Source organism: Antechinus flavipes, chromosome 3 (assembly GCF_016432865.1).
Source record: "Antechinus flavipes isolate AdamAnt ecotype Samford, QLD, Australia chromosome 3, AdamAnt_v2, whole genome shotgun sequence".
In the NCBI taxonomy this organism is placed as follows: Eukaryota; Metazoa; Chordata; class Mammalia; order Dasyuromorphia; family Dasyuridae; genus Antechinus; species Antechinus flavipes.
This window is the reverse complement of record NC_067400.1, coordinates 117,978,567-119,131,999: the sequence shown is the minus strand read 5'-3', so window position 1 is coordinate 119,131,999 and position 1,153,433 is coordinate 117,978,567. Positions and strand designations below refer to the sequence as shown.

Sequence of the window (1,153,433 nt, the reverse complement as noted above, 5' to 3'; positions counted from 1 at the left end):
AAATGGAAAAAATTTGCAACAGATAAAGCAAGTTCAGTTGTTTCCACCCCAAAAACTCTAATAATAAGGTAAAAACCCAATGAACTACTATCAGGGAAGGTTAATCTCTATCCAACACTAAAAGCTTTCTAACTATTAGGACCCACCAAATTCTTAAAGGGCTGCATAAGCTGACCCTGGAGGCTTACAACAAAATTTATCTCTATTCTTCCTCTAACCAATGACTTAGGAAACCAAAATGGAGAAGCTTATCTTGGCAGGGACAGCAACAAAATCACATTCAATGCTACAATAGCTCAGCCAAAGAAGGAACTGTATGGACCTATATATAAGTAAGTGTGTGTCTGTGTCTGTGTCTGTGTCTATGTATGGTCATTTGACCCTCCACTGAGCCTGAGGGAAAGAGCCTGTCCCTCTACCTAAGGTTTGTCCTTTAGCCCTGGAGGTCACTTGGGACAAAGGCTAAAGAAATGTGAATTGCTCTGCATGAAATAAGGCTGAAACTGCTGTGAGGTTGAAACTCCCAGGAAAAATGGCTATCAAAAGTCAAACAGTCAGAAAGCAAGGGAAATGTAAGAGGAAAAGATTGAAATTACTACAGATTTCATAAGGAAGAAACTCAGTTAAAGACTTTGAGCATAAGCAGATAAAACAACAGGGAAGATACTATTAACAGTGAGGAAGATGGCTTCTAGATTATCCAAAGTCCAGATTTCTGTGAATATATAAGTAAAAAGAAAATATATTTCTGAATGAACAGACAGCAAATCCTGTGGATTCCCAAAAGAGCATGGAGATAAGCAATATGTTCCTGAATGGTTTAAAAGAAATAAGAATCATAAAAGCAGAATTTATGGCCTGAACATCATAAATAAATAACAGAATACAAAATTTTGAATCCATAGTGGCAAGTATCACCTAGAAAGCAAGAGACAGAATAATTGACTAGGAGTGCAATTATGTAGAAGCATGAAGGACAATCTGGAATAGGAGAAACAAAAGTAAAAAAACACGATTTTCATAAAAGCAAAGCATATTTAATTTGTTTTTGTTTTTTTTTGTTTATTTTTCTGAGGCAATTGGGGTTAAGTGACTTGCTCAGGGTCACACAGGAAGTATTAAGTGTCTGAGACCAGATTTGAACTCAGGTCATCTTGATTTCAGGGCTACTTGAAATCACTGCACCATCTATTCACTGCACCATCTAACTGCCCCCAGAAACATATTTATTTGAAGACAGATTATATAGAAATAATGTATAAAGAATACAAGAAGTCAACAAACCTAAATACCGTAATATAAGAAATAATACTGCACTCCCTGGAGCTTCAGAACACAGAAAACAATGCCAGTGGGGGAAAAAAAATCCACAGGATCCCTGAAAGGGAGATGGAGAGAAACTATGCTCAAAAATACATATTGCTTAAATTAATGTTTTCAATGACAAACAATAAATTCTGTATGCAATGATGAGAAAGATCTTCAGATATTATGAATAGGAAACTTGCAAAACAGAAGACTAATACGGGCCAGAACTTGAAACAAGGTGATAACTCAATGGAATTGATGGAAGCAATACTTGTGTGCTTGGGTTTGCACTTTAAGAGTTTACACATTAGAAGTCACACATTAGAGCTCACACCTTTAAGAGAGTTTAAACATTAGAGCTCACACATTGGAGTTCACAAGTATGGGAGATACACCAAGTTAACTTTGTAACTTTGTGAATTCACACCTCCCATAATCCCACTCTTAGAGGAGGAGTCAACCTTTGAGAGAATATAAAAACAGCTGAGCTCAATCAGTCAGTTCAGTTGAAAAGATTGAGAGGGGAGAGTCAGTTGGAGAAGAGGAGAGAGGCCTCTAAGAAAGTTACCCAGGCCCAAGAAAAGAGACAAGACTTGGAAGGAGGAAATAAACGTTTGGATTTTATAGCTGGCTGCATTTGGAGTGATTATTACTTAGAACTGAAACTAAGGCTGCCTCCAGAAAATCTCCCCGAGAAACCTGCTTCCGGAGAACCATTATATTAAAGAAGAGAACACCACAGAAGAAGAGAACACTGTATCTGATACCACTAGAAACTGATGGAGATAATGGAATAATCTATTCCAGATAGAGCTCAAGATGGAACTCAAAGTGATATAACCTGCAAACCTTATTCAAATCAGTGATAATAATAATAACAACAAAAAATTCTAAAGGAAAAAGAGATATGTTCAAAGTATTCCCATAAAGAAAACCATATGTGAACAAATTCTAAATTGTAGAGTTTTCTTTTATGCCTCAATAGAATTAGCACTGGTACTAGAGAAAGAAAACCTGGGTTTAACCCCATTTTTTAGTGTTGCTATTTACTGAGGTCTTGGACAATCCACAGCATTCTGAGTTTGCTCTTTTAAAATGTGGGAGTGTTGGGTTAGCTTATCTCTAACATCTTTTCCAGCTCTTTGTATATGATCCATTGTCAGAATAAGATCTCTATACTAGTTAAATCTCAGGTTTAGTCTAATTCTATTTCCATTTAATAGAAAGTTAATCAAAATATGAAGATGCTCCTTTACAATAGTAGACAAAATCACAATGATATTTACATGGAAAAAAGTAGACAAGAATATTAAAGAGAAACACTGGGAAAAAAAAAAAGAAGTTGATGGAATAGCTCTTGAATTCTCAGACATTAAAATATCATGACAAGATGGTTCATATCAAAACCATAAGATATTACTAAAAAATGAAGATATAAATTATTAGAATATAATGGACACATCAGACATTGAGCCAAATATAACCAAACAAAAAGTGTTTGACATAATTTTAGAAAATAAAAACTGGGAAAGAATTCATTATTTAACAAATGTATTTGGGAAAATTGGCTGGCATTTTGGCAGTAAAATTACTTGGATGAATATCTTACAATATACTTTAGTGAATCCCAACTGGATGAAGAGTAATATTAAAAAAAAAACTGTAAAAAGAAGAAAAAAATGGACTAAAGTATATATCTCAATTTTGGGGAAGGGAAGACATTTTTTAGCAAATAAATGGAAATAATTAGTAAGACAAGATAAATTTGCTTTACTAAACTAATAAATTGTGTATAAAATTTTAAAAGAAGAATAGATTGGTAAAATAATTACTACAATTATGAGATCCAAAACAAGGAATCTAAGACATATGGAAACCAATTTAAAAAGTCACATTAATAATGCTTTCCACAATAGATTTTCATGATATAGGAACAGACAATTTTTAAATAAGGAGACATAAATTGTTAATAATTACTTGGAAAAATCATCATCATCACTAATAATCAACAAGATGAATATTACAGTTATAAAATTCAATTTAATGTTAAGCTCATAATAAAAATTTAGTTAAAAATTAAAAGACCATCCATGAATGGAAAAGATAATTAAAATCAAACAATATTAGTATTTAAAAATTATGAAATTACAGAATAATGAAAATTATGAAAACTAGGTACATTCATTTTGGGTGCAATTGCAAATTTATAGAACTTTTTGGAGAACAGTCTGGTAGTATCCAACCAAAGTTGCCCAAAATAACCCTATCTTTTAACCCAACAATTACATACAATAATTACAACCATCCCCTGGGCAGTGTCATGAGAAAAACAACAACACTTTTTGTGTTTTTTAAACTTTTTTAGAGTTCTGTTCAAAGTTTTTCATAGCAACATAATGTATAGTGGCAACCTGAAAGTAACCTAAATATACAACAGTAGCAGAATGGTTAAAGAATTGTGGTACATTAACATCGAATTACTTTAATACCTTAATAAAATATTATGTAAAGCAAAGGGAAAAAAAGGCAGAACCAGAAAAAGATCATCAAAGGAAAAGTGAATTATATTGAATGAAAAAAGAATTCAGATAAAGCCTTAGAGGGAATGACATAAAAACATTCTGACACTTTATGCATTAAAATGAATCAATTTAAATGTTGAGAGTTATTATACATGTTTAGTTGTTTGTGGTGGTGCTTAGTATCCATTTTCTAATAAGAGCTTTAAATTGTATTTTTAAAGGGCTATTTCAAGTCACAGCCTATAAACCCATCTGCAAATCACCCTTCAATCTTGTGCCATCTGGCTTCCATTTCTATCACTCTACTGAAACGGTTTCTCTCTCTCTCTCTCTCTCTCTCTCTCTCTCTCTCTCTCTCTCTCTCTCTCTCTCTCTCTTTCTTTCTCTCCCTCCCTCCCTCCCTCTTACTGTCTTATTCTCTGTCTCCCCTCTGTTGATTTTTAATTCTCAAATTTATATTTGATAGATTTAATCACAATTTCTTGTGCTCTTCTATTGATAGATTTCTTCTCTTTGATAGATTTAATCACAGTTTCTTCATTTCTTTGATCTCTACATTATCTAACATTATTTACCAATCTCTTTTTAATACTGTTCTCTCCTTTATCTTTTAAGACCTTAAAATCTGCTGGCTTTTCTTCTACCTTTCTGATCATTCCTATACCTTTTATTTCCTACCTACAATTATGGATTTCTTTTCTTTGTCCTAATCCCTATTTCTCCCCACTTTTTCCCAGGTACTTTCAAGTTGTTCCCCAGCTTTTCTGTCTTTTATACTTTTTTAGTTTTACATTTCCTCCTTTTCTCTCATCTTTCCATATTGGCATTATTAAGCTATCCAGAACTAGAATGGGTTTCCTCAAGAACTAGCAGGTCCACCTTCACAAAAGCACTTCAAGCAAAAATACTTCAAGAAGGGATGTTACATGACTGTTCAGGTACAACTTGAACTTTACAATCTCTAAAAACTTCCAATTCCCAAATCTTAGAGTTCTGCTTTTTACACATGGGCTGTAATCTTTCACCCCTTTCCTTTTTCTTAGCCTGTTGTTCTCAGGGGGTTTTTTTTAATGTTTTCTCTTATATTTTTCATTTATTAAATTTTATTACCCATTAAAGTGTCATTTAAATGCTATCATATTCAAAAGTCTTCCCTAATCTCACAGGGGAAGTGCTTAATAAATGGGGAAGACAGGCAGGCAGCAGGCAAGAAGGAAAGAAGGGAAATAGGGAAAAGGGGGTGAAAGGAGGAATAAAAGAAGGAAGATTCATTCACTAGGATCACAATGGCACTGAGTGACAGCTACCTAAGTCATTCTTTAGTACAAAAGAACAGCCTGCAAATCCCATCAATGTCCTGGTTTACCTAGAAATTCATGGATAAAGTTGATTGAGGTTATAGCCTTGGACTAGCCTTCTGAGATCTCTAACCAGTGTCATGCTTTCATTAATACATTCCATTCTTAACCTATTATTTACTGTGGTAATTTCCCAGGGTTAGCTAGTATTCACATAATCCCTAGGTTTTATTTTCTAAAACTTTGCTATGTCTTTTCTAGCCACAGCTCATTCTGAAGGTCACCACCACTTCGCTGGTTGTTTTCTTTGACAGAGTAGAAAGAATTATTTTGTGAAAATTTATTGGCGCTATATATACATATATATATATATATATATATACACACATATATATATTACACACACACACATACACATATACATTTACTTTGTTTAAATCTATAGGAAATGGAGAATGATCACACAAGATGTGAACATATGTTCCAAGAGAGTTATTTCAAATACTCTTAATTCGAAGAATTTTGATGAAATACTAATAAGGATGATGATAAATAAATGAAATAATTTATTTTTCAATGGTAAAGGCATACTTGAAAAGGAGAACCCTTCTCACATTTCTACATGAGTAATATTTTTAAGATAAAATTCAATGAGCAAATTTATAGTATGAGTATGAAGCAAATCAAACATCTGCCTACTAATTAACTAATGCAAATTTCTTTCATTTTTTGCATTCTGAATAATTTTGAATAATAATAATAATAATTGTTTGTTGAATGAATATTTTTTTCAAGAATTTGTCAAGAGTTTACAAATATTATCTTCTTTGTTCTACATAAAGCCTTTGTAATGGTTAAATGCATCAATAGGGAACACAGATTCTTTATTTTTTGAAAATTGGACTGTATTATTTACTCTCTCCCCCCAATCAATGAAAAGATGTCTGCATTTGGAAATTTAATAGTAACACTAATTTCATCAACAAACAAAAATCAATCTGCTACTAACTCAGCATATAACCTGGGAAAAATAGTTTTATCATTCTGAGACTCAATTTTTATAGTGGTAAAATGAAGAGATTCCATTAAATCATCTGTAAAGTTGCTTCTTGTGTTAAAATTCTGTTACTATATGATATGATTTTTAGTCCACTAAATTAAAAAAAAATTCTTACTGTCTTAAAATCAATTCATCAATTGAACATTACTCAAACATTTGAATTGAAAGGTACTTTAGAGATTGTTTAGTCCAGCTTCTTCATTTTACAGATAAGAAAACTTGAGTCCTACAGAAGTGAAGTGGTTTTCCTCAGTGAGTTAGCACTAGAGCCTAGTATTCTGAGTTCCAGTCCAGGACAGCTTCTGTATATTAAGGGGAGTTTGGCTAGCTAGAGTCTCAGTAGGGGAAAGAAGAAGACAAATTACCAATGGGGCTATTGAGAACATTGCCCTTTCCTCTACATCACAATGATATACTAAGTTCTCTTAAAGGCTGCTCTGTTTCTCTGTACCTCTATGTTTTTCAGTCTCTGTCTCTCTGCCTCAATTTCTGTCTCTTTGTCTCTTTGTCTTTATCTGTGTTTCTCTCTCTCTTTCTCTCTCTCTTTCTTTCTTTCTCTCTCTCTCTCTCTCTTTCTCTTTCCCCTAAAATAGCCATTGGTTTCTATTTGTGATTGTGTCAGCTATTTAAATAATAGGCTAGACATGAAGTAGCCCTGAATTCTAATAATGACCACTAGTGATTCATCTGCAGAAAAACACAACCCCTCCATGTCTCTCTTGCCTCAATATAAAATAGAAGTGATACAGACTACACCTTGTGAGAAATACTTCCTTCTCTGGAGTAATTTAGCTCTGACAGTAACATATTGCTCCATTTCTTTTAAATATTTAAAAGTAATCACAAAATATATTAAAGAAAAAGAACACCCCCTTAGAGTTCCATCAACAAACTTAGATCTAAAGATTTCCTGGAATATTCTACTTCTTGGGAAATAGTTTTTATTTTGTTTTTATAGGCATTCAAAGTCATCCAAAAGTGCTGACCTAGAAAAAGAAATTTGAATGTATTACCTTTACTGTATAATAGAATCAAGAATAATAAAAGTTGTTCAAAGAAGAAATTTAACTGACAAACGTTTTGTAACAGTATGAATACACACAAAAAATGATTTAGGATGAACAGATCTAAAAAAAAAAATCATGTGAATATTTTATTTATTTTAGATAGCCAATAATTCTTCATTGCCCTAAACCAAATGTAAAATGATACATTATATTTAATAATGTAGGCAAAGATAAATCTAAGGAATTACATGAGTAAAAGTTTCAAAAATTTAGCTTATTCCCCATAATAGTACACTGACTGATTTTAGAAATTCATGTAATTATATAGAGTAAGGATTTTAGAGATCACCTACTTCAACCTCGCATTTTGTACAGAAGTTCCTTTGAAGGCATTACTTTAGATTGTCACCCAGCTTCTTCCTGAATATAAATGGCACAGAATTCATCCATTTAGAGCTCAGTCATTCAACTACCTTGCTTGACAGCCCAGCATCAGCTGAAATGTTCATAGCTGAACCACTGAAACATGCAAACATCAATGTATGGCTAGAGTTCATATGAGAAACAAAGAACATAACCATAACATCTTCATATATATATAATATATATATATAATATATATATACACATATGTGTGTATATATAAATATATACACATATATATACATATATATATATAAAATATATATGTGTATTCTTTTGTCTGAGCTTATATCCCTCACACTTAACACTTAACTTGTTTCATCCATATTTTGTCAGCTGCAGAATGCTGTCACCAAAAGATCAAATTACTTCAGAAGTAGCATCATAATCTACTGCTACTCCCCATGCTCATGCTTTTACTTCCTTCTCTAATCTTAATTGCTAGATATTCAATAGATATTGCAACCTAACAGAGGATGAACCTGCAAGTGACTTGCTTTTCAGAGAGAATAGAAGTGTTTATTTAGTTCACAGACTATGGAATGGAGAGTACCACAGCAACAGACCAATTAGGTTCATTATAGCTTTGCTGGAAAGGAAACTGTGAGTGTTGTTAACTCCTACCAGTGAAACATTCCCAGAACATGACTAACTCAGTTTTCCACAACATCTCATGGCAAAAGAGACAAATGATTGAACACAAAGGTGAGTGAAGCTGTGATATATAGTGAAGAGAGCACCAGACTTGGATTTGGAAGATTTGGGTTTGTGTCATATCAGGTGTTTATGACACTTCACTAGTCATTTGTCCTTGGTCCTCCAGGAGCCAGTTTCTAATTTGTAAAAAGGTTATAACAATATGTACATTATCTCTCTGGACAGCTGTGTTTCCTTTGTAAACTTAGAAGCATTATGTAAATGTGAATTAATACTTACTTATTATTATCCCTCCTGTGAGCAACTCAGGGCCCTCAGAGCTGGTAACCTGGGGACCCAATGCTGGGAGGAAAGCTGGGCTGCTAAATACAGAAAAGCAGATGGAACAGATACCATGACATAAAGGATGACAATGATTGTGATCATGTGTAAGGAATATAATCTAGCCTTGAAGCATTTTAAAGGTATACTTGGTTTTGAGTCTAATATTCTAAAATGGAGTATGCTGGATTTTTTTCAAGTTGTATTATAGAAAACAAACAGTTTTTAATGAATGAGGGGAGGCCAATGTAGCTATAATCCTGTTTACCATAATTAAGTTTGTTGGATTCCCTTTAGCAAGATCAGAAACATTTTTAATTAGAATTCAAGTTTTTAAAAAAGTCTTTACTTATCAAACACACACAAATATACACATGGAATCCACTACTGGCAAGAGAGACCCCAAAGCCAAGGGGATAACCAACTTAAATTTTGAAGAGATTGTAAAGGTTTAGTTCAACCATTTCTTTTATAGCTGAGGAAATAGAAACCTAGATGATTAAAGGAGCTTGCTCACAGTCTCATAGTAAATGGTCAAGCCAAAATTTGAACTCATATTTTAAAATTCCAAATCCAGTCCTTTATTCAGTACTGTATACTGCCTTGGAAATAAGAAGAAACAGACATTAAGATCAATTAATATGGGAACAAGACGGGCAGGCCTGTCAAAATGCAGGTGGAAGGAAACCAGAAGAATTAAGTTGGAGTTCAACAATCAGAAAGGCAGGAGCCAATCTGTTGGTAATGCAAAAACCTAAAGTGGACAATGAGGAGAAAGACAAGTGGCCATCTGGCAGAGTGTATAGCTGCTGTCTACTTGGACAACTCTCTACTTGGAGTTTCCAAATTCCATTATTCCTGCCCCTCTCAGGTCACTTATAGTTCTGGTGAGTTTGGTTTTATGTACCCATAAGGATCACTACAAAAATATTAAATTCCACCTTAACTATAGGCCCACGTAGCTCTAGTGGCCTTTATGACTGGATATAATTAAGCAACTTGTCAGCATTTCCAGAGAGCTGGTATATTTACCATTCAATGACAAAGGTGCTGAATAGGGTGTCCAAGAAGCTCCTTTAGGGTGACCCAAAGTGAGAAGGCTTTGATCAGGCAAGAGAAATATATTTTTAAAGATATCCCAAGGCATAACTTCATGTTACTGTTAGAAAACAAGGGTAACTGACAGACCACCTGGCCATGGAATGGAGACCTATTATTAGCAAAGGTATAAAACAGCCAATAAAATAATAAGAAAAGCTTGACAAATACACACTTGGAACTGTGATGGACAAGCTAAGTTCTTATCACTGGCTTTTAAAGCAAAGTGTAGCAATGGATGTCAGGAATGAAATCATCAAAGGCAAATTAGGTATATTTGTGGAAAAACAGTTAATTCACTATTATACCCAAATGGAAAGGATTATAGAAAGTGTTCAAAACCGTAGGTTTGGAACTCAGATAAGCAATTAAACTAGAACCTGACCCAGCTGGAACTAGCAAATTGGTTGCTGGAAAGAGAACTTACCATCCAAAGATCTGAGTTGGAGTCTTGACTCTGTCACTTACTGACCATCTGCCTCAGGGCAGATGAGGAAGTATAGTGTCTCACTTTGAATAAGGTGGCTTTGCAAATATTGAATAATAAGGCTAATATTGCCTTATTGAATATAAACTGAAGAATCCAAATGTGGCTAGTGGCAATAAGACACTATTGAAATACCTTGTGGTATTTTGTGTAATGATATTAGAGGTGATGACATATATTTTATGGTTCCTATAAACAGCTTTTTCACTTATAAGGGAAATGTGCCAGACACAAAATTATGTAGATTTTTACTTTTGTATGATATAATTGGTCAAAGGGTAGAATTCAATATAAGGTAGGTTGTTTTCATTCCCATTTTGGAAATAAGAGAGTTCAAATGTCATATAGTTGGATCTGAATCACACTTTCCTCATATTCAACATGAAGATAATTGTAATATATCTAGGGGGAAGTATCAAGAGGCTGAGTGGCCTATAGCCCATAACATATGACTCCTGATTAGAAGTAGGGACCAATAGAAATTTCACAGAATCAGATTTCGATTCAGTGTAAAGAGAAACTTCTTAAATTTTAGAACTATCCCAAAATGGAATGGGTTACCCCAGAAGGTAGAGAGTCCCATCTCATTACAACTCTTCAAAAGTAGACCACATGCACACTTGGTTAGGTACTTGGATTAGATGATGTGTAAGCTATCTCTAACTCTGAAATTTGGTGACATTTTCATTCTGAGATAATAATAATGATAATTGCATAGCATTCTTAATTTTTGAAAGGTGTTTTACCTATCTTGTAGGACCTTCACAACAACCCTGTAAATTTGCATTTATAGGAAACTGAGACTCAGAGAAGTTAAATGATTTGATCAGGGTCATAATGCAAATAAGTCCAAGACTCTAGCCACTGCACTTCCCAGCTGCCCCTAGATAATAATGCAAGCACTATTTCTTTTATATCCTTGCTCAGTAGTCAACAAGCACTTATTAAGCACTAACTGTGCATTGTTGAAATTCAATTATGATCCATTGGAGATAGGCTGTTAAAGCTGAAATGTCTTATGGGTATTTCCAAGGAGGTCTCACTCTATTTCTCATGATTTTCATCACTGAAGTTAAAACTGTCAGAGGGGAACTTCTGCATGGATGAGATTACAGTTCATTTGGAGAATTGAAGCAACTAACTACATTTATACCATTATTAGAAATTTCCCAAAGTCCAGGGATTTTCCACACACTTGGGTTATCCTCATTATTTCTATCTGTTTGGGTGAGACTGAGGAGCCCATTCTCAGATATATATCTTGGTATTATGGCCACAAACACATATAGATTATAAGATCACCACATCATAATCATAGCTAATGTTGTTTTTACAAAGCACTATATTTAAGATAATTGTGTGTATATATATATATATATATATATATATATATATATATATATATATATATATATATATATATATATATATAACTTTTATCAGATTGCTTGCCATCTTGGTGAAAGGACAGGCAGAGAGGGAGAGAAGGAGGGACAAAAAATTTTCAGAACTCAAAATCTTAAAGAATGAATGTTCAAAAATATCTTTACATATAATTGAAAAAAAATAAAATATTGCTAAGTGGTTTTTGAAGCATTTTACAAAAATTATTTCACTATTCCTTGAAACAACTCTGGGAGATATTTGATATTCTTATTGAAAATAGAATACCTATATTGGACTTTTTACAGTCCTAGGGAAGGAAGAGAGAGGCAAGGGAGGGAAAAATAGATTTTAGAACTCAAAACTTTTTTAAATAATGTTTTAAAATTAATATATAATTGGTCAAAGGGTAGAATTCAATATAAGATAGGTTGTTTTCATTCCCATTTTGGAAATAAGAGAGTTCAAATGTCATATAGTTGGATCTGAATCACACTTTCCTCATATTCAACATGAAGATAATTGTAATATATCTAGGGGGAAGTATCAAGAGGCTGAGTGGCCTATAGCCCATAACATATGACTCCTGATTAGAAGTAGGGACCAATAGAAATTTCACAGAATCAGATTTCGATTCAGTGTAAAGAGAAACTTCTTAAATTTTAGAACTATCCCAAAATGGAATGGGTTACCCCAGAAGGTAGAGAGTCCCATCTCATTACAACTCTTCAAAAGTAGACCACATGCACACTTGGTTAGGTACTTGGATTAGATGATGTGTAAGCTATCTCTAACTCTGAAATTTGGTGACATTTTCATTCTGAGATAATAATAATGATAATTGCATAGCATTCTTAATTTTTGAAAGGTGTTTTACCTATCTTGTAGGACCTTCACAACAACCCTGTAAATTTGCATTTATAGGAAACTGAGACTCAGAGAAGTTAAATGATTTGATCAGGGTCATAATGCAAATAAGTCCAAGACTCTAGCCACTGCACTTCCCAGCTGCCCCTAGATAATAATGCAAGCACTATTTCTTTTATATCCTTGCTCAGTAGTCAACAAGCACTTATTAAGCACTAACTGTGCATTGTTGAAATTCAATTATGATCCATTGGAGATAGGCTGTTAAAGCTGAAATGTCTTATGGGTATTTCCAAGGAGGTCTCACTCTATTTCTCATGATTTTCATCACTGAAGTTAAAACTGTCAGAGGGGAACTTCTGCATGGATGAGATTACAGTTCATTTGGAGAATTGAAGCAACTAACTACATTTATACCATTATTAGAAATTTCCCAAAGTCCAGGGATTTTCTGTTTGGGTGAGACTGAGGAGCCCATTCTCAGATATATATCTTGGTATTATGGCCACAAACACATATAGATTATAAGATCACCACATCATAATCATAGCTAATGTTGTTTTTACAAAGCACTATATTTAAGATAATTGTGTGTATACATATATATATATATATATATATATATATATATAACTTTTATCAGATTGCTTGCCATCTTGGTGAAAGGACAGGCAGAGAGGGAGAGAAGGAGGGACAAAAAATTTTCAGAACTCAAAATCTTAAAGAATGAATGTTCAAAAATATCTTTACATATAATTGAAAAAAAATAAAATATTGCTAAGTGGTTTTTGAAGCATTTTACAAAAATTATTTCACTATTCCTTGAAACAACTCTGGGAGATATTTGATATTCTTATTGAAAATAGAATACCTATATTGGACTTTTTACAGTCCTAGGGAAGGAAGAGAGAGGCAAGGGAGGGAAAAATAGATTTTAGAACTCAAAACTTTTTTAAATAATGTTTTAAAATTAATATATAATTGGGGAAAATAAAATATATAAAAATATATAAAATATTTTAACCTCATTTTACAGCTAAGAAAAGTGAAGCAGATAGAGATTAAGTAATTTTTTCAAGGACAAATTTGAACTCAAATCTTCCTTATTTCTGTGCCCAGCACTGTATCTACTGCCTCATAGATCTAAGAGTTGGAAAGGACCTTAGAAACTATTAAGTCCACCTCCTCATTGATGAAAAAAATCTGAGGCTGTACTAGATTAAATGGCTGATGCAGATTCATCACAGATTGATAGCTACAACAGACCTTAGAGGTCATCCAGCTTAACTCTTGCTCCTCCAGCCCATGGTTGAGGGGATTGGTAAGAAGAGAGTGTAGGCTGTCTTTTCTCTCTCCCCCATCCTCACACAAACACATCCTGCCCAAAGACCAATCTATAATGATAAGGGAGAGAGATGGAGAAAGAAGTGTCCCAAACTCCCTACACTGCCATGAGAATAAGTTAGGCAATAGATGAAGTAGCCACAATATTAGCGGCGTTTGTGAGGTTCTTTCAGATCTAGATCTTGATCCAATGATTATTAATACTAATCTTTGTCGGGCCAGTCACCTGATATTTATAAATGATGGTAGATTAAGATGGACAAAAGAACTTCAGTACTTTTAATAAAAGCTGCCTAGCTGAGCAACAGTACCTGATTTAGCCTCAAACCCACAATTAAGAAATAGCTTAGGAGGAAGAGATGATGGTGAGGTACAATCCAAAAAACAGTGTCTCACTTTGAATAAAGTGGCTTTGCAAATATCGGATATTAATATTCAATAAGGCTAATATTGCCTTATTGAATAGAACTAGACTGAAGAGTCCAAATAGGGAATGTAGGTTGCAGCCAGAGGCAATAAGACACTATTGAAGTATCTTATGGCATTTTGAGTAATGGATGTTAGAGGTGATGGCTTGTATATTTTATGGTTCCTATAAACAGCTTTTTCACTTATAAGGAAAATAGGACAGACATAAAACGTAGATTGTTATAATGTGGATTTTTACTTTTTTGTATGTAGATTTTTACTTCTGTATGATATAATTTGTCATTGGGCAGAATTAGATGTAAGGTAGGTTGTTGTCATTCCCATTTTAGAAATAAGAGGGTTCAAATAACAATATATAACTAGAATCCAGCTTTTACACACATTATTATATCTATACACCTATACACACAAACATGTATACACACATGAATATATAATGTATCTCTATATATACATACACAGTGTCTATATGTATGTATATGTATATATTAGATATACACATAACATAAACTCTATCTATATACAACATATATATATATGTGTGTGTGTGTGTGTGTGTGTGTGCATATACAGTTCATACATATATATGTATCCATACATATATATTCAGAGAGGGAGGATGTATGTTTGTGTGTGTGTGTGTGTGTGTGTGTGTATGTGTGTGAATATATATAGGAAAATGGTTTCTAACTATATATTAACCTTGGATGGAAGATGCCATTATTATCCCCATTTTACAGATGAGGAAACTGAGGCAAACAGGATTTGAATGACTTGCTCAGAGTCATATCATTGGCAAGAATCCAAAGTCAGATGTGAACTCATCTTCTTGATTCCAGGACCAGTGCTTCATCTACTGAACCACCGAACTGCTGACTAGCTTGTGTGGTAAGAAATAAAATTTAAATTCAGGTGTTCTGATCCAAGAGCTAAGTACTTTTCCCACCATAAAGTTTTCTGGTATGTGAGCAGCTAATGCATTTTTTGTTCTGGTTTTAGATTTTCCACCCAAAACTCATTTGATCTATATCCATATCTATACACACACATATGTAAATATATATATGTATGTGTGTATGTATGTATATGTATATATATTTCTTCAGGATGGGGCTCTTCTCTACTTCCTTGGTGAAATTTTCTAGCATTCCACATACTCTCTGCTCTAGCCAAATTGGCTTACTAGCCATTCCTTATATATAAAACGTTCCATCTCCTACCTCCATGCTTTGTAATCATCTACATCTTCAAGTCATTCCTCCTTTCTTCCACAATAAGAAATATAGTGAAATGAACACAAAAGATATTAACAAAATTTTAAGTACCACCAAAAAAAGCTCCATATTGGAAGAGGCCACTTGAATTATCCCCTACTTGAATGAAAATTATCTTTTTGGCAAATTTTACAGGTGGTCATCAAACTTCAGTTCTAACATCTCTAATGACAGGAGACTCATTCTCTGGTGTGTGCCATGGTGGAAAGTGCCCTAGTGACTAAATAAGATATCAGTAGGAAATTCTACTTGTAAAACTATACTTTAAAAAACTATATATTTCTACATTGTGTAGTCAAGCAATGAGGCAAAATCTTTGGATCAAAATGTAGCCTTCTGCATCTTCTCAGGGACAGATGGCATGTGGATTTCTGTGGCAATTTGAAAAGTGGGCTTGTTAGCTCACTGGGGATGTACATTTTTCTCCAGCTCATCGAGCAAACGAGCAGAAATGAAAGTGTTGCACTCCTCTCAAGATGGTTGTTTTGGCATTTAATATTTAAGGAACAATGGCAGTTTTCTTTTAGATCAGACATTTTTATAAAGTTTTGAGGCTTCTTACCATGAGTTTGACCTGTACTTCTTTCTTATGGGAGAAGAACTTCCCCCTTTTCTGTGCTGTTCTAATCAAGTTTTGATGTCTCACATCTTCCAGTCTAGGGAATACATTGGGATTTTGCTCTGAGACTTTTTACAAGGGCTGTGTCACATCTGCTTTCTAGGTGAAATCATGATATTATCAAGGATCTAGAATATTTCCATAAATAAATCCTTTAGTATGGAATCCAATCTTAATTCTGTTTATTCTGGACTCTGCTCTGAAGCAGGACTTCATAAACTTTTTTCCACTCACAACTCCTTTTTACTCAAGAAAAATGTGACCTCAGCTATTTAGGTATATAAAATAGGTATACAAATCAAAAATTTGCTGATAATAACTCATAATTTCACAACTCCCACATTCAGTTATGTGACCCTACATTTAACCCACAATTTAAAAATCTTTGCTCTAGAGCAAGACATTTTGGGAAATAGACAAAACACTGGAATAAGAGTCAGAAATCCTCATGATTTTGGAAAAGTACTTGATCATTTTTTCACAGAGGGAATTAATACACTATGAATTTTATCCACAAACTAATGAAATCATAGGTCTAAAACAACAACAAAAAAATCATCCAAAACCAACCTCAAAAACCCACAGCAATAAAATAAATGCTTCTGTTTTCTAAACTGATAGATATGGGGAGACAGAGGTGGGAAGGGTAATTAAGTTAATTAAGACCAGGTAAGTAGAATAAGATAATGGAGACAAAATTTACTCTGGAGTTAAAGGACTTGTTTTTATTTGTTTCTGAATCCACATTACTTACCTGATTTGTCACTTACCTCTCCTAAATTATCACTTTCTTTTTTCTCTGTATTCTACTGTCTTCTTCATTTATTCTCCTCCTGGCCCTATATCTGACTTTTTGGAATGCTAACATCCCAATTAGCTTTCTATATACTGTTGGTTCATCCCAGAACTTCCCAACTTCCCAGAGCTTCTAGGGTCACCTTTTTCTGAAATATCCTACAACTTTCTCATCCCACAACATACTTCCCCTTCTCTTACTGATGCATTCCTCCTGGATCTCCATTTTGTAGAAGGACCCAGGAATCGGATTCCTGGGGGCAGAGCCAAGATGGCGGAGCAGGCACACACGACTCTCTAAGCTCCTCTCATTACCCTCATAACCAAATATTTAATGCAGCCTCAAAAATAACTCTTCACTGCTTAAATTCATGAAGATAAGAAGCACTACAACTTACCAGCCGATCCGGAAGCTCGCCAGGAAAGGTTTGTCCTGAGGGGCCAGGAACAGACTAGCACAGGCAGCGAGAGTCTAGCGTCCTGAGCAGACCCGGGGCGGGGGTGATCTCTGTGGCTAAAGAAGTTATAGAGACCACTCTGCTATAGGCTAACTGCTCTACCTTGATTACAAAGCAGTAAACTGGCAGAGAAGCTAAAGCCTAAAACAGAGGGTCCTCTAAAAAACACCAGAACCTAACGAGATCTGGCTGTAACCCCTCAAACCCAAGTGACTCAGGCAGACTTTACCCCAGGCCTGTGGCCACATCCGGCAGTTCGGGGCTTTTGCAGGGGCAGTTACTAATCTGCACAGCAGGGCGGCACAGCCTGGGCAGCCTCTAATCTGCAGTGTGGGGGGCTCGGCCTGGGGCAATAGAACTTCCCCAACAGACTGTGCTTCCCCGGGCAGACACCTCCTGTCCCTGCAAATCCATTCACTGCTCAGCTGCATTAGCAGCTAGTATTAACTTAGTATTAGTTAGTATTAACCCATAGGCCCAGGGCAGGGTTTGGCTTGGGAAGTGAAACTCTCACTGCTAAGTGTCTAGCCCCAGGGCAGTCATTATCTCACACAGCTGAGGTTCTTTGAAAGGCACTTTCCCAGCCGGGCCCTGCAGGCCTGAGTTACTTTCTGGTGGGGAACTCTTTCCCAGAGCACTCCAGTACCTCGCTGCTTTTTGTAGCGGGTCGACAGGACAGCTACCCCGTCCATATACCTTTCACTGCTCTGCAGAGGAAGCTGGTAACCTCCTGGCTCTTACAGGCTTTAACAAAATGAGTAAAAAAATCAAAAGAACGATTGATAGTTTCTACCCAGAAAGAGAACAGCTTTTCAACCCTGAAGAGACTAATAGCAGACAGTCTCCAGATGATTGTTGGTCTCCAATACAAAAGGCTCTCCTAGAAGAGACTATTCAAAACCTTAAAAGAGAGCTAGAAGAAAAATGGGGAAAGGAAAGAGAAGCTATGCAAAAGAGTACAGAAAAGGCACATAACTCATTAAAAGAAAAATTTGATAAAGTGGAAAAAGAAAACAACTTCCTGAAATGTGAATTGGAAAAGGTAAAAAACAGAGTTTGCAAATTGGAAAAAGAAAATGACTCACTAAAAAAAAAAAATTAGTGAAATGGAAAAAAATTCCATAGAGCAAAACAACTCAATTGGACATATACAAAAAGAAGTAAAAAAAAAGCTAATGAAGAAAATAACTCACTAAAAATTAGAACTGAACAAATAGAAATGACTGATTCATTGAGACATCAAGAATCAGTCAAGCAAAACCAAAAAAATGAAAGATTGGAAAAAAATGTCAAATATTTACTGGGAAAAACAACAGATCTGGAAAATAGATCTAGGAGAGATAACCTGAGGATCATCGGACTACCCGAAAATTATGATGAAAAAAAGAGCCTAGATACTATTTTACAGGAAATCATCAAAGAGAACTGCCCAGAAATAATAGAACCAGAAGGGAAAATAGGCGTTGAAAGAATTCATCGAACACCTTCTGAAAAAGACCCTAAAATAAAGACTCCAAGGAATATTGTGGCCAAACTTCAGAATTTCCAGACTAAAGAAAAAATTTTACAAGCAGCCAGGAAAAAACAGTTCAAATACCGAGATGCCACAATAAGGGTCACACAAGATCTGGCTGCCTCAACATTAAAGGATCGAAGGGCCTGGAATCAGATATTCCGAAAGGCAAAAGAACTTGGAATGCAGCCAAGAATAAACTATCCAGCGAAGCTGAGTATTTTTTTCCACGGAAGAAGATGGATATTTAATGAAATAGAGGAATTCCATCTGTTTCTAAGGAAAAAAACAGACTTAAACAAAAAATTTGATCTTCAACAACAGGAATCAAGAGAAGTAGAAAAAGGTAAAAGGAACTCTTGAGAACTGTATTTCTGTTGTGAATATACATAAAAATCATATGTATAATTTGATTTTACCGATATAACATAAAAAAGGGAAGTAGAAATGGAAAGGGGATAGTGCCAGAAAAAGGGAAGAAGGGAGATAAAAAGAGGGAAACTACATGCGACAATGAGGCAGAGGAAACCTATCATATATGAGGGAACTTAGAGAGGGGGAGGAACATTGTGTGAATCCTACTCTCATCAGAGTTGGCTCAAAGAGGAAACAATTGACATATTTGTTTTACACAGATTCTTCTCTCACTTCATTAAAAAGTGGGAGAGGAAAAGGGAGAAGGAAAAAGAGTAATAAGGGAAGGGTACAAGAAAGGGGAAGGGATTCCAAGGGAGGAGGGAGGGATACTAAAGAGGGAGAGCTGTGCGACGTTAGTGGGACCAATAGGGAAGAAGGGAAGGAGGGCAAGAAAAAGAAAAGTATAATCTGGGGATATTAGGATGGCAGGAAATGCAGAATTGGTTATTTTAACCGCAAATGTGAATGGGATGAACTCTCCCATAAAGAGGAGGCAGATAGCAGACTAGATCAAAAGTCAGAACCCTACAATCTGTTGTTTACAGGAAACGCATTTAAAACAGGGAGATACATATAGACTAAAGGCAAAAGGCTGGAGCAGAATTTATTGTGCTTTAGGTGAAGTCAAAAAAGCAGGGGTAGCCATCCTTATCTCAGATCAAGCAAAAGCAAAGATTGATCTAATTAAAAGAGATAAGGAAGGAAACTATAACTTGCTTAAGGGTACTATAAAGAATGAAGCAATATCAGTATTAAACATATATGCACCAAGTGGTATTGCATCTAACTTCCTTAAAGAGAAGCTAAGAGAGTTGCGAGAAGAAATAGACAGCAAAACTATAATAGTGGGAGATCTCAATCTTGCACTCTCAGATTTAGATAAATCAAATCACAAAACAAATAAGAAAGAAATTAAAGAGGTAAATAGAATATTAGAAAAATTAGGTATGATAGATCTCTGGAGAAAACTGAATGGTGACAGAAAGGAGTATACTTTCTTCTCAGCAGTTCATGGAACCTACACAAAAATTGACCATATATTAGGACATAAAGACCTCAAAATTAAATGCAGGAAGGCAGAAATAGTAAATGCTTTTTTTTTCAGATCACAACGCAATAAAAACTACATTTAACAAAAAGTTAGGTATAAATAGACCAAAAAGTAATTGGAAACTAAATAATCTCATCTTAAAGAATGATTGGGTGAAACAGCAAATTATAGACACAATTAATAATTTCACTCAAGATAATGACAACAATGAGACATCATATCAAAATTTATGGGATGCAGCCAAAGCAGTAATAAGGGGAAATTTTATATCCTTAGAGGCTTACTTGAATAAAATAGAAAAAGAGAAGATCAATGAATTGGGCCTGGAACTTAAAAAGTTAGAAAAAGACCAAATTAAAAACCCCCAATCAATTACTAAACTTGAAATTCTAAAATTAAAAGGAGAAATTAATAATATAGAAAGTAAAAAAAAACTATTGAACTAATAAATAAAACTAAGAGTTGGTTTTATGAAAAAAAACCAATAAAATTGATAAACCTTTGGTAAATCTGATTAGAAAAAGGAGAGAGGGAAATCAAATTGGCAGTCTTAAAAATGAAAAAGGAGAACTTACCACTGATGAAGAGGAAATTAAAGAAATAATAAGGGGTTACTTTGCCCAACTTTATGCCAATAAATTTGATAACCTAAGTGAAATGGATGACTACTTCCAAAAATATAGGCTTCCCAGATTATCAGAGGAGGAAGTAAATTGCTTAAATAGTCCCATTTCAGAAAAAGAAATAGAACAAGCTATTAATCAACTCCCTAAAAAAAAATCCCCGGGACCAGATGGATTTACATGTGAATTCTACCAAATATTCAAAGAACAATTAGCCCCAATGCTTTATAAACTATTTGAAAAAAATAGGGAATGAAGGAGTCCTACCAAACTCCTTTTATGACACAGACATGGTACTGATACCTAAACCAGGTAGGTTGAAAACAGAGAAAGAAAATTATAGACCAATCTCCCTAATGAACATTGATGCTAAAATCTTAAATAAGATATTAGCAAAAAGACTACAGAAAATCATCCCCAGGATAATACATCATGATCAAGTAGGATTTATACCAGGCATGCAGGGCTGGTTCAATATTAGGAAAACTATCAATATAATTGGCCATATTAATAATCAAATTAACAAAAACCATATGATCATCTCAATAGATGCAGAAAAAGCATTTGATAAAATCCAACATCCATTCCTATTAAAAACTCTTGAGAGTATAGGAATAAATGGACTTTTCCTTAAAATAATCAGTAGCATCTATTTAAAACCAGCAGTAAGCATTATATGTAACGGGGACAAACTGCAACCATTCCCAATAAGATCAGGAGTAAAACAAGGTTGCCCACTATCACCATTACTATTTAATATTGTATTAGAAATGCTAGCTCTGGCAATAAGAGTTGAGAAAGAGATTAAAGGAATAAGAATAGGCAATGAGGAAACCAAATTATCACTCTTTGCTGATGATATGTTGGTATACTTAGAAAACCCCAGAGATTCTACCAAAAAGTTATTAGAAACAATCTACACCTTCAGCAAAGTAGCAGGATATAAAATAAACCCACATAAGTCATCAGCATTCTTATATATCACTAACAAAACCCAACAGTTAGAGATACAAAAAGAAATTCCATTTAAAGTAACTACTGATTGTATAAAATATTTAGGAATCTATCTGCCAAGGGAAAATCAGAAACTTGATGAGCAAAACTACAAAACACTTTCCACACAAATTAAGTCTGATCTAACCAACTGGAAAAATATTAAATGCTCTTGGATTGGGCGAGCAAATATAATAAAGATGACAATACTACCTAAATTAATCTACTTATTTAGCTCTATACCAATCAGACTCCCAAAAAACTACTTTGATGAATTAGAAAAAATAACAACAAAATTCATATGGAAAAACAAAAGGTCAAGAATTTCAAGGGAATTAATGAAAAAAAAATCAAATGAAGGTGGCCTAGCTGTACCAGATCTAAAATTATATTATAAAGCAGCAGTTACTAAAACCATCTGGTATTGTCTAAGAAATAGACTAGTTGATCAATGGAATAAGTTAGGTTCAAAGGACAAAATAGCCAATAACTTTAATAATATAGTGTTTGACAAACCCAAAGACACCAGTTTCTGGGATAAGAATGCATTATTTGACAAAAATTGCTGGGAAAATTGGAAATCAGTATGGCAGAAACTAGGCATTGACCCACACTTAACACCGTACACCAAGATAAGGTCAAAATGGGTTCATGATCTAGGCATAAAGAATGAGATGATAAATAAATTGGAAGAGCATAGGATAGTTTACCTGTCAGATCTGTGGAAGAGGGAGGAATTTATGACCAAAGAAGAACTAGAGATCACTATTGACCACAACATAGAAAATTTTGATTATATCAAACTGAAAAGTTTTTGTACAAACAAAACAAATGCAAACAAGATTAGAAGGGAAACAATAAACTGGGAAAACATTTTTACAATCAAAGGTTCTGATAAAGGCCTCATTTCCAAAATATATAGAGAACTGACCCTAATCTATAAGAAATCAAACCATTCTCCAATTGATAAATGGTCAAAGGATATGAACAGACAATTCTCAGACGAAGAAATTGAAACTATTTATAGACATATGAAAATATGCTCCAAATCATTATTAATCAGAGAAATGCAAATTAAGACAACTCTGAGATACCACTACACACCTGTCAGATTGGCTAGAATGACAGGGAAAGATAATGGGGAATGTTGGAGGGGATGTGGGAAAACAGGGTCACTGATACATTGTTGGTGGAATTGTGAACACATCCAGCCATTCTGGAGAGCAATTTGGAACTATGCTCAAAAAGTTATCAAGCTGTGCATACCCTTTGATCCAGCAGTGTTTCTACTGGGCTTATACCCCAAAGAGATACTAAAGAAAGGAAAGGGACCTGTATGTGCCAAAATGTTTGTGGCAGCCCTGTTTGTAGTGGCTAGAAGCTGGAAAATGAAAGGATGTCCATCAATTGGAGAATGGTTGAATAAATTGTGGTATATGAACGTTATGGAATATTATTGTTCTGTAAGGAATGACCAGCAGGATGAATACAGAGAGGACTGGCGAGACTTACATGAACTGATGCTGAGTGAAATGAGCAGAACCAGGAGATCATTATATACCTCAACAACGATACTGTTTGAGGATGTATTTTGATGGAAGTGGACCTCTTTGATAAAGAGAGCCTTAATTGATCAAAGATGGACAGAAGCAGCTACACCCAGAGAAAGAACACTGGAAATGAATATAAACTGCTTGCATTTATGTTTTTCCTCCCGGGTTATTTATACCTTCTGAATTCAATTCTCCCTGTGCAACAAGAAAACTGTTCAGTTCTGCACACATATATTGTATCTAGGATATACTGCAACCCATTCAACATGTAAAGGACTCTTGCCATCTGGGGCAAGGGGTGGAGGGAGGGAGGGGAAAAATCGGAACAGAAATGAATGCAAGGGATGATGCTGTAAACATGCGTTCTATCAATAAAAAATTATTAAAAAAAAAAAAAAAAAGGACCTAGCCATACTTGCCTCCATTCTTTTCGTGATCTTGTTCCTGATTTTCTTTTTCTTCCCCCTCTTCCATCCACGGTTTTTTAGCTCTCTTTTGTGAGATGTCTTCAACCACTACAATGTAAGCTCTTTGAAAACAGAGATTTTCTTTTTTAATTATGTTTGTATCCATAGCACTCATCACAGTACCTGACACATAGTAAGCACCTAATAAATTCCTATTTCCTTTCATACTTCTTTCCCAAACTTTAATATTTACTAATTCCATTAAATTTTTGTTTTATTTCCCCTTTCACTTCCAGGATCCTATGACGTTGTGAATGTTTTTCTACAGGATCTTGGACTTAGAGTTGGTAAATCAGGTATTCCAATTATGTCACTTTAAATATAAGCAAACTAAGACCCAGAGAAGCAACATGCCCAGGATAGAACTAATCACTGGAACTCATCACTTAAACCAGGTTTGTATTTGGCTCATGGCTAGCATATCCCCAAAAGAGATTTTTAATAGGATCCCTTTTTGAAAGGGATTCGATGTAGAATGTAGATCAGATCTAAGATAACTATTTATTTCTTCCACTATAAAAGAAATGCTTAAAATGGAAAAAAAAAAACCATAAATTCCCTTTGATAATTACTTAAGACATGACAAATTTAACAAGTTGGCATTCAAACTCATGTTCTCTGATTACAAATCTAAGTCTACCACCCCACACACTTTTTCTTATTAGAGTCACATGTAGATAATAGTACCAGAGATAGAGGCCAATCTCAAAACTTGCAAATGTTCATCAAATGACTACACTTAATCTAAGGGACTTAAGCAAGTACATAGAGGCAAACAGGTTTTTTTAATTTTGACTCCAATACTTTAAAACTTCAACTTGTCTTGTTCTCTTCCCCATCAACCTATAAAGTATATATATATATATATATACTTTTATAGATATATATCCTTGAATGTTCTATATTTGTAGGAAATATATTTGTTCTATATTTGTATGTTCTATGAATTGAAGGAAATAGAGTTATATATATATATAAAATAGCAGTGATCTCTCTCTGTGTATATATATCACTGCTATTTCATGCTTGCCCAAGCTGGCATTTTTGTGAAGGCAAGATTGACTCATATTAAATGAGCTACCAATGGTATTAAAAGTTGGAGACAAGAAAAAAGAAAAGAAGAAAATATTGTCTATTGCATTCCAATTATTGTGCTAAGTGCTTTATAAATATCATGTCATTTAATTATCCCAATAACTTTGAGTGGTACATTATCTCCATTTTACAACTGAGGAAAATGAGGAGGACACAGTTCTGAAGAAAGGAAGAGTGATAGAAAAAAAGATCATCTATCACTTGATATCTTCATTTAATCATTTATTAAGTGAACTGCCAAGCCAGACAATGTATTCATAGCATCATTGCTTTAGACTTCCAAAGAATTCTCATAGATTATCTAATCTTGCTCAGTCACTTTATGGTTGATGGCCAATTGACCAAACATTAATAGTGTTCAAATCCTCTAAGTGGCTATTATGGGAATGTGGACAGAGGGGAAGGAGGAACATTTACTTCTCTTTTAATCTAATCTTGATTGACAGGTATTCAGGAATCACTTAGATCCATTTTTAGAGAGCTTCCAGGTGATGCATGATTGATATTATTAGTGATTGGGATGGATAGCAAGCCTAGCTGAGAAAATGCCAAGGTGCCAGATATGAAGTAAGATTTCTAGGTCCAGAATGATTCTACCTCATCAAAATCCTACTCTGTTTATAAGTTAATGTCTGCAATTCCAATCAGAACTTCTTCCTTTTTTTGTTGTAACTCTTCATGACTTCATTTAGGGTTTTCTTGACAGAGATATCAAAGTGATTTGCCATTTTCTGCTCCAGCTCATTTCACAGATGAGGAAACTGAGGCAAACAGGGTTAAGAGGCTTGCCCAGGATCACACAGCTGGGAAGTCTCTAAAGCCAGATTTGAACTCATGGAGATGAGTCTTCCTGACTCTAAACCCAATGTTCTATCCACCGCCCCCACCTTGCTGCCCTCCACCTGTTAGCTCTAAGTTTTGATTCTTTTAAAATCCAATTGTACCTGAGAAGGTATGAGTGGTTTATCTAGGCAGCTCAGTCAGGGGACCTAAGTTCAAGTCCAGCCTCAGTTACTTACTAGCTGTATGAGCCTGGGCAAGTCATTTACCTCAGTTGCCTCATTTGTAAAATGAGCTGGAGCAGGAAATGGCAAACCACTCTGGTATCTCTGCCAAGAAAACCCCAAATGGGGTCACAAAGAGTTGGACATGACTTAAAAATAATTGAACATCATCATTTGTGGATGAGGGTTAAGGTAAAAAGAGAGCATGAAGGTACTACTTGCAATTGAAGAGAAGAGAAAGGGTCCAAGTTTGAAAGCTATTAGATTAAAATGGATATTCTATTGCTTCAGAGTATTTTTATATCTAGGCCTGGTCATGATCCCTGCCCCAGTAAACTTACTATAGTATAGACTGGCTTTGCTTACACAGCTGTGTGCAAACAAAAGGTCTTGGCTTGTACACATGAGGTGTGTTCCATCGCACAACATCTCCTTTTGCAACACCAACAAAATGTTAAAATTGTAATGGCAGAGTCAAGAAACCCAGGGTCTCCTCCCACGTTCCTCAAAGCAACATGAAGTGAATAATTGATGGGGCCTGCCACTCCTCACCAGTGTGATTTGTAAAGTATAGCTCTAGGTCTGGGTTTTAGGTTAAATCCAATATTTACCAGCCAAACTTCACTAATAAAAGAGCTCAGTGCTTCAGTTCCTTCACATGCCTAACAGATGATTGAAGTCAATGGGAGTTCTGTGTGTGGGGAGACTGCAGATTTGCATCCTTCGTGGTAAATATTAGTTTATCCTGGGGTGGGGGAAGAAACTCAAACATTTTTCACGCTGCTGCTGAGCAGCTAGGACTAGTTATTGGTTTCATTTTGATAGATGGAGAGGAGATGACCAAGCCCAAAGACTTATTTTTCATGGCATATTTGATAAAATCAGGGATATCTCCATTGCCTTCATACAAACTGCCTAGACCAATCAAAGGTTTCTCAGACTTTGTAAAGGACATGGAATTTAACAGACAATAATGTATCAGTTCCCCCACACACACCCTATTCTTTTAAAAAATCCAGCTCTAAGACAAACTCATTGAACAAAGCTATTTTTAACATAACTACTAATTTCCAATGGAAGATTTTCTAATCTAGTGTATTACAATCAGAAAGCATCACTTGGTAAATGAGAGGACTGTTACACAAACTAAGTCACCAGTGTAGCATGCTAGAATCACCTGGGACAGCTAAGTGGGAGCCAAAATTTCCTCACACAATTATTTCCCCTGTATAACCAACAAGAATGTTGGTCCCAATAATATACATCAGGGTGCAAGAAAATCATAAAAAAAATTTACTAGAAGTGGCAATAACAATGACAAAAGATAATCTCTGCTCTCTGGGAGTTTTATGTTCTGAAGAGGAAGACAACATGAAGAAAGAAGGGAAGAAAGAGAGAGAGAAAGAAAGAGAGAGAGAAAGAAAGAAAGAAAGAAAGAAAGAAAGAAAGAAAGAAAAAGAAAGAAAGAAAGAAAGAAAGAAAAGAAAGAAGAGAAAGAAAGAGAGAAAGAAAGAAAAAAAAGGAAGGAAGGAAGGAAGGAAGGAAAGAAAGAAAAGAAAGAAAGAGAGAAAGAAAGAAAGAAGAAAGAAAAGGAAGGAAGAAGGAAAGAAAGAAAAGAAAGAAAGGAAAGAAAGAAAGAAAAAGAAAGAAGGAAAGAAAGAAAGGAAGGAAGGAAGGAAGGAAGGAAGGAAGGAAGAAGGAAGGAAGGAAGAAGGAAGGAAGGAAGGGAGCTAGTCAATTTCTTTTGGGGGCGAGTTTTATGTTCTAAAGGAGAAGATGAAAGAAAAAGAAAGAAAGAGGGAGGGAGGAAGGAAGGAAGGAAGGAAAGAGAGGGAGGTAGGCAAATAGGAAGTGAGGGAGGAAGGAAGAAGGAAGGCAAAGAGAGGGAGGGAGGGAAGAAGAAAGGAAAAGAGGAAGAGAAAGAGGGAAGAAAAGATAAGGCAAGAGGGAAGAAAGAAGGAAGGAAGGAAAGAAAGAAGGAACGAAGAAAGAAAATACATACAAATGATATATACAGGATTTATCAAAGATAAGGAACAAAGAGAAGGCACTGGCATTGAGGGAGATCAGGAAAGATTTCTTGCAGAAGGGGAAATTGTAGCTGAAACTTGAAAAAAACCTGAGAAGCTACAAGGCAAAGATAAGAAAGGAGGGAATAAGGGATAGACAGGTGAAATGCTCTGTCAAGAGAAGGTGGGGTTAGGATGAAGAATGACAAGGATAGTACTGGATCCCAGTGACCCTATTGGTGAGAGCTTGGGGAATATAAGGTATAAGAAGATAGGAAAAGATAGGAAAGGGCCATGACATGAAGGGTTTTTACACCAGAGTACAGTTATCCCTTCCACATCACAGGAATCAGGGACAAGATACCTCTATGATCTGGCAAATCTTTGTAAAATGTCTTGGTCCTAACTTCAAACCACAGAAGTCTGAATTATTATGGGATTAAAATATAAAACATTTATTTTATACAATACTGTGAGTAAATTTTATACATTTCTGAGTTTCTACTCTATTTCTGTGTCAGTAGATGATTTTTGTGTGTTGTCTATAGCTTCTGCAAAACTGCCCAAAAATTCTCATTTACTTTCTTATGCCAATCCATGATATATCAAAAGTGGTGTTATGGAACAGATAGCTGTAGATTATATTTGATCCTGGAGGTAACAGAGAACCACTGAAATTGACTTGGGATTTGGGAAAATCACTTTAACAAATAAGTGAAAGATAGATTGGATTGGAGGGAGATTTGAAGAAGGGAGACTAGCCAGCAGGCTATTGCAATAGTCTAAGATAATAAGAATAAATGTAACCTTTTTATCAGAGACCCCTAAGGCAAAAAGGGCCCAAGCTGAATTCATGGAGTGCTTCATTTTTCCTGCTCAGTATGGTATTTTACAAAGGTCACTGGACTTAGAATCAGGAGATTTGTATTCAAATTCCATTTCTAACCCATCCTAGTGTGGAATTGTGAGTCTCAGTTTCTTCATCAGTAAAATGGGATATTATTTATATGTTCTACCATATAATGTTGTTATATGAATATTTTTCAAGCCATAAAATGCTTTCATAATATATCTTCTTTTTAATCTCCACTCCAAAACTTGATTTAAAAAAATCTTTTTATAGGACAATCCAGTGAAATCAATAGTAGCTGACCACTCTAGATAACACTATATACCAACTCAGCACTATTCACTCCTATTTCCTTCTATGCTTTTTACAGATCTCCTGAAAAGACTACAGTTTCAGACTTAACACTCTCAATCTTTTCCTTTTTTTAAGTAGTTTTTCCCTTTCTATTTCCTAACTTACCAACTCAGTCCAAAGAACTGATCATAGTACACTGACTGGTAGCTACTAATATATATTGAGATGAATAGGCTAATATTACTCCCCTGTTTGTGAGCAGAGTAGTCACAAAATAGAAACAGAAAATTTTATTTTTAAAAAAGATACAACTTGATGCATATGTATGTTTTTTGCAACACATATAGAGCCAGATCATAATCATCTGAAGCCATGTAATAAGCCTTCTCTAATGTCACAATTAATCCCAGAAAGGTTCAGGTTGCATAAAGTTCTTTTTTCAGCTCTGGCTACTGCAACCATAATAGCCCCTCTAACTTGCCTCTTGAAAGCTAAAATTCTTTATGAAGTATGTATTCCAGCTAGATATGCAGTCCTACCTTCCATTGACTGGTCTTGCCCCTGATGCTTATTTGCCAGTCTTGGCACTTGCCAAACATGCATAGATCACTTTTTCTGTCTCTGGAATGGAGTCTCCAGATTACTTTGTGGTCATCTTTTAATGTTAACCACATATTCCATGAAACCTTCCTTAATTTTCAGTCAGCAATTATTTATCAAAAAATCTGCTTTCTGTTATCCAAGATGTTATTTATTTCTTCCAGTTTCATTTCTTTTTCATATTAAATAATTATTTCATCAATCTTCCTTCAAATCAATGTTGAATAACATAATGCCAAGAAGAGACACTTAGGTTACTCCTCTAGGGATCTCTTTCCAAATTGAAATTGTTTCGTGATAACTACTCTTTCATTTAACCATTTGTTGAAGACTTAAAATATATTGAAGAGGAATTTAAACTATTTAAGGAGAAGGAGGGATAAAATTAGACAAATATATTCAGCAAGGTATATGGCACAAAGAGTTATAGTTATGACATGACATGCAGAATATTAATGCATATGAATAGTAATTCACAAGAGACAGTATCCAAGAAAATAGTAAGAAAATTTATGATTGCAGATGTTTATTTCCAAATTTCATTATACATATAAAAAGTTATTGTGAACCAGTGATGTTAAAGCAAAAAGGTAATTGCTACTTGACAGATATTACTAAAACTTGGTGGGATGTGAAATACAACTAGAATTTGGCAATTAAAGACTGTCTACAACTGAAAAAATTTGACTAAATTAAAAAAGTGGTGAAATATAATTCTTTATTAAGGTAATAGTTGTTTGAGGAAATATACAAATCTGAGAAAAGGAAACATGGTGGGGAACACGTATATGAAGATGAATAAAAGATAAGAGAAAATGAGATTTTGATGGAAATATGCCATAAAAGACCTAGTGGGAGATGAAGACCTCAGAAGACAAAGCATAAATCTGGGACAAATGTATGATAAGAGTAGTATAGAAAAACTTCCGCAATATATTCATTTGTTGTAGATGTTTTGCTACAAGTAGAAAAGTTGATAAAATCTTGCTTCCACTAAGGATGGATGAAATGATAATGGGAAACTCTAAATGATTCTAATCAATAAGATGGAATTGGTTCCATGAGAAGTTACCTCTTTTACATATGCATAATATAGGAGAGTTCAGGAAAAGCTAAATAGTATACCATAATTCGTCAAAAAAAAATGTTGTTAGAAATGAAATTCTGGCAATACTAGCATGAGTTTTTAATATATATTTATATATGTATAGATATATATTTATAATTACAAAGAAAATAGGGTTCTTGTATGATGTGACAAAAGTAGATTCTCAAGGAAATCATCAATGGATAAAATGACAGTATAAGAGAGGAAAAGAAAGGATAATAAATGAGGATGGGTATAAGAGAGTGAGAAAATTCCATCAGAATAGCATTAGGAATACCAAAGGCCAATATGTGTGAAACTAGTGATACTATAAATGCCGAACATATTTTTTTTTTAAATGGCTTTTTTCAAAAAGCTCTGTTGGAAGTAAGAGAAAAGTTACAGAAAGAAGGTGATAGTTTCATTATGAAAACGATTGATATAAAGTAAAAACAAACTAATCAAATCTAATTTTATTTTGTTTTCTCTATGAAGGGAGAATTAGTCTGTGACTTGAAAAGACTGAACTAAAATAGTAAAAAAGAAATAGAGATCCAAGATAAGTGAATACATGGTAAGAAAGATCAAGAGTAACTTGTAGATCTGAAAGGTAATTATTTCCTTGATTATCTATTTTATTCATGATTTTATATTTTATATGTTAGCCTTATATTCTTTGAGAGCTTAATTTGGTACATATTGTGAGAGATTGTTCTATATCTATTTTTGCCAGTTTTCCAAAAAGTTTTATCATGTAGTGAGCCTTATTCTGGTAATTAAGGGATGATGCCTTTTTTTAAAATTTCAAAATAATTTAAAGTATCTCCCAACACAATAATTATCTTAAATATTAGTGTCTTGTGATTCATCAAATATATGTGATCACCAAAAGTTATTATGAATTTATTGCTTTAAAATAAATTTATATTTTGTTATTTGTAATATCTATGTGTATTTTAAAATAAGATGCATTTATGTAAGACATTATTCAACTTTCAGAATATATGTTTACTTATTTATTATCTTGAATTATTTAATGAGATAATTGTTGATTAAATGGATTCATGGATCCCTTCCAATAATTACACAGTACCCAATAGGTTGAAAAGCTACAAATTGCTAACCAAAGTATTAGTTGATAGAATGATTAGGTGGTTATAAATCTAGTAGAATAACTGGAAATAAATAATATTGTGATTAGTAGGTTAACACCTGACTTTCAAAAGATCTCACTAGTAGAGCTACCCAGAAACTGTTCCTGGGCCCTATTTTATACAAAATATTTATCAGTCACTTCAATGAAAGCATTAAAGGCATATTTGTCAGATTTTTAAGGTGATATAATGCTTTCCTAAAAATCATTGCAATAGGCAAAATCTCTCAATAGAACACGTGGAGAAAATGGGATTAGAGATACAAAATGTTATCAATAATATATTTTTAAAATAATAACATAGAAATAGCAGTTTTATGCATGCTAAATGGTTAAGAAATGTACTGATACAATAAAAAATGCCAATGTCTGTGGATTCAGGCTACTATTCATCTTGCTCCTATTTCAAAAAGGCCCTGGCTAGCAAAGTCCAGTCAATTAGGACAAGAGGCTGGCCTAGGCAGGCTGTAAATACAGGGTCTTGGCAGAAGAGGTGGAAGGGCCAGACTAGCTTTTCTCAGTCCATAACTCTACTACACCAGAACATATACAATAAATATGGCACTATATTTAGAAAAAGATCCAAAGTTTGCTTGTAGAAGTTGATGTTGGAAGGGTTGCAACTTGTGAGTTACTGTGAAATGGAGCAATTTTCTGTTTCTTTCAGTTCCCACAGACAAAATCACACATAAGCAAACAAAATTTAGATATGATCAAATTGTTCCTTAATATAGCAATTGCACTGGAACAAATTAATGTTTTCAAACTACACTTCATAGCAGAATTGACTATACTTAGTTTCCTATCAATACAAACAAGCCATGTAGAGTATAAATAGGAAATAATTAGCAGAGGGAAGGTATATGAATTAGGTTTTGGGAAAAGCTTGTAATAAAAGATGGAATTTTAGTTGTGACTTAAAGGAAACCCGTAAAACTAATAATCAAGGTTAAAGAGATAGTGTTCCAGACAAGGGAGATGCCCAAAGTAAAAAGACTGCATATCTTATTATGGAATAGCCAGTTTCATTGGATCAGCATATAGGGTCAGGAATAAAATATAAAAACAGTTGAAGCCCATCTTGGGAATCATTTTGCAAATTCTTACAATAACCCTTTTTCAGATAATTCATGTTCCTGAGTTCAACTCTGGCCTCAAATACTTCTTAGCTGTGTGACCAGGGCAAGTAATCCTGCTTGCCTCAGTTTCTTCATCTGTAAAATGATCTGAAGAAAGAAATGGCAAACTATCCTGTTGCCATTGCCAAGAAAACTCCAAATGGGTTCATCAAAAGTCAAACATGACTGAACAACAATAATTTATGAAATCTAGCTATTAATAATATGAAAATATTTATCATAAGCATGACATTATAATAATAACAACATGGCATTCATCCCCTCCCCTTAATTTAGCAAAGGAAATAGATGTTTATATTATACCTATTTTCTTTCTCTGGATTGAAAATCTGCCTAAGTCCCTGGCTTTCATTTTAAGTACACTCAAAACTTTATGTGTTCAAAATTGTGAAAATCTGCCTTAAACATCTGAGTTGAGATGGAATTACCAATTATAGATCTTAGAGCAAATAGTGTCATTTTGCTGGGCAAATAGTGGTGATATTGATAGTGGGTGAAAATCCTGTGTTGTTAGAACATTGATGATCCTGCAAAACCAGCTAAGCCTGAAGCAAAATAGAAAAATATACAAAAGTCAGCATTCTCTCCATAAGTCCCACTCTTTTCTCTTAAACAATCAGGAGATTTCTTAAGATTCTTGGGAAGAGGGGAGGTAGGTATTATTGGTTCCCTGACCCAATAATTTTTTTTTCTAGAGTAACATTTGTTTTCTCTGATTCCAATGGAGATGAGAAAAGAGAATGAGGATAGTTAAGGGAGAAAAGAAGTAAGGGAGAGAAAAGAATGAAAGTTGAGGGGGAGACAGAAATGAAGTCCTTGATCTGAAGCTTGGCTTGCCACAAAATGTTATGTTCCCCCAGGCCCAAACATTTTCCCACCACTTAACTGCTGCTATTCCCACATCCTGACTCCTCCTTAGCTCTGGACATTTCTCCTTTAAAAGGAAAAACTATTTCCCTCTTCTTATTAAAAAACACACCAAAATCCAATCCTGAATACCAAACATCGTCTTGTCTCACTAGGGTTTACATTATCTAAGAAGTAAAAGGTTTTGCTTCCTTTTTGCCACAGAAACATTTTGATCTTTCTCAACACCAGAGACTCATCTTTTTAAGGACCCTGTTTTATCAGTCTTCCAAGGTGATAGTTTGGTAGTTTTATGATCCATGCTGCTAATAAAAGATAAGGCAGGACCTCAATCCCCTCCGAATTTAATAATAATAATAATAAAGTGTGCTTTCTCTAACACCTCACTTTGGCTGACTATATTCAAGTTTCTGATAGGTAAGTAAAAGTAAAGTCAGCTAAGGGTACAGTGGATAAAGTACCAGATCTAGAATCTCAGGAAGATAAGCTCAAATCTGGTTTCAGATACTAGCTATGTGATCTTACACAAGTCATTCATCCTTGTTTGTCTCAATTTCTTCATCTGTAAAGTAAGGTGGAGAAAGTTATGGCAAACTACTTCATTACCCCAAATAGGGACCTGAAGATTATGAAATGACTAACACAACAAGAAAAAGTATGCTACCTTGAATTCCAAAGTTTATACTGAAAAAGGAAACATTAGAGTGGGCAAGAAGAAATCTTCAAGTATTTAAATGGCCATAATACAGAAAAGGGAATGGAATTATTCTTTTCAGTTCCTATGGTGGGAAGCTGCAGAGAAAAAGTTAGTTTTGAAGTCATGAACATCTTTCTAACAATTAAAGTTATCCCACAGTTGAATGAATTGCCTCAAGCAGTAGGATCCAAATGGAGTCTCCAAGATCTTCCAGATAGGACCCGAAAACTATATATTAAATATGTTAATGTGGGAAATTTATTCTAAACATAGGTTAGAGTAGATAGATGATCACTGAGGTTTCTTATAATTCTGAAATTCAGGAATTCTATCATCTTGAGGGGAAATGCTGTTTAAGCCCAAAAGTTTATATAAATGACTAATTGTATAGACTGCTGTCCACTTTATCCAGGCAAAGCTCTGAGACAACAGGAGAGGTGAGGGAGAAAGTTTTAATATATATTTCCTGAACATCTAGCTATATAACTAAATAATCAGTTTGACTGACTCATAACTGACCTACTTACTTAACTAACTGCTTCCACTAAACAAGTCTACTTCTCATATAGGTTACTTTGATGTCATTCATGTCTTCTTACAGACTTCCACCTATTTTGTGGTTTTACTTGATCAAAGCAAATTCTAATCCAAGCCTAAGAATCTGGGTTTCTTCTGAAGACAGTTTTAGTCTAAAACTGAAGTTTTCCTGATATCTTGATCTGACAAATTTATGTTAAAATCCTTTTTGTTGTTCCTTTGGAACTCTTAAAACATTTTAATATTATCCACTAGTTAAATGTGCTTTACATTTTAAGACACATACTACATGTGAATCTAGTCACCTTTGCCCTTAGAAAGATATTTCTCCAGTCAAAAAGGATACAGTGTGATTTTAAGAAGAATTCTTAGCCCTGTGTTACATTAGAATTCAATAATTTATTTGAACAAAACCAAGTTTTAAATAGAAATGCCTTATATTATCATCAGGTAAGCTGTGTAGAAGAATGAAACAAGCATTCCCTATAGTTTTTGAAAGAAAATTGTAAACTATAATTTAAAGTAATTGTGATTATTGAATTGTGCTATACAGTTATCCCTTCGACTTTGTGACTTTCCCCCCTCACAATTTCAATATATTTTAGGTAGGTATAATAAATTAAATGGGAATTTTGGGGGAGTTTTGCTGAAGCCTCAAACAACCTGCTCAGGATAGCAGATGACACAGAAAAAGTTTAGAAACTCAGAAATGCATAAAATATATATATATATATATATATATTATATAATATCAATCCAAATTTTGTAATAAGTAATGTAAACATCCCATTAAAAAAAGAAAAATTCAGACATCTTCTCCAGTATAAAGAGAAGGCTAGAAGAAATGTATGCAGATTTTCTAGGTCACTGCACCCTAACACCTACAATGTAGAAGGATAACTTTAAATTACTGTTCTAATTTCAAGAGTGAAATTTTTAAAATTTAACAAATGACTATTACCTATTCCAATACATTTCACAAAATTAAAGGTTCTTAACCTTTTCAAAATTTGTTCATATCATAGATCCTTTGGCAACTTATAAAACTATGGATACCTTCTTAAAATAATATTTTAAAATAAATCAAATAGAACATAGGATTATAAAAGAAACTATACTGAAATCAAATTTTCTCATTTAAATGATGGACTCTGAAATCTATACCTTAAGAATTCATAAAGCCCAGTTAAAAACTCATACACCAGATAAAAGGACAGAAAAGAAAAATTTTATGCTATTCTAGAAAAGACTTTGAGACATTTTCTTTTTTGATCTTTTATTCTTCAGTATAATCTGAAAAATAATTATTAAGCATCTACTTTGTGCAAGGCATGGCACTAGGGACTGGGCACATGAAAATGAAAAAACGATACAATATCTTCATGGAGTTTAGTCTCTTTTCATGGGTTTGAGGGGTTTTTATTATTAATTTATTTTAATTTTTTTTAAATCAAGTTCAGATTCTATTCCTCCCTCCAGTTCTTCTACTATCTACTGAGAAGGCAAGCAAGATGATATCAATTATACGAGTGAATTCATGCAAAACATATTTCCATATTAGTCATCTTTTCATAGTTTTTTTTTTAATCAGCTCCTATCAATTTATAAACACAATTATTTCCCCAAACCTCCAAGAGATTATTTGTAGCATGTGTGTATGTATAGGGATAAAAATATATATCTATATATGCAGGATTTATAAATCTAATATTTGAAAATGGCTTATCACTTTGTCCTTTTTAAAAAAAAAATGAGTGTACCCCTATCTTGTCCATGTCAGAAGTACAACCACTATCCCTGGACCCAAATCCTCCTGGTAAATGGCATAAGAAATTTACCGGTTTTCTGACATGGGTTGGTTCACCCCTTCTTAGGCAGCTTCTCCCCAAGAGTGTCCTACCTCCCCCATCGTGAGAATATGACTAACTAGTGCCAAACAGTGCAGAAACCCAACTGACTTTAGTCCTCCTGGAGGTCAGAACTCCTGAGCTCAAACTATCCACTAGCCTTAGACTCTGGGTAACATAGATTGAAGTTATACACTACAATGCTTAGCACTGGCTAATCACTTTTAAACTAATTCATTAAAGAAATACTTTTAATAGTTTTAAAAACATAATTTGGTTTACAAAAATTTATAATACACGTAATTTTTCCAGAAGTAGCAGTCATGTATTGTAAAGTGTACTAATCATAAGAAGCTGGAAGAAACCTTATAAATCTTCTAATCTGAAGCCTTCATTTTACAAATGACACTTCAGAACTTTAAATGTTTTGGTTACCTTAAAGAGTTGCTCTTTCTTTTTCTTTTTCTATCCTGATTCCTTTCATTCTGTCAAAATTAATCCCATACTATAGCATATTATTCTTACTCTGGCTGACAAAGCTGAAATCTGTTGAATGAAAGATATTATCATTCTTTACTTGTTCCAAAGAAAGAATAAAATGATGATTCTTCACCTCTCCAAAACTCTAGCTGAAATTTAATTCAAGCTGGAAACACTTATAGAGATAGTGTCACCATTAACCTAAGCCAGATAGGTGAATAAACCCCCTCCATCCAGATCTCTTTCCAGGCAAATCATACTTCCCACATGACCTTACTCTTGTACTATTTCAGAGAAGGCTTCCTTAGAATAATTTGCATTGATAAATTATATTCTTCAAATCTTTTCAATTTTTTCAGTGCATTTTCCTTTCCCTTCCAAATTAGTATAATGACAATGACAATTAATTTGCTTGCCAGTGGGAATTTAGTCAAATGTGATCATGGAAAAAGGACTATATGGGGAGGGAAGGAAGTAGGGAAAACTGAGTCTGGAGTTAGAAGACCCAAATTCAAATCCAGTCTTAGACACTTACTAATTATGTGAACCTGGACAAGTCACTTAACTTTATTTACCTTGATTTCCTCATCTGTAAAAAATGAACAATGAGAAGAAACTGGCAAACCATTCTAGTATTTTGCCAAACAAACCTCAAATGGGGTCATGAAGAGTCAGACACAAATGAACATTTATTATTATATTAATATTTTATATAAAATATATGATACATATTAATATATATTATATTATGCACCAAGCATTGTGTTAAGATCATTACAGATATTATCTCATTTGATCCTTGCAACAGCACTCTGAGATAGGTTCCGTTATGACCCATTTTACATTTGTGGAAACTAAAGCAGACAATGATTAAGTAACTTAACCAGAGTAACACAACTACTAATTTATTTTAATTTGAGGGTTAAATTTAGGGTTAAATTGGGGTTAAATTCTGGGGCTAAATTTGAATTTGGATCTTCTAATTCCAGACTCAATGCTCTATCCTTTATTCCACAAGGACAGAAATGGGTTTGATTTCAGCCTCCAGCACTTACTTGCTATTTGACTATGGGCAAACCCCTTAGATTCCTCTGTTTCCTCTTTTTAGACATAATGCCATATAGTAGTTATTTTATAGGACCATTGTGAGGATCAACAGAAAGAATGCTTGGAGGCAACATGATATAAAATGCACATAAGCTCTGTAGCTAAAGGTCATTTTGTTCAAATATTTCCAATTCTGTGAACTCATTTGGGATTTTCTTTGAAAAGCTATTGAAGCTGCAATTTTCTTCTCTAGCTCATTTTATGAATTAAGAAACAGGATTAAGTGACTTGTGCAGGATCATCACTTAGTAAGTTTCTGAGGCTAGTTTTGAATTCAGACCTCCTGATCTCAGGCTTGACACTCTATCTACTATACCACCCAGCTCACCTTATAAGCAAGAGAGTCATTACTACTTGTGTGACTTTGGCACCTAGACTGCTGTTTCCACATCCATAAAAAGAGGTCAGATGGCCACTTAGGACACTTCTAGCTCTGAAGCCATAAATCTATAGCCTTCCTCTATACAACATATTGTAAGATTTGAGTGCTATATAAAATTTGGGTATTACTTGATGCAAGACTTTTTCACCTAGTGATGAGTAAGTCAAAGTCTTACTAAAAGCTTTTTGGTGAATTTCCCAAAATAGACAACTGAAGTGCATAACATAGTCTTCCAAAACCACTTTTCCTCAGCTGAACTAATTAAATTAGGCCCAAAAAAGATAATGTTTTGTTTAAATTTGAGATTTTGAGGGGGAGGAGGATTTGGTTTACTTGGGAAGGGAATAGTTATTACTTTTATGAATTATCCATAAAAATTAATTATGCTTAACTTAATACAGAATTATGTGGATCCCCAGAAAGTTATAGCCTTACCTTTAAAATAATGTTATTTATTACATATATCTTAAATCTCTCTTAATATCTGAACTCAATATTTACATTTTCTTGCATTGTATCTCCTAGGTTCTCAAAAGCAAAAAAATGTATTTGTTACTTTTTTTTGGCATTGTATTAAAGATAGAACCAAGCATAACTAGACACTTATAATCATGAGATTCTTAGCAAACTAGATAATTCCAGGCAAAAGTCCCATCCATTTTTTTCTTCTTCATCCCTATCACTTATGCAGTGTCTTGTGTATACATTTTAAGGTCACTATCTCCACATATGGAACAACTCAGATTCAACTCTTTTTAAATGAAGAGAAAGATCACGTATTTCTGTACACACCACAGGATCACTCACTGGCTAGTCAATTCAGCATCTGGGACCATACTGACAATTGATTTTGTACTAATGAATCCAATTAACTGTGTGCCAATCCAAATGGACCACAACAATGAACAAAAATACCTGATAGGTGAAGCCATGGTCTAAGCAACCATCTCTTTTGAAAATAATGAAGATATGGCTAAAGCACTGATTAGAAAGTTTAGAGGTGAAGTATATTGCATTTGAGAGATAAACTGAATAATGAAGTCTGCAAAGCACTGAATAAATTGGAGTTCAGTTTTTAGATTCTTTTACCCATATTTTTATTCATATACTTAGACTTTAATGCTTGAAAAATTTGTGGTTTCATTTTTATGGGAACTCCTTACAGCATTGCCTTAGCGGATAGTCTTCATAAGATATTCTAGCTGAAAAAGTTCATCAACTGTTGACTAATCTAATGATGAGACTTTTAAAACTCCTCCAGGAAGGAAATATGCATTGTTACCTACTATGTACCAAGTACTTTACAAATATTTCCTTTGATTCCCATAACAACTCATTTTACAATTGGGGAAACGGAGGTAGATAGTGATTTTTTTTTTTTAATGTCCATGGTCACACCACTAGCTAGAAAATTGTTAGGAGTTTTTTCCTTTGGTCATTTTCAATTATGTCCAACTCTTCATGGCCCCATTGGGATTTTCTGGGCAAAGCTACTGGACTGATTTGTCATTTCCTTCTCCGTCTTATTTTGTTGATGAGAAAACAAAAGCAAACAGTTAACTGACTGGCCCAGGGTCCCATAGTTAGTAAGTGTCCAAGGCCAGATTTAAACTCAAGAAGATGAAGTTATCTGACTCTGGAGACAACATTTCTATTCCCTCTGTAACCAAGCTGCTCTAAGTTGGTTCTCAGGAGATAGACATGGATCCAGTGTATGAGCTGTACTCAGTCTTTCCAGTTTTGTACAAGTAAAAGGGTCATTGGTGGTTCCCTTACCTAATGTCCCTATTTTGTTAATGAGAAAAAAACTGAGGAACAGACACAACAAGTGATTTTTATAACATCACATCTAATCATTGACAGAGGCAGTTTTTGAAGCCAAGTTATGTTACTCCAGAGCCAATATCCTTTCCATGGCACGTCACTTCAACAATTTGTTCAGACAAAAAATGCTTGTTGAAAATGTTTTCACCCCAGAGCTTCACATACTTCACATGACATTTCAATTCCCTATTTGTATGTGAATGGGTGAATACTATGTTAAGAAAACTTACATATCAAATACAATTCCCCAAGACTCTTAATATATTCTCGAAACTAATTCTTCCCTTCCTTTTGCAGCAATGGGTGAGTCTAAATGGGAAAGACTGTTTTTGAAAAAATAAAACTCCATTTAAATTTTCTTTTCATTCTGTGCATGAGAGGGTTAAACCTTATATATCCATGCTTGTATATACTCATACACAAGAGAGCAAAAACAATTAAAACACAAGGAAAATTAATTCAAAGTTAGCAATTCAGCAACACTAGCTCTGTTATCATGGTAGCTATTAGCTTTTACTTTCATATGTTATTGCTGTAATTTGTAATTGGAGCCAAGTTGAGCAAATATGGATTTCACACTTGGCATGTATGCATACTGCAACATTTAACACTCAGAAAAGTAGAGAATATTAGTAATGATGTGGCATCAGAAGGGGCTTTTTGGTTTTCTCAGAGATGTTGTAGATTCATGAAATAAAGACCTATTAGTAAGTTCTGAAAATTTCCCCAAATTCCAATATTATAATGGGCATTAACTTTATCCATATTTCTCGTATCCCTCTTATCCCCTGCTATCCGTGGTCAGCACTTACTACTGCTCTCCAGGACCCTAGACAAATAGAACAAACTATTTTCCCAAATGAACTCCACTTAGACTATGTCCCTTTGCAACCTAATGGATGGAGTAGAGCATTCAGCTCCTAGTCACATAGCATTTTCTCTCCACAGGCTTATCAGTGTCTGGGAACAAAATTAATCTGCATGGTCACACAGTCATTTCAGTTGTGGCACATTGGGATGAACTGAGAAAACTGTAAATAGTGCAGTAGACTGACCTATTCTCCCACTTTGTAGCCCAATAGGACATAAACTTCCATTCCCCTACAGTTATGCATTCCTAGGAATAGGATCAGATGATCATAGATATAGAGATCGAGGGTATCTCAGAGGCCATCTATTCCAACCCTCAATTTTACAGGGAAATAGCAAACAAAGAGCAAAAAATTAATAGATTGTTTTTGGGACTCATGCCCAAAGTTTCTTTAGGCACACCCTGATTTCTTTCAGGCCCGGGGCATAGGAGTGTGCTTATTTTCATGCTCTTTATCAGTCCAACACTCCCAAAGAAAGTCATGTTTTTACATTCTCTTGATTTGGAGCCAAATACTGGTATTATAAGACTCAAAATTCTGTGGACAGATTGTGATCTTGGTATTTTTGTTCCAAATTACAAGAATCAATTTCTTCCATGTGGTATTTAGTTGTTTTGTAGTCTTTTTGTTTTTTAATTAATGGACCATAAATTCCCAAAAGCCAAGAACTTCAATAAAGTTAAAGCTCAGTACCTACAGTACCTGGTGAATCAACTTCTATGTTCTGTCTGGTTCATTCCATTTGTCACTCCATGCAAAACTACAGTGATTGGGTAGAAGGTCAGCGCTGAACCCAAAATGAGGGGTTTGGAGTCAGACTCTCCAGCCAGTGATTGCTGCCCAATAAAATCTCCATCATATTCCAGTCTGGGCTGCCTGCAACAACACAGCTGCTTCCCATTAGGGTGGAAGGGAAGGCATGGCTCACCCCTTGCTCCTTGACTTCAGAGGCCACAGAAAGCTCAGGGGCAGAACAAAGCTAATGGCTCCCTGGCTATTTATGCTCCAGACCTCCACTTTGATCTCCTATCAGTTTTATCTTCCTGCTTTCTGCAACTTCTAACCCAGACTATGTCTCTGCCTCAACTCTACAGACATAGTCTATTACCCTGATTATGACCCCCTGCTCAATATTATGGACAGGTCTCAACTTCAACTGCTCTGACATTATTTAGCAATTTTATAACCTGCTCCTTTGCATACCTGACAGCTTTCTTGCCTCAAGGTCCAACACTAATTATAGACTCGCATTCCACGTGGCTTCTCCCACTGATATGGATATGGCAGGACCCACAAACATCCATCATTTTCCTACCCAGGGCTCTCTCAGTAATGTCTATCCCCTGGCAGAAGGAAGCGTGGTTGATTGTTACCATTGCTGGAAGGTCATCATTTTCATTAATGGCAAGGGATATCGCTGGGATAGGATTCGTTATCAATATCAGTCAGGGAGGCTGATTGGGGAAGCCCCACAAAGCTTGAACACTGGGTAGCAATGCTGACAGGAGATCAGATGTGGGTTTAGCTTTTGTGGGCTCTGCTCTCCATCTTGACTTTTATTAGCATTCTGGGTTATGACACTCTGTATCTACAGAGTTTGTTGTTCTTTCTGCTACATTACATTGTTGCATAGATGTAATAGTACCTTTAAACCTGCTCCAATGGTTGCTCTAAAGACTACCTAAGGTTATACATGCAAAATCAATTTGAATGTGATTTCCATGCAAATTCTGAGGTAGTGGGGTATAATAGAGCATCAGGGAAATTCTTTCTCTGAAACATATTAACTTTATGATCGTAGACATGTTAATCCCTCTGTGTTGTAGCTAATATGGGACACTGTCTAAGGCTTTAGTTTTATAGAAAAGGTTTTGATCTGTATTGATAGGAGTTACTGCTCCAGAGACTTACCTAGACCAATGAAATCACAGGTCCTTCTCTATTGCCGTCCCTTATACACAAATAGAGAGTGTTAGTATTTATCAAGCTCTTCTCAGTAATATAATGATCCAAGAAAATCCCAAAGGACAAATGATGAAACATACTATATGCCTCCAGAGGACAAATTGATATTCTTTGAATACAGACTAAAGCATGCTGCTTTTCACTTTCTTTCATTCTTTTCCTTTTATTCAAGTCTTGTTATAGATAATGACAAATAGGGAAATGTTTTATATGATTGCACATTTATAATCTATAACTTATTGCTTACCATTTCAAGGAGGGGAGAAGGAAGAAAAAAAGATACAGTAAAATTGTTTTTAAATTATTTTAGAATATAATTGGGGAAAATAAAATATATTTTTAAAAAACTCCACATTAGCCAAGAAAGATAGTGATTATTACCTTTCTTATTCTTTATTCTTATGTACTTATTCAAATAAAAAGACTCAACTTTTTGGTATAAGATCTAACAAAGATAGCTTGTTTTAATGTTGGACCACAAAATATATCACAAAATTAGATATCACAGATATGAAAAGATATGTCCAAGAAGCTGTAGAAGAAGGAGGTGTGTATGTACCACTATAGAGAGACTTCTTACAAATTTTTATTTTAAAGACTGCTTTGCTGCCTCTTAATTGTTATATGGTTTCAAAGTGATCATTTTTTTTTTTTTGAGGCAACTAGATAGTATAGTGGTTACTGCTCTAGGTCTTTGGTCAGAAAGCCTTGTGTTTAAATTCCACCTCAAACATATACTACCTGTATGATTTTGGACAAGTCATTGAACCTTGATTTGTCTCAGTTTTCTTAACAGTAAAATTTCATAACAGCACCTACCCCTAGGTGATCTTGTGAGAATCAAATAAAATAACTGTACAACACTTAATACAGTGCCTAGTACATAGTAGGCACTATGTAAATGCTATCTATCATTATTTTTGGGGGGTTCATATGGGGTTCACAAATTCAAATATAACTTGTCATATTAATTTTCCCCCCCTCAAAGGTCAAGCATTTCCCCAGAATTAAAACTGCCATGGTAACCATTATCTTATTTAAAGGACTCTAAAATCTAACCTCTCTCTGAATCTTTTAAGCAGAATAGGATAAATCGCTGAGAATACTCTAGAGATCTTTGGTTTTAATTGCCATCCTAAAACTTTTAATTTGCTCTCTAGGTCTTCTCTACTAAACTTTTCAGGATTAGAGCTGTATAGTGGGGCAAATATTAAATTGAGTCAGGAACATTGGCTCTAGCTCTTGTTTTACCACTAACTAGCTCTATGTCTATGGGTAATTACTTGACCTCCCTGGTATTATTTCCTCATCTGTAAATTATAGGAGTTGGACAAAAATGGCATTTAAATCTAAATAACTAATTCTAAAGTAACCCTTCTAATTCTAAACCTTAAGCTTTAGATTAAGTGATCTCTCAGAACAGCTCTATCATTTAGTAATCCTGTGGTCCCCTTGACTACTCACCCTGAGGGTGGATTTAAAGTTAAAAGTCCTTATGCTATAGTCCTCAGCCAAGTCCATTTAATCACTCAATGAATGACTGGTTGTCTTCCCTCTGCCTCAACCTTAGGGGATCTATTCACTGACTAAGCCATTCAAGAAGAGAAATATATAGATTTCCTTTTCAAACTCCTTATACTAAAAGATTCTACTTTATTTTTTTACATGTGGCAGAAAGAAAGACAGACAAACAGAAAGAGACACAGAGAGAGACAAAAAGAGAGACAGAGAGAGACAGAGACAGAGAGAGACAGAGACCGAAACTCAGGGAGAGAGCAAGCAGAGGCTATCCAGAGTGTTTCTATGCTGGGTAATTTTGGAAACCCCCCATTTATCCATTAAAAACCCCTGAGACTAGGTTATTTCCAAAGAGAAAGATTTCCCTTTCACTCTCCTTAACTCTTCCCTTCTCCTCAGCTTTCAAGGTGGGAGTTTTTTCATCTAATTTATATTCAATAATAAAGTTTCCCATAAATTTGGATAACTGATTCCCTTTAGCAACTCTGTAGCATCAGCTTGAGACACTGACTTCAATTACAAATTGCCTGAGCTCAGACTACAGAACAGAACATATTAAATAAAATTTAAATAACATTTTGATAGATTTAAACTGGCCTAATTATAAGACATATACATATGCTCAAGGAAATACAAATACACACAATCAAGAAACAGCAGAAGAGTATATTAGCATTTTAAAATATTATTAAGCATTAGAGAATATGGAAACACAGGGGGGAAAGAAAATAATATGTAATAAAATAAATAAATGATTCTTCATATTTTTAACCCATAATCAGCTACTCGTTGATTTTTTTTTCTTTAAAAGACATGTATTTTTACTTTTATTTTTTATTTATAAGGCATATGGATGGAAAATTTTTCCAACATTGACCCTTGCAAAAACTTTTTTCCAAATTTTCCTCTCCTTCCCCCAACCCCCTCCCCTAGCAGGCAGGTAGTCCAATACATGTTAAATATGTTGAAATACATACTCATTGATTTTTATTACAACATTACTTTTATTGATTTTTACTTCCTCAGTATCTCTCACACTCATCCCTTTCTGTCTATACATACAACCACAACATACATGCCCTAATTCAACACCTTCCTCACTTCTTACCTAAAGTACTGCAATATTCCTCCTAATTAGTCTCCCAACCTCATCTTCCTTTTTAATCCAATATCTATACATCTGCAATATGATTTTCCAAAAGCACATACCTGACCATTCCACTTTTACTCAATAAGCTTCAGTGGCTCCCTATTATTTCTAGAATCAAGTACCAATTCCTGTGCTTGATAGTTAAAGTCCTTCACTAGCTGGATCCATATACAACTACAATATGGCCAGACTAATTATACATTAATCCTCCACATATGCTACAAACTGGCATTCTTTCCCTTCTTCACATGAGGAAATTATAATCCCTGTCTCTAAAGCTTTTCATTAGTTGTATCCTGTGCCTGGAATGCTCTCCGTATCTTTGCCTTTTAGAATTCACAGTTTCCTTCAAAGCTTTGTTCTGAAACTACCTTCCATACTGTGATTCCTGATCTTTTGTATCTTGTGATCCACTTGATAAAAGAGACTATGGAGTGTTAAAAGTTTAGTCCCTTTCAGACTCTGAGTGCTTGTATTCACACCTTATAAAGGGCATGAAACTGCAATTGGCTCATATATTGAGTGACCTATTCACAAATTATAAAAGGTTCCAAATTTAAATTGGCCCATTTATATCTTGTAAAGAGTTCATCCCTTTCAGCCAGTTTAAATGAAGTGTAGAAATGTGTTTATAGTTCTCTCCTCAATCAATTTGATGGAATTATAGAGTAGTTAACCATTGGTTGGATAAAAAATCAGCCACACCCTTGTTGATATTAAAAAGCATGTGCCAGCTTTGAATCAAGGGAGTCATTGCTGTCAATAAAAAAGAGTCAGCTATGGAGGAAAAGCCAACTCTATCTTGATAAGTAATCTATTTAGATCTTTCCCTTTTTTCCCCTGTATTTCAAGAATGCAGAAACCTCCCTCTCAATCCCTCTCCTTCCATCATTGAATTGGCATATTACAATGAAGCAACTTACCCAGAAGGAGACGCCTCACATAGCCAAGAACATGCCCAGAGAGCAGTTGTGAGAGTTGAATTGCACTGACTCAGAAGTGGAAAATTCTAAGACACAGCAGAGTTACTTGCCAGTTCGAGACCCCACATTCAGCAGAGAACAGCGGATATGCTAAGCCCAGGGGGACACAACATGAGAATACCATGAAAGAAAAAAAAATTGGGTTCGAGAATGTTAGAAATGTGAGCTCCCTTCATCATATGCAAATTCTACTAGGGTATCCACTGTGTAAACCCACTGTTCCCAAGAAATTTGTGGGACAATGTGTCTCCTCTCCCTAGTTTTACAGGGGATTGTTCTGTGTCCTCTGGGTGATTATTGAAGATGAATATACCTTTTGGGGCGCAAGTACTATGGCTTTAGGTATCTATACCAAAGAATACCTTGAATCTAAGGTAGTCAGATTCTTATCAATCATCATATCAAATCCCTTCATTTTTCAGTTCAGAATAAGGTTTCAAAGAAATGATGAGAACTATCTGAGTGGCAAAGCTAGGACACTACCTTTGGAATCTTGGAAAAATCATTTCACCTCTCTTTGGCCATAAACACAGCAGGATTTCACTGAGAAGATATCAATATGTGGCTTGAGATGGGCAGCATCAGCCATAACTCCCCTCTCCCCCCAAAGCACCTTCGTGACTCACTGAAGAACTTCTCAGCAGAATTTCTCATTGTGGAGATGCCTCTGACTGTTCCTCTGACCTAAGCTGCCATTACAGGAGGTACCCAAGTCATCCCTACTCACTCTACTCCCATCATCTTGCCAGCAGCTTTACTACCTTGTAGATACCCTTTTTTCAAGTCATCCCACCTTTTATTTTAGTGTTTTCTTCCCCTAATAGAAAGTAAGTTCTTTGGGAGAAGGACTTTAGAGAGGGCTTATATTTGTATTCCTAGCACTTGGCAAAGTGCCTCTGCACTTGACAGATAGTAAGGTACTTAATAAATACTCTATCTAATTGACTGTGTCTCCATCTACCTACTTACCTATTTTGTCATTAGGAGATCCATCCCAGGAGCATGAGTTGAGAGAAGAGCCTAGAAGCAATACTATATCTTAAGCATCCATTGTACTAATATTCTTTTTGAAAGAGAGGGAAAGGCTTAGATCTGATTTCATCTGTCTAGGAGATGCCTGGAGTGAAAACTTCCTCCACCCATGTAGATTTACAACTTTTCTACAATTTATTGTCTTGGAGAGTGAGGGCACTAAACAATCAGGTGATTTGCCCATGCTCACACAGCTAGTGTATCACAGACAAGAATTCATCCCACATCTTCCTGACTATAATGGGACATACTATCTATTAATCCATATTCCTTCTCTTATTAACAATAGCTCATATGTAGGTAGTATGTCATTACCTTGTGATGGCAAGTAAGGAATGGAAATACCCAGTTATATAGATAATACAATTGAAGCTCAAATTTCTGTGCTATTTCCAAAGCCAAATGATTAGTTAGTTGCAAAACTGATACCCAAATACAGGTTTTCTGACTGAATCCAATGAGTTTTCCTCTCCATCTCATTTCCTATGTGCTTGGGATGTAGGGAAAAGAATTTCAGAGAAGTAGAAATCTCAACAGTAGGACACCATGGAAAGAGAACTAAATTTGGATAAGACAAAATGACTTTGAAGTAAGATCATAGATTTGTCAATAAAAGCAGAGGCTTCTTTGCTCCTTTTTCATTTCAGGATAAGGTCCCACAAACTGAAGAGACTTATATAAGTGGCAAAGCTAGAATACTATCCATGGAATCTCAGGAGAAAAAATAGCTTCCCACCTTTCTAGTTAAAAACATAATAGGATTTCACTGAGAAGATATCCATGTGTAGCTTAAATTGGGCAGTATTAGACTTATCCCAAATGAGCCTTTCTGACTCAGTGAATAAAGCTGAAGATTTCAAATTATTTGTTGAATGGTGTGTGTGTGTGTGTGTGTGTGTGTGTGTGTGTGTGTGTGTGTGTATGTGTGAGAGAGAGAGAGAGAGAGAGAGTTCCAAAAACATAGAATGTTAGGGATAAAATATGAAGTTTTGTCATTTTCTTTCTCTGTATTTTTTTCTTTCCAATCCAAATTCAAACCCTACTGCTCTGTTCTTCACTGAGCATCTGCTAATCTCACTAATATGTAAGAAGGAATCCTGAGGCCACAGAGAGGAAAGTAAGAACCACACCCCAAAATAATGTTGTTCTGCTATGTAGTTTCTTGGCAGTTGCAATTCACTCCCAGGGCTATACTCAATCTCTCAATTTTACTTCAGTTTCAGTGTTACTCCCCCCCCCCCCCCTTTACAGCATTATCTAAATACTCATGACCCTTGGCTTCAAGCATTTCTGTCAGGACAAGCACTTCAAGCTGGATGAGTTGATAGCTGAGGTGGTACAAAAACCAAAGGTCAAGATTTCCCTTACAAATCAAGAAAACAGAAAAAAAGGACAAATACAAATACAAATACAACAATTATTCTGCCATATTGGGAAGTTCAGAGAAATTGCACATTGGCATGGATATTTAGCTAGTTTATTTGTATTCTGGTTTTCTAAAATTGTGCCCATCACAACAGCCTCTGGGCATATGCATGAAGAAAAGAGGAGGAAAAAAAAAAACAATAATACTGGAAATCTATTAGATTTATAAAAATGTGTTCACTGCATAGCCTATGGGCACATGTACAAAATAAATACATAATCTTACTCATGAGAAACCTAGTGCATAGATTCTTGCTACTCAGTGGAGTTTTCCCAAACAAGCTAAATGGATAATAAGCAAAAGTGATGTGGAAGCATTAAAGTCAGAAAACTTGGGTTTAGATCTTTACTTTGACAACAATAATAGCTAATATTTACACAGCATTTCAGGTTTGCAAAGTATTTTATTAATGTTATATCATTTCATCCTCACAACAATTTTGGGAGGTAGGAGCTATTGCTATCTCACAAAGGAGGAAACTGACTCAGATAGAAGTGGAATAATTTTCTCATAGCTAGCAAGTATTTGAACTGAGTCCAAGGCCAGCACTCTATCCACTGAGCCACCTAATTGCTTGATACTTTCTTTCTGTGTGAGTACAAGAATTTCATTTTTTAAGCTTTTTTCCCCCTTTTCTGTAATATGTGGGAGTAGGGGAAGAGAAGTAATAATACTTATATTTCCTAACTCACAAAGTTGTTGTGAAAAAATATGCTTAATAAATCTTAAAGGACTATGTAACAATAACTGACAGATAATTGCAATGTATTTCCAAGTTTGTTAAGCATTTTGGATGAATTATTTCATTTGAGTCATAACCACAAGGAAAATACCATTGATCTTATCATCTTTATTTCACAGATGAGGAACCTGAAGTGATATATTCATATGCATATAGCTACTAAGTGCCACAGACAGTATTTGAATCAGGTTCTTGACTCCAAATCTAGAATTCATTCTTCTCTACCATGTAGCATGATTATTACACTGTTTTCCAAAATTTTGTTACTGGGCTAAAAGAAAAAAAGGGATTTTTAAAAGCTTTTGTCTATAGAAAAAGGATAAATTCTATTTTGAGAAGGAAAATAAAATTTGATAAATTAAGGAATTAAGGTCTAAAAGAAAGAAGAATTAAATACTTACTATGTTGCTAGCCAGCGTGCTAAACTTTGAGAATACCAGTCCATAGAGTGAAACAATTTCTTCCTGCAAGGAGTTTACATTGTATTTCAGAAAGACAATATCAATTAGGAAATGATGATCAGAAAATGAAGTATCTGGGGAGACAGGGGATTGGTTAATTGAGTCATGGAGAAATGAATGGGCATATCCTTTACAGAAGCAATGGTATAATTGATGTGAATACTCCAGCTAAAGTAAATTGTAGAAGGACAAAAGGGGCAGAAAACTCTCATAAAAGGCACATGGCAAAAAGGTCTGGGAGTATGGTGGGATGTGAAGGTAAATCATGGTTTGCTCTGGGATCTTGGGGCAGTTAGGTATAATGGACTAGGTGCATTTGGAATAACAGACCTCAGGGAGGTTATCCAAAGATGAATGGATTGATTTCCTTAATGCATTGATTCAGGATATGTCCAGTGAAGATCATGGCCCAAGTGGGAACAAGAGTGACATTGTCCATTAGGTGGCAAAGGGTAGATGGCTAGATTGGATATGAAGGTGACATATGATCCCAATATCATGTCATCAAACTTGCTTTGATGTCTAATTTTTGTTGCACTAAAGTATTTAATGCAATTAAAAATGTGTGTGTGTGTGTGTGTGTGTGTGTATGTGTGTGTGTGATTGGTTTATTACATATTAGGAACTGTGCTATCCCCTATTCAGATATACGAGGAATACCAGTTATTGGCCCCAGGAGAAAACCATCTATTAGATAATATAAGACATGTGAATGACTATAATACAATGCCTAAGGGAGGTCTAAACAAAGTGCTCTTAAGACTCAGAAGAGGAAGAAATTATAACTAGTTTGCAAATAATAAAACTTATAGCTACTTCTCAGGGTTATTATGAGGATGAAATGAGATAATGTGTGTAAAGTGCTTTGCAAGCTTTAAAATGTTACATAAATGTCAATTATTATTTTTGTTGTTATTTTTCATAAAGGATATCGCAATTGAGCTATTCTAGCTAGAAAGGGCAGTTAGGTGGTTCAGTGGATAGAGCTTGGAGTCCCAGAGTTAGAAAGACCTGAAGTAGTCTCAGCTACTACTTACCTATATGATCCCACTCAAATCACTTAATCCTGTTTATATCTGTTTCCTTTTCTGTAAAATTGAGCTGGAAAAGGAAATAGCAAATCATTACTGGGATAGAAGTGAAAAAACTCAAAAACAAGGATAGGATGTGAAGATAAATCATGGTTTTCTCTGGAGTCTTGGATCAGTTAGGTATAATGGGTTAGGTGCATTTGCAGATATAGAGTGTCTGTGGGGAAACGTGTATACTCCAAGTGGGCTTGAAGGCAAAATACTTTTAATGGAACAGTTGGAGAATGTGTGTTTGGGGTCATCAAGTCAGAAGTCTTCAGTTTAAATCTCGTACTTCAATGTATTATCTCTGTGTTAGCTTATACAACATCCATTCGTTCTATACTCATTTATCTCATTGGAGGAAATCAATGCATATGTGAATCTGTGAATGCAAAATGTATAGAAGAAAATTTGCCAAAGGAAGCTGCTAGCCCTACACGTACGTGACGTACAGAGTCAATTTTCTGAAGGAAACACCAATTCAGCTTATCCTTATAGGAAGCTAGATTTCTAGAACTAAAATGAGTGAAGGGGAGGAGATAGATTCTATAAAAGTAAAAGAGAGAATCTTAGCGACTTTATATATTAGAAGAAGGAAGGAGAAATATAAGCACCAAATTATTCTGAATTGGCATGAACTGGGTAGATCAGAAGGATGATGGTGCCTTCAATAGGAAAAGGAAAGGTAGGCAAAAGAGAAAGTTTTGGGGAAAAGATAAGTTCTATTTTGGATGCCTGCCCCTGAAATCCTTCTAAATGAGCCCACTTAACCCACATATAAAGATTTGACTCTAATATGATTCTGGTCCAGAGGAATAGAAGATTTAAAAGTCTGAAGTTTTATAGTTTAAACAAATCAGCATCAAGTCAGCTTTGTTGCTGGTACTGCTCTGACCTCATACCAAGTTCTAGTAAAGCCTTAACTTGGTCATTATCATGTGCCTCTGTGTCCACATCTCTACCCTGTTGAAAACTTGCTCTATAATATAGCTTTTCAGGTAAAAGCTCCACCTTTTCTTGCTGGCCTTTCAAGGAACTACATTCCTGCCCTAGAACCATAGACACCATAATTGAGTATTCTGCTATCAGCTTCCAGACTTTATTTATATAGAATATTTTCCCAGACCTCTCCTTACAGACTTTTACAGACTCTCCTTATACCATGTTTCACCTTCTCTGATACCCCACTTCTGTTGCCTACTAGCCCACTAGTTCACAATTGAATGGACCAACCCCACTTGTCTTCGGAAACTTTACCAACCTCTCCAGACTCTGTACTACCCCCACTATCAAATGTCTACCAATAAAATTTTTCTGGATTGACTCACATCCTCCTTCCAAAAGATCTCGATAGTTACTGAGTCCTAGTCATAACTGGTCCAATTCATTCTTCTTCTAAGTCCATCAACTTCTGAAACTTTATTTGAAAACTTTATTATATTTCCTGATGAAATTGTCTGTGATCCTAGTATATATAACATAAGCATCCCAATTACTTCCACAGCAGACCAGATGTGCCCTTAAACTGCTGCCTCTAATGTAAGTGCCAAAACCAACATGTGGCCAGATGGCCTGACCATAATCTGAAAGATGTATGTAAGTGTAAACCTCCTATTCCTATAAAAGGATGCTCCAGCAAAGCAATTTATTACTTCTACCTTATTCACTTCCGGTATATAAAAATTAGCCAGTTTCTAAGAGTTCTAAAAATAATAGAAACCACAGATAACAGAAGTTTCAAAGTTGAGTTGCAATTCAAAATATACAAAGCAAGTGGAAATTTAGAATCTGTTTTATTTTTGTTTCCAAGGAAAATTAAAGATGAATCATCCTTGAGAACTCCTCTGTGTCTGGGTCCCACAGCACAGGTGTGGGGACTGGTAGAAATAGGCAGGACATTTGGTCATAAGAATGACCAACAGATGCAAGTATAGGAAAAAGGCCACTGGCTTATATAACTAGACTTGGGACTGTGAATTCAGCTGTGAGCAGCTTCTCCATCTTGATTTCTTGATTCAGTTTTCTATACCTATTCACTTTAAAAAGATACTTTAGTTTTTATATCATCTATTTTTCCCCCTGGCTTTCTCTCTATTCTCCCTCTCAAAGAACTAGTCATTCTTATATACAAAAAGTCCAATATCATATACAGTATTTCATACCTAGAACCCCCACATTTGCAAATAAGGGGGAGGGTGCATTAGGTTCCTTGATCTCTTTATCTGATATCCTCACTCCCTGGCTCCTCTGTGTCTGTGTGTTAGTTCTGGTTTCTGCTTATGCTCCCTCAAGCTCATTTATTGAATTCTAACTTGTCCCTCTATGCCCTGACATTCACCCTGAATAGAATTCCATGTATGAAACAACTCTTCCTCTTCTCTCTCCCCTATCCCTCTGCCAAAGACCCTCCTTTCACATGATGGACTCAAAACAGTGTTTGAAATGGTTCTGTTTTGGAATGGTGGCAGCTTGAAACCTACCATTCTGAAACATCTAGATTTATACTCCACTGAGCATTCATTTCCCTTTTTCTTAGCCCCTTGTCATCCATTCATAGCAACTTCTATTTCTTTTAATAAATCAATAGCATTTCATATATGTGTATAGTATGTCTTCCTTTAACAGATCATTTGCTGTGAGGACAAGAGTTATATCTTCTAATGATTCTGCAAAGATGTGGCTATAAAATCTATATGGACGTTTTTAATTATTTTTAAATATCCACAGCAAATATGTTAATTATCTACTATGTTCAAGAACTGCAGAAGTCATTGAGTATACAAAGATGAGAAATTATAAAGATTATACTTTCTTTTTTTATTATAGCTTTTTATTTACAAGATAAGCATGGGTAATTTTTCAGCATTGACAATTGCAAAACCTTTTGTTCCAGCTTTTCCCTTTCTTCCCCCACTCCTTTCTCCAGATGGCAGGTTAACCAATACATGTTAAATATGTTAAAGTATAAATTAAATACAATATATGTATACATGTCAAAACAGTTATTTTGCTGTACAAAAAGTGTCAGACTTTAAAATAGTGTACAATTAGCCTGTGAAGGAAATCAAAAATGCAGGCGGACAAAAGTAGAGGGATTGGGAATTCTATGTAGTGGTTCATAGTCATTTCCCAGAGTTCTTTCACTGGGTGTAGCTGGTTCAGTTCATTACTGCTCTATTGGAACTGATTTGGTTCATCAAAGATGGCCATGTGAAGGTTATACTTTCAAAGGACTTCATATTCAATAGTGGGATACAGGGAAAGCAGTAAAACAAATAAATTAAAGGTATTTTGAGAGAGGAAAAAAAGCATTAACAACTGAGGAGATTGGGAAAGATTTCATTATTGAAGTGGCACTTGGATTGAGCCTAGAAGAAATGGTCAAACATTTATTAAACACCTACTATATATTTGCCCTAAGCACTGGGGTTACAAATAAAAAAAAGAAAGGTTTTCTCTGTTTTGAAAGAGTTTCCAATCTAATGAGGAGACAATGAGTAGCTTCCAAAAGAAACTGAAAATGTTTGGAGAGAAGGTACCAGAGAAAATATGGCACCAGCAGTATGATATTTATGAAGTCATCAAATCCAAGTAGAGCAGCTGTTGGAAAATGAAATTAGCTGCAAAGCTCTGAATTCTCTATAAAAGGGAAACTTTGGGAAGAGTTTATTACCTTCCCCTGAAGCTCTCCAATCACAAGGAAAAGGCAACTGAAGGTGTTGAGTATATATGGATATCAAAATTGAATCAATCTCCAAAATGATGAAATTCCAGGTGATGAGTTTATCCTAGGGAAGACATGATGTAAGTGGAATTAAAAACAGGCAGATCTACTGATGGAAAATAAAAATAACTGGAAATCGCCTTCTGTAAGAAAGTATGGATTTTGAGAGCAGAAAATGAGAATGAAAAGATTCTGAGTAGAGAAGACAGTCTATCATTATGTAGAATGTTGAATCCATGAGGAAAAAACAGAAGCAAAAAAAAAAAAAAACCATATATAAAAACATTATTCATTATGGTCAGAATGTAGAATGTGTGATGGTTTAAAGATATGAAATAAACTGGAAAGCCAAGTTGGACCAACTTTGTGTATAATCTCAAATATATTACAGATCAATTTGTTTACCTTCTCACTTTTCCATATGTCTATCTGTGGAATTACTATTTTTCATTAATGGAACTTTTCTCCTGAGACTTTAAAAAGTACTTATAAGGTATTATTTTGCAGGCATAATCCATACTTGTGGTGATGTCCTACTCCCCCCCCCCAATTAGATGGTAAAGCTTTATGAGGATAAGAACCAATTCTTATCAAAATTTGGTACTTTATAAAAAGTAGGCACTGGACAATATTTGTTCAATTTGTTGACTTAAACCTGTTTTCTGCAAAACCCTCCATGATTTTAGAACCAGTCTTGATGGCATCAAACTATCCATTGACCAAATATTAATATTTCTCCTTCACCACAGGGAAAAATAGCAGTCTGTATACTCAGGAGGCAGATAGGATGCTTTATCATTTTCCCTCAATTTTCTACTTTCCTAATGTTTTTGATCATAAAGATTTTGTTTGTGCAAAACCTTTTTAATTTTATATAATCAGAATGATCAATTTTACTTTTTACAATGTTCTCTATATCTTCTAAAGTACTAAATTCTTCTCTTATCCATGACAGATAAACTATTTCATATTCTCTTAATCTGTTTATAATATAACCCTTTATGTAAAAATCATTTTGACCTTATCTTGATATATGATGTGAGATGTTGGTCTATACTTAATTTCTGCCATACTGTTTTGCAGTTTTGATCAAATAGTGATTTTTTGTTCCAAAAGGTTGGATAATTGGGATGACCATAGACTAGATTACTGTGGTCATTTACAATAATGTAATTTGTACCTAATCTATTCCATTGACCCACCATCCTATTTTTTAGCCAGTACAAGATTATTTTGATAATTACTGCTTCATAATACATTTTGAGATCTGGTCCAGCTAAATCACCTCCTTTTTTAAAAATGGATTCCCTTGATATCCTTGAGCTTTTGTTATTTTTTTCTATCTCTGCAAAATAATTTTTGATAGTTTTATTGGCATGGCACTGAATAAGTATATTAATTTAGGTGGAATTGTCATTTTTATTATATTGGCTTGCCCTACTCATGAGCAATTAATTTTTTCAGATATAACATTGTGTGAAAAGTGTTTTACACTTGTGTTTATGTACTTCCCATGTTTGTCTTGTCAGATAGACTTCTGAGTATTTTACATTGTCTATAGATATTATAAATGGAATTTCTCTGCTTCTTGCTGCTGGGGTTTGTTGGCAATATGTTAAAATGCTGATGATGGGTTTATTTTGGCTCCTGCAACTTTACTATACTTTTTAATAATTTCAAGTAGATTTTTAGTTGATTCTGTAGGATTTTCTAAACATAACATTATATCATTTGCAAAGTGATAGTTTTGTTTCCTCATTGCCTATTCTAATTCTGTTAGTTTCCCTTTCTTCTCTTATTGATGAAGCCAACATTTCTAGAACAATATTAAATAATATAGGTGATGATAGGCATCCCTTCTTCACCCCTGATTGTATTTGGAAGGCTTCTAGTTTATCCCCATTACAAATAATGCTTGTAGATGGGTTTTAGATAAATATCACATCATTTTAAGGTAAGTTCCATTTATTCCTATGCTTTCCAGTGTTTGTTTTGTTTTGTTTTGTTTTGTTTTTTTACTAGGAATGGGTGCTATGTTTTGTCAAAAGCTTTTTCTTCATCTATTGAGATAATTATATGTTTTTTGTTGGTTTTGTTATGGATATGTTCAATTATGCTGATTGTTTTCCTAATATTGAACCAATCCTTCATACCTGGTATAAATCCTTAGTTGTAGTGCATGATCCTTGTTATATATCGCTGTAATCTCTTTCCTAGTATTTTATTTAAAATTTTTGTATCAATATTCATGAGGGGAATTGGTCTATATTTTTCTTTTTCTCTTTTGGCTCTTCCTGGTTTGGGTATTAGAATCATATTTGGGTCATAAAAGAAATTTGATAGAATTTTTTTCCACTATTTTTGCAAATAGTTTTTATAGTGTTAGATTAATTGTTTTCCAAATATTTGCTAGAATATGTTTATGAGTTCATCTGATCCTGAGGATTTTTTCTTAAGAAGTTGATTGATGGTTTGTTAAATTTCTTTTTCTAAGGCTGGGTTATTTAAGTATTTTATTTTTTCTTTTAATCTGGCTAATTAATATTTTTGTAGCTATTCATCCATTTCATTTAGATGATAAAATTTACTGACTATAATTGAGCAAAATAGCTCCTTACAATTGTCCTCATTTCCTCTTCATTGGTGGTAAATTCATCTCTTTCACTTTTGATACTAATAATTTGTTTTTTTTCCTATTCTTTTAAAAATCAAATTAATCAATGATTTATCTATTTTAAAACCAACATTTTAAAACCCCTACAAATCCAGCTGCTCTGGAGAAGAATTTGGGAGAACTTCAGAGGTTTTTTTCCTCTATAAATCCGCTCCTCTGGAGGAGAATTTGGAAGAACCTCAGAGGCGTTTTCCCTCACAACACTCTCTTGGCATACTATTACTTTCTGTATTAATTGTGTTCTTAATTCTTCTAAAATAATTGTGCTCCATAGAAAAGAAATTGTGCTCCAAAATTCATGCCATGTAGCATCACAGGGAAACACCATTTTTGAGATATTATCTTTTTTCAACAATGAACAGTTTAGGATCATTGAACCCACTGCAAAATGCCAAATAAAATAATCAAGTCAACAGATACTTATTAAGTACCCACCATATGCAAGTCACTCCACTGAGCTCTAGAAATACAAGAAAAACCAAAAAAACAGTCCTAACCACTAGAAATTTATATTCTAATGAAGCAAATGGTGTGGAAAAAACTTCCCATATGCACAAAAAATGCTCTAAATGCACCAAAACATTTATAGCATCACTTCTTTTTTTAAAGGCAAAGAATTGGAAACAAAGCACATAGCTATCAATTGAGATGTGCTTTAACAAATCGTGGTACATGAATATTATGAATGTTATGGAATATTATTGTTCAATAAGAAATTTTAAATATGATGTATACAGAGAAGCATTAAAAGATGAACATGAATTAATGCAGAAACAAAGAGCCAAGAAAACATATTACATATATACTACTATGATATAAATGGAAAGTCTAACAATTTAAAAAAGATAAAAGTGAATATTGTGAAATTATGAAACATTATACAGGGCTAGCTTCAAAGAAGAAACATGAGAAGATTCCTCCATCCTTCTCTACAAGGATTAAAGGTCCAGGAGTATGGTGTATACACATATGTTTAAACTTTTTTGATATTGATGTTGATTTTTCTTTCTCTATTTTTTCTTTAAAAATATTATTATATGGGGTAGCTGTCTGGGAGAGGAAGCAAAAGGGATACTTAGTGAAATTGTTCTGTTGTAAAAAGCAAAAGATCATCAATAATAGCATATTTTAAAACAAAGAAAAATCAACTTGGAAGTTGGATGGAGAATAAACTGTATTGGGAAGAGATTGAGAGAAGATAGTAATGTAATAGTTTGGCCAATTGGAAATATCCAAAAGGCAGTTAGTGATAAAGAACAAGAATTTATGAGGGATCATAGTACTAGCTTGATTTCTTTCTCCTTATTGATTTGAGCTGTGGCTCATCTATCTATAATGCTTTTCAAGATACATGAATTTATAGCCTAATTCAATAGGTTTCATGTTTAACTGCTTATCATAATTTCACAAAGTGAGGAAGAATTCTTCACCAGCTTTAGTTTTACAATGTGAATGAATGATTAAGCCAAAGTGCTTTTGCATTATTATATGCTAAGGAAGCCTCAAATACTGGCATTGGATGCAATTGGGTGGTGATAGCAAAGAAGAGCTTTTGGAAAACAGTATCATAAGAAATGTTTATTTAAACTTCATCTTCCTTGATATTGTTGTCAAGTAAAAGTTTCACACCTAATTTGATATTAATACTTAGCATTTTAATTATATTATTATGCTTAATACTTTATTAACTTATTTAATTTTTACATTATAAATATTTAACAGATGAACCTCATTCTGTGAGAGTTTTCTTATAACAAACTAAAAGAATTAAGCAAAACTGACAATACAGTGACCACATACATGAAATACATGAAATATTCCACATTTGGAATATTCCTCATCTCTCTGTTTTTAATTGGATTAAAAATTAGAAAAATTAGAAAAAAGAGAACAGAAAAATTCATTGTAACAAATATGCATAGTCATGCAAAATAAATTCCCTTATTAGTTCTGTGTGTGTGTGTGTCCCTCATTTGTACCTTAAATCTATCACCTCTCAGTCAGGAGGTAAATAGTCTGCTTCATCATCAGTCTTCTGAAATGATTGGTTGCCATTATAACGATCATAGTTCTTTCAAAGTATATTGTTTTTTCTATGATGTTGTTATATAAAATATTCTGTTTCTGCCCATGTTAATTTGTAAACAACAACAACTTCAAAATTGTTCTTAATGGATTGTTGAACAAAGTAATCTTTGTAGTAATTTTTTTTTGTAATGTTGCCAAGACTAACCTAGGAGAGAAAGATATCTTATTTTATGAGGACCTTCGACCATTACCAAACAAAATGCTTTCTTAAAATGAAGATCTTGTAATTATATCATGGCTATGACTTTATATGACTATAAATATATTAACCACTGTAAGAAAACAGATTGCAAAATCTTGCTAGTCTCTTCCATACTTCCAGCTAAGATACCATGATAGAAGATTACTATGAAAATTTTACAGTTATGAGAAAGCAGGTAATAATAGGCCCCAGAAACTGTTTTCTTAGTCACTATTTTGTGTCTTGGAAAGTAGAGGAGAAAGAGGCAAAGAGAAGAAATCTTTATAATCTTTTTTCTTCTTTTGGGATAGTCTCCTCCCTAAGATGTTTAGAACTGAGACATCATTGTTTTCAAAATTATTTTATCTGCAACCTTTCTTTTTTACGCTATATGTTGGTCATGTTCAGCTGTCCTTTCCTATCGCATCTTCCTCAGTTGTATTATCATTTCTTCGCATTATACACAAGAAACACAGGGGTTAGAGTCTCAATGTGATGGTTTCATTATTGTTGTCAATTACAAGATGCCATTGTGAAAATTCTGACAGATTTGCACTATTTCCCATCTATTTAGTCTCCTCCAAACCTATTTCATCAACAAATGCTCTTGAGAAAAATATGAATTAGCTGGGTAGTATGCCAAGATCTCTTGAGGCTTTTTTCTGCTCAACTGTTTTTCACAATTTGATTTGATACTGCAAGTAATCTTCCATTATTCTCCTTCATAATATTTTGTAAATTAACTTGTACTCTAAACTGATGCCATCTTTGATTACCATGTCTCTTCATTAAGTAATGATATTAGGTGGTTGCAGTTTAAAGATGTTTCTGGACTTTTTTTTAACACAATAGTGGTGGTGATTTTTTTTATCACTTACATTTCTCTAGGCAATGAATGCCCAATTCCTATTAAATTGTATTTAGATACTTTATGAAAACAACTCTGCCAACTCATTTATTTACCCATCTTTCTGAGGAAAGTCTATTATCCATTCTTCTAATTAGCTTCATGTTTATTTTTTATAGTTTCATTTGTTACAAAAATATCAACATGGACACAATCAGGTTTCTCCAATAAGATGTATAAACTCTTTGGTCATTGGATGAAGATTACAAACCTAAAATACCAATATTTAAATTAATGATAGTAGATAATCTAAAAATTGTAGACTTAATACCTTCTTCTCTTCTCCAACCTTTTTACTATCTCATTCTTATTCCTGCAGAAGTAGAAAGCAGAATAAGAAAAATATGCATTTTGTGTTTTCATCTACTTCATAAATTGCCATAACCAAAAATATCAATTACCTGATGGCCTACCTGGTGATGAATCTTTCTACATATTCTCTCCTCCCTAGTTTTTTTTTTTTTTAAGATACTACTCAAAAATCTGACTGCTCCTTTGATGGTTCTTCATCTATGTCATACTTTAGCTCTTCTTCTGATCTACAATCTTTCAGATTCCTCAAATTGTTTATTCTTTAGACATCTCAAACACAAAAGGAATGAATTAGAACAAAAAATTTTCCCTTCAAGGTTAAAAAAAAATTCTCCTTTCTAACTATTCAGAGTACCATCATCTCCCAGGGACTCAGGTTCACAATTGCAGTATCATCTTCAATTCCTTACTCACAGTCACCCTGTGTATCTAATCTGTTTCAGAACCTTGTAGTTTCTATCTTCATTGAACTCTAGTATATGTAACATTTTCTCCAATTACACAGCCACAACCTTCATTTAGATCCTCAGAAAGTATTTTTCCTTAACTATAGATCTTATCATAAGTTTTTCTCTACTCTAAATCATCCTCCACTCAAATGAGTAGGTGATTTTTGTATAGGTCTGACTATATTATGATTCAACTCCCAACACAATACACTTCAGTATTTCTTTATTATCTCTTGGATCAAGTATGACAACCTCTGTTTCACATTTAAAACTCTTCATAATTAGCTTCTTTCTACTTTTCCAGTTTTCTTTTCTTATACTTCTCTCCTTTTACACTATGGTCTAGATGGGGTATTCAGGGAATACTAGTATCTCTGGTCTAAGGACAAGCTTTTACCAAGGCTGCTCACCAACTTTTCTCCTAACCCTCAGCTATGTCTTCAAGAAGCTGAAGTATGTGTAATGGTCATACTCTAGTAAAATTATTTGGCAAACAGGTAAAATCTAGTTAAGGGTAACTGGCTGGTTTCAAATCTATTAGTGAGTTAGGGAAATAAATGTCTACCCTAAGTACATGAAGGACTTCTGGTAGAATGAGTGAAGGAGAAGAATTTGTTCCAAAGGACATGAAGGCAACTAAAACAGGAGTTGTGAAACACTTAGAGTTTGGTCAGATTTTGAAAAGACCAAGATCATCTATTACATTCTGTGCCATCATCAGTCATTCTGACTTTTGTCCTGCCACTGGACTTTGATAACTCTAGAAGAAAGAATGAAGTTGAAGACTTTGTACAACTCTGTTTCACTTAAATATAATTCATGCACAAGTCAAAACATCTCCCTGTGATGTTACTAGTGCTTTTCAAAAATAAAGGACAAACAATAACAACAACAACAACATAGTCTAAATATACTGGTTTGTTTGATGTTCCTTATAAGTAGCACTCCATCTCTCTGTTCTTTTTTCATTGACTTGTCTACCATTGCTAGAATGCTTTTCCTTTTCTCTTTTACCTCTTAGTTCTCCTGGTTTCCTTAAAGACTGCTTAAATTCTACCTTTTGCAAGAAATGTTCCCTAGTGTCTTCCATCCCTACTTTCCTCCCCATGGCATAGTTGCCTTTCTATCAGAGATTACTTTTCATGTACTCAACATGTATCTTGTAAAGATCCTTGTTATTCACACATTGTCTGTCTTTTATAATAAGGACTCCTTAAGTCAGGGATTCGTTTTTGCTTTTCTTCATATTTCCAGTACTTAGTACAGTGTCTCTCCCATAGAAAGGGCTTGAGAAATATTGTAATTAATTAACTTTTTAAAAAAATAAATAGTAGTTTATTTTTTCCAATTACCTGTAAAGATAGTTTTCATCATTCATTTTTTGTAAGATTTTGAATCACTAATTTGTCTCCTTTCCTTCCATCCCCTCTACCCAAGAGGGAAGAAATCTGGCATAGATGATACATGTAAATCATGTTAATCAAATTTTCATATTAGTCATGTTGTAAAAGAAGAAACAGAACAAAAGGAAAAAGTCACAAAAATAACCCCCCAAAATTTTTAAAAGTATGTTTCAATCTGCATTCAAGCTCTATAGTTCTTTCTTTTAATGTGGATAACATTTTCCATCATTAGTCTTTTTGGGATTGTTTTGGATTATTGTATTGCTGAGAAGAGCTAAGTGAATCAAAGGTGATCATCACATAAAGTTGCTGTTACCATGTACAATGCTATCCTGGTTCTACTCACTTCAATTTGCATCAGTTCATGGTTTTTCTGAAATCTGCTGACTCATCATTTCTTATATCACAAGAGTATTCCATTATATCCATATACCATAACTTGTTTAGCTATTTCCCGAGTGATCAGCATTCCCTCAATTTACAATTATTTGCCAAAAAAAGAGCTGCTACAAATATTTTGTACATATAGGTTCTTTCCCCTTTTATGATCTGTTTGAGATACAGTGTTAGTAGTAGTATTGCTGAATCAAAGGATATCATACAGTTGGATTGCCCTTTGGACATAGCTCCAAGTTGCTCTCCGGAATGGTTAGATCAGTTCACAGTTCCACCAACAATGCATTAGTGTAGCAGTTTCCCCACATCTCCAATATTTATCCTTTTCCTTTCCTGTCATATTAGCCAATCTAATATGTATGAAATGGTACCTCAAAGTTGGATTAATTTGCATTTCTCTAATCAATAATGATTTAGAGAATTTTTATATGACTATGGAAAGTTTTAATTTCATCACCTGAAAACTATTTGTATCCTTTGACCATTTATCAATTGGAAAATGAATTATATTACTATAAATCTGACTCAATTCTCTATGTAACACTTGTTATAAAAATAGTTTCCCATTCTTCTAATCTTGTTTGTGTTAGTTTTGTTTCTCAAAAGCTTTTCAATTTAATATAATAAAAATTATCCATTTTGTATTTCATAATATTCTCAATCTCATTTGTTCATAAAATCTTTCCTTTTTCATAAGTCTGACAGATACACGATTCCTTGCTCTTCTAATTTGCTTATAGTATTACCCTTTATGTATAAAACATGTACCCATTGGATAAACTAAAACCATTCCCAATAAGATCAGGAGTGAAACATGGTTGCTCACTATCACCATTACTATTCAATATTGTATTAGAAATGCTAGCTTTGGCAATAAGAGAAGAAAAAGAGATTAAAGGAATTAGAGTAGGTAATGAGGAAACCAAGTTATCACTCTTTGCAGATGATATGATGGTATACTTAGAGAACCCTAGAGAATCAACAATAAAACTATTAGAAATAATTCATAACTTTAGAAAAGTTGCAGGATATCAAATAAATCCACACAAATCATCAGCAATTCTAACAAAATCCAACAGCAAAAGATACAAAGAGAAATTCCATTTAAAATAACTGCCAACAGTTCAAAATATTTGGGAATCTATCTGCCAAAGGAAAGTCAGGAACTATATGAGCAAAACTACAAAACACTTTCCACACAAATAAAGTCAGATCTAGCAAGTGGAAAAATATGAAGTGCTCTTGGAGAGGTTGAGCAAACATAATAAAGATGACAATACTGCCTAAACTAATTGATTTATTTAGTGCTATACCAGTCAAAATCCCTAGAAACTATTTAGTGACTTAGAAAAAATAACAACAAAATTCATCTGGAAAAACAAAAGGTCAAGAATTTCAAGGGAATTAATGGGAAAAAAAAGGTGGTCTAGCTGTACCAGATCTAAAATTATATTATGAAGCAATGGTTATCAAAACCATTTGGTCCTGGCTAAGAAACAGACTAGTTATTCAGTGGAATAAGTTAGGTTCACAGGACAAAATAGTCAATAACTATAGCAATCTAGTGTTTGACAAATCCAAAGACCCAGCTTTGAGAATAAGAATTCACTATTTGAAAAAAACTGATGGGAAAATTAGAAACTAGTATAGCAGAAAGTAGGCATGGACCTACATCATATACCAAAATAAGGTTGAAATGGGTTCATGCTCTACACATAAAGAATGAGATTATAAATAAATTAGAAGAACATAGGAAGTTTACCTCTCAGACCTGTGGAGGAGGAAGGAATTTGTGACCAAAGAACTAGAGATCATTATTGATCACAAAATAGAAAACTTTTATTATATTAAGTTTAAAAGTTTTTGTACAAACAAAACTAATACAGACAAGATTTAGAAGGGAAGCAATAAACTGGGAAAACATTTTTATAGTCAAAAGTTCTGATAAAGGCCTCATTTCTAAAATATATAGAGAATTGACTCAAATTTATAAGAAATCAAGTCATTATATATGCTGATATTGTATTTAATTTATACTTTAACATATTTAATATGTATTGGTCAATCTACCATCTGGGGGAGGAGGTGAGGAAAGGAGGGGGAAAATTGGAACAAAAGGTTTGGCAATTGTCAATGCTGTAAAATTACCCATGCATATGACTTGTAAATAAAAAGCTATAATAAAGAACGAAAGAAAGAAAGAAAGAAATCAAGTCATTCTCCAATTGATAAATGGTCAAAGGATATGAACAGGCAATTTTCAAATGAAGAAATTGAAACTATTTGTAGCCACATAAAAGGTGCTCCAAATCACTATTGATTAGAGAAATGCAAATTAAGACTAATTTGATAGTCTGAGATAGCACTATACATCTCTCAGATTGGCTCAGATGACAGGAAAAGATAATGACAAATGTTGGAGGGGATGTGGGAAAACTGGGGCACATACATTGTTGGTGGAATTGTGAACAGATCCAACCATTCTGGAGAACAATTTGGAACTATGCTCAAAAAGTTATCAAAGTTTGCATACTCTTTGATGCAGCAGTGCTTCTACTGGACTTATATTCCAAAGAGATCTTAAAGAAGGGAGAGGGACCCACATGTGCAAAAATGTTTGTGGCAGCCCTTTTTGTAGTGGCAAGAAACTGGAAAGTGAATAGATGCCCATAAATTAGAGAATGGCTGAATAAATAATGGTATATGAATGTTATGGAATATTATTGTTCTGTAAGGAACAACTAATAGGATGATTTCAGAGAGGCTTGGAAAGACTTACATGAACTGATGCTAAGTGAAATGAGCTAAGTGAAATTACACATGGCAACAAGAAGACTATATGATGATCAATTCTGATGGACATGGCTCTCTTCCACAATAAGATGATCCAAACCATTTCCATTTGTTCAGTAATGAAGAGAGTCATCTACATCCAGAGAGAGCATTGTGGGAACTGAGTGTGGATCACAATATAGCATTTTCACTCTTTCTGTTGTTGTTTGCTTGCATTTTGTTTTCTTTCTCAGGTTTTTTTTTTTTTCTTTCTTGATCCATTTTTTTTTTTTTTGTGCAGTAAGATAACTGTATAAATATGTATACATATATTAAATTAGCAGGAAGGAGGGGAAAATTTGGAACAGAAGGTTTTGCAAGTGTCAATGTAGAAAAATTACCCATGCATAAGTGTTGTAAATAAAAAGCTTTAATTTAAAAAAAAAATACTCATTTTGATCTTATCAATACATGATTTGAGATGTAGGTCTATGGCTAGTTTCTGTCATATTGTTTTCCAGTTTTCCCAGAAGTTTTTGTCAAAGAGTAAGTTCCAAAAGCAAAAATTGGCCTTTGGCTTTATCAAACAGTAGATCACTATAGTCCTTTACTATAGTCTTGGTAACTAATCTGTTCCATGGATCCACCATTCCAATTCTTAGACAGTACCAAATAGTTTTAATGATGACTGCTTTAGAATATAGTTTTGGTCTGGCATGGCTAAGCCACCTCTCTTTACATTTTTTCTATTAATTCCCTTGATATCATTGAGCTTTTGTTCTTTCAGACAAATTTCATCATTATTTTTTGTAGCAGTAAAATATTATTAATAGCTTGATTGGTATGGCACTAAGTAAGTTGACTTAGGTAAAATTTCATTTTTATTATATTAGTTCAGCCTACCCAATAATGATTAATATTTTTTCAATTGTTTAGCTCTGACTTTGTGAGAAAGGCATTTTGTAACTATATTCATCTGGTTCCTGGGTTTGTCTTGGCAAATAAACACTCAAATATTTTTTATTGTCTACGGTCATTTTAAATGGACTTTCCCTTGCTACTGGGCTTTGTTGGTGACATAGAAATGATTTATGTGGGTTTATTTTGTGTCCTGCAACTTTGCTAAAGTTGTTAATAGTTTCAAGAAGTTTTTTAATGAACTCTCTAAGCATACTAATATATTCATTTTGATCTTATCAATACATGATTTGAGATGTTGGTCTATGGCTAGTTTCTGTCATGTTATTTTCCAGTTTTCTCAGAAGTTTTTGTCAAAGAGTAAGTTCCAAAAGCAAAATTTGGCCTTTGGCTTTATCAAACAGTAGATCACTATAGTCCTTTACATTTAAAGCACTTATAAATGTTTGTTCCTTTTATTGTTAATCTGATATAATTCTGTCAGACTTATTCTTATAATTCCTATAATGCTAATATGAACAATTTCTTTTTATTTTTGTTCAGGTACCCTTTTCAAACTCCTTGTGGGCTTAAAGGAGGAAAAAGGAAAGTAAGTGAAGAAAAGGTAAGAAAAATTTAATGAAGGTTTTTGAGTCTCAAAGGTATCATGAAAGATCTTTGGAAGACCAAGAGACAGAAAAAGGATAGGATTAAATGAATGCCAAATGAATGTAAGTACTTATACTTAATTCCACACTGAGTATGCCCTCCAAGTGTCACTTGGTCTTCAAGCTTACTGATAAGTGGGTGCTTATCTAAAGTCCTTTTTTATTTGAGTATCATGGCAATTATATGATAGCCATGGTTGAATGAGCCACTCTATTTCCTTGTGATATAGATATCCATGTTTGAATGAACTTTTCTTCTAGGTGTTAGCCTAAAAGTAAAATCAGTCTTGTCTCATTGGATGTTTTAATTACTTTTAATTTTTTCAAGGTTGAATAAAATGTGTTTTGTTTTGTTTTGTTTGCTACAGATTTACTGCCATATATATTTTATACTCTGAATGAAACAAAAGCTTTTAAAAACAAACCTCAGACTTGATATGGATTTCAACATCCTATATTATAAAGTGTCCTTTGCTTTTTTTGTTGGGGAAATAAAACAAAAAAATTTACCAACTAGGGAATATTTGAATAAATTATATCATACAATTTAAAAAACAAAAAATATGACAGATTCAGAAAAATATAGGAAGAGTTGGGGGAACTGATGAAGAGCAAAGTAAGCAGAACTATGGAATAATTTATAGAATTACCACAATAATTAAAAAAAGAAATCTTTGAAAGACTTCAAAACATTTGTAAAAGCAGCACTTTTAACTTTTAACTTCAAGACACACAACACTATTAATAAAGCTCTTGAACCAAAAATGTAGTTTGAAATGGGCAATTTCAGTCATAGTAATGTATCACTTTGCTTTTCTCAACTTGTTTATTTGTTCTAAGAAAGGATTTCTATGGAAAGAAAGGTGAATTAGTGGTAGAGATTAAAATGAAAAAAAAAAACAAATATTAATAAAAAATTTAAAAATATATAGGAGGAAACAAAAAAGAAGTACAGAGGAGACCTAAACAAATAAAACAAATTTTCTTAGTGCCTTGGTAAATTTAATACAGACTTTTAAAATCATGGATTCTCATGTGTTCATAGTGTCTCATTTAATCCTCTTTCTTATTATTCTTTGATTACTAAATTGTCTGCATTTGTTCTTGATTAATTTCATAATAAGGAAGAAAAATCTTTTTAAAAATAAATTTAACTCTAAAATAGAAAAATAAGTGCTAACAAGGTATTCTAGTGATGGATACAATCGAGATTTTTGGATTGTAAATTTTCAGCTATACAGTTCTGTATTCAGTGCCCTTCTATTAGAATGAAAAAGATTGATTATAAATAGATGGTCCTGTGGTTTCACTACTTTAATCAATAAAGGCAAAATGTTCCATGCCTTCCATTTTGAATTCTATCTAGAAAGCTAATGTCCTGGTTCCATCCTGATCTATGCCTTGCCATGAGGACAACCTTTTTTGATTTAAGGATATGGATGAGTCAATGGAGTGAGGCAAACTTTAAATGACCAAATTAAAGAATTAAACAGGTGAAGGGCTGAAGTTAGTAGACAACCACAATATATTTGAAACAATTACATGGAGAATGAACAAGACACTGATTTTTCCCAAATGAGAGGCAATCTGGGAAAGGTAATAGAAAGCCCATCTTGGATAGAGAGAACTTGTGTTCATGTTCTTCTGACCCATTTGGATTGGATTACCATTATCAAGTCGTTTAATCACTAAGTGACCTCAGGCAACTTTCTAAAACTAGAAATTATAATTGCTAATCTACATCAAAGGAGGGATTCTCCACACTGAGAATATTCCACATTGATGAAATCACAGGTCCATTTTAAATATACATATATATATACATATAGCATATATGTATGTATTTTTGGATATATGTGTGTACAGTTCCTCAGTGCAGACTGGAGTCAAGGAAACGAACTGAGGCATGGTGCTTGATTTCAAAAAGTTAACTTCAACTTCAACTGTTGATGATGTTATGTCAGGAGATGGTAGAAAAAGTGAAGACTACTAATATTGGGAGTTCTTTGGATTACAGCATAATACAACTGGATGGGAATAGGAATATAAGACTTCAAAGAAGGAGCTATTATTTGCTCTTCCAAGAAAAAGAGAAGTTTAAAAAAAGTGGGAGGAAAGGGAAAGAGAAGCAAAAATTTCAGCTGCCCCCTCCTCCAGATATCAGTACCTAGGACAATGTCCATACTAATGAGATTCTGTCAGGCATTATGTTTATAAATTTAACACAAGTCATTTTGCCAGCTCCAGCCCCATAATTACCTCATTTAGGGAGATTATCCAATCCAGTTTTTCTTTCACTGCCTCATACTTGATCTGACTCTCCTCCCTGACCCAGCACAGAGAGATCTATACCTCAAGCAGGCCATCTACCCAGCCAAATCCCTTAATGGCAATCAATAATAGCTAGTATTTAATATAATATCTTAAGATTTGCAAAACTTTTTACATATATTACTTCATTTGATTCCTAGAATAGCAAGGTGATATTCACAGAAAGAATACTGAGGAAAGAATATGTCTAATCTTCCATCAATCAGTCTATTTTGAAATGAAGCACTATTTTGTTTGTTTTGTCAGTCAATCAACAAGCATTTATTAAGAACTTACTATGTGATAGATTCTGCTAAGTGTTATTGAAAGGAAAAACAGACCCTGTCTTCAAGTAGCTTACATTCTAATGGGAGAACACAATATATGGTACCTCATGGTTGTTTTCATTTGCATTTCTTTAATCAATAATGACTTAGAGTAATTTTCATATAAGTATAGTTTTTATTTCTTCATCTGAAAACTGCCTATTCATATCATTTATTTGATCATTTATCAATTATGAAATAATTCTTATTTTTATAAATTTGACTCAGTTCTTTACATATTAGATATAAAGTCTTTATCAGAGACATTTACTGTAAAAATTTTGTCCAGTCTTCTATTTTCCTGCAAATCTTGGCTCTACTATTTTTGTTTGTGCAAAACCTTTTTGATTTAATATAATCAAAATGATCAATTTTACATCATATAATGCATCTCTCCTCTTGTTTTGTCATATATTCTTCCCCTTTCCATTGATCTCCCTTAATTTATGTATGGTATCACTCTGCTTAAATCATGTGCCTATTTTGGCCTTATCTTAATAGGCTTTTGATCTTTATTTAGATTCTGCCAAACTACTTGGAATATACAATCTCCCAGTCAAACAGAAAGAATATTAGATTTGAAATCACAGAATCTTAAATTTGAAAACTGGTCCTAACTACTTAAAAGTTGTGTGATTTTGGGCAAGTCACATTTCTTTAATGGGCATGTTTTTGACCTTTAATGATGAGATTGGACTATCTGAGTTTGTCCCTGAACTATTTCAAGGTCACTTAGAGGCCTAGTCTTATGATCCTATAAATAGGAATTGAAAAGAAGAAATAGATATTCCCAAGAATTTCTGGTCTTAATTGGGACAATTAAAAGTAAACTGAATAATATAAATACTTTAAGGATATAATAAATGATATAGTATTTTTAGAAACATCTCTCAACTAAAAACAAAAAACATACCAGCAGGTAGAAAAATGTGGCAAACGGGAAGCAGAGAAAACAGTGTCCCTTGAAATAGTGGTACCAGGTATAAAAAAAAAAAAAAAAAAAATCAGAGGTACAAACCATTATAGTTGATGAAGTATTAGAGTCTATGTAGTAAGAGATAATCTTTTATTTAATATGGAAAGAATTATAGGTCGTGAATTTCTAGACCCTGTTAATAATTACCATTAGTAGAGCCAGTTTTCAAGACAAAATGGGTTATTTTCATTTTAAAATAACACATTTTCTGGTAAACTCAAAATAGAAAAACAGATTATCCACAAAATTCATTTTCAAGTCAGTGGTTAGGAACTTAGAATACATTCCCCCCCATAGAAATAATACCATACTTGGTGACAGAGCAATTTACAAAATTCTCTTTAATCCATGAAGCAACTTAACTTTTATTCTACTCAGGTCTTACTTCACTATCTCGTAATAGTATGATGGTAACCTTGGGTTACTGAAGCCTCTCCTGGCAAAACATAAGTTCTAGCCTTTTCTATTATTTGGGAGAAAAAGTAGGGTGGAGCTTCAAGTAAAGATCCAGTGATAATCTGGACCTGCTGTGTAATGTTCGGACTAGCTTTCTGGAGGATCTTGGGACCAGCCTTGGTCATAGTAAAGGAGAACAGGAGGCAGGAGAGTCACCAGGAAGATGGTCAAAGATGGAATGTCTCATTTCCAGTCCTCTCATCCCTTAAATACTTTGGTATGATTACATCATTACAGCACGCTATGTATGTGTGAACTAGAGAACCATTACATCATTATACTAAATACTAAGTATATATATGAACTACAAAATTATCACCTCATCAATTCCACTGAGTTAACATCTTGTTATAAATATCCTTGTTTCTAGTATATTTCTCCATAGTTCTGGCCCTCTTTACTGCTGTCCAAGAATAAGCCCAAGTAAGAAAGGCTTATCCCTAGAATGCTGATCATGAAAATTTTGGCATGACCATCACAAAATAGATAAAAATACTAAGCAGTTCATGGTCTTCTTTGGATTAATGGAGATCCAGAAAAGTTTGTAGAAATTGAGCTGGAGGTAGTTAAATCTTATAGATTAGCAACTATCATGAATTTTACTGTTGACTGTCTTTGTGTTCTTATAGAAACCTTCCTCAAATGTAATTTCAAGCCTTTCCTTATGTTCTTTATTCTTAATGATCTCCTCCAAAATAATTTATCTTGTATTTCTTTTATATATATATATATATGTATATATTATCACACTAATAGAATATGAGTTTTACTTCTGTCTCCCCTGATTTTGACAAACCTTCTTCCCCTGCTTTTTCAGCTCCTTTCTATGGACTGCCCCTATGAAAACATAACTTGAAGACAAGAGCCATCTTTCTTTTTGGCTTGTTTAGCTAGCACTTAGTATAATACTAAGCATATAATAAGAAAAATATCTATCTATCTATCTACCTGTCTGTCTGTCTGTTTGTCTGTCTCTGTCTCTTTCTGTCTGTCTTTGTTTCTCCCTCTCTTTTTCTTTCTCTCTCTCTGTCTCTCTTTCTCTCATTCACTCTATCTAATCCAGGAGGGAAGCAACTTCACTATAGATATAACTAGCTGGGGTGACTTAATGTATGTTTATTAATCAAGCACATATAAAATGTTTTTCACTGAAAAAAGCCTATTTAAAAGAATAATTAGGAAGAATGAGCTAAGATCTAAGCTCTAGATCCCATTTAAATCAAAGTTTAGTGGCAAAATAAAATGCTGCTCTTGAAATGGACACTTTTGACTCCTTTTTGGTCTTATGACATAATCATGTAAAAACATTTTAACACAGGGATTCTTAATCTGAATGTTGATTTCAGGGGTTCTGTGAACTTGGATAGAGGGAAAAAACTGTACTTTTATTTTCATTAACCTCAAGCTAAAATTCAGCATTTCTTTCAATTGTTTAAAAATATTATACTGAAAAAGGTCCACTGGTTTCATTAAATGTCCAAGGGCTCCTCAATACTAAAAAGGCTGAGAACACCTTCTTTATAGGATCTCTCCAGTAAAGAGGGGAAAAAAATGTTTTCAACTAAGCCAGTATAATATTTTCATTATTCCCTCTCCCTTGTTATTGTTATTATTGTCCAGCCATTTCAGTTATGTCTAACTTCATGACCCTATTTGAAATTTTCTTGAAAGGATTCTGGAATGGCTTGCCATTTTCTTCTCCAGTTTATTTTTACAAGTAAAGAAATTGAGGCAAACAGAATTAAGTGACATCCCCAGGATCACATCTTCTTGACTTCAGACCTGTTGCTCTACACTTTGTCAACCATCTATCCCATTACCTCTACCACAGTGTTATAAATGTATAGGAATATTTGGAAACAATCATTCTATATGCAGTTTTCTATTTGAAGGGAAATAATTAGAATACCTTTAACTTCTAAGAAGTGTTGGATTCCTTGTTACCTCATAGCCACAGGACTACTGGGCAGGAAAGAAGGTATCAGTTAGTTTTGGGGGCAAAAGGCAATAAGCCTAGCATGTTAGCAGTTACTAACACTATTATTTGTGCATAGTGATAGCAGATTAAGCAAGAAACCAGTTTCCCTCTAAAATGAAAATGAAAACTGAAATTTCCCCATCTATGACCACAATTCAGATTTGAACATGACATTCATCTTGTCATTTTGAAAACCTGTTCTGAGAAAATACATAAATATAACTAAGCATTTGCAATGATGGAGGGACAGACAGGCTTCAGATAAAAGTGGTTTATATGGAGAAATTGTCACGCTTTGACATAGTTAAGTACTCAAGGAATATTTATTGGATGAATGAATGGAAAATTTTATCTATGGGGGTTTCCCCTTTATTATGTCATTTTTGGCCAAAGGATGAATTTTTAACTTTATAGGTAATGTGCTTTGTACTAAAATAAGCATGATACTTGATGTTGGCATAAAAATAAATTTTCTGTGACAATGCTAATTCCATTATCTTATTAATAAACTTCTCTTCCTGCCTTTTCTTCTACTTACACTTGCCCTGGAGATGAATGAGGACAGTTGTGGTAAAATTGTGCTGGCTCAAAAGGATTCAAATGCATCTGTACCGCCAGCACCAGCACCACCACCAGTATCACTCAGGCAGGGAGAGGGAAATATAAGCAACATATCTATAAATGAATGAGTGAAGTAAATTGAGAAAATTAGTTAAACTTGATACATTGTTGCTTACATCAGGATATCTTGCTCTTGCTCAAACATCAGTTTCTTGCTTCTTCCTAATATATAGAAAATCGATTATTGATCTTAGTTTGACTCACTGGAGATTCTGTTTTATCTGTGCAGAAACTTGTTTTCTCAACCCCAATATCAATCTCCTACTCCCCAAATTTGCCTAGGAGGAAAGGAAAAAGAATAAACATTTATATAATGCTTGCCACATGCCAGGCACTGTACTAAATATTTTACAAATTTTATTTCAATTGATCCTCAGCATAAGGATTGTGCCTTATTTTACAGTTGAGGAAACTGACAGAAACAAAGTTTAGGTGACTAGCTCAGATTCACAAAGCTAGCAAGTGTCTGGGGCCAAATTTGAAGCCTCCTGCTCCCTGCCCAGTTCTAGATCCACTGTACTACTTAGCTGTGGAGAAAGATACGAATTGGAAAAAGAATCCCTTGACTAAAACCTGTAATACGTTACAATCCAGACCCTCCTAGAAGTGGGATCAAGGAGAATAACACAATCTTGCTCCATTCTAGGCAAGCTGCCCATCTCGGGCTCAAAGGGAACCAACCAGCAATCACGGTGGATGGCCTCCAACAGCAGCTGTCAACACTTCAGTCCCATAAAGCCACATGCAACATGAACTGGGCTGAACAATTACTGAAAACATGCAGTCAGGGGGCAGGGTGCTTCCCTCTCTGAAGTGAATGCCTCATTGAGCCTAACTAGACACATATTTGGGATGTCCTAGGACCTCAGGAAGTGTTCCAAGATAATTTTTTTGAATCTACCACAAATCTGACTTCATTGATTAAATGCAATTAGTTTTTAGACTATTATTCTACTATGCTCCACAGAGTGATGTCAAGGTAACTATCTCATCTCCCAATTGAAAGATCTATGCTCAATATCCACTACAAACAAGTTAGAGAATTTTCCAAAAAATAAAAAAATAAAAATAAAAATAAGCTCTATGAGATATTTAATGACCTTCTTTGCTCCAAATCGGCCAACCAATGATTCTTCCAGCTTCATTGGGTCACATTCATGGACCCCATTCACCTCACCCTTCAGGCTTCCCCACACTGCAACTTTATTTAGAAATATCATAAAGCTCATAAAAACCTGGCCCAAACTGGAAATTGTGGGAATGCCCATTGATTGCAGAATTATTGAACTAATTGTGGTATTTGATTGTGAAGGAAGACTACTGTCTTCTTATAAGACATATAAGAAATGATGAATTTGATGATATTAGAAAAAGATGGGATAGACTTGCATGAAATAATGAAGAATAAAATGAGCAGAACCAAGAGACCATGTATACAGTAACAGCAATTTTTTTTAAGAACAACTTCAAGTGACTAAGTCATTTTGATTATTATAAGTAAACAATTAGATTCAATTTGATATCTTCACTTAAATTTAAATATTTTCTCTGTCTCTCTCTGCCTCCCTCTCTTTGTATGTCACTCTCTCATAAAATAATAATTTTATGTTATTGAGCTCCCAAAACTTTATATGTTGAAAAAAATTCATGAAATTAAGAAAATATTTAAAGAAATAATAAGATTAAGACTGACTTAAAGACAAAAATAAATAAATACCCAATTAATTACATAAAAAAGAAGATACTATCTGCATCCAGAGAAAGAATTAAGACATATGTCTAGAATGGTTTTCATATATATATATGTGTATGTATAAAGGTAGCTATCTCTAGGCTAAAGGAGGGAAGAAGAAGGAAAAAGAAAGGAGAAAAAAGAAAATTATATGAAAACTTAATTAACTATTTAAAAGGAATAGCAAGATGTTCATAATAATTGCAATTTCATATACAATTTTTTTATTATTCAGTTATGGCATGGAAATGCTTGCTTTGTTTCATAAGTTCAGAATAAAATAAAATTTTAAAAAATAAAGGGAAGATGAGATCAGAAAGATATGCAGTTTTTAAATCTTCTCTATTTCTATTTATTCTGAGAAGCAGGTAACTAGATTGGCATAAATAAATAAATAAAAGACTTTTATTTGGATAAAAGACTGATTTTGTCTCACTCTGCTTATCTCCAGTGGAACTGGGTGGAAACAATATGTCAGCTGGTTGCCTCTGAACAGATCACATTACCACCTCAGTACCTTCAATTCCAGAATATCATAACTGCTGCCAAGGTACAGGAGCATTATTTGCGGACTGGGAGTAAAAATTCACTACTGTCCTGGTATTGGTTATCCAGATTCATGAATGTGGTTTCTAACAAAGACAAATACCTCTTACTTGGCAGTAGGGCATATCCTGTCCTAAGACAGCTCCACCCTCCTTTCAGTTACTTTGCCCCTATTCATTTTTTTTCACTAAATGTAGAATTCCTCAAAAAGAATACAATCTGGGGAAAAAGAGCTGCTAGCACTTAATGTGCCATTTGAGACTTGGCATTATTACTTGGAGAAAGCTCAGTGCCCCTTTTTGGCCCAGTTAGACCATAATGGTCTGGAATATCTCCAGCATTGTAGAAAATTAAACTAGCAACAGATAAGATGGACACTTTCCATTCCGTCCATCATCCCCCAGCTTATTCAACTATTCCATTATGTATGTTCCAAGCTGGACAGTCAAGAAGCAGTCATCTTCTTTTGAAAGTTGAATATTCCCTACCCATTCCCTAGTCATTTGTGTAAGCATAGGGGCTAAGAATTTCACAGCAGCAAATCAGGCCTTCCTCAATTACATTAAGCTTTACTAACAACAGGCAAAAGAGTCATATATTCATGCTCAGTTCACTATTACCTAAACAGGAGGAGAAATAGTATAAGATGGACTTTTCCTTCTCTTTCTAAAGGTGTATATATGTAACCCCTATCAGCAGTGGAAATGATGAGAAGTGTGTTTTTTCCCAGCTGGAAGCACTATAGGAGTGTAGGATGCAGGAGCTTTGAGGGAAATCTGGGAACTCTGGATCCCAGTAGAGAGGCAAGAATCCCACGGTAAACATTGGCCAACAGTGAGTTGATTAGAAGTGAAGTGTGAGGCTACCCTGAATTGAATATAATCAGGACCAGTTGGAATTTCATCTGTCTCACAGATCCCCCAGCAGAGTTATCTGCCTAGAGGGAACTTGATGTTGGCCAGGCTACCTGCTACATTGTGCTAGGGAACTGAATAAATGTATCCACTCTGCTTTACCTATTTCCCCACTTCATCACCCCTGGGTCAAACACCATCACTTATTCCTTAGACTTATCTACTTTTTTTCAAAATCCAAATTTCAAATTTCCCCTGTGCTTCTCCTCTGCCTATCACCACAATGAATGGTCTGCCTTCCAGTACTCTTCAAAGTTCTCATACATTCTCTATCTCCACTTTGAACACTACGGCTTCACTTAAACTATGACTTTCATCCTCACTTTTTCTTGCACCAAATTGCTACATCACCATAACATCAGCAAATTATTACCAGAGGGAGGTGGAGTTGTTACAAAGTAGTACTGTAAAAACACTGATGATATTAGCATAAACATATGGGAGAAACAGCAGCTTTGACAACAGGTCAACTAGATAGCTAGTAATTGCATTGCCAGAGATTAGCATGACATATAACCAGGCTATTTCAAGAGGAAGAATACTGGCCACAACTCCATTACCCTTTTATTGAGGAAAGATGAGAATTCTGGTCTGAAACCTCAAGATTCAGGAAGAATGTAATTGCATTGTCCTTCACATGGAGAGTTCCCCTTGTATGGACATTTCCCCTGTGATTTGACTCACAGAAAAGTAGATGGCAGATGACAAGCAGAGAGATTATATTTTATTTGCATTATCCTATACCAAGCATCTTCTATGTTATATAATATCTGATACCTTCCCTGCTGGTGGGGAGGAAAATGTAGATAGGGAATGGCAGTCAATTGTTCTAGTATATGTAATCATAAAGCTAATTGGATCTTTGCTAATCAGGCTGCAATTCTATTACAGTAGCTGTTCTAAAACTCTACCTCATCATACTTAGAGCATCTTGAAGAAAGTCAATATAAAAATTAGCAATCAAGAAGGCATATGAAAGCAAGTATTTGGTAACTATAGGGACCCAAGGAAATCCTTATATGTAAGGAACTTTGTATGGGTGAATACCTGGAATATAAAAAAAAAAAATTCCCATTATCCTGATAGTCTTATGATCTACTAATATCACTCTCCACCTTAAAGGTCATTTACTCCATATTTCACTAGTGTACATTTTCCCACATACAAATACCATATACACATATACACAAAAAAACATACATATACAGAGATTTATATCTTCCACATTCATTCACACAGTCAGAGCTCATAGAAAGGCAAGAAGAATCCCTTAGAAAGGAAATTTTTGACTCCCAGAAACATGTCATTGACTCCAATAATTTGTGGAGAGGGCAGCCTACTGCCTAAAAGAAAGAACCTGGCGGCCTGGTCATTATTTTAATATTGGATGCTGCCAAACAACTATACATTCCCAAGCCTATTCCTTGAGGCCAGAAAGACAAGCTAGAGAGAAAAATGGTTATAAATTCTGTTTACATTTTGTCATTATCTTGGAGGCCAATTTCTAGATGAGGAGGGTTCAGAAAGAGCTAGAGGGCAGGGCTGGCTGTACAGATTCAGATATCCAAATATATCATGCCCACAAAACAACTCAGTGCAGCAAAATGAGATAATCCTTTGTCAAGCTCAATATCCCAAATTGATACTGATCTATGGTGGCCCTGCTCTGAGAACTTGCCTTATGCTATCCCCCTCAGATATAATATTGATCCCATTTTTTTTAAACTTCTAGTTCTATTTCAGACAGCACTTTACAAAATCTCCTTTCCATGACCCATATGCTAAGACAAGGACAAGGACTGTTTTTTGCTTCCCCAATACAAAGTCCAGTGCCTGGTATGTAGGGATGTGAGAGAAAAACTTTCCTGTGTGCCACATAGGAAAGCACTTAATAAACACTTGTTGACTTGACCCACTTTCCTGATTAGTGACCTTTGGCTTGATTTACTGGATGTTTCTGTCCCTTCCTAGAGTAGGAACTCCCAACTTCATCTTCTTCCACTTCCCCTAACCCAATTCTCCAAATAGAAAGAAATCAACCAACCTATTTAATCACACCCTGTAATGTATCCCAGAGGCAAGAGCAAGATGGAACATTACAGAAGCGATTGATGGAAAGAATCTGGAGATGGCAAAACCATTGAGAAACAGAAATAATATTTAGCTGGAACCCAGGGGATATTTTCTCGAGCACAGATCTGATTATGGTATTTCCTATTCAACAAGCTATAATAGTTCCCTACTGCCTCTAGAAAAAGGGGAAGGAAAATCCCCCACAAATTCAAGTATTCTGTTTAGCTTCCAAAGACCTTTACAAGCCAGCCCCAACCTATCTTTCCAATATCATCATACATTACTCTCCCTGCTATAGTTTTGATCCAGCCAAACTAGCTTTCTTGTGATTATCTCTCATGCCTAGGAAATGTATCTACTTCACTTCTGCCTTTTTGACAGATTCTCTCCCTTCAAAACACAGCTTAGTACATCTTTCTAAATGAAATATTTTCTGATTTCCCTAACTGCTAGTATTTTTTCTCCCAAACTAACTTGTATTTATTTGTATAATAAGCAACATACTCTGTATAAAGTTATATTGTTATTTTTATTCATTCAGTCAGCTTCAACTCTTTATGACCCCAGGGAATATATCGGACCAATACTGTTGATAGGGTTTCCTTGGAAAAAATACTGAAATGGTTTATCATTTCTATTACTTTTTATTTAGGTGACCAAAGTTTAAATGCCTTGCCCAGGATCACACGGCAAAAAATATTGGAATGCTTTGCCATTTCTCTTTGTTGACACATATTTGTTGTCACACAGCAAAGAAGCTTCTAAGACCGGATTTGAACTCAGATATTTCTGACTTCAGTCCCAGATTCCAATCTCTATCATCCACTGTACCACCTAGTCACTGCTACCACTTAAGTGCCTTAAATAGGGGTTCCCAAAGTCTTAGAGAAGTTTTTACTAAAGTTTAAAATTTCAATAAAATTGGAAATACCTTATATGTGATTGTTATTTTCCCATTAAAATATAAGTTCCTTGCGAGCAGAGACTATCATTCTTTGTGTTTGTAACCACAATGTCTAAAAGAATGCTTAGCACATAGTTGATGTTTAATAAATGTTTGTTAAAAATTAATTAATTGGCACTAGACCTACTAGAGCAGAAGCTTCTTGTCTTATTATTGACATATTTTATTTGTGATAGTCCTAAAACATTCCTTATTTATGGTGGTCTAGGTAGCATTCAAAAGTATTAAGGTGTTGAGATAGCTGGTAGCATTCAAAGGTTTTTAAGATATTGAGATAGCTAGTAATTTGATTACTCAACATAAAATGGTCCACTTTATAAAACTAGAATATTTAGCATCTACTTGAAATATATGGTTTCTGGAAAGCTATTGAAAAGGAAGTGAAACCTAGATATAGAATGAACAGGATTAAAGTTTCATTTTTTGAGAGTGTAGAATGTTTATGTCTTAGAAAGGGAGAGAAATATGACAATCCTTCCCATATTTGGGTCATATTTAATTTAAAATACAGATGACATTGTTAGAGAAATATAGCAGGTGAGGCAATCAGGATTTTTCCTCCAGGATGCCAATATGAGAGAGGGTAATCCACCCTAATTGCTATTTTTTTTCCTTTGGTCTATAATTTTTTGCCAACCTGTGGCACTTGGACAGTCATCTCCATGGTCCCATTGCTATAATACCCCTGTCCCTTGTATTACTTCCTTTTAACTAACTTCACCTTCTATTATTTCCCTCTATGTATTTTGGCCAGGCAAAATAATCTTATTTATTACTCTGTGTTTTTATTTGTGTGTGTCACACACATACGCAAACAGAAAGAGAGAGAGACAGAGAAAGAAAGAGACAGAGACAGAGACAGAGACAGAGAAAGACTTAGAGAGAGAAGGAGGAAGGTGAACAGCTGGTTAGGAATGCATTTGTACATAAATCAAAGGCTGGAGCTAGAGTGAATAAGAGGCAGGAGGCCCAGGGAGAGCCTTGAGGGATGTTCTTTGCTATTAGTAGTTCCAAACATTCTTAAGTTCTTTGGATAATGATTCATACCCCTTATTTTATAATTAAGTTTAGTGTTTTATTTTTTTCTAATATGTGAAACTCACTGTTTCCCTCTACCACCATCCCGAAAAACAGTATTGATTTAACAGCTTTAGCAAAGAAGAAAGAAAGGTATCACTTGCTTCATTTAATCCTCTAAATGCTTCTTTTTGGTTGACTGACAAAACTGATATCAGGTTGTTCTACAGAGATGGTTTGCAAAACCCTAAGATTGTATATAAAGAAAAAGGAGCAGTGGGCAGTTAGATAATGCAGTGGATAATGCACCAGCCTTGGAGTCAGGTAAACCTGAGTTTAAATTTGAACTCACATACTTGACACTTACTAGTTGTTATGACTTTAGGCAAATATTTTAAGAAAGAAAGAAAGAAAGAAAGAAAGAAAGAAAGAAAGAAAGAAAGAAAGAAAGAAAGAAAAGAAAGAAAGAAAGAAAGAAAGAAAGAAAGAAAGAAAGAAAGAAAGAAAAAAGAAAGAAAGAAAGAAAGGAAGGAAGGAAGGAAGGAAGGAAGGAAGGAAAGAAGGAAGGAAGGAAGGAAGGAAGGAAGAAGGAAGGAAGGAAGGAAGGAAGGGAAAGGAAGAGAGGAGGGAAGGAAGGAAGGAAGAAAAGAAAAGAAAGAAAAAAGAAAGAAAGAAAAAGCAATGGGAATAATAAGAACTACAGGAACAACTATTTCTGGGCTTACCCTTAAACCATGGGACTTCATTAAAGCTCACTTGATTCAGAAACATACCATCTTATCTGCATAACGTTTCAATGGAATTTTTCTTTAAACTGAGACTTAAATTGTAGAGATTCATCCCAGATGAATTTTTGAAATAAAGTTATGTGCAATAGAAAGTCAGGTTTTGAAATGGATTGTTTTCTTCTTCCATCTGATTTTACAATGAAAAATACAGGAGAAATTAAATCCTAAATATGTTTTCAAAACTATTTTGGCTTCTAATTCATTATGTAATCTACCTTTTCCTGTCTTTCCCCCATCTATTACAATCACAGAATCAAAGAATTTCAAAGTTGTAAAAGATCTCAGGACCTCAGTTCTTATTCAATCACCACTTGCCTCTTCACTTCTCTTTGCTAGGAATTGTGTAGCGCATATATCAACAAATCTTGTATTGGTTTTTGGTTTTTTCCCATAACTACTGACATTTTGAAAACAGAACCTTTGGTCAAACAGAAAAGGTTTTCTCTAACATGAAGTACCTGGAGTGTTCATATCACATGTCTTCAATATCTTTACTGTATGAAATATGAGCTAAGTCCCTAGAATGACTTAGTGAGTTCGGCTTAGCCACCACTGACAGCTCTTTGATCTCTTCTCCCCATAGATATTCTTAGCAGCTGCATCTCTTTCTAGCTCTCAGAATGATGCTGGGAGGAAGCAGCAAGACCTGCTGTCTGTGAAATAAAGAATGAGCATTTCTAAGTCTAGTGTTTAAGAATGAGTGTTTGAGTGTTCCTGGAACAGGGGAATCTTTCTGCCTCAAAGGCTGGAGATACAATGCACAAGCTCTTTTTAACTCTTAATATTGAGCCTGTAATCGGTTTGAAAGATTCCCCATAAATGAATGAATGAATGAATGAGGCATTTATTAAGCACTTATTAGATGTCCATCATTCTATTAATCCGAAATTGTTTATATTTGATCCTTAAGGCAAGAAAGAACAACTGAAGTATATTGGATAAAGGAGAGACATGGACAGATGTACCCTTAAGGAATTTCACCTTTGGCATCTGTGTGGAGGATGGATTGGAGGGGGAAGAGGCTTAATGCAAACACAACAATTAAAAGGCTATTGCAACAGTCCAGGCAAAAGGTAATAAAACCCTAAACAAAGGAAGTTGACTGTATGAGAAAAGAGAAGGAGATAGATGATGGAAGAAGTGGAATAAGTGGAAACAGAAAAGGAAAGCTTTTAAAATTTCTTGGATAGGGCAAAAGAATAAAATGATGAGGATGTTGTCACTAATATATTATGCAGTTGCTTTGAATATACTTTCTCTTTTAATCTCTTTCCTGTTAATTTTATTAGTAAAACTCCAATGATTTCTATCAAACAAAAATTGCAATGATTTTTATAGCTTACTTTGCACTCCAAAACTCGTTGTTTTAATTCATTCTTTCATTAAATCTCTGAATTTAAGTAAATCATACCTTTTTTTTTTTACCTGCTATTTCATTGGTATAGGAAATTCCTGGGGAGAAAATTCACTCTATCAATTTAAATTGGCACCTTCTCTGCAATTTATAGTCTAGGAGAGTATCCTGGGGGCTCTTAAAGATTAAGTGATTAGCCTTGAGTCACATAGCCAGTATGTGTCAGAAGTAAAACTTGAATGTTAGTCTTCCTGACTCCAAGGTGAACTCTCTATTCACAGACCAAGGTGCTCCATCTGGAGAGAGGTATGGTCTTTTTAAGTCAGCTTCTGGAAAATTTATTTTGTAGTCAATCATGAACTTATAACTAATAGAGAAACCTTCTTGCATCAGGTCCATGATAAAGAAGGAAGAAAATAGAAGGAAGAGAAAGAGGAGAATGGGAACTAGGGAAGGAGAAGGAGAAGAAAAAGAAGAGGAGAAGAATGAGAAGGAGATGAAGAAGATGGAGGAGGAGGAGTGAAGGAAAAGAAGGGGAACAAGGAGGAGGAAGAGAAGGAGTGCCAACAGCAATGCTCTTCCTATCTAAAAGGACTTTGAGTCAAGAAGATATGAGTTTGAATTTTACCTTCAATACTTACAAGACCCTGAGCACTTTACCTCTCTTTTCTCATTTGTAAAATCAGGATGTTGAATTCTTATGGCCCTTAAGGACCCTTCTAGTTCTAAATCTATGATCTTTTGATTCATAGTTTTCAAATTTGTTTGTCTTATGGAAATTTCTGAAATATTGGAGGCAGTAACTTGAAAGAAGAATCTTAGAAGACAATGAACAAAGTCTATTAGAATGTACAGAGTATAAATGAAGAAAAATAAAAAAACCCAGAGATTTTAATACAAGAATGAAAATTTGAACTCATAATATTTGCTGAAACGTGGTAGTCTATGTTCCTTCATTATTGTATTTCACTCATGGATCAGAGTTAAATGAAACAAAGGCTGGATAAAATGGACAGTAAAATAGAAATTAGAGAGTGGGCCTGTGAATGCATTGGAATGGGAACTCTATTATAAGTGATTTTCCTCAAAGATTTTCAGAAGAGTCAAACATACAATGTCCTGGAATGGGAACCAGATTAAAATGTCATTGGGAAATGTTTAACAAAAATAAATAAAAATACAATAGAACATCAATTATCTTAATATATGGTTTTCTAAGTCAAAAATGGCCCCACCGGGGATCCTTGAGGATGGTATAGTGGCTCTGTTCTCTAAGTGTTTAACACTACAGTCTGAGAACTGCCTAAAACACAAAGGGGTTAAATGACTTGGCTAAAGTCACAAAGATAATGTGTATTAGATGCAAGACTTGAAACCTGATCTTCCTGGTTTTGAAGTCAACTTGGTATCCATTATACATTACCCATACATTTATACACACATACATATATTTATATGTACACATACATATGGCTTATATTTATATATATCAAAGACTCCACAAAAAATGATAGCAAAGGGTAACCTAAGATGATTCAGAGGAACTCAAAAATGATGAATTCTAAGAAAACATAAAAATCTACCATTTTAGGCTCATCAGGGATAGGATTAAAATCAATTAAAGAAAGATGGTTATTTGGGTTTCAAGGGTTGATGATAATGCTTTCTAAACTTCAATATAGTATATAAATGTGAGCTATTTAATCATTATTTTACTCCTTTCCCCAATGATGAGAGCATTGTTCAAACTATAATAAAATGAATTCAAGGAATTGACACCCAAGATGAGTGAAGAGGTGATTTTTAAAAAGTTACCTATCTGACCTCAATAATCCAAGTTTAGGAAACTCTGATTATACATCATAGATTACTTTATATAACAAAATGAGTTCAAGGAATTGATAACCAAGACCAGTAAAGAGGTGATTTTTAAAAAGTTACCTATCTGTCCTCAATAATCCAAGTTTATGAAACTCTGATATACATCATAGATTACTTAAAGAACTTGAAATATAATTACCAAGCTACTAACAATGATGGTTAAAATATCATGAAGAAAGTAAGAGATGTTAATAGTCAAATATTGTCCCAGGGTAGTTTAATTAAAGTGGAGCCACTGAGGCTTTGTCCAGGACGTCAAAAATTAGACAAGAATGTTTCCTTCCCCAGCAATCCTCCAGGCTTATATCATTCATCTTTCTTATCAAATAGAAAATGAGATCCCTATAAGCAGAGACTATATAAATTTTTCTATTTGTATCCACAGTTTTTATCACTGTGCTTGGTACATAGGTACTTAACAAATCCTTTTTCATTTCCCATATTTTTCAAACTTGTGTCTGTGGAGGAGCCAACCCAGATCTCTTGCCCAGGATCCAGGCCTTGATCTTTAGGGTAGTTAATGATGTTCACCACACATTATCCAAATACCATGCCAAATACCAAATATCATGGGTCAAACACAAAGAGAACTAGACTAAGAGAAGTGATTATATCTTTGGAGCATGAGATATTTGGGAAATAAGTCACATTCAATTGGGGCAAGGTAGTAAAGTCCAAATATGGTTATTCCACTGTCACCCTATCCATTTAATATCCATTTCTTGTTTTCTTCAGTTTCACCAATAAAAACCCTTAGGATATTCTGATTCATCTGAATCTCATGACAGTCTTTACAAGCTTGTTTTCCTCTCAGGTGCTGTTTTTCTTTTTCCACTTTATAAAGCATTAGTGCTCACAATTTTCCATGTTTTTTTTCAGAAGTGTTTTTAAAAGTGAACTTTTACTTTACACCAATATTGCCCTTGGCTAATGTTTCTCTACTTTGCAAGGAAATCAAGTCTTCACTGATTAAAGTCACATCTTGAAGCTTTTGAATTCACTGTAGTAACTATATTGTATCAATTAATCTTCTAAAAGCACATGGTAGAGCCAATATTATTTCTCTCTTTTTTTTAAATTTTCAATTGTGAAAAGTTGGAAACTTGTTTAAATGTGGAAGGCTGGAGTTTCTTTAATCATCTTCAATGATTCCTTTTCATATTTAGCATTAGGCGTTTATTTTTTATGTTTCTCTGCAAACATTTGACTGCAAATTGACAATCGATGCTAAAGGTATTTGTTATCTATTAAGGTATTTGTTATCTATTAAGGCTACTGGATTGAAAAATGTTTTTGAATGCAAGAAGACCCAAGTTTGAATACTACTTGAAATACTTAGTAGATAAGAAATTTAGCTTTTCTCTGCCTCAGTTTCCAAATTCCCCATATAACAAGGGAATAATAATAATGATAATAATAACGAACTCCTAGTGTTGTTGTGAAGATCAAATGACAATACTTTTAAACCTCTTTGTAAATTTCCATTAAAAATATAAATGCTAGCTATTACTATCATAACTGGTGGTTTCCTGTCAATTTCAGGTGATGTTATATTCATCATATCCAATATCTTCTGACTATCTTCTTAAAGAAAATATTTGTAGTGTACAATTGTGGGAATTATGAGTATATTACCAGCCTTTTCAGGCTTCATTCCTTGGCTTTAACTTATATATTTCAACAAGAATGTCTATGTTTTACTCTGTGCCTACTTTACATTGAACTCACTGAGTTGACAAATACTTTATTGAATAAGATTTGAGGTTCTTGTCAAATTTTTCATTTAATTACTCTATTTTTTCATTCTCTGCAATAAAGATTACATTTTTATAGGGTGTTCTGTTTATACTCATCATAATCATATCGAGATATATAAAGTGTCCTATGCAATGTTTGTCAGGTGGAAGATGAAACCACTCAAACAATTAGTTTATTTACCCTACTGAAGAACATTTAAGTGCCATCCTTCTACTTAGCTACCCTTTATGGGTTTGTTTGTTTTTTTTTGCTTTCATGTATAATGAGACTATCATAGGCAATCGTGTTTCAATTATTTAAAAAGCATGTGTCAGCTCACTGGTCATTGCTCAAAAAATACCCATTAAAAATACCAAGAGTTGTGGTTGTTTAGTTTTTGCAGTTGTGTCCAAGTCTTCATGACTCTTTGAGATTTTCTTGGCAGAAATACTTGAATGATTTGTCATTTTCTTCTCTAACTCTTTTTATAGATAAAGAAATTGAGGCAAGCAGGGTTTGTGACTTCCCAGAGGCACAAAGTTAGTAAGTGTCTGAGGCTGGATTTGAAATCAGAATCTTCCTGACTCCAGGCCCAATATTCTCTTCACTATATCTCCTAGTTACCTCACACAGTTAAATTAGCAAATAGTCTAGAAAATGTGTAAATCTTAGCATCCTCTTTTGATTTTTTCCTACTACTCTATCACCAGACTCACAAAATTTAAGAGTCAGAAGGGGGCCAAAAGGCCATGTAAAGTAACTCACAATCACTCTCTACATTACCAATAAGTGGGAAGGAAGTTTTGCTTAAAGAATTTCAATAAAGGGGAATACACCATCTCCCAAATAAGTTTATTCCATTTTTGAAAACTCTTATGATTAAAAAGTATTTATGTAAATTAAGGGCAAATCTGTTCCTCTACAGTTTCTATGAATGATTCCTCATTCACCCATCAGAGCAAGTTAGACAAAAAACATCTCTTTCCTACATGACTACACAATTTTCATGTTCATCAACTCTTTTTTTCAAGACTAAGCAATTCCCAATGCTTCCAACTGTTGTTCATGTGATATTGTACCCAGGCCTCCAACCAACCTATTTGCCCTTTTGTGGACATGCTCCAATTTGTTTATGTCCTTTCTCAAATGTGGTACCCATACCTAAACATAGTATTTTATATATGAGATATGGTCGGAACAAGTCATAATTTAACAAAACAATAACCTCCCTTTCCCAAGATAGTATGCCACTCTTAATGAGGCCTTAGAGGGTATTAGTTTTTGGAATACCATATCACATTGAAGAAAGTGCAACATTTTGTTAAATAGAACTTTCCCCATTCTATACTTCTAAAGTTGTTTTTTTTTTTTTTTAATACAAGACATAAGACTTGATACTTATTTATAAAAAACAATCATTCTACCCTGTTGATAATTTTTTGGATCTTGATTCTGTTGCCCAATGTGCGAAATAATAATCATAGTTTTGTCAAAAGTAAATTTGACAAGTATATCTTCTATGATTCAATTCAAGTAATTAAGAAAAAAAAAATATTCCAAATTCTACTGGCAAACAAAACACTCCTTGGAAAATTCACCTTCTTTGCTGAAAAAGTGCTTCATTTCAACTGAAGTGATTCTTATGATTCAGCAATTAGCTTTACTTTATTGTTTCTCTACTGAACCTCTCACAGCTTTTTACTCTCCTTTAGCCTTTGAGTAACCCTTATTGCTACCTCTACCTTAGGAGTGGTCATGCACTGCTGATCTACTTGATCTCCATAGCTGCTATTTCACCGTACCTTTGAACTTGCCATTCACTGCATCTTTATCAAGCTATTGCAACCATCTGTTATCTCTTGTGATTGCTTCTTCCTTAAGAAAAATGTTATTATTTTATTGTGAAATTCTCCTCTAGCCAACAGGCCAAGGAGCTACTCACTGCATTTTTAGAATTTTTGTTAATTCACAACAATCCATCCAGCATACAAAGCCAAGACCATTCTTCTTTATTCCTTCCCTCAAAGTTCACGAGTCCTCACTGTTAGTGGCTCTCTCCACCTCACCCCCCATAGCTATCAGTTTTCATAGATTCTTTCTAAGACTGGAGATAAACATAAAATTTATTCTTTCAACCCTCATCATGGCCTAACATCTGGCACCCAAGCTATATTAATTATCTGAAAGTTTCAAAAAGCTTCTAAAAGACATTTAGTAATAATGGAAATAAAGAGAGTTCTTGTTGAGGGAATAATGAAAAGGGTCAAAAAAGATCCCAATTCTTACAAATGTATACCATCAATGATTATAAAAGGCATTTATCCTGAAAAAAATAAGCAAGGAATCTAAGCAGAAATGCTCTGAAGCTCCTTTATCTAAAAGGAATTACTTAGAGGGAGAGGAGGGGAAAGATGAGGGATATGGCGGGGGGGGGGGAGGAGGGGGGAGATTTGAGCCCTGGAAAAGGAGTCTCATTAAGACAGCCAATATAGGTACACAAATCTGAAGACCATGGAAACATGGGAAAACCATGGAAGGTCCCAAGGAAATGGAAGACTGTCAAAGTGCTCTAACTTAAGACATCTAATCATAGCGCTCTGACTGTAGACACTGAAGCCTATCATTATTCTTAACCAAGATATGGCAAAGAAGGTCAAAGTCAGTAGCAAGAAGTAGAAGTAGGATATTGATGATAGAACTAAACAAGGTCTTACTCCTTCATCTGACAGTGTGAATAAGAGTAGAATCTGGTCCTGGGAGAAAGTCCCAAATGAGGATCTTCAGCTGGAGATATGAATAATCAGAAAAACACACTGAATGCTTGAAGAAACACTATATGTCAAGACATTTAAAGATATTCAAAAGAAAAAACTAACTCCACAAGAAATAAAAGTAGAGTTTCAAAAAATAATAATTTGTTTACAAGTACCATAAAAGTATTAAGGGAAAAAGAGAAAGAAAATATAGTGTAAACAACAAGAAAAAAAAAAAAAACTATTTAATACTGAGTAAAAACAATCAAGATTTCACAAGACCAAACAGCTTTTATATTAAAAGTCTATAAGTCTGAGAATGCTATATTTCAAAAAATAAAGGAACCGGGGTTGCATCCAAAAATAATTTATTCAGCAAAATTGAGTATAATCCTAAATGAGAAAAAAAATGAATATTTGATTAACTGAAAGACTTTCAGGTATTTGTAATAAAAATGCCAGAACTCAATGGAAAATTTGATATAAAAGATTCAGAAGAAATATAAGACTAATTATAAGGTGCTGATATATGAAAGTATTGTTAATATTCTTAAAACTGTTATCATTTGTAAACTAGTTTGAAAGAAAGGTTGTGTCTGAATTGTGTATGATGAGATAATTCTAAAAAACAAAACTGAGTAGGAAAAGGTAAAAAAGGAGGAATTATCCCATAATAATGGAGTGTGAAAGGAAGAACAAATACAGAGGGGAGGTGGGGATGGAGGGCTGATAGTATTGAACCTTTACTTTCATCTAAAGCAAAGCGAAAACAAAGTACATTTGAAGAAGTTTCTAGAGAAATTCTAGGAAAAAACTAGAGGACAATGTGGGAAAGGGATTTTTAAAATGGTATATAGAACAAGCTTAGGAGGTTTGGGGGAGAAGATAAGAGAGAGAATTTTAGAAAGATGGGTAAAATAAGGAATAAGAGAGTAAGAAAAGAAGATAAGGTAACAGAGAGGGTAAAAAGAAAGGCTGAGAAGGAAAATAGTGAGTAAAAATAAAATGGAGGAAAATTCACAAATAATGATTGGAATTTTGTCAAATCTACAAGAATACTAGTCATTCTCCAATTGATAAATGGTCAAAGGATATGAACGGGCAGTTTTCCAATGAAGAAATCAAAACAATTTATAGTCACATGAAAAATGCTCTAAATCATTATTGATTAGAGAAATGCAGATTAGAACAACCTTGAGATATCATTTTACACCTACCAGACTGACTAAAATGATAAAAGGGGAGAGTGACAAATGTTGGAAAGGATGGAGAAAAATTAGGACATTAATTCACTGTTTGTAGAACTGTAAAACGATCCAATCATTTTGGAGACAGTAATCATTATTGGAGATAATCTGGAACTTTTCCCTAAGAGTTATTAAACTACCTCGGCTCTTTGGGAATAATAAGAAAACAACAGCAATATTGTTTTAAGAACAATTTTGAGTAAATAAATTATTTTGTATATTATAAATACCTAAATTAATTATAAAGAACAGGTGAAGATGCTATCTGCACCCAGAAAAAGAATTAGTAAATAAAAATATGCATAGAATATTGTTATACAATACATATATATGTAGATATATGTGTGTTTGTATATGTATTAATGTGTGTGTATATTTGTATCTAATGTCATCTTTGGGACAAGAAAGACATTTACTTGAAAATTTTGTTGTATATTTGAAAGGTATAGCAGATTATTCATAGTAGATTTGCATTTTTTGGGTAAAAATCATGTTTTTATTGTATTCTGTTATATATATGCTTGTTTCATATCATAAATTTTAAAAAAAGAAATAAAAAATGTTAAATTAAAACTCTGGCTAGTAAGGACAAAAGAAGAATAACTCATAACATCAAAGCTAGAAAACCATACTCAAGTAGCAGACTTTGAAAATTAGAATAAAGCAGATGGAATTCAATGATTCTGATAAAACAAGAAATATATGAACAAAATTTTAAAACTGAAAAAAATAAAAGAAACTATAAGATATCTCTTTTCAAAAACAACTGACCTAGAAAGGAAGTCAAGTGGAGAAAAATCTAAAGATCACTGGATTTTCTGAAAACCAAAACAACAACCAAAAAATCCTGGATATCATATTTCAGGAACTCATAAATATGAATTTCTTGGATTTAGTAGAACCAGAGGGCAACATAATAATAGAATCCATCCGTCATAGCCTTACAAAAAAAAAAAAAAACCCACAAATGAAAATTTCTAGTTACATTATAGTCAATATCTAGCACTTCCAACTAGAAGAAAAAAAGTAGCATAAGCAGCCAAAAAGATGGAATTCAAGGACCAGAATCTTAATGTCTTCATGTATTAGAAAGGAATTAAATAAGACAAATAGAGAAAATAATGGTAATTTTGTTCTGCATTGATGGATTACAAATATGTCAGTTGTTCTTTTAGCAAAGAATTAGAAAATATATACACATAATACATGTACATATATATAGTTAAATACTTATATTTATATCTATACATATGTGTATAATTAATTACACCCATTCAATTTAATTCAATAAGGCACCTACTATGTACAAAGTATATACTAGGTACACTGGGGATACAGATTAAAATGGAAGAGATCCTAACTTTAAGAAGCTTACATTTTAAAATTCTACTAGGGGCAAGGTGGTGGCAGGGATATATAACCTCTGCACACATGGTTCAATTAAAGATAATTTCATAAGTCAAAGAACTAAGAAAGACTCCACAGAGAAAGTGTCATCTGAATAAAACTTTCAAAGAAAACTTTCAAAGGACTAAAAGAGAAAGCAGTGAGAAAGTAATATAGATAAGCAATGCATATACAAATAATCGAGCCTATATTATTCATGACTTCTTTTTATCTTCTGTTTTCTGAACTGCTTTAATTGCTCAGTAAAATAGTCTTCTAACAATATCTTTCATTTATCTTTCCATGAATGGTCTTCCCAAATGCTTCCCTCTTCTGGATTTCCACATGAGTATGAAATAACTTGATTCTACCATTTTTTTAATCTTTCTGCTGCTTTTGAATAAATGGTGTCCATTTATAAGTTCCATCTTTCAGGTTCATTTCAGATTCAGCTCTACTCATCCTGGTCTATATCCGGGCCACTGGACCCAGACAACTCTGGAGGAGAAAGTGAGGTAGTTAACCTTGCACGTCCTCTGTCACTTAAATTCAATTCACTTGCATATCAGGGAATCACCTCTCTGAAGTCATAGTCTTCCTTGAGAACAAAGGACAAAAAACAACAACAATAGCACAGAACCCATTCTACCATGAGATCAATTATCCTTCTTGTATTAAGATAAGTAAGGCAGAGAGGTGTCATACTGGATAGCGCACTGGGATTAGAATCTAGCAACTTCATCTTCAAAGCTTCAAATTTGGTCTCAAATGCTCACTTACTCTGTGACCCTGGATATTGTGAGATCAATTGAAAAAGTGCTTTGTAAATCTTAAAAATTATATAAACGCTAATAAATATTATTAGAAGGGCAGTTAGGTGGCACAGTGGATAGAGTGCCATCCCTTGAGTCAGGAGGACTTGAGTTCAAATCCAGCTTCAGATACTTACTAGATGAGTAACCCTGTTTAACCCTATTTACCTCAATTTGTTCATCTATAATGTAAACTGGACAATACAATGACAACCACTCCAGCTCTTTGCCAAAAAAACTCCAAATGGGGCCACAAAGCATCAGACATGAGTAATCAACTAAACAACAACAATAAGCACAGGATTGAGGAATGTTTAAAATTTGTATCTCTTTTATTGGTCATTATATATAAAAATTTCATGAATTACTATTACTCTTCTGAAATGTATTTCTATTTAGCTAAGCATACACAGTTAATAGTTGTACATGTACTCAAAATCATTTTGAATATATTTAACAACTCTATCAGAGATTATGTCTATTGCCTTAGTCTCTGAAACTTCAAAGTCATCACTATACTGTGATAGGCTATCAGAATAGTGCTTTTGTAGAGGTTAAATAAATCAGCATAGTTTAATAGAGAGTTACCCTATATTATCATCACAATTTTCAAAGGACTAGAATTCAATAAATATTCTCAACATCAAATTATGCTAAACACAATTTAACCTTTTTTGGATGATTTAGAAGGCATGTTCAGATCTTACAGTGGCTTTAAAATCATCATTATGAACATAAACTCAATATCTCTGGGAGGAAAGGGTATTGTGTGTGTGTGTGTGCGCTTGTGTGTATGTGGAGAGAGAAAGAAACAAAGAAAGATAGAGGGAGAGGGAGGGAGAAAGGGAGAGAAAAGGAGAAAGAGAGAGATATAGAGACAGAGAAGGAAAGAGGAGGGAGGGAAAAGGGAGAGAGAGGAAGAAAGAGAGACAAAGAAAGAAAGAGAGAAGAGAGAGAGAGTAAGAGAGAGAGAGAAAGAGAGAGATACAGAGAGAGAAAGAGAGAGAGAAAGAGAAAGAGAGAGAGGGGAAGGGTCAGGGGGGGAGGGATTTGGATATCTAGTAGACATCTCAAATTCAACATGTTCAAAACTAAATTCATTATTTTTCTATATGTGTGTGTATACATATGCATGTATACACATACATACATATAAAGAGACAGAAACGAGATAAATATGGAGAGAGACAGAGACACAAGTGAGAGAGGGAAAAAAATGAGAGGAAGGGAGGGGAGGGATTGGATGTCCAGTAAATATCTTAAATTTAACATATTCAAAACTGAATTGTTTCTTCTAAATTCTTTCCTCATTCCCATTACTATCTAGGATGCTACCCTTCTCCCAGCCTCCTCTCCATAAGCAGGAAGACCAAATATCATCCTCATTTGCTATCTCTTATCCCCATATGCAATCTGTTGCAAAGATCTGTCAATTTTACGTTTGCAACATTTCTCAATACACCTTTTTTTTTTCTGATGCTGCCCTTATCACTTCACACTTGAACCATTACAATAGCTTTCTGGTGCATCTTCCTGTCACAAATCTATCTGTACTACAATCCATCCTACATTTATCTACCAAAATAATTTTCCTAAAGTGTAAGTCTGATCATACCATTTCCTACTCCATAAATGCTTCCAAGATCAAATTCAAAGCACAACATACTTTTCTAGTCTTCTTATACCCTTACTCCTTACCATGCCTTCTTTGATACAATGGCACTGGAACAAAATACTCCATCTCTAGGCTCTGAGCATTTTCTTTGGTTGTACATCATACCTGAAATTCTTTCCTCATCTCACCTGGATTCCCTGACTTTCTTCAATTGACAACTAAAACCCTACCTTTTATTCTAAGCCTTTCCCAACCCTTCTTAATTCTATTGTTTTAATGTCAGTTCATTATTTCCTATCTATCCTGTATATAACTTGTTTATACATATTTGTTTGCATCTTTTCTTCCCCCTTAGATTGTAAGCTCCTTGAGGGAAGAGACAACCTTTTGCCTCTTTGTATATTTTTAATGCTTAGTACAAGCATTTACTATGTACTTATAAATGCCTATTGAAAGAGACAGAAAGATTTCTCATTCATAGACTGATAGATATCCTGTATTTGTTGACCAACCATCCTGTATATGAATAAAATTAATGTAAAAATGGTTGGTTCCTTTTCATTCAAGTCTCGTGTATTTCATTCAGAAATACTTAACCTTGATCCAGTCAAGAGGTGCTTCTTCACCAAGTAAATTGTCAAGTGATGCTTGCAAAGTAGGGCAGCATGACATATGTTCCAATGAATGGGAAATAACTATCTGTGACACTACCTTGTTCAGGGGATATTTCTCAAATTACTTAAAATGTGCATTAAATATATTCTATTTGGCTAAACATCATCATTGAATGAAACAGCAGCATGATGGCTTGTTATACCTTTTAATAATTTGTATACCAGCTGCTTGTTATTTTTTTTTCCTATATTTTATCTTCATTTTCTAAAGTGGGAAATAGGATTGATAAATTTTCATTGATGCTTCATAATTTTAAGTGTTTCAGTGAGAGAGACAGAGACAAAGACAGACAGAAAGACAGAAACAAAAACAGAGAAAGAGCAGGTTATTATTCAAAAGTAAACACAAAGAGAAGTCTTTTTTTTAAAGTATTTTATTGGTTAAAAAAATTAGCTTACTGATCCTTGTTTTCCTATTAAATTCCATAGCAAATATTGGGGATATGTTCTTACACAATATAATTTTGTCACAAAACAAATATTTTGCCTCATAGAAACATATTCCTTAAAATGGCAGTCACTATAGTGATTTCTCCCCTGATGACCTTACAATAAGAATTTGACAAGTTATGCTTAGTTGTTTGCACATATTTCCTTATTTCATTTGTAGAATAGGAATAAAAAAAAAACAAACTTTCTATTACTTACTTGACCACATTTGTTTTGGAGAAAGTACTTTGGAAACCTTAAAATATTGTATACATGAGAAGTTATTTCAACAAGATGGTAAAGTGTTTGCTCAGAATGGAAACCTGTATTCATGTTTTCATTGATACTATTAATATAGTCATAGTCACTACTTTAAAACAACCAATGTACAGAGTTCTCTCAGGAGAATTATGACTCCCACCCAGGAATCACTTTACTGATGACTTCTCACTCATACTTAGCTTTTTCTCATATCTATTTCCACTAAGATGCAGGTGTCTCCTAGGAAATGCTGATAATGCACCCCCCAGAAGTCCACAGCTGAAGTTTATTTGAACAATAAGGAAGGTCAAAGAAAAATACCTGTTTTTAGAGGTACAGAGATACAATCACTTCATGGAACATTAAAAATTATGAATAAACTGAGATCTTATTGGACATCCAGTTTCTTTGAATTCATGATTGAGCTTGAATTGTGACTCCTACCTGCCCTTTTTAACCTCATTTCTAACCTATCATTCAAGTACCTGGACATACCTCCTGCTTTGAACTCCATTTACTTTGTATTTCATCTTCCCTCCTGTGGGAACTGACTTATTTAGTCCAAACAATTCAATTTAATTACAAGCATTTATTGCATGCTTATTATATGATAATTCTGGGGATACAAAGACAAAAAGCCAGAACAGTCTTTGTACTTTACAAGCTTACATTACTGTGGGAAGAGAGGAAATTGTTATATAGATAACTATATACTAAATGTGGAATCTCTTGAATCAGGGAATAACACTTTGTACTTTATGAATACCAATTTCATAACTACAATGGAGAATTGATTATAGAGGGGAGAACCTAGAAATGAATAACCCACTAGTATCATGTCTGGAAGACTTTAGCTAGCACTATGGGAGATTCATCCTTGAGTAGGACTTAGTTCCATATCAACTTTCTCTTCCTCATCTTTGAGACTATTATGACATCTTTGGATTCCAACTTCCAGCCTTCCCCCTAATCTCCATCATACTCCACTTTGCTTCCCCTCTCATTTGGCACTATAGCTAAAGAGGATCCACATCTCTTTCTGGTTAGTGTTCTCAATTGGCATTTGTCTGCCACTCTAGCCAAGTGCCCACCTAATCACTGAGGCTCTCCTTTATTCTCATCATTTCACTGAAAGAAAGAAGTTGCACTCTGACTCTACTGAAATCTTACTAGAGATATGAGTTGAGAACTACTGGCCATCTTCCTAATTATATTGACCATCCCCTTATTGGGGACCTGATCCTTGCTCACTCTTCCTTTTCAAATTCCATTGGCATGTGTTTGAAATTAGGAAATAGTAGCTATATGATCCAAAGTGAACAATTGGCTTTAACTTCATTAATTAATGTATCTATGCTTACTCATGACAAAGACTAGGCTATTCATCCGTTTCAAAAGTATTGATATGTTTAAATACATTTTATGATATTTTATAACAAGAAAGGGAAATATTATGGTGTTAGCTTTTATTTTAAACAGTAAGGTTATGGCTTATCAATTGACTTTTGTGAACCAGTCTGAGATCATAATTAGCTTTTATAATAAATTTTTTCAGGGGGAGGGGAGAAAGTGTTCTGAGTTCCAAGACAGATTTTTGGAATAAACTGTGTTTGAAAATTGGGGACTAGCCGTATTTCTCTTTATAAATCTGTTGTTCCTCATTAAATCTGTTCATCCCCAAGTAGGGGAGGGGAAAATTGGCAAAAAATTATAGTGAGCAATTGATTTTTTAAAAATTATTCAAAAGTTGATAGAATATTTCAGACATTGGTTGAATTTAGAGAACTACTAGAAAATAAGTGAGTCGCATACATATGTTATCCTGTCACACATGTAGCTAAGGTTCCTATCTAGTCAAAAACAGAATATGTTTCCAAAAGACAATATGGTGCCACAGAAAGGGCAATTCCTGCTTTTTACTAAATAGATGATTATGAGGAAGGCTCTGAATTTTGGGGAACTGAGGCTCCCAGAATAATAATAATAATTGAGGATTATTCTGTCTTATAGGCTTGCTATGAGAAAAGTACTTTGAAAATTGTAAATCATTAATTAATTCAATCGAAGAAGCATTTATTAAGTGTCTACTATGGGCTATTCATTGGGGGTGCAGGACAAAAAAATTTTAATCATATAAATGTAAAGCATTACTGTGAAGTAGTCTTGAAGGCTGAAAGACATGCCTTCAAATCTTGCCTCTGACCTCTATTTGCTGGGTGACCCTAATCAAGTCAATTAAACTTTCAGTTCTACAAGGCAAATATCTTAAGATAAGTGGCTGACTTGAAATGGTAGGAGTTTCCTAATTTGGGTGTTCCTCATATCAATGAAATCCCAAATTCAGTCCCTGTACCCTCATTATTATTTCATCCCAGGCCCTATATCATAAGCAGAGTAAAAGATCACTAATCCAGGATTTGGGTTGCATTCTGCAGTCAGGGAACAAAGCAGAGTTAACTGGAATACCAAGGGATCAAATCTGGGCTTCTGGCCTCATTAACACTGTGTTCTAACCAGCTCTGCTAAGTAGTCCAGATGTTGTCATACATAAATCCATGTTCACACACAAAACTAACCAACACTAGCAAAGCACATCTGTGATGAATCAGAATCAATCAGCCTGCTGGTCTCCTAGGCAAAAGATAACATTTCTGTTGGTTGATAGTATCAGTTTATAATTTAATTTCAGGTCTCAGCTTTTAGGAGACAGCACTATTTTGGGACAAAAATCTAATCCAGTAGAAAAAAGTAAGGAACAGAGTTCCATATCTCTAATGAATACAAGACACTAATTTCCTTGATGCTGGGCTAACAGGATACTTTTGTTATTCATTTGGAACCTAGATTTCTAAAAATGAGGAATGATGAAAATGGGGATACTTGATTTAACTGGGGCAGCAAGGTGACATTTGTTTGTTTATTTGTCTGGATGAATACACTGCTAAATCTAACTGCCTTCAGTTAGGCAATTCACTCATATCCTTTTCAAAAGCAAAACCAAAAACATGCTGTTCTTCTAGTGATGTCCATGCTCAAAGGATGTAGTAAGCATACATCCCTACTGTTCATTTCCAAAACAAACAAAATCAAAGATAGTAGATGAAAAGGTAAAGCAGAATACGCTATGATAAATTCAATTCAACTCCCTTTCATCAGGCATTTGTTGCTTTTGCACTGTTTGTTTACTATGCCAAAGGGATAATAGTGTGAACTCTGCTTCAGGGCAGTGTGATATGCATTATTTTTTCTTGTAATTTCAATTCTCAAAATCTCTTGCTTATTTCCCCTTTTCTTAAATCATGCTGATCATAAAGTCTTAATTAAAAAGAGATCAAGGAAAAATTAGAAAAAAAAATAAGAGCAATCCAAAAAAAATTTTTTAAATATGAAAAGAAAATCATCCAACTTGAGATAAAGAATCAAAAACTTAAAGAAGAAAATAATTCCTTGAAAACTAGAATTGAGCAAAAGGAAGCTCATGACATTCTAAGCCATCAACTAATAATTAAAAAATCAAAAGAATGAAAAAATAGAAGAGAATGTGAATTCTCTTAGTGAAACAATGGTCTAGAGAACAGATAGAGAAAAATAATATAAGAATAGAATACTTCAAAATTAATATTTAAAAAAATCTTCATACAATATTATAATAAATTATCCAGGAAAATTATCTTGAAGTACTAGAACAACAACAAAAAACAAAACAAAATAAAACAAAAAAGCTGAGATAGAGAAAAATCCACTAATCATCACCTGAAAGAGATCCCAGGAGGAATATTGTAGCCAAGTTTCAAAGCTCCCAGGAAAAGGAAAAAATATTGAAGGCAATAAGAAAAAAAAAATTATTATAGAGCTATAATAAGAATTACATAAATTCTAGCAGACACTACATTGAAGAGCTATAGGTCTTGGAATACAATATTTTGTAGAGCAAAAGAGCTGGAATTATGACCAAGAGTAACTTACTTAGCAAAATATATTATATCAAGTGAAACAAAGGGACATTTCAAACTGAAATATTTTCAGGTATTTGTGACAAAAGCAGCAGAACTTAAGGGGAAATTTGAAATATAACAGCCAGGATTAATATAAACATTCAGGACAAAAATTATAAGGGATTCACTAAGGTCAAATCACTTCTTATATATGAAAATATCAGATCTTTTATGACTGTCATTTTTATTTGAGTTGCTTGAAAGAAAGGCTTGGATTGAGCTGAATATGATTCTAAGATATGTTTTTGGGGGTGGGGTGTATGTGTATATGTGTGTGTGTGTAGGGAGAGATAAAAAAGAGTGTCTCATACAAACAAGGCTAAAAAAATTTTAAAAAAATTTAAAAAGGAAAATTGATATCAAAGAAGTTAGTTGGGGGAATGGGTGGGGAGCACTGAAACCTTACTCTCATTGGGAATAAAAGCAAGAGGAAAGGGTTAGGATAGAGGATACAGGAGGGCTTTTTGAAGGGATGAATAGGTTAAAAAAGAGTAGAGCAAGGTAGATGTAAATTAAAGAAGTAAGAAAGTATTGGACTAGGCTGAGAAGGATAGTAAGGGAAAATAGGAAGGAAGAAAACATACAAGTAATTATAGCTTAGAATGTGAACGGGATAAATTTACTCATAAAATGAAAACTAATAGCCAATTAAAAATATAAACTCTACAATATGCAATTTCGGGGAAATGCTATAAAAATGAAAGATACACACAAACATAAAATAAAGTTCAGAAGTAAGATTTACCATATTAAAAAAAAAAAAGCAGGGGTAGTAATCATGATTTCAAAGTTAAAGCTAAAATAGATTTAATCAAAAGAGAAAAATATATGCTGTCAGCCATATTATTCAATATTTTAGACTACTTAAAATAACTAGACAGTATAAAATACCTAAGATTATACCTGCCAAAACAAAGAACTATATGAATTTAAACATAAAACACTTTATACAAACAAAGTTAGATTTAAATAATTGAAGTAATATTTATTGTTTATGGGTAAAGACAATATAATTTTTAATGACAATGTTACCTAACTAATGTATTAACGTAAAGTCATACTAAATAAATTACTAAAAACTTATCTTACTGAATTAGAAAAAAATAATAACGAGATTCATTTAGAATAAAAGATCAGAAATTTCAAAGAAAACGGGGGGAGGGGGGATGGGAAGGAAGGAGGGAGATGAAAAGGAAGAAATGGATCATTTTGATTATCTTAAATTAAAATTTTTAGCATAAATAAAATCCATGCATCCAAGAATAGAAAGAATGCAGAAAATTGGAACAAACTTTCATAGGTAATTTCTTAGATGGAATGTTATTGGGTTGGTATATTGATGGGTTGTAGAAAACAATGAGCTCGTTGATTTAGAAAAACTTGGAAAGATGCTACCCACTTTCAAAGAACTAGATGAGAAATGGAAATATACATAGAAAGATCTTACATATATTTGTATGAGTGTATACAAGTGTATATTTTATACATATCTATGAATATACATGCGCATATACATATATACACTTACATATATATGCATATATATATAACTATATATACATATACGTATATATGTATAGATAGATAGTTTGGTATAGACATATGTATCCATGCTTAATTATAGCCTTTTTGGGGTAGAGGAATTGAAAAGGAAAGGAGGGAGAAAAAAAATGCACAGCAGAGAACAAAAAAAAAATTTATAAGGAAGCAAAGAAAAGCTGGACAGCTTTGAAAACAATGTGTGTATTTATTATATAGGTTTTCTTGAAATGGACATTTATTGCTTTATATTAAATCCTCTCATGTTCTTCTGTGTACATAGCAATTTTTAAAAATATTTTCTTATTTTTTACTTAAATAACTTTTAAAAGTTTTATAAATAAAATAAAATGCTCTCTCCTCATCTTTGCCCCTTAGAATTCTTGGCTTCTTTCAGTATTCATCTTAAATGCCACTTTTTTCAAGAGGCCTTTCCTTACTACCTGCTCAAAAAAAAAAAAAGTCCTACAAGTATCTTGCTACCTAACATCACCTAATAACTACTCTGTAGGTATCTCATACACGTTAATATTTAATTACCTGTTGTCTCTCCCATTGGAATGTAAAGGTTTTAAAAGAAGAGATTTTTTTTACCTTTCTTTGTACCTCAAGTACTCCATGTAGGGCTTGGCACATAGTAAATGCTTAACAAAATTATTGTATTATTTTTGTTGTGAATAACTAGGTGACACAGTGAATAGAGCACTGAACTTGGAATCTGGAAAACCAGAATTTAAATAAGGATTCAGATGCTTACTAGTTGTGTGAACCTGGGCAAAAGCCTTAACCTGTACTTCCTTCCCTCAAGTTCCTCAACTGTAAAATGGGTTAATAATATCATCTACTTCAGAAAATCTTTGTGAGGCTCATATGAGATAACATTTGTTCAGTACTTAGCACAAAACCTGGCACATGGATGCTATATAAATACAGAGGCTATACAAATAAATGCTATATGAGGAAAACAATTCCCTTATCTTTCTCCTTATATGATATCTCATCTTACAATACCTGTGGGACCAGTACATCATCCCTTGGTAATAAAACAGCTGCTTTCTTTTAAGAATGTCTAGTTGGATGTTTAATCAAATGTTAAACTGAGGGTCTTTTATTGAGAGAAAAGGGTTTTGGATTCGGCACAAGAAGAATATGGTTCACAACTTTGGGCAAGTCATTTAATGTCTCTCCCTCCAAACCCCACACCCCACCCCAGTCTCCTTATCTAGAAAATGTGTGGTTTGTGCTAAATGAACTCTTAAGTTCCCTTCAAGCATAAATGTGTCATCCTGTGAGGTTAAAGACTAGATGAGCTTCATTTTCTCTGCCAACAATAAATGTGTCATCCTGTGAGGTTCAGGGTGCATGTTAACCCCCTAACTATTTTAAAAGGAGGGGCTGCCATTATCAGCTACACCAGTTTCCTCTCTCTTCATCTACTCCCAATGATGATCAGCCATTTGGAAGGCACAATCAGCAAAAACAAAATTAAAACAAAACAAAACAAGCAAACAAAAGTAGATAGCCTTTGTCAGCCCCACCCCTGCCATTCCAGAGAAGAACTCTTTACCCTAATGAGTTTTTAGTATCTACCTGTGTTCTCTTTAAATGAGTTTTTAGAATCTACCTGTGTTCTCTTTAAATGATCAGCCACTCAGAGGAGGTCAAACAATATTTAAAGTCAAACAATATTAAAAAAAAAAAAAAATCCTCTGTCTGGCTGGGAGGATGGGAGCTGGGCCAGTTTTTCCTTGATTGAAGTCATTCTCTGCCTAATCTCACTTGCTCCTGCAGTCTTTCATACTGGGGCTGTGCTCTTTGATTAGAGGAGAATTAGAGGAAATATAGAGGCACTTGGAGGCTTGATTGCCAGTTGTTTTCTCCTCTTTTCTGGGTTTCCTTTTATGAGATGATGATCCCCTGCTCCCCCCTCCCTCTTTTTCCCCATTTCCCCTTTGTGTCTCTGTGAGAAGGAACTCTCCCAAACAAGAAGAAAACCATAAACAGTAAGTGTTGTTCTCTCTGTCACTGCCTTCAACTGCACCACACCCTCCTGCTCGCTTCACAAAGAAAGAACTTTTGGAATCTGCTTTTTTTTTCCCCCAGCACAGAACAAAACCACTAAATAAAAATTATAGGGTTGTTTAGCCAATTTCTCCACTACACTGTGAATCCTTTAGCACAATTCTTCAAAGCTGTTATCCCAGAAGGCTGGCTTAAGCCCCTTCCCTCTTTCAGGCTTTTTTCCTACTGGAAGCCTAACTATGCTGATAGAGTAAGAAAAAGTCCACCAAAATTCTCCTTGCTGAAGGAATTTAGCCTTTGACCTCCAGTTCTGCATTCTCCTCTACCAGTTTCCTCATTGTTGAGACCAGTTGGAACTTCTAGAAAAGACCAAATAAATAAACATCAATTCTTGGAGAAAAAAAAATATAGTTTTCCTAGGAATTGGCAAAAATGAAATTCACTATTTAAATGTTACCCATAGGGGTGAAGTCAATTATGACTTGATAAACATTTATCAAGTGTCTACTATGTTATGAATCCAAAACTGAAGTAGTCCCTTCTCTCAAGGAGTTAATATTCTGTTGGGGGCAGCAAGTACTTAAGACTATACAAGGTAGGTTTATTTATAAAGCCTTCTATTAGGCCTAAATATAGGGCAATATTTCAAGTGCAGGTCTAATCTTGAAGGTGTCTTCACCCTTATTTAAGGTAGCATGCATTGTAAGGATTTAATAAATTTTAATTGGATAAATAAAGGCACACCCTACAAAGAATAAATCAGTTACTTGATCCAATATAATTTTAGATGTGGATGATTTAAATGAGAATGCTAATGATTATTCAATACAGTGTACACTCCTTGAGAGCAGGAGCTATTTTTAATTTTTCCATCTTTATACCACCCCCCCAAAAAAAAATCAGCAGGAACATTGCCTTTCACAACAGAGGGGTTATATGTCTATATATAAAGATCCCACTAGCTGAGAATTGAATATTGACTCAAAAAACCACATATCAACATTACCTATGTTCTACTGTATTTTTATTTTGTTTTAAATATTTACCAATTACATTTTAATCTGCTTCCTATGTTTGAAATTTTTGATCTGCTCATTTTATAAATGAGGAAACCAAAAAACCCATAGAGGTGACATGAATTAACTAAAATCATACAACTGATATTAATGCAAGATTAAAACATTAAAACATGTTCTAAACATATTTTCCTGCTGAACTGGTAGGGCTTGGGTTCTGTTTGTTGTTACTCTGCCTAGGGTATGGCTCAATACTGGGGTAGCTTTATACACGTTAATTGTGATTCTGATCAGCAATCCCAATGAATGAATTGAGTGCTTGCTGGGTACAGGGTAGCCATTTATACTGACATCTGAATGAGGAGTTCAAAGGAAGTCTGTCATACTGGGACACAAAAAGAGGCCAGCATTCAATTGTATTTATTTTATGAATGAAAACCCCAATATTAGATTTTAATGACCCATTTTAAATTGGCTTTTCCTGAAAAAAAAAAAAAAAATTATCCTGCTTCCAAAGGAAAATTAAACCTGAATGCAAGAGGACAATGTCAAAATAAAATGACAAGGAGAGTCTGGATAGAGCTTGGATTATGCAGAAAGATTGGGCCTAGACAGCTGAGGACACTGACTATATTAGCAATCTTGAAGCCTCCTATCAATTCTCCTTGAATGTCAAGAGCCTTACAGGATCCTCTCTTTAAGAGAGAGCTAGATAGTATCTCAGGCAGCCCAGCAACGGTTCTATGTAGGAATGGTTCACAAGACAAACCAGTGCTCTAATGAAATGCTTGGGTCTCCGGAGGCAATCATGTCAGCTGCATTGTTTGACAGGGAACAGGTGTTTTAGGGCATGGATTCAGAGTCAGGCCTCTGCCTGCCTTTAAATACAATTGTCTAGTGATTGGTGTCCAATGGCAAATGGCAGTGGGAACATTGCCTTTCTTTATGGAACAGATGAGACTTTATGGTTGCTGGAGGTTGTAAATGTTTGTGAATATGGCCAGACATGCATATGCTCTCTCATCAGCATCAATTGGAACATAGAAGTTAAAGTGTTTATGAAAATGTCTCTATCTGGGGGTAGTTTCTGGTTTATAATTTGAAATGAGAGGCTAAGAGCTGCATGCAATTAGCTGAAGATTTCTATGATGTGCATTTCCATTGTACCTGGGAGCTCAAAGACAGTAAGAAAAAACAAAAGAAACAAAGAAAAGGAAGAGACCTCTTCCCTAGCCTCAGTCATTGCATCACATATTCTGAAGAGTAGAAAGGGGAGGGGAATGTCCATGGCTGAGTGATTTCAGGGAATGCAGGCTAAAAATAGTCAAGTGGGTCCTATCATTCATCCTTCAAAGAATGTGCAAGTAACTTTTCCTGGGCAAGTCATATTTGGGGGAATTTCCACCTAATATTTAAAAATATAATCTACCCTTTATTAAGAGTCATGTACTTGCCTAAAACTGCTTGGGCCAAAATTGCTTCCTAATTGTTCATTCTTTGTATGGGGTGTTTCACTTCCCAGGACTAATTTCTTCACAGAACACTTGAAGGTTTGTGCTTCTGTAGGATCATAAATTACAGAAATGAAATGACCCTAAAAATCATCTGTTCCAGTCTCCTCATTGTACAGTTAAGACCTTCAGAGGGGAGTCAACATTTAGTTATTTATTTTATTTTTTTTGGTTCATCAATATTTATTGAGTATCTACTGTGTGCTAGGCCTTGTGCCAAGAGCTGGGAGATACAAAGAAAAGCAAAGTTAATTTAAAAGGATTTATTTAGCAACTATTATATACTAGGTGAGTCTAACATTTATTCTGCACCTACTACATGTGCCAGAGTGGAAACAGGGCTAGTAACAAAGTCAGTAAAATTTAGGATTAAACCCTTCTTCTATCACATGCTGGCTGTATGGCCTGTGCAAGTTATATAAATTCTCAGAGTCCCAATTAACTGAGATTAAAAGCCACAGAGCAGATACAGAAATGCACTGGTAGAAGTTCCTCACCTGGAGTTCCCTGTGTCCACACTCTAGTCCCAAAAATGTGTCAGTTATTTATCTAGGATGACTTTAAACCCAGGTTTTTCTGAACCTAAATTCAGTCCTTTTATATCATACAACTCTGCCCATAAGCTATTTTTATATCTTTCTCAGCAAAAACACATTTTTTCCCTTACCTATTTCTTTCCTACCACCTGAAACAAAAATTGAATTTTCAGAGTTTATGAAGGAAAAAAAAAAGTTACATAAGAAAACAATTAGATGGCAGAGTGGATAAAGCGCTGGATCATCTTTGTGAGTTCAAATCTGACCTCAGATATTTACTATGTGACCCTGGGCAAGTCACTTAATCCTGTTTGCCTCAGTTTCCTCATCTGTAAAATGAGCTGGAGAAGGAAATGGCTAAGAAAACCCCAAATGGGGTTACAAAGAGCTGGACATGAATAAAAAAAACAACTGAAAGTAACATTCCAAGATCTCTTAGGGAAAAATAGAAAAAACAAGGCTCTTATATAGCAAAGAAAGTCACGTCTTAAATTGAGGTATTGCTAGAAATATAGCAGCTACTAGATTACGGAAATTGGCACTCTAGAATTACCAATCATGTATATTAGGTTTAGTAGGAGTTGTTTTTTGCTTGTTTGTTTTTGGCTAAGACTAGTTATGTATAGCCCAATCTTTTAAAGAGGGATAATGCATAGAAAGGAATTATCCACCAGTTTTTTAATCTACTGTTGTTGTCCTGTCTTGCTCTTCAGTCTTTATGATATAAACTTGCTTGATTTAGTATTCAGCAAAATCCCCAAATTTCTGTAAGGTCTGGATAATATCATGGGGTTTGCAATATTTGGGAAGTAAGGGGTAAAAATCATAGAATCATAAATTCTAAGAATTAGAAAAGATCTCAAAAATGGCTTAAATTTAACTTGTACCTGAGCAGACATTCTCTCCATAACCTGGAGATCTCCATAACATAATATCTAGCCTTCATTTGAAGTTTCCTAGAGATGGAAATATCCTTACCGATTGAAGCAATTTGTCCTATTTTTAGACAGGCAAATTTGAAAGATTATTATTGGAAAGTTGTTGGTTTTTTTTTTTTTTTTTTTTTTTTTTTGGCGGGGAGGGGGGTAGGTCCCTTTACTGAAATATACCCCTTCTATAGATTTCACCTTCACAAATGGGTAGAAATAATGAGGGAATGGTTTAAAAAAAAAAAAAAAGATGCTCAATATTATTCTGATCCTTCCCTCACTTGTCTATGAATATAGATGAGTTCCAGCTCTGCAACAGTCTTAGAGAGGTACTTGGGTATACTGAGAAATTAACTGACTTGCCTATAGTCACACAGCTAGTCTATGTCAGATATAAGACTCAAATCCAATTCTTCCTGGTCTCAGTTAGCCTTTTATCTAACCCATCTTACTCCTTGATCCATATTACCCACTTAACAAAAGTCTGATATTTTCAGATGGTTCAACATCAAAAATGAATGTGGTCTTACCAAAAAAAAAAAAAAAAAATGATGCTAAAGAAAATGTATAAACATCAGCTTTGTTGCTGCTCACTAAAGAGCACCAAGATGTTCAATTTGACACCACTAAAGTCTTCTATTTTGATGTCTCCCACTATTAGAATATGAGCTCCTTGAGAGCCAGGATTGCCTTATTTTTCTATGCATCTACTAAGCATTTGACACAGTGAATTTCATATAACTCTTTATGAATGCTTTTTCATTAAGTGATCCACCATTTACCACACAAAAATTATAGAAAACTGCTACAAAACTAAAGGGATATGGAAATACAAAAGGAGCTCCTAAATTCATATTCATTCCTCAAAAATATGGCACTCAGGAGGTTATGCTAAGGTTATGCCTTTAATATCATGTCTTTCTTCTATCTATAATGTTTGAATGTCTCCATTGTAATTCCAGAGTTAGAAATCTGCATTCTAATCCCTAAAACATACTTTGACATCCTTTGATTTCTTTCAACATTATTACTTTCTTAAAAAAAAAAAAAAAGTCTTACTTAATCCTAGCATTTGCCTTTATTATCATCCATTAGATTTCTGAAGCAAAAGGATTAATATAATCACTAAATCTAGGTTTTAGTAACTTCAAGATTTTATGCAGTAAAATATTCTCTACTATTTTTAATGGCCTTGTTGGCTCCTTCACTGACCTGAACTATGAGGAAGGTGAGTAGGATCTTCCAGGAGGAGATACGAAAGCTTTTTGGCTATTGTTTTTATACTGTTTTTTATTTTTGTTTTTGTTTTTGTTTTTTTTTTACCTCTTTATCCCCACCTTTTCTTAACTTTGTTATCCAACATTTCCAAGTCTATTTTGTGATTCTTTTAAAAACCTTGATTGGTTTTTGTATTTTCTTTATTCGTCTACATTAGGACTTCATTCCACAGAACTTATTACTAGAATTCACCCCGTGAATGGAATTATCTCTTCATCACCAATTATGTCCTTTTTATTACTTCATAATTGAGTACTAGCAGAAGAATTCCTCTCTTGTTCTTTTTTTTTTTTCAATTTAAGATAATAATCCTGATTTATTATTTACTTTTTCTCTGTTTCTGAACAAGTGGCAAAGATGTTTTAAGTATATTATCTCTCATACTAGTGAACCAGTGTATGATACAAGAAAAAAAACATTTGTTTTGATAAAATATAACTCCTCAAAGAAAGAGCCTCATCATGTCAATTATCTTGCTATGTGTTCTATGCTTGGAATTCTGCTTTTTTCCTCAATTGGTCTTTAATCATAACTGTTGATCAGGTTACTAATGATACATCCAAGGATTACCATTTAAGTCATTCATTGTGTTTTATCATATAATATCTGAATAATAGAAAATACAAGGTATGGAAACAATATAATAGATGATATTCTAGACTTGGTGTTAAGAAATTCAAAACCCATTTCTTACAGTTTTTATCTGTTTAAACTTGGGAAAATCATTTATTGTCTTTTAAAAGTAATTCTCTAGAGCTCAGGGCAGCTAAGTGGCACAGTGGATAGAGTGCTAAGCTGGAATCTGAGACCTGAGTTCAAATACAACCTGAAACACTTATTAGCTAATTGATCCTTACTGAGTCACTCAACCCTGTTTGCCACATTTCCCTCATCTGCAAAATAAGTTGTAGAAGGAAATGGCAAACTACTCTAAGTATCTTTGCCAAGAAAACTCAAAATGGGAGCATAAAGAATCAGACACAACTGAACAAAAATAATTTAGGATTCGAGTACTAAACCATAGAATGGTTGTCATATCTATTTCTTAAAGTATAATCTTCCCATCAAACTCAAAATACTCAAAAAGATCTGTGAACTCACCATTGTATATATTCCCTCTAATGAGTATGTTCATTCTTGATGCTTCTTGTTCATTTTCTCCCATACTCTGATCAGAACTAGCATCCCAGAGACCTCCCCCACATTCTCCATATACCTTAAAGATACCAGTGGAGCATAAAAAAAAAAAAATGTCCATTTGTTATTCTTTGCTCTCAACATATGATCAAACTATTTTCCTTTTCAATAATGCATTACTTTAATATATTTTACTGTGATTCTTCTTCACATAAGAGCAAGTGTGTGATAGTAAATAGAGAGCAGGACCCAGAGTAAAGAAGACCTCAGATCAAGTCTCAACTTTGACACATGCTGGTTGTGTAACTGCAAGCAATTCACTGATCTCTTAGTGTCCTAGGCAGCTCTCTAATATAAAATGTGGAGAGCTTCCAACCTAGACTGGTAGGAACAATTTCCTTACTAGGTACAGCCTTATCCCAGGGAACTCATAAGTCAATCTCCAATCTTATCTTCTTCATATTTCCTGTTTTGTTTGTGGCCCACTCATATTCATGCTGAGCCCTTCCTTTGCCCTATGGATAATTCTCATTTTAATTGTTTAGAAATATCAGAGTTCTAGGTCCAAAGTTTTATAAGAACCCTGGCTTTAACAAGATGGGTTATCTAAAACTGTATGATAAAGCAGTGGTCATCAAAACCAGTTAGTATTGGCTAAAAAAATAGAATAGTTGATCAGTGAAATAAGTTAGATTCATAAGACACAATAATGTTGTGTCTTGTGTAATTGAATATTTGACAAACCCAAAGACCCCAGCTTCTAGGATAAGATCTCATTAGTTGACCAAAATTGCTGGGAAAATTGGAGATTAGTATGTCAGAAACCACACCTAACACCCTATACCAAGAAAAGGTTGACATAGATTCCTGACTTAGACATAAAGAGTGATAATATAAGCAAAGAAGAACAAAGGATAGTATACCTCTCAAGTCTGTGGAGAAGGAAGAAATTTGTAACTAAAGAAGAACTAAAATACATTATGGAATGTAAAGTGGATAATTTTGATTATATTAAGTTTAAAAGTTTTTGTACAAACAAAACCAATGCAGACAAAATTAGAAGGGAAGCAGAAAACTGGGGGGAAATTTTACATCCAAGGATTTTGATAAAGGCCTCATTTCTAAAATATACAGAATTGACTCAAATTTTTAAGAATATAAGCCATTTTCCAATTGATAAATGATCAAAGGATATGAACAATTTTCAGATGAAAAAATTAAAACCATTTCTAATCATATGAAAAGGTACTCTAAATCACTATTGATCAGAGAAATGTAAATTAAGACAACTCTGAGGTACCACACACCTCTCAGATTGGCTAAGATGACAGGAAAAGATAATGATGAATGTTGGAGGGGATGTGGGAAAAATGGGACTTGTGGAGTTATGAACTGATCCAAACATTCAGGAAAGCAATACGCAACTGTGCCCAGACTGCTATCAAACTTTGCATATCCTTTGATCTAGCAGTGTTTCTACTGGGCCTATATCCCAAAGAGATCTTAAAGGAGGGAAAGGGACCCACATGTGCAAAAATATTTGTGGCATCCCTTTTTGTAGTGGCAAGAAACTGGAAACTGAGTGGATGCCCATCAATTGGAGAATGGCTGAATAAGTTATAGTATATGAATTTTATGGAATATTATTATTCTATAAAAAATGATCAACAGGATGATTTCAGAAAGCCCTGTTACATGTTACATGTTACATGAACTGATGCTAAGTGAAGTGAGTAGAGAAAACATTGCACACAACAGCAAGAAGATTTTGTGATGATCAATTTTGATGGATTTTGTTCTTTTCAACAGCAAAGTGATTCAGGCCAGTTCCAATGGTCTTGTGATTGAGAGAGCCATCTGCATCCAGAGAAAGAACTGTGGGAACTGAATGTGGATCAAAACATAATATTTTTGCTCTTTTTGTTGTTGTTTGCTTGCATTTTGTTTTCTTTCTTATTTTTTTTTCCTTTTTAATCTGATTTTTGCTGTGCAGCATAATTGTGGAAATATGTATAGAAGAATTGCACATATTTAACATATATTGGACTACCTGCCATCTTGGGGAGGAAGACAGGGAGGAAAAAAAATTTGGAATACAAGGTTTTGCAAGAGTGAATATTGAAAATTTTTATGCAGATGTTTTGAAAATTAAAAAGCTTCAAAAGAAAAAAAAAAGATGGGACTTTGTTTCACTGAAAAGTTTGGAGGTTGTTAAAGTAACTCTACAATTTCCCAAAGGCAATTCAGTCTATTTAACTCTCAGCCCAAATCACTGGTCATGTGAATTACACACACACATATATATATATTTTCACACAAAATATATACAAAAGTGTTTGTTATATTTATATACATATATGTACATTCTTATATATATTCATATATTTATCAAATTGGATCTATGGGCATATAGCTATAAGGTATAGATAAAGATACAGATCTATAGATACATATCATATTGTATATATCATACAAATAAAGATATTTGTGCAAACCTGGATATAGGTCTTGACACAAATATATAGATATTGTTATAGATATGAAACATTGCTATAGGAATATAGACATGAAGATTTAGCTATATGTGATGTGACATAAGATATAGACCTAGACATAGACAAAGATATTGATATACATATTATGGATGAAGACAGAGAAAATTCAGTGTAATGGATAAAGAGATTAATGTGCTGCTTCTAACTTTATGTGATCCTCTTGTTGCTTTAAGTCTAGGTGATTCTCAAAGATTATATTTAGTAGAAAAGGTGTCAAGCTGCTCTGAAAAGGGAAGTTCCTTACTGAGAGAGTCCTGTCCCAATGAAGTCCCAGGTCCACTCCACATCCTTATCTCTTTACTGATAATTAGAGGTACAGAGAGGGAAAGATTCTTACTTTTTTTTTTTTTTTTTTTAGTTTCATAGATTTCTGTCAACCTGGTGAAGACAATGGATCTCTTCCTATAATAAAGTATTTAGATGCATAAAAAAGTATAGCATTCCCAAAGAAACTGATTATATTGGAAAATTGCTATCAAAATAGTTTTAAATATATTAAAACATTTAATATAATTTTAAATATTTTTCAAAAATCCATAGACCCAAAGTTAAGAGGCTTGATCTAAAACTATGTCATAATCTGACTTCTCAATTATTCATGGTAATAGCATACAAAGATCAATGATTAATTCAAAACTCTAGATAAGGTAAACTCTTCATTTTAGACAATAGATTTGATCTACTCACTCATTTAGTAGAACTGCTAATGTAACAGCTGTGAGTGGTTTGAATTTCACTGAGTTTTATTTCCCTCGTCTACTGTATGAAGTAGGTAAAATTAAAGGAGTATAAAACCTGCTAAAATGCAGTCTTCCACAGTGAAAAGAAGCAAGAGCTCATGTTGTGAATAATAAAAATATACTGGTTAATTCACTTGTAGAGCAAGGCAGAGTATTCAGATACAAAGAGGCAGTATGGTTTACTAGGAAGTATAATGGGCCTGAAAAAAAGATGAATTGACCATGGGCAAATTGCTCAACTTTGACAAACAAAGGATGTTCATCCTTAAGTAAGGTTAAAACTATCCACTCCATAGTATTATTATGACAATTCTATGATATGATATAAGTGAAGGCATTTTGCTGCCAGAGTGTCCTATAGCAATGTAAGAGATTGTAGTTTTGGTGATAGTACCAATGTAACCCTTTATTAACAAGGTAATTAATGGGATGTGCTGTTTTTTCCAACTAGAAGGAGGGACTAAAGGATTATGGGGAGTAAATTCTAAACAGAACAGCAGAAATCATTTAATTTTTGCATTTTATAGTAGGAAGAGGTACCAAGGAGAAATAGACGAGCTTCCCTTTTTCATTTAGTGAATGAAAGAGACCTTCATGCTCTCTGACTCAGGTGGCACTTTCTGAACTAACCCTTGTGATTCTCAGGAGTGTAGTTGTTCCATTCTCCATCTCGGGTGACCCTAACTCTAAAGAGACTTCTCTCGGCTTTTACCATCTTTAACCTAATGCTAAATTCATAAGAATTTTACCCACAATTACTTTCTGCAGCTAGGACCACACTGTCCCCAAAAAAGAAATATGGCTTTTCAGTCAGCAAGCATCAAAGGGGTCCATCACACACAAAAAAAGTTAAGAAACCCTACTTATATTCAACTATTGTCTGCTGTTTAGGTATTTTTAGTTATATCTGACTCTTTGGGAGTTTTTTGGCAAAGATACTGGAACTGTTTGCCATTTCTTTCTCTAGCTTATTTTATAGATGAGAAAACTGAGACAAAAAGGGTTAAGTAACTTGACTTACCAAAAGTCACGCAACTAGTAAGTGTTTAATTCTGGATTTAACTTAGGTCTTTATAACTCTATACCTGGCATTCCATTGTACCACTTAGCTGCCCCAATTCAACTATTATATCTAGGTAAATAATTCTTATATCAACATATACAGTTATCAGTTTTTTCTCTTGAGCTTTAAATAAACATCTCCAATTGAATACTAAAATCTACAGAATTTGCAAGTTTGTGTGTGTTTCCCCTCTTACCACCCTGCCAGTTGTTATCAAGAATTGATACTGACACTGAGATTTCTTCTTTTCTTAACTGGTTTCATAGTGTGAGATTGATTCACTCCATGTTCTTATTTCAAAGGGATAGGAGACCTTGAATTTAGTTTGTGAGAACCTAGGTAAGGCCAAAAGAATCTGATTAGAGTACAGGATCTAGACCAGAGGGGGAAATAATCAATCAAATGTTTCTAAAAGAGAATTGTGGGCTGAAAGTACAAATTTTACTTTATTTAGAAATTGGGGTGTGTGTGTGTGTGTGTGTGTGTGTGTGTGTGTGTGTGTGTGTTTGTATATTTTTTATTTACCCTGCTTTAGAGAGCTCTCATGTGTATTTTATTTGTTATGCCAAAAGATTTTTAATGCCATCATATTTAATCCTTTCCTTAAAACCACTTGTTTCTTAGATAATAAAGATATAAATTATCATTTCCCTGTTGAACTTTAGAGTATAAAACTCTTTCTGGTTAGCTAAACTAACTCAAGCATGGAATGTAGTCTTTCCTTGACTAATATTTATGTCTAAAATTGTACCTAAACATAAGGGGAGAAAGGGTCCCGTGTGATTTTCATATAGTTATTTAATCCTTGAATTATAGGAGGCAGCAGAGTATAACAGATAAGGTGCTGGTCCTAAAGTCAGGAAAGATTAATTTCAAAACCTGCCTCCAATGCTTTTAAGTTACATCATCATGTATGTCAACTCTCTGAGAAGTCTCAGTTTCCTTATTTATAGAAAGACTTAAAAAATCTGTATTACCTACCTTACACAATTGTTGTGAGGCTTAAATGAGATGTATTCAAAGCAATTTACAAAATTTAAAGAATTTAATAAGGTTCCAATATTATTGAATATTTTCAGTATCACAACTTAATTCAGCAAAAAAAAAAAAAAAAAGTGTCTCCCTTCTTTCTTCTACTCTACCTCTAAAAAGTAAATATATGAAAATAGATTATTTTCAGAGAGTTTCTCTAAAGCCCTGGAGATATATTTTGTTTTCAGTAGACCTTAACAGAAACCAATCTTCATGTTATTATTCACTCACTAAGTCACTTTAACAAACTAATAATGAAAGTCTTTTAGACACAGAAAATAAATAATATTATGTGATAACACTAAGCTGAGGTATTTGGCTTCAGTAGGAAATAGTTCAAAGAATTCTGTACAACCACATTCATACCAACACTTATGATGACATCATTATGTCCCCATGTCTTAAAAATAATTCTTAATAATACTTAAATAATGCATGCTAATACTTTTTTAAGGAAAAAATAGATTACATGTTTTTTTTATTATTGTATTATTATCTCCCTTTTTGTATACTTTGGTTATTTCCCTTTAATCTCCACCCCACTGCACTCCCATCCCACTAACTGAACTCTTATAAAAAGAAAAAACACTGTCAATAAAAAGTTATTAAAAAAACATATGTTCACTTCTGCAAACTGAATTTAGATAGCAATAAATTATTTTAGAGAAATAAGTCAAAAGAAAAAGAAAAAGAAAAAACATTTAGCTAAATTCAACAAATACTCTGATCATGGCTACCATATACACATACTTTATACCATATTTTCAGTAACTAACATGTCTACAAAAAAGAAAAATGTGTATTTAATTTTAAAATGTTCAGGATCTGACATATTACACTTCATCAGAGTTCAACTGTTTCTTCTTAGCATTGTTATTGTTCACACCCTTATAATTATTGTGTATATTATTCCAAAGTCTACTTTTTTTCTTCTGCTTCATTTCATTAAAATCTTCCTATTTTTCTCTGAATTGTTTTGTCATTTTTGACATTGAAAATTTTTTCTATTCTATTTATATTAAGGTAAATTGGTGAAGAAAAGTGTGTAGGTAATGGACCCAGAGTCAGGAAACCTGAAATTCATGTATTGTCCCTGACACCTAGCACATAGTATGTGCTTAAAATGTTTATTGATTGACTGACACATGTGGCCTATCTGACCCTAGACAAGTCATTTAACTTCTTATTGCAATAAGCAACTCTCAAGCTTAAAAATTGCAAAGAAGTTACCAGCCTACAAAGAGGAAAATTCCTTATCTAGGAATTCCTTCTACCAATAAAATCACAGATTGAGTTTGTGTCCTTATCTATTCATATGCTGCAATTTGTTTAATTATTTTCCTATCAATAAACACTAATTTTATTTCCAGTTTTTTTAAAAAAAAATTATGTAAAGCTTATTATTCCACTCACTTTCAGTAGCATCCCATTTTGACTATTGATTTAAAAGGATATAGGAATGTGACATCTTTTTAGGCTATAAGAAAAGTGTCAAGGTCAAAGATACAAAGTTAGATTAGCATCAACAAAAGTTCATTTTCTCATTTCATGAGAATTAGCTGAAAAGCTTGTATCTAGACTCCCTAATTATTAGTAATATTAGAGTCCATGACTCAGACATCATTGGGCACTGTTATTTTCCTATAGACTTTTGCCTAATCGGAGAAGGTATGGTAATGAGGGGACTAAAGACTACATTCTGTCTTTTCTGTAACTCTTGAATTTGTAGTATTTCTAGGTTCTGTCTTAGAAGCAGTCTGGACCTAGGAGAATCTGTGCAATAGATTTTATATTTATTTCTTTTATTTATGTCATGAAAAGATATCAAAATATATGTCATGAAAAGATATCAAAATATCACATACAATATCCAAAAGTAAATGAGAAGAGAGAAACCAATAATTAACTCTATTATTCCTAAGTCATAGGACTAGAATTCAACAGATTCTGAGAGGTTTTTTTTATTAGTCAGGGTTTCAGAGCTATTCTGATTGGGTAAATGCACTTAAACTAACAAGATAAGCACTTGTTAGTGCTTTTTAGCACTAAAAAGAGCTGATTAAAATATCATTCACGACCATGGACAGTTCAATAGGTACTCCATATGTCAATAGGATGGAGTAAACAAAAAGCTAGTTATGTGCTACCTAGACATTCTTACTGAGAGTTGTTCTCAGTAAGTTCTCAAGATCAGGTTCTTTTTTGGCAAATAGGTTCATCAGTGGCTACCAAATATAACAATGAAATTTGCTACTATTAATATTTTAATAAAATGCTTCTCCCCCTCCCCCATCATTGACTTCTATAGTATATCCAATGGCTTGAGTGCTGGTTCAAAGTATCTTTTTGTATATAATTCCAAATTGTTCCCAAGACCATTTAGACCAATTAACATCTCCATTAATAGTGTATTAATGTGTATATGTTTCACTCCCCCTCTAATTTTAACTTTTTCAATTTTTATCATCTTTGCCAATTTGCTATGTGCAAGGCACTGTGCTAAAGGTAGAGATACAAAAAATAAATAAATAAATAAATAAAAGACAATCCCGCTTACAAGGAGTTTACAGCATAAAGGAGAAGAAAATATGCAAAAACTACATGCAAACAAACTATATAATGAATAAAGTTAGAGAATCAACAGAAGGAGAGCAGTAGAACTAAGGAGGATCAGGAAAGGCTTCCTGCAGATGAGATCTTAACTGAAATTTGAGAGAAGCCAACTTCCTAGTTAGAAGTATGCCAAGAGAAATATCCTAGATAAACTATGAAGTAGATGTGAAAAGGGAAGGCATCGTAGGCTTGAGAGATAATCAGTGAAAATTCAGTCAGGACAAGAAATTAGGTCTGGGGAACTGCAAGGAGGTTACTGTCACTCTATCATTGAATACATGAAAGGGTAGGTAGGAGGAAAAAACTTCCGTAAGATAAAAGAAGACTGAAAAGAAAGGAGGTATATTTTGTTGTTGTTCAGTTATTCAGTCATGTCCAACTCCATGTGAATCCATAGCACGCTAGGCTCTTCTATCTTCCACTATTTCTCAAAATCTGTCCAAGTTCATGTTCAATGTTTTCATGACACTACTTATCCATCTAATCCTTTTAGATCCTCTTTTCTTCCTTTTCTCAACATCAGGCTCTTTTCCAAAAGTCCCATTTTCTTCCTATGTGGCCAAAGTTTTCTCTATCTGACCTTCCAATAAATAGTTTGAATTTCTTTAAGTGTTGACTAATTTTGATCTCTTTGCTGTTCCAGAGACTCTCAAAACTTCTCTCCAGCACCACAATTCAAAAGTGTTTATATTTATTAAACAACACTGTAAGCAACTAAAATAATCACAAGCATTTTTGTTCATTTAGTGAGTGAAAATACTCTTGGAAATATGAAAAAAATACCACATCAAAGAATATTGTCTTTGTTAAATAAAGATTGCTATGTAAGGGTAAAAAGTAATAAATCATTAAAAAGAGGTTAGTGTTGGCCAAACAATTTCCAGATAGTAAAAAGAAAAGTCAATGAGATTATTCATCAAGTCACTTTATTTGTTGAATTTAGATGCCCCCTAGGACAGTGGCACAGCTTGGAAAAGATTAAGTATTCCTGTCATTCTCATACTACTGTTCCAGGAGATCACTGTGTTCTTGTCTTCTTTTGTGGGCAAATCAGCTTGAACTACAAAACAGCGGCAATAACTAATGCTCCTTTGGTCTGTCCCAGACCACTCTACTGAGGTAAAGATATGCTAAATTGAAAATAACACTTTCAATATCCTCATTTTCATCTTTGTAGAAAGGGACACTGTGAAACACATGCTATATACATAAACAGATTTATGAATATACACATAATCTGCACATTGTATACCTACTGCTGTTTCACAACTATATTAATATATCATCAAGTAATAAAAGCCTGCTATAAAACTGTTCAATTGATTCTTGTTCAGTTGATTCTCCATCTATAATATTTATAATATTGTTCTGGTAAAACTGACCCTTTTAATATTGCTTCAGCCAAATCGTGTTTATGTGGAACAATGTCAGGCTATATATATGTACATATGGAGAGAGATTTATATATCTGCAGATATCTATATATAGATCTTTAATATGATATGCATTCATTCATTCATTACATCAACAGGCATTTAGTGAGTTTTTACCATGTGACAGGAACTTTTCTACATGGTGGGGATGCAAATAGAGGCAAAAACTGTCCCTCTCCTTAAAGAGATCACATTTTAATTCTATTTACAACATATAGATAACTAGTACATACAAGATATATACAAATTAGGCTGAAGATAATCTCAGAAGAAAATGCATTAAGTTGGGAGAGGAAAGGAATAGGACCTGCACCATGGGGAATGACATCTTAGAGAACATGGAATTTTAATTAAATCTTTTAGGAATTCAGCAATTTAAAAATGGGATGAGAGGTCAGAGATTTAAGAAACAGCCAGTGCAAAGATACTGAGTGTGGAGATAAGAGTATTGTTACTAGGAAACAGCAAAGTGGAATAAAGTGTAAGAAGACTTGAAAGGCAAGAAGGTACCAAGATGTAAAAGGTTTTAAAAGCCAAATAGAAATTTAGTTTTTATTCTAGAAGTAATAAAGAGCCACTAGAGTTTATTTGGGTTGGGAGATGTGGTTGGAAGCAATGTGACTTGGTCAAGTCTATCTACGCTTTAGGAAAATCTCCTTGGCAACTAAGTGGAGGCTAGAATGGAATGAGTAAAGAATTGAGGCAGGAGGGCCAATTAGAACACTATTGCAATAATTGAGGTAAAAAGTGATGAGGATTTACACAAAGCCTGGTAGCTATGAGCGTGGATAGAAAGAGATTTAGATATAAGATGATATAAGGATAAAAACAAAACTTGACTAGAGATTAGATATTTGAGGTGAGTATAAGTAAGAAGTCAAGAATAACACTGATATTTTCAGCCTAGATGACTGAAAAGATGGAGGTATAGATAACTACATGCTTTTCCTAAATAAGATTGTGTGTGTATGGGATGTGTGTGTGAGTACATATATACATTTGAAAAGCAAAATAATGAAGTAAATAGACATGGCCTCAAAGTTCTATTACATACTATGTGTGTGACCCTGGCCAAGCTACTTAATCTCTCAACGTCTCAGGCAATTATCTTTTTAAAGTTATAAATCATAGAGAAGTACCAATCTGCAATGATAGTTAGTCGTTCCCTATATCAATGAAACATGCTCATACACATATATTTTCATCTATTGCTGAGACTCAGAATCATATAGACTTTTGGAAGTGATACAGTATCTTTCTTTAATAATACTAGTATAAAGAATCCTTGGTCCAGAATGTTTGTCAACTCTCAGGAGATTATACTTTGTTTATGAGACTTCAAGTCTTAAAGAAAGGATTTTCCCCCCAAGATAGGAGGAACTACGGGGAGAAATTGAGAGGCAAGAATAAGGTGGAAGCAGATACTCATACAGAGAATAAGGGGAGAGAAGGAAGAAAAATGGCAGAAGAATGGACTTGAGCTAAGAATAGGACAAACCAGTATGATGATACTTTTTGGCAATTGGTGAGAGCAAAGATTAGCAGCTTTCCCAGAATACTATGAGAAACAATGTCTTCTACACTTTGCTCATATGCTTATTTATATTTCTTTTACTTAATACTACATGACCAATAATAGTAATTTTTAACCAAGCAAATAAGTTCATGGTAAGAAGTTGAGAGGGGAGAAACTAACCACAGGAGATTTCTCTGTTCTTTTTCTCAAGTAGGGACTGAGGCAATTATAGAGTTTGTCATTTTTGTAATTCTTATTTAATTTTAGAGCATATTTACTAACTGATCTTTGAACCTGGTGAAAGAAAATTAATAAAGAAATGAATCAATAACCAACAAAAGGGTAGATTTGGTGTAGTTATTCCTAAGAGCATGTGAGAGACACTTCTGCATCCTATACCCACACCCCACAAATTTGTCAGAAAAGTGATTATTAAATAGCTAATTGTTTGTATTGGGGAAATCCAGATTTTTCTCACCTCTTAGATTCTCATTCTCTACTAAGTCAAACCATCATCTGTTGATGGTTGATATTACCAAAATTCCTGGAGAACATGCCTTTTGATCCTGGGTGGGAGTTGTTGCTTCTACCCAACTAGAAAACTTTACAAATAATTTAATCTAAGGTGAATTCCACCTACTATATTCCATTCAGCCAGATTTGAGGAGAGGTGAACTCCCTTTTGTCTAGATTGCCCTAGGTAGAAATAGTCTGGACAAGAAATAAGTGCTAAGTCATTCTCAGACCTTTATTACAATAAACCTATGTCACATTATAATATTCATCTTCTCATTACTTGTTAATCAGGTTGATAGCCACCCTCAAGAACACCCACTCTTCCAAAGAGCATATCAGTTGAATGGATTCCATCTTTGGCATTTGAGAGTACCACTGACCTCTTTTATTAATAGTTGCTTGCAAGATTAAGAAAATGATTAATTATCCAGAAACTTGTTATATGTCACAGTAGACAGATGGACAGACTATAGGGGTTGGGTTCAGATCTTCAACTGTCTAGGAATTTTTTTTTCCCTAGGTAAACTTTTTCCACCAATGAAGATCAACTCGTCTATAACTTCACATCTCAGAAAGTGGCATTGGAAGGTTTACTGAATTATTTAGGATCACACATCTAGTGAAAGGCAGGACTTGAAGCTGGGTCTTTTTTAACTCCAAGGTCACCCCTTCTATCTATCATGCTATGTTTACTCTCATACATATCAAATTTGTTTGAATGCAAGTCATGTTTTTTTTTTCCTTTCTCAAATGTAAGTCTTATAAAATCTGAATTGCTATTATTTTTCAGAACATGATCACTTCCACCAAGATCCTACTTCAGCTCAACAGGTGATGAGGTATAGGTGACTCTGAAATCCTGAAGGATTTAACAGTACAGGTCAAATTTTAGAAGTTCCATATCAAACTGAATAATCTTTCAGTATAGATCCCATAGAGCTGTAGATCTGATTCACTTGACTCCATGCTGCCTCTTTTTATTATGTATTTGTTAAATTACGGAACGGCTATGTATCCAAAATTTAAAACAGAATTGGGAAATAATTCACAAAATTCTTTAATCCTAAATATTTCTCCAAACTCCCATCAGATAGAGGAAAACTCTATATATAGGACGGAGAAGAATCAGGGAACTGCAATAGTATCAAAAGAATGTTTAGAATACAGAGAAATAACCAGAAAGTCCTGCTTTACTAGTTAAGTTTGAGTGAAAGAAGTACTCTTAATGGGGTTAAGAAAGAGTACACTTGATAATAATGAAAACCCAGGGAAAAGAAATTCTTAGGGCTACTCTTTCTTTGTTTTGTTTTATTATTATTATAGCTTTTTATTTACAAAACATAAGCATGAGTAATTTTTCAATATTGACCCTTGCAAAACCTTCTGTTCCAAATTTTTCCCTCCTTCCCACTACCCCCTCCCCTAGATGGCAGGTAATCCAATACAGATTAAATATGTTAAAATATATGTTAAATCCAATATATGTATACATATTTATAGTTATCTTGCTGCACGAGAAAAATTGGATCTAGAAAGAAAGAAAAAAACCTGAGAAGGAAAACAAAAATGCAAGCAAACAATAACAGAAAAAGTGAAAATGCTATGTTATGGTCCACATTCATTTCTCATAGTTCTCTCTCTGGGTGTAGATGACTTTCTTCATTACTGAACAATTGGAACTTGTTTGAATCATCTCATTGTTGAAGAGGGCCACGTCCGTCAGAATTGATCATCATATAGTCTTCTTGTTGCTGTGTATAATGATCTTCTGGTTCTGCTCATTTCACTTAGCATCAATTCATGCAAGTCCCTCCAAGCCTCTCTGAAACCATCCTGTTGGCCATTTCTTACAAAACAATAATATTCCATAACATTCATATACTTGGGGTTACTCTTAATACCTATTACAAGCAATAGCTTGGGAGAACTTGGCTGAGAGATAGTTTGTAAGTTTTCCTCTCATTCTTCACTTTATTTTAGTGGTGTACTGGAACTAGAAACCTCCTGGAGAGAGCTCTAAATTACCAATAAAAGAATTTTTACCTCAAAACTCAGCAAATGTCACAAATCATGGTTTGATTTATTGTTTTGTTGATTTTTCTAGACTTAAAAAAGTGATAGAAAAATATTAATAATGCAGATTAAACTTAAAAGTGTTTTCTTCCTACTTTTTCCTTTTCCAGACATTTACCAGCACACTATGACTTTACTTTCCATTCTTATGCAAGTCCTTCACATTCTGTGAATGTGTGATTCCACCTGTATGTAAAAAAAAAAGAAAATGTAGTAGTCTACCTTTACCTTGATAGAAACTGGGGGAAAGTCATTAGGGAATTGATGTATAAAGAATTATACTAAAATCCAGATGGTCTTCTTTGCCTATCGTTGTCTTCTCCAATGGATAATATATTTAGTACTAAGACACTGAAATGAAAACATAAGATTCTTTTTCATTAACAATAATAGTGTTGACAAATGACAATGATGATGATAATGATGATGGTGATGGTAATGATAAGACAAAAAATAATTCAGATTATGGCAGCTGTTGAACATCTGGATCTACTTCTCAATTATGAAGAAACACCTTGAAATCTTCTTGTATAAGGGTATGATCCTTTAAAAGAGGAAAAAAAGTCCAACTTTTGAAATTATATTTTAGTTTGTAAGTCTCTCTGTAATGTCTCATCTCTGTATAAAAGTGGGAAATCATTAATTATTTTGTAAACAATTAGAAAAAATATAGCATTAAAAACAACAAGTTTATGTGCCTCAGTTTTGTTTTTTAAAAAAAAAAAACCTATCCAATCAATATAATTTCTTTTTGAATTAGTCATCTGAGATAGGAAGGAAGCCATAGAATTAATAACTGGCAAAGACTCATGACTGTAGCATACTTAACATATTCATGAGCCAATTAGGAAAACATGGCTAGCATGCCATCATTAATGGTTGGAGGGTTCAGTTCAAAAAGTAATTGGTCTGCTGGTGCATGAGATTATTTGCTGCATTCTGAAGCACTTATTACCTTCAGGTGACCGTCATTTGTTCCCTAGTGACTGCATCTACATGGAACTATTGCCTCAGACAGTTTTATCAAAAATGGTTGTTGTGCATGTGCAGGCTATCAACCTAATGGCTCTAAGGGAAAATGAACTTTTTTTCAAATAGGTGGAGCCTTCAACTTGAGTAAGCACTTACTGTTGGTCTTGTATTTATATAGCCATCAATTCCCATTATAAAGTGGTACCCCAGTGTGAATATCCACTATTTGCATCTGTATCACCATACTTGTCAATCAATAATTAAATCTAAAGATGGAACAAGCCCAGAATGCTGAGCCAAGTAGGAAATGGGTAAAAACCCATTCAACTTTTTGAACAAAGCTGCATCTTTTGTTTGAAGTGAAAAAAAAAAATTCTCTGTGCCTTCATAATCATTGTCACAAAGTTTTTTCACCTTTACTTTTTTTTCAATTTTCTTGATCAGACAGAATATTATATGTATGAGGTAGGAAAACTGCTTTAATTGTTCATCTAAACTTAGATAAATCACCTCTCTTCTGGGGGGTGTCAGATTCCTCAGCTGTAAAATCAAGTATTGGGATTACATGAGTTTTAAAGACCTCAACTACAAAATTCTGTTTCTATGTAGACAAAAATCAATATATAGATCCATTTCCAAAAGGAGGAACTATATTTAGTTTACCTTTAATGAAGTAGAAGATGTGACAAATGTCTGGACAAAAGAAAAAAGATGATGAGCAGCATCAAATTCCCTAATAAATAATGAAATTTCAAAGTCCGATTAACAGGCATTTGTGTTCTGAAGAGACCAAATCCTCAAATCTATTCTCTATTTATCTCCCTTTAGCTAATTCTAATTACTTCTTAATTAATAACTGGGAAAGGCTCATGACTGTAACATACTTTACATATTCATCAAGAAGTATAATTATTGAAGTACTTTAAGGGTTTATGATTTTTGTGATCCACCCAAATATTTATTATATTAGATTTTTCTCTGAAAATTTTCTTGTAAAAATTCCCCAAATAATGTCTCCTTTCTGATTCCAAATGCATTTATTTTCCTTATGAAGAAGTGATTCAATTTCAATATAATCAAAATTGTTCATTTTATCTTCTATGATCACCTCTCCCTGGTGCCCTTGCCATAGCTTGTAAAAATATCTCCATTTTCCTTCAAATATTTTTTGTTGTGATCTTTTAAATTTAGGTTGTGTATTTATCTATATGTAAAATTTTTAACAGACTGCATTCAAATTTTTCCACTAATTTTTAATTTTAATGTGAATTCTTATCTACAGTGAGTTAGTGTCCCATTGTTTATCAAATTCCATACTATTAAGATACAGAGAGAAGGAAGAAAATAAGCATTTATATGGTACCTCTTGCCAGTCATTGTGCTAAACATTTTTGGTATTTGGTGTTTTTTAAAAATATTTTGTTTTTTGAACATCATAATGACCCTGTAGAATAAGTGCTCAAAATACATAAATTTTGTTAAAATCTAGGGAATAACCTCTTGGCAATGTATTTGGTATGGAGCCAAATTAGTAAATGAATTCAGGTAATATTATGTGGCAACCTCTAAAAATTATTAATTTAGTCCTATTTTATTTGCATCCTATTATGAATTTTCTTCTATTCATGAACAATATCCTAATAAGATATTTTATATGTTCTTCCTCTGTCCCTCAAGGAGAAAGATTTCTTGAATATTGAATTTGTGCTTTCTCTTCTAATCTATTTCTATGATATTGCATTTGAAGATGTCATCCCATTCTCCTATATCTGTTGGCCTCTGTCCTAGATGGGAACATGTCTCTATCTTCTTTCTTTCTCTAATGGGTCCTCCCTTTTGGGATATCTTTAAGCAGAAGTTGAATGAATACATGTAGGATATGTTCTAGTGCATGATACCTCTTTAAACTCTCATATTCTGAGATTCTTGCTTCTCCTTTTCTGGATTAACCAACTTTTTGTGTTATTTTCACTAAGACACCAGATATTGGTTCACTAATAATTCTTCCTTTCTGTTTTTCTAAGTAAATTTTTATTGTTAATTTTATATTTATAATACCTACATTTCTCCTGATATTCCTTTTGCTACCACCATTAAGACACCATCTCATATAATGAGTATTTTTAAAGCAAAAACAGACAAAAGAATCAGCAATGCTGACCAATATGTTTTTTAAAAATGTTTTTAATGTTGACAAGGTCCTACAAAAGAAAAGGGACATGTTTTATTCATTAGTCTTCTTTGGGACTATGTTGTTCTTTGAAATCTTGCAATATTCACTTTTTAATGTGTTGGGGCCTTATTATTATTATTTATATTACTGTTTTCTTAGTTCTGCTTATTTTTCTTTATGTCAATTTGTGTAAGTCTTTCCATACTTCTCAGTATTTAGCTTATTCATCATTTCTTTTAGCATAATAATATTCTATTACATTCATGTGCCATGATTTCTTTAACCATTTCCCAATTGAAGGATATCTACTTTGTTTCCAATTCTTTGCTATAATCAAATGTGCTACCATAAATATTTTGCTATATATGGAGCTTTTCTTATTTCTTAACAATAGCCTCCTTAGAGTAGGAGTCTAGCAATAGTGTGAAAATTTTTGCCACTTTATTTGCATTATTCCAAATTGCTTTTCGAAGTGGTTGTACTGAATCCCATCTCCATCAAGAATATACTCCTTTTTCCATCTTTCCACATCCCATTTAATCCTATCTTTTGCTAAAACTATTCTCTAAACTAGTATCTTTGCTATTTCCCTAGGAAATACAAGTAAAGCATATCATTAGCAAATAGAAATACTTTATCTCTTATTTACCTACTTTTACACCTTTAATTTTGTGTGGAATAGAGAGAGATAAGGTGAAGAACTTACAGGAATATATGAATTCTTTTTCTGTATTTTATTTTCATTATTTCTGTGTTTCCCCTATGACCTGTATAATATGTGCAGGCCCATATTTACTTGAGCCCTGGCCAGCTATAAACATATTTACTTAACCTGAGCTGATGACATTTATCAGTATTTGACATTTATCGATATTTAGTCTATTAGTTGGACCACTATCTGCTTGATTAAGCCTGAAGGCCTGATTTTCTGTTTCCTTAGAAATCAGGAGATTTTGGGAAACAGAAACCTTCCATTCTAATCTCTCCAAATAGCAACAACCAATTAGAATGCTTCCCCCTTCCCTTCTCAATGCTCTCTTACTTGTGATGTAATCTCTTGTATAACAGCTAGGTATCTTTACTACATCTTTAGTCCTCCTACCACAAGCTTTCTCTTTCTTATCTCGTGATGGGATGGCTCATCCTTGGGAGGTTTTTAATAAACAACTTTTCTGCTTTCTACTGAGTGATCTCTGAGTAGTCATTTTGGGTAAGAGTCTTCTACATCCTTCACAGTTGGGGGCTCTCTGGGATGGGGTTTTTGGGGGAGATGGCTGTGTGCACCCCAAACAGGGACAGGCATCCACGGAGTAGTTTTCTCCATGGTCTCTGGCTCTGGATGAGTAGCCTCCCTCCCCTCTTAGACAATGACCCAAGGCAGGGATACTCAGTGGAAAGCAGAATTGAAGATTGAAGGAAGTAGTGTCCTGATGGTCAGCATTTGCAGCCTGAAAGATATGTATACGTGTAAACTCCAGATAACACTGGGGGGAGTAGGATCTGGGGGTCCATTGGCTGGGTCCAGGAAGACCTGACTTTATTTGTGTGGAAAGTGTTTTACAAAACAATCAATTTGGGTTAATTTTCCTTCATAATGTAGTATTTGTTCAACGTATATGGCCTTTCCTTGAATTATAATTTGTATTTCCTACTATTTTTACAAATTGCTTTACTTGTTTGAGCTATAAGCTTCTGCATACATTTTTTCCTATGGGTCTTTATCTTTTAGCCTTTCTCTTTTATTCCCCTTAGATCCTCTTATCCCACTTTGACTTTTCTCCATTTCACAGCTTCACAAACTTCTTAAGCTAGGCAACCTCAGCCTCTCAATGTTGAAGATTTTTACAAATCATATAGTTCCTGACTTTCCATTGCTAGATAGATTCCCAGATATTTAATACTATCGACAATTATTTTGAATTTAATTTCTCTTTGTATCTCTTCTGCTGGACTTTGTAGGTAATACATAAAAATGTTGATGATTTACATGGATTTATTTTGTATCCTGCAACTTTGCTAAAGTTGTGAATTGTTTCTGGTAGTTTTTTAATCGATTCTCTAGGATTCTCTAAGAATACCATCATATCATCAGATAATGTTTCTTTATTTTTTCTTTTACCTTTCACTCTAATTTCTTTTTAAATTAAATATTTTCCCCTCAATAATTGTTTACTTTCTTGTGTTTTTCTTGTTCATGTTATTGGCAAGTGCAATATTCTGAGAATTTCTCAAGTTGTGTGTATGTGTGTGTGTGTGTGTGTGTGTGTGTGTGTGTGTGTGTTTTGCAGGAATGCTTTAAATTTCTTTTCTTAGAGATCCATTTTTTTATCATTGATGATTTGAATCCCTTTTACAAGATATTATTTTTGGATTCTTTGGTATTTTCAATTTCTCATGACTATGGAATAATTCTAAATGATTTGAATTTCTATTTCTTCATGATTGAAGGCCTTTCTTTTGGTTAACTGCCACATTTGTTGTTTGATATTGAAATTTTGGAATTTAACCACAGCATGGCTTGAAGTTTCTACTGTGGGATTTTTCTTTTGCAGCAATCTGTGTGTGGTCAATCAATTCTTTGTTTATATTAAAAAAAATCTGGGCAGTTTTCTTACATTGCTTCTTACAATATTCAGTATTTTTTAAAATTAATCACAGTTTTCTGGGAGACTAAGTTAACTGAATAAGTCTTGTCTTCAAATTTAATAACTTTTGCCTTTGTAGTAGTCATGTATTCTTTCAAAGTTATTTCACTCTTACTTTTCTTCCACTTTTAAATTTCTGAATCCTGAATGTATTTTTCTCATTTCTAGAGCCCATATGTCTTGATTCTGTATTATATGTTCTAAGTTCTTTACCCAACTGTTTGTATTTGTTATTTTAAATTTGAGAGCTCTGGCTTCTGACCTAATTTCCAGTCTCAAATTTCTTTTAAAACCTTCATTTCTTTTTAAGCCATTCTGAATTTTCTTGATACTATTCTATGATCTTTCTAGCATTCTCTTTTTCATTAATCAAATTTGGGTTAATTTTCCTTCATAATATAATATTTGTTGAATGTATATGGCCTTTCCTTGAATTATAATTTGTATTTCCTACTATTTTTATAAATTGCTTTACTTGTTTGAAGTATAAACTTCTGCACACATTTTTTCCCTATGGGTCTTTATCTTTTAGCCTTTCTCTTTTATTCCCCTCAGGTCCTCTTATCCCTCTTTGACTTTTCTCCATTTCACAGCTTCACCAACTTCTAAAGCTAGGCAACCTCAGCCTCCCAATGTTGGGTTGGCTGAGTGGGAGTTTGGTTGGGTGCCTACAAAGAGTAAAGTCCATAAGAAGTGGACTTAGGCCAGTTTTGTTTACAGTTTTCTTTTATTTGGGCAGACAAATTCTTAGGGTTTCATTTCAAGTTATCTCTATACTACTATCACTACCTTGCTGCCCCATCCCATACTATCATATTCCCATTTCTTTGTAATTATACAAAATTGGTAATTTCTGCTTAATGTTGAAAGTAGGTAAAAATCCAAGCTGAGCCACTATTAAATGGAGGAACTGAGTAGGTGCCCAAAAGCACAAATCTTCATTGTTGTTTGTGTTTACTTTGCTTAATGCTTACCTGGAAACTAAGACACTGAAAGAAATCTCTAAACATTTTAGTTATTTATTATTATGTCATGTGACTTCTATCTTGTAGAGTGTTTTGCCTCCTTATCTTATGTATTTCACTTTAATTTCTCTTTATGCATATATTTTTAGGTTGCAACATTGGAGAAAGGTATATGAAAAATAGTTCTCTATCGTCTTGCTAACTACTGCAGGAATTGTGATTTAAAAAAAAAAAAGAAAAAGAAATAGTTCTTTGAATGAAAATCAGGCTGTTTACCCATAGCTAGCTCTTGCCTCATGTTCTAAGAAGTAGTAGCATGTGCTACATCCTAGTAAAACTAATTTGCAGAGAGGCTAAAGAGAGTGAGGGAAACTGACAGACTTCAAGCCTGTTGGTGAATTAGAACTATGTCTATCCCAACATGAGAAAACTTCCCCCAGCAAACTAAGCAGATGAGAACAATTGTATCAACAGGCAAGTGGATGCATCAGGCACTATGAGGCACTTAGAGCTTGGTTAGACATGGAAGATACCAAGGTCATCTACTGCATTCCAGACCATTGCCAGTCATTTTGTCTTTGATGATCAGCTTGCATGCTGATAAAGTGTTTAATTCAGAGGCTCTCTAGTTTGGAAGGAGTTGCCAAAGTTGTTTTGCAGCCATGAATCAAGGGAAAGTTGAGTAACATAACATCGGCTGACTATAATTTTTTGTTGTTGTTAAAAAAATTGAGATTACATTTATTCTTTTCTAGTCCTGCAGCACTTTTTCCAGTCTACACTAGAAAAAGTCTACACTGTCATCCCTGCAATAGCAAGGCAGAGACATGTCACTGGTCGCATAGTGTCAACAGAGAACTCAAACATAGATCTTTCTACTTGGAACTTGAAAAAGGATCTTGGGTGCTCCTCCAGGCTACATGTAGCTAATAAATAGCAAAGAGGGCATTCCTGATTCCACTGATTCCAAGTCCAGTAACATTTCTACTATTGTGTATTTGAAGTTAAAAGGAAAAAAATTTACCTCCCTGAATAAAAAGTGTATCTAATTTCACATGTAATCTATAAACAAATAAAGAAAAAGCTTTATCCTCACTTTGGTTGGAAGGAAGAAATCTAACTAGTATGTAGATATGAGTGAATTTAGCAGCTATAGATTGTATTTCATTTGGTAAAGAAATGTAACATTGTAATACCTCTAATGTCATAGAAAAGACTCTGTCCTTAGCCAGCATCCTTTCCTTTCTATTTTTTAAGGCATGGTTTATAAATCCAGGTCTCATTCTCAGAAGCCATCTTGCTAACCAGCCAATTATTTTCCTTCCATATTTGCTTTTCTCTTCTGAAGCTTTTGCCTTTGATGTACAGGAATGATAAAAGTTGTTGTTGTTGTTGTTGTTTTTCATTTAAACATCACTTGTGCTTCAGATTATCCCATTTCTTACCTAAAACTTTCTAATCTTTAACATTTCTTTCTGGATTCTTTCTGTCAGTATCATTTTTTGTATAAATCACTAAGAGTAGGTAGGAGGTAGTCACCCACTTTAATGTATGTCAGGGAAGGCAACAGAACTCTCTATTATCAGCATCAAACAAACTCTCCTTTGACCTTTCAGTTTTGAGTCACCAATCACCACAATTTGTCCTTCTTCTCCATCTCTGATTGGTTGATCTCTCACCTGACTACTCCAACAATACCAAATTATTATTCCTTAGAGAACAAACAACTACTTCCTCCTCAGAAAAGCCTAGCCCTTTGCTCACTGAAAAATCTCACATCTATTTCATAACTCTACATGTTCTGTAAGCCTCTGATCTCTTCACATAATTTAAGATTCCCCCCTTGCATCTTCAGAATCTTTGTATTTTTTTCACATAAAAAACCCTTATTGCATTTTTAATGCGATTCTTCATTCTCCCTAATAAACAGATGTCCTGTTACCTTATATTCTAGAATGAATGCCAGCCTTCATTTTGAACACAAATAGAAGCAATTTGGCTGTGTAGAAATATAAATACCATATACATTATTTTATCTAATGCACAATTTTCCTTTTAGTTAGAATTTTGGTGTTTTCACTAGGAATTCCTCCTAGAAAATTATTATATAAATTCTTTGTGGAGGGGAACTCTGAAGTTATGATTCACTTTTTCATCTTGTTAACACCTTATCATTTACCATTAGCTGTCTCCTTGACAGTTACACTCAGCTTTTTGTGTCCTCTCACTTTCTTACCAATTTCCTTTCTCTTCCTTGATTCCTTATTCTTTTTCTAGTATTCTTCCTTGAATCTTCATTTTCCATCTCCTTCAGTTTTATTCCTCCTTCTCCTCCTGTTCTTTTTCACTTACTTCTTCTTGGGCTCTTCTTCTCTGCCCACTTCTTCTCCTTTGATTTTTCTTGAGACCTTCATCTTAAGTTCTTTTTAACCTTCAGTTCAGGTCCTACCTTTCTTTTCTTTAAATAAATAAATAAATTTATATTTAAATTTATCAACCTACCCCAAATTTCCTGCACTCCAAAATCAGTCTCTGGTCTTCTAAATACTCGAAAAACACTTCAAATATTTCCTTTCCTTCTATTATCAACTTTGTTAGATACCACAGATATTGTCTTCCTTTTTAAAGGTGAAAAAAAATAAAAACAGACTCCCATCCATAATGATGTTTAAAAAGTCTAAGACATAGCTTTTGAGTAATAATCACTTTAGTAATAATGTTAGCATTTTATTAATAAAAGAGTCAGTGAACTATTGAATATTAAAGAGCATTCATAGTGGAGGGCTCATAGTTTAAATGCCCTTGGAAGAGTGGGTGTTCCTAAGGATGGCAATCAACTTTGGTTATCAATTAATGAGAGAAAATAAATATTACAATGATAGGTAGACCCTATTCTAATGCAGAACTTGGAGAAGTTGTAATTTTATGTAATTGATTTCTAAATTACCCAGTTTTGAGCAGTCCTAATCAAAAGAATTGATCCCCACCCAAAATGGTATGGAGCACAATGGACTTCCCCTCCTTGGATTAAATTACTTGTAAGGTTGAGTTGGGGTCTGACCCAGGTTGAAGAAGCAGTTAATTCAATCTCTTTATCAATAATGTCCTTCAGAGACCTAACTTTGAAATGAGGATTTCAGAAAAAGGGAGAACTCTGGATCTCTCCAAATCATTGTTTATTGATCATTTCTTTCAATGCAATTAATTACTAAGTGTCAGAACTGAAACAGCCAGATCATCCTACTGTCATATTCAGCACTATATGGACTTTGCCAAAATTCATTAAAAAGTTTCTAAAGTGTCTTCCAGCTCTAAAACTTTATGATTTGATTATATCATAAGGGTGATATAGAATCAAGGAAGCACAGATTTAGAAGAGGATTTAATAGTTTTACAGTACATCCTCTACATCTATAAAACCTCCATAATATCCTAAATAAGTGCCATACAGCCTTCAGTTGAAGAGCTCTAAAAAGTTACTCCAAGTCAGAAAGTACCACTTTTTTAGATAACTCCAATTGTTAGGACGTTTTTCACAGCAAATCTAAAACTGCCTTTCTGCATCCGGAGTCACATAGAATAAATCCTGTCTTTTACATGACAATTCTCCAAATTCATAAAATCAATTATCATTTCCATCTGAAGTCTTAAGACTCTTAGCTATGTTGTATATCAATATCATTTTTCACACAAACTCCAAGTGTTGAATGTTCAACTCATCTTTTTAACAACAACATTCTTTCAGTGAAATCATAAAATTGTCAATCATGCAACAACATAATCTCCAAAGTCAAAAAATGTGAGTTACCCAAAAAGCAATGGAGAGACATGGGGAATGAGAATAAACAAGCTATAGGATCAAATCAGTGATGACTTTTATGCAAGATGTAGCATAAGAGAAATCAAAAAAATAAATTGGATTAGAAAAGGAAATGGGACAATCATGTAGCTAGAGCAAGGAATAACAAAAAGAGTTTTGCACTGGTATCAATAGGGTATCAATAGAGTATTTAAAGTCCCAGAGAAAAGAACTTAACACATTAGGCAGCTCCCACATGGAAATTTTGTAGAATATGAACAAGAATTATTCTAGCTATTAAGGTTTGTAAGTGTTTTGATATACATCATTAGAGGTAAAACCTTCATTAATAATGTCTAAAAGAAATTCTAGGATTGAATAGAATATAGGAGGAAAGGAAGGAAGGATGTCTTAGGCATTGTGCTAAGATTCTTACAAATATTATCTAATTTGATTCTCATAAGAACCCTGAAAAGTGGTTACTTTTATTATTTACATTATTTCTAGTTGGAAGAAAATGACTTGCTCAAGATCATAGAGGTAGGACATATCAGAAGCTAGATTCGAATTTGTTTCTTCACTCCTAGCTTAAATCTATCCAGTGCACTTCCTGTCTTTAATTTTGCAGTTTACACAAGGTCTTTTCTCTTATTAGTTTCAGCCTGTTGGTGTAGATTACCATGATTTTTTTGGAATCTAGTTCTATCATTCAAATTGAAAGTAAATGTATTCGCCATCAGAGAAATTCAAAATATAGAAGAAAATATAGAAGTTGAGAAATATATATTCTAAATATTATTGGTCCACAGTTCCAATAAAAACCTCTATTTTAATATGCTGATAATACTTACCTATTTTATGCTTACAGAGGTGTTCCTCTCAAATAATAACATTTTTAAAAAAAATTTAAAACTGTTTAAAGAAATTAAACTTTCTTTTTAATTTTCAAATAATTATTGGTATGTTTTCAGTTCCAGTGAGTAAAGCAAAACTATAAATATTCAATTTGGCACTGGAAAGCATCTGTTATTTGATTGCAGTATGCCACTTTTATGATTTTGTTCAAGAACTCTTCATTTTATTTACATGTATCAAATTACATCCCATAAAACTTAGATTGGTTAGCATTGAGACTTGAAAATAATAACAAAAGATATATAGACATGTTAATAAATTGGTCTTTACATTTTACCCCTCTCAATCCCATGGTTAATAGTCAGTCAATAGTTTCATAGACAAAAGGCGAGAGCCTAGAGCTCTGGGAGTCCATTTGAGACTTGTCTGTTAGACCACAGAATACATAAAAGGAATTAATTATGGTAGAGGTCACTGCTGAGGCTAGGAAGCAGGATCAATATATATATTTTTCCCATGGATATTGAGCCACTCAGCCAAAAGAGAAATTCCACTTATCGGACTAACTCAAGCCCTATCCATTAAGCAAGAATTCCTTTAATTGTTTTCCATTTCTTACAGAGCTCCCATTTCACATGCTACAAACTAAACCCAAGGTTTATATTTTAAATTGTCCAAAGTTGTCTATACCACATGACAGGAACCTGTTTCTATAAAAATCTCCAAACGTGATATTTATTTCAGAGACATTTCATAGGCATACCTTGTTCATTAATCATGGGTATTTTTTTTTTTTTAATGAGGAAGAAGTGAAATACTACCCACTAAAATGATACGTTGAGAAGACTGCTCTTCAGTCTCCAATAATTCACATAAGTCATCTTTGGCTCATACTTCATTTGGGGCATCTAATAATAATTCTGCTTTTGCAAGTCAGTTGGATATTTGGAATAGAAAAAGAAAGATGCTACACGTTCTCAGCTACTAGCAAAATGGTATGAAATGTGACTGTTTCAGGGGAAAGAAGATGTTACAGGGAACTGTCCTCTTAATTTGTCTCTGTCTGAGTAGCCCTGGTTTTCAGTTTACAGACATTTGAAATCAGAACATTGCATGGGCTAAAAGCTACTCATTTGAGTGGATGAATTAAAAGTCACCAAGTGGTTCCTGGCTTCTACCCCAAACCATCTTTACTCTGCCAATGCTCAATTACAAATTGGAAAAGAGAGGTCCCCAAATTTAACAGTCCAGATCTGAGTTTGACATTCATAAATGAAAATGAGTTTTACTGGCTTAAAATTTGAATAATAGATTTCTTTGTTGTTAGACGACACCTTAGATTGCATCTCACTATCCAAGCCCCTCATTTTACCAGTGAAGAAATTGAGCCAAAATAATATTGCTCAAGGTCATTCAAATAAGCTGACATATACAAGTTAACTATGAATAGGGTGTATGCTGTCTCATTAAGCAAAACATAACCTGAGTATTTATCATCAGTTTATTAACTTTTCAAGAGAGGTCTTGTTTTTCTAAATGTTTTGACTGATACTATACTGAAAGGTTATCTATACACTTTACCTTCACTGGAAAAAGTGTCTTTTGGAAATTATTGTAATGCTTGAATGGATTTGCCTTTGAATAAGTGGCTTAAATAAGGGGCAATTTAAACAGATTCCTCTGCAGCTGGCCACTTTCATTCTATTTTAAAGATCAGAGTATATATTAACTTATGACACTGATAAATAGTGAAAAGCTAAACCATACTCAAGTAGAAATAATATATCAAGCCTGAAAATGTTACCTGAAAATAGAATAATGCTTATGGTTGTTCATTTATTTCATCCAGTCTTGCTTAGTCCAATAGCATCCTTACACATAGCACCCTTGTTTGGAATCCAAAAAGTACAAAATATTGATGGAATCAAATATAGAATCATCTGCCTGATACTTATCAAAGTTTAGGTGATGGGGTTTAAAAATAAATGCCCAGAAGCATTTCAAATATTCTTAGGTAACACTTATACAATATGCCTAGCTCTCCTCATTGTCAAATTTGCAATGAGTTAGCAAGTTTCTTAAGAGGATGGCATACTTAAGGATCTCTAGAGGAGCAATTCCTGTTTTAATCAGGAGAAAACCCTTGGGAAAAAGAACTTTTCTTATTTATTCTGCTTATTATCTTCTAATAAAGCTGCTTCTTCTTTTAAAAGAATTTCTTCAATACTTCTAGAATTTGTGATTGTGATTGTGATTGTAATGGGAGGGTCCTCCTTCTAACAATACAGATCATCTTCCCCTCTGTGTTTTCATATATTGCCTCGGTAATTGTTGTAATCCAAAAGAAATTCATTACTTGATAGAGCTGTCTCCTGGTGAGGAAACCTCAGTTTTTCTCATATATGGTAATGAATAATGAATTTACCTAAAAGATCCATCTCACAGAAACTTTTAGGAATTCCAGAGACATTGTGACTCTTTGACCATGACGAACTTCCTGGCTATTTCCAAATATTTGGTGGCTCAGACCTTATTACTTTGGTGATACAAATAAACCCTGAATGGGCCTTTGAGGCACCTGAAGAAATAGTAAGAAGTGAACTAATTGAAAGAAGAGAGAATTTTCAGTTGATTCATTCTTCCTTTTGACCCTACAGGAGAAACCTGGTCACTGAAACTTTCAATGAGGAACATAATTGGTAATTGATGGTAATTGGTCTTCTGTGTCAGCTAGAGTGGGAGAAATCTACTAAGCAACCTAGTTGATTTTTCTTATTTGTCTTTCCTTTCTCTAAGTGATGGAACCTCAATCTTGCGATAGACATGTCCAATCTTGTAGCTGACCTTGTGTGTTTGAGATTTCTATCTCATCCAACTGACTGGCAGCAAAGGGAGATTCTTTACTGCAAAAAGAAGCTATCAGCAGAGCCAAAGCAAAATGTAGCAATGTCTATTTGGCAATCGCACAAAATGCTTTATGTTTGAATGAGCTTAAATTGTCAGCTTCCCAAGATGATGTAACAGTAATTAAAATGAAGTTACTGAATCATATTTTAAGCTGTTCTATTATTCTGTGCTATGAAGCTTTTTTATTTTAGCTTTTCTTAATGTCTATAGGAAGTAAACATGTGGTACATATGTAATTTATATCATATCATGGAGAACTTTTCTATTCCTCCCTTTGGGAGAAACTCTAGACATTGCCCCAAACTTAAATTTTAAGTAAATTGTCTCTAGGGAACTATGACTAGGGAATCTGGAGAAAAGAAATTCTAACTTCCCTCTCATTAGAGACCAAGCTCCCCCAAACCAGATCTGAACCACCTACATGGGTCAAGAATTTCTCTTTTTCTTTCGCTAGAAAAGACTAGGAATGGTGCCCCAGTTCCGTGGACCAGGATAAAGCTTTTTTCCCCTTTTTGTTAAATAAATTTTATTGCTATCTTTTGCTTTGACACTGCCTAAATGTCTCCCTCAGTGGCCCCCTCTCCCTCCTCAGAGAAACATATCCCTTCACAAAAAACATTTTAGAAAAAAGATGAAGAAGAAAGTCAATAAAAGAACTCTCTCTCTCTCTCTCTCTCTCTCTCTCTCTCTCTCTCTCTCTCTCTCTCTCTGTGTGTGTGTGTGTGTGTGTGTGTGTGTATGTAAATCCAACAATTGCATTAAATTTTGATACCACATATCCTTCACTTTTGCAAAGGAGAGAAGGTCTCTCTTATCTCTTTATGTTCAAGCTTATTCTTTGAAATTGTGAAATATTATTTTTAATTGCTTTCTGATGATTTTTTTTGTATTTACATTGTTGTTGTGATAACAGTATGTTTCTTAATTTTACTAAAAAGAACCTGCTAGACTTTGCACCCACTATCATAGCCTTAATAACAATATGGACAAGAATGGAGAATTCTATTCTATTCTACAGCTATCTGAAGAATTAAGTGAATTTGCCATAGAAATGTTCTAGAAAGAACATAACTGAATATCATTCTCATCCATTCAGGCAATATTTATTGGACTTCTTTTTTCCCACCCAGCTATGTCATTACTACAACTACATCAGCACTTCATAACAAATCTTAAAAGAGAATGAAATGGGATACAAGAAACTGAGGTCCTCGTCGTGAAAGTATATATAAAAATGGATTTTTGAGAAAATCACTTCAATTCTCTGGTTTGCCATTTCCTCATTTATACAATGGCAAGATTGATCAAGATGATTTTTAAGGTATAACAATCCAAAAGTCTACATCAGGGCTTCTTAAACATTTTCCACTCACAAACCCTTTTCGCCCAAGAAATTTTTACATGACTCCTGGGTATATAGGTATGTAAAGTAGGTATGTAAATTGAATATTTGCAGATAATAAATTCTAAAGAAGTTTATTTTAAAACAATCCTTTGTTATGCATTCTGCCATTTGTTAACTGGTTAACTAATATTATCTGCTGCTCTAGTGGTTTCCTAAATCCAGACAAACTACTCAACAGCTTCTCAGTGGAGAGGTCAGAGATTCTTCTTGAATCACCATCATCCTCTCACAAGAAGAGAAAAAAAGGTCTACCAGAGGTAAAGCAAAGTTACATATTGTGTTCACAACAAACTAATAAATAAGATTTACCATTTACTAAAGATAAATGGAAATTTGCATGCTATTGGCAAAATATTTGATGTTGAACATTCAGAAACCTTTTAATATTGCCAATTTTTTTACATACCCCATATTCAGTTATGAAATTCCATATGGGGTCATGACTCACGGTTTAAATAATTTAAATAATGATGGAAAACATTAAATTCACTCCAGGTACTGTGTTGCTATAGAAAGTATGAATGCAGAAGAAAAGATAGGAAGAGAAATAATTCAGTGACTAGCATGACTCAAGTATGTAAACCAATTCAAATATTCATAAATTATCCTATTTTTTTCTCTGACCACCACAAGTGCTTCCTTTCAGAAAAATATATTTATGTAATATTTTCTATGATAAAAAGAATCACTCTGATACTTGCTTAATTCAAGCTATAAGTAAACAGTTGGTTAACAGTTTGCCCATTGGCCTCCATCCTAGCCTAAGGACAAGTCCTTTGCAGCTAAAATCTTTAATATTTCTTATTATCTTATGTCCAAATGTTTTAATTAAATAAATAATACCCACTTTGACATTGTTGTCATGTCATGTCATTGTCATGGTGACCAATAGAACTTTATTCAACAAGAATGGGAGTAAAGGGAAGGAAAAACATTTAGAATCATAAGTTTAAAAATCTAAGGAATTATGGAAGTGCTTATAGCTTTGATAATGATAAGTCAACAGGGAAGATGGTACTCATTGGTAAACAAAAGTAATTGCAGAAACTAACACAGTCCCAGTAACATAGTAGGAACTCAATAAATATCTATTGATATTTATTGGTTGAATATTTTAATGTTAATTTTAATAAGACAAAGTATTGCTATTAGACATATTTAAGGCCAGAACTACACTAAAAAGTAAAAAAGAAAACCACAGGAATGCAAAATCTTTTTGTTAGGAAATAGTTTTTTTTTAATAAGTTAGTATAAAAAAAAATTTCCCAATGTTATCATAAAATGACTCAGTGAGAAGTCATATCTAAACCCAGTCATTGCCTCAAAACAGCAAGAAACATACTAAATAAAGCAAAAGAACAACAAAAAGGATGGGAAAGTCAATCATTCATCACAAAGAAAGCCTCACAGAAAAATCAGCAGAAAGATTTTAAAATGAATAGAAAAAAAAATGGAATCCCAAATCAATGAATAAATGTGTAATAAAAGAATGCAAGGCAAGAAAGATCTTACCACCACAGAGAAAGGGGAAAGAGAGACACAAAGAGAGGCAGAGACAGAGAGACAGGCACAGACTCAGACACAGAAAGACAGACACAGACACAGACACAGACACAGAAAGATAGACACAGAAAGAGACAGAGGCAGAGGCAGTGAGAGGCAGCAAAAGCTCCAGAAATAATAATGGAATAACTGCAAGAACTTCCAGAATGACTTTGCTCTTCAAAATAAAGTACACTTCAAATATGACTTTAAGATCAATGAAAAGAGATAGATTTTTAGGAGGATAAAGGAATTCAAATTATTCCTCCTGAAGAATTCATTGTTGAGGAGGGCATTTGACAAACACATTTTTAAGCAAAAGAAATTTAAAGTAAATAGACCTTTATTCCATGAAAAGATAAAAAAAAAAATAAACTATGGTTCAGTGGTTAGCATGTTTCAAGAAGGAGAGAAAGCTATTGTTTCTTAAGCATTTTAATTTATCTGAGAATTTTTGAGAGAATGATAACCAAAACGCTATCTTGACACTGCTATGCCCTCAAATTAATGCCCTACATTGTCCTCCCTGTCATACAAATTCCTAGAGAGAAAAAAAATCTATATATAAAGATTGCCTCCATTTCCTCTCTTTTTTCTCAGTTCTCAGCTCTTGGCAAGCTTCTAAATAATCATTCAGTTGAAACTGCTCTCTCCAAAGCTACCAATGATCCTTTAAATGATAAATATTACAATCTTTTCTCAAGCCTCATCTTTTTCAATCTTTATCCAACATTAACCTGTCTACAACATTTGATACCTCTCTCCTAGATACACTCTTTTGTTTTTTTGTAAAACTGCCCTTTTCCTTTGTCCATCTATATGTCAGATTGCTTCTCCTTTGTCTCTTTTACTAGAAAATTCCCCCTGTGATTATATCCAAAAAATTTGTCCAAGATTTTCCTCTCTGCCCTCTGTACATATTCATTCCCATGAATTCAATGATTGTTTCTAGATTGCCAACGCCTTCATTTTCTAGCTATTTTTTTTCTCAGCAGTTTTTCATTTGGTAACCTCTTCAGTTTTTATCAAATTAATTATCATCTTCAAGTAGACCACTCTCAGACTTATATAACCACACCTAATCTCTATTCTGAGTTCCAAACAGCTATCTCCAAAAGTCTATTGAGCATTTTGAAATGGATTTCTTATAGGCTCTCAAACTCAACATTCTCCAAACAGAACTCAGTGTCTTTCCTCCAAAACCCATGTCTTTTCCAAACTTTCCTATTGCCACTGAGAGCATTTTCCTTCAAGTCGACAAAGTTGCAATATTGACATTACCTTTAACTCCCTCACTCTCTGTCCCTCATATCTTATCAGTTAAAAAATTTTGTCATTCCTGTCTCCATAGCATCCCTCACATCCAACTCCTTCTACCTACCTACATGATCACCTCCATAGTTCAGGCACCATATTTCAGTCTCAGAACCAGTATGTGTCAGAGAGAGAAGCTGAACCCTGCCTGGCTTTGATACCAGCACTCTATTCATTATATCAGGTTGCCTCTCAGAATAACAAATAGCACTACATATAATTTCATAAGGTTATCCATAAGGCTTTAATAATACAGAAAAAGGCAACACATTCACCTCACCCATGTTAGCTGAATGTTAATAATTTACAGGCTTTTATCCCCTGTCCACCAAAATTGTTACTGGATCTAAGATTTAATAAGATAGCTCTCCTACCCTGAATTTAGGTTCCAACTAACCAGAATAATAGTTTTCAAGCTTACTGTTCTAAAGTCATCATCTCTTAAGGAAAAAAAAAACTCAATTTAGAATGAACAGTGAAACTCTCTGCTGTGGACTTTGACAGTTATCCATGACCTCCTCACCCCCAAATTAGATTAGAGTAATGGGTTCTACCAAATTCTACCCTTGAAAAGCACCTTGAACCTTTAACTGCTATGAGATTCAGCATCCCATTTACTACACTAAGAAATAGATAAAACTGTCCATGTACACATCTCTGCCTTCTAACTAAATAGGCAGTAGAAAGCAGGGCATAAAGCAAAGATAGCTATCTTCATTAGGTGCCTGGGGGAGATGACAAGAGCCTCAGGTATACTTTAGATTTTCCTTTTAGGGCTAGCTTGAATATCAGGAAAATGATAGTTTGAGAATACTAACTAGAGAATTTCAATATTTCAAGAATTTATATATACTAGCTCTTCTAAGTTGCTAATTTCTCCCAGTCATCTATAGTGGATTAAGTAATATTGCATCTATAAATGCAAATCAATCAGATAGATGATTTTTAATAAACTTACTACCACACCATAATATATACTATGTTAAACATAAATTGAAACAATTGTTGATCTAAGTCAATTCAGTTACAATGGACAACTTTATGAGTGGAAATATTATTAATTTATGTGACATATAACTATGTCACAGGATCAGATTTGGAGCTGGAAGAGATCTAGGAATCAATCCCATCAACTTTGTCCTTTTTAATGTGAATAAACAGAAGCTCAAAGTAATTAAGTGAGTTATCCTAGGTCACAAAGGTAGAAAATGGCAAAATTAGAATTTGAACATGTCTTTTGACTCTGTATCTGACTCTATATGTAATTAGAACATAGTATCAAGATGTTTATGATATTTTATCCAGATAATTTAATTAATATATATTTGTGTGCATTTATATATTTGCATACAATTATATATTATATTTATTCATACATAAATTATTGACTTTATAAATTTAAATATGTAATATATTTTACATTTATATTAATATACAATTAATTATATATATATATATATTTGTGTATATACATGTACATATGTGTATATATGTATATATAAGTCCACATGTCCACATACATGTATGTATATGTCTATATCTGGTACATCTCTATAGATAATATGTTCATATAGCTCTATTTACAATTATATCCATAGCTATAACTATAACCAAACTTGGGATTTCAATGTGTAGGGAATAACTGTAACAGAAATTCCCTCTACTAATGTAAAACACAATTAACTTGCATTTATTAAGCTCCTATTATATGCTAGGCATTGTGCTAAGATTAGTAACTTCTCAGTAAAGTGTACATCTTACACAGCTGCCTGGTACATTGAAAAGTTAAGTAATTTGTCCCCGGTCATGCAGCTAATATAAATAAACTAAAAGTAGGAATATAACCTCTCTTGATTCTAAGCTATCATTCTATCCACTTTGACATGTTGCTTCTCAATCAGGACACAGAAATGAAGCAAAACACAATTTAACCTGAGACTGGAATTATACTCTTTGTCTTTTCATTACCCTTTGTATAGATAAACCCAGGGAGTTTCTAAATTTTCCCTAAAAGTTTACCCATAAAAGAAAAATAGGCTTTATGAATAACTACGAAAAAAAGTCACTACTTTATAAAATGATTCACATAAGTAAACAGCATATAATTGTCAATATTAATTTTAAGGATCATTTAAAAAATTTATTGTCATTAAAATAAAAAGTAAACTTGATGTGTGTGTTATTAAAAAAAAAAACAACAACAACTAACCACACTAAGTTAAACACTTAGGTGAAATAAGTAGAATTTTTTAAATGGCAAAATGTCTCTCTAATTTTAAAAGATATTAAAACATAATTATCAGCATGTATATTGTGTTCCTTTGTGGAATAGAAGCAATAAGATTAGATCAAGTACTTTCAATTATTTATTCATAGTTTAATTTTCTTTTTTATTATTCTCTCAGAATCATCTTTTCCTTGTTCTCTGTCATACAGGATGTATAATGGCTTGCTTCCTTTGAATGTCGCATAATCCTAAAGCTAGAGTAAATGAACAGTCACATCAGGACACAACTAGAGCAGCACCATCTCTATCAAGATGGTTGGTTTTACCTAAGTTAACCTTTATCCAAGTTAACCAAACTCCACATCAACTCAGAAGAAATTTAGAAACACAGCAGTTTCTAAAATACTTAAGGAAAGCCTTAATCTTGTACAGAAAAATTGCAATTTGGTTCTAACTTCTGGTTTTTGAATTAACCCAACAGAATTTGATTCTACAGTAGTAGATGCCCTCTTACTGTCTTTATATAAAAGATAATTAAGTGAAATTCCCCTTCTTCACCTGGTTCATTCTTTTCCTCCCTCTTTCATCACTGGGAAATCAGGAGGAAATGAGAAATCCCAGAAGATGAAGTACCTCTATTCAATTAAAGGCAGAGATGATTAGTCAGAGTCAGTGATTGTAACTCTATTGCAGAAAGTAAAGTAGAAGATCTGATCTGGTGGTTTTAACAACTCAAATTGCTCTCCCACAAATGATTCTTCTTTTTGTACTTACTCAATATGGACATTAGTTACCTGCTTTTTATTTCTAGTCAAGGATTATTCTTGAAGATTTGTAAAGAAATGAAAAAGCTTAACTCTCTTCTGATTGGTTCAAAAGCAAAATTATAACTACTTGAGCAAGACTATTCATGGCAAAATATGAGAAGAAAGAAATTTTACAGTCAATAAGAGTAACTAAATTAAATCAACATTCACTTAATACTAAGTGGTTTTCATTCAGAGGTGGGCATAGCTCTGTTAAAGGTACATCTGTTCCCTTCTTTGAATGTTAGAAAAATATTAAAACATATGGCTCAAAGGTATGAAACAACAAAAACCAAAGATTTAAAAATGACATAGATACCTCTATACCAATACCTATAAAACAAGAATACTTTCCTGAGGAAGATATTTTGGGAGGATGGGGCATGACAAGCACCAGATAACATCATAAAATATCAAACTTTATTTTGACAGACAGGAAATGATTGCTAACTGATATGAGTCATTTATGAATAAGCATTTGGGCACTATGAGAGCCAAGATCAAAATCAACACCAAATTAGGAAACATAATATAAATGAGATGTTAAACTACACAATTAAAAGCCACACAGTCTGATTTTTTTTTAACAAGTTGCTGATTGATGCTTTAAAAAAATGGAAAGTCATTGAAGGAATAGACATCTATAACAGGTTATGACCATTTCCTGAGGAATTTTATTCCAGAAAAATAAATTACCATAACTAAGAGGCTAAAATTGCCTAGAAATAATCTGAGTAAGCCAATACTTTGCTATCTTGCCATAGAGAGACATAAAAGAACATAAATTCATTTGTAAAATGTTATGGAAAAATAAAATGGAAAATGATGAGTAGCATTACCTTATAAAAAAAATCTTTAGAAATAATAAAGGAAAAATAAGTTTATCAAAAAGCTTACCAGTTCATTCTGAGAACATTAAGAGTAAGCTAAAGAGACAACAAATAGATGAAAAAATTAAAAATATTTGACAAGTTTTTTGTAACAACAATTTTTTTCTATCCCTTGTCAGTGGAATTATCACATACAGGTGCTTACATCACAACTTGTATTAAGAGCAAGGGAAAATAGCACTTAGGAAAACAAGAATAGGAAGAGGGGTTAGAAAAAATCAAATAGATTCAGAGGAGGTTCATTCTGAAAATGTCAAAAGTTTGAAGGTTTTGAGAGATTGCTACTCAAGTTATTTGAGAGAGGATAGAATGCTAGACACTTGGGAAAAGAAAAAAACAAGGGATGTGATTACAACCCCCCAAAAAGGTGATTTATAGAAAGTATCAATAATTATAATATCTATATGCTTACTTCCCATCACTACAAAATTTTTATAATAATAAAATATGCTCATTATGAATTTTTTGATGTATATATATAAAAAAAGAAAAATAACAGATAATAGGGTATAATAGACTGCTTTGCAATCACTCCTATGATTGAAGGAAATACACAGATCACACAGTGTTTATTATTGGTTGACTATGAAAAAAGATTTGATTCATTAGAGTAAAATGCTACTTTAAAGGGTTTTTTTCCCAAAAAAAAGAGGGTCTTCCAACTATATGTGAAAATTATTAATATAAGATACCTATAAAGACATAACTAATAGAAGTAACATTATTCAAGACACTGTGATTGCTAATATTAACACAGGGATAGAACAAGGCAACATATGCTTGCCAAAAGTGTTTATCATTGTCATGGGGAAATATCTAGCACATTCAAAAAAGAAAGAAGATGATTCTATCTAAATGGTTAAGTACAACAAATACTTATTTGTTGACTAAATCTTGATGATGTATTAAGCCCCAAAACATTGCAGAACCTTCAAAATAAGATTGATAATCACTGAAAAGAATTTAACCTAACAACTTCCAAGGTCAATTCCAGCTCTAAATCTATGATCCTATTACATTCTGTTCCTTACAACAGAGACAAATAATGCCTTCTGTCCAGATAATGATAAGGAATTTTATAGAACATTCTCTATGGATGCACAAAATATTGGGTAGAAAACAGAATAAGAGAAATAGTACAAGATACAAAATATCTGCAAATTTATGTAGTATTTTTAATGTTGATCTCAGAAGAAAAAAACCATCTTTTCAAAACAAATATTCTTCCAATTATGCTCTGTCATGAATCTTGGAACACTATGGCCTCTGAGAAATTAAAGTTGTAGATATATAATAGAGAGATGCTTGGCAGGTGCAATAATCTTGTAATAATGATGATCTATACTAAAGAAATGGTGTAAGAGACATCATCGAGGACCTGCATAATCAGAACAAAAGGTTGGCTCTTTATTTAGCATTACAGATAAACAGCCCAAGTTCATTGATATGCTCCAAGTATAAAAAGACCTAAAAGAAATTTTCCAATTTGTTAAATAGAACCTCAACAGATAATTTCCCAAAAAAAAAAAAAAAAAAAAAGGCGGGGGTGGGGGGAAGAATCACACAGAAGGAAAAAATATGTTGGTTAGCAACATGGCCCTATAATCAGAATACCATCATCCATAGGATGAAAGATACCCTGAAATATTAAAACATTCATTTTCGATATAAGTTGCTTCATTTCATTCAATTTCATGTATACATACATTTATATATATATAGATATATATATATATATATATATATATATATATATAGTGACTGAATAGACTTTGATAGCATCCTGGTTCTTCATCAATGAATATAGAGTTATATGCAAAAGGAGTCATTTAGAAATTCTTAATTACTACCATTAGGAAATGTTTCTTTTATCTAAAACTTACATATATTTTCTATAGTGTGATGCATAAAAAGTTTGGGAGACATTGTTTCTGGGTAATTAATTATTACCATGCTAGCAGATAATTAATAAAATGCATCAATAGCATTCTCAAATGTCAAAGACACATCTTGGAATCCACTCAATATTTATATGCCAGTAGAAGAGTGGGTGTTTCTAAGAGTGGCATTCAACTCTGATTAATTGAAAATTAATGAGAAGAATGAATATTATAATGAGAGGTGGGCTTATTGTAATGAGGGGCTGGAGGAACGTGACTCTGATCACTATGTCTTAGACAGAGATTTTACCCCCACCTTAAGCAATTAAAAAAAAAAAGGAGGGGTCCACCTATGGTCAGACTTGGATAACTAAAACACAATGAACCAGGTTTCACCTTGAAATTAAATTAAATTAAGATTTTCTAGTTAGATGGAATCTCCTATCCAGAAAGGAAAAACATATCTCCTCTGTATTTGGACAACCTCATCTATCAATATTGTCCTTCAGTTCAATACCACAACCTATAAGCTTCTGAAAAAAATCCTGGTCGTAACTCAATAATTGATTATTAATATAAGAGAGAAATAATCATTTCCCTCACCAGTTTTGTGACATTGGGATGGGGAGGGATTAATGATTTTTACAATGATATAGTCATGAAAAAGATTGAACTTGACCAAGAACAGATGAACTTTATGCTGAAAGTGACAAGTTTTAAAAGCATTCAGTTATAGACTTAATATATCTCAAATAGGGGAAGATTACAAAGAAATACACAAGATCACAGTTTGAGTGAGTAAGAATATCATAAGTATTATAGAATAACATACTTTTTTTTAGCTCTGAAAAATATGAGAATGGTCTGTTTATATGTCAAAGACATCCTATTAGCCAATTAACATTCATTAGGCACCTACTATTGTTTTAAGCCCAGGAGAGAAAAACAACAATATAGTATTTGCTTCCAGGGAGTTTATATTCTAATAAAAATAATATTTAAGTAACTAGGTAGATCCAAGATATATACAGAAGAGATAGAAATCACTCTTCATGGAGGAGGTATTTACTTCTGATAGTACCAGAAAAGGTCTCATATAAAAGGTGAGATTTGAGCTGAGTTTTGAAGGAACAGAGGAAAGTGGAAGCAACTAGTGAAAAGACAAAGAAGAGAGATAAAGTCTCATGTCTAGTGGATCAGAGGGTGAAGAAGAGAAGAAAGTGTGAGAAGATGAGAAAGATAGAAAGGGGACAATCAAGAAAGATCTATGAATGTCACAGAATTTCATATTATATCCCATAGATAATAGAGAGCCACAGAAGAACATTGAGCAAGAAAGTATTATAACATACCTATACATTAGGAAATTTACCTTAGCAGCTCATTGCAATGGGAAGAAACAAATCTGAGAATTGGAAAACTATTGTAAATAGTTCAGGACAGAGGTGATGAGAAGGTCTGAAGTAGTGTTATGGTGGTATGTGAGTAGAGAAGGGGACATTTATGAGATGTAAGAAGGTAGCATAGAAATATTATGAAAGTAAAAATAACAGACAAAATTTGCAATGCATGAGATATGTATGTTAAATTAGAGCGAGATACTGAGGATGATGTCAAGGTATGAGCCTAGATGACTGGAAAGCTGGACTTCTAACAGTAATAGAAAATTTCAGAAGGTTTAAGATTTGGGGAAGTGAGGTTCCTTCCCAAACTTGCTGAGTTTGAGATGCATACATCAAACCCAAGGCTGTCTAAAAGGTGCTGGTAATGATAGACTGAAAATCAGTATAGTAACTAGATATACAGATGTGAAAAGAAAGAAAGAGAGATGGAGAGGGAGAGAGAGAAAGAGAAAGAGTGAGATGGATAAATGAATAGATAAAGGGGTGGATGGGTGGGTGGATAGACCGATAGATATGATAGATAGATGGAGGGAAAGAGAGATGAATGGATAGATGGATAGATGGATGGATGATTGGATAGATAAAGAGATGGATAGATGGGTGGATAGACAGACAGATAGACATAATAGATAGATGGAAGGAGGGAGAAATGAATGTATGGATGGATAGATATATGTACAGATAGATTGATAGAGACAGATAAATAGAGGGATGGATGAATAGACAGACAAAAAGACAGAGAGAGATGCATAGATCTATAGATATATAAATAGAAATAAAAACTCTTCCTTGTGAGCCTCTTCTGTGAAAAAAAAAATTTCCCCTTCTTTTTACCCTTTCATTTACTTTTTTTAGGGGAAGGGGGAGATCATTCCAATATAATTAATTCATCAAATCATTAACTTCCACTCAGTCAATTCTAAGTTTAAAGAATTAGTAATCAGGAGATCATTATATACTTCGACAACGATATTGTATGAGGATGTATTCTGATGGAAGTGGATTTCTCTGACAAAGAGACTTAACTGAGTTTCATTGGATAAATGATGGACAGAAACAGCTACACCCAAAGAAGGAACACTGGGAAATGAATGTGAACTATTTGCATTTTTGATTTTCTTCCCGAGTTATTTTTACCTTCCGAATCCAATTCTCCCTGTGCAGCGGGAGAACTGTTCGGTTCTGCAAATGTGTATTGTATCTAGGATATACTGCAACATATTTAACATATATAGGACTGCTTGCCATCTTGGGGGGGGGGGGAGGAGGGAAGGAGGGGAAAAAACGAAACATAAGTGATTGCAAGGGATAATGTTGGGTAAAAATTATCCTGGCATGGATTCTGTCAATACAAAGTTATTATTAAATAAAATTAAATTAAAAAAAAAAAGAATTAGTTCTTTTGCATTTTTTTCTCCATCTGACTTATTCTGCTTTTTAAGGAGTTCTTTAACTAATTTTTTAACTGTGTTTTACTAGGTCAATTCTGTTTTTTTAAGTTTTATTTTCTCCAGTATTTTTATGTCTTTTATTGAGTTATTAATTCTCTTTTCATAATTTTCTTGTATCCCTCTCTTTTCTTTTCCCAATTTTTCATCTGCTACTCTTTTCATCTCCTTTAAGGCTTCCAGAAATTCTTTTTTTTTTTTTTTCACTTTTTTGCTGAGACAATTGGGGTTAAGTGACTTGCCCAAGGTCACATAGGTAGGAAGTGTTAAGTATCTGAGTTCAGATTTGAACTCAGGTCTTCCTGACTTCAGGGCTGGCTTCCAGAAATTCTTGTTGGACTTGGGGCAGATTAGCAATTTTTTTTTTTGAAACTTTGCTTATATCTCTGTTGAGTCTTTACCTTTTCTTTGTTACTGTTGTTGTTTGCTTTTTTTTTCTTTTAATTTTTTTTCTCTTTTGATCTGATTTTTCTTGTGCAACATGATAAATGTAGAAATATGCTTAGAAGCTATGCACATGTTTAACCTATGTTAAATAACTTGGTTTCTAGGGGAGGGGGAGAAGGAGGGAGAAAAATGTAGAATACAAGGTTTTGCAAGGGTGAATATTGAACACTATTATCGCATGTATTTTGAAAAATTAAAAACATTGTTAGTGAAAAAAAGAAAATAAAAGAAAGTCTGCTTATAGTTGTTTTTACTTTGTAGTCTTCTTCTGAATTTATGTCTTGGTATTCTCTGATACCACAATAGCTTTTGATAGTAGAATTCTTTTTTGTTGTTTACTACTTTTTCCAAATTATTTCTTGACCTTAAACATTATGTTAAAGTCAGAGTCTTCTCCCATATAGTTGAGGAAGCACTGTTCCAAACGTCTGGATTTTTTGTGCTACTATTTTTCCACCTGGTTCTAGGAGTCTTCTTTCAAGGTTTAGTGATCTGGGAGAGATGGGGTCACTATTTGATTTGTTCTCTTATCTTTACCCAGGAAGGCTCTCTATTCCCCTGCAGCCACAAACACTGTTGTCATTATTTGCATTGGAACTATAACTAGGGTCCCTACTTTCTAGTTACCTATGATAAACACTCCTTTCTACCCTGGAACTGGACCAGAACTATGTATGTACACTAGAGTTACCAGTCAGTGCCAGTTGCGTCCTGTACATACAGATTTTCCTGTAATCTCTTTCTGACTAGTTGCCAGACCTTCTTACCATCTCTTGACTGAATGCTCTTAAAGTTGCTTCTATGTCTGCTGTGGCAGCCACTTGCAAAGCCCTCCATTGGTGCTGCTGTGAGCTCCAAACTGGTCCCCAAACCAGTGTCATACATTTCTCATCCCTACCTCCTAAGTTGTCTAGGTTGGAAAAATGTCTCACTATGACATATTGTTGACTCTGCCATTCCAAAATTTGATTTGAAAATTTATTTTAAAGTTTGGAAGGAAACCTTGGGAGATTTCAGGTGGATTGCTGCCTGTACATCATTTTCAAGGTTGTTTCTCATCATAATATTGGAACTAATGTAAAGTAATAAAAAGTCATTGTTGTATATACTATTTTGTTCCATTCTGTAGACTGGATGTAGTTACAGAGTTGTTGTTTTTTTTCTCAAATAAGGAAATGATGTGTATGAAGTAATCTATTCATTGAACCAATCAGTCACTGATCACAAAATAGAAAATTTTGATTATATCAAATTAAAAAGCCTTTGTACAAACAGAACTAATGCAAACAAGATTAGAAGGGAAGCAACAAACTGGGAAAACATCTTTACAGTTAAAGGTTCTGATAAAGGCCTCATTTCCAAAATGTATAGAGAACTGACTCAAATTTATAAGAAATCAAGCCACTCTCCAATTGATAAATGGTCAAAGGATATGAACAGACAATTTTCAGATGATGAAATTGAAACTATTACCACTCATATGAAAGAGTGTTCCAAATCATTATTGATCAAAGAAATGCAAATTAAGACAACTCTGAGATAGCACTACACACCTGTCAGATTGGCTAAGATGACAAGAAAAAATAATGATGAATGTTGAAGGGGATGCGGGAAAACGGAGACACTGATGCATTGTTGGTGGAGTTGTGAACGAATCCAATCATTCTGGAGAGCAATCTAGAATTATGCCCAAAAAGTTATCAAAATGTGCATACCCTTTGATCCAGCAGTGTTTCTATTGGGCTTACACCCCAAAGAGATACTAAAGAAGGGAAAGGCACCTGTATGGGCCAAAATGTTTGTGGCAGCCCTGTTTGTAGTGGCTAGAAACTGGAAAATGAATGGATGCCCATCAATTGGAGAATGGCTGGGTAAATTGTGGTATATGAATGTTATGGAATATTATTGTTCTGTAAGGAATGACCAGCAGGATGAATACAGAGAGGCTTGGAGAGACCTACATGAACTGATGCTAAGTGAAATGAGCAGAACCAGGAGATCATTATACACTTCGACAACGATATTCTATGAGGATGTATTCTGATGGAAGTGGATTTCTTTGACAAAGAGACCTAACTGAGTTTCAATGGATAAATGATGGACAGAAGCAGCTATACCCAAAGAAAGAACACTGGGAAACGAATATGAACTATTTGCATTTTTGATTTTCTTCCCGAGTTATTTTTACCTTCTGAATCCAATTCTCCCTGTGCAACAAGAGAACTGTTTGGTTCTGCAAACATATATTGTATCTAGAATATACTGCAACATATCTAACATATATAGGACTGCTTGCCATCTAGGGGAGGGGGTGCTGGGAGGGAGGGGAAAAATCAAAACAGAAGCGAGTACAAGGGATAATGTTGTAAAAAATTACCCTGGCATGGATTCTGTCAATATAAAGTTATTAAATAAAATAAAATTTAAAAAAAAAAAGAACCAATCAGTTCATTTTGAGCACAGGGAAATGTGAAGAATTATAGTTTCTCTGAATTTTGGGTTAGCAGGAAAAGTATAACCTTTCTCCCTTTTATCTTCCCTTGAGAAAATAAGGGAGAGTTAAATGGTCAAGTCTCTTCCACATGATGACTTACATCAGCAATACTTTGCTCATGTATCTGTCCACTATTACGTAATACACAGGAAGTCAAGTTACCTGGTTATGTGTGGGAGGAATGCCAGATCTAGTATCCAAAATTACACCTGAGTGGTTATAGGTATGGCCAAGAATCCTTGGCTACAAAACATATCAATACACTTAGTCTAGAGCCCTAAAGGTATTTGTATGGAGAAAGGATGAGGGAAAATCTGAAAAGCAGTAGACACACTTCAAAATACTGTATGAGGATGTATTCTGATGGAAATGGATATCTTCAACAAAGAGAAGATCTAATTCAGTTTCAATTGATCAATGATAGACAAAATCAGCTACACCCAGAGAAGGAACACTGGGAAATGAGTGTGAACTGTTTGCATTTTTGTTTTTCTTCTCAGGTTACTTTTACCTTCTGAATCCAATTCTTCTTGTGCAACAAGAGAACTGTATGGTTCTGCACACATATATTGTATCTAGGATATACTATAACATATTTAAGATGTATAAGACTGCCTGCCATCTAGGGGAGGGGGTAGAGGGAAGGAAGGGAAAAGTTAGAACAGAAGTGAGTGCAAGGGATAATGTTGTAAAAAATTACCCAGGCATATGTTCTGTCAATAAAAAGTTATAATAGAAAAAATTTTAAAAAGAAAAGAAAAAGAAATGAAATATAAAAAAAAAAAGTAGTAGAAAATGCTATGGATATTCAGAGGAGGAGAACCCTTATCAAGATTGGAAATGCATTCTCCCAATTAGAACATAGCTAATATCTAGTGTCCAAATGCAGACTGATCTCTGTGGGATTTAGAAGAGATAATTACTTTGGAATTAATGTAGATCCAATAACTTTTGGAATTGACTAGTTGTCAAGATTACTTAGATTCACTAGTATACTAGTGAAAGATTTAGTATACTTCTTTATGATTTAATTGCAGTGCTATGCCCAGAAAATTTCAGGGATGAGTGATGCTGAGTACATTTGGCCAGGTCATGATGGAGGAAAGCAAAGGTATGGACATTTCAAAACAAATTCATTTTAACCAAGAAGGAAAGAGGAAAAAATATCTCTGACTACATGACTAAGAATAAGAATACCCAGGCAGTTCCTGTAGGAGAAGAGAGAGAATCACTCGAACACATTTGGTATAAGAAGAATAAAGATATAATTGAAGGCACAAAGTTGAGAGCTAGAGAATGGAGCCAAAGCTGAGACCAAAGTTCACCCCATTTGAACAACTTCCATTATAGTCTATTTAAGTTCCACAAGATCTTCACAGAGTGTCTCCTGAATTTGCTGCGGGCCTTCTTTGCCTAATCTCAACATTAGAGGGATACTAATGGAACACATCTTTTATCCTTTTCTTGTCTTTTGACTAGTGTATTTTCTTTTTCACTTATACATTTCTTTTATATATCTTACATAGAGTCTCCTTTGTAGTTCATTTTCTGTAATGTATTTTAGCCTGTCAAAATCTACCACATTCTTACTCATTGCCTTTTGGATGATCTTCAATTTCAATCTTTCAGAAACTATAGCATTTAGTTCTTTACTATCTCTCCAATTTATTGTCAGTATCAGCTGATTTCCCTTTTGTAATATTTTTTGAATATGTTGCCTTTTCTCCTCTGATGCAAGCCCTTATCACCTTACTTCTGGACTATGAAATGACCTGTTTGTAAATTTATAAAACTGCCACAAGTTCTGCCCATTCCAATCCATCCTCCATTGAGATATTTCAGCGATTTTTTTTAAATGAAGAACTGACTTTGTCACTCCCCTATTCCTTACTCAATATACCCCAATAGCTCCAAGACCAAATTAAGACCAAATACAAAAATCTCAGCTGTATAGTCAAAGTACTTCATAACCTAACCCCCTCCTACTTTTCAGTCTATTTACACTTTACTTCCTACTGTGTACTCTTGGATCTAGTGAGTGAACTTCTCACTGTTCTACAAATAAGACAATCCATATTTCAGCTATGTGCATTTTCTCTGGGTGCCCCCCCAGCATGCCTGGAATGCTCTCTCCTCATCTCTACCTACTCTTTCTGAATTTCCTTTAAATCCCAAAGTTCCATCTTCTACAAGAAGTCTTTTCCAATATTTTTCAATTCCAGTGTTTTCCCTCTGTTCATTATTTCCTATTTGTCATGGATATAGCTTCTTTGAAAATATCTGTTTGAATGTTTTCACCTGTTCTCCCTCACCCTCAATTAGATTGTGAGATTTTTGAAGGAAGGGACTGTCTTTTTCCTCATTTTGTATTTCCAGTGCTTAACACAATGTCTGCATTTTAGGAGGCACTTAATAAATGTTTGTTGATTGATTAATTCTGTGAATCACATTTATAAGCACCACTAGACTACTATAGGTGATTAAAAAAAAAAAAAAAAAGGCCTTTGTTTCAAGGATGAGAAGGGCCACAAAAAGGTTCATGTTAACACTTTCCAAAAGCAATCCAATTACTTCTCTTTTTCTTGTTAAATTTGGGGAAAATTCATTCTCATTTATAATGCCTGTCCTCTATAGACTACCTATTCAACTACATATAATAATATTTTTGCGCAATTAACACCTATTATCCACTTAATTTTTTCTCTTTGGATATGTAAATCAAATTCTTTAGAATATTTATATATTTCACTTATGTGGCTCTGCAGGGTTTCATGGCTTGATTTAATCAACACAATATTAAGCAACAATAGTAACATTTAAAGGATATCACTATCTGTGAGTAATCTCTCATTAGCTTGTATTCTCTGATGGATCTCCTCCGTGAAGTTGTGAATATGTTTGGGGAGAACATATCTTCCTATTCCATCCCCTTATTGGATATTAATGTCTAGAAAGTTATAGAAATTGTTGTCTCTATTGTTATAGCTTTCATATTTTCTTACATAATTTTCATATGTGCATGAGAGGCCTTGTTGGAGAGTTTTTAAGTGCTACTTTGCTCAAATCAAACCATTATTTTAGAGTTAACAGATAATAAGCACACTGGGACCTTATATGGTAATAAAGATGCAGAGAATTGTTTATGAATGCCTCTATGTTTCCATGTAGTACATTTCTCAAGGATGCCTTCTCAGTGTTTTTCTAGATTAATTACTTTCATAGAAATTTTATAAAAATGGAAAAGTAGGCATAGGAGTCAGTAGTAATTGATGCTCCCTTAGTCTCATTTTCTGAGTAATAAAAAGGGCTCAATTTTTTTCCCCTATCTTTGCTATCTTCCCCCTTTTCACAAATTGTGAGAACTGATCTTTCCATGCTCTCAAAACTGTTTCACATTTAGCATATACCTCTTCTTAGGTACTTAGTCTAGTTCAGCTGCTTTTACTATCTCTGCTTCTCATTGCCACCTCCTCTATAAGCATTTCTGGGACTGTAACAGAATTCAAATGTAGGAAATCTGCTGACTTTGACAGTGAAAAGAATTAGTTATAAAAATATTTGCAGATCTTTTCAGATCTTTCATTGGTTTGTTTCCCTTCTTCCAATTTCAACTGTAAAGTCCTTTAGATAAGGACTTAGTTGCTTCTCATGCCAGATTTCTTTAAACTATTTTTACATCCATTGATTCTTGGTATTTTATGAGGGGAAACTTCTTTTTTATAAGAATTTACAAATGAATTCATTTTATAAACTAATATTGCCTGTGGCTATTCTTTCTTTCTATTTTGCAAGTAAAGAATTTTCTGTCTAAAATAGTCTTAAACTCTTTTGGTCTATTCATTATGATCATTAATTTACTTCCATTAAAATTCTGAAATTGTTATAATCAATGTTAATAGCTTTTCTTTCTTCCCCTTATTGTTACTTTTACAAAAGTAACTTCTTTTAGTAGGTCATATTAGAATTGTCACACTGCTTTTTTTTTTTCAATTTTTATTCATTATTGTAGCTTTGTATTAACTTTTATCTTTTTTATATTATGTTGATAGTATGACTTTACAGAGACAACTGATTTTTGAATGGTTTCTACATCAGTAATGACTTCTTATTATAGAAAATTAAGCAAGCAGTACTTATAGAAGAAGAGATCTAGTAAATGGAAGTCAATTAATTTTCTAAGAGGCACATTTGCTGGCTCCATCACGTATATCAACATTTGGGTACTCTAAGCAGTGATAAAGTAACAAAAGTGATTTATATCAAGCAAACTTATTAGAATTTTTATATAAAAAGGATTACATAAAGAGGTTATATCTTTAAGGTAAAAGTGCTTCTATTGCAAAAAAAAAAAAAAAAATGGAATGCCTTTAGGAATTTCAAAAGCACCACATACATCACAGAATCACAGATTCCCTGAATTGGATGGAACATTTATTCCAATTCATAGATAGACAGATAGAGAGAAGGACAGATATACGAATTTCCACCTAAAACCACTTCCAAAAAATGTCCATCCAACTTCTACTTGAACGTCTACTTAGGAAGAACCAATTACATCCTAGAGTAGCCTATTCTAATTTTAAACAATTTTCATTTTTATAAATTTTTTTTCTTATATCATTCTAGATCTTTTTTTAACCTCTCATTCAATGCTCTTGGTTCTACCTTCTGACATCGAGTAATCATTTTAATCTATTCTTCTAAATGGTAGAATTTAAGAAACTTAAAGATAGCTACAGGTATCATGCCCCCATCTAATCTCTCTTCTTCAGACTAAACATTCCTGGTTCCTTCAACTGATTTTTGAGTATTTTGGTCTCTAATCCTTATTTCATCCTAATCATCCTCTCCTAGATTTACTCCAACTTATCTGTATCCTTTCCAAAATTTGGTGTTCAGAATAAATAGAGTATTCCAGATGTGTTCTGTCCAGGTCAATATATAATGGTACTATTACCTTTCTCATCTTGAATATAACACCTCTCTAGGTATGGATAAGAGACCATTATTTGTGTTTAATCTAATCCTTTCCAGTTGAAAAGTGAATTTTGAGGTGCATCTTAATCAAGTATGTTTTATTTTATTTTAATCAATACTAAAAAACTTATCTCTGATTTTAGCTTTTTATAAATCACTAATTTATACTAGCAAAGGCTATAAAAGATTTAGTTCCCTATTTTTGCTAACTTCAAAGACTCCCAACATTTAAAGATTTCCTCCTGATTCTGTAATATGTAAATTGGATATTATAGATTATATTACATATAATTACAAATATTATAGATAAAGATTCCATCATGGCCAAGCTGGTTGCAGGAGATGCTAAGATGCTGGATTTTCAACACTGTTATTCATTAATTTCTATAACACTAGCCAATCATTCAGAAAATGATTATTTCTTACTATTGTACACCCCTAACATATCCAGTAGATCAATATTACAAATCCCTTAAGCTTTCTTACTCCTAGAATACCATAACCACAAATTATTGAATTATGCTGCAGTCAATCAGTTATCAATCAAAACATCTTACAGAAGATTTTGTAACTTTTGTTTTTCCTCTTCATTGACTATAAAAGAGTTCCATAAAGCCCCAGAAATGTCTCTAGTTTCTAAGGAGTCTTGGATCCCATATACTGGCAAATATTAACTTTGTCAATAAATTGATCATGCTTGGTACTTTTTTGTTCAGAATCTTTTCATCACAGATTTCAATTGCAATACATAGTCATACTTAGGAGAGTCAACTCTCTGCTTCCTACCCTTCACTGGTGATATATTTCATTGCATGTCATACAAAAAAAAAAAAATACCTCAGGGTAAACAATACAGTATACATGGACATATTTGCCTGTCACATAAAGAGCTAACAAGCAAAACCTTAAAACATTTTCTTTTCACTGAAAGAATCATTCAGCCCTTTTCAAAGCTAGTTTCAAATAATCCAAAGTTATTAAACCATCAATCCCAAAATAACAACAACTATACTTAGAAAGTCTACCTTATTGGAAAGAGCAATATTAAGGACATTGATTTTGCAGCATAATGCATTTGACAGAAAAGATGCCTAATTTAACTACCAAGAAACCAAATATGACCAAATTTAAGGTAAAGGTTACTTTATCACTTTTATAAAAAAGTTGATATATATTCATATCTTCTATAATACAATTTCTTTATAATTATTGTCTTCGAAGATTAGAAGCAGAATTTTATTAGCTCTAGCTTTGAAATAAATATTTTTATTAAAGCTGTTTATTTTCAAAACATATGCATAATTTTCAACATTCACCTTTGCAAAACTTTGTGTTCCAATTTTTTTTCCTTCCCTTCCCTCCACCCCCTCCCCAAGTAATCCAATATGTTAAACATGTGTAATTCTTTAATACATATTTCCACAATTATCATGGCACACAAGAAAAATCAGAACAAAAAGAAAAAATGAGAAAGAAAACAAAATACAAGCAAACAACAATAAAAAGGTGAAAATACTATGTTGTAATCCACATTAAGTTCCCACTTACTGTACCCATCTGGGTATAGATGGCTCTCTTCATTACAAGACCACTGGAATCACCTCACTGTTGAAAAGAGCCATGTCCAACAGAATTGATCATTACATAATCTTGTTGTTACTGTGTGCAATGTTCTGGTACTACTCACTTCACTTAGCATCAGTTCATGTAAGTCTCCCCAGGCCTCTCTGAAATATCCTGCTGATCACTTCTTATAAAACAATTACATAACCATAACTTATTCAGCCATTCTGATGGGCAGCCACTGAGTTTGCAGTTTCTTGAAACTACAAAAAAGACTGTTACACAAACCAAAAATAAATATATGAAATAGACCAATATACACAATTACTACAATGATGTAAAAGAATTTACATCATTAATTTTTCTAAGAAGAAGTTAAATTCTGAATTTAAAAAACAGTAAAAGTTGAAGAGGAGAAATAATTAAAACATACTTCCCTTTTCATGGCAGAGAAGAGAGAGACTTTGGGGATAGAAAATTGAATAAATAATAAGAAAGTATTAATTTAGAATCCATTATGTTCTATGTACTGCGGATCCAAAGTATGAGCCCCTGTTCTCAAGAAGCTTGTATTCTAATTGAGAAGGTAACACATATAAAAGAATAAAGATCAAGGAAAAGATCTATGGTCTGGAGAGTTATAAGATTAATGTGAGAACCCAAAGATTAATTAACTGCCACACCCTTTCCACATGCTATGGTTATAATGATGTGATGGTAGATCCCAGAACAATAGATTTAAAGTAGAAGGCAAGAGGGGTATATAACACCCCCAGACAGATGGTAAGATGTTGGCTGGGATGGATAAATATAAAGCATGGACTGAGTCAGCAATATTAATGGGTTAGGTGAATTTTACTCAGTTACAAAGTTAGCACAAACCTGGGTACAATGCCAAATCTGAGTACATTTATTGCTACTAGAAGGATATGGTCTCTGGAGGATTGTTCTGGAAAGTGTTGATTCAAGGGTAAAGAAGGGAATAGGTGACAAGGCAGATTTTAAAGTATCTGGGGTAGATGTCAGAAACATTCTCTTAATCTTTTTTTTTTTTTTAATTAATTGTTCCTCTTTGTCCCAAGGGAATATTCAGTGGAGGAGGTCAGAGGGAAGATTAAAATGTCTGTAATTAAAAGACAAAGGATATAAACAACACATTTAAAAAGATAAAATGTGACCCAAGCCTTAAGATGATGGCACATAAATCCCAAGAAAGGAAAAGAAAATACACTACTTTAAAATTGTTTATTTGTTTTGCTAATATATACAAATGGCTTACCTTAGTGGCAATGCTAGTACACGCTTTGAATTTCTCTGGAGTACTTTTACTAAAGTCATACAAAGAGGAATAAGTAAGACTGGAGCCCAATAGCTTTTCTTCCTCCAGATTTCCCACATGATGTCATCACATATGATGCACATCATTACTGAGCCAATTTACAAATCTTTATGCTTTTTTTCATGGTGGTTCTCTAGATGTCTCAGTGAAGGGAGTGCTAGGTCCAGAATCAAGAAAGCCTAAATTCAAATCTGCTCTCAGACACTTACTAGTAATGTGATCTGAAATGGGTCACATAATCTCTGTTTGCCTTAATCCACTGGAAAAGGAAATGGGTAAACCAGTTAAATATTTTTGTCAAGAATGATCATGAAGAATCAGAAATAACTGAATTGACTGAACAACAACAACTCTCATTTGAGAATGAAGGAAAAGATCTATGGTCTGGAGAGTTATAAGATTCTAATGGATAGAAAAGCATAGTTTTAATGAAGGAAATATCTAATATGCCATTTAATTTACTACAGCAAATCTGAATATTGCACTCAGAGTATGTAAGCATAGTATCCATCCCATTCATAAAATAATTCTTTATTAATAGATTATTCATCAATTTCTTTCTGCACTGAACTATTAAATAGAAGGAGTGGTACAACATAAAGCATGCTAGATTTGGAGTCAGAGTCTTGTTTTTCCAATCCTAGCATTTTCACTTTCTAGCTAAATATTCTTAGCCAAATCATTTAACCTCTAGGTCTCAGTTTCCTCCTCTGAAAAATGAGGAGGTTGAATTAGATGACTTTTATTCTAATTTCACATCTAAAATCTTATGGTCCTATGACCATATGACTTTGGCTCAACAGCAAGCTTCTAAGATAAATGTTGGTTTTAGAAATCACAAGTCTTAAGTTCAAGTCATGACTCTACCACGAATCAGATACATGACCACAGGCAATTACTTCATTTCTGCATCCATAAAATTGAGGGGGTTGGCTTCCCTAAGGCTTCTTAAATTTTTTCCACTCTCAACTCCTTTTCATCTGAAAAACTTTTATGTGACCCTGATTATATAATTATATAAAACAGGTATATAAATCAAACATTCAATGATAATAAATCATAATTTTGCAATTCCCCCATTTTCAGTTATTAGATCCCATGTGTTTGCAACCTACAGTTTTAGAAGCTAGGCACTAGATGGATTTTAGAGTCCCCTTCAAATCTTGACAATCTGTGAATTTTGAATAAAATTCTATCAAGGAGAAGCACTACACACACACACATACACACACACACACACACACACACACACACATACACACACACAAAAAAGAATCAGGAAATTAACTCTAAAACAAAAATCATATCTTCCCCCCCTTTTAAAATATAAAGAAAAATTCTCTGGACCACCTAAGCCACATAAACTTTCATTTACCACACTTATGCTTTCACTGATTTACCTCACTGATCACATCTACACAGAGCATTTGTTGCAAGATTTGCTGCACCCCAAAGCCATTTAGGTGTTATTTTTCCTCACTCTCATTAAGTTGCTTTTCCATTCTTAGTATTGGTTGCCTACAGCAAAAGGTTATAAAACATTAGGTCAGGTGTTAACCTCACTTACACAGCCACAGGAGGTGGAGGTTAATGACCTGTTTGAACTCTTAGCAGCCGGGTCCAGGACCTTTTTTCACTTCCTCACTTTATGCTTCATTCAAACACAGGATCAGGGAGAGCTAGTGAGGAGAAATTCAGTTAGAAGAGATGTTGATTGTTGTTAATGAACAATTTGGCCATCAACTTCTTTGACATAACCTAAAATTCAAGTTTTTGAATCCAAGGTCATAATCCAATAACGCAAATCTCCCCAAGTCAAACATGTTGTCTTCTTCCCCTCCTTCTTCCTTTTTCTCTTCTCCTCCTACTGTTTCTCCTTTTTTTTCCTCTTCCTCCTTTTTACATTGAAACTATTGGGAAGGAACAATGGAAGTAATGTGTCATATAGATAGGTAGCTATAGAGGTGGCAGAAAAAACACTTTGCCAAATTTTTTCTCCAATGCTTTATCTGTTTGTGGAGAAATATTTAACAAAATACATATACAATAGATCATACATAATGTTAATTTGTGGTTTTCTAAGTCAAGTGACTGCAAAATCCTTATGTATGCTTATAGTCCTGTTACTGTTTTAATTTAACATCACTTCTCTAGGTAATTCTAAAACAATGAAACAAAGGGACTAACAGCTAGGTAGCATTTTTATAGTACTTTGAGATTTACAAATATTATCTCAGCTGATTGATGCTATTATTCTTTACAGAAGAAGAAAATGAGGCAGAAAACATTTAAGAGGTTTGCCTAGCATATCTAGTAAGTATCTGAAACTGGGATTAGAATTTGGCCTGCTTCCAGGTCCAAAATTTACCATTTTATCACCTAACTCTCTGTATCTACTTACATTGGTAGAAGGAGTTTCCATATCACCTAGAAGCTCTCTGTGCCAAAAAAATCACAGGTCTAGTCTCCATCTATATAAAGATACAATCATCAAATAATTTATTTAAAGCTGGAAGAGCTCCTAGTAGAGTCTAGGGATTCTAACCCCCTCAGTTTACAGATGAGAAAATTGAGGCATAAGTTGAGTAACTTGCCAAGAGACATATACAAGCATTTAAGAAAAGTTTTGAAGTCAGATTTTACTGACTTCCAAATACAATTCCCTATGCATTATAGAACATAGTAGAGATTATATAGAATACTGTGTTGATATAATAAATACAGATACAATGTTTATTATTATACTTATGCTTGAGGAGAGGAAATATGAGACGATTTGCAGTGTTGATGGATACAGTAAGAGGTCAGGATTTTGAATTCCTTTTACTCAAATTAGTAACAATTTCAGTAACAGTAAGAAAATTTTTCATTAATGTTCTTTCTCTTTCTCTCTCCTCTTTCTGTCACTCATATGTGCATTTAAAGTACAATGTGCTAATTACTGGACTGTTTGTTTTGATTGAGATTATATATGTAACACTCCCTAAAGGGCTTGGAAGTGAAACATGTGATGAAATTATTCACTCATCATTATTATCATCTCTCCCCAATGATTGTATTGCAATCTTAATTAAATCAAGTAACTCCACCTTTCTTGTCTCACAGCCTCCATTAAAATTTGAAGGTTCATTTAGAGTAAATCAATTAACCTACTTTGTCCATTCTCACTTCTCCTCTTCCTTCCTATCCCCTCCTCCATTTATTTTTGTTCACTGATCAAGTAGTGGCCAGAAATGAAGCCTACTTTCTCTAACTAGTCTAACCTCTGTACTTACACTTGGAAATTTCAATTTATATGTTGAGGTTCCCTCAAAAACCTTTGCTCCTCAGTTCATCAACCTCCTCAAGTCCATGGCTGCATCTTAGCCAAACTCCAATTCTGGCTTATTCCCACCACCCATCAGCTATATTCCTATACTTTGTTGCTGTAATGTAGAACCCTCTATAAATTTATGCTGCATAATCTTACCTCTCTCCTACTGCTGCAAGGGAATCCTTTTACAAGTGACCCCTAATTACTTAAATTCCTATGGGAGAGTTCCAAGTGGTCTGGGAAGTTCTGTAGATCCTCTTCCTATCTTCTCTAATAGGAACTTTGATTTTCTTTTGTCCCTTTTGAATTAACTAATGATTAACCTACCCTCTGTATTTGGGAGTCAAGAATAGTAACTCCACCTTATCGGGATCAGATAGCATCTGACTAAAAGAGTTTTGCAGTTTCCAAATAGTGATAACTCACTCTCTTTCTCTAGTTCAAGTTAATAAACATTCATGGAGTCTCTATCATAAAGATGGAACTCTACCAGATATTAGGGACAAAAAAGGTAAAAATTAAACTATCCCTGTCCTTGAGAATTTCACTTTCTACTGAATTAAAACAAAAATGTATATAAAAGTAGGTATATATTAAATGCAAAACAATTTCAGTAGGGCCAGCAATAAAATGGCAGAGATCAGGAAAAGCCTCATATAATAGCTTACACTGGCACTGCTAAAGAAAATTAGGAATTCTAATGGTGAGGAGGAAAATTAATAAACATTTATATAGCACCTACTCTATATCAGTTACTGTGCTAAGTTTTCTGTTTTTGTTTTGTTTTTTAACAAACATTATCTCATTTGATCCTCACAACAACCCTACAAGATATATTCTATTATTCTTCTTATTTTGTAGTTGGAAAAACTGAGGCAAAGATTATTTGCCCAAGGTCACAGAATCAGTAAATATCAACAGTCATATTTGAACTCAGGTGTTCCTGATTCAAGAGCCCACTGTACTCTATCCACTGTGTCACTATCTGCATTACAAGTTTTAAGACCATCTATCAATTATTAGTAATGGAAAAGGTGGAGCTGCTATTTAGTCAAGTTTCACAAGGGTTCTTAAGAGAAAATGTTTTAGTGATAGGCAAATTATGTGACTGATGGACCACTTTTCTGCTGTTCAATACTTGAAAGGGCCAAGCACATGCAGTATTTACTTATGTGTTTATACAGTATTTCCTTCCAATAGAATATGAGTTCTCCAGTACCTATAAGATAAAATACAAACTCCTAACTGGCATTTAGAGTCTTCCATAATTTCTCTTTAGCCTATATTTGCAGATTGATTTTATTCATATTACTACCCTTGTTATTCTATGTTCTCACCAAATAGCCAATTCTTATTATTGTTCAGTAGTTTTCGATTGTGTCTGATTTTTCATGATCCCATTTGGGTTTTCTTGGCAAAGATACTGGTATGGGTTGCCATTTCTTTCTCCAGCTCATTTTACGATAAGGAAACTGAGTCAAATGACATGCCATAATAAGTGTCCAAGTTGGATTTGAACTCAAGAAGGTGTCTTCCTGCCTCCAGACCCATCTATTATTCCACCTAATTACCAATAACCTGCCTACTCAATGCTCTCCATGTGGGACAGTAAGTCTCACACCTCCTTGCTTTATATTGGTATACCTAATGCTTGACATGTTTCGTTCCTCACTTCTTGAAAATTCTACTTCCCTAAGCAATAAGCCATGTTGAAGGCTTATCTTGAGTTCTCTCACAATGTGTTTTCCCCTTCCCACATAATTATGTATATACATATGTTTGTTTTGTATTTATTTTGAATCTTTTATGTTGATTTATTTGTGAATGTATTGTTTTCTCCAATGCAATGGAATATAAACTTTATTCAGAGACTGTTTTCAATTCTATCTTTGCATCCCTAGGATCCACCACCATGCCTTGCAAGTAGTAGGTGCTTTAAAAATGTTTGTTATACTTTCCAAAAAAAACCAAAAAAACTAGGGTTCCTACTTCATTCCCATGTTCTTCAAAAAAAAAGGTGGTCCTGGTTGACATGATTATTTATCCAGCAAGATTTTTTCTCAACAATGCATGAAGTGCGGAAGAAAGAAGGAAGGAAGGAAGGAAAGAAGGAAGGAAGGAAGAAAAGAAGGAAGGAAGGAAGGAAGGAAGGGAGGAAGGAAGGAAGGAAGGAAGGAAGGAAGGAAGGAAGGAAGGAAGGAAGGAAGGAAGGAAGGAAGGAAGGAAGGAAGGAAGGAAGGGAGGAAGAAGGAAGGAAGGAAGGAAGGGAGGAAGGAAGGAAGGAAGGAAGGAAGGAAGGAAGGAAGGAAGGAAAGAAGGAAGGAAGGGAGGAAGGAAGGAGGGAGGGAGGGAGGAAGGAAGGAAGGAAGGGAGAAAAGAAGGAAGGAAGGAAGGAAGGAAGGAAGGAAGGAAGGAAGGAAGGAAGGAAGGAAGGAAGGAAGGAAGGAAGGAAGGAAGGAAGGAAGGAAGGAAGGAAGGAGGGAGGAAGGAAGGAAGGAAGGGAGGAAGGAAGGGAGGAAGGAGGGAGGGAGGAAGGAAGGAAGGAAGGAGGGAGGGAGGAAGGGAGGGAGGGAGGAAGGGAGGGAGGGAAAACAGAGTGAGAAATTCCAGAAACTATTCAAATAAGTAAAGATTTCCATTCTCCTATCAGTGTTCCTCAAAGTGTAGTCCAAAGAATTGTTGGGGTCTCTGAAACCCTTTCAGAAGGTCTACAAATTCAAAATTATTTTTTATTTCTAATATAGTAAATAGATAGAAATATAACCCATGTGAACAAAAACTCTTTGAACAGATCCTCGATAGTTTGAAGATACTGAGAATAAAGGTTTGAGAATCACTGTCCTATACCATGCCTCTAGATTTGTATTCTCTTTCCTGAATTCTTCATTTATTTCCTCTTTTTGTCCAAATGGAATGTTCTATTTGCCAATGATAACATCATTTCTATTTTGCTTCCACTAATCTTCACCAAATGCCCTTTACCATATTTCCCTCTATAGGTCCTGGAGTTTCTTCAATGAGTATATCTTCAAAATATGAAATGTTTCCTTGCAAGACTCTTAAACAAAAATATTCTTGTTATCCTTTCTTAGAAGGATTCCATCCCTGGTCAGGACTCTGTATTTTAAGCAACGATACAGAAATTGAACTATAGATAATCATTAAGAAATAACACATATACTCACATATGAATAGGATTATACCATCTAGGTCTAACTCTAGGTCTTCAAATCTCTTCTATTTCCATTTATAACATATCAAAAGAATAGAAGATGCTTAAAATATAACATATAATAGTAACTGACATTTACATTACACTTTACTGAATGGCTTATATATTATTACATTTGAACCTTACTCATAACAGTCCTATGAGGTAGACAATAGAAATATTTTTATCTCTATTTTAGAGGAAAAAAATTTAACTTTAGAGTAATTTGTCCAAGGTCACAAAGCTGAGCTACGTATGATTAACGCCTAGAACTTCTGATTCTTACTCAAAACTTTCCATTATACTACACAGCCTCAGGCAGAAAAGTGACGATAGCAAAGGGATACAGTACAGAGCCAAAGAAACAATGCTGTTTAAAATAAAAGATGTATAAATGACAGGCACTATCACAGTTGTATTTAAAAAAAAAAAAAAAAAAAAAAAAAAACTTCAACTGTGTAGAAATAGAGCACATAATTTTTCCTACCTAAATTGGAGTCATCAATAGAGTTACTGCAGTTCAGTACTCAGCTGTCTTTCTCTGAAAAATGACTCAAGTTGACTTTGCACATTCCATTTATTGAAGGCACCCTAAGCTTCATTTTCAGCTCAGACTCCAGAAACTGGCTTAGTTAATTGGGACAATTAAGAATCACCGAGGGTATAATTGCCCCTTTCATTTTGCTTTAGAAGGGAGGAAACTGATTTATCTAAGAAAATAAGAGCCCAAGGGCCTTCTAGGAAAGAGAATGAGAACATTTCAGTTAAAGAGGGATAAGAATGAAGCTCTTTTGGAATCAAATTTTAACGTCAGGGGAAATGAAAGCCATTCAGATATTCTTCAAAACACTAAGGCATTATGAAATGCCTTCTAGTATTTGTTCTCAAACTTCTGCAAATCCTAGTCTGTTAGAAGAACCTGTTGACCACCTGCTTTCCCTAATTATTGTTTGAAAAAAATTTAAAAATGTTCCCTCAAAAGCAGGGGAAGATAGTTCTTACCTTGTATGAGAAGTCAATGAAAGCTTTCATACCTAAATTATTCACTGATGCTAGGAGCAAAAGTACAAGCAGTCTTGTGAACATGAACATAATGAGAGACTAGTTCATGAACCTAACCTGACAGCTTCCAGTATATGGGCACACATGCACACATGCACACACACACATACACACAGTATGTATCAGTGGTCAATTGACTGTACTTTGAAAATCACTACCTTACAGATTATCTTAACATGAGTCTCTCAAAAATAAATATTTGTTCCTGTTCATTCATTCAAGTCATTTAGTCACTATTCATGACCCTATGGATTTAAAATCAAGGTAATTACTAGAGCCTTATCTATATTATCACGTTTGTCTCATTATGATACCTTTGTAAATATAGATACATTTTATATAAGTACATGTATATTTTATACAAATACATGTTACATCTTTGTAAATATAAATACACTTTATATAAATACATGCAAATATAGATACATTTAATATAAATACACTTTATATAAATATATGTACATAAAATATATATATACATATATATTTCATTGTAGAACTGTTGAAAGATTGCAAATTCATGCTAAAACTTTTAAAAATTTAAATCCATGCATATTTACCACCTATTGTTTTTTGAGTGACAATCTTTGATTTGGGGGGAACTTTTGTTTGATTGTATCTTTTTTTGAGATCATAGTCTACTAACAGCACTTTTTGAAATTGCATTACTGTGAGAAAGATGAACATGACTTTTCTGTGTCTACATGACACTAAAGTGTCCAGATGAAAAATTTAACTTCATTCAGTCATGCAGCTGTTTTGTCCATACAATACCATTTTCCTGAATGTGAAAGCCAGTATTGCACTATTCTTTCTACCATGAATATTTTAATTTGGGAAGAAAATGAGATTCTCTTTATTGTGCACTTTGAAAATATCTTATTAATGGCCTCTGGCAGCCTACTTGTCTTTTCTTCTGGGTTCAGTTCCAGTTAAAACTTTAAAAAATCATGACCTCTAAAACTTATGGTTGACACCAGATGGCTCTCACTTTCTTGAGTTTGAAACAAAGCCAATTAAACCCAAAACAAAAATAACATTTTCCTATGATTTTTTTTTCAGATGGTCTGACTGAACTTTCCGTGAATTCTTAATTTGGAATAGTAAAACAACTACACATTACCTAGAAAGAGGTACATGCATTTAGCTTAAGGGTGATGTTCTGCCCTAGATCTCAGCAGAGAGCTGGATAATGCATTCTATCAAGGTGAGAAAAATGATACAGAAAAGGGGGATATGAGATCGTTATTAGTCATGAAGACTAAGGAAGATAAACAGTGAAATTGGAATAGACACAGATTTTGGAGTCCATCTCTGCTGCCAAATCCTCTCACAGCTCCCAGTAAAGGGAGCCCTTCAAGTGAACCCTGTGAAGGCCTGGAGGGCATGAGATATTTCTTAGTCTGTCCATGAGAACCACTAATCTCTGGGGAATGCCACTTTTAAACATATTTCTGGATCAGTATTCAGTGAGGGTTTTAATGCAGCAAATGAGAATTAGGTATTGCACCTCAGACTGTCTGTCAAATTTTTTTATCCCAACTTTCATTCTGAACATAGGGCAGCTAAAGTCATTAATCCCCTGTAAACTACATTCCAGCATCCTACTTTTTTGACAAAAGGTTTTCTTCTTTTCAGGGAAACAATAAAGGAAAAGCTAAATCAGGTTGATTCAGCTTTTTCCTCCCACCATAAGATTATTTTAGATGTTGCTGTCAACCAGATCTGGCCCTATTTTCAAGCAGAATATAGCAATAGCTGGGAAGTACAATTTGAGCTATATTAGAAAACCCCCTTGCCTACAAAGTATTCCTTCCCCTATCCTGACCTGTCCACCTAGGCCCTGGACAACTAAAGTGAAGGCAATGTTGTTGGAAGACTCTGGGTTTTTTTTTTTTGTTTGTTTTTTTTTAATGCGTTGTGTCTACCTTTTATTTACTAACATAGCAGCATAGATTTATTTATCAAATTATCATATTAATCCATATTCTGGGACTTGAAGAAATGAGATAATTAATAGAACTGGAATAACTTTTATGGATCCCTTGAAAAGTTATCCCTGGTTTAAAGAATTCTGGGAACTAACATGCCCTGAAAAACTATAGTTTATTAGATTTTGCCATTCTTTTTCTTTTTACTAAAGGCACACATTACTTCAAAACAAAAGATATTTAATCAAACAGCACACTATATAAAGTGAAGAGATCATCCTTGTACACAAGGCTGTATATTCTCCCACAGATTACTATGCCATGAGTAGGAGAAGATACTATATAAAGAGCACATATGACCAATATGAATAAGAAATAGAATAAGAGCTAAGTGATGGGGCTTTATTACTATACTAAACCTTGTTACATTCAAAATAATTCTCAGTTACATATAGCAATTGCTTTAGTAATTATCTCTCTTAAAACATTGAGATATACACCAAATAAGTGAATTGCTAAGGCAAATCTAAGTAAGCAACCAACTGCCTCATAGTAAAGGACAAGAGTACTTTAAAAGGAGAATACCATAAACATTCATTAATTAAACAGTAAATAATGAACATGCAAAACACCATACCTAAAAATCAACTATATGCTGAAAATGGATCCAATTCTTGAAAATGGATGTATATCTTTATAAAGCAAATAAATCACCAAATATATACAATCATTAAACTTTTACATTTGAATAGATGCAGTATTATTGTTTACCCCAGGGAAGAAATAAACAATAAAAAATATTGAAAAAAAATTCCATTTGATAAAATAGTCCAATGTCAATAGAAACTGTTGTGAAACTTAATTTGTGAAAAACAAAACTGGAGTCCTTTTTGCCTCATGTGTCTTTGATGTGAACTCAATATTTCTAATATAGAAATCAATATTTCTAATACAGACTAACTAGATTAAAATATTTTAGACACAGAAATTTCCTTTTGATTCTATCTATACTTTGAGATATATAATACACATATATATTTGTTTGTTTATTTAAACCATGTGATTAAATGATAACTTGCTTAAAATAATATAAAATGATAAAGGGGAGAAAGTCATGTGATTTCCTCCTCTTATTTGCATTTATACCTCAAGTCCTCCAAGCAGTGGAAAAAATAAAACAGATTAACTTTTTAAAATGTTATTGATATATATTTTTAAAATCCTTACACTTCCCAATGATATTCTTCAAAATTTCTATAGATTCATTGTTTATAATAAAAAAAAGTACAGTAAGGGGAAATAAGATGAAGACATTATTTATATATGACAACATATATCTTATTCTACATTTATAGACCATCAGCAAATAGAACTTTCTCTGTAACACAATGTTTTAGACTTAGAGAATTGCCCAGAGCACTGTCCAGAACATACCATTTTAATGTGTCAAACATCTTTTCCAAAGCTAATTCTCTACTCACTAGGACATTATGCTGCCTCATTTCTTATGGCACAGTAATAATCCATTATGTTGATAATTTGTTCTGCTATTAACCAATCAATGGCCATGCATGTTACTTCCATTTTTTTTTTTTTTATTAAAATGAACACATAACTTTGAAGACCAATTTAAGTCATTTGATGGTGGAAAAATGGTAGTGCCAAAGAGAATGAGAGTAGTACCTTCTACTCTTTGAGTTAAGTGAAGACAAATTAAGTTTGATTCAAGAAAAAAAAAAAACCTCACATTTTTCACATATTTTATAGATGATATCACACACTAAGAGGCCATTGTTCAAAAGAATTTGAGTAACTACACAGCAGTGTAAGAAGGAAGGGGCCAGCCTTTTCTGTGAACCAGATTTAATTTTTCATCAGAGCAGTAGAGAAATGCTGTTGGAGTTCACAATGTCTTACACTTTAAAGAGCATAAGTGAGGAATTACATGAAAGTAGCAGATGAGTCTGCAAAAACAGATTAGATACCCCTGGAAGATTAAGATCTCCCCTAACAGTAACAATCAGTGTCTGTCACAAGCTGGGTTTGCTCTCCAGCAAGCTAAAAATTGAACAACAAGGATCATTTTCCATGTTGAGCTGATGTGTCCAGGAAAGCTATTAGGCAATATCTTTATCTTGGGGTTCTAGTAGCATGCATAAACTTCTTGGGTTTTAAGGCTTCCTCTACATCCCTGTCTCAACAGCAGGAGCAGAAAATGGATTATGCTCAAGGCCAGTTGCTGAAATCAAGCTGCATTGTCATGAAGGTGAAAAAAAAAATGCTGAAAATTAAGAATATATTGTCTTCATACAATCCTCAAAAAGAAAAAAAAAAAAAAAGGAAGGGTGAAGAGAATCTACAACTACTGTTAAAATGCACTTATTAATGAATTTTAACATTCAAAAAAAATTAAGATGCTATAGTTTCAAATGTAGAAGCTTCATTCTAATAAATCAGCTCAGACCTGATAAAAACCAAAGTTGGAAGTCATCCTATTTTAGGCTGTTACTCCCTCACCCCTTTGATTATAGCCTCTGCTTTTTGTTTGTTTTTAAGTAGTTTTGATTCCAACATATAGTGATTGCATTAGGCCTATGCCATAACAAAATGATGAAGCAAGCTTTTGTCTTCATGTTCCCTAGTTCCTATTTCGTGTTCTTTACACCTCCCCTTTCATTACAGTCCTAATGATCCTAGCAATGATTCTTATACCATCCTTATTCTGTGCTTTTCACAATTCAGGTTTTTGCTGTTATACTATCCTTTCTCTTTCCCCAACACTACTTTTTTAAAACTTGCCCATTTGTATACAGCAAAATAACGAGAATTTTCACTGTCCAGATATCACAAAAAGAATAAGGACTTTGCTAAAAGTGGATATACACAATAAGCATAGATGGGTGGAGAATAAAAAAGAGCACTAAGATTGGGGTCAGGAGACCTGAGTGTGAAGGTTGAGTATTGTAAAGTTCAAATGGAACTTTATAAGACTGTTCAATTAACTGATAAAAACTTACCTAAGAAAAAACTCCATTTTGGAAAGAACTGCCAGATTAAGACAAAAACTAGAAAGATGTCTAAGATGCCATATTCTACAATAAATTCAAAATGGAAACATAATCTGAATATTAAAGATCATACCCCCCCAAAAAAAAACCCAAACCCCAAACCCTAAAATGAAAACATATCACATACCTTCAAAGTTATAAGGGAGAGATGAATTCTTTTAAAAGAATTTAAAATAAAATAAAATTAGTTTTTGATGATATTTTCTATTTATTTTTCTCCCTTCCCTTACATAACAAATTGTATTTAGAGAGGAAGAAATTAACATAACAATCAATAAACTGAAAAAGTCCATAAACGTGTAATATATAACACCTGAAGACCGCCATGAAGGGGTAAGTTAGAGGTGTCTTCTTATATCCCTTCTCTAAAATACTGCTTGATCATTATAATTTTGTGATATTTATTTATTTTTGACTTTTCAGTGTATAACTGTTCTTTGCATTTACATTGTTTTAATTGCTAAGTATATTATTTTCTTCACTTTGATTATTACTTCATCCTGCATCACCTTATACAGATCTGCTTCTTAGTATTAGTATTGATCAATTCATACACATCATTTCGTTTATCACAACACTATTCCATTATATGCATGTACAACAATTTATTTAGCTCTTTTCTAATTAATGGTCATCTGTTTTATTTCTAATTCTTAGCTATTATAAAAATTGCTACTATATATATTTTGTATTGTATGAGAACTTTTTTTAAATGATGGTCTCCTTGGAGTATAAGCTCAGTAACAGATTCTATTTCAAAAGGTATAGATTTTTAAGTCCCTTTATTTGTGTAATTCCAAATTGCTTTCCAAAATGGTTGCAGCTCCACCAACAATGTATTATTTTGCCTATTATTCTAGAACTCTTCCTAATCCCATTGATTGCTGCTATTTTGGAATTCACTTTTGCCTTCTTATAGCATGTGAGGTAAAACCTCAGCATTGTTTTAATTTGCCTTTCTCTTATTAGTAGTAATTAGAGTGTTTTTTTCATGTAGTTGTGCACACTTTGAAATTCTTCTGAGAACTGTTTGTTCATATTCTTTTACCTCATACCTATACTGGAGAAATTTTATATATTTATATATATATATATATATATATATATATATATATATCCACACACATGCCAGTATATATAATTCATATATATATAAATGTGTGTGTGTGTGTGTGTGTGTGTGTGTGCGTGTCTCATATTTTTCTATAGATTTCTTTTGGCTATATAACAGCTATCACTTATCTTTTACATATAATATAATTATATCACTCATTTCTTCATTAAAAAAAAAAATATATATATATATATAACTACCTTTCTTTTGGGGAATAGGTATTTGGTTCAAATAATATTGTATATATATTAATATACATATAATATGTACTATTCATGTATATTCATATACATATATGAATCTAATAACTATTCCCCAAAATAAAAGTCAAAAAAGGATATGAAGAAAACCATTCTCAAAGGATTGCAAAGTATTAACATATTACTAGTAAAATCTGCATAACATACATATGCATATGCAATATATATAATATGTACTTATCTATGAGACTAATAGCTATTCCTCAAAAGATATGTGTATATGTATGTGCATATATACATATATATGTTGCTGTGTATGCACACATACATATATGCCTTTGTATCTACCTAATTTATTTATATATCTTGGATATCAAATCCTCATCAGAGAAATTTGATATAAAGTGGTTTTTTTCCCATTTGACCACTTCCTTCTTATCCTACATAGGATAAGAAGCTTCTGTGCAGAAGCTTTTCTGTTTCAGTCAGTTATCTATCTTATCATTCGTTATTTATTTCTTTTTTTTTTTTTTTTGTCTTTTATTTGGTTAAAAATTTATTTCCTACCTTACCTATGAGATGTAAATGATCTCTTTCTCTTCTAATTTTTATACTATGATCTTTAATAGTTATATTATATATCTGTTTAGAATGTATTGCAGAATGCAATACAAAATATTGGTCTAAGCCTGATTTCTGCAAGACTGTTTTCAGTTTTCTCAGATGTTTTTGTCAAATATTGAATCTTTTCCCAGCTAATTTATGTTTTTTATTTTATGAGACATAGGTTTCTTGAGTTTTATTGTTTCTGATTCTTCCATGTATAGTGTGTTCCACTGATCTATCTCTCTATCTTTTAACCAAAACCAGATGGTTTTGATGATTGCTGCTTTATAATGTAGCTTGAGGTCTTCTACTCTACTTCTTTTCATCATTTCTCTTGATATTTGAGATCTTTTTCCAAATGACTTTTGGAATAATTTTATTAAATTCTAAACTATTCTCTTGGTAATTTAATTGGTAAGGAATTCAATGTGTAAATTAAATTTTGTAGTATTGTTCTTTTTATTATATTGGCATGGTTTTTATTATATGGCCATAAGCACTAAATTTTCTCTAGCTATTTAAAATCTTTTCTTGAGGGATGCACTTTTTAATTGAATCTATACAATTCTTTAAGTACTTTATTAAGTCAACCTCCAGATATTTTATGCACTTTGTAATTATTTGGAATGGGATTTCCCTTTCCATTATTGCTTCTTGTGTTTTATTATTATTAGATTAAAATGATTGAACATTTTTCTTTATAGCCTGCAACTTTGCTGAAGTTATTAATTATTCCAATTATTATTAAGAAATGAAGTTTTAACTAAGCATGGGAAAGATGCAATTATTAAAAAAATAAAATAGAGATAATTTTCATTACATAGATTAAAAAGCTTTTGAACAAACAAGATTAAGACATCTAGAATAAGAAGAATAGTGGCTTGTAGGGGAGGGAGGAAGGGGACTCTTTGTATCAAATATCTGTTTAAAGATTAGTATCCAAAGTATACAAACAACAGAAATATATAAAACAAAAATCCATTCCTCAATAGATAAATGGTATGAACCACAGTTCTCAGGAGAATTAAAAACTATTAATACCCATATTAAAGCACATTCCAAATCAGTAATATTAAGAGAAATACAAATCAAAATAATACTGTTTAATCTCTTGCAAATTGACAAACAAAATAAAAAATGGGAATAGATGTTGGAGAGATTATGAAAAGATAACAAATCAATTTTTGAAGGAACTGTGAATCAACAGTTTTGGAAAACAATTTGAAATTATGCAAATAAAATGAGTAAAATACTCATATGCTTTTTTCCCCTTATTTATAAATTTTTTTTATTGTGAAACAGGTGATTATAAATTTTCTTGTGCCAAGACTCCTTTGTGGCCTAGTGAAATTTATGGATTTCTCATGAGAGAAATTATTTCTCATATTAATAGCCAATTATTAAAATATAGGAGACCCAAGCTTTTTGCCTGGGATGATGAAAGATAATGTTGACATTTTTCTCATTCTGGGAATTGCTACTCCACCCAACTAGATCATACTTCTAATCTAAAATGAATTCTTACCCAATTACACCCAAACTAATTTGGGTGGAGTTAGATCCTCTGTCTAGATTGCCCGAGGCTGGGGGTGGTCTGCATATAGAGCTAATTTCTTTGCACAAGAGTTTCCCAGTCCCTTTTTGGAGTTAGGAAACTTCTCTTTTGGTAAAGTCCACCTCTCATATAAACTGTGAGCTCACCACCATGACGGGTCTTTGGCCAACAAAACAAATGTTTTAAGTTGCATTCAAAGAATCATGGTGTCTAAAACAAAAAGCTCAAACAACTGACAAATAGTCTCTCAAACACACACACACACACACACACACACACACACAACTTCCTTGCTAAGGGAAAAGATTGCACGACCAAGGGCAGTATAAATTTGAAATATAAATTTATTTGTAATATATTATGGAGGAAGATGGTGATCAAAGATTGTTAAAAGTATTGCCTCAGGGTAGGAAAAAGTAATAGAAGAAAAGAAAATTTTTAGCAAACTTAGTGAGCCAACTAATTAAGGCAGATAAGATTAACAGCTTCTAAGAATAAAATCACAACAAATTGATGACAATAGAAAAGATATATATAAAAAAGTTTCTAATCAGTAGATCTAGAAGCCCTTGAACACATCATAGAGCACACTGTGTAGAATTTGCAGGAGGGCTTAGATAAGTTACAGAGCAGTAGTATGGAGAAGTTGGGGATGAGATATTCTACATGGCTATATAACCAAAGCATGAATGTACAAGTAGAGAAGTAATCATGTCATTGTTCTCTACTCTATTTAGACCATATCCAGAGTACTCAATTTCTAGGTATGATATTCTAGTTAAGACATTGACAAATTGAAGGATATTGAGAAGATGATCAAGATGGTGAAAGTATTTAAAACTATGCCATACAAGGATCATCTCAAAAAAGCTAGGATGTCAACCTTAGGGAAGAGAAACTTGCTATCTTCAAGTATTTAAAAGTTGCCATAGGAAGGAGAGATTAGAATTTTTTTCTATTTGGCCCCAAATAGCAGAATTATGAAGAATGAATAGAAGGTGCCTATTTAAGCTTCTTCCCATTAGAATTATCCAAAAGAGGAATGAGATCATGGGAGGGAATGAGTTTCCCCTCATTGCAGATCCCTTAAGCAAAAGCTTGCTAATCACTTGCGAGATATGGTGAAAAGGAGATTCATGGTCAGAGAGAAATTAGACTGAATTCCCTTTAAGTCCATTCAAACTAAGAACATATAATTCCATGAACCGCTTTGAATTATATTCCTCTTCTTTTTTGGTACATGTAAGTACGGAGATGTAGACTTATGTTTCCCATATCACAGTGCTCATCTAATCAGATTCTATTTCTTTTACTATGTGTTGATTTGTGATTTACTCCCAGGATATATGGTTTTTATATCTCTCCAAAATGTGTTGCATAACAAAAGATAAACCATTTTTTCTTCAATTTCTTAAAATTTTATAACATCAAATGCCAAGACTCCACTGAAATTAGCTAATTAATAAATAGTATAATGTTTGTTGATCAATGGATTGCAACTAACGCAAGGTATCATGGAGTAATGGAAAGTATGTTAGTTCTGGAGTCAATAGATATAAATTACAGTCCAGCTTCTGAAATTTACTACTTGTATGACCATGGACAAGTCAATTAACCTCCCTTTCTTAGTTTATGCAATATAAAATTAGGATGATCAATATCTCTGAGGTGCCTTCTATTTTTGTGTCTATGATTCAATTAGCCTATGCTTGTGAACTAAAGACATAGCATACTGCCCCATCTTAGTCTTCTGATTCAAAGTTCAATAGCCCACAAAGAGCTGAATCTTGAAGGTTTTCCTTCCACAATTTCCATTATGGGTAAGATCAGTGAATTAGGTCATTTCTAATGATGCTATTGATGAACAGTTTCTTCAAGTAGTTCCTAAGATCCTCTGTCTCAGAAACAATAATTTCCGAAGACTTCTCCTAAAAATGTTGGAAGTTGTAGCAAATTATAGATGTTTCTTGGTGGGTATACCCTACTTGCCACTGTTGCCACAGTGAGAACATATTGGCTCTAGAATTCCTTATTCTTCCTCTGAGAATTCCTCATACTTCAGACACATAAACAAGAATAAATGAATGTTAAAAAATTCAATTCCATATACACCAGTAGAGACTACATTTTCTCTATCAATCATAGGAACTGCAAGACAACTTTCCTGGAGACAGAAAGTCTGAGACACTTCCTCAGCTAAAATGGGTACACTTGCTCCTTCCTCTCTTTGGTTCTGCTGCATTTTCTCCTTTTGTGCTAATAGGTAATTCTTGGCAGTTTTGACATTGCTTTTCAAGATTATCCTATCATAACATTGTACCAGAACACTACATGAAGAAAATTAGAATTAGAGACAATTCTAATCTATTTATTGTCTTTACATTCTTTAACTAAAATTTGTACATCATGTCATAAATCATGAAATCCCTGCTCAAATAACCTCTCAGAAACTTTGGACATTTTGATTGTACCTTTAATGGAAGAGCATCACAAGCCTCTTTCAGGCACAAAGAAAGACTTCAAATGTTTTAAAAGCAATAAAACTTTCTCTTAATTAAAACTGAAAATAATAAAATCATTATTTCATAGGGAAAAAAGGACAAAAAAATTAAAAGTAACTACTAATCCCCATGTCTATTCCCTTATTACTATAAAACTTACTACTAAAAAGGTTTTGCTAATATTAGCTATGAAATTTTAAAATGACTGGTTACTGATGTGGGAGGCATGTGATAAAACATGTATAAAGCACTTTGCAAATCTTAAAGCACCATATAAAAGCTAGTTAATATCAGAAGCAGTTGTGTGTGTGTGTGTGTGTGTGTGTGTGTGTGTGTGTGCGCATGTGTATTGCAGTCAGATCATTAACTAGTTAGAGAAAAGGTCAGAATCAGCATCAAATTAAAAAAGAATAAAGATGAGAAGATACAATAAGCAAATGACAGCTAAAACCTGACAGACTTAAATGATGGTGCTAAAAATGGAAAATGAAAAAGATTTTAAAAATTTTGACTATCATGATTTCCTACAAAAGTTTAACCATTGCAGTTGTTACTACAACATAGAGACCAAAAGATTGTTAGCCAGTAAAATCCTAATCTTTTGCCAAAAAGAGACCTAGCCAAAGACAATTCTAGTTTAGAATCCAAGTCATTTTGTAACACCATGGAGGAAGATGACAGAAAATTACTTTTTTTTTTTCATTAGAAAAAAGAAAAATACAGCAAAAGCAAAAACAAGTCTATAGAAAGCTTGCCATGAGATGCACTGACCCACATCATCCCAAGAGTACTTACAGATGAAACTGGCAGGAAAACAAATAGCTGGAAAATGAACAAATTTGTAAATGTTTCTGCAACAACTATTTTAATCATCAGAGACAGACATCACATTTCAACCCTGACATATTAGTCCCCAATGTGAAATACTATCTAAGAAGATACAACTGGAAAGAGTGAATAGACCAAAGCAAGTACTTTGCTAATTGGGCACATCAGTGAATTTTGATCTTAACAGATGCTTTAAAGATATACATGTGTCCCATCCATCTCTGCCCATCCTAGGTATTTCTTGTACATCTCATAAGATAAGTGTACCACAAGGGTTCTGATCATTTAGTTGCATCTTCTTCTAATTCCTTTGATATTATGTGGGTATCAAAAGAGTACACAAATTAGTTACTTGTTTTTTCCTGGTTACATATTTCTCTGGTAGCATCTTTGTGCTACTACTGCCTTTCAAACTCTTCATTCTATAATATGTTATAGTTTGCTTTGATTCACCATGAACTTTTCCATTACTTTTTGAAGCACACAATCTTTTTTTCCCATCAATAATGGTTTTTTATTCTCAAAATACATGAAAAGATACTTGTCAACATTTACCCCTGCAAAACCCTGTATTACAAATTTTTCTCCCTCCCTTCTCCCCAACTCCCTTCATCAAGGAGACATCAAGTAATTCAACATAGGTTAAATATGTGCAATTCTTTTATATATATTTCCATTTTATCATTCTGCACAAGAAAAATAGATCAAAAAGAAAAAAAATGAGAGAAAAAAACAAGCAAACAACCAAAAAAGGTGAAAATACTATTTTATGATCTACATTCAGTCACCATAGTTCTCTCTCTGGGTACAGATGGCTCTCTCCCTCACATTGGAATTGGCCTTAATCATCTCATTGTTGAAAAGAGCCATCACACTGATCATCACATAATCTTGTTGTTATTGTGTACAAGATTCTCTTGGTTCTGCTTACTTCATTTAACCTCAGTTCATATAAATCTTTTGACTTTTAAAATCACTCTGCTCATCATTTGTTATAGGGCAATAATATTCCATTACATTCATATACCATAACTTGTTCAGCAATTCCCCAACTGATGGATATTTTCTCAGTTTCCAGTTCCAGACTACTACAAAATTGGACATTTTTGCACATGTGGGTTCTTTTCCCTTTTTAATGATCTCTTTGGAATATAATTCAAATAGAAACACTGATGGATTAAAAAATATGAACAGTTTGATAGTCTTTGGGGCACAATCTCAAATTGCTCTCCAGAATGGTTGATCACTTCATAATTCCACCAACAACATATTAGTATTTACCCACATCCCCTCCACATTCATCATAATCTTTACCTGTCATCTTGGCCAATCTGAAAGGCATGAAGTGGTACCTCAGATTGTCTTAATTTGTACTTTTCTATTCAATAGTTATTTGAAACATTTCTGCATTTAAATGGTTTTAAAACCATAAAGAAATGGCCTTAATTTCTTCTTTTGAAATTTGTATGTTCATGTCCTTTGACCATTTATCAGTTGGGGACAATAACTGCTTCTTTAATTCAAGTATATTGAAGTAAGGTGACTTGAACGAAATTTCATCTAGAATTGCAGAAGGCAGGAACTCTAGAAAAGTATATTTGAAACAAGATGTTAATTTAATGGAATTGATGAGATAATGGTTCTCTAGTTCACATATATCTGGTATGATATAATGATATAATCATTTTAGTTTGACATAATGATATAATCACTCTAGATTGGCTTATATTCAGTGTATTGTGATGATATAATTATAATAGGTTATTTAAACTGGGGACAAAGTCAGACTCAGATGGAGACTGGTTGAGACTGGCAGACTGGCAAACTTCTGGAGGACACTGGCTCAGACTGAGACTGGGTCAAACTATGATAGACGCAAACTGGGAAGGAGACAATAAAGACTTTGGACTCTATTCTTGTGTCTCCTGGTGGTGACTATCCTGCTGAAATCAAGGTCCTTCTGGAGGACCTCCAGAAAGCTATCCCAAACATTATATAGAATCTTGATTTCTTCACTTAAATGTATTTGCTTTACTATCACTGACGAAGAAATTATATTGAAGCAAACATTTTAACAGATTTTTTTTCATTTTAATCTTTTTGTAGCATTCCTTTCAATTTCATCCTCAAATTCAATCAAAAAATGATCTGGCTTAATAAGACCTTTCACCAAATTTTCTGTCAATTTTCTTTTTCCTTTTTTTTTTCTTGCTATTTTGTGAGATGATAATGCTCACAAAGTTTTGTCACCTCCCGTAGAATGTCTTACAATTAAGTTTATATCTTTTACTAATGTTGTGTTTTACTACTGTATTTCTCAATCCGGCAAGAATATCAAATATTTGTTGGCTCAATCTGTTTGACAGTTTGTGGATCTTATAGTAATTCATTCACATGGTTTAAATTCCCTTAAAAGATAATCATAGTATGTGTTAGTGGCATTTCTTTTATTCAGTTCCCTTTTTACCATAAACAAACTGACCACTTCAGAATGTTTCAACTGAGTATCATATCTTCTCATATTTATCACTTATATGTTTGTATCGATTTTGATTTTTGCTCTAACAAGATAGTGATCTGACCACATACAAATAGCAAACCTGAAAATAACTTTTTAATAACCAGTAATTTTGTATCTGTTAAACTCCATGATGTGTCTGTTTGTCTGAGTGTCTATCTCTGTCTGTGTGTTTCTCCCTGTCTTTGTCTCTGTCTCTGTCTCCCCTTGCAGTTTCATTGAGTATTAAATGTATCCAATATTCTTTTATCACTTCTTGATGAAATATTCATAGTCTACAGATATTACTTCTATATAATTTGCACACTTTTCAGAGCTCTGGTTTCTTACTACCAAAACAATATTTTTAACATTTTGGTGAATCCTTCCCTAAACTACCTTTGTAGTCACCAACTACTAAAATAATATCTTTGGTTTAATTAGAATTTTTACTGAGTCCCTAAATTTATTATTAAAATGTGTCTACCTCTTTATCTTCTGCAAGAGATGCTGGCACCTAAGCTGGAGGTCTTTATGAGCACTACAATACAAGAGGACCAAAAATTGTAAAATAATATTTCTTATTGCCTCTGGACATACAGAGAGAGAGAGAGAAAGAGAGAGAGAGAGAGAATTCTATTAATGTGTTTGTCTCTCCAAATAGAAACAGTGCATCATCCATCTTTGAACTGCAACTTGCTTTTTTTTATTTCATCCGTAAAATTGAAATTAACATTCCTAAATCTTGAATATCAAGATTGTTATTAGTCATTTCTTCCAGCAGTATGTTGACTCATTGGTCATTGAAAAAGTATTGAACATTTAATGGTTGCATTAATGTTTATAACTGATCTAAAGGTTTTATAACTCTTTGTAATTCATGCTCCCTAACAGAACTAGAAAGGAAAACCAAAGAACAATCTGCACTTTTTGTTGTTTTATGGATTGCTATGACTAAAGAATATATCATATATTGATCAATGTACTAGTGATGAGCCATCCTCTCCATACTTAGCTAAACTAGTTTTCAAAAAGTAAATATAGTCTCTTTCTAGGATCATATGTAAAGCCTATCTAGTATGGAAGAATCTGCTCATGCTTGTCTCCTAACATAGTTTTTGAGACTATTAGGTCTCCTTCATGGATTGTTGGCTAAAACAATCATATAAGCCGTTTAAGATAACACCCAAACAAAAACATTTATTATTAATGGAGACATTTTCAAATTATCCTGTTTATAGATAAGATTATAATAATCCCAAAAGTCTTAGAATAATGCAGTGTCTCCTTAGCGAAATCTACAATGATGAAAAAGAGCTGTCTTACTATCCACATACAAAAATATGGATAAAAAATACACATTTCTAAGATGATAACTAACATTCAATACAATAAAAAGGCTTTCAAATTAATTCACAGATATGTACTTCTTGTAGAAGAGCTAGAGCTAGAAGAAAGTAGCAGGAAGAAATAAGATTGAATTGTACTTAAGAAAATACATAGTACTTTGGGTGTGATCACAAATATTTACCACTGAAAAACCATCTCAACAATTGTATATGACTTTCTCCATATTGTACTTTCTCAATAATTGTATATGACTACAAAACATAGGACACCATCTCAGAATAATTAAAATTACAAACACAAAATACAAAGGAATGATTTATCATGGCCTTAAGAAGGCTGCAGTATGTTATCAAATCTGATTTTTTTTTTTTAAATTCAAGAAGTGTCACTGAGACCAGTATAGAAATGGACTAGTCATGCAGTCAGAATGAGAGATAATACATGGACAGATAAGTGGCATATTAGTACACCGAGGTGCTAAAAAAAAAAATGAAAAAGGCCATCAAGTTAATAAAGATAGTCTTTATGAAGGATTCATAGAAAGAAACAGATAAGAAGGCACGTTGAGATTCCAATATGGTTCAGGAGAAGGATGATGAAACCTTCAAAGTAAGTATAAAAGCTCATTTTCCTCCCAATTTTGCCACAAGAATTGTTGAAAATAAATGGTTTCATATATTTTATATAAAATACATTTTAAGTATGCAGTAAATATTTGTCTTTATTGGTGATTTTGCTTGAAAAGTTGAAACACAGCAAGAAAAATACTAGCATCTGTATGCTGTCATTTTCTACTTAACATTACTGAAAAGGGGTCCATTCACATTCAGTTTCCTTTAACTTGCTCCTTCTTATTTAATTCTCTTCCATAGGTGATATGAAAGATGAAAGATCCCTTCCCACAAAACAAGATTACCAAAGATCTAACATCAAATATAGTCCTCTAGAAGAGAAGGGCAAATTAAGAATAATTCTCTGTAGCTCTGAGACACTTCATTCATACTAAGAGCAGCCTGACAGAGAAATCTGATTATTGGCCTGGGTAATTTGTAATTTTTCTGACTTACAGATATATTTATCTCCATAGGTCCCCAGTGTGGGTTGGATATGAAACAGCTTATATTTTTCTAGAGTCAGTTTATTCTCTTGTATCAACAATGCTTGAGGTAGAGAATGGGTGCCAGGCAGAGCTTTAACGGACAGGGAAGTGGAATCCTGGTACAGAAAATATACAGAACAAGCAGCTACTAATAAGCCCTAGCACACTATGCTATTAGTAGAGAATAGTACAATTGCATATTCTTATGCAAAGTTAGTCAATTATAGATCTGATTTCAGGATAAGGAGATAAAACGATACTTTGATTCTCTTGTAAGTTTTGGTTTTCTATCTATTTTGGAGCTGGTGCCAACATCTACAGAGAGTTCTTGCCACTTTCCATCCCTTTCTGATTGCCTAAATTTGTAGCCAATCATTCAGACCAATTCAGAAAAATTGATGATAGGGAAATTATCTTATAATTCTTCTCCCCCTCCAATTCAAGAGTGTATTAATTTTGTACACTGAATTCTTTTAAAAACAAGATTTCACTTATTGAATGTAACCTATCTAAAAATCTTAATCATCTATGAATGATCACTCAAAAGGAGGTCTTTTCAAATACAAAAGCACTAAAGACTTCTCATCTGAACAAAGTAGAAGATTTTCTTTGAAGGACTTCTGATTAGCCAAATTGCATTTTTTCTGGTCTGATTATTAGATTTTGATTTATGCCTTTTAGTTACAATTTTATTTAGACTAGATTATTGAATCCTTAACAGCCAAATCCCAACCATTCTCCTGACCTCTCTTCATGAATATTTTGTTTTATCTCAGTAGATTGAGGAAAGAATCTCTTTGAGATGTTATCAACCCAGGAAGAATTATTAATTGAATATTATTCCAAGAATTTACATCAATGAAATTTGCATCAATGTCATCAGCAAAGCCAAATACACATATGCACACATGTATATAAATATAGGTATGTATATACATATTTATGTGTGTATACACAGAGAGAAGGAGACAGAGAGAGAGGGAGAGGGAGAATAGAATTTCTAAATTAGCAACATAAGGAATCTACAAATAATTCCAGGTTACTTACATATGGATTGCATCAGTTTTGCTCTTCTTAACTAGATTTCTTGACTATTCAATAATGGGATAGTGAAAACTTTGATTTTATTGGTATAGGAAATACCAAAGGAAGAAACAAAATATCCCAGTGGGAGTAGCATGTTCTCTGCCACTTATAGTCTTAGAAAACTCAAACAGAAACAGTCACTAAATCAAACACAAGGAGTCTTGTGGCCACATATTGACTTAGAAAACAACATATTAACATTATCTGTTATTTTATTTATTTTGTTAAATATTTCCCAATGACAAATCTAGTTTGACTGCATTATGTATATGGGCTAGGAGGATTGAGGAGATAGGCTATCTCCCAATTCACTACACCATATTGCTTCTCAAGGATATCCCTGGATTTTTCTTTCATGTTCTTATCTTCAAAACACTGAGAAAATAAAATATAGTAATATCTGTAATTGTATCAATCAGTCAATACACATTTATTGTGCTTCTTCTCCATACATTAAAGTTTCTATACTTCTTATTCCTATCAGTTCCTTACCATAACTACCTCTGAAACTGCTTCTGCCACATATGTTTTTTAAAATTTTATTAATTTTTAATACATATTGCTTTATGAATTATGTTGGGAGAGAAAAATCAGAGCAAAAGGGAAAAACCATGGGAGAGATTTAAAAAAACATAAAAAAGAAGTGAATATAACATGTATTGATTTACATTCAGTCTTCTTAATCCTTTTCTGGGTGCAGATGGCATTTTTTGTCCAAAGTCTACTGGGATTACTTTGAATCACTAAACCACTGAGAAGAACCAAGTCTTTCATAGTACATCATTGCACATTCTTGCTGCTATTGTGTGCAGTGTATTTTTGGTTCTGCTTATTTCACTCAGCATCAATTTGTGTAAATCCTTCCAGGCCTTTCTAAAATCAGCTTATTCATCATTCATAATAATATTCCATTACCTTTATATAACACAATTTGTTCAGCTATTCCTCAGTTGATGGGTACCCACTCCTTTTCCAATTCTTTGCTACCACAAAAAGAGCTAACGCAAACATTTTTGCACATGGGTCCTTTTCACTCCTTGAGAGAAAAACCCAGCAATGGCACTACTAGATCAAAGGGTATGCACAAGTTTTATAGTCCTTTAGGCATAGTTCCAAATTGTTGTCCAGAATGGCTGAATCATTTCACAACTCCACCAACAATGTATTAGTATCCCAGTTTTCCCACATTCCCTCCAACATTTATCATATATTATTTTTCCTGTCATCTTAGTCAATCTGAAATTGGTATGTCAGAGTTGTTTTAATTTGTATTTCTCTAATCAATAGTGATTTAGAGTATTTTTCATATGATTACAGATAGCTTTAACTTCATCATCTGAAAATTATCTGTTTCTGCCACATAAGTGCCAACTCTTGGAGTCTCGGGAAACAAATTATTTTTCATGATGTTCCTTATAACCTCTTGGCACAAACTAAAGGGTCCCAAATAAAACATAAATGCAATATCTCCATTGTATAAAAGGATTTTTTTCATTTCTATGTAAATCAAAGGCTTTAAAAATTAGCAGCATTTCTTGCATTGTTCCTTATCTTTCCAGCCCTTATACCATATGTCCCATTGTATTCTACAATTCAGTGGCATTGGTCTTCTTACTAATCCTCACATTTCAACTACAGAGTTAGTATATTTTCACTTCCTGACTCTCAAACTGAAATTCTCTCTCTTAATTTCTGCTTTCTTAGCATGCTTGGCTTCCTTCAAGTATCAGCATATCTTGTATAGCCTTTCTTACTTTACTTATAGCCAACTAAATGGTACAGTTGACAGAGCATGGGGCCTGAAATCAGAAAAACCTGAGTTTAAATCCAATTTCTAGCTGTGTAACTTGCTCATTTAACCCAGTTTGCCTCATGAATTAGAAAAAGAAATGGCAAACCACTTCAGTATCTTTGCCAAGAAAATCCCAAAAGAGATCACAAAGGACCAGACACAACTAAACATCAAACAAAATCTCCTTAATCTCAGAGCCTTTCCTTTGTTGGTTATTTATCCTGTTCATACATAGTTGTTTACATGCTATATACTGCCATTAGAATGTAAGCTCCTTGAGGACAAGATCTGGTTTTTTTACTTTCTAAGCATTCCTAATGCTTAGAGTAGTGCCTGGCTCATTGCAGGCACTTAATAAATACTTGTTAACTAAAATACTATATAGAGACAGACATAAACATTCCTGTAGATTTGATACTGTTCAGATTTTGCTTCTTGTTTCAAGACACACTTACTACAAAGCACTGAGACAAGCTACATTTTGAAGAATTCATCACTCAGAATTAGCTTTGGTCTCCTTCACTTTGGCTTTGCTGCCCCAAATGATTTCCCCACTCTCACTACTGGAGTCAAAGTATAACTTGAATGCTTTATGATATAAGTATATATTTTGGAGTCTACTTTATTTCACCATTCAGAATGGCTATATTATAGAGAGTCTAGTTTAGCAAGCTTTCTAAAACAGTTCATCTCTATAATTCTTTACATTAAACTCACATTAATTTATCATTATAATTAGTATATAATTATTATGCATACATAATAAACATTATAAATAGCACTTTAAGCTTTGACAAGCACTTAATAAATATCTCATTTTATTCTCATGATAACCCTGAGAGAGAGGTTCTATTCTTATCCACTTCTTAATGTATAGGAACCCATCATTCACTGAGTGCCTCCTATGCATAGAACAATCTCAAGGAGAAGGAAAACAAAGTTGGAAATGAAGAAACTGTTAGAAAAGAAAAGAAAAGAAATATCAGGCTTTGGTCTTATCCAAAAGAGTTTGTAATCTAAAGTTAATGAATACATGTATAACTTTTCACAAACCATCCTATCAATAAAAGTTAATTTTCTGCTATATTTAATATGACTGTAGCTTGTTGGCTCTCATTTTTATTTGTAAAATAATAAAAATTGTTTTTAAAAAACATTTTAAAAATTAAACATTAACAACATTTAAAAAAATTTTTTTTTAATATTTCTTCTCATAGGAGGATATTTGCCTCCAAGGTTGTAAAGATTTACTACAGCTGAATGAGTAATAAGAATGACTTTTTCCAATGGCCATGAAGGACATTGAAGCAGGTGCCATGGAACACTTTTAAGAGCTTGGTCAGACACCGAAGATATCAAGGTCATTTCCTTCATCCTGGGCCAGTGCTAATCATGTTGACTTTTGTCTTACTATTGGACTTCAATGACTGTGAAAGACTGAATAAGGCTTCTAGACTTTGTGCAAGTCTGCCTCACTTAAATCCAATTCATATGCAAGTCAAGTAATCATCCCATAATGCCATTGGTCCTCTCCAAAAGCCAAAACTAAAAACAACCATCATATCACAGACTACTGAAAAAGGTTATAATGTCCACGTTCACTAGAACTGAATTTGAGACACATTCTTACTCTTCATGATCTTACAAGGATCAGAATCTTGAATCACATGGTAGATTACAAGTCTGAAGGTAAAGAACTCATCTAAAGATGGAGAACATGATCCAATTTATAATCCAGAGAGTAAATGGAATACTGTTGTACATCAAACCAGAGTTCATGGGTTAACCAACTCCAAGAGGCTAAACAAAAAGTGAGCTAGAAGTTCACAGAAATGGTCCAAATCAAGGAATCAGAATAGTGTCAGGGAAGACTCTGAAGGGGGTCAGGAGACATCAATAAAAAAGTGATCTTTCATAAAACTTTTCTGCCTCAGATAGTATATTTATGGTAATAACATGCCCCACCTGTTCTCCCCTTCCTCTTTTTGGGTTGGAAGTAGAGTTACCAGACCTATTGTTTATAGGACCATATTAAAGGATGAAGGGGAAATTAGGATGACAATATATAAAGTGAATCTAATTGTATTACCATGTACAAGTGATCTGAGAGAAGAGAATAACTATTGCTTCTAAAGCAATGGCATGTAAGGTAGCCACAGTATTTTTCACTGGTTGAGCTCAACTATTAAATGTATTTCAATTTCTTTTATAAATGTCCAAGTGAATTTTTTTGGTGTGATCTCATCCATCTAAGCAATAAATATACTGTCAAAACTCTTAAGTAGAAGAAACCACTAAACCTGAAAACTGGTTATTTTCCTTTATGTGGATATAAAAGGAGCAGACACTTCAAATAGGATGAATAATTGATTCTCAATTGTGCTACAGAATAAAGACAATGGAAATGTAATACTTTTGTCATTAGATCAGTTTTTTTTTTTTAATCAGATATAATGGGTATGACTGAGGATAAAATTCCCAGGGTTTCATTTCCCAAAGAGCATTAAATCCAGAGAACATCACTGTTCATTGTCACATTTCATCTGTTTATCTCTCTCTGGTCTCTTTGTCTCCCTGTCCCTCTGTCTATCTCTCTGTCTTTGTCTCTATTTCTCTCTGTCTCTATCTCTCTTTCTTTTTCTCTCTCTATTTGTCTGTCTTTTTCTGTGTATGCACAGAAGCAAGTGTATGTGCATATAGCTGTACCTTCCTTAGTCTGGCCCCAAATTATACAAATGTTTCATTACTGAGAGGAAATTAAAAGTCATTTTAATCATTTAACCACTTTAGTATTTTGTAAAACATTGGGAGAATCAGAAAATGATATAATTTTTTTAAATAGTAAAGATTATTCTGAGTTTTGATTGGGAGAGTTTTCTTGGTTCTAATTCAATGGTGCAAATTTTACCTTCTTATTCAGGACCTTTAAGAAAGACAGGTAACAAAAAATTTCTAAATGCTATTCCTAAACCATCATATGATTACTAAGTAATCAGTTTGTGTTTGGGGGTTTACTTATTGTTTTTTTAATACATAAGCTCAAGATGATTTCTTTTCATTTCTTTGCCAGATTAAAAGAATTTTCTTGTGGTCGTTTGAATTGTGAGACTTATCCCTAGACTGACTACTGATTCTTCTGATCACTGACATACATCTTTTAGTGGCATATTTGTTGAAAAGGCAGTTTTAAGTGCTCCACATCTACCTTTCATCTCTAAGATAAGGAGATTGCAGCAGTTCTTGGAGGGAGGAGACAGAGATTCTGTATTTGTTTCTTGAGACTTGTTCATTTGTTTTTCTTAAAGTATTTTCCACTCACTGGTATCATTTATCCAGGAACTTCAGTTGAGTCATTTATTTTCAACAAAAAGAAGCAACTTGAGGCTGCAACCAGCAGTTAAAATGAGCTATGAGCAAACTGACTGCCAAAATGATTGCAATGCCTTAGAACATGCCATTCCCCTTTCCTTTTTCCTTTTTAAAGAAGCCAGAGGAATATGTATCATTGAAGAATCCAACTTTCCCCTTAGTCCCTTCAAAAGAACCACTGTCTCCCACTGCACTTTCTTTACCAGTGATTTTTCCAGCCTGGTCAGACCAATAAGCAGATTATTGCTTATAGGTCAGCAGGCTGGAGAAGCAAGATGGTATTTTAAGTCTTTTTTCATGAAACAACAAGTTTCTCAAACCTCAAGTTACAAGGTCATGTAAACTTTGTGGGTAGGTAATGGCTACATTGCCCCCATAAAATTCTTCTTTCCAGATAGCTGATCATTTCCACCTGTAAGGTATAGAAAATTTCTTCAGGAAGCTAAAAAAATCAGTGAGTCATTGACTAGAATTAACAAAAGGCTTCTGAATTATTTAACTGCCTTTGCCAACAGTGCCACATTTGACAACTGAGTCACTTAATGGCTCAGCAACTCATTCTCCTCATTAGTAAAATGGTTACAACAATGCCCACGCTAGTCACCCCAATGTCATAAATATAGAAGCTGTTTTATATAAGGAACTTTTGAAGAAACTGGGGGTAGATGAGGTCTAGAAAAGAAGAGACTTAGGAGATTCATAATTATTATCATCAAATATATAATGGTCTGACATGAAGAAAAAGGCTTATATTTACTCTGCTTGGCTCTAGATAGAAGTAGAATCAATGAGTAGAAACTACAGAGACACTAATTTTATTTAAATCCAAGGAAGAACAATTAGACTTTTCTAAAAATAGATAGGATTGCCTCATAGGGCTGAGAAACTGCATGACCATGGGAAATTTTTAAGCAGAGTCTTGTTGGGTATGTTGTAGAGAGGAAGAAATCGGGTTAGATAAACTCCACATTACCTTCGATCTCTAGTTTTCCATTATTTTCCATTAGTTTTGACAGCCATAGGTTGGATGGATTGGCAAGAGGACTGATTAAAAGCAAGGAGATCAGTTTGGATGCTATTACAGTAGGCCAGGTGAGAGATATGACAGCTTAAATTAGGGTGGTGGTAGTGGGCATAGACTGTATAGCTACAAGAGATATGGAGGCAGACTCAAAGTTAGCTAGGGATGGATGGGATATGAGAGAGTCAAGTATCAATGATGATTCAGATTAGGAAGCAGCAGAAGCTGGGTCTGAATCAATCTCAAATCTTATATCTTGACACTATTTTTTAACCCTTCTGTACAAGTAAATAAGTTTTTTTTTTTTTACTTGTTAGCTTTGGTTCAGTATATTTCAATTTTCAAAGTCTTGAGTTGTAGTCCCCATTAATGAACCACAGGTATAAATCAGTGGTGGCAAACTCAAATAGAAAACAGACCCCATAACTGCATATTCTATTAACATAGAAAACCACAAACTAACATTATCTAGGTTGCACTGTATTTTTATTTATTTTGTTAAATATATTCCAATTATATTTTATTGTGGTTCAGGCAGTAAGTACTTGGAAGCTTTGTTGGTACTTGGAATTTGAAACCTCTGGTCTAAATTAGGTCTAGCTTAGAATAATAATTATACATAATAGGATTTGTAGGAAATGATTATTTGACCCTAGAAAGTCAGATTGAGGTCTTTTGAAACATATGATTGTAGACTGTCTCTACTCCCTCTATCACAAAGTAGTTCAACAGGATTGGAATGATACCTCATACACAGTCAAAGAATAAATTACAAAGGTCTCCCTTGATGGGCTTCAGTCATCATTCTCTGACTTCTTGTAGTTATCAAGAAACTCTGGAATAAGAACTCACTATCTGACAAAAACTGTAGAAAAAATTGGAAAATAGTATGGCAGAAACTAGGCGAACATCTCACATTCTATACCAAGACAAAGTTGAAATAGGTTCATGATTTAGACACCAAGAATGATACTATAAGCAAATTAGGAGGACAAATTAGGAAATGTCAGATCTTTGGAGAAGGGAGGAGTTTATTACCAAATAAGAAATAGAGAACATCTATGAAATGCAAAAATGTATTTTGATTACAGTAAATGAAAACATTTTTGCACAAACAAAAACAATGCAGCCAAGATTAGAAGGGAAGCAGAAAGATGGGAGATGATTTTTACAGTCAGTGCTTCTGATAAAGGCCTCATTTCTAAAATATATAAAAAAAATGAGTCATATTTATAAGAATACAAGTCATTTTCCAATTGATAAATGGTCAAAGGATATGAATAGGCTATTTTCAGATGAAGAAATTAAAACTATCTATAGTTATATGAAAAATTATTCTAAATCACTACTGATTAAAGAAATGCAAATTAAAACAATTCTCAAGTATCACCTCACACCTATCAGATTGGCTAAGATGACAGAAAAAGAAAATTACAAATGTTGGACAGTTTATGGAAAAACTGAGACACTAATGCATTGTTGATGGAGTTGTAAATTGATCCAACCATTCTAAAGAGAAAGGGCTATCAAACTGTGTGTGCCATTTGATTCAGCAGCATCTCTACTGGGTCTGTATCCCAAAGAGATCATTAAAAAAAAGGGGAAAGGATTCATATGTTCAAAAATATTCTCTTTTCTGTGGTGGCAAAGAATCAAAAATTGAGAAGATGCCTATCAATTGGGGAATGGCTAAGCAAGTTGTGGCATATGAATATATTGGAATAATATTGTTCTATAAGAAATGATGAGCAGGCAGATTTCAGAATAACCTGGAAAGATGCACATGAACTGATTCTGACTGAAGTAAGCAGAATCAGGAAAACATTATACACAGAAACGGCAACATTATATGACAATCAAATATGATAATATCAAATATGATAATAAGCTCTTCTCAACAATACAATAATCCTAGGCAATTACAATAGATTTGTGAAAGAAAATGCCATCCACAACCAGAGAAAGAACTATGGGGACTAAACATAGATCAAACCATACTATTTTCACTTTTTTTTCTTTTTCCTGATTTTTTCCTTTTGTTCTAATTTACCTATTATAACATGACTAATATGAAAATATATTTAACATAACTGTACATGTGTAACCTATATCAGATTGTTTGCCATCCTGGGGAGGGAAAAAGGAAGAGAGGGAGAAAAATGTGGCACTAAAATCCTATAAAAATTAAAGTTGAAAACTATCTTTACATATAATTGGAAAACAAAATAAAATACTATTTATTGGGGGAGGAGGAATAAAAAAAAAGAAATTTATGAAGTCTCTAGCCAAAAAATGAAAACTCTAATAGAAAAAAAAAAAAGCTAGACTGCCTATCATCCTGCCGGGCTTATACCCTAAAGGCTGGGGTTCAACTCTTAAGGGAATCCACTCCCCTCCAAGTACTTCCCTATCTCCTTGCTACCTAACCTGGTAAAGGTAGCAATTTGCTGCTAGTGCAAAGTCATTGAGGCTAACTGATCTAAGAGATCATCCAGATTCTGCTGAACTGGAAGTAGAAACACCAAATTATCAAATAATAGGCACTATCCCTATCTCTCAGGGAGAACACAAGAAGTTCTAGAGAGGGGAAGAAGTGAATTTGAGAAAAATAATTAAAGCCCAGCTTCAAGTAAAATGTTGATCACATGTAGTAGTAATGATACAACATCTAGAATGTATTTTGGGGAGTGAATAGTAAAAATACTGGCAGATAGAAAACAAAAGCTAACATTGTTGCATAGATATACTTACATCTTCTGTCTACCAGTAATTCTAGCATTTTTTTGCTTTCTTTTAAGATGAATTACCATCTTCTTCTTTTTATTATAGATTTTTATTGACAAAACATATGCGTGGATAATTTTTCAACATTGACCTTTGCAAAAACTTCTGTTCCAACTTTTCCCCTCCTTCCCTCCATCCCCTCCCCTAGACGGCAGGTAGTCCCATACATGTTAAATATGTTAAAGTATATATTAAATCCAATATATGTATACATATTTATACAGTTGTCTTGCTACACAAGAAAAAATCCGATTTAGAAAGAAGGTAAAAATAACCTGGGAAGAAAAATAAAAATGCAAGCAAACAATAACAGAAAAGTGCAAATGCTATATTATGGTCCACACTCATTTCCCAGTGTTCTTTCCCTGGGTGAAGCTGGTTCTGTTCTTTACTGATCAATTGGAACTGATTTGGATCCTCTCATTATTGAAGATAGACACTTCCATCAGAATTGATTCTCATACAGTATTATTGTTGAAGTGTATCATGATCTGGTTCTGCTCTTTCACTTAGCATCTGTTCATATAAGTCTCTCCAAACCTCTCTGTATTCATCCTGCTGGTCATTTCTTACAGAACAATAATATTCCACAACATTCATATATCATAATTTATTCAGCCATTCTCCAGTTGATGGGCATCCATTCATTTTCCAGTTTTTAGCCACTACAAATAGGGTTGCCACAAACATTTTGGCACATACAGGTCACTTTCCCTTCTTTAGTATCTCTTTGGGATATGATCCCAGTAATAACACTTCTAGATCAACGGGTATGCACATATCCTTTTTGAGCATAGTTCCAAATTGCTTTCCAGAATGGTTGGATCCATTCACAACTTTACCAACAATGCATCAGTGTCCCAGTTTCCCCGCATCTCCTCCAACATTCATCACTATCTTTTCTTGTCATCTTAGCCGATCTGAGAGGTGTATAGTGGTATCTTAGAGTTGTCTTAATTTGCATTTTTCTGATCAATAATGATTTGGAACATCTTTTCATATGGGTAGAAATAGTTTCAATTTCATCATCTGAAAATTGTCTGTTCATATCCTTTGACCATTTAATTGGAGAATGGCTTGATTTCTTACAAATTTGAGTCAGTTCTCTATATATTTTAGAAATGAGGCTTTTATCAGAACCTTTAACTATAAAGATGATTTCCCAGTTTATTGCTTCCCTTCTAATCTTGTCTGCATTCATTTTGTTTGTACAAAAGCTTTTTTAACTTGATATAATCAAAATTTTCTATTTTGTGATCAATAATGATCTCTAGTTCTTTTTTGGTCACAAATGCCTTCCTCCTCCACAAGTCTGAGAGATAAACTATTCTATGTTCTTCTAATTTATTTATAATCTCATTTTTTATGCCTAGATCATTAACCCATTTTTATCTTATCTTGGTGTATGGTGTTAAGTACTAGGATCATTGCCTAGTTTCTACTATACTAATTTCCAATTTTCCCAGCTTTTTATCAAATAGTGCATTCTTATCCCAAAAGTTGGGATCTTGGGTTTGTCAAACACTAGATTGCTATAGTTATTGACTATTTGGTCCTGTGAATCTAATCTATTCCATTGATCAACTAGTCTATTTCGAATGGTTTTGGTGACTGCTGCTTTATAATATAGTTTTAGATAAGGTATAGCTAGGCCACCTTCATTTGTTTTTTTGGGGTTTTTTTTATTAGTTCTCTTGAAATTTTTGACCTTTTGTTCTTCCAGATGAATTTTGTTGTTATTTTTTCTAGGTCCTTAAAATAGTTCTTGGGAGTCTGATTGGTATAGCACCAAATAAATAGATAAGGGAGTATTATCATCTTTATTATATTTGCTCTACCTGTCTAAGAGCGCTTAATATTTTTCCAATTGTTTAAATCTGACTTTATTTTTGTAGAAAGTGTTTTATAGTTTTGCTCATATAGTTCCTGACTTTCCCTTGGCAGATAGATTCCCAAATATTTTATACTATCAACAGTTATTTTAAATGGAATTTCTCTTTGTATCTTTTGCTGTTGGATTTTGTTAGTGATGTATAAAAATGCTGATGATTTATGTGGATTTATTTTGTATTCTGCAACCTTGCTAAACTAGTAGATTATTTCTTGTAGTTTTTAAGTAGATATCTGGGAAATTGCCATCCTCTTTAAAAACCCTCTCCAGGGTATAGTGGATAGAGCCCCAGCCCTGAAGTCAGGAGGACCTGAGTTCAAATCTGGTCTCAGACACTTAACACTTCCTAGCTGTGTGACCCTGGGTAAGTCACTTAACCCAAAGTGCCTCAGGGTGGGGTGGGAGGCTCTCTAGAACTTTCTGCCTTGGAATATTTGGAAGGGGAAGTCTTCAAAAATAATAAGTGATATAAGGCCCTTTTTTCCCCTATTCTGGTGGGTCAAGCTACATGGAAATCAACTGGGTAGTCAATAGGAGTATTCTACAAAACTTTAAGAAGGTCACTTCCTTAAATGAGAATATGGAGGCAGAAACTCCTGGTTTTCCTACCTGTTTGACCATTTTCAACCTGCTTTGATAGATCTTTTGCGAGGTCATGATCTCCATGGGTTTCCCAAAAGGTTCTATCCTGGGTCCTTTTCTCTTCTCCTTCTATATTAACTCCCAAAGGTAAATTCTCGTTTCTAACTGGATGATTCTCAGATTTATATAGCCAGACCTGATCTCCAATCTTCTTTGAGTTTTTTCATCCCATGTACCTAAATGCTAGTGATTTCCAACTTTCATTTAAACTCTCTATTTCATAACACACTATTTGTATGTTATCTCCACAATAAGAAAATGAGTTCAATGAGGACAGGGGCCATGTTTTTGCCTTTCTTTGTATCATTACATTTAGAATATACAGTTGTTTGCCTGTCTGACTATCCCCTTCCTTCACAAGAAATGCAAAGTCAAATGATGAGTTGGTCCATGGAACAACGTCTTTTATATGAGAGAGAAAAGAAAAAATAAGGAATTGGGGTAAAATAAGAGATATGAATGGCATTTATCGACGAAACACTATGTGTCATTAGCCAATGAATCATAAATGGATCTAATCCCCAAAGATAAATATGAATAGACTAAAAAAAAACACTATCCCCAGTGCTCTTCTTCTCTTCTTAGTCTTTCATTATTCACACACTCTCTCCATTCTTTTACTTTCCAAACAAAGTAATGATTCCTGCCACACTCAGATAACTTCACACACTTCTCTCTACAACCATCTTTTTCTCCTATTCCATTGAAAACTAATTTTCTATGAATTAGAAATGCCTTATAGGAACATTTTTTTCATACTGACAAACAAAAGGCAGATATTGTTATAAGAAGTTATTGTGACATGTCACTGGCCAAAACTTATATCATCACTTCAAATTCAAGTTGTTACTGAACATGGTACTTTCCACAGCATGCTTAAGGATATATTTCAACAGACCCAAACAATTCCACTGTTAAGATAATACTACTCACATCTGTGTCCATTAGTCATTTGTTGTGTTTTTTTTTTTTTTTAAGTTGCTGTAATGGAGACATATCCTTGGAGAACAGTGAAATTTCCTTATTTTTTAATAGAAAATATTGATTAAAAATATTCCAAGTATCCTAAAGCTCAAACCACAAAACATTTGCTATTAAATTGCAGGTCACTAATTAAAAAGTGGGTAGAATTTTCCAAGCATGTAGTTCATAGCAGATAATAAATTTTTTTTTAATATCTAAACTTCTTAGAAAAATCTCTTTATTTTTCCTATTATTCCTATGGTTGGTTGGGGAGGAGGGAAGTAAAATTCATTACTGAAAATGGTTGGAATCTAATTGTGTCAGACAAATGTTCCCTTTTTTCTCCCTTCTCATTATTATAATTTGCTGAATCAATGGCTAATAAAGAAACAAACAAAATGGGTCAACTAATTATATAATTATACAAATGATTACCAAAAAAAGGCAAAAGAGTGGGGAAACTCATCTTTTTTTTAAAAAAAGGCCTAGCCAGATGGAGAATAACACGAAATAGGCAGTTTTATTATTCTCAGTTTTATTTTGTTGTTCTTGTTGCTATATGATTTAATCATTTTAATGAATAGTTTTATTGTCTTGTATCCTGAAGCTGTAACCTGAAAGGGGCTAATGAGGACACATATCTATGTGGCTCAAAAACAATGGGTCAATTCAGTAAGATTGTTTGATGGGTATCATGGAGAAAGGAAAAAAAAACTTCATTCTTTTAATTTTTCACTTTTCAATTGCCTGTGTTGTTATCATATAAAAATATGTTTACTTCCTTTATCACCTTGTATCTGTTGCATTCAAAAGATGGGCTTTAGAAACAATCCTTTGAAAACATGTTGAATTATCAGTGCAAACCTAATGTATAAAAATGAGAATTTCAATGATATTTAATTCATTACCAACATTTCTTTGTAAGAACTTTATTTTTTCATTTATAAAATATGAACATTTTTCTTTATTCTTTCCTCATAGGGCTGTTGTGATAAATAAACAGGGCATTTTGCTTCTAAGAGAAAATCATTAAGGGTTAGAAGGGGGAAGATAATCTGTCTTAGGCTAATAGGGTATATTTAGCATCCTCTATGTATAAGGATTCCATATACCAGGTTGGACTGAAAACTCTCTTTCTTAAAACAGGGTACTAATACAAGATGTCTTTAAAAGAAAAAAAAAAAAAGCAGATATACACTGAAATACAATTCCAATTTTAGGTCTCATACATATATTTTTTATAATCCCAATTTGTTTGAGGGAACTATAGCCTAATTTCAGATCAATATAAATAATATACATGATAACTTTTTCTTTTGAAAATGTTTTTTTCTTGAATAAGGAAAAGAAAAATGTGAATAATCTTCTTTTCCTTAGGAAGCTATAAGGAATTATCTTTTTGCATATTCATGGCTTTTAATTTTAAAATTTCTAAATCCCCCAAATTGTTCCTAATTGTGATTTACTAAAGAACTATATTTTTGTTTTTACAAGTCTCATTTGGCTTATTATAGTCTGTACAATCAAAATTCTTTTTCTATATGCAAAATATGTGTTAAACAAATTGTCCTCATCATAACACTGGTTTCTGAAAGGACTATGCAAGAGTACGTTTCCCCTGACACTGCAAATTATTATTTTTTTCATTCTGAATATTTAACCTTCCTAAGTCATCTCTACATGTTTCTCATAATGATTATGACTGTACAATATTATTTTCCTATGTAGTTGTTATAGCCTATAAAGTGCCAGAAGGAAAATTACAGGGCACAGGGAGGTCCAGAGAGAATGTAAGATTTCTGACTAGGAATGCATGCACAATCTGACTTAAGAAGAACATTCACAGTCCTGATATTTTAGCTCAAAAGGGGGAAAATATTTGATGAGAAACAAAAATGTGATTTCACAGTCACTACCACAGTCTTTACTAGTGTCCTTTTAGTATCATTAACATGTCCCTAAAGCATTCACTTTCCCCCCAGTTACATTCACTTAAGGAGAGCAATTTTCTAGATTGGTTGGATAACTGTCCATTCTCTGATTTCCTCTGTGGAAAGAGAGTCATTTGTGGCTTAAACAGCAGTCCCTATTCTGTGCAAAATATGTGGTCACATAATAGGGCCACAAAGCAAAATAAAAAAATGGTCCCTATCCTCAAGAAGGTTTCATTCTCATAAAGGGATACAACATGCAAAATGAGGAAAGAAAGAGTACTAATGATTGGATGATAAGACCTGAGACATAAGTGAAATGCAAAATTCTGAGATGCAGATGTAAGAAAGGTATGTATTCAAGGAATGGAGGGTCATCAATACAAAAACACAAAGATGGATGCTATAATATCAAATTTGGAGAGTACCAAAGAAGCCAGTTTAACAGAGAACAAATAATGAGAAGACAATGAAAGAAGTCTAGAAAGGCGAGTGCCATATTGTGAATGACTTTCAAGTGCCAAACAGAGGAATTGGTTCTTTATGCTAAAAGCAGGAAAGAGTCACTGGAGCTCTCTGTATAAGGAAATAACTTGGCCAGAACTGTGCTTTAGGAATAATAATTTGACAGCTATGTGAAGAATGAATTAAAGAGAGAAGAGATTGAATATAATAGACCAAATGACAGGTGATAAGGGCCTAATCTAGGGTAGTGATCATATGCATCAAGAGGAGGGGAAAGAGATGAGATTTGCTGCGAAGCTTAGAATTGACCCTGGGCAGCTAAGTAAATGAGGAGGAGTGCAGTGAAAGAAAGAGAATGATAAAGAATGATTAAAGAGTTGCAAATATAGATGACTGGGAACAAAAATATTGAAGTTTAGGGATATCCATGAAGGATTGGAGCTCAGAGGGGAGATTAGGGAAAGATTTATAGATTGGGAAATCATGTGCAGAGAAATGATAAGTAAACCCATGGGAGATAATGAAATCATCACGAGAAAAGTTATTTGAGAGGGAAGTGAACAGTCCAGAAGAGATTTTAGGAAGTAGAAATGCAGTTACGGAGCAGAACATGGATTACAATCCTGCAAAAAAAGTCTAAAATGATTGGATTTGGTTGGGAGAAGAATCTTTTTGTCCATAATGTGAGCAAAAAAAAGGGGGAATATAGAGAGATTTTGAAGAGAGAGCTGAAAAGTGAATAGTTTCTATTTTTTCACTCTTACCTCATAAATGGAGATGAAACCTTTTGCTGGAATGGTGAGAGTATAGTAGGCCTGAGAGGGAAAGAGATGGTTTTAATTAACTATTGTGAAAATTAAAATAGAATAAATCAGAGAATAATAAAAAAGAGATTTTTGTGCCTCACTGAGGGCCAGTTAAGACCATATAAGATAAATTTGTGGTGGATTCAATTATCACAGTATTGTAACTGTTTTCAGTAACATTCAAGCGGACTTGAATGAGAATAAAGAAAGGAGATGGTTAAGTTCTCCAAGGATTCAGATTTGGTAAGACATGAGTGGTGACAGAACAAGGTGACAAAGGATTCAAGACTACAGAAGAGTAGTTGTCCTAGCTCACTATTGGATTAAGATTGCAAAAGCAGGAAAATTAGGCCAAAGCAGGTGTGATAGACTTGGAAAGCAAGCAGGTTTGGAATTACTAGAGATCGTTGTTAGAACAAAGAATAGATTTAGAGTGAGGAAGAGAAACACATAAGTTAAGATGCTAGGATAAGAGAGTAATTTAAGAGTTCTACATCTTGGCAGTAGAACAGTCAGAGGTATTGATGAGATCCAGGGCATGATCATCCCTGTGTATGGCTGAGGTAAAATGAATGTACAGGCTATGGGAATTGAAAAATCTGATTAATTAGGAGGCTGGGGTGTTCAAAGGAGCCAAAAGGGCTTATACTGAAATCCCTAATTATGAGGGTAAAGATTAGGGTGGAGAGGAAACCAGTTGGTGAGTTCCTTGAGAAAAGAGGAAGTATAACCTGAGGGTTATTAGACAGACAACCATCATTTGGAAAAAGTGACACGGACTGAGAGACTGAACTTCAAAGGAAGAGAAAGATTATTAGCAAGAAACCTGGTGGCTGGAGTTCTGGTCCTACATAGGACTTGTTGATGATAAGCCTGATGTCTGGTCATTATTAATTTTTTCATCCTTCCCATTAGCAATAGGAGCAGCTCCATTCTGGGCTGGAATGGTAGTCACAAAGAGCAGTCATTTGTTGATTTGTCCACCCTGTCTTATCTTGGGCAGAGCTCTGCTCTCTAGATGCCCAAAGTTATGAAAGTCTATACTTTGTTCATTTTTCTCATTCTCCCAGTAAATAATAGCAGTTCCACCTCAGCACCAACTTCCTGATAATGGAGAACTGTAGTTTTTCGATTTTCTCAAGGTGGTGGAAGGTGGTGGAGAGGAGGGGTCATGTCTAAGATTTTACAAGAATGGCAAGAATCTCTGTTGATTATTATGCCTTAAGAAAACATAAAGCATGACTCAGTATGATAAATAAGAAAATAATTCTTCTGTAGGAATTAATTAATTAAGTCTCACAATACAAGCTACCTTTTTTAAGTCTATCAATTGTAATTAATAAATACATATTATTTAATGTGCTAATCAATTCACAGTAGCTTTCTGTCATTATCTGCTTTCATAATTAACAAACATAACAATTATCATATTTGGGTCCAAGAATTTTTTTGATATCAAAAAGGGATTATCATAAAAAGAGAGGCAACCACTGTACTATATACACCAAATTTCTAGAAAGTTTGCAGAGGCAGGAACATCTGATTCAAGGAGATTTATTTCTCTTTAATTGTGCTGTAAATGTTATACCCTAAACATTTCTCAAAATGTAGTTGTCCTCTGAGCGGAGTTTAACTGGAAAATTACCAAAACCCATTTATGAAGAATTCTGAAATTAATTATACTTTTTTTCACAACTTTAATGATCTTACTGATGTTCATAATAAAGAGCTAGATTAGGCTTAATATCATTGTCCTGAAAGGGCAAATAACTTATTCTGTGGTAGAGAGGAAGCCAAACCAAACACAAGAATAAAACAGTGTGATGTGACTATTTAAGATTCAATGCCACACTCTGGAGAGTGAGGAAGGAAGCTATCTCTAGACAGCAATAGACAAGTATCTTATATGCCCTAGAAATAAATGTTGCTCCTTTACTGGCAATGTTCTTTCCAAAAACTCTGGAGACTATACGAATACTTACACATTTTAAAAAATTTTATAACAGCATCTTTTTAAATGGATCTTTCATTTATAAAAGTCCTTCTTTCCTGTGAGAAAAGATCCTTCTAGATTTTTTTTAACCAAAGAGCACTTCTCATATAGCTCATGTAGATACATTGAAGACGAAGTGAATGGGGTCTAAATTTTCAAAGTTAGAGATCAGCTAGAAGGGGGGAAAAGATAACAAGAGAGAAAACTTAAAGAAGGAGAAAACAGCCAACAGCTATATTTTTAGGGCCCACTCTAATCTCATGAATAAGTTGATAAAACCTTGCTGTACTGGGATTCCAGGTAACAGAAATAGACGTTTCCAAACACCCTTAACAAGCAAAAAGGAAGGATGTTTAATAATTTTGAAGGGTGGAGGAGAGAAGGAAGGTTAAATTGAAGTTTAGATGGCATGACCTATAAGAGTTACTACTAAGTCTCTTTTTAAAAGACACAGTAAGTCAGAAAATTAAATATCATACCTAGTTTCATTGCTGAATCTAATATCCAATTTCTGAGTTAATGCAACCATTAATACTTTCTACCTGTACATAACCATTTGAAAATTTTCTGTAATAATATCTGTCTCTCCCTAAGGGAAAGGATCATGAGGTTTACAGCTGGAAAAAGCTCTTATCTCATTTATTACATCTCCCACATTTTATAGAAGGGACAACTGAGGTATACAAAAAGTGAAATAATATGCCTAAGATCCTACTCTTCTTGCTCCATATATAATGTTCTCTCCCTCATATCAGGACTACAGAATTGCAGAATTTCAGAGTAAGAAGGAGTCTTAACTCTCCTGGAGTCCAACTCTCTCATTTTACAAATGAGGAAGATGTTTAAAGAAGTTCAGTGACTTACTTGCCCTTAATCAACTCAAAGCCACATCTTTTTGCTCTCCATCCAATCTGGCATGCTGTCCACTGACATCATTTAGTATAAGGGTATAAAGGATAATGTTGAATTTTAGGAACAGAGAGAAAAACCTTATTATAGTCTTTGAACCTAGACTTGAGGCTGGAAAACTGGACACCTCTATGTTCTGTTTAGAGATTTTTAACTATGGACTTAAGTTATGATAAGCAGAAATTCAGTCAAATCCAAAGACCAACGCAAAGAGTTTTCTCACAATTGTGCATCTCAAGAAATTCATTTTTTTAACTGAAAACTGGCCCCATACTGAACAACCAGTTACTGTTTCCATGTTCCTTTGATTGTATATAAATACTTAGGGTATTTGGGACACCTCTTTTTCTGAATTCAAGGAATTGTATCTTTTCATTCTTCTCCTCCCAATTTGGAAAGTTCATAATCATTAATCCAATTCAAAATCAGACTGTCTAATTTTGTATTTTTGAAATTTATTGGTCTTATTTTATTGTTTTTAATATATAAAAGACTGTCTTCCTCTCTATTTGGTATCCAGATACTAAGCTGAGGAGATCTAGTCTTGTTTTATTGGCAATTGCCACACATTGTTTAATAACCAGATAGGTTCCGAAAATCAAATCTTTGTTTCCTCAGTCATTTCATTTTTTACCTGCCACCTATGTCTTTGAGTTAATAAAGGCCTTCCACCAATGCTTTCCCACCAAATGATAGTACCTGGGGGATATTCAAGGTGAAAGAATAGTGTTGACTGCCATGCGAAAGCCATTTTGAAGAGATAGAGTAGCCAGCATGGAAGACCACAAGAAATCCAATCCAGGGAGGTCAGAAGAAAGAGAGCTGGCTAACATATATACCATATAATAATTTTGCCTTGAATAAGAAAATCATGAAAGAACAATCCAGAATATCAACAATATCTACATAACTTGTATATTGTTTTTGATAACTTCCTTGACTTTGGAAAAGATACTCCAGATTCTTCTTTCCCACTTCTACCTTTGGTTTCTTGGATTTGGTGTTCTGGGTATTTTTGACTTGATTCAGAAAATAAAACTCCCTCTATCTCCCAGATTACTATTAAAATCATATATACTTTGGCCCTGAAGTAACACTTAATCTTTGGCGTATGCCTTTCCCATCCTTCCTGGAGCTTGAGGAGTTGACAAAACTTGCCTCTAATTCATAATTCTAAGATACATTCCACCCACCCACCCCCACCCCCCACTCATACATACAAGGTTCAGCTGAAGAGACTCTGGTTCAGCTCACATTCAGAGTTCCTCTACAGAGATCTGCTCCAATCAAGAATTGTGTAGAGTTGACTCTGGCACAAACGTAGGAGTTTGGATTCAGTTCAGAAATCCTTGGATTCCCTTTAAGCAGATTCCTAGAGAGGTCCCAGAAACCTCCCAATTTCCCTATGGCCCTGTGAATCAAAGGTGAAACTTAGATTAAACAATAATAACTCTTAGGCCCAGAGTAATCTAGAACAAACTTTTGATTGTAGTCTATCTACAAAAATATTTTTAGTGTACATTTTCAAAATATGCTAATTTATATACTTTGTGCTACTTTATTAATATATGCATTTAAGAGCTATATAAAAATAAATGAAATGATGAAATAAAGATGCAATCAACAACATTTTAAATTGATTTTGAAGTTGTTTTTATGAAATGAATATCTTAAGTTACTACATAGACATTCTCCTTGGTTCTTCTTATTGACCCACAAGAAGACAAGCATATAAGAGAGAACTGAATTAAGTAAAGATGACTCCTGCTTTTAGACCTATTAGATTCCTGGAGGTTGTGTTTTAAAACAGATAACATCTTGATGGTTTATGTATTATAGCCTTTAGTTGTTCAGGTATTATCAAAAATTATCAAAAGAGTGAATAAAGAAGGCAATAAGTGGAGCCTAAGTCTGTACTAGATAGTAAATGAGGGAAGTGGAAAAAAGTAGAATTAATAACATGGTAAATGGTATACACATGCACAAGTACTTGCAGCTTTTGGAATGAAGGTACTTACATTTTCATATTTGATTAAATTAATGTTAATTTTTTTTACCCAAAGGTAAATATTATTTTCATTCTATACTTAACATTTTAAAAATTCATGATTACTTTCTTGTGTATATGTCCTCCACCAGTGTAGATCTCAATGCCTTAATAGAGAGTTAAGACTTTAATGACTGTGATTTCATTAGTGAAGGGAGCTTCTAACAAGGAAATTTCCTTTACTAGTATGGCTCAGATCTGAAACTTATAGTTTTAGAGATTCATGATTAATAATATTGATGATAACACTATATGGAAGGGAGTGGGGAGGACATCTAAAACATCATCCATCTGGGATACCCTTTTATGGAAACTCCCTTCGCTGATACAGAATGACAACTTGTCTATAATGAACAGTAAAGTGATACAATGGATCGAATACCTGGCCTAGAATCAGAATTGCCTGATTTCAGCCTCAGACACTTCCTGGCTCCATGATTCTGGGCACTTAACCTGCATTTGTCTTAGTTTTCTCATTTGTAAAATGACAATAAAAGCACCAAACTTACAGAATTGTTATGAAAATCAAATGAGATAATATTTGTAAAGCACTTAGCAGGTGTCTGGCACACAGTAGGCTCAATATAAATGTTAGTGATGATGATGTATGTAAAAATTGCCATAGTTACCTGAGAACACTAAATAAATTATTTCCCTCAGTCATACAACCAGTGTGTGATAGAAACAAGATTTGAATCCTGATTCCAAGGCTGGCCTTAGGCAACTAATCCTCTCTGACTTAAATGCCTTGTATATTGCTTTAGCAAAGAGTCAGCATTTTGTCATGGTTAGAGAGCTGGCCAGTAAGTCAGGGTTTTAGTCCCCTTTCCTCCATAAATCAGTTCTGTGACTGGCAATTGATTAAACCTCTCCAGGGACCTTTCTAAGGCTCCAAGTTACTGATCAGGTGTGGATCTGTCTGGATAGAGGGAGTTCTCTCTCCAGAAATTCTTTTCACTGATGAAACCATAGGTTTATTCTAATGATAATAATAATTATTATTACTAGAATTTAACTCTCTCTAGAAATCATAATGCTTTAAAATTATATGTTGATTTAACCTTTTTCCTAAGTATAGCATCCATAGATTAGGAAATTAGTAAAGAAATTACTATACTGGTTTGTATAATCACACATGTCTGACTATACTAGGTACTATCAGCATAAATGTTTGAAGTTAAAATATATGATGATAAGATATTTTATATTCTCTTTACCATGCAAATGGATTTATAGATATGACATGAAGTTATACATTCTTGATATACATTAACTACATTTTACTGTTTTAGAGGATTGAAAATTTGCAAAGTCCATTTCTATTTTTAACTATACCTAGAAAAGTTTGGAAAATTTAAACATCAATCTCTATTAAAAACTATTCAGATAAATCACCTGAAATGAATTTAATACTATAGTTACCATTCACAAGTAATGTTGCAATACTGTACATGCAATACTCCAATGAATATCCATGAAACTGATTATAATCTTCTTGTCCTAAAATTTCCTATCAAAAAAGTAGGAGCAATTCTAGAATTTCATAGGTCAAGTTTATCACCTATCTCCTTTCTAGACTTTTATGAAAGGTTATTAAATTGATCATGATTTGGAAAATTCATTTTTGAAAAAATTTTCTGGTTTATTTAACTTGACATGATACAATATAAACTTTTCTCAATGGCTCTGAAGGGAAGCCCTATCAAGTGTTTTTAGAACTGGTCTTTTTAGATAGATAGAATCATAGTCAAAGTCACTGCCAGAAGAGAAGAATTTGAATGATTAAGAATAATCCTAGATTACACAAGAAGTGAACAGAATCCAAAAACATTAGCCACAAAATCTCAGCAGTCATCAAGACACTTTCCATTCTAAAGAAAAAGACTATAGCCCTCCATTTTTATTTTATTTTTTCACTATACTCCTAATCTTGTCTGTATCTGGCTACATCATTTCATGGCTGGTTTGGAACGAATTGCCTTTTTTCAATCTCTCATTATAAATGTTGATAAGCAAGAGTGTCAGTCACTTACCAACTTGTTCCATAAATTAGGCTTTCACATCATTTCCATACAAAAAAAAAATATTACAAAGCAATTTAATGCCATAAATTTGTGCCTCACTTTACCTTCTCTGGATGGGAATTTCCAGCACATTAACAACATCTATCTCCTGTGCTGATAGAATCTTCTGCTTAGTTGGCAGAATATTGTCACTGGAGGGAGGGAAAGACCTTGGAGCCCACATGGCCCCTTTGGGCAGCAGTAAGGACAGCAAGCCGAGTGCAGAAGCCGAATGTGCTTTGGCAAGGTGCCGTGATGAGGAAACATTCTTGGCTCCATTACACAGAGGCTCTGTAGTTGTGATTGAAAGATGTGTAAATCATGTATTCAACAGAAGAACTCACACACAGTAGTCACCTTATAAAAGTGAGTGATGTCTCAGCATTTTTATTTGACATGTGTTCTTACGTCTCTATTTGACTGAGCTCCAATGAAAGCTCAGATGAAAACTGAACTTGTGTTCAACCTCATATTCCTGGAAAAACTTCCCTCTGCCCATCTGACAAGTCACTCCAAAGCTACTCCTTCCATTTCTTTCCCTCTTTCAGACTTGCTTTTTCTTGTTGGTTGTTTTTTGTTTGTTTGTTTGTTTGTTTGTTTCATGCTTTAACACTGTAGATCCTAGAGAGAGAAATTTCTATTTCTTTCACATAGGAAATATGACTTGAATCTCTGAACTATATTTACTACAACATTGTTAGCCATGGAAGCTGTAAAATCTCCTTGCAAGCCACTTGTCAATCTGTAGCACAGAGGCAGGGATCAGGTCGCATCATACCCTTTGCACAAACAGTGCATACTTAGTTCTGCCAAGGGATCTGGAACAGCTCAGGAGCTCTGACCTCCCCCAGGATTAAATATTGCTTTTCACAGGGCTCCCTCCTGCAAGTAACTGCTCCCCTTGAGAGTTTCTTGTGCTACAAACATCCTTTCCAAAGTTTTCCCAGCCTGAATGGTCAAGGCTCTCTTGCCAGACCCCTGTCTGATACAACTCTCTCCTCACACCTCGAGCTGATTTCCCCTTCTTGTTTTAGTTCCTCTGCCCACTCCAGAGATCAGTCCCTGCTCTGTTCATATCCACTTTTTTCCCCCAGTCAATCCAGTAAATCCAGTCAAGCCTGGACTGGGGCTAAACATTCTAGGAGTAAAATAGAGCTGGTGTATGTATAGTCTGCCTGTGTGAGCTGGCTTGGCTCATCAGGCCAAGTGGATGGAGAAGGGTGCAGGATGGGATGAGGGGACAAGAGGGTCTGGATAGGGCTGAGAATAGCACTTCTGCAGGCAGAAACTAGGGGGGAAAGCAGAGTGGAAAGGCTGAACTCAATAACCCCTGCTCTTTAATCCCATTCTAAATATCTTTCTGTTAATGATCTGTGACTTCACACCTGGACCAAAATTTAGCTTAAGTCTTTCTCAGCCTGCACTGATATCTTGCAGCTGGCTCTCTTATGGCCTAATAATAAATACATCTTTGTTTTTCTTCCAACCTCCCTTGAATCTTGTCTTTTTTCTTTTTTTAATTATTATTATTTTTTATTATAGCTTTTTATATACAAAATATATGCATGGGTAATTTTTCAACATTGACCCTTGCAAAAACTTCTGTTCTAACTTTTCCCCTCCTTTCCTCCACCCCCTCTCCTAGATGGCAGGTAATCCCATTCATGTTAAATATGTTAAAGTATATGTTAAATACAATATATGTATACATATATATACAGTTATCTTGTTGCACAGGAAAAATCGTTATTTAGAAAGAGAGTAAAAATAACCAAAAATGCAAATAAACATTAACAGGAAGAGCGGAAATTTTATGTTGTGGTCCATACTCATTTCTCAGTGTTCTTTCTCTGGGTATAGCTGGTTCTGTTCATTACAGATCACTGAACCTTGTCTTTTTTCCCTTCTTCCCTTTCTCCCTCTCTCCACTTCCTTTCTTTAACTCATGTTCTTTCCCTGTCCCTGTCCATCTTTCACTATCTCTTTCCATGACTGCCTCTCTATCCCTAAAACTGTTTCCCTGTACCTCTGTCGCCTCTGTGTCTCTGTTTATCTCCCTCTCTGTCTATTTTATTTATCTCAGCTGGTTTTGTGCTTGCTTATGGGTATACTGACAAATTTTAGTGCTGCTATTCCTCCAAGACTAGCAACAGCTTCTCATTTCTTCTCTTATACACAGTAGGTTGACCGGATACCTCCCACTTCGAATAGCTGTCATATTCTCCACTCACTGAACACTACATTGAGATAGCTGGGTTTATTTGTAGATATGAATTCTTATGATATGATTTTCCCAATTTCCTCTGATTAAAGTCATATGCTATCTTGTTATATATCCATATAAAGATATGCATCTATAAATGTGTGTGTGAATCTTAGGACAAATAGCACATATTGTACTTGATTTTATCCTTTGCCCTATTATATTAGTATGTATAATAAATGTTTACTGAAAGAAATGTGCCTGACTTTTGTATTTAATTTTTATTGAAGTTATTTTATTTTCAAAACATATGCAAGAATAATTTTTTCAACTTTGACCCTTGAAAAACAATGTGTTCCAATTCCCACCCTCTTCCCTCCATTTCCTCCCCTAAATGGCATGTAATTCAATATATGTTAAATGTGGTAAAAATATGTGTTAAATCCAATATTGCCTTATTTTCTTAACATGGAAAGCCTAAACATAGCTCCTTATCCTTGTCTTTCAACACTTTTATTTTATTCTGATTTCATCATAGATTGCATTTTGTTTCTATAATGGCTTGAGATAAGAGGAACCTTGAGAATTTTCTCCTGTACAAAATGGCCTGAGAAGAGCAGCCTTCAAAAGCCACCTAAAGCTTATCCTCTCATTTCATTGATGAGGAACCTGACTGAGATAACCAGATAGTAACTTGATCATATACTAAGAGTTAGGATGTGAATCCAGAAGTTCTTACCTGGTAACTTTCTACTTTAGGAACCACAGGTAAATTTTCTCTTCCATAAAATGGAGAACATATTTTTTTTAGTATCTACCTCAAAAAACTATTGTGAGCCTCAAATGAGATAACTTATAGAAAGTGCTTTGCAAACTTTAAAGCACTTTTATAGTTCTTATTTTTGTTATTATTTTTGGCTCATGGAGCTACAAGAGGGGAAGAATTAATACTTCAACAGGTTGAATTTTATTTGTTTCAAGGTGACACAGTAAATAGGACACTGATCCTGGAGTCCATTAAACCTGAATTTAAATTTGGCCTGCAACACATACTAACTGCATGACCCTAGCCAAGTCACTTAAACATTGTCTGCTTCACCTGTAGAGATACTATTAGGAGCTGCCTCCCAAGGTGGTTGTGAAGATCAAATGAGAAAGTAATTATGAAGTACTTAGCACAGTGCCTGGTTTATAGTAAGTCCTTTATAAATGTTAGCTGCTATTATTCTATTTTGGGCTCCAATGGACACCTGGAATGGAAGCTGCCTGGAGATTTGCCCAGTGAAGTTTCCTATAAAGTCAGTTCTACTATGATGTGGCTGGCCCATTATATACTCTAGAAATTGGAGGTTTAAAAAAAAATTCTTGTCTATTACCCAGACAGGATACAGTTGTTTTTATTAAAAGAAAAACAAATAGTATTTGTGTCTTATTATTCATTTCATAAGGATTCATAACTGGCCAAGTTATCCAAGTAGGATGAGTATGAGTTCAAAGAAGTGTAGCTTTTTCTTTCTCTTATAGAATCCAGGAGAATCTTATGGTTGAAAAGTTAATCTCACAAAAATGATATCTGCTTTATTAGGAAATAATGCAGACACTTAAACTTCTTGCTATACCCTCAGCACCTAGAACATAGTAATGGATTCAGTTAAAATGTGCTGATTGCATGATCCTCCATAGATAAAACTTCATCTTTTTCTCCCCCTTTTTTTTTAATGCTCTGTAATATGATGATCAAACTCAAGTCCCACACTGCAAGGCAATATGTTGATCATTGTTTTCCTATTGATAACAGATGAAGTCCTTGATATAACAGATTATCAAGTGAACAAATAACAGCTATTTCTTGAACAAAGCACTGTGTTAGATACTGAATGAGATAAGGGGAAGTATAAGGCATAGACAGATAGATGGATAGATAAAGATAGGTGCATATATATATAGATGCACAGATACATAGTGCATAGATACATAAATATATAAATATTATACATATAAACACATACAGAGATAAACAATAAAAGATACAACATACCAAACTTGTAATTGGTGCAGTTTGCCTAGACTAGGTTCCTTCCTCCAAAAAGAAGCAGGATGTTCAGATAGATATAACAAGAATAATTAAGCCCCTTCGGTGTACCCTCTGACTCAAAAGAAATTCTACCAACTCAAATATATAAAATCTTATATTTATATATACACTCCTCAAAATTAATGTATTTCAAGGTGATTGGGCTCTGTTAATTGTAAATTCATAGTATACTTTGTCTATCTCAGGATAATATGCCATAGACCCTAACTTCCTTGGGCAATCCAGAACCAGCCTGTAAAGTTCTACGTATGTTCTTGGACAAGTACTAACTGTATGACCCTAGCCAAGCTTTCTGGAAACTATCACACTTACTGCTTTATTTCTCAAAAACAGAACTACTATCAAGACCAAGGACAGCAATCAATCAAGCATATGCATCCTTCAGCATCTTTGTCTATTAAACCAATTTATATCCTTCCAATAATACCCATTATTGGGTCAACTGAATATGAGGTTGTTTTTTTTTTTTTTTTTTTCTGTACCTTGAAATCTAGGACTAGGCTAGCAGAGTAAAATAGATGATGCATGCCATAGAACTTGAGGGGCAGAGGATACCACATCAGTGTGGGATTGCTGCAGACCTTCAGGGCAGCTCAAAGGAGGTATTCACAGTGGGAATCGGTGGTCCCTGTCAGGGTTCCCAATGAGGGGAAAACAGATGGTAAGAAAAAGAACAAAAGCCAAGAAATCCAAAACACAGGGGAATAATTCAGACAGAGTTTAGAATGCTGACTATAGCAATGCTGGTGGTTTAATTTGCACACCCACTGTTTTGTCACCTGAAAGCATTTTTATGCTCAAACACTGCCCCCACCCTGGTCTCTGTCTATTAAGTAAATATGAAACTGTTATATTTTTGCAACTGAGAAACCTTAATGGCTTGTCAGATGAGGTAAAAACAGAAATGAAAGAAGAGTGGGATGATAAACAGAGGATGGATGATAAAGAAAAGGGAAGAGACATTAAGATGGGAAAGGAGGGAAGAGTTAATGAACTTGAAAAAGAATGGTCAAGAAGTGTTCCTTAAACAGTGAGACCACTTTAGCAGTAGCAGATGGCTTGAGGAAGGGAGTAATGGAGATAAGGTTGCAAAGGTACCAGTGGACCAAATGTTGGGAACTCTTAAATGTTTTTAAGTAGTTGTGATCTTGCATTTTGAATGAAAATTTCTTATTTTAAATTTTGAATGTATTAGGAAACAATGAATATTTTGACTTGATGAAGGTTATGTAAAGTGATAAAAGGGAAGCAATGAAAATAATTCTCTTTTTCTTGAACATACGCATTTTCTTGATAAATCTTTTAAAAAGATAAGTACATACAGATAAATAGCTAAGCAACATTCTAGATTGATATTAAATGCAGATACAGTTAAGCAAGTAAATAATAATGCATTTCTGTTTTTAATCATAATTGCTTCTACCATATATATTGAAATATATATATATTATTAATGTGCTGTTTATATTGTATTTCTCAGTTAAGTTGTAGACTTTATAAATTTTACTTTGAGCTATTTTAGAAGGTTTTATTGAAAGCTTGTTTTTACACCATCATTAAACTTCTCTTTTTGCCTCTTCCCTCCCACCAGAAACCTTTCATTTATACCCAAGAATTTTTTTTGAAAAAGAGCATTAAAAACTCAGCAAACTGATCAATACAATGAAAAATATTGAAGAGCATGCAATATTACATAGCAATAGATTCCCCCCAACCCTTACTCTCCACACACAAAAACCATGCATCTAGGAAGGAATAGAAGAAAAGGTTTTCTCTTTTTTTTTATGTTAACCCAGTTTTTGTGATTTTGAAACATTCATCTTCTATCTTTTGGCATGTTTATGTTGATTGCTCTTTTTATTTACAGTTTTGCTCATATGTGTATTGTTTTCTTAGTTCTACTTACTTCACTTTGTTTTAGTACATGTATTTCCATGCTTTTCTGTATTCATCATATTTGTTATTTGTTACAGCAGAGTAATATTTCATTATTTTCACATACAATTTGTTTAGCAATTTTCTAATTCATATACTCCTTCTTTGCTTCCCATTCTTTGTTACTACTGTGAATATTACTACAAGTGTGTATATGGCACTTTTCATTTTTATCATTGACTTTTGGGAAAATAGGCTTAGGAATGAAATCTAAAGGTCAAAGAGTATCGACATTTTAGTCACTTTGCTAATTCAAAATTGCTTTCCAGAATGGTGATACTGATTCACAATTCCACCACTAATGTACCAATGGTTCTAACTTCCCACATCTTCTCCAAGATCCACTATTATGTGATCAAACTTTTTAAGTACAATCCTAGAAATTATTCAGGAGACAAGATTTGTCAAACATGAGCCTTAAACCAGGTTCAATGCCAATTCTCTAATCCACAACACCACACTGCCTCTGTTTCCAATATATAGAGATAATGAAATATGTTAATTCACTACATGGTAGTCAGAATAAATACAAGATAGTAATGGCTCTATTCTGTACTCTTTTTAAGTTTCCCTGGATACATTTTGTTTTCAAATTTCTCCTAGTCATGTTAAGCAAATAAACTGGATATAGTTGGGGATGAAAGAAAGACCTGATTTCATTAGTACAGGAAATTTCCAGTGAGGAAACTCTAATTATCAATGCAGATAGACACCTACTCAGCAACTTAGTGTCTTGAGTTACTGACCTACTGAAAGGTTAAACGATTTATCCAGGGTTATAAAGACAGTAGATGTCAGAGAAAGGACTTAATTTCAGGTCCTTCAGACTCCCAAGACCAGCTCTCTATCTGTGAGGTCCTGCTGCCTCGTAGGTTAAATTCTCCTCAATAATTTAACATCTTTATCTTTTTTAGAATCCCAAACTGAATGTTTTCCTACATATGGACAATTGGTCACAGACTTATATACAGCATCACAATTCCACCTATTTCAAAATAACTTGTCTGGAAGAAAAGTAAGTATTATGGAAGCATACAAATACTAATAGATGTTCAGAGAATTGGCACTAAAAACACCACAGCTGTGCAATATGGGTTAAAAATAAGCACAATGAAATTGGCATCTCCAATGAAAATATAACCCTCCACTAACACACAAATGTTTGTGAAAGTCTTTGGGGAGGTGGGGGTGGGATTCTTAGTACTCTAATCCAATGGATCCAACTGTATGTCGCAGTTACCAAAACAGGAACCAAAGAAAACATTTTGGTCAAAACTTCATTTTCCACTTTGATGCTTTGAACCTCACAGTTTAAGTCAATGCCCAGAACTTTGTGGTTACTCAGTAAATATTAAATGATCATAATAATTCTATTCTCTTATGTTGTATAAATGTTTGCTTAATGATGCAAAGAAATAGCTTATCTGGCTCTAGCAATAAACCAGAGGCTACTTTATTCTGATTTTATCAGATTGATTTTATCAAAAAGTAGAACAGTTCTTAGAACAATGAAATGACACCTTCCAGCGAGTTTATCGCTAAGAGATGAAAATAAAGTGTTCAATCTAAGGTCAAAAATATTAAAATTCAAAATATAAATAGCAAGAGCTTTCTTACATTTAATAAATAAGCTCAACTATATTTTCTAAAAACATGAATTTTCAAATCATTGATTATTAGCTATTAATAGAGAAACCAAGAGTACGCAAGTAGCTTCATACCAACTGTTTGCCAGAATAGTCTTTTCTAATATAACTGTCTAATGTGACATAAGCTTTGTTTAAATAGAAGTCATTTTATATGGGTGGTTTCATGTGTTTATGTGTATGTGTCTATAAGAGAGAGAGAGAGAAAGAGACAGAGAGAGACAAGAGACAGGGACAGATAGACAAAAGAGAAAGAGAAAGAGAGAGGGAGGGAGGGAGAGAAAAAAAGGAGAGAGAAAGAAAGAGGGAAGGGAGGAGGGAGAGACAAATGGAGAGAAAGAGACAGACAGAGACAGAGACAGATACAGAGAGAGAGAGAAAGAGAGAGAATTCGCTTTCCCCTGGACTGATTGCTATTTGATGGATGCTGTGATATGGGGGGAGGAATGTGGTGTCTGGCTGACATGGGGACTGAAGAGAGTGCTGTTGTCTCAAGTAGATGACAGGAATTCTTTTGTGATAAAAGAAGCAAGCATTAGAGATGGCATTCAAGAACACTGGCACAGTCAATAAATAGGCTGTAACTATCCAATAACACCTTGATTTCTATACATCACAAAGGGACTATTAGTCACCAGGAAAGAGAGAATCCCTAGATATGAACAAATCTCAATTTTATGTGCATTCTCACTGCTGATGAGGGTCAGATTCTCAAGGGATAGCTGCCTTTTTATTCAGGTTGTTTCTGCAATTGGATACTTGTGTTAGCCATATTTAGAGGGCATTATCATTGCTTCATTTCAAAAACTAGATTCAGAGAAGAAAGTCTGGTATTTTGTCCTAAAGGTATGTGCAACATTAAAATAGTCAGATAGCTATCTACAAAGTGGTCATCCTTTATCAAACTCACAAGGTAAATTCAAATTACAATGTCTTCTTTAGAAACCTGGAAAGTCTGATCATCTTGTCTAACTTTGTATAATACTAACTTTGTATAATACTATGTCATTAGAAAATGAAGTAAAAAGCATAAAACGTGATAAAGCAAGTTTCAATTTTTTTACCACAAACTTAGAAGCAGAAAATACTGAAGAATTTTTAAAATTCCTCTTTTTTCAGTTAAAGAAGTTGAACCTTAATATCTAGTATTTCTCATATTAAATAAAAGAGATTTATACTTTTTAAAATATGCTCAATTGCCTCATTGCAACATATCTTTGCCTGTTTACATAGATTTAATGATTCACTCAAAAACTAGTTACTGAACAATAACTATGTATTCAGTATTAAATATACCAAATATATAAAACTGATTCCATGGAGAATGGAAGATGATTTTTTTCTAAAAGCTTTGAATGGGTAAAAATTATAATGAGTGTTACTCCAGGAAACATATCTGATAGCAGAAATTAAATGAAACAAGGATGACCATCACTGAAATAAGGTTGGCCAGTAAACTTGACTCAATTCCTGACAAAAACATACTATCAAAAGGATGGTCTCTGAACATTTAAAAAGGGAAGCAGCAATCATTAATAAGCAACTTCAATTCATTAAGAACGGATTATGACAGATAAACTCTACTTCCTTTTAAAAATTTTTACTGGATTGGCATATCAGATAAATGTTATTGATATGATATATTTAGATTTCATTAGTTATTTTCTTTCATTCTCTCATTGTGAAGAAGATTGAAATATGTTGCTAGCAGACAATGAGGAACAAATATTAAGATTCAGAATTAATTGAATGACTAAACCCATTAATATCTTAATATCAACTAAGATGACCTCCAATAAACTGCTTCACCATTCTATTAGTTGCTTCTGAACACTTTTTCAGTTACTTGGATAATGATCTAGATAGCATATTATTCAGATTTGAGAATGATACTATGCTGAGAGGTACAGCTATTATACATGCCAAAATAAGAGGTAATTTAAGAAATGAAATCAAACAGGAATAAATATAAAGACCTAAGCTTGAGTCTAATAAAACAGCCTCTCAAGGACAAGATGGGAAAAGCATGGCTAGATTTTTCATGTAGGAAAAAATCTTTAATTTAGGTAGACTGAAAGCTCAATATAATTTGGGGGGGAACGAAATTAAGGGAAGCAAGCTGTGAAAAATCAGTGAAGGGAAAGTCTTACTATCCTGTGCCTTTGTCAGATCTTATTTTGAGTATTATGTTCAGTTCTGGGTGACCAGAATGATGGGAACCAAGGTTCTGTCATATGAGAATTAGTAGGAATTTAGCTTAGAAGCAAACATTTAGCTTTGAGAAGAGAAGAGAAGGAAGAGCTATTTTGTATAAAAGAATTTAGACTTATTCTGTGTGGTCCCATAAAGCAGAATAAGAAGCGATGGGTGAAAATTGCAAGGAAGTAGACTTTGCTTCAATGCAAAGGGGAAAAGAAATCCTAATAATTAGTTATCCAAATAGTGGGATGGGCTCTTCTGGAGATAATGTTTATCTCCTAAGTAGAGATATTCAAGCAAATGCTGAATAATTGTTTGTCTATTAAAGAGAGTATTTCCCTACGGGTAAATGCTGAACTTGTAAAGGAGCTCTTAACTTGGGATCTATAAGCACTGAAGGTTCATGGATAGATTTCAGGTGGTTAAAGAAATTGAATGAGAAAACTATAACTAATATTTGTTGCTGTTTTTCTAAATTTTTATAATCCTATGTACTTTATTTTATGCGTTCATATTATTCCAAGGAGGGATTTATAAGCTTTATTAGAATGCCTAAAAGGCAAAATTCCAAGATTAAGAATTTCTAAACTGAAAAGTATTTCAGTTCTTTTTCACCTCTGACACTATGTGTGTGAAATCTGAATAAATATCTATCAGATTTTGTAAATTATTCCAGTTGAAATGAAATAGGTCTCATTTGATGGGTAGAAAGAACATTGTTCCTAGTTTAGGATAGGGAAAGAATGACGATGAAGATGGTTAAATAGTTACCAAAATAAACACAATCATTTGTAGAATTTCAAAGAAAAATTCAAAAGTTGATGAATGGATGATAGGGATAAAGGAAAGTAGGAAGTGATTTAACATAAAAAGTACAAGACTGATTCAGAATAGGAATTGCCCTAGGAGAGATCAATCAATCAACAAGAAATTCTTAAGTGCTTAATATGTGCCAGGCACTGAGTTAGTCTGGGCATACAAATATAAAAATAGCTCCTTCTTTCATGAAGTTATATTCTAATAGAGAGAAAAGTATAAAAGTAAGTACATGAAGGATTTATGCAAAATAAAGGCAAAGTGAAGTCAGGGAGCAAACGAAGTAATCTGAAAGGTCTTTTGTATGATGAGTTCCAAAAAGCACAGGTGAGAAAGTAAGAACATAGATATCCAGGGAATAGAAAATGGAATATCAAGTACGAGGAAGAACAAGAGGGTCAGTTTGTCTGGGTTGCAGAGTGTATTAGGAAGAGCAATGAGTAAGCAGCCCAGAAAAACAGACCTAAACTTGATTGTGGAGAACTTTAAAAGCAAAAGAGAACCGTTTGCCTTCCCCTTCTCCCCCAAGGCAATTGAGGTTAAGTGACTTACCTAGGGTCACATAGCTAGGAAGCATTTTTTTCTTAAGGGTAATTGAAGATTCACTGAAGCTTCTTTCAGTGAAGGGGAATGAGATGGTTACACAAGGGTCTAGCAAATAGCCATTTCTCAGATATGTGGAGGATGGAAGGGAAAGGGAGAGATTAAATTCAGGAAAACAAATTATCAAGATATTGTAATACTCAGATAAGAGATGATAAAGGGCAAAACTATGGTGGTTGTGATGTGACTAGAAAGAGAGAGATGCAAGAGATTTCAGATTAAATCAAGAAGACTGGGCAGCTAATTGAATATGGAGTGGGAAGGAGAGAAAAAATGAGTCACAGTTAACCCTTAGATTAATCTAAGAGTTTAAGAACTTGGGTTAACTAGAGGAATAATGGTTCATTTTATAGTAACAAACATGTTAAAGGTGGGGTTAATTTAGAAGAGAAGATAATGATGTGGGTTTGGCTTATGTTGAATTTGAGATGGTTGTGGGTTATCCAAATAGAGATGAAAGCAGATAATTGTAGATATGGGATTAAAACTCAGAAAACTGGAGACAGAAACAGACTGAAAAGGGTTGAGGAGCAAGCAACAGGTGAGAAAGTGGAAGCAATGTATGTGGGCAGCTTTTTTTTTTTTTTTTTTTTTTTTGGTATCTGGCTGAAAAAGGGAGAAATTTTAGGGTAACAGCTTGAGGGAATGGTAGAGTGGTGAAAGTTTTTAAGGCAGAGGGAAGATTTGGACATGTTTGAAAGCAGGATGGAATGAGCCAGTGATGAAATAAATCTCTTATGATAGTAGAAACTAGGTACTCATTGAAATAATGAAGCTAAACAAATAATACAGAACATTAGTAGCTATAGAATCTGTAGATATTAAATATTAAAATCTTCTAAGATGAAGACAATATGTTATCAATAAAAAAAGATAAATCAATTGCTAATCAGGTATGAGAGTGGAAACAGGACTTTGGTACATTAGGTTAAGAAGCAGTAAAAACAATGAGTTGAAAAGAATATTAGCAAGCAGGATAGAAGAATTTATTTTTAAGCATTTTTTTTATGCTAGCCTTATCTTCCTTTCTCTTGGTTCAGAGAGTGAGTTAAGAGTAGACCTTCTAGGATTAAACAAACCAATTCATGAAATATACCTTTCAATTCAATTCAAGCTAACAAATGTTGATTAAATGATTAAATATTCAGTGTCATATGATTTAAGATTATTTAATAATTAAATATTCTATGAAATGAAATTTTGTATTTTGCAAATCTAAAAACTTGATGTAAATGTTGGCTGTGATTATTATTACTATCTGCAAACTTTCTCTGTGCAAATTTTTGGTATAAATATTTCTGAAAACTCTCTTAATGCCTTTTTTGCTTCAAAAACACCTTGTCCTATATGATTTCTGATTTTCAGGTTCAATATGCAGAGTTTGTATAGAAGAAATAAGAGTTGAAGAAAAATACAGAAGGAATCATGATCAAGATTTAAAGAATTGGGGAATTTTAAAGAAGTCCAGAGATTGAATCAGGAATGTGGGAGGACCTAAGAAGCTAACAGAAAGAAAAAACTCAAACTGAAAGAAGCAGAATTCAAAAGCACCTGAGCAGGAGAAGGAAGAGTAGAAAGCCAAAAGGAGGTTTAATTAATAGCATTATGGTAATTAGTCAAATAGTAATAAATTTTATTAAAATCAGGATAAAATATTAGTAGTTACTACATATTAAGATCCTTTGGAGCAAAGGTAGGGCAATAGGATATCAATAAAAAGATAAGCCAATTATCACTCAGCGGTGAAGGTGGATTCAGGGCTTGGAGGAAGACCTAAGACATCAAGATGAGGATAAGGAAGCTTGGTAAAAACTAGACAACATAAGTGACCTAAGTTGATAAGACAAACTGGTGAGATGAGGTAAAAAGTTAGGAAAAATAAATCTAGGGATCTGTCAAAGTTTTTACAAGGTGAGAAAAATCCAATTCTTGGGTCAAAAGTCCGACAAGCAATTCTTCGAGGGAATTGTATGCAAAAACAATAAAATATGGAGGATCTTACTTCATGCAGTTATGAGAAGCAGATATAGTTTGCAGTGAACTGAGTAGAGTTCACAATGTTTTCATTTCATCCATGGCCAAGCGACTGTTATTTATGCTCAGAGAGAAGACTAGTTTCTCTTCCAGATTAGGAGGTAAAGGAGCTCAAGGAATGCCTGATTAGTATATCAGAGAGAATTATATTACTTGAAAAAATGAAAGGGGGCCTTCATTACAAAGAAAAGGAGAGCAAAGATATCTCAAGAATTAGAGGGAAATTCTAATGTGTCATGAGGTTGGCAATGATACAGAGAAAAAAAGTAAGGACTGCTAAATACTTAAAAGAAAGAAAAATACTGATAAGGGGCTAGAGCAAGGGTTTTTAACCTCTATGGCAATCGAGTGAAGCATCTAAAACAATATTAATATGTTTGACATATAATATAGATTTCTCTCCAGATTGAGTTACTTAGTAATTTTTGAAAGATCCTGCAGAATGACGAAAGTACCCCAGACTGAAGAAAGGAAAATGTTACAGTTCTCAAAAAAAAAAAAAAAAAAAAAAAGAGGGTAATGCAAACTAAAAGTCAATGCACTGAACTTTGATTCCTGTAAAAATTGCAGTAAATATTAAAAGAATAGTAAGTGAATATCTGAACAAAAGGTAAATTTTACAAAGAATCAAAATAGCATCATAAAGAACTGCTCTTGTTAGACTAATCTCTATACTAGAGAAAGAAAGGCTGTCCATATAATTTGCCTGGATTTTGCCAAAATCTCTCCTGAGTAGGGGAGGAAGGAGAGAAAGGGTTTAAAAGGTAGCCAAGTTAAATGAATGTAGAATTAAATGAATGGATGTGCCATTAGTGGCTTGATATCGACCTAGGAAATCTCTAATGGAATATCCCAGGGATCAGACCTTGACCCTATGCTCTCTAAGTTTATTGTAATCAATGACTTGAATACAGTTATAAATGGAATGCAAATAACACAAATCTGGTAAGTATAGCTAAAATATCTGAGGGCAAAATTAAAATATATAAAATTCATGAAAATCTAGAACACTAGATTAAATCAAATCAAATAAAATTCATTTGGAATATGAATTGTTATTATTGTATTCAAAACCTCATCTTTATGAACATATAATTGGGAAGATTTAGCTAGAGAAAAGCTTGTCAGAAAAAAAAATGATATTTTGTGTGCTATAAACTCAACATGAATCAATATGGCTCATGGCAGATATGGCCAAAAAAAAAAAAAAAAAAAAGCTAATGAAATGTTAGACTTCCTTCATGATGGAAACATCACTTACAAAAAGTACTAGAGATGGTCAATAGTCTGAAAAGACTCCAAGGGTAGGTTGTCCTACTATGGATCATCTCAAGCAAGGTTATTAGAGAAGTAACTTTGTCCCTAGCTATTCTTGACCAGCCTGCCTTCAGAATATGAGAGAAAGAAGTTGAGATATGGGTTAATTAGTCTAATTAATTAGACTAAAAAATTTTTAGTCTCAGTGTTCTTTCTTTACTTGATTCACTTTTCTCAGGAAACTGACTAAAATTTTATCTTTCTCCGAACTCTCCCTTACTGAATTAAACTTCATTTGCTTTGGCATTAAAGAAAATGTCAGTCCTATAAAAGCTGGCCTGAATTCATATTGCCTTACTAGTCTATTCATTTCCTCAGTCACTGATTTTTAGGCCTTGCGAATTGTGCAAATACTGAACCTAGTGGAAATGTTTATACTTAGAAATCATCATACTCAGCATCCACAGAAATTATCTTAGAACCTCTTTATGTCAGTTACAGTTGAAGCCAAGAAACATTTGATATTAATATTTTGTGAGTGTTTTAGGGTTTTCATATTTATGTTGCCTAGGATTTAGTTCAGGTTTGGTTTTTTGGGGAGGTGTCAGAGCTGTATATTTACATTTAATACAGCAATGCAGAAGAAGGCATAAAGGAGGATGGTGAAAAATATGCTTAAGGAATGCATGAGGCCAAATGTTTGTAGACTATGCAAAAGTTTCATACTAATGTATCGTGAATCATATCAGGAAAGTTCAGATATTCTGGAAATGATGAATATCACTTGATTTCACAAAAAATAAAATTTACTGCATCTTGCTTGAACCAGTGACCATCTAGCTAAAGATGGCATATTCTAGCTATGCTGCCCAAAGTATTAAAGTTAAAAGTACATCTTAATGAAAAGAAACAATTAGTTAACCAAACTATGGTTGACTTCTGAATTAAGTGTCAGTTTATAAAGTCAAACAATCAAAGATAAAAATCAATACCAATTTTAAAGAAATGATAAAAGTGAGACTACAAGTGTACAATTGCAACAGTTCCAACGTGATCTGTTTAAATAAACTATTGAGGGAGAAAATAGGAAAAAAGTTCAATACAAATTATAATCATTTCCTAAGAAAATTTAAATCATGTGAAGAAATTACCAAAACCCAAGTAGGCAAAATTATCCTAACATTGCTAACAAACATGTAATCTCCTTTCCAAAAAGATAGATGAGTCAGTCAAGAGCAATACCATTTTAAAACACAAACTAATTTGTGAAATCATACGGAGTAAATAATGGTAGAAGGTTATGAGCAGAATCACCTTGTGGGACAGAAGTAATGGAGGAAAAAATTAGCTTATAATTACATTAGTTAGATAATTAATTAAGTTTACTTATCCTGAATGAATTTAAAGATAAAGATAATAAACAGATGAAAAATGGAAAAGAATTATTAAGATTTCTACAGAATTTCTATAGCAAACTATTTTCAATTATCAATAAGGGTCACTATTTTAGTCTAAAATGCTCTAGCAGACTATATGATAAATAGGACTTACACATACACAAATGGAGAAAGCAGTTGTTTTCAGACCAGTGCAATAATAACCAGGCAGAATATCTGCCTGGAGTTGATGCAATTTAGAGTGTACATTTATGTATGTTCACAAACTCCATCATCCACACGAGGTATTATTTCTCAATTCATATGAGAAAAGACAGATACTGAATGATTGGAAAATAACAGAAATTATGAGTACAAAAATAAGTCTTCAAGAGAATATCAATTACAAACTCATATTCATGTTTTCCCAAACTTGCCAAATATTTATAAGAATACTATAGATAGATAAATAGATATAAATATGTGTGTGTGTGTGTGTGTATCAAAGGCCCCTTGATAAGAAAATCTAAAAGTAGAACAAGCATATTTTTGCAAATAACATTCTATAATTGATCATATATTTGAAGTTATACAATTGACTAAAAGGTATAAAGAATTGATTTTGATTATTTAGAAAAACAGGAATAATTTAATTTGCTAGAGAAAAATGTAGTCTTAAAAGCTTTTTTCTAAAAATATGTTTCCTTTATACATATTAAAATTCTTAAAATGCTTGATAAACACAAAAAAGATAATTTTCATAACCTCAAATAAGACAAAATAGAGAGACATGTTTGCAATGATATTTGCCATTAAAATGGAAAACATTTGACAAAAAGTCAGAACTAGAGCCTAGATTCAGTGAACTTGTTTTATTTTAGTATTTTGATATCTACATTTTAACATAATTTGTTTCCTTCATAATCCTATTTTTAATGCATTCAAAAACATTATTCTTACAAGGCTCCATAGACTTCTCCAAACTTCCATAAGGCTCTGGTAACTCAATGAACAGAACTCTGGGCCTGGAGTTAGGAAGTTATTGTTTAATCATTCCTTTATGTCTATCTCTTCGTGATCCCATGGACTATATCTGTCATGAAGCTTTCTTAGCAAAGATATTAGAGTGGTATGCTATTTTTTTCTCCAGTGGATTCAGTAAATCTTTTTATCAAGGAAACAATCTTTTTTGTAAGACTTGCCCAGGATCATACAGCTATTAAATGTCTGAGTTTGAGTTTGAAGTCAGGTCTTCCTAGCTCTGGAGCAGTTGGTGACTCGGTGAATAGAACATGGGACCTTGAGGCAGGAAGACCTGAATTCAAACCCAGTCTCAGCACTTCTTAGCTGTGTGAACCTAGGCAAGTCACTTAACCATTGTCTGCCTCAGTTTCCTCATCTATAAAGTAGACCTCCCAAGGTTATGAAGATCAAGTGAAATAATAATTGTAAATCATTAGCTTTACTAGTTATTATAGCTGTAATTATTATATACTTTCATTTGGTGACTTTACAATTCATGATTTTAATTACCATCTCTATGTAGATGATTTCCAAATTTATATATCCAAATTTAGTCTTGAACTCATTCTTCCTTCACCAACAGCCAATCAGACATTTCAAACTTCTCCATGGAAGTCCCAAAGGCATCACATCTAAAACAAAACTCACTTTCCCTCTTCTGTATTCTTGAGGACTTTTCCATCCTTCTAGTCACACATCACCTTAATGTCATCTTGGACTTCTCATTCTCACTCACCCCAAATATCCAATTAGCTGCTAAACCTTATCATTTCTATTGTCACAACAGCTCTTTCATACATTGACATAACCATCATCTAGGACCTTTTGCCAATATGATCTCCTAATGGGACTCCTTACCTTATGCTTCTCTTCAATATAATTCATTCACTATATAACCACCAAAGAGATTTTCCTAAAATGTCATGTCACCCCTTAATCAATAAACTTTAGTAGGTTCTTACTACATCTAGGATCAACACAGTCAGACACACTGTAGCTTGACCTCAACATAATAATGTAAGTTTGAGCCCACCATCTCTAAGATCAAATTCAAATTTCCCAACCTAACATTTCTTAAACAGTTTTCTTTGAGGTATCAAGGTTACATAGTTAGTAAGTATCTGAGTCTGGATTTGAATTTATGTCTTCCTGTTTCCATGAGCAGGGATCAATCCACTATACCACCTAGCTGCTCTCAGTTAGCATTTAAAAGTCTTCACAATCTAATTCCTACTTCCTCAATCATACATGATATCTCCCTTTTGTACTGTATTATTATGGTACTAGTATAAGCCATACTAGCCCACTTTCTGTTTTTCACACAATGCTACTTCATCTCCATTCTATTATACTGGATGTTCCCCATGTCTGGAATATTCTTCATCTTCACATCAATCTCTTGAAGTCTCTGGATTCCTTTGAGACTCAGTTCAAGCACAATGTGAAAAACAATTGTGAAAAATAGAAAGATCTAATACTAGATACGAAGGATACAAGACAAAAATAAAAATTCTTGATCTTGCATTCTATTGGGTAGACAATATAAGCAAAATATAAATACATAAAAGAGATAAGATAATTTTATATGGGAATTCAATAGCAATTGTATCTAGTATTAGTATTAATAAATATTTGTTAGTTGAGTGATCACCATAAAATTGCTCTCTCAGTCCTTTTTTTACTTGTCTCAGTCATCATCCATATCCATTGGCTCTGGTAATATGCCAAAGCTTTGTCCTGAGCTCCCTTATCTTCTTTCTCAATACCCTGTTTCAATTATCTCATAGACTATGGATTTAATTATTGTTTCTATACATATTATTCCTAGATCTGTATATTGAACTCTGGTCTTTCTCCTTAGCTCTGGTCCTGTGTCAACATCTGTCTGTTAGATATTTCAAATTGGATATCTTCTACTCATTTCAAATTCAATACATCCAATTCAGAAATTTTTTCCCAAAAACCTACATATGATAGAACCAGATATCCTTATTTCTCCATAACAGAGATTAGTATTCTCTAAAAGGCAGCAAAATTGCCACTAGGACTATCTTTGATGACAACCTCCTAGTCACCTAAGAGCATAAAAAGTTCCACCTACTTTTGGCATCCCTTCAATTTAATGGATAACTGAAGACCACAAGAGCTTATTATATCAAACCCTGCTGTGTCTAGTTTCCAAATGGAGGTGAGAGAAGTTAGCTGGAAAAGCTCCCTATTGTCTCTTGGATCAAACTCAAGGGCCTTTTTTGGCATTTAAAATTCTTTACAACCTAACTCTTGTCTACCTTTCTAAATATGTTATATATTACTCCCTGTCACATACCCTGTGTTCCAACAAAACTGTTCTTGACACGATATCTTTATGCCTTTGTGCAATCTATAACCTATGCCCAGAATGAATTCCTTCTTTACCTCATTTCTTAAACTCCCCAATTGCCTTCAAAGTACAACTAAAATATTCTCTAACATATTCTCATTGCATGAGGCACCAGTTCCTCCTGCCAAGAGATTACTTCATACTTACTTTGTCCATAATTACATACATATGTGTCTAGCCCCAGCTAGAATATCAGCTCCTTGAAGGCAGATATTAATTCATTTTATCTAACATACTGCCTGGTTCCTAAGCAACAAAGCAGCTAATAGGATCAGAGGATAGAGCGCTGGATCTAGAGTTAGGAAAACACGAGTTCAAATCCAATTGCAGATACTTGCTTGCTGTGCAACTCTGAAAAAGTCATTTAACTTCTGCCTCACTTTCCTCAACTATAAAATGGGGACAATAGTAATTATTCTGAAAGGTTGCTATGAGGACTAAATCAGGTAATACATGTAAAGTACTTTGTGATGATACTTTTTACATAGCAGGTACTTAATAAATGCCCTTGCTTTTTTTCCCCTTCCTTCCTAAGAAGCCTGCATTAAATGCTTATTGATTGGTTTTCTACATTAAAATACTACTCCAGCATCAAATCATGATTTGCAGATAATTTGGGGGTCTTTCAAACTGGGCCAATAGAATAAAAATTATGGCAGTTCCTTCCAAGCTTCAAATACTGGTCCAGCAACATAGCATATGTATGTGCATAAGTGCACATACAGAGTTTCATCACCAGAAGTTTAGCCACCAAAAGATTTGGTTTTGTTTGGGGGTTTTTTGCCTCTAGAAATTCATGAACCAACCAAGTAAGTCTTGGAATAGTTGTGAAGTGCTGATATAAGTAGGCATTTGATCAATTAGTTAATAAACACTTATTAAGCAGCTACTATGTGCTAGTCTCTTGCTAAGTGTGGGAATACAAAGAAAGGCAAAAGACTGACATTGGGACCATCTTTGATGACAGCTTCCTAGTTATATCTACCTACCTAAAAATTCCCTCAACTACTTACAATAGCATAGAGGGAGACAATATGCAAAAGAAAGCAAAAGGGCTGTCTTTTTAATATGACATAGGAACACCGCTTTGAAATTTTTAGACTATTACATCAGGATCTATTTTCACTTCTAGAAATGCTTTGCTGACTTTGGGTTAATAATTTATTGTATTTATTTTATATTTACATGTGCCCATAAATGTATGTATTATTTCCATTTGGGAACTTACTGTTTCACTTTTGTCTTTGTCTTCCAAATGCCTAGCAGTGCTCAGTGTATATAAAATAGACATTTAATGAATGCTTGTTGATTGTCTCAGAACCTCAGTTTCCTCTACTGAGAAATGGGAATAATAACACCTGTTTTATTTATATGTCATTTATAAGCCATGGGGATAAGTGCTACAGAAATAAATAATGGCATAACTAAACATATGTAGCTAATTTTGAAAACTACACATCCTGAATTATTGACCTAAAAGTCAAAATATCCCATGTGAATTTCCATCTTTATTCCATTTATTCTCAAAGTAAGTTTTCTAGTGAAATGAATAGAAATAAAAAAATCAACTATTCATCTTGAGCTCTACGTGTGAGAAAACATAAAAAGTGTGAGCAATTTTTATTTGAGAAGATCAGAGTATATACTGCATATTTTGTAGTTTTATAACAACCTCTTCTTGGTCGTTAATTCTTAATTGATAGGGAACTCAATGAGACTCTACCAGTTTCTCTGGAGTCATCCTCAAGATTGAAATGAGGTACCTTATTAGGTACCAATTCTATAATCACTCATTTCACCTGTCTTTGTAGTGAGAGGAAATCAGAAGTAGATGAAAAGGTACTATCACACTGAATATCCATTTCATTCTCACAGAAGATTGGCCATGAAAATGTATGTGAATATTCCAGTATGTAGATGCTGCTCAGAGACTTCTGAACCCCCAATATCATTCTGTGTAAATGAAAGATAACTAGAGGCTTTGTATTTCTAATTGCTACTCCTACCAGAATGACCAGCTTTTTTACAGTCAACATGTGTGTGTAGCCTTAACAGGAGCAACTCTTCTGGCCTTCCAGAATTGCAACTGAGAGGGCAAGACCTGATTTAGTGACATAGCCTCTTTTTATCCTGAGCTTGGGGATTTTCTAGGCTTTCTAAAGAGGCAGTGCTGGCCAATAACTAGGAGGGAATAGTCCTGACATCAATAGAATATCAGGGACTCTAGTCATTGCCAACTAAAAAAAAAAAAAATTTTGTGATTCATTCTAAACAATCTAAGCCATTCCATAGGATCAGAAAATTAAAGCTGGATGCTATATTAAAAGTTATCTAGCCCAACACTCTTACAGATAAGGAAACTGAGGTCCAAAAGGGATAAATTATTTTTCCAAAATCATATACTCTAAATACTTTACAAGTGGCAGAGCCAATCCATTCAGGTCCTTGCACTACAAAACAAAAACCTTTCCATTGTATTATATTTTAGGGTCTATGTCCCATGAGCAAAAAAGAAGAAAAAAAATTTTCTCAAATAGAGAGGAAGATAATATTGCCTGAACTATAGAGATATATTAGTTTTATTTTTGTAGCTACATAGACATTTTAATCTTCCCCTTCATTCCTCTCCCCACAGAATTAAACTAAAATCTACTGCTTCCACAGGCAACAGGAATAGGGACCAAAAGTTGGGTGGAAACTGCAACTTACAGTCCCTATCACTTTCACTATGACACCCACTAGTAAACCCCCTTTGGCCTCTCAGATTACACACATGGTTTTAGTTTGGAAGTCACCATGGTAATAAGCAGTACATAAATAACTCATAGAATGCAATCGGAAAAAAAAAATCCAACAATGAAAATGAATAAGGAAATAAGAGATCTATGAACTAAATCAAATGACATTCATCAAAATAAAAATTCTTGTACCCCTTTAAAATCTTTCATATTAGTGCTTTTTGCCTACAGAGAATAAGAACAAAACAGGTAATAATAAAGGAAATTGCTCCAAAGCAGGAAGGGGGTCATAAGAGAGGCATTTATGGAAGGGATGGTAATCTTGTGAATTTGTGGTCCTACAATTAAAATCAAGCAAAATGAAAAATGAGGGACATAATAGTAAAAGATATGCCCAGAGATATATACCTTTCCCTCAACATGTACACACACCCCTCTCTCTTGAAGGTTCCGTTTAAATTTTAAGCTACTGGATAAAATGATGTCAAATATTAATCATAAAGGGTTAATAATGTTCATAAAGTATAGATGGGGCTGCATTGATACAAGAAAAGTCTGTCTTCCAGGAAAGAGTCCACAAGAGTTTTCACACAGCAACTGGAAAGGCTGTCTTGTCCTGACAAGTTTTTGCAGCCAATGAAAGTTGCTTATGGTGATGTAATGCTACTGAGCTGTGCTTCAGCCCTGAGTGTGCCGTCACCTGGTATCATACTGGAGAGAGAGGTAAGTGTCTCGATCACATCTCTCTTTCCAACCTGCCCTTGTGCTTAAAATTAATCTCAGCAGAAAGCTGATTTGCTTCTAGACAATTTCATTATTTCCCCAAACTCAAAAATGTGGGATAACATTGATTACATTATTGAATTATAAAGATAACTGGCAAACTCTGAAAAGAAAAGGGACGATAATTTCTCTCTGTTATTAGTCCAAAGGCATTTGCTCTGCAAAAGTATCTTGTAGCAGCGAGGGGTAAAAAGAAGAGGAAGCAATTTTATGTTCTTAATATGTTATGGGATTTCTAGTCATATAAGAAAACAAGTTTAAATGGAAAGACAATTTCCAGGTGAAATAATTCACTTCAATATTTCAAGGATATGTAATTTTGTCATTGTGAGCTGATTTCAATTCCTCTACAAACTTGACAAGGATAATCATTTATATACATGGTGTGACCCCTCCTCTCCCTCCATTCCCCCCCCCAAAAAAAAAAAAAACCATCAAGTTTAACTAGGGAAAAAATCCTCTCCAAACTTAGCTAGGCTGATACTGCTGCAGCAAATGATTAGTTCATCATTAGTTCATTAGCTATATCTGTACTGGAAACTCTTCTGTCTTCATCCCTTACCAAAATTAATAGGCCTTGCCAGAGCCTAAATTCTACAGGCATAATCTGAACCCAGAACCACCTTCATGCCACAGAAAAAGGAAATATAATAGAACTGTAGTGAATGGGTGAAGTATCAGATATCTGAAATACTTTATGATTAATAGTAAGCTTTGAAGTCTAATGGGAAAAACATATCACTGACAAAAAAATTAGCTATGATTGATAACTAAAAAAATAACATTAAGGAACCCAAATACAGAACAAGCAGGGGCCTATCATAGCTGATTTTTAAAATACTCTCTGGGCCATGTAATTAGTGAAGTAAAATATGGAAAATTACAGAGTTATGTGACTATATAGATATATAGTAGGTTTTATATACCAATAACCATTATAATTTTTCTTCAAAAACTTTGAATTAATAATCCAATAAAACCAATGGAAAATTCAGCTTTTGAATTTCTTAACTGATACCCATTGCAGATGTACAGGCTTTTAAAAAAATCTATTATTGATGTCATATATATGTGAATCACATGACTTGGGGGAGTAATTCAATTATTCAAGTAATTCAAGTTCTTTTTAAAAAATTTTGCCATTGGAAAAAAAAAAGATTTTTTTAGCCTGAATTATCCATTACTATCTACATCTATTTATACTGACTGAATTATTCGGTTAATTACTCAGCTCTGCTCTTCTCTCTAGCTATACCAATACCACTTCAGAAACCAGATCTTAAAATATAAATGTGCAAATGAAGTATCCTCAAAAATGAGAACAAATTCACTGCTGCAGTGTAGACATTCTAATTAAAGATGATTTCTTTTTTCTAATGGGGTTTGGTTGGAGTATTTTTGGTCATATATGTGATCAAATGTGCTGTCTATGATCAAAATCTAATTTTCTTAACTTGAGGACTATTTTCAACTGATTTTATCTACTATATATTTTTCCCACTATTTTTCATCTACTTTGCATCCTAACTTTACTACATCACCTATCCCATTATTCCATGGTTCATCCCTTATCTAGGATTTTTTTCTCATAGATAGTATTTATTTTCTTTCAACATGTTATGTGGGAAATTTTTCTTATTCCCACAAGAGATTCTTTATACTAGGAAATTATTAGCTAATATGGATACAGTCATACATACAAACATCAAGACACACACAGAATGAGAGAGAGAGAGAGAGAGAGAGAGAGAGAGAGAGAGAGAGAGAGAGAGAGAGAGAGAGAGAGAGAGAGAGAGAGAGAGATGCACACACCCTTTATTTGGTTACAAAGTAACCTGCTTCTGATTTCATGTCCATTTTACAGGCCATCAGTACAGTACATAGAAAACCCAACACAGGAACAAAGAAGCTTTATAATCTAGCTCTAACACATCAACTGTGTGGCCAAAGCAAGACATCAAATTTCTCAGAGTTTTAGTTTTTCATCTGCAAAATCAGAATGATTTTTAAATAGTCCCTACCCCACAGCAAAGCTCAAATCACTTGAATGTAAAGTGTTATAAAATGTCTGTTATAACCTTGCACCCCTATTTTTCCATATTTTATTTTTAATTCATACTCTAGTGGTTGTATTCCATGAGCAAATTCATGTGTGCTAAAATCAACTTCAATTTTCTACATATTTTGAAGAAGAAAGTGACAGGATTGAAAAATGGGCCAAAAAATATTAACATATCAGTAATGTTTTAGATTAACAAGTGGAAATGAAGACAACTCCCAGGAAAGGGTAATAATATACACAAATATACACACAAATACACACAAACACACAAAAAGTTAAAGGAAAGACTGATTTTCAATAAAGATTTAACTTAAATATTATAACTGGGTGGAAACTGTCTCTTTAAGGGGGTTTGTCCTCAAAATATAGGCCTAGCTAAGAAGCCAGCTGTGCCTCATTAGAACTGGGCTCCCAATTATCATGGAGCCCAGCTGGATGCAAAAAGGCCATCAGTGTGGGGCAAAACATAACTTATTAGTCTGTCAAGATGAGCAGTTTAAAGTGTTCCTTCAGAGAAATTCAGGAGAAATCTGCTTAAGCTCCTTCTTGACCTGGGAAAGACCTTGGATCCTGGCTATGAGATACAATGATGGCATGGAATAAGCAATGGATTTAAATAAACATATATATATATATATATAGATATCTAGATATAGATATCTATATATATATATATTTCTGGCTAAAAGGACAGATGGTTCTTAAAGAGAGGCTTTTTAAAAGTTTTCAGTCATTAAAAGGTACTAGCCTAAGGAAGGATTCCTGAGGCAAAAAGAAAAATCTAGGAAAGCTTCAATTTATCATGATGTTAAAAGGTTTGGAGAGGAAGTTCCATTGTTTCAAAAATCCAGACTACTAGAGGTTTTCTAGTTAAGTGATTCCAAAAATCTAGGGAAATAGATCAGGGGATTAAAAACATACAAGAAGCTATGCCCTTTGCCATAATATAATATATGCTCAATAAATATTTGCAATCAAATTCAGGGTTTTTAGAGAATTTTTTTCATAAATCTGTATTTCACTGAGAAAATGTCATTGGCTTATTTTCTTACAAAAGTAATTTTTTGCATGTCCCTAATAATCTAATCATGTGTGTAATGTACAATCATGTACCATAAAGATATTATGAAAAAAAAAAAAGATAGTGATAGTTTGAAAATGGGCAAGAAAGAAAATAAAGATTTGGTTATGGTACTGACAACAACAAAAATGATAAAAATAAATAGAATTTATATAGCATTAAGTACTTTACAAATATTATTATATTCTAGTAACCCTAAAAGGTAAATGATATTATCATCATTTTTATTTTACAGCTGGGGAACTTGCCCAAGTTTGTGACTTGCCCAAGATCATACAGCTAAGTATCTAAGGTTAGATTTGAACTCAGATCTTCTTGACTCCAAATCCAAAACTCTATCCACTGGGTCACACAGTGGTCAAAATATGTGGAGATGATGTCTCCTGTATTGTAAGCAAATTTGAGTTTCAGACAGCTATTTGAGATTAAATTTAATTTTAATTGTATCAAAATTGTGATAGGATGAGAAATCAAGGTTATGAGATGAGACATCCCAATAAACTAATATAAGTATAGCACAGTCTTTTCTGGATTTTATCTACAGATGTGAGAAGGAACTTCAGCATGATAGAATAAAGCCCTGCATCTGACATATTGATTGAATGTTCCTAGATTTATCAATTTACCCAACATAACTCTCTTCAAGTTGCAATTTGAAGAAAAATTGTTGACCTTTAGTAGAAAAAATTTCCTCCCTTAGAATGTTCTAATCCATTGAAATTACATATAGTGTTAAAAAAATGAATAAAACCTATGAACAATATGTTAAATAGATATCAGAGCAAATTTAATACCAGTGAGTAGAATGGTCAACAAAGATTAGTACAACAGGAAATAGCATAAACCTAAGTGAGTAAATGAAGAAACTGGGTTGGCAAGAGTTCTCCAGATACAAAGTAATAAGAAATAGAAACAGTAATTAACCCAGCTGCTGAAAGGTATCTTTGTTATCTTAGAGTATCTTAGCTTTGAGAGAGTCAATGAAGATTTTTTAAAATGAGTGGCTCCAATGGATATGCTGAGGTCAAAACCATTCTAGATGGCATTTAAGAAGAAATTTATCAAAAGAACTAGAAGTATTTTAGGAAATGAATTAAAAGATCCTACAATCAAAGGGCATAAGAAATGAAAACTGTAAGATATATGTGTGTGTATACATATTATATGTATATTATTTATATATATTTAAGGCTGGAAGAGCAAGCATTATATGTAATATAGAAGAGAAAAAGTGTATTAAAATATGCACTAGCAGTCTGTTTATATCACATTTTAGTACCTGAAATATATCTTTTCAGTTTCTTCAGTCAATTGAAATACAGTAGGAACTTTTGAATTTTTATCAAATACATGGCTAGATTTTGAATCCAATTTATATATATGTTTACACACTGAAATGTGTGACAGGGTCGTATTATTTTTTTGTACAGAGCTTCACAAGTCTTAAAGTGCTACATAAATTCTACTACGTTGTTGTTTAAAAAGAAAAACTTAATATTTAGTTGTAGGGGGTCCTCATTCTGTCAGAGGTATTATTAAAAGACCAAGCTCTTCTCTACGACTATTTGCTAACTTGAGGAACTGAAGTGGTAATGGCAATTTACTTCATAGATTTACAAAAGATTAATGTATGATTAAAAAGAAACTAGTTAATATGAAGTTCTACAAAAAGATTAAATAATGATGATGCTTATTTAGCAAGATAGCTGCCCAAAGGCAGGAAGCCTATTTAAAAAGAAAAGAAAAGAAAAAAAAAAAACTAGGTAATGGGTAAAAAGCAACATCTTATTGTTGTTTTGATTTTAAAGCTGAGTCATCCAGGGATGCTCTTGTAGTTCCAGTCTGGCCAGAATATACCAAATGATGATCTAACACTACATTAACTTCAGGTAGGGAGGACAAATGAAAATGGGGGACAGAGTGGATTAAATAATGTGATTGGCTAGATTTTGATGCAGTGTAAACTTTAACGTTCTCTGAAATATGGTATGCAGGAAGTCTCCACAAGATGCACCCTACTGCAGTTTTTGAAAGGCAGGAACAATTTTCAAGTGGGTTCTGTGAAAACAAATGACATCATTCCTGCATATGCTGAAATACTGCAGCCCCACTGGAACATTTTCCCCTTTGCTCTCTGTGTGTCTGACTGCAGGGCTTAATGTTCTCATGCTGCACATTTAACTGGCTAAGACTTTCAGGAACTAACCTTTCATCGTGACTTTCCTCTAAAAATAAGTCAAGAAGAAAAGACAGTGGTATGTACATGTTCATTTAAAATTAAATTTAAACACTCTGAGGCTGTTAGAATACCTGAGGACTTGACAGTTGGTAGGAAGAATCCCACAGATTGAAGCAAACATTGGCAAAACATTGGGGAATATCATTGTTGGGATGATGGCACTCACGGCATATGCCCTGGGTTGCTATGGGATAGACATGTTCTTTATTGTAAATTGCTGATGATTGGGAGAGCTCTGATTTCTGTCCTCCCTTTCTCCCCTCCCAACCCAGGGTTAGCATTGCTGGCTGGAAAAGTAATCAGTGATTTGTTACACTTTAGACAGACTGCTAGGGGCTATACTTATATATTGTCTGAGACATGCATAGCTCCCAGAATGTAAGAATTTTTTCAGTGTGAGCATTAAAAAGCTGGATATGCTGTTACAATTGGAGAAACAGAACACTTTATGTGTTTAGGAAAAACCAGCATTGGGTTACCTGACTCCATTGCCCATCTGTTCCAAAAAGATGTTTTAAACTGCTAAAAATGCCTAGAAATGCAGTAGTAAAACTTCAATTAGGATGAGAAACTGATGTAAGTTTCACATCAAAGCATTCATTTGTTTGATCACCTAACTCTTAGAGTTATTAAAGTTAGATACTACAACAACCAACAGAAATGACAAGTGGGATTGGGAAGAATGGGAAGAAAGAAGCCCATTTGATTCATTTCAATACTATTATCAACCATCAGACCTGCCTTTTCTCTTCCTAGAATCAGTTTTCTGACCTTGTTCTAAAACAATTATCAACTTTTTTTTGGGGGGGGGGGGAGAGGAGGGTTAGTGAAATGGATCCCTTTGGTGGTCTGGCATAGCCTTTCTTAGAAGATATTTTAAATGTATAAAACATATAGGATTACAAAGAAATCTATTTTACTGAAATATATATATCAAAATGTTTTCTCAAAAATTGCTTTTTATTTTTAGTATTCTTAGTTTTTAAATTTTGAATTCCAGATTCTTTCTCCCTTCTCCCACACACACTAAGAAGATAAAACAATATGATACCAATTATATGTGAAATCATGCAAACTATATTTCCACATTAGTCATATCACCAAAAGAAAAGCACAGAAAGAAAGGGGGAAGGGGGAGGGGGAGAAGAGGAAGGAAGGGAGGAAGGGAGGAAGGGAGGAAGGAGGAAGGGAGGAAGGGAGGAAGGGAGGAAGGGAGGAAGGGAGGAAGGGAGGAAGGGAGAAAGAAAGAAAGAAAGAAAGAAAGAAAGAAAGAAAGAAAGAAAGAAAGAAAGAAAGAAAGAAAGAAAGAAAGAAAGAAAGAAAGAAAGAAAGAAAGAAGAAAGAAAGAAAGAAAGAAAGAAAGAAAGAAAGAAAGAAAAAGAAAGAAAGAAGAAGAAAGAAAGAAGGAAGGAAGGAAGAAAGAAAGAAAGGAAGGAAGGAAGAAAGAAAGAAAGAAAGAAAGAAAGAAAGAAAGAAAGAAAGAAAGAAAGAATCGTACTTCAAATTGCACTTAAATCTATCTCATCAGTTCCTCGGAGATAGATAGCATTTTTTCATCATCTTTCAGAATATTTTTTAAATGAGAGTTATATAGTCCCATGAGTATATGACAGTGTGATTCTCATTTCTGTATCCCCCATACTATTTTGTACATAGTGAGTGCTCAATCAATGCTTACCAAATCACAATAGATCATTTGTTCACTAATTCATTTCACGTGTTCTCACTTTAGAGCCTAGAACATTATCTAATGGTAAATAATAACCAACAAGGGAAAAGTAAAAGACAATTGAATAGGACATTATTAGTAAGTAATATATAGCATGTTCATATAATATTTTGTGATATATATATATATTATATATACATATATAATATATATATATATATTTAAATTCTTAAGGACATTTTTCATAATTAAATGATAGCATTTGTTACAAAGTTGATTATTACTTCTCTCTCTAAACTGCAGCAACTCTAATAGTAATAATAACAGTGGTAAGTAGAATTTATACAGAAGTTTAAGGTTTTAATATATGTGCATTTCATTTGATCATCTCAACATCCCTGAGGTAGTTGCTAATCTGTACTATACTCATTTTACACATAAAGAAATTTAGACTGAGAAAAGTGATTTGCCCACAGCCAAATAACTGAAAAAAAATGTCTAAGACAGGATTTAAATTCAGGTCAATTCACTTCAGGGGGCAAGCTACATGGCACAGTGGATCAAGTGGTCAGGAAGATCTGAGTTCAAATATAACCCCAGATATTTATTAAGTCTGTGGGCTTGGGCAAGTCACTTAACCCTGATTGTCTCAGTTTCCTCACCTGTAAAATATACTGGAGAAGGAAATGGCAAACTACTTTAGCAACTTTGCCAAGAAACCCCAAATGGAGTTGGACACAACTGAAAACAACTGAACAACAGTCTACTATACGATCTAGTAGCCATAGCCCCGGGGAAAATGCAAGGCAGACATGAAGAAATAAGCTGTTCATCTAGCTATTCTCTCTATTGAGAATTAAAATTCCTCCACTGCTTTAGATCATTGTGTACACTATACAGATGGCAACTTTGAGCATAGAAACCTTAGGGATCATCCTGGAAACTCATGAGAGTAGGAGATAGGTAATGGCTACCATGCACATAAAATAAGCTGATCATTAGGCTAAACATTAGTGAGCATAAAAGTGAATCAAGTAGGTGATGAACAGGAAAAGAAAAGTATGTGAAATAAGTGTGTGATGGGCCCCATTACCCTTGTTATAAATGCAAGCTCAAAGGGAAAATGTTTTGAGTATTTGATTAAATGAACATGATTTTATTAAGCGAGAGGTAGTATGGTATGAGACAAAGAGCCTAACTTGATGCCAATAAGATCTGGGTTCTTGCCTATGATATATAATGGATGGTGTGGCCAGGGACAAATCATACCTCTCAGTGTCTCAGGCAGTTTTTTAAAGACTTATAAAGTACAGATTCATTGCTATATACATTAGTAGAAGAGATTTCAAACCAAGAGTTCCCTACACTGATAAAATAACAGGTCTGGGATCCTCCGGATACCCCTCTTCACCCCCCAAAAAACAACATCTGAATTTGTTAAACAGGATAATATTTTGTGTTTTATTCATGTCTTTCTTCCTCAGTATAATTTTCCATTCCATTTTGAATTGGAAAAAAAAATCTTTATCTTCCTCCTCAATACTTTACTTTTTAAAAAAAGTTGAAATACAGCTGCTCTTAGAGATTGAAATATTTTCCTTTTTTAACAATATTTTAATTTTTCCAAATTTTGTCCAATTTAGACAAAAGTTTGTCCAAAAGTGACAGCTTTTTCAATATAATATTCTTTCCTTTATAGATCTTGCAAAGGGATAAATTCAAGGACATGGACCAGAATAAAGAGAAGAGATGACAAGGTTTCCTCCTCCTATCTTTTCTTTGCCTATTAGTGCCTCTTTTTGTTTTCTTAACTCCTTATTTTTGTCTCCTTCCTACTTCCCCTTCACTGTTGGTACCATCAGAAGGTATGAACTAGAAGATCTGCCAGTTTTGTCCTTCCTCTAGACTAAAGGTGTTTAAGTCTTAAAGCTGAACTAAAATGAATAAATCTACTTCTTTTTTTTTTTTTTGCCTTTCATAAACATTGACATTTTCATATGCATTATCTATTCTGCAATTCCTTATGTAAAACATTTTTTTAGTCTAAGGAGGACTTTTCTGGAGTGTTTAAAATTGCTGAAGGGGAAATGTAGGGAAACAGATTCCAATTAACTTTGTCACTGATTGCTGTGTAACTTTGGACTCTTTACTGCTATCTAGTAAATGGGATGAGACTCTCAAAGATTAAGGTTGGCAAGGATGTGATACAAATACTCACAAAGCTTTTTTATAATTCTTTGTGTGCTCCCCACCTTATACTCCCTTCATATACACATTCAGTGAGCTGTAAATGAAGACATTGTGGGAGTTACATGTGAGGTGGGAAAGTGGAAAATCGCCATTTCCTCCTTTCTGATTTTAAATTTCCTGTGAAGCAACTTCATATTTTTAATACCTCTTTACCTTATATCAGCAGAGAAAACTACATTTAATCTCTCTTCTCCCACATCTTCTGAATTTAATGAAAATGCTATTTAAGTATTTGACTGTGAAATATAAGTCAATATGGTTCTTTTATATTTTAAATGTTTCATAGTGATATCACTGACTTGCTATCAAAAGAAATCCTCCTTTTGTACCTGTAAAATTCTTTTTTCTTATGCCTTTCTAATCTCTTCCTTTCTTAGGAAGTGGTTATGAAAAGTAGAATTCTGTCTACTGTGAATCACCTCTCACATAATATCTTCAATTGATTTTCATACCTACTTTAATTTTGTCCCATAGTGGAAAACTCTTCCACTATATAGTTACCAATCTCTTATTCTTCTTTTTTTTTTTCAATTAACTAGCATTTTTTTTCTCTACTTTCCATTTCCCCAATTTCAATGGGAGGAAAAAAAGTCTTGGAACAAAATGTATGGTCAAGCAAAATAAATTCCCACAATGGCCATGTCCAGAAATGCACGTCCCATTCTATACATTTAGTTCATCATCATCTCTCAGTCAGGAGATGAGTAGCATTTTTCATCATCAGGTCCTTTGGAATCATGGTTGATTACTGCACTGATCAGAGGAAAAACAGGCTAGTTTTTTTACACACACAAAAAAAACTATTGATTTCATATTCAAAACTAGGTTACCCCAAGAGGAGTAAAGACTGTTAACCATTTCTCCATTGCTTGAAAACAAAATTGCTACAAGTTGCTACAGGATTGCTCTGGTGGCTGGTGGCTCATGATAAGTAACTCGGATAAGGAAGTTGTGTTCATCTGAATCATCTTGGGGTTTCCTCAATGCCTATTATTGAATATCCTACTGTGAGGGCTAAGTATATCTCTTTTTGTTAATCTTTAGAACACCTACATTTTTGTGCCATTTTAAAAACTCACATAAAATGACAGGTCTGATACTGTTCCAGCCCATACTTACATGCCAAACAAAACCACTTCAGTGAACATTAGGTGGTAAATAATTAGCTGGGAAAAGCATATTTGTAGCAAGCATCTCATAGAAACGTATCTTTTCCAATATATATAAGGAACTACTTCAAATTTGCGGAAAAAGAACCATTCCCTAATACACAAATGGTTTAAAAAAATATGAAAAAGTAGTCCTCATAGGAAGAAATTCAAGCGATCAATAGCCATACAAAAAAATGATCCAAATAACCAATAATTTGAGAAATACAACAATTTTTCCTTTCTGTCTCAGGCTCACTGGTGAATTTGTAGATTAAAAAGAAAAGTACATATTAGTGGGGAGGAAGGACACACTGTAGGAAAAAAAAGAATACTAATATATTTTAATAAAACCATAAATATAGTCATTCTAGACAGCAAAAGTTATTAAATTATGTATACGCTTTAACCAAGAGATATCACTATCCCTGGTACAGTGAATAGAGCTCCAAATCAGGACTCAGGAAGATCTGAGTACAGATGTGGTCATAGATACTAACTGTGTAATCCTGGGCAAGTCACTTGATGCTATTTGCCTCCATTTCCTCATCTGTAAAATGAGCTAGAGAAGGAAATGGCAAACTTTTGCTATCTTTGCCAAGAAAACTCCAAATGGAATATTAAAGAATTAAACATAACTGAAATTACTAAATACCACTACCACCAACACCACCACTACTAGGCTTATATTCCTATTAAAAAGAGACTCTTAATGGCTCCTACTCAATCTTATCACTGGAGCTTTTTATATCATGAATGACTTTTTCTTTTAATCATTTTACCACTTCCTCCTTCTGTGTGTATATGTGTGTGTGTGTGTGTGTGTGTGTGTGTGTGTGTGTGTGTGTATGTATGTAATGTACATATCCCTCTATACTTACAAAACAGATGCTCTACTCCTGCCCTGGGGCTATTTTGTAATTGTTGTTTGGAGAAGAAATACTATGAAACATAGTATTTTCATGAGATTTAATTCTCATGTTGTGCTCATCCCATGTGAATGCAGATATTGGAAGTTACACAGAAGTGCTTCAAAAGAAATCAGAGCTGTTTATTAGTAGTAATAAACTAAGAACCAGAAATAATCTAAACACAGAGATAAAAACTGAATTGTTCACTGATTATCATGTATGGTTTTTGACTCCTACGATTACTTTACCTCTGATGGAACCTTTATGTAAAGCAGCCTCTTTTTAAAATAAATAAATAAATAAGCCTCTAACTTCAAAATCAATAAAATGAATTTTTATATTCCCCTGTAGTATTATTTAATTTGTTCCAACTCACTTTCATTTTAACTACCAGATGCTGGTATAACTCAAATCCATCTCTTCTGAATGATCTTCTTTTCTCCCAATCCTCCCCAATATATGATATTTGTCATAAAATGCCAGATGATGTCAAATAATTTTGGAACTGACCAATAGCCTGAATTTACTTAAAATTAAATTCGACCATCTTATTTGTCAACTTGCTATTTTTATTTCTGGCAAAAAGAGGTAAACTGAGCTGGCAATATCTTCTATGCTATTTTATAGAACAGGAATAAAATATAGGTTTAGATTCTAAACTGTCCTACATCTGAATATAAGACAACCTTTATCAGTCCCTGGAAAGTTTTGCTTCTGCATAAAACTTTTATTTGTTTGCATGTTTGTTTTTGCTATGATATAAATTATAGTACAGTGCCTGGCATTTTTAAATTTAATAAATACTAACTTGACTTGTTAACTTATTTGTCTTCCTGTGTAGTAACTGATGATCATAAATCGTAAGTGTCAAAGGTGGGATCTGAACTTGTCTTCTTAACTAGAGGTCTATCACTATATCCATTATGCCATCCTGAAAAACTTTATTAAAGACTTCCTAGATATCAGCTTTGTAGATCTGCAGAATGTTTTCAAACATCACCACTTTCTCCTGCCAAAAGCTGCTAACTATTCTTGGCCATTCCATGGACAACCACATGGTACATAGTCAAACAGTAATCACAATAATATAGACAAGCATAATGCCATTTCAGAGATACAGGTTGCTTCTAGAGGAAGATATTCTGGGCCTAGATTGTTCTTTGGTTCAGAAAATACATGGAACAAAAAGAACAGTACTGATTTATTCTGAGAGATTTCCAGGACTCATGAAATCTCTCCATGGGACATTTCTAATCTGGGTCCAAAAAACCTAGACTATCTATGAACTCACAGAAACTGAAGTTCCCTGAGAATAGAGATGTTAACTAAGTACCTTAATGCCAAAATTTCTAAATGACCATCTCATTGGAATACTTACTTTTCTGCTATTTTCTAATCTATAGCTGTAAGTAGAAATTATTGTCAAACCACTGCTATAATGTATTACCTATCATATCTACTATCTTGAACTTACCCAATTCCGCCCCCCAAAAATATCTTTTCAAAAACTTCCATCCATAAATGTTCATCAGTCTTCAAAATTGTTATACTCCCATAGGTCTGAATAGTAACATATAAATTTTTCCCTATTACAACAACACATGGGCTTCTACAACAAATAGCAATTCCAAGGACAAAATAATGTCCTAGGAAGAAAGGGCAGAATAGTAAGTTTCTTTTGGGACTTGTACATGATTTACTTCTGTTTCAATTTTATTTCTTTTAGGCTCTGGGTATATGTTAACTGACATGGGTGACTTCAGGATATGGCTCTTATAAAAATCTACATAAAAGTAAATAAAGTCTGTGATACTGAATTCTTTTGGCTGAATCAAAAAAGCATCTGGGAACAGTCATAAGAACACTAGAAAAGTATATTTTAACCTGAGGACCAACACTGGAAGATTCTTAAAAACAAATAAGAAAGCACCAAAAAATTATGCAGTATCCAAGCTCAAAAGTTTTGAAGTTGTGTTCTATGCCTTATCCTGTTAATTACCCTTTTCTCCAAACCATGTAAATACAAAACTCCTACACTATCATTCTGATTCAGAAATGTCTCATCATGATCTCTGGTCTTGGGCTGAAATAAAAAGTAAACAACAAGGGAATATAGGGGGAAAAACTTACACAAAAGATCTTAAACCCAGGGCACAAGCAGATACAACAAAAAAATGATCCTAAAACTAGAATAAAGGGTGAATATTAAATCCTCAAAGAGAGTCTGAAGCTTTAAACAGACATAACATGACAAAGAAAAATTAATGCGTAATGAAACATAGAATTCCATGGAAAACAAAGAGAACATGGAACAATAACAAAAAAATCTCAGGATAGTTCCAAAGAAAAATGAAATTCATGATAGATATGGGGCACATTGGTTCTGGGCTCATTCTCCCATTCCAAGTGAAATTATCAAGTCAGGTCTTCAGAATTCTTAGTAATGCTGAGAAGTTGGGGTGGGGTTTCCCCAATACTATTACTCATGATTCCCCCATCTGATATGTTTCCCAATATCAGTTTGACCACTGGTCTCTTTCCAGTATCAATTAACCAATAAATATCTATTGAGTTTTACAAAAAAAATTTACTGAGAAAATATATCAAAATGCCACAGAACTACAATAACATTCTCCCTGAGCTGATGCACATTCATTTTTATATCATGAATGACTTTTTTTAATGACTTTACCAATTTCTCCCCCCTACTCTAAATACACACACACACACACACACACACACACACACACACACACACACACATTTATATACACATTCCTCTATACTTACAAAATAGTTTTGTGTCACTTAAGATTAGGAAAGAATAAATATAATAGAAACAAGACACATTGAGATGTGTATGTGTATGTGAGAAAGAGAGCAAAAGAGCAAGAGTTAGAGAAAGAGAGAGAGAGAGAGAAAAGAGACAGACAGACAGACAGACAGACAGACACTGACTTAAGGTCTCTCCTATATAACAGATATTGCTTCAATGGACACCAGGAAAGAGAGTAAAGCATTCATCAATTCTAATTTTTTGTATTCACACTCAGTCCCAGCCCAGTAACCAATTAAAAAGCTTTTCATTACTATACAGGAAAACTACAATCAAGTATACATGAGCATGCTCTGATTCAGGGAAGGGAAAGAACTCCCTCATACTTCAATTCCTTTAAACAAAAAAGCTCACAAAATCTCCATATGTATTGGCAGCAGGAAAATAATACTGTGAATGTTCTAAAGATTGAGGCGTCATTGGTCATTCCTTGATCACAGAAGAAATTGGGGACTATTATGCAAGAAACCATGGATCTCGATGTACAAAATTTAAAAATACACACACACACACACACACACACACACAATTAGCTTATCAACTCACTATCCCACTCTCCACATTAATTCTTCCAAACTTTTTCATCCTTCCTCAAACCTTTCCTGGTTCCCCCTTTCCCTCCCCCACTCTCTCAGCTGACAACCTTACCTCATATTTTACAGAGGAAAAAAAATTGAGGCCATTTGCCAAGGGCTTCCTCTTCCCCCTTCTTCCTTATCTATCACTCAGGTACCTTCTGCCACTTTTTCCTACTTAATCCCTGTCTCACATGATGAAGTGGTCTTACGCTTTACCAAGGCAAATCTCTCTATTTGTTTAAGCGATTTCATTCTATCCCATCTCATCCAACAGATTGCTCCCCTCCATCATCCCTCTCTTTCACTTATTTTCAATCTCTCCCTTTTTCCTGGTTCATTTCCTTCCACTTACACACATGCTCATGTCTCTCCCATACTGAGAAAAAAAAAAAAACAAACTCTCACTTGATCATTCCATCCCTGTTAACTATCATGTTATATTTCTTCTGAATCCTCAAAAGACTATCTATGACAGAGAGGTGCCTCCACCTTTTCTCATCTCACTCTTTATTAACTCCTTACAATCTGACTTCTGCCTTATCATTCTACCACAACTCCAAAGTTACCGGTGATCTCTTCATTGTCAAATCCATTGTCCTTTTCTTAGTCCTCGTTCTCCTTGACCTTTCTGCAGAAAGCCTTTGTTGATCTGTTGATCCCTCTCTCCTTTACACTCACTTCTCTGTAAATTTTTGGGAACACCATTGTCTCCTGGTTTTCCTCCTAATTATCTAGGCTTGTGATATCATTGGTCCTCTTCAAGAATAAAGGCCAGACAACAATGACAATAATGGCCACAATCTGGCTACACTATCTCTGTCACTTGGGTTGACTCCTTCAAATCATGTCCTATAACTGAAGATGTCCCTCAAGGTTCTGTTCTTGGTCCTTTTCTCTTCTGCCACTATACTACTTCACTTGGCCATCTCATCACTCACTGATTTAATTACTCTATGTTAATGATTCTCAAATACTTTTCCTGTCCTGATCTCACATCTCCAACTGCTTTTCCCAAATCTCAAATGGATGTCCAGAAGACCACTTAAACTCAATATGTCCAAAATAGAACTCATATTTTTTCCCCTAAACCTTTCCTATAACTGTGCAGAACAACACGATCCTCCCAGTCCCTCAGGCTTGCAATGTAGCAGGCATCCTGGATTTTTACTCTCTTACCCCAAATATCCAAGCCATTGCCTCAACTGCTGACTTACTTTACAACTAAGTTAAACTAAACCAGGTTCTTCTTGGGGCTGGCTCCTCACTGGCGCTTGCTGCTATAGGTGCCAAACTCTAGTTTGTGGATGGCTCTTCTAACCTTTCAAAGTTCCCAAGACAATAACTTTATCCATTCCATCTCTGGATACTCAAATCACCGAAGATCAGGAAATAATAAATAGAAGAAACAAAATGAACAAAGGAACCATACATCCTGAGACACATGGAATCTTGGTAGGGGATGGAATCTCCCACGCAGCAGATCATGACAAGGAGTCCTCACTTAAAAGCACCAGACAAGAGTATATACCTCAATCTTTTGTATGAACACTAATTTCTGACTCAGCAGCCCCAAAAGTAAGTCAATAGAAAGCAAATAACAAGTACAGATGTTCCAATATAAAGGGAGGGATACTTCCTTTATCCCTGCTCAAAAAATGGGATAATTAATCTTCCACATCAGTGGAAACAAGGTAGGGCATAAGATATATGCTTTAAGGACTAGGTCTTAATTGACCAGCTTTCTTTTAAATATGTTTTTAGGCATACTCTGAGGAATGCAGTCTGTCAGTAATTAGACTTATTTGAATAATATCTCATACAATATACCAAAATAAATGGATATATTACCTGAATATTAAAGATCATGCATTCTGTTAAAATGAAGATGAGAAATACATTATTCACATAACTTTCATAGCTATGGATAGGAAATGAATTCCTTTTTAATAAACAATTTATTATTTTTAAACATTTTTTCTTTTTCAATTTTGAGTGCTAAATTCTCTCCTTTTCTCCACTCACTGCAAAGGCAACAAAATGATACAAATGAAATCATGCAAAACTTATTTCCATGTTAGCCCTATCAAATAACAGGAAAAAAATAAAATTGTACTTCAATTTGCAATCAGAGTTCATCAATTCTCTCTATGGAAGTGGATAACATTTTTTTTTTTTTTAATCATGAGTCCTTTGGAATTGTTTTGGATCATTGTATTGATCAGGGTAGCCAAGTCTTTCACAGTTGAACATCATTACAACATCAATGACCTCCAGGTTTTTCTTAATTCATTTTGCACAGTTTATAGATGTCTTCATATGCTGATTTTTATTTTTTCTGCAATCACCACCCCACTCCAACCTCACCTCCCCGGTATCATTCCACAGCATCGGCTTAAGCCCCATTCATGGCCATTAGAATAAATTGTTCTCATCTGCCCATTCTGCTAAAAGAAGGCTACACATGCATATATCCAGGGGGAAAGGACACCTGTTTTCCAAGAGGTATTTAAATCCCATCTCAGGTAGAAAATACTGTTTAAAATGTTCTCTTTTGAAACATTTTATTCTATAGTAGCCATACCCTCACTAACTTTGAGAGGTTCTGGGACAAGAAGTTGTCACACATGATGGCAAGGTAAATGTTTAAATGACATAGGTTTCTTCATAGTCCCTTCATCTTTCTGGGTGTTAGTAATTTATTTTTATAAAAAGAAGGGCTTGGAGTAGATGATCTCTAAAACTCAATCTAGCTTTAATCTTTGTTCTTGCCCAAGTCTCTCTCGATCAAAATGAAGTAGCATATAAACTGTCAGTAGTGATAATGCTTGTATAAGCTCTGGGCTGTCTCATAGATGTCCTTCATTCTTAGAACTGTAGTCAGAAAAAAACTATTGTTACAGAAATGGGTGAAAGGAACCCTAAATTTTAAGCTATTCTCTGATACTTGAATCAGTTCATTAAATGTACTTGAACAAAAATGTTGTTGAGTACACCTTGAAAGTTGGAAAATTCATTTTTTCTTTATAAATTATAGCTACTTATCCATAATTCTATAGTTTCAGAGGATCATTGATTTTCAGCTCAAAAAGACTTTATAGAAAGTCAAATCCAACCCTCTAATTTTACATTTAAGAAAGCTGAAGCCCAAAGAACATAAATGACTCTCCCACCATCATGCTAGTACTAAATAGCAGTTACAAGATTTTAATTCAGATCTTTGACTCTACATTCAGTACCTTTTCCAATATGACACCTTGCTTATATTGCCTTGGCAATAACTGAGGAGAATTATTAGCGTGACAAATATTAGAATTTTGCTAGAGCTAGATCTTGATGTTCCCTAGAAAAAGAGTTTATTCATGCACTCTTAAAAATGTTTCTTGAATTTAATAAATATTTCTCTCAATTTGACACCTTAGTGAATGTGGATATTTCAAAACATGGTTTAAGTCGAGCCCATACACTACCCCACTTTCTTCCCAGTGTACCTGTGTTCATCTGGTGCCACCAAGAGGGCTTACAGTTTGTAAGTCTGTAGTCAAGCTTAATCTGATTTATGAACTATATTCAGTCTTAGTGAGACTAGTAAAGGGAGCCAAAATGTTTATTTGGGAAATAATCTATTGAGCTGAATAGAATTGTAAACACTTCAAATAAGTGTGATCAATACCATCATACTAGATTTTTCATTCATAATCCCATTTGGCATATTCATTATTTTCTTTATTCTGAGAAGTTTAAGGCCCTTATTTAAGCTCTAAGCTAAGGATTCTTAACTTTTTTTTGCATCATAGGTTCCTTCTGAAAAGTTAGCTAAATCTGTGGAACTCTTCTTAAAATAAGATTTTTAAATGCACAAAATAAAATGAATAAGATTACAAAAGAAAACAATTTTATTGAAATATAGTTATAAAAATCATTAAAAAAAAAAAAAAAAAAAAAGCTCAATCAAGTTTAAGAGAGTCTCTGTTCTAAACCCATTCTTCTTGTTTTTCCTTCATTTTCGAAGAGGACCATGACATCACGGAGGTGATGCCACGATTGTAAGTAAATTGGATTTAAGTGAAGGAGGACTGAGTAAGGGCATCTGTCTTGTTTTTTCCTTCAGAGCCATTTGGGTCCAGGAGAAAGATATAGATCAAGATAAGTGGAGATGACTCTGGATGAAATGTCTAAAACGGAACCTGGAAGTCTATATGTATATTCTATTTAAGTTACCCCCAAAAAAAATTGTGTTTATATTTAACCCCTCCTCCATTGGACCCAAAGCAAAATGACTAGGCTTTGCATAGTTGTAAAATCTATTCAGTTGCACATTTTACCATCATTACTAAAACAAAATATGTTCTAGTTTCCAAAGTTTTGTATAGTCTACTGTTATTTAGTATAACTAGCTTTCCAATTTCATCTCACCACATTCCCTAACATGAATAATCTAATCATTAAGCTTGTTTATTCTTTGCTCTGTACATATTATTTCCTCTGTCTAGAAATCTCTTCTATACCTCTTTGCCAATCCCAATCCTGATTATCCCATAAGATTCAGATCAAAATCTCTTCTATTTTAAGAATAGCTACATTTCTGTAATGCTTCGAGGCTTGCAAAGAACTTTTCTCACATTTACCCTGTGAGGTAGGTAGTAAAAGTACCATTAGACCCCATTATTTTACAGATGAGGAAATTGGCTATTGGATAGGAGGCAACTTATGCCAGGATCACAAAGCTAATAAGGAGTAGAGTCATCAGAAACAAAGCTCTTACACAGTGGAGACTTGCATTTGCACACCCAAGACTTAGTACTTTGGGGCAGCTAGGTGACACAACAAATAGAATGCCAGACCTGAATTCAGGAAGACTTGTTTTCTTGAGTTCAAATATGACCTCAATCACTTACCCCATTTGTCTCAGTTTCTTCATTTGTAAAATGAGCTGGAGAAGAAAATGACAAACCATTCCAATAACTTTTGCCTAAAACTCTAAATGGGGTTGCAAAGTGTCAGACATTACTGAAACTGAACAATAACAACAAATATATATATATATATATATATATATATATATATTATATATATATATATATATATAGTATTTTGTCAAACATATAGTAAGTGTTTAATAAATGCTTGTCAATTGATTGATTACCTTTGAACCAGGTCTTCTTAGTGGCGCCTCTGGACTCCTTCAAGTTGCTACTTCACTTCCATTGCTTCCAATGCATTAATTACAACCTCTTTTATATTCTTTGTTAGCTTGCTGTTATGTATTCCTTTTTTTTTTTCTTCTTAACTAGATTGTAAATTCCCGGAGGATACAGGAACACCTAATGCTGCTTGACAATCTAAAGTAAACTATCCTAAGCAAAATATTTTGTATACTTTAGGTCTCAGTTGGGGAAGGAGGAGACATTATTGATGATACTGGGTATCTGTGACCCCACTTTCCATGTTATTCCAGTAGAATTTTTGATCTCTGGCCACTTTTATTTGTGTTACCACACTCGTTATTGTAACTGACCAGAATTCTTCCTTGCAATCCTTCCTGTCAATAAGGACTGTCTAGTCTGAATGGAACATCAGACAATTAAAGTTAAGGATAGGCTTTCTTAGTTGGTGTAAGTGGGGCTTTTTAATCACTCTGCCATAATTTCCCCAGGAAATGGTGAATTTTGAGTACAAAATCTGAGAAAGGCACGTTAGAAAACTTTAAAAATCCAGTCAAGACTGAAACATGGCAGATGAAAACCCCTACTTTTTGGAAGTAGATTGGTTCACTTTCAAAATGCACTAATTGTAGGGTTTTAAACTATTATGAGAAAAAAAAATTTAAGAAACTTTTCTTGTTACTGTACTGGAAATATTATCGAACTAAGTATGATCCTTTTATAAACAAAGTTAAACCCCCTCTTTTACGTAGTTAATCTTAAAAAGGAGAGAGAGAGGGAAAGAGGGAGAGAGAGAGAGAGAGATAGACAGAGAGAAAGAGAGAGAGAGAGAGAAAGAGAAAGAGAGAGAGAGAGAGAGAGAAACCTGTTTTATATCAATGCCTCTTTTGACCTTATTTCAGAGAGAGGATGGACCTAGACTCTGATGTCATGTAAAATCAGCTATCTTTAGAATTTACTCAGCATAAATACTCAGCATTCTCACAGAGTTCATAGGAGTGCAAGAGCTAACAAGGTTCTGGGGTTTGTGGAGAAACTGCATTGCCTAAAACTCTAGTCTTTAGAATGACAGTGCTCTCAGCCAATGAAATGCCAGATTCCAGAAACCCCCATCTTTGTGAGCTGGCAAATAATAAGCAGCAGGTATAAGTATGACATCATTGAACAACATTTTCATTGGTGGTTCATCTTCAGTGCGGGATAATGTTCTATTTGTGGAAGCAGCAGCCTTATACAAATTAACCTTTTCATGCTGGGGGGGAGGGGGTAGGTGGGTGGGTAATATGCTGCAGTCTTTTCCCTGAAGGTGATTTGCTCCAAAATCTGCTTTACTTTGCCTTTGAGCTGGCAAATACAAACAAATTCAACTGCAGCGATGTATCACATGGGTAATAGCTGCTTGAATTAGACTGGGTCAGTAGAAAAGGAATTGGAAAGAATCTATAGCATAGTTCAAATACATTTCTGAATTTTCTTGCTTCTATTTTTGCCCCTCCTAGAGACTCTTCCTGGTTTCCTTCTTGATCTCAAATGCAGCAAAGGCAAAATTTGGTACACCTCTAATCAGCCACCTAAGAGACTAATTTCTTTGAGTGCTAAAAACATTGTGCTTTTAGGAGATACGACCGACAGGTGAGATTAACCAATTGTTTTCTGCTTCCAGAGGAATACATCATGGAATTAAGATTGGCTGGATATGGCTTTTTAATCATATCTTTACTGTCTTTGGTCCCCAGTTATTATTATATAGCGCCTCTCATATATTTCAGGTTGACTAGAGAGCTCCCTGGCTCAGTCTGTAAGTATCAATACTTCACTTTAATTTACAAGTCTCAATACTGGATAGAATTCAATCTAAAGGACTTTCTAGTGCACCTTTAAACTAGTGCTGATTACTTTACCCAACTTTGCCTAAAAGAAATCACTGTAGCTCATTTGTAATTTTTTTATAACCAGCCCTCTTTTTAGGGGGAAAAAACCATTATTAATCTCTGATTTGACTATTTCTGCTAGCTTTTGTTAACCTTGAAATGCTTTCTGAGTCGTATAGTTAGTTTCATTCAGTTGAAATTTGGAACCTAACTCAGAAGTAAATTTAGCTTAGTCATTTTGTACTCTAGATTTTTTTTTGTTCCCAATTTCATTTTCATTCTGTTCTCTTCCCAGCTCCACCCTCCCCCAAAATATCTCTTTTTCAAAGTCAAAGAATGCAAGTGTCAAGGAGCTTCAGAAAATTGACAATAAACACATTATCTCTACCACATCTAGGGCTTATAGGAGGAAATGGATGTATCCTGTGTCAAGAGCAAAATATTCAACTTGTTATATTTGTTACCTGTGGAGAGTTCCCTTCTCCAAAGCCAGAACTCTTGGCTAAGATATGTTTTCATTTCAAAAATAAATAAATAAATAAAGAACTTCTTAATACATGCTTGCATATGTCTCTAGTTAAGAACATTAATAAAGATATCATAACGTGATTAATATGTTAAAATCCTACTCTGTCTCTCTCTCTCTCTTACACTTTGCATGTCTTTCTTAATAGAATTCATCATTTTTATTTGACTTTGGACAAATGAAAATATTCATCAAATAAGCATCCTAGGTGAAGAACTTCATGCCATATTTTCATCAAAACTATTTCTTGAAATAAATAAATAATATAGGAAGTTAAATTGAAGCAAGGTTTGCTGGATGTCTGCCAAGAGGAAAGGGGGATTTTAACTGGAAATTCATTTATTCATTCAATGATATTTGAGGGCCTACTAGGTGCAAGGCACTTTCAGCTGGCATTGTGGGGGGGTGGGGAAGGCAAGGGAGGGTAGGAAACAAGAAGGACATTATATAAATGACTTTTCTGGTGTCGTATAACCTGCTTCTACTAGTCCCTTCATTTTCTCCAGTTCCATCTGCTCTATGATTCTTTTAGAAGCTGGCCATGGCCTCACTTGGGTAACAGCCAAAATGCCACAGGTTCCTGAACCAGCTTTTGATCTCTAAGAAACCCCATACCTCTGGTTTCCTGACTTTCCATTCATATTCTCATGAAAATTTCTTTTTTTTTTTCACTTTTCCCCCTTTTCCTCAGACTAATTCTGACCCTAGTCCCAAATCAGAATCTTTCTTAACTTACCTTAGTGAACTACAGGGCCATTGCACTATTCAAAGGTGCTCAGAAATTTTTACTTTGGCTCTAGCCCCACTGCAGATTTTCAGCTAATTATGCATATAATGCTTCATTGTTCCAAAGCTGAATGAAGTTTTAGAAAATGACTTTCAGATGTTAAGATCCCACTCTGCTATTCTTTACCCTCTCCTGTCTTTCTCTGTAGTTTATGATCTCATAAAAGTTGTCATTTTTGTTTGGCTCTGGACAAAAATGAAAAGATTCATAAAATAGCATCCTAGATGAGATAGGGTAATATAAATTTGAAATGCTTCAGCTTGGGAACATTACCAAATAATTTAATTACTGTCCTTCCACTTCACTTACCTTTTTTTTTTTTGGTTTGTTTCTTTCTTTTGTAACTCCCACATCCGTTTGGTTATTTTAGTTGGTGCCAGAAAATTACTGTGACCCTCTTTATCTGAACTCTGATCAGCAGGCCCTCTAGTTCTCCCCAGGTCTGTATTTTTTTTTTTTTTTTGCTCTCCCACCCTACTTCAAACCAGAAAAGTAGCTGTTGAAAGCAGAACAGTTACCATAGCAACCACTTGGCAGCTTCCTCAGCGTATCTCATACCAAGTAACAGTGTTGATTCCCGAGGCTGGGTGGGAGGGGGTGGAGCTCTGAGGAGGTAAAGGAAGGTTACTGTGCACTTAGTTAATATGCAAAACTACTTACTGCAGGGCTGGATGAGCCGTGAATAAGTGCAAACAAAGCCATGCTTGATCAGTTAACATGGACTTTACACACAAGTTGCTCTGTCCAAGGATGCAGATGTTTGGCTCAATGAGAAATCCTACAATTGGACAGTAAAAGAGACAAGAAGCAATGCTGAATGCATTCAAGAGTACAACTCTATTTCTGTAATGGCTTGTCAAATATGGAAAGAAGAAATGGAAGTCTGGAGACCACTGTCCTTTCCCTCTTTGTTCTGCTCAGAGGGAAATGGAGCAGTCTGAAGCACAGGGATGGTATTTTCCCTGCAAAGCTTACACTCTGAAGATCAAGTTTGCATCAATTAAACTCCATGTAAGATAAACCAATATGTTCAGATCCAAGTGAATGTAACATCATTTGGTTTGTGCTTAAACAAAACATACGGCTCAAGTAACATCTTTCACCTCAGAGTTTTCAGACAAAGGCAGCAGAGCTGTTCAGATAAAAACATTTAATGTGCGATTTTCTAACTTTGATAGAGTCCTGCTTCTTTCCTGGGGCCTGGTCAGGTTGGAAATCTATTCCCCTGAGAAGAGTGGTGAGATTCCAGTCCATCATTGTGCTGGCAGAGGTCACCTGCATGAGAAATGAGAAGATTGGCTTGGGAGGTGTGGAGCTGAAAACCATCCCCTGACATCATTGCCTGTAGCTCTGCATTGCAACGAAGGCTGCTGGTGGTAAGCCTGCAGCAAATGAGCTGAGCTCTCCCCAGCAGGTGTCACTGGGGATTTAGAGCATCCCAGACTTTGGGGAGTGAGGGGATACTATTGAAAAAGAAAGAGTCAAGGAATTACTAATGCTACTCAGTTTAAAATCATTTTGAGTAGCTACAAACTGATCGTTTCTAGTAAATATTCTTTTGTAAAGTTTAAAAATGATTCCTATTTCTCAATTAAATAATGCAAGACCTTTCCCCTAATTCTTAGGATGTTCATCTTCATCTCCATCCTTGATGACATTATATACATATACATATATATATATATATACACACACACACACACAATCACAGATTTATTTTATACATATATTTATATGTATGTATAGATAAAAAACAATGGAATACATATTAAAGCTAACAAAGAAGAAGAAAGGTATCTAAATAATCAGAGGGAAAACATAAATTATTATTCAGGACTAGGGACTCTACTTAGAAAACATCATCTGCTCTACTGAAACCACTTATAAAGTTCATAATGACCCATTTAAAATCCCATATTTACTTCAAAATTCTTCTAGAGTTGAACAGTTTGCTGGGACAAATGTGGGAAACAATGAAATGTGACTTTAAAACATAGGTAACATTGCTATGTGATTTATAGAGAAAATAATTCATGTATTCAAGAAAAAATTAGATGTCCAAACTGGGAAAGCTTACAAGTCTTTGCACAGTAATCTATATAACTAAAGCAGCTGCCAGCTTGGCACAGAGGCAGGTGTGTATGACCTCTTTCAACCCTCCACTAACTAGTACCAGCCTTGTGTTTATGCTACTCCACCACTCTGTTCTTTTTCTATGTTCTAGGAGAGCATTCCCCTACATTCTGATTCCTTTTTTTCTTCTCTATGCTGTTTTTTTTTTTTTTTATGTCTGATGATTGTTTCAAACAGGCTCAGTCTAGACAAAAATAAGCAAGCCACAGAGGAGATTTGGAGGGTGACAAGTGGAGCCCTTCTCAGAGCTTCTTGCCAAACAGATCTCCCTAGAAAATTTTTATCAAGTCCAAAAGAATCATCATAAACAAGTTTTTCCTTTGAGTTAAGGTAGGGTTCCCCTGTTAAAAGGCAAACACCTCTGGGAAGAGTAACACATTAAGCTGTTATCAGCTATTAACACTTTGTAAAGAATAAGCATGTCAAATCAAACCTCATATAGTTCAGGTAGGGCAAAGGAAGTAGCATACCTAATTAGGATCCTGCACCAGAGGGCCCTGGACTGTCAGTATGAGTACCCAGATATCTGAAAGAAAGGGTGATAAAATTGGAAAGGACAACTGAAAAGGATGAGAGGCCAACAGAACTCTAATTTGTCCATTTGATAGTTTTGCCTAGGACTATATCTCTGGTCATGGACCATTTCATAGGACAGCTGAGGATTAAACAGGCTAGGATGCCAGAAGAAAAGGAGGTAGAGAAGAAAGAGGGGAGAGAGAGATAGAAAGAGAGATAAGAGAGACACAAAGAGATAGACATACAGTCAGATAAATGTTACATGGCACAGTCTCCAGACTGAACCTTTTCTAATTTTCCAATTTTTGTTTTTATAATTATATCCAGAGACCATCTTCATATCAAAAACTGGAAAGCCACACAAATAGCACTAATTATATATTTATTTGTCAAATCCTGGAAAATATCAAATCTCACAAACCTTAATTTAACAATAGGACAGGTGAGTCTGGCAATTGAGGCATGTGTATGACTGCATCATCTTATTAACATCTTCTTTGGCTATATACAGTTATTTCTGTTTCACTGAAAGAAAGAGCAAATTATTTTTCCCAGTGCCTTTCAATAAGGCAGTTGTCAGAAGGATGTCTATAGTCCCATTTTTCTAACCACAACTCTAAACATTTATCTAATCACTTTATTGCTGTTGTTTTAATGATCGTTATTGTTATTATACATTATTAATAATTGACTATCGTTGCTATTAATATAACTTTGGAAAGATTCTGCAAAGAGTTTTAAAACCACAAGGACAATTAATAAGAATTCTACTTCTCTATAGTACATTAATATTGCGTAGCAATAGCTGAAGATTTGCTGTATGACCAAGGTGTTATAAGGTGCCATAAATTATATATCTATATTCCTAGGAAGAAACCAAAAAACCCAGCCAAATCATCACATGTGGCTGTTACCCATCCACATTGGAGAGAGAAAATTGATGGGCAAAAAACATCTTTATAAACCTCAGACTGAGCTACGCTGACATAGTATACATAGTGTCTGTTGCATTAGGAAGCTAAAGCTTGGTTAAGGCAGACACATTCTCGGCGGGTGAAAACATAGATATTTATATCCATAAATGGTACCAAAATTCTTGAGAAGGAAATGGCTAAATAGATGTTCAGAATTCCCACTGGCCTAAAGTGAAACCTACTTCCTCCTTTTCTCCACTTACTCTCATGTAATACTTTCAATTAATAATGCAGTAGCAGGATTGGGGGAGAGAGAAATATTTAAAAAAAAAAACTAATCTAAAGTTAAAGCTAAAAGGTACATGAAATGGGCTCTTACACCACTGGGAGACAGCTGAACAAACTGTGGTATATGAACGAAATCTAATTTCTAATGTGCTGTAAGAAATAATCAGAGATGATTTCAGAGACTCCTAAGTAATATGAACTGATGAAGAGGTAAAGTAAGGAGAACCAAGAGAATATTTTAGATAAGCAATATTGTAAAGAGACTGAGCACTTTAATGACTGAGCAATGCATTGATCAAACAAGTTTACAAAGGACCTATAATGAAGCATGTTATCCATATCCTGAGAGAGGGATAGAATGGATGTAAAGTATAGAAAGACAGTTCACTGTGTGGATTCATTGGGTTAACTAAGATTATTTATTATAAAAAAAATCTTTCTTTTTCTTGGTTTTCAACTGGAGATGGGTTAAGAGGGAAAAGAGGGCTAATATTGAAGCAAAAAAAAAGTTCCAGTGAAACTTTTTTTTAGGCACAGAAGAAAAGGAAGATCAAAAGGAAGAAAAGACAACAAGACAGTTTTTAAAATGTATGGATTATGTATTATAGACTTTAAAAAGCAAGCAGGATGAAATGGGAAAAAAGAGAAACTCCTAATGCAATAGAGGGGGTTTCCCCCTACTCTATTCTCAAAAAAGGTATGAACATAAAAAGGATACCTTGTCTCTATATCAGAACATGATGGTCAGAGGCAACATGAAGAGAGCCATAGGGAGAAAAAGTGTTTGATTCTATCTTTGTATTCTCAATTTTGTAAGAAATGTCTGGGGAAAAGATAGCTCCTCTCTCTCTTTCTCTCTCTCTCTCTCTTTCTCTCTCTCTCTCTCTCTCTCTCTCTCTCTCTCTCTCTCTCTCTCTCTCTCTCTCTCTCTCTCTCTCTCTCCTTCCCTGCCTCCCTCTTTCTCTCTCTCACACACATACACACTCCCTAGATTTTGGAATATTTATCAGAAGTTATCAATTAGTTTTGCCATTACTTTCTGAAACAATAAACCTGCCACATTTCGAAATGCCTGAAGGTTACTGTTACCTTTAGAACCAGACAAAAAATTTTCAGAGCCCCTTTTCAAAGCTTTGCAAACATCCTCCTTTTGATTGTGATTTAGGAGTAAGCTGAATTTAGGTTTAAAAGTGAACAAAAGCTGTATAGGTTGGTAGCATTACTATAAGAAGGGAAATAAAATCTTGGAATTGAAAAGGATCTCAGAGATGGCCTAGTTCAACCTATAACTGAACAGAAATCTCCACTACATCTCCAAAGGTCATCTGCCATTGCAGGAAAGAACAATTCATTGCCTCCTAAATCAGTTTTTCCCACTCTGAGAGAGCTCTAAGTTTTAGGGTGTTTTTGTTTATAATAAGAGTAAACCTACCACTTCAGGTGCCAACATGGGTAAAGTGAGAAAAGACTCCTCTGAAACCTTCCCCAAATCATCTCAGAATTGACCTGGGAGCTGGGAAACAGCTACCCAGTATGGCAAGAAAGATCTACTTCATTCAGGTAGTAAACCTGCAACAACAGGCAGCCCCACAGCAGGGAGCCAGCAGTGTGAGGACCCCTCCTCTTGCAAACCTGCAGCCCCAACCCAAGTGAGCAGTCTATGAAGACTGGACCTCCAATGGCCCATCCCCCTGCACAAGCCAGCAGCAAGGCTTTGACCCAATTGCTAACCAATAATGAAGCCCCTGGGCTGGCCATCAATGAGATATCCCCCTCCCCACTCACCCCTAGGGCCTACCATTAGAGAGTCTCTGTTTTCCATAGCAACCAAACAGCAGGGACCACCCCTGGAGCCAACCAACAGCTAAACCCCATACTTAGGGAAAATTAGCAGGGAGCCCCCCATCTAAAGTACAAGTCAAAAAGGAAGCCAGCCTTCCTAAGAAAGCCAGCAGCTAAGAGCCCTGATGCCTAGTGGAAGCCAACAAGACCCAATGCCAGCACAAAAAACCTGACACAGTGAAGTATCAGAACTCAACTCTCACATAAAAATTACAAGTCACAAAAAAGGCAGAAAAAAGAGCAAAAAAAAAAAAAAAAGAGCTTGTCTATAGAAAGTTACTATAGTCATAAGCTTAAAAGAGGACAATATTAACAAAATTACATTGAAGCCTTAAAGGAAAATGTAATTTGGTCTCAAATCCAAAAAGAATTCCTGCAAGAGCTTTAAATGGATTTTAAAAAAAGAAATTAGAGAAATGGGGGGGGGGGGATTGAAAAAAGAAATGAGAGTAATGGAAGAGATCATGAAAAAAAGTCAATAGTATGGGAAAAGATATACAAAAATTTACTGAGGAAAATATTCCCTAAAAAACTGAATTGGTCAAATGGAAAAGGAAGACAAAAACTCAGTGAAGAAAAAAATTCCTTAAAAATTAGAATTGAACAAGTGGAAACTAATGATTCTATGAGATCAAGATATAATAAAACAAAATCAGAAGTTAAAAAAAAGAAGAAAATGTGAAATTTCCTACTGGAAAAAATAACTGATTTAGAAAATAGGTCCAGGAAAGAAAATATAAGAATTATTGGACTATCTGAAAGATATGATCAAACAATAAAAAAAAAAAAAAGCTTGGAGTGTGGCTTTCAAGAAATCATCAAAGAAAACTGTAAGAAAGAAAATTGTCCTGAAAGAAGAGTAAATTATCCCTCATAAAAGAGGCAAGAAAGAGCTATTATAATGGAGGACAAGAATGAGGATGTTGGGGTGCAGGAGCAAAATGTAAACCTTATTCTCATTAAAGTTGGCTTTGAGAGGGAATAACAACAGTTGGATATAGAAATCTATCTTACTTTATAAGGAAGTAAGATATGGGGATAATAGAAAGGGCAGCGGGTACTGATAAAAAGAGACAGCAAATTGGGGGAAGTGATGATCAGAAGTAGAATGCTTGTAAGACAAAAAAAATTATGTGTTGGGGATAAATAGTATGTAGGGAAATACACAGTTATTATAACTATAAATATGAATGGAATGAGTTCCTTAAAATGAAAGCAGATAGTAGAATAATTGAAATCTAGAATTCTACAATTATGTTTACAAGAAATACATTTAAAGTTGGGAGCTACACACAAGGTAAAGGTAAGGGAATATATCTAATATGCTTCTACTGAAGCAAAGAAAGCAGGGGTAGCAATCATGATCTCAGACAAAGCAAAAGCAAAAATAGATCTGATGAAAAAAAATAAAATAGGAAACTTATCTTGCTGGAATGTATCATAGATAATGTTATAGCATGTAAATTTTTAAAAGAGAATTGTAATGAGTTACAGGAAGAAATACATAGAAGAAAAGTATACTGGTGGAGGACCTCAACTTTCTTCTCTCAGAACTAGATAAATCCATTCAAGAAAGAAACAAGAAAGAAGTTAAGGAGATGAACAAAATTCTGGAGAAGTTAGATATGATAAGTCACTGGAGAAAATTCAATGGGAAAAGCAAAGAAAATGCCCTTTTTTCTCTATAGTACATGGCACTTGCACAAAAACTGAACATGTATTAAGACATAAAAACTTTACAATGAAAAGCAGAAACAGTAAACACATCCTTTTCAGTCCAAAATGAAAAAAAAAATCACTTTAAATAATGGACAATAAAAAACATTTAATTAATTGAAAATTAAGTAATTTAATCCTAAAAAATAATTGCATCAAAAACAAATCTCAGAAACAATTGATAATTTCATTAAAGAAAATGACAAAAATGGGATAACATACTAAAATTTTTAGAATGCACTCAAAGCGATATTTAAGGGAAATTTTACATCCCTTATTACTCTCTGTATTATATTATTATATCTCTATATCTATAATAGAGAAATATTATATCTCTATTATGAAATAGAGAAAAAGCAATTCAATCATAATTGAAGATGCAACTAAAACCTGGTTTTATGGGAAGGTGGGGGAAGTACCAATAAAATACATAAGCCATTGGTAAATTTGATTTTAAAAGGGAAAAAAAATTGCTAGTATCAAAAATGAAAGGGGTGAATTCACAATCAATGGAAAGGAAATTAAGGCAATTATTAGGAGCTATTTTTTCCAATCATATGCCAATAAATATGACAACCTGAGTGACATCTATGAATATTCATGAAAATATAAATAACTTAAATTAACAGATCAAGAAATAGAACTCCTAAATAACTCAACCTCAGAAATTGAACAAGCCATCAATGGATTCCTAAGAAAAAAGTTCCCAGGACTAGATGAACTCACATGCAAATTCTACCAAACATTTGAAAACAAAGAGAGAAAATCAATGAATATTCATGCAAAACCATTTAAATAAAATATTAGCAAAAAGATTGCAGCCTTACAAGGATCATATACTGTGAACTGATGGAATTTTGACCAGGAATGCAGAATTGGTTCAATAGTAGAAAAACTTATTATAATTGACCATTTCAATAACAAAACCAACAGAAATCATATTTTCTCAATAGATACAAAAATACAGCATGTATTTCTATTAAAAACAATAGCAGGTATAGGAATAAATGGAATTTAACTTTAAATGATAAGCAATATTTATCTAAAACCATCAGCAGTCATTATTTGTAATGAGGATAAGCTAGAAACCTTTCCAATACAATCAGGAGTTAAGCAAAGATGACCATTATCACTTCTATTATTTAGCATTTTACTAGAAATATTGGCTAAACCAAGAGAAGAAAAACATTACAGGAATTAGAATAGACAATGAGAAAACAAAACTATAATACTTTGCAGATTATATGATGTTATACTTAGAAAATCATCGAGAATCAACTAAAAATCTACTTGATATTAACAACTTTTGCAAAAGTCCAGGATATAAAATAAACCCACATGAATCAACATTTCTACATATTTACCAGTAAAGTCCAGCAACAAGAGATAAAAAGAGAAATTGCATTTAAAATTTAAAATTGTAGACGATATAAAATACTTGGGAGTCTACCTAACAAGATTAACCCAGAAACTATATGAACATAAATATAAGCCACTTCTCACACACAAAAAAAGTCAGCTCTAAACAATTGAAAAAATATTAGTTTCTCATGGTCAGGCCAAGTCAATATAATAAAATTGACATTTCTACCTAAATTAATCTGTTTATTCAATGCTATACTAACCTATCAAAATATTTTATAGGACTAAGAAAAAAATTCATCTAAGGAAAAAAAAAGCTCAAGATCAAGGGAATCAATTAAAAAATACAAAAGAAGATGGTTTAGCAAAGCAGTAATTATCAAAACAATTTGGTACAGAATATGAAATAGTGATCAATCAATAGAATAGATTAGGTATAAATTACATTATAATAAATGACCATAATAATCTAGTTTATGATAAATGCAAAGATCCAACTTTGGGAACAACAGCTCATTTTTTGACAAATATTGCTGGGAAAATTGGAAAACAGTGGCAGAAATTAGATATAGACCACTATGTGCCAAATTAAGGTCAAAATGAGTACGTGATTTACACATAAAAGGTATCACCATAAGCAAATTAAGAGACCATAGACTGATTTACTTGTCAGAATTATGTATAAGGGAAGAATTTAAGACCAAAAAAGAAATAGAGCATTAAATGTAAAATAGATATTTTTAATTCTAAAATATTTAAAATGTTTTGCACAAACAAAATCAATTCAACTACAATCATAAAGAAAGCAGAAAAGTGAGGGGAAGAAGGAAATTTGGAACAAATATCTCTGATAAAGGCCTCATTTCTCAAATATTTAGAGAACTAAGTCGGATTGTTAAAAATACAAATCTCTCCCCAGTTGATAAGTGGTCAAAGGATATGAACAGGCATTTGTCAAAGAAATCAAATCTTTCTATGTCATGAAAAAATGTTCCAAATTAGTATTGACCAAAGAAATACCAATTAAAACAACTCTGAGATAGCACCTCACACCCATCAGAGTGTCTAATGTGACAAATAAATGAAAAAGTTGGCTATTGGAGGGGATGTGGGAATATTGCACTACTGGTGGAGTTGTGAACTGATCCAACCATTCTGGAGAGCAATTTGGAATGATGAACAAAGAGCTGTTAAACAGTGCATGCCCTTTGATCCAGCAATACCACCTATAGATCTATATCCAAAGACATCCAAAAAAAAGAGAAAAGGATTTGTTTAATACAAAAATATTTATAGTAGCTTTCTGTAGTGGTAAAAATTGAAAATTAAAGGGATGCTCATTAACTGGGAAATGACTAAACAAGCTATGGCACATAATTATGATGGAATATTATTGTGCTATAAGAAATGACAAGCAGAATTATTTCAGAAAAAGATGGAAAGACTTACATGAAGTGATACATGGTGATATGAACAGAACCAGAATGTTTTACATAGTAAAGCAATATTGTTCAATAAAGAATTGTGAATGACTTAGCTATTTTCAGCAACACAATGATCCTATACAATGTAAAACTAATGAGAAATATATTATCCATCTCTAGACAAAGAACTGATATTGATTGAATATGGACTGAAGCGTGCTACTTTTCACTTTCATTTTTTCTTTTATTTGAATCTTGTACAAAATGACTAATATGGAAATGTAAAATATAATTGCACATATATAATCTATATCTGATTGTCTGCCATTTCAGGGAGAGGATAGGAAGAAAGGTTTAGAATTTAGAACTCAAAACTTTAAATAAACATGGTTTTTTTTAATTAGGAAAAAAAATTTCTTGACAGTGGAAAAAAAAAAAAGAATAAATCTGTCTTTTGCAATTTCTACCCTTGTTTTTAGTTTCTGCTTTCTGGGGACAAGGGGAACAAATATAATTCCATTTTCTTAAACACGACAATTATCATGTCATACAGTTCTTCTATCTAGGTCAAATATAATCATCTTGGACTGATCCTCATGTGACATAACTTTACCACCCTTATTGCCATTCTCTTGGTCGTTTTCAAATCCTTCAATTACCTCTCTAAAATATGGTACCAAGAATTGAATAAAATATTTCAGATGTGATTTGACTAAAGCAATACACAATAGAATGGCACTTCTCATATTCTGGATATCACATTTGTATAAATGTAGTAAAAACATCTCTGTTTTCTAAGCTATCATCTAACCAGAACTGGTAAGGGCATCTTGATGGCACCTTGGATAGAGTTCTAGGTCTGAAGTCAATAAGACTCATATTCCTGAGTTCAAAACCTGCCCCAAGTATTTATTATCATATGATTCTGGTCAAATAATTTAATCCTGTTTGGCTCAGTTTTCTCATCTATAAGATGATCTAGAGAAGGAAATTGCAAACAATTTCTTTGCTAAGAAAACCCCAAATAGGATCACGAAGAGTTGAACATGACTGACATGACTGAACAAAGTATAGCTATAATATGTGCTTTGCATAGGTCATCCCATTTAATACTCAAATACTATATTCACAAAAACCTTGTGAGGTAAGTACTACAAGGAAAGTGATGTTGAGAGATAGTAAATGACTTACACAGGACCACACAGGGAGTTTCTAAGGCAGAATTTGAATTCAAATTTTCCTGATTCCAATACCACAGCAATCCATATTAAAATGATGACATAAGTATCCCTTGTAATTCAGTGACCAGTTTCCCTGCTTTTCCTTGAACATCTCTAGACTCTGACGATCCTCCATGCCTTGAATGCCCTTCTCTCCATTTCTAAGTCTGGGCTTCCCTCACTTCCTATGAGTCCTACCTAAAATCCTATCTTCTACTGTAAACCCTTCCACTTTTCCCTTTAATGCTAATAACTTCTACTTTATGCTAGTAAATAGTTCTTTGTATGTTTTTTCTCATTAGACTATGAACTTCTTGAGAACAGGAGCTCTTTTTTGCTTTTCTCTATACCCATAGCACTTAACACTATGTCTGGTATATAGTGGGTGCTTAACAAATGTTTATTGATTGACTGATAGAAGAATGCCCCACTGTTCCCCTTTTTTGTATATTCTTGAACAAAGTGTGAAATTCTCTGTACCAAATCAACTCTGAAAAAAAAGGAAAATTACTTTGTACAAGGTAATTATTTTCCCCATTGAAGTGTCCCTCTGTTTAAGTACTGATGATGTCTCCTTGACATGATATTAATGAGGAAATTAATGGTAAATTCATACATCTGAGTTGAAAAGGTGCTTACAAGAACTTTTAAAATTGAAAGGCTAGAGAGAGGTCAGAGTAAGAGCCCAGAGTAGCTACACATAGATAAGAGCTAACTTTTGTGCAAAGAAACTTAGACAAATATATAGCTTCTGCAGGATCCCAGATGATCCAAAGGTAATAGTACACATAAGCAACAGCAACAGAGTAAAAAGGAATCCCAGAATATGAGTAGAAAAGAATCTCAAGAGCTACCTTACCAACTCATATCTAAAAAGAAAGCACTACTTGGATAAGGAGGCCATTGCTTCACAGGTGTTGTAAATGAAAATATACATATATATATATATGTAATACATATTGCATATACAATACAACAACCATTTATTCAGCATCTACTGTTTACTATGTGCTAAGATTTATGGCAACCACTGGGAATAAAAAGAAAGGCAATAAAATAAATTATAGGGGATAAATACCACTACAGTAGTAGTCATATGAGCGAAGAGACATCTCCCAGAGAATTATCACGAGTGTTTGCCTAGAAGTTAAAGGTCCTTTTCATTCATTCATTCATTTGCTTTTTTTTTTTTTTTTTTGTGAACCAAAACCTGAAATCATAGGAGAAAAAAATGTAGACTCCCCAAAGATTGAACTTGGTTCTGTATCAACTCAGAGCTTCTGGTTTTTGAGAACTACAATAACATGAAGCTAGATATATACTAAATCTCCCAAATCTTGTTTTACATAAACTATTGCCTACCAATATCTTTCTCATCTTATACTCAGGAAGTTGAGATTGTGAACTTTCATTTAGGACTTCACATTAATATCTATGCAACCTAATAAACTTCATCATATTAAATTCAGTTCATTGTTCTATCCTATAAAGATCTTTATGGTTCCTGACCCTGTCATTCAGTGGGTTAGCTATCTTTCCCTTGTATCATTTAAAAATTTGATAAGCATGCAATTTATGCCTTCATTTAAGTCATAGATAATAATGTTAAAATGTACAGGGACAAGGACAGATCCCTGAGGCTTTGAACTAAAAAACCTCTTCCTCTGGAGGCATTAATGAATGTTCTATAGGTTTGAGAATTCAAATAGCTTTTTTATAAGGTTTCATAGGAACTTATTTGACTTTTGTACATCCATAAACTAGAGACTTTTTCCTAAAGGGTAGAATCAGTCTTTTGATAATAATATCTGCAATTAACAACTTGAAGAATATCTTTTTTCAAAAGTCTCATAGTCTAGCATCATAAAATCTTAGGATTGAAGGAACATAAGAATATATGCTAATTCAGCCCATACAAATTTCCATTATACGTAGTATACTTCCTGTTCTGTCAAGTCTTCAAACATTTGAGGAATATTATAATGCCCCGTACCTATATAATTCTGTAACTTAAACTGATCTCTCCAGAGTTACTAATGATTTCTTCATTGCTAAATTCAGTTCTTATCTTCCTCAACTTCTCAACTTCAATTTGACATTGGTAATAATAACCACCTCCTAGATAATCTATCCTCGGGTCTTTCTAATGCTGGCTTTTAAAAATTTTTCTCCTGAAATGGCCACTTATTCTCAGTTTCTTTTGCTGGACTGTCATGAATGCCCCATCCCTTAAGAGTCAGCACTTAACACTGCCTGTCACAATATAGGAGTTTACAATGTACTTGTTGACATGACTTTACTGGTCATTGTACCTGAGGGTTCATCCTAGACCTTTCTCTGTGTATTCAGTGATATCTTTCAATGATATATTAGCTTCCAAGAATTTAACTATCATCTCTATCTTTCCTACATATCCAGGCTGAGTCACTTTCTCAAGTTGTAGTACCACATCACTACCTACTGGACTTTTCCAACTGGATAACCTGTCCCCATCTAGAATTCAACACATTGAAAACAGAACTCATTATTTTCCCCCTGGAATCTTCCCTTCTTCCTAATGTCCCTATTTTTGCTAATGACTCCACCATCCTTTCAGTTAGTCAGATTCAAAGTTTTGGAGTCATTCCTGACTTTTTCCTTTACCTCAATAAACCCCAAAGTCCAATCAGTTGCCCCATTTTCTTAATTCTACTCCCCCAACATCTTTCATATGATTCCTTTTCTTCACTTACACAGCTACCATACTAGCTCAAGTTCTCATTAATTTTCAGTTGGACTTCTGAAATAGCATCTTAATTGATCTCCCTGCTCCCACTATCCCTTCTCCAAACCATCTCCCTTACAACTGAAAAATGGAGATTCCTAAAACACAAATCCTCTTTAAGCATCCTTTCTTTAAGAAGCTCCAGTGCCAAGCCACTCTGTCTGACATTTAAACACCTTTACAATCTAGTTCTAGATTACCGCCCAACTGGTTTACTTCCAGTTCCCATATGTAACATTTTATCACTTAAGTTTGGTCTTTTGGATAAACTGTCCCACACACCTAGAAGGCAGTCCCTCTTTGCTTCAGGTCATGGAAACCTAATTTCCTTCAAGACCAAGCCTGGGGAAAACTTCTCCACAAGATCTATCCTGGTTTCCCAGGTTCACATTCTACATCCAGAATAAATTAGTTTGTATATATTTTGCATTTACTTATAATCTATCTTCATATTTTTACTCCCAGTAGAATGCAAGTTTCCTGAAGGCAGTTCTATTTTGGTATAATATCTTGGTATTTCCAGATCTTGTTGCAATAGCTGGCACCTAGCAAGTACTTAATAAATGCTTCTCCACTGAATTAATGAATGTCTTCCTTTCTCCAGCCTAAATATTCTCAGTTCTTTCCACTAATGTCATATGGCATGATTTCAAATTCCTTAACCTAATCCTAATGTCCTAATCAGGACATTTTAAGAGTGAACAATGTCCTCCCTAAAACATAGGGCCTAGAATGAAAGAAAATATTCCAAAAAAGGCTCTGCCTCGAACAGAAAGTAATGATACCATCAGCTCTCTCTTGTTTAACATTCTATTTACATTAATGAATCCTAAGTTAAAATCAGCTTCCTTGGCATCAGTTTTAATTTCTCTTCATTTTTTTCATCATAGTTTCTGCCAATCTCTTCCTTTTTATGTTTTCATGCTCTTTCCAACATTCTGTCAAAAACAAATATAGGACTTGTGGATACAAAGAGAATTGAGATTGTGGAATATAAAGTAGGTAATAGATGAACCTTTCTATTTCTAGAATCTAGCTCTTCTGACTCCTGTTAAAAATCCTTTCCCCACAAATATATGCTCCCTCATTCAAAATGCCTGTGAAGAAGAGAAATTTCTGGTCCAGGCCATAGAATTGGAATTTTAGTTTATGTCTTGACTCAATTAATTGATTTTTGTTACTTTATTAATTCAACTTCTCCAGCTCCTTCTTTTGGACTTATTTACATTTTTTCTTGTTTTAGTTTTTTTCCAAATTGTGGCTCAGCAGGTGAGAGTGATGAGGTTTTTAATAGAAGTTTTGGATTATACCAATAACATCTTCCTAGTGGTTTTAATAATCAAAAGAAAATATCTAGTTTGCAATAGAATATTCATGAAGTAATTGTTGAAACAATATAATCTAGATTTGGGGTTAGAAGACTTATTTTCCAACTGGTTTCTATGAACTAAATATAATAATGTTTCCTTCTAGTTTTGGCTGTTGTCTACACTTATTCAGAAATCTCTCAATGTGTGGGTGAGGCATGAATATGTATCTAATCCGGAGTGTTAAGAGAGGGGGAATTCTGACTTTTTGTTTGTTTTACTACTTTTTGATCATTTACATTCTTACCAAGGCCCTCTTACTTGCCAGCAGGATTTATTTTAATATTCTTATGATCAATCTAAGAGAATATGGGGAAATCAAGATCCTGCAGGCCCATGTCCACTTTTGGAATGCTATTACTAATGTATTAATATATAGCAAGGAAATGGATACGAGTAATAGATATTCATAAACTTCCTGTGATACCTGGCTCAGGACAGCAGTGGATTTAAAAGTCCTGGGACATAGACAGAATCTTAATCACCTACTACCTGCTTAAGTGTGCAGAATCTGCAGGCTGAATTTCCTAATAAGCTGTGAGCTCTGAAGATGAATATTAAATTAGGATTTGGGAAGGAGGGTGTGCTTCTTCTGTAGAAAAACACTTTTATTTTAACATTTAATTATGGAGCTGTGCCGCAGAAGAGCTTTTGAGCCGGTTGCCATTAGAAACTGAGTCATACTGGCTACGGCTTGTGGTCACACTGCAGTCCCTGGCTCCTTCTCCTCGACTCTCCTGCTGAATTGACTGACCTTAACAAGGTTGACTGGGCTGAACTTTGAGGTGGGGCGGCATTTTCTGTATTGAGCTACACCACTCTAGGTGTGTCTAAAGAAAGGGATTATGCAGGGGCAGGAGGAAATTCTGGCTGCAAAATTTCCAAACCAGCATCTTATTGAAAAAACTAGGAATGTTGACTGCACAGGTATAACCTATAACTAATTGCTTTCATTCTCAATGAGGGTGCAAGGGAGAGGTGTGAATCTGAAACTCAAGAGTTTTTAAAATGAATGTCCAAAATAGTTTTTACATATAACTGGGGAGAATACTAAATTTTTTAAAAATCAGAATATTGGGGAAGAATTTTTTTTTTAAATCGCTTTAAAGGAAGGGAAAAAAGACAAAAAAAATTTCCAATTAGTTCTGAAACATGTGAGGAACTCTTTTGAACTCCTTCAAGAGAAAATATTTTGAACAGAAACTGAGAAATAAAAGCCATGGTCCAAAATGGAGGGTTTTTTAATTACTAAACTCACACACTGATTTAGTTGAGCAAACATTTATCAAGTATGTGCTATGTGCAGTTAACTACACTAGATGCTGAGAAAAATACTATTTTTTGGCATTCAAGGCTTGATGCAATTGATACTACCTTCCCAATTTTTCCATTCTTGTCCTTATCCTATATTTCATGTGCATTATACTTCAGCCAAACTGGACTTCTCTTTGTTTCCCAGGTATTCTGAACTTTTCCTTTGTGTCTTTGCTCAGAAGGCATCTGTGGTTTGTGAGACATGTGATGTGTATACATTCCATCATTTTTTAGTTTTTATAGTTTATCTATTAATTATATAAGAACAAAGCAATTAGCCAAAAGGCATTTTTTAAATGTCTGCTATGTTCCAGGCACTATACTGGGTGCCAGAAATACAAATACAGGGAATGAAGTTGTCCCTCCTCTAAACAAACTTACATTCTATGAGATAAACAAGTACATACACAAGAAAAAAAACAAATAGTTCTATAAGAAACGATCAGTAAGATGATAGAGAAGCCTGGAGAGACTTACATGAACTGATACTGAGTGAAATGAGCAGAACCAGGAGATCCTTCTACATGGCAACAGCAAGATTATACAATGATCAATTTCTTCAACAATGAGATGATTCAGGCCAGTTCCAATAATATTATGATGAAGACAGAGCCATCCACACCCAGAGAGGGGACTGTGGGAATTGAATGTAGATCACAACATAACATTTTTTTGTTGTTGTTCATTTGCATTTTGTTTTCTTACTCATTTTCTATCCTTTTTGATCTGATCTTTCTTGTGCAGCAAGATAATTGTAGAAATATGTTTACATCTATTGGATTTAACATGTTTTAACATGTATAACATATATTGGATTATTTGCCATCTAGGGGAGATGGTGGGGAGAAGGGGAAAATGTGGAACAGAAGGCTAAGGATAATTGAAAAATTATCCATGTACATGTTTTGAAAATAAAAACTTTAACAATTAAAAAAGAATAAAGAGGAAGAGAATAAATGCAAAGTGATAGGGAGAAAGAACACTAATAGCTGGGAGGCAAGGAGGGTAGAAAGAGGTATTTAAACTGTCTTGAAGGAAGGAAAGAGGAAGGAAGGGAGGTTTTTTAAGAAGAAAGTGAAGAGGGAATGTATTCTAAATATAGGGGGCAGTCAGTGCAAGCATAAGAGATCCATGTGTGAAAAATAGGTAAGATAATTTGGGTGGATAAGAGAGTATGGAGAAAAGAATAAGGTACGGTGTTAAGGCTGAATGCTATGACTGAGCCTGTTGGTGCTGAAGTGGATAGAATACTGGGTCTAGAGTCAGGAATACTCATGCTGAGTTCAAATGTGACTCCACACACTTTTGCGTGATTTGGGGCAAATCATTTAATCCTGTTTGCCTCAGTTTCTTCCTCTGTAAAATGAGCTGGAGAAAAAAATTCCATTCCAAATGGGATAGAGTGAGTCAGACACAATTAACAACAAATTAAAGCTGGAAAGATAGCTTGGGAATAGATCATATAAGACTTTTAAAGCTAAAATGAGGAATTTTATTTGATTCTAGAAGCTATGAGAAACCACTAGAGTTTATTGAATGAAAAGGTCGAATCTAAAGTTAAGAAAAATCACTTTAGCACTTTAGAGTGAAGAGAAACTTCAGGCAGAGTCTAACTATAAGGATGTTGCAATAATTCAGGCAAGAAGTGATTAACTAAAGGCGTAGCTATATGAAAAAGACACATGTGAGAGATGTTGTAGAGATAGAAATGACAATTTTTGTCAACATTAGAATGAATCTGTGGTTAGAGACTGAAAGATAATAATAAATGGCATTTTTGACAGAAATAAGGACTTTTGGAAGAGAGATGGCTATTGAGTAAAGATAATAAGTCCTATTTTGGACAATATTGTAATTGAAGAAGAACATTCTTCTTCTGGAGCATGCAGTCTTGAAATGTTCAATAGGCAACTATTAATGCAAAACTAAAGCTTAGAGGAAAGGCTGGACATGGATATGTAGATTTTTAAGTCATCTGCATAGAGATCATAATTAAATCCATGGAAGCTATTAAGAGATAAAGTATTTAAAGAGATAAAAGATCCCAGGATAGAGAGCCTTGGGGAAAATTCATTGGAGGGGGCATGGAAAAAACTACACTGATGGATGATCAGCAAAGAAGTTTGAGAAGGACCAGTCAGGTAGGAAAAGAAATAAGAGAATAATGTCATGTGGTTCTGGAAAAGATCAAAGGACCACAGATTGGGACTGAAAATTTGTAAAGGATTTTGGATATCACCTGACATCCCTCTTCTTTTATGGAAACTGATAGATTAAGGTCATAGGCCATATGTGAAAAAGTCAGTATTTAAACCTAAATATCTAATTTCCAAAACCAAAGCTTTTATTTTTTCCACTGACATCCTTTAAAATAGGAGTTCAGTTTATTCATTTCATCAAATAAGACAACCATCTGAAGAATCATTCAGTTTTATTAAGGTCAACAGGAGCTCTAAATGATAGAAAATTTGTTTAATATCTGAACATCATATCTTTTTCTTCAATGCCATTTTCACCAAACCATTCAAATATGTTTTAAAAATTAATTTAAGAATGGATTTAACTTTAAAATTCTTATTTTACTGAAGTATGAGACCATCAGGAATCTTATTTAGTTCCAGATAAGATCAACCTTTCATCTTTTCTCTCAGCATGACAGTTGCAAAATAACTACATTCTAGCATTCAAGCATAAATGGAAAAGTAACATCTCCTGCAAGAGCAGTTCCTGCCAGAAAAACTTGTGTGTCCTGCAAAAAACAAAGTGTGTTTTTCTCAAGAGGCTACTTTGAAAGTAATAGGGGAAATCAAAAACCTAATTTTTAGTTATTCATCATGGAACAAATAAATTTTATTTTTTGTTTGCTAAAAAAAAGTATTCTAAAGAAAAGGAAGCTAATGCGCAAGAAAAGAAATGGAAATCAAGAGATGTTATTGATATTCTATATTTAATGAAAACAGGATCACAAATAAGGAAGTTCATTTAGTAGATTTTGTCCATTCTATAAATTGGAGGTAGAAAAAAAATACTAGATCTCATTTCTAAAAATAGCTATTTTTTTATCTTCAAATGTTAGAATATTTTATTTATTATTCTTATTTTTAAATAAAACTTTTTATTTTCAAAACATATGCATAGAAAGTTTTCAACATTCATCTTTGCAAAATCGTGTGATCCAATTATTTTTTTCTCTTTCCCTTTTCCCCCACACCCTCCCCAGATGGCAATTAATCCAATATATGTTAAACAGAAATTCTTCTATACATATTTTCACAAATATCATGCCACACAAGAAAAATTAGGTGAAAAGGAGGGGTGGGGAAATGAGAAAAAAAATGAAAATAACAACAAAAAGGGAGAAAATACTATGTTGTGGTTCACACTCAGTTCCCACAGTCCACTCTCTGAATGTAGATGGCTCTCTATCATAAAACCACTGGAACTGGTCTTAATCACCTCATTGTTGAAGAGGGCCATGTCCATCAGAATTGATCATCATATAATATTGTTGTTGAGGTATATAATGATCTCCTGGTTCTGCTCATTTCACTCAGCATAACTTCATGTAAGTCTCTCCAGGCCTTTCTGAAATCATCCTGCTGAAATCATAGAAAATGAGTAAGAAAACAAATGCAAATGAAAACAACAAAAAATGTTATGTTATGATCTACATTCAGTTTCTTGCCACTACAAAAAGGGCTGATAGCTAATGTTAGTAACTTGAAATTACAGGAAACATTTATATACTCTACTCAGCCTCTCCTGGTTCCTTTTTTCTTCCTCATTTTCATAGACATGTTTTTGCAGAAAGTCTGAATGGATTTGCTACACACGGACAAATGCTACTATTCTCTTAAATTGGTGATGGGGGACTAGTAAATGGAAATGTAGGGGATGAGCACATGGGCCTTTAGGAGAAATCAGTTCTAGGAGAAAGCAATGTGAATTTCCTAGGCTAAAAAAGATTTCTATAGCCTATATTATAAAGAAATAAAATAATCACAATATTTCTTTAAAACTGTAAAGTGAAGGAACTTTATGTGGTAAGAAAAGTAATTTAAATTTGACATTTATATTACCTTCACTGTTTGACAAGGCATATTCAAATGAAACACCATGCAGATTTCTTCATCTGTTTTGAGAATTCATGGCCTCCAAGTGCCAAGAGGAGAGAAGTATCATTGTCCCTTAAGGGATTAAAAAATTTTTCCCAAAAAAACATACACATCTAAAACTCCCAATCTTTCTTCTTTGAGGGCAGAACTTCTTGATCCCAATACCTGTGCAAGACATTGTCCTGTGAGTGCTTAAGCTGTTTTTATAATAATGTGAGGCAAGGTTAAAGTCCTAGTCATTGTATCATGAGAATTTTTCAGAATCCTCAAAGGCCAGACCAATAGAGTAACAGCTTTGACAAGCCCTACTGTCTTCAGCCAGAGCAATAAAGACTTAATCAATTAAAGAATTGGAGGAATTATTTACCTTTAAAGAATTAGGAATCCTAAATCTTCAGAGTTTGGAGATCATACATCTAGAACTGAAAGGGGCTCCCCATTTCTTTTTACAGATGAGAAAACTGAGATCCTGGGAAATTAAGGAACCTGAAATAAGACTGACCAACCAAATATAAATTTTATATGCTACATGGAGATGACATAAATAATATTTCCTTCTCATTTTTCAATTACTTTGGTACAGGTTAAAATAGAGAGGGAGAGGAGAAAAGAGGAGGAGAGGGAGAGAAGAATAAAGGGAAGAGAGAGAAGAAGAAGAAAGCAAGAGAGAGGGGAGAGAGAGAGAGAAGGAGGGAGGAAGGGAGAGAGGGAGAGAGGGAGTGAGAGAGAGAGAGAGAGAAAGAGAGGAAGTGAGAGAGAGAGGGAGGGAGGGAGGAAGAGAAAGAGGGAGAAAGAGAGGGAGAGAGACGAAGGAGGAAGAAAGAAAGGAATGGAATGGGAGAAAGAAAGAAAAGTAAAGATAAAGCCACATCAAATAAAATAGCAACAACAATAAAATCTCTATCCCTTTTCTGATAAACTAATAAATTTTAAAAGGGCTGATTACCTATTTTCCACTTAGAATGATGTATTTAGAGGAAAACTAGAAATTTCAGGATGGAGGCCTTTTGCAGATCAGTGCCCTGCCTTTTGTTCTTAGGCTATTCCTGATCATTTGGATTAATTAACACTAGTAGATTCCTGGCTGATGTGCCCATATGGTCCTCAGGTCTAAGGAACCACCCACTGCTCTGGTAGGGTCCTGACTCTTGTCCCTGAGGTTTCTGTACTCATTGTAAAATTATGAATACAGATGTCCTGAATCTATAAATTGCTCCCTCCACTATCTTCAAAGTCTGTTTTCCATCTATGAATTCTGGCTCTCTCTCCAGCATATTTAGAGTATTGAGCCTGGTGTCAGGACACTTACCAACTGGGTGTCCCTGGAAAAGTCAAGTAAACCATTTTGCCTCAGTTTTCTCATCTGTAAAATAAGCTGGAGACGAAACTGGCAAACTACTTCAGTATCTTTGCCAAGAAAACTCCAAATAAAGTGATGAAGAATTGGACACAAATGAAATGACTGAACAATGACAAATAACAGTGGTCCTTCTGGAGTTATCTAATAAAGTATGTATGTCATACCATGAGCTTCCTCCAAAGATTAATTCATTTATTCATTCCATAAATATGTTTTAAGTGCCAACTGTGTGTAGAACATTGCCCTTAGCATTGAAGAATACAAATTTTACATGAGAATCCTTTCCAGTATGTAGCATCTTATAGGAATAGAAGATGGAAACTGACATTTATAATATACAAAATTATGTCACATTTTACTGAATGGAATTGCTAACCAAAGTTCTGGGTCCTCAAACTTTTTAAATAGGGGCCAGTTCACTGTCCCTCAGACTGTTGGAGGGCTGGACTATAGTAAAAACAAAAACTTTTTTGTGGGCCTTTAAATAAAGAAACTTCATAGCCCTGAATGAGGGGGATAAACATCCTCAGCTGCCGCATCTGGCCGGTGGGCGTAGTTTGAGGACCCCTGAATTCTTGAAGATCAGGAAAAGCTGTGGAAAGGAGATAAGTGTTGAGTTGTGCCTTAAATAATTGAAAGAACTCAACAAGAGTCATAGGGAAGACATTTGGGGTACTAGGAATTCAAAAGCATCGAGAATGGAGAATACAGTGTCTGTGGGATAGGCAGAGACAATAATCCAGTTTAGTCAGAACCCAAAATGTAGTGGAATGAAGTAATATAGCAGTGGAGAGATAGACTGATGCCAGATTTTGAAGGGCCTTGAATGCCAGGAAATGCTTGCCAGACATTATTAACTAAGAAACAAAAGAAAGAGGAAAAAATAAAAATAATTAGAGGAGACCTGACACAGTTACTTGTCAACTTGACAATAACAAGAGAAGTGCGCTATCTTTCTGGGACATGTATACAAAATATGAAAGAAAATCAACCTCCTAAGATTTGTCAAACATAATAACTGCTATCCCTTTTGCTGTTTCATGTGGCAGAAGTGATGTGCCAAGACAAATCTGGAAAGCATTGCTAAGAATATGAAGCTGAGGCAAAATAATAATAATAATAAAATGATGACCTTGGGGCACAGGTGACATTTTCCTCCAGCTGCTGATCAAAGGTAAAGGGATCAGAGATGATTAAGAAAATAGTGTATGAGAATGAGATTTGGTTTACCACTTTATGGCTTAAAACATAAGACTAATAAACCATTCGCCAGAAATTAGAAATATATCTAATAATAATTTTTTTAAAAGTGCATTTGATGAAATGTAAATTTAATCAATCAAAAGGACTTAAATTGAAAAATCAATCAGACAAAATAAAATAGAGATTAGTTACAATATAGAAAGAATGGCAATAGAGATATCAAAAAAATTACAAAATACAAAAGAAAGGAGCCAGAGATAAAAATCACATACATAGTTTTACATATTTGTCAATATAATGATATCCAGAGTATAGAAAACCAGGAAAGTGAACTAAAATCCCAACACAAAGAAGGAAATTTAATGTTTTAGTAGTCATTAGACAAGGAGAAGGTGGGACGATCATTCCTGAACAATAATTCTGAAAGGATAATCCTTACCAAAAAAATAAATAAAATAAAATAAAAAGGAAGGAGATGGACAAAATTATACTATATAAAGGAAATATACTAACATGAGGGTTCCAGGAAACCAAGGAAGAAAGCATATTAAAGATAATCTGAATGAACAATAAAAGAATAAATGGAGATGATATTATCATTGGAGTATATTATGGACCCCCCTGGAAGGAGAGTTGAAATAAATTTAGAAGACAGAATATCAGCTTTAGAACTTGACATTTTTGGGAGGCCCCCGCCCCTCCTTCTCACCATAATAGTTAATACTATCATGGCTTACTTGTTATTATGATAAGCAATGAGGAAAACAAATATTCTAAAGCCTATTTTTGTTAATAAGGAAGAAATGTTTTCTGGAATGGAAATAATCAAAACTTTTGAAGCAAGCAGCCACTACTATTTTAGAACATGTAATAAAAGGCAAATAAAGTCAGGCATAATTTCAAGACCACTTTAAATTTTTGGAAAGTTGACATCAAACGGTGCACAAAAAGCCCAAGGATAATTTCACTGACTAAAATCCTACAGATAAAGTTACTCCCAGGAGCTATAGGAAGCTCTCAATCAGATTTAGAAGACAGAACTGGAAGTAATTCCAATGAGGAAGAAAAGGGTAAGTTGTCATAAGGGTCCAATGAACAAAGAAATTATCTGACCAACTCTGATTATAAAAAGACATGTTCAGAAAATAGAAACAAGAGCAGTGACAAAAAATGAATTCAAAGCATAGCATGATTCTCTAAGAATTGTGTCAGAAACACTAAATGTCAGAGTAAACTAAGACTGATAAAAGAGGAAAGAAAAGGAGAAAAGGAGGAGGAGGAAATTCAATATGTTCAGAACGGAGTATATTATCCTTCTCCACAGGCTCAGCTATCTAACAAACGTCTCTGTTTCTATTAAGGATTATAGGGCATCTAGGTGATTCAGTGGACTGAGTGCCCAACCTGGAGTTAGAAAGACCTTAATTCAAATGTTGCCTCAAACACCAGTTGTGGGACACTGGGTAAGTCATTTAACCCTGTTTGCCTCAATTTATAAAACTGGAGAAGGAAATACCAAATCACTCCAGTATCTTTGCCAAGAAAACCCCAAATGAGATCACAAAGAGTTGGATAAGATTAAAAACTAATAAACAAAAATACTGATGATTATAGCAATTTTTTCTAACTCAGTTTCCTAAGTGCAGCATACTTGTTACCCTGTCTCACTTAACATTTACAAATCAGTTGATAAATCTTGCCATCTATCTCCACAACATTTCTATATTTTTCTCCCTTCTCTCTATTCACAAGGGCACAATTTTAGTTCCATCTCTTATCACCACTTGCCTAGGTTACTACAATATCCACTTAATTGGTCTATCTGCCTCAAGCTTGTTTCTCCCCCTTCCACTCCATCCTCCACATAATTATCCGAGTGATGTTCTTTCAGCAAAGACCTTGTCACCACCTTACTCACTCCAATGGCTCCCTACAACATCTAAGATCGAATGTAAACAAACTCCACTCGACTTACTGGGGGGCTTCTTTACTTCTTCTTGGCTTTCCAAAGATATAAGTGGAGCACTGGGTCTGTCTCCTTATCACTCCTCATCTTTACCACATTCCCTCTTCTCTTCTGACAATGCATTTATACCTTTGCCTTTTGTTTTTCTTCCAATTTCTTCATTGGGTTTGTATTGAATCTCCTGGAAATATATGCATTTTTGACTATTTAAGCTATTTTAGCAAACATGAATCTGCCTCAAAGAGTTTTATAAAGACCTACATCATTCAATTTAGTTTAACACATATTAAGTATCTATAGTATATTTAGGAACTATACTATACACTAGGAATACAAAGACAAAAATGCATGAGTCCCTGACTGCAAAGGAATTTATATTTTAGGGAGAAAACAACAAGTTTATAGATAAGTAAGTACAAAATTTATACTAAAGAAATATAAATTAATAGGACAACAGAACAAGGAGAGCACAGATAACTGGGGGAGGGGCAGGGAGGATTCAGGAAAAAAATCCTGTTAGAAAGGACATTTGAGCTGAGAGTAGGGGTTCCAAAAGATTGAGATAAAGAGAGAGGGCATTCCAGGTATGTGCAATAATTTGTGTCCAGGTACAGAGAAAAGAGATGGAATGGAATGTAGGGGACAAATAAAGCCAGTTTGTCTGGAATGTAGAGTGCATGAAGAAGGATGAAGTAAACTGTTTCTGAAATACAGGTTGAAACCTGAGAAGACTTAAGTGAACTGATGCAAAGTGAAATAGGTAGTCAAGAGAATATTGTACATCTTGTATTATGATCAACTGTGGAAAACTTAGCTATTCTCAGAAATACAATTATCCAAGATAATTTCAAAGGACATCATAAAAATTGCTATACATTTCCAGAGAAAGAATTGCTGGAGTCTGAATGAAGATTGAAACATACTTTTTAAAACTTTATTTCACTTGGGTTTTTTGATCTGTGTTTTCTTTTGTAATATAGCTAATATTGAAATATATTTTGCATGACTGCACATGTATAATCTATATCAAATTGCTTGCATTCTCACAAAGGAAGACAGGGAAGAGGAAGGGAGAGATTTGGAATTCAAAAATTTTTAAATGAATGGGATAAGAACTCACTACTTGACAAAAATTTCTGGAAAATTGGAAAATAGTGTGGCAGAAACTAGGCATTGACCAACATCTCATACCCTATACTAATATAAGTACCATTATAAAGTCAAAATGGGTTTATGATTTTGACATAAAGGATGATACCATAAGCAAATTAGGAGAGCAAGAGATAATCTACCTGTCAGATCTGTGGAGAAGGAAAGAATTTATGGCCAAAGAAGAACTGGAGAACATTATGAAATACAAAATGGATAATTTTGATTACATTAAATTAATAAGGTTTTGCACAAATGAAACTAATGCAGCCAAAATTAGAAGGGAAATAGAAAGCTCAAAATCAAATTTTATAGCCAATATTTCTGATAACAGTATTTCTCATTTCTAAAATATATAAATAATTGATTGAAATTTATAAGAATACACATCATTCCCCAATTGATAAATGATCGAAGGATATGAACAATCTTCAGGTGAAGAAATTAAAACCATTTATAGTCTAAACCATTTATAGTCTAAAAACTGTTCTAAATGACTGTTGAGTAGAGAAATGTAAATTAAGATAACACTGAAGTACCATTTCATGCCTATCTGATTGGGATGTAGGATGTAGGAAAACTAGGACACTAATGCATTGTTGGTGGTGTTGAGAAATGATCTAAGCATTCTGGAGAACAATTTGGAACTATGGCCAAATGGCTATAAAACTACCCATACTTTGATTGAGCAGTGTCACTACTAGGTCTATATCCCAAAGAGATCATCAAAGAGGGCAAAGAACCTACATATACAAAAATGTTTGTTTGTAGTGGCAAGGAATTGGACATTGAGTAGATGCCTATCAATTGGGAAATGATTGAATAAATTAGGGTATATGAATAGAATGAAATATTATTTTTTTCTTCCACTTTTAAAATAGTTATCTATTATTTAATAAACCTATCATCAATGACTTTTATGTCTTGTGAACCTAATGTATTCCAAAGATCCATTACTTTGTTTCTTAACCAATACCAAATGGTTTTGAGACTACTGATTTATAATATAATTTTCAGTCTTGTAATTTATTAAAATTGTTTTTATATGTAATTGAGAAAAAATTAAATTTTAAGGAAAGATAGGTTGAAGTCAGATTATAAATAATAGTGTTTTAAATGACAAATAGAAGCATTTGCATTGAGAAACATTGAACCTTCCTGAAGGATATCCTTCCTGCCCTATCCATCATTCATCCAGAATCACAGAAATGATGAAAAAGTCATTTGGATGACAGTATTCCAAGAATCTAATCCTATATCCAAACAGAAACCTTTCCAAGTACTCCCCTAACAAAGAATTTCTCTGCCCAAGGTTAAGGGTTCCCATAAAAAGAAATCATTAAAACAGAAACTAACCAATACCCCAGGAAATACATCTTCTCTCTAAAAATAATGAGATTATGTTCACTTTATTCAAAGGAACTACCCATCTCAGCATCAGGACCCTCTCAGCCCAATGGCATGGAGACAGAGTTCAGTATTCAAGGATTAAGGAAGAAGCCAGTAAAATCATTCAGCAGGAGCTAAACAAGTTAAGCTGCTGAAAGAAAAAAGAAAGGAGCGTCTGAGTCAGAGAGCTCTTGCTCTAACCAATGCAGTGATGTTCCAAATACAATACCCAAACTGTGCAGAAGAACTCTGCAGTTTATGTCTCCATTGTGAAACCTTCTCCAGGAGAAACATTAAGTACATTCTCATTGACTTGCAAAATTTATACTAATTTATGCATATTTACCAATATGCTCACTTTCTTAGACTCTTTCTTGGTCATAACTACCTTTTTCAACTGATCTTCACATCACTAAGTAAAAACCTTACATGCATTAATCAGAAGAAAATGTATTGTTTCCCCAACACAGCACCAGCTCCTACGAAAATTGAACCAAAAGGAAATTTTCATCAGCTAGAATTGCAACAGAAAAGGCAAAGTATACTAGAGCATATTCATAAACACACATATACACACACATAAACCTATGCAAAAATATCCACAAACATGCCTTTTTTTTTAATCCAACGAACTGGGTTCTGGGCAGATGAACCAGTACTAATTTTCATAACTATGTGTAATTTAAGAGGATAGCCTCACAACTAAATATTTAGGGTCAAGAGAGGTAAATGATTAGTAGAGTCAACAGAGAAAGAAATAAGCATCTTGAACTCTGTTTTTTCATTTGTTTTTGTTTTTGTTTGGTCAGAAAATAGTAATTACTTGAAAGTGAGAGTTTTGCCTGAATTACCTTCATAATTGCCTTAATATCCTACTTCACTTTTTTCAGTGGTGATCAGGCTACCCTGTGTTGTTATTACATCATTACACTTTATGAATTCAAAGGGAGTTTCAAACAGCAAAGATAGAAGTATAGTAACATTTCATTATCCATAGGTCATTTATTGAATAAACATCCATCCAGAGCACAGCAGTGAACCTGGAAAGAAAAAAATAATTTTTCAAAACCTATCCTCTTCATGGGCAAAATAAATGTAACAAAATCCTGAACTCAATCTTATGCACTTTACTCATACACAAGTCCTTGGGGGCCTTATTTAGAACCTCTTAGTTCTTAAGTTCAACACAATTCTAACAAGCTTTGTGGTTGGTTTTTTCAGTCTGTATCAACTTAAGAGAATTGATTTTTATTTGGGAAAAATGGGCACTATAACTACAGAGATTAGCTTTTATGTATAAAGATGTTCCTCTGGGAAAAATACATTGAGAATTCTAATTTGGGAAATCTGGAGCACATCTCCTCTCACCCAAGCAGTAGCAGGAGTGAGTTCTCCTTCCACTGTGCCCAGTTGACAATGGGAATGGGAACTCCCAGTGTTAGCTCCAAGGCAATGGTTATAGCTCCTGGGACCCGGGAATCAGGCTTTAGTAGGAAGAGAGTAATAAAAACAGGATAAGCCTTCTGAGGTAAGAAAAGGGAAGGGACTCTACTGAGCCAATGGTAAGAACTGTAAGATATGGGACTTTCCATCAATGTAACCTTCCAGATAAAAAGTCTGTCTGACTAGTCATCCCCTTAATTTTTTGTTCTTTTGTTGCCTTAAGGATTTGCTGACTTGCTGCTTTTAAACTGCCAGAAGTTTAAATTTAAAAATGCAGCTTTCTTTAAATTTAAAAAAAAATTCATATATATCAGGGACAGCTATGTGACACAGTGGATAGAGTGAGCACCTGCCCTGGAGTCAGCAGGACCTCAGTTTAAATCTTAACCTCAGACACTATGTGAACATAGGCAAGTCACTTAGGCTTAATTGTCTCATCCCATCCCATCCCAAAACAAAAAATAGACTCTATAGGAAAAGCTGCTATTTTTTGTTTGTTGTTACACAAAAGTCTTAAACAAAATCTATTTTAGAAGAAAAGAAGACTGACACTTTTCTGAACTCTGGAATGAAGAACAGTCTATCTAGACTGAAGAGGAAGATGGATAAATCAGGGGTTGGGAAGTTAAGATTGGAGAAATAACATTTTGGATTGTTCCTTGGCAGCCTTTTTACCAAATATCCATTATTTGTGGTGGCTGGTTAATCTCAAAGAGGATATCTTTTCTTTCACCAGAACACTCTATTTCCCTTCTGGATTTTTGCCTCATTCATAATTTTTCCCTAATACAAGTCACCATCTTTCTTATATTAGGGCCTATATCTCTCTCTGACCACTGCCTACAGAGCAGAAAAGAGGCCAATTTATTTTCTCCTTAGTTAGCTCTTAGTCCTAGCGTATAAATCCAGAAGTGACAAAAGCCACCTTTTGCCTAAAATGTGCCTAATTGAAAGAATGATCAAAGCTGAGCTAGTCTGAGTTTGTAATAATATAAAGGTTGGAGAAAGTTAATACTACATAAAAGATTTTTTTAAAATGAACTGAAGATATGAAGACTAAAAATGTCAATATTTGATATCTGATTCAGTAAGTAGAAGAAGTAAATATGGGTCAAATAGAGATGGAGAAGGAAGGAAAAATATAAACATTTATTAAGTACCTACTTTGTGCTAGTCATGGTACTAAGCACTTTACAAATAACCCTGGGAGGTGGATACTATTATTATCTTCATTTTACAATTGAAGAAAGTACCGCAGACAGGGGGTAACTTGCCCAATGTATAAATTTTTGAGGTTGAATTTGAAGAACTGAAGATCTTCCTGATTCCAGAGCTATCCATGGCATTACCTAGCCAAAGTGGGAGAGCATTTAAAGAAGATGAAAATAGGCTGAAATAAAACAAACAAAATTAAATCCAGAATTAACTACATAAGACTAGAATTGGGGTTATGAGCCCAATAAGAACACATTTAAAATAATGATAGATGAGGGAGATTAGAAGGACAGAGTCTGAAGACTGAAAGAAAGCTAAATTCCTAGAATAGTATAGAGAGCAGTTCATGGAATTTTTATAGAAAAAATTCAAGGAATTTTTGCCAAGGCTGTGCTCAGGTGGCTTTGAGATGAGCAGTTTTGCCCTGAATTTGAAGGACAGACTAAGGATTTATTCAAAAAAGGGTTTCACTTTTGCAGTGTTTAGAGCTGAGCTCAGGTCTGGCGTGAACTAGTGAGAGAGAACAGTCAAATCATAGAAGGAGCAAAGTTTCTTGGTGAAGTGATCTCAGTGACAGCCTCTAGACGTAAATAGATTTTTAATAACCTAAGTTAGAGTCATCAAGACAGTGAAAATGTATTGTTCCTCTAAATTACTGGATCTTAATGAATAAAGCCAGGGATTCCCTTGCACTGTAAGAAGAAGCCTTATGTACATTGAGATGTTATAGCAGACTGAATGTTTTTGTTCTGAAGAGGACCTTCTGTGAGATGAATGGCTTAGGAGTTGTTGGATTTTTTTTTTTTTTTGAGGTCTTTCCCATCAATTTAACCAAACAATAGCGGTATCTGCCTGGGAGTTCCTGTTTGGGAGCTGTAAATAGGAAAACGGTTAAAACACTGAACTTGGAGTTGCCCAACTTGGAGTTCAAGTACTCTCTTAGATACTCACTAGCTGTGTGGTCCTAGGCTGGTCAGTGAGCAATTCTGTGACTCAGTTTTCTCATCTATAAATTAAATGGATTGGGTTGGATGACCTCTGAGTTCTCTCCACAGTCCCCGTTTTGAGGGCTTTATTCTAAGGGAGATGTCATATTGAGTCATTATTAATCATTAGTTTCCTTAGTATGACTCAGTTCAACATAACAGAGCCAGTCAAACAAGGCCCTTCAACAATGGGGCAAAGGACAAAGAAATCAAGAGAAAGGAAGGAGATGAAAAGAAGGAGGTGCGAATTACAAACTATTGCCAGTGAGATACACATTGAGAAGCATGGATAGCATGAGAACATTAGGCATTTGGGCAAGCAGGAGAACATCACTTATTTTATAATTTTGCCAAAATTTACATATAAATTTTATTTATAATATATGTTCTATGTATAATGTATATAATATATTCATATAGTTAGTTTATGTATAATTTTGCCATTCCTTGAATGCAGGAAATTATGGCAAATTAGGACATACAAAAAACATATAGAGCTCTTCCCCATTCTCTCAGAGTACGAGGCAGGTGCAAAGAACATGGTTATACTACAAAAAGGTAAAAATCATACAACTAGAACATTGGCACTATTTGTAAATTATCGAAACAGAACTCTAAACAATGGTCTGCCTCTCTCCCCTCCTTAATATTTTTCTTCTTATGTGAGAAAACAGGTCAAAATGAACTTCAAAAGTAGCCTTAAATGGAAAAGTAATCAAAATAATTAACTTGAAATCAGGAGGACCCAGATTCAAATATTACCTCATACATTCACTAGTTGTATGATTGCAAGTTATTTGATCCCTCTGAGACTCATTCTTAAAATGAGAAAGTTGGATTGAATCATCCCTAATGTCCCTTTCAGCTCTACATTTATAATTCTATGATCGATGGTCGAGAGATCTAACTCTTCTGTGACTCAGTTTCCTCAAATATAAAATAAGAGGATTGGATGGTCTCTGAGATTCCTCCCAGCCCTAAATCTACCATCCTAAGGAGAAAATGGGTTTCAAAGGATCATGTTCTGAGTGGGTTTGGGGGCTAAATGTTAAAGTGGGGAGGAATAGTCTCACCAGCTTTATCTTACTGGGAGACTTTGGTACTGAATACAGATAAATGAGCCTTAGGTCTTCTTTTAGTATCCTTAGTAGAGTTCTTTCTGCTGTTAATTCACAATGGATAGAAGTGGAAATAATGGAATTTAAGTTGCATTGTGAGGGATGTAGATTAAACAGAAGAAAGAATTTATTTGTAAAATTGGTAAATGTTGGTGTGGTGTAAAGGTGGCTGAATTATGCTCGGCTCCTAGTAGACATTAAATAAAAAGCTTCCAGGAAATCTGAATCAGATTTCCTGGAAGCTTTTTATTTAATAAGATGGATCTTTAAGTTTAGAATGATTTAGGTGTAGTGTTGCTTGATTTTAGGTTTTGAGCAGTCAATACCTGAGCACTTTACAATTCATTTGGAATAATTGACACCTTTGTCCCATCTTGCCACAGCTATTATTATTGTTAATTTTTACTTCCACATTTATGTATATTTCTCATTGCCAGCAGGGGCTTCTTTCATATAGTTAGCTGCCCTGCATTACATAATGCAAGTGCTGGTATTTAAAATCTTATGAGTGATTCTGTCTTGAGCCAGAACTGCAGATCTGAATCCAATTTACCAATCTTCTGGAAAATCAAAGATAATCAGTGTTCCCCTTTGGGACCACAGGAAGTGAACCATTTAGTTTCCAGATTGTCTATCTTTTTCAGTATTTATTATAATAACTCCAGTAGAATATAAGCTCCTTGAGGATAGACTTTGTTTCCCTTTTTTTTGACCTAGAATTATGCTCGGCACCAGTAGACATTAAATAAAGGTTTGAAGTGAATGGGTACTATGTAATAATGGGAATCATTGCAATAATATAAGGATCCATGAATTAGAAAGTGACAAAATAAGTGAGAAACGGCCCTTGCCAGTCTGACACAAAGGTGAATATCTTTACACTAGGAAGAGGAAATATTGTTTGAGTTGCTTGTCTAATCTATCCATTTATTCTTTGGAGATCTGTGAATACAAAAAGGACCTTAGTATTTGAGGATACATCATTTTTATTATAGTATAGGTTCTATAATATAATATGGGTACACACTTAACTGGGAGGGAAAAGATGTATGCAAGTTGTTCACATGAGAAGGATGGTATTACTATATAATTTAAGGTTTAAAGAACCATTCTGTTCTAACCTATATTTAATCTATATCCATCTACCAAATGAATAAAATCTGTCCTTATTTTCCACGTTTCATTATAGATCATACCATTAAAAACTCCAACAAACTAAAAAAATTTTGTCTAAATCACAGAAATATCATTTCTTCCATAGGTCTGCAAAATGGAAAACAAAGCAAAGAAGCCCTCTTCATCAAATAATGCTTAATAAGTACTGCTGTGACAAAAGGAAATCTGTTTTGCTAGTTTCTGCCCCACCTCCTTTTATATCAGTCAGTCAGCTTAAAGCTTTTGTCTGAATCTTGTAGGGTTTCCCTCCAAGTTGGCACCTTCTCCAACCCTTACCCCTGAAATTACATTTACTCCTACTTCCCTAGGCCCTGCCTGAGCTATCTTTCTTCAGCAGCCTTAATCCCTGTAGAAGGAAGGCCCTTTTCTGTCTGAGGCTCAGACTGGTTCCTTAGCTTCAGACTGATCCATCCCTCCTCAAAGCCACCTGGACCCCATTTTTGGCAGCATTTCCTGGACTCTACCCACAGAAATTCCCTCAACTAGCCTCTTTTCATTCTGGGCATATGGCCTGCTTCCAGGCTTTCATGACTGTTTCTGCAACCATCCTCATCTGCTTCTGCTTTAAACACACTTCTCTAGAGAGATGATCCCCTCCTCTACATCCTTATCCCCAATTCCTGCAGTCTTAATCAGCTCATTCTGGGTTTCTTTCTCAACTCTCTAAACTTATTTCAGTCATCTCTGCAAATCTTCCCTTCTATGACACTGTCTTTAGAGAAGTCACATTCTAAAAGGAGGAATAACATAGAAAAGGGACTCTACATTCTTAAAAGGAGAACAAGACATAAAGGAGAGCTGGAAAGTGGTGGGAGGAGGGGGAAAGTTACCTATGAAAGAGCAAAGATTGGTGTAGGAAAAAATTAAAAAATTTAATCAGGAGTGAAAAGAAGCATGATTGAAGCTTCTCCTAAAATAGTGATAGGAGCAATCACCCATTGGTAATCACCAATCAAAAGAGTCTAGTTCCAATGCTTAAGTTTCTCCAGGATGGAAGGCAGCAGAGGAGAAAAAAGGCAGAATTGATTTGGTAGTGAAGAATAAAAAAAATCAATTATAACCTATTTACCTTTTTTTTTCTTCCATAGTAAATTTGAAAATCAGTAACTTTTGAGTTTTTTATCTGTTTCCTTTTTTATTCATTTGTTTGGTTGTATTGTCCTATATAACATTTCAATAAAACTATACAATGCCTTTTGGGGTAAGCTGGTAGGCTGACCCGGGAGATGATATGGTTAAGCATAGTAATGTCCTTCTCATTTATGAGAAGAGCTGATCCTTCCCTGGAAAATCCTTTTATACTAATTTGTGTTGTATATGTCTATCTAATTTATTTTACCCTAGAACTGAAAACCAAATTAAAAGTGACCATTGTCAGCCTCTTTTAAAGCTATTTTGTCTGTTTGTTGATAGGGAAATCTTAGCCTTATTGATCATTCTCTCTTCCTAGATCAGGATCTGAATTTGTGATAATATGTGAGGAATTGGTTGTCTGCTTTTTAATTGGTGAAAAAAAAATTTAATGCTTCAGGTTCAGACAGCTAGTTATTTGCTTAGTAAATTGGGGGGGAAGGGGAAGAATGAAGCACATCAATTCAAGAACAATAGGCTAAGTAATATATCTAGCTGACTAATAAATCTATAATCATGTTACTACAGGATGGAAACCTACACATTTCTTAAGTGGAGTCAGAATTGGTTAAGATTTTGATTGGGGACAATGAACAAAAATGACAGATCTCAGAAAATAATTTGATGATTTGAAAAGTCACATTGTCCTGATTAAGACCTGAAAATTCTTACTGATATCACTATTATTCCTTTTATTATTTAATAAACACTTGTAATTCTAATAGTCGCTATACAATATTGAGCATAGGTTCCTATCATTTGACATGATCTAGTTTTGAAATGATACCATATGATAGTCAAACTCAACTACCTTAGATGCCAGTGGAGACTTATACAGGACTCTGTTATACCTTTGAGCCCCAGGAATATCAGCATATTCTCTTAGGCTAGCAGCCTTCCCTTTCAGCTTAACCCTCACAGCCATTATTCAGGGAGCAAGGCTTTTGGTGATAAGCCATAGCAACTGCCTCTGTAGCTATGGAACCACACTTCCCCACCCCTACCTACTGAAAATTGGGAAAAGAAACTCCATATTGAAATCAGTATGGTAGGAAACTGGCATAACATAAATACAGGATAAATAGACACAGCTTTAAATAGACTATTTAAATAGATATTTAGTGTAAGTAAAGACAAAAGAGATAATATAACTAGTCAGAATATATAAACACAATGTTAAAATCCCAAACTTGGAAAATATGGTCCATCAAATTTATCCTGGGGATTCACAAGTACTATTACTGATGAAGAACAAAGACCAATATATTTGCTACAGATAAGAATATTTTAGCTACAGATAGCTTGGAATCTAATAAATTGAAATGGCATCATCATAGGCACTTGGAGAATAAGTTGTTGAGATAAGAGACTTTTGCAGAGAAAAATCAATATTTTTAACAAACAAAATCAAACTTTAAAAAACTGACATAGAAATAATATAACTTTTGGATGAGAAACATTAGTGCTACCTGTAGCAATTGATATTGCTAGAAATAATGCTTGTTCCTTCACAGTAAAATTAACCTTGAATGGTTCCACTTGTAAATAATAATAGTTGGAAGGAGAATTACCCATCTGTCTGAAGGCCTTTGAGATCAATTAACTGGAAAGTAAAAACTTTCTATTGTGCATTGCAAATAGGAAAGGCAACAGATGTAGTTAAGGATGTTTATTTGATTACATATATACAATATATTATTGAAATTAAAAAAGATTTGTAACTTGTAAACCTATTGAAGACAATGCAACATCAAGAAAATATTTCAATATAATTGATGAACTTTTTAATGAAACATATTCAGTGTGGGAAAACTGTATTGGATTCTGCGTTGATAAAGTTCTGTTGATGTCAGGACATAAAGCAGGTTTACAAGTAGTCATTAAAAACATGACCCTAATGTACCTTCCTGTTTCAACATTTCAGCCTTCACCAATAATCACTTTTTTAGAGACTGGAAAAAATTGCAGAGAGGGAGAAAGCAGCATATACCATCTCTGTCCTTAACTATTCCAAAAAAGATGAAGGAAAAACACAAAACTGAGAAATAATCAGAAAAAATCCAAAAAAAAAAAAAAAAACTAGAAAAAGTCATTTTTCCCAGACTAATATTAAGGATTCAGGCCATAAGAACATGACCAGTGGTGAACCAACAGCTAGCTGTTCCACTCTGAGTCCAGAGCAGATTCGGTTCAGTGGCAAGGACCAAATAGGGGCCTACAAATCTATCACTCTAAATCTATATCACTGTAGAACTTCTAGCTAGCCAATGGGAGGTGGGTTTAAAAGCTGTCTACTGATCCTCCAACTATATATAAACCTGTAATTGTTTTGTCTAGACTCAAAACAGCATCTGGATCCTATAAAACTCTGCTCAAAAGAGCAGCAATTCAACCATGCCCTAGATATTTGTAGCTCCCTGTCCTGAAATTATCTTGAGATTCTTGAATCTAGTACTTAATACCTAGAGAAAGGAAATTAGGTTGTATAATGATAGAGGTTAACGTCTAGAGTCAGGAAGATTTCTTTTCCTAAATTCAAATCTGACTTTAGACACTAGCTGCATGACACTGGGCAAGTCATCTATCCCATTTGACTCAGTTTCCTCAACTATAAAATGAGCTGGGGAAGAAAATGACAAATCTTTTCAGTATCTTAGCCAAAAAAATCCCAAATGGAGTCATTGAAGACTTGGGCATGATGACTCAAGAACAACAATCTAGAGAAAGCAGAGGAATTCCCTAGATGATACAGACCCACATAAGTTTTTTTCCTCCTAGATGTAGGCAAAGCTTGACCCTAACATAAAGTTCCAATTAAGGAAGTAATGGATTAAAGAAAGAACAAACAAAAAATATTCATGAGAAGAAACTATCATGGAGCAATATATGCTCAAAACACAAATCTAGATGATGAGAATCACTCCAAAATAACTACAAGCAAAGCCACAAAGAAAAATTTAGCTTGGATATAAGGAGGTTTACTCGGATTCCTGGAAGAAATAAAGCAAAAAAAAAAAAAAAAAGAAAGAAAGAAAGAAAGAAAGAAAGAAAGAAAGAAATTAAGTATTTTACATGATATTACACATAAAATGAGAATGTTAGAGGAAAAAATTAGGGGAAAAAAAGACCTTTGGAATAAAGACTTAGAATGAGCAGTAACAGCTTAGCACAAGAGAAACAAAGATTTGCTAAAGTAACAGCAACTGTGAAAATTAGAATAGCCCAAAGAGAACTTAATGATTCCTTAAGAAAATAAAACATACACACACACACATACATATATACATACATACACACAAAGTCAAAAGATGAAAAAAGTAGAAAAAAATACAAGATATCTTATTTCAAAAATAACGGAGGGAGAGAGAAACAAATCAGGTGAGATAATCTAAGAATCACTGGACTAAAAGTTATGACCAATAAAAGAGCCTAGACAACATATTTAGGAAATCATGAAGGAAAATTGTCCAGATCTATTAGATCCATAAGGTAAAATTAAAATAGAAAAAAATCTATTGGTCATCACCTGAGAGAAATCCCCCAAAAAAATTTCACAAAAAGATTATAATCAAAATGCAGTGCTTCTGGCTCATAAGGAAAATAGTTTAAGCAGCCAGAAAGAAAAAATTCAAGCATCAAGGAATCCTCGTCAGGATCACAGAAAATTTAGTAGCAAACACTTTAAAGAAACAGAAAACTTAGAGTACTCAACAGTTCCTTCAGATAACTCCAACAAAATGAAGACTGAGAAAAAAGCTATTGAAATTAGCAGTTAAGAGATCACTGGTTATGTTGGAGAGAGCAGTTTCATTCAAGTGATGAGGTTACAAGATAGGTTGCCAGGACTTCAGAAGTGAATCAAAGATGAGGAAATGGAAGTACAGAATGGCAATTACTTTCTAGGAGTTTGGCTATATGAAGAAAAAACCTACAATATAATAGCTTGTGGATATAGCAGAGTAAAAGGAAGGAATTTTCAAGGATAGGGAGGACCTGGGCAAGTTTGTAGACAGTAAGGAAAGAGTAAGTGAATGAGATTGAAAATGGAGACTGGGAAGAGAAGGAACATTCGTTTAAAGGAACAGTTACAATATAACCTTGTCCAGGTCACATAATATCTCTGTTTTTTCACCTGTAAAATGTACTGCCCACCTTAACAGAGTTGTGAGAAAAGCAGCTTGTGAACCAGAAGGGTAACTATAATGTGAAGTACTAATATAATTATCTGTTCAGCTAAGTGGCCAAGTAGGTAGAATGCTGGTCCTAAAGTCAAAAAGACTCATATAGAATACTACTGTTCTATAATAAATGATTAGCAGGATACTTGGGAGGAAAGTCCTCCATGAGCTCATGCAAAGTGAAATGTACTGTATAATAGCAATGTTGTGAGATGATCAGCTGTGAATAACTTTGCTATTCTCAGCAACACAATGATCCAAGACTACTCTAAAGGTCTTATGATGAGAAAGGATTAATTGTGTCTGTATTCAGATTGAAGCATACTTTTTTAAACTTTATTTTTCTTGAGGGTTTTTTTTTTGGGGGGGGAGATCTATGTTTTCTTTAGCATCATGACTTTTATGGAAATGTTTTGCATAAGATCACATGTACCTTCTCAATTGGGGTTGGGGTGGGGAAGGAGGAAAGGAAAACTGGAACTCAAAGTTTTAAAAATAAATGTTAAAAAATATATTACAGGAGAGAAATAAACATTTAAATTTTAAAAAAAGAAGAAAGACTCATTTTCCTTAGGTCAAATCTGGCCTCAGACACTTTATGACTAATTCTGGACAAATCACTTAACCCTGTTTGCCTTAGTTTCCTCATATGTAAAATGAGCTGAAGAATGAAATGGCAAATCACTCTGGTATGTTTACACCCCCCCCCAAAAAAAAAAAAAAAGAAAAGAAAAAACCCAAATGGAGTCATGAAGAGTCAAACAAGACTGAAATGACTGGAGAATAACAATATTATTGTCTATGTTTTGGAACCATTGAAAATCATACAAAATCTACATGTGAATATTACTTACATCTCCAAACAAATATATACTATGCTTATTCTTTGCAGTGAATCTTTTTTGGCTGCATTTTAAATTTTCACCAAAAAATTGAATTTGTATTTGTCAGTAGACTTTTATAACCATTATTTCTATGTCCTTATATTCTCCAATAATTTTTTTCAGATTACTTTTTTGAAATATTATTTTCCCAGTTACATGCAAAAACTTTTTAACATTCTTTTTTTTTTTTAGTTCCAAATTCTTTTCTTCCTTTCCTCCCCTGGATCCTTGTAATGTTCTTCTTTAAATTGTAATATTCTCTAGGAGCAAGTTTCTTGGGGGGCTTCTGGAGGCAGCCTTCCTTTCAGTTCAGTAATCACAAGTGCAGCCAGGGATTAAAGTCCAGATCCTTTACTGTCTCCTTCAAAGTCTTGTCTCCTTCACCTGCGGCTTGGCTAGTTTTTCTTAGAGGCCTTCTGTAGTCTTGGTTTAGAGAGCTTAAGCTGCCTTCTCTGGCTTCTGAATCTCCTCGACTGAATCCTGGCTGAGGCTCTGAGAGCTTCTAGTGGGCTTCTCCTTTCTGGCCCTGACAGCTCCTCCTTATATATCCCACACTGAGTATACACCAATCATTATATCACTAGGAAACCATTATTTGTTGTAGGATTAAATCAGTGCTAAACTAGATTTAACCACTTTATCCTCAATTCCACTTACTTAGCACCTTGTTTCATGTTCTGGCCCATAACAGCTTCTCATTGAGAAGACAATCAATTTGATATGCATGTAAACATATTTCCATGTTAGTAATGTTGTAAAACAAAAACACAGATTAAAAAAAGACAATGACTTTTTTTTTTAAGTTTAAAAAAGTCTTCTTCAATCTATATTCAGATTCCACTTGTTTTTTTTCCTCTGGATGTAGATAGCTTATTTTTTTCATCATAAGTCTTTCTTAGTTGATTTGAATCATTGTATTGCTAAGAATAGATGTCATTTACAATTAGTCATGATGTAATATTGCTTTCATTATATACACTGTTACTCTAATTTTGCTCACATCATTTTGCAACAGTTCATGTAAGTCTTTCTGGGTTTTTTTCTGAAAGTATCTTGCTCATCATTTCTCACACCACAAAAGTATTCTATTATAATCATCTGAAACAACTTGTTCAGCCATTCCCCAGTTGATGGACATCTCCTCAATTTCTAATTCTTGCCATTAAAAAAAAACTGTTATAAACATATTTGTACTTATAGGTCCTTTTCCCCTTTGGGGGGAAAGGGGCTATAGGAAAAAAGGGGAGAGAGAATATAGACTTTGCTGGGCCAAAGAGGTTGCACAATTTTATAGGCCTTTGGATATGATTCCAAATTGCTCTCTAGAAGGGTTGAATCAGTTCACAACTTCACCAATAGTAAATAAAACAAAAGGTGGCATGAGAAGGAAATGTATTCCAGGAACTGGGAACAGTCAAGACAAAGGCATGGAACCCAGAGAATGGAATACTATGTTTGAGGAATCAAAAGAAGATCAATTTGGCTAGAAACTGAGTATCAGATATCAATAGAATATTTTTTTAAAGAAAATTCTCTATTGTACTCTGTTTATATATGAGTTTGGAAATTTTACCAGGAAATTCAACAAAAATTTTCATGTTTGGGCAATATTTGACTCATGCAAACTTATGTCAAATATGATTCTCTTCATATCTATATATTTACAGAATATCTGTGATAGTTTTCCCTAATTATTTACATGCTCATGTTGACTTTATTTAACTTCTTAACTTTAATATCACATTTGTTCTCAAATATACTTTATGTTAATTTAAAAGATAAAGGCTTTATAAGTTGTGTATACTCTATCTTTTTAATACTGTGATTCTCAAACTTTTGAACAGTGGTAGAGTCCTTCAGTTTATCAAAACTTTGGCAAAACTTTTGTAGTAAAATCTTCTATCATTATTTTAATGTCTATTAACAAATAGCATTAACTTCATTTTAAAAATCAACTTAGAATGTTTCAGAATTTCTTGCAGCAGTCTGAGAAACACTACTTTCAAATTATTTTAGCCAATCTCTATTTTCCTGATATACATGTTTCTAAGATTAATTGGTGTGTGTGCTTATTTTTCTAAGGAATCCCTTACCACTCTCAATTAGTGTCTATTTTTCAATATCTTCATTACTTTGCCTAATTGTTCAAGATAAAAAATTCTTCATTTTTCATGCTAAAACCAGATTTTAATTACTTGATCCTTCTCTGGCAATCTGTATACTGTAGTTGAATTATTGCAGTATTTCACCTTAAAAAGACCAATATTCTACTTCTAAACTAAGTCATCCTTCAACATGAGGTCCAAAGAAGGGTGATTATAAAATCACTGGGTTAAATGAATTAATGGATATCTATTAAAATCATCCATGGTATAATCAACACTATATTTGACATTGTAAGAGTCATATGACAGAAATGACATATTTCTCTTCAATTTTGAGTAGTTTGGGGGAAATAAAATGTGTACAATAAAAATACAATGAGAAAAAAGCATCGATAAAGCATTCTAATACTTGCAAAGTGATGCTACAAATTAAATACATTAGAGCTAAGGGGATGTTGGATAAGTTAATGATTTAGGGTAGGCAGGAATTAATCAGGAAAGCTTCTCAAAGGCACAGAATTGGGAGCTGTGTCTTAAAAGAGATGAGAACATAGAACAGTGAAAAGAAACTAAAAACATTTTAAGGGGAAGCAAATGCTATCCAGCCAGAATAGTCAGACATGATAGATTAGAACTAGCTAGTCAAATGACTTGCCTTGGTATGGAATATGCATGGTGATAAGTGATGATGAAATTGAAGAGGTGGGAGGGTAAGTGTTGAATGTTGTACAGAGTTTAATAGAACAATAGAACAATGATTATAGAATCATAGATTTTGATTTAAACAAGACCTTAGAAGTCATCAAATCTAACACCCTCATTTTACAGATGAAGAAACTTACACCAAGACAAATTAAGTAACTTGTTCAGGATCACACAGCTAGTAAGTGTTAAAGGAAGAATTCATACTAGGTCTTACTAATTATTATTATTAGAACCTATTCACTACACCACACTGCTCTCAAGGTTAAAAAGGAAAAAACATGTTGAAAACAATGTTATAATAGATTATGAAACAATAAGAATCCAAGTCCATGAATACACTAACCTAGACTATGAAAATTAAGAGGAAGAATCAAATCTAAGAAATATTAGGGAAGTTGTGAAAATGAAAAAATTTTTGATTGTAATCAGTCTTCATTCTGCTAATTTACTCTAGATTTTTAACAGCTAATTTTTCTTTCATTTTTGGTCATGAGAATTTTCTTCTTCAATGAAGTTTTTAATAATAATAGCTAACATTGATAAAACACTTTACTTTATTTTTTATTCATAACATTCCTACTGCTATGCTATAATTACCTGCTTGAGAAATTAACAAACTGAGATGAAGAAAGATTAAATAAAATAAATAAAAATTAATAAAATTAAATAAATAAAACATCCCACAGGTATTAAATGAGCAAATAACAAAAAAAAAAAAAAAAAAAAAGAATTTGAGCAAAAAAGCTTTCCCCACAGTGAAAGAGAAAACCAAGATATAAACTCAAAAAAAGACAACATGGAACCAGCTAACAAAAAGTCCTCAAAGAAAAATGCTAACTGGATTGAAATGCAATAAGAATCCCTGGAAGCATTAAAGAAAAAAATGAAAGTGGTAGAAGAAAAACTGAGAAGAGAAAAGAGACTCATGAAAGAAAATGATAAAATAGAATTATCAAGGGCAGGTTAAGTGATACAGTGGATAGAGCATCAGCATCAGGGTCAAGAGGACCTGAGTTCAAATTTGGCTTCTGACATATATTAGCTATGTGACTCTGGCCAAGTCACTTCACCCCAATTGCCTCTTTTAATTAAAAAGAGAGAACGAGAGGGGCAGCTAAGTTGTACAGTGGATAGAGAACCAGCCCTGAAATCAGGAGGACCTGGGTTCAAATCTAGCCTCAGACATTTAACACTTCCTAGCTGTGTAACACTGGGTAAGTCACTTAACCCAATTGCCTCAGCAAAAAGCAAAAAAAAGAGAGAGAGAAAAACAGACAGACAGAAACAGAGACAGAGACAGAGAGACAGTACAGAGAGAGAATTAAAAGCTTGGTAAAAGTGGCACAAAAATTGAAGAAAGTAATATTGTAGAATTGGCTAAATGGTAAAAGAAGTATAAAATGTCACTAAAAATTTTTTCAAAAATTAGAATAGGACAAGTGGAAACAAATGGCTCCATGAGACATTAAGGAACAATTACACAGAGTTGAAAAAATGAAAAAAAAAAAAAAAGAAAGAAAGAAAATGTGAAATATTTCATCAGAAAAAGAACTGATCTATCAATTATATTCAGAGAGATAATTTAAGAATTATTGGACTACTTAAAAGACATAATCAAACACTGAGTCTAGACAACATATTTCAAAAAAATTATAAATAAGAAAACCATCCTGATCACTTACATTCACAGAAGCTATCAATCACTCCCTGAAAGAGCTCCCAAACTGAAAACATCCAGGAATATATAATCAAATTCTTAAAATCAAAGATAAAATGCTTCAAGGAGCCATTAAGAAACAATTCAAGTATCATGAATTCATAGTCAGAATAACACAAGATTTAACAGCTTCCGTAGTAATGGGAAGAAGGTTTTGGAATATAATATTCCAGAAGGCAAAAGAGTTAAGATAACAGTGTAGAATAACAGCAAAACTGAGTATAATCCTTTAAGGGAAAAAATGGATATTTAATGAAATAGAGGACTTTTTCAAGCATTCCTGCTGAAAAGACCAGAACTGAATAGAAAATTTAACATTTAAATATAAGACTCAAGTATAAAAAAGTAAACATGAATGAGTAATCATAATATATTCAATGAAGTTGAACTGTTTATGCTGCTGTAATGGAAGATAAACTTCCTAAGAAGTTTATGATTATTACTGCAGTTAAAAGAAGTTAACATTGAGAGATGATATGTGCATGAATCAATTTTGTTGGATGGATCTCCAGAAGAAGAAAAAAGAAGGGATGAGAAAGAGGAATGCATTGGAGGAAGGCAAAAGGGAGGGGCAGAATAGAGAAAAGTTTCTTCCATATAAGACTCACATAAGGATGAGCTTTTACAATAGAGGGGAGGAAATTAGAGGGGGGAGTGTTTGCAGGCAAATCTTGAAACAGTCTCATCAGAAATGGTTTAAAGAGGACAGAAGAAAAGAAGAGAAGAAGAAAGAAAGAAAGAAAGAAAGAAAGAAAGAAAGAAAGAAAGAAAGAAAGAAAAAAAGAAAGAAGGAAGGAAGGAAGGAAGGAAGGAAGGAAAGAAGGAAGGAGGGAGGGAGGGAGGGAAGAAGGGAGGGAAAAAGGAAAGAAAGAAAGAAAGAGAAAAAGAAAGAAAGAAGGGAGGAAAGGAGGGAAGAGGCAGGAAAGAAGGAAAGAAAGATTTACACAATCCTTATATTTATATACACACACATCCTTATATGTATATATATACATATATACACACACATATACACATGCATATACTCAATTGTGTATATAAATGTAACTTACCTAATAAAGAAAAAGGAGGGGAAAAGGATAAGAAGAGATTGGGATGATAAAAAGCAAGACAGGTTAAGGGTGGCAGGAGTTAAAAATAGACCTAATTAAAAGAGATAATCAGGGAAACTACATTATGCTAAATGTACCATAAACAATGAAGTAATATGAAAATTTTTAACAGCATCTTATAGAGGTCTCATTTCTCAAATTCTCAAAAATACAGAATATAGAACTGAGTTAAATTTTTAAAAAATAAGAGCCATTCCCCAATTGGGATAAGTATTTAAAGGACACAGACAGGCAGTTTTCAGAAGAAATCAAAGCTATTCATAATCATATGAAAAATACTCCAAATTACTATTGATTAGAGAAATGCAAATTAAAATAACTCTGAAGCACCACCTCACACTCTGCCATCTCATATATCACATAGAATAAGAGTTCCTTAATGGCAAGCACTGTACAATTTGGGGGGGGAAATGTATTCCTATCACTTGTGGTGATAGGAATTAAACATCACAATGTTTAATAAATGCTTGTTAGATGGATAGATAAATGAATGAATCCACAAATTTGCAGGAGTTGTCCCAAACCTTTCTGCTAAAAGTGACACCTAGAGATAATTGAGAATAGAAGCTAAATAGATTATAATAACCATTGCTATTAAAGCTCTCAAACTACTGAAAAGGAAGGAGGCAACTCACGTGTTCTCTTCTTCACATCTTTCATCTAGGGTCAGGATTCCTTATGTTTCTTATGTCTTGGTTGACTTTGATAGTTTGAGGAAATCTCTGCCCCTTTTATAGAATAATATTTTTAAATGCATAAAATAAAACTAATAGAATTATAAAGTTAACTAATCATGTTGAAATAGTTATAAAAATATTATAAAACAAATTAATGGATTAAAATAACCCTTGAATTCTAAGTGGTAGGACACATGACCTTTATGCAAAAAAAAAAAAAAGCCTCCCTGCTGTTTGCTTCAGTATTGCTGTACTACAACGATCTATTTGTTTGTTTCTAATAATACAATTATCCTTCCTAAAATATTCCACAAAAATACTCCAGAAGTGATCTAACCAGAACCAGGTTATTAGGGCTCTCACTTCCCTCATCTTGACCACTATTTCTCTTAATCTAAGGTCACTTTGATTGCTACATCACACTCTTGAATATATTTTGCCTCATTTTTTTTAATTTCTCAAAACATTTTAATTTCTTGTCTTCATGATAAAGGTCAATAAAAAAATTGGCATAACCTTCATTTTACAGATAAAGAAACACAGAGAAGACAATATGAGAGCCAATGCTAGAATCCAGGACTCTTGAATCCAAATTTGCAGTTTTTCCTATTCCTCTTTAACTGCCTTTGGTATAACCCTTTATCAGTCCCAGAATCAGACTGAATCTTAAACATAATCCGATTCATTTCTGAGTCCTTTCAAAAGACTGGGTATCATTTCAGACACAAATGTTTCACTGGAGTAGAACTGAGAAGGATTTATTTGGATTTTACAGAAGTACATATCTCTCCCAGGTATGGAAAAAAAAAACAACAACAGTCACAGTGTCCTTGATGGATGAAGAAAATCTCCAAGTGAATAACAAAATTACATTGTGAAGAAGCATCCTTAGAAAATAATTTCTCAGCTAGAGGCAGTGTTAATTAAGTAGAAGCTATTCAGTATAATAGAAGGCACCCACAATTGGTTGGTGGTAGCCTTCTAGTGTAAAATAATTTCTTAAAACACCTTAAAATGATATCCATTTTAGATCTCATTACATCATGTGGATGCTCACCATAATGAAATTGATTAGTAGCATGCTGTTAAATGAGGTACCATAAATGACTAAATGACATATGACAGCAACTAGAAATGAAGCTATCCTACATACCTAATGTGACCCGGTATACTTCAAAAACCATTTTAAAGATGATTCCTCATTGATCTCTGTGAACTGCTATATAGAAAACAAAGAGCCAGATTTTCCTCAGAACCTAAGTCAGTCAAGTATGTTTTGAGTGCCTGTTCTATACAAGGAGACTGTGGGATACTTAAAGAGTTCCTGCCTGAAGGAGCCAACGATGGAGGTAAGATATAAATACATGACAAATTAAATAAAATAGGGATGATGTTATAAAGCAAGCATATAGTTGTCAAATGAGCATTACCAACCAAAAATATCAGACTCAGCCCAAAGACTCCTTTGTAGCCTCTCGAGTCATATTAAGCAGCCCTTTCTTTAAGCCAACAATTTTTTCTGAAGAGAAACAAGAATTTAGTAGCACAAAAAGATTAGTAGCCTGATTAGTGGCCATTTATTTTGAAGTTCTTCACCTTTTTTTGTATATGGAAACCTTTGGCAATCTGTTTTTAATAGTGTTTTTAAATGATTGAAGGAAGTGCTTATTTATATTAAAGATTAGTGAAAGTAGATAAAATAAATATTTTTCCATCTAAGTTCAGAGACCTTCTGAAATCTATCCTCAGGCCCTTTGGAAGTCTATAAACCCAAAACTAAAAGAATATGAAGAATAAATATTCCTAGTTCCTATCAAATAAATCTACTACAAAACAGAAGATAGATAAGGAAAAGGATAACAACTGGTCAGCCCCCCTATTCCCTTTGTCTCTTTGTCATGTCAAAATTTGAAGAAGATCCCTGACACCTTGAATAAATCCCTCATGGTGAATTTATGAAAAGTCATAGACAAATGTCATCTAGGATGGGCAGATATGACTTGATTGACTTCTGTATCAAAGGAGGGAATACCTACATTTGTTAAATTATAGCTCCATTGGAGTAAAAGTGAAGAGGAAGAAGATCATTATGGACTGAAATGGTCAATGAGGTATCGTAGGAGAAAATAAAATTGAGCAGGGATATGAAATATAGGAAGGAAATAGAGAAGGGAGTTTTAGGGAAAGGGGAAATAGTTATAATGTAAATCCTTGTGTATATATAAATACTTATCAATAGCCAGGGTATCATTTATAATGCAAATAAGATTCACTTTTCTGTTGGGATATGGGATAGATTTCTGATCATATATCTTGGGTCTCTTGCCACACCAACTATACAGATAAAGATTCCTGTTAACAACATCATATATGAAACCAGTAATATATGCTAATCCAGGGGCCTAAAGATATGTGCCTTCTTATGCGCATAACTTACTATCATGGATGATAGTACAGAGAGAAAAATATCCAGTGTGGTTTAAAATATTAAGTACAGTCCTGAAAAGAAAGGCTTTAGCAGCTCTCAGAAATACAACTTTTATCATCAGGATAATTTCTGTTTCTATGTTAAAACAACCCAGGTACAAGCCTGCAGTTCAAACTTGCATCATATTTTTTCAAGCTCAAAAAATGAAAGCTCATGGTTGTGGAGGCATATTTATATTCTGCCCACTTGCTTCCTCACCAGCAACTTAAATAAAATCACCTGTCACAGCAGCTGAAGGGGAAAAAAAAAAAGGCTTTGACTTTGAATGGTCAAGGTCTCAGATAATCAGCATTCTGATTTAAGGTCACTAACCCTAATACCTCAGGGCAATAATGCTTATATCTTTTGGAATCTGTAGAATTGTAAAATTTTCTAAGCTGAAGGAGGTGTTGGAAATCATCTGGCTCAACTTTTTTTATTCTAGTGATAAGAAAATTGATACCCAAAGAAGTAAAATAACACATTCCTTTATTTTCCTTTTATCTTATGGTTAGTTAACAGCAGAGCTCAGGAATTTTTTTTAATACATGTTTATTCTTGGTGTTACATCACATTTACTTTTCATTATATTTTTGCAGGCTGAAAAGATGAGGGTTTTATGGCTGTCATTGTTTCCATTTATCTCTTCCCCACAGATTTCTTTTTCTGTAATGATTAATGCATATTAGCTATGGGCAAAGTTGACTTTCTTATTATAGACTTGATCTGTTATGAAATTTGATGCAATGGCATGTCTATCAGTCACTAGCATTGTCAAGCCTGATGAGTGCATGGTCCACATAGGGTCAGGTCAGAATCAACTACATGTCTGTTACTGGAGAAAATAGGCTTAATGCTTCATTCCTGGAAGTTCTGCCCTGTCCTGGCTTAGCTCTTATGACTCAGACTCATCCATCCCTCACATTTCCTTTATAAGTCCCTATAAGTAACTCTATGGTTTTGTAATTGTTAAGAACTCCATTTCTTCTAAGCTCTTCTAGCAGTAACTGTAGGATCAGAGGCCATTCTACCTTTCCCACCACATTCTTTATGTCTTCCCAATTGGTCTAACACAACTCCCTCTCCCCAAATACTTTCTGTAAACTCCATTTGTTTGTATGGGGCTCCTTGTATCTATAATATCCTTCCTCATATACTTTGTCTGATTTAAATCCCAACTTAAATGCCACAAAGAACTTTTAAAAGCTACTCTAAAGTACTTACAATGTTTTATATTCCAGTTATTTGTTTTGGTTCTTTATGAATAGTGTCTAACATTAACACAGGACTTTTTGCAAATTATATATATAGATGCAATCCTGTGAAGTAAATGCTATTATTATCCCTATTTTATAGATGAAGAAACTAAAGCTGAGAGAGATGCAGATATACACATTTATACATATACACACATATAAATATATATGAATATGCTATATTCATCTCAGCTATATATGTGAGTATGAATGTGCATTTATATATACATGTACACACATATATCCACATATATGTATATATAAAATCTAACTACATGTAGTTAGAACTTTTTCAAAGTTAGGAACGAACTTGCTAGAGTTAATGTTTATCACTACCATATTAATTTCTAATCCATTCTCCCTAGGAACCAAAGGAGTATAGAGGAGATTATATTCCTCTAACAGTGGTTCTCAAACCTTTGTTCTCAGTGTCTTCATGTTGTTAAAAAAAACTATCGAGGATCTCCTCAAAGAGGTTTTGTTCACATGGGTTATATTTATAGCTATTTACTATATTAGAAATAAAAAATAATTTTGAATTTGTAGACCCTCTGAAAGGGTTTCAGAGACTCCAACAATTCTTTGGACTATACTTTGAAGGGAAATGTTTGTATTACTATCCTTGCTATATCTTCCCAAGAAATGTCCTCTTATTGGAGCTAATAGATTTTAATTAGTTAAGTGATACTGGGGCATGGATCATTGGTGGTAATATTAGGGAAAACACATCATACAGGGGCCTTAAGCCATCACCATTAGAGAATCACCCTCCCACCCCAATCCCTCAAGAGTACCCATAGATCCTATATGGAAGGGGACATAGCCTTGCTCAGGGTCCTAATTCATTAGTGAGAAGAAAAGTTAGGATAAAGATTCCCAGAACTTTAATTATTGCAAAGAAAGTGTTAAATGTCAGGAAGAGATGGGAAGGACTCATAGATCCTACTTGAGCTGATGCTAGGACAAAATTGAGGAAGGAGTGCATTTTGGCAAAGCGCAAAGGTCTGGTGATGGAAGATAGAATGTTGTACTTGAAGAACATAAAGAAGATTAGTCTGGGGCTGGATCATAGAATGCATGAAGGAAAATAATATATAATGTGGATGAAAAGGAAGGCCTCCAGGGACAGGCATTTACATAAATGCCTTCTGAGGCAACTTACTCCATTTAGGAGTAGCTCAAAATATTAAGCCATTTTTCCTTATGTACACTGATTTCCTCTAACTTCCATCCATTCCATCATAGATGAACCCTCTAGATCCCAAGCAGAACAATTCTATTATCTGTTTTCACTTTCTGCTCTTAGAATTGACTCGAATTTATAAGAATACAAGCCATTCTTCAATTGACAAATGGTTAAAGCTTATGAACAGACAATTTTCAGATAAAGAAATCATATGAAAAAAATGTTCTAATTCACCATTGAACAGAGAAATGCAAATTAAGACAGCTCTGAGATATCACTACACACACATCCTAAGATGACAGGAAAAGATAATGACAAATGTTGGAGGGGATATGTGAAAACTGGGACACTGATACATTGTTGATGGAGTTGTGAACTAATCCTACTGTTCTGGAGAACATATGGCTATCAAACTGTATATTCTTTGATCCAGTAGAAACACAAGGTTTTACAAGGGATAATGTTGAAAACTACCTATATGTTTTGAAAATAAAAAGCTTTTAAAATGATATTTGCTCTTTGATTTCTCAAATCTACAGCCACAAGATGATTTTTTTATGTTATATTGGGAAGTAGGTATGCTGAGGAGTCTTGGTCTTCGAAGCATTAAGACTTGTTTTTAAATCCCTATTCTGACACTGACTAATCATGTGATTAAAAGACCTAACTTCTGAACCTCAACTTCCCTATCTGTGAAATGGAAATAATAATATCTAAGTGGAAAGAGCTAGGTAATGTGATAGACAGAATGAAAGACCTGGGTTCAAATCTGGATGCAGGCACTTTTTAGCTGTATAATTGTGAGCAAATCCCTGAACCTTTTTGCCTTAGTTTGCTCATCTGTAGAATAAGCAGAAAAAGGAAATGGCAAGCCATTCCAATATCTTTGCCAAAAACAAATAAGCAAACAAACAAACAAAAAAAAAAACCAAATATAATCCCAAAGAATCAGTCATGACAGAAATGACTGAACAAACTTACTTCATGGAGTTGTTGAGATGTTAAAATGGGATGACATACTAAAAAGTTTTACAAACTTTAAAGAATTGTATGAATATCAATTTTTATTATTATTATCTCTGATGAAATACCATACAAAAATATAATCCATCAATTTGGTATATAATTATTAAATATCTACTACTTGTAAGATGCTGGACCAAATCTTTGAAAAATGAAAAGTGTCATCCTCAAGAAATACAAGATTCAGTTTAAGGTAGGATGAAGTAAATTGTAAATACATTTGGTACACGGTAGACATTGATTAGATCAAAAAAGAAATCCAGCCAAAATTCTGTATGGGAACTTGAATTTATACTTTTCATTTCAATATAGACTCTGCATATCTTGTTTCCTCATCTATAAAAAAAAAGGGATTGGGTTAGACAATCTCTCAATTCTTTTCTAATTCTGATCTCACAATTGTTTTCTCTCCCCTCAATTACTTTTCAGTGGTTTTGAGTTCATGGAATAATGCTTATTGTCACCCAAACCCATTGCTGGCAAAGTTAGGGGAAAAAAACCTTGTACGGGACATAATAAGGAAGAGAGGAACAAATTGGCCATTTCCTATGTCATGATAACCCTGTGAATTGAGCAGTTTCTTTTCTTATTAATCCCAGAGTACCAGTCTGGTCTTTTGAGCATTAGGATTCTTTTTTTTTTTTAATTGAGTAATTCACTCCCCTGATACCCTCCTACATCATTGGTTGCTTAACACTATCAACTACCATCATTAACAATGTGCTTCCTCATACTTTCCATGAGCTGATGCAAATGCCCATGCCAGCAGCTTACCAATTCTCAATGTTTAAGTGTGTGAACTCTGGAAAGATGTTTCTTGTACGCAGACTTGGTTTTTTTATTAAAATCCTGTTTTCCATCCCATCTTTCATCTCCCTAGTTTTGGCAATTGGGGATAGTCCCAAAGGAAACATGCTGGAGTGGGAGCAAAGCTAATTGTGGGCTTTTTTTCCTTTTTTTTTTTTTCCCTAGCAAAGCAAGGAAGGTATAGAAATCTCTGGCAATCATCCTCCTTCAGTTTTCTCAGAAACAGATGCTATGTCACAATATGTTCTTTCTTTGTAGAAGCTAATGCCCACTTTGTTGAAACTTAAGCACTATTCAAAGTCTAAGGGGGTCCAGACAACCTATGACCATCACATTTTCTAAGTGACACTGACATATGATTATAGTGTAGTCCTCCAAAAGTGATTCCATGAATGAGATGTCTCATTCTGGAGCCATCAAGTGCAAACTGACTAAACATTGCTGTAGAAACTAACTCATTCTCTGATGCAATGAAAAAAAAACAATAATAATAGTTATTTATGCAAAAACCTTAAGATTTGCAAAACATCATATATATATACATATATATATAGAGAGAGAGAGAGAGTTTTTACTTCATTTGACTCTAAAAATCAATCAATATGCATTCCTATGAAAGAATTTTGCTATTATTATAACTTTTTGCAAATGAGAAAAATAAAGCTAAGACAGATTGATTAAGTAACTTTTCCTATGATCATACAGCAAGTGTCCAAAAGAATTTGAATTCAGTTCCCTCCTGATTCCCTAGCATTCTTTCCCTTATATCATACTTTTTTCTCATTAGTCTAAGGCATAGGAAATCAATGACCTTTCAGAAGTGGGCTGTTAAATTTTTTTTTATTTATGTCTCTAACTTTTCTTTCTTATCTATGTCTCTTAGGTATAAGGACAAGAGGTAATTTGGAAGTCCAAGGAAAAGTGAATGTGGGTGAAATTTTGCAATATTAAGGCAGTAGGTAAGGTGGGAGGGAAGGACTGAGAAAGGGAGAAAGTTATGTTTAAGTCATTGAGAATATCCAAGAGAGATTTCATTGATTTTGTAGTTCTGAAGACCCATGAACAATCATAACTATGCTACTGGATGATCTTCAACCTGGGCATCAAAAACTGGCCTAAAACCAGGTTTTGTATTTTTTGCTTGGACAGCACATTTTAATGAAAAGACATCAAACCTAGACTCAGGGGACAAAGTTTTTAACTCTAGTTCTGATACTATGACACTGGGCAAATCCCTTAGTTTCTCTCAGCCTCAGTTTCCTTATATGTAAAAAGACAAAAATGTTTATACTATCTACCTTTTAGGATTGTTGTGAGAAAAGTTTTTTAAAGCTTAAAGGGCTGTCTATGCAAATGGGTTATTAATAATAATATTTTTATTCCCTCAATTTACCACACCTTTGAGTTATTGTTTTTTTCTAAATCTTTTCAGACTAAAGTATATACAAACCAAAAAGTCCTTTACGTATCCAAGAAATGACTTTTTTTTTGACTGTTCCTTTATTCGTTTGTTTATTTATGCATTCAACAAACTTTTATTAAATATTTGCATTTATTTGTAAATACTTGTAAATATTTGTAAATATTATTTGTAAGAAGTGATGCTAGGGACTCTAAGATACAAAAATTAGCAAATACCATCTTACTCTTTTGGAGCTATAATTCAAAAATTTGCAAAGACAGTGTTATATAAAGACAATTGCTGAATTGTCTCTCACTTGATATATAGGACACTTTTCACTATAGATCTTGAATTTTAAAACAAGACACAACTGAAACTTTAATCACAATGATTCATCTGATAAATATTCTTTTGGACTTAAATGCCACCTCTATTTAAAGAATATACCATTTTTTAGGTTTTCTATGTCAGCAATTATCCATCCATCCCCCAAATACATACAGACATCAGTTAATGAAACTGATTCTTCAAAGCCATATTAATGTATTATGCCAAAGAATTTAATACATTACTTTATAATTACATTTAATATATACTAAAAGATGTGAGGATTGGTTTAATTTCATACAAAAAATAATTCATTATCAGAAGTCTCACTAAGTTTTCTAACAGTGGCCTTAATCCCATTCTCTGAATTTACTCATCATAAAATCCTTTCTTTAAAAAAAAAAAAAAAAAGAATTCTGTTTCCTAAGATAATAGTTTCATCACTAAGTTTGAGGGAAATGGTATGTAAATAACATATGGATCTATTAGCTCTTAATCTAAACAGATTTCTTTATTTCTCTTCAGGACTATTAACTAACCACAAATTAATAATAGATCTATATTAGGGATGGGTCTGACTCAAGATATCCTGTGAGTTTAGGTTCAATGCTGGAATAAAATGAGGAACTTATTGGTCATTCAAGAGTTATAAAGAAGACTTACTTGGCCATAATATAGGAAGAATATTCAACAGTATTCCAGCATTTAAATTAGTCATCTCCATATGGAAACCCATATGGTCAATTGAGCAGGGTGTGGCAACTTCTGCAGTCTTGATTTTTCAGCCAAGTCTGAAGGGTCCCAACTCTAATAAGAGAGGGAGGGGGAAAGGGAGAGAAGGTTATGTCATTGAGTGACCTGAAAATCACTCCAATATGGTCAGAGACTGAAGGAAACTGCTTCAGCGTAGGTTCATCTTGAGCCGTAGCCCCTCAGGCCAATTAAATCCCAGAAACAGTTTGGTTCTCTTTCTAAGAAAAATTAAACTAGCTCACATGGAATAGAGGTTAGGGTATTGCTTCTTCTACACCCTACCTTATCTGGATCTTCAGTGGTGTCCAACAATACTTCTATTATACCCTAGAAACAGCAAAATCATGCTTGTTAATTTACCTTCTAAATCCAGTTTCCTCATCTGTAAAATGAGGGGGTGGACTCAATTAACTTAAAGGTCTCTTCTACTTCTAAAAATAATCATTCTATACTTATTTCATGTAGGGCAATTTTTCAGTTTTTACAGAAGTAGGAATGGGAGAACTGAACTATCTGTCTGTATTTAGGTGACCATGTTGGCCAGAAGTGCTGTTTTGGATTCAAAAGTGCCTTGAGATCATAATATTTCAATTATACTTTTTATTTCCTCTAAAGCTTATCAGAATGTTCTGCACAGAATTTTAGTAAATATTGTATAAATTTAACTTTACTTAAAATATATTCATGGATACTAATTGAAACTTATTCTTTAAAGAAAAGAACCAAACACTTTGGTTCAAAAAGGTGAAAAGATTGATTTTTGTGTGTGTGACTTTTATTTTGACTACAATAAATGGATGTATTTCAACTATGATCAAAGATGAGAAATGTTTCTCTCCTATAAATAATAATAATAGTAATAAAAAAGGGAAATTAAGGGAATAATAAGATTACCAATCTCAAAGTCAGGAAGATCTAAGCTGAAGTTCTAATTCTGACACATTTTGGTAATATGATTCTACACAAGGTACTTAACCTCTCAATGTTACTAGACAATATTGTCGGAAAAGTTCCTTAAATGCATAAAATCATATAAATAAAAAGGAGGAGAGTATGAAAGAGGAGGAAGAGAAACTTTTTGAATTAAACCAATCATTTTCTTAAGGCTATTTTCTAATTTCTAAAATTAGCTAAAAAGATATGTTAAAATAGGATATATTTAGGAGAATATATTAAAATAAGATTCTTCATTTTAATCTCATCTCTTATTAAAAATAATTACGTATGTTCAAGAAAACATTTTATAATTACAAAATGTTGGGATATATTTTTTCTTTCTTTTTTGTTGTTGTTGTTGTTGTTGTTGCTGAAGCAATTGGGATTAAGTGACTTGCCCAGGGTCACACAGCTAGGAAGTGTTAAGTGTCTGAAGCCAGATTTTAACTCAAGCCCTCCTGACTTTAAGGCTGATACTCTATTCACTGGACCACCTAGCTGCCCCAGATAGAAATTATTTCACTTGCTCCTGTCTATAATCTCATAAGGTAAGTCATATAACTATTATTATCCCCATTTTTCAGATGAGAAAACCAAGATTAATACCTTAATAAACTGCCTAAAATCAAGGACTTAGTATGATGCAGTAAGTCATACAGAGGAAAAAACCATGACTCTAAGTTCAGGGTTTCTTCCTTAAAGCCACATTGTCTCTATTCTTTTCACTCTTGGTTCTCAAAAATTGTAAGTAAGAACAAATATAAATGTTAAATCATACTATAATTATTAAGTCAAAGAACCTCGTGAAGACAAAAATTATTTGCTGGTGACACTGATTTTAGCAATCATTATATGGACATACTTCTAATTTTGTCACTAGTACTATTCCAAAATAGCAATATTTGCCTTGTGAAACGAATTTGGGCAAAGGATGGAGAAACTTTTAAATTTTCTTTTATTTGTATTGCTACCTTTGATTTTATATCACATCATTCCTGATATATCTCTTTATATGCCCTATGCAGAAAGCCATCCCTTATAATAAAAATTTTTAAAGATTTCGAAAACACAATTCAACATAACTAACATATTGACTTTGGTTGACAATTTGTGCAATATCCCAATTTGTAGTCTCCAACCTCTTCTATGAAGGAAAAATAATGAAATTTCTTATTTCTTCTCAAGGAGCAAATTTGGTCATTATAATTACACAGCATTGGAAATTTTTGTTCTTCTTAATATTATTATAGTCATTATGTACATTGTATACTTGTATATTATGTACACTTACTGTACTCTATCAGTTTATATGTCTTTCTATGTTTATTTAAATTTTTCATATGACTCATTTCATATAACACAGTAATATTCCATTACATTCATATTCCACAATTTAGCCATTTTCCAACAAATAGCTTTTTTGTTTCTAGTTCTTTGCTATAGGAAAAAAAATGCTACTATAAATAATTTGGTATAAATGCAATGTTTCTTTTTGTCTTTGCTTCCTTGGGATATATGTCTAATGAGTTCTGGGTTAAGTGTAATTCCAAGTTGCTTTGTAGACTGGCTGGACCAATTCATAGTTACACCCACAGTGAATTACTATGACTGTGTTCCCACAAACCCATTAATAGTGATTATTTCTATTTTTTGTACCATCTTTGGTATTTTGTTGGATGTGAATTGAAGTCTTGTTTGGATTTTCATTTCACTTACTTTTAGTCATTTGGATTATTTTTTCATATTATTTTTAATAGCTTGAAATTCTTTTAAAAATCATTTATTTAGTATGTTGACTACTTATCTATTGGACAGTGACAATAGGTCTAACATATTTGTGTTAATTACTGGTATAACTTGAACATCAGAACCTTATCAGAAATACTGATGCAAAGATTTCTTCCCTAACCAACAGTTTCCTTCTTATTCTATCCCAATTTATTTTATTTATATGAAAAATTATCCATTTCATATAGCTGAAATGATCCGTTTTATCTTTGGTGACTACTTCTGGTCCTTAGTTCATTAAGAATTCCCCACCTACCTAGCTGTACCAGCTCTAAAACTATATTATAAAGCAGTGCTCATCAAAACCATTTGGTATTGGCTAAGAAATAAAGCAGCTGATTAGTGGAATAAGTTAGATTCACAGAACAAAATTTTCAATGACTATAGTAATCTAGTGTTTGACAAACCCAAAGATCTCAGCTTTTGAGATAAGAACTCACTATTTGACAAAAACTGCTGGGAAAATTGAAAATTAGTATGGCAGAAACTAAGCATTGATCAATATATAACATTATATACCAAGATAAGATTGAAATGGGTTCGTGATCTAGACATAAAGAATGATATTATAAACAAATTAGAAGAACATAGGATAGTTTACATCTCAGATCTGTGAGGAGGAAAGGAATTTGTGACCAAAAAAAATTAACTAGAGATCATTATTGATCACAAAATAGATAATTTTGATTATATTAAGTTAAAAAGTTTTTGTACAAACAAAATGAATGCAGACAAGATTAGAAGGGAAACAAATGAACATTTTTTACATTCAAAATTCCTAAGGCTTCATTTTCAAAATATATAAAGAATTGACTCAATTTTACAAGAATTCAAGCCATTCCCCAATTGATAAATGGTCAAAGGATACGAACAGACAATTTTCAGATGAAGAAATTGAAACTATTTCTAGTCTTATGAAAAGCTGCTCCAAATCACTATTGATCAGAGAAATGCAAATTAAGACAACTCTAAAATATCACTACACACCTCTCAATTGGCTATGACAAGAAAAGATAATGACGAATGATGGAAAAATGATGGGAAAACTGGGACACTGATACATTGTTGGTGGAACTGTGAACAGATCCAACCAAATTGCTCTGAAGAGCAATTTGAAACTATGCTCAAAAAGTTATCAAACTGTGCATACCCTTTGATCCAGCAATGTTTCTACTGGGCTTATATCCCAAAGAGATTTTAAAGGAGGGAAAAGGACCCACATGTGCAAAAATATTTGTGGCAGCCCTTTCTGTAGTAGCAAGAAACTAGAAACTGAATGGATGCCCATCAATTGGAGAATGGCTGAATAAATTATGATATATTATTGTTCTGTAAGAAACAACCTGCAGGAAATGAGTAGAACCAAAAGAACATTATACATGGCAACAAGAAGACTATACAAGGATCAATTCTGATAGACATGACTCTCTTCAACAATGAGATGATTCAAACCAATCCCAATTATTCAGTGATGGAAAAAGTTATCTACACCCAGAGAGAGTACTGTGGGAACTGAGTGTGGACCACAACATAGCATTCTCACTCTTTCTGTTGTTGTTTGCAGCATTTTGTGTTCTTTCCCAGTTTTTTCTTCTTGTTCCAATTTTTTTTGTGCAGCAAGAAAAATGTATAAATATGTATACATATATTGGATATAACATACATTTTAACATATTTAACATGTATTAGACTACCTGCCATTTAGGGGAGAAGAGGAGATAATTTGGAACAGAAAGCTTTGCAAGGGTCAATGTTGAAAAATTACCCATGCATATGTTTTATAAATAAAAAGCTTTAATTAAAAAAAAAAGAATTCCCCACCTATTTTTAGTTATAAAATTACATATTTTGATATTTTATAATTATTGTATATTCATTATATTTTGAGCTCATTTTGGTATAAAATATAGGATATTAGCTGAACCTAATTTCTGTCAAAGTGCTACCCAATTTTCCCAGCAATTTTCATTAGAGAATTTTTTCCATTAGTAATTTATGTTTCAGAATTATCAGGGAATTACTGTTTTTATATTATTGGTTTTTTGCTAATCCACTCTTTTTCACCAATCTATTTTTCTGTTTTTAAGTAATATGAAATAATTTTGATAATTATTATTTTATAAAATTTCAAAAAGCCAAAATGCTATTTTCTCTACTTTATTCTTACTTTTTCACTATTGGATTTGTAATTCTAAATTCTAATTTTTTAATGCTCAAATGAATTTTATTGATATTTTATCCAACTCTATACAATGCCTTCCGGGTAGTTTGCTCGTCATAATATTCAATCTGTAAATGAATTTATGTAATATCATTTTTATATCAGATGAAAAGTAGGTATATGTCCAATAATTACTATTCTTTATTTTTAAAAAGTTCATATAATCATAGTAGACACAGAATTGACCTTATACCTAAGAAGATCCAGATTCAAGTCATGTCTCTGACATACACTGGTGCTGTGACTCTGTTTAAGTTGTTCAACCTCCTAGTACACTGAGAAACTTAATTAGACTAAAAGTTGCAGAGAAGATTACAACATGCATTGGTAGGAGTTCTCTCATTTGGAAGTCTCTTATCAATGACAGCACTGGTCTCATTTCTACCTCCTAACCTATTTCTTTAAAAAGTGTTTTTGGGACAGCTAGATAGTGTAGTGGAGAGAGTACCAGCCCTGAAATCAGGAAAACCTGAGTTCAAATGTGACTTCAGACACTTAACAATTCCTGGCTGTGTGATTCTGGATAAGTCACTTAACCCCAATTGCCTTGCAAAAAAAAAAAAGACTTGTAATTTGTATGTCTTGAGTAAATCTTTGTATGCTGATTCCCAGAAACTTTATGTATTTTGTAATTATTTTGAGAGAGATATTATTTCCTTTTGGATTTTGTTTTTGCTATATGAAAGTAAAGGTACTTTAGGGGAGTTATTTTGTATTCTGTTACTTTACTGAATTTATTAGTTTTGTTTATTTTTTGAGTCTTTCCAAGTAAAGCATTATACACGATTCAAATAACGTTAATTTTGTTTTCTCTTTGCCATTGTTTTGGCCCTTAATTTTTTTTCATCTTATTATAATAGTTACTATTTATAAAACTATATCAAGAATAGTAGAAAATAGGAGCTTTACTTTTGTATTTATTAGAAAAGTTTCTTTTGTCTCATCCTTTAAAATAATGCAAGTTTTTTGGTTTTAGATCTATTTTTTATTATATTAAACTGGATTACTAATTAAACTTTTTTTGAGGTATTTATCATAATTCAATGAACTAGCTCTTTAATGGTGGGTATTTACTTGTTTGGTTCTATTTGTATCTCCAGCATTTAGCATAGTATTTGAAACACAGGAAAACTTTACTTTCATGGAGCAGTGAAGTGACACACAGTATACAGCACCAGACTTAAGAGTCCTGAATTCAAATCTAGCCCCAGATACTTCCCAGCTATGATCTTCAACAATCTTGTTCGCCTCAGTTCTTCATCTTAAAATGAGCTGCACAAGGAAATAGAAAATTACTCTAGTATCTTTGCAAGAAAACTACTATTGAGCTCATAAAGAGGCAGACATGACTGAAACAACAACCACCACAAAAATTTACTAAATACTCTCTATGTTTGTTCATGATGAATAATTGTTTGTCTATGCCACTGAAATCTAATTGCTAGAAATTTACTTAAAATGCTTGCATTAGTAGTCATTACTGATACTTGTGTACCATTCTCTTTGTTTTGGTTTTTGGGAATCATATTTGTTACATAAAGTTTATTCATAAAATTCAAAAAATTAATTATTTTTGTAGCTAGCTTAGATATAAATTGCTCCTTTATACCTGTAAATCCATCTGAACCAGGGTTTTTATTCTTTGATGGATCTTTTACGGATTGTTTAATTTCTTTTTCTGAATTTGGGTTATTTAAGTTTTCTAATTCATATTTTTTGAATTCCTTTATATTTTCATAAGTAATCCTCCACTTCTTTTAAATTCAAAGGTTTGATAGCATTTAATTGTGCATAACTGAGGAATAAATTTTAACTGGAGGGGGAGGCAAGGGTGAATCTCTCATATAAAACTATAAGCCCTCCTATGCATCTGACTATATTTTAATATAGCCAGCACTTATTCCAAACAATTCTGTCATGGAAAAGCTGGGCAGGAAGAGGTCATTGAGCACATTCTTGAGGATTGAGGCTGCAGGAGTTTAATGAAGGAGTGGTATATTATGCAAACAGATCCTTCAAAAAACAATTTTAGAAAGGAAACAAAGAGTTTATGTGCTATAAAACATTGAGAAGACTTTACTTGAATATCTGCTTTTAAATCTCCAGAATGTACTATAAAGGTAGAACAATAATTCACAAACTCAACATCAGAAGAAAAATGTTTACATAAAGACCAAAAAACTGAGTTGGAATGCTAAAGAAAAAATGTTTTTAAAAAAGTTTTTTTAAAAAAAGGGAAGGAAAGTAATAAATGATCCAAAATTTGTTGTAAAAAGGAAAAATTATGCAGATGAAGCTATAATCCCAAGTAGACCTTTGATGCATTTCCAGAATTGTAAGGGTAGGAGGAATCTTGTAGCAAGAGATTTTATTTCTTTGAAAACTTTTAGTATATTTGACTAAATATACAAAGTTTAATTAAGTCAGTATTCTGAATGAACTTTGAATGGTATTGTATTGTCAATCATAAGAAGAGACTAAAATTTCATTACAGAAGGTACTTTAGAAAACTATTCTTCCAAAAGATTATAAATTCTCTGAAAACAGAAAAAGTATTTCACTTTCTTCTTTGTATCTCCAGCACCTAACTATGCATAAAGCATGTGACAGTGTTAAATTGAATTGAACTCTCTCTTTTAAAAGATGAGTAAATTTATAGAAAAAAATTTATGGTACAAGGACCTGAGTTCACATCCTCATCCTGTTACTTATTATTTTATATCACTTTGTGATCTTGGCCAAATTGCCTAACTTCCCTGAATTTTAAGTAATGGAGATTTCCAATGTCATATTTTATGTATGTGTATTTTATAGATGGTACATTTTTTAACTTGAGTGGTATTCTCAATCTATGTTCATCTGTATGGATGCACCATGATTTTTAGTTTGGAATATTTGCTTATAACTAGGCTTTCACAGATCTGAGTTCCATTTGCTCTTAGATGCCACAGTAGCTATCGTGGTTGGTCATGTAACAGAGAAAGAGTTGCCAGTGAAGTGAGAAATCAAAAGAAAGAAAAGACCCCACTGGATACTCTTTGGGCGGTCCTCAACAGAAGTAGAATGTAAAATGTTTAATGAGCATTCCTGTTGTAAAAATTCCAGCAAAGTTTAAATATTAGCCTCTACTGTAATAATTCTATGATTATTGCACATCGTCGTTCTCTTTTCTATATGTGGGAATAAACTGTTCCATAGCAAAAAAGAAAAATAACTAATTAGAAAGATGAATGACAAAGCTGACCATCCCACATGTGTTTTTTTAAGAGAATTAATAAATTATCTTTCTCTATGACTTTTTTCCAAAGAAAATTTCATTTTATTCTCAACATATCTCTGACAGAGATCACTTCATATATTATTGAGTGTCCAAACTGTAAACTTCTTAGAAAGTATGGATGGGATAAGGACCAGATGAGCCAGATTATAATAGTAAGAAGTTCAAATCCTCTGATGGATAAGCTAAAATTTCAAATATGAAAAAAAATCCCAAGACTGTTTATGAATATTAATTTAATCTATTTAAATAGCAAATTAATGTCTTACTTAAATTATGTAAGCTTTTTTTTAAACTAAAATAAAGCAAGTACTAAAGATCCATAAGTAATCATCAGTATTCCAAGTACTATCAATGGCTTTAACAAAAAATTTGCAAAAAACCTATAAACTTTGTCATTTGGATCCTCACCTGGAAAGTATCATAATTTTTATTGCTTTAATGACACAAATAAAATGAACAGATGTTACAAAAATATGTTTAAAGCATTGAAAGTAAAAATTATTTTCTTAAAAGTTTCATTTTATGAGGCTTTAGTTATAAGACTTCAGCAGTTCCCAAACTTTGTGAAAACACTGGTCAATTGTTAATATTTCACAGTGTTGAAAAATTAACCAGTTGTCAGTAAATACTGACCATCTTTTGTATTAGAAGGGAAAAGGATCACTTCAAGAAGTTGATAATCTAGTTAAAGAAACAAAGGACATTTTCTAATTATTATTTACTTAAAACATTCATTTAAAAATATTTTGAGTTTCAAATTCCTTCCCTCCCACCCATTGTGAAGGCAAAGAAAGTTGATGTCAATTATATATGTGAAATCATGCAAAACATATTTTCACATTAGCCATCTTATCCCCCCAAAAAGCAAGAAAAATAAAATGAAATAAATTATGCTTTGATCTCCATTCAGACCCCATCAGTTCTTTCTTTGGAGTTGGGGTACATTTTTCATTATTAGTCCTTTAGAACTTATTTAGATCATTGTATTGATATGGAATAGCTAAATCATTCATAGCTAATCATCATAAAATATTGCTGCTATTATGTTTATTGTTGTCCTGATTCTGTTCACTTCACTTTGCATCATGCATCAGTTTACATATCTTCTCAGATTCTTCTGAAAATATTTCACCCATTGTTTCTCATAGCACAATAATATTCCATCACGATTATATCTCACAACTTTTTTAGTCATTCCCCAATTGATGGGCATTTTCTCAATTACCAATTCTTTGCCACATCAAAAAGAGCTGTAGAAATATAAATTTTCAATTAGGGTCTCCCTCATATCATCAATATGTCCTATCAATTAGTCAATTGATGTCAATTAGCTTCTATAAAGAAATATTAGAGGTAGGGCTCTTCTATCATTTACCATCATGTCTTTCTAGAAGTAGATTTATCAAGCCTCCATATGGATTTATACCATATGCATGTTCGGTGCACTGGGCTCTTCTTGACCATTCATCCATTATTTGTACAAATACCAACCAATCTATGACTCTGCATCTTGCAAGTCTCAAATGTAACCTCCCATAAATTCTCCAAAGAGACTCAATCCTGCCAGTTGCAGGGTCTGGCTCTAGATTTATTTCTTTCTTATCTTTTTTTCTTTCTTTTTTTTTTTTTTTTTTTTTGCTGAGGCAATTGGGGTTAAGTGACTTGCTCAGGGTCACACAACTAGAAAGTGTTAAGGGTCTGAAGACAGATTTGAACTCAGGTCCTCCTGACTTCAGGGCTGGTGCTCTATCCATTGCACCACCTAGTTGCCCCTGTTCTAGATTTCTTAATGTTCCATGAAAAATGGACTAAATGAGCCATCTTTTAGTTACTCTTCACTCACAGCAAATGGATGACTTGCTTCTGGGCATACATTCCTTTAATAGTATTTTTTATGTCAATTCTCCTATAGTAATGATTGGCTGATAATATGTTTTAGACTACTTATGTCAACTATGAGTTTTTATATTGACCTTTGTATGATTCATAATTTTAGAGACTGGTATTCCATGACTTCTAATCATATAGTATCAGTGAAAAATTAATGATAATAAGAAAATAAGCCTTTGTTTCAGAAAGAATCTTGGATTATCAAAAGAACTGTACAATTTTCCAATCAAATGCATAGGGGGGACATCATGAACTTTATTATTATAATAATATGATAATTATTATAATTATAATATAATAATCATAATAATCAGAAGGGAGTTGTCTTGACTTGCAAGTGAATTGTATTTAATTGAAGCAAAGCTGTGCAAAGACAAGCCTCACTCCATCCTCTAGAGTCACTGAAGTCCAGTGGCAAGACACAGGTCAGTACACAATAGCTCTAAATGCCTTTTTAAGCTAAGGTTTTTCCCTCTTAATTGATTGGAGAAGAAATTGGCAAATTGCCCTAGTGTATTTACCAAAAAACTCATGGATAATGTGGTCCACAGAAGCATGAAGAATCAGAAACAACCAAACAATAACTCTCTATATATGTGTATGTATCTGTATATGTTACACACATAAACATACACATACATATACACACATATCAAGACATCCTTGATGAAAGTATCATAAGATAATAGGCAGGATTTTGCAAATTATGCTATATGATACATCACATATTTATAAGCACACATTAACTGAAAGGTACAGAGAATACAAGAGTCCACTGTATAGACTATTATTTTATTCCCAAATGGAAGTAAAATAACCTACAGATGATGTGGTTCTTCAAATGCTCTTGTTTGTAGGTGATATTAGGAATGAATAAAAATATGGAATATTACCAAGCCTCCTTCTTGGATGAGAGCTAATTACTCCAAAAATTGGTTTAACTCTGAACACAGGAAAAATTAAGTAGATGAAGATTCTTATGGTCCAGATTATGATATTCAGAGAACAATACCCAGAATTGGTCCACTGACGGCTATTTAGAATCATGCTGTAATTTTATTTGTTTCATGAGTTGCCATGGCCTAAATCTACATTACTAAGTGACAAGCTTCTGGAAAAAAGCCTTTTCTAGGTTAGTTCTCAAAAAGCAGACACAGTTTGTTACCAGAACCTTACTTGTACTAGTTGTTTTTTTGTTTTGTTTTGTTTTGTTTTTTTGCATGACAGACCCTGCCAGAACTTGTATTTCACTGTCCCATATTCTGATAATTGGGAATCATCTCCAAGCCATAATATGTCCAAAATCGAGGGCCATAGCTCTTATACTTTGGCTCCATATGCTGTGTATAGGTGCTTACTATTTGACAGTGATGCAATGGAGTTTACATTATTCATTATTAGTACCTGTTTTTGATTTCTTCCTTTATCCCATTTTCTCTCATTTAAATAAGTACATTAAAATAGTCAAATCTCATTGTTCTGAATATTCTAGATAAAATCTCATTCTAGAAGATTCTAGATACAAATTTAATAAAAACAAAGACAACATAAGTACTGAAAAATAGCTATGTTAGTACAGAAAGAATGCTGAAAAAGGAATCAGGAGATGCTGCATTTAATTATAGCTATACTATGAAAACATGGTCAAATAACTCAATTTGTCTCAACATAAGTTTCCTCATATATAAAATGAAAGTTTATAATAATAATCATATTCATGTATATTTTTATATTCCTTTAATGTTTAAAAAGTTCTTTTCTCATTACTCTTGAGATAGGTAATATTTATTATTTTTCTCATCTTAAAGGAGAAAACTGATATAGATATAAAAGTGACATCATAAGAACATAATATCACAGATTTGGAACTAGAAGGAAACTTAGAGACAAACTCTTTGTTACACAGATAAGGAAATTGACACAAAAAGAAATTAAGTAATTTGCCCATGATCATAGAACTAATTAAGTATCTGAGGCAGGATTTGAACCTGTCTACCAACTCCAAATCAGGCCCTCTATTCACTTCAAATAATGCCTCCAAATAAAATATCCAACATCTCTTTTAGTTCTAAAATTCTACAGTTTTATAATATCTCATGGAAAATTAAAATATAAATATTATTTTAAACATCACTACTACATCAACAATCATTTTAGAACTCAATGTATTCAATGCTTAAGAATTTGTTACTGATTTGCCTTTCTGGGAGGTTTTATTTTCATCGCATTCCTTTTTTGTGAAGCTTTTTTTCCAGTCATGTCTTGAATTTTTTTCTGCAATGTTATACAGTTTGATATTTTTCCAAATCCTTTACACAAAGTATGACAAAATGCTGTACAGAAAAAAGTATAAGAGAGAGATAATGTTCTTCAGACATGGGTAGTCCTGACTCTCATACAAGCAGACAGGTAAAATAAACTTGGGAAGAAGAAAACTGACATTTAGAATTGGTAGAGATATAAGTATTGTTGCAGAAATGACATCTTTTGCTTTCACAGTAATCTGTCTCCCTTTCTTTCTTCCAAACACATAAAAAAAGGCATTTTGAGTTACTGATTAACTTCAACCCATACTGATCTTTGATTCTGTCTAAGGTCCATGAAAATTGGTTAGACCTTTTTCAACAAAAGGCGAAGCTAAATTCATGAGAAATTGAAACTCTTTTTTAGGTTGGGTAGACATAAAATCTCCACTTCCCTGACTTGTCAGACCAAATTCTATTTGGTGAGACTACATTTTTATTAGTCTCCTTTTACAGGAAGGCATGAAATTTTTGCAACAGTTAATCCTTTTCTGTACATTAAAAAAAAATGTGCTATAGTAAGTAATCATTAGAAATACAAACTTAGTATTTTAATAGCAAAGATTTAGAGCTGGAAAAGATCTCATCCTTAACAGGTATCGGCATACTTTACAAGTATAATTCACTTTAAAGGTGATAAAACTTAACCCTAGAAAGGTTAAAATGACATAAGTAGTTGAAAAAAGATCTGTGATTCATACCAAAGTTCTCTAAATATAATCATCTTTTCACTGTCACATTGCCCATCCTCAGTGTCCTCAGCTTCACTTATTATTTTTGGTTTTATAATTTGCATTTCGTTCACTCATCTTTTGTTCACTCTAAAAAAAAAAAAGATGCTAGGAGTATATAGCAAAAATTATACAAGTACCAGTTGTTAGTCCATTAGATTATAAATTCCTTAAGGACATTGTCTCTTTTTATATCCCCAGTGCTTATCAAAGTATCTGATTGATGAAGTCTTCTCTTACCTTTTGTTTAAACTACAAAAACATTTTAAATTACAATAAGTTGTAATTTGTAGATAATACAGATAAATTATATATATCTATATCTATAAATATATAGATAATGTAGATAAAATAGATAAATTACAATAGAATTACAATAGATTGAACAGACAGAAGGACATTAAGATCTTCCTGTTTTAGGATGTTTGAAAAAGAGACAAGACGAGTAGATGAAAGGAAAGGCAATCAATGGAAAATGATTTTCAAAGTAACTAAAAGCATTGATAATTTTTCTTTCAATTTTCAGATTTGGAGCTAAGAATCCAGGCAACTACCACAGGTCTATTATCTTCCTATAGTACTGACTACATTATAGTCTCAAACAAGTACCTATGTGAAAGAAGAGGATTAAAAAAAAAAAAAAAAAGCAACTAGATAGAAAGAAATAAGGGGTAATCTATGTTATTTCCTTCCATTAGAATGTAAAATTCTTGAAGGTGAAGACTCTTTCTTGCTTATCCCTTACACTTAGTGTAATTTTTAAAATGTAAATTAATTACTAAATGTAATTTAATGTAATTTACATTAATATGTGTTGTTTGATACAAAATAAATGCTCACTCTTCCTCTCGCCTTCTCTCTCTCCCTCCTTCACTTCCTCCCTTCTTTTCCTCCTTCCTTTCTTCTTTCTCTGTCTCTCTCTCTTCCCCTCTCCTCTCTCTCTTTTTAGCTATCTTACTTTACCTCTGATCCACCCAATCAATGACAACTTCTCATTTAATTTAACCCTTTGCAAGGACAAAAGCCTTTTCTTTATAAGAGTTACTTCAAAGAACCAGCAATAAAAAAGATTAATGTTCTTAGAGATTAAAAAAGAATCTTTGTTGGCAACTATGGCTGCTGTTTTGAATTACTGCTATTTTTTTTTTTTAAGGAGGCATGATATAAGTCTTTAAGGAGGAAAAACACTTTTTAATTGATTTTCTCAAAAGTGTGTTGAAGAGGAGGGGAAAGGAGGTGGAGTGTGAGTAAATATTGTGTTATTAAACACCCACAGATGTGCTGCCTGCCTGCAAAGAAGTAAAATAGATATGGCGGCTGCCCTCTAGGAGCAATATCAGTGCAGACAAACATCCAGAAAGGCATATAAATAGAACTGTATACCACACCAGATTTGCTTGAGGGAAGGCAAAAAATGACATATCTTGTGGAGATTAGGAGACTGGCTGGAGAAGAATGTTTTGCAGGGAAGGTAACAAGGGCCTTACTAACAACACTAGCTATGTTTTCCTGGCTGTGGCAGGGAGATATTCAATATCCTTAAGACTGAGTGAGATCCAGAATCAGGGTGGGGGAGGGGGAAATTAGGGATAACTATTTAGCACTGGGTATCTTCTTTGTCTAAGTGGTAACTGAAGCCATGGAATTAGAAGGGTGTATCAAAGGATCAAATGTAGACAGGGAAGAAGACATACATAATCCATGTTGTCTCTCAAATTCTTTCTTTGAACAATAGTCAAAATATTTCTGTTTTTAAATATAGCTAAAATGTTTGATCTTCTTTTAAAAATACAAATAGGATGGCATTTTTTCTTCAGTATTCACCATTCAGAAAACATTTGTGAAGTGTCTACTATGTTCACAATATCAGTGACTATGCTAGGTACTGAGGGGATGCAAAATTCCAATAAACATTATTTCCTTACTTTCAAGAAGTTCATAGTACCAAAAAAAAAAAAAAAAGATTATATGTATAGATAGATAACTAATAAAATACTTCACAATAAACACATTAGACAGTTACAAAATAAAGTAGGAAGAGAAAAGTCATTACTAACCAATAGTGTCTAAGTTAAGATTTAAAGAACAGGCAGAAATTCCAAAGGCAAAGAGGAAGAGGGAAGCTATTTGATGCATGGAGAGTAAGACTGTAAAACAGGGAAACAGGATAATGCAAAATATAGTTCTTAAAAGGGGTAAACAAAGGAGGAAATTGCCTAATTTTAGGAATATTTTCATAATAAATCTGTGATGAAGGTAATATACTTATTGTTTTTGTGGTGGTTGTTTTGTAATTTTCAATCATATCTGACTAAATCTGAGGCACAAGTGACTTGCCCAGGGTCTCACAGCTAAGAAGTGTCTGAAGCCAAATTTGAACTCAGGTATTCCTAACTCCTGGTCTGGTGTTCTGTCTACTGGGCTCCTTAACTGCCCACAATTATTATCATCATCTTAAAAATGAAGACATTTATGTGGGCATAAAAGTACATAGAATTAGATTTAAAACTAGAATGTATCTTAGAGACTCTTGAACCCAAACCTTTCACTTTATAGATAAGGAAACTGAAGATCTGCCCCCTTTAATTAACTAGTAGTTATTAAATAGCCAGTATATTAAAGTTTTCCTCAGTTTCTCAGATTATCTACTTTTTTGGTGTTTCTTTTTTGCAAGGAAATCCTTATCAAAGTTGTCTCCTAGTAGCTGCATAGTACATAAAACCAAGGTCCAGAAGGGGGAAAAAAATGTTCCATTAAAAACCACCATTATAAAGACTTATATGAACTGATTCAAAGTGAAATAAGCAGAGCCAGCTGATCATTGTATATAGCAACAGTACTATTGTGCAATAATCAGCTGTGAATGACTTAGCTATTCTTAGTAATACAATAGTCTAAAACAAATCTGAAGCACACATGATGAAAAATGATATATATTTCCAAAGAAACAACTAAAAGAGTCTGAATGCAGATCAAGGCATACTTTTTTTTTTTTTAGTCAAGGGGCAAAGTTTTATTTTAATAGTAATTATAACACCATTATTAAAAGTGGGCTGGAGTTCCAGAGGAATTTCAGCAGCCAAACAGAAGCAAAGGAGATGCATTTATCCAGCGTGATACAAGAATTTTATGGCTCATAGATAGGAAGGAATGGTCTCCAGAAGGAGTGGTTCTCCATTGATCAGATTATTACTGACAAGATTACCAGTTATCAATGAATTGAGGAATGGTCTTATTCACTATTGTCTCAGGAGTTTGATCTGTGGGAGTTACCTGAGGCCAGAGATTATTTGACTAAGGAGTGGTCAGAGTCCAGGAGTTCTCAAACTTTTTAAATAGGGGGCCAGTTCACTGTCCCTCAGACTGTTGGAGGGCCAGATTATAGTAAAAACAAAAACTTTGTTTTGTGGGCCTTTAAATAAAGAAACTTCATAGCCTTGCGTGAGGGGGATAAATGACCTCAGCTGCCCCATGTGGCCCGCGGCCGTAGTTTGAGGACCCCTGGGTCAGATAGTTTGGGTGTGGAGGTTTCCTAAGGCATATTCCAAAACTAGAAGATTTAAGACTACTGACATTGTCAGAAGCCCCCCAAAGTCAGGGGTCTATTAAATCATATTACATCATTTTCCCCCCCTCAAGCAATAATCCCCAAATTCATTTGGGACAAAGGAATGAAGGTCTCATCTTCTGGAGCTGCTTCATGCTGATAAGGGGTGTAGAGCTGTCTCTGCCCAATGGGGATCCAGACTGAGTGGGAGGAGACAAAATGGCAACAGCAACATTCAGAGGAGTCCTGAGTGTCAGAATCATTAGCCAGTGGTATTCAGGGTGAACAAATAGTTGGAAGTTCATAGCTTAGAGCCTGGAGAAACAAATTTCACAAGTAGGTTAAAAATGCAGGAGCCAAATATGAACAAAAAGAATAATTAAAAGTGGAGTTAGTAGGGACTCCATATAGCCCATATAGCCAGGAACCCCATCCAAAGGAAGGCTTGTGGTGGGGTGGAGTGATGAGCCTATCATGAATGTCAAGGCATACTTTTTAAACTTAATTATTTTTGGTTTGTTTTTTTCCCCCTCACAATTTTGGTTTGTTGTTGACTGGATTATTTTGTTGTTTTGGGGGGGATAGGAAGAGGGTCTTTGCTCTCTTTTGCAGCATGGCTAATATGGAAATATGTTTTGCATGACTGCATATGTATAATCTATACCAAAGTGTTTGTTTTCTCAAGAAGGGGAAGAGGAAGAATAAAAGGAAGGAATTTGGAAATCAAAAATTATCTTTAAAATGTTAAAAATTGTTTTTTTACGTGTTTCTCAATTAATTGAAAAAAAAAAAAAACATTCCTTCTTAAAAAGAAGCCAACATTCTCCCCAAATTATCAAGTTTCTCATATAATATTAAGCCAAAGAAAAATAAAATTTTACATTAATCAAGATAATGTTAGTTCTAATATTTTCTCTGTGTGCCCCATTTTCCCTTTCCACCTTAACTTCTTCAACATTTTCAAATTTCTAGTTTCATTCTCAGTTCAGATTCTAATAAAAAGATCATAGGACAAAGAGACTGGAATTACCACTCTAGCCCAAACCAACCATTTGATGGTTCCTCTAATGAAGAGGAAAAAATATTTTTCCTTGAAGTGAATGACAGTGTTACATTTGAGTCTACAACTGTCAAATTCTCAGTCTAGGGTTTTGTCCTTTACCCTCAAAGAACTGAAAAACATGTAGGGCCCAATTAAAGAAGACTTTAAAAAAGACAGGATCATTATTTCCAAGAATATGCTAGGCAGTCATGTAGAAGAAATATTAAAATTGTTCTATTTAGCCTTAGAGGGCAGAAACATGGCAATAAATCAAAATTACAAAGACAGATTACTGTAAAGTAAAAAATTTCTTGACAATTAAAACCACCCAAAATGATTGAACTGAATAAAGCATCCAAAAAGGTAGGGTGCTCCTTTTCTTTAGACTTTTCAAGGCATTGATTGGGGAAATCCCAAGATATTCTCATTCAGATAGGAGTTAGAGCAGGTAGCTACTTTCTGACCGTAATTCTGTGGTTTTGCTTCTAGAAAGAATAGTCAGACTAAATGTTATCTTTCTTCAATAAAGCCATCCTGCATCATTACCCCAAATCAAGACTGTAGCTTCATTCCATTCTACATATATCACTAATAGTTTAGAAACAGAACCATGGAAAAAATGTAGACTGCTTGTTAGATTGTTTATATTGACTATATGGGAGAGTTGAAATAATAAATTCCAGCACATGATCCTGGGTGATAGACCATATAAAATTCTAAACAAGTCATCTCAGTGTTCTAAATATTGGTTTTCTGCTTTAAGAGAACATCTATCTTACTACTGCTACATCATGAGAAATGTTGAGATAAATAAATGTCTTTAGGTTGGCTTTTAGGTATCTAGAACTTTTTATACTAAGAACAAATAGGCTACCTAGTGCTTTTATTTGGTGGAAGAAATTTTTACTTCAATACTTTGGGGCTCTTTTATTTCATTGGTGTAGGTACACTCAGTATCCATGCAGATAAAATACAGTGCATCTGGGCCTTAGTAGATGAAGATTCTTAAAAATAATAATAATCATTATTTGGCAAACAAATGCTATGATTTGAAAATGGATATATTGCATATTTTAGTACATATTTACATTTATTAGCATTTGGAACTATTATTATAGTAGTCACTAGACAAAACATTATAATAATAACTTAACACTTATCTAATGTGTTAAGGTATACAAAGCAGTTCTCCTACAACAATCCTGAGAAGCAGCCTCGAAGTGATATATCCAAAGTCAAATAAGTTGGGAGTAAAAAAAGAAATTTGAACCACTCCTCTAACAATTAAGCCTGCATTCCTCCTACGATTCCCCGTTATTTAGCAGCTATACTAAGCAAGAGCTAGCTAAGTGATATAGGATAGAGTACTGGATGTGGAGTCAGGAAGATTCATCTTCATGAGTCAGAAATTTACTACCTGTGTGACTTTGGGCAAGGCACTTTACTCTGTTTGCCTCAGTTTCTTCATCTGTAAAAATGAGTTAGAGAAGGAAATAGCAAACCATTTCAGCATCTCTGATAAGAAAATCCCAAATGGGATTGCAAAGAGTTGGACACAAGTGAAAAATGACTAAACAACAATATGCAATGTACCATGTTAGTTATTGGGATTATGAAGACAAAAATAAAAGTCTTTGTCCTCAAGCAGTTTATGTCCTACTGAGAGGATACATTCACATAAATATTTTAATATAAAATAATTTCAGGTGGGAAAAATTACTAGCATCAGTGGAATAGTAGGTGTAGCTGAGGCAAAAATAAGGAAAAATTTCTCCTATAAGAAATCCAAGCTTTGCAAGAAATGAGAGAATTATAAAGGACAAATGTAAATAATCCTGAACAAGTCACTTAACTTCCCTGGGTCTCAATGTTCTCTGTCAAATGAGGAGATTAGACTACGTGGTCTCTAAGGTCCCTTCTAGTTCTAATCTATGTCCCAGCTGCTATCTTATAATGAAGGTTTACATTTCAAATGTGGTAGAGAATCTGTGCCGATTCACAGAGATAAGAATTGGCATGTCCAATCCACCACTAGCACATTGGATGCATTAGGAGAAGTAATATAAAACAAGTCTGAAGGACAAATAGGAGTCAGACTACAGAAGGCTTTATCTGCCATCTAGTAAGGAGAGACTGCGGACTCAAACTCAGGTCTTCTGATTCATCTTAAAACAAAATTTCAGAGGTTACAAATAAACTCACCATATCAATAGAGAGCAGAAAAGTTTAAACTAGTGATGAGGAAATTTAAACATTATGGAAAATAAAAGCATACAAAGTTTTAGATATTCAGCAAATGTCACAGGCTTGGAAAATGAACAAAGACTAGAGTACTAGAGTCTATTAGGTGGTGACATGTACAGAGCACTGAGTTCATATCTGGCCTCAGACACTTAATAGCTGTAAGACCATAGGCAAATCACTTAATTTTGTTTGCCTCAGTTCCCTCATCTGGGAAATGAGCAAGAAAAGAAAGTGGCAAACCATTCCAGTATCTTTGCCAATTAATGAAATCACAAGTCAAACGTATTTTCAATTGTTCAGTCTTGTTCAGAAGAACAAGAAATTTCTCCTCTGGTTTTCAGTTACCTATTAAACATATCAAACTGTTATGTCTCAAGATATTTTAAAGTCAAAATGTCTAAAACTAAACCACTTGTTATTCAAATTTTCTCCCTCTTCTAAATTTCCATTTTTCTTTTAAAGACAACTCCAATTTTGAGTTTGAGATGGAAAATGCTATCTGCATCTAAAGAGAGACCGTGATAGATCATGTAAAATTCTAAACAAGTCGTCAATGTTCTAAATATTGGTTCTCTAACTTAAGAGAACAACTATCTTAATGCTGCGAGATCATGAGAAATGTTGAGATAAATAACTGTCTTTAGATTGGCTTTTCAGTATCTAAAATTTTTATATTAGGAACAAATAGGCTACTATTGCATTTATTGGAGTGAACATCTTTTTTGTTATTGTTCTTTGTTTTTCTCTTGTATTTTTTTCTCTTGTCTGATTTTTCTTGCATAACATGACAAATATAGAGATATGTTTAAAATGATTGCACATATTCAACCTATATCAAATTGGTTGCTGTCTTGAGGAGGAGGTATATAAGGGAGAGAGGGAGAAAAAATTGGAACACAAAGTCTTACACATATTTGGAAAAAAATATACTATTTTTTTTTAAAAAGGAAAAAAAATTAAAATAAAGACATCATCATCTTTCCAATGTTTCAGAATCATAATTTTGGCAGTCTTCAACTCTTTACTTTCTCTTCTCCCATTTATTCAGTGAATTGTTAAATCTTTCTATATCTACCTTCACAACATCTCTTGCTTTTGATTCTTTTTTCCATTCACATATATACCACCTTAATTCTGGTTCTCATAATCTTTTACTAGATTACTGTAACAACTGTTTTTCTAGCTCAAAGCTCTCATTACTCCACTGCATCATATGCATTGTTGCTTGAAATAATTTTCCTTAAGTGTAAATCAAATTGGGTAACCCCAACAACGTAGTCAACTCCAAGGGCTTCCTATGGCCTCTAGGATAAAATGTTTTTCTAATCTTTAAAGGCTTACACAACCTGTCCCCACACTTATTTCCAGTCTAATTGGATAACTTTTGTCCCTCCTAAACTCTGTTTCTCAAACATGACACTCTCTATTCTCTATGTTCAACTTTTTCTCTCTGTTCCTCACTCAAGGCACTCCACTTTTCCTCTCTATGTCTTTATGCTGGCCATCCCCCAAGCTTAGAATGCACTCTCTTTTTTTAATTCTGCCCCAGAATTAATTTTCCTTTAGGATGCAAGTCAAGTTTGTCTTCTGAGTAAAGTACTTCCTGATCACTTTCATCTGTCCCTCTCAAACTCCTGTGAATTTTACAACTTTGTATGCAATTGAATTTATTCACTTTATATTTATAATGCACATATTTTTATTTTACTTGTGTCCCCATTTGAATAGAAGTTCCTTGCCAATAGGAACTGTTTCATTCTTTGTACATGCATAACTCAATGCTTAGCACATAGTAGATGCTTAATAATTACTTGTTGGTCAATTAACTGAATTAGGTATCATATAGATAGGTTACTTAGTGGCTAAAGGCACAAGCCAAGATATGGTTCACAAACCTTGATTTGGTATCAAAGTGTAGAGGGCCACAGATAGAGGAGGAATTCTGTGTAAGGTATAAAGCTTTGGTCTGGTTGTGGTAGGAGGTTCACTTACTTTATCACGTTGTCTCCATGATGAAGGACTGCTGTGGGTGTCTTTTTTGTAGCAAAAACTTATATTTCCAAGGGTTTTTGAGTGACTCTTTCAATCACCTGGGATAAAGCCAGTTCAACTTCTCTCAAAGCCTCTTGAACCTCTTTGTAAGCTGTCATGGTGGGTTTAAAGCAATGTCTCCCCTTAAAATGTCATGTAATGGTTGTAATTGAAAGGTAATTAAGCCTAACACTGAATGCATCCATTGGATATCTCCTATCAATTTCTGAAAGTCATTTAAAGTATTCAACTTCTCTGTTCTTAAAATATTTGTACTGTAAGTGCCTTAGGGTATACTTCATATACTAAATATTGAAAAGGAGCATGTCTTTGAATTTTTTTTTCCTGGGGCTATATACAATTTGTAGTTTCTTAGTGTTTCTATGGTCTTTTTTTGACATGCTTCTAACATTTGCCCCTCAGGTGCATATCCAATATATCATCCATGTAATGTAATAATATAACTTTTGGAAATGCTTTTTTTACAGGAGTAAGAACAGCAGCCACATACATTTGACACATAGTAGGACTGTTTTTGATTCCCTGTGGCAAAACTGTCCATTCATATCCTGTATAAAGCTCAGGTAAATTAACACTGGGCATTGAAAAGGCAAATCTTTTCACATCCTCCTTATCTAGAGGGATAGAATAGAAACAATCCTTAATGTCTATAACCCAAAGAAGCCATTCTCTAGGCAACTGAGTTGGAGATGGAAGTCCAGGCTGAAGAGTTCCCATAGTTTCTATCTGTTCATTTGCTTTTCTCAAATCAGTCAACATCCTCCATTTTCTAGATTTCTTCTTTTACAGGGGAATTCCAAAGACTTGGAGAAGGTTATAAGTGTCCTTGGTCAAGTTTCTCCTGTATTATATCTAATAAAGTCTGAATTTTTTTCACTTGTTAAGGGCCACTATTCTACCCACCCTGATACCCGGTGTATCAGTTTTCCATTAAATGGGAACAGGTGAGAGTGTTGGCAGGCCTTCAACAGCAGCCCTGCCTAAAAAACCAAAGTACCCATTTGTAATCCTAACTGTTGTAAGATGAATCTTCTCCATAGATTGATGGGGATTTCTTTAATTACAAAAGGAGTAAAAATTCCTGTTTCACTTTCAAATATCCATTTCAAAGGGGTAGCACTAACTTCAGCTGCTATCAATCCTCCTACGCCAGACATATAGGTTTCTGCCTTAATCTTTGGCCAATGACTGGGCCAAGTGGCATTTCTAATGCCTATACAATCTGCACTTGTGTCTACCAACCCATTCAATGGTATGCCATTTATATAGATAGTGAGCATAGGTCGGTCAGCTGTCACAGCTGCTGTCAAAGAATGCTCCTGGATTCTGCTGCTTGGAGTCAGAATTTGGGCAACTATCACCAGATTGCCTATCAGGATTCAGTATCAGTAACCCTCATGCTACTACTTCTCCTGGTTGATAAGTCACAGATTGTCTACTTGTATTAATGATTAGGATATTAGCTACACATTCCCCAGTTTCCCACATCAGTGTATGGATAGACATTGTTTTGTAAGCACTTTCAGGAGATGAAATGGTCAAGCCGACTGTGTGTGGGAGGCAAGGGATCCATAGATTGGAGAGGAACACATTTCACCTCTTCAAAAGAAATCTTAGTAGTCCCAGCAGCATACAGCTCTATTCTCCCCAATTGCAATCCCTTTCTCCGATCAGATTGCTTCTCAGCTGATTGATCATGTTGGTGTATTGAACTTCTAACAACTTTCTGGGGGTAACAGTTACTATCATGCCCCAAGTGTTTTTTGCCTGGGGCCCTGGAGCTGGGCTCCACTTCCTGTTTCCCTAAGTCACTCTGCATTCTGACACCCAATAGAAGCCCTTTTTGCATTTTGAACATGGGGTTTGGAGTCTTGTTCTCCCACCCTATTTTTTTCATTTTATCTTTTTGCCAACATTTCAGATGCCCCACCTTACCACATTGAAAGCACTGAAGAGTCTCTTTGGAAGTCCCTTCCCAAAATGGACTCTGTTTTCTCATGTTCAGATTTTGAAAAGTCTGCATCATAGCCTGGGTATAAAAGGTATTTGTGTCTACTGTGGCACAGCATCTTATGATATCCTCTAAAGGAACATCCTTAGTATAATTCTTCTACAAACCTCATTAGCATTTTCTCTAGCAAGTTCTCTTATCATAATTTCTGTTGCTGCATTTTCACCAATAGTCCATATGACAGCCATTTGCAGCTGTCCCACGAAATCAGCAAAGGATTCATTTGGACCTTGTGCTATTTTCATAGCTTTCCCTCTATCTTGTCTTCCTGGGAGTGTGTCCCATGCTTTGATAGCAGCAGCAACAATTTGCTCATATTCTGTCAAAGGATAATTAAATTGTGCTAAAGTGTCTGCATACGGACCTACACCTGTTTGTTAGTTAAAGGTGACTGGTATATTAACTCCAGGTTGCCTGTTTCATTGGGCTTGTCTCTTACAGAGTTCACTATACTCAGAAAGCCACAACAAGTTTTTTCCAGGTTCCAAACATGTCCTTGCTATAGATTTCCAGTCACTAGGGGTTAAGACTTCATTAGCCAAATTCTATAATAACATTTTAACATAAGATGATGTAGACCCATAGAGTGCAGATCTTTGATAATTTCCACATTAAAAGGAATGTATCTCTCCTGGATTGACCTGAAGAGTCAAGCTCTTCAGTCATAGGATATGCTTCTGTTCTCAAACCAGATGTATCCTGTCCTTCCTCTTTAGCTTTAACTAATGCCTCTTGTAATGGTGACAAAATTGCTGTATGGGTGGTGCTGATGATGTCATTGCCCCTCCCATTCCTCCTCCTTCCTCTGCCAAGAAATTGGAGTTGAGAAAGGAGGATCAGGAGATGGTGTCTGCCCTAAGGGTGCCTGCTTGGGTGTAGGGGAAGTGAAGCTGATCTGTCAAAGTGAGAAGCATCACACTCTCTAAGCTCATATGCACTATCCTTAAAGTACTTAACCCTTTTCCTGCCCAACTGTCCATACCCTCTAGCTGTGTGGTCATCCCATCCCCCTCTTGCTCTTTCTCCTCACACTTCCTTGTCTGGCTGTCCACATTAAAATCTTTCCTTGTTTTAGAATTTGTGGGATTCTTTAAAGCCAATTGTATCATATTGTACATAAGGAATGTTTCCTCTGGAATTAAATCAGGATCCATAGCTTTGTAATATTCAATTAGTTGCTCTCCCACTATTTTCCATATATCTGGCTCTAATTTTTCTTCCAAGGAGATGTGTACTCTAATATATTTTAGAATCCAGTGATCTGCTTCCAAGTTACCAACAAATCTTTCTTCTTTATTAATCTAATTTCTCCTGCTTCACACTTCCTTAGGGGAGGAGGGAGACTCTTTTCTTACTATTTGCCCCATTTTGGTTGAAAAACGAAAGTTTAGCCCTTACCAAATTTTCCTGCTTGTCTATTTTTGTACCTATTTCCGAATTACTGGGACATCTCCATTGAACTTGACAATTGTCTCATTCCAGTTGCTGAGTGTAGGGCCTCACGTCTTGGGTCCCATGTTTAGGCGCCAAAATGTAGTGTCCTTCTGGAGGTCACTATTTGGGTGCCAAAATGTACTATGTTTTCTGGAGCCCCCAAATTAGGTGTCAAAATATACTGTCCAGACTAGTTCTCTGGAGTACCTCAGGACCAGCCTTGGTCTTAGTGGAGGAGTGAAAGAGGCAGGAGACTCAAGAGGATGGTCAAAGATAGAGTTCCTTATTTCCTCTCAGCCCTTAAATACCTTGGTATGATTACATCATTACAGCACACTGAGCAAGTGCTAACTATAGTAGCATTGTATCACCACAACACATTATGCAAGTGCTATCTATAAGCACCTTGCTACTAATATGTAAATGCCTCTTCACTGTAAGTATCTCTGCTTCAAGTAGAACTCAGGTTGTCCTGCCCCTCCTGTCTTCTCAGAAAGGGTGAGAGCCCCAAGGGAAGATGAAGTCCAACCAGACATTGTCATCAGGTTCACTCTGGGCTGAAGGGTCCACCCAGAATTCCCTCACTATCTGCAGCCCTCTACATCAAAGGATCATAACATTCAAGGGACCAGCAAAAAAAGAAAAGAAAAAAGAAAAGAAAAAAGAAAAGAAAAGAAAAGAAAAGAAGGAAAGGAAAAAGGAAAGGAGAGGAAAGGAGAGGAGAGGAAAGGAAAGGAAAGGAAAGGAAAGGAAAGGAAAGGAAAGGAAAGGAAAGGAAAGGAAAGGAAAGGAAAGGAAAAGGAAAGGAAAGGAAAGGAAAGGAAAGGAAAGGAAAGGAAAGGAAAGGAAAGGAAAGGAAAGGAAAGGAAAGGAAAGGAAAAAGGAAAGGAAAAAGGAAAGGAAAAAGGAAAGGAAAAAGGAAAGGAAAAAGGAAAGGAAAAAGGAAAGGAAAAAGGAAAGGAAAAAGGAAAGGAAAAAGGAAAGGAAAAAGGAAAGGAAAAAGGAAAAGAAAAAAGAAAGGAAAAGAAAAGAAGGAAAGGAAAAAGGAAAAGGAAAAAGGAAAGGAAAAAGGAAAGGAAAAAGGAAAAGGAAAGGAAAAAGGAAAGGAAAAAAGGAAAGGAAAAAGGAAAGGAAAAAGGAAAGGAAAAAGGAAAGGAAAAAGGAAAGAAAGAAAGAAAGAAAGAAAGAAAGAAAGAAAGAAAGAAAGAAAGAAAGAAAGAAAGAAAGCAAGCTAACCTGGGTGCAGTTAAAAGTTTCTGATGCTGAGACATCAAGGTGGCTTTTCATCTCACAGTATCCAAGACAATTTGCAACACTGAGTCTTATGAGTGCAAACATGTATTTATGCCTATGTGACAATCAACAACACTCATTAAGCAACTGTTATGTCCCAGGCACTATGCCAAGTACTAGAAATATAACTCTAAAATGAAACAATCCCTGTCCTTAAGGAGTTTATAATCTATTGGGAGAATCCTTTCCCTGATAATTAAATATAAGAAATGTACAGAATAAATACAAAGTAGCTTATAAAAGGGGGTGGGAGTAGAATGAGAGGACACTAACAACTGTAGAAATTAGGAAAGCCTGTTGTAGGAGATGGCAATTGAAAGGGACCAGGAATTTCAAAATGGGGGTCTATGGAGAAATTGCATTCTAGTCTGATTCAACCCAGTAAACATTTATTAAGTGCCTGTTATGTACTAAGTACTGTGCTAAAGGCTAGGAATATAATTAATAAAAAGAGATAATCTTTGTTTTACAATATAAGGTGGGGATGGGGGAGAACAATACACAAAAAGAGGTAGCAAAGGGGGAGAGGGCAAGGAATATTTGATCAGATTTCCTTTCCAGAGTGAGCAAAAAAGTCTATTTTCTGCCCCATATATAGGAAGACATTCAGAGGAGTTTGGTACTCTACTCTCCAGCACTCCAATCACAGGGGACTGGAGGCTGAGGAAAGAGTGCTTTAATAATTTAATGAGATTAGAGGTGATAAACTTAAACTGGGAGGGGCATCTTTGAAATAGAATAGAGCAAAGAAATAAAGAGTAGCATGAAGACAGCCCATGAAAAGGAACAATAGGAGGAAAAAGAAGGTATTACGTGATAAGCAGCTGTGTATGACAAGCTGACCAGTTTGGATGGAACATAGAGTATATGAGGAAGAGTTATATATAATAAGTTTGAATGAGTGAACAGGAGTCAGTGTGAAGGACTTTAAATGTCAAATAAAGGAGCTGGTATTATATCTTAAGAGCGATAAGAAACTGTACATATCCTTTGATCCAGCAGTGTTACTACTGGGCTTATATTCCAAAGAGATCTTAAAGAAGAGAAAGGGACCTGTATGTACAAGAATGTTTGTGGCAGCCCTCTTTGTAGTGGCCAGAAACTGGAAACTGAGTGGATGCCCATCAATTGGAGAATGGCTGAATAAACTATGGTATATGAATATTATGGAATATTATTGTTTGGTAAGAAATGACCAGATTTCAGAAAGGCCTGGAGAGACTTACATGAACTGATGCTGAGTGAAATGAGCAGAACCAGGAGATCATTATATACTTCAACAACAATACTATATGATGATCAATTCTGACAGACCTGGACATCTTCAGCAATGAGATGAACCAAATCAGTTCCAATGCAGCAGTAATGAATTGAACCAGCTACATCCAGCGAAAGAACTCTAGGAGATGACTAAGAACCGCTACATAGAATTCCAATCCCTATATTTTTGTCTGCCTGCATTTTTGATTTCCTTCACAGGTTAATTATACACTATTTCAGAGTCCGATTATTTTTGTGCAGCAAAATAATTGTTTGGACATGTATACTTATTTAGTATTTAATTTATCCTTTAACATATTTAACATGTATTGGTCAACTTGCCATCTAGGGAAGGGGGTGGGGAGAAAGAGGGGAAAAATTGGAACAAAAAATTTGGCAAATGTCAATGCTGTAAAATTACCCATGCATATAACTAGTAAATAAAAGCTATAATTAAAAAAAAGAGAGAGTGATGGGGAATCACTGGATCTCTGAAGCCAAGGAGTGACAATTTGTCATTTTAGGAATATCGATTTTTGATAGAGTTCATCGGTAAATCCATTGGGAAGAGGATTTTTGGTTATTGGGTTTAGGGTGGAGTTTCAAGAATAATAGCTAATATTTACATTGTACTTAAAGTTTGAAAAATACATATATGCTCTGATTTGATCCTCACAAATTCCCTGGTATATTTTTATTATTTGTAAAGTTTCATTTTAGGTAATTAAGATCTTTATTTCATGTTCTCTTGGGTATTTTCTATTTTTATAGATAATTTGGCGATTCTTTTCAATTTACTTTTTGTTAGCAGATAACTATTGAGTAAAGTTGTAATAATTGTTTTTATTTCTTTTGTATTGTGATTTCACTTTATTCATTTTTATTTTGGGCATTTGATTCTGTTTTCTTTTTTAATCAGGTTTATGAAAAATTTATTGATTTCGTTCATCTTTTCAAGGAACAGTTAATTTTGTTTATAATTTTGAAAGACTTCCCCCTTCCCATTTTATCTCTTTCTCCTCTAATTTTCTAGATTGCCTTGTTTATAATTTGGGATTTATTATAAAATACATTTTCAATTTGTTACTCAACTTTTTCTTTTCTTAGGAATATTTTCAAAGTTAAAATTTTTCCTTTGTGGGGTACCTTATCTACATCCCAGAAATTTTAATATTCTTGTCTCATCATCCTTTTTCACATAATTATTATTCAATATGTCACTAGTCTTCTAAATCTAAATTTTGTTTCTTTATAACAGCCTCCTGGGCTTTAGAAGAAAGTATAACATATCTATCCTTATTGACACATGATAACTTTTTAAACACCAGAAGGCAGAAATAACAAGTCTTTGCTTTTTCAAGCTTTTTTCTTCAACTGACTCTTGTCTTCTGGAACAGCAAGGTGGTACAGTAGGTAGCCTGAACTGGAGTCAGTTCTGAGTTGGAATCCAACCTCAGGCACTTATTAAGTATGTGATCATAGTCAGTTTTCTCGACAGTAAAATGGGGATAATAATAATTTTAGTCTCCTGGGATTATTATGAGTCTCAGATAAGGTAATTATAAAGTGCTTAACATGGTGTCTGGAAGATTGTAAACATTATACAAGTATATGATATTAAAACAATTAGCACAGTGCCTGGCACAATTATAAATGTTAGCTATCATCATCATCGTCATCACTATCCAGGTTATCTTTGTCCATTGCAGACATAGTAGTAAAATAATTCTTGAGCAGGTATATTTATTCTTTATGGCCAGTAAAAAATGATTTACCAGTATCTCCCTTGATGCATTGTTTACTACCAGAAAGTAACAGGCACTGCAATATTTATTGATGACCACTGGATGCTGTGGTTAAAGATGTCATGTATATCTATCTCATGTTTTTCATAAAATTTTAAGTTTTCACTCCTTTTCTGCCACAATTTCTTCCACCTATCTATCCACACAGAATAGGATTTACTATAGTGTGATGCTTTTATTTAATACTATAAGGGGGCAATTGGGGCGCTGATATGGGAGGGAGAAAGTACTCTATAGGAGAACAGCCATTTCTGTGACAGCTGGCTGTACTGAACAGCTTCTGTTCTACTTCCCAACAAAATATCCTTCACCATGGTGCTGCCTCTCTAGCTTGATTGAACTAACAATTGAACTGTCCTCTTTTATCCCCCACCACCTTCCACCATATCCATTGTTTTTGTTCCAAGTAAAATAATTTCTTATTTAAGACTCCAGTTTTATTAGTCATTGGTTTTTAAGACTTTGAAGCTAGAAAGTGATTCTTTAAACTTATCTACTCACTTTTCAGATAGTGAAAATGAGGTGCCATGAAAAAAAAAAAAAAAAACCGGGGCTTTTCAAGGTGTTAGAATACCAAAATCTTGAATTCATGCTAAAAGGCCTCTGGCTTTAGATTCACTGCTTTATCTGCTCACCAGTTTCCTCCCCCTAAGAAGTATTCACTGAATTGACTTGAAAGAAAATAATTTACCATTAATGAATACTTTTCACTAAATAAAAACATTTTCTATGTAGACATCATTTGATCAGATCTGAAAAAACTTTCAATTTTCTATTGTCTTTAGAATGTTTCCCATTCAGCAAAAATTATATTTAAATTCTTTGTGATAGCTTTAATGATCCAAATACTAAGCTAAGTTTTAGCAAAACACTGAAAGGGAAAAATATCATAGGTACTCTACTTATTGTATTATTTTCCTTCTTTGTTAATTATGAGTAATTGTTGGGTAGCTCAACCTTCAGAATCGTGTTGAATCAAAGCTAGATTCTGCTTACAATTTATAAATTTTTATTTATGTAGCTCTTGGGGTAAAAAGTTTATCAGTTTAGCTTTAATGGCAAGCAATCATTTAATAAATATTTGCTAATGACATTCACTAATCAAAATTTTAATGGATTTGCTTCTAGTTCTGGTTATGGTGCCCTTAAAAGTGACTGTTTACATAATCAAATCAATCCACAAAAGAAGCATTAACATTTTTCTGGCACTGAGAACAAACAAAAATAGAATACCTGCCCTAAAGAAGCTTATAGTCTCAATCACGTGTACAAAGGGAAAAAAATCAAAACTGCAAAAAAATGCAAATTGTGTGTGTGTGTGTGTGTGTATTGTGTGTGTGTTTCTATCTGAATGTTTGGGAATGTTTTTTTTTTAATTTTTCAAGTCAGTGACAGCTTGAATATTTTCTTTGGCCTGACCCTACTATTCATTAAGATTTATACTGGAGAAATCAGCCTAACTCAACAATGAGCCAGGGTCAGTAAAATACTTTCTGAAAAGATACTACTCAGTAAATTACTTTTCAAATAGGAGAAAAGTTGGAGAATTGCATTGTCTTTCTTTCTGGTTTTAACCTACCACTACAAAGTCAGATGATAAAGTAATTTAGAATGAATTAAGATTGTTGATATGACACCAGGAAGAGTTAAGTAAATGCTTGCTCTTTTGGCTTAAAAACAAATCTGCCAGTCATTGACTTGGGAGATAAAATCCCAGCTATCCTTTTTGCTTCCTGGGTGGGTGGCCTGGGATCCTTGGCTTGCAGAAAGAGGCTTATTGTGCTTCCTTTTCCCACATTGTGTGCTATGCTTTTATTTAGTTAAGGTTTGTAAAGAGCAGAACAAAAACATTAATGACTTTATTATTACTTGCAAGTAGGCAGATGCCAAGTGTTTCAAAACTCTAGAATACTGGAATTTGATTCTTAACTATTATTGGGTTTTGTTGTAATGCACAGGATTAAATAAGTTGCCAAAATGTATTTTCTTTTCTTTCCCCCTTCTGATCCTGTGCTCATGAAAACAAGCTGCTTCATAATGATAACAAAGTATATCCTCCACCATAGCACTTTGCTACATGGTCGGTCATTCTCATTTTCTAATTCACACTTTCAGCTTTCCTTAGTAGGAGATTAGCAATGCATCTCATGGGCCCTTGAATATGTAGAAGTAGAGAGGGGATAATGTACAGATTACCAAATTTCCTGTGGATGTGGGACCTCAGAAAAGAAGGGAAATTGCTAGAACAAGAGTAGACTACATGGCAAAAAATTGGAAACTGAGTGTATGCCCATCAGTTGGAGAATTGCTAAATAAATTATAGTATATGAATGTTATGGAATATTATTGTTCTATAAGAAATGATCAGGAGGATGATTTCAGAGAGTCCTGCAAAGACTTACATGAACTGATGGTGAATGAAGTGAGCAGAACCAGGAGATCATTGTACACAACAACAGCAAGATTATATGATGATCAATTCGGATGTACATGGCTCTCTTCAATAATGAGATAATTCAAACCAGTTCCAGTGATTTTGTGATGAAGAGGGCCATCTGCACCCAGAGAGAGGACTGTGGGAACTGAATATAGACCACAACATAGTATTTTCACTCTTTTTGTTATTTGCTTGCATTTTGTTTTCTTTCTCATTTTTTATCTGATTTTTCTTGTGCAGTGTATTTGTGGAAATATGTATAGAGAAATATGTATTGTACATGTTTAACATATATTAGATCACTTACCATTAAAAGAAGGGGTGGAGGGAAAGTGAGGGAAAAATTAGAACACAGAGTTTTGTATGGATGAATGTTGAAAATTATCCATGTATATATTTTGAAATAAAAAGCTTTAGTTTAAAAAAAAAAAAAAAGAATAGACTACAGACAAACAGACCACACAAAAATGGTTGGATTAAATTGGAATGAAGGTCTGAGATATCTCTGAAATAGATGGAGTCAGGTTGTTTAATTCAATAATATTTACAGATTTGATGTTTTTTTGGAGATTTTTTTTAAAAAGCATCTACCAATAGCATTTCAGGTCAATGCAATTTTAAATGTACTTGAAAGGAATGGAAAGAGCACCTGTGTTCTGGTCCAGCAACTTACTAACACCATCATTCCTTGCCTACATTACTTTAGCTGCAAAATTATAATAACCAAGGGATTTTTCCACACCTAGCAGCCACCATCTTGAATCAAAAATTTTCACTGCTACTTGGCAAACCACCCTCAGGTACCATCACCATGATACTCCTTTCATGGGTCCAACTGTTCCTCCAATCCCAAGGGGAGAAAGATCAAAACATTCCCTTACTGGGGATAAATGTACCCACAGTTGTATTATGCCAAGTCTCTCGTGCCCCTCTCTGTCTCTGACTGTTTTTACCTCCCAGGACATCCAATTAACAGACATGATTAGATAACCTGACCCAGTGAAATATCATTACTGTCCAAATACTATATTTTAAAATGAGAAACAAATTATATTGAATGACAGTCAGCAAATCTTTTTTCCTAATAATATGGTTTATAGATTTTGACATAGATTGGTATTATGCTGCAGACTTCAGTAAATATTAATGAAGTCAAATGAAAAGAGACATTCTTTCCAGAATTATTTTTAATTTCAAATGTCATCACAGTCAAACCTGCATATTGTATTATCCTTCTATCAAATCATAGCTACAGATATTCTAGAAGACCCATTCGCCACATTTTGAAGCTCATTAGCTATTTGTGAAAATTGAAGAAGTTTAAATTGGGCAGGTATTTTGCTCATATAGACTTAAAATCTCACAGAATCACAAAATTTGAGAGTTGGTGGTCATCTCTTTGAATCTTCACACCAACTAGGGATGGTCCATCTTCTGCTTGATGTCAAGAAGATAGAAAATAGTCTCTGTTGAGGCAATTAATTCCACGGGTGAATAGCTACTTTTGTCAACATACAATCATTTCTCCTGGTTCTGACTTCTAAAACAAAGAGAATAAGTTCAATCTCTCCTTCACATCAGTCTTTCAACTACAACACCCAAAGACACACATAATGTCTCTTCTGGATCTTTTTTGCATTGTGCTATACATGCCCAGTTTCATTAACCAATTCTCAGATATTATGAAGTCAAAGCACTTAGCATTCTGATTGCCCTCCTCCAGAGAAGGGGAAGGAATAAGCATTTATATGTTGCTTACTATGTGCTAAGCACTATGCTAAGTGCTTTACGTTACCATCTTTGATCCAAACAATCTGACAAGGTAGGTAGTGATATAATCTCTAGTTATATCACTTAAACTGTGTTACAATGCTTCCCTTTCCTGAAGGTTATAGCCCTCTTAATAAAGTACCAAATTGTATTCTCTTTTTTGGTTGCCACATCATTCTGAAAATCCCTTTTAAAAATGATTCTTTCTAAAATGTTCTTAGGAATTTAAATGAAGCTTGAAGCCCACTAAACACCTCCCAGCCTTCTACTTTCTTTTCACAATTGCCATCTGTCAATTCTACCTCATCTTACACATACTTGTGTAGTTTGATTGTTTCAAAGGAATGGTACATTTGCTTGCTGTTAAATACTTCCATTTTAAGATATTTTTAGTACTTTATTTTTCCAAATACATGCAGAAATGGTTTTCAACCTTCATTCTTGCAAGGTTTTGTGTTCTACATTTTCTCCTTCCTTTCTCCCCAAGACAGCAAACAATCCAATGTGGACTAAATATGTGCGATTCTTCTAAACATATTTCCAGATTCATTATGTTACCCAAGAAAAATCAAATCAAAAGGGGAAAAAAATGAGAAAGAAAGAAAAAAAGCAAACCACCACCACCAACAGCAAAAAAAAAAAAAAAAAAAAAAAGTAATAACAATATGCTTTGATGCACATTTTAGTTTCTATAGTTCTTTTTTCTGGATGTGGATGCTCATTATTTCTTATAGAACAATAATATTCCAATACATTCATATACTATAACTTATTCAGCCATTCCCTAACTGATGGGCATCCAGTCATTTTCCAATTCCTTGTCAAATAATTTGATTTTTTTAACCAAATGTAAAACTTTATATTTATCCTTATTGAATTTCATATTATTAGATTCAGTTGCGTACACTAGCCTGTCAAAATTATTTTGGATTATCTTATCACCCTTTCTATTAACTATTCTTCAAGGGCATGTGCCGTCTGTAAATATTAGGAACATATATTTCATTCCTTTTATTCTGCTCATTGATAAAAAAACAATTACTGGGTCATGCACAGATCCCTATGTTATATTGATCATTAACAACTACTCTTTCAGTCCAATCTTCCAACCAGTTCTGAATCCATCTAATTATATCATCAGTTAATCCATATCTTCCCATCTTCTCCACAAGAATAGTATAAGATCTTTCTTAAAAGATTTACTAAAAATCTAGGTAAAATATATCCATAGCATTCTCTTCATCTAGTAATTTGGTCAAAAAGGAAATGAAGTTAGTCTAACATAAAATTCTTTTGATGAAGCCATGATGACTTTTTGTCATTAATATTTTCCTTTCAAATGTTTGCCACCCTATTTAAAATAATCCCTTCTAAAATAGTCCTAGGAAGTGAAGTCAACTTCATTGACCCACTCTTTTTAGGCTTCATTCCCTTCTGTTTTTTTTTTTTAAATCAGGTAAATATTTGTCTTCCAGTCTTGTGTTACCCCTCCTGATCCCACCATGATCTTTCAAATATAACTGATAGTGACTGAGAAATCATTTCCGCTATGTCTTCCATGACCTGAGAATGCATTTTATCTAATGAAGTGTTTTGAATTCAACAAAGACAACCTGGTCTCTCTATTTCCCTATTTATCTTGGCTATTGACTCCCTATTTGTCACTTTTATCTATGGTTTCTACTGAAAAGTTCTTTTGGGGAAGAAAATAGAAACAAAATAATAATTATTTTTTCTGCCTTTTCTCTTTTCTTAATTATCATCATCCCATTCATCCAAGGCAAAGGTCCTATCCTTTCTTTCATCATCCACTTTCTCCCAAGATAGCTATTAAACTCATTTTTGATATTCTAAGTTTCCCTCACCAAACCCGGTAATTCTGAGCTTTACCATTTCCGATCATACTTTTAAAGACCAAGACCCCCTTCATCTGTTCATGTTACTTTTACTTTGTATATGTTCTCTTACTTTGTTACTGGACTCACCTAGACTATTGAAATAACCTCGTAATTATTCTCTCTGCTTTAAATTTCTCTCTAATGCATCCTTCACAAGAGCTGCAAAATTGATATTCTTAATGGATAGAACTATTCAAGAAGTTCTACTGGTTCTCTGCCACCATTAAGATAAATATTGGACTCCATTACTGACATTTAAAGATCTTCACAATATAAGCCCAATATACATTTCCAGTTGAATATATTACTATCCCTCATGCATTCTATTTTCCAATCAAACTGGCCTCCCTGGACACATTTCATTTCTCATTTCTTTAGGTAGCTAGAATGTCAGCTCTGGAATCAAGATGATACCTTCATGAATTCAAATCTGACCTCACTTAAAAACTCTGTGCTCTTGGGTAAATCATTTCACCCTGTTTGCCTCAGTTTCTTCATCTGCAAAATGAGTTGGAGAAGGAAATGGCAAACCAGTATCTTTGCCAAGAAAACTACAAATGGGATCATAAAAAGTTATACATAACTGAACATAAACACCTGGGCTGCCTCCAAGGACTGAAATGGTCTTCCTCCTTTTATGGAATTATAGAATTTTATAGAATTCCTAGTTACCTTCAAAGCCCAGCTCAAGTGCCACCTATTATATGAAGTCTTTCCTGGTCTCCCTAGGTGTTAGTGCTATCCCTATCATTACTATGTATTAACTCTGCATATTTTACACATACTTATCTATGTACATATTTTTCCTTTTGTCCAATAGAAAATAAGTTTATTGTGAGTAGGGAAAGTTTCATTTTTGTTTTTTATATCATTAGTGTCTAGTACAGTGCTTGACACATGGTAAATGCTCAAAAATGCCTTTTAAATTTAATTGAGCTCTTCTTTAGTCATTAACCCCCTGACCTTTCATCTTTTATTTGATTTTCAGTCTCAGACAAATGTAGTATCCATTCCTATGTTCCATGATGAATTTCATCCTCTTATCTTAAATAGAGTCTACATCCTTCTTCCAGTAAAAGATAATATGCTGACCCATATTTGCCCATGAAGGCATATAGTTGTAGATATTTATGGCAGTTTTCTGAAGGATTTTCTTTGGCTTCACTATTGTTTTCCAGGAGTGGGAAAGGTAGATGGAGAAACTCAAACCCTTAAAAATTTCCCCTTATATATATATATATAAACATGCTCTCTTCTTCATATTTTCCACCTGAGGCTGAACTATTTTTAATTTTTCTTTGTGTAATCCTGTTCTGGAATTTGAGCTCACAACAGAAATACCATGGACATATAAACTCTTTTGAGCATCTAAATGGTACAATGACTAGAGTACTGGGACTAGAGTCAGGAAGACTTAATTCAAATACATCCTCAGATATAGCTACGCAAGCTTGGGCAAGTCACTTAACCTTATTACTTCTGTTTCCTCATCTGTAGAATGAGTTGGAGAAGGAAATGGTAAACCATTACAGTATCTTTGCTTAAAAAAAAAAAAAGATGTCACAAAGAATTGGACATTGATTGAAGACAACTAAACAAAAACAAGAAACACTTTCTCAGAATTCTACCCTCCACTGACAAAATGAAATTGGAAGTCTTCTGGGTGTGTTCACATAGATTCTAGAGAAGAAAAAGATTAAGGAATCCAAAGCAGGAATTCTCTCTCCCATTAGCTCCTGGTACCCCTAGATCAGCAGGTGGGGTATTTGTTCTGGAAGCCATTTGCACCCTAAGATATGATTGTAGGAAATTGAAGTCCATCTTTCCCTTCTTGAGAGTTGGGAAAAACACTGCCTCTTTAAATGAATTATTTCTCCAATATCATTTGTCCTCCCCCCATTTAACAGGGGAAAAAAAAAAAAAAAGATTGGGAAGGGAAAGATACTCCTGTGGCTGTTACCAAAACTGTTTTTGCATTGGCTACTATTTTCTTCCAACAAACTGTACTAGTCACCCCTTTAATCCCAACTCCCCATGTTCCTATGTTTTCTGTCCTTTCTTTTGCTATTGCATGTTTCTATTATAATATAAGGAAACTGGCAGCCATCAGCCTTTGTTTCATACTAGATGTCAACTCCAGTGAGAGAGTTGGGAAACAGGTCTGTATGAATAAAAGAAGGAGACACAACCAGCAATGAATATGAACCACAGGTTGGAAAAGTAGCATGTAATGATTTCCTCACTGAAAGATCAGAAACTTTTTCAGGTACTCTGCTATTGTGTTTTTTAGCAGGCCTAAGGTGATAAGTAGAAGTAATAAGCAGGAAGAGATTAAGAGCCTGACAAGAATCAAAGAAATAATCCCTTTAGCTATTTTGAGGACCAAAGTCCAAGAAGGGAAGGAAAGCACTTTCCATGTACACCAAGTGGATCTCACTTTGGATTCCTTTGTTAGGGAATAAGTTGTTCCCCTTTTTTTCCCTACCTTCCAAAGAATTATTATAATTCTTTTTTAAGGAGAATAATCTATGCAAAATTTACATCTAGGAAACCAGGGCAAATCTAATTCTCCTATATCCGTGTTTTATACTTTGAGCAAGAGGAAATATTTATTTCTTGATTACATATAAACCTTATACACATGAGATCATATTACATTTGTATAACCATCATTGAACATTGTACCTGGCACGTGGTGAGCCCTTAACAACTGTTTCCTATTGACTGATTGATTAATTGATTGATTAAAGTGCAAGTAAATTCCAGAGTCTCTCTCTTGCTTCCTATATAATTTATGTCATGCTTTCAAACAATTGCCTGGTAATTTTCTAGTTCAGAGAATCCAAACTTTATCAAAATGAGTTATTATTAAACCCATTCAGTCAATATTTATTGGACAGTGAACACTTTTTTAGATGACGTGAAGAGATAGCAACTGGCTTTCCCATATACTCACTTGATTAAAAAAAAAAAAAAAACCCTTTAGTTGTTAGTCTAAATAACCAAAGTATGTGTGACTATGAGTGAGTCACTTGACCTTGCTGGGTCTCAATTTCCTCACTTATAAAATTAACAGGTTGAACAAGATGGTTTTTAAGGTCTTTTCTAGCTTTCTGATTCTTTTATTTTTGGGGAACTTACTAGTTCATGAATAAAATTATTCAAGAACTCTTATGCAATAAAATAATCAGAAGAGCAGAATAATATAATATAAGGCTTCCAGGCTGACGGTGGTTCATCCCTTACATGACTACATAAAAGATATGATTTCTGTCGACATGGTAACATGTTGTTCAATCATTTTCAGTTGTAGCCAACTTTTCATGACCCCATTTGGAGTTTTCTTGTCAAAGGTTCTGTAATAGTTTGCCATTTTTTTCTCCAGAGAATTTTACGGATGAAGAAACTGGGGTAAATAGGGTTGAGTGACTTTTCCAAGATCACACAGCTAGTAAGTGTCTGAAATGAGATTCAAACTCAGGAATGTGAATCTTCCTGACTTCAGGTCTGAACTCTCTCTCCCCTAAAGTACCTTACTTCTCTAGTATGGAAATTTCTTCTAGTATGGAATACTTCTTCTAATATGGAAATATAGAACTATCCATTGTGAATATTATCCTTACTTCATTTAGTAACAAAAATAAGAACCTTTCTATAATTTAGGAGATAAATCCTAGAGAGTCACCTGAATCACATGGAAATAAAGTGCTTTAGCCATGGTCCAATCATTATACGTTATCCTGAATTCATTATTCCTGAATGTTATGCAATCCCTATACATACTTGTTTACACACACACACACACACACACACCACACACACACACACACACACACACAAATTTTCTTCCACTGAAATATGTCAAGTTTCTTGGATTTCAGGCAGGATTTTGGTTTTTAGCAGAAGCCAACACTCAGAGCACTTAGAGATGGTACTTGGAATTAGTAACTGTGGTAGCAATGACTTAAATAATTTTTGCCAAGATCATATGTTGACCTAAGCTACCTAAAAATTCCAAGTATGTAGTGATTATGGTGAAAGCACCCACCCATCACTTCATTCCAGAGGTTTCTCCAGATACCAAATAGAAACTTGGGTTTCCGAATGATCCAAGTTGATACCAGATACCCTGGATAGAGCTTCCCAGGCATTTTTTTTTTTTTATATGAAAATTGACTAAGTACTAAAGCATTATGTTGAATATTTCCAAAATCTCTGCCTCAGTATATGAATATTCCTTAAACATTGGGCTTTTGATGAATCTGTCAAAAGTAGAGGTTAAAAACAATATGTGTAGATTAACTTTTTGAAATCAGATTTAAAAGTGGAGAAAAATAGGAAAATACTATAGTAGAAAAGTTAATTCATAGCAACATAAGGCAGATTATCTTCTATTGAGAAACTTTATTACTAAAATGATCATGGATCCCATTTATAGTTACTTTTTACAAAGCATTTTATATAAGTTTATCTTGTTTTATCCTGAAAACATTTATACAAGATTTATAGTGTATAGTGTATCTATAGTGTATTTCTCTTTTATAAATAATAAAAGAAACTCATAGACATTAATGACTAATCACAAGATTAGCAAGTGAATATCAGAGGATTGAAAGGTATAAGGCATCTCAAAAGTTGTCTAACTCAACCCCTTCCTTTTAAAGATGAGAAGGTAAAGGGAGATGACAGATACTCTGTTTCCCATCTTTGAACCTTTCCACTTGCTGTCCCCCATGGCTGGAATGATCCCATCTCACCTACTCTTCTTTCAATATTCAACTCACATGTCACCTTTTTAGCAAGCCTTTTCTGGTTCCCCTTAGGGCTTGTACATTTTCCTCTGCAGTTAACTTTTATCTTTTCTAGATGTACCTATTTATATCAATGTTCTCTACACCATTCAAATTTAAGTTCCTCATGAGCGGTAATTTTTTTCACTTTTTCTATGCATCCCTAGCTCTTTATAGTGTTGGGCTGAATATTTATTGGTTGATTGGTTGATTGCCTAAAGTCATATAGCTATAAGCATCTGAAGTGGAATTTCACTCCAGGTCACTGACTTCATTTCCAGTGTTCTTTTTACCGTGATATCAGTAAATAAACACAACATAAACTCCATTATATTTGTATATATTATTGATATTAATTATTCCTGATGGTAAATAACTAGTGGATTGTAATCTACGAGAAAATCTTGATATCTTACCTGATAGGTTTCCAAGATATTTGCCACGATCACATTCCTTGACTCTACTATCATACAACAATTTTCTCCAAAGATGTCTAGGCTTCTCAATGGGAAGATGGATGTATATGGCAGAGATATACTTTTCCTAAATTACTTAGGTATTTACCATTATCCACAATTTTCGCTCCCCCACAGTCGAGGTCAGCAACCTTAATGCCAACTAATCCCATTCCTTTATGTACTTTCCTCCTGCTTTTTATGTCAAGACTGGTGGAATAATTTTGACTTACCATTCCTAATTCCTAAAAACCCAGCTATTTCTGAAATATTCAGTTTTTTGAAAACTTGCCAGAATTTTGACAGCCAGTTGATATTGTTTGTACATAATTCCATTGAGGTTATGATATTAATAGCAAATAGGGTAAAGGTAAAATCCTTTTAGTCCACTATTTCTATTTACATAATATATTTAAATAACTATCTTTCTTTAAACTATGATATTTCCAATAGAAATGTTACCAATATTTCTTCTTTCTGGCATGAGATCCTTGCATTAAGGTCCAACTCCAAGACCTCATTAGGGTATACAGGTTATTCATGCCAGTAGAGCAAAAGCTTTGGCAGAGCCTATCAAGATGAAAAGGCCAATTTGAATTTGGGCCCAGCAATAAACTGTATATTTCTGTCCTGCAAGGACCAGCCCAAATTCAAAGTTGCTCATTACCAGAAGGTTGGTCACCAGATGATCAATTGTTTTAATAAGTTTAATTCATAAAGATCTAATCTATAGTATAAGGGTTGTGATCAGTACTCATGGAAGGATTATTCCTACTGATAAAATCATGATTCTCTTGGAATATTCAAGAATGATAATAAAGATACCTTATGGTGGTCTAATTTTCATTTATTATATTTTCTCTTGTAAGTGTAAATATAAGCATAAAGTATATTTTTTCAATTTAGTGATAGATCTAAGGTATCTATTACAAAGAAAAAACAAAGAAGAATCAGAAGCTATGTCCTTTTTGTTCACTCTTAGAAATTTATTTCCAACTTCCTAATTAACCTTTGGTTGACTCTCATAAAAATTGAGTCACTCAGAGAAAATTGGAAGTTTCCTTTTCAACATTTCTTATATTATGAAAATTTGAAAAGGGACCTTCAAAGCTTCTTTATAATATTAAAAGTCACCAGAAGAAACTTAAAGTTGTTAGACAGTGTATATCTGTTTTCCTTCCTTATATTCATTATTTGTTACTGAAAATAAATAATTCTAAGCACATTTATATTTTAACTACTTGAAAGTTGCTACAAATATAATCATAGTTCTCCCAGACCTTATTTTCTAAGAGGAACAGAAGAGGAAATTGGAGGTCCCAAATTCATCTAGCAAACTGCTTTTCTATGTAGTAACAGTTTCAAGTCTATTAAAAGCCAGGAGTATTAGCAAATTGAGAAAAGGAGAAAAGACAAAGCTTTTTTTGGTATGTACCACATGTCTGTGTAAAATCCTGTAAATCATAATGTGTTTACAATGTTATATGTGCACTTTTGTCCCAAAATATGTGCCCCAAGGGACCAGGTCTAAAATCTCAAATGTTTTCAAGATAGCTTTCATTCATGCAGGCTTAATAAATACTAAGTGATAAAAGAATGAACCAAGAATAATAACAACAACATCTTATATTAAACTAATACATGATTTTTAAAAAAATGCTTTGGACAACCCCATGAGTTAAGTTTATACAAGTGTTATAATTCCCATTTTGCAGATGAGGTAACTGAAATTCAAAGAAATCAAATTGTTTACTCAAAATCAGAGGGCTGATAATGTTTGGCACCTCTGCTTGAATACATGCCTAATGAGCCTGAGTTCAGTAGTTAGAAAAGATATTTCATCTGAGAAAGGTGAGTCAATAGAGTGATACTGCAATCAATGAAGTTAATGCAATCTTTGGCTCCATTAAGATAGGTATATTATTCAGGTCTAGAAATGACAGTCTGTATCCTGGCCTGGTCAGATTTCATTTGGAATATTATATTAATAATATTGGGGGATACTTAAGGAAGGACATTACAAATGTGGAGAACATATAAAGTAGGTTAATCAGGCTAGTAAAAGGCTTTGAGTCATGTGAGAATCAGCCGTAGGAATTAAAATTTTAGCCTAAATAAGAGAAAACTTAAAGGATATGTGTTGGGCTATCTTTTAAGTATTTGGGTGTAATCACATAGAATGGGAATTAGACTCCGAACTTTTACTTGGAATTAGAAGATAAAGTTGAGTAATGAGTAAATATTGCAAAAGATGCAGATTTAGTCTTGATATAAGAAAACATTTCCTGGGTAATGAGGTATCCAAAAGTGGAATGGATTTTTTTTTTTTTTAATATAGTTTCACTGTCACTAAAGACCTTAAAAAAGAAAAAAGAAAAAAAAAAAAGGTTGGGTGACTACATGTTTTGATAGCTTGTTCAGAATTAGAAAGGACAAAATGGCTTGCGAGCTCCTTTCCATCTATGAAATCCTATACTTCTTTATTAATTCTGACAGTATTTTTATGCTTTTTTGTTTCAATGTTCATTTGTAATATTTTTACATATCTTGACTTGGTTTCAGAATCACAATGAATTTTGCCTCAGAGAAAAAATTAGGAAGAATGCCCCATTTTTCTATTTTTAAAAAATGTATATATTATCTTTTCTTTGATAGAATTCACTTACAAATTCAACTGGTCCTAGTATCTTTTATAATAGCTGTTTTTTTAGTTGATTGTTAAAATCCTATTTAGCTTCTCTTTCTGAAACTAGTTCATTTACATGATATAGATAAGCATGAGTCTTGGAGAACTTCTATACCAAGGGTCAGCAAATTATGGTGCCCCAGGCCAAATCCAACCCATCGCTTGTTTTGGTATGGCTCACAAGCTAAGAATTGTTTTTGTATTTTTAAAAACACTGTGGCTTTTTCAAAAACAAGTATTGGAGTGAGTTTAGAACGCTGTCTCTACATTGCCAATCCCTGATCTAATGTAATCTAATTTCCAATGTTCTAACATTATCAGTTTTTTGTCATTATAATCTTGTAATTAGACAATGATGTATCAAGATAAGTTAGATATTGGACTAAATCTTGATGGCATACTATGAATACTGTCAATTTGTACTCTGTCAATCTTCATTATTTCTATAAAATTTCTTCATATAATTTCATGAAATGAAGGGATCATATTCTTTTCTTCATAGTGCTGGGATGATTAATAATGCTTAATTTTTTTTCTCCTTGTTCTGTTATGCAAATACATTATTTCTGCATTTTTTTTTTTTACAATTAAATCATTTTAAAGATCTTTTTCTTTACCTATTTTTTCTGCCATTACAGGAAGATTATTCTATTTTTCATCAAGTTCTTTGTATTGTTTGTATTGTCTCCTGGTCATTCTAAACTGTTAAGTTCATCATTATTTTATCATGTAATTTCTTAGATTATTTTGTTTGTTCTTCATATCATATTTTTGCTGGTAACATTTATTATGTTAATTCTTTTAGTATATTATTAATCTTGTATCAAGAAAATTCTAGTTTTCTTTCAAAAAATACTTTTGATAGTCTTTCAGTGAATTTTCTTTTTTAATCTCTGATTCTTTAAACCCATATTTTAAAAATTGTGCCAGTGCTCTGCACATTTTTAAAAGTTTCTTACTTTTTTTGAGGATTTCTTGTAGCTCTGCTATGATTGGGAATTTGTGTTGCTATTTCTAAGGGGTTAAGAGAGAGAAAGACTCCTTTTTGTAATCTCACTCTGCCATCTTCCTCAGAGTTTCAGATTGATAATGCTTTTTTGAAATGTGATACCCTAGGGTCCGGAAGCCGGTGGTGCCGTGGCCTCGACTCTCTGCAGGCTCGTCCCGCAACCATGGTGGGAGTGAAGGTGCTCGGGACCGACCCAGATTTCCAGCCGGAGCTGAGCGGTGCGGGCTCCAGACTCGCCGTGGTCAAGTTCACCATAAGAGGTTGTGAACCATGTTTAGGGATAGCACCAGCTTTTAATGCTCTGAGCAATAAGTATTCACAGGCAGTTTTTTTGGAAGTGGATGTACATCTGTGCCAGGGCACAACTGCCACCAACAATATATCAGCAACACCCACATTTCTCTTTTTTCGAAACAAAGTGCGAATTGACTAGTATCAAGGAGCGGATGCTGTGGGTTTAGAAGAAAAAATTAAGCAACACTTAGAAAACGACCCTGGAAACAATGAAGACACCAAAAGCTATATGGACTTAATGCCCTTTATTAACAAAGCTGGCTGTGAATGTCTTAATGAAAGTGATGAGCATGGATTTGATAACTGTTTACGCAAAGACCCTTCCTTCTTGGAATCTGACTGTGATGAACAGCTGCTTATTACTGTGGCTTTCAATCAATCTCTGTGGCTTTCAATCTGTTAAGCTTTATTCCATGAAATTTCAAGGGCCAGATAATGTCAGGGTCCTAAGTATATAAAAATCTTTATCAATCTACCCCGATCTATGGATTTTGAAGAGGCAGAAAGAAGTGAACCAACTCAAGCCCAGGAACTAACACAAGATGATATTAAAGAAGATGGTATTGTCCAACTTCGTTACATTAAATTCCAAAATGTTAACAGTGTAACTTTATTTGTTCAGTCCAATCAAGAAGAAACAACAAGAATTTCATGTTTTACATTTATTGATATTCCAGTTCAAGCAACAAATATGAATGACTTCAAACGAGTAGTTGGTAAGAAAGGAGAAAGCCATTAAGATGCAGAAGACAGTGGAAAGACCTTATTGCAATCAAAATGAATCTTCACTTTATCTACACTCCTGGATAATTGCTTGACCCTAGCCAGAGACTGTCAATGTTTCCTTTAATGCCATTACCAATAAATCATTGCTTTTGTTCAAAAAAAAAGAAAAGAAAAAAAAAAAAAAGAAAAGAAATGTGATACCTTAGTGTCACCTAAAAATTGAGAATCACCATTCAGAACAGACAGCTCTTTTAAGTCATGTGTTTCTATAGCTGCTTTTCTTTGTTTGTTTTAAATATATTGAGTCACTTAGAAGGAAGAAGAGAACAGGCCATAGGGAAAGGGAAGAAAATAGTGATGAAAAATTAGAACAGAGTGTTAGACCTGGAAAGGGCACAAATATACCTTAAACCAAGCTTTAATTTTTCAGTGAGGAAACTAAGGTCCAAAAAATGAAGTTTCTTGTTCAAAATCATGGAATTACTAGAGATGGGATTTCAGTTCTAAGTCTAATTTTTTTTTCTTTTGGTAATCAAATTTAAGTGACTTGCCTAGGGCCACACGCAACCATATATCTGAGACTGGACTTGAATTCAGATTTTTCTGACTGCAGGGCTGTAATTTTCTTTTTCTTTCTTTTTTTTTTTTAAAGATCCTCAGGGCAGCTAAGTGGCCCAGTGGCCACTTAAGACTTCCTAGCTGTGTGACCCTGGGCAAGTCATTTAACCCCAATTGCCTCAGGAAAAAAAATTAAAATTAAAAAGATCCTACTTTGTATTTATAAAAGCCCTATTTTAGTGTTTCAATATTCCCTTTTGGATGTAAAGAGGTGGGCTTCAAAAGAAGAAATTCAGACTCTCAACAATTATATGAAAAAAAAAAGATCCAAATCACTAATAATTGGAGAAATATAAATTTTTAAAAATCAAAAATTTTAGCTCACACCTATCAAATTTGGCAAAGATGACAAAAAAAAAATAAAAATGACAAATGTTGGTACAGCTAAAAGAAAACAAAAACATTAGTACACTGTTGGCAGATCTGTGAATTAGTCCAAATTCTGGAAAGCAATTTGGTACTATACACAAAATTATCAAATCATGTATACCTTTTCACCTAATTATATATAGACCAATATAACCAAAGAGATCAAATAAAGAGGAAAAAGACCTCTATATGTAAAAATGTTTAAAGAAGCTCTTTTCATAGTAACAAAGATCTAGAAACTATATGGTTTATCTATTTCATTTTTAGAGAATGTATAAACAAATTATGAATGTATTGGATTATTATTGTGCCACAAAGGATGAAATGGACAGTTTCAGCAAAAACTGGGAAGACCTTTAAGAACTGATGCAGAGTGAAGTGAGCAGAATTAGATAACAAATTTATATAGTGATCACAATTTTGAAATATTTTAGAACTTTAATCAATGCAGTAATAAACTACAAATCCAGAGGACTGAAGTCATTACCATTACTGTCAAAGAAATAATGGATTTAAAATGCTGACTGAGATATGTTTTGAATATGGCCAACATGGAGAGTTGTTTTGCTATACTCTACATATTTATTAAGTAGATTTTTTTAACCTTTTTTTTTTTCCATTTTCAGTTGAGGTTGTAGGCAATAGATAGTAGAGGAAATAAGTGGTTATAAAAATAAATAACATCTTTAAAAGAAATAAATTAAATCTTTTAAAAATCCTTTTTTAAAACTAAAACGGAAATGAAAATTCTACAAATTCCTCTTTATTTGACCTTAGTACTTTAGGGAAGAACAAATTTCTCCCTTTTGCTTATAGTCACAGTTACCATATGTTTAAATATGTCTACTGAACTTACAGAATGGCTCATTAGCCTAAAGACCTAACTACTCAAGGAGAAAATCCCAAGACTTCACAACTTCTTTTTACTTATGAAAACTCATAACTGACCAAGAGAAGTATGGAAATATAGGACCAAAGAAGACGTGAACATGTTAAAAACTGTAAATATGTAAGTATTTACATGCCAATAATTCAGCAACTGTGTGACATTGGCCAAGTCATTTCACTACTTGATATTCTTACATGTAAAATGTAAAGATTGAATTATATGACATCTCAGGTTTATTCCAACTCATGTTCGGTGATTCTATAATTTAGCACTTCTGTGGTTCATCACTAACACAGTCAAACCCTAGGGCTGCTTCCATATTACCAAAAGAGAATAGCTATAGATTTCATCACAGCAGTAGTCCTGGATCACGGTTTTCTTTATCAAAGATTCATCAAAAACTTGGGTACTAGAGTATTTGTACCTACTTAATCTTGTGTTAAGGCTAGCTCTGCAAAATCAGTCTTGGGAAACAAAAGCAAAATAAGAGTATAAAATCAGTGGATTGAAACAAGCTTCTAAGATTTAATCAGAATTCTGTTAAACATAATTATCCCACAGTAAGTTAAAAAAAAAAAAAAGGTCATGCTGAAAACAAATTTTGAAAGACTCAGAACTTTTGAGATGCATTCTGTAGAAGAACATTGGTCAAGATGAAAGAGCATTCTATCTTGAAGTAATGCATAAGATAATGTAGCGAAAAGAAACCCCAGATGTTGCTAGCCAGATCGGAAAAGATAAATCAGCCACCTGTATGCCACAAATGCAAAGCTGTTTGAATTTCACTACTAATTCAGAAGCTGAATATACTGCTTGTCACAAGCTTTATATAAAATCCTTTGGTTAAAAAAAAAAAAAGAATTAATTAGAGGGAAAGTTCAGAACATAATGAAGGAGACTTTTATTGCCTAATTCCTGCTGACCTGACTTTTTACTTAATTTAGGCTCACATTAAGATGCTCCATTTCTCAACAGCTTATTTTAGGGGGAAAGATATACACAGTAATGCCCTGTTTATACAGAGGTCAGAATTGTAGCAATAGCAAAAAATCGGATGATGTCAGGGAAGCCAGAAATAATTACATTCAAAAGCCAACTAGGTGAACAAAGTATTATAAGTATTAATAAGTCATGGTTCCTGCCCACAGTGAGCTTTCGAAAAGGGAAACAATGTGGGCATAGAAATAAATATAAGAAAAAATTTAAAGCAATATGTGCTGTGACTGTTCAGAAAACCTCATTTATTCTCAGAAGAAGCATAAAAGGTTTCATGAAGAAGATGGAATTTAAGCTGGGTCCTAGAAAATACTTAAGATTTCAATAAACAAAAATGGAGGTGGAAGTGAGGAAGAAAGAGTTTCAGGTGTGGAAAATGACATGGGCAAAGACACAAAAATAGGAAAACATGGTATCTAACCAAATATGATTAGACTACAGGGTACATGAAAGAGAATAGTCTTAGCTTTTTTCTTCACTTTTTTTTTTTCTCTTTGTTTTTTTGTATGTCTTTCTCTTATCCCAGCTGAATATGTTGTATTCTAATGATCTACTCCCTCTAATGATGGAATATAATAATAATCTTCCTCCTCCTAAGAGGGATTCCATATTAAGGGCCTAGATTCCTTCATCAATGGCTGGGTCACAACTTGACTGAATAACTATTGAAATTTCTCCCAGCCATTTTATTTAGAGTCTAAGGAGAATGGTTAGCTTTTTTTCCCCCCTACTAGTCATGCTATTCCCTTGATTCAATTAAAGAGGTGTTTTCAACTGTAGGACCAAAGATTCTTAAATTGTGAGTTGCAAACCCACATGGGGTCATGTAACTGAATTTGGGGGTCATGAAATTATGATTTATTATCAGTAAATGTTTGATTTGTATACCTTTTCTATACACCTACACACCCAGGACTGTGTAAAAATTTCTCAGTTAAAAAGAGGTTGTAAGTGGAAAATGTTTAAGAAGCACTGATATAGACGATTACACTTACATATTTCTTAAATCTATGAGAGGATCTAAAAGAGTACGTTGTCATAGAGGTGACAGCAGACAGGGTGACAGCATCAAACAGAAAGAGGAGGAAATATTTAGCAGTTTTAAATGATTCTGGAAGACAAAAACACAGAGGGACTAAGTAAAAGATACTATTTTAGTCAAAGAAGTATGAGATTAAAAGAACCACATCAAGATTCACTTACCAAATTTTTATTTCTGTCTTATAATGTATAATACATTTGAACAAATTAGGTATAGACTAGTAGATCCCACTGTGATTATTGTTTGTTGACGATTCTTTAAAATGTGTTTTGGTAGAGCAAAACGCCATTGTAAAGACTCTTTTCTAACAAAGTGTCTCCGAAGTATCCATCAAATTTCTCCAAGATTCCATGAAGATATAACAGATGTAACCTTGTTGATGAGTTGCTTTCTGATAATTAATATTAAAAGAGGCATGAAAAAGAGAGATGAAGGCTTGTGAAATGTATTTATTGCAGTTGTGAAAAAGATCCAATAGAGATGCTCTAATTGAAGATTTTCTTTTTTCTTCAAGAGGCTTTTATTCATGGATGGTACTGTGCTGGCTGTGTCAAACCCTAGAGCATAGCAGATGTCTCCTGGATGAAATCCATAATCACTCAGAACTATACATATAGGAGAAAACCAAAAAGTTGAAGAATACTTATTGTTTAGGTTATGACATATAATATGACAATCTTTACAGCCCACCTATCATTATATAGATCTTAAACAAAGTGACTAGAAAATACGTTAGGTCCAAAATTAAGCAGAAAGGGGAGCATGTGCTGAATTGCTTTTGAAAAATACCAAAGCTTCTTTAATGGCTCCAAACTTTATCCTGAAACAAAAGCCCATCTTCTTAATATCAATATTCTTTTAATATAGGTGTACGGTTGAAAAGGATAGAATATAGTTGCCAAATAATTAAAAATTAATTATTACCTAGTTGGGCAACAGAGAGAGGTAGGTGGTGGGTGGAATGAAATAATAGCATGTTAGGAATTATAAAAAAGAACATGAGTGGACCCAATCAGTTGCCAAGTCTCATTTATTTTACCTCAACAAAATATTTCACATCTTTCCTCCCTTCTCACACAGTCACTACCTTAGTTCAGTATTATTGCATTAGTCTTTCAAATCCATTCTTTTCCTTTTCTAATCCATCCTCTACAGAGCTGCAAAAATGATACTCCTAAAGTAAAGGTCTGACATCATTCTCTTTATCAAGATATTCCAGTGTTTCTTTTTAAGATAAAATTTTTTTAAATCTTCTCTGTCGTTTTTACAGCTCTTTACTGTCTGTGAACACCTTGTGATCAGGGACTTTATTTTGACTTTGGATCTCTAGCACTTATCAATAGTACTTTACACATAGTAAGTGCTTTGTAAATATATATTGACAGACTGATTTCAATAGACTTTTCTAAGCTGATGATACACTATATTTCCTTAGCTACTCTGCATTTTAACCATGTCTGAATCTGACCTTGATCATGACTTCCAGCTGCACCTTTTCTCAAGGCACTCCCTTCTCACTTTTCTCATCTACCTCAAAGCATATCTAGGTTCCTTTATTCTAGTTCAGCTCAGTGTCCACTTCCTACAGGAAATACATTTTAACTGCTTCCTTTCCAGTCTCACGGCTTGTTCATAATCTCTCTCCCTTTTCATATTTTATTGTATTTAAGTTTTATTTAATTTATTTAATATAAAATTTATTTAATGAATTTTTATTTATTTAATTTGTGTTATTTCTCCCCAATAGAATGAAATATCCTTAAGGGCAGGGATCATTTCCTTTTTCTCTTAGTGTCTCCAGTACCTAGCCCATGATTGGCATACAGTAGGTGCTAGATAAATGTATGTTGAATGAATTAATGAAAACATAGGGTTGAAAAAAAGATGGGTTACTTACATGGCAAGAGCCAGAAACAATTAATGGACATGGCTAGCTCATGTACTTCACTAATATCCTCTCAATGTTGGGAAAAAAGGGAGAATACCTCATCTTGATAGCTGGATCTCCTGAGGCTAATTTATAGAAGAACTTGGACAAAATTTTCACAGGATTGGCTGGCAAGGTTAGATTTTGATCTCTATCTTTGGAGGGAACATCCCTGCAGATGAGCTCATGAGTCCATTTGGTATTGAAGTATATCAAATATCAAAAAAAAAAAACACATTGAAATAATGTGATACTATAGTTGATACTGCCAATGATGCTACACACATGCATGGCATAGTTAAAAAATGTGATATTTTTCCTAAGGGAACATCCTGATTGCTAGCATATATACCTAATTTTGATGCCTCAGACTACAAAAACACAAAAAACCCTAAAACTATTGGTAAGCCTGATTTAATCTTTCCTTAATACCTTAGAATTTAGGCAGATCAGAGTTCTATAGGAATTATGTATTGTTATTAACATTAGCTATTATTATACTGATTATTTTTTATTATTAAATTTTATTTTTAACATGGAAAAATATAAACATCTTCATAACATTACAAAAAAAAGATCATTGCACTTAAAACTGCAAATTTTCTATGCACAACTTGTTATTCCTTTCAAATATATAACAAAATTACCTTGTAAATTTCTTTATTTTTTTTCTTCCCTCCCTTTTCCTCTCCCTTCTTCCTTCTGCCCAGAGATTTTCTCCATTTGAGGTCCATGGGTCTTAGGCACCTTAAGGGGGACTTGAATGAAGTAGGAACTTGGCTGTGAAACCCTAAAGTCTTGAAACATATGAGGGAAGTATTTAAGCCAGTTAAACCAGATGGTGGTCAGCTAGCTCAACAGTATATAGCAGAACAAGTGTTTTCTGGGTCATTCTGCTACCTTCAAGTTAGAAATGGTTAGAATATTCCAAAGATGCTTAAAGTCAACTTCATAATAAATCACTTTGTGTAGGACCTTTTACCAGTGTTATTATACTAATAAAATCTTGCAAACCGATGTAGTCAGAAAAGCACTGATTTTTGAATCAAACTAGAACCTAGAGGTTCTGAGTTCTAGTGCTGATCTTGCCATTTAGAAGCTATGTAACCTAAGGTGAGTTATTTTTCTTTTAAATGGTGATAATTTTTGCATTTGCTGACTTACTAGATCATTGTAAGGAAAGCACTTTCAAAATGTACAATTACTACATAAATGTCATTTATCATTATACAACAGATGTTATTATTCTGTGATCTATTTATAGGCAATAAAAGTCAGTACATAAGCTGCAAGTGATGCAATGAATATTCACAGGTTGAGTGGCTACTAATATTAATGAGATTTCATGGCAGTATACCTGGAGATAAGCATTTACAGAGGTCTTGTCTAAATACCAACGTTCTGGGTTCCATGTCAAATTCTGGGGCAGATGAACTCTATAAGTGTTTTAATGATAATTTCTGCCTCTAGAGACAGCAACACATAATGATACTACTCTTAGAATTTAGGATTTAGAGACAATTCAAAACTTCATTTAAGTACTTAGTAATTGGTGATTTAGCAGAAGATTCATCAGAGTATAAATTTGGCCTCAGATACTTATTAGCTGTATGACCCTGGTCGAGTCACTTGACCCTGTTTGCCTCAGTTTCCTTATCTGTAAAATGAGATGGAGAAAGAAAAGGCAAAACACTCTAGTATCTTTGCTCCCCCCCAAAAAAAAATCCAAATGGGATCATGAAGAATTGGACATGACTGAAAAATACCTGAACAACAATAACAAAAAAATTGTATGATTATAGTTAAATCATTTGATCTTCTAGAATTTCAGGTTTCTTATGTATAATAAAACTTTTATAAAAAGCCAGCAAAGTATGATGGATAAAGAGATAGTTTTCGATGTCCTAGGTTCCAGTCTTACCTTTGATAATGTGTAATCTCAGATAAATCACAACTTCCTTAAATCTCATTTTCCTTATCTATAAAGTGAGGGATTAGACTAGATTGCCTTTGATATCCTCCCATTTTACATCTTTGACCTTATAATCCTAAAATACATACTGACCATGACTTGGGGTAAATCACTTAAATTATCAGTCCTCAAGCAATTCCCTAAACTATAAATTGCAAAGTAGATATTAAATGAGGTAATATATATATAAAGCACTTTGATATCATTATCATGAATACAGGGAATTTCTATATTGTGGATTCTCTGTTGAGAAATCATAGGCCTGTTTAAAAAAAGTCAAGCAAAAATACTTGTAGTACCTACCTCATATGGAAGTGAAAATATTTTCAGACATTACCTCAAAGATTTATGTAAAAATGAAAATTTTGCATATATATTATTTTCATTATTATTTTGGACTATGGCTTAAAAATGTATGTTCTTTTGTCCTAGCTCCTTGATTCCAGTCATAGAATGTCTCTGCCTTAAGTGAAATCAACGATTTCATTGTGAGTATTCTCTTTACTCATACATATCATAACTTATTCATTCCTATTCATCCTGTGCTATTCTTGTCCATGTCCTCTTAAATCCAATACAAGGAGTTTGCCAAACATATTGGGGTTTTTCATTTGGGTCTTGGACATTCCATAGATAGCAAGAGAACATGAATATAGTCCTTTCTATATTTCTCTCTTGCTTTCCCAATTTACAAAGGAGCTGAATGTAACTATCCATACCAGAAAAATCAAGTGGATAGAAAAAAGCTATTCTTCTGTCTTATCATATATATCATATGATATACATATATGCATATAATAATATACAAATGGATGCAAAATCTGTATAATACATTCATCTATACATAAATCTTGGACAAACCTTGCAAATAGATAATTCTGGGACAAAAATTGAAGAGGAGGAAAACAAATTGGAATGCCTTTGGGAAATTGTGTAGTTTTTTTTAATGAGGCAATTCTGCTCAGTTTTCTTTTTCCTCAAGCTTACATCTACCCATTTTATTCCTAGACTATAAATTACATGTCTAATTGCATTCCACTTTGCTCTCTGAAAGTCAAGTTCTACTCTTTGCAGACTCCCCAAAGTCCTTGAACTTTTCAACAATCTTTCTATCTCCTAATTTTAACAGACATCTGGCTCTTCCTTTAGGAAACAACATTCCTTATAAATTTTCTCTAAAGGAAGCTATTCCTTCTAATCCCCTGGACTCATATGGCCAGGAGGAGGGCTTTGGATTTTTCTCGTTTCCATTTCTGGACCATTCCCTTACTAACATCTTTCAGTGGATCATCTTTCATCTTTTGCGATCAACACTATTTGCACATACTCCCTTATTCCTCTCCTTGTCACTGTCATCTATCTTCCTCTCCTAATTTTCTCATTGATTTTAGTTAACTAAATCATAGTATTCCTCTCTTTAAAATTTCCTGCCATCATTCTAGGGCCTACAATATTCATATTAATGACCTTCAAGTAACTTAACTTCTTAATTCTTCCCCTCTCATATCTTAGTTATCAAATTCTATTGGTTTTATCTTTGCAATATTTCTTAAATATAACTGTTCCCACTGCCAGCATCTTACAATTGCTCATTATTACCTGTTTATGGTATTGTAACAACCTCCTAGCAGGATACTTATCTTTACTTTCTCATCTTCCCCCAATCTGACCTTAATATCTGTCAGAATTATCTTTCTTATTTATTAAACTTTTCAGCCTTTTGACCAAAATCAAATGATTACTTTGACAAGCATAGCAAAGATAAATTGACCTAGAGGGAGTATCCCTTGGAGTACATTTCAAATTGGCCTTCCTGCTTCTGATCAATCATGTAGATCTGGGGCCTGCTTCTGGGCATATGACTCAGGGATAAAGGAATTACAGGTTCAGAAGAGCTCCTTTATTAGTTTCAGAGCTAGAACAAATGATGACTTCATGAAGACATAAAAGGTTATGACTGACCCCTCTAGCTCACCATGATAAGACAACTTTTAGTTGCTTTTCAAAAGTTGCTTAAAACTTTTCCTCTCCAAGCCAAGCTTGCACACAGCCAGGAACTTATAAAGAGCATATAAAAAGCAAACTGTGTCTAAACAAGGACTACTTCTTTGTTTTTGTTCTTTCTTGATCTTACTTGAAGTAAAACTCTTCAAGATGGATATGTCCAAGGCTTGCAAGCAACCTTATGAGTTTGAGAGGTTTGGAGTTGGAGCTGAATGGTGGGGCAGCAGGAATGGATCACTCAGCAACTCCTCCTGCAAAGTATGGCCACCAAGAAAAGGATAAGACCCACACAGGCTATTTTACTATATCAAGAGTTGTTTGTACTGTTGCTAAACCCAAGTGAAATGTAAATTGACTAATTAGCAGTCTTGCAAACTGTTTTATGTTTTGATGAGGCTTAAGTGTCAGCCTCCCAAAAGACTGTAATAGTAGTTATAATTCAAACTACTAAATCCTGTTTTAAGTTTGTTTTTGTCAGATACACACTGGGAGATTTTCTGTTTAGGATTTCTTTTGTGTATTGGAATAAATTACTTAATTCATACCCATACCTAATTCATATTATATGTTAAGTACATTTTCCCTCTTTTGAAGAAGTCCCAAACATGTTGTCACTGGGGTTCTGAGACAGGGGGTTAATGAGACAAAGAGTGAGAGAATTGAGAGTCTAGCCCTTTTTTATTTAAGTACAGTCTCCCCAGGTCTGAAGTCCATTCAAACCATATCCCTGGGTTTATGGACTGTCCCCAAGTCCCAGTGAGCCCAAAGGAAGTTTACTAAGGTTAGACATGTTTACAGGCTCCCAGATGAGACAGTGTACTTTACAGAAGAACTTTGGATAGTCTCTACTGGGGTTAACAGAAGAGAAGGGGAGCTGAAGCAGCTGGTCACAGGCCGAGGAAGCTGCCTTGCAGGGTGTGGTGCAGGGAAGCCAGCTTGGACACATGCTCATTCCATGACTGCTGCCCTAAGCAGAAAGTTCCTTTCAAGATCTATTTATGGAAGCTGATTATGTATATCTGGTTCTCAACTCCAACAATTTAATGAAGATCTAAATCAAGCCGATCGCTTTTCTGCCTTTTGGCGAAGATCAAATGTAAAACTGAATTCAAGCATAAAGAGCCATAGACTGAATGCAATATAATTCCTAAATACAGGATTATACAATTTAGTGGCTTCACATCAAATAAAATAATATTTGTAAGGTAATTAGCACAGTATCTGGTACAAAGTAAGTATTATTTACATGCTTATTCTTCTTCTCTATCAATGGTTATTGTAAATTTTGCTTCTATTTCCCAAATTTTAGAAAAGACATGAAAACTTACCTTTATAAACATATACACAAGTATCTTTTTTCACCAGTTTGCTTTTCATAGTGCCAGGTGCCAAACTATATTTGACAATGTCAAGGAATATGAAAGACAGCAATTGTGTCACTGACTGCTCAAACTTAATACCATTTGCCATATCAGTAGTATTGATGTCACAAGTATTTTCACATTGGAAAATTCTAGGAGCCATTCTTTATAATTCTTGATCTAATATGAATGAACATTACTAACCACAGAAATCTTTCTTATGTCATAACTATTTCTACAATATCCCAGTGTGATATTGGACTATTGGAGTTTGCCTGCAATTAAAGCTCACATGACTATTGTAGAGCCATCTGATTAGTGAAGTGAAGTACTCCATTGATCCTTGGGTAGCATTCTAACTCTTTGCCCACAGCAGTATCTTCTCTTATTTCCTCCAAGTGATTCATTTTTACACATAATATTTCATATTAGTTATTAATACCAACATAAGTTATTGATACCATCAACTAAAAGTGATTAAATAAAAACAAATTATTTTAATAGACACCCCCCCAAACCTATTATTTCAACTCCCAACTGTCATGCAAAATATCAAATATTGACTAGTATTGATACTGGGGGAAATAGCTACTACTAGAATTATGCGAAAATAGGTAATTTTGAATCACATAGTGACAAAATTAAATGAGGATTGAAGTCCAGTACATCTACTGATATAACTGCTATTACATTTTTTTCATCAATTTTAATCGACAGTCTGTCCCTTTTGAAATATTTTCCTTTGCTCTATTAGCAAAAACCTCCCATACATTGGGCCCTAGGTGTCACACTGGATAAAGTGCTGTTCTGGAGTCAGAAGTAGTCATCTTCATGAGTTCAAACCAGCCTCAGATACTGATTAGATGTGTGATACTGGCAAGTCACTTAACCCCATTTGCCTCAGTTTTCTCATCTGTAAAAGATCTGGAAACAGAAATTACAAACTATTCTAGTAGTTTTGCCAAGAAAACCTCAAATGGAATCATGAAGAATCAGGCACAAACAAAACAACTGAACAACATCATTCAGCTATTTTTGCCAGTTTCTACAAATGTTAACTAATTAGGAAAAAATTCACTACCTAATAAGAATTGCTGAAGAAACTGAAAATCAATCAGATAGAAATTAGTCTTAGACCATCATCTTATGCCATATTCCTTAATAAAAATCTAAATTGATGCTTGGCATGAAACATTATTAAAGATTTTAACCTAAAAACAAATTAGAAAAGAAGCAAATTTTAAGTTTTTCAACAATGGGAAGATAACTTATTCTTAACTAAACAAGATATAGAAGCAATTACAAAGATCAAATAGATAATTTTGTTTAAATGAAATTGAAATTTTACCCAAACAAAATTAACATACATAGGCTAAGAAGGGTAGTAATTTATTGAGGGGAAAATCTTTATATTAAATATATATAATATTTTAGTATCTAATCTATATAAATTACTGTTAGAAGACCAAATACAACTGCCCATTATATAAGCAACTAATAAGAACAAAGACTTTTCAGAAGAAGCATGTACTATGCTATAAATCTCTAATAATAAGAAAAATTTAAATCAAAACTGTCTGATCTTTCACCTCATACTCAGGAAACTGACAAAGATGACAAAAGATCATTCTAGTTGTAAAGGGTTGTAAAAAGACAAGCATTCTATTTTGTGTGGAGCTATGATTGGGATACAAGTATACTAAAAAGAAATTTGAACCTTTGCAAGGAAAATGACTCAAATGTCCATAATCTTTGAGCAAGAGATTCCACTTCTACACACATACCCCAAGGAAATCATTAACCAAAATATTTATGGCAACACTTTTTGGAAACAAAGTGAATGTCTGTTGAGAGGGAATAACTAAACTAACTGTGCTACCTGAATGTAATAGAATATTAAAATGATGACTATTTAAAAAGAGACATATCAACAATTACAGGATGAAATAAAAGTATGAGAAAAATATACACAATAATTGATTGCAACAATGTAAATGGAAAGAACAAAAACCAGAAAATAATCAAGACAGAAAGTTTTAAAAGCATAAAAAACAAATCCCTCAATCCCCCATCCTACAAAATGAAAGAAACTTCCTCTCAGGCCTTGAGAAAGGTGGGGTTCGCAAATATAGAACAATAAATATGTCAGTTTTTTTTCTAGATATTAAATGGTTTTGCTGAATCTCTCTGTCTTTTCACTCTTAAATTTTGTTATTGTTGTTGTTAAAAGGGATAGCTTTCTTGAAGGGTAAAGGGGAAATATAAAAAAAAAATTTAAAAATTTAAAAGCAAAAGTTTTCAATAAGTTATATATTTTTTAAAATGGGATCCATACTCAAACAAATATGCTGTTTCAATAGCTGAAGATTTTGAAAATAAAAATACAAGGCTTTGCCTCTTTTTTTTTCTGGTCAGGTAGTGAGCATTGCCACTGGGACTAATGACATTGGAAGTTTCTAGGACAACAGAACAGATTTTTTACTGAGAGTAAAAGTGAGAAGTCACAGAAGCTGAGGGGCATTTTGAACTTGGCCTAAAAAATACTGAGAGAGACAGAAGCACAGAAAATCTATCTTGCCAAACCACATGGAAGCTGAGGTATGCCCAGCCATTAACCCACTAAATAACTAGGCCCAAGCTTCTCTATCTGTAAAATTTGGAGAACAGTTAAAGGGAGGTCATAAGATCCTTTCCAACTCTAAAATTCTGTGATTCTATTATTTTATTAATTTAGTTAGTAATAATGAATAAAATAAAAGTGTACTAATAAGAGGAAGAATGCAATTAGTCTTATCAAATTTTAGTTTTCTAAACATGTCTCTTTCTTAGATGATATACATTCCAACTAGAATGTGGAAGATAATCACAGAATCTTAGAATTAGGACCTTGGAAGTCATCAATTCAAAATCTATCTGAGCAATTTTAATCTTCTCTATAAAAACCCATACAACTAGATTTCCAGTCTTTTCTTGAAGATCTCCAATCATGGAGAACTCACTACTTCATAAGACAGTCCATTCCATTTATGAATAGCTCTAATTATTAATTAATTGGGCTAGGCATTAGGGGTATGAAGACAAAGTTAAACCATCGCCTAACTCTTACCTTGGGGGGAAAAATATGCACAAATGGGTATCCAAAATAGTTTTGGAAGGGGAAGTACCAACAGCTTGGATAATCAAGATGACCCTTCTAAGTAAGAAGATTTTCTTTAAATTGAGGTGAATTCTGCCTCTCTGACTTCCACGGATTACTTCTAATTCTGCTCCCTTGAGTCAGGCAGAACAAGACTAATCCATCTTTCACATGACAGTCCTTCAAATAGCTGAAGCTATAATTTCCCCTGTATTTTCTTTTTTTAGATTAGAAAAAGAACCAACAAAACCATTTCTTCATCTGATTCATCTCTAGGATGTGATTATTAATTCTTTCATAGTGGACTCTGGATTCTGGACATGGACTATTTAGAATAATTTTCATATTCTAACCTTTACATTCTAAGAGAAATTTGTTTATTCAAAATGATCACTAAGTAACCTTTGTTACTTATGCACTATCTCTTACTACTCTGTGCGTGCTTAATAAATGCCAAAAAATTTGAGGGTCTTTTTAAGACTCAGTTTTTTACCCAAAACTCCAAGGCTTTGAATTATTTTACATAACAAGATTATAAAGTCATAATTATTACTACTGAATTACAGGAGGCAAGACAAGTGAAATACAGAAAACTTAATGAGCCTGACGCTGTCAGTAAGCCTGGTTACTCTTAAGTATTAAAAACTAAGTCCAGGTTCATATTTAACTCAGTGAGTTGGCCTTCAGCCTCTTACTATCATCACATGCATTATAAAAACTTCTTGGCCCCATATCTGAATAAGAATATATCCCCACAACCCCCAAGTAACCTGTGCATTCAAGGAGAAAAGTGGTCAAATCAATTGTTACTGGAGGCACAAAAATGAGTTCTTTACCCAGGAGTCAGATAAATTCTAGGTCAACCTGTGCAAGGTTTTATCCCTTTGAACTTCATTTTTATCTATAAAATAAGAGCTCCTAACTAAAAGGGCTCAAAGTAATTTTTTCCAAATCCAAAATTTCATGATTCCTGAAAAGCTACTTGATTGGTTAATTAAGTGTTTTACTTTTCAACCAATTATATAGTATGCATAAACTAATCTAACTTTGCTCTTAATCTTTCAGTGTCTTTTGTTATTTGGAAAAGATTTTACTGTAGATACTGAGATGGCCAGATGCTTTTCCTCTTTTTTCAAATATATTTGATCTGTGTGTTTCTAGGTTATGTGTGTGTGTGTGTGTGTGTGTGTGTGTGTATGTGTGTGTGTACGTGTGTAATGAAGGGAGGAAATAGAATATAGCAGACTACAAAGATAATGTGTATATATACATGTAGACTCTTTTAGGAACACCAATCTTACCTCAGTAAAAATCTCCCAAATCAAGTATTATGAGTTTTATCAGCTCCTATAGGGTAAGAACTATGAGTTATCCAAAAAAAAAAAAAAAAAAAAAGACCTATGTCTAAGTTATCCTCTATATTCTCTATACACTTAATACTTCCTAGCTGTGTGACCCTGGGCAAGTCACTTAATCCCAATAGCTTCAGGGGGTCTATCCATTGATTGATGTACATAATGAATTATGGAAATTAATTTAAAGCACATCATTTTGGAGAGTCAGCTTCTCATTCCATATAATTATACAAAAGAATTCCCATTATTACATAGGAAGGTGAGAATTTGGGTTAGAATGAACCCTGATTGTCCAATATGTTCCTGAGCTAAATTTTTCTATCCAGTGTTCTGAAAAAATTGTCATCTTGCCTTTATCTGAAGTCATCCACCGAGTTCCAGTTGTTGAGAAGCTTTTCTTCATATTGAGCCAAAAATCTACCATGCTAAAAGATAATTATAATTTAAAGAAATCTTTATTTGCTAAAATAAAAAAAAATTAAGTGGGCAATATGTCAAAATTTTATGTTATGTTCAAACTTCATTAAAAAGGAAGTCTTTTGTATGACAATTTTCTTGGCAATTTGTTACAAGGATTATGGTTTTCATTTTTTTAATCTAGAAAAAGGATTGTGAGGGTGGGAGGAAAATAAACTAATGATGATGTTTTCAAAAAAAGAGGAGGGGAAGAGAAAGAAAAGATCATTGAGGCTTTATTAAAAATGTAGAGGAGAGAGCCAAGAATTTAGTATATATGTATTTTTAAAAGCAAACTGTACATAAGAGATTTGTGGTTTCACATATAATCTTCTGATCTGCTTTGTTTACCAAAATGTTCTTTTTAAGCAATATTCATTAAATTTAGAATGAAAAAAGCCCATCAATGCTGTGCATATAGAATTAATGGTTGGCTGGACCTCTTGTTCTAAAGGTAGATTCTCACATCTCTTTGACTTAGACCTAGGACAGGTTAAGCTTCATAAAATATCTGACAAAGCTTCACTAAAGCAAATCTGCCCTGCCCCTGAGGACCAATTTTTGACAATATATAGAGACCAGAGGAATTCCATCATAGGATACTATTCTCCAAGATACATGGACAGAATGCCCTGTCCTATACTAGTGACTGAAGAATAAAACAATAGACTAGGCACATAAAATTTCATCAGAGGTAAAGGGAGTAACTCATCTAGAGATAGCTAGTCCATTGGATCACCTTTTGAGCTGAAGTGACTAGAATTATGGAGATTATAACCACTAAAGAGAGGGAACTATCTTCACGAGATTTTGAAGGCAGTCACCTTCCTGGGGGCTCCATTTCCATAGCATTTAGTTTGAAATTATATATGCCCAAGAAAGTTACAAGAACTGCTAACTCTTGATCCCATGCTTTCAAGCCTCATGGCTTTCTCACTTTTAAAGGATAATAGTCATCCATTGGTCTTAGGAACCAAAAATTTTGGTGCAATTCCAAATAAAAGTAATTAATTATTTATTAAGTACTTCACTCCTATTATCCATTATAATACTCACTTTTCCCCTAATCTACAACATAATCCTCCCATATAAAACCAACACTCATATCAGTGGGGTGGGCTGTCACTCCCACTGCCTCCAATGTGAACTTCAGAATCACAAAGTAAGACAGAGATATGAGATGGATCTATATAACTTATGTACTTAAGTTATGTGCAGTACATATGCCAAATAGTTTCTAAAGTATTTTCTGACTTTACAAAGTCTATGCTTTTATATGTGGATATATATAAGGTATTCTAAACCTCTATAATTGTAAAATATAAGAGCTAGAAAAAAGAGGGTTTTTATTTTTGTTTATGTGTTTGTGTAGAGAACATTGATGTATATTTTTTTAAAAGATATCTATTGGGACTTATTGTTATAAAAATGAAGGGTCTGATTAAAAATTAATTAGCCAGGTGGGACCAGTTTTATAATTTAGTGCAAAATACCTTAGTATATAGAAAGCATAGTACATGTAACCACTGAAGATCTCATGATGTTTTTCTTCTTGGACTAGAAGAGAGAATATATTCTCTTAGATTTCATCCAGAAAAACACACAGATAATAACCTCAAGGAAAATAGTCTAAGTATTTATTTTTTAAAACTTTATTCTAATAGAAAAGAGGGTGTGGGATTTATTGTATCTAATTTTAGTTGTAGAATACCTGAACTCATGCATCTCTCTCATAATCTAATTAATTTTTCACCTGAGAACTATATTTAAAACATTGATGCATTTTAGCTGAATGTTGGGTAAATATAATGAACAAGCTTTCTCCCAAAGAAGATATACGAAGGATCCCACTCCCATTCCTTTCTTTGCAGAGATGGGATAGGGTCCACTGAACATAATTTTAGACTTTTTTATGTGTGTTAATTAGTTTTATTGAACTGGGTTTTCCTTTTTTATTAAAGAAAGGGGAAGAAGAATACATTTGGGTACTAAGTGTATAAAAAGACAAAATTTTATTCAAAAAGTTGATACAGAAGAATCAATTTTGGAACAAGTATAAATAATCTAATTCAATATAAATTTTACAAATGGGGAAACTGAGGTCTAAAGAAATTAAATAATGCTTACTAAGTCAGAAACTAGTTATTAGTGAAACTGGAATTAAAAGTTTCCAAGGCTAGTGTATTTTCTATATCTTTTGAACTCTCAGTAGTTAAATTTAGTTGAATAAAACCTCAATGTAGTCAGATGTTGCTTTTAAATAATTTTAACATTAGCTTAATTTTAGTAATTTTGAACTTAAAATCTAGGGCTTTGTGATACTGGTATTGTTTTGTCTTTCATTCTTAAAGAAAACCAATGACATCAGGAAGAAAATGTGTTAACTTGTAAGTGAATTGGCTTTAAGTGAAGCTTTACTCTCTCCTCCACAGCTATCTGAGTCCAATAGTAGACATAGAACAGGACAACTAGGAAGGCTCTGGATGCAATGAGAGATCTTGGCCTTTTTAAGTCCAAAGTATTAGTTTGTCCGAGGTAATGCAGAGTCAATAATTAAAACTAAATAAGAAATAAGGCAAAAACAAAAACAAAAACAAAAACAAAATTCTCATTATAGTATAGTATAGTACAGTATTGGTGGAATTTCCCCATCAAGAAGTTCTCTATGCCAGTGAAATCTCAAACCCAGTCTCTATTCCTAACGTTGGTGCCTCAAAGTGCCAGAAGTGCAGTAGGAACTTAAAAGAGGTGATTGACTGATTGATTAAATCACTGACACTATTAGGGACCACTGCACTGTGAAAGGTTTTTCCTACTCAAGAAAGCTTTGTTAATTCTGACTTCACTTCTTAATTTTCTTATTGCTTACTAGCTGTGTAACCCTGGACAAGCTGGTGGCACAGTGAATAGAGTGAAAGGCCTGAAGCAAAGAAAATTCATCTTCCTAAATTTAAATCTGGCCAAAAGGCACAGTTTAGCTGTATAAACTTGGGCAAGGGCCTTAATCCTGTTTGCCTCAGTTTCCTCATTAGTAAAATGAGCTGAAGAAGGAAATGGTAAACTACTCTAGTATCTTTACCCTAAATAGGGTCACATAAAGGTAGATGTGAATGAAGACTAATTCAATAAGAAATTTCCTATTGCCTGCTATTGTAAGAAATAATTATTTCTCTCTTGTATTAATTTATTATTGAATCAGAAGCAAGCTTTTCGCTCTATTCAAGCTTTAACATCAGAAACCAATCTGTGTAGGAAATCTCTCTCAAAAGATGGATCCAAGCCAAGATTTAATCAGACAGTAAAGTTTGGAGAAATGGGTGAATTCCTGCTTATTATGTTGCTCAAAAAAATCCTGGGAAAATGTGAATCTTCCTTTTTATCATACAGGTGATATAGAAATTGATAAGAACCTTTTGATCACGATTTGGGTGATACAAGTCATTCATAGTAGTACTGTGAGTAACTGGACAAATATGATTTTTTTATTGGTGCATAATAAGTAATACTTAATGATAATTTATAGTAATATGGGGGCTGCCTTCCAAATCTAAAGTGGGGGTATCATTTTGAAGCCTGAAAAGATATAGAATAGACATTTCTAGCCTCTTTTCTCTCCACCTTTCTCCAAGGGAAAGTTTTAGTTCCTAGCAGAAGGGGAAATAGAAACCTGGAGCCAGATGGTTTGGCCTTTCTGATCTCAACAGAGACAGGGGTTACCAGGCTAGGATTATATTTGTTCTCTTAAATACTGTTTGTTAATGGGGAAAGCAGGACCCTATGATTTATATCCAAGGTTTGATCCCTTTTCCATCAAATACCAGTTCCAAAATGAAAATATTTACAGCAAATAACAACATTAATTTATCCAATTTCATAATAATTAAATTTAGAGATTTTATAGGAAATACAATACAGACTGAACAGTATAGAGTGAAAAAGCTTTCTTTCTCACTAGGAACAAGGTAATTCAGCTCAACTAAGAAAAAGAGAATCCTAGAACCCACCCAAGGGAAAATTTTCTAAAGTCTCTAGTATAGTTAGCTGACCATAGGGACATGATGAAAACTGCTAGTTTCCTTCATGTTGGCTTCTTCCTAGAATATTTTCCTTAAGCAGTCTGAAGTAGAAATGACATCTTTCATCTTATCTCTTGAATCTGGAAGTCAGAAATACCCCCAAACAACTGCAGAACCCAAAGATACTCAAGCAATTCAAATTTGAAGAACCTGAAGACACTGAGTAGACTGAAGCTTTTCCACTCTGGCCTGCCCTTAACAAAAGTATGAAGCATGTAGCAATAATGATAGAGTTAATACCAATGGACTTTGGGACTTGAGTTATATGGACCTTACCAATGAGTTTACATTTTAGCATTTTCTATTTCAAAAGGAACAATTTGGTAACTTTCTTGACCAAAAGAAATTAGTCATTTCTGGATTTTCATTTAGAACACAATGAAAAAGAACAGGAAATTGAACAAGGAAATAGTAATACAATCTTGAATTGTAGATATTTAAATTAACTATCAGAGCTTACATTTCTTTAAATTTAATAAATGGATACAATCTGTCTTTGATATGAAATATGCAATCTGTTAAGGTTTTTTTTTTCTTCCAATCAAGAAGATAAAACAAAACTAATCTTACTCAAGAAAGCTTTGTTAATTTGTAGGTTGTTGGCATTGATTTGTAGGTTGGCATTATTATCCACAAAGAAAGCTTTAAGCTGTGGGATAAGAATAATGCAGTTAATCAACACTCTTATAACAATCACAGAATTTATGTAACCATGATCCCTCAAAGGAAGCATTCAAGTGATCTATTAAATATTCTCTTCCTTGTCTTTTGCATTTGCTATAAAATATAAACTTTCTGTTCCCAGGTAACAGAATTCTTATAGTAAGCAATTGTTCCTCTAAACTAGCATTAATTTTGTTTTATTCTAAATCTTCTAATAAATTCATATGTTATCTTCTCCAATAGTATGTAAGTTTCTTGAAAGCAGCTTAGGTGATGCTTCATTTTTGTCTTTGTGTCTCCTCATCCAATATTTGGCACATTGTAGGTATTTAATAAATATTTGAAGATTGATATGAACTTACTTTTTTAATATTCTAGACATTTATCAGTTACTTTATCATTGAATTAGATTTCCTTTTTATATAAAATAGCATAGCAAGGTTAAAACTCCATAAATAATCAAAATTAAAAAGGAAGGTTACTTACTATTTTTCTGGAAGGGAATATAACCTGAACATATCAGAAGACATATGAAGTATAGAATCATAGAATTCTTAGAGATGGAGGTCATTTAATCCAACCTCTACCCTTAGAATGAATTACTTCTATAACTTCACCAACAAGTAGTCTTTCAACCTCTGTTTAAAGAACTCAATGGGGAACTCATTATTGTGAAGCAACCCATTCCTATCCTCAGCTCATCTTTCATGACTATATGTCAATAGTAGAGAGAAACTGTGATTTTCCGGGGTAATGAAAGAACTAGTCAGTAATATTGTGATTCTCTGTTAGTGAATTTTAAAGGATCACAGAGCATAAGATAGATATCACAAGACTGAAAAAGAGCAAATGACCCATTTTTTTAAAAGGTAAGAGAATAGAGTTTACAGATGATAGGATATTGAGTTTAACTTTAATTTCTGATAAAATTCTAAAAATTGTTTAAAACAATGGTGAACATCTAGAAAAGGAAATAGGTAATCACAAAGAACCATCATGACTTTATCACAAAAGCTCATGGCTAATCCTATTTCATTTTTCTTGGCAGCATTACTAGACTTGTAGATCAGGAAAATGCTGTATTAATTTACCTGGATTTTAAAATTAAGCATTTGACAGTCCCTTATGCTATTCACATATAAACATATATTTATACATACACACTATATGTGTATGTACATGTATATGTATACATAATATAAATGCAGACACACACACATATATATGTGCTCACATATATATAATTTATATACCTATACATATGTACATACATTATGAGGATTTAGAATCAGTTGAATAGCTGGATTCAAAGAACAGTCAATCAAACTTTGATGGCAACTTGAAAAGAAAGTCCTTGGCAGCTTCCAGGATCAGTGTTTGGCTCAGTGCTGTTTAACATTTTTATCCATCACTTGAATAAAGACATAGCTGTGATGCTTATCAAATTTGCAGGTGACACAAAATTTAGGGGGATAGCTGATGCATTGGGTGGCACTATCATTTTCTGATTTAATTTTTATGAAGTGGTGCAGTATGAAAGCCAAACAAACAATTTGTACACAATTACAATGACTAGATAAATAAAAATAATTTCACCACGGAAAGACAACAAGATATTGATCAAATACAATGGTTAATGTTAATATCACATTATCAAAGCTTCATCCACCAATCCATTAATCATTTAATTCATTTATGAAAAGGCCTATTATATAGCACTTTTCTAGGCATGGAGATCCAAAGCAGAAATGGAATACTTCCTGCCCTCAAGGTGCAAGAAGCATTTTATTTGGAAGTAGGGGATGGGTATGGGACCAGATTAAAGTAAATTTAAAATTTGTGCAAGATAAACACAAAGTAATTTCATTTGACAGACATTAAAACCTGAGAGGAATCAAGAAAGGTAGCATTTGAGCTCATCTTTGAAGGAAGCTAAGTATTCTGTGAGACAGGGGCAAGAAATCATTTTAGAAAAAAGTAAGGATCAGTTTAATGCAAGGCATGGACATTGGCTCTAGAATAAAAGGAACAGTAAGCCGGACAGTACAGCTTCAAGGTAACATGAAGAGGAATTATATGAAATCAATTTGATAAGATGCTCTAGAATCAAACTTTAAAGGGCTTTAAAGTATCAAACAGGGGAGAATGCATTTTTATCCTGCAGGGAATAGGAAGCTACTGAAGCTTGTTATGCAGGGAAGTGATGTGGTCAGACCTATGCTTTTGAAAAACTGATCTGTCAGTTGTGTGGGGGATAGACTAGAGAAGGAAACTATTAAAGGCAGGGAGACTAATTAGGAAACTCTATAAGATACAAAAAAGATAGTAAAGGTCTGAATGAGGGCAGGAATCATGTGATTGGTAAGGAGATGTACTTGAGAAATATTGTGAAGATCGAAGTGATAAGACTTGGCAACTGATTAGATATGGGAAATTAGAGAAAATGAAGAGCTGAGTAAAACTCTGTAGTTACAAATCTGATAAGTGAAAGAATGGGATATCCTCAAAAAGAAATGGCCAATGAGAAAGAAAGATAGGTTTTAGGGAAAGATAACAAGCTTTTTTTGGACATAAGAAGTTTGTGATGGCTACAGAACATCTAGTTTGAGATGTCTACTAGGCAGATGTTGATGCAAGACTAGAAATCAGAAGAGTTATTAGAGTTCAATGTATAAATCTGGGGGTTATCTACACAGTGATGATAACAATACGTTAGAGATCAGAAGGTATAAAGAAAAAACAATAGTACAAGGGCACACTAATGGTTAAAAAGTGGGATATGGAGGATGATTTAGTATAGGAAATAAAAATAATCAGAGAGTAAGAAAGAGTACCAAAGGAGAGCAGGGTCACAAACAAATCACATAAGATACAGTAGCCAGGAGAAGGACTGAGTGACTGATAGTGTCAAATGCAACAGAGAAATCAATAAAGATGAGAATTGAGAAAAAACTTTCAAATTTAGCAATTAAAAGATAATTGTAAGCCTTGGAAAATACAGTTAATAATTAAATAGCTTTCTGTTAGCAATATTGAAACTTTTGTAGTTTAAAAAAAATCTTGACAATCTATACCATTAAGTCGATTCCATTAAGAGAAAATGAATAAGGATAGTTAATAAAATTAAGTCCTAAAGTACAAAATGGGGGAGGCATCCTTGGATATCAGTTTGTATGAAAATGATCTGAAGATTTTATGTATTAAAATTCATGCAAATCAAAAGTGTGATATGGTAATACAAAAATGTGATTTCTTTTAGGCTGCATTAAAAGCTTGAACAATGTTGGGGAATGGGAAATCCTACCATTGTTTACCCTGATCAGATAATATCTAGAAGAGCTGAAATTGGAGACAGAACCAAGATGGCAGAAAAAAGACCTGAGAACTTGCTTGGGTCCTCTTAAATCTTCCTCTAAACAGCATTAAAATAATATCACAATAATTATTCTAGAGTGCCAGAATCTACAAGAGGATGGGATGAAACAAATTTTCCAGTCCAAGACAATTTACATCAGAAGTAAAGATCTGTTACACAGGGTGAGAGTAGAGCACAGTCCAACACAAGATACATTCTAGCAAGAGAGTAGTTGCCTTCAAGGCAACTGAAAAGGTGAGTAGCAACTTCTAGAGCTCTCAGCTCACAGATAGTAAGGGTATTAGATAACTGTAAGAAGGAAGAAATGGTTCCCTTTGCAGGCACTGGGTGCAGGACTATTTTGCAATGTCCATGAAGAGCTCCAGATTGCTATCTCAGGCCAAGGAGGAGCATTAACTCAGCAGAACTTGTAGCTACAGGGAAGTGGGAACACCAGTCATGATTCTAGGGCAGAAAGTAGTACTCGTGGGTACTTACAGACCACAGCACAGGTCAGGAGAATAGTAAACGTATCTTTTCTTATATCATACCACCTTGGAAGAACTGAAAACTTACATATCCTGAGAATTAGCTTTGAAAATAGCTGTACAAAAAAACTCTTGAAAGTCAGGACAGTCCTCCCTCCCCAGAGAGCAGAGTCCAACTTTAACATAAACTTAAAAGTCAAGAAATACATTAGAAAAATTAGCAAACAACAATAAAAACTGATCATAGAAAGTTTATATGGTGACAGGGAAGATCAAAGCACAAATAGAAGATGACAAATCAAAACTGTTATATCTAAAGGCTCAAAGAAAAATATGAATCCATTTCAGGCCCAAAAATAATTCCTGGAAGACCTCAAAAAGGATTTTAATAATGAAATAAGACAGAAAAAGAAATGGAAAAATAAATGATGCTGATATGAGAAAAACCATGAAAAAAGAGTCAAGAATTTGACACCAAGAAATGTTAAAGAAAATAATAACTTAAGAAACAGAATAGGCCAAAAAGAGGCACCAAAATTTCTTAAAAAGCAAAATTGCCAAATGGAAAAGGATATACAAAAACTCACTGAAGAAAATAATTCCTTAAAAATTAGAATTGGCTAACGACTCTATGAAACAACAAGAATCATTTTTTAAATTTTAAAAGCAGAAAAAAAAATATGAAAAAGTAAAATATTTCCATGGAAAACCAAACAATCTGGAAAACAGATCAAGAAGAGATCATTTAAGAATGGTTGAAATACCTGAAAACTGTGATCAGAAAAAGAGTCTATGTGTCATCTTTCAAGACACTATTAGGGAAAATTCCCTAATAAAAGGGTGATATAGAAAATGAAAGAATCCACCAATCATCTCCTGAAAGAGATTTTCAAATGAAAACTCACAAAATTCCAGAGCTCCCAGAACAAAGAAAAAATATTGAAAGCAGCAAGAAAAAAAAAATTCAAATATCATGCAGCTACAGACAGAATAACAAAATTTAATGACTTTCATGTTAGAAAAATAGAGAATTTATAATATAATATTCCAGAAGGCAAAGGAGTTAGGATTACAATTTAGAATTACCTATCCTGCAAAATTGAGTATAATCCTCCAAGGGAAAAAATGGATATTAAATGAAATAGAAGACTTTCAAGTATTTCTGGTGAAAAGACCAGAACTGAATAGAAAATTTGACTTTTAAATATGACTCAAGAGATGCATGAAAAAATTAACACGAAAGAGAAATTTTAAGGGATTCAATGAGATTTAATTGTTTACATTCCTACTTGAGAAGATAATACTTGTAATGCTTAAGAACTTTATTATTATTAGAACAGTCAGAAGGGAGTATATGTGGACAAAGGGAACATATATAGGTTGACTATGGTGAGATAATATCCAAAAAATAAATAAATAAAGTTAACAGGTGAGAAAGAGGAGTGTACTAGGAAAAGGAAGAAAGGAGTATAGAACAATATAAATTATCTCACATAAAGCAAGTGTAAAAGAGCTTTACAGTGGAGAGGAAGCTAATAGAAAGGCTTGAATCTTATAGTCATTGGAATTGGCTGAAAGAGGGAATAATAATAATACATAGACTCAATTCAAGACTCTAAATCACTATTGACTAGAGAAATGCAAATTGAAATAACTCTAAGATAACATACATACCTATTAGGTTGACTATTATAACAGAAAAGGAAAATTACAACAAAAATAATGACAAATAAACAACAAATAAAAGTAAAATTGGAGTAATTTTTTGTTTGTTTTGAGTTCAGGAACCATAGATGATGTTTAGAAATAGCAGGATAGTAAAAGGTCTTGAGATTGTGGATTGGTAAAGGAAAACTTGGAATGTTTACTCTGAAGCTATGGGAAAGGGGAAAAGGCAGGACAGAGAAATAAGGAAAGAATATAATTATTTTCACATATTTTAAAAAAAGATTACCCCTTTTATTATTATTATTATTATTATAGCTTTTTATTTACAAAATTATGCATGGGTAATTTTTCAACATTGACCCTTGCAAAACCTTCTGTTCCAACTTTTCCCCTCCTTCTCCCACCTCCTCCCCTAGATGGCAGATAGCCCAATACATGTTAACTATGTTGAAGTAAAATAAAAATGCAAGCAAACAATAACAGCAAGAGTAGAAATGCTATGTTGTGGTCCACACTCATTTCCCATAGTTCTCTCTCTGGATGTAGCTGATTCTCTTCATTACTGAACAATTGGAATTGGTTTGAATCATCTCATCTCATTGTTGAAGAGAGCCGTGTCCATCAGAATTGATCATCATATAATTTTCTTGTTTGCAGTATATAATGATTTCCTGGTTCTGCTCATTTCACTTAGCAGCAATTCATGTAAGTCTCTCCAGGCCTCTCCAAAATCATTCTGTTGGTCATTTCTTACAGAACAATGATATTCTATAACATTCATATAACACAATTTACCCAGCCATACAATTGATAGGCATCCATTCAGTTTCTAGTTTCTTGCCACTACAAAAAGGGCTGCCACAAAAATTTTTGTACACATGGGTCCCTTTCCCTTCTTTAAGATCTTTTTGGGATATAAGCCCAGTAGTAACACTGCTGGATCAAAAGGTATGCACAGTTTGATAACTTTTTGAGCATAGTTCCAAATTGCTCTCCAGAATGGTTGTATTTGTTCACAATTCAACCAACAATGTATCAGTGTCCCAGTTTTCCCACATCCCCTCCAACATTAGACATTAAGATTACCTTTTTTTAATCTTGGTCTCAGATGGAAGTAGTAGGAATGAAAGCTGGAATTTGCCAAGGTGCAGATTTAGGTTCAATGTCAGGAAAACTTTTTTTTTTTTTTTTTTTTTTTTTTTTTTTTAACAATAAGAACTATCCCAAACAGAATAGTATACTTGGGGAAACAATAGATTTCTCTTCAGCAGGGGCCATTGAGCAAAAATTAGTAGACCACATAAGTATTTTATAGGGTTACTTGTATATGTATAGGTTTGAACAGATGGTTTCTTAGGTCCTTTCCAACTCTATGAATCTGTGAAACTCTTACTAAGAGTACTGACTACTTCTTTACATATAGCAATGCAAATGAAAGAACTTATATAAAAGCCATGAAACAGAAGTGAGCAATAGCTAAAATTTTCCTCTATTTAGAAAGAAAATAACCAGATTGTATAGAAAAGGGAGACTGTTGGAATCCTTACTAACTGCTAAGTAATTAGAGTTGATCTAATCTTACAAGAAGTTGTTTTGGCCAGAACCTGAAACAAGGTACTAAGTAGAACTAATCAAGACAAGGCTTGTGTTCCCACCTTTACTCATTGGAGTTCACAAGTATGCTAGCTTCACAAAGTACACTTTCTAACTTCAAGAGAGTCCACACCTTAAAGCTCTTTGGGCCAGAGAGCACTATGGGAGAAAACCCATAATCCCATTCTTTCAGAAGGTTCACATATAAGGCGAAACAGCCATTCCAGAATACATTTTTTCCTCTTGGCTGGCTGATCGCGCTGGACTCGAAAGGAACGACTCTGTTGCAGAGAACACTTTGACGGATTTCAGTGGAGCTACGCCAGAAGCCCTCTCTCCGCGGCAAGTTGGTGGCTGGGCTCCCCAGAAGGAGATAAGAGAGACCTTCCATCTCTGTCTTGGTTGGAGGCAGAAGAAAGCAGAGTCAGAGGCTGAAGGACAGAACCTTTGGATTTGGAGACATCCGAAGGGCTCCAAGCCTCTAAACCGGCTGTGCTTTGAGAAGAACAAACTCCAACATTTGAACTCTAACAGGAGACCTCCCTCAGAGAAATCTAAGTTTTACATGACAGTTCATTATAAGCAATAAGGGTTATTTTGTCAAGGAGGTTCAATAGCCTATATATTCTCCCTGAAACAGGGCTGACAATTAGCAAAACACACACACACACACACACATACACACACACACACACACACGCTTCTTGAAGAGAACAGAAATATAAGGTGTCCTTTAATGAATAATGCTTAAAAATACAATAATATGTAGATTTTTGTCTATGACTTATAGGGGAACAATTTTTTTTATTATAGCTTTTTATTTACAAAACATATGCATGGATAATTTTTTCAACATTTTCCCTTGCAAAATCTTCTGTTTCAAATTTTCCTCTTCTTCCCCTCTCTCCCCTCCCTAGATGGCAGGTAGAACAATACATATTAAAGATGTTAAAATATATATTAAATCCAATATATGTATACATATTTATATAGTTACCTTGCTGCACAAGAAAAATTGGATCTAGAGAGAAAAAAAAATCTGAGAAGGAAAACAAAAATGCAAGCAAACAACAACAAAAAGAGTGAGAATGCTATTTTGTGGTCCATACTCAGCTCCCACAGTTCTCTCTCCGGATGTAGATGGTTCTCTTCATCACTGAACAAGTGGAATTGGTTTGAATCATCTAATTGTTGAAGAGAGCCATGTCCATTAGAATTGACCCTCTTAGAGTCTTATTGATGCCCTATGTAATGATCTCCTGGTTCTGCTCACTTCATTTAGCATCAATTTATGTAACTTTCTCTTAAGCCTCTCTGAAATCATCCTGTTGGTCATTTCTTATAGAACAATATTATTCCATAACATTCATAAACCATAATTTATTCAACCATTCTCCAATTGATGGGCATCCATTCAGTTTCCAGTTTCTAACCTCTACAAAAAGGGTGGAGGAGCAAAATTTTTAGCCCTACCATTGGTCATCTATTGATCACCCAATGTACATAATGTTCAAAGAAATGAACAATTCCGTTATTTACCCAGTTGTTTCATCAATACAACATCAAATTATCAATTTTCTTTTTTAAAAGAAAAATTTTAATGTTTTAATGCTAAGCAAATTCTGATGTGTTCAGTCCCACAAGTCCACACTTTAGAAATAACATTGACAAGATCAGATATGTCCAGAGAATGATGCCTGAAAAAGTGAGATGACTAGACAACATGCCAATTAGGAATTAGTGAAATGAATGGGAGATACTTAACCTACAAAAGCAAAGACTTTGAAAGTGTTATTTGGAAGGGGTCTTGCATTAGATTTGTTCTGCTAGTTCTGGAAGTTATTACTTTACTAAATGAGTTAAAATTTAGAAAGACAAATTTTAGCATGACATAAAGAGAAATAGTGATTATAGTGGCTTAAAAGTAAACAACTTGGAAAGTTTTGGGTTCCTTTCACTTAAGTTCTTTGAACATAAGTGGAATAATCAAGGGAAGTTTAGCATCTCCACAATCCAATCTTTTCTTATTAGGGCACTTCCCATGGAGCCCAGATACATTCAGTTGTAAATCTTCTCTGGGTAAAGTACTTCCCATACAGCTGAGCAGATGTTCTGATATCTTCTATGGCCACATGATTAGAACACTTGCAATAATCCATATATCCTTGCCTCTAACTGAATGGCTAGGTTGAATTAAGATTTCTGGTAAGTCCTTATGTCTAATGACAAGAGGGACATGCTGAAGAAATTGGCAAAGAACAAGACTATGGGTCTCTTTGGTAGACTTTAAAGAATAGCTTCTGCTATTATTATTTCTTTTTGCCATCAAGCATGTCAGGACATTTCAAGCTTTTGCTCAGATTTTCAGCAAAGATTTTTTTTCAGCAAAAAAGGAGAGATTTCATTCTGACTCCAGGCAGCTATGACAGAAAGTAGTGCTGGCCTAGAATAGCCTGAGACTTGACTAAAGGTTCTGCCTGCCTCTTCTGCTTTTTGTTTCTCTTCCCTAGCACAGGTGACCAATGATCCTGAGATGGGTGATTCAGCCTTAGTAGTGGTCTCATGAATTCAAGAGGTTGGACGGTCTTATTGCTGGGTAATGATTGAACAATAGGAGGGCATTTTTGAAATAATTTCCCAGAGCAGATGACCATTATCAAAAGGAACAGACTAGTCATATTTTAACTTTCCAGAAGATATGGACCTTTAATTAATTGTTCAGAAATATAGATCTGAAGCAAAATTTATAATGAGTGCATAATAGTCCTGAGAAGTATTTTATATTTCCATATTGTACATTTACTGGTCTTTTGTGAATGGTAGAGTTTAGACTTAGTGTTTTTTGTTATAGAGAAATAAATAGCTGTCCTAGATATGATCAACTTTGTACATTGAGTTCTTTCCCAGAAAGAGCTTTTGCCTTTTTACTTCCTTTTTAGTGAGACCATAGCCATTAACTAAACTTAAGTTTAAGAGATTTTTTTTTTCCCAGAGCTTTCGGGGTATGCTCATAATGATCCAGGATAAAAGTTCCCATTTAGTGGTTCATGAATCCCTTGGAAGTTTGTGACAATGGTCCAAGGGATTTGTGCTTTAAAAAACAAAAATTGTAATAGTGCTTTAAACAATAAATAATTACCTAATTATGTAACAAATTTACTTTTCTGCTGTGACAATAAGCAAATTCATATTTGATGCATTATAGACTTATTTCTGCAGATATTTTCAATTGTCATGATCATATACAATGATTTTGGTGTTCTTTCAGTGATTACATAAAACTCTGATCATATCTGATTGAGGGCAACATGTTCTTGCACTTTTTCAAACTGTTCTCAAATTGTTTCCAAACTGCCACAAGCAACATTTGAGTTCAAACAAGTGCCTAATGGATAGTGAAATGCATATCTTCATTTGAATTCTATACTCTAAACCAGAGTAGCTTCCCTGTTACAAGGTTTGACAGTGTAATCACATGATCAAGATGTAATTTAATGCAAATGCCAGGCTGTTTTAAAAGCATGATTGCTGGAACCTGTGAATTACAAGCCATATGGAGACCTTCATAGACCATTGCAAATATTCTGATATACATATATCTCTCATTGCAGCATTGAGGCTGTTTTCCAATTTTAATTCATTCTTCACTTGTGTAACTATTCTTATATCTGACAGATTTTCAAATGAGCAATGCAGGTCAATCATTCCCTAGAGCTTCTACTAGAGTGTAGCTGGTATACCAGTGGTAGAAGAGGAGAAATTCACATTTGAAGAAATTCTTTGGTCACAAAGATTAATTTTTTTAATAAAGCAATATTTGCAGATGAATTTTATATGATAACTAGCTATTTTTGTCATTTTATTAATTGGCTAAAAGTTATAAATTTCCTTCTCTCAGCAAGATAATTTGTAAAATTCTTCTATTTTTCTACCATATATTATTTGTGTGAACAAGCATATTCACTTTATACTTGTTTTAAATCAAAATGTGGTAATAAATTCTATATAGAACCAAATTTAATACTGTCAGGCATAGACTCAAATAACTGAAAGCTTTTGTTCAAATAAAAAGTCCAATATAAAAATGAAATTTACATATGATAATTGTTATGCTAAATATCTTCCAAGTTGCAAAATTTCATTAAAATGTCATTTATCAAAAAATTTTAAAATAAAGAAATTTAATATTAAGTCTTAAAGTTATTACTAAGAATATAAGGTCATGATGTGTTACTTCTTTTAATTATTATAGGATATCCCAACAAAATATTCATAATCATTTTCTAATTAGTTTAGAATTTTAAATGTAGTTTTCATCATCATAAGTAGAATAACATTTTATATTTTATAATTATAAAATATGAAATTTAATTTAGTTTAGGGTTTTTTTTTATAAAAGTCATCATTGTAATTATTATAACATTTAATGAATAAATCTGAAAGAATATTATGAGTAGCATATTAAATTACCCTGCGGGTTCAAAATGCTTTTTTTTTGTTGTTGAAAGAGCTTTGCAGAACAAAAAATATTGAGAAACATACATCCAAAGAATAAAAGCTTGATTCCTTCTCTTTGTGGCCAAGTCCCTTACGGACAGAACCTGGTCTACATGAGCCTAGAATTGGGGATATTTGGTGGTAAGAGGGCACAGAACCCTAGACTACAGATTCCTACATAAACAAAGGTTGAATGATTACTTTTTAGTGTTATATAGATGATTCTAGTTCAGGGATTCTGAGGTTTCTTCTAACTCTGCAGTTTTGTGGCTTTTACTCTAATTAGTAAGTATATTCTTTGTACTTTTATAGATTCAACTGCATTTTTTCACAGGGTCCCCTTGTGACCAAAAGCATACACTTGGAAGACAAGTTAGATAAGCTATATCATTGGCCATGAAATAGTGTGAAGTTATTTAGCTATTACAAGAATAGAGCCTATAACCCTAGTCCCATTAGCATGGTCTACTAACCAGCCATAGCTACACTGTCTAGCAATATGACCTTGTTCAGCACAGTTGGATGGATTTCAGACTTTTCTTTCACATTCTGTGATAGTTATTGTATGGATTCACAGAAATGAGTGGCAGAATGAAACACTGATGGAAAAATGTTGGGAAGACTTTCTCAGTACCTTCAGATAGGCTCTCTCTCTCTCTCTCTCTCTCTCTCTCTCTCTCTCTCTCTCTCTCTCTCTCTCTCTCTCTCTCTTTCTCTCTCTGGTTCTCTCTCTGATTTTCTCTCCCCTTTGGTTTTTCACCTAAACATTTCTTTTAAATATTTTTTAATGTAATGAAGATGATTTTCTTCTACCTCTCATTTCATACTGTAACTTCAATTTTGTGACTACATATTGATGAAAATAATTATTATAAATAATGCATTAATTTGTTACTAATTCAACAAAGAGAAAAATTCATGTTGAGCTGCAGGGATAAGACTGGCAGCCGGGTGGCAGCTGCTCTACTGCTTGAACTAGTAAAAAAATTGTGGGCTTTGGGGAATTAACCATTTTCCTTTCTTTTGGGGACAAAGTAGGAGGGAATGTGTGCTCATATTAGAGTTGACTGAATAGCAGATTCAACTGGTATATAGTCCTGTTGGGGGCTATGAAGCTAGTCACTGCCCTGTGTGACTCATTAGGCCAAGTGTGGAGGCAGAGAATGTTTTTCATTTGTTCTTCCTTAGTTCAAGGATATTCAAGAAAGGAAAGAGTGGCAACAATCTAAGCCCTGAATTTTCACAAGGGTTTTGGGTTTTTTTGGATTGTATAATTTTTCATGAATTTATTCACAGAGAATATATATCTATCCTAGCTATACAAGAAAAAATCTATGTGGATTATTTATTTTTAACTTATTGATACATTTTATTTTGATTTTGCAAATTGCAAATCACCTGAACAAGGCCCTTTGCAAAGAACATTTATGGAAATGTCCCTCACCAATAGTTAGTGATTGGTGGAATGTGCCATTCATTTCTGACAGTATAACTGCCATGGATCACTCCAACTATCTAGTGTTACTGCTGTTGTTTTCCCCTCTATGTTGACAAATTTTATTTCCCTCTCCATATTGACAATTGATCATTGGGTATGATGTTCTTTACTTCTTTCCTACTTTTTAAGTTTTCCTATAGATCCAGGAATTCTTTAAGTCATCATTTCTTATTTCAATAACATTCTACTCCTTTCTTATATCATAATCTGTTGAGTGATCACTGAACACATATTTTCCCCAGCTATTATTGTCGCAAATGATGCTTCTAAGAATATTCTGTATATTATGAGACTTTTCTAGCTGTTAATAAACTCCTTGTATATTGTACTAGAATTATTTCAAGAAAGATTTTCATTGTTATGTAGAGCACACAATGAAGGAAATTTGGCAAGATAGGTGTTGCCTAATTAGGCATTGTTATTTGTCTAGGTATAATGTTAAGAGAGAATTAGAAACAGATAAAGACCTCTGAAAGTTATATGAATGGAAATTAGATCATCCACCTTTTTTTCTAATTAATTCTAACAGGATATATATAACAGATCTTCACAAAAATATTAACATAAAGCCTGCGTGGAATCATCTAGTTATATCTGTACAAGGTAGTTCAGTTTTCTGAAGTTTAATCCTTTCAGTGCTGGGTTGATTATTTTAACATTTGCATAGAAAATTTCCATTAAAAAAAATCTAAAGTGGCATGTACTCATATAGAGATGTAGAAAACAACCAATTTGGTGTCCAATGACATGAAATCAGTTTTCTTTAACCTTCATTAGCTTCAGTTTTCTTCATCAATATTTATTATTGATTATATAGAAGATGTTATATATTACATATTCTTCTTCAACAATATTTATATTACCTTCTTCTCAGGGATACTGTATGAAAGACATTTTTAAACCTCAAATTGGTACACATACCCCTCCCCCCCCAAAAAAATGAGCTATTATTGATATGTGCTTCTTTGGCTTCTGAAACTGTGCATTTTAACATTCTTTTTCTTGATATTATGAACATTAGTTATTTTGATGAGTTGTAGCTATAGTTGGGGGCTACTAGTAAGCTCAATATATAAAATGCCAGGACTGTAATCAGAAAAACTCATTTTCATGAGTTCAAATGTGGTCTCAGTTACTTGCTTGCTGTGCAACGCCAGTTACTTCACCTCAGTTCCTTATCTATAAAATGAGTTTGAGAAAAGAATGGCAAACTACTCCAGTACTTGTCAAGAGATCCTGGGGCAGCTAGGTGGCCCAGTGGACAGAACACCAGTCCTGAAGTCTCAAGAGGACCCGAGTTCAAATCTAATCTCAGACACTTAACATTTCCTAGCTGTGTGTCCCTGGGCAAGTCACTTAACCCCAGTTGCCTCAACCAAAAAAAAAAAAGGAAGGAAGGAAGGAAGGAAGGAAGGAAGGAAGGAAGGAAGAACAAATTTCTCTTAAAAGGTTTTCTTGCTTTTCAGAAAAGTCTCTCTAAGGCTTATTATGGTAGCTTTGAGACGTCAGCACCATTCAAAGCATTATCTTTTTTTTTAAAAATTTTTATTTAATAATTACTTTATATTGACACTCGTTTCTGTTCCGATTTTTTTTCCCTCCCTCCCTCCACCCCCTCCCCTAGATGGCAAGCAGTCCTTTATATGTTGGATATGTTGTAGTATATCCTAGATACAATATATGTTTGCAGAACCGAACAGTTCTCTTGTTGCATAGGGAGAATTGGATTCAGAAGGTATAAATAACCCGGGAAGAAAAACAAAAATGCAGATAGTTCACATTCGTTTCCCAGTGTTCTTTCTTTGGGTGTAGCTGCTTTTGTCCGTCATTTATCAATTGAAACTCAGGTCTCTTTGTCAAAGAAATCCACTTCCATCAAAATATGTCCTTATACAATATCGTTGTCGAAGTGTATAATGATCTCCTGGTTCTGCTCATTTCACTTAGCATCAGTTCATGTAAGTCTCGCCAGTCCTCTCTATATTCATCCTGCTGGTCATTTCTTACAGAACAATAATATTCCATAACATTCATATACCACAATTTACCCAGCCATTCCCCAATTGATGGGCATCCATTCATTTTCCAGTTTCTGGCCACTACAAACAGGGCTGCTACAAACATTTTGGCACATATAGGTCCCTTTCCCTTCTTTAGTATTTCTTTGGGATATAAGCCCAATAGAAACACTGCTGGATCAAAGGGTATGCACAGTTTGATAATTTTTTGGGCATAATTCCAGATTGCTCTCCAGAATGGTTGGATTCGTTCACAACTCCACCAACAATGCATTATGTCCCAGTTTTCCCGCATCCCCTCCAACATTCATCATTATTTTTTCCTGTCATCTTAGCCAATCTGACAGGTGTGTAGTGGTATCTCAGAGTTGTCTTAATTTGCATTTCTCTGATCAATAGTGATTTGGAACACTCTTTCATATGAGTGGTAATAGTTTCAATTTCATCCTCTGAAAATTGTCTGTTCATATCCTTTGACCATTTATCAATTGGAGAATGGCTTGATTTCTTATAAATTTGAGTCAGTTCTCTATATATTTTGGAAATGAGTCCTTTATCAGAACCTCAAAGCATTATCTCTCTGTGTATATTATAGTTGTAGTTGTTTTACCATCACTAACAAAATTGACCATAAGCACTCAGTTAACAAGCATTTATTAATCATGGACTATGTGCTAGGCAATATGCTGAGTTTGGGATACACAAAGGTAAAAGAAAGTCTCCTGCATTCAAAGAGCTTACAGTCTGATGGAGGAGACAACATGCAAATAAGGAAGAATTCTCTTGATGTCTTAAGAGAGGTATAGCCATGAATGAGGGTTCCAATAACTATGAGTCAAAGAAAGACAAATTGAAAAGAAAGAAATTTATTAGCATGTTAAGGGAGGCTATTCTTGCTGAATAACAACTTTAGTTTTCTAGAAATATTTGGTTAGATTTTATAACTTTTCAAGCCTACTTAGAGTACATAGCCAAACAGTAGCAATCTGTGGCAAGTTAGTATCATAAATGAAAAATATTTTATGGGAAAGGAAGAGCTAGAGGAAGAAGGAATCAGCCAAGGGAGAAAAGGAGAGTTTCTGAGATGCAAATGGCAGAATTAATTATCAGAATAAGAAAACATTTCCTATTCAATGGTAAGAGACAAGAGCAAGGGACTAAATACTTTTATAATTGAGAAAGAAGTCCTTTTAGACAAACCTACATGGATGAGCTCATTCGATTTACTGTCCCCATACTTAGATGTTGAGAATTTTCTAATATTAACCAATAGGTGATTGGAGGATTAATCCCTCAAGATTTTGCAAAATAATTCTGGTTCCTATTTTTTCTTTTGTACAAACATCTATGTACAACAAAACATATATAAGATAAACTGAAGATAATTAACATAGGGAAGATATTAGCATTAGGGGAACAGCAAAGGCTTCCTGAAGAAGGTAGAATTTCTGATGAGACTTGAAGGAAATTAAGGAGGAAGGAGAGAAATCCAAGCATGAGGAATAGCAAGTGAAAATATCAGAGTTGGGAGATGATTGTTGTTGTCCTTTATTTATGAAAAGGACCAAAATGACATCACTATGTTATAGTATGTTTGACATGGCTGATCAGACCAATATAAGCTCAGAATGCTCTGCCACAGGTTGGACTCGAATAGTCCATATGAACTTTTAGGGTGGATTCTCTAATTTTGCACTTTTCACATTTTCCTTTAGGCTAATTCAATTCTATTTTGCTCATTGAACACAGTACCTTCTCTGATAAGTGCACACCATGCTGGGCAGTGCTGTGTCAATCTTTCCCCATGTCATACAATCGATTCTAAAGTTCTTAAGAAATACCTTGACAGTATCTACTTCTATTTAAGGAATAAGGAGGTCAGTGTCACTGAATTGTAGTGTGTATACGTGTATGTGTGTGTGTATGTGTGTGTGTGTGTGTGTGTGTGTGTGTGTGTGTGTGTGTAGGGGGGTACAGCAGAGTAAGTAGCAAGAAAAATAAAAAAGTAAGAAGAGGAAAGATCATAATCTTTCCCTTCAGAAGTCAATGATTCTTCCATCATCTTTGCATTGTTTATTAATAAGACATAGAACTAGAGCATCCTTCATCATTTCAAGAATTTGTGATAAGATATCGAGGGGAGAGGAACTTTATCTTAATTCATAAATTTTTCATCATTACCAGAAAATGATAACTTTCTAGAAATAACATCAGTCTGGTTTTCTTTGAACACTCCTCATTCAACTCAAGAGAATTAAGGCAAAAGCAAAATTCAAAGTATAAATTTAATATCATAGAAAGATTGAATGTCTTCTATAATTCCTAGATGATGGAAAGTTTTCATATCTGGCATAAGAATCCTAGTTTATAACTTAAACCAGTGAGACAGCATTAGATGGGGGCTAAACTAGCAAAAATATTTCTAGACCTTAACCCCATTTCCAAGAATGAGCTCTGTAATTGCCTTTGTTATCTTCAGATAAGGTTATCATTTTAAAATAAATTTTCATTGAAACTACAAAAAGATGAGAGAAACAGTTTTAAAAAAGTTTTTGTTTATTAGAGCATTAGCTTACAATCTGGAAGCAAAAAGATGTGAGGTATTTAAAAGCTCTAGGATAATAACATTTTCCAGTCATAAGGAATTTATTTTATGAGTTATCAAAGTATTAATCCATTAAAAAAACTTACTTATTATGTTAAAGTTCAGAAGTATTTGGTTCACTAGAATTTATCAAGATAAAAGTAGCAGTTAAAAGTATTTCCAAGATAAAATCTTTTAAATCAGCCTTGTAAAACTGTTCAGAAGATAGACTGTGATCAGAAATACCACAAAAAGTTTTTAGTCTCATGGTTTGCTATTTTCATCAAATGTATTGTTATATAAACTTTATAGTGAATGAGTTTTTTGATAATAGATGCAATTGGTCAAATATCAATGAGAAGTAGAACCAAAATTACTTTTTCAGTGAACTTTGATATGAGATAGGGATTTTCACTAAAATTATGCAATCACAGAATCAATGATTTAGGTCTGCAAGGGTCCTCAGAAATTCAATCCAGATGAAAAAAGTGAAATCCAGAGAGATTAGTAATACAAAGAATGCTTGAGCCAAGATCCTCTGATTCAAGTTCCATTGGTCTTTTCATTACAACATGCTTCCTACTTTCATGACTAATTGTGGCTATAAGGTGACCCTTTAATTCATTCAAACATGTATTAAGCATTGATTCTATATGTATTTTGAAATAGTGGATAACATATTGGACTAGAAGTCAGGAAAACAGAACTTTAAATACTACATTTGATACTCATGACAGCCTCTTTAACTTATCTATGTTTAAGACATGTCCTTAGGACTTATCACAAGTCATAGAGATCTGAGTTGGTAAAGGGAATTCCCATTTGGAACATTTTACCAATGAATCAAAGATGAAGAATCCATATTCAGACGCTTTATTAGATAGAAATTTAGATATGACAGTCCCTGAATTCATTGTTCCCAATTTAGTGGGAGAAAGATAAGACACAAGCGTAGATAATTATTTTTTTTCTTTCTATCTATCCATCCATCCATCCATCCATCCATCTATACACACATATACATACAGATACATTTAAGCATAATGCCTGGCACATAGTAGGTACTTAATAAATGTTTGACTGTTATTGACACACATGTAAAGTATTAAAGAGTTGGGGGGAAGGGAGTTTCCCTAGCAATGTCAGTAGAATGAAGAATGAAAAGTTTGAATAAAGTGTAAAGGCTCCAAGGATATGCTCTGATGGACAGAAGGTTTGCCACTAAAAAGACTTTTTCTAAAAGGTATACCTAAACACAATTTTGATCAAAACAACACAATGATTATGAAGAGGTTTCTGTATCAATGAAAGCACTATTCTTTCAAAGTAAGAAAACCAAACCAAAGAAAGGCTATAGTATAGATTTTAATTAGTCATGCTATTTCTCTCTCTTGTTATTGACCATTGAGAATTCAATATGACACCATTAAAGAATTCCATTTATAAGCTCTGGATCTCTTTTTTCTTTTCGAGTGGCCAATAATTGTTTTTATTTATTGTTTAGTCATTTCAGCTGTGCTTGACTCTTCATGACTCCCTGGGGGGTTTTTTTGGGCAAAGAAACTGGAATGATTCGCCATTTCCTTCTTCAGCTCATTTTACAGATAAGTGACTTGCCCAGGATCACACAGCTAGTGTCTGAGGTCAGATTTGAACTCAATTCTTCCTGATCCTAGGGCCAGCTAACACAATTTCTTTTATGGGAGATGAAAAAATAAGTTTAATTGGCTCCTTTGGAGAGATGTCAGTCAGCACAGTGCTAAATTTAGAATCAGACACTTGAATTTGAATTATTTCCTATATGAATTACAGCAACTCTTATCTTTCTAGGCTTCATTTTTCTCATCTGAAAAATAAAGGTATTGGACCAGATGATCTCTAAGGCAAATTCAAGCCTCTATAAAACTCATTTTTTTGTTATTGCACTCTCCAGAATGACTTCACATAATCCAAATTCACCAGATAAATTCTGAATAGATCTAGCTTTAGCAGTGTTATTTCTCAGTTGGAGATAGGTATAGTGAATGTAGCATTTCCTCCTTTTAAAAACTGTTTTCAGACTCCCTATCCCCTTACCCAGTTCCTATCTATAATCTTTTAAAAAAAAGTCTCTGGGGAAGCCAGTCTTTCACGTGACCCCTTCCCGAGCCCCCAGATGCTTAATGCCAAACCTTTAGCCTTCTGTCTGCTCCCTCTTGGGCTCTGTGAGCAAAGGAGGAAGATGCACCAGATGTTTCAGGGACCGCCACTTGCCTATAGGGCATGCTGTGAGCAGAGGAAGCAATCTGGTTATGCTCTGCTGCATTCTCTTCTCAAGAACCCCTGTAGGCAGAAGCTGACCAGATAAAGAGATGAAGAATAAAGAAGAATAACTAGGGCGTAGGATCAGTGTGTGTAAACAGAGAAAGAAGCAATAATTCATCCAAAGAAACAGACTGCAAATAGGAGAGAAGAGTACTATGCATTCTTGGGGAAGAAATGAAAATTTGGGGGTGCCTAGGCTTTTGTACTTACATCAAGGTGCCTTTTCAGGAAAGATGGATCAGAGAAGAAAGAATCAGTGTACAAGGTGGGATTTAGAAATCAGTGAAGTGTCCAAATTCAGTGAGGGGGATAGTAAGAGTGAGAGCATTGAAGGCAGTTTCCAATAGTTGGAAGAAGTAGAGGAAAGGTGATAAGGAAAGGGAATTGAACTATAAAGATCTCACAGCTGTAAGAATTAAATAAAATAGTCTATGTGCAAGAAGGTTTTCGTATCATTAGAAGAAATTAATGGTAAGATAAAACAGAAGGCATAGGAGCTAAGAAAAATGATGTGACATGGAAATGGACAAGAAAAATCAATTTTAAAAAGAGATTAAAGATAAAGAAGGAAAGTGGAAAAATAAGAAAATATTAAGAGGGAAATTATAGCCAAAACAACCCCAATTTCTTAGTTTTGTGAAAAAACAAATCTGTAGAGCATATGATTTTAATATCAAAATTCATTTTTCTGTCTGTTTATAGCCTCGTATAGAGAAAGACCCCTTAAGATGGATCTGCCTACTGGCTCTTCAACTTACTAGCTGCATAACTTTGATTAGTCATTTATATGCTCAGTTTTACTGTCTGAAAAACGGGGAGTTGAGCTAGGTGAAGTTTAAGGTCTCTTCGTACTTTAAATCCCTGTTAGCTACAATTTGAGGTAGTACATATTTGTACTCTTTTTTTGATTTAAAACAAACAACTTTTTAAATTTCTATCTCTATTTAATTGATGGATAACCTGAGTGGTGAAGTGAATAGAGTTCCAAGCCTAGCGACAGGAAGAATCATCTTTCTTAGTTTAGAGTTGGCCTCATATATTTATTAGCTATGTGACTCCGGGCAAGTCATTTAACCCTCTTTGCCTTAGTTTCCTCATCTGAAAATGAGCTGAAGAAGGAAATGGCAAACCACTCTAATATCTTTGCCCCAAAACCCTCCAGTGAGGTCACAAAGAATTGGATATGACTGAAACAAGTAAACAACAAAAAGCTACATCTTTTGTGTATTGAATATTTGTACTTTTTCAAATTAAAAATTCAACAGCCACCTTTTGATTTCTGTTCATCACAGTGACACTAGGCAATCAATCTCTTTGTCTTTGGTATAAGCCTTTAAGATCAGAGCTCAAAAAGCTCAAATATTTAACGTAAGTTAAGAAACCATCCAAGTGTGGCTAAATGAATGACTGAATCAACAGCCATAAAAAATCAGGCACATCCTCTGGGAACCACCCACCCAGATCCTTAGAACACATCACATTAGTCATCAGTATCTCCTATAATTAAGACAGAAATATCAGAACTCAAAGAAAAACAAGTGAGAATGTAGATCCATTAATGAATGAAGTTAGTGAAGAATCACAGTGATACTTAACTAGTTCCTGAGTTATCCTTTGATGGGAATAAGAAGGATGGAAAAAGAAAGAAGCTGGGGAAGAGAGAAGATCTACATTTTTATCATTGTAGGGAGCTCTTAATGAGAAAACTTGCTCTATCTATTCTTTGGTCTTATGACCTGATTGTATCACAGATAGGTCTTGAGCCCATTTCCCTAACTTCAAGATTAGGCTATAACCAATTTGCCAAAACTTTTCACCACTGGAGTAGTAATCTAAAAACATTTATTATAACACATATATTTATGAGACTCTAAGACAGGTCTTTATATTATTAATGTTTTTCATCACCCAATTTCCTATGGGAAGAGCTACTGAAGAACCCCATTTTTTAAAGAGCTGCATTTAAGTGTAAATAGGGAAAGAATTGTTAGAGATTTAGCCAGCTAGTTGTAGGGTAGGTATAAAAGACCCTAATAGTGAGAGAATGAACACCAAGGCAGGTCCCTGGAATTTTAAGTTTTTACAACAGCTAGGAAAGTTTCTGATTTGATGACAAAAGGTTGAACAGCTGGGTTCAGTGACACAATCCACTAATGGAATGGGCTGAGTGTGTCCTAACTCACAAGAGCAGTTATTGCTGTTATTTATAGTTGAGGAAGTTGGGGATCAAAGCAGGTTAAATGATATATCCAGGGTTATTTAGCTGTTAAGAGGTAAAACTGGGACTGGTTTTTAACTTCTAGGGTAATACTCTTTCCTTTGCAGCACATAGCTTTACTATATTTACTGGAGAGGAATAGTCTAACATGTTGCTCTACTGGGGCAGCTAGATAGCAAAGTGGATAGAATGCTCAACCTGGAGTCAGGAAAACTCATTTTCTGAGTTCAAATCTAGCTTCAGACACTTACTAGATAAGTCACTTAGACTTGTTTGCTTCAGTTTCTTATCTATAAAATGAGCTGGAAAAGGAAATGGAAAACTATTCCAGTATCCTTATCAAGAAAAATCATTTTCCAATTGATAAATGGTCAAAGGATATGAACAATTATCAGATGAAGAAATTAAAACCATTTCTATTCATATGAAAAGGTGCTCCAAATCACTTTTGAATAGAGAAATGCAAATTAAACAATTCTGAGATACCCCCACACACCTCTCAGATTGGCTAAGATGAAAAGAAAAGATAATGACGAATGTTGGAGGGGATGCAGGAAACCTGGGACACTGATTCATTGTTGGTGGAGCTGTGAACTGATCCAACCATTCTGGAGAGCAGTTTGGAACTATGCTGAAAAAGTGATCAAACTGTGCATACCCTTTGACCCAGCAGTGTTTTTATTGGGCTTATATCCCAAAGAGATCTTAAAGGAAGGAAAGGGACCCACATGTGCAAAAGTGTTTGTGGCAGCCCTTTTTGTAGTGGCAAGAAACTGGAAACTGAATGGATACCCATCAATTGGAGAATGGGTGAATAAATTGTGGTATATGAATATTATGGAATATTATTATTTTATAAGAAATGACCAGCAGGATGATTTCAGAAAGGCTTGTAGACACTTAAATGAACTGATGTTAAGTGAAGTGAGTAGAGCCAAGAGACCATTGTAGAAGACAAGAAGAAGATAATAAGATGATCAATTCTGATGGATGTGGCTCTTTTCAACAATGAGATGATTCAGACTAGTTCAATGATCTTGTGATTAAGAGAGCCATCTATACCTAGAGAGAGGACTATGGGAACTGAAAGTGGATCACAACATAGTATTTTCCCTCTTTTTGTTGTTTGCTTGCATTTTATTTTCTTTCTGATTTTTTCCTTTTTGATCTGATTTTTCTTGTGCAACATGATAATTGTGAAAATATGTACAGAAGAATTGCACATTTGGCATATATTGTATTGCTTGTCATTTGGGGGTTGGGGTGGGGGGAAAAGAGAGAAAGAAATTTGGAACACAAGGTTTTTCAGGGATGAATGTTAAGGATTACCTATGTATGTGTTTTGAAAATAAAAACCTTTAAGAATAAAAAATATTTTGATTAAAAAATCACAAATGAGATCATGCAGAATTGGATATGATTGAACAAGAACAAATGTTCCTCTACCATACCCATTCTGATTTTATCTGTACTCTTTTATCTTTTCTACTTTTTTGCATCTTGTCTATATTTTTTCCTCCTAATTTACTTTTCTTCTTTCTCATTTTCAATCCTCTACAATTCCTTCCTTTCCCTACATTATCTCCCCAATTTCTCTTTTGAGGCATAGGGTCTGCCCCAAAAGGGAAATAATAATCATCTCATCATACTTCACCAAGGTAAGAATGCTTCTGGAGTATTTTGCTTATATCTGAACACATCATTTTTAAAAAGATATTAACAAAGTGGAGCATATCCAGAGAAAGGTGCCTAGACTGGCAAGAGGAATATGAAACATCCCAGAGGAGGGTCATTCAATGGAACAGTGGATATATATATCATGAAGAAGAGAATATTTATGGAGAAGATGATACCTGTCCTCAAATATTTGAAGGGCTGTCATGTGGAAGAAATACAATGGTCCCAGAAGACATGCTCACAATGCAGCCCCTCTGAAAAGACAGCATTGCCATTCCCTAATCATTTTGTAGAGAATATTGCTCTCGAAGAAGTACAGGTTGAACTAGGTGATCTCTGAGGTCCCTTTCAATTTTGATTCCATTTTCCTATTTTTGTCTGTTTATTCTACTTTGTCTACTTTCATTCTGACCCCATCTGCCAATTTTCTGCCCATCTACTCCTCAATCATTTTTATTTCTAACAATAAAATCAAAACTTATGCCTCAATTCATCTACTTTTCTACATGTGTTCAATTGTCTCCTGTTGTCTTCTTTCCTATTTGGTTTAATTTCCCATTTTCTTTCTGGTCTTTTCCTCATATACTGTCCTTTTCATCATTCTCTGTTTTCTTATTTCTTTTAGCATGACCTTCATTTTTAGAAAGCAAGGAAAATAGTGGTGAACAGGAGGGTCTGGACCTGGCAAAACTGGAAATTCACTATCCACTACAAATATTCCATCCCTTATAAATGAGGGGGGAAATGGTTAGAATAGAATTTGGAGAAAGAATTGTCAGGTAAAGTAATACAAATTTCAAAAGATCAAAATAAATAATCAGTATTATATAGATGAGAGGAGAAATCAACAAGCATTCACTAACCCCTGTGTTCCAGGCATTGCCTCATATAAAGAAAATTCAAAGAAGGGCAAAAAACAGTTCCTGCCATCAAAGAGTTCACACTGAAAAGAAAAGATAAGAATGGTAGAAGAGAAAGGACAGAGACAGAGAAGGGTCAATAAAATCACTGCCCAATCTAGCTACTTCAGAGCACCAGAAGCAGACCATTCTTATTTCACTTTCTATACTTGTAGATTCATGAGTTCTAGGGTTAGAAAAATTATTGCTTGAGGAAGTTACAGTGAAGAGGAAGCTTATGAGAAATAAAAAAAAAGCTCTGAGCTTTTAAAATTATTAAACCTAAAGAGGTCAGAAGCAAGCCAAAGCAGAAACAGAATTAAAAGCTAAAAATAAAAGGGATAATGGTAAAAGTTTATCAGTACTCATCAGTATCTATTGCCAGGTTGAGGGATTCTTTTGCAAAAGTAGTATTTAATAAGACTCTTCAGCCAGAGGGTAGGAAGTGGAAAGATTTTAATTTTTTATGTAACAGGTGACCTGAACATATACCTTGAAAAGAAATTATTCCAAATGTCTAGGTTTTTAGCTCTTTATTCTGTCTTATTTAAAAAGAAGCAATGTATATTATTATAACTATTCTTCCAATATTAGTTTTCTCTTTTCTCCAAATTTTTTGGAGGTTTTAAATTAAACTTATTTATAATAAAGTCTATGTGATGTCTATGATATTTATACTAAAAAGAATGGAAGGTATAGAATTAGAGACCTTAATAGTCCAAGTCATAATGATTCTCACATTTATTAGCTATGACTGTGAGCAAGTCACTTAACCTTTCTAGGTCTGTTCCAAATAGTATTGGTACTGCCTTTCTCATAAAATACGTGAAACAGAGGAGATATCAAATACTTGGAGGTAGAGGGGTGGGAGGGCATTGAGGAAACTTCTTTACCCTTGTGATCACAAAAAAAAGTGTGACCAACCCTACCATTATTCCAAATATTAGTGACTGTATTTTCTGATCACTATCAAAACTTTGTGAAAATGATATACATACTCCTCTAGGACAGGGCTTTTTAAACTTTTTCCATTCTCAAACCTTTTTTACTCCCAAAATTTTTATGCCACCATGGGTTTATAGGTATGTAAAACAGATTTATAAACAAAACATTTACTGATAATAAATCATAAAGAAATTCATTTTAAAACAATTCTTTGGATACGTATCATTTATTAAAGATGAAAGCAAATTTGCATACTTATGAGATGGATGTGCTTGTTTATTTCTACATAAAGAATTAAATCTTAGTGGAATATTTGATACCAAATTTTACATGATTTCTACATTCAGTATATGATGCAACATGGGATTGCAACACACGATTTAAGAAGCTTTGACTTAGATAACAGAAATGTGTAGAAAAGGCAATCATCAATATAATCGTGATTTTCTCTAGATCTGTTCATCAGCATGTGAATGAAAGTGTAGAAGGTAGGTGATGGGGGGTAATCCAGGCTGGGGTTTTGGTAAGGCATGATCTGTGATAGGATAAGGGATAAAGGGATTCAAGAGTAACAATAGCAAAGCATTAAATTGATTACCAAGATATTGAAATTGGGGGAAAAATGCAAGATTGATGGACTGGTAAAGAACTTGGAATAGAAGGAATGGAGGTCATGATGAAAGTTTGTGGGAAGCTCATGAGTCATAGGGAAAGAGGAAATGATAAAAGACTATGATCAGATAAATTCTGGAACACACAAACACGGAAGATGAGCATTTGTGGATGAGAATAATAAGAATACATTTTTTTCCTTTTTGATCTGATTTTTCTTGTACAGCAAGATTATTGTATAAATATGTATACATATATTGGGTTACTTGCCATCTGGGGGAGGAGGTGAGGGGAAGGAGGGGAAAATTTGGGACACAAGCTTTTGTAAGGGTCAATGTTGAAAAATTATCCATGCATATGTTTTGAAAATAAAAAGCTTTCATTTAAAAAAAGAGAGAATAATGAGAATAATAGCATGAGATGTATGACTGGAAAAGATTAGTGAGCATGTAGTGAGAGTGATGGATAAACAATAAGCAACTCATTTGTCCTTATGTTTTCAGAAAGGCCTAATGGCGTCATGGAGTGATGTCCTGAATCATGTGTGAATTGGATTTCAGGGAAGCAGAATTGCACAAAATCATCAGCCTTAGGCTCTCTCCCAGTCACTCAAGTCCAGAGTCATCTCCAGAATGACTGGAGATGGCTTGGGATGCAGCGGATGACCTTTGCACCTCTGCAGCAGCCACAGCTGGCTCTGTGGAGAACAAATTGTTCTCTCCGTCCATTCTGCTCCGAGAAGTCTTCCCATGCTTCGGGTAAACATCCCCTCACTCACCAGCAGGTTGGAGGCCTTTCAGTTACCCTCACTTTTGCTAAGCCCGTTTAGCCTGTTCAGCTGTTTTCCAAGGTGTGGCTGCTGGATGTGCTTCAGCATCTTGGACTCCCCTCTGAGAGCTGGGTGAATCCATCTTAAAAAGGGCTTGGCAACTTTAATAGCAGAGGTGCTAATCCTTCCTGAGCTCCTCTCCCCATCATGTGCTCCTCTGTCTAGAGTGGTGAGGGGTTCAGTGATGTGCTCCTAGTCAGGGTGAAAAGGAACTTAAATCCCTGCTTTCTTTCCTTCACGACCTGATGCCTTTCTCCCTTTCCAGTCTCCTCACCCCTTACTCTGCAATCTAACAACACTGGACTCCTCGCTCTTTCTTGACACAACCTCCTTGTTTTGGGCATTTTCCCTGGCTGACTGTTGCCTGGGACGCCTTCCTTCCTCCTCTCCAACTCCTGACCTCTCTGGCTTTCTTCAAGTTTCAGCTAAAATCTTACCTTCTGCAAGAAGGCTTCCCAGTCCTTCTCAATCTTCAATGCTTTCCCTCTGAATACATCTCCATTTTACTCTGTATATATCTTGTTCTGACATAGTCTCATACATACATACATGTATATATAGTATATATATTATATACAATATATCACATAGGTGATATATTGTATATAATATATACATTATACATAATATATTATATACAATATGTAAAATATATAATATATACAATACATATTATATACTATATATAATGCATATGCTTATCTCTCTATATATATATATGTGTATAGATATAAAATTTCCTCCAATAGCTGTGAAAGCAGTTTCTTTTGCCTTTCTCTGTGACCTCCAAATTTTACATAGTGTCTGCTGTAATGTAGTTGCTTAATACATTCTGTTCACTTTTTCTCTCTGATTTTCTAAGGAATAACTCTTTTAAACATTACTGGATTTGAAAGGACCTTTCTTTTAATAACTGATAATATTGCAGTATGAAAGATAAGATGGAATCATGGATGAAGAGATGGTCTTGAAGCGAGGAAGTTCAGTCATAAGTAATTTATAAGCTTCATTTGTATACACATTATAGGAGATCTGTGGGAAAGCATCAACATTGCAGGGACCCAATGTGGAGGATGATGAGTTGTGATCTGCTCTATTGGAAGGAGTAAACATATAATGAGATTGATAATGCATTATAACCTTAAAGTAGTCAAGGCAGAATAAATAAGAATAACAAGTGTATCTTTCCAGCCTACTAACAATATAACTTAAATTCCTTTCTTCCTTAAGAAAGCAGCCAGTCCAGTACTCCAGTTTTGTATGCTCAAGAATGGGTTTTAAGTGCACTCATGAATGATCAAGCTCTAGGTAACTAACTGATTCACAATCCCCAAACTTGTAAGAGCTAAATGATAAATAAGACTGTCATTTTACTCATTCAGTTTGCTCTGCTCCTACCTAGAATATTGATAAGGTTTTTGTTTGTTTGTTTTTCAGGTTTGGGTTTTTTTGGTTTTGGTTTTTGTTTTTTGCACAGGTGTTAGGTGTTCCTCTCTAAGAATTGTGGACTTCTGGATCTTTGCTACAACCTCCTGTATTAAGCCTTATAAAAGTTACCAAGAAGAATCGAGTAATCACACAAATATCTTCTTTCTTTCTCCAACCCCCAAAACCTTCATAGATCACTGCTCTGACATTAACCTCCCTGAACCACCCACCTTGTATGACTGCTCAGATGCCAAAGTTCTCAAGGGGTCTCCATTTTCCTAACCCCAAAAGTGCCTCTAGGTCAAAATATAATTCAATTCTAATACTCTATAAAAGAGGGGAAAACCTGTTTTTCAAAAAGGAATAAATATATTTGGGTCAAGGACAAATAAGAAAGTGGTAGTCATAGAAACAATTCATGTAATAATAACAAGCAGAAAATTAAGGATCAGTCAGAGGAAAAATAGCATTAGCTATTTTCTAAAAGGTTGTGATGGCAATTGACTACAAGGAGTAGATATCCTCTGAATCAGTAAGATATTAATTTATAATAAACTTTCTCACATAGTACTTTGTCTTGGAAATATTGTATATTTTAATTAGTTTATATATAGGTGCATATACATACAAATATAAATTAATGTACCACTTCAATATACTATAATTGGGCAACTAAGAGGTACAGTGGTTAAAGTAGCTATCCCTCTTTAACAGGGTTCAAATTTCCTGTGTGACCCTAGGTAAATCACTTAGTCCAGTTTGCCTCAGTTTCCTCATCTGTAAAATGAGCTGGAGAAAGAAATGACAAACCACTTCAATATCTTTGCCAAGAAAATCCCAAATGGAATCATGAAGAGTTGGGACAACAAAAAGCAATAATAACAATATAATTAATTTATTTTGGAGTTTGATTTTCCTACAGATTATAAACTCCATGAAGATGGGGTCTATGTCACCTAACTTTTGTATCTTAAGAGCTGGGTAAATATTTTTTACATGAATAAATAGATAAATGATTGAACAATTATCTTCTCTGAATAGACTAAAAGTCAATAAATCATGACCCAGAAAGTCAAAGCCATCATCTTGATAGTTGTTACTGGCACAGGTCTTAGGTCAGCTTTCAGCTCTTAGACAAGGAACTAAAAGAGAAAAATTAATGGGAAGGTCAAGTCAGTATTTTGGAGCTGAGCAGATCAAAGTTCTAGGACTGTCTCATGGTTGGATTAATCGTTGACTCTAATACTCAAATTTTCACCCCACCTAATCTTCCCTTCAGTTCTGAGGAGTAAAAACTGGTATGAAGTCAGGTAAACAGGAGTTCAAATTTGGTTTTAGTCACTAGCCAAGCAAGTCACTGTTTGTCTCACTTTAATCATCTGTAAAACAGAGATAATAGTTGCATCTACCTCCCAGAATTGTCTTGAATATCAAATAAGATAATTGTAAAGTGCTTAGATCAGTGCCTGGAATACAATAATTTCTATATAAATGTTGGCTATTATTATTAATATTAATATGTTTGACATCTTATTGTATTTCTTGCAATACCTACAAGAAAACTATGTTTTAGGAAAATGGAAGAGTCTTTTATCCTTATTTTATTCACAATAGTTTTGGATACTGCTTCTCAAATGATCTGACAACTTCCTTTTCAAATTAAAATCTCATTCTTAAATTTTTTCATTTCTGCAATGGTTTGCATACTTTCTTATGTTGGCTACCTTCTTTAACCTAGTGTATAAAAGTAACCAATCTCCTCAACACCTCTCCCCACCAAAAGGAAAAAGACCTTTAATTGCAGGGAGGTAGAATCCATGCTGGGCTTGTGGCTACATCACTTCAAATACTTATTTAGTGGAGTTCCCCCCCCCCTCACTTTTTAAACCCAGGTGTGAAAAGGCAATATGTAATTTAAAGTATTAATTGGCAAGTTGGTAAAATCACTAGTTATGATAATATAGCTTCTTTCAATGGCAGAATCCTAAAAGGTTATAGATCTAGAGATGATTCAAATCTTGACCTTGAAAAATAATAAACGTATGCAAAACTCTTTTTTTTTCTTTTCACAAGAGTTCCTAACTCCTATCCAAAGATTGTGATGAATTCTAATTATATCATCTGGGTACTATGAAGAGTAGCTTGAAAAATAATCATGTATTTCAGAAAGACCTGAAAAGACTTACACAAACTGATGCTAAATGAAGGGAGCAGAACCAGGAGATCATTGTACATAGCAACAAGATTATGTGATGATCAACTCTCACCAACTTGGCTCTTTTCAGTAATGAGGTGATAAAAGACAATCCCAATAGACTTGTAATGGAAAGAGTCATTCATATCCAGAAAGAGAATTATGGAGACTGAATATGGATCAAAGCAGAGTATTTTACACTTTTTTTTGTTACTGTTGTTTGTTTTCTTTTTTTTTCCTTTCTTGTGTTTTTCCCTTTTGATTAATTTTTTTTTTTTGCAAAGCATGACAAATATGGAAATATGTTTAGAAGAATTACACCTGTATTGGATTGCTTGCTATCTTGGGAAGGGGGAGGTAAGAGAGGGAGGGAGAAAAATTTCGAACTCAAGATTTTGCAAAGGTGAATACTGAAAACTATCTTTGCATGTATTTGGAAAAAAATAAAATATGATTAAAAAATAAAATAACCAAAATTTAAAAAAAAATTAAAAATAACCATGTATGAAACAAATAGAATAGTAGGACAAATCAAGGCATCCCTATTTAAAAAACACCCTTCAACATGAGACTCTCATTTTAATTTGTGCAAAGTCTATCTGGCTATCAAGACCAGCAATAACTGGTAATGACTGGTTTGAAACAGTAAGGTCAGTTCTGTATGAACTCAGGGTGTAAACTAAATGATTCAGAGTGAGGTCCTGAGCCACCAAACCATAATAATGGAAGGGTAAGGTCAAATGAATTTCGAGCTAGGTTTGAAAGGTCACTCTACCTTGGTGAGGGGTTACTAAGATTCTGGGATTGGGTCTCCCATATGTAATGTCAATGTTTCTACTTTAAGACTAAGCAGAAAAACATGTCCTTAAATATTAACTTTATTGCTTGTTGCTCCAATATTATAGTTTCTTTCTTTTTCCCTTTTTTTTTTTTTTTTTTTTTTTGTCCTGCTTCTATAATCTTTAAAGCTTTCTCCTTCCTCTTCAAGAGTCTTCTTGCAATTAAAATCTTTTTTTTCCTCCTGGACTCCTGAGGACTAGCACCCTATTAAAATGCAAATACTACAGAAAGCCTTATCAACTAACACCTTTATCAGCTAACACTTTAGTTGACAGCCAGCTGAGAGCAAAACCCTTGGGAAAATGAGACATTGGATAGGTGTCTGGAAAGTGGGGGAAGGGTTGAAAGGAGAAGAAGGCAGATGACAGGGGAAGTTGGGGGCATCAAAGACAAACCAGTCTAATTCAGAATTTTGCCCGGGGCTAGCACTGGTCAGTTTACCCAGAGGTGATAACATAGAAAACAAGCTCAAGCCACTAAATTTGAACCAAATGTCAATTGAAAACAGTCTCTTGAAATGAAGAAAAGGTAATTTTAAACTGAATTGGTTAGTCCTGCCCACCACAATCTTTATAGCAAGACAATCTGTAGGAAAAAAAATTAAAATTAAAAGATGTAATGCTGATAAATACTAGTACTTGTACTGGTAAATATTAAATCAGAGCAAAGGTATTTGGATGATACTATAAGCTATTTTTCTCCCTCTGGTACCTTGCCGAGTCACACTTCTCCACTACAAGGATATTATATTTGCCATGAAGATCAAATATTTCTTTCAGGCAGCCAGGGCACCCATTTCATCTTCCTTCAACAGCATTATTCTTTTCCTTTGACCTTTCACTCCACTTCCCAGAAACCTATCCTGTCTCACCTTCCCTCAAGAATTTTCACCTTCAGAAACACAAACTCATTATGAGCTACAGAACTGAGAGTTCTGGACTTGTTGCTGTGGAGGTACCTTGGACACTTACTAGCTGCATGATTATATGGATCAGTCTGTTTATATTTTCCCCTTGATGTACAAACTCTATGATACAGTGATACTGGAGTTCTCATTCCTCAAACAAGATATTCCATCATTTCTCAACAACATTACTGTCTCCCTCCCATGCATGGAATATTCTCTCTCTCTCTCTCTCTCTCTCTCTCTCTCTCTCTCTCTCTCTCTCTCTCTCTCTCTCTCCATTTCCATCTTTTTGTTTCCTTGGCTTTCTACAAGTCTCAGTTAAAATTTCACATTCTGCATGATGCTTTTCCTTTTAATGTTACTGCCTTAACCCTGAGAATAATTACAATTTATTCTGAATATAACTTAATTGCAATAGTTGTTTCCATGTCTCCCAAAGTTGTGAGATCCTTGAGAAATGGGGCTGGTTTTTATTTTTATTTTTTGCTTTTCTTGGCATCCCTGGTACTTAACAAATGTCAGTCGATTTGACTTGGGTCAAGTCATTTGTTTGATTCCTTTATCTCATTTGGGGATGATGATACCTGTGTAATCTACAACAGAGGATTGTTGTTAATAAAAATACACATACACTTATGATTATCTATCTTTTAGGCTACATTCTGTGAAGATCACTATCTTCATGTTAGCGTTTGATGTTTATTTTATCATGCTCTGATAGTTTATAATTCAAAATATATGAATTTATTATTGGTTACATATAAATCTGGCTATTTTTCTAGTGTTGTACAATGAAACACTGATGTGAGTAAAATGTTTCAAAATCTATATTTGGCATTATGGATCATTATTTTGATTATTTTGGGCAGGTTTTGAATAGAGAATCTAAAAAATGATAGGAAAAATCATATACTTCTCTGAAAGACAGTGTGTTTTAGGGAATGAATAGTAGATTCTGACAAACTGGACTGAATCATACTTTTGTGATTTGGGGCAAGTCAATTATTTTCTCTGAACTTCAATTTCCTTATCTGTAAAATGGGAATATTTATGTTTGCACTACCTATCCAAGCTGTTGTAACAAGCAAACAAACTGTCTCGCAAATCTTCAAGGGATATGTAAATCTGAGTAAATACTATTTTTATACTTCAACACAAAAAAAAATTAGTCTAAGTCCTTTATTTCTCCTTTAAGACTAGGAAAATTTCACCTACTTAAATAATTCTTCCTCAAAATGAATTACCAGAAAAAAAAAAAAAACACAACATTTTATTGGAATGTTATTGATTGCTAATAAAATAGAGTTTATTTGGCATTTAATTAGTAAAATCACAAAATTTTTTCCCAAAGGTTATCTCACCTCCTTATTTTAACCAGAGCTGTCCATTTAAATTAGATCAGATTTGGAATAGAAAAATCTCTTGAAAAACCCCATTGAAAAGTTGCATTTCCAGAACAGATATATCTGAAAAGTAAAAGCTCTGTATCGCAAATTTCTAAGCTATCATTTATTTGAATTTGAGAGATGAGTTAAAGGATCTTGAAAATCAGTCACTACTAACTAGCTTTTGTTTCACCAAACAAGAGGAAAGAAAAAAAAAATCTTCCTTAACCACTCACACTATAATTGCAAATGACAATATCATAGGCCCATAATTCAGGAACTAATTTCTGATACTCAAAAACTGGATTGCTATGCCTATTATTCACCTAAATTTCCCTTTCCCAAAAACAAATCCAACAAGCCTTATTTAGTAGCCTCACATTGTTGCTATTATAGGGACAAAAAAAAAAAAAAAAAAAAAGAATGTAATCTGCGCTCATGCATTGCTCTTGTACGTACAGTCAGTTCTGCTATAATTCAACATAGGTATAACTAAAAATCATTCTATGATACAAAATTAAGCAATAAAAACCACAAGACTCATGGGGAAAAAGAAGTTAGTCTTAATGGCTGAAGTCTGAGATTCTGTCTATGATCACCTGGACTAGAGAAGATCACATGAAAGGAAATAACACGAAATTTGCCTGGAAAGGTAGGTGGGATACTGATCATAAAGGGTTTTCAATACCAAGCTGAGAATTTTGTACTTAATATAATGATATGATATTTTCGGAAAATCAATTGCAGTGCTTAAGAAGACAGCAAAGCAGGGATTAGAAGCAGAGAGATCAGTTAGGATCTAGCTCAAGAATATCAATTAAGAAAAAAACTAACAAAAACTAAAAAGTTAATATATTTTGTTTTGTATTCACTGACTTGGATTATCTTCAGTTCTTCTCTTCCTTCTTTGAATTACAACTAACTGGGGGAAAAAAATCTTCTCCAGTAAAGTTCTCATTTTCAAGATATATAAAGAACAGATTCAGATTTATAAGAAAAAGATTCATTTTCCCAATTGATAAATGATTTAAGGATATAAATAGACATTTCTCCTGGGAAGAAACCTAGGCTATCAATAGCCAAAAGGAAAAATATTCCTAATAACCTTAATTAGAGAAATGCAAATTAAAGCAATTCTGAGATTCTACCTCACACCCATTGGAGTGGCAAAAATGACCCCCAAATTTACAAATATTGAAGGAACTGTGAGAAAACAAACATATTGGTGCACTATTGGTGGACCTATGAATGGATATATCTGTTCTGGAAATGCAATTTGGAATTATACACAAAGAATTACCAACTACATCACTGCTAGGCTATACCCAAAAGGGATCAAAGAAAAATGAAAAGGTCTATAATGTACAAAAATATCTGTAACAGCTATTTTTGGGGGAAAAAACTAGAAACTAAAAGGATATGCAGGTTGAATAGTTTGTGGTATAGTAATACAATGGAGTACCACTAAACTGTAAGAAATAATAAGAGAGGATTTCAAAAAATCATAGAAAGATTTGCATGAATTGATGCAAAATGAAGTAGATCAGAAAAAGACATTCTATAATATTAATATCATAAAAATGAATAATTTTGAGGATGTTTATAAATTGATCAAAAATGATATAAATAGAGCCCAAAGAATAATTTATACAATGAATATAAGATTTTAAAAACATACTTGAAATTGTTAGAATTATGATGAATACAATGACAATTCATGATTCTAGGAGGTCAATAGTGAAAATATGCTATCCACAAGGGAGAAGTGATGAATTTAGGATGCAGAATGAGACATTTATTTCTGTTTACAATCACTGTGCTGGGAGAGATTGTTTTTCTTGAAAATTCATATATTTTTAAAAGAAATTTGTTTTCTTTTTTTCTAATGGAGCAGGAGGGAAAAATGGGAGGGAAAGAACAAATTTCTTTTAAAAATAGATTTCTGTTAAAGAAAAAGATGATGATGGGGTGCCATAGGTGTGAAATACTCCGTGTACTTTCTGATGAGGTCACCTCATTATAAGTTTTATTTAACTGTTTTACTTTGTTATAGGAGACATCTCACAAAGTGAGAATGATCTGTAAATATTTGTAATGTAAAAACAAAGTACACGAATAAAACTGAAAGTGATCTTCCCCCAAAAAGAATTCCTAGCAATTTTAGTTCTGCTCTCTGACTCATTTAAACAGCTACATGGGCCACTGAGACTTCCATCTTTCACTAATCTGACAGAAGTATTCTCTGTAAAAGGTTTATCAAGATAGGGTCATATTATTGCAGGAAGGAATGGCTTTTCTGTTGGGGATCATAGTAATAAAATAATATTGTTTCAGATCCATGAGCTGGAACTTCCTTTACAAGCCGGTATTGCTCCAGATGGGAATATAAAGGTAAAGAAGGGTTAAGTGACAAAGTGAAGGTCAACAGCATTGGCCACTACTTCTGTCCATATAAAAAGGAAATTCTGTTTTTCTGATGTATTTACAAATTTTCTGGCTAAGATGTCCACTGGCATTTGTTTTTCAAATTGGTTTCTGACCAATTCTGCAAAAAGACATAAAAGCCCCTCATTATCATGAAGATCTAGTTAATGATTATTTTAAGATCTTGCCCCACTAATTTCCAATGAGACATGTCTTGGCACAATACCTTTTTTCATCTTTAAATTATCTTAAAAACATGATCTAGTTAAAAATTAGATAATCCATTTGCACTGAGATTTCAAGAAGTTTATGGTGACAAGGATTCATGGGAAAAGTATTCAGACACTTTGCAGATTCTCAGTGTAACTTATTCCACTTTGACTTCAAAGAGTAAAATATATTCATGATGATGTCTGCCTTATTTCCAGGGAACTTGGTCTACATTTAAAGCCTCTGAAGCAGAACCCTAGGCTCTATTCAAGCCCCTACCATCAAAGCTTTAACAAATCCCACCTCCTTTCTTTAACTTTGATTCCTCCAGATAAAATGGCAACATAAGATGTTCCTGTTCAGTGACCATGGTATTAGGTGTAAATGATATGTATAAATTGCTCAGTGGCCAAATTATGGAAATAGTTTTGTTAACATGTGACTGTAAAACATACTAATGTGTGATAAATACACACAAATGGATAAAATATATATATGTATATATATATATACACACACACATACATATATATGTCTGTGTATACATACATACGTATTAGACAAGAACGAACAGACAGCACATATGTACACACTCAAGAAAAACATTATATAGCCAGCAATATGGATTTCCATACCAAATCCAGTCATATGTTTCTTGTCTAGGCTCCTGCCTAGCAAATTCATGCATGTAGACAACAGTTTGTGGAAGCAGGCAGCAAGCCATATAAATAGATAATATAATACAAAATGAAACAGGCAAACTGATAGCAAATTGTATCATCAGAGAATGTTATCTTGACCAACTTTGCCCTTAACATGTATTAGTTAAGAAAGTAACTGAACAAATATCATATTTTTTAAAATTAATCAAAAGTTTGAGGAAAACTAATTTTATATGAAATAATATATTTAATTTTAATTTCAATATAATTTTATATGAAGTTCTATAATGTTGCAGTAGTGTGTAAATGCTATTTTTCTTCCCCCTCCCAATTTTAAAAACATTTTTATGTAAAGTTTTGATTTCCAAATTCCATTGCTTCCTCTCTCCTTGAGATAGTAAGCAATCAGATATAGGTTATATATATGCAATTGTATAAAACATGTATATACTTTCTAGATTATCTATTATGCAATTATTAATTTTAATCTACCTAAGGGCAAGAGTGATAAGCAGCCTGCCAAAAGAGAGGAAAACCTCACTTCTTCCTCCATTTAATAAAGCACATAGGCTTTCCTTTTCCCTCCATCACCATCCTCAACCCCCAAACAAATATTTTTCCCATTCTCCTCCACTTCATTGACTCATCCCTATCCCTGCTGGGGATAACAAAGCTCTCTGCATACTTTGTTCATACCTACACATCAAGTTTCATGAAGATAGGAAATCAAATCTTTTCTAAACTTTATGACTTCCTTAGTGCTGAGAAGTGATCTATAGACAAAATATGTTTAAGAAAGGCTTTTTCCTTTCATTAAATTAAATGCATTAGACAGTTTTCAATAATCCTTCACCCTAACTGAATCCATTATAGAAATGTTAAAATTTTACCCTTGGTGCATTACAAAGAGGAACAGAAATCTTCTGCTTCAAAGGGAATGGGACTTGAATTTATTTTTCCTTTCTCTTTATGTTGTGAATATTGGGTATAAATCATTCTGGAGAGTGTTTGTAACAGTCCTCTAACAGTTTGTTTATAGGAGGCAGTATTCTGCATTTTCATCTTCAGAGTAAATCTTGAGTTCCACCTGTTATCTGTTCTTTTCTATTTATAAAATGTTGCCATCCTACTTAATTCAATGAGAAAACTATTTAATAATTGATGAGGATTTTTGGAGTTGAAATATTGTAAACAAAGTAGTATTTCAATATAGCAGTATAACAAAAACTAAGCAGCTTCCCTTGGTGATATTTACAATTTCTTTAGCACCTATCATCCTAATATCTAGACGTATCTGTGTTAGATATAGAATGAGGAAAACATCTCATCTTTACTCCTCTAACCTCAAAGTGTGGTCTACCGTAGTACACTCTTACACATGGGTTTTTATAGTTACTTTCTTTTCTCTAAATGACTGGGGGGAAAGGGCATTAATTATGTAATAGAAAGGAGGATCAGGAATTCCCTGATCTTCCTTCCTGTGACAGTCCCTGATGTCCCTCATTACATTTACATACAACTATACAATGTTTAATGTAAAAGAAATAAGATAGGCTATATTTCTTTTAGTGATAAATTAAGTCAGGATGGCATTTAAGTACAAATAATACACAGTTTAAAAGCAGCTAAAAGGCATATATCCCACTTTTCCTTATTTATAGTCTCATTCTTATCTTGTAAGAGCCCTTCTTGATTCCTTCTTGCCTCAGTCTTGAGTAAAATAGTGGAGAAACTAAGACACATCGTCAGCTGGTGATGCTAACAAGCTGCTATAAGCCAAGAGAAACCATATGGGAATGGTTTATGTTGTAACAGCTAATGACAAATCACATAAAAAGGACATAGTTGTAGCTTATGGGATACAGTGATAGGATAGATAGTATGAAGTGGGAGGGGAATTGTGGTTTGGAACAGTTTAACTGGTATTCTATTTTTAGGAAAATTTTGTGTATTCTCACTTGTAGCTTTTCTTCAGTTTATTTTATTTTATTTTTTAATTTTTCCTAGGTAGTAGTCATTCTTATATGCTGCATAGGTAGTTCTGTAGGTTAATTTGTGAAACAGATTAACAAAATATACTGTGGGTTCTAACCAGGACTTTGATGATTGAGAACATAACCTACATTTTTATTCCTTAAATGTCCAGCACCAAGCACACAGCCTGACACATAATAGGTACTTAGTGAACATTTGTTGATTAATCAATTATTTGACACAATTTTTAGTTATTAGCTCTTTATTGATTATAATACAGTTCTGATTCCTGTTACTTGCATTTCATCAGTAGTATTCTAAATCTGGAAAATGGATCACAGGAATACATTCTAAAAATTGGAACATATTTGATGAAAAAAATAGAATTAATTTTATTCTTATTTCCTACTATAATACATCGTCTTGGTGTGCTGAGAACTTGGGTTTCTGAGGCTTCTGTGAGTGTAAGTAGGCTTGACCCTCTTCAGCTAATTTGAAACATTAACCTGGTGATTGCAAAGGTTTTGTTTGATGCCCACCAGTTACATCATTACTCTTGATTTGATGCTGATTCTCTCCCTCTTCCAGTAACTCATAAAAAAAGTGGAAGGCAATATAATCTGTATCTCTAAAGGCAATAGTCAACCGTGATGAAAACACAGATTTTTAAGGTATTGAACTATGAAGTTAAATTCTGTGTCCTACCAGCCACCTGAGCTGGCTTGCTTCTTAAAGAGGAAGGACAGAAAAAATTATCTCACTGGTAACTTCTACTGGTCCCCTCAGATGGGTGGCCTAGTGCTCTGATAAAGCAAGCCAAACCCAGACATATTTCAACCCACCTGAATTCATTCCTGGAAGATTAACAGACACACACACCCAGTCATAACCCTAACTATCCTGGTGGTTCTGCACGCTGGGCTGCTATCATTCAAATCCCTTTTTTAATCCCTCACTGAATGTTCCCTGAATGCTTTATCTACAAGTTACAAAAATGCTTTCTTTTAAAATCTTTTCCTTTCCAATTCCTTTCATCTTCAGGTTTTCATGAGGTCTGGGACTCTTCTGAGTGTACTTGCATTCATTTCCCCTTCTCTCTTTCCCCAATTCATTGGTTGAGGGCTTTTTGTGTGCATATGGAATGTTCCTTCCACCTTTCCACTACCATTACAAAATAACCCTCCCCTTTTAAGTACCCCCCCCCATTTACCATATAATTAAAATTTTGGAATATATTGTCTAACTTTCAGGACAGTCTTTTTTCCTCGATAATTTCATTCCCTGTTTCTAAGACTTTCTCTCTTCCCCAATTTTTGCCTGCCCATTTGGGGATTTTAACATGCAAATTGATACTCTGAGAGAATAACATCCTAACTTTCCAGGTCCTCATTGATTCATTTCTCTTCTCCCTATCACAGCTATACACAAAAGTCATAATCCTTGATGTAAATCACAAACACACCACTTCTATGCTCAGGAATTCTTAAATCCTCATAACCCATCAAAATTTGTTATTAAGATTGTTATCAAAATCTCTGCATCACAAGCCCAAATCCTGTTCTTTGTCATCACTATAACCTCCAATCTCTGGACCACAGTTCTTTCCCAATTTATCACTCTAGTGATGGCTACATTCTCCCTCCTTCCCTATTTATCATTAATCCTTGTGGAGCCAGTCGACTTCCATGTCCCCTTATTCAATAGCTGACTTATTCTGCCCATCCCTGTCCAGGATAACTCCCATTATTTGTTGTCTTTACTTCTGGTCATGTGCTACTGAAGAAAACTGGAGATAATGACAAAATTCTACAAATTAGGTATATTAAAAATTTATGTTATATAATCTTAATTGGGTTTTTTATGCCTCCCTAATTGAATCACAGATTTAAAAGGTGATGTCCATAGTTTGAAGAGGTTCTATCTACAGGTTTGGTTTTTGTAAGACTAGGTTTGACTATGGTTCATTATTCTAGGTTTAAATTATTCCTGTGTAGCATCACATCCAGGATGCTCCCTGCAAGCTTGCAGTCCCATTTGGGGATTAAAGATTCACAGTCCCAAACCGAGTAACTCTTTAAGGGTAACTGTATCTGTACTACTAATGCTATAGCTTAAAAACCACCCAGGATGTTTCTTTTAAAAATCAGCCATTAGACACAATCAGCTTTTTAGCAAAGGCATTTATTGTGATGGTACAATAAACATAGTAGCTACAAAGCATTCCCCACATGAACCTGGAGTGCATTCTCCCACATAAAAACATAGGAACTCTACGAAAATCAAAACTGAAGTAAAAATAATTGAAATTAATGACAGCAGCAGGATATACACCTCCAAGAGCAATATATAGAATATATAGTATATAGAATAATGACTATTATAAATATGATAAAACTTAGGGTACTTTTGACTATTGATGAATCACTATCATTAGTTTAAACATGAAGAGATTTGTTGAAAAATTAGGGTGTTTCTGCTAAACAGTTAGACTTTCCCAGACTTGCTTCATAAAAGATAGCTGAAGTGTCCACAACTTTCATTGACATAATAGAGTATTTCTCTGGTAGAACACTGCTGTGTGGTTCTTCATAGAGATATGACACTTTATTCTGCCTAGGACTTGGCAGAAACACCCTAAGATCATCTTCAGGGCTTGGCTCTGAGGTTTTCCACTGTCTAAATGGGAGATCAATCAGAATTTATTATGGACCTACTAAGTTTATCACCATGGATACAGAGAAAATCAAAACAAGTGCCTGCCCTCAAGGAGCTCACACTAAATTCCTGCTCAATCTTAACACACATCTTCAGTATGATCCTCCAATATAACAGTGGAAATGGATAATTTTCTAGGAACGATGACTATGGCAATGTTAAAATGGCAAAATGACTTAGCAGCAGGATATATACCCAAGAGCAATACATTTAAATATCCATGAATACCTCATAATCCCTTCACTCTTTTATTCTTCCTCCCAAAACTGAAGCTCATGCAGTAAAGATTTTTGACTGTAATATAGAAAATAATTAATGAGTATTATAAATATGATAAAACTTAATAGGGTACTTTTGGCTATTGATGAATCACTATCACTAGTTAAAACATGGAGAGATTTGTTGAAAAATTCATGGGCAATATGTTTTAGACAAATGCATTTTTAAATAAGGCACAAGATGTTTACTTTTATTATTTAATTGATATAGAACATAAATTACTCAGTATTTATTTAACTTTATGTTAATTAGTTGAATATTCAAGTTTTTTTTTTTTTTTTTAAAGGGGGCACAGTTATTCTTTGTTTATGTTTGGGTAAATGAAAAGTTGAATGGAATAGCATATCAAAATAACTTTATTTTTAAAATTCATCACTATTTCTTTTTTTTCTCAGTACTCAGAATTCATGTCATTGAAAATGTAAATTAAGAAAAGGAGAGAAATTTAAAAAGTGTTTGTATATGCCCTTTAATAATGCCTTTATCAATTCCTATTAGATACCTTAACTCCCTAGGAAATACTTCTGCCATTTGAATTTGTTACTATTTTTTATAATCTCACTTCTGATTATATTAATTTCTTTACACATAAGATAAGGGGGCAAATTCTAACTCTATTAACATATTGAGTCTCAAACATGGAATCACAAGTAAGGCCCTGGAATTGGATTCCAATAGAAGTTTAAATTCTGCCCAATCCTTTTAGCTGTGTGAATGACCTTGCATAAGTCACATTTTTTGTGCCTCAACTTCCTTACCTTGAATATAAGGGAATTGGAGTAGATAATCTTAAAAGTCCCTTTCAGCTCTTAAGTCTACAATGCTTCTTTCCTTTCATGTTTTAGCCCACTTTTGTGGTCTAAGTAGTGGATGAGTTCGAGTGAGATGAACTGGAAATAGGTATAAATTTAGCTAATTCCTCAGTATTCTTTCTTATCTCCGAATACAAAGGAATTAAATCTCCCTTCATTTTCCTCTTTTCTCCTACCACAGGCCACATAAATGGAATACTGTAGCACTATCTCAAACACTATTCTTCTTTCTTAGTTTTCTTCCCAGCTTTTATATCTGGGGAGTTGCCTTAATTCAATAATTCCATTCCTTCTTATATGGCACCATTATTTTTTATCTGCCAAGTTCTTTTCCCCTTTAAATCCCTGATGCTCTTCTTTCTCCCATCCTTGCTATCCAGACTCCAGATATTAACTTCGACCTCCCTTTAATTCTCTTACCCTCTGGACTAGATTTTTATATTTTATTTTCTGTCTGTCACCATTTTATTAACATGCCCATGTCATTGTAGCCCCTAGCACAGGAATGAAGTGCAGCCTGTTATTCTGGATGCAGAAGCATTTCACGTAAGACACATTTCCAGAACTGTGCACTACTTTACTGTCTCTGAGGAAAATCTGCTATTAGAAAAACTGCTTGGCTGGCATAATTTCCCATACAGCCCTACTACAGCTACCTTTGACTTTTTCTCCCTGGGGGAGTGGAAAAGAATCACTTCCTCCAAAACCCCTGGACGATGTAACACTATTTAGTGTACAAAGTTTTGGTCTCCATTAGCGTATGGGGCTCTAAAAGTTGTTATATCCAATTCTTCTTTCCTTCAAGTTGGAGACAGTACACATGCTACCTGATCTCAATGAATTAGATAAAAAGCCAAACTTGCAGCCTCCAATGTTCCTTTCAGAAAAGTGGCAACTCAGCCTTAAGTGTCTTCTTTCAAGGCTCCTCTAAGATTCTAAGGCTTTCTGAAACTTTCAGACTGTTTTCTTGGAACCCAATTGCCCTTTATCATGAAATTCTCTACCAACCTTTTCGTGATGACCCTAGATTTTGGAGCAGCAAATGAGCTAGGGAGGTCCTATTAATCTCATCTTAGAGATGAGGAACAGCAGAGTCAGTAATATTTTCAGTTTCTTCCTACTACATCAGTGAATTCCAGTTTTAGAAGTGGGGAGGAGGGGAGAGCTTTCTAGTCCAATTCTACAGCTAGCTAAAATTTTACTCCAAAACATGGCCAAATGGTCTTCCAATGTAAGCCTCCTCGCAAACAGAGGAATAGAAGCAGGGAAAACATCCTACCAGCAGTGCTCTTTGTTTTAATTAATCCATGCCACAGCTATAAAAGTGTTTTGAAAATGCCAAAATGCTATAAAAATGTCAAACTCGACTTTCCCTATCTTTCATTCATTCCACCTTCTCCCCCCTTTCGCTTTTATTTCCTGCTTTGTGTGAGAGCCCGAGCGCTCCCTCTTATTTCTTCCTCCCTCCCCTGCCTCATTTCACTTTACTGAAATGTGAAATCTTTCCCATGTCACATAAACTTTCCCTTCCTAGCTTCCCTTCGGATTTCTCACTAGCAGCCTTCTAAGGTAACTGTCCTATTTGCTAACTTCCAAGAGAGGAGAGGAGCTCTGTGGCGGTTTGCAGGGTTTGCACACCAGGCTGGGGAGGTATGGATTTGTAGGGTTAGCTCACCTTGGTCAGGCTCAAAGTGGCAAATACGGGCTGGAACAATCAATGACTTATTCCTCTTTTCTTTGCCTCCTCCCCCCCATTTCGCTTCCGCTCCTAGGGTGCCTCCTCTCCCGCCCCCGCCCAGCACTGCTCCGATGACCCAGAGCCCCGGGAGAGTAAGAATATCTGCGGGGCCACGTTGGCTACAGTCTCCTTCCTCCCCCGCCCCAGAATCCCGCGGACAAACTCCCAGGGGCGCAAAGGAGGGGGAGAAGGCGGGAGAAGGGGGGCTGGGGGGGGAATTCTTCTAGGACTCCACTCCAGGTCCGGATCCCGGCTGCGCTCTCCCGGGGAGGAGGGGGGAGGGTGTTAATCTCCTCCGACACCGGAGGCAATGGCAAATCCTTGACGCCCTCTGACTCGGGCACAAACGGCATCCATACCTTTAGGTTACCTTTCTCTTGGAAGTCTATTCCCTCTCGTTTTTTATTCCCTACTTAAAAGTGCTTCTTTTTCCTCCTCTAAATAACAGGGTTATAAGATAGTGCACCATCGGGGCTTCCCATTCAAGTCAGGAACACAGATATCCTCCTTTTCCCCCAACCCTCATCGTAACAAAGGTTAAATGAGTTGATGGGGGGGATGGAGAGGCGGAAAATAGGTGGTCAGGGCTCTATCATAGTCATTTACAACCTCAGTAACGTGGATTTCGTTCAGAACCCAAACACCTATTTTCTTTTCTTTGCCCCGCTTATCATTCTTCGGCTTGTCCCCCTCCCCCATTTGCACAAATTCTCAAGCAGCTGCCGCTCCCGGCTCGGGATACCCTCAGCACGAATCCCATTGTTGCAATTTGCAGGCGATGCCCACTGCCCAGTGGCCAAGTCCTGGAGTGAAGCCAGCATGTCAGCGGCCGGCGAGCCAAGCCACGCAGGCTCTAAGCAAATCCCGGGGCCGCTGGCTCCGCCCACACCTTTCCAAGTTAGCTCGCTCGCTAGCTAGCCAGCCCGAGGGAATACAGCCAGCTTAACTCCCTCCCCCAACCAGCTCCACCCCGCTCCACCCCATCCCACCCCACCCAGCTCTTCTCCTTTCCTCCCAAGCCCCCACCCTCAGGCGGAATGCTACAGCTCGCAGCTTTATTTGTCCCTTCCCAAATTCTTGTAATAATCGCGGTCTGGTGCCATCTGACACAAAAGAGGAGAAAGTCTGGCTCAGCGAAAGACTTCGTTTGGAGCGAGGAGCCCGTGGGGGTGGGATGGAGGTGGCTGCTGGGGTTTTTTTCCCCTCTTTTTTTTTTCTCCCAGGAACACCACGGGTCCTCCTCGCGACTGTTTAGAACTGACACCCGTTTAAAAATACATACGCATACATTTCGGTTTCCCCGCGGCTGCGAGGAGCTGCAGGTGAAAAAGGGACAGATGCTTCTGCGAGACTGGGGCGCAAGGAGGAGGCAGAGTGGAGGGAGCTGGAAACAGCAGCAAGCCCCCCCAGTCTCGCCCTGCCTGGCTCTGCCTTGCCTAGCCCAGCCCTGCCCTGCCCAGCCCTGCCCAACCCAGCCCCAGCACCTCGCCCGCAGAAGGCAGCAAGACGTAGCGCGGAGCTGTGGGTGTTTCCTTCTACCTCTAAGGATGGGGAGGGGTTCATTTCCCACAGGGGATTTTAACCATCACATACAGATCCCTCCTCCTAATCCTCCGGTGGAACGGTTTGGGGGACACATTTTATGGCAATAAAGCGACTTAGCGCCTGCTGATTGAACCCCTCCCATTCTACCTCCCCCGCCCCCAAACCCCACCCCAGGACTCGCCTGCATTGGCTTTGCTTTGTTTCTGGGTTGGAGGAACGGGAGCTCTTTTGTTTGGGGGTTTGGTTCTTTCAGCCCCCTCCACCCCTCCTCCTTTGGCCTCTCCGGTTTCCTGAGCTCAGTGCAGCAAGGGTAGGAGAAGCGCCGTCTTGCAAACCCCCCTCAGCTGGGCCCCAATGTAATTTGATGCGGGCCTGGTAAGACTCCCCACGCTATATTGTGTCCGCTCTTGTTTCGGAAGCCTCCACCCACCGGCCCACCCTACATTTAGCACATCATGTGATCCGGGTAAGTCATTTGCAAGTACAACAGTTCTCTGTGTTGCCCCCCATTCATTTCCTGAGAACTGCATAGAGCAGCTGAGAGAGACTCTGTATGTGTGTGTGTGTGCGTGTGTGTATGTATGTGTGTGCGTGTGTGTGAGTGTGTATGTGTGACACTGTGTGTATGTGTGTATGAGAAAGGGAGCGAAAGAGGGAGAGAGATAGAAAGAGAGAGAGAGAGAGAGGGGGACTGTATAAGGGAAAGAAAACAATTTCTCCTGCTCTGCAGCTTCTGTTCAGGTCTGTGCCTATTCCGTTTCTTATCAAAATAAACAAACCTTTTTTTTTTTTTTTTTTTTTTTGCCATCCCAAATCAGACCGTATTCTCTTAACATGTTTTATTTTCCTTCTGTCATCTGCTCAAGTTAAATCATTTTGGTTGGTCTGCCTTCTTAAAAGGGGAAAGTGTTGTTGGGAAACGGGAGGGGGAGAGGGCGAGGGGGATGCTATTGCAAAGCAAGTAGCTTTGGTCAGATTCGCGGAGAAGAAAGAAGAACGTTTGGGTTTTCTTTTTTTTCTTTTTTTTTTTTCTTTTCACTCCAGCAAAACTTATCAAGTAACGTGTATTAAGCAAATGTTTTTCTACCCAGAGTGGAATTGTTTGGTTACAACGTTTGTCTTGACAGTTGCCACGGATTAAAAATAAAACAACAGTTCTGAATTTGGGGGTCTGGTTGGACAAGTTTCCCCTCGGAAACCTTTTTTTTTTAATGTGCCTATACCAAATTGGGTTTGTGTATGTGTGTTTTTGAGAGGGTGTCGGAGGGTAAGGGGTTAAGGTGGAGATGACACCGCTGGCATTAATAGTGGTCCTAGTGCTACATTCATTATTGTCTCTGGTAGTAATGATGTGTAACTGTCACTTGCAACAGTGCATAGTTCATGGAAGTGGCCGGGGGCTGGCCTATGGCTGTTATTTTCAATTAAGGTGGACCTCCATAGAGTTGACAAGGGAGAACTTTGCATTTCGACCCAGTCGTGAAAAAAGCTCAGAGAGCCAGTTTGAGAACCACTTCTTGCCTTATAGGCTTGCTGTAAAGTGACGACTGAGTATTGACCTCCGTGACATTAGTTTGTGTGAATGTTAAACACTATTATTTGAGAAGAATCAATTCCGCCTTTGTTCGGTGCAGAACTATTAGAACTTCGCAAACTTTTATCTTTGGGGAGAAGGGTGGGGTACACTCTGCACAATATTTTAGGTTCTAGGCATTTAAAAGTACCCATTCCTTTGTTATAAGCCCTGCAGCCTTCCCAACCCTTCTCCCCCTGGGCTTTTGAGTTCTGCATACTTTAATAATAATAGCTTTATTTAATTCAGTTGATAAAAGCTGACTGGTGTTGAGTTAGAAGTATTAGTACACCGGAATGTGTAATCTGGATAAACAGTTTGTGTGGTTGGTATTGTCATTCTGCCTAATTTAACTGTGCAGACTGTTCGGGTCCCATTCTATAGAGATGGTTTAAAACAATTCTACTAATAGAATTCTCTGCAAAGTGGTGAGACAGTTTCTTTTACATCAGCTTTAATATTCTATCAGCTTTACCCTCACACCAGAGAGATGAACAGCTCTATTTACATCTATGTGCATGTGCATCTAGTTGCTTCAGTAGACATGTGCCAATCAAATGGACGTCATTCTGTAAATCCACCTAGACTGTTCCATCCCCTTTTCTTACTGGAGGACGGAGTTGTTTAGATAAGTCCAGGGTAAGATATGAATTCGGTGGTTTATGGCAGGCTGAGTGGTGCAGGAGCTTGTGATGTGAATAGGAGTGGTCACTTTTCAAGAGTGGGTGTAATCCATGGAGTGAGGAATGCTTCTTAGAATTGGCATTTAATAATAACAGGGAGTTAAAAAAAAATAACCCCCAAACAAAAAGCTGTGGTGAGTGGCGTTTGCAAACCTCCTTCACATGCTGCTTACATTTTTAAAACCCCATAGAAATTGGTTAAAGTAGAGTGAGATATTTTTAGGTTTTGAAATTAAGAAGCAGAGAGTTAGGAATAGGATGTTGAAGGACAAACACTTCATCCACCTAAGTTATCTCTTTATTCCTGCACGCTGGTCACTCTTGACAACAGCCATGGCAGAGTGAGTATATTTAGCTTTGTATGAATTGGGGATGGATTGATTTGGGTACAAAAGTATTGACATATATATGTAATAAATTAAGTGAATGATTTATTTTTTTGCAGCTTCTAATTAATAGCTTTCATTATGATAATGTACTTGCACATAGACAACTTGATACTTTGAAATATAAAATGTAAGAATTGTAATAGTTATGATTGTTTGATAGTCACTTGACAAGGCATTTAAAAAGCAAACAAGTCAGGTAAACTTTATTTAGGGAAGGTTTCGATTACTTTTTAAAAATGAAAATGGCTTTGTTAATGGTTCCTTGATGGTTCTTAAAAGATTTCCTTTCTAAGAAATTAAATATCATTTAGGAGAAAACTGGTATTGGTACAGCATTTGAGACCTTGACCTTCTCAACTCTTGGCTAGTGGTTGTTTACTACAGCTGCAGTGTGTATGTGTACAGAAGGGGGGAAGGACTGCAAAACCAAGTACACACAGGCTAAGGGAAAAACAAATCAGTAGGCTTGACACTTTCTCCAAGCATCAGGGAAATAATATCAATAGTTATCTGGCAGATTTAAAAATATGTATTCCTGAGGGGTTTCTTTCAGTCTTATGGGAAAAGCATATATGCTCTTTAACAGTTTCAAAAATGAATTTCAGATGTTACTTTGCAGTCTGCCATCACAATAATAAAAGAAAACTCCATTAAAAATAGAGGATTATATTATTTTAGTCAAGACAACTTTCAGTACCCAGGCTTCTAGGCCTGTACTGAGGAAATTTTAACCCAGGCCAATGTTAGTCTGTGAGTCTGAAGTACTGTGTAATCTAACCCAGTGAGATGATACTGCTAAATAGTTGAACTTAGGAAGATCCTGTTTTTTCTACAGGATAAAATAGAAGGCTTGTATTTTTTTTTTTTTAATATATATTTATGTTGAAGAGAAAAAAGCAATAAGCAAAATTGAGATGTTTAAGCTTTGTATTTCTTTCTTTTTTTTTTTTTTTTAAAGTCAACAGAGAAGTTGACTTTATACCTAGTTTAAAATGGTTTCTTGCCAGCATGGTTTGATAGTTTTGAATAGACATTGGGGCAGCTCTATCTAGAAGAGGGGTTCTTAATCTTGGAATCTGTGATCTTTTTTTGTTTTATGTTTTTTTGTTTTGGTTGTTTTTAATTTAATAACTATTTTCATTATAACAGATTCCTTTGCAATCCTATGGATTTTAAAACATTCTGAGAATGGGTCCATAAGCTTCATTGTAAGCCAAAGGGGTCTATGATGTAAAAAGAAGTTATGGTCCCCTGATTTGGAGAGCCATATAGAGTAAGTTTTTTCAAAGTTATATTTTACTCATGGGGAATAAAGATCACAGAAAAGTTTTATTCAGTATTTGCAACTTAAATCTTTTTTGTCTAAGTATAGTACTTTTTGTCTATATTTTTCAAAAACCAGGATGACATTTTGAAACTGGTTTGAAGAAAGAGTTGTCATTTAATTTTTCACGAAATTTTTGGATTCTAAATGGAAAACTTCTATATATCAGCTTCCCTTAAACCTAATGTTTCTCTATTTTTTTTAAAGCTTATTCCTTTTTCCCACGTGAGAAGTATACAAAACTTTAAGCCTCTCCTGTATTTATAAGAACAAAATAATAATTTAGACCAAATTGTTGGCAACACCCCATAACCACAGCCTTAACTCATTTACCACAGCTACCCCTCCCTAAGGCAAAACACTGAGTAAACAGATGGGCCTTGCACTCTGCCCTGAAGGTCAACAACTTTAGGCTTTGTTAGCCTGAGGGGGAGGATGAATTCTAGATTGTAAGCCTTTCCTAAGAGTGGTCTTGTTTTAGTCCAGCAGAGTTTATTGTGTTTAAGAGCAGGCTTATCCCATCTGATCCCAACTACTGAATTCTTATGGCAAAGGACCCAGGCTATGCGATTAAATGGTTACTTTCTGTATACATTTTCAATAATTACATTACAAAAGGATTTTTCAGTCTTTGAGGTCTATTGTCATAAAAGTGGTTGACCTGAGTCCTCATATTCCAGCTTAGAAATTTGTTTTGGTCTGTCAATAAATCATAACGTAAGTCATACCAAATCTTTCTGTTTTGGTTAAGCCTATCTAAAGTAGTTTAATTTTTTTCTTTTCCTTTTTTAAAAAAATAGACAATTTTTACTTTTTTATAACCTCAGAGTAGATTTTGAAGTAACCAGAGGTTTCTTAGTAGCAGCGTAAGTACTGTTACATAGAGCTACTGAAAGTTCCTGCTGGAGGATCCAGTGTAGTTGTGGGCGAAAGAAATGAGAATTTTGGAAGAGACCTAGAGCAGCATCTTCTCCTTGATCCATGATCCAGTCCAGAAGTCATAGAAGTAGACAATAGGATCATCAGAACACAATATTCTAGTATTCCTTTAAAATGCAAATTCCTTGAGGATTAGTTTATTCTTTTATTTTGAATAATTGGTACTTAACAGGGATAAGGACTAAAGATGATTTTTTTTTTTTTTTTTTTTTTTTTTTTGGTATAGGGTACCACCAGATGAGGAAATTACTTCAGAGACCTTAAGAGTTTTATAGAGTTGCCTAGAACAGAGCTTCTTAAACTTTTTCTATTTGCAACTTCTTTTTGCCCAAGAAATTTTTATGCATCCATCCATCTGGCATATCAATATATAAAACAGATATACAAATCAAACATTTACTGATAATAAATCATAATTTTGCAACTCCAATATTCAGTTACTCGACCCCATGTTTGGTCCCAACCCACAATTTAAGAAGCTTTGACCTGCCACACTGAGTGATTAAGTGAAATCTCTCTGTGTCATTGATGGTGATTGAACCCAGATTTTCTTCTTTTAAAGCTGAACCTCTAATCAACTTGCCCTTCTGCCTCTTAATTATCTACACTTAGAAGTAAAAAGAAAGCCACAAAGTTCTTACTTGTATCAAAAAAAAAAAAAAAAAAGAGTATTTGCTGAACCATTGGCATTTAAGACCATTAACATTCACTTAAATAAAACACACACACACACACACACACACACACACACACACACACACACACACACCCCTAGGATAAATAACCTTGAATAAATAATATTTAAAATAACGACCCAAAAAAACCTCTTCAAATTTCATTACCAGGTAATTACCAAGGACAATCTTCCTTAGGCTTCCTTTAAATTGTTGATGAGTTTCCTTGAAAAGATAAAGCCCTATCCAATCTCTCCTCCTGAACATATATCCTATCCTTAGGAAAAAAAGAATTTTCTAGGGGGGGGTAAAAATTTCTTCTGGCTTTCAGAGGAAATGGATTCCATTCTTGTGTCACCAGTTATTTGTTCTCCGATCTTGGAAAATCTTTTGTGCTGTAGTTTCTGTAGAGTTCTCATTAGTTTTCCAAAATCCTTCTTCTATCTGAATATCTTAGGGGAAAAGGAATTGAATAATAATAATAATGATAACAAGAATAGTAATAGGTAGTGCAGTAAGAGTGCCAAGCCTGCAGTCAGGAAGAATGTATCTTTCTGAGCTCAAATCTACACTCACACTTTAGCTATGTGATCCTGGACAAATCAATTAATCCTGTTTGCCTCAGTTTCCTCATCTGTAAAATGACTAGAGAAGAAAATGGTAGACTACTCCAGTATCCCAAAGGAGATCCCAGACATTTGGGCACAATTGAAAAACCAACTGTACAAGCACAACACAAATGGATGGTTCTTTCTACCCCTTGAAGTAAATTGGAAAGTAATAAGAATAAAAATTTATGTAGATAATGGCAAATCTTATTGCAACCTATGGTTCAGGTTGGAACCCCTGAAACTTGTAAAAGTGAAATATAGCCTAGTATAACATATAGTATATCAGTGACCTACCAACAAATTAAATTTGGGCAAGATCATAAAAACTGAATTTTGCCTAAACTATGATTGAAGTAAAACAAGTCTGATGAAACTTCTGTATTGGTTATTCCTGTCAGAAAAAGAAAGGTCCCATTAAAAGTCATAAGAACTGTAAAATAAAGGATGGTTTGGGTTATACTAAAAATAATGAATTTGAAAAGCTGTTGAATACAAACTTTTTTTGCATCTCTGTGTTTATTCTCTTCTAGGTAGTTTCTCTCCCCACATGTGTTTGAAAAGCTCAAGAAGTTTTTAAAAATAATTTCCCCTACTGTTTCCCCTCCTTCCTTCATTTGAAACAAACTTCCTTGCCAGTAGAGACTTTCTTAAACACTTATGCCCTTGTTAGGGGTAGACAGAAAGTTAAATTGACTAGCCACAGTTCTCCCACTGACTGGAATGCTGGGAAGATCTAGTAAGGACTTGCTCTTTTATTCTTTCATTGTTTTCTTCCACTTCAGATCTCTTTTCTTCATATGTTGTATGCATTGTAGGCACATAGGACTTCTGGAGCTTTTCAGTGCATCTTCTAATGTATGGAAAATGATGGTTGTTTGATCTTGGGCTGTAAAAGTCTGGTCTTCTCTTGGAATTCTTGGTACATAAGCTGTAAACCCGAATTCTGAGCATAAAAAAGTACAAAGCATAATCCTTTCTTCCTGTTCCCTTCCAGTTACTTGTATGCCTTTTTTTATTCCCTTTCCCTTTTCAACTTTACCAACTGAGACAATAATTTCTGCCAACATTTAACTTGCCATTGTGGATTGATAGAGAAATTAGCATAATTCTAAATGTTAACTTGAAAAATATTTTAGCAAATAACTTATAAACAGAAGTTGTGATCAAGCTATTACAACTGGCCAAAAGCTCCTCTTTTATTTAATAGCACTAATATGAATCTTTATTCTGGAATCTGGGTTCAGATCCTCCTCCTGTCACTTTGGTCAAGCCCCTTAACTTCAATGGCACTCAGTTTCCTCATCCATATAATGAGAAATTTAAATTAAATTGCCTCTGAGGTCCTTTCCATTTCTAGTCCATTATTCTTTTATCTTAATATAATAAAAGATCTTATTTATCTATAAATATATTTAATCATTTGACAAATAGACATGTCCCATATGTATGCAAGATATTGCCAAATGCTGTGTAGTTTACAAAAATGATTAAAACGGGGTTGGCTATATGATGGGGGGAAAAAAACCACCCAATAACAAAATCCAATATTAATCAAGAAAGGAAACCTGCATTTGAGACCTGGTCCTGACATTCTCTTCCTGTTGGATATTGCCTAATCTTTCTGGCCCTCGGTTTTCTCAACTATACCACATCTATATTACTTGATTCTAAGGTCTTTTCTAAATTTAACATTGTTATTTTGTAATTTCTGCCCTCAAGAAACTTGTGGTTTACTACAGAAGATTGTCACTGATACAAATATAAGGCCAAGTGACAAAACAAGAGGTACGAAGAAAGTATAATACAAATTAGAAGAGGGAGATAAAGGTCATTTCTGGATGGAAGCCCTGGAGAATGCTTCATTGACACAGTGATATTTAGTAGAAATTTTGTTTTAAAATTTTATAGTAATTGGACTACTATGTTTAGTCCCCCCCTGCCTTCCACTTTCTCAGGAAAGGATCTTGCAAAATCAAATCTCATCTCATTGTGTCTCCCTGGGAACTTTTTCTGTGGGTCATCCCCTCTCTCTGCTTAATTTGTAGTCTCCTTTTTCACTATCTTCTTGTTTGTTGCTTACAAACATGCCCTGATCTTCCTTATCCTTAAATTTTCACTTGATCTAACCATTCTTCCCAGCAACCATCATATATCAAGCTGTCTACACATTCTCTCCATTTCCTCTGCTCTCAGTCATTCCTCAAGCCTCTGCAGTCTGGCTTTTGACCTTATCACTCAACTGAAATTACTCCTTCCAAGGTTTCCAATGATCTCTTGTCAAATTCAATGGCCTTTTCTTAGCTCTCATCCTTTTTGACCAATCTATAGCATTTTATCTTGTTGACCACTATTGTCTGGATTTCTGCCTTTCTGTTTTCTCCTACTTCTTCTACCTGTTTTACTAATTCTAAACTCCATTTCCCATTCTCTGTTGTGGATTATCCCCAAAATTCTATCTTGTACTCTTTTTCTTCTTTCTTTATAGACTCTTTTTTGGTGATTTCATCAATTCCCATAGATTCAGTCATAATCACTATGTAGATCTCACACATAAACATATACATTCTGTCATCCCTCAATTGAATATGAGTACCAAACTGTCACATATTTATTGGATATATCCAATTGGATGTCCCATAGTATTAAAACTAATACTAAATATCACCTTGTCTATGAAGCCTTCTCTGATTCTTCCTTTATGTTTAGAATAGAACTTGTCATCTTTTTCTCTGAATCATCCTCTCTTCCTAACTTTCCTGTTTCTATTGGGTACATCAGTTGTTCTTCCAGTTGCCCATGTTTGCAGTCTCAAGAGTCATATCTAACCATTACTCTCTCTCTTCCTCCATATTTCCAGGTAGTTGCCAAGTCTTGGTAATTTTGCTTCCATACTATATCTCCCATTTGTTCTCACTTAAGAGGTCACTGTTCTCAGGCCCCGATCACCTCTTGCTTAGATTCTTGCAGTTCCTGCCCAAGAGGTCAACCTGCATCCAAGCTCTCCCCTCTTGGGTCTAACATTAAAAGCCAAATAGATATTTCTAAAGTGTAGGTTTGATCATACCACCCTTCTTCTGCTTAAGAAACTCCAGTGACTTCTTGTCTGAAGGATAAAATAAAAGCTCCTCTATCGGTGGCTTTTAAAAGCCTTTCTAGGTTCTTTACATATTGTTCTTTTTCACACCCTACACATTCCATCCCAAATGGTGGTATTCTTGTCCTTGAAATGTAGGGTTCTCTCTGTGCCTTTCTTTGTACAGGATATTCCCCTGGCCTATTGGCCTTCTTTCAAGACTCAGATTAAGTCCAACTCCAGCTTGCAGCCTTTCCCAATAGATTGTATATATTTCATATTTATTCATTTTCTACCAATAACTGAGGACAGGGACTAATTTTGTCTTCTTTGTTAAAAATCTTCTACATTTAGTTGGTACTTAATGTTTATTGAATTGATTGAATTTGATGGTTCTTTTTTCTGTCACCTGTAAAAATGCTCAGTTTTTTATATTATTAAAAAAAAATAAACAGCCTTCACTTCAATTTGTCATTCCTGAAGCTATCCCCAGAGAAGGAAATGGCAAATCACCCCACTATCTTTGCCAAGAAAACCATAGTCAGCTTTGTGGTGATATGGTCCATGGGATCATGAAGAATTAGATAGGGATTGAAAACTGAACAAAATACACAAGAACAAGCTATTACATCCTATTTTGTTTTTCACAAACTCCTAGAGTTATCTCTACTTATTTCAACCATTTCCTCCGTTCCCCACCCAGTTTTTAGTACCTTCTAACTCAGCTTGAAACTGTACTTTCAAAATTATGAATTAATATGAATTTAATTGCTAAAGCCATCAAACCAGATGATAACTTTTATTTTTTTTGAGAGGTGGATATTTATCATTTATTGAATTATTTGAGACTAGGACTCCCCATCTTGTGTAGACTGCAAGTACAGTGACTACTCACTGGCTTGATCCCCTAGTATTTATTTGTACATTAGCCTTGACCTGCTCCATCATTAACTTGTTCATCCTATCTCAGACTAGCTGATGTCCCCCTGCCCTTGGAAACTGGCTACATTGGTTATGTGTCCCCAGTTATTTGACTTAACCCTATTGTAGCTCAGAACTCCCATGGTCAAGTGACCTACTGGTCTCAGCCTCTGCAATTGTAGGGAATATGAGATACACAGGGAGAACTGCTTGTATTTCCTCATCCTTTCTGATCTCTGCAGTTTTTGAAGCTGGTTCCCCTCTTTTCTGAAATCATTTCTCCTCCCTTGACTTTTGCATCGTTGTTTTGCCTTGGTTGTTTTCCTCTTCCTTTTCACTGCTCCTTCTTACTCACCTTGGTTGGGAGATGGTGGAAAGAGCTGTGGAGTCTGGGACCCAGATTTACATCCTTTCTCTGGAACTGCTCCTGTGATTTGATGAAATCGCTGAACAAACCACTTTAGACCTCAGATTTCTTATTGTAAAATGAAGTTGTTGAATGAGCCCTCTTGTTGTTCAGTTGTTTTCTACTCTTTGTGACTCTTTTGGGGTTTTCTTGGCCAAGACACTGGTGTGGTCTTTCTCTTCTCTCCAAGAACCATTCCTTATAACAAAAACTTTTTTTAAAGAGGAAAAATATAAATTACAATGTAATTTTCTATCCTTAGAGACTCACTCCCATATAGGTGCCTCAGTGTAGAATACTGGATTTGGAGTCAGGAGGACCTTCAAATCTAGACCCTTGGCAAGTTACTTAAATCTCTCTCTGCTTCAGTTTCCTCAATTGTAAAATGGGAATAATAGAAGGACTAATCTCCCCAGGGTTGTTGTGAGGCTCAAGTGAGGTAATATTTGTACATTATATATTGCATCCTCCCTTCTTTCCCTCCCTCCCTCCTTCCTCCCTTCTTACCTTTTTTCCTCCTTCCCTCCCTCTTTCTCTTCCTCCTTCTCTTTTCCTTCCTCCCTCCCTTCTTCCCTCTCTCCCATCTTTACTTCTTTCTTTCTCTCCTTCTGTTCCTTCATCCCTTCTTTCTGTCCCTCCCTCTCTTCTTTTGGGCCTTCCCTCCTTTTGTCCCCCTTCCCTCCATCTCTTCCTCCTTCCTTCCTTCCTCCTTCCTTTCCTTTCTCTTTTCTTTCCCTCTCCCTCAGCAACCATGTGAGGGAGGTCTCTTTTTAATCGTTTGTCTTTTAGATGAAGCTTATTTTTTGTAAATTTACAACAATCATGTTTTGTGGTTATTGCTCCTTTTATTTACATTGTAATAGAAATTGTCAATATTTCCCCCTAAGCTTCATTTACTTCAGTTTGTATCAGTTCATGTCATTTTTCCCATGCTTCTTTAGATTAATCATGATTATCATTCATTATAATAATATATCATTACAATCATGAACCAGAATTGATAGTCATTTATTTTATGTACAATCCTTTGCTACCACAAAAAGTGCTGCTATAAAGTTTTGTTGTACATGCAACCTTTCTTTCTATAAATGATTTCTTTGGGGCTATAGTTAGCAGTGGAATCCCAGAATCAAAACATACGAACATATGCTTTTTTTTTTTTCATAATTCCAAGTTGCTATACTAATTCATAGTTCCATCAACAATGCATTAAAACACCTTTCCTTCCACATTATTTCCTTGTTTTTGACACCTTTGCAATTTTCTAGCTGGGACATGAAACCTCAGCATTGTTTTGATTAGTGTTTATTTTATTATTAGTGATTTGTATCAGTTTTCCACATGGATGTCTAACAGTTCTTATTTTGAAAACTATTTGTACCCTTTGAAAACCTATAATAGAGAATGGCTTTCATTTTACAATTTATCTTAGTAACTTAGTATTTATCTTAGTATCTTAACTTGTTCAAAATGAAAATCATCATCTTTAACTTCCTAAACTTATACATCTTCCAAACCTTCTTATTTTTGTTGAAGGTTTGTGGGTCATCCAGATTCAAAATCATTCTTTACTTTCTTTTCCTCAGCCTCTTGCCAAGCATTCTTAATTCTGCCTTTAAAAATTCCTGTTTTATTCTTTATGTTTTTATAGTCAACACCCTTGTTCAGACTTATTACTTTTTGCCTACACTGTTACAGTTGTCCCCTGATTGATTTCCTGCTTCTAGGATTATTTTGATAACATTCAAACTCTCCATGATTGCCAAATTAATAATCCATAAACACAGGCCCAACCATGTATTTTAACTGATTAAAACTTTTCACTGGCTCACACTTGACTCTAAGATGCTCTTTGACCTGTCATTTAAAGTTCTTTATAAATTGTCTTCCACCTGCTTTTCCAAAAATTTTTTTCACATCATCTCCTCTGTAGGCACTCATCCTTTCTGAATATATATTTCTTCTGTAATATCCGTGTCTTTTCGTTGTCTTTCCCCCATACCTAGAGTATATCTCATCTTCCTCTATATCTCTGATTACTTTCTCACTCCCTTCAAGGCTAAGCTCAAGTGTCAGTTTTTAATTTCTTGACTGATACTGGATGTTGAATTAGTGTTAATTGAGTAATACTATTGTCTTTCCTCAAATTTTATATGTATTTATGTACATATTCTATCTTCCCTATCCCCAGTAGTTTTTATCCCCAGTTTAGTTTTTATCTTTGTATTTTCCTCATTTCACACTTTACTTTTCACATAAAAGACACTGGATGAAGTTATAAAAGCAAAACAATAACTTAATGAAAAAATAGCTATCTACAAGAGAACCTCTTAATGAAATCTTTCCCCATTGCCAATGGATATGAGCTACTTTACACTTAATGATGGAAATTTCAGCTTTGATAACAAAATATGAAGTCTTAAGAAATTTACTCACATACACATATACATGTTTAAAAGTTATGCATTTATTTAGGTTAAGGAATTATAAATTATGATGTTTACAAAATATATTAGAATTAATTAGAAATTTGTTATTATTAGTATATGTTGGCTTTAAAAGACATGTTTCTGAAGACAATAAAGGACAGCTCTTTTATTCTGAGTGGGCAATACAGTTCATATTTTCAAATATTTATTGAGCCCATACTCTTACCAGAATATGCTTGGTGCTAAGGATGGTGAGTGGGATAACAGAAAATGAATAAAATATGATTTTCAACACCAAGGAATTCATAATGTAGGAAAGAAAAAAAAAAGGGAAGGCATGTACCCAAATAAATACAATACACGTCAGAATGTCAACATGTATCAAAAAACAAATTACTGTGAAAATTCACAGAAAGGTAATCCTGTCTACCTTGGCGATTAGGAGAATTTTTTTGATTTAGAGTCATGGGATGATAGATTTATTTCCTTCATTTTGCAAATAAGGAAATGGAGCCAGAAGGATAAAAGAATTTCCATTCGTAGAGATGGGAAACAGGACATGCAAGATAATGGAAATAGCAAAAAGTAAGAGAGGGCACAAAGGTGGAGAAGACATGGGATTTGACAAGGAAAAGAGAATAGTGCAAGATGAAACTTGGAAGTGAAATTGGAGCCAGATTGTGAATGACCTTGAATACTATGCTTTGAATGTCAGACCAAAAAAATATAGATTTTATTTATTAGGCAGTAGGGAGCTATTGAAAGTTTTCTTATGTGGGAAGTGGGGGTGGGGTTGGGTTGGTGTAATGTGATCAGAGAACTGTCTTCGGAGGGAAAAAATTGATCTGACAGCAGGAGCATTTACTAGTAATGTAAAGCAAGGATAGTTCATTTAAGATAGTTCATTTAAGAAAGTGTTTTGGATGCTGTGAACTACAGATGTGGAAAATAGAAGCTTTCCAACTTACTTTGGATATTAAAAAGATGGAAACTCACTAAAATAGCTGAGACTTTTGTTTGAAAGGTTATTGTTATAATCATGCTATGTCCTCCTAATGGACTGCCCTCCTTTATTTGTGTAGTATCTTATATAGTTTTCAAATTGCTTTATGTAGTTTTCAGAGTACTTTTTATTGTTTAAGATTTATTCCTTTGGATGATAAAGTAATTAACTTGACTTTCACTGTGAACAAATTGGTGAGTAAAACAGGTTCTAATTTCATGATGCAGGAATTTGGCATTGAAGTTAGTAGTCCTATGTGGCAATTACAGATGACGGAAGCCTTTTTTTTTAGGAAAAAGGTGTCTGTCTCTCTTCTAAGTAACAGGGTTAATAGATGTAGTTTGTGCTTGAGACGCTAGAAGTAATTGCAAATCTGGGAGAAGTTAGTGAACCCTAGGGAAAGAACTTTGCAAGCACAGAGGATCCAATGTTCTTGGGTAGAAAACTGAGGGATTTTGTAGAGAGGCTCAATGACTTTTCAATCCAGTTTGTTCTCTTCAGTTAATTATTAATTTTTCTCTTAGACCTTTAAGCTATTGTGTGACACAGAAATAACCTACTTTCCATTCAAATTTTACAACTTATTCTGAGTACTATTGATTTTAGCAGAAAATTGTTTTTCCTTTAAACCTGTACTTTTAAAAGATTTGCTCTAATCTTACCTATGGTTTTATTATTTCTAATGGCTTTCTCTCCTCACAGTAACAGTCAGAAAATAATGTTCAGTGTATAGAAATTCATTTTGCAGACAGTGTCCAGGAACACATCTTTTTCGTAAAAAAAATAAAGCAAAGCTGTAACCTTAGTATTTCCACACCAGTTTGCATTTCTATTACATTTTCATCCATTTCACCCTTATCTTGATTGTCAGCCAGTTCACTTTCATTCACCGTCCTAACATTAACTCAGCTAAAACCAAGGTAAATTGCAAAACTACCTGGTCAGAGAACCATATATGATGGGTCTACAGTTCAAATGCCTTTCTATTCAAAGAGATTTCTGTAAATACTGAGTAGGATGGGTTCAATCATCTCTGAAGATGAAATCATTTAAGAGTCTCCAAAAAAAGCAGCTCTATCTATTCTAGTCACATTTTTTAAATAGCTTTTTATTTTCAAAATATATGCAAAACACAAAAACTTTGTATTCTAAATGTTTTCCCTCCTTTCCCCCCATCCCCTCCCCTAGATGGCAAGTAATCCAATATATGTTAACATGTGTGATTTTTCTATACATATTTCCACAATTATGCTGCACCAAAAAAAAAAATAATATCAAAAAGGGAAAAAAAAATGAGAAACTACACAAAATGCAAGCTAACAACCACAAAAGAGGTGAAAATATTATGTTGTGATCCACGCTCAGTCCCCACAGTCCTCTCTCTGGGCGCAGATGGCTCTCTCCATCATAAGACTATTAGAACTGTCCTGAATCACCTCATTGTTGAAGAGCATCCATGAGAATTGATCATCATATAGTCCTGTGGTTGCTGTGTTCAGTGTTCTCTTGGTTCTACCCACTTCACTTAGCATCAGTTTATGTAAGTCTCTCCAGGCCTTTCTGAAATCATCCTGCTGATTGTTTCTTATAGAATGATAATATTCCATAACATTCATATACCACAACTTATTCAGCCATTCTCCAAATGATGGGCACTCAGTTTCCAGTTCCTTGCCACAACAAAAAGAGCTGCTACAAACATTTTTGTTTGCTACCAACATCTCTTTGGGACACAGACCAATAAAAATACTGCTGGATCAAAGAATATGCAGAGTTTGAAAGCCCTTTGAGCATAGTTCCATATCGCTCTCCTGAATGCTTGGATCAGTTCACAATTCCACCAACAATGTATTAGTGTCCCAGTTTTCCCACATCTCCTCCAACATTAATCATTTTCTTTTCTTGTCATCTTAGACTATCTGAGAGATGTGTAATGGTAAGTTCAGAGTTGTCTTAATTTGCAATTGTCTACTCAGTAGTGATTTAGAGCATTTTTTCAGATTATACTAGTCAAATCTTATTGGGTTGATACCTTTTTATATTCAAAACTCTAGAAAGATTCTATATTTTCCAGTAATTTCCCAATTAATAATCAATGATTAAAAAAAAAACTATTGGAACCAATTTGACTCAATCTATATTTAATCCTAAAATCAGACCTTTTAGAATTGAATGAATAAAAAAGGCTTTGATGTATCTAATTTCCTCTCTTTTTTTCTCCTTAATACTGTCACTTCCCCACTCCCCTCAAGAAAAACATAATGTAAAGATGATGGTTGTAAAAAAAAAAATGTGCAAAGAATAGAATATATGCCCCAAAATTGTTAAATTGTAAAAATTGTTAAAAATTGTTATGACTATCTTTTATCACTTTATTTTTCTAGTTAAATTATGGCATGACTAGTTGTTTACTATATATGAGACAACAGAGATTTTGCTTATTTGATCAATCAAGAAGCTTTTATTACTCATTGATATGCCAGTCACTGTGCTAAGTACTGGAAATACCATACCCTTTCTTCTCTCCTCTCCCTCCAATAGTCTTTTCCCACAAGGGGTTTATATTCTAATAAGTAGAACTTTTTTTCTCTCAAGTTATACATACATATACATATACACGTGTGTGTATTATCTGTCTTTCAGAACATTTGAGATAAAAAACAGAATAGATGGAAGGTAACTTTAGAAGCAGTAGCACTGGGGATGGAAAGTATATTAAAAGTGGCTTTAGGTTGAGTCTTGAAGTCAAGGACTCTAAAAAGGAAGGGAGAGCATTGGAGTCAGGAGGAGCAGTCAGTGCTGAATCCTAGAGGAATAAAATGAAGTGTCTGTCAGAGGAACAGTAAGTAGACCAGTGGATGAATTGTAGCCTTGGTGAAGAGAAGTGGAATGCAAATTGGAAACATAGAGGGGCCAGGTTGTTGATGAGATTTAAATAGCAAAGAACTATAATTTTGATCTTGAAGGTAATGGGCAGCCTCTGGAGTTTATTGTGCAAAAGATTGATTACGTTTTATGAAAATCACTTGGGCAGCTGATTGGAAGATGTATTGGAGCAGAGAGAAAGTTGAGGCAATGGTCCAGGTAGGTTATGAAGTACTGAAATAAGGTGATGGGCATGTGAGAAGGGAGAAGCTGATGTTGGGGAGAGTTGTGGATGTACAATTAATCATCCTGGACAAGAATGAAACTAAGGTTTCAAACCTGACAAATTGGAAGAATGCTGATTGCTTTGATAGTAAAAGGTACTTCAGAAAGTGAGCTTTTGGTGGTAGAAATAAGTTAGGTTTTAGACGTGTTGATTTTTTAAATATTAATGGAATATCCATTTTGAAATGTTTGACATAGGGTTTGGATTTATACCTCTTGGAGTCGTATTCATAGCCATGATTATTGAACCATTGGAGGTGAGAGGGTATTAACAATGGAAAGAGGGTCAGGGACAGAGCCCTTGTGAATGTGACGTGGATGATGATCCAGCAAAGGAGATGAAGAAAGAGTGATCCCAAGGAAAACCAAAAGAAAATAGTAACAGAACCTGGGAAACATGAGTGACCATGAGGAGGTATTCAACAGCATGAGATATGCTGAGGAGACATCAGAAAGGATGAAGGTCAAGAAGTGGCCATTGATTATTCAAATAAGAGATACTAGGTCACTTTGGAGTGGGCCACATTTGAATGAGGTTGGAAGTCTCTTGACAAAGCATATCTGGAAAGGGTGTATTAATGCAGAGGGTTAAAAGCAAGTGAGAAGAGCCATAGTGGAAATACTAGTTATGGATGGCTTTATTGGGAAGTTTACTTGGAAAATATGGGACCATACCTGGCAAGCATAGTTGGATCTAATCAGGCTTTGAAAAAATAAAAGCTAGCATTTATATAGTGCTTTAAGATTTACTAAGAGCTTTTCAAACATTATCTTATCTTATTCTTACAACAACCATGGGAGAAAGATGATATGGGAGAAACTGAAATGTATTTGTAAGTAGGAATGAAGGTGCCAGTAGATAGAAGAAATAAATGCTATTTTATTTTTTTCCTGCTCTTTCAGATCAAAGTGTTGTAGAAATACTTTATTACTGGCTTCATGACCTATTTACCTCCCTTAGAGTAATCAGGTATTCCTGTAAGCTCTATCCATTTCAAGTATGAAAATGAGTAAAATCTATTAAAAGGCATAAAACAGCTATATACTTGCAAACTTAGTTACTTTCATTTTGTTTCAAAGAGGTGAATTAAATCACCAAGTAGACTTAAAATGCATTTGTCACTAATTTGATTTAAGACATTAAAAATCTATTATTATGGGCAGAGGAGTTTCCCAACAATTGGAGAAAGACACAAAATTTGCATAAGACAGCTTCATGGAGCTTATAGTTTAATGAATAACTTAGGACTATCTGTTATTATCTCGTTTGGTCAAAAACATTTCCATTGGATATATATATTCAAAAATATATCCATTGGATATAAATATCTATATATATATATATGACAAGACCTGTATTTGAAAAAGAAACCTAGTGATGAAATAGTCACATCTGTTCTAGGTGTGACTTTAGAATGGAATATGATAGAAGAGATGTTCCCTGCATTCTCCTCTTAGCCTTGATCTTTTGTACCTAATAATTAATCTGTGTCCTAGGCACAGCATGTCTGGAAAGTGTGTATTATTGAAGGTTCTTTAGTGATAAACAATAAAGGTTGTGTTTGTGTGTATGTGTGTGTTTATGTGTAGAGATTGCACAGAGGTAGTAACTATTGCCTAACACACTATAGCTTTGTGTTATAGTACTAGATCAGCTTCTTTGAACTCACCACAATAAATCTTTAATCTTGAACAGAAATAGTTTACAAATCCCGATTACAACTCAGATAAGATGGTGATTGGAAGAGGGCAAAAGTGTTTATTTTCTTACACTCTACATTTTTCAGCTCTAATTTAGAAATAATCTCCAATGTATGATCTCTGAAAGGGTAAAAACCACTTGCAAAAAGACCATAAATTACTTTGGAATTACTACTTATTCAACAAAAACTTTCATTACCATGGTGTCACCAATATCTTGAAACAAAATAGAAGTGTAAAAATTTTTACACGGGCAGACCTTCTGGGATTTTTAATGCATTTCAAAAAATCTAGTAAAGGAAATGAGTAGAAGTAAATGTAAAATGAGTCCAGTAAATGAAGTCAGCAAGTCCCAGAAGAGAATCATAAATATAATTGACAAAGTCTTTGAATGTCTACTGTCTGTGTAGAGCTATGGCAAATCACATGTGGTATTGAGGAATGAATTCTCAATTTTGAATTAAGAGAGTTTGTGTTGAGCTTAGGATTTTCTTCATATAATTATATATTACCATATATCTTCATGTCCCAAGACATCTTTAAAATGAGAGAGTTGGACTATATGATCTCAAAGCTCCTTTTCAGCTCTAAATCTATAACTCTATAGATTAGGACATAAGATGGGATATAAAATGTTGATTTAATTGGAATATAGACTCAGAGTGCCTAGTAAAGCATTATTCACTCTTGGAATAATAGTACTACATAATTTTAGAGGCCAAGAGTCAACATATAGGGAAAGCTGGCCCCTAAATTAAGAAGGCTTGGATTTAAATTCTGTTTCTCTCAGTGCTCCTGGCAATTCTGATTCTCTCAGTCTATAAATTTCTTAATAGTTGTTAAACCACATAGGTTGATGGAGGAATTCCCTATAATAATGTACTCATAGGTTGAATTCACTCCTATTTTTAACATTAAATTTTGTATTTTTAATCATCAAGCATTTCCCAGTAATAACATGTCCTATATTCTCCTCTTTGCTGTTTATTGATCTTTTGTACTTTATAGTTTCTCCAAATTTCACCAAAAGGCTCTCACTTATCCCCTTTAAAATATACACAGAACGTTACCAAAAAACACTTGTAGCAAAAATAAAATAGGAAGTTTTATAGTACTTTAATCTCCAATGGATGACAAAATCAGGAAGCTTATTTAATAATGTGATATAGTGGAAAGAGCATTGGATTGAGCATCAGAGAATCTGCTCTTGATCCCATTTTCAGCCACTTCATGTGTGACCATGTTGTTTTTAAGACTCCGTTTCCTCTTCTATACTAGAGACAGCTAGGTAGCATTGTAGATAGAAAGCCAGGTCTGAAATCAAATGTGCCTTCAGACTTTATTATTATTTGTTGAGAGGATCAAATAAGATTTTAAAAATTATTAAATGGCATAGTTGAATTAATTCATATGTAGTCTATTATAGTTTTTAATTTATTGTGGAAGGATTTTTTTGTGTGTGCAAATTTTCTTGAAAAATTTGGATGATCATTTTTGGATCATTTGTTCCAATGATCTTGTGAGAATGAGAGCCATTTACAACCAGAGAGAGAACTGTGGGAACTGAGTGTAGATCACAACGTAGCATTTTCACTTCTTTTGTATTGTTTGCTTGAATTTTATTTTCTTTCTCTTTTTTTTTTCCTTTTTGATCTGATTTTTGTATAATTATATATTATGTAGGCCTATATTGGATTTACACATATTTTTACCATGTTTAACATATATTGGATTACTTGCCATCTAGGGAGGGAGTGAGGGGAAAGGGGGAAAAAATTGGAGCATGAGGTTTTGCAAGGGTCAGTGATGAAAAATTATCATTACATATGTTTTGAAAATAAAAAGCTGCAATAAAAAATAAAGTGAAAAAATATTAGAAAAGGAAAGAAAAAGATCTCATTTCCAAGATATATAGTTTGGGAATAATATATGGACTCTCTTCTGATCAGAAAAGCTCTTGGTGTCCATGCTCTGCTTCCATAATCCTTGGGTTACAGAGATGGGCCTTGGGTATTGTTCTGGAAGCAGTAGTCTCCAAAGATCAGCAGAAGATACCCTGGAGAAAAAATGTTTAGGCTGATTATTGTTTAGTGGTTCTTTGTCTAAGCTGAAAATGAGCCATGTTTCCAACATTGAAATCAGAAAAAAAGGTAGAAAGTTTTTTTTTTTTAAATTAATAAGTCTAAAAAAACCAAACCGTTACGTATTTGTGGAGCTAGAGCTGGAGAAATGAACAGAGTTTGGTGGTAGTGATAGTGGCAATGATGACTAACAAATATTCACAGTTTAGGTAAAGTGAGTAAACCTATATCATATAGCAGTTTATTTCCCACTAATAATGCATCTCTCCTTCCCCTCTAACTTTTTCTTATTCTTAGATAAGGAATATATCTTTAATAAGGGATCAGCATTCCCTGTACATTGCATATAATCTTAAATGCTCCTGGAACATATCTTCTGTTAACTGCACATTTTAGTTGAATTCTTCCCTTTTCAGCCTCTCCAAGATTCTGTCCAGCTCCCTGTGCAGGTGAAGAAAAGAGAAGGAAGGAGAGGAGAACTTCTCAGATGTTGTCAGGAGAAGTAAAGCTCTATTTTTTATTTACTGAATTAAGTAAGTTCAGAAGTGAAAATGGGAACTATTTCTCATCTTTGCTATGTGCCAAGGCCCGGTGTGAGCTACAAATAAAGTCAAAGAAATTTTTTGATTATAAGGAATTTACAGTATAATTATGACATTTGGAAGGTTAAATAAATGGAAATAATTTATAAGACAATTGAAGAAAGATCATGAGTATATAATAAATTTTTCTTAATAGTATATACTTATCCACTGTTTAATTTAAATTTTATAATTTTTACTCATTTTTTTCTTTATGAATCTCACTGTTCCTTTATCTGCTTGGGAGAGAAGCTTATACCTAGACTTTCTCTGGTGAACTTTTTTTAACTACCTTTTTTTTGTACATGTAGTAACTTATTTAAAGCTTCCTTTGTTATTTTCTTTTCTTCCTCTCCCATATACATATATACATATGTATATATATACACACACCACAATAATAGCACACATACACATATAGATAGATATACTATAAAGTAAAAGCATTTGCAAATAGAGAATGACATGGATAGTAGCAAAGGAGCAGGCCTTGAATATTAGTAGGTTTAACCTTTATATTTGAGGAATATTCTTTTCTGTATCTTTCTCCTATATTCCTGAGGAATAAAGTATTCTCATGCTGCTTTCTGGTTTCCCTAAGTTCTCCAACCATGGTATCTATTGAAAGTCTGAATTCTTACAATTCCCCATTCTAGGCAGGGCTCATGCTTCCCAATCAGCTCTTACCTTCTCATCCCCCACCCTGCATCAAAACTACCATTTCCTCTTTGGTTGGATCTCTGATGTAGTTAGTTAATTTGATTAAGCAAGTTCATTTTAAGCATATTAAGCAATGATTGAGGTCTCAGTCCTCCCTGGGCATTTATTTGCCTTACATGGCTATCCTGGATGGCCACTTGACTGGACCTTTCATCTTGGCAACCAGCTGGGATCAGAGAGTTGAACTGTTAACAGAGCTGTTCCCTTCTCTAAGCCCTTTATTTCACTGAGTTCACGTGTAATTCGTGCTGTGATCAGAACTGCCTGGGTCCCAGTGAGCCTACTGAAGGGGAGCTGAGTTGTATGTGCACGGGACTGGAACTCAAGATTTCCTTGCCTTGCCGTGCTCCCTCCCCTGTGCTATCCTTCCTGCACAGTCTGACTTAGAAATGCAATCATTAGGAAAGTTAAGACTAAATTCAGGGACCACTTCTTTCTCCTCTTCCTGATCAGCCCTACCTAGGGAGGTTTAAGTAGTGCAAGAGTTGCCAACACAAAGCATCTGAAAGTATCTCAGAATCTTTGGCCAGCCAAGCTTAATCTCCTTGTTAAAAAGAGAGATTAGCATAGCCCTGGTAGTCAGGGGAGACCAGTTTATAGTGCAAGCTTTGTTGCAAAATATACTGAGGAGGTGGACAGAATTTTATAATCCATATCACTTCACAAAACAGCAAAAAGCATTTCAGGAGGAATTTTAAAAATCATAGGTTGGTGTGATGTCCAGCTAAACCAACCTATTCAGCAAGAATTTCTAGAATAAACTGGTTTGAGGGCAACAAACTGATACAAAATGGAACAGATCTAGTGATATTTTTACATTTGGCTGTTTTTGTTTGTAATTATGGTAGAATCCCCATTGCTGTACTCTCTGCTTCCTCTGTAGGAAGCTGCCTAATTATATAGATAAATGGCAGTGCCACTTAAGTTGAAATTGAGAAATTCAGTTGAATAGAAAAAAAATAAGTACTTTTAAAAAAGAAAAAAATATATGATTCTTGTTGCTTTTAAGAAATTATTTAATTTAATAGAATAAAATACATCCAATGAAGTCTCAATAGATAAGATAACCTCTTTTTTTCTTTTTTTTTTCTTTTTGGATAGTTACTAAACTGGCAGATCAGAGGACTGCTGTAACTATAGTTTACCTAGATTGAGTCAAATGTAATAAGGTATGCCATGGCATTTTGAGGGGAAACTATAAAGTGATAGTACAGTTAGACAGACTAGAACTTAAATATCTGGATTCAAAGAAAAGTTGTTGATGGTACAGTTTCATCTTAGAAGGTATTTAGTAGAGTGTTCAAGGACTCTCTGGGTGTCCTTTCATAATTTAATAATTTTATCAGAGAATTGGATAAAGGAATTGCTGCCCTCCTTATCAGATTTTTACCTCATAAATATAGCTTGGAGGGAGTTTAGTTTTTACTAAGTTGCCTACTCTTGTTTATCTTCATTAATTCTGCTTTAACAATGCTGATTTTCAGCTTAATTTCTTTCTTTTAATATCTTCTTTTAAAAGTTTTATTGCTGTGATTCCATGATCTCTTTTTTTTTCAAAATTGTTTTTATTATTAGGAATTTTTTTGTTCATTTTCCTTAATAGTTTATAATACTTGTCCAATGTTTAATTTTAATTTAATAATTTTTACTCATTTTTTTCTTTAGGAATATCACTGTTCCTTTATTTGTTTGGGAGATAGGTTTATATCTAGACTTTTATCTGATGAATTTTTTTTAACTACCTTTTTCTTGTATATGTAATTTATTTCAAGCTTCCCTTGTTATTCTTTTTTCTTCCTCTACCTCCCTTGTATATTTTAACTCCTTTTAACCTAAATGGACTTTTTGAAGCTGGTTAACCTCAGCTCCATTCCCTTTCGATGGGAGATGTGATGGTCTATTTGACTCCTTACTCAAAGTAAATTCATGGAGAATGAATGTGAAGGTTGGTCTTTAGCTAACCCTCTCACCTTTGGACAGAAGAACTTCTTTTCTAACAGGTTGATGATGCTATTTCTCCCACTAACATCCTCTATTTCCATCCCAATTTTATTTTATTTTTTGCTTCATGTGACTATGTAGAATTGATGTCTTTTTCCTATTTTGTATATGTTTATGTATATGAGAGAGAGAAAGGGGGGGACAGGAGAGGAGGGAAAGAAAAAGGAAAGAAGAAAAAGGGAAGGGAGAAAGAGGGCAAGAGGAAGAGAGCGAGACAGAGAGACAGAGACAGACACAGAGTCACATAGAGAGACAAAGACAGAGAGAGACAGAGAGAAACACAGATACGGAGGGGAGAGACAGAGAGAAACAGATACAGAGGGGAGAGAGACAGAGAAATAGAAAGAGGGAGGGGAGAGAAAGAGAGAGAGACAGAGAGAGAGAAGGAGAAAGACAGAGAGAAAGAGAGAGAAGGATGGAGGAGGACGGAGGGGAGAGAGAGAGAGAGAGAGAGAGAGAGAGAGAGAGAGAGAGAGAGAGAGAAAGAAAGAGAGAGAGAGAAAGAAAGAGAGAGAGAGAGAGAGAAGATTGACCTAGTGCCATGAGATATGGGGCAAGGGTGCTTGTAGTCAGACCTGTAAACAGAAGGTTGCTAACCCTGGCTCCACCCAGTCCACAAAGTGAGCTGGGGTGGAGGCAGTGAGTGGGAGTTTTAAGTCAATACTGCTTTGATGTTATATCATGAGACTTCTGCCTTGTGTTGTGTTCCTGTCATTTCAGCATTGAGACTCAAGATGTGGTACATATTTCCTTCTCTTGAGATTAAATTGGAAGCTTGTGTGGAAAATAATTACTCTTTTATCTCTCTGATCATGACCCATCCATTGTCATAAACTTAATAAAAAAAAGCTTAACAGGAACAAGTAAAAACAATCTTACTCTTATATTCCTAAAATCGACTCCATAAATATAAATGGGGAGGCAGTTTTTCTGGAAAGCCTTTGTGATATTTAATGGATGAGCTCAGTGTGCCTCAATAATATGCACTGCTAGAAAAGTTCCCCCAGTCTTGGATTCTATTAATTGAAGTTTACCTACTAGAAATAGAAAAGGTGATAGTCTCATAGTATTATGCCCAGGGCAGAATATATCTAAAGTATTAAGTTGCGTTCTGGTCACCCAAGTTCAGAAAGGATATTGATAAGCTGAAAATGTTCAGAGGGAACAGAGCCAGGAAAATGATGGACCTGGAGTTAAAGGAACTGGGAATGTTTAAGGCGATGACTTTTATCTGAGGACATGATAACCTTTAAAATATTTAAAGGCAATCATGAAGAAGGATTAGATTTTCTCTCTATTTTTGTTAGCTTTCCAAGTTTGCAGAAGACAATATATAAATTTCATCAATCCTTGAAAAGACAAAAGTAATTCAAAAGAGCTACACACAGTAGAAAAAAAAATTGCTCAAAAATTCTTACTGCCTAAAATGATGAAACAGCTCTGTGGGGCAGCCCTTTGGGTTAGCCAAATAAACAATATAGATGGATAATGAGTTAAAGAAGACAACTTTGACTTAGTGCATTTTGGAATCATGATTACAGTAGCCAATAAACATTTATTTATTAAATGTCTACGATGTGTTGTGGATACAAATGTATAAAAAGATATTCCCTGCCCTTAAGCATCCAATTTAAAGAAGGAAGACAATACATCAAAGAAAGTGGGAGGGGGTACGGATGAAGAGTCATGGTAGACAAGTTAGAGAAGTCTTAAAGTAGTTACACCTCAGTGAGAATGAGGATTGTTGAGCTGTATCTTTAAATGGAGGTTTCAGAATTTGTGGCTCCACCTTTAAGTCAAAGGGGAAGAGGATAGTGGTGGGATTTGAGTACCAAAGCTGATTCCATCTTCAAAAATGGTGAAGTTTTTCCAGTGATGAATTTCAGGGGGTACATTGGAGTAGTCAGGGAAGTCAACACAGTACAACCAGATAGGAAATAAGGAATGATGTTTTCATTGATTTTAAGCTACTTACTGCAGAAGCTAACTTTGTAATTTAAATATTCTGCCAGGGGATGCTAGATGTCTATGAATCATGGAACCTATAATATCTGAAAAATTCTTGTTGCTAACTACCAAAGAATCATGGAAAGGTTTCAGTGGACCTAACCAGGTTGTTGAATGTTACTGACATTATCTTAACCTTGAAGAAAAGACATTGACATATATTAAGAACTGAATAAATTCATTTTCATCCATTTATTTATGAAAGCATCAAAGAGATTGAAAATGAATCTATTTCTTCACCTATAAATGGGATCATGTATTTAGAGCTATAACAAACAGAGATCATGTAGTCCCACCCTTCTCATTTTGTAAATTTGGAGAGAGGAGGTAGATGTGGGTAGTGTCACGCCAGAGGTTTTAAAAGGAGATTAAAGTCTTTAGTAGGGTAAGTATATTCTTCTTGGCATATTAAGGGAAAGCATTGTCAATAATTTCTCTAGGAGTGAAAATATAGAAGAGTTATAGTGTATTGGGAATACTGGCAATGGCGAACCATGAATCTTTCAAAGTAACAAAGTAATGTTCCAGTCATGGTTCATATTAAATTTAATTAAAATTATGGAATCTTTGAGCTGGAAGGTGAGGAAACTGAGGTTCAGAGCGGGATGGGGCTTCCCAAGGTGATGTCTTATTAATAACTAGAAAGTACTTAGTGGCAGAAGCAGGATTAGATCTTGTTAAGCCTAATTCAATAGTTTCTGTTATTTTCTCTTTTCATGTTCTGTTGTTGTGTTTTTATCAGAATAATTTCTAGATTATTACCATATTCTCCCTTTTCTCCAGGCTACTTTAATTGTTAACCTTCTCCTAAAGAAAAGGAAACAATTTAGATCCAACATGATGACGGTACATAATTTTGAATGCAGTATCCTGTCCCTCAATGCTCCCCTAAAGAAGGGAGGTTTCTGTAGAATGTATCTTTCTGTACAGCTAAGATTGTCTGTTTCAATTGCACCAAACTTCGCTTCATTTTATATTGTTTAATTATTGTTGTATTATTTTCATGGCTCCAGTGATTGCAGTTTATATCTGTTCATATGTCTCCCCATTTTTCTTGAAATTTCTCTCATTTATTGTTAATATTCCATTATATAAATATCCCATGATTTGCTCATGTGACTTCACATTGGTTGATTTATTTATTAATTACAATATTGCAATCTTGTACTTTGGAAGAACAGACATGGGAATTGCTCAATGGTTGATCCAGCATGGTCTCTGTATCAAAAGATTCTATATTGGGAATAATATTAATCACTTTGGTGACTTTGAAGTGAAAAACATTAGAATTAAGAGTCAGCAGGTAGAAATGGGGGAAGAATACTGAATTTATAGTCAGAAGGTGATTTTGGTTCTTATTGGCTGTGATCCCTATGCAAGTCACTTAACTACTCTGATATTAACTTTATTTATAAAACAAGAATCATAGGATCAGCTATATGGACCTTGAAAGTCATCTAATCAAATCTGCTTATTTTACTGGTAAAGAAATTGAGAAGTGAAGAGCTTCAGTGATTTGTTCAAGATGACACAGTTAGAAAGTGACAGAGATGATAATGCTTGGACTATGTACTTACCAGGATTGTTATGAAGAAACTCTACATGAAACATTAAAGTCTGTATAGATAATATATAATATTTTAGACAAATAATTCAATATTATACTTGTATTATTCTTCATCAGCAACAAAATGAAATAGATGTGAAATAGATGGCATGAAATTTGATGCTATTCTTCCATGTCTACATGATAGGGTTCCAGTTGTGATAATGCTAAAAAAAATCTAGAAATTGTAAATACTCATTTGTCATCACATTCTTGAAGACACTTATTTTAAAACTATACTGAGTAAATGACATCAATGAAATAAATAGCCTTCCACTCATACCTCATAATCCTGTTTCCTTGCTTAACTAACCCAACAGCATAATTGTAGTGAAAAACAAGTGATCAAACAACTGATACTGTACAATAATTAAGAATGGAATATGATGTATTATACATATTCAAATCTAAACAATGTGTCATATTTTTAAAGAAGGAAGCTACATATATTTGTGCCATAAAACAATTGGAAATAGGCTTCAAATTTCAAAGATAAATCTAAGATCTGATTAGAGTTCAAAGAATTGAAACTCATGGCTATTATTTTTTAAATGTAGAAATAGTTGGTAAATGTCCAGGTTTGCTCCAAAGCTGTCATTTGTAAGAAAACTTGGGTGAATAGTAAATTTAAAAAAAAAGAAAAGAAAACAAGATTCTTATCATATGCTAATAACACTTTAAGGGATTTCCTTTTTTTATTGAGTTCTTTTTCATTGGAAATGCATTGTTCTCTACTTAGAACGTTCTGTAGAGAATTTGAAAGAAACTTAAACTAGTTATTTTATTTGGATTATAGTGAATTATATAATTTGTGAATTATGGAATGTATGTGAATATAGTGGAGTGAATTATATAATTTGAAATCCAATGTTATTTGAGGGAAAATTCTTGGGTTTCAGACCTCAGACCTGCTTCCCAAAACAAACAATTTATTCCTTAAGGTATTTGCAATACATTTAATTAAAATTTTTTCTCATTCCTTTGAGATTTAATTTTCTTTGGTATTTCCAAGTTGATATGTGTTTATTTTTAACGAAGAAAAATTTAAAAACTGGGCATACAAATTGGGATAAAGTATTAAATTCGGAAGGGTTTTTTTTTCCCTTTAAAATTTTTGATTTGATCCTATTAAAAAAAAAAAAAAGCTTGAAGAAAAGCTTGAGGAAGTGTGATTGAAGTAAAATCAGCCACTTAAATAAAAATCCTTAAGAGCTAATATAATGAGGTTATTTGATAAAATAGGACATCTTACATAGGGACAATCCCCAAGCAGGTTCTGTCAGTTTGGTTTCCTAGTCTAATGAAGATAATATTAAATGTTCACTTTTACTGACACTAGTCAAAGACATATACCCTCCCCTGTTGGAGAACTTTCCTTTGAAGATACTGTAGTCCTTGGATCTGTTCAACTCAACTGGATTAACACTTATACTCACTCAGCTAATAGTTATTTGTCTACTGCCAATATTGGGTTTCTTAGTTATAGATTTTAGTTACTTTTTATTTTTTGACAATGTCTTTTTCCTGGCTAGTCAGTTCACTTTAGTGTCATACATAGGGTTCAAATGCACAATCAACATTGATTACAATTCAAGTGAATTAAAAGATTCAAACTGTGCAATTGAGCTAAGTTAAAAACATACTAATTTCCCAGCTCTTATTATTATTGTTGTTTCTTATTAGAACATAATCTCTTTGAAGGGAAAGATTCCTCTTCTTTGCATTTAGATATTCAATGCTTAGCATTGTATAAATGCTTGATAGATTCTTTTGTATCTCTCTACTCTTGGGAGTATGATTCCTTTTTTATCCCTGTCCATTATGTAATTGGCAATTCAGTAATTAGTTAGCATCTTCCTACTTTAGCTGTTTCCCCTTTGAACTCTGTATTTAAGAAATGTTTCTCTCTCTCTCTCTCTCTCTCTCTCTCTCTCTCTCTCTCTCTCTCTCTCCTTAAGTCCAGTCATTGGTCTATTTCCATAGTCCTTTTCTGCTCTCTAGCCTCTTGCTATAATTTAAGATCCATAGAGAGTCTGACTATTAGTGACAATGGCTCAAACTACAGGTTGTTTTCTATCCCCAGTATTTTATTCCCTTTATCAAATTCTCTCTCCTAGATACACAGGACTATATTAAATATTTGAACCTTGTAAGTCCCATATTTTCCCTTTTTTTTTTTTTAGTTGTTGTCTAGGAGTTTGATGGCAGGTCTCTTTTGGTCTTCCATTTCTATGTCTGTAAAATGAAGGTGACATTTGAGATTTCTTCCAGCCTTGTAATTCTATTTTTGGGGAGCAGTGACAAGTTAAGAAAAAGTGTACTTGCCTCTCTTAGGGAATAATAGAGAGTACTGGGAAGAAAAGTTGAAGCTACATTGTTGTTTGGGTAAAGAGTTTCATCTTTTGATAGGTGTTTAGAAAATTTTTGAAAATGATAGTGGTTAGGGTTGTAGGAATAAAAGATGGATTTGATTAGGACAAAGAATGAATGGAGATGGGAAGACTAGAGTAGAATAATAATTTAGGCAAGATAAATAATAATTGATATAGAGTGCTTTGTGATTTGCAAAATATCTTATATATATCATCTTATTTGATTCCTCGTAGTAGTTCTATGATGTGGGAATTATTCCAGTTTTACAGATGAGAATAAGAGGCTCAAAAAAATTAAATGACTTATTCAAAGACATAGTAAGTTCCTGAGGCAGGATTCAAATCCATAATTTCTTGATTTCATTTTCAAGGCTCTAGCCATTTCTCTCACTGAGGTCACAAAGTAGATTACTAGTAGTGGGACTGAAAAGAAGGAAATAGCCATGATAAGAAAAAACATGTAAGGAGACATATTCTGTAGGACTTGCTGTCTCATATGTTGAGAAGGGAAAAGGTTGCGGTAAAAGTGACTGCAAGGTTTTGAACTTTGTTGTTGAACAGGAGAATTGTGAGATTGGTTGAAAGAACTTGGAAAGTTGTGAGGAGGTGCTTTCACTTGGGAGTGGGGGGAGTGATGATTTCAGTTTTTGGTGTGTTGAATTTGAAGAGTTGGCCAGGAAAATACAGATGGAAATGCATAGCAAGTAATGAGATAGTGAAGCTGGGGAGAGAAATCAGGCACAGATAGTAAAAGCCGTTGGACTGGATAGTATTCTAGAGAGAAAAGTCCAAGGGTGAAACCTTTGGAGATTCATATCTTTAAATTCTGATTACAAATTTAACATGAGAAGGAGAGAAAACAATATACAAAAGAAGCATGTTTGTATATATTTTTCCCTTCTCCCTGTAAAAAAGATCCAAGGGAAAAATTGAGTTATATACTGTGCCCTTAATGTTAGCAGCCAGTAGAAGCAAATCCATTTTCTATGAATTGCTTTGAAATTAAACACCAATGTGATCATCAAAAGCTTCTTAACTTTTCTTACTGCAGAAGAATACTAGAAAAGAGGCATCTGTAAACCATAAGCAATCTCAAAATGAGAAACCAAGCCAGAAAGGTCAGAAAAATAATGTTATTAGCTTCATAATTATCCACTTAGGAGCTATAATACTCTATTGATAACATCACCAAGTAATTAAGTGGCCATCATAAGTAGTAGCACTCTAATTCACTTCTTTCCTTGTCTTCATACAGCCCAACAGTACATTTCTGATGGATTGCTTTTAACTCAGAACTTTACTGAGCTTATTGGAGAAAGAAACTAAGTAAATGAAAGCTATCTGTATTTTTATGTAATTGGACTGTTCTCCTTCGTGAATATACAAGTGTAAAAGCATAAGAAACAGTAGATAATTTGCCAATTGAATTAGATCATGGACACAATTCTCTATTAGACTGACTTTATTACAAAAGCATACCCAAATAGAATGCATGACGTTGACCCCGTGTTATGTAATCAAAACACAGACACTCTGAAAAGGAAGGATTCTGATGTTGAGGAAGGTATACCTCTAACCAAATTGGAATGGATCTTTCAGTCTATTTAGGCTTCTCTGTCAACATACATTGCTTCTAAAATAAAGTAGAAGTCCCTCTGTCTAACTTTTAAAGCACTTTACAATCTAGTCTCAGCTTATCTTCTGGTCCTTCTTGTACATTACTATCCCTTCCAAAGTGTGCTCTCTAGACACCTTATCTTTCTCTTCCTCACCATGACTTCTCTTTTTTTTTGCAGCCTCTTGGTCTAGCATAATCTTCCTTTCCTTATTTCTGCCTCTTAGTATCCTGGCTTCATGATATAGATTAAGCCCCATCTTCTGCAAAAAGCTTTTCCAGATTTCCTCAATTGGTGATGTCCTCTCTCCTCAAAATACCATTTAGTTAAAAGTTTATTTTCTTCCAGTAAATATTCATATTTTTTTCTCCCAGTGAATGTATATATATGACTCTTTTTCTATCTCTTTATATATGTATATATATATATATATGTATATATATTATTTCATTAGAATAATTTTCAATCACTTAATTATTGCCTTTCTTGTACTTGTATCCTCAGTGGTTAACACAATGCCTACCACATAGTAGGTTCTTGTTTTTAAATTTTATTTTTTTGTTTGAAGTTTTCTCTCCATCTCACCCCCCTCTACTATTAAACAGAAAAATAAGGAAAACAAAGCTATTATAACAAATATGCATGATCAAAATAAATTTCCACATAGTACTTATCGAGTTCATTTTTTTTCCAGTCAGGATGAGAGTCATATTCATAATTATCAATCATTTGGGATGATAGTTGATCATAGAATTATTCAAAGAGATCTTAAGTTTATCAAAATTGCTTCTCCTTTAAATGTTATTGTTATTGCATTGATCTTTTGACTGGTTTTACCCTGCTTCCATATAGTCTTTCTATGTTTCTTCAAATGCATCTGCATCATTTGTTATAGCACAGTATTATTCCATTGCATTCATATACCACATTTTGTTTAGCTCTTCCCCATTTGATGGGCACCCTTTATTTCCACTTTTGTCATTACAAAAAGAAACACTACAAATATTTTTGTCTATGTGAATCCTTTTCCTTTTTCTTTGATCCCGTTATGATATTTAGGTCTAGGGGTGATATCTTATAATTTAGTGTGGTGGTATAACAATTCACTGTGACTTTTGGGGCATGGTTCCAAATTATCACCATAGCTGCCCCAACTCACAGCTCCTTCAAAATACATCAAAATACCTGTTTTGCCCCATTCTCGGAATTCCAACATTTTTCCATTTTTGTTTTCCAACTTGCCAATCTGGAACTTCAGAGTTGCTTTAACTTCTATTTATCTAATTATTAGTAATTTAGAGTAATGTTTCATGTGGATTTTGATGGCTTGGATGTTAGGCATTTAATAAATCCATGTTGATTTGTTGATTAATAACATTCTACCTCTGTCTTTGTATTTTAGACTCTCACCCATATCTAAAAATGTCTGTTTTCATCTAAATCTTGTAGCTTCCTTCAAAGAATGACTCCATTGTTAATTCCTACACAAGGATTTTCTGAATCCTTCCAGTTCTCCTTGAAATTACTTTGTATGTATAGGAGGCTTTTCCCTATCTCAGATCACATGTTCTTTTTTAAAAAGAAAATCCCTTTTCCTATAAACTTTCATCTCTTAATATCAAACCCCAGCATAACAGACTTAAAACAACATTGCTATTGATGGGGATATAATTTATTAACAATAATAGATAATGCTAAAATAAATATTTCAGTCAATTATCAACTATGAGAAAAGTCATAGCTAAAATGAATTCTGACCATCCACTGCAAGCACTGATTCCTCCACAGAAACCAGAACTTCAGCCCAACAATTCCGTGCTCTCAGGATGGGCAATCAAAGTCTCTTAGGAATTCTCCCCAGGATATCTTCTTCACAGCATGTCTTCCCCACAGGATGTCTTCTCAAGACTTCTCATAGGATGACAGTTAACTCCCTCAGTCTCAGTCTCTTTTAGAGAATAAAAGTTTCCCAAGTTCAATCTCTCTGAATACCCTTCCTAGAATGATGGTTAACGTCTCTCCAGATCAGAGTCAAACTGTTTTCCCCAAGATTCCATTCCTTTTTCCTTAAAGTTATAGTAACAAACTGTCAGTGTGATGGGAAGGAGGCATTTAAGCTGGGGTTATGTATATATACATACATACTTAGATATATGTATATGAATAACTGAACTAATTCTACTTGTAAATGTCTTTGGATGACAGGTTCCAGGGAAGCCTGAAGCTTTATTATTGTGTAAATACTATATAAAGCTGTCAGGAGAAAAAGAACCCTGCATCACTATTTGTGGAGAATAAAATATTAAATACCAAAAATATACGTGTAACAATACTGCAATAAAGAGCCAGCTGCTCTTTTCATGCATTGGAAAATTAAGTATCATTGGTATATTTTTTTTGACCTAGTGATATCCCCAAATTATGTTGTCTTACTCAATACCTCATAACTAAACATTTTGGCCTGGACCTAATTACTTTAGTAAATGTTTATTTCCCCCTATAACCTCTTGAAAAATATAGTCATATATAGCTATCGCTTAACTTCTGATTCCTGATTTCTAATGCTGATAACTCAGGGCAAACATATTTCCAAATTTATTATGATGTATAAGAAAAATCCGATCAAAGTGGGGAAAATGAGAAAGAAAAAGAAGCAAACAACATTAAAAAAAAAAGTGGAAATTCTATGCTTTGATCCACATTCAGTCTCCATAGTTCTCTCTGGATGCGGATGGTTCTTTCCATTTATTGGAATTATCTTGAATTACTTCATTATTGAAAAAAGCCAAGTCCATCATAGTTGATGGTCATATAATCTTGTTGCTGGATACAATATTAGCATCAGTTCATGTCTTTCCAGGCTTTCATTCTTAAAGAACAGTAATATTTCATTACTTTCATATACATAACTTATTCAGGCATTTCCCAATTGATAAGCATTTATACTTAATGTCCAATTTCTTGCCACTATGAAAAGAACTGTTACATTTTTGCACATGTGGGTCCTTTTTCCTCTTTGATGATTTCTTTGGGATATGGGCCCAGTAGAAACACTGCTGAATCAAAGGGTATGCACAGTTTGACAGCCCTTTGGGCAGAGTTGCAAATTTCTCTCCAGAATTATTGGATCAATGGACAACTCCACCAATAGTGTGTTACTGTCCCAGCTTTCTCATATCCCCTCCAACATTTATCATTATCTTTTCCTGTCAATCTGAGAGGTGTGAAGTGGTATCTCAAGAGTTGTCTTAATTTGCCTTTCTCCAGTCAGTAGTAATTTAGAGCACTTTTTCATATGACTAGAAATGGCTTTAATTTCTTTGTCTGAAAATTGTCAGTCTGCTTTGACCATGCGAGACAATGAGTGAAAAGCATTCTGTTTTGAAATTCACATTATTCTTTTTTTATATGTGTTCTTAATGTAAAACATTTTCATATTAGTATGATATATAACAGTATTGCTATTATTGTGTAATATTTGTTTCTATTTTCTTCTGGTTCTATTCACTTCACTATTCAGTTCATGTGAGTCTTTACAATTTTTTTTTTTAAAATCATTCTGCTGGTCATTTCTTATAATACAATAATGCTGCATTAGAATCCTAGAGCACAGCTTGTTTAGCTATTTCCCAAATAATGGCATCCTTTTGATTTCCAATTCCTAGCCACCACAAAAAGAGCTACATTTTTGTACTGGTCCTTTTTCTTTTTCTTTTTTTTTTTTTTTTGTCTTTTGGATGTCTTTGGGATATAAACCTAGCAGTGATTATTGAGATCAAAAGGTATGCAGAGTTTGATAGCCTATTTTGGGGGGCATAGTTCTAAATTGTTCTCCAGAATGGTTGGATCAGTTCACAACTCCACTAGCAGTACATCAGTGTTCCAGCCTTCCCATATCTCCTTCAACATCTAATCTTTTCCTTTTTTCATTTTTGGTCATATTAGTCACTCTGATAGATGTGAGGTGGTATCTTGGAGTTAATTTTAATTAGCATTTCACTGATAAGTAGTGATTTAGAACATTTTTTCATATGGCTATAATAGCTTTGATTTCTTCATCTGACAACTGCCTGTTCATATTCTTTTGACCATTTATCAATTGGAGAATGATTTGTATTCTTATACATTTGACTCAGTTCTCTCTATAAGAAATGAGAGCTTTATTCAGAGATACTTGTTGTAAAAAATTTCCCCCACTTTTCTGTTTGCTTTATAATTTTAGTCTCATTGGTTTTGTTTAAGCAAAAAACTTTTAATTTTATATAATTAGAATTATTTTTTATATTTTATAATGTTCTTATCTTCTTTTGTCCTAAATTCTTCCATTATCCATAAATCTGACAGAAAAACTATTCCATAATCTCTTAATTTATTATATCACCCTTTATATGTAAATTATATACCCATTCTGACCTTATTTTAGTGTACTAGTCTATTCCTAATTTCTACTATACTGTTTTCCAGATTTCCCAGAAGTTTTTGTTAAATAAATTTGTTCCAAAAGCTTGGATCATTGGGTTTATTATATGCTAGATTATTATGGTCATTTACCGTAGTCTAATTTGTAGTTAATCTATTCCACTGATCCACCACTCTATTTCTTAGCCAGCATCAGATTGTTTTGATAATTGCTAATTAATAAAATAGTATAAGATCTATTACAGCTAGACTACCTTCTTTCTCATATTTTTTCATTGATTCCCTTTGCTAGGTTTGAGATTTTTGTTCTTTGAAATTGATTTTTCCAGCTCTATAAAATATTTTGATAGTTCAGTATGGTACTGAATTACCATAGATTAATTTAGATAAAATTGTCACTTTATATTGACTTGGCCTACCAATGAGCAATTAACATTTTCTCAATTGTTTAGATCTGACTTTATTTGTGTGAAAAGTATTTTTATAAAAGTTGTGTTCATATAGTTCCTATCATATAGATCATATAGATTGGATTGTCATGTAGACTCCCAAATATTTTATAGTGTCTAGAGTTATTTTAAATGGAATCTTTCTGAAATCTATTGCTGCCAGATTTTGTTGGTTATATATATATGATAAATGTTGATGATTTATGTGGATTTATTTTATATCCTACAACTTTGCTAAAACTATTAATAATTTCTAGTAGTTTTAAAGTTGATTCTCTTGGATTTTCTAGGTATAATATATCATTTGCAAAGAGTAATAGTTTTGTTTCCTTATTGCCTGTTCTAATTCCTGCAATTTCTTTTTAGTATCACAGGGGTGATAATGGACATTTTATTGATTTTATTGGGAAGGTTTTTAGTTAATCCCTCTTACAGATAATGCTTGCTGATGGTTTTATATAAATAATTGTCATTTTAAGGGAAAGAGGGTGATATATGACTTTATTGTTTATGGTACATTTAAGTAAGATGAAGTTTCTTAATCTTTTTTCATTATTAGATCTATTTTTGCTTATCTTTTGTCTGAGATGCCATGATTGCTATCCCTGCTTTCCTTAACTTCAGCTGAAGCAAAATAGATTCTGCTCTAGTCCTTACCTATATCATGTGTGTGTATCTTTTTTCAGATGTATTTCATGTAAACAATATGTTATAGGAATTGGGGTTTTGACCCATTCTACTATCTATTTCCATTTTTGGGGTGAGTTCATCTCATTCATATTTATAGTTACAATAACTATGTATTTTCCACCATGTTTTTCACTTGTATAACCCCTTGTCTCTTTTAACCCTCATCCTTTTTCTCCTCATAAGTGTTTTGCTTAAGATCACCAATTTCCCCAATCTACTTTCCCCTTTTATCTGTCCTTTTTTACTCCTCTATAGGGTAAGATAGATTTCTAAATCCAACTGAGTATGTATGTTATTTCCTTTTTGAGTCAATTTGGATGAAAAAGAGGTTTAAGCTTTGCTGCCACTACTTTAACCTCTCCCCCCCCTGCCCATTTTCCACTTTATTGTAATAGTTCTTTCATGCCTCTTTATGTGTGATAACTTATCCTATTCTATCTTCCTATTTTTTTTCCCAGTGTAATTTTCTTTCTTATCTCTTTATTTTGTATTTTGGGTTATCATCCCATCAGATACTTTATATCCACATCATATATATATATATATATATATATATATATATATATATATACCCACACACACATACATATATATACACACACAATTCTAATTGCTCTTATAAGAATAAAGTCTGTTAGAAGTTACAAATATTATTCTGCTATATAGAAATAGAAATAATTTAACCTTATTGAATTTCTTATATTTTTTATTTTTTATTTCTTTTTTACCTTTTTATGTATTCCTTGAGCATTATATTTGGAGGTCAAATTCTTTATTCAACTCTGGTATTTTAAGTAAAATGCTTGAAATTCCTTCATTTCCTTAAATATATATATATTTTTTTTCTGTGAAAGATTATATTCAGTTTTGCTGGGTAGGGGATTCTTGGTTGTAATCCAAACTCCTCAGCCATCCAGTATATCATACTCCAAGCAACATTGGAGCTCACAAATCCTGTTGTATCCTGACTGTAACTCTACGATATTTGAATTGTTTTCTTTCAGTTACTTGCAGTACTTTCTCCTTGATCTGTAAGCTCTTAAATTTGGCTATGATGCTCCTTGGAGTTCTCATTTTGGAATCTCTTTCAGGCAGTGATTGGTAGTTTGTTTCCATTTCTGGTTTGTCCTCTGATTCTAACATATCAGGCCAATTTTCTTTTAATAATTTCTTGAAAGATGTTCAGATTTTTTTTCTTTTCTGATCTTTCTTTTGGTTTTCAGGTAGTCCAGTAATCCTTATATTCTCTCTCCTGCATCTATTTTCTAGATCAGTTATTTTTCCAGTGAGAAATTTTACATTTTCTTCATTTTTCTTACTTTTTTTACTTTGTTTTATTGCATCTTGATGTCTCATAGAGTTATTAGTTTCTGCTTGTTCAATTCTAATTTGTAAGGATTTTTTTTTTCAGTGAGTTTTTCTACTTCCTTTTCCATTTGGCCAATTCTATTTTTTAGGGAGTTATTTTCCTCAGCACATTTTTGTATATCTTTAATCATGCTATTGAATCTTTTTTATGATTTTCTTGCATTACTCTCATTTCTTTTTCTAGTTTTTTCTACTTCTCTAGTTTGCCCTTAAAAATCCTTTAAAAAATTGGTAGCTAGGTGGTACAGTGACTAGAACACCAGCCCTGAAGTCAGAAGAACCTGAGTTCAAATCTGGTCTCAGATAAGTAACACTTTCTAGCTGTGGGACCCTGGGCAAGTCATTTAACCCAAATTGCCTCAGCAAAAAAGGAAAAAAAAATCCCTTAAAATTTTTATTCTAGGAATTCTTTTTGGGCCTGAAACCAAATTACATTTTTCTTTGAGGCTTCACATGTTTCCATTTTGACACTATTGCTCTCATCTAAGTTCATGTCTTGATCTTCCCTATCACCATAGTAACTTTGGGCAGTCAAGTTTTTTTTTTTTTTTTTTTTTGCTCATTTTTCTACCTTTGTGCTTTTAATGTGAGAGTTAAACTCTGGTCCTCCCTTGTCCCAAGCTTTTTGTGCTGGGGTTATGGGTGTGTCTTCTGGCTTTCACTGTTCTAAGCTAAGTATGCTTGCTTTAGAGAGAAGGCTTTCCTTTTGGTTTGTACTGAGGTGGGGGAGGAGGTAGGCTCCCTATTGGCCTCTCTTGGGTGTGGGCTTTAGCTGCTGGATTGTTCCAGGGGTGGGGCCTTGCAGCTGGGTTTCTATGGTAACAGTCTTTCTGGTGACTGGATCTGGAGGATGGATTCTGCTGCTGGTCTGCCCTTGGTGTGGGGCCCTGCTGCAGAGTTGCTATGGAAACAGGGTCTCTTTGCTAGCTGGCCCTGGAGGAGTAATTTTGTTGCTGATCTGCCTGAGAGGTGGATACTTTTCCTGGGCTACTGTGAAAACAGTGTTTCTCTGCTGTTTGGTAGGCCCTGGTGTTGGGCACTTGCTGTTGGCCAGTCCCAGGACAGGGCTCCAGTCTAGCCAACAATTGCTGGTGGCTTGGACTTGTATTAATTGGGGTGGGGCCTTGCTGGCTTGCAGGAGGGTGGGGCCTCTCTGGTAGATTGCCCCCTGCTTCTTTCAGATCAGTTCTGAGGTGGTTTTTTAATTTGGAGGGTAATTGGAGAAGGCTTCAGAGGGTTATTGCTTTCCTCATCCTACCATCTTGGCTCTGGAGTTCATATTATTCCTTTCCTTCACTAAGTTAAGTCTCTAATTAAATTTTTTGGTCAGAAAGCAGTGACCCAATCAGGGCTGATATTTCTTCCTAGAAAATGAGCCCTGAGGGGCAGCTAGATATCTAAGTAGATGGAGCATTGGTCTTGAAGTTAGGAGGGCCTGAGTTCAAATATGGCTTTAGATATTTAGCCCTTATTGCTGTGTGACCAAAGGCAAATCACTTAACCCCAGTTGCCTTGCCAAAAAAAAAAGAAAGAAAGAAAGAAAGAAAGAAAGAAAGAAAGGGAAAAAGAAAAAAAAAATAGCCTTGCTTTGACCTGCATCTCACAGAAAAATCTCTATTCTTTTTCTGATAAACATTTCTCACCTGGAACTAACTCCTTTAACTGGACCTTGGTGCTAAACTAGGAAGACTAAGATGATACGTTTTGCTTGGATAGCAGTTTGGGTGCTTTATGTCTAGAAAAATAAAATCACGGCAATTGGAGAACTGCTGTCTGTGTCATTATTAAATTCCACTAGGCTGAAATATTGAAAGGCAAAGAGACAGGAATAAAATACACCTTTCAGCTTAACCATTTCTACTGGGCTTTTCCCCTAATGTAATTTTGTTTTGAAGGTACAATTAGATGCAAGTCTGATCATTCTTCATACTTGAAGAAATTCTTTGAGCATATCAGATGATGTTATACCATGATTGTATATAGTCAGAAAAAATATGCTTTAACCCTGTAATTTACCAAAAGTAATTGTATTACTAACTTCAAAAATAGTTTTTGAAACTTATCTCTTAAAATATAATTCTATATAAAAGTCACTTGGAAAGTACCACCAACTTTCCTTATCATATTTTAGAAATTATTGCCTTTTTCTGGTAGTTAAATGTTACTTTTATTTGTGATTTGGAAACAATGGATTTAGTTATTAGAATTTTTAGTTTATATATATATATATATATAGTGTGTGTGCATATATAGACACAAATATATGCTGAAAAAATTTTAATCTTTGTCCCTTTGTGTGAGAGTAAGTTAGAATGTTTGCAAAGATAAGAACTGAAATATCAGTCTAACCAGGAATGCCACTTTTAGATTGACATTTATATTATGTAGATTTTACCTAGTTTAAAGTAAACTGTCTTGGAATGAAATTCTAAGTAACAAGCAAATAGCAGCAATGCAATTATGGAGTATTAGTTATGTGACTAAAGTTGAAGGCTGAGAAATAAAGTGTCCCTTTGAAAAAGGTAGAAACTAAATGATTGAAAATTGTTCTGTGTTTTCAACTTTTAAAAAATCCCCTTGAAACAAAATTGCAAATAATACTAAATTATAGGGTGTTTATGCTATTTAAATGCTTTGTATCTTGTGATCCGTTATCTTTCATATATGAATTAATAACTCATTTATTTAACATTTTAAAATTTTCTAAAATGCTTTCTTCAGGACAACTACAAATTAGGTAATAAAAATGTTTAATTTCTGTTTTATTTGAAAGAAAAACCAATGTTTAATGAGGTCAAGTGACTTGCCTACGGTCACATGGCTAGTATCTGGAACTGATTAAATGTGTTTGAGAAAGTTTAATATTAGGAACATGGTGTCTAATGAAAGAAAAGATGAAGTATTTTGTCTCTATGGTGTCTAATGAAAGAAAAGATTTTATATTTTATAATCCATTTCAATTTCTTCCTAAACTTTGCCCCACCACTGTTTAAAATCAAGTACTTATTATTGAACTATTGGTTCAAGAAATGAAAATATTTATCTTGTGAAGAAGGCTTCAAGAGAACATGACTGGTTAGGGACAATTGGAGAGGGGGATTTTTTTTTAAAGTATAGGTTGGATTAGATTATTGTAATGGTCTCTTCTATACTTAAGGATGGTACAATAGGGAGATCTCTCATTAGGAAATCTTAGCACCTATATTGAAACCCTATTTCTTCATCTACCTCACTCATTTCTTTACCTCTAAAATTAAAAATTTAAAGGTTTTGCTACAAAAGAGTTTTTCTGAAAATGGTTTGTTGTTCTTCAACTAGTCATTAATATTCTGTGATGATTAAAAGAGTTGTCCATCTCTTAATTTGTTCTTCAGATCTATTATAAACAAAAACAACAAATTTTCTTCACCTTTTTCTACCTTAGACTCCTCTTCTTTTCCTTCTTTTTGTCATTTACCTTCTTCCCCTCTCCACCTCTTTTTTTTTTTTTTAAATTAGAGGCTGTTCAATGTGATAATAATGTGATGTATTGAGTTAACTTCCCCCTTTTGTTTCATTAATCAAACCTTTTAGGAATAAAAATGAATGTTTAGCCACAACTAGACTGTATTAAGGAAAGACTAGAACCTCTGGAATGAGGGTTTTATGAGTCCTTTTCAGGGCTGCTTTCTACCTTTGGTGTCCACCTGACTCACCTAATTCTCAGCTGTGGTGCCAGGAGGCTGTAGTATGCACAGTGGCCACAGCCCTATTAGCTATTTCAGCAAGACAGGTTAAATGAAGTTGAGGGTAACTGAGGGGTCTCAAAACCTTTGGTGAATTAGGGGGCTGTCTACCCCAAGAGCGTGAAGACTTCCCCTAGTAGAATGGATAGAGGAAAACAATTTATTGTAGTGGCCCTGAAGGCAGTTGACTCAGGCTCAGTGGTTAGACACCAGAGAATTCAGGGTCACCCACTGCATCTTGAGCCATCACCAGTTGTGTTGACTCTGTTTTGCCACTGGATGGTGATGACTCTGCAAGAATGAGTGAGACTGCTGACTCTTGCAACTCTGCCTCACTTAAATCCAATTTACTTAGGAATCAAAATACATCACCCCTACCATTTTACTATTTCTACCTCTCTAGAGTCCTGTTTCTCTGCTCCCCATCATGAGGGCAAAGAAGAATTCTATGAAGACCTGGAGACACTTAGCATTAATGTGCCAAAAGAGGAAAAGCTTATAATTCTGGGTGACTTTCATGCTAGATTAGGCTCAGACTACCAAACATGGCAGGAAGTCCTTGGAATAAATAGAGTTAGAAACAGCAACAGCAGTGATCACTTAAGACTCATACATCTCATGACTTTCTCATCACCGACACTGGTTTCTATTTAACTAAATGCAATAAAACATCATGGACGCACTCTCGCAGTAAACATTGGCATTTAATGGACAATGTCATGAGTTAAAGAGACAAGACAGGATGTTAACATGACCAAGGCAACGGGTTGTGTAGAGCGCTAGACTGATCATGGACTTATCTTCTCCCTTGGTCATATATAGATATTAAAATCTATAGTATATCAAATTCAGCAAAAGTGGTTGCTCCAAGGTAAAAAGTCTACCAGAAGAATTAATGTCAACAGGTTAGAACACTTTTCTGAGTTTGTTGCTAATTTGGAGATAAATAAAGCCAAAACACAATTGCCAATAATGGAGCAGAAAAGGAGTAGGCAACTTTCAGAGATTTGGTAAATTTGCATTTGTTCATCTGGGTCAGAACACTCACAAACATCAAGACGTGTTTTGATGAAAATAGTGTGGAAATTCAGAAGCTGCTAAATGAAAAACAAGAACTCCATGGAATTTATCAACAAGGTACTTAATTCACTTCTAAGAAGATAGCATTCATTTTCATCAAAAGTAAAGTATAAATGGAACTTAAGAGAGAAGCAAGATATATCTTTTGATGAAATTCAGTTTTATGCTGATAGTTACAATCCAAAGCACTCTTATGATGCATTGAAGACTATTTTTGGGCCAGAGATTGATCAATTAATGAACAGACTGAACACTTCCATAATGTTCTCAACAGATTCTCATCAATTAATGCTGATGCCATTGATCATATATGTCAAGTTGAAATTAATCTCTCCTGAGCCAAAGTTCTAACTGAAGAAGAGGTATTGAATGACATCAGGCTCCTTCTGTGTGGCAAAGCACCAAGTGCTGATCCTATTCTAACTGAGATATATAAAGAGTGGGGAGAGGTCCATTGCTCAGACAAAAAGCTGACTAAAATTTTCCATGTTATACGACAAGAAAAGGTTGTACCTCAGGAGTTCGAGGACACCTCCTTTGTCTATCTCTATAAAGGTAAAAGGAGTAGACTGTCCTGAGACAATCAGAAGATTGGAGGGGTCAGTGTGTCTCTCTCTTACTCATGATGAACAAGATTCTTGCCAGAATCCTCCTCAATAGAGTGATCCTATACCTGGAAGAAGGTTTTTTTTTCTGAGAGCCAGTAGCTTCAGAAGGAGCCAAGAAACAATTGATATGGTATTTGCCACCCGAAAACTCCAGGTAAAATACCAGGAGCAGAATGGAGGTCTTTACACAACATGTGTAGATCTGACCAAGGTCTCTGAGGGTCATGAGGGCTTATGAAAAATTATGTTGTGTCTATTATGTTCATCAGTATTATATGTCACTTTCATAATGGCATGCTTCTCTGGCTTCTGCACAATGGACGGTGCTGCACAATGGACAGTGCACAATGGACATTGTGCTTCTGCACAATGGACAGTGCTTTTCCAGTCATCAGTGGAGCTAAACATGGTTGTATGCTTGCTCCCATGCCTTTTAACCATGATGTTTTCAGTCATGTTGCCAAATGTCTTTAATGAAGAAAAAGATAGTATCAAGATCAGCTACTGTATTGACTTAACTAAAGTAGCAGGGGGGAAGGGTTTGATGCATTATTTTTTTATTTGCAGATGATCATGCATTCATTGCAGCTTCTAATGCTAAGATGCAACAAAGTTAAGGATTGCTTGCTTGGCAGCTGTTTGTGTTAATTTTGGGCCAACAATTAACATCAAGAAAACACAGGTACTCCATCAGCCAAGCACTACATCATGGATGGAGCCATTGGTTACAACAAATAGTGAAGTTTTGAATGTTGTGGATAAGTTTAGTTACTTTGTAGGCAGTAAATTTTCCAGGGATGTCCACATTGAGGTTGACACATGCATTGCCAGAGCTAGCTGGTGTATGGGAGACTTCTGAAGGAAAGTATGGGAGAGAGGAGGTATTAGACTGACTATCAAACTGAAAATCTACAGAGCCGTTATGCAGATTTCATTATTTGTATACCTGTGAAATCTGGATGGTCTACCAGTGCAGTTTCAGGAAATGGAATCACTTCCATTTGAATTGTCTTAGGAAGATTCTGAAGATCACCTGGCAAGATAGGGTACAGACACTGAGTTCTTTTCTTGAACTAAACTGCCCATCATTCAGACTCCACTGCAGAGAGCACATTGTCCTGGCCACATTTTTTGAATGTCAAATGCACGCTTGCCAAAAAGACTATTTTATGGAGAATTCCTATAGGGCCAGCACTCACATAGTAGTCAGAAAAAATGATACAAGTTTCTTTTGAGGACTTTAGGATTGATTGAGAAATGCTGGCATAGGACCATCCACCATAGAATGCCCTCATCAGAGAAGGTGCTGTGCTCTATAAGCACAGTGGAATTGAAGTATCTTAAATGAAATGCAAGATGTACAAGTTAGAGAATCAATCCTAAATGTTCATATGGGCTGTGTGTGCCAACCCATAGCAGAGCATTCCTAGCTTATATTGTTCTTATCCACCACAGTTGGACACATAGTAAGTTAGCTGTAATATAGTGATGTCATTTTGGTCCTCTTAGTGAATAAAGGACAACAATGCCCAGAAAACTATTTTTAAGGGGAAAAAAATTGTTAATAGCTCTACCTCCTGGAACACACCATTCTTTTGCATCCAGTCTTAAATTGTTAAACTAGCAGATATCTGAATGCCTGAAATCTCTTCACAATCTACCTTCTAGCCTTTTTGTAAACTTTCCTAAAGTGAGTAAATATGTCCTCATTTTGCTTAGGCGATTTGTAAATGCATCCTATAGTCTTTTTATTTTCTTTGTAAAGTGAATATTTCAGTCCTGTTTCCCTGCCTTTTTCATCTCCCCTCCCCCTAACCCAAACCATTCTTTTTCTTAAGGTGTTTATGTATGTACAATCTCTTTCTTAAAAATCATGTGGAATTCATAATACTCAGCCACAACAAACAAAAATTTCATCATTGTTGTGACACAGTCAGCAGAAAAATCTTCATGAATACATGCTGTAAAGCCACAGACCAAAATTAATGTTGACTTATAAAGTTATACTTTAAAAAAATGAATTTTAAGCTATATTTTGACAATTCATTATTCAAAGCTGTTTTACAGATATTTGTTGAGCATATATTATAAATCTCTAAGATTGTGTTACTTGACATAGGGAACACTGACAGTATTGAATCCAATTTCTGCCTTCAAGAAACCTATAATCTAGTTTAGAAAATCCTTAAATACTTTTAAGTATCTTTGATATTACCCATGTGAGTATTCTTTTCTCCAATAAAGCAGACCAAAAACCTCTTTGAGTTAGTTCATGATCTTTAAGAACTACTGTGGCCAAAATCTTCATTATTCTGCAGCTATCAAGGTGATGAAAACTTCCAAGTTAGTTATCCAAAATTGTCGTTTAGAAAATATCCATATAGTTCATTACCAAGCTCTGCCAAAATTTGTCCCATGTAACTCTTTGAAAACACAGGGCTACCTTTATACCACTAGGAGTAGTTTGCAGAAGTACATTATACATGTGATTTTTTTTTTTTAATTTTGGACAAATCTGTAGTTTCATTTGTACTCATAACATAAAATGACCCCTATTCTGCAATATAATTTAAAAGAGTTGTTCAGTGATTTACTTAGTCATATAGTTTCATGTCAGAGATAAGATTTCATTCTGACTTGAAGGCTGCCCACACTCTGTCTTCTACAACATCCTTCCTTTACACATATGATAAATTTAAATAATAAATTTTTTGCCAAGATGATATGGGCAACTTGTTAGTCAACAGAATTTCAGATAAGGGAGAGATTAATGAATTACAGAACTGGAGAATTTCACAGTTGGAAGGCACCTCTGAGTCTATCTAATGTAGCTCCTCTAGTCCTATACATACCTGAAAAAGAATCCTCTCTATAGCAACTTCAAGAGGTTATGTAGGTTTTGTTTGAAGTTTTCCAGTGCTGGGAAACCTGCCAAGTTTTGGATCGGTCATTTTGAGTTTTGGATAACTTTTACTTATATCAAGCCTAAATGTGCCCTTTTGCAACTTCTTCCCATTGCTCCTTTGTACTTTGTGGGGACAAGCAAAAAAAAAAAAAAAACAAAAACAAAAACCAAAAAAACCAGCCTGATACATTTTCTATGTGGCAGCTCTTCAAATACTTGGAAAAAAACTGTTTTCCCACAAAATCTTCTCTTTTTCCAGGTTACATATTCCCAGTTGCTTCCATTATATCACATGGCATTATCTCAAGGCTAGTTGTCCTCCTTTGAGCATTCTCCAGCCAATGTCCATCCTAAAATGGAGTAGCCCAAATTGACATGAAACTCCAAATGTGTCCCGGCCAAGGGAAATTATAATGTGAATGTCACTTTTCCTGGTCTTGGACATTATTCTTTTTTAGTAATAGCTTAATATCACATTAGCTGCAGTAGTGTAACAAATTTTGTAGGGGTAGGTAAAAAACAAGGAAAACCTTGCAAGATTGGTAGAATTTGAGTGTAAGAAAGGAGAGGAAGGAAGTAAAACAAGAATGATTTTTGTAAGACACTCAGAAGGCATGTGCCATATTAAGTTTGCTTTGGGGGATAAAAGGTTGAATAATAAAGGGTTGGTTAAATTATGCATGCCCTTGCAAGATAATTAGAAGAATTTGTACTTTATCTTGAGAAAGATGTAATCACTGAAGGTTTTTGAGCAGAGAGAAAGCATCATTTTAAGAAACTTTAAGAAAGTGGCAATATGAAGTACAAATTGTTTAGAGAAAAAAAGACTGAGAAGAGGGATAATAAACTATTGAAAGTTGTCCAGGGGGTGGTTTTTTATTCTTTATTAAATGTAAACTGTAGTAATCAGTTTATTACACAGGTTAGTCATTCTTGAATGTAGATCATAGAAGCTCTAGAGGTGAAATAAAGTATTTCTGTTAAATGGATTTTACTCTTACATCCACATAGACCTAAGTAGTTGAAAGACTAATAGCTGGGGCAGCTAGGTGGCATAGTGGATAGAGCACCAGCTCTGAAGTTAGGAGGACCTGAGTTCAAAGTAGGCCTCAGACACTTAATACTTCCTAGCTGTGTGACTCTGGGCAAGTCATTTAACCCCAATTGGCTTAGCAAAAGAAAAAAAAAAGACTAATAGCTATGTATTAACCAAAATATGTTGGAGGGAAAAGAGGAATGATGGAGAAGAGCTGGGGGAAAATGAAAAAGAAGGAAGAATGAAAGTTGACTAAAAAATTTCAAACCTGTAAGGATTAGAGAATGATAATGTTGTTGGCAAAAATAAATAATTTCCAAGAGAGAAGTAATATTAAAGTGTAAATGCATTCCAACTTAAAAATCAGTATATGGGATCTATACTGATTTTTAGGTTGAAATGCATTTACACTTTAATATCTAAATGAGAAAGGATAATCTAATTTTTCAAATCTTTATCTATTACTGTAGATATCAATTTTTTCCAGAACTAAAACATAGTGACATACATTAAAATTAAAGCAACAATGGGTATAATTTAATCTTTGATGATTCTGAAGGCACTTCAGGAAGTTACAGTGTTTTAGGAAGTTAATCAACAAGCAACCTTTTATTATAATAGAAATACAATAAGCAAAATGATCATTAGCTACACAGAGTTCACATTTTAGTGGGGGGAAATGTCTAAGACTTAGCTAAGCAGAGATAGTATAGGCAAAAAGATAAATGCAAAGTGACAAAGTGGTTTGCAGAGAGCACTAGCAATTGTAAGGTTCAAGAAAGACTTTTAAAAAAGGAAGTGCTTGAGCAGAGGAGGACTTGAGGCCGGAATACATCCATTATTGGAAGGCTGTATGAATGGACAGACTTGGGAGATAAAACATAGTGGTTGAAGAACAGAGAAGGTCGTCTTCATGAACCATGATCTGTGTGGAAAAAATGGGTTAAGGTGTCAATTCATAGACTGAGGTGGTCTTGACAGAATCTTGGATAACAGAATTTCAGGACATACTCTCTCTGAACATTCTTACATGTTAAAAAGCAACAAGATGTATCATTCTCAGCTGATTTGGAATAAAATAAACAGATGATTAAATGCTATGTACTAAAAGAATATTCAAGTAAAATAGAGACTTAAAAAAAAAAAAAACCTTTATAGCTTGGAGCATGTGAAAACCCATGTATGTTTATATATATATATATATATATATATATATATATATATATATATATATATATATATATATATATATATATATATATATATTTTAAGAGGTACTGTGTAAAACAAATTTTATAACTCTCTACTGAAGAGCTAATTACTCCATTGGGAAAATGCTTATCACCTTTCTAAAATTAAATCGACCTTTCTCTGATGTATTACAATACTATTAGCCTATCCCATAGCCTTCTAGCAAAATCCCTTTCATTTTGCTGCTGTATCATGATTTAAGCTCCATGAAATACTCAGAGACTATATTTGGATGGGGAGTTGCTGCTATCTATGTGCTTTATACATTGAAGACTATATGAAACTATGTTTTAGAAGCAAATTTTGGTGAATCTAAGCCTCAGCACATTTTTACCAGTGCTTTTGAAATTGGTCCCTTAGTTATTTATTAATCATTTCAAGTTATGTATCAGTAATCAATCTCCAAAAAAATGGAGAAACTTAATTTCAATTATTGTTTATGTCTCTTTAAAAAAAAATAAAACGTGAACAAGATGCTGATATAGACATTAATAGTAGCTGACATTTATCTTCTTTAAGATTCACACAATTTACATTATCTCATTGGTCCAACATCCATATGAAGTCTTTATTATGAATATGATTATCTCCATTTTGAATATGATGAAATTCAAATCCAGAGGTGTTTTGCATAGAGTCAAAAAGAACATGAGACGTGGAATCATCGGACATGGATTCAGATCTTAACTCTACCACTTATTACCCAAGTGACTTTGGACTCATTCCTTAACTACTATGGACTATAATTTTTCATCTATGAAATGAGGGAGAAGACTTAAGAGGACCAATTTCAAACTCAAACAGAAAAAGGGCCACTAAACCATCTATGACAATCTCTTCTGGCTGTATATTGACTCAGTTTAAAATGTAATGTTCTGTGGTTTTTTACATTATTATTATACATTTTTAAAAATGTATATATTTTTTGTTAAATATTTTCCAATGGCATTTTAATCTGGTTGGGGGGCACTTGGAAGTGATATGAATCCATATCTAAAATAGTTGACCTATAAGGATGTATTCTAACACTAAATCTTTAATCCTGTGATGTTATTTGCATTACATAAAATATCTATATGATCCTACTGTAGTCAGAAATTAAATTTAAGTTAAGTCTATTGTATACTTCCAAAAAAAAAAAAAAAGCCATAGCCATGTTAGCCTTTTTTGGTTAGGCCCTAAAATAATATTATTGCTTTTGAAATTTAAGTTAATTCACTGATCTGATGGTTCACAGTTGGGGATCTAAACAACATATTCTGTTGGGTAGATGCTAGGTTTCTAGACCACTCTTGTTTAACACCATTCTAGCTCACTTTAAAAAAATAAATCATTTCATAGTGCATGAAATTTTAAATTTATTCCCTTCTCAGTGGAGAAATACATTTTCAAAGAGAGGAGATCAAGTCTGTTTTATGCTAGAAATGTGCCATATATAACACATATTTTTTTGAGATATATATATATATATATATATTCAAAAATACTACTCTGATGCTTCATTGTGTTGTGACATTGATCTTAGCTTCTTAAAGGCAACCAATCAATCAGTATATCAACAAACATATTGTAAACACCTACCATGTGACAGGCACTTTGGAGAACAGGCCATCAAAACAGATCAGAAATTTGGGGTTATTGCTCAAGGACTAGCCTAGCTATATTCTAAGAGGGCCATAATTAGGAAACTAGGAACTAATGGTGTTTTGCTTTGTTTTGTTTTGTTTTGTTTTTCAAATCAACTTCTGAAACTTTATTAGAACCAGGGAGGTCTATTCTATGACCTATGTCTTTTGAGGGAGATTAATAAAATTATGTGCCCTTTTTTGTTTGTGGAAGACAGTATCTTTTGGTTGTATTTTGTTATTTTTTAATCTTTGTATTTGCAGCACTCTTGCAAAAATCAGGTCATAACTGTTGAAATGAATTGAATTGTTACTCATTTGTGTTTTTGTCTCTGCTGTGCTTTGTACAGTGCCTCCAGCAGAGTGAGTGCCTAATAGATGTTTATTGACTCTTGAGTATTATCTATCTCTATCTTGAAGTCATTCCTTTGGTTTGGTAGCTTATTTTTTCAAAACATGAATTTTTAAAAAATCAAATAATTTTTATAGTGGAAAAAAATTAACACTTTTTATTCTCAATTATTCTTATCTTTTTGAATTAGAAGATTAATTGCAAGAATTAATTGGCATTTATAGTGCTTTTTTTTCATGTGTGGCCAGATATAAACTTGGCTGAAGAAATGAATATGAAAATTATAGAATCTTAGAAAAAAATGGGAAAAGGACCACACTAATATCTTTCCTTTTTTTTTTCTTCTTTCCCAGGATCCTATATTGACCCTCTAACATTATTTATCCCCCAAAGTATCTCCACAGCTATCTATTTTGTCTTAATTTCTACAAGTCTTCTTAAACTTTTTAGTTTCTTCAGTTGTTTAGATGGGATGACTTTTTTTCCCTACTAACTCTGAAATCTTAGATACAAAGTTCAATAAGCTGCCAAAGGAAAGTACTAGGATCCGCTTAACTTAAAAACTTCTTAAGCCATGTAGTTCTCTTTCTTTATCTTAAACATATTTAACAGAATAAGTAATTTTCAAGGTTTTAAACAATTTTAGTGGCTTAAATTTTATATATAAAATTATTTCTAAGTCAGAGCAGCTAGCTTTGGTTTAACTCTGGGTATGAGAAGTAATATTTCACATTTTGAGGAAAACTGAAACTCTTATATAATGATTTTGGTTATATATGCAGTACTATAAAAGGTTTATAGACAAGTAGGTGGTGCAGGGAGTAGATAGAGTGCCAGACCAGAAGTCAATAAGACTCATATTTCTGAATTCAGATCTGATTTTATTACACTAACTGTGTGAAACTCAGCAAGTCACTTAACTTTATTTTGAAAACCTCAAATGGGTTCAGGAAGAATTGGACAGGACTGACCAAGTGAACAACAGCAAAACAAAAGGTTTATATGCTTATAAGGAAGGAGGCAGGGTTAAAGAATTCTTGCCTGACCCTTAGTAGAAAGCTAGCTGTGAATATAACTATTAGTAAAGGAACAGATCACAACAATTATTCTTTCCTAACCTTCAGAAAACAGACACAATATAGTAGGGTAATTTCAATTTGTGCCACATGAGAACATTGGAATATTGAAAAGGTTTAAAGCATTACATAAAATGAACTTATTTGTCTGAAAATGTGTTTTATTAAGTTTTAGGATAATTGTTATTAATATTTGAGTATTGTATTATTACAACAACATATTTGTTAGAGTCTCAATATAAGTTACTGTGAACAAATGCAAAAACAAAAGCTTTATATTAAATTTTGATCTTGGTTACTGAGGTGTAATATGGGTAGCTAACAAAGATGTAAAAAAAATCTTATATTTCGTTTGTTAATATTTCCTACACTAATTTTATTTTGAGATACAATTGAGTGTGAAATATGTAAGAAAAAAATCTTTGGTGTGGAAGTATGAAATAGTATTAGGAAAAGATAGGAGAGAGAGTGTTAAAATTTGGAAGCAAAATAGAGGAAATAAAGTATTTTATGCTGAAAAAGTGCCACATGTAATAAATATATTTTCTGTATATGTAATTTCATAGTTAACATTTTAGAAGGAAAATGTTTCCTTAGATTTTGCTAACAGAAAATCTTTTTGAGATTATACAGAAAACAAGAAAACATTTCTGTATACATAAAGCTTTTAAAAAATAAGATATGAAAATTGATGGTGATTTGAAATCAGTGCTGTCAGCTAATATTAAATATCCATAATGCAACGAGTTTCAGCAAATATTTTTTTGTTGTTGGACTTGCTAAGAATACAATTGCTGGTGTCTACTTAAAGTGCTATGAAAGAATTTTGAGCTTATGTGAATGAATTAAAATTTTTTTGTTCTTGGTACTAAGGTAAAATAAAGTTTAAAAAATAGAAGGTCTCTTGTATTCATGGAGCTTACAATTTAGTGGGAGATGGGAGTGGGGGGTGGGTGTTTATGTGACACTTCTTCAATTTGTAATAAAGGATACAAGAGAGATGTAAGCTTAGTACTTAGTCAAAAGAGAGGTCAGGCAGGGAAGACTAATGAATGAGGTGAGATTTAATTTGAGATTTAAAGGTTGGCTTGAATTCAACAAGTCAGGATCTTGGGGCAGGAAATCAAACAGTTTAGGTGTAAAAAATAGGGCGAGGAGAGGCAGGTAGGGGTGAAAGCACAATCTTGTTTCTATACCGATATGTGTGAATAAATATATATTTTGTCTCAAATGTAGGGTATGTGGAAAAGGGAAATACGTAATGCAGCTAAGGTGGGAGAATGGTACCAGATGATGGGCAGTCTTGAATTCTAGGCTAATGAATTGATTAGAGATAATTAATATAATGAATATAAATAAATGATATAATGAATTGATTTACAGTGCTTCAAGCAGGACAGTAATGTGACTAGGACTCTTTTGACCCAGATATTAGATAAACATTTCATCATATTCATGTAGCCAAGTGAATACCCTGAGGAACACTCATCTTAATGAGTGAGGAAGAAGACCCAGAGTCATCCATAATAGATGAAACATTGTAATGAAAAATAATAATAATAGTTAACAAATTAATCGATCAGTTAATTAATATCACATTTTGTGGGGCTACAGTTTATACATTTACCTGCATTGTTATCTTGGACCCTTATGCCCTGGGTAGCAAATTGTTCCTCCTCTTGACTGAAGAATATTTATGGCTAGACAAAGCCAACATATTTTGACACACTTATTCTTCAAATGTAGAGATATCATGTGTAATGAATGGAGTGCTAGGCTTGGTTTTGAAACCTAGATCTCTGACTCTGACTAGCCTTGTGACTCAAGAGAATAGAAAAAGTGAAATCCATACTTTCCATATGCCTCAGGGACCCCAGGGATTTATCTAATAAAATCAGATCCTGGGCTGTGATTTGTAGTGGGGAAGAGAATTCTCATAGGAGTCAGTTCTCTGGTTCTCACAGCAAATGATAGAAATATGAATGAATTAAAATATTTTCCAAAAAGCCACTTTGAAAAATTTTTGTTTCTTGTGTTTTAAATATAACTATACCAGGCAGTTTAACACTGAGGAAACAATTGATTTTTTAGTCTGTCTGTTTATCTTTCATGATAGATACACATCACTAAAAGCTGTATATCATGTGTATTGGTAATTAAGAACTGGAATGGCTAAATGATTTTACTAGCACACAGACACAGTTTTTTTCCTTTATCATGATGTAGTCTAGTCATCACAGCACATGGTAGATAATGGTAGCTAAATATGGTAAACTGGAGCCAGAATTATCTTTAAAATATTTCTGAGACAGGCTCAGGACTTCTGGGACTTAATGAGGTAGTAAGGATGGTACCCAAGGACTTGCTAAGAACATAATTGCTGATGTCTACCAGAAATGGTATGAAAGAACTTTAAGGTTATGCGAATGAATTAAATTGGCCACCTTTACCTTTGGCATCCTTTTATTTTTTCTCAGAAGTTACATGGTGATGGAATATCAGGCATATTTGTTAGTGTCTGCAGAAGTGCAGTGTGCAAGACAAAAGCCAGTAATTATATTTTAAAGCAAAGAAACCGTTCTGTGAGGCAGAATTGGAAGTCATGTTTTTTTTGAAGCATCATGCTTTGTTATAGGAGATATTTAAACAGCAATAGCCAAGATTTTTCAAATCAACTTTAGGAAAAATTGTATATTCATGTTTTTATACTTTGGTCTGTGATTTTTATTTAAACTTTGTTGTTATATAGAAGTTGTTCTATCCTGCATCTGCATCTTGATAAGCAATGATCCTTAAGCCATTTTGCTTATATTGCTGCTACTGCTACTACTACTACTACTATTATTACTACTACTACTACTTACTACTGTTACTACTACTACTACTACTACTATCACTACTACCACTACCATTACTACTACTTACTACTACTACTACTACCATTACTACTACTACTACTATTACTACTACTACCAGTACTACTTACTACTACTACTATTACTATTATTACTACTACTACCACTGCTATTATTATTACTACTACTATTACTACTTACTACTGCTACTACTACTTACTATTGCTACTACTATTAGTACCACCATTATTACTACTATTAATACTACTGTTACTACTACTAATAGTACTAGTTACTACTACTATTACTATTATTACTATTACTACTACTACTACTACTACTATTACTACTTACTACTGCCTCCACTATTACTACCACCACTCCCACTATTACTACCACAACTACTACTATTACTGCTATTACTATTATTACTACTACTTACTACTATTATTAATACTGTTACTACTGCTACGATTATTATTACTGCTATTGCTGTTGCTGCTGCTACTGCTATTACTACAATATTTCTATTGTCATGTTTTAGAATTTAAGTTCCTTGAGAGCAGAGACTATTTTACTTCTGTTCTTGTATTCCTAAAGGAGTAAGAAAAATTAAGTCTATTAAAAGTTAAGTGTCTGTTATGTACCAAGCACTGTGCTACTTTGCAGATATTTCATTTGATCCTCACAAGTTAGGGAGGAAGGCACTGTTATTATACCCATTTTACAGCTGAGAAAAGAGGAAGACTGAGGTTAAGTCACACAAGTTTGATTCTACATCCAGGGCTTAATATTCTCTCTGCTTCAGGAACCATTTCACTTTTGCCCTTTGGTTCCCAGTGTAGCACACAGCGTCTCACACAAAATAGGTGCTTAGTGGGGGCAGGTAAGTGGTGCATTGAATAGCATTCTGGGCCTGGAGTGACCACTTCAAGTAGTCAATTTTGACCTCAGATACTTAGTAGCTGGGTGAGCCTGAGCAAGTCACTTAACCCTGTTTGCTTCAGTTCCCCATCTGTAAAATGAGCTGGAGAAGAAAATGGCAAACAATTTCAGTATCTTTGCCAAGAAAACTCAAGTAAAATTAAGAAAAGTCAGATGGAGATAGAAATAATTGAATGACAACAAAAGGCACCTTGATAGATAATTGGTAATTGATTTCTCATTTATTTAGGGCTTTAAACTTCACAAAGAGCTGTTATAAACATTCTGTCATTTGAGCCTATTTTAACCTGTGAAATAGGTGCTATTATTACCCCCATTTTACAGATGGAGAAAAGTAGATTATTCGAGGTTGAGTGATTTGCCCGAGTTCTGAAAATTGGTAAGTTTCTTAGAGTGGGATTTAAATTTAGGCCTTCCTTTTAGCCACTCATTATGGCACACTCTTTCCCAGGTACTATTACTACTACTACTACTACTTACTATTACTAACTACTACTATTACTACTACTTACTACCTACTACTATTACTATCTACCACATACTAACTACTACTACTACTTACTACTACTACTACTATTACTGCTACTACAATAACTGCTACTATTACTAACTACTACTAGTACTTACTACTTCTACTACTACTACTTGCTACTACAATAACTACTACAATTACTACTACTAGTACTTACTACTAACTACAACAACTACTACTACTACAAAACTACTAACTACTACTATTATTACATGTTGTGACTGGAGGTAATGCAGTAAATTATTTTGCCATGGACAAAATTTTGAAACAATGTGAAACTCACAAAAATTATGCCCCATGTCTATGAATAAATTTCATAATTAATGTTTCCTCCTTTTCCCTTTCTCTTACTTGACAGTTGATGAGAAGAAAGTGGGGGAAACTTGGAAATGTAGGTGTGTTGGTCCACTGAAATATACTGGGGGAAAAGTCACAAATTCAGAATAGAACTGGTTGTATGCAGAAGAATCAAGGAGACAGATTAGGAAGAGTTTAAAAAATTGTGTGTTTTCATGTAAATCCTCCAGAGATATTTCCAGAAAGAAACTTTATTTATGACAGGCATAATGTTTCCCAGAATCAAAGTAATAATTTTATAGAACTGTAATTATAATTTTATAATGTAACATAATGGTTTTATAGTAATAATCAGAATCTCCTGGATTCAGCTTCTATCTTAGACATTTGCTAGCTGCATAAGACTGTGCAAATCATTTAAATTTGCTTTGCCTTAGTTTCCTTTTCTGTCAAATGAGGTTATCAGATTAAATATCCTATAAGATCTTTTCCAGCTCTAAATTTATGATCCTTAGCCTTTTCAATTAAAAAAAAAAAAAAGATGTCCAAAGAAAGATCTGGAACTTGGAATAGCATGTTATTAAGGGAAGGGATAAAAAGGTGTGAAGAACACAAGTTTCCTTCTAAGTCTAGGACTTAAACACTTTTTTTCTCTGACTTTTCATATCATAAATTGAGGTGGACATTACTATTAAGCAAATTACTATGGATTGCCAACTGTGTGATCTTGATGGACCATTAGCAACATGAGAGATACTAAAAATTCTCTGTTAACCCAGAATAATGCAACTAGTAAATTCTTAGGTCAAGCAAAAGCAATGAACCCTCAACTCAACTTTTTTATTTACAATGTAAAAATAATGCAAAAAACCATTAAGATAAATCCATTTAAGCTGGAGAGGATATTAGTCCCTATAGCTCAGTGCTTTTTAACCCTTTTGTGTGTGATAGATTCCTATGGTGGTCTAGTGAACCTAATGACTTTTTCTTAAAATAATACTTTTAAATGCAGAAAATTAAAATGCAAAAGGAGAAAACCTTACTAAAGGAATGTATCTTTTTTCTGTCTACCTGTTCACCCATATACACATATGTATACATATACACATATATAGATGTACACATAGAGCCGATGGACCCCAAATTGAAAATCCTTGCTCCAGTGCCTTGTGGAAGGAATACTATGTGGGCTACTTGGAAGCTTCTTAATTTAAGTAATTATTACTAATTTTAGATGGTACTTGAATGACTTTATTTTTCTTTTAATAAGCAATAGCCACATCCATTAGTCAGGGATAAAAAAGACAATGACAGTGGTAGAGTTTTCTTGCAAAAGGCATTGCCTACTTAGTTTCCTTGGCAACATGAAACATGACTTACAAATATTGATTTGAAAAGCTGCAGCTTAAGGGGGATCCCAAGTTATTGTTTCAGGCTTTAACTCTGAAGAGTTCTGGTTAGATCAAAAGAGTCTCAAAAAACTGCTATATTTTATTTTGACCAACTTTAGATTTGAGAGGGCAATGTGGTAGAGTGGATGGAGAATGGGCTTCTGACTCAGAACTAGATTCAAATCCTGCCTTTAAAACATTGGTTGTGTGACCCTGGCAAGTCTTTGAAGATTAAAAGTCTTTTAAGATTTTTGTGACAACTCTCAGAGAGTAGGAGGAATCACCCTCCATTGGTAGAAGAAATTCCTCTCTGGAAGTTCCCTGCACTGATGAAAAATGACAAGCATAATAAAAGCAAGCAAAGTTTTAGTTTTACATTTAATTTAGATACAGGATGATTTACTAGATGACTTTACCCAGTTCATCCGTGTAGGAGAAAATTTTCTTTCTGTAACTGTATTGCTTCTTCTGGTTGAGAGGCTCCAGACCAGTAAATCAATAAAGACTGATTAAAAACTAATTGTGCTAGGTACAGTACAGAGGTCTATGGCAAGCAGAAGAGATACATAAAAGTTCAGACCTTGTCCTTTCTCTTGAGTAGCTCAAAGATGGTTTCCTTCTTTCTCTTTTCTTTATTCTTATTGAAGGTTGAGCCTTCAATTCTATAGCCTAGTTTCCCTAAAAGGGCCTTAATATAGTCAAATCCGGCCTAGTAGGAAACCAGTTTTTGGAAATTTGAGGCTTCCTATTACCTTTGGACCCAGAAGTAGCAATAGTAAAACTTCTGCGATACCAAAGAAATAGCCTTTGTGCACTCAGGAGTAAGCAGCAGACACAGCTGAAGAGAGAAAAGATTTCATATCCTGTCCTGTGATTTATCATTTTACTCCAAGAAGGAAAGGACTGGTTTAGTTGGTCAGGAAGGTTCACAAAAAGGTCATCCTGTTTATATCATAGTCCAAAAGTGTGTGAGAAGCCACAGGTGAAGCAAGAAACAAAAATTCAATCCATATGAATTCTTCAAACATTTATTTAGCTTTTACATTATCAGAGGAAGCTACTGACCGAAAAAGAACATTGGTTGGTCAGGTAGTAAGAACAAGGGATAATCTGTAGTGGATGGCTTTTGTGTACCAGTGATTACTTGGAGATAAAAGTTTAAGTAAGACAAAGACATTTTCTTTATAGAGTTTATAGCCTGGTAGGAAGACAAGATACCAATATAAATAGAATCAGTCCCCAGATAGAGGCCTTAAAAATCATCTAGTTCAAATCACACATTTTATAGGTGAGGAAATGAGCTAAATTATACAGTAATGATCAGGTATCAAATAATTATGGAACAGGGCTGTGTGAGGTCATTGGGGGAAATTCACTACTGACTGAGAGAATTAGGGGAAGCTTTGTGAAAGAAAAATGATGCTTCAGAAAGATTGTTTTTTAGAATATCCAATCAAAAAAGAGGAAGGGAGGTCAGTATATATTTTACAAAACAGCCAAAACAAAGCTAGAGCAATACAAGAATACAAGTATCCTGATAGACATTAGTTCAGTTTTTATGGGACCTAGAATACACAAAAGAGTATTATGAGACAATATTGAAAAAATAGAGGGATATCAGATTATTGAGGGCCTGGAATGCAAAGCAGAGAGTTTTGAATTTTACTCATTGGGCACCAGAGGGCCATCTCTAGTCATCCCGATCTTTATTTTGCCACTGGATCCAAATGTTCCTGGAGGAAAAAGTGACTTTGCACAGCCCTCTCTCACTTAAGTCCAACTCACTTGCATGCCATGGCTTTAATCTCCCTAATAAATGAAGAATAAGCAATACTAAGGCTTGGGGGAACCATTGAAAACTTTTCATCAGTTATCATGTAGATTGCTAAGATCTAGAACTGAGAGGGATGTCACAGGCCACCTAGTTCAGTCTATTAACCTAAAAGATGCATATCTATGAATAAGATTGTTTTCAGTACCACAATGACCAGTGAATTGGAGACTTGAGAGAATGGAGGTCAGAGGAGCACCACTGGGTTTTATAGACAGGCAAAAAAGAATAGGAATGGAAAAATAAGAATAGGTCATACTGCTGAGTAAAGCAAAGTAAAAGGATAAGTTTGTTATGAGTGCTAGGGCAAAAGAGAGAATGATGAAAGATTGTAGGTAGGAAATGTATTATAAGAGTTTTGTATTTAGTAGATGGCGTAGTCAATAAGGTATGATTTAGTATGTGGCTAAAATGGGATGGATAAGGTGGTCACTGGAATTGGAAGAATTGAAGAATTATGTGGTCAGACAGAGATGCTCTTAAAATAAAAATTTCCTTCTCTAATATCATGGTATAGGATGGGGAGAAGACTGCATTATAGCTGCTCATCTCACAAAAAAAGGCACAAATGAATTGGATAACAAGAAAAAGAGTGATAGATTGGCCCACCCAAAATTAGAAAGTTGCAGGAATAGTGAAATGATAGGAGCTGATGGGTAGCTAATACTACTGAGCATAGAAAAGATGAGGTCCAGGAAAAAAAGAGGCAGAAAATAAAGTCCTTTGGTATTCTAGGGTGTGTATGGAAATAATCACCTGTACCTCAATAGCTAAAAACTGGAAGGCAAATGTTTTTGCTATCCCTTGCCTGGAAATGAGATAGAAAAGAAAAATGTCTTCCTTCACCTCATTTCAGAAATTATTGAAGATCTTAGTGTACTGTGATGAAAGCAAGACAACTTAATATTCTGTAGTCTTGGGAGGAAATTCACTATAAGCAACAAGAGTGGGTGTTTATAAAGACCACTCTGAAGCATCAAGAGGAGATTTAATCATTTTCTGCATACTTTGTAAGAGTGCAGGGGTCTGAGTAGTATAGAGACTGCCATAACAAAGATAATCTTTGGCACTTAAAATATTCGCTTTCAGTCTAGAAGACAGAGTATTACTCATAGTGTATGTATCTAAAATATTATGTGCAATTCTGGTTCCTGCCCCTCAACAAAGAGATGTAGTTAGGATGAAAATGAGTAAAGGACAGTTAAAATGATGTAGAAAATCATTGTAAGGACTGACTTTAAAAAAGACTAGACTTTTTCGATCTAAAGAGTTGTGATGAGAGTCTATAATACTTTACACATAATAGATCCTTAAATATTAAACAAGTACATAATGAATGACCTGATCATAAATCCCCAAGTCTTATGATTGAGTTTAGAATACATTTTAGACCTTAGAAAGCAGTAAGTTTAGGACAGATAATAGAAAGTACTTCAATACAGCACTAACGTGATATAATTCATTATGCCAAGAGATGGTAAAAGCTGAAAATATAAATAGCTTCAAATAAAGCATTTCTAGATGAATTAATGGAATGATAGCTCTATAGTGGAATTGAAGATGTTTGTTATTAATAGGACTCCATTCACAAAATGAAGTCTTTTTTTCCTGAAGGTTTTTTTGGGAGGGTTTTATAAAAGCTAAAGACCATAATTCAATAGGTATTTACAGAGTTGAAGGCTTGTATAGTTTATATGAAAACTCCTCTGTCCCTTTTCAGCCAAGAGGAGTCTGTACTATATAAAATTTAGATAAGTAAGGATTCACACATTTTTGTCATATGAGAAATGGCCTATGTAAAGGGCAACCCTGTGAATTAGAAATCAACTTTGCATTCATTTACACATATTTGTATGACTGCAAAGGCAGCAGTTAATATATAGAACGTTTTCATTTACCTTAATCCCATTCATGTAAGATTGATTTATTGATACCTTTAGTAAGCTTTGAAATGTTATTTGAGTGAAGTAGGTGAAACAGTGAAGAAAGAATTCATTCTAACTTTTCCTGGAATCAGCTAAGGTCTGAGTCAGTGCATCATTATGATATTATAGGTCACTGTCAGAAGAATTTACATATACGCTTCTGGAATTTCCTTAGACAAACAGCTGAGTTCAAGTATATTGATTGCAATCCTTGCCTTACAAGGCATACCCAACCAGATATAATTTAACTGGAGGAGGAAGGGTAGAAAAGGAAAGCAGCTCTCTTCCCTGGAGATGAGAAATTCTTGAAGATCTTAGTGTGCCATGATAAAAGCAAACCAACCTGGGATTCCTCAGTCTTGGGAAGAAATTCACTGTAAGCAACAAGAATTGTTGTTCATAGAGGGCACTCTGAGTTTTTTCAGAAGAGGCTTGATTATTTTCAGTAAATTTCAGTGAGAAGGAAAATATTTTTAATCAGTGCTGTAAAAACCATGACTTTAGGAAAATGGTTTTTCATGGACAAGCTAATTCCATAGCAAGAAAGAGAGTCCACCAACTTACTGGAGAGGGCTGCTCCTTGCGATTCCCCTCACTGTAATATTTTAAGATTACAAGTTTTAGTTGAATTTGGATGTTCAGAATCAGACTTGGGAATGAGCTTGTGTATTCACAAAATTTGAAGAGGATTTTATACTAGATTTTGTTGTAAATCAAAAAATAATTCCCCTTTCACTAATCATACTTTAGTTTAATTAGAAAATCAGATCAATAATTAGGAGAGGTCATATCTAAGGGAAAATATATATATATACACACATATTTTTGGGGTGGGGAAAAACGAAGGAAAGTTTTAAATTAAGGGGAATTTTGGGGGGAAAACAGGGCAACTGTTTTGGACAGTCTGAGGATATCTTAAGGGTCCTAAGTACCTAGTTAAAGGGCATAGGAAGAGAGGAATACAGTGAAGAAGGAGGGATCAAAGATGAATTTTGCTAATTTTGTATTTTTGTGTTCTAAAGTCGAAACAGTAAGAAATATAGTTTCCCTCACCCCCAAAACATCTCACTGATATCCTTTGGTACCCATTGCTGTTATCTGAGTTAATAGGACTAATTTGGGAAAATATAAAATTCGGTTTCCCTCAGTTTAGTCAGATATGCATCTATTTAGGATAGGGTAGTTGTGTGACATAAGTATGTTCCTGGTCCATGTGTGACATAACAGATAGATGAGCTGGAATCTGGTCTAATTTGTCTTTAATGGAGACTATGATTTCTATCTTTGCGAGGAAGGATCAATGGGAGGACTATAGCCTAAGAAGGATAGGGATAGGCAAAACAGGCAAGACTCAGGACTGATTTACCTGGCTAGTCTATCCTGTTTAATCTCATCTTCAAGAAGGTTATCAAGAGCTATTTGTTTGGAAAATTAAAGATATTTCATATTTGTAGTATTAGGGGTACAATAAAGAGATTAAGAATAAAATAAAAAGTTAAGAATAAAAGCCAATTCCATAGTTGTTCTTAAATGGAAGGTAATGCTTAGCTTACTATAAGCAGCTTAACTCCCTCCCACCAAACACTAGTTTTATAAAAGATCATCACAGAAAACCATTTAGGCTCTTTAGCAGAGTAAACAGTAAGTAGAAACCAGGAAAGTTATACAGACTGTAATAGATATATACTATATTATATAATATACGCACACATATATTACATTATATATAATATATATCATATATGATAACTATATACACAGGAATAAAATGAATGGATGGGAATGAGAGATGGTCTTAGTTCATAAGGAGACATCATACTTTGAGGAGTCTGCTCTTAGAAGTCTCTAGGATTATGGGCACTAAAAGTCAAGGGACTTCCATGTGTTTACAACTCCAGGAAGATGTCCCTTTTGTTTTCAAAAATCTGTACTTGCTTATTTTTGTTTTTTCTTATCCCTTGAATAAAAATGAATAGTATCTTTTGCTTTATTTACTACAAATTGAATATTTGAAAAGTTCTTCATTGTTCTTTAATAACTTGATTAGTAACTCAATAGATATATGTTGAGCCCCAACTATGAGCAAAATACTGCATTTTTAGGTATTATGGGAGTGAGGGAGCTAAAGAAATGTTAGGGTCCCTACCCTTCAAGAGTTTGCAAACTAAGAAACAAAGTAATTTAGTAATAACACAAAATACTAGCGTTTATTAAGCATCTACTTTGGATGCTTAATTCTTTTGATAGGAGTTAGGTCTCTATTAGACTATGTGCTAGATGCTGGGGATTAGTGACAAAAAAGAAACAGTCCATGATTTTAAGGGATTTCTATTTTCTTAGTAAAATAGAATCAAGAAATATACTATACTCTACAATATACTATATTGGAATTCAGAGAAGTAGAGGTTCCTTGTGGATTTCAGTGGTCCCAAAGAAAGAGCTTAAACTTGCCAGCTCTCCCACTCCATTGGAGAGCATTTTTATTTTTTTAATTTTTCTTTCCAAATTTATTTTATTTGAAGAAACAGAATAAGCAAAAATAAAAACAGAAAAGCAATATAAAAAAATGAAAGAAAAACAAAAGAAATCTTTATCATGTGCCCAGCAGAACATCAGGGAGGATTCAAAATATATAACAACAAATACTAAATTTAAGAAAACATATATATATTTGTAGAAGGAATTATATTCATGAGTGCCTGTCTTTACTTCCTTGTAAATTGTTCTTTTGTTCTCTGCTGTGTATCTTATTTACTTTATTCTTTTTTTCCCCTTTCATCCCCCACCTCTATCCACAAAGCAGGCTATAGTTTAAAAAAGAATATATTTATATATACATATGTAGATAAATCCATAGACACACACCATATCTCTCTTTCATCCCCCCCACCATCCCCAAGCTAGTTAAGAAAAGATATATTTAGATATGTAGACATACTCACACACATAATATCCCGTTTCCTCTCCTCTCTCCCCTACCCCCCACACGTCTTTCCTATCTCTGTTGATTCTTTCATTAAGTTGTGCTCCATAACTTGTCTTACTATTACTTAACCTTCCCCCACCCAGCAATTCCTCCCTTGTCTTCTTCCCTCATCTTTTGCTTCCGCATCCATCCATTCCTTCCCCCTTTTTTTTTCTTTATAGATTTTGGAAGCTGCTGTAACCTTCATAGAACATATATAGTATTGTTTATTTAATCCATTTCCGATGTAAGCTTTCAGAATCACAAGTCCTCCTCCCCCTCTTTTAATGCCTGTGTCTATTCTTCCTCTTCACCTCATTTGTATAACATAAGTAGTATTTTTATATTAACTCTGCCCTAATCTTTCATTTGAACTGCCCTATTATTGATGGAAATCTTAAACATAAAGTACACATTTCCCATGTTAAAAAATCCAAACAATTTGTCCATGTTGAGTTCCTTAAAATTGCTCTTTGAGATTGGCTCTTAGTGTTAACATTTTTGGAAGTTTGGGTTTAGTTGATAAAAAGTCCTGAAAATCTGCAAGTTCATTGAATATCTGTTTTTTCTCATTTGAAATTATAATTTTGCTGGATATGATATTTTTGGCTGCAGGCCTAGTTCTTTTGCTTGTCTGTCGATATGATTCCAAGACCTAAAGTCTTTTATTGTAGGTGTTGATAAGTCTTGTAATTGTAACTCTGGCATATTTGAACTTTTTCTTGTTTCTTGTAAAATTTTCTCTTTGATCTGGGGCTTTTTTGAAATTTGGCAATAATATTCCTATGTAATTTCAAAAAAGAATCTCTTTGAGGTGGTCATTGGTGAGTTTTTTCCATTTCTACTTTCCTATCATGTTCTATCAACTCCAGGACAACTTTCTAATGCAGGATCATTTCCTCTTTTTGGTCACAACTTTCTGGCAGTCCAATTATTCTTACATTTTCTCTTCTTGATCTATTCTCCAGATCTGTTGTTTTTGTTATGAGATGTTTCACATTTTCTATTTTCTCATTCTTTGTAGATAGCATTTTTAAAGAGAGGAGGGAAAGAGATGTGAACATAATCACAAATGTGAGAATTCAGGAGTATTTAGGGAAGGAAAGGAGGTAAATTTGACTGAATTGGAGAATTTATATAGAGTAATGTGATAGATTAGAGTGAAGAAGAGACAAGAGGGGAAGAATACTATTTAAAAGAAAAACTTAAGGTAGTTCAGTAATGAAGGAATAAGGGATTGAACTAGGTAAAAAGGACAAAAAGGAAGTACAAGAAACATTGAGGTAAGAATTAAAAACCTTGTTGACTGATTAGATAATGAATTTTGAGGAGAAGAAAGAGTTAAAAATTATAAATGTTCAAGTGGAGTATGGTGATATGATTGATTGAGATAAGAGAGCTGGGAGGAGCTGGTTTGTGACTTAGGAAATTTGAAATGAAGGTGGGGCTTCCAATAAAAGATTTCCTGTAGTTAGTTGGCTTTAGGGTTGTGATTAAGACATTGGTAATATGGAAATTTCCAACTGGATGTTTGACAGTATGGGTAATGCAGTTTGGCTGAATATTTTTACTAAAAATATAGATGTGACACTTGTAATACAGAAAAAATAGTTGAAGTTGAGAAACAGGATTAGTTCACTAAGGGAAACAATACCATACTAGCCACACATTTACTTGAAAATACTCTTCCTGAAACTCTTAACTTTTCAATATGGCAGGATCCTAATATTCCACCCATGATGTGGTTATGGGTTTTTTTTTTTTTTCTTTCTTTCTTTCTCTCTCTCTCTCTCTCTCTCTTTTTTTTTTGATTTATTAAATATTCATTAAATTGAAACCAAGTGATCATAATAAATGTTCAATTTTGAACATTCTCATGATTGAGAATTTTGCTGAATAATATATTTTGGTTGATACAAAGTTACTAAGGATAGCTATCAATTTTAAAATAAGTTGAATCAAATAAAAATTGATTGTGTTTTTTTTTTTTTTTTTTTCACCATTTGTTGGATTTTCTCTTACTTTGGCTCACCACTTTACCAGTCCTAGATATAGTGTTTAACTACAACTGTTTGTGCTTTGCATTTCTGTCAGGTTAAATAAAATCTGTCTCATAGTCTTTGTTTTGTTAGCTTAAGTACTTTCACGGGAGATAAACACTAAACATTTTCTTTATAGACATAAACTAGAATAAGTAAAATTTATACTGCCAGGGTAAAGCCTGGATAGGAGCTTAAGCCAAAGAAGGATCGTTTGAGGTTAAATTTAGTTTGTATAAACTCAGAACTTAAAACAGGACCTCAGGTATATCTCCATGAATTTGAGGAAATTGGCAAACTTATTTAGTCATTTTTCTTTTCTTTGTCTTTGTGAGGGATGCACTTAGATAGAACCAACAAGAAATTTCATCTGTTTCTGTCATGTTATTTAGTAGTCCTCAAAGTGTAGTCCAAAAAATTATTGGGGTCTCTGAATCCCTTTCAGAGGGTCTACAAATTCAAAATTATTTTTTATTTTTAATAACAGTAAATAGCTATAAATATAACCCATGTGAACAAAAACTCTTTGAACAGATCCTCGATCGTTTTTTAACAACATGAAGATACTGAGAACAAAAGTTTGAGAACCACTGGTTTATCACATTAGGAACATATGTATACTTAAGTCTCTTTTCAACCACACAGACCTAATTACTCTCATATAGGCATTAGGAATCAAATAGTAAATTGCATATTTATTCCATTTATCTGAAGGATGCTGAACTCTATATTAACGAGCCTGATTTTTTTCTTCTTTACTTCTAGTAAGAAACAAATAACACCTAGAAGGGGAAGAATATACTTTTTTCCATTTTCCATTTTTTAGCTTGGTTTAGCCCTGCCAAGGGAATTTCATTACTGTTCACTTTGTAGTGGACTTAACAAAGTTCCTGCAGAAAGCTTAGTTTGTAGCTGCTGTACATGAAGCAGAATCGATATTTCAATGTGGACTAATTCTCCATCTTCAAAACTCTTTGGGCCATACATCCTTTAATGGCTACATGTGTTATTGTAATTAATTGAAGTTGGCAATATCAGCTAATAAAATGGCCCTTCTGACTCTTACCAATTTCTCAAAATTACAGTGCTATTTAGAACTTCTTAAATAGTGATACCAGAAAAAAAAAAAATTATCCAGATATAGGAGAATCGAGAGTTGTTTTTGGTTTTTGTTTTCTAGTTCTCAATTTTTCCTTCTATAAAATGAGTAGATTGGAAGAGATGGCCTTTTGAAGTTCTTTTCTTCCAAAATCTGTGAACCTGGAATCTATGACCAGTATAACTATAGAAATAACATTTCCATTGAAGCACTTTATCAGTGCCTATGAGAACTAGAAAAGTGAACTGATGTGCTAAAGTTCTCACAGATAGCAGAGGTGTATTTGAATAGCAGAGGTGTATTTGAATTTAGGTTCTTCTGAAAGAAACCCAGAGTTCTTTCTGTAGCCTTAGCCTTTGCCTAATAAAAAAAAAATTCTTTTTATTTATTATTTTTGAAGGTGGACAAATGACTGTTGTTAAATTTTAAGTTACTTTTTTTAGCTAAAAAAAAAAAAAACCAAAGAAATCATATAATAAGTTTATAATAAATTTGTATTTTTTAAAATTCTAAAGCCAACAGAGAGGTATGAAGCACACCGACAAGTAACTTTATATAGTAGATTATTATAATAGGAACTCAGTAGGTTTAATTATATTGCTTCAGTAGGCATTCATGATGTGACTCTAATGGAAGACATTAGATATTTTAAATTTCTTCTTCTCTGATCAGACAAATGGTAAAACAGCTAATAATAATATGAGTTTTCCATCAATAAGCTTAGGGAAGTATTATGGTATAGTTTGAAACATATACTACAGCAAAACAACAGTTTGGTCATGTATACTTATTTTGTATTTAATTTATACTTTAATATATTTAACATGTATTGGTCATCCTGACATCTAGGGGAGGGGGTGGGGGGAAGGAGGGAAAAATTGGAACAAAAGATTGGCAATTGTCAATACTGTAAAATTACCCATGCATATAACTTGTAAATAAAAAGCTATTAAAATTAAAAAAAAAAAAAAAGAAACATGTACTAGATTTGGAATTGGGAACCAGGTTCAAGTTTTGGTTTGAGTATTCATCTGTTAAACTCAGAATAATAACCTTTATATTGCTTAGTCAACAGTGCTGTTGTATGATTAAATAAGATAGTAAATGTGAAAGTTTTTTTTTTTTAATAATCATGCAAGTGCTATTTTAGTGGAAGATATTATTAAATTCTTAAGAAAACATCTTTGAGTGTTATTTTCTAAATAACATGACATTCAATAAAGCTGTCCTTTCTAGGACCACTGCATACATGATTGTTTATAAGAGGAGAGGAGACTGGTAATTACTGCAATGTCATATAAGTGAGAGGTATCCTGAAGTAGTGGATAGAGTAAGACCTTGAGAAATTTTACCTACGTGACAGTGGACAAGTCATTTACCTTCTCAGAAATCTCTCAAATCTTAGTGACAGATGTTGCCTTTTTTTTTTCTTTTGCATAATTAAGCAGTTTACAGATTGCTAGTTACAGAGAACTGCAGATAATATTGTTTATTTTCACTACTATTGTGAGCTTTCTTAGTTCAGGCAGTTCCACAACCTAACCAGGACCTGTACAGTGAAGAAAATCTCCTGCCATTGCTTCCCCTGCTTTGCTAGGGGTAATGGAAATAACTTGAGTAGGTTAAGGGATTTTAGACACATTTAGAAGTGAGAGGAAGCTATCCCGAGGAATTGGTAGTAGGAGTGTTGCTCTAGGTAGTGTTGGGAAGAGCAGAAAGGCTCACTTATAGATGATCTATAATAATTTCTATTAGTGGTATTGTAAGAACTCATTATCCTTCCTTTCCCTTTGCCTCTAAATTAAGAAAAAAACCAATGGCCACAAAATAAAAACACATATGCATCTTGCGTTAAGATAGCAAGATGGCAATATAAACAAAATAAATTGGGTTACTATTATTTATAATGCGCTTAGTAAAGCTTTGTCCATAAGCGAAGAATAATGCTATAATAAAGTAATCAATTCTCAGGGTTTTTTTTTAAGATGATAGAATATTATTGGTCAAAAGTTTTGTATTGCTCTCCATTTTTATGATGAGCAAAATTAGTTGGTTTTTTCTTCATATTGTACTGCATTTGATTTTATCATTATAAATTTTGATTTATTCCATTTTGAAAGCCTCTTTTAGATTTGTTTCTGTGAAGCACCAGTTACTAGCTACATGACCCTGGGCAAATCCCTTAATTTCTATTTGCCACAATTTCTTTATCTGTTAAATTTTCCTAAATATGTAAAAATATCTCGGATCTGCAGTGTAGTTGTGAGGATCAAAAAGATAATAATTGTAAATTGCTTGGCATAGTGCCTGGCACGTAGTAAGGGCTATATAATTGTTAGCTGTTTTTTTTTTTTTTTTTTTAAGAAATATATTACTGCTTTCTCGAGTATAGTGCTAAAATGAGAAACAGGGAGCTTTTGGTGCAGAGCTAACCTTTAATTGAATTATGCTTATTCCCTGGAGCAAGTACTAAAACCAAATTCTTTGAGTCTATAGTTGCAGAATACTTGTAGTAGTAAGTCTTTAGTCATTATATTCTAAAAGACCACAGATAGTTAAGCTGATCACCTATATCTGATTTTATTAATCTTTTTCTCTGCCTATGGATATATATATTTGTATCTCTCTCTTCCCATGACTTCATTTCCTACTATTACTAATAACAATTCACAATTAAATAGTGTTTTAAGGTTTGCCAGTGTCCTTCCTCACAGTGCTGTAAAGGAAGTAGGGCAATGATGATTATTCTCATTTTATGGATGAAGAGAGATGGGGACTTTGAGATGAAATGACTTGTCTGTTACCTTACAAGTACCTCGAAGGGAGCTGTAACTGGGACTTCCAACTCCTTCCACTGTGCCATACATCTTCTTATCCCCATTCTCTTTCCTACCTTTTCTCTTTTCCTCATTTTCTCTTAATAAGTCAAAATATGAAATTGGAACATTTCAAAAATTGCATTTATTAAACAGTTCAGTTTCCCCATTCGGAATTCATTAAGCAGATGAGGAATGCATTTTATAGTTCTCTCTTAGCCCATATAGCACTCTAAATTAAATTACTTCTTAATTAGGTGAAGTTCATATGATTTTAGGGAGGTTGATTAGTGACCTCTGATAGAGAAAATGTTCTCCACCCCTGCTTTCCAGCTTCTCTGTGTGGACAAAAGGGGATGCTTTATTGTTTGATGAAGTAGATAACATTTCCTTTCTGTTTCCTACTCACTCTAAATTTGGAATACACCTACATTACATTCTTAGCTTTTATTGTTTCCTAAACTATTTATTTAAATGTAAGTCCTAAGTTTAGATGGAGCAGTTATTGTGGCCAAGAATAATGTGTGTAATTCGGCAGTGTATTAGATTCTTGTTGCCAGCTTGATTTATATCTAAAAAAAGCAAAACAAAACAAAAAACCAGGAAGACTGGGGCTGCCCAAGACTAGAGTGCAAATATATCACAGGGATCTAATTGTTTGTTTTCATGTCAAGCTTTTTTCCAAGTGAAAAAAGTGTCATGAGGGTTGGTGGTACACAGAGAAAGTGAACAAGAATGAATGAGAAGGATGATTGTATTTAAATATTCCATTATCCCCTTTACTATGACATCTATACACACAGACAAGTCAGATTTTTGAAATTGGAGGAGTCTGGCAGTGCAAATTGATAGTCCTGGACAGATTATATTGCTGCCATGGGGTAAAAAAATACAAAAACCTGAAGTGATGAGTTCCATTGATGTTTGATTCATGGATAAAATAGTTCAAAGTATTCCCTTTTTGAAATTTTTGCAGATTGTGGTTATAACATACATGTAAGTGCCTATCACATAATTAAGGTGTTCTATTTTATATCCTTGTTATTTGTTCCCTAGTCCTAGCATTCCTTTACTCAGTAGATTGAGTAAAATCCATTAGTAGATCTTAATTCATTTGAAGGAACATTCTTATGTGCTTGCTATACCTTGGGAACCCTGAGGCAAAAAACTAGACTCCCTGTCTTCAAAAAATTTTTGTATTTATTCAAATAAAGGGGAATCCAACTGAATTAAGGATAAATTCTGCCAAATTTCTTATGACTCATCTAGCTATCTGGATTACATATTGGATATCCAGAGAGAATAATAGGATTTTTTTTTATTCCTACATTATTAATATTCTGAGAAAAAGGCCATTTTCCCCAAGATAATCTGATTTGCCCATTCACTGTAATCACTACTTTCATATGACTAAAGTTTAGGTTCTTATTTCTGTATCACTTTATTTTATAAAACTTTCATGAAAGCTTACTCCTCTCTTTTCCTATATTTATATTTTATGTTCTATTCCTTTGAGATAGATGTATATTCATATATGTTTATAAATATGTGCTTATATATGTGTATGTTAAAAAATAAATATGCATGTGTATACCTGTCAATCTACATTAGTGGAAAATAAATTGAAAATAAATAGATAACATAAAAAGCAAAAGAAGGCAAGCAGGTGTGTTCATACACACATATATACATAGTGGATATATATATTATATATATATGTACACACACATATATATATGTATATAGTATAAAGGCATATATCTGTAATATGAAAATTCATTGATACATACATATGTCCGTATATATACAGATTCATGTATTTGTGTGTACCCACTGATTTGTACATGTATACATCTGTCTATCCACAGATGTACACATGCATACATATATGTGTATTCCCTCATACACAAACATACATGCTAACCTTCTCTTGCTTTTTATATTGCCTAATTTATTTTCCGCTTTTCCTCTCTTGATTATTTGTACCAACTTAGCCTCGGGCTGGGTTATGTTTTTCTTAATAAATTTGTTTTCTTCCAATTTAAAAAAAAATGCCATCTTTTTAATTTAATCTTTTGAAAAAAATTTCCCCTTCCCCCTTTGAACTTATAACCCATAGTTCGCACAGTTTTTGTTAAATCACAACAGGATATAAGGTGCATATACAAACCCATAAACTCCTTGCTACTTCTCAGAAAACAACATGATTGTTCCTTTTTTAAAAAAAAAAAAACTAGACTTGTTTCTTCCACTTGAAAAAAATAGTGCCTGAAATTTAACTAGTTATTCTGAAAAGACTGAAGGGCTATGTCTACAAATGGTACAAGATGAAGGTTTGGGTATAGTTCTCATACAGGGATAATAAAGAGAAGTATATTTTTTATTCTCTGTTGGGATACTTTTCACACTGTTCAAATCCTGAAGGCAGCATAAGGAGGTAGAAAGAGTTGTCAAAGGACTTCAGTTTAAATGCCAGTGCTGTCATCTGCTTAACAACCTGTGTGAACTTGGATAAATAACAACCTCTCTGGATTCAGGTTCTCTATTTGTAGCATGCAGAAACTTGGACAAGATCACTGAAGTCCCTTCCAGATTTAAAACTATGTTTTTTTAATCTACTTGTAATATGGTATAATTAATTAAAGGCAGGTTTTTATAGATTGAACACTTTTTAATTTTTTTACAAAAAAATGGAGAATTGTATATATTAAAGGGATTACTTTAAATTGAACATTTGAGAAAACTTCAAAGTATAGATATGATAATTAATAATATAATAATTGATATGATGAGTTCCATCATAGAGCAGAATTAGCATTTGAAGAGTCATGGAACCATGGAATCAGTACAAGAGATCTTCATTGAATACTACTTATATAGCTTCTGCTTTAAGTCTTTTAGTAAGAATGAATCCACTAACTTCTAAGCCCCTTCATCCAATCAAGGCAGTCCATTTTTTAAAAAAAGAATGTTATTAATGTAGTGCAACATGAAATAGATCCTTATGTTTGGAATCAGGAGGACTTGAGTTCAAATTCAAACTCAGACTTATTAGCAATGTGATATTTTGTAAGTCACTAAACCTCTTTTTGCTATAGTTTCTTCATTTGTAAAATGAAGATGATAATATGAAAATGAATTATAGATATATATCTATACATATATGTATTATATGTGTGTATATATACATTACATAGATATATAGATCTATATTATAAATAGCATCTATCTCATAGGATTGCTGTAAGAAACAAATGATATAATATTTGTAAATATAAAATGTTTGTAAATATTTGTAAATGTGTATTTAGCTGAGTGGCTGGTATATAATATATTATAAGTACTTAATAAATGCTAGCTCCTTTTCTTTCTTTTCCTTTTAAGTAACTAATTAATTGCTAGGCAGAATTTTTCTAAGACTGTCTCTGAAGTTATTGTGCTACCCATTGTTCCTACTCTTCTGTTCTCTGGGAACAAATAAAAAAGTCTAACCCATCTCCCAGGAGTTTTTTCTCCTTTAAATTGAATATTCTGATTACCCTCAACTAATCTGCTTAGGTCATAGTTTCTGGTCTCACCATCCTAGTCCTTTTCTTCTGTAAACACTTCAATTCGGCAATAAGCTTCCATTTAGAAGCTGAACATGTTAATCCAGAAGCTGTTGGAATAGAATGAGACATATCCAGTAGAATGTGTCCTTTCTGAATGTCAAGCATCTTAATAGCACTTCATTATATATCACATTAATTTGGGGGGGACTATTTCACGCCATTTACTCTCATTGTGCTTACATGTCCTTAAAAATCTGAGAATTTTTTTATATCAGCTGTTATCTAGCCATTATTCCCCCCTTCTTCTACTTTTCTTATTGAATTTTGGAACTTAAATTCCTGACTTTACATTTATCCCTATTAAATTATGTCATATTAGATTTCCTTTCTTTTTCTCCCTCCCTATACTCAAAACCTGGTCTGTAGTGACTTTGCCAATCTCTGAATCTCAATTCAGTTTTGTAAAATCTTAGTCATCTCTCTCAAATTAATGTTACACACACATATATATTTGAAAAGCATGCCATTTTGCCTTTATTCAAGTCATCAATCAAAATATTGAACACACAGTTCTGGGAAGAGAACTATAGGCCGTTTTAAAACAAATCTTTTCCCAAGTTGATAAGGACCAATTAATGACTACTCTTTGGTCTGGTCATTCAGTGACTTTCATATCCACATAATTATATATAATCTAGGTTTACTTTATGTATTTTGTATACAGTTATATGATAAGCACTGCCAAATGGTCTTGACTATATCTATAATACTTCTGTGGTCTAGTTAAGGAATTCTATTAGCAAAAGTAAATGGTCTATTTGGGATGCCCTATATTCTGCCTCTTAGTTGCTATTTCCATTTCTAATTGCTTAACCATAACTAATTGCTTAAGTTAACTAATAACTTAACTTAAAATCATCAAAGATGCCTTTGATAATCCATTATACAATTTTGCCAGAAATGTAAGTCCCTTTTACTAGCCCATTGTTTGAACACTAAACCCCACTTCCATATTTGAAAAAAATGCACTCATCTCCAATCCTTAAGTACCTTTTTTCTTGTCTAGTTTTCCAGAGATCACTAACAGTGTTTCTGAAGGTATATCTATAGGCAGAATTGAAATCTTAAGTTTTCCTGACCCTTTAGTCTAAGATTCTTTCTCCTATAATCCTAGAGAAAATGAAAACATAATAAAAGTTGAGTAGTTCTGCCTTCTCTGTTATTCACGCTTTGAGCAATATTCACTTCCCCTTCTTGATCCATAATTTGTCTCTAATTTAGCTTAATTTTTTTTGGTTTATCTTTGCCAATGATATTATGCTTCTATTAGAATTGGTTTTTTTCTTAAGTCTTGAGGAAATAATGGTTTCAACTCTCTCCTATAATTTATTCAATAAGTCAACATGTATTTAAACTAGAAATGATTTAGATTGGACTAAATCAAACACCTAATTTTTACAGTCTTAAATGTCTAATTCCTATATATGTAGAAGTAAGATATCTTCTCAAATCCAGATGGGACACCTTTTGTTTTTGGTAACATTATTTATTTCCAGATCTAGGCCGCCTTTCCTATCTAAACTTTCCATCACTATCTAATTTTCTTTCTGCCTCCATTTGATCTTGTTACTTGTTTGATGGCTGAAAAAAATTCTAAGTTTCCTATCATTCCTATTATCCCAAATGCTTTCTTCTTATCAAGTCCTCAGTATATGTTACCTCAACCTTCTGAAAGAAGAAATTATCAACAAGATAAATCAAGAATGTCAACTGCCTTCTGTTTAGCACAGCATTCCAGTCTATGTTCGGATAATATATAATGCTAATCATAATTTCATATAATACTAATCTTAAGTATATTAAGAATTCATTATCCAGTTGCTTCCATATGCAAAGATCATATTCTTAATATATTCCTCCAACTTGACTAATATATTGTCAATTTTTAAGTTTATGAATTTCTCAAAGTATGTAGTATTATTAAAGATTCACATTTAAGAAGGTGCTCCTTTGGGTGTGAGGACCCATCAAGGCAGTCTCAAGAAAGATAAACTAGTGCAGATTGGATATAGAACAAGCCAAGATCCCTTATCAGTTGGTAGTGGGATTGTATGTACAAATTGCTACTGTACTTCCAGCCTGGGAGAAATAGGAAAATCCAGCTTCAAAACAAACAAACAAACAAACAAACAAAAACCCTCAAAAGACAAAAAAGTAATAATTTAAAAAATTTTTGCACATATGAACTTGACTTATATAACATTAATTAATGTTGATTTCTTCTTTCTTCAGTATGCTAGATAAATGGGACAACAATGCATAAAACAGTATTTTTCCTTAAAGAGTTTATAATTTAGTTAGATTAGAAAAACATCTGAAACATTCAAAGAGCAAATGTTCCCATCTCACTGACAATATATTTCCCTATGAATTATTGTAATTTTAATTTTTTTTTTAATTTTTTGCTGAAGCAATTGGGGTCAAGTGACTTGCTCAGGGTCACACAGCTAGGAAGTGTTAATCGTCTCAGGTCATATTTGAACTCAGATCCTCCTGACTTCAGGCTGGTGCTCTATCTACTGCACCACCTAGCTGCCCCGAATTATTATAATTCTTAACCAAGAAAGTTCCCCAAAACTTGTTTAAAACTCTTTTGCAGGGAAAAAAAAAAAAAAAACAACCAAAAAAAACCCTTTGAACTAGATTTGTCCTGATTAAATTAAAATCTTAATTTCTCATTAGCCTGGTAAATAATTTATGATTTTAATTGGATGAAATGCACTGCAGATAATAACACAAATATAAGTGGTCCTTTTAACAGGAACAGATCATGAAAATAATAATACTTTGAGGATATTGCCAAATGATTTCTAGGATATAAGTATTTTATTTTGATAAGAAATGAGAGAAGCTGTAACCATACTGTTTATTTTGGCCTTTATTTTAGTATTGGATTATGTCTCATTTGTTTTATATTTTTGAATGTTTTATATACAGTAAAGAAAACTAAAAACGTATCATTAAATACTCCTGAGATGGGGTATATGTTTATACATATATATGCACATGTGTATTTACATTTATATGTGTGTATTTGAATATGTGCACGTATATATGTCATATAAGGATAATATAACAAATTTTCTCTTAAAAAAGAAAGTTTTAATTAATCCTTCAATATTGCATGATTTGGTAGTTTCATTGGAATCAGTAATCCTTCCACCAACTCAAATCACAGCACTTCCATAATTTACTAGATAGATGGGCTGTGAGAAGTGTGGCCAAAACATTTGTTACCCTGTCACAAACCTGGTAATGGGCCCTTTTTGAACTTAGCTAGCCTGATCCTCTGACAACATATACATAAATATATCACCCTGCCTGTTACAAAGTGTTAATGGAATAACAATGTGAAAACACAAGGTGATTTACTCAGCTTCTTCATCTGCAAAATTAGGCCATTGAAACAGAATCACAATATAGTTGATTTAGAGCAGGAAGTGACCTTATAGGCCATTGAGTCCAGCACCCTCCTTTTATAGATGAGTAATAGATAGTTTCTAATGTCCCTTCCAGTCCTAAATCCTTAAAAATAGTTGGAACATGTTAAAAAACAAGATGTAGAAATGTTCGTTTTTTTCCAGGAACTTGTATCTTCTATCTCCAGAGAAGAAATATTACATTTTTCTTCCATTGTCTTTAGGATAGTATGCTTCTAAGGAAATTACAAGTGTATATTGATTTATGATTACCCAATATGCAGGATTTCATGTAGGACTCCTAAAGGAGGAAATTCATCCGGCATGTATACAGTTAAATGCACCTTGTGGAATTTTGAATTTGCTCTGCCCTGTCCTTGTGATATCTCACCATTTCTATGCACCTCTCTCCCTTCTAATAATCTAGCCCTCTGTCTCCAGTACTGCTCTCTCCAGCCTCCCTCCCTTCTGACTGTCAGAAACTAAACAAAACACCCAATTGGTTCAGTAGGAAAAAAGGATAAGAATCTAAGAGGCATTTGAAGAAAGCCTGGATACTGGATTGTTTCCTCAGCTGCCTCAGCACTAACACTCCAAAGGAAAGAAAAGATACTGACTTATTTTAGGGTAATAACTTTTTTTTTTTAAAAGACAAATAAACATTTGCTTCTTCATTTTGGAGATGGAAAAGAATGCCAATAAGGAATGTTCAGATGTTTAACTCAATTCTACAGTTGTGATGGGAGTAAATGAAAGAGGAAGAATCAGACTTTTTTTTGAACTACTTAAAGACAGTTTAAAACTTTCTACATCATTTAGCAACAGAGCCTGAGTAAACAACACATTGGTATAAAATCTTAGCATATGTAGATTTTTTTTGACATATGTTATCTCAATTTTCCTTATAAGTGGGGATGTTTTTTCATTTTTTGTATTTGTATTCCAGGACCTATCAGAGTGCTTAGCACACAGTCAGGGCATAATAAATGTTTGCTGATTGATTAGTTGATTCTCACAACAACTATATAGAATAAAAAGAAAATTTATTAATGGCTTCTTTTTGTTGTTATTCAGCTGCGTCCAGCTCTTTGTATGGGTTTTTGTTGGCAAAAATGTTAAAGTAGTTTGCCATTTTTTCTGCTGCTCATTTTATAGATGAGAAAACTGAGGTAAAACAGGTGTAAGCAACTTTTCTAGGGTCAAACAGCTAGTAAACATCTAAGGCTGGATTTGAATTTAGGTCTTTTAAACTTTAGCTCTAGTGCCCTAAGTACTGCGGCATCGAGATGATTTAGCCTCATTTTACAGAAGAGGAAAATGAGATTAAGTAATTTGTTTTAGATTAATTAATTCATTCATTCATTGATGAAAAGATTCTGTGTACCAGACCACTGGGCTGACAAGGGGGATATAAGACAAAAAACAAAAATGTTCATTAAGAACATAAATTTAAAAAAAAAAAAAAAAAGGACACAAATTTTACTGGGAAAAACTGTGTATGTACACACACACACACACACACACACACAATTTATATTATTTCTGTTATATTATTTTATATAATTTATATATATATATATATATATATAATATATATATATATATATATATATATATACACATACACACAGATAAATATAAAAATCTGCTAAATAAAAGCAAAGTAATATCAGTAGGCAGTTAGTTCAGTACCTGGAGTCAGGAAAATCCATCTCCCTGAGTTCAAATGTGGCCTCAGCTATTTATTAGCTGTGTGATCCCGAGCAGGTCACCTAACCCCATTTACTTTATTTTCCTCATTGTGAGCTAGAGAAGGAATTGGAAACCACTTCAGTACCTTTGCCAAGAGTTCATGAAGAATCAAACAAAATTGAAAACGACTCAAAAACAGAAGTGTCCTAACATTTTGTAAATGGTAAAACCAAATTTAGAATTCATATCTGTGGTATAGCACAATAAATTAATCAGCAACTCTTTTTGAATGCCTACTATGTGCCAGGAATTTTACTGGGGGTAGAGATATAAAAATGAAGCAGCCCATGTCTTCAAACAGCTTTTGTATTATCAAGGGAAATGTGTACATCTAAAAAAGTATGTGCAAAACCTGTATCCAGTAATTTTGAAGAGAGGAAGCTCTAGCATTTGGGTGGATCAGGAAAGGCCTGGTGTAGGAAGTGACTACTGCTGAGCTTTTAAGAAATTGAGGGATTTTAAAAGGAAAGAATGAATTCCACACAGGGGCACAGACCATGGAAATTCAGATAGAAGGTGATTTTTGTTTTTATATATATACATATATAAAATATACACACACACACACATATATACATACACACATACATACATATATATTACACATACACACATTTATATATATATTGTTTTATATATTATATATTTATATATATGTGCATATATATTTTATACACACATATGTGTATATATATATGTGTGTGAGTGTGTGTGTATGTATCTCTGCAAGAAATTCATGCAGTGTGTTAAGGCATATAATGAAAATAATCCTAGAAAAACTGTTTGGAAAAGACTTGGCCACTGATCTGTATTTAGGGGATAGGTGATTGATAGGAAGAGTGAGGAGCTGATAAAGACTTCAAAGTTGTGAACTCAGATGATAGGAAGGATGGCAGTAGGACCAAAAAAGGGACATTGGAAGATGGGAAAGTGATGGTGAGTTTGTTTGGGGCATGCTAAGTTTGGGATAACTACCATAAGACATGCAGTTTTATATCGTACTGGTCAATCAGTGGTGTGGGATTGGTGCTCAGCAAAAAGACCAGCAGATAGTCATTTATGGCTAGAAGTCATATCCATGGAAATATTTGGATTTATGGGAATTGATTTAGTCAGATACTGTAGGCAGAGGAAGGAAAAAGGCCAGAATAGAGACTTGAAGTATTCTTAGAGTTAAATGTCAATACTAGCAAAAGAGATAGAGAAGTAGTGACCAGAGAGAGAGGAGTGGAACTAAGAGTTATCAGTGAGAGAGCATCCAGAAGAGGGGGTCCAATGCCAGATACTTGCAGGAAGGTCAAAAAGAATGAGAACAACAACAACAACAAAAATCTGTCAGATTTCACAATTAAGAAATCAGTCATAATTCTGGAAAGCAGTTTCAATGGAATGATGAGGTTAGAAATCAGACTGCTCAGGGTTACAAAGCACAGGGATGGATTCTTTCCAAATCTACTGTTTCTATGAATGGAAATCCATTTCCCCCCACAATACCACATTGAGGTCATGGTTTATATGGGCAAGGCAATAAACTCATTTAGAGTTTTCTTCTCTTATATATAAATAAATCACAGAATTTGAGAGTTAGAATCATCAGCAGTCATCGAGGCTAATTCAATGTGCTAGCAAATGTGGAAAATTCAAATGGCCTTTGGATTGGAAAAGTTCAGTACTACAGAAGGGCAAAGACAATGTTCAAATTGCTAACAGTTGCATTCATTTTATATGTCAGTGTGATGATGCTCTGCAAGTTGAGGGTTCCTTTGTTGTTGTCCATCCTTTTTTTATGGAGGAAAGAGTGATGTTTTGACTGACAGGTGATTTGGATTTAAGTAAGGTTGCAAAAAGTTCCTTCCAAGAACTTATCCTTCCAAATCGTTGAAGTCTGGGGCAAAAGTCAAAGTAACTAGCAATAGCTAGGGATGCTGTGGATGATTTTGCATCTTTGATGTCTGACCAAGCTCTGAGGTTCAGTAGCGCCTGCTTCAAGTGCCTTCCTGACCACCGGACCACATTGTTCTCATTTGCTCTTTCTGCTGGGGAAGTGTTCATGTGTTCACATGCTTGATGATCACTCTCAAGCAGGTTTAGCTACAGCTTCTTGGCGTTGCAGGTAAGAATTAGGTGACAGGTAGATACATCAGGTGGATGAGCAGCCCTGAAAAGATGCTATATACCCCAAGGTTCAGCAATAAGTGAACGGAGAATTATCTGAAAAGCTGGCTAGTTTTCAGAGAGACAGAGGAACCAGAGACCAAATTGCCAACATTTGCTGGACTATGGATAAAGCAAGGGAGTGAGAGTTCCATCTGCTTTTGCTTCATTGATAGTGTGGATCAAAATAAAATGTGGCACATCTTCAAAAGTTGGGAATACTGGATCACCTTATTTGTTTCCCGAGACCCCTGGATATGGGCCAAAAAGCAACAGAAGCAAACATAGAACAAATAAGACAAGACAAGAATATATTGTCCCCTTATTATTTAACTTATATTTAGACTATATCATGAGAAATGCCAAGGTGGATGATTCAAAAGTGGAATTAAGGTTGTTGGGAGAAATATCAACAATCATCTCAGATATTCAGATGATACCACTCTGATGGCAGAAAGTGAAGAATTACAAAGCTTTTGAATGGGCATTTTAAAAGAGGAGAATGTAAAAACTGGCTTGAAGCTTAACATCAAAAAAACTACAATCTTGGCAAGTGGGCCCATCACATCTTGGCAAATAGGAGAAGAAATGAAAACAGTGTCAGATTTTGTATTCTTCGGCTCAAAGATCATTATAGATGGCGACTAAAACCATGAAATTAAAAGACATTTGCTTCTTGGAAGGGAAGCTATGACAAATCTGGATGACATGCTAAAAAAAACATCACCTTGCCAACAAAGAACGGTGTAGCAATGTATGGCTGTGAGAGCTGGATTATAAAGAAAGCTGAATGCTGCAGAACTAGTGATTTCAAGTTGTGCTGGGAAATAGTTCCTTGGACAGCAAGGAGATCAAATGCATTAATACTTAAAGAAATTAAGTTAGACTATTCACCGGAAGGTCAAATACTAAAACTGACACAAATACTTTGGCCACATAATGAGAAGATGGGACTCATTAGAAAAGACCCTGATCTTAAGAATGATTAAAGGCAAAAGGAAATGTGGATAGCAGAAGTTGAGATGGATAGATAAAGTCATGGAAGCAATAAACATGAGCTTGGGCAGATTTCAGAAGCTAGTGGAGGATAGAAGAATCTGGTGTGTTATGGTCATAAAGAGTCAGATATGACTCAATTTTTCACAAAAAAAAATTTGGGGAGGGGATAAAATACAATTTTAAAAGACTTTCTCTTAAGGATTGAAGTTCTTTCTGTCATTATTTACCTCTGACTTTCATGACAGATGCCAATGGAAAAATAAGATTTGCTGTGCAAATATTTTCTTTTGTTGTGATTTGTGAGGAATAAGACTACTTCATATGTTTACAGATACTTTTAATTTTATAACTACACATATGAATCTAAGTTCTTATGGTACAATTGTGATAAAATATGATGAAATATTTGACATTCCGATAACAAAATCTATTTGAATATTGCTAAACAATAGGATTTATTTTTCTTACCATTATGTTTTGTTAAATACATTAAACCTAAACTAGTGTATTAGGACAGATTCTTAAATAATGAGTGTTTCTTAGTTGTGGTATCCAGCTAATGCATCAAGCATCTTCCTCAATCGACTTTGCTAGTTTTTGATCATAAAGTTGGAAGGAATGGTGTGTATATGTGTGTATGTGTGCTTAAATATATGAATATTTATTTTGTTTGATCTAGGGGCTTTGAATATATTTGGCTGAATCATTGAGTAATTACTATACAGAACAGTTGCAGTCCTGAATATGGAAAGGGACAGAATATCTTGCCACATTCTTAAGAGCATCATAGACTGACCAAATTAGAAAATTCAATTTAACTAAGTTCAACTGAAGTCAACTATTAACCTGTAAGGCACTGCAATAGAATGATGCTATAAGAAGATAATTAGTAATACAAGTTTGTATCTCAATATATTTGTTTTACTTAGTTTCCTTTCATTTCTTTTCCTTTTTGGCAAGAACAAGGACTAAGATTCCAGGTTCTTAGAGAGAACCTAATTCTAATTGACAAAAAGAAAATCATTGAGTCAGTGACTAAAAATTTCAGAGTTGAAAGGGATTTCAGGAGACATCTAGTTCAACTGATACATGAATAAGAATCCCTTTCTCAGAAGGCTCAAGAGGTTATTTAGTTTTTGTTTAAAGGATCCTAGTTAAGGAGCAATGAGGTGGAGCAGTGGATAGAGCACCAACCCTGAAGTCAGGAGGACCTGAGTTCAAATTTGGTTTCAGACACTTAATACTTTCTAGCTATGACCCTGGGCAAGTCACTTAATCCCATTGCCTCAGCAAAAAAGAAAAAAAGAAAAAAAAAAAGACTTCTACATGGCTGGATGGAACCAACCATCTCCTCAAGCAGCTCATTCCACTTTGGATAGTTCTATTTGTTTGGAAATTTTAGTAGTTTTGTAGTTTTCACCCTTTGCCCCTAGTACTACTCTTTAGGATAGAGCAGAAAAGTTCATTCTCTCTTTAACATCTTAAAAAAATAACACATATGTTTTATATATGTGTGTGTGTGTGTGTGTGTGTATATACATATATCACTTTGCAAAACTTAAAGGGATGTAAACATACTAGTTATTCATTCTAATAATAAATATTACTACCCTTTAAGTACTTGAAGACCATTATGTGATTTTCTTCTTACATCCCTCCCTCAGGGCTGTCTTCTGTAGGGTAAACATCCAATCATTCAAGTCACTCTCCTCTGAATGCTTTCTAGGTGATTAATATCTTTAAAATCCAGCCCCCAGTGACCTGACTAGGATTGGCTTAATGGGACTCATCAGACATCATTTCCTTCTTAATGCAGCCTAAGGCTATATTAACTGTTTTATAATTGTTAAGAGGCACCTTAGAGTTGGGATGGACAAAGCTGAGGTCCTGCCTCTGACATACATTACTTTGAGTAAGTCCTTTAACTTTTCAGTGTCCCAGAAAAGCTCTCCAAGATAAAGATGAATCACCAACCTGCTTTAATGAAAGGCGTTCCCTTACTAAGATTTCCTTGTACCAATGAGTTTGTTCCTAGGTCTTGAGTTCTTCTCCCTCTGACTCCCAATAAATAAAATCACAGCTATAACTCATCACTTCTCTCTACTTCGCCCCCAAGATTCCATGTCTTCCAGTTATGTTTGGGATCAAATATAGAATTCTTTTTTCTTGGTCTTTTAACCACTTGGCCCTTTCTTTCCTTTCCACTTTTTACAGTTTTTGCATATTAAGTGATCTGGTGATACTGTCCTTCTCACTGTTGTTCCATCATCCTTCTCCACTCATTTTCACTGACTGTCTCTGTCTTGGAATTCTCTCCCTCCTTTTCGCTGGCTTCTGGCTTCCTTGACTTTCTTCAAGGCCCAGTTAGAATCCTGCTTTCTTCCAAGAAGCCTTTCCTGGTCCCCTTAAATGCTAGTCTCTTTTTTCTGATCTTAATTCTAATTTATCCTGTATATATCTTGTTTGTATATAGTTGTTTGCACATTGTCTCTCCTATTAGACTGTGAACTTGAGTTATTTTTGTCTTTTGCTATTTATGAAAATAACTGGAAAAGTTTAGTGGTTTTTAGGGTCATCTAGTTAACAAGCATTTATTAAATGTTTACGAGGTGCCAGGCACTGTGCTAAAGCTTTGGGATACACAAAAAGAGGGAGGGAATCCCAAATCCAATGAATGGATTGCTATAGTTAAGGAAATTTTTTTCCTTCTTTGCATAGAGTAGACATTTAATAAATGCTTGTTAACTTGACCTGATTGCTCACTTGCTCACTAATCTTTTGTGATGCTCTGCTTTACAGTGGACATGGTGTCCGTGTCTGGGTAAAAAGAAAAAAAAAACTTTTCAGTTTAACAGGACTTGGAGAATAGGGACTGGTTTTTGGCTTTCTCATATCTCCAGTGATTAGCTTATTATCTGAAGCAAAATAGACACTCAATAAATGTTAGTTTACTGAGTGACTAAACAGATTGGACACAACTGGCTCTCTGCTGCAGTGCCTTATAAAGAACTCTGGGTCACCATAATAGGACACTGGAGTAAGATTTTTGTGTAGAATTTATATTATAATGTACATATAAAAATATATAAATTATATAACATGCTACTAAATATACAGTAATCTACTGCAATTTTACGTACATTCTTTCCCCTAAAAATGTTTTATTATATTAGTCACTGAGAATCTCCTTTCCACTCATATATATTTCTAATCTTTGAGTAATTGGCTTACAAAGTGTTTATTCACCTATTTAAAGCATTTAAAAATCTTTTTCTCTCTCTAGTCTATGTGTTTATATTTTACAAGATTTTGTTTGTGAATTTCTAAATGTATTAAGGGAGCTTCTGTGTGGCCACATTTGTAACAAAGCTTTCTAATTTCAGTGCCATTCAGTTAACAGTTGGTTCAACCAAATTCACAGGAACAAATGCATATTTGGACCAGTTTCTCTAAAAGCAGTCCAAACAAAGCAATGTTGTCATGGATTAGCAGTTTCTATGCCTTAAAAAAAATTCCCAGAGAGTTTTACAGTACAGTTAAGAATATTGTTTTGAAGGCTCTTTTGTTGCTAGTCTAAGGGAAGTTATATCTTTAAAAAAATAAGATCATACAGCTTGAAATTCCAAGTTAAAAATATTTAGAAGATAAAATATCTTTAACATACATAGCTATAATAGTTGTTCAGGCTTAAATAGCAATTCCAAAATTTAGCTTTAATTAAATATTCTTAGATTTCTTAATTTTTTTTTAACATAAAAGGAACATAACATAATGAATGGTGAGTTTAACATTTGGAAAAGCTAGTTACAAATGTCATCTCCCAAACTTTGCAGTTTTATAACAGTAAGCAAACCACTTCATGATTTTAGTTTTGTCATGTATAAAATGGGGGATAATACCTGCATTCCTTAATTCACAAAGTTGTTGTCTGTTTCAACTGTGAGATCATGCCTGGGTTTTCTGTAAGTTCATGGTTTTTGAGGGGAAAAATTTAAGGTTTGAGTTGATTCAAAATTAATTTAGTTGATTTAAAGAGCCAAATTATAGATAGATAAATAGGGATTATGGCCATAGAATATTTTTAAAAATCAGAAATTTATGTAAAACCTGGGTTGTGATGTTCTGTACATATATACCACCATTCCTGATGTCTGGCTTCCTCTCACAATATAATCCCTAGGACTCCATTTTTAAATAAGAGATTCATTCAGGGCAATCCTATACACATTCATACTTTTTTTTAGGTTGGTCTCTCAGGTGGCCTGAGCTAGAAAAGCAGATACACCTCTGACCAATTGATTTGATTTCTTATTATTTTATCAAAAGTTATCTTTGCTTAGTAGAGAAAGGGGTGAAGAGAAGAGGGCTCTGAGCACTTAGACATGTAATTGTGGTCAGATAATTTAATTTCTTTGTCTCAAGTTTCTTCATCTGTAAAATGGGAATAAGTACCGATCTCTCAAGATTGTTATAAGAATGAAATGAAATAATTTTCTAAAACACTTTACAAATTTTAAGGCCTTCTATAAATGCCATGATGATGATAATGATGATGATGATGAGGCCATATTCTTCATTTGCAAGTATTTTGGCAGAATTTGAAGTTCAAAATTCAGAGACAGTGCTTTTTCTCTTCTCCCACACTGGCCATACCAAATAATTCCCAATAAGAACACAGAACCAGTGGGCTACTTTTTCTGAGAACACTCATTTAATTGCTGTTTATGGCCTAATTTAGATGTGAAACAAGATCTTCATTAGCGAAAGGCTAGTATATTAACCATTAATAGCTATTGTTCTAAACCTCATTTAAAAATTTTACTTCTCTAATGGTAAATTGGATCAGAAAGCATTTGTGGTTAGAAGGAAGTTATTTAATTGATTCTTTCTTTCAATTTTGTATTTATGTAAACTCTGCCCATAACCCTTTTTAATACTAAATCTTTCAACTATGTGGGCCATTGTAATTGCTTTTCATGGTGGCTGAATTTTTTAAAGAATTTTCATGATAGAGGACTTTGTGCCCTGTATTTATTTTATGTACTCAATCAGTCATAAGCATTTATTAAGCACTTTCTGTGTGCTTATTTGCTATCCTTGGTGTACTGTCACATGACCTGGATAACTGAATTTGTGCCACATCAAATTAAGGAACATGGAACAATTTACAAATCAATGTAGCTTATTGTTTCAATAACTGTCTGTTATTTTGACTATTACCATATGTTTCCTTTTCTTAAAGAAAATTGTTTAAAGAAATAAAAACTAAATATATGTGAATTTCCAGCTCTGAGAAGCTGTCATTTCACCTCATTAGTCCTATAGAAATCCTGAGGTAATCAAGAATTTGTGCATTCACTTTTTTCCAAGGATATATGAAATCTGTACTAGTTACTATATAAAGTTACTATATAAAGTTTAGGCTTAGAGGAAATGTTGTATATAAGAAATACCAAACAACATGCAACTGTCAAGAAGCTTACAATCTTGTTGGGGACATGAGATAATAAAGTGATAAAAATATAGATAATAATATTAATAAAATAATAAAAAACAGAAATAAAATAACTCTTTGACTAAGTGCTGAAACGAGCAATACACACATATATAATATTACAAAAATTAAAACAAGAATAAGATCAATGTGCGTGATGTAGAGCCGTTGGAGGAAAAAGTAGGACCTGTGATAGACCTCCTGGATGAATTGGATTTAGAGAGACAAAGGGATAGGGACTAGAGGGTAGGGTATTACTGGCAGAGGCAATGCCCTAGAGTTGAGAAAGAATAAGAAATTATCAGGGGACACTTTAGGGAATTAACTTTACTGGAAGAGGAGTTATGTGTCTGAGAAAATAGGAGAAATACAGTTGTGAAGAGCTTTTAACATCAAGCTGAGGGTTTTGACTTTCATTATAGTTAATGTAGAGAAGTCCCTGAGATTTTTGATCAAGACTATGACCTGATGAATTCATTACTTAAAGGAGAGTATTTGAGTGAAAAAAGACTATGTAGGAAACAGATTATTTTGTTAAATCAGTTTTTGACATTTACTTTTATAAGATTTTGATTTCCATTTTTTTCCTCCCTTTCTGCTTTCCCTTTTCCCCAAGATGGCAGTCAATCTGATATAGATTATACATGTCCAGTCATATTAAACATATTTCCAAATTAATCATATTGTAAAAAAAGAATCAGAACAAAAGAGAAAAATCACGAGGAAAAAAAATCAACAAAAACAGTGAAAATATTATGCATCAATCCTGCATACAGATGCCATAGTTCTTTCTATATAGGTAAAGATTATTTTCCATTAAAAATCCTTTAGAATTGTTTTAGATCATTGTATTGCTAAGAAAAACAAAGTCTTGTAAAAGTTGATCATACACACAGTATTGCTATTACAGTGCACCATGATAGTCTGATTCTGCTCACTTCACTCAGCATCAGTTCATAAGTTTTTCTAGGTTTTTTTGAAATCTACCGGCTCATCATTTCTTATAAAATAATAATATTCCATTACATTCAAAAATTCAATTTGTTCATTCCTCTGTTGATGGATATCCCCTCAATTTATGAGGAGACTTTTAGGAAGCTATCAGTGAGAAAAATCAATGGCTCTTTAATTGGAGGATCTGACTCTGACATATAACTTTTGTATGAGTTTGGACAATCCTTTACCCCTTGCTTACCTGATCTAACTTATGTTTGAAATGATGGCGTTATCCTAGGTGATCTCCAAGGTTCTTTCTAGCCTGCCTTCCTGTCAGCCCAGTTTGAGTAGGAAGTGGTGAGAATTTGGATTTGAATTTTGTAATAGGGCTGGAGATGAAAGACTATGGGGGCCAGGAGAATTCAGATCTTCAGTAATAAATCCAGGATTTCTGAGTCAGTAGATGTGACAGAACACATTTTTTAGTTGGATTTAAGACTCAGGTACTGTTGCCACTGCCCACTGTTGCCTTCATGATCTTCTAACATAGTTGAGTAGATCTGACATAAGGAAGTTTCCTATTGTAATAGAAAAAGAAGAGGACTGGGGTTTGGGAGAATGTTGATTAATCTGATTTTGCCACTAAAAAGCCATGAACTTTGGGAATTTTACTGGATTTTCAGTTCTTTCATCTATCAAGTAAGAGAATTGGACTAGATTGTTTCTTCAGATTCTCAAATTCTGTGCTTTATCAATCAGTCAACAAGCATTTTATTTAACACTTAGTATATGCTAGGCAATGTGCTTGGCTCAGGGGATGTGAAGAAAAAGCAAAAAAAAAAAAATTACTTTCCAAAGAAATGTATAAATACATGATAGAGCAAAAAATACAAGGGAATTTGGTGCTAGAGGTGGGGAGGTGGGGAAGGGTACAGCAGCTGAGTGAACCAGAAAGGGTCTTATATAACTATATTTATCTGGTTCAAATTACTATTAAAAGGTTAAGAGAAAACAGAAGAGTAAATGATACTGTAATATATAATACATATTACATTAATTATATATTATTAATCATATTAATTATACAATATATAAAGAGTAATGATATACTAATTGACCTATCAAATCATAGCATAGTTTATATGCCTCAGTAGTCTCTTTTTTTTTTCCTGACTTTACTAATTAACATATATAGAAGGACATAAAAATTGCCTTGTTGGGTATAAGATTAGATGTAGCATTGTGTCCTTTCTTGACTGTTAACCAGAGGTTGTAGCCTGGCAGAGTAGGGGTATACTCTGCATTCATGCTATTTTCCCTGAAATAATAGCTCTGTCATCCATTTATCTACATACTTTTTTGAAGGACAGTCTACTTTTTTATTGTCTTCCATTTTGATATTTTTATATCAAAATTTTTTTTGATATTTTTATATCTGCTATAGAATAGGACTTATTACCTTTTTTTCACTTATGACGCCTTTTTTTTTCTTGAGAAATTTTTATGCAACCCTGGGTATAAAAATAGATATAGAAAGCAAACATTTACTGATAATAATCCATAATTTTGTGATCCTTGAATTCAGTTACATAACCCCCATATAGAGTTATAATTCATAGTTTTCAAGAAACTTGGCCATATAAGATCATAGGATCAGAAAGCTGGGGCTGAAAGGGAGTTCAGAGACCATTTAATCCAATCCTCCTTCACTTTGGTGATGAATTTGAGGTTTTGAGGAGGGAGGTTTGACACACGTCACACAGATTGTGTTAAAGGTGGGGTTGTTGTATTGCATTTTAAATTTGACACATGGAGAGAACTGGAATTTTGTTATTAAGAGCATACTTACTGGTCAGTCCTTCAGCATTTATTAAACTACTACTGTGTGCCTGGGGCAACTACGTGATACAGTATATAGAGACTATGAAATCAAGTTGAGACACGTGAAATCTACTTGCCTCAGTTTCCTTAGCTGGAAATGGAAATGGCAAACCATTCCAGATCTTTGCCAAGAAAACCCTAAATTGGGCCATCTGAGTTGGAGATGACTCAAGTGACTTAACAACAAGTGTTTATTACTGGATGGGGGACATCGCCAGGTGTCCTGACCAATGTCTTGCCACTGGATTCCATTGCCATAGAAGAGAGAGACTGGTGACTTTGCACAATCTTACCTCATTTAAAGCCATTTCAAGATTTTGTGGAAATGCTAAATCTGGGGTGCTAATTATTATTGGGACTAATCAATTACTGAAATTGTTTATTGATTGAACTCCCTTGTTATAATAGGTATCGCTATAAAAAAGGATTTTACAAAGACATGGGTGATTACAATTACATTATAAATTTGGTCATCACCAATCAAAGTACTAGGGTATCCTAATTCTGCTTGAATTAATAGACTCAGGGCTGTGTCCACTATTATTATTTAGGCTTCAAATGGAAGATGTAGGGTATCAATATCTTTGTAATTTGTTGAAACCAGTCAATGATTAATGAACATAGGAAAAATGGCCAAAATAAGCATTGAATTCAATTCAGATGACAGAGGTTAAATATATTTTTTTAACCATTAAATTGAAACCAAATGTTTAGGTGTTTACCTGTGAACTAAAAATTAGTGGGATAAATATCTATCAATTTAGTGGATGAGATTTTTAAATGAGATCCTCAAGGGTTCCCCTTTTCATGTCATTGGTCTTTTCAGAATGCAGGATGAACAGTTGGACATAGAATGAACAGTAGATTACAGACCCTGTGCTCAAGATGCTTGTAGTCTAATAGCAGAGGCAACATGAAAATGAGAAATGTGCAGGATAAATTGGGGATCATCTCAAGGGGAAGGCATTAGGATCAAGGAGGACCGGGAGGGACCTCTTGCAGAAGGTAGAACTTTAGTGGTACTTCAAGGAACTCAAGAGTTGGAAATAAGGAGGGGGAATTTCCAGCCATTGGGGAAAAAATAATAAAAGTTCTCAGAATCAGGACATGGCATGCTAGGTCTTGTTCAAGAAACATCAAGAAGTCCAGTGTCACCAGATTGGAGAGTGCATGGAGGGGAAATAGAAGATGTAAGAAGGTTGGAAATTTGGGAAAGGACCAGGTTATAAAGGATTTTAAAAGCCAGAGAGAATTTTATATTGGATATTGAAAGTGACAGGGAACCACTGGACTTTATTGAATGGTAGGGCATTTAATATGATCAGAACTTACTTCAGGAAGATCAATTGACAGCTTGATTGATTAGAGGATAGCTTGGAGAGACTTAAGGCAGGGAGGCTGATCAGCAGATCACTGCAATAGTCCAGGTATGGGGCAATGAGGGTTCTATAACAGAGTGAAAAAGGGGGGCATATATGAGTTGTCAAAGGAGAGCTCTCTAAATTTCTTGTTTTACATAATTCTTACTCATACTTTACCCTAAATTATCCATAGGAAAAAATACTTTCTATATGCTGGAGACTTAGTCATATATATATATATATATATATATATATATATATATATATATATATATATTTATTATATTATATATTTTGTATAGTTTTATAATTTTACCTCTGTCCCTATTTTAGTCTTAGAAGTATTTGATAATGTACAGGCTGATATTATTTATTTCCTCTTTTCATTTTATAATTTTCTAAACTGGATTATGCTATATTAAAGAGCCATATTCCATTAAAAGTAGACTTGTCTTTAGAATTATCTATTATTCTCCCTTCTAATCATTTCAGTTGTGGGTTTCTTTTTGGATTTTTTTCAGCTCCTTTTTCATTTTTGAAATACATTTTAAACACTGATTCCCGAGAGTTCATTGTTTATATATATTTTTAACATAAAAATATCCATTCATCTCCCTTTGTTTCCTGTCTTTAAGCCAATTTTTCATTCAAACTTACCAATTCAGCAGCTCAATTTAAAAATAATTATTTTTGTTGTGAAATTATTGTCAGCTTTAAAAAAGTCTATATGCCATTGCTTATCCTTTAAAAAAGAAATTAGCCAGACATTATTTTCTGTTACAAAAACCATGCTTCCCCCTCCCCCCGCAAAAAAGTCATTTTTAAATGTTCAGAGAGCTTTTGCTTTATTATATACGCCTCACTCATACAAGTTTTCTGGGATCACTTTAGAAACTTTTTATGAATGAGGACCGTATTAGCATATATACGTGTGTGTGTGCGTGTGTGGATATATATATATATATATATATATATATATATATATAGAGAGAGAGAGAGAGAGAGAGAGAGAGAGAGAGAGAGAGAGAGAGAGAGTATATAATAAAACAAAAGCTCTCTGAACATTTAAAAATGACTTGTACCATGTTAGCAATCTGGCCTTATTCCAGAAGAATGACTTTAACATTACATGTTTTCATCAATAGTATCCTGGTTTCTTTTTCTTCAGAAGTCTGGTAATGATAATGATGGTGATGATGTAATGCCCAGGTCAGATTCCTGTATGGGAATTCCTTCCAGCAATTGAGGTCATAACTCATTTGTAATTTTTAATTCTGGAAAGTTGGTTCAGGAGATAATAATCAGAATGACAGCTGGCATTTATATAATGCATTATGGTATACAGAATTCAAATATCAGAATCCTGAATTCATACATCAGGAAACGAAGACCTTGAGATGTCAAGGGACTTATTTAGGGTCACATAGTTCTGGGAATTGAATCCAGATCATTATTTCTGCTGTACGATAACTATATTTTTATGCACTTTCTCCTTGATGATTTATCAATATCTAGTTGATTCCGAAAGTTTAGATAATTTTTGTATGTTTGCTAATAATTATCAATTAAGTCTGATATTTCTGCTCTGTCTGCCTCAAAAGATTATTTGGGAGTAAGACTCTTCCTAGAATCTTGCTCAATGAGGAAAAATGTTCATTCACTCTCTTTGTGATTTCCTTTTTATTACTGACTAAACACACTTTTCACATACTGATCATTAATTGGTTCCACAGAATATATGGTGGATTTCTCCCTTTTCTGTATTTAAAGAACCTTTTATTAATAGCTTTGGAAATCAGTTTTTTTTGGGGGGGGGCAGGCTTAGCTTGTACCTAATCTGCTACATTTAAAGAACTCCTCTTCAATATGGTTGTTTTTCAGCTTTTTTTGAGAGAATAGTTCTCAAATTGCCCCCTTTTAGTCTTGCTTCTTTTTCCAGTGAAGCTATGTAAATTTTGTCCCTTTTCTTATTCCCTTCGTAAGATTTTTGATCCATGCCCCTTATATGCTTTAAGGTATTGATAAGATGTTTTGAGGCTTCCTGTGGATAATTTAATTTCAATTTTTTTCCGACTTAGGCCATTTTATGAAAATCCTGATTTTCACTTTTAAAATTGGACTGTCTTGTGATATAGCTACTAACCTTCCAAAAAGGAAATGATGGTGACATACAATTCAGCATTTCCTTCCTTAATAGGTTTGGCTTCCTTAGTGTTAAGGGCTGAATTTCTATGTAAAATAAATATAAATATATTCTCAGATTTTCTGTCTTTATAGGGGAGGGGGTGGAGGGAGGGAGGGGAAAAATCGGAACAGAAGCGAGTGCAAGGAATAATGTTGTAAAAAAATTACCTTGGCATGAGTTCTGTCAATAAAAAGTTATTATTAACTTTATTGTGTATATCTCATTGGCTTTATTACTCTTGTTATATATTAAACATCATATTATTCATTGAGAAAGGTGGGATATATCTATATAGATACACCATAGAAAAGGTATCCGATCTCTATGTGTAAAGCATATATATTTTAGCAATTGAAAAGTTTATGACAAAAATATATTTTTAGATGTTAGACTTTTTTTTTTGTGAGGCATCTGGGTTGAGTGACTTGCCCACTGTCACTTAGCTAGGCAATGTTAAATATCTGAGACTAGGTTTGAATTCAAAAACTCCTGACTTTAGGGCCAGTGCTCGATACACTGTACCCTTCCCCTAATGTTAGATTCTTATACCAATAGCTTAATATTCTAAAAGTTAAAAAATGGTTACCTCATTTACTTTAAATGCATTTCTGAGAGTTGTTTATGCATATATATTTCTATTTCTCTCCTTCCTCATTGACTCTACAAATCTCTCAAGTAAAGGAATATGTAATGACCTTTATCTCAATTTTACCGTGAAATCTTAAGCTGGTTGCATGTGTTGATGATTCATATAGGAATTCTTGTTTTCAATATATATGTGTTTCACTAATACTTTTAGTTTTAACCAGTAGTTTCAGAGCACATTTATGTTGCTAAAACATGAGGCCTAATTCTGCCTAATTCTACCAATAAGCATATATTAAATACTTACTACTAGTCTTAGTGCTCAAGGAACTTAACATTTTAATTAACCATTAACATTAATTAAATAAGATTACTTGTACACATCTGAGAATGTACAGTTTGCTTGAAAAGAATGTTAGGTAATTTGAGGAAGAGAGAAACATTAGTATTTGGCTGGAATAGGGTTAAAAAAGGGAATTAATGGAGAAGAACTTGAACTGAGATTCATAGAGAAGTAAGGATCTTAGGCTGTAGAACTGGGAAGGAAGTGTTGCTCCATAGCTGGGGAATGATCAATGAAAAGTTGAGATATTTATCTTTCTCTTTCCAGCGTGTGACTTGTCTGGCATAATGTGCCATAGAATTTGAGGAAAGAAAGTGGGAAATTGGGAAGATGAGAAAGGATGATAAGCTTGTGAAAAAAGCTTTCAGAACAGAAATATGTGAATGAATGCCCATCAATTGGAGAATGGCTGGGTAAATTGTGGTATATGAATGGTATGGAATATTATTATTCTGTAAGAAATGACCAGCAGGATGAATACAGAGAGGCTTGGAGAGACTTACATGAACTAATGCTAAGTGAAATGAGCCAGGAGATCATTATATACCTCAACAATGATACTGTATGAGGATGTATTCTGATGGAAGTGGATTTCAAAGAAATCTTTGACCTAACTCCGTTTCAATTGATAAATGATGGACAGAAGCAGCTACACCCAAAGAAAGAACACTGGGAAATGAATATAAACTATTTGCATTTTTGTTTTTCTTCCCGGGTTATTTCTACCTTATGAATCCAATTCTCCCTGTGCAACAAGAGAACTGTTCGGTTCTGCAAACATATATTGTATCTAGGATATACTGCAACATATTTAACATATATAAAACTGCTTGCCATCTAGGGGAGGGGGTAGAGGGAAGGCAGGGAAAAAATCAGAACAGAAGCGAGTGCAAGGGATAACGTTGTAAAAAAATTACCTTGGCATGAGTTCTGTCAATAAAAAGTTATTATTAAAAAAAAAAAAGAACAGAAATATGTTATCCCTGAAGGATTGAGGATCCCCTGGAATTTGTTGAATGGGCATTGGTTGTGATATCATCAGACATTTTGAGTGATTATGAGTAGGAATCATAGAATTCTAGCCTTGAGAAGTGGAAGGTAGAAACTTTAGTGATCATCTAAGACATTTCCTACTCCCCATTTTATATCTGATTAACCTGAGAACCAGATATTCTCTTCTAAAAGCTATGTCCCCCCCCTTTTTTTTTCATGATTCAATAGTATTCCTATGTTCCCAGGATATATCACTAAACCACTTTTTAAACATCCTGCAGATAGAGTTAACCAACAGCCCTTTTGGCAATTCACTTCCAGTGCTGATGAAGTCACTGAGTATTACACAAAAAGTTTCCATCAGGGGAGAGAAGATATTTAAAAAATCTTTACCTGGTATTTACTCCCTCTCCCATTATCTTCAGAGGATCAGGCTGATGGCCAACCAGGGTTTTTTTATATGCTATTCTTCATCTGCTGTCAGATATTGACTTGGGGTGGGGGGTGATGGGAAAATAAAGTTAACATTCCACTTATCCCCATCCAATCCTTAGGAGTCTTCAGGAACCACTGTGTACAGATTTCCTGGAAAGGGGAAGCACCATTTTTAGCAGAACCCTCTTAAACCAGTGGACCAAGTTATTTCATTAGCTCTATGTCCACAGCACCATATGGGAACTTTTTTTCTGGGCATAAATCTTGTGTCCATAGGGCACTGAAGCAGTTAATCTAAATGCTCTCAAATGGAATCAGACTGCACTGCAGACACAGGAGTGAGTTATGATATGGGAACATCAGAAGGTTCAACTTTGCTAGAATAACCTCTGGTAAGCTTGAGGTAAATACTACTAAAAGGAGTGAAAAACTCTGAAAGAAAAAAAAAATTGCAGACATTAAAAAATAGCTAGTTAGGCTTTCAGACAAGGCCACTTAAAATATTCTAAGTGAGGATTAAATAGTTTTCATTTTATAAATCCATTTGAGCATTAATCACTGAAGTTTACTAGGATAGCAAAAATGTGTTTAAAGGTCTTCTGTCAGCCTTTGCTGATCAATGTAGTGGTAATTAATTTTTGGTGTGATTCTCTAGTTTGCTTCTGCTGCTAGAAGAGGAAGAAACTTGAGATGGAGTTTTGTTTTGTTTTTTTTTTTAATTTGGAGGTGTCTTACTATACTATGAAGCAAAGGTATCTTAACCATTCTGATGACCTTGGGATAGTGCATCTGGAAATTATAATGGTACAGATAGGGCCTTTATGTATTAGTGATGTTTTCAGGTTAGCTAATTTTTTTTTTCTGCAGGCCTTAAGTGTTTTGATATTTCTCCTGTTGGGTTCTGCTTAATTTAATCTCAGAAAGACTTTTTTTTTTTTTTCCACAGTCAGAATGAAACTAAATATTCATATGGGAGGGGTGGGGGGAACCTTCTACTCAGGAGCAGACTGCATTAGACTTCTGCCAACTGGCCTGTTTGTGAGAACTAGAACTAGTGAAGTCATCAAGCCAATTCTATTTTAATACACAGACAGTGCTCCAAGGCAGCTGGAGGTGTAGGCACACAGAGAACGAGAGAAAGAGAGAGAGAGAAAAAAAAAGAGAGAGATGTTTTTCAGAAGCAAAAATTTTCCTTGGTGACTGACAGCATCCCCATTTCAAACCTGCTGGGGCTTTGAAATCTCAAGGAATCACAAGGAGAATTGTTTAATGGTCCCAAGCAGAAAAGGTTGAAGAGGAGACCTTTACAGGTTATCTGAAGCTGTGTTTTTATGCAACACATGGATGGCCCACTGTCAAGATACGGTGACTCTGTCCCTCGAACAGAATGGGTTGCCCTGGGTAAGCAAAATGGTGACTGAAGAGCTGTGGATGCAATCTTTTGTTTATACAGCAGGAAAGAACTTTTTTTTTTTTTTTTTTTTTTTTTTTTTTTTGGCTAAAAATGATCAGAAATGCAAAGCCTGCCATTTGATGACACCATCCTGTAGAGGGTTATGAGAAAAGTATTAGTAAGAGAAGTGGAACACACATCTTCTATAATTTATGAGCATATTGAAAACAAATTTAATATCATGCTGGGCAATAAATAAATAACTCCATGAGGACAACAAGAGGACAAAAAAAATATGATAAACTTGCAGGTTTCACAGTCTACAAAAAAAGGTCTAGCACCCCTACATATTTTGGTAATCTAGGATATTTTAATTTTCTGGATTAGAAAGTTTTGGGGGTTTATTCATTAAAGAGCCAGACTTCTGTGAAGAGAAAATTTGATTAATGAATCATGAACCACAAGCGATTTAAAATACCTCAGAAATGATCTTAAAGTGAGCACCAATCTTCTGCTTTAAAAGACTTTGATTACATAAATAGGAATGCGCCAATCCAATGCATCTCTTTTCCGAGTAAACTTTTGAGCTTAATTCAGAGATGACTGTTAGCTCAGTATTGCTTGAAGAGTGGTATTTTGATGATTTGAAGAGGGAAAATGCTTTAGATACTCTTCTAAAGGCAGAAGGTGGCCTCTAATGGGAAATAGTAGCTCTCTGCAATAAGGAGTTAATCAAACTAGAGACTCTTCTAGCCAGAGTGCACTCAGGGGTCATGACTATCAAAGCTACCATGATTCAACCTGATTTAGCAATGGGAACTCTGAGACAGGAAGTTGCCTTGTTTATAAGAAGCAGAGTAACCACAGTACAATCTCAAGCAAACGAGAAAGATTCCACTGGTGCTTTCATTCTGAATAGCAAGCATAGGGGTGTTAGAAAAAAAAAAAAAAGAAACAAAACTGTGAATTTACTTATTATGAGATATTGGTTAAATAATTAAGATGCAGTTTTGGAAAGTTCTTCAGTTCAAAAGGGTCAACTTTGTATGTCTGAGGAGCTGTAAATTGTGCACTTGTGACATATTTAAAATTATTACCTTTTTTTGGTTACAAAAAATAGGGGACCCTTTTTTTTTGGTTTTTGTTGTTTTTTTTTACTTTGTTCTGATTTAAGGGTTGTGTGTGTTTTAAGTTGAATTTGTGGGGTATTGGATAAAAAGGTATTTTTATCATCATCATCATCATGATTATTGGAATTAGAAAAGCTGGATTCAAATATTGCCTGTGCCCCTTAATCTGGAACTCTTCATCCCCAAATCCTCTAAGATTATAAATTGTGAAGAAAGTGCTGATCTACAGTAGTAGAGACTGTTTTCTCACAGGGAATTATCCATGTTGAATGACATCACAAGTGTGTGTTTGTGTCTCTATACCATGAGTCTTACACAGATTCTGCTTTTATAATTATCTAAAAAAGACATTAATTCTTCTCCCATGACATTTCAGGAGGATAAATGTGAAAACGACACACAGATTACCAAGGAGTCTTCTGTGTACTAAATTCTTTATCCATAGAGCTGTAGGAATTTTCAAGCCGGAAGATATTTTAGAGAGATTGAAATCAACTCCCTCAATTTACAGATGAGGAAACTGAGATTTAGAATAGTTGATTGACCTTTTCAAGGTACATTTGAGAGTAGTAGGGAACAGAGTGTTTTGATTTCTGTTCTAATTAATAGATTATAGTGTATAACACATGACAACAATTTTCAGAGTTAAAATAATATATATATAACCAATATTTAAAAGAAAATGTTAAAACACAATTTGTTGTTTGTTGTTGTTATTGTTGTTGTTTTATCCTTTATGAACTGAAACCAATGGCTTAAATCTGTAGAAAATTTTTGAATTTTGAGGTGCTTTAAGGTCATCATTATGAAAGTCATTTTGCTGTCTCTACATGATAGATGGGGTAAAGTATAGGAGATGGGGGAATGGAGGCCAATGTTCCCTTTTGGCTTTTTGTTTGTTATCATTAAGCTTTTGGGAAAATATATGACTCTAGTTATTTCTACTATAACCCCCCCAAATATTATTTTCTCCCAAAACCTGTTAGATATTTCATTAAGAAAAAAGGTTTAATAATTAGAGCAGGTGAGGAAATATGTAGTAATTCAGCTCATTAACATTTAAAAGCACAGTAGATAAAATTATAGATAATATTTTGAATTTTATAGCCCAGAACATATAGCGTGTGGTCTCTTATTTAGGAAATTCAGAAATCTACTGAACCTGTCTCGTTCCTATATTCATCTTTCCATTTCTTTTCTTTTTTTCTTTATTCTTGTCATTTTCTTTCAGTCTCCTTTCCCTCTCTTTGTTTCTTTCTTCTTTCTTTCCCTTCTTGCCTTTTGTTTTTTCTTTCAGTTTCTTCCTATCTACTGTATTGTTCTCCTTACCATTGTTCTACTCAACCCTTTATTGATGTTTCTCTGTTTCCTAAGTCCTATTCTCTATTCCCCATGATACTTTTTTGATGAATTTCACATTTGAAATTGATTTTTCTTTAAAAACACACACACACACACACACACACACACACACACACACCCCAAAACAAAAACCTACATTCAATTGCCTTTTTATATGTGGTCATTGCTGGAAGTGGAGCATCGGGGTGGGACAGTTGATTCTGTGGAGTCAGAAAAATCTTTCCTAGTAATATGACCCTATTGCCTCAGTTTCCTCATCTATAAAATGACCTAGAAAAGGAAATGGCAAACCCAACCACTCCAGTATCTTAGCCAAGAAAATCCCAAATGGAATCATAAATGAGCCTGACACAACCAAAAAACTACTGAACAACAGTCAGTTTTGGAAATCCCATTTGGATATGGGTCAGCGGGCTTTAACCTAGAAAAACAAAAACAAAAACTATCTTTTCATTCAGCTGAAATAGATAGGATTAAATCTCTTTTGACATCCTAACATATGGTAGAAGCTTTTCATAAATTGTGATACCATTCTGTTTACTGAGTTCATCTCATTTTCTCTCTTTCTCATAAAACTAGAAGGGAAAATTAAGTCAAATATATTCTGGATATTTAAAATTTTGTATGCTGAATAATATGGAATTTCTTTGAACAACGTAATTGTTCTAGTTTCATTATAGAGTAAGAAAACAAATAATTCATTTCCACAGGATATTTGCCAAGCTTCTTTTTGTAAACTAGAGTCCGGGAAATGAAACTTTCACTTTCTTCTCTTCATGGAACTCCTCATGTCCAGCTAGGATTCCTGTTTGTACCTTGAGGGAAAGAATGTCCCTCTGTGTTTATGTATTTAGTGCCACAGAAGGCAGCATCTCCCCTATACCCCAATAAAACATCAAGTGCAATGTTATGAATCTTTACAATAAACAAAATGACAAGTAAGCAATAAAAGGCAGGCCTTGAGAAACAGTCATACACACACACACACACACACACACACACACACACACACACACACACACACACATATATACTCCCACTTCCCACATTCTCCTTGTCTCCCTCCATCTCTTCCCTCCCCATACATCCACTAACAGATGCTCATAGAAAAAGTACTGTGACTTGAGTAACATAACTTGCATATAGATTTAGTGGTTTATATATTCCCATTATTGTCTTGGGTTTTCACTTAATAACTTGGAGATTTCCTACATGTCTATGAGTGTGTTTTCTTAGCTTTTTAGCACGGGCTTCAGACAGTATTATATTACTTTTGGCTCACAATTATAATTCACATTTATATAGTAATTTTGCCTTCAGAAGACATGTCTCTTACAACAGTTCTGTGAAGTAAGAAAGGTGAATACTACCATCAGACCCATTCTATATATGATGACACTCTGGCTCTTGCTCCATCAGTCAGTCACATAAAACTAAAGGCATTCAGAGATAGAAATCAAACTATATTATGCTGACCTGAGTTCTAATGTACTTTCCACTATGGCTGGCTGCCTTTCTGAGATGGATTGAGAGCATGGCACCCTACACACACTCTCTTGTCCATAAGCTATTGTGGAAGCATTTTAGGAGCCCCACCCTCAGATAGTTTGGCCAGCTTTTTTGAGCCTTTTCTTAAAACTTCACTTACCAACTTTTCTACTCAGTGGCTGATTCTTGGCTCTTTTCTTCTTCCTGCTGTACATGTTGGCCTGCTTGGTTGCTCATTCCTTTTGTCCCTGGATATTACTGTGTACTATACTCTCTAAGTCTAGCCAAAAATTTTGCTGAATTTACAGCTTTTATCAAAAATTTGGGAATTACAAACAGATTTTTTTTCCAGGTCCTCTTCTATTTGTATGTCAAATAGAGACTTGATTTTTTTTTCTAGTAGAATTATTCTGTTGCACCCCACAGTTCCCAGCCATGGGGTACTCTACTTGTAAGGAATTTAATAATATGGGGAAGGGAAGAGGGCAGTGGGATTCCCTTTGCTGAGACAGGGAAAGGATGTTCACTTGGCCCTGTGTTTGTTTGCAGCCTGCAGTTTGATTTTCCTGTCAAGTCTGGGGCAAGAATATCACACATGTAACGTGATACATGGATGGAAACTACTCTGCCATGATGCCCATTCTTTTGTGTTCTTGTAAGCAGCCAAGAGAATACAATTTACAAGTTTCCTCAGATACCTTTGATCGCAAAGTAAATGCTTTGTATTGATTTGTTATTGTGGCACATCAGCACTGGCTTTATTTTTTTCTCTTTAATAAATAGCTTTGCAGCCAAAGGGTTTTTTCCCCCCTTCTAAGTATTTAGAAAGTATTTCTTTCATTCTAAGTATCTAGAAAAGAATGGGATGGATTTTAGCAAGATATAGCCAGATTTTTAACTTGCTCTTTATCCTGTACATGAGGAGAGTTCAAAAGCTTAGACGATAGGTTAGAATTTAACTCACAAGATTTCTGTTCCTTGTTTATATCTTCACTGTAATTTAATTTCCTTTTCCTTATATCTACTCATATTACTACTACCCACCACTACTACTGCTAATACTGTTACTACTAAGGTTTGCAAAGTGCTTTACAAAAATTATCTCATCTGATGTTATTTACTACATATATGTAGTATATATACATTTATACATTTGTATTTGTGTGTATATACATATACAATAAATATAATACCTATGCTGCATTTAATGGAATTTCTTCAAGATTAAGGGAAATCTGTGGTTTCTAGTTACCTCCAAGACTCAACATACTTAATTGAGCAAAGGTTACATTTTCCATCCTTTATTTTCTTTTCTTTGTTGTCTTAAGGAAAACATTATTTATAGGCAAGTAAGATTCAGTAGGAAATGCATTGGTCGTGGGTTTCAGTTTCACTTGTATTCTATACTGATTCTGTGATCTTGGGTAATTTACTTAAACTCTCCTCTTCTGTAAAATGATGATGATATTATTTGGATTGATTATCTCACAGGAAGATCCTTTTTTTTTTTTTTTTTAAATCCCCAATTATTATTTTCTTCCTCCTTCCCCCATCTTTCTATTACTTTGGATTTAATATCTACTTTTTTGACTTATCTGTATGAAGTTGCTTCCTTCTATATAGTTTAAGTTCCTTGAGAAAAAAAAATTCTTTTTTTCCCCCTGGTGTATCCTTGCATGTAGTTTTTCTTTTAGTACATGCTTGTTGAATGAATGAACAAATTGAGAATACAGCATATGGTGAAGATATCATTACTGTTTTTTTTCACTGTTACATCCACTTCAGTGTACTCATTTATAATTAGAATATATATATATATATATATATATATATATATATATACACATACACACATATATATATATATATATGTATATAAATTTAAAATAGTAGGAGCTACTGATATATAGCAATGGGGTGCTTTTATTGAAGCTGGTTGAAACTGCAAATCATGGAGGCTTTCAAGGATGGAATATACAAGGAAAGCATACTATTTAGATCCCTTATAAATCTCCTGAAAATACAATTTTTGAATTCATAGGGATTTCTGAAGAATGTCACTATATAATGATGTCATTAAATTTTAAGTCACTTTTTTTTTTAAAGTTACATACTTAGCAAAACTCTACAGATCTATGATCATATCGCAGATTGGCCATTTATGAACCATTCCTTTTCAAGAGCACATTTAAGTATTTTTATGAATTTAGACAATGTTTATAGTTTTAGATGAAAGGCTCAGTGAAAGGACACATAGTTACAACCGGATTAGCAGGTTCTGTGGCTCTTTTCCAAGTAATTTCTACTTATTCTAACCTAGTAATTTTCAAATTTTTCATCTTGTGATAGAAACTTTCTATATGGTTTTTTTTTTTGTGTTCTAGAATCTTAGTAATTTAGTTAACACAATGTTCAACAGCTTGTCTAGTGGTATTGGGTACTAATAGGGATGATAAGGATGAGGTTTAAAATCGATTCCAATGAAAGAATACACAGTATAGGGAGATCACTCTTGGTTCTATTCTATCATGATGCCCCTCAAAGTTACTACAAGCTATTTTTTCCCCTAATTTCAGGCAATAATATCTTTCAGAGACAAAAAAGCTATAGTAAAACATTTCTTTTTCTTAAAGTCAATAATAACTTTGTTATATATTTTATATATATTATGTCTATAATACATATTGTATACATATATAATATATACATAATAAATACATATATACCCATATATGTATATATGAATAAAATAATAACTGACTCCAACATTATACTCATGAAATTCCACATTTTATGAGCCATTTGTAACCCATTGTGTTTGAGAGAGTCCATGGTTAAGTTGCAATGAGTAGAATACTGTCACTACAAGCAAGCATTTATTAAATGCTTCTTTCTATGTGTCAGGTAACATAAGAAGTTCTGGGAATATAAAGATAAACAAGGAAGTGATGAGCTTTTTCCCTGAAGGACTTTATATTCTACAGGGGAGACACGATAGACATATAAATATATACAAAAACAGGGGCGATTCTTTTTTTTTTTTTATTAATTACATAGGTGATTTCATTGCTCCTGCTGAGGAAAATCCCTCCAGTAGTACAAATCTATACGGCCTCTGCAACTTAATTTTAAGAGTTGCATTAGTAAGCCACTGAAGTAGGAGGAAGAGTATCAGGAATCAGAAAGTTGTATTTAGAGAGAAAAATGGGGGAGGTTCAGGAAGAAGGTTTTCTTAGATTCTGGCAAATCTCTCTCTCTTTCTCTTTTAAAAATTAATTCTTTGGATTCTCTGGATAGATGGCAGGGGTGGAGGGTATTAAAATGGAGAGGAAGGAAAGCATGATCATGAATGAAACGTCGGAAATGATCCTTCCTTCCTCTGACCTAGAATAACTTTGTACTTCTCTCATGCTTTAATTTATATTATGAATTATGGTTATTGAATTTTTATGGTATGCTTAATATAGAAGAATACTTTTTTTTATATGTTTCAAAGGCACATTACATCGCTAGATTATAAACTCTATGAAGACAGGCAGGTGCCATCCCTTAATGATCTTTATTTCTTCTCCTTGGGCCTATTTGATGTTAGTGTTTTTCACATAGCAATTGAATGATAAATAGCTTTAGGAACTGAAAAACCATAATAGTTTGCATTTATATTAGTCTTTAAGATTTACAAAATGCTGGACAAATATTATCTCATTTGATCCTCACAACATTTCTGGGGGAAGGAAGTTAATTATTATTATTCACATTTTACAGATAAAGAAAATGAAATTATGAGAGGTTAAATGAGGTTATGTTAATTTGTCATGGGTCCCATAGCAAATAAATGAGACAGAATTCACACTCAAATCTTCTGGAATTCCAAGTCCACCACTCTCCTCATTATGTCTCCTCAGTTCCTAGTAAGGAATAAACAGAATCTTTAAAAAACTTTTACTTTATCTAGGTTTGTTCAATATTATACTGTATACAATTGTATGCTATACTGTACAATACTGATACAATAATAGTTGACATTTTATGTAGAACTTAAAGGTTTGAAAAGTATTTTATCTGTTTTTTCATGTAATCTTCAGGACAACCCTGTGTGAGGGAAGGAGGAGATAATAATCTCCATTTTACAAATGAGGAAACTGAAGCAGACAGTTACAGAGCTAGTGTCTGAAGGCAGGCTTGAACCTACCTTCTGTTCATTCCAGGTCTAAATGTGAATTACTAAACCATGCTACCTCTGGCAGTTTTGTTATATTCAGAAGGCATACATAACATGGCATTATGCCCAGATGTGAACCTGGGTGTAAACCTATAAAACACAGGAAATTGGCCAAATTCTACATTATTTTAAATCCACTAGTTGCAAGGTTTCGCCCCACTCCCCCATCCAGAATTTGGAAATGTATTTGTTTACCTGTATATTTTAAATTTGAGATATTGTATAATATTGCTGATCTGGGGTTCAAGAAGTTTTAGGTTCAAATCCTGCTTTTGACTCTATAATATTAGGCAAATTACTGAACTTTGATAGAGATATTTTCTCACCTGGAGTGAGTAGCTGATCCAAAACAAATCTAACCGATTCCTTTTTAGAATGCTGTCATTTCAGTCTTCTCTTCTAACAGAGATTTTTAAAGCAGTTTAGCAAAACTAACCAATGGACCCCATTAGTCTGTATCTGACTGTGTAAATAACATGGAACCTTTTTTTTTTTCTTTTAAGTATTCTTTGAAAACATGACTTGTAGAAGATGAATTAATTATAACTCAATAGAATTAATTGCCCCACAAAGATAAACAGGTTGTTTTAAGTGCCTTAGGGGTCTAAATCTGGGTCTGTGCAATTAGACCCCATTTTTTTATTGAATATCAGTTGAGAGAAGTGGGAATTAATAATTTTTTTCCCAGAAAGACATTTATAGATCATCTGTCCTGATGACAGACAAGGGACCCTTCTAATCCCAAGTTTCCTTTTGGAGTGAAAATGGGAGTTCACTTTGAAGTTTGAAGATCATTGGAAATAACTTCCACTTTGAGGAGCTCTTGCATGGGTCATGTGCTGAGCTTCTTTTCTAGCTTTCCCCCCCACCCCCCTACCCTCCCAGTTTTAGTTTTACCTTCATTGAAATTGGAGATTTAGGTCATTGATATGCTTCACAAAAACATTGTACTGATTTGTGATTATACTCTCATCTAAACCACCAGCCTGATGTCACTTCAAGTTTCTTACTTTATTTTTAAATATTGAAGACAAATTAATTCTAGTAGATTTTCCTTTGGCTGGGTTGTATCATGTAAAACTCTGTGGGGACTGAAGTAGGGCTTCATTTTGCTATCGTTTGCAGAGCCAATAAATAAGCCAGTTTCCTGATTTTACAGATTTGTTTTTGGTAATTACTCTTCTCCAAGGAAACCAACAAAAATGGGAAAGGCAATAGGCTAGAGGAATAATAGCAGAAATTTGCTTTGTATTTTCTTTATAAATGCAAGTATCTATCAGAGAATGAACTATAAAGGTGCAAAAAAAAGAAAATAAATGTACAGTGGTGTGGCAAAATAAACACAAGGTATCTTCTGTCTTTTAAAGTACAGTAATAAGATTATTAAATAAAAACATCTGTAAGTACAGCAATAGGTCTTAGCCTTGTACAAAATGAAACAAATGTCCTTATAATAATGTCTTTTTTCTAAGTGGATAAAATTTCTTTTCCTGGTAAATGAGGGTATTTTATTATAGTAATCACAGTGCATCTAAAGAAACTCTCTGGAACTACAGTTTTATAGCCCTGACTTAAGAAGAGGGAGTGACTTCATAGTAGGAAAGCAAGCAAGCAAGCAAGCAAGCAACCTCCTATAAAGCTCCAATACAGAGTGTAAGTGCCTCTTTTTATATCCCTTGCACTCAGTACAGAGCCTGACACATAATCGGCCCTTAATAAATGTTGATTGATTGATTGATACTCTTTCAGATCTGCCCTCCTGGCTTTGAGCCCCACCCAGCAAAGTAGTTAACCACAACTTCCTTTTAAATTTTCTTTTACAGAATCTCAAAGAACCATCCAAAATGCAGCATCCTATAGTACTTCCTTTATAAAATAAATTTAGACCATTATGGTATTTTTTTTAAAGGTATTTAAGTATTTCTTGTGGTTTGTGGGGTCTGGGTGACTTTTTACACTTTATCTATCAAAACTATCTCCTGACACAGTAATGAATCATTAATTTATGCAAAGTATAATCAAGTTTTGTCTAGCAACATGATTCATTGATAGTTTCAACAAAAAACTGTAGAAACGAAATATAAAAATCTAAATATTTATATTTTGAGTACAATATTAGACATAAAAGTTTCCACTGGGATAGACTATAAGGATGTATTCCATTTTAAAATGTTTATCTTTACAGTTGTTTAATGGATTTGAACTATTTCTGTCTCTCACCCTAAAAGTAATTTTTTTTTTTATCACAAGCCTCTGATATGTGGGAAAGTTCCTTTTGCCATATTTCTACAAATTATGGTATCTTTGAAAAAGTCAGTTTTATCTTAAAGAAATGAGTCAATGCAGCCAATAAACATTTATGAAGTGCCTACTATGTGCCAGGCACTGTGCAGATACAAAGAAATGAGTATTTTGTATGTAGTGTGTTGTGTATTACATACTATTCTGTTGATACCACAGTGATTTATACCCTGTCATCTAGGATGACTTTGGAGTGATCATTAATTATTCTTCTTTATTTCCCCTGCCCCATATATAGTTAGTTGCCAAGGCTAGCCAATTTTACCTTTATAACAATTGTTAGCTATCTGTCCCTGTCTTTATAATCACAGAAACACCATCCTAGCTCAGACCCTCCTCACTTCTTGCCAGGTCTGTTGCAAAAACCTTTTAATTGGTCTCTCTGCTGCCAGAAGCTCTCTTTTCCAATCCATTCTTTATTTAGTTGCCAAAATAATCTTTCTAAGGCCTAAGTCTCATTATTTCACCCTGGTGCTCAAAAACCCTTTCTCAAGATAAAAATAGAAATGCCTTAATTAGGCATTTAAGCCCCTCCACAAGCAGGCTCTCCATTACCTGTTCTTTACCTTCATTTACACCTTAAATCTATACCCCATCTTCATCCGCATTTCTGTCCAAATGTACTAGTATCTTTTCCCAACTTTTATATTAAATTGCCTTCATGCATTTACATCAGGTGATTGATCTCTATTAGTGAATTGACTTCTTCAAAATTGATTTATGAGGATCTTTGATCCCTTTAATACTTCATTCAGGTATTCATCTCCCCCTCCCCACAACTCCTGACTGTTAGCATTGTACTGCCCCAGTTTTCTTTGTACTATGTTAATCTGAATACTTTTGTATGTCTCCAGTGGGGAAAGTAAGCTCTTTGTGGCCAGGAACTCTCATTTTTGTGTGTAATTTGTACAGTGACTGATAAGATTGTTGTTCAGTTGTTTTGTAATGCTAGAGAAACTGAGGCAAGATAGAGATCAGGGAGTATTTAATATTTTATTTGAATGGGACAGATTTACTGGGACCAAATGGATCCATGGTTTGGTCCCAGGGCTGAATGAGACTATCATCTCCAAGAATCCAACAATGAATGTGAGTTCTCAATGACATATCTACACGTGGCTCAGACTCAGGGAGTAGACTGAAGCAGGGGCAGAGTCAGAACACTGATAGTGGGAACACAGGACTAACAATCTGGTTCTGACAGGGTGAGGGGAAGCAGGGGGGATATCTGATAATTGGGATTACAGAATGGGGAAAGGCACCCAACTTTCTGATGATGTCTAAGATAGAAGGTCTTTCTCCTTATCTGCATCATTATGATTAGAAGGGAGGAGTGGTTTTGCAGTATTGATCAGAACTATTAGGAACTGAGGCAGAACAATTCAGGGAAACTGAGGCAGAACAATTTGGGGAAAGTGAGTCAGGACAATTAGGGAAACTGAATCAGGACAATAAAAGAGAACTGTGGTACAACAGTTTCAAGGTTTTCTTGGCAAAGAAGTGGAGTGGTTTGCTATTTTTTTCTTTAGGTCATGCTACATTTGAGGAAACTGAGGCAAACTGGTTAAGTGACAAAGACACAGATAGTAATTTGAAGCTGAATTTGAACTCAGGTATTCCTGATTCCAGGCCCAGTGGTCTATTTACTGCACATACACCTCTTCCTCCTCCTTTTTCCCTCCACCCTAGTTGTCTCTGACTCGCAAAGAACCAGTACTAAATTAATTTTTGTTGAATTCTTATCTTTTGCCAATTTTTATTTTTTCTCTATTAAAGTCATGTTTAGTGATTAGGGTGTGTTTTTGTGAGAGAGAGAGGCAGAGAAAGAGAGAGAGAGAGAGAGAGAGAGAGAGACAGACAAAGACAAAGGGAAACAAAGACAAGAGACAGAAACAGAGACATAGAGAAACTCACAAAATGAGAAAGGTAGTTGAGAATTATGACGAAAAATGTCCAAATGTTTGATTTTTTTTTCTTACTTTTTTTAAAATTAAAATTGTCAGAGGAAATGTGGGAACTATAATGAAATCTCCTATTGGACATTGGTTATAAAGTCTGAGCTCTTGGAACAGTTCTCACTGTTTTCCTTTTTTTTATACTCTTGGGGTTCTGAAGGTCAGGAGGAAGCTATGTTTTTTTTTTTTTTTTCCTAAACGACATATGAAAATAATTCAGCGCTATTTTGCTAGTAGAAATGTAGCCAAAGAGGCAGGAATATATGAATGAAAAAACATTTATTAATTATTTACTGTTTGTTATCACTAAGCTTTGGGGTTACAAATAAACTAAGGCAATTCCTGCCCTCAAGGAGCTTATAATTCTAGTAGGAAAAAGGATCCCATTCAAGGAAGTGATGAGCAGAAAATAATATTTTTAGTGATCCTAGGAGCAACCATAGGGTAATAAAGTAACATACTTTTTCTAGTAGGAATGACAATATTACTTTAATTATACTTCCAGAGCTGGAAAGGAGTGCTGACTTGGAAGGGACCTGAGAGACCATTTGCTCCAAACACCTTGTTTGTAATTAAAGAACTTGAGGTAGGCCCTATTACAAAGCAAATCTTGGTTGGAGTGACTTAGATATAGTAAAATGTCCAGCATACTGGAAGAGCCCCAGGTCAGGAGACCTAGAGCAAAAAAGATTAAGTTCTTAAAGGATGAGCTGAGGTTGAAGGTTGTCAATGTGATCTATGATGCTGGGGTTTGTCACCAAATGATGGGATTGAAGATCCAAGATGATATAGGTGATGTAAGCACCAAAAGTTGGGGTTTGGTCATGTGAAGAATTAAAAATGGCCTTTCTTTTTGGCAAAAAATAGATTTACTTAGAGCATTAGTTTACAGACAATAGGCACCCGGAATGATAAATATGAAAGAGTGGGAGAGCATATGGAAGACAAGTTCCTCAAGGGAACTCACAATTACCAGTAGAAAGGGAGCATCCCAGGAAGTTGGGGTTTGCTCTCACCTGGCAGCCTAAATTGAAAGAGACTCAGCACCCCAAAAGAGCTAGTGAACCATTAGGAGGAGAAGTGGGGTTGGGAAGCATAGTGGAGTTGGGGGGATACCTCGTAGCATGGGGGAGGAGAAGTAGGGAGAACGATACCAGGAGCATGGTGGACTGACCCAAAGGAGGGTGGCAGCCATGGGATGGCCCACAAGTTGGTTTTATGGGGAAAATTTAACCTCTGGGACAGACTGGGATTTCTACCGAGGATGGGTCTCAGGAGTTTGACATGGATTTCAAACTGGACCCACCAGGGGGGAATCATGGAGTTAAACTAACCTCTCCATCACAGCCTTCTGCCTGCTTGCTCCAGGGTTTAACCACAGCTAACCTTGGAGACCTCAACTTCTAGATAGTCATGAGGTGTGTTATTCGGCTTCTCAATCAAAGCTGGACATTTTTATAAATTTTCCTTTTTCTTCAAAGCATTTGAATATACTTGAATTTGATGTTGGAATCAGTATAATCTGTCATAGATGAGACTGTTGAGTTTATGTCTCCTTTAGATTTTCTGACAGGATAAATAGGAAAGTTTAATCATCTGAATCACTGATGGATTCCTTTCTATTCAAAACTTACAACCCTCCAGATTGACTGTAAAATAGTCTAGAAAGGTCATACCCATCAGAAAGAGCAGCAGGAGGCTGTCATAAAAAGGAACTTTTTGCCTAGAGCAGGAAAGTCCAATCCAGACTACAGATGTAGCTTCTTCCCTATTGAGATGGATTGGAGGTGGAACTCATTCCATCTTACTATCTGGTAGTTTCCTATTTTTGTTAATCATTTTGCTGGTGTTGATTGGGCTTTGTATTTTCTAGGTTGCAGAAGGACAACCTGGGGAAAATGGTATATGTATGTGTATATGTTAAATGGTCCTCTTGTGTAATTGGATTTCTGAGCACCAGATTTTGGGAGTAGAAAGGGCTCTGAGCTAGTCTCTACTTGAATAAGGAAGTTAAGTTCATGTGATTTTGAGCAATTCACTTAAGTTCTCAGACTCATCTTATCTATAAAATAACACCTTTGGCCTAGATGCTCTCCAAAATTTCCTTCTAGTTTCTAAACTGTTCATTTCTCTCTGTATGGTTTCTCCCAACTTTACTCAACCTTATTTCTCTGTCATGAAATTTCACTTCCTCTGGTCTTTTTTTTTTTTTTTTTTTTGGATATTACTATATCCTTGAGCAAAAAATAATGACTCCTATCTGTTGATGTTGAGTTTTTGCTTCTTAATTGTGCTTACTGTCAATAATTCGGCTAACCACTACACCCTGTGAGATTCCCTAGTCTTCAGGCTTTACAAAATTTGCCTAGCAATAATCACCCCAGTATGCAATCTCTGTTTGAATTTGTGTTGAGTTCCTATTTTCTCCCTATCCATTTAAATACAGTCTGAGTGCCTGCTGCTTTAGGGATGCTACTGGTTTGATTAAATGATACATTACAGATATTTAATATTACATATTTATGAGAGCTTTCTGAATTGCTTTGTTATCTTTTTGGGTATATTTAATTGATGGGAAGACTGTAGTCTTTTTTTTTTTTTTTTAAGTTTTTCAGTAAATCAGAGTGCTTACTCTGTTTTGCAAGGCTTCTTTTAGTCCAGACTTTAACAATATTTAACACATCTGAATCAAAATAGAGATGTTGGCCTGTGTTTGTTTCTTTTTAACCGTCTGTGGTTCCATCTGCCTTCCCGATATTATGACCATCTTTCTCTAGTTCTTTAAAAATTGAAAACATGGCATGCTGCCTGATACTATGGTATGTCTCTGGGTCAGTCACTTTCTCAGGAGCTTATTGAGCTAATTTCATTGGAGACTTTCCCTATTATGAATCAGTCAATGGATAACTTCATTCATATATCTAAATGCATTATGGAAAGTCATATTATAAGGAAGTGATTGTTTTGTTTTTTTAAAAGCAGAGATCTGGGGAATGGTACAGTCATATTTGCACTTGTCATGTTGGGGGAGGGGGATTCCATTTCCATTAAGTTCAGCTGTGCATGCTGATAATTAAGAAGGGGAGGGTTAATGAGTTGTAAGAAGGAAATGGTCACTGTGGTATATGTCAGAGACACAGTTTTGTTGTTTTTTTTTTCTTCACTCCTGTATTTTCAACCACATTCAGTCAGTAACTTCCTTTTGTGGTAAAACCAGGCCTTTTCAATGACAATTCAGGGTTAAAACTATATTTCTACTGTTCTCCAGTATGGTTTTTTTTTTTTTTTTGACATTCTGATATGAGTATGTCCTGACTGTGTCAGCTCTTAAAGAACAGACTTGTCTATTTAATAATAGACATTGGGGATGGATACTCCCAGAGAAAATAGTAAGAGCTGGGATTCATAGAACACTTAAAAAGTTTTCAAAGTGCTTTATGTATATGATCACATTTAATACAACACAACAGTGGGGTATAAGTCCTCTTGATATTATTAAGCCCATTTCATAAATGAATAAAATGTGGCTCTCAGAGGTTAAATAACTTGCTGATTAAGTAGTACAATTAGTAAGTGTGAGAGCTAGTGTATGAATTCAGTTTTTCTTTTGATTCCACATGTAGCATCCCTTATCCCAAATCTGAGAAAAAAGAAAATCAGAGTCTAAATTTTGGACGTCTATCTATTTAATACTATACTTGATTTTTGAAGTTAGCAATGTCACATGTTATCAATGAAATCTTTTTAAGAATAAATTTACATAGATGTCTTTTATTTTTGTCAACTAAATTTCTTCTAGTGTCTTTCCTTGTATCTCATCTCAGAAAGCTATCTTAATTACAAATTATATATATGTAGGTATAATATATATATGCATGTATATATGTGTATATATGTATACACATTTATATACATATACACATAAATATATGAGAGGAAGAGAAAAAACTATTAGCTAAGCAAATCAGTAAATCAAAATAACAACTGAAAAAAAATTCATTGTGAATCTTTTAGCTCTGCAAATATGGTAGAGGCACCATCTCACTTCTTTGGGTCCATAATTACTCTTTGTAATTTGTCAGAATTTATTTTTGTTGTTTTTTTGGGAGGGAGGGTTCATTCCATGTGCATTGTTCCATAATTTTGATTTATATTGTTTTCTTAGCTCTGCTTACTTAATATAAGTCTTACCATAATTTTCTTTATTAAATAACTTAGCATTTCTTACAGCACAGTAATATTCAGTTATATTCATATATCATGATTTGTTTAACCATTCTTCATTTGATGGTTATTTACTTTGTTTTTAGTTCTTTACTATCATGAAAAGTGCTGCTGTAAAGATTTTGGTGTATTTGAACCCTTCTTATTAATGATTTCTGTGGAGTATATGCCTACTAGTGAAACCTTTGAATCAAAGGATATAGTTATTTTAGTCATTTTATTTGCATAATTCCAAATTGTTTTCCAAAATGCTTATATAACTTCACAGCTGCACCAACAGTGCACTCTAGTGGGTCTGTCTTTTCTCAACCCCTCCAACACTGACTAATCTTATTATTATTATTTTTTTTGTTATCTTGGTCAACCTAAAGACCTTTGATTTCTATTTCTTATGTTATTTAATATTTAAAGCATTATTTTATATAGTTCTTAATAGTTTGCACTTCTTTCAAGAAATATTTATTCTTTTGAGAACTGGTTTTACGTACATACACACAGACATGCATGCAGACATACTTGCATATGTATGTATATTTTTAGTTGACAATATATCTTAGATATCAAAGACTTATCCGATAATTTTTATACAAAGTTTTTTCCCTATTCAACTGCTTCCCTGCTTATTTCAGATGCATTAATTTTGTTTGTGTGATGACTTTTCAATTTCATCTAATCAAAATTATTTCTTTTGTAGTTTTTAATTGCTTCTGTCCTTATTTGCTTAAGAATATACCTTCTACCCATAGTCAATTAAATCAATATCATGTAGAATACGTGGATAGATATAAACACGTATGTGTAATAGGTATGATATTTTTGACACTAACATTGTTCATTCCGTGCTGTAAGGTGGGGCAAATGGAACTTTATCTTAGTATACTGATATTTAGAAGGTAATGACAAAAAATACACTGAAGTGTCTTGTTTCATTTAGTAACAACTGAGTTTAGCATGAAGTTAATTAAAATTGTTAAAATAGGAAGCTACAAAGCCAAAAAAAATGATGTTTATAATAACAGAAAAGAAAAGAATACTAAATGATAGCCAAATTCTAGGTAATTGTAACATTAATTTTGATCCTAGAGAACATAAAGATAAAAATAGAAATGAAATGAAGAAATAAAGGGACAAAATATTTCATGCATTGTGAGACTGCAGGATTATTTGCTCAATTCTATTTATTTGTTTTAAGGGAGGGGGACTGTGTCTCAAAATTACTGATAAAATTAAGACATTTATTGATAAAACATTTTAAAACTAGGAAGTTACCAAATGGCCTTCACCAAATAGGCCACCATACTTAAGGTGAGTTCTGCATCCTCCAACTCTGCATCCCCCTATATCTTATCATCTGTATCTCTCCTAGTCATTCAACTGAATTTCCTTTAAAAAGTTGATTTGATTCATATACTTAATTTAGTCTTGTTTTGTTCCATTTGAAATGCCTAGTGTTTCAGTTCATGACCTCAGGTACTGTTTTGATTCTTGATTCCTTTTTTTCCTTACCCCACTTATTCAAACATTTGCCAAATCTCACTGTTTTTACCTTTTCAGTATCTCTCACATTTGACCCTTTTTCTCCATTCACAGCTACCACCTCACTTCAAGCCCTAATTACATTTCTGCTTGATTATCATAATATCCTTGGTTTGCAATATTTTGTATAGAGGTGATTATTAACTTTCTACTAATGTAATATGTACTTTTATGTGTTTTCATCTGTTCCATTAGTCTGTAAGCCCCTGGAGGAGTGGAGTTTGTTTAATCCCCATTGCTTAAGCACAGTGCTTGGCACCTGGTAGGAGCATAATAAATATTTATCAATTGATTGTAAAACTTAACTCAGCTGTGAGAAATGTTTATTATTAACTCTTTTTTATATGGAACCTTGAGTGCACTGTTGAAACTCTTTTGGAGTGGTAGATGTCACTTAGGATTTCTATGGGACTGTGGGCATTAAGTGAGACCAAAGGGTAGTATCCCCAGGGGTGTGATGTATATCCCAAATTCATATAGCAGACCGAATATTTTTGTTTTATGGTATGGCATATGTTAAACTGGTTAAAGCTGATTAAGATAAACAAAAAAAAAAAAATCCCAAAACCTGATTTAATAACTTAAGTATATCAAGGATTGTCCAGCATAAAATTTTAAGAGATAGTGGACTAAATCACCATTTAATGATTGTGGATAGGATTGGTTTACTCCTTTGGTTTACTTGTTGAATTTCTAATTCACGTGTCACTGACGTTCTTTACTATTGAGTAAATAGATGGACTTTTTCTTTTAATAACAACATCTTGAATTTCTATAGCCTTCTTCTAGTGATATTTTCCAAGATATTCTCTAATTTTCATTAACATCCTGTGAATAAGATGGATATAGAATTTCTCACCCAGGTTTTTGCAACTGGAGAAACTGAGTGTTCAGAGAGGTAAAACAAAATCTATATGGTTTACCCTTTAATCCTCTGCAAAGCCTGGGACTGGAACATAGTCTTCTAGTATTCCAGACTTATTTTCTATCCACTTGACAAGGGGACTTCAGGATTTTTTTGTTTTTGTTTTTTGTTTTTTTTGAAGATGGAGAAATCATTTATAACCTTTTAATACTTTGGAACTCAAGCCCTTTGTTTATTAGAGAATATAGACAAATTAACTATGATACCTACCTTGGCTATACTTTATTTTAAAGACTCTTTCAAGATCTTCATATAACTTCAATTTTATGAACATTTGAAAACTATTATACTGAAATGTATAGCATATGTACTAAATGGTATAATAGATATATAATAAAAAAATGAGGATCAGGTGAGAAAAAGCATTAAGATTTCTAGTCTAAATGTTGAACTAAGTGTAAAAAACTGAAAATGTAATTAATCAAATTGACACCTTGCACTACTATCATATTTCTTAATAACATGGATATTTAAAACACATGTCAATCCATTTTATAGCTTCTTTTTCTTATGTAGCTTATTATGTTAGGGTCTAGCTCATTGAAGGAGTTTGATGACTATTTGTTGATTATTATATGGGTTGGTTATTATTATATATCCTTTATAGGACAAGAAATTGGCTAAGCAGAAACTGATACCTTAGACTATCTGGTCACTGACATCCCTTCCAACTCACAAATGCTATTATTCTGTGTTATTTCTTGATGTGTTTTGGACCTGTGATAGTTTTAGGTATTTTACTTAATTTAATATATATGATAATTTTGATATGCCCTTTATTTTATAATAGAAATATTTAAATGGATATTCTTGAAATCTACATGTACAATTTTTTATGACATTGAAAAAATACTTATTAATATTTTCATTAAAAATAAGATCTTAGGTAAGAGTAAGAAAGACTTGCCCAGTTTACACAATGAATCATTATTAGACTTGAGAATGTTGTTTATTTAGTTTTGCTCTTTTCCTTAGGCTGAAAACAACAATGCAGTGATTACCAATTAAAACATTTAGATAGCATGCACAATGACCTCTGTAATAGAGTGTAACTGATAATTAAATATAAAATCTTCCCTCTTACAATCAATACTAGGAGAATATGATGACTTCATCATTATAAAGCCTAATTTGTTGGAGGTAGAGAAAAGAAGGGGGCATAGAGAGAGAATAAATACGGATAAATGAAATCTACTGATTATCCCAATTTGGACTTTAGATTTGCTTAACAGGAAGCACAATCTATAAATTTTCCCTTTTCCTCTTTCTCTCCTTTCTTCTGCTCCTGTGGAGGTGCTAATGAGTAGTGAAATGGTAAAAGATAGTGAAGATAATGGAAAGAAAAGGAGAAGCAAAGGATACCAAATATTTTAAATTCAAATAATTAACCATTAAATAATAAAGTAAACAGCATATTTCTTGCTTAGTTTTTTTTTTTTAATGTAGTTGTATTAAGCAGTTGGCATATGATAATAGATTGAAGTTGAAGGGTTCTTAGAATCATTGAACTTGAGCTTAACTCACCCCAACCAAGGAAAGATGAAGTGCATTGTTAAAGGCAGTGATTGACTAAACTGTATCAGAACAAGGAATGGGACCCTGATCTTGGAATGCTCTTGACTCAGTCTCACACTGCTTCTTGTTTTGTTAAAATGATGTATGTCACATCAGAAAAGCTGGATTAAGTTCTGACTCCAAGAGTTGTTTAATTGTGTAGGCCGGTCCCCAAACTTTTCTATGCTGTAGCAGCCTTGTCTATAAAATAAAGAAGTTAGAATAGGGCTGGATAATTTATTTGTTGGATCTGTTTATAATGGGCATTTTTTCTAGTACAAGTTGAACTAAAAGGTGCCTGAGATTCCTTCTGATTTGCCATTTCTGTGATTCTACTTATAAAGGTGATTTCTGAGGTCCTATTACATTCTAACATTTTGTGATAGAAAATATAAGAAGTTCCATTTTATCCCCTAATGAACTAGGAGCATAGAACACTGGTCCTGAAGTCACCTTTGGGAAGCTCACTTAACCCCAGTTGTCTTGCCAAAAAAAAAGAAAGAGAGAAAGAAAGAAAGAAAGAAAAAGAAAGAAGGATTAGGAAGGGAGGGAGGGAGGGAGGAAGGAAGGAAGGAAAGAAGGAAGGAAGGAAAGAAGGAAAGAAGGAAGGAAAGAAGGAAAGAAGGAAGGAAGGAAGGAAGAAAAAAAGATGGATTGTTAAGTCAGTGACTCCTGCTCTGCCAAGTTAAGACAAGTATAACAGGTGGCAACCAGGAGTATACTTACAAATGTATACAGACTCACTGTAGTTTCTCTTAATATAGAATATCATGCCATTACTTTTTACCTTTTAGAAAGTTTTTGAGGTAAATGTACTTTTAAATTATAAGTAAATATTCTCTGAAGGGAGAAAATTAGCAGTCTTTATCATTATTAGTTGTAATAATTATGTGATTTATGGGTTGCTGTATGATACAACGCTCAAGTTCAGATTTCTGACACATACTGGATCTGTGACATAGGAGATGTTACTTAACTTTGCAGTGTCCACTGCCACCCCTCTCCAGGATTGTAAATTATAGAATAGTTGTTGATCTGCATTGGTAGAGGAAGTCACCTTATAATAGTGAAATCATTGGTCTAATACATTTTAAACCTAGAATAAGAGAAGGTTCCTCAAGTTCCTTATGTCTGCTTTGTTCTCAGGTGGTGAGAAAGTGAAGTTCACAATCATAGCTTGTCGTGTCTTGAGTCAACCAAGTTTCATGGAGGTCAATAACTTTTAAGGAATAGTAGCCTTATTTTCATGGGAGGAGGAAGTAGAATATTGCTCCTCCCACAGATACTTTCTGTTCTTTGGGATGCTTAAACAATAGCCATCTGAAGGAACTTACCCACATAAATGCAATGCATCAGTAATTATAATGTAATAGAAGTTAATCTTGTGAATTTTGGGGGGAGTTAATTATCTTTGTGTAAAAAAATGAATGGCTGACACAGAAGGTTGGCTCTGTGAAGGTCCTTCTTACTGTTGATGTCATTTATGGACTTTTCACCTAACCTTGTCCAGTCTAGCTCCTTCTCCCATCTTGGGCTCACAGCCTTGCCTCCATTATCTTGCTCTTGTGTCTTCTCATTTATTTCTGCCCCTTTTTGATTCCCACAGTGTTTTAGCATATAGGAATATCTACAGATGACACCCAGGAAAATTATGATATATAATATTGCAAGCTTTTTTTAAAAAATTAAAGCTTTTTTATCTTCAAAACATATGCATGGATAATTTTCAACATTCATTCTTACAAAATCTGGTATTACAAATTTTTTTCCCTCTCTTTCTCCCACCCCCTCCCTTAGATGGCAAGTAATCCAATATATATTAACAAATATGTGCACTTCTCTACATATTTTTACAAATATGTTGCACAAGAAAAATCTGATCAAAAAGGGAAAAAAACAAGAAAGAATACAAAATGCAAGAAAACAATAAAAAGAGTGAAAATCTATGCTGTGATCCACACTCAGTTCCCACAGTCCTCTCTCTGGTTGCAGGTGGCTCTCTTCATCACAAGACCATTGAAAATGGCCTAAATCGTCTGTGAGCTTGTATTTGAAAATTTGAAACAATATAGAAATAACAGGCTTATTTCCCACAAAACAATTTTTGACACCATGAAGACTTGCACGAAAATTAATTCATTTAATACATGTATATAAACCTGAGCAATTCACTTATATTTTTTGTGCTTCAGGCAAAATGATATATTTCAACAAACCAATCAATAAGATTAAAGTCTTTAAGGTGTCTATCACAAGTCAATTATATGCTAAGCCATCATGATACAAAAGCAGAAGTGAAGAAGTTAACCAGTCCCCTGATCTTAAGGTATCTTAAATTCCAATAAGGAGAAACATTGTATGTGTGTATTAATGTGTGTATATATCACATGTGTATGTATATATTTATATAAATACCATTATTGCAGTGAAAGAAGATGTGAGATAGGAAGTAACAAATGTAAAAAACAAAAAAAACCATGAAACTGTCTTAAAATTCATGCCCTGCTTTCTAGCTAGATTTTTACATTCATACATATTATGTATATATATTATATATTCATACATATTATATATTATATTTATACATTTGCATTCATATGTACATAGACATATGCATATATATTATATATTCTATTCAAAATGCATATAAGGTAGTCTTGAAAGAGCTGGGAGGGTATTGTGGATAAAGAAATGTTTCATGCAGAAGGTGATATTTGAGCTGAATCTTGAAAAAAAATGAGGTAATAGTTGACTATATTTGTTGGTGGCAGAATTTACCTAAACTAATGAAATTACTGATCATATCCCATCTCAGCACTCGCCTCCCTGTGAATAATAAGAGAGGTAAACATTGACAGAATTTTTTTATGTAAAGCATTTGTGGTTCCTTGAGTATAGAAATTCTGAAAATCTTGTCTTTCTCTAATTTTTCAAGTTAGGGTGGAAGGTGAAAAGGCAGTGTTTTACAATTTAAATTATACCTATTTTTTGAAATTGAGTAACACTTTTAAATTTGCTGCAACCACATTACAATTAGACTGATGATAAAAAGTTAGAATGTTGTTTAAGTATGAATATGATAAAGTTCAATAGGATTGGCTGGACCAAACATACTATACAGTTATAAGATAGAGCAGAACTACCTATGAGAGAGGCTTCTTTGTGAAAGAATTTAGATGCTCAGTTTTCTTTTAGTGATAATTTCTGAGGGTCTTTTAAATAAAAAGCTGATAATATGCTATGATAAAAGACATGGCTTGGCTTGGAATTGGGATTGTGGGTGGGCTAATGAAGATATTGAAACAAATGAATTTTGTGGAAATTTTCTATCTCAGTACACATATGAAAATCTACCAAAAAAACTCTTCTAAATTGAGTATATAATTTTCAACAATAATCCTAATATGTATACACAAAATATTTCCTATCTACTTAAGTCACCAGGTCATTTTTCCTCTTTTAGAGACTATAAAATCCACTTTTCATTTCTTTCTGAGTGTTCAAGGTCATTATTACATCTTGTGCTTTTCAGACGTTATACCTGATTTAAGCTTTCTGAAGAGTATTGCTATCTTTTTTAAAGGACAGGTCAGTTTTGAATTGATGAGGTCCAACTCTCTTACCAGCACACTAAAAGTTATCTCTTTCAGTCTGTCATATGATCCATTCATACATCCTTTTCTAAGATCTATTATTCTGTCAGAAACTAAGTCTATAAATCATCTATAAATTTGATTTGAAGATGACATAAAGCTGAAAGGTAACCAATACATTGGAGTCAAGAAATCTAAGAATATTAGACTAAATCCAAGAAGGTAAAATTTATGTAATAGGGATAAATGTAAGTATTTATACTTAGGTTTAAAATACTATCGAAATAATATGGCTAACTAGTAATCTAAGGAAAAGGTGATTTTTTTTTTAAAGCAGATTTTAACTTCCAAATGAGTCATTAGTGTGTAAAAATAGATTACATTTAGAGAGGCAGAGTATCTAGAACCTTGGCAGTGATTGGCTTGCTATATTCTGCCCTGATATAGTCACTGTTTAGTTCTTGATATAATATTATGGGAAGAACACTGAAAAACTAAACAATGTCCAAAACAGATGATGAAGGGTTTTCGGAGTTAGGGTAGAAGAGGACCAGTTGAAAGTAATAGAGATGCTTGGCTTGGATGAAAAATAAAGCTTAAATAAAATATATCAATCATTTTTAAAAAAAGTTAAGCACATACTCTTTTCCATGTACTAAGATAAATTCTAGGAATGTAAAGAAAAAAATTAAACTGTACCTGCCCACAAGGAATTTATATTTTGCTTGGGAGACAATCTATACAGTTTATTTATAAATTTTTTATGAATACAAAATATATGAAATTAATATAAATTTCATGAATATAAAATAAATATAAAATAATCTTTTTCTGAGAGCACTAATAACTGCTGCAGGACAATGAGGAAAGATTTTATGTAGATGGTACTTGTGTGTATATATGAAGAAAATGGCTTTTAAGGGGGAGAGGTTCTGAGGGAGTGCAATCAGAGCTTTAGCAAGACAGCTAGTGAAAAAGCGAGGAAATGCAAGATGAAATGCCACATATGGAGAAGAATAAGAGTATTTTTCTCGGCTCATAGATTTCAGGTTCGGAAGGTAGATCGGGGCCAGATTATAAAGGATTCTAAAAGTTAAAGAGAGGAGTTTATAGTTGATACCCAGAAACCATAAGGAATTATTGATTTTTATTGAATGACATAATCATATCTGTAGTTGTGGAAAATTAATTTGTCAGTTTTATAGAAAATGCATTGGAGAAGAGAAAGAATGCAGTCAGGGAAACTGGAGAGAAACCCCACTCTTGCAATAGGAACATGATATTAGACAAATATGTTAACGTTTCAATATTTTAAAGGTTGTCATAATGAGCAATTAGACTTGTTCTCCTTGTCACTAAAGGGCAGAGTTAGGAATAATGGGGAGAATTTACAGAAAGATAGAATCAGTTTTGAAGTAGGGGAAAAAACTTCCTAGCAATTAGAGCTATTCCCCAAAATGAAATGGACTTCTCTAGGCTCTAGGGGATTGCTCTTCACTGGAGGTTTTCAAACAAACAATGAGTGTATAGAGGTATTTTTGTTCAGGTATTGAGTGAATTTTGATGGCTTCTGAAGTTCAATGATAAGGTTTCTTGTTCAGGACCTCATTTTGCTTGTCTTATCTATTACAAATATTTCTACAAAGTCTTTCTCTTTTTATCCTATATATAATCCTTCCAATCCTTTCTTGATAACTTCCGTCAGAGTAATATTCAATATGCAAAGATATTATCTTTGTTTGTCCTTTACTCAAAAATCTTCAGTGACTCCTTATTGCATATTAAATATGATTCAGACTTCTATCCCTGGATGTACCTTTTGCACTACTGTGCCTTTAATAGTCTACTTCACCAGGTAGTCTTCTAAGGAGAATTTGGAATTTTTCATAGCTTCAACATGGTTGTTATTTTTTTCATCTTTGCCTTTGTTTATGCTATTTTCCAAACCTAGAATGTCTTCTGTTTCCCTCTTTGTGCAATTCCTTTGCAGCTTTCAAACCCTAAATTAGAGGCTGCATCCTCTATGGAAACATCTTTGATTCTTGTAGACTTAGAGATTCTTAATCTATTTTATGTCTTGGGACCCCATTGGCAATCTGGTACTGAAATACATTTATCAAAACAATTTTTTTTCTCAAGTGTTCACAAACCAAGCATGAAGAAGTCTTGTTCTAGTTGATAATGAATTTTTCTTTCTCAGACTACATATAGGATTTTATTTCCACCTTGTTAATAATACTTTTATCATGTTATATTTTGCATTATAGTCATCTGTATCTATTATATCTCTTGAGAAAATGATCCATTCTACACATAGTAGATCTAGTGACTCTTTGCATTATTGAATTTGAGTGATTTGACCGAATTTATTTAGCCTAGAGAAAGGGATGTCTGAGATGGGACAGTAATGTTTTTTGTTATGTATAGTCAGAAATGTATTTGCTTCAAATATGGATTAAGACATTATCAGTAGAAAGATAAATTACATTTTAGGATGAATTTTGACATGAATTGTTTTGAGATGGTAGGCAGAATTACCAGAGATCTTGAGATACCTTCTTCTCTGGAGATTTTTGAAGAAAGGGTAAGGATCTCTTTCTGGCTATGTTTTAACAATGGTTATTACTGTAACAGGCAGCCACATAGATCTGTATTCCTCTTCTTGTGAGCAAAAACTGCTTTCTTTTCTTTTTCATTTAAAAAAAATCCTCATTTTAAAATCATAGTTACTTGCACTTAGTGGGTGTGTGATGTTGAAATAATGAAGGAAGAATAGAGATCATATTTTGTTCTGAGAGTTATAATTGATTTTCTTTCAGGAAACTTCCCTTGATTTTTTTTGAGTCTTTTTAATCCATAATAAAAACACTAGCTAACATTTTTAGCCTGCTTTTAAGAGTCTACAAGGCACTTGTTCTCAACAGACCTGTAAGCCAGGTAATATAAAATTATTCTCCATGTATTTGGTCTTTCTCTGTTACTTTGTTCTTTGTCCTTCATTCTTGAAGAGGACCACAACATCAGGGAAATGATGCCATGAAATGCAAGTGAATTGGATTTAAAGTGAGAGAGGGCTGTTGAACTCATTTTCTCCTCCAGAGCCCTCAGTTAGTAAAGACCTTCCGAGTTACCTCCTTAAGTTATCTCTTCTTAAGCAGATTAGACCTCTCATCTATACTTCATAGTTTTAGAGAGAATTGACTGGAACACTGAGGGATTAAGTGACTTGTCTATAATTCCATAGCTGAGGGACAGACAGCAAGGTGATGCTCTCAATAACAACACCAGCCCTGGAGTCAGTAGGACTTGAGTTCAAATGTGGCTTCAGATACCGATTAGCTATATGATCTTGAGTAAAGCATTTAACCCCAATTGCTTTCCTCTTCTTAAAAGAAAAAATTCTACAGCTAGCATATGGTTTAAGGGTTAATTCTATCCATGTTCACTATTTTTTAACTGAATTGTAAATCTTTTCTTAGTACAGAAATTTGGCATAGCAAATTTTTGTACCATTTCCAAAAATTTTATTTTCAGGAAAGGTTGATCTTTTAAGTTAAATACCAACCCGTTTCTATTATGAAGACAAACAATTGTGCATTGAATTGTTCAGTATTTATTTCTGGACTTTTGTAGTGTTTGGCATGAGGTCATTTAAAACCTCTTCTCTCTTTCTTACAGGATTAAAATTTAAATCTCATGCTAATATGACTACTTTATATTTTGAGTCATGTTTAAACACTGAGTTTGTTTTATGTATGGATCAATAATTGGCAAGCATATTTATTTTAGTGTATTGTTACAGCAGGGATCTCCACTAGCATCAGGCTTTTCCTCATGTAAATAACAGCAAATGGCTTTGCATCTACTTGTATGCAACTTCAATAGAAGATTTTCTTCCAATAAGTATTTATTAAACCTGCTTTTAAAGCAATATCTTTATGCCTCATTGTAACATAAAGGAGATGCTGGTTTCTCAAAGACTGTTCTTCACTCCCCCCTCCATCCCATTAAATTCTGGAAGGTTTTTACCAAACTGGAAATGCTTGAAGTGTGGATTTGGTGATGAAATTTATGACTTTAATCCAGGAACAATTTCTAGCTGAACTCGGAGAGCTTCATCACGACTTTTGGCTGAAGAACAATGTTTAAGCATTAGAAGTCAGCCAGTCAATAAACATTTATGAATTGTTTACTAAGTGCCTAGGACTGTGATAATTGTTTGGGGTACAAAGTAAAAAAAAATACAACTTTCTGTTTTCTCATGGAATTTGTCAAGTGAAATGACACATACAATAAATATAAAGTATAAATGAGATAAAGACAAAGTAATTTCAAAAAACATTATAAGCTTTGGGGGGAGAGGGGATAGGATCAGGAAAATATTCCCTGTAGGAGGTGGCTCTTATGCTGTTCTCTGAAGAATACTAGGGATTCTAAAAGAAGAAGGTGAGAAGACTTGACAAAACCATTGAGACAGCAGGTGAATTTTTGGGTGTGAGTTACAGTAAGCTTGCCAGTTTGGATGAATCATTGATTATATGGAGAGAAGTAATGCATAAATAGCCTGGAAAGTTAAGGTTACACCAGATTGTGATGACTTTTAAATGCCAAGCAAAAGAATGTATTTTATCCTAGAGGTAGTTAGGAACCAGCAGAGCTTTTTTAGTAGATGAATGACATGGTTGAAACTGTCCTTTAGGAACATCAGTTAGACAGCTGAGTAGAGGATGGTTTAGAGATAGGAGATTTGAGTCAGAGGCCTGTTAGGAAGTTATTGGAAGAATTCATGTTAGAGACAATAAGGGCCTGGATAAGGATGGAATATATGTGAGTGGAAAAGAGACAGATGTAAAAGATGGACAAGATTTGGCAGCTAACTGGATAAAGGGAAAGTGATGAGTTAATAGTGACTGAAGTTGTAAACCTAGATAACAAGGATATAATGGTGTCATTGACAGAAATAAGGAAATTGAGAGTGAACTTAAATATAAAAGGGAGACATTATTAAGTTATGTGTTGAGCATTTAAGAAATTTGAAATCTTTATTTATTACAAAATGTCCAGTGAATAATTGGTCACTGGAGTAAATGAATGAGATTAAGACAATAGATAGATTGATTGATTGATCAGTCTTAGAATCATGTTCATAGAGATGTTAAGTGAATTCATGGGAACTGGTTAGAGCTTTGGGAGAGGCTGTGTAGAGAAAGAAAGTTAAAACAAAGATTTGGGATATATCCATAGTTAAGGGATGTGAAGATTTGGCAAAGTAGCCTGAGAAGCAGCAAGCAAGCAAGGGGAAAAATCAAAAGAGAGCATTCTCACAGAAACACAGAAATGAGAGTATATTTTGGAGAAGAGAATGGGGAACAGTGACAAACAGTCTCTAGAGGTGATGTCAGTTTAGGGAGAATGAAGAGAGAGGGCTCATCAGTATGAATATGAAACAAAATATGAAGCAAAGCCCTCTAAAAAGAGGAAAGAGCAAAAGCCATGATGGATAGCTTAAGGAGAGAAGAAAAATTTTGGTATAGCTCTTGTGGGGAATGTGAATATATTAGAACAAGTAACAGAAGAATTGCCTTTGGTCACGAAGATTTTGGTAGAGATGAATAAGCATAAATATATAATATAAATAAAAACTAGTCCACATGTTTGTGTGAAATCTTCCTCTTCCTCTAGTACTATTCAGTAGATTGTGAATAGGAGCAGAGGAGGCAGATATTGATGAGGAACATTTTAAGTTGTAAATCACTTTCTTCATTAAGTAAAAGAGCAATCAAAGATATCATCCATGTTTGAAGTGTAGATATTTGCCAAACACCTATTTTGTGCCTAACCTTGTGTTGAATGACACGGTATGTAAAAGAAATATAAGGAGTAGTCGGTGATTATAAGGAGCTTTGGTCTTGGTAAAAAAAAAAAATACATATATATACATGAGGAATAAAAGCATAGGTTTCTAATTATTACCCGCTCTTTCTACTCATCACATTGAAAGAGCTCTTCTCAAGTTACATTAAGATTGGCTTCCTCTAAACTCTGCTCTGATATGAGCTCCAAGAACTGGTGTAACAAATAATATACTAATTAAAATGTCATCTTGTTAAGTGTAAATGCCATCCGTGTCTTTCTGGATTGCTAGTTCCACAGATGGAGAAACTGAATCATTTAAAAGCATTTTTTATTGATATTTTAATTTTTTACATTATATTCATTTTTCTTTATGTCCTGCCCAATCAAACCTGATTTGTAAAAAAGAAAAAGTCAAGCAAAAGTGATCGATAGGATATGCATTTGTTTGTGTGTGTGTGTATATATATATATATACACACAAAACATGGAGGATATGTGGATTTGTGATGGTTGGATATAATATTACTAATTATATTTATTCAGTTGCATCTGAATTCAGTTGCCCTTTTGTATTGTTCTCATTTAATAACGTTGTAGTCTTAGACATATTGTTTGCCTTGTTGTTTGTTCTGTTCTGCTTGAATCAGTCTAAGTCTTTACATCTTTCTTTGATTTACCTGCACTTGTTTTTTCTTATGATGCAACACTATTCCAGGACATTCGTATATCACGAATTGCTCCACCATTATCCAATCAATTGGAACCCATTCTGCTTCCCACCTCTAATCCCAATTTTTTGTTGTTGGCTATCACAGAAAATACTGCTGCAAATGTCTTGGTTTATATGGGAGCTTTTTGTCTTATTTCTTTGGGTGCATGTTGCTAGTGGTAGTATTATTGTCAAAGAGTTTATGAAGATACTTTTGATCTCTCCCAGTACTTAGCACAATCCTTTGTACACAGTGGTTTTTCAAAATAAATTTGTTATTCTGTCACTGTGTGATACCTAACACAATGCTCTTCCTAAACAATGGGCATAACTGAGAACTTATTGATCATATGAAGATGATCCTGGAAGTTGTGACTGCAAATCGGCTATCTGAAGATTTGTCAGCAAGAGCAAAAACTTATAGGATTTTATTTAAAATTATTTAAAATAAATTTAAATTTTAAAATCAATCAATTAGTATTTTTAAAAATTATCAGCAATTGCAAAATAGATTGGCAAAAAATGTAATAAGAAAAGGGCTGAAAAGACAACAGGATAAAAGAGAAAACAGTAGGGTTAAGCCAATCTAGTTGTAGAATCTTAAAGGTGAAGGAAAAAAGAGACTAATTTACTCTTATTTCCTATAATTATGACAATCCATCAAAAAGGCAGAGTTCATCATGCCCAACCTGTAAAAACATATTTCTAGCTTGGAAATGTCCTTTAAACAAGAGTCCATAAATAGGACGCAGAAGATCAAACAACACTTTCTGTATTTTCTTCTAATAGTTTTTATTTTACTGTACTCAGGAAGCTGGGTAACCCTCTTTAGTTTCCTTTTCCAAAGAAATTTATTATTATGTTAGTCTTCCTTTCCAGGATCTCTAGATTTTTTCTCAGAAGCAGTAAAATCTTCAGGTTAAAATTCCCTCTTCCTTAGTTTGCAGATGCAAGTTTATAAAACTCCTAAGTCTCATGGTTCTCAGCTGACTCCTAAAAGGTCAAGTGTTTGCTTGCTTGTATATGCTTGTATACTTAGGTTAGTGTGTGTGTGTGTGTGTGTGTGTGTGTGTGTGTGTGTGTGTTTGTGTGTCTATGTGTGTGTGCACGTGCACATAGAGTGAAGGTAGTTTATCAATGTTATTATAAGGTTACACTTGTATGGGAAGTTGTTTTAGACTAATTCATTTGTTGCAGGGAGTGAGGGAAAGGTGGCAGGATGAAGTTAAAAGTTATTTATATAGCTATATTTATATAATTTATTTATATTATCTATAGTTAGCCATTTATTGAGCTTTTACTGAGTCTTTTGAATATTTATTATATTATTATGATTTATATAATTATATTTATATTATATTATCTATAGTAATTTAGCCATTTATTGAGCTTTTACTGAGTCTTTTGAATATTTATTATTATAATTTATATAATCATATAATTATATTTACATTATATTATCCATAGTTATTTGGCCATTTATTGAGCTTTTACTGAGTCCTTTGAATATTTCACTAAACATTTGGTAGAGTAGAGATTGGTCAAGAATTATAAGTCATAGACCCTGCTCAGGAACCGCAAACACTGAACACATTTCAGCATGGTCAAAGTCATAGACTTTTTAGTATACAAGAAAAAGGAATGGAAAAACGCAGGAGCTATGCTTCCCATTACCTGTCTGTTCATTGCATGGGAATAAATGCTTCATAAAAAGTTGTTAAGTGAATGAGAAATCTCATAAGAAGAATGCGACTTCTGAATGTGGTCTTTTAAGTAGAAATGATTTTTACTTGGGGAAAGGAAGAGAATGAAGTATTATCAAGAGATGATAATTAGAAATTAGAGATATGAAGAGATTTAGATCTTTAGTCTTAAAACACTGGGGGAAAGTAGCTAAAAACTAAAAGTAGCTAAAGTCTTCGAGAGGAAAGGGGGGGAGTACCAAGATGAGACAGGATAGCAGATTAAAAATCTTCTGAGCAACCTCTGATCAGATAAGAGTCTGGCAAGGATCTTAAGTGAGGGCAATAACATTATGAAAATTCTGTCAGATTTAATTTATTTTGGCAATTCTTATGAAATGTATTAGAATGGAGGAAGCCTGGAAGTATAGAAACCATTATTAGGAAACAATTCTAGTAATGCAGACAGTGTCAAGGACCTGAACCTATAGTTGGGGAAATGGAGAGGAATGGGTTGGATCTGAGATTACCAAAGAGGAAAGATTCAACAGAATTAAGTGGGGAAACTCCCATCTCATGATGTTTCCATCAACAATGTTGATATCAGCCATCATTGATTTGGTGTCAGTTGTAGAGTGTGTTTTCCAGGATCTACAAAACTGTTCTATATCACAAATACACAAATGAACACATTATAAAAATACAAGAGGGCTTCTAACCAACATCAGAATATACCACAGATATTAATAAATCCTGCTTTTTTAATGAGGGTATTTGTATACCAGAAAACTTTGTGTATGTAGTTATAATATTGCTTACATTTTAAGTTTTTTTTCTCTTTTATTGTTAAAAAGTCTCTTAAATATGATTTTAAATTACACATTATTTTTACAGTTTTTTGGGGGCTGAAAATTAATTAAAATCATAACTTCTTGGTACACTTGATAAGATGTAGGTTTTTTTCCTATTTTAACTTTAATGGAAATAGTGAGAAATTTAATGGCTTTGGTGTGCATAAATTTCATATTTTTTTTTAAGGAGTAGGTTGCATAGTTTAGAGTAGTTTGTGATTAACTGAAAAGCTGTCATTTTTTAAAACCACATAGTAAAATCAGACAGTGGAATCATGACAATTTACTTTTACTTATTTAAATAATACCATGAATTTTTATAAGGGTACTTAAAGAATGCTCATTTTTTTTGTGAACAAACCAAAATGCAGATGAATTTAATTTAAGAAATTGGGATTTCTTAAATATTAATTTAAAGTTAATTAAATATATACATATATGTATTAAATGTATGCATGTAATTAAAAATATAATGTTTAAAAATCATGACAATTGCAAGAATTTGTATACTTTATTTTACCAAAATATTATATTTTAGGGTTTTTCCCTTCTCTAATAGAACATTAGTAGGTTATCCCCTTCACATCCCAGGGGGAAGTGTGGGATGTTCCCATGTTTTTAGAAAATTTTTGTGCCCTCCATTAGTATCAGAGAAATCTGAATTTTTTCCTTTTTTATTTTATGAGGTGTTTATACCTTATTGTAAATTTTAGACTGATGCAATATTATATATATATATATATATATATATATATATATTATATATTTTCGAGTTTCTAAACATTTTCTGTATTGTCAGCGCCTTTTGCCAAACTCCCCAAAACTCACATTTAATTTCTTTTTTAGACTTTTTTTTATCTCTCCTTCACTCCTTTTAATTTCTTATGCTAATTGATATGTTGAAACATAGATGGAGAAAGTGGTGAGATAGAAGAAATAGCTATAATTAAAAAAAAAAAATCTAACCTAAGAGACTTGTAATAACAATAGGTGGTACAGTGAATAGACTATTCAATAAGGAAGGAGAGTTCAAATTCTATTTCTGAAATTTGTTATTTATATGAAACTAGGCAAATTACTTTACTTTTCTGGCTATGTTTCCTCATGTATCAAACCAGAGGATTGGACTTCATGGCCTCTAAAGTCCCTTCCAACTTTAAATCTATGATTCTTTTAGTACTGTGAAGAATACAAGTCCTTTTCAGCTTGTTTATGTTTATGTTTATTCCAAACATATTTTAAATCAATATTGTTATTTGCATTTACTTCAAAGTTATTGAACTTTTAAAATCTTTTCTTTTTTCATCTCCCTTACCCCCACTCCCACCCCCACTCCCATTTTAAAGCTATCTTATTTGACTAGTATTTCTGAGGACTTAAAATGATATGAAAATAATAAATCAATCCTCAGATAATGTTAAGATAAAATACCTCACTCTTTCTGCCTTTCATTCTCTCGGAAAAATAATGGGATGGTTTTTTGAACATGGTTATATTTTCTATTGACTTTTCTTCGAATAGAAATTTCCAAGGGTAAAAGTGGTTGCCCCAAAGGAAATATGTTGGAGCAGCCTTCTATTTGACAGAAATATGACTTTATATTTCCATTAAAACAAAACAATTACTTTAAACGAGTACCAGGAAGAGTGTCAGTCGTAGGCAGGTATATCTGATGTGCCTGTTTGTACTACTTAGTGCTGGCAGTTTAGATGCTATATCAACCTTAACAGAGTGGTTTGGCTAGGTATTATTCATGGTTCTTCTTTTAGAGAGGCTCAGGAAACTGCTTCAGGATGGCAAATATATATGCTTTCAATGCTTCACTATATAAAAGGGCTGATTTGTTACTTTTATTTAGGGTTAAGCTTGTAATACCCATATAAATAGTGAGTTGCAGAGGGTCGAACATTACTAATTTTTAACTCATAGACAATATGTGCAGAATTTGACTTTATTAGAAAAAGAACAGATGAAAAAAGTGTGGATTATTTGCATACATAGCTGACAGTTTTAATAGTTCCCATAAACAGGTTTATCTTTTAGTCCTTTGGTCAACAACATCTATTGAATACTTATAGGAAGAGATAAACATCAGTGTTTTCAAGGATAGAAAATGGATTTTTACATTCATAATGTTTTTTTTTAAAACGAAAGCCCTTCTTGAAAAATGAGAAGAGATCCCAAAATCTATTGAAAGATAGTTTGAATTTAACATAGATCAACCAACAAATATTTAGTCTCAGTAGATACTTCAAGTAGTCTGCAAGAAATAGAAGAAATTTAAGATGGAATCTTTGTTCTTAAGGAATTACAACATCCTAGTGTCACTCAAGCTTTAAACTTAGAATCCGTTGGAGAATGATACAAAACAGTATATAATTATATGTTACATTCTGTTCTGTGGGTTGTAAATTCAGTAGGAATTTAAGGGAAGGGAGATGGCCCAATGTAAGATTTGAGGGTTGTGGACACACACATACACACACACACACACTCAAACAAACACAGTGTATAGTAGAATTTGAACTGGGACTCAAAGGATTTAGATAGGGAAGAGAAAGCAAAAGAGCATTCTAAGCAATAGAAAAAGCATATGAATAAGGAATAAAGTTGAGAAAAGACAGTGAGTCCAATTTAATAAGGCCTTGGGAACTAATTGGAGGAATTTTTATCTGATGAAAGGAGGTACTAGAGAACTTTTCATAGGTTCTTAAGGAAGTTGTTACATGATCAAAGTGTTGGGTTTTGGCTTTTTAAAAAATAATAATATATCTGAAATCAGTAGATATGATAGATTATTCTAGCAGAAATACACAGAGATCAGAGTGAAAGGATCAGCAGAGAAAATAAGTGTATACTTGCTATATTGTAGGAAGTCAAGGAAGGAGAGAAAATATAGCTTAAGAGGCATAATAGCAAAGGTAAGAGAAGGATAGATTAAGGGAGATGATTAATGGAGCAAAGTACTGGAGGATGGTGAAGGATCTAAGAGGAAAGAAGGAACCTTGTCTAGGATAGTGAAGGGTCTAAGAGGAAAGAAGAAACCTTGTCTATAAAGAGGGACACTTTTTCTTCTCAGTCTGGAGAGAGTGAGAAGAGGAGGAATTAGGACACTAATAAGAGTAGAGAGAGAAGTTGAGGAAATTTATATTGATTGGGCTCAGTTGTTCTCATCTGGAAGTAAAATGAAGTTGGAGGTTTAAAGAGAAAAATATTTCATATATTTAAGTTTTGTTATTTTAAGTAAATCATTGAACATGGACTATTTCCTGAAATCAGAGAACAATATTTCTTTGTAGTTCTCATAACTCTGAGTGCTGAGAACTTAGTAGGTATTCAACATATAGGAAAAGAGTCTTTTTTTTTTTTTTTTTGTACATCTGACCTGGACAGCTCTAATAGCTCATGACTCCAGTGGTCTTATTTCTGTGACATTTTCATTCTCAGAGAGCAATTAATATACATTTTTTGGGGGAAGTTAAAGGAAGTGGAATACAAGCTCTACCTTGGTCAAGACTCTTTCTCAGGAAGGATGGGTTGTTGGAAGGGAGAATACTTTTGCTCATTATTGTTCTGTAGAGTCAGAAAGACCTGAGTTTAAATCTAACTTCAGATACTTACTAGATGATAAGTCACTTAATCCCCTGCCTCAGTTTCTTTAACTGTAAAATTGAGTTAATAATAGCACCTTTAAAAGTTGTGAGGATCAAATGGGGAAATATTTGCTAAAAACTACTTAGCATAGTACCTAGCATATAGTAGTTACTATAAAAAAACACTTTTTCTTCCCCTTCCCAGATAGGTTGCAAAGACTATTGAAGTATGGGAATTTATTGTGAAGTTAATTAAATTGGTGCTAACTAAATGAAAGATAGTATAAGGCTGCATGTCTTATCTTTTCATTTTGTTGAATCTGTATACATATTTTTCTAAAAGCTTCTTTATGATGGTTTATTGGACATATGCTAAAAGAATATAAACTCTTAACATCTTTGGAAATGCATTGAGTACCAGTGGGTGACTTAACAAGTGTGTTTTTTGAAAACTAATCCAGATAAATATGGACAAGCAGATCATTTTTAAGAAAGTTCCATTTAGCAGATTAATCATGAATTTTTTGGCCTTAAAAACCTATAGAACTACATCTTCACAGTTAAAAGAAAAAACTTAGCTTTATTTTGCAGGCAAATTAAGAAGTTGTGTTTTTTTTTAAGCTTATTATTTTCAAAACATATGCATAACTAATTTTCAACATTCATCCTTGCAAAAACTTGGATTCCAATTTTTTTTCTCCTTCCCTTCTCCCACCCCCTTCCTTTAGACAGCAAGTAATCTAATATATGTTAAACATGTGAAATTCTTCTATACATATTTCCACAATTATCATGCTATATAAGAAAAATCAGATCAAAATGGAGAAAAAACAAAAAGCAAGCAAACAACAACAAAAAAGGTGAAAATACTATGTTGTGATCCACATTCAGTCCCCACAGTCCTTTTTCTGGGTGTAGATGGCTCTCTCTAGCACAGGTCTATTAAAATTGGCCCAAGTCACCTCATTGTTGACAAGAGCTCCATCAGAACTGATCATCACATAATAATCTTGTTGTTGTGTACAAAAGAAGTAGTTTTAATCATAAAAAGGACATTATAATAACAGTATTTCAGTTTATAGGTTCGTTTACTGGATTAACCCAGATTTAAGATGATACTTTAATAAATGATGTTCTAATAATATTACTGATACTTTATTCATTCTGGTAATTTTACTGACTAATGAAATTCGAAAACTGTTTTGCTTTTCATTGGACCTTTAAGAACAAAATTAAGATACTTTTATCTTGAGTTTTATTTAAAGAGAGACAGCTAGATGGAGCAGTGGATAGAGCACTGGCTCTGTACTTTGGAGGACCTGAGTTCAAATCCAACCTCAGATAATCAATTCTTCCTAACTATGTGACTCTGGGCAAGTCACTTAACTCCTGTTGCCTGAAAAAAGAGAGAAAGAAAGAGAGTTTTATCTAAAGACTGATTGCAAAACCCACTTCAGAATGCTGTGTTTACTCTTTTTCTTACTCTTGACTTCAGAGAGAACAGGTTTTAATTTTCTAAGTTATTATTTGAGCCCTTCCCATTGTCTTCCCACTTTGAAGATAAAAGATGAGAAAAACAGATGCATAAATACAAAAAAGAAGAAATTTCCTTGGGGTGTCACCTTATATGATAAAAGAAGAACAGTGTAAGCAGCACAGAGAAGGAAAGAAAAAAACAGAAAGCCATTAGGATGGAAGAAAGGGGTAAATCTCAATTTTGATTGATTCTGATTCCTATGACCAATTATTTTCCCACTTTTGTAAAAATGGGTTAGCTGCCTTATAAGTTAAGTTAAGTTGTCCATTTTGTTTGTATTGTGGGTAAAACCTCCTCCTTTTCTGCTGCCCATTTATTGAGAATAACTTTGTGTGTGTGTGTGTGTGTGTGTGTGTGTGTGTGTGTGTGTGTAAGAAAGAGAGAGACAGAGAAACACACAGAGACAGAGAGATTAAAACAAAAGCATTTATTTGAAAGTGTCCAGGACTCTTCTTATTTCTACTACTTAGGAACGCCCCCTCTGTGTGATTTCACACTTAAGTGGCAAAGCTTCTTGTTGTTAACTGATGGAAGGCTTGACTTTTTTTGGTGATGATTCTCACTGGAAGGGTCCTGCAAAGCTTCATTAGACTATCAGACAATGGTATGTTATTTTTTAATAGGACAGGTGTATTGCTTTCATATTCACAGAATATTAAAATTGGAAGGGACTCACTCAAGTCTTGAATCCTTTTTTTCAAAGGAGGGATTCCAACCTTGGGAAGGGAGTTTTTGCTTTAGGACCAATCTAAGTTAGCATGAAGTGCTAGTGACACTTTTTCTATTCAAAATGCCAAATGTTACAAAATATTAACTTTAAGCTAAAAACGAACCAAAAAAATTATACTTTTTTTGTATGGAGGGGAAATATAATCTTTTACTCTTTCAGGTTTCAAAAGCCATTATCGTTTGTTATTTTGATTTAAAATATGATGATTTGAAGAGCTATTGGCTTCAGAAGTGAAATTGAGAACCGATTGCTTTCTATTCTTGGTTCTTGGTCAGTAAGAGAACATGTAACTAAAATAGGATGAGAGTTTCTCCTTTCTATCTGCTTTTTTTTTTTCTACTCAAAATAGCTTACCTTTCTTTTTTCCTTTTCACAAATATATTTTAGTAATTGGAGGGTGCTGAGCTATTTCAATAGTATTTTCCTTTTATATGTCTATAAGTACAAAGGATCTTTTTCCATTAAATACAAATAGATGATTCACAAGTAATTATTTCTTAATAATGAATACCATACACTCTCTTGTAAACATTCTGATAACTATTGTGAGAAAAGGAATCTGACAGAATGATTGGCAATCATCAGTTAAGTCAAATTTTTGTTTTAGGGATCCTAACAACTGGGTTGTTAGATTGCCAAAAACTTAGTGGCTTAAATCATTTACTGAAGTAATATTTGCATATTTTCCAAATAAAGTTTTTAGGCCTATTAAGGAAGGGACTCTAGAGGTATGATTGTCTGGCAATAATCAAGCCCTAGGAAATTAGATGCATGTAACATGTGCTCAGCCTCATCATAAAGCAATATCATCAGTCATTTCATTATCTCTTGAGATCTGGCTAATGAATTTTCCTTTGTCTTATTGTCAATTGAGACAGTTTACATTATACTGTATTTGGATTGACCATGCTTCTTTTTATTGATGAATAGCTTCTACAGGCCTGAAATTATTGGGCATTTTGGTTACTTAATAAATGTTTATAAATAATCATTACAATTATGCTGGAGAGACCTAAGATAATGAATAGTGATAAAACGGCTGGTCTATCCTGACTGGTGATATTTTTGCTTAAAGAAAAATCTGAGGAAAGAACATTACACTTGAATTTCAAGAGTATTCACAAATTATTATATAACAATTCAAAGTCCTTTATAATGATCTTGTAATAGAACTGTAATGTGGGGCTCCAGAGAAATCTGGGAACTCCACCCAAGGATTAATAACTGAGTTTTCTCTGGTCAGAAAATATATTTAGGAGGGAAGGAGTGACATTTGTATAAAGGCACTTCCTTTTGTCGCTCTCAGTAGGTTTTTTTTTAGAAGTATGGTTTAATCTTACTCCTGTTATTAAATTGCTTTAAGCTTCTTTCCAAGTATCACAGCCAAATAGAAGGATTTATTTTCCTCCCTGTACTTTAAAACATTACTGTCAAGCAAAATAAGCAACAGGCAGGTAATAGAGATACATTCCCCTTCTTAATTTCTTTTTGTTTACTTTCACTTAGGACTTTTTAGGTATCTTAAATACAAAGTAGTTTAGTTGCCTCAAAATCTATTTAATATAAATGTTTTCAAGAAGAGGTTGTTAAACATCTTTTCAAAATGGATGGGATTTCTCTTCCATCACTATATGAATGCAAATTTCTCTTTGCTCTATGTTTATAATTTAAGAAGGTTAGGTAGGCTCCAAGTAGTATTGTTTTGTGGACATTGGGAAGACATCAAAGTAAACTATCCTTAATAGAGGTTCTTATATTTGGTGGCTCCTGAAAATGAAATGACTTAAATGATCAAGTATTAATTTATTTTGGGTTTCTCTCTTATTGCAATGCTTTATAATGTCTTTTTTCATTTAAAAAATTCTTTTTAGTCAAATTCTGGAATAAGGAGCAGATAGGGAGAAAGAGGGATAGTGGTGGATATGGAATCTGGAACCTGTGTTAGATGTTTAATGAGGGAGAACTTTAATGAATCCCCTGTATCCTTGAGCCTTGCCACAGAAGATCCCTCCCTAAACTGGCATTGTAGCAAAGTGCGATTGGGAACTATGTTAGTAAGTAGCAGCAGCAGATGGGTTTTAGTGGAGTCAAATTATATTATTTTGAGGAAAGGAGAGAGAAATACAAAGCCCTAGAAAAACAGAAATAAACAAAATACCTGTTAACTCCTCCCTGAATTGGGATGACTTTCATTTAAAAGGGGCAAACATGAGTTTGACCCACCTGAGTTGGAGATTGCATTTGTGTATGTGATGTTGCACACAAGTGCATGAATACAGGACACATGTATACATGCAGTTTTATGGACTCATCCAAAAGTTATGACCGATGGCATATTAAAGAAAATTTGACGTTTTGGGGTTCTGAAATTACTGCTATAATTGTTAGCACTATTCAATCATGTAACATTTATTTGTATATAAGAGAGTGTCAGTGTTCCAAAAGATTGAGGTTGGAACCCCATGCTGTGCATATTTAGATCTTATACTTCTAGTTCTGAGTCTTTGCTTCACAAATGAGCAAACAAATAATAAATTCCATATAGTCTCTTGTAAATATTCTGATAACTAGATGAGAAGGCATCCGACAATCAGTAGTAAAATCAAATTTCAAAGACTGACCTTTTTGCAAAAATGACATACTTTATTCTTCCATTGCTGGCTATTGTACTAGGTTGATTTTCTAGATATTCAAAGTTAGACAGTGCTTTATGATCACTTTGTAGCATTTCTTCTGATCACTTAGTTACTTAGATATTGTTTGCTTTATTCTTAAAGTGCTTTATTGGCTGTGTGAATTCCATTTTCTGTATTCTAATTCCATTATTTTATACTAAAAAGTGTTCGATTGAAAAAATCAGATTTACTGAGAAGTAATAGTTGAATTAGAAGTGTTGAATTAGACACGGGACAGTCAGAAGACTTGAAGGTGAAGTATCATGCCTCAGATTTGTCTTGCTAATTGTTAGAGGCAAGTCCCTTTACTTTTCAGAATCTGATATACTATTGAAGTGGGAATTATTATCATTGAGGTAGATTTTAGTATGTCCCAATTTCATTTACAATGGAAAATGATCTCCACTTTATTGATCTCTCTTTTGGATTGGAGTTTGATGTCACACTTAGCTAGCTTCATTCATTCACTCAAGAAGCATTTTTAAAGTACCTGTTATATGTCAGGTACTGTGCCAGAGACTGGAGAAAATAAAGACACAATAAAACAGCATTTACTTTCAAGGAACTTACATTCTGTTGGTAGTTTCTTGCTGATGTTCTTGATTTCTGCTTTGCTATTGGGTGGTCTGTGAGCTACTTTCTTGATAGTGGAGAATATAAGAACTACCCAGCATCATTTGTGAAAGTCTTAAGTAGTACTTGGTATTTCTTGAGTAACTACTGGTGCATGAAATTCATTTACTTCTGGATGGTCTTGCAAAGTGATGATATATAAACTCGTCTATGGATGTTTGTATCTGGATTTGGGGAGTAGAGTTTATAGATAACTGTTTCAATTCTGAAAGCATTTGTTAATTACTTTGGTTAGTCTATCATCAAGACAATAAGTAATTCTTTAAGTGCTTACTATGTGTTGGTTATTTTGCTAAGCAGAAGAGATACACAAACAAAAAAGCAAAAACAGTCTCTGCTCTTAGAAAGCTCATATTCTAATGGGGCAGACAGCTTGGAAACAAGTTGCTAAGTACCTAATGGAAGAGAACATTGCAGTCATGCAGCTAGGAGATTGAGTGTCATGCAAGTCAGACCATGTTGAAGCAACGTTGAGCCTATTATGCAATTCTCCCTTTTCCCCTGACTCACAATAGGAAATATGTCAGGAAACCATCAAGTGAAACAAGTGGCCACTCCATCATTGAGTAGCCTTAGGATCTTAGGGCTGACAAGGCTTGTGTTTACATGGGGCATCCAAGGCTTCTGTGAGTTTAGTTTAGAGTTCTGCTAGCTTTCTAGCACTTTTCCTTTCTCTCTCTATCATGTAGAATTGTAGCCTGAAGCTGCTTTGTGATTGGGGTAGTGTGTATTAACATTTGGTGACCAGAAAGCCCACAAGGTTTTTGAGTGTAGATGGAGATCAAATGCCATGGGAGTCACCAGCTATCTCTCTAGAAAACTGGGAAGGCTGTGGCAGCATTCGAAGTTTTGTGCCATTTCCCTTGCCCTTCATGTTTTGTGGAAACGTCATGTTTCATTAAGTACGTGTCTCATCTCTTCATCCCCACAGGTTTCTGTTCTCCTGCCTGTAAATCTCAGGAGGTATGTTAGCCTAGGGAGAGCTCCTTTTCCCCCACCTTGACTGACCAGAGTGTGAATTTCCTCTGTAATGGGAGTGAGCATTGCTTCATTTCAATTTTTGGTTTCTTTTTACCCATGATGACCTCATCCATAAGTAAAAGGAAGCATGTAGTCATAGAATTTTAGCCCTATGCTATTTTTAAAAATAATTATAACTTTTTATTGACAGAACCCATGCCAGGGTAATTTTTTACAACATTATCCCTTGCACTCACTTCTGTTCCGATTTTCTCCCTCCCTCCCTCCACCGTCTCCCCCAGATGGCAAGCAGTCCTATACATGTTAAATAGGTTACAGTATATCCTAGATACAATATATGTGTGCAGAACCGAACAGTTCTCTTGTTGCACAGGAAGAATTAGATTCAGAAGGTAAAAATAACCCAGAAGAAAAACAAAAATGCAAATAGTTTACATTCATTTCCCAGTGCTTTTTTTTTTTTTGGGTGTAGCTGCTTCTGTCCATCATTGATCAATTGAAACTGAGTTAGATCTTCTCTTTGTCAAAGAAATCCACTTCCATCAGAATACATCCTCATATAGTATCGTTGTTGAGGTATATAATGATCTCCTGGTTCTGCTCATTTCACTTAGCATCAGTTCATGTAAGTCTCTCCAAGCTTCTCTGTATTCATCCTGCTGGTCATTTCTTACAGAACAATAATATTCCATGACATTCATATACCACAATTTACCCAACCATTCTCCAATTGATGGGCATCCATTCATTTTCCAGTTTCTAGTCACTACAAACAGGGCTGCCACAAACATTTTGGCACATACAGGTCCCTATCCCTTCTTTAGTATCTCTTTGGGGTATAAGCCCAATAGTAACACTAGCCCTATGATATTAAAGCTTAGAGGTAATATGATGATAGAGGAAAAATCATTAGCGTAAGAACTAGAGAACTAGAATTAAAATCCTAGCTCTTCTCCCCCACTTTCCAGTTCTTTTTTAACTAACATTTTGGGCCAATTCTGTAATCTGTGTGCTTTATTTTTCTAGGGATTGCATAGAGACCTCCCTCTGAAAATTCCCGTTACCAATTCAAGTGAACACTTGTTTCATGATTAATAGTATTAGAGTTGTCTGAGAGAAAGAGAGAGAGATTTAGTGACTTGTACAGTCATCCAGTTAGTATATAAGAAAGCAGAATTTAAGTCCAGTGCCTCTCATCCAACTCCTCCAGTCTTCCAACCTAGATATTTTACAGATGGAACTGAGACTCAGGTTGGTCAAGTAAGATATCAAATCTCATACAACCTGGTAAGGATAGAGCTACAGTAAAAATTTAGTTCTCCTGCATCTCAAAACAAAACTCCTTCCATTAAACCATAGATATTATGCTTATACAGACTTGATGTCTGAAATCTCCTCATAATCTACTGCTTCTTTGATTATATAGAATTTTATGTTCTCTAAAGACTGAATTTTTTTTTCTTTAAAGCTAACCTTTGAAATTATTTCCTCTCATGTTTCCATTCAATCTTATCATTACTTATGAAGCACCTACTGTGTGTAAAGGTATTTATTTCAGGGAATATGACTGTTACTGAAAATGTTTCTTGCATACATGAGGGCTATAATAGAGAAGCTTAGAACCAAAGCCGGGCTAGATTAGTAGCCTGTTCAGCAAGGTTTCTTTTTTTATCTTTTTTTTTTTTTTTTTTGATGGGGGTGGGTGACTGGAAGGAGGAGGTGGTGGTGTTTCTTTCCCAGCATGTCAAACCTCTTTAAGACATGGCAACAGGCCATGGGATTTCCCACACAAGAGAATGTCGTTTTATATTTGATACCCTAAAGATTCAGGAACTGTCGAGATTTCCTGACTGTTTGACACTTATATTTTAACATGCATGCTGTGACCACTGAGACATGAAAGAAGCATCACCAGTCTGAGCTTATGGTTATTGTTACAGGGGTTAGTTGAATGAAAAGACCAAAAGGTTTAGATGTTATTTGTAGTTTAGATGGGGGTATTTTCCTTGCTGAGGAAGTAGTTAAAGTAATACATTTTATTTCATTTTATTAAGTACTAAGATTGTGAGAAAATTCTACAGATGAAAAAGAAATTTCCAAGGTTAAGCTTTCATTCCTTTATCTAATTGCAGCAAGAGATGGCAAAGTGATATTGATCCTGTGTCTAGTTTGTGCCTTGGTATTTGATGTTAAATCTTTGATCACAAGGGATTAGTAAATTAAAAGGATCCATTATGAGGAATGTGCTTTGTGATTACAAAATCAGATTTTCTAACATGAAAAGCCAAATGTGAGCTGTTCTGTTTCTTTTGTGCATGTATATTAATTGTTTTGATTTATTAAGAGAAGTCTTATTATTCAAAGACCTGAGAGGAAAAAAATAATAAAATTAAATAAAATTAAATTATGTTAGTCATTAATTCTTTGAGATATTACTCTTCTCATTGTATTTAAATAATACAGAATTGAAAAATGGATTTGTTTCTTGATAGTTTCATTGTGAAAATATAATTTGGATAGGCAGTACTTCCCATCATTGAGGATATGTTTATGTATATATCTGTATACATTTATATAGATAGACACACATGTATATGTGTGTGTGTATTTGTCACAACTCACATTTATATAGCACTTTTTAAGTTTTAAAAAACATTTCCTCTTAACAACTCTGTAAGGTAAGGTAGTGTAAGTTTTATTATCTTCAAAGAGACTTCTCAGGGAGGTGTAGCACTTAGCCATAGTTCCTGACACATACTAGGTGCTTCATAAATTTTTCGTTGATTGGTTAATTTAATCAGGATCACAGAAATGATTGTAAGGATAAGAATTGGCATTTCATCCAGGTTTCTGCCAACTCTAAATAGAATGTGCTTTTAAAAAATCTGTGTCATAGTTACTTAGAGTCTTAAGAACATCATATTTAGACTTGAAAGAGAGTTTAGAAGTTATCTAATCTAATCCCATTATTTTATAGTTAAAGAGAGATCAGGGTCACAGTGGGAGTTAGTTGAAGAACTGAGATTAGGTTTCTTAACTTCTTATGCCTACACTGTATTTAGGTATTAAATAAAATAAAGATGGATTTAGTTTACATTATTTGCCTATGCTCATGGCCCAGTTCATCAAAATAAAACTTTTAGAACTCTCTATCTATAGGCTTGGAAATAAAGATTTCCTCTTTGAAGACATTTGTATCTATACACACAATAATTGATGTCTAATTAAAACTAAAGGTACTCAAAGATTTTTTAAAATGGTATTTTTTTTTTTTTCATGAATATATACCACAGTTTATTTAGCTGCTTGCCAATTGAGGGGCATTCCCATAATTTCCAGTTCTTTGCTATCACTAAAAGAAATGTTGTAAATATTTTAGAACATATAGGTTCTTTTCCTTTTTCTTTCTTTTTTTTTAATTATAGCTTTTTATTTACAAGATATATGCATGGGTAATTTTTCAGCATTGACCCTTACAAAACCTTCTGTTCCAACTTTTCCCCTTCCTCCCATCCCCTTCCCTAGATGGCAGGTAGACCAATACATGTTAAATCTGTTACTATGTTAAACACAATATATGTATACAGATCCATACAGTTATTTTGCTGCGCAAGAAAAATCAAATTTAGAAATAAGATAAAAATAACCTTAGAAGGAAAATAAAAATGCAAACAGACAAAAACAGGAGTGGAAATGCAATGTTGTGGTTCACACTTATTTCTCATAGTTCTTTCGTTGAGTGTAGCTGGTTCTCTTTATTATTGAACAATTGGAACTGATTTGGTTCATCTCATTGTTGAAGAGAGCCATGTCCATCAGAATTGATCATCATATAATACTGTTGTTGAAGTATATAATGATCTGGTTCTACTCATTTCACTTAGCATCAGTTCATTTAAGTCTCTCCAGGCCTTTCTGAAATCATCCTGCTGGTCATTTCTTATAGAACAATAATATTCTATAACATTCATATACCACAACTTATTCAGCCATTCTCCAATTGATGGGCATCCACTCAATTTCCAGTTTCTGGCCACTACAAAAAAGGGCTGCCACAAACATTTTTGCACATGCAGGTTCCTTTCCCTTCTTTAAGATCTTTGTGGGATATAAGCCCAGTAGTAACACTGCTGGATCAAAGGATATGTACAATTTGATAACAAAAAAAATTTCTTCTATTAAGTGATTACATGATACAAGATTTTAAGAAATAGTATCTTTACTGTTAAGTCATTGATTTTGTTTTGATGTACTTTTTGATACAAACCTATAATTTATCTAATGAAATTATAGTGAAGAAACTTTTTATTAATGTAGATCAGGACCTTTTCTAAAACTTGTAGGCTTAGTTGTCTGAGGTACTGATAGGTGAAACGATTTGCCAGATACATAGCCAGTATGTGTCAGAGATAGGTGATGAACCCAGATTTTTTTTTTTTTAACCTAGAGGCCAGTTTTCTAATCTTGATATCATGAAGCTTTTAGTAGTAGTGATAATAATTCAAACAATAATAATAATGTTGCTGACAATAGCAAGGCTTTATATAGTGCTTTAAGGTTTTCAATCTGTTTTGGTTATAAACTCTTAAGGTTTTCCCCATGAATGGCCAATGGCAAAGAAGGCCATCTTTTGCCTTCATTCTTATAGCTTTAATTACTAAGCAGATATTCCCTAAATGCAAGAAAGTGAGACTCAGTTGTTTAAGTGACTTGGCCGGGTCCTTTTTTCCCCAGACTACTTTCCTGAAACTCATCACTTTGCAAGATGAAATTCACTCTTAAACTCATACTTTCTCAGCACTCCCTGCCTCAGAAGTGGAGTCCCTTTCTCCTTTTGGTTGGAGAACATAGGGATCGGATATCTTGGAGATCATCCCAGATCTCTAGTTTGAAGGCTACTTTTCTCAATGTCATGATCCACAGAAACTCATCATTCTGCAAGATGAAATCAGTTCTGAAATGTTTGCTTCCTCAATTATTTCCTATTTGACCTGCAAGACATTCATCATACCTCAGCACTAAATAATGTCCTCCTGACCTCTTTGTTTTTCAACTTTTTAAAAAATATGTTATCTTCCTGCTTTTGATTATGTACTTCTTGAGGACCATGACTGTTTTAGTAAGTGCTTAATAAATATTTATTGACTATTGATAGGGTCATACAAATAGTCACAAATGCTAATTTCCTCTCTACTCACAACTGCAACTACTAGATAATGAATAGATATTAACACAAGATGGAAAGAAATAGGGACTATATGATCTAGAGTTGCTTTTCCTATTTCTATCAGGTTAACCAAATATGCTAGTATGCTCTCATTTACTTTGTCACAATTTGAGTTACATTATTTCCCTTGCTCATTTTTTTCACCTTTTTAAATTGAGGAAATTGGATAAGTGGGTCCCAAAGTTTCTGCCATATTTTAATCTGATTTTAGGATAATTCAACTTCAAGCGGCATCTTTGTTTTATTTATTTGGACATGATACATGCATGCATATATGTGTGTGGGGTCTGTGTATGTATGTATATTCCATTGTCAATGTCAATTTGTTCTAGGGGCTAAATTGTTCTTTTAGTATAACCTGGGAACCTATATTTGTGTGTGTGTGTGTGTGTGTGTGTGTGTGTGTGTGTGTGTGCGCGCGCGCGTGTGTGTGGCCTATTCATAAATAATAAGCTTGAGGATATTACATCTACGGTACATGTCTATTAAAAATAATGCCACAGTAATTAATTGAAATTAAACTTTTAAGAACTAGTTTCATCACCCACTAAAACCCATGAAAGAACTACAAGTTCATAGATCTGTTTATTGTTTTCTAACTAAACCATTTTTTTCTCAAGTATTAGTTTGATAAATTTTTTAAAAAGTAATTCTTAGTAAGGTTTATTGCTTTAGTTTAATTAGAAAAACTTAATTATATATTTTTTCATAGTCTGTGGACAGTAATTTGTTCTAGGGACTAGATAGTTCTTTTAATCTAACCTGGGAACCCATTCAACATTAATAACATTATTCTATGAGGAAATGCTTTCCAAGTTATTAAAAAAAACTGACAGAAAAATTTTTTTTATCAAACTATTATTTGTTGCATAGTTTGTATGTTTCTAATTAGCATGCAGATTATAATTCTAATGTAAGCTTATTGAGGTCAGGAACTCATACCATTTGTTTCTTCTGTAATGCCTGATTTGTTCTTTATATTTAATGAGGGTTCAGTAAATAATTGTTGAATTAAACTGAAGCAACTCTACCTAACTCTTCTTTCTCTGTCTTTAGGGAGAAAACTAACTTAGAGAAAGACACTGACAAAGTCAGTGTGCTCTTTGAAATGAAAGTTAAGGTTTTTCTGCACTTAAAAAATTATTATATTCCAGCTCTAAAATGTTATGAATCTATTTTGAGCCCTTTTTTTTTCTCGTGAGAATTCAGCTATGAAATTATAATAGAGGTCAATTGGAAAGTGTAATTTAATATATGATGTTTTGCTTTACATGAGACTTTTCAGTCATTTATCTAATATGTAACTATACTAAAGTACTACCCAGTGCCCCTTGATGATATGGAGGTGACCCTGAAGTCTTCAAAGTTATACTAGAATAGAGTAGCTCTGTCAGATTTCTCAAGCAGGAAAGGTTTTATATATAAGACAGGTGATGAACTGTCTGTCACTCATGGAACATCCTATCTTTGTTTAGAGAGAATCATTTTCAGAAGTCTGATCACCCAGGAAGGGGGAGGCCTTTAAGAACTTATGAAGATCATCAACTAAAGCATTGGAGGGGAGTAACTTTCATGACAATTTAACTGAAATATCTCAAGGGTCCTTAATTTTAAGTGATTTTAGAGTTGTTGTTGTTGTTGTTGTTGTTTAAGATCATTTCCTGCTTTATCCTATACCCAGAGAACTTGGACATTCATGGCTCCATTTTTATACAGGATAAGCATCATTTTCCCTGATGAGAGACGTGAAGAACATTTTAAAATCAGAACCCACTTTTTCCCAATTCTCATAACCTGAAACACCATAGAGTGCCATAATATGAAATAAAAGTTATATATATGAGTTATATGTTCGAGTTAGTGATGGATAGAAGTTGACATAGTCTGATTTACACCTTGATTTTGGGAGACTGAATTTCAAAGTATTTATAGCCAAAGAGAATAGAAACTTATGTTCTAAAATTCTATAGGGGAAACCATCTTAGGAGGCATGGATTGTATTCAAGGATGAAATTCTAGTAATACAAACAGAAATGATTTCAATAAGGAAGAAGGGGGGCTATTTAAAAAACTGTAAGTGCATAGGTAACTAATTGAGCAATTTAGTTTTTAAAATGATTCTTACAGAAGATAGAAGCAAGGGCAGGTCACTAAGCATGAATAAAAATAAATTTTAAAAATGGTCTTATCAGTCCAGAAACAGTGTCAAGAATGCTAAAGGCTAGAATGAGCTAGAACCTGAGAACAAGGACATTTTGAGTTAATTTGGATCAGGTGTATGATCAAAGAAAGGATAGAATAACTTGTACAAATGATGATGGAGATGATACAACTCTGTTTTAATTAATTTTTTTTATTTTTCAAAACATGCATGGAGAATTCTTCAACATTAGCCCTTGCAAAATCCTGTGTTCCAGTCTCCTACCCCCTTTCTCCATGATCTCCCCTGTATGGCAAGTAGTCCAATATATGTTAAGCATGGTAGAAATATATGTTAAATCCAATATATGCATACATATTTATACAATTATCATGCTGCACAAGAAAAAAAGAAACAAAATAAAATGCAAGCAGACAACAGAAAGAGTGAGAATGCTATGTTGTGGTCCACACTCAGTTCCCACAATCTCTCTCTGAGTGTAGATGGTTCTCTTCATGAATGAACAATGAGAACTGGCCTGAATCATTTCATTGTTAAAGAGAGCCAAGTTCATCAGAATTAATGTTGTATAATCTTGTTGTTGCCTTGTACAATGATCTCCTGATTTTGTTCATTTCACTAAGGATCAGTTCATATAAGATTCTTCAGGCCTTTCTGAAATCATCCTCTGGATCGTTTCTTATACAACAATAATATTCTATAACATTCATATACTATAACTTAATTAGGTATTCTCCTACTGATGGAGCCCCTTCCTTTATTATTATTGTGTGTCCTTCCTTCTTAAAAATGACTGAGACCTCAGTAAAATGATGTGATTTGCAAATAAATTGGATTTAAGGAAGGCAAGCCTCTATGTAAAGTCACCCTCTTCACTTTGGCTTCCAGTGCCATCTGAGTCCAATGGCATGATCTAGATCAGGTGGACTAGATTGGGCCCAGTACTCTATCCACTGCTCCATTTAGCTATCCTGCCACAGTTTGAGAGAGACCAAAAAAAAAAAATTAATCAAAAAAAGAAAGTAGAAAATCTGATTTAAAAAAACTCATTATGTTGTAAGCTTGAGGGAGGGACTATCTAATCTTATTATTTCTTAACCATAGTACTGTACCTTTACATTTGATATAGTAAGGACTTAATATGTGTTTATTGATTGATTTCTAATAATCTGTAATTAGAGGAAATAAGGATCTTTTCCCTAAACACCTGAAAATACACTGGTCAGAAATACATATTAAAATAGGGTTGTGAGATAATAATAGAAAGAACTTTAGTACATGCCTAGGACATAGTGTAGTGTAGTTAATGGGCATAAGTCTTGATTTAAATCTAAATCAAAATGGATAGATTTATTGTCTACAGAAAATCTCCTGATATAAAACTCTTGGCAGTACGTATTCTTCATAATTCCAAAACCATGGTAGTTTTTAGAAGGTGTTTACTATACATTATACAGCTGTAATTTACTAAAGAAATTTTTCAAATTATCTTCACAGCTACATCCAAAACCCTGATTGTACTAATTGAAGAAGCTACTTGTGAAGTCATTGGGAGGTGAATGGTTTCCAATTTGCAAAGGCTTAATTACCAAAAATTGGGGAATATTCTTGCCACAATCTATTTAGAAAAACCATATTGGGAGATGTCAAAGCAGGAAAACTTTCTAAGTGGAGCCAAGGGAAATAATTCAGAATCTGCTTCCTGGACCAGGTAAAAGCTGGACAAAAGTACTGATGACAGGAAGAACACAGCTTGACTGGGAAGAAAAGAAGACTCCAGATAGGGGATATGGCAGCCTGGGGACTAGAGAAGTCAGACTTCTTAGTTCAAGTAGGGATTAGAAGAGAGCATTTGCTAGAATATAGAATCACAGTTTTTACCTTATTGTCCACAACTTACTCTTAACATATGCACAGTTTTCATTTGAAGTTTTTCTAAAGCAGTGAAAAACATTCTGAAAATTTAAAAGGTTTCTTTTCTTATCTGTTCTAAATTTACCTTTTAAAAAACCATGGAAGTTATAGATTGGTAGTAATTGGGTACTCTTTCTTCCTTAGGCTGGGTTGCAATGGATAGAATGCTTGACTTGGAATCTGGAAGATCTGAGTTCAAACATGGCCTCAGAAACTTACTAGTTGTGTGATTCTGGATAAATCACTTAATCCTATCTTTTCATCTTTTTGTTGGTTTCCTAACTGTGTAAAATGGGGATAATAATAATAGCTATTACCAGAATCGTTGTGAAGCTACATTAAGGTCATACTTACAAAGTGCTTTGCAAATCTTATTTTTATAAAAATTTAATTGTATTCATTTTTTTGGTTACATTTTAGGTTCCAAATTGTCCACCTTCTTCCCTCCCTTCTGATCCTGTCTTAGAGAAAGTCACCATTTGATGCAGATTAAAATATAAATATAAAATTATACTATGTATGTTTCTGTGTATAAGGTCTTTCTCTGGAGGTTTACAGCATCTCTTCCCACAGTTTCTTTGTAGTTAATTTGAGTATTTATTATACTCAGAAAATCTTGGATGTTCACAATTTTTTTTTGAACAATATTGTTCTTACCGTGTGCAACCTTCTCTTGCTTCTGCACATTTCCTTTTTCATTATTTCCTTTTCCATGTTTTTCTAAAATCAACTAGCCCATCATTTCTTATATTACAGTAATATTCCATCACAATCATATACCACAACTTAATGCCTAATTAATGAGTATCCCCAGAATTTTTATTTATTTTTTTGCTCCCACAAAGAGAACTGCTATGGTTTAACTTAAGAAAAATGATAATTAACATAATTGCTTATGTCAGTAACAAAAGTAACAAATCATATGAATATATCAATAGATGAAAAATAGATAAAGAAAAAAACAGAAGATGACAAAATATAACGTTCATTTCGGTTAATGTGATATTTAAAAAGGTTTGAGAGACATAGTTTCTGGGTAATTTAATAATTTTGTTAATAAGGTCAGCTATTGTCTTTCATTATCCAAGAGGACCATGACATCAGGGAGGTGAGACTATGACATGGAAATGAATTGGATTTAAGTGAGGGAAGGTTGAAAGTTATTAATAAAAGATGGTCATTTGGCTGTCTCTTTTAGACCAAAGACATTCCGTGGGGCAGAGCTTTGATTTGAAACCAAGTCCCCATTCCATATTTAGTTTATGTGTCTGTTTATTCATTTGTTTTTCATGTCATCCTTGGACCATTAATAACCTTGGATAATCTGTAGGTAGAGGAGAATCTGGATCAGAATGCAGTGGGCAAATTGGGAAGAATGTGTCTCTGGGGTTCCATCGAATGGAGGGGAAGCTCAGGTATTGTATGAGTGGGGAAAGTGTTAGATTTATATTATGAAAGGTTAAGTCCTGGGTTCAATGCTTAGTAGCTGTGTGAGCTCAGGTTAAGTGAGCTCAAGCTTACTAGTAAAACCAGAACCATAATAACTTTTTTGTCACATAGCTGTTGTTAGAAAATTGTTTCATAAACTCCAACGTGCTCTGTAAATTCAGATGATTGGTAGCCTTTCCCTCTCTAGTAGTAGGAAATACTCATCTGATAGGATTGCACCTTATCTGAATTTTGTATTTCTCTCAAAGCTAGACACAATTCTCTGTATTGAATAGCACTTAATAAATGTTTTTGTTGGTTGTCCAGGAGGGGAAGGAAGTTGAGAGCACTGGAGAAGATGTCAGAAGGGAAACGAGAAGAGAGAATAATCTCAGTTAGCAGTAACAGGGATGGAAGGGTAGTTCTTTATTTGGTCACTTGGTTGGCTGGGGTGACTATTCATGTGTAAGGGACATACCTAGGTTGGACATGTGTGAATTAGGTATTGACTGTGTGGCTGATTCCATCTGTCTGTGACAGTTAAGATCATTCTTACACAGCCTTGATCTATTCTACAGAGGCCATTGAATTTTTTTTTCTTTATCATGATTTTTTTTTTTTCTTTTTTGCTTCTTATCTTGTTTCTAGATTAAGAAAACCAAGGCTACTGATAGCAAATATATTAATAAATGCAGTTTCTTTGAAAACCTAATCAAAATTTTATGTGAATAATGAGGCAAGGCCATTCAGTTCCATTTTGGCTCTAGCCAAGATTTGCCCTGATTTGTTTTTATGTGTGGGTAAATATGTGCAAATTCATCTGATCTGATAAGGTACATTTCTGTTCTGTAGCTGGGGGATGGGAAGGGTGGCCCTGAGTGTCTTTCACATCTATTATTCTAAGATTTGTTGGTTCTGTGAGAAGAGCCTATGGAGCATTTCCCCATTAATTATTTTTTTTTCCATGAAAGTTTCAATCTGTTTAAAACTGAAATAAATTTTCACTTGACGAAGAAGGACCTAGTAAAAATACATTGAGTTTGGGCCTGTAGAAAATTTTAGAATTGAATTGAAGTCACTGAAAATAGAGGCTTATAATTGAAATGTCAGCAAATATAACTTTAACAATTCCAGAAGGTACTACTATAATATTAAATTTACCTGTTAAATACATTTTTTCTTCCCAGTATATAAATTTTCATATGCATTGCATATCTCTACAACCATATTTCCTATATCAATAGTCCCCTGTGGCAACTTTATCTTTGAATACAAACTATCCTTGTTCAATATTTGAGTGGTGATAATGGATTTTATTTTTATAAATAACAGCCTTAGTATCCCAAACTGCAGCCAATCTAACCTTACCATTTGTAAGAACTACAGTGCTTTATATTCGAAATGGCAATCTTAATGTTTTATTCATAAAAATCAGAAAACACAGTGAAAATGCAAAAAGATAGTATTGGGCAGAAAAAAAAAACCAGTAAAAGAATATAAAAGCTTGTTGCTAAGGAATGCTAAGTCCCACTGTGTGCATGCTAGCCGAGTGGCTATGTTTACTGGGGGAGGTGTTGGTTCCTTGCTGACAGTGGACTTTCAAATGCATCATGACTGTCATTTTAAACTAACTTTACGATTTAAGCTTGGTGAGGTACAATGAGAAACCATTCTACATAGATCTGGGCAACCCTCAAAACAGAAAGACCTTAGGCAAGTAAGCTTTGCTTTGCTTTGACTTCAGCCATTCTAATATATTCTGATTTTTTGTTTGTTTTTATATTGCTTATATTCCTCTTGTCTTCCTTTCCTTTCCCTCTCCCAGAGAGCCATTCCATCTAACTACATATGTATATATTGTATATATACCTATGTGTGTATGTATGTGTACATCTGGAAAAGACATCAGCAAAACTAATATATATCCCTCTCCAAAAAAACCTCACAATAGCTGAAAATAGATGGAATTTACCATACTGGTGCCCCTCAGACCTCAGCAAAGGAGTTGGGGTGGGTGTTTTCTCTTTTGGGGAAGGAAATAGTGCTTGTTCTTTATAATTTTTCAGCATTTACTTTTGATTGTGCTGTTATTCTTTCCATTTTCATTGTTGCAATTATTGTTTTCTTGGCTCTGCTTCCTTCAGTCTGCATCAGTTCATGTAAATCTTTCTTAGTTTCTCTATATTCATCAAGTTCGTTTTCTACAGCACAGTTGTATTTTATTACTCGTGTGTTTCACAATTTGTTCATCCTTTTTTTGGTTAATGGATATCTACTTTGTTTCTAGTATTTTTTGCTGTCATAAGAAAAATTTTCCTATTAAATTCTGGTGTATAAAGGGACTTTCTTTTACCATTCTTTTCTAGGTTTAGGTCTAGGTCTAATGGGATTTCTAGATCAAAAAAAAAAAAAATCGACATTTTTGTTGCATAGTTCCAAATTGTTTTCCAAAATGGTTTACTAATTCACAGCTTTACTGAAGATGCACTAGTATGTCTGGCTTTCCTTAACTCTTCCAATGGCATTCATTTGTAATATTTCCCAATTCCCAATTTGTAATTTTGAGATGAAGCTCAGGGTTATTTTGATTTATATTTCTCTTATTATTAGTGATTGGAGCAGTCCTTCATATGGTTGTTAATGGTTTGCAATTCTTCATTTGAGAATTGTTTGCTTTCTTTGACTACTTGGTAACTTTTGGTCATACATATATATATAATTATAATACATGTATGCATTTCTATATATTTATATATAGAGCAGGCTACAATGTGTATATATATATATATATTATATATATCTATAATACATAATAGAATGAAGAGTTTTTATTCTTTAATATATGAACTTTAAAAATATAAATTTTGATTACTACATTTCAATGTAATAGGTTTCTCTTATGTGTTTTATTTTATGCATTTTTATTTTGAAAAGGGATACACAGATTTTATCAGATTGCCAAAGTGATCCATGATATAAAAAAAAGTTTAGAATCCTGGGTTTAGACCAATTTGTGATTATTTACAATTACCATATGGCTGTACCTTGTACTTTTTTTGGTCTAAAGGTCAGAATGTGGGATTAGATTAGACCTTCAAGAATTCCTTTTCATAGTTAGCACCTGTAGTGTGATTAAGAAATGTGAGTTCAAAGTGCTACTTCAGTAGAGTGCTACTTCTAAACTGTTATATTCTATTCATCCATGGAAGATCTAAAGAATCTATTAATTATTTAATGAGACCTGTGTCTCAGTAAAATCAGAGGCAAGCCAAACTATATCTGACAGTGGTGTACCTGCCCTGTCTTAATGGCCAAGCTTAGGGGATAGTTAACAGGATAATCCTGATTCTCTTTGGCACTCAGATGCAGAGAAAAGTATAAGTCATTTGCCTAACAAAGGTAGTTAGTGGGGGAGCCAGGCCTAGAACACTAGTTTACAGATTTGTAAGTGCAGTGTTCTTTTCATTGTACCATATTGTCCCCAAAATATTATTAGTGAAAAAGTAGGACTTTACATGAGCTTTAAAAGAAAGGTGAGATTTTAAGAGACAAAATGAAGATAACCATTCCATGCATGATCAATAGCATAGAGATGAGAAAATTAGTATGACATGCATGGTACAGAGAAGAGATGTTTTTGACTTAAGTGGAGGGGAGTGCATTAGACTCATCAGAATACGGTACCATAGATAAAATTGATGTTTAAAAACAAGTGCTTTAAAAACTGAAAAAAGGAAGACCATTAATCTAAGAGATTATTGTGGTATTACAAACATGAAATAAGTGTTGAGGACTTTGAGTAGAATTGGAATGAAAAATAATAGGTGAAATAGAGAGATTTTGAAGGAAGAAGCAACAGGATATTCTTGTAAATTTAACATTGATGATGATAGAGAAGGATGAGATTTCAACATAGGAAACTAAAAGAATGGTAACTCACTGAATAACAAAGGTGATTGGAAGAAGAATCAGTTTAAAGGGAAATATAATTTCATTTTAGTATAAGTTGAGTTTTTGGAGACAACAGAAATTCTAAGATAGAAAATTTCAAGGACAGTGATGAAGATTTGGAAGCTGTTTGTACAGAGGTATTAGATGAAGTGCTTCTATTATTATTTATTACTAGATTGTGAGCTTCTCAAGGTCAAGGACTGTATCTTACATTTCTTTGTATCCCCAGCACTTAACACAGTGCCTGAAACATAGTGGTCTCTAAGTAAATGTTTATTGACTGAGTGCTTGAATAAAGTATAACAAAGAATTGAGGATGAAGAGCCTTGGGGTGGAGGATATCCACATTTTTAAAAGTAGAAAGAAAGGAAGAGATTATAGCATAAGAGATTAAAAGGGAACAAACATTCAGAAACAGAAGCAATGAAAAGGTTGTCTGGAATTGAAGGAGATGAATTTCAAAGAGTGCTTGAGTCAAATACCACCTTAGTGCACCAATACTCCAACAGATTTGTGATTTTATTAATGTCAGTATTCCCCCAGTGTTACAGTCTGCGTTTCATCTAAACCTGCTCATCCTGTGCAATTTTCATCTGTGTACTCCAGCCTCTCAAATTTGAAACAGGTAACAAAAATTAAAAAAACAAAGGAGGGTAACTGAGAAAACATCACTGGGTTTAATAAAGTAGTCATTTGCAACTTTTGGGGTAGCAATTTCAACAGAGTATTGAATTCTAAGATGGGAAACAGATGAAAAGGAATTAAAATGGGAAGAGTTAGATGGGAGATGAAGACAATGGATGGAGACCACCTGTATGAGGAATTTGGCAGAAAACAAAGTAGATTAATTGTGCCAGACTGAGAAGGGGTACCAGCAGGGTTAAGTGAAGTTTTTTTTTTTTTTCCCCCAGTAGAAAGACTACTTATTTGATTCTAGAAGGAAGCCAGTTCACCAAGAGGAAAAGTTGAAGATATCAGGTGTGTAGAAGGGTTAATTGTGGGAGTGAAGTCACAGAATAGGTCAGAAGTTGTGGGGTCCAGGATTCAGGTAAAGGAATTAATGTCATAGAAAAGAAAAAGTGTTTTTGTTTTTGTTTTGTTTTGTTTTTTTCCCTGAGATAGCAGGAAGAGAGGAGATAAATAAAGCAAAATGAAAGACTAAAGCAAATATAGAGTAATGCTAGGGAGTGAATGCTGAATAGCCTTATCATCTGCAAAATAGAAGTGACTTCTCTATGATAATTCACAAATGTAATTAAACATTTAAACATCAGAAATGGTATTTTTCAAATATAGTTGTACTATATGATGATTTTAGTTGATTATTAATTAAATTTAGTAAGTTCTGCAGATTTAGGGATAATATTAATTACATGCCTGTTCATAAATTTTAATTGTTATTCATGGTGATACCAGCTTTAGTTTCATCCAAAAGCTGTATTTCCTTTTAGGAAGTTAAAACTGAATGGAAGAAGTAGCCATCTCCTTGGCAACAACTAGATCTGTCTAATGTATTAATGACAAGGGAATAAATTAATAAGCAATTGGAAAATAATTCTATATTCAAAAGTATTAAAGTTTTATTCATGCTTTTACAGATTTATGGAAAATTTCATCTTTTTTCACACTGGTAGCTTAAATCTTCATTGCTTAAAAAAGTAATGCCAAAAAAGTTATAGTCTTTCAACAGATTTACTTAATTTCTCTGAATAATTTATGTGGTTGAATCATTTTAGTTGTGTCCAATTCTTTGTGACTGCATTTGGGGTTTTCTTGGTAAAGATAGTGGAGTGCTTTGCCATTTCTTTCTCTAGATCATTTTCAGATGAGAAAACTAGGGCAAATAGAGGACCTTGCCCAGGATCACAAAGCTATTAAGTATATGAGGCCAAATTTGAACTCAGGAAGAAAAGTCTCCTTGATTTCAGGCCAGGCACGCTATCCATTGTGCCACCTAGCTGCCCTTGAATAATAAGACAATATAATTATTTATCTTCTTTTCCTTGGCTGTCTTTACTCCACTCTTCATACATTAGCTTAATTGTTATTTTCATTGTCAAGTTCTTCAAATAACAGGTTAGCATCATTTCTTTTTTGGATCAGAACTGTTATTTCACTGCTGCCAATGGAGATCTGTCCCTCCTCTGCAGTTATAGTCTTTATGAGTTCCCTAGAGAAAGTTATATGACTTGCTCAGGGTTTCATACCTATTATGTATCACAGGCAGGACTTATTTCCCTCTCACTTAGGTCAGCTTTCTATTTACTGTGCCGTGCTGGCTCTCTACAATCATTATGATTATTTTATACATTATGGTTACTTTATTACCAATAATAACAATTCTAATGAACAAAAACTCTTTCTCAAAAATGTTACTTTTGGCAAATGGTTACTCATCTTCTATTTTTTTTATCAATTTTTTCAATAAATTCTTTCTTATGTATGATAAAACAAAATCCTTGCACCCTGGTGCTTTCTGGCTCAATTTCAAAACAATTATGAATAACAGACAATTTCTGGTATGTCCAGTGCTAATTTTTGTATTTTATACAAAAACACTGCATATTGGCATTTAACTGCTTTAGTGAAAAGCTCTTAAGATACTTATTGACCTGGGTTCCTTAAAAGATATTTGTTTACTGCTTTTAATATTAATGTATATGTTAATTAAAGGTGTGCTCATAGGAAAATGTTGTTTGAAGATAGGTATGTTTTCAAATTAAAGGTACTCAAAGTGAAATATAATTTTGGGAAATTCAAACACATTTTCATATGTAATAAATAGTAACTCACAATCAGAATATTTTTAAATAAACAAGTTAGAAGTATAAATACAACTTTTTGAAAACTTACTAATTTTCTTCTATGTGGTATCTTCAATCATATACATAAATATCAATCATATTTAACAATTCTTTAGTGATGATTCTTAATTAAATCTACTTTTTTTTACCCTAATCTCTCTATTGACCTCTTACTTTCCTCTACAGCAAGTTTATTTCTAGTTTGATAGCTGCTTTAACATTGTGGTAGTGTATAACATAAATACTTTTTTTCCTAGCTTAGACAAGAACCATTTTCCCCTAATATTTGTTATTACCTTTATTTATCTATAGAATCATTTTTGACCCCGATATTAGGTAGATGATGTAAATAGGAGACTTTTCTTTTAAAAGCAAATTTCAGCTTTTTTCGTGTTATATTTTATAGTATATTTGTAGTATCTTATATAGTATGTAGTACAAAATTTAAAATATAAAATAAAATATAAAAATAAAAAATGAGTTTTCTCATTCTTTGATGAAAATTATAGGAAACTTAAAACTTGTCTATTGCCACTTAGAGGAGCTTACATGAAAAAGACTTAAAACTTGTCTATTGCTACATAGAGGATCTTACAAGGAGATTGGAAGAACTGGTTAGATATACTGAGTAACTGGTTATATTTTACTTTAAGTTTGGCAAAGTGCTACACAGAGATATTCTGATTTTATTCTTACCAACAACACAGGGAATCAGGTGCCTTTATTATTATTTCCATTTTACTGATGAGGAAACTTCAGAGACTGATTAAGTATACTCCCCAGAATCATATTGCTAGTGATAGGATTTGAGTTCACAACTTCTTGATTTCAAGTCCAGTAAGCTATCACTGTGGCGCTGAGTTGCTTAGTCACATTGGAATAAAATTGAGAAAGAGAGCAGCAGTTATCATTAAAGCTGAAGACTCGAATGCTTGTTGGTTTGATTGACTTTTACCATGCCAGTCTTCACATAAAACTGGCAGAAGCATATGGTGGCTCTCAGATGATTTCCTGACTCCACAAATGTAACACTCCTGTTATATTGCCCTGCATTGCAATGGAAAGACTGCACTGACATGGTGACATCACGATTTCGTGCAGAAAGCAATCTGGCTTTAGTTCTTTGATCTGCAACCTCCTATGCCCCGGATCTTTGATGCTGTGTTTAGTATAAACCATATACAAGCAGTTGGCTGCCCCTGTTCACCTTTGGAAACAATATAAAAAGCAGATATCTTTCAATAGCAAATGCCTTTTTTTCCCTTTTACATTTTACAATATATTTAGTTAATTTAAAATGTAAAAATACTTTTCTCATTCTTGGATGAAAATAATAGAACACTTAAACTTGTCCACTGCCAGTATTTGACAAGCTTATTTCAGATTTGACAGCTGCTCTAACATTATAGAAGTCTATATATTACTTAGACAAGTAAGAACAATTTCTTTTATACTTATTTACTGCTACTTTCATTTTTTTTTATCTACAGAGTCGTTTTTGAACCTGCAATTAGGAAAATTTTGTTTTGAAACTACTGTTCAGTTGTGCCTGCCTAATATTTCATACCTATTATATTTTTTTCCAGAGTAATTTTGACGTTTTGGACAACATAAAAAGAAAAAAAAAATGACTGGATGTATCTAACCCACAGAAAATGTACATCATCTTTATGGCTTATCCATTCAAAATTTTACATAATTGGAATATAAATATTGTATTATATGTGTGTGTGTGCGTGTGCGTGTGTGTGTACACACACACACACGCACATGCACACACACACAAACATTCTATCATAGAGCATTTTTATCCCATTTTCGGGTAAATATATAATGGGTTTGTTAAATTCATAAGAAGGACTGAAAAATAGTTATTTGACTCAGTTTTATATTCATACTGCTAAAGGCACATGTAAAATCCTAGGAAAATGACATTTCATTGGGCATCTTTCATTTTATCAATAATCTGCCTCTTTTTATGAGGGCAGATTATAACTCTCTTTTTTCCTTAATTGATCCCCTTTATGGATTACCATGATTAAAACATTTGATTAATGATCAGCAGGCTGATTTCAGAAAGGCCTGAAGAGATTTACATGAACTGATGCTGAATGAAATGAGTATAACCAGGAGAATATTTCACAACAACAGCAAAATTATGTCATGATCAATTGTGATGGATTTGGGTTTTTTCCACAATGAGATGATTCAGGCTAAATACAGTAAACTTGTAGTGGAGAGAAACATCTGCATCTAGAGAGAGAACTATGGGGACTGAATATGGCTTACAACATAGCATTTTCAACTTTTTTGTTGTTTTTGTTGTTTACTTTCTTGTTTGGGTTTTTGTTGTTGTTGTTGTTGCTGTTTTGCCATTTTTTACTCTTTTGATCTGATTTTGCTTGTGCATCATGGTAAATGTGGAAATATGTTTAGAAGAATTGCATGTGTTTAACCTATATTGGATTACTTGCTTTTGAGGAGAGAGAGAAAGAGGAAGGGGAGGAGGAAAATTTGTAACAGCAGTTTTGTTTTAATCTTTGCTTGTATTTTGAAAAAATAAAAACATTAGGATTAAAAAAAAACAATTAAAAAATTCATTATTTCATGACCAAATGTTTGGTGATGAGCTAGGCTGGATCTTGGACAAATTCTTATAATATATCATTGAATTTTGAGTTATAGGAAGTTCCCAAGACATTGGAAGAGGTGGCTTTGCTTATTTTCTGAGGAATTAATTTGGCCATTTTCCTTTTATATATTTTCATTTCTTGACTATTTCCCCCAATTTTCTACCATACCTTCCTCTGAGGGGGAAAAAAAAAAAAAACTGAACCTATATGAGTGCGGGTTTGAATGCTATTTGAAACTCCTGATTACCTCTACATTGCAATTATCTTTGTCATTAATGTATCCTCTTTAAAGGATATATTTGCATTTTTTCATGTATAATTATCTATTTTTTAAAAATAACAACAAGAAAAGTCATGTAACATGTATATATAGAATTTAATCCAGAACTTGATTGAAAGAAAACTGAAGGGGAAACCAACATCTGCTTCCATCTAGTCTTGCATATGTGTTTCTCCTAGTACTAGGAATGATTATTATTGTCACAAAATTAAATAACAAAATAAATGCTTCTGACAAGTAATTCCCACACTACTGTAGATAGGCTCAATTGGTATATACATATGCTTTAGATGGGTACTGCCTATGAACAAGGAGTTGATCTCCTTTGACATTATTTTGAATACATTAAACTGGATGTCATTTGGGAAATTATATGACTGAAAATTTATTATCCTTTAGTTTTTCATCATTTTTATTTCAAATTGTATTTTTCTCTTTTCCCTACCCAGTGATTCTTTTCATGAACAAAGAATAAAAAAGAGTGAAAAAATAGTTCAGCAAAACTATTTAACAGATTAATTTTATATACTTTTCTGTACCTATAGCCTCTTTCCCCCCTAGTCCATCCACATCTTAAAAAGAAGAAAGGAATATACATTTTCTAACTTTTCTGCAAGCCTAAGTTTGGTAATTATAATGACAAAGTATTCACATATACACATTGCATTTATTTTGTTATAGGTATTGCACATATTGTTTTCCTGATTCTGTGTACAGGTTCACTTTACAGCCCCAGTTCATATAAATCTTACCAGACTTCTCTTAAGTATTCATTTTCATCTTTTTCATGGTGTAGTAACATTCTGTATATTCAGGTACCACAATTTGTCCTCTACATAGTGCTTTCTTCAAAAAAAATTTTTTTCTCTTAAAAGTGTTTTATTGCTACCAATTTTTTACACTGCTTTTATATACACACACAACCACACATACATATTATATACACATATATCTAAAAAGAAAGTTAAATATATACATATCAATATAGATATGTCTATACAAGTGTATATGCTGAGAGATATGTGATATATATATATTATATATATATGTATATATATATAATATATATATATATATAAATGTATTCTAGCTTTTAGATATAAAGAAAGAGGAAAACTACAGAAAAATTAATCAACATGTCAGAAGATCCTGATAATCCTTCCCCTTATCTTCTCTTTGCCAGAAAAAAAAAGAGGAATGTTTTCTCAACTTTCCATCAAGGACAAATTTGTTCATTTTAATTAATATTTGGTGTTAGAATTTTGTATTTGTAATTTTCCTTTCCATCATTGTAATTATTGTATGTAATATTTTCCTGATTATGCTTAAATCAATGTGTATCAGTTCATGGAATTCTTCCCTTGGGTTTCTCAATTCTTCAATATTCACTATTTCAGTGTGGTACTGTGAAAAGTGTTTGGGTTCTTGTATCAGGGAGCCTAGATTCAAAATTTGCCTTTATCATTTATTGCTTTTGGGTCTTTAGGCAAAGTAGTATACCCTTAGTAAACTCTGGGCCTGGCATTCTATCTACTGCACCACCTAGCTGCCCTCAAATAAATATCTACCTGGGTTTATATCAATAGAAAGATCTCATTGGTAATCATAAAATATAAATATGCTTAGCACATTATTAGATCATTTACTCTCTTTTTTCTTCTTCTATGATTGTTTTTTTTTTTTTTTAAACTGCTCTTATCAAGGCTCTTAGTTCACTGAAAATATGCTTAAAATATACTTCTTAAATAAATACCACTGGGAGCAAAAGAATAAACATAATTTATCATTTTGTCAGGCTTAACAAATATCATTTTGATTTTCTAAGAACCCTTAATCATGATGATAACCAATAGTTAAGTGAGCTATTTGATATTCTATTAATTTTACTTATCAAAAGAAAATAACTGATTATATAACCATCATCATCTTTTTTGCTTAGAACAGATTGTTGAATTTAACATATGCAAGGACTCTGTTAGATATGCAGACCTATGAATCTGATATTTAAAAATATTTTACTGATGCTTTTTGTCTTTCTATCATAGTTATTTCCCACATTTTCCTTTAGATTGAAAACTTACTTGTGACAAAGTAAAAAGAATTACTCAAAAGCATGTGACACAGAGGAGCTATCTGACATTTATACAATATTCTATCATAGTAGATGCCTCATCACCAAGGAAGGAGACATATTTTATTATCTCATCTCTAAGATCTTCATTAATTTTTCTAGTTTCTAGAATTCAACTTCAGCTTTCATTTCAATTCAATTTTAATTCAAATATAAATTTATTAGTCTTTTCATTTTCACTGCGGTAGATATTGTATATATGGTTCTGCTTGTTTTGATCTGCACCTGTTCATTTGTGTTTTTTTTTTTCACATTTTTCTGAATAACTTAGAATCCTCCTTTCTTACACTATGATATTACATTATATTAATATGCTTAGTTTTTTTTTTAAAAGCCATTCTTCAGCCTTAAGCATCTTATTTAGGTCTTTGCCACTACAAAGATTACTACTATGAAATATTTGGGATTATATTTGACTTTTATTTCTGTTTCTAACTTCATTGCACTATATGTTCAGTAATGTAATTTCTGAATCAGGCACACTGCCAGTTTAGTTCTACCAGCAGTGCATCAATGTGCCTATTTTTTCATAGCATCATCCAACAGTGATTGTTCCCACTTTTATTTCATATTTACAGTATAGATGATGTGATATATAAAATCTCAGTATTTCTGATTTTCATTTTTATATTTCTTAAATTATATATAAATGAATATCTATAAATGAATTGGAGCATGTTTTCATTGTAGTCATTTATAATTTGTAGTTCTTTATTTATAGACTTCTTCAAATTCTTTAACTACTTAGTTTGAGTTTTCAAGTCCATCAATAAATGGTAAAAAATGGAAATCCATTTTGAATATATAGTTATGATTAACATTCTGTTTTTCTCCATCCTTAGTTTGCGTAAACCATTGTATTTTTTAAATAAATTTTTAAGGACTGTATTTTTAATTAAAATTATATAATGTGCACATTAACATTTTAAATATCTTATATTTAAGTGAGAATTATGATTAAAATGAAAATATTCTAAAACATTTAAAATAACACTTTTGAGTGATTATAAAATAAAGATTTCTATATAAATGGCAATGACATTTAAATATTTAAGTCAATTTATGACTTAACTACTTTGAATTTTCAGGTGAGTTTTATCTTAGATGACCCCATTCATTCTTCATTTTGTTACTTTCTCTTTAAAATTCAAGAGTTTTCTGAGCAGTCACAGTATTTTCCCCAGAAACACCATGAAATTCCTATGAGAGAACTGTTTTTTTAGTTCCCTAATAAATATAAAGTTTTTCAAGAGTTCATATTTAATAGATAATAAATAATTAATAATGCTTGAGATCCTAGTTTTCCAAGAAAATACTTTTCCAGTTTGTGGGTTTTGTATGGCCATGACTTTCCTTTTCTTTGGGTCTTGTATCATCTCATTGTGCTAGGTTGTTACTTGTTACTAAACTGATCTGATAAAAAGTTTTGCCAAAGGATAAATTTACAGTGACAACGTCTTAACTTTTTATAATTAAATAAAGTGGATGTTATAATTGTTTTAAAATCAGGAGACGTTAGTTTGAGAAAAAACTCTTGACATTTACTAGCTATATGATCTTGGGTGATCTTTTTAAAATTGATAATATTTGTTTTACTCAAGATAACATTTTTTTTTTCAAGGTGATACTTTTTCTCAAATTAAAAAAGAAATTTGTAACAGCAGCAGCAGCAGCAACAGTAGTAATAGTAGTAGTAGTGGGTAGTAGCAATAATAGTAGTAATAGTAGTAGTATTAGTAGTAACAGTAGTAATAGCAGTAGTAGTAGCAGCAGCAGTTAACAGTAGTAATAGTAGTAGTAGTGGCTAGTAGTAATAGTAGTAGTATTAGTAGTAGCAGTAGTAATAGTAATAGTAGCAGCAGCACAAATAACAATAGTAATAGTAGTAATAACAGCAATAATAGTAGTAGTAGTAGCAGTAAAAGTAATATTAGTAGTAGTAACTAGTAGTAGTAGCAGTAATAGTAACAGTAATAGCAGCAGCAACATCAGTAATAGTAGTAATAGTAGTAGTAGCAGTAACAGTAATAGTAGTAATAGTAGTAGTAGTAGTAGTAGTAGTAAAAGTAATAATAATAGTAGTAGTAGTAGCAGCAGTAACTAATAATAATAATAACAGTAATAATAACAATAGCAGTAACAGTATTAGTAGTAACAGTGATAATAGCAGTAACAGTAATAGTAGTAATAACAATAACAGTAATAGTAGTAGTAACAGTAATAGTAATTGTAGTAGTAGTAGCAGTAACAGTAGTAGTAGCAGAAGTAATAATAACAGTAATAATAGTACTAACAGTAGCAGTAACAGTAGTAATAGTATTAGTAGTAACAGTAGTAATAGTAGTAGTAGCAGCAGTATTAATAGTAGTAGTAGCAGTTGTAATAGTAGCAACAGTAGTTAACAGTAGTAGTAGTAGTAATAGTAGCAATAATAATAATGGTAATAACAGTAACAGTAGTAGCAATAACAGTAATAGTAATAGTAGCAGTAGCAGTAATAGTAGTAGTAGAAGCAGCTGAAACAGTAGTAACAGTAGTAGTAACACTACTAGTAGTATCAGTAACACTACTATTAGTAGCAGTAATAGTAATAATAGTATTAACAGTAACAGTAATAGTAGCAATAGTAGTAACAGTAGTAGTAGCAGTGGTAACAGTAATAAGAATAGTAGTACTAGTAACAGTAATAGTAGCAGCAGCAGTAACAGTAGTAATAGTAGTAGTAGCAGTAATAATAGTAGCAATAGCAGTTAATAATAGTAGTAGTAACAGAAGTAATAGTAACAGTAACGGTAATAATAACAGTAGTAGTAGCAGTAACAGTAATAGTAGTAGTAGTAATAATAATAGTAGCAATAGCAGTAATAGTAGTAGTAGCAGCAGTAACAGTAGTAGCAGCAGCAGCAGCAGTAGTAGTTATAGTAGTTATAATTTTAGTATACATGATTATATTGGCTCCTAGAATTTTTTAGAGGGAAAATTTCTTAGGATTCCGGTAGGGAAAACACTCAGATCTTCAGATGAGGAAACTTGGCCCCAGGGAAGTTAAATATTTTGTTTTGAGGGAGCAGAGGCATTCACATTTCTGTGCTCATATGAAATATAATTTTATATTGATCCATACCTGTGATTTCATTGGCATGAGGAATTCCCAGTGTAGCAGTTATCTCCTCTGATGAAGACTAGAAGCTTTTCTGTATTTTATTATCATAGAGAATGTGTTAGAGTACTAAATGATAGTGATTTATCCATGGTCATACACCTACTATGTCAGAGGCAATATTTGAACTCACATCTTCCTGATTTTAGACCTGGCTCTCTATTCACAGCTCTGCAGTATTTCTTATGTTAAGACACAGAATGGATTTCATATTAGGCTCCTAACAAATTGCAATATAAGTAAAGGAGCTATGTTCTCTTGCTCTGCATAGTTATTACTTCACTTATACTTTGAGTAAGACAGGGCTTTCAGCCTTCATAGGGCCTGCTTTAGAAAGACAATGACATCTGAACACTGTTGCTTTTCCCCAAGGAAAATGCATGTCCAATGAAAACCTGTCTGTCATCTCTCAGTGTAGGACATGTCATCAATCTCATACTGCACGAGTTCAGAACACTTACAGTAGGTGTCACCTGTTACCTAGCAACAAACATCTTGCTTTGTGTCTTTTAGCTTTTTTCATTTTAAGTCAAAATAGATAAGGAAACACAGCATTTAAGATTGCAAATATCTTCAGGAATATTTAGATTCACCTTTAGATACTTTTAGTTTCCAAAATAGGTCAGTGGAACAAAAATAAGAGAAAAAAAAAGCATCTTGTGTGCCACAAGTCTGTCTGAGAACAAGCTCAAACACTCTGCTATTATATAGCATCTCAAAAATGCACAAATAAAACATGTCTCTTACACTTGACAGGTTTGAAAATTTATGGTGACTGAATTGACATAATACACACAGATCTACACACATATATACATATATAATAATTCAATTACTATGTATTTATAGATGAACATTTATTACTTGATGTGTTATTAAAGCTGATAAATGTTAAAGATCATAGCTAATGGAACATTCTTTTATAAAGACAAATCGAACAGTTGGATTTCAAATTAGATTGTCATATTAGTACAGGGAATTGGTTTACTTGGACCAGAGAGAGAAGATAGCTGTTTTGGGAGTGGTGGTAGTTGACGCTTAAATGATATGAATTACCTAATTCACCTTTAAAATAAAATGTTTTTCTGCCTTTCTTCAAATAATTTTAGCAATCTCAGAGGATCCTGCCATAAATATATTTAAGCAGACCAAAGTATTAGAGCATTTAATAAATTTAAGGGTTGATCAAGGATGAGGAGTCTAGGAGCATATCTTCATTGTGTGATAGGATCCCTTAGTAGTAGAAGGTTTCCTCTGCACTGTGGTCAAGAGCAACATCATTAATGATGTGAAATCGTTGCATCTGAGAAAACAAGGACTCTAACAGAATATTCTGCAATCCTCTCCACAGTATTAGCAAAAAAGAAAGAGAGACAGGTAATTTTTTTCTATGTCATTTGAAGTTCTACCAATATAGGAAGAGTGGTAGGAAGAATTTTTTTTTCTTTAAAGTAAATCTTCTTTAATTAATAATGTATACTTTTCTGTATTAATGATTGAAAAAAAAAAAACTGGTGAAATCCAAGTGACCAAAGTTTTGATTTCCTTTATCTAGTAACGATTAGGAACCATTATCTCCCTCTACCAGACAACTTGGCACAGCATGACATAGCTGATTAGCTATTTAATAAATGCTTTTCGATGATGACAATGGCCATTAAAACTTGTGTTTGGAGGATTTGCCAGTTCATTTCAGAAAGACTCTCTGTGGAGTAGGGAGGAGTAATCTTATTAGTAAGTGGAGAGACATCACCTTTTAATAATATTGTTCCACTTTTCTGCCCTGTGTTTTTTGGTTCTGAGAGACTGTTGGGACAATTAAAGGCCCTATTTTACTGTGAATCTGAATAGGAATAGGTAATACTCATCTTTTGTACCCTATGATTAGTCTCTTTAAGCCAAGTATAAAGAAATCTTCTTTTCCATTGAATTCCAGAGCTGCCAGTTGAAGAGTGACATTTTCTTGTTTTCTGTAATAATTAAAGAAATAAGAAGTAACTTCTGTCCTTGTGTAAGGAAGAGTATTTTTCACATGTGGTATAAAGTATAAAAGTAAAAAATAAATATATACAAATATACAAATACAAATAAAATACATAATATGGAAATAAATATATTATATAAATAAAAAAAAGTATGAAAGTATTCAGTTGTACCTGTTGGTTTGTTCTTTTAAATAAGCCTGAGATATTAATATCTGAATCATTTGTCAATTTATCTATTTCATTGTTGTAAAAGGAAATGCTAAAATGTTTTGTATAACCTAAGTCATTTTCATTAGCAGATCTTAGATTGCTTCAGCATATTCAAAGTACAAAATGTCTTAAATGGATTATCGGATCAGAAATAAAAGTTTTTTTCTCTCATTTTTATTGATAACTTTTCCTTTTGCATCACATTCATTTGTGAATGCCTCATCCCCTTCCTTAAGTAGATGCTTTTTAACCAAGATTTTAAAAACAAAATCTACAGAAAAGAGTAATTTAGCAAAAACAACCAATGTATCTGACAGCATATGCAATATTTCATACTCACCATGTCCCCACTTCTGAATTGTGTATATATGTACGTGTCTATGGGTGGGGGGTTGTTTTGATTTTATTTATTTACACTGGGCCAGTTTTAGGGTCATGGTTTACTTGATGGTTCTGGTTGCTTGCATTCTTTGGCAGTTCATGTGCCTTTCCATGTTTCTCTTAATTTTTCGTATTCATAGTGTGCTAAAACATGATAAAATGAGAATTCATCAGTCATTCAATAAACATTTAAGTGGCTTCTTTGTGTGAGGTACTATTTTGTTTGGCACTGTGAAACAATGTCTATTCTTATTAATTTATATTTAGCAGAAGGGACAACATATAAATATATAAGTATGTACAGAAAAAATGTAAAAAGAATAAATACAAAGAAGTTAAATACAAGGTATTTGGGGAGAGAAGATGCTAATTGGAAATCAAGAAGAACTTCCTATAAAAAGTGGTGCTTCAAACTCAAGTGAAGTCTTTAAGAAATAGAGGGATATGATAGAGACAGAAGTAAGGAGGGATGCATTTCCATTATTTTTAATGACCAATGCAAAGGCACAAAGATAAGAGTGTGCTGTATGAAGAGAAAAGAAAAGGCTGTTTTAGTTGAATATGGAAGCAAGAGTAATATTCACTGGAAATATAGGTTGGGGCAGTTTATCAAGGATTTTAACAGCTAGACAATGGCATTTATGTTATCCTGTATGGTAATAGGGAACCACTAGAGTTGACTGAATTACAGGAGTGACATTTTATGCTTAAGTCACATTTATGCTTAAGGGAAATCATTTTGACATCTTTATGGAGGATAGACTAGAGTGGGGCAGGGAAAGTGACCAGGAAGCCCTTGCAATAACCTAGTAGAGAGATGATTAAGACTTATAGGAAAGCAGTGGCTGTGTGAGAAGAGAGAAGGGGTCAGCTGTAATTAATGTACTATACAGCTGAATCATCCCCCCAAAAGCCTTGTCATAAATATTTTGGTATAGATAGGACCTTTTTTCTTTGACCTCTTTGAGAGAAAGCCTAACATAGTAGGATCTATGGGTCAAAAGGTTTGGACACTTGAATCACTTTTTTTTTTTTATCAACATATTTCAAATGGCTTTCTAGAATTCAGAGCTCTAATAGCAATTTCTTAGTGTGCCTGAATCCCAGTAGCCTTTCTAGCATTGCCTATTTCATCTATGTTAATTAAGTGTATCTGAGTTGCAGCCTCAGAGTTAGTTTGATTTGCATTTCTCATTTATTTGTGATCTCACCTTTCTCTCTACTCACATAGTTACCCTCTTAATTCAGGGCCTCATCAACTCTGTCGTAGATTATTGCAACAAACTCTTGATTGGCTGTAATCTGTTAAGTCTCTCACTACTCCAGTCCATCCTAACACTGACCTAAGTGGTTCTTAATGCACAGTTTTCACCATGTGACTTCCCTATCAATTTAATTCCAGTGACTTTCTGTAACTTCTAAGATAAAATATAAATTCTAAAGCCCTTTATAACCTGGCTTCAATTTATCCTTCTCCCTTTCCTTTTGTAACCATTATAACTCTCCTTTCTCCCTTTCCTTAATCTGTGATCTGGCCAAACTGGCTTTTGCATCTTTGTATGACAGGAAACTCCATCTCCCATCTCCATGACTTCTGGACATTTTAAATTTATTTCAGGCATTTCTTCCCTACCGTTGCTTATAGAATCCTTGTCTTCTGTTATGCTTCAGTTCAAAGACCATCTTCTATTTGGAGTTTTTATGACCCTCCTCCTCCCTTTCTCCTTCCCTTTTTATCTTTTCTTCTTTCTTTCCTTTCCTCCCTCTCTCCTTTTCTCCCTTCCTCTCTTCCTTCCTCCCTCCTTCCTTCCATCCACATAGTTTATTATATCTTTACCTTTGCATGCCTTAAAAAAATTTTATTTTTTCATCATTGAACTCTTCCCATGTGTCTTGGGCTTAATTACCTAGATTTCTTTCTTAAAAAACTATGTCTCAAACCCAGATCACTCTTGAGTCTTGATTGGCCAACAATAGGTCCCAGACCAAATCCCAATCAGTCATTGTTGGGTTTTTATTGACTCAGAGTGAATGTAAATAGCATTCTTGTCTGACCAGAAATCCTGAGGATCTTTCCTTCCCAGATTTATTTATTCTTTCTTTCTTTTTAAAAAAATTTTTTTTTTGACTAGGTGAAAAAGGACCTTCTGCCTCAATTATTACCTACTTAATCACTGAATGGGCGCAGCCTCAGTCAAACTTAGACCTGTTGAAGACCTTAGTTTTAAAGGGCCAAGGTTTTCCATTACATCCAGGACCATCTCCAATCATCCTGATCTATATCTTGACACTGGACCCAGAGGGCTCCGGAGGGGAAAAATGAGGCAGGAGACATGGCCCAGCCCTTCCTCACTTAAATCTAGTTCACTTTCACATCATGACAACTCCTTCCTTATGTCATGGTGCTCTTTGAGAATGAAGGGCCAACAAGTATCTCCCCCCTGCCCCACATCTACTGTTTATTGAGGAATCAAAGAAATTGTTTTGATAAGAAAAATCCAAATCTACTAAGAGGCAAATATTTACACACACACACACACACACACACACACACACACACACACACACACACACACTGATTTATAAATTTTTCACCATTTTAAACACTATAGACTATGATTGAATTCAATGTGTTGTGAAAATTGGAAAGGGAGAAAGAGATATGGTGAAATATTACATACATAATACCTGTCTGTCTAGGTTAGTCATTTGATGTTTTCAGCAGGGCTCCTGTATTTAGTTTAAAAACTATGATTGATAGGCTCCTTATATCTTGACCACTGCAATCTTGAAACAATTCCTACTTTAATCTCTCATCATGGTTGTGACTCTGAGTGAGTTCACGAAAGTTATAATAGAGGAACATACCTCAGCACCCTACATACACACATAGATAACCAAATAAATATATTTATACATTTATGCATATATCTTATATAATTTCCAATATTTAATTATTAGAAGTTATAATGTAATACATAGTTTAGGAAATAATTGACAAAAATGTTGAGATCTAAAATCAGTTATAGGTCAAAGGAGCTTTTGACTGCTGCTACATTTTATTTAATGGTCTTATGAGTGAGCTCTTTCTCAGTTATTTCAGATGTGTGCCATGGAAGCACATATTTTTTACACACACAGGAAACCTGGCCCAATTCTATGGTATATAGACATTGGCACGGGGTGGGTGCTACTAAGAACTGGAAGGCGTATCCCCTCCTGAGTGCAATTCCAAAAAGAAAAAAAGTCAACAGTGTCTAATATGCTGGCTTAACTAGATGCCAAAGAAAATGTGCCTCATGAAATGGAAATTCTGAAGCAATTTGATTAATGCCAAGAAAGATTAAACAAAAAGGCTGTCTCTAAGATACATCAAAGATGGAGCAAATAGTCTATAATAGTTAGGATGTGCCAATATTGCAATATTTAATTGCACTCAATGAAGTCAGTGTTTCTGGAGAATTTTCTGCTTTTTATGAATCACATAGAATTTCATTTTGATTTAAATTATTTCAGTGTTTAAGAGACTGAATCTGTTATAGATGTGGTTTGTCAGAATTAAAGTATTTGTCAGTCTGTTACTAGCAATTAATATTAATACTAACAAAATCATACATTTTTGTCAACTTCCTTTGAGGCAAAAAGAAGCATTTGCCATGAAAAGCAGGAACCATTTAAAAATTTCTTCATTTTTTGACAGTTCTATAAGTCATCTAATTCTCTAGCTGGTATTATTTGAGAGTTTTCTAACTGTGTTTCATGCAACCATCAGCTGTTCCTGCCATTTTTTATCTCTTCTTTGTCCTTTATACACATATATCCCTTCCTTTCTAGTTTCTAGCACCAACAAGATTATATTTTGACCATCTTAATTCTGGACTGCTCTAGCAACCTTCTTTATAATAACCTTTATAACCTAGACTCTAGTTTGGGAGAGAATATGTTTTGTTGTTGACTTTTTTCTCAGATATTTTTCATTTTAGTACTCTCCTATTGAAAAACCTACCACTTCTCCTTATTATATCAGGTCTAGGTAAATCTTAGACTGGTTCTCAGAGCCTTTCATCAGTTCACTGCTTTTTCTTCCTTTCAGTAATCTGAATTTATCATAGTGTTATATGCTTAATTTCTAGTATAGAAATCAGCAATTGGGGCTTATTTGCAGTAGCATTGTTTCTAAGAATCAGAACTCTAAGAAATCGCTGTGGGGGGGGGGGGGGGAAGGGGACACTTGTTAGAATTGATCACATGGGACAGTTACCAAAACATCAGGCATTGTGATAAACATTGTGGATGCAAATGCAAAGAATGAAACACAAGACTTACTTTTCAAGTTCTAATGAAACTATGTTATCCACGTGATTTATTCACTTGTCATTTCTCCTTTGTATATATTTTTCTTTCTCCTTGAATCATTCTTGAGAAACTACTCCTAAGTGGTCAGTCATTTGTTTATTCAGCAAATATTTATTGAAATATTTTATGTGCTTTAGTACATTGCTGAGGATGACTATATTCTCTGGGAGGGCTGTTGTTTATCTCCTTAAGGAGAGAGAATCTTCCATTGGGTCATGTAATTCTTGAAGGCAAGGAACTTTATTTTTAAATTTTGCTTTGTATCCCTAGGACTCAGAACAATATCTGTCACATAATAAGCACACAATTGCTATATTTATATGTTGACTTTCAGACAGATTACAGTCCAGGTTAGCTTCTAGTTCATTTGTTTGACAAAATCAACCTTCTGTCTTTCTTGGAAACCTTTAGATTATTCTACTCCATGCAGGAGTATCCTAAACTTACATGAAATTTTGTGTTAAGGCATATTGCCTGATTATATCTAAATTCGTGAACTTAGGTAGGTCCTAGATATATTTGATTTTTTAGTGAGATGTGAATTCTTTTTTATCCATAGTGAGATGTGAATTCTCCTGAACACATTAGTCCTGATTCAACTAAATGTAGAAACTATCTAGGTATTGTATAGGTACATTATTATACAATATAAAGAGATTTATTGTTGTGAATGCCATTTTCTCATCATTTGCTTTGTATGTGTATTTTTTTTGGGCAGGATTGATGTGACTCTAGAAACAAATGGATGAATGATATCTACATGAAGAGAAAAACAATAAAGGTTAGTTTATAAAATCTATCAAAAGTACTAAAATATTGAGTGATAAGTATATTCTGTGGTTCTCATTGGAACAAATTACATCATTCAAAACAAATCAGAATTTTATTCCTTACTATTGGCCAACTCTTTTTGAATAAAACTTAGCAATTTAAATAAAGACTAACTCATTTTTCTTTATGAATTTGCCTGTCTGAATATTGAATCAAAGGTCAATAAGAATCAATCCATGAAATACAATTTTCATTTTAACTGCTTAAATATAATTCTTAGTAAAGGCAAAAAAAATCTTTCTGTGAAAATCAGTCAGCCATTATACTATAGAAGTCAGCAATTGGTGCCCATTTGCAGAAGCACTGTTTCTAAGAAGGAGAACTCCAATAAATCTTTGGGGGTGGGGAATTGGGAACACTTGTTACAACTGATCATTGGGAAAAAAGGCAGACTGTGTTTAATATACTGCAAGCTTTACTAGCATGGTTCCAATATCAGCACCATATGGTGCGTGATTGCTGTCAAATGCTATCTTCTTACACCTGTAGTCAGTAGTCCTAAGAGATCGGAGATTATTCTGAAATGCTTCTTTTATAAAAGCATAAGTACTAACTGAAACAAACCAAAAAAAAAAAAAAGTGTGAATTTCCAATAGTGTGAGCAAAATTCTGGGCATCTCTTCATTGTTGTTGTTGTTGAATTCATCTGCGCTTATACAATGTGAAAGACAGTAGTTTGATTATTCTGTATATTGTTAAAGGACACCATGTTCAAAAATCAGAAATTTGATAAAATGCTTTTTTACATTAGTAGTTATCTGAATTCCACTGCCTTAGTGCTTCTCATCTGAGTATCTAGGATATCCCATTTCTTCTCCTGCTTCTTTTTCCTGCCTGCCTTTATCCTTCTCAAGCAAATTACCCTGTGTTCTTTTCGTTCAATATCAAACCTTTGCCCAGTTTATATCTTGTGCCTGGAATTCCTCTACATCACAAAGCCCTTCTCTTTGCTATATTTAAGTATATGCAAAAATTTCATTTTGTTCCTGAAGCTTTCCTTTTCTAATGACAAATACTGGCAAGTCTCCTTGAATCCAAATTTTATACATTCATTTTATACAGGATTTTAATATAAATTTTCTTAAGTGTTTTAATGGTATGTTAATTTGTCACATGATCACATATTTGTCTGCATCAGTATTTTGTTTCAGAAGTTATATGTTTCTGGGTCTGACTTCCTTGATTATGGCAGTGATGAGAAGATAAAAGCAGAGAACATTCATGTCATTGCTATTTTGTGGGAATATAGTTATAGATTTTTTTATAGATTACAGTGAATAGATTACTTAATAGGCTGCCTCATTAATTTAAATTAATTACTTTAATAACTCTTCCTTTTCATGGAAGAAGCAAGAAAAATTCTCCTTAATACTTATATCCTTCAATGCCATTATTTCTCTGCATTTTGCTGATCTTTTTTCCATATTGGGTATTCTACAAATTCAGTGATATTAAGATAGCTAATACATTAATTGCTGTTGATTTTTATTTTGAACTTAGGTAAAATTTTGTTCATAGAATTAATTTAGTATAGTGACTGGCACATAATTGGTACTTCATATATGCTTATTGACTCTAAATGTTGTTGATTAGAATATTGTTTGTCTTTACGAGTTGGAATAGACTTTTACCTAATACTATGAAAATCCCTATCTTCATTTATTTGGATTCTGAATAGGGAAGCATTTTTAGGAACTGAATACTACTAGCCAATTTCAACTAAACCCACAAATTAAATGCTTAAATGAGCACTGTACCAGGGAGATACTAAAAAGCTGGAATTAGAATTCATATTTTGTGGCATTACAATTTCCTCCTCCAAGGTTTGCAATTGATGCTTATATGGCTACATCTAGATCACAGTACATGAATTTGCTAATGTCCCTTGATGATAAGAGAACTCTTGGATTGATTATATTTGGGTCAGGTGCAGTTAATTTTGGAATTTCACATTTAAGGAGAAAACTGCAAGGTTTAGTTTTCAAGCCTATTTACAAGATACAGAAGATATTTAAAGTATTTCCACAGACTTTGGGAAAATTGGAAGACCTGAAATTGTCAGTAAAGGAAGTTGGCGTTTTCACCTTCACTTATCAATGAAGGGGGCTGAGAATATCACTTTTATAATTTTTATAAGTACTCGTTAATCGAGGAGTATGATAAGGCTTTGTTATGTATCCACATAATACTCTACTGTGCCTTTCCACATAGGCATTGATGCTTTAGCATCATTCTGGGGGTTTATAAAATTTCAGTTATAGCTGTTGAGAAAACCTCATATTCAGCAGCCTTTTCTCTGCCCCCAATTCATCACTTCACTGTACCTCGATGGAGCCTTAAAAATGTTTCCATTAAACTGCATACTTCATCCAGCTTTAATGCATTTAACCTTCGTCCTTTTCCATCTGCCATTATGAAATAACAAATAAATTCTAAGAAAATTTCAGTCTTCCTGTTTGCCTTCTCCCAACCATCAGCATAAAACCTGGTCTATACCACTCTTCAAAAGTAGCTTTGCCATGGCTTTCATAGCCTAAATGGTTTCTTGTTTATGGGTCTGGCTGTTGGCTTCGATCCATTTACTTTCCAACTATTTCAGTGTTTACCCAGTTGCTCCTGTTCCTCAGCAGCTGGCTTAGGGCAGCTATCCAAGACATACATATGCATATACATTAGCACAATGTATCCTAGTCCATCCTGAAAGTCTCACTTGATGATTACTACTGATGAGCTGCAGCTTGAGCCAGGTAGATTTACAGTTAGGTAATTTTCCCTGTTGGATTTGAAAACCAAGAAGACAATAACTATCTTTCTAAGAAAGTTGTGCTAGTGTTTTTGTTTTGTTTTGTTTTGTTTTGTTTTTTACTTTTTAAAAAATCATGTTTCCTTTTCTTCTGATAATTAATTTACTTGCTTTAGACATCTTCTCTTTCATGATGATGTTTCCATCCGAGGAAAGAATAGCATAAGTGTTAAAGCACCAGTTCAGGGATAACTTTTGATTGAACAAATTAGCCATAGTCCATCATGATTTCATTATGTAAATGAAATGTATGGATAGAATAGTTCTGCTGCCTTAAGTGTTTGTGTCAGTTAGCATGTCTGTAACCTATTTAGTGGAATATCGTTCTACTTCATTTTATATTTGTGTCAAGTCACATAACCTTTGAATGTCTCACTTTTCTCCTTTGGCAAATAAGAAAAAGAACATTTTGATCTGGCAAACAGGGATTTGGGGGTGGTTTAAGTCATTACTGACTACATTTATAGGACACACCATTTAGTATAATATTTTAGGCTGTACTAACTGTGGGTGGCAAGGGTAGCTAATTTCATCTGAGGGAAATTATCCTAGAGTACGGGTTGGCAGGATTTTAAAAGTGATGTGCCAAAATTGTGATTTCCTCCTTCCTTATGAGATGTGGTGGGTGGGGTGTAAAGCATTGAATAGGAATTGTATCCCAGTCTCTGATATCATAAGAACAGGGAACTGAGGTACTATACATTGTCTTGAGTAGGGAAGGGAGAAGGAGCATTCTTTAGTCAATCACTGCTCTCCTAGAGAAGGGAATAGGAAGGAATGTAATAGTGACCACACTTAAAACTCCTCGTGATAATTAGGCATAGGAACTGTAAATGGTTAGCCCTGACTGAAGACATAACATTGTTTCAAGCAAGATATCAGCACCAGTATCTTATTTAAAGGAAATAGGAGTAAAGCTTTTATGACAAGGCTGCATAGCAAAATTGCCTTTTGAAATTAAGGGCATGAATAATCACAACATTTTGACCAGAATCTGTTGAAACTTATTTGTAGTTGGAGAAGAGGGCATGTGTATATATATATTATATATTATATATACACACATATACATTTTTTTCACTAGTTGTTTATAGTTCTTCACCTAAGCTTTTATTTATATGATTTTCATTCATTTCATTCAGGCACTGTATTGATGTAGCATAAATGATACTATGGGTGAAAAATATCAAGCACCATCATAAAATAATGTAAATATACTCTAAATATAATATCAAGTAATTCTGATTTAATGAAAAAATATCACAGGGATCAAATCAATAATTGATTATTAAAAGCATTTGCTAAGGTGTTAGTAATGTCCTGGTAAGTTTTATTTAACGTAGAACTATAAAATCCCTGTTAAAAAAAAAAAATCTTTTTTTTTTTCGGTAGGTGCCATTGCTAACTGAGAATTATTTTTAATGCTAATAATTTCCTATTGCTCTCTAAAGAGAATTTTGTGCTAATGAAAACATGAATAATTATTGACACAATTAAGTACCCAATTTCTCAATCTCACACGTTATTCAACACTTCTTTGCTATGTCTTTAAGTCTTGCAGAAGGCTAATAAATATTTCTTATGTAAATGTCACTTGATTATTAAAGTCCAACACTGTTTCAACTAAATGTATCTTATTTATAACAAGATAGGTTTTTTTTTTCCCATGTGAAAATGAACTCATTCTTATGTAGTTTTTAAAAAATTATTCACAACTCAGTGAAGGCATTAAAATAAAGAGTGACTATAGGGTTGCAGGTTTTAAAAGAGTTTTAACTTTCCCTCCTTTTTTTTTTTTAAACTTCCTCTAGTCTTATCTGTTGTAAATTTTAAAGAACTTATAGAGAAGGAAAAGACAGTTTCCATAATGGATGGATTTAGAGTCAGGAAGAAACAGATACCAATCCCTCCAATGACATTTAGTACATTTGTGACTTTGAGCAAAAAAATTAAATTTTTTTAGCCTCAGTTCTCTCAAATGTAAAATTTCAGTGCTATATTAGGTGGTTTCTAAGGTCTCTTCTAGGCCTAAATTTATGATCTTGAGATCCTCAAGTACTTGGCCAGGCAAGTTAAGTAATAAATGGTAAGTAAAACAAATTAATAAAGTAAGACAAATGGGTAAGCCATATAAAAAGTTAACAAGAAAAGGAAGTAGAATATGACTGTAAAGTTATTGCTGAAATACAGAAAAGGAACTTGACTATGATTGTTATGAGGTGACAAAAGGCTATTAAAGTCTTCACTAAGTATTTACACAGTGATGAGTAAATACCCACAGATATTTAAAAATAAGACTAACAATTTCATTCAGATTAGAGAATAATGTTTGTATATCTGTCCCAGCCAAGTAACTAACAGCCATCTATTTTTCAAGTCTTGGCTATTTTCTTTTTGAGAACAGAAAATGAAGGTTTTGAATAATGACTGTCCAAGCTTCAGGTTATCAGGGACAGTGAAATTTTTAAAAATGGAATTGTGATGGTGTCCATCTAATAGATCCTAAGAAGAATTCATCCACTGAGTATCTTGCAGATTTAATCAAAAGAACTTAAGGCTAAACAAGTTGGGGAAAGAATAAAAGTGGCTAAAGATCTCCACTTAATCCAGTACCATAGAGAATAATAACAGTTAAGAAAGGAAGACTTGCAAATGAAATGACTAGAATATTGGATAAGATAATATTTAAGTAAAGAGTCATTTGTAAAATCTATAGCCTTAAACCTCTATATACCAGTGCCAGAAGTTTAACCTATAAGCAAGAGTACCTAAAAGTCTCATTTATTGCACATTAGCTAGTTTGACTCCAGAACTATCACTGAAATTAGTAGAATGAAATTTTTGATTGGGTCTGGAGCTGTGGTTGGAAATACATCATTCAAAAACAAATTTTAAAAAGAATAGATGAAAGGAAGGAGTATTACACATCAAGGAAGTGTATTAAAAATTAATAGGGTGGATAGTATTCATTTGAAGATACATGGAAGGAGAAACAAAAGCAATTTTGTTACTACTGTTTCTCTCCAGATTTCCAGGGCAGAAAGAAGAAATAAATCAGAAATCAGGAAGCAGATGAACCTAGAAATGAGGTATGATAGTTCCCTATCACAGTACTGATGGGAAGCACCAGTTATGTAGATATATATATTAGAACTCTAATTTGGCAAAAACAGAACAATAATTTGCTAAATTATCTGACTTTTAATTTCACTGCTCAAAAGAACCAAAAAGGTGTGTTGGGGAGGATTTTTCCTTCTGCTCAGATTCTCAGAAACTTTTTGAAGGGGTGGAAATAATAGTTTTTGGAAGCCAGGGGCAACAGTAGAATTGGGGGAGGAAGTCGGAGATTTTCCCTCTGAGAGTCATTGATAACAGAAGAAGAAAGCTGGGTATAGTTTGATATGTACTCTATATTTTAGAAAAGTAGCTTTCAGTGTTCAGAGGAATGATACGTAGGACTCCATGGACTAAACTTCTCCAAGTTAGCTGAGGAAGGATGGAAAATTTCCAGACATAGAACATTTTCTTTAAGATTGCTGTAACTACATCCCAGAATTAGTAGTATATATTGTTTTATCATTTAATTCTATTTCAAATAGTTATTTTTGAGTATATATTTTTAATTTTGTTTGCTGTATTAATTACTACTTTTATTGAATTATGGTCTACAAAAGACATTTAACATTTTTGCTTTTTTAAAAATTTCATTTATATTTTATCTGTATCCCAGTATATGATCTGTTTTTTAAGATAGTTAAGAAATGTATTTTCTTTAATTTTTCTATGCTGAAAGCACCATAAGTCTTACATCAGTAGTATTTCAGGTCTATATTTTATTTTTGTTTCTCTTTTTTTCTTAGATTTGTCAAACTCTGAGAAAATATCTCTAAAGTCTTTTATAATTGTTGTTTAACTATATTTTTGCAATATAGATAACTTTTCCTTTCAGAATTTAGATGCTGTGCCAGTTGATATACCCTTTTAGTATTGATATTTGTTCATTGCCATAAAGTAGTTATCTTATTTCTTGATATTTGAATATATATTTGCGTTTTTCTCATTGCATAATTCTAAGCAGTGTTTTTAAAATTCACTTGATGCAAAGTAAATTTTGTTTCAGTCTCTAATTTCCATTGCACATATGACTAAATGTATTTCTGTATATAACAGATGTTTGGGTTTTGGTTTTTTATCTATTTTTTTTTTACTATATTTTATTGAACTGCTTAATACATTCACACTTAAAGTTATGATTTTTATACGTGTTCTTCATTGATTTCTCTTATACTGATTTTTTTTGGTTCCTTTCCACCATTTAAAGGAATACTTTTTGTGATTATTTTGGTTACTTTTTTTTTATTATTAATCTAGTCCCACAAATTTTCTGCCTAATTTCTTACTCTATTTCAAGTTCTTTGAATTATTTAAATTGTTTGTTTCTTTTATTTAGTTACTCATTTTTCTCCCTTTTATTTCTCCTTTTCTCACTATGTAAATTAGTAGTTCAGTCTTCCCTTCCCTCTTCCCTACACATCCCTTCTTTTTAATAATTAATTTGTTGAACCCTTTTCTATGACATTTTGCTTTTCCTTGAACTTACTTTTTTTCTTTCATGAATTTTATTTTCTGATTGAAGGGACATACCCCTACTTGGGTCTTCTTTATGCTCTGTATGTGTCTTTGAGATAATGCTTCTGAAGTACTAAATATAAAGTCTCTCTTTTCTCCAGTGTCTATATGTCACTTATCTCTTTTCCTAGAACAGGTTTCTGCTCAGGCAGGCACAGAAAAGGCAGATTCCCATTACACAAATTCACTTCAGATTACATGAACTCCAAAGTCTACCAGATACATCCTTTCTTTTCCATGAAAATAGTTTCCAATAGTGGTCCCTGATGAAACTCCTCTTTTTAGCCTTCTGGTTTCAGTCCTTTCTCCTCTTCTTCCTCCATTTTATGACATGTCAAGAATGAAAATCTAAAGACAGAAAGCTAAACAATTTTACTGAGGCAGAAGGAGTCTGAGGGGATCCCTGATGTTCAGGGATTCTACCCAAGGAATTTAAGATTTTAGAAAAGTGTGCAGAAGATAAGAAATTGGAACAGAAAACAATATGAATATAGGATGATGATGTGGTCCTTTTAAAATAATGTTAGTGGTGCTTATCTTCATAATGGAAAAAAAAAAAAGGCTGGTTAAGGAAGCAAAAAAAAAAAACACCCAGGAATTTTTTTAAAGATGAAAAAAAAAAAAAAAAAGCTATACTGGGAAGAAAAGGATGATCAAAGTATAAGACTATGGCTTGAAATGGATAAGGTGATGATAACCAGCAATGGAGAGAAGTCAGAACTGCTTAATTTTTATTTGCTTCTGTTTCCTCTGCCAAGGAAAATAAGAGCACATCAAAGCTGTCCTTGATGAATTTGTCACCTACCCCAGATGTGTTACTTCCTAGCGTACTGACAGAACTGGTAGATATAATTCTTGAGTTCATTAATGATATTTGAAAGATCATGAAAAATGGACTTATGTCATGATTTTCAAAAATAAGAGAAGGGCACATGTCCTGATTTTCAAAAATGGGAAAAAATAAAAGTGACAAATTATAGACCAATGAGCTTGACTTTTCTTCTGGGGAAAATTCTATCATGGATCATTAAAGAAATGGTTAGGGAACATCGAGAAAGGGAAACAGTGTTTGCAGAGTCAGGTTTCAAAAAGATCTTAAAACTGAAAGCTTTGGGGTTTATTCCAAATCAGATGACATTCAGTAGGGTTTAAAAAAATAGTTTCACAAGTGCAGTGTGTAGAGGTATTGTCAAATAGTAGTTTGTCTGAAAAATGTTTTATTTTGCACTACAAAACTCAGTGGAAGAATGCTAGTGTGATGAGGCAGCCAAAAAGCTAATGTAATTTTAGGATACATTAACAAAGCTTCTCTGAATATGAAGATGATAGACTATACTCTGCCCTGTCAGACATTATCTGTAATATTGTTAGTTTTGAGGGCCACTGTTGAGAAAGGACCGTGGTGAACTAAGATTCAGCTTAGGGGCACAAGATAACTGTTTTCAGGCACTGGGAAAGGAATGATACTTGCTCCGTTTGACTCTAGAGAGAAGTTCACACAGCAGTGGGTAGAAATTCCAAAAAGGGACAAACTGAAGCCTGAAGTAAAGAAGCTTACTCAATTATTTCTATTTAAGTAGGATTTATTGGTACTTCTCCCCAGAATCTACATTGATATAATCATTCCTTATTTACTTATATATTTCTTCTATGTGTTGAAAACCTGTCAGCCTCTTAACACATTTCATCTAGGTGGCTCAGTGAATTGAGTGTATCTAGTTAGGAAAACCAGAATTTAAATCCATTCTTTAGGTACTTCTTAATTTTGTGATCTTGGGCAAATCATTTTCACCTTTATGTGCCTCAGTTTTCCCAACTGTAAAATTTAGATAATGAGGACACCTACTACTTCTCAGAGTTGTTAATATCAAACGAAATATTTGTTGAAGCACTTTGCTTTATAAATGTGCTATATAAGTGCTGTGTGTGTATGTGTATGTGTGTGTGTGTGTGTGTAGTCCAAGTGCTATATAAATTTTAGTTATTTATGCTTAATCAGAGTCTTCTAGGCAAAATTTGTTGCTAAATTGAGGGTTTGATCAGGTTGATAAATATTAGTGAGAGATACAAAATTGTATCCAGGTATTTGTTTCTTTTTGCTATGTTAGTTTATTTTATAAAAAATGAGATTGTGCCTCCAAGATTTCTTCCAGGTCAGAGAAGATACGATTTTGTGAAGATAAATGCCAAGTTTATGACAATGGTCAGATGATTTTCAGGTAAAATTAATTCCTTGCAGTTTGGACCATAGACCTACTTTTGCTAGTTAATACTAGCAAATACTGACCAGTTCTTTGAATTATGAATTCAACCCTGAAGATTAAGATGACAAATTCAAAGTTATAAAATTACACTAATTGTAATATAAAACATGTACTTTCAAAGTGTCTTTTCTATTTGCACCTACACCCACAATATAAATTCAGTATAAAATAGAGAGGGACAAGGGCACAAGAATATCAGGTTCTTATTGACATCTCTGAAAAATTCTCAACTCTGTAGTTGGTGGCAAAGTTAATTAGAATATATTTCTTCCAACATTTCTTCCTCCCTTTGTCTTAGTCAAATGCAACAGTAATTGAAAAGTGACATATAAAGTGAAAGTTACTGGATTGAGATGTTATAATAAAGACTGCATGAGTGAAGGTGTCAGAATATTTTGGTCCCTGTGTTTAGAGTCCCTGAGATAAGAAAAACAATAGGAGAAGGAGAGAGACAGGAGAGGGTCAATGAAGAACATGAAGGGAAATTTACAAATTAATTTTTTAAAGTGTTTATATTCAGAATTTCATTCAAGTTATTGATACATTATGATTAAAATACTTACCTGTATTCCCTGTGGATGAAATACCAGTCAATTATTACAGTAATCAAACAGTACTTCTTACATAGTTTAAGGAGACCACAAGATGCCCAAAGGAGTCATTACTCATTACTCTTGCTGTTAAGGAAGTTCCTTGCTATCTCAGTTTAATGTAGATAATTCAGTGGAGAAGTCAGAAAGAGGCAAGTTGTTTAGTTGGGAATAATACAATACAGTCAGTGTTGACTCATCTTCTCCAGTTCCTACAAATGTTGTTACTTTCTAAAGCTTACTTAATCATTTGTTGATCCTGCTGTGGACAAGATACCTTGAAATTAATGCTTATTCATGGAAGAACTTAAGTAGAGTGAAAAATATCATAGAAATGCTTTGAGCAAATAATTGCCAAGCTCTTAGATCATTATTTCCATACCTGTGGAACTGATTAATTTCCTTAAAGCTCCACCAGTCTTTGATGGCAGCTGTGATTACATTTTCTAGGGGGAAAAATGTGCACATATATATTATTAAATCATGTGGAGAGAGTATTTTTTCCTTGTTATTTCTTCTGAGATGTGGCAGATGGTGATAGTACTAGTTAGGTAGAAAAAAAGATTATGTAAAGGAGATAAATACACAAGGAGCTTTGGTAATTTACTCTAAATATGAAACTGGTTTTGGTGAAGAAAATAATTTAAGGAATACAGAAGATCTGATAGAATCACTAAGCTTTTAAAAAATCTCCCAACATAAATATTTGGGTATAATTTGAATAAAAATAATAACTCAGGAATTAAAAACAGGTAGAATACAATTGGAAAAAGCAAGTTCATCCGCTTTTGTTTAAGATTATTTTATGACATTTTACTTTATTTTCTGACATAACATACTGAGAACATGGCTGTTTAATACAGTCTTCTATTTTTTCCCTATGAAACACAGGTGCTGGGCCTTTTAATTCCTATTAATTGTTTTTATGGGTATCAGAAGCATCAGAACTCAGTAAATTTGCTTCCTGATTTTTTAAGTAGCAAACTCCTCGCTTATGTATGTGGATGGGCAAAGAATTTCACACACACATATACATACATGTGTACATAGTGTATAATATGGTAAATTAAATCCATTAATAATTTAAAAATAGGAAAGACAAAACCAGATGATCTATAATGTCCCTGTTAGCTATTAACTTCAGTATTCTCATGTAAAGAAAAAATCTGGTATTATCTAGTATTCTAGATACATTGATTTTATAAGAATAAACATAGCAATGACCACATTCAAAATTTTGAATGCTGAAACTTTATTTTTGTTATTTCCAGTTACCAAAGATATTGTTTTTCTAAATTACTCTTTTCCTATCATTTCTTGGCAAAGATATTAGAATGGTTTATCATTTTCTTCTCTGGGTCATTTTACAAGTGAGAAAACTGAGGCAAATTGGGTCAAGTGACTTGCCCAGAATCAAACAGCTAGTAAGTGTCTCAGGTCTTCCTGGCTCCAGGCCAGATACTTACTACACACTACCTAGCTTTCCTGTGTGAATGCAGGCATAAAACTTAACCTTTACATTCTCTAGTTTCTGTATTTATAAAATGAGGATTTTGGCCTCTAATGATTTTTAAGATTGTTCTGGGGACTTTAGCCTGCGGTTTATGTAGACTCATTGTTCAAAGTACTTCCCCCCCCATTGACTCTCCTCTATACTAACAAAACCTACATATATAATCCCTATAGAATGCAATTAATGAAATAGAATGCAGCATAAAATACAAGGAATCACTAACTTTGCTTCTGTTAAATAATAAATTATTTCCCTAATATAGCATCAGGAGAATGTCAGATATGAAAATCTCCTAGGATTCCTAGTCACAGTTCTGGGGAATGATGGACTTCTCATTACTTGCTGTAGATAAACATGAAAACATCAGCTATTCCATTTACTTTGCTTACTAAGGTTACTTTCTCATAGACTTTTACTAAGCCTGTTCCCTTTTCTTCTTCAGTTTCTTGCCTTTATGTTGCTCTTTTCAAGACTTTCTCCAGCCATTTGGATTGCACCTGTAACTTTACTGGTAATACAGTTCAAAAGAGAAGTTGATATCAGTACAATAGATACCTAGATATCATGGTCTCTTACAACAGTGTTTTATTGTAAAAGCACATTCCATAAACATTCAGGTTAGAATAAAAGTCTGAAACATCTAGTAAAAATATATATAAAACTAGTCTTTCACTATAGGAACTTTTTTTAAAAAATTTATATTTCTTCTAGTCCAATAGATAAAGTCCCTTTTTTAGGAGGGAAGTAGAATGATCTGACATTATAAAATGTAATATCTAGAAAGAGGGAAAGATGAGAAATGGAGTAAGAAGATGAACTCATAAATTAGTTAACAAAATCCATATCATTTGAATTTACGTATCATGATTTTAGAAGTGATTCACCTTATTTCTGGTCTTTGATTTTATTTTGATGTTATCAGAAAAGTAGAAATAACTTTTGTTGGAATCCTTACTAACTGCTAACTAATTAGAGTTGATCTAATCTTACAAGAAGATGTTTTGGGCAGAACCTGAAACAAGGTACTAAGTAGAACTAATTAATACAAGGCTTGTGTTCACACCTTTACTCATTGGAGTTCAATGAGTTCACACCTCCCTTGAAGCTCTTTGGGCCAGAGAGCACTATGGGAGAAAACCCATAATCCCTCTCTCTGGAAGGAGCATAAATAGGCCAATAGGCCAGTCGAAGAAGTTCTTCAGAGTGAAGAAGCTACAAGTTGAGATTTCACCGGAATGATATGAAGAGTGGTGCTGGCTCTGGAGGCTGAAGAAAGCAGAGGCAGAAGCAAAGGACAAAGCGGCAAGAGCTCTTGGAACCAAGCAGAGAGATAGGCCTCTAAGCTAAACCGGGCTATATTGGAGATAATAAAAGATCTGAACTTTTATCACCTGGCTGCGTTTTGAGAAGAAAAAGCTTACCACAAACTTTGACCCTCTCCCCCAATAAAACAGACCATTTATTCTCTTTCTTAGGAAGACACTCTACCTAATTTTCTTGCCCAGTACTTTTTGACTTTTCAAAGTCTTAAAGGAAAAAAAAGTAGTTGACGCAAAGCCATGAACAGAACTTCCTTTAAAATTCCTGACTTTTCTATCCTTTATTCACTTTAAAGCTAAAATTAACAATTGGTAGTATGGAGTGCGTACCCCCTCTCCTCATTTTTCTCATTTTATTTTTCTTAACTTGATTGGATAAGCCTTTGAAATTCTTTTGGAAACCTGGAATCCTTTAGAAAGACATTTGTGGGAAATTTTAAATGAAAACCATTACCAAATGAAATAGAATTAATTTATGTGACTTTATTTGCTCTCTTAAAGCATTTAAACATGAATTATAGCTAGGTCTTGATTAGTACAAATAACAAATTGTGTGAAGTAGGCTAAATTATTCAGATTCACATTGTATATTTCCATTAAGCTGGAACCGGGTACTATATTTAAAATATCTTCAAATAGTGCAGATTCAAATAGATGCAGCCACTTCATGAAAATCCTGGTCTACACTAATAACTTGTTTTTGTTCAGTTGTTCCTAGTTCTTTCTAACTTTGTGGACCCTACTGTTCATGGAGTTTTCTTGGCAAAGATATTGAAATGATTTGCCATTTCTTTCTCCAGTAGAAGTTAAATGACTTGTGCAAGGTCACACAGCTAGCAAATGTTCAAAACCAGATTTTAACTCGAGACTTCCTAATTCCATGCTCAGCATTCTATCCAATGAATCATCTAGCTGTCCCACACTAGTAGGAATTATCATATTACTAATTGACTTAGGAAAAAGGAGTAACTGAATACATGTTGAAGATAGTTATGTGTACGTTTTAAGAGACGTACATTATTTCAACATATCTATTTTAAATATTAAAGTGCTTCAGCAGATACCCAATCTCACTTCCCCAATATTCACAACATACCCACTGTAGGTGATATTGTGAATGGCATAGTCGGTCAGTCAGAGATGTACAAAAGGATTGCCTTTCCGAGATGACAGTTTCATAGTGCATCCTGTTATCATTATCATCATTATCATCACCATTTATTCTTTAAATTTTGAAAAGTGCTTTACAAAAGATATCTAATTTTATCCTCACAAAACCCATGGGATATACCTATATTATTTCCTCATTTTCTCCAGCTCATATTTGCAGCTGTGAATATTTATGTGAATAGGAGCGAAGATATCAGATAGTGGAGGTCATCCCAGATTGGAACTTGACAAAGTATGTTCTGCAGTAGATTCTTCAATACTAGAGTTGAACTTATTCACCAAGGGATAGGAAATGGAAGGGAGTATAACAGTGCAGGGGTAATGGCTTGGGAAAGAACTATGGTTAGGAGAAAGGAGGTCACAATGAAAACAAATAGAGTGGGGGTCTTAAGATAGAGGGAAATATAAAATATCAGACAATAGACATTTTAGAGGTTATGACCATGGAAGTGGAATACTTGTGGTTGATGGCAACCATCTCTCTGTGTAGCTAAGATGGAGTAGAAGATTAGGAATTGGTAAATGTGTAGATTGAGGAATGGGAAAATTAAGTCATTTCATAGAGTGTCAATGTGCATGTTAAAAATTTTCTATTTTAATAGCATTTATATAGGGCATATTCTGTATCTGGAAGTCACTGTGCTGAGTGCTTTTCACATTCTCTCATTTCATTCTTACTCAGAGAGGGAAGTCCTTGCCCTACCTTGATGCATGTAAAGATTAAGGAATTTGTCTCTGATCACACAGATATTAAGATTTAAATTCAGGTTTTTCTAATTCCATGCCCACCATTCTATCCATTCCTTCAGTCTGCTGGAGAAAGAAAACAAACCACATTGAACTCATTGAAGGGGGATGAAGAATGACCTGGAGCTTAGTAGATAACAGCAACCAGAATCCAGTTGGGTGATAAATTTGGATCTGATTGATTTTAGGTTTAGGATAAAGGAGGAATTGATCTAAAAAATTTGTATCCAAAGAATCTCCAATTAGGAGAGGTTACTTAATGGTTGTGGTCACTGGCCCAGTCTGGAAGAGGCAATGGGGAGAAAGGACTATTCCTACTGTTTCACCACAACCTGTAATTGAAAGGACATGACTTAAAATACAATCAGTTCTGAGAAGGATTGAGGAATGTCTGATAATATAGAAGAGAGACAGGATTTAATGGATTCAAGAAATTGAAAGAGGTGGGAAGGAGAAAAGTTTAAGATCCAAGTAAGTTTGCTACCTGTAGAGCTGACATTACAGAGAGCACAGGGAAATGGGTGGCTAGATCTCTACTAGGACTTTTAGGCAGTTTGGTTTAGGAGGATGGGAAGTGGGATTGGTACAGTTGCAGGGGTACTTAGAATCCCTGGCATGGGAAGAATGTGATTGAGTTGGGAGTATGGCCAGAGGGAGTAACAGAACTTCATTAAAGGAAACAGTTGATCAGACTATTCAAGAACATCCCTTAATGTCTGGTCTTATGGTAAATATTGACTTTGTGAACTTCTGGGCTCTGGGGGCAGAGTTTACTAGTGGTAAAGAGCTGGGGAAGATGTGGCTTAAAAGAATCAGGTCTGGGGTCTAGAATTAGTAGGAGGTGTGCCCAGTCTGGTTAGAACCTCCAGGCGAATGACTAAAGCCCCTGCTACTAGGAAGGCTGGGGACTGTACTTCCTGGAAAGTCTTAGGGGTAAAGGGAATACAGACATAGGGTCTAGATCTGAGATTAATATGGATTCATTAACCTATTTTGGACCATATGGGCTTAAATGAGGAAATTTCTGCTATCAGTAAATCAGACTTGCTCTACAATTTTCAGTCCCTGATCTAGTTGCAGAGACAAAGATATGTATATTTGTTGCATCAACTGTAAAAAGCAAGTGAATAAACAAATTTAAGGTAAGATAGCATTAACTGTAAAAGAACTGTAACAAAAAAATGTGAAGGAAAGAGAATGAACACCTTTATTAAGGGTTTTCTAAGAGGATAGGTTTTGAGCTTAGAATGAAGCAATAGACACAGGTTAATTTAAATAAGAAGAAGGGTGTTCTAGATGGGGAAAACACTTAACAAAAACAGAAACAAAGCATGCACAGGATGAAGTCATTGATACTAAATAAATTATGTAAAAATCATAAAGTTATCCACTTTATCTAAGACTAGGATATTTATAAATTTGACTATTAGCTTGCTTATGCTATGACAAGATAGCTGTAATTAATTTACTATTTCATTTTTAAAAGCCAGATAAATTAGTTGGTTGTTAAAATTAGATTTTTCCAAGTTCCCCTACTGAGCATCAAAATAATTTCCAACATTTACTTTATTCTTTTTTTGTCGCATACTAGCAGGTATTACCCATGTTTAATTACTGATAAGTTCCTTTAGAGTTAAGACAGGTTAATTAACAATTGTCTTCCCATAATATTATGGGTAAGCTAATTTTGTGATTCTGCACATCAGATTAAAATGGATATAGAATATTTGAAATCATATTTCTGTGTACTTGAGAATGTTTTTATGGCATTAATCATGTTTCATAGGAATTTACAATTCTATCAGTATATTTTAATTAGATCGTTTCTACAGTCTCTACTCAGTCAATAAAAAAAGCACTAACCTATAGTATTTGAGAAACCAAAAAAACCTCACTTCCTCACATTCTTGTTCTTCATAGCAATTTATTTTTATCTCTTCTGGACCTTAGTCTTCCATCTATAAATTGGGATAGTAACATTTATACTACTTGCCTTAAAGAGTGATTGTGAAAAAGGCATTGTATAAACCAGAAAACTAATTTTTGTTGTTTGAATCAGTGATACAAAGGTATTCTGGTAAATGTTTAACAGTTATTCTCTGAGGGGAAAAATGTACTCATGATACACTTTTAAGTTTAATGTACATTCTTGACATTTCCTCCACCACTTTATCAACAGAACAATAAATCAAAACCTTATTGGACAGTGTTTAACCTGTTTAACAATCAGCTCTTGTCAGCCATTATGAGGTGATCCCAGCACACCAATTGGTCAGTCCTACCTTCATCAAATCCCCTGCATTTTCTCTCACGTCATAAATCTTTACTTGAGTCCAGGTTCTTGCCACTTCTTTCCTGGAATAATTCAGTGGTGTTCGGTCATTTCAGACATGCCTGACTCTTCATGACCCCATTTAGAGTTTTCTTGGCTAAGATGCTGGAGTAGTTTGTCATTTTATTCTCCAGCAGCTTCTTTTACAGATGAAGAAACTGAGTCACATGGAATTAAGTGACTTGCCCAGAGTCACACAACTAAGCTAAGTGTCTAAGGCCAGCTTTGAACTAAGGAAGATGAGTCTTCCTGACTCCTGGTCAGAAACTCAATCCACTGTCCCACCTGGCTGTGGGAATATTTCTATTGCCTCTTTTAATTATCCTTCCAGACAAAAGTATCTCTTCTTCTCTCTATCCAGTGCAGCTAGTTGGTACAATGAATAGAGTACTCAGCCTGAAGTCAGAAAAACTTGATTTTAAATTTGACCTCAGATAGCTATGTGATCCTGGTCAAGTCATTTAACCCTGTGTGACTCAGTTTCCTCATCTGTAAAATGAGCTGGAGAAAGAAAGGACAAACCATCCCAATATCTTTTCCAAGAAAACTCCAAATGAACTGTACATGACCAAAACTACTAAATCACAACAAATCTCCCCTCCACATAGTTTCCCGTTTGATATTCTTTAAAAAGACGTCATATCTCTTCCCATTGAAAACATTCTAATGGCTCCTTATGGTCTCTAGGATAAAATACAAACTCTCGTGTCCTGATATTTAAATCCATCTGCAGAATGGTTCCTAAGTACTTTTCTAGTCCTGCTTCTTATAATTCCTCTTGTGAACAGTTTATCCCTGTCATATTATATCCATTAGTTATACCACATACATGACATAATATATTTTACAAAATAGTCTCCCATGTATGGAATGTATTTTGTTCTCCTTTCTGATTTGTAGAATCCCTAGCTTCTCTTAAACATGGTTCTGGAACCATCTCCGATGTTCAGTCTTTCATTATCTCTCTGATTATTAGCTCTCTTTGTCTCTTGTAATCACTTTTTGTATTTTCAGTCTTATTGTGAACACATCGTATATTCCCAGGAGAATGGATTTTATAGATGGAAACTTTTATTTCTAACTTCTATATTTACAGAGGCTAACAAAATGCCTTGTATACACATAATAGGTACTTAGATGTTTATTGAATTAAGTTGAGTTCCTGTTAAAGTTGTTTCATTAATTGTGGTATAAATAACCTGTGCAGTGATGTCTTATACATGATAATACACATTTGCATAGCACTTAAAGACTTGTGAAATATTTTCTTCACAACAACACTTTGAGATAGGTAATATATTATCATCCCCATTTTGCACATGTGGAAACTGAATCTCTATAGAGGTTAAGTTTACTTCTGAAGGGGAGGAAAAAGCAAAAAACATGTTCTATGTGGCAGATACTCTGATAAGTGCTAAATATATATAATGTCATTTGATCTTCATAGCAATCCTTGGAAGCATAATCCTCATTTTATATCTGGGGAAACTGGTAGCTGTTAAGTGATTTGCCCCCATAGCTATTAAGTTTCTTAGGTTAGATTTTAATTCCGGTTATCCTGTCTTCAGGTCCAGTGTTCCAACCACAGCTCCATCTAACTCTACCATTAGCATAGAGCAGTAAATATCATAAGTGGGCTTCCAATCTAAATCTTCTGACTCTAGTTCTGGCATTTTTTCCAACAAACAAAACTACCTTTCTGATGTGCACCTATAAAAAAGACTTTCAAGGGATATTAAGAATTTTTTTTTCCCCCTCAAAGACCCTCCTTATGTGAAATGAACAGCTTGTTTTAATTAAAATGATGCCAAATGAATGTCTCTTTCATACTTGGTTACTGATTGCTCTCACAACATTTGAGTTTATGGAATAGAAGTGATTTTATATTCCTTTGGGATTTCTGTCCTTGGTCTTGTTAGACTCCTACCAAATCATGTTTAATATTTTATTTCAAACTGATTATATGGTAAGTAACATTTTTTAAAATGAAGGAATCATGTCTAAAATTGTTTAGAATCCCAGAGTTATATTTCTTGCCACGTGTCTCATAAAAAGAAGACAATCCTTTTTCAGACGTGAGATACATACAGGGCAAAAATACACAATGTTCAATGTGCTCCTGATGATTCATTAAGTCTTCTTTGTGCACAGGGCTAAGGGCAAATTTTCTGCCGAAAGGCTGTCACCTCATATTGATCTGTCAGCTATTTGTTTCTTTTCTGGTTGATGGTCTAGCACTATTGCCGTGATTGCTGCAGTAAGTCCTTTAATACCATGTGAAGCTGACTTACCAGGATGGAAACACAGACTTGAAAGTCATCAACTTTAGATGGAAACAAGAAACTTGACTTGGTGGACCATCACATTTATAAACATTTTAAAGTGTATTAAATGATGTGTATTAAAACCCCAAATAAAGGTAATACAGCCTGAAAAAATTGTTCTCCAATGAATGGGGGATTATACTGGTGTTTTAAAAATGATTAAATCCTTTAATAGATTGATAATCTATCTCATTTTTTAGATTTATTTTCTTCTTAATAGTCTATCATTTCTTAATTTTTTCAAGGAACAAGTACTTTTAATTAATCCATTTTTACAACTCTACATTAGAGAAATTTAAGGAAGAAAAGCCCTTAGCTACTTAGCCCAGACATTGCATGCCTGAACTATGTACCATGTCTGAAAATATCTTTTATTCATTTTAAATTCATCATCATTTCTTTGTCAAGAGTGAGTCGAATGTTCTTCATTCCTTTGGAAGTGTAGTTTTTCAATACTTCTCAGACTTCTAAAGATTTTCAAAAAAAAGTTTAAAGACTTTTCTTCATAATTCCATTAGCATATATATATATATATATATTTTCTATTTCTGGTCACTTCATTTTGCAAAGATCTTACTATTTTCCTCTGAGACTGTCCATTTCATCACTTCTTATGGTATAATCATATTTATATGTGAGTATACCACAGTTACATATATATACACACACCACAGTTTCTTCTCTTCCCCCATCAATAAAACAGCTCCTTAGTTTCTCATTTTTGTCTAAATTTTGTATTTTGCTATAAATATTTTTTGTACTTTGATTTTCCCCTTTCTTTGGTTTCTTTGGAAGAATTGTCCTATTAGTGGCTTAATTGGGGCAAAAGATACAGATAGTTTCATAATTTTCTGAGTACAGAATGGCTGGACAAATTCACAGCTCCATCATCAGCATGTGGTTATATCTGTTTTCTTCTCTGTTTATCATTCATTCATTTACTTATATTTATTTATAATTAGCATTCTTTTCTTTTTAAATTTTGAGTTCCATATCTCCCTCACCCAATGAGAAGGGAAACAATATAAATTTGAAAGCTAATTCTAGGGATCTGCAAGTTACTTTTTGCTTAAGAGATGTTATCTTTGGAAAGTTGTGGTCACTCTCTCCTGGTCTGTGTTCTGGTTTTTACTCAGGAAAAGTTCCTGTTCCCCTGTAACCATAAATACTAATTATTCTTGTGATTCTAGATCTGCTCTTCTGTAACTAAAAGTGTTGTTAATGCTCATCTTGTCCCTAGAAATCTGACCAGGGGCCTTCACTCCTTGTGACACATCACAAGCTCTCCTCTCTGCCTTGGAGCTATCCAGAATTGCTTATGGCAATAGAATTACCAATCAGTGCCACCTGTACCCAGTACTAGCAAAGGGTCTTCTGTAATCTCCTTCTGACCAGTTGTGCGACCTGCTTACCATGTCTGGGCTGAGAGCCATTGAAGCCGCCGCTGCTGTTGTGACTACCTCCAAGGCCCACTCATGCTCCAGCCCTGTAGTTACAGACCTTTCCAAAGGACCTCTTAAGTTGTCTTTGGCCAGAAAAATATTTATTTTTGACCATTTTGTTGGCTCTGCTGCTCCAAAATTTTATGTGGGGCATTATTTTAAAATTTTTGGAGGGAGAATATTGGGAAAGGTCAACTGTATCCTAATGTGTATTTTGTCATCTTCGCTTTTTGTATACCTGTTTTCCTAAAGATCCTTAAACATTTGTCATTTTCCTTTTTTCTTTATGATTGCTGCTCTGATAGATGTGATTTATCAACTCAAACTTGATTTAATTTGAATATTTGTAATATTCATTTAGACCATTTTTTATTTTATTTTTTTAAACATGTGCAGTTCTTCTAAAGATTTCCATATTATTACTGAACCCCCCAAAAAAAATCAGATCAAAAGGAAAAAAAACACAAGAAAGGAAAAAAAAATAAGCAAATGAACAACAACAACAAACGTGAAAGTACTATGCTTTGATCCACATTTAGTTTCTATAGTTCTCTCTCTGGGTGTAGATGGCACTTTCTATCACACGTTTTTAGAGTATTTTTAAATGTGATTATTCTTTCCTTTGAAAATTGCCTATTCATATCTTTTAACCATTTATCTGTTGGGGGAAGGGGATACATATATGAATTAGAACTATATAGTTCTTTTGGCAAATAATAGTTCTAAAATATATTTATAGCTTCTGTAGTTATTTTGATTTGAACTTTTCAACTCTTTTTTTACTGGATATTATTAGTGATATCATAGGAATATTATAGGAATACTGATGATTTATGCAAATTGTCTTATGCTGCAATTTTCATGAATTTATTTTATTTTTTTCTTATATATTTTTTTAATTTTTATTTAATGATTACTTTATATTGACAACATTATCCCTTGCACTCGTTTCTTTTCCGATTTTTTTCCCCTCCCTCCCTCTACCCCCTCCCCTAGATGGCAAGCAGTCCTTTATATGTTGGATATGTTGCAGTATATCCTAGATACAATATATGTTTGCAGAACCGAACAGTTCTCTTGTTGCATAGGGAGAATTGGATTCAGAAGGTATAAATAACCCGGGAAGAAAAACAAAAATGCAGATAGTTCACATTCGTTTCCCAGTGTTCTTTCTTTGGATGTAGCTGCTTTTGTCCGTCATTTATCAATTGAAACTCAGTTAGGTCTCTTTGTCAAAGAAATCCACTTCCATCAAAATATGTCCTCATACAATATCGTTGTTGAAGTGTATAATGATCTCCTGGTTCTGCTCATTTCACTTAGCATCAGTTCATGTAAGTCTCGCCAGTCCTCTCTGTATTCATCCTGCTGGTCATTTCTTACAGAACAATAATATTCCATAACATTCATATACCACAATTTACCCAGCCATTCTCCAATTGATGGGCATCCATTCATTTTCCAGTTTCTAGCCACTACAAATACGGCTGCTACAAACATTTTGGCACATACAGGTCCCTTTCCCTTCTTTAGTATTTCTTTGGGATATAAGCCCAATAGAAACACTGCTGGATCAAAGGGTATGCACAATTTGATAATTTTTTGGGCATAATTCCAGATTGCTCTCCAGAATGGTTGGATTCGTTCACAACTCCACCAACAATTAATTAGTGTCCCAGTTTTCCCGCATCCCCTCCAACATTCATCATTATTTTTTCCTGTCATCTTAGCCAATCTGACAGGTGTGTAGTGGTATCTCAGAGTTGTCTTAATTTGCATTTCTCTGATCAATAATTATTTGGAACACTCTTTCATGAATTTATTTTAGTTATTTTTTAGGGTTCTCAAAGTATAACATCATATTTAAAGGAAGAGATATTTTGTTTCCCCTTCACCTGTGCTTATTCTCTCAATTTTTTTTTCTTGTCTGATTTCTATAGCTAGCTTTTTTTTTTACCACTGTGTCAAATAGTAATGGTAATAATGGACATGCTTGATTTTTCCCTGATCTTATTGGAAAGGCTTTCAATTTCTCTCCATTTCATATAAGGTTTACTCTTAGATTTAAATAAATATTAAGGACAGATCCAATTATTCCTGAGATTTCCAGAGATTTTGATTAAAATAAGCATTGGATTTTGTATAGTGTTTTCAGTATCTATTGATTTAATGACATTGTTATTTATATTAAGATCATTTATTATATTTATTATCTTTCTTCTACAGAACCAATCCTACATTCTGCTCATAAACCCAATTTGGTCATTGTACATAAATTTAGATTAATTTTAAGTAAGCTAACTTTGAGGATTAAAAAAAAAATAAACATTTGGATGTGACCATGTGTTCTTGGATAACATCTGCCATTGTGACAGATTATATCAAAAGTTTGTTGAATTGCCCTTGAATTTTGGTGGTTCAACATTTGAAGAACCAGAATATATATAATTTTTTAGTAATAAAGATATTTTTATTATGTTTTCTTGATCTTCAGGTTGCATATAGCAAAGCTTAACATGGTTATGTTTTTCCCCCCTCACTTTAGGGGTTCTTATACTCTATGAACTCAAAGGTTTTTCAACTTTGTAACTTAATTTTCTACTTATTTACCTAAATATATTTTGTCTCTGTTTATGCAGCACCAAAACAATAATTTGATTTGAGTAGTTCTAAATAACTAGCCTGAACCACATACCTATTTAAAACCAAGTAATGACTATTTTTACTATGTTTAGGGACAACATATATACCATATATATGAATTCTCAGTGCCATATCCACAGAATCCAGTAGAGAATGAATGATGATCGACTTGTTTTGCCTACCATTAATTAAAGCATTTGCTTACCCTAATCCTCTAGGGAAAAGTTCAAAATATGTTTGGAAATTGAAAAACAACCCAAAAAAACCACCTTAAAATGTATAATATAGTCAGTTTTGTCATATGTGGAAAAGGTATTTATGGTGAATATTGATATTCACCATATTGATATGATTTAATACAAATGAATAAAGGTGATGTATTCCATAGATACATGTATGCTTTCTGATGGAGGAGTAACCAGTAAACCTTCAGTTAATTCCTACTTCTGTAATGGTCTTATTAGAATTTATCAGCTTGTTAGAGAGTGAATTTTGGCTTTTAGTTTCTTCAGTATATGTTGTTTAAATAAGGATGAGTTTGAATTGCATTATGTCTTTTCCACAATTTATATAACTCAGTAGAAAAGTTCATAAATGTGTTTTTGATGGTTCATGTATAAGAACTTTCTAGCCATTGGTAGAGGGAGAGGTTTAATTTGTAATATACCTTTTTCCTTTAGTGCATCACATTTAGTGATATGATAAATATATACTTTAACAGCATATCTATTTCAATTTTTTTTGCCAGTGTCTCTAATGACTTAGTATTGGTTTCTTAGTCTTGTTTTTAACATTTACACATATTTTTAAAAATGCAACTTTTTGTCCCTGTAATTCTGACTTTTTCTGTTTCTCTTTGAAACTGCCCACAATCGCCTCCACATAACTATCTTTTGCTGTTTGTTCAATTTGCATCTTTTAAGGAAATTCGAATTATTCATCCTTCTGCTGCTTTTAGCCCTCAATTTAACCCTCTGGAAATGGGAGCTTTTGACAGCATCTGCACTGGGAAATGGTTTCCAAATAAAACATTTGTTTCAACACACAAACGTTTTATTTGGGTGCATCCTAAGAGCCTAAACATTTGCTTCAGCTGCCAGCATGTGTTCTGTTGGCTAATGTTTCTAAAATGTTTCCACATTTCCACAGGCCAGCTGCCAGGTTATACAATATTCTGGTGCCTCTTCAAGTGGGGCAGGAAAAAAAAAGTGCTACAATGCTACCAGTATAGAGCAAACTGGTTCATATTGGGAGCAGAAGAACCTAGTTCTGTAATTCTGGACCTGACTTGATCTGAATGATTCTTATAGTTCCAGAATTCTTTTATAAAGTCTATTTATCCCTCTCTCCTCCCAACATATTAACCCAGGAATATCAGAACACTCTAGCCTCCCATTTAAAACCAAAGAGTTCATTTCATCCTAACTAAAGAAATTTTCTGTGAATATGGAGGTTGATAGACCAAGGCTAAAAACTGGCTTCTTTATTGTTAATAGGTGTCCCACTGTCCAAATATATGCTGATTGATATGTTAGAAGATTGCATCCAGACAGCCAGATAGCCTTTGGGATATTACCAGATAGTGTGACATACATATGGTGGTAGCTTTAAGGACTGGTGGTAATATTTTAGTATCATATCATGAATAAAAAAACCATCCATAGTATGCTATGGGATTTAGAATATTTTGCCTAGATGAGGTATTTGACCTCAAGGTATTTATAATCTTAATGGGGAATGAGGTGGATTAGTGAACAATAAGATTAACACCATGTACTACTCTGCTGACTTTCCCTCCCTTTAAATAGTTTCTTAGCTGGATCATTAATAACATGCACACTATATAAGACATAGAAAATGGCATAATCACAGGATTTTAAAAGAATTTTTAATCTTTTTTTTAAAAAAAAAAACTTTTTTAGTTAACACGGTTATGTTTTCTCTATCCAATTCTCCCAAATTGGGAAAGGAAAGGAAAGGGGGAAGGGGAACCATCTTTGTGATTAATATGCACAATCAAGCAAAAAAAAAAAATTCTTACACTGGCCATGTTCAAAAATGTGTCTTATTCCACATATTTAGTCCATCAACTCTATGTCAGGATATGTGTTAAAATTCTTCATTATTAGCTTCTAGATTTATGATTGCTTACTGAACATTGATTATAAAACTTAACAATAGGAAAAAAGTTATCACTTTTACAGTTCTTAAATTCCCTTATTTTATAGACATTGGGTAGGGACATACACGAATTCTCATAGTCAGTATATAGCAAGGCAGGATTTGCATGCAGATCTTCTTACCCCACAAACATTGCTTTTTCTTGTGTATTACTTATCCCTCAGATAGTTTTTCCTTGATATGCTTTAGTTTGTTAGTGTTTTCCCAAAATAGAATACCCAGAACCCAACACACTTATGTAATCTAAAAGTGCCTGATCAGAGCAAAATATAGTGGGGATTTATCATTTTCTATACTTCTATGTTCTCATCATGCCGTTGAATTTCACATTTAGACTTTGGCCATCATATTCTCCTGTCAACTTTTTTTGACCTTATCTAGTTCTCTAGCTGTGATTTTCACTTCTTCTTCTTCTTCTTCTTCTTCTTCTTCTTCTTTTTTTTTGTATAGTTCATTATTTGAACTTTCATAGGAGACTTTACATTTATTCCAACTAAGAGAGATAGGAAATAGAACTGTGATTTTTAATAAGATAGGGACTTCTCATGAAAGGAAATTCTTGTTATCAGTGCAGCATAGTACATTCTCTTCTGTTTAGAGTTCTAGAGAGAATCCTGGTTACTGACTGTAGCCCAGGGTCATATAACTAGTTTGTCAGAATCAAGACTTAGTCACAGGTTTTCATTGCTATGATACTGTATTCACTATTCTATGCTGCTTTCCCACCCATATTAAATTTCATCTTACAATAGTCAAAAATGTATTGGATTATTTTTTTAGTTTTTATAATTTTTTAAAATTTAAGTATAAGGTAAAAAAAGAAAAATCACCAAGTACAGCAGACGATATAAAAGAGATTCAATAGAAAGCAAAAAATTTCCATTTTAAGAAAACCTATATAATAAATACTACACCTTGTTTTCAAAGCTATCCAGCTTTTTAAAATAGATTTTCTTTTGTTCCCTACTATGCACTTTTTAACCTCACTTCCCTCCTCCCTCCTAGACCTCAAATAGGCTGCAATAGACATATCTATCTATATACTCAGATACATATAATATATAATACCTGTAACATATATATAATATATATATATACACATACCTATATATGCCCATACTTACACAAATGCATACATTGATATCTATGAACACACACACACACACTAAGACTGTATTATGCTTATTTCCCCTTCTCATCAATTTCCCATTAGGTGGATAGCATTGTCTTTTGTAAGTCCAAGTCTCTCCATATTTTTCCCTAAATCAACTAACTCATCATGTCCTAGACCACAGCAATATTTTAATCCAGTCACAATTTTTCTGAGTGATTGTCTTTGAAAGTTCTTTCCCATTTTTCTGCATTCCTTCTATTCTTGAGTTAGTTATTAGTTGTTAGTTATGGGACAGCATTTTAATTTCAAATTATCAAAATTAATCCATTTTATACTTCTATAGTACTTTTACTTTATAATATGATTTAAGCTCTGCATCAAACTCAGCTCATTCTAAATCTTTCTGTCAAACTACCCAAATAAAAATAATAGTTATGAAAGAACTGATATTTTCATATATAAGAAGCAAATTATTTGACCTTATTCAGTTCCTTTATGTTGATTTTATATTTCTTCTAGATGTAACATCTATGTCAGTTTTTCCCTTAAATTCTGCTGTTTTGTCACAAATATCTGAAAGTCTTTCAGTTGCTTAAATGTCCATTTTTCCCATTCAGGATTACTCTTAATTTTTCTGGGTAAATTAACCCTTATTCATAACTGTAGCTCTTTTAATGTTCAAAACATAGTATCCCAAGACTAAGAAGTATTGTTACTGCAACTACGAGTCCTAGTCTTTGTTAGGTAATGGTCTTGATGGAGACATAAGACTTTTTATATGAAATAGTGAATAATATACAACATTATAATATTATACAATATATTTTGCAGTGATTATTTATTTCCTGAGAAGTTCAGAAAAGGGAGAGATTGAGTAGAATTAATTATTTAATAGCAGTATTGAATCACATTTCCAAAAATATAACAAACTATAGACTTTGAGAGTTAGCTGTAGCTTCTGAAGAAACAATAGCAACCAATAAACATACCAGCCAAGTACAGTCCTTTGGAACAGAGGCACTTAACAGGCTTTGATTTAGCAAAGACAATGTCAAGTAAATCTCATTCCTTAATATAGAATGTCCCAAAAGTCATATGCAACTTAGGCCTTTTATGCCTTTAATAATCTAAAACTGCATAGAAAAAACAGTAGCTATAATTCACTCAGTTGCCTTCCTTGCAGACAGTGTAGCCAATAGTTACTGCCTTCAATTTCCTATTAAATTGATAGGTATATTGAACATATACTTCTTGATTACCATGTACTTGTTTGCATGCTAATTAGATTGTGAGTTCTTTGAGAGCAGCGACTATTTTTGCCCTTTTTTGTACACAGTGCCTGGCACATTGTAGGCACTTATTAGGTTTATTGAGTGGCTGGATTGACTGGTGCAACTGGGGTCAATTCAGAAAATGGCAGTGAGAAGTATGGGTTATACTTAATCCTTTTTTTAGCCATGTGTATGTTTTTGTGGGGTTAGAGTACAATAGAAAGTACATTTGATTTTGTAGACCTTAACAAAAAATATAGTGTCTTCTATGGGAATCAAGTTTCCATTAGTGTCAGAAGATAAGAGGAAGAGATTTAAGAAGGGTAGTTTGAATGGGATTTCAGAAAACATATTGGAAAGGAAAGGCAGAGTAGAATATGTACACATAAGGGCCAAAATAAGGTGAATACTGCTAAGAACAAGAAGTGGTTGGAAGGAAAGAGAATCTTTTTTTTGCCTTTTAAAAAATTTTTTTTTTCTGGTTATACATGTATATTAACTTTTAAATACATATTTCTTTATGATTTATGTTGGGAGAGAAAAATCAGAACAAAAGGGGAAAAATCATGAGAGGAAAAAAAAGCAGAAAGAAAAAAAAGAAATGAAGATAGCTTAGTTCTCTTTCTGGATTTTGTGGTGTTTTCTTTCCAACATTTATTGGGTTTTACTTGGATCACTGAATCACTGAGAAGAACCAAGTCTTTCATAGTTGATCACTGCATAATTTTGCTGTTATTGTACTGTGGGAATACTGTGTATTCCTGGTTCTGCTTGTTTTGCTCAGCATCAATTCATGTAAATCTTTCTAGGCCTTTCTAACTTATTCAGCCATTCCTCAACTGATGGGCATTTACTCATTTTCCAATTCTTTACCCCCACAAAAAGAGTTGCTATAAACTTTTTTGCACATGTGGGTCCTTTCCCCTCCTTTATTATTTCCTTAGGATACAGACCAATAAGGATACTGCTGGATCAAAGGTATTCACAGTTTTATGGCCCTTTGAGCATAGTTCCAAATTGTTCTCCAGAATGGTTAAAACATCAAAAAAAAAGGGAATCTTAATTTATATAGTAATCTTAAATCCTGGATTACAAAGATGCAGTTTGCCAGCCATATATTGTTAAACACTTTTTAATAGCTGTAGCAAGGATCTTGATTGTATCTTAGAAGAAAGAACCTAAACTTAATGATCTATACTATGTAGCCAGGAGGTCTGGTAATGAGAGTCTCTGGAAGATGATGAGAAACCATCTAGATTTCTCCTGGCTTTGGGACAGATAAGATTTGTATAACCTGCTTAGGTCCTATTAGTTCCTTCAGTTGTCACCAATCCTGGACAAAAACAGAAAATAGATTGAAACCAATGATTCTGGGCTTAAATCTGAAAGGTGTTTTGCTTTTCTGGAACCAACTAAAGCTAGAGCCTCCCAAAGACTTCTCATTAAGACCTTTCTAAGGCTCAAAAGTACAAATGAGGAGAATCAGTCATCTTGTTTTGTCAGGGAGCCAGGCCCAAAACAGACTGTATCATTTTGAATGTCTCATCATGCTCTGGCTAAAGATGATCAAGAAAATTTTGGCAATTAACCAACTCTGCTATCATAATGCATAAAACTTTTTTTACTCAATAAAAAAATAAACAAATTTCTGTTCACATTAAAGAAATTAATGAAAATTGATTAGGATACCTTAACTTTAAATGGTTTTACATAGATCATTGCAATGTAACTTAATTGCTCGATTACATATACATGTTAGATTACTTGCTTTTATTGTGAATTTATATGAAGGCACAGCTGACTCATCTTACCCAGTCTGTAGTTGAGAAATCAGGAATGAGAATACTGAAAATTCTCAAGAAGATGGACTGGAGGGCTGAAACTAATGGTATGAAATACAATAAAAATAACAAAGATATCAAATATATCAACATAGATTTAGTGTGTGAAACATGGATAAATAGTAATTCAAGTAAAAAGAATTTGAGTTTCAGTGAACTGAAAATCCTGAGTCTTCCAAAAATGAAAAAAGCTAGCATAATTTAGACTTTATTAATTTAGAGAGTTGTTAGCTATAGAATATTACATGTTTCCTAGTAGCAAAGGCAAGTGTGGACCTTGTCTGAGCTTGCCAAAAGTCTTGGACTGAGAGTCTCTAATCGATAATGAGGGGTCCAGTGTCTGAATCAATGAAAGATCATTGGCTGGGGTGATTTGCTGGGTATATAAATTAAGAACAAAATATATCATATTTTAGGAAAAAAGAGTGATGAGGTGAAACATATCCAAAAGTTGACAATCAGGACAGTAAGGACACTAGAATTCATGTCACATGAATAGCCTATGGATGTGTAGCTGAGAGAGAGAATATTTAGGAGAGGAAAGACTAGTTATCTTTCTTCAGACAATTTTTTTTCTTTTTTGATTAGGCAATTAAAGTTAAGTAACTTGCCCAGGGTTTCATAGCTACTAAGTGTTAAATGTCTGAGGGCAGATTTGAACTCAGGATTTTCTGACTCCGGAATCTGTACTCTATCTATGGAACTATCTAGCTGCCCCCTCTGTCTTCAGACATTTAAAAGTTACCTTCTGGTTACATAGTAACCTTACGGTTATATAGGACAGAATGAGTAAAAGTAACAAGGTCACAAATTTTGGCCCAACAAAAATCTCTCTAGTGACTTAAAACTATTTGAAGATAGAATAGACTACTTCATATAAGGAATTCTCCATCATTATAAATGATCAGATGGAGGCTAGATCTATATTTGTCAGTGATCTTATAAAGATGATTGGTATTTGAAGTAAGGACTCAGATACTGGTTGACACTGGGCAAGTCAATTATTATATTCAGTTTCTTCATCTGTGAAATGGGACCAAGAAGAGCATCTGCCTCTCAGAGTTTTTGTGAGAATAAATTAAGATTTTTTTTTCTTTTTTTTTCCTAATTCCTCCTCTTCTTTTCTTCCTTCCTTTCTTTTTTTTTCTTTTTTCTTTCTTTCTTTCTTTTTTTTTTTTTTTGCTGAGGCATTTGGGGTTTAGTGACTTGCCCAGGATCACACAGCTAGGAAGTGTTAAGTGTCTGAGGTCACATTTGAACTCAGATCCTCCTGACTTCAGGGCTAGTGTTCTATCCACTGCACCATCTAGCTGCCCCAAAATGAGATAATTTTCAAAAACTACAAACCTAAAAGTGCTATATAAAATGCTGCTGATATTTTCATTTTTGTTGTTATTAATTACCTCTGAGACTTTTTTTTTCCTCTTCTGATATCCGATAGTTTGATGTTGGGATTTTTATGTCCAGATCTGTTAGCTACAGGGAAAAATGGCAGGAATTAATTCTAGACTCATGGAATTGCATAGTTGAAACTGCTATTTGTTATGTTATTTTGTTATCTATAGGTTGTTAGGCACTTTTTACCTGTAGATTAAAAAGCCAGGATTTACCTATTCTTTTGGACTAAATAGTTGCCTCTCACGTTTGTTAGTGAATACAGTAATATAACCTGTAGTACCTAAGAATTCGTAAAAAGACTTTTTTCCATGAAAAAATTAAGTGATTGAATAAATTGAAAGGCAGTATTTGATATCACATGGTGACTTTGAGGTAAATTTATTAACATTTCAGTTCTTATTTGATGGCTTGTTTGTGTGTATGTGTCAGAATATCAAGAATTGTTTAATCTAGAACGATAAAGCAGACAATTTTTACATTGCTGATTTTAACTTCATGCTAAATATTGACCCAATTTATCTTTTAAAAATTGAATTATCTTGACTTTCATATACATAAAAAGTAAATTATTTTATAGAATTCCTTTTAGCAAAAGAAATGAATGATGGCAGTCAGATTTCCAGAAGGGCTTGCAAAAACTGATTTATTATCCTGTTGGTAGAGAAGTAAAGATAAATGGACGTGCTCTTATTTCTGTGACTTAAAAGCTTGCTCCAATCATAAAATAATTTTCACATAAAGTCTGAAAAGAAGTTGAGAAATGGAACATAATCTCATGCCTAGGAAAGCAACTCATACATCAGAAATCTCCAAACAAATTAATTAAATTAAAGGACTAAAACCTGGGAGAGAAGTCTAGTTTACTTACCTTACAGATGAAGAAACTGAGGCAACAGAATTAACATGACTTGCTTAAGTTTTCTTTCACTGGATATTGTTCTTTTAAAATTCAAATCACAATCTCAGAAATATATGCACTCTTAAATTGCCTTTTGTTAAATTATTTAGGCCTATAAATTGATGACTCGGAGAGTGGTTGATATGGTTTAGTGCAAAGAGAATTCAATTTAGTGTTGGAAGAAGTGGAATCAATCCAGGCTGTGCCATTTACTGGTTATGTGACATTGGCCCAAGTTTGTTTATCTGTAAAATAAATGTTAGACTAGTTGGTCACTACCAAAGATTCAGAATCTGTCCAAGTATGGAGAATGATTGTACTTGGATTTACAAGACATGAACTCAGTGAATTATGGCTTTTCTGCTTACTCTCTATGGGACTGTCCAAGTTGCTTTATCTCATGGCAAAAAAGGAGGCTGAACTAGGTGATGACTTACATCTTTACATGTCTGTATTATGTGATCTTAGTTATACACTTAAACTGAGATAGAAAAGTTCATATTTGGGGGAAAGTTTATTGGTTCAAATGTAATAGATTTGAAAGGAAGAATATGGTTTCTGTTTTATTTTTAAATCAATTTTTTACTTATATCTTTTGTTTTAATACATCTGTATTTACTCCTCCATTTGTCCTCCCTTCTCTTACTCAGAGAACCATTCTTTAGAATAAGGAATAAAAAAGAGGGAAATAAATTCAGCAAAACTAGCCCACACATCAAACATGTTTGACATTATCTATGCAGTACTGCAAACTGATGGTCCCCCATTTCTGCAAAGAAGAGAGACTCTTTTATTCCTAACAAGAACAGTTGAAGGTCATTTTATTTACTGCCAGTAGAGAATGATTAAGTACCCAAAAGTATATATTGCCCCTTTTATACTGATCATGTCTTTTCTTGATCTTGACAGTATAGTTGTAATCCTGTAATAACAGAGTAACATTTTAAGCATCTGTGAAAATTGTATTTTGGGAAAAGAAAATAAAAGTGGGAGTATTCTATAGCCTTTTGGATTCCCAAATAGGGAATAAAATTATGTCTCTTTTTAATATTTTTGGTACTCAGACTTAATAATAGTAGTTACTTTTAGGATTAAGTATGTTTTAATTCCCAGTAACCTTTGTACAAAGAAATACATGGCTGAGTTGCCCAGATTTTTTTCTTCCTTTTGACTGATTACTTGGTAATTCTATACAGAATACCAAGATGAATACAGAACATTCATTTTTCATTTTTTAAATAGAAAATGGAATTTGTGGTTGAACTTGGAACAGAGAATATTGTTAAATTCTTTCAAAAATGCATTGTTTATTGGAGGGCAGTTTTCTTCCTGTGTAACTCTCTAGGAATTCTCTTGAATAATATTTTCCTATACTGTTGCATAATATGAATTTATGGCCCTTAATAAGTAAAAATTAAGGAAGGAAATTTGATCTCAAATAAGGACACAAACTAAGGCCTCATAATAATTTTAGAACTGCCATAATAATTTCAAAGCAGCTAGGTGGCACAATTGGGCCTGGAGTCATGAAGACTCACCTTCTCAAGTTGAAATCTAACTTCCAACACTTACTATGTGATCCTGTTTTGCCCTCAGTTTTCTTGTCTGTAAAATGAGCTGAAAAAAATAGTGGAATCCATTCCAGTATCTTTGGGAAGAAAACTCCCAAATGGAGTCATGAAAAATCAGACATACTTGAAAGAAGTCAGCAACAATAACAAAAAATAATTTTAAGAAAACTTTTTTTAAAAAAAGTTTGTTTCTCATTTTACAATTTTAATCAAAAGGAAAAGGAAAAGTTGAATTTAGTTGAAAAACAAAATACTTGTTTTTATAGGCCAGGCAGCAGGTATGACAAGAGATAAGAAAAACCAGAAGTAGCAATTAGCCATGTGAGTTTTCAAATAATATTTGAATGCCCATTTGTTATTGTTTTACCATTTTAGTTTTGTACTTTACTCAAAGGCCTCCAACTGTTGTTCCAGTTTATTACACTGACATTAGGAGACGATTCATATTCCTAGTAGGATCTTCAAGGTATAAATCTATGTCTTAGAGTGGTACATAGAATAAAATCTCTAAAAATATTAAAGCAGATAACTAGGTGCTGATATTTTAGAGCAATTACATTTTAAAGCAAAATAATCTTAGATTCAATTAAAAATATAAAAATTAATAAAACTAAATTAAAAGAATTAAATACTTGGAAAAATGTGATTATCCCTCGTATACTTACTATTTCTCTTTTAAAATTTATTTAACCTTCAACTTTTAAATATTTTTTCTTTTTCTTCCATCACCCCATCTCATCCATTGTGAAGGCAAGAAATGTGATATCAGTTATACATGTGAAACGATGCAAAACATATTACCATATTAGTCATGTTGCCAAAAAAAAATAAGGAAGAAAAGTTAAAGTGGGAAAAATGTTCTTCATTCTCTGGAGGTTATAAGTCATCTGGAATTGTCTTGGATCATGGCATGGATCAGCTTAGCTAAGTTATTATAAATTAATCATAAAATGATATTGCTGTTACTGAAAACAATATTCCCTTGGTTTTGCTCACTTGACTTTGCATCAGTTCATTTAAATCTTCCCAGCTTTTTCTGAAACTATCCTAGTCATCATTTCTCATATAGCACAGTAGTATACTATTAACAGTCACATACCACAACTTGTTTATTCATTATTCTGTTGATGAGTATTACCCCAACTTTTAGCTCTTTACCACCACAGAAAAAGTTCCTATACATATTTTTGTATATTTAGGTAGTTTTGATATTTGGAATACAGATCTATTGGGGCAGTTTTGCTGAATCCAAAGAGGTGTGTAATTTTATTGTCCTTTGGACATAGTTGCAAATTGCTCTTCAGTTGGAACTGTTTACAACTCCAAGAGTGCATTAGTGTCCCAATTTTCCCCCATCCCACAACATTTATCATTTTCCTTTTTTGTCATATTAGACAAAATGATAGATGTGAGGTGGTACCTCCAAATTCTTTTAATTTGCATTTCTCTAATCAGTAATGATTTAGAGCATTTTTTAATGACTACAGATAACTTTAGTTTCTTCTCCTAAAAATTTCCTGTTTGCACCATTTGACCATGTACAAATTCGTTGGGGAATGAATGACTGGTCTTTCCCTCCCTCCCTCCTTCCTTCCCTTCCTCTTTCCTCCTCTCTTCCTTTTTTCCTTTCTCCCTCTCTTCCTCCCTCTCTCCTTCCATTTCTTCCTCTGTCCCTCCCTCCTCTGTCCCTCCTTCCCTCTGTCCCTCTCTCTCTTCCTCTTTCCATCCTTCCCTCCCTCCTTTCCTCTGTCCCTCTCTCTTTTCCTCTTTCCATCCCTCCCTCCCTCCTTTCCTCTCTTCCTCCCTATCTCCTTTTTTTCCTCCTTTCCTCTCTTCCTCCCTCACTCTCTCCTTTCTTTCCTCCTTTCCTTTCCTTCCTCCCTCACTCTCTCCTTTCTTCCCTCCTTTCCTTTCCTTTCCTTCCTTCCTTCCTTTCTTCCTCTCTCAATAGTATTTTTCCAAATCTATGATAGTTTTTAGCTTAATTTTTGTAAAATTTTGTGTTACAAATTTTTTTTAATCCCTCCCTTGCCTTCCCTCTCCCCAAGACAATAAGTAATCTGATACACACACACACACACACACACACACACACACACACACACATACACACACACACACACACACACACACACACACACACACACACACACAAAATGCATCTTAAATATTTTAAACATACTTACATATTTGTCATGTTGTACAAGAAAAATCAAACCAAAAGTGGGAAAAAACCCATTAGAAAGAAAAACAAATAAAAGTGAAAATATTATGTTTTATCTATTTTTTATCTCTATGTATCTCTCTTTGGATGTGGATGATATTTTCCACCAAGTCTGTTGGAATTGCCTTGAATCACTGAGTTATTGAAAAAAGCCAAATACATTACAATTGATTATCACATAATTTTGTTGTTACTGTGTACAGTATTCTCCTGGTTTTGCTCACTTCACTCAGCAGCATCATGGAAGTTTTTCCAGGCTTTTGTTTTGTTTGGTTTGGTTTTCTTAATAAAGCTTTTATTTTTAAAACCCGTGCATAGATAGTTTTCAGCATTTGCACTTGCAAAAATCTTGTGTTCCAAAAATTCTTTCTCCCTCCCTTTCTCTATCCCCTCCCCTAGGTAGCAAGTAATTCAATATATGTTAAACATGTGCAATACTTCTATACATATTTTCACAATTATCATGCTGCACAAGAAAAGTCAGATCAAAAAGGGAAAAAAATGAGAAAGTGCACATGGCTCTCTTCATCACAAGTCCATTGGAACTGGCCTGAATCATTTAGCTGTTGAAAAGAGCTCTGTCAGCATTAATCATTGTATAATCTTGTTGCTATGTACAATGTTCTCTTGGTACTACTCACTTCACTCAGCATCAGTTCTTGTAAGTCTTTCTAGGCTTTTCTGAAATCAGCCTGCTTATTGTTTCTTATAGAAAAAATATAGAATATTCCATCACATTCCTATACCATAACTTATTCAGCCTTTTTCCAACTGATGGGCATCCACTCAATTTCCAGTTCCTTGCCATGACAAAAAGAGCTGCTACACACATTTTTACACAGATGTGTCCTTTTTTAAATGATCCCGTTGGGATACCAACTCAGCAGTGAGACTGCTAGATCAAATGATATGCATAGTTTTATGTCCTTTGGGCATAATTCCAAACCCAGAATGGTTGGATCTGTTCACAGTCCTACCAGCAATGTATTAGTGTTCTAGTTTTCCCACATTCTCTCCTACATTTATCATTATTTTTTCCTATCATTTTAGCCAATTTGAGAGATATAAGATGGTATTTCAGAATTGTCTTAATTTTCTCACTCTAATCAATAATGATTTAAGAGCATTTTTTCCTATGACTAACATGGTTTTAATTTCTCAATTGAATGATTGGTTTTCTTATAAATTTGACTCAGTTCTTTATGTTTTTGAAAAATAAGACCTTTATCAGAGAAATCTGCTTTTCTTCTGAGGATGTTGGCTGCATTGCTTTTGTTTGTATGCAAACTCTTTTTCATTTAATATAATCAAAATCATCCATTTTTCTTCCTGTAATTCTATTTCTTCTCAAGTCATAATTTTTCTCTTAGCTACATAATTATTTCATGCTCCTCTAATTTCCTAATTATATCATTTTTTTATATTTAAATCATATACCAGTTTTTATCTTACCTTTGTGTATGCTGTGAAATATTGGTCTGTATTTAGTTTGTACCAAATTGATTTCCACTTTCCAGCAATTTTTGTCGGATAATTAGTTCTTGTCCTGAAACCTTGAATCTTTGATTTTGTTAAACACTAGATTGTTATGATCATTTATTACTGTGTATTAGCCACTTAATTTATTCTACTATTCTACCACTCTATGTCTTAGCCAATGCCAGATGTTTCTACAATTACCACTCTGTAATACAATTTGAGATCTCTTGTTGCAATGTTCCCTTTCTAAACATTTTCCCCCCATTAATAGATACCCTTGATATTCTTGACCTTTAGTTCTTCCAGGTGAATTTTGCTATTTTTTTCTCTGTCTTTGTAAAATAGTTTTTTTTTTTTCTTTCTGATAATTTGATTCACATGACACTGAATAAGTAAATTAACTTAGGTAGATTTGCCATTTTATTAATTGGTTTGGCCCATTTGTGAGCAATTACAATTTCTTTGATGTTTAAATTTGTTTTTACTTGCATAAAAAGTATTCCATAATTGTGTCCCTATAATTCCTGGATTTGTCTTGGCAGGTAACTTTCTAAGTATTTAATATTACCTACCATTACTTTGAATAGAATTTCCATCTCTTGCTTTTCAACATTTTTAGTGATCTATAAAAATGCTAATGGTTGATATGGATTTATAAATATCCTGCAACTTTTGCTAAAATTCTTAATTGTTTCAACTGGGATTTTCTGGGGTGCTGCTGTAAGTATACCATCAATGAGTGATAGTTTTTGCACCTATAACCTATTTTTATTCATTCAGTTTTTCTTGTTTTATTGCTATCATTTCTAGTAAAATATTGAATAATAGTGGGGCATCTCTGATCTTTTTAGAAAGGTTTCTAGCTTATTCCTATTAAACATATGTTTGCCCATGATTTTATATAGATATTATTTGTCATTTTAAGAAAAACTCCATATATTTCTGTTTTCTGGTGTTTTTAATAGGAATAAGTAGTATTTTTTTTGTCAAAAGCCTTTTTCTATTGAAATAATCATATGATTTTTTATTGTGCTTTTTTTTTTGATGTGTTCACTTATATTGGGAGTTTTACTAATCTTGAACTAGTGCTTTATTCCTATAATAAATCCTACCTGGTGATTGTCTCTGATCTTTGTGGTATTTTGCTGTAATCTTCTTGCTCTAAGTTTATTTAAAATATTTGCCTCATTAGGGAAATTGGTTTATACTTTTCTTCTTTTCTTTTGGCTTTCCCTATGCTATAAGCGCCATATTTGTGTTGTCAAAGGAATTTTCTAGGACTCTTTTATTGCCTATTTTTCTGAATAGTTTATATGGGAAATAATTTCTTCATGGAGCTTCTGTACTTCTTTTCCATTTGGCCAATTCTCCTTTGTAAAAAGTTTTTTTCTTTACTGAATTTTTATGCCTCTTTTACCAAGACCTTGCCTCTCCTAATTTTATTACATCACTTTCATTTCTTTTCTCAATTTTCCCACTACTTTTCTCATTTGATTTTAAAAATTCTTGAACTTTTCCAAGAATTCTTGGTGGTTATGTTTCTGATTCATTTTTTTTCCCCTTTGAGCCTTTACTTGTAGCTCTTGCATTGTTGTCTTCTTCTGAGTTTGTATCTTAATCTTACCTATACCATAATAGTTTTTCATGGTCAAAATGTTTTGTAGTCATTTGGTGATTTTTTAAAACCTATTTCTTAACTTTATGCTAAAACTGGGCTGTACTTCCAGGATGGAGTGAGCACTAACCCAGTGTGTGTGTGTGTGTGTGTGTGTGTGTGTGTGTGTGTGTGTGCTGTCCTTTTCAGAGCTACTTCTAAAAGTCTGTGATTTTTCTTGCTTCTAGGGTGGTGTAATGCAAGGAGAGGTATGGTCTCTTCTCTCCTGGTTTGTGCTTTGGTTTTTACCCAGGAAGGGTATTTCCTCCTCTGCAGCCACAAGTGATAGTGCTCCCTTTAGTATAGGACAGTGACTATTTTGAGGCTTCAGCCTCAAGTACTGCTCTTTCTTTTGGTCCTAGAACTATTTCATGGGCTCTTGGTTTTCTGTGGCTACAAAAGCTTTTTTTCCCACCTGGATCTGCAACTCAGAACAGTGTATATTGAGTGCAACAGGGTCCCACACCCAGTGCCAACAAAGTCTCTTCTAATCTCTTCCTAACCAGTTGGCTGAGCTACTTTGTATCTCTGTGCTAAAAACTTCCAAAGCTTCTTTTGAGAATGTTACAATTAACTCTAGCTGATATTAACATGATGTATAATTGAACTCTGGGCTGATCTCCACCCTGACGTCACAGACTTCCCCTGCTCATATCCTAAGTAGTTTGGGGATGGAAAAAAAAAAAGTCTCATCCCACCATTTCAGAATTCAATTAAAATTATTTGGAGGGGAATCTTGGGAAATGTTCAGCTGAGTTGTTGCTACATGTACTCTACCATTTTGGTTCTATCCTCTCATATCTCTTTTTGTAATGTATTTTACCTTTTTTAGGTATTTTCATAATCTGTTACATCACTTAGTATCCGAATTCAAGTAGCAATCACCAACAGTGACCTTAGTCTGGCTAGATCTCAGAATCTCAGGCAGGGTGACATTTCATTATAGTCACTAAGCAATGGGAAAGTGCTAAATCGACCTTTTTGACCTGTTACTAATGAGTTAAAATGCTTTTCTTTTTTCCTTTGCTTTGAGGCAGAAGAAAAGAGAAAGAGGAAAAAAAAGTCATCCAGTGTTCTGTTCTTGGCCATGTACCAGTCAACATTTTTGTCATTGATTTGGAAAATCATAGTTGACATTTTTCTCAAGTGTGCAGAAGACAAGTTGGGAGAGACTGCTCATATCTATATGTTTTCAGGCCAAAATCATAGCCCAAATCTTATCAATGAAATTTTAGAGAGACAAGTGGAAAAATGTAGACTTTGAGAAATTGATTTAAAAAAACCACACATAACAAATCTAAGTACAAGATGTAAGAGATATGGCTGAGTTCACGAAGAGTCAGTTTTATGGTAGTCAAAAATATATTAATGCAATTGTAAGTTACATTAAGTGACAATTAACTGGGATTAGAGTTCTTAATATGGTTATCCATGAACTTATTTCAAAAAATATTTTGATTAAGTCTATTTCAGTAGAGTTTCTCTTGTAACACTATTTTACCCATTTATATAAGCATCGTCCTGAAACATCCTGGATGCTGTAAATTTTATCAATTTCAGAATTGTAGTACTGAGGACACACACAACAGTGAAAATAATTGAATAGAACAAGAAAACAGCAGATTTAGAACATTAGGATGAGGCAAAAAGGTTTAAAAAGCCTTGAGATCATGACTTACATGAAACATGATTAAAGGTTTCTTTCATCATACTCTAATGAAATATTATTGAGAAGCTAAGAGACAGCAGCAGCAGGGTACCATACTTAGTGGTGTATTGGCCCTGACCTCAAGCACACCTGGTTTCTAATATTTTTTCAGATGTTTACTAGTCGTGTAAACTTGGACAAATTGCTTATAAAACCTCTTTACTTCAATTTCCTTATCTGCAAAAATGGGGATGATAGTAGCAGTGGTCTCATAGGATTTGTTAGTAAAATCATATGAGATAATCTACCTAAATTATTTTGTTAAACATTAATTATCTACATAAATGATACTTTGTCTTTCTTTCTTTTTTCCTCTTTCCATCCTTTGTTACAGGAAATAGTGAAAAAAACTTGCTCTATTTAGTTCCAGAAGGCAGAATTAGGAGCCTATAGGAGTTCAAGAGAGTCAAATAGAAGCTTCATCTAAGGAGAAACTTACTAAGAATTAGAACTATCGAAATATCCCTCTTCCTAAAGATCTTGTTGCAAAGGTTGGTTGATGACTTGTTAGGGATGATGATGAGGAGATGAATATTCAGGTCTTGGTTGGTCCTTGAGGTCCCTTCTATTTTTTAGATTCCAGGAGTGGTAATTGTTGCTAAGCATACAAATCTTTGAAACTTGGTGCCCACAATTAGGAGCAATATTCTTCCTCTTGCTCATATTCACATTTACAGTATAAAAACAGAAACATTTCTCCTTTGCTAGTTTGCTGTGCTGGCTGTGGCTTAATTAATATATAGAGATTTCTCTTCAACTTAACCTCCAGTTAAATATTTCTCCAACAATTTTGTTTCTACAAAGTCTCAGAAATCGACTTCCACTCTGCCCTTTAATATTCAGAAATGTTTCCTTATGTTAGAACATTCCTAGTGTCAAAATAGGAGATTGATTGAGTAAATCAGCCAAATCACCCCATCCCATTTTAATTGTATCAAGACATTAAACTCTGATATATTTGTCATATGAAAACACCTCTCAGCCACTTAGGACTATCAGGTGAAAATCTAGGATTATTACTTTTCACTATCAGGTGAAAACACATTTCAGTTGTTTGCGTGTGATAGAAAATCTGTTTGGATTGGTTGAGGGAGCTGGTCACACTCTCTGGGACACAAAACCCCATGAACTTAAAGAGATTCGGGGATTTGTGTGCTTGGCAACAGCAAAGAGAGAGGATGCTCCAGCTAAACCTTTGAGAAGAAATCGCTTGTGGGGTAAGAAGCAGAGCTCAGGGCTTCAACCTGTATCTTGGTCTCTCTCCTCTCCCTTTGGCTGGCCTGGCATTATGAAAGGTCCAGAAGATTTGTGCTTTTTCCTGGCATCCTAGCAGTGTCTGTACATGTAGCCAATGGCAGATGAAATGAACATTTAAGGTTCTTCCAAGAGCAGCATATCCAAGGAAAACATCCTGAGGACTATTGTAAAAGCACTTTCAGGAGTTTTGAGATACCTCCTTGTCATATGTGCTTTCTAAGCTAGATCCTTTTTAATTTTGAATTTGTTGATAGGAAAACATGTCACAAGCTGATAAAAGGATTTTTTTTGGTATCAAATATTCTTGGTATACAATCTTATTAAATAATAATTATCAATTTAAGGAGTACAGTTGTGGGAATTTATGAATTATAGAATTAATAAATATACTCTATAATTTCATAGGGTTACCCTAGAGCCCCAAAGGTACTTAGCCAAATTCTGAGGACCTGGCTTATGAGTTCTGTTTCATATTGGGATTTGATTCATTCAGTCATTTTTCAATCTTGTCTAACTCTTTCTGACCCCATTTTAGGTTTTTTTGGCAAAGATACTGGAGTTATTTACCATGTACTCTCCAGAACTTTTTATGGATGAGGAACAGAAGCAAATAGGATTAAGTAATTGCCCAAAGTCACAGTGCTAGTTAAGTTTCTGAGGTTAGATTTGAGCTCAGGAAGATGAATGAATCTTCCTGACTTTAGGTCCAGCACTATCCACTGTGCCAAAGAACTGCCCATTTCAAATTGAGATGGTAGTTTCAAAGCATATGGTATGTTTAGAAGAGAAAAATGGTGAACAAAAATAAAGAAAACATACTTTTTATCATACGTAGTATTCAAGAATTAAAGAGATATTTTATAATAGAGAAAAATCCAAAGGGTTCATATTGAGATATATTCCACTTTCATAACACAAGTATGTCATGACAATTAACTGAAGGAAACAATGTATAAAAGCTCATTCAGTATATCAATAGTGTAGCCACAAACAAAAAACATGGCTTAGTTTCCAGTTTAATGCTTTATTGGCATTGTATCAGTTATTACAACTCACCTGGGACAGATTTTTCTTTTTTCTTTTTCTTTTCTTTTTTACTCTCGGGACTGTAGACTAAAATTTTAAGCTTTTACTGACCTGGATCAGAAGCTGGAGACACTATTTAGCTCTGAATTTTTATTTTGATATTTAAAACCTTTGGGGATAATCTTTAATTTTCAGAAGGGGAATTTGTTGAGCCAAGGTGAAATTGGGCAGTATTCCAGATCCTCTAGAGGGTCATCAAACAAAATAACAAAGCTATTCTATGAAATGTGGCATATGTCCAGATCAAAATTAAAACACATTCCAAAATTAAATAGAACTAATTTTTCAAAAAAAAAAAAAAAAGATGCCTTATTTTCTTCCAATACGATTTAACATTTGTGTTTGTCTCTTTGCTAGTATGGTTTGTTCTAAAAATATAGTGTAAAATGAAGGTTTCTCCCTAATTAGTTCAAGAATGAATTATCTACAAGTAATGTTTTGGTTACAGGCATACCTTGGAGACAATTATGTTTGGTTTTAAGACCACAATAAAATGAATATTAAAGGAAATCATTTGAGTTCTTTTTGGTTTCCTAATACCTTTAAAAGTTATGTTTATGCTATATTACAGTCTATTAAGTGTGAAATAGTATTCTGTCTGAAAAAAACCAATGTTCCTTCCTTAATTTTAAAACATTTTCTCATTAAAAATACTAGCTGTCATCTGAACTTTAGCAAGGTGTAGTCTTTTTGTTGGTGGAAGCTCTTGCATTGATGTTAATGACTGTTAACAGACTGATCAGAGTGGTGGTTATGATGGCTATGGTGATTTCTTAAAATGAGACAACAATGAAGTTTGCCACGCTGGTTGAATCTTCCTTTCCCTTAAACACTTAGTGGCCATTGTAGGGTTATTATTTGGCCTAATTTCAATATTGTTTTGTCTCAGGGAATAGGAAAGTTGAGGACTGCTGGTAGGTGAAACAGTCAGAACCATATACAGCCATTTTTAATTAAGTTCGCTATTTTACGTGAATGTCGTTTATGGTGCTCCAAAATAATTTCAGTAAAACATCAAAGATTATCCAGTCCAGAATACCATAAAAGATATAATAATAATGAAAACGTTTGAAATATTATTGAGAATTTCCAAAATATAACACAGAAACACAACGTGATCATATGCTATTAGAAAAAGGACTGTTATAGATTTGATTGACTTGGGATTGCCCCAAACCTTCTTGTAAAAAAAAAAATCACAATATTTGTAAAACACAATAAAATAAAGCATAATAAAATGAGAATGACTATATACTAAGGCACTAGTCATCAACAGCAGTCCCTGGGCATTTTGGGCTTGAAATATTTTTTATATTCAGTGATGTGAAAAATTATCTTAGTTTCTGTGCCTTCTTAAGTACATTGGTATTGAAAACAAAGGAACTTTGGAGATTAGAAGTCATTTATTTCAACTTCTTCATTTTACAGGTGATGGAAATAAAGCTCAGAGAGATGAAGGGAATTAGTGATCACCACAGAACTAGTTAGTAGCTGAGCTATGATTACAATGCTGGTTCCCTGGCTCCTAGAACAGAGATCATTTCAGCACATTGTGTTATGGCCAGGTTATTCATTCATTCATTAATTCCATCTATCTATATTATTCATTCATTTTTTATTTACTTATTTACATATTCTTTTATTTATGAGGGGACTATTTGTGTTTCTTGTTTTCAATTGGCCTAGACTTAACATGATTATTGAAAATAGCAGAATGCCTAAACAAATGTTGTACAGCTGTCACTTGATAGCTGATAGAAATGATTTGAAAATTTTATTCAGTGAAGTGTATTCCTATTGACTTTGAGTATAAAATTGGAAATAGAGTCCAATAAAGAGTATTTTGGCCTCTAAATACAATAAAATTATATCTAGGAATGCAGCTTTTCCTATAAAATGACACTTTCAAAGAAAAAAAAACTTTCTGCAAGACTAATTATATTGTATTCTTCACTTTTTTGATAATTATTATTATGTCTAATATTCCAAATGACTATTATTTGATATTTCAATATGTCAGTGGGCTTTTGATTTATACCCTTGGTAGGTAAAAAAGGAAACCCATTCATGCTTTCTTATTCTGTGTACTTTTCCCCATGTTCTGCCATAGATTTTCCAAAGGGGCTACTTTATAAGATGTAAACATTTCACCAGATCTTTTTTTTATATTCTTTTTACATGGGTAATAGTGCAGCAGCAAATAAAATTGTCATTTGTTATTTTTTGCACATGATTACTTCCTTTTTTAATCATGCACTTCTTTTCTTTAAACATTTCCTAGATGATATTTTACATACAAAGATCATCTTTGGAAAAAGATAAGGTAGTACAGTGGAAGGACTTTTGGATTTCAAGTCTGAAGAGACTTGACTTGCATGATGTCCTTGATATTTATTTACTAGCTATGTGACTATAGTCATATTCTCCAGGCTTCAATTTCCTAAAAGGCAAATATTAATAGTACTCTGAATTAAGTGTAAATATGAAAACAGCACTAGGAGCCTAAAATCATATTGGAAAATATGATTCAAAAAAGGCCAATGATTGCTTAGAAATCTCACAGGCCTTGTCTATGGCCTTGAATGAGATACTAAATGAAAAATGCTTTTCAAATTTTAAAAATAATAAACTATTATTTTTAAAGCACAACGCAGCTTTTCAAATTCATCTCAGCTTGTTCTTTTTCACATGTAGACCCAGCTCACTATTCATCTGCAATGCATGTTCTAGAAAGAGATTCTGATGCACCAATTTAATTGTTTAGTTGTTATAATCAGAGTGATAGAAATTTACAAGGGGTTTTCCCTCTATAAATGATTAGACAGTCTCTTTTGAGAAATCATGGATGTAGTTGAAGAAGTTCTATGATATACTGAGATGAGATGCTTTTAGCAGCACAGTATCATCTATAAATAGCAACTTCTGTGTGACCTCACCTTATATAGGGAATCATTCTTCCATTTGGAGTCCGTGCAGGATATTTTAAAGGTAGTAAAAATCATTTTTGGCATACACGAAGCTTCCTATTTTATGACTTGCTTGATTCTAAGAAGGGGCATGAAACCGCTTAAGTAATCACATTTGTTGAGAAATCTTGTATGATCTTAACATTTGCATTAGAGACTTCTTTTTGGAATAGAATCTTTGGGCTGCCTTTATCTACTACTGAGCTTGTTGTTGTTTAGTTTTAGAAAGGCCATTTTTTAAAAACTAAACAACAACAAGCTCAGTAGATAAAGGCACCTTAAAGACTCTGTTCTTTTTGCTCTTCTGCCAAGTATGTTCCTAAAAAGATAAAGTTAATAATATCTGATCCCTTCTCATATTTTCATTAAGAATATCTTTGTTATATTCATAGATTATTCTCATAAAGATTTTATAAAGATGAGAAAGAAGGCTTATGGATCTTTGTACCATAATTCCATTGCCTTAAGATCATGTGGAAGGAATCTTGGTCTCTAGAAATCCCTGCTGGAATAGCATAAGTTCTGGGTAGAGTCTCCAAAGCGAAAAAGCTTCAAGTATAGTCCAGGTAACAAAATGTCAACTATTCAAAACCAAATTCTTTGGCCTTTTTTTTTTTTTTTGGCCAAACTATTTAAAAACCTTTAATCTCATGGCACCTCCTTCCATTTCTACAGTGGAGTTATGGAAAACAACAAAAGTAGAAGGTTTACAATTATATCATTTTAAGATTAGCCATGAATATAAAATTAATCCTTAGCAAAATATGGCATCTTTGTCCAATGACCAATGAATTGACATGTTCTCTGAAGAATAGGAATAAGTAAGTGTTGCATTTATCTAAGTAAATGAAAACAGAAGACAAATGAGACAAAACAGTACATCACATAGCTTCTTTTTTAAGAAAAGTAAACAAAGGAGTTGGTTTCTTCACATGTCCAAATAAAATATTTTATAGGATATTTGGTTATTTCATCAATTTGCCTTGCTCATGATTACCACATTTTAAAAAAAATAACATAAAGAAGAGAATGACCCAATATCTGTTATAGAAGATGAAGAATTTACACACATTTTCTGGAGAAATGTATTAGATTATCCAAATTAAGTCAATACAGATAGGACTTTTCATTGATTTCAGTGTAGATATATGGACCCTCTGAATGCTTAAAATTATATAGGAAAATACAAGTCAGGCTCAGGAATCAAAAAAAAAACTAAAGACTACTTGGAAGTCAAATGCCTATGTATTAGGACTACCTCACTGAAAGAGAATCAGGTAAACTTTTCCCCCATATGAACATTTGTCTGTTTGCCATATATTTTATTTGTCACCATATCATTTCAGACTGTCAGTCGGGTGATTCAATGCATTGAGTGCTGGGCCCCAAGTCAGGAAAGCTTGACTTCTATCTACTAACTGTGTGACTTCCGGCAAACCAGTTTACTGCTGTTTGCCTCAATTTCCTAATTTGGAAAATGTAGATGATAATAGTAGCATTTAGTTTTCATGTTTGTCTTGAGAACCAATTAAGATAATATTTATAAAGCACTTAGGACATTGCCTGGCATGTAATAGGCAATTAATAAATTTTTCCTTCCTTCCTTCCTTCCTTCCTTCCTTCCTTCCTTCCTTCCTTCCTTCCTTCCTTCCTTCCTTCCTTCCTTCCTTCCTTCCTTCCTTCCTTCCTTCCTTCCTTCCTTCTCTTTTCCTCCTTCTTTTACTGACTCTCATCTAGACTTTTGCAATAATCTTCTTATATGGGTCTCCTGGATTTCATTGTCATTCTTTTCCCATCTGTCCTACACAACACATCATATTATTCTTTCTGTTATGCAGATCTGATTATGACATAATGCTACTTAATTCTCCCCCCTTTCCCTCCTAATGATTCCATATTGCCTACCACTGCTCCTTAGTTTGGCATTTATTATTATCTCGTTATCTGGCTTCATTCTGCCTCTCCATCTTTATCTCATATTTCATCTAAGGTAGTTTTTGTGTAAGGGAAGAGTGTCTATTTGGTACAAATATGTATGGAAGATGGCAAGTAAAAATCTTCTAGAAATTAAAAAAAACAAAGGATCAGTTGATCAATAATCATTTATTGTGTTTGCTAGGGACTGAGCAAAGTTCTGGAGATCCAAAGAAAATACAAAAGCAGTCCCTACTGAAAAGGGATTACACTCTAATGAAGGACATAGAAAATTGATGAGGAAGAATAAATGGGTTTGGTGTTTGATAAAAGTTATTAGTTTAAAGGCATTGGGAATAAAAGCTATTAAACTGGGCATGTCCTTTGATCCATCAATGCTACTACTGAGTCTTTACCCTAAAGAGATCAAAAAAAGAGGAAAAGGACCCACATGTACAAAAATACCAGCTCTTTTAATGGTAGTAAAGAATTGCAAACTGAGGGGATACCAATTAGTTGAGGAATGGTTAAACATGTTATGTTCTATATGTGATGAAATGCTATTGTTAGAAGAAGTAATAGAATGGTTTTGGAAAAACCTGGGAAAACTTGTAAAAATTGATAGTAAAGTTAGCAAAATCAAGAGAGCAATTAATACAATAACAATGCTTTAAAGACAAACAACTTTGAAAGGACTTAGAGGCTATGATTAATACAATGGAACCAATTACTGTACCAGAAAACTCATGAAATATTGACTCAAGAATGTAGATTGAAGCGCGCGCACACACACACACACACACACACACACACACTTGGAAATGACTAATGTGGAATTTGTCTTGCTTGATTATACATATTTGTAATGGATTTTGTTTTTCTTGCTTTCTCAATGGGTGGATGAGGAGAAAATAAGAGGCAGAAAATTCAGAACAATAAAGTGAATAAAAAAAAAACCCTTTGGAATGAGAGTTTCAAATTAATGCATGGATTGTATTTTAGGCAAAGGATTTCTTACTATTTCTGCTGAAGATAGTTGATATTTGAGGAAGTGGAAAAAATAAAAATTTAAGGTGTATGTGTGTATGTATTTGCCTGAAATGGCCCTACTTTTTATATCAATGAAATTTTCTAGAATGTCCTTTTGCTAATGCAAATGGTACATATGGGCCTTGCCTGCCACTTGATGCCAACCTATCTTCTTCCAGTGTCCTATCCTCCAAATGCCACACAGGAAGACAAGTGAGAACAGGGATGGCTCTTCTGGTGGTATGTGGCTGACTGCCCAGACAACTGAGAGCAATTTTATTCACACTGTTGTTGATCTAACCTTTGAAATACTACTCACGTAATCGTAAGTTATATATTTTTTAAAAACATCAAGAACTACATTTTATAGCACTTTAACATGTTCTAATAACACTTTATGAACTGAATAAACACAAAAGGTCATATACACCAACGTTTGATTTTCAAAATGACTTTTTGAGAAGCAGTTTGATGCTGAAGGATGTAAAGAACATAAAATTAAAAGCAGATCCTGCTTAATCTATGAATTTAGCCGGGATTATCAGCTTTAAAATTGGAAAAGAACTTAGAGGTCATTTAACCCAACCCCTTCATTTTATAGATGAGAAAACTAAGGTACAGAAAGATGAAATCACAGCATTTCAGACATGCAAAGATTTACTTCAGCTAATACTTGGAGAGAAATTTCCATTGAACTCATACCAAGCATGATTGTTCAGTTCTTAGTTGAAGAATTCTTGTAAGAGCTGTCTATTATCTTCTGAGGCAGAACTTTTGTGCAGAACTGTATGTTAAGAATGCTCCTCACCTTCCCTTCCCCTTATATCAAGTCTAAATGTGCCTTTTTGTAAGTTTAACTGAATGCTCCAAGTTTTTCCCCTTGGGGTCCAAGTCAAACAAGGTTAATCCCTCTTCCATCTGTGATATATTCCAGTAGCAGCTAGGTGGGACAGTGAATGGAGAGCTTTGAGCATGGAACTAGCAAGACCTGAGTTCATGTGACATTTTAGACATTATCTGGCTGTTAAGGCACTTAACTTCTGTCTTCCTGTTTCCTCAGCTGTAAAAGAGGATTGTTGTGAGGATCAATTAAAATATTTGCAAGGAATTTAAAACAGGACCTGACACATTGTAGGTGCTTAATAAATATTTGCTTCCTTTCTTCTTTCCATGTGACAGTTCTTTTATTCTCTTGAAGGTAGCAATCAGTTGCCTTTAAATCATTTCATCCCCAAACTAAGCATCTCTGGTATTTTTCATTTGATCCTCACATAGCATGAACTCCAGGACATTCACCGTCCTCATTGCTCTTTAAATACTTTCCACCTTACTGTGCCTTTCCTAAAATGTCCTGTCTAGTACTGTTGATGTGGTCTGACTAGGGCAGATTTAACCTCCCTTGATTTGGACAATGTTCATCTCTTCCACCAGTATAAGATTGTGTTAGCATTCTTGTCACTTGTTTTGTACATTAACTCATATTGAGCTTTCAGTCAACCAAAACCTTCAAATATTTTGACAAATAGCTATCCAGTCACACCTTCCCCATTTTGTACTTGTGAGATTGTTTTACATAAACAATAATAAGAAATTGTAGGAATATTGATACATATGTGTCAATAGGTAGATATAACTTACATATAAATAGTTAGGTATATAAATAATTATATAGATATATCTATTAACTTTTATCTTTCACATATTTGGACTAATTTTTGAACCTGTTAAGATCTTTTTCAATTTTGTTTGCATCACCTAGTGTATTAATAATCTCTTTCAAGTTTATGTCATCCACATAGTTGGTAAATGTATCATCCTTGGCTTTTTTTAAGCTATCCAAATAAAGTCTGTATTTGAATCCAGGCTTTTTGCTTTCATATCATAGTTGAGATATAGACAATATAAAGATGGAGAGAGATATACATTATTGGAAAAAATAACAGCAATACTATCTTTACAGAATTGAATTTTTCTTATTCATTTTAAGACCCTTTAAAATCTTTATATGAGTTAAACATCAGAATAAAAAAGAAAACAATCAAGCATCTTTTTTTTTTTTTATTTTTTTGGTCTCTAAATTTTTTCAATTACTTTCCAATTCACAATGACTATCTTTTTTTAAGTCACTGCAGTAGACAGAAACTAGACAGCCACCATTTCAAAATGATAAATAACATACAAGATTTGGTAAGGAACCACTTGACAATAACTATGGACAAGAAAAGGTAGAAATATAGGTCAATCATCATTTCCTTTGTTTCTTACCAAAAATGGCTTAACACTTGATAGTAATCTTCATCTTTTCAAGCCGCAAAAGGCCTATAGTTGATTTATTTCATTTTTATATTCCATAAAATGTTATGGATGTTTTCCACTAAACTCCAACTGACTCTTGAGAAAGATTGATGGCTAGATGGATATATTAAAGTACTTTCAAACTTGCACTTTGCCAAATATTTGTTCCTTTTATTAAGTTTTGATAACCGTGATTGACTGTGGAACAGATAAAACTCGGGAAGGAAAGTAGCTAAAACAGAGCTTGGTGTTTTGTGATATTCAGCTAATGTTGGCAATCTTTCACTGCATCATCTATTGATTCAGCTTTAGCCAAACATTTATTTCCAATTTTGTGCAGATGCCACATAGCATCTATCTCTTGGTTTGCATATATTCAGAATTTCCCACATGAATATTGGCTAGATTGTTTAAAAGATTACACAGAAAAAAATTTTATAAAATTATACAACATGCTTTAATAAAAAAAATCATAATAGATTTGGAGTTAAAAAGGATGATATACATAAACTTTTCTCTGGTTCTCAGTTTCTTCATCTATAAAATAAGGAGTTGAATTTTATACATATATATGTGTTTGTAAATACCATCCTACCAGACTGACATGTTAAAAATATTGATAAATATTATCCCTCGTTTTACTTTAGTTATTTATGTATTTTTTGTTACAATGAGTAATTTACTGGGTAAAGGAAAGGGATAGATTAAAGAATGAAGTTAATATAAAAACAAAGATAGCATTTAAAAATTATTTTAAATTAGGGTTTAGATAATCTCTAGGTTTAGGTTTATTGTTTCAGGTTTAGATGGTCTCTGAGATCTTCCAGCCCTAAATCCTAGGGTAACTTGTACTCAGCACCTTTATTCTTGCAGTTTCAGTTTTTATTGTCATCATTTTTCTGTGTTAGGCATTTGATGTCATATTTAGTGTTGATAGCTAGGGATCAGAGTCACTCAGCTTTCCTTGATATAGTTTGTTCAAATAAAAATGGATGAAAACAGGTAATTCACCATCAGAATGAAGAACTTTTATTTCCTAGCTGAAGTTGAGAAGCAAAATACATTTGAAAATGATAGAATAACTAAATTTATATGTTTACAATGATATAAATTGTGGCCAAGAAGAATTTATTTAATACCTACTATGTGTAAAGTACTGGGTTGAGTGCTTGCTAAGAGAAATAAAAAAAAATAATAATCCATTATCTTGGTCCCCAAGAAGCTGACAATAATATGGGATGGGGGGTGGGGGAGAGAGCAAACAAAATACAAACAGTACAAAGTAGAGGATGTTAAAGGCATAAAAGAAATACAAAATCTGGGGAAAAAATACCATTAAACTGAAGAAAAGCTTTTTTTTAAAATACAAAGTGTTAGGATGGAGGAAGCATTTTGAGTTGATTTTTACTGGTTGTGGCACATTTTTAACAGGCAAAGATGGGGTAGATTAGGGCATTTTAGGAAAAAGCTAACAGTAAAGGTACTTAAGTAGAGAGAAGTCAAGAAAATTGATTTGCTTGAGTTCATATCTAGCCTGAGACACTCATTAGCTGTGAGCCTGAGCAAATTCCTTAACTTTGCCTCAGTTTCCTCATCTGTAAAATGATCTGGAGAAGAAAATGGCAAGCTATTTCATTATCTTTGTCAAAAAGACCCCAAAATAGAGTTCTGGATAGTCAGACACTACTGAAAAATGACTAAACAACAAAAATAGTATAGGTTAAAAAAATAATAGTGAAGGAAAATCTGGAGAAGGAGGTCAGTGCTAGCCTAAGGTAGATAATAATGAGATATGGGTTTAAGAGTTCTGAGCAGAGGAGTGATATAATCGGACCTAAATACAATCTTGTGAAGAGGGAAATGCTTGCTATAGAGAGATTGGTTAAGAAATGTAGCAATGACCCACCCAGAAGGTAATGAAGGTCTCCAAAGAAGGAGATAGAGACCTCAAAGAGAATGGAATAGATAGGGCAGATATATTGTGAAATTTAGAATTGATATGACATAGTCAGCAATGTTTCCAAATTTTGCAGTATGAATAATACTACTGAAAATATGGAAGTAACAGAGAAGGGCGAACAGGTCTTTAGTGAAAGATAATTTGTTTAGTTTTTCATTTAAGGTTTTTTTTTAAATTTTATTATTATTATTATTTTTACTGAGGCAATTGGGATTAAGTGACTTGCTTAGTGTCACATGGCTAGGAAGTTTTAAGTGTCTGAGGTCATATTTGAACTTAGGTCCTCCTGACTTCAGAGTTGGTGCTCTCTCCACTGAGCCAACAAGCTACCCCTTTAGTTTAGTTTTGGTTTAGGTTAGCTTTAGTATGGTGGAATGAGATCAAGGTGGGGTTGTCTAATAGGTAGTAGGGATGTTAATAGGCAGTCCTTGGTTTCCGGATAGAAGCTGGGGCCAGAGATCTAAATTTCAAAGTAATCTTTGTAAAGATGAGAGTTGAAGCCATAATAAATGAGATCAGAAATATCATACACATCACTCTTGTTGCTGTTGTAGCATTAAAGTAGTATTTTTATAATGTCTGCTATGAGCCCCACAAGGTTAAATTTCACAAGTATTATCTCATTTGATCCTCACTGCAACTCTGGGAGGAAAATTGCTATTATTATACCCATTTTATAATTGAGAAAACAGAGGCTTAAGGGATTAATTAAGTTATTTGCCCTAGGCTATAGCACTAGTAATTATCTGAGTCTGGATTTGAATTCAGGTTTTCCTGACTCAGGTCTAAAGTTCTATCTACTTTGCCATCAAGCTGTCTATATGGTTGCCTGAACATACCATTGATTTCTTTGTCCTGCTATAGCTTTTTATGATTTGCATATTGGCCTTATTACCTAAAATGATCTTTTTTTTTAAAGGCTCTTCATCTCTTTATTACCTAATTTAATGGCTTTTCCCCCATCTTCATCTTTCTTTTCCTTTCTGTAACCTTTGACCTTGTTAATCACCCTCTTCTCTATGAACTTGGTTTTGCGATACAATTTTCTCCCGGGTTTGGTGCTTATTTGATTGTTTCTTCTCAATCTCTTTTCTTGAATTTCTACCCACTAAACATGGGTATCTGTCCTGGACCTTTTTCTATCTCTATTCATCAGTTATCATCACTGGGCTGATGATTCTTAAATCTATTTAGCAGGCCCTAAACTCTGTGATGACCTCAGCTCCTCAACCACATCTCTATCCAGGTGTTCCTGTAGACATCTGGGTGCTTATTTGATTATTTCTTCTCAATCTCTTTTCTTGTATTTCTACCCACTAAAAATGGGTATCTCTCCTGGGCTCTTTTCTCCCTTTATATTACTTCATTTGGTCATCTCATCAACTCCTATAGATTCAATTTATTATCTCTGGGCTGATGATTCTTAAATCTACTTAGCTGTCACTAAGATGACTTCAGCCTCTCATCTCTCAGTGGTTATTGGACATCTCAATCTAACCTGTAAACATCTTATACTCAATATGTCAAAATCTGAACTCCTTATCTTACCTGTCAAACCTTGCCCTTTAAAAAAAAATCCCATTTTATCCATCCTCCTACTCCTGCAACCCAAGTATCATTCTCAAATCTTCATTTTCCCTCACTCTTGCCTCATTCCCACATCCAAGCTGTTGTCAAGACCTCTCAATTTTAATTTTTGTTAACATCTCTTACATGTGTTCCTATTTCTCCTTTCCTGAGGATACTACCTTAATGCCTTCATTACTTCACATTTGGACTATTGCAGTCTCCCTTTTCCAGCACATCTTTTATTCTGTTGTCAGTCTTGAGTCATCACTTATACTCTTGACTGTCCTATCACTGGTCATTGATGGCTTTGGAATAGAGAGCTGATGACCTCCTGGAACTGTGCTCACTTAAATCCAGTTTATGCAGAAATCAACATGATCTTCCTAAAGTAGTTCTGTGTCATTCCCCTATTCAGTGAATTCTGTGACTTTCTGTAATCTCTAGGATCAACTAAAAATCCTTTGTTTAACATTTAGAGCCCTGCAGAACCTCACTTTTCCCACTTCCTATCTAGCCCTTTCATACCGTATCCTCCCTTCTGTCACATACATTATTTAACACCTGCCTCCTCTGTGTTTTTCAAACAAGAAATTTCATTTCTTGACTCTGGGCATTTTCACTGGTTGTTCTCCATACCTGGAATATCTTTCTTCCTTATCTCTGCCTCCTGGCTTCCCTGGCTTCCTTTAAGTCAGGTCCTAAGAGAAGCAGATACCCATAAATTTAAAATCAGCATTCCACCAATAGTTTTAGATGGCTTGAGTCGTAAAATACTAGTTTTCTAAGAATTCAAAATAAGTATCATTCAAGAGGAAGTGGAGAGGTTCTTGGGAACAGATTGCACTACAAAGCATAAGAAACTATAAAGAAAAGAAAATGTAATTAAATAGGACACTGATTGCTCTATTTTCATATCAACAATGGTAGCTTGGTTGTGTGGTTTTCAAGGGAGGTGAACTCTGAAATGGTACTTGAAACTTCTTTGTGACCATGGTTACTCAAAATGAAGTTTGTCAGTATTTGATTGACAATAGAACTTACAGTGCCTCAGCGTGCAAAAAATGTATATTATTAAACTCTAAGCATTATTAATAAGTACATTTTGGCTCATAACTTTATTTTAATTCATATTTCTTTTTTGTTTGTTAGTTTATCTTTTACCTGAATTTGTTTTTTCCTCCTCTTCTCCAATGTCTTCTATTCCCCTATTGTTTCAGTACATTTTCTTTTTGATGGATTAAATGTTGCATGCATGAGCCCTTTTGAAAATTGTTTTTTATTGTAATTTATACAAATACTTTGTGAACCATATTACTCCCCATTTAAAAATATTTTGACTATTTGGATAAATTTTATATTTTTAAAATTCTGTCTACTACTCTGTGCCCCAAAATACAATAACAATAAAATACATTTATTGTTAACATTGACTGAAAGGGAATTTTCCATTTCTTGACTTTATATCCTCTAGAATGGGTAGGGTCATTCTTTCTTTCTGTTGGCATATAGGATTTCATATGTAGCTTTCCAGTTATTAACTCTCATGTCAGTCTCCAGCCACCATTGACTTAATAGTTTTATCAGCACTGAGACCAGGTGTGAGAAACAATGTTCCAATCTTACCTTTAAAAAATACTCTTTTGTAACTTAATTCACAATGTTGTCAATTTGTACAGAATAATTAGGGTAGTCTATTAAAGTTGTGAAATATTTTTTAAAAATTACCTGGCACATAAAGCATTTAAGAATTACTTGTTGATTGGTTGATTGAATCCAGGCTAGTAGTAGAGTTTCTCTTCCCCCACCCCACCCCCAGCCCATGAAGAGTATCATAACTATCTCCTTAATCTGCCTTGAACTTCAGCCTATGAGACATCTTTAAAAAGTATTAAGGACTCACTAACAACCTGGATGTTATGAATTTCTCTCTGTGAAACTGTTATAGGATAAAATGGTAATGAATAGGTTTATCCAGAATGGTCAGCCCATTAAGGATTCATATAATGTCTCAAAGAGTTTTCCCATGCAATCCTTGAAACAAATGTGAAGAAAAACAAATTACTGTTGCAAATTATATCAAAAATGATATTTAAAGCAATAATGGGACTTTTATAGAAATAACAAACTCTGACAAGAATAGAGATGCAGGAGAACATTCTGAGTAACCAAAAGGGGGAAGGGATTGGAGGTAGACATTTCAGGTGACATTTCCTTTATTAATTAAGATGTATTAAAGACATTTGCTAATGATACTGTTGAGTATGAGCTTCTACCAGCAGGATTATTTATCCTGGTGCTGAGCAACCATTTATAATTTGAACAAAAATTTTCAAAAGAGCTGTCTTACGGATACTTTTGTGGGAAAGGTAGATTATGGATTTAGGAGTCTACAAACTCCTAGGTGCTTCATGTTTGTGGAATTGAATTGGTGCTGTGCCTGTCTACACTTGGCTGGACTAGTCCCCATCACTGAATTTGCACTCAGTTTGCTAAGATACTCTAGTGGAGGTAGAGCCAAGATGGCAGAGTAAGGGTACCTGAGCTTTCTCCCAGCCCTCCAAAGACTTTAATAATAATGACTTTACACAGATTCCAGAGCAGCAGAACCCACAAAAAAGGAGTGAAATAGTTTCTACCCCAAGACAACATAAAAGGTTGGCAGGAAAGGTCTTTTGTACCAGTGTGGGGAGTGTAGGGCAGTTTAGTGAATGCTGTGCCAGTGTAGACCAGGCCCCAGGAAACCAGGAGCTGGCCTTGGGGCTATAGAAGTGGTTTCCAGACCTTTCAGTTCTCAAAGACAACTTAAAAGGTCAGCAGGAAAGGTTTTTCACACTGGGGTGAGAGTGGGACAAACACAGCCCTAACTTCAAGAAACCTGTGGCCTTGGGAGCTTGAATGACCAGCAGCAAGTGTTGCTTCCAGAGCTCTCAGCCCCCCAGGCAGTAAGGGTATCAAACCAAGAGTCAGAAGGAGATTACAAGGGCCTCTTGGCTAGCACGAAGACAGGCCCCTGTTGCATTGTCCATTCTTTCATCCAGTCACAGTTCCAGGGCATAATAGAGAGCTTGTGATCATTCATAGACCAGAACACAGGCCAAGAGAGGAGTAAACACATTTGTCCTTAGCCCATATCATCTTGGAAGAACTGAAAAGTTACGAGTACCTGGAAAGAAATGCTCAAAACTCCTGAAGCTTGAGACAGTGCACCTTTCATCCCAGAAGCAGAGCTCTGCTTTAACAAAGAATTAAAAGACAAATAATTGGCAGGGCAAATGAACAAACAACATCAAAATAATTCTGACCATAGAAAGTTACTATGGTGACAAGAAAGATCAAAACATACACTCAGAAGAAGATAACAAAAAGTCAACGCTTCTGCACGCCAAGAAAAATATGACTTGGTCTTAGGCCATGGAAGAGCTCAATAAGATACCCTAGCCTTCATTTCTCTTTGCCATGAGCTGGAATACCCAGGCTCATCACCATAGCTCCACAGATGACCCTGGGAATCAAAAAAATGATAAAAAACTTGTGAATGAAAAATTTCTGAAAATCTAGCTTGTGCTCTAAATTGGGTGAATCTTTGAGTAGCAGTGTAAGAAATTAATGAGTCCTGGAGTAGAAGTGTAAATTGCGAGAACATGTAAATTGCTGTAATGTAAATAAGAGGTTTTACTAGTTAAGCACATACGGTTGGCATTATAAATCTCACACATTTTGACAGAAGAATCTCTGTTTGAAGTTGCTATGTTGGAGACTTTTGGAAAGTGTTTCAGAATATATTATATGGAATTTTTTAACACTAAAAGGGACATAAGGATAGAGCTTTATAGATCTCCTTTCTAGTACTTATTTCTCCTAATAAATGATTGTCTTTCCCACTGCAAAAACAAGTTGAAAATTAAATTGAATTGAATTCAAATAAAAATGAAATGAATTTAAATGATAGAACAGAAGATTTTGACTTTTTCTTCATTTGAATGTTTTTTAAATTAATACCTTTTGTGTTTATATCATCTTCATTTTTTGAATATTACAGTAGATAGAATGTTGGAAATAGAGAGTCAAAAAGACATGAATTCTGCTATAACTTTAGTTTATTTTTTAAAATATTTTTTATTATAGCTTTTTATTTACAAGTTATATGCATGGGTAATTTTATAACACTGACAATTGCCAAACCTTTTGTTCCCCCCCAAGATGGCAGGTTGACCAATACATGTTAAATATGTTAAAGTAGAAATTAAATACAATATAAGCATACATGTCCAAACAGTTATTTTGCTGTACGAAAAGAATTGAACTTCGAAATAGTGTGCTATTAGCCTTTGAAGGAAATAAAAAATGCAGGCGGACAAAAATATAGGGATTGGGAATTCTATGTAATGGTTGATAGTCATCTCCCAGAGTTCTTTTGCTGGGTGTAGCTGGTTCAATTCATTACTGCTCTATTGGAACTGATTTGGTTCTTCTCATTGCTGGAAATGACCACATCCGTCAGAATTGATCATCACATAGTATTGTTGTTAAAGTACATAATGATCTCCTGGTCCTGCTCATTTCACTCAGCATCAGTTCATGTAAGTCTCTCCAGGGCTTTCTGAAATCATCCTGCTGGTCATTTCTTACCGAATAATAATATTCCATAATATTCACAAAATTCACAATTTATTCAGCCATTCTCCAATTGATGGGCATCCACTCAATTTCCAATTTCTGGCCACTACAAAGAGACCTGCCAAAACATTCTTGTACATACAGGTCCCTTTCCCTTCTTTATGATTTCTTTGGGATATAAGCCCAGTAGAAACACTGCTGGATCAAAGGGTATGCACAGTTGGATAACTTTTTGAGCATAGTTCCAAATTTCTGCTACACTTTAGACACTATTTAGTAGTTGACTTTAGTTAATTCACTTAGTCTATGTCTGTCTAATTTGGCTTCCTAATAAACATAAATGTAAATACAAAATGAGGATAATAAATAATTTGTGAATAAATTGTAAAGCTCTTTGCAATACTTAAAGTGTTTTATAAATTGGTAGTTATTATTATATATAAACATAATTTTTTCTCTACTTTCATACCCAACAAGCCATGCCTTATAACAAAGATTAAAAAAGAGAGAGGAAAAACAAAAATTCATCAAATTTCAGCCACATCTGACAATATATTTTATATATGATATCTTTGGCCTCTCAACTCTTCAAAGAAGGGAGAGAAGTAAATTTCCTCTGCTATTCTATGGGAACTATTGTGTTTATATAATAAATAAATATACTCTTGAACACTTTTGAGTCATTGTATGTTATTTAAAAAAAAATGTATTACTAAATTCTTTCTCAGCCCTCAATTAAAAAAATGGATACTGATATGAAGCTATATACTAGCTTTGATACTGAAGGCATTAATGACTGTCAAAGTGACTGCTCCACCAAAAATGCAAATATCAACCTTTTTCATAGCTTGTTTGTAGGTTTTGATGAGTTTCTGTGCTTTCTGAAAAAGTAATGAACACTAGCTGTTGAAAAATGTCTTGTGATAAGCCTCTCTAAATTTTCTTAGGCTAAATTTTAGAAAAACAGACATAATATAATACTAGGTCCATAACTCAGATCTATACTGGCAGAACTAGAGTAGACACTTCTTTAAATGAAGAAAATTAAAAGAAAAAACTAATTAAAGAGAATAAATGCATTTCTGTACTTTAAACAACTGTAATGTAAATATGAAGTGAAACCCATGTTGTTTTTAATACACGTGTGTGTGTGTGTGTGTGTGTGTATGCATCCTTCCCATATTCAAAGATAATTTTATACCCTAAAATTGCTAATTGGCACAGTGCAAATTTACACTTTGGACAAAAAGTATACATAATAGCAAGAACATTTTAAAATTTGTAATACACATTACATATATTAACTTATTGTATAATCACAATAACTTTGTATGTAATATGCTATTAATTATCCCATTTTACAGGTCAAAAAATGAGGCTAAGAGAGGTTAATTGACTTATATCAGATCATATAGCTAATAAGTGACTGAGGCAGTATTTGAACTCAGGTTTTTTGACTGTAAGGGCTACAACCTACCTACTCTGCCACCTAGTTATCTTATAATTAACATTTATGTAACACTTTAAAGTTTGCAAAGAACTTTACAAATATTGCTCTTTTGTTTTTCACAACTCAAGAGGTGAGTGCTATTATCATTTCTATATTACAGATGAATCAATCGAAGGAGAAAAATATAATGATTTGACCAAAGTCACACATCTAATATTTGTTTCAGGTTATTGGAGATTGGGAATCCGGACTCCAGGTCCAATGCTCTTATCTACTATAGTATCCAACTGCTTCTTATATATACATACAAATGTACCCACACCTACCCAATTTATTGGAGACAATTAAGATTTGTGATTTTATTATCAATATAGAATAGCTGTTAGTCTGGTAGTTAGCTAACATCTTAGAAAGCTTTGTGATACTTGCTAATTGATTTGACCATAATTATATAGTATGTTATCACAGTTATAACTGGAACCCTTCTGTCCTCATGACTCTAGAGTAAATCACTTTCTATTATGGCATACTATATATTTTAAATATAACTTTGTTGTCAAGTTGGATTACCTTGAATCTAAAGCTAGGTGTCATCCCAGTAAGAGATCATAAAATTTAGAGTTGAAAGGACATTATAAATTATGTCATTCAATCACATCATTTATAAGGAAAGAGATCAAAAATATAATAATATTATAACTATCCCAAGATTACTCAGGTTATAAGTGATAAAGTCAAAATTCTTACTAGCGCCTTCTAACTCAAAATCAAAATAGGATATTTTTCCAATGTGCTATGCAGGCTCTGTAATGACATAATCATTATAGGAAGGAAAAAGGGAACCATCAATGATATGAAAAATTTCAAAGCTCATAGAGCAGTTAAAATAACCATGGCTTTCAGTTTGAGAATGACTTGTTAAGTTAATTGCAAGATTTTCCAGAAGAGAGGTGTATAATTTCATCTAGCTAGAAAAAATATCATAAAAACTTGGCCATTTAAGAAGCCAACCATTTCAGAAACTAAAGGCTTATTTAAATTATTGTAAAATACAGTGAAGAAAGTAATTTTTAAGAAAGTATAAAGTCATGACCAAAAAGTACTTTTTTAATTGTAATAGCTATTTCTCTGTATCCAAAATCCATATTTAAGGCCTTTTCCTAGTAGCCAAACAGCTCTTGCTATTGACTAAGGTAATAGCTTCAGGACATTTGACTTCTTCAAATACTCAAGAAGAACAAACTCTTGGTTAATTATCTCCAATTTATCTAGTACAAATATTGTTGATACATAGTTCTTTTCATATTGACTTTTTGCTTAGATTGTAAACTCCTTGAGAATAGGAACAAAGACAATTCAGACAAGTTTAGTAAGCTGTTCACTCACCAGGATGCTGATTATATTCATCAACTTTTTAACAAATATAGTTTATAGCAAAACAGCTGATGTTGACTCTCTGGACAAAGCAGACAAACCTTCCTTCTGTGAGGTTTCACCTCCTTCAAGTCCTAGGGATAGGATTAAAGAATAACTGACAGCTGATGATGAAACTTTTGTCCATTGATATGGATTTCATAGCTGAACCCTTCTGTCACCTGATTGCTTTATATACCACTTCTTACTCAGCTCTAACAGAGCTAACCTTTCTAACACTTTCCATTTCTTTAATTTTTAGTTTTCACTTGCTGTATTCTTCCTCCACTTTTCACAGCTTTCACTGGTCTGCATCTGAGCCATCTGGTATTCACACTCACCTTGTATTTATGAGATTAAAAACTCTTCAAATCTCACCTATAAAATTAGTAAATTCTTTTTTAGTCATCTGCTGGTATATAAAACATTATTTGTTTTTTTTTTTTAATTTCTGTTTTGCCTTTTAAATCTTAAAAATAATTATAGGCAAATGAGCTGAGGGACCACAGTTCCTTGTAGCTTCAACCATTTCAGACTTCAAAGAGGTCTAATTTAACAGTCTATGTCTTTGACAACTGTTTCTTTACACTTAACATTCTAGCACTTTTTAAACAAATAACCAATCTTTATCTACCTATTTAAACTGTCTGTTGACATTCAAAAGAAGTACCACCTTGCAACCTCTCAAGGTAATTTGGGTGCTTCTATTTATTCCTAGTTCTATTTCTGCTCCCTTTTCCACCCATGCTTCCTTACAGACCATCTGAAAACTAGGTTTCTTCATATACATGTCTTAGCAATTTTATTAGAATTTTTTCATACAGATACGAAACTTTTCAATCTTTATCAGTATATATATATATTTTTGCATTTTAATGTCTTTGTATTTGTTTTTCTAGCATTTAATGCTAGTCCCTAGAATAATACTTTTCCCATTAATACTTTTACATTGACTGATGGAAAACAATTTTTTTTTACTTCTTCAGCATTACATTTTTCTATATGGAAAGTCAATTTAAAAGGACAGTGCTTATGTTTATATCACCAAATACAGCCAGACCGAAAACTTGGGGGAAAGGGTAGTGATAGCCACCTTGAAAAATATAAAGGCATTTTATGTGAATTATGATGATGCTTTTGTTGTAGTGGGCCAAACTGAGAAGAATAGATAGAAGATAGGAAAAATTGAAAAGATTTGAGGGCTTATTAGGGAAGCACCATTTTTCAAACCATTTTTCCTTTGTAATGGGCTGTTTTTAGTGATCCACACCTGAGCCATCTGATATTTAAAGATGCCCTTCTCACATATGAGATAAAAAAAAACAAAAACTCACCAAATCCTAGTCCTTATATAATCACTTAGTTGTTTACACAGGAATTATTTTATGTTTTTCATTTAATGTACTTTACACAAATAATCTGAATGACTACAATTTCTTTCCATTGTTAGATACATTCAAAAAGTGTCTTAGAAATGTAATAAAAGAAATAATTGTATTTGAGATGGGTAGATAGGAGGTTAAACTAGTTGACCCTTGAGGGTCTCTTATAGATTGAACTATGTTTGTATGAGGGATATGAGATAATTCTGTTATTCCAACTGAGGAGTAGTTTTTCTTTTTAGTTGCTATGTATATTATCCATAAATTTTGCTGAACATATACTATTTGGCCTCTGTTTCATAGAGATACTGTAGACAGCATTGATACGTTGCACAGGCTGTGGAAAATGCTTCTTTGGCAAATGGAGAAGCACCACGCCCCAGTTGTGAACATGGAATTACTCATCACTTAACTGCTCAGATCATGTCGTGTTGGTCCCGGATTTGCTGGGAAAATGAGCTCTCAGTGATCAGCATCAAGGCTTATGAAATGGGTAACACACACACACACACACACACACACACACACACACACACACATTTACACACTTTTTTGCAGGGAGAGAGATACACAGAGAGAATGCAAATGCCAGAATACATTCTGGCTGTGGTGTTTTATAAAGATTTTTACAATCTAAGTACCAGATAATCAGTACTGAGAGACTAAAATTGATGGCCCTGCGTAATTTCTGTTTATCTCTTGAGGATCAATTGGATTATTGATCCAACTCCAAACATGTTTTGATTAAGTGCATGACAAGATGGGTTTGACAACATTCCCAATTTATTGGACTACACTATATATTTAAATTCACATTTTCTGGAACTGTGTGTATCAGATCTTGGCTTGCTCAGATATGTCTGTCTATGTTCTATTCGAATGACCATTTCTTCAAGGCTTTGTAATTATATATGCTTCTGTGAATGGTTTCCATCATGCTGTATAGCTCAGGGCTTAAACTGATGCAAAACAGGGTTAAAAAGATGAAACTGAAGATTATTTTTTTTTCCTTCCACAAATGTTCAACCCAAAGACAGCTCAGCTTTTTTTTTTTTTTTTTTTTTTTAAGTACATATGAATGGTAACAGCACTTCAGGAAACAGTTCAGCTGTCAAGGTCTAGACCTCCAATGGTGCCCATTGTTATTAATGAAAGTGATTATGGCGTGGCTGGGAGATTCTGGGAAATCTTGCTTTTGTGAGTAGTATCAAGAAAGGCCTGGTATCTTTCAAACGATGCTATACGTTGTTTTACTTTGTTCACTTCTGTATTTGAGCCAGAAAGGTACATCATGCCTTCAGGATATGCAAATTTACTCAACAAAAGAAAAAAAGAAAAATCTCACCATGAAAATATAGTTAGATTTAAATGTGCTAAATGGTACATGAACCAGTCAGGTTTTCATGATTTATCAGTTTTTAACTTCAAAGACTCTGGTTAGCTTGCATTTTTTAAACTAATGAGTTTATCACAGCCAGTGGGAAAATGGTTAAAGTATATCAGCTGTAAATTGGTACAAAGCACTAAAAGGGACATTAGCCTCTAATCAGATTCTAACAGTTCATTAAACCTGCCTTTCTAGAATCGTTCTTTGTCTATTTCTTCCCCCCTTCTGCCTGTGCCTTCCTCATAGGGAAGGAAGCTTCTTCCCTTTTTCATCTGGGTAAGACCTCCTCAGGGATATGAAGCAATATCAGCTCATCCTTCTTTGTCTACAAACTAAACAGCCTACGGGATGCTTTATTATAGTAGATTACTGATTTTGCTATATAACCTCGCTGTTCTTCTTATTAATCACAAAGGCAAGGGACTTCCTAGGTGGCTGGGTGGTGGAATTCCAAGCTGGCTGAGCTTGCAGCTCCACTCACCTGCAGCATCCAAATCCTGGAAATTATGGATGCCCTAGGACGCAAAATCCATTCTCGATATGTAAACAAGAATCTGGCCTGATGGGAAAGAGAAATTTCAAATTTGGAACATGTTAATAACTAAGCTGGCCTGTATGGCTATAATTTCTCATGCTCTAAGCTACATGTCAGGTATAAATATTTAGATAAATTGGAAAAGTCAAGAATGAAGTTTTTTAAAAATTTATTTCTTTTTCTTGCTTTGTAATTATCCTAGATTTTACATTTCATGTCAAGGGGGAAACAAAACTAAACAAAACATGAGAAGTTTTGTTTGTTTCTACATGAGAATAGACTGAGAATCAGGGAAAAAATAACCTCTATTTTTTAACTGTGTAGTATGACATCATCAAAATAACAAAGAAAGTTGATTTCCCAAAGTGACCATCAGTGAAGAGGTTCTTGTAAATATTGTTTTTCAAAGTTTCTTGAAAAATGCAGTTTTACAAAAATAAAGTTCAGAAGTAACAGCTTGGCTTACCTACATTTTGTCATACTCCCTATTATTAACTGATGATAAAACATGCTGAAATAAGGACTTTGTGTGACAAAAAGTTTTAAAAAATTAATTTAATTCAATAAGATTTACTAGATATTTAATGTTTATCAGCTTGTATCTAGTGACTGACAGAGAGAAAAGATAAATAAAACAGGTATATTACCTCAGGATTCTATTAGTTCTAATAGGATGATTAAGACCTGAATAAGAATCATTATAATATACTATGTAATGCAGTATGTTTAAGGAAAGTACAGAGTGATATGAAAATTCAAAGGAAGGAGAAATTTCTTTTTCCTAGAAGAAAAGTTTTATAGAGAAAGTGACATTTGATTTGAGCCTTAATGGATGGTTAAGTTTTTAAAAGATAAAAAGGCAAGGGAAGGGAAAGGATTCTGGGTCTAAAAGTGAAAGGATGAGTGGACAAATAAATGCCTTTGGCAACGAATTCTTTAATACCCACATTGCTGCAATAAAGAAATAGCCTGAGGTAAAGCTGGAGTGGTATTTTGAAGCCAGGCTGTGGAGAATTTTGAGTATGAAATGAAATAATTCAGAGCAACAAATAAACATTTATTAAAATGTATTTTTTTAATTAAAAAGAGTCAGCATGGCATAGTGAATACAAAGTTATTCTGAGTCAGGAGGACCTGTCTTTTACTATTCTAGCTATGTGACTTTGGGCAAGTCTTTCTATGTTATGGACAACTTTCAAAGACTCCTAAATTGCAGGAGAATTTGTGTTTTGGAATAGGGCATTTCCACACTAGGGCATGAATCCAAATCACAGGCCTTTATCAATACCATCTCCAAACAACAACAACGACATTAATTGTTTATAATGTGCAAGGCACAAACTGAGGTCTTTGGACCAAGGCACTGTAAGATTGAAGAGTGTGGAGGTTACTTTGTGGTAAATATACAACCACTGAGAATTTAGAGCAATGGAGTGAATTGATTAGTACTGTGCATTATGAAGATTTATTCTAGTCATCCAATTTCTTGAATAGATTTAGACTAAAGGGATACTAGAAACTGGAAAACTATTTAGGGAACTATTGGAATAGAGGTCGTGAAAGTGGTGTTACTGGGAATGGAGAGCAAATGGGGAATATCTTAACAGAATTATAATTCAATTCAATTTAATAAACATTTATTAAGTACGTACTATTTGCTAGATATTGTGCTAAACATCAGGGATACAAAAAAGAGGTAAAAAGTCTTTCCTGCTCTCAAGGACCTTACAATCCATGGAAGAGACAACATGCAAACTATATATATATATATGATAAATAGGAAATAATTAACAGAGGGAAGTCTCTAAGAGGGGTTGGGAAGGCTTTCTATAGAAGGGTGGATTTTAGTTGGGCTTAAAAGGAGTCAAGTGAGGTCAACATTTTGAGCAGAAAAGAGGGAGCATTCTCAGAATGGAAAACTGGAGAAAACTCCTGGAGCTGAGAGATGGCAGATCTTGTTCTTGGAATGGGCTGGAAGCCAGTGTAACTGGAATAAGTGGTGGGGGGGGATTAAGGTGTGAAAATAAGGTAGGAGGAAGCCAGGGTATAAAGACTTTGAATACCAAAAGATTATTTTGTATTTCCTCCTGGAGGCAATAGGAAGCCATTGGAGTTTATTGAGAGGGTGGGGGTGACAGATGTAAAGGAAAATCACTTTAGTGGTTGAATGGAAAATGGATTGGAGTGGGAAGAGACTTGAGGCAGATATCCACCAGCAGGCTATTGAAGTAATCAATGGTGACAGTGTCAGAGGAAAGAAGGGAACATATTTCAGAGATATTGCAAAAGTGAAATCGACAGACCTTGGCAATAGCTTGGATATAGGTTAGTGGGGGGTGGTGAGAGATAATGAAGAATCCAGGATGACTTTTAGCTTGGGAGCCTGAGGGACAGGGAGGATGGTTTAACCTCTACAGGAATAGAGAAGATAGCAATGGGAAAATAAGAAGGGAGATTTTAGTAACCATTGAATGTAAATAGGTAATGGAGAGAGAGGATTCAAAGTTTGAATCATGGGTGGCAGGAAGATAGGGGTGCCATTATTTTTTAAAAATAGAAAATTTTGGAATAAGCATGCTAGAGGTGGTAGAAAATGATGAACTTATATTTGGGATGTATATTTTGGCATTCTGGAGAGAAGTTGGGAATGGAGAAAGATTTTCTTAATAGCCTTTTTTTTTTGGGAGGAGAAGGAATAATACAGGAAAAACAAATACTTCCAGAAATTAGATAGAATTTTTTATACACATAGATGTTTTATTTTCATATAAACATATATTTTTAATTCATATTTTAATAATTAACAAGACATAGGTAGCATTTTTTTTAAATGTAGATGACACAAAGTTGAGAAGAATAGCTAACAATTAGATAAACTTCAGAATCAAAAAAGATCTCTCAGTAGATGAGACTAAAGGACCAAATCTAATTTTAAAAGGAATAAATATAAAGGTCTGTGAGTTCATAAAATAAACTTTGCAAAAATAACATAGAAGAGGCAGAACTACATATTTCATTAAAAATATCTACACTCTCAAAATGAATCAACATAGTGATGGCTAGAATGATGAATTAAGGTTGCATTAAGAGAAGTTTAAGACTACCCAAAGAAGAATTTGATAACTCCATGGCACTCTGTCCTAGTGAGATCCCATCTGAGAATACTCCATTTAATTCTGGATGATATTATGTAGCGATGCCATTGATAATGGACACCACTCAGAGGAGAGCTAAAATGTTGACTAGATATGATAGAAGGAGAGTGATGGAAGGAAAAGGAGACAGTTTTCAGAAGAGACAAGAGGAGCATGATAGCTGACAGGAAGAAATCTTAAACTTGGTTTTCACCTCAGAGGGCAGAAGGAATAGTGTAAGTTTAATGGATTTTGGTTTGATAGAAGAGGGAAAATAAAACAAACAAACCTAGTGACTACTACAGGTATCCAAAAATGAAATAAATGGATGTTTATAGAAAGGACTTGGTTCTTCTTTATTGGATTTTTTTTTTTTTTTTAAGGAAGAGGCTGAATTCCTGCTAGCTACACATGTTTTTAGAGGGATTCCTATTCTAATACAAACTAGATTACATGAGTGTCTTCCAGCTCTGAAATTCTATGATTAAAAAACAAAACAAAACTTCTATAATATTCAAAGGACTATACTGGGCTTTGGGGAAGATACAAAGGTAAATAAGACCCAGTGCTTGACCTGAGAGGTATGTGATCTAGCTGGAGATATAAAATGTATACGCAAATAACTACAAATATCAAATAGAACGTAAGTGCCTAACAAATATTACAAAGAAAGTAGTACCTTCTTAGATTGAGAAGCTCCACCTCAATCATATCTATTTGGTTTTTTTTTGGGGGGGGAGAGGAGAAGATCTTTGTGTGGGAAGGGGAAAAATATGTGAGTATACTTTGAATCTTTCCAGTTTAATCATTTTCTCCCAGCGTATTAAGCAAAGGCTGTAATGAAAATGTGTACCCTTTGAGCCATATTTTAGCAATTCTATTAAAATGGAAACATGATCCCTTATGACCTTCAACATCTAACTGTTCTAAGAAAATACAGAGTATAAGTATTAATAGAAAATCAATGTAATTTACTTTTTAAAAAAAAGAAAAAAAAAACCAACCAGCCACCCCAGATATTTATTCTTAAATGATTTTTGTAAACTGAAAATGACAACAACAAAAAAATTAATTCAGAAAGAAAATGGTTTTTATTCTAGGAATATTCCTTCAGACTACTTAGCAGTCCATTCTTACCGACTTAGTCTTCTGAGACATGTACCATGGGATATATTGGTAGGATGTTTAAATTGTCAGAAAGCAAAATGTTGGAAGACTCATTTGAAGGAAGTCTGAATGTGATTAGAATTTGTTATCATTACCAAAATTATTTTACACCTGGAATTTTGTTCTTGGTATTCTAGTTTTAAAATAATTTACACATTTGAGATAACTGATTATCATTTAAGTGTGGTTTTTCCTTTCATGTACTGTCTAGAGCTGTGTAATAGAAAAATCTGACTGATCTCTCCCTCCACCATTCTTGCAAGAATGAGATGAATTGTTCCAGCCCTACATAAATTGAGGGAGGGCTTCCCTTCTCTGGTTTATTACAGCCTGACCTCCAACCCAGAGGTCAGAAAATCAGACTGATTAATTCAACTTCCTGGTCATCATTTCAAATGAAATTTCAGATTAGGGAGGGATAATTGGTTATGCTGATATTCTCATTTAATTATACCTCATTGCTTTTTAAAAGTAGTTTAGCAGTATGAGATATACAGCATGCAAGACAGATGCCAGAAATATTCTGTCATGTTTTATAGTTTATTTCCTTTCCTCTTTTCTCTCTCTCTCTCTCTTTCTTTTTTTTTTTTTTTTAGAAAATCAGTACCTTTGAGAACAGAATGTTAATGCTTGATGGGATGCCGGCAGTCAGAGTCAAAACAGAGCTGTTGGAATCTGAACAAGGGGTAAGTTGAGGTTTCTAGACACCCTTCCCCCACCCTTTTCCTGATAGAGATAATCATTTCCAGACCTAAGCCAAGGTCTCTAGCAGACACACATGTAACACTTCAGTATGCTGAATAATACCCACCCGTCTCCAAACACTACCCATTTGTACTACCCATTTGTGAGTGCAGACATTCTGGCCTTTAGGAAGGTGTATTCATTCACCTCATGGGAACCATATGGTCACTACTTACATGTACCTTGGTAAATGTTTTTGAAAAGCCTAATAAAAATTCAAAACAAAGAAGAAAGAATAAGTACCAAGAAAGGTAAGACTAGTTTCTCAATGTAGCTTGGATATTAAAAAATGGGGAAACGGCAGAGTGCAGGTAGAAGTATATGGTAGTTCATGTTTGCAGGATGAATTTTTCTATTGACATTTCAATTTATCCTGTTTTGCACCATAAGAAGAAGGGGATACTTGATCAAATTGAAGGTCAGTGTATTTGAAGTATCTGTAAAAGCAAGTAGAAATACTATTTTAAACACATCTCCTAACTGTTGAATTAATTCATGGCTACTGAAAAATTTAAAGTCTGAGATTGCAGCTGAATTTTTTCAAAAGGGCATGGATAATTTCACAACTGTTAACATTTATAGCTCTGCTAGTTAAAATAATGATAAGGGAAGTGGGATTGCATCATCTTAGATGCTGATCACTTCACTGAGAAAGAAAAGAAATGATGCCTTGTGTTCAAGGCTTTATATTGGCATTCTGAACTATGGAACAGTTGTTTTTTTGCTAGCCAGGAAAACTAGAGGTGGGAAACAAAACAACGAAGTAGACAGATGATCTTGTATTTGCATGGGATTATCTCTTCTTCCAAAAAACTGAATAAATTATTACACATTGTTCATTGTACACACTGGATAATCATAATAATTTTTTAAAAATAGTACTATGGAATCTCACCATTTGCTAGTAAAACAGAATTAAGTGGGTCTGCCTGGGTACAATCTAAAGGGAATATTATGTCTTCAAATAATTCTGTTATAGAGCAATCAAACTTGCTATTAGGATAGTCCTACATGGAATAAATATTGTATAGATGATGCAAGTAAGATGTGTGGGGGTAGATCCAGTGCTAAAAAAAAGTCTAGCATATGCAGTAGGCACTTAATAAATAATAATTATTTATATATATTATAAAATAATAAATAAATTGGTCGATTGGTTGATTCCAGTTCAGATATTTACTATGTGGCCAAAGACAACTAACTTAAACTTTAAAACCTTTAAGTTTTCTTACCTAAAAAATGGAGGTAACGATATTTGCATTAACTATGTCTCAGATTTGCTGTTCCTAAAGCACATAGCAAACCTTGAAGTACTATGTAAATAAAGGTAATTTTTTTAAAGGTTGCCAGCACTTTGGTGAAGCTCTAGAACCCTAACCTTGTTTCTGAGACTTATATGTGAAGATTTACAGCTATATTTAGAATTCACTTATTTTCTACCAAAGGCCACTGATAAAGACCAATTATTAGAACTAGTAGGTCATATTGACTCTCATCTTGATTGAGGTTGTATCATGGAACAGTGAAGGAAAATAACAATCTAACAAAAACAAAAAGTCACTGATTATGAAATCAGAGAAGCCAAGGTATCAGGGTTCATGTCTGGGCTCTTGTTACTATTAAGATATTCTGTTCACCTGTTTTAAATTGTATCTGACTCTCTTTGACCCTATTTTACAAATGAGGAAACTGAGACACACAAGATTAAGTGACTTGCTCAGAGTCACACACCTAGTAAATGTCAGATTTGTCCAAGCCCGGTGCTCTATCTAGCTACTCCACTATCAGTGTGATCCTTAGGCAAATTAACTTTCTCAGCCTTTAGTTCCCTCATATTTAAAATGAGGGAATTGGAATAGCTGACCTTTATAGTATAAAAATAGTCATATTTATATAGTACTTTAAGGTTTGCAAAGTGCATTATAAATATTATTTGATCCTCACCACAGGTCTGAGAGATAAGTATTATCATTAAACCTCATTTTACAGATGAGGAAAGTGAGACCAAGGGAGGTTAAGTTTCTTGCCCAAGGTTTACATTGCCAGTAAGGGCCATAGGTTGAACTTAAACCTTGATCTGTTTGGAATCCAGGTCCAACCATTTTGTAGTATGTCACTTAGTACTTCAAATTTTCCTTCATCTTATTTATCCTAACATTTACATCGGAATGTCCATATTTCTATAAAAACAGTTATCACATTTAGGACAATGTCTTTCCACTTATATCAACATAACAGGAATATTGCATGATTGTCAAATGAATCTGATCAACATAAAGTCCAGATTAAACCTGTTAGAGAGAGAGGAAATTCTTCAAAAGCAGAGATTGTCTTGTTTTTTTATTTGTGTATTTAATATCTAGTTTAGTGCCATGAATACAGTAAGTACTTAATGAATGCTTCTGCATTTCTTGATTGAAGATAGTGGCTATTCTGACCTGACTAGACTGATTACCCATCCAAATTAATAAGTTAACTGTTAACTCCCCCTCATTACTTTGTGCTGGATGGGAGCCTTCTTTGCTGGTCTCTTTCTTGGTGCAGGGAACCTTTAGTATAAGTATATGAAAAACAAAATAGCACAGATGTTTTGGTCATGGGAAAATATATACATTCTAATTTAATTTCAACTATGATTGATTTTTTTCATTGTTGCTGAGAAGGAAATGAAAAATCTATTTATATTTTATACCCTTCATTGTAAAATGACTCAATCCTTTCTTCAGCTCAAAAAGCAGTGAATGTATTTGTGTGTGTGCATGGGCATGTGTAATGTGTGTGTGCATGTGTGTGTATCATAAAGAAAGCATGGGAAAATCATGAAAAAGAAGCTAGGAAATATAACTTATGATAAAATAGGAACTTATGATAAAAAGCAGAAAGTTTTGTGCTGTCATCAGATACCATTTTCTTTACTCTTATCTAATTTTGTAAGTTGAATTTGGATTAAAGTTAAAAGTTCAGAAAAGGCTAAAAACTCACATTTATATAGCATGTTCAAGCCAATAAACCTGGGAGGGAAGTTATATAAATGTTATGTCCATTTCACAGATGAGAAAACCGGCTTGGAAATGAGTAAATGATCTGAGGGTATTCCCCTGGAAATTAGCAGTTAGAGTTAAGTACAAGAGCCTTTCTACTAAAACAAGTTGCAAAAAGTCATCTATTCATTGATTTCACAGATTACATAGAAACTCCATCTAATCTTTCCCCCAAATAGATATTTTTAATGTATTTTAACAGGCAGAAGCAGAATATTATCCTGAGAATTTGACTGGAGTCCAGGGGCTGGAACTCAGGATAGTGACTAGGGATGGATATATAGATCCAAATGTATACCATCTGCAAAGAATTGGACATTAAACCCACAGGGGTGAGTGATATAAGAGGACCTAGGACAGAGTGTTGAGACTCCTAAGAATACTGGGGTAATATACAATATAGAAACTGAGAAGAAGCAGTTGGACAGATAGGAGGAAAAATGAAAGCCTAGAGAGGAGAGGATATATCTAGAAGCAGATGTTCAACAGTTATGTGTTTCAGAGAGGTCAAGAATCAGTTCTGGGAGAAAAGCATTTGATTTGACATTTGGATATGAGGAAGGAAATGAGGTAAAAGTTTGAGGAAGTACCAAAAGTCACAGAGTAGAAATCAAAGTGAGGGAGAAAAACAAGATTAGGGATTGAAAGACATAGGGAAAAGTGAGAGATAAAAGAATATGTTCAGATTAAAGAACCGAGAAATTCTTTTGTTGTTGTTCAGTTGTTTGAGTCATTTGAGATTTTCTTGGGCAAAGATACTGAAGTGGTTTGCCATTTCCTTCTCGATTTCATTTTATAGATGAGAAAACTGAGACAAACAGGGTAACAAGTGACTTCCCAGGTCACATAGTAAGTGTCTCAGTCCAGATTTGAACTTAGGAAGATGAGTTTTCTTGACTCTAGGTCTTGACATTCTGTTGTAGAGTTCATGAATATGAAAATAGAATAGTTGTGATTGATAGCAAGATCAAGGTGATGGCTATCTCTGGGGGTGGCTTAGTTGCATGTTATAATGGGTCATGGAAATAAAGGAACTGGAAAGGGTAATATCTTTTAAGAAACATCAATATATATGTTGAAGTCTTTTAGTATAAAGTAGTATACTTTAGTCTTTTAGTATAAAGTCTTTTACTATAAAAGCAGAAGTTGAGGTAGAGAGAAAAACTATGGGGTAGGTACTGAATTTATCAAGAAAGAAGATTCCAATAGATATGTACTACCAGCATATGGATTGGATGATAAATTTGAATAGTATGAGAAAAGAGGAAAGGTTATTACCAAGAAAATAGCAAACTCTTCTCCTTCTATCACCCCTACACACACACACACACACACACACACACACACACACACACACAGAGTGATTTGAGATGAGTTAAACTGCAAACATGATTGGAAGGTGCAACTGGGGATACAGTGTCATCATGAGGAAGCTAGGTCTTAATGAGTATTAGCAGATTGGGTGAGAAAAGAAAAGGGTTAGAGTAAGAAGAAGTTTGTTAATGACAAGCAGTTGATGTTTTCAGTTAACATTTTCAGAATATTACTTTTTCAGACCTTCACATTTACTTTGGTAGGTAAACTTGAATAAACCTAAAGTATCTTTGCTATATCACTATTGTTGTTACTTTATTTTAAGATATATTTATGGAGAGAAAAGGTATTATCTGTGCAAAAATATTCATAACTATTACATATGTAATAGAAAAAATCAGAAAAAATCCTATTTCTTCTGCATTTGGAGAATCACTGAATCAATTGTGGTATGTTAATGTAACAGACTATTACAGTGTTACAAAATGATAAATATGAAGCATACAAAGAAATATGAAAATATTTGAGGAATAAGATCAATAAGACTGGCAGTAATATACATTGTTTACATATGTATATGAATTTTTTAAAAAGCCAATAAGTATTTGTTATGCACCTGCTCTGTGTCAGGCTCTTTGTTAAGCTCTGGGGATACTGTGAAGGGGAAATGACAGTTCTTGCTCTTATGGAATCCACTGTCTAATAGGAAAACAGCAAGCAATTCTGTCATATATTTAAAAGAAATATCAATTTGGCCGTGATAGACTTGCAGTTTCATGTATATTCATCTTTTTTAAAAAATTACATTCTTATGGAAATGCTTGTTTTGTTCCATAAATTAAAAGTCAAATAAATAAAACAAGTAATTATGTACAAAGAATATATATAAAAGATAAACCTCCAAGGGAAAATACTAACATTAAGGAGGACTGTGAAGGACTTCTTGTAGAAGGCTAGACATTAACTAAGATTTGAAGGAAGTTAGGAAATAGATATGAGGAAGAAGTGTTCTAGATATGGAGGATAGGCAGTGAAAATACCCAGAGTTGGAAGATAGTGTGTTTGTTCAAGGACCAGCAAGGTAACCAGGATCACTGTATTACACAGTCATGGGGATAAGGGAGGGGATAATAAGGTGTAAAAAGATTAAAAAGGTAGAAGGAGACCTAACTTTTAAAAGCAAGTTATGATGGACTTTAAACACCAGAGAGAGCCACTGAAGTTTATTGAATAGGGGGTCACTGGGTCAGACCTGTGCTTTAGGAAGACCAGTTTGATAGCTAAGTGGAGGTGGGATGGGGAGAGGAAAGTGACCAATCAAGGCCAAATACAGTAGTCTGAAGTGATGAGGATGGAGGAGATGGAGATAGAGCAGAAAAGGGATAATATTTGAGAAATATGGACATAAAAAGTACAAGGCTTGGAAATTGATTAGAAATGTAGAATAAAACAGGGTAAAGAGTTAATATTAACAACAAAGGTGAGAGCCTATTTTACTACCAACAAATGTAATAGGGAAATTCAGAAGAAGGAAGGTCTTGTCATGAAAGGTGATAGACATATTTTGGACATGGTGAATTTAAGATAATCTATGTGATATCCAATTCCAGATGTTCGTACAGAAATGTGAAACAGAAAGCATTATTATAGATGATAACCGTTTTAGGTACTATTATGCATAGAAAAATAATAGAAGTCTGATATATTGTCTATAAAGAGCTTAAAGTTTTTTTTTTTTTTTTTACCAACAATTGCACTGAGTATGGTGCCTCCTTCAGTACCATGCTGTTAGTAGGCACCTAGTAAAAATCTGCTGAATTACAACAAAGAAACTTTTCCAACTAATTTATAAACTCCTATAGATTCCTTTTTTTATGTATCTTCCTCTTAGCCCCCTTCCACATGTAGTAAATGTTTTTCATCTGAAGCTACTTTGTGGAATTCCCAGAATTATAGATTTTCAGAATTGGACAGAGCCTCAGTGGCCGTCTACTGCTAACCATACTTTTGTTAAGGAATGTTAAGAGGTTCATCGGAACTTGTCTTTTTGAGTTGCTATATTTTCCATGTGAAAAAAAAATAGTTGATCCAGTGGACCTCCAAGACCTCAAATATTTTCCAAAATATCCCAGTCCATTCTTATAAAGTTCTTAATTAATGACAGATTCTTAATCGGGAATCTTAGGAACTGAGGGGGGATGAAGTATTGGGGTTATAGACATATTACTATTAAAAAAGTACTGGGTAGGTGGAAGGAGGAAAGAATTTGGAATACAAGGTTTTGCAAGAATCAATGTTGAGGGGCAGCAAGGTGGCTCAGTGGATGGAGTACCAGCCCTGAAGTCAGTAGGGCCTGCGTTCAAATCTGGCCTCAGATACTTAACATTTTCTAGCAGTGTGACCCTGGGCAAGTCACTTAACCCAAATTGCTTCAGAAAAAAAAAAGTTGAAAAATTACTCATGTATATGTTTTGTAAATAATAAGCTTTAATTAAAAATAAATTAAATAAAATGGAAAAAATGTACTGCTGACTAATAAATGACACCCCTGTACCATTCCTGTATAAAAATCAATGGAGTAAATGGATGTGACATATTTGCATATTCGTATTTTCCATCCTGTTCTTGAGGTCACTGGTATTATTTTGCCTTTGGCCTTTGCTGCTTTGATTGATAAGAGCGTACTTTATCTAACTGGCCCCAAATCAACATAATATTTCATCCTGGCCATCTTCCTTTCCTTCAAGGGAACAACTCCTTTTCCTGTTTTAAACCTATCATTCTGAGAACAATAAGTAAATTGCTTTTATAAAGGACTTGTTAGTGGATGGGCATATAACTCATTATGACTTCTCAGACCAAAGTACTACTCTCTAGCCAATATCATCTGCCATGTTTTTTTCTTTATCAGAATGTAAGTTTTCTGAGGGAAGGGATTATCTCTTGTATTGTAAGCCCAGCACCTGGTTCAGCAATTGACAGCTAGTGTTTAATATGTCCTTATTCATTCATTCATTCATTCCAAGAAAACTAAGATTTGAGGGAAGAGGATCAATGTTTAATAGTCTAGGTGGACCTTGAGATGTGTTGGGGAGTAGTTTATTCAAGCCTTTTCTTGATTGTCATTGCATTAAAATACATCAGTAGCCACACTCAAAAAGATTAAAAAAAAATTTCCCAGTGAACCATTATATTTAATTTTGCATGAAAGGTTTAGTGTAAATTCTTATGCAGAGTTTCAAGAAGACAGTTGAGTTTTAATGACTTTATCACAAGTGAAGAAATGGCATTATGAAAAAGCTACTCGAGGTGCCCTTTAACAAAGCTTCATTATTACTTCCCCTGCTGTGGAACAGAAGCTGGCATTGCTAATAAATTGGTAGAATTACCTTAGAAATATGAATTTGCTTATCATTTAATATTCTCTGGTGACCCACTGTTTGAAATCTTTTGATCTGCAGTGAAATCTTTGTGTGTCAGTACTTTGGCTTCAAAGGAAAACACTTAGAGAAGCTGTGTTCCTTCTTGTATGGGCAGACCAGGGATTGTGTGGCAGGACCAATATCTCTGCTTGTAAAAGTCATATTATGGGGGGAGGGCAAATGGATTGCTTTGCATGAAAGTAAAATAAGAACTGGGCTGATTTTAATAATGTCAGGGTGGCCAATAAATGTATTAACAGAAAGAATTGAAAAGCAATGAGCTGTGGTAGGAATTTCAGATAGCCCCCAAGGGAAATAGAGTAGTAGACAAATGCTCCCCCAGGGACCAGTCCTAGGCAAAGCTTCATTCTTACCTTCCTACCTCCCCTTTCATCCTTTGCTTGCTCTCCATCTCTTCCTGCCCTTTTCCAAATCAGATTCCTGCTACCTTCCTGCTGGGTCCTGATGCTATGGGAGCCTGACTACTACACTCTACCTTTACAAAGATGCTTTCTCCAACTGTTTATTATTGTCATTGTTGTACCTGTAACTTCACTGTCTTCTAAAAACCTAGTTTTATTTGCTTCCATTTGTGCTGGGACCTGCTTAAGTCAGGAAAGAGCTAATAAACTAATGCTCATTGTGGAGTTAATGACTGATAATAACTTACTGTGTCACCACTCTGAGATCTCTTTGCCTTTTAACCTGGATATGGATGACTTAACTCAAAGGATCCAACTGAGGAATTTTAGAAAGTCCTTTGCCTGTCTCTGACAGTGGTATTTTGGGTAGACCAAAAAGTGTTGACAGGGATTTCTTCTGAGCCCTAATTTGTTCAGTTTTACAAGAATGGAGAGCTAAGTGTCTGGGCTGTATTCAGGAATAGTCCTGGCACTGTGTCGAGAATATCTAAGCATTGTACTGGACTAAAAACATATTCACTAAATTTATACATGGGTTTTATGGACAATGATTTGTCCACATCCATAGTGTGTATTTCTAGCTTTTCCTTAATTTCTTTAGCTGAAACTTCTGAAATCACAGAAAGCAAAGAGCCAGAAAATCCTGGGAATATTCAAGTAAATCCTTAGCAAACCTCATTCTCTGTGTTCAGTCAATGAAACAGTCACTCAGTCATTCAAAAAACATATGTTAAGCACTAACCATGAGGAAGGCATTGTGTTAGGCTCTGCTGATGCAACAGAGTGAATGAAACAACCCTTACTCATGACAAGATTATAATTCCGAGGTTAGGAGCTGAGTGAGAGCTGACTTTCTCATCTAGACCCAAAGACTAGCAAAGTATGCTGGTTAAGAACCTTAATATCCCCTCCCCACATTTTCCTTCATTTTCCTCTGCCCCTGTCAATCACCTTCCTATTGTGACTTTTCATATCCCAAGACCAGTGAACTGAATGTTAAGGGAAGGCTACCTAGGGACCCGAGATCTTTTCTGGAGTCTGAGATGAAGCCAGGTGAAGTACAGGTGTGTACCCAGCTGCAGATAATGCAGTGGGAGCAGTTTAATGGATGACTGAATCAAACATTAGGTAAACCACATTTATATAGTGCATTACGACTTAGAAAAGTTCCCAACTCATGATAACTTTAGAAGTCAATGAGTGCAAGCATTCGTGATATCCCATCTTAAAGACAAGAAAAAGGGAGGCTCAGAAAGTGAGTGGTTTTTCCAGTGAGACACCCCACAACACCTGGGGTTTGAAGGCAGCCAGGTGTTCTGGTACCCAGCATGGTGTTCTTTCCACCAGAATCTCCTGTTTCTCCTTGCCTCCCACCCCAGGGACTTGAATCCCTCCTTATAAAGATATATGTCCTATTTAGCCTATATCTGATTACTTGTTATTTTGGGGAAAGGGGAGATAAGGGAAGAAGGGGAAAAAAATTTGGAACATAAAAGTTTTACAAAAATGAATGTTGAAAATTATCTTTACATATATTTGGAAAATAAAATACTATTGAAATTTTTTTAAAAAATTAAATATGCAGAGGGATCTTACTCTTCTCATGTTGCTTGAGCTGTCATTTTGACCAGGTTTGCAAAATAGAAATAAACGGCACATTTCCAAACTTAGAGCATCACAACTAATGTTCTAAAAACAAGATATATTCAAAAATAGAATATTAGGTCACTCTTGCCCTGAGGTGGTTCACCCAAAGTGTATAATTTTCAAAATTGGATGAATAATGAACTGCCCATGTTGAGTCAGGTATTAAACAGAGCATAAAGAGAGATAACATTTTAGCCCCAAAAGATTGTGATCTAAAGGAACTAGCTTATCAGTACAGATTTCAGCATAGTGTTGAATCAACTTGCTTTACAAATTCTTGATTTTCTTTTTTTTCTTTCCTCTTTCCCCCCTAATCCATCAGCTTGATAATTCTTTTCTTCTAATAAAAATAAAACATGGTGTAGTAGAATGGTTGCACCGTGTAAATGCTGATTGCAAAAGAATAGAACAGGAGAAATCATGGTTTCTGGATGGAGGGTGATGCAGACATAGATTGCACATACTTCAAAGGGTTTTGCCCAGATTTTATGGGAGTGTTCAGTCAGTGACTAGATGTGGAAAAATATCAGGAACTAACATGTGCTGATGCCTTCTTTATATCCAATGTATATGAAAGAATAGGAAGGAAATACCGGGAGGGAGGAGGGAGAAGGGAAACTTTCTATTCTTGGAATATAAATTGAAGTATTCAAAATTGGGATAGTCCCTTGGAAAGATGACATCTGGCTATCCCCATGATGTACTAACTCCATATGCTTACTAAGGACTTTTAATCACTCTGGCTTTCAGTCTAACCCTTTCCCATAAGAACACTGCTATTACCATTCAGAGACAATGGGTGGGACCATGGAGGCTCAGAAAGAAGGGTTAAAGTAACAAAAAGGGTCAAATGAAAATGTATTTAATGTTCACTAGAATTTTTTTTTTAAGTTAGAGTTGAAGAGATTAGGAAAAGAAGTTTGGTGAAGGTAGAATCTCTGTTCTTATTCATCACTAATTGAACACATCCCCAAAGCAACATCAGACTTTATTTTGTTGTTTGGCATAGGTCCACCCTAATCTAATTTATTATACCGTTATAAACATGCGTCTTAGCATAAGCCTCTAAAATACATCTGTTTATTCAAAAAACAAAAACCCAAACCTATCATTGGAACTAAGCAAACATATTAGCCAAAATGTTTTATTCAGAATTTCTATTGGAAGCTTGTGTGTTGTATTTTATATTATTTCAGCCAAGTTGTAAGAGTGTGTTTTTTTATACTTGCTTTTTCATCTTCTGAGTAAATCTCAAACGATATTATTTCATGCTAGCTTTTCTATGTATTATTTTCAGCTTGACCCAAAGAACAACAATGGGGGTAGGGAATCTTTTGTGGAGAAAGATTGGTTGGGAAGGAGGTGTGACTTCTATATATGAGAGAGATGGGAACATATCAAAGCTATCAGCATGGAGAGTTTCATGGGTCAGGACAGCCAGAGGTTACAAGTGTCCATAAAGTTGGTGGGAAGAGAGGCTAGTCCATTAGATATCAGAGAGAGTTCAAAAAAGAAAGAAACATTCAAACCATTGTTGGCTTTATTTTTCCCTCCATTTCTATATGAAGGAGAATTTATATAAATAATGTAAGGTATTTGGTTCTCCTTCCTTTTCTTTTGTTAGGATAAGTATTTAAATAAAACTATTATGTAGTCTTCTGCTCTTGCTTCTTTGCTCTCAGTATCTTGTTACTTTTTGAATGGATAACTTGGAATTGTAATAGAATCATAGAAATTAAATGTGGAAAAGACTTTATTAGCTCATTTTGACAGTATTGTCCCCAGTAGTGTATTCCTAATGCTTAAATCCTGTTTAATAAGCCCTGTCAGTTCTGAGCCCAGGAGATTATTGTCCCATTTCCCAAAATGAATGAATCTTGATGATACTTCTTTGCACTAGCTACTTTTGTATTCTAAGAATCCCTTCTCATATTTATCAGCTCCTGTATTTTCATTATTCAACCTCTGAAGAAATCTTGATTGTTTAAAACAGGCAAACAAAATCCCTTTTCTTTTAACTTTTCCTCTTCTTGTTCCACTGTTTTTTGTGCCATGATATTTCCCTTTCTTACTTGTGAGGTTCACCAAACAAGGAGCCTGATTGACCTTCATATTAGAGAAAGAATGGAATTGGGGGAGCAGAGTGAATGGTCAATGAGGGGAAGAGGCGAGTGCTTGTCAACAGTACCAAAAAGACAGTCAGGGGACTTGTCATTTCATTCGAACATGGTTCAAAAGAGTCAAAGATCAAAGGGTCATAATCAAGAGGAAGAGGCTGTGACCAAGGTTGGAGAAAGGCGTGGGCTAAAATTAGAGTCCCATTTTAAAGTCAAAGAGTAAGGATGACGAGAAAATGAATGTTGGATCAAAGTCAAGGAATTTTTGAGCTCACTGCTTCTGGTGGTTTGAACTAAGAGTTACTGCTCTATCAGATGGGTGAGTGCCTGAAGAATATAATGCATGTAAATACTTGACTTTTTTTTCATGAAGAAAACAAGGAGTTTATTTTTCCTTATTGTATTCATTTATTTGTTCTCTTTTACACGTGTACTCTTTTAGAGTTTTAAGGCCATTTTTGTGGTGCTGCAGAGATCCCTACAACCCCAGTGGGAATTAGTAACTCAAATATATAAGAGGCCATGTGGCATATTAGGCAGACAGCAAATATTGGTAAATTGTATGCTATATGCCAGGCATAGTTTGAGTAACACAGATCCGAAAATGAAGCTGTTCCTTTCCTTAAGGAGCTTATATTCTAACAGTGGAAATATACTATTTCATATATACACATGTCAAGGGAAGTAATATAAAATTAGCCTGGAAAGACACTAGAGCCAAATTGTAAAGGGTTTGAAATACCAAACAGAGGAATTTATTTTTTATCCTCAAACTAAGAAGAAACCACCGAATCCTCTTGAACCTGTGTATTATGAATATCAGTTTTGCAGCTGTGTGAAGGATTAAGAGGAAAGACAGAATGCAAGGATCTGCCCCAAGAGGCTATTGCAGTAGTCCAAATGAGAGTTGATGATAGGATGAACTGGAGTTATTATGGAATGAGTATAGAGAAAGGGAGGGAGACTGAGGAAGTAGCATCTATAAGCCATGGTGACTGATATGAGGAAAGGGGGGAGGTGAAGGAGTAGGTAAGTAAGAGTGAAGAATTGAAGCTGATACTCAAGTTATGATCCCAGAAGACTGAAAGATTTGTGAGACCCTTGAGAAAAACAGGGAAGTTAAGAAAAGGGCTAGATTTTAGAGACGTGTATGACATGATGGATTTATCCTGCAAATGGGATCTCTGAGGGTGATAACAAGAGATGTGAAACCAGAAGGTGGGATACACAAATTTACCAAGCATTTGCACAAAAATAATAGCTAATTCCGTGGTAGAAAGAGCCCTCAATCTATGGTTAGAGCACAACACTTTGCTTTGAAGCTCTGCTGACTAACAAGCTGAAAAACCCTAAGTAATTCATTTCTTTTCTCTGGGACTTATTTTCATCATGTGTAGAATTATGGGAGTTCACTCTAGATAGCTTTAAATCTTGTGATCTTATACGAAACATTTTACCTTACCTTTATGTTAGTCAATAGATATTTATTATGCACCTAATATGTAAATAAAAAAGGAAAGACACTAGAAGTAAGTGTTGGGAAAGATTTCCTGTAGAAAATGAGATTTAGAGAAACATCCAGAAGAGAGGAAAGGAATGAAAATAAATGAAAGAGTGGAGATGACAGAGGGGGCTATGTATTGGAGGAGATAAGATGGAATTGAAGTAGAAGAGTTAGCTTTGGCAAGGAGTATTTGCCATTATCATTTGAGACAGGGGTGAAGGAGGATAGAATGGCAGAAAACATCTGAGTGAGAGGAGATGAGGAAGTGAGGATAAGAGGGTGCTCTTGAAGAATGACTTCAATTTTTTCTATAATATATGAGGCAAGACTCCTTAGCTGAAACTGTGGGGAAGGGAACCATGGGAGGCTTGAGGAAGGATAAAAAAAGGTTTGGGAGAACCATAAGCACAAAATATGCCAACAAACTAAATGGCTTCATGTGTTTTCTTTCTTTTACAAAATCTGCAGAAATTTTGCATTCTCTATTTAAAAGCCATGTCTGGCTATTTACATAAGTATTGATAAAATGCTTAATATGAATGTCCCCCTGCTGTTTCTAGCAGTTTCCACAGACCAGATTTCTAGAAGAAAAAAAAGGTCCTACATTGTCAGTCTTATACATGTGCAAATGAAGAGTAAAAATGTATTGATATTGTGAATTATTCTTTTCTTGCCTTGTACCAATAATTGACATTTTAAAATAGGTGTCTGTAGTGCTGGGGTCTTGGACTGCTGCCCAAAACTCATGTTGAATACTTTGGCTAATCATGTACAGACATCTTTCTTTAAATATAAAGCACATCGAGCAATTGCTACTAGAGAAACCATTTGAAATGTTATTCGTGTGTGTGTGTGTGTGTGTGTGTGTGTGTGTGTGTGTACACACACACACACACAACAGTGACAGATAAATGTGCAGTGATTTTTTAAAAAAAATACACAAAAGAATAATTTTCCTTTCCCCATCCTAAAAAGCAATATTGCAGTATTCTAGTGAACATTCAGAATTTTATTTAAAATGTCCATTTCTGTGAAAATAAAATTATATTACTGCCATATAAATATACCACCATTGTCTCATAGGAAATGATCCTTACAAATGTAAAGGAGAACCAAGAGAGACAGCAATAGTACTTGAAATATAATGTGGCCAGTCTCCTAAATTAATAGCTTTTGGTGTTATTTATAATGGAATAGTAGAAATGACATCTCATCTCCCTTTGAGTTGTTTAAAAAATAATGCAACAATATTATAATATTTAGAATTTGCTTAAAATAAAATTGATGTACCAAAGGACACCCATTCCTTATTTTTACATGTGTTTACATTCTGATACTTTCCTCATAGCCAAAAAAAAAAAAAAATAAGATTAGATGTATCATGGTATTTATTAAAGTATCAACATGAAAAATTTATAGTTTCCCAAATCACGTTGAAGAAAGTTTAATTTGAGCTGTTGACTAGCTATTGGACCGCCATATATAAGATAAATGATTTTAGTAAGAGGTTGAACTGCAAAACTTCTGAGACATCATCATTCAGAGCCTAGAATTAAATTAATGTGCTATCATGTGATAGGGTAGTCTGGCCTTATTTTACTTTGACATTATTGCTCATTTCTTTGTAGTCCATGATCTTTACTTCAGTTAGGCAGATTTTCTCATCTTTCTATAATACATGATTTCTACCTTTGGCCATACTTCCCATTATCCCTTTCCCCCTCTTACCTACTGCTGAATGCCTTCCTTCTTTCTCCCTTCTTCTATAGACTTGTGTTCACTTTTCAGTCAACTGAAGGTCCATATCCTCCATGGAGCCTTCCCTGATTACTTGAGCCCACTGATCTCTCCTTTATTTGACCTTCTTCTGCTCTAGTGCAATTTCAATCACTCCTTAGCCTTAGCATATCATTTCTCTCTGTATTTCATACATGTCTTAGTGAATTTTCAAACTTGTTCATTTGTTCCAGACTATTTCAACAAAATGACAATTATATTTATTAAAGCTAGATGTCTTGTCACTTAACTTTCATGCCTTATTAAACTTCAAATACTTAATGCTATTTTATTTATTTAATATGCTATAATTTTGTCCTATATTACTCTATATAGGGACAATCCATAAGATTATCTCTGGACCTTTGTTTTTATCAAGTCAAAGAATATTTTCTGTCCTTGCTGTTAAAGAAAAGGATACTTTTTGTTTTATCACAATAGTCACTTCTAATCACATCTCCTTATAGAGCATATTGTAAATGGGGGAAAAGTTTATTAATGAAAAGTCAGGATCTATCCTTTAAATTTGATATTATGCTACTAATATTCACTGTTGTATTTGATCAACTCATATCGACATTATTGTCATTGTATATGTTAATTTGCTTCTGCTCAATGTCAGTTATGTTCTATTTTTTATTATATAGCAAAATTTGTTGAGCTGTTGTGACCCAACAATTGGTCACATTTTATGTTCCCAGTTATTTTATTATGTTATTACTATTACATATAGTCCCTGCTAACCAGTAGTTGCCTGATCAGTCAGTTTACATTGTTTTTGGGGTACAGTCTTGGCAACACTCCACTAACATGAGTGATTTGTTGAAAAGATACATTTAAGCTGTCATCATGCACTTAGAGTTTCCCGAGTAGTCTAAGCAGGGGAACAATGGTCGACTGCAATGCAGATATTGGGTCCTAGTTTAAAAATCAAGACTCACATTACCACCCTGACTAGTTTTACAAAGTAAGACTTCTACCTCCTCTAGCTCCTTATCTACCAAAAACAGGTAATGATACTGAACAAAGAGGTGATAAATAGAGCAATTTTCAAATATTTATAAGTTATTTACAAAATTACAAACTTACAAACTAGAAATAGTATGTTGTAATACAAAACAGAGGCTGGCAACATTTCTATTGAGTGGCTGAAAATGCTGCAGTACCTTCTAGGAATGTTGAGTATATGCCAGATTTATTACCAGTTTGGAGTTGATGAGGAAAATTACAAGCCTTTGGGGACTGATATGTTTAGCATAGAGGGAGAGGTAGTTTTGACCTGTAAATGTTCCCATCCCTTTTATTTTTAAACATAATTTAAAATTTTGAGTTCAAATTCCATTCTTATCTTCTTCTATTCTCTCTCTCCTCTCTGACACAGTAGGCAATCAGATGTAGGTTACACATGTGCAATAATGTAAAACATTTTCATTTTAATCATTTTGTAAAAGAAGACTCAAATATAAGAAAAAAATTAAAATAAAGGTTCCGTCTGTATGCAATCATAATATCTGTTCTTTCTCTGGAGGCAGATAGTATGCTTCATCATTAGTCCTTGGGGATTGTCTTAGATCATTGTATTGCAGAGAATAGGTAAGTCATCCACATTCCTTCATCAAACAATATTGCTGTTACTGTGTTGTACAAAATTCTCCTGATTCTGTTCATTTCATTATGTATTAATTCATTTAAGTATTTCTAGGTTTTTCTTAAATTATCTTGATGAAATATCACAGTAATATTACCTTACAGTCATATACTGTAGCTTGTTTAGCTATTCCCCAATTGATGGGCATCTCTTTGATTTCTAATTCTTTGCTACCACAAAAATAGCTGTTATAAATATTTTTACACAAATAGATCCTTTTTCATTTTGGGAGGATATCTTTGAGATGTAGACTTAGCAGTGGTATTGCTAAATCAAAGGGTATGCTGAGTTTTATAGCCCTTTAGGCACAATTCCAAATTATTACTCTCCAGAATGGTTGAATCAGTTCACAGTTCCCCCAACAGTGCATTATTATCTCATTTTTTCCCCACATCCCTTCAACAACAAATGTTTTCCTTTTTTTTTTTTTTTTTTTTTTCATATTAGCCATTCTGATAGGTAGACTGTGGTACCTCAGAAGTATTTCTCTGATCAATAGTAACTTAGAATATTTTTTTTTCATATGACTATAGGTAGCTTTGATTTCTTTGTTTGAAAACTATTCAAATTCTTTGATTATTGTCAACTGGGGAATGACTTGTATTTTTTAAAATTTGGCTCAGTTCTCTATATGTTTGAGAAATAAAGTCTTTATCAAAGATACTTACATAAAAATCTGTCCCCCTCCCCAGTTTTCTGCTTTCCATATAATTTTGGTTGCATTGATTTTGTTCGTGTAAAAATATTTTAATCTTATAAAATCAAAATGATGCATTTTATATTTTTAATGCTCTCTGTATCTTCTTTGGTCCTAAATTCTTCTCTTATCTATAAATCTGACAGATAAACTAGTCTTTGCTCTCTTAATTTGCTTATGATAGCATTCTTTATGTGTAAATCAAGTACTCATTTTGATTTTATCTTGGTATATGGTATAAGATGTTAATTTATACCTAATTTCTGCCATACTGTTTTCACGGTTTCCCAGTAATTTTTGTCAAATAATGAGTTTGCCTTTTTGGGTTTATAGCAGATAGATTACTCTTATCATTTACTATAGTATAATTTGTACTTCATTTATTCCATTGGTCCACCAATTTATTTCTTAGTCATTCCAAGATTTCTTTTGTAAGTAGCACTTTATAATACAGTTTGAGATATGGTAAAACTAGATTACTTGTCTCTTTTAAAAAACTGACTCCCTTGGTAGCCTTGAGATTTTATTTTTCCAGATGAATTTTGTGATAATTTTTTCTAGCTTTATAAAATAATTTTTGATAGTTTGATGGATATGACACTGAATATGCAGATTAAATAGAATTGTCTTTTTATTATATTAGCATGACAATACTGTTTTCCCATCTGTTTAAATTGGACTTTATTTGTGCAAGAAATGCTTCACACTTGTGTTCATGCAGTTTCTGAGTTTGTCTTATCGGGTAGAATCCCAAGTATTTTATATTTGCAGTCATTTTAAATTGAATTTCTTTTTCTATCTCTTCTTGCTGCACTTTGTTAGTAATATGTAGAAATTTTGACGATTTATGTGAATTTATTTTATGTTCTGCAACTTTGCTAAAGTTAGTAATTTCATGTGGTGTTTTTTTTTTTTTTAATTTTAGCTGATTCTCTAGGATTTTCTAAGTTTAACAACATATTTTAGCTTTGTTTTCTCATTGCCTATCTTAATTTTTAAAATTTCTTTCTCTTTTCTTAGTGATATAGCTAAATTTTTTTAGTACAGTAATAAATATCAGAGGTGATAATGGGCATTCCTTTTTTTTTTTTAATTAAAGCTTTTTATTTACAAAGCATATGCATAGGTAATTTTTCCAACATTGACCCTTGCAAAGCCTTTTGTTCCAAATTTTCCCTTCCTTTCCCTCACCCCCTCCCCTAGCAGGCAGGTAGTCTAATACATGTTAAGTATGTTGAAATACATATTAGATCCAATATATGTATACATATTTATATAGTTATCTTGTGCACAAGAAAAATAAGATCAAGCACGAAGAAAAAGAAAACAAAATGCAAGCAAATAACAACAGAATGAGAATGCTGTGTTGTGTTCCACACTCAGTTCCCAGTTTCGTCACTGAACAAGAGGAACTGGTTGAATCATCTCATTGTTGAAGAGAGCCATGTACATCAGAATTGATCATCATAGTCTTGTTGCTGTGTATAATGATCTCTTGGTTCTGCTCTTTTCACTTAGCATCAGTTCATGTAAGTCTCTCCAAGATTCCATAGCATTCATAAACCATAATTTATTCAGCCATTATCTAACTTATGGGTATCCACTCAGTTTCCAGTTTCTTGCCACTACACAAAGGGCTGCCACAAACATTTTTGCACATGTGGGTCCCTTTCCCTCCTTTAAGATCTCTTTGGGATATAAGCCTAGTAGATACACTGCTGGGTCAAAGGGTAGGCACAGTTTGATCACTTTTTGAGCATAGTACCAAGTTGCTCTCTAGAATGGTTGGATTCATTCATAACTCCACCAACAATGCATCAATGTCCCAGTTTTTCCACATCCCCTCCAACAATTGTCATTATTGTTTTCTATCATCTTAATCCATCTGACAGGTGTGTAGTATTTCAGAGTTGTCTTAATTTGCATTTCTCTGATCAATAGTGATTTGGAACATCTTTTCATATGGTTACAAATAGTTTCAATTTCTTTATCTGAAAATTGTATGTTCATATCCTTTGACCATTTGTCACTTGGAGAATGGCTTGAACTATTATAAATTTGAGTCAGTTCTCTATATATTTTAGAAATGAGGCCTTTATCAGATCCTTTGGCTGTAAAAATGTTTTCCAAGTTTATTGCTTCCCTTCTAATCTTGTCTGTATTAGCTTTGTTTGTATAAAATCTTTTTAATTTAATATAATCAAAATTATCTATTTTATGATCAATAATGATCTCTAGTTTTTCTAGTAATAATAATGATGGGCATTCTTGCTTCACCTATAATTATGTCAGGAAGGCTTCTAGTTCATCCCCTTTATAGACAATGCTTGCTAATGGTTTTAGATAAATACTACTAAATAATACACAATCATTTTAATATAAGCTCCATTTCTTCCTATGCTTTAGTATTTTTTAGTAGAATTGTGTACTTTATTTTTATATCTTTTCAGATAATCATGCAATTTCTGTTTGTTTTTATTATTGATATGATCAATTATAATGATAGTTTCCCTAATATTGATCTAGGTTTGCATTCCTGGCAGAAATCCCACTTGACTGTAGTGTATGATCCTTGTGATATTGCTGTAATCTCTTTACTAGAATTTTATTTAAAAGATTTGCATCAGTATTCATTAGGGAAATTGGCTTATAATTTTTTTTCTCTGTTTTGGCTCTTCCTAGTTTGAGTATTAGCACTATTTATTTTCAGGCTTTATGATTTTGTGCTTAATTGGGGTTTTTAATATGTTCTTTTTTATAGTTTTTTAAATTGCATGCACAAATTGTGGATTTTCATTTTATCTATTTCATTGATGTAAACTTTTAGAAATATAAAATTTCCCTTAAGTACTGTTTTGGTTACATTCCATAAAATTTGGTAAGTTGTCTCATTATTCTCATCTTCTTTAAGAAATTATTGTTTTAATGCTTTGTGCAGGATTAGATTATTTAATTTCTAGTCAAATTTTAAATCTCCTTTTTATTGTCCATTATCGAGTGTAATCTTTTTATTGCATTATGATCTAAAAAAGATGTGTTAAATATTTCTACTTTGCTGCATACGATGTAAAGCCTTTGTGTTACAATACATGGTCATTTTTTTGTGGAAATGCCATGTACTGCTGAGAAAAAGGGTCTATTCCTTTCTATATGCATTCAAGTTCTCCAGAAATATATCATATTTAATTTTTCCTGAATTTTATTCACCTCCCAAACTTCTTTCTTGTTTGTTTTTGGTAGGATTTATCTGATATGATGAACGTTGAAGTTTTGCATTATCTGTTTCTTCCTGTAATTCACACAACTACTCCCTCAAAAATTTAGATGCTGTATCATTTGGCATATATATGTTTAGTATTGATATAACATTATGTCTATGGTAACTTTCAGCAAGATATAAATTCCTTTTCTGTCTCATTTAATTAGCTCTTTGCTTTTGCTTTGCCTAAGATTGCCACCTCTGCTTTCTTTCCTTCAGTTGAAGTGTAATAGATTCTATTCCAGCTCCTTACCTATACCTTGTATATATCTCTCTGCTTCAAATGTGTTTCCTGTAAACAACTTATTGTAGGATTATAGTTTTTAATCCTTTCTATTATCTGCTTCCATTTTCTGGGTGATTTCATCCCATCCACATTTATGGTTATAATATCAATGTATTCTCCTCAATGCTAATTTTCACTGGGTTTTACCCCCTGTCCTTTCCCCCCTCACAAGTGTTTTACTTCTGATCCCAATCTACCCTTCCTTTTTTCAGTACCCTTCCCCCCACTGCACTCCCTCCCAACCCTTCTGTTTTATCCTTGTCCATTTTTCTTCTTTTTAGGGTAAGATAGATTTCCATATCCCGACTGAATTTTGTTAAAAGTAAGATTTAAGCTTTGCTCTTCTCTTCTAACCCCACACCTATCTTTTCCATCATTATAATAGCTCTTTTGTGTGGGATAATTTATCTTAAGTCTTATATTTGGAAGTCAAATTTTTTATTCAATTTTGGTCTTTTACTTAGAAATGATTAAAAGTTCGTTATTTTATTAAATCTCCATTTTTTTTCTCCTGAAAGATTATATTCAATTTTGCTAGGTAAGTGATTCTTGATTTTAATCTCAATTCCATTGCCAGTATATATCATATTCTAAAGCCCTCTGGTTCTTTCATGTGGAAGCTCCCAAATTCTGCTATCCTTAGTGTAACACCACAATATTTTGAACTGTTTCTTTTTGGTTGCTTGCACTACTTTCTCTTTGATCTGAACCCTGGAATTTGGCTCTGACATTCCTGGGAGTTTTCGTTTTGGGATCTCTTTTAAGTGGTGATTGGTGTATTCTTTCCATTTCTACTTTGCCTTCTGGATCTAATGTATCAGGGCAGTTTTCTTTGATAATTTATTATAAGATATTGTCCAGGCTTTTTCTTGTCTTGTTTGTTTGCTTTTTTTTTTTTTTTTTAACATCTTGACTTTCATGTAGTCCAATAATTCTTTTCTTATTTCTCCTTGATCTCTTTTCAAGGTCAGTTCTTTTTCCAGTGGGAAATGTCACATTTTCTTTTCTTTTTTCCTTCTCTTTTTGACTTTGTTTTATCCTGTCTCAATATTTCATACAGTTATTCATTTCTACTTTTTCAATTATAATTTTAAAGGAATTCTTTGTATTTCCTTTGGCCAATTTTTTTTTTTTTTAGGGAGATGTTTTCCTCAATAATTTCATGTTTCTCTTGCATTACTCTCATTGCCTCTCCTCCAACTTCCACTCTCAGATTTTCTTCTACTTCTCTGATTTGCTTTTTAAAAAAAATTTTTATGTTTGTCCAGGAATTCTTTTGGGGCATGAGACCAAATTTATTTCTTTTTTGAGGCTCCACTTGTCGCCTTTTTGACACTATTGTTCTCTTCATGGTTCATGGTTTGATGACTTATTGCTGGGTATTTTTTGGTGACAGGGACTTCTTTTGGCCCTGCTACTAGGTGGCTACAGAAACATGGCTTCTCTGCCAGAGGCAGATCCGGAAAAAGTAATTTTGTTGCAGTTCTGTCTGTAGGGTGGGGCCTTGCTGCTGGATTATTTTGGAAACAAAGTATCTCTGCTGGTATGCCCCAGAGGTGGGGTCTTGCTGTTGCCTAGCTAGGGGAGGAGCTTCAATACTGATCAGCTTGCTGGTGCTCCTGCTGAGGGGGTGAGGTGGAGCATGGGGACCCCCAGGGGAGTGGGCCTTGCTTTGCTGCAGAGACTGCTCACATGTCCTGTTCACTGGAGGCTGCGACCTTACTGGTGGATTGCTCCAGACTTGGCCTCCTGCTGTGAGGGTGGCTGCTACCTTTGTTTCTGTTGCCCTTGGTGTCCTTGGATCTCCATCCTCTCCTTCCTCAATGAGACAGTGAGACAGACCTTTCCTTCCAGGGGGGGTAAGCTGCTTCCCTGATTTAGATCGACTCTGAGGTGGTTTTCTAGTTGTTTGAATGGGAGTATGGGAGTGTTTTGGAGGGTTATTGCCTCACTCCACTATTTAATTCTTAAATGTTTAAAACAAAATTTTTTTTGGGATATCTTGATCCTATTACTTAAAAAAAAAAAAAAAAGCAGCTGTTTGAAACTCAGCATTTCCCTGAAAGACAGGTGCTGAGTGAAGATAAGATGATATTGCCTTGGAACAAATGAGCAGGATAGATGAAGATAACTCATAGACTAGTGTCAAGAGGCAGTTAGTACTGATCAGAGGAAGTTGGAGTTCATCAGGCCAAGAACCTGTTTTCCCTCTGGAAAACATGCTAGGAATTGCTGATTCATGAGATGAACTATTAAGTTTCCATGTTAATTTTGTTGAATTCAGTGGGAATTGGGCGAATGCCATGTATGAAGAAAAATGTTCAAAGTCAATGCAAAGGAGACACTAGTAGTACCAAGGGAGATGCTAGGGTGGTATAAAGGATATTTAGTGCTATAACCTGAGATATTCCCAAGAGCCCAAATATATTTCTGGTCGCATAGACAGTATTTTGCTTTCAAGTCTCAAGCTCATTACTAAAAATTGTGAGCTAAGTGTTGTTGGAGAAGTAGTTCACATTTCAGTCCATTAAAATTTGATTTCTCATCTCTACTACAGGAAAAGTTGAATGACCTGTTTAGATAATGAAAAAGTACTTGAACTGTTTAAACTAGTGATATGATAAATGGCAGTAACTTAAAACAGAAAGCACTTAAAGTGTGCCTGTAGATTTCATTTCATTTATACATAATGAGATAATTCAAGTTTCTCTAGGCAGCTTAAGAAAATTCTGCTAATGGGTTGCTACCTGTCATAGGATTTTGGACCCAGAGGTGACCTGACCAGAGTATCGTTTCTGTCCCCTACTCCTCAACATCTCATAGCCACTAATTATTTGATAGAAATAACATAGGGAACTGGAAGCATTAACTAGAAGGTCCTGGAATTGGAGAGCTTTTTGCTCTCTCCCTCTGTGCTCTAGGAAAGTGGTGGCAAAAATACGTCTTTGTATGTGCCTTCAGGAGATGAATTTTCTGATCCATGGGAAAGGATTGGAAGTCCCAGATGAAATAGGTAAGAAAATGGCTGCCTTGCTAAAAATATTAGGAGGAATAATTTGATTAATTTTTTTAGTTGTTTGCGTTTTTTCCTCTTCAGCATTCTTTATAATGTTTTTCTTCAAACTCTGGCATTCTACCTCTGATTCCTGTAAGCTGGTACATTTTCATTTGTAGTCATCATTTCATTGCAATCAGAGTTGACAATAGTTACATAAAAGTCAATTGATACTCTCTGGATTAGTAGCTAAAATGAACAGTGATTGGTAAAATGAATATAATTGCCTGTCTTTCAAATACAAATTAATGTGTTTTATGTTACAGAGGGCACACGGATACCTGGGATGGGTCAGTCAAAAGGAGAAATATGGCAACCCATAGAATTCAGAGAGAAAAATGTGTTTTTGACTGAATTACCAAGCAAATAGTATCATATTGTAAGTATTAGAAAAATAATGCAGATGTAATCTCACAAAAAGGTGTAATGCCTTGAGGAAAAATTTCTGCTAAAATTATTTAGGAAAATCTAGATTTCAGAAATTGTGTTTTATGTTAACTATTTTAACAACTTTTCTTGAAGATAATTTATTAGTCTCCTACTACATATAGGACCCTGCCCTAGGTGCTGAGGATGCAAAGATGAGAAACAATTACTGGCCATAAGGAAGGTATGGTTAATAACTTTTTGTTTAAAGGCAGTTAAGAAGTATACATAATATCTAGTAGAATGTGGTAAGGGGCAAAGGAAAGATTCTTCTAAAACTTTTATAGGACAATATTAGTAGGGAGAAATCACTCTAATTAGGGTGGGGCAGATCAAAAAAAGCTTCATGGAAGAGATGGTACCCAATCTGTCCTTTAAAGATAGAAATATTTCAATAGTTAGATAATATGGTATTAGTATATTTCAGCCATATGGGTCACTTTGCAAGATGTTATAAAATCAGATTTGATTAATTTTTTAGTTGTTTGGGTTTTTTCTCCACACCATTCTTTATAATGTTTTTCTTCAAACTCTGGCATTCTACCTCTGATTCCTGTAAGGTGATACATTTTCATCTGTAGCCATCATTTCATTGCAATCAGAGTTGATGATTGTTACATAAAAATTGATTATTAGCATAAAAGTCAATTGTATGCATAGAAGAAGTAACATGAAATAAGCTAAGAAATCGGAGTGTAGAAACCATTAAACATCATGTTAATGAATTAGTAACCTGGAGAAGTTATGTTTGTATCTCTGTGGAGGTTGAATTGGAGAGGGGAGATATTAGTGGTCTGGAGATGCATTAGAAGGCTGCAGGGATAGTTCAGGTGAGAAGTGCTGAGGACCTGAACTAAAGTGAAAAGAGAGGACGGAGCAGATGAAACGTTATTGTAGAGACAGAAGGAGAGATTTTGATAAAGACTTGGGTTCAAGGATGGCAAGAGAAAAAAAAGAAAGATTCTGAAGCTTAGAGTATATCTGCTAGTGCTATCAACTACAATAGGTACTTTGGGAATGATTTTGGGGATGATGGTGATGAATTCTCATTTGAGAACAGAGTTAGAGGGTATAGAGTTTTGTTTCCTTCTAGGAGGCAATTACAAATACAAGACTGGAAGTTAGATGGAGAAATCAGGGATATATATATATGTATATATATATATATATATATATATATATATAGAGAGAGAGAGAGAGAGAGAGAGAGAGAGAGAGAGAGAGAGAGAGAGAGAAGGGAGAAAAGAGAGAGAGAAGAGAGAGAAGAGAGAGAGAGAGAGAGAGAGAGAGAGAGAGAGAGAGAGAGAGAGAGAGAGAGAGAGAGGAGAGGAGAGAGAGAGAGAGAGAAAGAGAGAGAGAGATCTTAGAGTTATTTATATAGAAATGATCATTGGAACCATGAGAAATGATGAACTGAGGAAGAAGAAAGGGGGGGGAGAAAAGAGAGAAAGAAGAAAATGGGAGAGGAAAGAACAGAAGGGAGGGAAAAGAAAAAAGGAAGGAAAAAGGGAGGTGGGAGAAGAGAGAAGGGAAGGGGAAAGGAGAGAGAAAGAGAGAGATGGAATATATGATAGCTTCTTGGAGGCTACTTGAACAATCTGAGGGGAGAATAAGGAAGATAAATCAATAAAAGAGCCAATAAACCAGTGAAATAATGACCACAGAAGTAGGGGTCTTGAAGTACATGGTAACAGAGGGAATATGCATGAGGATAGAGTGGCCAAAATAGAATCACACCAATAGTATCAAAAACTTTTCCCCAATGTGTGTACATTTAGTTATAAATTATATGCATGTACTACTATACCTAATATAGTAATATATTCTGTACTAATATTTTATATATATATATATATAAGCATTTTTAAAACAAAATAGTTAAAGATGTAATAACCAGTATTATAAAATAATTTTTATTGTAATAATTTTTTAAAGCAACCTTTTATTCGTTCATTTTTTTCCATTGTATTCATTTTATTTATTTGTTTATTCATTTTGTTCTAACTAGTGAATTTAAAAAGTGTATGCTATAGTTATGAAGGGACTAAGGGGAGGGAGAAGAGGGTGAGCCCAGAATTGCTAGGCTAGTGATGGCTGCCCTCCTGCTTGTGGACTTTTGCTAAGGCAGGGGCAGTGAGGACCCAGCAGAGTGGCTCATATTGGAGCCAGGTGGGGAGTGGCTGTCTGCCTGGTTTCCTGCCTGAGGAGGAAACATGTACACATGAAAGCAGAGAGACAAGCCCTGGGAGGTAGAGGCTGCAAGCACACTGAACAGCCATTCTGTTCTCAATTCTACTGTTTTCTTTTCATATCCCAGAGGACTATTTCATGTACTCCCTAGGGTGTTGCACCCACATGGGAGACTGCTGCTCTAGCCTGTATAATGATGCATCAAGCTTGAGGAGAAGGATGATTCAAGAAAGACAATTAGCAAGCTATTGGTGGTGGGAGAGAGAATATCTTGAGGAGAGCCAGATTGTTTGGGGCAGTAAGGGGTTGGAGAGGGGGGTCAAGAAGAAGTAATAGACAGTGATGCTGTAGAAATAATGAATGTAGCCTATTGTTTTTAGAAGTTTACCAATGGAGAAGAGGATAAATAGAAAGCCAATAGGGAAGTCATTTTGGAAGGGAATAGATAAACATTTGTAGGAAGATGGGAACGAGAGACTATTGACATGATGATGAGAAACGTAGAGTAATGGATAAAGTAAAGATTTGCAGAAGATGAAAGGGAATGTTAAGGACTTCATCTCCATTTTACGAAAAGGACTACATGTGTTAGCAGTGTCTTACATTTTTAGAGATTTGAAATTGTTTCATGACTCACAATTAAATATCTAGATATAAGGCATTCTCAAGGTTTACTGGGGTTGGGGGGGAATTCTCTTCCAAAGCTACACTTTAAAGTAGTTTTATAATCCATTTCTTCAGTTTATTTAGAATACTGCAGCCAAACCAAAAACATCCTAATGTGCCACTCAGTTACAAAAGTATTATGCAAAACCATGGCAACGATTTTCTCTAGTCCATTTTCGGTCTTTTTTGGAGAAGAGCCTTTAAGTTAGCATTTTCTTCTATTGAATCCATTTTTTAAATAGTCAAAAACAATAAGCACAATGAAATTTGAGAAGGGAGGGACTTTACAGCATTCAATTATTTGTATGAAGAAGATATATTTTTAAATAAATAAAGGAAGATAATTTTCAAAGCCTTTAAGAACCCGTTGGCACTGAGATTAATTTATTTTTTATCTGAATTATTTTTGAACAATTTGAAGCAGAAGTTAATTGAAATGGATTTTTGTTATTGTTCAGTCGTTTCAGCCATGTCCACCCCAAAAGTGACCCCCTGTGGGGTTTTCTTGGCAAAGATGCTAGAATGGTTTACCATTCCTTTCTCCAGGGGGATCCCTTTTGTCAGATGAGTGACTTGCTTAGAGTTACATAGCCAGGAAGTGTCTGAAGCTGAATCTGAACTCAGGTCTTCCAGAGTCCTGATCCACTGGTCGATTTTCTGAGCCATCAGCTGTCTATGAAAGAAATTTGTTCATATTTTTAATGATTGTTAATGATAAATTAACCAATGACCAAAAAAAATTCTGGTAATTTTAATACATTGCATGAAGATGTAAAGTCCAACCTCTCTTAATTTTAGTGCTTTTCCTCTATTAATTATTTCCTATTTATTCTGAATAAGATTGCTTTATATATATTTGTTTCCATACTTTTTCCCCTTTTAGATTGTAAGCTTTAGAGAGCAGAGATTGTCTTTTGCCTCTTTCTGTATCCCCAAGGCTTTGCACAACATCTGTTATATAGTAGGTTCTTTATAGCTATTTCTTGATTGATGAATTAAATTCATCTTATGAAGATATTCCATTTACTCAGTGACTCACAGTACTAGCAAGTAGACATAGGCACCTAAAGTTTTAAAGAAACCACTTTTCATTTTCTGAAAGCATTGATAAAATTGAGGGAGAATTTAGTGGAGAAGAAAAGTGATTTTTAAGAAAGTCCTCAGGTTGGGTGAAAAGGGCAGAGTGGGGGAAGAGGTATCTATCATTTGAGTCTGACAATAACGTCTTTTATTGGAATATGACATTAATCTGGAATTTTCAGGTATAAAAGTAAAAAATTATATCAGATATTAAACGTTCCCCACTTAAGGAAGCATCTACTTTCCAAATCCATAGAATGTTATTTTTTACAGGGATTTTCAACAATTACATCTCTAAATTCATCCAGAACTTCAGCTGTTTGTGTACAAGGTTATACTATTACTATCTTAATGATGGAGTAAAGAAAGAGGGATGAATAAAAAAAATACAGGAATGCAAATATAGAAAAGACTAAACCAGCATAGCAACATGTAATTTGTTTGAAAGATTGTGGACATTATTTTATTTTATAAATTTTTATTTGTAAATTATATTTATAGTTTTTCTGATGCTTGGATTTATTTATTTAATGGTTATTATTTAGACACATTTATATTCAAGTGTTCAGCATTTGGGATTAGAATAAAATAAGCTCCTTTTTTTAGTGTCCCTGGAGCTACACGGAAGATCTGGGTTCCATTGCCACTTTTGGCAGTCACTACCTTTGGACTCTTGAGAAAATCACTCAATATCCATGGGGTTTAATGTCCTTTATCTGTTTTTTAAAAAAATGAGTAGAACCTGATGACTTGAGTTCCCTTTCCTATGTTCTTATGACAGGAAAAAGAAGGTAGTCTTGTGAGGATGATTTTTTTTTGAGGTCAAGAGAGGCAAGGAAAACTGTGTCACAGTGGTGTGGCTAAGGTCAGGTTTTATAGTAGTCAAACATTTCGCACAGGAATTGGCAGGCTTTGTGAGCTTTCTAGCCAAGATTTCACTTAATCACTCCCAGGGGGTGGAGGAGAAGCTGTAGCTCTCCTTCACCAAGGGTACAAGGTGTTAGCTGCTTGCTAATGAGCTTTTTTCTTTGGTTCCTTTCTGCACCCACCCAGCCTAGTAATCCAATATGCTTTTTTTTTAATTTTCAAAAAATTGATACATAAGCCAACCAAGCCATAGGAAAGATGAGGGTGAAGATAGAAGGACCAGGAGGCAGGCAAGGGAGAGTGCATAAAGGAATCAAAAGGAAGAAAAAGCCTTTATTTAGTAACCCACTATGTGCCTGATACTGGGATGAGTGCTTCACAAATATTGAGGGGTATTTGTTCTTTGCATTTTACAGTTGAAAAAGCTGAGACAAAGAGAAGTTAAATGCCTTACACAGTTTCTGAAGCCAGATTTGAACTCTGATCTTCCTTCCTTACTCCAGTTCTAGCACTCCATATTAACTTCCTAATCTAGCTGTCTGGGATGGGCACTAAAGTTAAATTTAACCTACTTTGTTGTTGTTGTTGAATTGTTTCAGTTATATTCAACTCTTCATGACCAAATTTGGGATTTTCTTGACAAAGATATTGGAATAGTTTGCCATCACTTTCTCCGGCTCGTTTAACAGATGAGGAAACTGAGACAAGCAGGGCTAAATGACCTACCTGGGGTCACACAGCTAGTAAACATCTGAGCCCAGATTTGAATTTATGAAGAGGAGACATCCTGACTCCAGACCTGGGTTTGACACTGTCCCCTGGACCATCTAGCTGCCCTAATCTAGGGAAGTTATATCCTAAGTCTAGTTCCTGTCATTAACCCTTTATGACAATTTGGAAGTTCAGCTGTTTACAAACTTCCCACAGTGCTGTTATTTTGAATTGGGATGCCTCTAGAATGTGAACTTCTAGATTTGACTATGCTAGGTTCTTGAGGATAGAGTATGTGTGTATATCTGTGTATCATGCGCACACACACACACACACACACATATATGTATGTATGTGTGTATCACACCATATATATATATATATATACACACACCCACATACATACATATATATATACATATATATATGTATGTATGTGGGTGTGTGTATATGTATATATACTTGTTTTACTTTTGTTTTGTTTGATTTTGGCTTTGTTTTCCCACCACCAAGATTTAGTGCTTAAATTAATATAAGACATTTAACAAATATGTTGACTTTGTTGAATGAATGCTTGACTATTGGTCCTTTGAGGTTCAGACTAATTAATCTTTGTATTGTCCCATAACTGTATTCATAGTAGGTATTTAACAAATATGGATTGAAATTGAAGATAGATCTGTCTTGAAACCAACATATTTAAGTTAATTTGTATTTCAGTATCATCCCATTTTCACTTATCCTGGTATAGAAAGGAATACATCTAGATTTAATCAGACAATCCAACTTCTATTCATACTCAGTATTTCCTGTACTTTGAAAACTAAAATGTTACTACTAGTAAGAGATTGAAAAATGGAAGACACATAAATATGCAGTGGATTCTGCAGAGGATATGGAAGGAAGGCTCTACCACCATATGGGTTAGATATTGGTCTCCCAGGCTTGGAGGAACAATCAGTGGGGATCCAAAAGTTACTGCCATTCTGGGGTATTTTATTCCTCTTCATTTGGTACAAATCAGAACTTGAGAGAGCTCTCAAACTGATCCTTCAAAGCTTGGGTCTCCAGAGATAGCCATGGGTCATCCTGTTTCCTAGTGAGTTTTAAGCTGTTACTATAAGGGGAATGAGAAAAATGGAAGAGCATAATGGATAATGAGATGAACTCAAAGCCAGTCAACTATAGCTCCCACCTCTGATGTATATTGACTGTGTGAACAGTTTTTTAAACTTCTTAGCAATCTAGGCTAAGACTGCTCATTGCAGAGAAAGTTCTGACTTGCATTTAGAGAGTTTCTTTACCCGAAATATCCTTATGCAAGTTAAATTCCATGTCTAGTCCCTATCATTAACTCTTTATGACAAATGCTGGGGAAAACTATAGGGAACATTACAAAGATTAAGAAAAAATGCATTTTTTCCTTTATATAGTTTCTATGAGAATAAGTCTGTGATACTTCACAGTTTTATTCTTATTTCCTTGACAGAGGCTGCCTTGGTCTTAGCTACTATTTGGTAGCTAACTCTTGTTTCTGTAAAGTGAAATTTGTGGTCTTTTTAGAAATATTCGACAGGTATAGTACCTTCACTAAAAATTTAAGGAGATAGAGCAAAATTTCAGGATGTGGGAAATGATGAAATAATATTCGGACAAATATTGGAGCTTTGGGACAATTTTCAGTCAACTTTAAATACTAATCTCTTTGAGTTGAATCAAAATGAGTGAAAAAATTAATCTGTAGCATACAACAGAGAGGTGAGAATCTGTAGAATTCTTTTTTGTTGTAACTGTTAGATCCATGTTATCCATAGGTAAATGAATGGACTTCAAAGTGGCTTCCATAGAACATTTTACTTACCAGTGTAGTAAGGTAACATTCTTTTAGTTTCTAAGCATATTTAAAATTCAGTTAGACTCTGGTGTGGGAAAAAATGATTTTGCCACTTGGTCATATAAAAAGGGAGTGGTAGGAGCTGTGCGAGACTGAAAGGAAAAGCCAAGATGATAGAATGTCAGGGTGAGAAAATGTTGCCATGGAAACAAAGTATTGACCAGGGGAAAAGTAGAAATGGAAAAAAAAATATCCTTGGAAGTGAGAAAGAAGGCTAAATTTTGATGTACTTTTCAGTTTACATTGAGAAGATGATATTCCCTTGTCTAGATGGCACATCCTTGGCATTCCTTATGACTTTGTACTATTAAATTTCTTTTCATAGCTCCTTAATTAGATTGTAAGTTTCCTGAGGGAACAATCCAATCTTTTACTTTGCTCAGTACATACCTTGCACATAACATATACCCTAAATAGTTGATTATTGAATGTTTTCAGTTTCAGGGTATCAAGTTCTAACAGTAATCATCATTATATTCTAAGATGGCTTACCTGATTATCCCTTAAAGATAGAGCATTTATATTATTATTTTACAGAAGACTTAGTTTTTAATTTTCTATTTCTAGAGTAAGTGAACTGAAAATACAAGAGGACTTACCAAAATTAGGCAAAACAGAAGGATTTCAAGCTGACCCTTGAGTTGCATCATTGCAAACATGTTTGTCCAGATTGGTCAATAGTTAGTTTGAGATTGAAATTTACTTAAGAGCCACGAGCTTTGATCTGGGTCTTAAAAATGGCCAAGGCAGCAACAGGATATATTAGGATTCTTGCCACTTAAATGTTTTAAATCTTCCTTGTATAATTTAGACTTGTTTAAATCAGATTGATGGAAATTAAAAAATTATTTGGCATAAATAAATGTCATATACTGGCCATTGCCTTTTGGTAGTAAGTAATTTCAAAATGTAGATGTGCTGAATCTCCATTTACCATTTCTTGGTTGAATATTAATTTTTAATTTATGTTATTAGAATTCCCCAGCTGAAACTTCAGTATATCAACCCTGTACATGAAAAATTAAATGACAATACTTAAGATTTCCATCTACAAAGTCACTTAGAGATTTCAACTAATTTATCATCATACCTTCTCTTGGAGATCTTATTTAAATATTAGTACTCCTACTTCATTGGTATTCACCACTAACATCTACCCTTAGTGTTTCACTGTGTATTGAGATAACTAAAGAAATCTTGGGGGCTCTGTCAACAAAGTCCAAGGTTTGTCAAATCTTAATCTCACTGGAAAGATCCAGTGAAAGATTTGAGGAGAGTTAACTGGAGCAGCTTAGCTATAATGACCCGTTTTCCCAGAAAGTTGGTATATAGATGGTTTTAAATTTTGGCCACAGCAACACCCAATAATATAGTAGCAAATATAGTGCATTGGAATTAGAAAGATCAGAATTCATACTTTACTTTTATGCTGGCTATATGACTCTCATGACAAATCACTTAACATCTCTCTTGAGTTTCTCTTAATTTCTCTCGGTTTCTTCATCTCCAAAGTGGAAATGATAATAACTACCTCACAGAGTTTTATCTTTTTATTTTTTATACATCATAAATAAAACACTTTGAATACTTTAAAGAAATGTATAAGGTGCTAGCTCTACTACCACTATCACCACCACTATGGGGAGTGTTTGCCACCTAAATCAGTAGAGGGAATAACATCAATGAGATTAGAGTGCCTTGAAGAATTTTTTTTAATATTTCATTTAAATTGAAGCTGAGCCATAAAAATAAAGTATTTGTACTCATCAAATAAAAGATTAGAATAAATAAGGAAGGAAGGAAGGAATGAAGGAATGAAGGAAGGAAGGAAGGAAGGAAGGAAGGAAGGAAGGAAGGAAGGAAGGAAGGAAGGAAGGAAGGAAGGAAAGAAGTATGTTATATGCTAGGTATTTTTAAAATATTACCTTGTTTTGTCCTTATAGTAACTCTGTAAGATAGGTACTGTTATTGTTTCCATTTTGTTGTTGTACAAGGATGGCTATGGAAGAGAAAGTGAGGCTGGTGTTTTCCATTTTACAGATGAGGAAACAGACTCAAGACAAGGTTAAGTGACTTTCGCAGGGTCATACAGTTAGGCTGGATTTGAAGCCAGGATTAGATCCAAGGCTTTATCCCCTATGCCATCTTCACTTTAGTGGAAGAATCATAAGTTCCAGTGGCTCCTTCCTTTAATCTCTAGAACTTGGAATGTTTTATCTTTCAGGAGAGTGCAGGATATAACTCCTAAGCTTTTGAAACTCTTCTTATCCTACATTCAAGATATGTAGAGAATAACTCCCTTCTGGTTAGCATCTTGAAATTAATATCTATATTGCTTTAAAAGTGACACAGAAAAATGTTACTACAAGAGGGCAGAATCTGTACCATTGGCAGATGGTACATTGTAGCCTGTAAAATGTAAGCATTTTGAATGAGTCAAAATAGGCTTTGCCCTTGGCTCACTAGCACTTAGGACAGTATCTTGTGGTTCATAAAATGTTTGATGAGTGGAAATTAGTCCATGGTCATGACTGAGGCACATTCCCATGAATTATATTACTTAGAAATTTTATAAGGGCCAAAAGCAATGCTGTTTAGACCCAAGAGACACTTGAAAGATACATACTCACTCCATTCTCAGACTTTGTAGGACTATGCATCCTGTGAAATTTATAAAAGAATAGAAATCTTTTTGAAAACTAAAGCTATAAGACTAGGGCTGTTATCAAAAAAGAGGAACATAATTCACCTTATTTGTATGTGTACTGTATAATGGTTTTCACTTCAGAAATATTTTTCTATGCTATCTCCCTCGTTCCTTTCATGATAAGTAAAACACTCATAACTTAATTCAAATGCAGTTATAACTAGTTTACATTTCCATGTCTAGAAGTGAAAATGTATTCCTTGCTCACTGTACAGTAGCCTACTGTCCTGGACCATTTCAGTTAATAAGTGAAGAACTAAAAATATGTGGAAGATTATGTTAATTTATACATAGATATGCTACTTTCTAAGTCATTTTTTTTATTCTGTCTTTTATTAGGAAACGATAAGAGCATATTGAATAGGTTCAAATCATTTTTCTTTGGTCACTTGGCCAATTATTTTATGGATTACTTGCTTACACTGTTTTCTGAGTTTTGCTCTTTTATGTTAACATGCAGCCCAAATTCTTCCCTTTCTCACTTTTTTGACAGCACCAAGACATCATCTCCTGGAACCTTTGAGCTGTGAGAACAGAGCTCCCCTCCACCTACTCACTCTCTGACACTCATGTAGAGAAAAGGAAAAGAATTCTTATTTTCATCCATGTTTAAACTTTTAAAAAGCTTCTCCTGGCAATGGGATTCCCAATCTCCATTGTAGCTAATTAGACTGAATGAAATGTGACTTATAATTATAGCCACTGAATATAATCATAACAAATTTGAACAAATACCCTAAAGATGATACTTTATGTATCCTGAGTCAGAAAAAGGTGGAGAGGATAGATGGTAAGACTGTAACCTGGCTAGCTTTACTCGGCTAATACTATAGAAAATAATGCCTAAAGGAAAAAATACCGTTATCCCTCTCTCAGTTTTAAATTTAATATTATTCAATGAATAAGAAAAAAGAGCAAAAATATGAGTAAAAATAAAAAATAAGATAGGGAGAAAATATAGATCAAAAAGAAGATTTAAAAAATTTTATATATGTTTGCGAGTGTGTATTATTTTTTCAGTCACATGTAAAACAATTTTTTAGCATTTCTTTTTAAATCTTTGAGTTTCAGATTTTCTCCTTCCTTCCTCTCCTCCATTGAGAAGACATATGTAAAGTTATACAAAACATTTCTATAAAACTCATATTGTAAAAGAAAACATAGATTCTTCCCCCCCCAAAAAAAAGAAAATCTTCAAGAAAAATGTAGTTTTAAAAAAAGTGTGCTTCAATCTGTATTCAGACACAATCTATTCTTTGTCTAAGAATGGGCAGCATTTTTAATAGAAGATCCTTCAGAGTAGTATTGAATCATTATATTACTGAGAATAGCAAAGTTATTCATAACAGATCATCCCACAACATTTTTCCCAAAGAAATACAAATGGTATATGAGAAAGCAATTGAATAAGTATTATTTATAAACAAGTACTATTCAGGCATGCCCTACTTAAAGAAAATCCACTGTGGGAAATTAATTATTAAAGTAAGTCCTTTTAAGAATCCTCTTAAATAGATTCTGGAGGAAATTAGACTTACCTTCAAAATAAAATTAAAAAAAAAAACTTTAGAAAAGGCACTAAATATTTATAGTCCCTTGTTTAGTAAGCAATTGGTAATATACACAATTTATCAAATACTTTACTTTCATGATCTCATATAATCTTGACAACAAGCTTGTGAGGGTAGGTATTGTATATTTAGTTTTATTCTTTTTGTTATAATTGAAACTCATTAAAGGTGAGTTAACTCATTAACTTTCCCTATCGTCACATGCCAAATGAATATGGGAATTAGGATTCCAACCTTCATTTTTCTGGACTCCAATCCAAACAATCCCTCGACTATATTATTATAGTTAGCTTCTTTACAAACTTTTGAGAAAATTCTTTAGAAAAAATAGCTGAAAATTTGGGTTACAAAGGGGAATATTTGCTTGTAACAGAGAAAGAGAAATAAAGCATTTAAAAGGCCAAAAATTAGGTAGGGCCTTCTCATGTGCATCACACCCAAAAGAATTGCTGATTTCAGTATGAGAGTTGTATTGTGTAGCTTATTTTAAATATTATTGTCATCATCATTATTATCTTATTCTCATCTTATTCAATAGAGTTTACTGAGAATCAAATAAGATAATATTTCTAAAGTGTTTAGCGCAGGGCCTGACACATAGTATTATATAAATGTTCATCATCATTATCCTTATTATTAATGGAACAAGTTGTCATCCTTAAGCATTCTTTTATTTTTAATGGTCTATAGACTATTTCCCAAGTGGATAAAATATTTGCCTATAATAACTCAATAAACATGTATTAGGATATAAGTTAATCTTCTGTAGATTCATTGAAAGCATTATCAATAAAACTTAATAATAGACGTTAAAGATATTATGAACCTTATTCTTCCTCCAAGGTTTTTCTTATTTCTGTTCACTATATTAGAAAAGTCCCCCACCCCCAAGCTTTGAGATGATGAATATTTGATATGGTAACATCAATTAAAAATGCTAAAATATAGGAATTTCAATATATCAGTTACTTATCATATAAAGGATTCTTAGGCTATTAATGTTGAATATTCTTTGGAAGGATGCAGATAGGTGATACAATAGAACACTGAGTCTGGAATTAAGAAGATTTCTGAGTTCAAAGCCAGACTCAGACACTAACTATGTGATCCTGAGCAAGTCACTTAATCTTGTTTGCTTCTCTTTATTCATATGTCAAATGATTTATTGAAGGATATGGCAAACCAGTACTGTAACTTTGCCAAGAAAATTCCATACAAGGGCATGAATAGACATATATGGCTGAAAATACTGAACAACAACAACATCCTTTGGAAGATCTTTACTTGGAAGGCAAGTCCAATATTTTTTTTTCAGAATCTATTGAGAGGATTCTTAGAATGATTTAGGTCAAGAATTATAGATTTCCATACAGTACATATCTTTTAAATAGGATATGCCTGAATAGGTTAATAAATAAATATTTCTTTAAATACCAAATATATATATATATGATATATATATATTATATACTTTGAAAAAAAAATCTTCCTTTTATATTGTTTCCTCCGTCTTATTTTTCCTTTTTTTTTTTGATATTTTCATTATCCTTTTCCTGATTTATGTGTACAAATATATATAATATTACAATATATAGAAATATTAAGAAGATTCTATTTTTAATGGATCATTATTATATATATGCATTTATCTGTAACAGTTCAATCTGTAATAATGCCTTGATTCCAGAAGAATTCTTAAGACTATTTTGAAGTCTGGATTTTTAGTATGGAATTTGTTTTCTCCAGGTCCTTAATTGTATCCACTAGGTCTTGTCTTGATAGATACCAAAGTAATCTGAACCAAAATGATGATGATTTCCACTATTTTCTTGCATATTAATGCTTTGATCACCAAATTCAGGCTTGGAAGATCACTCCTAAAAGGATTACCTTTCTATAATTTTTGATAGTGATACTTTGATCTTGAATTGCCATCATAATCCCCTTCATGAAAAAAAGTCTTAATGGGTTAGTCCTGTACTTGATGCTTCTTTATCATCTTATATTTGGACAGAATACATGCAGATGTCACCCATGGGGTCATTTGATTCCAGTCTTTGATTTTACTTATTTATTTACCTTCAGGGTTCATAGAGAGAGACAATAATATTTAAAATAAGTTATACAACACAATGTACCTTTTATTGAGAATATGTACCTGTTTTGTTGATTGGTAAAGTGATGGTTCATTCTAAAAAATATTTCTGTTGATCCTTGACTTGCTAATCATGTGTTTTGAGAATATCTATTAATTCATTTCCCCTTTGTCACAAGTAATTTTTTATCTTTTGTTAGCTTCTTTATATTTGCCTATGTTTCAATAACATTGTACAGTTGTTGTTGTTTTAAATTAAGGCTACTTTCCAGGTATGTAACAATCCCTTTTATAGCTCTGAGCTTTATATATTAAGATTCTTTTTACATAGGTATCAGTTATCTTAAAGGTACTATTTACACTGAACTTGGATTTTCAAGTGTCATTAAATCTTTCCACAAATTCAGCCTTGGTTTTCTTCTTCATTGCTTTATGGGTGATGTTTCTTGTCTGGTAGAGGACAAAGTATTTTTAAATGTCTCGTTCATCAATTATTTCAACTGTATCTCTAGATTCAAACTTGAAACTTTTAATCTATATCATTCCTTGGAGTACATTAAGAATTTTACATTTATTGAGACAAAATGAAATGACATTTTTCTATCATTAGAGAAAAGTTTTTACAAGATGAAGAAATAGTTTTATGTGGTTTTTCATGCCCTTCCTCATACATAAAGTGATTAATTATTTTTATTCAACACTGTCTTTAAATTACAAAGCATATTTAGTTCTATTTAATAAAGATTATAGTGGATTTAAGAAGAGGCTGAATAGTAAAGGACTTAAAGTATCTCCCTGAGAAGATTCACATTTTATACCAGTTAACATTATTGTGTTGATGTCATATCAAATATTCAATTATTTTCATAATAATTGGGTGCTTTGTGTTTATTTTTAAATGCATGAACACACCAAGAGTTCACAACTAAGTCAAAGGCTGAGTGAATGAGGTGGCTCACTAGATAAAGTGCTGGGACTCTAGTCAAGACTTGAATTTAAATTTGGCCTCATATACTTACTAGCTGTGTGATCCTGAGTAAGTCACTTAATTCACTGGAGAAAAAAAAAAAGACAAACCACTTCAGTATCTTTGCCAAGAAAATCCTAAGCAAAGTATTGGCATGTTGTGGTCCTCAGGGTCACAAAGGATCGGACACAATTGAACAATTGAACAATAATAATAACAATAGTTAATAGCATTTTCAGGCAGTTTGTTCAATAATTATCAAATTGATAATAAGCTGTTCTATAGATTCTTGATATTTTTCTTCTTCAGCCAAGAAAGTGCTTATTAGTGTTTATAGATTTTTTTGGTGATACAAGCTTTAAATACTTTATGTAGAGTACATTTGTTATTGTCATTACTTTTCTTGAAAAAATTTACTTTGCATTAAAAAAATTAGTTCCATCTTAAGCTTGAATTTTATTATGAACTGTGACCATAAAAAACAATATAGTTCCAGTTCTGTAATTTAACTTAGTAAAAAACATAAATATAGTCTTTTCAATCCACCATTATTATTAAGTGCCTACTATGTTCCAGACATTCTTCCATGTGTTGGGAATACAGGTACAAAAAATTAAACAATCCTTATTCACCAGGAATTTATACAAATCCATTTTATTTTTCAGGAATACTTAGGTAAACTGAGTTGTACATTTTATAAACTATTCTGTGCCCATACCTTATGGTAATGTGTGATACAAAAAAAATAAGAAACTGACCACACTACTGAAACCATCAGTTGCCAATATTCCATAAAATCATACTGGCTAATTCAAGAATGTGGAATACAAAGACCAAGAAGGGAAAAAAACAACTATGTTAAAATTTATTGCCTCATTATCTGATAATCAGTAATAAAGTTAGTCTGGCATGAATGAGTAAAAACAAAGGCTTGGAAACCCCATTATTTACTAATCCCCACTTGATTATCCTTTGAAATTTCCATAAGCATAATCTAATAGATGGAATTTGTCATGTGCCTACAACCTTACTTTTTGGACAGCTTGAAGTAAAATTGAAATTCTTATTTGATAGTTTTTATCTGGTTAAAATTAGTGGCTAAATATTGATTATAGGAACAAAATAGTTAGGAAATAATATTTTTACTTTTTTGTGTTTTTTCATATTTCTTCCTTTCTTTTTAAATCAGAAAATCTCTATATTTTAACTTCTTTGTCCCTAGTTGTATGCCTGTTTTGCAGTATTACAAGTACCTTTTATGCTTTTATCAATTCCTTAGATAATATAAATTCATTGTTTACAGTGTATTAAAAGACCATTGCATGTCATATTTTAAATATATATATGTATATAATCTGTATATATATATACACACACGCATATATATGCGTATATACATAATTGATTTCAAAATGTTTAGCCAGTATTTTGTAGTCTGTTGTATATTAGCAAATTTCTGAGGTTTTTTTTTTTTTTTTTGAGAAGTCATGATAAATAAGAGAAAACCGAAGACAAATATTCTGATTTTCAAAATGGGGAAGTGTGGATTTTAGAAACTGTAGGCTGATAAATATGATAGTGATTATTTTTAAAGTTGTGTAATCCATTTTTAAACAAGTAGTTGGTAGATAACAGGAAAAATACCACTTATCCTAATGTAAATAAGTTGTCAGAAGTTCCCATGTTGTTGAAAGACTGAATGAATGAACCCCAGTTTCTTTAAGCTAACTTCAAGAAAATAACCCAGTCTTACCAAGGTTTAATCATAGCTCTTATTAAAAAAAAAAAATCCAACCAATTATTAAGGATTTTTAAGTGTCTGCTAGGTGAAGTGTCGTAGTCCTTATCCTTTTAAAAATAGCTTTCTATTTTTTCAAATACATGCAGAATAATTTTTAACATTCACTTTTGCAAAACATTGTGTTCCAAATTTTTCTCCCACTCTTTCCCTTACCCCTTGCCATAGACAACAAGCAATCTAATATAGATTAAACATATACAATTCTTCCAAACATAGTTCTACATTTGTCATGCTGCACAAGAAAAATCAGATCAAAAGGTGAAAAAAAAATGAGAAAAAAACATGCAAGCACAATAAAATTAAAATACTATTCTTTGATCTACATTGTGTTTCCACAATTCTCCCTCCATCACGAGTATATTGGAATTATCTTAAATCACCTTATTGCTGAAAAGAGCCAAGTCCATTATAGTTGATCATCACAGAATCTTGTTATTGCTGTGTACAATGTTCTCTTGGTTCTACTCACTTCACTTAGCTTTAGCTCATACAAGTTTTTCCAAACTTTTCTGAAATCAGCCTGTTCGTCATTTCTTAATAATATTCTGTCACATTCTTATACCATAGCCTACTCAGCCATTCTCCAACTGATAAGCATCCATTCAATTTACCATTCCTTGCCACTACAAAAAGAGCTGCTACAAACATTTTTGTACATGTCTTCCTTTTCCCTTTTTTATGATCTCTTTGGGATACAGACCCAGTAGATCAAAACATATAGTTTGATAATCCTTTAAGCATAGTTCCAAATTGCTCTCCAGAATGGTTGGATCAAATCACAACTCCACCAACAATGTATCAGTGTCCCAGTTTTGCCACATCCCCTCCAAATTTATCATTATTTTATCCTTTCATTTTATCCACTCTGAGAGGCATAAAATGGTACTTCAGAGTTGTCTTAATTTGCATTTCTCTGATTTTAGAGCATTTTTTTCATATGCCTAGAAATGAGTTTAATTTCATTATCTGAAAATTGTTCATATCCTTTCACCATTTATCATTTGGGGAATGGCATTTACACATAAATTCGAATCGATTCTCTGTATAATTTAGAAATAAGACCTTTATTAGAAACCTTGGATGTAAAATTTTCCCCCAATTTTCTGCTTCCCTTCTGATCTTATCTGCATTGGTTTTATTTGTATAAAACCTTTTTAATTTAATATAATCAAAATTATCCATTTTGCATTTTCTAATGTTTTCTAGTTCTTCTTTGGCCATAAATTTCTGCCTTCTTCACAGATCTCATAAATTAACTATCTCTTTTTTTTTTTAATTTTTATTTAATAATTACTTTATATTGACAGAATCCATGCCAGGGTAATTTTTTTACAACATTATCTCTTGTACTCGTTTCTGTTCCGATTTTTCCCCTCCCTCCCTCCACTCCCTCCCCTAGATGGCAAGCAGTTTTATATATGTTAGATATGTTGCAGTATATCCTAGATACAATATACGTATGCAGAACTGAACAGTTCTCTTGTTGCACAGGGAGAATTGGATTCAGAAGAAAAACTAAAATGCAGATAGTTCACATTCATTTCCCAGTGTTCTTTCTTTGGGTGTAGCTGCTTCTGTCCGTCATTTATCAATTGAAACTCAGTTAGGTCTCTTTGTCAAAGAAATCCACTTCCATCAAAATATGTCCTCATACAATATCGTTGTCGAAGTGTATAATGATCTCCTGGTTCTGCTCATTTCACTTAGCATCAGTTCATGTAAGTCTCGCCAGCCCTCTCTGTATTCATCCTGCTGGTCATTTCTTACAGAACAATAATATTCCATAACATTCATATACCACAGTTTACTCAACCATTCTCCAATTGATGGACATCCTTTCATTTTCCAGCTTCTAGCCACTACAAACAGGGCTGCCACAAACATTTTGGCACATACAGGTCCCTTTCCCTTCTTTAGTATCTCTTTGGGGTATAAGCCCAGTAGAAACACTGCTGGATCAAAGGGTATGCACAGTTTGATAACTTTTTGAGCATAGTTCCAAATTGCTCTCCAGAATGGTTGGATTCGTTCACAACTCCACCAACAATGCATTAGTGTCCCTGTTTTCCCACATCCCCTCCAACATTCCACATTATCTTTCCCTGTCACTTTAGCCAATCTGACAGGTGTGTAGTGGTATCTCAGAGTTGTCTTAATTTGCATTTCTCTGATCAATAATGATTTGGAACACTCTTTCATATGAGTGGTGATAGTTTCAATTTCATCCTCTGAAAATTGTCTGAGTTAACTATCTCTTGATGCTGGTCAATGCCTAGTTCTGTCTTACTATTTTTCAGTTTTTCCAGCAATTTTTGAAATTGCTGGGATATTGCTGGAATAAGAACTCAAATAATGAGTTCTTATCCCAGAAGCTGGAATCTTTAGGTTTGTCAAACACTAGATTATAAAGTCACTGACTGTTGTGTCTTGTTGAACCAAATCTATTCCAGTGATTTTGATGACCACCACTTTATAATATAATTTTAGATCTAGTATATCCAGGCCATTTCCTTTGCATTTTTTCCCCATTAATTCTCTTGAAAATCTTGACTTTTTGTTCTTTGATATGAATTTTGTTATTATTTTTTCTAATTCTAAATTTTCTTGGCAATTTGGTATGATACTGAATAAGTTAATTTAGGTAACTGTCATTTTTATTAATATTAGCTCAGCCTACCCATGAGCACATAGTCTTTATCTTAATGTGATATACACTCTATTTTGGGTAATATTTGTGTGGGAATCATAATAGAGTTTATACTAAATTTAAAAAGATTGTAGAATAAGAAGAGACAAGATCAAGTGATGAGAGGAATTTAGAGAAAAGGATTGAGTCTTAGAAAATGAGTAATTTAGATAAATGAAGTAAAGATTAAAGGGGCATATCATCAGTGGAGATATATTTCAAGTGAAGAGGCAGAAGAGGCAGAGTCAAGAAAGATTTTGTGAGACAGTGAAGAGAACAATCTCACCAGAATGAATTGTATATGTTGAAACATAGCAGAAATAAGATTGGGGCAGATGGCATGTGTGTGTGTGTATATATATGTGTGTGTGTGTGTGTGTGTGTGTGTATGTGTGTGTGTGTGTGTAACATAGGATGCACTGGAAAATGGAGAGTATTGTAAATTTTTGATAGACATAGGATAAAAGCAGTATTTATGGAATATGAATCTGGCTAAAGTGTACAGGATCTAAATCAAATGATAAACTTGGATTAATTAGGTAGGGGAAAGCACTGGCTATCATAAGAGAGAAGGACTTGAAGTTCAAATCTAGCGTCAGACATTACTAGTTCTTTGACCTTGGGCAGTATGCCTTTGTTTCTTCATTTGTAAAATGAGGATAATCATAATACCTGTCTCACAGAGGAGGTGAGGGTCATATGAGAGGATAGTTGTAAAGCACTTAGCACAGTGTTTGCTTAGTTAATTCTTATTTATCTTCCAACCTTAAGGGAGCAGAAGTTGTTTAGTAAACATGGTCAACAGGGAATCCAGAAGTAGCATTGGAGAGCTCCTACCATGACCAATGAGTTGAGGGATATGAAAGTAAGTAAACTGATTTTGTCAGGAGGAAATGCTGTCTTAGTGAACACCAGAAGGTAGAAGGAGTTAAGATGAAAGGGAATTTGGTAGTTATAGAGCGGGCATTCCAGGAGGCAGAGTGAAGAGTGGATATATCGGAGTGTATCATAGAGGGTCAAGAAGTGGGTTTAGATGAGGGAACAGTGAGTTGAGGATGAAAAATAGGGGTTGAATTCAGAATCATCTGTATCAGAGATAATAAGGGCTATAATAATATAATGAGAAAATGGGAGAATGCTAATCATTGAACAGAGAGTCCAGGCAGAAAAAGTACCAGGTGGTTTGTATAGGGAGACATAGGACATCATTGCTTCAGATTCCCCATTGAGTTGTGTCCTTTGAAGGAGCCCTGTCACATCATACAGATGCAGATAGAGGTATGTGGGCTATATCATGAAGCATAAATGCCTTGCTTTTATGGGGGGTTAATGTCTAGAGAAGGGGGAGGATATGGAACAAGTCATATCTGGAGCACAACTTGATTAGGAGATGCTCCTTGGGTAGGAGCATCAAAAAAAAAAAGTTGCTTGAGGTGGCCCCGAGAGACAGAAATCAGGTACCCTAAAATATGGGCTTTTTCCTTTATCCTCCCCTGTGGCTTGATGGTGTTCCTAATACTTCAGTGATAACGTGACTGGAATCTGAGATATGAAGTATGGTTGGATTAGGAGGTATAGTTGGCTTGACTAAATTTTATGGTTGGTTGAGAGGACTCATTTATTCACCGAAGCTGATCCAGAGAGGGTGCTTTGCTCCCAAAATTCATTTTAAAGTGGTCACAATTGCTTCGCTTGGTTGTTGAATTATGAATTGTTTGGGGAACAGCACTTTATCAAACTGAGATTGCTGATCTAGTAGTCAGACAATTAAAAAAAGTGTCAAATACTCTTTATAAGAGGCATTCATAAAAATACCATGATTGTCTCCATTGATTGTAGTTAAATAGAGGACATTTAGAGGAAACAATCTCTATGCACAATGGCATGCAGGTGGAAATAAAATAGTCTCAGAATCCCATAATGAATGACAAGCTTTTTTAAAAGAACACAATTATAAAATTTTTAAAAAGAATAATTTAATTTTAAAAAGATAAAGGTAAAAAATGGAAATTTAAAAAAATAACTATTAAAATTAACCAGAGAATATCTTAAGGTGAAAGTATTTTTTTGACTTCTTAGTTAAAAAGAAGAAACTTAAACTAGAAGCTAAATTCCTTCTTAAATCAGGAATTCTTAACCTTAGATTTGTAAAGTTTAATTGGGGAGTAGGGAGAATTATAGTTTTCTTTTCACTTACTTGTAAGTGAAATGTAACATTTCCTTGAACTATGAACATAAGCAACAAACATTATTCCTCTAAGGGGGTCCAAAGACTGCTAGATTGTCAAAAGTCTCTGTGACACACAAAAGGTTATACAATTCCTACCATAGATGAAAACTGTTGTTTCTAGATGTTTAAAAGTACACAGGCAGCAAATAGAAAGCTTCAGAAATTTCTTAGAAATGGCAGGTGAAAATATTTCGTTTATATCTCAGGTAGTTAATATGCTTAAAGGCTTTCATTTTGACTGAGGATTTCTTTTGTCTAAATGCTTGAGAAATGCATTTTGGGGAGGGGGGGCAATTTTAAGATTGTACTTCTTACACAAGTAACTTCCAACTTTATGCCAATGAGTGATTTACTTTGGTTAAACATAAGGGTTGTGGTTTCCCAGTTTATGGTTAACCAAGGTATAACTGTAATTATAAATGTTTGAGTTTGTAAGTATTCAATAAACATGTATCAGCTACTTTATCATAGTTAAAATTAAAGAAGAATGGAAGGCCTAAAAATTCCAAGTTAGAGATTTCCCACACAATGAATAGGTGAAATTCAGGCCAATTCTCTTGTATTGAAGATATTTAGTTGTCCTTGTGGATACTTGCAAATGTGCCTATAATTGAGAATGTCTGTGTTTTGGTTAGACAGTCATACAGATCCTGTGAATCATAATTTTTGAATGTAATGGTAAAAACTAAAATTTTTGTTTTGTACTTAGTACTTCCAAAATATATAAATTCAACGAGTGAATTTATTTCTCCATGATTATTTTACTTTTCTCATTTAAAAAACTGCTTTTTGTTACATTTTAAAAATATCATAGCCATTTCTTGATATTCTCTCCTCCACCTTTGAATTCTTATAATAAAGAAAAAATAGTTAAATAAAAATATTTGACAAATCATCCAAGTCTGACATTCTGCATCCATATTCCTCACTCTTATAACTGAATGTGGGGATGTGTATTTTGTCAAATTATAATTATTAATTTCAGTTCACCTTACAGTCAATATTATTTTCATTTGTTATTGTAATTATTTTGTATATCTTAAGTCTTGCATTCTTTTCTCCACATTACTTCATAAAGGTTTCTCTGAATTTAGTCCTATTTTGTTAGATTCTAATAATGTTACCTTTTCTTTTCATACCAGTTTGCTTAGCCATTCTCCAATTAGTAGTATCTAAAGAATCCTAGGATCATAGAAATTCAAAGCTGAAATGAACAGTAGGAATCATCTCATTTTATATGATTAAAGTGAATCCTAATGGAGTGAAGTGACTTGTCCACTGAGTGAATTTTATTATTATAGGAAATACTGCTCTAGATATTTTGTTGTATATAAGACCTTTTTAAAAATACATCTCCATTGTAAATATATTTTGTCTAGGCATAGGAAGTATGAATGTATGAATATTTTGGAGGAGGATTTGTTTTTTGGTGAGGCAATTGGGGTTAAGTGACTTGCCCAGGGTCATATAGGTAGTAAGTATAAAGTGTCTGAGGTCAAATTTGAATTCAGATCCTCTTACTTCAGGGCTGGTGCTCTATCCTGCCCTTGGGATGAATACTTTAGGGACTTTCCTGGAATACTTTTAAGTATAGACCCAATCTCTGAGTCTTTCATCAGTGTATTTAAGTGTCCCTTAGCTCTTTCAACATCACAGTTTCTGTTGCTTAATAACCTTTCCCTATATTCATGCTGATTGAGTATCTCCTGATTGCTAAGAAGTTAAAAAAAAATTAGAAATTCATTTAGTAACTTTGTTAGCTTATTATTCATACCATGAATCTTTTGTTTGTTCCATCATTGTGTCAGCCTGCCCTGGTTTGGATGGTCATACATGGATAACAGCAGAAGAAATGAGTGGTCCCACTTTTTAAATTAATATAAATTATCTATAGGTGAACTGGGTAGAGATATTTTCTGGGGTTGCATCACTTCAAACTTCTTTTTGCCACTGGCAGACAAATGTCATCTTAATTTGGAAAGGGGAAGAATTAAAGGGTTCCCTCAATATAGGAAATCATAAATCTATTTATCATTTTAGCATACAGAGGAACCCATCTTAGTAAGTAGCATTGGTAAATTTTTAAGGTAAATTATTGAAGATTATACAGATGATTTCCATGGTGTTTTTTTTTTTAAGGAATAAGATAAAGAACACAGGTCATTTCATATAATAGCATGTATTTTTAGAATTCTGTTTTTTATCAACACTGGCTATTTATTACATTCCAAATACAGTTAAACATTCTACATCATGGGGGTACAGTATCTTTGTGATCTGGAAAATCTCTATAAAATATTTTGGTCTTCCTCATAAGAGAAGAAGTCTGGAATTTTCTTTTTTTCTTTCATTGGGTATTTACAGTATCTTAGTGCAAAATTTGGTTAAGTATGTTCTCAGAGACTCTATGTTATCTATTGGCCTTCACATGTCCCCTTCAGCTTCTGCTCTCTCCCCTCAAAAAAAAATCCCATTTAATTTCTTAAATTAACTGCAACAGATTGTTTGGAAGGGATAACTATAAGGATGCCCAAGAAAATAGATGTGAAATAGGACCACGACACAGAAGTGGCTTTTTAGGGAAACCATGTCTGTGACTTTTTTGGTCTTTCATTTTACTTCGTATGGCCTAGCTTCACAGAAGCTATGGGTTCGGAATTCATACATACTGACTTGCTGTGGACAAACCACTTCATCTCTCCAGCCTCTCAGGAAACACTCTAAGAATCTTGTTATCAAGAAGTTGCCAACCTACATCAAAAAACATTTGATAAAATAGAATTATGAACATACTGAATAAAAATGGCTCTAGTGACTCTTTTCTTGGAGTCCGGCCAGCGTAACTGAGTGCTGACATCAAGGTTAAATATCATTTAGTCTGACCTATTTCAACTGGAGCTCTTTCCTTTCAGCAGCTGGCCTACCATAATTTTAACTCCCAATCTCTCTTTTGGGAAAGACTACATAAATGCATTTCCATGAGTTATTTTTTTCTTTTTTTAGGGAGGTAGTCAATTGTTGTGGAGAGAAGGCTGATCTTAGCGATAGGAAAACTCAAATCTTGCATCAGACACTTATTGGTTTTGAGACCCTACTCATCTAGCATCTTTTAGCACTTTAAGAGTTTGTGAGGGTTTTTACTAAGTCATCGACAAGTTTCAGCAGTGAAAGGCTTTTCCACAGTGGGACTTCTCCATAGTAACAATTCATTGGTTCAAATTAAAAAAACAATCCCTGCTTCTTCTTCACAGAGTTATTCTAAGAACTAAATAAACTAAAGTGTATGAAGACCTTTGCAAACCTTAAAGTGTAGAACTCTTGGTGTAATTTTCAGTTTCATTTTTCTCTTTTATTTGTTGTTAGAGTTGTATATTTTTCCATTTAGTAGAATTTTTTTCCCCAATTGTAAAGATAGTTTTCAATATTGACTTTTATGAGATTTTCATTTCCACTTTTTTCTCCTTCCCTCCTCTTACCTCTTCACTCCCCAAGATGGCAAGAAATTTGATATAGGTTATACATCTATAACCATATTAAACATATTTCTACATTAGTCATATTGTGAAAGAAGAATCAGAACAAAAGAAAAAAAAATGAGAAAGAAAAAGAAAAAAAAAACCCAACAAACAAAAAAAAAAAAAAAAAGGAAAAAGTCTGCATTCAGACTCCATAATAATTTCTCTGCATATGGATAGTATTTTCCATCATAAGTCTTTTGGAAGTGTCTTAGATCATTGTATTGCTGAGAAGAGCAAAGTCTTATCAAAATTGATCATCACACAGTGGCGTTCTTCCGGTTCCACTCACTTCATTCAGCATCAGTTTATGTAAGTCTTTCCAGATTTTTCTGAAATCTACCCGCTCATGATTTCTTATAGAACAATAATATCCCATTACATTCATATGCCACAATTTGTTCAACCATTCCCCAATTGATGAGCTTTTCCTTGATTTCCAAATTTTTGCCATCACAAAGAAAGCCACTACAAACATTTTTGTCCATGTGGGTCCTTCTTTTTTTGTGATCTCTTTTAGATACAGATCTAGTAGTGATACTGTTGGATCAAAGAATATGCACAATTTTATAGCCCTTTAGTTCCAAATTGCTTTCCAGAATGTTTACAGTAGATTTATATATTCTTGACTCTTTTGAATAATGTAGCTACTTCATCATCAACAATTTATAATAACACTAATTTCATGAAGTATTGCTTTGGATTTCCCTCTAATGGTATCTATTTCAGTATAAAATGAAGGGTATATTTGGCTACCAGTACCAAAATAAAAGTTTTATCATGACTTGGAATTTTAAAAAAACCTTAAAATTATTAATTTTATATTTTAAAAGGCAAGAATTGTTTTAATTGTTGTTTTAATTACTCTGTGCTAAAGTGCTTTTAATGTTGAAGTTGACACACTGAGATTTGGGTTACTGTTTTATAGCAGCAAGTGAAGCCTTTTACAACAGGAAGTATCCTATCTCTAGAGTTTAGAATGAAGAAGAGACAGATGGAGAACACCATGCTAATCTTTATTGCTTTACTGCATTAAGGAAGTTTTCAACTGAGCCAGGCAAGAGAAGACCCATTAGTCAGTGGCTGCTGTCACCCATTAGATTTGTGTTCCCCATTTTGGGGAATGTTTTAGAACTAGGGACTATATATCATTTATAATCATCAGCTTGGGGAGAGTTATCCTATAATTTGTACTAATATCCCCCCAAAAAGCCCCCCTTAATAGCAGGTTAATGTGAAGGTAATGTTTAGAGCTAAGGACAGGGTGGCCTGAAGATATTTCCATGGCAACAGAAGGGCCCCTACAGATGTCTCTCTTCTAAAGTTGATGCTGTTTATTAAAGGCTGCCTGTTCTACAATCTGTAATTATCATTAGGTAGGGAAAGGTTGTGAACGTGGGTGGACTGCCTGGCTGATCCTTTCTGACTGATTTTGTTTAGCCCAGCTTTGAAAGGCAATTTCAAAGGAATATTAAGAAGCCAAGATCATTGTTCTGCTCATCGCCATAGGTGAATCCACAGCTAATTATAGGATGTTTGCGGAATAAGATTGTAGTAGCTGAACAAACAGCAACAGCTAGAACAACAACAAAAACAAGAGGAAGAGAAAATTGTCCATTTTCCACAGTTTTGGGTGTCTGCAGGTGTACTTGTCAGAGAAACCTTTTTTATTTTTTAAATTTTGGAAGAAATGGAAGCTTTTATTATGTAGCTTTTGGATCCCATCTTCCCTATTTACTGTTGGAACTCAGAACTTGGTTTCTGGTAACAGATTCAGAACAAACATGCAAACAAAAATCATACCATTTAGCCTATGTATCTGTATATGTATGTGCACACTCATAAGCAGCATACTTGGTGAGCTGACACTATCTTCAGTGAAAGAAGAAATTTAACAATTATTTTGCAGCATTAGTGAATTATACTCTCATGAATTTTCACTACTTCCCCCTCATATAACTGGCATTTCAAGTTGTAGGGTAGTAAAAACATATGTCTAACATTAATGGTTCATTTTCCTTATAAGTTAGAAACTTTAGTTATTTCAGAGCTCAGAGTTTATTTTAGAAAACTGGTAAGACTTGAGGGAAAATGTGGCAAGCTATTGGAAAGTACTCCTTAATGAAATTTTACTTGAGTAATAATATAATTATACAAGACCTTATTTGGAAGTTGTGTGATTTTCCCTTTAAAGATTTAGAGTGATAATAAAATTCTACTCAGGCATTGGAAATCTTGGTACTTAATACTACTGCAAAATATCTATTGAAAGGGTGGGTTGTGATGTGTTATTCAGGTTTTGTAGACACCTATTCCCATAGTAATGATGAACCAGCACACTAGTCAGTTATTTAATGTAACTTGTTGGGGGGAGGGTAGAGACAGATTGCTGGTAACAGAATGAAAAAAAAAAAAAAGAATGAATCACAGATACATTTTGCAGTATGAACAGTGATATAATTTAAGTTAATTCTCCTTTTAATCTTTTGTAGCCTAATTATGCTGCACATTCTTTCTCATCTTCCCACCTGATATCCTATTTATTTATTTTAATTTTTTTCTTTTTCTTTTTTTTGCTGAGGCAGTTGGGGTTAAGTGACTTGTGTAAGGTCACTGATACCCTATTTAGACAGTTTCACTTTAGGAGGTCTGATTTCTAAGCACAATTATACCATTTTTCCAAGATCTAAGTTGTAATTTTGCCTGAAAAATGTATCTGTATGGAAAACCACTCTTGCCCAAATATCTATCTATAAAGATTGTACTTAGCCACATTGAGGAGACACAGGCTGCTTGAGCTTTACCTTCAACATTTTCCAAAACACCAGAAACATCTGCTTAGAAAGATTCACCTTATTCTTGATTTCTGCATATTTTCTTCTGCAGACAACTCTCAGTAGCCGATAGCTTTGTCGTGTTATTTGTAGCTGTTGTGTCTCATAAAGTATTTCTGATGCCTTCCCTGTTGGCATGTACCTTTCGATTAGTTTACTGTAGAATGTCCTATTAGCATGTTTTCTGAATTTATTCTCAGCATTCTCCATCCCTCCATCTATTCCTAACACCTGTTCAGCTCAGCTAACCTACAATACTAGTGAGCATCATTTCAGCTCTGGCTTACTAGCTAAATCACAGGAACTAATTTTGAGTGATTTAAAATGCTCTCTAGTCTATATAGGGTTTTGAAAGGATTATGGATGAAGACCCTCAAATTACGCTGTGTGTCTGTTTATGGATAGTAATGTTATGAAGAGTGACACCTTATATTTGTGTAGCATGGGATATTTTTACATGATTTCATCTAATTCTATAACCCTGTAAATTAGATTGAGCAAGTATAAGTATCTCCGTGTTATCAATGAGGGTTAAAGGCTTGTTCAAGAGCACACAACTTAGTGCTGGAACAAGGATTAGAAGCTAGGCAGATTAGAAAAAGTTGTTTCCTAGACCAAGCTACTCATGCCTGTGACATATTTGTATCTCAGAGCTATGGAAAAGATTTCATACATTCACAGTTTTCCCTGATTATTCCCCTCACCTGGATTGTTCTCCTTCCTTAACTCTGCCTCTTGGCTTTCTTGGTTCCTTTCAAGAAGCAGCTAAAATGTTTTGTGTGAGAAGCCTGTTCTGACCTCCTCAATGCTAATATGAAAATACTATATGAGATAATGAAAATATGAATATATAGAAATATAGATATATATGAAGGATAACTTGGTAATAACCAGTTGAGGGCAACTGGTTACTCCAAGTTGTTCTTCATATATATTTTGGACCTAATTATTTTTATGTCTTCCCTCATTAGAATGTGAATTCCTTGAGAGCAAGGAATGTCTTTTGCCATTCTCTGTATTTGCAATCCTTAGCATAGTGCCTCGCCCATAATAAAGACAATAAATGCTTACTGACTGACTGAATTCTGTAGACTTTTGGTTTGCAAGGATGCTTGAAACTATGGCACAATTGTACACTGTCTACCAGCCTCCATAAAGACTAGCAGTTTCCTCAACTTATTTTTCTACTGCTTCCTCTTTCCCCCACCTCCACCCACATCAATTCATCTATCACTGGTCTTTAGAAAATAGAATTCATAACAACTTTTATCTCTGAACATTGCTGAATAGCTTTGTTTATGTTTAAAACTTGTCATGTAAATATTGGTCTTCTTTGGGTTAATGATAATTTCACATAAAATTAGTCCCGGAAAGATGAGAAAACATTTCATTTCATACAGTCAGCTACAACTGTGTAATGATGTTATGGTAATTTAGCAGAGAAAGTTTGAAACAGAAACTATTTCAGATATTCCCAAGTTTCTTTGGGAAATAAACTAATAGAAGCAAATATCTTTGCTTCTTGATGATGGTGATTAAATTGAAAAGAAATAAATATTCATACTGATGGACTTTCAGAGTCAGTATTATAAATAGTGTCATTGAGTTAAGGTTTGGGGTGAACATATTTGTTTGTTGTAACTGTCATGCTTTTTACTGTTAGCCAGAATCCCACATCTCTCACATAGACAAATCAGTAGTACTGTAGTGTACTCTTATAATCCTTTCTATTTTATTGAAGTGTTTTATAGCTATCAATTATTCCTCTCCTGTAAGACTGTAATATTGGTAAGAAGTACAATTCTTTTTTTCTTTTTTTTAATTATATATTTTTTTATTTACAAGATATATACAGGGGTAATTTTTCAGCATTGACACTTGCAAAACTTTTTGTTCCAATTTTTCCCCTCCTTCCCCCTCTCATCTCCCCCAGATGGCAGGTAGACCAATACATGTTAAAAATGTTAAAGTAATCAGAAGAGATTCATTGTTGAATGTTCATTTTCATTCTGTTCAGTCTGAAATTCAAGGGCCTTTGCCCCATGCTTCATTTTATTAGGGACAACTATTTAATGCACTTCCCTATGTTTCTGTTGTCCTACTAGTCTGTCCATTTGTAGATGGCAGGTACTTGTTCTTAGAAATCTGGATATTCTTCAAGGCTCAGTTGCCAGGAGTCAATACCTTCTCCATGATCCTCCTTCTTGTATACAGCGGAGAACCAAAGGAAATGGACTAGATTGGAGGTGGGGGTCAGGGAATATGGCTTTGAAACATAGCTCTATCACTCCTTATGGTTGATACTAGGCAATTCACTCCCAGTATATTCTGTACCAAAGAATTAAATGGTAGCAGAATCATGTAGGCCAAATGACCTTGGTTGCCTGACAGAAGACTTGAATTTGCATCTGGTGTCTGCTACTAGAGACTGGATAACCTTTCTGTGCCTCAGTTTCCTTATCTATAAAAGAGTGGGTTGGATTAAATTATCTTTTAGATTATACTAGCGCTAAACTTACTATCCTATAATAACAAAAATAAAAGTGGACACAAACATCTTTTAAAAATGTTAAGGTATATATTAAATATAACACCCACACACCCACATGTCACACACACACACACACACACACACACACACACACACACGTCCATACAGTTGTTTTGCTGCACAAGAAGAATCGGACTTTGAAATAATGTACAATTAACCTGTGAAGAAAATCAAAAATGCAAGCAGATAAAAACAGAAGGATTAGAAATGCTATGTAGTGGTTCACACTCATTTCCCAGAGTTCTTTCACTAAGGTATAATTGGTTCTCTTCATTATTGAACAAATGGAACTGATTTGGTTCATCTCATTGTGGAAGAGAGACACATCCATCAGAATTAATCATCATATACTATTGTTGTTGAAGTATATAATGATCTCTTGGTCCTGCTCATTTCACTCAGCATCAGTTCATGTAAGTCTCTCCAGGCCTTTCTGAAACCATTCTGTTGGTCATTTCTTACAGAACAATAATATTCCATAACATTCATATACCACAATTTATTCAGCCATTCTCTGGGCATCCACTCAGTTTCCAGTTTCTGGCCACTATGAACAGGTCTGCCACAAACATTCGTGCACATACAGGTCCCTTTCCCTTCTTTAAGACTTTTTTGGGATATAAGTCCAGTAGTGACACTGCTGGATCAAAGGATATACACAATTTGATAACTTTTTGAGCATAGTTCCAAATTGCTCTCCAGAATGGCTAGATATGTTCACAATTCCACCAACAATGTACCAGTGTCCCAGTTTTCCTGCATCCCCTCCAACAGTCCGCATTATCTTTCCCTGTCATTCTAGCCAATCTGACAGGTGTGTAGTGGTATCTTAGAGTTGTCTTAATTTGCATTTCTGTGATTAATAATGACTTGAGCATCTTTTCATATGGCTAGAAATAGTTTCAGTTTCATCATCTGAAAATTGTCTGTTCATACCCTTTGACCATTTATCAATTGGATAATGGTTTGATTTCTTATAAATTAGAGTCAGTTCTCTATATATTTTGGAAATGAGGCCTTTATCAGAACTTTTGACTATAAAAATGTTTTCCCAGTTTATACAATTCTTTTTTTTAACAAAAATTTTTAAAGGCTAGATAATCAATAAATTCTGCACATGTGTAACAGTACTCTCAGAATTAAGTATTTCTATATCCAGTTATCAAATGTTCTTGCCTCCAGAATTAAATACATTTTTTTTTGGGGGGGGGTTACATAATGGAAGGTGCATCATTAGGAATTTATCCTTATATTCTCTCCCTCTGTTCACTCCCACTAAGTTGGAACTCTTTCTAATATAGGTCTGTTCTTTGTTCTTAAGTAAATTTTGAACAAAGTAATTGATAGATTAGAGTTCATAATTTGTTTAAACATTTAACTCCTTTTTAGGCAACAGTATGTTCTTTGTTTCATAATAATAATTAATGCTTTATGGTCCATTAAGGCAAAGTACTCTATTCACAACAACCAGGTAGTATAAATTATTCTCATGTTGTGGATGAAGAAACTGAAGTTCTGAGAGTTTGAAGTGATTAACCTTTAATTACACAAATATAAATGTCTGTGGTGAAATCCAGTTCCACATCTAGTGTTTTATCCTCCCTGGCAATCTGGAATGGTGCTACAGGTCAGCTCAATTAAAAATTGTGAGTGTTCAGATAAGGTGCTATTAGTTACATGTTTGAAGTTTGGTGGAAGGAAAAAACTCCCTGTATTCTTGAAAAGGAGGTCATAATGAAGTAAGACTAGCTGCCCGAGGACACCAAATTTCAGGGTGGGGACAGTGCTAAAATTAATACAGTGAATACAAGAATGAATGATAAAATCAGATTATATCTGTAAAGAGTTTGACAAACTTTAAAGTTTTATATGAGTGGCAGTTATTATTGTAATAACATATGAATATACTTGCTATTATAATTATTATCACCATCATTATTATTCTTGATCTACATAGGCAGTTTTCAATCTACAAACTCTCCACCATCTTAGATAATTGTCTAGGCCAGTGAGAAATTAAACTACTTGCTTTTGGTTATAGTTAATATTTATCAGAAGGATGTTTTGAACTCAGTACCAGTGCTGGCGCTGTATTCACTACACCATGTTGCTGATCATCTTGGTGATGGCTGCACTATCACCTGTGGGTTGTAATAGTCATGTCATAATCACACTGCTACAACATCACTTTCAGTTACAGTGTATCTTCCTTAAAACTGCCTTAAAACTATGTTTATGTCTTGGTGTGTTTTTTCTACATATTTTCCTAACTAGTTATTATCAGAGAGAATAAGAATTCAACAACAGCTTCTAACTCTTTGTTGCTGATAAACATGCTGATAAAAATGGACAAAGACCAGTGGGATAATTTACCATCATCATTTTGGTTTCTCACCCATGATTTTCACTCATCATAGTGAGGGTTTTTTCCCTCCATTGGAAATCATTCCTAACTTTATAATGGATGTCAAGGAGCAAGAAAAAGAATTTACTTTGAACAGTTCATTTTACATCCAATTTTAAAGCAATAAATCTGTTCCATTATCTTAGATCTCTTAAAGTCTAAACAAAATAATAACTTTCTAGAGCTGATGATTTCACAGCTTCTTTTCACAGATGACATTGTACTTAAAACACAGTAATGTAAAATGATCTTTTCTAACTATTAAAACTGAAAGAACAATATAGATGAAGTATGTACTTCTCCCAGATTATAGCAAGCAATTGAGCTGGCAACCTATTATATTAGTCCATCAACATTTGTATCTTAGACAGATAACGCAAAGAGCAATGAAATGAGATCAGAGATGTATAGATTATATTCTGTTCCTTTCTTACCTATACCCTTTAGAATCTTTTTCTCCTTCCAAGTTTCTACAGGAAACTCCCAGTTGTTAATGTATTCTCTTTTCTAAAGTTCTATTTACTCATTTGTATAAATGTGATATCACTTTGGATGTAAGCTTCTCGAGGATAGACTTTTAATTGTCTTCTTATCATTGGTACCCAGTGTGGTACCTTGGACAGAATAAATCTTTAACAAATACTAGCTAAATGAATAAGTTGAAATGAATTGCACAGTACATTCTGGGACTTAAAAATAGCGAAGGATAGTCAGACAATATAATCTCAGGAGAATTAAAATATAGATAACTCAGATCACTATGGGAAGACACATGGAAGACATAAATAGATCTTGCTATGTTATCACTGATGATCTATGTCTGTGAAATATTATCAGATATGTTGTTGAAGGCACATATTACTGGACATAAGAGGTGAATAGTTACATGAAGAAATTATAGATACCTAATGACCACTCCTTTACCTAAGACAACAAGAGAAAAAACTTATAACAAACTGGGAGAATATTCTATTGATAATACACAGGAAGACATGATCAAGAATTAAACTGAATGAAATAGCATGAAAAAAATGGGAATTGAAAGAGTAACCCACAATAAAAAAATCATGTATCCAACAAAATGATCTATTCAGTTTTTTTTAAAACAAGAGTTTTTTTACTTTATTTTATCCATTCCCCCTACCTTTTTTCAAACAAATTCTCCACAGTACCCTTGTTAGTTCCCAATCTTTGTTCCTGCCTTTTGCATTGATGATAATCTTATCTGTCTTCTGTACTAGCTTTGCTGTTATTCTTCTCAGTCCCAGAAGCTAGAATGCTTAGGCATTTTCACAAACAGCCCATAAATGCTGGAGTTATATCAGTGGATTAGAGCTGGACCCTGCCAGCCCCATTGTCTTGGGAGAAAATTTACCAATTTTGGTTGGTTGGTTGATTGTTTTTGTAAACTTCTTGTTCAGTTTTAAAACTTGAGTTTTGTTTGCCTGCTCTTTGTTTCTTTTGATTTTGTAAGGATTCTTTTTGATTTTGTAGAGAATTTAAGGGAATGGGGTAACATAGGGTAGGGGAAAGGAGGAAGAAAGATTTGTATAATGTGAAGTAGCTTACTGTTTTATCTCATTTTTCTTAATTCATAATTTTTTTCCTGTGGCCAAACTAACCTTGTGTATTTTTCTAACTGTGAAAATCACCGAGGTTTTAATATTTGGGAAAAGAATAAATATCAAGTCCTATTGAAAACAACAACATACCCCTTTAAAAATATGGTGACTGGTAAAGCCCTTCTTAGAATGATGTTTTTAAATGCACAAAATGAGATATATAGGATTACAATGGAAACTAATTATATTAAAAAGCAGTTATGGGAAAAATTTGTTATATTAACAAAAATTGTTAAATAGGATAAGAATTACTTTAAAATGAGACATATTTGGAATATGTTCAATCAATAGTTCTTTTGCATGATTTCTACTTTGCTTGAAGAATAATAATTCATTTATATATTGCTTTCTTCACAGTATTCTGAGTTTGGTAGTAAAATATAATTATGACTATTTTTTGGGTGAGGAAAAAGAGGCCTTGTGTGTGTATATGCTTGCGTGTGCATTATCATTGAACTGGTAAATATCTGTCTTGAGAATCAAACACCATTATCCTAATTTAATCCAGCTCTCTAGTCACTATGATACACTTGATATATTTCTGATGGGTGGCCATAGCAGAAGCATCAGGAAGTAGGAGCTGATGAGCGAGAGGGATTATATTCAAGGCAAGAACATAGAGAGGACAGAGTTAAGAAAGGAAAGGCTCAAGCCAGATTGTAGATCATTATAAATTGCCACTTGAGTTTGGACTGTATTGCTAAGTAACAGGGAGTAAATACCTACTGAATCATGACATGACAGAGATGTAAAAGGAACCTTGGAGATCACTGGGTCTAACTAACCCTCTCATTTCACAGATGAACAACAGACCCCAAAGATAGCAAGTAACTTGCTCTAAATCATGGTCATTTAGAGCCTTTTGCTTCTCAGTAGTAGCTCTTAGTATTAAGCTAAAAGGGAGCATCTTGGAGTTGATAAAATTCCAAAGGTTCAAGTCTTATCTTTGACTCCCTTTATCTCTGTGGCCCTTGAGCAAGACCAGCTTTTGGCTACTCCCAGGCAACTTAAAAGCTAAGTTGTAAAACTTAAGCAACAGTATTTTTTTTTTTTTTCTTGAGGCAATTGGGGCTAAGTGACTTGCCCAAGGTCAAACAGCTCGAAAGTGTCAAGTGTTGGAGACTAGATTTGAACTCAGGTCCTACTGACTTCAGTGTGGGTGCTCTATCCACTGCACCACCTAACTGCCCCAACAGTATAGTTTTTGCTTCATAATAATAATTAATTCTTTATGGCCCATTAAGCCAAAGTACTCTCTCTATTCACAATAACCAGGTAGTATAAATTATTCTCATGTTGTGGATGAAGAAACTGAAGCTGCAGTGATAGAATGTTTTTCCCACTGAGAGTGAGAAAATACTGAAATCACAGGTTTTGAGCATATAGAATAAAAACATCAGGAATGTGTTCCTGAAGACAGGAATTAGGAATGGATATATTTGTTCAAAGAATAAGGTAGTGACCTTAGTCATTTTATTAGGTTCTCAAGGCATTCCTGGATTGATCTATGCCATCCTGAACTCATATCAATACATATAGTTCATCCGGATTGGGAGAAAATGCATTCCAGTACATTGCCAATAGTATGAAAGAGAGAAAGTATGAATGTGAAAGTTTTTTTAATGGATCCTATGATATGGATTCCTTATTTCTTGTAGGAAAAGAGAAAGGAAAAAATGTGAGAAAGTCATGATGTTTTTACAAGAAAAAGATTTTTATCCAACTTTAAAAGAGTAGAGAGGAATCATGTTGGTAGATCTCAGAGGCATTGCTCGTATATTTTGAGAGATCAAGGTATACTAGGTGAGTTCTATTGTTTAGATTCAATTTTGTAGAACTTTAGGGAATTTAGGTGGCAGAGTAGATAGAGCATTGGGCTTGCAATCAGAAAGACTCCTCTTTATGATTTCAAAACTGGCCTCAGACCCTTGCAAGCTATGTGACCCTTAGCAAATTATTTAACCCTGTTTGCCATAGTTTTTCATCTGTAAAATGAGCTGGAAAAGGAAATCGCCAGTATTTCTGTCTGAGAAAACTTGAAATGGACTCACAAAGATTGAACACAACCAAAAGAAGATAGCAGCAATAAGTAGAACATTTCATTACATGGATGATGTTGTTAACTCTTATTATTATATTCTCCATCACAGTTTCATTTTTGAGGGCAAAGTCAAATTCCCAAAATTATACAGTGAAACAAATTATATGACAAATGTTATTATTTGATATATAGCATTACTTATAAGCTGAATTGTGTTATCTTCCTTTTATTCAAAGAGGAATCCATCCTTACATATTATTTATGGCACAAAATTGTTTTAACTACTTAAATATAAACTTGATCATAAACATCATTGTTATTTACAATATATTTTTAGTAATCTGCTCCAAGAAGCAGCATTGTAGAAATTATATAGTCTATTTTGATGACTTATTATGACTTGGTAATACTTCCTGTAGCATCAGTATTTATTAATGGGAAACATTCTTTGTCTTCTTCAGAGTCTTAACAGTAACCTTTGAAAATGCTTCCTTTGATATTTCAACTAAAAATGGAAACTGGTCTTGTTTGATATGTTTACAACATCTTCGAGCAATTTGAGCAATCATCCAGCATAAGTGCTTGTACTATAGAAACTCTGCCTTTAAAATTTAAACTTAATATCTATTAAATTCTATTCTTAATGTAAAGACAGAAGGGTGTCCTTTCAATTTCCTTAAATACTTTCAAGGGAACGATTGCTTCTTTTTCTACCCAAGATTGTTGCTAAGATCAGACTAAAAATGATTCAATTCACAGAGGAAGGGGAGCGATTAAAAAAGGGATTCTCCTTTGTGGGGAAATTCTGATATCAAATTTAATCTTCTCCCGCTGTTTCTGTGGAAAGATTGCTTGGTGTTTCTGGGCAGAAAGTCAAAGCAAGTGCTGGACAGGAATCATGTATTAAATCATAATGTGGAAACTGTGTAGGGTAACTTCTCTTTTGCCTGATAGGAGGGGGCATTTTTGTACTGTTCTTTTGATGTACAGTCCAAAGACAGGCTTACAAAGGCCATAGCCCCATGACCTCTGTAGGAGGAAAAAGATAAGAAATAAAGTTTGATATGTGGGAATGGTCTAAAGGGACTTTGCCTTATCTGCCTATTTGATATGAAAGCAAAAATACAATTAGATGCAACCCTGCTAAGAACCTTTGTACAGACACCATCTTTGTGTTAACGAGCTTCAAACACATGTAAGATCAAAATGAGTCTGTTAAATCAAATTATCTCCATTTATTCTTATTTTAATAATGCAAAGGCCTACTCAAAGCAAATGTCTTGAGGGTTGAAAGCAATGTTATGGAACTAGTTCTTTTTTCATATCTTCCTTATTTGTGTATGGGAAAAATCTTTTTAACTATAAAGATTCATGTGTAATATAGTGGTAAGACTGTGCATAAAGATTGTTCAATTTGTATTAGTTTTGATTAATCTATACAAAGTGAGCACCACAATAATGTTTGTTTTGAACACTTTTTATTTTTAAGTTTTATCTTTTTTCTGTTTATAGTCACTTCCTGTGAACTTCCTCTCTGAAGTTTCTCTCTTGTAATAAAGAAAAACAAGTCAGTAAAAGCAAAATTGCTTCTTTCAGAAGTATATTGTCCTTTTTGCTCCCTACCAAGTGGAAGCAAATGTGTTTTGCCATTCATCAAACATTTTTTAAAAAATATTTTGTTCTTGAGTGTAATTTCTCCATTAATTTTTTAATAGTTAAGTCTTAATTTACTGTCAAATTTTAAATTTCAATGATAGGTTTCCAAAATGCAGACATTATCCTCAGAGATTTCAAATAATTCAGTTAGATCATTTTGAAATTAAGTTTTAGACTTACAATTTAAGGGAAGTTTTTCAAACAGCCTTTTAAATTTGCTCCCCATACAGTTATTAATGGTTTTTTAGGTAGTTGAGTAGGTAAAATGATAGATTTTTAAGTCTGTAAGATCTGAGTTGTAAATCATTACTCAAGATACTTTTACTAGCTCTTTGACCCTGGCCAAGTTATTTAAGCTTTCTCATCTTCAGGGTGCCTCCTCTGCAAAATTGGGACAATAATTGTTCTTACCTCACAGGGTTTTTGTGAAGATTAAATTAAATAGCTTAGATAAAGCACTTTGGAAAACTTGAATTGCCATAAATACTAGTTTTTACTCTGTTCTTTAGTTGTTTTCAGTCATTTCTTATTCTTTGTGATCTATTTTAGGTTTTTCTTGGCAAAGATACTGAAGTGGTTTGTCTTTTTCTTTTTGCAAATGGGGAAATTGAAGCAAACAAGGTTAATTACTTGCCCAGAATCACAAAACTATTTTAAGTGACTGAGGTTGGATTTGAATTCAGATTTTCTTTACTTTTGCCTAGGTTCTAGTCATACACTATGCTACCTAATAGCCCACATTACTATATACTCATCTTTAATCTTAATACGTAATCTCATCTTTAATCTTTAATATATCATCTGTGTTTTCATTAGCATTCAGGTACTTGGATTTTTAAAATTTGATTTTAATTTTTTTATTATCCCTATACTACATTATTAGAAATGCATATTTACCTGAAAAAATTATATGTAGAGAGGTTAAAATTAGATACCAACCAGTAATTGAACCATAAATTTTTCTTTTTCCATTTTCTAGTTTTTTTTCCCAGTGAGTTCAAAAGGTTAGTTTACACCCCTGTTGTTAATTAGAGAAATTGGAAGGAAAAAAAATTTTAAATCTGCTAGTATTACTAGAATAATTACATACTTGTCTACCTTATCTGTAGAGAATATAAGATGTGTCTAAGTGAAAAGGAAAGATATGTTTCCTTTTTTTTCCACTCCCAACTCTTAAGTAGTTTTAGTGGGAACTTTTAAAACTAGTTTTAGAAGTACAAATAGTATAGAGATTTAGATATATGGATGTAACATTGTCACTTCCATTTAATATTGCTTGAGTTCACAGAATCCCTGAAAATCAAATGATCCCTCAAGATGTAAAATGGACATAATTGGTCCTTATACTGGCTTAAAGACAATGTGCCATGAGTATCTAGTATCAAGATAAATAGATTCATGACTTCTGGTTCCTCCTGCCGGGTTTGGGCACCATAACTTTTGTTTCAGTTGTATAGTTTTTTTTTTTTTAATTAAAGTTTTTAATTTTCAAAACATATGCACGGATAATTTTTTAACATTGATCCTTGCATAGCCTTGTATTAAAAAATTTCCCCTCCTTCCTCCATTCCCTCCCCCAGATAGCAAGCAATCCAATATATGTTATAGATGTTAAAATATATGTTAAATCTAATGTATCTAAACATATTTAGTTGTAGGGTTCTTTATAAAAGCTAAGTGAGGCCTCTGACATTAAGTCCATAACTCCTCTCCACCTCTAAGATTTGAAGTAAGAAAGCAATTCTAAAACAGTTATTCATCTGCATTGGTTAAGGGAGTTTACTTATTGAGAACTCTCTAACCAGTGAAATTATAGAGGGTGATGAAACCATTAAGAAAAGAAATAACTAACAAAACAAGTGGTTTATGTTCTAAAGCTAAACTGAAAGAAAGCAAAATATCAGAGAATTTTGTCCAGATTCATTCTTTGCTAAATCATTTATCCCAGAAAGAAGTAGACACTTGAATTTGCTAAAGATAAGGAAAGAGTAGAATATATGTCAGAAGAAAGTTAAGGAAATGGCATCTGTAATCCCTGAAACCTATTAAGTTTTCATATTCTTGAAGCCTCATGTTATGTTCTGTAGAAGGATATACAAAAGTTCAGTTTCTTTTTGTTTCTTTTTACTGGTTGGTCTATAACATTTTTATAAGCTATGTGTTTTTTTCTTTTTTTTTTTTCATAATAACCAACAATAAAGTATTTTTTAAAAAGTAAAATTACCTTCCCTTTTTAACTGGTACAAGGGAGAAAAAAGAATCTATTCTTTTATCTATATTTTTTCTTAAAACTAGGAACTACAGAATTATGTATTAGAAGAGTGCTTCTTTGATTAATAGCCGAGGCCATGTTTCAGTGTTAATAGTTTTCTTAATTATTAGCCTAACAAAAAGAGGAACTCAAGCTCTAACCTAGGAGAGAACCATTACTGAGTAAAGTAATCAAAAGTGAATTTGAACACTTTAAAAAATAATTTAGCTTGAAGTCAAAAGACATCCTCATCAAGTAGGTAAGATTAAAGCAATATTCTGTTGCTTATAAATTTCAAAATAAACAAAGGATCTGCAAATAGTTTTATTAATTAAGTACTCTGCTTGATATGCTGTGTTCCTTAAGGCTTAAATACTTCTGGCCAGCCCATCAGGAGTTTGACAGGTGGGAATCTCTGTGGATAGTTTTATTTTAGGTTTTAAAAGAATGAAGTCAATTAATTTGAAAAGATTGAGTATAATTAAGTCCTTATTTGTCTGTATGATCCTACAACATAGGACCATAGGAGTCCAGTTAAATTGCTTGAGATTATACATGAAGTCTTTGTTGTCGTTTTCAGTCATGTCTCGGTATTTGTGATCCTTTTGGGGGTTTTCTTGGCAAATATGCTGAAGTGGTTTGCCATTTCCTTCCCCTAATATGAAACCTAGAAGTATCAATAATAGCTTCAGAGAGCTTTAAGACTTGGGCTGAATCTTATGGATGGATAATTCTTGCAGAAGTAGAGTGAACAGAAGATGGAAGCAAAGAATAATTGTGTCATTGAAAAGAACGGAATCTTTTGAATATTTTTGCCCCTTAAAGATTGTTAGTTATCATAGACTATAGGACTATATTAGAAGCCTCCAGTTATAGTGATACCTTTTCCTAGAGTGAAGGTTATAGATCTTTTCTAGCAAAGTAGATTTTATTTAAAAAAACAAAATAAAACACTGCAAACATTCAGTTAATACTTCCTAAAACAAATTATCAAAAGATGTGTTAGAATCAAAACTATTATAATAAACTATTATATATGCATATATGTAGTATACATGTTATATATGTATATTATGAATATTTATCTATTTTATATTTTATATATATATATAATCTATGATGTTTATACAATGTATATAGCATGAATCAGCTTAAGTTACTTAAATATTATATATTTAGGTTGTTATAAAAAGAGTTGGGAGCTCTTGAAACAACCAATCTCTAAAAAAATATATTTCATATGCACACATACTTAATAACTTATTTATATAAAAATTTAAGATTTCCAAATGTCCTAATATATCCATTATCTCATTTGGTCTGTGTATAACTATTTATATCATTATAAAGTAGAATCAGCAGCACTGGCATTTACATTTCTTGTGCATATGTATATATGTGTACATACATACATATATATTTCAGATGAAGCAATAGTAAAAGGTAATTTGATTTTCCTCTCTTTTATATCACAATTAGCTATGAGTGATGCACTTTGCAAATGTTTTTAAAAAATCATATCTAGAAGGCATTGAATTTTAGCCACAGAGGATCATTTGAAGAAAATGAAGATATTGAGAATTGGAGATATTTCTTCAAAAATAGAATTTATTAGGTCAAAGAATATGATTTTACTTGTAAATTTAAACACATAAAGTTAGATTTCTTAAAAAAAAAAATTCTAGTACTTACCATTTCCAATAATCATGAAAATTTGTAGCTATTTCATTGCATCCTTACCAGCATTGAGTTTAATTACTTTTTATTACTTTTGTCAATTGATAGTTATGATGAGTTATTTTGAATTATGTCTTTTAAAATTCTGAGAGCATTTTTCAGTAACTTTTCCTTTTGTAACTCTCTAATTTGTTTCATTCATTCATTTATCCATTTATTTGTTTGTTGATTTACTTATTTACTTATTTGTTTATTTATTAGTTTATTTATTTTTGAATTTGGTGATTGGATTGGAATTGAGGCCCAATACTTAATGTCTAGTCACTTAAGACTATACAGCAAAAGGTTTATTTTCAGACATTTGCAGATTATATATCTTTTGATAGGTATTCAATATCCTGTTGGTTTTTTCTTATAATAGAACTAATTCTTCGTGTTAGCAGATTTAGAAGGGTTAGTCCACAGAGTCCATCAAGGACAACCTTTTCCCCACTTCTTGGCTAATGATCTTGTTACATCTTCAGAATCCCTCAAAAATGCTTCCATTTGAGGACATCTAGTGAAGGAAAGGGCACAGTGCATAGATTGCTAAATCTGGTATCAGGAAAACTCCATCCTGTGTGCCTTAGTTTCCTCATCTGTAAAACAAACTGGAGAAGGAAATGTCAAACTAGTCTGGTAGCTTTTCCAAGAAAACCCTAAATGAGATCTGGAACATTAAGTAATGACTGAACTAAGTTTCCCTCATAAAAAAGGGAAGAAAAACCCATCAACTCCCAACAGAAGTCCTTTCTAAGTATCAATCTTTTCCCAGAGTTTGGTCTAAGAAAGGCAAATAGAGTTAGGTTGTGTCTATGGGTTTATTCATCAGTCTGGGTGTAGGCCTCCAGGATTATAAAAAAACTCAAATCACAAGTCAGAGGTTGGGATATAATTCGTTCTGCCATGATTTTATTGGTCTGGACTATTTCTTAGAAAACATGGCCTGGGCTACTCTTGCTTGGCTGATTCTGATTCCCAAGTCAGCCTGATTTCTTCCAGGTCAAACAAATCAAGTTGGTTAGTAAAAAATGAATTGTCTCAGCTCCACACTAGTTTTGGTCAGTTCTAAATGTTAGGAAGCATTTCTTTAAGTTTAATTCCTTCTAATTCCTACTTAAGGGTCCTGTGTTCAGTCATCTGGACCTACTCAGATCAAATTTAAAACTCATTTTTTAAAAATAAATCATCATTTTTTTCACTTTCTTTTAAGTTGCATAAGTAAAATGGATAATTTTATTATAATTGACTAACTTAAACAATGAATGTTCCATCCTTATAGATTGATGATTAGAAAATGGGTATTTTTAATCTGACAATCATTCTAAAACAAATGATGTGAGAAATTGTGAAGTTAGAGGTGGTTGTTTTTATTTTCATCATAACTAATTTGACATTTTAAGAATGGTAATACAAAAGAAATAAATAAAAACAAATGAGTCTTCCATTTTACTTTAGCAAGTGGTTATTTCTCAAGCACTATATACTGTATATCAAATTGATATTTGCCTTTCACTTTCTGAAGTAGCAGTGTGATTAACTATGATGCTGTAACCTTCCTATAGTCACTTGCACTCCTAGCACATTTATAAATCTGAAAGAAATATTTTCAGTTCCTTATTAATTGTTTTAAAATAATATATCTACAAACAATATACTGAGCATTAATGTTGGGGCTTCTGAATGACTGTTAATGTTTCACAATAGGGTAATTTTCATTTTAATGAAGGCTTCATCTTCTAATAATAAAATGTGGCTAGAAAATGGAATATTGATTTTTTTTAAGATCTTTTGTCAGTAAGTAATAGGGCTTTATTCAAGCAGTTACTTACAAAATGAAATACAGCACTTAACATTTCTTATTTAGACTGTATCTTCAAATCAAAGATCTTATGTATTAGTTATGCTAAAGAATATTGCAATCCCCACTTAACTTGGGAATACATTATTCACTCCTTTAGAAAACATACTCTATAACACATCTGCTACTGAATTTAAGATTATCAATTAGAATTTAAGAATTCTCCACAAGGAGTTGGTTTATGTTGAAATCTAGGATGCAAATATTTTTCTATTCCAGTAGTATATAGCCACTGCATTTTATCTTTCTTTACACATATGATTAGTTATTGTTTATGTCTAAAATGAAATGTCCAAAATGAAAAACATGGTCATTTATTATCTAGAGAACTCAAAAATGTTTTATTCCTTAAAGGACAGAAATTTTATAACTTAATGGCTGTTTATCAAGGATGGTTAAACAAATAATACAGTAAAAACTCTCCCTCAAAGGTTTAGTTACACATATCAACAATAGGGTTATTTGACATTATTATTCTCTTTTTCGTGGATTCTACCATCGATACCTATATATACACTCACATATACATAATCAGAAATCTCAAAGTTACGAATAAATTTGGTAATGTAATCTATTATGTGGGGTTTGTTACCAAATGATGACAAGCTCTAAACATTGGGGTTCAGTCATATGAAGAATTCACAATGGCCATTCTCTTTGGCAAAAGGTAGATTTATTTAGGGAAGAAGTTACAGACAAAATGAAGAGATACAATGGATACTAGGAATGGTAAATATGAAATAGAGTGGGAAAGCATACGAAAGACAAGTTTCTCAGTGGAACTCACAATTATCCATTAGAAAGGGAACATCCCCATAAGGTTGGGGCAAGCCTTTAGTTGGCAATCTGAATCCTGAAAGAGACTTAGTACCCTAAAAGAGTTAGTTAACTGTAAGGAAGAGAAATGGGGTTGGGAAACATAGTGGACTTAGGGGAGATACCATGTGGCATGGGGGAATGGGAAAGACACCACAAGGCAGAGTACCATGGAGGGCTGACCCAAAGGGAGGTAGCAGCAAAGCCATGGGCCATGTGTAGTTTTACAGGGAAATTTTAGCCTCAGGATCTTGATATAACTTGGATTTCTGACTGGATTACATTTAGAGGGTGGGACCAAGGAACCAAACTGATCTCCATTGTCATAATTTTCTTCCTGCTTATCTAAGGGATTAATTTAATTTAATTATATTATTAATTATAATATATGACATATCATAAAATATGTTACAATATATATTCTGTATAATTATTTTGATTATAATTAATTTAAATTTAATTTAAATTAATTTTTCAATGCTTCTACTAATCATACCTAATTTCATTAGTGGAATTTCTTTATGATGTGATATAGCCAAAAACAGCTATATTTTGTAGGACATAGAACATTTGCGGTATTATTCAAGTCATTTAACCATACCCTGACTCAATTTCTTCCTGTGTAAACTATATATAATAATAGCAATTACTAAAAATGTTGTTATGGGGATAAAATAAAATAATATATAAAGCATTTTGGTAACTGTCAAACTCGATATAAATGTTAACTGTGATTGTCACTGTTGGGGTTAGCAGGATTTTTTGTATGTTGGAGAATAGGAATTATGATAATTTATGATAGATTATTTAGAAATGACAAGCATATAATGTGAACTTGTCTGAATAAATAAGTGAATAAATCACAATGTTTAGTCAAAAAAAGTTTGTCTTAGTGTACTTTAGACCCAAAACTATAAATGCCCTTATGCTTTAATACCCACTTAATAGTTTTTAGGGTAATTATATCTTTTATTTATTAGTATTTATAGATCAAATTTGTGTACACAAAGTCATATGACTTTCCTCATTGGTTTATGCATTTTGTAAATACTAAAAATAATTTCTAAAAGTCAACTACTATTATTATATCGACAGACATATTGACATATTATATCGTATTGTAATCTTCATTTCTATTTCTTACTGAGTAATTGCTTTTCCAATATTCATTGAATTGAATTAAGTTAAATGGAATTGAATTTCTGATTGTTCTTCACTTGGCTTTTGTTCTAGCACTTGCATTTAAATGTATCCTGAAGTTAACTATCTGTAAATTTTTAAATGGGCCAAAGACATTTTGCATTTAAAAGACCTTGAATCTCTTGGGTAAATTCAGGTTTTTACTTAGTATGTTCTTTAAATGGATTTTAATTGTTCTCAGTATTTTAAATATGTTTCAAAAAACTAGGATATCTAACTGTATGATGTTATTTGTTTACCTTCTATTATTATCATTCTTGTTTACTTTTGCCATATACTCTATCATTTGTTCTTCTGGTCAAAAGGCTTTTAATTGCCTTCCATTATATGAATAGATTAAAAATAAATTGAAGATGGGTAGAGTTAGCTATTCCAGAACAGCTAGTTCTTTCTGTATCAGATTTGAAAAAGATGATTTCATTTTTTGAAAAGGCCATTGCCCATTTAGAGAATATATTTGACAATTATACTTAATAAGCTTTAATTTATGAAAACACAGCTCATTCATATTTGGAAAAATATTTTTATTTCATAAAATGCTCTTTTTATTTTACACTTTGGGTAAAACATTTAGACTTTTCATTTAATTCTCCAGTAGATAATTTTCAATCATATTCATAAAAATCTATTAAGAAATTAATGATTGCAATGTCATTTCCACTACCAAAGGCAATTTTATTCAAGCACCTTCTAAATCAAAGTGACTGTTCCAAGCTCTATTATTTTTCATTAATCTCTTTGCCCTTTATGACCTATTAAAAAAAAAAAAAAAAACTCTTCCCAGTGACAATGTCAGTATGTTGCTTTTGAGTATGAGAGTATGTAGTCAATTTTTTCTCTTCCAATCATTCCCTCTTTCTTCTCTTGTGTTTATAACTAAATTATAATCTCCATTAAATATTTTAAAATGAAAACCATCAACCTGTAGCTCAATTATGTCAACCCAAATTGGATTGGGCCTATTTTTTTATTTTTATTTTTAAAATGAATCAGCTGGGCAGTCATGGAAAACTTTCTTCTCATTCTTGTTACTAGGATCCTTTTCTTCTTCCTTTAAATGTGAATACAACTGTCCTTTGTCACTGATTTATTAGAATTTATTAGAATTCATCTGTAGCTATTCTCTCTGATTTTTACTTTTAGCTTAAAAAAATCAAGCTAAGAATAGTTATATACTTTTGTTATATCTTTTCCAGTGAATAAGAACACCCACATAGTAAATAAAATTCTATGCCTGAATTAATCATTAGCATAGAAGAAAATAACATAGATTTCAACTGAAACATTTCTTAATTCAACAAACATATATTGTTGCCATATATGAACAAAACACTCTAGAAAGATAATTTTGAAAGGTTCTCTGCCCTTATGAAACTTAAAATCTAGTAAGAAAGATGCAATACATATGTATATTAAAATATTAGTTATTGTACAGGCTAGAATAATCATAAGACATACAATATCCTTTGAGAGTTCAGAGAATGATGTCATTCAATGACATATTCAATGACAATGAAATCAGAAATGTAGAATATTTATCTTTATTACAGGGATAAAGAAAAGCTTCCATTTGGATTTGATTTTAAGGCATAATATGGAATTCCAAAAGGAAAAGTTGGTAAAGAAAAATTCTGAAAAGAAAAAGTCTGAGCAAAAATACAGAAATAGGATAATATTTTACATTTATAAGGAACAGTGATTAATCTAATTTGGCTAGACTTTAATAATGCACATGAAAAAAAGCACATACTGTGTTGTGGAGGGTTTGAGAAGTTGGACTAATTATTTTGAACTTTATTTAATAGGCACTAGGGTCTCTTCAAGGCTGAAGATTTTGAGTAGAGAGAAGTACCATGATTTTATTTTTGTATCAGAAGGATTTCTGACCATAGTGTAAGAGATTAGCTAAAGGTCATGAAGACTATAGGTAGTAGGTTTTACCACCAGTTAGGAAGTGTAGTGGCTAGAGCACTGAATCTGGAGTAAGGAAGACCTGCATTCAGAACTGCCTCAGACACTTTTTTTAGTCTTTTTAACTATTTAATCAGTTTTAACTGTAAAATGGAGGATACCGCTTAGAGTAGTTGTGAAGATCAAATGAGGTAATGTTTGTAAAAAGTGCTTAGTACAGTGTCTGGCATATAAGTAGGTGCTATATAAATATTTTTGTTTGTTTTTTTCTTCCCTTTTCCCCTTCCAGCTACTGCATTTAGTAAGTAATTTATGAGACTGTCTGTACCAGGATGGTGTCAATGGGAATAGAAAGGAGAATACATACTAGACAGATGTGTCAAAGGTCAAATCATTATGACTTATTAACTTGTCAAAAGTGAAGAAGAGAGAAGAGTGAAAAACATTGCCAGAGTTTTCAAGCGTGAGTGATTAAAGTGATACTGTTGACATAGAAAGGAAAGTTAGATTTGGCTGGTTTTAGTGATAAAATTGTGAGCTGTTTTAGACATGTTGTATTAGAGGTACTGGCGATTTATCTAGTAGATAGAGAGATGAACCATTCATATGAGTACCATTACTTTCCGAGTTTAACTTTTATTAGATTCTTTAAATAAAATTATCATCATTGGCTAAAAAAAAATCATTTAAAAACAATCATGACAAAACTAAGATGGAACCTTGAAATATCTATTTGATTTAAGGATTTCTTATATCTGCATCTGTTTGTAAGTGAAATTACTCAGAAATTCTGAATCCTGAACAGATAATCTTTGAGAATCATCAAGGACAAAAATGCCTCAGTACATCAAAAGAACTATGCAGGTCTTCTCTGCCATAGCAGATAAGAATCCTCCCCCACTTTAGTAATTGCTGTTAAAGAAATAGCAAAGCCCAAAGTTGTGGATCTAGTGACTTCTTACTTAGGTAGGCTGATCCTCAGAGAAAGAAATTATTGTTGATCAGTCATTTTTCAGTTACTCTAACTCTGTGACCCCTTTGGGTTTTTTTTGCCAAAGATACTGGAGTGGGTTACTATTTCCTTCTTCATCTTATTTTATAGATTTCATAGGAAACTGAGGAAAACAGGATTAACTAGTTTGCACTGGCTCACAGTGTCAAGCCCAGATTTTGGTCCAAGAAAGAGAAAACATACGAGGTTGTCTACATGTTTAATTTCTCTCAAGCCTGGTGGCATGTATACAGAACTAAAGTTGAAACTGAGCTCCAATTTGAGATTAAACTGCAAGGATTATAAAGGCAGAAACTATAAAATTAGATGGTGCAATATTCATTGCCAGATTATGATTCCCAGGTCAGTCAGTTCAATCTCTTCTGGCTACTAAGGGAGCTCAAGAAAATCAAGGTGGTTAGTTACATGATTAACTAACTCAGTCTCACAACAGCTACCAAGTGTCAGAAGCCAGACGTGCAGCCAGTCCTCCAGCATTGAAACTTGCTCCACTAGACTACCTAGCTTCCCAGAGGCAGCCGTATAACCCGACATTAGCCCTGCTCTTTTAGTCTTTTTATTTCAGTAGGTACAGATAGAGCCAATTTTTTTTTTTTTTTTTGGCAAAATCTTTTAAAAGCTCGTCATCTCTCCTCTGTGATGAGTCATCAGAGTAGAACCTTAGTGCAGGTGAGATTCAAGAGTAGTATACAAAATAATAATAATAATAATAATAATAATCCTCAATAACAGATATATTCTATAAATAATAGGATATATTTCATTTTCTAGTAACATTATTAAGATTTTTGTCATCAGTAAATATTTATTCTCTCTACTTACATTGCCATGGACCAAAAAGCAAAATGGGGAATTTTTGTTACTAAGAGCTTACATTTCACACAAACCAAGGCATGTTAAGTAAAGAATGAAGAACGCAGGACTTAATTAAGATCTCTCTTACATATTAACTTGAGGCTTTAAAAAATAAGCCGCATATACAGAGAAGGTGAAAAAAGTGTGTGTGTGTGTGTGTGTGTGTGTGTGTGTGTGTGTATTTAAGATTAAATATTGCTAATGTGGTGCAGTAGAAAGGATGCTTGATTTGGAAGGAGAGGGCTTGAGTTCCAGTTCCAACTCTGCCACTCATAGCTTTTATGGATAATTTACTCAGATCCTAAGCTAAAGAAGGAACTCCAATTTTCCTTCTATCTCCAATCTATGATTTTTTAATCCTTCTTAAGAAAATTTGCTAGTCCTGTGTTCTTGTTACCTGGTTATCGTCATGCAATTAGTTGGATGATTCTTACTGACTATATTCCTACCAGCATTCTTTGTTTACCTTATATTTTTGTGATCCAAAAAAACAAATTTATTTATGTTGTATGCATCACAGAAGCATACAGAAAAGAACAATATTTTTATCTAAGTTAACCTTTGTGTTTTTCTAATAGCTGTTACTTTTTTTGAATAATTATGGTCTCATCATTATCATCAATATTTTTATTAATAACCAATTTTAACTTAGATCTGGAAACATTGGATTTGGAGTCAGGAACATGAGTGAGTAGTTGGGTTTCCATGTTCAAAACACTTCATATATTGTCTGTTAAACAGAGATCATAATATTTTTCTACTTCCCTTTCAGGGTGACTCTAAGGAAAGCATTTGTAAATCCTAAGTTAGTCTTAATATCAATAAATAGAAAGTATTTATTGAATACTTCTTATATGCCTAGAGCTGTGATAAATGGTAGGAATGCCAATAAAAATTTGATCTGTTATTATTATCATTATTACATTATTTATTGTGTTTTTATAATATGTCAAGTGGAGAACCGAGTTTTAATAAACTTGAATTCTGCAAATTGACAATCACTTTCATTATTAAAAACATAATTTCATAATAGAAACTTTGGCCTGACCATTGTATGTAATTACTTCAGTTCTCAAACCCTTTGCCTATATGACCAGCCTTTCAACTTCCAAAAAAGACTAACAAAATCTTGTATGAGGGACAATGGATTTTTGAAGTTAGATACTTTTGTATTCACTAAGCAGAATGATGAAGAAAAACATCCTTTTCTTTCCTTATATTGGCCTCTGATAAAACATTGGAGAATATTCAACAGTAGACACCATCTTTTTTCCATTGGGAAATGAGGTGAAAGACCAGGTGCTTTAATTGAATTTATATGCAGTGCTTGTTTTCTACAGACCTGGTACAAAGTCAGCAGAACTGTTATGACCCATTAACTGGTTTCAGGTTTATCAGAGACATCCATTAACACCATTTCAGATTTGAAGGTCAAGAGAAAATGCCAGGGGAGCTATTAGTATTTTATTATGATGTCATTTGTGACAGCTAAAATACTAAGAAAAGTAGAAACTGTTTCTACGTGTACTACGTGTAATAATTATCTGTTCCCCAGATAATTGGCTCCTCCACAATAAACTCCAAGACCAGATAAAGATGGACCAAACAGCCAGTTTATTATCTTAATCTTCGGGCTCATTCACCAGCTCCTCCATTCCTTGCAACCTGGTCTACCTGAGAACCCTACTATACTGTATGTTAGGTATGAGGGCTTCTGTTCTTAGGCATTTACAATTCATCAATAAATGCTTATTATGTGTAAGACCTTGTTCAGGGTGGGGAGAGTTTGGGGCTGAGGTAATATGGTAATGAGGAAGGTAATAAATCTTAAAGTGTTTTTAAATGTTTAAGTTTAAATAAAATTGGCTATTACTTCTATATAATTCCTGGCTCAATCTTTATTCATGATAAGGATTATTTTGCTGGAGAGAAATGCAACAGAATACTACTAAGTATAAGGCAATAATGCCACCATTTGTTTTTTCACTTAGATTATGTCATAATGACTTTAGAAAACTGGACGTGGGACCATTCGTCTACATCTTTCTAATGCTGTTGGTATCTTTGTAGGTCATGAAGATGACACACAGGGTAGCTTAGTCATTTAAATTATGGTTAGAATGTAATTCATCCTTAGTATATGGAAATCACCTTAAAGTTGAGAGGAAATATGTTGGTTCTTGCATCATTTAGAAACAGCTTCCTTCTTGAGGAATGGAGCAGACACTCTTTTTTTGCTGGCAGAATAGGGAATGATTTGTCCTTTAAAAAACACCATGCTATTCACAATTTCCAAATATTGAGTTATCAGTTTCCATCTTAATTTGGCAGAGTTTATTTCATTCTTTCTGCTCAAAGCCTCCTACAGATGGTATTTGGGAAGGCATAAAGATATTTTTCTTTGCTGAAGAATGGAGATAAAACCATTGCCAATGGACAAGAAGTTCAAGAGAAATGACATTGGCCTATATGCCATGTTAGGATCTCTGAGGCTTTATTTTAGATTTTATATATATATATATATATATATATATATACACATACACACACACACACACATATGTGTGTATATGAAATTACACATATATAACATATAATTAATTATAATTATATAATTATAATATTGTGTGTGTGTGTGTGTGTGTGTGTGTGTACAATTAGAATATTAGATTTAACTATTGCATAGGAGAGTGGATAGTAGGTTTACTGGCACTAGAAAGGTCCTGGGTTCAAATATTACCTCTTAAAGGTTTAGCTGTGTGAATTTAGGCAAGTCATTTAATTTACAAGTCTTTGAATTTTTTTTCTCATCTTTATTTTTATTTTTTTATTATAGCTTTTTATTTACAAATATATGCATAGGTAATTTTTCAGCATTGGCAGTTGCAAATCCTTTTGTTCCAACTTTTCCCCTCTTTCCCCCAGATGGCAAGTTGACCAATATATGTTAAATATGTTAAAGTATAAATTAAATACAATATATGTATACATGTCCAAACAGTTATTTTGCTGTACAAAAAGAGTTGGATTTTGAAATAGTGTACAATTAACCTGTGAAAGAAATAAAAAATGCAGGCGAACAAAAATAGAGGGAATGGGAACTCTATATAGTGATTCATAGTCATCTCCCAGAGTTCTTTCGCTGGGTGTAGCTGGTTTAGTTCATTACTATTCTGTTGGAACTGATTTGATTCATCTCATTGCTGAAGACGTCCAGGCCCATCAGAATTGATCATCATATAGTATTGTTGTTGAAGTATATAGTGATCTTCTGGTCCTGCTCATTTCACTCAGCATAAGTTCGTGTAAGTCTCTCCAGGCCTTTCTGAAATCATCCTGCTGGTCATTTCTTACAGAACCATAATATTCCATAACATTCATATACCACAATTTATTCAGCCATTCTCCAATTGATGGACATCCACTCAGTTTCCAGTTTCTGGCGACTACAAAGAGGACTGCCACAAACATTCTACAAGTCTTTGAATTACAGAGGAATTACTGATATAATTCAGCTGAAGTAATCCCCATACCAGGAGTTCTCTATATCAGATTTGAAGTCTGGATAGATGTCCCCATTCACCTCAGCCTTCCTTTCCCAAATCTTCCAGAAATCAAGGTATTTTCTACACAGTATAAACTGATATAAGCTGTAGGTCTCTAATGTTTAGGGCAGGGATTCTTTACCTTGGGTTCATGGAAAGATATCAGAAGGTTCATGAACTTAAATGAGTAGGAAATGTTTCATATTTTATTTTTACTAGACTGAAATTTAGAATTTTCTTCAATTATATAAAAAACATTATTATCAGAAGGATTCTGTTGGTCTCACCAGATTGCCTAAAGGGTTTTACAATACACAAAAAATTTGTCAGCTTGTGATTTAGGACTTTGCTAATAAAAAATATTTATATTGATTTTGTGCAGTTTGTTGAGTATCCCTGTTGTCTCCAGAAGATACAGGAATCTTAAAAGTCTTATTTTACTAACTGCTTTAGAAAATGGTGATTTGATATTGGGGGAAATATGGAGATATCAGATTATCACATCATTCTTTTTGTAGTTTGAGCTGATGTGTATTAATAATTATACCAAATTTAGACGTATATTTTTCATTGTGTTTAAAGTATAGGATAGTTTTTTTCCCCCTCACCTAGCCACTTGTGACTTTCAGAGTTTATCAATTTTGGGGTCTAAACCACTTTGCTATATAAATAAAGAGGCCTGATTGGACAAATTGTATTTCAGATTAAGTTCATGTGTCAACATTTAATTTCTTTCAAATCACTACACATACCATGCAGAAAGTTCATAGTAGAAAGAGCATGATATCATTTATTTTGTATGGATATAAAGTTTATAGGACTAATTGATTTGGGGTCTGTTCTAATTTATTGTAGGCCATAATTGCAAATACCTATTGAAGAGGCCTGAAATGTTCTGCACAGAAAGGAATTTTTCTAGCTTTCTTTTTTGATAATCTGAATGATTTACTTTTATAGAACTGCCTGTTTTCCCCATAAAAGACAATATATCTAGTGTCCATAAAGTAATACCAAGGTCAGAGATGCAGGCAATCCATAAATACCTTATCTGGAATCATCATAGTAAAGCTCTGTAATAAAAATATGATGCTGCTACTTCTTTAATAAGTAGTTCACAGCATTAAAAAAAAAAAAAACTACATTTGACCTCATCAAAATTCTCCCCAATAAATTGTTCTCAACCTTGCCTTTTCTCATTGCCACACATTGCCCTTCCTTGCCTAACAATGTTCTCTTGAATTCATTTGCATTTTTAATGAATTATTTGCTTCAGTGCCTTTTTGTTGAATTGAGCCATATGTTTACTATTCAAATTGCAATTTCTTGGTACATCCCTAATTTAAACCCTTGATCTTAGAGCTTTTGAATCCTTTATTGAATTGTTTTAGACACTTTATCAGACTTCTTAACTAATATTGCACTCCCTTGTTTTATCACCTTGTACCTTTCTTTTCTTTGAGGAGAGATCTTTTATTCCATATGAAATATTTTTCTCTGCTCATAATCTTTAATAAATTATACATCACAATAACCCCAGAACAAATAAATTCATTTATTGGTTATTTGAACAAAGCAGGTACACTGATAGTTCTGTGTCCTATTTACAGTGTTCTATATTGGTAAAATAACTGTAAAATGATAGATATAGGTATTTGGAGATAAGTGAAAAACCAGGGTTTAGGATTATCCGGTGCTTTTATTACAAAGTATGGAAGATTCAATGAGTGGTCATCACCCTTCTAACTTCATATTGTATTTAAAGCATATCATGTATAAAGTACAGGTCTTTTCCACTGTTAAAATTCAAAGTAGAAAGTTATACTGAGAAATAAAAATAGAACACTTGACTTTGAAAATTTAATATCCTTTGAAAAACAGTTTAAATGCAAAATGATGGAAACTCAAGGGCCTTATTTGTATAGAGCTGCTTTGTCAAGAAGCTACCTCCTAATCTTTATTGTAGCTAGTGGTCATGACTTTACCATACATGATTATACTCTATTATTGTTTCTCGTTTATGATTAAACCCAGTGAAATAATGGTTCTAACCCCTTGTTAAAACCATCACTTTAACGAGACAGCAAGGGTGAGGGAAAAGCTGGTCACATTGATTTGGCTGCTCTAATGGGCTGTTATCAAATGGTCAGAGGGAATAAAATACTTATTTTCATCAGAGGTTAAAATCAGAAGACATAATCACTTTGGTCATCCAGTTGCTCCACAGTAAAATTATTTCACCGCTGTTTTGTTATTTTACTCTCTCTCCTCCGTCCATTCAAATGTTTGTTTGCCATCATGAAGCTACCATCTCCGACTGAAGGCCATATGCTGGGGTAATAAAATGGTTGAGAATATAACTCCTGATTATATGTTCTACTCCTAAACGTCTTAATTAGACTTCTTCCTAATAAACATGTAAACGTACAAATTAAACTCTGAAAGAAACGTCTGTGAAGGATGATTTTGTGTTCTTTCTGCGGGTTTCAGAAAAGAGTAAAATATAGGTCATTGACCATTACTGATGATAGAAATATCTGAAAAGAAAAAAATGCCTCAAAAACCACTGCTTGATGGTGACTTTCATTTGTTTTTCAGTTGTTTTTTAGCCATAACTGACTCTTTGTGACTCCATTTGGGATTTTTTTTTTAATTGAAGCTTTTTATTTCCAATCCATTTGGGATTTTCTTGGCAAAGATATTGATTGGAATGATTTGCCATTTCCTTCTCCTACTCATTTTACAGATGAGAAAATTGAGACCAAAAAGGGGATTAAGTCATACCACTAGTAATTGTCTGAGGCAAACTCTGAATTTGGAAAGACGTCCAGACCCAGCACTTCATCTACTGCACCACCTCACTTCGATATCTTTCCTTCATATTCAGATGATGAATAGGAAAGCAGAAGCATACTGAATTTCACACTGAAATGTTAAATATGTGCGAAAGCTATTATCTAAAATGGATTTTATTTTTTTCATAGCCTATCATGAGTGTACTAGTGCAAAACCTTTTTGCCATGTCTACTTAGATAATACTTACAGTTTTATTATATAAAATTATCAAACGTTTCTGCTTAGTTTTTAGAAATGAACTCTTTTATAAATAGGATTAAATTGGCCTTTGATAGAAGGCAAAACAATTATGGATGGGTAAGTGGATAAGAGAAGTGAGAGGAGGATGAGAAGGAATGAAGCCTTGATATTATGGTTTCAAAACAGAAGAAGAGATGGTTACAGAGCAAGTTCATGGAGTAGATATGTCACCTCATCTGTTAATTTATAAATAGAAAGGGGGAAAAATGAAAGATAGGTAGGATTCAGAGATGGGAAAAAGGGAGGACATCTAGACCAGTACAGTGGCACATAGAAGGATCATAGGGTGATCATTATTTGATTTATTATTAATTACATATTAGTAATCTTTAAATATATTATATCATATATTAATCAATATATAATATATTAATTATATATTTATTTAGCCTATTTCATAGATATATTATTATGTATTTAATATATGACTCATATTATATAACATAATATAATATAACATTTATTATCCAAATATATATTATATAATAGAATTCATGAATATATAATATGATATAATACTCTAATATTAATAATACTATAAATAATAATTGTTAATTAATTAGAGTACTCATTATTATATTTCTTTCATTATTAGATAATCTTAGAGATCATTTAATCTAGTGGTATAGACTCAAATAGTATTGGAGGTTGGGGGTTCATGACTCCATGATCTGGTGTTCTATCCACTGCATCTCCTACCTAATTTGAGATAGTCATCCAACAGGACAGAAGAATATTATCATAGGTTAGGATGCTAAGGGGAGGAAATTGGACCTGAGGCATATGGTCAATGTAATTCAGAGAGAATAATAAGGTAATAAGTAATGGTGTGAACAGAGGAGCAAAGGTATACTGTATTTGAGAACCAATGAGCAGACCAATTTATTTCTAGCTATTTATTTGATTTATATGTTCTGATCATTAACAACTATAATAAAATACCACAATTTGTGTTTGAGAGTAACTAGTTTTCATGTCATCTGTTAGGACTGTTTAAGGAAAAACTATCTTGGTGGTCAGGAACAGCTCCTGGCAGCATGGGAGAGAAAAGTAGGAATCAGAATGGGAAAAAGGGAATGGGGGAAGAGAATTAAGATGCAGTAATTCAAATCCTCCCCTCCTACCCCCCCCCCAAAAGGGATGTATTATGGCAAAGAGGGTTGGCAAACTAAGGACAAAGGTACAGGCCAGTTAATTCATTTAAAAAAAAAAAAGTTTGGGAGGAGCATAGAGAGTTGCAGGTTTTGGAGGAAATCACATTCTTACTAAGATCAAGAAAACTCACTAGAATGAATGCTTTTAATGGATGGCAGCCTTGATATCCTTCTCTTCTCTGCATGGATAATCATCTCAGAAACTGGAATCTATACATTACTACCTCAAATATAGAATTACTTATTCAGTTAATGCCATTCAGTTGAAAACTCTTTCTTCTGTCAGAATTAAACCAGCTTCAGGTACTTTTGGAGCATGAGAGACCAGGATGGTCTTTTTCATTGAAATTCACAGATTTTTCCTATGCTAGAAAATCTTTTTATGTGGGCTGCTAGCAGATACTGAAACTGCATCTCTTATTACCCCAGACTACTCCTTAGTGGAAGTGCTATTGAACAGAGAAATGACCAATGGCAACAAGTAGCCAGTGAAATAAAGAGGGCAGGGACTAGATAAGCCATAAGCTAGGTAAGGAAACCAACTGCCGACTACCGTGCTAAGTGCTGAGACCGACATGTGGAGTCTTTGATTCCTGTTCAAGGATCTAGGCGGGCGATTCATGTTGAAGGGAATTTAAAAATTTAAGCATGAAACATTTCCCACTAAATCAGTAAGCCAGAGTGAAGGTATAAGCGGTGTTGGTACCCATGTGTATAGATTAAATTTTGAAATACATCTTAGTGTGTCTGGTCAGACATGGATGAAAACTAGAACTGAAAATTAGGTCACTCCCAATGAATAATACATGCAGAATTGCTTATCTTCATATTAGAGGGCAGGAAGGGTACAGATAGACTTTTTCAATGCTGCAGGAAATCATTCACAGGTAGGATAACTTTGTATGGTTAGTCCTAGATCATTTATATTATCTCTGGTTTTATTCCAATATTTTTAATACCTTTTCTTTTTTTCCCTACACATTTTTTAAAATTTCAAATCAGACAAGTTTGATTCTAGTTTATATAGAATGACAAAGATTTTAACCAGGTTCTTTCTATTGTACTATTAAGAAAATATTATGTTTATTATTCATTTTAACTGGTCACCACCATATTGAATGTAAGGACTGTCACAATTAACATTTACATAATATTTTAACTTTTCTAAGCATTTGACATTTTTTTGTCTCATTTGATCATGTCATCTCATGTGAAGTGGATGTTTGCTGTTGTTTTCCCCATTTTAAAAATGAAGAAATTAAGACTGAGAAGTTATCATTTGTTCACCATCCTATTCCATAATTACCAGTATTTCCACATAAAATATATTTTAAATAGCCTTGAAAATATTGCCCCATCAACCAAGAATGAAATGTACTTCAAAAGTCACAGCTACCAAACAAGCAATATTCATGTCAGTCATAAAAAAACCCCAAAACCTTGTTATTTAAGTCTTTATTTAAATATTTTTTCTTGCCTTACTTTTCCTCATCCTGTTTTCATAATTCTACCCTATATCATGATTTAGTCTATCATGCTAAATGTGAAAGATACCAAATTATGAGTCAATCCCCTCAGGCAATTTTTTTTTAAAGGAAAAACTAAGGAGTTGTAGAGAGAAGAAAGTAGCTTAGAAGAGGGCCACTGAAAGAGGAACATATCATACACATCCTTTCCATCTCAAGGGCATTAAAATTAGGATGGACTTGTGTATTATTCTAAGGAGTATAGCTCTCTTATTGATTTACAAGAGATGCTGCAATCCCTGGATATAGAGATGATCCTGATCAAACTGTCTTGGTTTTCACAGGATGAAACAATAAATTTATAAATTTCTACAATTTATAAATCTTTTTGAATGAAATAATCTATTTTCATTTTTTTTTCCTGAGGCATTTGGGATTAAGTGACTTGTCTAGGGTCACACAGCTAGGAAGTGTTAAGTGTTTGAGGGAAGATTTGAACTCAGGTCCTCCTGACTTCAGGGCTGGTGCTCTATCAAATATTTTTTTCCTTATGCCAATATTAACATTTACACATTGTTATTTATCTTTAGTATTCATTTTCAAAAAAATTTTTAAGATTCTTGAAGTGCTTTATTTTTTTCTCTTTTTTAAAATTTATTTTTATATTTATTTTCTATTAAAGCTTTTTATTTACAAAACATATGCATGGGTAATTTTCCCAACATTGGCCCTTGAAAAACTTTTTTGTTCCAAATTTTCCCCTCCTTTCCCCCAATCCCCTCCTCTAACTGGCAGGCAGTCCAATACATGTTAAATATGTTAAATCTAATATATGTATACATATTTATACAGTTAACTTACTGCATGAGAAAAATCAGATCAAGAAGGAAGAAAAAGAAAAACTGAAAGAGAAAACAAAATGCAAACAAATAACAACAGAGAGAGTAAGAATGCTATGTTGTGTTCCATACTCTGTTCCCATGGTTCTCTCTCTGGGTGTAAATGGCTCTCTTCATCACTGCACAAGTGGAACTGGTTTGAATCCTCTCATTGTTGATCATTTACCAATTGGAAAATGACTTGATTTCTTATAAATTAGAGTCAATTTTCTATATATCTTCGAAATGACGCCTTTATCTGAACCTTTAACTGTAAAAATGTTTTCCCAGTTTATTGCTTCCTTTCTAATCTTGTCTGCATTAGTTTTGTTTGTATAAACCCTTTTTAACTTAATATAATCAAAATTATCTTTTTTGTGATCAATAATGATCTCTAGTTCTTCTTTGGTCACAAATTCCTTCCTCCTCCACAGATCTGAGAGGTAAACTATCCTATGTTCTTCAAATTTATTTATAATATCATTCTTTATGTCTAGATCATGAACCCATTTCTACCTTATCTTGGTATACAGTGTTAGGTGTGGGTCAAAGCCTAGTTTCTGCCATACTTGTTTCCAATTTTCCCAGCAGTTTTTGCCAAATAGTGAATTCTTATCCCAAAAGCTGAAAATGGAATCCATTCTCAAATTTGTTAAAGTGTTCTATTTCAGTTATTTTAAAATTATTTTATCTATATAAAATATAAATGGGTAAAGAAATGGGAAAGAGTTTAGTAAAATGCTGGATTTGATTATATCATAGCATGTTTTGATTTGTATTTATATGGTCATAGAGACCAAAAAAGACATCAAGAAAAGAAGGTGGCAGAGTGAGAATAGGAGTGGGGAGAATCACTTTGCATTCTGGGAGAATAAAGGAATATAAGGGCTTAGAGGTGAATTGTTATGATAATTTTTCATTGGTCCATGTAGTTTTTATTTCCTTTTCTACTCCCTTTTTAAAAATTCAAATCCCTTATTCTGATTTTCTCAAATGCCTTTTCCTCTTTTTTTTTTACCTATTAAAAATCTATACATCCTTTAAGCTCCACTTAAATTATATATCTTATTTAAAGTCTTTCTAAATTTCTTCTGAAAATAACCTTTTCTCTAGGAGTTCACATAGCATTTTGTCCCCATGCATTATGGTTATCTGTAAGGAAATGGGTGACTCATTGGGTTGAATGATCAGGAATTCTGTCTTACTTAGGCTTAGGAAAAATCCTTGCGCTCAGTAGGCACTTGGTCAATATTTGTTAAAGTTGTTGAAATTCTTTAGACCTCTGAATGGAACTATTCTTCTGGCAATAAGAATTTTAAGAAAGAGGTATCTAAATTATTCTGTTAGCTAGAGCATGCAATTGTTTGTTTAAGGCATGTGTTTGGAGAAGATGAAATAATTTATCAGGTGGTTTATATTAAAGCATCTTCCAGAATATATCTGTCTCTATCACAGATTGAATCACTCCCTACTGAGAGAAGAACAATGGGGAGATGACTCCAATAAAAGTGAACCAAGTAGTTTTTGTCACTGACTCTACAGGGCTGTTGTGAAGGTTAGGGTTCATGAAGCATTTAGAATTACTCCAAGGAGTGATATAATTAAACTATTATTATTAAAACACAAAAGCAGAGCAATCGATCACTTCTTGATTTAACTTGCTGACAATTTCATCACTCTCAGGGTGGAGGGACTAATGATAGAGACTGCTGCTCTGGACCTAATTTTGGCCAACAAGAAAGAAGTAAGCAGGATTTTGTTAGAAAGTGACTGTCAATGTAAAAAAATTACCCAGTCATGGGCTCTGTCAATAAAAAGTTATAATAAAAAAAAAGAAGAAGAAGAAAAAAAGTGACTGTCAAGAATGCAAAGAATAGATCAATGTTTTGTGAGGGCTATTGAAACAAAATTCAAGTCCTATCTCTGGTACTTAATATCTTTGTGATCTTTAGGGATATTTAAGTTTTTGGTACAATTTTGTCATCTATAAAAAGAGGGTATTAATACATGCCCTGCCAATTTTACAAGCTCATCAAAGACTGTTGGACTTGGAATCAAAATTCTGGATTCAAGTCAAGCATCTATTACTTTCTCTGCGCAGCTTCAGGCAAGTTACTTCTCAGATAGCTTCATTTTCCTTATTATAAAATGAGTAGTTTGTATTATAGTATTACTAGGGAAGGTTATGCCACAATCATTCCTTTTATTCTGATAAATGAAATAATGAATTTGAAAGTACTTTATAAAAAGTATAGAGCATCAGTGCCAATGCAAGGTACCTTTCTTCTGTATCATCATCATCATCTTTGTCTTCCTCCGGGATCATCATCCTCCATCCACTTCCATTTCTAGCCAATTTCAAAAAATTTAAAGGAAATTTTAATAAAAGATATTAATATTTTTACACATATAACATAACTTGGTCCAGTACTATTACCAGAAAAGCAAATTTAAATTGAGTCATTAATGTTATTTTTACACAGAAAGACTATCACATGAATGAATGAGAACATTTTTACCTGTACTGTCAGTAATATTAGTCTGATTTAAAATGCATCTTCTTTGCAACACTTGTGCTAGAAGGCTTCATAATTTGCTCAGACTATGAATAGTATTCAGTGAAATGCTCTTATAATATGACCCATTCATATGGACATGCTGCAGATCACAGAAAGTGTGTCTACTGAAACATAGAAAGTGAATATAAGAGGAGAAGAAATAGATTACTACATCAGATTTAGGTTATGAGACTAATTTTTGCTGTCTCTGGCTTCTTTGGGTGTTTTAGCAGAATACCTTCCTTGTATATCATAATCACTTAATAAATACTTTTTGATTTAAAGAATTTTAAAGGCCTTTTCTTTTTCTTTTTCTTTTTATTTTGTCTATTCATTATAACAGAGTCAAGATGCTTTTTGAGTAGTATCTCCCTCTTTGTGTTATTTCTTAGATCTTAGTACCTTCTCACTAACTAAGGAATTGCTGAGCTCTTGTTATAAATAATTTTAATTCTACCATATTCCAAATCAACTTTGTCCCCTAACTTATTTTATTTTCACATTTATGGATCATGAGTTTAGTGCAAGTACTGAGACTTTTTAAAAATGTCATTCAGTTAACCAAAAAGAAAGGTTAAAATTTTATATTATTGTACATATCTTCAGCTTCTGCATGCCTTTCTCTCTCCTCTGTCCTTTCCTTGTACAGTAGCAACTGCTGTATCTGCTCCTTCTCTCTGTGTTCTCCTATCCTTCTTTTCTTCCTCTGCTCTCCCCTCCTCTCACTTCCTTCCTTCCTTCCTCCCTTCCTTCCTTCCTTCCTTTCTTCCTTCCTTCCTTCCTTCTTTCCCTCCTTCCCGCCTTCCTTTCACATTCCTTCCTTCCCACCTTCCTTCCTTTCATCTTCCTTCCTTCTTTTCCTCCTTCCCGCCTTCCTTTCACCTTCCTTCCTTCCCACCTTCCTTCCTTACATCTTCCTTCCTTTTACCTCCCTCCCTTCCTTCCTCCTTTCCTCCCTCTCTCCCTTTTTTTCTTCCTTCTTTCCTTCCTTTCCCTCCTTTCTTCCTTTCATCTTCCTTCTTTCCCTCCTTCCTTCATTTCATCTTCCTTTCTTCCCTCCTTGCTATCTTCCTTCCTCCCTCCCTCCCTCCCTTCCTTCCTTCCTTTCATCTTCCTTCCTTCCTCCTTCCTTTCTTCCCTTCTTCCTTTCTTCCTTCCTTTTTTCCCTCCTTCCCTTTCCTTCTTTTCTTCCTTTCTTCCTTCCCTCCTTTCTTTCTTCCCTCTCTCCTTTCTCTTTCCCTTCTTCCCTCTCTCCTTCCTCCCTCCCTCCCCCTTCTCTCTTTCCTTTCTCTGTGCCTCCCTCCCTCTCTCCTTTCTTCCTCTGTTCCTCCCTCCCTCCTTTCTTCCCCATGATCTACAAGCACACTTGAAGATCTCCTAAGTAGAGCTGTTACTCTCAGTCTGTCTGGTTGATGGAATGTGAATTAGAGCTTCGATTCTATTCAGCATTGCCTCTACAGAGTTATCTTGTCCTACTAGGAATTAATCCAGATTGTTGTTGAATTAATCTTTTGATACTAATGGCTAAAATCATTTAGACTATTCCTGAATTGAAAAGTAAACAAAAAGTCAAATTGCTTAGAGTCTCATTTCCCTCACCTGGAAGATAAAGATGTTAGAATCAGTAATTTATAAGGTACTTTCCAACTCTAAATGTGTGATTCTGTGATCCTATAAGGTAGATACCAAGTAACACAAAATTTCTGGATCTAGCACTACATCCATACAGAAATGTGCCATTGATCCCCACTCTATCAAGCTGTGTTGTAAGTGAGGAAGATTATTGATGTTCAGTTCCCAGTGGGCACTAGAATATTTAGATAGACACCCACATTACACACACATATTGCTGAGGAAACATGATCTGGGAATACTTATGCTTGCTACAGCCACCTGCAAAAGCTTGATTTACTTCTTCAGTAAGTCTGGTGATATTATTCCCTGCTTTGTGAAGATTAAGAAAAGTTAGACAGGTGCCACACACCATGAGCTGTAGGTCATTTGTACATTCTCCCGTTTTCTATCAAATTTGTTTTTCTTTTTTTATTTTTTGTTGCTATTCCATGAAACCATGGTAGGATTTAGCAGCATATTTATAGCCAAGCATATATTCTTGAAAGCCACAAAAATGCTATTTTGCTTCCAAAGTACTAAGAAATTTAGTCAACATTTATTAAATGCCCGGGATTGTGTTAAATGTTCATTATTTCCAAATTCATCTAAATTCTGATATTCCAAAAAGAAGAGGAAAAAGAAAATCTCATTGGTATCTGTAGACCTCCATTCTGAAATTAAAGATTAAATATAATCTGCTCAGGAAAATTTAAATAAGTATTGCTTATCTAATAAATATCAGTTTATACATTGAGTTCACTTAAGTTTTTCCCAGTAACATCTATTGTGATTGAAGAGAAGGACTCTGATTTGTCAGATTTCAATTGATTTTTGAAAAAATGATGTTTTCACCACCAATAACATTGGATTTTATGTGAACTCTGAATCATAGATACTTCAAGTTGGAATATGTCTTTGAAATCAGGAATAAGGACCACCTTTTATATCTCCCAAAGTACCTGACACATAATAAGTACCTAATAAATGTTGTTGAATTCATTTGAGTTCGATTACATTGATATTCAAGTTGTATAGTCCAACGTTCAGTGCAGAAACCTTCCATCCGTAACATCCTTCACTCACTATTTTACTTTAATGTTATCTTCTGGGTGATGTATTTATGACTAAATTGCCAAAATGTCAGACCTTTTCAAAGCTACTTTTTGAAATGTTATATGATCATATTGTCTATGTGATTGTGTATGGTGTAGTATATTTTATAACATTTTCCCTGTCATTTTATGTAAGTTAAAGTAAGCATCATTTGTGGTACTTAACTTAGATCTGTATGGGTGCCATGGCACAGATAAATTACAGTCCACTGTTACCCTCTCATTCTAAAATTTTAAGAGCAAAGCTAATTTGAGAGGCACAGTTAACAGCAGAAGTCACAACCCTTATGTATTAAAAATCAGAGAGTTGAAACAAAGTCAGCTATATCTATATCTGTCTCTCTATACAAGTACTAATAGTTACTTCATTGTGCATATTTGATATTGACCCAGGCATGTGAACAAGATAAAGAGCTTGACTGCTAAACATCCAGGCCTGTCAGAGGTAAGAAGTCTATGAGTTCCCAAGATATAATTCCCGAAGTGGGAAACCCCCTTAAGTTTAAAAAAGTGTTGAGGAAAATGGGAGACAGGTGACTTTGCACATCCCTCCCTTACTTAAATCCAGTTCACTTGCACATCATGTCATCACTTCCCTGATGTTATGTTCCTTTTTGAGATCGAAGAAAAAATAACAACTGTCTCTGGATATATAGTTGTGTATGCTTCTGGGAGCAAAAGTAAAAGAGAAAAGTTGCAAAAAAAGTAAACATTGACTTAATGTCAAGGAAAAAAATTCCTAACATTTAGAATTGCCAAAAAAAAAAATGTAATGGACCACCTTGGGAGATGATTGAATTCCCTCTTCTTAGAGGTCTTTAAACAAATTAGATGATCATTTGTCACACATAGAACAGCTAAGTGGTATAGTGGATAGAACACTAGGTTTAGAATCAGAAGATTTATTTTAGTGAGTTCAAATTTGCTCTAGACACTTAGTAGCTATGGGATCCTAGATAAGTTATTTAACCAGTTAGTCTCAGTTCTTCCTCATCTGTAAAATATGATGAAGAAAGAAATGGCAAATCACTCCAGTGTCCTTGCCAAGAAAACCCTAAATGGGAACATGAAGAGTTGTACATAACTGCCATGGCTCAGCAACAGCAATTATCACAGGCTTCCTTTTGTATGGAGGTTGGACAAGACGGCCACTGTGGTTCATTCCAACATTCAAATTCTGTGATTTTGTGATATCTTAAAAACTATACAATCACTTAGTTCCTTTTTTTTTTTTAAGTCACTGTTTTGTTATTGATTTAAAAAAGGAATTTTTCCATCATACCATAAAACTACAGTGATTTGCAGTTTTAAATTAACCACATATGGTTTTCAACAACAATTATGTGCAATATTACAGTCAACTTCTTGCTTATCTACATGTCAATTATATATTTTATAGTTTATCTGCAGTAGTTTATCAGTGTTCGTCTGTCATCAAGAATATATTTGGGATACCTCACCCTGCATAAGTTTTGTCTAGGGAATAGAAATGAATACCGGTATTAGCTGAGAAAAATACAGTTTTGATGGCAAATCTTTCAAAGTCATATAATGCATTTTAAAACCAAATGCAAAAGAAGTTTTATATTATCTGTGAATTGATATTGCCTATGCTGTGAATCCTCTTCATTAGCACAGGTAATTGAAAATTAACTATATGTTGAGTGAAAATAGAGATGCTGATGATAAATAGAAAAACATTCAAATAAGCTGGGTTATTTATTTTATATCTATTTTAGTTTTTCAACTTACATCAAATGGTTTTATCTCATGGGAACCACACTTTTATGAGACTAGTCAGAGAAGTATTTAACGTGCAAGGCTTAGGTTTGTTCTTTGCCATTAATCCTCCACTCAATGCTCCCCTTATCCCAATAGTAATAGGAAAAAAAAGTTATTAATTTAAGTCTTCTTTTCCTTGGTAGGAAATACTATGGTAATGAAAATGAGGAGAAAAAAAGAACTCTGGTGGTACAAGAAAAAATGGAAAAGCTGTATTGTAGATGAGTGCCAGATTTAGAATCAGAAATATGTGGTCCCAATTCAAGCATGTATCATTCAAGTGAATAGGGCCACGGCAGTGCCCCAGAACACCTCTAAGATTCCAAATTTCATAGTTGGTGGGAATTTCCATACAAGTTCCTCAAACTAATGAAATCAAATCTCTGAACCAAATTTTAAAAAAATAGGTAAGGGTAAATGTTTTCTTGGACATGCTTAGTCCCACCTCCCTTTAAAAAAATATTAATTTCCTTCAGTTTCAGAAAAAAGAATATTGATATGAACAATTTCTCTGCCCTAGTATGGTACTGTTAAACAATAAGGAAAATTTAGTTTCCTTTGGTGATGTAAAAATTATTAGAAATGTATTACACCCTATTTAGTGCATCTTAAAACTTCATGCACATATTAATTATGACAGCTAAATTCTAATGTCATACTTTAACTTGTATGATGCAGGTATTATTTCTTGGATACATACAAGACTGATTTTGTTATATCTTGCAGTTTTTTGAGAAATTTTATATTATCACTCAGGCATGAAAATTTGGTAATTTAAACAATCTGTTTGCTTTCACATTCTCTTTTTTGCATTTCTTTGTGACTGAAGCTTATAACTTTCAGAATTGTCTATTTGAAGTTAGAAATTCATATAGAAATTAAGAGATTTTCTATCCATCTATCCCCTAAAGAAATGTCAGCCATATAATGCCTGCCTCTCTCTCTCTCTCTCTCTCTCTCTCTCTCTCTCTCTCTCTCTCTCTCTCTCTCTCTCTCCCCCCCCCCTTCTCTCACTGGAAACTAGCTAAGGATATGATTCATTCACTTTTCCACAATGAGCCTCGTAAAGGTAGGAAATATTCCCTACTGACCTTCTAATCCTCCTTCCAATCCCAACCAACACTGGAATTCTGGGACTTAGCTAATAATGGTATCTTTGTCATAATTTCCACTCAAGGAAGACCAACTCTTTTTTTTTTTTTTTTTTTTTTAGTTTAGTTTGGAGGAGGGAAATATTTTAGAGATACTGAACAAGCCTTATGTTCCCCTCCTCTCTGACCTTGTAATGGAGAATGTACTTTTGTCTGGGTAGTTCCTATGGCCTTGGACTTGGGAAGTCATTAGGAGCCATTACTGAAGCTTTGACCTGAAGCTCATCTTGGACAGAATCATTGACTAGAGGTGTTTAGGACCATCCAGCTTCAGATCTCTGGATTCTCTACTTTTTACAGATCTTCATAATTATATCAAGAAGAAATTAGCATTTCAAGTTGGCGTTGGAGCAGATGATTTCTCAGATCCATCCCTACTCTAAAATAATATGAATACCTCTACATTATCCATCCATATACCCTCTTGCAAGTTGAACTTAGTCTTTTTCCCCCAATTGTATTTATTTTTCTTTTTTGCATTCCTTTGTGATTGAAGCTTATAACTTTGAGATGTATCTATCTATTTCAAAGATAATTTACAATTTCCATTTTTATAAAATTTTGTATTAAAACTTTTTTCCCTCATTCCCTTTCCCCCTCCCCAAGAAAGCAGACAATTTGATATAGATTAAATATGTGTAAAAAATATTTCCATTTCTGTCATGTTGGGCAAGAAAAATCAGATTTAAAGAAAAAAATACAAGAAAAATAAACAAAGAGGTGAAAATACTACTCTTCAAACCACAAACAGTCTCCATAGTTATCTCTCTGGATGTGGATGACATTTTCCATCCCAAGTCATTTGGAATTGTCTTAGATCACTGCATTTTGAGAAGAGCCAAGTCCATCACAGTTGATCATTATATAATCTTGTTATTATGTACAGTATTCTCCTGGTCCTTCTCACTTTACTCAGCATCATGAGATTAAGATCTTAAAAATCATTATTTTGCATTCTCAGAGATTTTCACCTGTTTCATCTTCAGAGACAGTTCATTGTATAATATGTGAACTTATTAACTGATGCATACGCTTATCTTTAACTACCTCTCTCTTACACATATTCATATTACCCACACCTGCACACCTATGAGTAAATACATAAATGTCTGTTTATTCTGCTGCACAAAATAAGTGGAAATACATATGAGCAGCATAAACTGAGTTGCAAAGTCAATAGACTAAGAAACTTGCTATAACAGTGGAGATAAGCATAATTTCTTAAATTTACAGTTTAATAGAATTTCCTGGAACCCTGAGATTAAATGACTTAGCCTGTGTCACATAACCAGTATATATCAGAGACAGGTCTTATTAACCTTAAGCATTCTCAGGTTCTGAGCCCATGTTTTTACCCCCTGTATGACAGGGCTTCCATAACCACAAAGTGGAAATGATATTGAGCAATCTAAAGGAAAGGAGAATGGGAAATACTTCAAAAGAATAGCATATAGAAAATAAGAATTTTAAAGAGTTTGGGGAAAGAGGCTAGGAATAATTTGGAAGAGATGGGGTCAATGAAACACACCAGTAAAAAAGAGTGATGAAATACACAAAATCAGTTTCATCAAATAGTATTGCTAGCTGTGATATAAAAAGAATCTGAATGTTTAAAGATATCTGAGTAAAAGAATACGGAATTTGGTTTTAGAAAAAAGTCAGGGGTATAGTTAGTGGGCAGAAAGCTGAAAGAGCAAGAAAGAAAATTGATTAATGGAGGGGAATGGGAAAGAAGAGATTATGAAGGCAAAAAGACAAAGGTAAGAAAAAAGACAAAAGAAGTGACAGAGAAGGGGTAGAGGAGTGTAATGAATAAGAACACCAAGGTTATGTTTGTGGCCACAGGCTAGGAGGGCCATTAACATTTGACTTGTTTTGGTTTGAGTTGTTACCATGGGAGTGAAAATTAACTTTTCTGCAGGGAATCACAGAAATTCATTTATCTTTATATCCAATAATGTGGACTTTTAATCTGCCTTCTTTGTATTACCCTCTGGGTGATAGGAAAAAATGATAATGAATTATAAATTAATTTTAGGGAATTTGATTGACATTAGAAATGAGTAGTAGATGAGATAGACCTTGTGGAGCAAAAGCTTTTGGACTTCTGGCACAATTCTTCAGTTACAGCTGGCCTTCAAATGAATTTCTACAATGGTAGGAATCATAGCTTTGTCTCAGTTTGAAATCTAGTTCTGCTATTTGTTATCTGTATGACCTTTGACACTATTTTCTTCTTCCTAGGCCTCAGTTTCCCCATCTGTTAAATGATGACAAATGGCCAGAGGATCTCTATGGTCCCTAGTAGCTCTAAATTTTATATAAACCCTACATTTTAGAGCTGAGTACAATGACAGTTGAGTAGACCCATGATTTCATCAGTGCATGTAACTCCTAGTAAGAAAGTCTCTCTATCAGTGCTGTTTGCTAACTTTTCTAGTACTCACAGCTTCGGAAAGTTGCCCATAAAATTGAGGCATTAACTGGCTTTCCCAGGGTCACCACCCTAGGCTATATCAGAAATAGTATTTGTAGTTAACAGTCTCCTGACATCAAGATTTACACTAGTGTTTCAACTAAAGAATGTTCTTCTCTACTAATTGATATTCATAAAACCCAAAGGGAAATAAAAATCAAATATGAAATGCAGTCATAATATGAATCAGTAATATTTTGTTCATGTTGCAAATGATGTTATGTAAGATTTAGAATGTATAAGTAGAAGGAGGCCAGGAATAAACTCTGCATTCACCTCTGTCACTCTTCAAAGAGCTTCTTATGTTTCCACATGTTAATCTCATGAGATCTGTGAGGGATTTCATGCTTGCAAGCATGAAATTATAAAACTTTACCTCCTCATTTCTGAGACGACAACCTTCTGATGGAGATGTGCAGTTTTCACTCGTACAACTTTTAAATATGTAGAACAAGTATCCTGAATTCCAGTCAAGTTCATTTTAATGTTTCAATGTACTATAGTTGCCCCATAGAAAAGTTGACAAAAAAGTAATCAAACAAATAAATACTTATAATCACCAAATGAGCTCAACTGTATTCATTTAAAATTTTGTTTTATTTTGAAGATGGTGAGGTTTGGTTTTGTTTTTTCCTTTTCTTTTTATGGAGCTTCTATTGAAATCTATTTTTACTATTTTTATATCTTTTATATCCTGAGTGTCTGAGAAAAAGGATTAAGGAGACAGACAGAGCTGTGATTGGCATTGTATTAATTAAAGCTACTTTGGATGTTCTCTAACTACCAAGACTACTTATGATCTTCAATGAATGTTTACAACAGAGCCTAGAATAGGACCAAATAATCTATAGATGTCAAAAAATCTGCTAGTAAAAATATTGGTTTCTCCCTCCTCCTTTTTCAGTCTCTATAAAGACTGAAACACATTTATTTCAGGATTAGAATCAAAGCAAAAAGCTTAGGGATCATTTACTTCAGCTTCTTTTTTTTTTTTAATAGCTGAAAAAACTGACTCAGAAAAGTGAAATAATTTGTATAAAGGCACACAGGTAACAAGTAGAACTACATCTTGGCCATCTTGCCCATGAAAACTGCCATGATTTTCCATTCCCTTTCTTTCAAGATCCATGGCATTCTTTATGTCTGTCTTCATTCTTATCCATATTCCCTATTTTAACTTCTCCATTCAGTAGATTATAACCTTCTTGAGAACAAAGATTGTATCTTACTCCTCTTCATATCCAAAGTATTTTTCCCACACAAGATTTGAAACTGCAAACCTCTAAGTTCTATTATAAAATATTTGTGAGATTTATTTAATTGAACCATGTTAAATATCTATGGATATTTAAACATTGTCTTAATAAGGTAAATGTCTCATAAAATGATTGTAGCAAGACAATAAATAACCATATTCCCTGAAGAAAAAGGACTCTTGTTCAGATGGTGCCATACTGCTAGACCTGGAAAAACCTCAGTTCACATCCTTCCTCAGAAACTTATGTGTGTTTTGGGTAAGAATCACTTAAGCTGTTTGTCTCAATTTCCTCATCTATAAAGTGGGTATAATAATAGCCCATCTACTTTCTAGGATTATCATGAACACCAAACAATCATGTTTATAATATACTTTAGAAAAATCTTTAGGGGTTATATATGCTAGCTATTGTTATTATTTCATTTAGGTAATATTAATTAAGTGCTTATTATGTACAAGACTCAGTTCTAGATTATGAAGAAATAAAGATGCATAAAAACCTAAACTCTAAAAAAGACTCTAAGCAATTGAGAGAGATAAGACATTTCATCTCTCAGCTTCAGGCAGTTTTTCTAGTTCTTTTACCTAAAATATTCTCTCCTAAAATGACCCCAACAAAAACCCCACATTCTACAGAAAGTCTTCACTCTTAATTCATATATACATATAAATACATATATATAGTTTGTTCTTCATATATATGTTTCTCTCTACATATATAGATATGTAAATATATCTATATATTTTCATATAACTTCTTTTTGTACCCCCAGCACTTAGCACAGTCCCGGGGACATTAACATTTATTGAATCTATGAAGGAATGAATGAATGGGTTAAAATAGGGTAAATTCATCAGAGAGATACAAAGTACTCATGGGTGCTCAGCAGATAGTCAGTGCTCAGTAACTTGCCAATTAGGTAGTAGCTGTCTCCGAAATCTGAAGATTGTGTTTCTCTTGGCCTGAGTCCTAGAATATATATGAACATTTTGACTATAGCTATAGGTTCATGCATTTAGGATCAGAAAAAGCTCAGGGTCATCAGGTCTAAGCCTTTCATTTTATAGAAATCAATAAACTTGGCAAAGTTCAGTGACTTACCTGTGGCCATAGGGGTGTAAGTGACAGAGGTATTATTTAAGCTCACATCCTTTGAATCCAAAATCAGTGTTCTTTTCACTATCCCAATCTGCCTGTAGTAAAAGCAGTGTGGCCAGCTAGCTGTACCCTGGCAGCTAGTAATTTTACCTGTGTCTGGGTATATGCCTGGAGTTATATAGTTGTTTGGCGTAATGAGAACCTTGTAATTGCATTATAATTTTACAATGAAACCTTTGCTTATCAGACATGCCCTGCCCTCTTCTCTTTGTTTAGTCCCAAATTGTGAGTGAGCGTGTTAATGCCCTGGAAATACCATATCTCAGTTGGCATTTAACACTACCTCTTTGTTCGTAATAGTAAGGGTCACCGTTGGCAAACTGTGCTTTTGATGGAATGTCTGTCGTTATTTACTTCTATTAGCAAGCTATTTTCATTTTTAATGTAAAAGTTCAAAGGTCTATACAACCCTATATTAGTATTCTTTACTTCCTCCAGATAATGATCATATAAGTACAATCATTGACTTATTTTTTATTTTATTTTATTTTTGTATATTGCCCACTGCTTATAAATCACAGTCCTAGCCAGGATTAGTGCTTGTTAAGGCAGCTGAAATGGTTGGTCCACCTGAGATCATCCTCCTGCCATTGTAAATGTTAGTTGATTGGCCAGCACCTTGGCCATCAGCCATTTTCTCCCGCAATCTTTCATCTTCCCTGAAGTTTTTTCACCTCCTGTCCCACATCACTGCTGGCTGGTTCATTTTCTGCCTTCTTGTATTGACTCCCCTTGTTATGCTGTGATGCTTTTCTGAATTTTGCTCTAATCCCTCATCATTCATTTTATCTTGCTATTATCAGGAAAAAAGATCTAAACTGAGTGATTGATTCATGCATTGTTCCAACAACATTATTAAAGGATCTGGTATTGTTCTAAGCACCATGGGGAATAGTCCAAATCCCACATTTTATAAAGAAAGTAAGAGTTTTCTTATTAATTGGGTGTTTAGCCCAGATTCACAGAGGTGACAGTACCCAGATGTAGGATTTGAACACAGATCCTTTGCTTACAGAATCAGTATTTTGGCCATTGTATAAAATGGACTTAGGCTATTCCTCAGAAATCTTCAGTGCATCATTCTTACCTTTTGAAGAAAGTTCCTTGACCAGCAATGCAAAGCTGGGAGAAAATTATAATTTTCCATCCATATTTCACATTACTACTCTTTTTTCCCTTTATGTTCTGGTGAAACATGACCCCTGAATATGTCATATCCCCTTTCAATTCTGTGTCTTTGTTCACACTGTTTCCAGTGAATAGAAAATGCTCCCTCTCCCTTTTCACACTGTAAGTACTTACTCATCTTTAAAAGCCAATTCAAGAGCTCAAGCCTCTTAATTAGTCTTCTTTAATACACTTTATAACAGCCTTTTCCCACAGACCTCTCATTTCACTTGTTTTTGTAATTCTTCAATGAACCAAATATATAATATGTTTGTTAGTTAATATTGCTATCTTCCTTTTTTTTTTTTTTTAACCTAGCTTTAATCATTGAATTTAGCAGCTGAGTGGAGATTGCATTGGAAAGGTCAGAGATATGGGACAGGGGATCAGTTAGGCAACTATTGCAGTAGTAGATTTTAGAGGTGCTAAAAGCCTGAATCAAGGTCACGATAATCTCAGTAAAGAGAAGGAAGGAAGGATGTGACAAATGTTAAGGATGTATAATCAACATGATTTGACAACTGATTGCATATGCAGGGTGAGAAAGAGTAAGAAATTAAGGATGATAGCAAAATGAGGAACTTGAATGACTGGCAAATGCTAGGGCCTGTTCCAGAAAAGACTTAGATTTGGAGAAAAGGTAATTAGTTCAGTTTGGGTTATGTTGAGTTTGAGTTACTTACCAGACATCCATTTGGAACTGTCCGATAGGCAGCTGGCGATTTGGAGCTCAAGCTGAAGACAGAGTTTGAGTGTAGCTATATAGAGGCAGAATTCATCTGCATAGAGTTGATCACTAAATCCATGAGAGCTGATAAAAGTTTCTTTTTTTTTTAAGTTCTCAATAGTATTTTATTTTTCCAAATACATTCAAAGATAGTTTTCAACATTCATTTTTTGTCAAACTTTGTATTCTAAATTTTTCTGTGTCCCTCTTCCTTCCTCCTCAAGGCAGCAGGCAATCTGATGATATCCTTTTAATGTGCAATCCTTTTAAACATATCTCCATACTTGTCATGTTGTGCAAGAAAAAAAAACACACCAAAAAAGAAAAAGAAAAAACAAGAAAGAAAGAAAAAAAACCTGTGTGTGTTGATCCACAGTTTTTTCTATGGATGTGATTGACATATCCATCCCAAGTCTATTGGAAGTGACTGGAATCACTGCATTGCTGAGAAGAGCCAAGTCCATCACAGTTGATTATCACATAATTTTGTCGTTACCCTGTGCAATGATCTCCTGGTTCTGCTCATTCAGCAACTGATAAAGTTTCAAGTGAGAACATGTATGGAGAGAAAAATGAAAGGGCCAAGTTAGTGACTTGTGGTAAATTCAAAAGTGTATAGTAAATGTTTAACAACTTAGCTCTGCATGGGGGTTGGTGGGTGAGGAACAAACAAAAACAACAAAAAACCCAATGTATATTGCACTCAAGTTTAATCTGCATTTTAAACATTTCCTTCATCATTTTTTGAAAGTTTAGACAATCAGCAAAATAATAAATCAAGCCCCAATTTTAACATTTGCTGATTGCCAAATGAAAATGAAAGTGAAATTTTAACAGTTGAGTATCAAGCACTGGCTCCATCACCCTCATAGTATAGTGACAGCTTAGGGATATGATAGGGATGATACAAATAGTAAATATAAAAATATTAAGAAGAAATGGACATCTTAAAGGAAAATCAACAGAGTTCAGGGTCGTAAAAACTCAGAGAGGAGAAGAATATCCAGAAACGATGAGTGGTCAGTAAAATACTTCAGAGGTCAAGAAGTGTGAGGATTAAGGAAAGTCCATCAGATCCAGCAATTGAAAGATCATTGGGAACTTTAGAAAAAGCAGTTTCAATCGACTCAGATCAGAAGTCTGACTGCAAAAGGTTGAGAAGTGAGACAGTGTTTGCAAGAAGTCAGACTGTGAAAGCTAAGAGAGATGCAGGGTGCTAGCTTGGAAGATACAGGAACATTACAAGAAAGGACAACAGATAACATGGTTTGGCTTCTACTAATGGATTTGTATAAGCCAAAGTGAATAATATATGAGACTTGGTGATGTGAACACCACGCAGGGAAATTTACCATATCAGATTGATGTTCAAGGGAAGGAGAAGGTCACAGCTTCCCCTTTCTCTCCCTTGTTTTCTCACATCCATTTGGCACATACCTTATCCTTGATGTCTAGTTATAAATACACATAGACACACTACACACATACACACACACACACACACACACACACACACACACACACACATATATATGACTGTAAATTAATATTTATGGCAGTGAGGTAGCACACTGGGTCTGGGGTCAGAAAGACATCTTCCTAGGTTCAAATCTGACCTCAGATAGGATCACACTAGCTGTGTGACCCTAGGCAAGTCACTTAATCCAGTTTGCCTCAGTTTTCTCATATGTAAATGAGCTGAAGAAGGAAACTGCAAATTACTCCAGTATCTTTGCTAACAAAACCCCAAATGATGTCATGAAGAATCAGACACAACTGAAATTACTGAACAAAAGTGAATATTTGTTGAAATAATAAATCAAGGGGCAAAAGAATGAATACAAATTAAGCAATTGGAAATGTAAAAGGTACTAAAAAAAAAAGACATTAATCAGTTCTCATTTTTCAAATTAGCTTTGTTCCCAGACACTGGCACTGATGTAGAAAGATTACTATGAAATACATCATGGGATGGTAGCAATGACCTAGTTTTTCCATCATCAAATGAGATAGTACTTAATCATCTTTTCCACTCATTGCCAATAGCAGAAAAAAAAAGCTCAGAGCCCATCCTCTTCCCTCCCCTCCCCCATTGATGTATTTTCTCATTCCTTCATTTTCAAAGTCCTAGGCTTGTAGCTTTATCTGATAAAGAATTCTGTCTATCACTGAACTATGCTACTTGTGGTCCTGACTTTTGAATTCCTTGGAAGTGAATTGGCCTAGTAAAAGCTGGGAAGTAGACAAAGTTTGCATTTTTTCTGCCCTCTTTCACAGCACTTTTTTCAATCCCTTGGCAGACGCCCCTTTCCAATGTATTCCTTTGGATATCTCTTAACTGTCAGTCAATTTTTACTAAAGTTTTAACTGAACATTAAGGTTTTAGCATCTATAATAATTTAGTGGATGACTTTAAAAAATTCAGATTGTGCTAGCAAGAAAGATGTTTTTACCACTTCTTCCTTTTCTCTGCTATCTTTGGGACTCCATCCCCAGCTGACCCTGCATTCAGGGAGCATATTTCTCCAGGATGTCTGTGAGATCCTAAAGCAGTTTCTCAGGAATATGTGTGTATGGATGGGGTAGTGGTTAAGTGTAGGGATAAGAAGGGGAAGAATTCTACATGTAAATAATTCAAAAATAACCATCAAAAAAAAATCCTGTTTACCTTAAGTCCATATTGGGGAGATAGTAGATAAATGAATATCTGGAATCCCATATCTGAAGTATATACCTTACAATGTAGCTATCTGTTTAAATATAGAATATATTAAGATCATCATTAAGTCTGCACTCTTCATTTATGTGGGTCTGGATTATATCTCCTCCCATTTTTTCCTGCTTCTTCAGAAGAATCTAAACTCTTTGAAGAGTGGATACTTTATTTTTATTTATTTATTTTTTGGTACATCTTGCCTAGAACAGTGCTTTGTATGTAGAGATAAGGAGTGAAACTGCTTTTATTGGCTCAAGAAGGAATTCCTTCTCTTCATACAGATGAGTCGCCTTTTTTGCATCTTATTGTCTTACAGGGCTGTTAGAGCAAAAGAACTTCAGTGACTTGCCTTCTCCATAGCAGGCTTTGAATCAATACTAAAGGTTCTTCCAGAAGTATAATAAGCTATGATTTTATGGGCTAGTATTAAAAAATTCAGAATTCTCTCTCTCTCTCTCTCTCTCTCTCTCTCTCTCTCTCTCTATATATATATATATATATATATATATATATATATATATATATATACACATATATATATATGTTATTGATACCACCCCATCGTATTTTAAAAGGGAAAAAAAAAACAACTACTGCTTTGGGAGATAGAGGTCATTCATGTTGCAGCCATCAACCATTCATCTTAATAAATACATCTACTATGTACTAAGCACCATGTGAGAGAGAAAGAGAATGTGAAAAAGAAAGAGTAAAATAGAGAGAAAGGGAGAGGGATAAAGAAAACATTGGTTTTCCATGAAGAAGCTCTTTGAAGAGTTTGAAAACAATGATGAAAGTATTTACCTAAGACCTAAGAAAAAGATCTCAATGAATCTTTAATTTCAAAATGCTTGTGAGACATTTCTTCCTCTCCTATAATTTGAGTATTGGTTTATGAATATATATTTTAATGATCCACTAAATAAGACTATCTAAAATATATTATTAATATAATTTTAATAACATAAGAACAACAAAAGAAAATTCCAATTCTGATCATTAGGTCCTCTCTGTATGTGAAATGTGTTGAACACACTGCAGTTTACCTGGTTTATTTTACCTACAAGGCCTTGATAATAAGTTTAGATCATTAATTTGTAAAGAACAATAGATAAAATAACAAGATCTCATCAACAACATTAATATGGAACTTAATTTATTTTTATTAAAATACTGTGTTGTGCCTTATGAGATTTAATTGGAGAATAAATCTTTCTCAGAAAATAATTATAGAGAAGAAAGTACATAGCTATTTTACCCCATTCTTCCTTTGTTTGCCATCGTTTGGGGGACTGTACTCATCCATATGGTGTGGGAATGTGAATAAACTCTAAATGGTCCCTTTACCCAAAGCAGCTTGGAGACAGCATTCTTATTCAGGAAAGAGGAAGAATTCTCACTGAATATATTATATGACAAAGCAAAGTATTATTTGTGCTCTAAATATTTATATATTGAAATATGACATTTTTAAACTACTATCCAAAAGTGCACTTCAGTTTTTTCAATTCTCAAGATAGTCTCTTGAATAAAAGAGATCTACATATAAAAAAGAACCCTCCTTCCTATATCCATTTTCTCCCTTTCTTCACTCTCCTCCAAGAAGAAGTTTTTGATCATCTTTTCTGTTTAATGAGAATAGTTACTGATGAAATTGTGCTAATCGACTAATTAAAGGTCAGAAAAAAATTGTTCAATGAGAATCACTAACAATCATGAAGATAATTTCAAAGTGACCAAAACTTGGAGGTATAAATATACTTTTGTGTTGTCTTTATAGGTCTCTTACAGCTCTTCACAGCTTATCCCTTCATTCGACAGTATTTTTACACATTAGTCCCCTCCATCCACTCTCGGTACAGCTTAGCTACATTTACTTATTTTCTGTTGCACACAGAACATTCCATCATCTATCTCCTATCTCCCATCTTCCATGGGGATGTTTTTCTACTGATTGGCCTCCATGTTTGAAATGTTATCACTTCTAAGCTTCTTTTCCAGCTCTTAAAATCACTTCCTTCCAACCTGAGCTCAAGCCCCTTCATTTGCAGTAATCCTTTCCCAGTCTGTCTAGTTGCCCCAATAAAGTTACTTTATATCCATGTTATATATAGCTTGAATATGTTTGTACATGTTGCCTCCCTATTAGAATAATAGCTCTTTGAGGGCAGAGATAGTTTTTGCATTTTCTTTGTATCCCAGATTTTAGCATAGTGCTTGGTTGTGGTCCTAGAATTACCAAGACTTCAGACATGGGCAGTTTAAAGCATCACTGAGGATTTTCTTTCATTCTGTCATACTTATTTGTTGTTTATCAACTTCTTCTCTGGCATCTTGTCATTTGTGTAAATTTGTACTTTTATACTTTTTATTCTTAAGAGTTCACCTCTAAATACCTAGAGTAAAGAAGAGAAATCGCTATTTTCACCAGGTTGAAAGCTAAGTAAAATATATCTCCCAATATACAGGCAAGACCAACCTTGAAAAACGGCATTTCTTTTCAGAGAAATAAAACATTTGTAATGCAAGTAAAATCTTCATGAATGGGCATATTGGGTAACATTCTTCTGAACCCAGATCATCATAGCCTACTCTCAGAATGGGACTCCCCTCCAATATATTCACTTTTGATTTGTTCACCTAAGATTCCGAATTATACTGAAGTATTTTAATGCTGCTATATTTTATTTAAAATCAATCTTCTTTCTTGGAACTATTTCATTCAACTAGGTTAGGTACTAGTACTAATGAGCTAAAATTTTGTTTTACTTCTGGGCTGACTGGCAGTCGGAAGACAAAGGCTGTCTGGAAAGTATTGCTCTCTTTTTTCCCTCTTCCCAACACACTATAATGGTGCTGTCAAAGTTATGGATTTAAGAGTTGAAGGTCTCATTTTGGATCAATAGATGTTACAAAGGTGAAATCTACAGGCTTTGGCAACAGCTTGATTATGGGAGATGAGAGTAAGGAATCCAGGACTTCTAGATGTAGAGCCTGAGCTAACTTGAAAACAGTCTTGCCCCCTACAATATTAGGGAATTCTACAATAAGAGAAAAGGAGGATTTGGAAAAATGACAATGAATTATATTGGGACATATTAAGTTTAAAATATCTACTGGAGTCCACTTTGTGATTTCTGAAAGTTAATTGGAGATGTGAGATGAGAGGTAGAAAGATTGGTTAGGTAGATTTGAGAATGATTAGCATAAAGATGGTAATTAAATTGAATGGGAGCTGATGAGATCACCAAGAAAAATGGTATAGAATAAGGAGAGAACTTAGGAAAGAAGGATACTTATTGAAAGAGGAGATGATCTTGAGGAGGATCCAATATAGGAGATATAGGTAGGCTAGATAAATAGGAGGAAAACCAAAAAGATTGGTATCCTGAGAAGAGAATATCAAGGAGAATGAAGATTCATAAAAGGCTGTTAAATTTTGCAACTAAGAGATCCTTAGTAACTTTGGAGGGGGCAGTTTTAATGGAAAGTGGTGATAAGGTCATATTGTAAGTAGACACATTGTAAGGAGTTAAGAAGAGAATGAGAAGAGAGAAAGTGGAGGTACCAATTGTAGCAAAACTTTTTGAAGAGGTTAGTTGCAAAAGGCAGAAAAGAAATAGTAGTTAATGAGTTTGTGGAAAAATCAAGATTTTTTTCAGAAAAGGGGAGACAGTAGAACCAGTAGAGAGGGAGAGAATTAAAATATGTGAGAAAGTGGGTGACATAGAGGGGACCATCTATTGGAAGATAGAATGGGATCACTTGAACAAGCAGAAGTATTTTTTCTTCATCAAATGAGACAAATTAAGGAGGTGATAGTGGCAGAAAGCACATAAGTGGTAGTCAGTGAGGAAGAGGGGAAAAGAGGGAGTTCATGACAAATAGCTTCATTTTTTTCTTGTAAAATATATCAGACAAGATTCTCAGATAAGAGGGTGGGCCTAGAGAAAGCCATGGGAGGCTTGAGGAGGGTTGAAAGGGTCTAGAAGAGCCATTGTGGAGAAATGAGATAGGAGTCGTTGATAAGGCAGATGGAAAAGGGTTGCCTAGAAGCAGTGAGGGCCCAGTTGAGGTTGCATAAATTTGTAGAGGCTTCTTTTCCATCTTCATTCAATAGCACATGTATAGGCTTGAAGGGAAACACTTCTGGAATAAACCTACAGATGCTAAATTGATAAGAGTAGGGGAAATAAAAGAGGTGACATTTGTAAAAGATGGTAGAATTGTCATATTTTAGTAACTGAAAGGACATGAGAGATCAGTAGAAAAGAAGGGAAATTCACAAGATTCTGTCCCTCCTGTCTCCCTTAACATCCCCCCTCCCCTCTCTATCCTGCTTTTCTTCTTTTCTCTCCCCCTCTTACCCTCCCCCCCATAAGATCATTTAATTGGGAAAATCCTGATAAAGAAACTCCCTTCCCCATTTGACAGCTTGCAAGTAAATTATGTTAGGACGATGCCTGGAATCACCAAGGCATACAGATAATATGATTTAGAAGCAGACTTTAAGCCCATTCTTTAAACTCCATATTTGTTGGTTCTGTCACTATAGCACAATTAAGAACTGGAAGTAACTTTAAGATGTTGTCCTTGACAGAAATCGTAAAATCAGAAAGACAGCAATTGAGCATTTTTGGTTTTTTTGTTGTGTTTTTTTTTTTTTTTGAGAAAGGGCACAAATCAAATTCAAAAGTATTGCTTTTGATGTATCATTGATTCTTCCAGGTGGAGTTATAGGATATTAGGGATATGGAATTGGAACTTGTAAGAAGAATTAGAACTGAAGATACAGATTTGAAAAATCATATGCAGCATGTTTAACCTTTATTGAATTACTTGCTGTCTAGGGGAAGAGTGCAGGGGAAGGAAGGGGGGAAAATGGCTTTGCAAGGGATGAATGTTGCATGTATTTTGAAAAATTAAAAGCTGTTATTATAAAAATAAAATTATTTGTTAACCGTGTATTTTTTTTTAATCATGTATAAGGAATAGATAGTTAAAGCCAAGAGAGGCAATGGAAATTCCCAGAGGAATAAAGTAAAGAAGAAAGATAATGAAAAGATGAGAACTTTGAAATGTCTGTAACAAGAACAAAAGAAAAGAAGAAGAGATTGAGGAGCTTGCAAAGAGAAAGGATTAGTTAGAAAATTTAGAGAACCAGATCCACATGTGGACTCAGAAACTCAGAAATGTGGAATTGAATTAAACATTGCAGACAACCCATTTAATAGTGCTTAGGGCTACAGAAAATTAAAGGATGAAGAGAAGTTAACAAAATGTAGTGATCATTTAGGATAATCAACATGAGATCAAATTCAGTGGAGTATTTGGAAAGGAAACAAAGTTGCAAAAAATTGTTTAAATTTAGGTAACTAATTTCAAGAAGGGGATGCAGAAAAAACAGGACAATGACATGACAGGGCAAAATAGTTTTAGAATTGGGTAGATCTGAACATGTAGGCAAATATAAAAAGGTGTCATAGAACAGGGAAGTCTGAAGATGAAGAAGAGATGCATGATTGCTGATGTGAAACTATAGAGAACCTGGGGGATTGATCAGGATAGATAAAGGCCCCAGACAGAGATTATCCTTGGCAAACAGTAGGCATACTATTTCCTATGGATAAAAGAAAGTAGTAAGTGATAGTACCTGCAGCTCTTGGTTGATCTATTTCTAATATATCCTAAATATTCTTGGTAAAGTAGGAGGAAGTGTATAGGTTAATGGGATCATGGGGACTTGAAAGAAGAAAAAGTTTTAGAACAGTTGTGAGAAGTGAAACAGTAAAGGAAGAGGAGGAATCTGAACAGATCATTAAGGAACATCAATTTGTTAGCATCATAAATTTATGGCCAGTGGATTCAGTTTGATTTTGTGACTTTTCCAGCAGTACTCAAAAGGCCAGGAGGAGGAGGAGAGAAATTGAGCAGTAAGAAGTAAAAATGATTATTATAGGGTGGTAGAGAGTAATCATTAAAATGATAGATAAATGGGTCAGGGCTGGGTCTGAAGTCAAGTGAAGCCAGAATGGGAAGATAAATTGGGAGAAAAGGAGCCTGTTGAAGGACTAGTGTTCACAAAGAGTGGAATCAAGATTTGTTATAAGTGAAAGAGTTAGAGATATGGATAAATAGGAGATTGTGGATGGAGAACTAAATTAAAAGTTCAATGCATTGAACATAGTAGGAAATTAATTAACTCTCTTTGGATTAGATACTCCTTAGAAGAAAAAGCTGGGTGACACAGTGAATGGAGCAATTGGCCTAAACTTAGGAAAATTTGCGTTAAAAATCTGGCCTCAGATACTCACTATGTGACCTTGGGCAGCTTAACATTTATTTACCTCAGTTTACACAACTCTAAAATAGGAATAATGATAGTACCTGCCTTACAATGATGTTGTGAGGATCAGATGAGATATTTTGTAAAGCACTTAGCCTAATGTCTGTTATGTCATAGACACTATATAAATGCTAGCTATTATATTTTTTACTATAGAGATAATGTTTGTGAGAGATTAAAATCTCAGGTATATTCTGATATGTTGTGTGCAATGGGAAAGTTGGGCTTTATATTTGAAGCAAAGAATTTTGTGATTAGAATGTTAATATGGTTGTCAGAATGCTTATTGTGGTATCCAAATATAATGGTAAGAGACAAAATAAAGAAGATCTCATAAATCATGTGCTAAAATAATTCAAAAGTTGGAAGAATGATTTGGATATTGGTAGATGACTGCTAACAAGGTAGGATGTTGTATAAATGGATTTTGTGAACTTAGGATGAAAAAGAACTAAAAACTATGGGAAAGAAAAATAGTCTATAAGGGGCAGAGATGCTGATCCCTTCTTGTGCTTCTGTAAAAGGGGGAAATTGGGAAAAAAAGAATTACCTCCAATAGAGAGTATTATAAGGGATATGGGACCCAATGGGATTTTACTTAAAGCAAATGGTGAGAAGGAATGTTATTTGAAAAGTTCGATGATATTTGTAAATTTTTTTGAAGAGAAAACTTGAATTCTAAAGAGTGCAGTAGAATGGAATTGGAATTAGGTTGGATTGTTTTTGTGAAAGAGAAGAATTGATATAATTAGGATGAGAGATTGGGAAGAGTTTACAAGGGCATGCAGCTGGTACTGCAGATTGGGATTGGGAAAACAGTATAATGGAAACAGATTTGAAGGTGTTGGCAACAGGGAGAGGGGAATGCTTAGTCAGCAGTTCTTAAACAACAAAGTAAATTAAAGAGTTAACCTACCCTATGTTCCAAATGGAATATGAAATCTGATACTAAGCTTACAATGTATTATTTTCTTCCTATTAAATAAATATAAATAATAAATAAAATCTACTAAATGTATCTCTCTCCCTCACTCACATACACATACACACAAACAAACAAACACTCACACACTCTGGCTATTGTTGGGATGAATCTGGGTTTAGGTTTGGATTATCCTTGAGGATGCAATTTAAGCAATAAATTGATTGAGACCCAGCTATTTTGTTTGTTTAAAATTAACTAGATGGGAGCAAGTGATCCCAGTGAAGCATAGAACTGGGCCTAAATGTTCGCATTTTTCCTTGTGAAAAAAAGATTTATATGATAAAATCATAATCAATAAATTTACATTTGAATATATTCATAAATAAACAATATGAGATAAAACACCAACTGTTTGTCATACTTGTTGCATAGCAATGCATAATTGAGTGTGGAATTTGAATCTATGAAGTGGCCATGTTTATTTAATTCTTCCATTAGAATTCGTGATGTGTAGAATTTAAGCCAGGATTCCTGCACTAAGAAAGGAGAAGGGGGAGGGATCTCTCTTCAGTACATCTTTTTCATAGCCACTCCAGTTGTGAGAATAGTGACTGAGAAAGAAGAGAATCTAATGGAGCTGGCATCTTTTGCTTCCCTCTAGTATATAGTTCTGGTCTTTTTCTATTTATTTATATTAGTTTTCTTTCTCTCATTCCCTCTTTCTTAAATATATCTATTTATTTATTCTCCCTGGAAAAAAAAAGGCAGGGAAAGAGTATTTCCCAAGAGATTTACTAGGCTTCAGGGAGTGCATGACTTCTGCTTTGCTTGAGCACAGATTCACTTATTGATTGATTCATTCCTTCATTCAAGAAACATTTATTGATCACCTACTCTGTGCAAGGTGCAATGGAGGATACTTAGATTTATGTGACAGTCTTTGCCCTCAAGGAATCTATAATCTGGTAAGGAAGATAAGACATGTACTCAAATACTGAAATATGAGGCTGGATATGATAAGTGCAGTAGAAATAATACCCAGAGTTCAGAGAAGGTAGGGGGCACTTCTGACTTGGCTCACAAAACCATGGAAGCTGTTATAGAGAAGATAGGATTTTGAGTAGTTAGTAGATGATGATGAAGTTTTGAAAGCAGATATGGAATATAATGAAGCCCGTTTTAATTAAAGGGAATATTGTAAGCAAAGGTATGAAGGCAAGATATGCCTATTTATACTTAATTTGTACAGTGTCTAAATAAAATAAAATGAACAAACTCCTTGAGTGGGGTAAAAGTAGTGTTCCACTGCTCTTTAAAAAAATCAGCAGCTCTTTAAAAAATAGTCAGTTTCTATTATTTGCATGCATATTATTCCTATTCAAGTTCAAACATGAGCATCAAGAGCTACTGGCCTGTGTCATTGTTGTAACTGTTATTCAGAGCAGGAAACTTTGTCAAGGAAGAGTCTCAGTCTTAAGCAGCTTATCCATAATTATATTTGCAATATATCAGCAGCAATACTCCCTTTCATTCATGTGAAAAGTTGAAAATAGTTTTAAATTAATGTGTATAGTATGTAAATATAATGCAATTGGAAGAAATATAATCTTCTGGGACATTTGGAAAACTTCTACAGACTTTATCATATTAGTTAGTATAGCTTATAGATGTGATTGTGATGGTGAACATGGTTCAAGTATCTAAGAAATGCCCAAGTGATCTTTTTAAGAGAATGTTATTATTAATTTAGTGAGTGCTTACAATAGTGACATGATCATCAACATTATTTTCTTCTTTTGAACAAAATTAGTTGAACCTATCATTTAATAAAGAACCATAATTATCTTGCTTTCTTTGTTTTAAAATATACTTTAATCTAGTTTTTTAAAAGACTTTATTCTATCATTGACTTCTTATTTGAGATCCAGCCTTATATTTTCAATCACCTACTAGACTTCTCCACATGAGCATAATATATCCTAAACTAAATCCATTATCTTTTCCTCAAACTGATTTTCCCTTCTCAATTTGAAATTTTTTCAAAAATGTATCAACTCCCCCCTCTCGCCATTTTCTCAAACTGAAAATCTTGGGAACATTGTTGACTTCACTTTGTCTATACCTCCTATATTTAATCAGTTGTCAAGCCAGGTTGATTCATCCTTCATAGGATGTATTAAGTTCATACCACCACTTACTGCAGAACCGCCTCACATCTCACTTGATTTTATACACAGATATGAACATCTAATACCAAATTAAATAAAATATCATTGCAATTCTGTTTTTAAATATCACTTTCTTGCTCGAAATAGTTATACTGGATTACTACTGCCAATAATATCAAAGCCAAATTTGTTAGTCTGGCATTCAAAGTCCCCCATCATCTACTTCAACTACCATATTTTATCTCTCATTAATATCCACTTCCCTTAAAATATAACACAAATTCTTTGTTTCTATTAGAATGGTACTTTTATTATATCTCTATTCCCAATTTTATATCTTTTGTTCATTGTGCTTCTTTCACTGCATGGTACAGCTTTGAATCACTTGCCTTGACTTCAGTTCCCTGTTCTGTTGCTTGCTACCCATGTTAACAAATCATTTAACCTCTCCAAGCTTCAGTTTCATCCTTTATAAACTGAGGGAGGGAGATTAGATGACCTTTAAAGTCCCTTGATCCTCTGATACTCTTTTTCTCCATCTCTGCTGAACTCCACTCTTCAAGGTCTTGCTAAAATGCTATTTCCTCCACAAAGTCTTCCTTAACTCCTTTCACCTCGAATGGCATTGTCTTCTTTATTTTATGCAGCATTTACTCATCTATACACTTTATATTTACTTATCTCTATACACATTGCATCTCCCCTTGTAAGATCTTAGAGGTTAGATTCTTTTTCATTTTGGTGTTTGTATGCCCAGTACCAGTGACTTGCACATACATAGTAGATACTAAACAAATACTAGTTTAAATTGCATTATATCATATTATGATATGTGATTATATCAAATCACATAAACAAATATTTATTGGGCTTAATTTTATTGGAAACACTGTGTTAGACATGATGAATAAAACAAAGAAACCTTTAAGCTTTGTTTTCTATCTTCAGTGATTTTGTAATCTATATGTGAAAAGTTAAATAATAAGAAAAGATTAACAGTTAAATAAATAACTGCTAAAGATAGCGATAGAAAAATTACTGCAAATTATTAATACATGATTAATTTTTTGAATGCTCTTAGCCACTACTATTCAGTATTTTTACTAACAACTTAATGGAAACTTAGCATCTGAACCTAATTTGAGCGAAAAAATAAAGCTTGGAGGGTAACTATTAAAGTGGATGACATAATCAGCCCTACTGAACATGAACTCTCTCATTAACTTTGCATTTCTCTCTGCACTCATCACAGTGCATTTGTATAAGGTAAGTATTTAATAAATGTTTGTCAAATTGAATTGCCGAATTGAATAGGACTTTGAAGGGTTTGAACAATAGGCCAAATCAAACTAGATGAAATTTAATTAGGATAAATGTCTGTGAGAAAGACTGATCTTATATACCCAGGCAGAACTGAGGGAGAGAGACAGAGAAGAGATAGAGGTGAATAGAGATAGAGATAAGAAATAGAGGTAGATAGAGAGAAGAGAAAAAGAACATAAGAACTTTATCTAGAAGCAGACCAGGCTGCAACGACACTGCCCTGACCACAATGGAACTAAAACTGTGACTATGCTGACACTGAAACAGAAATAGTCACCTCAAACATTCAACTTATCTGCCTTCTTCAATAAAGCTACTCCTGTGGGACTTCGTCCAATAATTAGCAAATTCTAAAACTGTTTTAACTTTTTAGTGGTTTCCCAGATGTTTATAAGTAACCCATGGCCCTTCTCCACTTCCTATTATTTTTTCCCCATTCACCTCAACTTCAGCCCTCCAATATCCTATGTCTGATCATTCTTTCTGTGCCTCTTGCTCCCTAATTAACAACCATTCCTTTCCAGGTTTCTTCTTTTCACACTCCTTCAATCTTTTGAGATTTGGCTCCCACCACATAGGCAAAGCATCCCTGCTTGGCCAGCCTTTCCAATACTGATTTCATATGTCATCTCAATCTATCCTGTGATTCAGTGGTCCCACTAAAGAATTCAGAATGTTCTTGTTCCTTATTGCCACTTTGAGATTCACCATCTGTCACTGTCATTCAACAGCCTACTCTTTGAGGTTCGCTTTATCTAAATTCTTCACCCAGTCTATATCCTGGTGGCTACTATCTACTGTCTCCCAATATGGATTTCTAAATCATCCCAATATGAATTTAATGGATGTCTCATAATCTCCCTAATCCTTCTCTAATATTAGGGGATTTTAATATAAACGTTGATGTTTTCCTAAACATACTGACCTCCCTATTTCTCAGTCTATTCAACTCCATGGCCTTTAGTTCGACATTTCAACATTTCACCTCTGCTGCACCAAGAAGTGGTTAATCCCTTAGTTTTGGTCAGAGATCTGGAAGGCCGTTATCTGATCATAATCTATCATTACTCTTTACTCTGTCTTACTTCTCTTAAAAATATTTTTAACTGTCACTAAGACCAACAATGCTTTCAGTTTTCAGTGCTTCCTCTGTCTCCAGCCTTGATGCCTTAGTTAACCAATTCAATTCTGAAATATTCTCTATTACATCCTTTGCTCCTTTATCTTTTCAGCAATCATCACTGCCAAACACTGATCTTCAACTGCTTTCACATCCTCCTTTCTTTGCTCTTATTCACAGGAGGTAAGACCAATGTCCCAACTAGGTTGTCTATTTTATAATTATATATTGTATATAACTAAATATATATTTATAACTATATATATATTATAACTACATATAATTATAAGTATATATATATGTATATATTTATAACTCAACTCATTATCAATTAATGTTACCTAATATCAACTGAACCCACAGTTGAATATTACCAAGAATATTTACTATTTTTCTTCTTGAGCTTCTGCTTTTCCCCTTCCACTCATCTCACATATCTTGATATGAACCTACACTATTCTCTTTCTTACTCCTTTTCTCTGATAAAAAGAGGGCTTTTTCCTTGTTATGGGTCTCTACACATGCTGACTGACTTCTTTATCAAATTGCTCCCATCTCACCCCATCATTCTTACTCTTCCTTGCTAATCTTGACTCTCTCTTTGAGACTCATTATATGGAGTCCTGTGCTGCCTATAAATACCTGTATCTTTCCCATTCTTTCAAATCTCTCACTATAACTTACCATACACACATAGTCCTAGATCTATCCTCCCTTTCACAACCAAATTCCTGGGGAAAAAAATGCTATCTTTGACTTTTGCACTTCCCCGCTCACTTTATCTATACCTTTGGCAATCTGGCTTTTTTCCTAATCATTCAACTAATAATTTCCTTCTAATGTTACTGTATCTTAATTGCCTAATCATCTTTTTTTTCAGAACTCATCTCTCCATTTTCTGCAATTTTTGACACTTGATTATTGTCATCTCTGGGATTTTGTGACTAGTTTTCTCTCTTGGTTCTCCTTGCCCTATCTGACCATTATTTCTCAGTCTCCTGGCTTATCATCCACATTTTACCCCCTAATCATGGCCCCATCTCAACTTTCTTAGACCCTCTAATTTTTCTCTCTACACTCAAATATTGGCTTCATGGGTCCCTATGGGATCAATTATCAACTACTTGCAGATGACCTCTAAACCTGCATATTTAGGTCTAGTGTCCCATATCCTCATTTCATAAATTGCCTATTAGATATTTAAATTGATATCTAATCAGCATGTTAAACTCAGTATGTCTAAAAGAGAACTAATTTCCTTGGACCTAATCCATTTCTGAACTTTCATTTCACTATCAAGAGCATCACCAACCTTTCAATAAACTAAGTTTAAAACTTTGATATCATACTTAACTTATTACATTTATCCTCTATAATCAACCACTTGCTAAGTCTTGTCATTTTTTTCCCCATATATCTCAGATTTTTCCCCTTTTTCCATTTCATTGGTTAAAGATAAGGGTTATAGCTATAGAATTGGAAAGGACCTTAGATGGCATATAGTTCAACCCCTTTATATTAGAGATGAGGAAACTAAAGGAAGGAGGTTTAATGACTTGCCTAAGATCCACAGGATAATTAGTGTCTCATTCTGAATTTGAACTCAGAAAGATGATTAACACACTGCCATCTACCTGTCTATTAAACTGTCATTTAGACTCTCAACACATGGAGTACTACAATATACCTTTAACTAATTTCCTTACCTCAGGTCTCTCCCCCACTTTAATCTATCCTCCATATCTCCATATCCTCTATGTCACTTACTTATTCAGTAAACTTTAGTGGTTTTCTATAATCTTATGTTACGAAAACAACATGAAAAAATAGTATGAAAAGTAATGTTTTTTCATTGGCATTTATAATTCTAAGGAACCAAACTACCTTCCCATCCATGCTTCCCTTCTTGACAATCAATATTTGTCTCCTGTTTGAGATATTCTTCCTTCTTTTGGAATCCTTGGTTTACCTTAAGACTCAACTCAGGATATAGTCTTTTCTAAACACCCAGGGTACCAGTGTAGAATTCTTAATCTGAGATCCATGCCCCTCTCTGCCTCCCCCAAGAGCTCATTAAATAGTTTTCAGGGTATCTGCAAATTTGGATGGGAATAACGTGTGTATGTGTGTGTGTGTGTGTGTGTGTGTGTATTTTTATTAACCTCTAAATTTAAGTACATTTCCTTCAGTTATTGAAAAAACACTCTTCTGGGGAGAGGTCCGTTAGAGTTCAGCAGTTTGCCAAATATATCCATGACACACAAAAAGGTCAAATGTCTTAGTATCTTCTACTTTACCTCTGCTGATGTTAGTTTTACCTTCTTTATGTATTTTTTAATGTTCTTCTGTTTCTTGTGCTGTCATCTTATTAAAATATTAGACCCTTGAGAGCAGGATGATTTCATTTTGTTCATTGTATTCCCAGTTCCTAATATGGGTCTAAGTGTGAGAAGTCACAGAGAACATGTTTCTAGTTTTGTTGTTCAATTGATTGAATTAAAAAAAAAAAACACTTCTAGACAATGCCATATGCATCCAAAGAGAAAACTATGGAGGCTGAATATGGATCAAAGTATAAGTGTTTTCACTTTTTGTTGTTTTTTTTTCTTTCTCATGTTTTTTTCCCTTATTGTCTGATTTTTCTTGTGCAACATGACAGACATGGAAATATGTTTAAAAGGATTGTACATATTTAAACTATATTAGATAACTTGTTGTGTTGGAGAGATGCAAGAGAGAAAAATTTAGAAACAAAGTTTTACAGAAATGTATTTTGAAACTATCTTTACAGGTATTTGGAAAAATAAAATACTATTAAAACAAACCAATAAATGGAACATAAAGTCTCACAAAAATGAGTGTTTAAAACTATCTTTACACATATTTGGAAAATAAAATATTACTTTTAAAAATACTATAGGATTTGGAAGACTTAACTTAATAGTAAACTTTTGATATATATCCTCACATTTTATGACCATCTTTCCATGTTGATTCATTTAATTGCCTTTGCTTTCTGTGCTCTTCCCATCATTCACAGTCAAATGATTATAACATCCTTGAGGGTAGAGATAATCCTTTTTAATATTTTTATCTCCAGTACCTATCACACTGTGCTTGTACTCTAGTGAATTGTACTGAGCTAATAAATTATATCATTGAACAGCTGTTCCTATGAAAAGGGACAGTGAGGTGGCAGTGAGTAGTCATCTTCCTGAAGTCAAACCCAACCCCAAACACGTTATTTAACTCTGTTTGCCTCAGTTTCCTCATCTGTAATATATGGCATCTAAAATCCTTTCCAGTTATATAGCTATAATCCTGTGCTCCTTGTCTTCTATTTCTCCATGTTCTCATAATACTCAGTGTCACAGCAGACACTATTTAATAAGTACTTGTTAAATATTGTGTATTCTGTATTATTAACTGAGACAGATAGATTCTTTTCTTCTTTTTCCCTGAATTATCCAGTACTCTCTAATCTTATCCTATTTCTATTTCTTGATCCTATCTTATCAGTCAGCTATTTTATGTTCATGGTGATGGAGCAGTGATCTGTAAAATAAATTGTATTATCACTAGCCACGTATGGGTCTTTACTGACAGAATAGAAAGAGTGCTGGTCCTGGAGCCAGAAAGCCTGGATTCAAGTCCCAGTTCTAACATTTTTTAGCTATGTGACCTTGGTAAAAATCACTTTCCTCCTCTGAGCCTCAAATCCATCATCTACAAAATGTCAGTGGCTGCCCCTCAGGGTTATTGTGAAGAAAATGCTTTGGGCATCTTAGAGTGCTATAGAAATGAATTACTGTTATGATGTCTCTGATACTATAAAATTTCTCTTTTATAACAATAGGGCCTTTCACATTAGAACTTATATTCTTATGTCCTCAATACTTTAGCTTCTCCTATTCTCATTTAAATAACTATAGAGTAGATATGGATTGTACAGTTTTAGTATTTTGTCATAGTATTTTCAAACAAAAAGAGACAAAATAGAGAGCCTGGATAATTCACTCCGAAGATTTAGAGAAGTCAGTCGTTCATTGCAAGTATGGAATTCTGAGGGATGGGTGATTAATTATTCATTTCTAGAAAATCAGATATTTTGTATTAAACAAAGGCTCTTGACTATGCACTAGGGGGAAAAAAACCCAACTGCAACCTGACCTAATAAAATGATTTACTGGGTTATATGGAAATCTTGAGCCAGAAAAGAACTTAGAGAGAACAATTCAATTCAATCAGCATTTTTTGAGTACTTGTTATGCACAAAACACTACTCAATCCCATGAATCTCAACAGCCTGGTGTACCTTTCTTCAAATTGGAAACTCCACAATCTCTTTATTCTAATGTCTTAAAAGCATTCCAATTAGGACAACAGCAATATGCTTTAGTCAGAAATGCTGTGGGCAAATTTCCAGAAGAAATGGATGTAAGCTCCAACTCTTCTCCTTACTAACTGTGAGATTTTGGACAAATTATTTAATGTTTCTGAATTTTAATTTCCTCATCTGTAGATTGAAGTTAATGATACCTTCCTGCTCTACTACAGAGATTCATTGTTGTAAGGATCAAATGAAATCACATAATGAAAGCTCAATTTGAAAATTTTCAAAATGCTTCAACTTACTAAATCTAAGCTAGTGCAGATAAATCTTATTGCAGTTTAAACAAATTATTCCTTATAAATACCCATCAGGCTGAATGATTTATGGTATAATAGAAAGATCCACAATTTTGGAATCAAGAGGCTTGAGTTCAAATTCTTAAAGCAAAACTTACTAGCTTTGTGACCAAGAACAGTTGCTTTACCAGTTCTCAGAGCAGTTCCTATATCTGTAAAGTCATGAAAATAATCCTTAAACTACACACTGCTGATTGCTTTTCAAGTTTACACAACTGTGCTAATTGGGTTCACTACAATTTGATGTTATCTAATTTCTACAGACTCTTCATTGCTGCATAGCCAACTCCTCTGATTTATTCCCTAAAATTATTTTCCTAATGACTATTTCTTCCTCCGTCCTTAGATCTTTTCATGCTGCTGCTTCCCCCAGTCCTCAGAAAAGGTACTTCCTATTTTATTGTGAAAGAAGAGGCCACTCCCCATAAATCTTCACTCACTCTCTCTTGGTCCTGGTCCTTTTGAAGAAGGGAGGCCTCTGGTTGCCATGGCTACTTCTTCACTATTTGTTTTCTTCATCCTATCCCCTCTTATCTCCTCCTGCAAACTACCCCTTTGCTTTTTTTTTCAGTCTCACCTTATTCCTCTCTGGTATCACCTAAGATCTCCCTTATCATTTAAAACAAACAAACAAAAACCCTTCACTTGGCCCTGCGGATCCATTATCATATTATATCATTTTTCCCTTTGGTTCACATACTGTTGCCTTATCAATCAGTTGATCAGTCCTTTATTGCTCATTTAAGTATAGATATCTAACTTGATATCTTCAAAGTAGAGATTATTATAATTTCCCTCAAATCAAATTTCCCCCTGATCATTCCTGTTTCTATTTATATTACCAGCATTTCATCATAATAGTGGAATCATGATTGCTTCTTCCATCTCTCTAAGCCTCATATTTTATCTCTTTCCAAGATTTTACACTCTTACCTCTACCAACATCCCTTCTATTTTTTCCATTCACAATTTCTATCTTGGTTCAAATAATAAGTACATAGATTTTGACCCAGAAATTAGGAAGAACTGAGTTCAAATATGGCCTCAGATGCTTACAAAGTCTTCGGACAAATCAGTTAATTTCTGTCTCAAGTTTGTGATTAATGATAGAATAAATAATAAAAACTATCATAAGAGTTGTGAGGATCAAATGAGATAATATTTATAAAGCATTGGTCACACTGTCTGGCACATAAGAGATACCTAAAAAATGTTTATTCCTTCCTCCTCTTCCTCATATAATATAAAACCCTCATTTTATATATGAGAAAATTGAGGAACAAAAAATTGTTATCAATTGCCTGTTGTCACATAGGTAATAGGCGTAATCCCATAAATAAAAAGTTCAATTTGAAAATTTTCAAAATGCTATATATTATTAAAAGACTAAATTTAAAGCAATCTTCTAGCAGCTGGTACAGGATTTGAAAATAGGCCCTTTGATTCCAAAACCAGTATTCTTTCATCTGTGCTACAATACCTGTTCCTCAGTTGAACTATTGATTGTTCATCATACAGATTGTTGATTGTTCTCCCAGCTTACATTCTCTCCCTATTCAAATCCAACCTTAATATAGTTATAAAATCATATTCCTAAAGCAGATTCTGAGCAGAGATCTATATTATCTCCCATCCTATCTCAAAAATCTTTAATGACTACTTTTTTGAAATACAAGTTCCTCAGCTTTTACATATAGCCTTTAAATGCCTGATTTTTATCTTTCCTGCTCTATTTTGTATTAATCGCTTTCATCCACTCTATGTATCAGTCAGCCGTTCCTACTGGCTGTTCCCTTATAGATGCCATTCCATTTCCCTCCTCCATGCTCAAGTGATTTCTCAGAGCTAGAGTTACATTCATCTTGTTAAATTTCTAGCTTCATTCCAGGCATAAGTGAGGTAACACCTTCTACAGGAGTCTCTTGTCTTCCTGAGCTCTCCAATTATTAGAACTGTCCTTCCTAAATTATCTGTTGTTACTTTGATTATACTTTCTTGTGCATATAATGCAATGGAAGTTGTCTTAGGAAAATGTCTTACCATTTTGCTTTTGTATCCTAAGTACCTTGCATGTTGCCTTGACATTACAAGATTCTAACATATGTTTATAGAAATGAACTAAACTTTAAATCAGAGTTATTTTTAATTTCCTTCTGAAATATATAAACCCCAAGGTAAAACAAATCAACAGTCCTACTGTCTTAGGGCACTATGCCCAGTGCCTAGGACTCTTGTTTTAGAAAACTCGACTATTCAACTAAGGTGACATGACATGAAAAGAGAACTAATGCTAATAATAGTAGCTTTTGTACCAAATAAATAATACACAAATGTGATAAGAATTGGAAAAAGGGAACAGTTGATTAATTTTAGTCTTTCCTCTAGAGATACATTTCCTAAGGCTTTATCTACTTTTTCTTTTGCTCTTTCTAAAAACTATTTTTGTACTTTACATCCCTAAAAATAACTTATCCATATCAACTTTTACTTGTGGTATCCCAAGCTGAAGTACTCTAAAGGGACACTGAATAATGAGTCAAGAGGAAAATTATTCTGCTTACCACAGTCTTACTATTTATACTTCAGTGTATGATACTTTAAAAAAAAAAAACACTACAGCATCACATTAGTGACTCATACAATGTCACATACTTTGTAGAAGTTTATTACCAAGTTTGCACATTGGCAAACTTCTCTCCAGAATATGGTAGTTTACATTATATCAGAATACTAACAGACAAGCTTCAAAATGTTAGAAGTATGGAAAGATGTGTCCTAGACAAACTCCCATCTCTAAAATGAGTCATGACTTCATTGCCTTCGAATTTGTCTCTGTGATAACAGGAAGAGTAGGAGGAATGTTTCCAAAACTATAAGTCCACTCTATGTACTGCAGATAAAAGGGAATAAATAACATTTTTCTTAGTGCCCCCAACATTTTCCTAAATAAAGGAAGATGTTGATTTTTAATGGAATTTTACAATAATTAGTCACAAAAATTCATGTAACTTTCTATGGTGTGTTTTTTGTCCTTACCCAAACAATCCAGTTATATGGTTTTAAATGATGTAGATTAAAATTGATTTGTGGTATTTGGATATCATGCTGTAATATTTCCAGAATGTAGCTTCTATTCTTTTCTATTACTCATTTCTAGAATGTATCTTCTACATGCTTTATAACAAAACATGTACATGGTATAAATTAATTATATATTATCAGTAACTTCCATGTTAAGAATTTGATTTCAAGTGAATCTGAAATCTGACCTTCAATAAATTCACTTTATGGTGCGAGAAGATAGAAACCATATATGGAAATGACTGATTTCAGTGAAACTGTTCAGTGTCAAAATAGTGAACAATGGTGGAAAGCAGTGACTCTGATCCAAAAATAAACTGTTGTTTTTTAGTCTTTTAATCTATTTGACTCCTTTTTTTTATTTTATTCATATTATTTTCTGCATTTAAAAATAGCATTTTAAGAATGGCTTCATCAGCCTGTCAGACACAGAAAAGAAGTTTAGAACTTCTCTTCTAGAGGACATGGAAATGGCACAAAAGAAAATAAAGATAGACTAAGCAGCAGGATTCTACCAGACAAGAAGTCCTTAGTGGAGGAGACAAAATTTTGTGTTGAGAGATCAATTCTGAAGAATGGGAATGATAGCAAAGCATGGACAAAATCTAATGGTTTACTAGCGAAGAAAAGTATCTGAGAGATTATCTTAACATTTGTCCAATATATTTCCTTTACTGTTTTTGTGAAAATTTATATACATACATTTTGTGGTTTCTTTTAATGAAACCAGTAGAAAGACAGGTTTTTATAAGTGAAATTCCAAAGTTGACTATCTTTACATCTCACAATTGATTGAAATGTGTAGAATGTGAAATCCCACTGTGCTCATTTTTGTTGACTATTAAAAAACCATTTGATTCATTAGAGTAAGAGGCCAACTTAAAATGTGTTCTCCAGCAATGTGTCTCCCACATATTTCTGAAAATTATGTGAGACATCATCAAGTATATAATGACAAAGATAAACTTGTTTGATGATCCTGTGATCATTAATACAAGATGTGGCATAAAATATAAAGACATTTGTTCACTGAAGTAGTTTGACACTGTTGTGAATAAAATATAGACCAGTGTTTAAGTTGGGTAAGGATTTCTTATGAATGGTATGGACCTTATAATGTTGTTGTTCATAAACAATTGCATTGTATAAAAACCTTGAAATATTTCATGGTCTCATTAATGAAAATTCCAATCACTGTATAGTGATTTTCTAGTTGTAATATACAGTTGAAAGGACAACCCTATATATTAGTTATCCTAAAATTTAGTATATGAATTGGTATATACAAATATCTAAACATTTATTTGTACATTGTAAATAAAGTTTGTGTGTGTGTGTGTGTAAATAAATGTATACATAGACTTTATAGATTATTCTTTCAACTGCATTTTATTAAAGAAAAACAGACAGAGAGACAGAGGGGGATGTGGAGAGGAGGGAGGAGGAAAGGAGGCAAACAGGAAGGGAAAGGGGGAAGGAAGTGAAAGGGAAAGGGGGAAGGAAGTAGAAGGGAAAGAGAGGAGGAGCTTTATTGCCTCTTTTAAAGTTATTTTATCATATATTTTATTGCAAAGTGAGCCTAATTATGCTCATTCTAGTTAGTTTGGACTGGCATTACTTTTAAAATAATACTTTCTTTAGTTTGTGATTTAGAGGTAATATATAATACATTTCTTTAATATATGGCAGTTTTAGTATTGAGGTTTTAAAATTTCTTATAAAGATCTAGTAAATTGGTGGTACAAGTATTATTATAACTATTTCTTAAATGAAGAAAGTGAAGTTCAGAGTAGTTAAGGTTCTTGTCCATGATCAAGTATCAGAGGCCAGATGTGCAACTCAGGTGTTTTGAATCTAAAGCTAATTTTTTTCTAACATATCATTATACTGTTTAGAAACTTTGAGGTGTTGACAATGAAGACATTTTTAAAAAGTAACTGCTCTGGCACAAGACTCAAGATTTTCTTCCTTTTCTAAATCTATGAGCCTGTGAAAACAGTTTAGATTCTGACACCAAACTATTCCTCCTTTTAAGATGGCCACTACTCATGCCTTCCCCAGTTGTTTGATAACAGATGTCTGGGGAATGCTACTTATCCAGAGCATAAACTTAAAAAAGAAGTAATTCTTTGTTGTTGTTTTTTTGAAATCCATACTACTTTCTTCACTTTACATTTTTTAGCTCCTTTGTTAGGGACTTGATTCTTTTGATGATGTTCCAGATTTTTTTTCTTACTTTGTCTAAGTGTAATTCATCTAGTTTTAAAGTATTCTTCTAACTCTTTCGCATTCTCATTTCCTTTCTTATATATCTGTTGTTCTGTGCCTTGATTTCTTCTTTTAGATTCTTCAACTTTCTATGTAGAATATATATTTAGGATCCTATCAATAATTATTTAGGGCAAACCTTTCACTCAAATAGAAGCAAAATAATAAAAATAAACATGCAGTATTTTACTTTTTATTTGAAGAAGTAAGAATCTGCTCAAGTTTCCCTAAACCATTTTTATGTCATTATATAAGATATATAAATGTACATACTTTGCTCAAAGTTAGGTTTTGCTGACCATATTATCATAGCATAAGAGATTAGTATGGGCTGCCAAGACATAATACTATATCCACTGTGCTAAGAGAGGGCTAATATAATAAGACCTTTGTCCTTCTTTTCTGTAGAAATGTTATTCTTGAATGTTCTGGCTGCATTTCAACCCTGTTTGAAAAAAGAACCAGCATGTGTCTTTTTTTATGTTTGTGGTTAGGGATCCATGCATAATCTGCCCGAGATACCAAATGAGGCACTTTTTTTAGTCCAAAGGTTATATTCATCCCTCTTCATGTATATAATTGTTTTCTATCTTTGGTCCTGAGCCCATACAAAAGCAACACAGTTCTCTAAGATTTCAAAGATGCTTGTAAAGGGGTCACACCCACTCTCTTGTTGAAAAACTCCATAAGGAAGAGAAAATGTCCATCAATAAGATTCTTCATGTTATTTCCAAAGAGTAGATTATTATTCAGTAAAGATGGGGAATGGTTTTCTTAAGGAGCATAATCTTCTATATCAAATTTAATAGGCAGGCATAAAGTCCATTAAAACAGACTCAAGCTTAATATTTGCTAGCCCATCTCTACATTGCTTTGCTGTTGTCTCTTAAGAAAAAAAAAATCAAATTGTGCTTATTTGTTTGCAAATAAATGTAAAATTGTGGCTTCAAGATATTAGGGATGTAAACAGGAGGAAGCCAATAAAAATTCTAGTGGAAACTATTGTTTTGTTCTGTGTTAAATATTTTGGGTCATATTCATTAATAAACTTATTAAAAAGGCACAATCAAAACTCTAAAGTTGAAGTATATTCAGTTAAGTGATACAATTTAGAAAGAATTTAGAATACATTATTTTGAAATCTAAACAAATTGGTAAATGTAAGTAAACAGAATTTCTGTAGGTTTTCTAGATATTTTGAAATGCATAATCTAAAAGTATGCAATTTTTTGAAAGTAATTTTGAAATTACATTAATGTGGTTATTAACTATCTAGTACATGTCATGAACTGTGCTAGGCATTGAGAATACAGAGAAACAATGGTCTTACCCTCATGGATCTTACATTGTATAGGGGGAGAAAACATACAGATAGATACATGTATTCAAAATATTTATGAAACAAATGCAGAGACAAAGATAGACATTAGATACTAGGGAAATCAAAAAAGATCTACTAAGTTGCAAAAATTAAGTACTATTTTGATTAAAAAGCATTGAGCAATGTTATTTATTTGTAAAAGAAAAAATCTTGTGTGATGTAATTTTTGTTTTTCTTAGTTTTTTTTAAATGCTTTTGAAAAGATTATAAAACAATTTCTAGATTTCAAGAATAAAACTGGAAACATTCAGAATATTTATTCGTTTAGGTAGTTCATTTTGATTTCATTTTGCATATATAAGATAGCAGAAGTAATCATGCTAGCTTGGACAGGAAAAAAAAGGACAACAAACCACCGACACATTTACATTTTTAGTTGATATGTTATCATTGTCAACTTCATAATTTTTTTCTTTATTTTTAATTTTGGGAAGCTGAATTCTTTGCTTAATTATACTTGTAACTATTATGTTTAAAGCATGTTTGAACTGTTGTGGTTTTACAGAAATGAAGAAATATATTCTTTCATTGTAAGTATATTCCTGTTTTGGAGGAATAATACTTCTTATTTGAAACAAATTGTGAAATAAACCAATTTCATTTCACTTTGAACATTGTTGCATTGCTATAGTAATGAAGACCAAAGTTGTTGTTTGTTCTTAATACGAGGGGAGACTTTTAGAAGCCAAGTATATAGTGATTATGACCAAAGTGGATGGTGTTAAAATTTTTAAACTTTGGATCTTGTCTAATCCACTAGAACAAATTATGTGGTCTATGTGTCAGTGTCCTAAAAATGAGCAATTTATGAATCATTTACTTCTCTTTGAGCAAATTAATCAGACTAAAATTTAGATTTACATCCAATTTCTGTATGCTAAATGGCCTTAAAGTTTAAGAGATATATTAAGGAACTAATATTTAATCAATGAATCTGATCTTTTTTGCCTTTTTACAAAAAAAAAATTAATTCATTTACTCTTTTTGAAAAGCTTTAGCAATTAAAACACATTGGGAAATCAAGATAGATTTTTTTTCCTTGATGGCTAAACTAAATGGGAACTTTGTCTAACACACCTAAGCATAACTTACCTTCTTCTCTCCTTCAAAATTGGACCAATAGTTTTATTTTCCATAAATGGGAAAACTAATTTCTAATGCAGAGGGCCTCTCTTATTTCTTCATGTCCAAAATCCCGGATTCCATTTGCATAGTTTCTCTCTTAACCAATGCAGATCACAACTCTTTGGCTTAGTCCTTGATCTTTGGGTGTTTCTCTGGCCAAAACATTCATTACTTTGCATCCAATCTGGTAAAGAGCCCCTGCAGATTAAGTCAATTTGGTGCTCAAGTGAAAAACTTAAGAGTCTCATTGTGTTTAAATTAGAAACCTTATAGATCCTGCCAGAGTTTATATTCCATTGATCTAACCCAAGAGAATTCATGGTCATGTATATATCACAGGAAAGCATCATGAATTGAGGCTCTTACCGTTTTTTTTTTGCATGTAAATAATCATGTTTTCAGTATTACATTCTTTTCTAAAAATATTGTAATAATATTTTGTGTGATCTTCATTTCTGAATGTAATTCCCGGCCCTGTTGCTTTGTGCATAAGCTATAATCTAGAATTAAATTAGATACCTTTCAGAGTATTCAGTAATTTATATTTCCCTGGCATTCAGTAATACTCAAGGGATTTAAAAGAGTTACACTTCTCTAATTGTCTTATTTATTTCCAGGTAGTAACTTATTTTCTGGCAGTGTCTTATAGAATGTTAAATAGAAACAACTTAGTGATTTTTCTCTGCTGTATTTCCAGTTTCTATTTTTTGGTCCATATGGTGATATGTGAGTTGAGAGGACCAAGAAAATCTTGTTTAAAATCAGGTAAGTATTTATATATGAAATTTGATTGTAATATTACATCTTATTATTGTTTTTGAGGAGACTGTACATTTTCCTGATCTTTCCTGACAGGCTTTTAAAAATGTTAGATTTCTCATAGAAATATGAAGAAAGGTAAACTTATTTACATATTCTAATCATGGACCTATGAAAAGTCACGGACAATGAAGAGAAATTAATATTTCATTTTTTCCCTCTACAGTCTCCAAACGTCCACAACTACCCGGATATGGAAGCTGTTCCCCTCTTGTTAAATAACATGAAAACGGAACCCCCAGAGGACTCATTATCCACAGATCACTTCCAAACACAAACTGAGCCAGTGGACTTGTCAATAAACAAAGCCAGGACATCCCCTACAGCAGTTTCATCCTCCCCAGTTTCCATGACAGCCTCTGCCTCCTCTCCTTCCTCTACTTCAACTTCTTCATCTTCGTCTTCTAGTCGCCCAGCCTCATCCCCAACTGTTATCACGTCAGTATCTTCAGCATCATCTGCGCCAACAGTATTAACTCCAGGGCCTCTTGTGGCCTCTGCATCTGGTGTAGGAGGCCAGCAGTTTTTGCACATTATCCATCCAGTACCACCTTCAAGCCCCATGAATTTACAGTCCAACAAACTGAGTCATGTTCATCGCATCCCGGTGGTGGTGCAGTCGGTGCCTGTTGTCTATACAGCTGTGCGGTCTCCTGGAAATATGAACAACACTATAGTAGTGCCGTTGCTGGAGGATGGGAGAAGCCATGTCAAAGGTAAGACAGAGAGAGAGAGAGAAAGGGCAAGTTTTACTTTAGGTCCAAGGATAGTAAAGTCCATCTGAGTCATGCAGCTCTTTGCTTTGGTGAATGTTTTATTCCAAAATAATTATATCTTAATTTAAGAAATAAAAGCATGCATCTGAGCCAGTAAATATTCTGTTTGAGACAGTGATGAATACTAAAACACATATACACACAGACGTATTTATCTCTTATTACATATAATATATTATTTATTATGTATTCTGTTATTATATATGTATATTTATATAAATGTGTGTGTTCCAAGGTTAGCTGAAAATAATGAATTTATTTTTACTGTAGAATTCAGACATTTTAAGTCTAGGACATAAAGACATTGATTAATATTTGTTGTGATGCTTACCTTTGTAAGCAATGGTTGACTCATTTATGCAGATGTAAATACTTTCTTGTTGAAATTAGCTGTCATGAAGATTTTTCCCTTATTAATCAGTGTTTCTTTTAGTTGTTCAGCCTGAAACTTTTTTCTTTTAAGATGACAGGTAAACTCCATGGGACTGCATGCAGTGTGTGGGCTTTGGTGGTTATACTAGTTGTGCAACTTTGAGTCACTTGTTAATATGTCACTGAAATAACACATCCAACAGTTGAATATTTGGCTATAAAAATAACATATCGTTTTGGCTCTCTCTTTCCACCTCCTCTTTTCTCTAAATGAGGTGATGCCTTAGTTGGGTGTGAGCATTAGAAAATGCAGTCAGAATCCTCTAAGAGATAAAGAAGATAGTTGACATAAGACTCAGATGTCTTTTTTAGCTCTTAAAGGAATCTGACTGCTTTTTCTATATATAATATATATATTAAGCATATAATTTATATGATACCCTGCTGAGCCCCTGTTGATTATTAAGATGTTGGTAAATAGTCAGCAGTTCCTGAATGGCTTTTTATCCTATCTTAGTCCTGAAGTAATTTATCATTTTTATTTCTTTTCTTTTTTTTGGCCAGGTTGCTATACAATAATAGCTGCATGATTTCCTTTCTCTTCCTTTTTGTACTAGAATCTATGTATGAAATCACATAAGACGTCTTTCAGCAGAATTAGACCCCTAGCCATTTTCATAGGCTCATCTTTGTGAAAATAAAATCCAAACATATGGTGATTTAAGTTATTATAGTATACCTTTTACAGACAGCTAGGTAGTGCAGTGAATAGAGTGCTGGGCTTAGAGTCAGGAAAATCTGAATTTAAGTCTGTGTGATCCTGGACAAGCCCCTTAACCCTGTTTGATTCAGTTTCCCACTGTGTGAAATGAGCTGGGGAAAGAAATAGCAAATTACTAATTTTGCTGAGAAAAGATAAAGCTCAGGAGGAGAGAAGCTCTAAAGAGGGAAACCCAAAGGAAGCTACCTGCATCAGTATTTACATGACAGCAAGGCCTTACTTAATTTGGATATGAATGCAGAATAAGCTGAAAAACCCTAGTTTGAGACCTTGTGTTTTAAGAAGGTAATGATAATAAGAACGCAGTGGAAGAGAAAAGGTGTCATTTAAGGACATCCAGAAGTTCACCAGATTTTCATGATGGCTATATATGAGCACTCTTATATGCAAAGTTTTGTGGAATTAAGACTTAAAAAATGTGGGAAAATACTCAGCCTAACGTCCCTTGGGCATGGGATTCCAACAATTTACTTGTGATTTTTTTTTCTTTTTCTAAACAAAATGTGTCTTTGAGATGTGGCACCTAATATAGGGTGTTAGTAGCAGCTTTATGAGTTGTCAAGTGTGGAGATTTTTCCTGAATTTCTGGGTGTTATCTTCAGTGAAATGAAATCTGGAGAGGGGGAAAAAAAAAAAAACCAAGAGAATACATAAATCCAAAATTTTAATGTTTTTGTGTCAATATGGTATATGTGAAAGTTTTGAGAATTTAAAAGATTAGAAAGAAATAAGCCATATTGTGAAGTTCTCAAGAAAAAAAAGCTGAAAAGTCAAACTGATCAGCATTTATTAAGTAATTAATAGGAGTCAGGCACTGCACTAAACACCGAGAATATAAAGAAAAACAAAGAAAAAGTCCTCTTTCTAAAAGAGCTCACAGTCCGATGGTGAGACAACATACAAACACCTATGTGCTAATGAGACATATAAAGACAAATTAAATCTCAGAGAGAAGGCACTAGAACTAGTGAGGATCATTTTTGAGACTTGAAGAAAACCATGGAAGTCATATTAAGAGCCATTATGAGAGAATTAAAGACATGGGTGACAACCTGAAAAAATATTGTAAGTAAGGAAATGGAGTGTGGTGTATGAGGAGAAGCAAAAATGTCACTGGATTCCAGAGTATATAGGAGAGAAGTAAGGAGTAAGATAATTGGAAAAGTAAGAAGGAGCCAGATTATCAATTGTCTTAAAAACTAAACAGGAATGTTAGTGTAGGTGACTGTCATTTTAGCACTAGTGTAATTAAGGTCAGAGAAACTCATCACCAGAAAGAAAGATAATTGGGGGGGGGGTCATATTGTATATATTAGTTTTTTGGTTTGGAGGAGTTTTTTGTTTGTTTCTGCGTCTTGTTGTTGATGTTGTTGGAGGAGAAGGATAGCAGGATACAGCCATTCATAAAATATGTCCACACAGAATATTCATGAATCTGTAAAAGTATAGAAGTATATGATCAAGGAGTCCTCCTCTACTGCTAAGAAATCATTTTCTGCACTTGAATTAATTGCAGGGCATGGCACTGTGTACCACTGGGTGTGCCCAAATTATCCATAGTCACCCCTTTTTGAAACAGTATTGCCCTCATATTTAGACACCGGAAGAGAGTGTAAAATGTTCCAGAAATATGCCATATTTTTCATAGCACCCGTTCCTACTTCGAATGAGATGTAGCCTTGGGCATGGCTGAAATAAGCAAACCCCATTTCCCTCCTGCAGGCTATTGCTTTTTTCAGCAGCCCACAAGAACAAACCACACATGTATTTTTAGCATCTGCATAATTTATGTTTGTGGAAGGAAAACATGGACATCATACACCCCCAGGAGTGCAGTGAGTACTACAGAACCTTCAGGACTCATCATCAGTCCTGCCTTTTTGCTCTCATGGAACCCCCGGTCTTAGATCACTTCTTTTCCAACAGGTCCTTTCCATGTTAATGTTTTGTAGCTGCTTCAGATTGTCAGCTTGTCCTTGAAGTGCTTCTTCTCCCGCCTTATACAGGCGTGACCTCATTTAGTTTTGGAATGCTGGTATCATCTGTCCACACCACCAGAATAGTCCAGGGCAGCTGACCTAGTGTAAGGTCAATTAGTTTGCTTGTGGAGTCATTTAGTAAACCTTCCTTGGGTATTTTTAACCTTCAGTTCATTGTATAGTCCACAGATTACATTTTTCCAAGCATTAAACAAGACAATTGAATGCTGACACAATTCCTTGGTGAACAATAAAAATGCTTCATTTTAAAAAAAAATTTGTTTGTTTTCAATCAGCTCTAAAATGATTACTACTAGGTGGCCATTTGAAGGTTTGAAATTTAAGAGTTTGGGTTTTTATTTGATTTGTTTTTAATTTTTTGGGGGAAAGGGTTGTTTATTTGTTTTTTCTAATTCTGCCTGTTAATTCCCAATTCATTTAGGCTTAGGCTCCAGATTTCACTTCTTGAACTTCTCTGTCCAGATCTATCCTTAATACTCTTTAATTACTTCCTCCTCTTTCCAGTTTTGGAACCATAGTCAATTATTTCATTGTTCCTGGAAAGATTAGATTAGTCTATTTTCCTAGAGTTCTGTTCACTGTCCCAATAACTTTCTAAACTCAACTAGCTCCTTTTCCTGGCCTTTATTGCTTTATCTCTGTTCTCTCCATACTAGTAGAATAATAACTCTTTGAAGACAAGTCTTTGTTTTTTATTTCTCTATCTGTTCTTAGTCTATACACTGAGTGTTTAATAAATGCTTTTTTCATTCATTCACTGTTGTTAAGTTTAAAGATTTGACAAAACAAGAATGTTTCATTGAATTACAATTGATCGCTTTTAAACAGGATGGAGAGATTGTATGACATAGTGCATAAAGAGGCAGCTCAGAGCCACAAAACACATATTCAGAAGGTTCTGACTCTGACCATGTGTGTGCTATAACCATACGACCTCTCAATGCTATCTAGCCAACTAAGATTATAAATTGCAGAGAAGTTGCAAACCTGTACTATTAGTTTACTCATCCTAAAGTTCCATGTATCAGTGAAATCACAGGCCCAGAGTTCATCTCTAAAATTTACTAAACATATTGAAGCTTATCAAAAAGGATAGGAATAGAGTGCCTCAGGCCCACTGGGGGAGGTATTTCATATCTATGAATTTCTAGAAAATAAATTTGAATTTGCACATGGTAGGAAGTCAATAAGTGATTTCTCAATGAATTGAATTATTTAGTTTATGAAATATATTTTTTCATTTGTTTGGATTGCCACATCTCTTTTATTTTCCTAACCTTATTCCCTGCTTGGAGTTTTTCCACTTAAAAACTTAGTCCCCTACTTTTTTTTCTTCCGGAAATACACAGGAATCATCAAGACTGAAGATGCCCCACCAAAAAATTGGCTTCTTCTGTCCTTGTTACTGTTTATCTGAAATGTCTGCAATCTGTCAGTCCCTCTGCTTCCTCTGGCAGAAGCTAGGTTGGCTCTTTGAAGGAAGCAAGCGGGTTGTGTCTGGAATGAGCCATGAGGAAGGAGACAGAGGCTGCGTCTATACAGTGCCAAAGAAACCAGCTGAAAAGTTAAAAACCCAGCCAAGTGCTCGTTGTTTATATATGAAAAAGCTGAAGATTTAGCTCCATGGATTATTTTTTGCCCATAGAGCTGACCAGTTGTTTTGGCATCTTGGGGTTAAAACTAGAGAGGAAGAGGAGGGGATGGGAAGAGGAAAAGCCATCTAGTATGAAGTGAGCCCAAATGATGGTAGAAGCATAAATAAAGAACAATTCCACCAATTAGCCAAAATAGCTAAAGCCAGACTTGAACAAAGTGATTTTGTTTTCATTCTGCTATGGAATCGTTAAGTTAAACAGCCTGGCACACTCTTTTCATTTTTGTAAATAGGGAGGACTCTTTCAGTCTTAATTTGTATTTAAATAAATGTGAAAACCTGGTAACATTTCACTAACATTATTTCTTAACACATCTTCACATATTTTTATTTATACTACACATGCAAAGCTTTTTATAACAACATTTAAAATATTTAATGTTAAACCCTGGATTTTGAAATATGAGGCAAAATCATCTCATTATTGAATACTTTTTTTTCAAAGTAGTTTTTTCCCTCTTAGTTCAAATGTTGTCTTGAAAAATATAATGTTTCTAATTTCATTCCAACTATACAAGTGCTGTTATTTCCTTCAGAGAATTTTTTGGTTTTTATGTTAAAATGTGTGTGTTCCTGATATCTTTTAGTATGATATTTAGATTATGTGGTTATTGTATGAGGTCTTTAAGAAATTTTACAAGCATTTGGCAGTAGCACTACTTATTCTTACTGTAGGACTTGGCAAGGGTAAAGAAAGAGAAGGGAACATATATGATTTAAGAATTATTCTCTCAGAATCATTCATTGTTACTTTGAAATGTGCTTTGGGTATGGCTCTTATAAATGGATTTTTCAAAATAGACTCTCCTCTCCCTGTAAAATTATTTTTTCAATCCTAAATGTTTACTTAACTCTCTCCACCAGTCTTCTTAGGATAATGAGTAATTGATTCAATTTGATTTGATTAACTAGTATAAACTGCTTTGGGCTCTTTGAAGAACAGCTATAATATCAAACTAATAGTTGTTAGAGTTTGTTTCCTAATAAATAATACTGTGATCATTAAAAATAATTACAAAGTTCTATCCTCAGCTGCTAATCTTAGTTATTATAATAGTTGAGCTCTTACATGTGGTACAGCAGATTATTTGGGGGTTCAAATCTGATCATAGATGTCTTTACTTAATATGACCTTGGGCAAGTCTTGAGTCCCCCAGCTTCCTCATCTGTTAAACAAGAAGTTTCAAACCAAATTATTTATGAGGTTCCTTGTCTCTGCCTGTCACTCTGTATATGTGTGTATATGTATATGTATATATTTGCATGTGTGTATACATATATTTGTATATATACATGTATAGATACATTTATGCCTCAGATATACTACCTCTTCTCTTTTTTGTACACAGGGTCATGTTGTATTAACAGCTACCTCATGAATATGAAGGAGAAGTGATAATCTTATTCTGTCATGGGCTAGTCAGATTGTATCTGAAGTATTGTAGTTCTGAGTGCTGCATTCTAGGGAAGGGGAAAAAAGATGAAATCAGGTTTGTCCCAGAAAGAGCATCTAGGATGAGGAGGGGATTGAAGACCATGCTATTTGAATAAAAAAACAAGATTGTTTAGCCTAGAGAATAAAAGAATGAAATGGTATTTTGCAGCATGCCATATCCTTTCTCTGAAATAAATATCCGGGCACAGTAGTAGAGTGCTCTGGGACTGAGGAGGTGCTTAATCAATGTGTTCTTTTTTATTCTGGACCTGGAATTTCATCTATATAAAGGATTTCCTTTGTGGAAACTTCCTCTAAAATGCAAACTGACAACTGGCTGGAAACATTAATGATCTTAGAGAAAATAACCTTGAGCACTGTGAAACTCTACCCATGCTTGTGGTCACACAGCCAACCCAATATATATATCTGAGATGGGTCTTCCTGATTTTGAGAATGGTTTTTATATTCTACTCTGAATTTCTTCCCTTTCTGTATTATAATTATATTGTATATTTAACTCTAACATATCTAGTACAAATGGTTTCAAACTTTTTTGGGTGGTAAGGGTGGAAAAGAAGCTGTTTTCTCTCTATAACTCAACCTTTCTGCAATTTTATGTTTTCATAGACATCTTTCATGAAAATAGTATGTAGAAAAATGATTATGTGAATAGAATTCACTTGTAAGTCAAAAGCAAGCTAGACATCATGAAGGATAGTAATTTGTAAGAAGATTTTAAAAAATAGATTGAGACTAGCTTATAAAGGTGGGCAGCTAGACAATGCAGTGGATAGAGTACTTTCTCTGGAATCAGGAGTACTTATTTTCCTGAGTTCAAATCTAGCCTCCGACACTCATTATCTCTGTGAGTTTCCAAACTCTTTATGCCTTCATAGCCCTTTGTAAAATGAACTGGAAAAGGAAAGGGAAAGCCGTTTCAATATCTTTGCCAAGAAAATGCCAAATGGGGTCATAAAGAGTTGGACATCACTGAAAACAACTGAGCAACAATAGCAAAAAGTTTATCAAGGACTTTAAATGCCAAGCAGTAGAAAATATAAATTCCTTGAGGACAAGAACTTTGCCCTCACTGTGTGCTTCATAACTCCTAATAAAGTGCTTATACTTGGTAGATACATAATAAATATTTACTAAGTTGAATTAAATGGGGGAAAAAATGTTGTACAAGTTAGATGACTAAGATGTTGTTCCTTAACTCTGTCTCATTTACCTTGCATGACCAAAAGCACAGGAGAAACTCTATAGAAGCAGAATGAAATTAGGAAAAGAATATAGATTACTCAGTAAGAAGAAACTGGCAGATCTTGGGGGAGAAGATAGAGGCTTCTGCAATAAGAGAGATCTGTCACCAAAGCTAGATGAAATTGGAGTCTGTAATTACTCTATTTATCTGTAACTGCTTAAATTTATATAGTGTATCCCCTTATAAATTCTCACACCCCTAGTAAAGTAGGTTTTATTTGCACTCAACATCCCTGTGTTGAGTGTATTGCTGTCAGTGACCTGCAACTGAGGAAGAATGTGGAAGATAAGAAAGGACTGTCTGACAGAGGCCATAACCTGAGAAAACCCATTCCCAGACTTCTTGAGTGGCAACAGCACCATCAAAAAACCTATTTCTGTTTTATAGTTCTTGAGCCATATGTTGTTTCTTCGTGTTCTTGAATATATTCTGCCTCAGTTGTCGCCCCAAGTTTGCTTTATTTCATAGTGTTTAATATTTAAATCTAATGTCTGGTAGTATATTATGAATGCTTGATATGATTTAAGTCTTAATAGTTTCAGGAGTTGAATTCCTGAGGGCAAGGAATATTTTTATGGCTTTCAAACCATCTTAATGAAAAGATATCGCTGCAAGAAAATTACAGTCAGCTTTTATTTATTCTGTGACTCTTAGGTGAAATATTTTACCTGTGAAACTATGACAAATAATGGCTCTGATTGGACCCTAGCAATTAATAGAGTGTTGGATTTGTTATATAATAGTTACGTCAATTCCATTTCCCATTTATGATGAGCCAGAATTATACCTGCTCTACCTACTGCCGTTAACTGCGTCAGCATCATGCTCTCATAAAATCTCAATAAAATTTGAAAACTGTGGAGTATGGGTAATCCCACTATAAATTGTAATAAAAATTACCCCTCCAGACTCTATATTCTCTCCATTAAGTTCATGGATACTGTCGCTTTGTACATAAAGTTTTATGAAATAAATCGACCAGTTCTGCTGTCCTTACCAGATAGCAAGCTGTTTTGATTTAAAAGCTGATAAAGGTACAGATCAGTTTTTTGGTATTTGCAGTGCATTTTAAAAGCATAAATTTCAGCTAACAAACCTTAACTAGAAGGGAAATTTTACTTTATTTGCACTGTGCAATGAATATCTCTTTGTGAGAAAGAACAAATGACATATTTACCACAGTGGACCCATTTGTTATATCCATAAAGCAAAGATTTGGTTTCCCACCACAGCTTCCCAATCATAAAGGTGTATTAAGCAAACCTGAGTGCAATACCATATCCAAAATAGTCTTGTTTGAATCATTTCCAGATCTTCTGTGTTTAGAAGGAAATGTGGATTTCTATCTTTAATTTGTCTCTGCTGTACACCCTGAGTTCATAGATCTGTTGTACAGCTGGTTTATTCACTAATGGTAATACTCAACAGTTAATCCATTAAGCTGGAAAGCTAGGCTGTGTTTATAATCAGAATCACGGAATTCAAAGGGACCTCAATTGCCATCTGTTTCAACTCATACCTGAACAAGAATCCCTTCTATAATATACCCAAGAAGTAGTCATCTAGAGTCCCACAAGTTCCCCACTTTTTATTAACTCTTTGTTACAAAATTTTGTTTTTGTTTGTGTTTTCCTCAAATCAAGCTTAAACCTACTTTTTCTATAACTTCCTTGTCCCTATTTCTCTTTTTTTAAGGTCAAAAAGAAAAAGTCCAATCCCTATTTCTCATGATAGCTTTTTAAAAATTCAGGGGTAAGTAAATATGTCTCTTCTGAGTCTTATTTTTTCCTAGCTTAACATGCACAGTTTCTTCAACCAATTCTCACTTACAGCCAATGAATGTAAAGGTTAGGATTAAGCTGGCTATGTGAATAATTTGGGGAAAAGAGAAGAATAAAATGCTTTATGAATTCCAAGGAGTTAAGATAAGATCCTTGAAAGTTCATTTATTCTTTTGTAAATTCCATAGTTATTACAGAAAGATATTATTGATGCCATAGAGATGCAATTACAAATAAAGTAAGAATTCTTCCTCACCTAAAAGAATTTATAATATAGTAGTTCTTGAGAGCATAATTTAATTACTTATTCTCCACTTCATTCTTTCATACCTGTGGTGACATTTTTCAAAACCAAAAATCAAGTCTGACAAAAGATATTAATAAAATTTCACAGGGGGAAGAAATCCACAGACTCTCTAGTAAAACCTGATCTAAGCAAGAATCTTCCTTTACATCATACCAGGTACATAGTCTTTTTTTGCAGATCTCCAAAGAAGGGGAATCACTGCATCTAAAAAGTAGCCCATTCAACTTTAGGATTGCTTTTGTTGTTGGGAAATCTTTTTCATCAATTCTGGTTTTGCCTTTTGGCAGCTTCTACTTAATGTTTCTATATATTGTTTCTTTCACATTGCACTCCTATGATCTGAAAAGTTCATATTATGATGACCACCCCCCACAACATTTTTGTCTTAGACACTATATCTCTCCTTAATGAAGCCCAAAATTGAATTATCTTTCTTTGTTCCAATATTATAGTATAGACCCAGTCTGATAAATCTATAAAACTTGTCTAGCCACCTATCTCCTATCTTATGCTTATAAAGTTATTTTTTATCCAAATGTAATACTTTACCTCTATTAAATTTCATTTTATTAGCTTCAAACCAATATTCTAGTGTCTCAAATTCTCTCTGAATCCTGACTTTTTCATTAAAAATGTTAGCTGTTGCTCTTAACCTAGTGTCATCTGAAAATCTAATAAGTATTTTTTCACAGCTGTGTTTAGGTCATTCATGAAAATATTAAATAGGTAAAGGGGATCCTTTAGGTTGAACTGAAATTCTTCCAAATAGATATTGAACCGTTAATTGCTAATCTTTGGGCCAAAAAATCAACTCATTCCAAATCTCTAACTGTACTATATCCTGTCTTGTACCCCACCTTTTTAATACAATAATAGCATCAGATACTTTTTGTCAGGTGTTTGCTAAAAATCTAGGTAAACTATATCTACAGAATTCTCTTTGTCTAGTATGCTTATCAAAAAGGGAAGTGATAATACATTTGGCCTGATGAGTTCTTGATGAAACTTTGCTCGCCTTGAGAACATTACTTCCCTCTCATAAGTGTTCATTATTCATCTCAATTTTTTTATGTTCTAAAAGATTTCCAGACATTGAAATCAAGCCCAGCATTCTATAATTTGTATACTTTATCTTAACATTTTTATGAAAATCAGAACATTACTCCTTCAGTTCTGTTGGTCTTTTCTCCATGGTTTTTCCAAAAGTGATTCAGCAGTTGCAATTGCCAGCTTGTTCAGTACCTGAGAATGTAGTTCATCTTGCCTAATGGTTTAAACTCATTAAGGGCAATGAGGTACTCTTTTGCTATCTCCTTATTTATTTAGAGTATTAACCTTTTATTGACTCATTTTATTCTTTTTTTTAAGTCCACATATCATTTTCCTTGGCAGAGAAAATAGAAGTAAAATAAAAATTGAACATCTCTGTCGTTTTTCTATTATCACATAATACTGTTTCTTTTACCCTAAGCGCTAGTTTAATCCCTCTTTTAATGCTTTTTTGCAGGGTGGAATCTTGTGGTCTATATAGTCTTTTGTTTTCCTTAAGCATATCCTGAAATTTAGCATTAGGGACACTATATTTCTAGAATTGTCCCACATTTCTGTAATCATTGTTTTATCTGCTCTTGTTGTAATATCCAAGTTGATTAATGAGTTCCTTTTGCATCCGCACTGGTCTATTTAAACAACTCCTTTTCTTCCTCAGTAAACTTGTTTTTATTTTGCACCTTCAGAATATCACTCTGGAGAGTCCCCCCATTTTATCTGAGCTGTTTCCCTGTGGATGTCTTTGGAGATATACCTATCTTTTCTTTGAATTCAATCAATCAGTAAATATTTTTATTAAGCACCTACTGTGTCCAAGGCACTGTAATAAGCACTAGGATAAAAAGGGGCAAAAAATGAGTAATTGCGTTATAGTGGTTTACAATCTAATGAGTATCTGTTTTCCCAAAATTTAAGATGCACATCAGACTATGCTCAAAATTTATCTTCTGTCATGAATTCTATGATTGAGTGGTCAATTTCCCTCAAGCTTCCCAATTTTTTCTGCCCTAGTAACTTTATTCCTCATTCATGAGAATCACGTCCATACTAAAATAGTCTGTGGTTGGGTTCTCAGTTTTTTGAAGAATGAAATAACTGCCAAGAAATTATTAGACGTACTGGGGAGGGAAGGAAGGAATGATAGAAGGATGGAGAAAAACAGAGACAGAGAAAAAGATCCAGATCTAGATCAAGCAGATTTCCAGATAATTGAAATCTTTCATCACTCTTATATAGAATGTCCCAGGTATAAGAAACAGTATTTTGCCAAGAACTCCACTGATGAATGCAGGAAAAATTTATTTTACATTCTTGCAAGAATGAGTGCCTAAGTTAGTAGACACACCTTTGAAACTCTAAAGATAATATTTTATTTCCTATCTGGAAACATAAATTCCTCCCCTAATTCCCTATTAATTGAATGTTACAAAAGTTACTGGACATGAAGATCCACCTCTCATTACATAGCCAATCCCTGCATCCCAGGAGCTTACATTCTAGAAGGGAGAAGATAACTGTGGAGGGATTAGGGGTAAAGAATAAAAGATTCTTTTCAAATTTCGGGCCACCCCCCCAATTACCTAAACTAGTTCCTGCCCCCAAGGACCTTACACTCTTAAGATTTTTCTGAAAAATTTAAATCTATTTTTATTTGTATTAAAAATCTATTTAATCTTCCTGTCCAGCTGACCTATAATAAATGTGAATGGCAATATCACTTTTGTTTCTGTTGCTTTGTTCTTCACTCAGTTGTTCTGCATTGTGGTTCTGGTTCCTGGATTTCCTACAGAGTAAATCTTCTTAATATACAATACTCCTCATTTCTTTTATCTATCATGTTCACTTTGAAAAATATGGGTATCCTTCCAGAGCCATATTCCTGTCAAGGATTTCATCTCACCAAGTCTCAATGATACCTATGAAGCTAAGTTTTTGTTTTTATTTTCTCATGTGAAAATCTAGTTTTATGTTTCTTGTCATCCATAACTTGGTAAATTTACATACAGACTTTGAAACCATGACTTTTATTAAGTTTTTTTTTCTCTTAAGAAATTCTATGTGTGTATTCTGCTATACTTCTTCCTACATTATAGCAATTCTGTGTGGTATCTAGCTTGATATATAAACACAAACATAAACCATTTTCCTTCTTTCTTGTACTTTTCAGTTTAAAACCCCTTAGATTAGATTTGCAAAATTCCAAGCTAATATATTCTCTGTTTTTGTTCAATCATGTCCAGCTCCTTTTGACCCCATGAACCACGTCATACCATAAGTTTTTCTTGGCAAAGATATGAGAGTGGTTTCTTTTTGTAATGAATTAAGGTGAACAGGATTTAGTAAATGTCTAAGTCCAGATTTGACCTCGTGCCAGATTTGACTTCAGGCCTAGCACTCTTAACTACTGAGCCAAGTAGCTTCCTCCAGAGAATACATTCTTATAAGCCCATCCTTTTGCAAGATTTCATTAAAACTTTATTTTATTTTTGGAGACTGAGCACTAATAGGAAATGTCAGGACATGGTTGCTGTAGTTATACACTTTGTCAATCACAACTAAATAGAGAAAACTGCCTAATAAGGAACACCATTCTTAGCTATGAAATGCAAGAAGATGTCATCTGAGGTCAAAAGAATAACTTCCATCTTGATTTACAAATCAGCTTTCAGTAAATCCCAGATACTAGAGATTCATGTACATCATGGTTCTGAAGCTGAATTAGTCTTCCATGATAGATTTCCTAGACCTATTAATATATTCATTCTCATTTAGTGGTATTTAGTTTTATGAAAAACATGGGACATTAGTTTTTAAAATAGCATTTATCATTATTATTATTTTCATTTAAGATTTTTCCAGATTAATTCAATAAATATTGACAATTATACAAATATATCATCATTTTTTATCACTAGGATTTTTTTTTAATGTTTTGGTTATATATGACAGATGTTCTACATTCATGGTAATGGTTTTGCCTACAATGACAATAACATACAATGAATTCCAAAGAGAAAATTATCCTTGATGGTAACTTGCTGCTTTATACTCAGTGAAGTCCTTTGGGGAAAAAATACACTAGCTAACTCAGAATTAAGAAGAGAAAATTTATGCAGTAAAATTTTTTTAAAATTCCAAGGCACGACCCAATTTTTTTTTTATATAGATACCTTGATATGATACCAAGATAAACTGAGTTTATTTTCATTTGGAGTATTCTCTTTTTGTTCTTGGCCATCTTCCTCAAATCACTTCTTTTTCTTCACATTAAATATTCTTATGACTAATAGCCAATAATAATAATAGCTAACATTTATATAACACTTATTATGTGCCAGTCATTATACTAAGCACATTGTAATTATTTCCTCATTTGATCTTCTCTGGGAGATAACTGTTACTTTATTCCCATTTTATAGATAAAGAAACTGAAATAAACAGAGTTGAAGTCATATGCCCTGAGTCATTTAATTAATAAGAATCAGAAGACAAATATGAACACAGACTCCACTCTCTATCCACTATACCATTTACCTGCCCATTTATTGTTAGAATTTAATATGATATGATTAAGTTTGTACAGTATCAAGAAACATTATTTGTTTTATTAAGTGTATCAAACAGTGAATGACTAGTTCATTTGTTCCTCATTTATTTGTTATTGTTCCAAGAAAAGTCCTAGAGGGTAAGGAGCATTCCACGTTTGTTTTTCTACCTGCAGAGCTTATTGACGCATTGAGCTTATGACTACAAATAAAACTATGAGTAAAATGTTCTGAACATACAGCAACATTGGTAGAATCTTAGGGCTAAACAAGATGTGCATATACACATGCACACACATAATACATATCTGTGTATGTGTGTGTGTGTGTGTGTGTGTGTGTGTGTGTAGATAAGCTACAGTGTGTCCATGCAAATGCTTGTAGAAATCAGCAATAGACATTCTTTCTCCTTCTGTATGGAGGATTAATCAATCAAACCTCCTTAAATAATTTCAGGTTACTCAAATTTCCTCAGTACTCGAGAGTTTGTTGCAATTAGCACAAAATCTTCAAATGGGAGTTTTTAGAGGACCTCACTTTGGGATTTTATCTAAACTTGTCCAGAACCTTGTACTGAATCTTTTCTGTCATTGTGACAAATACATTGCCCTTTGTTACTCCTAACTAATAGAGGGTCATTGAATAGGGTTATTAATGTCAGATCTTCCAAAGAATCTTGAGTGATTTTGACATGTGAATAAGAATCAACCTCTTGTATAGAGCTTTATGGTAGTGTTTTGTTTTACTGAAACAAATGCTTTTTAGTAATCGACCAACAATAAGCACAATGTAATCTTATCTTTCAGTTAATTATGAAGTGATAACAGTTTGGCATGTTGTTGAATATTAAGTACAGAAGTCTGCATCTACCTCTTCAATATCATCATTGTGGATGTCCTTAATTCATATGTAGATGACTTTAGTTGATTTAGAATATCCACTGGAAGATCATGCTTGGTAGAATATAAAATAAGTTTTATTCTGAATTATTGTGACACAATGATATATTTAATCTTCAGAGTTGGAAGATACCGCAGCAGCCCATTCCTCTAAACGTTGCTTTTTTTTTTTTTAATGCTCTTTTGCTCCCCATATAAAAGAGCCTCATCGTGGTAAATGAAGAAATAAGCTACTCAGATATTAAATCATTAAGTCCTCATTTCATTGCCTTCTTAGAAATATTAAAATCATGTAATCTAAACATCCACATATATGATTATATCATCTATATCTGTGTTATATAATATATTGTCTTACATAAACTACACACAGATGAGCACGTAAGTATATAATAACTATATATTATTTTTATATAATTTGAATTTGTTTTATCTATATATAATGTGTTTACATAATACATAAAATTATTAAAACTATATATTTTCTGTGATATAACATGTATAGAACATAATTTATAGGCATATGTATATGTATATCCTATGTATATCCTTTATATATTCTGCATAAACATATAATATAGTATTTAAATATAGGTATCACACATGTAATACATACATACATACACACACACACACACACACACTCCACAGACACTACAAATGGACAGTGAATTGGATCTACAGTTGAGCTGGAATAAAAGAGAAAATTCTGTATTGCCTTTGAGAAATTGTAAAATTATTTTACAGTTTCACTGAAACAAAGCTTTCTCTTTTAAACCTAATATATTTCCATTGTTATTCTTTCACTGAATTGAGAACAAGTTTCCGCTAATAATCAGAAAAAAAAAAAAAAACAATAATGAGGAAAACATATAGCATACAATTGAAATAACTGAACCTTGAACTATTTAAATAAATAACTGACAATCAAAAATGGGAAATGGGGAACTTAATAATAATTTGATTCAAAAGTTTAACCAATATAAAATAACTGCTACACAGAGACCCGTAGATCCATCAAGCAAGTTCGTCAGCAAATATAAGATTCAGTTTTCCAAAGGAGAGATAGACCTGCCAAAGTGAACAGCAAGTTAAACTATAAATTTGGTTTTAAAAATCATTTCTGGGAAGATGCTAGTTGCTTATAAGCAGTATCATCTGATGAAGTACTGGAAGCTAAAATCAGTTTAAAGAAAGTTTGGCAAAGGTAGCCAACCAAGCCACATCATTCCATTGGCGTAAAAAGGATTATAAACAGAAGGAAAATGGAAGAGACTTGTAACAATAATTATGACAAATTTTCTCCAACAAGGACATCATACTTAGAACCACAATCTTGTATTTGTTAATAAAGGAAAGAAAGAGAAGTTAGAAGAATTATGGCAAAGTTGCCATGACTTGATAATATATAAATTTGAATAGAAAAAAGGAGTTTAAAAATAAGTGAAAAGAAAAATGTAAGTTAGAAGTAAAGATGGTTTGAGATAAATAATACTCTATTATTTATAACTCTTTTTTGTTCTCTAGTTTAATGGCATGATAGACAAACTTGAGAAATTTCCCCAACTCCTTTGAACAGCATTTCCAGAGTGTATTACTTAATTCCAGATTGCCCTCTAAATCTCACATTATCGGTTGGCCTGGAGAGTACTAGATATAAACTAAGATAAAGCTAAAGGACAGTCGTTAATAAGAGTTACAAGGCATAGAATTATAGGACCATAGAAAGAGAACTAGAAAAGACTTAAAAATTACTGATATCCTGAAACATTAAATGACACAGAAGTTAGGAGTAAGTCCAGAATTACAATTTCTTATATGTAATTCAAAGTTTAATGCCCTTTTCAGGATTTCCTTCAGAAGAAGAAGAAGAAACATTTATAGAATGCTTATTATGCACCAGGCAACAACCCCAGAGGTGGGAGCCATCCTTACTCTTATTTTATAGATGAGGAAATTGAGGCAAACAGAAGTTAAGGAATTTGCCCAGAGTTATACAGATAGTAAGTGTCTGAATTTGGGTTAGAACTCAGATAATTCTGACTCCTCATTTTGTCACCTAGCTGCTTAATATAACATAGTGTTATTTTGTACAGCATATGATGAAATGTAACAAAATTACATAACAGCAATCTGTAATTAACCAAATATAAGTGCCATTGGCTAAAAGTATGTTGAATTCAGTTAAAATTTTGAGTGTATATTGCACAAGAGGAAATAACATAACATTGTTTTCATGTTTAACCCCCAAATTAGACATATAGCCTTTCCAATTCTACAGGCACCAGACATTTGCCTGGGAAACACTCCAAACCTTTTCCTGAATAGGGACTCTGATTTTCCTCAGGAATGACCCAACAAATATAAACACAGTCCTTTATAAGGTAGTATGTATCTTCTTTAGTTCAAAGTCAGTCAAGAATGAGTGGTCACAAAGAACAATTATCTATTCTTTCTTTGTTAGCTTAAAGTTAGAGGGATGCTCCCTTAGACATTAAGTATTTCCACTACCTGGATATGCATGGGTTCAGTTCAACTACTAACAAGTGATTTTTCTGTTCTCTTTCTAAAAGTCATTTCTAGACAACTGTGCTGCAGGAGTTTAGGCACCTGAACAAGTCTGAGTCAGTGGACTAAGGGAGAGATTCTGACTACAAACTAAGGTTCACACCTAGACATAAAGAAATCTCTTTCCACTAGACCATGAATTGCTAGAGAGCTTAGACCTCACTCATTGCTGTAAGAACAAGCTATGAAGTAGCTAATAATATTTTCGATAAAACATAAGAATAATTATAAGGAGAAATATTAGTTTATGTTGATTATAAATCAAATGCCTATTTGGCCTAGGAGGGCAGAATTGGAAACAAGGTATATTTAGTTGCTGAGAAGTAGAACAATTAAAAACAGTTTTTTAAAAACAAAATTTTTTGGGGGGTGGAATGAAAGGGAAAAAACACAAAACAATTTCCTAGCAGTTTGAGATATCCCCAATTTCAGTTACCTATCTCCTAAGTCAAAAGAGTCTATGTTAAAGTATCATCTTCTACATTTACTTGCCATATGATTATGAACTTGTCACTTAACCTTTTCTTAATCTGTGAAAGTGAAGATAGTAAAAGCTGCAGTTCTTACATCACATGGCAATTATGAGATTCAAACATAATTATGTATATAAAGTGGATTGCAAACTTTAACATGCTACATAAATGTCAGTTATGATTATAATCACTCATCAAGTATGCTATAGAAGGGAATTCTTGCTCAAATGTGGCTTAAACCAGATGGGCTCTGAGGTCCCTGCCAACCCTTGGGATTCTATGAAAGGTACAGAATTATCACTCTCATAAATCATATAGTATATGCTGAATTTGACATAAAACAATTATACAGTGAAATGATGGAATGCAATAATGAAGGGGATGAGAGACTTCAGATGAGTGCATTTCATTTTGGAAATAACAATGATGTTGTTGATAGATTTAATCCTTATGATGAGCAAATTTTTAAATTCAATGAAGTCATTGAAGTTTGAGATGGAAAGTTTGATTAAACTAATCCCTTCTTGGTATTAAGGCAGAAAACAGACTTTCCACCCAATTATCAGGGGGCACATGAATGGATATTTATGTGCTTCCACTGTGGTGTGAGGATTTTTGACTTGCAAGATTCTTTCTAAGTCCAAATCTACGGTCTTGTAATTATATTCTCTAGCTTGTTTTTTTTTTTTTTTTTTTTTTCCCCAAAAATGACTCTTGCTTTCCTTCTCCAGTCCCTGCCATAGGAAGGATGCCAGAACCCTACACAATACATCCATGGAAGAAAATTTGAATCTGAGCAGAGAGCCAAAAGGGGCCCAAGTAATGTGACTTTCTATGCATTTGTAATGACTCTTCAATTCCACCCTAAACACTCTGCATCTCATATAGAATAGAAGTTTTATAGTTCAAATTCAGCATTCTAGGGTGAAACTTCCCCTACCAGGTAAAAGTCTGAGCACTTGAAACCTTCTGGGATTGAAGCACTTAAACTATATAGAAGCTATTTTTTGGAATAAGAGAGGATATTCACAATTGAGAAAACAATATTATCCCTTTCAGCCAGATATATATTTTTGCTCGCTGAATCTACTCAGATAGGTCTGGGAAAATGTTGATTCACTGTACTATCAAAACAGGTGATACAGAAATAGCCTACCTCCCACTGTGTTAACCAATCAAAGGGCATATAAGACCCCCTCAGGAACAGTTTCTTTTTGAAGGGCATGTATTCTGTAAGCCTACTGCCATGAAGGATGGCCAAATGACCATTATTTTATTAATAAGGTGCTGACCTTATTTTTAAAAAGCATTAAATTATTCATAAATGATATCTTTCAAACCTTTTTATTCTAGTGAACACCTACAATTTGTTTTTTACTTCAAAATGTAGATCTAGATTTTGTGATTTTAACATTGCTAAGAGGAAAATGAAAACAATTGGTTATTTACCAGTTAGTTTTAATGCTATCTCATTTGTTTACTGTTATATTTCCTGTAATGAGGCTCTTTTGAGGGTGGGAGAATGGTAAGAGGAGCAACACTGGGTGGAATGGACTGCCTATGGCTTCAAATGAAGCTTGGATGACCACTTGCCAGGTATGTTAAAGAGGAAAAAATATTATTTCATATATGAGTTTGTCTGGATGAGACTGCCACTTCAAGATTCTCCTATTCTGAGATGTAACATGTTAACTGTGTCACAATATTTCAGAATAGAAACATCTTATTTCACATTTTAATTTTCAAACTAACAAAAGCCAGACCCTAGCAGATCATTTCCATTTCAGCCAACCATATACAGCTTATCTATTTAAAGAAGGAAAGTTACTGAGTTGTAACTACTGCGTTTAACTTTGTCATCTTTTTTTCTTATTTTTGAATATTATATTTTCCCAAACCTGGTTTCACTTTTAATCTGAAATGTCTTCTAGGAGCTCAAAATTTACCTAATGACATTTTTAAAATTCAGTTTCATTTCTGGGGAGGAAATACTATTGGGAAGGTGTGGCAGGAAGGGTACAATGCAACTAATAAATGTCTACTAGATGAAAAAAAATTTGCCCTCACTCTTACAGTCTCCCTGTTTGTCATGCTCAAAAATGAAAATGAATTTAGTGATCATATACAAACTAGTTTATAGTTAAAGGCTAGAAATCATCTTTGCTTTGAAGTGATTATAAGTCTAATTGCGTGTGTGTGTGTGTGTGTGTGTGTGTGTGTGTGTTGCAGAGAGAAAGGAAAGTGTGATTTGGAGCTGAAAAGATTGCAGGAAGAGAATTGCATTTCTGCCCAGAACTGTGCTGGTTAGATTTATTCTAACTTAAATGTTCAGAATTCATAGAAAATTGTGCAAAAGAAAGTAGAAAAAATGAGTGGGAAATAATGGTTTGATGATGATATGGTGGTGAAGGCTACTGAATTTCAGAGACTCCCACTAGTGGAATAACATGAAGAATTTGATTAGATTTGTCAGGGGCAGAGAGGCTAGATGAAAATCTCAGCATCGTGTAAATGCACAGTTATTTATTAATAGAAAGTTTTCTGATCTTGTTTTAAACATAAAGGCCCTTTGTATTTTCAGACACTTTTTTAGTGAATACCAAACAATTGTAAATTTGTAGAGACTTTCTTTTCCACAAATGAGGAAAGTTGGCTGTATTTATAATACTTTATGGAAATGAAACGCTAATAGCTATTATTATAATCTCAACAAACATTAATTTTTAAACTATATTTTAAAAAACTTAATTACTTCATTGCCTTTCCAAGCAGAAAGTGGTATAAAAGAATTGATTGAGTGTTACAGCATTGAAAATATTACTCCTTGAAGAGAAAACCTTTTGCATGTCATTTAACTAAAAAGTGTAGGAACACTCCTTAAAACTTGTGAATCTCCAGAGAAAAGAAAAGCAGGGTGTTGTAATTTATTCTCATTAGCTATCCAAACTACCATCTCCTACGATTTCATGGAGCAATATAGATTAAACTATAAGGATATTGTTCTCCCCACTTACTATAGCCACTAATATGGAAATTCCAATTTCTTCTTTGTAAAGAGCTGTGGAAAAATATATATTTTCTTCATCAGATCATAGATTTTGAAGGAAGGGGAATGAGCATTTCTATAACTCTTTTTTTTTTTTTACAATTATCTCATTTGATTTTCATAACAACTCCAAAGGCAGGTAGTATTATTACAGTTGATGCAAATTTGCACCTTCAATTTGGACAGATAATCAAGCACCAAAGAATTTAAAATAAATAACCACTTTAGAATACTATATCATCTCCTCATTTCATAAATGAGGCTCAAAAAGAGTGATACCCAGGATCACATTATAGTACCAAGCAGAGACTAATATACTGGCCAAGTCTCCAAGGGTCAGGTCAGTTCATTGTATTGAAAGATTTCTTAGTCAGAATACCCAGATTCAAATCCTAAAAGACACCAAAAAGATTTTCTCTTCAAGAAGTACCATTTATAACATAGTAACATACTATCAATTTTCTGCCTTGACTTACTGCTTGGAAAGCTCCTTCAGGGTAGGGACTATTATGTCCTTATTTTTGCCATCCTTGGTTTCAGCATGATTCTTGACACACAATAGATGTTTCTGTGTTCTGTGTCTGTGAGCGTTTGTTAAAATACATTTTATTTACCATCTTTTATTTTAACATTGCCCTAAGTTTCACCCTGCATCTTTTCCCTTCCCCCTATCAGAGATTTTATTTTTTTTAATGTCTTTATTAAATGCTTCTTGTTCGATTCTAAAGTCTCTTAACAGCCCTAAAATATAATCTTCTGATTCAAAAGCCAGAATTCATCCATATGCTACATCACTTCTCAGAACTATGGGCAATGTTAGATCCTGAATCCCCAAGGAATCCAAAGATCTTTGAGTAGATTACAGTGAGTTAGATTTCAATTAAATATATACGGGGGCTGAGGAAGAGAGTCTTCTTTGCATTTAAGGTGATTGAACAGTAGAATTTCCTCATGAAGTGGTGAGAATCCTGTGGCTGAAAGTGTTCACTGAAGTCAGATGCTCATTTGTGAACGATATTGTTAAAGAAATTCCTCTACTGCTTGGGAATTTGAATTATATTGTCTAACTTCCCTTCCATTTCTGAGGTTCTGTGATTTTCTTTCATTTTATATTTTTTGTTTGCTTTTTTTTTTTTAACCATATACCTATTTAGTGGGAGAAGGAATTTGTCTATGTATATGTGTGTATATATATATTTCCATATATGCACAAGATCCTTCAAAAGTGAGTATCTGGACATTTATTTTTTCAATCTCTGGGAAGAGGAAGGGAAAAGATAATGGGTGAAATTTAGGGCAATGTTAAAACAAAAGATAGAAATAAAAAATATTTTTAAAAACACGGACACAAAAAAATCTATTATATATACATATGAAAAATGTCCCCCTCCAATAATTATATTAAATAAGATATTTAATACAAATATATCATAGAATCAATTTTTTTAGAATATCAATACCTGTAGCTATACCCAAGCATTTTTGTTGCTACATTTTGACTTTTCTCTCTCTTTGTACAATTTTTTTTATTCTTTCCCATCCCCACTGCTATTTTTTTTTCCTTGCCTTGAAACGGCAGCCATCCTGCCAAAAGAGGCTTCACAAAGTAGAAAGTACTTTGTCCTTGACGGGGCAAACAATTAGAGAATCAGCAAGAAGCAGCTAGCTTGTCACTAACTGAAGTGGGGAGCAAGGAGAGCCTGTCGGCACTATTCTGTTCCAATGTCTCTCATTCCTATTTTGTTTCCCCCCTGCCTCACCTGGTCTGTGAGTGTGTTATAAAATATCTCCCTTCTTATGCTATTAAGGATTACTAAGCCTTGAAAATCTTGAAATTATAATTGGATGACCAAGAAAAGTATCTCCCACCTTGTCTATACAAAGAGAAGTTCTTGGATCTCTTAACCTAAGCTGTAGGCAACTCCTAACTCAAAAGTGAAATGATGCTCATTGATGCAGCTTGAACCTATTAATCATTTTCTTCATAAATGAGAATAGGCAGGAACCAGCAAGAAGTGGGTGGTAGAAAAATAAAATTTGGAAAAAAGTTTGAAAGAAGTCCAAATTTGAAAACTATAAATCAGGGAAAGTATATGATAAAGAGAACATTGATGATGATGATGATGATGGTGATGATAGAAGAGTTCTAGACAAATCATGAGGAGAGGAAGGTGAAAATAAGGTAGCTATCATCAGATCTAAGTAGTACTTAAGTGAGAAAGCTTAATCCCCTTCAATAGTACAATAATATCAACCAGACACCTAGATAGTGAGCTTGGTGAGACAACAACAGTCCTATGAATTAGATGTACTAGAATTATCATCTGTAATTTATGGAATTGTCATCTATGGTATGAAACAGGCAATGAGGGAATCAGAAAACTCAAAAAACTACTTGAGGTTGCATATTAACTACAAAGAGTCCCTTTGTGGATTATACTCAGTTCTCTTGATTACAAATTCAGCATATTCCTAAGGAAAACAAGGGAACTCCAGATGGAGCAATGATGCTCCAGGTTGATGCTGTGATTACCTAGAGCAATCTAATCAGTTGAGATTAGAACCCAGATAATTTAGGGCTTTGTGCTTTCCAAGATTTTCCTTTACATACTGTGGTTATTTTCATTTTCCTTTAGTTTCTCAGGACAAAAGTTCTTTTGAACTATAATGGTTGATCTACAGTCAGTATTGACATAATGTCTCTAGAGACAGCAGCATTATCAGTTTACTATTAGAGAAATTTAGGGAGCTGGGAGGCAGAAGTGAAGATATGGCAAAGAAAGTGAAGCTATAGTAATGGTGTTTTTAAGTAAAATCATTCCACTATAGGTGTGAATAAGAATGATTACCTCGATGACCTGCAACTGTATGAGAAGAGAATTTCAGGGAACAGAGTGACCACAACTCCCCATTCCAAAGGTGAATTTCAAAGAAAAAAAATCACAGAATTTGCACCCTTCAAGTCAATGGCAGATCATCTCCCACTCCCAGTCTGTCTCCTCCAGCTGAAGGAAAGGAGACATTTTAGGAGATTCCAATTAAATTTTCCCCAATTATATCAGAATGAGTCATTCTTTAGTAAATGAGGGGTTGAGAATTGCAGAGATCATTGAGATTTGACAGGAGTATATCATGAATATTTTCCTCAAGAAGGAAGTCGGGCACTGAAAAGCATGAGTATTAAACATATCAACACCACCCACAACTCCTCCAAAATTGATTGTATCTCAACTAATAGGAACTCCTGGGTGAAAATATGAAAATTCCTCAAGGGCCCTTTTCAAAGTTAAAATAAGAGGAGTTCATTATATAAGTAAGTTCCAGGAATGTGATTATATCCATCATGCTAATTTTTAAAAGTCTTTCCAAATTTTTCTTGATGAAAAGATATCTTTTATATATTGGTAGCAGATATAATGCAATGTATTTATTGCAATGTTAGAAGAAATTGATTTTTGTGTACAAGTGAATTAAAAATACATATGTAGCATAGTAAGTTTTTATTTTAAAACTAGTTTAAAACTATAAAAATAATAACTATCTCATATATTTCAGATATCTTTAAAATGATATATGACATTTTACTTAACTTTGTAGAGCTTTAGTGTATAAACAGAAGCAATCTATAGAATCTGAGAAGAGACAAGGATCTAGGAGAACAGCATTACTACATATTAATGGACAGGAATTCCTTTCATGACATCCATGAATGAAGTCAGCAAAGAATTTATTAAGCAGCTACTGGTCCCAAGCATTCTTCTTGGTCTTATGAATACAAAAGAAAATAAAACAATTCCTACTCTCAAAGGGCTTAGATTCTATGTATATATACAAATTAAATTACACACACACACACACACACACACACACACAGTGAAAATAAGGTAGTTTTGAGGAGATGGTATTAGCAGCAGGAAAGAGGTAGATCTGGGCAGTACTCAGGTAGAAAGTGGTACTTGAACTGGGCTTTGATACAGCATAAAGACAGAGGTGAGTGGGAGTACATTCCAGCAATTGGAGCCAGAATGGGAAAAGGTACAGACAAAGAAGATGGACCATCTTATGTCAGAATTAGCAAGAAGTCTAATTTGAGTGGATTGTGGAATTCATTAAGGAAGAATAATATGTACTTAGCTTTGAAAGCTGGATGTAGCCAGGTGTTTGAATAGCTTTAAATGTCCAACTGAAGAATTTGTATTTGATTCTCGAAGTAATAGAGTTATAGGAGAATATAGAAGAAGGATGTACTTGGTTAGGCATGCAATAGGGACATCAATCTGGAAGCTGTGTAGAGAATGTATAGGAGAAAAAAAGACTTAGGCAGGCAGACCAATTAGGAAGGTCTTAGAGTAGGTTGGGCAAGTAGTGATGAGGACCTGAAATGCAGTAATAAATATGAGAGTAAAAGGAATGGGAGAGATATGAGATAGGTTGTGGAAGTTAAAAAAAAAAAAAAGTAAAATTTGGCAACTAACTAGATATATAGAATATAAGGGATAGTCAAAAATTATTGGATATAAGCTATAATAGTGGTACCATTGATAGAAATTAAGAAATTTGGGCAACAAGGTTCTTCAGTGGATAAGAACCATTGGCCCTGAAGTCAAGAGGGCCTGAGTTCAAATGTGGCTTCAGACACTTAACCTGGCCCTGGCCAAGTCACTTAGTCCCAGTTGCCTTACCCCCCCTCCTCCCCCCCCAAAAAAGAGAGAGAGAGAGAGAGAGAGAGAGAGAGAGAGAGAGAGAGAGAGAAAGTAAGAATTTTTTTTTGGGGGGGGGGAGGGAGAGTGGGGATCTTAAGGAAGAATTCAATTCAACAAGCATTGTTTAAATACTAGGAAATAACAGGGAAAAGATATCTGTAGGAAGTAATACTTGAGCCAAGCTCTAAAAACAAAGGATTCCAGAAGAGGAAAATAGGAACAATCTAGGTATGAGGACAGCATAGAAGGAAAGGTATGGGAGGAAAAGGTAACAGTGTCATGGGCAGAGAATAGCTAATTGACTAGGTTGGCTGAAATGTAGAGGCTTGAGGAGGAGTAATATAAAATCAGACTGTGAAGGGCTTTAAATGCCAAACTGAGTTTTTGTATTCTATTCTAGAGGAACTTAAGTTCCCTGAGTTTTCTTGAACAGTGAGGTGACATAATTAGACCTGTGCTTTCAGAATATCAGTCTGGAAATTGTGTGAAGAATAGATTGGAGAGGCAAGAGACTGGAAACATGAAGACAAATTAGAGTTTATCAAAATAGTCCAGGAAGAAGTGTAAACTTAAGGTGGTGAGAGAAGAGGATAGATATAAGAGACATTATAGAGATTAAACAACAGTTATTATAGAATTAGCAGTTATTTCTTTCCATTTTTAGTACTCCGAGGTGTAGTTCATCTGATCACCCTGACTTGAACTCTTTGAGGCAAATTTCATCCTCCCTTATTGTCTCTGCATTTATTTGTGTCATCTCGCTATAAACTATTTTTATTCTGTCCTTTATGTCCAGTGATCGTTTTTTATGCAAAGAAAATAGAAGTCAAATAAGAGTTGAAGAGTTGCACCTTCTCTTCACATTATCATCACACCTATTTCAAATTCTCCCCTTTCTTATATTTCTCTTTTCTCAAATATAACTACTAAAGCAGATTTTTAAAAAAATTATCTTTAGTATTCAGCACTAATATTACCTCATTCTTAACTCTAGGGCTATGACATGATGCCTATAGAATATTTTACTCCTCTGTTTATCCTACATACTTTACTTCATTTCCATTTTATGAAGCTGCCTTTTAAAAATGAAAGTAGGTGGGTTAATAATAAGACCCTTTTATAACTACATTATTTTCTTCCTGTCCTATGGTCAGGGTGTGTGTGTTTGTGTGTGGGTGGGTGGGATTCTTCTTCATTGGAATTGTTTTTTTTTTTATGTTTTCTGAATGAGATTCTTTAGGTCTTGATGTCTATCCATCTTTAGCTGACTCTTCCTATTGAATTTTAGACCTTGCAAACTTACTTCATTTCTCTGAAGCCTTTGAAATCTACTCTCCCAAAAAATCCAAGGTAGATGTCAGACTTTATCTAAATTTTTCTCACCTCTATCACATATTCTAAAATAGACTAGTCACTTTCTATCAAGATTCTTTTCATTTCTGATTTTTGCAGCTAGTTGTTTCTTTCTTCTAGACCAGAATTAGTTCCAAGAAATCAGCTTCTCTTATTATAAGCTATGCTTTCAGGTAAATCATCACTGCTAACATGCTGCTCTCTGCTTATATTCTCTTTTGTTCACCCTTAATTTTTCTTCTGACTACTGGTGTGAGAAAGGTATCTGGGTTACACATTCTTTATTATGACTTCTAAAAAGTTGTTTGAGAAGATTCAGGACTGTCGGGTATCATATCTGCATTAAGAAGGCTCCCAGGATGTGACTTCTCATCTCCCTCCCGGCTGCTGGGGTCAGAACCGGCCCGGCTACTGTGCATGCTGTCACTGACCTTCATGTTCATGGTGCTGGAGGTGGTGGATTGGATGATTGGAACACTTGACCAATGGCAAAACATTAGAATGGAGAACATGATTTTCAGTTTGTGGAAGATTATATTTTAATACGTTTTTTATATAAATGTTGTTCCCTACAATAGACTGAAAACTCTCCTTGTGATTATATTTCCAATGCCTTCCATAGTGATTGGATTATAACAGATTCTTAATAAAATTCTTAATAAATATTTGTTGAGTTACTGATTTCTGTACTTTTTGGGAAAATTAAATTGTCACTAACAAGTAAACAATTTATTAACTACTCTGTTTTTAATAGAAGAATAGAATACTGGCAACTATCTAGATTGTGGACATCCTACAGGCACCCTTTCCTGATCATTATTAATACCATACCTCTGTGATAGTTTTCTGATATTTTCCAAGATTTTCATCTATTTTCTCTCCTTTCCAAATAATCCACAGTAAATTCCCATTGCAAGGTGTTTTGTGTTATTTCCTCTCATAATATTCACCCTTATGTTCCCTATCATGCTTCCTTATTTTTGTTTTTGGGATTTCTGCACTTTGTATATCTTAAGACATTCCTCTATTCTAGTAGTATCTAGACAGTCCTGACAATCCTGAATACTTCCTCTTCCTCTTCAGCTAGTGTCTTTCTTTTAGACATTAAAACTTTCTAGAGCCATAAGCCATCAGTACTCCTAGTTTATCTTGTCTTAGTAATATCTATAAAGTAGAATTTGTAACCTTACTTTATATTTGGCACTTGGGAAATATTTGTGGTCTTGAGTTTTACTGATAGATCTTTTCTGGGACAGTGACTCTTCTGATGTTGAGGTATCTTTTGCTTCATTCTATTGATTTATATCAAAGGTACACGATTTCCTATCTATAAGTACTCCACTTACTAATACAGAAGCCAACTCCCTTTACACTTTAATAGATGGTTTTATGCTCTTTTCTCACCTCACCTGGTGCATAAACCTCTAATGAGTCTTTGTATACTTAGCTGGACTAATTCTTTGATGATAAATATTCAGACCATTTTTTGCATCCCTACAAAGAATCTTTTTTCTGCCTGGTAGGATCTGCTAGAGCATCTGTTCCATTGGCCTCAAGTTAGGGAACCAAGCCATTGATACTATAATCAGCTGTAGAACTTCAGTGGCAGGCTTTATTTGAACCTGTTTTGTTTTTTTTGAAAGGGGCAGAGCATAAGTGAGCAGCTCTTGAAGGATATTCTTACATTTGCTTTTATATAAGCATTGTGTTGCTCAGTTGAGTCTTTGTGACTTTATTTGGTGTACTGGAACGGTTTGCCATTTGCTCCTTCTCCAGCTCATTTTACTAATAAGAAATTGAGGCAAAGAAGTTTAGTGATTTGCCTAGGATCAGGCAGCTATTAAATTCTGTGCCGACCCTCACGAGACAAAGAGTTGGGTATAAACTCACCAGGACCAGCCTCACTCGTATAAGTAGTATTAATTAGGTCTACAGATGAGCCGCAGGGGTCAGGGATACATGGCTTCGAAACCTACAGAACGTTCCCTCAGTACAAGATTTCCAAGAAAAGGGGAAAAAAAAAAACCCAAGGCATTTATCACTACAATTACTGAACTCCAGGCATCCCCAAAGATATGCAGAAAAAACTCCACTTATGTAAAAATTGTCCGCTATTCTCTTCTTGGGAATTAAATTGGCCGAATCATCACCAATAAGATTCCCACTAACTTGCACATCCATTGCACCGTCTCTGGCTTGTTCCTCTGCCGGGTCCAGCTTGATTCCGTTCGAGCTGATGACCGAGTTATTGGGGGTCTCGCCGTGGGCCCGCTCGCTGTAGTCATGTTGCTGTTGTTTCCCGTTGCGGTTGTTCTTGCCCCACCCCGCTAAGGCTATGGCTGTGGCTGACCCCCATGGGAGTGGCCGTGGCCGATTGCAGCGGGCCTGTCCCCATAACCGCTGTGGTGGTGGAAGAGGCAGAGATCCGGCAGGTTGACCACAAGCCTGGCCGCCAGCGGCTGCTGCATCTCGTGGGGCTCGATGAAGCGCTCAATGGCCTCCAGCAGGATGGTGAAAAAGAGGCCGGTCAGGAAGATGGTGAGGGCCCCCATCACCTTGGCCGGATCCAGCCAAATGGGTTCTTCTGGGTGAATTGGGCCCTCCGGGGAAGCGCTCTGCCACCAAGGCCACGATAAGGGCCAGTACGTCGCACAGCATGTGGAACAAGTCCGAGAACGTCGCCAGCGACAAAGGCAGCCGCCTTACCACCACCTCCAGCACTATGAACATGAAGGTCAGCGACAGCATACACAGTAGCCGGGCCCAGTTCTGACCCCAGCAGCCAGCCCGGTTCCGACCCCAGCACCACCTGACTGCGGGACCCGACAAGTCCGAAATGGGCCCAATGTGGTTAGCCGAACCCACAGACAACAGGAGACGGGCCAGGAGCCAAGGGAACTGACCTTCCTTCAACTATTACTGCAAGACCCTCCGGGCAGAAGGGAAGAAGACAGTGTGGGTCCAATACTCTTATCCACTGTGCCACCTTACTGCCCATATAAAAAAAATATATAGTATTAATTTTTTTCAATTACTTTATTTTTTTAGAGATGTCATATGTTCTGGTTTTCTTTTGCTCTAGTTATACATGTATATTAATTTTTTAAATACGCATTTCTTTATGAAACATGTTAGGAAAAAAAAAGGAAAAACCACAAGAGGAAAAAAAAAAACAGAAGAAAAAGGGCAGGGGGAGTGAACATAGCATGTGTTGATTTACATTCAGGCTTTATAGTTCTCTTTCTGAATGTAAATGGAGTTTTCTAGCCAAAGTTTATTGGGATTTTCTTGGATCAATGAACACTCTTCCTCCCCCCAGAAGAGTCAAGTCTTTCATAGCTGTTCATCACATAATCTTGCTGTTACTGTGTACAATGTATTCCTGGTTCTACTTGTTTTATTCAGCATCAGTTCATGTAAATCTTTTCAAGCCTTTCTAAAATCAGCTAGTTTGTCATTTTTTTTTATAGAATAATATTCCATTACTTTCATATATCACAACTTATTTAACCATTTTCCAATTGATGAGAATTTATTCATTTTCCAATTCTTTGTTACCACAAAAAACGCTTGCTTGAAACATTTTTTCCACTCCCTTGATTTCCTTAGGATACAGACTCAATAGTAGCACTGCTGGATCAAAGGATATGCACAGTTTTATAACCTTTTGGGTGTGGTTCTAAATTGCTCTACACATATCACAACTCTGCCAATAATGTCCCAGTTTTCCTGCATCTCCTCCAACATTTATCATTTCCTTTTCCTGTCATCTCTGTCAATCTGAGAGGTATGAGGTGGTATAGCAGAATTGTTTTAATTTGCATTTCTCTAATCAATAATCATTTAAAGCATTTTTTCATATGACTATAGATGATCTTAATTTTAAATCTGAAAGTTTTTTGTTCATATTCTTTAACTATTTATCAATTGGGGAATGATATTAATTGGGGAATTGTATTCTTATAAATTTGACATATTTCCCTATATATTTTAAAAATGAGGCTTTTATCAGAAACTCTGAATGTAAATATTTTCTTCCAACTTTGTATTTTCCTTTTAATCTTGTTTGTATTGGTTTTGCTTGTGTAAATTTTAATTTAATGTAATCAAAGTTATGTATTTTGAATTTCATAATTGGTCGTCTTTGGTCAAAAATTCCTTCTTTATCCAAAAATTTGATAGATAAACTATCCTTTGATCTCCTAATTTGCTTACGGTATCACCCTTTATGACTAAATCATGTACTCATTTTAAGCATACAGTATATAACTAAAGTAATTGACATAGATCAGCTACCAATCTTTGGAAAACTTTTTGATTGCTTCTTTAATATAAGTGCATGTTATATGAATATGGATATTATATGAGCTATGGCATTGAAGATTCTCATTTCAACATTTCCTTTATAGTAAAAAAAAAAAATTACAACACTCAGTATTTTCAACCCAATTTCAATAATTTGAGCAGTTAATTTTAAGTATCATTATCACTATCAAGTCATTTTCAATTCTCCTCATAATCCTTTTTTCAAGAATTCAGAGAATCAGGTTCATTATTGTTTGAGCTGTCATAAGAAAGTATGTCCTGTTTTATAGGACAATTTACTGTATCTGTAACCCACTTAAAATTTCATGTTTTAAGTTCAGTAACACATACCTTAAAATAAGGGAACAGAGTAAACATTAAACAACAGACACAAGTGTGAATGTGCAACCTTTTAAAAGACAGTTCTGTTGTCAGAGCATAGACAAATAAAACATCTTTACATTATATATTTACTGTTTCTGACTTATGTTTTGGATTGGATGAATAGTGATTGGAGAGAATGATTGCCGTAATGTTTTAAATTTTCTATTCCCTCCAATCTCATGGACTTTCCACTTATTGGGGAAAACGTCAGTGAGTTTTGCCTGAGGAAAAGCTAGAAATTTGGAGAATTGGAATAATAGCAAAATAGGAAAATTGGTTTACTAAATTAAGGGGCAGGAATACTTAGGATTTTAGTCACTGTATAAGAGATAAGTAAGAAACATATGTGATAGGTATCAAATTGACCTTTTATCTTCATGTCTTTGAACTGGTAACCTCACCATTGATCCCTCCTGATTTCTTGAATATATTCCAACATTACTTCTACAATATAGAGTGCCGCATTTCTTCTCAGATGCATCTGAAGCACACAACCTTTCCTGATCTTTCTAATTGCTAATGCCCTCTATCCAAAACTATCTTATATTAACTATTTTATATATATATATATATAAATATGTGAAAAAAAAAAACTGGTTAGCACATTGTATAAAATCTTGGACCCGAAATTAGAAAGAATTAAGTTTAAATCCTACATCAGACACTAGCTGTGTGACCCTGGACTAATCAACCACTCTCAACTTCAGTTACCTCACCTACTTCATAGGTTTTATTGTTTGTAAGCAGCAAAGGTGATGATATATACCAAGCGTTTTTAAATCTAAAAGAACTATATAAATGCAAGCTATTTCAATAATTATTTTGTACTTATTAACTTTATACTGCATATATTTTTATATATACTCGTTTCCCTCACTAGATTGTAAGCTCAATGTGAGTAGTTTTATTCTTGGCATTTATATATTGCTGATATCCATATCCTGGATGAATTTGGCCCTTGTCTCTAGATTTAATTGACTATGAAAAATAACATAATTTTGTTTTAGAATTATTTGTACAAATAACTTATGTCCATGTGGTTAGAATTATGTAAAAATGTTTCTCTCTAATTGTACTTCTTAAATTTGACCTGCTTTTTTAAAAAATCAACTGAAAGGAAACTTTTTTTTGAGGTTTTACAATAGCTATAAAATACTAAGAACAATTCTCCCCTAATGGGCTGTAAAGGTGGCTGAATAAAAAAAAAAAAAAAAAAAGCATATGCTTAATTGTATATGCCATTTCTAAGAAGCTGATATGTAAAGTGACAATAGTTTAATTGAAGTTTAAAGTAAGAAAGTTAAATTCTAGAAATATCATTATAAGACATTTCTTTGAAAAGGACATGTTTTCTTTGGGCACCAAGTTTTTCAGCAATAAGTGAATTCTTTAGTATCCATTGACAGGATATCCATCCTCAGATGGATCCATATATCTCAGAATGTTTGTTTCCCCTGTTCATCCCAAAATCATAGAATTTCATAATGGGAAAACACTTTGGAAAAAAAATCTGTTATAGTTCCTTTATTTTATAAATATATAGAAACTGATTTTCAGAGAGGGAAAGCTCAGTGACATCATGTTTGATGATGTTGGTTTAAGTTTGTTTAAGTTAAGTTGGTTTAAGAAAATAGGTTTTCTGATTATCAGTGCACCACTCTACAATTTTTCATCAACCAGTCAATAAACAAGTATAAAGACCTACTGGTGTACATTGTGCACAAGAATCGGGGATACAAAAAAAAAAGACAAAAGACTATCCTTCCTTTCAAAAAGGACAGTTTCATCCATTGGGCTAGACATTATTCAAGCAACTGAGGGCAAAGAAACTATATAAAGGTTAAGTAGGAAATAATAGAGAAAAAACACTAGAATTAAGAAATATTGGGAAGGGCTTTTTGTAGATGGTGGAATCTTAGCAGGAAATTGAAGGAAGTCAAGGAATCCAGGAAGTAGAGTTGAAGAGAAAGGGGGATAGCCAAAGAAAATGCCCTGAATTGAAAGATGGAATAACTTATTCAAAGAACAGCAAAGAGGGACAGTGTCACAGATTCCAAATGTTCATGGAGGGGATATAAAGTAGAACACTAGAAAGGTAGGTTGGGGCTAGTAGTAGTTTGTGAAGGGCTTTTACTGGCAGAGTTTATATGTGATCCTGGGTGTGATAGGGAGCCACTGGAGTTTATTGAGTGTTGGTGTATATATGTATGATCAGAACAAACTAAATTACTTTGGTACCTGAGTAGAGGACAGACTAGAGTAGAAATAGATTTGTGGCAGGTACACCAACCTATTGAAACACTCCAGGTATGAAGAAATATGGACCTGCCCCACAACAATGACAGTATCAGAGGAGAAAAGCAAGGTAGAGCACTTGAGAAATGTTGTTGCAAAGATAAAATCCACAGGTTTTGTTATAGCCTACATATAAGGGTAGATTGAGAAGGGAGGAGTTGAAAATATAATGTGCTATTCAAGAATGATGAGTTTGATCAGGCCTTCACAAGGTGCTTATGCAAGATGTTCAGTGACTTTCAAGGAGTTGAAATGCTCTGCCAAGATTATATTAATGGGTGGGTACTTTCAAAGTCATCACTGGGTCACAACAAACTTAGTTGATAATTCTTAGCCCCAGACTAATCCTTTAGCTTCAGTGAAAAGAGTGAGGGCTTTATTCCAACTTATTTAAACAGCTGTTTTGCATGCTTGATTCTTGTGTGTTTTTATCATTACATTCAACCTTCAATTTTCAGGGCCATTGGGGAAATAGAATATGTTTATGTATGTTGAATATCTAAAAGCATAATTCTAGGCAATAGCTTCTATTTGTCCCCTGTTAAACCTGTTGTTGCAACACAAAACAATTAACAAAACGGCCAGTTTTGAATTTCATGTTCTCTTCCCCCTCCATGGGGAGGTGTTAACAAGCTTTGACGTGGTTTGAAAGTTGGCAAAGAAGAATAGAAGCAAGAAGCTTTGGATCGTATCTCAGTCATAAACCACAAAATAGTTGGGTTGGGAATCAAGTAATTTTAAAAGGTTTTAGCCTATAATTATGCCTTATAACTGATTTAAGATTTGTCAAGTTAGGAATGTCATATGTAGAACAGAATTTATATTCTTGGATTTCACTGTTTTTGTGATTTGTAGATAATTGCTTATTACAATTGCATGGAAGAGAAGATTGTGCTTGATATTGACCTGAGGAAAAATTTGTTTCCACATACTAACTTGATTCTCTTCTATGTCTTTCCTCCTTTATTTTTCTAGCACAAATGGACCCCCGAGGCCTATCTCCCAGACAAATTAAAAGTGACAGTGATGATGATGACCTGCCAAATGTGACCTTAGATAGCGTTAATGAAACTGGATCTACAGCCCTTTCCATAGCCAGAGCAGTACAAGAGTAAGTATCGCATTCACAGGATGAAGTAAGAATTGTCAGGGTGTTTGATTGATAATGGAAACTACAGTCGTCATCTGATGCACAGATAGGTCTCTTTGACTAGAAAGTGTCATATGTACTCATATCTCTCCATTCTGAGAGAAGATTAAGAAAAAGAAAAGTTGAGTTTGTTTGTTTCCCTGCTGGTAAATTCATGTTAGAATAGCTAAAAACAAAATGTAAATTATTTGAAGAATACAATCTATGCATATGCTTTTTACAAGAGCTCCTATTACCTTGTTTTCAGCTCTCGAGGGATTTTTTTTTTAACAAAATTTTCTGAATGTTATTGTATCCTTTCAAGCTGTTTTAAGAACTTTCTCAAATATAATTACGTACATTTTGTGAAGATGAAATTACATTAAAAAGTGCTCTGAAAATTAAAAAGTAGGTAATAAATGAAAATTTCTTTCCTTTTCTTTTTTCTGGTTTTAAATAGGCTTAGGCCAAGGTTCACTGAGTCTTCGACCTCTTATTGACATTGACTGCTTATAGCTAAAACTGATTCCCTTGACAAGCAGCATGCATTTATGTATGTATTGTCCTGAATCAGATAGCTTTGTAAAATTGTCTTCCCTAGGACAGTCAATAGCCTTTGTAATTAGAGTACCCAATTAATCAAATATCTGGCACATACAAATTTGGAAGTCTACAGATTTATACCATTACTTCTTCTAGTTACCTCTTCATGGCCCTTGGGTTTTAATCCTTACTCTATAGTCATGTGACATGTGAGTAGAAAAACTGATCAATTCTTAGACTTCATTAAAAGGAGAATCATATTCAAAGCAAGCATAGGGAATCACATTTTTGTTCTCTACATGGTCAGGTCAAGATAAATGTGATGTCTTGCCAATTCTGTGTGCTGTGTTTTAGAAGAGACAGAGACTAAATGGACCATTTCTAGGGATGGTGAGCAGGATGCTGAGAAGACTAAAAAATGTTCCATGTTAAAACCAGTTGAAAATGTACTATACTAAAACCAGTTTGGTATTTTTACCAAGCCATTTTTAAAATTTATTTTAAGAATTTCTTTTTTAAAAAAAATTGAGTTCCAAATTGTCTCCCACTTTACTATCCCTCTCCCAACATTAAGAAGGCAAGAAATGTGATATTGATTATACATGTGAAATCATACAAAACATTTTCATATTCACTATGTTACAAAAAAAAAAAAAAAAGCAGAGGGAAGAAGGCAAGAAAAATAAAGGGAAAAAATATGCTTCACTTTGCATCCAGACTCCAACCGTTATATGTTCGGTATGTAGGTAGGTAGATAATATTTGTCATATTAAGCCTTTGAAATAGATGGATCATTGTATTAATCAGAATGGATAAGCATTCATAATTCTGTATTGTATCTGTATCATATAAATTATTCTCCTGGTTCTATTCATTTACTTTGTTTTGTTCATGTAAGACTTTCTAGGTTTTCCTATAAGTATCCTGCTTATCATTTTTATAGCACAATAATGTTCCATCATAATCATAAAACCACAACTTATTTGGGTATTTCCCTATTGATGGAAGTCCTCTCAATTTCCAATTCTTTGCTACTACTAAAAGAGCTGTATAAATATTCTCTACATGTAGGTCCTTTTTTGGGGGTGCAGATCTAATAATTATATTAGTGGTTCATTTGCTCTCTTTGAAATACAGATCTAGTAGTAGTATTGGTGATTTGTATGGCATACAGTTTTATAGCCCTTTGGGCATAGTACCAAATTGCTCTCCAGAATGTTTGGAGCAGTCCACATCAGCAGTACATTGGTAGCTCAGTTTTCTCACATCCTCTCCAACATTTATCATTTTCTTTTTGTGTCATATTAGCCATCTGATATGTGTGATGTGGTTCCTCAGAGCTAGTTTAATTTTCATTTCTCTAATTAATAATGATTTAGAACATTTTTATGTGACTTTAAATCTTTTTTCTGAAAATACCTGTTTATATCCTTTGACCATTTATCAACTGAAGAATACTTGTATTCTTATAAATTTGATTCAGCTCTCTATAAATTTGAGAAATAAAGCATTCACAAAGGAACTTGTAAAAAAAAAATTCCACAATTTCCTGTTTTCCTTTAATCTTAGGTGCATTGTCTTTATTAGTGCAAAATCTATTTTTTGAATTTAATATAATCAGAATTATCTATTTTATTTCCTTTTTTTTCTATTATCTTTTTTATCTCTTATTTGGTCATAAGTTGTTCCATTAACCATAGATCTGACCATGTAAAAATCTCCACATTTTTCTAATTTGCTTATGATATTACTCTTTCTATGTAAATCACGTACCCATTGTGACCTTATCTATCTTGGTATGTGGTATGAGACATTGGTCTATACCTAATTTCTGCCAAATTGCTTTCTAATTTTCCTACAAATTTTTGTCAAATATCAAAAAAATTGCGTGTTTTCTGAAAATTCAGAACAATAATTTAAATATAATGCTTAAGTGACTATAATATAGCAGATGAATTAGAATTCCTCAGTGGGGACATAGAGAGACCTACATGTAATGAATGGAAGTTACAAGGCAGCAGATTTCAGATGAACAGAAAGAAAAACGTCTGACCAATTAAAGTTATCTAGAGATTAAATAAATAGGTTGCTTTGAGAAGAAAGATCTAAATAACAGTATAGTATTTTAAATATTGTTTGGGATTTATTAGAATACAAATTGTATGCCTTTGTTATAGTCTTCTTTTGTTAAGTTGGCCTTAAAATTAGGAAGCCCTAGATTAACTTTGTATTGTTCCAAGTATAAATTACATAAAAGGTATTGATATGCATTGGTAGATCATATTTTCTCACAAGAAATGCCAATATAAAGGAACTCATTTAAAAAATGAAAAGGTAATATGGTTTCTTAAGAATGAGAAACCTGGACAAAAAGTGAAGAGTTGGGTTCTAATATTGGCTTAGCCATTGATTCCCATTGTGATTTTAGCAAAGTCACATCACCTCTCTTATACTTCATTTTTTCATTTGCAAAATTAGGGGCCTATATTAGAAAAATCAGAGATCCCTGTAACTCTAAAACTGGAGATCCTGTGAGTTTTGTGGCTGTAATTACCAAAATTTGAATTATCAGTGTGATACCTCATCCTCATACGTTTTCCATTTGTAGAATACATTATGTTGAGTTCTTCACAAAGTGGTTTCTTGTGAAAATCAGATACAGTCTGCTCACTGTACATCAAAGAGTTAAAGGATATGTTAGTTTCAGAATGTGAGCTGTTATTTATAAGATAGTGTGTTAGGTTTTTTTGTAAATACCTGAAAAAAAAATGGAGAATTTGTCAGTGTGGTCTATCTTTATATTCCCACATATGACATCTTTCCATTACTATAATATAGATTCACTGCAACAAAATTGTGTGTGTGTGTGTGTGTGTGTGTGTGTGTGTGTGTGTGTGTACATGCTTGTTCCTTAGGAAATACCTGATTCATTATTCATAAAACTGTTTTGGTTTTTTTTCAGCCATTAGTAAAGTGTATACCAGTCTGTCACCTTGGAAACTTTGCTACTAGAGGAAACATAGAGTTAATTAGCCAGTATTCAAGAAAGAGAAGATGGTAGTAAGCACTGAGAAGTGCTAAAATGGATTTAGGTGAATTAAAAACAACAACAACAACAAAGGATTATAAGCCCAAGATTATTGAAATTTAGATATCTTGTAAAATTCAACTCTGCCATGTCAGGGAGGCCCTTTGTTATAAATCATTTGAGTCAGGGCACATAGGTAGTTACCTAAGTTGTTTTACATTAAATTTAGGATTGTAAATTTTTAACTTTACCCAGAGTTATTCGCTGGTTTCTCAGAATTGTTCTTTAATCTTGCATGTCTGTTCTTCCCTTTCCTTTTTCTTGTTTAGACCATCTGAAAGGAATAAAACACTCATAGTCAATTAACAGCTTTTAAAAACAGCTTTTCAAAACTGTTTATTGATTTTAGTACGAGGAAGTAAAAATAAAATAAACCTAATTGCTTCCTAATCCTATATTATTGTAAAGTTTTCAAGTAAAATTTTGTTTGGCAAAACATGTTTCTGGATTTCTTTAAAAATTAGTAAGGTAGTTGTTGAATCCAAACCATAATTGAATTTTCTTTCAATTGAAATGGATATTTTTCTTAGTGTTGTTTTGTAAGAGTGACTGTAATCATGATGTGAAAAGCATGGCACAGTGAAACACAACCGTATCATGCTAACATATCTTTTTATCAGCGGATTTGCACATGTTGTCTTATCTTTTATCTCCAGATTTATTCCACCCTGAAGGAGTAGAGATAGTAGGAAAATACAGTGGTGAAATCTCAGTTCACTTATAGCAAAGTGACCTCTTAGAGCCTAAATGAAATCATTTTTGCCTCCCTTATACCTGTTTTATTCCTTTACCTAAGGAAGTAAAATCTTAAATTGCAAGGTACAACAGGTTATTTTCCCATTCAGTTATCGATGGGAAGTCTATATGAACAGTATTTCTTGAGGTTATCTTTAGAAAGCAAACTAATCTACTGTAAGGGTTAAAAATTATAGGCAGGTATGGGGATTGGCATTCTTGCTAAATGAATGTCATTAGCCATCTTGCCTATGGAGAGACAAACACCTGATATGTTTCTGTTCATGCTGACAGAGCTCAATAAATGATGTTGGCTCAGTGACTGACAGATGGAGATAGAAACCTAACAACTGGAGCTGGCTCTATCAACCACCCCTAATGCCTCAGCAACGTTTCAAAGCTTGGAATAATGAGGGACGTTTTCAGTACTTCAGCCTCTCAGAATATTTACAAGCAAGGTGAGGGGTGAAGTGCTACGACACATTACCACACTATTATTAGAGACGAATCTCTCCTGTGGATCTTGGGGCTGCTGGTAGGCAATGTGTTTGCAGATGCATACCCTCGAAGTGTCTATATTTTGTCCAGCTCAATTCAACCAATATTTGGGAAGCAAGTCCAAGGTGCTCATTTGTGTAAATGCACATAAAAGAGATTTACAGATAAAAGTCTTCATCAGAAATATAAGGGATTCAGATGCAGCGAGTTCCAAAGTATATCAGTTGCTCTCATTTTACAAGCTTTTATATGTACTTACATATAAAGTATTATGGGAGGGAGAGAAGAGAGGGGAGGCAGGAAAGAACTAAGAATAATACAAAGTAGACTATAGTAAGCTCCAGATACAGCTTAAAAAGGAGAGAACAGTTGCAGTCAGGGATATCAGGGAAAGCTTCCCTAAGGAAAAAGGAAGGATAGAGTTGGCTAGCAGCAAAACAGCCAGGATAGTGTCATTTGACTACTACGACTGATCTGTAACCTGAGAACAAGTATGCTTTATCTACTTACCAATAGTTTGTCTGCCTGTTTGTGTCCTTAGGTAAAATGCACCAAATATATACATATTACCATTAAATTGGGTAAATTATATATCTATTGATTTATGTTGAAGGTGAGAATGCAAAAGCAAAAATGTATATTCCTCTAATGGCTGCTGGGTTCATTGCATTACTCCATATTGAAAGGCAACTACAGAAGTGTGGCTAAAGAACTGGTCTTCAGGAAGTCCTGGCTTCCCATTGTCCCTCCTGACACACTCTGACTTTGTGATCCAGGGCTAGTCAGCAAGCCAGAGAAGGGAGAGGGAGTTCCTTCATCAGTTTTTGCCCATAGCAGTGAAATCAAAGATCTTCACTTCCCCCGAACTCACCCTCCTCCTATAATATTCAAATAATTATTTTTAAGAGAGTCTATTCCCTAAATCAAACACAGGAAAACAGAGTGAAATATAGTCTCTCTGCCACTTCTTCTATGACTTGGCCAAAGCACTATAACCATAATATTAATAAAAGACTATTTCAAATAGCTCTCTCATGTAATCTATTCATAATGTCAAAATACCCTTTAAAATGACATAAACTATACTCATCTAGGAGCTTTATACAAATCATGAGAGTTTATCAGCTGGAATTCCAAGTTTAATTTTTTTAATGATATTGTTTTGTGAACCAGTCAAGCAAATAATTTCACTGGCTAAAATTAGTATAAATATATAAAGAAACTTATTTTTTAAAAAACAACTTATTTTAGAATTTATTTTAATTTCAATTATTTTCATTGACAGGGCTTTAGAAAGCTATTTTGGACCTGGCATGCCTCCTAAGTAATATCAGTAATATTTCTAAAGTGGTTTGCTCTAGGGGAAAACATATTACTGGAATCAGAGTGTGATTGATTATTTTTGTCAGCAGGAATACCATGTATCTGCAAAAGTTTTTGTTAAACTTTTCTTCTAATTACTTTCACATATGGGTAATGGAAAGAGAACTGACTTTGAATCCTGGGGTATACTTACTGTATACAAGTTACCATGTATAAACCACAAATGCTATGGGTTTTTAAAATAGCAGTTCAGGGAAGGAAGGAGGAAAGAAAAGAAGGGAATAAGCATTATACAGCACCTACTATTTGCTAAGCTCTTTGCAATTACTACCTCATTTGTTCCTTTTAATAACCCTGCGAGGTTGATGCTATTATTATCCCCATTTTGCAGATGAGGAAACTGAGGCAAATAAAAGTTAAATTACTTGCCCAGGGTCAGAGAGCTAGTAAGTGCCCCAACCAGATATGAACTTAAGTCTTCCAGCTGCTTCTAATGCTAAATAACCTATAATTGACTTTATTTTGCATGCTGTTCTGAATGAACTGACTTGTTCTTTGGTATAAAATTAATGTTTTGGAACCACCCTGATAATTTAGAGCTGAATTTCTTACTTTATAGTGATCATGTGGGCAAAAGTAAATAAACATTAAATTTGTTTCCAGAAAAAAAGGTTATTCATGGTTGTAGGATTGCTAAATTATAACAGGGAGAGAATGTGCATACTATACTTGTGGTGAGTACTGTGTATAATTCTCCATGGTTTTTAAGATGACATGTAAAGACATTTTAGACAAGTTGAAACGATTCCAAATACATTTTAAAATACATGACTCCAAATTTTTAAATACTGTAGTGTTCTGGTTTAGTTAAATATACAGGCTATAATTGGCCACAGATATCAAAAATTATTAGCATCTAATCAAAGGGTAAACCTTTTCCACATGTGAATTTTTTCCTCTTTTTAGACTGTATGCTTTTACTTATAATTACTTTGTATATTTATTTATCTCATTTATGTCTCTTAGCATTTATTCTTAATAAATATATCCTGAATATCTCTGCAGCTCATGCATTTGTGACATATGGATGATATAGATACTGTGTGATAATGTAAATCTATTAATATGTTTTACTACAAGTTCTAGTCATTCATCACGGTTTCATTTATTAATGCCGTCAGTGAGATTACCCATGATCAGAGATCTGTGCTATCTTTGAAATTAACCCAATTCACTAGTACATGGCCTCCTCTATTATCAATCAAATGGAAGACACTCTTCTTGTCAACCATAAAATATAACCATTGTACCATCACTTACCTGTGCTTTATATTATCTTTCTGCTTCTTTAAATCTCATTTAAATATATGTGCTCACATTCATCAAATGAAAGTCAAAAGTATAAGGCTTTATTTGCTTTAAATAGAGATTCCCTCTTCTGCCATTTGAGATACTTTATAGTTTTCTTCCAATCTACTTTTTTAGCCTTATTTTTCAGAATTCTTCTCTGGTTGTTTATTGTGATAGACTGGACTCTCAACTGTTGCTAAAACATTTACAGAACATTTCCCATGTCATAAATACATCTCATCCTTGTTTCTGACTTAGATTTTTTAAAATTTATTTCCTGGTTTTGCGATCTTCCTAGTTAAAGCTGTTTACTTCTGTAAATTAATCATCTTGTCATGGAGGAAATATTGGACTTGGGGTAAAGATCTGGGGTTCATATTGTCTCTGAAATCTACTAGCTAGGTGATCTTGGATAAGTGAGTTAATTTTTCTAATCCACAGCTTCCTCATCTGTAAAATGGGTATAGTACTTCCTATTGCACTTGCCATACATTAGGATAAGGATCAAATGAAAGAATTAGAATTCCCTCCAGATTTCTTTTTTTGTAAACTTCAGTGTTGTATATAAACACTAGGTGTAATTACTTATTTTTAATATTAGATATGTTGCATGTCCTCAGAACAATATAAACTTCTTTAATTTTTATCCTGTACTTAGTTTTAGAACAATATTTTGCAGATAGTAATCACATAATAAATATCTGAATTGAATAGATAACAGAAATAAATACAAATGAGTCATTGATTTGATGCATGTTGAATATTTTGTAAACTTTAAAGAGCTATACAGGGTATCCTCAAGATGTCTTAATCAAGTTCTAAGCTTTCACAGTTAGGTTATGAAACCTCATAACTTTAGCTAAAACTTTATTCAAATGTTTTAAGTTTCCATTACTTAAAATTTTACTAATACTTGTAAGATACCCTGCATAAATAGCTCTCATTCCCTCAAAAGAAATAATTTTTTTAAATGATCTGATCATTCTACTTAACATAAAAGACCATTTTTACTTCTTTGTTTACAAAGAGTAAATAAATAATTGACGTATCAAAAATTCCAAAGTAAAAATTGTCATATATTCTAAACTGGTTTATATTGCTAAATCATGCCCCCAGAGAAAAACAACTAAGTAACATGTCTATTTAAAAATATAAAATTTTCTTTGAAAACTTTTATTCTTTCTTAATTAAAGTTTAGTACTACCTTCTCTGGATATATTTAACTGTTGCTTCAAAGTTAGAATTTTAAACAATTATAGAAGTTACTATTTAAAAGAAAAAGATTCTTTCTTATAGAAGAAATTAAATTGAATTGTTTCAAGTTTGTCCTATGATGTTCTCTAAGTGTTTACATTTTTAAAAATAAACGTAGACATATATTTTCTAGAAGGTTCTGGTGGGTTTTATGAACTCCTTTCCCTAGACTCACTAAATTCATTTAGCACACTGTTTAATGGTTATATGAAAAAAAAAAAAATCAATAGTAAGAAGTATGGTAATCACATTTATTGAGCTCTTGATTTCTAAGTTTCACCATGTAAACTCCTCTCTAGGGCCTATCTTCTCACAAATGGTTGTTTTCTTTTGCCGAGAATAGGGTGAAATGGAGCTAAAAAAAAAAAAAAAAAAAAAAAAGATTAATTTCAGCTGAACAAGCAAAGAAACACACAAATATGGTGAAACATGATTATGTTCAGTTTGTAAATTCAAATCAGTATTGATTGCCTTCTAATAAATAATATAGCTAAGTGAAACAAAGCTTCTTTACTATTTTATTCATATTTCTGCAATTGTTGAATCCAAACTTTTTGTTTATGTAGATATACATATATATGTATATATACACACATCTTCCATTACATTGCATTGTATTTTAGTTATTACAAGAATAAGTAACTATGAAAAGGGGAGATATCATTGTAATTAAGCTGGTTATTTAAAATGATTGTCTCATTCTTTGACCTCGTGCCTTCAGATATACCAACTATCTGGCACATTGTAGGTACTTAATGCATATTGATTAATTGATACAAGAAATCATAGGTTTTTTTTTTTTAAAGAAGTCAAAATAACATCAGTTTTACTTCCCTTTTTTCATTATTTTGAATATATTTTATATTTAGTGAATTACTGATATGTAATATATCAAATTTATTCTTTGGTAGTTCAAAAGGACTTTATGAAAGCTTCAAGAAGAATCCACAGAGCTCATATCAGAATATAGTTCAGCATTTGGCAAGTTCTCAACAATGAAGAGAATTGATTTGGTAAAGAAATGACTAGATTTTCACCAAAAGACATCTTCATTTTCATTTTGGATTGCAAAGCTTATATTGTCGATTTAAAGTGTACTCATTCATTTTTCCTCCCAATGGACTTTTAAAACTTTGCCATTCTGACTTTATTTGTAGTTTATTTAACAAGCGAGATCAAACACTTCAAGTCAGAAAACTAAGAGCAGTTTTAAAAAGGTAAGAATATACGAACCAATAGCTGTAGTTTCAGTTTAAAAAAAAAAAAAAGACAAGACATATATAACAGTATATTCAAATGAAATTGATTTGCATCCTTAAATTTATCTAAAATATTTGTATTTACTTAGATTTTGCACCTTAAATTTACAATTTAACATCACCTGTAAGAAACTAGGTAGGACTTGAATCTTGCTCCTTGATGTCTTAAAAATTCAAATTTCAAAGGTGCACTAAAAATAAATTCATTAAAAATTTCCCATGAAATTAAATAATGAGTCCTAATGTATTCAAATAAATGTGGTTGAAAAAATAAATGTATTCTTTATCTTTATTTTTAATTTTTCTAGTTTTTATCACACATTGTTTATAGGGACTGTCTTTATAACTCCAAGAGACAGCTAAGCTTATGCATTCTCTTGGATTGTGTATGTAGCATGCTTCCTGATTAATTTTGATAGGGTAGATCCTCATAGGAAATATAGATTAGAAACAATTTATCCTTTATATTAATATTAAATTCAAATGCATATAATCATCAAAAATATTCTATTTTATATAGTATTGCTGTAAATTGTAATAATAAATTAGATATTCCTTTTTATTAATATGGACCAAACACTAAATGATAGGAAATTTAGTTTGTATTTTTTGGCCTATTTTTAAATGTGACTTTTCTTTGCTGAAAGTTTAATATAATGGAGACTTATGAGTCTTTGCCAAACCAAGTGAAGTAGGATGGTATCACTGCTTGAGATTATAGAGGTTTTATGATCCTTATATTTGTAAATATTTATTTATATTTAATTGGCATTTCTATAAGGATTGGTTAATATACAAAAGAAACAGAAGACATTACCAGCATTCTCCTGGAGTTGATAATATAATAGAAAGACAAAATCACTTATGGAACATGCAACTGTGAGAACACAAAATAATTGAATAGCAAAAAAGACAGCATGTGATTATGTGCTAAAATGAGGAATGCACAAGAATATCTGGGAGCTCTGAAAAGATCGATCTGCATTTCATAGGTCAGCAGGGTCCTCGAGTCAGAGGTAAGAATTGAGCTAAATCAGGAAGGATGATTTGGATCTGTATAGAAAGAGATTTCAATCAATTCTAGGAGGCAGGGACACAGCTTGAACCAAGTCTCAAGGAACATATTGAGGAGGAAGTATAATGAACTTGCCATCATTCACATCTGGTCCCAGCCAGCTTTTTTATACTGTCTCTACATTTTTGACACTCTAGGCAAACTGCTCTTTACTCACTCTTCCTCCCTCCCAGTTACAGACTTTCCTAGCTTTTTCTCTATTTCCTCATGTACATTAGCCTTCCTATAATCTTCTCCTCTTGCCCATCACAGAAGCGCACAATTATCCCCAGAGGTCATCTAACTCAGCCCTCTTCTCTACTTCAAATAATGTAATATTTATAAATCAAAATGAGAAATGAAAGCTCAAAAGAAAGAATACTTGTGCAACTCCTAACATATTGTAGAAACTATACAAATTTCTATTCCCTTTCCCATTGCCAGCTCTCCCTAGCCAAATCCAGCCTCTTCTTCATTCAAATAGCATCTTCCCTAAGAAGCCTTCCTTTTCCTTGCATTCCTTGTGACCTCTCCCTTCCGGAGAAGTTGTGCATTTATAAACATGGATAATTCATCTTACAATCATCTCTTTGGGACATCCTCCCTATTTATTACCTTTCTACTACTCTCAGACCACCGCAATCTGAGACTACTCCCCACTGCCCCATGCTCTGGAAGGTGAGTCTTGAGACTGAGAGACTTTTCCTCCTGCAGAGCTAAGGAACTAAAGGTCTCAAAGGTGCCAGTAGAGGGCGGCAGTAACCTTGTTCAGCAGTCTTGCGCAGGTCTAATGATGAGCCAGGTGCTCCAAGCTGAAGGGTGAGCATCAGGGGAAAGTGAGTTCATTAGCTTATCAAACCAGGTCTGTGTTTGGGAATCCTGCCAAAGCAAGGCGGGGAGCGAAAAAGCAACATAGTAGCAGAGGAAACTAGTGTGAGACTCAAGCTGTAGAAAACAGAGATCCAGGCAGGTAAGCAAAGTATCATTTTGCACAAAACTGGGCAAAAGTAAGTAGATTGGCACGGAAAGAGACTGGACCCGAGAAGGTGCAATATACAAGAGTGGCCACTTAACAAGGTCAAGGTTAAATTTTAATAATCGGACATCCTTTGGAGTGAATTATTTGGGGCTCCCTTTATAGCCTTGTCAATCCGACTGTTTTTTTTAAAGGACTTTTTGTTTTTGTTTGTTTTTCTCACCTAGAGTGAAACAAAAGGTCTTTAAGAAACTGTTTCAGTTATCAAGGTTTTAGGTGCTGGGCAAAAAGTGGTAGTAATGTGAAAGAAAAACGAATTAGACACTTCAGAGGAAAGAGCTACAAGAATTGGTGAGGAAATGTAGATAAAGGAATATGAGAGTTGAAGAATCATAGTTTACTTCTAAAGTCAGATGGGGAGGTAAAGGAATCACATGGTAGTGATTAAGGCAATCACTGGGACTGATTGCAACAATTTTCTAATCCCAAATCTCCTGTCTAATCACTTTCAATGAGAGTATGGTATAAGTTTCTCGCTACTCTTTATTTGTACTTGCCTTTGCTCCCTAACTTGTATCATAGTTATTTGTGTCTATATATATTCTCTAGACTTTAAGCTCCTTGGGGGCAAAAACTTTGTCTAATATTTATCCTCAGTGAGTAATTTGGTTCCTAGTATTTTGCCTTACAATCTAATAGCACAATCTATTTATCAGGTACTTACTATGTGCTTGACATTTTTTTCTTTTTTTGGCTAGGTATTAGTGAGGTATACAAAGATACAGAAAAACAGTTAATACACTGAGTAGAGCTTAAGGGTATTTTAGCATAGTGGGTAGGGATCTAAGCTTGGAGTCAGGAGCCAGGAAGATCTAAATTCAAGTATTACTTCTAACATATACTGTCTGGGTGATTGCAGGTGAATTATTTAATCTCTTCTAAGCAGATCTGCATTGGTAAAGGAAGCTTCCTCATCAAAGATTTCCCTGCCTTGAACAAATCATAGATCTAGTCCCAAGAGCCTACATTGTGCTAGGATGATGCTACACATAAACAAGTAAATGTATAAACGATCATTTAAGGAAGGAGTGAGACAAAACATTTGTTAAGCACCTGAAGCACTTAATCTATTTGAATAAAGAAGCACTAAGAGTGTGAATAAAAGAGTTTTCTTCCAAATTTACTTTACTCATCTATTGAGTATTTTCAATATACAGGGATAATAACCTTGGGAGGCACTGGGGAGAATACAAGAGTTGTAGAAGTAGCTCTCATCTTCAGATGCTTATAGGTGTTTTTACATTTATTCAGAGAAATTTTTCTGCATACTCAGAATTCTCATATGTGTTCTTATATATTATCCTTATGTTTTACTAGTTAATTAACTTATTCAGAGAACTAAAAAGCCTTAGCCCTGACTAGTTAGTTATCTCACAAATGTCTTATATTTGATCATAAGGGATCACAAGGGATTGAGTAAATGGAAGCATATGGATAATTCAATGTAAGCCTATTACTAACACTGAAAAAAACAAAATTCAAGCTTTTGCATTTTGCTGGGTTCTGACCTTAAAGGGAAACAATATTAGGGTACCATGTGCTGTCTGTTAATGATGTGTTTGTTTTATGTTAAAAAATCTATATTGTATAAAATGTCTTTTGTGGAAGAAGAAAAGAAGAAAATCAGTATTTAACTGAAAATACACTAAATTTTCCTTAAAAATACTCTTCTAATGAATGAAGAATAAATCTTGAGATTAGGAAGATCCAAGAACTCTTAGACCAAGGTCAGGTGTCCAGTGCATATTAGTCCCAAGGTGGATATTATCTCAGCTTTGTTGTCACCAAGGGACAAAGGTCAGAACACCAGGAAAAACTCATTTCATGAAGACTTATTATGTTGGCAATAGTATAAAGGACCAAAGCTTAGAGAAAAGGTTAGATTTCAATGGTCTCATGGCTTTCAGAAGAGGGGGAAAAGTCAGCTTCACTAACAAGAGTAGGTTCAGCTAATTGATAGTTTAATTAAGAGGTATCAAAAGGAAAGAAGAAAGAGAAAGGAAGAGACAGTGCTTCCTTGGTTAGAACCTTGAGCTCTTTAGGAGAAAGGGAGATAAGCAAACCATCACTTTGGAGCACAAAGCTTGTACTCCAAGGTATGATAGTTTGTAAGACCAGATAAGGAGAAAGAACAGAATTTCTTAGCATGTATGGCTAGATTCTGATATGAGATCATTACAATCAAGGTAAGAAGGATTTGACTAAATAATTTGACTAGAAGGAAAAGGGTACCTGATTCCCATACCCTTTTTTTGGAAAAATAAATTCTGTAGTATGAAACCTAAGGCATAAATGAATTAAAAAGGTTTATTATGTACTCAGTATATGCCAAGTACAAAAGTTTATTAACAAATTATGCCAGGCCAAATCTGTCAGCTACAGGGCTAGAATAGAACCAGCCCAAACAAAAGTAAAGGTACTGATTCCTTGGGCAAAGATTGGCTGAAATCAATCATAAAGTCCCACTTTACATGTACAACTCTAAATCTTCTAAATTGAATCATAAAACTTAAGTTTTGTTCTTTAGCCTAATAGTATAATATTTCTGTATATTTTTGGATAGAAAATTCTTAACTAGATGGGAAAACCTAAAAGTTTAAAAAATTGTGTTTATGTTGTAAGTTTTTATATACAAGGAAGACAGGAAGTGGTACATATCTTTCCCTGTGTTCTAAACCAGATAAGAGACAAGATTGTGAAAGCAATGTTATTTTAAAAATACAATGATATGGGGTTTCATTCTAGGTTTATTGGCACTTTAAAAGAGAAGTTATCACTTTAGGATGTGTGTTGCTGTATATAGGCATAGAGTCATATAGTATATACACCCATTTTTTGTAAAGATGACTGATTTATCACATAAAGATTAGGGTAGGACTTTATTAGCATGATGTTAGGCATCAATAAATAGGCAATTAATGTTTACTGACTTGATTTGCTTCTTAATATGTTAATGGACTAGTTACAAATTAGGTGACGAATTACATTGAAAATTAATCTAAAAGTGACAGATCTATCCAAATTTTATAGGAAATTGCCCTTATGATTTCTTATTTAATTTCTTTAGTATCTAGTTTGTGACTTCATAAATTTTAGAAGAATTTGGAGAACTGAAAAAAGAATAAAAGGGACAAACAAAATTTTAATGGTTGTTAATAGTCTTCTTAAGAAAATTTAAATACACTGGATCTATATAGTCAGAATGAAGGGGAAAGCTATATTGAAAGCAGCTAAATGACAGTGGATAGAGTAATGGGTGTGAAGTCAGGAAGACTTGAGTTCAAATATGGCCTCAGATACTAGCTATGTGACCTTGGGCAAAGCACTTAACTCTCTTTGCCTCAGTTTCTCATCTACAAAATAAGCTAGAGAAAGAAATGGCAAACCACTCTAATCTTAGCCAAGAAATCCAGATGAGGTCATAAAGAGTTGAACACAACTAAAATGACCAAACATATTAAGAACATTAAAAAAAAAAAATTTAGGGACAGGTAGGTGATGTAGTGGATAGATTACCAGCCCTGAAGTCAGGAGGACCTGAGTTCAAATTTGGTCTCAGATACTTAATATTTCCTAGCTGTATGACCCTGGGCAAGTCACTTGACCCTAATTGCCTCCGCAAAAAAAAAAATAAATAAATAATGATAGTATTTTATTTTTCTAAATATATGCAAAGACAGTTTTTAACATTCACATTTGTAAAATCTTGTGTTCCTACTTTTTCTCCTATTTTCCCCATCTTCCTCCTTCTCAAGATATCAAGCAATCCTATATAGTTTAAACATGTGTAACATATTTCCATATTTGTCATGCTGTTTAAGAGAAATGACATCAACAGGAAAAAAAAATACAAGAAAAACAAACAAACAAACAACAATAAAAAGGTGAAAATACTATGCTTTGATCCACATTTGGTGCCTCTAGTTCTCTCTCTAGAGGAGTATGGCACTTTCTATCATAAGTCTATTGCCTTAAATCACTTCATTATTGAAAAAGCCAGTTCCATCAAAGTTGATCATCACATAATCTTCTTGTTGTTGTGTACAGTGTTCTCTTGGTTCTGCTCACTTGATTCAGCATCAATTCATGTAAGTCTTTCCATTAACATTCATATACCATAACTTATTCAGCCATTCCCCAACTCAGTTTCCAGTTCCTTGTCACTACAAAAAGAATGATTACAAACATTTTTGCACATGTGGGTCCTTTTCTCTCATTTATGACCTCTTCGGGATACAGACACAGTGGAGACACTGCTAGGTTAAAGAGTATAGACAGTTTGATAACTTTTTGAGCATAGTTCCAGATTGCTCCCCAGAATGGTTGAATCATCTCACAATTCCACCCACGATCTATCATTGTCCCAGTTTTCCCACATTCTTTCCAACATTTATCATTATCTTTTCCTGTCATCTTAGTCAATCTGAGAGGTATGAAGTAGGTACCTCAGAGTTGTCATTGTAAGAGCATTTTAAGTGGTCTAACTGCATAACTACCAGATCTTGAATAGAGAGAAACCACAAAAAAGAGGGGGGAAAAAGCAATTATACAGATATCATTTTAGTTTATGAGAAGTATCCATATATTTCTAACTTATCAAAGAACCTATGATGCTTAGTTTCAGAATGACCTAAGTTTTAAGATGATCTCTTACATTTTCTAGTTTGTTTTTTTTTTTTTAATGTGATCCTAGACTATTCATTCAGTCATTGATTGCCCACAGGCCTACAGCCATTGGCTATAGAGTAGCTGATAATCTTCATTTGTAAAAGGAATTACTTTTCTGGGAGTTCCTAAACCAATGATACCATACACATATGCATGCATGCATGCACACACATATATGATCAAATGGGTATATATATGAACATGCATGTATATATACATACATATATACAAAATACATAATGTATGTTATTATATAACAAATAATCAAGAAAGCAAAATGCTTTGAGATAAGTTTTAAAATCCCAACTACCCAGCTACCATGTGTCTCTTAACAAATCTGAGTGACTTTGGGCTAATCAGGAACTTAATTGCACAACAATGTTTAATTGAATTTGTAAAAACTAGCGATCTTATATTCTTCATGGGGAAAAAAAGCATTTTTATAAACCTTAAAACATAAATATCCTCCAAGTAGTTATTTTTGCCAGTATGGTATAACATACCCAGAAGTAGTGTTTTCATCTTATTCACATTAAGTGATCTCTTAGTATTTAGTGATATCGCAATTGGATGAGTTGAATTAGTTTTCAGATTTTTCCTTTACTGAGGGATAGTAAATACATTTTGTTTTGGTAATAAATAATGTGTTTTATTTAAGAAACCCTACAAAACATAAAACTTTAGGTTGAAAAAAAATATCAAAAATAACTCCCCTCAGAATGGTGATCAAAAATGTGCTACTAAAAAGGTCCTCAGAGCTCCCATGTACATTGATGTTTGAAATGTCTAATAAAGAAGATTGTATATTTTAAACCATTTGTCTGATATTAAATAGAGAAGTTAGAAAAGAGTGTCTTTTCCTATCTTAAAACTTGCTTAGCACTAGCTTTAAACAAAATCTGAATTTCTTCCTTCTATCTCCTTAATCTCTCTGTCTGTGGGTAAGGGAAATGAGACACAGGAAGAAAGATAAATCATTTTTTTCCCACATACATAAGTTTTAAGAATTATCTGTGCTAGCAAAAATTTTTCTGGGAAGTTAAAAAAACAGCTAGATGGTGAAGTGGATTAGAGTGCTGGGTGAGGAGTCAGGAAGAAGATGCATCTTCCTTAGTTTAAATTTGACCTCAGGCACATGAACCTGGGCAAATCATTTAACCCTATTTGCCTCAGTTTCTTCATCTGTAAAATGAACTGGGAAAGGAAATGGCAAACCACCCCACTATCTTTCCCAAGAAATCCAGAAATAGGCTCACAAAGAGTCAGACATAACAGAACAACCTCCGCAGCAAAAAAAAAAAAAAAAAAAAAAAATACTTCAAATCACTTTAAAGAACTGATCTAAGACTAGTCTAAAAATTATATAAGTTCTTGAGGTACATAAAGATCCTTTCTCTTTAAGATTTTGTCCCAGAAGAACGTCTGTCTTGGATGACACAGTGACTTTTTATGTAGGTAAACGTTTTTGGAGTGGGTGAATATCAGTGTGTTGGGGGAAAAAAGACTGCTAGCATGAAGCTCTATAAAATCATTTTGAATATAGCTGCTTAATTATTGACAATTAAAGAAAATATTTTCATTTCAACTATACTCATTAGATTGTAGCAATGAAAAAACAAATAGCAGTTTTTATACACACATGAAAATAAATTTGCATAACTTAAACCTACAAGAAAATTCCATACCATTTTTCTCCAAAATTCTAGGTATTTTTGGTTTTATAAAATGCACAGATGTAATGGGCTGAAGCTCGAGTTGATGCACTGAGGTCCCAAGCATGTGAGGCTAAATAGTAATTGGACCATATTCTATTAATATATATGCTTGGAGAAAGAATGGCATCCACCCACTCTTTGTGCAAGTTCTGATATGTTGTATAGGAAATGACATAGGGATGATTTTGGTGGGTGGAGAGAGAGGGGTGGAGAAAGAGGGGCGGGTAGAGAGGCAGAGAGATGGCTGACCAGGTTCATGTCACGGCCGCTCACATTCCCATCGCCATCCCCTTTCACCTCCACAAAGAATAAAGATTGTAGATTTTCCCTTAATCTGAATTCCTGACTCTGGCTGATTTTAAAATACACGGTCATCACACACAGAGATTTCCTCTGAAGATCTTAATAAGCATATACTAAGAAGCCAATGTTCACCTCATTGTATTTGTGTCATTATTCAGATGTCTTAATAACTTTCAAAGGTCTAAGTAGAGAACTAATTGTAAAAAGATAATTGAGGCGGATGAGCCAAATCATTAATAAATTTATTTTTTAAAAGAACTGAACCATTTCTGTTGCAGATCATTTATTGAGAAAGACTGTCTTTTTAAAAATCAAAATAGGAAAAAAATATTTCTGATTTGTATAATATCTGTATGGTCTGTGAAGGCAGGATGAATTTGAGCAAAATATTAGGTAGAAAATAAATAAATTTAAATTCTGACTATGCTATATTCACTATAGCTTGCTTCACTAGTAATTCAACCTCAGTTCCTCTATCTGTAAAAAGGAGATAATAATACCTCCAAAGAAAAGGACAATATATAACAAAAAGATTCTGCAAGATATCAAACCTAATTCAAGGATTACCTGTAAAAGACAAACCCAATTAATAACATTTTAAACCCCAGCGGTAACCGAATGTGGATTAATAAATGAATGAAGATGAAGTTTTTTGAGTTTGTAGAGTAGAAGATGAATACCACAGTCCTTTTGAATACCTAATTATAATTTTTGAACAAATATGGATTCAGTCCAAGGAAAGGTTAATAATATTTCTAGGCCTCAATTTGGTTCTTAGCATAGATGTTTAATTATATGACTTTTGCATAAAACAGCTTAGCATATCAGCTTCAAAGCTACAAAAAATTTTACGTTGTGAATATAACAGAAGGTTAAAAAGTCCAATTTTTTAAAAGATGTATCTATTATAAATATATGCCACACAAAAAATATATGTGTGTGTTCAGTCACAGAGCAATCCCCAATACAAAGTAGTTTTTCTCCTTTAAGACTACATCTATCGAAAATGTTTTATCAAAAAAGCATGAAAGCCTACTTTTAACAAAAGAGCAATATTTCAAGTAATGAAATATATGATGAAGCTATCATGCACAACCTTTGATGCTTTTAAATCCTCATCATTCAACAAGTAAAATACATCCTTTCTAAAAAAAAATTATTAGTGGTTTGGAGTTAGTTTCAGGAAACCTTTCAGAAATAGAGATGGGTGTTGGGAGTAGTTCATGTTTTAGACCCAATATGCTTCTCATTTAGGAGAAGTATATATAGGACATTATGACAAGACTCAGAACTAAACAATTTTCTCTTTGTTGTGACTTTATTGGGTTATTAACTAACAAAAAGTGGAGGTGGACATTTCACGATCCATAAGAAAATTTAATATAGGAAATTTTCATGTGTATCCCATTTATAATGAATTACTTAATATGAAATTTAAGATAAAAGAATTAGATCTTAAACAACAACACAGACAAGAAAAATAGAATTTAAATGGCATGACATTAAAAAATAGGAAGCAGACACTAGAAAAAGTGAAGTGATCTTGTTGCTATCTTGTGAAGTTAAAATCAGTGTTTCTTAGTTGTTTGTGCTGGCATGTTGCAGCACCATTATTAAGCCAATGTTTACTCACCTGCCAGTCACTCTTCAGAACATAAATTTGCCATGATAGTAGCATACTGATTAACTTTAAGCAACCACAAAAGAAAGAAAGAAAGGAATTAAGGAGCATTCTCTACTTTACAAGGAGACTGGACCAGGAAATTAAGTTTGTTTCTTGTTGATAGTACTTTTTCCAAGGTTCTCAACCTTTTGTTTTTCAGGTCTCTTATCTTTTAAGGCTTCAGTTGTGTCTGTTGTAACCTTCCTGCTTTGAGACTAATTAGCAAAAGTAGATCTAAAAGTCCATGGAACTGATACAGCCTTACAAAGAGAAAATTATTATCGGACGTTCTTTAACTAATCATTAATTTTTTTTAAAAAATCAGAATGTAGATATGGGGAGGGAGCAGTAATGGAGTCATCAGAGATGTTGTATCAGGTAGATAAACAACTGATTAATGAACTAAACTGCCCTTAGTTGAACAGGACAGCTCTAGAGACCGTATATGGATATCACAAAGATATAGTCCAAGCTGTGTCCCAGGTTTTAGGAGAAACTAAGAAATTGGACTGTGATGTTATGAGGAATCTAGAAGATCAGCTAGATCATCAAACTGGCACTTTGACCAACTCAACCTCTTGCCATTGGAGATGTGAACTTATGCCAGTGAAGATGCTTTAGCCATTTTGCTTCGCTATTGTCGCTATTATTGAGCTTCAGTTTAACTATTGGTAGCTTTAACAGATTTTTTTCCCCACAGTTTCTCATCTGCATCTTTCATTGCTTTGGTGGATCTCTAACTTTATTCATGCAGGTAGTTTCTCCATTAATATTCCTATAAACCTGCCAAAGAGTGCCTTCTTTAGATCAAATGTTCTTAAACTATTTTCGTGTCATGAACATCTTTGGTAGTCTGATAAGATTACAGACCTTTTCTTAGAATCATGTTTTTTAAATGCATAATAAAATGCATAGGATTGAAATGGAAATCAATTGTATTGAAATACAGTTATCAAAATAACTTTCCCATCCAATTTCACAATCTCCCTGAAATCCATCCACAAATTGTTGGTCTGTGGACCACTGGTTAAAAATCTTTACAATCCTCTAGTTATCAGTGCAGAACAGGGCAGTCTATGTGTCATCCCTTGGTTTATTTAGCAGGTCCATCTCTTTTCTTACGATATGTTTCCTGGATATTATTGTTCATGGCACTTCTTATATACAAGTCATCAGAAGTAATACTTCCTATGCTCACTTGAGTGCCAGACTTTATTTTATAGGCAGCGGGAAGCCATTTAAGATTTTGAACAAGGACATGATGTGTTAAAAGCATTATTTTAAGAAGATTAACCTGTCAGACCTATGTACAGGATGGATTGGATGTGGCAGCAAGACTAGAGCTTGGTGGAACAGTTAGAATATTGCAATAATCTAGACACAGAGGTGTCAAGACTTTAAAGTAAGGTGGTGGCAATAAAGGGGTGGTGTTATGAATATTATTTTAGTAAGTAATGTTTTTCACAGCTAGCAATAACTGGTAACTTTTTTATTTAACCAAGACAATAGTCTGAAACTCAATAAAAGAGAGAAATCAGGAAATAGGATCATTTGATGAGAACTGGAAAGCATGTTAATTTTGGTGAAGTTTTTTTTTTTTTTTTTTTTAAATCTTCCTAAAAGCTCCTACACTCCCTGTGAACATTAAATCTTATATGACATTTGTGCTGCAAGAGTAGGGAGGGGACAAAGTAGGGACAGAGGTCTGATGGTTCAGCAGTGGGGACCAAAGTAAAGACTAGGACAATGAGCAAAACCATACAAAGGGGACAGGAGAAAATATTGAAGGCCTGGAGTGGGTTCCTTTCACCAAACTGGTCCATCTAGTCCAGGATATGAGGAAGGAGGAAGAGAAGATTTATTTTTTCTCCCTTCCCATGAAGATATCTGAGATCATAGACTTTGTTCTGGAACCTTCACTGAACAATAAGGTTCTGAAAATTATTCTAGTTTAGAAATAAACTGGAGCTAGTCAGTATACTAGGTTCAAACTTTTATGGCCATTGGCAACTACATTAGCTATCAAGTCCTTCACTCATCTTTTGTGCTCCAATACTGGCCAAGTTGCCCATCATTTCTTCCAAAGTAGGGCTGCTGGATAAAAAAGATTAGCACATGCCGTACAATGCCCTAGAAGATGAGTGGAGTTGCAGTTCTGATGCACCTTTTTGATCTCCCAAGAGGTACTGTCATTATCTCACCTTTTATACTTGTGATGGCAGAATTTGATGACTACTAGGGACTATACTACTACTTTGACAAACTTTGCTAAAAATACCTTTGATTTTTGTCCTCAAACCTAAAGTTGTCTAACTCCAGATTTTTGGAAAGAGATTGTATTCACTAAATATTATCAGGAACTCACTAACCATGCAGAAGATTGATATTTAAATTTGTTCACCAAACTTGGGCAGCTGCTGTGGCTACCACAGAAATATTTTGTATCAACAAAGAATAAAGTAAATTATTTCTTAAAGGAAAAAAAAAGAATCTTCCTGTCATAGTCATTCCTACAACAACAACCATTGAATTATATAACAAATTAATACTTTCTTCAAGTCCTTTTGAATTTATTTTACATCGTCATATAGCTTTCCAACTGCAAAGATGAAAAGAAAAAAAGGAGATTGAGATACAGCAGGGTCACCATTCTGGAAGTAAGATAAATAAATTCATATAAATACATAGTTTGCTCTGACAGATGGCCTGATATGAGAGGAAATCAATAATATATACTCTTGCCTACACTGGCCTGGTTTTGAAAGAGCAAAATGTTACCTGATCTCAAAGGATCTCATATTCTGCAAGAATAGGCATAAGGGGGAAAACAGCAGAAAGTTTGCATGGTTCTTAGTTATTGCCTTTTCACTCATTTTAAGCTAGTAGTATTACACAAAAGAACCCAGAAAAATAATTTCCCCTAAAAGCAAAAGTACTCTTTCTGCATCCCAAGACCTTTGCTGATTCTCCCAGCCCTTATAAAATTTTGAATCAAGAGGGAACAACAGAATTAAACCCTTTTATTCCAGACACATGACACATTGCTGCTCTCTTTTTCCAGACTCTCTATTATGACTAGACCTGGGCAATATGGGCAGAACTAGGAAGGAGGTATTAACCCTCATTCCAAACCAGCTAGCAGGTATTGCATTTTCCCATTGATATTCTTTAAAAAAAAAAAAAAAAAAAAAAAAACAGTTGAACTTAATGATTAGATATGAAGGAAAAGAGAGAGAAATACATAAAGTTTTGAACCTAAGTGACTGGATAAGAGTGGTACTGTTATCAAAAGTAAGAAGCTAAAAAGGTAGCTATTTGAGGGCAGATAATGATGGTTTGCTTTCAACATGGAAATTTGAGGTTGTGGAGAGCAAATGAGTAAGAATGCCTAATAGGTGACTGGAAGCATGAGGTTAGAACTTGTCATTGCTTTAACTGTAAGCATGTATTGAATAGATCATTGCATTAAATGATTGTCCACAAAAAGGTTAGAAAAGGAAGATAGGAGATGTTCAGTCTGCCAAGGATGAAGGAAAAAAAGATGATCATATATTGTAATAAAAAAAAAGGAGAAAAAAAAGAATCTTAGGGTCAACAGAGTCAGATTCTGCAGAGTTCATCAGTAATAAAGGTTAGAAGAAAGAACATTGGACTTATTTAGAAGGCTAAGCATGATCATCATATTTTGATTTTCCATAGAGTGGGTAGAGGCTGAAGTCATATTATAGACAAGATAGAGAAATAGAAAATGGAGAGCCTCTCATTGGAGAATTTAATGTGTAAAAGAAAGGAAAGAAATACAATAGTAGCCAAAGAAAAGAACAGTCAAATGAAGAGGTTTTTTTTTTTTTTTTTTTTTTATGTAGGGTAACCCATAAGGCTATTGCTGATCCCTCCACCATCAAAAAAGTACTATAGCTGATATTTACAGAACACTTTAAATGCTTGAAAACATGTTTCATTTGATCCTAACAATAAGCCTTTTTAGATGGTCTCTAATAATATCCCCATTTTACAGATAAGAACACTTAAGATTCAAAGAGTAAGTAGCTTATTTATGATCACATAGTTTAATCTTGGAGCTGAGATTTGAATCTAAGCCTCCTTGAGTTTATATCTAGAATTTTTTCCATTAGAACACACTGGCATATAGTTACAGCTTTATCTATCCCAGATAAATTGTAAGATGTTTCCCCAGAGATTATAAGCAGCTATATGCATACAGTAGAATCTATATTTCCTGACCCCTGAATTTAGCCAGCAAATTAGACCAACTAAATGTTTGTCTTGCCCAGTTTAACTAATGCTATACCTGGATGTTAAACTAGACAACAGCTGAGAAAAATTAGTTCCCTTATCCATCTTCCCATTTGACTTCTAGGGTCCATATAATTTCTCTAATCTAGAATTAATACAAATTTTAGAAATATATTAACATCTACAGAGACTCAAAAATATCCAAAAGGTCAGAATCCTTATAACATCTAGTTCATTTCTCAAGCCACTGATTCACATTTCCTACCTAGAAGATAGATAATCTGTGTCGATTTTTCCACATTTAATTTCAGTGATAATTGGGTAAGCTTTCAGAGATAAGTGCATCTCCTTTGTGACTTCAGGATTTTTATAGAACTCAATCATTTACAGATGCAAAGATGTGAATCTTTCTGGTTGCCATTCTGACTTTATCTCTTTCCAGATTGTGCTTTTAGATATATGTATTTTTTCATAACTCAATTCCAGGTATGTGCAAATTAATGATTTTACCATTTTAAGAAGTCTTGATTGCAGTCTTTCAACAATTAGCCCATGAACACTGAAGCTTAGAAACATGATTCTTGGTAATTGTCAATTTTACTTATAGAGAATAAGGCTTAGAGCTATACTCTGTAAACTGTTGGAACTGTGAGCAGAAGTGCCAATAACAACAGTACCATAATTTGGATAGCATTTTACAGTTTACAGAGCACTTTTACCTCTCTCAAACCTTGAAGAGTTGATGAATAAAGGGGAAAAAATAGTCTGAATAGACAAGAGTTATCCTAGAGATCATCTTGTCGAACCCCATGATCTTAATGTTTTATTTGGAAATAAATTTATGCTACTAGTATATCATTCACAACAGCTTCATTCACATCTCTATTCCTCATGAGTACTGAATCTCCAGTAAGAGGATGAAAGGCATCCTGGGGAAATACAAATTGGGTCTATGTTAATTTGATCATTTCTGTTCTAAAGGTCATAGAATATCTTTGATTATTAAAATAGTACTCCATGGTTCTCAGCACAATTCCTAGTTCTCTAGAGGAGCTCACTGTATATCTGTTGATGCAATTGTATTTGATTCTGTCAAGATATTTCTTCCTTTTTCAGTCATGCACAAGAGATCCTTAAGACCTCTTACCTGCTTCAAACCCAATGATAAAACTAAATCATCTATGAGCAGTGGTGGAACTTAGCCTATTTTGCATAACATCTGTATTTAAGCAAAGTCTCTAATAAAATTTCCTAAATCCAGTTTGCCTCCATTATTTAAAGGTTGTTCCTCAACTGGTAGGGTTAAAATGTGGTTAATGTATTTTATAGTCCTCCATCCATTTACATTTGCAATATAAGTATGAATTAGTGATGAATGAGGAAGAAAAGACCCAATAGGAAACTTGTTGAATCTTAAAAGATGACATAATTTCCAGATCTGGAGACTAAGGAGGCAACTTATTGATAATAGTCATATATAACATATGTCCATATTTTAATAGAATATGGAAAAACATAAAGGCAGCAGCATCACAACATCCCTAAATTATTTGAATATGCAAAAAATTTTTCAAATATATATAATTGTACATGTATAGATATGCACATGTATGTATATATAATATAGATATTCAACTGAGGTTCATATTACTTTATCATCTTCATTTTAAATGTCACAAAATTACTTTCAGTTAGCAAGATAGAAAGATTCCAGCATTTGGAGCCTGAAGATTTAGGTTCAAATGTCACTTCTGATACTTACTGCCTATGTGATCTTGGGAAGTTATTTAGCCTTTTTAGGCTTCAGTTTCCTTATTTATTAAAATAGGATGGTTGGTATAGATGAGAGTTTATTAAACTTTTCCTACTCATGACCCATTTCCAACCAAGAAATTTTTATGTAACCATGGGCATATAAGTATGTAAAATAGGTACATAAATCAAATATTTACTGATAATAAGTCATAATTTCATGATTCTTATATTCAGTTATGAAATGCCATATGAAGTCATGAACCACAGTTTAAGAAGTTAGTCTAGATGATATCTAGAATTCCCTACAGCTCAAAATATTTTAGTTATGTCTATTATTGTTCCTTTTTTACATCAATAATATTTTAGAATTTTAGAAAAATCATAGCATTGGTATATATTCTCTTTCTAGAATCTAGCAAAACTTTCCTTGCTTTTTCTAATGGGACACTCAATTCCTGACCATATGTCATCCTATTCCCCAGAATGTACTCTTGATCCTCACTTCCAGCTTTTATCATCCCTAGATTTCATCAAAGCTCAGGTCAAATTAACACCTTCTACATAAAGACATCCCTGTTTTGCCCCCTCACAAAAAATTACCTCATTTTTATTTTGGTTTCATGTACATCTTGTCTTTGCTGATACAATGTAAGTTCCTTAAGGACAGAGACTTGTGGACTGTTTATCTGGGAACAGTTTCAATGTTTGCTTTAAGTTTGAGCCAGTGTTCACATAGATCCCTGATCTGAAAAAGTTAATGTGGGCAGCTTTAAGGGAGAGTTGGAAAAATTGTTAAATAGGGATGGGTGTGTTCAATGCATATATTGTAAAACAAACTGAATTTGGTGAATGTAGGAAAATTGTTTACCAGACTGGTATAATATTCCTTTATGTAGCATTCATGCGTACTTAATGAACAGTTTCTGTATTCCATTGGTTTGACTAGTTTGTGACACCACTTGACTCCTTAGCCCTTTTCCCACATAGTCTTCCTTCATCAGGACAAGGCATATTTTTGTAGACAGGATAAATTTAGCAAGCTATTCAATTCAGATGCTAACTTCAAAAATATATCTTCTCTTCATATTGCTATAAGTTTGTTGCTAACTTCTTGACTTGATAAATGCCTAACTTCTTGCCTAATGCAAGAATTGCCAGCCACCATGATATGGAGATACCTTAGGGTTAGAGTGGTTCAAGGGACAGATATATCTCCATTACTGAATTATCTCTTTGATCATTATTTTCTCCTTGACTTGTTTTGAATCTGTTTATAGCAGTATGGTATGCAAAAGCTTTCAGGAATTTTTTTTTTAATCTTCACTTATTCAGGTTAGATACACTTTACAAAATGATGAGAAATAATGGTTATAAATGTTTATCACATTGTGGTTTATCTGGAACCTAGCATTTCATTATAAATAAAGTATACACCTAATTCTTGCATTAAAGATGACTAATCCAAATACAAGACTAGTTTATGCCATTTTCATAAGGCCCAGTTGTGAAATTGTGTCCCATTGAAAAGAAAATGATGCAGACTGGAGTCCTGAAGGATACTTAGTAACACCTTCTTGAGAGGATGCTAAAATGTAAGAGATCCAATTTGAGGTGACAAAAAGCCCATATTACATACTTTCACTTTGTCTCATTTTTTAACCTAAATGAGGCAATGCAAAATTAATGCAGCCAGAGACAGCAAAAGCATCTGAAGCAATTCCTCAAATGCCTGTTCTCTCTCTGTGCAGCTTAGCAAATAAAACTTACTGCTAGTGGAACTCGCAGAAGCACCACCAATCAGGGATGCTTGCCAATTCACGGAACTACCTTCACCTCAATTCAGCCTAATCAAAGCCAGTATAAAATCAGATTATTTTTGTCAGCGGAAGATCCATGGCATACTACACTACATGCATTTACAATGCATTTTTTACAAAATATTTCAGGCCCCTTCACACATACAAAGTAAAGTGGGGAATTGAGGCAATTATTTGGAAGTCTCAGACAAAAATGTTTTCTGAATTGTTTTGTTTGCTGGGCTTTAAATTTCCTGCATAATTACTTAGGTTCTCCACTGTACTCTGAATTGGGAGATGGTTGTGACCTCAATAGTTTTTCAAGAATTCTGTATGTTATCAAGAATTTATCATCATTCCTCCTTATTCTCTCTCATCTGCTTTTGAAGCAGGGGAAAGAGCAGCAATGAATGGTTGTAATGATGTAAGATTTCATTCGAGTATGAAACTCTCTCTGTAGGCACTGCCACCCATCCCCTAAACACACCTGTGAAATTCAGCAATTCAGCAATTTTAGTATGTTTTTTCAATTTTTTATTAAATAGAAACATAATAGCATTTTTGTTTTTTCCAAACACATGCAAAGATAACCCTGCAAAACTTTGTGTTTCAAATTTTCTCCCTCTCTCACTCCCTTCCCCCTCCCCAAGACAGCAAGCTATTTGATATAGGTTAAACATGTGCAGTTCTTCTAAACATATTTCCATATTCATCATGTTGTTAAAACTAGATCAAAAGAAAAAAAACACAAGAAAGAAAATAAAACAAGCAAACAAACAACAGCAAGGTGAAAATACAATGCTTCTGTCCACATTCAATCTCTATAATTCTCTCTCTGAATGCAAATGGTACTTTCCATCACGAGTATATTGGAATTGCCTTGAATCACTGCATGTAATTTTTAATCCCCAAAGAATGTCTGGTGGACTGAGAAGTTAAATTATTTGTTTTTGTTTAAATGTTAAGTATATATCAGAGGTAGAATCTGAATCTTAGTCTTATCAATTTCAAGAAAAGTAATGTTTTATCCATTTTATCACACTACCTCTCTTGTTTTTTATTATGATAATTATGTCATTGTTAATATATTTCAGCTTCAAAACTTAATGTGATTTGTGATTTTATACAGTTGGTTTTCCACTGAGACAGGTCACTCCCTTTTTATGCCTTTGCATCCCGTGTCATTAGTAAATTGACTATTTATTCACAGAGAATCTATCCAATGTATAGGGAATATTTTTACTTTTAAGTCTTTGGATGAAGACAATAATTATAAGAATAGTGATTCATCAACCACTCTGTGAAGCTCCCAGAAAGATAAGAGGTATGGTCTCTGATATTAGAGTTAAGTTTCTGAAGAGAAAAAAAAATACCAAATGGAAAAAAATACAATATTATTGCCAATTATTACAAATAAAAAAAGGAGCAGCTGGATGGTACAGTGATTAGAGCACTGGTCCTGACGTCCAAAGGCCCAGATTTCAAATCAGGTCTGGGAAGCTTAACATTTAGGAGCTATGTGATCCTGGGCAAATTAACCCCAACTGCTTTAAAAAAAAAAAAAAAAAAGCAGCATGTAATTGTAGATAGAGAACTAGCCTTTGAATCACAAAGACTTGGCGTTATGTCTTTTTTTCTGATACATGTACTATATGACCCTGGCTGAGCAAGTCACTGAACCGCTTGGGGCCCTTGTTCAATACTGACTTTTAAATTTCTGAGAAGGTACCAGCTGGTATTAGCAGAGAAAATTCCTTAACTGATGGTCTCTACACCAAAGAAATCAAAGGTCCAGGGAAAAAAATAAGCATAATAAAACAACAAATCAGAAAGAGATTAGTAATAAGTAATTTCTCTGCTCATAAGTTTATTTTTGCTAGAAATTTAGACTTAATGATACAAACTTTTATATCTCTACCAAAATGTTATCAGCATGCCTGTCTTTCCACAGTCCCTCCTTTAGTTTAACTTATTATAATAGCTGGTTTCTTTTTTACTAGGTTTTTAAGACAATCTATTCCAATGATAGAATATAAATATTAATGTGCTCATTGATACTTTTATAGCAACTCTCAATACAATCTACCCTAAAATCTCTCTTCACCAGATTTGACTATGGAATGATAAAATTTTACTAATAAGTCCTTCAATGAAAGAAACATTTCAATATGAGGAAAGGTTATATTAGTTATTTGTGCATCATCTGCTCTCTTTTAGATACCATGGGAAATTGAGAAAAGCATTGGCTACAAGAATACTAATAGTGGAGACTGGAGTTATTTGCCCAGCCTTAAAGGGCCAGTCTTAAAACTCACATGCACACACCTGGGTGACTTTTGAGTGCAATAAATTCAGCCCACTCTCTTTGTCTAACTTAATCCATGTTGTATGAAACTCAGACAGACCTTCTCTATTATTAACCCTTCCTTCTCTCTGCTGTTATGCATTTCTGATTTCAAATTGGTTTTGCCTCTGACAATGACCCTTGCCTTTGACCTCACTTGCTCATTAGCATGGGTTGGTGCACTGGATTTCTAACTCGACTGTAACTTTTCTACTACCCTTATTCAGAGATGGATTAAATTAGGATCATGGACTTTGTTCAGCCAACCTAGTTCCCACCTAAGAGAGGAGCCAGATAAAATAGTGTATGCATGTTTTATCCAAATGGTCATCCAGTCAATAGCTATATTTGCAACTAGAAATAAGATGTACCATTTAATTTACAAACTTATTTTTTTTCTGGTTTATGGGAATTTCTTTTGAAATAGACTGGTATAGTCATTGTGGTCTGTGGGCTCTGTTATAGTGTAAGAGATCAAAGTAACGGCAAGCAATTATTCAAAGATCATGTCCCACATAGTTTTATATAAGGAAAATAGGCTTTAAAAAAAGAACTTTGAAATCTCTCTTGGGTATTCCTAACTACCATACTGGTAGTAAACTATACAAGATGGCACCTAAGATGATCAGTTTCTTTTTAATTGTTATTGTTGTTGTTGTTGTTGTTGTTGTTGTTGTTGTTGTTGAGCACTCGCCAGATGAATTCTACAGCTAATTAAATCTTTAATTGAAATAGGAAAAAAAAATGTGATCTTAGGAAAAGAAAATTACTTTATATGCTGCCAGTCAAATGGAGGATAAATTTTCATTCATAAGTGACCTTAATTTGATGAACAAGATCTCATGAGGAAAAAAATTGTTGCATTATGAAAGAATATCATCAAGAATTTGCTTGATCCCAGAGAGCCTCTCTCACTCCCTGTGCTACTTTTCACCACACATGATGAAGAGAAAATTTTTGTGAATGAATGAATGTGCAGCATTTTGTCACAAGATGTTTTAAATCTACTGATTTCAGTCCTAGGGTTAGTGATGCTACAACATTCTGGGGAAATATGGTTGTATACCTCATTAAAAGAACTCAGGAAAGAATCAGTGGTGCCTTTCATTGAAAAGAAATGGGATTATGAATTAGAGAGCTTATCATACATTTTATATTAAATGAAAAATATCAAATGAGCTTGTTTGTATGAAAGAATTCATCAAAAGAAAGTAGCTTTGCTCATTTTTTAAAATTTTCTGAGTATTTACCCTATACATTTTTTCCTCTGGAACAAAATAGCAAGATAGAAACAGTAAAACCCTGGTTAATTTAGGGGGAAAAACTGGAAGAAAGGAATGAAAAGATTAAATTACAGACTGTCTTAAAGGTAGTCTTCTATATGACAACCCTTAAAACATTTGAAAATAGCTGTCATTTCCCATCTGAGTCTGCTTTCCTCCAGGCTAAGCATCCCCAATGTCTTCAACAAATCTTAATATATCATGTTTTCCACTTCTTCCATTATTCTGGGTACTTTCTTGATTATCCTTCTACCTAACTTTGTTTTTCTCAAAATAGGAAGACTAGATCTGAATGAATACAGTATTCCCGATATTGCCTTAGTAGGGCAGAGTAGAGAAGAACCACCACTTCCTTTGATATAGAGGTGATACTTCTTTTAATGAACTTTGTTCAGATTAAAGAAATCATCTAAGGAAATAGATTAGTTAACTATTATTCTGGATGCCTAACTCATGTACCTATTTATTTCATTAGAATATCTTATCAAAATACAATATCAACAAATGTTTAGATAAATGAGCTTTTGTAATTGTGGTACTACACAATTGACTTACATTAAACTTATAGTGTACTGACACCTACAGAACATCTTCGCAGAAATTGTTTTTGTACCTATGCCTAGTAGATCCTATACTTGAAAAGTTGATTTATTGACTAATTTATAAAATTTTATATGGGTTCCCATTACTAAATTTCATTGTAATCAAAGTACTACTCCTAGAATACAGTGCCTTATATTGCAAGCCTCAGATCTATTCTGATCACTTGTAGAGTTCTGTGTTTAGTTTGGGTGGCTATAATATAGAAGCAACATTGACAGACAAAAGGAATCCAGATTAAGAAAACTAGAATGCTTGAGGTGTAATGATTTCAAGTCAAGATTTCAACATGTGGTGATTTCAAGTCAAGATTTCAATGTATGATGATTTCATGAAATCATATCTTATAAGGATTCATTGAAAGAACTTAAAATAACTTTGGAGAAGAAATGATTTGGACTGGAGATAAAAGTGGGGGACTAGAGGATACAAAACATATATATTATCTTACATATATACTATATATATATCACCTATATGCTATACATAACCTCATCCTATATATATATATATATCCTATTTCCTACAAACATATACGTATGTGTGTCTATATCTATATCTATATACTACTGTTTTCATCCTATTGGGGGTTTGTTTTTGTTTGCTTTTTCTTGTGACTTTTCCCTTTTGTTCTTTTATTTTACAACATGACTAATATGCAAATGTTTAAAGTAATTGTTCGTGTATAATTTCTATCAACTTGCTCATTGCAAAGGGGAGGGAGTAGGTAAGAATGGAGGGAGAAAAATTTGAAACAAAATCTTACAAAAATGAATATTTAAATCTATAATTTGAAAAATAAATTACTATTGAATTTAAATTAAATCAATTTCTTTAAAAAATATATAAAGAATTAAATTGTTGGAAAAAGGAAAAGAAAAAAGAAATGGGACTATAAATCACAAGAGAGACCAGACTGGATATTTCAATTTAATAGTTATCTAAATGGAATTGATAATTGAACCTATGGGAGCTAATGAGATTTGCCATGTATATATTGGCAAAAAAAAAAAAAAAATAGAGCACCAAGGATGGAATTTTTTAGAGATGCTCACAATTAGTGGGTGTGACACAGATAAAGAAGCAGCAAAAACCAGTCAGATGTATGAAAGGGGAAGCTAGAGCGCAAAGTACCTAGGACAAAGTGATAACCAGCATCAAAAGGATAAAGATGGAAACAGATCATTATGTTTGGCCACTGAGATTTTGTTAACTTTTGAGAGAGCAGTTTCAGTTAAATGATGAGGTTAGAAGCTAGTCAGAATGATCCTCTTAAAGCACAGGCAGGTCTGCCCATGGCTTCTCTACCTGTACTAAATAAACTCCAGTAGCTCCGTGTCTCCTCCAGAATTAAATAAAAAGCTTCCTGCATTTGGCAATCTCAAAATCCTTCTTAACCTGTCCCCCCAAAACTTTTCCAGTCTTCTTAACTCTTACATCCCCAAGTCTCCTACCCTCCCACCCCAACTACAATACAATGATATCCCTCTCCTTGCTGTTCCTCAGACAAGACACATATCTCCCAACTCTGGTCAGTATTGTGACTTTTCAACTTTCCCCCATGCATGGCATGTTCTCCCTACTCATCTCTATTCTCTGGCTTTCTTACTTCCTTCAAGTCCTAGCTAAAACCTTGCCTTCCTGAGCCCCTTGAATTAAAGCTTTATTTCCAATTTTGTTTGTACTTTGTATATTGTTTGTTTGTACATTGTTGTTTCTATATTCTTTCCCATTACAGTGAATTCCTTAAGCATCTAGGACTCTCTTATATTTCTTTATGTGTCCTCAGTGCTTAGCACAGTGCCTAGCTCTTAATGAATATTTTTAACTGACTTTCTTGAAAACTTTGAGGAAGTCATATATCTAAGATAATAGATATAATGGAGGTTATATCAAGAGTTTTTGTAAAGAGGTTCAATTTTCAATTTTTTAAGCTGTGTTAAGTAGTGTTACTACTACAACTATTACTTCAGCTGCTGCTACCACCACCATATTTATGTAGTACTTTCAGACTTACAGAATGCTTTTCTTACAACATCCTAGTAGAGTAGGATTTTTATTATCCCCATTTTACAGACAGATTGAGATATTATAAAATGAGTTTTCTGGAATCATACATATACTAAATTGAATTTGTTTTATTTGAAAAAAAAAGAATGAGAATAAAAGAAAACATAAAAGGAATATAAAACAAAATAAAACAAAACATAAGAGAACATTGTCCTGTGCCCAGCAGAACATCAGGGAGGATCCAAAATATGTAACAACAATTTATCAGATCAAGAAAGTATATGTATTTATATATGTATATGTATATTTATATCTGTATATTAGTAGAATAAATTATATTCATGAGTGTCCATCTTTTCTTTACTTCCTTGTAAATTATTGTTTTATTCTTGATGTATACCTTTTTTACTTTATTCTTTCCCCTTCCCTTTCATCCCTCCCACCACCCCCAAGTAGATATAGTTAAGAAAGGATAGATTTATACATACATATGTAGCTATATGTATATATATACATAAACACACACACACACACACACACACACACACAGACACATACATATCTTTCCTATTCCTGGTGACCCTTTGCTTTAATTCCACAATTAGAGAGCTTATCATATGATAACTTGCCTTGCTATTACTTAATCTCCCCCATCCATGGATCCCTCCCTTGTCTTCTTCCTTCATCCTTTGTTTCCCTGTCCATGCATCCCTCTCTTTCTTATTTCTTTATAGATTTTGGGTCCCCTTCCCAATATTTTTATGTCTGTTCTTCCTCTGCACCTCATTTGTATAGCATAATTACTATTTCTACCTTAACTCTGCCCCAATCTATCTTTTGAGCTCTTGATTGTTGATGTGAATCTTAAACATATAGCATACATTTCCCATGTAGAAAATACATAAACAATTTGTCCAAGTTTAAACAGTTTGTCCGTGTTGACTTCCTTAAAATTGATCTTTGATATTGGGTCTTAGGTGTTTTCTGTTAAGTTTGAGCTTGGTTGATAGAAAGTCCTGAAAATCTGAAAGTTCACTGAATATTGATTTTTTTTTCTCGTTCAAAATTATAGAAATTGAATTGAATAGTAGACTACTATAGTCTTCTGCAGGCCTAGTTATTTTGATTGTCTACTTACTTTTGATTGTCAGTAGATATGATTCCAGGACCTGCAGTCTTTTATTGTAACTGTTGCTAAGTCTTGTACAATTCTAATTATAGCTCCAGCATATTTGAGGGTTTGGTTTTTTGTTTGTTGTTTTTGTTTACTTGTGTTTTGTTGGGGTTTTTTGTTTGTTTCTTACAACTTTTTTTCTTTGATCTGGAGGTTTTGAAATTTGGCAACACTATTCCTGTATGATTTCCACAAAATGTCTCTTTTAGGTATTGATCTATAGATTTTTTTCTATTTCTACTTTCTCCGCATGTTTTGTCACTCCAGGACAATTTTCTTGGATTATTTCCTGCACTCTTGTGTCAAAGTTCTCTTTTTGGTCACAACTTTCTGCCAGACCATTTATTCTTATATTTTCTCTTCTTGATCTTTTCTCTAGATCTGTCATTTTTTCTCATTAAGATGTTTTGCCTTCTGTTCTATTGTCTCATTCTTTATAACCTGTTTTTTATTTATATTTTGGTTAGATATGTCTAAATCCAAAAGGGAAACGTTTAAGTCCCCAGCTATTATAGTATTACTATTTCCACTTATAATTCTTTTAACTTTTCATAACATTTAACTAGAAAGTCCTGAAAATATGCAAGCTCATTGAATGTCCATTTTTTTCTCATTCAATATTATAGACAATTTGGCTGGATATGATATTTTTCCCACAGAGCTAATTCTTTTGATGTCCAGTACATATAATTCTAGGACCTAATAGTGATTTATTGTAGCTGCTGATAAGGCCTGTACAATTGTAATTGTAACTCCAGTGTATTTGAATTGGTTTTTTCTTGTTTCTTGCAAAATTTTCTCTTTGATCTGATGGTCTCAGAATTTGACAATTATACTTCTTTGTGTTTTCCGCAATGGTTCTCATTGAGATAATGATCAGTGGATTTTTTTCTCTCTCCTTTTCCCTCATGTTTGATCACTCAGAACAATTTTCTTGGATTAATTCTTGCATTTTCAAGGTTCTTTTTTTGGTCACAGTTTTAGGTAGTCCAATTCTTATATTTTTTCTTCTTGATCTGTTCTCTAGATACATTGTTTTCTTATGTTTTACATTCTGTTCTACTTTTATATTCTGTATAATATGCTTTGTTATTTCTTAGTTTTCCATAGCCCCATTGGCTTTCCCTTGCCCAATTCTAATATTCCAAGAATTATTTTTATCTTTGAGACTCTGTATCTCCTTTTTTAGTTTTTTTTTTTTTTTCCACAATCTTGTTGTTTTACTTGGATTTTTTTCTTTTTAGTTTTTCCTGATTTTTAAATTCTTTTTTGAGTTCTATAAACTCTCTCTGGACAGGGAGCCATTCCATGTTATTCTTTGGGGTAGAAGCTTTTCTTTTGTTACAGTATTCTACTCTGGAGATACACTCCAGTCTTCCCATAGTGTGTTTCTATGGTGGCATTCTTTTTTCTTTGCTGGTTCAGTTTTTTTTTTTAATAAGCGGTATTAATGCACCTCTAATAATGGGGTGGGAGTGGTACCTCAAGCTTCCCTTCAGCTCTCATCTCTGACCAGGAGCCCCAAACCGAGAGCCGTACCCCCCTGCAAGTGCCCATAGCCAGCAGCATCCCTGCCCTGTTGTTATTGCACTCATCTGTTCCTTCTCAACCAGACCCACATGTCAGCAGCACAGCTGGGCCTGGCATTCCTAATCAGCCCAGGTTACCTCAGTCTTCCTGGATTCAAACCACAGACTGTCAAAGAGGTGAAAGTCTCTATGATTCCTGCTGAGGCTCCAACTACAGCCAGCTCACCCCAGGGGGCCCCATCTGATATTTCTGAGGAGTTAGCCTGGTGGTGTCTATATCTCAGACACGTTTATCTCCAGCCAGCTTTCTTGATCTTTGATTTTGATCTTTCAAGATCTCCTTGGGTTGTATCAGGAGAACCCCATTCTACCCCAAGTCTTCCTGATTTTTCACCAATCTTTGTTCACTTTGAGGTGTAGTTCTTTCCTATTTGTGGGAGAAATTGGAAGAGCTTGAAATTTACCAACCTCCTCTTCCATCTTCCCAGAATCCTTTCAGATAACTAAATAGAAAAGCTGGAATTTTAATGGAAAACTGCTAGTTCTAAATCCAAAGTTTGCTGTAGTCTAACTTTTCCTTCCTGTAGTCAATAAATATACTTTAACATAGACTGTCTAAAGGATCACACATCTTACATTAGTGTGTCTATACTTTAAAAATTAGAATTTCTTTCCATCATTAAAGTATCAAGTCAAAAGCTACATCAGAATTTTTTCCTCTTTTTTTTCACTCTTTGAAGATAATATGATAGTAAACATAGAGAATTCTAGAGAATCACTTCTAGTTGAAATAGTTCACAACTTCAGCAGAGGTATAGGATGCAAAAAACTCACATAAATCATCAGCATTTCCAAATATTACCAAGAGAGTCCAAGAAGAAGAGATAAAAAAATTCCATTTAAAATAACTTCAGACAATATAAAATTCTTAGGAGTCTACTTACCTGTTAAAACAAACCCAGAAACTATATGAATACAATTATAAACCATTTTTCACACAAATAAAGTTAAATATATAATACTTGGAGAAATATTAATTGCTCTGGATAGGCTGAACCAATATAATAAAAATTTAAGCAAAATTAATTTAATTATCCATGGCCATATTAATCAAGCTACCAAAAATTATTTTATAGAAATAGAAAAAAATCATAAAATTCATCTGAAAGAGAAAAAAGTTAAGAATGTCAAAGGAATTAATGAAAAAAGAAATGTGAAGGAAAACAGATTATTTATACTAGAACTCAAACTGTATTACAAAGTGGTAATCATCAAAAGAATCTGGTACTGGCTAAGAAAAAGTGACAAAATAGTATATTAGGTATACAGTATACATAGTAAATGACAGTAGTAATGTAATAGGTGATAAAGACAAAGATTCTAGCTTTTAGAAATATTGTACTTCACAGGCCAATCCAATATAATAAAAATGACATTCGTTTCTAAATTACTTATTCAGTTCCATACCAATCAAGATACCAAAACTTATTTTACAGAGCCAGAACAAATAATAAAATTTACCTGGAAGGTGGGTAAAGGGAATCAATGGGAAAAAAAAATGTGAAGGAAAATAACCCAGCAGTACCAGATTTCAAATTGTATTACGAATCATCCACTGCACCATTTACCTGTCCAATGTAATGGGACTTGAGTGCCAATAAGCCATCATAGAGAGCAATATCTTATAACACTCCTTTATATAGCATTTATAGAAGGATATATAGTACATAGTAAATGCTTATGTATCTATCTGGTGTTTAAAATAAACATGACAACTTGCACCCACATTACCCCATAATTATAGTTTTCCAAGACTTTATCAATAACCTGATACAATAGAAGAGTGCTTTTTGTGAATTAGGAGCTTAGTGTTTCAAAAATGTATGCATTTCATCTTTCACTTAAATAGATAACTCCTCTATAAATTAATATATAATCCCTAATTGTTGTGAAGAAAATTCTCACTCCCTTATTGTCGTCTTCATGCATTACATACATCCAAATTATGTGTGTATGTATTTATGTAAAATAAATGGATATATATATATAGATTTTTTATATATCTACAGACAGATAAAAACACACACACATACACATACATAATGAATGGAAATGCATAAAGATAGAGATATATTAATTTATTATATGTATGTTTGTGTGTGTCTCAATCTGTAAATATGCATAATTACACATGGATGTGAAATAAGCCATGATTTTTTAAAGCATGAGATACTTATATTTGTAGCCCTTTTTGCATCACAATATCAATATAGGTCAAATTAAGGAACAGATTTAAAAACAATGAGTTAAAGAACTACATCATTGTGATGGTATTTCTTGTAAGCAACTCTGCGGTCCTGTTTTATTTGATTGCCATTTGGAGAGAGAATCCTTCATCTATATCTTTTCCCATCACTATGTTTAGATAGCTTTTAATGTTCCTTATTCATGCCCTTGGCTCAAGCATATTCTTAACAAGTAATAAATAAATATTGCACCATCAGCATCAAACTGACATCTCTCAGAACTTTGATTACTGAGTTCACCTTAGTCCCAAAAAGCAATGTTCTTCCTTACTACATCTTTAGTGTACCCAGCTAGGATACCTTACGAATATAAAGACATAAAAGTCTTGAGGTTGTATCTCAAAACAAGGAATTTGAGGGAGCTTTAGTACCGGGCAATCTGAAAAGCTTGGGGGATTAGCTAAGAACTCTGCTTTCTACCTCTCCTTTGCTTAAGGACCTTTTGGAAAATGTGTCAGAGAATGACTGGGTTCTTGGGTACATACAGCTTGCTGATCTGAAGCATTTTTGTGTCTCCATAGGTGCCTCTGAAGTAGCAGAGTGTTATACTGGTTTTTTTTTTTAAACCAGCATTGCTTGCTGGTGACTATCTTAACCTCGCTCAAGACTAGAGGAGTCTCTGAAGCACCTTAAAAAGGTTTGGAGACCATAGAAAGGAGGACATTGTTCCTAGAGCCCTCATTTCTGCTCTTTCCTGATGTGTGCCAAATTGTAGTGCATACTTGAGTTATCCTATCTCCAGGGAGCCTTTAGATAATCTAAGCAATCAAAATGATCATATCCTCTACCACAAAATCATTCAGATTTGTCCACTAGCATGAGAGTGTGTGTGTGTGTGAGTGCATGTGTTTAATAGTAGGGTTTTCTGAAGTTCCCACATGCCTCGCAAGAAAACTAAATTAAAATTATAAACATGCTGTCTGTTTCCAATGAGTAAAAGAATATAAATAGAGCAGATGATATACATGGTCTTTATGGTTTAACTTCTATTTCCTTTTTCTGCCGTGTAATGTAAATTAGCAAGATGTGAGCTTTACCATCTGACATAATTTGTTTGTCTCAGAGCAGCACATTGTAGGCTCTCAATAAATATTAAACAACAACAGAGATTGCCCTTTTCCTCAGACCTGGGAGATTTTTTTTTTTCCTTTCCACATCCAGTGGTAACTGTACGACCTGAAACCCTTAGTTACAGAACAAAGTGGCTTAGCAGTAACTGAGCCTGCGTGAAGCAAAAAGAAGAATGATGAACATTCCTTGCAAGCTTCCTGCCTTGATGCAGGTGCAGGAATCAGGAGATTATGAATAATGCATGACATGCAGATTAGGTGGTGGTTGCTCCAACTGGGCTTTATACTTTGCTACCTGCCTAACTGCTAAAAACACAAGAAGCAAACTGTATATGAAAATGAAGTAGATGATGTCCGGGAGTCCCAATTTAAAACCTAATTTATCTGTCTGTCTCTCTCTCCCCGCCCCGTTCCTCTTTCCCTCCTGCCCTTTTTCTTTTTCTCACCCTTCCTCTTTTTTTCTCCCTCCCCCAATACCCTGTTGAGGAACCAGGTCTTATTGGGAGATTGAAATACACATCAATTATTCATGTAGTGTTTTCTCTAAAGAAATATACTCCAAGGCTCTCTTCTCTTGATTGGGGGAGGTGGGGTAGAATCTTCCCTTTATTATTATCCGTTCACTTTAAAAAAATTTTAAACTATTAGAAATACCAGACCTTAATCCCCTTCTTAGCTCTTTAAAGACATTATGCCATTCATTTATAATATCATTTGTAAAATACCATTCATTTGCAAAATCATTCACTTAAAATATTTAAACTGTAGGTCAATGAATTCTGTCACAATATACAAATGCCATTATAAATATTATTATCCTCAATTGGCACAGACTATAACCAATGCAAGAGCTTATTTGAAAAGCCCAGCTTCTCCCAAAAGAGAACCCTATATGGAATGTTTGGTCTCATATAATTATTAGTGAGAGCGCATTCTCATCATTAAACTTCCCTGAGAAAGTAAATGTAATTAATAAATGAATGAGTGGAGTGAATGAATGAATGAAATCAAATGTAATAAATAAATACAGTGAAAGTAGTTTCTGGATATCACTGGGATAAGGGAGGGAACAGGCAATCAAAGAGAGAAATTTAAAGATTGCAGATTGAGTTAAAGGAAAAACTTGATTGTTTGGGAATCATGACGCAACGCTGTTACTGCTGCTGAAGTCTTGGCTTTTTCCTACCATCTTTTTGCTTAGCCAGAAGCCAGAATGAATTCAGCATCCTATAGGAAAGACAAACCGGATCTCTCTAAAGGTAGTTAGCATTTAGTGTACAGAGAAACTCTTAGCCAAAAACTGTGGGACATCTTTGTGAAATCTGAGTTAAAACAGACCCCAAAAGCAGAGAAACAAATTAAAGCTGCCAACGTTTTGTACAACTTTTGTAAATGTTTCTGGTTGTGTTTTTACATTTCGTTTTGGTCCCTCCCTTCCGAGTGAGACAGCTAAATTACATGGCCATCATCTGTTTTTCTCCTTCCCCCTTTTGGGGAGCTGGGATGGGAGCTCGATTTCATTGCTAGCTGATTCTGTCATTTCCGCTAGGCCCCAATCTGGGCAGGTGCCAAGACCAACAGGTGATCCTTGTAGCTGCAAAACAGCAGGAAGTGGGCTGTACTTGTATGAGACAGTTCACCAGAGGGGCTGTCTGGCCTGTCTCCATCTTTCTGCATAATTAACACCCCCTCCCCCCATACTGTGCAGAAAATCTGTGCTGAGCCACTCAGCTGCAGCAGTCATTGAGGAGTATTGTGAGGAAAAGAATGTTAATAAGGAGTTTTGGAAGAAACTAAGCTGTCCCCAAGTGCAAAGGTACACCCTCATTTCAAAAAAGAGACTATATTCGGCCCTTTTCATCAACTTTGATAAAATGTGCTTAGTATGAAATGATTTATTTTTAATAAATGATTATGAAGGAATGGAGCTTTAATGAATCATGGCCAACCATTCTTTCTTATGTAAAGACCAGTTCAGAAGACCTGTGGTTTTAATTTGATTTCCCTCCCCTTTTTTTTAAGTTAGAGTCTCTGGTAATAAAAGGTGAAAAATTAAATATATTAAAAAGTATGTTTTAAAAAAGAAGCTAAAAAGCTCCTTGGTTCTTATAGATTCTAGAAAATATAAGCCTATAAAAAAGTTTAGCAAAAAGGAAGTATGAAGTTGAATTATTTTACTTTTTAATTTTAATATTATTTTAATAGTTGTTGCATCAAGAGGTTGTAGTTCATAACCTCTTTGATATAGATTGGCAAGGATCTCAAAATTTTCTAAAGACCTTTTTCACTTGGGGAAACTGAGGCCCAGAAAGATTAACTGAGGTCATGCAGGAAATAACAGAGGTAAGATTCAAAAGTACATACTCTTACACTAATTCTAATTTCTTTTACTGTATGCTAAAAATGAATTAACTAATTCCTTCCTTCCTTCCTCCCTCCCTCCCTCCCTTTCTTCCTCCCTCTCTCTCTTTTTCCCTTCCTCCCTCTCTCCCTTTTTCCCTCCCTCCCTCTCTCCCTTTTTCCCTTCTTCCCTCCCTTCCTTTCCAATTGGGATTGCAGGGGTTCTCAAACTTTTTAAATAGGGGGCCAGTTCACGGTCCCTCAGACTGTTGGAAGGCCAGACTATAGTAAAAACAAAAACTTTGTTTTGTGGGCCTTTAAATAAAGAAACTTCATTGCCCTGGGTGAGGGGGATAAATGTCCTCAGTTGCTGCATCTGGTCCTCGGGCTGTAGTTTGAGGAACCCTGTCATTGACTTGCCCAGGGTCACATAGCCAAGAAGTGTTGAGTGTCTGAGGCCAGATTTGAATTTAGGTCCTGTTGACTCCATGGCTGGTGTTCTAAATTAAACAATTTTTAATATCAAATTTTTTTCTTCTTTCTTTTTTTATTATAACTTTTTATTTACAAGATATATGAATGGGTAATTTTTCAGCATTCAATTGCAAAACCTTTTGTTCCGATTTTTCCCCTCCTTCCCCTCACCCCCTCCCCCAGATGGCAGGTTGACCAGTACATGTAAAATATGTTTAACATCAAATGTTACAGAAACCCTCAAGATATTTCTAACTTATTACTCAAACATAGAAAGCTCAGAAAAGATAGTTATGCTATATTTTTAATAACCTAGCTTTACACTCAAGTGCCTCTAGGTAGCATTTTCTGAGAGAAGTTCTATTCCCCTGTTTGTGCCTCCTCATCAGGTGTGTCCTACAGCCTTTATGTATTTGCTGTATACTCATTAATTGTTGTTCACTTTTTAGTTTATTTATTCTATTACATAAGAGTGTATATAGAGACAGACTACTTCTGGGTGATGAAATTAATGATAAATCAAAAAATGCCCATTATAATGTTTTAGAATCATCAGTGTTTAGTATAACATAGCTGCATTATTGAGGGCAGGAATTTATGCCACTTTACTTGAAACCAGATTTGCAAAAAAGGGATTTGGCTAAAAATAATGATTGATTTAATGTCATCTCATATATACAATCTTAGAGACAAACTATGTCACATAAAATCTTCATGTGAAATATATGGGCAAGTTACTGCTAGTGCCTTCTAACACTAACCATCTCACTACCCCAAAAAGAACCTTCAAACAAAATAAAATACTAGTGAATAAGAGAAATCTCCACACTCTATTATTGAGTAAAAATTTACACATGTACTAGCTTATCAACTGAATTTTTCTTTAAAAAAATTATTTTGATAAAATATAGGGGTTGTTTTAAGACATCAAAAAATATAAAATATTTTCATTTCATTTTCCAAGAATCCAAATTAACGTGGTACTTTTGTCAGAACTTTATATTTTAAAAAAGGCAAAATAATGACATTTTGAATTTGAATAGATTTTAATCAGTTCAGGAAGGAGCTCTTTTCCTTCTACCACTCCTCTGCCCCCCATGTAAATCTAATTAATCTTCACAATACTTCTGTTTTGTACTTAAATGTTATGATTCTTTTTTCACAGAGGGGAAAATGAAGCACCATTTGCTAGCAGCTTGCTTACACAGTGTGTAAAAGCTGAGACAAGAGTCACAGTTGCCTGACTCACAAGATTATGCTTGCTTTTGTTAAACATGGATCTTTGTGGATTTTCTGAAGACAGTGATTATAAAACTGGGGAGATGGGAAGAAAAACGACTTCACCAAAATATGAAAGCATTCTTTGAACTACATTTATACTCCTGCTTAAAACAAGCAAAAAATAAATGACGGATCAAATTTGCTTCATTACACATAGCAAATTGAATCTTCTATGTGTGAAAACCAACATGAGGGATAATGCAGTGTGAAACAGGAGACATAGCGTCTGTCCCTGGCATCGTATGTAACATGGATCTTTTGCCTCAGTTTTCCCTTCTGTAATATAGAAAGGCTAATGTTATTCTTTTCTTTCCACAAAACAATAATTATTTAGTGAGAATGAATGACTCACGAAATCTAAAAAAATGCTCTATTGCAAATGTATCTTATCATTGTGTCCAACTCTATAGTACCTATAGATATACTAATCTGTTGTTCCTAAGTCATTTCACGTCGCTGTCTGACTCTCCATCATCCTATTTGGGTTTTCTTGACAAAGATACTGAAATGATCGGCCATTTCTTTCTCTAACTCATTCTACACATGAGGAAACTGGGGCAAATAAGGTGAGGTGATTTGTCCAGAGTCCCACAGCTAGTAAAGGCCGAAGGTCAGATTTGCACTCTTGAAGATGAGTCTTCCTGATTTCTAGCTCAGTGTTCTATCCACTGTGCTCCATAGCATCTTAATCCACAAAAGAATGTACACTTTTAAAAAAATTTATCCTTTTTCTTGAAGCTTTCCCTAAATGCATAACTGAGCAGATTTTTTTTTTTTATTTAAACATTGCCATTTGCAACTTTCTGTTGAATACAATAAGATTTTAACTCAGAAGAAGTCTTAACTTCAGGCTGGTGTCCTATCTACTGTAGCATCTAGCAGCCCAAAAATGTATATAACATTAAATTTTTTTTTAAAAAATTAGTTATCACTTTTAACAACTCTACTTTTCAGATTCATCCCTTAATGTATTCAACAGAAAATTTCAAAAGGGAATGTTTAGTTAAAAAAAAAAAACTCTCAGTTATGCATTTAGGGAACAGCCTCAAGAAAAATAGGGGAAATCTTTTATAAATTAAGGTGCTTTGTTATACTCTGAATAGAGCACTGGGCTTGGAATCAGGAAGATTCTTCAAGAGTTCATTTCTGACCTTAGACTTTTATTAGCTGTATGATACTGGGCAAATCATCTTACCTTATTTGCCTCAGTTTACTTGTCTGAATAAGCTGGAGAAGGAAATACCAAACTATCAGACTCTTACCAAGAAAACCCCAAATGGGGTCATGGAGAATGGGACATGGTGGAAATAATTTAGCAATTTAAGATACTATAGCGTTATAGAGAGATACTAGCTCGCTTATATTTATGTGCTATAATTTTTTTCTTTCTTTTTTTTTTTTTAAATAAGGTCCAATAGTTCCTCTAGAAATAGTTGTTGCACAGTAGGAAATATGAAGCCTGAGGCATAGGTATTAATGGATGGGGGAAGAGAATGAATAAAGAAAACTCTGAACCAGCTTCTGCTTTGCAGCTTTAAAGTCACATGGGGCATTTGCCCAGGGACATTTGACTAGTATATGTCAAATTTGGGCCTCGAACTGAAATATTTGTATTCAGAATAATGCAAAGTCAAATGTGTGATATATCATTCAAAGTTAATTTTTAAAAGCTTTAAACCTTGGGAATCTTTGGATTCAACCAAGACATCAAAGTTTTCCCAAGGGTAGATGAAAATTCTTTTTAAAAAATTATATTTTATAATATATATTATATGTATTATTATAAAAATGTTATTAAATGACAACTTTGTTAGCACTTTTTTCTACCAAATGTTTCTTTGCCATCATATGATCTGGTTCAGATTGTTTTGTGCTATAGGAGAGATATAGAAGAAAACGAGAGACCTTTGACCCTGTCTACATTTTAGTGTGAGAAAATTATTTGAAAATAGACTTTCATCAATAAAATAGTATATTGTGTCTTGACAGCACTGCTGGAGCCTGTCTCTGCCTTTCACAGCTGAATGTATAAATATACTTCTTGGCAAAATATTTGGGGATTTAATGTAGTGACCATATATATGGCATGACATGCTTTAAAAAATCATGATATAAATGCTCTGTGAAGATATACTCACATATTCTTTTTCACAAGAATTAGGTAAGCATGACATAATAGAAAGAGAGCCAGCTTCAAATTCAGAAAGCCCAGAATTCAGGTTCTATTTCTGACACATACTAGATGTGACACTGAGCAAGAAATTAATTTAATTTATTAACGTTCTAGACAACTTTCTAAAACCATAAGTTGCAGAAAAGGCGCCAACCTGCATTAACAGTGGGAGATTCCTCACATTGGGGAGCTCCCCATGCAAATGAAATCATAATATTTCACTCAATATTCTTAGATAATACTATATTCCTGGGACTTAAAATATGTATTGAGTATTTATGGATGACAGAAATTAGTTTTGTGTACTACACAAAGTACCCTTCTTCTTCTTACTCTTTAAAAAAAGTTTTTATCTGGAAAATTCTTCTTAAGGCTGCAGAAAAGTTGTTCCCTGAAGAGAAGTGAGTTAAAAAAAAATGTGGCTAATTAGTACCTTATAATGCCCACTTCAGTCTATAATACTCCTGCTTGGCGCAGCACAGCCATCGCTATCCTGCTAGTACCTCGCTGCTGCCCCCATAAGCTTAGTAACACCATCCAGCCCTGCTCCCCTCCGCCCTCCCCAAAAAAAAAAAAGCAGATTGCATTTGGGTTTTTTTTTTCTTTTTTTCTTTGCTAGTTTGTCTTTGATTCTTCTCTGATAAAATGAGCAAAAAATTGAAACAGACCTTAACCATTGATAGCTTCTATACGGATAGAAAGTAGACTCTAAACCCTGAGGAGACTAAAAACAGACTGTCTCCAGGTGACTCCCCAAAGGAGGAGATCATCTGTTCTTCAGCACAGATGAATCTCATAGAAGAAATTAAAAAGGCTCTCACAAGAGAGCTAGAAGAAAAGTGGGAAAAGGAAAGGGAAGCTTGGTAAGAGAGTCTGGAGAAGTCATCCCACTCATTTAAAGACAGAGTGGATAAAGAAATCAAATCGTTGAAAAATAGAATTAGTGAACTGGAAACAGAAAATAGCTCTCTAAAAAATAAAATAGGCAAAATGGAAAAAAATTCCATAGAACAAAACAACTCACTTAAAAACTCAATTGGACAATTAGAAAAAGATATTTTTAAAAGTGAGTGAAGAAAATACTTCATTGGAAATAAGAATCGAACAAATGGAATTGAATGACTTGAGCAGACAAGAAGAATCAGTCAAGCAAAACCAAAAAAAAAAAAATCAAACAGTGGGAAAAAAATGTCAAATACTTTCTTGGGAAAACAACAGACCTGGAAAATAGATCTAGGAGAGACAATCTGAGAATTATTGGACTCCCAGAAAAATATGATGAAAAAAAGAGCCTGGACACTATTTTCCAGGAAATTATCAAAGAGAACTGCCCAGAAGTCATAGAAACAGAGGGTAAAATAGATATTGAAAGAATTCATTGATCACTTACTAAAAGGGATCTTAAAATCAAAACACCAAGAAATATAGTGGCCAAATGCCAGAACCCTCGGAGTAAGGAAAAAATTTAATAATCCTGCTTGTTTGGGGAGAGGGTTGATATTTTAATGAGAATAAGGAAATATTCTCCTATGAAGACCCATAATTATTCAACTATATATACTTCAAAAATTGCTTACTCAATTTAAATAACTCAAGTTACATAACTGCTCTGGATCACAGAACCAGTGAAGAACATTGGATGTAGAGTCAGTAGTCTTAGGTTCAGACCCTGTATCCATTTTTGCTAAATTTTTGAAGGTTGCTTCATCTTTCTAGATTTCATGTTCATTATGTATAAAATGATAAATCACAGGAGAGGGAAGGAGAGTAGACTAGATGGCTTCTGGGATACTTTCCAGTTCAAAATGTATGTGGTCCTGATCATCCATGTGGGAAGTAGAATCTGTACACCAGTCTTACTGATTTGGACTGGCTCTCAATCTTCTCACTAGACCATGCTGCATCTCATCTAGCAGTTTATTGTGCAATACCCAGCAAAACACTTGTGATTTCTATGAACTATGAACTATGAACTATGAACTAATTTCTTAGTCTTTTAAGGGGCAAAGCACTGATCTATTACTGGCTTTCCTGAATATTATGGTGAAACTTTCAGGTGGGGAAACATTCAGAGCCACAAATTCACATTGAAGTGTGCAGTTGCCAAATGACAAAAAAATACCAAGAGATCATTTATCATCTTTGATATGTTTGCAAAGATGTTTTCTCCAGTGCTTGAGAACTGGCAACTCTGAAAATCTGTCGTGAGTGTCACCATAAGCCAGTTGGATTGTATTGGATATATAGAAGGATTCCCACTGAAAAGAATGTTTCTTGAAGCCACATATTCTTAAGTCCTAAGTTCAGCCATATTTTAATGTTTTAATGTACTCTCTGCCATTGGTTTTTTAATTACCCCAGCTACCTCCTTGAATCCAGCTTTTGAAAGTGAACAATTTGGTCGTTTTCTTTTTTTTTTTTTCTTTTTTTTTTTTTTGTACTTACATAGTACTATCTTTCAACTTCTCATCAAATATCATTAGAGTTAAAATATTAGTAATGGTGATAAATTATCTCAGAGATGTTTAGGTTTCATTTTGTATATTGTTTTTTCATCACCCCTCTGTTCTAGCCAGAATTTGTCATGTGTCAGCAGCATTTCCATTCATACTAGGGACAGGCAGTTGCTTGGCAGTATCACTTTAATCATCATAATAACAGTAATTTTTTTAAAAAGATACAAATAGGTTGATTTTCTGCAATGAATTGCTTAATTATAACAGATGTGGGATGATAAAATCATGCTGAGGCATAAAGGTCAACACTTCTGTGAAAAGTTTCTCTATTAATAGTCTGTAAGTATTTTATTTCTGCCAAGCTACTGCTTAAAACAAAATTAGTCCCTTTTTACAAGTTTGGTATGTTAACATGCAGAGGACACTAACCTGTTCTCCTTTTTTTCCCCTTTGATCCTTATCTCACTTTTGTCATCAGAACTATAGTTCTTTACATATAAAATAAATATCTATATTATGCAATAGAAATTTAGAGTTACAGAAAAAGACTGGTTGTATATTCAGAATGACATTTTTTTTTTTTTTAGGAATTCTGTGGTTTGATTCCTCTCATATTTAAAGCATTTCTTTCACTGCCTTCTTTCCCTTTTTTTGTGCAGTTAAAGATCGTTTAACTGGGAATTCATAATATACTCTGGAAAAACCTCCCATGCTACAACCTGGAATATTACTATACATCACATTATAACCCTAAACTTTTCCTCTTGTGAGCTTGACCAATTTTTTGAATTTTGAAAAAAAAATGGGATTTGAGAAAACTTAAAGCAATTTTTTGAATTTATTAAATATATCAGAGCAGCTAGTTGGTGTAGTGGATAGAGCACAAGCCCTGAAGTCAGGAGGACCTGAGTTCAAATCTGGTCTCAGACACTAATACTTAATCCTGGCTATGTGACCCCTGAGCAAGTCACTTAACTCCAATTGTCTCAGCAAAAAAATAAATAAATGAATGAATGAATAAACAAATAAATGAATATATGTATGTATGTATAAATATTCACACACACACATACATATATAACACACACACATATATTTATACTTCCAGTCTTTTAACGAACCCCTAGAGCCCTTTCCTGTTGAGTTCTTTGTGAAAGCATGAAAAAATGTTTCAATTTGAAAATACAATTTTAGATGAAGCTATATAATATGAAATAATTAATATTTCATTATCTTAAAATGGACAAGATTTTCTTAGGGGTATTTTAGGAAATGCTACCATCTTTCCTGACCTTTCACAGTAGTTTTCAAATGATATGATAGAGTTTGTTTCCAAGAAGTATAAGTGGAATATAAATTGTTAGATTATAGAGTTTTACAACTATAGATTGAAAAGATAATGACTAAAATTGGGAATATATGAGATCTTAATATATCTTTAAGAACACTGGGAAGTCTTTCTGGAAAAGTTTTTCTTGCCACAATGATTAGTTGTACCAACAATATGTTTTTATATCTAAAATATGTTGCAGAGCCATCTAGCTAGTAGAAAACAAATATGTACACTCATATGTGGCAAACTAAACCAGTAAAAAAGTTAAGTAATCAGTCTCAGTTTTTATATTAAAACATTCAAATAGTTCTGCTAAAGAGCTTAAAAGAGAAATAAAAAGGCTTGTAATAATGATAATAGCTCATAAATTTGTATAGTACTTTAAATTATAAGTAACTTTAAGCATTTAATTTAACAAATAACTGTCATTGGAAACCAAATGATACATCTTGGTTGGGGTCAAAACTTTTATTTTGTGCTTCTTGGAAAGATTACTATCTCTACATGCTTGTTACCATTTCATCAATTCATTCAGCCAATAAATATTGATTAATTGCCTATTATGTAGCCTGATCACTGCATACCTGACCACCTAACATAATAAAATAATTTTCAATTCAATAAATTTTCATTCACCACCACCTCTACACCACATTAAGTACTAGGAATACAAAGGCAAATGAAAGCAATTGTCCTTACCCTCCATAGGCTTATATCATACTAGGATATGGATGGATTATAGGTGGTAGAGTACAAGAGACCTTTATTGGTTAGGTAGAAGTAAAATAACGTATTTAAATTTTATTTGATTATTTATTCATCTTACCATATGCATTCCATTGCTATGGTATTTGTTATCTTTAAATATTCTACTTGGCCATTGGCAGAACTCCACCCAGACTTTTCCTTTTTCTTCTTAAATTTATTGGCCAGAGCCTACCACCAGCACTACAGACAGCTGACTCATAGCTATGAGTCTAATTAATATATTCTATTAGGGCAGGTTGACCTTGCTAATAGGTGGGTAGATCAAAATATTTGGAAAAAACCACTTAAAAGTTGCCATTTCCTTTAGGAAAGCTGTGACAAATACAGTTCTTCAGAGGCTCTGTAGTTACTTTCAGGCTATGGGATGCAGAAACTGACCCTACCTCCAAACACAGGCAGGCTGGAGCCCAAGAGCTTACCTAAGAATTCTCAGCAAAGGAGATAAAAGGAACAAAGAAAAATATAATTTGGATGCAGGAAACATCCTTTGAGCAGCATCTTTTTAACACAGCTTGTGTTACACACTTGTCTTGATGTTACCCATATAGAATTGATATGTGATATAGTGGAAAAAATATGGAATTTGAGGCCAGAGGACCTAGAGGTTTTGTGAAATGGCATTCATGTGGCCAAGTCCTTGTCACATAAATTCTTTGGGACTCCGTCATCTTATCCATAAAATGAGATTATTATGTTAGATGGCTTTTAAGGTCTTGTCCAGCTTTCAATCTAAAGATTTTATGATAAATTAAAGGAATTCAGAGAAACATCAGAAGATGAATATAAAACAATGCAAAATGAAATAAGCAAAATGAAAAGAAAAATAGACACAGTAACCACAACATGTTAATGTCAGTAAGAAAGCTAAATAATGAACCAATTTTTAAAAAATCAATTATGAGTCTTAAAATATATATTTTAAGACTCATAATTGATTATATATATACACATACACATATATATGTATGTATGTGTGTGTATATGTATATATATATATATAGCAAGAACTCCTTTCTTAGCAGAATGCTACATATATTTTTAGATGGGATCACTTGTTGGAAATTTAAACTGTGTAATTTGTCAGAAGAGAGGATTCAGTTTAGAGAAGGGCAAGGGGATATGTCTACAAATGACTGTAAAATGAAAGTTTAAGTCTTTACAGTCATAGATCATAAATTTAGAGCACAAAGCACCTAGTCCAATTCTTTCATTTTATAGATAAGGAAACCAGGGCCCAGAAAATTTAAGTGATTGATCCAAGATATAGATTTACCAAGGGCAGTCAGAATTTGATCTCCAGACCTTTGATATCATATTTAACCTTGTTACTATTGCACTATCCTGTTTTTCAGTTATCGTTGTAATTTCTTTATTTCTTCAGTATAATCATATGCCATGCATTTGGTAGAATTACCTATCCATTGAGTCCCCACTTTGTTTTCAGTTCTTTGCTACCATAAAAGTGCTACTATGAATATTTTTGCATCTGCTGGACCTTTGTATTTGTCTTTGATCTCCTTGAAATGTGGAAAATTGGCTGTTTTATGTCTTATTGTTACTTCCATTCCTTGTTTGCTTAAGAATTCTTCACCCAACATGCTTGTTACTTTCAATATCAAAAATCTAAAGAGTTAATGAACCAAGACACAATGCAAATGAGTTGTGTATTTTTAGACATGGCCTATATCTCAATTCATAGGTTAGCCTTCATAATACCCCTTCCACTAGTGCTTTGATTCTGTGCATTTGAATTGAAATTTGTAGACAATGGTATTTCTAGAATGATGAGATTCTAGGCTTTTTTTTTTTTTTTTTATAATCATAGTTTATGGTGAGAGAGTGTGTGTGTATGTGTGTGTGTGTGTGTGTGTGTGATTTAAATACTCTGACAGGCAGAAATTAATGTAAACAGCTCCTTCAGAATCCTGTTAGGCTATTTAAAAGATAGATCATAAACCATTTCAGTCAATACACAGATTAAGTTTCTTTAAAAATTGTGGTTAGAATAGTTTTTGTTTGTTTTGTTTTTATTTTTTTTTAATCCTAAATTATTCATTTGCTTTGGTGGGCTAGCAGATCTTGAAGGCAGAAATTGTCCTTTTTGCCTTTGTGTTACTAGAACAGAACACAGTGCTTTGCATATAGTAGGCACTTAATAAATTTTTGGTTGAATTTGGAATCTGTCTGAATGCTGTAAGATTTGGAACAAGTCTTTTAGCCTCTGTACTGGTTATTCCTTCTCTGAATCTGTGAAGACATGGCAAGAAAGACAAAATTTGGGACCAAATTCCCAACTTTTGTAAAGATTGTTTAATAAATAAGAAAAACAGCTATGTATGCTATAAAGAACACAGGATTTGGAAACAGAAGAACTTGGCTATAGACATAATTCAATCAATTATTTTTGTAGTGTTTAAGAGTGGAAGTAATTTAGCTTTCTGGACTTCATTTTCTCCATCTGTAAATTACAAGATAAAAATCCTTGCCCATAAGAAAATGAAAAACTTAGCACATGGGAGGAAAAGTAACATGTTAAAAGTCTTACCATTTCTATTCAAGATGTTGCAGCTAATATGAGAGAAGATGTTGTTAAGTAGACTTATAGGAACTTGAATCTCCATCAGGAGATTATATGTTAAAAAAGGGAGCTATTTGTTTCATAGCTTGGTAACATCATAAAAGACTACAGAGCTCATAATTCTTAGTCTGAAATATTAGGGAGCCTTTCAGCTATCCTCTCTCAAATGTTTCTCTATTCCAAAACAGCCCTTCATACAGTGTCCAAAGACCTCAAGTATACCTCTGAATGCATAGCATCTTTGCTCAATAACCTCCAATGGTTATTTGTGGATCAAAAATAAACTCTAGATCCATGGATAGATAGATAAAAGTAGATGGACAGGTAGGTAGATAGATAGATGGATGGATACTGTATAAATCTATATATTTACATATTGTCTCTTCCAGCTACACTGTGAACTTAAGAACACAAACTTATTTATTTATTTCTTTGATATTCTTAGGCTTAATGGAGAGCCGGACATGTAATAGGGACTTAGTAAATGTTAATCACTTGGCAACTATACTGACATTAAATGTCATCTAACATTTAGATGAAACAATGTTACATTGGTAGTTTACAGGCCCAGATTTCTAAAATAAAACTAGCATTTCTGTAACATAGTATAATAAAAAGATGATTACCTATGAAACTACAAATGTATTATATATAATTTATTCCTCTTAAATATATAATAAAGTCATCATGTTAATTTTTTCCTTTTCTATTTTCCCTCACTCACCCCCTCCATAGAGATGGCTACTATTAAGTACATAAGTATGTATCTGTGTCTATGTATGTATATGTCAAATACACATACATATTTGTATATGTATATAAAATCATTTAATACATACTTCTGCTTATCAGTTCTTACCTCTGAGTACAGAGAGGATTTTTCTTCATATGTCCTTTATAGTTAGATATTTATAATACTTAAAATGACTTATTTGCTCAAAAGTTGTTCTTAAAACAGTATTGCTGCTACTTATATGCAATGTTCTCTTGGGTCTACTCATTTCACTCTTCATTGCTTCATGCAAGTCTTTCCATTGTTTTCTAAGATCATTGAGCTCATTTCTTATAGCATGGTGATATTCCATCACAATAACATACTACGATTTTTTCAGCCATTTCCAATTGTTGAACATCCCTGCAGTTTCTAGTTCTTTATGTCTTTGTGTGTGTGTATATATACTTTTACTCTAATCAACTTTGGAAATAGATCTGGTAATGATATTACTGGGTTAGAGATTATAGGCAGTTCAGATCTATGGTTTCATAGATATAGGTGAACTCCTGGTATTGAAAATTCTTCCACCAGTGCATTTTATCAATGAATGACTCAATAGGGAGGCAACTAGGTGATATAGTGGAGAGAGCACTAGCCCTGGAGTCAAGAAAACCTTGTTTCAGAACTTGCATCTGAAATTTAGTAGCATTGTGACCTTGGGAAGGTAGCCTTTCTGAGCCTAGGATCCGTACCCTTACTCATCCATCTATAACAAACCTTCTAAATGGGGGTTGTGACCCCACATGGGATCACGTAACTGAATATGGAGGTCAAGAAAAATTTGACAAAAGTAAAAGGTATCAAATATTCCACCAAGATCTAATTCTTTATGTAAAAGTAAACAAACACATCCATCTCAGTGTACAAATTTGCTTTCATATTTAATAAATGGTAAAATTATATGTATACCAAAGAATTGTTTTAAAATAAATTTCTTCATGATTATCAGTAAATGTTTAGTTTATAAACCTATTTTATATACTTATATACTTGTAAAAATTTCTCAGTCAAAAAGGGGCTACAAGTGGAAAAAGTTTATCAATACTATAAATATAAAATTCAAATAATATAAAAGTTGATCTATAAAATGAGGGATTTGGACTAGATGCTTCCGAGTTCCCTCCTATCTATAATCCTATGAGTGTTTATTGAGTAGCTCTTGTAACAAGTATGACTGACTGCATACTGAATCCTGGTAGAAAAGGTAATATGCAAATGAAACCCCTTGAAACTGCAAATGAAACACACACGGTAAATGAGATCTGTATGTTCTCAGTTGTGAGCTCATCAAATCTTCCCTGTCATGTAATGATTTGCAAGGGTTTCATAAATGTACCTAGTTCATTCTGGGTTGATTTCAGTCACTCCAATGAATGCTCTTCTTGAAAAATAGACATCTCCTTTCCAATTCCATTTATTTCTCCATCCCTATGTTTTTTTGTGTTCTTTGCCCTTTCCCCCCTCCTTGGAGGTCTGTAAAAGAACAGAAATACTGTTTTTCTTAGCCTTTCAGTTGACAAATGTGAAGAAGGAAAGAAAAATACCTTCCTATTATTTTTCACTTTAGACCTCAATTATTTTGTACTCCTTGAAGAACCCTGTAGCTTAACTGCAGGAATGGACTGATTTCTTAGAGTGAATGCGCCTTGCAGTAATCTCCCCCAAACTGCACAGGGCAATGAAGTATTTATTTGGGGGAGAGAGAGAGGGAAGTAGGGAATTATGTGGAGGGAGAGGAACAAAGACCTGAAAGGCAGAAGGCGACTATGTTGAAACTGGAAGAAAATTGCTGCCACCTAGAGGTAAAAATTGAAAATTTGGCTTGTAGTCTTCAACTCAGCAAAAGTACCTCTTGGAAGAGATGCAAAAAGAGTTTAAAACAGAGGGAAGGAAACAGAGGCACTGGGCACACTGCCTCCAGGTGGGACTGTACTCTCTGCATCCCACACAGGATACAATAAATGATTTTTCTCCCGCCCTCCTCTGGTATTATAACTGTTGTTCATAGTGTTTCTGTTATGTAGATAGTAGGATTTGTGATTGCATGAAGCTTTAGTGATATAGTTACTAGAACTGTTGACCCTTATCCAGACAAAGGCTGATTAAGCAGATGGTATGAATTTTCCCTAGCAAGTTTTGCTACAAATCTACAAATTAAAAAAAAAAAAAAAAGCTTTGTTTTGCTGCTTTCCCTGATGTTGCTGCTGTCCAAGAAGGTCCAAGGCTAGGAATTGTGGAAAGCAATAATTTAGGGGTATCTTAGGCAAGTGAAGAGGTATCAGAACCAGGCTGGCTGATATGAAAACAATGGTACATGTTTAACTTTTTTGGATTATTTGCCATCTAGGAGAGGGGATGGGGGAAGGGAGGGAAATTGGAACACAAGGTTTTGCAGAGGCTGTTGTTGAAAAATTATCCATGCAGATGTTTTGAAAATAAAAAGTTTTAATAAAAAAACTAAACATAAATTAAAATACATTTTAAAAAAGAAAATAATGGTACAAAAAATAGATAAAAGGAAGTATAAATGACTAGCATCAATATAAGAAGCATAGTCCTGTAAAAAAGGGATTGGGATATTAAAGTTCAGAATGAGCTGAACTGGTAAAGGAAAATAAGGACCAAAACATGAATTTTAAAAATCTAGATTGAGAGGGAAAATAGAATCAGAGAAAATATAAGACTATGTTTTTTAAATAGCTTTATATTTTCAAAATATATGCAATAATAATTTTCAATATTCACCCTTGCAAAATCTTGTGTCCAAATTTTTTCTCTCTCCCTTCTCCTCTAGATGCCAAATAATCCAATATATGTTAAATGCAATTCTTTTATACATATTTCCACAATTATCATGCTGCACAAGAAAAAAAAAAAGACAATGTAAAAGAGCACCATGTTTCTATTGATGGTCAAGTTACCCAACCCAAATAAACTATACATTTAGATATGGAAAGAATTGTCAGATATGATTGCCGAGTTATTGTCAGCAAAATTTAAAGATTGTGAGAAGCAAAGGGTATTACAAAATTAGAGAAAGGCAGATGTCCCAGTTTAAAAAAAAAAAAAAAAAAAGGAAGAGTACCAAGACTTTGAGCAACTAAGCTTGACTTTAATTTCTGGGAAAATTCTAGGACAAATTAATAGAGATGGTTGGTAAACATTCGGAAAGGAAACTGGATGATTACAGAGAATCAGCATATCTTCATTGAGAACAGCTTTGCCATCATTCATTCTCTCTCTCTCTCTCTCTCTCTCTCTCTCTCTCTCTCTTTCTCTTTCTTTCTTTCTTATTCTTTCTTTCTCTCTCTCTCACTTTTTTTCCTCCCTCCCTCCTTTCCTCTTTCCCTCTCTCCCTTTTTCCCTCCCTTCCTCCCTTTTTTTCTTCCTTCCTTCCCTCCTTCATTCCTTTCTTCCTTCCTCCCTCCCTTCCTCCCTCCCTGCCTCCCTTCCTTTCTTTCTCTTCCTTAATTTTCTTTCTTTTTTTTTTTTTTTCTGTTCTCTCTCTGTGTGTCTCTCTCATTAGAATTACAAAAGAGAGGAATGCTGTGGCCATAGCTCACCTAGATTTAAGCAGAACATTTAATAAGAATATTTCTTACTATTTTTGTGAAGAATATAGACAGCTGTAGACTGGACAATAATACACCCAAATGGATTTATAACTTATTGGATTCTGGACTCAGAATTGCTACATGTCATTTCCTAGGGGGGGGGTCTTTCAGCTTAGCCTTATCCTGTTTAACATTTTTTGATCAGTGATTCAGACAAAGGCCTAGATGGCATCCTCATAAAATCTGCAGATGACACAAAGCTATAAGGGATAAATAATAGACTAGGTATTGAAATCACAATTTTCAACTTATCTTGGCAATTTTTGGCATTATGCTAAATCTATTAAAATAAAATTTTGGTAGGAATAAAGTTAATATCTTTCACATAAGTAGAGAAAATCACTTTTGCAGTACAAAATAGTGGAGACATGGCTGAACTTTTAATTATTCTTTCTCTCCTCCCACCCCCCCCCCAAAAAAAAAAAAAAAGCCAGAGGTTTTAGTAGACTACAAGATCATTATGAGTCAAAAATGCCAATGGAGTCTACATTGGAAAGTCTAGTTCTGAGCTGGCAGTTCTGGGTTAAGTGATTGAAGAAAAACATTGATAAGTTACACAATGTTCAGAGGGGAACAAGCAGGGGGCAAAAGGTCCTTATGTCCATGTCTTTATATCAGTTGAAGGAATTGGATATTTGCATCCTAAAAAATGAAACACAGGCAAGATATGATTGATATCTTATACTATCTTAAGGACTGTAATGTGAAGAAAGAATTAAATTTGTTTTTGAGCCAAGAATATAAATCCAGGAACAATAGGTGATGTTACAAAAAAATGACTTGTTATCAAGGAAAAGATCTTCCACTTGCAGAGCCCTGTCAACTAATGCCTTTCCTCCAAGATTACTAGTATTTATCTACCTAGTTCTTTGCATGTTTTCTTCCCTATTAAAAGCAAATTTCTTGGTTTTGTCCTTTTTTTTTTTTTTTGCATCTTAGCACTATACCCAGTACAAAAGTAAACACTCAATCAGTGCTTGTTATTAGTGTTGTTGTTGTTGTTGTTGTTCCTATAATCTTTGTCACCTTTTGAGGTTTACAAATGTTAATTAAGACAAAAGAAATGTGGGGAAATGGTTGTAATATACTAAAGCTAGGATTCAGAGGACTAAGGTTTTAATCATAACTCTTATTGATTCTTGCCATAATATTGACAATTTCAAACTCCTAGTGCCTTTAGTTCCCACTTCCCATTCTAAAGGAATGGTGTAAAAATCAGTGACATAGAATATTTGAAAATAATGGTGCTGTCAAAGGTATGAAGCTATATATAGGCCTAGATGGTTGTATTTGACACTGATTAGTTTACTTCTTACTATTAAGTCCACCAGGAATCTTGAAAATAAATATAGCTTTGTTTTTCTCCTTTCTTTGCCACGAACCAGAGAGCATTATAAAGGATTAGGATTCAAATTCTCCTCTGTACTTGACTTTTTTCCTGAGCTATCTTCCCTTTGATCCACTTGATCCTGAATTTAATTATCAAGCCTAAATGAATGCCCTGACTGTTCTTGTTTGCCTCCTACAGCTTACCAGTGAAGAGGGTTTGATTAATAAATCCTTTTCTATTTTTTGCTAATTATGCCAATAAAAAGGGTTGACCTTCTATATGAGAGTTTAGGCTGGTCAATTCCTCTCCCCCCGATAATCTTTGCCTTTTGGACAAGCTATTCCCATCACTATTTTGCTTCTCATCTGTCAATGAATTTGACAGTGAACTTATGACTTTTCATTGACACAGGCACTCTCAGAGCTATCAGCATTACTGTGAAAATAAAACAGTGCACATGGCAGATATTTCATAAATACCTACTGATTGATCGAAATAGGCTTTGGAGCCTGACTGACTTAGGTCCTGGTTGACAAGATTAAGACATATTACAAATTTTCACTTGGACAGGACATAAATATATTAGTTCTGTTATTATTAGATAACTTAAAATGACACGATTTAATAGATTAAATTCAAACTGAAAGACAAAGGATTTTATTTTCTGGTTTATTTCTTAATTGTTCATTTCATAAAAGCATCAGATGTCTACCCAAGCAAACCTATTTATTTCTCTATTTTTAATCACTAAGATGATCTTCATTAGGGCTATATTGCCTTAGAGATCCATGAAACTTTAGATATCTTTTAACCCAAATCCTCTTTATAGAGTCCCCAAAGAAAATCAAGCACAACATCGAGTGCCATAAAGCACATAGAGAGTTGAAGAACTGGAAATAAAACCAAGTTGTTATTATTTTTTTTTCTATATGAGGAAATATGTAGTGAAAAGACTGGCTTCATCCAAATATTGAGGATATTGGGTAATAATAGCAAAGAAGAATCATAGATAAGATGGACTTCTAGAAATTAAGTGAAGGAATATAGTAGAGGTGATCTACTAAGAAGAGTGGACTAATGAAATGTTTTTAGTAGAGAAGGAACATCTGGAAAGTGGAATCAAAAGGAATTGATTTAAGTCAGGATGGCAATGTCAGTTGAAGTAGAAGAGAGCTATATGTAAGAAAAAATCAACAAGCTGGTGTAACAAGGTAGCCGTGAAGGATGGAGGGGAGGGAGGTGTTATAGTCCTCTAGTGAGAAGAACATAGAACTTTGAATGGAAAGAATTCAATGATTTGGAGTCAGTGTAGCTGTGGTTTAGTCCTTTCAATCATGACCTATCCCATTTGTGGTTTTCTTAGCAAAAATACTAGAATGGTTTGTCATTTCCTTCTCCAGTTCATTTTACAAGTGGGAAACTGAGGCAAACAGCGTTAAGTGACATGTCCAGGGTCACACAACTAGTATGTGTCTGAGGCTAGATTTGAACTCATGGAGACAAGTCTTCTTGACTGTGTGACCATGAATAAGCCCTTCAAGTTTCTGAATCCTAGTTTCCCAATCTATAAAAAAAGTACGGTGATAAGACAAGATGTGATACAATTACCTGTAAAGCTCATTCTAACTTTAAATTTCTTTTCTTGTTGGAACCTGGTTTGAATCCTGGCTCTGACGCTCCTTAACTGTGAGATGTTCAATAAGTTAATTAGTCTCTCTCACCCTTAGTTTTCTTCATTCCTCACTTGTAAAATAAGCAAATTTATATTGTGACCTTTCAAACCTAAAATCTCCATGTAAATATGAACTATCATTTGTTTTTTGTATAAGTGAAAAATAATTCCAAGGCTTTGAACTTGATTTAAAGTGATGAGTGTAGAAAGAACATTAGTGCAATAAAAATCAGCAAGATAAAAGCTGACCAACTCAAAAAGATCTCATTATCATTTCTTTAGTTCAGAAAGATTAAAGAATTAAATGGTTAGGTTCTTTCTCATCTTAAACTCAATATGTACAAAATGAAACTCATTATCTTTTCTCCTAACTTCCCCTCCCTTTTACTTTTCCTACTATTGTTTAGAGCAGCACCATTTTTCCAATTCCTGAGGCTCACCACCTAAGAGTCATCCCAGACTCTTGATTGTCTCTCAATCTCAACATGAAATCTGTTGTCAAGGACTATCCATTTCCCCTCTCTCAGAAATGCTCCCTTCTCTCCTTGGCCCCAGCTACCATTCCTGTGCCCCTCATGCCTGACCTCTTGGTCAGTCTGTCTGCCTCATCTCTTCCCACTGTAGGCCATCCTCCATACAGTCAGAAAAATGATCCACAATGCAAGTCCAACAATGTCAACCCCTTCAATTCCAGGACTCTCTTTGCCTCCAGGATCAAATATAACATGCATTGACATTTGATATTGAAAACCTTCATGACATATCCCTTTTCTTTCTTTCCAAATTTCTTATGCCTTACTTCCTGACATATACTCTTGAATGAGCCTTCTGACTGTGCTAGGAACAAGACAGCCCTACTTTCAGTTATTTTCTCTGATTGTCCCCCATGATTCAGTTATACTGACCTCCCTGCCTTTTTTTGTCCTACCTAAAAATCTCACCCCCTACACAAAGTCTTCCCCAACCCCTCTTAATTCCAGTGCCTTCCTTCTTTTAATTACTTTTATTTATCCTTTAAAAAGCACTATGTGATGTATAGATTTACATATGAATTTTATATATATATATATATATATATATATATATAATTCATATGTATATTCTATGGAATTCATATATATATTCTATGGAATATATATATAACAGAGAGATATGTATTATATGTATTTATGTATGTATTGTGTATATGCATATATACATATATGTGTGTATACATGTGTATGTACACACATTTTGTGTGTATGAATGTATGTATGTTTGCTTGCTTTCGCTCCCATTAGATTGGAGTTCCTTGAAGGCAGGAATTATCTTTTGCCCTTTTTTGCATCCTCAGTGCTTAACACAGTACTTGAAATATAGTAGGCACTTAATAAATGTTTATTGAATGGTTGAGAGATGAAAAATTCAGAAATTGATTATCCAAAAGAAAATTACTACCAGTAGATTCTCTAGACATATTCTTTACGTAGAAAGATTCTGTCTCCAGTACCTATCTTTTACCTTACTTTTTTTTTTTTAATATAATAACTTTTTATTGACAGAACCCATGCCAGGATAATTTTTTACAACATTATCCCTTGCACTTACTTCTGTTCCGATTTTTCCCTTCCTTCCCTCCACTCCCTCCCCTAGATGGCAAGCAGTCCTATATATGTTAAATATGTCGCAGTATATCCTAGATACAACATATGTGTGCAGAACTGAAAGTTCTCTTGTTGCACATTACCTTACTTCAGTGACTTTGAACAGTTCACCTGAATTCTGCCTTTTACAAAATTTCTTTTTTTTTCTATTGAACTTTAGGTAGTTAGTCAAAGTTGAGATAATGAACTGAAGAAGAGAGCATTTCCTTGGCCTGAAAAGTCAAGGTGCTGAGTAGCTGATGTTTAAATTTCATAACCAAAACAGTGAATGTAAATTGAAGGTGGTTTTGATTAGCTTTTAATTTATGCTCACACCTAAACATTATGACTATAATAATTTTGCATTAATGTGGCTTTAATCATTACAATAGCTAGGCTAGCTAAAAGACACTCTTGTTCTATATTCGGGTTTTTACTTCTGTCATAATTTTCAGCATGATGACAGGTCTAAGAAGATTTTCTCTACTAATTTTAAAGTGATATATACAAAAGTTTACAGGAAGACAAGTAACTTATTGCTGCACTTTGAAAAAAATGATCATTCTCATGGTTTGTTAGATTTTTTTAATGGGAAAATCCTTTAGAAGCACACTTATGAAGAACTGTAAAAACTGGGAGGCTAAACATCTACACTCAATTAATTGTTTCCCAAATATTTTCTTCCAGGGCTAGCCAAAGGTAATTTTCAGCCTAGGCTAGTTTAGATTATTAAAAATTCGGATTCCCTAGAATCTGAATTAATGATATTTTACTGTAAAAGAACCTACAGGCATAATTGGCCACTGAGGGAGATGCAGTCTCTTAAGTCCTGAATGTAGATTTTTTTTTTTCTCTTCTGGTTGTTCTTTTGAAGGTCTTTGAAACTGGTCTGGTGGTGAATAAGTTTAGTCAATGTGAGATGGCCTGTGAAGTAAGCAGCCAACTCTTGAGTGTAAGCAGGGAAGTAATCCATGACAACCAATAGTCTGCAACCCATTTCTGTTCAGCTTTTCAAGAATTCTGTAGTAGTTAAGTTACTACTTTATTCTCAGAGCACACACTAATTTCTAATTGAGAAAGGTGACTTATTACCAAAGAGAATTAAGTGGAGATTTGTGGTAGTCTTGTTTTGGGGTCCATTGCTAGATTTATTTCTTAAGGACTTTGGACCCAAATTATTCTGGCTCTCATTGAGTAGCCAATAGTAGGTCTCAGCCCAAGACTCACATGGTCATTGTTTGGACCCCAATGGCTCAGAGTGAATTTAAATAGTAGTTATTTCTATCTTGGCCAGAAATTCCAAAGGAACTCAAAGATTGATTTTTTTTTTTTTTAAGAGACCATTCTTTGCCTTATTTCTTACTTAACCTTAGTCACCAATGGGCATTGCCTCAGTCATACTGAGACCTGGGAAAGACCTTAATTTTAAAAGGCCTAGGGGCTTCTAGGGCATACAGGGCCATAACCAGTTGTCCTGATCTCTCTCTTGACTCTGGACCTAGGAGTTGGCTGGTGACTTTATCCTGGCTTCCTTTACTTAAATCCAGTTCATTTGCTAGTCATGACATCACCTTCCTGATGTCATAATCTTTTCTCAACAAAGAAGAACGAACCAATGACAACCAAAATTAGAAACAGCATGGCATAGTATTATAGAGGGTTAGTGTGAGCTCCAGGAGGTATCAGGTTCTAACTGTGAACCTGGGTATGTCACTTAAAGTGCTTAAGACATCTCTCTAAAACTTGACATTAGAAGGAGTTCCTTACCCTAAGGAAATCACAAGTCTGGCCTCTTCCAGCATTAATTTCAATCATTACAATCATGATTAATAGAAAGTTGTTGATAATAACATCAATCAAATGTTTTATAAGTATTTGTTCTAGATATTGGTAAATCACATTTGATTAGCACTTTTAAGTTTTGAAAAGTACTTTCCTCCTAGCAGCCTTGTCAGAAATGTAATATACAAGTACCTCCATTATACAGGTCAGAAAACTGAGCCTCAGAAGTCAAATGAGTTCCTTAGAATCCACACAGTGAGAATTTTAAATATCCCATAAATAATCTACAGATTACGAAGAATTGACTATATTTCTGACAACTCATTTCCAACGAATGAACATTAATTATTTTCTTGAGAACTCTGACTGTTTTGCTGAGAAATAATACATATTCTGGTGGGATCAGGATGTATCACAAATGTATTAACAAGCCTCTCATTTTTATTGCTTCCTGCATTTTAAAAGTGCTTCCCTTCAGGGAAAAGAGAGACTGATTTCACAGAGAAATGGGCAGCCTACTGTATCAAAAGCCATTCTGATCACAATGTTTCATAGAATTTTGACACTTTACATTTTTATAATGCTTTACAATTTTCAAAATTATTTCAAGTGTATTGTGATGTTTCATTCCCTTGAGAACTCTCTGAGGTAAGTATTACAAGTGTTATTAAACTCATTTTACAGACAAGAAATTAAGGCAAAGAATACAACCCCAAGTCTTTAGACCAATGTTACTCTTTTCCTCTACCCCCAATGCACATATTACATGTTTGGGGAATTTTCTCTCCAGTATACCAGCTCTTTCCTGCAATTAAAATAACTTTTTGAACATTAACTGGAACTGTTTTTGAGTATTCCTTTTCAGGAGTATATTGGCAATCTCAGCCTTTGATTTCAGGACCTTCCAGCAGTAAAACTCCCTTTACCAATGAAAATAAACAAATGTTCTCTACCTTAGTGAGCCATGATGAGGGTCACCCAGGAAGTGTGTCAAACTTGAACCCACGTTTTCCTGACTCTATGTCTACTGTACCCCACTGTTATTATTGTTAAGCAACTAAGCTTTTGCAGAGGTGTTATTAACTTGCTTAATTCCTCCTGTGGATCTTTGACTGTCCTGCCTACCTTACTATACTGTGTATCATACTGTGGCTTGGTGACTAGGTTTCAACATTAACTGATATAATTATAATCCTCAAATATGAGTTATCTCGAGTTTTCATTTTACCTCAATAATTCTTGGTTTAGGATAAGCGTCTGTCTGCATTGCCTTCATCACTTCAATATTTTTTCCTCTACAAATTTGCTCAGAATGAAATTGAAAAATAATTGAACTAATACAAACCATTATTATTTATTTGAGTGTACATTTACACACTGTGAATGTCCTTAATTGTGATAGTGCAATGTTTTCCCATTTGCAGTTATGTCTAGAGATCTTCATTAACATAGCTCTTCTCCGTGTGAAATATCATTAGAATGCTTAATTCTTTATCAACTACTCATTTTAAAAGTGTCAGACCTTCTGTAAAACTCTTCAGTTTGGTGTAGAGATCATATTCTGTCTATTTAATGGGATGTTACTATACTTGAAATGTAGAAGATAACATCAATTATTGTGTGACCACTAGTGTTTTTTTATTTAAATGAGATATGATCTTTCTTTGACATGTTGTACTGGGCTTTTAAATTCAGTAGCTATCTGGATAATAGCACTGAGTGGCATATAAATCATGATACTACCTTTTCTTGGCAGAATATGAAGTGGAAACCTTGCTATTCCTAATTTTTACTTGGTTCATCTTTGGAAGGTTATATCCTAGAGTACATTATGTTTTTTACAGTGGAATGGCCATTTTGTTTTTATAATTTTGATTTGATTTGATAGAAAGCTTTTGTATCATCAGAAAAATCTTCATTTTTTCAGTATAGAAAGAAGATTTTTTCTTTTTTTTTTTAAATATAGCTTTTCACTTTCAAAATATATGCCAACACTCACCTTTGCAAAGTCTCGTATTCCAATTTTTTTCTCTGTCTTCCCCTCACCCTCTCTCCAGACAGCAAGTAATCCAATATATGTTAAAACATGTGTACTTTTTCTATACATATTTTCACATTTGTCATGCTGCACAAGAAAAATCAGATTTAAAAAAAAGGAAAACAATTGAGAAAGGAAAAAAAAAGCAAGCAGTGATTAAAAAAAAAAAAAAAGCGAAAATACTGTGATCCACATTCAGTCCAAACTATTGGTTTCTTTTGCAATATGATATATGAGGTACATTAAATATCTGTTGTGGACACTTTCACTGGTTAGTTTCATTAATGAAACTAATTTCATCCTTACTTGGATCCATTAGCTTACATAGAGAAAGTGTCTATTTTATAATAACTGACTGAAAACAGTGAGCTCTCTCGTAACTACAGCCGGATTTGGTCATGTGTTACTAAATGGGTGAATGTGGAGAGTCAAATCCAGTCCATGGTAGAACATGCGTCCATCACAAGGTGGATGTTCCCTCCAGTGATGCAGTCCACCCATGTCTGCCCATACAATCTAACTGGTTTCCAGGTCTTCCTAGAAGTTTGCCCCAGGGGTTCCAACTAAGAGCCCAAAGGGCCTTCCTTGATTTCTCTTGACCTGTGATGGATACTTGAGTTCTCCATAAGGTACCCCTTACTTAGCTCAATAATACTATCAGAAAGAGGGAAAAAAACTCAAAATACATGTTCTTACTAGGCGTGTAATATTACTCCATTCTTAAAATATATGCATTTTGGACTCATTGCATGCAATATATTTTATATTTATATGTACAAAACTATATTCAGAGCAAATATTATTGTTGACAGTGTATTTATTTATTTAAGGAGTGGTACTGGACTCTGTGGGTAATTCTAAATATGAAAATTTTCTTCCACTAACATAGTGGACACAGTGGTTCCTTTATAATTTAAAGTCTTTGTTTGTTGCTTAGAGCTATGAGAAATATCCATAATGACTATTGCAGTGCAGAATATTGACTATTGCAGTATTCTGCACACAGTAAACACTTAATTATGTTCATTAAATTCAATTCATTTCCAAAAACTTTCACCAAAAATGTGTCAAGGAAATAGTCAAATTTTAGTTCTGACTTGTAGGAAGGAAAAGTTGTGCAGTGTCAAACACTGGAGAGCTTAGCAAAGAAAGATATAGATCCTTCTATTCAAAGACTTTAAAATTATACTTCAAATTTTGTACTGCATTTCTACTGTCTGGTACAGGTGAAATGTGATCCCTCCTGGATGTTTTGGAGCAGACTAGGTGACCACTTAAAGTCTCTTATAGGCATATGATTCTTTGAATCTCGTGGAAGTGAGGCTGTAGCTCTGTTTTATCTCAGTTACACAGCAGGATGTTGAATGTAGAGTACTTACAAAAAGATTATGGGCACTCTTGAAGTGTGCAGATATCAAAACAGATGACAATCTCTGCTTCTTGGAGAAGGTTCTTTTCCCTTCTCCCCAAAGAAATGGCAGTGCACATAGAATAAATAATTATGATATAATAGAAACATATATACAATTAAAGGTCATTTTGATAATTTTCAAAAAAATTTTGATTCAGCTTAGAGAATATATCTTTTATTTTTATTATTATTTAATCTTCCTAAGTGTTTTCAGTACATAAGCCATTTATGTAGAGAAAAAATCTTGAGATTAAACTGTACTTAACTTTTCCAGGATTTTTGAGGATCATAAAAACACTTTGCCTTTATTCTTTTTCTAAATATGCAGAGGATAATATTGGATGGATTACTTCTGACTTATTTCTGAAGAATTGTCTTATTAGGAAGGAAAGCTGGGATTCAAATGGTTTGCCATCTACCAAATGACCAAAGTAAGATAATTATAGGCCCCAAAAAGATGGATTTTCAAAAATACAATAAAATTCTGTTCCATCTTAATATTAGGGACAATTTCTAATTCTGCTTTATCAATATTTGGATATTTCAACTTTAAAGATGGTGAAGATGAGGATGTTGATGATAGTGGTAGAGGTGGTAATTTATATATTTATTGCATTTAGGGTTTACAAACCAGTTCTCAAAAAGCACTGAAATAAGTCCCAAACTTTTGCTATTTCCCTTGAACAGGTGAACTAAGTAAAGGATAAAAGGTTAGTTCATTTCTCTAGGACTACATTAATAGGAAACAAAAACCCAGTTCTCCTAACTTCAAGTCTGACGTTCCTTCCATTTCCTCAGATTGTTTCCAGAACTTAGCCAGGATTTCTATGTAGAAGAGTAAAAGTGGCTTGCCAGCCAAGGTGTGAAATGCTGAAGATACTTATGGAATAATTATGGGGGGATGCAAAGATGGTGAGGATAAGGATATTGATGATAGTGGTAGGGGTGGTAATTTATATATTTATTGCGGTTAGGGTTTACAAACCCTAAGGACATTATAGGGGGATGCAAAGGGTCTGGACTGGTTTTCTTAGATGTGGGAAGCTTCTGCTCTAGAACTGCAATAAGGAACATTGAGACCTGCATGCATATAACATACATAACTGGGAAATTGATATACTGCACACATGTACATACATGCATGTACAATGTATATGAACATATTTGCATATATAGCTTCCTTATGTATGCACACATGTGAAAAGTATACAATGTGTATGATGTACATGTATATAATTCATACACACTACTTATACATACATCTAAATGTCATGCAATGTATTATACATGTGTATATATCTGTATATATGTATGTGTGGAAATATATAAAAAATATATGTATTTCCAAACTTATTTTTCATTTTACTAAAGTCATAATGATGTAGTGATGATATCAGTCTCCTGAAAGCTATGAAATAGCATACTCTACCAAGCTATAAAGGCTTCAAATATGAGCCCAGTGATAATTTATACTTTTTTTGGCCTGAGGATAAGACTAGCTAATCTTATCAGATATTAGGCCATCCATTAGGTTATTAACTTTTTGGGGTCATGCATGCCATTTACTTAAAAATGGAGGAAATTCAACCTGGATTGGTAGAACATAAAATGAGAACAGAAAAGAAGCTACTTTATTATTCCTGATGCCTAAAATAGGCTTTGAAATTTGGATACCCTTGAATAGAGTGATTCTTAATCTGATGTCAGAAGATAAGATTTCCAGTGGTAGAGGGTCTGTGAACTTGGGATGGGGGAGGGGGGGAATGGTACTTTTTATTATCAGTAAATTTTGGCTAAAATATAACATTTCCTTCAAATATTTAAAAATATTATTCTTCAATAGATTGCCCAAAAGGTCCACAACACAAAACAGGATAAGAACTCCTATACTAGATTTTTATTTAAATATAAAAATGTATTTTTCTTGTTTATATTTTATGTCTATAAAAAGTTGCTTACTTTAATGATAATATATAAGTATATATATTAGAAACCATATATATAATATGCATGCATACATACATATGCATATATGGATCCTTATGGTAGTGGTTATTTTATGTCTTTTTTTTTTTTTATCACCAGAACCTGGCATCTAATAGATAGGTAGTCCACAAATGTTTGTCACATCGAATTCTCAATAACTTAATAATTTTTCAAAGAAAAAAATTTCACCAATTTTAATTGAAAACTTACGCTAAATAATTTAACAAATTGATCACTTGTTCTGTTATAAAGAGTATATACACCACATTAAAAACCAAAGTCTTTCATTGCTCCCAGAAGGTTTAGAGTTTTGTTGAACTGAACCATGACAGGCAAATAATTTCAGAAGCTAAAAGCTACCCTGTATAACCTTGCTTTCCCAAGTGAAAATTTGGTAATACTCCAATAAAATTTATAACAAAATCATTAATGTTAATGGATTTTCTCTACAGTTAGTGATTGTCTATTACTTGTATATTATATTATATTTTACTATAATTTGTTGAGTACTTCTGTTTAACCATAAGAGCAAAAAAGTCTTAAGAAATGAGTCTCATGACAAGTGATTGAATTAAATAAATGTTTATTAAATAACAACTGTATGGGAAGCACAGTTCTAGGCACAGTTAATGCAAAGCAAAGAAACAGTCCCTGCTCTCAAGGAGATATTATTCTGTTAGGGACATAACGCATGGATGCAAATGAATAAGCAGTTGAGTACAAAGCCAGGTATCAAACATGTGGCCTGCAGATTTCATGCGGTCTGCAACATTCCTGAGCCCAAACCTAATTAAAATGTAATTGGAAAATATTAGACAAAACAAATAAAATTACAATAAAGCATAGATATTACATTTTAAAACTAAATCCATATGTGGCCCTCAGGGATCTTTATTATGGATTAATTGATCCTGTTTCTATTTGAGAGTTTGCTAGAATTATTAAGACCTGGTAAATCCTCACTGAAATAATTACTGGGTATTTGACTTTTAGTAAGTCATAGGAAGATGAGTGAATAAAGTGCCAGGCCTGAGGGCAGATCTTCTTGAGTTCAGATTGGACCTCAGACACTTCTTAGCTATGTGAACCTGGATAGGTCACTTAACCCTGTTTCAGTTTTCTCATAGTAAGAGCAGTTGGAGAAGGACATGGCAAAACACTCCAGTTTCTTAGACCAGAAAGCCTCAAATAGTGTCTCAGATTAAGACAAAGTAAAACAACTCAATAAAAAGTCATTTTTCCCCCCTCTGGGACTCAGTTTCCTTATCTGTAAAATAGGTCGGATTCTATGACTTCCAAAGTTTTTCCCTTTCAGTTTTGTGTTAGGAGCCTATAAAAATAGAAGGTAATTTGAAAAGAAATGGAATTAATACTCAAGAAGCCTTTGTGGGAATGGTGGCTTTTGAGCTGAACCTTGAAAAAGATAGGGAAACTAAAAGGATTTGAAGAAGATAGTAAATTCCAGGCATTTTCAAATGCATAGGGGCAAATGAGGGAATTTCATGGTTGGTGAACTGAGTTGAGTTGAAACATAAAAAAAAGAAATATTGAGAGAAAAAAGCTAGAAAAGTAGGTTGCAGCCAAATTGTAGAAAGCATTAAATGACAAGATAGAGACTTTGTATTTGATCCTAAAAGAACTAAAACCCCTGAAGGTCTTAGAACTGTTCACTATCAGATCTGTATCGACAGATCTATAATTTATTTTGGTAACTGTTTGAAAGACAAACCAGAAAGGGAAGAGATTGTTGATGGGGAAATCCTTTAAATCCATTTTAAATAAGTTGGGAGCTTAAACTGGGATGATGTTCATGTGGTTGAAAGAAAGAGTTGAGGAGGAAATTAGAATTACATTAGCATTAAAGTCACAAGGATTTTGATTATTTATGGGTGGGGTGAGGGAGAAAAAAGAGTCATTGAGGATTCTGGGATTATTAAACTGATTATTGAATGGAATTGAATTGGTCACTCTTCCCATCTAAAATTCCCTTCCACAACCCTTAGGTATGGAAAAAGCACACCTCTTTATTAGATTGTTCCAAAGTGTATATAAACATTTCAGGTAGCTTGTTGTAAGACTTTTTTTTTTTTTTTTGAACTCTAGAGAGAAGTTTGGAACCTTAAGAGTAGATTGAGATGTTTCTTGATGATTATTGAGTTGGTAATTTTTAAAAATATTTTTTAAAAGATTTGATTGAGATCTGTAAGAATTTCTGATGGCAGAATGGGAGAATAGAAAGGATCTAATAGATGCATAGCTTTAATTGGCCATTGATGCTTCCACCACCAAAAAGTGATTTTTTCCTTAGCAGTTTGTCAAATATTCTTTCTGCCAAAGGAATTGCCTACAAACTGTGAAATTATACACAGACCACTTATACTGAGTTGGAAAAAAAAACCATAGCTAAAAGAAACAATGGGTTCTATTAGCCTTGCCACAGGAAATCTAAAGTGCCAATAGAAAGCAGTAACTATTCCGGTTTCCCTATATATTTTTGTTAGTTTTTGGTCCTAGCCAACTGACCTCTATCATTCCATTTCTATCCTGACACAGCAACAGCATTCATTTCTATGCTTTAGTTGAGATTGCTCTTTGTCACAAGGAATTTTGTCTAGTTAAACTTCAATTCAAACATTTATAAAATAAAAATCTTTATGTAACTTCTTAGAGACAAAGCTATATAAATGGAAAAGATTATACATTGTTTTGAATGTAGAAAATGAGATTCGTAAAAATACCAGAGATTTTGTCCAATTTTGCACTTTATACTTTGCCCCCAATCATGGAATTTTCAGATATCCTTTATGGATGTATAAATCCTACTAGCTTCCTTGGTGCTACTTTTCCTCCATAAGTTTCGGTGTCTGTCACATCATACTGTTCTGCTTTCTCTGTGTACTTTCCTAAAAGACCACCCACACACCAATATGCTTCAGGGACTTTTGCACTTTCACCATATGTTAGAGCAAAAATGTGTTAAATGATGAGGACAGCTTTTCTCAGGATTCTTAGAGGGTTTTTTTTTTTTAATTTTGTTTTGTTTTTAAGATTCCCAATTTCCCTCTACTATCACCATCCACCACCACCCCCCAAATCGTTATTTCCTAATACTACAAGAACATTTGGCAGAAGGAATATAAATAATTGTTTTGAAAAAAAAATATGAGAATTAAAAATGCTTAAGAAGTTGAAATATAATTGGAAACTGAAAGTATCTGGTGGTTATTTTAAATTATTAGCAACATTAAACCTGAATCTACACAAACTCTGAAAACTTTACCTGTATCTCTTCCTAGTCTCATTACCTCTTCACATAGTCAGAGCAGGCATACATTTCCAAAAGTCTGTCATAGATACATGGTCCATGAAAATGGATTATAAGCCATAATTAGTTTGTTCTCTGGGAATTCACTGGACCATTTATGAATAAGCAGCTACCAGTATTTATCTTACTACTATTCATTTTTATTTTAATTCATGTAGCTAATGATTTCCTATCTCCAACATTTTTGATCTCACACTCCCTAACATTGTTCATTTCATTTTGCAAAGTAGGAATTTTTTTAATTAAGTAAAAATTAATTTAATCAATAGTGATTTAGAGCATTTCATATGATGATATATAGTTTTGATTTCTTTATATAAATCTGCCTATTCATATCCTTTCATCATTTATCAATTGGGAAATGACTCATTTTTATAGATCTAACAAGGTTTATTTATATATTTGAAATATCAGACCATCATCTAAGAAACTGTCTATAAATATCTTCTCCCAATTTAGTTTTCCTCCTAATCTTGGCTACGTTGATTTTATTTATACTAAAACTTTTTTATTTTAATGAAATAGAAATATCCATTTTACACCTTTCAATTCTATCTCGTTTATGCATTAGATGTCCTATCTATAAATCTGAAAGGCATTAAGCTTTCCAATTCACATTCCAATTTTCTTATATTTCCTTTTATAACTAAGTCATTTATCCATTTTGAACTTATCTTGGCAAATGGCAATTTTTGCTAGACTGCTTTTTAAAGCTTTCACAACAATTTTTACTAAATAATGAATTCTTATCACCAAAGCTTAAATCTTTACATATGTCAAATACAAGATTACTATAATCATTTGCTAGTGTGTAGTATATGTCTACTCTCTTCCACTGATTTACCTATTTCTGAGGCAGAACCAGATACGTTTTTAATTATGTAAAACATTTCCATTTAGTCATTTTATATAAAAATTTTCTAATAACAGGAAAAATGAAAGAAAAAAGTTTTAGAATGGCATGCTTCAGTCTATATTCAATCAAGATAAGTTCTTTCTCTGGAGTTCTTTCTCTATGCTTCATCATTAGTTCCTAGGATTTTCTTGGATCACTATATTGCTGAAAATAACCAAATCATGGAAAAATATCAATTGCTCATGGGTAGGCAGAGCTAATATAATGAAAAATGGCTATTCTACCTAAATTAGTTTACTTATTCAGTGTCATATCAGACTGACCAAAAAAATATTTTATGGAGCATAAAAATAATAATATTCATCTAGGAAAAAAAAAAGATTTATCTATCAGATCTTTGGAAAGGGGAGAAATTTATGATCAAAGAAGAACTAGAGAACATTATGAAATGCAAAATGAATAATTTTAATGGCATTAAATTTAAAATCAGACAGTATTAGAAGAGAAATGGGAAGGCTGGAAACAATTTTTACAGCCAATATTTTTGATAAACGCCTTATTTCTAAAATATATAGAGAACTGATAAAATTTTATAAGAAAATAAGCCATTCCCAATTGATAAATGGCTAAAGGATATGAACAATTTTCAGATGAAGAAATTAAAACCGTCTATATTATGAAAAAAATGCTCAAAATCACTATTGATTAGAGAAATGTAAATTAAAACAACTCTTGAGGTACTACTTCATACCTCAGGTTGGCTAAGATGATAGGAAAAAATAATGGTAAATGTTGGAGGAAATGCAAGAAAACCAGGACATTAATGTAATCTACATTCTGGAGAGCAATCTAGATTTATGCCCAAGAAGCTATCAAACTACACATACCCTTTGACCCATGTAATGACCGCGTATTTAAAATCAGCCGGAGTCAGGAACTCAGGTTAAGGGAAAAATCTTCAATCTTTATTGAAGTGAAGAGGTGAAAAAAGATTGCGATAGCAATATGGGCAAGAAGGATTGCGATAGCAATCTGGGCAACTGCGACAGGAAGCCAGCTAGCAGAGCGAGAGAGATGTCTGAGCTCTCCTCCCCTTCCTTTTTCACTCCCCTGCCTCCACCCACCAGAATCGTCATTTCCTATACAACACATCAGGACTTGCACAAAGAGTGGGCGGGGACCATTCTTTCTCCAAGCTTATATATTAATAGAGTATGGTCCAATTACTATTTAGCCTCATGTGCTTGGGACCTCAGTGCATCAAATCAAGACTCAGCCCATTATAGACCCAGCAGTGCCATTACTGGGCTTGCATCCCAAAAAATCATCATAAAAATGATCATAGAAAAGGGAAAAGGATCTACATGTGCAAAAATGTTTGTGGGAGCCCTTTTGGTAGTGACAAGAAACTGGAAACTGAATAGATGCCCATCAATTGGAGAACGAATGTTATGGAATATTATTGTACAAAAAAAAATGAAGAAAAGACTGAATTTTGAAAGGCTTAGAAAGATCTACATAAACTGATGCTGAATGAAGCAAGCAGAACCAGAAAAACATTGTACACACCAATAGCAGATTGTGCGATGATCAACTGATAGACTTGTTTCTTCTCAATGGTTAAATGTCCTAAAGCAATACCAATAAACTTTGGATGGAAAATGCCATTGGCATCCAGATTGAGAACTGAATATAGATCAACACATATTAATTTCACTTTTTCCTTTTCTCGTGATTTTTCCCTTTGTTCCGATTTTTCTCTTCCAACACGATTCATATAAAAATATGTAAAAAATGAATCTGTGTATATAACCAAGAAATGTTTTTAAATGTAACTGGGGAAATACAGAATAGCTAAGTCATTCATAGTTCTTCATCAAACAATATTACTGTGTAAACATTTTCCTGGGTCTGTTCTGTACACTATGCATCAATTAGAATTTTTCCAGATTTTTTGGAGGGGAAATCATCTTGCTTCTCATTTCTGATGACACAATAATATTCCATTACAATCATATACCACAACTTGTTTGGTCATTTGCCAATATATGGGCATACCCTCAATTTCCAATTAGCCATCACAGAAAAAGCTGCAATAAATATTTCTATACTTATAGGTCTTTCCCCTTTTTGGGATATCTTTGGGATATAGATCTCAATTGGTATTGCTGGGTTAAAGAGTATGCACAATTTTATAGCCCTCTGGATATATATAGTTCCAAATTATTCTCCAGTGATTGGATCAGTGCATAACTCCACCAACAGTGTAGTCATGTCCCAGTTTTTCCACATTCCCCTCCAATATCCAAAGTTTTTCTATTTTGTCATATTAACCAATCTGATAAGTGTGAAGTGGCACCTCAGAATTGCTTTAATTTGCATTTCTCTGATTCATAAGAATTTAGGGTGTTTTTTCATATGATTATAGATAGCTTTGACTTCTTTATCTGAAAACTGCCTGTTCATATCCTTTAACCACTTCTCAATTGGGGAATGACTTGTATTTTTAAAAATTTATTCAGTTTTCTTATCAGATAGTTTTGATAATCACTAAACCCAGTATAGTTTAAGATCTGGTACTGCTAAATCTCCTTGCTTTACTGTTTCTTTTTTCCCATTAATTCCTTTAATATATTTTTTTTTGTTCTCCCAAATAAAATTTATTATTTTTCCTAGTTCAGTAAATGTTTTTTTTTGATAATTTAATGTTGATGTCATTGAAAAAATAAGTTTAGATTAAAATGTCATTTTTATTTTATTGCCTCTGTCTACCCATAAAAAATTAAAATTTCTTCAATTATTCAAATCTCACTTTATTTGTATATGTACATGGAGTTCTTATGTTTGTTTTAGTAGGTACACTCTCAGGTATTTTATACTATCTACAATTATTTTAAATGGAGTATCTCTTACTATCTCTTCTTGCAGAATTTTCTTGGGATATAGATAAATGCTAAAGATTTATGTGGATTTATTACACATCCTTCTGTTTTCCTAAAATTATTATTTTCTCTAACTTTTTTTAGTTAAATCTTTAGGATTTTCCAAGTATGTCATCATATTGTGTGCAAAAAAGAGAAAGTTTTATTACTTCCTTGCCTGGTCTTGAGTCCTTTCTTTTTCTTTTCTTTTTGCTATTGCTAGCATTTTTAAAATAATATTGGTAATAATAGACATCCTTGTTTCAGTCCTGATCTTATTGGTAAGATCCTGATACAGCTAATTCACATTACAAATATACTTGACTAAGGGTTTTAGGTAGATGCTTCTCAGTATAAGGAAAAATTCTTATATACCTATGCTTTCAAGTATTTTTAATAGGAATAGATGTAGTATTTTATCAAAAGGGTAAAATGGGAATGAGAATATTTGCACAATCCCCCTCTTCATCCCCCCCAAGTTGCTGTGATGATCAAATGAATATGTGCATGTGTACATACATAATTTATAACTAAACCTTTATGTAAAAATACTGCCTCATCTCTGTTTTCCATACGATCACATGCTTACTTTTAGATATCTTTTTTATGAAATTTATATGCCTTGTTTCTCTATCTAGGCTGTAAACTCTCAGAGAAAGGAATTAATTTCGTATCTCTCCACATTATTACCTAATAACATGTCAAGCACTCAGTAGGCATTTAATTAATGCATGATTAATTATTGAACTTTTTAATGAAATTTATACTGTTTTTGCTTTAGTGATTAAGATATTTTTCTATGAATATGTGATGAACTAAGACATAGTTTTCAGCTCCTTCAGTGTCACAGGAAATGGTTGTCAGTTATGTGCCTTAATGCACCAAGTATGCATGACTGATGTAATAATCTGAGAACCTCTTTGAGAAGCCATTAAGAAAAAAAGACACTTAATTAGTGCTCATCAAAATTGTACAAATGACTTCTGATCAATCCGCTGTGGATAAAGCAATGTTTTAGATAAATGGCATTTTGTCAGGTGTCTTGATATGTTTATTAGACAAATGCATTTAGGAAGAAAGACTCAAAACTGTACAAGGTGTATAGAAAGGCATAATTTGCATTGCCCAATTAAAAAAAAAGTAGAAAACTATCTTCATTGGTAATTGGAAAAAATAAAATACTATTAAATTGGAGGTGGGGGAGGTGGGAACTAAAATCAAGTTGGAAGAAGTTTACCCAGCAAATCATAATAGCAGGCTTTTAAAAGCACTCCACATAATGGAGAGAGTGCTGATTCTGGAGTCAGCAGGACCTGAGTTCAAATTCAGACTCAGATACTTTCTAGCCCTGGGTTAACCAGTTTGCCTTGGTTTCCTCAGCTATAAAATAAGCTGGAAAAGGAAATAGCAAATCACAATAGCAATCTTTGGAAAGAAAACCCCAGTTGAAGTCATGAAGAGTTGGACATGACTGAACAACAAACAGCAGTACTTTTTGAAGATCGCATAGAATTGCTTTGATAGGTAGAAATTAAGTTTCCATGATGTAAAACTGTAGAATTTTAAGTTTGGAAAAGAACTTTAGGATTATTTCCACTCCCACTCCCACATCATTTTATAGAACAAAAAAAAAAGGTAGAGGAGTTATGAATTAGCCGTGGTCACAAAACTGGTTAATTCGTGTCTTCTAACTTCAATTTTATATTACATTGTAAATTGAACATGGTATCAAACTCTCTAGAGAACCTAGAAGCCTTAAAGGAATACCTTATCTTAGCAAGTATCCCCTTAAACGACTTGCCTAAACTAATACATATACTCTCACAATCAGGAAAGAAGGAAAATAATCTAATAGATGAAATACAACTAGACTCTCTTTTAGTTTGTGACTTCATATATTCAGCAATTTCATTAAACACCTTATGGTAGCATGCATCCTAGGCTATCTCTAGTCATCTTGATCAATATCTTACCACTGATAGCTCTAGAGGGGATTTGCACAGTTCTCCATCACTTTGATCTAACTCACTTGCATATTATGACATCATCTCCTCCTGATGGAGGACAGTGGACAAATGGACAAACAACAGTTAAGCACCTACTATATGCTAAGAGCTGGACATGTAGAGACATAGTTTAGAGGCAGGTAGCTCAATAGTAGAGTGCTGGACATGAAATCAGGAAAATCTGAATTCCAGTTCATTCTCAAATATTTTTCCAGGCTGTGTGATCATGCCTTATTACCTATGCTTTAATTTCTTCATGTCTAAAATGAGGATAATAATATCATCTACCTCCCAAGGTTATTATGAGAATAAAATGAGATTATATTTGTGAAGCATTAGTTACCTATAAAGCACTATTTTAAGTAGCTATTATTATCTATATTAACTAGCTATTATTATTAGATAAGCCTGGATCTCACAGGCTATTTTGGAATAAGAAGCAAACTGAAAGCTGAATTAGGCACTTTGTTTTTTAAGGACATGAGAGAAATATAAAATATAGTGATAGGTGAGGTTGAAGGAGAAAACTCTCTTTTGGGAGCTACAGAAAGACTTTATGAAGGAAGTAACATTTGAATTGGGAATTAAAGAATTGTTAGAATTCAGAGAGGTAGCAGTAGAAGAAAGATTACAATTATACTTAAAAGACAAAAAACATATAAAACCTAAAAAGGACAGAATGTCTGCCTTGCTCATGCTAAATAAAATGTATTGAGTTCCACAGTGATTACTTTTGTGAGCACATCAGCCCTAGAAAATGTGTTGCATGGGTCTTTAGTTCACCTTGAAGTTAGCACTTCAAAGGAAAAAATACAAATAGGGCTTCATTGAACTCCCCCCCAAAAAAAAAAATTTAGAAAGAGAGGAAAGGCTCAGTCATGTACCATTTCCCCCCACAAGCCATAAGTTTATTTTTCCCTAATGCTTTGAAAAATTTCTGATTTTGTTGTTGTAAATTAGAACAATCAGATAGGATTCCACCAGTCTTGGAAAGTCACCTCCATATTGTGTCCTGAAAGTAGGTTGTTGATGCAGACTTTTTATTATAAGAAATTAATATATAATTTTTAAACAATCTTTAATGTACGGAGTAAATCTTTTCAGGAAGATTTATGGAAAGACATGAATAAAAATCAGAATGAGGAAGTGGGGTTGAGTTCTGATCTCTATCTGCAGAGAAAACCCACACCAATGAGATAAGTAACATACTGAGGAGAAATGATTCATTCATTTTCATACATAGAATAAAAAGAACTTCAAATCAAACAAGTAGCTATTTCTCTCCTAGAATAAATGAGATTCTATAAATATTAATAATAGCATAATATAGTGTTTTAAGGTTTACAAAGTACTTTACATATGTTCACTTGTATGTTGAAGATTATGGTACTTCTGATCATAGATTTAGTGGTGGAAGGGCCAGATCTTCATTGTCATATAGACCAATGTTCAGATATTACAGATGAGAAAAAGGAGGTCCAGGATAAGGATTCAGACCTAGGTTTCTGTTGCCAAATGCAATGTTTTTTTCCACTACATCCTTTTATATATGTTTGAATATGTACAAAGGTTTCCCAGTACAGAACATCATTCACTGTATTCCTCTGTGCTTTTTATTATACATGCCCTGGGATTTCATTTTTGCTGATACCCTCCTCTTAGCCCCCCTATTTATTTAAATGTTTTTATCAATAATACTTTGGTTACCACATCATTTAGGAACGATATCATCCAGCCAGGAACTGGAAGGTGTCTTTTTATAGCTAACCAGTCATGTGACCTTGGCCACCTCTTTTACACACACATAAAAACAGTACATCTTTGATTTACACATATGTACACATGTAGGAGAATTTGTCTATTAAATAAATTAAGCATTAAGTATTAATATAGTGTATATTAATAAATAGTTCCTGAACATGACCCATGTACATTGTATGTTAACAAATAGTTCTTGTACATGACTCCTGCCCAATATATAAATTGCTACTTGAGACTTAAAGTTGTTTTGTTTTGTTACTATGTAGATATAGATCTTCTCAATATGGAAATTTATAATAATTCTGATTTGTCTTATGGTTGATGTCATATTTATTTTAGAGAAAAATATACATTCACATTTGAACTACCATAAAATGTTGAGTCTTCTAACATAAAAACCTATAAATGATTCCAAGAGTGGGACAGATGGCCGTTATTTTATATCATCAGCTAGGGCAATCAAATATTTAATGAATTGAGTATAACTTCTCTGAGAAGGGAAAAGGTGATTTTACAAACTCTGGGCTTTGTAAAGAAAATATTCTTGATTAATGTTGTTGGCCTAATTAACTATTTGAAAATTATTTTATCATTTTCCATAAAAAGGATTTAAGTTATGATTGATCTTCTGGGGACAAGAAAAGAGACCTTTAAAAGATGGATTAGGCAAAACTAACCTTGCCAGATGTCCAAAGACAATCATGTATATATTGGGGAAAACAATCCAATAGAAACAGAGATCAAAACAGTCTGTTTTAGCATTGTAGAACCTTAGTGTTAGAAGGGACTTAATGCCTTTTGACTTGACTTAGCATGATCTCAAGCCCATCATTCTCCTGGTAATTCTCCTTTGGACCTCAAATAATTTGTCAAGAATTTTCCTAAAAATGTAGTGTCTAAAAGTGATTATGATATTCAGAATTATAATCTGTCTTAGGTTGAGTTCAGTGGAGCATTCACTTAGTGTATTCTGTTTGTAGGAAATGCAAACTTTAGTTCATACAAGGAAAAATCTCAAATTATTGTCACATTCAAGACCCTCTGCACTCTGATCTTCATTTAGCATTGTTACTTTTTTTCCCTGTAAGGAATTATCTGAATAGTTTGCTCTCTTCTCTCTTCTCTGGATCACCCTCACTGATTCATATATCCTTGTGTTTGTTCAGGATATTTACAATTTTTGGAAAGCTAATGCCCCATCCTTTTGTTGCGTGGTACTTTTTTTAATTGTATAGACTCTTTATAACCCCATTTGGGGTTTTCTTGGAAAAGGTATAGAATGGTTTTCATTTACTTCTCCAACTTATTTTACAGATGAGGAAACGGAGGCAACCAGATCACATAGCTAGGAAGTATTTGAGTAAAGAGCAACCACTGCACCACCTTTTGGCCCCATTCTTACTAAAAATTAATTCTGACCTGACCTTCAAGGCCCAATTTAAAATCTACCTTTGAAAAGCTTTCTTAGAACACTATCTCCCAGACTAATTTCTCTTTCTTTTGAACTCCTATATATTTATAAAATATTCTACAATTGTAATTTATGAAATATTTAGGAATTTATGAAATATTCAACTACAATTTGATCATTCTATCACAATGGCACAGAATGGATAACTAGTATTTAGTAGACTTACCGCATCAGATTTAGATTAGCAGTGTATTTCTAGCATTTTTTACATTTTTATTTTGTTATTAAAACAAAAAAGAAAAAAAAAGTCCAGAAACCAAGGGAAATTTAAATATGAAAAACTGAGCAATATTTGTCAGTATTTAAAATATGCTCTCTTACATTGTTGTAATAATAATAGCTAGATTCTACATATAATACATTAAGGCTTACAAAATGCTTAAAAATAATGTTATCTCATTTTATCTTCACAGCAATCCTGGGGAGTGGATGTTATTATAATTCTGATTTTACAGATGAGGAAACTGAGAAACAAGAGAGTGAGTTGCCCAGGGGTCTCATAGTTAGGAAATGACTGAGGCTGGATTTAAATACAGATCTTCCTAACTTCAGGTTCAGCATTCATTGCACTATATGACTCTTTAATTATTTGTATGAATGTCATGTCTCTTGTAAGCTCCTTAAGGATAGAGATTGTTCCATTAAAATCCTCTGCAAAAAACATTTTTTGCAGAATTATTGTGGAGTTCATCTAATGAAGTAAAAAGGTATTTCCAAATAAAGTTATATCATTTGCATTATTGAAAAGTTATGGACCATCTCAAGTGTTAAGAAAAATAATGACCACAAATGAATTAAGATTCTGCACCCTAAAAAAAAAAGTTTGGAAATAAGCAAACCTGCAGTTATATGGGATGTGAGATGTTCAAAACAATTACAGAATACCATCCTAATTAAGAATTCAGTTGGTCTCTTTTATACCTTGAAAAATAAAGTCCTGGACATATAACTAATCAGGAATGCAATAAGCTAGGTCATCAGGAGTGTAAGTTGCTAACTCAGTAAGCCTTGTCGAGTGACCTGAAAGAACTCAATAAATGTTAATTGACTGCATAAGCAAAAGTTATGTTTTGGGGGTTTCATTTTCTGAACGAGGTACCTGGCCTTTAGAATTATGTCTTGGACTATGTATAATGAAATTCAATATCCATTAAAGTCTGTTGATTTTATGAGCTTTTTGTTCTAAATTGCTTAGTGCTTATCTGTGAAAATAGGTGGTGGAGGTGGTTGTTTTTTTCCCCTAAAAATGTCTCTGCTTTTATTCCCAGTTCGAAGTTTCACTTGTCTAAGAAAGGCAGACAATTACATCATGCCCTTTTAGAACTTAAATGTTCTTTATAATAGAAATTCACTTAAATCCAATGTCCATTTATTGAGCTCTTACTGTATGCTCAGAAATTTTATATTTGGCCCTTAAAGTACTATTAACATTAGACACTTGGTGAATTTCTCAGGAAAAATAAAGGCAAAGTATTGCCAAATATAATTTTCCACTTGATGAACTGAGCAGAGGAATTGATACTGTCTCCTGGGCTTCTCATTAGAAAGACTACTCCTCTAGGAATCAGAAGATCCCAGCTCTATACTCAGTTTTACTATTGAATATCTTTTAGGAATTAACCTCATATGATCCAAGACAATTTCAGTAGACTTGTGATAGAAAGTGCCATCTGCATCCAGAGAAAGAACTATTGAAACTGAAAATGGATCAGAGCATAATATTTTTACCTTTTGTTTGTTGTTTTTATTTGTTTTTTTTCTTTCTTTTCTCATTTTGCCAGACAATTAAAGGTCAAATGCCTTGCCCAAGGTCATCCAGTTAGGAAGTGACCGAGGGTGGATTTGAATTCAGGTTTTCCTTGACTTTTAGTCCAGTGCTCTGTTTATTAAGCCACTGGTATTCAGGTATTTATCAGCTGAGATCCTATTTTCAGATACAGGTAAATTGAATTTGTTCGGATTTTTTGATTGGTGCTAATGAGAAGCAACATATTTTTAAGAAAGCACATTGAATTTTTTTTTTTTTTAGGAGACAGGTGATTTAGAGGACTATAGATTTAGAACTCACTCAAAAAGAAACATTAGAGATCACCTAATCTAGTGCTTCTCAATATTTTTTGTTCTTCGAATCCTTCCAACAAAAACAATGTGTGGTGAATCCCTGGGGTAATTTAATAGACTATTCATAATATGATTTATAATTTTTTTTTTTTTTTACTAAAACACCAGTAAAGAAGTTTTAATGCAAATTCCACAGACCATCTTTGGGAACCTCACAGGGGTTCACAAAATACTAAATAGGAATCTCCATTCTAACCCATTCCTTTTATTTTATCAAGAAGGAAACTTGAGACTCAAGGAAATTAAGTGTTTTGCACAGCATCACACTGGTAGAGTCTGGATATGAACCCAGGACCTCTGTGTCTCAATCCAGCTTTCTTTTCAGCAAATTACTCTGCCTTACAATGATATCACCCATTTCTCTTCCCTAAGTAAAGAAGTCTTAGATTACACATATAGAATATTGCAGACATTGTCAAACACAATTTCTGTGTCATATGTTTTTGCTTAGTTGTTTGTTTCTGTTATAAGGAAATATTCTGGAGGGGGCAGAATATTGGGAAAATACTGTAGGGTTACAATAAAAAGTACCAATACAATATTTTTTTAAACAAAGAGTATCAATCAAGATGCTTCAGTTCCAATCTTAACATCTGCCCCCAAGGAACTGTGAGCTTAGGGGTAAATTACTTAGGCTCTTTGGGGCTCATTTTTCTCATCTTTGACAGTTTGAAACTAGCCTATGATTTTATTATAACTACTTTTCACCACATTCCCCAAAGGCAAAGTAAGCAAACTTTGAAGACAGTTACCTGTGTAAAAAAGGGGAGGCAGGCAGATGTTTCATCTTCAGCTGCATAATTTTTCTAAATTTAAATACAAGGTCTCCCAAGGTGACCTACAATCTACTTCTTCACAGGAGAAGAAAACATCAGTCTGTTGCTGATTGAAGATAGAAATTTGATTTCACTCTTCCTTAAAAAAAAAATCAAGGAAAGACTTGTCAATAAGTTCTACTTGGTCTTTTATTTATATTTCCCTGTTCTAGTCATAAAAGCATTTTAATAATTTATGTAAATCTTAAGTACGACATAGCTAACTTGATATCATTCAGTGTTCGTTAATAAAATAAACCTCTAGTGTAAAATTGTTCTTGCTAATGATCAGCATAAAGTAGATAAAGGCATGTTTTTGACTGTTACTTCTAAGTTGATTATGTAATTGAGTTTAGAGGGATCATTTCATTAGACTTGTACATTTGGAGCATTTTGTATGTTTCTTGTATTTTAAAACAATGAGTTGGATGCTCATTATGACATTGCCTGTTTCTGTGGATCATGCCAGGTTGTACCTCATTTTTTACCCTATTTTTGTTTACCTTATTCTTCTGATATTTTAGAATTTGGTAATTTGGATTTTTTTTTTGGTATTTCAGAAACAAGATATTTTGGACCATTTCTAGAAGAATACACATTAAACCAAATGCTACTTTATAATAAATAGCATCCTAGCAAGGTTTGGTGGTAGGGAATATTTGATATACTTCCCACTGTGATAACATAGATGACTTTATTTGACAGCCTTTGAATTACTAATATCAAGTGACACATAAAACAGAAATGGATGCTTCTCAGGGATGACTTTGCCATTGTTATGGACATGACTTCAGTTGCTAGAAAGATTCTTCTTGGAAAATAAGATTTTCACTATGATCTGTTGTACTGATTACTTCAAACCCTAGAATTCCACAGCATCCTAAGTGAAATGCAGAATCACTCAAAAAAAAAAAAAAAAGGTTTAACTATTCACAGAGTAAAAATCAACTGGATGACAAATGGCCCTTGCATACTATGCAGTTGGATGGACAATTCATAGAACTTACCCATTACATCACATATATGTTGGATAGACTGTGAAATTAGTAATGAACTAAGTCTAGAATTGCACAGGAAGAAAGAAAAGGACTGTATTTCCTTGTGGAAAGTACAAAATTCTTTTAATGCTCCCCCAACTTATATGTGAAACAAAGCTTAATTTAAAAAGAATTAAATTTATTCAAATCCCTAGCTTTCTTCATAACTTGTTTCAAATGCCACCTCTTATATTATTCTTAGAACTGCCAGTTCCCCCCCACTCTGCACTCTCCTTATAGTTACTTCTATGTGCACATTTTGTCTCCCACCAATATTACCAGAAATTTTTGAACTTGAAGTCAGGAAGACTCATCTTCCTGAGTTCAACTCTGTCCTCAGACACTTACTATGTGTGTGACTCTAGGCAAGTTACTGAAAGCCATTTTCCTGTTTCTTCATCTGTAAAATAAGGTGTAAAATAAGGTAAAATTCTCTCATCCATTTGTATCCTGGTGCCAAACAAAATGGGAACACTCTTTCTCTCCTTTTTCTATATTCTAGCCTGATTAACTTTCCTAATGGAGAGGCAACTAGTTGGCCCAGTGGATATATTATGCAAGATTTGGAATACTGTTGTGCTAAAAGATAAGATTAGAAAAACATGAAAAATGTGAAGTATTACAGAATTAAAGAACTGAGCAGAACCAAGAGAATGTTGTATACAGTAATAACAATGTCATTGAAAAAGTAACTGTCAATGACCAACCTATTCTGAATATTATGGTTATTCTAATAAACTAAAAGACTTGGGAGGGAAAATTGTATCCATCTCAAGAAAAAGAAGTAATATATGGAAATATGTATTGTGTGGTCCCACATATATTAACATATCTGTACCCATTGTTGTTCTTCTCTGTTTCAGGGATTGGGAAAGAGGGAGACAGCTTGCAACTCAAAATGTAACAAAAAATAAAATTTTAAGTAGAAAAGGAGGAAAAAAAGAAAGTAGTAGAGATGGGTGGTGATGGTAATGATAATGATGATTGCCTCAGATATTTGCTAGCTGTCTGGTCTTAGAAAAATTACCTGATCTCTATAATTCCTTAATATTCTCATCTGCAAAAAGAAGAGTTGGACTCTACAGCCTCTAAGATCTCTTTCAACCTAAATCTATGATATTTGTCACTTTTCTACTGAAAAATTTCAGTAACTCTTTTTTGGCTTTTTAGAGAAATCACAGTTTTGTCAGCCTAGGATCCAGTCTCCTGCAAATTTTGGTTCTGGCTTATTTCTCCTGAGGTACCTAACGCTGCTCCTAATATTATAACCTGAATTCCAGGCAAACTCGTTTACTTGCCTTTACTTGAATTTCCCTTATATATTCCCACTTTCCTCCATTCTACCTACCTAGGAGTGTCAACACCCCCAGGTCTCTGGTCTCTTTCAAGATCTGATATTAAATGCCGACTCTTCCACAGATTTCCCTGATCTCCCTTACCCTAGGTGAAAGTGATCGCCCAACGTTTCATTTGTTCTCACATGTTTCTCCATTCTATTTTGTGCTAGAGCCTTTGTATAAATCTCTAATCTTCATTATGTGATTTCTAAATCCTGCAAAGTTCAGTTGTCATGTATCAGTCGTATCTGACTGTCATCCCATTTGAGGTTTTCTTAGCAAAGATCCTGGAATGAGCCAGTTCCTTCTCTTAACTCATTTTTTACAGATGAGGAGACTGAGGCAAACAAAGTTAAATGGCTGAGTCTGGATTTGAACTTATGAAGATGAGTCTTTCTGACTCCAGGCCCAGCATTCTATCCCTTGTGCATTATAGCTGCCCTCCTTCAAGGTTGAAGACCATCCTTATAATAGTCCCAGTGCCTGGCACAGTGTCTGAAACTTAGTCTTACTTGAGGGAATAAAAACAGTATTATGCTGGCAGTGAATCACTTTAAGACATAATCCATCAGAAAAATTCCACTTACATATTTTCTATATAATATGTATGTATAAGTCAATAAAAACCACCACTAACCCACGAAATTCCTTTGTTTCACTATTATGAATGTTTTCAGGGATGACAAGATTTTGTACAAAGAATGTAAATCTCATATGGAATGCACATTTTAATAGATGCATTCTATTTGATCCATGGAAGTAGGTACCTTCTTGTTGTCAAACAATACTGTCACTCAACTCCTAGTCTAAATTCAATATAAAAGTTTGCTAATAGGCCCAATCATGTCTAATGGCATAAGTAATGTGCATTTTCCTTCTATGATAATCTTTAATCTATGTGGCTTAATTCAGTCTGTGAGCCACTTAAGGAATGTCTTATAAATCAAATAGGCAGCCTAGTTAGCTCTTGAAAAAAGTTTAGCTTATCTTTTAAATAAATGAAAATGAAAATTATGTTATGGCATGTTTAATGGAAGTTAACTTGGTTTAAATAAAGGTCTGATTTCTCACAAGTCTGTTCTGAACATGGCATATTTATTAAATGTTTACACTAAGCATGGCACAATAGGGAGGTAAATGGACATTCATTTTTTAAAAAAAGTTCTTGGAAAAAACAAAATGTATTGTCTTAATTATACATGTTTTATTTTGGGAACATTTTGATTTATATGCAAAGAAACCAAAGGAAAATTAGAATTGGAATATATTCTAGAATTGTATTATTGACATTATACTTATATTCTTTTTTATTATGACTAGAGGCAAAATAAAACAGTACATTTAGTTTTCGGCTTAAAATCAGAAAAATCTGGGCTCCAACTCTGCCTGCTATACTTGATACCTCTTTTCGCCAGAACACGTCAGAACTATTATGTCTATTCAAAATAACCCCCTACTTCTGATCTACTAAGTTACAGAGAGGTTTATGGGTGGTAATCTATTAGTGGAGAGAATTTTGACACTGAAATTTCTCCCCACTGACAACCAGACTGATTTATATCTTTTTTGATTTATCGCCTTTTAAAAATCATTTTCAAAGAATCTGAATGCAAATATGAAAATTAAATAATGTAAGGTTTGGTTCACTCCTGTAAAGGTAGGCAATTACTGTTTCTTATCATTTTAACCAGTTAATTCTTTAGTTTTCATTATAGGTTCAGAAAAAGAAACCCAAAACGTCCAACTTTGTCATTATTACTTTATTTCTTTCAAGGGATATAGACATTGGGATTTTACCATTGATATGTATAAACAACATCCTTCTAACTAAATTCTCTAGGGAAGAAAAAAGTACATTTGATAGAAGAATTGGATGCATGTTTAAGCTGGTCTGCTTTTGACAGGAGGTTAATACAGATATTACTTTTTATCTAAGAAAACATGAGAGCCACCTGGTGGCTGAGTAAAATCACATAAATATCAAAATCATGTAAATATGAGCATCAGTATAAGTGACAGCACATAAAAAAGTATACAAACTAAACATTCATTTAAAACTAAATGGCTTTTTTTTTTTTACTATTACACATTTTATTTCATTAAAAATAAAGGTGTTGATTTTTAACATGTAAGTAATTTCACATTTATATGAAAATGTAAGATTATCAGAATATATACATACACAGAATGTTGTCACAGCTAGAATAAGTCACATATTTAGAACACATGGTATCAAATCTCACTTCTGATATTTGCTGCTAATGGCCTTGTCATCTCATTCAGTGAATGACTGGGGAGGATGGGGTTGGGAAGTAGACTCTAGATCCCTAATCCTGTGACCCTAAAGTCACCTAGTCCAGCTCCTTGATTTTTTCCAAATAAGTTTGCTTATGTCCCAAACTTCCACTAGAGCTGTAAGACATATGCCTTGAAATTTTCATTCTCTCTCTCTTCCCAAATAGAGTCCTTGGCCTGTTTTGGGGATTTATTTATTTATTTTTGGGGGGGTATCAATGAGATACTGTGTTATAGGAGAGACTATAGCTTAGCTCAGCCCTTCAAAGACTCTTTAGCTCTAAAAAGAACTTTCTAAAAGAGATCATTATTTCATTCTTAATGCCCTGAGAGTCTCTCTGATCACTGTTAAAAGAATTAATTCATCAATAAGTATTTATTAAAAGCCTACCTCATGTACTGTGTGTTAGGTGCTAGGTTTACAAATATTATGACATAGAATAGTCTCACTCTCTAGAAGCTCCTGTTTTAAGGGGAAAGGCAAGTGCATAAAAACATTTATGCAGAATAAATACAAAGTATCTAACCAAGAGGTAGTTTTAAACACTTATTGTATGCCAGAAAAATTTATTATATCTTTCTCAAGGAAAGAGAAAATTTGTCCTCCTCCTTTATGTCACATAAGAAATTTTAATGGGCAGCTAATTGTTTTATACAAGAAGAGTTATTACAAAACCTGTTCCATTGTATTATTTGTGTGAAAAAAAATACCCATGTTAAATAGCTTTGTCCTTAGTTCAAATTGTCTTGACCTGAAACACAATCCTGCTATCATGGAAAGTGCGGGCTTCTTGAGATATAGGCATATGTGATTTACTAATAATGGGCAAAATGTCAGGCCCTGTGATTCTCTTGCTCTCTAGCTCCTCTTCTTAGTTCGAGGATGTCTCTGTCTGCTCTTCCTTCTCAAAATAATGCTTTGACTTTTTCTCCTCCTATAAAAATTCCAATTTCAGTGAAGGGCATCCTATCACATTGAGGTCACTCTTTTCCACATGACAAATGATCTTTTGTTAGCAGCTGATTACTGTTAACCCTAATTTCTTTCATGTTAGCATTGTCGTACATTTCTCCTTAAACAGCTCAGCTCCTGGATGTGACTTTCCTGGCCTCTCTGGATTTAATTCTAATATAACTCTTCTGTCCAATTGGGACTTTTGTGCAACTGAAGTCATGATTCACTCATTTGTTCTCTCTAAATCTGATTATTACATCTCGGGTACTTAGGAGCCTCCCTCTGGCATTCATTCAAAAGTGGCACAACCTCCTTCATGAAGGAGTGGTCTTGTAGTTATTGTACTTTCACAATTTCCAAATGCCTGTGATTCCAGGAAAAGCTCGCTCCCTCTCTCTCTCTCTCTTTTTGTTCAGTTTATTTCTAAGAATACATAAGAATGTGAAAGAATGAATGAAAGAATGAAAAAGCATTAATTAAAAACATGCCCAAACACACTGCAGATGTATATAGAACAGAAAGTCAATCCTTGTTTTTACGAGACACTCTAATGCATATTAGAGCAACCTCTCACAAAGTGTTTTGATTTTCTGTTTTTCATGTTAAAATGTTAAAACAATTTTTTAGTATTTTTTTTAAAGTTCAGAGTTCCAAATTTTATCTCTCTCTACCTCCCTGAGATGGTAAGCAGACATAGGTTATACATATGCAATCGTATAAAACATTTCCATATTTGTCATTTTCAGAGTGTTTTTAAGATCGCAAATATTACTTTCAAGTTCTTTTGAACTCCAAGGGGATAATTCATATATGCTAAATCAATTTCATCCAGATAATGATCAAGATGCTGAGTATATAATGGTCAAATTGAAAAGGTTTCTATCTTTAAGTAGATGACACTCCTAGAAAGATACCACAAATATATCAATAATCAAATAGCTCTAGTTTGGGTAAAAACCACTAATAATTGAGGGACTCAGAAAAGTTCTCTTATTGATCTGATTATTGAATGACTAGGGTTTCCAAAAGGAATAAAGAAGCCTAGGCTTCAATCTGTGCAAAGGTAGAGAGATTAGAAATGGAATATTGTGTTCAAGGAAATGACAAAAGACCCATTCAGCTGGACTGTCAACTGTGTAAAGGGGAAGTAATGTGCATTCAACCTGGACTGGCACTGGACTTCTGTAATCTCCCAAAAGAAGTTTGAATTATTCTAGAAGCAATCAGAAATCTTCAAAGCTTCATGATAAGATGAGGGATGTGGTTAGAAACTGTGTGCTTTAGTGATAACAGTTCAGCAGCTCTGGGGAGGATGCTTTAGAAGGAGAGAGGCTGAAGGCAAAGAAGCTAGTTAAGAAGTGAGATGAATGAAAAGCTTGAGACAGAGTTTCTGAGTAATTTCAGAATCAATTTATTAATTAGGCTTGCTGATAATTAACTGATGGACTGAGGTTTCTCTGGGTAACCAAAGGTACCTAATGGAGATACTGAATTGCCTTAATATACTTTTAGAAAAGGGGGTGTCCCTGACAAGTGAAAAATCAACAGATTGGTGAACAGTTAATAAAAAAAATGGACTTTATTATGAGAAGGGCTGAAAACTCTGTTGAAAACTTGACTTAATTACATGATTAAGGCATCTCCATCAATCTGAATAAAGGAATGATCGCTACCTAAACCACTCTTGTTGGTTTTTTCCTTCATAAAGGAACTCCAGTGAAGGAGTGCAGAAACATGGACTTAATGCTTTAGGGCTAGAATTCACCTGGATCAGATTTGGTTTACACTCTAAACTGAAGTGAGATCTCCTAGTTATTGTGGCTTATGTACCCAAAGATCTGCATAATATCATCTATCAACAATGTCCTCCAGAGATTGACAGAATGTCCTCCAGGACTTGAATGAGAAAATAAAGGAGAAAAATTCTTAATCCTAATTGAATAATTGGTTAATAATGTCATAGAAAAATAACTTCTCCCAGAAGCTATTGCAGTAATACAGTCAAGGAATATATTAGTATAGAGTATATAGAGTATACACATCCAAATTGGAGTAATTGTGGTATGAGTGAATAAAAAGGGTTCATATAGGAGAAATATTATAGAAGTAGATTAGATAAGATTTCATGATTTTTGCATTTAAAAGGATTAGCAAATACAATTAACCCTTCCACATTGGGACTTTTCCCATTGAGGTTTTGATATGTCATGGGTTGACACAAGAAATTTAATGGGAATTTAGGGGGAGTTGTATAGAAGCCGCAGACAACACAGAAGAAGTTTAGAAACTCAGAAGTGCATAAAATATATGTATAGTGTCATTATTTCAACTCAGATTTTATAATAAGCTACTGTAAATACCCCATAAAAGAAAAAGGAAAAATTCAGACTTCTTCCGTGGAATAAAGGGAGGGCCAAACTAATTTATACAGATTTTTCCTGGGGGTTGGGAAGGGGAGACGAGTATGGGAAACGTGACCCTATGATGTGGAAGGGTTAACTAACTTCTAGTTTACAATCTGGATGATTGGAAAGAATGGAAAAATAGTAATGTCATTAACAGAATTAAAGAAGTATTTGCTTACTTATGTCAGATCCTCATTATTACTCTTCAATAATAGCCTCTTAAATGGTTTCTTGGCCTCTAGTTTCTCTTCTTTTCCACATGGCTAACAAATTGATATTCCTAAATAATTCTATGTCATTCATAAAGCTCAAAAAAACCCAGTATCTTTACCTCTTTACAACTTCTTTCTTCTTGGACAAAATACAAATTTTTCTGTTTCGAATTGGTGTATTCCAAATATATATGTATGTGTGTATGTATATGCATGTATGGCTATTCCATATATGTATGTATGTATATTCCACATATACATATCCCCCAGAAAAGCTTTGCATTCAAATCCTGTTTTTCTCCCCTGAGTGACTTTGATCAAATCATTTAATTTATCTCTACATCAGTTTTCCTTATTCCTAAAATGAGAGCATTGCACAACATAGTCTTCAAAGTACCTTCAACTTGAAGTCTACAAATACTTATAATCTGACTCTAGCCTGTTTTTCCAGGTTTATTAGGTATTCCATTCCTTTTTTTTTTTTTAACTTTTGAATATTTCTTGATAGAATTTTTCTCATATTTCAAATTAGGATTTGGAGAGCAGTTAGTAGGCTCTAAGTGAATGCTGGATTTGTTCAACTGAAGGTAGAGCACATAAATTTAATGAAAATCTATTTCATATTAAGGGAGTCATTTATATGGAATCGTACAAGTTGTATAAGAGTTTTAGGATTGTGATCTCATCATTGGAGGGAGTGTATATGTCAGTGAGATCAACTGAATGGATTTTAATAAGACTTCCACATTAAAAAACAACAAAATAATTTAATAATAAATAATTTAATTTAAATAACATATATGTAAGTTGAAGCTCATCAGTTCCTCTTATCTTCCTCTAACATTACATAGATGCCAAATTATTAGTGAAATAGTCTTTAAGCCATCCTCTTACGAAAGGGAATTGCTTCTATTCCTGCCACATAGTTAAATGGTTGATGAACTGCATGGCTATTAGACCATTCTATTAATCTCATGGGAACTATATTCTTGTTACCTGGTTTTGGTTTCTCGGAGTTTGATTCTCAGTTTGTATAAATGCACTGGAAGATAACTATTAAGAATGGGCTGCAGGTAGAAACGTCCTGATTTCTAGTAATATGAATTCATACATACATATGTGTGTAAGTATATGTGTGTAAATTTGATATGAGGGATATTATTATGTATAAAAATGCTTTGTAGATCAATTTAAAACTCAACATTAACTAAACAGAAGCCAGTTTGGGGAAATCTTTAAAATATCTATAGAGTTCAGTGACTTTTTTTGTGTGTAGAATTTTTGTTATGTTTTGAACAGTAACTAAAATTTGTGACTGAAATAAATATTTTGGGAAAAAGTAAGTTATTTTCATTTCAATTATAATTTTATCACCTGAGGACCTCAAAGCACAATAGTCATATAATCAATATTGAAAAAAAAAAACAAGCAAAATAATATAATTTTTTCACTTCTAAGGTGGCAAAATTAAGACAAAATAATAATTTTCATTTCTTTTTAGCACCAGAGCATTTGTGCCATACTTTTTTTTAAATGGCTGAAGACAAAAATAATAAATTCACTTATGTTATATTATATGCATAATAATTATAGTTAAATGAAAAATGAATGACACCATATAAAAATACCAAGTAAAATTTGAAGATTTCTGAATGCCTAAAATGCATTCCTTCTTCACCTCCACCTCCTAAACTCCCAACTCTTCTACTTGAAACTTTCTTATCCCACCAGTCAGCACTCTTCCTTGGAATGATTATAGAGTCATTTGTATTTACTTCCTTGCACACATGATGTCTCTATCACCCTCGATGAGTTCCCTGAACATGGGCTGTTTTCTTATTTGTGTCTGTATTGAATAGCACATTATGGTATAGTGAAAAGAGAGATGGATTCAGAAATCTGGGCCCTTCCATTATATTATCTCTATGTTGTTACACAAACAATATATATATTTTTTAAGATGAGAAGTTTGGACAAGATATCTCTTCCAACTCTAAATCTCTGCTCTTTCTTTGGTTTTGTTTTTACCTTTATATGTTACTCATTAATTCTAGCAGCATCCCTCTGTGTACATACACACACACACACACACAAATAGGTTGCATGTTTGTACACAGTTGTTTATATGTTGTTTCCTCCATTAAATTATGAGCTCTTGGGGAGTTGAAATTGTCTTTTGTCTTCCTTTGTATCCCCAACACTTAGCATAGTGTGTGAAACACAATATACGCTTAATAAATGTTTATTGACTGACTGATTTACATCCCAGGGCTGAAATGTGTCATCAAGAAAGCCTGAAGCAATACTAGATGGAGGAAGCAAATTGGACTGTCTATTTAGTTCTTGTAATAGATGCCCATTATCAGCAGCTAAATCGGCTCGGTAGCAATCTGTGTTGTTTAACTTCCAAAGTAAAATTAATGGGTTGCCCATGCCATGATCCCTTCATTTCACAGGTGAAGTCTTGACATGAACTGATCAGAGACAAGTTAAATATGTGGGTTTTTTGGTTGGATTTTTTTTCCCTTTACTTTCTTCTAATACCAGAAATTGACTACTTTTTTTTTTCCATTTCCTAAAGAAAAACAGAAACATTAAAATCTTAGCTGATGGCTCTCTCTCTCTTTCTGAATGGATAGATAGATAAATAGAGATAAGATATAGATAGATCTATACGGATATAGACAGATATAGAGAGATATTATATATCTACATCTAGATATCTATATCTATCTATCTATCTAGAGAGAGAGAGGTGACATTATATGTAATATGAAATTACAAGAGAGCCCTTAAGAACAAAGTTTGACTAACCATAATTTGAACAGGGGATAAAATACCATTCCCAAATCCTCAAGGTAAATGCTGAGTTTTCATCACCCTTCTTTTTAAAACAACTATATAGCTTCTCCTAAATCATAGGTCAAATATTTCTTCCTCACTCCAACTATTCTGTCAGTTTTCCCAACAGCCTAGTAGATTGAATTTATTGAATGTCAGGTTTTTTTCATCTCTTGAAAGATATAATCATACAGTGTGAGGGGGAAAGAGAGAAAGAGAGAGGAACCATCTTCCACATTTATATCTCACTCATATCAGCCTAGGATTTGAAAGAGAACATGTTAATCAATTATCTGGCATTACAACCTAATCCTGTTTTTTACTGATGCATTAAAATTAAACAGCTTTCAATTGAGGCTTGTATTTCATAGTTTTAGCTGTTTTTCCCTCAGAAGATAGTACAGCTAATCTTTAAACAAAATGTGCTATACTCCTCACCACTGACTTGAAAAGTTAAATATCAAGTAGTTTATTTTGTTTTGTTTTTTTCATAACAGAAATACCTGGTCATGAGTCAAAATATTAATGTATCAAGGGAGTCTCCTACAGACTGAACTAACTTACTTTGAAGTTTATTTTTTATATTTAAACTTTTTTGTACATTTTCTTTACCTCTATCTTCTTTACCTCCAGTTTTTCCTGATAGACTTTATATGTACACAGTTGTTTGTATGTTGCTTTGCAGTTAAAATACGCCTTATCTGAGGGCAGGGCTTGTTCTTTCCTTTTTTTTAACCTCAGCTCTTAGCACATAGTAAACTTTTAATAAAAGCTTGTTGACTTGACTCATCACACATATTTCACATCCACACGCTATCTATTACATGTAGCCTTATTATCATCTTCACCATGTCGAAAACTAGAAAATTTTCTAGAAACATATTAAAATTATCAGAACCTCAAATGTGTAAATGAAACAGCTATTTCTGTTTAACACTTAAATGATCAATAATTAATATTTATCCAGTTCATTATGCTACTAACTAGGCTTTATTAAGATAATAGAGAGCAGTGGTGTGAACTCAAATAGAAACAAAGGTCACTTATTTATACATGAGGATCCCTGTAGAACATCTATTGACTTAGTTGTAAAATGTGGTATAATCTATGTTTCATTGTGTTTTTTATTTATTTTGTTAAATATTTCTCAGTTACATTCTAATTTGCTTCAGGCCACACTTGATTTGTTGTAGCTGTCATGTCTGACCTTTTATATAGAATTGAATAGATATTGGGACATATTGGGTCTTAACTATAGAATTGGAAAGGACGGAGGCCATCAAATCTCGCTTTTTCAGGTAAGGAAACAAAGGCTCAGGGAGATTACCTAGCTTGACTGAAATCATATAGGTAAGGAAGCATCAGAGGTGGGCTTCCGTGTCTGTGCTTTTCCCTACACTGTACCTCCTCCCTATGGATAATGATCAATATGTTTAGGGTATGACTTTCTCCTTTGGAGAAACTCTATTTAAAAAGTAGGTCTTATGGCCTATCTTTAAGATCAAGAGGGGAAGGCTGCAATTGGCTGACCTGCGAAATGAAAGGACTATAGGCCATTAGTCAATCCCCCTGCCAGTCTCACAGATGATAAACTTACGCTTTCACAGTGTTAGAATGTTCACAATTTTTCATGAGCTCATTTCTATCTTTCAGTTCCATTTCACCCTTCAGTATTGAGAGCACAAGACGCCAGAGACGGTCTGAATCTCCAGACTCCAGGAAAAGGCGTATCCACAGATGTGACTTTGAAGGATGCAACAAAGTGTATACAAAGAGTTCTCACTTGAAGGCCCATCGGAGGACGCACACAGGTCAGAACCTAATGGGGGTCACTAGCAGAAATTAGTTTTGGAATTAGCCCAAACAAGGACAAATGTGGCAGAATCTGAGACTAGAAAGTTTACATGCAATGCTGATACCATCTACTCACACTAATGATGCAGTTAAATCTGTTTTAGTCATTCCTTCTTCATTTCGAGAAAATGCTTCAGTTTTTAAGCAGAATTGGAGAACTAATGAAGCATTACTTAAAAGCACTTAGAGCTAATTCAAGAATGACCTGAATTTCCTTTTTTTGGTCAATTAGTATGACGTTTATCAGGATTATATCAACATTAACTATATATTAGCCAATATATTAAAAATCAATTATCCTTAAGCATGTTCCTCATTAAAGCACCCTTTTCTCTCCTCCCAAGTTAAAAAAAAAAAATAACCACCATGTATTGTTACTGGTTTAAATGTACCTTTATATGAGACCCTCAAAGTAGTCTGCCAGACATATGGACAGATTTATTTATTTCAGTGAATTCATTTCATAACCTAAGAAAATAATACATTGCGAATCCAGTGAATTGGCAACAGTCAAAAAAGGCTTCTATAATTTTTCTAAATATTTTTCCAGAATTCTGCTTTACCAACATTTTCCTTTTTCTCACTTTTTTCCTTGCTTTTTTTTTTTTATTTTTATGTCTTTTGGTCCTAATCTTTGCATTAATTTAGTCCCTGTTAAGTTGACTGCTAAGGTTTCCCCTTCACCTTATCTTTCCACCCATATCACTATAATGCATTTTCAGTTTGCATATCTGTGGTGCAGTAAAAAAGAATGTTGGATTTGAATCCTAGTTCTGCCCATGCAATCTTTGTCATTTATGTTCTAAAGTTATTAATTAGTTATCCTACTCATTGGTTTTGGAGTCAAAAGATACCTGTTTCTTTGGATACATTCTGAGTAGATCAGATGTATCCTCAAATGCTATTTATTAAATTCCCATATGTATAAAGTATATAACGTTCAGGGAAAACAAACAGCTTGTATTTCTTACCTAACCCCTAGAATCTGTTTTATAAGCTAAAACAGATAATGTCAATTTACATAAATGTCACAAGGAAAGGCCCATTGAGAAATGTATAACAAAGAAAGTGCTCTGGTGAGGACAAGTTTTATAACTCAGTGAATTCATACATTCTACAGAGAAAAGTTTCCATATTTTATTTTCCTCCTTATGTACATTTTGTAACAGAACTTGATACCAAATGGACTAGTACATGAGAAAAGAAAATAATTAATTCACTTCTCAATTTGAAAGGGTTTTGTGGCAGTCTATAGTGGTTTAAATCCATGAATCTGACTTAGACAAATTGTTTTGAATTACATTTCTGTCATCCAAAATATTACTTATCTATACCAGCTTTATACAACCAGCAAATTTGACAACCACATTTTCTATATCTTCATCCAAACAGTTTATAAAAATGTTATTTGGGAAAATGTCAAGGGCCAATCCTGGCAGCAAGCTATTTCAGGATTGGCATTAATAACAGTAATAATGCTTCAAGTTTTTTCAGTTCTATAATAGATATAAAGTGCTTTATACATGATATCTAAGTTGATGCTTGACACCCTCAGTAGATAGTATTTAATACCATTCAACAAGCATTTATTAAACAATTGCTATATACCAGATAATTATCCTAGTTTCTGGAGATAAATAAAAATGAGTGTCCCCTATCCTCAATGAGTTTAATCATTTGAGAGGAAGTAAAATTTATATAGATAATTAAATATAATGTTTGAACATTAATTTGGAAACATCAGGAAAGCCCTCATGTAGAAGAAAGGAATGATACTCATTCCTTCCTCAAATCCCAGTCTTGGAATGTGGATATTACTGATCTGATTCAGACTCTTTCTTTCTCCCGCAATTCTGCATAACCTATATTCTCTAGTCACTACTTACCATTCCCACAGTGATTTGCTTATGTGTTGTAAGGGTGCATTTTCTATGTATTATAGGAATTAATGGAATCCACACTCCTCCCAGTAAATAATAACAGTGACTCCAATGATTGACTTACATCTAAAAAAGTCTAGGATATAAAAGACCTTTATCTACTTCAGGAATCATATACTCATCATCTTCCCTCTATCTTGGTGGACCTGGACCTAACAGTTACAAGTCAAGAGACTCCATTCCAGCCATAAAACTTCAATTCGCCACATATAATTTCCAGTGGTTAATTTCCAAATAAGAAAACTGAGAATTAAAGAAATTTGGAGGCATTATAAAGGTAGCACTTCAGATACTTGTTCCCCAAGAAAGCATATTGGCTGTATGATCCTGAGGAATTTGCTTATCCTCTCAAGGGCCTCCAACAACATTTTAAGACTTTACATTGCAAAACAATTGCTGTTCTACATTGGTTAAGAGAGTTTCATCATCTTGAGCCCAAGTTCTTAAATTGTGGTTCATGACCCCATTTGGGGTCTCTTAACTGAATCTGGCAGTCATGAAATTATTGTCAGTAAATGTTTGATTTGTGTACCTGTTTTATATACTTTTATACATAGAGTCATATAAAAATTTCTTACACAAAAAGAGATTGTGATTGGAAAAAGTAGAAAAAACCCCCATCTAGCGTTCTTTATATGAAGGAAATCATAGGCAAACTGAAATAAAAATAGAAAACTCATGGAATTGGTATTTTTAGAGATTGAATTTGAACCCAGCTGTCTGATTTAATAAGTAGTCCACACTCCCCCAAAATGTACTTTAAGTAGTGTTTCAATCAGTTATAGACTTGCATAACTATATCATTATGCATCAATATGTCTCTTTCTTTCATAGAAAAATATGACTCTTTGTAAAGTGCCTTGTCGAAATCAAGGTATTCTCCATCATTTCTTCCCTCTTTCTTTCATTAAATGAATATATATTGAATACATACTCAGCAACATACATTCCTCTGATCTCTCAATCCAGTGACCTTATAAAGAATGGAAATGAAATTAGTTTGATATGACTTACCCTTAGGGAATCCGTGAGGGCTCCTAGGATTAAGAACAAAGTTTCAGGGCATTTAAGCCTTTCAATTTCAATTCTATGACTAAAACTGACTTTGTAAAGTCCCCTAGTTCAAATGTTCTAGATGTCGATAATATTATTAGCTATACATTGCTGTAAATGCTTATATTACATTTATTAACTATCTTCTTAGGTCTTCTGCTTCAGGCAATTTGAACAAATTACTTATGTATGACCAATAATAATTAATGACCTAGTTTCAGATTATGTTGAAATGAATTATGAAAGTCAGCCATGCTTTGTGAAGTGAGTGTCTTTTAATAGGAGGCTTTCTTTTTTAAAATCACATTTTTCAAACAATTCACCATTTCAGCACTTGAGCTCATTGGATAGTATCAGTACCTCATTAGTTTTTATTTGGGCAAGCTTTAAAATTTATAATAAATCAAACGTATTGGTAGAAATGTGAAAAAAATTGAGATTGTAGTTCTTTTATATTTAAAAAAATAAATCATGTTTCATTAGACATAGGATATAACTAGTAATGATATGATCTGGCCATGTTCTTAACATGACCTTTAACTATCCTTGATGCCTTTATATATATACATATACATACATACATACACACACACATATAATGTGAATATATATGTGTCTAAATATATACACATATACATATATGTATAGGTATGTATACATACACATATATGTATGTATGTAGGTGTGTGTGTATAAATGTGTGTGTGTATAGATAGATAGATACCATATATATTTTCTGTAGTTGATACAGTAACAATATTCTAATTTATACTTATTTCACCTTCACAAAAGGAAAAAAATTAATTTATAACATTAATTTAAATCCTTAAACCAGTTTTTTTTGCTTTTAATCCTCCTAGGAGTACTCTCTGGTCAATAACATGTTTTATTGGTAAGAAGGAATGACACTGTGATTATTTGTTTTAATACTTTTCCCAAGAAATCAGAGTCAGCCTTCAGTAGCTGCTAAACCCACTAGATGGTGTACAAGAACAAGGGATTCCAAAACCTGAAGATGAAGTTAGAAAAACAGTAAAACGTGGACCTCTAGTGGTCACAAGACTAAGCCATGAAAACACATTTTGAGTCATTGGAAATCACTGAAGCTTAAAAATCAATAAATAAAAGGCAAGAAATCAATGAGAAAAATAGCGATTGGGAAATACTGAAATTATCACTGCTTCAAAAATATAAAGTCATCACAGAGTACAAATTGTCTTCATAGTCTTATTAAGAACCTATGATAAATTAACATTTGGGCTTCCTCAGACTAGTTTAATCAGTACAGTATGATTTTTATGCACTTTCCTTAATTGAAAACTGCTCATTATAAATTTTTAAAATAATTATCCTTTCAAAATGGTAGAATGTTGAGTAGATAGTGTCAATAGTGAGCCGATCCTGAAAGCACATAATCTAGTGAGAATTCCAAAGCTCTGGTTTTGTGTCCTGGCTCAGAAGCTAGCTTTGCAACCATCCACAAATAACTTATATCTCTTGAGCGTTCTTTCCTTCATCTATAAAATCGGGATAATAATATTTGTATTATATACATCAAAATGGTTACTATAAGGAAAAGGCTTTATAATCACAAAATCCTGTAGGCAATGCAAGCTAAGCTGCTTCCACATGAATTGATCAGATAACTTGTGAACCAATTGTTTTTTAATAAATTTTTTTTGTTACTCTCAAAATCAAATAGAAAATCCCTAGTTTGACATTTTAAAGCCTTTCACAACCTGGCCTCTGCTTACTTTTCTGGTCTTAATAAACATTAGACTTCCCTTCATGCACACCATATTCTCCCAATCTGACTTTCTGGTTGTTTCTTATAAATGACACTCTATTTCCTGCTTTCATGTTTTTATACTGACTGTCCCACATAGCTGGAATGCATTGCTTTCTCAACTGGATTTCTCAGAATCATTGTTCTCTTTCAAGACGTGAGTTCATCTCCTTCATGAGAACTTTCCTCATCCCTTCAGCTGCTATTTTTCTACCCCTAAATTTACTTCCTTTCTCTCTATATAGAAGGATAGATAGATATCAATATCTACATTTTTTATCAGTTATATATTTATATAAATAAGTCTCTCCCAAGTAGATATCAGGCCCTTTTCTTTGTATTCTGGAAATTAACACAGTGTCTGACATATTAATAAAATGTTCATTGGTGAATTGACTGAATTATGCTACACACTACCCTGCTTCCTTAAACAGAGGGCACTGAACAAAATTTTAACCGTTGTTGATAAATCAAGATCATCATGGTTGCAAAATATAATAATATTTTTCCTATATATAATAACTTTTCCTAGTACATTAGTTTTGTAAAGGTTTTGAGAGTTTTTAAAGTTTTGTTTAAAGCTACCTATGAGTTTTCTGCCTGTTTTCCATATTTCTTCTCTTTCTTTTTTTGGGGGGGTCATTTTTCATTATTCTGTATAGTTTTCCAAGTGAGATATTAAGGTTGCCTCCATGTCTGTCCCATGCAGTCAAGTGCATGGGCTATACAAGAGCAGAATCAGGCAGTAGCCATACTTGTTCATTTCTGTATTCTTAGCTGTGCTCCTGATCCATAAAGTTGCTAAAAGCATGATTTCCACCTCAAAGAAGTTGCATCTTTTCATGTGTCCATAGTTAGCTGGACTCATTTTGTGTCTATCAGAGACCATGTCTCTGCCAGTTTGGTAGAAAGAGCATGGTGCATTTGATTTCTGAGAGAGCTAATTTACATTGCACAGGGGAAAAGGTTTGTCCCACAGCCACTGACTACACCCTTAAAATCCTAGCCAACAATCTCACAACTGTGAGCCATTAATAGCAAGGTGCTTTGGGCAAGAATTTGGATGATTTGGAATGAATGTGTCATGATTATATCCAATCAGCACTGATTTTTAAAATCCCACCAAGTCATAATCTGTCAATTTAGAATTGCTTCTTATTCAACCAAAAGTAAAATTTATCTCTCTTTAGCAAACCAAAATGTAAACCAATTAACGTAAGAAAAATTCCAGGAGAAAATTCAAATGCTTAAGACGACAAACTATTTTTAACCAACTAAGGATCCATTTATATTTAAATAAATCAAGTGCTAATTATTCATCATCTTAATCTATTTATCAATAAAGTTTTTTTAAGAATTTCTACAGTTTTACAGTTGATTAGTATCATTCTGGTTATGACTATATTCTGTCATACAGACCAGAAGAATTCAGTCTATGCTTTCACCTCAAGTACTTTAAATTACTTGAATTTTACTATGTTAGAAAAACAATCCAAAGAACAGGACTTCCTTATCGTAGGAGAAATAGAATGGTAAAGAAGGAACCAACTTTTATGATAGTTCCAAACATCTTTTATTAACTCTTTCATATTTTAGAAAGATATTTAATTTAAAATTATCTTAACAGAGGTGACAGGATAGTCAACTTTATACAAATACTTTTATTTTTATTTTTAGTAAATGTGGATATATCTCTTTTTTTTAATCATGTTTGTTTCATTTTGTTTCTCTTCCCTCCCAAATAGTTAGCTACCACATGGAAAAAGACAATCTTGTAAGAAGAGCAAAGTAATTATTACCTGACTCAAATAAATGAATAACTTAATTTAGTTTAGAAAGCTTTTGTGTTAGTCTATAAATCTTCCATGGCAGTGAAAAGTTTTTGGGGTTTTTTTTAATGCTTTCTTTCATGTGATATCTTGAACAGTTTTTCCTCTTTACCTTCGTTTGCTTGTGGCTTAATTTTTGCTATAAAACTCAAAAATTCATGGTTTGAAGGGGAATAAAAACAAGGTAGCAGTATCTTTAACCTTTGTGCTCTTTTATTCTCTGAGCATTAGTATTACTTAGACCTGAGATTGTTAGAAAACAAACTCTTAGGTTACTGATGTGACTATATCACTGTATTCCATGAATCATAAAAGCTTGTGAAGGGTCTATGTTTGAACAAAGGCATTATCATCTTTCTTGCACATACAGATAAAATGAAGATGCTTTTATAATTTAAATCACTATAGATTAAAAAGTCAGCCACAGATCTTTATAACTTAGAGCTAAAGGAGAGTTATCACATAAATGTTTGCTTTAAATCATTACTCATTAATTTAAGTAATAAAAAATGAATCATTTACAAAATTCACTTGGAAAAAAAGCAAATTAAGATCAAAATGTGAAATATCTGTTTTCAGATGAAAAATTTAAATGGCATCAATTTTAAGTAAAATCTCCTATGGAAACATTTAAAATAAAATAATCTATTACAATTATAGAGTTATAAAAAAAAGTTAAAACAAAAGTGCATGTCTTTTTTCCACCTCATAAAATGAAAATGTCACTTTTTTGGTTGATTTTCAACAGAAACATTGCTAACGTCACAGGACTTTCAAATATAAAACTGGAAAAAATGAGACTCTAAATATTGTGCCTTGAATATTGTACTTTTAAAAAAATCTTAATTTCCATATGAAATCATTTATCTTCTTGAGGCAGGTCACTTAGTGTCTCTTAAACCTCAATTCACTTATCTGTAAAGTGATGGAGTTATTCTACATGATTTCTTTCTAATCTATAGGGCCTCTTTCTAATCTAGCCTTCTCTAATTTGATAACTGATTCTCTGGTTAGCCTATCTTCAAAATGGCATATATCTCAGTGGGGCAAGTGTTAACCATTCTCTGAACCATTCTACTGATTGTATTGTTGTAGATGCAAAGATATGTTGAAAAAAAAATATTGGTGCAAACAGTGAAGACAAGCTATTTTAAGTCCAAAAAAAATTTAACCAAAAATATTTTAATCAGACATCTCTGCTTATTGAAGAAGTGATGCTTGGTATTAAAGAGCATGGACAAAAAAAAGAAAATTATAATGGGCATTTGGGTCATGTCTATAGTTACTGTTTTAAAAAAAAAAAAAAACCTGTCAAATTATTTATTTGGCTAAATTACCTTATCATTTGAGGGAACACACTGTTAAACTGAATCAAAAAGGTCAATTCAATAACACCTTGTTGACATGGCCTTTAGTCAGAATTGGCTTTTAATCTCCTGAAAATTGTAATAAGTAGGGAATCCATTATTAACTTTCTACCTCTTAATGCTTCTGTGGAACAAACAGAAAAAAAAAAAAAAAAAAAAAAAAAAAACTTGTTATTAATATAATAGAAAATAGGAGACCAGATAAAAATCTCCATACAGGTTTTTCCTCATATGCAGATGTCATTACTCAGGTAAAATAGATTGTCATAGCAAATACCTCAAGCCTCCAATGTAATGAAGCTCATTTGTCAGTGTCGGGGCTCTGTAACTTTATGAAAGTTAAACAGGGACAACAGTGCATTTCAGAAATGTCCTTCTGAACCCAAGAAAATGCTTGTATTTCCTGTTGCCAAAGGCGCTTCTTTTCATTTGCTTGAGAGCACAATAAAAAGAGGTCTGGTGAGAACTCGGGTGTTTTGTTTAGCATAAGCTTTTCTCCAACTTCACATTCCTAGTCTGTGTGTTGCTCCATACATTATTTTAATATGAAAGGGCACCTGTCATTAGGCTCTGTACAAATTTGCCTTTCAGCATTTCAGATGCTGAAATAGGAGGCACCTGAAAAAGTTATTTTTGCTTGCTGGAGTTTGGAAATCCATTCAATACCTGGTGTTTTCTTTAGACTGTATTATACTTTCTGCTCGGTAAATGTCATAGAAGTACATTTACTGGCTCTTAATCCTTTTCTTTAACCAAGATTGAAAGACAGTCACTCTGGTGATAAATCTGTTTGTTTATTAACTATTTTAAGTAAAAACCTGACTTCAGTTATCATTTTCCCAGGGCACGGTTTGTTGGAATTGCATTTAAATGATACATATGTATATATACACACTCAGATACAGAAGTAGTATGAACCCTAACTGTAAAATAAAAAAAATTAAAAAATTTAAAAAAGGAAGAAAAAAAAAAAAGAAATCAACCAAAGAAGATCTAGATCTTATGAAAAAAATTCTCTTCTTTTTAGTTCTTTCTCCTGTAAATCTTCATAGGAATTTTAAATTCAGAAAGGTTAAGATTCTTGCTTTTAAAGCACATTTTCCTGTTAAGGTGTTGCCATTTTTAGTGTAGGCTTACTAACGAATAGAATAATGTCTTTGCTGGGTTTATTAAATTGTGCAGCATTTTTAAAAAATTACTTATGCATTTAATACAGGACAGAAAAATTCTCACTGTAAAAACGACTAACTTAATTGTGGAGACATGGCCTAGGATATAGAAGACTGGCCTTGAAATCAAAACCCAAGTTCAGGACCAGCTATCTATTCAACCATTAGCAAAATTAACATCTGAGAACCCTTAAGCCATTTTCCTATCCTGTGTTATACATTGACTATACTTCCTGGCAGTGTTTAGTAAAAGTTTGCTGTAGTGAACTGAACTACATTGGTATAGGTAGTTTCCCCACCAAGAGTTTGATAGATCAAACTACAACTAGAAGCGTTATATATGTTTTAATCCCATCTTCAGATCCTAAATTGCTTTTTTAAAAAATCACACAATTTGGGGACTGTTATGCACTAGTGGATAAATTTATTTTTTGCTTTTAAAATTGGAATCTCATAGATTCTGGTAGGAAAACTTATTTAAATTTTATTATTTGCCATACATATTTTTATAAGCAATGTAAGAAAGAAAGTGGTAGATAATCTTCCGATAGTAGTGTAATTTTAAATTTTTTTTTTTTTAAATATTACATGCATTCCAGGATTTGACAAATGTGTATGTCTGTAGCTGTCTGTGTGTATTTGTCTGGATGGAGGAGCAAGAAGGGAAAGAGATTCTGGTTTTTGTTTTTAGAGTACAGATTTCCTAAAAAGAAACTGTACTCTAAAAAATACAGCATTTTGAAAGCTATTTAAAATGCATTAGGGAGATAGTTTGCAACTCCCCCTTCAAAACTGAATGGAAATGGTGTTTAATATCTCCATTGTTCAGCCCAACACATAACAGCTGCAGACATTAGAAACCGTCCCTGATGAGGCATCTGACGACTTTTTACTGTCCAGCCAGCTCTTTCCATAGGAAAAAAATTCATGGAAAATCCACCTACAACTGACTTGGTTAAATTAAATTTGGGTTATAGTTTTCTGATGTGCTTTCATTTTTTGGTTGAAATAATGTCTGTTCTTCATTACATCTCTTTACATAGGTTTCGTTATCTCATACAAACTACTTTATTATCATTATTAATTTTTATTCACATTAGCTTCATGAGTTAAAATTATTACCTTCATTTTATTTACTTATAATATTGTACCCCTTGTGATTAAATTGCTTTGGGTCACAATCACAAATTTTAATCTGACATTAAAAAACATAAAATAAATTACAGCAGCTAATATGAGTTTTAAAAAAAATCTATCTTGTCCAAGAATTGATTGTTTTAGGGTCAGGTAGGTGGTGCAGTAGATAGAGCACCAGCCCTAAAGTCAGGAGGACTTGAATTCAAATGTGATCTCAGACAGTGTGACCCTGGAAAAGTCACTTAACCCCAATTGCCTCAGTCAAAAAAAAAAAAAAAAAAGATTGTTTTAAAAACTACATTGCCTACTATCAGTTCAGAGCTGTGGCCAGGATTTTATTTAGGACAAAGGAAAATACAAATTCCACTAGGGAAAATATACCACTTCCCATTTCAAGTAGAACTGAAAGTCATGGTTTCACTTTACTTTAACTTAATTCAGTAGAACCATGGGGCTCATTGATGAAAATATATACCTGCATTGGTATAGATTGTGGCCAGCTTGTAATCAACTGTAATTCTTAGCTATACTTTCCCATCAAACTTCCATAGAGGATTTATTCTACCCAGTAGAGGCCTTCCTCTGCTTCTTTTAATGTTTAATAGATATTAGTAAAAATAGTATCTATCCATCCTTTTATCTCTCACTGTTGTTTTTATGGCTAATCTATCACAGTATCATGTCCTTGATTTTATAATGTGTGATATTTCCACAATACAAGTCATTACTGGTAACATGTACCTACCAATTATCTCTTCATTCTCCTTTGAGTCAGTTCCAGTTTGGATTGTCCTGAAATTATGGTATTATAAGATTTTCATGGGATGGCTAAATAGCATAGTCACTATTATTTTACAGGGGTCCTCGAACTACGGCCCATGGGCCAGATGCAGCAGCTGAGGATGTTTATCCCCCTCACCCAGGGCTATGAAGTTTCTTTATTTAAAGGCCCACAAAACAAAGTTTTTGTTTTTACTATAGTCCAGCCCTCAAACAGTCTGAAGGACAGTGAACTGGCCCCCTATTTTAAAAGTTTGAGGACCCCTGGCAGGGATGGAGGGGGGCTTGGAATTAGAAAGATTAACCTTCCTGAGTTCAAATCTGTCTTCAAACAGTATACCCATCGGTAAGCAATTTAACCTTTTTGCCTTAGTTTTCTCATCTGTAAAATGAGCTCCAGAAGAAGTTGGCAAACCAGTCCACTAACTTTGCCGAGAAATACCCCAAATGTGATTAAGAATCAGACACAGTGAAATGACTGAACAACAATACCATAGTTTTCAGCTGAATAACATGACTGGGAAAATAGTGATCTTAAAAAAAATGGATTTTCCTTATACCAAGAAGCTTAAATTCATTGAAAACACTATGGAATATAATTCCCCTTCTGTCATCCATCTTGATGTCTTCCTTCTAATGAATTCCAAACCAAACTTACTATCCTGCAATACTTGCCCAAGCAAGATGTATCAATTCCTGGACTAAACTAGTGGTCCTATCATTGTATATCGTAATGTGAACAATAAACTTCATCCATTTGTAGTTTGCTATATAGAATTATTGAAACAAAGAACTGGAGAGTTGGAGAGGACTTCAGTAGATATATAGTTCAACTTCAGAAAAAATTCCTACTCCTAACAATGTCCAACAAGTGATCTTCTAATTTCTGCAAGAAGAATTCCAAGTATCCTCAGCTTAGTCCAACTCATTGATTTTACAGATGACACAAGTACAGAGAGGTTCAATAACTTCTTCAGGGTCACACAACTTGTAAGTGTTTAAAGTGACATTTCAACCCAGGTCTTGATTCTAAGTCTAATATTCTATCCATGGTTCCCCACCACCTCTCAAGGAAAGTTTCCCCACTTGGGTACCATTGTGATTATTAACAAGTTTCTCTTGACATAAAGCTTCTTTTCAAGTTCCATTTTTTATGTCTGGTTTAGTCTTCTGAATGTGAACAGAATAACTCTTAATCCCTTCTCCAAATGAAAGCCAATGAAATACTTGACCACAAGGATCACATTCCCACTGAGCTTTTCTTTCACCAGGCTAAATATGCCTTGTTCCTACAATCTGTTCTCTTACGTCTTAGAATAAAAGCTCTTTGCCATCCTATTTGCCCTTTGCCGGACATCCTCCAGTTAAAAAATGTAGTGCCTGGTACTGACCTCAATACTTGAAATGAGTTCTGCTGAGGGAAGAATACAGTGGGACTATTGCCTCCAGATTCCTTGAAATCCCACTATTCCTAATATAATCACAAATGGGCATCTCCTTTTTAGCTGCCACATCACACTTATGCCCTTTGCTGTAATGCCAAAGAAACTGAGCAAGACAGAGGTTAGAAACCAATTCAGTAGTTTATTAAATAAAGAGAAATACTAGGACCAATGATCCATGGTTGATCCCAGGGCTAGAGGAGACTATCATGTCAAAGAGTCTGGCCCGAGTATGGAGACAGCAAGCTTTTTATAGAATAACAAGAACAATGACATAGTGGAGGTACTTAGGTGGGGATAATCTAATGGAGGGAGGTGACTGATAATTCTAATGACATCTAAAATGGATAAACCTTTATCTTGTCAAACATTAAGAAGGATTGTCAATAAAACCTTTATCTCAAACATTAAGAGGGAAAGGTTATAACCTAAGGCAGAATAACTAAATAGGACAATTGGAGAAACTGGGTCACCACATTAAAAGGGAACTTTGGCATAACATTTGCTATTTTTCCCTTAGAACTTATGTTGACCTCCCCACCCCTAACCATTCTTTTAAATACCCATTTTTTGTTTCTTCCTCTCTAGAAGCATCCCCCACCTTTGAAGAGGTAAGCTATAAGTACATCTAGATATTATACTGTCCCTATTTATTGTAATTAATATTAATGCTTTATTAATATCCCTTGTTTTTACATCACCTTCATTTCTGAATATATCACTCTATTTCCCCTACCCAGTGTAGCATTCTTTATAATAAGAAGGAAGGAAGGAAGGAAGAAAAGAAGGAAGGAAGGAAGACAAGGAAAGAAGGAAGGTGAAGGAGGGTGAAAGGGAGGGAGAAAGAAAGGGAAAGCGGGAAGGAGAGAAGAGGAAAAAGAAAAGAAAAAAAGAAGGGAAGGAATCAAGAGAGGGGAGGATGAAGGAAAAAAGAAAAAAGAGAAAAGAAGAAACAAAAGAGGGAAGGAAGGAAAGAAAAGGAGAAAGGAAAAGGGAAAGAAAAGAAAAATAGATGCATTTAAGCACAACTTACTAGTTTACTTCCTGAGAGAGGTATATGCAGTGTCCCAAACCCATACCACCCATCTCTATAAAGAAGCAATATGGGGGTAGCTAGGTGGCACAGTGGATAGAGCCCCAGCCCTGAAGTCAGGAGGACCTGAGTTCAAATGTGATCTCAGACACTTAACACTTCCTAGCTCTGTAACCTGGGCAAGTCAATTAACCCTAATTGCCTCAGGGGGGAAAAAAAAAAAAGAAACAGTAGCATTATGGAGTGAATTTTAATTATTTCAGTCATCTCTGGGGTTTTGCTTTGTTTTTTGTTTTTTGGGTTTTTTTTTTGGGGGGGGGCATGTTTTTGGCTGCAATTCTTATAGACAATTTATTAAGCTATGCAAGGATTGTGACCTGTATTGGTGACAACCGGTGGAACAAACACACAATGACATCATAGAACCTTGAAGTATCAGAATTAGCCCAGATTAGTGAAGCCCAGGATGCACTCTGGTGATGAGAATCTGATCTTAGTAAGGCTGAACCCTCCACAGTGGACATAAATAGTCCATTACAAAGCCAGTGCTTGAATCCTTCATCTCTGTTGTTGGTAGGACTGCTGGAAGTTTCACTGGACTGAAATTACTAGGGAGTCCCATAAGGTTTCTGGGGGAGCTGGAAGAACTTCTCAAGGAGACCCCATGGGAAATACCAAAGTGAGGGGGAAATGAGAAAAACGTATCACTTGGACTCCCCTAGTACCTGAGCTTTGTTTGCCCTGTGACAGTGATTCTTAAACTTTGCCACAGTGTTGAAAGCCTTCTGCTCAAAAAGAATTTTGGAAGAATCCTTGTTACTTTCCAGAAGGAGCTCTAAACTGCCCCAGACTTTTATTTTAATGCCCCGGAACGTCTTCATCCTGGAAGCTCATTCTATCCCAAGTCTTCAAGTCCTAGAAGTACCTATGTCTTCTCTGATTGACTGGTTATCCCAGAACTTCCATGTTAAAGAGACTGCCCAGACCAGCCATGCTCACTCCATCACACCTCTCCTTGTTCTACTCCTCTCTGGACTTCTTCACCAAATTTTACCCCCCCATTCCCTACTGGAATGCAAATAACCTCTACGAATTCAGAGATTGTCTTTCTGCTTGGATGAGTATTCCTAGCACTTAGCACAGCATCTAGCAAAAAAGTGAGGGCTTAAAAATGCTTCTAGACTTGTAAAATCCTCTAAAATCATTTAAAAAAAATTTGTTATCAAACAACATAAGGACTATATATATATATATATATATATATAATATATATGTATTATATGTGTTACATATATTATATATATTACATATATATACATAAACACATATATTTATATTTGTTTTATCTAATCTAATTTCTGTCTACATCATGACTACTATTTCTAACATTGCCTCTCAAGTCTCCATAGTAATACCTTTAATAATAGAAAACTTTATTCTCTTAATATTCCTCTCTTTATTTATTTTTGTATCTATTTATTTATTCATTTGTTCATTCATTTATTTGTGTTTTTGTGTGTGTGTATGTATGTGAAGATATATATAAAACTATGGGGTATTTTCTTTGCAACACATTTTGAGAAAAGCTGCCCTACAGGAAGCCCAATTAAGAAATCTACTCTTAGAATTCAAGAAGGAAGAAAAGGAAAGGCAAGCAAAGGAAAAAGGAAAGGGAAAAAAAAAAGAAATCTACTCTATTTCAGCCTACCTGCCTCAGTGACCTAACACTGTATTGACAATTATAGAAACATGTAGGATGTTTCTTCAGTATAAAATTAGAACTTTTATACCATTCAGCTGTGTAAGTAGAAGGGTGGTGTAGAAAAAGGTTAAGAAGAGACAGGGCTTATCTAGTGGACTGAAAACCAAAATGTGAATGATCACTCTGTTTAGCAGTTTAAAAAAAGTAAATTCTGCCTTGTTTGGAGGAATCTGATTTTATCAAAGATATTTTTTTCACCTAGTATAGATCAAACAACTCATAGTAAGAGAGGAAGTAGATTTTATTAAATACCTACTCTGTGCCAAGTCTTGTTAAGCAAGATTTGTACAGATATTATCCCAGTTGATCCTCCAGTCCTAAGAGGTAGAGGCTATTACTATCCCCCTTTTATAATTGAATAAACCAAGGCAGATTTGTCCAGGGCAAACAGCCAGTAAGTGTCTAATATCAAATTATACTCTTGTCATTCCAACTCCAGATCTGATGCTCTGTCCATTATGACTCCTAACTATTTCTTATACTATTTAAAAGTTTTGTGAAACTACCATGAGGTTAAATTATTTGTCCCTAGAGGAAGGATTTTCTGAACTCAGATATTGTTTTCAATATTGAGATCTGAGATCTTTCCACAGTCCCACGTTGCACACTTTAGAAGGGAAATTGACATATTGGAGTATTTTCAGAGGAGTAAAAGTAGAATGAAGAGTTAACTCCCAGCCATAGGAGGATCAATTGAAGGAAATGGGGATTTGTTGCCTGAAGAAGAAGAAATGTACTGTCTTCATTTACATGAAAGGTTGTTTTGCAGAAGACTGGACTTGATTTCCTTTGCCTTATCTCTCAAAACTGAGAGCAGTGGTTGAAAGTTATAGGGCAGCACATTTTGGTTCAGAATAAGAAAACGTTTGTAACAATTAAAACCCTAGCTAAAATAGCAAGAGCCACCTTAGCAGAATTAAGTTTTCTATCATGAAAGGTATTTCTATGGAGGCTTGACAGGCATGTTAGAAATAGTAATCATGATGAGGATAGAAATTAGATTAGATAAAACTCTAAAATCCTTTTACTTAATGAAAGAAGTGGGGAAAGTGACCCAGGAGCCAGGAGATAGATGACAGAAAATAGCAATAAGGATCAAAGGCTTATGTAGTTGGATAGAAAGAAAATAGAAGTTAACAGACATTTCCAACCTCAGCATTTATTATTCCTCTTCCATATATTTCAAGACTTGCCAAAGTGGACCTTCTGTTCCACACAGACAATACTTCTGTCACCTGGCTCTGTCTCTAGATTGTATTAGCCCCCCATACTTGGAATTCTTCTCCACTTCTACCTCTGATAATCCCTTACTTCCCTCAACACCATGTCAAAAGTAGCCATTTCACAAGCACATACAGGAAAATAACTTCCCCTGGTAGAATGTAAGCTCCCTGAGAGTAAGAACCATTTAATTTTTATCATTATATCTTCAGTACCACACAAAGTGCCAGTCCCATATGAGAAGCTTACTAAGTGCTTATTGATTGATTAAGATCACTAAAAGAAAGTAAAGAAAAGAAAAAAGGGAAAGTAGCTAAAGACAGCTTTGGGAAATATCTACACTTACTGGATGAGAGATTTATATCCAGCATAGTTGATAAGGAACAGTGAATCAGAAGCCAAAGAAAGAAGAATAATCAGGATATTGGAGCTGATTGTCATAACCACTTCGGTATGTGAAGAAAGAAAAAACAACAGCAGTCTATAACTGGGTTAAATAGTTGAGAGATCTTTGGTATCATTGGAGATAGTAGTTTTTCAGTAGAGTGATGGAGTCAAAGCCAGATTCAAGGGTTTGAGAAGTGAGTGGGTGAGGAGGAAGCAAAGCCAACAAGTTTAAACAACTCTTGACTAGAAATTTGGCATTGAAAAGCAAAGTAGATATAAGATAATAGCTTGAAGGGATAGGGAAAATCTGGTCAAAATGATGTAGGGGAGACCTGAATATGTGTATAAACAGAAGGTTAGGAGATTGAGATAAGCGTTAAGGAATAAATAACCCATTGGGGCAGATGCAAAAAGATCTGGGAGGGATTGGGATGTAGAATTTAGATAACCCACAAATGAGTGTCCCCCAACCACAATGCCTCTCACTAAGGGAGTACTGACAACTCCAGTCATTTTGAGGATCAGATGAGATAGTGAATAAGAGTATTCAACTTGGTCAGAAACATCTGGATTTGAACACTGCCACGGATCTGACATTAACTGTATAATCTTGGGCAAGTCACTTAGTTGTCTCATCTATAAAATTAGAATAATGACACTATCATACCTACTTCATAATGTTTCTGTAAGAACCGAATAAGATAATATATACAAAGTACTCTGAAAATCTTGCACTGTTAATAAGAAATTTCTAGTACTATTTTGTGGTTGGTCCACTAATTGCTCAGTTAGTTGCTGAATGATCATTAGCTTGCCCATGTCTGGCCTGTGGCCTGCCTTTTTTGGCATCAGCACTGACAACATAGACAAAAGGACTGTTAGAACCTGACATTTTCTTTCTTTTATTAATTTAATGGTGGAGGTGTAATGTGTTTGTTAACATCTCAAGACTTACATGGCTTACCTGAAAGCTGCATATCCAAGCCATTTTTATAATGAATCAAGTACCCATTCAGTTTCAGAATTAGAAACTATTATTTCTATTGTGTTTCTTGACCTAATTAATTAATCTTCCTATATGTCTTTGACTCAATAAACATTTCTTTTTTAAAAGCTTTTTTTTTAATCTTAAAAACACATACATAGATAATTTTCAACATTCACCTTTGCAAAACCTTGTAGAACCTGATATTTTCTTGCAATTAACCTATAATTTCTGTGTAGGGTCATTACCCAGTTATATCAGAATTTTATTTTGTGTGTGAACTGCTGTTGTCAGCAGTCCATCAGTGCTCTTCATTCATTTGTTCATTCCCAAACTTATGATCTGATACTTCTAATTTCATTAAGTTTCTTCTTCTCTTCATTGGAAGCAAAATGGCTTTTTCAAGGTAAGGTGATTATTGTTGATGATGATAGTGATGGTGCTATTGCTACTGCTGCTTCTGCTGTTATTCAATCAATCCCATAATTTTTATAACCCCATTTGGGATTTTCTTGGCAATGATTCTGAAGTAACTTTGCTTAAATTTAATTTCTTATTATTACACACAGCCTCATTATTTTCTGTGTGTAGATTATTCTTGATATCAACTATCTGTTTATAACACATATTCCCAACCGTGAAAGAAAGAAGTGGCCTGGCCGAATTGGCTTTTGAAACCACTGAATGGAACAGGGTATCAGCCCTGACCACCGTGGGTGACAGGTGCCCATTTGAGCATCTCTGAGGGCCATCTTTCTTCCTGTTTGTGCTAAACTGGCTTAGACTATACTATCATTTCCATCTCATTTTACAGATGAGGAAACTGAGACATACAGTATGGGATCATTATTGAGTATCTGAGGCTGAATTTAAAGTGAGGAAGATGAGTCTTCCTGACTTCAAGCCCAACATTTTATCCACTGAGCTACTAAGTGATATCAACAAACTTGTTTTTTCTGTGCAGTCCCAGTGGACTCTTTAAGGCACAGCATGTATGTCTGATACATGATGTTTAGAAGTGTCCCAGTTCAGTAGGATGTTATTCAGCCAGGGGAGTTTGGAAAAGCAATAATCCCTTCATTCCTTTAGTTGTGTGGAATAATACCTGGGTATCATGTCAGCTGCCAAACATTTTGTTATTAATGTTTAAAGACCTTGATGCTCCAAGTCAAAGAGACAGAACAAAACAAGCGTGGGGTTGCATGGGGACAGCGCTTCTACTCTGAATGACAAGCAGGCAAACAACACACCTGGGTCAGCTTTTGTCCCATTCTCCTGGGAGCTCCCTGGACTCTGGAAAACAGATCTGTTTCCTGACAAAGCTTTTGCATATTTTACTGTCCTTGCAAGTTAGCTGAAGAAGGAGGTCAAATTACTCCTTCAAAATCATACAATGACTTATGGGACTTGACCCTGATTAATAAAGTTTCTCAAGGCTTCTTCTAATTCATGGGTTGCATTTTAATATCACTGTTAGATGAAGGATTTTTTTACCCTCCACTATGGACATGCCAGGGGAGAAAACACAACAACAACCCAGACACAGTAACCAATTTAAAAAGGAGAAACTCAACTTTTCCTGAATCTGGTTGCTTTTTTCAGATGTGCAATTCAGATGTGATCTACTTGTAGATCATGTTGGTCTTTTATTATTCTGAATTATATCTCAAACATGAAATTATATTATATGCCAAACATTTTTATTTGATATTTAATTTTGATATTATATGTCAAACATGAAATTATATTATATACTAAACATTATATATCTTGGGAACAGGGAACCTCAATTTGACTTAGTCCCACTTCCCTCACAGATTTGTTATAAGTGATTTATATACTATGGAGTCATATGTAAATGTGTCCTATTCTTGTTATCACCTCAGAAGATTCCCAGGATGATTCAGATTCTATGGTCATTTCTGTTTAGAGGTGTGTGTGTGTGTGTGTGTGTGTGTGTGTGTGTGTGTGTATGTGTGTATGTGTGTGTGTGTGAGAGAGAGAGAGAGAGAGAGAGAAGTCTTCTTTTTTCTATTTTCTTTTGCTTTCCATTTTTCAATGAGAAATAATAAATCCAAATGGCAATAATCCTACATGCTTAGACATTTTGATTAAAAATGTATTGTGTACCTATAACTTTCAAAATATTGATAAGCACCTCCACAACTCCTTAATGAGTTAATATATCTGATTTTATTTTTAAGAAGTTGTACAGGGCAGGAAGGGAGTGAAGAAACAGCCAGCAACCTTGCGTAAATTTAATTTCTTGTTGTTATACATGGCCTTCTCATTTCCTACATGTAGATTACTCTTGGTGCCAACTATCTGTTCATAACACCTATTTCCCACCAGTGGGAGAAAGGATGTGGCCTGGCTCAATTGGCTTTTGAAACCACTGAATGGAACAGGGCGTCAGCTCTGACCAACATGGATGGCAGATGCCCATTTTAGAAGCTCTGAGGGCCATCTTTCCTGCTATTTGTGCTAAAAGGCAGCAGTGGCTTAGAATCATTTGTTATCATGTCTAGATCTGCTGCCATTCCTCTTTCATTAATTTATTCAGTAAATAGTTATTAAACGTCTGCTCTGTTGAAAGCACTGTACTAGTATTTGGAAGAAACTGGAAGATTAGACTTGAACATTTTTTTAATCCTCATTTTTAAATTATTATTATATCTTTTTATTTGCAAAACATAGGCATGGGTAATTTTTTCAACACTGACCCTTGCAAAACCTTCTGTTCCAACTTTTCCCCTCCTTCCCCCCCATTTCTCTCCTAGATGGGAGGTATCCCAATACATGTTAAATGTTAAATTATATGTTAAATCCAATATGTGTATACATATTTATACAGTTATCTAGCTGCAAAGTCAGATCTAGAAAGAAAAAAAAAATCTGACAAAAACAAAAATGTAAACAAACAGAAAGAATAAAAATGCTATGTTATGATCCACATATTATAAAGCAGCAGTTACTAAACCATCTGGTATTGGCTAAGAAATAGACTAGTTGATCAATGGAATAGGTTAGGTTCAAAGGACAAAACAGCCAATAACTTTAATAATCTAGTGTTTGACAAACCCTAAGACACCAGTTTCTGGGATAAGAATGCATTATTTGACAAAAATTGCTGGGAAAATTGGAAATCAGTATGGCAGAAACTAGGCATTGACCCACACTTAACACCGTACACCAAGATAAGGTCAAAATGGGTTCATGATCTAGGCATAAAGAATGAGATGATAAATAAATTGGAAGAGCATAGGATAGTTTACCTGTCAGACCTGTGGAAGAGGGAGGAATTTATGACCAAAGAAGAACTAGAGATCACTATTGACCACAACATAGAAAATTTTGATTATATCAAACTGAAAAGTTTTTGTACAAACAAAACAAACAAGATTAGAAGGGAAAAAATAAACTGGGAAAACATTTTTACAATCAAAGGTTCTGATAAAGGCCTCATTTCCAAAATATATAGAGAACTGACCCTAATCTATAAGAAATCAAACCATTCTCCAATTGATAAATGGTCAAAGGATATGAACAGACAATTCTCAGACGAAGAAATTGAAACTATTTATAGACATATGAAAATATGCTCCAAATCATTATTAATCAGAGAAATGCAAATTAAGACAACTCTGAGATACCACTACACACCTGTCAGATTGGCTAGAATGACAGGGAAAGATAATGGGGAATGTTGGAGGGGATGTGGGAAAACAGGGACACTGATACATTGTTGGTGGAATTGTGAACACATCCAGCCATTCTGGAGAGCAATTTGGAACTATGCTCAAAAAGTTATCAAGCTGTACATACCCTTTGATCCAGCAGTGTTTCTACTGGGCTTATACCCCAAAGAGATACTAAAGAAAGGAAAGGGACCTGTATGTGCCAAAATGTTTGTGGCAGCCCTGTTTGTAGTGGCTAGAAGCTGGAAAATGAAAGGATGTCTATCAATTGGAGAATGGTTGAATAAATTGTGGTATATGAACGTTATGGAATATTATTGTTCTGTAAGGAACGACCAGCAGGATGAATACAGAGAGGACTGGCGAGACTTACATGAACTGATGCTGAGTGAAATGAGCAGAACCAGGAGATCATTATATACTCAACAATGATACTGTTTGAGGATGTATTCTAATGGAAGTGGACCTCTTCGATAAAGAGAGCCTTAATTGATCAAAGATGGACAGAAGCAGCTACACCCAGAGAAAGAACACTGGAAATGAATATAAACTGCTTGCATTTATGTTTTTCCTCCCGGGTTATTTATACCTTCTGAATTCAATTCTCCCTGTGCAACAAGAAAACTGTTTGGTTCTGCACACATATATTGTATCTAGGATATACTGCAACCCATTCAACATGTAAAGGACTCTTGCCATCTCGGGGAAGGGGTGGAGGGAGGGAGGGGTAAAATCGGAACAGAAATGAATGCAAGGGATAATGCTGTAAAAATTACCCTGGCATGCGTTCTATCAATAAAAAATTATAAAAAAAAATGTAAACAAACAGAATAAAAATGCTATGTTATGATCCACACTCAGTCCCCACCTCTCTCTGGATGTAGATGGCTCCCTTCATCACTGAACAACTGGAACTGGTTTGAATCATCAGAATTGTTCATTGTATAACCTTCTTCTTGTTGTGTATAATAATCTCCTGGTTCTGCTCATGTCACTTAGCATTAGTTCATGTGAGTCTCTCCAGGCTTCTCTGTATTCATCCTGCTGGTCATTTCTTACAGAACAATAATAATCCATAACATTCACATACTACATTTTATTCAGCCATTCTCCAATTGATGGGCATCCACTCACTTTCCAGTTTCTAGCCACTATAAAATGTGCAAACATTTTTGCACATGTGGATCCCTTTACCTCCTTTAAGATTTCTTTGGGGTATAAGCCCAGTAGAAACACTGTTGGATCAAAGGGTATGCACATTTGATAACTTTTTGATAACTTTTTGAGTATAGTTCCAAATTGCTCTCCAGAATGGTTAGATGTATTCACAATTCACCAACAATGTATTAGTGTCCCAGTTTTCCTACATGCCCTCCAACATTCGTCATTAGAGGATTTTATTTTGAATAACAGTGTGGTATTATAATAATACTAACAATAGCTAGCAAATGTAGAGTACTTATTTTATGCCAGGCACTGTGCAAATGTTACCTCATTTGCTCCTTATAGCAACCCTGGGAATACCCATTTTACAGATGAGGAAACTGAGACAGAGGTTAGTTCAGTGACTTGCCCAAACAGGTACTATTTGTACCTTAGAGCAACCCTGGGAGGTAGGTGCTGTTATTATCTCCATTTTACAGATGAGGAAACTGAGACAGAGCTTAGTTAAGTGACTTGCCCAGCATCACATAGCAAATACGTATCAGAGGCCAATGGTTCTATTCATGACTACCTCCTTGAAGTGGAAGTTAAAAAAGCTCCAAGACTTTTGGATCTACAGACTAAGGCAAATCTTTTAAACTGCTAGTGTAAATAGTTTCATCATCTAAAAAAGTTAGGATTTATCCATTTTCCTAGGTTCAAGGTGTTTTGTGAATTGTAAAGTAAGTGTCATGTGAAATTAATGAATGTTACTTACTATATTTATTTTATTAAATAACTATTATTATATGTGTTATTTATTAGTCATTCATATTTAGAATGGTAGGTTTTATTTAAGTCTACTTTTTTTTCATTCCTATGCATTTGTGTGTATGTGATTTGCCCCGATCAGAAGCATAGTTATATACAGGAATTCCTGTATATAACTAATTCCTGTATATAACTATGCTTCTGATCGGGGCAAATCACATGACTCGAACCAGATAGCATTCTTGGTTTTCCGGATGGGTGTGGGCCGCGGGTGCCCGTGTGGGTGCTGGTGTGGACGATGTTCCCGTGTGGGTACCAATGTGGGCCACGGGTGCCCTGTAAGTGCCAGTGTGGGCCTCGGGTGCCCGTGTGGGTGCCGGTGTGGGCTGCGGGGGCGGTGTGGGCCGCGGGGCCCGTGTGGGTACCAGTGTGGGCCACGGCTACCTGTGTAAGTGCCGGTGTGGGCCGCGTTCCCGTGTGGGTGCTGGTGTAGGCCGCGGGTGTCCGTGTGGGTGCCGGCGTGGGCCGCTGGTGTCTGTGTAGGTGCCGGTGCCGGTGTGGGCCACGGGTGCCCTGTAGGTGCCAGTGTGGGCCTGGTGTGCCCATATGGGTGCCGGTGTGGGCTGCGGGGGCCGGTGTGGGTATCAGTGTGGGCCACGGGTACCTGTGTAAGTGCCGGTGTGGGCCGCGTTCCCGTGTGGGTGCCGGTGTGGGCCGCGGGGGCGGTGTGGGCCGCGGGGGCGGTGTGGGCCGCGGGGCCCGTGTGGGTGCCGGCGTGGGCCGCTGGTGCCTGTGTAGGTGCCGGTGCCGGTGTGAGCCACGGGTGCCCTGTAGGTGCCAGTGTGGGCCTGGTGTGCCCATATGGGTGCCGGTGTGGGCTGCGGGGGCCGGTGTGGGTATCAGTGTGGGCCACGGGTACCTGTGTAAGTGCCGGTGTGGGCCGCGTTCCCGTGTGGGTGCCGGTGTAGGCCGCGGGTGTCCGTGTGGGTGCCGGTGTGGGCCGCGTTCCCGTGTGGGTGCCGGTGTGGGCCGCGGGGGCCCGTGTGGATGTTGCGCCCGTCATGGGAGGTGGGGAAAATACAATCTGCCATTAGGAGTTGTCCCCTCGTGAGTTGCCGGTTGAACTCATTTTCTCGAGCACCAAAGATATGTCTTTTTTGTGTGTGTTTTTGTTTTCCCCAGGAGAAAAACCCTACAAATGCACCTGGGAAGGCTGTACCTGGAAGTTCGCTCGCTCGGATGAACTGACGAGGCATTACCGCAAACACACGGGAGTGAAGCCATTCAAGTGCGCGGACTGTGATCGGAGCTTTTCGCGGTCAGATCACTTGGCGCTGCACCGTCGGCGGCACATGCTGGTTTGAGGCATGCGGCCTGTCCCCGGCGCAGAGCGTAAGAGCTGGCTCTCTTAGCCACACCCCCTTCAGCAGGGCTGAATCCCCGTCACAGTGTTAACCCCCAGGGCGTCGCCATCCCACGATGTCTGAAACCCGAGCAGGAAAGCGACATGGGACTTTTCTCCTCTCTCTGAAGGTAACCCCACCACGCTGCCCGAGCGGCGTTCTCATGCTGGCCCAGGAGATGAGAGACTCAGATGCGTGAAGAGACAGGCATTGTTTTTCCATGCTGTGTCCTCTACTGTTTAAAAGATGTTTGTAGCTTAAACATTTTCTCAGCTGTCAGACATTTTCTTATTGATATTTTAAAAATCAGTTACCGCAAATTGATGGCAAAGAGCAAGACCTTTTTAACTTGGATTATTATCCCCAATCCTCCCCGCCCCCTTTTTTTGGATCACCATCTAAGTAATGTAGAAAAACATGCCCAATTTATGTTCCCGGCAAGCTGCATGAAAATAGATGAGAAGAATCTATTGGAGAGGTTCCATACCTGAGAATCGAGGGGCACTCCAGCAGACTTTTGCAGTAGTGATGGTGGCGCTTAGAGATCACACACAACTTGTCATTATGCCAGGCCCTTAAGGAAACGACGTGTAATCTCATTTGTTCGTTGTTGTTCATTCTTTGTTTCATTTTGATTCTGTTTTGTCCATCTGCTAAAACAAAAAAGAGGGGACAAACCGTGTTTCATGTGAGATCCAGTCCAAGTGTCTGCTCTGACACGGACCAGTATAGAAACGATTTGGGGTTGTATAGGAAGAGCCTTTCTTTAAAAAAAAAAAATGTCTGCCCCGATTCAAAGTGAAGTTTTCCGTCACCCAGGTATCATCTCTTCCAGCCCCTAGTATTTTATTACAAGGAATCAGGAAAAGAAACTTTCTTAGACACACTGGCACCAAGGTAAAAGGTGTGGCTGTCCGAGCAAAGTCAGTGAACATGAAAAATCAGACAAAGCGGGCAAGAAAATAATGCGCCTCTTGAGGAGAAAAGCAATAATGAATAAAAGGACTTTCCTACAATAACTCCACTGAGGTCTCACATTACCAATTTTCATACTTACTAAAAGAATTGTTTAAAAATACACACACACTGGCACACAGACACAGACACAGACACAGCTTTTTCGATGTCTTTTATAATGTTGAGGTAATCTTTGTGTCATTTGCTGTCCTGCTCAGTTGAGTAACTCAGTTCAAGATTGTGCTCTCCTTTTCATGTTTTAGAATTCATTTGGTGGCTAGAAAGCCAAGGCAGGTACAGAGGGGAAGGAATCTCTACCTTCCCAGGTCAGCTCTCCTTGGAATAAATGAGTGGAAAGAGGATGCTCCCAGAGGAAAAACTGAAATGGTGCTAGTTTCTACTCTTGGAAAGCAGAAGAAGAAGAGCCTGTTAGCTCTTCTCTACAGGTTTTTGTTTTTTAAACTATATTTGGTTTAAATGCCTCACTGGCTTTTACAGGTATGCTCCATCCAGACTTTCGGCATCAAGGATTAGAAAAAAATGATTACTTTTCCCTCCCCTCCCCAAAAAAGTATGAACTTATCTGTAATGAATCAAGTCTATGATAAATAAAGCAATATGTTGCCAACAAACATCCTTTTAAAAAGAATAGTTTCCTCTCTTTCACTAAGAGCTGGGGGTTTTCCTCCCCCATCTCAATAAGGTAAAAGGAGTTTGGTGAGTTATTTTTATTTGTTCAAGTTTTTTATAGCTTAAGCTATAAAGGGTCTCCAGAAAGACCTTTGCAATATATTTTAATTATGAAAACTTGGATTCGGGAAAGGCACAAATTAACCTCACAATGCTCCTAGCTCATTTTTAAGTGTTTGAACAGTCTGAAATAACTTTGGTTACTGAAGTAGCCTTGTTTGGGATTATCTTTAAATCTCTATAATCTTGTTGTGAAAAGTGACTGTTGAAGCGGGAACTAGGGACATTGAATGAAACAAGTGAGATTTGTCTCTGATAGTATTAAAAGTATTTGAAATAACATTCAAATAATAGTGTAACAGTTTTCAGGTTAAAAGCTTAGTATAAATCTATGCTCTACATTGTCTGCCAATTTTTCAGTAGAAAAATTGAGCAACTCCAAACCACCTCAGACTAGGGCTGCAGCCTTGTGGTGGATGTTACCTCCTAGGAAGTTTTTCTATCCATTACTGTGTGCGACACCTCCACCCCCACATCACCCTCCCCCCCCCAACTTCTTCATGTCTGTGTCTATTCTTAATGGGAAATAATTGGCAATTTGGATGAATAGAGAGTAAGGAAACATACATTCACACCTCCCTTGCTGCCACTGTCCCACATCCTCACCTCCCAAAATGTCGATTGACTTCAATAGATGGCTGCTCTTCCAGAAGGGTCCATCTATTTATCTTCCCCAAGTGACATTCTTCAATGGCTATTAGGTAGTCTTGGGTTTAAGATACATAAAAGCAATAAGCCCATTATTTAGGAATCCCTTGATATATAGCTAAATTTAAATTCAATCCAGATTTAAATGATGTCTTCTTCTCTTATAAAATTGGAAAGGGGAGTGAGAAGAGACAATTTCTTCACCCCCAGCAAGTGAAAGCCAGACCTGAACAGTAAGCTAAAAGATAAGGCCTGTTACTATTCATCCTTCTCCCTTTTAACATATCATTACATCCAGTAGTTTGTTTTATTTTTTTTAATGGAATCAAGCACAAATGAAGAAATGTGTCACTTTACTAATGTTTAGATCAAAACCTAGGAACTAGAATTTATTTGGGGCAATCTAGGTGCATAGCAACTTATTTAACCTTAGTGAGCTTTCTGAATTCATTATGGGTATTTTATGGCCACAAAAATGAAAGGCAGAGTGATTTTGAATGGAAGAATTTGTCTTCATTTCCCCTCCTCCCTCCAAATACAGGAATGGAAAGATCTCCCTTTTCTCTCTACACACATTTCCTACTTCTTTTATTAGCACAATACACAGTGAATGACAGAGAGAAAAGGTGGAGCTCTAGGAAACTTCATGGTCTTCCTCACTGAAGCAAGTTTTACTTTAAGTGTTGAAGCTAGGTGTATGCATACACACATGGATGGAGGTGACCTTCTCTACTCTTTAATTATTTGAGCCTCCACACCTTTGCATGCCTTTAGATCTCCAGAATTTCAGTGGGAATTATAGTTCAATTTTTTACATTTTACTAGACCCTCCTCTCATCTTCTGTTCTTTACTGAGAAAAGGTTTGCTTTTTTTGTCCTGTTTTGCTTTCATCCCCCTTCAGGTGCACATAAATCTTGGATCCTCCTTGTAACTTGCAACAAGTTCCCTGAAGGCTATTAAGACGGAAATCTTGAAAGGTGTACACCCTAAAGCTTAGGCAGCCATGTCTGGCATCAGTTTTAGGAAACACTATAGAATAGTTGTTTTCAAAAGCAGTTGAATAACAATAAGGTAAACCACACCATTTTTTTTTTTAAAACAAGGGCACTTTTTAAATTTACTTTTAAAGTTTAAGTAAGAGGTAGATAGGAAGATGATTGTCTGCAAAAGAACTTACGAAATGCCACAGTGTTTACAAGTGCCAGCTTCCAGATGATTAGAAAGATCATTTATCGTGGTTGAAAAAGTCTAAGAGTCAGTAACTCACACAATAACTTAAGTGTTCTGTTTTTGAATAGAATAATTAAAAAACTTTAAATTACCATTTCTTTGATAAATCAAAGCTATTCTGCACATTACAATGACAATTTTGACAGGGATAAAGATGCAGTACTCTTTATTATGCTTACCAAAGGTGCAATTGAATAAATCTGGTAAGTAGAGGCCTTCGATTGTATCATGTGCTCCTATTAATCATGGTTTCAGCTGCTTAAAAATGTGGCTGCAATTCTCATGTTTAAGGTAGCTTACCATTTAAAAGTGTGAGGGTGGCAGAGTTAACCAGTGTTAAGAATACCAGCATTCATATTGTAGGGTGAGTTACATTCTGATGGTAAGGGACTAAAAATGAGGTGATTTATGAATATTGTTGGACATCAATGGACTGATGTTCATTTCTCATGGTCCAGTCTCAGAATTTTGCCCCATAATAATTCTTGTAAATTTAGCATGTAAAGTGTACTTTCTCACTAAATCTTTATGGAAAGAAAAAATATCTCCCTTGGTTTCATGAGGATTAGTGCATACAATATGATAACATCCCTTTCTAACATGATTTATTTATTTTTGTGTATGAAGAGGCCGATGAGCTCCATCTCCTCATTTTGTTATCAGTATCACCATGCCTGCCTCTCTGTATAAATACCCCTAATAAATGCACATGAATATACTTTTCTATACATGTAGCCAGCAGCATATCCATATATTCATGGATACATATTCTTACATGATAGCCAACCAAGAAAAAAAAAAAAGATTTTTAAAGGAAGATTTTGTAATACTCCATGCTGTCTGGGGAAAAAAAAATTATTTACCTTACTAGGAAATCAGCTTCTATTGCTGTATATGACTTTGCCTGCATTTTATAGCTTACAAATGTACATAACAAATTAAAACTGCTATATTTTCACAGTTTCATTATAGAATAATGTGTATGTTTAGCAGCTCATGCCCATTGGTACTTTAAATATGTTAAATATTGAACAATTTCGATAGAAATTCAATTTTTAGTAAGAAAATTAAATATAAGGATACTGCATCTTTTAAAAATAGAATGAAGTATTTTACTGTACTTGTAACAGTCTGAATATTCTGTAATATATGTGATAGTGGAAAAGTATTTTCAAACTCACAATTTTACACAGATTGTAAATAGTTTAGTGAAGTATGTTGGAGGGGAAGCTTCTAGTTTTCATCGCACACACAAACACACACACACACACACACACACACACACACAATTCAGATATGCCTTGTAAATCTTCCACACAATTAGCCATATTACTATAGAGTCTCAATTGTTCTACTTTGTCAGAACACGTTGAGCGTGTAAAGCTGAGAGTGGCCACTTGTTTTGGTTTGTCTAGGACAGCTTCAGATACAATGAAGTCATTCGAAGTCCCTGGAAACTGATTCCAAACTCAAAATGCCTTTGTCTGAATAGGAGAAAACAGCTGCTTGGGAGTATTCTAGTGTTTAAAATGTGCTCAAGAGAGAAGCAGACAATTGTTTTATTTTCTCAGTTATCTCACTCCCTCTGCCAAAATGTTCCTTGGACAAAAGATTCTACAGTTCCAACAGGTGGTCACTCTTGGGTAATTCCAAAGGGAGTTTTTATTCTGTTAGGTATAGCTGCGTGTTAACAGAAGCTATGTGATGGGAGCAGCAGCGAGAATTCCCATTTCCTGGTGACAGAGATAAAGTAATACCCGTTTTCAGAAATGAATTAAAACCTGAAAGTGCCTGTCCACATACATACATACATACATACATATATACATTCATTGTAATTGATGGAATGTTCTTTGCTTTTCACACAGCAATAATAATGCTGCTTCATTAGACTAGCACTTATTCCCCCAAATATAATTGAAAAATCTAAATTTCAGTAAATCTATTCATTTCTCTGATTCCCCTCAAAACCCTTTATTTTATTCTTAGCATCCCAACTCTTATGTGTCATGTACTTTAAGCGAAATGCTATTATTCATACAAAGGGAAAATGCAGATTTAATCAAGAAAGCCCACAATATGCAATGACAGTTCCAAATCACAGCTTGTTGTGTTGTGTTGTGTTGTGTTGTGTTTTGTTTTGTTTTTACTCTGAACTCATAAAGGATTTCCAGTGAATCGTACACAGTATTCTCTGAGAGGAAAAACCATGATAGCCAATAAAAATAAGCATTACTAGACACTTCAGGGGGTAGGACACATTATTAAATGTAAAAATTTTGTTGTTGTGTTTTTTTTTTTTTCAATTTCACTTGTTGTTTTCCCATTTCAGTAGTATCTTCCAGTGAACAAAATCTATTATCATTCCTATAGGAAAAGTAGTGGAGTACTTAGAATATTTAAGGATATCATCCTATCCCTCAGCCAAGGTTTGCAGAGCAGTCTGAAAATTACCATATTTACTTGCATCATTTCCCCCATTTCCCCATTCCCAGATATTTCACTGAGAAACCGTGGAGTCATGGTTGGAATTAGAAAATGATGTGATTTGGACAACGTAAGCCCTGTTAGCACCTCTGTTCCACATTGTAAATGCTGGCAAAACATTGTTCTTGTTAGTTAAAATTATGTTCTTCAGAGCTGAAGAAGCTTTGAGTCTTGATGAAGTGTGAACAGGGGTTAAGCTCTCTTCCGTTTACTTTCTGTAAATCAAGTTTTAAGTCAACCCAGATCATGTATTAAGCTCTTTCCAGAATCTTAGGAGGTATAGAACTAGCGCAATGGACACCAGAAGAAAGTCCTGATGAGGAAAGGATCTTGTATTTTCTTCACAAAATTCTTAATCTCTTTAAATAAAAATCTTCTGGATGTAGAAAAGTCATACTGATCATGCATTAATCTCTCAATATGTGGCATCTACCCTAAAATCCAGGCATCTCACTAAAGGTTTACCTCTTTTACCAGAATGTTTGATATTGTTCTGACAAGCTTGTGTCTCCACAGGCACAAAATCAACAACATGAGTTCAATCATTCGGGCCAAAATAAGATATTTACTTGACTTTGTTGGCATTTGATCCTGCACAATCTAATAAGTTGCTTGAATCTCTTCACTTTTTTTTTCTCAAATAGTTTTTATATCAATTCAGATCAGTCTTTTTTTTTAGATGGAGTTTATTCTTCTAAAAGTTCACCTCATTGTAGTTAGTAGAGACTCCCAAGAATTATTTGTCCAGTGGTGAATGGAGAGGGAGAATGCTTGTATAATGAACATGAATTAGAAAGTGATCATTCTTTTTCAGCATTCCCATTTTACAGCAGAGTCACTTAAGATGTTAAATAGTTTTGAACATGAATTGCTTATGCTAACAATCACAATGCATTTGAATTAAGGTAAATTCTATTTTTCTTTACCCTATCAAATAATATATGAAATTCTAACAGTATTGATCCATTGATCCATAGACTTTGAAAACAATAAGAACAGTCATTTCTCTTTCTGTTTTAATAATCAAGTTTCCTCAATTATGATCTTTCTCCCTATTACACTTGGGGGTGGAGAGAAGAGGAAGAGGAAGAGGAGAGAGAGAGAGAGAGAGAGAGAGAGAGAGAGAGAGAGAGAGAGAGAGAGAGAGACTGACTTTTTGAGAAACCAGCATAAACAAACTCAAACACCCTTCTATGTTGAAAGGCAACATTCTGCAGATCGGCTCTACTGTAAGTGGTCATCGTTCACCATTAGTTAGGTTTCACAAGCAATAATTTTTCTAAACATGAAAACCACAAACCTAAATAAACTGAAAAATGAGTTGTAGAAAGAATCACATCAGGACTTTCTCATTCTCGTTTTCATCACCAGGTGTTTAAAATGTGCATGAAACAACAGACTTTGCACTAAGTGTGAGGATGTAGAACAAGTGATTTCCTATGTGAATTGATTAGTTGCTGTTAGCAATAACCGGTTTAAGACTTTTCAAAAATTGTGTTTGTGGGGAGAGGCACATTTTAAATCAAGGTAAAAGAAGTGTCCAGTAATCTGTGAAGAAGGATTTTATGGCTATGAGAATACAAAAATCTTTAATTCCTTCTTCTTCTTCCGTGATCCAAAAGAGATAGCCTAAAACATGAAGGAAAATTTTACATCCTGACCTTGAATTATTTGGTTTCTGTAGCAGAATTTATATACTCTTCTGTTTGTAATGATGTTCATACAACTTTCTTAAACTTAATGTTGATCTGGGGCACTGTTACCTATATTCAAGGCTCTTTCCTATAACATGTTTGTTCAGTTTGTCACATTGAAAACTTAAAGAAAAAAAAAAATCACCATCCAAGGGGAAGGTGACTGTGAAGAAAATCCTTTGTATTTCTTTCTTCCACATCTGTGTGGAACATATTATAATCACATCACAAAGCAGCTCACTGAAGGAAGTGACAGAAGCATTTACAAAACCAGCTTGAAAAACATTGTGTTAGTTATCTATTATATCACATTGGATCAGAATATATAATTATATGTATTATAACATGTCCATTTGGGATTAAAAAAAAAAAAAAAAGAAACCAGCAAATTCATGTTTGTCCATAGCCAAAAGCCTCCTCCAAACTGTGTTGTGAAGAGATCAGACAAGACCACCTTTACGATACCCACCTGCCACTTAAAGACAACTTAGTTATAATTAGTAGTAGTCTAGACACTGCTCTTTGTTGGGGGGGAGGGGATCAATTCAGAAGTCATATTCTTTTGAACAATTCTCTCAGCTGTATTTGAAGAAATAAGAGAATTAAAAAAAACAAACAAACATGATCATTGGCCAAATCAAGCAGGCATTTCCCCCCTCCCCACCTACCCCTTAACACTTAGCTCATTACTTTAGTACATATGGTAATTGGGTCATAAGAGCTTTCTGTATAAAAAAATCTTTAAAAAAAAAAAAAAAAAGATAGTTTTTGAAAATTTTCATTCTAGGATTGGAGCCTCTGAACAAGGAATTGAAAAGATGCACAGCACCTGATTCACTTTGCTGGGATGTAGGGAAAGACTTTTTCTCAAAGCCCATTAAAAGATGGCCCCATATTTCAAAGGATAAAACTCCCCTGTGAGACTAGAAAGCAAATGTATTAATTCTTCGAATCTTCTTTTGTTTTCTGTTCAGAGGGTTTTTAATTGCAAAGAAATTTATTTCTTAAAAGCTCATCTAAAGATCTAATTTCCCAATAGTTTCCTCTGCATTTATATACTATGTAGTGTTTAGACAACACCTGTTATAAGTTTATTAATATTATGTAAGTGTTGTTCTTGTATTTATGTATAGTGTATGTATTGTAAATATACTCAGAGCTTTTTTTTCCTTTTACTGTAAAATGGTGATTTTGCCCTATGATAATGTAAAGGGAGACCCTCCTAATGAAATTCTGTCAGAGGATGATTATTCCAGTCTATTCTCAGAGATTTAAATGAACAAGTGTTATCGTTTTTAATGGTGTCTCAGACATATTCTGTTGGTGCATTGCTTTTCTGTATTCAACTTTCCTATGAATTGAGCTGTGAACTGAAATAGAATTTAACCCTTTAAATGTATGCATTTGTATAATTATCTGAATGAAGGCATGAAGGTTAAATAAAGCATTTTGTATGGAACAAAACTCCCTAATTATTACTGTGGATGACTCAGACACTCTGGAAAGCATAATTATTAACTATTCTAATTAAACCTTTGTTATGAAACCCTTGACCATTTGTGTATATAGTAATTGAAAAAACAAAGCAAAACAAAGCAGGATTTGCCCCAGAAAATGAACTGCTCTTTTATTTCAGAATGAAAAATGCACAAAGAATCCCAATATCTTTGTATATTTTCTGTGATGATTGGAACTAAAAAAAAAAAAAAAAAAAAAAAATTAGTCTAGAAATGCTGTGATGAAGAAAGTACATCTTTCCAGGGTTCTCGAAATAGATCCAAATGAAACATACTCTCAAGTTTAATGTACTGATCAGTAAATGCAAAACCTAGTCACTACATATGCCTAGGAATGAGTACTTGTGGGAACTTGTGAGAATATGGCCATTAAAAACCAATCAGTTGTTTAAATAGTGTAATACTTGCCAGAAAAAGACTTGGAAAAAGTTTCAGAATGTTCAGCTCTATTTTTTTTTTTATATGACTAAAATGAATTTTACCTATGCAATTTTTACTATGCAAGGAACCAAGCTTAGCTCTGGGAATAAATAAGCAGAGAAAAATCACAATCCCTGCCCTCAAATGAACTTGTTTATGTCTAGAAAGGGGAAGTAGATAATATGTGCACAAATAATCATAACATTCAGATCAATTCTGATGGACATGGCTCTCTTTAACAGTCAGATTATTCAGACTAGTTCCAATGATCTTGTGATAAAGAGAGCCGTCTACTCCCAGAGAGAGGACTGTGGGAACTGAGTGTGGTTCACAACATAGCACTCACTCTTTTTGTTGTTGTTTGCTTGCATTTTATTTTCTTTCTCATTTTTTTCCTGTTTGATTTTATTTTTCTTGCACAGCAAGATAATTGTATAAATATGTATGTTTATATTGGATTTAATATAAAAATAATTATAACATTCAGAATACTTAAGAGTAGCATAAACATTAAAGATTATAGGAAACAGAACCAGAGAAAAATAATAAGTACTACTGCTGATGATAATACTACATATATGAGTATCTAAATTTATATATGCAATAATTAATGAAACAGCACTGAATGCTTACTATGAGTAAAGCACTTGAATTAGTACCAAGGAAGCAAACAGAAAAGCAAGGCAATTTCTGTTCTCCAGAAATTCACATTCTAATAGAATAGACAGTACTTATAGGAGATTTTACCTGTAAGTCAGATGAAAAGATTTAGTGATTCTTAATGTACACCAGCAAAGCAGATAGTACACCTTTCTTATTCTAATTTTAATAATTTATTAGTAATTATAATTATTAATATTATATAACATATGTAAATGACATTTACATTTGATAAATTATACTCAGATGTCATTAATATTTTATGAATAATCATTAATAAAATTATATGCTAATTTTGATGTTTACTATATAATAGTGACAAGGATGTTGATGGCAAGAACTGTGACTGCTGAGGAAGAAGGTACTGTACCCCCCCAGAAACATTTGTCAGGAACATCTCTGCAACAATTGATTATTGATAATGATATCTTTGGGGAATGGGCTACTTTTTCCAGGGCTGAATCTGAGGATGGGGAGGGGAGAATTTGACTTACCCTAATCACTTTTTGCTGACCAGTTCTAATCACTTCCAATTGAACCTAATATCTTGGGGAAATGATATGTATTGAAAATGGATTTCTGTGAACTACAATTTAGAAGTTCTTTCAAAGAGATTTCTTCCTACCAAAACAAAGTCAACATAACAGGCAAGACCACCCAGTGGACTACTTTTTGCCTTGTCAGATATTCAAAGCCCTATTTGAGTTCTGCAAATGAACCTCAAAATTATCTACTAAGTAATTTCTCTTATAGCAGGTAGAATGAAACCAGTGTTTTCAACTAGAAATCATTACTGCTATTACTAGTTTGAAGTTTCTAAGGTTTATATAATTATCAACTGTTATGATTGTAAAATACTATAAAATGCTGAAGAAAAAGTAGTAGTTCCTTTTTGTTTTAACTTTTCTTTTCCTTTCCCCCTAGATGGCAAGTAATTCAATATATGTTAAACACGTGTAATTCTTCTATACATATTAACACAATTATCTTGCTACACAAGAAAAACCAGATCAAAAAGGGAAAAAAGACTGAGAAAGAAAGCAAAATGCAAGCAAATGACAAGACTGAAAATATTATGTTGTGATCCATATTCAGTCCCCATAGTGCTCACTTTGGATGCAGATGGCTCTCTCCATCACAAGACCATTGAAACTGGTTAGGGCTTGAATCATCTCATTGTTGAAAAGAGTCACATCCATCAAAACTGATCATCATATAGTCTTGTTGCTGAGTGCAATGATGTCCTAATCCTGCTCATTTCACTTAGTATCAGTTCATATAAGTCTCTCCAGGCCTTTCTGAAATCATCCTGCTGGTTGTTTCTTACTGAACAATAATATTCCATAACATTCATATACCACAACTTATTCAGCCATTCTCCAATTGATGGGCATCCACTCAGTTTCCAGTTTCTTGCCACTACAAAAAGGGCTGCCACAAACATTTTTGCACATGTGGTTCCTTTTCCCTTTTTTATGATTTCTTTGGAATATAAGCCCAGTAGTAACACTTTAGGCAAATAAATCTTAAAAGCATATGAATTAGAGTAATCTTTCACATCTTTATAACACTTCACAAAGAACTTTCTTTATCAGAAACCTGACATCGGTACTCAGTGCATGATAGATACATCTGTAGCTTTGAGAGATTTAAGTGGTCTTTTGAGGTCACTGAGCAGTTAGAACATGCTAATTCAATATGTAATATATTCTCCATCACTGGGGATCTTCAAGTAGAGGCTCTAGGATCACTTGTCGAATATTTTAGATGGAATTTCTGTTATTGCTGATACAGATGACCACTGAAGCTATTTCAAACTTTCAAGTTATGTATCAGTAATAGTAAGTGAGGGATCCAGGTTAGGTGAAGAACTCAATATTTGAAATTTGAAGCAACAATGCTTTCCACTAGACTATTCCACCTGTGTTCAGAGATTTCAGCTCAGGCCCTCTTCAATATATTTAACCAATCCCCCCAAAATTGAAGAGGTAATTATTCAACATATGTACATGCCAAATCCATTTTTGTACCAAAAAAAGATATTTAAGTAGAAAGACATCACTTAAAACTAGGGAAATCTGGAAAACTTCATGGTTTGGTTGACATCAAAGCCAAATCAAACATCTCAAATATACACTTATTGTAGATATATTATCTTGGACTTGGGTTGGATTCATAATTAAACAGGAAGAGGAGAGTAGGCTAGAATACTCTTAGAAAAATACAAAAATACAATTTTTTTAATGTGACTAAAATGAATTTTAATTTAAATTAATGTTTAATTTTTAAACATCTTCCTGAAACAAAGGCCTACTTTTTGTTATACAGCTGCTTTTGGGAGCAATCTATAACATATATCAGATAAGGAATTATAAAGGAGTTTGGGGGATAGACAGTTTGTTGACTGTTAAATAAGGAATTTTGGAAGAGGATAAGTGATTGAGAGTGGCTCTGTAATTTTCCTAGGATGGGGAACTTCTGTGCATGGAAACTCCCCTAAATAAAGGATGTGATTGGAGAAATAAGCAAAAAAAAAAAAAAAAAAGAGTTGGCCATGAGACAAGAGCAAGAAATTATCAATGAAGAGGTTTTATGTTTATTCACAATATCAGGAAAAAGGAAGAAAGTAGTCCTAACACATAAAAAGACCCGTTTTCTGATGAATATGTGGGAAGAGGTGGAAAAGGAACATTTATGATAGTCAGATGAGTAGTTTTGCAAACATAGAAGGAAATATCTATATTGCTAAGTTCACAGATATACTTGATTATTCGAATGTAATGGAAAGAATTCACATCACTGAGGTCACATATCTACTTGATTATTTGAATGTAATGAACAAAATTTCCAATAATTAGTGCTGTACAAAAGTAGATTGGGCTACCTTAGGGGACAATAAGTTCTTTATCATTGTAAGGGATAGGGGTAGGAAAAGGTGGTTGTTCATTAATTAGATTTCCTTTTCAGGTATGAGTGGACTAGCTGACTACTGAAGTCCTTTCCAAACCTGGGACTGTGTGATATTCAGCAATAGATGGGATTATTATTTCCCTAAATTCTTTGGATTATGCTTTTTTTTCATTTTACGAATATAGAAACAGTTTCATCTCTTCACTTAATGCAGCACAAAATAATTGTTAGTGTTACTGTACTTAGAGTCAAGAAACTGAGGTTCAAATTATGACTCGGACACTTACTAGCTGTAAGGCCCTGAGCAAGCCATTAAACTCTGAGAGCTTCAGTTTTCCTCAGTTTCCTCTGTGTATGGCATGGGTGGGTGGGTGTGAACAGATATTTATCATCATATTTATAGTACAAATCAAACAAGTCTATTGTGAGAAAAATGCTTTATAAATGTAAAAGTATTAGTAATTATCAATTTAAACATTGACCACTTCATTGCTCTCCCATTGAACAAGATCTGTGAAATGTTAACATTTCACAGAAGTGGTTAAACTATAGTAACAACAATGTGATTTTGATTGGAAAACACTGAGGTTTTACCAAGCCAGCAAAATATGTACAACATAGCACTAGAAAAACAGTCATGCTTCTTAAAAAATGGCTTGTGTCCCAAATAGCATTGGTGATTTTTTTTACTATATAATATGTTGTCCTTCCTCCAAAGATGCTGCTGTTCTCTTCCATACAACAAGCCCTTTGTTCTTTCTTAGTGTTCTCTCTGGATTTAATATTTTTCTTTCCCAGTGGTGCAATAAACATCTTTCATCACTTCCTGTTTAGACTAATTCCTACTCTAATGAACACCTACTCGTAACCTATCTGTTTCTCAAAACTTATATTTTTTCTATGCATCAGCAACTTTTTAAGGTTCTTTTTTCCTTTAGTAGGACTCATAGTTAACATAGAATAACTAACAAAATCCATGTATAATGAGTAGTTTTCCATAAACCAATGGGAAGCCAATGCTTTCATCAATTAAATGAGAGGAAATCTGGAACTGTTAAGGTTTGCTGAATATAAGGAAACTACCAGAGATGTTCAAAGAATAACTTAATAGATAATGTTCCATTTCTACTTGCTACTGTCACTTAATTTGCCCAATACTGTTTCTTTGTTTCCCAATCAATAATGCAAAAATGTCTAATGTGTTACATACTCGGTCTGAATTCGAGAGCAACTTCAGGATTAGTGACATGTCAATGATCTCAATGGAAGACCTAGAAAAAAAATTTTTGTTCACTTTGAGGTACCTGTGGGATCCCCATTTTCTCATGGGTCTCTTTCATTCTAAGCTTATTAACAGACCAAATTTCTTGCTTTACTTGTGGACTTCATCAGTTATGTTATATATAGATATACATATACATATATATTTTTAAATATATTTTATATAGTAAAAATTGATATACATATATATTGATCATCCTTAGGATCTCTAAAACTGTTAAGCCACAACAGTCCTTACCCTCAAGGATCTTTTAGTCAAGCTTGGGAGACAATATTTACATAAATAAATAGATATGAAATCATACAAAGTAAAATGATCAGGAAGGCACTGATAACAAAGGTCTTACTTATATAAAAGATAACTCTTCAACTAAGCCTTGCAGAAACTGAAAACTCAGAGAGAGAGGTGAGGAGCTGGTGTTATTATTTTATTATATATTCTGAGGAATAAGGGACAGCTGGTACAGAGGTATATAGGCAGAACATTGTAGTCTATGAAGAGAGACAAGGAAGCCAGTATGGCTGGACCACAATGTTCATAAAAGCAAACTCTGCATTAATGCTGGAATGTAGCTTAAAACTAAGTTGATAAGTGCTTAAAATGCCAAACCTAAGAGTTTATATTTAATCCTAGAGGTAATAAGGAGCTGAGTTTCTTAAATAATGATATGATCAAATTTTCAATATAGAAAAATCAGTTTTGTATCTGTGTGAAGAATCAATTGGCAAAAAGAGATTTGAGACAGGAAGATCAATTAGAATGATATTGCAATAAACTAGAAGAAGTATGATGAAGGCCTGAGCTAGGATTGTGGCTAGGTAAAGGGGAAAGAGATTAAATGTGAGACATATTTTGGAATTAGAAACAAGAAGATACGACAATTGAGTGGATATGTGGGATTAAAAAAAAGGTAGGAGTCAAAACATTGATTTTACAAACTGGAAACTATTTTTAAAAAATTATTGGTGCCCTGAACAAAAATGGGAAAGTTCAAAAGAGGGCAGAAATGAGGAAGAAGGTAATGACTTCAACTTGAGATGTGTTATGTTTGAGATAGGAGTTGGACATCCAATCCATGAGGCATTTGGTGATATGAGACTAGGCTGAGAAGAGAGACAAAATTTAGAATTTTAAACCTGGGAATCATCAGAGATTGCTGACAGGACCTGATAAGGTGCCAAAAATAAATACAGATTGAGAAGAATATCTAAAAGCAAGACAGGAGGAAAGGATAATAATGATAAATAATAATAATAAGAGCATGTAGTGCTTTAAAGTTTACAAAATACTTTACATATATTGTCTCATTTGATTCTCACAATCCTGGCAGGTAAATGCTATTATTATCCTCATTTTATAAATGAGGAAACTCAATCAGGGCTAAGTGATTTGCCCAGGGTCATACAGCTAGTGTCAGAAATCAGATTTGAATGGTTAAGGGTGTCTCTTCTTAGTCTAAAATTCTTTAATTCTAAATTTAATCTTACAAAAACCAATATCCATAGGAATTGTAAATTTTCCTCATCTTTCAGACAAAAAAAAATTACTTTTGGAAAGACTCAGCTTGTTCACCAATGTCATACGCAAACTCACCATTTTAGAAACTACTTCATTTTTTAATGAGACATAACATGTATGATCAAGAAGATTGTTAATATATAACATTCTCTCTCCTTTGAGTTTTGTTATATTCTCTTCATTCATCAGGAGTTGTAGAAATGTTTGACTCCTGCTCTCTGGGTAGAACCTTAGAAGAGAAACATTTTTGATTCTTTTTAAAATGTTGAGGTTTTCCCCAAATCAGGGAAGTGACTTAGAACACAATCAACAGCTTATTCCTCTAAATGTTGCCCAAATAGATAGAGTTTTGAGACCTTGCACTGGCCTTCCTTTCAAATAGAATTAGTTGGAATAGATTAACAATTTAAACAATTAATAACTTCTCTTCTCCACTTACATTAATATTGCCGATTTTTCCTACATTGTTATTTTCTGTCTTTTGTGTAAAATGCTGTGGAATATTAGAATTGCAAAGGATAAATGCAATTTAAAAGAAGAAAACATTTATGAATTTGCTCTCTGGACTTCTTTTCCATGCTCATTACAATATTTTCCCTTATCTAAAGCCATTATGAACATATATCTTTGAAAGTATTTATAACATTTACATTGGTGAATACATTTGATAACAAGATGAAATCAAATCAATAAGTCAACAAGCACTAGTGCACACCTATGCACTATACTAAATGCTGGGAATAAAAAACAAAAAAGCAAAAAACAAAGGGAAAAAACATACTTTCTGCCTTCCAGAAGCTCACGTTTTAATGTGAGACAAAATGCAAGTAACTGTATACAAACAAAATAAATTGGAGTAAATTGGAGGTGATCTCAGAAGAAAGGCATAATATTGAGGAACTGAAAAAGATGGAATTTTAGCTGAGATTTGAAGAAAGCCAAGGAAGTCAGGAAACAAAGGCAAGGAAGGAGAGCATTCCAAATGTGGCTTTTATTGTTGCTGTTGAGTCTTGTCCAATTCTTCCTAACTAACTACATTTTATGTTTTTTTGGCAAAGATACTGCTGGAATGGTTTGCCATTTGTTTTTCCAGCCCATTTTACAGATGAAAAACTGAGGCAAACAAGGTTAAGTGACTTGCTCAGGGTCCCATCGCTAATAAGTCTGAGGCTAGATTTGAACTTATAAAGTTGAATCTTCCTGATTCTAAGCCCAGTACTCTATCCACCATACCCACCCAACTGTTGACAAGTAGGGCTGACAACCTGTGAAAATGAACAGAGTTGGGAGTACAAGAAACAGCAAAGAGGTCAGTGTCACTGGACCATAGACTGTAGAAGGGAGTACTGTGTAAGACTGGAACAGATTATGAAAGGCTTTAAAAACCAAACAGAGGATTTTACATTTGACCCCTGGAGGGAACAGGGAGACATTGAAGTTTATTGAGGTGGAAGATGGGGAAGTGTTTGCAGGAGGGAAAGATGATAAGGTCCAACATGGGCTTTAGTAAGATCAAAACTTTTAAATGTTCCCATCTCCTTCCCATTCTCTAATTTCTATATTAGTAACAAATCTGTGAAATCACAGACCAGCTATATTTCATAGTAATCCTAGGGAGCTGATTGCATGTTAACATGGTCTTACTTCTCTTGGGATTATGGTTTTTTTTTAAGCTCATGTCTCCTAAAATTCTACTTAGCGATCCATAACAAGGTATGGGAGGGTCTCTTTTTCTCTGGTAAAAACTGTTGAGTGACAATAGAAGCTCTTTTGATGTCTTTTCCCTGCATTTAATCACTTGGCTTTCTGTGTAGGAAAAGAATATCACTGGACAAAAATGCATCATAAAGTCCCAAAGTAGATACAAATGCAAATAGTAGAATCCATGTATTTGTAAAGCCCTATAAATCTAAGTTAACCATAAATTACTGTTTAATCTTTACATACAGGTGAGTCTCAAGGTTAACTGCCTCCATAAGACTTAGCGCAGGCTTTTATAATTTGTCACTGGCAAAGTTTCTTATCAGTTGAAGACAGGATCCCTGAGGAACATTCAATATAACCTCTCCTTAGCATTCCCTGTGAGAGTATCATTAATGAGAGATTCATCTGGCTTGAATATGAGAAATCATCTTATTCTTACCTGTCTCTTGGAGAAACAACTCATAAATATGACATGTTCTATTTCAATATATATAGGACTGACAAGTAGACTCTATTGGGTGTTGACAAAGTATGCCATTTATGGCATTTTCATTTCAATAATGGAAAAAGATTTGCCACTAAGAAGGGAAATCTGTTCTTGGCCTTCTAAACCAAAATGGGTAATAAGGAAAGTTACACATAGTAAAGGACTGAAAGAAAAGAAAGATCTTACAATAAAATATGCTTTTTCATTACTGAAGTTTAGGCACTTTTGACAGTATTCAGTTCAATCAATTCTATAAGGAACTATATGGAGTGTTAGGAATACAAAAATGAAAAATGGCACCATTCCTACCTCTAGAGATCTAAAGTCTTTATAAAAAGGCAAGACATGTTCCAATAAAAAAATAATAATAAATGATGGTCCAACTGGTATAATCAAAGAGTGGTTCAGTGTCCTATGGGAAAATTTGAGGAGATAAAACTCACTTTCATTAGGGGGATAATGGAAAACTTCACGAAGAATGTGGCATCTGAACTGGATTAAAAAAAAAAAAAACAAGAAAGAAGTCCAGTTTAAGCTAGAATTAGGATTTTAAAATCTTTAATTATCTTCAAAATTTTTCCATTGACTAAAGCCTAATTTTGGTTATAACCCATTCTGGATTCTCTTATAAAACAGAAATGAAGATTTATATCTGTGAGGCTTTATGTGGAGTGTTAGGATAAAAGGCACTAAAGAAAAAGGGCAAAAGTGATTTGGTCAGAGGCAGAGTGATTTGGGGAGCACCAAGAAGGTTGTTCTTCCCCACCAAAAGGCCTATAATCCAGATTCTTTTTTCTCCAATCAAGCTTCATTTTTTTTTAATTTAAAGATGCTGTTACTAGGGGAAAACATTATTTTATTTTATCCTTAGAAAAAGATTTTTTAATGGCAGTAGTGGGTAATAGAAAAGAAAACTTTTACAAGAAGATACCATAAAGCACGAAACTGATGTGAAAGGAAAAAGAATACTTAGATCATAGGTTTTCTTATAGTTACAAAGAACTACATGATTTAGGTCCCAAGCTCCTCTGGATGGGAGGAAAAAGAGAGACACAGACACAGAAAGAGAGAGAGACAGAAAGAGAGGGAGAGAGGGAGACAGAGACAAAGGCGGGGGGGAGGAGAGAGGGGGAGAGAGAGAGAGAGAGAGAGAGAGAGGAGAGAGAGAGAGAGAGAGAGAGAGAGAAGAGAGAGAGAGAGAAAGAGAGAGAGAAAGAGAGAGAGAGAGAAAGAGAGAGAGAGAAAGAGAGAGAGAGAGAGAGAGAGAGAGAGGAGAGAGAGAGAGAGAGAGAGAGAGAGAGAAGGAAGGAGGGAGGAGGGAGGGAGGGAGGGATGGGGAAAAAGAGACAGAGACAGATAGCCGGAGACAGGGGAAGAGAGAGAGAGGAATGTAGGGAGAGAGAGGGAGGAGGGGAAGAAAAGAGAGAGAGAGAGAGGGAGGGAGAAAAAGAGAGGGATGGACTCAGAGAAAGGAAGAGGAATAGGGAGAAGGAAAAGGAGAGGAAGAGAAAATATATATATATCCACAGCACTTAAGCATCTTCTGTGTGCTAGATACTATGATAACCTGCAGGGGACAAAAATACAAATAATTGATCTTACCCCTAGGGTGCTAATCTTTTAATAGGGAAAGATAGAACATAAAGGAGAGCTAGAAGTAGGACAGTAGGGAGTCATAATTTAAAAAGACAGAAGTCTATTCTATGCCAGTCCTACCCCCCCCCAAATAAAGAGTATTTGAAAATGTGCATTAGATGGATAAACCAGTATGCCCTATCAGTCATTTACATCTTAATATGAATGAATTTACGAGACTTTTCAAGAATCACAGAATTTGAGAAATGCAGGGAACCACAGCATCCATTTAATAAAACCCAAATACAGAAACATGGTCATCAGCTTGTTTTATGATTTCAGAGAGAGGAACACATCCTTCTCCAGGTGACCTGCTCCTCTTTTGAAAACCTGTAATTAGGATTTTTTTTTTTCCTGACATTTGGCTTAAATTTGTCCCTGCTTCTTCCATCCATTGCTCCTAGTCCTGTCCTCTGGGATCTCAAACTTTTGTTCTCAGTATCTTTATATTATTAAAAATTATTGAAGAATTGTCCTAATAGTTTTTGTTTATGTGAATTGTATTTAGAGATATTTACCATGTTAGAAATAAAAATTAATCTTGAATTCTGAAAGGGTTTCAGAACCCCTTCCCTGCCCCCAGGATCCCTAGCCTATATTTTAAGAACCACTGAACTAAACCAAGTCTAATCCCTTTTCTATATTATAACTATCCAGTACTTGAAAACAACTATTAAATCTCCTACCCCCACTGCCAACTCTATCTTGAGCTCCAGGATAAACATTCTCAGGTCTTTCTCCAGGATAGATTCAGGATTCCACACCATAATGGTTGTAATTCTCTGAATTCTCTCCAGCTTATTCCTTCATGTCTTTTCTAAACCAGGACACCAAGAACTGAGCACAGTACTCCAAATGTGGTCTCACCAAGGCAGAGAGAGCTTAAATAAGAAGGGAGAAGACCTATTAAGCTGATGAGATAATATAACAAACACCAGACTGATAGCAGTAGGAATGAAGACAAGGTGATAGATGGGAGAGATGAAAGGAGATAGAAATGATAGGAATCAGTGACTGAAAACATGGGACCTGGAAGTTTTATACAAGGAAGATCAAAGGGAACCATGGGAAAATTGGTGGAAGGAGGAGGAGATAATGGGCAGAGAATACAAATTTTGCCTGCTTTGTAAGTTTGTTTAAGTCAGCCCTCTCTAAGAGCAAGAGCTGCTAAAATAAAGAAAACTCAGTTGTGGTTCATGAATACTTTCTTTGCAATCAATAAGAAGAATTTATTAAGCATCTACTTGATACAAAGCAATGTGTCAGATGTGTAGATACAAATATAAAGAATGTAGTAATCTTTATTCAGATTCAGTGTAATGGAATATTATTATTTTGTAAGAGATAGCAGGATTATTTCAGAAAAGTCTGGAGAAATTTGCATGAACTGATGGTAAGTGAAGTGAGTAGAATCAAGAGAACATTGTACACAGCAATAATAAGATTATACAATAATCAATTCTGATGGAGATGGCTTTTTTTTAACAATGAAGTGATTGAGGGCAATTTCAATAGACTTGTGATGGAGAGAGCCATCTATATCCAGACAGAAGACTATTTGGGGACTGAATGTGGATCAGAGCATAGTATTTTCACTTTTTTGTTGTTGTTTGCTTGCTTTTTTCTTTCTTTCTCATTTTTCCCTCTTTTTGATCTGATTTTTCTTGTGCAGCATGATAAATGTGGAAATTTGTTTGGAAGAATTGTACATGTTTAAAGTACATTGAATTACTTGCTGTTTATGGGAGGGGGATTGAAGGGAAGGGAGAGAAAAAAATTTGGAACATAAGATTCTGCAGAGGTGAATGTTGAAAACTAATTTTGAAAATAAAAAACTATTAACAAAAAAATTAAAAAGACAAAAAAACAAAAGGAGATTCAAAAGAACTTCCAGGAGGTTTTGCAAATATTAATAGTTGAATCAGACAAAGAGAGAAGTAACTTGTTCCAGGTTCCATGACTCATAATTATTATAGAAAAAATTCAAACTGAAATACTCTAATTCCCAGAATAACTAGAAGCTTAGTAAAGAGAGTTTGCACTTGGAATCAAGAAGACTAGATTTAAATTCTGCTTTTTAGAACTCTTTCCATCACACAAGCTGGTTGTTAAATGGAATTAAATGCAAAAATACTCATTTAAGTTTATATTCTACAGACTTTCTTTCTCAAGTGAAGTAATGAACCATAGCATGTGCACCAGATGAAAGCTATTGTAATTTCTACCAATTCTTCGCTGTTGAACCACTCTCATTTGAGACCTCTACGTTACCCAAGCCTTGTTCTGACTCACTCTAAAGAAGGCAGATGCTAACATAAAAGAATCTCAGTCAACTCCTTTTAATAACTAGGAAGTGAGTAGGGAGACAGCTTTGTACATGGAAAAGTCAGGAAAGAACTTCAGAGTAAGGGAGAGAAAAGCTAAAGGCTATACACAAAATTTAGATTTCCACTGAGGAAAAAAGAAAGCATATTCATATCGTTTTAGGTTGAGGATCAAGGGAAACAGATCATTTATTTTCTGGATCTGTGATCTCATGACTGTGGGCATTTCCTCTGGTAGTATAGATCACAATGCTTCTTGCTTGCTTGTACAATTCTGATCCCATTCATTTCTAGGACTGAAGCTAGTCTGGTATGGAAAATCTCTCTTATTCAGTTTGCAATGCATAGAGCCTTAGATAGTTGCCTAAGATACAGAGAAGTTAGAAACTTATTTTTTCACAAAAGTAGTACATTTCAGATGCAGAATTTGAACCCAGGCCTTTCAAACTCCGTTTAAAGGATAAAGGCCCTTTATTCACCCTGTCATATTTTCTCTTGTCCATGACCTCCCATATCTGTCATGAGAGGCCATCTCACATGGAAGAGGTCTTTCTCTAGATCTCTTCTTATTAAATGGGTCCCAATGAAGCACAGGTGCTATTTCTCTGTTATCCCTTGCCCTTCTCAAATGATCGACTTTTCTCCTTTCCCATCATACATTTCTTTGATAATTTACTTTATTCCACTTCTCTTGTACAATTTGTTATTGACAGAAAGATGCAAACCATTCATGTTCACATGGGTTCACTTTTGGGTGACCTGAAACTTTAAATCTTTAGAGATTTATGATCATACAACATCACTAGAATTTTGGTGCTTTGGGTGGAAATGAAATTAAAAGAAAAAGTTTAACAACTGGAAAAATATATGAAGGCTACATTTTGAAACTGAACTCACATATTTAAGTTGAAACCAAATTTTTTTTTTTTGTCCATTTCAACTTCCTAAATGATTATGTCTCTCACTTTGATTCCTGGAAGGGCTTTTTCCATGCTTTTATTGAGAGATACAATATACAGTCCTTTGAAAGTGCTTTGAATCTTTAGAAATGGATTTTGCAAACTTTCCACAAATAACAATGGATTTTTTTTTCCTTCCAAGAGCAATAATCAAATTAGTGCTGAGGTGTGATTCAAATTTAAGTCTTCCCTCCTGGAAGGACCATAATCTATTCCTTATACAGTATAATCCCTTTAAGGACTTGAAGAAAGCTATCATACCACACCCCTCCAAATATCCTTTCTCCAAGCTACCCATCCACAGGCTTCAGAAAATCTTATGGTATGAACACTAGACCTTTCGATTTCCTGTTTACTCATATCATCCTAATTCATATTGCCTGTGAAAGAGGCTTTATTCATTCAATTTTCCAATGTTTTTGAGATATCCCATAATATCCTGTGATTTTGAGAAGAAAAACAGAAACACACACAAAAAGTGAAATTACAATGGAAAAAACACTGGCTCTGGAGACAGAGGTTGTTGTTTCAGTAAGACCCAACTCTTTTTGACCCCCATTTGGGGTTTTCTTAGCAAAGATACTAAAGTGATTTGCCAGGTTGTTTTACATATGAGGAAATTAAGATAAAGAGGTTGGGTGACTTATCCAGGACCACACAGGTAGTATTAGGTCTTCCTGACTCCAGGTCTAGCACTCTATCCTAGAATCAAAGGACTCTGATTCAAGTTCAGCCTCTGATACTTTTCTAACTCTGTGAAAGTCTAACTATGAGAAAGTCATTTAACCTCACTTTTCTCATCTGTAAAATGAAAGAAGTCCATTCCATCCCTGGATCTATGTTCCTATGATGTCAAGATTAAACTCATCAAATGAAAGATAAAGTTCCACTATGAATAAGAAAAACAACAACACAAAAGACAAGGACCATAACACAGATTTGTTGCACATTGCCCACAAGGTCAAGTGAATGAGCTTCAATAAGACAAGGAGAGTAATGGAGTTTGGGAGATAAGCTTCAGTCTTGTTTTATTTTGTTTTGTTTTATAAAAGGAAGCTAAGAACATAAAGTATGTGAGTCAAATGTAGTGAGTTCAACAATTCAATTAAATAAGCACTTATTCTATGCATCATTCACTTTACTGAGAACTGGGCAAACCAAGAAAAAAATCAAAAAAGCGCTTGGCCTTGAGAAGCTGACAATACACTAGGGTCAGGAGTGAGCAACACCAATAAAGACAAATAAATGCAAAATATACAAAAAGTAATCTGAGGTGGAAGGAGAGCTAACATTTATTTAGTGAATGAGTTCTTCAAGTACTAACTAGAACACAGTAAATCTTTTCATTGAAGAAAACATAGTAAGTAATTCCACTAATAAAGGGACCATATTTTTCACACATCAGCAGCCAAAGCAATTTTCTACTCCAGCAAAGTTTTATCTTTAATTTTCAATAGAAATAATTTCTTGTTTCTGGAAAACTGTATTTTTAAGGGGGGGTGGGGATGGGGAATGCAATTAGTTACTACAAAGACCTTTCAGTGTCTTCCTTATGGAAAAATTGCTTCCTGAATTTTACCAATGACATTTTATACCTGGTTATTCAGTTTAACAGTGAATAAACCCTGGACTTTCCTAGATTAGAAATGCATATAAACCTAGGAGCAATCATGACAAAAGAGCACAGTGTCAATATCATAAATTAGAGAAGTCACCCAGTTACATGCAATGACTATAACAGGGCCTTAACAGGAATTAGCTGTTCTTGGCTTTGCCCCATCCTGTTCACACAACACAGGCTTTTTACTTTATTAGATGCCTGCAAATAAATATTCTCTGCCTCTGTTGCAGCCCAATATAGCATTCAGTACTGAGAGGTGTATTTTTAGAGATTTGAGTTCCACAATGTCTGGTACATAGTAAGTCCTTGATATGTGCTCTCTCCCTCCCTCTCACTCTTGCTCACCCTCTCTCTTTCATCTATTTAAAAAGTCATTCATTGTTTGTCTCTTTCTGTCTCTGTTCTCTCTGTGTGTCTCTTTCCATCTCTCTTTATCTCTGTGTCTCTCCCTCTCTCTCCTTTTCTGTCTCTATCTCTGTCTCTCTTTTTCTCTCTCCCTCCTTCTCCCTTTCTTCCTCCCTGTCTCCTTCCCTCCCTCTCTCTGTTTCTCTTTCTCTGTTTCTCACTCTCTCTTTGTCTCTATCTCTCTCTGAATCTGCCTCTGTTTCTCTCTGTCTCTGCTCCTCTCTGTGTCTCTCTGTCTCTCTTTCTCTATCTCTCATTCTCTCTGTCTCTTTGTCTCTGTCTCTCTCTCTGTCTCTGTCTCTCTGTCTCTTTATCTCTGTCTCTCTGTCTCTGTTCTCTCTGTCTCTGTCTGTCTCTGTCTCTTTCAGTTTCTTTTTGTCTCTATCTTTCATCCAACAAAAATATGTGTACTGTCATTATTATACAGCTAAGTCTGTGGAGAAAATGGCATGATAGTTTTCTTTATCTATTGTCTAATTATTCAGAAATTAGCTCTTTTGTTGTTCTTTCTATATATTTTCGGAACATCTCAATTTTTTTGGAAAACCAATTGATGTCTAGAAAAAGAGAAAGAGTCATATATATCTGTGATCCCCTCATAATCATGAACGTGCAGGAGTTGATTACAGAACACATATTCCCTCTGGAGAAGTTCATACAGACTCAAAATACCTTTCATATAAACAGTGGCAAAGTAAATATGTCAACAAACTCCAGAATAATAGACAGTAATATCATTTTAATGGGTAAGTATGGAAAAGACAGAGCAAAGTAGGTATCACAGTCAGGTGGAATTAATCAAGGAGTCTTTTTAGAATTATTGTGCAAAGTTAACCCTCTTCTGAGGTACTCTTTCTTTCATTTGCAATGAATAAATGCCGGGGGTGGGGGGAACAACAACCTTATATAGTCATTTTTTCCCAATGGGTTCTTTTACCTTTAGCATTTTTTCCAGCCTACCTTCAAATGTAACCTCAGCATTAAAACCTATAAAGATCCTACAATTCTAAGGGCCTCTGCCATCCTTATTTGAGGCAAGTCAAACAATTTCATCTTTTGGGGTCCTTAGTTTACTTTTCTGTACCATGCAAGTTTCATTAAATGATAGCAAAGTCCCTTAAAGGCCCATAATTTTATAATCATCTATGAACAACTAATTGTAAGATAGTATCTGCCCAAATTGAGAGGAAACTTTGTTATAAAATGTGAAAAAAATGAACCCCGAAAACACTTTTTTGAATTGAAAATCTATTCATTCAATTCAATCCAACAAGTTATTAGTGTTTATCATTCACTTTTGAAGTGAATCAATGACATCACAGAGTTGCACAAAGTTATCAATCTCACTATCTCTTCCTGAGTCATCAAAGTCCAGTGGCAGGAAAAAAGTCAAGATGACTGGCGGTGGACCAGGATGCAATGGATGACCAAGGTCTGAGAAAGCTCAAAATGCTCCATGCTGCCCACTTCAACTGCCTTCATGACCATTGGAACTAATTGTTCTCAGTTACCCAATCTGCCAAGGAGGTTTTCACATGTTTGAGGTAATCATCCCCCAACTCACCAATGGGTTTGAGGTCCATAAGTTACCATCCATCTGGTGTATTGAGTCTTCTGAGATTATTCACTGGGATATGATAGATAATTGCATCTGCTATAGCTTCTTGGAGCCATAAATGAGAGTTGAGTGAAACAGATGAATATCAAAGGTGGATGAGCAGCCCTGAAAAGAGGTAGTCCTTCTGAACACCCCTTGTATCCTAATCCAAAAAGTATTTACAGAGTGTGTGCCATGTATCCAGGACTGTGCAAAGACTATGACGAATACAAAAGAATGTGCCCAGAAGAAAATCCCAAGGACTTTATAAATCATTTAAGTTGGTAGAAAAAAAAAAGAATCAATCCACAAATATTTATTAAAAGCCAACTGTGGACTAGGCCTTTTTGTTGTTATTGTTATTTGTTTCATTAATTTGCAACAGTGGTCAGTCTAATAGTTTGACATATAAAACAACTAAATCAGCCAGGCGTAAGTTCATCAAGAGAAGGGAGTGTTCCTATTTGTGTTTTTGTTTCCTCAGGGTCTGGTTCACAAATGAGAAGGTACATGAGTGTTTATTAAATTGATTTAAAGTTTTACTCTACTTTATCTGTCTTTGGGTAGATATCATTCACCAAATTACAGATTAGGTTAGTTCAGTAGCAAATAAGTCCAGTTCTGTTCATATGACATAACCCTAGGATTCTGTGTCTCTGTGTCTCTATCTCTGTATCTCTCTCTGTCTCTGTGTCTCTATTTATGAAAATGAAGGAATTCCTTTTTGAATTTCAATATATTTATAAAAAATTCAAAACACTTCACAGAGAAGTAATTTTCACCATACTTTCATACCTATTTTCCTGCTTCCTCTCCAACCTTTTGTCATAATCCTTGTCAACTTCACCAATTTGATGAATGTAAATTATATTATTATCTATACTTTGTATTTCATATCTCTGCCTTTTAGGTTCCCTAGTTTTTTTCAAAGTTCAGTTCAATCATGAGTTTTTTCATGATCCCTCCAGATGCTAGTTCTTCTTTTGCCTAAACAACAACAGAATTCTCTCTCTTTTTTTTTTTTTAACTTTTCTGTATATATTGGATTATGTGATTTCCCCAAATTAAATATAAGCTCTGTGATGGTAGAAGTGTTTCATGTTGGTGTGTTCCCCCTGTTCCTAGCATAGTGCTTGACATGTCACAAACACTAAATAAATCCTTGTTGATTTGAGAAACTGAGGTGCTCATTTGTCCTTGAGAATCTGAGGGATCAATGGCCTTCAGAGGGACCCATGGAAAGTCGAGAGGAAGAGGTCACCTGGGATTTTTGGCTCTCTTGATGGAGCTGCATCCTCTAGGGAGCAGCCACAGAGTTTGGACTCAGAACAAGCCAGTTCTCTGGTGCATTGATGGTATGTGTTAAGTGAAAGCACCAGGGATGTGTCAGCAGTTTTTGAAAGCCCAAACAAAGCAATTGAATTCATTTTGGCAACAGCTACTTCACTAGAAAGAAACCATGAGAAAAGAGAGTTTCAAACATTTTCTTTCACTAGAGACCTATTATCAGTTGCATGGACGGTTATAGAGGTTGCTCATGCACTCTACACCTGCAGCCTTGTGGGTGAGGGAATTATTTCACTCAATGATCATCAAAACAAACAGACCTCCCTAGTCGTAATGTTCTTTCTTATGCAAAACTGCATTTATGAACTCTTAAGATCTCTTAAGAAGACTTAAGATCTAAATTTTCGGAGGTAACACAGAAATTGAGACTCATCAAGGGATTAAGAGCCTGATTACCCTGAGTCCAGCCTCCTAATGTCCAAGAAAATGGATTTAATTTAATCCAGGTGACTGACTGCCCATCAGATGAATTGGCTTCTTAATTGGTGTTACTTTGACCTCTACTTGTGAAGTCTATTTCAGAGTCTCTATTTCCTGCAACAGAATGGTCACATTTTCTCTTAGGGCTTTCCATAATTTTTAATTATGGCAATAAATCCATAAAAAGGAGTTCCTGTCAGGCAAAAAAAAAAAATTCAATGATATATGAAAGTTATGTCTCTACTTCCTTCAAAGCTTAAATCAAGCTCTAATCGCCAGATTTAAAATTTTTATGTACCTTACAAATTGTTCACCCAAACTCTTTTAGAATGTAAACTCCCTGAGAGCTGAAGTTGTTCCATTTTTGTGCTTTTATCATAAACAGATAGCACAGTTCTTTGGTATAATAATCCTTAATAAATTACTGTAAAGAGTAGTAGGCTTGGGATCAGAGCACAAAGGTTCAAACCCCATCTCTGTTATTTAATGTGTTACACTGACCAAGTCACTTTTCCAGGCTTTTTTGTTAAATGAGAGAGTTGGAATAGGTAGATCTAAGATTCAGTTCTAAATCTGAGATATTATAAGTTAAATTGACATAGAAAATCTCCAACAGGACATCAATTTTATGTAGGTATCTTTCTTATCCCAAATGAAGATTCTTAAGCACTTGAATCACAAATAATAGATAAATCATTTGCACAATAAAAATAGGAAATGTCATTACTTAAGTTCAGAGAATCATTTCATAAGATTATTCATTTCAGGACTTTAATATTTTATTAAAATAAATCTGTTCTGGATAACTGAGATTAGGTTATCACACAAAGTGTTGAGCAGTTTTTTTTTTTCCTATTTCTGTTAGTGAATCAAAATAATATAGAATAACTCTAAAGAAAGTTCTAAGGTTTGGAAGTTCTATGGCAGTTATTTTTGGCAAAACTTACCTTTTGCTGGGTGTCTTTAAATATGATTATTTGAAGGAATAAAAAAATCAATTCAATAATTTGATCTGAACATAGCCTTCTATGTACCATGCACTTTATGAGAATATAAAAGCAAAAATGAAGCAGTTTCTGCCTTTGAGGAAATTATGCTTTTCCAGTTAAAAAGATGAAAACCAAGATGAACAAGGGAAGAATTCTCAGCTACTATGAATTGGGTTGAGTTAATAACAGTTAAATGTGCCCATCTACCTGATGGGGAATATCTCTTGGGAATTTGCCCCTGATAATTGTGATCCTGAGTTTGGTGACTATTTTGACTGGACCCCTGAAACCTGAATAACCTTTTATTGTTTACTACTTCACATTTAAGATTAGCCATAGAATATTTGGGTCAAAGGATATGGAAATGTTATCACTTTATTTTTCTTACTCAAAATTTCTTACTGTAATACAAATCATTAAACACTGAGAAATAGAATAGGTCCTCATCACATTGGTGCAAGACTATTACCATGTAACAAAGCTCGCTCTGTAAGCTGTAAAACTAGTCTTATTTTTGTTCAGTCATTTTTAATCCTGTTTAACTCTTCATAATACCATTGGAGTTTTCTTGGCAAACTAATCTCCTGATTAATTTATTGATGAAAAAACTGAGAAAAACAGACTCAAATCACTTGTCCAGGGTCACATAGCTAGTAAGTGTCTGAGACCAATCTGAACTCAGGTGTTCCTGACTACAGATTCTGCACTCTATCTCCATACTGCTACCTACTGTATGCTAACTAATTTTTAAGCCCTCTAAGCTTATTTTTGGCTTCTTTTCTCATAATTTTTTTTCATTTCTTCTTTAAAATATACATCTAGAATCATTCCTGGCCTGTTACACATGTACCATTTTATCATATTTCCTTTCCCCTCCTATTTTTTTATGGTTTTCTTTTGTTGGCTCTTTCTTTAGGTTCTTTGGCAAACTTTTTATGTATTTTAAATACCCGTGCCTTTTCTTCTGTTATTGCCCATAATGTCATATGAATAAGCTATAACTGGGCTTAGATTGTACAACACCATCCCCACTTTATCTTTACACTTCATTTCTCTCAAACATCCTATGTGTTTTCCTGGGAAAAAGGCCTAAAAACCACACATGGAGAAAGGGGCTTGCCCACATGGACAAAGTTGCTCCAGTCCCTGTTGCTTTTTATTCCCCACCCACTCCTTGAGTATTAGAATCCTTGTCTTGGTATCCAGTGTCCCCACAGATGTCAGCAGTTTATCTGGCATACTCTATTTTTGCATGGTCCTAAAGAGAAAGATCACAGCTTGACTGATCAAAAGCTTTTTCTCTCATTCCAAACATAATACATACTTTTCTCACCTCCCTTCTCTGGCATGCTTGGTGACTTCTCAAATTCTAATAGAGTCAATAATTAACTAAACAGAATCTGTATACATAATATTCTATTCCCAGAGTGCCATGGGAGAAAAACACTAATAATCATCATTAAGATTCATCACTTACTCTATATGTGTATATTTCATGTGTAGGTTTGTGTGTGTATGTAAATAGGCAATAGTTTATGAAAGACAAGAAAGATAAAATGAAGGATTTAAAATATACTGTTGAAATGGCAAAAATTAGTCATTTCTGCTCTTACATCTATTCTGTTCAACATTTTGTTAATAAATTTCCTAGAAGGCATAATGAACCACTAATCAAATTTCTGTAAGATACAAATTCAAAGGAATATTCATAGATTGGATGTTAGAATAAGGATTTTTTAAAAAGGATTTTGCAAATGGAACCATGGGAATGATAATAATAGGATTGTATTTTGTATGGATAAACATAATGTCTTTTACTTGGATTTTTTAAAAAAAATCAACTGCAGAATTATAAGATAGTGGAAATATGTGAAGCAGGAAACTATAAAGAAAAAACTTCATGGCTTTAGAAGACCTCATGATGGATGAATCAGTAATGTGATATAACAGCCAAAAGAGCTAATATGATCTTCAACTGCATTAGCATGTCCAGAGCAAAGGAAATGATGACCCTGGACCTCTATTCAGGCCACATATGGAGTCCTATGTCCAGTTCTGGGTAATACCATGTATGTGGGACAAACTGGAGCAATTAGAGCTGTCCAATATTGGAACATGCTGCATAAGGGGACAGGCAGTTTCCTACCCCAGAGGTCTTCTCCTGGATGACTACCTGTCATAGAGGTAATAAATGGGATTTGTGAGTTTAAGTAATGGTGATCTTTAAAGTCCCTTCCAATTCTAAAAATTTATGGTTTTACAGATAAAACTTGAAAATTTCAATCAAAAGGTTTTACTGGGCATAATATAATCTTCTTTCTCCTATAGTACCACTGCCACACACATTACACAAAGATAAAATGTTTTGCTAAATTCAACTTTCTATAAAACTGAATTAAAGAAAAAAACTTGGTTATATACACATTGTCTTCAAATAACACTTCAATTAGAAATAGCTCTTTCTTGGTTAATGGGAAACAGTTTCATATTTTAATTTAAACAGAATAATGAAAAACTTGTGTTGGTATTAAATTTTGGATATGAAGAATAAATCAGCCCCCATACATTCCCTTCTCACATCCTGTATTAGGAATATGCCAGAAACTTCTGTAGTTAATGTCTCAAGAGAAGCTTTCATGGCTTCCTCTGGGACACTGCTTCATAGCTGAAATAGGCTTTGCTGTCAAGAAGCTAGGTTTTCATTCTCTTAATTTCATCCCACTATTCCTTCTGGCTTCACGTGCTTATTATTTGCACTGTCTGGATGTTAACAAAGTCTTAAGAACTGAACTTTTATTCTTGAATATAAGTAATACACATAGAAATCACAGAATAAAATCAAGAATATAAAAACTAGGACAGACCTCAACGGGTATCTAGCCCAAAGCAAATCTGACCAAGAAACTATTCAATAACAAAATTATAACAGCTGACATTTTAAAAGTGATTTCATGTTTATGAAGCTATTTACAAATATATTTTCATTTGACTTTCATAAAAATCCTATGACATAAGTTTGTAGGCATTATTTATCTCCATTTTGCACGTGGTGCTGAATATACGAATGTATTATTCACTCCATGGTATAATTATGCTTCATGATGCTGACTTCTTTTAATAGGATCAAGAAAGGAAGATAAGTGACTATAGCAGACCTGATAATGTCTTAATTTGAATGCAGCTTTTAATATGTAGTCCACAGTCATTTCAACCTAATTCAGTTGATTTAGTGTGAGAAAACTGAAGGCTATAGGAGTTGTGACTTACCCACAATCACACCGCTTTTAAATGTGTCTTTTTAACATTTAGTCAAGTTGTTATACCACGAGCTGCTTTATAAGAGGCTAGATTCTGCTTCAAGTTCTCTTATGCCATTAACTCATTACCTCCTGAGGTGATCCAGTCTACTTTTGTATGATAGCTGTTAGGAAGTTTTTCTTTGTGTCATGTCCCTTATATACAATGCTTTTCATTCAGATCTTTGGGTCCAAACAGGACAAAGGAAATACCTTTTCCTCAGGTCTTTCAAACACTTGAAAACAGCCAATATCATCTATCTACCAAACCTTTATTTGGCAAGGTCTCCAATCTTCCTATCATCCTGTTTGTCATTTTCTTTAACATTCACTCTATATGCTGAGTCTTTTCTACAATGTATTGTACAAAATAAGGAAGAGTGCTCTGAATGTTACCCAATTATGTAATAGTTTAGTGTGCTGTATTCTTCTGGATATTGCTTTTCTCTAGTATAACCTAGAGTAACATTAGTTATTCCTTCCTTCCTTCCTTTCTTCCTTTCTTCCTTCCTTCCTTCCTTCCTTCCTTCCTTCTTTTTTCTTCCCTTCCTTCATTTCTTCCCTTCCTCCCTTCCTTTTTTTCCTTCTTTCCCTCCTTTTCTTCTTCCTTCCTTCCTTCACTTTTCCCTTTCTTCCTTTCCCCTTTTCTTATTCCTTTACTTCCTTCCTTTTTATTTTCCTTTCTATCTCCTTTTTTGCATCCTTTCCTGCTTCCTTCCTTCTTTCCTTTCTTTCTTCCTGTCAATACATCTCTCTTCTTCCTTCCTGTTTCCATGCTTCGCTTTATGTTATTCATCTTGCAGCTTCCAGACCATTAAAGCCTGATTTTTTTCAGAGCTATGTTTTCTAGCCATATTTCGCCCATATATATCCTCATTATTTTCCATAGTATTTGAAGAACCCATATTATGTGTCACCTCTTCTTTACTTCCTAAAACAGAATCTTTTTAAAAGTGTGGAACTTCATCTCCTAGGATATTCTTATAAGCCATTTTATGCTATCTAATGACACTTCAATTCTGAGCTCAAAAAACTTTAGGAGAAAAAGAAGTCACATAGAAAACTTACTATCTTCCCTATTTAGTACTAAAACAAGCCCCACTGGCCACTTAACCCTCTGGAAAATCCTCTTGATTCAGGTTGCTTATTTGCAGTCCATAGAATAACTTTCACAGTGAATAAGTTGAAATTGAGTAGTTGAAATTATCACATACTATGTATTAAAGATTGCATTCAAATTAGGATATTATAAACTCTGCTACTATAGGCCTTCATCTTCTTTTAGTGATCCTTTTATTAAAAGAAATCAGTATCATTAAGACATAATTTCACCATGGAGTTAATAATACCACTACCATCTGGACATTTGCATATGTTTATGTTTTTTTTCCATTGCTTTGTTACTGATTTTATCCCCAATTCATATGCTCAGAGGGTTGAAATTACTCGAGGTATCTACTCCTGAGTTAAGAGATAACTGCACTCAAATCATTTGAAGAATAGAGTACTAATATTTCCTTAAGACTCGAGTACTATAAGGTAATAGTATCTAATTCCAATGGATTTATGACATTAAGCATAGGAGTATTTCCTTCCACAATGCAGATTATTATCTATATATGTCTTCCTGACCTTTAAGTTTCTTGTCCCGAGTTCTTCAATAAATCTATTTTAAGAGGTCTTCCTATCACATTGGGGTTCTTTTCTATTTATCTTAACATTGTTCAAATACCAGCAGAACATGGTCTCTCTGTTGGTTAGTTCTATTTCCCATTAAAAGACCAGACTACTTCTTTTTCTGGTTCCACGTTTATTCCCTCAATTAATTGCTTGTCCTGCAGATTTCATCATGTATAATGTATTGTATCCAGTTCATTCACACCAAGCACTTTGCTACTGCTAAGTTCTTAAATAAATGTTACAAGAGGTTTTCATATCCCACTGGGATTTTTTTTTGTATTTCTCTTAACATTGTTCAAATATCATCAGAACATAGTCTTCTGTTGGTTAACCCTATCCCTCATTAAAAGACCATACTACTTATTTTTCTAGTCCCACATTTATTCTCCTAATGACATTGCTTGTCCTGGGGATTTCATAATTTCTAGCTCATTGTACTTTGGTATTGTTCTTTGAGGTATGTTCCACTTCAGTTCTTTGGACTGTAAGAATCCATTATTTGTAACTACATCGCATCACTGTATTTTCAGGATAATTTCTACAAATTAATCTAGCTCACTTTCTTTCTTTTCAATTCTGGGACCAGGTCCTTGTTGATTTGTGGTGTCTTTCTAACATATATGTATATATAAGATGAGTTTTAATCCTTGCTCATTCATTTGGATAATGTGAGCTGAATTGCAGGCATTAGTCATCCAGGTGATGTTTCCTCTGTGAATGGGTAAGTCAAACTCTTTTGAATGATTATGTCTGTCTTTGAGGAAGCCTTTCAATGTTCTAGGACTAAAGCAATCAAAGCAATGCCATATACCAAGGAAGTTTTCGGGAGGAACTTTTTCCACTTCCATTTGGACCCTGGACCCTCCTCCAAGACAGCAGCAAATAGCTTTGATAATCATAATCTCTCTGATTTGTGCTTCACTTGATAATAAATGCTTAGTGAATTGAAGTGAATATAGATTATCATTGGGATATAAAGAATTATACATATATAGGCCCTTTATAAGTACTAACTTAGTTGAGGATTGATATTCTGAAGATGTGATTCTTTTCCAATGACCAATGATTGTACAAACTACTACAACAGAGGCTTTTAACCTGGGGTTTGTGAACTTAATGAGAGAAAGAGAGAGAGATTACTGATTTTTATCCCCAGTTCATATGCTCAGAGGGTTAGAAATTACTCGAGGTATCTACTCCTGACTTAAGAGATAACTGCACTCAAATCATTTGGAGAATAGAGTACTAATAATAGAGAGAAAGAGATAGAAAGAGAGAGAGAGAGAGAGAGAGAGAGAGACAGAGAGACAGAGAGAGACAGAGACAGAGAAAAGAGAGAGACAGAGACAGAGAGAGGAAGGATAAATTTCAATATAATTGATTTCTTTTGCAATCCCATGTATTTTATTTTATGTATTTAAAGACATTATTCTGAGGAAAGATTCTTAAACTTCACCAAACTACCAAAGGGAGGCATGACATACAAAAACATTAAGAATCCCTGTAGTAGAAGAGCAGAATCATCATTTTTAATATTCTCCAGAAATTAAACTTTTAATAATGTGGCCTAAGAAGCAGCTAAGTGGATCAGTGGATAGAACACTGAGACCAGAGTCAGGAAAACCTGAATTTAAATCAGATTTCAGACACTCATAAACTATGTAACTATTAGTCAGTTTACCTAATTCAGGAAATGGCAAACCACTTCCTTATCTTTGTTAGAAAACTCCATGGAAAGCATGGTGACCACAGAGAGTTGGACATGACTGAACAATAAGATATCATACTCCTGATTTCCTCAAAATGAGTAGTCATGGGATAATAATAATACCTGTCATTCATATAGTGCTTTAAGGTTTTTAAGTCTTTATTTACATTAAATACATTGTTTCATACCTTCTAAGGGAAGTCTGTACTATTTCCCCCATTTTATAGATGAATAACCTGGGTCACAGAGAGCTTGAGCAACTTACCCTGTGTCAAATGACTAATAAATCTCTGAGGTAAGATTCAAACTCATTGCTTCCTTTCCAAGTCCAGCCCTCTAACCACTAAACCAACCCACCTTTACTAGACATAGTATTTGATATTACCTAGTGTGATTAGATAGCTTTGCTGAATAAATGATAATATGGATTGATGTCACTGTCTTATGAACACAACAATGACAAGTAGTTGGAAGAAGGAGAGAAAAGAGAGACCAAAATATGGCTAAACCATTAATTTGGCAAAGAGAGAGAAGTCCCAATGAGATTGACATGAAATTTTTGGTTTAGTAATGAATGAATCAGACCTAGAGAGTCAAAGCGCTATGATCTTGGCAAGGAATCCAATCAAAGAACCACAGAGATTTTGTAGACACAGGACCACAGGCTCAGACAGAACACACAATTCTGGTCAGGAGACAGATAGACAGACTGAAATTAGAGATCCTTTATGCTCTTCAAACCCTCTGAGGTCTACTCAGTGATATGAACTGAGTGATGTGAACTATCACATCTTCTGATTTTAAGACTCTACACCATATATGATGGTACAAAAATTTCATTTCTGAGGATGTTGTCCTGTTTTAAGACTCCCCAAATCCCTGCTTATAAGCAGTAGAACATTGCTTTCTCAATCATCCATCTGATCAATCAACATTTATTAAGTCCTTTAATTTTGGCTGTATCAGAAAGGAAGAAAGGAATTATCAATCCAACACTGTTCTTGCAAAGATCTAAAAAATAAGAAGATGTCTACTGATGATCACATCAGAACTTTCTACTCAGGGGTGTATGGGTATGTGTTTAACAACTGATTCTCCAGGAAAATAAAATGCATTAAATTTAAGCTATATTATTAATATTTTTCTCCTTTATTTTCTAAAGTCTAGAAATCAACAAAACAAAAAATAGAGCCCAAATTTGTAACATTTGCTAATTTGAATGCTCACAATGAGAATTTAACAATTGCATCTCATGAGCTTGAATGAGCCAACTCCAGCATATCACTGCTCCTACTATAATCAATCAATCCTGCTTTGGATAGATTACTTCATAGTTTTGACATGTTCCCCACTTATTTTTATATCCCACAGTCTTATTTACCTTTTTAGTTACAAGCACTTCATGACAGATTCACATTCACTTTGTGGTTGGTCCACTATGGCTTGTAAAATGTTGATATTGTCTAAAGTGAGGTTTTGTGAGAATCTTCTTAGGTATCACATTGAATGAGAATCTGTTTTTATTAAACACTTGAATGGGTCCTTAAAGGAATAAAATCATCAATATGCTTAATTCTTTAAGCATCTTATATGCATTCCCTATTTTGTGGTATATCTTTAGCCAATTTCCAATTTCAATGTTAGAATCTCAGGGTTACTACTTTTTGCCATCTAAAATGCTTCTCAGACATCTTTCTCTCCAAACAATTGCATAAAAACAGAAAATTTAAACTAATTTCAAAATTAGTCAAAGCAGGATAAGATTAGCTATATAAATCTACTAAAATAAGACAAAAAGTATTCCAAGTTATAGGCAATGTTCCCATGTCAAAGAACAAAAATACCACTAACTTTAAAAACCATAATTTAATGATAATCTTTTAAAACATCATTTTTATTTCCCAACATGCCTTATGGTGACAAATAAGTGACTCAGTGAATAGAGCATTGGGCTTGGAATCAGGAAATAATGAATTTAAATCCAGCCTCAGACATGTAATTCCTCGGTGATCCTGGGCAAGTCACTTAACCTGCTTGACACAACTCTTCAACTATAAAAATGGTGATAATAATTGTACCTTACTTTCCAAGATTCTTGTCTATCCTCACAAGAATTATTTCCAAATAAAATAATATTTGGAAAGTACTTAGTACAATGCCTAGCATATAGTAGATGCTTTAAAAAAATCTTTATTTCCTTCTTTCTTCATTTTCATAATTTTTTTGGTGCAATATTTAAATTATGACTTTTCAAATAGTGAAAAGAGAAGCTAGTGAAATTTCTTGAAGTAATTTTGCAAGTGGACTGTCTTTAAGTGCCTTAATCAAAGTACTGATTTTTTTTTAAACATGTCTAGTTATGTGAGGTCATTCTAGGTCTACTTGTTTTATCTTCTGTTTCTAAATAACATTCTCATATTTACTTTATAGTGATTGCTCTTTTCACAAGAGCAATCAAGGTCAATGCCAATTCAATTCCACAAACAATTTTTATCACTCATTTTATATAATGCCAAAAAATATTGCGTCATCATCTGGGAGTGAAATTTCAGTGCATTTATTTCAATCATGTCCCAGATAAAGAAATGAATAATTATATTATTCCCACACTTGATTCCCAATTTGTAATATTTGTATTTTATTATTGTTTAGTTTTACTTATTTTCACTACTTGACAGTAAATTCTTTTAGAGCATGGTCTGTGTCTTTTAAAATTTTTGAATTGTACCTTCATCCTCTACCTCTACCCCTAGCACCTACCGTGCTTCTTTATATAGGGCATAGATTTAACTCAAAAGAATGCAGGGATCAAGATGGAAGCATTCCACTGCATAAATGAATTTGGGATTATGCTTCTTAGATTTGGGGTATTAAATACACTGGCCATGAACTGCAACCCTCCTGAGCATGACTCAGATTAAAATGTAATTGAGAAATATTTAACAAAATAAATGAAAATACCAAAAATTAAATTATATTAGAGTTAAAACTGAGTCAATGTTTGGATCATGTTTGGTGGTTCCATTTCTATTTGAATTTGATACCACAATTTGAAATAATCCATGCTCCCTTCCAGCTGGAGTTCCTTGTCAAGATACTAGACTAATCTTTATATGTTTTCTGTGGAGTCTTTCTTTCAATACTTCTTTGTATTTGTTCTTCTTGAAAATAATTGACTTTTCCCCTCTATTTTGAAAATAGCTTTGCTTGGGATTTTTATTGTTACAAAATTTCTAGTGCTTATTTCACCTCCTGCCAAAACTGACATATTTATTTAAACATCTTCAGTCCTGGTAGTCCTAATCTGTAACAGTTCTTCCTATTAAAAAGTACCCAACAGGGAAATCTAATTTCATTTTAAACAAAATCATCTTTAAAAAAAATCATGTTCTTGTCCATTGGGTGCATGACATTTGTGAGTATCCTTTTTCTCCCGACTGCGTGGGTGGTGTCTTTATAAACATACACAAAACTATGGTCCTCAGTTTTCCTAGACCTTCCATGCTAAGAAGACAAGATAGATGAATCTGTTATTGATAGAGATATACAATGGAAGTCATCTGGGCAGCATTTCAGCATATCCTTGGTCTCCTGCCAAATCATTACTAGTTGCTATTCTTTTTCTTTGTAGTCTCACTTAGCAAGAGGCTGTCAAATGAAGGGACAGCCATTTGGTTGAATAAAAGAAGCAAAAGTAAATTAGGAAAATTGAGTTACGTGAAGAGAAATCTTGCCCTGAGTGACTCCCATAAGCCAATCACAATCTTCCTTACGGAATATCAGTTGATTTTTAAAAAAAGTTGGGCTTTTTAGAAATCAATTCTTGTTCTTAATATGAGTCTACCTTTTTAGACCTCCCTCTGATTCTCATTTAAATCTAATGTTTATCCATTCAATCATAAATATTTATTAAGCACTTACCTATGCTAAGTGTTATATTCTTTATGCCTTTTCACACTTTCTCATCTTTTGTGATTCTGATCCATGAGTTTCTATAAATACCCCACAAAGTCAATATAAACTAGAGGCATTCCTCTAGGATAACATTTTAGGATTTTATACTCTACATGACCTACCTATATTTTTCTAGTCTTCCAAACCCCTAATGTCTTTAATACCACTTTGCCCACCAAGTAATATTGATAATATACTATGTTATGTCTATCCCTTTTTGGGTGTTGCAATTTTTATTCCTCTGAGATCCTGGTGTTTCATGGTCAACAATTTGGAGCATTACAGAAGAACTGCCTATTTATTGTTGTTTATTCTTCATTTTTGAAGTGGACCAATAATATCACAAATTATATCTTTATTCATGTATGAATTATATTTAAGGGCACAAAATCATCAGTCTCACTCTGGTCCAGAGTCACTGAAGTTCTCTTGCCGGAGAAAGGTCAAAGAGAGCTATGGTCTGGATTGCAATGGGTGACTTTGCTGAGTTTGATACCTAACCAAGTTCTAAGTGCTCAATAGCCCCTATTTTAGTCACCTTCATGGTTCTTGGAAAAAATTGTTCCTCTAAGGGAAGTCTTCATATGCTTGGAGTAGGCATCCCCCAAATTCACCCACAGGTTGGTTACTCTCAATCATGTTTTGCCCATCTGCTAAGATGATTTTACCTGGATGTGGCACTGCATCCAGTGATGCTCCAGGTGAGAGCTTCAGGTGAGAGTTTGGTAACAGGTGAATACCAAAGGTGAATGGGAAGTTGTGAAAAATATTTACTTTTTCTTTTTCCCTTTATATTTTACTTTGGAAATTGCAATCATGTAAACACACCTCAATGTGTTTGTAGAATGACAGGTAATGGTTAATTGCTCCTATATCTTTGGACAAGGAGAGACTGAATGATATTTGCTTCTGTATTGAGTGTATGTCCTAAAATATGAATTCTCCTATCACACAAATTACAGGAAAGTTCTCTTCAAAGAGAATCTAATGGCTAAAGAGACACAATTTCCCAAAAAATAGCTCATGCTATGAGTTCATTAAGCTAGTGAAACAATCAAAATAACTTTGATGTGTTAATATCCATGCAAAAAAGCACCTAGCCCTAGAATCAGGAAAACTCTATCGCAGTTGTGTTCCAGGTCAGCCATAGATGTTAACCTAAAGCAGAACTTCATGCATTAAAGTAATATTTAAAATACTTCACTCTGGATATTTACTTTACTGTATGACACAGGAAATCAACTCCTCAAAGACTCCAGGCAAATCTCTAACATTCAGGGTTTTAATCTGTGTGTGTGTATGTGTGTGTGTGATAGATCCCTCCAGAAGTCTGATGAAGCCTCTGGGTCCCTTCACAGAATAATGTTTTTAAATGACCAAAATAAAATGCATAATGTTACAAAGGTGTTGAGAACGTACTTAAAGATAGTATCCCATTAATTCAGGTTCAATGTTGGAATGAACTGAGGCACTGCAAAGTCATTGAACAGTTAACAATGGAAATTTACTTTGCTCTAACACACTAAGGATACAATAGCATCTCTGGACACAATCCCTCTCATCTCTAATTAAAATGCATTAGCAGGGCAGGATATGATCATTGGATGGTCTTTTAAAAGTCACATGAAGAGTCCTCAGCAACTTGTGGGTGCTACTTTGTAATTCCCTTAGGTAACTGAAACTAGGTCAAGAGAAGGGACCAGTCAGGTCCTTAGGACAGTTTTGTTACCTTCTAAAGAAAATTGCTCCATCAAGGAGAAATAAAGGACCATGATCCTATGAAGAAAAATACAGCAAAAAACAATATATTAAAAGTTCACAGACCTCTTATTCTAAAATTATAAATAACATAGCAAGGGACAATCTGTATTGGAAAAGAAAGTTTTCTTATCTGGGAATTTTTTATACCAAAGAAATCACAAATTCAGTCTAAAAATCAAACAAAAAATCTAGTCCTTAATAGGACAACAAGCTCAATTACATTGCCAAACCTTTAGGTGTAAAATTTTGAAAGAGATGCAATCAATAAACTTGTACACAAAAATCAACGTATAACCCTGATGCTTAGATCACATTTATTCAAGTTAGAGAGAAGGTTCTGTGTTTCAAAGTGGCCAAAAGTTGGCCAATGAACCTTGGGTAATTTTGTATTTCAATAAGGAAGAGAAAAAAAAAACTTTATTTTGTAAAAGATAGGGAGAAACAGGAGTTGCCTCCATTTTCAGTTGACTAAGGGTAGATGATGACAAAACTCAATCTCAGTTATGTTCCAGGTGAGCCATAGATGTTAATCTGAAGTAGAATTTAATATATTGTATAAATCTAGATATTGACACACAAAATACGATTCCTGTGATTTTATACCAATTACTCTCAAATAACATTTAAAATACTTCACTCTGGAAGAAAATAAATAGAAAATATCATCTGTCAAAAGTCAAAACCTGCCAGGTAAAATATTATTCTTCCTGATTCTGTTATATTTAAACAGTGTGATGTGGAAATGTTTACATGATTGTAATTTCCAAAGTAAAATATAAAGGGAAAAAGAAAAAGTAAATATTTTTCACAAAAACCAACTTTCTGTAAAGGTTCATTAGGGCAAAGGAGGAATAAGGTCCAACCATTCTCAGGCATAGTTGGAGATTTTAAATAATTATCCATAAAGTTCAAGTCAAAACTCCCTTTTTTCTTTCAACTGATTTCTTTTAGTTTAATCTCCTGACCTTGTCCAAAGAATCCATTCCATGTATGTGTATACCTAGTCTCTATCATCAACAATCATTAAATCTTTTTTATAATTATGTAACTTTAATTTATTTAGATACAGGTTAAGGACCCAATCTGAGTGCTTTTTAGGAGAATATTTCTTATTTGTTTTTGAAGAAAGGAATTCTTTGTCGTGTTGTTTGTCTTTCATGAATGTATAAATAAGTACATCCAGATATTGTAAGCAAATCCTCAAGAGATAACTAATAGAATTTGGAAGCAAAAAAACAAAAACAAAAAACTGATCTCATTCAAAGTCCTTTATGCTCCTTGTATTATCCTGAACAACTTGTTCCATAGTCTTAAATGTTACTAGGTACAGCAAAATAAGGTATCCACACAATCATGAAAGGGGGTCATTTTAAAGGACTGAATATTCCCCAACTGGCAATACTATGAAAATGGGGCTATTTCCATGGTGATGTCAGAATGGAGAACATTGAGGATCTTATGAGATAGTTCTTTCAGGGCAGTAAACTCTGGAAATTTCTATGCAAAGAAAAACATTGAGCATTCTCCTTCACAGATCTTTTTTGGACATAACAGAGGTTTGTTCTGTTTTTAGGTCTAAAAGCAGCTCTTATGGTTGAGATCTTCCATACATCACTCAATAACTTAAACATAAACTCTGTTTCCTCATGGACATTTTTCCTCAGGTTACAAAATACATGAAAACATGAAGGGGGGTGGAGTGGGAAGGGAAGCAGAGAGAAAAATTCCACTGTATAGTTGGTTCACTTGTGTGAGTCTAACAATAGTGACATTGATTAGATTCTCTCCTTTGGGAAAGTTGCAGGGGATGGAATTCTGGCCCCCGTGGTAAAGCCTGACTTCCACATCTCTATTTTGGGAATAAATACTCTTTGAGAAATCCTTGAGGTGAGTGGTTAATGTAAACAACCCCCCCAAAAAATAATCCAAGTGAGAAAATTTTCAGGTCTATATGTTGGAGTCTTTTCATTTCCATTCTCTATAATCAACTTTTAATCCTTCTAAAGGTTTCCAGATGAAGTCACTTTCAATTTCCCTTAACCATCTAGCAAAAAAATAATACTACTTACAATTTCAGACTCTTGATACTTTAGAACTGGAAGGAATCTTAGAGGTAATGTAGGCAACTCTTGTCATTTATTTGTTAGGTTTTATTCAGCCTGGGTCTTTTATATCATCCAAGCTAGCAATGCAGAGTCCACTGACTGATACCACTGATAAGTGGCAAGGAAAAACTTTTATATCCTATGCTGCTTTGCCCGATTTTCCTTCTTAGTTAGGGGGTGGGCAAGGGCTTTTCTATATTGTTGCCTGTGTTGCTACCCAAGAATAGTTTCAGTCCTATGAGATCTCAGAACTCCTAAGTCTGAGAAAGAGATCCACTAGCATTAGCTTCCCCAGTAGCAGGAATTACAGGAAGTGTCATATAACTCAAAGTAAGGAAGAATAGACATTTCACTCTTTCCCCCTTCTATACTTCTCTAAAACTGCCTTGAATTCCTGTCAAAAGGAGAAGTAGGAAGTGAGAGAAAGAAGCATGGCCAATCTGTTCTCCTCAGAGATAAAACAATAAATTATATTGATTTATCATATTGATTATATTATATTGATCTGCTTTCTTCAATATTGTTAATATAAGGGATGAAATTTTCAAGTTCAATCTAACTTATGGTTATTTTTTCATTATTTGGGGAAAAAAAGAAAACCTCAAGCTTTATATCAAAGGTTTGACCCCTTTCCCATCAAATACTAATTCCGCAATGAATACATAGTAAGTTAACCAAGAAACCTATTTGTTCAAATAAATAGCAAAACAGAAACCAGAGAAATTATATGTTAGGAGAATATCTATACTAGGGAATATGGAGTGAAGAAATTCTACTACTGGGTGCACAGTCACTCAGCTCAATCACAAGAGAGAATCCTAGATCTCATCCAAGAATTCTCCAGTGTGTGTAGCAAATGAAATAGGGACATGATGGAGTCTGCTATCTCCTCCTCATGTCAACTTCTTCTCAGACTCTTTTCCTTCACCAACTTGAAGTAGCATTAGCATCTTTTATCTTCTCTCAAAACTGGAAGCCAGAAGTGCTCAAAGATAATGTGAACCCAGAAAAGCCTGAAGACTCTTGCAGAGATGGAATTCTCTAACTCTCACCAACTCCACCTACTCCAACTTCCTTCCACATATACACAGTCTTTGGGCAATGATCTTCACCAATAAGGAGAGAATCTCAAATTAATGGGATTAAGGGCTTGATTTATAGAGGCATTCCCACTATTCCTGGCCCCCAACCTGCTCATTTTCCCAATGAAGCTTTTAGAAGGGAAGTAATATGCATAATCAATGAATTAATCAAAAGAATTTATTAAATACCTACTTTTGCTACGTATGGGAGCTACAGATACAAAAGTGAGACCGTCCCTGCCTTCAAGAAACTTATATTTTACTGGAAGATACAAACCAAAATGGCAAATAGCAACCAGGAAAGGCTTTCACAGTAATTGTGAGATTGTAGGGTAGCAGATTGTCTTCAAATTTTGGAAGTGTTGTTTAAGTGGAAAAAATGTCCATTATAATGTAAATGTCAGAGCAGTGAGAAGACTTCATGAAGAGGATAAATTTCAGCTTAATCACATTAGTTAAAAAAATAATAATTTCCTAATAATTGAAACTATTAAAAACCCAGAATAGAGGGGCAGCTAGGTGGTGCAGTGGATAGAACCCCAGCCCTGAAGTCAGGAGGACCTGAGTTCAAATCTGGTCTCAGACACTTAATACTTCCTAGCTGTGTGACCCTGGACAAGTCACTTAACCCCAATTGCCTCAGCAAAAACAAAACAAAACAAAAAAACAGAAAGGTCTTGGTCAAGAGGCAATGAATTTTTTGTCATTTTAAATGAAACTGGATGATCCTTTGCTGGAAATTTCTCAGATAAGTTATAATTTGAGTAAGAATTGGTACAGAAAATAATAACTCATATTTATAAAGTGCTTTAAGATTTATAAAACATATCCCCACAACAGCTCTTTAAAGGAGGTAGGGTAAGTATTATTATGCCCATTATACAGATTATAAAACTGAGATTTCAAGAAAGTAAATAATTTGCTTATGATTATACAATCAGTAAGTATTGGAACAGGGATATAACAAATCAAGATCCAATACTCTTTCCATGACACATGCTGCTTCTCAAAGGCCCAGATGTTTTCTGTGGGGACCCTTTTAATTCTGAGTCTTTTAAATGATTCTTTGAGTAATGAAAAACCTTGCAACTTTTGGGGGGCCAGTATCTTCAAAGATATGCTTTGTGGAATCTTTTGTAACATCCTTCCAGCCTGACCACTTCCTTGAGATATAAGCTAATGACTTGAATGAGGACCTTGTGTACAAATTCTTTAAACTACACCCTCTGTGCTATAGTTAATACTGGGTCACTGCTATGATGGCTTATGATGCAGAATAGATATGACAGTCTTAAGAACATTGTTAAATATTCTAAAAATTCCATTATAGTCGATAAATTCTTCTTTTTTTCAGTGGCTCTAAAAATCAATTTAGATGGAATCTAATTAATTCCATATTGAAAATAATCCAACTGATTGGCTTTTTAGTCAGTCCCCACATGGTGTCCATGAAATTTTATAGCAAATGGTGACATATTAGCTTCATTATTATACAGTTTGGGCTATATCCTAATCACTGCTAGGTTTCCAGATATAATTTGTAGCCAAGTTTTTCAGATGAATAATGCCCTGATGTAGAGCACATAGTTTATCAAATTCACGAAAGGGCCATCTTTTGGCTAGATTGGAATGTAGTTTCTTGACCAGAAAAGATTTATAAAAAATAAGCTTGCATAAAGGCTTATGCATGTGATTAAAAGAATTTAAAACTGAATATAAAAGAGAGAAATAGAGTAAATTGACCACAGAAAGTCATTTGTATAACCCACAAAGAATATCTGTAGAGAGGAAAGATAATTTAAAAAGACAGTGTTCAAGAAGTTATCCAGAATTAAAGTTAAAATCTCAGATGTCTATACAAAAATGCACAAAATATAAATAACAAACCAGGTGAGAGTTCTTAGTGTGAGGAGGCAAATTGAATCTTGGGAACCACCGAAATTTGATAGAATGAGATCCATAATAGGAATATGGCATAATATATGTTATAGAATATATATATATATATACACATATAATTTTTAAAAATTATTTTTAGCACACATTGCTTTATGAATCATGTTGGGAGAGGAAAATCAGAGCAAAAGGGAAAAACCATGGGAGAAAAAAGAAGTGAACATAGGATGTGTTGATTTACATGCAGTCTCCTTAGTTCTTTTTCTGAATGCAAATGGCATTTTCTGTCTAAAGTCTTTTGGGATTGCTTTGAATCACTGAACCACTGAGAAGAACTAAATCTTTCATAGTTGATCATAGCACATTCTTGCTATTATTGTGTACTATGTATTCCTGGTTCTGCTTGTTTCACTCAGCATAATTTCATGTAAATCTTACCAGCCCTTTTTAAAATCAGCTTGTTCATTATTTTCTTATAGTATGTGCCTTCATATACCAAATGCCCCAACTGATGTGCTTCTATTCATTTTCCAATTCTTTGCTGCCGCAAATAATTTTTGCACATGTGAGTGTTTTTCCCTCTTTTTTTGATTTCCTTGGGATATAGATCCAATAATGGCACTGTAGGATTAAAGGATATGCACAGTTTTATATCCTTTGGGGCACAGTTCCAGATTGCTCTCCAGAATGGTTGGATCATTTCACAACTCCACCAACAATGCATTAGTAATCCAGTTTTCCCACATTTTCTCCAGCATTTATCATATATTTTCCTGTCATCTTAGGCAATCTGCGAGGTATGAGGTGCTACCTTTGAGTTGTTTAATTTGTATTTCTCTAATCAAAAGTGATTTAGAACATTTTTTCATATAATGATAGGTGACTTTAATTTCTTCATCTGAAAATTGTTCATCTCTTTTGACCATTTATCAATTGGGGAATGACTTGTATTCTGATAAATTTGGCTCAGTTCTTTATATATTTTAGAAATTCTGGCTTAAAGATTTTTTTTTCTCAGTTTTGTCCTTCCCTTTTAATCTTGTTTGTGCAAAACCTTTTTGACTTAATGTAATCAAAGTTGTCCATTTTGCCTTTGATAATGTTCTTCTTTGGTCATAAATTCCTCCCTTCTCCAAAGATCTGATAGATAAATTATCTCTTATTCTTCTAATTTGTTTATGATATCATCCTTTATGCCTGAATCATGTATCCTTTTTGACCTTTTTTTGATATGGAGTATGAGGTGTAGGTCTATGCTGAATTTCTGACATATTATTTTCCAGTTGTCCCCCAAATTTTTGTCAGATAGTGAGTTCTTATTCCAGAAGCTGGAATTTGGGGATTTATCAAATACTAGATTATATAGCCTTGATTATTGTGTCATGTATCTAATTTATTCCACTGATCTACCACTCTATTTCTTAACCAATACCAAATGGTTTTAATTGCTACAACTTTATAATATAGTTTTAGGTTTGGTACTGCTAAGACACCATCCATTGTAGTTTTTTTTTTCATTAATTCCCTTTATATTCTTGACCTTTTATTCTTCCAGAGGAATTTTGTTATTATTTTTTCTAATTCTATAAAATAATTGTTGGTAGACAAATTATAATTTTTATTATATTACCTTGGTCCATCCATGAACAATTAATATTTTTCAATTGTTTAGATCTGACTATTTCTGTGAGAAGTGTTTTGTGATTGTGTTCATATAATTCTTGGGTTTGTCTTGGCAGGTAGACTTCCAAGTATTTTATTTTGTCTACAGTAATTTTTTTTTGTGGTTGAGATTTTTATTGATATTTAGAAAGCAATGAGTAAAAGAAACCCAACATCTCATATCAATTTAAGAACTCAGGAAGCCATTGTCCATGCACAGCATTTTTTTTAAATTTTATTTTATTTAATAATAAATTTATATTGACAGAATCCATGCCAGGGTAATTTTTTACAACATTATCCCTTGCACTCGCTTCTGTTTCGATTTTTCCCCTCCTTCCCCCCACCCCCTCCCCTAGATGACAAGCAGTCCTATATATGTTAGATATGTTGCAGTATATCCTAGATACAATATATGTTTGCAGAACTGAACAGTTCTCTTGTTGCACAGGGAGATTTGGAGTCAGAAGGTAAAAATAACTCGGGAAGAAAATCAAAAATGCAAATAGTTCATATTGGTTTCCCAGTGTTCTTTCTTTGGGTGTTGCTGCTTCTGTCCATCATTTATCCATTGAAACTCAGTTAGGTCTCTTTGTCAAAGAAATCCACTTCCATCAGAATACATCCTCATACAATATCGTTGTCGAAGTGTATAATTATCTCCTGGTTCTGCTCATTTCACTTAGCATCAGTTCATGTAGGTCTCTCCAAGCCTCTCTATATTCATCCTGCTGGTTATTCCTTACAGAACAATAATATTCCATAACATTCATATACCAAAATTTACCCAGCCATTCTCCAATTGATGGGCATCCATTCATTTTCCAGTTTCTAGCCACTACAAACAGGGCTGCCACAAACATTTTGGCCCATACAGGTCCCTTTCCCTTCTTTAGTATCTCTTTGGGGTATAAGCCCAGTAGTAGCACTGCTGGATCAAAGGGTATGCACATTTTGATAACTTTTGGGGCATAATTCCAGATTGCTCTCCAGAATGGTTGGATTCGTTCACAACTCCACCAACAATGCATCAGTGTCCCAGTTTTCCTGCATCCCTTCCAACATTCATCATTATTTTTTCCTGTCATCTTAGCCAATCTGACAGGTGTGTAGTAGTATCTCAGAGTTGTCTTAATTTGCATTTCTCTGATCAATAGTATTTGGAACACTCTTTCATATGAGTGGTAATAGTTTCAATTTCATCCTCTGAAAATTGTCTGTTCATATCCTTTGACCATTTATCAATTGGAGAATGGCTTGGTTTCTTATAAATTAGGGTCAGTTCTCTATATATTTTGGAAATGAGGCCTTTATCAGAACCTTTAACTGTAAAGATGTTTTCCCAGTTTGTTGCTTCCCTTCTAAACTTGTTTGCATTAGTTCTGTTTGTACAAAGGCTTTTTAATTTGATATAATCAAAATTTTCTATTTTGTGATCAGTAATGGTCTCTAGTTCATCTTTGGTCACAAATTTCTTTCTCCTCCACAAGTCTGAGAGATAAACTATCCTATGTTCCTCTAATTTATTTATAATCTTGTTCTTTATGCCTAGGTCATGGACCCATTTTGAGCTTATCTTGGTATATGGTGTTAAGTGTGAGTCCTTGCCTAATTTCCGCCATACTAATTTCCAGTTATCCCAGCAGTTTTTATCAAATAATGAATTTTTATCCCAAAAGTTAGGATCTTTGGGTTTGTCAAACACTAGATTGCTATAGTTGACTATTCTGTCTTGTGAACCTAACCTTTTCCACTAATCAACTAATCTATTTCTTAGCCAATACCAAATGGTTTTGGTGACTGCTGCTTTATAATATAATTTTAGATTAGGTACAGCTAGACCACCTTCATTTGATTTTTTTTTTCATTAATTCCCTTGAGATTCTTGACTTTTTATTGTTCCATATGAATTTTGTTGTTATTTTTTCTAGATCATTAAAATATTTTCTTGGAAGTCTGATCGGTATAGCACTAAATAAATAGATTAGTTTAGGGAGTATTGTCATCTTTATTATATTCACTCGGCCTATCCAAGAGCACTTAATATTTTTCCAATTATTTAAGTCTGACTTTATTTGTGTGGAAACTTTTTTGCAATTTTGCTCAAATAATTCCTGACTTTCCTTTGGTAGGTAGATTCCCAAATATTTTATGCTAACAACAGTTATTTTGAATGGAATTTCTCTTTGTATCTCTTGCTCTTGGGTTTTGTTGGTGGTGTATAAATATGCTGAGGATTTATGGGGATTTATTTTGTATCCTGCTACTTTGCTAAAATTATGAATTATTTCTAATAGCTTTTTAGTAGAATCTCTGGGGTTCTCTAGGTATACCATCATATCATCTGCAAAGAGTGATAGTTTGGTTTCCTCATTGCCTACTTTAATTCCTTTAATCTCTTTCTCGACTCTTATTGCAGAGGCTAGTGTTTCTAATACGATATTGAATAATAATGGTGATAGTGGGCAACCTTGCTTCACTCCAGATCTTACTGGGAAAGGTTCCAGTTTTTCTCCATTGCATATCATGTTTACTGAAGATTTTAAATATATGCTCCTGACTATTTTAAGGAAAAGTCCTTTTATTCCTATGCTCTCAAGTGTTTTTTTATTAGGAATGGCTGTTGGATTTTATCAAATGCTTTTTCTGCATCTATTGAGATGATCATATGGTTTTTGTTTGTTTACTGATATAGTCAATTATGCTAATAGTTTTCCTAATATTGAACCAGCCCTGCATTCCTGGTATAAATCCTACTTGGTCATAGTGTATTATCCTGGGGATGATTTTCTGTAATCTTTTTGCTAATATTTTATTTAAGATTTTAGCATCAATATTCATTAGGGAGATTGGTCTATAATTTTCTTTCTCTGTTTTCAGCCTACCTGGTTTAGGCATCAGTACCATGTCTGTGTCTACAGTAATTTTAAATGGAATTTCTCTTTCTATCTCTTGCTGATGGGCTTTGATAAAAATGTTGATTTTTTGTGTGGGTTTATTTTATGTCATGCAACTTTGCTAAAGCTGCGAATTATTTCCAGTAGGTTTTTGTATGATTCTCTAGAATTCTCTAACTATGTCATCATATCATTTACAAAGAGTGATAGTTTTATTTCCTCATTGCCTATTCTAATTCCATTAACCTCTTTTTCTCTTCTTATTGATGAGGCCAATATTTCTAGTACAATGTTGAATAATAGTGGTAATAATGGGCATCCTTGTTTCACCTCTGATATTATTGGGAATGTGTTTAGCTTCTCTCTATTACAAACAATGCTTGCTATAGGTTTTATTTTTTATTTTTATTTTTATTTTCTCTCTCTCTCTCTTTTTTTTTTTAAATAACTTTTTATTGATAGAATCCATGCCAGGGTAATTTTTTACAGCATTATCCCTTGCATTCACTTCTGTTCCGATTTTTCCCCTCCCTCCCTCCACCCCCTGCCCCGGCTGGTAAGCAGTCCTTTACATGTTGAATAGGTTACAGTATATCCTAGATACAATATATGTGTGCAGAACCAAACAGTTTTCTTGTTGCACAGGGATAATTGGATTCAGAAGGTATAAATAACCCGGGAAGAAAAACAAAAATGAAAGCAGTTTATATTCATTTCCCAGGGTTCTTTCTTTGGGTGTAGCTGCTTCTGTCCATCTTTGATCAATTGAAACTGAATTAGCTCTCTTTATCGAAAAGATCCACTTCCATCAGAATACGTCCTCAAACAGTATCATTATTGAGGTATATAATGATCTCCTGGTTCTGCTCATTTCACTTTTGCTATAGGTTTTAGACAGACACTGTTTATTATTCTAAGGAAAGCTCCTTTTATCCCTATGCTCTCCGATGGTTTTAAATATAAATGAGAGCTATATTTTGTCAAAAGCTTTTTCTATACCGATTGAGATCATCATATGATTTCTGTTGATTTTTTTTCAATATAGTTGATTATGGCAATAGTTTTCCTGATATTGAACCAATCCTGCTTTTCTGGTATAAATTCTATTTGGTCATAGTGGATTCTGCTACTTCCAAGGTACTATAATCTCTTTGATAATATTTTATTTAAAATTTTTGCATCAATTTTCATTAGGGAGATAGGTCTATAATTTTTTCTTTCTTTCTCTATTTTGGCCTTTCCTGGTTTAGGTATCAGTACCATATTTGTATCATAGAAGGAATTTGGCAGTACTCCTTCTTTACCTATTTTTCCAAATAGTTTATATTGTATGGAATTAATTGTTCTTTAAATGTTTCGTGGAATTCACTTTTGGATCCATTTGACCCTGGAGAATTTTTCTTAGGGAGTTCGTTAATGACTTGTTCAATTTATTTTTCTAAAATGGGACTAAGTATTTTATTTCCTCTTCTGTTAATCTGAGCAATTTATACTTTTGTAAATATTCATCCATTTTGGTTAGATTGTCAGACTTCCTGCCATAGGGTAAAATAGCTCCTAATTATTGTTTTAATTTATTTTTCTGCAGCAGTAAGTTCACCCCTTTCATTTTTGGTGCTGGTGATTTGGTTTTTTATTTCCTTTTTCTAATCAAATTGACCAAAATTTTATCTATTTTGATAGTTTTTTTTCCCCCAAAAAAACCGGCTCTTAATTTCATATGTTAGTTCAATAGTTTTCTTAATTTCTATTTTAGTAATCTCTTCTTTGAGCTTCAAAATTTCTAATTTGGTATTTAATTGGAGGTTTTTAATTTGTTCTTTTTCTAGCATTTTTAATTGCATGTCTAATTCACTGATCACTTCTTTCTCTATTTTATTTATGTTGTTATTTAGAGATATAAAATTGCCCCTAAGAACTGCTTTGGCAGAATCTCATAGTTTTCACTATGTTGTCTCATTGTTGTCATTTTCTTGGATGAAATTATGGATTATTTCTGTGATTTGTTGTTTGACCCATTCAGTCTTTAGAATTATTTAATTTTCAATTGGTTTTTAGCCTATTTTTAGTCTTTTATTAGCATTTTCAAAAAGAATCTTTGGGCTTGAGACCAATTCATATCACTCTTTGAGATTTCTTTTTTTTTTTTTGTCCTCGTCTGAGTTTGTGTTTTGGTCTGCCCTATCACTGTAGTCGCTTTCTATGGTCAAGGTTCTTTTCTGTTACTTGCTCATTTTCTTTCTTTTTCTTTTGGTATTTCCTCTTCTTTTTATTTTTAAGGTAGAGCTCTGCTCTTGGGGTAAAGATGGTGCTGTCTTCAACAAACTGTGCAGCTCTGAGCCTTGGCTTTGAGCACAGGGATCCCTTGTGTTTTCAGGAGGTAGCTTTGCCTGATTTATTTGGGAAATAGCCTGATTTTCCAATTTGTTTTCTGAACTGGGACAGAGGTCTGCCCTCTTCTCAACCAAGACTGAGGGTCTCATGTGCTGATTTGCTGTGATTAAGTCCCTCTCACTGCCTTTCCCAGAGTCTATCTGACCTGGGCTGAACATCCTTTTCATCCTAGTGAGACAGACCTTTCTTTAAGTTTTTTTCAGTCTATCTTGAGCTGGAGAGAGGTTTCATTCTATCAGACTTTTTTTTGGAGGCTTGGTTTCATGTGGTTTTTGAGGGAAACTGGGAGAGCTCAGGAAGGTTCCTGACTTTACTTCACCGTCTTGGCTCCACCCCCATAACTCTATGGTATAAAATATTATATGAATGATTATAAATCATTCAAAAGAAGTACAAAAATTAAAAGAAGCTATGGAGTAGATTTGCATATTAAGAAGACATAACCATGTAAAGAAATACAGAAACTGTAGTAGGTAATATGGTGAGGAATTTTGGGGAGTTAAACATTTAACAGAAATCAAAGAAGAGAATTACTGTTAAGAAAGCTATTCTCTATTCAGATTACCTTAACAAGAAGTGAAACTAAACAAAAAATTTGGGAAATAGATTACAAAGCTGGCGCAGAGGCATGATCTTATAGTGATGGAAGATGTCAGCTTTTTGGACACATGCTGGAGCTCTCTCTCTTCCAAAAGCAGAGAGAGCTGATAAATTTTTGACTTGCCTTAATGATATTTTCCTTCTTTAAAAATATTAAGGGAGCAATGAGGGAAATTGCTTCTTTGGATCTGATTCTGACCAATAGGGGAAAATGACTTGACAAAGCAGAAATAATGGGAACTACTCCAACTTAGAATTTATGAAGGAAGAGAGAATAACTGGGCATGGGCTCCCATACACATTAGATTTAGGGACAATAGATTTCAAAAAGCTCAAGGAAATTATAAGTAAGATCCAATGACCTAAAATTGTAGGAGTAGTATTGGTCCAAAATGGATTGATTTTCTCAAGAATGAAATATTAATGATAAACTCATTAAGAAACTCATAAATCAACTTGAATTTTAAAAAGACATATTTTGGAAAATAGAAACAAGGAGAGTAAATGAGGATAAGTAAAAGTAATGGCATAGTCATGCAGTCATATAATAATAAATTGTCATTTTAAAATGTAAGCATGGGATGAGACTGGAAAGAAATGCTAAAGACAAGAAAAAAGGACTTTTAAAAACTAAGTTTTAGACAAAAGAAGGTGGAAAACTGCTTCTTATGATAGATGAAGTTTTGATAATAACAGCTAATAGAAAAAGTCAGCTCTATTTCTCTCTTACTTTGCTTTTTTTCACTCTCTGTTCTACCACAATGATGCTTGGATTGGTCAGGTTCAATGAGAAGAAGTAGTCAAAAACTAAGGCAAATAAGGAGCTCTTTCCAGTGAGTTCAAGTCTTCAGGTCTGGATGAACTATGTGTGAATGATTTATTGGCGATCATGGCAAAAGAAGAGGTATCTTAGAAGGGTAACTAATTTGATTTTCACAAAGTGGAAAGGATGAAATCTTAAACTTCAGGTCAGTCTTGCCTTCAATTCCTAGAAAAATCCATGAATATATAATTAAAGGGATGACACATGAGTATCTAAAAAAGCAAAGTAGTGATCACTAAAATCCAGAAGGATTTATCAAGAACAGATTATGTCTAAGTTTATTTCTTTTTTTGACTGGGTAACTAAGCTAATAGATGAGATAAGTATTGTAGGTATAGACTGCCTAGAATAAAGTACAGTATTTAACAAAGAACTAATAAGAAGTTTGTGGACAAGAGCAAGAGATATGGATTAAATAAGAAAACATTGAGATAGTTTGAAAACTTGTTAAATGACTAACTTCAGATATGAATTTTTAATAGGTTATCATCAACTTGGACATCCCTAAAAAAAGACTCAGCGTGCTATGCTAGCTTGTGATGTATATCATTTTTATCAGTGATTTGGAAAAAAGTAAATATTATAGGTATATCTAACATATTGAATAAAGCTGTTTAGGATATAAAAAGTTCTTGCTAGTAATAATCTGAATTTGTTAAGAAGAAATTTAATAGGCATAAATATTGTTTGATATGGTACAAAAATCAACTTCATAACAAAAAGATGGGAAAGATATGGGTAAACTGCAGTTTTAAGAAATATATTTAGATATTTTAAAAGAGTTGAAATTCTATCTGATTTCATAGTGCTATGTGGGAGCCAAAATTATCTTGGGCTGGGATTGAGATTTTATGCTGGATTGAGAATGAATAATGAGTCAGCCCTTGAATTCTCCCTTGGTCAGTTTATAGCTGAAATAATGTACTAAATTCTGGACTTCATAATTTGTGAAGGTTATTGAAAAGCTGGAGTTCTTCCTGAGGGTGGTGAGAATTAATTGAGAATCACTTGAAGGAATTGGATATAGTTCATCATGAAAAGACAAGACATAGGGAGAGAGATGGAGAAAGAAAACATGGTGGTAGTCCAACTATTTGAGGAGTTCTTCTTTGGAAAAGGGATTAATCTTGTTTTCCTTCTTGACCCCAGAAGATTGAAGAACAAGACTTGAAGTTGAAGAATGGCCAATGTAGGCTAAAAGAGCATTTCCTAATAATTAGAGCTATCCAAAAATATGAAGAATGACCTCAGGGGTGGTGGGTTCCCTCTCAGAGAAGATTCTCAAATAAAGACTATATGAACATTAGTCAGAAAATTGTAGAGAGGAATACCATTCTGATAAAGATTGAGCAAGATTGTCTCCAGTTCTCTCCATTTCTGAGACTCTATGCTACTATGGAATAACAACTCAATTTTCCTATTAATGAGATTCTTCCTGGGAGAAGGACTTAGTTGGACAATTTCTAAATGACTTGAAGTCCGCAGGCAGTTTCTTTATCAACTCTTCTCTATCCCCATCCTTACATGAGTCGTTTTAAGATTGTTTACAGCTAATCATTCAATTGAATCTGCCTGATAGTCTCCTAATATCAAATCTTCCTTTAGACTTTATGGAACACAATACAAAGTCTATGTTAGCAGACTACTCTGAGCATCAGCTTTTGTTTTGCTTTCTAGGCTTCTTGATAAGCTCATATAATGAATACTGAGCAAAAAATTCCAGTATTGCATCCATGATGTCATAATTAATGATGTAGACTCAGCCTTAGATAAGAGTCCCACAAGAGACTTGTAATCAGTAGCAATTATAAATGTGTGGCTTGAGAGATAGTTGTAAAACTTGATTTCCCCCAGGAACAACGGCTTCTTTGTCCATTTTATGCATTGTTCCATTCTTCTAATGAAGTTATTGAGTGGTAAGCAACTTATGTTTTAATGCCATTTGACATTTTGTAAGAATAAACACCTTTCGCATCATCAAAGGAAGCATCTGTGGTTAGAAACAGTTGCTTATTTCAAATAAGTCTCCTTCACACATTTTGAATTGTAGCCAAACTGGTTACTTTTTTCCCAGACATCATCTCCTGCCTCTTAGCCTTCTGTACAGAGTGTACCTTGTGCCTCAAAAGTATCTATTTCTCACTTTCCCCAGTAAGAATCTTTAACTTCCTTGTAGAATCACCTCAGATTCTAGAGATCCCACTGAATAATTTTAAAAAACTTTTCCTATTTAACAATTACTACCCCCAAACATTCATCATGTATAATTCAAATCAGATAGCCACATGCAGAGACTTTATTGGAAGTAAAAAAAAAAAAAATAAGTGAAAAGTATACAAAAAGAATATAATTTTTAACAGTATACCAGAAATGTCAATAGTAAAAGGAGTAAGGGAACTTGGATTTAGGAAAGAATCTTGTATGAAGATATTACAGTGAAAAAGCTGGGACACAAGTGTGAGAAAATGCATACCACTAGCCAAGGGTCATCCACTCATAATTATGTTTGGTTGAGTGCGGCTATGTTTACAGGCAATAAATATAAGGTGGTGTAGGCAATCCATTAATATTGTTGATCATAGACAGATGAATCATGGTTTGAGGGTGCTTATTTGTCTTATCCACAACTTAACAACAAACATGCTAAATGAAGAATCTTTTGTAGTTAAGTTGATAAGTCCATCAAACAAAATAAAGCAAAACAAAGAAACCATATAGAAAACTTACAGATTTGAGGCTACATTTATGGAGATGAAATTTGGAGATAGAGGTTTATATATATATATATATATATGAAATTTGGGGACAGAGGATTATATATATGAAATTTGGGGATAGAGATTTATATATGTGAAATTTGGGGGTAGAGGTTTATACACACACACATACACATATACACATACACATACACACACACATACGCATATATATATGTGTGTGTGTGTATGTATATGCTGAATTGGAGAGAACCAACAGAGGATGGCAGAATTAAGAGGGATCCAGAAAAATTTCTTACAGAAGGTAGGATTCCCTGGCTTAAAGAAAGTCAGGGAAATTAGGAGAGAAAGAAGTAGAGAGTTCCAGATATAGAGAATACTAAGTGAAAACATCCAGAGTCATGAGATGGTGTTTAAAAATATACATACAGAGAGAAAACTATTCTAATATAAAGCTTTTCTGATATAGAGTCAGACTGGAGTAATAGAGGGCTCAACTTGGAATTAGGAAGAGGGATTCAAATGTACTTACTACCACTTTTTAACTGGTTAACCTAGGCAAGACACTTAATCTCTCTATAACTCAGTTTCCTCATTTGTAATATGATGGGCTATACTCAATGGCCTCTAAGGTACTTTCCAACTCTAAATCTATTATTCCATGAAATACACACACACACACACACACACACACACACACAAAATCTATCTACCCATCTATCTATCTAAACTAGAAAAAAAGAAAGAATACAATAAATTTCAGGAATACTGTAGACTTGAAAAATCAGTAAAGTCCTATCATGAGACAGGACACACAAATAGAACCTTAAAAAGAATAAGGAATTCTAGGAGCAGAGGCAAGAAGGGAATTCAACTAGGCAAAGTCACTGAGTTGGGAGATAGAAGAACATATGAATAACTAGCAGTCCATATTGACCAGAAAAAGAATGAGTGAAGGGAAATCATGGGAAATAATACCATGGAAATTAATTTGAGAGCAGAGGCTATAATAGGGGAGAATTGTCAAATCTCTCCCCACTCCTGTCCATCTTCCATTCAACTCTCAAATTAATCTTAAAGCACAAATTTGACTTGTTTCATCCCTTTCCTATAACACACATCTTTGATAAATCTCAAGAGCTTTCTATTATCACCTTCAGTATCAAATATAACCTTTTCTTTTTCATTTAGAGCTACCTCTTCACCTTTCCAGTCTTCTAACACCTTTTAAACCCTATTCCCCACCTTCAATATACTCTGCAATCCAGTGACATTGGTCTCTTTGCTATTTCTCAAACAAGATATTCCATCTCTGTCTCCAGGCTTTTTCATTGGTTATCCCACTTGCCAGAAATTCTTTTTTTTTTTTTTTTATCTCTGTCTCCTCTCTTCTTTGGCTTCCTTCAAGCCACTGCAAAAATCTAACCTTTTGCATAAAGCCTTTCCCTATCCCCTTTTATTTTAGTTTCTTCTACTTATTGACAATTCAAACTTATCTTTACATATCTTATTTATTATTATTATTATTTAGCATAAATGGTTTACATAGTGTCTTCCCCTTAGATTATAAACATATTGAGAGCAATGATTTTTTTCTTTGTATCTCCAGTCATTAGTTTAGTGACTAGCACATAATAGGCACTTAACGATAAAATGCTTCTTGACTTGACTGGAGAGAGTAATGTGGTCAATTATTTTTAGGTATATGTCACATTGGGAGCTATAGGGAGGATAGCTTGGAGGGAGAGAAACTAGAAGTAGAGAGACCATATTGCAACAGTCCACAAGAGAAGTAAGGAGGGCCTAAGCTTGGTTTTAATGAATATAGAACAGCAGAGATAAGGTTTATAATACTGTGAAGAAACAATAAGATTTGGCAACTGCCTAAATATGTCTAAGAAAGTGGATAATTTAGGATTTCATTGTTATCTAGTACAAACTTAACTTTGTACTAGACTTGAAGTCCAGAGAATCCTGGGTTCAAATGTTTCTTTAGTATTTTCTGGGCTACCCTGGCCAAGTCACTTTACTCTGATAAAGCTCCATTTACTCATCTGTAAAGTTGAAATGATTGTACTTGCACTACCATCCTCACAGATTTGTTGTAAATAAAGCATTTCATAAGCCTTAAAATGTTGTATAAAAAGGAATTATTGTTTCATGTTTTTGAGCTTTGTCTCCTGGCCTGTGCTATGACTTTGGGTGGATAGGTACTGTATCACATATTCATTTAACTCCCCAACAGTGCTGAACACTGCACTAAGAGCTGAATAAATATTTTCCAGTTGACTGATGGGGGGGGGGGGAAGGAAAATCAAACAAAGGTCCATTTGGATGATCCCATACTGAATAAAAATGGCCAAGAAATACAGTAATGACAAAAAGTCAAACACAAATAATCTCATTATACAGTTTTAAAATTGGACTCAGTCTATTATAGATAAAAACAAGAAACAGAAAACAATGACCTACATATCACACTCTTCATATTTCATAGTAGCTGTAAAAATTCCAACCAAGTGTGTCTATTTCTTTTTCCTTCTCCAAAGTCATTACAAGTTCATTCTTAGAACATTTCTTTAATATACATACACAAATAAACATATGCACCATTGATCCCATCTATAATGAACAAAATAAAGCACTTGCTTTGCATAATTCCTGAGCATTGAACATTGTTTTGCTATAAGAGAGATGTCTTGTACTTGGAGTTCATTCAGGAGGGCAGATCTTCTCTGGATCATGCTCTGAATTGTGCCTTTGGTTCATCATAATTCTCAGTTTTTCATTATCTGCCAAAGCAACAATAAATCTCTTCTATTCTGAAAAAAGACCCATTTAAATGAAGACAGACAAGTTGCTCCTCCTAAGCAGGTACTATAAGTATGATCATTTACTTAAAGGATGTGCGCATCTATATTAAAACAAACAGCCCCAGAGCACCCTCTCAGGAAATTTCACAGTTATAGAAGTGATGAACTTCTAATTTTTCCTAATCTTCATCCAAATTTCCCCCCAAAGATTGTTGGATTTTCTTTCCTTTAAGTGGGAATATATTTCTTGATGGATACATGTGGATCTAAATATGAATACATTGCTGATTATGCATAACTATTCAAAGAGGCAGCCAAGACACAATGAATATAGAGTCAGCTTCAGACTCAACATAGGGCTTTGACACCTCCTGATGGTGTGATTGTGGGCAGGTTATTTAATTTCTCAGTGCCCCAGGTAACTTTCTGAGACTCCAAATTCTAGAATTGTTTCCAATTTTCTACCAGGAGTTCACTGAAAGAATGAAATCACAGACCTGCCCTGAAAATAATGATAATATTTATCCACTGATCTAAGTGATAAATCTATCTATGGTTCCACACCTTCCTTTTACCTTCTTCCCCAGTCTGAATTTGCAACAAATTTAAGAGAAATTTTATTAAAGGAGAAAAAAATTACTCTTCTCTACAAGTTTTTGATCACTTTGAACATTGGTTCCTATATCTGCCTGTCATTTACTCTTTCCAATCAGGAAACTATTCTAAATTCAGGACAGAGTTACAAAGAAAGGAAAATGGTATGCAAAATATTAGTTTTGATAAAGCAAGGTGATAGCTCCTGAATTCTACTTAATTATTACACTCTAATAAAATTAGCTATATTTTTCCAGTCTTTTCAGACCTGTCTTTCTCAGTAACTTTTGTATGGCCTTTTAGGATGCAAATGACAGAGAATAAATCATCTCTTTGGAGAACTGACATCTATGAAATAATTGATTTTTTCGAGATACTGGGCCATAATTTACCAAATCTTCCCCTAGTGCCTGAAATTAGTCATTCATCTTACATAGGCAAGTGTGTTAATCAGAAGCAGAGTTTTATTTTTATTTTTGCCATAGGGCTAGGCCTTTAATTTACTGTCTCTAATTTTTTGAATCTACCATTATCTTCATATTAAGAGAAATTGTATGAAGCCACAGAGAAGAAATTGGTTCTTGAAATCCAAAAGCCTAGAGTTCAGCCAAACCAGTGGCAGCAGGAAATAAGTAAAAATTAAAGAGGGGAGGAAAAAGACTTTGCTACCAAAAAATGAAGCAAAATAAAGTAAAAATAAAATAATCACAAATTCCATTTCCTCCCTATTCAAAGATGACCCCTGTGGAAATATTAAGGGAGAGTTATTAATAGTTTCTCAAGCCAACACAATTATTAAAATTTATGAACCTTTTATAACAAATGACTCACAGTGAAGTGTTTATATGAAACATATCAGAAAAATATAACTCAGTGGCAAAGAAAATCAGAAAAATAAAATTTGGCTCTTGCCTTATACAAACCCAAAGAGATTTGTAATCAGAAATAAAACAACCAAAAAGGGACATTGGATAAATTTTGTTCAATCTCAATGAAGGGCAGGTAGGTGGAGTACATTCAGATGAACGAGGAGGTTTAAAAATCCTTTCACAGTTTAACCTTGAATAAATCCAGTGACAGGACCAAACCTGTTCTTTAACCAGTCAAGTAAGTCAGAAAAATGATAGATACTGTAAAGAGAATATTTGATCCATGTAATTCTGGTATTGTGCCTCCCTTCTGAAAATAAGAGCAACAGTAGAATTATTGACAGATTTATTCTCTTAGCTCTGAGTTACTTGGGCACCAGACAAGGGGCAGCTCTTTGATCTGTGGTTTGTCACTTTCCTTGGCTTAATTTAGCATCTCCTGAAGGCCAGGGTCCAGAGCAGCTCCTCACATGCTCCATTACTGCCCTTCCTCCCCAGTTCCACCATGGTGATAGATGATAATGCTGAGTCAGTGTTGGATGGATATATTTCTCCAGATAGGGATAGGCTGTTTGTGAAGAGACATTCACTCAGAGATCACTAGAATACTGCTTAAGATACTACATCTATCATATAATTAGGAGCCCCCTTGAGCTCTATATTTTTAATTCATTGTCTCAGTTGCTGAATTAATGTACACACAGGGAAAATTTCCCTTGCTTAACTATCTGGGGATCAGACAGTGCTGAAGTATCAGAATGTTGTTGTAAACTGCTTTTATTCAAAGTCAGTAATCCGAACAATTTGCCTCTTTAGAGCATAACTCTACATGTAACATTACGTGTTTTTATATATTATTATATATAATTATGTACATATATATAATTATATGTCATATATAATTATATGTAATATTTTACATATATACATACATACATACATATATATATATATATATATATATTCCTTTTTGTATCACAAGGGGACCATGTAGTGCTTGGCAAGTGACTTCACCTAAACCTTAGTGTTCTAATTTGTAAAATGAATATAATAGCGTTTGTGCTGCTAACTACAAAGAACAGTCAGAAGGGAACTAAATGAATTTGTGCCTGGAAAAAAAAATGACAAAGAATCTATTCTCCACCCATCAAAGAATTAAGCCCATTACTGCATCAATCCTGTTCACATGCTTTTGAAATGAGTAGAAAGCATTATAAAGTGTCTATTTAAAACCTATCCATAATTAACATTCAGCTCACTTCTCTAATTCATTCTTACTTCCTTGAGGATAAGGAATATCCCACTTTTGTATTTGTATTGCTACCAAATAATGTAAGGCCTAGCACATAGTAGGTGCTTAATAAGTGTTTATTGATCGATTGAAAGTCAATTTTATCATAAGCCTATTGATCTGGTTGGGACGAAGGATGGGAACAAAAGAAAAGAAAGAACTTGGAAACTCTTTGCATGTAGATCTTATAAACTTTGTTTATAGAAAAGGGTCAATATCTTTGCCCTCAGAAATTTTCAGGAGGGGAAAGATGTCCCTGAGCTCCCAGATCAGACATGTAATTTGGATCTGGAAATAGACCCATCAACCAATTAATAATCAGCAATTACTTGAGTTCTTACAATGTGACAAGTGTTATATCAGAGATACAAAATACAAAAATGAAACACTCCCTGCCAAATGCTAGGGGAGATGTAGAAAAACTGGGATACAACTCTGCTTTTGGTGGAGTTGTGAACTGATTCAGCCATTCTGGAACTTTGCTCAAAGACCTATAAAACTATATATCTTTTGACCCAGTAATACCACTATTATGTATGTATCCTAAAGAGATCAAAGAAAAAGGAAAAGGACCTATTGTACAAAAATAATTATAATTTTTGTTGTGGCAAAGAATTGGAACTTGAAGGAACATCCATCAATTAGGTAATGACTGAATAAGCTGTGATATATGATTATGATATAATATTATTGTGCTATAAGAAGTGATGAACAGGTTTTAGAAAAACCTGGAAAGATTTATATGAACTAATGCAAAGTGAAGTAAGTAAAACCAAGGGAATAGTACAAATTAGCAATAATATTATTGCATGATGTAGTATGAATGACTTAACTATTCTCAGCAATACAGTGATTCAAGACAATATTGAAGAACTTATGAAAAATGCTAAATATCTCCAGAGAAAGAACTGATTAAGTGTGAATGCAGATTGAAGTATATTTTTAATTTTTTTCTTTATTTTTCTTTGTTTTTTTGTGTTTTCTTTTGCAATACATATAATATGGAAATATATTTTGCATGACTTCATATGCATAATATATATCAAATTGATTGCCTTCTCAGTGATAGGGAAAGAAGAAGAGAGAATTTGGAGTTTAAAACTAAAAAAAAAAAAAAATGCTAATTTTTTTACATGTAATTGAGAAAAAAATAAAGTAAGAGGAAAAATATGAAGCACACCTTTCTTACCCCCTCCACCCCATAGGGTACTACTGACTATGGGGGAAATTATGCTTTGTAGCTTTGCCCAGGCAAAGCTTCATTGTCAAGGACAAGCAAATTCCCTCTCTATAATAATGTATAAACAGTCTATAATAGAACATGCAGTTTTCCTCCCTTCCCTGCTCCACCAGCTGGTACACCCCAGGGAGAAATAAGCTCTCTAAAAGGATCTGACCCAAGGTAGAGAGGGCTCCTCTGGAGCCCAGTGTTTTATATGAAGAAGTTTTCTGAGGCAGGAGGAGCCTCTAAGCAGAGGTGCACTTTCCCCCAAAGGCCCAGGAGGGCTTTAGAGAGAGCAATCAGCCCAGGATACAGTTGAAGAAGCTGTTGACATTCTGTGTAATTACTCCAAGTTCACCCTGGGTAGCCTGCATTATTTTAAACAGCATTTCCAGCATTGTATAGTACAAAAATGCAGCTCGGCTCTATCCATTAGCAAAGCTGAATTGGAACTCATAGAAAATGTCAAGGAGATCTTAATTGTGCTTTATATAATGGCCTCCTAGGCTAATGAGATATGATCTAAAACCATTAGGTATGAGAAGGTAAACATTTTAAGAGCACTATTTTTGCCAAAAGGCCCTTCATCTGTATTTGACAACTCTTTCTATGTGTCCTAATGTAAAGCCTTGCAGGGTTCTAAAATAACAGATATTGTTTGTGACAGTCAATGGGGCCCTTTGGGGGAAAAGGGGTGGGGAGTTTTCAAAGATAAACTATGAGTACAGCAAGTAAAGATGTTCATAAATCTGAATCCTCCCCCCCTCCCCCTGCCTGCTCTGAATGTTCTAGAAGGTACGTACTCTCCTGTCACGTAGCATTCTGTTTGAAAATGCTGGGAAACACCCATTATTTTGACAACCTACAGAACACATAAATCTATTAAACCTTATAAGTGACTAAGATTCATTTTCCAAAAAGTAAGACGCAATGCAGCAGGGAAGCATAGGTTTGGTTGTCCTGAACATATCCAGAGCTGAGATGACAGTCTTGAAGCCCAGAAGCTGATAGAGATATGAGAGAGACAGAGACAGAGACAGAGAGACAGAGAGAGACAAAAGAAGGGAGGGAAGGAAGGAGGGAGAAAAGAGAGAGGAAAGGATGAAAAAAGGGAAGAAAGAAAAACAGACAAAAAGACAGAGACAGACAGAGACAGAGAGAGACAGAAAGACAGAGTCAGAAAGACAGACAGAGAGAGACAGAAGAAGGGAGGGAGGGAGGGGAAAAGGAGGGAGGAAGTGATGAAGAAAGGGAAGAGAGAAAAGCAGAGAAAAAGACAGGAAGACAGAGTCAGAGAGACAGACAGAGAGAGACAGAAGAAGGGAGGGAGGGAAGAAAAAAGGGAAGAGAGAAAAACAGACACTGAAAGACAGAGTCAGAGAGACAGACAGAAATAGACAGAAGAAGGGAGAGAGGGAGGAAAGGATGAAGAAAGGGAAGAAAGAAAAACAGACACTGAAAGACAGAGACAGACAGAGAAACAGAAACAGAAAAATAGAGACAGAGAGACGCAGAGACAAAGAGACAGAGGAGGAAAGGAGGAAGGAAGGAAGGAAGGAAAGAAGGAAGGGGAAGAGACACATACAGACAGAGAGACAGGGAAAGACAGAGAAAGAAAGAGACAGAGACATACAGACAGAGAGATGGACAGAGAGAAAGAGAGAAAAGAAGAAGAAGGGAGGGAGGGAGGGAGAGGAGGAGGGAAAAATAAAGGGAAGAGAGAAAAACAGACAAAAAGACAGAGACAGAGAGACATACAGAGAAACAGAGAGAGACAGAGAGACCTTCTGAGCTCATGGCACCTCTCCTCAGCTTCCAAAAGAAGAAACAGGAAAACTCAACTCCACAGAGAGGCAGTGTGGCCTAAGATAGCTAAGAACTAGAAATCAAGCATCAGATTCAAATTCTGTGTTTTATACTTCCTAGCTATGTGAGACTGGGAAGTGACTTAATTTCTTTAGGACTCAGTTTCCTTATCACTTTGGAGGCAGCTAAGGTCTTGCAGTAGATAGACTAGTGCATCTGGAGTCAGGATGTCCCAAGTTCAAATCTATCTCAGGCATATATTAGTTTGTTATCTAAACCAGTCATTTAAATTCAGTGTCCTCACTTGTAAAATGGGGATAATGATAGCAGCTAACTTTCAGGCTTGTTGTAAAGATCAAATGAGGTATTATTATTATTATTTTTTTAATGGCTGAGGGCTTAGCATGGTACCTGGCATATAATAGGCCCTATGTAAATGCTTATTCCCTGATCTGAAGAATAAGGATGTTGGATAACATGGTCCTTGAGGTCGGTGTCAGGTTCTGATCCGTGCTGGATGTACCTTGAGCAAGTCACTGAACTGCTAAGACAAATTGCAAAGCTTTGGTGAAGAGAGTTTCCTCTAGGACTTTCTACCAGTGAATTCACAGGTTCCTAAAAAAAAGTGGGGGCGAAGAAAATTAATCTTAATCATCATGTCCATAGTCTATTCTCCACTTAAATTTACAGTAAGACAAAAGAATCTGTCCCTGGGAGATAAAATAACAATGCAATTTACAAAATGTTTTCACATTTATTTTTCCTTCTTTGATCCTTATTATTATCCTGAGCAGGTAGGGCCTTTCACAGATGAAGAATTTTGAGACTAAAAGGAATGACTTTGCTCAATGGCATGCAACTAGTTAGTCGTGGAATCAGCATCTGAACACAAGGCTTTAGTAAATCTGGTCACAGGCTAGATTGTCTTTTCATAAACTGTGTCTGAATTTCACAAATCAGCTTGATTTTTCGCAAGTCTTAAATTTCATAGCATGAAATGAAATGCTTGAATTGTTATAATCATTTGAGAGCTGCTAGGGGCACAGTGGATAGAACTCAAGAAGTGAGATCCATCCAGCTTCAGATACTCACTAGCAATGTGGACTCTTAGCAAAGCAGTTAATCTGTTTGCCTCAGTTTCTTTATCCATAAAATAAGTTGGGGAAGAAAATAGCAAATGACTCCAATATCTTTAAATTCAAAATTTAAAAATGACCAAACAACAAATGCCTGAAATGAAAATTTTACTCAAATTAATAGTTGACTCTGTAAGACTAGAATTAGAAACTTGAGCACAATTTAGAAATGTATTCTTTCTGCCTGTAAACTATTATGTTGATCTTTAGCCATAAGAGGTTTCTAACTTTTTTGTGAATTTTCCTTTATGAAAACAGGCCTATTTGCCATTTCCATTGTGAATTGTATTTACAGCATGGAAACTTTCATCTAATCTAAATTTGAACCTTTCATGTGATTTCTCAATCCTGTGATCTCTAGCAAGCAATGTATCAGCACCCAATTCATGCATGTGCTAATGTACACACTCTATAGAACGAATAATAAGTAATATGAATAACTGAATGAATAAATAATAAATAAAATGAATAACTCCATATAATTGCATGTACTCCGTCCTCCCAGGTAAGTTCCTTGAGGACAGTCAGAGTCTTCTAGTATCTTCTCTGTATAGGGTTTTGCAAAGAGTAGGTGCTTAACAAATACTTCTTTTTTTGTTGGAATGAAGCACTAAGGTGTCTTTCTCCCCCCAAATTTGATGGGAGAGGAGTCTAATCCATAAGGCCTCATTAAATTAGTGAGACAACCTACTTTTTAGTGGATTTTGTAGCTATGCTATATTCATCACTGGTACATACCTTCTCTTTCCCTTAGTATAGGGTATATTTCATGGATAATAGAGAAAGAAAAAAAAAAAATCATGCTAGTGGCCAATTTCTCAGAGTTGAGTCTTTCCAGATTTAGGCTGATGCTCAAATGAGACAGCTCCTCTGAGTGACTTGACATGAAACTGTACCATACCAGTTCAATAAGATTTTTCAGAGCTTGCATTCGTGAGGCCATGTGACTCTTTAAGACCCCAAGGTCTGCTCCCCTTCCCCCTTCTAAGGTAAACCATCCAAAGGAACTTTAGTGGAATGATGAGGAAACACTCTAAAAAATACCTCCTGTTATGTTCAGTATGTGTAAAATGTTTGGTATGCAGAAAATATAGCCTATTTAAGAAAAGGTCCCAGAAGAACTGAAAAGTGTTGTAGGAAGCAGACAGGGGATTGGAAAAAATATAGAATTTAGTTTTTTTTTAAAGCCACTTAATGTTAATTAGCTATTGAACAGAAAGTCCAGAGGAAAGTGAAAGGTTTGTTAACTCCATCCTTAGGTTAGGAAAAGGATGAACTGTGTAACCCTTCCCATAAGTTTTGGCCAGAAAAAACATTTTTTCTTTTTTTTTCCTAATTGGATAGAAATAGTCATGGATCTGACTCTTTGGCACCTAAATGTCATACTATCCTTAGTCAGTTTTTGACTCGGGTAAGTTCAAAGGAAGTTTTCCTGCTGTGATTGTAAATGGAAGATCAGAAGCCTAAACCAGAGTAAAAACAGCTCCGAAAACTTGGGAGAGATAAGGCTCTGACTAAGAGTAATTAGAATAAACTACTCATTAAATGATGACTAAGGAGTCAAAACAAGCCAAGTTTCTAAGTGGCTAGCAAAGGACAGGCAGCAGCAGAAGGCTCTGGGACATTAACACAAATCGTATTATCTGTGTGAACTATTAAATTTGTATTTACTTAATCTTCAGGAAAGTCAATCCTTTTTAGGCTGAAAATTCCATGGCTGAGAGTAATTTGAAGTTTTCCTTGGGGCAGAATAGAGTAAACCCAAGCTTATTTAATGAGTGATTAAAAACCATTGACTATATTTTCAAAAAAAAAGCATATTAAATTGTTTTATTTCTCTTAAATATACTTCTCAGGAGATTCTCTTTTATAGAAATTAGTTATATAACCTAAATTTTATTTTAATAAATAATTAGACCCTTATTAGAAAAAAGTTTATAAATGTGAAAATATGATTTTTTTTGGGGAAAATATCCCCTCTTGAATCAAATTTAAACTAGATCTAAGGTAGTTTAGTTGAGACCACTGCTATCTGGAGGTCACTACCAGAAATGAAAGCATAATGCCCATGAGGAAAAAAAAACACACCTTTATTTTTGGGATTTACTGTATAGCTTGTAATTCTAACTTGTTTAAATGAGTTCTGAATGTCACTGGCCAGCTGACTTTCTGGTATCACAGAGTTTGTAAGTGTATGAAAAGGGATTTGATTTCAAGTTTTCGTGATAGAAGTCCAATGTCTCTCTTATATCGTGCAATATACCAAATGTATAGCAGCCAACAGTAGAGAACAAATCCAGTGAGGATCTAGTTTGATATTCAAAATGTTATTGGAAAATTCCATTGTTGGAATTGTTGGACCTCTGGATCAAGTAAGATGTATAAGTCAAATAGAAGCAGAATATGAGGAAAAGGATGCTTGAGGAGAAAGCAGTCACTCCTAATTATTCCAAATAAGAAGAAAAAAAAACTCATTTGAAATCAGTCCAGACATTTGTTTTCCTCTCAAGGTTTTTAGAAAAAACAGTTTCAGAATAAAAGTTCATTGACAGGAAAAAATCAAAGTTAATCTCTGACCATATTCATATGAAATGTTTATGACAATCAAGATAGTCATAGACTGATGTCACAGCTTCTACATATTTAGAAAAAGAGCTGTTATAATACGGGAGAAGAGTTTTAGATTTTGTATCTAAGGGCCTGGTTTTAAATTCCAGGTTACTACTACCTAGATTCTCTCTGTCTACTACTCCATGCTAGTCTCAGAGTCGGGAAAACCTAGGTTCAAGTGCAGTACACTTTGTCTTTAGGCAAATCACTTAAAGTCTGAGTGCTCTAGTTGAGAAAACTGTTAAACTCTAAGTGGCAGAGAGGGTACCACTCTAGATTTGAGATTGGATTTAAATTCAAGTATTCCTGATTCTAAGCCCACCATTCTATTCACTATACCACCTACCTTTCTAAATTCCTAATCAATTAAATCCGTATACAATATTCTCTAAATCATCACTCTTAGAAGACTTCTATAAAATCTGATCAAATCCAGTTATCCTCTAAACCAGGTGCCATTTCTGTCCCAGAGCAACAACAAATTTTACACATACCCACACACACACACACACACACACACACACACACACACACACACATACACTCACCCACACACACACACACACACACACAGATATTCTTAAAAAAAAAAAAAGATATTCTTCTATATAAGTATTTAATCCTCATACTTGATTCACTGAGTCAAGGATCCCGGATTTCACTGCATCAAATTTCTTAGGCTTATTCTCCTTGTCCACCACAAAAATTATTCACCAAATTGCTGTTCACGGCATCTGAAAGCTTTGCTAATGCTTGTTAAAGATCGTCTTCCTGGGCACTGGGATTTTTCCATGAATAATGAATTCCAGCCTGAATGATAAAAAACATAGTAACAGTGAACAAACAAGGTAGCTCTTTCCTGTTATAGACTATGTGTAAAAAGTATGACGATTTTCAGGTCACTTCCAAGAGTGATTATAGAGTCAAGGAACTGTTAAAATCCATAAGGGACCTTCCAAAATCACCTAGTCCAATTAACCTGTACAAGGAAACTGAAACCGAGACATGTATTGTAAAGAGATTATCCAACTTGTGGATTTCTTAGGGCCTCTTGATTCTCTTCTTTCATTTTCCATTTTACCAGAAATATTGGGGCACACAGATGTTTAAAAATGTTAACATTGGATTTTAAGAGTAAGATTCCAAAATCAATGACTTGTACTTATTTCCCCATTAGATATTTGGTGCTGAAAAGATTTTCTTAAAATAATTTCAACAACAGGAGTGGGGGAAGTTCATAGTTTCATAGGTCCTAGGGTTTCAGTAATCTCTGAATTTCATCTATTCATGTCAGTCATCTTCCCACAAAGCAGAAATAATTAAAACTTTCCTATTACGAATCATTATAATAATACCTTATATTTGTTTAACCCTTTTAACTTTTCAAGTTATTAAAATCTATTATCTTACTTTATCCTTCCATTAGCATTATGAGGTAAGTAAAACAGCCATTATTATCCCCATTTTACAGATTAGAAAATTGAGCTAAGACATGTTAAGTGGGCTGCCTAAGGTTATGCTACTAGATAGAGCTGAATACCAACCCTATCTATTAGTTGCATCTGATCTTACTAGAGCACACAGTTTACTTGAGCTACTTATTTAGGTATCCAATGTCAATCTCAAGTTGGTCTGTTTTAAAAGAAAGAAAGAAATCTTATATAATACTGCTTCCCCTCCTTCCACCCCAAGTAATTCAGTGATTGGAACTTTCAAAAACAATCATAGAATTCAGAACTGGAAGGATTTCAGAAATCATGCTTATTTAATATATGAAGAAAAGGAATCCAAAGATTCTATATGACTTGCCCAGACTCATGTAGTTAATTAATAACAAAGACGGGCTTTGAATCCCTGGTATTCTAACTCCAAATTCAGTGTTCTTTCCTCTTTGCCATATTGTCACTGGTGAGATCACATACATAACTCATTTTCTCGTACTATGAACTAGTTTCATGTACTATTATAAATTAGATCATCCAAGATGGCCCTAGAGATTGCCTAAGCGAAAAGCCTCATTTTATAGATGAAGAAATGAAGGCCCAGAGAGCCTGGAACTAAAACCTAGATCCACCACAATATCATAGATTTAGAATTAGAAAGGGTCTTAGAAGCCATCATCCAACCCCCTCATTTTACCACTGAGGCCCAAGAGGGTTAAATGACTTTTTAAGGTCATTCTGGTAAAGGGATAGAGCCAAGATTTGAAATCCCTGTTCACTGACTTTAAACCTATCCCTGTGTATATTGTATTTTGTTGCCTTCTGACTCAGAGACCAAGCTCTTAAAGCCTATAAACCTTACCAGGGCAAACATTTTTCTGTAGGACACTGCTTTGCACACTTGTAAATGGCATTGCTACCACAATGATTTCTACAAACAATGCGGCTAATTATGCTATTTTAAAACTGGATATTCCTGCCCTTCTACAAGCAACATACTTTTTTTTTTTTTTCTTGTGTTATTTAAGCAATGAGAGAGTGGAAATCCGCCCTAAGTGTTTTTTTTTTTTTTTTTTTGGGGGGGGAGGGTCGGTATATTTTTTTCCTGTAATGATTTACTCATTTTTCAAGTGTGAAGTGTATGTCCTTTTATATCTATTGATATTTTTTTGCTTTTATAATTTATCTTGCTAGTTGATTTGTCCCTTCCTGGTGGTGGTGGGTTTTTCTTGGTGTATCATGTTGTTTTAGTGGGATGTTGATTGAGTCTCTCTGAGTGCAAAGATGGGAGAGGAATGGGTACCTTCAGGGTCCCTTAACTTCTCTGAGATGTTCCCTTCTACTCAAGACTTTTCCTGATCTCCCAAGCTGCTAAAATCTTTTCCTCCATCCCCATTTTTATACATATACACATATATGTTATTTTTATATATTACATGTATATTTTGTATATATTCCTATATGTATATGCTGTCTTTGCTGATAGAATGTTAGCTCTCTAAGAGTTTTCATTTGGATCTTTATATCCCACCATTTAGCAGAAAGTTTGGTATACAGATAGGCACTCAATAAATGGTTTTTGATTGATTAATTTCCAACTTTTTAGTTTAAACTTCTCTATGATAACCTTCCCATTTTCTCCTCACAAATGCCTCCTTCCTTTTTTCCCCCATATTCTTCTAAAGTTAATGAAAGTGGAAGGTGGCTAGTAGGAAAAGTCTGTAGATTTGGAAGAGAGTGCAAAATCAAGATGGATAGGGTGATAAGATCTCTTTTATTCTAAGTTGTCTATCCTTCTCTGACTCTGGCTCTCCTGCCAGTGTGATAGCTGAATGTCAGAATTTTCTGGTATTTATGTGAAGGAAACATACCACATGGTAAATATAGCAGAAAGAACATAATATCCAAGTTTGAGTTCTAAGCCTGTTGTTTACCAGTCAAATCAAATAACTTCTTCAAACCTGTTTTATCATTTCTAAAATGGGGGCAAAAATATTTGCATACTTATTTCATCAGGTCATCATGAGGAAAGTTGCCGTGTAAAGTAAATGTAAATAAAACATTACCAAATTGAACATATGTACATTTCTGCATACAAATTCTATATAGACACCACTTTTTAAGTTTAAAGCTCATTTTATTATTATGAAATTTACATGATGAACAAACATAAATATTTTAAGAAAAAATATAAAAGATCATGAAAGTATGAATTGTCAGGTAGCTTGTTTTTAAAATGTATATTTTAATATACTTAATATAGTATGTTTGATTTCTATTTTGGATCCAGTCTTTAACTTAAGGTTTTTTAGAAGATAAGACATATTTCTTGGTTGAATAGAGGAAAATGCATGCAAGTAGTTAATATTGCAATAATTGATTGCCTTGAATAATTTTTTTAATTGAATAATACATTTTTAAATAACTTTCCCCCAAACTTTCCCTCACTTGAATTATGCTAAATTAAAAAATAAATTTAAGTAACAAGACTTTGCATATATATGGCTCTTCATACTTTGTAAATTGATTTTGAATACTTTATCATCACTATCCAAATCATTAAGCAGTTCTTCAGGGGAGGAAAGGGAGTCTCCAAGAAGTTGATTGACTTGCCCAAATCATATGAAAAATAAATGCGAAAGTCAGGACTAAAACTGAAGTCTTCTGCTCACAAGGGCTTCATTATTATCAGACCACTAAATAAGACCTTTAAAAGTATTTTTTGATAAACACTCTTTTGAAGAATATAGTTAATTTTTCTTTTTTATTATTATTATTTTTCTTTTTTTATTATAGCTTTTTATTTACAAGATATATGCATAGGTAATATTTAAGCACTGACAGTTGCAAATTCTTTTGTTCCAACTTTTTCCCTCCTTCTCCTCACCCCTTCCCCCAGATGGCAAGTTGACCAATGCATGTTAAATATGTTAAAGTATAAGTTAAATACAATATATGTATACATGTCCAAAGAGCTATTTTGCTGTACAAAAAAAGTCGAATTTTGAAATGGTGTACAATTAGACTGCGAAGGAAATAAAAAATTCAGGCAGACAAAAATAGAAGGATTGGGGAATTATATGTAGTGGTTCATACTCATCTCCCAGAGTTCTTTCCCTGGGTGTAGCTGGTTCAGTTCATTACTGCTCCATTAGAACTGGTTTGGTTCATCTCATTGCTGAAGATGGCCAGGTCCATTAGAATTGATCATCATATAGTATTGTTGTTGAAGTATATAATGATCTCCTGGTCCTGCTCATTTCACTCAGCATCAGTTCATATCAGTCTCTCCAGGCCTTTCTGAATCATCCTGTTGGTTATTTCTTACCAAACAATAATATTCCATATTATTCATATACCACAATTTATTCAGCCATTCTCCAACTGATGGGCATCTATTCAGTTTCCAGTTTCTAGCCACTACAAAGTGGGCTGCCACAAACATTTTGGCACATACAGGTCCCTTTCCTTTCTTTAAGATCTCTTTGGGATTTAAGCCCAGTAGTAACACTGCTGGATCAAAGGGTATGCATAGTTTGATAGCTTTTTGAGCATAGTTCCAAATTGCTCTCCAGAATGGCTGGATGTATTCACAATTCCACCAACAATGAATCAGTGTCCCAGTTTTCCCACATCTCCTCCAACATTCCGCATTATCTTTCCCTGTCATTCTAGCCAATCTGATAGGTGTGTAGCGGTATCTCAGAGTTGTCTTAATTTGCATTTCTTTGATTAATAATGACTTGGAGCATTTTTTCATATGGCTAGAAATAGTTTCAATTTCTTCATCTGAGAATTGTCTGTTCATATCCTTTGACCATTTATCTTTTTTTTTTTTTTACCTGATAATGGCACTCTCCTACTTTTTATTTCATTTCATTTCATTTTATTTTTTAAAATAACTTTTTATTGACAGAACCCATGCCAGGGTAATTTTTTACAACATTATCCCTTGCACTCACTTCTGTTCCGATTTTTCCCCTCCCTCCCTTCACCCCCTCCCCCAGATGGCAAGCAGTCCTTTACATGTTAAATAGGTTACAGTATATCCTAGATATAATATATGTGTGCAGAACTGAACAGTTCTCTTGTTGCACAGGGAGAATTGGATTCAGAAGGTATAAATAACCCGGGAAGAAAAACAAAAATGCAAGCAGTTTATATTCATTTCCCAGTATTCTTTCTTTGTGTGTAGCTGCTTCTGTCCATCCTTGATCAATTGAAACTGAATTAGCTCTCTTTATCAAAGAGATCCACTTCCTTCAGAATACATCCTCAAACAGTATCATTGTTTTTTTTTTTTGTTTTTTTTTTTTGTTTTTTATTTAATTTTTATTTAATAATTACTTTATATTGACACTCGTTTCTGTTCCGATTTTTTTTCCCTCCCTCCCTCTACCCCCTCCCCTAGATGGCAAGCAGTCCTTTATATGTTGGATATGTTGCAGTATATCCTAGATACAATATATGTTTGCAGAACCGAACAGTTCTCTTGTTGCATAGGGAGAATTGGATTCAGAAGGTATAAATAACCCGGGAAGAAAAACAAAAATGCAGATAGTTCACATTCGTTTCCCAGTGTTCTTTCTTTGGGTGTAGCTGCTTTTGTCCGTCATTTATCAATTGAAACTCAGGTCTCTTTGTCAAAGAAATCCACTTCCATCAAAATATGTCCTCATACAATATCGTTGTCGAAGTGTATAATGATCTCCTGGTTCTGCTCATTTCACTTAGCATCAGATCATGTAAGTCTCGCCAGTCCTCTCAAACAGTATCATTGTTGAGGTATATAATGATCTCCTGCTTCTGCTCTTAATTTTTCAAAGTAGATTTTTTTTTATCATGCTTTCTCAAAGTTAAAATAAAATGTTCCCCGGAGTATTTATTAAATGACAACAAACATTTATTAACTATTTATTATATATCAAGAACATCAAAAGGTGTTGAGGATACAAACATGTTTTTAAAAACCTTTCTAGATAATAAGCTCTGCACTCAAGGAGTCTACAGATAGATATATAGGGAAGTTAAGACAAGGACACAAAGATCTATAATGCAAATTGGATTTTGATAAATACAGTGAAGATCAGTAAATAAAATGGTGAGAAATGTGAGGAAGGTGAGATCACTTTTGGTTGAGGAGATAAGGAATAGCTTTCCAGAGGAGGTACTACTTATTAATAAGAAGATCAGTAATGGTCCAGGAAAAGACAATCATGTAGTAATAGTGTTAGAATCAATCTGTAATAGATTGAGGACTAAGTGGAGAGTGAGGAAATAGAAGCATATATTACTCCTTCTAGAAGGTTAAAAAGTGATTAGAAAATACTTTTGAATGACAGTACAATAAAAATGTGCATACCTTTTATCTACAGTGTCACTACTAAGTCTATATGCCAAAGAGTTCATAAAAGAGGAAAAAAAGACCCACATATGCAAAATTATTTGTAGAAGCTCTTGTAGAAGCAAGGAATTGGAAATTGAGTGGATACCTATCAATTGGGAAACAGTTGAATAAGTCATGGTATATGAATATAATGAAATATTATTTTTTCTATAAGAAATGAAGAATCACCTGATTTTAGAAAAGCCTGGAAAGACTTACATGAACTGTGATGGACTTGGCTCATTTCAGACTTGGGATAGAAAATGCCATTCACATCCAAAGAAAGAACTATGGTGATGTAATGTAGATCAAAGAAGAGTATTTTCATATTTTCTTTGTTTGCTTTTTTCTTTCTCATGTTTTTTTCCCTTATGGCCTTATTTTTCTTGTATATCATGACATGGTGGGGTGGGTAGAAAATACTTTGAATGGGAAAGCAAATTTTAGGGAAGAAATTATATGTAAATAAATACACATATAATTAAATATACATATAAAGACATGTGTGGAGAGACAGAGAGAGAGAGAGAGAGAGAGAGAAAAGAGAGAGAGAGAGAGAGAGAGAGAGAGAGAACACACATTATATGGTACAGTGGATAGAGTTCTGTTCCTGGAGAGCCTGGCACATGGTATACTATGTAGGTTTATTCATGGAATATCATTTCAAGGGACAGGGTTGGAATCAAGGTCAGAGTAGAAAAGATAGCCTTGCATTGCATCTGCCTCTACAAAATGGAGTAAAAACTTATCTTTCCAAATGAAAAGAACTTTTGGTAATTAAAGGTATTAGGTAATTCATATTCACATTACAAACTTCCATAGAATTATTTTATTTTATTTTTTACTTCTTTAGAGTCTTTAATTAATTTAAATAAGCATTTTATAAACAATCTCCAATTTCGTTGGGTTTATGTATGATTAATTTCAGAAGTATGAACTTTAGTTTATTTTTTAGAATTATATATGTACCCACTGACTTATATCTATATCCTAGTACATATACATATCCCACTATTTAGCATCACTGGTATTATTTCTGATTAATGTACTTGTGATGATGTTCTTCCCTTCAGTCATATATGTCATGCCAATGTACCTCATCATGTTATAGTTCTGTTTAAAAATGAATTATTTTTCCCTGTCCCTCACTCACATGTGTAAAAATTTCCCAATCTCATCTCTAATCTTCTCATCTCTAAATTTATCAGAACTTTCAACCTTATCTCATATTTATATGCCCTCTCTCACCCTTTCTTCACTACTTCCTCCCTTCTCCCCCCTCCTCCTCCTCCTCCAGCTCCCCCTCTTCTCCCTCTTGCTCCTCTCCTTTCTCCCCTTCCTCTTCCTTCTCATCTTTCTCCTTCTCTTTCTCTTCTTCCTTCTCTCCTCTTCTTTCTCTTCCTCTTCTTTCTCCTCCCTCTTCCTCCTTTTCTTTTTCCTCCTCCTTTTCCTTCTCTTCTTCTTCCTCTTCTTCTTTCTCTCTCTTTAAGACACACATAACATGCACACACACATATTCATAATGGCATATGGAGAGTGATTCAGATGGTATTGGCATATACACAGTGATTCAAGATATGAGTCATCTTATTAAAATATTTAGGTCCATATTTTGCAAAGACTCAGAATCGTGTTTTTACTTTATTGGGGCAATGAGTGGGTTTTAGCTAATGGTAAAATAAAATGAAGAAATGAAGTATCTCAAAAAAGACAACAATAGGAGATATGAAAACAATCAAATTTGAGGCTGAACTTATGTCCTACCTTGTGAGGTACCCTGCGGGGGTCCTCAAACTTTTTAAATAGGGGGCCAGTTCACTGTCCCTCAGACTGTTGGACGGCCGGACTATAGTGAACACAAAAACTTTGTTTTGTGGGCCTTTAAATAAAGAAGCTTCATAGTCCTGGGTGAGGGGGATAAATGTCCTCAGCTGCCGCATCTGGCCCACGAGCCATAGTTTGAGGACCCCTATACAGTATAAGAGGGGGAATGCCAATATGACAAACAACATTTTAATGGAAGGAGTTGTAGATTTTTCTTCTCTTAGTAGGACATGGTCAATATAAAGAATGCTTTGAAGACTCATAATGTTCAAAGGATTTTGTTAAATCCTGGAGATACAAAGAGTATAAAATGGAATAGCTTATACTCATTATACCTCAAGTCTAACTTAGGAGAAGGGAAATATATGTTAAACAGAAGAAAGTAGATAGAATTCCAAGTTCTTGATAATAAAACATAGCCAGAAAAAAGATAAGCCTATTCTCAGAAAGGAACTGAAGATCGAATGCAAGTAAGTGCTTCATTACAATTTTCCTCAAGTGTCATTGTTTCAGGGTACTGAACTGTGGTAACTCAATGTTCAGTAGAGAATCCAATAAATGTTAAATAAATGTAGCAATCACAATAATCTATCCTTGTTTTTTCCTCTCAGATTTTCCATAATTAAGGATATGGCCTGAAGGAGCATTGTTTTAAAGCACATCTAAACTCCTTTTAATTGGGATTTGAAACGTTCCTAACTTCAATTCTATTAGTATTTAGGAAATCGTTAAGACTGTGGCCTAGTTTTGAAAAACTTAGTATCCTCTTTCTTATAGTTGATGTGGTTAAAAATATACAATTAGATTATTGTTCAGTTCAAACCCACTTCTTTTTTGACAGTCACTTTTCTGTAATCTTTTCCCCCCTATAACTTAAATAGTTCCAAATCTTATAGAGTCTTATTTCTAAAAAACACTTGACCAAAAGCAGAACTTCCTAAAAACAAATCCCATGAAAACCTGCCTTAAGTATACTCATGAGATAATCCAGCAGAATGATATTAAATGAAACCTGGAATACAATAGCTCAAATTTCTGAATATAGTGGGGATAAACAGGGTGGGGAATTTATTGTGGGGGCGATTAAAACTTGCATCAGAGAAATAATGATCAGCCCTTTAATTATTCTCCTTTGTAGTGAGCTTAGATCAATATCAACTGTTTGTTTTATTCCACTTCTTTTCTTTCTTTCTTTTTCCCTTTAAAAAAAAAAGACATTGCGTGACTGTGCAAGTACAGGAACTGGGAGAAACTTCTGAGCTCTTGGCAAGGAAGACCACAGGCCCTGTGAAAGTGACATTAAACTGGGCTCTCCACAAAGGGCAGAATCCTGACCCATTCACTGGTGTATGATTCAGAATAACATCTTTCCCTGTGTGGCTCAGTTTTCACTTCTGAATGATGCCCTCAAACTGAATCTACGGGAATGAAAGCATTTGAGAATTGAAGGCCCAACCAAAAAATTTTCAAAAAGTTCCTTCTGCATTTCCTTAAATGCATATGTTGACATTACTAATCTCCCTTTGATTCCATGGTGAAATGCATTGTTAATGCCAAGTTTTATTGATATAATGATGGCATTATTTTCTGCCAAATGAAATTAAGGAAAGAATAACAGGTTTTTAAAAACAGATGATGATCCAGAAGTAAGTTCAGTGTTGACACTTGCCAACTTGATGACTCTTGTCTGAAGCTGGAAGAAAACGTCTTTTGAGAGAGCCATATGACAATGTAGTTCAGTAATCAACAAGCACACATTAAGCGTTTCCTATATGCAAGATATCATAGTAGGTTTTGGATATTCAAGAATTTAAAAAAAAAAAAAAAAAGGAATAAGCCATGCCCTAAGGAGATTACTATATGCTCCAGTGAAATTTTTGGTTTTCTAAGCAGTGGGCTGGTGAAATACCTCTCAGCGCCTAAAACTGAAGCCACAAATGAACAGGAAACCCCATTTCTAAATAGAGAAGACACATGAGGACTCATCAGCAGCCTTGGTGCTATGGGCTCCATTATTCCCTGCTTATTGGAGAATCTAGGGAAGTGACTATCAGATTTGGGAGGGGAGCAGCCTCTGCTCTGGGAAGTCACCAATATCTCCCATTTCCCACGGGATTAAAGACCTCATAGGGTGAGCTATGAAACAAGGCTGGGTCAGGTTCTATTCACTCTATCTCAGTCAGTACACAAGTACTTCAATAAAGCACTGCCCTCATTTCTATGGAAGGTAAAAATAACTTGTTCTTAGGTTTGTGACACTCCATGGGCCAGAGAAGGCGATAGAAAATGCTTAACAAATCTTCAAGTGACCAAAAGATTCAAGGAATTAGTCATTCTCATATGGGATAATAGCTAGGGTTGGGCATAGTGACTAGATTTGTGATTTCCATTACATGAGGATGTCCTAGGTGAAGAAATTCCATCTACTAGCATAGGGCAGCACTTTCCCCTCCAATATACAGTCTCAAATTTTGCCTAGAAAACAGAAAAAGTTTAAAAATTTGCCCAGAGTCACATAGCCAGTATGTGTTTGAGATGGGTCACACAGCCATTATATATCCATGGAGGGACAATTCTTGTTTTAACTGAGGGTTAAGTAGAAACCAATTTTTGTTTTGTTTAATTTCTTTAAAATATGGTTGTAAACTTTGATATGGTTTTTTAAAATATATTTTGGCAAATAATCTTTGATGCTTTTTTGACGGGTTAATATTTTATTATTTCTTTTTTCTCTAGTTACCATTCAAAACATAGTAAATGTGATTGCCTTACATTTATTTATCTGTGTGCATATCAACTAGTACAATTTAAGCACCATTAATCTGAATAGATTCCAGCTCATAATCTGGAAATTTCCTTTCAACAAGAATCTCACTTGAAATGATTTTCTTAACATAGACCTCTAAAATTAGCATACAAATTGGAGATGGTGGAGAGGAAAGGGTCCTAATTACTTGCTTTCTGGTTAACTGAAATTTCATATTTCGAAACTGAACGCATTTTTTTGTATTCTCATAACCCATGAGAATGTGTTCCTAGGCAATTTTTCTTTTTTTACTTATGGATATACTAAGGTATACTTTTTTCATGTGTTCACTATTGATATGACAAACAAATGGTATAAGAATAAGCAGGAATTTGGAGTGTAGGTGTATGTGTATGTGTATACACACATACATTTATGTATATGTATACATGTGTGTATAATTTGTAATCAGAGAAATATATATGTGTATATATATATATAAAATTTTTAATTTGTATCTATCTCTATAAAGTTTGTAATCAGAACAGCAATGTTCTTAATTTTCTTAACCATAAATTCTCAATATATGGAGAAACCAAAATCTTTGGGGAGAGAGATAGGAATGAAATTATCTTTATTCTCTCACACTTTACTATGTCAGTAGAACATTTGTGAATATGTACAGGATAAAGGGGGAAAAGATGAAAAGATTTATTGATATAGATAAGACTGTATTCTCAGCCCTGTGTTTTCCTCTGAAAAGACTATAACCCTGGAGGGAAAGTATCTTCTAAACAAGAGGCCCTCAAGGACAAGTCTGGGATTTAAGGACTAATCTAAAGCTAAGAATGGATTTTACCAAATAAAAAAGACTTACTGATGGTAACAACTTCTGCAGTTTCTCAGGCAAAACATATTTAGGTGTTAATGCTTCTTAGTATCTTAGAGAATATACATGAAGCAATCTCCCACATTCCATAAATTAGAGTTATTGTTCATGATGTAAGCAGGACCAGTTAAAAAGGGTCATGTTGTTCAAATATATAAACAAAGCTGTAACGAGGGCAGGGTGACCAGAGTTTTGCCCAAATGAAGGAAAATTAGAGGGTAAAAAGATCACTGTTCTAGTACCAGGGATAGCCTCATCTTGGGAATGTTTCCTTTTCCTTAGGCAGCCTAGAAACCTCATGAGGTCCTGGGGCATTCTTCCTTCTCCTTATGGCTATTCCCTGGGGAGCCTACCCTCTATCTATTGCTGTCTGTGTCTGCCACTTGTCCCAGATGTAAAAATTTACTAGTTTTGTATCTGGGTATAAGGAAGATAAAACAATAGCTAAATTTAAAAAAGCAAATTGGAAACTGATTATTATAAATTACCACAGCCAAAAATACAAGTGAAATTTTTAAAAAGGAAAAAGAGAGAAAGAGAAAGGATAAATTAACAATGTAGCTTAGTCTGCCTAAAGCAAAGATATAAATAATTGCATTTAGCAAGGGGATGTTATCTGTTCAGCTAGATGGGGAAATAGGTTCTCAATTGAAAATTATGAATGTGAGAGGAACATAGGATAGTTTACCTCTCAGACTTGTGGAGGAGGAAGGAATCTGTGACCAAAGAAGAACTAGAGATCATTACTGATCACAAAATGGAATATTTTGATTATATCAAATTAAAAAGCCTTTGTACAAACAAAACTAATGCAAACAAGATTAGAAGGGAAGCAACAAACTGGGAAAACATTTTTATAGTCAAAGGTTCTGATAAAGGCCTCATTTCCAAAATATATAGAGAATTGACTCTAATTTATAAGAAATCAAGCCATTCTCCAATTGATAAATCATCAAAGGATATGAACAGACAATTTTCAGATGATGAAATTGAAACTATTTCTACTCAAATGAAAGGGTGTTCCAAATCACTATTGATCAGAAAAATGTAAATGAATACAACTCTGAGATACCACTACACACCTGTCAGATTGGGTAAGATGATAGGAAAAAATAATGATGAATGTTGGAGGGGATGCGGGAAAACTGAGACAATGATGCATTGTTGGTGGAGTTGTGAATGGATCCAACCATTCTGGAGAGCAATTTGGAACTATGTCCAAAAGGCTATCAAACTGAGCATACCCTTTGATCCAGCAGTGTTTCTACTGGGCTTATATTCCAAAGACATCGTAAAGAAGGGAAAGGGATCCACATATGCCACATATATTTGTGGCAGCCCTTTTTGTAGTGGCTAGAAACTGGAAATTGAATGGATGCCCATCAATTGGAGAATGGCTGGGTACGTTGTGGTATATGAATGTTATGGAATATTATTGTTCTGTAAGAAATGACCAGCAGGATGAATACAGAGAGACTTGGAGAGACTTACATGAACTTCTGTTAAGTGAAATAAGCACCAGGAGATTATTACACCTTTCAACAACAACACTGTATGAGGATGTATTCTGATGGAAGTGGATCTCTTTGACAAAGAGATCTAATTCAGTTCCAATTGATCGATGATGGACAGAAGCAGCTACACCCAGAGAAGAAACACTGTTCCCAGTGTGAATGAGTGTGAATTGTTTCATTTTTGTTTTTCTTCCCAGGTTATTTTTACCTTCTGAATCCAATTCTTCTTGTTCAACAAGAGAACTGTATGGTTCTGCACACATATATTGTATCTAGGATATACTATTTAACATGTATAAGACTGCCGGCCATCTAGGGGAGGGGGTGGAGGGAGGGAAGGGAAAAGTCAGAACAGAAATGAGTGCAAGGGATAATGTAAAAAAAAAAATACCCAGGCATATGTTCTGTCAATAAAAAGTTATAATTTAAAAAAAGAATAAATACATTATGCAAAAAAAATTATGAATGTGGAAAATTAGTTTGGATATATTACTTCCACATCTTCAAAGTGATGAGGGCCAGAAATAAATAGCAAAATAGATAATTTGGAGATCCTAGCTAAGTGAAATTTGAGAGTAGTGAGAATACCTGGGGTCATGGGACACAGAAAGTGCAAATCTCATTCCTATTTAACATGTAAACAGTTGAATTTTATTTCTGGTTTCATTCCAGAGAAGCCCTGGAACATAGATGGGACCTCGCAGATTACCCATTGGCCTTCTTATTGCATGGAAATTTATTATTCTTGTGATTCTGAGAAATGTCTGAGAAAGAAGGAATGATCATGGTTTTTGAACCCAGAAATTTCTGATTTTAAGATCAGTTGTCTATCCACTGATACTATTGTCCATTCATTTTTCATTCATGTCCAATTCTCTGTGACCCCATTTGAGGTTTTCTTGGCAAAGATACAGAATGACTTATAGTTTCCTTCTCCAGCTTTTTTCACAAATGAGGAAATGAGGAAAACAACATTGAGTCCCTTGCCCAGGGTCACACAGCTAGTAAGCTGAGAAGCCCAAATTCAAACTCAGGAAGATAAGTCTTTCCGATTCTATTATTTCACTTTGAATTTTACATAAGGACACAAAAATTAAAATCTCTATTTTCCTACATATTTCTGTCCAGGCAATGGAAAAATTCCAGAAATTTACAACAAAGTATACATTTGAAGCCTGGAACAAACAGAATACTTTTAACAATAGAAACATTTGTGTTTTAAAAAGAGATAGAAAGGATTTCTTATTTCTATTTTTTCTTAATCCTTACTCCTTAATATATTTCTTAATCCAACTTCTTCATTTTAAAAGTGGGTAATTGAGATTTAAAGGGACTTTAAGTAAGTTACCCAGGATCACAAAATAGTAAACATCCCAGATTGAATTTGAACTGGAGTACTCTGACTTCAATGCTTCTTCCAATTTGTAGAATACTTCTAAAACCACCATTTTGAGGAACTATCTGGCCCAATTATGCTTACTCCTTCAATTCCATGGATGTTTCTGGCTACTGTGATTAGTCCTTTTGGAGCCACCATTATGAAGAAATGACCAGATTTATGCTCATTCCTTCATTCTTCTTTCAGCTCCAGTTTTGCCTTTGTGGAATTAATCATGCTTCCAAGTGGATAATCACCATCATCCCTCCCTCGTCCCCTCTCACACGTTCTGCTTCCTTTTATTTATTGTATTTACCCATTAGAATATTAAATTCTTCAGAGCAAGGACTATCTTTTTTTGGACCTACCCATACTAAACACTTAGCAAATGCTTGTTGATTTGACTTGGATAATAGTAATTGGAGTTAGTTCTGGGCCTCTGGGAATTGCACCTAATATAATAATGCTTCTGTTTCCTGCTTTATAAAATAGGAATGACAACTTTCATGCTTCACAAGAATGCTTAAAAAGATAAAAATAGGCTGTAGTATAGTCATTAGAAAGGCAACTAGCTGGCATAGTGGATAGAGTGCCTATCCTGCAGTTAGGAAGATTCATCTTTCTGAGTTCAGATCTAGTCTCAGGCACTAATGATGTGACTCTGGGCCAGTTAGTTAATCCCATTTACCTCAGTTTCCTCATCTGTAAAATGAGTTGGAGAAGGAAATGACAATTCATTATCTTTGCCAAGAAATTCCCAAATGAGATCATTAAGAGTCAGACATGGCTGAAATGACAAAAGCAATATGGTCATTAGACTGTTAGATATGTCAAAATTTGGTATGAAAGATTTTTGAACATGGTCATTTTAAAATCTGGGCTGATCCTGAAGAGAAAACTAGTGGGCCATTCTCAAAACTCTTCCAGACAGCTTGCTAAACAGCTTGGCAAGTTGCCTTGGCAATTGGGGAATATTTCTGGCACACCAAATATTTCATGACATTATAGTGATTGTTGAAGCACACGTTTTTGTATTTATGTCTTTCTCTGTCACTACCACTCTGAAAATCCTGGGACAATGGCCTCCCTGTTAGTGGTTCCGCTTTGGAAAATTAAAAAAAAAAAAAGACTAGAACTATGAGATAAATATCAACAATGATGATATAGTAAAGTATATTTATAGAATACTTAATGCACATGTGTACACACACACACACACACATACGCACAGTGCTTTTAAGATGTTCAACATGATTTCCTTACAACAATCCTGTGACATACCTATTTCCTAGTGTTGGTATTTTCCATTTACTTTCTAGATAAGAAAACAATTATTTCAAGAAATTGTGGGTCTTATATTGTCACAAAGTTAGTAAAAATCAGAGGAGAATTTGAACCAAGATTTCCAATCCAGCATTATTTCACTAAACAAGTTTTGCTGATTTTTTTTTTCCTTTTTGAAAATAGGAGTATAACCAAGATGATGGACTAGGGGTAGCCACCCACTTTAACTCTCCCAATATTTATCTTCAAACAATTTAAAAGTAGTGCCTCAAATCAAATTTTGAGTAGTTGAGTCAAAAAATAGTTAGGATGAAATGTTTTTCCAGCCTAAGAAAACTTAAGAGGTAGACAGGAAAAGTGTGAATGACCAAGGTGGAGGTGGAGATCTATCAAGAGCCCCTTCAACAGCTTCTGTTCTAAGTCCAGAGATGTTGTTTTTCTCCCTTCATTTTTCAAAGAGGACCAGTAACATCAGAGATGATGTTTTGACTTGTGCATGAATTGGATTTAAGTGAGTAAGAGTTGCATAAGATTCTCAATTCCACTCTCTCTTCCTGAGACATAAGGGAGTTGTACAACTGCTCAGAAAGACATTACAGGAGACCCTTTGCTAATGCTGATTGGCAATTCTATTGCTCATATAAAGTTTTTGGTCATAGTTTCAAGGCAAAGAGGAGCACTGGTGGTTGGTCACGAAGGAACAAGGATCCTAATCACAGTATCAAAGCAGAGTACTAGTAATTCTCGTGCACAGTAGCAATGTTGTGCACAAGATGAATGATTGTAAAAGACTTGGCTACTCTGATCAATACCATGATCTAAGTAAGACACTTCCAAAGAACTCATTATAAAAGAATGCTATCCATCTCCAGACAAAGATTTCTTAGGAAGTCTGAGTGCAAATGGAAATACAATTTTATCAGTTTATTTTTCTTACTTTAAAAAATGGCTAATATGGAAATATTCTTTGCAAGGTTACATATATATAATTGATATCATATTGCTTGCCTCCCCTTTGGGTGAAGGAAGGAGGAAAAAAGAGAATTTGGAACTCAAAATTTAAAAAAAAGAATGCTAAAAATCATAAATAAATAAAAATCTAGTCAAGCAAAAAGTAAGAAAATATGTACACATTCTAATTCAGATAAGTCTGGAATTGTCAACAATGAAAGCACTCTGCAAATAAAGTTACTATTATTATTAGTTGATTCAAGATTCTAGTTTCAAAATCTGATAGTTTGTGAGAGGAAGTCTGGGACTGGGATGTTAGCAAGAAGTTGGGGGTCCAATATCTGAGCATTGTCCCCATTTGGCCTCTTTTGATATCAATTTTCTCTAATTCTAGGTAGAAGAGAAAGAGAGACAGGAAAAGAGAGAGAGAGAGAGAGAGAGAGAGAGAGAGAGAGAAGGAGGGAGGGAAGGAGAGAAGAGGAGGAAGGGAGAGAGGGAGAAAGAGAATTTTATTGTACACACTATGTAGTAGGGAGAGCTGCTAGGTGGAGCAATAAATAGAGTGCCAGGCATGGAATCAGGAAGACCTGAGTTTAAATCTGGCTTCAAAAATATTAAATGTGTGACCCTTGATAAATCATTTAACCCTGTTTGCCTCAGTTTCCTTATCTGTAAAGTGAGCTAGATAAGGAAATGGCAAATCATTTCAGTATCTTTGCCAAGAAAATCCCAAATGAAGTCATGAAGACTCAGATGTAATTAAAATAGTTGAACAATAACAGATGTGCCAGTCTACTAAGCACTGGAAATATAAATATAAGCAAATAGTTCTTACTGTAAGAGAGCTGTACATTCTAAATGGGAGAAGACAATATTTAAAGGGGGACTGGAAGTTGGGAAATAGGAGAACATACCTATGTAGGAACAAGCATGCTGTTGTGAGGCAGAGAAGTCTGGAGAACAGAAATGAACCAGAAATGAAAAGAGCATTTCTAAGATCCCTCTAAATGATGTCTTGGGCCTGGAATTCATTAATCAGGAAAACAGCCTTTCTGGGTAGTGTGGCAAAATCAAATGAAGTCAAAAATCATTTATTAGGCACTTACTATATGCCTAGCCCTGTCCTAATCTGAAAGGGGAAGACCCTCAGGATTTCTGGCCAAAACAGAAATAATTGCTATTTTCATTCAATCTGAGTCACTCATGACCCAAACAAAGATGGGGTTTGGCCTAGAAACTATTGGTGGCCAGTGAGAATCAGATTGGTTTTGGTTTAACCAATGGTCCTTAAGAAAGAAATCTAGCCACTAAACCCCAAGATATCTTGGGAAGGTTTAAAAGAGCAAAAGAGAAAAAAAATTTCTTTAAGAGCATCTATAGTTAAGGGTATGATATCCTATGTGGACAAGGAAGGAAGGAGGGAGGGAAGGAAGAAGGGAAGGAAAAAAAGAAGAAAGGAAGGAAAGAAGGAAGAAAGGAAGAGAGGGAGAGAGGGAGAAAGGAAAGAAGAAAAGGAGGGAAAAAGAAGGGAAGGAGGGAGGAAAGAAGGAAAGAAGGAAGAGAGGAAGGAAGGAAGGAAGAAGAAAGGAAGGAAGAAAGAGAGGGAGAGAGGGAGAAAGGAAGGAAGGAAGGAGGGGAAAAAGAAAGGAGGGAGGGAGGGAGGGAGGAAGGAAAGAAGGAGTTTTCCAGTTGACTAGTTCCAGTTTGTGGGCTAACTTTACTCCCATTCTTGAAGAGGACATGACATCAGGGAAGTGACACCCAAGTGAATTGGATTTGAGGGAAGGAGGGCAGAGCAAGGCTATCTGCCTCACTTTCCCCTCCAGAGCCATATGTATCCAGTTAAATACTTGTGGACTAGTTTTAGGCTTTTCCATTACATAGGCCCTGTGGGGCCCGTTCACTGAAATGTCATATGAGCAATACCCAGCTAAAACATATATATGTATTTCAAGCCTAGATTTTCTGGCAGTGGAAGCTAGCTTCTAAATCCAATGGAGTAATTCAGGACTATTACTAAAATAATAATTTAAAATGTAGAGGTGTTGGTGAGTATTTTTAGATTTTCTTTTATGGACATGATGAAAAATATTCCTCTAGAATTATTTTTGTACTTTATTTTATTTCCAAATACAGTATTATTGGTTTGATTTTCTTGACTTATTAATGTCAAGTTGGGTGAGCACCATTATTTTTGTCAATATATAAAAGGCCTACATATATTAATAAATAAACACCATTGCCTCAGACATGCTTTTAGCTTTCCAACGAATAGACACACACACACACACACACACACACACACACGCACACGTCTTTTATAGGCATTCCCTCAAGAGACATAATACATAGTGGATAAAGAACTGACATTTGAATAAGGAAAACTCTGAATCCCACCTCTGACACATATTGCCAATATTCCTGGAAAATTTCATTAACTTCTCAATGTCTCCACACAAGTGTCTGTAAGTTGCAGAGCAGGTGTTGATTTGTGTTGGTAGAGGTAGTTCCTACACTTGATTTTTCAGATGAAATCACAGATGAAAAAAAAATCTTTCCTTTGATTCTCATGGCAACCATGGAGAGAAACAGGATTGTTTTAAATGAACTCCAATTTTGATTTTCTTAAAGACATAAAGTATGGGGGGTGTACAGTGGAAGATAATAAAGAGAAAAGGGAATTACAAGCATTCAGTTTTACTTGTGATCCCAGCATTGGATGATTGTGTTACCTTAAGCAGGTTTCCTAACTACCTATTCCTTAATTATTTACTATCTGTAAAGTGAGGAAACTTCCTTCAAGGTTTTGTAAAGATTAGATAATAACTATAAAGCAGTTTCTTGAGAAAAAGCTCTTGGCAAGAATCTGACAGATAATAGTTTATTATTAACGGGAAAAATGGAATAAGCTATCAGAGTCATGTGAATCAGCATGGAACTTCAGATCCAGAATATGAAAAAAAGAAGGGAAAAAAACAATTGAAAAACCCCCAACCAAGTTATAACTAACCGTAAGCTTTTAGTTTAAAAAAAATTCTTTTTTTTTTTTGGTTGAGTGTTTTGTTTTGCGGAGACTTGTGCTTTCGTCAGAGCAGGGAATTCTTGGGATACAGATGCCTTCCATTAATGCAGTTTGGAATTTATCTGTATGTCATAGTTTTAAAGAGTTGTCTCAGAACCATAAGATGGTCAAATGACCTGGTCACACAGCTATTAAATATCAGTAGTAGGACTGGAAGTCATGTCATTCTTGACTTCAAGATTGGTTCTCTTTCTACTAGATCATGATATCTTTTATTTGCCCAAAAATAAAAATGTAACTCAAACATTTTTTGTGGACATCAAAATCATGAGATAAGAATCTTTTTTTTTTTATGTGATCTTCCAAAAGTAGGGGAAGTCCTGGGGGAAAAAAATGTCTTTCTGATTGATCGCCTTTTCTCCAACTTCTCTGGAAAGCAGATTAATTGAATATGTATATAGGAAAGTCATACATTTAAAAAAAGAGGTTGTTACTTGATCTTTTAGCCATAATCAAGTCCAAGACCAATCAATAGTCTAGGAAAGAGAAACAATTTTAACAGGGGGATAATATATTTAAGAAATGGAAAAATACTAAACCTAGTAATAAATGCCCAATAGCAGCTATTTGAAAGAAGAGTTTGAGGGCTCCCTTGAAGGCAATGAAATCATCATTTCCAGCATAAACTAGGAACATATGACCTGAAAGTGAACTTAGATTAAGGAGTGAGACTATAGATTAGATCACCACTATTAGAGCCAACCAGGAAGTCTCCATTGGAAAGATGAGGAGAACATATTATAAAGCTATCATTTTAATTGGACTTTTGGTTTACTCCAAGAAAAGAATCCTAGGAAAATCATTGTGACATTCCTGGAATCAAAAGCTAGTCATTATAGGTGGGTACAAAAGACGTATTTTGTAAAAATTCCATATCAAATTATTTTTTATAAATAGAAACATATTTTAAAGGCATTGGGGAGCTCGTTGTTAAAAATAATTTTACTATGAAACATTTTTTAGAAGATTTCTTTTAGCAAAGATAATAGGTACTTTTTAATTTATCTCCCAAGCCAATCCAACAAGCATTTATTAAATACTTACTATATATAAAGTGCTATGATGAACCCTGGGAACACAAAGTGTATGTGTAAATCTGGATGGTCATATTTAAGATCTGATCATTTTGCTTGGCCCCAGAATGTGGGAGTAGCCCCAATGAGTAGGAGTTGCAGAAAATTAGGTTTAGATGAAAGACAAATATCCTAACAATAAGGGGTGCATCCCAAGCATATTTGGCTGATTCAGAAGATAACCATTTCCCCTTTCTTAGATATCTTTTTTTTTTTAATTTCACTCCTAAACCTCACTTTTTTGAAATTACATAATTGTTTATTTAGAATTGGTGAATGAAGCATGTAGTTCCTGATTATTGATGTATATGTTTTTCAACCATAAGTAATCTTCTAATAAACATTTGTTCTTCAGTAGAATTGCCAAGCAGGAGTATGAATTTCTGGATCCATTAAACAAAAATAATCTGGTGATTCCTTCTTAGGGAATCTCCAGTGTACATACAGGGCAAAGCAACATTGAGTCCTGTGATGTCAGCCAATGGTTACTGTCTGAAATGTCACTTCTCCCCATGACCACCTCGTACAAATTGAGGATAATGTTATTGTTCCCTAATTCTAGGCACTATCTTTAATTATAAACAGGGACTCCCCAGTCAATCCAACCAGGAAAACAGAATTACTCTCAATTCAAATAATTCCAGAAGTATCTATTTTAGCAGCAACATCTGTAAACCATTCTACAAGCCTTCAATAACAGAATCACATGCTATCTGACCAGTAACAATAACAGTACTGAAAGCCAAATTATGTTCCTCATTGGAAAATGAACTTCAGGTCACATCTTTAACCTATAGACTTTTAGAAGAAGAAAAAAGTATAGGGAAATAAAACTTTGAAAGCCTGATTTGTAGAATTTGAAAACAAGTTTTTTTTTTTTTTTTTCTCTTCTCTAACACTGCCATTACCTTAGTCCATGTTCTCATCTTCTCATACCTGGACTGTTGCAATAGCCTTCTGGTTGGTTTGTCTTCCTGCTTCGAGTCTCTCTCCATATTTTTGCCTTCTAGATCAAATATAAAATTTTATTGGGCTTGTAAAGTTTTTCACTATCTGACCCCTTCTTATCTTTCTTGTCTTCTTATCCGTAATTCTGCTCCATATAATCCTGTGATCCAGTAAAAGTGGCTTAAAGTGTTCCATCTTCCACCTCCATGGGTGTTCATAAGCTCTTTCCCTTCTTTCTGCTTCCTGCCTCCCTTCAAATCTCAGCTAAAGTACCACCTTCTACAAGGAACTTTTCCCAAACCTTAATCTTGATGCTTGTCCTCAAGGATGATTTTCAATTTATTCTGCATCTATGTTATTTATTCATAGTGATTTGCATGCTGTCTCACCCATTAGCTTATGAGTCCTTGAAAATAGGAACTATTTTCCTTTTTTTGTATCTCCTAAAGGTACATTTTCCCTTCTGTTTTATTTTTTAATTTATGGAATAAAACAAGCATTTCCATGACATAATAATTATAAAAATGATCAAATATGAAACTGCAACTTTATTATGTGACATTTGCTATTCCTTTTAAATATATAATAAAGTTGTCATGTAAATTTCCCCGTCCCCCACTTTAAAGATGGCTATCATTAGACACAAATATGTGTATATGTATATACAGGGGTATATACCTGTGTGTGTATAAGATCATACTATAAATACTTCTATTAATCAGTTCTTTCTCTGAATACAGATACCATCTTAAACACTTATTGATTTAAGTTGACTAAAGAATTCAAAATAATTAACTCTGAATTTTTACACCACCTTTGGCCTGACAAGTCAAATGTCCAGATTTGATCAACTAAAAAACATATGAGACTAAAATATATATATAAAGGAAGAATTTTACAGGCTCATCAGGTGATTTGGTTTGGTTGTTGTATGAAATACAATATAAAATCTGAAATAAAACATGAAACCAGGATACTGCAGGCAGGCTAATTTGGTAAGTTGAGATTCTAAAAGAACTCCTGTTAAAGCATATTTAATTCTGCTTGGCACACAATCCAACAGCTAAAGCTTTGCAGAGCTGAGCTGTTGAGAAAACCTAGAAAAATTAACATCACAGTGTGTAACTTATTCATTGATAATGAAAAGTAGCTGCGAAGGGAGGGGAGACAAAAAACCTGGAAACAGCATTATGGCTAGGGTATAGAAAATTGAACTGATTATATGGAATCCAGGCAGTGACTCAGGGAAGCACTTGGTGGAGAAAGGGGCTCCTTAAATCATGCTAAAACAAAATAAACTAAACTCTGGGCCTATGAGACTAGTAAATATGCATAAAAGCAAACCCTCCCTCCAGTTTTACCAAGGGAAAGCAGGAGGAACTACCTCTTCCACCTTCTAAATACCCTTTTCAAAGATTGTGTGCTATTTGTTTTAACTTTATTGCAGCTAAATAAGACTATTAGGGAAGAGGGCCACACACAGTGTGACCTAGAACCTTACTTCCCTGGGGAAAACCTTGAGCTCTCACTCTCCCTAGAGATATCTGTCTGAGATGTAGGGAAGGTCAAGGAACAAAACATTAAACTGGAAGTCAGGAGAACAAGGTTTTTTCCAGCTCCACCCAGGATTTTTATATATAACTTTTGGCTGGTCCACACTGCTCCAGCTTGGCTCTCACTCTTCTGTTGCTTAGAATTTGATGGTACTTTGCAAAAGGAGTCAATTTAGGGATTAAAACTAAAGCATTTTCTTACCCCTGCATGTTGACATTTTAGATTTTAGTTGCCATAATTGTTCTGCAATCATGAAAATGGATAATATTTTATTGAATTATGTGTTCCACATTGTGAAAAGGTGAAATTAAGGCCAAGGGACATATTAAAATAAAAATAAATTACTAAGTCACTGTTTAAAAAAAAAAGGACATTCTTTTGAAAATCTGATGGCAAATTCTCTATTTAAAATCAAAGGATATAGGAACTTAGAGCAGGAGGGGTTTTAAAGGAATTGTGCAATTCTACTTATCATTTTTAAGATAAAATCTAGGGAAAGGAAATGACTTATTCAGAAGCTCACAGTGATTTTTTCTATATGTAATCAGAACATTTCATTTCTAAATATCTACTTTCCTTAGAATCCAGAGATAAGCTGTGTTTGCTCAGTGATGGAAGACTTATGGAAATAAAACCGTGAATCTCTCTATAGTTACAACCATGAATTATAATAAAATTTCAGTACTGGAAGAGACCTCAAAGATCATCTAGTCCAACCCATACTTAATCAGAGATATCCCTTAAAATTTCTCCAAACAATGTTTCACATGATCAGATTTATATAATCTAAAGCAAATTGCTTGCCATTTTAAGAAGAAAAGAGAAAGGGAGGGAGGGAGAAAAATTTAGAACTTACAATTTCATAAACATGAGTGTTAAAATTGTTTTTTACATTTAATTGGAAAACAAAATATTATTTAAAATAAAATAAAATAAAATACCTCCAAAATAGTGAACACTTCTCCTCAATTTAATGAGCTCTAATTAGGGGAATTCATCACTCTATGTTTAGCTCATTGCATTTTTTGATATCTCAAATTGGTAAGAAATTTTTCCTTGCATTGAGCTAAAATCAACTTCTCTGTAGTTTCCACTCATTGTTCTTATGTGAGGCTTCCAAGTTCCAAACAAATAACACTAGTTTTTTCTTTACATGACAAGAACATTTCAAATAATTTAAGAGAGATTATATTTCAAACATTTTTTCCTACAGAAAAATAAAGAAAACACACCAGTTCATGTAATATGAGTCATTAAGTATTCATTTACCATCTTTGTTGTCCTAATTTGGATTCTCGAATGCAGCTTCTTACACTGAAAGTAACATTCTATGTGTAATCTGTTAAATCCTCAGAACTTTTCCCATTGTAATTTTCCAGCCATATTTCTCCCATTCCAATAATTCAATTGATTATTTTTTACCTCAAACATAAAATTTATCCTTATTAAATTTCATCTTATTAGATAGTCTGTTGAGAGTTTTTTGGATCCTGATTTCATTATCTTGCCCTCCCTGAAATAGTTAATGCATCAAAATTAACTCTTAATTCTTCTCATCCCTATGCCTAATTCCTTCACACTGTAGTTTTGCTATATGTTTGAAAGAAAGAAAGAATCTCAGAATGCTCATTGTTAGGAAGAAATTACCCAATTAAGCTAATTCCTACATAAATAATCTTATGCACCAGCATTAGTTTGTTGCATATAGTTATCTCAGTTTTTTTAAATTTTCATTTACATTTTTATATCAAAAGTAAAATGTGTACTCACTAATGAATTGCAAAAGTATTTATTAGAAACTCACAAAATATATTTATATTTGAATGGATAGATGGATGCATCTTGTACATATGAATGTATGTATGCATGGAATTTGTGGGATTTTTGAGTTGAAAGTTATTTAATTTATCATCCCACCAATTGGCAAGGAGTAATCTCCACAACAATATAGCTGTAAATTATCATCCAGCCTTTGATTAAACATCAATAGTGAGGGGAAATGCTTTGCTTCCTCAAGGAGCCTTGAAATAGCTCTAATTGCTTAGAACTTTTGCCTGAATTCAAACCTGAACTTCTCTGCCTGCAACTTCTCTTCATTGATCTTAGCTGTCTATTTTGAAACACATAGAAATGTATATATATATATACACACATTTACATACCCCTTCTGATGTTGAATGGATGTCATTTATTTAGCTCACTCACAATTGTACTAGTGGATTGTCAACTATCTCTCATTTGGAATTCTTTTATGACACAACTAGACTTTAATCCACTTGTTCTGGAAACCCAATCAACTTTTGATTGCTTGGAACTGAGGGCAAGGCATCATGACAGCCATCGTCTTCTGGCTGATTAGGTTCACTGAATTATTATGAACTGAGTTATAATTGTTGTCCTGGAAGTCCTGACAACATCCAGTTGGATCTTGATAATATTTTTACATTTACTTTACATTTACATTTACTTTATTGCACTTTGACTATTTCTTAGCAGAATTAATGCCATGGTTTTGAGATATCCTTACTAAGTCAACATGAAGTGGTTAGCTGAGTGATATTCCAATGATAGATCCTGGACTATCAAGAGAGAAGGAATATATATTTGATGGGGCTTAGAAATTCCACTTTGGGTGAGTTGAAAATTTTATATTAGTTGCACAGAAAATACAGAATGTATGTTCTGTATATTACAAAACAATTTTGTTTCTCTATGGAATATAATGATTTAACTTTGGGAGTCTACTTCAGGTTTGTTTATGAATCATTAAAGAGTAAGTTTATTTTGACAAATAGCTATTAAAACTACAGAAGACTATTTTTTAACCTCTAATAATTATGAATGATTTATTCTCAAAATGAAGGTATCCTTAATGAAAACAAGAAAAGGAAACAGGAAGGTTTTTCACTAAAGGCTACATCTACATAGTCATACAACCAGCAGGTATGAAGAAACACTGCTAGTTTATTATTTGTTGATTAAAAAAAAAAGCATTTATTGAAATGTTGGAGAGAATGTGGGGTAAAAGAGACACTAATGGCCTGGTGGTGCTGATTCAAACATTCAGGAGAACAATTTAGAATTTTGTCCAAAGGATTAAAAAATATGCAAACCCTTTGACCCAGAAGTACCACTCTGAATCTGTATCCCAAAGAGATTAAAAATCAAGGAAAAAGGCCTATCAGTACAAAATATTTATAGCAGCTCTTTTTTATTGCAGAAAAGAATTAGAAATTAAGGGGATTGACCATCAATTGGAGAATGGTTGAACAAGCTATGGTATATAATTATGATTTTATAATATTGTGCTATAATATATAGTACTATAAGAAATAACAAGAAGTATGCTCTTAAAAAACCTGGAAAGACTTATATGGATGGATGCAAAGGGAAGTGAATAGAACTAGGAGAATGTTGTGCATAGCAGCAGCAATAAAGTATGATGATCAACTGCAAATGACAACTATTCTCAGCAATACAATGATCCAAGATAGTACTGAAAGATTTATGATGAAAAATGCTACCCATCTCAAGAGAAAGAATTGATGGAATCTAAATATAGATTTAACCATACTTTTAAAAACTTTATTTTTCTTGTTTTTTTGTGAGTGGAAGTGGGAGTGGGAAAGAGGTTCTCTGTTTTCTTGAACAACATGACTAACATGGAAGTATGTTTTGCAGCACTGCAGGTGTATATTCTATGTCAAATTGCTTGCTTTCTCAATAAGGGAGGAGGGAAGAAAGGAAAGAGAATTCGAAACTCAAAATTAAACATGAATGTAAAGTTTGTTTTTACATGTAATTGGAAAAAATAAAATATTAAATTTAAAATAATTTCTAAAAGCATTTGTTGGAAAAAATATATAGTCTTAAACTCTGTCCTCAGGTAAAACCTCTCTCTTCTCCTTCCTTTTTCATATACATTATATATATAATAATAAGATATATGTAATATATAATGTATACATATATGTATATGTGTGTATATATAATATACATATATATATATACACACACACATTAGGATCATACAAGATTCAATGATAGTTACAGTGCCGCAGATAACTTTGCTCAATGATTGATGAAGTATCAATGTCAAATTGATGGAGTTCTGCTAGAGAATAGTAAGTCAGAGAGTAGTAGGAATCCCATTTTGGTTGGTGCAAGTCCTTTGTGAAAAAATTAACAAACCCCAAGAATTTTAAGTGGCAAAAATGGAAGTTTATTGTTGTATGGGAAGTCAGCTTTGCTAGGAGACTGACAAAATCCTATTAGGGAAATGGAGGCTGGCACTGAGAAGAGAATGTCTTCACAGTGGGCAGGGTCAGCTATGCTGAAGAGGCAAAGGATACTACTTTGGACATTCTGCAAAGAAGTAAGTTTAAAATTTCCCTTTAATAGGAAATCTTGAGGCTCAAGTTTCAGGTTGAAAAGAAATCCTAAATCCCCAGACCTAGATCTCCAATTGAATAGAAATCACTCTGAAGGCTTCTGGAATTTGGAATTTCCTGAAAAGAGTCTGCATCCCCAAAAGATCAGTAGGGTGATTTGCCTACGAAAAATCTCAGTCTCTCTTCTTTTGCAGATCAAAAGGGGACACAATTTCAGAGTGATTAATTTTACAGATTAAAGGGAACACAGTTTCACACCCCCCATCAAAATTATACAAAAATGCCTTACCTTTTTTGTTATTATGATATACTCTCTAAATATTTTTCATGAAGCTGAAGAAGAATAAACACAGAGGCATTAAAGGGAGAAGGAGGGCTCTGAGTACTGAAAACCTATTTATATCAGGAATGAGTTCAATAGGAAACACTACATATATTCCATGAAGGGTATAACACCCTCCAAAATCTATAAAATAATAAGTGAGGAGGAGGGATAGGTGGATGAAGAAAGAAAAGGTGAGGGGAGAGGACAAGGGAGGGATCCCTGAGTGGGGAGAGGTTAAATAATAGTAAGCCAAGTCATGGAGCAGAATTCAATGAAAAAGTAAGCAGGGATAGGAAAGACATGTGTATGTGGGGTATGTGTATGTGTAAGTGTATGTATATGTGTGTATATATATATATGTTTTTCTTAACTGTTGCTTATTTGGGAGTAGGGAGGATGAAAGGGAGATATGTGTGTGTGTCTATATGTGTGTATGTATGTATGTGTATATGTCTATATTTGTATATATAAATATATCCTTTCTTAACTATATAGCCTGCTTGGGGGTGGTGAGGCAGATGAAAAGGGGAAAAAAAGAATAAAGTAAATAAAGTGTATAGCAGAGAACAAAGGAATAATTTACAAGGAAATAAAGAGAGATAGTCATGAATATAATTTCTTCTACTAATATATATACTTTCTTCAATTGGTATTTGTATAGTCCCTGATATTCTGCTGGGCAATTGATAATGTTCTCTCTCTCTCTCTTTTTTGTTTTGCATTGCTTTTCTGTTTTTCTTTTTGCTTATTCTGTTGCTTTAAATAAAGTAAATTTTTGGGAAAAAAGGGTCACTCAGCTAGTAAATATTTGAGGCCAGATTTGAACTCAGAAGGTGAATCTTCCTGACTCTAGGCCTGACATTCTATTCACTGTACTAGCTATCCCATTGAATGTTCTAAGTTTAACTTGATTATTACATATATTCAGTAATTGTTTATGTTCAGATAACACAATAATCTGATCGCAACTTTAAAAAATAGAACATTGATGGAGAATAAATTTTTATGGAATTGAACTCCTGAATCAGGTTAAGTGAGAAAATTATAGAGAAATATTGTGAAACTGAATGACTACTAAGCCTGGGACAATGTCTGTTTCTCATTACTCACAATGTCCCTCAGTTTTATTCTTCATTCAAAAAAATTAGTAGTTTGGGATTATATTTACCACTATAGATAATTTCATTGTTCATTATTCTGGACTAAAAAAAATTCTCAGAAACTATAATTTTTATTCAGTGCTCATTTCACATTTACAAATAGAGAATGAACTTCACTTCACTGGATAATATAAGGAGCTATAACAAATTGGAAAGGTGATTGTAAGGTGGTTTGTAATTAGAAACCACTATTCAAAAGCTAAGAAATAGCTTGATTTTTAAGCTTTTTACATGAAAAATTTATTACTGAAATAGAAACCAAAATCTCTTCTACTTACCAAGGCATTTTTTCCTACTTTGAAATGATAGCCAATCATTTGCTTAAAAATATTCAAGACAAAAGAAAATAAATGTGATTTTCTCATGAAAAGATGAATTCTAGGTAATTTTACTTTTTACTGGCCTTATTGATGAAGAAAGTATTTAGTAATAGAGTTCCCATTAGAGTTTTTGGATTTGGGGTTAAACCAATATTTGATTATAAAACCACAACAAAAGCATGTAAGTAAATATTAAATTAAATTAAATCACATAAATACAGTACTATCATTAAACCACTCAATATAGTACTGTACTATGCCAGGCCACAAAAATGAAAGCAGTCACCATAGTTGGGAGGAAGGATTTAAGGTACTAAGAGTGGTGACATCCTTGAGTTTTCCTATTATTTATAGTGAACACTTGTCCTAGAAGAATTTTTATTTCATAGTATAGAATGAATCTTTACAAAATTATCCAAAATGACCAATTGTACTTCTAGTAGAATATTAATGTCTGGATAGAAGAAAGTATAATAAAAGAACTTTTGGAAAGATGAGGGTTTAGAGAAATGTAGAGAGTTAGGTAGTAGCAAATAGTAAGGGGAATATACTAGAAGAGAGGAAATGGGGAATAGAAAAACATAGGAAGTGGAGGGAGAAGTAAAAGAATATGTAAAAAAGGAAAATAGACAAAAAATAAGATGAACTTTTAAAAATGTCAGAGAGAGACATTGAGAAAAAAAAGACTGAAGGAAAACAAACATAAAAAATAACATTCATAGACAGAAGAAAAAACTTTGAGGTTGAAATAGTTGTTCTTATATTTGAGAAATGATATGTTTTAAAGAGGGCAGTTGGTTTTTTAAAAGCTCCTATGTCTTTAACAATTCTCACTTGTGGATGGCTCTTTATCACAAGATCATTGTTACTGGCCTCAATCATCTGTTGAAAAGAGCCGCATCAGAATTGATCATTGTATAATTGTGCTATTGCTGTGTATAGTGAGCTCCTAGTTCTGCTCATTTCACTTAGCATCAGTTCATGTACGTCTCTCCAGGTCTCTCCAAAATCATCCTGCTGATAATTTCTTACAGAACAATAATATTCCATAAAATTCATATATTATAACTTATTCAGCCATTCTCCAACTGAGGGGCATCCACTCAGTTTCCAGTTTCTTGCCTCTACGAAAAAGGCTGCCACAAACATTTTTGCACATGTGGATCCCTTTCCCTTCTTTAAGATCTCTTTGGGATACAAGCCCAGTAGAAACACTGCTGGATCAAAGAGTATGCACAGTTTGATAGCCCTTTGGGCATAGTTCCAAATTGCCCTCCGGAATGGTTGGATCAGTGTGTGAGAGATATTTTCATAACATAAAGCACCAAGTTACATTTTGCAGGAATTTTCCTTACCTTCTTGTCTTAGAACTCTCACTAAGTATCTATGGGACCAATTAAGTACTTGTAAGTATGTATTTTTCTTTCTAAAGCAGATCAACAAAACTAGCAATCTTTAGTGAACATTAGTCCTTCATATTTTAATAAGTCCCTGGATTCACTTAATAGTCTTAGCATATGGACTCAATCAGTTCTTAGTTATGTGGACTCCTCTAGTATTATCCCTTATCTCTGTTTTTATTACCGCGTTTGTCTTTCTATAGATTCTCAGGAAAGGATCTGCTAAATAAGTTGGAAACATTTATCTTAGTTTGTCCACATGTCGTCTCTTCTCATTATGTAAGCACTTCACTTCTTTTCCTGACATATCCTTTATAATATATTTTGTTACTTATATCTGTAAGCCATTGATAACCCTGAAGACTATTTACAAATCTTTCCATTTCTCTTTATGTTACATATGTAACAGTTTAAGGACACTATTTGACAGTATGTAGCAAATAATACAGATATATTTAAATATTTCAACAATATATCAGCCTAGCAACTATAGCAGCTATAATCAACTGCAACTATTGACTTCTTCATAGACACTTAGGATGATGGTTGATATTTTCTCCAAAAAATAAGAGTTAAACTCAAGTCTCTCAAGATTTCTCATCAGTCTTTCTTTAAAATGACAGTTAACTCATTCCATTTCTCAAGAAAAAAAAGTTCCTTTAGTCTTTTCTCTCCATGCCTCACATAATATCTCAAAATAATGATAGTAAAATCTCTCCAGATGATAATTAAGCTATGTCTACACTAAATTCTGTTCCAACCTTTAAAGATACGGTAGCCTTATCCAAAGTCTATGTAAAAATGATTTAATTATTTAAAGGATTTAAACTAAAGTTATATTTGTAATCTTAAATCTTTCATATTGGGGATGTTTCATGTTTCACAGTCATATACATCACCAGGAGATTAATATGAAAAAGATAAACAATTTGTGACTACTAAAAGCACCGAACAGTTTCGTAAATGAAATAGAGGTAAGTCTTCTCTTCCTACTCAGTTCTGGGCTAGCTCATTATATATCTACATCTCTTATCCAAATTATATTATAACACATACATGCATTTTTAGACATGTGTATGCACATGTGTATGTGATCACATATAAAATACACAGGTGTGTATATTGTGAATATATACATTCATGCATGTTGAAATAAGTTAACAAGAAGTCTGTACAGTTATACATGAAAGTCTGAGAAACATGCTTTTTCAATTACTTTGTTTTCCAGTGTAGATGTTGAGAACAAACTAACATTGATGTGTGTTTCATTAAGGATGATTTACAGTGTTCTGAGGTTTGATGCAATTAGTGAAATGTACAATTGGTTCATGACAAGGTACTAAAAGAACTAGCAGGAGTGATTAAAGAGTCATTGTCAATGATTTCTGAAGGATCTTGGAGAACTGGAGAGACATGGAAGGACTGGTTTTCTTCCTTTCCATCTGACCACTCCTTCTGAATCTCTTTCCCTATCTCATTATCCATATCACATAATTCTTCAGCATGTCTTTCCATGTATTCTCAGTAGAGAATTTGCTAAATAAGCTGGAGACATTAATCTTAGGTAGTCCATATGTTGTCTCGCCTTGCTATATAACCACCCCACTTCTTTTCTTGGCAACATGTCCTTTTTAACATTTCTTTCTTTCTGACTCTGGGTATACTTTGAAGTTTTATTCTAGGTTCTCTTTTCTTTCCTCTTTAAACTAAAACACTACAAACCTGGGAGGAAAAATCAATATCATATGTAATGTTAGTCCAAGTCAGCTTCCATTAGTTTAAATATAATCTCTATGCACCTGACCTGGAGATCTATACTAGTCTTTCACTGAAACCTAGACCCACATCACCAACTGCATATTGGACATTTTCAGTTGTCTTCCATAATTTTTTTTTTTTTTACATTATAACTTCATTATGGCCTTTGGATGTCTAGAACCTGTCTTACTCTAATACTGGAAAAAAAATTATTTCATTGATGTTGATATAACATTCATTAATTCATGTTACAATTTATTCACAGCCTAGTAAAAGGCATTGCCTGTATATATTATGCACATATGTGTGTTTGTATATTTATTTAGTGTATATATGCATATCCCTGTGTATATTTATGTATATGTATGCATAAGCATGCATTTATAAATGTGAATACATATGTAGGTTTGCATATACCATGTATGTTGGCACATTTATATGTGCATCCATAGATATTCATTTAAACATTTATATCTATATCTATAATTTATATTAATACTGGATTTCAAAAAATTATTTAGGTATTTATTTTTGAAACACACATTTCTCCATAAATCATGTTAGGAGAGAAAAATAAGAACAAAAAGAAAAAACCATGTGAGAGAAAAAAAAGAAGTTAACATAACATATGTTGATTTACATTCAATCTCCATAGTACTTTTTATGGATGCTGATGGCATTTTCTATCCAAAGTTTATTGGGCTTGCCTTGGATCACTGAAACACTAAAAAGAATCATAGTTGATCATTGCTCATGTATTGTGTACATGTGTATTCCTGGTTTTGCTCAGCATCAGTTTATGTAAATCTTTCTAGCTCTTTCAAAAATCAGCTTTTTCATAATCTTTTAATAGAACAACAATATTCTATTACCTTCATATACCACAACTTATTCAGGATTCCCCAGCTGGTGGGCATCTACTCATTTTCCAATTCTTTGCTACCACATAAAGAGCTGCTACAAATATTTTTGCACATGTGTCTTTTTTCCTCCTTTCTGATTTCCTTGGGATATAGACCCAGTAGTGGCACTGGATCAAAAGATATGTACAATTTTATAGCCCTTTGGACATAATTCCAAAATGCACTCCAGAATGGTTGAATCATTTCACAATTCCACCAACAATACATTAGTGTCCCAGTTTTCCCATATTCCCTCAAGTATTTATCATTAATTTTTCCTGTCATCTTAGCTAATCTGAGAGGTATGAGGTGATACCCCATAGTTGTTTTAATTTGCATTTCTCTAATCAATAGTGATTTATAGTCTTTTTATATGATCATATGATCATCACCTGAAAAGTATCTATTCATATCCTTTGTCCATTTATCAATTGGGGAATGACTTGAATTCTTATAAATTTGATGCAGTTCTTTATATTTTAGAAATGAGACTTTTATCAGAAATAGTGGTTGTAAAAATTTTTCCCAGCTTTGTACTTCCCTTTTAATCTTGTTTCTGTTGGTTTTGTGTGTGCAAAACCTTTTTAATTTAATGTAATCAAAGTTGTCCATTTTGCATTTCATAGTGTTCTCTAGTTCCTTTTTGGTCATAAATTCCTCCCTTTTCAAAAAACTGGTAGGTAAATTATTCCTTGCTCTCCTAATTTCTTTTGGTATTATCCTTTATGCCCAAATCATGTACCTATTTTGACCTTATTTTGGTTATGGGGTGTAAGACAGGGGGGTCTATCCTGAGTTTCTGACATATTATTTTCTAGTTTTCCCAGCAATTTTGGGGAAATGGTGAGTTCTTATCACACAAGCTGGAGTTTGGGGGGTTATCAAATACTAGATTGCTATAGTCATTGATTATTATTATATATTGATTATATTATTATCGTCACATATATCTAACCTATTCCTCTGAACCACCACTCTATTTCTTAGTCAGTACCAAATGGTTTTGATGACTGCTGTTTTATAATATAATTTTAGGTCTGATACTGCTAAGCTAATCACCTTTGTATTTTTTTTCTATTAATTCCTTTGATATTCTTGATCTTTTTTCTTTCAGATGAATTTTGTTATTATTTTTCTAGATCTACAAAATAATTTATTGATAATTTGATATGACACTGAACAAGTATACCAATTTAGGCAGAATTGTCATTTTTATTATATTAGTTCAGCCTACCCATGAAAAATTGATATTTTCCAATTATTTAGATATGACTATTTTTGTGAGAAGTGTTTTGAAATTTTGGTTTTCCCTGATTGAATATAATCTTGTTTTAAAACTAGAACCTGATAAATATGTATTGCTCAATTGACTGCAGACTGAAAATATATGCAATATTATAAATCCCTAAACCTCCTAGCTCTGAAAATGTGTTTGTGTGTGTATATATGTGTGTGTGCATATGTATGTTAGAAAGAGAGTCAAGACAGACAGACAGACATACAGAGAGACAGACAGAGAGAGAGATCTCATACCTCTACATTGGGATAACATTACTATAGTCATCATGTATGTTATTTTCTTGGCTATATTCATTCTGTATCAGTTTATATGGATCTTTTCATGTTTTTCTATATTTGCAGTATATCCCCATTGTAAGTGTATATCACAGTTTGTTTAGCCATTCCCCAATGAATGGAATTCTACTTTGCTTACAATTCTTTGTTACCACAAAAACTATTACCATAAATATTTTGTATATAGGTGAACTTTCTTATATGTAACCTCCTTGAAATATATGCTTAGTGGTGAAATAGCTGGGTTACAGATCATATGGGTCATATGAATCTTTTAGTCAATTTATTTTTAGAATGTATTATATATATATATATATGTATATATGTACATATATACATATATATATATATATAATTTGTAAATAACACAAAGCTAGAAATAACATAGCTAATAAAGCCAAGATACAAAAGTATCTTCACAGGTTAGAATATTAGGCTGTCTATTAAAATTAAATTTAACAGGGATAAATATAAAGTCTTTCACTTAAATTTTTAAAAGTTTTAAATTACAATATGGGGGCAATGAATGGTTATATACCAGAGATTTAAGGATGTTAATTGATTGTAATATCAATTTAAATCAGCAGTATGATATGACAAACAAAAAATGATAATGAGATCTTGGACCACATTAGCTGAGGCATATTCTTCAAGAATAAAGTGATAAATTTTGTACTGATGAAACCATGTCTGGCACATTTTGTTTAGTTTAGGGGTACCACATTTTAGTGAGAGTAATGATAAGTTGAAAAAAATTCACAGGAAGGTAATCAGGATGCTAGAAAATCTTGGCATAATGTTATCTGAAGATTAATAGGAGACTTGGAGGTGTCTTTACCTTGGAGATGAGAAGAGTGGGGCACAATGCTATAGGTTACTTCAAGTATTTGAAAGGCTAGAATGGAGTTTGAGGAGGTGCCTATCAATTGGAGAACAGCTAAGGAAGTTGTGGAATATGATTGTGATGGAAATGATGGATGTTTTCAGAAAAATCTGAAAAAAATCAATGTATGCAAAGGGAAATGAGCAGAACCAGTAGACTATTGTACACAATAACAAGAATATTGTGCAATGATCAACTGTGAATGACATAGCCAATCTCAGCAATACAATGATCCAAGAAAATTCCAAAGCATTTATGATTTTAAAAAAATGTTATCCATTTGCAGAGAAAGGTTTAGTGGAATCTGAATATAGCTTGAAGCATACTTAAAAAAAAAATGTCCTCATTTTTGTTTTTTTGGTCTTTTACAACTTGGCTAACATGGAAATGTTTTGCATGACTGCACATGTTTATTCTATATCAAATTGTCTTTTCAAGGAAGGTGAGTAGCAGAAGGGAGACAGAGGATTTGGAACTCAGAATTTTAAAAATGAATATGAAAAATGTTTGTTTACATGTAATTAAGGAAAAATAAAATAAAAGTTAAATGAAAAATAAAAAGAAAGACTATAATGTGAAAGAGATAATACATTTTTTTTGTTTGACCTCAAATGATAGAATATTGAACTCTAACAGGAAGCTGCAAAGTGACAAATTTAGACTTGCTATTAGGAAAATTTATTTCCAGAATTTGAACTATCCAAAAGTAGAATGGTCTATTCAAACATAATGGGTTCTCCTTCATTGAGATACTCAATTAAAAAGTAAATGAGCATTTAGGTTTGTGATGGAGTGAATGCTTGTTCAAGTATGGGTTAGGCTAAATACTGAGCTTCTTTCCAACTCAAATTTAACTTTACCATCAAATGGGAATTCTATCTCTGGATTCTGTAGAGGAGTAGCTTTAAAACTTTTGTTCTCTTTATACTATTTTGTCCCTTTATACTATTAAAAATTATTGTAAACCTGTCCAAATAGTTTTTGTTTATGTGGGTTTTATTTGTAGATACTTATTATATTAGAAATAATGACAAATTTTGAATTTGTAGACCCTTTGAAAGGGTCTCAGAGACTTCTGAGATTCTCTGGAACCCTGGGATTTTCTAAAACCTCTGCTGTCGAGTACCTTCCATGATACTGGTGAATATGTTAGGGGAATAAAATCATACTGTTTTAGGCTTTTTTGGATATGTACTTTCAGGGGATGGTTGAACAAAGATTTATCTGTAATCTTATTATTTTAATGTAGACATAGGAAATATCTTGTTTTAGGAGAATGTTTAAAGCTAGATTTTCTTTCTCATTAAAAATTAGCAAAAAAATAGGCGAAAAATTTTTATAGGCTCTATATCTTAGTCTGTGAAAATATGATCTGTTTTGAGAACTATCTGCAAAAGTCTGCCTGTTCCTTTTTTATATTTTCAATCAGAATGCCTTCAATGTATCCATGGATATTTCCTTTAAGAATTTTATAGAGGTAAGAAAGCAGTTGTATAGATTAGGACTTCTTGATATCTTTTCATTTGTCTTCTCACTTTTACATTTTTTTCATAGAAACTTTTTTTTTTAATAAAATACCATCTTGGATTTTTTTTTCATTCTTTTGGACCCTTAACTTATGAGATATCTTAAATATTGATAATTAATTTAGAAATTTATTAAGCAGTATATATCCTCTAATCATCTATATCACTGCTAAGCCTATATTCAAGGGATCCAAGAAAGAGGATATTTATAAAAAGAAAGATATTTACAACAATTTTTGTGGTGACAAAAAACTGGAAATTGTGGAGGATATCCATCAATTAAAGAATAGATGAATAAACTGTGATATATGAATGTGATGAAGTACTATTGTACTAAGAAATGAGGAAATAGATGAATTAGAAAATACATGAAAAATCTTATGTAAATTGATGCAGAGTAAAGTAAGTAGAATCAGAAGAATTTATACTGTAATAAATGCCAAATGAACAATTTTGAGACCTTTTATAAACTGATAAAGAATGAAATCAACAGAACAAGGAAGATAATTTACATAATAATGAACATGTAAAAACAAATGACTTTAAAAGCTATTAAAACTATGACTAATATGATCACTCATGATTCCAAAGAACTGATGACACTATTAATTATAAAGAGGTGATAGATTTAATGTATGTATGTATATTACATATACATATATATGTGTGTATGCATGTATAAATGTATGTATTTATACTAAGCTATTTATTGAATGAATTTGTTTTGCTTGATTATGCACATTTGTAATAAGAAATTTGTTTTTCTTTTCTATTATTTTTTCCATTGAGGTACAAAGGGGAAGAAAAATACCTTCTTGTTAATATAATAATAGAGAAATGGGGTGTGCTACAGACATAAAATATGAGTGTGCCCTTTCAAAGGAGATCACTGTATTATTAGTTTCACTTAACTGCTTAACTTTCCTATAAGACACCTTTCTCTCGTGAAATGGGAATAATCTGTCAATGTTTGTAATGTAAAACCAAAACATAGCAATAAAACTTTTACCTACATATATATATATATATATATATATATATATATATATATATATATATATATATATATATATACACATATATGTGGGGGGGGGGAGCTATATCTACATACATGTTTCAGCATCTTACTCCACTTTAGATCCTTAAGGACCTATTTTCACATATACTGTAGGATAAGAGACCTTTGATTGTGGGTCCCCTCTAGCTATTCAAGATTTAATGAATGCTTTGGGTCAGCATCTATTTTAACTTTCAACTCACAGACCCCCAGTAAGATCCTTTCTCTTGACTAACCAATGTGAAGACATTATTTCAAAGCAACAGGTATCTAGAAGGCTAGTTGAGCAACAAAGGGTTCACTTTAGTAGGCACATTTCCAGCACTCAATTTCTAAGTCTCTTTCTCTTTTTCATACCTAGACTTTGGGAGGAGAAGCACTGGTCTTGAGAACTACTTCTGTATCATAACTGAATCAGTAGACAACTCACTGACAACAGGGGGTCAGATAAGTGTCTGTAGCAGCATTACTGAGAATGTTGAGTTGCTGGATTATCCCCCAAGGAATTTTCATGCTGACTACATACATACAAAATGGGAGCAGGACTCCTGCAGTTAACTAATAAATGGGTGTTGCTATCTCTTGCTGAGGTACTTCCTGTCCTGTCTCACATGGCTTTTCCAAGGAATTTCAGCATTTAAGCAGGCACAGGCATTTTTGATGTGCCAATCACTCCTTAGCCTCAGGTCAGTTTTAGGTTTTCATCCTTTTCTAAACACAGCAACCATTCTTATTCCTCTTTTTATTTCTCACAATCTCCAAGCTCTTAGTTTCTTTTGAACCCCAATCATCTTTTTGCAGTGTGCAAAGGATTTACTATTCTGGATCTTGTCTCAATTAATGAAGCACCTACCTCAAAGTATTATTATGAATATAATACAGAGAAAACACAATGACTGTGCCTAACTAGATGTACTTCATACAATAATATAAATACATTGAGTACTGGGATGGTAGAGGACATGTGGTGGTTCCACTATTTTCTCCATTAGAAAATAATTCATTATAAAAACATTGGCAAATCTGTTCCATTTTGCATCTGTTTTGGTCATCCTTCTGGTTTTATCCACAAATGTTCTCAGGATTATCTGGCTTAGGTGTACCTTATAAAAACGCTCTCTGCCTATTTGCTTTTCTCCTCAATGGCTCTGTGCTGTTTCATAAAATGATGCTGCTGTTAAATTTTCACAACCCCCCTTTGTGATTCTTCGCAAATAAATATTACAGAAATTAGAACAACTTCGGGGAAAAACAAGAATCTATATCTTCGTTCCCACTTTGTTTTTTAAACTAGTGTTGGCTACAGTTATCAGGAAAATTCTAGAAAATCAACTGTTTTTTGCCTGAGACAATTTCTAAACTCATTTTGTCTACTTGTCATAGGGACTGTTTTATATTAGTTAGACATTTCTTTTTTAAAAAATGATAAAGTCATTCCTTTGTCCACTTTCAATTTTTTTCATTGAAGATTAATTTAAACAGATCAGATATGAATTGTTTCAATGACTACATCTCCTCATCTTTTCCCTTTTGCAAACATTTTGCCTTTACTACCAATGATCTGTTTACATCTTTCTAATGATTCTAAAATGACTGCTATGTCCCAAACACATCAATTCCTATGTGCTAGGATAGAATTGATTTTATTTTTATGATGTTCTTTGACACTCACCATATCCAAAATGCTTTTCAATTCTATTTTGAAAATATTCATGGAATATACAAAAGACACTTTTGAGTATCCTTTGATCTTTTCATTTTTTTTTTTTTTTGTTCTATGCCATATTTTTCCTAGAGAGTTTTTGCTTTCTTCTTTGAGGCCATTTGAGAATTTGAAATCAACAGATATTAATCCTTAATTTTGAAGATCCTTGTAGAGTCCTTCATAGGATTTTTTCAGTGTGTTCATCCTTTGCAATTTATGTGTGTAAATAAACTACAACAACCTTCTTGGTGGTCTGTTTGCTTGGGCTTACATATGAACACTGCATAACAAGATGACCAAGTATTTTGGGAACCGATGTTTCTTGTAAACTTTGGGCATACATGGAAACCGATCCAGCCAACTCTATTATTTTCTTTTCTCATGAGAACCAAATGAGGAAAACCTTTGAATTATCCTTTTACTTAGCTGCAAATTTCTTATATCTTCCGGTTTCATTTATAGTAGAAATGCTATTATGAATGGAGTTTAGTTTCTCAAATAGTGTGTCAAATTGTTTATTGATGGATAAAGATCAAACAATAAGAGTTCCACAAGTTAATATGTATCATTGTGTTCCATCATGAATGCTTCTCCACTAAATATTATATTAAACTAGTTAAACAAATGTGGGAGCTATCAATCTAAGAAAGTTATTAGAGAAGAAAAGTTAAAGATATATTGAATTATATCATAAATGAAATATTTCATAAGATAATTGAAGAAACAAAGTCAAAGTCCTTATTTTTAAGAGATTCCATCACAAAATGAGGTATTCATAAAGCAATTTGCAAAACTTAGAGCATTATATAAATGAGAGCTGCTTATTATTAAATGTTTCTAAGAGATATTCACTAGAAAGGCAATGAGCACACTACTCAGGAAGTTATTACTATAATCTAGGCACATTCATACAATGATTTACCTGGCTCTATGAGAATTGTGAAGTAATTATTTCTTTTTATATTGAAATACTGAGTCTAATATATATCATTAGAATGCAAACCAAAGGATATTGTAACTAACTAGTCTGTGTGCTAGGGATGTTTTACCAATTAGACTTTATCATATCCCAGGATCTCTTATAGATTGAATTAAGCCTGGTATTATACTGATAGGCCCAGCTGGCTCCCAGAGCAGCCCTGAGAAATATACCTCAAGGTGGCTCTGGTCTGACACAATCTCAGAAAGTCAGAAACTTATTGCAACTATGGGGTCTTTGTGTCGTAAAAGACAGGAAAATTTAACCTCCTAGCTAAATCCCAAAAAGGATTAGAAATTTCAGTATGGCTTGAGAAAAAAATCAGCTTATCAGGGATCCTAAGAACAAAAATTCAGAATAAATTTCAATGTTAATTGAGCATACATTGCAATGGTATGTCACTATGTGTCAATGCTAGTTATATTATGTGCCTGCATTTTGAGGATTGAAAAGTTTCAAAAAAGTATCAGTTAGGGAAACTATTTGTAAAAAAAATATATATATGTCTTTTATAGTGTTTTTAAGTCACAAAAGAAAGCCCTAAAGCCCTTGAGGTGGGGCATATCTAGAGTTAGATTCAAATAAGGGAATTTAGGACAAAAGGTACCACCAGGTTTCAGTTAATGGAGGAGGTAATAAAGAGAGCCACCAAAAGGGTCAGTGATAGGAGCTTTGAGTAGAGTGGTCTTCAGGATAAAGATGAAAAAGAATAGGAATAAAGCATAGTCCTTTGGAAAGGCTGCTCATAAATTCACCCAATTTTGCCCTACAAATTGATGTTTAGAATGTATGAATCCCATCATGCTCACAAGAGACCATTTTGTTGGTTGAACAAGTTGGTTGAAGATCAAGAATTTTTCGAAAAGGGATCAGGTCCTTAGGTATCCCATCTCTATTGTCACAGGCATGGAAATACTAGAGATCAGTTGGTGATTTGAAAGGAAAAAAAAAAAACAAACCCAAGTGTGGGATATAGGAGTTTCCAGAAAAGAGAGGAAAACGGAGGGTATGTATGTGTGCAGAGCAGCATAGTTGACCTTGGGTCAATCAGGAATCCTTTGTGAGCCTCAGAAAATGAAATGATTGGACTAGATGGCATCTAAGCTCCTTTCCATCTATAAATAAATGATCCTATGCTGTAATGTCTAAAAGCAAGCCTTATGAGTCCCAGGCACTCATTCTGTGCCAGGCATTGTTCTAAACACTGAGGATAAAAAGAAAGGCAAATAAAAACAAAACAAAATGGAATGATCAGAAAAGTTTTTGGACCATCACCTTTGACAATATCCACTGATCCAACATTCACCCCCACGGTTTGTGCTAGTATATCCTAGGAGCCTTTTTATACTATAAGAATACCCAATTATTAGTACTTTCTTCTTGCTTTAAAATTTTTTTTCTTTATAAAGTTTTCTTGATATATTTTGTTCTTACACCACCTTCATTTCAAACTACACTATCTTAACTAAAGAATTATTTGTTAACTCACTTTTAAAAATATTCATGTCAAGAAACAGAGTCAACATGGTAGATTCTGTGCTGCTACCCAGCTGGACTTCTCCAACATGAATCTACATCTTTAAAATTATGCCTCAAATGAAATTTTGAAGTGATAGAACTAATACAAAATCAGCATTTTTCTAGCCTAAGAAAACTTCAAAGGTCTGAAGAGAAAGTAATCTGTTTGGAGGCTTGTGCAGAACGTACACATTTGGAAATGGTGAAAGCTGCAATAGTGACCACAATAGCAACAACAGCATCTTGGAGAACTCTCATTCCAGAGATGATGAGGAGGTCAAATAACTAATCAGAAAGACATTACAGGGAACCTTTTTCTAGCACCAGATACAGCTGCTGATGATTGACAATTCTATTTGCCTATACATGGTTTTGAGTTTCAGTTCCAGAGCAGAGAAGTGTGCTGGTGGTTAGTCACAGGGAAGCAAGGACCTTGATCACAGTTCCAATGAAAAAGGAATGCTAGTTTCAGAAAAAGAATTATAGGGACTGAGTGTGGATCACAGCATTGCATTTTCACCTTTGTTGTTGCTGCTGTTTGCTTGTTTGTTTTTTTCTTTCTCATTTTTCCCCATTTTGATCCGATTTTTCTTGTGTAGCATGATAAATGTGGAAATATGTTTAGAAGTATTGCAAATATTTAACCTATATTGGATTACTTGCTGTCTAGGGGAGGGAATGAGGGAGATGGAGGGAGAAAATTTTGGAACACAAGGTTTTGCAAGGGTGAATGTTGAAAATTATCTTTGCATGTATTTTGAAAAATAAAAAGTTATTATTTAAAAAAGGAATGTTAGTGCTTATGGCTCCAGAGCAAAAATGAATGTAGTAATGAGCACAATTCCTCCAAAGTCACACCACTTTGAAAGCATTAAAAGCTTGCAGATCTCCAGAACTAAGTCTGAAAATAGCAGCACAAAAAATCTTGAAGCATGGAATAATGTTTCCCGATTCTTACATGGGCAAAACTAACTTTAACATTAAAGTTCAAAGACAAGAAATAAGCTGGAGAAAATGAGCAAACAACAATAAAAAGAAATTGACCATAAAAAGCTACTAAGGTAGTAAGGAAGACCATGACATAAACTGAAACAGATAACAATGTGAAAATAACTAATAAGCTTCAAAGAAAAATGTTAATTGGAGCCAAACTCACCAATAATTCCTGGAAAAGTTAAAGAAAAAAAAATAAGAATGGTATGGAGAAATTGGGAAAAGAGATGAGAATAATGCAAGAAAAATATGAAAAAAATGAATAGCTTAGTAAAAGAGGCACCAAAAAACCAAAGAAAAGAATTCCTTAAAAAACAGAATTGGCCAAATGAAAGTAGCACAAAACATCCCTGAATGAAATCATTCCTTCTCTTTCTCCTTCCCTTACTTTTTTCTTCTCCTCCTCTTCCTTCTCTTCTTCTTCTTCCCCTTCTTCCTCTTCTTGTTCTTTTTTCCTTTTTCTTTCTCTTCTTATTGTTCTTTTTCCTCTTCTTGTTTCTTGTTGTTCTTGTTTTTCTTTTTTGTTGTTTTTTTCTTGTTCTCATTGTTCTCGAACTTGCTTTTGTTCCTGTTGTTGTTGTTATTATGGTTGTTGTTCTTCTTCCTCCCTTCTCCTTCCTCTCCTCCACTCCTCCCCTTTCTTCTCCTCTTCCTCCCTCTCTCCCTCTCTTTTCCTCCTTCCTCTCTCTCCCTTCTCTCTTCCTTCCTCTCCTCTTTCTTCCCCTTCTCCTTGTCTTCCTTCTCTTCCTCCTCCTTCCGCTTCTCCTCTTCTTTCTTCCCCTTCCTCCTTTTTCTTCCCCTCCTCCTCCTCCTCCAATTCTTTCTTCCTCTCCTCCTCCTTCTCCTCTTCTTTTTCCTCCTTCTTCTCTTCTTTTTATTTCTTCTTCCTCTTCTTTTTCTTCCTCCTCCTTTTCTCCTCCTTCTCCTCTTTCTTATCCTCTTCCTCCTTCTTTTTTTCACTTCTTCCTCCTCCTTTTCCTCCTTCTTCAGTTCTTCTTCTTCTTCCCTCACCACATGTGGTACTTGTCTCCACTTGGGGAACCATACCCTTACATATAAGTGCTTTGTACATGGAAATATAATTTTGGTCACATATTTTGTAAGATGTCTGAAAATTTAAGGCTAGGTTTCTTTAATTTTTCAATTTTTTTTGCTTTCAAAAATTGAGAACTATTTACTTTTTTGTCCTATCCAGTTTTGTTTATTTCTTGAACTTTACTCTGGAACAAGAGACTTTAATAAAGAGCACTGTGATTCAAATAGAGTTGTTTGACTAAGCCTTTAAACCCAAATTATGCCAGTTTTCATTGAATAGTCAATAATAGCCCTCAACCCAAGCCTTTGTTGCTCATTATTTAGCTTTTGTGGGCTCAAAATGAGAGTGTATAGCAATTGCTTTCCATTCTGGCCAGTAACCCTTTGGGTCTTCCCCTCCCTTAATGATATTTTTGTGATGGTAAACCAGGATGTCTTCAATCTCAGTTCTTACCTAGCCTTTTCATTGTATGGGTATTGCCTTACACAAACTGAGATCTGGGAAAGACTTTAAGGCCAAGGTCACTCACTGCATTCTGGACCATGGACAGGCACCCAGACTTTTTGTCTTGCCTCTGGATTCTTATGATTCTGAAGAAGAGAATGAGGCTGACTGTACAACTCTAAATCCAATTCATGGGAAATCAAGACATCACTCTTGTGATGTCACTGGATCTCTTCAAGAAAGAAAGATAAACAATCACAAGAAAAACTTTGTCATTATTAAAGCAGTTAAAAGGAAGTTACATAGACAGAAAGCATCAAGATTTGATAATTATGTTGAAATAATCTTGAAAAGTGGGGGAGAAAGAGGCTCTGTGAGGAGAAGGGGGAAGGGAGAGACAGAACTAGAAAATTTTCTCTCATAAAAGAGGCACATAAGAAAAAAAATTTTACAATGCAGAGAAAAATGGAGGAGGAAAAGAAGAAGAAAATGGGATGAAAAGAAATACACAATTAGTCATCATGATTGTGAATGTGAATGGAGTTAGCTTATCCATAAAATGGAAGCAAACAACAGGCTAGATTAGAAACCAGCATCCAACAATATGTTGTTTACAAGAGACATACTTGAAACAGAAAAACACACAGGTAAATTAAATGGCTAGAGCAGAATCTAATATGCTTCAGATCAAGTAAAAAAGACAGGGATAGCTATCATGATCTCAAAGCAAAAGCAAAAATAGACCTAACTAAAAGAGATCATCAAGAAAAATGCCTTCTGACAAAAGATACCATAGACAATGCAGGAACATCAAAAAATTTTTATAGCAAGTTTCTCTGATAAAAGACCTCATCTATCAAATATATATTGACTAAAGAACTGATCAAATTTAAAAACTAAGACCCATTCTTCAATTAATGGTCAAAGACATGGACAGGGAGTTTTCAAAAGAAGAAATCAAAACCATATGAAAATACCCTAAATCACTATTGATTAAAAAAATGTAATTGAAACGATCTGAGGTACCATCTCACATCTATCAGAAATAACAAATGGTAGAAAAGCATTAGGGAATAATAGGTACATGAATTGTTGGTGAAGTAGGGAACTGGTCCAACTATTCTGGAGAACAATGCCCAAAGGGCTGTAAAACTGTGCACATTTTTTGACTCAGCAATACCACTATTAGCCAAAAAAAATCAAGGAGAAAGAAAAAGAAACAATATGTACACAATATTTATAGCAACTCTTTTTGTGATGGCAAAGAACTGCAAATCAAATGAATGCTCAACAGTTGGGGAATGAAACTAAAAATTTTAGGTTAAAAGAAAAGAATGGTCAAAAATAAATAAATAAATTCAAATTGTGTATGTCTGTGTGTGTGTTTAAATTAATACCTATTGAATTCATTGGGAGATCACCATGTTAATAGAAATATCTATTCCTTACTTGGGTAAAAAGAAAAAGGAGGGGTAGGAGGGGAAGCTTCCTTTAGGCCATTTGCAGATAAATAATTTCAGATAGAAAATGCTTGCATTATCAGACCAATTCCTAAATGCTTAATTTCAACAAGGTGCATATGTTTTAACTGGAATACTTATAGAGCAAAAAGTAATATTGTATTTATCTTAATTACAGAATTGAAGAATTGAAGTTTAATTGTAGCTTTAACATATTTTCTTTAAACAATGCCTCTTTACTAGTATAATTTGCTGTTTTCTTCATATCTCTACAGTTACAATGAAAACCTGAATAGTATTTTGTTGTATCGTCACTCAATAGAAAAATTGTATTAAATTTTCTTTCAAGTTAGAGAGATAGAGAAGAGAGAGAAGGGGGAGAGAAGGAGGCAGGGAGAAGGAGAAGGACAGAAGAGAGGGAAAGGGAAAGAAAGGGAGAGGCAGAAGGAAGAAGAAAGGGAGAGAAGGAGGGAGAGAAGAAGAAAAGAGGAGGGAAGGGGAAGGAAGGGAGAAGGAGGGGGAGGAAGGGAACCTCAGAAACTAGTAATGGCTTGGAATTGCTTTTAGCTCTTCATAATTGCTTATGATTCATTGTAATTTTCTTTTTGCATGTGATTTGCTTCACTCACCTCCAGTCACTGGGAACACATAATTCCTTACAATTTGGAACAGACTGAAAAAATAGCTATTAATTCTCAATTTGGTTTTCACCCGAAGCTTTTAAGATTTGTGGGTTTCCTGAAGGGCAAGATGAATACTTTATACTCTTCTAAAAAATGATGACTTGATAAATTTCCCTAAGCAGAAGTCTGACCATGTCATACTCTCTTGCTCAAGAAACCTCAACTCTCTATTGCCTCTAGGTTAAAAAAATAAACTCCTCTAGATGGCACTTAAAACCTTTGACAATCTAGCTCCAGCCTGTCTTTCCAGGCAAATTGTACATTTCTACCTTTCATGTATAGTACATTTCAGCCAAAGTGACCTATTTGTCATTCTCTAAAAATGTACACTTTGTCTTCCACCTCCATGTTTTTTGGAAGATCCTCCCTCTGTTTGAAATGTAATTCCTATTCATCTCTGGCTCTCAGAATCCCAAGTTTCTTTCACTGTATTAAAAACATCTCTGGTGGCCCTTGCTTACTTCCTTTTCCACAAATTATTATGTATGTACTTAGTTATTTACATATAGTTTCCACCAATAGACTGTAAGCTTCTTGGGGATAAGGGTTTTAATTGTAGCCTAAAGCCTCACATATAGTTGATGCTTAATAAATGTTTGTTGAGTAGAAATTTGCTTTTTAAAAGCTTGCATGAATGAACTTTTTATCATATATTTATCCCCCAAAAGGAGAGAGCATATTTATAAGATTCTATAGTCAGTGACTTCTTTTTTCATCACAGTTATTCTTTAACTACTTTGCCTCTGTCACATTTTCCAATTCCACATGGATATTTTGACTTTCAGGTTCTCCATGGCTGCAGTCATTGCTGGCCCTACCAGATGACAATATTAGTGACTTCTTAAGTTTTCCAGAGAAAGAAAATCTTATACCACCCTCCCCAAACAGCAACAATCTCTCCCCAAGAAACATTCTAAACCTTATAACCAAAAAAAAAAAATTTAAATTAAAATTTCCTTTTTATGTGTAATTTTGTAAAAGATTTTGAATCAAAGTTCTTCTTTTTTTTCCCTTAGTTAAAACTTTAGTCAGTAAACACTTTGATGAACTACAAGACTTGGCAAAGAAGTGTGAATCCTGAATAAGAGTAGGAGGTGGAAATTTCCCTAGCTCTTAGATTATCAAAGCCTGGAATTAATGACATGTGCTTTTGCTAGAGTCTCTCAGATCTTGGCCATGCAATATTGCTATATGTTTCCATTTCTGTTAGAACATGAAACGAGTTTCTTTGCATCCCTGGGAAACAAATATGAGATACAACATAAAATCACAGGTACTAAAAACATTCTAAGAAAAAGGCAAATAAGACAGAATTCAGGAATTAGATGAATCACAATAATAATCTCTTAGGCAGTAGATGAAGTCTTAATCCTAAACATGTCTGACCCGTTCAACACCATTTATTCAGATTGAAGAAGAATTGGCCAGGATATTCTTTTCATCACCTTCAAAATAGGGCACTTACTTCTTTATAACTGAGGGGCTATTACTTGGTTGTAGTTGACTTCTCCTTGCATGGTGACTTTTAGGACTGACTATTTTGTTATAGACATCAGCATTTATTGGAGTCCAAAGGTACTAGTACAACTGGTGGCAATAACTACAAGATAGATTCTTCTATGATTTAGTAGAAAATACTGGTCAATTTACTTGCTTTCTAATCTTAGCTCTATCCATAAGAATTTATTATATTATAGGTATTGTGATAAACACTAGAGAAACAAAGAAACACTAGAGAACAAAAAATATCATCCCTGCCCTAAAGAGGTCTATATTCTAAAGAGAAGTATCTACCACTAACTGTGTGATTAGAATAATTAATTTCACCTCCCGGACGATCCATCTGTAAAATTGAATGATTATAATATCAGTATTTAGATCTATATTTGCTATCAAAAAACTCTAAGCAGACTATCTCATATTAGTCTTTTTATCACTAGTACCTAGCATATAATGGGGGCTTATTAAATGTTTGTCAACTAATAACTGATTACCAAGGACATAGTCATGATACTGGAAAGGACAAAGCAACTTAAAGGAGCATCAAAGTATCTATGATCAAATAAAGTACATGAAAGGAAGTTATAGATAGACATTAAAATGGTTGTCAGTATTTTTTGGGGAAATTATGAAGTATGGGAGAAATCCTAAAGAATAGAAATAGATAAATGTCCTGATAATCAAAAGTGACTGAAAGGTGGATTTTAGAAACTACAATGAAATTAATGCTAATATTGTCAAAATTAAATTAAATTTTTAAAAGCCCACAGAATTTAATCATTTAAAATAGAATATGGGAATTAGGCATCAGTGTAGCATCAACTGTCTTGTTCAATTAAACTATTTTTTTTTCTTTTCTTTCTCTTCTGTTTCTTTTCTTTTAGGATAAAGACTACTAGATTGGATGAAAATGAAGCTGTAAACTCAGTATAGTTTTTACTTCAACAAAACACTAGTCAGTCTCTCATGACATCCTTATGTATACAATTGAAAAAAGTGGGCTGGATTGTCATCTTAGTAGGTGACAACATCTGCTTGGATGACTGTACCAAAAGACTGGTGATTAATGGCCCTATCTCCCCTTGATGGGAGGCCACAGAGATCTTTTTTTCAAACCAGTCCTGCTTGAATCTTTTATCAACAACTTAGATAAAAACATAGAAAGCCCATGTGTTTATCATTTTTGCACAATTCATGAAGTTGGAAGGAGACTATTATGATAGATGATAGAATTAAGATTCAAAATTATCATTACATTCTATAATATTCAGGTGAAATCAAGAAGATTTAATTTAACAGGGGATAAATGGCTTTCAGTTTAAAAGAGATGGAAACAGAACTGATCTGAGAAATAGTTCATTGAGGGAAAAAAAAAGCCCAACAATATGTAAAGGTTTTAATTGACCATGATTTAAAATAAGCCAGTGATGTGATGATTAGGGATAGAAATTAGGACTATGATTCTATTGGTGTAGGGGACTCCCAGATGAAGAAATTCCTTCTACGAAAATAGATTAGCAGTTTCACAGCAATTTATAGTCCTAGAGAGTTGCCTCCAGCAGTGTTATCAAACATGCTGCTGCATGATGACCTAGGCAAGCAACAACTCCTTTGAGTACAGTGAGAATCCGATTAAAATGTAATTAGTAAGTATTGAGAGGCAAAAATAAATAAAAATACAATTAGCACATAGCTAATAATATGTTGTTTTTTAAGTCAATATGATGACCATTACATTTGATTCAATGGCTCCCATTTCTATTTGAGATTGCTGAAGATCACACAAACAGAATTCTCAGAAAGTTTTTCTTTGTTCTGAGACTAACTCTCTATCACCCCAACATTATCTGTATGATTTCATACGATTACTTAGTTCAGTTGAAATTTTTAGATTATTATGTCCAGAGCACAGGAAGGACACTTGTGATTAATTCTGGACACCATAATTCAAGAGGTATAGCAATAAAGTATATTTTCAAAGGAAAATAAGGAGTATGGAAATTATGATATACAAGAAAGAGCTGAAGAATTTGAACCATTCTAGTGACAGGCAAGGAGCCCACCAGGACATATGAGAGCTGTCTTCAGATATTTGAAGACCTGTCTAATTGAACATGGATTGGACTTGTTCTAGTCTGCTTTAGAATTTGGATCAATGGGTTAAAAATCAATGAAGGAAAGAAAGAAAAATTGGGAAGAAAAATCTGGCTTAATATAACAAAGAGCTTTTAAACTCCTAGATTTGCCCAACACTAGAATGGACTGCTTTGTAGGGCAATTAGCTGTGTAATAGTAGAAGTATTCATGCAGCTATTGGAAGGCTATCTATTATAGCCTATCTATTATTATAGTACTGTAGAAGAGATTTATGTTTTGTGTAAGAAATTGTAGTAGTGATCTACAAAATTGCTTTCAAATATAAGTTCTATGATTTTGTAATTCTGCTGCTTGCCTTAAAGGGATGTGGGAAGAAAAAAAAAGGTACACTAGGTATCAAAGTGTTATATATTCTATGTAACTGTTATTCTTGCTATAATATTTGAGTAAATGCCTCTGCTAATAACTGAGACTACTGGCTGATCATTCAGTGGTTTCTTAAAAAACAGTATTGAGAGTCTGATTAGATCCCTGAAAGTAGTAGCAGTCACCCATCTAGAGACCCAATTTATTGCTTTCATTGTGGGTTGGATGAGAGTCACAAGGAGGATTAGGGGTGGTACTATATGTGGAGAAGCAAAAAGTTAAGCAGTGAAAAGGAGGGTATGGGTAGCATATCCTGCTTCTATGTTCAGTAAGAACATAGTTCAGAATTTTCTCCCTCTGTTATAGTTTATTATTTTGTCTCCAAGCAGGTCTATGAGATAGATAATATTTTACTTTTCTTAAAAGTATTTTTTATTTATTTCATTAAATGTTTCCTAATTACATATTAAATATTTAGCATTCATTTTTTTTAAATTCTGAGTTCCAAATTCTCCCTTTCTCCCAACCGTCTCTCCTTTGAGAAAGCAAGCAATTTGATCTCAATTACTCATATACTATTTTACTTTTTATAACACTTTGATACCTAGTGTACCTTTCTTTTTCTTCCCACATTTGTAACTGAACTGTGAAAGTGAGAAGCACCACACTCTTTAAGCTTATGGGTATGGTACTTAAGATTCAACTCTCTATGCCTTTTAGCTGCTTTGTCAGCTCCTCCTCTTTCTTCTCACACTTCTTTGTCTGGCTGTTCTCCTTAGAACTTTTCCTTTTTTTTTTAGAATTAGTGGGATTCCTTAAAGCCAATTTTATTATATTGTACATAAGGTATGTTTCCTCAGGAATTGAATCAGGACCTATAGCTTCATAATGTTCAGTTAGTTGCTCTCCCCCTAGTTCCAACATATCTAGCTCTAATTTTTCTTCCTTAAATAGCTAAGAAGACATGTATGCTGTGAAACTATCCCAGATTGACAAATTTTATTAGCCATGGCTCCAAATTTTACACATGGGTCTCCATTAAAGGTAACTAGATTAAAGGTAACATGATTGGCGGTGGATTCTTGAGGAAAAGGTTCCTAAGGTTCCTCTTAAAGGACCAACTAATTTTACAGATGCATCCAAACATTTGTGCTGTGTACTCTCATGACTTAACTATAAAGAGAATAGTCAAAACTCCTTTTCAGTCCACTCAGCAGAAGGAATTGTATGCAATTATGCTAGCTCTTACTTATTATCCAGGAGATGTAAATATAATAACTGATTCAGCCTATTCAAGTAGGTATAGTACAAAGAATTGCCACAGCCCAAATAAAATTTGTAGCTTCTAATATATATCAGCTCTTTAAGGAACTTCAAGAGCAAGTGAGAATGCATCCAGGTAAGATTTATATCTTGCATGTTCACTCACTTCCAGGTCCTATTTTTAATGGAAAGTCAAAGGCAGATAGCCTTCTAACCATACTGGCCAATACTCCTTTATTTCAGGCAGTCCAAAAATCTCATTCTAAATATCATCACGCTGCTTGAGCTTTATGTTCGCAATTTGGGATAACAAGAAAGGAATCCAGGAGCATAGTAAAAGGCTATACAGCTTGCCTTCCTTTCCATACTTCTATGCTCCCTCCAGCTAAAACTCTCATGGTCTGAGACCCAACGAAATTTGGCAAATGGATGTAACCATTATAAATTTTTTGGTCATCTGTCTTTTATCCATGTTGTAGTAGACACCTTTTCAAGATTTACTTTTGCAATACCAGCAGCAAAAGAGACAGCCCAAGTGGTCACTGAATTCTTTATATAAGTTTTTGCAATTATGGGTGAGCCACAAGCAATAAAAGCAGATAATGGATCTTCTAAAACATTTTACACACTTTTGTGCACAGTGTACAGATTTACACACCACTGGCATACCTTTTAATCCTCAAGGACAGGCAATAGTAGAGAGAAGAAACAGATATCAAGATGCTTCTCCAAAAACAAAAGAAAAGGGAGCCATAGGTAACCCTAGAGAACTTCTAAATTTAGCTCTTTATACAATTAACTTCTTGATTTTTGACAAAGATGCACTGGCTCCAGCAGACAGGTTTTATAACCTACTGGAAGGGCAGTGTCTGGTGCAAGCAGATAATTACCAGGTGATGTGGAGAGATCCAGAAAGTGGTGAGTGGATAGGTTAACTGCTTGGGGGAGAGGGTTTGCTTGTTTCTCTATAGATGGAGAAGGAATCAGATGGATGTCAATGAGACATATTTGCCTTGTCCCTGGGAGAGAGATAGAGGAGACCTTTGAAATGAAGAAGAAGACCCAAAAAACATCAGATGGTTCCAGCACTGACTGTGCCCACCACTGAAAGAGCATGGCAGTTACGGCAATTGACTCATGGATATAAAAAATCATTAATGAAACTGATGCTGGACTTCAAAACCAGCAGGAATCATAGGATTTCCTGACATATGATGATACTATTGTAGAACTTCAAAACTTACAGGAATCATTTGGATTTCCTGACACATGAAATAATGGACAATAGGTTGGTTTTGGCCTATCTTTTGGCTGCTGAAGGAGTTGTATGTGTGGTTGTTATTTACATACCCTCCTTCTAGGACTCATAGAAATCTTTTATAATACCATGTTGATTCATATTGTTTGTTATAGCACCACTTGCCTGTTTAATTCCTCTCATGTTAATTCATGTTGTTTGTTACATCACTGCTAGCCTGTGTTATATTACTATGTGCTTATGTAATACCTCCCAAGCTGATGGATTTATATATACCTGTTTCAATTTCAGCCCAGAGGAACCCTGCTGACAATATCTGGCTTGATTCCCTATTTCCCTTTGGTATTTTCATTTCTCTTCCTGAGAAGTCAGAGAGGGCATGACCAGCTGTGTTCAAAAACAAAAGAAAGAGGGAGATGTAGAGGGCTGGAATTCTGAAAAGGTGTACTTAAATCTAGGACAGCAGGATATTTATAGTTAAGTACCTACTCAATGTGAGATGATGGTTCTCTGAGCACATACTTAATGTAATGTCATGATGTAATTAATCTAGTTGGCATATACTTAGGATAATATGGTGATATAATGTTCTACAGTTGTGCATGCCCAGCATGGTGTGGTGATGTAGTCGTGTTTAACTATTTAAAGGGATTCTTAGAGACAGAATGCTCTCTCAGCCACAGACACAAGAGAAGATGCCAGATTCCAGACTCCATCTTTGATCAGCCATGTGGCCCTCCTGCCTCTTTCACTTCTCCACTAAGATCTAAGATTCAGGCTGATCCCAAAGAGCTAGTCCAGACATTACAAATCTAGTTCAATCTAATGCTTCCCAGAGCATAGTTGGATCTTATGCAGATAAGTGAATAACTGGGGTTAAAAGTATTGAAGAAATTTGTTCCATAGGGCCAAATTATCTTCCTGGTCTCTTATAAGAGGTAGAGCTATTTAAACCTCTAACTCTTTTAAAATTGCAGAATGTTTCCCTTACATCTGAAAAGTTTTCTCCAATATCTCTGCCTTTTAAGAATTTCAACTTTGGTGAAATCTAAATGGTGCACATGCACCCAAAGGTATTTAATTGTGTTCCAAAAAAACGTGTCAATTGGAACGATTAACTTTACTTTTTCATCTATATAAAGGAGCCTTTGCAAAATATGCAAAATGCTGCAAAAATATTATTATCATTATTTTCATATTCTCTATCAAGGAAATGATCATCAAACTGAAAAAGGCAGAACAAACCATATAAAGAAAGGTTGGAGTTTAGCACTCAAGAACCAATCAAAGTACTGATTGATTAGGTGTACTACTATGTCAGTATTCCAAAGAGATCATAAAAAAAGTAAAAAGGACTCCACATGTATAAAAATGTTTATAGCAACTCTCATTGTAATGAAAAAGAATTGGAAATTGAGGAGATGCCCTTCATTGGGGAAATAGCTGGACAAGTTGTGCTATATGAATGTAATGGAGTGCTATTGTTCTATAAGAAATGATGAGCAGGTGGATTTCAGAAAAAACCTGGAAAGACTTATATGAACTGATGTTAAGTGAAGTGAGCAGAAACAAGAGAACACTGTACAGAATAACAGCAACATTGGGCAATGATGCAACTATGACAGACTTAGCTCTTCTCCACATCCAGAGAAAGAACTATGGAATCTGAATGCAGATTGATGTATACTACTTTCACTTTTTTTTTGTTTTGTTTTTTCTTTCTCATACTTTTCCCCTTTTTTCCTATTTTTTCTTTCACAATATAAATACTGTGGAAAGGTGTTTAATATTTATAATGTTCTTCTTTTTTCTAAAATATAATGGTTCTCTGGGAGCAGGTTTCTTGGGGAGGTTTTCTGGAGGCAGCCTTAGTTTCAGTTCAAAATAATAATCACCTCAAACGCAACCAGCTGATAAAAGTTCAAATCTTTTATTGTCTCTTCCAAAATTGCCCAGTTAGCTCTCTTTGGTTCCGAGAGCTCTCATTGCTAGTCCTTTGCCTTTTGCTCAACTACCACTCCTGGCTTCTCCATCTCCCAACTGACCCTTGTTGAGACTGAGAGCTTCTTATATATGATCTCTTAAAAGTGTGAACCCAAAGGTTGACTCCTCCTCTGAGAGAGTGGGATTGTGGGAGGTGTAAACTTGGATATCTCCCAACTTGTGAACTCCAATGTATGAGCCAATGTGTAAAATCTCTTATATGTGTGAATTCTAATGTGTGACCTCTAATGTGTGAATTCTCCCAAAGGTGTGAACTCCAAAGGTGTGAACCCAAGCACATAAGCACTGTTTCTATCAATTCCATTGAGTTAACACTAGGATTCTAACAAATATTATTGTACATATATATAACCTATATCATATTGATTGCCATCTTGGGAAAGTGGAAGGAAAAGGAGGGAGGGAGAAAAAAAATGAAAATCAAAATCTTATAAAAGTAAATGTTGAAAACTAAAAGTAAAGTATAATGAGAACTTTTTAAAATACTTAGGTGTGATATTGGAATAACTTTTAGTACTTTTGATGGTGTCTACTAATGACCTATATTTTACTTTATCCATTCACTCAATGGTTTAAATCATCATCTCAACCAAATAAAGCAGTAGAGCTAGTCCAGTCAAGGTTTTGCCTTAGGTCAATTTACTTTAACAGGAAGTTCTCAGAAGTTCTAATTCATCTAACAATGGAAACCATTTGAACAGAAAGAGCCTCTCTGTGGGATGACATCCAATATGCGATATACTAATCAGTTAATTGGTTGTAGCTTTAGATCAGCAGCAATCGCTGCTGATCCTGTTATGACCAAAAATTGGTTATTTTCTAGCATTTATTAAGAGTCAACAGAGTCCATCATGTTTCAGTTTAGACATAAAGAGAGCTAAACATTCTATGGGATTATTTGTTTCCTGTATCTCATAGCAACTTGTCAGAGACGCCAAGCACATCTTATCTCTTCACCCGTAAAATGTTTGTATAGTTCATGGTCTTTCTTGTAGGCTTCTCTCCTATTTGGGTGTAGCTGGGAATCTTAGTTTGTTACACAGAGTCTTCAACTACTATGCCCCCCTTCATCTCTAATACACCACTCTAAATCATATAAACCCATCAATTAGATCCAGGAAACAATTCAGAGTTTGTTTATGAAATCATTTAGGACAGAACCAGAGGAATTCACCAGAATAAAATTTGAAACAAATAGCACCAGTGGCCAATACTTGTCTACAACATGAACTTTATCCCCTCATCATCAATGAGCCCTCCAACCTCCACCTGCTGACATTGAATCCTTTTTATTTTTAGGAGGCCAGATGTTCTTTACCCTATGTACTCAAAATCCTCACACTTGAGCCCAGCAAAGCCAAAAAAGGAATAATCTTCAGTGTCCATTGCCAAGGGCCCTCCACCAGGAATCCAGAAGCCTGGGAATTCTACCCTGGGGAGAAAAAGCAAGAGCTTTCCAGCCAGATTCAACTCCCACTACAAGCAGTTGTTTTTTAATTGTTCTTTGAAGAGTTTTTCCAAGTTTTCTAAAAGACTTATCCTGATTAATCTTTGAGTCCTCCCACTCCTTGCAGGTTTGATGGACTCTGTAAGCAGGCTTCCTCCTCTTTTTTTCCACTCTCCTCTCCAGAGTAGGCATGCTGAGGAATGTTCCCAAATCTGCCACAAAAGAAACATGTGTTTTTATATGAGACTTTCCCAAAGCAGCTGGGGCTAAGGTGACAAGTTGCTCATTAGAGCCTTGATTTTAGTTGTGATTAATTTTCCAGATTCAAAAATGTTCTTTGGAATTGTACTGAAAAATGAGTTTCTTTATTGATTCCCAGTGAATTGCTTTAATCAACATTTGAATAAAAATGTCTATTAGATTGGTATAATATCAACTAAGGCACAGGCCAGTAGTAAAGAAGCTACTTGAACAGTGGTTCCCGAAAGCTATTCAATCCTATTCATTTCTTTATGCTGTTTTATTTCAGAATGATAATGCCAATTCTGGATCTATATCTGTGCAGTCAGTGGTACAATGATTGAGCGATCTGCCTGGAGTCAAGAAAACCTGAGGTCAAATCTGTTCTCAGATATATATTAGTTGTGTAACTCTAGGCAAATGAGTTAATCTGCCTCAGTTTCCTCATCTGTAAAATGGGGATAATAACACCTACTTCTCAGGGCTGTTGTGAATATGTATTTGTACAGCATTTAGCAAAATCCCTGACACGTGGTAAATGAAATCATATAGGCAAACTCAAAAAGGCAGTTCATTTTGAAAAAAGTATTGAAATTTCTGGAGATGAAGAAATCAATAAATTTTTAGTTAATATAGGCAAGAGAATTGAAGAACAACCCAAGTCCTCATTGTTCTCTCATTATTTCTGTCCTTCACATTTGTGCTCTAACCTATCTTTCTATCTCCATTGGACCAAACCTCCTTCCCATACTCCATCTAGTCAAACTGGTTTTCAATTACCTACCTCTTTGCCTTTGGACTGGCCCATGCCTGAAATTCAGGAATAAGAATCTCCATCCTCTTTTTCCTACTTTTTGAACTATGTTGTATTATATTTAACTACTTACTTTACATTCATTTTCTTTCTATTTATTTTGTCTTGGTTATATCCATATCCCTTCCCATATTAGAGCACCAGCTTCTGGGTACCCTTTTGTTTATTGTTTGGCTTTTGATGGCTCAGAGTGAGTTTCTGTCCTATCCAGAAACTCTCAGGGTCTTCCTTTCAGATTGAATCTTTTGTGAAGGCAAACTCTCTCTTTTTAAAATTTGTAAATTTTTACATCTTTTTTGATAGTTGATCATAGCAAATTCTTGTTACTACTGTGCTTATGCTTGTTTTGCTCAGCATTTGTGTCTCGGTTTTTCCAACATTTATCATTATACTTTCCTGTCATCTCAGCCAATCTGAGAGGTATGAGGTGATACTTCAGAGTTATTTTAATTTGCAATTCTCTAATCAATAGTGATTTAGAATAATTTTCAAAAAATTATAAGATGGCTTTAATTTCATCATCTGAAATATGTCTGTTCATATACCTTGACCATTTATCAGTTGGGGAATGACAAACTCAAAGACCCCAATTTGAGGATTAGAACTCAATATTTGACAAATGCTGCAGGGAAAATTGGAAACTAGTGTGGCAGAAACTAAGCACTGACCCATACCTAAAAACCAAGATAAAATTGAAATAGGTTCATGATTTAGACATAGAGTGATTATAAGCAAATGAGAAGAACATAGGATAGTTTACCTCTCATATATGTGGAGAAGGAAGGAATTTGTGACCAAATAACTGGAACTCATTACTGAACACCAAATAGATAATTTTAATTATATTAAGTTGAAAAGTCTTTATACCAACAAAACTAATGCAAACAAGATTACAATAAATTGGAAGCAATAAATTTGGGAAACATTTTTACATTTAAGGGTTCTGATAAAGGCCTCATCTCTAAAATATATAGAGAATTGACTCAAATTTATAAGAATTCAAGCCATTATCCAATGGATAAATGGCCAAAGGATATGAACAGACAATTTTCAGATGAAGAAATTGAAACTATTTGTAGTCACATGAAAAGGTGCTCCAAATCACTATTGATCAGAGAAATGCAAATTAAGATAACTCTGAGATACCACTACACACTTGTCAGATTGGCTAAAATGACAGGAAATGATAATGGCCAATGTTGGAGGGGATGTGGGAAAACTGGGACACTGATACATTGTTGGTGGAATTGTGAACAGATTCAGCCATTCAAAAGAACAATTTGGAACTATGCTCAAAAAGTTATCACACTGTGCACACTTTTTGATCCAGCAGTGTTTCTTCTGGGATTATATCCCAAAGAGATCTTAAAGGAGGGAAAAGAACCCACATGTGCAAAAATGTTTGTGGTAGTCTTTTTTGTAGTGACAAGAAAATGGAAACTGCATGGCTCCCCATCAATTGGAGAATGGCTAAATAAATTATGGTATATGAATGCTTTGGAATACTATTGTTCTGTATGACCAGCAGGAAGATTTCAGAGAAGCCTGGAGAGACTTACATGAACTGATGCTAAGTGAAATGAGCAGAACCAGGAGATCATTGTACATGGCAACAACAAGGTTATATCATGATTAATTCTGATGGACATGGCTCTTTCTGACAATGAGATTATTCAGATCAGCTCCAAAAATCATGTGAAAAAGAGAGCCATCTGCATTCAGAGAGAGGACTGTAGGAACTGAGTGTGGATCACAACATAGAATTTTCACTCTGACTATTGTTGTTTGCTGACATTTTGTTTTCTTTCTTAGTTTTTTTTTTTTCCTTCTTGATCCGATTTTTCTTGTGTAGCAAGATAGCTGTATAAATATGAATACATATATTGGATTTAACATATACTTTAACATATTTAACATGTATTGGATTACCTGCCATCTAGGGGAGGGAGTAGGGGGAAGAAGGGGAAAACTTGGAACACAAGGTTTTGCAAAGGTCATTCTTGAAAAATTACCCATGCATATGTTTTGAAATAAAAACTTTAATTAAAAAAAAGAAAAAGAAAAAAAAAGATTGAAAATGAAAAAAATAAAAATAAAAAGCCTAGTTTTCCTACTGTATCCAAGTCTATCATTGTTTGTCTTAACCTTCATCTTGCCAGTGGACCCCAGTGAGTTTAAAGGAGAGAGTAAATCTCATCACTTTGCATAGTTCTACCTTATTAAGATCCTATTCACTTGCAAGTCAAGACATCATCTCCCTGGTGCTATTGCTCCTCTTCAAGAATAAAGGATGAACAACAAGCTCCTTGGGAGTAAGTATTTCATTCCTTGTATTTATATTTAGCCTAGTGCCCAGCTCTTAAGAAATTCTTGTTGATAAGTAATAGACACACTCTTATATTTTGAATTCTGGACAAATTCCCATTGTAGATAAAGATCAGCTTAAATGTGGGAGAAAGAAGTTTCTTTTTTTAGCATTTACACTTCAGTTTACCTTTATTTTTTTCTTCTGATATAGCCTTTTTGTGGTTGCTTCTATCTCTCATTTGTTTATACCTTTTTCCTCTAGAAATAGCTGAAAATGGCATTTAATCTGCTTCTCTTTGGTATAGGACTACTAAGTATTAGAAATCACTGGATTTGGAGTTGGAGGGTTGCTTCCATTTACTATCATTTGTGTCATCAGACAAGCCATCTCACTCTTCTAAGGCTCGGAGGTCTTCATCTGCAAAATGAATAAATTGGACTAGATGACCTTTAAAATCTCTTCCTCTAAATCCATAATCCCATTATTCTATAATCCCGAAATCCCATAATTCCAGTATTCCCTGGATAGCACAAGGAATTAATCATATGTCCATCTAGAGACACATTTTTCCTGGAATGGCTTGTATTCTTATAAATTTGACCCAGCTCTTTATATATTTTAGCAATGAGACCTTAATCAGAAACACTGGTTTCTGAGGCAACATTTTTCCTGGATACTCAGTAACTAGTTTTATCATTGGATTGTACCTAGTATGCTCTCACTGATCCCCAAGCTGTCAGTCAGCCAACATTTATTTAGCATCTATGATATACTTGGTTTTGTGCTAAATACTTAAGATATAAAATGAGACAAAAGACAAACTCTGTCCTTAGAAATTCACAATCCAATGGAGGAGACAAGAAGCAAACAAATATGTACAAGTTTAATATATAGATAGATATAGATATACAAAATATAACATACATATTTTGGCATTTTGTTTTCTTACTTTTTTTTTCCCTTCTTGATCAGATTTTTCTTGTGTAGCAAGATAATTGTATAAATATGTGTAATATATTGGATTCAACATATATATTAACATATTTAACATGTATTGGATTACCTACCATCTAGGGGAGGAGGTAGGGGGAATACGTATGTATTATGTATATATGTATATCTATGTCATATACATATGTATATGACAAATAGGAAATAATATATATGTATATGATAAGTAAGAAATAATTAAAAGGTCACTAGGATTAAGAGGGGTTGGGAAAAGCTTCCTGTAGGAAATAGGTTTTGGTTGAGACTTGAGGGAAGCCAGGAGGTAAAGATGAAGAGGGAGAACATTCCAAGTGTGGGAGGGGTTGTGTATGTATGAGGAGGACTAATCAAAATGCCTAGAACTGAAAGACAGTATGTCTTGTTCCTAGAACAACAAGGATATCAGTGGCATTGGATCAAAAATACACAGCAGGAAGATATACAAAGACTGGAAAGATGGGGGTGGGAGAAAAAGTTATAAAGGACTTTGAATGTCAGAAGATTTTGTGTTTCATCCTGGGGGTAATAAGGAACCACTATAGTTTAAGTTCAGTGGTCAGATCTGAGCTTTAGGAAAATCATTTTGGTAGATTGGAGTAGGGAACTGAGAAATTGAGAAAGACAGACCCACCCAGAGGCTATGGCAATAGATCAAAATGAGGTGCTAAGGGCTTGTACCAAGGTGGTAGCAGTATCAAAGAAAGAAAAAAATGTGGTGAAAATTTTCTACAAAAATGAAATTGGCAGTCTTTGGTAATCAATGGGATAAGGGAAGTGAGAGATGGTAAAATGTTAAAGATGATGTCTACACTCCAAGCTTGGGGAACTAGGGATAGAAGTATCCATGATAATAATAGGAAAGTTTGTAGGATTTAGAGGGAAAGACAATGAATATGGTTTTGGATGAATTGTGTTCCATATCTGGTTTGAGAAATCTGATTGTAGATTAGGAGAGAGGTTAGGTCCAGATAGGTATATTGAAAATCATTTGCATAGAGATGATAATTAAATCAATGGGATACAATGAAGTCACCAAATAAAGTAGCATAAAGGAGAAGACCAGAGGGCTTAATATAGAAACTTGTGGGACACCTATGAATAGAATGAGTGACAAGAAAAGAGTGAGATGTTTCCCATAAACTCCAAGGGTTAATCCGCTCTCTCTGAATGATAATTTCATGTTGCCTCTGTATGTTGAAAGCTCTTTATTGTTGCACACTATCCAAATCTGTCCTTCCCAGATGGTAACCTTTGATAATAATAACAGTAATAACTAGCATTTATATAGAGCTTACTATGTGCCAGGCACTAAGCCAAGTATTTTACATTTATCATTTCATTTGATGTTCACAACAGCCTTGGGAAGTAGGGGCAATTATCATTATTATTATTTTCCAGATGAGAAAACTGAGACCATCAGGGTCTTTTTACTCTCACAAACAAAACAAAATATTTCAATTCAACATATAGGCTTAAATTTTTTCTGTTTTTGAAACATTAATCTAATTAATTAAAATTTGAAGCCATTAATCTAGGCTCTGAAGATGAAAAGTAATAGAATACTCAATGTTCTCAATGATGAAGAGATCCAGTTCTCAATGTATAAGACACGCACAAAAATAATTAGGAGTTAGAATGAGTTCAGTAAATATGAAAGAGTGGCATGAGGATTTTGAGGAGTTTCTCTCTTGCTGAGGGAATCAAGGTGGAGGTAATCCTTGAGCGGTACTTGAAGGAAGAAAAGGATGGCTATTTGTCAAGCATGTTGTAGAACAGGTCCTTTTAGGTATAGCCTGGACTAACTGACCTCTGAGGACATCCTTTCTAACTCTAAAATTTGAAATTCTGTAATTCATTATTAAAATTATTCAAATGAAAATCTTTAGCATCCTCCCAGGAGAAAATTCCAGAAAAACCCATAAATTCCATGGGGGTTATCTAGCCTGGAAACTCCCCTTCTCCCCCAATGTAATTATGGGCAAGATCTTTATGGTTCGGTCTTGCCTTGCTGGGATATGGAGCCTATAAGATTCACCAGTGTCTGATGGTATGAGTGAAGGACATCAACAACTAAGTAGTATCTTTTATCAAGATTAAGGATGTTCTCATTTCCCCACTATGATTAATCTCTTAGTGAAACAACATTGGGAGAGCATACTTTTGTTAACTCAATGACAAGTGTGTTCTTAGCCAGGAAAATTTACATATCTAGGGAAAATAGGTCAAGTCTTAAGAAAAGAGGGAGAGTGGGATACAAAACAACTACAGAAATTTGGTATCTTGGGAAGAAGGGCTATCTGTGAACTCTTTGGGGACAGCTACATTTGATCTGTTTCCGTACTTCTCTTTTATGTGACTATCAGTTCTCTGAGAGCATTAAGGTACTTTGAAAAGCAGTCTATTTCAACCTAATTCATAATAATGGATCTGTGATATCTTACCCCCAAGGTATTTTCAGCCTAGTACAATCAGTTTAATAAGTTATGTGTTCTAGGTACTTAAGACTTCTCATTCTATGCCCTCCTCCCCCTATCTCCACCCATACTTTTTGGTTTGGCTTCCACCCTAAAGAGAATGTTAAATCATTCTACACATAGATTTCTAGGGATGAATAAAACAGAGCCGAGGGTGGGCTCCCGGGCAACCCACTAGAAAATTGGTTTCAAGTTAACTCTAGTATTTTGATGAATCTGTGAGCTCATCCACAAGGGCATGCAATAATGCAGTCCACAACCAGCCAATGTTTTCTCATTCAGTGTAACCCTTGTTTCTGTTTTCCTATAAATCTCTCTTTGGGGATCAGCCTTACATTCTGAGTGTCTTCCTTTATATCTAAAGGTCTCTTGACATGGATACAAAAGGAACTCCCAAGATTCTGAATAGTGTTCCCTCTTGTTACATCTGCCAGACATTAATCCATTAATGATCATTCCATGACTGTTCAACTAGTTCAAAACCCATCTAATGGTATCTTCATTGAACCCATAGGTCTCTACCTTCTCCACAAGGATATTATTAAATATTGTCAAAGGCCTGGTTGAAATAGAATTAATGCATCTTGATCTCATCTGTTTGGCAAGCAATCTTGTCAAAAATTAAGGAAGTGAAATTAATTTGGCATGGCTAGTTATTGATAAACCCATAGTGACCTTTAATGATCTTTGCTTCCCTTTCTTGTATTCATAAGTTATTAATTTTGTGGCACTCCCTCTAGGCTATCTCCCCAATTTGGCATTCATAAGTTTGCAAGTTAGATACTCTAATGACTGATTATCATTTTTTTTCATTAGAGTGTATTGTAGGTCCACACTCTTAAGCTCCCACCAGTGAATAATTGTCAGAAGACACTAATAATTCTAATAACACTATTAACTCAATACAAAGGTATTTATTAATATGGCTTATTAAGATCAGTAGCTATAAAACATCTATCCCCAACTCCCATACATACATCATCTCTGGTAAAAGTGACAATAAACTGAGATTACATTGGTAACATGTAAGCTTTGGTAACTCATCTGCTAGTGTTGCAGGACCCTAGTGTCATTCTCATGGAGTCCTAATTCTACTTCCCTTTGGATGCACCATCCTTTATGACAGGATCATTCATTTAGAATCTATGGACTTACTCTTCTCCTCAGATCAGCTTCCAAATGCCAGGGTTAGATCCCTATATTCATGGTTGATTTCTTTCTGTTGCTAAAGATCACACTTTTTGAAGCATTTAAACTCTTGAACCATCTTAAGAGCTAGTAGGCTTTCCTTTTAAGGGTCATTTGGGGATGTAGCCAGTCTTCATATACAATGACCATTCCTATTCAATCTGAAAACTTTTCACTTTTTGTAAAGTAATGACAAAACATAGATATTCTATGAAATTAATTAGCAAATTGTTGTTATTCAACTGTATTCAACTTCATTGGGTTTTCTTGGCAAAGACACTGGAGTGATTTGCCATCTCTTTCTCCAACTCATTTTACAGATAAGGAAACTGCATCAAATGGTTAGTGACTTGCCCAGGCTTACATAGCCAAATGTAAATTCAGAAAGATGAGTCTTTCTGACTCAGACTCTATATAATGTACCATCTAGCTGCCCTAATTAGCATATTAATACCTGTTAATATTGTTCTATCACTTACCAAGTAATGTTCCAACTATACTTCATCTCACTCTCTACTCTCCAGTCATCTTCTTAATAGCCTCATTAACTGGCTTGTCTCTTGGTTCAGAAAACATGGCTTGAAGGTTTCAAGTCTATTTCTCCCAGAATCTTGATTGATGACTTTCTTGTCCAATCACTATTTTAGAGAGACCCCAGTAATCCTATGCTTTATTCTTTATTCTATGGCTGTGTTATTGACACATTGACAGAAGCCTATCACTTAACTCGTACCATTTTCTTGGGTCATTCAAGCACTCCAATTGTGGACTCATAGCCAAATCAATTCTGCCATTGTGCCTAGAAAGGGTGTACCAACTTTCTCTATTATGCTCCTATACGCCATTCCAAAGCATCCCCCAGATAAGCATTTCCTTAGTATTGTTTCCCCTGATAATAATATAAGCTCCTAAAAAGTAGGGACCATCTTTGTTTTTCTGTTTGTATCCACTCTGCTTAGCTCAGTGCTTGGCACACAGTAAGCACTTTATAAATTATTTTTATTCATCCTTTCATATATTTATTATCTGTTCCTTACTTTCTGTGATTACATAAACAGTCTAAGAAGGAAGCAAATGTTCCCAAATTACACTCTAGTAGGTCTAATAGGTCAACCCAAAATTTTGCCAGGAATCAAAATTAAACTTGTTATACTAACAAGGTTTTACCTTCTTCTACTTTTTGAAAATTGGAAGAAAAAAACCTCTGCCTCTTGCCAGTCTATCGGCATGTCTCCACTTTTCCACAATTTTTTCAAAGATTAGCAGCAAGGTCTGAGCAATTACACAGCTGCAAGTTCTTTTCCTACCCCAGGATGGAGTTTATCAGGACCCAGTGAACTGAGCTGAAGAAAAAGCAGCCAAGCACACATACACCACTGAGAGAGAGTGGTCCTGGGAAAACATAGCTGTATAGCTGAAAGCTCCTTAGAGCATCACCTGCCTTCACTTCCCTGCTCTTTCACACATTGCCCTATGATTCCTGCCAAGTACCTGTTTCTCCAACCAACACGCACCAACACTGAAGAAAGTGCCAAATTAATTTCTATATTTGCTTCTTCCCTAAGCTAGATATGTATACAGCTCCTGATGATCATTTCAAGTGTTGAGGTACAGAAATGTAACTTCTCTTCTGCAAATTTTGTTAATATAGGGGAGACCCCTAGCTCCATGTATCCCAAGACCATATGAAAGAACAGTGGTTCCACCCTTTTTCCTCTCTGCAACTCCTAAGAAAAGAGTAATTTTCATAGGAAAAGAGTCATTTTTAAAATTTCATTTAATGAGATTAAAAAAAAAAAAAAACAACAACAGAAAGATCCTAGCAAACTTCTAGGAACTGAGCAGATCTGTGTACCAGAAAGAGCTAGAGTCACATGGCTGGATTCCTAGAAAAAGGAAGTATTGGGAGTGAGAGAGAATGCTGGGAACCAGATTAGACTGGCCACTAGAGTGATTTCTAATCAATAGACTGAAGCTGGAGGTAGCTGGAGTGGGACAGAAGCAAGTTCTGCACTTTCCTTTAATGGGGTACTGGAGGGCAGTATAATCAGGCAGACTGTACAAAACCATGCTGAAAGGGAAGCATACGAAAGAGAAAGAGCATTTCTTAACTGTCTCTGGGTTTGAGTACAAACCTTTTCTGTCCTTTAGTGGATAATTTTATTGGTAGAGAGTCCTCAATCTTATACAAAGGGAAGCTTCCCAAACTTTCTAGGTAGTAAGCTCCAGTAGGGATATGATTGAATCACTTGTTCCTCTTTATGTCAGCCTTTTCCTGAATTCTTTTTTTCAGACCAGAAATCTCATTCTGAAAGGTATTATATGCTCCTGGGCAAACGAAACAGTTTAATGGGCCAAGGATGAGAATAAAAGAGTCTAGATATTCAGAAGCTATGGTCATCCTTAGAAGAGTGAATACTTGTTTCCACTTACACTTTATAAAGTGCCTTATTAAGCACGTTGGTATTAAGTATTGTTCATAACCTCAAGTTATGGACTTGATAATGGAAGCCAGAACAAAGATCTCTCTTCTATCAGCTCTCAACAACTCTGGCTTCCATTTAAGCATGAAGTATGGAGTAACCATTCTTTACCAATGAGTAAAATAGTTCTGAATCCCAGATTATACATATACAAGGATTACATTCCTAAAAGCAAATTGAGGTTATGAACAATACTTAATACCAACGTGCTTAATAAGGCACTTTATAAAGTGTAAGTGGAAACAAGTATTCACTCTTCTAAGGATGACCATAGCTTCTGAATATCTAGACTCTTTTATTCTCACCCTTGGCCCATTAAACTCTTTCGTTTGCCCAGGAGCATATAAACTTTTGACTATTTTTTTAAAAGTCTCTCTTTGAAAGATAATTCCATAGAAGGGTAAGAAATGATTTCTTCTCTTTAGCCCGAATGATGACTGAGTGTTTTAGACTTAAAGCTGCTGGGTAGAAAGTTTTCTCATCATTAAAGCTCTTCAGTGGGAAATCAGAGCTCCTTTTTTTTTTTTTTTTCTTTACAGAGAAAAAAAAAAGAGTATGACAGTTATAAATAGACAGGCAAATGAACTTCCTTTTGCACAGATTTTCCAAAGAAAGTTTCAGTTTTCTCAAACAATAGGTTAGCTCCTCGATCTTCAATATACAGGAACTTGTGGTCGTTGGTAAATATTAGCTGAACAGTATTATTCACAAAGGTTGCATACCTGACCACTCTGATCCCAGACGTCATGTGCTCCCATCACTTCTGGGAAAGACCAGTTTGAATGTTTTTTTTTTTTTTAAACAGATAGGAAATAATTACCATGAACATTAGGTTCCCCTTATAATTGCCCATATTTCAACAGGTTGGCTAGTTTAACCATTCTATTTATCATCATAACACAATAGAAGAAGTCAATAAGAAAAAGAATTTAAATTCTTTGTGTTCTTAGGTCTAAATTTTGATAGGCTTTGTATTAGTTTATTTTCTAACTTGTTCAGAAATAATGCTTAACTCTTCAACTGCTGAAAGATTTATTGCTACTAGGGTTCAAAAGTTCTTTCTTAAGTACTACCATTGCAAACATGCCTTTTCTTTTTCTGTTTTAATGGCCAAATTTTCTAGCTTTCGGATGTTCCTAATACATTAGTATGGTCATAGGATTTGTGTGCATGCAGACATATGCAGGCACACACACACCTGTACCTTTGAGGAGAAAGGACTTGAACAAGTATTCTATTTCCCCTTAGAAAGGGAGTGCAACATAAATGAAAACTGAATCATAAAATCTAGATTTAGATTATAGATTCTGGTCTAGAAGGGACTTTTAAATAATCTAAACCAATGCCCTCTTTTTATAGCTGAGAAAATTGAGACTCAGAGAGGTTAAAATCTCCAAGATCACATAGCTAATAAACGGAAGTCCAAAGTACAACTCAGTTCACCTGTTTCTCAGGTTAGTGATCTTTCTAGACAAAACAGTAGAAAGAATATAGGCCCTGTACTCACAACACGAAGGTCTCTATTCTGTCTCTACCACTCCGCTTGCATCAGTTTTCTTGTCTCTAAAATAGGAATAATAATACCTAAATGCCTCCTTTTATTGTTGAGAGGATCAAATGATTTAATAGAAGTGAAATAAATATGGATACTGAATTATATTAAGATGTGTAGGTAGACAGTGTTCCCCTTTTATAGCTGAAAGGCAATTTCTTCCTACAGGCATTACATATGTATAATACATATGTCTATGTTTAAGGAAAATAAAAAGTATTTACTCAATTCAACAACAAAACAAGAATTTAATAATTCAAACAAGGCACTATCCCCTCTTCAAAGCCCTAAATATTGGGGCAATGTTGGGGAGAAAATAAGCTAGAATGCAGATAACTACATTGCAGGAAGTAAGTCTTCTATAAGATACTTCTATCTTGGTTTCCTTTGGAACATTGCCTCCCAATCATTATTCTAGTTCACTGGATAGTGGATCAGTCTGGGATCTAGTTTCAAATCCCATTTCAAATACTTACTAGCTATTTAACTCTGGGCAATTCAGTTAGGCTCTCTCAGCCTCAGTTTCCTCTTTTGTCAAATTAGAAAAATATCACCTACCTCAGTGATTGCTGTGAAGATCAATGAGATAATCAATATCTTGCTTTGTTTTGCAAACCTCAAAGTGCTCTTCAAATGTTAACAGCTATTATGTTATGATGACTCCAATGTAGGTTATTTCTAGTTTTTCATCTTTTCATGAACACATTTATTACTTTGCTGTCTCTCTTCTTTTCCATTTCCATGTGTTTCTTTTAGTTCCTTGGGATCTTCAATGAATAAAATCATGTGTCATAAACCTTCAAAGTATGAAACTAAACAAATATATTTGTCATTTTGTTTTCCTTTTTCCTCACTACACACCGATGCTTATGTATATTTGTGGTGAAAAATATCCCAAATTTATAGGGAAAAAATGTTTTATTGAAAATTTTCTTATTATGCTATTTTGTTAAATTATTTTTCTTTGAATAATTTGTGTTCTCTGGCTATTTAAGATAAACAATGGTGGAGGGTCATAGCTTTAGGGACACAGACCCATAGAATCCATTGAACCTGGAATAAGTCTACTGGTAAACCATTGCATGTGATCTGAGGGAGGGATGGCAGCAAGTAGTATATCAAATTCAAACTCCTTAGCCTAGCTATGAAGGGTCTTGTTTGAAATTTTTCTATTGCTTCCAAAGCCAAGCTCAGATACCACCTTTTCTTCAAACCTTCCTTGGTAGATAGAAGTCAATAAGCATTAGACAACCCCAAAAGTTAAGGAACAGCTAGATGATCCTGAAGATGGGAAACTTCCCTTTCTGAGTTCAAATCTGACCTCAGACACTTCCTAGCTATGTGACTCTGTATAAGTCTTTGCTTACCTCAATTTCCTCATATGTAAAATGACCTGGAGAAGGAATGAAAATCACTTTAGAATCTTTTGCCAAGAAAATCCCAAATGGAACAAAGATTTGGACTAACTAAAAAATGACTGAACAAATTCTAAAAGTAAGAGTATTTAAACTGTGAGACTGTGAATTGGATCTAGATCTCAACACCTAATGATGACAATTCTGTAGCCATATGTAATAACTCTAGAAAGAAATTGCTTTCCAGCTATAAAAGGGGAATGCTGCCTACCTGTACATCTTAATATAATTCATTATCCAGATTTATTGGATATAGATATTAAACCAAGTTCACAGAACTGGTATTTGATCTTTTAAATTTCTCAAGTCAGTCACTGTGGATTAGGATCATAAATGGATTTCTAAAAAATAATTGTTATTATTTGAAGTTGTAGTGGAATGTAATTGAAGTTGAAGCTTGAAATTATGGAATGAGAATTAAAACAAGAAGCCTAGGTTCAAATTCTCACTCTGATACTACTAGCCATATGAATCTAGAATAGTTACTTAATTTGTTTTCTTCATTTCTAAAATGAGGATAATGATGTTACTCAACTCTTAGTATTATTGTAAAAGAAGAACTATTATCATGATGTCTGCAGGACATTCCAGAACATTAATGTCAATCAGTGAATAAGCATTTAGTAAGGGCTTACTATGTGGCAGGTACTATGCTAAGCTGAAAGGCAAAAAAATAGGAGCTCACACATTGGTTATACAATGGCAAACTGAATACCCCATCTTGCAACCCATTTTGTCACACTCCAGCAGGTTTAACAAATAAACTGGATGTCCCTTGTCTCAAGAAGCTCACAGTTTATGGAAGAAACAACATTCAAACAGCTATGTACAAACAACATTTTTAAAATAATTAGGAAATAGCCTACAGAAAAGAGACATTGGAATTAAGAGGGGTTGGGAAAGATTTCTTGTAGAAAATGAGATTTTAGTTGGGACTTAGAATAAGCCAAGTAAGCTAGGAGGGAGAGCATTCCATACATGAGGGACAGTCAGCAATAAATGCAGTTTTGTTCAAATAAGAGCAAGGATTTTGAGGTCATTGGAATGATGAGTCCAGAAGGGAATGTAAAGTGTAAAGAAGGACTAGAAAGGTAGTTGACAGGGAGGGAGCTGGATTATGAAGGACTTTGAATGCCAAATAAAAGATTTCATATTTGATCCTGAATGTGATAGGGAACCACTTGAGAATGACATGATCAAGTCTGAGCTTGAGCAAAATCACCTTGGCAGCTGAAGGATAGACTAGAATGGGAAAGTATTTGTGATAGGTAGATCAATCAGCAGTATATTATAATAGTCCATGTTTGGAGAGGTGAAGACCTGTGCTAGGGTGGTGGCAATGTCATAGGAGAGAAGAGGACCTATTGGAGGGATGTTGCAAATCTACAGCCCTTAGCAAGAGATTGAATATGGGGTGGTGAGAGAAAATAAGGAATTAGGATGACATTTTGTTTTTCAGCCTGGAGGATATGAAGGCTGGTGGTGCCTTAGGTATTAATCGGAAAGTTTGGAAGGGGGAGGGTAGATAGAGTTCTGGGCTTAAAGTATAAAATGTGGGTTTAAATTCTCCTTCTAACTCTTGCTAGAATATGACCCCTGAACCCCATTAAGTTTATCTTGGTTAATGGAAGACAGTCTTACAAAGACAACTTCTTTGTGTACTCTAGTAACGATTTCAAAGTGTTGATCCAAAAAAAATGGATCTCAATTTAGATCTTGGATTTCTCTGTGTTTTGGCAGAGCTTATGGTATAAACTGTGGTGCCTGAAAGGCTTATGACTGAACTTTTCCATAAGGATTCAGAGTTATTCCAAGAAGGATTAAAGACAGACATATTAACAGATTTATCATTAGTCAGCCTCTATGAATACTTTCCTATTTCTCCTATCAAGTTACATTTAAGTGTTTCACTGAGTTTAGATAGAGAGGGTAGGAAAGTTATGACATATCCAGCTTATTTATTAAATCTGCTAGAGTTTTGGTGTGATAAAATGGATTTTTAATCTGTCGTTGTTTAACCATAATGATTAGGTCCATATTCAAACCCAATGGCGATCTGACATCATATGACATCTATGTTTAGGAGGCAGTAAGAAGAATTGAATATAATCTTTGGGTACTGACATTGTCTTCGAATCTTTAGTTAATACCATCTTTCTTTTTCTATTAGACCTATCAATCCTAGAGAAATCCTTATTCTTTCTGCATATTGCTCAATATCCTGAATCTGCAATCACTATCTTTTCACTGGCTATCTCCTGTGCCCCAAAATCTGTACCTTCACTCCCATTTCTTCCTTGGAGACACAGCTCAAATTCTAATTTCTGTATTAAGACCTTTGCCATTACCCAAGCTACTAATGCTTTCCCTTCTGAAACTACCTTCTATCTAGTCTGTATGTATCTTGTCTAAACATACATATATACTGTGTTGTATCCCATTGGAATGTGAACACCTTGAAGTTAAGAACTAAATCAAGAGTTTAGTACAGTTCTAAGATCTACAATAGGGATTTAATAAATGCTTTTTTGGCAAACTAAGAAAACTTTAAAAAGGAGGAAATGGACAGCTGTGTTAAGAGCTTCAAGTAGTTTATAGAGAATAACAACCAAAAAAAAAAAAAAAGATTAGATTATAGAGATCATTAGTGGCTCTGCAAGGAACATTTTCAAAATAATGGATTGGTAGAACTTGAATTTCTACAAGTGTGGTCAGATATTGAAGAAACCAAGGTCATCAACCTCCTTGGTCTTTGCCATTGGACTTGGATGACTCTGGAAGAGAGAGTGAGGCTGACAACTTTGATCAATTCTGCCTTATCTTATTCCAATTTACAAGTTAGTCAAGACAATACCTGTGATGTCATTGGTCCACTGGAAATGAAGGAGGAATAATAACAACTATGGAAGGCAGGAGAGAATTGGGATCATTACATATACTACAGTAATAGGGAAGTCAAGGGAAGGTTTGCTTAGCTCAGTAGTGATAGGGAGATTGAACATGAAAGAGAAGAACAGGGTACTTAAAGGATCAAAATTTGTAGGAAACAAGAAGGGATAGAATGAGTGGCCTGAACTCCCCTTGGAAATTCTGTTCTTTTCAGCAATTTAGGCTAGAGAAAGAAAGCAATGCTGATGTTAGGGTTTGAAAAAAGTAATATGGTATATATGAATAAAGAATTATTTATGTAGCAATATAGACCCAGTTAAGATCAAAAAGCACAAATCTGTTATAGATTCAGTGCAGAAACTTATGGAAAGTCATTCATAGTATTATAAAAGATTTGATTGTTTTTTGGTAATTACTTTTTCTTTGGGGATGATCCAGTTAATCACAATTGCTGATCCTGTTATTGCTAGGAAGTCAGAGGAATATAGTTTAGTAAATAAAATAAAATAAAGTAAGCTTTAACTCTAATACTAACTATGTAACCTTTGATAAATCATTTGAACTTTCTGAACTTCATCTTCCTTGTCCGTAAAATAAAGATAATAATGGGACATATCTAAAATACCACCTCCTACAGGAAACTCTCCCCCCCATTTCCCTTAATTCTATGTCTTCCTTCAGTGGCTAATTTTCAATATATCCCTAATTGTTTGTCTGCTAATACCCCCATTATATTGTGAGCTGCTTAAGACTAGGAATTGTTTTTGTTTTTTCTTGGTATCCCCAGAGCTTAGCAAAATATCTGGCACATAGTAGGTACTTACTAAATATTTATTGACTTAACAAAATTATTGTATCAATAAGATAATGGATATAAAATGTTTTGCGACTCACATAGTATTTTATTGATTTCTTTTTCATTGATCTTATTGATTGATTTTTATTGATTTTACTGATCTTCCTTTCCAAAGATATGCCTCCTTCCCCTCCCTTTGAGCCATAACTTTTAACAAAAAAAGAAAAAGAAAAAAAAGTTTAGCAAAAAGAACAAATATCTTAATTGTATATCATATGCAACATTCTACCTTTATAGTTTTCCTTCATTCCCCATCCCCCACATCCCACCCCTGCAAATGAAGAGAAGTGCATTTTCTCAACTCTTTTTTTGAGGCCATGCTTGATCATTATAATTAACAGTGTTCTTTTTTGGTTTTGTGTGGTTTTCTTTTACACGGTTGTAATTATTATATATAATCTATTGTTTAATCAGTTTTTCTTATTTCATTCCACATCAATTTATATGTTTTCTTCTACTTTTCTGAATTATTCATATTCATTTTATACTGTTGTTCAGTTGGAATATATATTCCATTATATTTACATAACACTATTTAGTCATACCCTTATTGATGAGTACCTACTTTGTTTTCAATTTTTTACTGCTAGAAAAAAGTGCTCATATGAATATTTTGGTGCATATGGGGCATTACTTCTGAATTTTGACATGCTTAGTATATATATGCCTAGCAGTAAGATTTCTAAGCCAAAAACATTTTTAAAAGTATAATTTCTATTGCATTACAAAATTATTGAACAAATTTATAGCTCCACTAATAAAATATTAATGTCTCTGTCTTTCCTCAGCCCCTAAACTATTGACTTTTTTTCCATCTTTGCCAATTTGCTGGGCTTGAGGTAAAGCCTCAGATTTGTTTTAATTTGCATTCCTTAGTCATTTGGAACAATCCTTCATTGGGCTAAGAATTTGACATGCAATTTCACTGGTATAAGGAAATCTAAGAATAGGTAATGTCATCTGCCAATGTAAGTACCTTCTCTGAAATTTACAATATTGGGTAGTTGGCTATAGCACTGTGTGACTGTCCAGGATTATTTAGCTAGTATATATTAGAGATGGGACTTGAACCCAGCTCTTCCAGCTTTAAGACCAGTTCTCTATTATGTCATATTTCCTTTTATGTGGTTGAAAATAATTTATAATTCTTATGAAGTTTATTCATACCTTTGATAATTGGAAGGTGATGTCAATAACAAGTAAGACTAAAGATTACCTGGTATTATAAGAAACTCATTTAAAGATCTTATCTTTCTATATTGGAGGATCTGTTAGGAAATAGGCATCTTAATCCAATGTTTATAGAACCATCAAACTGGTCTGACCATTCTGGAAAATAATTTGGACATATACCTCCAAAACTATTACATTATTCATACCTAATGATACTACTGCTAGGCCTATAAACTCAAGAGATCATAGAAATAGAAAAAGACTCATATATGCAAAATTTTACTTTTATTTAAGCACTAATTTTTGTGATGGCAAGGAAATGCAAACTGAGGAAGTTCCCATCAATTGGGGGATGGCTGAAAAAGTGATGATATATAAATGTGATGGAATACTATTGTACTATAAGAAATGATGAAGAAGAAATGATGATGAAGAAACCTGGGAAGACTTGTATAAACTGACATAGAGTAAAGTAAGCAGAATCCAAAAAAGATAATTTAAGAATTTATACAATAACTACAGTATTATAAAGACAGCACTTTGAAAAACTGAGGAACACCAAACAACCAGTCACAATTCTGGAGGATTTATCATGAAATATATTATATAGCTACTGAGAGAGAGGTGATAGACTCAATGCAGAATGAAACATACTTTAAAGCTTTAAAGCATGATCAGTGAAGGAATTTATTTTTGCTTATGTATGTTAAATTAATTGATATTAAATACTAAATTAAAATTAAATTGGTAATAAATTGAAATTTAATAAATAATAAATTAAAATAATTAAACAGGGTTTTTTATCTTGCTTTCTAAATGGCAGGGGTGGGGAGAGAGAGTGTATTTTTGTTTGAAAAAATTTCAATTAAAAAATGAAAAAAATACGTGCACTTATATTTTTTAATATTGTTTATTGTTGTTCAGTCATTTCAATTGTGTCTGACTCTTTGTGACCCGTTTTAGAGGATTTTCTTGGCAAAGATACTGGAATGATGTGCCATTTCCTTCTCCAGCTCATTTTACAGATGAGGAAACTGAGGCAAATTGGGTTAAGTGACTTGCCTAGAATCACAAAGTTAATAAATATCTGAGGCCTTGAGTCTCAGATCTTCCTGACTGTAGGCCCATCACTTTATTTACCATCCCACCTAGTAGCCCATATTCTCTTTTTAGTATTGTAGTATTTATCTTAGCCTTCTGTGTCTTATCCTCCTCACATAACAAAGGGCCCTTTTGTAAACAGAAGCCATTACAATGTAGATGGTTTTTAGTAATTATTCTCTGGCAGAAAACTTATCCTATTGATTGGTGATTGGCAAGTTCATCAACTGAACCCAATATTTCCTTCACAGAACAGAGTTTATAATAGAGAGCATTTTTTAAAAAGCCTTCACTTGTAGCCTTCAGGATAGCTTTTCTTTGGATTGTTTCAATACAAAAACAATTCTATAACTGAGATCCTGTAAACACTGGAGGGATAGCTGATTTTAAACCATGAGGCAATTGAGGAAATGTCACAAAATCCACAATGAAAATGAGCAATTTTACATTTGCAAATAACAGCTATTTCTTGGGAAGTTATTTTGACTGTATTTTGGTTCCCATTAGACAGAATGATGTGGCTACAAATTAAATCCAACTGAAAGCATATTGCCGCACCCACAATAGGAATTAAAAAAGGTAGACCAGCCCTAAAAGTGGTAGTACTCTGGGAATCAGAAGCAAGAAGTCAAAGAAAATTAATGTGTTCCTTTAGAAAAATGTTCTTACAAAGTTATTGCTCCATCCTGTATCCATTCCCTACTTCATCATGTAGAAGATGATTAGCATATAGTGCTATGTAAAATGATATAGATAATCCTAGCCCCAAAACCCTTAGGGAGTCAACATTTCCCAGTTTGGGCCCTGGTTGCTTTAGCTGGAGACCACATTAATAAAGTAGATTGAGTATTGGATATAGAAGTATTGGATATAGAAGATAATGACAGTGAAATTTGGAAAAGAATTCCTTTTTCAAATATAAATATATATAAAATTTTAAACCTCAAAGGATGGTATTAATAACTCATATCTACACAGCTGATAAAGGTTTGTAAAGAACTTTCTTCACAATGACCTAATTAGACAAATAGTGAACATATTAGACTCATTTTTTAAGATAAGAAAACTGAGCCTGTGTAACTCATTTCCTTATGATTATACAGCTAGTTAAGTATCCAGATCAAGATGTGATCCTAATTCTCTGAACTCCAAGCTCACTGATCTGTTATTCCATGCTGTCTTTCATTAATGTCCCAGAACTTTCTGGATGAAAGTCAATTTAATTTAAATCATGATTGACTAAATCACATGGCAGTCTACATGTAGTGCACGCTATGTTTCTAAGTTATTTGCTAAGTTGCCATAGTAATAAAACCTTTACTTACAAGGTACATTTGGTCCACTTGTTTTCAGGTAATGTAAGTAGATTTTGACTCAACAGAAGGAAAACTTCCTAATAATTAGACCTGCCCTAAAGTGAAATGGGCTGCTTGGGGAGGTAGTGAATTCCCTGTTATTGGAAGGTTTTAAGCAGAGACGGGATGGCCCCTAAATATCTCTAAATATCAGGAATAACAGGATAAGGATAAACTCAAACAACTCACTGATCCAGGATTACAATTAAAGAAGCTTTTTGATGATTTATCAAGGTCACTTATTCATGCTGGACTTAAAAAATTTTGCATATATGATGAAAAATGCATTATATTTAGAATATGATTAACTTAAAGTCTCATGGCTCCCTGTATTTAAATCAATCAGTCAATAAGCCTTTATTAAGCAGCAGCTCAGTGCAAGATACTGTTGCTAGGTGCTGGGGATACAATGACAAAGTAAACAGTAATGGCTTTGAGGAGATTATAATCTAGTCAGGAGAGACAACATGTACAAAGCATAAGCAAAATAGATATAAGGCAATTTAGAGGAAAAGCAAATGGGGACATCAGTAAAGGATTCATGTCATAGGTGGTACTTGTACAAAGGCTGAAAGGAGAACAGAAATTCTAAGAGACTGAGGTAATGAAAATATACTCCAAGCACAGAAGACCCCCTCCCAGGACAAAAATACCTTCCACAGAGGTGGGGAATGGAGTGCCTTGTATGAAAAGTGGTAAAAAGGCCAGTTTGACTGGACTGCAGAAATTGTGACAAGGAGTAATAGAAAATAAAACTGCAAAGATAAAATAGGTTCAGGTTGTTAAGGTCTTTAAATGTAAAATGGAGAAATTTATATGGGATCTGAAAGATAGTCACTGGAATTTATTGAAAAGGAGAGAGATAAGATAAACTCTCCACTTTCAGGAATGTTTTAGCAGGTAGGTGACTTGGAGTGGGGAGAGGCTTGAAGCAGAGACTTCAAGAAGGTAAAAAGGTCTGAAGAAGGCTAGTAGCTATATATGTAGAAAGAAGGGGACAGATGTGAGATATTTTGGAGGTAGGAAGGACAATATTTGGCAACTGATTAGATATGGGCAGAGGGAGAAGGAATGAGGATTTGAGGATGACACCAAGATTTTCAATCTGTGTTACAGGAAGAATGATGGTACCCTTGATAGAAAGGAAATTTAGAGGGACATGGGTTAAAGGAAAAGATAAAGACTTCTGTTTTGGATATGTTAGGTTTGAGATACTAATGAAATATCCTGCCCAATAGCAAGTTGATACTATTTACCTGGAGCTCAGGAGAAAGTCTAGGACTGGATATGCATCTGTGAATCATCAGTATTAACATGTTAATTAAAGTCTCCAAGTCTCCAAGATGAAGTCTCCAAGAGAAAGAATGTAGGAAAAGAAAAGAAGAGGGCCCAGAACAGAGTTCAGAGAAATATCCACAGTTAAAAGACAAGATACAGGTGGTACTTGTACCTTACTATTCCTTATGTTTGAGATACCAACTCCGATCTCTATAACTTTGCACAGGTAATCCCCCATCCTTGGATATTTTCCTTTCTCTTCCCAATTCTTAGATTTCCTGACTTCTTTTAAGATCATCATCACTAACACTACGACTACACATTTGCATATATGTGCAATATGTATATCTGTACATGTGTATATATACATACACACTTATGAGTGTAAGTTAGACAACAGAAATTAAAAATTAAATTAAATAGTGCACAGAACCAAGGAAGTTTTTTAAGTTTGTGTGTGTACATGCATATATACAGAGACAGACAGACAGACAGACTTGGCAGCTAGGTGTTAAAATGATTAGAGTGGTAAGCCTGGAGTCAGAACGATGTGAATTCAAATTTTACTTCAGATTTTATTAGCTGGGTGATGCTGGGAAAGTCACTTAATTTTTGCCTCAATTTTCTCATCTATAAAATGAACTGGAGAAGGAAATATCACACCACTCTAGTATCTTTGCAAAGAAAATCCTATGTGGGGTCGTACTGAATTGGAAATAACTAAAATGTCTAAATAATAAAAAATATACATACATATGTGTATATATATGCATACACACACACACACACATATATATATTGATGTTATTCATGGGATGGTAGATTTTGAACTGGAAGAGTCTTCGTGGCCATCTAGTCTAACTCTTTCATTTTGCAGATGTGTAAAGCTCAGTGGTGAAATGATTTATCTGAGGTCACGATGGCAGAAACAAGATTTAACCCATTTCCTCGAATGACAAATTCAAAGCATTTTAAACAGAAAGCTTCAACACATATGTGGTTATCTTTGTACTGTCATGTATGAAGTATTAAATATAATTAAGAACAAATGTTTTTAGCTAATGAATTTGAACTCAGTAATGTCTTGTCAATTCTACTTTGATTAATTGACTAATAAGTTAATTAGATGTATTTTAAAATCTGCTTCTACAATGGCTCCAATATTCATTTATTTATTCGTCAGTCTTCAAAGGGAAAATATGGTTTTTATTCTCCAGGAGTTCCCTGTTATAATTGGAGATTAGAATGTACATGCATGAGAAACAAGAAGAAAACAATTGCAAAGTCAAATGTGAATAGTTATGAAATGATTCAGTATACATTATGTAATTAGGTTCTAAAAAAGAAATAAATAATGATCAATATGAGATAGAATAAATCAGGCTCAACTTGAATAAAGGTGAAATAGACCAAGTTTCTCTTATCTTCCATCAATTTTTATCTACCTCTCCCCTCAGGTATTGCTCTACTCTAAGCAGGCAACTTATCTATCTGAAATTCATCCTGTCAGTGTCAATTAAATAAATTGAAAAATTAATCCATTGAATGAAAATTTAGTTTTTGGAGTGCTCTTTACATTACAAAATGTTTTGAATCCTCCTTGATGTTCTGCTAGGTATATAACAATATTTTGTTTTGTTCTTTGTGTCTTTTTTCAATTTTTTTTCTTATTTAGTACTTAGTTTTAAATAAATATTTTTAAGATTTGTAAAATGTCAATGGATTCTTACTTTGCATACCTATGGAAATTTTTCTGGGGCAAGTCAGCAGAGATGCCTTAGAAAGAAAGAGATAAAGCTTTGACATCACCCTAGAAGGATTGTCACAACTTGGTGTCTGATACAAAGTGTTGGGCAGGGAAGAAAGAAATGTAAGTATGTAGATATGGGCCATTTATAGGATTATAGATAGCATACATATACACACACATGGTATATGCACATACAAATATGTACATACATGTATACATAAATCTAATATATATACACACAAAAGGATATATACATACATATTTACATAAATACATATATATTATGTTTGAATATATCCTTTTGGGAAGGTTAATTCTGTTAAAAATCATTTTGTCTTCCTTGCTTCCCACTTTGCTTCCTCACTTTAACTTTGCACATGGCCATTGCTGAGGGAACCTGCTTCCATCTATTCTTCTGCTCCCTGCTAGGCTTCTGGAGCTATATTATTTTAGGGAGGTCTGCTAACCTGGCTCAGTTTCAGGCCTTCACTTGGTGAGGTTGTCTTACTACCTGTTGGCAAACAGAACTTGGAAATACCCAGGGAACTAGAGGTTCTTAATAGGACAAAGACCAGTGTTTCAACCATATGGAAAGTAGGACACAACTACAATGTTTTGCTTTGCTTATGACCTGGAGTGTCATAGCTACCTGACCTTGTGTTCTCTCAGCCTCCTAAGGACACACTAATGTTTTCTGATAGTATTTTCTATTTCTTTCTGGAAGATTAAAAATTGGAAAACCACTGTTACTCCCTAAGATACAAGTAACAGGAGAAAACAACATCGGGCTACTTGGAATTGAGGGTACACGACTGGTAATCAGCATGGGATGTCTGCAGCTAGCCCATGTCCCAAGTTCCCCTTTTCTCTATTAAGCAAATCAAAGTTCTAATGTTGAAGACTTTGCTTTTTTTTTCTTTTAATTTGACCCCATATAGCTCCCTTTCCTTGAAAAACAAGAAGCAGTATGACATGATGGTTAAAGGGCTGGCGTTGGATTCAGGTAGACTTTAATTCAAATCCTGTCTCTGAGGCATACTAGTTGGATGTCCTAGACAACTCTTTAACACTATTTATGACAGCCAAGTTAATGACCTACCTCAATGGAGTTCATCTAGAAATGAAATCACAGATTGAGGTCTGCCCAAGCACCCATAGATTAAAAAGACTATCAAACCCTGATTGACATTATGTAAGTGAAAATTATCAGGCCAATTCACCACAATGAAACTAAAGTCATATGGCAATTTCTCTGAAAATTCATATTTGTAAAATTACCATTCCTTGGATTTCTGCTTAATATTGTAGGGGAAAGTGACTCATTCCTGAGAGCAATAACTCATCTGGCTGCATCTGATAGGATCTGCTTGCTGAATGATATCTGCATTCCCTTCAGTGTTCCTGACTGTCTGATGAGAGAGTTGTTTTTCTGTCATCTGCACTGGGTTACATGATTGGTGACTTTACAAAGGCTTAGAAAATGAATCTGACACCTTGTTCAAGGACTGAACTGAGAGAATGGTTGAAATGGGAAACAGCAATGTGCCCTGGACCCCTGACACAGAGCCCACACAAGGAAAATTCAGCTCAATGTTACAGAAAATATTGTAGAGGGGAAGAAAGGGCTGGATAGGAAAGTCTCCAGAACATTTCCATTTCGGAGCACGATCATACTTGTTGACTGAGGTATCTGCGTTATCTAGGTCATGCATTCTACAATCTGGCACAGGTGACTAAGCTGACGAACACAAACAAACGGGCACAACAAGATCTGCAAATTGGTTGTGATTGAATACTTCATGTCATCAAGGGGGAAGAGGCAATGAAAGAAAAGCCTTATTTCTCTACAAAGAAAAGCATTTCTGTTGGAGAGAGTTTGAGAAATAAAGGAGGAAAAAATGTCTTAAGAGAGATCACTATGCATTCAGCCGAGTGCAGAGTGTAAAAAGAGGAGGAAAAAGAAGCTTGATTCTGAAACTCTATTCAGTGTAATTTGGTGTAAGCTATTTTCTAAGTAGAGAGTCTGAACTTTAATCAACCAGCATGTTTTCCCAGATGGCTTTAAATGTGAAAAACCTTAATCTGCTTTTTAAGAGAAAAAGTGAGGATATTCCTTTCAACTCAAGAAACATATTAAGAATTTATCCAATACATTTGATTTATTGATATATTTTCTTAACTTAAAAAATACCTTATATATTTTGAGATGTGTGTGTGTGTGTGTGGGGATGCACACACATGCATGTGTTCTTTAGCTTTAATTTTCTTGTATTCTAACATTGATTCTAACATTGAACCTCTGATGATTATTACGAAAATGGATATGCTTGAACTGAACAAAACTAAGTACCTTCATATAGTATTATTTTTTCAGTAGGTGCTTAGCAATCAGTTTTTGAATGAATAAGTATATAGGCAATAAATTACCAGTGAGGTTCCAATTGTCAAAAATAGAAAGCTAAATCTAGAAGGTTTATCCATAAATTTCATGGTAGCAGGCAGAGTCATAGAGTATAGAGTCAGTGTTCCATTCACCTACAGATTAAACTGAAAGTTTCCAGGTAAACAGTAGACTGCACACTTTGGTCTTCCTTTGAGGGTCACATCCAAGTAATTGGGCAATTTTGTCAATTTTATGTATGAACCACAGTCAAGATGAAATATATGATGACCATAAAGCTGTAGAGATAAAAGGGACCTTAGGATCTGTCTAGCCCAACTTTCTCATTTTACAGAGAGGGAACTGAGACTAGAAAAAACTTGTGGTTTGCCTAGAATCTCATAGATAATTAAGTGTATGAGGCAGGATTGATCTTCCAGACACTGATTCCACCACTCTACATATTGCCAAACTGCTTCTTCTATCTGTACTGAAATCCTGGGTGCTGCAGCAAAGATAGTGTCAGGAGGACTAGTCATTATCCCACAGTTGATTTTTGCAAACCCATCTCCATACTTGGGTTCAGAAAAGGGTTCTTCAGTAGGGTGTTTCTGAATGTAAAGAATGGGTATAAAGAAAAGACTCAAAAGAGCTATCATTTCTTCAGGGACATTCTAATGAAAATGTCTTACTTCAATTCTGATATGTTTTGTGTTTGTGTGTGTGTGTGTGTGTGTGTGTGTGTGTGTGTATGTGTGTGAGAGAGAAAGAGAGAGAGAGAGTGTGTGTGTGTGTGTGTGTGTGTGATGAGAGAGAGAGAGAGAGAGAGAGAGAGAGAGAGAGAGAGAGAGAGAGAGAGAGAAAGTTCCTAAATTCATTGCATTCCATCAGCTTAAGAAATAATAGAGACATAGAAAGAAACTGCAGATCAAAAGCATCTCTTACAGAGTTTCAAGAATCTTAAGAGGAGGGTGGTACCATGGTAAAATAAAATTGCAACCTGATGCTTTGTGATGCAAGAGCAGGTGGCACCCAAAGAACCTAGGGAAAAGATACACCAAGCGCAATTATTAGATCTCTTTGCCTTGGGAAAAGATTGAAAATTTTGAATGTCACTTTATATGATGATAGTTTGATAAGGTAAAGACAGAGTGTCCTTTTTTTTTTTCTTTAAGAAATAATTCTGACCAGCATGGGTAATGCTAGCAGGATTTTACCCCATCCTCATGCCCCATCATTCATGATGAGAGAGATATTTCAAACTTAGAAACTATATGAACAGAATTACAAAACACTTCACATAAATAAAAGTCAGATCTAAACAATTGGAAAATATCAATTACTCATGAATAGGCTGAGTCAATATAATAAAAATGAGAATTTTGCCCAAATTAATTTATTTATACAGTGCCATCTTACAGGCTGATCAAATTGCCAATAATTATCTGATAGAGCTAGGGGAAAAATAACAAAATTTATCAGGAAGAACAAAAGGTCAAGAATATTAATAGAATTAATGAAAAAATACAAAGGAAGATGACTTAGCATTACCAGATCTTCACCAACAATAACCATCAAAACTATCTGGTACCAGCTGAGAAATAGAGTGGTGAATCACTGGAATAGATTTGGTACACAAGACACAGTAGTCAATAATAAATGTAACCTAGTATTTGGTAAACCCAAAGACCCCAGTTTTTGGCATAAGAACTCACTATTTGACAAAAACTTCTGGGAAAATTAGAAAATAATAGGATATAAATTAGGTATGAATAAATATCTCAAATCTTATACCAAGATAATTTCAAAATAGGTGCATGATTTAGACATGAAGGGTGACACTATAAGCAAATTAAAAGAGCAAGGAATATTCTACCTGTTGGAACTATGGGGAGAGGAAAAATCCACAATCCAACAAGAGATAGAAAGTATTACAAAATTCAAAATGCATAATTTTGATTATACAAAATTAAAAAGCTTTTGAAAAACAAAATCATTATAACCAAGATTAGAAAGAAAGTAGAAAGCTGGAGAAATAATCATTATAACAAATAAACAGTCCCTGATAAAGGCCTCATTTTATAATAAAATATAAGTTTACAAAAACAAAAGCTACTTCCAATTGATAAATGGTGAAACAGTATGAACAGACAGTTTTCAGATGAAGAAATCCAAGCTATCTGTAGCATATGAAGTACTCTAAATCACTTTTGATTAGATAAATGTAAATTAAAACAACTCTGAGATATTACCTCATACAAAAATGGAAAGTGATGAATGTTGGAGAGCATGTGGAAAAATTGGGAATCTAATACACTATTAGTGGAGTGAATAGATAGAACCCTTCTGGAGAACAATTTGGAACTATGCCTAAATAGCAACCAAATTGTGCATATTCTTTGACCTAGCAATACCGCTTCTAGGTCTGTATTCCAAAACAATCATAAAAAATGGAAAATGTGCAAAAATATTTATAGCAGTCATTTTCATGGGAAAAATATTTAAAATTGGGGGAATGCCCATCAATTGAGGAATGGATGAATAAGTTGTGAATAAATGTAATGGAATACTATTGTGCTATAAGAAATGATAAGCAGGACTATTTCAAAATAACCTGGAAAGACTTACATGAACTGATGTTGAGTAAAATAAGCAGAACAGGAGAACATTATACCCAGTAAGAGTAACATTGTGTGATGATCAACTATGATAGACTTAGCTCTTCTCAGCAATGTAGTGATCCAACACAATTCCAAAAGTCTCATGACAGGAAATGCTATCCATATTCAGAGATAGAACTGTGGGATCTGAATGCAGATCAATGCATTTTTTTTCACTTATTTTATTCCTTTGTGGTTTTTTCCTTTGGATCTATTTCTTTTTTCGCAATGCTCACTAATAATAAAATATGTTTTACATGATAGCACATGTATCAAACAGCCTACCATCTTTGGAAGAGGTTTTTAAAATATCACAACTAAACAATGCATCCGACGATAGCATGCAACACCAAGCAAGAAAATTGGCAATGATTGGTAGGATTGTCTTTATAGTGGCATTCTGACTAGCTTATGAAATAATTTCTCTGTACTATATAAGAGAATCAGGATAGTGTGATCTGGTAGAGAGAATGATAATTAATGGCCTTGCTTCATCACTGAAGCAATGTGATGTAGTGGAAAGAGAGCTTAATTTGGAGCCAGAAAACCTGGATCCAACTCCCAATTCTGCCACTTAAGAGTTCTGTGATATTGAGTAAATCATTTAACTTTTCTAAGCTGAGTTTCATCATCATCCATCTATCTATGGAGATAGAAGGTATATACTATATTACCTTTAATAAAGCTGTTGTGAGGCTTAAATGAGATTGGACATTTTAAAGCATTAATATGATTAATAAAAGGCAGTAGGGGGAAAAAAGGTCTTTTTGATGTTTTGGAATTTTAACTCTAAAGCCAATGGCTTGAACTTTCTAGGACATTAGTATAGACATTACCTCTTGGACATAAAGGGTGAATACAACCCATTAAGCTTTAATAAACTCTCACTTATACTTTATATGGTATTGTCTAGTTTGGATCATTTGCTCCTACAAATGAAAAATAGAACTGATTTAATATTCTCTACAGGCAATGTGGTAAGTTATTTAACATAACCTTAAAAAAGTTAAACCCAACAGAACCATGACTGGTCTTTGAAATTTGAATGCCTCTCCCTATACACTGCCTCTCCTTATACAATTTAACTTAAGCAAGTTGTTAATAAAGTAAGTTAATACAATATTTGAAAGAATTTGTTTTTGTTATAAGACTAATAATGACTAGACATCTTAAAAGAGCAATGTATTGACACTTTACTATTTAAACATCTAATCAATTCTAACATTTGTCTTTGTATAGAATAGACTTTTTGATGTCCATTGATGAAAACAGAAGGAACAGAGACTTTAAGTAATTTTTTTTGTTTGTTTTTGTTTGTTTTTTTAGTACGCTTTTGCAGTAGGCATTCTGCTTTCATATACTTTGTTGAGAGAAAGCATTCTCTTTGTAAATTTCAACATGTTGGCAATCAATAAAATAGATGCATTTTTTCTTTTAAATTTAAAAATTAAATCATGATATGAGTCTTGTATGTCTAGGAGAATAGTCATTTTAAACTAGGTATACTAAATTAACATTACAGCTTATGTATTTTAAGAAAAAAAAAGTATTCATATATTTTGTTTTGACATGGCAGACACTATTGAACCATAAGAAAATGACCTATATGTATAAAAATATGGGTAGGAATTCTTTTCTAGGGTCAAAGAATTGGAAACTGAGGAGATGTCCTTCAAGTGAGGAATAGCTGAATAAGTTGTTGTATATGTTTATGATGGAATACTATTGTACTATAAGAAATGCTGAGCAGAATGCTGTCAGAAAAATTTGGAAAGACTTCCATGAGCAGATGCAAACTGAAATATACTGTGTACAAAATAACAGCAATATTGTAAGATGATTGACTGTGAATGACATAACTATCTCAGCCATACAACAATCCAAGACAACTCTGAAGGACTTAGGATAAAAAATGCTATCCATACCCAATGGTATCTGAATACAGAATGAAATACACTTTTTTACTTTATTTTTCTTGAGGGATTTTTTGGGGAGAGTCTATGTTTTCTTTCATAACATGACTATTATGGAAATATTTTGCATATATACATATATGTAACTTATATTGAATTTCTTGCATTCTCAATGTGGGTTGCAGGTATGGGTAGGCAGAAAGAGAGAGAATTTGGAACTCCAAGTTTTAAAAACAAATTTTAAAATTTGATTTTAATATATAACTGGGGGGAAATAAAATACTAAATTAAAATAACAACAACAAAAGCTTCCATCAACCTATCTCCCTTATCACTCATAGTTCCTAAGATACCAGAACAGGTTTTTTAAAAAAGAAATTGACCTTCTCTCCAGACATATTTTGCTTGGAATTTGTGGTACAGAATCTAATTTAACCTTGCCAGCAAATTTTGTGTATTTTCAACTACTTTCAGAGATCACCATAAGAAAATTATCTAGTAGCCAATTCTTTGTACTTAAACTAGTTCTTCATTTAGAGAAACTCTCTGAGGCTAGATCTATACTTGAATCTTTTCAGTGTAGAAAGCAAATTTCATAAGTAGCTTTAAGTTTCCATGTCCACATTGGCTAAAGAATCAGACCCAATATGACTATATACAAAAAAGGGAGATTGATTATATTGATATTAACTATTGATAAATATTAACATATCAGGGATCGAGGGGGGCATGATTATGACATTCTGGTACTCTAAAATGTTTTTGAGTTGGATTCAAAAGATCAGTTGAAATATCTTCAGATTCAGCTACTTTAGACAAACTGCTTATATTTTCAGCTCAAACTTCAGTATCCATATTTTCAAAATTTCCATCTATTCATTTAAAGAATTCTATCTATTCATTAAAGAAAATAGAAACTTCTTCTTTGAGACAGAAATTGGACTTATGATTTCATTGACACAAACATATTGTAAGTCAGGGCAGGTTGACATCTTCTCTGCAGTTAAGCTATTTCCTCTCTTAGGGGAGGTGCCCAAAGCATTAAGAAAATAAATAATTTGGTTGGGACCATATTGCCAGGAATAGTCAGAGACAGACCAGCTCTCTATCTGCAACATTACACTTCCACTCATTCTTTTGAGAAGTTTATTATTTATCTTGGTTGGTACCTTTGCTCTAAGTGCTTCTGTGAATAGGAGATCCCTTAACTATCTCAGCGACATCTAGGCATAGCATCCTAAGTATAGATTAAAGTGTGAATAAGCCAAAAAATGCAAGTAGCTATTAGATTTCATTAAGACATTAGGTCATATCAAAAGAGACTGAAAAGAAATGTATTTATTATAGTCAATTTTCAACCATAAAGGAAAAGCAAATAATAAAATTTGGACCACATTGTTGCAAGGAGCAAAACAATTTAAGAGCTCTCCTACATTGTCTGGTTGATAAAGTAAAATCTGGACCCCTGGGTTCATTTCCATTTGGATGTTTTCTTACTGCTCTAGCTTTTTAAGGCAATTGGATGAGAATGAATCAAAATATCCTTCAGTGTTCTGTGGTTTAAGAGCAGATATATAACTGCCATTATTGAGCAAGCAAGCAATCTAAGTAAGTCATTATAGTTTAAGTACTTCTTAATTCAGAAATACAGGAACTAAATGTAGGCATGAGATTTAAAAGTTCATAATGACATAGATTTAAATGAGGCATCTAAAGTTATGTTTCAAATTTTGCAATATTGTGATATTCAATTAGTTGTGAAACATCTGCTCAGAAAACCCTGTTCTATGGAGGAAAAAGAAAGGACTATTTGCTACTGGTCTGAACTCATTTGCAGACCAATCTCCATTATATTAATCGTCATTGGAAATTGTTCCTCTTTATTTTGGCCCCCAAAGTGATACATCTCAAAAGGACTTTCTTTTTCTCCTGAAATATCAGATTCAATAGAAAAACACTCGATCATTTATGTGTACCCTATATCCTCAAAAGTTCACTACAGTTACTACTGGTCTGTGAGTTTCTCCCCACATGTCTACCATGAAATATAGGAGCAGTAAATATGGGTAATTACAAAGCCATCAAGTTCATCCAGACTGGACCTGAGTAAAGGAAAGGCAAACAATTCTCAAGTTTCAGCCTAAACCCAATATTTGCCCATCGAATACTCCCCAGTTTCTAGTCTGCCCCTCTTTACCTCCATTACATCATATTCATTTTGTATGTATTTACATGTTATCTCCTCAAGTAGAATGTAAACTACTTGGGGACATGGAGGGCTTTGTGTTGTTTTTTTATTTTTTATTTTTTTTAAGTTCTGCATACCCTATACCTAGCATATTGTCTGCCCCATAGGAAATACTTAATAACTGTTAATTGATTGATTGATTAATCCATGATTGATTGAAACAAAATAATTTCAAGAAAATGAGTATCTTCTAAGCTATTTCCTCAAGTAAAAGGTAGGAAACCTAGTAGTATCTTACAATTAATCCACTTCCTAGAAATCCTTAGACATGTAGGGCTACCCTGAAATAGGAATTTAAACTACCACATGTTACTGCAAGAACTGCAAGTATACCTCAGTATTAATCTACAACTTTTGGTATTGTAAAAGGAACTCTACATTTTGACTTCTCCAGACCTCAGTTTCCTTATCTACAAAATGAGAGGTTTGGATTAGATGTCTTCTAAGATTGCTTGCAGATCTAAATCTATGCTCCTATTACCCAAGATTTGTCCAGGATTCTTAGAACCCCTTTGAAGACTAAGATGATCCTATGATACATAATACATACTATAGTTTCTGAACTCTTCTATAATTTTTAGATACTTGGATGCAAAATCAATTAACTTTGAACCCAGATCTCTCTTAAGACCTTTGGCTGGGAACTGGAGGACCACAGTACTGTTCTGAATACTCTTCACAAGAATAGGGACAAATATCTGGATGTTTTTGCCAGTATAATTTGACCAGTGAATAGAAGAACTAAATCCAGGAAGTCTCTCTTAATCCTGGAGCCAGTGATTGGAAATTCGCATCTACACATGTGCTACTCATTCTGATGAGACACACTGGGCCAATTTCTGATCCCAGGACATCCATAACATCCCAGAGCAACTCATCCAAACATCATCATGGCTTGACCCACTCCTTCCTTCATGATGACAACAGAACAAAGTAGAGAATAATCTCCCTGGTAACTCTCTTCAGCTTTGCAGAGACTTATCTTAAAAGTTTGAGTGGGGAAAGTAGAGAAAAGGGCAGTATAGTTTTATAGGTGTAGTACAGATTCATTAATAAATTAGATAAGGAACCTAGTGATCCTGTAGAGAGGGTGGTACTTATCCAGAGTGGGCAAGAATACAGGAAGACCTCCTGAAAAAAATCCCAGTCCTTAGAGGTTAATTTAGGTTAATAAATTCCTATTCTAAAATTTAGATGTCCCCTAGGAAGGTTAAGTTTCATTCATATCTTAATGTTAAATATTTTATGAGATAACCATGGATTGTAAAGGGCCAGGAAGTCAGGCTTCTCCTATTTTTCCTTCCCATTTAATCCATACTTCCTTTGGTTCTTAAAATGGTGCTTTACATAGAGTAGGTATGTAGATCTTTAAAAGTCGGATCAACACTATGTTAACTGTGTTTAAGAAATGAGAATTTTGATTGACACAAGGAAGAAGGGGAATTGGGGATAGAGTGCAGGCTTGAGTCCAATCAGTGGTTTTGTACAAACAGCACAAGGTTGTCTGGGACAAGTAAAGCTGGAGAAAATAATATTTTAATCCAACTTCCTTAAAATAGTGTTGTTGTTTTTTATTTGTGATGAATAAACTTGATATTAGCAGACATAAGCTTGCAAGAGGACAAATCCAGACCATTTCTGGACATTTCATTACTTGGAAGTAGGAGAGCACTTTCTAAAGTAAGACAGGAAAGTGACAAAAGCAATATTTGCCTACTTTGAAATTTTGCCTCGGGCACTGGCAGCAGGTGGTCTCCTGATGAACATTTCTGGCATAGATTTTCCTTGCCTGAATAAAGATTGATATCACTAAGACTGGTTTGGAAAGCTGGAAACTTCAACTTCTCCCAGTTCAGCTTATATTCCCCAGTCCAGACTAGTTCACTTCTGCTCTTTCATTCTCAAAACGTGTTCCAGAGAATCCTGGGAGCCTCTGAATTTCTTTCAGAGAGCATAAATTCAAAATTAGTTATTATTTCTATTATGGTAAATATATAGAAATATAACTCACATAAATAAAAACTCTTTGGATAGATCCTCATTAATTTTTAATGGCATAAAGATACTGAGAATTAAAGTTTGAGAACCACTGGCTTTCTTTTGGAAAGTAAAGATCATGGGACTGGGAAATGGAGAAAGAGAAAGAAAGATGGAGGGGGGGAACTTGCACCTGTGCTTTCTACCTTCTCTTCCCTCCTCAGTATTGTCTGTAGGAAACAATTCAATATTCATGGGATTTTCCATTAGGGACATTTTTATACCTTGAGAGATGAAGGTCTGCTTTGTTATATATTCTGGGAACTTCAGCTGAAAAGATATTCCTATGGAACAGTTTTTTTCTTCCTATTTTTTGAAACAAAGTTTAATACACACATGTAGATATATAGACATCTGTATCTCAATATCTTGTTGTTCAGATAGGGATAGCACTTGAGATTTTTGAATATCAGTTCTTTGCAGAAATAGAATGCCTTAGAATGTTCACCCTATTACATACTCTGGCAAATAAACATAAAAGCAGCTATTTAAGAATGAGCAGCAGGGACTACACTGGGTAGAAAGCATGGCATTCTAGGATTACAATTATAATTCTACTTTTACAAAATTGAACCGTCTAGCATTGTCAGCCCTAAGTGCCTTTCCCTTAGAGGTTATATAAAAGAATGACGGTATATTGAATGACCTTTAATTATTCAGTTTCCTTCTAAGGATAGTGATCTGTATTCTAGATCCAACTGTCAGAGACCAAATAAGAGAACTCTAAAAGAATAGTAGCCTAAGAACAAAAAAATTAGAAGAGGGGGAAAAACCTGACCTATTTTTTTAGACAGTTTCTCTGAACTCTTTTGGCGTAACTTAAAAAAAAAAAAATCTTCTTTTGAAATAAGTAGGCTTGAGAATCCCCTGATGTGAATTTGGTAGAGCCATATTTGATTTTTACCTTACAAAAGCTTTGAGCAAGAAAAGAATGGGCAATCACCAGAGAGAATACAGAATACTTGTCAGGACTCAACCTCCCTGTAGCAATCCTAACCTTAACCACTGGGCCTTCATAACATTAGGCCATCAATATGGCATTTGGTCAGGTCACCTAATATGTTTCATGTTATCTCCACTGTACAATGAGCAAACATTGTAAAGGTAACAAAGACCTTTGGGTCTCAAGTGACCTACTGGGATAAATGTAGCAAAATGGGCTTGATTCTGTCCCCTTTTCATCAATGTGCACTAGGCAAAACTAGTAGCAGCCCCCAACTCAGCAAGAAGAAAGGAATTCACTCAGTCTTGCTTCTAGAGTCTCCAGGGACCCTGAGCTGGTCAAGGGGTTTCAAGAGAATTATTCAGTAGCCAGGGTCCTCTTATCCCCGCTTCTGCCCCCATTCCCACCCCCTTCTACTCTCATTCAGTTATCATTCAGAAAAATCATTTTCTTTAACACATTTGATGCTGGTGATCAGCCTACAACCTCATACTCAAGATTGAAAATTCTTACATCCTATTGTCCTTCCCCGCTCTACATCCCCTTGCCCCACTCCCTCCAAAATAATTTTATTCCTTTTAGGTGAAAAATAGTGTCTGTAACTGATGTTTGTTGAGCAGAGACAGATGGTAAATAAAAAGAAATTTGGGAGTTACCAGGTCCTACTGGGGTAATGTTTGGAGGTTCAAATTAAGGTCAAGAGAGTTTGTTGGATGCACGAAACATGGAAACCTTTTCTTCTCTTTTCCAAGTCATTTGGTTGGAATAACCCGCTCCAAGAAAGCACTTCCTTATGCTTTAAAGGATGAAAAGAAGCTTCCTACTTATGTAGCATCCAAATGTCCTGGTGAGGAGTGAAGCTTGTTTGTCAAACACTAGGGCCTACCCACCCATATTGACTCATCAGCTGCTGTCTCTGGTTCTCTGTTTAAATCAGGATTCTCAAAAGAATTGTCAGATATTTTAATTGCATTTCTTCCCAGTTATTACCTCATCTGACTTATATATATTTGTGTTCTTTTCTTCCTTCAATGGATTTCTTTAAAAAGCGTTTTGGTTTATTGCTAATTTCCTTCTCTTTTCAGATTCTCTTGAAAAGCATGGAATGTGTTTGGCCTGTACTTCAGAATTGTATTTATGGGCCTGCTATAGTTCAAATGGTATTCTGCTTTTGCTTGTTATATTTTTGCCTGGGCTTGATATGTTTTATGAGGTTTTTTCCCCTTATATTACTGGCATTCATATCTGGCATAACTAAGATTCTGCTTCTTTGTTAATATTTTATCTGAGTTGTAAAGAGTAAATTTTTTTTGCTCTTTGTGTGATATTGGAGCTTGTACTTTTTCTTTTAAATAATTGGAAACCTTTATTTGTGAGCCAAAGAGTAAAGACTGCAATGAGTCCTTTTGGGAATCTTTAATATGTATTTGGAGAGTGGAATGAGGAGAAGCTGCCAGATCCTGCCTCCTTTTTCTTTTCTGTATTTTTTTTTCTGAGTCAATTGGGATTAAGTGACTTGCCCAGGGTCACACAGCTTGGAAGTGTTAAGTATCTGAGGCCAGATTTAAACTTAGATCCTCCTGACTTCAGGGCTGGTGCTCTATCCACTGCACCACTTGGCTGCCCAGACCCTGTCCCCTAAGATCCTAAGCACTGTGGGTATGATAGGGATAGGTATTCTTATCCTTACCCTCTTAATTGCTTAATTAAGTAGCTTAATTGCTACTTGACAGTTTTCTCTCTGTGTTAACTTAAAATATGGGGAAGGAATTTGTATCTTGTCGGTGCTTAACATTGTATGGGATGTAGAGAAATTTCCTTCAATCCCGTGTTGCTCCCTCCAGAGCAGTGTGACAATTGTTGGGGAGCTAGAATCTCTTCTCTAGAATTGACATTCCTAGAAAAATGAAGGATAATGAAATCATTAAGTTAACAGACTGGCAAGACAGAGAAGACCTCAATATTGGGATGGTCAGATTAGCCCATGGACAAATATTCATAACCTTCCCACCTTCCCCAGACAGAGCTTGTAGTGCCATTCTAAGCTGGAACAAGTCAGTCCTGGATTCTAGTTCCACTGACTAGCTCCCATAAATCATATTTTGGGGAGAGAGACCAAGTGTGGGGATTGTGCCTACATTTCCTCATTCATAGCACAAGGAAATTGGATTTGATGTCTGCCATTTATTATTCTCTGAATCAGTAAAAGTTGTTCACAATTGCTATTACAAGCTTTGCTGCTCAGTTTTCCTTTGTTTATTGAATTTATCTCTAATGCAATCCCAACAACATCACTTCCTTCTGTCCTCTTCCTTTTCATCCTTCATGATTCTGATACATAAAAATACCTGCTATCTTAGAGAGAAGCAATTTCACATAATATTAACCAGCTGACAGGATAGTCAGGAAGCTAAAGTAGAGTCAAATATATTCTTTGACAAATACCTTGTTCTGGACTCACAGTACCCCCATGTAATCCTCTAAGATGTCAAGTTGCAGATGAGATGCTGATCTGCTTTGATTGAGGGAGCTTCCTTATGAGAAATATTCTATAAAGCAATATAGTCATAGGTCCCAAATTAGCTTTTTGGAGGAAAAATGCTTTATTTTTGTTCTTTGCTGCTAAGTTATAGCACCCATTTCTTTCAAAGAAGCTAGGCTCAGGAATATTTAAGGAAATATTATTGAGAGAATGTGTTTTCCCCTTTTTTATTTAAAGTTTCAAACTTTTAATTATTCTGCCTTCATTTGAAGGATGGTAAGGAATACTGGGACAAAATATTGTAATTTATCCCCTTCACATTGCAACTTTCCCCATTACAGGGTTTAGATATATCTAAATAGCTATATCTAGATATATATGTGTATTTCTCTATATCTAGATCTCTCTATCTATATATAGATATATATCTATATATAGATAGAGAGATCTAGATATAGACAGACAGACAGACAGATAGATTTATATATCTAAATAAGAAATTGAATGGGAATTTGGGGGAGTTTTGCAGAAGCCACACACAGGTAACATGAAATCCAGCAGCCAACGATGACCAAATATTTAAGTCAAAATTTACAACAAGACATTGCAAACAGAAAGAAAGAGAGAGACAGACAGACAGAAAAAAACAGAGAGGGAAGGAAGAAAGGAAGGAAGGAAGGAAAGGAAGGAGAGAGGGAGGAAGGAAGGAAGGAAGGAAGGAAGGAAGGAAGGAAGGAAGGAAGGAAGGAAGGAAGGAAGGAAAGAAGGAAAAAAAGGAAGGAAGGAAGGAAAAGAAATGGAGAGAGGGAGGAAGGAAGGAAGGAAGGAAGGGAGGAAGAAAGGAAGGAAGGAAAAAAAGGAAGGAAGGAAGGAAAGAAGGAAGGAAGGGGAAGAAAGAAAGAAAGAGAGAGAGAGGGAAAGAGAGAGGGAGGGAAAGGGGGGAGGGAGAGGGAAAGGGAGGAAAAGAAGGAAGGAAGGAAGAAAAGAAAGAAGGAAAGAAGGATGGATTCAGACTTATTCTCTGGTATGAGGGGAAGGCCAAAAAAAATGTACTTGGATTTTCCAGATCATGGAAGCACTGCTCCCCTCCCCCAGCCCCGCCACTCTACCCCCTTTTTAGTAGAGATGACTGTTAAAGCAGTCAAATCTGGTCACTGCATCAGACATTTTTGCTTGTTTTCTATTGCTTCTGTAACAGAAAGGGCAGTCCATCTGGAGGGGGTGAAATGACTTTGACATAAAGGCGACAACAGAATTTTTTAAAATTGTAATTATTTCAGACACATTTGTTTAAAAGCAATGACAAAGGCAATAATATCAGAGACAAAAGTTAGCTAGCTCTCTTACTACTTGAAAATGGAATACACATTCAATAGCTCTTTAAGAGGAAGTCTGAATCAGAGAGAGTACTTTCTATACTGGTGGGACCAAGATGAATGGCACCTAAATGGGTTTTATTTGCATTCCAGATCCTGGTAAGTGTTTTATATGCATTTGTCACTGTTATTAATGTAATCACATAAAAACTTCTCCAGTTCTAAAATGCTTTCAAGGGGGCTGTTCAGGCCTCTGATAGAGCCTGCTTCTGTAGATTTTTCTTCTTTTCAAAATGAGCTGAAATGTTAGAACTTATCTTGATGGAATAGTTGAAGGAAATAAAAAGAATATGCCAATTACAGAGGCAAACTGATAACTGGCCTATTTTATGGGGACTTCCATAAAACTAGTATTTTTTAAACTTATTAATGATTTCATCAATACTAATATAAGCTAGTATTTGTGTAGTTCTTTAAGGTTTGAAAAATGCTTTATAAATATTATCTCATCGGATCCTCACAACAATCCTAGGAGATAGATGCTATTATTATCATCTTTGTTTTATAGATGAGAAAATGGATGTGGAAAGCTTAAGGAACTAGCTCAGAGTTACACAGCTTGTAAGTGTCTGAGACTGGATTTGAATTTAGGTGTTTCTGAGTTGAAGACTCATTTTCTATATACTGGGTTACCTACCTGCCCCAAGGGGACTCCATTAACCAAGGCAAATCAGGAACTCTTCTGCAATTTACAATCTTAGAGGGTAACTAGAGAAGTGATATAGTAAACTTGTTGATTTATTCAGGATCTTATGCCAGAAACAGGGTGGACCCCTGGTCTCCTAACTCTAAGTATTCTCTATATTACACTATGCTGTCTCTAATTTTATCTATCTATCTATAACTGTACACACATATATGCATAAACATTTACATAGCTAAAGATGGATGGATGCATACATATATACTTATGTAATATAGATGCAATTTAAAGCTATTAAAGTTTTAATCAAGTTAAAGTTTAAGACTTTTGGTTCTTTCTATGTATTAAATATTAATGTCCCTCGCCTAAAGTCCTACTTCAAAATCTCATATGAAATAACCTTGGTTTTTGAAAGCCTGTAATAAAGGAATGCATGTCCTAGCATATCTAACCTAGCTGAAAAGTCCTTGATTATATAGATTGTAAGTTTGTTATCCAAAAAATAGTCAAAATTTGGTGAGACACCTCATGAAAAGGCTTATCAAGAGGTGATGACCTTTTGGAACTGTGAATGGATCCAACTATTCTGGAGAGCAATTTGGAACTATGCTCATAAAGTTATCAAATTGTGCACACCCTTTGATCCAGAAGTATTTCTACTGGGCTTGTATCCCAAAGAGATATTAAAGAAGGGAAAGGGACTCACATGTGCAAAAATGTTTGTGGCAGCCCTTTTTGTAGTGGCTAGAAACTGGGAAAATAAGTGGATGCCCATCAATTGGAGAATGGCTGAATAAGTTATAATATATGAATGTAATTGAATATTATTTTTCTGTAAGAAATGATCAACAGGATGATTTCAGAGAGGCCTGGAGAGACTTACATGAACTGATGCTGAATGAAGTGAACAGAATGAGATCATGGTTCATAGCAACATCAATATTATACAATGATCAGTTCTGATGAACATGACTCTTTCCAACAATGAGATAATTGATGCCAGTTCCAATGATCTTGTGATGAAGAGAGCCATCTACACCCAGAGAAAGAAGTGTAGGAACTGAATGTGGATCACAACATAACATTCTCACTCTTTTTGTTGTTGTTTCCTTGCATTTTGTTTTCTTACTCATTTACTTTCCTTTTTTGATCTGATTTTTCTTGTACAACAAGAGAATTGTATAAATGTATTTACACATATTGGATTTAACATATTTTAACATGTATAAGATATATTGGATTGCTTGCCATCTAGAGGAGGGGTGGGGGAAAGGAGGAGCAAATCTGAAACACCAAGCTATTCAAGGATCAATGTTGAAAAATTATCTGTGCCTATGTTTTGAAAATAAAAAGCTTTAAAAAAGAAGTGTTTTTTTTTTATTTGGGTTTTTTGTTTGTATATTTGTTTGTTTTGATCATACCAATTCATTGAGATCATAAGATCATATATCTAGAACTGGAAAGGATAGTATAGATCAGATGGTCCAACTCCTCATTTTACAGAGGAGGAAACAATTTGGGTGATTTGATTCAGATCACACAATATAAGGAAAACAACTGGAATTTGAACCAGAGTCCTTTGACATTGAATAAAGTTCTTATTCCTGTATACAAACTATACTCCTTTTTTGAAAAACTGAAGTATTATTGATGTTAGATCCCTTCTCATTTCTCCCATTTACTTTTTCCATAATTCTGGATCATAAATTTGTCTCAAGGCAAGTTTTCCTCTTCCATTCACCAGTCACCAAAATGCTTAAACAGTATTGGAGTTACAGGAAAAGAGAAACTATTTGGTGGCCTTAGTTTTATCTGATTTTTGTATCAGGTACAACTTTTTGGAACACTATGCTTTAGGAACAGCAGCAAATCCCAGATCAAAACCCTTGCTTCTCTTCTGGCTGCTGTAGCTGTCATTGAGAAGAGGAACTTTGTGGAGAAGGCACCATCTCTTCCAATTGCTACCATCTATACTTAGATAAGCACAAGAGTCCTGGAACAGTAATATTCCCCTAAAAAAACAGGCTTTGCATCTAAGTCCAGCAGCCATCACTGAGAGGAGTAATCTTGGTGTTTGTGAAATAGACCTGACAATTGTACAGCCTATCTTATAGTAAAGGGCAGCTAGGTGGTACAATGGATTGAGCACTGGGTCTTGAATCTTTCTGATTCTGCCTGAATTCAGATTTTGCCTCAGATACTTAGTAGCTGGACATTTAACTTTGTTGCAGTTTCTTCATCTATAAAATGAGCTGGAGAAGGAAATGGCAAACCATTCCAGTATTTTTGACAAGAAAATCAATAAGGGGATCACAAAGGGCTGAACACAACTGAAAAATGACTAAACAACTACCATCTCTTCATATCTATAGTTCCTGAAGACTCAGACAACAAAGTCATCATCAAAGTCTTTGCATAATAAAATGCTTTAGCAGATGTCATGAAAATAACATTAAAGAATCTGCCTTTCTGTTATATCTCAAAGACCATTTTCATTTCATTTGCAACTAAAACTCTTTATTTTTATCTCCCTCAAGAGATTATAAGGTCCTTGAGAGAAGACACTATCATATTTGACTTTTTGTAGCCCCAACACTTATCATGATGCTTTGCACAGAGTAATTACTTAATAACTAGATGAAGCATTTATTCAATGTTTACATGACTGCAGGTTTATTCTTCTTATGTAGGTTTAGTCTTCTTAATTGCAAATAGGATCAATGATTTTGTCCATGGCCTACTTTTGGCACCATAGGTCAATACAGGGCATATCAGTAGACAAGCATGACTGATAAAAGGGAGAGGCAATTTTCCCACTTTCTTAAAATAGAATATATAGCTGTTTTAAGTATCCTTGGGAGCCTTGAAAATATTCTGACCTCAACACTGGGAGGATCAAACTTAATTTTGGTAAAATGATGAAAATTCCTTGGAATGAAAGGAAACATTATTTTTAAAAGTTAAAAAATATTAACAATTTCAAATATTTTCATTGTATCCAAAAGTTAAGATTATTATTTTTTATAAACAATTCAAACAAACTTACATTCCAGAGTTTCCTACATCTGAAAGTTATTTCTCCACATAATAAAGGTTATAATGATCCACTTGGGAGAGGATTTATCGCAGGCATTGTAAGAAAAAAATGGCATAAAAGCAGTTGCTGTGTCATATTTGAACTCAGGGCAAATGAACCACAATTGTAAAAAACAAAAACAAAAAAGAGTCGTTTGCAAGTTTTGAAGAGAACCAAGCCCCAATACAAATATATATACTTGAAAAGAAAGGCTGCTATGTTGTGTGACAGTCAGTTTAAGGAATAATTGAAAAAGAAATATGGATATTTATTGAAGGTCATTAAGTAGGAGTTACATTGTGCCTTGATTTTTTAGAAAGGGATATATTTTACACATTCTAATTACATTCTACCATGTCAATAGAATCCTAGGATTAGAAAGGTGTCTTAAAGAATCTTTCATCTTCCACTTTAAAAATTATAAAACAGAGGCTTGTTGGTTTTAAGTAATTTGCCCCTTTTCATAGAAGCAAAGAATTTGAAACATAGTAGAAAATTATTTAATGAAGAAAGCTTAAGCAAATTTTAAGGACATGTATCTAATAGAATATGATTATGTTATAGGAAATGATGAATTTGGAGAATGGAGAAAAGGCCAAGAGAGGATATATAAATTGAAAATAGTGAGGGAAGAAGAATCAAGATGAAAAACAATAATGATAATGATAATAATATAGTAATTAATATGTAGATAGCACTTATTATGTGTCAAGTATAGTGCTAAGCACTTTATAATTATTATCTCATTTTATCCTCAGCAATAATGCTATTATTAATTTCATTTTTACAAATGAGGAAACAGAGGTTTTGTGATTTCCCCATTGTCACATTTCTAGTGAGCATCTGAGATCACATTTGAACTGTCTTCTTGATTCTAGGCATGGCACTATATGCACTATGCCACCTGGCTGCCATGTTTGGAAAGATTGTAGAAGTACAGAAGCACTTTTATGGCAGAGTTATAAATTCTATTATTCTGATCATCATGAAAATCAGCTTAGAATTATGCTAAAATAATAACTAAAATATCTACAACCACTGAAATCTCATAATTAGACATGTATATGACCAAAGAAAAGGTTTCATATAGCCCAAAATATTTGTAGAAGCATTGGAAATAAAGTAGATCTCTATGAATATGGGAACAGCTAAAAAAGTTGTGGTATGTGAATGTAATGAAATATTAGTGTAATAATGAGCACAAAGAATGACAATAAGCATGAAAAAAAGAACAGATGCAAAATAAATAAGAACCAAAGAAAAAAGAAAGAAAGAAAAGAGAATGATTATACTAATAACAAAATTTAAAAAAATGAATGTTATGTAATTGTAATGGTGAAAACCTTTCATTTCTTTGCAGAGATAGAGGGCTATAAGTATAGACCATCTTCTATAATGTAGGACTTGATTGATAATATTGTTAGTTTTGCTACTTTCCCTCTTTGTTATAAGTGAGTCTATATAGATTGAAAGAGGGAGGAGTATATTTTGAAATTAAAGTATAAAAACAAACAAAAATAATCAATAATATTTTTTAAAAAGATTTACCCAAGGTCACTTTATTAGTTAATGTAAAGACTAGACTAAATTTCAGCCCAAGGAACTGTCTATTATACCACATTACTTCTCTTTAAAGTGTATCATCAAAAAAATGCTGTGGCCCACTCTACAAAATGTTTGATCATTATTCTTCTTAAAGTGTATCATTACTCATATTTGTGTGTATGACTTCCTTGCAATAAAAAGTTAAAATTTTATGATTAACAGGGCAGGAGAGCTGTAGAATAGGGTTTAGGGAAGAATTTTAGAGATTGTGAAAAAAAAAAAAAAAGGATAAAGGGAGATCAGGCTAGAATAAAGACTATTTAAAATTTGAATCCTACATTATAATAGAGACAATGAATATGTCTGTATATATTACTTAGCAGTTATGGATGATGGTGACTGGATGAAGAAATGATTGAAACAGTGCTCCCTCAAAAAGATTCTTAAGGAAACCAGAGCTAGAGTCAAAAGCAAGAAATGGGAAGACTCAGGACTATAACAAGGGGGAATAGTGAATGTATTAGCCTTGGAATACTATTGCAATTCTTGCTATTCTGATATCTGAATGCCCTTCCTTGTCTCTGTGATGATCTACATTAGGATCATCAGTATTCACATATATAAGGCATTAGGGTTTACCAATTGTTTTATTTTACCTTATCTGATTTGATTCTCATAATAGCTTTTGATGGTACATAGTTTCCTTAAATCCATTTTACAGAAGGGGAAACCCTGGTTTAGAACAGTCAAGTGCTTTGCCTGTGCCCACATAGCTCCCAGAAGCAACAGAGGTGGGATTCCAACCATGGGCTCTCTTTCCTCCAAATCAAACTTTCCCCACTATACTAGCTCTAGATTTGTGATCTGTTTCTGACACTTGCTGGCTACAGTATACACCAAAGGCAAATTAATCTCTTAGAACCTTAGTTTCCTCATTTGCAAAATTAGATAATATAATAAATTCCCTTTCTCACAGGGTTGTTGTGAGACTCAAGATAAGATATACAAATGCTAGAAATTATTATTCTTAGCTTTCTCTCCCTATACTATGACAGGGAAGTAAAGTCTTTGCCCCAATCTAATCCCAGCCACTAATCCAGGATTTTTTGGGCCCAGCCTTTGGAAGGATTGATGCCTAGATGAAATGAGCAGAACCAAGGTTGGTAAAATAAAACAAGTCTGGACAGAGAGAAAGTAAGAATAAAAGTCAGAAGAGGAGTAGAGTTAGGGATCCCAGGGATGGGAACAAAGAAAGAAAACCTGGGAAACTGGTTGGATTAAGTAACCTAATTTAGATTTTTTATTAGTAATTTGATGTGGTTTTTATACTATAAATATGGGACTTCGGCTCTGAAGATTAGCTTTCTCTTTGTATTTTATCTCCTTCTTTGTTGGTATTTGTCATTGAATTGTAACTTTTTACCCTTTCTTATGAGGTAATGTTTTCAGGTAGTTAAAGGAGAATAGGAATCATGTGGGTTCTGTTCCCAGCTTCAGGAACTTGGCAGTTTCTTCTGAGTTTCAATTGGAGTTCTCAGGTCAAAGAAATCAAGTAAGAGAGGTATTCATGCAAACACCCTGTGTTTTTCTGTGGATAGAAAGCCTCCTCCATTTATTTATTTTAGATTTGCAAAAATGTTCCAGTCTCAGGAGCCTAAGGGCATGTTAACAATACAAAAATTCAAGACTCATTTAAAAAAAAAACACCTTTCAGAACACTTCATCATCCTTGTGCAATAGGACTCTCCCTACCAATCTGGAAAAGTTAAGATAAGCAGGCAAGGTAGAAATGGTTTCCATTATTCCCTGCAGGTCAATGAATAGAAAACCTCAGTGCAAACCAACTAGCAAAGGCTGGTCTCACTGGAAAGGGGACTGATCCATGTTTATCTTATCGCATGAAAAAAAAAGGGTAGTGGCTGCCATATTTAGTTGTAGAGCTCAGCTGAGGGTTTTTCTTCTCTATTTTGTTAAATCCACTTTTAAAGTAGGTCAGATCTGCCTTGTTACCATGACATCTGTGATTTTGTTTCTTTGATAATTTTCAACTCTTCCCACAAAGTTTATCACTTATTGTACCTTATTGTCAAGATGACATCAGCAATCAAACTACTCAGCATTAACACTGCTGCTAAAATCTGACCATTATTTGCATGGATAGACTAATAAAATATTGGCTTGGCTTTGTTGGAGAAGAGGAGCTGACAATTAATAATGAAGACAGGCAGTGAGGTTTTCATAATAATAATAATCTAGTAGGAATATTAGGCTATAAGCATAAACAGAATCAAAACTAACAAGTTTAGTGCCTGGGTTAATTGTTGAGGATGGGGGAAATATCAGACCTAGAATCAGGAAGTTCTTGGGTTCAAATCTGGCATCAGCAATTTATTAGCTGTGTGACCCTGAGAAAGTCACTTAACCCTATTTCCCTCAGTTTCCTCATCTATAAAATGAACTGAAGGAATGGCAACCACTCTAGTACCTTTGCCAAGAAAACCTAAAATGGGGTCAAGAAGAATTGGACATAACTGAAAATGACTGAATAAAAACAATTGTTGGGTGGAAAAGGGAGAAGGGAAAAGTTTGCCTGGGCACAGATTGTTGGTGGGGGGATAATCCAAGGTGAGGGACAAAATCCATCCTAGGATAACATGAAATTTCTGTGAAGCTAAAAGACTTGGTTGATACTAGAGAACAGAGAGAATAAAAATTAAATGGAGGGGATAATAAGTCAATAAGAGGCAGGGGGAATTGGATACAGGATGCAGGAAGAAACATAATTCTAATACTATAATAAGGACAGATTAGGATGGCTAGGAGAAGAAGCATATTCCAGGATACCTTAAATACTATCACCTCTCTGGGTAGTATTGTTATGCCACAGTCTCTTTGAACTGTTCTACCTCAGTTTCCCTGTACTAGTTTCCCTTATTGTCCTGAGTTTCCCTGAATTGTTCTATCTCAGTTTCCTTAACTGTTCTGCCTCAATCCCCTTAGTTGTAAAAACCCCTCCCTGGTCCATTAAGACTGAGGACCATTTGCTCTAAGGTTATAAATTGTCAAAGACTCAAGATAAGGACATCAGACTTCCTGACTGTTTCTATCCTCAAGAATTTACGCTATCCCTCTAAAATATTCCAAAAGATAAGACTATCCCAGATACCTCATTGACATCTTTACTTCTATTTATTCAGACATCCTGACTCTGGTTTTTAGTAAGAATTTATAGTCTCCCCCCCCCATTCTGACAGAACCACATGGGTCTGTGAAGAAATTTCCTGCTTCTGTCCCCTTCTTTGTCTGTTAAAGGTATATAAGGATTTGGGATTCTCCCATTCATTGCTGGATTACTTTGAGACTAGAGTCTTGTCCAGTCAATTATGTTCTCCAATTAATAAAATATTAAAAACTCTCTAATCTCTATTCTGCCTCAGTTTTTCTGGCATTACAGCCAGTATTAGACAGAAAAAAGTATCCTCCAGAAAAAAGCTTTCTTTGCTTCCCCTTTAAGGAGGGTAGTGGACAATGATTGAAATGTTTCCAGGAAGAGTTGTGGGAGACAACTTTAAGACACCATCTCACATCTGTCACATTGGCTAATATATTGGAAGGGATGTGGGAAAACTGGGACACTTATGCACTGTTGGTAGAGTTGTGAACCAACTCCAATCATTCTAGAGAGCAATGAACTAGAGAGCAAAAGAATTATGCCTAAAGAGCAATCAAATTGTGCATGACTTAACAATACCACTACTAAGTCTGCATCCCATAGAGATCATAAAAAAAAAAGGAAAATGACCCACATATACAAAAAATATTTATAGCAATTCTTTTTATGTTGGCAAAGAATTGGAAAGTAAGGGGATATTCATTACTTAAGGAACAGTTGAACAAGTTGTGGTATGTGAATATAATGTCATATTATAATTCTATAAGAAATGATGAACAAGTAGATTTCAGAAAAACCTAGAAAGATTTATATGAACTGATGCTGACTGAAATGAGCAGAACCAGGAGAACTATGGTAGACTTAACTCTTCTCAGCAATATGATGACCCATAGCATTTCTAAAAGTCTTATGATGGAAAATGCCATCTACATCCAAAGAAGGAAATATGACATCTGAATGCAAATTGAAGCATACTATTTTCATTTTTTTTCTTCTTTTTCATGGTTTTCCACTTTCAATCTGATTTTTTCCTCAACAAGACAAATATAGAAATATGTTTAATGTGATTGTACTTGTATCATCTATATCAGATTATTTGATTTCTTGGGGAAGAGGGAGGTGAGAGAAAAAGAGAAAAATTTAGAACTAAAAAATTTTAGAAAAATGAATGTTGAAAACTACCTTTACATGTCATTAGAAACAATAAAATATTAATAAATGAAAATGTTAAAAAAAAAAAAAAAGAAAGAAAGAAATAAAGAAAAGAAAAAAGAGTTGTTGGCACCCTCTAAATTTTCTGCCTTGGAGTAAAGCCCAATGGATCCACTATATTACTGATTACTGATCACCAGAATCAGTTCACACTTGCTAATTTCTTTGTTGACCATTTTCTTGTCTCATAGTTTTTAGCCTCCAAATGAATTGTTTGTCATTGTATCCAAGATACAGTGTTGTATTGTGGTATCCTGATAGCCCCGATGTTGTCTATTCTTTGAGTTGTACATATAGTATCAGCAGCTACTCTCCCAACTCACTCTTAAATTATCAGATCAGGTACCTGGAAGCATTTAGTATATACAAATAGCATCTAATATCATTTTGATCAAGTAAAATCTCTTCAACATCTTTGATAAGAAATTAACATACGTTAGCTTTTACAATATTACATATACACACACACACACACAAACACAAACACACACTCATTCACATTCATACATATATTGAAAAGATATACCAAGGACTGAAATACCAAAAATGTCTTCTCTGAATCAGGGAATACCCTCTATATACTGGTCCCTCGAGATAGTGAACGGAAACTTAAAGTGGTTGCTATAAAACATTCTTTCTATTAAGTTCACATCTGGATGGAAAATAACTAATAAATGAGTCATTTTCTTGCTTTCAGAGTAGGGTATCTCAGCTGCTTAGTTGATCCACATATGGAGTGTGCCAAATTAGTTGCCTATCCAAATTGAATCCTCATTGACTTTGGCTTATGGTAAATATTTCAGTCCCCTAAAATTTCTACCTCTGCAACTTTCATTCATTGCTTCTAATTTTGCAGCCAGAGAAAGAAATTGCTACATGATGTATTTATTTATGTAATTGATAAATTGCTTCAAAAATAGGTGTGCCTTTTCTAAAGTAATTCTAAGGAACATTCCCCCCAACCCCATTCAACCATTGCTCACTGAACTCCCTTGGGCAAGGCTGTTGGGGAAGATTCACAGAATAATTGAGTTTTTAGCTAGATTTTTACATAACAGATATTCTAATACACCTCACTGGAGGAAGGAATTGCCTGGAGATGATCTAGCCAGTTATGATTATATCAGGCACTTTTAGTGTTTGAAAGGGATTGTATGTGAACAGGAGGAAACAAGTATTATTGCTTGTTCATTACCTCTAAATTTGAAACCAATTTACTTGAAATCTTCTGTTTGGGGACTATTTTTTCTGTATTAGCAAACTTTCTCACTTATTAATTTTTTTAGGTTGTAGATAGCCAAGTGTGTGTGTGTGTGGTGTGTGTGTGTGTGTGTGTGTGTGTGTGTGTGTGTGTAGAAAATTGGGGCTAGGGATGGAGTGGAATCAGACTATGGCACAAGTTATCTAATATTTGGGATTGTTTGAAAGGAATAAATTAATTGAATTAGTGAATTAACAGTGGCATCACTTGCTTCACATGAATTACTAAAATGATCAGTAGTTCTATCCACCTGTTTATGTTTCTTTCCTGAACATAATGGAAAATAACTGAACCCAATAATAATAGCTGGTTTTTATCCATCGCTTTAAATAAAGTTGTTTTATTCCCAGTTTTGAACTTTTTAGAACTCAGTGCAGTTTTTGACATTGTTCTACCCTTCCATCCTGGATATTCTCTCCTCCCTCGATTTTAACTACAAGCCTCCTGCGTGACCCCCAATCTTTCTATCCATGTATTCTCAATCTTCTTTGCCATGGCAGAATCCATATCTTGGTCGCCAGGTATGGATATTCTCCACAACAAGACCCTGGAGTCTTCAGGTTGTTTTTTTTTCCTCGTTCTTTGCATCAAAGGTATCAAGGTCCACAATACTCTCTAGTGAACTTTGAATCACAGAAAAATGTAATTGGAAAATATGCAACAAAATAAATAAAAATGTAATAAAACATAGAGAATATTACTGTGTTGTTTTCAAAGTCACTATGAGGCCCAATTTAACTTCATTGTTCTACATTCTCTCTGGCTGTCAACTCATCAGCATTAAAAAATATTAATGCTGATGATAATGCTGATGATTCACAAATCTATATATTCTGCTCTGATTTTTCTAGTGTGTTCTAGTTTCCTATCATAAACTATCTGCTGATCCACCAACATGGTATGATGGAAAGGTATCTGAAGTCAGAAGATCTGGGTTTCCATTTCAGTTCTAAAGTTTCAAGTTTTTAAGATGCTATTCTTTTCAGTATTTTTATGCCTCTTTTACCAAGCCATTAATTTTCTTTTCATAATTTTCTTGCATAGGTCTTATTTCTTTTGTAAGTTTTTCTTCTATTACTCTTATTTGGCTTTTTAAAATTTTTTTTTCGCTCTTTAAAAAAGTTGCTCTTTTTGAGCTTGTGTCCTCTGTATTTTTGCTTGTAAGATGATATGAGCCAAGCTAAATATCTATCCAAATTGCCTCCTAGAGGCTTTGCTTGTAGATGTTTTCAAGTCAATGCTTTTGAGTTTGTGCCTTGAGCTTTTCTGTCACCATGGTAACTTTTTATGATCAGGTTATTTTTTTTGTTTGTTTGTTCATTTTCCCCAGTATATTTATTTCTTGACTTTGAACTTTATGTTAGTGTTGGTTTATGCTCACTTCTGATGAGGTAGGGGAAGAAGATGCCTGGCCTGAGTTTCTATATTTTATGTCCTTTTTGCTATTCATAGTTCAATCTAAGTGCCTATAAATTTTTGCTGCCTCCATAGTGATGTGTATATAGAGAGATCTGGTCACCCTCCTCCTAGTCTGAATTCTATCCATTACCCAAAACTGTAACTATTCCTCTCTATCCTGAAATTAAGATTTGGAACTAGAAAATAGTGACAGAATTGTCAATTTTTTCCTAACCCAATAACTAGAACTATTACAAAGATCCTCTGGCATCTCTTTTTGACCAGGTGTTACGTGGTTATCTGGTCCCCTTACCATATTTGGGTCCTGGTCACTCCTTGTACCACTGCTATCACCATATCCCACAGCCATTGTTGCTTTCACCATGCTCTGACTAGCTCTCACCTCAGTGTTTGCTGACCTCTTTTTCTGTCTTCTTAAGCTTCCTTTGACTGGGAAAATGATTCATTGTGATTTTTTTTTTTTTTTTTGGTAGATTACTTTCTTAGAATTCAGTTTAGCACTTTAAACAAGTTGTTACACAGGAGGTACGTTGAGAAAATTTGGCAAAAATGCTTTTGTCACTTTGCCATCTTGTTTCTAGCTCTAACACACACACACACAATAGATTCAGAGAGAGTTGAGATCCTAGGAATGATGCAGGCAGCCAGATGGCACAGTGAATACAGTGTTGGCTCTTGAATCAGGAAGGCTCATTTTTGTGAGTTCAAATCTGAGCTTAGGCACTTACTAACTTGTATGGCTCTGGGCAAGTCATTTAACCCTGTTTACTTCAGTTTCCTCTTCTACAAAGTGATCTGGAAAAGGAAATTGCAAACCACTCTAGATCTTTGCCAAGAAAACCCAAATGGGATAAAAAAAAAAAAAAGATCAGACGTGATTGAAAACTCAACCACCACAATAAATCTGAAACAACAACAGAAGAGGTGATATAGCCCATCTCTGTTAATAGTCTTATCTTACCTACAAGAAAATAAACCCAGGGAAGTGGTTTAAGTAGATGAGAAAAATCTTTAAAAATAACTTCATTTGGTACTCTTACATTAGCATAGAGCAGACACTATGGTATTTTTACATTTTAAAATCATATTTTGATAGAAGAAAGTAAAATGTTATTCCTTATGCTAGCAAATTTCATGCTTATTCTAGTGTAATACCTGTAGGATATCTATACTTACATTATAACACATCACATTTCTCACATGGACAGTTTCTGAGCTGTATTACTTTTTTCAATCTGCTCTTACCCTGGCAGGTCTACTTTCCCAGAGAACAATCTTTGCCATGTACTTATGTTCAGCCTCTCTCAGAATCCTTAAGATAAGGCTATTCTGGGGGGAAAAAAAACTTTCACTCCTCACCTCATTAACTCTTGAGCTCTCATCAGTGTGCTCCCATTTATACAAAATCAACTATTCCAAATGATCACACTTTTATGTTTTAAACCCAATTGTTTACTTAACAATAAGGCAAAAGTAATAATAATAACGTCATCCCAGGTATTCATATGTGTAAAGGAAATGTAGGGACAATAAATATATTAAAATCCAAACATAAACTTGAGTTATACTATCTCACCAATTCATTCAGTATTTATGGGAGGGGTGAAAATGGAAAATACAGAAAATTGGTAGCGGAGCATATGGGGGGAGGAAAATCCATGTGATTTTTGGTAGCTCACTATTCTGGATAGTAGGATTTTCTATCATTGTTCCATTCAGGAACATCTGCACTACACAAAAGATGCTTCTTGGCTAAGTGCTCCCCTTTTATTTCTTACTGTTTGCCAGCTACGCAAATCCTCTTCCCTTCTACTCGTATACTCAAATTGATGAAGCATTTATAAGCTCTTTCAACATACAATCACACTTAAGAAGGACTGAGAATCTGCTATGTTTCTAATTTATTTAGCAGTTCTCTTTAAGATAGAGAACTGCAAAGCTCATCAGGCTGACTCTGTCTCTGGATAATACAGATTTGCCCAGGCAGCTATTCACCCACTAATATGCTGCATCAACCAATCATAGCAAATAGAGATCTTGGCACAGCAGCTGCAAAGCCTGTCATCCCCCTCTACTTTTGCCTCTCAAATTGGAGGTTGCATCAGAGAATAAGGTAAATGTTTGAAAGGTTTCACTTCTTTCAGACTCGAAGTATAAGGAAAGAAATAACTGACACTGAAGCTCTTGTCCATTGAGTTCCGATCTCTCTTCATCCAATCAGGAATTACCTGCTGGATCCTTTTTATGTTCTTGACTTTGTTCTTGACTGCTTTGACTTCAGCTTCTTTGCTTATCTCCACCAAAGCTAGCCTTTAAATCCCTACTGTTTATTCAGTCTTTAATGTTCACTTTCCAGGTCTTTCAAACTTCTAATGTTCTTAATAACTTAAGTCAAAATCTCCTAGCACTCAAAGGCTCACTCTTCACTTATGGGGTAAAAACTCACTGAATCTGTCCTATAGCATCAATAATCCATATATAATCATCCTCAGCCTCCAAAAATATATGTTATTTGTCATTCTGTGTGCTTTTTAAACTCAAGTTTTTAAGTGGTTGTGTATAAATGAGCTAGGGACACAAATGCTCTATAACTCCATATTCACCAAAGAGATCCAGTTCAAATAATCTCTGCCTCTGATTAATACAGTTCATAGACAGAAGCCATCACTTTATATATTTTACAAGGTAATTTAAGCCTTTATATTTATGCCACACTTCATTTTCTGTCCTTTTTTGCAAGCAAAGGCTCACAGAATATTTGAAAACTGCTTCTTTCCTTAGAGTTTTTTTTTTTTAGTATTTTTCAGTAAAATGAAGTTCTTTTCCCCACTCTTCAAAATATTAAACTTTTCAATTATAATAGAGTCCATAACTCACAGTCTCAATTGTTAGGTTTATTTTCTTTTCTTTGTGCCAAAGTACTTTCTCTCACACATATCTTTCTCCATCCTTTCTTTTCTTCCTTTCTCCCTTGTACTACCTTGTCATGGCAGAGGGGCTTACATAGTCCAAAGAAACTTTGAGCTAGGCTTTACAGGATTACCCAACATGTTCAGATCATAGTGGAGAGTTCTGACAAAAAGTTATCCACTGGAAGAGGAAATAGCAAACCACTCCAGTATCTTTGCAAGAAAATCTCATGGATAATACTAAAATGATGAAAGAGATGACCTTGGAAGAAAAGCCCTTCAACTCATAAGAAATCCAGTATATGGAAGATTGCAGAACAACTACAAGTAGTCCCAATACTAATGAAGCAGCTGGGTCAAAGCCAAAACAAAGCTCAGCTGCAAACATGTATGGTGATGAAAGGAAAGTTCGATACTATAGATGTCATAGGAACATATTGTCACTTTATTTGACATATATGTGGAGTACATCATGCAAAATGCAAGGCTGGAGAAATGGAAAATCAGAATTAAGGTTGCCAGAAGAAATAACAATCTCAGATATGCAGATGATACTACTCTGATGGCAGAAAGTAAAAAGGAATTAAGAAGTCTTTTGATAAGGGTAAAAGAGGAGAGTGAGTGTACACTCAAACTGGCTTGAGTCTTAACCTCAGAAAACCCCCTAAGATCTGACAACTGATGTCATCACTTCCCTACAAATAGAGAAGAAATGGAAGCAGTGTCAGATTTTATATTCTTGGGCTCAAAAGATCACTGCAGATGGCTACTGTAGCCATGAAATTAAATGTAGACATGAAATTTTAAAATACTTGTTCCTTGAAAGGAAAGCTATAGCAAATTTGTATAGCATGCTAAAAAGCAGATATATCACCTTATCAACAAAATTCCATAGAGTCAAAGCTATGTTTTTTCTCCATTAACCAGATATGGTTTTGAGAGTTGGATTAGAAGGAAAGCTAAGCACTACAGAATTGATACTCTTGAATTGTGCCCATGGAAAATATTTTTGAAAGACCCTTGGACAGCAAGGAGATCAAATCAGTCAATACTCAAAGATATTAATTCAAGCTATTCACTGGAAGATCAAAAACTAAAGCTTAAGCTTAAATACTTTGACCAAGAAGACAGAACTCATTGGAAAAGTTCCTGATGTTGGAAAAGACTGAAGGCAAAAGAATAAGAAGATGGCAAAGAATGAGATGAATAGATGGAAACAACCATCATGATCTTGGACAGTCTTCAGGAAATAGTGAATGTGTTATGGCCCTTGGATGCCCAAATAGTTGGACAGAACTGAATGAACAACAAAACTTTCTGCCCTTTTCAGCACCAAACTGTTCTATATGAAAGGACAGAACCTTAAAAGGACAATCTCTTACATTAAAATGTTGTTATTCATATGACTTATATCGATAGGACTATATTGTTATTGTAGCTAGACAAAGCTAAGAGAGTTGTATTTAGGTTTCTCTTTGCCTTTAGAACTTCTTAGCCACTAGTTACAGGAAATTCACTGATTTGGCTCAATTCTGTGGCTTATCATTGAACACTGCAATAACTCATTTGTTCAATATGCCCTGAAGGCCACTTGAAAAGATATTGAAACACTTAGCATTATGCATATTGGCACATTCTGCCCAAGGTCAAACTTCATTCTCCTAGGAAAGCAGTGAAACCCACAAGTCATGAGTCACCTGCCATGCTTTCATCACTAGACTGCTGACTCTTGACTTTACTCTAGCCTCCACTCATATTGTCCACACATTTGTCAAAATTTGGGTGATCAAAGTAACTGGTAATGGTTTCTCATGCTAGATCATTTTTTCATCTTTATTAACATCTTATTGTAACAAACAAAAAATGCAACTTCAAGAAGTAAATGAACTCTTTTCATGGTAAACACGTGTGATATTAATGCCACTTACATCTTCCCCTTATTGGAGTAATATAATAATGAAGTCGTATAGTGAAGAAATAGCTATGCGCTTCAAAGAAAATAAAAATGCATGAGATAAAAAAAATCATTCTAAAAAGTCAATTAAATAATCATTAAAAGTCCAGTATACACAGAACATTTGACCAGATTTTCATAGAATGGCTAGCACTGACCTAAGAGGGAATCTAATCCAACCCCCTCATTTTATAGATGAGAACATGAAATCCTAGACAGGTGCCAGGAGCTTCCCAAGGTCACAGAAATAGTAAGTGCCAGGCCTCTGACTCAAGCCCAGCTCCCCTGCCACTACATCTGTCTCTTGTTTCACTGTGCCAAAATGCCCCTCCATTTTGTTAAAAAAACAAAGAACTCATGTAATAAAATAGAAGGCCTTTGTTACCCTAATGGTTATTTTCAATGTTATTTTTCAGATTTGGTCAGTCAGGAAATGAAGACTATGAACCCAACTGATCCCACAACTGATGGAAATGGAATCATAAAGTAATAATAATTAAGACAAAGAGTTTTTTAAGAATATTTGAAGGAAAGAACATTGATTTCTGTGGGGGATCAAGGCAGGCTTCTTGTAGGATCTTAGCTGAGTCTTGAAGGAAGAAAGGGATTCTAAAGGGAGGAAGTAAATTTCATATTTGAGATATAATCTATATGAATACAAAGAGGATGAAAAAAGACTATTGAGCTCAGGGGAAACAGCAAGTAGTATAAGTATGCTAAAGTATATGAAAGGAAATAATGGAAACGAAGTCTAGAAATTCAGAGAACCTTAACTGTATTTTATTCTAGTGATAATATTTTAGAGATGGAAGTCACCAAAACTTTTGATAAAAAGAATGGCATGGTCATATTTCTGCCTTAAGAACATTATTTTGAACATTGTGTGAATTTATTACTATGGAGAGACACAGACACCAATTAGGAGACTATTAGAATAGCCCTGGAAAGAGATATAAAGGCCGAACACCAGTGATGATCAGGTAAGTGGCAAGAAGAGTATGTATGACAGGTATTGTGAAGGTACGATTTATAGGACTTGGATAGGAAGTTGGAGAATTCTTCCTACAAGAAATATTGCTAATGATAGCTAGTATCTATGCAATGTGTTACAGTTTGCAAAATAATTTCTTTACAAGTGTTATTATCCTCATTTTACAGATGAGGAAACTGAGGCAGAGTAGTTAAGTGAATTACCCAGGGTCACAGGGCACATAAGTATTTGAGGACAGATTAAGTATATTAAGTATAATGCTCTATCTATGGCTGCTGCATTTTATTTTAATTATTTGTTTTATTTCTTAGACAGTCAGAGTTAAGTGAAACCATGCTCAGAGTCCAACAGCTAGTAGGTGTCTGAGGTCATATTTGAACTCAGGTCCTCCTGACTTGGGGACTGGTGTTCTGTCCACTGTGCTACCAAGCTGCCTCTAATACCTCATTTTAAACACAAATATGACTATCATTTGTAAGCCAGAAGAAAAAGATTTTTAAAAAGTTGAAAAATATGGTTCTAATATAACACGAAAAAGAAAAAACCAGTCTCATCTATCTATCTATCTATCTATCTATATATATATCTATCTATCTATCTATCTATCTGGGTTAGAGTCAGGATACACTGTAATAGATTGGTATGTATACAATGCTGTTTATTCAGAACCATCAAGTGAACCTCAGAAAGAAACTATTTGAATAATATCAACTACAATACTACATCTGATCCAACTACCATTAATAATTTTCCCAAGATTTGAATTTTATTTTAGACATTTAGGTAATATCTCTTTAATTTTTATAGCTATCATTTTGCCATAACTTGTACTAATAAATAATCATTGATAAGTAATAAACTAAGTAAAATAAGTAGTAAATTCCTCTTCCTCCTCATAATATTTATATAGTATTTTAAAGTTTGAAAATTGGTTTACATATGTTATCTCATTTGATCTTACATGTCATGCACTGCGCTAGGCACTGGAGATACAAATACGAAAATTGAAACTCTCCTAACTGAAGATTATATTGTAACTTTAATGTGTGGATATAATTCTTATCTGTGACACACATTGGTTGTATCAGATTGAAGCACTCATTTGACTTCTCAATCAACTCTCTGAGGCCACTCCCTAAGAACAGAAATTTCTGATCTACATTAGTAGGAGTTTTCTCACTAGGGGTTTTACATCAATGGAACCACAGATCCAAACCTACCCCAAAATTTGTCATTGAATTTGATAAAAGCAAACAAAACAAACAAAAAATTAATCCTGGGCATTTGTTTCATTAACATTATTTCATTCCTCACTTGGTTAAAGTATTGGTCATAGACTTCAAGCATGGGTCACTCAAAATGGACAATAAAGTCATGGAGGAAGGAATGAGTGTGGCAATGACGATACAATGCAAAGTCAATCAGAGAGTAGAGTTCCTCTTTGAACAATATACAATGTAGAAATAAGATATCAAGTCCTTGTGTCATAACAGATGCTTTTCAGATGCTAAAAGATGAAAGTCCAAGAAAACTAGGAGGTAACTATTTGAAGAGCTCACAAAATAGAAATGGTTTTATGTCTACCTTTATATAGTCTAAATGTTTTTGTTTGCTTGGGGTTTTATGGGAGGGGATTATATATTTGTGAGAAACAATTGAGGCTGAGATTATTATCAAAAGCAGAAGCTTTCTTATTCTTGTAGGGGCTCATCAGCTATCATCCTAGTTATAACAGCTGCAAAGAATCCATAAGTATAAAATATTCAAATTCCATTACTGTGAATAAATAGATTGTCTTAAATATCACTTTTTACTTGGCAGGCTTCACTTTATGCTAAAGAGCACAATTTCTGAATCCCTACTTTCTAAGGCTTCAAATCCCAGTTCTCTTCTTGGCTTTTAAGGTCATTTGTGGACTACCTCCCACCTCACTGAAACTTATTTGTTGAAGCATCCTCTATTTCCCTCAGATAAGTGGATGCTCTTGCTATCACTCAGAGGACTATGCACCTGGATGTGTTTGCTTCTGTTGTTGGATATCTATGCTGGAATATACTTTACCACATCATTTCTGTCCTTAGCAATCATAAGATTCATAGAACTTTGATGGATGAGGAAACAGAAGCCTAGAAAGTGACTTGCTCAAGATTATAGAGGTCATAAGCAGTATAACCAGAATCTTCTAATTACAAATATATTCTCCTTTCTACTATGTTATGTTACGTCCTTCCCATCCTTTAATTTCCAACTCAAGCCCTACCTTGTATGCCAGTCTTTTTCTGACCACTCCAACCTACATTAATCTCTCATTTCTCTAAACTACTATATTTACGGTTATACTTAGCACAATTTAGCAAGTAAGGAATCATCATAATACAGTAATGCCCAAAAGTCAGAGAAATTGGGCCTTTGATCCCTACTGGTCATTTATTATCTGTGTGACATTGGATAAGATGCTGAACCTCTCTGGGACTCATTTTGACTTCTGGGAAATGAGAGTGTTAAACTAGAAAGCCTCTAAGTCTCTTATAAATCCATTATTCTCATTTCATTTGAAAGGTGTTCGTTTTGCAATCTCAATTAGATTATAGATTTTTTTTAGGGTAGAAATTATGGTTTCTCTCCTTTCCCTTCCTTTTCTTCTCCTCTCTTCCCTTTCCCTTTTCCTTTTCTTCCACTCTATCCCCTTTCCTTTCCCTTTCTCTTTTCCTTTTACCCTGCCCTTCCCTTTTCCTTCCCTTTCTTCTTTTTTCCTTCATTTTCCTTTTCCTTCCCTTCTCTTACCTGTTTATCTTCTTTTCCCTTTCCCTCCCCCATTTCAGTACTTTTCCCTTCCCTTTCCCTTTTTCTTTCCCTTTCTATCCTTCCCCTTTCCTTTCCTTTACTTTCCCTTCCCTTCCTTCCCTTTTCTCTTTTTCTTTCCCTTTCCCTCTCTTATCCCTTTCCCTTCTTTTCCCTTTCCCTCCTCATTCCAGTTCCTTTTCCTTCCCTTTAATCTTCTTTTTTTCTTTCTACTTTCCCTTTTCTTCCCATTTCCATTTCCTCTTTTTTTTTTCAGTTCAATTGAACAAACAGTTGTTAAAGACCTCCTGTGTACATACAAGGAACAGTGCTAGACCCTAGAGACGCAAACATCCATATGCAGGGCCTAGCACACTGTTTATCACTGCACATAGCGCCTAGCACAGCAGGCACTCAATAAAAAACACTTGATGACTGATTCTTTCAGCCCCTGGGCATATGAGCCGGTGTTTATTATAATGGCTATATTAACAGAGAGCTACCTTCTCAGATCTTGGACTATGGAGTAGGTTATGTGATCTCTTTTCTACTGAAACTATAGTACAGGGGAGAAATATATGGAGCTCAAAGTGTCTTGGTCTTGCCAGTATTGGCTGTTGTTTCCCAATTTCACAAGCTGTTTTATTTTTCCTTTGCTTTGTTCACAGTATAGTTAGAGATCTCTTGGTCACATTGGGTCAGGACTACAAGTTTCAACATTCAGTTTATGAGCTCTACAATGAGGTTTCCAGAAACAACATCTGGCTATAGGAAAGACTTCACGGCTAGCTAGAGGGGTACCTCTGGAAGCGATAGCAGGTTATCAGGAGTTCAAACTGCTGTAGGCCTCATTCCTTCTGCAATGCTCTTTTCTTATTCTTTAGCACTCTGGCGAACATTCCTGTTTCCTCTTGCCTCCTACAATGTAAAACTGCATTATTTACACCACCTCATCCGAGAGACATTCTTGAACTGTATCAAGGGCAGTTCTGAACAGTGAAGCAGGCAGGAGAAAAAAAGAAATATCTTCTCTATCAGGGGATTGTGCTTCTGTATACAAACTGCAAGTGTTTTAGCTAAGCTTGAGAACAAAGAAAAAATACTCTACTCTAGTTTGATAGAAGACATCTGTTTCAAAAATTATTGAATCAAGGACCAGAAATATTTATTTTAAATATCTTCAGACAGTCAAGAATTCATCTCTCTGATCTCCAATCATAGTTTGTTATGGCAGCACATTTTCTTTACTTTAAAAAAAATCCCCAGAGTTTCCCATCTTCCCACCTGAACAATGCTATTAGGGTCTTCAGGGATGAACTCAGCTGACTCCCATTGGTTTTGTGCAGAAAGGTTTGAAGTTCTTTTGCTCACATTGATCATGATATGATTGATTGATATGATCCAATTAATTTCTTGCCACTTTGGTAAGTTTTTTAAGATTAACTCTCAAATAACTATTTTTCTGAACAATATTAAGTAGCAAAGAGATGTTCTTTTTAGGAGAAAAGTCCAAGATACTTGCCATTTAAAGATAAAGAAAAATGTGGATCTGCAGATATGTGATAGAATGAAAAATACACTCTGGGGAGTCAGAGAACTGGACTTTAAAAGTCGTTATGTGATTGTAATAATCTCAATATCTAACATTTGTATAGCATTGTAAAATTTGCAAAGCAGCAAACACATTATCTGATTTTACTCTCACAAAAACCCTGGGAAGATGGGAAACTCTGGGGATTTTTTTTTTTAAGTAAAGAAAATGTGCTGCCATAACAAACTATGATTGGAGATCAGAGAGATGAATTCTTGACTGTCTGAAGATATTTAAAATAAATATTTCTGGTCCTTGATTCAATAATTTTTGAATTCTCATTTTATAGACAGGAAACTTGGATTGAGAGAAGTTGTGTCTTACCCAGGGTCTCATAGTTAATAAGTGTTTGAGACAGGTCTCTATATTGTACCCTATCTAGGATTTCAGATAAGTCACTTAAATCTTAGTTCTCTTGTCTATAGAATGAAGAAGACAGTTCATATCATCTCTATTGTTTCTTCTATTTATGACAATATATGAATCTATTAAAATTTTGAAGGTAGTTGCTCATTGCTCAACTGATAAGATCATTCCCAGCAATCATTATCTGAAGCTAAAATGCCTGTTTTAATCAGGAGACATCAAGGCAGAAAGTGGTTGGCCTACCATAAGGGTCACTAAAATCCTCAAAAGTGTTCAATATTTCAAGATTTTGAAAAGAAGTACATAAGCCATTAAAAAATTCCAACATGTGTGATCTTCCCTTATTACGTTGCAAAATTGCCTCTACTTTTGTACATGTAATAATAATACAGTTTAAGGTTAACTATCAAATTGTATCCCAATTTCATTTGATAGTGTAGGGTAATATCAAAAGGAAGTTTTGGATCAAGTCAGTAACATACACTTTATTTTTTTAAAAAATAATATTTTATTTTTTCTCTATGTCCATGTAAAAACAATTTTTAACGTTCATTTAAAAAAAATGACTTCCAAATTCTTTCTATCCTTCCCTCCCATTCCTCTGAGATGGCAAGCAATTTGACATAGGTTTTACCCCTGCAATCATAACATACATTTTATAAAACAAGATTAAATAGAATAGCGTCTGACAAATAGAGATAACTTGAAAAAATGACCTTGAGTTATTAGAAAATGTATTCCACTCTCCCCCTGCCCCCACCATCTCTATTAGGATGAACCTAAGATATATGTAGTTTCTAGATTTATCTCACTTTATCCCCCAACCCACTCCCAACATTTCATTTAAACATTTTCCCATGCAAGGACTCCTGTTTGGAGAAAACAGATGTTTCACCGTAACCCCTTAGGGGCATTATTGAAACTTAATGCTACTTGTTTAAAGAATTGAGCAAGGTATAGAAACCTTGTTTTGACACAGGTTAGCAAAAAAAATTTTATTTAAATAAATGATGATTTGTCATAAAAAAAAATTCCTAACTCCACCAAATTGTTTCAACTTGCGAAGTCTTTGAAATTACTGGTGATGTCAAACTTTATGCTTTGAGGTCTAAGGGTTCTGATACTATTGGAGACAATCTAAAAGAGAAATAAGTCTTAGTTCTTAAGCCAAACCTTTGGGTAACTTTGGGGGTTGAGGGAAGTAGTTTGTTTTCCAGATGTTAATAAATAATAAATGCCTGAGAGTCTCTGAAATTTGGGGTGCAAAGAGAACAATGAAAAGTGATGATAAAGTGGGCCTTATTTTCCTTTTTCCACCTTCCTTCTAAAACAACAAAATTCCCATTGAAACAAATGGATTGAGATGATCAAAAAGATTTTTGAAGCTTCTTTTGAGTCCTGAATGTGTTAGCAGTAGTGATTTCAGCAAGGGTCCCAAATTAGTGGAGTTCTATTTTGTGAGTGTGTAAATAAACACCTCCCCTAGATTAAAGTTAAAATATGGAGCTGTTTTACAATAGAGAAACCAGGGAATCTGGCAGACGGATAATTAAGAGTTTAGGCTGCTTAAGGCTCACACCTGTGGTGGAGGTCTGAGCTTGTTCCTCATTAGCTTCCTCATAGTAGTGAAGGTGTGAAGCTTATCTTTAAATCCTGAGGATTTTAAGGCTCAGTTTCCTTCCACTGTATCTTCAGGGACTTTGAGGGCAACCCAGATAGTGACCCAACCCCCACCATGCCCTTTCTTTTTCCTCTGCTCAATTGCAGCTTTTAGAGAAACAGTCATCCTTTGAAAAGGCTTCATCTCTGATAAAGATTACTGACTTTCAGGCATAACTATTATTCTCCCAACCCACTATCAAGCTTACCCCCAATTGTGATTGCATCTCTTAAAATTTAAAGCAGAGGTCTTAAAAAATTTGTTCAGGTGCCCAGAAATCTTTTAAGGACTTGGACACACCTTGCAAACGCAAAGGTTGATGATGATAATGATAATAATGATAGGTCTGCAGAGGGAAATGGGCAGGTAAGTTTTATTTGTCCTGTGTAGAAGTCTCTGATGTTCAGATTTGGCATTTCTTTCTGAGAAACACTCTTTTGGGAAATAGACTGTACTGCCAGAGTAAAATATTGGTAAACCAGGCCCTCACCTGATAAAATTCTTTGGAGAGCGTTTTTTTTTTTCTTTTTATTTTTTTTTAAACATTTTCCTTGATAGTTTTATCTGATGATGGACTAATTAATCTTAAGGAACATTCCATAATCTTCCTATTGTGATGAGTTAGTTTCCAA

At 34.0% G+C, this 1,153,433-nt stretch overlaps 1 protein-coding gene, 1 long non-coding RNA gene and 1 pseudogene across 5 annotated transcripts; 2 read left to right on the top strand and 1 right to left on the bottom strand.

The window, feature by feature from the left end:
- Positions 1 to 358,097: 358,097 nt before the first annotated feature.
- Positions 358,098 to 359,147, top strand: LOC127557811 (thioredoxin-like protein 1; annotated as a pseudogene).
- A 67,513-nt stretch (positions 359,148 to 426,660) lies between these two features.
- Positions 426,661 to 961,306, top strand: KLF12 (KLF transcription factor 12). Of its 4 annotated transcripts, XM_051983924.1 has the most exons (8): positions 426,661 to 426,857; positions 601,673 to 601,735; positions 672,658 to 672,747; positions 765,356 to 765,400; positions 800,397 to 800,946; positions 836,200 to 836,335; positions 934,611 to 934,768; positions 959,497 to 961,306. In XM_051983924.1, exons 4-8 carry the CDS (start codon positions 765,386 to 765,388, stop codon positions 959,676 to 959,678), a joined length of 1,041 nt encoding a protein of 346 aa, XP_051839884.1. In that variant the 5' UTR covers positions 426,661 to 426,857; positions 601,673 to 601,735; positions 672,658 to 672,747; positions 765,356 to 765,385; the 3' UTR covers positions 959,679 to 961,306. The 4 variants fall into 4 exon arrangements, with proteins under 4 accessions (XP_051839884.1, XP_051839882.1, XP_051839883.1 ...); XM_051983922.1 differs by lacking the exon at positions 765,356 to 765,400; XM_051983923.1 differs by lacking the exons at positions 672,658 to 672,747; positions 765,356 to 765,400.
- Positions 907,166 to 959,630, bottom strand: LOC127553312 (uncharacterized). Its single transcript, XR_007951719.1, has 3 exons — positions 959,534 to 959,630; positions 921,813 to 921,975; positions 907,166 to 907,385 (listed from the first exon to the last, which is right to left on the bottom strand). It is a non-coding gene; the product is annotated as an uncharacterized LOC127553312 (long non-coding RNA).
- Positions 961,307 to 1,153,433: the final 192,127 nt, after the last annotated feature.

Bases quoted from the DNA above. Each gene is read 5' to 3' on its own strand.
- KLF12 (XM_051983922.1), top strand. From the start codon at position 601,700: ATGAATGATATCTACATGAAGAGAAAAACAATAAAG. The intron at 601,736-672,657 runs GTTAGTTTATAA...TTTTTTTTTTAG, and splicing joins TGAAGAGAAAAACAATAAAG to AAAATCAGTACCTTTGAGAA. The intron at 836,336-934,610 runs GTAAGTATCGCA...TCTATCTTTCAG, and splicing joins ATAGCCAGAGCAGTACAAGA to TTCCATTTCACCCTTCAGTA.